The sequence below is a fragment of the Thermobia domestica genome, chromosome 15 (assembly GCF_964235325.1).
Source record: "Thermobia domestica chromosome 15, izTheDome1.hap1.1, whole genome shotgun sequence".
Lineage (NCBI taxonomy): Eukaryota > Metazoa > Arthropoda > Insecta > Zygentoma > Lepismatidae > Thermobia > Thermobia domestica.
This window is the reverse complement of record NC_137468.1, coordinates 78,016,094-79,169,526: the sequence shown is the minus strand read 5'-3', so window position 1 is coordinate 79,169,526 and position 1,153,433 is coordinate 78,016,094. Positions and strand designations below refer to the sequence as shown.

The 1,153,433-nt window shown below is 35.6% G+C and overlaps 1 protein-coding gene and 1 long non-coding RNA gene across 2 annotated transcripts; one reads left to right on the top strand and one right to left on the bottom strand.

Annotated features, from left to right (window-relative positions):
- Positions 1-206,550: 206,550 nt before the first annotated feature.
- On the bottom strand, positions 206,551-1,143,259 carry LOC145671539 (uncharacterized). The gene is made up of 9 exons (XM_081740728.1): positions 1,142,938-1,143,259; positions 625,621-625,851; positions 334,959-335,108; positions 294,395-294,566; positions 285,322-285,508; positions 263,033-263,192; positions 223,070-223,215; positions 206,879-206,959; positions 206,551-206,592 (listed from the first exon to the last, which is right to left on the bottom strand). Exons 1-9 carry the CDS (start codon positions 1,143,011-1,143,013, stop codon positions 206,551-206,553), a joined length of 1,245 nt encoding a protein of 414 aa, XP_081596854.1. The 5' UTR covers positions 1,143,014-1,143,259.
- On the top strand, positions 711,578-716,859 carry LOC145671105 (uncharacterized). The gene is made up of 3 exons (XR_014128454.1): positions 711,578-711,734; positions 713,050-713,189; positions 716,642-716,859. It is a non-coding gene; the product is annotated as an uncharacterized LOC145671105 (long non-coding RNA).
- Positions 1,143,260-1,153,433: the final 10,174 nt, after the last annotated feature.

Genomic DNA, 1,153,433 nt, shown 5'->3' with positions numbered 1-1,153,433 from the left:
GTAAACGTTAATTCCTAATAGTATATATTCTTGTTAATAGATGACACTGCCCGCGCTACAACTTTCCTGCCAGATGCTAATCAACATGCACGGCAGTGCATGGCAGCCAAGTTCCGCGAAGAAAATGAAAACTGGCCTGCACTGCCGTAAGCATATTATACACGAACAAGAGTTTTGGGTAAAATCGCCGATTTTGAGGCTTTGTAAAAACGATTCTATTAAGGGTAGAAACATGAAATTTAGAATGTAAGGAGATATCCCAGAGATTTACTCATATGCCAAATCTCACATTCCTACCTTCAACCATATTCGAGTACTGGACCCCCAAAATATGCAGTTTTCAGGCTCACTGACTCACTGACTCACTCATCAAATTGATTAGGTACTTCCCAATGAGATAGAAACGTGAAACTTTGCATAAAGGTACTCTACAATAACTCGAGTATGGAAAAAGTCCGAAATCTGAGGAATGTGCTATGGGAAATCTTTTATGGACAAAAAACTGTCCTTAGCCAGGAAAAAAATAATTTCACTCACTCACTCATCCAATTGATTAGGTACTTCCCAATGACATAGAAACGTGAAACTTTCCATAAAGGTACTCAATAATGACCTGAGTATGGAAAAAGTCCGAAATCTGAGGAATGTGCTATAGGAAATCTTTTATGGGCCAAAAACTGTCCTTAGCCAGGAAAAAAATCATTTCACTCACTCACTCATCAAATTGATTAGGTACTTCCCAATGAGATAGAAACGTGAAACTTTCCATAAAGGTACCCTATAACGACCTGAGTATGGAAAAAGTCCGAAATCTGAGGAATGTGCAATGGGAAATCTTTTATGGGCAAAAAACTGTCCTTAGCCAGGAAAAAAATCGTTTCATTCACTCACTCATCAAATTGATTAGGTACTTCCCAATGAGATAGAAACTTGAAACTTTCCATAAAGGTACCCTATAATGACCTGAGTATGGAAAAAGTCCGAAATCTGAGGAATGTGCTATGGAAAATCTTTTATGGGCCAAAAACTGTCCTTAGCCAGGAAAAAAATCGTTTCACTCACTCACTCATAAATTGATTAGGTACTTCCCAATGAGATAGAAACTTGAAACTTTCCATAAAGGTACCCTACAATAGCTTAAGTATGGAAAAAGTCAGAAATCTGAGGAATATACTATGGGGAATCTTTTATGGGCAAAAAACTGTCCTTAGCCAGGAAAAAAATCGTTTCACTCACTCACTCATCAAATTGATTGGGTACTTCCCAATGAGATAGAAACGTGAAACTTTCCATAAAGGTACCCTATAACGACCTGAGTATGGAAAAGGTCCGAAATCTGAGGAATGTGCTATGGGAAATCTCTTATGGGCAAAAAACTGTCCTTAGCCAGAAAAAAAGTCGTTTCACTCACTCACTCATCAAATTGATTAGGTACTTCCCAATGAGATAGAAACTTGAAACTTTCCATAAAGGTACCCTATAATGACCTGAGTATGGAAAAAGTCCGAAATCTGAGGAATGTGCTATGGAAAATCTTTTATGGGCAAAAAACTGTCCTTAGCCAGGAAAAAAAATCGTTTCACTCACTCACTCATCAAATTGATTAGATACTTCCCAATGAGATAGAAACTTGAAACTTTGCATAAAGGTACCCTACAATAGCTTAAGTATGGAAAAAGTCAGAAATCTGAGGAATGTACTATGGGAAATCTTTTATGGACAAAAAACTGTCCTTAGCCAGGAAAAAAATCGTTTCACTCACTCACTTATCAAATTGATTAGGTACTTCCCAATGAGATAGAAACGTGAAACTTTCCATAAAGGTACCCTATAACGACCTGAGTATGGAAAAAGTCCGAAATCTGAGGAATGTGCAATGGGAAATCTTTTATGGTCAAAAAACTGTCCTTAACCAGGAAAGAAATTGTTTCACTCACTCACTCAAGTTGATTAGGTACTTCCCAATGAGATAGAAACTTGAAATTCTTCATAAAGGTACCTTATAATGGCTTAAGTGTGAAACAAATCTGAAATGTGAGTTTCAAGTTTCTATCTCATTGGAAATTTTTCATAGACAAAAAACTGTCCTCAGCAAAGCACGGTTCATTCAGTCATTCATTACATTGATTTGTTAGTTCCCAATGAGATAGAAACTTGAAATTCTTCATAAAGGTACCTTATAATGACTTGAGTGTGAAAAAGGACCGTAATTTTAGGAATGTGCTATGGCTAATTTTTCATGGATGTAAACTGTCCTTAGCAAGGTAGAAATCGGTTCATTCATTCAATCATCACATTGATTTGCTAGTTTCCAATGAGACAGAAACGTGAAACTCTGCATAAAGGTACCTTATAATGACTTGAGTGTGGAAAAAGTCTTAAATGTGAGGAATGTGCAATGGGATTTTTTTAATGGGAAAAACTATTTTTAGCCAAGCAGATATCGGTTAATTCATTCACTCGTCACATTGATTAAGTACTTGTTTATGAAATATTGACGTAAAAGTCTGTATATTGGTACCTTATAATGACTAGTATGGAAAATATCTGAAATTTAAGTAATGTACTAAAGGAAATTTTTTATGGGTGAAAACTGTCCTTAGCCAAGCAGAAATCGGTTCACTCACTGATTGACTCTTTCATAGCATTAATTAGGTACTTCCCAATGAATCTCTGCATGAAATTACCTTATAATGATTTGAGTATGGAAAATGTCCGAAATTTAAGGAAGTGCTATGGAAAGATTTTATGGGTGAAAACTGTCCTTAGTCAAGCAGAAATCGGTTCACTCACTCGCTCATCACATTGATTTTGTATTTTTAATGAGATAAGTCGTGAAACTCTGCATAAAGGTATCTTACAATGACCTGAGTATGGAAAAAGTCCGAAATGTGACGAATGTGCTATGGAAATTTTTTATAGACGAAAAATAGTCCGTAGCCATTAGGTACTTCCCAATGAGATGAAGATGTGAATGTCTACACGAAGGTAGCTTATAATGGCTTGAATATGAAAAATATCCGAAATTTAAGGAATGTGCTATGGAATTTTCTATGGGCGAAAAACTGTCCTTACTCAAACAGAGATCGGTTCATTTACTCGCTCATCATTGACTAGGTGCTTCCAAATGAGATAGAGAATTGAAACTCTGCATAATGATACCTACCTTATGTAATGACATGTGTAATTAAAGGTTCCAAATTTAAGGAATGTACTATGGGATTTTATGGGCGAAAAACTCTTCATAGCCATTAAGTACTTCTTAATGAAATAAAGATGCGAAACTCTCCATAAAGGTACCCTATAACGGCTTGAAAATGAAATTTGAGGAATTTGCTATGGAATTTTTTTCATTAGCAAAAAAAAAAAAAAAAAAAAAACTGTCCTTACAATCAGAAATCGGGAACGATTCCGTTATTGAACACATGTGCATAGTGATAATGTTGTCAATCGTCCGAGTGATCGAGTTGGTCCCCTCTTCGCTGGTCTATTGGCTACCACGTGCGCCTTTGATATATTGAGTTCTGGGTTCGATTCCCGGTGGAAGAGCCTTTGGAATCTTAACTCTCCTCAATGTTTCTGTGTTCATGTTCCTGTCGTTCTAGGTTAATAAAAAAAACGAGCTAAGGTCACTGAGAAAAATCCGCTATCTGGACAGCGGTATAGTGTACACGTATACGGGATCCTTATGTTTACTACAGAAATCAATACTTAACATACGTTGTTCATATGCTACACACGTACTGCCCTTTTTCCCGCTTAGATGTTACACAATGTCGTTGTAGGATGCCTGACATCTAACAGTCTTCCGTACATTACGTACGTCAGCTATAAGTTACATACGGCCATCTGTATGTGAGATCCTGACCGCCTACATACAGTCTTTTCGTTCGTGTGGAAAGTACGTTTATTCGGAACACTTATACGGAAAGTACGTTCAAGTATACTTTTTCAGTTATACATTTAGTGTACGTTAAGTCCAAGAACTACAGGATTTATACATGTAGTCAACGTTTTTACGTACACCACATACAGATTTTCTCAGTGTGCGAGTAAAATAATTGAAAGCTAGTAATAAGTAGTTAAGCAAGTTAATGAGGCACGTTCTGTGAATCAGTTAACTTTTAAAAACGTGGGCTAAGACACGAACATACTGCCGTAAATTTCGTGGTTGGAAACCCAGACAAGGAAAGCCAATATTTTGTCTTTTTTCAGCGAATAATTTTTCTTTATTGCAGTCATTGGTATTAAATAGATATTGAAATTAATTTGATAAGTAAGATAATGTAGAGGTGAGAATGTTTAAAATTAATGAAGTTTTCGAAGAAATGAGAAATCCAATTGTTCGAATTTATGTGAGACTAGCAACAAAATGTAACCGATTTCGTAAATATATTGGTACCACGAGTTATATTATAGTTACCACAGTCGTTATGTAAAAATGTTCTTGATACTTCGTGTCTCTATTTGTGAACAGTGTGAGAATCTCTTACGTATCAGCCTTTTCATCAACAGTGAATTTCGTGCCTTTGCTCTTCATATTTCCTGAATTTGCCCTCCGGGGGTTCGCCCCCACTCCCTCGCCTTTGCTCGGCCTACTTCCTCACACCTCTTAAGCTTACAATTCCCGAATTTCAAGTTTCTTTTTCTATTTCAACTATCTAAAAGATAAGATTTTGTATTCCAGGAAAACGCCTATTTAAATTACATGGTGATTTTTCATCTCCCTTTAGACTCCTTAAAAATTAAAAATATTCAATTTTAGCAATTTTCCTGTTGGTTAGTCGCGGAAGGCTACAATCGTGCCCAATTTCATAATTCTAATCCTGCCGGAAGTGCCTAAAAATTTTGGGGAGTAGAAGACGTCCAATATACGTAAATAACATTCCCCAAAATCCATTTCTGGTTTTTCTGTACCCCATAAAACCACTCTAAATTTGGAAATTTTCATTTTTACTGACTTACTTAGGAAATACTAACGAAAACGTTGAAGCATACCGAATTTCACGTTTATATTCCAATTTCAAGTACCTAAATATTAGATTATAAGTCCAAAAAAAGGCCTATTTAAATAGCATGGGGAATTTCATCTCCCCTTTAGACTCCCTAAAAATTAAAAATATTCACTTTGGCAATTTTTCTGTCGGTTGGTTCCGAAAAACTACAATCATGTCAAATTTAATCACTGTAGTCCTACAGGAAGTGCCGTATAATTTTGGGGTGTAAAAGGTGTCCCATATAAATACGTACCATGGGAAAGATTTTTCAGTTCCCCATAAAACCACTCTAAATTTGGAATGTTTTATTTTTACTGATTTACTTAGGTAATACTAATGAAAACGTCCCACGCATACCAATTTCAATTTTTTATTCCAATTCCAAGTTCCTAAAACATGAGATTATATGTTAAAAAAAAAAAAAGACCAATTTAAATAGCATGGGAAAATTCTTCATCCCCCTTCATCATTTCAACTTTCCACGTCAACCGGAATCACCCCTTTAATTTATGTCAGTTCATGTAGTTTTATATACAGTTAGGATGTGTTGGTGGCAAATATTATTAAGTTTACAAGCTATTTGAAAGGTGTATACCATTGGAAGGAAAACCCGAGGCAGTATGAAACTGCGCAACATGCGCGTCATGTAATGAACTCCGTAATTTCGCAATGGGAACAACTAAGTATATTGAAACACCAGCTATGTCTAGTGATGTAGCAGCGAGGATTCAGCATCAAGGGTTTTGGGCCCTGTTGATACTCTTTGTATTTAGGTAATGAAAAATGAGATGTTAGCGATCGTGATTTTGTAGTTCGGGTAAATGAATTGGAATCTCGTTTGGACATAACTCTCTGACAGATATTTAATAGAATAAATCCTCCCCGCCGTTCTAGTGGCTAGCATGTGCGCCTTTCTTGTACAGGGTCTTGGGTTCGATTCCCGGTGGGAGAGCCCTTGGGAACTAATGTTGTATGTAACACATTATGACTCCTTTAAAGATGTACAATTTTGGATTTAAATCCAGCAATAAGCCACAATTGAGAATCCCAATATACGATATTCACATGGTGAACTACAAAAAGAAATGAAATATGAACAAAAACACCAGAGGTGCAAAAAGTGCAGCCAAGTTCGTCAGCCTCAAAAAGTGTTGAGATGAGGATGGATGAGCCAAGTAACTTGGCCACTGCATCTGAAAGGAACACTGGAACTTGGCGCGAGGTGTCAAGGAAAATGGGAATAGTGGTGGTGATAGTATTCCTTAAGATACCAACCTTAGGAATAGTGGTGGGTTTGGGACCACCATCAACCTTAGGAATCAACTTTGATAAGGCGCTAAGGCCATATACAGTATACTGAAGTAAGATTGGTGGTTCGAAACCCAGACAAGGAAAACTTATATTCCTCCACGAAGTGTCAAAGTAAATGATGTTAACGAGCCTTAGGGATGGTGTTTGTGAGCGTGGTGGATTTGGGGGTCACCACTAGCCTTAGGGCTGAAATGTCCCGGCCGTGAAACTAGGAACAGACATCTTAATGTATTCGAATATGTTAGACACCTCGCGCCAAGTTCCGGTGTTCCTTTCAGATGCAGTGGCCAAGGAACTTGGCTCATCCATCCTCATCTCAACACTTTTTGAGGCTGACGAACTTGGCTGCACTTTTTGCACCTCTGGTGTTTTTGTTCATATAGATTCTACTAGCATGCAAGCAATTTACATATTTACAATTATTACCACAATTTAATTGCAACTTAAAAACTAGTATATTGTATTAATTTAATTATTTGAAAGTAGGATAAGAGCTGTAATAATATTTAGATTTAAGCATGGAACTTTGTGTATCTCTACAATATTATTGTGATTTTTAATTGCAACTAAAACCAGAAGTTAATACATTCAGCTATGCGTTAAACGGTGTAACGCTCTACTGGATAAGATGAGGAATCAAGAAAATTATTATATCGAGAATTGCCTGGAATGTTTAAATCAGTGTAATTGAATTTTATAGCGTATAAGCCGAGTTCTTAATGGTGATTTAGTTAAATGCGAAATATTTACATTTATCTTATTGGTTAATGTGGGGAAATTGCTTCTTGTTTCGTTCGAAATTAACCAAAATTTTAATGTTTCTATTTTACTGATCGCTTCTTCAAGTTTACTTAAAAATTCCTTACTTCCAGAAAATTACATTTTTTCTATATACAATTTTAATATTTAACCCGACATGAGTACATGGGCGGAGTTATGGATTGGCATGGGGGCATTGCTCAAAACTTTTTGACAAAAAAATAAAAATGCCACCTATAAAATGGTCACCTACCAAAACCTCCGAGACCGACCCAAACGTCTGCCCCCAGTGTCCCCCAGCAGGCAATTCCTAGCTTTGCCTATGCATTAGTAGCGCGCGAAATTTCATTCCGCATTAATGCATATATTTTCATGAATAATTTCTTTAAATTTAAAGGGAAACCTTTGAACCTTTGTCTAGCTGCCTTTTATACTTTCATTTCTATATAACATAATTGCTTTCTCTTCGAATTATTGAGAAATGAATTTTGTTTTGTTTTTGAGTATTAGCATCTAGGGGGCGTATTCCCGGCAGATTACGTAACATTAATTTTTTTCTTGCAACTTCACTACTGGGTACATTATTTAAGTTAAGCCTTTGCCGGAAATAATTGATTGATTGATTTTGAGTTTTACGTCCCGTTCAGCAGCGAGGCTATATGAGACGTGGACCTACTGATTAACGTGGAATTCGAACCACATGAGCTCCCACCGGGAATCGAACCCGGGTCTCCCACGCCAAAGGCGCGTACGCTAACCGCTTAGCCACGGGAAGCTCTTGCCAAAAATAAGTGAGGAATTGTTTCAGTGCAAAACCGTCTGCTCAGATCCACATTCTTGACGCTGTGTTTTCTGCGCAAGGAAGGAAAATTGAAAGACCAAGTACCTATTTTGTGCAAAGGAGTTAAAATTTTGTATGCGGGTTGCATAAGTAGGATTGCCATATGTCCGTATTTTGTACGGACTGTTTATATTTTAAGGGTCCGTGTCCGTACCGGACAAAGCATGAAGTAGGAACATGTCGTTATTTGACAGTTTTTGGAGTTGCCTGGAAATTTCCGACTCGGAAATCGCTAAAATCTCAGACGAAAAGAATTGTGTTTTCATCATATATGTAACTTATATTTAGTTACTATTAATAAAGTAGGTTATGTTTTCGAAAAGTGTCTGATTTTTCTATTCCAGGGTTCTTTTGGTTAGATTTAATATACATAATTTAAAGGCATGATTTATTATATTTGGGTTAATGAAAAAAAAATATAAAACATGTTAGTTTCCAATAGTGTTTAAATGTTACAGTAAACAATTGTGTGACAACTGAAAAGGGTGATTTTTAGGTAAGTAATTTCAAAGTATTTGCGTTTGGACACCGTATCTTTGATAGGTTGTTATTTTAAGGTCTGTCCGTATTTTGGATCAAAAAATAATGGTAACCCTATGTATAAGAAAAGTGTAAGTAACGTACTGTACGATTTGTGTTCAGAAAGACTCAAAATATCTATATGAACACTATAAGCTCTACGCTTACAATGCAATAATATAGAGGTACCTGAATTACTAAAATACACTAATATGTAATAATTACCAAAATAATAATTTACTTTCATAATTTGTCTCATGATCAAGAAATTTAAAAATGTCTGCTATTTGAAAATTCATAGTTTGTTTAACATTTTGTATTTCCCATTATGTTTCAGGCATTTTTACTCTATGATTGTTTTCGTAACACGTATTCGCCACCTATATTCTGTGCCTGGTAATTTCTTGGGCCTGAATATAGGTGAAGACATAACAGTTCTCGGAAACACTGAATCCATATCTAAAAATATATTTCTAGCAATCTCGTATCGTTCGTCTACCTTTATGAAGATGAATATTGTAATTGAAAATGGCAGTAACTATCTACCACTTCTGGCTTTTGGTGGAGAGGAACAAGTGTGAAACTAAAACGTATTCTTGTTACGCTGAATCCATTTTGGGAAAACCTTATCTTGTTATCTATTACCATTCTTGTTCCACGCTGATCAACTTTGAAACCGCAAATTGTTATTTCCCATAAGTAGAAGCTTTGCTTTGTTGTAATTAAATATAAACTAATTATTTGCTGAGCAAAACTATATATTTTCATTAAAATTCAACACGTATTACAGTTTCGCCAACTAACACTTTGGCTTCATCAGACACTATGTGATACAGGATAATTGTATATATATACTATTGTGTAGTTATCCTGTATCACATAGTGTCTGATGAAGCCAAAGAGTTAGTTGGCGAAACTGTAACACGTGTTGAATTTTAATGAAAATATATAGTTTTGCTCAGCAAATAATTAGTTTATACGGTATTTAACAGAAATTGTTCTTTCTTTTCGCTTCTGGTGTAAAGACAGGGTAAAGAAGATATATAAACCTTGTTTCTAGAACATTTAACAAAAAAAAAAAAAAAAAAAAAAATCCTCGTCGCTTACCGTTTTTGCTATGACACTTACCGACAAATGGACGGCCGCTCTATAAGACTTCCCTCACCTCTAGTGTATGGGGTCCGTGCTTCGAACTCCGGCCAAGTAAGTTTCTGGTGGACAACATCGTCTCCGTGTGTTTTCTCGGGATACTCCTGTTTCCTCCCACATTGTCAGTCCACCAATTCTTCCTTCACCATTCACTTGGATTAATCTTCCGTCTCCCTTAGCCTAAAGAGCATAATCATGGGATGTTAAATTAAAAGACTTCTCAAATTATGTGCACCATAGTTCGAAAGCCGAAAAATTCAATTTATTTCGTTAATATCTCTTTTGCGTTAAACAAGTTCTATCTTTGATTTCCTAATTATTCCTGTTTTCATCATGCAAAGAGGAAAGGTCTCAGTGTTTTGTGAGTAACACTAATTCCTAATGTTGTTGTTAATAGTAGGCGCTCCGTTAGGTTCACTGCCTGCCTATCTTTATTCGAAAATGTATAGTGATGATGACAAACATGATGAACGTGATTTGCTGTTTACATTAACAGAAGAGCTGTATTAAATGTAAACAAGGTTGTAATTACTTATTTAGAAATCCACAAGTATTTATTCCATGTACGTATATGGACATGAGTTTAGAAGTAAATGCAGAGAAAACTAAATAAATGGAAGTTCATCGGGATCGTACTGTGTTGAATTATGGATGCGTTACAATATCAAATAATACTTTTGATAAAAAGGATACTTTCAAATATCTAGGATCAATATTAACAGACCAAAACCATATTCACGAAGAAATTAAATCTCGACTAAAAGCAGAAAATTCGTGTTATTATTCAAAATCTCTTGTCGTCGCTAATTCTGTCGAGAAATTTGAAGCTTAAAATAAATAAAACGATAATCATGCCTGTTGTTCTGTATGGTTGCGAAACATGGTCGCTTACTCTGAGGAAACAACGTAGACTGAAAGTATTTGAGAACAAGATCCTGAGACGAATATTTGGTTGAGTTGAGTTGATTTTGAGTTTAACGTCCCTTTCAGCAGCGAGGCTATATGAGACGTAGACCTACTGATTAACGTGGAATCCGAACCACATGAGCTCCCGCCGAGAATAGAGACCGGGTCTCCCACGCCAAAGTCGCGTACGCTAACCGCTTAGCCACGAAGAAGCTCAGACGAATATTTGGATCCAAGATGAACGGGAATGAGGAATAGCGAAATTTCATGACGAAGAACTATATAATATAAATACGGTTTACCATACATTGTTAGGGTCATTAAGTTTAGGAGGCTCAGATAGGCAGCTAATGTAGCCAGAATGCAAGAAAGTAGTAAGGCTTTCAAAGTCTTAACTGGAAGTCCAATCGGAAAACGACCATTAGGAAGACCTAGGCGCAGATGAGAGGACAATATTAAGATGGATCTCGCAGAAATAGGAATACAAAGTAGAAACTGGATCCACTTGGCTAAGGGTAGAAGTCAATGAAGAGCTTTTGTGAACGCGGCTTTGAACTCCGGGTTCTGTAGACCATAAAGTTTGTTAGTTAAGCACAGTATATAAAGTACAGACAGTTGTTACCGTTTAGTTGTAGGGCAGTGCAATACATAACAAGCTTCACCGCCAACTTCCATCCATCATAACCATTAACAAACTGTAACCATATTTAGCTTTAAGCATTAACAATAGTTGGTGGCAGGGGTAAAAGTGGATCTGAAAAGATAGGGGGACGCTTGACATCAGGCCGTCCCCCGTGCTTATCTTTCCCCATTGTAATTTTTTTTAGAAAGTAGGGGGATGCCACATATATTTTCCGGAAGTGGGTGGACGACGTCCATCCACGTTCCCCGCACTTTTACCCCTGGTTGGTGAGCAAACTAAAAAAAAATAAATATGAACAATTAGAACGTTTGATTAAGCATGATTTGAACCTAGAGCGTACACCGAGCCGAAGGATTAGGGATATAACTAGTTCTATTCACTGTAACATAATCATTTAATCTACCTACATGTAAGTCTATTCTCTATTTATACTCAAACACTGTGCTGGAAAATTAGTTTGCGTATCTCTTCTTTGCATTACCTTGAACTCCTTTTGTGCTGCCTACAGATTGAAAATTTTTTGTTTTGTAAGCATCGATAATCATATGCTAGCAAACTGCGCTTGCGCAACTTTAAGTTACGTCGTACTTCGAACATGCATCTTACTGCAGTAATACAATCTCAGCTATTACTGGTAAAGTAGTGTATTTACAAGTAGTTAAAAGTGTGTTGTTGGAAGAACTCTGATCGTTTCTTCTCATATGATCCTGTGGGAGGCAAGGTGGCTCAGTGGTAGAGCGCTTACCTCTGGTTCGTGGGGTCCTTGGTTCGATCCCCGGCCAATTAAATTTATGACGGACAACATCGTATCCGTGTGTTTTCTCAGGGCACTCTTGTTTCCTTCTACATTCTCATTCCATCAATTCTTCCATCGTTATTTATTTGCCTTAATCATCCGTCTCCCTTAGCCTAAAGGACAAAATCGTGGATCATTAAACTCAAAATAAACATTTACGTATGACTCTGTATTATTCTGTACTGTTCACATTCGACTTATACGTTAAGCTCCGCATGAGTATGGATGATCTTATAGAACGACTGTGTCCGTCTATCTGTTTGTCAACGGGTATCATAGAAAAAAGCTGTAAGAGAGAGGGAGAGAAGGGTTCATTCATATAGATATAGTCTTCTAAGAATTAAACAAGATGTAATAGGAATCCATTACCACACTCTGTTTCAATAGTGATCTCCACAGATTAAAAAGGGTAAACGGTAACTTGCCTGTTGATTGGATTAGAGTTTAGCATCCCTTTCAGTACCGAGGCTATATAATATGAGATGTGGACTTGCAGCTTAATGTGGAATTCGAGCCACAAAAATTCCCCTCAGGAATAGAACCCGTTTCTCCCGAGCCAAAAGTGTATACACTAAACATATAGCCACGAAGGAGCTCAGGTAAAAAGATAGCGATAAATTGCTTTTTGACATCTATTCAGCGTTCCAAGAATAAGTTTCATCTCGACCGTTATCATCTGATATGTATTCGGCGTTCCAAGAATAAGTTTCATCTCGACCTTTATCATCTGATATGTATTCGGCGTTCCAATAATAAGTTTCATCTCGAACTTTATCATCTGATATGTATTCGGCGTTCCAAGAATAAGTTTCATCTCGACCTTTATCATCTGATATGTATTCGGCGTTCCAAGAATAAGTTTCATCTCGACCTTTATCATCTGATATGTATTCAGCGTTCCAAGAATAAGTTTCATCTCGACCTTTATCATCTGATATGTATTTGGCGTTCCAAGAATAAGTTTCATCTCGATCTTTATCCTTCGATATGTATTCAGCATTCCAAGAATAAGTTTCATCTCGACGTTTATCCTTTGATATGTATTGAGCGTTTCAAGAATAAGTTTATCTAGATCTTTATCCTTTGATATATATTGAGCGTTCCAAGAATTAGTTTCATTCCGACCTTTAACCTTTGATATATATTGAGCGTTCCAAGAATTAGTTTCATCCCAACCTTTATCCTTTGACATGTGTTCAGCATTCCAAGAATAAGTTTCATCTCCTAGTGTACTTACGGAGATATTTTATTTTAGAAATATTTCTCAGTGCAGGCGATTTTGTTTGTATTTCATAAATATATATTTTATTAATAACTCTACATTGTACTGTAAGTGGTTTATCGTTTAAAATTCCACAAGAGGTAATTTATTTCTGGTGGTGAGCTTCTTCGGATGATTTTCTCAGAAGTGACTGAATCGATTTTGTTCATATTTAATAAATAGGACTAGATACCTAAAATGTGTGCTCTAAGTGCTTTTTACATGAAAAAAGTTCACAAGGAGGACTTTTCGCTTGGAGGTAGTTTTTCGGAGGACAATTTTCCCCAAAACTGCTTAGGCCATTTTGTTCACATTCCGTAAATAAATATCTGACTTTAACTCTATTATAACATGGCGTAACACATTTCTTATAGAGAAAACCACAAGAGGTAGTTTACTCTCGGATATGAATAGCCTTTGAAGTATTTTGAAAGCGTTTATTACAATTTTGTTCATATTCATAAATAAATATTTTAGCAATAACTGCAGCAGTGACCAGTGTTCGAAGTTTGAGGGAAATTTCCCTAATCAAGGGAAAATTCGTAGGTAAATTTAGCAAAAAAGGGAAAAGGGATTTTTTTTAAATAAAAGGTGAAAATCCAGGGAAGTTCTTGCGCTAACTGATTGACCAACATAAATGCTTAATTTTTTCTTTGTTCTTCAGAAATAAACCAATACAATAGCATTATTATGTGTGTGTGTGTATTCACAGTAACATAATTTGGACCTATTGTTGACAGTGTATTTTTGTAAAAAAAATGAAGAAAATAGTAAGAAAAATAGAAGCAAAAAACATATGAACAAAATAAATGTGGTTGACACTTCGTTTAATATAGCTACATTAATCTTACCACATAATTTCTGTCAGAAATTGGACACACAAAAAATTAGGGAAAATTCGAAAAGAAAAGGGAAAATTTTATGTCAGTCGAGGGAAATTTCCTTAAGGAAACCTATGAACACTGCTTGACTTAATTTTAAGTTGAGAAATGGGAACAAGAAGTTTAGCACGGGATCTGTACAATTTATATCTAACGTGTTAGAAAATGTAGGTGAGATTTAAAACAGGTACAGTGTTCATAGCTATGTCAAGTAAGTCTGAATGTTATCGTTAGATGCCGCAAAGGCATACACTGGTAAATATGTTTTTGTATTAATTGCCCTAATCTGGAATGCATTGTATTATTTCTCCTTTCTCGTTATTAAATGATGCATACAGCTTTTACATGGTCTTTTAAATTTTATTTTAAAATTAGACGTATAGTTTTGTTAAGTAACATAATAAACCGTAAAAGCATTATATATGTACACACACAATACAGTCACAGAAACTAAATACTAAAACGTCTCTAATGTTTCAGGTGTAATTGTTGTGTTGAGTTAACTTGCTGTTTTTGTAATAAAGGAAAAAAAAAACTCATCATACTTAGTAATCAGACGTTTCCCGATTGTGCAAAAATCGCCTATCATTGAATTTAGCAAAACTAATACGAATACATAATAGCAGTTAGTGATTTTAAGTGCAAACACTCCAACTTTAACAACTCATAACTAGGAAACCAACACTATTATGGAAAGTTCTCCCTGCTGTTTTAGTGGCAAGGAAATGCATCCATTCTGCACGTGGTTCTGCGTTCGATTCCCGATTATTGAAATTTAAAACATATTACAGTGGTTCGGATTCCACCTTAAAAACTATATATGCACGTCTCATATAGCCTTGATGCTAAAAAGAGATGAACAAACAAAGATGTGGGCATGAAAATATTTTACGTGCTTACTAAAGCTACGCAAGATTTGATCAAATACTGTCGTATATATATATATATATATATATATATATATATATATATACAGTATATATGCATTTATATACTGCAATCAATTATCCGCTTCGCTGCGTTAAATTAAGAATAATAGTAATGTGTTACGTTAATTAGTCACTTTTTCTATTACCAAGACGCTCTCTGATATCGTTTATTTTCGGTCATTTTTATATTTCTTCACCTATTCCTCCTTCTCCATGTTGCATAGCTGAATTTGGTTTTAAAAGACATCAGAAGTGTCACTGTTCATCTCATCGACCCCGAAAATTATGGATTCGTCACTGATATTGGTCATTTTCGTTGATTTTTTATATGTACACCTTCTCCCTCTAACTCTACCATGTTGCGGGGCTAAATTTGGTTTTAAACGAGATCGGAAGTGTACGGTAACTGTTCATCTCAGCGACCCCGAAAACTACGGATTCGACATTAATATTGGTCATAATCTCAAGAGCTATTTGATGGATCACCATCAATTTTGACCAGGATTTATAGTGTCAAAAGATAAGAATCGTGTTCGTTGATGGAGGCAGTGGCGGATCCACGAGGGAGCGAACGGGGCGATTGCCCCCCCCCCCAGAAAAGCAAAAGTTTCTTATTTTATATATAAATAAAAACTCACCCCAGAGTTTGTACCTCGAAAAAGTAGCTCTTAGTAGCAGTATTACAACCCACCGCCCCCCCAGAAGTCCGTCCTGGATCCACCCCTGGATGGAGATCATTGAAGTCAACTACTTCCGGTTTAAAATTGATAGCTATAAAACAAAAACATAATTTATATGCGGAAGCCGCTTTCTGCACAATAGATTAAGCGTTTATAGAATTCTTCTTCACCCTTAACTTTCTACCGAAACCGGAAGAGAGAGAAATGCACTGCAAGTTTCGGATTTAATATTGATCTACATGAAGCAAACACGGGAAAACCTAGCGAGAAGCATTTTTAAAAATCGATTTAGCATTCTAAGAATATGTATCACATTATCTTTTAGTACCATGGGTTAAAGTGAGAGGGAACGCGGGGGGATGCCGTCCCCCACCTCGAAAAAAATATGTACGGCTTCCCTCCAGTTCCTAAAAAAATTACAATGGGCAAAGATAGGCAGGGGGAACGGCGTTGTTGTCATGCAGCTACCTACTGTTCCCCCCCCCCCACACACCTTCAGAGATCCACTTTTATCCCTGCTTAGTACTCGATTCAAACCAGAAGTGGAAGAAATAAACAACTTCCGGTTTCAACATTGGTCGGTATAGAGTAAAAACAGGTAGTATAAGTGGCAAGAATCAGGTTTCAGGTTTCTGCAGTCAATTAAGTGTCCCAAGAATACATTCAATCTCTCTGATTTTTCTACTAAAACTAAAAGTAATAGAAACCTACTACCACTTCTGATTTCGATACTAATTGAAAAAATATCACACCACACACAATCAAACTTCTTCACGTGGTGTACACGTTTCACTGTTACTTGTTTGAACTTGTAGTTTTTGAAAAATGAGAGAGAGAGAGTGAAAGAAAGAAAGAAAGGAATACGCATCAGAGGGGAGGAAAGCCAAAACTTGTTTTCTATAAATGTCAAAGCAGAAACTTCATTTCATTAGTGTTGCGTATCTATACTGCATCAGAGAGAGACAAATTAACGAGAAAACTAAGTAGGTAACAGGAAAAATAAGAATGGTCCTTTGTATCACATCCAGAAAAATTATGAAAAAAAAATATTTCATGAAATAGTTGGTTACAAAATTTGGGACCTATAATGATATATTTAAGACCGAGGCTCAGACAGTGACAAAATACAAACTGTCATAGACGATGGTGATTACAGGATGAAATACAGGAAGGGATTTTCAGCAATTCCGGCGTATCAAATTAAGTCTTTTCATACATTGCAACTTTTTCCGTTGAGTTGCGCAACAAAAAATTAAGCGTTTTCGAGCTCAATGAAAGTCTATTGTTCCTTTTATGCTTCTTGCTGCTGCAAATTTGTCCGTGGATTTTCCAAAAACGTGCTGCAGTGTTCTAGAAATAATATACCGCAAAAAATATGTAAGCATTACCTAACTACAGAACCATTTTTTCCTTTTATATAAAAGAGCAATGTGTCGTTGCCACCTGCTCCACTGCTATCACCCTTTGGTTTATTTGTGTAAGAAAACATTGGGCTTCTTACATCTGAATAATTTATATACAAGATAGAGAAATGTATATATTCTCTTAATGCGTATGTGTGTTTCCTTGAATTCATGGGCAAAGCTTTCATTTTCGTACTAGCCAAAACTGGTAAGCACAAATGAAGTACAATTTGGTGGGATTATAAAGACAATTTGAACAGGGATGTTCGTATTTGCGAATGTGAGGTGAATAAATACTCAGGTGGAGGAGACCAGCATTCAATGGGATCTAACAAGAAGACTAACAAAAAGTGGTTCATGAAAGTATGGGTTTCTAACTGAACTATAACCTAAAATTGATTTTTTGATTTGATTTTGAGTTTAGTATTTCTTTCAGCAGTGAGGCTGTTTGAGACGTGAATCTACAGCTTAAGTGGGCTCCAAAACCACATGAGCTCCAGTCGGGAACCTAAGCCATGCTTCTCACGCCAAAGGCATTTTACGCCGACTGCTTAGCGACTAGGGAGCTCGGTAACCTAAGAAAAAAACAGAGTGGCCCCGTGTAGCGTAGTCGCTAACGCTCTCGTCTTCGGTGCGAGCAGTCCCAGGTTCGATTCCCAGTGGAGGCACTCCATTAAAAAAGTTTGAAACGCTTTTCATGCCAGCCATCCTGAATGAAGATTTCCTGAGTTCTCCTCATTCACACCAGGCGAATGCCGGGGTGGTACCTAACTTATAGGTCCAGGCCGCTTCCTTCTTTCCCTTTTCTCTGATAGTGTGCTCGCCGAGGGATGTCATCCCTCGTACGTGACGGACTAACACGCCATAGATGCCGAAAGCCCAGAAATCTAAGTCTTAATCCTAAGAAATAGAAAATAACGTGTAACCCATATTCCTAATATTTTAGAGCCACATGTCAGGGTTAAAATTGCCCAGTGATGTTATTTGGAAAGGGTAGAGTAGGTAATTGCCCTTCCCTGAATTTAAGCAATATTTATATTTTAATTAAAGTGTACTAATAAAAAACGTGAAACTCTTCTCGAAGAACCTTGTCCCTCAAGCAAAACCTGAGATTACGCTGTTGGAATTGTCATTTCAGTTATATATAAATATATATATATATATATATATATATATATATATATATATATATATATATATATATATATATATATATATATATATATATATATATATGTATCTACGTTAAGTCTTGTTCCCTCTCCCCGCAACGCCTGAAATGACACTATTGTTATTACAGAGGCGCTCAAAATTTATTTTTGCATTGCTTTCTTAAGAGTAAGAGATCAGTGATAACTTCAGGGGGTGGACAAGAGGGAATTACCGTCCCCAACCCCGAACTACAAAATTCCCTTTGGTGCATACATCTGATCTTGATCAGGATTTCTTTAACTCTCTGTGCACTTAAATTGCTCCAGCAGAAAATCTGAATTCATCAGCGGTGGTAATGCAGCTCATGTTCTGTGACTGTGTCACTTACTTTCTAAAAAAAAAAAAAAAAAAAAAAAAAAAAAAAAAAAAAAAGAAAGAAAGAAACCTAGTTTTTATTGCAAAATGAGGGTTGCCGTCCTACCTGTTGTCGCTTGCATAGATGGTATGTTGAAAACAGTGCAAACAGTGATGCCAACCTGTGGTAAAAATTCAATTTTCTAGAAATTTTCGACATTAATTTCTCGGAGATTTTTCATATCTATGTTTCATCGACAACAATAAAATTCCCTATGTGGCGGGAAGGTAAAGAGATTAATGAGTCCTCAACATACTTGAAATCAGTGTTGTCAAATTTTGCTACCGAAAAATGTAGCTAATCTAGTGCAGAAATACCTTAAAACAAGGTCCAAGAAACTTAAATAGTAGACCCTACTCTGTTATTTAAAAAAAAATATATATATATATATTCACGGAATAAAAGTGAAATGCGGAGTGAGAAACAACCAACTTGGTAAACGTTTCACACAAAATGACTGAATCATGTTGCAAGTGCTAAATCCTGTCAACAAACTGTACTATCTTTCCTTATCAATTTCATAAACTATTTAATACACGTGGAAGATCGAAGTTTATGGACAAGTTCACCCATATATTAAGAACGTGAGTGGCATACAATAGTTTCTTTTTTCATATATTAAAGTTCTTTTCCAACGAACTTACAAAGTTCGTTAATGAATCTTCTATGTCTGTCTGTGTGTGTGTGTGTGTTATTTGAATTTTTCAATTTCAAACCCTCCACTCAATAGAACATCAAAAACTATCTGAAAGAAGTGATGGAAAAAAAGTTCCGATTTCAGGAGATTTAAGAAGCCATCTCGAAAACCGTAAGTTATAGAGAGATGATATTGGTGTTGATCAATACCTAAAAGAATAGTGAACATTTGGTACCAAATAGTAACCGGTGGCCACTGGTTATATCTGCAGTATATATACGGTGATTAAAAAAATGACAGCTCAATATAGCTAATCCAATAGATCCCTTAATGCGCAAGTTCCAAATATGTATGTGTATTATGTATTGAATTTAATCAAATAAATTTAATGTACAATTTCATATAAATTTCGAAAAAGATAATTCTTTCTGGTAATGCTCTTCGAGCATTCTACTGGTTTCAATTTTGTAATTAGTATTACGTGGGAGATTCAAGAGCAAAATGGGAATTATACCTCGAGAAATGGGATTTTATAACGGTTAGATTGGCACTACTGAGTGCAACTTTTTCATATACAACAAAACTGAAAAAAAAATGTGCATAAAAAGGCTCTAACAAGTAAATAATTTAGCGTATAATATGAAGAGAGGTAGCGTACTTTCAAGAGAAAGAAAAAGTAAGATTTTAAAAATACGTGGTAATAAGGAATATTATTCTGATTCTTGAGTTGGCAATGTTGAGAAAAACGAAAAAGAAAAAGAGAGAGAAAAATATAAAACAGAAATGAATAGTTACTTTCTAATTTTTTTTAAAAGCATAGCTTTCTAAACCTGTGCCAGACCTTGAACTAGAGAGTACAAAATTACACAGCCACACACACAAATAATAATAATAATAATAATAATAATAATAATAATAATAATAATAATAATAATAATAATAATAATAATAATAATAATAATAATACAATAAAATAAAATAAACAAAAGTTCTGTGCACTGGACCCGATGTATAGATTCCACGTACCGGTATTTGGTTACGCAGAATCCAAATTTCAAAACCCCAAGACAACTGACCGTGTCATTTTTTTTTTTTTTTTTTTTTATTGGCGAAAAAGTAGCGATTTTGCATACGGAGAACACACGTTAAGACAGCCATACAAAAAACAAAAGTTCTGTACAGCGCACCCCAGGGGATGGATTCGATGTATTTTGGTACACAGAATCCAAATTTGGAAACTGCAGGACGATTGACCATGCCAATTTTGTTTTATGGGCGAAAAACGTATATGTCTGTCTTACGTACCAAAATTTGCTAAAGTTTTTCGCCCATAAAGAAACAATTGACATGGTCAATCGTCCTGCAGTTTCCAAATTTGGATTCTGTGTACCAAAATACATCGAATCCATCCCCTGGGGTACGCTGTACAAAACATTTATCTTTTATGTTTACAATTATAAGAATTTTATTGTATTTCTCCTGTTTCTTTTAGTATTCTTTTCTACTGATTCGAATGTACGAAAAGCATTGTTTCTAATACTTGAAAACAATCAATAGCCATAGATCGGACTGTACGCTATATACGCATGATGCTGGGGATTTTACTCACGTGAATTGAGGAAATGGGGAGGTTGCAAAAAAAAAAAAAAAAAGTAAGAAAACGTACTGTATAAACTTCGATACATTTTTCATGAGGCTGGGAAATGCTAACATGCAAAACGCTAAGAAGGCTTTCATCGATTGTTGCAGCTACAAACAAAGAACAGGATTATAATTCTTAAAATAAAGAATATAGTCTGTAGATGACACACTCTTACTTCTTTATTACAAAACATTGCCCCATTCTTCATTGTAATAAAATAACTCATAAGTGCAGAGATTATAGTTTTCTAAATTAGTTCTTTAAACGTAGATAAAAATTATAAGTAGATGTTATTTCTGTAAGAACTATCGACCGTGTGGTTTATTAATTCTTGTAGAGGCAATCCTGTACAATTAGCATCTACCCGTCACTCGATGTTTATGCAGTATAGTAATAAACGTTTATACTGGTATTTGTTATACGCATATAGTTGTTATAATATGCATATCTGTTGGCAGAACTCTTTGAAATATCCTTTTTCTAAAAAGAAACGACCGGGTATCAATGGTCTTACTGTGCAGAATGAACTTGGTAAACAAGAGAATACAGAAAATATTTTCATTGTTAAAAGTTAAGTATTGGCTATTCGGGTATATTAAGATACTCTTCCTGTTACGCATGGAGTTGAAAAAAGGAACAAATCACGTAGGTTCATTTTAATTTTTTCACAAGGTCGGATCTAGCTCGCGGTCTGCTATTTGGCCATCACTTCTTAGAGGATAAAAATAGTTTACCCTACTTATAATAGCAACACATGTCAGGCTATGGATAACGTTAATTCCTAATAATAAACAATCAAGTTAACAGATATCGCTCTTTAGCTCCGCAGACTGTCTACCTGATTGATTCCAACAGATGTCGCTAGGTTACAGTTAATTTGCAGATTTAGAACTATTGTGGCGATTTAATTGCAACTTAGAAACAGCATTAATTATGTCAAAACAAGACAACCCATAGTTTACAGCGGGCCAAATATTTGGGTGCAACAGTGGCGTATTTACGAGACTGGCTATCGGGCTTAAGCCACTCCCCAAAATAAATTTGTTATATGCAAAACTTCATTAAAATTTGCCGTATCCAAAAGGAAAAATATAAGTGCTTATTCATGTGTTGTGCATAGCTCCCTCTCCGAAATAAAATCCTAAATACGCCACTGGGGTGCAACAGCTAAATGTTTCAATTCTACAGCAATTGAACAGTTTTGTGTCTTTGAATTGGCGGTTCTGGTTGCTATCTGATGCTGTCATAAGAGTTTGATTCTCTTAAGTTTCACCGCAACAACCGAAGTATGCCAATAGCAGATTATGCTTCATGTATTAATATAGTACTTTATCTAGAAGTAACTGATATTCCTTTATCTGAAAGCAACTGATATTCCTTTATCTAGAAGCAACTGATTCCTTTATATAGAAGCAATTGATATTCCTTTATCTAGAAGCAACTGATTCCTTTATATAGAAGCAATTGATATTCCTTTATCTAGAAGCAACTGATTCCTTTATATAGAAGCAACTGATATTCCTTTATCTAGAAGCAACTGATTCCTTTATATAGAAGCAATTGATATTCCTTTATCTAGAAGCAACTGATTCCTTTATATAGAAGCAACTGATATTCCTTTATCTAGAAGCAACTGATTCCTTTATATAGAAGCAATTGATATTCCTTTTATCTAAAAATAATTTATATTCCTTTATCTAAAAGTAACTGGTATTCCTTTATCTAGAAGTAAGTTATACTCCTTTATCTAGAAGCAACTGATATTCTAAGAAGGTTCCGAAGTAGTGAAGATTTATGAATAATGCCATAGTCCAAGTAGATAGATAATAGATAATGAATAAAATGAGATTAATGCAAACGATTTATGATTGTTTACATAAATGAAATAGAGGTTGATTAAATGTTATTGTAGTACGAATATTAAATGAATGAAATTTAACAGTGCGAAATCCTAGCAAAATGGGAGGTAGTTTCCCCACTTAATATTTTTTGAATAAAGTTCCTTTTCACTGGAATCATACCAGGGAGTGAAAAACGTGTTAACATTATCAGAAGTTTGAAAGTAATTTTAGTCATTTCACATGTAAATAATGGGTGACCTGATCTTACATAGTATAATAATTTATAGGTGTTCAAGCGTATGAACTCTCTATGTTGAAACACTTCAGTGCGAAGAGCTTTTTTCACTCCTGTCTCCCCCCAACTTCGACTGTTATGATTTCGCACTGCGAATAAAATGGTTGAAAATATGCACGAGGATCGTGCAAATACTACATTCTACGCTATGCAAGCAATTTCTCTCATTTTCGTTGTTTTTAGTGCTTCAATGATATAATTAATATAGTATTTACGTGTATTTTTCTAACTTCCTAATCTATGCATACTGTGTTTATGAGGCTTAGGTATCTAAGATGTATCATGTAATATTTGATATTTCCTTGAGTTAAGACACAACCTATGATTATCATACACTACAATAACGTTATTATATTCGAATCTAACGAATTGGCACTGGGATACAATTACTTGTAACTGTATCGCTCGGGAAATTTTATACTCATGTGAAAGAAAACAAATTGTAAATTTTGAATGTCTAAGGTAATTTGAATTGACATTATACAACCTACTTTTGCTTCTTTTCAATGCTATTTCGAGAAGATTCAATCTGACTGGATGAATACTTCATTTGTGTCCTGGATCTCATCTTCTGTTCGAAGTCTTCATTTTCTTTAAAGTGTTATTTATATGTTTTGAATGACCTCTCGCAACCCAAGAAGTCCGACAGCGTCTACCACAACCTCAGAAACTTCCACCTACAATGCATCTTCCACACCGAAAGTGGGAATTTATTTTCCCCGGAAAATTTTCTGAGTTTTCCCTTAATTATCCTCGTGAATTGTTATGCAACTCCCATTTCTCAATCTTGCTAGAACATGTTTTTAAAGAACTAGAGCGGTATTTGAGAAAAAAATAAAACTTTGCTCTTCAGCGCAAGACAATGTCAATGACTTTCTCAAATTGTTTCAGTTTACGGTAACGATTTCGATAATTAGCACTACGCACCAGAGAAGTTATTGCAGGTATTTTGAAAGTATTGTGTGTTGACTTCCACGTAGAATAGCTGTTGTGTGTGTGTTTGTGTAAGGGAGAACGGTCGTATGGCTCCGAAGATTACGGGCTTTTAGTAGGACTACATTTGCGCCCTTTTTGACTTTGGCTATAATTATAACAAACTAAATAAACAGTGAATGACAGAGGTTTTCCGTGTCAAAGGAAAAGATCAGCGATGTATTGGATCGCAACAAAAAGGGCACACTGTGTTTGCAGGTTTTGAGTATCTTAGAATGGAGGTCCGAGCAAAAAGTGCATACGTTCCTTTGTGTGACGTGACAACGCACCGTCTCAAACAACAATAATAGCAAAAGGAATACAATGTTAGTCTGCAATCGTAAATCGCAAAATTTGCCAGATTTACATCTGGTAAAGAAGCATAAAGCTCGAGTTCACACACATGCTCGTTCTTCATATAGAATGGAGAGTGAGACGAATAGTTGACAGCTGTATGGACCCCACTTTGCAAGGGCAGGTGGAAATTTGTAGTGACGGTGGACAAAGCATGGATGTATCTGTTGGAATTTGTTTTAAAAGTGAAAAAAAGGACCATTTATCGTCCACGTGATTCACAGTCATCAAGACGGCTGAGATGAGAGAACTGAAGGATATCCAAGAAAATAACTTTAACCGCTTCCAATTTCTGTACCAAACACCAAACTTGATCATCGAGAGAGAAGGTATGTACATATAAAGTTGCATGGACCTTGCCTTCCTGCAGGTAAAAGCTTTTTATGAAATCTGTTTGGGAACTTCATTGCCGTACGATGTGTAACGAAAGAGATTTCAGAAAGCATCAACAAAACTTAAATACTTTATTTTCTACTAATATTCCTTAAAGAATCAGAAAATCAAGAACGTATTTTTCCGCGAATATTTTAGATGAAGTATACGATTTGTCTGGTACAGTTCATTTACTGATTACGCCACGACGCGTCTTGTATACGTCGATTGATCTTCTGAAGGAGAGAGAGAAGAAGGGGAAAACACACGAAAGACTGTTTCTCGAACAATAAGCAATGTAAAATAGTGTTTGCGTGAGGAGGTTTGTAGATAGATTAGCGTTCACAGCGCCATAGATACACGTTATCAGGTCGGGTCAGGTCAAGGAAATAACAGTGTATGAAACTAAGATCTTTTAAACTTTTTTAAAAGGGAAAACTTTACAAAAAAATTTTCATAATAAAAACTAACATGCCCTTTATTAATTATAAAACAGTTAAGATTAAAAGTAATTATGACAAAGGCATTAAGTAACTGTAGAAGTGTAACAATTTATTTCAGAAAACTTTATACAACTATAAACTAGAGAATTAGTCTGAAATTTTTCACCAGAGGTCTCCTTTCAGATATGAAAAGTTAATTTTTGAGCATTAGTAAATAGTGGGCCTTTAGTAGACCGCTCACACCTAATGACAGGAGTTCCTAGTTAAATTCCAGATTATGTGAGATTGTGATGAACAACATCATGTATATACCGGAGTTCTCCAGCTTCCTAACATTATTTCGTTATTAGAGCTATGAATTTTAAATCCAAAATTTTGATTTTGTAAAAAGATGAAAATTGCAAATGTAAATATTCCTATAAGAAGCATCAAAATTAATTACATCATATATTAAAGACTTGAAATTCACTCATGTATTAGAATGTTTGCCTAGACCAAACTCCAGAACACAATGCTATAAAAGCCACAAGTACAGAAACAGTTAGAAAAGATATCATTTAATATTTCAACGAAATTCAGAAGTCAAGAAACAGTTAGAGCAGATAAAGTTTACAACGGTACATTGTATATTTGTATTATAAATTTTTATTCCTTTGTAATTTTGGACCATAAGATATTCTAAATATGTACTAGGCTGGCTGATTTTACTATCAGAAGAAGAGAAAGAAAAAGATATAGTGTATAGATATAATGTTAATATTTATAAAGATATTCAAATGTTTTAAATAATAATATTTTGGAACGTCGTTGTCAAGGACAACAAGATATAAATAAATGGAATTATGGCAGATGAGTTTGTGTTTTAGTGGCTCAATTAATTTAATAAAAGCGAACCGTTCTAAGTTTAATATCTCAATGAAATTCATAAGTCCAGAAATAGTTAGAACAGATAACATTTTATTATTTCAATGAAATTCACAAGTCCAGAAACAGTTAGAACAGATAACATTTAATATTTCAATGAAAGTCACAAGTGGGGAAAACAGTTAACATTACTTCCAATTCAACAACTTGTGTCTAACTGAACTGCACTGAAGCGGAATCAATGTGATTCCACACACGTTTGGTGTGCCGTGTTTAATTAATACTAGTTGTTCATCCCAAACCTTCATCTCATCTGCAAATTGCCTATACTCTAGAACATATATTTACGCTATGTAAGCAGCAGCTTAGCTAGCGACTTCTATCAACCTGGCTGTTAATTGGCGTGACTGCCAGACAGAGGAAACTTGCATTTATAATATGTACTAAGAATATCTAAATATTTTCATCTACATGTTTATGCAACCTTTAAGCCTTAAATGTTTTGAAATTTGCATATTAATATTACTTACAGACTGATTTATGTTTACTTTATAAACAGGATAGGAATAAAATGTGGCAACCAAGCCAAATAAAATGTTTTAAAAAGTGCAAAAGTGTGTAACCAAAACATGTTTAGGAACATTTCTTTAATATTTTCTTAGCAAGAACAAGTTGATTTGGGCATTTTAATAGTAGAAAAAAAATAAAGTGTAACACCAAGATTCTTAGCCATAATATTCACTCATTTTAACTAATCATCCGTTCCCTTTACGATTAGGAATGAACTTTGTGGGCTTTCGGCATCTATGGCCACATGAACCCGTCACGTATGGGGGATAACGTACCATTGCAATCTAACTACCTGAGTAAACATGGAGGAAGAAAGGGAAGGGGAAGGAAGGAAGGGGCCTGAGACCATTATTTTAGGTACGATCCAGGCATTTGCCTGGTGTGAATGAAGAAAACTTTATACAGGATAGCTAGCCTGGAAAAGCCTGACCAAGTGTCCCCACCGGGAATCGAACCTGGGACCACTCGCGCCAAAGGCGAGAGCGTTAGCGATTACGATACATGAAGACACTTATTCGTTTCCTTTAGGCTACACGTTAGGACATAGGTGTAGCACGTTAAAATAAAGAATTCATAACATTTTCATTTCGTTAGTAAAGTTTTGACATTTCCATCCGAAGATTGGGGAAGAACTATATGAGCTTCCAGCTTCAAGATCAGTCGTCTTAACCCGGCGTAAAAGTGAAGGGGAACGCGGGGGATCGCCGTCCCGCCGCTTCCAGAAAATATCTGTGACGTCCCCCACTTTCTAAAAAATTACAATGGGTAAAGATAGGCACGAGGGACTGCGTGACGATATGCATCCCGCTACCTTTTCATATCCACTTTTATCCCTGGTCTTAACTAGATTTTCTGTAACGTCATAGTCTCATGTTCCGATTCTCAGTAAACAGTACGCAAATAAAGGACAAAGAGTAATCAGGAATATTGGTATTGACAAACCTGGTGTGTCCAGGCAAACATGAACAAAAAAATGCACTGCTTATAGCAGTGGCGTACGCAGAAGCATGTCAAGAGGGAGAGAGAGAATTCAAATTCCCAAGGTCATCTAACTTAATATGTTCGCATACATATCTTAATATGACAAAATACTTGCACACTCTAATATCTGTCTATTCTAATTCCTTACGTCTTCTTCTCCCCACTTTTGTTCTATGTATTTCTTACTGCCGCTTCTCAGATCGTTAATAAGTACTGCTACGTCACACACTTGCCAGCTGGAAATCGGTGTTCTGAATTATTTAAAACACATTACCCAATTTTTATCCGGGTGAAGTATATGTCATCAGGAGGTAAAATTCCTCTAGGCTTCGTCCATAAGTTGGTCTTTGGTTTGATAGTATAAAACATGTTACCTCTATTTCCAAAGAAATGTCATTTCCAACCCCCCGAAAAATAAAAAATAAAAATAAGTAGCCATAGAATATTATGTTTTCTCCGTAACTAGCCACGTGTAGCTAAAGGTGGTTGGTTTAGTAGATGCGTAGAACGAACGCAGTCTCCCAATCTTTGTAGAAGTAATACAGATGGGTTCAAATTATTATTAGATTCAACATGCGCTTTTATTGAATTTGTACAAAAGTATATTAATGCACTATCCCGATAAAGTTTAAGTTACGTTTTGCTTAGAACAATATTACACAGAAATGCACGTTTCTCTGCCACTTTTATATTACATTTGCATCCTCATTCCTATTGTTATTATAATAATATACAAAATATAATAATAATGACATACAAATTAATCATACTTCTGCCAACATCTGTATGGATTAAATCAACAGCTACACCTATGGAAGAAGTCACAGTCAGTATTTGGTATGGAACATTTTATTTTGGTCAACGCCTGCAGTCGGCGCGGCATACTTGCTACAACCTTTATATACTTTCTCTTCAGGTTGATGCCTGTGGACCAGATGCCAGTATCCTCAATTAACGTGATGTTTTGGATGTAATATTCTTCTTCTTATTTTTTTTAGCTCTGTCTTAGTAAAGTTCAACACGTTCTCGATGAGATTCATATCCGGGGTTTTCCCTGGCCATGGGAGAACACTAACATTCTTCTTTGTGAAGAACGTCTGGGCTTCCTTTGCTTGATGGCAAGATACTTATCTTCATCATGAATAGCATTTGTTATTGTTAAACTACGCTGCAGTCTGCGTCAGGAGTTGCTCTTAAAGAACTTTGATGTACTGTTCACTTTTCATCGTTCCCTCCACTATACAGAGGCTGCCAGGCCCGAAAGTGGACATGACAGCCCCATACTGTGACCAAAGTGGAATGTTTCATAGTTTGTTATATACTAGTATAACAAGGACATTCGTCCGATTCATTACTGAAGCACAGTTTCTTGCAATCATCAGACATCCAGCGTTTTAAGCATTGTGCTCATTGGAGACGTTCCTATGCTATTGTTTAGAGATGCAAGGGCTCGGAAAAAAAACGGCTTTTTTTTTAAAAAAAAAAATCTCGGTTTTTTCTGCTTTGCTTTTTCGCTTGGGAAATTTTGGCTTTTTTTTTTCAAAATTCTGCTTTAAATTGATAAAGCAGACTTTGTTTCACTTCTCTATAACACAAAAAGTCATTTAATTAGTGGTTGATGCCGATAATAATATAAAACCTCGAAAATAAACCATGAATTTCGAAAAGATATTTCAAACAATTTTACTTCAACATTTTTACATTATGGATTCCAAAGGATTAACCAGTGTATATAATAAACATTTTTTAACCTCCTATATACAAAAGCAAGCAGAGTTGGCAAGAACCATGGTTGTTTCTGAAAAATGCCAAAAACCCGTTTTTTTTTGGGGGGGGGGAGTTAGATATTTTGCTTTATGTATTTATATTACATATTCACAGAAATAAGTTTGTTTCGCCTTGGTGTTATTATGCAACAACGGGATTGTGCTGGAAGAGGTCCCATAAGCTTAAAGAATCTGGTCAGTAAATTTCTTAAATTGAGAAACTCCTGCCCTAGCCACCGGGAAAATCCCGTCATTATTTAAATGTAAAATAATAACGGAAAAATCCTGTTATTGCTTTCCATGTAAAATTTAAAGGTCAACGTATCATAATCAGTACGCTAAAACTGAGGTATTAAATTACAAATTTAGTATGTAGATATCATTGAAAGTCCTATCCAAGCTAATGTTGGAAGCTACGTAGGCAATCGAAAAATTTTGCCAATCTCTATCAATATATTTAAGCAACCTTGGCTTCTTTATAAAACAACAGGCATGCGGAAATATATAATTTGGTTTCGTTTCGTATGTTTAGGCTTAACATCCTTACGTAATACCGAGGTTATCAAGGAGAAGACTTTTGCTTAAAGTGACCTCCGAACCGCTACTTGTTTTACACATGAAAGAAGGGCTGTGGTTCGACCGAGAATTGAACATGGGACACCTTGATTTAAAGGTGAAAAGGAAATAAGACTAATGCAGATGATTTGACATGTGGAAACGTCACCATGAAGTTCGCATTTTTGTTCTTTTTATTTTTTGGTTTAAACCAGTTATTTTTTTAAAAAAAAAAATAGCTGGTGTAAACGAGCCAACCCTAAAAATAAAAACTTCTTTTTTTAAAAAAAATACAAATAACTAGCAAAATTGTATGTAGTATTTTTACTTCAAAATATTCCATTCTCTCTTTTTGAAACAAAATAAAATTAAAATAAAACATAAGAAAAATACTTAGATTTATATGATACACTTAAAGGCTGCACATCTAGAGCTTTTGGTTCTGTATATTCTTGAAATTCTACATTTAAGTTTTATATAACCACCATCACGGTTTACCCAATCCTCAAGTTTTCTGGATTTTTAACAAGAGGGATTCAACATATCATTACGGAACACCACCCTACCAAAAAAAGGACTACGAAATATATTTAAACTAAATACAACCACAACAAACATGACTGAGTGGTTAGCTTTTGCGTTTCTATCGGGAAGTCCGGGATTCAACCCAGCATTCGACCATTCTGACAAAGCTTTCCTTCATTCCACCTGTGAATGTAGAAATAGTGCGTGTACTGGCCGACTAGGAGTGTAGGAGCTGGCAGATTTCCTTTCTTATTGTTTTTAAGGCATTTATTCCGAAGTTGGGCGTCCGAGCAAAATCTTCATAGAAACTATTAAAATTCATAATTTTTCAATTCCTACGTTCTTAACTGACTTTAGGGTTCCTTTCGTTACATCGTGAGATAGGGGAGAGGTTAGGTTAGGTTTGGTTTGGTTTGCACATACAACAGAGGTGGAAGAGTTCCTTCGTGGCTAAGCGGTTAGCATGCGCGCCTTTGGCGCGGGAGACCCGGGTTCGATTCCCGGCGGGAGCTCAAGTGGTTCGGAGTCCACGTTAATCAGTAGGTCCACGTCTCATATAGCCTCGCTGCTGAACGGGACGTTAAACTCAAAATCATCATCATCATCATCACAACAGAGGTGAACAAAAGTTCCCTTGGATGTCCAAGCAAAGTTTACTATTTAATTCACACAGTATTGCAGAGCGAGCGTCAGCGAGTGAAGGCGGGTTAGAGCCTTTCAGGGCACGTTGTTTTCAGTCTTCATTAACCTCTAATTAATATAGTTTTTTTTTACACTTACCTTAGTATTTCGGTTCGTACGGAAAACAATAAGTTTCTAAACGTTTCTTCGTTGTCACCTCCTTTCCACACTTCCCACAATTTGTTCTTAGGTTCATTAATTCATGCTCTTCACATAGTTTTAGAAGATTTTGCTCCTTATGAACGTATTGCTTCACGAAATTTAACACAATCAGTTCACACCCTGTGCATCGTTTCCGTATATTTGCCGCCATGTTGATAATAAAGATGCTCGGTTAGTTTCCCACAATACAACTATTCTGTTACCTTGCGCCAAGTAGTTCCCTCCGCTCGTCGAATAGTCTCATGTTTGTAACCGTTTATATATAACAAATAAAGATATTTTTCGAGATTCTTATATATTATCAAGCACACAAACGATCAAATTATCCATATCTTCCCTGTAAATTTTAAAAATTTTGCTGGAAACGGACGCCCAACTTTGGAAATTAACTCCAAAATAATTCGAGTAAAGTGTGGAACACTTAGTTCAAGTTCTAATTCTTGGGATCCAAGACCTATCCTAGTTGAAGTATAGTTGAATTTATGTGAATTGTGGGATCCAAGATTTATCTGGGATAAAGCACCGTCTCATTTATGTGGGATCCAAGACAATTCCTTCGTTGAAGGACCGTATCTTTCATGTGAAATGTGTTATCAAAGACATCCTTGATTAAAGTACTATTTTATTTTATGTAAAGTGTAGAGCCAAGACGTGTCCTCGGTAAAAAAAAAAAAAAAAAATCGTTTCTTCCATGTGAAGTGTGAGACCCAACGTCCAAGACATAGGCTATCCCTTGTAAAAGTATCGTTTCATTTACATGAAATGTGGGATCAAAGACGCTTCTCGGTTAAGTATCATTTCTTTCATGTGAAGTGTGGGACCCAAAATGCATTCTTAGTTAAAATATCGTTTCTTATATGTGAAGTGTCACACTGGAGACGCAACATTGGTTAAAGTACCGTTTCTTTTATATAGAGGATAAAGCTTCATTATGTACCATTTCCTTTATGTGAAGTCTGGACACAAGACGAATTCTTAGTTAAAAGACCGTTTATTTTAATAGAGTGGCCAAAAAAATATTTAGAAAAACTAGACAGACAATCATTATATAAAGTTTGATTTTCATAATTCCCATTGTTTGGAAAGAGGATAAAAGTGGGTACGACCCCGACGATCACACTTCGCTACGCCACTGCTACAAATATCGCTTAATGCAGTGTTATTCAACTTTTTTTTCTCACGAACTCCTAGACACAGTTTGCCATCCAATTGTGTACCCCTGAAGTTGTTTAAAAGAAATTAAATCGAAATGAACTTATTAAACTTAGTACATATGTTCTGTTGATTTACAAGGGGGACAAATAGATATCCAATAAAAGGACAATCAGTATTCCAATCAAAAGACTACTTACAGGGAGATAAAGTGCATATCCGAATAAGTTAACATGGAAAATTTCAAAATTTTCTTCAGCTATGATCATTCAATAAATATTGGAAATATGTTTATTTTAGAATTACGTACCCCAAGAAATGTCTTCGCGCACCCCAAGGGGTACGCGTACCCCCAGTTGAATAGCACTGTTTTAATGTATACCTTACATAATTATCCTCCTGCAAATTGACAGAAATATTACTATAAATAAATGCAGGTATGGTGGAGGAAATTCGGAACGAGAAAACCCGGGCTATGCTAACTACTTCCGTCTAATAAAAATTGTATTTATATCATTTATTGTGATTTTGCTATGTTTGTATTCTTAATAACAAAATATGATGGGGCTACAATGAAATTACGAAATTCTCATCAATAAATTATGCTTCACTTAAAGAATGTTTAGTCCATTAGCGGATACCAAAACTAAAAATCGATACCGCTCCAGCCGATTAGACGCCTTGATGCTTGGGTTCATGTTGTCAGTACAGGTACTCCCACTCTTAACACTGCTACTATCGTTTTGTAGACCAGAGTTCTGCAACTTTTCAGTTCGAACAGGAAACAGCTCTCTAACGTTCTCATTATGTTTGATCAAGGCCAGCGATACCAACAAGATCGCCCTTCATAGTAGACAAAGATTCGGTTACAGTATCATATAGAATAATAGAGTTCACCTATTCACGGTTTTCACTAAGTAGCTAGCTCAGATTCTGATTTACAATGTTTTTCATTATTCTTAGTATATAGAAATGTTGTTTTCGAAAAGCTTTCAAGCTAACACAAAGAAACTGATTGTTCGGACTACGCAACTGACATGGTCTTGAAATATTAGACGTCACGAAGTAGTTATACGTAATATTCTCAGAGAGAAATACGTAACGTACATGGTTAAGAACTGTCAGTAATCATTGTAACAAATAGCTGGCAACTTTGCTGCCATTCTATCATTGCTAAGTTTCATTACTGATAACACGACGAATATCATCACCATTAAGAAACATCAAAACATCAACTCAGTTAATCAGCAGGTTCAGCGCTGCAGAAACAAAACTTTGACGAAAGGTTCTATACCATTGCAATTCAATTTATTCAAAATTGTTCTTACGTAACTCGGTCAAATGCTGCTTTATAATAGTTTTCCTTATTCTTGACTACTCAAGGATCGTTTACGGAGAGGCTTTCCCACCAACACTGCGAAACTCAGCGTATATACATACACAAATTACGCACGTTCTTCGTCTTACAGGTCTCCATCTCATTATACAACCTACAAATGTCTTAAAACTCCCCATACCTTTAGGGTTGAGTATCAAATAGAAACATGGCACTCGTAACACTGTTTCCATGGTGACAGGGTCTCTGTTTTCACGGTCTGTGAGGTAGCTGTGTGTTTAAGGTCACTGAAGCCAAGGCTGATATAAGTGTTTGCAGTTACACAGTTACGGAATGGAGTAATATGACCAAAACTGGGTCACAGTTTTCTCTGATTGGCTGGAGGACGTCACATAACCTGATTACGTGTATGATGTTATAGGTCTATGCCCTATTGATTTTGGTAGTGTTATCTTGGCCCACCCCCTAAATTTTGGGAAGAGTACATAGGACTAGTCAATTAAATTTTGGAAATCGTGAAATTTAAAAATTTGGTATGATAGTAGAGGACCAGTGTATTTACCTCAGCAAGTTGGATGATTCATCTTGTTCCCTTATAGGTAAAAAATGCCAACATTGTAAATTTTATCCTCTTTGATAAGGGCTTATTACCTTATATGGTCATATGCGTGAGAATACAAGTCAATTCCCTTTTATAAGATATGGTTATCTTGATGCTTCCTTCTTAAATTTTGGGAGGGATATATAGAACCACCCTTTATATTTGGAAATTGTCAAAAAATAAAATTTGGTAAATACTTTTTTGGATCCAAATATATACGGTACTCTACAAATTTTGGTGGTCTATCTTGTTTCTTTTTATGGATATAAAATTGCCAAATATTCAAAATTTCGAGATATTTGACCTAACTTATCACCATTGATGGTTTATCACACGTCATATGGTTATATAGTTGAGCATAGGAGTCCATCTTCTTTCATAAAATACGACTACATTAATGTACTCCTATAAATTTTTGGGAGGCGTATGTTGGCCTACCCTTTAAATTTGTGAATTGTCAAAAAATAAAATTTTATATATGTCCCCTAGGACAAAAACACACAACTCTGTAAATTTGGGTGGTCCTATTTATTTCCTTCTGTCGGTAAACAAATTGCCAAATATTAAAAGTGCCACATGGTCGGTTATTGACCGAATTTACCTTCTTTGATTTGCCTTTAACACATTAAATGATTATATATTGTGTTAAATTCATGGGTCAATTCTCTTTCATAAGACATGGGTATATTGATTACCATCTGATATTGGCAATGAACCACGTGTCTCATATTGATAAACAAAGCAATATGTTTCTAAACTATAGCAAGCAAGCAGATAATGGATACCATCGTCACCGACGGAATGCGAAGAGAACCTCCTTCGACACTCCTCCACAAGCACTATCGAGGACCTCTGAAGATTGGCTATATAAGCGGATATCCAAAGGCAGAAAGTATCAGTTTTCAACTGGTCATTCTTCACCTAATATTTCTAGCTGTAACTGGCAAGAGATTCTCATTTTTCTCCAAGCAGCAACGGGCGGGAGAGACTCTTCTAATCCTATCTCCGAGCTGCAAGTGGAGGAAGAAATCTAGATCCAGCTGCTACGGGCAAGGTCATTCTTAATCATTAAAACTCAACCTCCATGTTGCCATGGGCAGAAGTTTTACCTCCACTTAATTCTGAGGAACTTTTAGAGACTTGTAGAAAATCGTTTATTTGTGATCTGTTGTGTTATAAATTATAGTTTTCATAGGAAAAGATGAAGGACAAAACATCCATGTACCATTTGTTCTACCGAATAATATTCCAATATTCTGTAGGACGTAAATATATACCTCTGTAAATTTGGATGGTTCACCTTGTATCCTTTTATGATAAATAAAATTGTATACATATACATATAAGTAAACAACACGGCAGGAAATTTGAATTAGCATTAGGAGCTACTTTTAATGTATTGCTTCAAGGTTCACTTAGATAAGGCTTTATCACATTTCATAATTATATAGTAAGATGCAGGAGTATTTTCTCATATATGAAATGGATATGCTAATATTTTCATCTTAAATTTTGGGAGGGCTACAATGGTTTACCACTTAAATTTGGGAATGGTCAAACAATACAAGTTGGTAGATGTTCTCAGGGACTCTTATTATTATCTCTATACGTTTGGTTGGTATAAATATTGGTAAATGTTCTCTAGGACTTCAATATGCACTTTTATAAATTCAGTTAACTCTGCTGTACTCCTTGTATGGATAAAAAAATACCAAATATATACGTAATTGATATGTATTATTATGGGATAAATTATTGGCTTAATTTTTCCTCTTTGATGATATTTTATTGCATAATATGGTTATATTAATGAGTACAAGGATCCATTCCCTTAAATACGTGTAAACCTCCCACATTTTGGGACAGTACGTAGGATCACTCCTTAAATTTGTAAATTGTCAAAAAAAAGTCTTCAAATTATAGCAAAGACAACTTCAGGCTTTGAACTTTAGGGTTTATAAACGTGATTCATAGTTTAAGATTCCCAGAAGAATCTGATTGGTTTATCTTTGTTGAAACCTGATTGATTGATATATGTTGACACTTTGAATCTTAGATTTGCATGGTATAACTCATAGTCTAAGGTCATTGATGTAATCGAATAATTAAAAGCCGTTTATTTGGTTAATCGAATAGTTCAAAACTAGATAGACTTTGACGGTTAACCATCAAAAGTTTTGCTTATCACAATATTTCCGTTTGAAAAATTCTTGCTTAAAAATTGTTGCACTCAATGAATGTATTTTGTTAAAATGATTGTTCTAAAATTGTTTGAAATTTTTGTTTGAAAATTTCTTGCTTGAATTTTTTTACTCATTGAAACGTTTTTGTTTAAAACGTTTTGCACTAACTGAAATCCTTTAGTTTGAAAATTTTTGCCAAACAGTTTTAGATTCAAACTTTTGTTTGAAAAGTTTTTGTTTAAAATATTTTTGTTTTAAAATGTTTACAGTTACTTTTTTAATTTAAAAATTTTACACTCATTGATTTTTAAGTTTGGAAATGTTTGTTCTAAAAATTTAGATTAGTTTTTTAGTTTAAAATTTTCTTGTTTCAAAAATTTGGCATTCGTTGAAATTCTTTTGTTTGAAAAGTTTTGCAGTAAATTTTTCTTTTTAGTTTGAAGCTGCAGCACGCGTAACCAGACGAGTAACGTAGAAGGTTGGAGCCCCAAAGGAGCCAGGTGGTCGATATCTGAAGTCGATAAAACTTAAAATACTTAGGCAAGTACACATAATATGTTCGAATTGTATATAAATTGTTTAGTAGTTTTCGCGTGGAGATTTATGTAACAATCACACTCTGGCAAGGATAGGCTAGCCAGTTCTTTCCAAATATGATTTAATAATATGACAAATAAACTGCAAGTTAGTAAGCTCAAGTAAAGGGATAGGTTGGATATTAGGATAAGGGATACTGCAAAACAAGAACTAATAATGGTTATATTATAGATAATACTCCTGCATACATCAATTAATAATTTCCGGATATATGGCTAGGTAACACTCTTTAGCCAAAAAGCCAGATCCTTGACAGCTGTTTGATAACAACAGAGAAACATGTTAATCAATATGGATGTCACTTCACTCTCCACATACACATACATACCGATGTGTATATATATATATATATATATATATATATATATATATATATATATATATATATATATATATATATATATATACAAACCACGATTATGTAACCTTGTCCGCTCACCTAATAGCTAATACAGAGTGAGTCATACAATGAACTGTTGTAATGCTGAGTCTTTAAAAGAAGTATGAAGGCTATTGATTTGTGCTAAGACTAACGATCGCGTTGCATGACACGATCACCTGACATTACAATTCGACGAAACTGCAAAATCAGTATATATATATATATATGTGTGTGTGTGTGTGTGTGTGTGTACACGTCATCGTGCAATATCGTTAACAGAAAGCAAAGACCGATGAATTACCGTATCAATCATCGTCTTGGAAGAAAAATATTATACGAATAGATTCTAGATTCTGAAATAATAATAGTAACACTATGATATGTAGATATTAATTGTCAGTGACAAAAAATACTCCAAATGATCCAAATTCAGTAATGATTAATCTAATGCAAGAAACTTAGATTTTTTATTTTCTATCTGCGTTTCTTTTAAAACTTTAATTGAGTTTATTTTGAGTTTAACGTCCCTTTCAGCAGCGAGGCTATATGAGACGGGATCTACTGATTAACGTGAAATCCGAACCACGTGAGCTCCCGACGGGAATCGAACCGGGTCTCTCACACCAATTTTAACATTTTAAATGCTAACGTTTCTTCATTAGCGTTATGGGCCTTTATCTCTAGAGTTTGAAAGGTATATATATATATATATATATATATATATATATATATATATATATATATATATATATATATATATATATATATATATATGTGTGTGTGTGTGTGTGTGTATGTATATATATATAGTATATATATATGGCACTTCACTCTCCACATACATCGGGTGTTTTAAAAATAGCGCCCACTGACCAGGGAGCACTACTCTACAGGCCAAAATAAAGCGAAAATGTTATATGATGGTATGCCCTCCGGGGCATCCTTCTCCCAATATGAGGAATCAAAATTTCATAATGTTTCAACGTCGCAGATTAACTTGGAGCCATTAGTATTATTCTACGAATACAAGTAGTTGAATCGACTGCTACACTAATAAGTGATGCTAAATCGGTTTTCGGTCGACACACTATGCTCGACCGAAAAAATACGCATAGAAATAAGAGTATGCATAGTGTTACTACCCCTAAAGCGATAGGTGATGTCACTTTGTCTGCAAGATGGTGCAAATTTGCACCAATAGATGGCCCTACATATTGGCAGAGAGAGCCCACCTCGTGTCTATCGCTACACTACTTCCAACAGTGAAGCTGCAAACGCTAGTTCTTCGCATGATGAAAGGTTGAATATGTAGTGAGACGTCAAATGGCGCGGAGAGTAGGGATCAACCTAGTGAATGTAGTGCGATTGGTTGGAGTTAAAGTGCGACGCAAGGTACGCCATTAGGAAGGAATTGGTCTGAAAGATTAGATATTTGCATGTTTTCTAGAAGAAATAATGATGCAAAAATATGTAAATCAGTTAGAAACTGAAAGTCTCCGAACGTTAGAGCGTAGTGGTGAAGATTGTAAAGAGAATGAAGAGCAAGAAGTGAGAACGTATAATGACACTGTGTCCTGCAAGAGACAATGAAAGTAGCCAAAGTGAATACGAACCGTCGACAGTGTGATCACACAATTTACTGGTGCCACACTACAGAACATAATCGAGGATTTATCATGTGCGCGGATTCCACTCATATATATGGCTGCGTTCAAAGGAAATCGTACACTTCACTTAAAGACAATCAAGCAGGGCACCATAGCAAAGTTTGATAAAGTGTGAGCTATGGGAGCTAATAACCTGTAATTATGGCACTATCCCTACTTTGCCTTGCTCTTGCGGACGTTTACAGCATCTTGCAGAAAAACGGACATCATTGTTTGCTTCTGGACACTTAACATTACATATGCTTTCCTTTTTGTGCGTATTCACCCGTTCGAACCTAAGTACTTTCCTTGTAAGTAGTTAATTGCGATAGAGGAAAACAATTATGATTTATTCCTGATACCAAACGACATACTTTTGAGCATCGACAAATGTTTGTTTTTCTGCAGAATTACGCATGAAAACTTATCCTCAAGCACGTCACGGTCTTCAACACGATCTCATCTATCTACGCATGTATATCTAATCTTTGGGCAATATCAGAAATGAACAAAAATCAAAATTTAAGAAGTAATGATATTTTTAAGCTAAATCTACGTACTGCCATCTAGAACCATTATGAAAAGTTTGATGAGGGTATACTTCCATATTAGTTTCATCTTAAGGGTCTTCCTACAGCGAAATTAAACTGACGCTAATTTTAGAGTTTTTCTATAATATCTTCAAAACAAATAAAAATATTCGAAAAGCAGAAACGTATCGAACTAGACAATACGATTTTGCATGTAATACCGTTATCACAACCAGGCACGTAGCCAGAATTTCGCAATAGGGGGGTCCGTGACAAATTACTGCGGTTATCACACCAGGGAAGGGGTTCGATCCTTCTAAACTATTTTACTGCAAAGATATATTGGTTCGTTTAGCTAGTATTTCGTAATGTGGTGGGGGGACATGACATGAAATAGTCTGGTTACACACCAGGGGCTCGATCAATCTAAACTATTTTACTGGCAACATACCCATATTGTTTTGTTAAAACTACTAAATTAGAATATGTTAGTAAGTATTTTAATAAAGAACTATGAAGAATCTCGAGTAAAAGCATATAAAAAGTATTGAAAAATCAATCTTCTTTCAATCTTCTTAAGTTCTCCTGAGAGACTACCTGATCGAATCGATTTATCGATCGTCATTTGTAGTCCATAGGATTATCATGGAGCTAGATGAAATTCGGAATGTTCCGTTATAATAATATCTAATTTCAACTTAACTGTCCCCCCAGTTTCCTCCACACAAAGCTCCTCATATGAAAGAGTAACCAAACGCTTGCTGTAACTTTATATTTTTAACGCTGATTCTTCTTTTTTCTCGTTTCTTTTTATTTCGTCCTTCCTTAATTTTTTACATTTTTGGTTCCAAAGGGGGGGGCGGTCCGGACCCCCCTGACCCACCCCTTGACTACGTGCCTGTCACAACTCATCTATCTGCTTTCGATTTGCAATTGTAAATAGCTTTAGCATTTTTTGTGGGTTCTGTAAATAGCGGCATACCAAAAGCAGATAGGTGAATTGTAGTAAAGGTATCACATGCAAAGTCGTATTGTCTAGTTCACTACGTTTCTGTGTTTCGAATATTTTTATTTGTTTTGAAGATATTATAGAAAACTATAAAAATTAGCGGTAGTTTAATTTTGATGTAGTGAAGAGCGATGTTGTTCAGCAGAATGAGTTTGCTTTATGTTCCATTTTCTTTTTACCACTATAAGAAAGTAATACGATAAAAAAGTGCCCGCCGCGTACTCTCAATAGAGATGAAAGTACGAGGAGAAGTCAAGACGTTCCCGGAATGTTATTGTATCTCTTTACTGTATCTCTTTATTGTATCTCTATATTGTATCTCTTTATTATATCTCTATATTGTATCTCTTTATTGTATCTCTTTATTGTATCTCTATTAACACAAAATAATTACACATTTACTTAATCACATTCAAAGTAGGCATCTTCGGAACACACACACTTCTTCCACCGCTGCTTCCACCACATCGACAAAAGCCCTCTTTCGGCATCTTACGAAGTCCAGCCGTGGCATTATGGTTTTTGATGTCCTTTACGGTGACGAAACTGGTTACCGACGCTGTTTTCCTTAAAGTATTTGTCACGTACTCATGAACTGACTGTTATGACCTGTTCATACTTGTCATCAGTGGCGTATTTAGGGGGGGTGGCTTACGGGCTTAAGCCCCCCCCCCCGAAATCTTACTTAGTATAGTAAAGTAAATGAAATATCTTGCAGAATTTCCACATTTCCAGGTAAAGCCCCCGCGGAAGTTAGCAAAGCCCCTCCCGAAAGAAAATCGTAAATGCGCCACTGCTTGTCATATTCATAATTAGGCAGCCTAAGGACCTTACTGTATAAGGTTCATTATGATTGTATCGCAAATGCCAAAACTACGACAACATTCCGGGAACTATTTGAGTGCTTCTCGTATAATTTGTTTTAAATGATAAAGAGAAAGTTAACTCTTTTTAGTTAAATAAAGAACATTTTACTTTTCCCACTTCAGGTTGAGAAATTCTACTTAACAACTAAGCATTTGGTTTAAATCAGAGATGCAAATAAGCACTCACCCTGGGCGAGTGGTTCATCGGTGCGGGCGAGTATTTAATATCATACCGAAGGTAAGTAAATGATTTCTATTGTGGGATATGGGCTGGTAGTTTTTTTTTCTTGGGCAAGTAAAATTTTGTTGCTTATTTGCATCTCTGGTTTAAATTTTGTCTTGATATAGCAACAGAAGCATTTTTGAATAATATGCAACAAACAGGTGCGTGGGAGTGAAATCAACACATGAAGATGAACAAGAGCAAAACAAACAAACGTTAATGAGATACGCCCAAGGGAAGACACTCCAAGTTCGGAGTAGGAGATCAAACTGGTAGAACAGGTGCAGAAGTTCTGTTACTTAAGGTAGTAAAACAAACAAGTGATAATAGGTGCAAGAGAATATGTAAACATTCAGAACAGTTCACGCAAAGAAGGCATTTTGAATAACTTCTAAACCGGAAACATTGTCGTAGAGCTGACGAAAAGGTTGATGAAATGAAAGCATATGTCTGAAGTGTACTGTTGTAAAGATGTGAGGCATGAATCTTAAGCGAAGAAGAAAACAGGAAAGTGGAGACCTTTGAAATGTGATGCTATAGAAGACCATTTAAAATTAGATGGGATGATATGGTATCAAATGAAAGAATGTTAAAGTGCTAGAAATGGTAACGGAGAAGAAAAAGGAAGGATTCCGATGATTGATGACTATTTCGGAAAGAAGAAATGGAATGAAATCATTTTCGTGAATGTAACGTCCCTCCATTCGACTAAGAGAGACAGATAATGATGGCAAAAAAATGATAATGGACGAATTGGTGGAATAATAATGTGGGAGGAAACGAGAGCTTCCGAGAAAACGCACGGGCATGATATTGTCCACCACAATTTTAATTGGCCAGGAATCGAACCGGAGACCACGTATTGGAGAGAAGCGCTCCATCACTGAACCGCCCTGCACCCTTCGGAAAGAAGAGATAGGATAATTAGACACATTATATGATACTGAAAAACCATGCTATTGACTATAGAGGGAACGGTGGAAGATAAAATACACGCTACAGCTGAAATACACGGACCAAATATTACAGGATATCCGAAATCAACCATGCAATGGAAACAAGTAGATGAGTGAGCAACAGTGTTACCTACAAGAAGATAAATTTCTATTCCACTATTGCTCAAAATCGAGGCAAGAAGTATATTTTCAAATTCGAGACGAGACTAGAAATATGAAATTATTCTAAATTAGCTATCATCTTAGGCAATCTGTAGAATGACAACATATACTTTTTTTTACATACAAAAATGGTTTATACTTTATTTGTTATTACATGTTCACATAAAAACTGTAAAATACATAGATAATAATTTCCTTTGCTTCCGAAAGTGAGATACAAAAATTATAAATTGCGATACAAATTTAAGTTGAATTCCCATATTCTTATGCAAGAAACAAAATCTAAAGATATATAATTACAAAAATTATATCTTGAAAATGGTTTTAGTAAACCGTAATGAAATAATCTTGGATACAGAACTGGTCTGGGAGACCAGTGAAGGGTGGACGATGCCATTGAGGGGGCGCGCTTCTCCTCTAGTGTCGTCACTGTCTTGATATTGTGAAAAGCTATTGAGGGACGATTATGTGAGCTTACGTAACTCTAGTGAAAGTAACTTTGTATCAACAACTAAGCTGAAAACAGAAAAAAGTCCGTTTATCTTTGAAATATTTTCCGATACAATTGATCCTTCCTGTGCAAAGAACAGGCATTTTTGCTGATATGAATTGAAAGTACTGCCAGTGTGACCACCCAACAAAAATATTTCGTACTAACCTATGCAGAAAAAAAGTACTAGATCTGAGGAAGAAATACTAAAATTTTATCTGCTCCCGTTTCACATTATTAGAAGATTTCCGGCAACTTCCCATTCCCTGTGAGTCGGGGGAGTGACCACCTAATTTTTCAAAGAACCCGTAAGTTTATTTATTTATTTATTTATTTATTTATTTTACAATCAAAATTCAATACAAACCTTCCAAACCGTTTACACCCTCCAAATTTAGACTTTACACTCTCAAACTAAAAATCCTGGCTCAATCCCTGTTTAATTGTCTTATTACAACTCACTGTAAAACCACTAAAGTAACACAAGTATCACAAATATAGAGTATGTTGGGAGAAAACAAGAGATGCCATAAAATGGGCTTATTGAGATTTTTTTAATTCTTATTTGCCTACTGTTTAAACGGATCACTAAATATGTAATATTGTTTTCTGTGGTCATTTGTTAGATATAATCCTTTGTTCGACACTTTTGTACTTCCTATTTTTTTCTAATAGAATGAACTATAAGTTACAGCACAAAATCGATAAATTTTCATGAGATTCCATTATCTCTCCCAAATGTATTTATGAGAAAAGTACTAGATTTGCTGGTTAACGTAACGAAAGTACTAGCGATGGTCACACTGAATACTGCTAATGTTAAGACTGGGTACTCTTTTACAGAATTCCCAGCTGTCTACACAAAAAGAAGAAACGTTTTAGTCCACTCAATAACGATTACTACGTAAAGCCTTGGTACTCTATTAAAATGCTAAAGAAATACTTTAAAACTTTGTGACAATCTGGAAGTTTATATGTCAAACACTTATACATTTTATTTAATTTAAAATTTACATAAACTGCCTTACCAGTATTGCAAAGATCTTCTCTAATACACCTCTAATTCATTCACAGGATTGAAGACTGTTCAGATACTACAAATGTAATTTACATGGAGCGCTGCGTCATCTGTTCTGTACAATATTCATCATTAAAGTTGATTAATTAGTGGTAATATTGATTTGCGGTCTTTTCGCCCCCTCTATAATGAGACACAATAACTGTTTATGGTTCATATCATATAACAACGGCAGCGCCATCTTGTTCTGTTTTCTATTCATGACTTCACCATAAAATTTTGTTTACAAATTCTGTAAGCATCTTTAATTGCCGCTCTCTCCGTCTAGAGTTTAAATTTCAGCTTAAAATTGCATACTTCTGTTGTACCATGTATTATTAATTGCGTAATTGAAAACAATACTGCGAATTCAGACTTGAATAAGTGAGATATTTAAAGGTCTCGAATGTAGTTTGGTAACAAATTTATTGATTTCCCATTCTAAGCAACAGATGGGACAAACCATACTTATTAATTGTAAATTTAAAGGTAGAGACACTGAACACGCTGCTACGTATGTAAAATCAGAGTAATGCGTTGCTTAAAGTTGTCACAGAATGATAAGCGTAAAATGAATACAAAAAATAAATTGACACTAAAGATTTGGTCCACTTGACATTTCACGATTACCTTCTATAATAGAGTTAATATACTTTCGACAAAATCAATAAAAACAGTTTTCTATCAACAATTACATGGTATAATGAAGGGGAATATAGTGTTTAGATTTTTCTGTGAGAACACACATTCTCTGTGGCATTTTGAAGGCATGAAATAGTAAAACTAATTTCGATTCACAGCAAGTCAATGCCACATGAAAGCAAGTCGAACTTAGTTATTTTCCCTTACTAGCTGGTAGCATAATTATCGTAACTGAACATTACTGTCAAATTCTATTACTTTTTTTTTTTCGTATGAAGACAGTTATCGATTTCATAAGAATTATATGTTTTAAATTTAAGAGTGAGAACGTTAAACAGAACACGTATTGAACAATTCTGCGTCCCGAAGAATTTTGTCGAGTCGCCAAGGCACAATTGACAACTAGTAGCGTATCTATCCCGGGACAACTGCATCTAAGTTCACATGACATCTTCAGAAAATTTGTTGCTCCAAATTAATAAATAAATAAAAATTATTCTTGCTTTAATTCGTTATTAGGTCATTGAGAATACTCTATGAACAGTCATTCGATTGCTTTGAAGCTTAACATAACTTCTCACAAACATAATCATATATTTAACATCAGTGGCGCAAATCTGTCTTCAACATTGGGGGAGACGGGTAAGACGGGTTCCCATAATTTTTTTTCTTTTAGCGATGTTCAAAATATTTATGAAATTGAAAAACAATTCTGTGGAGGATCAGGGGAGCAGAATTGTCATCAACATTAGTAGGCGAACAGATTTGAGTTTTATTCTGGGAGGATATCAATGTCATCTCACTTTCCTTTGTGCCAATCGGACACAAATCATCACATTTCTCCCCCAAAATCATATTTCAAATTGGATTATTGGAGTAACAGTCCCCCCCCCCCAGATCCAAGACTGGAGGGGATATGTCCAGGCCCGTAGCTAGCCCAAAAATATAGGGGGAGCCCGGTAGAATTTAGGGGGGCCGACCCAACCATATTATAGTTCATAACCATATTATTATTCATTTGCAAGCCTACCGTGAAAGTTTTAGGGGGACCAGTGAAAATTTAGGGGGGGGGGGAGTGACAAAATAATTTAAGCTCTTATTTATATATTTTTGAAAGTTTATATATACCTATCATAGTCCGGGTACTGGCTGGCCCCCTAGTTTTTACCTTCTAAATCCGAAACTGCGCCTCGGTTCTAGAAGAAATGTTTCTCTTTCCGAATTTTTTGCTCTTCTAGTTTCTTATAAAAGATTTCTTTCTTCTTAATTTCATCTAGAAGTTATTAGAATCATTCCGCGTAACGAGAGGATCCACAAAAGGTGTGATATAACAAGATTTAAACCATTAATTGGAATAGATTGTGAAATAGCTTGTGTATCTCTAATCGTAGATAGATGCTCTTCATTGTTTTTATGCAATAACTTTTTATCAATTTCTAGTTTTCATATACTATGAATCAAGTGACACCAAAACAGGATTTAAGACTTCGGTGAATTAGTGTTACTCAGTAAACACTTAAAATTTTTAGTCTCGTCTAAAATTTTAAAAGGTACTTTCTCGTCCCTATTCGCGTGACGGGAATCGAAAAGAGACAATAACATTCTTATTCCGTGGCTAACACTGATAAAAATATATGTATTAATTAAACTTATGTAATCAAAACATGGTTCTGATAGTTTCTGGAATTTCCATAGTTTAAGTTTTCTCAGCACGACATCACAGCTCTAACAGAAAATCTTCATGTTATGATGTCATGCTCTGTCCTCGCTGATGTCGCTTCGATGGTCTACATAAGAATACAACTCAAAGCAGACCAGATATACTACTATTCAAAAATCTCACATTCAACTCCCTCCTTTCCTCCATTACAGTAATTACTTGAAGATCTTAACCTTTCCATTTAGCAAGTACATTACAATTTGTATATTTTATTAATACGAAATGTCTTCATTGGAGTGCACGATCCAGTTAGAGTTGACTATTCAGTCATCTCTGCACTAAATCGAAGCCGCGGTAGCTCAGTGGTAGAGCGTTCATCTCTGGTGTATGGGGTCCTTGGTTCGATCACAGTTAGCGTCAAATGAGCTTTGTGGTGGACAAACGCAGTGTGCGTGGTTTTTCTCGGGGCTTTCCCGTTCCCCCCTCACTTTGTTCATTCTACCATTTCATTCATTTCTCATTATCGCAGTGTCCTTTAGCCTAGCTGGTATGAACGTGCTATGTAAAACTTAAAGATTTCATTTAATTTCTTCACTAAATCTAGTGGTTTTTGCTGTCTAACGAGAACATTTTTCAAGTGCTTACATTTTTTTCATTACAACCTAACATAATACCGAATCAAACTAAAAACCTTTCGTATCAGAAGTAAGGAATATATCACTGAGCCTCTATTCCCTTTTAACGTTAATTAAATTTAATAATTAAATTTAATAAAGTTAATAATATTATAAAACATAAATTTATTTTTACTTATAAATAAATATGTATTATAATTAAATCGAACAAAAGAGGAAGTGTTTATGTTTGTTGTTAGTTGAATAAGGTGGGTTTTAAATTTTTATGTAGTATGATTTTGGTGTGTATTGAGCACTAGTTAGGAGAAATATTTTCATGACATGCTAGTAACACAAGTTACAGTAAGGGCTAATAGGATTTCAAAATTTGTTTCAATCACTGTGTCACAAATTTTATATATATATGAAGCAACAATGTTGAATTCTAGAACCTAATAATGTTTCGCTATTGTAGAAGTTCAGTAAAGTGTGTCGACAGTCAAAAAAGTCTAGAATACACTGGGCCCAGGGACAAGCACTGGGCTAATGGATAGGATGCGTCAGGTAATTCTCAGTAGAGTGGTCTCTGGTTCACATTTTTTTTTTTAACTGCAGAAATTTATTGCTTTGAAATTCCAATGTAACAACGATTACTGAGCACACACTACACACACACACACACACACACACACACACATATATATATATATATATATATATATATATATATATATATATATATATATATATATATATATATATATATATATATATATATATATACCAATTATGATGTGGGTGTGAAAAAATCAGTAATAAAATCAACAAATAGTACGATTTATTATATTTATTTACTCTTGTGTAATGGTTTCATTTAATTAAACGTCAATCTTTCCAGTTTGTACAAATCCTAATAAATATTATACAGAGAATTCTTTACAAAGAAATAAAATAATTGAAATACAGAATGTAATTTAATTAATAAAATTCACAAATGGTTTAGTTGTTAATAAACTTTCAAACGGGAGTAGTGAAGGCAACCGCCTATTACTTGGATAAAGCAAGTTGATATTAGAGATGGCCAGAACCGGTTCCTGTTGGAACCGGTTTTCGGGTCTGAACGGATACGGTTCTAGAAGATCCGGTTCCGGAACCGGTTTTTCGCATCTAGGTCTGGAACCGGTTCTTCAGATTAGGGTCTGGAACCGGTTCCTCGGATCCAGGTCTGGAACCGTTTCTTCGGATCCAGGTCTGGAACCGGTTCTCAAGACCCGGTTCTGGAACCCGTTCTCAAGATCTGGTTCTGGAACCGGGTTTTCGGATCCAGGTCTGAAACCGAAATTTTGTGACGATCCCTACGCTAAACCCGAGCTGCTAGAAGGCTGTGAACGGTGTGCTAGATTAAATGGTGCAAGCGACAGACAGGCGCCCAAGCGGTGGCCGCTTGTCTCATTTGGCTAAATAAACTGGGTAACTGGCAAACTCAAAGGTTAAACAGGCAAACTGGCCAACTCATTTGGCTAAACACTCACTGGTGGACCAAAATAAAAACAAAAAAACAAAAAAACACTGGTGGCCCAAAATTTTTTTCTGGAGGCACAAGCGAGTCTGGGCGGGGAGGGCACAAGCGCATGGTCCTCTTTGCAGTGTTTTGAAGGTGAAATTTGTGCCTCCTTTACGGATTTTGGGAGGCTTTCGGATCCAGGTCTGGAACCGGTTCCTAAGATCCGGTTCTGGAACCGGGTTTCCAGATCCAGATCTGGAACCGGTTCCTAAGATCCGGTTCTGGAATCGGGTTTTCGGATCCAAGTCTGGAACCGGTTCCTAAGATCCGGTTCTGGAACCGGGTTTTCGGATCCACGTCAAGAACCGGTTCCGCCGGGACCGGAACTTTGTGGCCATCCCTAGTTGATATCCTACAAAAGCTTTTTTTTAACGAAATGATAGGTACAATCGCGAACAAACGTCAACACCCTCCTCCACAATATTTGAATACAAATTGACCCTAAATATATATATATATATATATATATATATATATATATATATATATATATATATATATATATATATATATATATATATATATATATATATATATATATATATGGAGGGAATAGCGAGGCGTGAACGATATTTTGTCACTCGTGAGATCTCAGAAACCGTTAGACATAGAATCTTGGACTTTTGTATATGAAAATGTTTTCCTTGTGTCCCGAACTGCAGATAATGCGAGATTTTGCTAAATGCGGCTCCTTAGAGGGAATAATAGGGATTGAATGATTTTTGCCATTCGTCAGATCTCAGAAACTAATAGACGTAGGAGGGATGCACACGAGTCGAGACACACTTTGTAAAATTCGAGACGAGTCGAGACTTCTCGTAAAAATCTCGACCGGATTCGAATGTCTCGAAATTTTTTCTATAATTTTTAATATTTTTGAAGAAAGTATTCACTCAGAAACAGCCTTGAAACTAATTCCACCATTTATTACTTTAGAAAGTTACAGAACGCATAAACTTAATAGTTAATCTTTCGAGATCAAGAGTTAATTTTCAAGTCAATTCAGTTAATTAAAACTAATAATTAATGTCGTGATATTTGATTTTACTTCAAATATAATAATAATAATAATAATAATAATAATAATAATAATAATAATAATAATAATAATAATAATAATAATAATAATAATAATAATAATAATTGATTATCTAGTTTGTATAAAACTATTGCGATAAAGTGAACCTCATAAATTCTCTGAATGAGCACTTGGCTGTCTATAGTAATTTAGTAAAGTTATTATTATTGTGTTTTCGTTCCCATGATTTCGTTCCCAATAGGGCTACATAATTTCTGGATTATTCGCTTCCAGACCTAAATACTATCGATATAAACCCGTTTAGGCAATACCAGCGTCACCTGCCGAGGAATAACTGCTAATCAGACACACGTACGGTGCATGTATTAGTATCAGTGAGAATGTTGGCCCCGTGTAGAATGGGGAAGGCGCGCGATCTATCTGAGTTTGACCGAGGCTGGTTGTAATGGCAGGGAAATTCGGCACGAAAATTTCGGAAACTGCAGGACTTGTCGGGTGTTCGAGGAGTGCTGTGGTGTGTGTCTTCAACAAGTGGCAAAACCAAGGGGAAACGACGTCCAAACGTTGAGGAGTTAGGCGCCTCCCACATCATTAGAAAGCAGACTGGTAAAACTGGACAGGCAACGAACTGTGGCGGAACTAACACCAGACTTTAATGCTGGGCAAAGTACAAGTGTGTCTGAACACACTGTCCACCGAACACTCCTAATGATGGGCCTCCGTAGCCGACGACGCATCCATGTGCGAATGTTAACACCACGACATTCGCAACTACGACTGAAATGAGCACGTGACCATCGCCACTGGACCTTGTCGCAGTGGCAGAGTGTTGGATTGTCTGATGAATCCCGATACCTTCTTCATCATGACGATGGGAGGATGCGAATCCGTCGTGTTCCAAGGGAACTGCTCCTTGACACCTGTACTGCGGGACGGAGACAAGCTGGCGGCGGCTTAATTATGCTCTCGGAAACATTCACGTGAACATTCATGCGTCTAGTGGAGCTCGAACAAGGCACCATAACGGACAAGGAGTATCGCACACTGCTCGCAGACTACGTACACCCGATCATGGCAACCATGTTTCCCAACGGTAGTGGCATTTTTCGACAAGATAATGCACCATGTCACAAGGCCAGCAGTCACAAGGCGAATGGTTCGAGGAACACAGGGCGAGTTCCAAGTGATGTGCTGGCCCCACAACTCGCCGGATCTGAACCCAATCGAACACATCTGGGATGTAATTTAACGTGACATCAGAGCGCATCGCGCCCTTCCCGGAATTTACGGGAATTAGGTGACCTGTGTGTGCGCATGTGGTGTCAACTCTCTCCAGCGACCTACCAAGAATTATTACGTCCATGCCAAGACGCGTCGCCGTTGTTATCCGAGCCAAAGGTAAACATACTGACAATTACGTAGGTAATCATAGTGTTCTGGCTGATGTGTGCGTATATTTTAACTCGTATATTTTGTCTCGACTCGAATTTCGAAATATCTCGTCTCGAATTCGAGTCGAGTCGAGACAGAAACATATTTTCGAGTCGAGGCACGAGTTGAGACATGCTCAAATCTTGACTCGACTCGACTCGTGCGCATCCCTAGATGTATCGTCTTGAATTTTTGTACGTGTTCGTCTTATGTCTTAGGCTGTAAATATGACGAAATGCGGCCCCTAAGAAGGAATAACACAGGTTGAATTATGTTTAGCCGTTCGCCAGATTTCAAAACTATTAGACTTACAACCGTTAAATTTTGTACAAATGTTTTCCTTGCAGCTTAAGCTGTAGATAAGACGAAACATTTTTAAATATGCCCCTAAGTGGGGATAATGGGGTTTGATGTCGAAACTATTAGGTGTACAACTTTAAAATTTTGTATAAATATTCTCCTTGTACTTTAAGCTGCCGATAGAACGGAATTTCTTGAAATGCGGTCCCTAAGGAGGGATAACCGGGCTCTGATTTAGAATTTAAAGATTTTGTACAAGTTTGCTCATTGAATCCTAGGCTGAGAATAAGCTGAAGTTTTCAGTGAACGAATCTAAATGGGGAAAGCCGGCCTGGACTGTTTTTCGATGTTCACCAGAACTCCAAAACAGTTGGGAGTAGGTAACTGAAATTTAATAAAAATATTTTTCTCAGACTCTTGATTACAGATAAGATAGAAATCTCTTAAACTCGAGATGTAAAAGGGCCTAAAATGTGGATAAACCTATTCTTGCTATAGGAAATTGAAATTTTCTAAGACGTAACTGTGATTAATTCCTGTCCAAGGCGTTGAAAGTTTTAAATTATTATGAATTTCTTTTGAAACATTCAACGTATAGTCTAAGTATAGTATACTATATCGTGTTTTGAAATATCTCATAAAAGAAAACAATTTGATTACTTATTGACACTGGTGAAAGACTTATGGAAAATTTAGAAAATGAAATGAAATCTTTAAGTTTTACGTCCCACGGTTATGCCAGTTAGGCTAAAGGAAACGGTGAAGATGTGAGATGAGTGAAATGAAGAAAGTGGGAGGAAACGGGAGAACACCGAGAAAACCCACGAGCACGGTGTTTGTCCACCACTAAGTCCACACGGCGCGAGCTGGGATCGAACCAGGGACCCCAAGCACAGGAGGTGAACGCTCTACCATTGAGCCACCGCGCCTTCTGGAAAATTTGGTGTATGGAATATAAAATGTGAGTAACAATTTCCATAAAATGGGGAACATCTTCCGATTTCGGCCATAAGAAAGTAATTTTACAATATAACTTTAACAAAAATAGGTACGTTTTAAAGTATATATACTGTATTTCGAAATTATGAAAATTGACTAAAAATTGCCTAGCGACTTCTATTCGTTTCAGTGAGTCCACTGTTTCCCAGATGCGAGAAAATGGTTTAATTCGATCTTGGCGTAGTGAAAAGTTATTTACAAGCAACTTAGAAGCACCTGCGAGAAAGTTTCAGGAAAGTCACTTGCATTGACAAGTAGGCTATTTGAAACCAGAAAACTGTGAGCTTTCAAATATTTTCCATAAAACTTATAATTTGCGTGCGAAGAAAACATATTCTGCAAGTTTTAAGTAAAAACATTCCCTTTTCAGATTTTCAAACTGTGCTAGATTTAAGTAAAAGAAGTTTTATAGAAGAGTTTGTCGACAGGTATCAGAGCAAACAGGTCAGAAACAGCAAGAAGCGGTTTCTTCGAATACAGTGTTTCTTCCAGGCACGTTTTTGGTAGGTACTGCCCCCCGGAGCTCTGAGAGTGCTCCCCAGGAAGAGACAAAAATAATACTTCTATACCATAATAATAAATAGAATAGTATCAGCAGTGCTCCCCGGAATACTAAGTGTGTCCTCCCAGAACATTTCTTCTGAAAGAACAACTGTTCGAATAAGCTCCATCTGCTCGTTAGCCCCTTATTCAAACAGGAAGTGGTAGTAACTAACTAATTCCGGTTTCAATATTGACCACCCTAGACCCAAAACGATATAATACAACGAGAAACGTTATTTTGAAATCGATTTAGCGTCCCAAAAATGGGACCCATCTCCTCCGTTAACCTTTTACTGAAATTGGAATTGGTATAGAAATCAACCGTTATTGATAACGACAAACAATAATTTTTGGAATGTTAGGATTATCATTAGAAATTAGATTTCTGGGTTTTTGGCATCTATGGCCATGTTAGCCCGTCACGTATGAGGGATGAGATCCCTTGAAGATCATACTACCCGGGGATAGGAAAACAAAGAAAGAAAAAAATGAAGTGGCCTGGGGCAATTAAGTGAGCTACCATTCCAGGACTTGCCTGATGAGAATGAGGAAAACCCAGGGAAACCTCACTCAGGATGGCTGATCTGAAAATGCTTTTACACTTTCTCGACCGACTGTCCTCATCGGGAATCTAAACCAGGACCGCTCGCACCAGAGGTGAGAGCGTTAACGACTACGCTACGCGGGCTCACATTTTTTAGAATGTATTCACGTCTCAAGACAATATACCATATTCATTCATACGTTTCCACTACAATGTAAACTGCAAGCTGTAGAAATTTATTACTACTTCCGGCTTTAACATTGATCTTAGAACAATATTGTAAGGCATAGTGATAAGCGATTTTTTTGCAATCCGTTTAGTATTCTAACGATAAATTCTATCTACTACTTTAGCCTCCTATTTAAAAAGGAAATTATGCAAATATATGATTTCCGGTTTTAACACTGATCACCATAGTGAAACATAATAATAGACAGCGATTAATAGTTCGTTGGTACAAATTAACTACCGTAAGATATATTCCGTCTCCAACTTAATTTCTCTATTGTAAACAGGAAATGGAAGCAATATGCTATACTACCGGTTCTAATATTCATTCTCATAGAGGAAAAACAATAACAGGAAGCGGCGATTATTGGTATGGATTCTTAATACAAAACATTGACTTCATCTCAACTTTATTCTTCTACTGAAACCAGAAATAGTAAAACATAATACAACTTCCGGTTGTAGTGCTGTTCTCTGCGTAGTAGCAATTGTAAAGAGATAAAGATTCCGTTTGACATGGATTATTCAGCGTCCAATGAACGGGTTCCATATCTCATATTATCCATCTATTGCAGCCGGAATTTCTACATCTACCGGTCTACTGCATTTTCAGAATGTGGAACGAAAGTTACTTGTTTTAAATTATAAGAAAGACGTATGAACATAATTGTCCCTAACTCGAATATAGTGATAAATGAATTGTATAAGTAAAATAGTGGCGAGGCAGCAAAATAATTGTAGGGTGAGAAGGAAGCAATGAAACGAAAACTATGAATTTAAAGGAATGAAAGTAACACGAAGCCTTTGAGATTTGTCATGACTGAGATTTGTCAATAATGTTCGCTTAATTTGTAATGTATGTGAACGGTCCCAGGGGCGTAGCTATTGGCCCCGCAGACCTTGCCATGCGGGAGGGCCCACAAGTCTGGAGGGCCAATAAAAAGTAAGAGAAAGACGGAAAGAAGGGGTCCAAATACGCGTATTAATGCTTCCCCCCCAGAAAAAACCTAAGTTACGGCGCTGTATTTCTGTATATATGATATGAAGATAGAGTTACGTGCTTTACTGTAGGAACTTCGACATCTATGCACCGAGCCTCCTGTATGAAGTCCGACCTCTTTAAGGTTAATCTTCAATTGCAAAGTAACCCTGCCACAAAATGGACGTAAGTGGCTACATGATGAAATAGTAAATCTGACGTAGTGGAACTAGAAGTCTACAGTTCACCTAGAGAAATGGTTACTTTAAAAGTACGTACACTTATCAGAAAGTAGGTGCACTACATCACTGCATAGTGCGTTGTTCACCAGTTTATAGTGCATAATATTCATATATTATAAACCATACTTACATTTTAACCTCTTACAATTTTTTAAGGTAAGGGATTAGGTTTCTGAAAATTCTTTAATCATTTATTTTCTTTATTTCATCATATTTGGTTTCATATTAGAACAAACTAACCCCAGCCATTAGAGGGTTACGCCCTCTCGTTGGCAAAGGTTTCAATACATGGTGGTTGTGATAATACATATACAATAGATGGTCTAAGTGCAATGCAAAACCAAAAGAAATTGAAAAGAAAAAAACACATAAAATCAGTAGGAAGAAATGAACAATATACAAACAATGCAAGATATCATATTAACTGTGCAAATATACAAACATATATATAATTAAAGAATAAATGTAGTTAGATATATATCATATATAAACAGGTATGATAATGATATGAAGTGCATTGACGTCACAATCACATTGGGAACATTAGTTAAGACGTAATGATAGCCCAATGTTAGTGATGAGTGCAGAGCATGTGCTAAAATGGAAAAAATATGATGTAGATGATCTCTGACGATGTAAATGTCAAATATTACTCTCTCTGTGGCGTCCAAATTTGTTGTCTGAACATAGATTGTGGTGAGGATGTTAAGCGGTGAGTGCTGATATCGAGATGGAGCATCTGTAAGGGCATAAACTCTTAAGGTATCAAAATAGAGTGGATGAGCGTTTGTAATGCGTGATTGAATGTATCTTGTCCTGAGTGTAGCAAGATGATTAAAAATGGTTGGAAAGTCTATGTGTTCGTAGGTCATGTAATTTGGATATGGTAACCGAATCCGATATGCCAGGCGAATAACATGGCGTTCCTAATTGCCAACTTCTCATAGAGTTTAGGTGAAGCATGACATCAGGCAATGCGACCAAATGTGAGAAGAGGTCGGAAAAAACTTTGTATGTCTTTAGTAAGACATCCGCACTCAGCCCCCAGGTCGTACCCGTAAGGCGGCGTAGAAGATTTAATCTAATTGATGCTTTTTGCGCCAGTTTTTGAAAATGAGGTTTCCAGGTGAGTTTGGTATCAAACACCACATCAAGATATGTAGCAGAGGCGGTTGGTCGAAGAAAATGGCCGTCAACTGATATACAGAGATTAGCGGGATTTCGGCGTACTTTAGTTCTACGTTTTGGTGGAAGGAAAACAAGGGCTTGTGTTTTCTCCGAATTGACAGTTAATTTCCACTTCCTGCACCAGGTAAGAAAATTGTCGAGTGTCAGTTGTAGGCTTCTGTTAATCTGAAGCATAGTTTTCCCTAGTGATAAAAATGCTGTGTCGTCAGCATGTTGGAAAACATAGACATTAGGGTGGTCTAGGCATATCTGAGGCATATAAGATATATAATAATGGACTAAGTGCGGAGCCCTGAGGTACGCCTGTATGAGGAAAAATGGGTCTAGAGAGAATACTTCCTATTGAAACATATGCTATTCGATTACTTAAAAAAGAATAAATGATACGGAAGTAACAAGTGGGAAGTCGGAGTGACTGTAATTTGCGCAGCAAGCCATGGTGCCATACCTTATCAAAAGCTTTCTCTAAATCCACAAGGACTAGATATGATGGAAGATCTTTATTGTATTGATTGGTGAGAACCGTGGTTAGGTGTAGCAGTTGGTCGCTAATAGAAAAATTTGGCCTAAAACCTGCTTGATGTGTTGGTAACAGATCGTGTTCTTTAAGATAAACATGTAGTCTGTTGACAAGAATCTTTTCAAATAGCTTACTGAAGACAGAAGTTAACTGAATGGGCCTGTAGGAAGTAACATCATGAATAGGCTTGTTTGGTTTATGAAACATGCGCACCTTTGAGACTTTCCAATGTAGCGGATAATAACCAGTGTTGAGTATGAAATTATAAATAGATACTAGCAAAGAAATAAATAGAGGTGGAGATTCTTCCAGCATCCTATACGAGATACTATCAGTTCCTGGTGATGTGTTACGTTTCCGTCGAAGAGTGGTATGCAATTCAGGAGCAGTGATTGGTCTGGTAAGAGGATGGTTGATGTCGGTTTGATGTGATGTAGAAGGTTGTAAAGCATGTATTCGGGAAATATCAATGCGTTCGCTCTAGCATGGAGACTCAGTTGGAGTGAATACTGTTTGTAGTTGGTCTGCAAAAGCATTCGCTTTATCTGCGTCTGAAAGAAATGGAACATTATTGACATGGAGCGGATATGTTGTAACAGTGTTTTTTCCTGTTAATTGATGAAATTTCTTCCAGTAGCGAGTATGATGTGCTTCGTCTCTCAGCTTATTGCAAGCACCAATCCAGTGCCTCCGTTTATATGCAATCAGGTAGTTTTTAACTGCCCATTGCCATTATCTGTGACAATGAAGATGTGTCTCGTTCCCAGTATAATGATACTCTCGAATGTGCTGTCTTTCTCGTTTTACAATGGCCAAATATTGATGCAGTAACTTTGGTTGGCTTACAAATTTATTAACAATCTCAACAAAAGCCAAAATTCTGCGAATAGCTACGGTGGGATATTGTTTATAACTTACGTTGTAACTGTTTGTGGAGAAAAGTATTTAATAATATATTTTTTTGCTCATGAAAACTTGCAATTACAATAACCTTGTGAGACGAGAAATGACAATACGATAATCCTTGTTAAATAGTAGGGAATTTGCTGTAGACAAACAAGTCAGCCATCTAACGACTTGGAAAGTCAATATGCGACAAAGAATACTGTAATAAATTATCCATAAGTAAAATTTCGTAATTTTACTTATAGACTATTTAAAAGAAAAAATATCTAATGGATATTTAAATAGCTCACTAGGTTTACGATATGCAAAGGGTTATGAACAGCCAGTCAACTGGATTTTGTTGGATAGTCAACACATCATTTCTTATCCGAAGTTAATAGAACATAATACTCAAAAATCAGAAAGTGCAGTAAAATGCAATGATGAAAATTTTGAGGTTCAGTTCCGAAGTTGGTCATTTGTTTGGAGCAAAATTTTGAAAACTTATCGGGAAGAAATTAATAACATGTTCATTTATGTGCTTTATAATATGTAAGGAGAGTGAAACTTGTGTTTTTTCATAACTAGTTATAAACATGGAACTATTTGGCAAGCGGAGGGAACTATTTAGCGCAAGGTTACTATATGGTTGGATTGTGGGAAAGTAACGAGGATTGTATTCTGAACATGGCTGCAGGTATACAGAGACGCTCCATTTGGTATCCTTACTTAGAGACGAGAAATTAAAGTCTATTAATTTTAACAAAATGGGTTCAAACTTCCTAACTGTAAGCTAACCCGATCCCTCCCCTCTCTTACTTATTCCTATCTTATTATACTCTACCCTACACTACTCTATTAATATACTTTTAAAGCAGTCCTAAAAAATTGATTTTTTAAATCTTCGTAGCTGTTATTAAGGTTTTAGTCGAAAACCAGGCGGACGACCAACTTCGGAATAAATGCCAAATTTTGTTTAATGTTACTAGTATTATCAGGTAATCAAGAAATTCATTGTGCTAATGTTATCAAGTCTTAATGCAATCAAGAAATTCATTATATTAATGTAATCAGACCATAATGCAATCTAGAAATCAAGATATGCAATATGATCAAATTAGGAGGCCATAATTATATAAACATATTAATTAGTAGGACACAACATGACCAAGAAAACGTTGTACTTGAATTACTAAGTCATAACATGTTCAAAAAGATGCTTCACTCATAGTATCAGTAGATCATAACTTGATCAAGAAATACATTGTCGTGCTCTTGTGAATAAGATAAAGCATAATCATATATCACGTCGTGCTGAAGTTGTCAAATCTGAAAGTGATCATTTTGTTTTTAGTTTAACGTCCCACGAGTATGCACCGAAGCTAAAGGAGACGGTAAAGTTATCAAATATGTCGTGTTGAAATTGTCAAATTATAAAGTAATCAAGAAATATGTAGTGCTGAAGTTATCAAATCACAAAGTGATTACGAAATACATTGTATTAATGGTATCAGAACACAACATAATTTAGAAATACGTCGTACTCAAACATCCACAACATGATCATGAAATATGTCACGCTCATGATATTAAGTAAGCAGAAGATATTTTGGTTTTCTATCATATCATAATTTTGCAAAATAATACAGTGTGATTTTAATTTTCAAATCTCAACTTGATCTAGAAATACATTCTGTTTACGTTATCAGACAATAATGTAATGAAGAAATATGTCTTACTACTCTTATCAGGCCATAACATGATCATGAAATAATACGCCTTGATCTTGTTTACAGGCCACAATATGATCTAGAAATACGTATATCGTGTCAATTATCAGCTCCAACATGATCAAGAAATATGTCATTCTCATTTTATTAGACAATAAGATGATCATAACACATATCTCATATAAACATAAAATAGCTAGAAGTCTCGCTATTCTGTGTCATATTATTTCCTATATTATAGTGAGCTGTGTTCTTTATAGTATTAGTAACAATAAAAACATGAAAAATGACTTGAAATTTTATTTGAAATGAGTCATAAACTAAAGTATCAGAGATTTCGAAGTAAATGTTCGATACAACCTAGTCTATATATTTTATAACTAAATTAATAAAAACAGAAAATGACAGATATATTTATTTGATCAAAACAGAACCTATTAAATACAAAGCAGTTATTCGTAATACCTTTTTAGCTTTCTTACGGCATTAAAATTCTCCTATAAGGACTCTCGAATTTTAAGAACCAATCAATTCTCATCAATTATTTGATAATTTTTCAGCAGTTAAGTTTTTGAAAAAGGAATAGCTGCAAAGTAAATTCCATAACATTGCTAGGTGGTATAACATTGCGACTGGTTTTACGCACACGTACAAAAAAATGACGAATTATTGTATCTGAATAATAGGAATAGGTTATCCCTGTATTGAAAACAGAATGGTCAATCCCTTCCGGTTTCAATACAGGGATAACCTATTCCTATTATTGTCTTTGCTCTATACGAATCAAAGTGGTAACAACTAGCGGTGCGAAACACCGGGGCTTCCGGATGAAGGGACCCGCACTGGATGTTTGAAGCTTATATTACTTAAATTACCATGGTATATGATTTATGCATGTAAGATTATAAAAAATTAGGTTAGTAGTAAAAGGCTTATCCGGTTTGCCGTAAGGACCAGACTGTGTCAGGTGATCAGGTCAAATGTCAAGTTGCTTCCAAAATCGAGTCTGGATATTCCAAATCCAGGTATGAGATATATATCAAGCACGTCACCTGCGTTTGGGGCGCCCTGGGTAATTCGAAGAAGGTGCACATAATTTATAATTATTATTTATTTTACTCAAACAACTTGACTTTTGACAATGTTCTATTCATATTTACCTTACATGCTATACATCATTTTTAAGCTCTTCATTACGTCTTTGCAAAACTTTCAATTAGCCATATCCTTATCATAGTTTTTGAGTATTTGTGGACGAATTCATTTTTGTTCATTGATTTTCCATTGACATTAATGCTAATGTTTCGTGCATTTATGACTATGTTCCATCCATTTTAGGACCATTTCTTTTTAGAATGTAGAATCTGCATAGTCTTTTCTATATTTGAGCTTAATTTCACGCATCTCTCTCTTTTGGTTTTTGAGATACGGGTAAGTGAAGGAATTGTTTTCCATTGATATTGACGTTAATGTTTTGTTCGGTTTTTTTTAGTATGTTCCAATCATTTTAGAACAATTTGGTTTTATAATGTAGAATCTACACAGCCTCTTCTACATTTGAGCTGAATTTCAGCCATCTCCCTTAAAATCTGTTTACATCATAGCAACCGGATAGGCCGTTTGTTTTTATCTCTTTCCGAAAGTGATAAAATACAAGTAATGTTCAAAAATCATTTAAATATTAAAATGATTAAAACAAATCACATTGTGCAGTCAGCGACAAAAGGTCTTTCCGTTTGGTAAAATTTATTTGGAGAATAACAGTGGTGATAATGTACAGAAAATTACATTCTTTTTAATTTACTGAAAACTGTACTCGAATTGTCATTAAATTCTGAAGTTATTTACGAAATTTATTTCATCAAGCAGAAAGAACTTTTGTCGCTGACTGCACAATGCATGAAATTCAGCAGATAGCCAATTTAGGGTAGGCTGTTGCATTCAAAATAGCAAAGGAATTCTAAAAGACGGCAAAGCCAATCATCAATAAAAACATAATACGTCTGTATGTGTAATACGTCTTTTTTGAAATCTAACGATCTAGCTGGCTGACCTGTTTTGTTTTAACGGTGTTACCGATTTGTGGCCTCTAGAAGGAGGTTCAGAGGAGAGGACGTGGGGTCACAATATACACTATACATAAATTAATTCAATGGATGCCTTGTTATGACTTGTGGCAAAGGGGATCAAGCAACACTTTCAAAGCAATTCGCTGATTTAGGCTCCCCACAAATACCTTTCTGCACTGGAACCCTGAAGAGATTTGATGCGGCACTGATAGAGTTCCAATTTTGAATCCGGAAGTGGTCAAATGTACTACTTCCGGTTTGAATAGAGAGATGAACGTAGAGATGAAATCCATTCTTTGAACTTTGAATCTAAATAAAGTTTAAAAAAATCAAATATGTATTATCATATTATTCTATGATACCTGTCGACTGACTGACGGGATGGCAGACTCCTTCTAAAAGCAATAACGACTCTAGAGGCGGGCAGGGGTTTGGACGCCCTCCCAAGTAGCTACCTCTGCCATTCACTGGTGCTTCCTAAGACGTGTAATATAAGTGAAGTAATATAAAAGTATCCTTTCTGGTACAGTATATACTCGTAAGAAAATAGCTGCCCCTTCCTAAAAAAAATCTGATGACCTCCCCGAAAAATTAAAGTTAGCGTCGTCACTACCTAAAAGACTTCTCATAGTTGCGCATAGCATAATGCAGAAGTGAAATAACAGCAATAACAATACTACAAAAACTTGCGGAAACAAATATAAAAGTATCATATAATATTGCCTGCAAAGCTTATCCGTCTACTAATTAATTAAATTTTGCTGGAATATTCTTTATTTAAAAAAATATATGAAATGTTTTAATAATGGATTTCATTTTTTAAAAATGCTTTTTGCCTAAAGGTTGTGTTATTGAAACATATGAAATGGATATGTTGTTTAAATAAAAGTTATTTGTAAATTAATTTGAGAATATGTATATCAAAATAACAGTGGTATATATATATATATATATATATATATATATATATATATATATATATATATATATACGTATAAAAGAATTACTAATATGACAATATAACCAGAAACATAATACGGTGCTTAGAAACTATTAAAAAATTTTTTATCGTGGAATGTTATATCAAAATTAAGTTATGAATCAATACTTTTTCAACAGATAAAATATCCAGATCAAAGTCTAATATCAAGACACTTCATCCGTACTATACAAGCAGTGATTTATCTACACCCCCTAACACCCCCAACACCCGTAAAATTTTCGGACACCCCCGGAAATAAATTCCTTACACCCCACAAATAGGAGGGGTGCAATGTTAGAAAGATTCATTCTCGTTATGCCTAAAGCCCTCAAGGGCTTTGTAGAAAATATATTAAATGATCTTATCTTTGGGCAGAACGGGAATTTCCGTTCTTCCTAATCTTTGGAGACAGGGAATTCTATGCGATGAGGATATTTTTGGGGAAATGCAGCACCACAAAGCTTGACCCCTAGCGTGTTTGTATGTAGATCGGAACTCATGTATAAAATGGCTGTAGTAATGAAGCCGAGGGCGGGTACTAAATTCAAGCAGTCAATATGCAAGGAAAATTGTAACGAGGACACAGGAGTATATATTGGATGTACAAGTGCACACCCTATATGATCATTTTTCCCTTCAATTGTTATATATTGTAAAATGTTATCTGTATTTTTACAACTGAAATAACTTTTCTTTCTTTAAAAATGCTGAAAACTCAATAAAACGTAAAAATGTTGTAATAAAAGGGCAGATTAGCTTTAATTACTTTAACACATACCCATATGAAAAGTTCTGGGTATTCCTATTTATTATACTTTTAATACATTTGAAATACGATTAGCATATTACAGTAAGACTATTCATTTTAATTACGAAAAGTAACTGTGATGCTACTTGATTTTAATAAAGTTGTTCTTGTGTGGTAGCATACAGCAGTCTTTTATTTTGAGTAATGTTTAAATATTTATTTTAATTCTGAAATACTGATCAAGATTTTTTTTGTTTTGTTTTGTTTTTAGCAAAGAACAAAATGTGAAATATATACTTACTACAACAATCTTACGTCTTTTATTGTGTATTCAGCATTTTAAAAACATGTTATTTCCGTAAAATGAAGAATTTCAGATAACATTTTAAATGCATAACAGTTGAAGAAAAAAATCATTCTTTTATTAATCTGCGCCTATGATTCTGTTGCTTGAATTAGGTCCGTTTTGTCTGAATTTTCCTTGGGGTTTGTCCTCTTGAATTTTGTCCTGCATTCGTAATAATCCCTTTGGTAATTCTTACAGAGGCTGTAAGAAGAATAACTATTTCTTCAAGTTTCATCATAAGTTTTAGATATTATTCTTCTTGTTCTTCTCGTAAAAATGACGAGGATAAAGTTCATCAGCAGTGTTATTCACATCTACTTTGGTAAAGATAAAAAAAACTGCGGGTAAATGAAAAATTGATTGACTCAGTTGCAAGAAAACCATTTGACATTGTAACTGAAACGAACATAAAATTAACTTAATTCGGCATAATATCAAATTATTTCACATCTAGATTTTATTCACTTTTTCAGTAGTTCATTTCTAACATGCTAAGAATCGCAGTACGTAAAATGTGCCACAGTTCACATCCTCAAGACATGTTTGTCCATATATTAAGTAAACAATGCAAGAGGATGCATAAGGTGACTCTTAACAAAAAATGCTAATGTTCTACATCACAACTCCTTTTTCGGTATCACCTTATCAGTTGATTTGTCTTATATACATAATTGTATACTATATGCAATAGTATCATATATACTTCTATTTTTATATTTATATTGTCAATGTAAATAGCAGCAATATAAAATATCAATATCAATATTGAAATACTTGCATGTTTTTTTGTAGTTTCAGTCAAATCAAAAGGTTAGATAATCAGGGATAGGGCCATCTTACGCATCCTTTTGATTGTTTTAGCGGGTAGGCCGGGTAGGCACGGGTCTACCCAAAAATTTTGAAAAATATATAAACACTAAAGATACAATAAAGAGTAAACATATTTTCTACTTTTTATATTAATGGTAAATAATTATGTAATAAACAGCATCAACCACTACTGTAAAAGTAATTTCTAATTGTCATTAATCATCAAATGGGCATATGTATTCATACGCGAGGAAGCAAATCTACCCAAAATTAAAATCCTAAAGCCGTCCCTGACTGCGAGCCTTAGCATTTTGGAGATGAACTATTGGAAAGTTGAGTAAAATGTTGTTGTGAAATGACTTGATACTAGACCAAAGTGTGTTTTGACTTCGTTTCATCTACAATGTCAAACGGCTTTCCTGCAACTGAGTCAAATCAATTTTCCATTTCTCTGCAGGTAGTTTTTTTTTTAAAAAAAATCACATTCATTTTTACTGAAATAGATGTGAATAACAGTGTTAATAACAGAACTGTATCTAGTCATTTTTCCGAGAAGAACAAGTAGAATAACATCTAAAATATATGATAAAACTTAAAGAAATAGTTATTCTTCTTACAGATTATGTTGCAATTACTAAGGAAAAATTCTCTTGATGAAATCCATCCCTAGACAGATTTCCTCGTTTCGAAAGATTAGACAGAATGGGAATTCCCGTTCTGCCTGAAGATAAGATCATTTAAAATATTTTCTACAAAGTGCTGTAGGACCTTTAGGCCGAACGAGAAGACACCATTAAAAATCTTGCTATTTTGGCTTTTAAAAGATTTTGAATTCTTGTTTTTAAATGCCAATAGAATAATACAACTTACTTTCGACAAGATAAATTTTCAAGCAAAGCACGCAATGCAAGATTGAATTTAAATCAACTTTTACACAACAACGTTTGATTAATCGATTGCCAACGATTTCATCTCGACATCACACCAAGCATGAGAAAGTCGACGCAAATTGGCTCTAGCTCAAGAAGGAATCGTTTGTTGCATGAACGAATTTTAAAATTTGTTAAAAAAAAAAAAAAAAAAAACTCAAGATTGTGTGTGTGTGTGAGTGCAGTCTTGAGGGTTTTTTTTTTTCAATTTTTAAATTCGTTCATGCAACGAACGATTCCTTCTTCACCTAGAGCCAATTTGCGTCGATTTTTTAAACACCCCCCTAAGTTCAAAATTATGGATAAACCACTGCTATTCAAATTTAAAACAATTGGACATTTCACTGATGCATCAGTAAAAAACTAACATCACTTAAAGGGTTTACTCGTGGGACGTTAAAATAAATGTTTCATATTTTGTTGTGTAACTATTAGTATAAATTTGTGGTTTAATGTCCCACGTATATGCCCTTTAGGTTAAACGTTAAAGGATACAAAGGAGTAATGGAAGTGAATAATAATAATAATAATAATAATAATAATAATAATAATAATAATAATAATAATAATAATAATGAAATAATTGGTGGAATGGCAATGTGGGAGGAAATGGGGGAACTCAAAGAAAACTTGCAACCACGATGTTGTCTACCACAAACTGATATGGCCTGTAATCGAACTAGCGAATCCTCCCAAATACGGTGACCGGTCCACCACCGAGTCATTGGCAGGAATCATATTGTTTTAAACTCAGTGGCGGATCCAGAAAGTAAACACTGAGGGGGTCAGCCAGAACCCAAACTATGATAGGTATATCATGAGTTTACTATAAACTCTAAAAATACATAAATAATAGCTAAAATTACTTTCGTAGATCTGCCACTGTTCATAATATTTAGAAATTTTCTATGCGTCACATGAATATAATTAATTTTACAAAAAGTAAGGCAATTTTGATGCAAAAATCATTCGTAGTGATTATAATCAGAGTCGTAATATGGTTTGGTGGGGCTCTAAGCTATTAAAGGTAATGGGCCCCTTTAAATATCAAGATGAACGTAGGCGCCCTATATACAGAAATGATGAAACTAGTGATGTTTTAAGGAGGCGGCTAGCAGAAGTTGCCTCATTATTTACATTATATGAGTCTACATAACACGAAGACTGTTGCTATAGATCACATTTTATTTATTGTTTTTCTTATACTTTGAAAATGTACATCCAGTTTTTTTCTTTAATTTTTTGGGTCCCTACGAGAGCGGGGCTCTAAGCTATAGTTTGTTTAGCTTATACGTAAATCCGGCATTGATTATAATTAACAGGCGCTTAAAATTCAGAATTCTGGAAAAGATCTTATAGAGTGCAGCAACAATATTTAGTAACATACTTATTATCTACTAGCATATATTACCCGCTTCGCTGGGTTGAAATGAAATTTTACATACACAACTCCGTATCTCATGTGTTTAGTACCCGTGAAATATGCTGTTTTCGTTTTTATTGGCATAAACTTAAACAGCACCGGAAAAATCATTGATCATCTCGGCGATCCTAAAATCCATGGATTCGACACTAATATTGGTCATTATCAATCATTTATATATATTTATATATACATTTATATCATTTATTTATATTTATATATATATATATTTCCCCCTCTCCCATATTGCGGGCCATGGCATCGAAAGTGTCACCGTTCATCTCAGCGACCCCAGTAAATGTGGATTCACCACTAATATCGATCATTTTTAAATATCTCTTTCCCCCTCCCCCAAGTTGTGGGGTTGAATTTGAATTGAAACGGGATCGAAAATATCACTGTTCATCTAAGCGACCCAGCGAACTACATATTCGACACTGAAAGTGGCCATTTTGATCATTTTATATATATATCTTTCTCCCCTTCCCCCGAGTGGCAGGGCTGATATTGGATTTAAACCGGATCGGAAATGTTACTGTTCATCTGAGTGATCCCGAAAACTATGGATTAGACACTAATATTGATCATTTTTGACTATTGTTATACTATATATATAGCTCTCCATCCCCCCTTCGTGCTGCGGCATACGGCATCAGAATTGTCACTGTTAATCTCAGCTACTCCTAAAACTATGGATTCGACATTAATATTAGTCGTTTTCGATAATTTTTAAATGTTTATCACCCTCTCATACGTTTTACCCTCCCCATCCCCAACTATCAGGGCTGAATTTGGATTGAAACAGCATCAGAAGTGTCACTGTTTCTCTCATCAACCACGAAAACTATGGATTCAACACTAATATCGGCCATTTTTGATCATTTTTAAATTTCACTCCCCTTCCCCTATGGTATATATAGCTCCCCCTCCTCCGTGTTGCGGCACACGGCATCAGAATTGTCACTGTTAATCTTAGCCACTCCTAAAACTATGGATTCGACACTAATATTAGTCATTTTCGATCATTTTTAAATGTTTATCCCCCTTCACCTACGTTGTAGCCCCTCTCCAACTATCCCTATAACCATGGATTCAACACTAATATCGGTCATTTTTGATCATTTTTAAATTTCTCTCTCCTCCCCCTCCCCTACATTGCATCGTCAAAATAAATAGCCTAAAGTAATCTTTGCTCCTAAACTCATGTATGTTGAAAATTTGATTGAGATCGGTCGGGTGGTTCAAGAGTGACGAAGTCACAAAGGCAGCCATTTTATTTTGTTTTTTTACATATATATCTCCCTCCTCCCCCTCCCCTACGTTGGTTCGTCAAAGTGAAACGATAAAAAACACCCAAGGCTTGACCTTCATATATGTTGAAAATTTGATTGGTTGGGTGGTTCAAAAGTCATTAGGTTTTTAGTTTCTATTTATACGTTCCCCTCCCCTCCCCCTACCCTAGAAACTACCGTTAAAATGGAATTACAAAAATGTTTCCAGATCCGAACCTCATGTATCTTGAAAATTTGATTGAGATCGGTCGGATAGTTCAAGAGTTATTAAGTTACAAAATAGCAACTTTCAATATAAATTGACTTTTATATATATCTCCCCCTCCTTCTCCACCCCTACGTTGCTCTGTCAAATTTAAATCATAAAAACAATCCCAGGTCTGAAATTCATGTATGTTAAAAAATTTGATCAAGATCGTGGAGTGGTTCAGGAGTTTTAAGTTTCATTTATTTTTATACCCCCTCTCCCTCCCCTAAGTTCTACTATCAAATTGAATAGCCTAAAACCAGCCCAGCCTTGAACTTCATCCATGTTACAAATTTGATCGAGATCGGTGGGGCGGTTCAGGAGATTTAGAATCACAAACATAGTGATTTTCAATTTATATATATATATAGATTATAGAACTTCTCAAATAAGATAAATGATCAGATTTGCTTATAGACTTCCAAACCATCCTATGCATGAATAACATGTCTTATAGAGCAGCTATATTAATATGTCTGTCTGTCGAGATGTACCAGAGCAAAGAACGGTGAAAGATATTGAGAAGAGGTTTGTTTTATAATCAATTCAGTGTCCCAAGAATAGGTTCCATCCCATAGGTTAGGAAGAAATGGGTCCTTGATATGGCTTCAGCGTTGCACAAATAATTATCATCTCTGACATTAGTACAACTGGAAGTTACAGATCTACTACGTCTAGTTTTGATATTGAGCCCATATAATTTGGAAATTTACCGTAGGTTCTCCATGTGAATTGAACTCACTTTTTAAATATGAATTGAATGTAATATGACCGTCAGCACGGCCATAACACCACACTTATTGGACAAACTGTATATTTTCTCCAATTTTTGATCATCATGCAAAATTATTATTTTATTCATGTGAACAGGAAAGTTTTTTTCTTGCTCTGCTCTGAACGCTTTCGAGGTGGTGAGAAACTACGTTCTTTCATTGCATGCCGATGTTTTCTAGAGCTACTGTCATCGTCAATAATACAAAGAAATCATTCTTTACTGAACCAAATGCTTATCTCATTAACAAAGTGCTTCAAAACAGCAAACGTTTTCCTTTCTTGGGTGAAGTTACCAACTCATGATTTGGCTACTAAGACTATCTTGTATATACTTTTTATATGAATGATTATCAACGCTTGAAAATCTTTTGTAGATACAAAATTATTACATTGCAGGCAGGTGCACATCGACCGTTGCAGTCCGATACACCGACGCCTTGTTATCTCAACTACTGTGGGAACTGTGCTTGTTGTCTGTGTGAATTGCAGACAGAATGGCCAATCTTTACAATTGCCAATCTGTATTCTTTTTTATTAAAGTATTTTGTATTGAATTATTATGTGAAGAATCCATCAGCTATAGACTGAATTCTTAAAGTTGAACTGGAAGCTGCAACACACATTTAATTGCAATTTCTAGTTCTTCGTTCTCACGAAACTAAAAGACATGTTGCCAGAACTACTGAATATGTCGTAACTATATTTGCATCAAATATTAATATATAAACTTGTGTATTTCTCATACTAAATCTTAAAAGACACTGCCAACCAGAGACATGGCGACGGGATTTTCCCGAGTGTTTGCAGAATGGAGGAGTTCGCGCTTGGTGTTAATGGAGTAAGGCACGTGAAGCCTACGTTGGACGAACTTACTTATGTTCTAGTATGTGGATGTCTACTAGAACTACGTATTAAGTTTTTTGTGTGATTACAACTACAACCTCAACAGGAAAAGTGAACAAAATGTTCCTTACATAACTTTATAAAGTGCGTCACTCTTGGAGCTACAAAACCTCGTTGGAAACTGGTGTTCTACTTAATCCCCATACTCATTGCTCCTGTTTCGCAGTGAAAGCCCGACTTCGACGTAGATAGTGATTTAGTGAATGTGATAATAGGAATTATCAAAGGACAATATTCTCAGTGTTTTCATTTTTCTGAAGAGTGTGTGCAGTGTCGTTCGCGCAAGCATTCATGCTATTTCAAGTGGAAATTTGTGTTATCAGTATCCTTTCTTCTATTATATATATATATATACGGTATATATATATATATATATATATATATATATATATATATATATATATATATATATATATATATATATATATATACGCATACATTCAATAAATAGGAATTCGTTCAGGGTAATTTTCTTTTTTTATTTGTGTGTGCGAATACTTATGGAATCATCAGCTTGCCAATCGTATATATGCATACGTGCGCACAAAAGTAACATACAATTAAACCTGAATTTCCGAACCACTGAGTTTAACTATGTCATAATTACTTGTTTCAATTTATCATAATTTCTAATTTGCGCTTCAACAGGACACGAGCTCTGAACCAGGTTGTTATCAACTGTTTCTTTAGTGACTATCCTAGGACACAGTACCCAAGAGAGACGGTAGGTAACAGTAGAAAAAAAAGAGTTAAATCTCGCTCTAATACCTTTATTGTAAACAAAAGCAGCAGAAAAGTACTATTTGCCAGTCTCAATATTCGTCGCCATAGAAGAATGCTAAAATATAGCGAAAAAGAGCATATCCTGGTAAGATAGTGAAATCGGCCCTTGATCCAAATTGGGTTGCTATTGACCCAAAAGGTTACACTTGGCCTAAAACTACCTCAAAAAAATTTTTGGCCTCCTACCCCCTCCCCTTACCGAATTATTGTATCAAATATGCTCAAAATTGAATATTTTTAAATTTTGGTGGGGGTGGTCCAAAAAGTTTGAAAGTTTCACAGATTGTAGATACTATCTAGATGCAAATGTGCAATTTTTTCCAAAACTATCGATGCGTATTTTCTTTACTTTTTTGCGTGTTGAAAATTTCAAAAAGTTGTAGAATAAATTTTTTGGGGGGGGACACGTTCCTGATTTTTTGGTTAAAAAATTGTTATGCCCTTAGGTACAACATGTATTTTTTGGAGCCTGAAAGTGATGGCAACATTGTCAAAAAGAAATAAAACTGAAAACAAACATGTTTTACGCACAGTTTTTCCACCATTTTAGGGCTCTCAAGGTGAGGGCCTCTTCAAACAATTCTTTGCCAAAGTTCACAATTTTCCTTTCTCTTGCGTCCCTTCTGCTTGTGTCGTTCTTTGGCTGCTTCGATTGTGTCCATTTCGGAATAGAAACACTAAATATATCTCCGTTAGAGTGCTTCAACTTCAACCGACTCTTGCACAACAAAGTTACAGAAGGTTCGCGATAGAGAGCGCTGCCGGTAGAGAGCGCCACTGTGTGCGGCCACTGAATCAAGCACTGATAGATACGAGGAACCGACGCGAGATGTGTGTAACTTTGCAAGAGTCGGTTGAAGTTGAAGCACTGTAACGGAGATATATTTGGTGTTTCTATTCCGAAATGGACACAATCGAAGAATCCAAAGAACGACAGAAGCAGAAGGAACGCAAGAGAAAGGAAAATTGTGAACTTTGGCAAAGAATTGTTTGAAGAGGCCCTCACCTTGAGAGCCCTAAAATGGTGGAAAAACTGTGCGAAAAAATGTTTGTTTTCAGTTTTATTTCTTTTTGACAATGTTGACATCACTTTCAGGCTCCGAAAAAAATATATGTTGTACCTAAGGGTATAGCAATTTTTTTAACCAAAAAATCAGGAACGTATCCCCTCCCCCAATTTTTTCTACATTTTTTGAAATTTTCAACACGGAAAAAAGTAAAGAAAATACACATCGATAGGTTTAAAAAATTGCACATTTGCATCTAGATAGTATCTACAATCTGTGAAACTTTCAAACTTTTTGGACCACCCCCACAAAAAAATTTTAAAAAATCAATTTTGAGCATATATGATAAAATAATTCGGTAAGGGTAAGGGGTAGGGGGTCAAAAATTTTTTTGAGGTAGTTTTAGGTCAAAGGTAACCTTTTGGGTCAATAGCAACCCAATTTGGATCAAGGGCTGATTTCATTATCTTACCAGGAAAGACCCTTTCATTTATGGATTTGAGATTGGCAAAAAGCGACTTTTTTAAATTAAAACTGGAAATTTGTTTTGTAGAGGTACCGAAAAACGAAAAAATTACATTTCGATATTCTCCAAAACCGATTCGATTTTAACCTAAACCGGTTTTGACAAAAAAAAGTTTTTTGAAAGTTTTCAAAATCGGTTTCAGTTTTGCAAAAGAAAAACAATGATAAACCGGTATTTGTGAGCAAAACTAATATGGGTTCAGCATTCCAAGAACAGATGTCAATTTATTACAATTTCTGGCTTCAGAATTGTATCCCACAGGCTAAAAGCTGTCATAGACAGTATAGAATGGACTTTTATTATGAATTTACTATTCCAAGAAGACGTTCAATTTTGGATCTTATCTCTTTTATTGTGACGGGAAAATGTGAGAATGTACTTTTATTTTCGGCTTCAGTATTTATTCTCATGAATGTACTTTTATTTTCGGCTTCAGTATTTATTCTCATAGAACCAAAAATAGTTATAGAGAGCGTGAAACGGTAACGGAAAGAACTAGCGATTTTTTTAAATATACGTTCACCATCACAAGAGTACCTTCTATCTTTCTTTCATTATCTTATTGAAACCAGTGATGCCAACCCGTGAGGAAAATCCCCATTTTGTGGGATTCTTCGATGTTAATTTCACAAAAAGGAATATTGGAAATTTTCCTCGAAATTGGCAGCATGTTATGAGATTTTTCAGACTTCACCAACGGCTACAAAATTCTATGTGGTCGAGAAGTAAACTAAGTCTTCAATAAATCTAAAACCAGCCTTAATTGTCAAAATTTGTTACGGAAAAAAATGCATGCTAGTACGGAAGTGGTTTTGTACATTGACTTGATAAGACCACTGAAAACACCAAGAAACGTAAATTGTCCTCTAATATTTTAAAAGGAAAAAATAATTAAGGGGAAAATGTGAAAAAGCAAACGACAAACGACCAACTTCGGGTACAACCCCCATGTAATGACTGGAGATTCTGCAGAGAAGAATAAATTTAGTTTGTTTTTGCTACAATTACGGTGAATAGAAGATACTGGCTCAAAAATATAATGACAACACTAAATTCTGACAACAAACTATACTTCTTTCCGTCAATATTTTTATTTTTTTTCTTCCAAGTAAGAAAAATTCTTGTTCCTAAACTATTCCTAAATGTAGATCATAGCTTACGGATAAACCCCTCATATACCCAGAGAAAATTAGTAACATAGAGTAGCTCCATTTTTCATATTTTGTAAGTTGTTGTGATTAGTGTAACGTGGGAAATTCCAGAGGAAAATGGGAATTTCTGCATCTCAAGATGGGATTTTGTAAAGTTTCAGGTTGGCATCACTGATTAAAACCATAAGAGATAAATATGTCACTGCCAATTAGAATATTGCAATCCTTTAGTTCGGAAGAATACCGTAATTTCCCTATTCCAAAGGAAACCCACTTGTTGAAACACAAAATATTCTCGACTGGAAATGATCGAAAGCAATGACAAAATCAAAGATTTGTTATCTTTTCTTTCAAAATGCTCAGTTACAGTGAAAAGTAGTTTTACAAGTAAAAATAAGAAGAACAAATAGGTGTGAAATTATAACTTATTAATATACCAGTATAATGACATTAATTAGTTGAACCAAAAAAGGCTGAATCAAATAACATAAAATGTATTAAATTAACTTTCTTATTATCATTTTTTGTTGTTGTTGGTATTGTAAGTGTTGCTTGTATTACTTACAAAGAACCAAAGCGCCTACCTCTTTTAATTAGATTTACAGACTCTAACCTTCTCCCTACCGTCTCTCAGAAGCAATTTGATTCTTCATACGCTTTTAGTCTATATTTATTCTCTGCCTCAGTCTCCAAGGGAACTCCACCGTCATTTAAAGTAACAAGCTATCTCTGCTTTCAGAACCTATTACAAAAGAATTGCTCTCCTCCCACCTTTTCTCACATCTTTCTACTTTTACCTGTACCGCTAACCTCCGGCCGAGACTTTGTCGAGTTTCGTGTTTGTCTCTGTGTGTGGGTGTTTTTCTTAAAGGGATTTTCAACATCAGATCAGTACACAAATACACACATACACAAAATTTGAACATAGAAATACATTTGAAATTACAATACTTCTTATACTGCTAAAAAAAGAATGTAATTGTGTGTCATCAGTATTTCTTATAGAATGAGTCTTTTAGAGCCACATAATTTTGTACACAGACAGATCTACACTAGATCTAATCGCATATGAAGTCCTCAGATCTTTTTCAGATCAAATCGTGTACGAAGTCGTCAAATCTTCTTCAGATCTAATCACGTACGAAGTCGTCGGATCTTTATTAGATCTAATCACGTACGAAGTCGTCAGATCATCAGATATAATCGCGTATGAAGTCTAACCGCGTAGAAAGTCGTCAGATCTCCATGAGATTTGATCACGTCTACGCCTAGAGCCACCAAATTTTGTAGATAAATAGATCTTCATTAGATCTAATAGCGTACGAAGTCGTCAGATATATATCAGATCTAATCTCGTACGAAGTCATCAGATCTTCAACAGATCCAACCACGTACGAAGTCATCAGAAATTTATCTGATCTAATCGTGTACGAAGTCGTTGTTTCGAATTTCAGCTTGAGGGAGAATTGCTGATCAAAATTAATTCCTCTTTCTCATTGTTTTTCAGAACATTTTGTCTCCATGCAACTCAACAATACATAGCGAGCTTATATACCAGGAGAAGATAATGTTATTGCTCCGCTTATTTCTTTATTTTCAGATATTTTTGCATAAACCTTATTCTCCCCCATGCAAAGGCATTTCATGGTATATAAGCTCGTATATAGGCATTTCAGCAAATAAATAATAAAAATAACTATGTTCTTATCAGTTCATAAACCCAATAGTGGTATATACGGTAAATAGTTTCTAAACTATCATATACAAATGAATGAGTATTTTTAAAGCTGAAGAAAGGTGGGATATTTTCTAAGTGTTACTAGTAATGCGTAATTTATAAATTGTATAACAGTGGATAATTTTCTAAATAGTGAAAAGTTGTATACGTACTAACAAAATTACCCAAATAGGCTACATTACTAAAACCTAATTATGAAACCTCAGTAAATGCAGGGCAATAAATTTAATCAAAATTGGATATGTTTTTGTACAAAAGGTATGGTGGAACAGTCACAGAAAAAATGCAAGTCACCTAAAAAGGAAGAAGATTGCTTTTGATTAATATATATATATTCAGTAATATAAAACGATTTACATCTTTTCTAAATATATATATATATATATATATATATATATATATATATATATATATATATATATATATATATATATATATATATAAATGAATGTTTTGCATCTATATAGTATGTAATTAACTGCATATATTTTAAAGCGTCCTAAACTATTTGAATATTACTGTTTTCTACACTGTTTAAATAAATACAGTGTTACCCCGTTACGTTCCGCATTTTATGTTTCTTCCACCTTTTCCAACATTTTCAAAGATTCCTTCAGTTTTCTTATATTCACAATGTATTCGATTGGTGCGATTGAAATGTCCACCTCCCAACGCGAGAACACAAACCACAGTACTAGGGTATTAAAAACAGCCATCGTCTGCAACCACACAATTTTGCCATGACTCAAGCCACAACTGAATCTACAGTGTAAAGAAGTCCTCAATGGCACAATTGTACCGTCCGATCATCACAAAAGGTCTTTTCTCCAAGGAGTGATTGAGATATCATAAGAGGTTGCAGTTAGTGGGAGAGATATCGGAGAGTACGGTGGATAAGAAAGGGTGTCAGATTATAACTCACTGAGAGCCTGCAAAGTTCTTCGTGCAACGTGTGGGCAAGCAAATTAGTGCAACAGGAGGTCGCTTAATAACTTACAACTGCTGAGACATTATTTGTGTCTGTCAAGTGAGAGTTATCCATTATACAAAGGTAGCACAAATTTAAGTTACTGAAGCCCATGTGCGTATGTAATAGAAGCAAATATAAATAATATCAAATTACTATACTTAGTGTTCGAATTACTGGGGAAACGAACTAGAAATGCCCCATTGTAAAGAAACAAAACTTCGTTGAGGTACGTATGTGTTTATATGAACATGTACAGCAAAATATACAGGCGATAATTATCTTCTCAAGTATAAATTACTTCTAGAAAAGCCTATTAATTTGCTTATTTACTTTATTTACAGTAAACAAGGCTAACCCAGTAAGAAAATACAATATTATTATGAACTATTGAAAATATAGACGAACTAATCAATTAGTTATGACTATTTATGAATTTTTTTTTTGGGGGGGGGGAGTCTGCAGTAGTTGTTTATAGATACAAGTTTCTCAACGAAATTGGTTTAAAGACCTAATTCCTGGATCAACTGAAGACATTAATGGAATATTTAGTTTCAAATGGCAAACATACTCATAAACTGAGAATAATTCATGTCAGTTATGAAGAGGTTACTAAATTCTTGCGGCTAGAAAGAAGAGTGTCAACATCCGCATCTAAGAATGTCCGTTAAAGGGAGAGTTCTCTCCCATAAAAGTCTGGAGCTCTGTTTCGTCGGGACAGAAAAAATCTCCTGTTTTGGATTTGTTAATCTATTGAGAGGTATCCGTTAACCTTTGCAATACTGAGAGATAATTGCCGACCGCCAAACCTTCCTTGTTGATACTTCCTTCTAGTCCTGATAAATAGCCGAACATGATGAAGATTCAAAACTCACGTTCAAAACTTATAAATGCCATAAGAGCCAGCTTTCTAGCCAGCGGATCTAGCCCGGGGAAGGGGGAGTCAAGCATCCAGTTTTTTGAGTGACAAAAATAGTTTAAGCTATTATTTATATATTTTTGAAAGTTAATAGTAAAAATCATGATATACCTATCATAATCTGGGTTCTAGTTACAACCCAGTTTTTATCCTCTAGGTCCGCCTCTGTTTCTAGCGTGTTAGCCGGCAGCGGCAATGATCTCATTGAATTCTGTGGAAGTCACTGTGCCAGTAAAAGGGTTAAAGAAGAATTGTCGTAAGACAAATTCAAAAGAATTACATATTAAAAGAGACAGAAAAAGATAAAATTAAAATAATAGTAAGAAATAGAGAGATAAGAAAAGGAGCGAATAAGTAGAAAAATCCTTGAAAATAGTAAAGCACTAGAAACTCGCCTACATCTGCAACAAGGACAAGAGGCTAAATCAATAGTATAAACACGAAACCCAAGACTGAAAAATCAATGTGAAATATATAGTCCACACGAGTGTCACAAGTTGTCAACTACTTAACTATTGGAAAACAATTTTCTTTTATAGCTTTCGATGACATCAACTGTTTTGTGAAAATGTTCAAAACACACACATACACACATGTATACATACATACAGAGATTTCTCCCCCTCCTCTAAATCTCCTTTTTAATCACGCACATATATTTCTAACCATCATAGCTTCACACGGAAAAACAAAATAGAAAATTTTATTCATCCTTCTCTTTGTTCCTAGTGAAACGCGGAGATAAGCCGAATCAATACAAAAAAATTTATTTCATTTCAAGAAAAGCTTTTAATTTACATCATGTTAATCAGAGACTATAACTAATAACATCAAAAGAACGACCAGATATACATTTTTAATCAGCAGATTAAACATATTTATGATATATACATTTTTAATCAGCAGATTAAACATATTTATGATATTCCATCACTTGGTAAGTAAATACTCACGTAATGACGCAGTGAAATTTATCAGTTCTATTCCTATTTTTTTTAAAGTATTGTTTCACTCCGATTTTGTAATTTCTATTTTGTCGTATGCTCATTTCAACAAAAAGGAAAACCAAATGACCATCTTGCTCCATTTTCACTGGTCTACTTAGTGACTTTCCCTAATTACATAGTCCAGAGCCGAATTCCAAGTGGAATACTTAGATGCTATACTTAAAATAAGTTGAAATGTTCAGTAACGATAGATTCACATAAGAAAGGCAAACACTAGATTATACATTAATGTTTGTACAACAGAACTAAGTCGATTTCCACAATGCTTCATTCTGCTCTCCCTTCTTTTACACATACGTATATTCACCAAGAATCCTCCTGTAAAACTAGTACGACTTTTGGGCATCCGAATATGTTCGGTGGTATTCATATTCTATTGAAATCCAAGGGATATATATATTATCCTGTCCGTGGACAAGTGTGGCAACTGTGGCGGTCCAAAGGAAGTACCATAGTCATGCTATAGGATAGAGACATGATTTGCATTAAACTTGACTATATACAATAAAGTCAATATAACTTCTAGCATAGATCAATCGGTTAGTATGGACTTTGAAGCACATGGTGCTTTCCAATAAACGGCAATAAAAATTAGCTGTAGAAAAGGCAAAAATCTTTTGTTGCTCCTTTCCCAGTTTCGACAAAAGTCGAATTTCGTTAAGAATTGTGCAGAGACATTCGTGGTGGGAGTATTTATATGTTGTCGACAAAGTTCGTGCAACTATTCGGTTAAATGTCGTGATTCCTACACAAATCTGTACTAAATATACATAACAACTATCCCTAGAAAATTGGAATTACTCATCCTAGACATACTTCTTAAAAGAAAGAGGAAAAGCGTTTCACGGGGAAATTTCGAATTACTGAACGACCCCCCCCCCCAAAAAAAAAGAAAGAAAGAAAGAAAACGAGACGGAAGGGAATTTAGAATCACTCATCTCGGTCAAAATCCTTAAAAGGAAGAACGGAAACAGGCGAAAGAAAATTTAGGAACTCTCATTCTGAACAAAGCCCTTAAAATAAGGAAAGGAAACGTGGTAGAGGGAAATATAGAATCATTCATCTCGTATAAAATCCTTAAAAGAAGGAAAGAAAACGTGGCGAAGGGATATATAGAATCACTCATCTCGGACAAAAACATTAAAAGAAGGAAAGAAAACGTGGCGGAGGAACATATAGAATCTCTGATCTCGGACAAAACCCTGACAAAAAAGGAAAGAAAATGTGGCAGAGGGAAATATAGAACCATTCATCTCGAACAAAAACGTTAAAAGAAGGAAAGAAAACGTGGCGGAGGGAAATACAGAATCACTCATCTCAGACAAAAATTTAAAAGAAGGAAAGAAAACGTGGCGGAGGAAAATATAGAATCACTCATTCCGGACAAAATCCTCAAAACAAAGAAAGAAAACGTAGCAGAGAAATTTAGAAGTACTCAAATAAATGTTTCTCACGTTAGTCAGAAATTATTCTAAAGGACTTTCTGATCCATTTTGTTTTTCGAAGTCAACCTTCCTTCTAGTTTGATCAAACTGCATCAAATGTTGCACCTTTCTAATTCTTATAGGTGAAATCCTTCTTCTTTGCACGGAGAGAATAGATTTGTGGTAAATGTTTGAACTCCTTTCTTCCTTAGGAAAACATTTCTACGAAGATATAAAAATCCGTAATATTCTCCTTCGAGTCCCACTCCTCCCCCCTTCTCACTCCTCTGCTGGTATGACCGAATTTCGGATTAAGTGGCATTGGGGATTTCACTATTCATATCAGCAACTTCGAATACTATGAATTGGACTCTAATAATGTTCGTATTCATTTTTAAGTACCACTCCCTTTCCACCTCAGCTCTCACACACTCATGACAATAGGGAATGAATTTAGGCTTAAAGGTTTCGGAAGGGTAACTATTTATTTCACATACCCCGAAAACTATGTTTTGCCCAATATATTGGTCGGTTTTGATTTTTTTACCCGTCACTCACTTCCTATCCCTCACCTCCCTCAGCTTATGCCGATAAATGTTAGGGAGACCGAAGTTAGGTTATTTGGTATGCTCATGTACCAAAAATCAGCAAATACGGAGCAGCGATCTACGAGGAGTTGATGTCAAACGTTCTCACATTTTATTTTTATTTACAGAGAAAATTCCCTGTACCCCTCTTAGAAAAGAAATTTTCACAAAGCAGGAAATATGTGTTCCTTTATTTTTTAATGACGAGTTCATGTAATGAGTTTCACCTTCAGTCTTGTGAGTAACTTGACGGTCTCGTGAGATACTAAATTTTTCGCGTAACTCATCACTCTCCGTTTTCCTTCAGGATATGCATTTTAATCAAAGTAACATAATAAAACTTCAAATTGAGACAGAGACGGATCCAGGGTGGACTTCTGGGGAAGGGGCGGTGGGTTATAATATTGCTACTTAGAACTACTTTTAAGAGATCCAAACTCTGGGATGGGTTTTATTTATATATATAATAAGAAAGTTTCCACTTCTTGGGGGGAAGGGGTGATCACGCCTGATTTGAGATACCTGATAACTACATACAAAAATAAATTTCAAACTATTCGGCCGCTTTCCCGAGATTCGACCTCAGTCAAGATCACTCTCTTTTGTATATTAGATTGTAAATAAATTACACATGTAATTGCCTCTCAAATTTGCTCAGATGAATTTCTGGACTGCACATCACGTTTGAGCTATAGTGCCTACTTCTATTTTTGTATGCTCGTCAGTGCGCCGCTACGAAATTATGTATTTATCTTGTCTGAGTGTTCTGCACAAAAGATTATTTAATTAAAGCCGTTTTAATTAACGAATCTTGCTGAAATTCATAAGTTGGTTGCTCTCAAACTGTTAACAACGATTTTTATTTTCTATATAAAAAAGAACTTAGATCTTTTTTATCGTGTTTTCTAGCCGATGGCCATATTTAATAATACTTTAATTTGCACGAGAAATAATTCGCAACCGAATTTACAATCAAAAATATGAGGAAACAAATTTTAAAACAATCATTTCAATGCAAGTCTATGTATAGTCAATTGAAAGAAAATTATTATTATGAAATATATTTGAATACACAGAGAGAAAAAACGTATGTGATGTACAGTCATGTCTAAAATTATTGTCGCATGTCTATAAATATGTTGTAGGAATATAATTTGATTATAACGAATTCGCCTGGTATTTCTTATAATGTTAGTATGTGTATAATTGGTAAAGACATGTATGTGGCAAATTTCATGCCAAAAGAGCAGTAAATAAGAACAATAAAACGAAAATAAAACTTTCTTGTCCATTTAGCAACATTTTGTTTTACCCATTCTAATTTTCGTATCCTATGAAATTTACCACAAATATACATTTTCTGATTATACACATAGTATCAGTATTAAAAGTACCCTGCAAAATCATTATCAAATTATATTCTTACAAGAAAACAGTTATAGATATGCGACAATCATTTTGGACATGAGTGTATATAAAAACGTAAATCCTGTAGTTTTTGGACTTTAATGTATGATTATAGGTAATATCTGCAGCAAACCTATAACTGAAAACGTATGTTTTATAACAATTTCCGTATAAGTGTTCCGTCTATACGTACTTTCAGTATGAAAAAAAAATTGAAATGTATATAGACTGTCATATAGTTGCAATCAGTGTTTCTTCCAGACATATTTTTTTGGGGGGAGCACTGCCCCTCGGAGCTCTGAGAGTGCTCCCCGGAGAAGACTAAAATAATACATTTATAATATAATAATAAATCGAATAGTACCAGCAGTGCCCTCGGAATACTAAGTGTGCCCCCCGGAACATTTTGTTTTCTGAAAAATTGACTGGTTGCAATGATGTAAAAATTGGTTTCCTCATTGTTGAGTTTGAATGTTATTTTAAATTTATTTCCAGTTTTCTCATGTACCGTACTTTCAACTTACTGTACAGTACTTCGCATGGGCGGCGATTAGGGGGGGCAAGAGGGGGCAGTTGCCCCCCCCACTTTTTTGACGTGACGCCCTAATTTATAGTTTCATTTGGAAATGTAAACAGGGTGTCCGCACAATTTGGAGAAAAATCTCTGACTTTTCCCTTACTTTCCATGACGAAAGTTCCAGATTTCCCTGACCCCCCTGGATAACTTAAAAATATAGAAAAAAGAAAGAAACCCCATCCTCCAGATTCCCCATAGTTGACCTTGTTCTCTTCCGCTTCTATTTCTTTCTTTCAATTTTCTTTCCAAAGGAATGTAAATTTGCAAATATGTGCATTAGGGCGATATTAATTAAGCCTACATATTACACAAAATGTAAAGTTACAAACGAAAGTGCGCAGTATACAGAGTACTTAAGATATGAAAAAAAATACACATTATAATACCAATTACACAGATTATAATATTGCCTATAGTAATAAACAGTTCATACATGATTTTACTGATTATTAAAAAAAAAAATATGTAACATATTTTTGCTGGTGCAGTTGTTAAATGCAACCCATTTAGAAATTTGTTTTCATCCTATCTCGCGTAGTTTTCTTCTCATTGATCTGAATATCCTTCTTGTTGTCTCTGCAGTTTAATTTTCTTTTCTTCTTCCTCCAGCTCCTTTAGTTGTTGCTGAATCGTCCGTTCCTCTCTCCTCTTCTCGTCTCCTGCATTTATTTCTCTTTTCTTTTGCAAATACACCTGATATTGTCTCATTGAACTTCTCACTGAATTTATTGGTGATCCAGCTATTCTCATCACAGAATCATATATGATCCGTTGAGCCACCAGAGATTCTTCTTGTAAGTTCTCAACAATGAGAATTTTATTTATTGTGAAAACACTTTCAAAAAATGCGTTTCCGTGAAAGAAGATAAAACACAATTTCACAACTGACCATAAGTCAACGAAGTTCTTCCCATTTCCTAAGACTAAGTAAAAAAAACTCATCAAGTCCAATACCATCTCTATCATTGGCTATGAATTCATTCGAGTGTTCTTTAAATTCTTCAGTCTGAGCTTTCACTGTAAGCTGGAGATACTATTTCTTCGCGTTCTCAGCCACTTGTCCAAATATCCTCTTGACACCATGCAATTCTTCTAGAACAGCGTCTACCCTTTTGAGCAAATATGCCAGGATGCAGTTAGATGTGTTTCTTCCAGAAAATTAGTTTCAACAACTATATCAGAGTACAACGATATATTCTTATTATAATTAATCTAAATTAATCTGTACCTATTTTGTCAATACTGATCAGAGGCGCAATAATCAAGCATATAGCCTATATATAGTTAAAAGAAAAAAACATTGTTATTGACATGACATGTTGTCATGGAAAAAGATTATTATGGACGTATACACGAAATGGACGAATATAGATGGAATATGTTTGTGTAAATAAAAGGAATAAATCTATGTTAGTTGGTATGTATAATGTTATGACATATTAATCTGAAGTTGATAGGTTTATTGTAATAACTTGATATATCTGCGAATTAGGGCTAAAGTGTTTATTCGCTTTATCTGGTGCCGTAGACCCGGGACTATACCGAAAACCTTTAGTTCCGAAGGATAGTAAGAACGGAGTTTATGTGCATATTTTACCTTTTATGAGTTTCACTACTTTGAGAAGTGGAAAGAAAATCCAAAGAACTGGAATTATGCAGGATTCGGAGATTGAAGAAGTGCCCAGTACTTTAGTTGAAACCATGTCTGGAAATGCCGTAACTGTGTCCGAACGTTCCCATTCTAATCTTATTGATATGATTAGTCAACTACTAGATGCTAAATACGAACAACAAAATAAAAAGCTAGAACAGATACAGAAATCGAATGATGAGAAGCTGGAGCATATGAAAAAATCGAATGATGAGATGCTGGAGCATATGAAGAAATCAAATGATGAGAAGTTCGAGCAAATATTGACCCAACACAAATCTCTTGCAGATAGAGTTCAGGGTATCCATGAAAATTTCGATAGGCTACAGCATAATTTGAAAGAGGATCTACATGTACTGACTGATGAGGTTATTATCAAAATCACCAATGATGTAACGCGTGAAATAGATACCAGGTTCCAGCAATTCAGCAATAATTGGCAGGGCAGACAAGATCAGCTAACCCTGGAAACTGAATCAATAAAGCAAGCCGTCGAAGTCCTAGAGTCGACTACAAACCAACAAAAAAATCAAATAGTGAGTATCACTGCCCAGGTCGACTCACATAGTATACAAATAACCAACATACAGGAGGAAGTGAGATTATTACAAGAAAGGGAAGGTAACCACAATAATCCTGTGTATAAGGAAGTTTTGGATGTTCCCAATCAACAGGAAATATCGTATCATTGCCCGAGAACTCCATTAATGGAAACCGACAGATCATCTTCCTCTAAAGGTTCCACTGATGATGATTTGGCTGCGGAAAACCTCAGAAGACGTTTCCAAGATCGTAATCGCAAAAGGAAGAATGAAATAAATAAGCGTGAAAGGGGTATAGGTTATTACCAACATCAACGAAACCACAACGATAGCAAAATAAATGTCAAGGTCAGCGAAATCAAGGCCATGACAAAATTCAGCGGTAAGTGTGACGAAACCGCAAGCTCGTTTTTAGAAAAATTCGAAGCAGAGTGTGAAATTATGGGCATAGCTCAATCTAAATTTATGAAGTTGTTACCACATCTGTTACTTCCTCCTTGTTCCTTGTGGTTTAAAGCTATTCGCGACCATATAAAATCCTACGAAGAATTCAAACGGGCCCTGTTGGCTAATTACGAAAATGATTTCTTGTTAGCTAACCGCGATGCGATGGTGCGAACTCGACACTATTCACCTCGGGTCGATAAATCTCTTACGGATTTTACAATCAATGCATATAATGAACTCAAACTCGTCAATCCGTTTCAGCCCGAATCCAGAATAATTGCTTCCGTACGCATTTTATTGCCGTATAAATTACAACAAATTCTGTTGTCAGCTCAATGCGTAAACTTCAATCATCTCATAATCTTAGTTCAGAACTTTGAGAATCAATTCCCGAACCCTAGCGGAAGTAACCGTAATCCGCCTAATCCGATTCCCGTCAGAAACCTGAATATAACTAATGAGAATACCGAAAATCTTCGCAGCGATGAGAGATCACGTGACAATACTGGCATTGGAATTAGTGAAAGATTTGTTATGCGTACTGGAACTGGAGCTAATGGAAGATTCGATACCAGCGGTAGAAATGGAACGAATTATGGTAATCCAAGGAACAGTTGGGCGAACAGAAGAAACTTTCGTGGAAGACGCAATTACGGTAACAATGTGATGCATGCCAATGTGACTCAAAACAGATTTAATTGGAGATCTCGAGATGGCAGGAACTGTCGAAATAGGACCGAAGTAATAAATGAAACAGGAAATGGATCAAGAGAGAATAACCAAGATTGTGGTGTTCAATGCACTCTAATGGATTCGTTTGTTAACCCTAATTTAAACTAAAACCTGCTGGTATGGTTGGGGTTAATCCCATATCAGCTGAAGATTCTCGTAATTGTTTGTCCCGAGATTCATCTAATAATTTATTTGAGGATGATGGTAATTTATTTATAGATAACTGTAATGATAAATATAAATTAGATGTAAATAGACGTTGCTTATATCAGTATTTACCCATTGCAAATTGTTGTTGGCAAACCGATGATGACATTGATGATTCATATAATGACGATAATGACTTTGTATTTTTGAAATCGTTCTGTACGGCTAGAATTCCTGTGAAGGTTAATGGAATTGCTCTAAATGCTTTAATTGATACCGGGGCTAATGCATCGCTGTTGTCCTTTTCACTTTGGAATAGGATTGCTAAGGAATATTCTAATCCTAGATTGGAAAAGCTTGAAAATTTGATACTAGTTGATTATACTGGAAAACATAAAAAGCGAGTCATGGGTAAAACTCATATTGTACTGTCTGTGAAAGATCGTGATATTAATCTTCCCATTCTAGTGATAAATGAATTGAATGAAAATCTTTTAATTGGTCTTGATTTTATAACACAATTCCGTGTAATTTTAAACTTTGAGAATCAAACATTTACTTTACCTGGATTACCTGACAGCATAACACAAAAATTAATTTCTTGTATAGATGAAAGCTCGTTACAATGCAGTGTGGTAGATAATTTTGTTGACGAAGGTGAGGAAACTTATCCGTTCGACCTTTATGTTCAAAAGATTTTACATGATTTGGAAATTAAAGATCAAGATATAACTTCTGAATTTGTACAAATTTTGTATAAACATCGAAAGGTATTTTCTAATCGTCCTGGTTGTTGCAAAGATTTCCTCTATTCACTTGAGGTACACAACAAAAACCCTATTGTTACTAAACCGTATATAATTCCTTACAGATTCAGGGAAAATGTAAGGAAACAAATCTCAGAGATGTTGCGTGACGGGATAATTAGCCCGTCTCAAAGTGTTCACTTGAATCCCATTCACGTAGTACCAAAAAAGGATGGACGTCTGAGAATAGTTTTAGACATGCGTAAATTGAACACATGCATAAAGCTACAACAAGTTAGATATCCCCCTGTTGAGGAAATTTTGAGCACTTTGCAAGGGAACGTTATTTTTGGTAATCTCGATTTGGTCATGGCGTATAACCAAATTCTCTTGGATAAGGAATCTCGACCTTACACGGCCTTTTCCTTCGAAGGACATCTATACGAATATAACCGAGTAGTTTTTGGTTTGATCAATGGAAGTGCAGCATTAGCATCATGCTTAAATCAAGTCGTGGGTCAAGACCTGAGGAGTAACGTTATAGTGTATGCTGATGATATTTTAATTATGGGAAAAGATTACCGAGATTATTTGAAATATCTAGATATTGTGCTTAAACGCTTGGAATTGTCTGGGTTCACTTTAAATCTAGAAAAATCAAAATTTTTCAAAACTTCGATAGAATTCCTTGGTTACCAGATCGATTCAGAAGGATTGTGTTTCAGTGAGTCCAAGGTCCAAGCCATCAGCGATCTACCTCCGCCAACCAATGTAAAACAAACACGCCAAATTTTAGGATTATTCAATTGGTTTCGAAAATCGATTCCCCGTTTTGCCGAAATTGCACAACCTTTGTTCTCTATCACAAAAAAGGGAATGCCTTGGCAGTGGGGCGAGTTACAAGAACGAAGTTTCAACCAACTGAAGGATAGTATAATGCGTAATATTCGTTTAAATCACCCAAATTATAATATGCCTTTTTTTGTACAGTGTGATGGTTCTCTAGCGGGGATATCTGGAATTCTTTGGCAACCTAATCCTACAATAGAAAATCCCGCTGTCATACATTGTGTAAGTCGGACTCTCAAGAAAGCAGAAAAGGGGTACACCACAACTGAAATTGAACTGCTGGCAGTACGTTTTTCAATCCAGAAGTTTGCTCCGTACATTAGTGGGTGCCATTTTACGGTAATCACCGATCACAGTTCGCTACGTTATCTTCGCAGTATACGAGGGTACAACAATAGATTATTAAGATGGTCGTTAGAACTCCAGTCCTTCGATTTCGAAGTACAGCATGTAAAAGGGATAAATAATGGTCCCGTGGATGCATTGTCAAGAATATTCCCTGGTGAAGAACAGCGTATCTTGAGTATCAACGTCTTTAAGATTCTTCAGGATGAAATTGCTCATGTAGATTTAGAAGACCTGATAAAGAATCAAAGAGATCACGAGGATTATATGAAAATTATAAACCATCTGTCGTCATGTGCCCCAGGTTGTAATTGTCCCAAAGGGTGGAATACCACGTTCGTGCTTTCAAATGATGTGTTATTGATTAAAGACTTTAAATTTAAAGATCGCAAGAAAATCTGCGTTCCTCCTGCATTAATTCCTAAGATACTGAAGGCGTATCACGACGATTTTGGGCATTTTGGTTACCGAAAGGTTTTCGATCTGATCAATAAATCCTTTTATTGGAAATCTCTCAGATGTACTATTAAAACATATATTAGTGATTGTGAAGAATGTATGCGTATTAAACATAATAACCGTGCTGTCAATAAGCCGATGCTTTCAATACTACCTGATAAACCTCACTATTTCCTGTCTATAGATCTATATGGTCCTTTACCAAGGGCATCTTCTGGAGAATCCTACTTGCTTACCGTGATGGATATATTTTCTCGTTATGTTGTGGCCTACCCTTTGAGAAAAGCGACGTCTTCAGCCATTATATATCGTATATTGAATGTATACATACCTCATTGTGGACCGGTAGAACATATTCTATGCGACAACGGTTCACAGTTTCGTAGCGACTCATTTATAAGGTCAATGGCTAATGCGGGTATCAAAGTCCATTTTGTTACCCCATATCATCCTAGCAGTTCCGTGGTGGAGAATGTTCATCGCCATTTTGGCACACTTTTCAGACACTTGTGTAAAGACAAACATTCGGATTGGGTAAAATATGTTACTCAGGTTACTTATTTCTTAAATTATTCTATCTCTGATTCGCTCGGTGTGGCTCCGGCAAATATACATAACGGAACTGATACTATATACTCTATTGAACATCATTTTGATATAAAATTAAGAGATTCGGAGGATTTGGAACCCTCATATTTGATAAGTATGGTTCGAACTCGTCGATCTCAGAAATTTCAACGACGCAATGAAAAGGTAAAGCAAGAACAGGAAAATAAATATCAGATCAGAACTGGCGACATGGTGTTTCTGAAGCTCCATCCGCAAAGCAATGCTAGCTTAAAGCGAATTTATAAGTTTTGTGATGTCTATGCCGGCCCTTACCTATGTGTTAAGGAAATTAATCCTAAAGTGTTCGAATTGGTTGATGCTAAAACAGGCGAATCTATAGGATTTCGCAATATTGATGAACTTAAGGTATGGCGACCTTCGGAAATCACGAAAAACAAATGGTTGAAACTAGTTGAAACTTTAGTCAACCCTGATATGTTAACTAAATTAAACTTGGATAACAATTCTTAATTTATTCTCTTGTATGTTACGAGTTGTGTTATGAATACTTCATTTGAACTTTATATATGCACAACATGTTATGATGTGATTAATTTATTTTATCTTTGCACTAATTTTAAGAGTTATGTTCATCTTTATTTTTATCTTACGTGTTCAAAGGAAACCTGATTGTGTTAAATTTAAATTCATGACATTGATCTTAATTGAAGCTTCTAAATGTAATTATTGCCTTCTGATTGTTGACGTGTGATATGATGACAATCTTAATTGTAAATATCATTTGTATATGGATGTTATCGCTCAATGTAAAAAGGAACAATTAACTAGTAACTCTGCGTAAGTCATCAGTTAGTTATAATTTTGAATAGACCCATAAATAATATTTTTAATGAATCGACGTTTTATGATATATGATTAGTAATAAAAGAAAAATGTTGTTATAAATGAATTAATATATATATGGAGAAAGAAGAGAAGAGAAAACTACTTATATTGATGTAATAATAATTGATACGAGAGTTGATTTAATAATAATTAGTACGAGGGCTATTCAAAAAGTGAATGTTTTGAAAATATCCAGGGTTCTTTCCTTTACTGTAATACTGTTACGGAATTCCCGTTCTGGGCGACATTTCATACAACGATATATTCTTATTATAATTAATCTAAATTAATCTGTACCTATTTTGTCAATACTGATCAGAGGCGCAATAGTCAAGCATATAGCCTATATATAGTTAAAAGAAAAAAACATTGTTATTGACATGACATGTTGTCATGGAAAAAGATTATTATGGACGTATACACGAAATGGACGAATATAAATGGAATATGTTTGTGTAAATAAAAGGAATAAATCTATGTTAGTTGGTATGTATAATGTTATGACATATTAATCTGAAGTTGATAGGTTTATTGTAATAACTTGATATATCTGCGAATTAGGGCTAAAGTGTTTATTCGCTTTAAGAGAACACCGACTCCCTCAATATCAGCATTAAGAACACCACATTTTACATCCAGTAACAGTAAAGAAATCAACCCTATTTCATAAATTCAGTAATTGAATAATGGACCTAAATCGATTTTTCACTGACTTTCCTTGACCAATCTGCCATTTCCCTGACTTCACCTGATACATTTTTACTTATCTGACTATCACTTATTTTCCAGAATGTGGACACCCTGGTAATGGTTTTGTATGTATTACTGTTTCATAGAAAGAAATGGTGCCATATGATATTTGCCGTTGCGTGAGTAAGTATTGGTTATTTGTCTTCCCGTGGAGTTAAGAAAGCTACAGGAATTGCGTTTTAATTGCAATTAAAAGCAATTAATATTGCAACTGCATATTTCTTTAAATGTCATAGCATATGCTTGCATTACTTACTATATTTCATTTTCTAAGAGTAAAAAAATTCATTTAATGCCATGTGTGGAATTAAAAGTATAAGTTGTTCATTAATTCCCAGTTTCAATATAACTTCTGCAAAACAAGCGCCATTATTTATTACTATGATTAATATTATCCCTTCTATTTATTTGTTCTGCAAATTTATTAAATAATTTGATCACACAACTTTCCAGACAGAATTTTAAGATGTTCATGAGCAAGAACTCTAATCTCTTCTTATACTTTCGTTGTTTTAGAGTATAAAGGGTAGTACCTACCTGTATTGCTCTTATGAATTTACTTCATAAAATAGAAATACGACATACGGTATTTTAAGTGAAAAAGGATAGTATCCTATTAGTTATACAACCTTTCATCGGTGTTAGGAACAATCAGGAAATCTAACACTGATATACAATTGTTCAGATCATGTCATGCCCCCCCCCACTTTTAACTTCCAACCGCCGCCACTGGTACTTCGTATTTTATTACTTTTTTTTTATTCAATGTCAGAGTGATAAATTTCCAGTCACTAGATTGCCATTAAGGGCCAGATATTTTAGTTTCGTGTATTTGTTTGTGTATTTGTGTGTATTTGTTTTGTGTGTATTTGTTTTTACTTTATTATTAAATATTCATTACTTGTTATCTTTAAATCTTCTATCTGCAGTAGAATGATAGTTCATCTGCTTTTGTTACGAAAAAGTTTAAGGATCCACTGTTAGACGCGGGTAAAACTAGTAGTTACAGATAATGAAATAGAGTTCGCAGAAGTGTATGAAAAACAATCTCCACATACACAGATAAAAGAGAGAAAAAAGTTGTGCGAATAAATTATTACATTCAACCTAAGAGTTTTCTATGTACAAAATATTCATTACAATGTGGTGTGCTACAGACTTTTTCTTTGGTGTTTGCACGATATTAACCAGTTAAAGCACAAACCTTATAGAATATAAAACTTTAGACTCTTTGTCCCGACATTGACTTCAAATGATGACGTCAGGTCACGCGCGAATGCTAGCAACCGAACATCAAGGCTAAGCCAAACCACATACTATGTATATCCCCCTCTCCTTTTCCAATATGAAAAACCAGAAAATAAAAAAAAAAATTGAAATAAAAAAACTGTCCTGAGATCAGTGCCAGCTAGAAGTTCCTCCTCCTTTGGATTTTCATGTCTACAACTGCAGTATGCGTGTCATACTTCCGGCGTCACATCTAGTGGCTGCAGATTGGTGCAGGATTTCCTTCGCGATATTTTTGCTCATTTTGCTTTCGCTACAGCCCGGGAGACATTGGTTTTGTGACGTCAATACTATATAGTATATATTTATTTATAAGTATATTGCGGATCTAAGTAGTATTAATAAACACGAAAACAGGCTATATAAACTGAGGCTTAATATTAAGGCAGCATGAAGCTTTTAGTCGCCGCGGTTCAGGTCTGATTTTAACGAGGGAGGGCACTAAGCAATACCATTGATTTTCTTTATTTACTCAACTAAGAAAATTAACTATAGATTTTAAACAATTGAGAGTTCATCATAGTAGAAATAACATTGCAGCAGTGGATCGTATCACTGGATCCGATAAGCGGGTTTTGGAATGAAGGTTGCGCCCATAAGAATATTTGGAATGGGACACAAATTTACATTGAAAATGATACAAACTGGAGAATGATAAATTTCATGGATTAAAGGCACATTTAGAGAACACAATGGTAATTTTGGGGAGTAGAATGGTAATTTTGGGAAGTAGAATGGTAATTTTGGGGAGTAGAATGGTAATTTTGGGCGGTAGAATGGTGATTTTGTGCGGTAGAATGGTAATTTTGGGCAGTAGAATGGTAATTTTGGGGAGTAGAATGGTAATTTTGGGCAGTAGAATGGTAAATTTTGGAGAGTAGAATGGTCAATTTGGGGAGTAGACTCGTATATTTAGAAAGAGAGTGATAAATTTTAGTGGGTTGTACCCATACCCTTAGAGAGAATAGGCACCCTTAGATTGTATGATCTGCCGAACAAATCGAATCCGAACTTTTATCACTTCTCAAGGACCCCACTTATATATTACTTTTCCGTCTTTTGATCTTTTGAGTTTTACGTCCCATTTCAGCAGCGAGGCTATATGAGACGTGGACCTACTGATTAACGTGGAATCCGAACCACATAAACTCCCGCCGGGAATCGAACCCGGGCCTCCCACGCCAAAGGCGCGTACGCTAACCGCTTAGCCACGGAGGAGCTCATATTACTTTTCCGTCTTCTCCTTGGCATATCCAAAGATCTTTTGATAGTATTTTTTTTAATTCAGTACTACTCCTCATCCAGTCCTTCCCGTTGGTCTAGTTGCTAGCGCGCGTGCCTCTGGTGCATAGTGTCCCGAGTTTTATTCTCGGTGGAGGGAGCCTTGAACTTGGAACACATTACAGTGATGTATCCATGTTGGTAAAAAGCTACATCTATTTCTCAAAGCTATTTAGTGCTGTTTTCGAACACAGAGTATATTTGAAACTATCTGTATTTAAATTCACTTCATGTATCAACGTATTTTTGTATTATCTTTTGCGCCACAAGCTTATTATAGTGGAGAATTCAGACATTTTCATTCTGGACGAAATATGAACTATTCTGAGAAGTAGATATTTATTTGATGTGACTATTCTAGGTTATAAATAATCTAATAAAAACGTTCAAAATTTACTCAGGAGGGAATTGTACTTCCTTCGAGGAGGGAAAACTCCCACAGAGCTTCTTCTAAGTTCGTTCCTTCGTAGAGAGAATAAACTACATGTCATCAATTTTATTTTTGTTTTATGAAAAAATGACTTCCACCACAGTATAGGGTTATTAGTAAACTACTGATATATTAAATATAAACAAAATCGATACAGCAGTTTTATAGAAAATCGGAATGTTTTATTTTCATTTTTCAGTAAACTGCCGTTATTTTGGGGGATACGAAGAAAATCAAAAATCTGTCGTAGAGAATCTAATATATACAAAAACTCAACTTTAAAATTTGGTGCGAATATGTTGAACAGTATAGTTTCTAGGCAAGTGAACACTTTTACATTGGGGGTGGGAGCTCACGTGGTTAAGATTCCACGTTAATCAGTAGGTCCACGTCTCCTATAGCCTCGCTGTTGAACGAGACGTTAAACTCAAAATCAACTCCACTCAATGTTTACATTGAGACGAACAAATGGACGAATGACGGAAGGACACGTCTTCAAAAATTCCCTTTTCGGTATGTAAGAGCCATAAAACGTGTAAATCCGTTGAAATCTCAATCGGACTTTTCAAATCTCTATCTCTGTCCAACTAGAGCTTTTCATGTTATTATGGTCTCTTTTTTTCTATTTGCGTAATTCAAAACTTGCAAAATCATTTACATACTAAACAATAAAAAGGAGATCTTTCAGTTTAACTTTCCATGATTATACCCTTTAAGATAACAAAGACGGATGATTAAGGCAACTGAATTATGATAGAACGAGGGCGTGGGAGGAAACGGGAGTACCCCGAGAAATATCACGGATATGATGTTGTCCGCTACAAACTTACTTGGCCTGGGATCAAATCAAGAATCCTACGCATCAGAGGTAAACTCTCTACCACTGAGCCACTATTCTCCCTTTACACAATTCAGAAAAGTAATGTTTGTGTGAACAAAAACACAATTAAATCAAGTAAAGATCTCAAATATTAGACTATGTTGTCTTATGGTATATATTTTCGAATAAAACGAGAAGATTTTGCGTATTAATTTATACAGCAAATTTAAAAATACATTAAAATTTAAAAATTAAGTTACGTCTATGCACGTTAACGTATGACATGGGTTGACAGAGTCGTCTAAATCTATTACATCTCAACCAAGGTGGAAGATGATAATTGTTATCTTACTCGTAATAAACTCAAACCTTTCCTTCCCCTCCTGTCTGGTTCCGTAGCTAGCACGCATATCTTTGGCTCACAAGTCCCAAGTGTGATTCCCAGTGGGATGGCATTGAACTCGCTAGAGTGATTCAGATTGTACTCTAGACTGTTTAGTCAACGCCCTCTACAGCATCGCTGCTCCTGCAATTACTCAATGAAACCATTCGCTGTAGCACTCTTCTACTGACTGCTACACACTCATGCCTACATTCTCGCTGTAACAGAATAAATTATCTTCTGGAAGAGGAATTGTTTTGATTTTAATGTTTCCTTTCAACTCAGAATCTGTATTAGACATGGATTTAGAATTTAATGAGGAACTCAAACAACTGTGTTCAGCATTGTTAAAATATACATCGCTAGGAAACAAACGCATATTGATTCATAACATTTTTTTTGACATGGCTTCGTGCCTGTGTATATTTATACTTTCAAGCAGTGGTTCTCAATCTGTGTGTCATGGAAACCCATAAGCTGTGTCGCGAAATTTTAGAATTTAAATATCACGAAGCTTTAATAATTACTTAAAATCAATTTTTAGACAAGACTGTACTAGTCACCACCTCCAGTGGCAAAAACAATGCTCGGTACTGCATAGACAGTATTATAATTTATATTATTAATTGATGAAAAAATCAAGCAATTGTGACGCGATGTTGTGAGCGTACAGTAAAATATGTCATCAGTCAAAAAGGATTGGGAACCAAGTGATCCGTTGCGCCCATCAGTAGAAGCAAGTGTGCTCTGTGAGTTAGTCAGAAAAGATTGCCATACTGAGCTAAAAGGGATTAACCATCAGATACAGTCAAATGTGGTAGAGCCCGTTGTTAGTGCATTATTGTCATGCTAAGTGAATAGTACGTCGAAAGATAGTGGAATGGGTCCATTTAAGTGATTATGTTAGTGACAAAGCTGTTTGGCGTATCATTTTAGATAGGCGCTGTTACGTGAAGGTGAAGATCGTGAGAATCAATACATAGGCCAATTGGCGAATAAAGAATCAACTTTCTACTCCAACACAAATTTCTCTCGTGTTTGCTGAAGCCATTACTTTTCATCTGTGCACCACAATCATTTCATGACGACTGAAAACTATTGAGTTGTGTTTCCAAATGCTAGTGAAGTGTGTGTTCTTCATCTTACCCTCTCTGATGGGCGTTCTTAATAATATGGTATGATAGGTATAACGAAACATAGAAAAACACTGCTGCACATCTTCGACAGCAGGATTATTTACTGGACAACGATATTGTATTAAGATCCTGAAAGAATCCGTTCTTCTTCTTCGTAATTTAGTGAGTTCTGATTTTGTTTACGAGTGACAATGAGCGCTTAGATAGAACTGTGCAAGTTACAGAGGTACTAGCGAGTGAGGACATCAACCAGCATACTTTCCAGATCTTAATCCCATTAAATGTGATTAAGATACTCTCGGAAAACGAGCTGCAGGGAGGATTGCATCCGACTGGAACCTTCAGGCTCTCAAAACTAATTTGAAGAACAAGGGAAAACGTACTCCAGGCTCTCCCGAGTATTCTTATTAAACAGATGTGCAGGATATCTGAGGTGCATACGCTTTACTGATGTAATCATAACTCTCTGTACCCATAATAACTTGTATTTCATGTCCACTCCCCATAGCGCTTTGTGTATTTTTTTTTAATCACATCCTGATTCCTTGCGTGGAAGGGAATCTTAGAGAAATGTTGACAATAATACTGGACTAATATTTGCAGTCATTTATTGGTCACTTGATATACGAAAATAAGATCATGCTGCAAAAAAGTTATGAGTTAATATGTGTTTGTTCCCTAGCAATTAACAACCAGTGTAATATTACATACAAACTGGAATAATGACTCAACCAGTTTTCTTGCATAGAGATGGGCAAAACAGTTTTTATAACCGATATTCGAGAAACCGACATTTCGGTTTTCTCCAAAAACCGGTTTGTTTTCTCCAAAACCGGTTTCGGTTTTCTTCAAAACCGGTTCGGTTTTTACCGAAATTGATTTTGGTAAAAACTTTTGGAGAACACAAAACTATTTCGTTGGAAACGGAATCGCTTTCTGGAGAACAAGAAAGCACTAGTCTGATCAGAAATAGAACCAATTTTGGAGAAAACCAGAACCGGTTTTGAAGAAAACCGAAACCGGACCCGGTAAAAAACAGAACCGGTTTTGAAGACAGCAGAAACCTCTTTCGGTAAAAAAAACTTTTTTGAAATTCCCAAAAACCGGTTTCGGTTTTCCTAAAAACTGAAAAACCGATTTTTGTGCCCACCACTAATATAAACATGAATATGTGTAGAACAAGTTAGTTTCGCTTCACATTATGAAACTACGGCAGACTTCCACCGGTAATTCAATATTGAAATAGGAAGTAGTAACCAATTTGTATCACTTCCACTTTTGCTGGTGAAGATCAAACCTTTACTTGAGATGCTAAATCGAAGTACGTACGTTCTTCAAATTAACTCTCTATCAAGCTTCTGTTGATGAATATGGCTTTCATTAAATGTAACAATGATTCATAATCAAATTTTATTTTTTTAAAAATTATCCTCAGTATAGACGACGAATGCATTTTGTTGAATACAAAATAGCTCTCATTAAATTTTCTGTAAAGTGCATCGTTAACATAGAATGCATTGAACAGTACATAGAGTATTTGGAAACAACACAAAAAATCTCTGGAAAACGAGTTTTACACAGTATCACGAAGAAACTTATAGGCTAACATTGCTGCTGAAGCGAGTCATCCCAGCACCATAGCTTGCTTAGATTTGTTCGGAATAATAAGATAAAAACTCATAACTCATGAACGATGTGTTTGTGTAATATCTGATAAAAGAGTAGTCGCTTTAAGACTAATTTTAATTAATCTACAAGTGGATGTGAGTAGCTCTAAAGAAAGGAAGGAAGGAAATTCATTGTTTCCTAGAAATGAGTTATTAGGAACTGGAAACTTTAACATATTTCATATCCACTACATGTTGTTGCTATCTACAACCGTTTTATAGAATGTTCTATGGTATTTGTTCTATGGAATGTTGAAACCGGAAACTTAATTTCTACCACTTCCGGTTTGAATATAGAGTTAATGAAGAAGAATAGAACCCATTGTTAAAACGTTAAATCGATTCCAAAATAGTCGCTTCTCGCTATATCTTATCATGTTTGCCCTATAGGGATTAGCATTGAAACCGGAAGTGTTAGCAAATATCTACTACACTTCCGGTTTCAGTAGAGTAACGGAGGTAAAAATGGCATTTTTCGACACGCTAAATCGATCTGAAAAACTCACTTGTCGGTATTTCTTTCCGTTTTTGTTCCATAGCAACCAATGTTGAAACAGGAAATGGTTACTTTATATCATTTTCAGTTCGAATAGAAAGTTAATGGATGCGATGGAACCTACCCTTAGATGCTGAATCCATTTCAGAAAGTCATTTCTAGATATCACTTACTTTTTTATCTCTTTCTGATAGCTGTCCACAGATGCACGGACAAACAGCAAAACGGACATTTCTGTCCTATACAACTTCCAATACTTACGCATAGCACGATTTGTAATAAATATTCTGGTATTTCCATGTTATTTTTTTACATGTTTACAATTATCTAGATAAAATGTGGCAATTAGTGCTTCCCTGTGTGTTCACCATGGAGAGAGCTAGTTAATTATTAAATAAATTATTATAATACCTTTAGCATTTTAAATATTATCAATAACTCTTCAACTGGAAGATGCAAACTGGCCACCCTTCATACTAATTACGTATATATATATATATATATATATATATATATATATATATATATATATATATATATATATATATATATATATATATATATATATACGTATATACTGGTGGACAAAACTGGTGGACAATACACTAAAAAGAGAAGAACAAACCAGAATTAATCGTAGCAATTGCATTATATTTTCTTCTTCCTACATCAAATTGAAATGTGGGTGTGGAGAAGAATGATGTTGAGAGTTAACTGGGTCGAGCGGAAAACGAATAAGAGGGTGTAAGGAATGGTGGAGGAAAAAAGGACGATTATAAATATTATTAAGGAGAGGAAGAGAAACTGATTGGGACATTGGCTAAGAAGGAAACTGTATCATGAGGAACATGCTAGAAGGTATGGCGGTAGGAAAGAGAGGGCGAAGGAGACAACAATTACTGGACGATATCAAAACGGAAAAATTGTACGTGAAGACGAAGAGGTTAGCGGAAGACCGTGGACCATGACGCAAGTGACCTGTCAATAGTAGCAGAATACATATGATGATGATGATGATTCTTCGTATATTCTACTGTCAAACGTTTACCATAACAGCACATAGTGTTGCACATTTTTAGCTGATCACAGAATAGAAATTAATCTGGATATTTGCTAACCAACAGCTGAATACAGAAGTGGATTTTGGAAGTAGCCGATGGGGCAACCGCTCCACCCATATATATATATATATATATATATATATATATATATATATATATATATATATATATATGTGGGGGGGTGTATTTATATATCGTAGATAAATTTTGAATTCGCACCTCGGCGATTTATTCCAGATCTCTGGCTCCGCGGGGTCTTTATGGACACTAGGCCCCGCGCGCACCTAACGCCGCTTCTGATTAAATATAACTGAACAGAATACGAAATCCTGGGAAGTTGGATTGAATTCTCTCATTTAGTATTTGAAAGAAAATTTCCCACTAATAACTTCCTATAGGGTAAATACAATTACATTATTGTCAAAAGTATGCAATTTAATTAGATGTAGTACATAAAATGTAATTATACTGCAGTTAACATGTATTGTGATTAGTTGTATCTATAATAGTTTAATAATAATTATTATGGATATTTAAACATGCGAACTCTCTATGTCGAAATATTCCTTCTGAAAGTGTTTTTTTTTTTTTTTTTTTTTTGCTTCTTTTACACTCCTATTCCCCCTCTGCTTCCTCTACTTCGACTATTATGATTTTGCCCACCGTAACTGAACAATGTAATTCTAGACAACCGCTGCTATGTGTTTGTTATACAAGCATCACTTTGTGTTTACGCAACACAAAGCGACACATGTTAATTAATCGAACATTCTAGGTTATTTGGTTTCACAAATTAATGTATACAGAGACATCATATTAATTGAAATAATATTATTCTATAGGATATTGATAACTGACAAAATAAAAACTTATAGTCAATTATATACGTACATATATACCCTAACCTATACGTAATACTAGCGTCAATTATGCACTTCGCTGTGTTAAATCAATAAAAAAAGAGTTAGTAAATATGTTCCGTTAGTCAATCACTTTTTACTTACTGAAGCGCTTTCTGACAGACGATGTTTTTTCTCTTGCATTCTTCAACTAGAACATATAACGGTACATTTTTCGGGATTTTCAACTCGACACATTGCTACATAAAGTTAGCTGTGTGAGGAGCAAGAGGTTCTCTCTGTCCTCCTCCTCCCCAAGTTACAAGGCTGAATTTACACTTAAACGGCATCAGAAGTGTCACTATTTATCTCAGCGGAACCAAAAACTATGGATTCGACACTAATATCGGTCGATTTCGATCATATATATATATCCTTCCCCCTCCCCGAAGTTCCACTATCAAAGTGAAATGATAAGAACCATGCCAGGTCCGAACCTCATCTATGTTGAAAATTTGATCGAGAACGGTCTCGTGGTTCAGCAGTACAGAAATACCTTTCAGAACTCGGCTTTGAACAACGGAGATTTGTTCTAACATGGTTGATATTATTGCACATAATTTATTTACGAATTAGCAATAGGTTTCTCATTTCAAACTTTTAACTAGCAAACCTTTTTCTATAGTAGGAAGCAATTCATCCTTCATTGCTTTTTTCAGTATATCTTGATTATAAGTACACATCATATTTTCCTTCTGTAATAGGTTTGTTAATTCCAAACCATAAATTTGGTAAGCAGTAACTCAGGAACATAAAGTTTTCACTCGATAAAATTTGAAATGTTCGTAGACCTTAAAAATCTTAGTATGTATGTTAAATAACATCATGCACAGGCATTTTGTTATTACCTATTCTTGAGTTATTACCTATCATACTTTGTGTTTCTACTCAAGTAAACTCGAACAACATCTCGATGGCAAATAACTCAGGGATCAAAGATTTGAATGACATAATATTCCATATGCGTAGTGACATAATATTCCGTATGCGTCTTGCCACCATTCCAAATTTGGTCAAGATAGGATGAGCGGCCCTTGCCACTACGTAAAGTCTTGGTTCATAATAAAAATTTGTCTTCGTTTCAAAATCTATATTGCTACAATTTCGTGAAGAAAATTATAACACTTTGTCATAATCTTACCCATTTATTTCATTCAAATTCCATCCTAGGGGCCGCAGTGGTTCAGTGGTAGAGCGTTCATCTCTGGTGCATGGAATCAATGGTTCAATCTCAGCTCGCGCCAAGTGAGCTTTGTGGTGGGCAAATACCGAGTGCATTGGCTTTCCCGGGGTTCTCCCGTTTCCTCCCACTTTTTCATTCCACCATTTTCTTCGTTTTTTATCATCGCTGTCTTTTTTAGCCTAGCCTAGGCTAGCCTAGCCTAGGGGGAATAATCATGAGGCGTGAAACTTAAAGATTACATTTTTTCAATTTCCATCCTACAGACAAGAAAACAGGATTTTTTTTTTCAAACACATGTGGATGAACGTACCTTTTTTGTATAATTATTTGATTTCAGTTGCTAACCTGTAAAAAAAAGTTTCTATTTGAGCACTTGTATTTTCTTTATCTCACATGATCATGTAATTAAGATTTATGATTCAGTACATTTGTAACCGGGTTTGAATAATGGTGGAGTGGCTACTCCGTTGGCCTATGAAGCATATACAAAGACGCCTAACTTGTAAAGAAAGAAAATTGAATATTTGAATTACTTTCCTCTACAGTTATATGTCCTCTCCTATATATGTTGAACTTCCCACCACAATAGCATTCTAATTACCAGATTAATTAACTAGTTCTGCAATACAAGATGTTGCTGTTAGCAATATTATACTCAGAGTTGGATTAAATACAGTCAACCGCGATATATCTGTATAGTTTTACTATAAGAAATACATTTATTCCTAAAGTTAATAGTTAAGACGCATAACTCTATTATCCCTAAAGTTGATAGTTAAATTTTACAATCACCTAATTTTAAATTTACCTAATATTAAACTATGTTCACGAACGGGATAATATTATAAAATAATTATTAGTTTAACTCAATCAATATGAATAAAACATTAAACTTATATGAATCCTATTTAACAACGATAAGGTTGGTTGCTGTCTTTCCCTCTCTCCAAGTACTGCAGATGTGAACATTTTTTTGCTCATAAGCGTGCGCATACTTCAGAATTTAGGGTAGTCAAACCACTACATCTGAGCCATTCTATAAAACAGTCAATTGCTTTTTTTAAAAAATAAATATTTCAATACAATTTTTACGGACGTAAAAATGTAAAATATTAGGGGCAAATTGCCTCTCGTTACGTTATCTGCGCATACCTATTACTTGAAAATAAGGTATCATGGCTAAACTTTATCACACTTACCAAAGTTATTGGGAAATCAATATTTATTCAGAGGATATTAATTGTTCAATGTAGTTTGTCTATATTTTCTCTACTTGGCCTCTATCTTCAGGTTGCACTCCTAAGCCAACACTGTGAATATAATTCATGAGAATTTCCATGAAATTGGGACATAGTTGCTTGTAGATAAAGTCACAACTTCAGAGTACTCCAAGGGATAAGCTCGACTTCTTTTCGTATCATATCTTAAGAGGTCTCATCCCGGCGAAATTAAAATACCGCTAATTTTACAGTAATTATGTGATATCTTCCAATAGATAAAAGATAATCGAAATGTGGAACAAGAGCGCCCTAGACAATATTATTTTGCGTAAGGTACCGTTATCACAAGTCACCAAGTGGCTTTCTGTTTTCAGCAGTTTAGAAACGCGAAAAATAAATGCCGATTTTCAAAATGACTCGAATCGAAACCAGATAAGTGAGTCGTGATAACGGTATCTCATGTAAAATTATATTGTCTATTGCGCTCATGATCCACATTTCGATTATCTTTTATCTATTGGGAGATATCACTTAATTACTGTAAAATTAGTGGTATATTAATTTCGCCGGAATGAGGCCTCTTAACAGGAATAATACCCATGCTAGTCTACGCTCGCCTATAGCGTATCGAAGAGGGTTGTTAGGGATTGTAAACCCTCCCGTTGAGTCTGTTATATGCTGTTGAAATAGAAAGGGTTTTAGTTTTCTTAAATATTGGAACCAGTGATGATTTTAGGTGTGGCTTGGGGGAAAACTCACCCTTGAAGCTACTAAGTCTCTCCAGGGGCCGTATCTTCTACTATGCTGAACATGAATTCCTAGTATTTTAGTAGTGCTACTTTTCAGAACCAGCGTATTGGAATTCTCAAGGAGAAAAGGTTCTGATATATTTATGATGATATTTCACATCTAAATGTTTAGGAATGGATGAAGTATATATATTTACACAGGAAAGACAAAGAGACGAACGGATTTCGTGTTAAAATTTATGATAGCGATATGTCATTTCTAGCGATTTGGGTAATCATCTAATCGTGTGAAACTAACAAAGCGTGAAGAAAATGTATAAGTCATTACCATAATTGTACTGGATAGGACATCCGGGTGAGGCCCTGATTGTACCTCATGCTTTTCAGAGCTTTCCAAAGAGAGAGGTATCTTGTGTTTTAAATGTGTCTATGTGTTGGGGGGAGGGGTTACAAATCAAAATACTTTATTATATTCATGAAAAAGGAAAAATTAAAATCAAACGGATTCATTCCAGTAAAATAGATGAATAATGGAAATATATAATATCAGAATTTTGTATTTAGAATGTGAACAAGGAGGAGGAGACATATTAATGTGGAGAGCAATAGTCTGAAAGAAAGAAGTGAACATTTATTCTACAAAACACCAAAGGAGGAGATAATAATTTATTATTATACCTGTAATATATTCCCTCATTGAATATCTCTAGCTAAGCCTACGATACAGGGTATGCGTAAACAACATCAAAATAGTGTGGAAATGAATCCTCAACAAAAAAAGAAGAATATATATATATATATATATATATATATATATATATATATATATTGATAACGTTAGTGCAGAAATATACCCTTTCGGAGTGTTAAGCCCGCGGAGCGATATAGAGAGACGTCATAACTAAAGAACGTAATATCGTATGAAGGTCGGGTAAGGACAACGTAGTAGTAATTTTATGCCTAGATTTCATTAATATGCCAGTCAGAGTTACCAATATCAGAGAACAAAATTATAATTATTATGGACATGATAACTGTAGAAACAAATATTAAGAGAATGAATCACCCGACCAGCTAATTTAAAATAAGATACTGGGCAACTTGATGAATTAAAGGAGGCTGAATCACTGAGAAAGCCTATTTAAAATAGATAACTGCGAAAGTTAGTGAATTAAAGGAAGTTGAACCACCCAGCTAGTCAATTTATAATAGATAACTGGGCAACTTGATGAATTAAAGGAGGTTTAATCACTCAAAAAGCCTATTTAAAATTGATAACTGGGCAACTTAAAGTTGGATGAACCATCCATCCAGCTTATTTAAAACTGGTAACTGGGCAACTTGATGAATTAAAAAGGGATGAATCATCCAGCTAGCTATTTAAAATAGATAACTGTTCAACTTGGTAAATTAAAGGAGACTGGAGCGTGGTACTCCCGACATCACCTCCACCTCCTTGAAGTTAAGAAAGTGTAGAGCGGTAACGACACCAGTTTTGAAAGACATTTGTGTGTGTGTGGGGGGGGGGGGTGATGGCAGCTATTTGTGTATGCTGAAAAAGATAGTTTTATATTACTTGACTTATTACATTAAAATACAAGATGTCTGAGGGCAGTCTGGCGAGCAGGGCAAATCGCCGAAGTTCATCCGGACCCCCTTGGTTCCCCAGTGATGTCGTAAGTGATGGAAAGTCTTTACCTCCATATATAGTCCTTGGACCTTCATGGTCTGTTCCAATTAGGGGGAACTTTTATCTCTGTTGTAGGCCTATACTCTCCTGACGCTACGTTATATATATATATATATATATATATATATATATATATATATATATATATTATTTCACCATGTTCTCCAGTTTCACTTTTGTAGAAGATATAACCCACTAAATCTGTCAATCAACTTGAATTTTGCATTATGTAAATGAATAAAAGAGATTGATTCAAGTGCAATTTAAATGTAGAATTTCAAAAGGAAAATCTCCTCTTTAAGACTATAACATGTTACTGAAAGTTGGCTGTCATGTAAAGACTACGAAAAAGACGTTTAAAAGTTGTTTTTTTCTAGTAGTGTGTTGTCGACACTCATCGCCCAAAGAAAACTTGACATAATTCTGTTTATAACCAAAGCAACATTTCTGTTGCAAAAAACAAGAAAATAATCTCTCTCCAGCAGAAGCAAGAACTTTCATCAACACTCCGTGGAACTTTCATCTGCAAAAACATTTCCAGCTTGGTTTTCTTATCTTCTAGATTTGACTTTTTTTTTAGCACGCGGAAGAAGTTTCACAAAGACCCAGGGAAGGAAGGTGGTAGATGGGTAGAAAGGGAGTCGTAAAGAGAGAGAGATCAGGAAGAATCGCAGCTTTTTGGATTCGCCTGGTATCGATCTCGCACCCTTCCCAGTCCTGCTCCCGTTTTCGCTGAATTGGTCTTGTCTAGTACAGCTGGCCTAAAATCCAGCACCGTTTCTCCCAATCCGAGGGAGGAGCTTAAACAAAAAAAAAAAAGAAACTAAATTCTCTTGGTAAGAATATTTAGCACTTAAAACCCAACAGGGATAAAGTGTCACGGAAGATTATGTACGCTCCAAACATCTGTTCGAAAGAACAAGAAATGTCTTTGTAACACTGTGATTTTTAATATAAATTCTAGCACACTAATACGTACCTGTGCTATCTGTGACGAAAGAAAATACAGGTAGTGTGTTTTATGTGCAGTCCTGAATATTATACATTCTTAGTAGCATTTAACGAAAACAAACATGTTTAAAGATGAGATATCAACAGATATCATAGAGTAATAAAACATATGGGTGGATGTAATCCTCATGCGTATTTTTTGAGAAAAGTTAAAATGTAAACTCAAAAATTGATGGTACCCACGCCACCTATGAAACTCAATAGTAGAGCATCTACTTCTGGTGTGAGGTAGGCAATGTTTCCGCAAATTTCTCACTAGACAGTTACTTGTTAACTGTATCACTATACGGATACTTGCTAACTGTATCGCTAGACGCTAACTTGCTACAAGAGCATCACTAGATGGTTATTTGCCGCAAATATACCACTAGATGGTTACTTGCCGCAAATTCATCACTAGACGGTTACTTCGTAAATGTATCACTAGATGGTTACTTGGCACAAATGTATCACTATACTGTTACTTGTCGCAAATTTATTACTAGACGGTTACTTGCTAAATACACCACTATGCGAATGCTAAATGTATCATAAGAGGTTACTTGTATCAAATGTATCATTAGACGGTTACTTGCCACAAGTATATCACTAGAGGTTGCTTTCGCAAATTTATGACTAGACGATCATTTATCGCAAATTTGGAAGCATCCATGTACTACATTTTTACACTAACTTCTTCATTTCGACGTAAGATTTGCCCTCTTTAATATGTTTCATTGACAGCAATTTCTTTCCTTCTCATTATCATCCAATATCTCATTCTCAACAACAATTTTAACTTCCCAATAATCAATATCACTTCATATTTTCAATTTGCCACATATTGTTAATCGTTTCACTACTTTTTCCCTAACACGTCATTAATTTTTAGTTGCATACACCTAATTTTTCTCCTTTGTTCTTCATTTTAACGTTTCAAATATTTTCAAACCTTTTCATCAATCTTCCGTATTGTTCATTTTTTCTTTATGTGGAACTATGAATCAACAAATGTTTGGTGTCTTTCTCATAATTATTTATCTACCGACACTTGAAAATTACTTATTCTTCCTAAAGGCTATTATATTATGATTTTCTGCCCTATGGATAGCAATGTTTAAACCAGGAATAAAGATTTATATTACTTTCGGTTTTAGGAGAGATACAAAAACAGATATGGTATTTATGCTTTCAACCAGGGGGGTAAGAGTGAGGGGGAACGCCGAGGGACGTCGTCCCCTTACTTCCAGAAAATATATGTGGCATCTTCGCACTTTCTAAAAGAATTACAATGGGAAAAGATAGGCACGGGGAACGGCGTGAGGTTATGCGTTCCCTTACCATTTCAGGTCCACTTTTACCCCTGCTCCCAGCCCTCAATTTATGAGTAATAACCACATCTTTTTATCTATTACCATTATTGCTCTATGGCTAACAACGATGAAACTGGAAACAGTAAATTTCTACAACTTTCGGAATGGACATAGAAACCATTCTAAGTTACGCCAAAATCATATAAACATATTATTTTTCACTATCCCTTACAGGTTTTAATCTTTAGAGATCACTATTAAAACCGGAAGTAGTATTTAATTTTTACCTCTCATAATTTTAATTAGCAGAAAAAAGAAATGGGACCTGTTCTTGAATTCTGAATCCATACCTATACACCGGTAGTGTGTTTTATGTACAGTTCTGAATATTATACATTCTTAGTAGCATTTAACGGAAACAAACATGTTTAAAGATGAGATATTAACAGGTATAATACAGTAATAAAAAATATGGGTGGATGTAATCCTCATGCGTATTTTTTGAGAAAATGAAAATGTAAACTCAAAAATTGACGGTACCCATGCCACCTATGAAACTCAATAGTAGAGCATCTACTTCTGGTGTGAGGTAGGCAAGGTTTCCGCAAATTTATCACTAGACGGTTTCTCGCTATCAATACTACTGTTTTTTGTTCTATGGTGAACAACATTGAAGTTGGAAATAGCGAATTTTTACCACTTCTGGCTTAAATACATAGATTGGATAAATATAGTGATCATAATGTTTTCACGTCAAAGAATTATGTCTCGTTGTAACGGCTGTGTGTTATTCAGTCAAAAGTAGTAGTGCCGTAAAATAGGGTAGGAAAGCTGAAGTGCCATAATAAAATGTTTCGGAAAAACGAACAGTACGTGGATCAAGATTGACATGGCACGTAAGTATAATGGATAACGATGTTTTCAGGGAGTTCGTTACGACTTTTCGCCAAAATGAAGGAATCACTTCACGCGAAGCACTACCACACAAGAGAAGCCATCATCCATTCCATATGGGGATCTCTGCTGGAGATCGACAAAGAATGACGCGCTGACGGTGTACGGTGCGTTCCACAAGTGTATCAGAAGATGAAAGAGATGGAAGGCGAGTACATTGGAGATGTTCTGTGTATAAAGCCACTGTCTGAATTAAGGTAGTCTTCACACTAGGATTCTGTGAGCAGCTCGCGTGAACTGCAGCTGCTAGTTTTACATTGTCTTAAATATACACCTTCACACATGCGCTTGGGGACAAGTGAGCCGCAGCTCTGCTAGGAAGATCACCCCGCCAGTAGCTGGCTCGATCGGGCCGCTGGAGGGGTAAAAATAACAGGCAGTGTTGTGAGAGCCCTTTACACGTAAGCTTGAACTCAGCTGGAATAGAGAAAGGTGTACATATATATTTGATATTGAATTTTTTTCTCATTTTCTTGTTACTTAGATGAAATGCACACTTTATACTATTATACAGTTCGTCAAATGAAGATATAGACATCCTGAAGAAATTGAAAAATTTTCTTTCATCTTCTCACAGTTTAGGAAACAGACTATGAAATGAACATTCTTCCAATTTGATTGATCTATAAAATGAATTCACATTGTTCTAATCTTTCTTTTTGTTGTTTCTTGCAAGTTATTGCCAAGATTAAAGTCGCAGTTTCTTCTGGCTCTAGCATGGTTGCCAGTTTGGTATCACGATCTTTTGAGCGGCTGAGAAGTAATCAATGCCTTCATACTACATGTTCACATCAGCAGCTAACAAGGTCCTAGTGCGAAGGCAGCCTAAAATAATGTTGTCATTATTTTTTGATCCAGCCCTTGTAGAAGACTTCGTGACACACACATATATAAATTTGCAAGAAATTAAAAATACACTTCAATTACTTATGGCTTCCTCACTTATTATGTTCTTAACAGCATATAAAACAAGTTCAAACAAGTCTGGCCACAAAATTTGTTATCATAAAATACCGGACTATTGTCCTTGTTGTCCTAACTACGTCCTACGTAAAAGTCATCGTTGCAACTTAGAAACACGTATTCTTGAGTTACTGAATCTAAACTGACAAAAAGTAGTTATCGCAATGTTTGAATACGTATTTTCGATATAATATATGTCAACAGACAGACAGACGGCCATACCCATTCTGTAATAATTCCCATATTTTTGCATAGCACACTATGAAGTCCAAAACGTCATATCTTAACACTATTGAATCCCTGCGGCATCTTGTTTTTATTCCATTTGTTTATATGGGATTTATTTCTTTAAAATATAATCTTTGAAATGAATTGGAATTTTAGTGGTTTGATTGTACGTATTTCTTTTTTTTTTTCAAATTTATTTAAATTCTCTTTACTTCGTGAAAATTAGACCTATATGTTGTTATATATGATTTTAGAATTTAACGAGGCTTTGGCTAGCTGGGGACTCCGCCTCCAGATCCACATATTTGCTCGGCCTACAGCCTCGCATCTCTTACGTATCAGCCTTGGTATCATAAATGAATTGTGTGCATTTGCTCTCAATATTTTATAAATTTGGTCCGCTGGGGGCTTTGCGCCTAGGCCCCTGCGTTTGCTCGACCTAGGCCTCACACCTCTTAAACTCACAATTATACCGAATTTCAAGTTGTTTTTTTTTTTTCTATTTCAACTACCTACACGATAAGATTTTGTATTCTAAGAAAACTTTTATTTAAATAACATGAGAATTTCTTCATCCGCCCTTTAGACCCCTTAAAAACTAAAAAGAATCACTTTTGGCAATTTTTCTGTGGGTTAGTCACGGAAAGCTACAATCATGCCAAATTTCATCATTCTAATCCCACCAGAAGTGCCTAAACATTTTGGGGTGTAGAAGATGTTCCATATAAATAATATGGGTAAGATTTTTCCATTGCCCATAAAACCTCACTAAAGTTGGAAATTTTTATGTTTGGTGATTTATTTAGGTAATGCTAACGGAAACGAATAGGTCCAAAAGAAGACGCATTTAAATAACATGAACATCTTCGTCCCCCCCTTTAGACCCCCTAAAAATTAAAAATATTCACTTTTGGCAATTTTCCGGTGGGTTAGTCCCGGAAAACTACAATCATGTCAAATTTCAATTTTCCACCGGAAACACCCGCTATTTTACGTCAATTCGTGTAGTTTTATACTATATATAGTTAGGATTAAAATTTAAGTAAATTAATTTAATTAAGTAATTTGATTAAATTCATTTAATTTAATTATAATTAATGTTAATTTTTAATATAGTATATAATAGAAATTAATTCCGATTTTGATTTGATTTAAATTTGAGTTTAGCAGTATCCTGTTTAGCAGCGAGGCTAAATGAGACGTGGACCTACAACTGTACGTATGGGTTTCGAACCAAATGAGATCCTGTCGGAAAATCGAACTCGGGTCTTCTACGCGAAAGGTGCTTACGCTAGCCCCTTAGCCATGATAGACCACTAGAAATTCATTTCGAAAAAGAAGGGATATTTAATTAGGCTTGAAAAAGAAATTAGTAAAATGACATCACTAAAATTTACTTTATTTCAAAGAAAACAGAAGAAATCTCCATATAAATTAATGAGTTAAAACAAAAAGGACAAAGATGGCGTGTGTTTGTAACATCGTTAAGTGTTTTGAGGTCAAAATTAAGTACCTAGGTAACATACATGTTATATTTGTTCCAATGTTTACAAATTTCGCATGTTTTACAACTTTAGACTGTAATGTAGTTCAAGTATTAAGATACGTAGATGGAGATGCAGTACACATGTTTACAGTTTCTGTCAGTGTGTGTCTGTGAAAGAGTATCTGCCATATCGTACGTCATTGAAACTAACATAGAAAGGCTCTATTATGGTATACAAGTTGCGAAAGAGATAGAAGGACGATCTAAGGTAATATTGTGGAATATTGCGAAGCAAGTCAAACACAAATTACTTTTGAGATAAGCTTACATGAGAGTGAGATATTGACAAAATGAAGACGAAACGAGATAGATAGATAGAGAGAGAGAGAGAGAGAGAGAGAAGAAAGATTTAGACGACATAAGAGAAAGAAAAAAAATATCACAATGATGAGGGAATATCAGCAATGTTGCAGCCGTTAAGAATCACATTAGCCCTTACAAAGAGCTACGCTCGTTCTACACAAAACTTCTCTAGCAAACTGATATTAATACAGATATATGCTACTGTAAAGGATAAAACATTACTTTTTTTATAACGTACACTCATGTCCAAAATTATTGTCGCATGTCTATAAATATATTACTGTAAGAATATAATTTGATAACGAATTTTCCCTGTATTTCTTATGATATTAGTGTGTGTATAATCGACAAAGACATGTATGTGGCAAATTTCATGTCAAAAGAGCAGTAAATAAGAACAATAAAACGAAAATAAAACCTTCTTGTCCATTTAGCAACATTTTGTTTTACTCATTCTAATTTTCGTATTTATAATTCTTTTCCTATAAAATTTACCAGAAATACACATTTCCCTATTATACACATAGTATAAGTATTAAAAGTACCCTGCACAATGATTATCAAATTATATTTTTACAAGAAGACAGTTATAGATATGCGACAATCATTTTGGACATGAGTGTACATATTATTTGTATTTATGTATGCCAATCAAGATTATGTTTGTTTTGTCAACATTAGAACTTCCTTGAGCTTTGCCTGGAAAATGCCTAAAGAAAAAAAGCATTGAAGCAATTAATTACTAGAGCAAACCTAATTAGCAAATGAGTATACACAAGAAATTATACTTTGATTTTATGTAAAAGCCGTTGTTTAACTTATGATGGTACAATCATGTATTTAAAATCTTGCAACTTTTACTTTTGTGCATTTCGTGACGTCATACTATGATAAAATTTTGTGAAACGACATACGTTGGGTGACGACACTATATTCATTATTGCTTTTATATACAGCATGCGGCAAAACAAACAGTACTGAAATCATATCGTTGACATTTATTTATTTATTTATTTTTTGTATAACGTAATGAAACATAAGAAATGTCAAAAGGATGTCAACTAATTGTTACTCAACATAAATTGTAAATTTAAGAGGAATGGAGCCTGTACATCACGTGTTCAAAATGTTGACCATTACGTCTAACATTCTTCATAGCCGTTCTGTAGATCGATGAACATGTTAGTGAACATGGCTTGCTGGAACAACAAAACAAATGATCGAATCTTCTCTCTTAACTCCAGTCCAGTGGTAGGGTATTATCTATTCGGAAAATTACTTCCTTTAGTATACCCCACATGGAGGCAACTCCACTCATCTGCTGCAGTGAGATGCTGGCCCACACCGTATAAGCGGAAATAGTGCTCTAAAATAAACACCTTCTCCTCTGTTGTGAGTAACATTATCTTCGCTCCAAGTGGATACTCCGCGAGTCCACAGACAGCTAAGCATACAATGTGGCATTAATAACATATACATACCACATTGCGCCCGCGCGCCATTTGCACGCGAATTTCAGTATCGTTTATTTTGCCACATACTGTAGTTATATGTTTCTAAAGTTAGATATCTTATTTAATTTAAAAGAACGATATAAGCCTTTTGTATGCAACCAGTTTCACTCTTCTGTAAATCGGGAGCATCTAACACACCGGGGTTACCGTTCAGAAGTTCGAACAAAATTTCCAATTTTTCACGGTTTTGCATAACATTTGAAAATAAAAATAAAAGGCATACTTCCTTTCTTAAAAAAACAAATTAATCGTACTAAAAAAATAAAATAAAAATATTAAAAAGATATGCTTTTTTAAAGTACAATTTCATTCTCATCTGAAGATAGGCGGGCTGTAGAAAATAACGCCTTTTTTGGGGGCGTGGACATCAATTTATTTGTACCTCTATTTGGAGATAGGTATCAGGATTTTATTTATTTATGTCGTTTTTGTTTATGCACACATAAGAAAGTAATGTGAGCATGGCATGTAATGGAAATGATGAAGTGAAGTGCATACGGCAAAGACGTAGGATGTTAATTTAGGGTTTTAATCTTCTGCTCTAGGGCTAGTTAAAGCGCGTTTAGACACTTGGAGCAATGTTAGTTTACAACTAAGGGGTGCATTGATTAAGTTACATGCAATGGATGAAGGGATGGTGACTATAAATGCGACGATGGGGGTTATAGAGAGTAGCGGCCTAATCATGTTCGTGGATGGCGAGAAGATCTATTGGTGAATAAGCATAACGTGGCAAAGCTTGTGTTTGGTTTAAAAGTTCATGAAGAATTGGATGAGCATATGATATGCGGCGCTGAATGCAGTGAGAGCGGAGGCTGTACAGATGACATAAGAGTGTTGGTACTATTGTGCGACAGTAGATCTCAGGAGTCGGAGTGCGTGCCGGCAATGACAAAGCAAGGCGTAAGATATGACGTTCCAGGACCTGTAGCTTGTCATATAACTTTTGTGGAGCTGATAACCAGGCGACATGTCCATGCGTAAGAGCAGGAGAAACAAAAAGTTTATGTGTATAAAGGATGAGTTTGGTGTTAAGATCCCAATTAGTGCCTTCCAAACTGCGTAACAAGTTGATCCGGTGGTGAATATTAGCTTGAACATTGTAAAGGTGAGCATTCCAAGAGAGATGTTTGTCGAAAGTGACATCGAGGTACTGTTACGCCTATTTTGTAACGGTATTGGCGACCTAATAATGTAAGATGTTAACAGTATTTGTTGCGTTTAAGTCCAAATAACGTCATTTGTACTTTAGATGGATAAAATTTAAGTTTCCATTTGACACACCAACTACCAAGTTTATCAATTGCCGGTTGCAATGCTGTGTTTGTTCGATCTAATGAGGAATATGCTTTATTTCAAAAGATTAACAATCAAAATATTTTTAAAAAATCGTACGGGGAGCATTACGTACAATCAATTTATAAATTCTTCAATTATCATGTAAATCAGGTGATAGTACATTAGAGCACTCCCAATAATTTTATTCTTAATTATTTACAAATAGACTTTTTTTAAAAAAAGAGTAATTATCTTTATTTTCTTATAAATAATTTATGAGGAACTATATAGATAGGTATTAAAATAATGGAGATTTTTTTTGTTTGCAAAATTCAATTTAATTGATTAAAATAGAAGTGGACCAGGTTTAGCTTGTCTTAAAGCTTGTGGTATTGATCGTTCCATTAACTTACATAAGTCAGTAAAAGGTTTCCAGAGAAGTTGTAGATCAGGTCCTCTCCGTCGGCATTGGTTAGAGTAGGTATCTTTGGTGCAAGTGGTACCGGATTCGGTTCCCAGTGGAAAACATGAAAAATTTGAACACATTGCGGTGGTTCTTATTCTAAGTTAAACTGTAGATTTACGTCTTCTATAGAATCTTTCGTGAAAAGAGAGACTAATATTCAATATTTACAAGGAATGTAGGCCATTCTTTATGCAGTACAGCACTCACTTAAAAAAAAAACTTCCTCATTATCTCTTACCGTTTCTCTTCTATGTTGATCAATATTGAAACCTTAAATGGAATATTACTGTCATAAAACGGAGTGATTAACATAAGAGATCGTGATCCCGCTTTCTGAGGGCGGATATTATTCAAAACAAGAAAAAAGTTTCTCGTTATTTATGATCAATTTTACACTACGACCATCAATGTTGAAACCGGAAGTTGGAGTAGATTGTAACCAAACCGGAAGTTGTAATAGAGTTCAACTTCTTCCGGTTCTCGGAAAATGATAAAGGCAGAAAAGGTGTGTATTCTTCAGATGCTGAATCCATGTATTAAAACAAACGTTTCTCGCTATTATTTAGCATTTTTGCGATTAACTTTAAAACCGGAAATGGTAGAACTCGACCCCTTTTCTAGTTGGAATAGGAGGATAAGGACGAAGATAGAAATTACTGTTCTTTCAATGCTGAATCTATATTAGAAAACCGTTCCTCGCTATCTCCTACCATTCTTACTTTGGCATCTGTTTATACACAGACAGACGGAGAGATTTAACCGTTCAATAAGACCTCGTATAGTTAAGTATAGTATAGTTTGGAAGATTAATACTACCACAAATAACTTCAAATTACGAATCTAATTTCTGCAACAACGACTTGCTTTCAAAATGAACACATTTATAAAATTTCAGCAATATTTGAAGATAGAAAAAAATACATCCAAGAGGCTTATTTTAACTTGAAAGAAATTGCATTACCTAACAGAATAAAAAAACGTACGAGTGATATTGACCGAAACGTCTATGCTGCTAAGTGATTCTAATTCATCCGCTCATCATATAATTATCGCGCTTCGGTATAATTATATCGTGTTCACAAGCGTAACGAGACTAATTAAAATTCAGTAGAACCTCTCATTAACCTGCTATTCCACAAGCTTGTCTCCCTCATCTTATTTTCTGTTCTTCACTAAACAAGATAATGAGCTATCGGGTAAGAACTATTAATTTCATTCTAAATATTCTTATACGTATTCTATGATTTGTTTATTAACCTAATTTTACAGTGAACTATGGGTTAATAACAGGTCAAGTGCTTTCATGTGTATTACATCACCTAACAATGTTAGTTTCTATAATTAAAGTTTTTTCCTTTTCAGACAAACTCATATTATAACATGTGCAAGATATATGAAGAAAAGTGCAAAAATTCACGTAAAAATATCAAACGTTCACATACACTGTTAAAAGTACTTTCTTAAATCTAAGAAAATGTTTCTTATCTGTGCACCGAAAATATATTTTCTTAGAAACGAGAGTTTGAAATTCTCATTAATGAGAAATGAAGGAAAGTAGAAGAGGTTGTATAAATCATTAACGAGAAAATATACTGTTACTTTCCTTATGAATGGGAATTGCCAAATCTCATTTCTAACAGTAAGAAAATATTGTCTCGTTGCACAGATAAGAAATGGTTTCTCAAATTTAAGAAATTATTTTTACAGTGTACGAGTTTCTTCACTCACTTTTCATGTGTTTTACCTTATATATATATATAATGCTCAATATATATAAAAGTTCTAATCAGCGCCCAGGCCAAACCGTTTAAGCTAAAACAGGAAATTTGGACCCTCATGCTCCTTCCACGAAATTAGACGGAAAATTGCCCGATGTCTGCTCCTAATGGAAACATATCAATAGCAGAGTATACAGTATTTCTTATTAACTAAGACTTTGAAACTGACTGGAAGTTGTTTTAGCTCTCTTATGGAAAAAGAACTTCTCAATAGGTAATACCTATTCTCAACTAGGGTCAATTACCCGCTTCGTTGGGTTAAAATTTGAAAAATTAGTAATATATTTGGTTAGTCAATCACTTTTTATTATTACTAAAGCGCTCTCTAATATCGGACATTTTTGATCATTTTTGTATAATCTTCCCTTCCCAGCCCCAAGTTGAGGAGCTGAATTTGGATTAAACGGCATCAGAGTTTTCACTCTTAATCTCAAACTCCTCAAAAACTATGGATTCAGCATTAATATCGGTCATTTTCGATCATTTTTATGCATCTTCTCCCTCCCTCTTCCCCAAGTTGAGAGGCTGAATTTGGATATAAACAGCATCGGAAATATCACTCCTTATCTCGGCAATTCCGAAAAGTATGGATTCGGCACTAATATCCGTCATTTTCGATCATTTATATATATATATGTCCTCCTCCCCTAAGTTGTAACGTCAAAGTGAAATGATAAGAGAAAAAAAAAACATTCCAGGCCCAAACTTCATCTATGTTGAAAATTTGATCGAGATCGGACGGATGGTTCAAAATGTATTAAGCCACAAACATAGTCAAGGTGACCAGAATTACGAATCGAAGACGGGGGAGGGGGGCTTAATATCTTACTTTCAGATTGCATTTTGGGACTGAGTAGTGTTTTTAATTTACAAAATACACAGGTAAAAGTGATAACACAGCGTTTCTAACTTAAGTACTACCCAACAATACTTTTAACTACTTGAACACTCAGAATTCCCACTCAATTCCTACTTGAACCACAGAACACTCAATTCCCACTTGAACATTCAGAAGTTCCAGACACGGCTGAACCTTCCCAATAAGTGTTGGTATGGAAGAGTGTAGAATTTGCATTGATTATTTATATTTAGAACAATAATTACGGGACACTTGGGTCTTTTTGCTTAAAAACGGGACATTTAAGCGTCCCGTTTGAGAATAAGAAAAAAACGGGACAACGATTCCAAAAAAGGGACTGTCCCGGCTAAAACGGGACGTCTGGTCACCTTGAACATAGTCACTTTCATTTTTATTGTTAGGAAGATAGATAAGAGTATAAATAATAAACTGGATGCTGGAAATATGTACAACACATTCAAAATAACGAGAATTCTGAATGCAAACTCTTGGTCGCTTCTTGAATACTAAGCAATAATGGACTGAAGTTCTAACAATGTGCGCATTGCAGTGTCATGGCAATAAATAACGTTTGTATGGTGTTTTCATTGTTTAATGTTCTCTTTTGTGAAGTATATGCTGTATAAAGTACGATGTCGCGTAAATGATTGACATTAAATGGGAAAATTTGAGATTATAAATATTTTCAAGAGGACAAATTTGATGGTCAAGAGATGAAACGGTACAATAAGGTAAGTGTTTTCATCAAAGAAAAATTTAAAATAAGTATAAAAGAATGAATTGTTGCGCAATTTATACGTACTCCAATATCTAATTTTTACAACATATTTTAAGCATTTTCTGACTGATAAGAGGTTTCTTAAAAATAAAGTCTTACATTCCTCCTGTTGTACGGAGGCTTCACAAAACTACAAATATCCTAACTTCCACGATATCCACCAAAAAAGTCATGAATTACGAGTCTTGTGATGGTGTTTATGTCAAATATTTCATGTTCGAAGTTAAAGACGTATTAATTAGGAGACAAATTTTTCTATCTGAGAATGAAGAACATTCCGGAAGATTCCAACAGTAACTAACTCTATGGTCTATGGAACCAGGAGGTGTAATGCCGCATTCACAAAAGCTCTCCAATGACTTCTATCCTTAGCCAACTGGATCCATTTTCTACTTTGTATTTCTATTTCTGCGAGATCCATCTTAATACTGTCTTCCCATCTGTTCCTAGGCCTTCCTAATGGTCATTTTCTGATTGGACTCCCAGTTAAGATTTTGAAAGCGTTTTTATTTTCTTCCATTCTGGCTACATGACAACAGTTAGCTATTTCCTAAATAATAGTTCGTAAATACCAAAGATAACAAACTAAATGATTTTATAGCCCAACAACATGGCCAAGTATTTAAGAAAGGCACCTTTACCATATATGCTTTTTCATACCATCATTGATTTCTTTTTCAAATCTATTTAACACACAGGGTGTGTTAAGAGTACTTGGCCATAGGATAACTTTATTATTAGAGAAGATAAGAGAAAAACAAGAAAGTTGTTGGAAATAGGTGTTTTTTTCAATCTAAAATGTTTAAATCTTTCCGATCGCACTAGCCGTTTAGCATCCACACACTGGTAATTCGTTTACAGTCCAGTAGGCTATTCGAACGGAACGTACCGGTACACACACACAAAAAAAAGGTCATATACAGAACGTATACACGGCTGTATGAGAGGACTAAGAACACACCTCGAATCAGTTCCCCAACTAAGCTGTATTGTTAATGTAGTGAGAGCCGAATAAAAACAGCCTATTGAACTGGGAAAGTTGCTTTTTCATTTGAAATAGAGTGTGTCTTTCCAGTGTGCAGCCTAAAGGATAGTGCGACTCTTGGAGGCTGAATATTGTGATGGGAAACGACGTGCACTGTGAAGTTTGATCTTACATGATAGTCTGTGGACCCGTCTAATACACCGGATTTAAGTCCTGGTTGTGGTTCGAAGCCTGCGTTAATAATACATCCTGTCCTTCATGACCTTGGTGTTACGTAGGAACACAAAACACAAAAGCTTAATTCACGAAGGTGCTCTTATGTCAATAAGGTCTACTTTAGTAAAGATAAAGCCTAGAGTATTATTTTTAGTTCCTGTACTTCTAATTGCTTGAGTACCTGGATGCACAATTTCCTGGGTAATGGGTTGATCGCCGTAGGCCAGTTGATTGGCCTGCCTGATCACCAGACCTCACCTCAATGGACTTCTACCTTTTCGGACACATTAAGGCTATGGTGTATGGTGTAAAAATTCGTGATCTGCGTCATCTTGAGCAACTTATCATGACTGCGTGTGAGCAAATTTTCCCAGCTACTCTGCTCCGCTCCGTATTCATAGCAATTGGGAGAAGCGTCTGCACACGTGCATTACCCAGCACGGAGCACATTGTATAACAGGTAAAGATCAATTGTCGTTGTCCATAACTTCTCCACAAACAAAGATAGGCCTACATGAAATCTGATTTCAGATTTGACATCCTGAGCAAATTCTAGCCTAAAGTCATGTATCACATTACCCACCTATCGTTTGAAATAAAAAAATAAAAATCCAGATGACGGCCGTCTGCGAACTATCACGCAAAAGGTTTAGCGTGGTAGTTCTACCTATTGTATATTTCCTACATTAAGTTCAATATGAATACATCCGTACAGATTTTAAAAGGGGTGGTAAGAGTCTTTTGAAACACCCTGTATTATTAGTACCATATCTACATTTTATATAGATATTTCTCTGAAATTTCATACAGTATATTAAAATGGAAATTCTCCTTTTCATAGTAAATTGCGCAAGTATAAACGCTGGATCTCAAAATACTGGAACTTTCTACATTTTTCTTATGTTTTGTCTTATTAAAAATGTCTGTCAGATTTTACTTTTAAAATGCAGTGACAAGGTATTGTTGAAAAGTTTTTTTCAAAGCCTTTTGACATTTACAAAAATTATAATACAACATCCCACAGCGGATTTAATGTATTCAATTTTGACGAGCTACATTCTTATGTTAGTATAAGATTTCACGATGTTCTTTCTTCCTATGTATGGCGTAGGCGTGTTCTTTCTTTTCCCACTTGTAATATCATTGATGTGCTTTCCTCATCTCGTATCATTATCTTCTACCGCATCTTCTTAATTTTCTTCATTTTTAATATCTATTTTCCTCCTGCAGTTTCATATCTCTTTCAAGAGAATCTTATTTCCTAAGAAACTTTTTTTTTTTTTTTTTTTTTTTACCATAATGGTATTTTCAAGAGCCACAATGGAAATGCTGTCTGTACTGTTGCCCAGCAACCACTGCTCACATTTAACAAATACTCATAAAGAAAGTATGTACGAACACATTATAAAATTGCACTTCTTACAAAATTCAGTAACTAAATGCAGTAATATTGTAATATATATGCACAGGGTGTTACAAAAGTGTGTCACAATTTTTGGGTACAGATTCCTCGTATCAATATAGGGGAAAAAATTATTTGGATCTGTGCTCAAAAGTAAATAGTTTCTGAGTTGTAGGGTGCCGAAAACGTGAAAGAAGCAAACTTTGAAATTTTATAGTTTCACTACTATGGGACATATCGTAGTGGAGTCAAGACATCACTGAATAACTGGTATGCGAACTATCCAAATATCCATGTCTAAGCGGTTAGCGTACGTGCCTTTGGCGTGGGAGACCCGGGTTCGATTCCCGGCGGGAGCTCATGTGGTTCGGATTCCACGTTAATCAGTAGGTCCACGTCTCATATAGCCTCGCTGCTGAACGGGACGCTAAACTAAAATCAACTCAACTCAACCAAATATCCATGTTTAAGAATGTTCCAGTACTTACACACCAATTTTCAGAGAGGTAGGTGGAGAGTGATCAAGTACTCCCAAACAGACTCTCTAAAAATGATTGTTCAAGTGCAGGAAGTTCTGAAAGATGGATATTTGGATATTCCACATACTAATTCCTCAGTGATGCTTTGACCCCACTACGATTGGTCCTACAGTAATGGAACTATGGACCTTTAAATTTCAGTTTTTCACGTTTTCGGCATCATATAACTACGAAACTATACATTTCCGACCACAGGTCCATTTATGAACTTTTTTTTCTTATTTTGATGTGGGGTAATCTATTTCCAAAATATTGTGACAACACCCTGTATGTGAAAGAAATCCTGACTGATCAACATTTAGGCAAAACTAATTAAGCTAGAAACTTGAAATTTGGACAGTGAACAGTGTTTGTTATGTTAGGTATACAAAAAGAAAGATTTTTTTTGGAAATTCGAATTAGAAGAAAGTGAAATAAGAGTTGCAATTATTAGAAGATCATGTTTCTCTAAAAAAAAAAAACGTTTTTTTCTCTTTTTAAAAAAAGTAGTATCTAGTATGACAAATATGACATATTTAAAACACTTCTTCTCGGCAAACAGTTTGAATTCGAAAATAAAGTGATGATATACATTTTGCACATTTTGTAAATACATCTGGGACATACTTGGACAACATAGTATCCACAAGGAGTGAATATGCGTTATCTGGAGGTTTTCAAAGAGTGTCGGTAATGTGTACAGTGTACTACTGTGTCCAAAAGTAGTTTTTTGTATTTCTTTACAGTGTTGTTAGGGGGCACAGGAGCTCAGTGATTGCCCTCCCGGCTGGTATAGTGTCTAGAGCGTGCACCTTCGGTGTACGTGGTCCAAGATTCGATTCCCGGCGGGAGAGCCTTTGGAATTTTAACTGTCCTAGATGTTTGTGTGTTCGTGTACCTATTCTTAAAGAGTTTATGGAAGAACTGTAAAATCAAGTAAAACGACTAGTAACTGGGAAAATTAAGTTGCTGAGGAACGTTCGGTAAATCAGTTAACTTTTTTTAAAAAAGCAGTAAAGCGTTTATCTCTGGTGCGTGGGGTCCCTGGTTCTATCCCCTGCCAAGTTTGTAGGTGGGCAAAATTGTGTCCGTGGGTTTTCTTGGGACACTTACGTTTCTTCCTACATTTCATTCTACCAAGTCTTCGATCATCATTCACTTGCCTTAATCATTGTCTCCCTTAGCCTAACAGGCATAATCGTGGGACGTAAAACTGAAAGATTTCATTTCATTTCATTTTCAAAGATACATTGTTAATTTTATATGTATTTCATACATTGCTCGCCGTTTCAGCTATATATGTTACAAAAAAAAAAACTCAACACATGGTAAGAGTAAGGTTAACAGACATCAAATTTATGTTAACTCGAAGAGTTTCACCCACATAAAGAGGAGAGAAAATAACAATTGTGTTCATTCTAATTGATTATTCAATTAGGTACTTGTGAACCTTGGAGTGTTTCGTAGAATTGTTTTCCTGAACTAAAACTGAAATAATGTATGGGCAAGAAACCACAATTGACATTTTAACTGGAAACGAATCGTGAATTCGTGCATATAGAATCTGTATTGATTTCGTTTGGCGAACGGAAGGGTTATAACCACCACACAAGGCAAAATAATACACTATAAAACTCTAATAAAAAGGAAAGGGAAGTTGTTTATGATTGACGTGCTTTGTAATAAAAGGAATATTGTTTGAGAATGAATTGATATTGAAACGTTAATTTCCGATTTCCAAGACCTTTTAGTGCTTCAAATTTTCAATGTTGCAATATATAGGCTTTTCCTGTCTGCATCACAATTTTGTTACTTTTAAGATCACTTTCTATTGCGCGTTTAAATATGTCATGTTCTGATGACTTCCGCTATCGTTAAAGTCGACATTCAATCTATACATTTAATTATTTTCTAAACAATTTTGTTTGATAAGCCGTTAAAATCAGCTACTGTTTGAAGATAATTACTTTGGAAGGGAGAAAATTCCTTTAACGTGACTTTACTGTAATGTCTTAAACGAACTTATTCAATTATACAATAAACTAGCGTCAATTACTCGTTTCGCTGGGGCAAAATAAGAAAAAAAAATAGTAATATGTTACGTTAGTCAGTTACTTTTTACCATTACTGAAGCTCTTTCAAATCAATCGAAACAAAGAAAATATAATTAAAAATCAGAAAATAATAAGTAATGTATAGGCCTTTAAATAAAAATTGAATATTACTATTGTGGCTGAATTTGGATTTAAACTGCATCAGAAGCAGTATTTCTTTCAGAAACAATTTTCTGGGGGTCACTGCTGATACTGTTCTATTTATTATTATATTATAGACATATTATTTTGGTCTCCGGGGAACAATGCCCCCCAAACAACAGGTTCGGAAGAAACACTGATCAGAAGTGTCATTGTTTATCTCACCTACCGCAAAAACTATGGATTCGACACTAATATCGGTCATTTTCGAAAATTTTTATATATATCTGCCCATCTCCAACTTATGGGGCTGAATTTGGATTTAAACGGCATCGGAAGTGGCACTCTTGATTTCAAATGACACCGAAAACTATAGATTGAACACTAATATCGGTCATTTTCGATAATTTTTATATATCTCCCCCTCTCCACCCTCAAGTTGTGGGGCTGAATTTGAATTTAAATGGCATCAGAAGTGTCATTGTTTATCTCAGCAACCTCAAAAACTATGGATTAGACACTAATATCGATCATTTTCGATTATTTTATATATATATATATATATATATATATATATATACACCTTTCCTTCTCCTAAGTGGCACTGTCAAAGTGAAATGATAAAAACTATCTCAGGCTCCAACGTCATCTGTGATGAAAATTTGATCGAGATCGGTAGGGTGGTTCAAGAGGTATTAAGCCACAAACATAATTACTTTCATTATGAAAATGACACAAATTAAAATAAAATTCGAGGAAAGAGCTTTATTTTGACGTACTTGAAGCACCACTGTGATTTCGATTCACTTCAGTGAGTCTTATAAAACTACGTATTTACTGTTTTTACGCAGTTCAAACATATTACTTACTTCAAATGTATTTATATGTGTACGATGGTATTATTTTAAAGATTAAATAAGTTCATACATCGTTTCATGGTAAGTGTTAGTTAAACGTGAAAAAGAATGTCCAACCAATATTTTAACGTGTACAGTGGTCGAGTTTACAAGTAGAAAATTAAAAGCATTAGTGCAAGGGTGTAACCACGGGTGGGAGAGGTCAACCGGGTTCAGAACACCAACAGAAAAAACTTCCTAACTCAAGATACATTTGTACAGTTTCTCATTAAAACTGTGTTTGTTTAACAGCGAAATGAATGATGTAGCATGAAAATTTGATCTTGTACTTAACCTGTACTTTTTCTGTTATAAAAGTAATCTAAGTCTATCATTTTTTTCTGAAAATGTAGGTGGAGGTATTTTACAAGTACTTATCGTCTTTTCGGGTGCAGAATTATACCCATTCAATACTACATAGACGTAGAGGCTCATTGTATTGGACAGCCAGAGTCGGATTTAGGTTTGGCGAGGCCCTGAGCTATTAAGTATCAAGGGGCATTTTAAGTATCAAGATGAACATAGACATCCTATATACAGGAATGAAGAAACTAGTGATATTTTAGGAAGCAGACTAGAAAAAGGTGCCTCATTCCTTACAACATAGGATCCTACACAACACGAACCACTATTGCTATATGCAGATTCTACTTATTATTTTTCTTAAATATTGGAAATGTATATCCAGTTGTTTCCTTTAAGTTTTGGGGCCCCCAAGAAAGCGGGGCCCTAAGCTATAGCTTGTTTAGCTTATACGTAAATCTGGCATTGTGGACACCCCTAAACCTTGAACCCCACCCAACAAAAAATTGGCACCCGCACTAGAGTTATTATTTCTTTTACTCAGTGGCGTATTTACGATTTTGTTTCGGGAGGGGCTTTGCTAGCTTTCGAGGGGGGGGCTTTGCCTGAAAATGTGAAAATTCTTCAAGATATTTCCTATACTTTACTATAGTAAGTAAGATTTCGGGAAGGGGGGACTTAAGCCCGAAAGCCCCCCTAAATACGCCACTGGTTTTACCAAACTATAAAAATATCCCGTTTGAACAAAAAGCAAATATGATTCAATTATCATACTTTGTTAAACATCTTCAGAGTTAAACCAATAGATTAGAGTTTCGATACACAAATTTACCGTATAAAATTTCAGTAAAACTGAATGTATATTGAAGTTTGTATAAATACAGTGTTATAATAAGTTGAAATATTCTTTAAACGATTGAGCTGCAATTGTTTATTTGAATTCACTATCCTTAGTGTCGAGATGATATTGTTTTACTGCATTTTGTTTAATTAGGGACATTACACTGTATTTTGCAAGGGTGGACAAGAGTTTGAGGTCCTGTACACTCGCATATCAACGGTTCTTTACTGTAATGTAATGTACCACATTCATTCTACACGCCAAAGGTTGGTATAGCCCATTTTCACCTCCAAGGTGTCACCGTCCCTTTTCGGCTATATGAGACATGGAACTACAGTTTAAAGTGATATCCAAATCACCGTAATGTGCTCAAATTGAAAGACTCTTCCACCGGAAATCGAATTCTGCACCCGGGAACAAAAGTCAAGCGCGCAAGTAACTGGTGCAAAAGGGAAGAATTATAGGGTATAGAAGATTGATTAATCAAAGTGAATTGATCTGAAATTTTTGTTGTAATAAATATGTCTGAAAAAACGGAAGAACCCGGTCAAAACCCACGGACACGATTATTTCTATCACAAACTCACATGTCTTGGGATTTAACAAATGAAATAAAATCTTCCAGCAGTGGCGAATATAGAAGGTAACAACTGGGGAAGCAGCCAGGACCCAGCCTATAATAGGTATATCACGAGTTTATTATAAAGTTTCAAAAATATATAAATAATAGTTTCAATTACTTTTCTCACTATAAAACTGAGGGGTTTAGGCCCCCGGCCCCGAGCTAGATCCACCACTGTCTTCCAGTTTTACAACCTAGGGTTATTGCGTGTAGTCTAAAGGAGACAGTGATGATAAGAACGAATTAAATGGTGAAGTGATAAGGTAGGAAGAAACGGGAGAAACCCGAGAAAACCCACAGACACAGTGTTTGTTCACCACAAAGCCCACTTGGTGCGAGCTGAGATCGATCCAGGAACCTTACGCAGCAGAAGTGAATGCTGTACCACTGTGCTATGGCGGCCCTATGTCCTGGGATCGAACCACGTACTCCTCACATCAGATAAGCGCTCGACCAGACACCATGACCCTATCAATATTTCTTAGGGGCATTAGAAATGATTAGATAATAGCAGTGAGGTTGTATATTACTGCCAAGCTTTAAGTGAAGGTAAAAATAATATAAAGAACAGTGACTCTGTTTAGAGAAATATTTGTGTTTATTTGTTAACCTATTTCGTCACTAAGCTACTATTTATTGAGTCTAGTTGAAATTTTTATGAAAGCAGCTATGACTCCATATAACAAATTTACATGCATACAGAATTCTTTAAACTTCTTAAATGAAACATCTAAATTTTTCAGCTACCATCAATTTGTGGTTTCTTTCATTGCATAGGCTAATCAATTCGAACTCTTAACAAGTTTAAAGTTTTCTTTTGTATAAGTTGAAAGACTTTGGTCTTTTTTGAATCCGACTTGCTTTGTTCAAAAATTAATTGCCTTTTGAAGCATTAAATATTTGAATTTAGCTCCAAGGTAAGAGAAGTAGAGAGGCGCTTTTTTCCATACCCATAGTATCCTCGTCTCTGTTTGGTGCAAACATGATTAAGTGAAACACGTAAATGTGTTTTAATTGAACGAACCACTTCTAGAAGATAAAGTATGATGCATACTAAAATTGCAGCTAAAAGCATCGTTTGAACGTTTTTCTGATTTCTGACAGATACTTTAATGCAATTACATTTTGACTACCACCAGGTAATAGAAAAATCCTGAGCCTCTTAGAATGAAATTCATATACATAATGTATCAAAACATTTAAAAGTAAGACAACTGCCGATGTTTTAGCAGTACGCCATGGCTGTTCAACTGACACGTAGTTTTTCTTGAACTGTTTACGAATATTTATCTACAAGGCCTAGAATAAGGATTTTGCTTGTGTATGGAATTGCATACACGCACCCCAGAAGCAAGGTGTGTCGTCATGTGTTTGAAATGTCATAGACATGCAAGTCAATATGTTAAACAAAGCTGAATAAATCATGATATGTTTACACAGATTACTCCCCTTTCAGTTCATTTTTTTTTATAAATTCGTAAATAATTAAGGTGAATGAGGTTTATCCTATAAAACGAATACTGAAGTGTATTCTATAAAACGGATATTAAATTATGTCCTATGAAACGAATACTGAAGTATGTCCGAAAAATGGATGCTGAAACGGACATTAAACTATGACGTATGAAACTGATACTGAAGTATATCCAATGAAGTATATATTGAAATATATCCTAACCAAACTTTGCATTATGACACTAGCAAAGACGATATATGATTAATAAGGTATAACCTGAAATTTTGATAAATTACGAAACTTTATATTTTGTTTAGCTATAATGTAAATATTAAACATGACTCGATAGATGGTATTAAACTGAACAATATGGTATGCCTGAAGGGTAAATTCCCATGCGTAGATTTAGAAAAAATCGAGAGAAACGGATTTTTATGATGCTCTCAAAATATGTTGATCATTGCCAATATTAATTTATAGCCGTTTTCGTGAGGTTTTCTCGAGGTTCTTCTGTTTCCTTTCACTTTCGTCACTCCATCATTATCATTTATCTTATTATCCGCATCTCCCATATTATCGGTGCACAAACGTGGGACGTTAAGCTTTAAAAGAATAATAACTGAAAGTTTCTTTTTTGTTCTTCTTGGAGCAGATGGTTTATTTATTTATATGGAAGAAAATTCACTGTTTACAGACTGTTACTGCTTTCATTTGTCTTCTAATGGTGACATTTTGTTTCTACTTTTGTCTTTTCCTAATGATGACAGATTGTTTCTAATTTAATTTGTCTTCTTTGAATGGTGACAGATTGTTTCTACTTTTATTTGTCTTCTTCTTATGATGAGAGCTTGTTTCTACTTTTATTTGTCTTCTCGTAATGTGGTAGAGTATTTCTACTTTTATTTGTCTTCTCCTAATGGTGACAGCTTGTTTCTACTTTCATTTGTCTTCTTCTAATGGTGACAAATTGTTTCTACTTTCATTTGTTTTCTTCTAATGATGACAGGCTGTTTCTACTTTTATTTGTCTTCTCCTAAGGTGACAGATCGTTTTTACTTTTATTTGTTTTCTAGTGGTGACACGCATACATTTGACGGTGACACACAGACTGATAATAGTGATACATGTAGACTTGTAACTGTATATCACTTCAAACAATTTTTTCAAGAGACATAGACATAATGATAAATCATCCTATGTAATGTTACGAACATTGTTTCTAATATTATTTCTATTACAGTATAAAACTTGAATTAAGTAGTCATTGCTTATACAGTGGAGTTCCACTAATCATAAATAATTGGGATCAAACCCTGTTCGGATTACGTGATTGTTCGGATTAGTCGGAGTAACAGTAAAATCGGGGTTTGAAGCGGGTGAACGGGTCTATTGTGTTGTAATACATAGCGTATAGTATTTCAATACACGTTTTCTGGCTACAGTATATGTACTGTACTTGAGAAATGCTAACCTATAAGCTATAAAATTGTACAATACATATTGTATTTTATTTCAAACTTTGTGTAATTGTCGTAATGTGGCTGAAGGCCTAAATACAGGTATTAAAAGGGAAAAAACTGTATTTAATGACAGTCTACTTGTTTTCTACGAAACCATACAGCCATTTTGATTTTTTTTAGTTAATTTTCGCCACAAAAAATAAAATAAAATAAATAAAATTGTCCTTAACAAATAAAACACAGTTCTGACCAGAGCAGAATGAAATATATTAAAAACTATACTTACAATGTGTTACAAAATTGTCCTCCTAGCCCTGTTCGGATTATCGGGACTCCACTGTATTTAGCAAGATGAATTTGGTCATTCAAATCTTCTGGAAAGTTCTTCCGCAGATTCTTTCTCGAATTTCCTGTTACACTTTTACAGTATTATAGTAACTACACGAGCAGTTTTACTTTCTTATGTTTAGTATCACTTTTAAACAATACTAATATTAAAAAAGTAGCAGTGTCATACGTAAAGTAGCACATGAAAGAGCTTTATTGCTATGACGTTTTATTTTCTCAATCAATTTTGAAACCGGATGTGCTAGTAGAAGTCTACCACTTCCGATTTTTTTTTTGAGAGAGAGATTATTGTAGAGATGAAAAATATTTCTAATATTGGGACGCTTAAACAGTTTCTATCTATTACCCTTTTTATTCTATAGCGATCAACGCTAAAACCAGAAATGGTTAATTTCTGCTATTTCCAGTTTTAGTAGAAAATATTAAAACGGAAGTGCGATATATTCTTGGGAATCTTAAATGTTCGGAGTAAAGGGCTTCTTGCTTTCTATTACCAGAGCTTCTTCGTGGCTATGAAGATAGCATACGTAACTATGGGTTCAATTCCCGGCTGGATCTTATGAGGTTCAGATCCCGCTGTGAGTGTAGGTCCATGTCTTATATAGCCTCGCTTCTGAAAGGGAAGCTAAACACAAATCAAATTCAAATTCAAATTCTCTATTATCGGTTTTATTCTATAGTAATTAACATTACAACGGAAAGTGGTTGATTTTTGTCACTTATGGTTTGAATAAACGGTTCAGAAAGAAAATGGTGCCTGTTGTTAGAACACTAAGTTGATACAGCAAAAGCCGCTTCTCATTATTTTATTTTTTTAAAAATTTTTTACAATAACTAAATTAATACTGAAACTGGCAGTTGTGGATTGCTATCACTTCCCGTTTTAATAAAGAGTTAAGGATGGAAATGACATGTATTCTTGGAACGCTTAGTCGACTACAGGAAACCACTTCCCATCATCTGTTATAGTTTGTGCTCCATATTGATCAACATAAAAACTGTATACATTTCATTTCTACCTCTTCCGGTAGAACACATCACCTCCATCAACGAACTTAATTCCTAAGTTTTGATCCTCTAGATTGCGAACAGAATTGATGGTGATCTATCCACGTAGTTCATAGGACTCATAATTATCATTACAGCATCATCTTTGTTCTTTGTCTTTCACCGATTGATTTATTTGCAGAATTATATTTCTGTGTTCGAAACGGACTAGAATTTCTTCTTCATTTATTTATTATTACCAATTATCATTATTACTCTATTAGTCCCTTATTTTGCAAAAATTAAATTTTAATTTTTTTTTAATAAATCAAAATTTAGAAACGATTTACATCCAATAGGGATCCACAAACATACAAAAATTTACATAAGCGATTTTGTCATATCAATTTGATAGAGCACTATATCAATAACGCCAGACACGTACACAAAAATTTATTTCGGAAGGGGCTAAAAGCTTTTCAGGGGGGGTCCAAATTCAATATGAGGATAAATTTTTATGTTAAAATTTGTAAACTCGCTTCTGAAATTAGTCTAAAATTACAGAAAGAAAAGTTGAGATTTCGATGAAGAGAGGCCTAGTACCCGCAGGACCAACCCCTCCTCCCCTGCAAATATGTCGAGATGTTACTTTTGAGGCACGTAGTTATGGAGAAACAGAGGAAGGAAATGGAAGTTCGAAAGTGAGGGTGGTATGTTAAGTCATTATGTGCAGCTTTTGGAAGTGTCCGAGAGGTCAATACGTTTAGACTGCCTGCAAATTGTAATGTGTACCTAGTGGAATTCTGAATATTTGCTTAACTAACAGACATCAGCTACAATCGAACATAAAAGATTAATGCACAAACATTGGAAATAATTCTCATAATATAGAAATAGTATTAAATTTTCTATTTATCTAAGCGTACCATACGTACTTTGCCTCCAACTTTAGTATTTGTCCTGGTGCTCTGAAATATCCAAATAAACTTAAACGAAAGTAATAACTATCTGAAATAGGTTACGGAATGGGAAAACGTTTTCTTGTAGTGACTGTAGCGCCTGCTCCCTACGGACGCACCCCCGCAGAATCGCAAGGATCCGCCAGCTTCGTCCTACCCTTGCCTGAAGCAGGATGGATAAAAATCTTGCTTCGAATAGCTATCTGGCACAGATTGTTGCGTGTTTTTCGCACAAGTTTGTATGGTACATATTCGCATAGATATTATAAATCTGTACATAATTTGCGTGTAGCACACTTGCAAAAGCGCATAACAGCTGTTTTGAGTGTGTTTGCGTCCAATTTTCCCCAAGAAATGCTGTATTTGTAATCAGCGGTACAAATCTGTCTTCAACATTGGAGGGAGGACGGATAAGACCGTTCTTTTTTTTTCGATGTTCAAAATATATATGAAGTTAAAAAACAATGCTGTGGAGGATTAGGGGAATATATTTCTCTTCATCATCCGGGGGCGGGCAGATTTGGGGCTTATTCTGGGAGGATATCAATTTCATCTCACTTTCCTTTGTGGCAAACGGACACAAATCATCACATTTCTCCCTAATAAACACATTTCAAATTGGATTATTGGAGGACAGTCCCCCAGTTTCAAGATTGGAGAGGACATCTCCTCCTCATCCCCCGGGATTTGCTCCAGTGTTTGTACTTAAAACGGCTAAGTCTTTCTAAAGTGAATCTACAAAGAAGAATGCAACTCCACCCATTAAAAAAGGTTTCTAAATTATACTGAGTGATTTTAGTAAAAAAGGTTTATATATTGAATGAATTTACATGTGAACCCCCGTTGTAAATCTGCGCTAAAATTTAACTCCAGAAATATTAGATTTATATATAATGCAAGTTTATTTTGAAAAGGCAAGGCTCATTAAGCAAGACTTGAAAAAATCAATCAGTAAAATTAACATCATTAAATTATAGTTTATTTCCAAGAAAACATAAATATCATCCCCCACATAAATCAATGGACGCAAAAAACTAAGATGACATAAGGTACTTAACACAGTTAAGTGCAAGTATTAATTTGGTTAGAAATGTCCCATAAAAAGTTCAGTTGTGAATGTCTTGTGGGCTCGATGAGTTCTAATACAGCGCCATTCTTTATAATTTATTCATCATGTTATTTTCCTTCACTTGTTCCCTAGCCTGACTGCATGGTAATCTCCTACTCAGCGCTTTACTTCGGGTGAAATTTCTGAGAAAAACCTTAAGCAGGCTGACGAAGGAATTGTTCACCGTGTGAAACTTCTCTACCTCAACTGCTGTCACCTTCATTCGTTAGATGGGCTGTAGTAACAGCAGAGACGGACTCACGTAATGATGCAAGCATTGTTCATTTCATGGTATTAAAGATTACAAGGTATTTCTAGAATTTCAACTTAAATGTATCCCTAATATTTCAAAGTATTGTCTGTAATGCTTAATAGATTAATTCAAAACTCACAAGCTACCCCACAGGAAAATAAGTATGGCCTTGTCTTAAGTAAAATAAGAGATTGGTTCACAAGAAATCAATAATGCATTCTCTCCTTTTAAAAAATGCGTTTTTACAAGAAAATTAACACATTACATATTACATTTATTTTATTTTGAACACAGGAAAGTCTTGGGTAGTGATGGCATCTATTAATGAACAAACAAAGTACATAACGATGATACTTGCAACAACGTACTGACATTTAAGTTAGATGGGAGAAACGAGACTGAGGATTGTGAAACAGAAATTTTCATTAAATTAGCCTTTTGCCCTTTTACGAAGATAGGAACTTTTCCGCAAGTTTGCGCCAGTCGAGACTTCAAAAAATAGGGAAGGTCATAGTTAATACTGTAGAAGAGCTCATTCGTGGCTAAGCGGTTAGCGTACGCGCCTTTGGCGTGGGACACCCGGCTTTGATTCCCGTCGGGAGCTCATGTGCTTCGAATTCCCCGCTAATCAGTAGGTCCACGTCTTGTATAACCTTGCTCCTAAACGGGACGTTAAATCAAAACCAACTCAACTCAATATTCTAGAAATTAGAATAATTCCTAACTGTAGAATAATTGGTAACCTACTTTGAACTCAATCGAAGATATCCTTTCCAAAGCCACCACCTGAAACCATCACTGGCCAAAATGATCATTGATTGTCCTCATTAAAAACCTAAAATATCAGTAATACTATATCACTAACTAAACGGAACGCATGACCTCCTCAAAACCTACCAACTACGTATTTTGGAAAATGCACTGTTTATAACTTAAAAATAGGCTTATATAAGCGCACAAAATTGAATAAAAACAAAACAATGTTATAGTGTACACAGCGCACAAATTGAAAAATAAATAAAGAAGCTTTTAGTAAATCAGACACCTTAAAGGTTATAAAACTGCTGTCTCATTCACAGGCTCTTAGAAATTGGCAAATTTTGCCTGATTCATAGGCAACCATATTAGCAGCTAAGATATAAGTGTTGCATAACACTAACGGGAATTTGCTTCGCTGTTACGATACTACTCATAGGAATATATTGGGTACCAATTTCTGATTATTCATGTCTCTGGAATCAACTGGATAATCACCTCCATCAACGAGCTTGACCCTCTCCACCCTGTCCAAAATTGATGATGATCCATCAAGTAATTGCTGATATTTTGTCTCCGGATTGTCAGAATAAATATAAAAGAAGTTCTCGAGAAAACAAACTCCATATGCAACTAACTAACTAACTAACTACCTCTAATTCTATAGTCTATGGAATCTGGAGGTTAAATGCCGCGTTCACAAAAGCCCTCCATTGACTTCTATCCTTAGCTAACTGAATCCAGTTTCTGCTTCCTATTCCTATTTCTGCGAGATCCATCTTAATATTGTCCCCTTACTGCGACTAGGTCTTCCTAATGGTTGCTTCTCGATTGGTTTTCCAGTTAAAATTTTTAAAGCGTTCTTACTTTCTTCCATTCTGAATACACGGCCTGTCCATCTGAGCTTCCTAGACTTGATTACCTTAAACAATGTCTGATATAAATTATACAGATCCTCGTTATGAAGTTTCCGCTATTCCCGTTTTACTTGAGTCCCATTATTCGTGTCAGGATGTTATTCTTAAATATTTTCAGTCTGTATTCTTCCCTCAGAGTAAGCGATCATGTTTCGCAACCGTACAGAACAACAACCATGATTATCGTTTTATATTATTTTGAGCTTTATATTTCACGTCAAGATTCGTGATGTCAAAAAAAAAAACTTTCAGTTTAATGTCCCATGATTATATCCTTCAGGCTAAGGAAGACGAATGATTAGAGCAAGTTAATGATGACGGAAGAATTGGTGGAATGATAATGTGGAAGGAAACGAGAGTACCCTGAGAAAATCCATGGACACGATGATATCCTCCACAAACTTATTTTCGGGGAATCGAACCTGGAACTTGATCAGCGGAGGTAAGCACTCAACCACTGAGCCACCGTGCTCCTGCGACGACGGAAGATTTTTGAACCGAACAATATCATGAATTCCTTGCTTTCAGTCGACATTTAATTTTTTCGTTGACATGGTTTCGGTCTGTTAATATTGATCCTAGATATTTGAAAGTATTCACTTTGTCGAAAGTATTATTTGATATTTTAACGCATCCATAATTAACAGTATTACGATCACGGTGAACTTCTATGTATTTCGTTCTTTATGCATTTACTTCGAAACCTATGTCCCTGCAAGCATTTAATAAATCTTCTGCATTTCTTTCTATTGTTCTGCTATCATCCCCTATCAGGTTTACTCATCAGCATACGCCATAACCTGGTGAATACCATTCAGTCCTAGATCCAAGTTGCTATTTTTTATTTTTCTTATGGTGTATTCCAGAACAAAGTTGAGTAATAATGACGGCAACACATCTCCTGGTTTCAGGCCATTCTTGACGTGAAACCACGTGGACAAGAATTTTCCTACTCGGACTGTACTTTTAGGTTCACTGAAACACATCTTAATTGATCTGACCAGCTTTTTTGCTGAGAATGTCGTAAGTAATAATTTACTAATGAATAGAACATTGCGTTTATTGCTTATTAAAGTGCTCCCTCGTAGCTAAATTGTTAGCTTACGTATCTTTTGCGTAGGAGACCACCACTCAATTCCGTAAGCGAGCTCGTGTAGTTTTGCATCTCACTTTAAGCTATAGGTCTCCGTGCTTGAAAACGACGATAAACTAAGTCCAAACTAATAATAAATACTCGTTGAAAGGGTCTCTCAGATAAATGGGTCGTCCCGTCTCTTGTCTTCAATCTTTCCTAATGGTCTAGTAGCTAGTACATGTGCCTTTGGTACATGAAGTCATGGGTTCGATTCCCAGTGGGAGAGCATTGAACACATTAGGATGTTTCGGTTTCCACATTAAACTATAGGTCCATGTCTCATATACCCTATGTGGGCAAAATGGATGTGGTAAACTTCAACAAGAAAACAGGTCAACAAACAATCGCCTACGACGACAATATTTGCTCATTATCATTTTATGATACATTCACACCCGTAATTTTTCCTGATTGTCATTGTTATTCTTTATGACCACGCTATCACATAAGAATCTAAAACAAATATATGACAATCTATTTGTTTCTTCTTAAGATAAGAGAGATTTCATTGGATTTTAATCGATTTTATGCATATTAATATATCAGTTGAATCAAAAGTAAGTTCTACAATGAAGACAAATATTACTATTGATTCGTCAAACAAGTATACTTCACTTTCACCTCTGGAGCTTGTGGTCCTTGATTCCGTCCCAGCTCCGGCCAAGCGAGTGTAGTTTTAGTCGTGTTCCTAACGTTCCATTCCACTTTCTTCATTTCACTTCAACTTTTCAGAGAAGTACATCGAATCTAAGTAAACAAGTTGTCACTCTTTTGTTGTCATAGCACGGTGATAAGTGATTTTTAAAACAAACAATGATAGATTTTTGTTGATTATTTTTCCAATAGTAGCCATCAACATTTGATTTCGACTGTATTTCTTATGCTTCGTGCCCTCTTTGTAATTGGACAACAATAGGCGGTCGTTAAGTTTGCCTGTGATTCATTATACAATTCCTAGATAAAAAAGGTAATGGCTACATTGTTCTAATTCGCACCTGGCATTTCCCAACACTTCTTATATTCCTTGAATGTAATGGCCTCTCACGTGTATTATTTTCTGTCACACATGTGGAAGGCGTCGTACACGATCAGTGTGTCAATTTTCGTCGATGTATTTCCAGTGATACCAACCTGTGGGAAAAATCCCATATCGTGGGAATTTTTGACCTTATTTTATCGGAAAGGGATAATAAGCATCATATATGGGATTTTTTGAGAAGATCGAAATTTACGAATTATTCATTTAGATATTGTAAAAAGTGACTAACTCAGAGAAATTTAATTTCTAATATTGGGCGATTCTCTGACAAGAGGTCCATAGTCAGTAACTTTTCAAAATTAATTTGAAACTATGATGTTTATGTTTTTCTATTAAGAAATAGTGTAATTATATTCTGAGACATTTAAAACATTTTTATAAAATACATTTACTAGGTTTTGACCTTATAAATTTTATCTGTTCTACACCATGCTCAATGCTGTTCACATATCCTAATTTTCAAATAATTTTTCGAACTAAATTTTAAATCTGAAATTATATGAACAATAGCAAAAAATATAAAGTAGACCTTTGGCAAAAATTTGACAATTTTGTTTTAATTAATGTTTTGTTCTGGTAGGCAAAAATCGCAGTTTTCTCATGCCATGTTTTGCTGTCCCGTGCGTAACGGAAAACATGTATTTTTCGTCTTTCCTTTATAATTGTAGAAGATAAAGTATTGAAACTTTTGCTCCAAAGTAGAATTATTATTTGCCTGTTGGCGGTACTTATTAAATTTGTTTATCATCCTCCTTATTTATTTTATAAGGATAGAAACGTTGTCCCGTGCGTAACGTTACGCACGGGACATTTACAGTTTTATGCAAGGAAGTGAATAAAATTAAGTTATTAAGATTTCAATACCTGTTTATTGTTATCGAGGTTAAATAATGAACAATAAACTTTTATATTAACTCAAAGAAACATGAATTTGCTGTGAGAAACTAAATCAAACTATCAAGAACGTCTACGTTAAGTTACATAGAAACATTTATCACGAGGCTTAAAAACAAATTATCATGATAAATCACACCTTTTTCTTTTCATTAGAAAGGTAGGTATCTAAGTTGGTTGGACAGTTTTCTAGGGGACAAATGGATTCGCTTCAAAACTCTTTAGTTCTTTACAAAAACGGCTATTGGTTCTGGAACTTTATAGTATATTCTTTCACCCTTTATCAGCAAATTAGGTGCTTGAAGTATATTTAAAACGTGATCGAATGAGACATAAGATCTGTTCTTTTCATCAAAACAAAACTTTGTACAAATGTTGTTCATGTATTCCAGATTTGTTACTCTAATATCCCCATCACCTTCTACATCACTTACAGATACACTTGCATACCGATATTTAATCCTATTTCTGGAAGAACCACAATCAAATTTCACTAGGAGAAATACAGCTGCTCTAATATTGCCCATTCTGAGCTCAACAGTTGGAGGGTTGGAATATCATTATGAACATCGTTTTCAAAGTTGTATTCTGAATTAATGTTACTCTCACCACTTGATGAATATATCATTCTGTGCACTGGCACCCTTTTCGTTTTCCTTACGAAACATTCTAACTTGAATTACCTTGTTCTTCTTCACATTTTAGTATGTTTCTCTCTTCTAAATGGCCAACAACGAAACAATGCGGAATTAGCTCCGCAAAAGGAACATGAGATGAAAAGAGTTAATCTTTTAACTTGCCTATAACGCTGCATCCTCACTTTATTTTTCAGTTTCACCTTCTTGCTATGTTTAAGTCTATATTTTCTAGCCCTTTCAGCGCCACTCATTGCTTTTGTTGATCAATTCAGTTCATCATTGATAATATTACTTGGAACAGAGTTACTTCCATGTGAATCCATATTACTTATTTAAAAAACTCACATAAAATCTTCACTGTGAAGTAACAAACAATCATGCCAAATAACCAAAAATCAACTGTTTCCCTTCAATTCACTTTTTCGCATTTCATCTGACAATGGCACCATTCAAATGACTCAATATTTGGTAGGTAGCATAGAGGATCGAGCAGCTCAACAGTTGTACAACATTATGTGGTTTGAACGCAACCAATCAGTGTTCAGACAAATACCCCAAATACATGGTAATAACACTAAGCGAGTTGCCTAGCAAAGTTCGACTTCGATACTTTGGAATGTAATTTAATTCATTTAGATTAAATTTTGGATGCAAATTTTTTATGCTTGTTAATGTCCAAATGTTAATCTTAAAATATTAATATCTTTAGTAAGGATATTGCATAATAACAGTCTTAGAACAACCAAACAATTGCATGGTTACTTTTCTGTCCCGTGCGTAACGGTGAATCAAAAAAGAAAACATAATGTGAAGCTAATTAAATTCTATTTTTCAATTTAAAAATATAATGCACAGTAAGGAGAATGAATGTAGAACATAAGTGATGACATATAAAATGAAAATGCTGCCATAAATCGCAGAGAATGTCCAATGAAATTGAGGTTGTCAAATGAGCTTTTTGTCTGAGTCCCGTGCGTAACGCTCAATTTTGGCTTATAACTTAAATTTGCAATTGTTTTGAGTGTTTCATTTTATTTAACTATGCACTAATAATGTCCCCCCTAATTTTGACATATTTTAAATTTTATTTGAAAATACATTTTTGTTTTAAAAGCAGTTTTTGTGTACAAATGTCCCGTGCGTAACGCTGAGAATCGCCCTATTATGGCATACTTTTAATTGGTATAAGGTAGGAAATTCACACGTAAAATGGGATTTTTTGCGTCTCGACGTGCGTTTTCATATTGTGTCAGGTTGGCATCACTGTATACGGCAGGGGTCGTCATATGACACGGACGATTACTTCTATTGTGTCCTAGTGCTTTCCAAAAGCGGTTCCTTCAATTTGGCCAATAGGACTATAAAAAATTATTGCAAACTATGCGCACCTACCATTTCACTCTTGATTCACGAACGTTTTTCGTCTTTCCGAAATATGGTGCTTTCAATTTCCTTTTCTACTTCACGGCAGTTCTGCTTTTGACTCACACACAGTTGTTGCCTTTCTCCACACTTCATCGCCCCATATTCCCTTGTCAGCTATGGAACTTTTGTAGTGCTCTGCGTGGGAACAGTATTGTCACCTCATTTTATCCAAACTATGTACTTCTGTGAAAATTTTACAGCAGCATGAGAAGAGAAATGCTATGAAAATAATAAAGAAAGTAAATAGGTGTCGCAACAGATAACCTAGTTTATCTTATTATTAATCTTCTTACTACTATGATCTGATAATACTGTTATATATATATATCTCAGTATAAAATAAGTTCTGACTGACTAATCAACTTCTTGGCCAAACTGCTTAAGCGAGAAACTTGAAATTCGGACAGTTTATATATTTTTGATGTAAGATACTACTAGAGAAGGATTTCTGGAAGTTCAACGCAGAAGAGAAAAATGGAGATTTCAATTATTATAGTTACAAGATGTCTATATCTTGAAATCCCTTAAGAGTAAAGACATATATAGATGTGGGCTAGTAGCCTTCTTCTTGGTCGAGTAAAATTTTGTTGCATATTTACATCCCTGGCATATGTATCTAAAGAACGGAAGAAAAAGAGGCAAAAAGGGAAAGACCTTATCCCGGAATCGATTAAGGTTAGAGACACGAAATTCAATATTTGAACTTTCGAACTTTTATTTAAAATAATAATTACAACGCATTTTCAGTGTCTTTTGATACTTAACCTCGAAGAGAAGAAAAAGAGGTGGTGGTAATTTTCAGTAAGATGCTCATACGAGGTGCTTAAACTTTAAAGAAGACCTCGAGTTCAGACAAATTCTATATGAAAAACATAGAAGGAGGAACGTAAGATATTGCCCATAGCAGGGGTAAAAGTAAAGGGGGAACGCGGGCGGACGTTGTTCCCCTACTTCCAAAAATATATATGGTATTCCATCACTTCCTAAAAATTAGAATGGGCAAAGTAGACACGGGGAACAGCGTGACGTCATGCGTCCCCTTACCTTTTCAGATCCACTTTTACTCCTGGTCCGCAGTAACATATGGTAAACAAAGAGTCAGTGTATAGTATTATATTCTGATTCAGATTATATTCTAATTCTAAAAAAAGATTCATGTTTCATATTTTATTAATACTTTAAATAATATATAGTGCATATACCCTTTAATGCTTGAAATTTTTTATTGTTATGAGTTTTTGTAGGAGCTCCTTATTGTATCATCTTCATGCAGCTTTTATAGGTCTGTAACGTTATATAGTATTGCTGACATGTATCACTAACATAATCAAGTAGATAAGAGATATATATTCAGTGATTCAGATAATAATGGATTGGACTTAGTCCAATTTTATGTTACTCATATCAATTTATATTACTCATATCAAGTACAAAATACCTAAAGATTAATAACACAATTTTATGACTTCCTGTGTGATAGGGACTTGACTGATGATATTCATTGTTTTGCGTACGTGTTATGCATTAGACGAATTATATCTACAACAGTGCTACAGATAACAGACTTACATTTCTCTTTCTTTTTTTTTATTTTAGCGCAAGGAAAAAAAACGCTTTTTGTCGTTCATTTGAGTTTTTTTTTTTTTAATTAAAGACAAGGAGCAGATCATCATCATTTTCAGCATAGAAGTACATATTCAATTGATTATTATGCATTTGAAACATTTTCCTGTGCATATCTTTGGTTCCAGATTAAATATAAGTTCTGAATTTAACTATACGTACACGATCTACAGAACTTCTGGTCTTCAATAACCTTTGGTTCCTATTCGATTTGAGGTCTGAATTTAAGTACGTATCGTATGCGGTTTACAGAACTTACACGGTCTTCAACAACCTTTAGTTCCCGAGTTATTGGTTATTAAATTTAAGGTTTGAATTTAAGCATATATCGTACGTAAGACACAGAACTTATACTATCTTCAACAACCTCTAGTTCCTGAGTTATTGGCTATTAGATTTAAGGTCTGAATTTAAGAATACGATCCCTAACAGCACAATTACATAGCACACATATGCCTATCATGTTCCTTCAGGTACATGGCAATGTGTCCAGTATGTGTCTTATGCATTTTTGAGAGAGAAATCACATGAATGGCAAGTGATAGTCACAGTCTAAGTCCGCCCCTAGGTACGTGCCTTATATGTACCTGGAGAAGGTACCTAGTGTATTCTAGGTATATTTCCCATGCCGTAAGCGTCAACGAACCACAAAATTACTCCCCCAAAATATGTTAAATCGCCTATATGCGTAATGTGTTTACATTAAAGTGAGTTTTAAAAAAACACTTTACAGAGGTAAAACAAATGTACTCCGCGTGACGCGAACTACCAACCTTTGAATTACTAGCCGGGTGCTCTTCCAACTTTGCCACGGAGGTGATGAAGAGAACTTCGCTTGTAGAGGGGTAAATTGCTGAGGTCTTTTGAATTTGGCTAATCGGAGTGCTCCTTTAACCACGTATATTCGACGATAACCGTTTGGGATCAGACAAAATCTGCTCGCTATGTAATTTTATAACAAAATAACGAGTGTCAATTTACTTTCTTCCACATTCACTTTCAAATAATCGGCGACAGTTGACATCTAATAAAGCTGATGCGTTTGTTGCTTCTAGTACACAATCGCTTAGAAAAAGAAGCAAGAACTGTATCAAATGTGGGAGATGAATTTAGAACATCTAAATTTCGCATGTCTAGCGCATCTTGTGCTGTTAGGGTGTCTGAAACAGTATGGACCTAAAAGACGTACCTAGAACATGACAGATATATGCCCCAAGTGACAACATAAACAAAATGGTTGTTAGAGTGCGAAACTGAGGCAGGTATATAAATGCTATATTTGTGGTACATAGTTGCAAATATCAATTAGGTGTAACAAATACCTAAAACTGTAGGTAACTGAAGTACATACTTAGCACATGAATATCATATGTGCCAAGTGTCGGAAACTTAAAAAGTAGCTGGGACACCTAAATGGCACACACCTAGTACATCTTATGCTGTTAGAAATATACAGAACTTATAAGGTCCTCAACTTTTAATTCCTGAATTATTGGCTATTAAATTTAAAATCTGAATTTAAGTGTATATCGTAAGCGATCTACAAAACTTATACGGTGCTCAACAACCCTTAGTTCCTTAGTTATGGGCTATTAAATTTAAGGCCTGAATTTAAGTATATACAGGATGTTTCAAAACAACACCAACAACATTTGGGAGGTGATTCCTGACACCAAGATAAGACAAAAGTATAGACCAACATGGGTGCACAAATGATTCCTTTCGGAGTTATAGGCTGCCAAAAACGTGAAAAATGTAATTTAAAGGTCCATAGCTCCGAAACTATGCGGCCTACCACCGTAGTTGGGTCAAGACTTCACTTAGGAACTAATATGAGCCCTATCCAAAAATACATGTTAAAGAATCCTAAGGTACTCACGCGAGAATTTTTATAGAGGGGTTTGGCTACCGGCACATAATCTAAAGTACTCACTCACTAGCTCTATAAAAATTGTTGCTGAAGTACCACAGGATTCTGAAACTTGGATATTTGGATAGGGCAAATATTAATTCGTAAGTGAAGTCTTGAGCCGACTACGGTAGCTTTTATACCTTTGGAGCTATAGACTTTTAAAGTCATTTTGTCATGTTTTCGGCAGCCTATAGCTCCTAAAGGAAGCATTTGTGCATCCAGGTTGGACTATACTTTTGTCTTATCTTGGTGTCAGGAATCATCTTCCAAACGTTGTCGGTGTTGTTTTGAAACACCCTGTATAGTATGCACTCTACGGAATTTGTACGATTTTCAACAGGAGTCTATTTTGCGAGTAGAGAATCGACTATTATATTGTAGTCGGGCAGGCCAATTCTAACTATAAGTTAATGAGAACAGAGCCTAGAGACACCAAGTCAGTAGATCCGTTAGGCTGCGTAGGGGATGGTGGACATAGTGTTTTTTACTTATATTTGCTTAACTTCATTAAACAAAAAGCTATCAAGTGTCGCTAGATAAGTTACTGCTCTTTAAATGAAGAACGCTCCATTCTTGCATAAAAACAACGTTAGGTAATTCCTAACCCTTTCTGACTTGTATTTTTTTACGATTGGAAATTTCTCCTTTAAATATAGGTCTAAGAAAACAACAGATATTGATAAACATCTGCAGTTTATCAGCAAAGGATGATATTACGATGTACGACGCGAATTGAAATCATTAGCAGCGTAGTATAAGCTTTTAGAACCAAAAACTCTAGTGATTTCTGTCAAAACCATCCAGCCTGAAAGGGCTAATACTTCCAGAAAGTCACAATGCTTTTATTTGTTTCCTACTTTCTCGTTGCTAAATATTTTATGCTGGACCACGCAGTCCGTTTCGAAATAATTCATGCAAGAATAAGTTTGAAATGATACTAAACATCAGGGCTATCAAGCTAATTGTTAATTTCAAGGTTTGGAATTACAAATATTTTAAAAATTATAATGATTAGCATAGACCAATGGTTCCCAATCTTGTTCACAAAGAGCCATGGAGGCTCGAAAAAAAATTATGGGGGGGGACATTTCCCTCGTTGCTATATTACATTTGGTACTTTTTATTTATATTAAGAAAATCTTAAGAAATTTAATACATTTTCGTGAGCCAGGGAAGCTGGGCTCCATCCTGTCCTCCTTCGGGCACCCATATATTTTACGTCTTTCTCCTTCTTACCGTTGGTCTGAGGGCTTATTCCTTCTGGGATTTCAGATGCACCACTTAGTTTTCATATCTTCAATAATTGATAATTGCACTAATTTATGTTTATTTCCAGCGAAACTTCTGTAATACAGTGTTATTTTTATAAACTATTCTCTCAATGAATATACAGTTCTTATTCAACATACTTTGTGTTTGTACGGTGTTTAATATAGCGCCTCCTTCTTACAACATTCGTAATGTTTGTAAGTAAATAATTTAGTTGGCTCTAGTTTATTTCTGTTAGTAGCTTACACCACTCTTATTCATTTTTCACGACCTCCAGACTGCGAACCACTGGAATAGACACTGCTATAAATGTTAATACGTTATGAAATAATAGATTTCTAAATCCGGAACTAACTACAATAGAGCCCAGAAACCACAAAGATATGTTGAATTGGTTGCCAGTCAATATCGCTCAAATGTTTAGATGTAAAGCTCGAAATAGAACAACTAATTTAGCATTAGTAAGCCACAATTGAACTTGTTAAATATTTTCATTTTCGTCTTACTGCCTTGAATTTGCCAAAATACTAACGTTGAATATCGGCATCCACTTTACATCTTAACAATTCGGCGTTTATTTTTATATCGCCTCGTTTGCTGCTGAAAAGCAGTGGCAGCAATTTATGTATAACTTTGGAGCGGGGGAGAGCATTCAGGTTCGTCAGATATCATCTAACAAGACATCTAATAAGGATTTTAATACAAGGCCAAGAAACTTCAGGGAGGGGCTAGACGTCCATGTTGCAAAGATAAGATTAACCAACTAATCAATTCATCATTCCAATGTGGTTGTAGAGATCTACTGAGTTTTGTTCTCGTTTTAAAATGACAAATCTTCAGTGACATATTGACATCTTAACCAATATCTGTGCCAAAGCATCGTAATTTTAGAATATTTGTAATTTCAGAAGCGAACTAGTAGCAGTGTTACCTGACACCACGTGAAGAAGTTTGGTTTGTATCACATAATAATTTTCTCAAATAACAATATTGAAACCGGGCGTATTAATAGATTTCTACCAGTTCTGCTTTGAGTAGAGATTTGAGTTGAGATGTAATGTTGTCTTTGAAAGCTTAATTGATTACAGAAAACCACTTTTCGCTATCTATCCCTGATTTTACTCTACAGCAATCAACATTTACATCGGAACTGGCTTGAACAGAAGTCTAAGAGATAATATGGTATTCTTCTTAAAATGCTAAATTGATTCCAAAAAACCAAAGACTACATTAGCAGTTTATATTTAATTTTGTGCATGTGATTTCTAAAATAGACGAAAATAAACAATTGGGGTACGTTATACCCGACACGCCTGCTAATATTACGCAAATTGACGCGACTGCTTAAGAATTAAACAAGAGGAGGGCATAGTTTTCAGGTGGTAGGAGCTTTTCTCTGTCTTTTATTGTGTTTTGTGGTAAGAGTATTCCTATATTTTAAGGTTCTGAGAGGTTATTTTTTAACTATGTAAAAGAGAGGTTCTTTTTTAACAATAGATGGTTAATAAATCGAAATTTAATGAAAAAATGAAATCTTTGAGTTTTACGTCCAACGTTTATGCCGGCTAGGGTAAAGAAGGCGGTGATGAGAAATGAATGAAATGGTGGAATTAAGAAAGTGGAGGAAACGGGACAACCCCGAGAAAACCCACGCACACGGTGTTTGTCCACCACAAAGTTCACTTGGCGCGAGCTGGGATCGAATCAAGGACCCTACACTGTAAAAAATCGTTGTGTTATTTCAACGACATGCCTACGTGTTAACACGATTGTGTTAAAATATAACACAAACAGATGGTTAGAACAACTCACTCTCCATTTGGAGTTGTGTGTCAAATAGTTGAAATGACACACAGCCTGTGTGTTAAACTAATACAAGTATAGAATATTCGGTGTTGTTTTCTACATGATTTTCAAATATGTTGGACATCTAATTATAAAGGCTTATGAATTTAAGCTACAGACAAATACAGTAGAAAGAAGTACTTAAACAAATCCAAGTATTCGCAAAATTTCACCGTGCAAACAGCGCGATATTTTCTCAATTGTTTTACATAATGCTTCTGAAGAAATATGTCAACAGCGAGAAACACCTTATTACTGTGACACTTTTACACTGCACTAGAACATACCAGTTAATACCGGGGACTGTTTCAAAAATGGCGGAAAACAAGTAGGAACACGATTAAGAGGCAAACATACTATAAGGATATAGGTAAGATTTTCCTATCATTCTTGAACAAGATATTGGTGAAGGTTGTGTTTCGCACCATCAAAAAATACTTCACTATAAATGTTGGTGAGGGCGACAAAAATTTTTATGAAGATTTTTTACATGAAGTAATTTGTAGTTTACTATTTTTATTTTAAAATTAGAATCTTCGGTAAGCGTAAGCATGCACATCACATGGTTTTCCAACCAGAAAATTGGTTACATCAACACCATACACGGAGTTATTTCAAGACCGAAATAGGCGTCGTAGTAACACAGAAGTGGGGTCGAACTAACACCAAAAACGGTCTTCATCTGGTGGTCTGACCTTGAATTTAAACACAGGGAGTGTTGAATCAACACCAAAACCGTGTTATTTATACGGCTTTGACCTTGAATTATGACACAGATTGTGTGTTGAAATAATAAGAAAATGATGTTGAAATAATACTCGGACTGTGTTTTATTGAACTTGACATGGTACAATATTAACACAAAATAATTAACACACTGTGCACTGTTACATTTTCGTGTTGGTGCAACACCGCCACAAGTAACACTCAACACTTTTCCCCACACTACCGACTCTGACATGATGTCGAATCAACACCGAAAATAGTAACACAGACCCAAATTTAACACCGCTCAACACCGGTTATGTGTTAAAAACGTAACATCCCCCTGTGTTAAACACACCCCGTAACACACACACTCTGCGGGGTCTGTGTTGAATTAACACTGCATAGTGGTAGTCACGCTGGAACCACTGCCCTGTGTCAAAATTGAGTTGAATTAACACAACCATTTTTTACTGTGCATGCACCAGACGTGAACGCTCTACCAGTGATCGAAATTTACTAAATTTAGGTGTGTGCGCTTCCCAGTCGGAACGTGCAGACCTATAAAGGAAGTTTCTCAAGCAGAGAACTCGAATGATTTTCATGTTTTGTCCCACCCGGAAATAAAATTCTAGTTACGTGCCTGGGCCGGGTTAAAGTAATGCTTAATATCGTATTGGGTATAATGCCGTAAATAATATGGGGAATCGATTCAGCGTTTCATGAACCCTCTAATCAAATCGGAATTGGCAGAAATCAATAATTTCCGGTTTTAATATTATTCAGCATAGAACAAAAGAAAACAGTAATAGATATGAGAAATGCTTTTCTTTTTTAAAAAAAAATTCAGTGCTCCAATTATAAATTTTACCTTTACTGTTATATCCAGTGGCGTATTTAGGGGGGTGGCTGTCGGGTTTAATCCCCCCGAAATAATTTCAACGTTATTTTTTCGCATTATACGTACAACACAAATGCTTCTTATTGGCTCTCAAGTCCCTCCCCGAAACTATATCTTAAATACGCCACTGGTTATATCTCTACTTAATTTGGAAGAACAAAATGGTATAAGAGCAAGCAAAAAATGGCTTTTTGATGTGGTTTCACCTCAGAATAAGTTTCACCTCAATTTTGACCCCTCTATTTAAACCAGCAGTGTGGAAAATATTTGACTTCCGGTTTCTATTTCGATTGACATAGTGAAAAAACGGCCATAGTGAAAAATTATATATATATAATTGCTGAAATACTCGTTCTTCGCATGGCGAGAATAGGTTTATAGAAAGTATTGAAATCCCTTTCCGCCCTCCTTTTTTGTATGCATTGCAATTAAATTTTAATGATAAAAACTCGTAAGTTACTCTACTTTTGAGATAAATTTAGTTCCTCTCTATTCCCTTAGGATACACATTTTAACCAAAGTAACGTAATAAAAACGTGCGTGAAGTTGGTCCACCACTTGTCGCCGAAATTCACCAAATTTTAGCTATCGTTAGTGCTTCGTTAGTGATGCTCTCTGCCGTAAAAAAAAAAAAAAAAAAGTTCGTTAATGCTACTAAACTTCAAGAATTAGAGCACCATTTCTGACAAGTTCTTAGCCAATTTCACGCTGACGTAATTTTGAATTGCTCTAATTCTTGAAATTTTAGCAGCACTAACGAAAACTTTTACGGCAGAAAACAGCACTAATGTAGCACTAATAATGGCCAAAATTTAGGGAATTTCGGCGACAAGTGGCGGGCCAACTTCACACACCTATAATAAAAACCAAGTTGAGGTAGGTACTGTGTTCCAAAATTCATTTCAATTGGTTAAGTCATTTTCTTGTGATGAGATCAGAAACAACATTCAACATCGATTTCAATGCGGTAAAAGTAATTGCAGGAATTGCCCCTTCCACCGATCCCCTTTCGAAATTTCCAGAACATCTGTCTGTTTTTTTCCCCACGGATTGAAAAATAGTCAAACCTGAGCATGGTAGAGCATTTTGAGAGGCTTCTGAGATTATCTTTATATTTTTTGAACCTCCAGAACATGTCTCTCCCCATTACAACCCCTCACCTTTAAGCCCAAAATTAAAAAAGTGGCTTCGTACGTGATTAGATCTAATCAGGGGTAAAAGTGGATCTGAAAAGATAGAGGGGGACGCATGACGTCGCGTAGTTCCCCGTGCCCGTCTTTGCCCATTGTAAATGTTTAGGAAGTGAGGGGATGGCATAGGTATATATACTTTAGAAGTGGCGTAACGGCGTCCGCCCGTGTTCCCCCTAAATTTTACCCTTGGATCTAATGACGATCTATCTGTGTGGAAAATTTGGTATCTATAGGTGACTTTTTTCAACGTGAAATATCTTGCAAAAGAAACAATTCTTTTACGTTAAGGATAAAGATAGATTTAGTATCGAAAAAACACATTATACATCTCTGGGCTTATCCCTCTATTGTAATCGGGAGTTTTAGATCTAATAATTCCAGTTTCAGTGTTGAATAATCATAGTTCACTGAAACATACTGTAGTTTTACGGTACAACGACACACTATACTTGCTTGTGAAACGGTTTACTTGCTAATGTTTACAGTATTGGAAATTTCTAGATGGCAGGTTATTATACAATACTTTTAGTCACTATTGTACCCGATGAGGAATGTTAAAATCTTAATGGGAGTCAAAAACGTTATAATATCTCTCTATTCTATCCTACTTTTAGTATCAATAAATACAATTGCAAAATTAAGCGTTACTGCCTCATTTGCTCATTCCCAAAGCTTGCAGACACTATTTTGTGAATATGTAAAATACAATGATACCAAAGTCATCACTTGAACAATCTGCATTCCTAACGAAAGTATTTAATCGTTAACTAGTGTGGTACGGGTCAGATCGCTGTAACAAGTAAGACTTTGCAGGGTACGGGTTAGTATATTTTCGTAAAATTTATATTATAATTTGGTATTGAATACACACAATTGGCGCGAAAGGTGCGATTCACATTGTTCGTCTTTTATATTTAGTATGTTTAGCTTTAAAAAAAATTGGGTCATTTTGACCGTACCACACCATTTGCGTAGCAGATACCCACCACACTAGTTAAGGGTTAGTATTACTACATCTAATTTCATTCTTTTATTTGAGCATAGCACTAATGTCTGTAAGAGAGAGCATAGGGAGAGAGAGGGAATACATTGAAACATTAGATATCTGAACCAGCTCGCCAACTAAAAATACGAAAACATTGTGCATAATTTAGACAATTACAAGACTTTTAATCAAGGCTCTATCGCGACAAGTGGAGAGTGCTGGAGATTAGAAACACTGCGTAAGCTTATAAATATGTATTCTTATTATAAAAGCAAGATCCCTTGATTACGCACTTGTCAGTCACGCTTCTATTAGTTCGTAGTCAGTCTAATAGTTGTCACTAGCTCCGCTCTCTTAACTGGCGCTAATAGATGTCGCTAGTGTATAGGAAACTTGGCAGACAAGCTAGAGAATAAAGTTTAGGGATGCGAACGAGACAAGATTTGTGGCTGTCTCGTCTCGAAAATGTGCTGTAAAAGTGATGTCTCGACTCGAAAAATGTATATTTCTCTATTGGAAGAGCCGTGTCTCGACTCGCTCGACTCGTCTCGTGCGCATCCCTAATAAAGTTGCACCATTTCAGTTTTTGCCAAAGGGGTTCACCATTAAAAAGCGTATGTTTCTCAAATTCAGGAAGATCTAGAAGACAGGCCCGTATTCAGGGGGATCTAGGGGGCCGGCCCCTCTCTAAAATTTTCACAGTAGGCCTGCAAATGAACTTAAATATGGTGATGAACTATAATATGGTTTGATCAGGCCCCCCTATCGTCGACCGTTCCCCCCTTTACATTTTTGGGTTGGCTACCGGCCTGGGAAGAGAGTAATTGCACCCCTCATATAACGCCCTTGATATATAACTAATTGATCATATTGAACTCATCTCAAACTTTACACAGTATTAACCTTATGTTACGGTAGTAACGATCAATTTTGCTCTTAGCTTCTCATCAATAATACACGAATGTCCTTCATGAGAATACTTTCTAAGAGGTCGTGCACATATCATGTAACGCGGCAAGTGGGAGAAGGATTAAGAATTGCATTGCAAAGTGTAACAAGGGAGGAGGATGGGGTTACGCCTTCGTTACGTAACGCATGTCTTTTCTGTTGTAATGTTTATCTTTGTTCTTAGGTTTATATGCAATCTCTTAAACAAATAATTTTATACTGTTCTTTTCTTTTTTTATAAATAAATAAATGTTTCTATTGTTTTGTGAAACTGTAAACATGCCTATATAAAATGAATCATGCAGAAGATATTCGAAGACGCTACTAGACAGACACAAGCATGACTGGTGATGATCCTGCGTGTATTACAATACAATAAAACTCCGTTTTGTAGCTATTGCCACATTGCATTTACGGCACACGAAGCTTTTCTTAAGTTACTTGCTAGAGATGTTAACCCCGCAAAAAATGCACTCCCGTCCCACTCTGTTCTTCTAAGGAGTTTCGCATGTGAAATGGAAGAAATTTTTTATTATTAAAAAAAAAAAATCGCAACGGAAGGATCCACGATTTGCAGAGCAAAATAAGATATTGAAAACCGAATTCGTCGGATATTCATCACGCATTGGATTTTTTGCTCTTTGGGTTTGAATTTTCATGGGGAAATCGAGTTTATTCGTATTCTGACAATTATTTAGCGCAAGAAAAATTGAAAATGGGTAATCTGAAGTCCAAAGTAACAAAAACAGGCTCGAAACTTTGTTCAGAAACGAGATACCTTTGCTCCTCCACGTGTGCAGCCATGTCGAATCTGTGATCGACGAGGGAAAAAACTTCTTTCCGTTCTCGACACTGGCGAACTTCAAATACAGGAAGTATCCTGGATCCCGGAAGAATAGGTAAATGTCAGATCTTTAGATTCTGTGTCACCTGCATCTTCCGGGAGTACTTCCTCCTTTCCAATCATCAATGACCCAAAGGAAACGGTGCGATCTCCTTGGGAGAACGACAATATGTTGTTTCGAAGAATTAAAACTGGTCAATTAAACAACCTTATGGGGGTAAAAACATTATATTGTATTACTGTATTTGTAATACATTGATTTGATGGCGAAAAAAGTGAAGTTCTGCCATTAAAACTACATTTTTTATTATAATAATCACAAAAATATACATAATTGGTGAAAAAATTCAAAATGCGTTACGTGACAAAGAGGAGCTAAGGGATTCGTTCGCCTTGCGTTCCTCTTTTCCTTGGGAAAGGTAAAGAGGATAAATTTGATCAAAATTAGCATTAAGAGGCTACCCACTTTCTAAAGCAGTAGTTCCCAACCATTATGTCGCACAGCCCCACACGATACGTCTAGAAATTTTAGAATTTAAAAATTATGAGCCAATCAAGAATTACTTAAAATCAATTCTGAGGCAGACTGTATCAGTCAATGCCTCCAGTGGCAAGAACAATGCTCAGTACGTCATATAATCACTACTTCATAGAAACTTATAGGTTTAAACTATTATAATTTATTTTATTAATAATAAATCAAACACGTATTTATTTTCATCTACACCAAAATATTAGAAGGAAATGGATGAAAAGAGTAAAACTGGTCCAGGCGCACACCCAGAAATTTTTGTTGCAAAGGGACCAAGTTTTGAGGTGGATTCCAATAGTACAAGCATCTACGTCTATATAGTATCGAACGAATATTATTCTGCACCTGAAAACTCGATAAGCAATTGTAAAATACTTTCATCTATATTTTCAGAAAAAAAAATACAGAACTAGATGTTCTATAAGAAAGAGAACTGGTGAAGTGTAAGATGAAATTTTCATGCTACATTAATCATTTCCCTGTTAAAACACCATAATTTCATTAAGAAAATGTACAAATGTATGTTGAATTAGGAGTTTCTGAGGAGGGACTCAGACCCAGTGGATCCTCCATCGTGGGGGTGGCCCTGATCATCACTACAGGAACATATAAATATTGGTACTCGTGTAAGTAGTATGCATGCTGAAAATCGTATGTTTACATAGCAATGCATAATTGTGATAACATCGCTAATACTAAAGTATTGATATTCATAGTATAATTTGTGAACGAATTGCTTTAGTGGGAACACACCTCAGAGGCCCTTTTAGAGAAGGACGTTATGGACTTTAGAGCAAAGAGCACTCCTTGATTCATACGTTATAGCCATTATTATTCAAATAACTAAAATATTTAAATACAGAAACCTTGCATTAATCTGCTTTGTACCGACGTGTGTTTTGCTCAAACGTGATTTTTTATTACAAGCAATCGGAGAAGTTGCTCATTCCAGAGATAATTTATATCAGAGCCGGTCTTAACCCGTTGGATCGACTACTCCAACTCAGGCCTCGAGCTAAAGTGTTAATTGCTCTCAGTTATCAAATGCATTGCAATATACACTTTTCTTGACAATCCCAGTGACTATGACATATGTGGAAAGTTTTTTTTTTTTTTTTTTTTTTTTTTAAATTGAGATTGATCGAAACTTAGTTGAGATCATCAATTCAGCAGGAATGTTTAAGGGGTCTGGCAATTTTATCCATTGAATCTGAAATTAGCACGATCTTGAACTTAGGATTAATTTGAACCTAAAGACAAGCAAGACTAATCCTTTTGTAACTAAATCAGACGATAAAAACCCCTAAACCGATTATCGTGAACTTTTAAACATAATAGTACCTACTTTGAACGGGATCACTTTCATTAAAAAGGGTACAATAAAGGAGGTAGTAACAGTTCAAAATGCAAGCCTAGAAAGAATATTTCAGGTCGCAACTATGAATTCATTAATTATTACATTTAAATTTTATTACTTTTTCGTTGATACACGTTAAAAAAAATATTTCCATTTTTCTAACGTAGATTTTCAACATATGCCAACGAGGAAACGAATAATTTTAGGAAGAGAAACCAGGCATGCTATGTACGATGACCAGTGGCGTATTTAGGGAGGGTGGCTTCCGGGCTTAAGCCCCCCCCGAAATCTTACTTAGTATAGTAAAGTAAATGAAATATCTTGCAGAATTTTCATATTTCCAGGCAAAGCCCCCCCGCCCCGAAAGTTCGCAAAGCCCCTCCCGAAACAAAATCGTAAATACGCCACTGCCGATGACAAACTTAGAACAGCAAAAGAAGAGGAAATCACACGGATGCATATTTAGCATTTGAGTCGAGCTGGGTTCTTACCATTCCATTTAATTGAATTGCACATCCTAAGGTAGAGGATGGGCAAACTAGAGCTCGCGAGTAAGACCGCGCACCCTGAAATCATCACCCGGGCCGCGATATGATTCCTAAGCTGAAGAATTTAAATTAACCTTTGAGAATCAGTGCATCCCAGTTTGAACCAGGTTATGAGAAACTTTCAGAAACACATTCAGAGTTTCCTTTCGTAATATTCCTTTTGTAAACACATTTCCTTTCGTAATATTTCAATCATTAATAAAGATTACATTACAAGAATTTTGTAAAGTGCACTATTACTGTTTTAGTAAATTATATTGTCCCGCCTAAACTTTTTTTCTTTTCTCGTTCGCCCTGTCCTAAAAAAAAAAAAAAAAAAAAAAAATTGCTCATCACTGATATACACCTTTCAAATTTTTCTCATAAATCATTTTCTCCGCGCGAAGAACGGGCGATCAGCAGGTTGGACTCTACCTGTATACCGAAAATAAAAGATTTTAGTGAACTGTATAGTTAAGGTTGGATATGAAATTCTAATATGGCTTTTGTGGCCGAAATCTAGAATAGAGAAATCACAACACTTGTTTTCACAAAGAAAAGTGTTATTGTATTACATACCGATGTTTGAAATAATCCATTAATTTCTGTTCTATGGTTCACGAATAAGAAAAAAGATTTTTTTTTCGTTTTAAAATTTGTGTTTTCTGTTCTGCTCGTTAGTTTAAAATGCATATACAACTTTGAAAACTTCTTCTCAATAGATAGAGATGAGAATAGTGGAAAACTGTTACCAACAAACAGCGAGGAAAAGATTCATTTAGTCAACATTACGGAGCGCAAGTACTTTTGAAATCAAGGACGTGGCCCATCATGAGATCGATTCCTGTAAGCGAGGACCTCAGCAGTAAGGTAAAACACTTTGTGCTTTGAACCTGAATACATATGTCCGTTACAGTACAACAAGTACACGCAAGAGAATTTGTCGAAATCAATTAAATATACCGTCAAAATTAATTTTTTGCACGTTTTTAATTTTTAAGGTATAAGCAAAGAAATAGCATTTCGAGGAATATCTGAGACATTAATTTTTCGAAGAGAAATAATGGCAATTTTTGTCCACGTTGTTAACAAAGACATATGGAATTTTTCATATATACGAAAGCTGATCAAGAAAAACAGACTGATTTTTTTTAAACACATGTTTATTACTCAAACTCTGTGTTCATACGATCTTTCTTAAAGTAGTCCCCTCCTGAGTGAATGCACTTTTATAACGTTCCTGCCGTTCTAGGAACGCGTGATGAATGCCATTTTTGAATATGTCCTTCAAAATCGCCTCACACTTCACCACTGCTTCAGAGTTCTCAAAGTGAGTATCGCGGAGCTTTGACTTAAGGCTTGGAAACAGTCAGTGATAATTGACTGAAGAAACTCATCTCCTCCGTCAGCAAAGGAACGCAGCACCTCACAGGAAGTCTCAATTCGCACAGCCTTTTGTTCCAGTGTCAATAGTCGTGGTACCCAACGGGCACAAATATGGGATATATTTTTCTATGGAGGTGATCGTGCATTATTGAAAAAACACTACCATGTGAAATTCCCAACACTTCACTTAGTTTACGTAATGTTATCCTTCGATCCTTACGGACAATCACAGCAGCAGTATTGATGTTTCTTTCTGTCACAGCAGAGGCCGAAACACCAGGTCTACTTTGCTTAATGCATGAAACTCGTCCTTCTTTGAATTCTTTGAAGCACCGAAACACTGTTGCTTGAGGTAACGCTCTTTCACCGTAAGCTTGCTTGAGCTTTTCGTATGTTTCAGAAACTGTATAGTTCAAGCGAAAACAAAACTCTGTTGCTTCATACTGTTCTTCTCGTGTAACCTCCATTGTATGCATATACACAGCACGATGTGAGGCGAAATGGAAGCAGTGTCTAAAACACAGCGGAGCGGATTACTCCCAACCTACCGATACAACAATGCTGCCACCTAGTGACAGTATACATGAAACACAACTCCTTCAACTATCAAACGTGCCAGCATTCGGCGACAAAGGAAACTGCGGTACAATAATAAGTCTCAGTCTTTGTTGATAAGCCCTCGTATAAAACCTACGCCAACAAATTTTCCTAGGGGCGATATTTAGACATAATGAGTGATCAATAGGCATGAAATCAGTGTTAACTTAATCAGATTCTTTTCTTAGAGCAAAAAACATTCATATTACTGAAGAAGTGGTTTGCTGAGTATGTGACAACAGTCACTCAAAAATTAACCGCTAAAAAAAAGGAACGAAAATTGAACTCTGGTATTTAAATATAGGAGAAAAGAAAATAATGAACGAATAAATGACAAAAAGTAAAGTGAGGAAAGAGAGTAAGGGGAACAACCAAGGTTATAGACATATCCAAGAAGATACTAGAAGTAAGACTGCACTGGTGTGGCCATCTAATGAGAAGAAGAAACAACTATGTGAGCAGAAGAGTAATGACAATGGAAGTGGATGAGGCGGAAAGAAGAGGGAGACCAAGAAGGAAATGGATGGATATGATTAAGAATGACTCCAGGCAGAAAGGTCTAACAGGGAAAAGAATTCCGGGATTGGGATTTATGGGGAAACACTAATTAGAAACATCGGCTCTCTATAAGTAGGAAAAGATGGAGAGAAAGAAGGAGAAAAACGAATTTTATGGCACTAAAAGTTAGGTCGTTTATTGCCAATAATAACTAAATAATTTTGCCCCGCTCAAATATATTATTTATTGATTTTAACCTACTGAAACAGATTATTTATTGATTTTATCCTACTGAAACAGGTTGTTTATTGATTTTCTCCTGCTGAAACAGATTGTTTACTGATTTTATTATGCTCAAACAAATCATTTGTGATTTTATCCTGCTGAAACAGATTCTTTTTTGATTTTATCCTGCTGAAACAAATTTCTTTTTGATTTTATCCTGCTGACACCAATTATTTGTTGATTTTATCCTACTGAAACAGATTGTTTATTGATTTTGTCCTGCTGAAACAGATTGTTTATTGATTTAATCCTGCTCAAACAAATTATTTGTTGATTTTGTTCTGCTGAAACAGGTTGTTTATTGATGTTATCCTGCAGAAACAGATTGTTTATTGATGTTATCCTGCTGAAACAGGTTGTTTATTGATTTTATCCTGCAGAAACAGATTGTTTATTGATTTTATCCTGTTGAAACATATTCTTTTTTCATTTTATTCTGCTGAAACAGATTCTTTTTTAGATTTTATCCTGCTGAAACAGTAAACAAACACAGATAGTACCTATTGATGTTTGTCTTCTTTTTTTAGAAATGACACACATACAGTGGCAAATATAATTCTAACAATGAAACGTATGCTACCTGTATTAAAAATCTTAAAATTTGTGTGGAAAACACCAAAATAGTATACTTGTTTTCAACTTTAATTGCTTGTTTCGCTTTGCGAAAAAGATAGCCAGATATGTTGATTCACAGAATCACATGGGTCTTACCTTATGCACAAATATGTGTTAAATGACTCAATTTAATTGGATGATTTTGACTATTATATTTGTTACTGTCCGAGACGAATATTCGGACCCAAGAGGAACGGGAATAGAGAATGGCGGAAACTTCATAAGGAGGAACTACATAATTTATACGGTTTACCCAATATTGTTAGGGTCATCAAGTCTAGGAGGGTTAGGTGGGCAGGTCATGTAGCTAGAAAGGAAGAAAGTAGAAACGCTTTCAAAGTCTTGAATGGAAGACCAATCGGAAAACGACCATTAGAAAGACCTAGGCAAAGATGGGAGGACAATATTAAGATGGATCTCACAGAGATAGGAATACAAAGTAGAAACTGGATCCAATTGGCTAAGGATAGAAGTCAGTGGAGAGTTCCGGGTTCCATAGACCATAGAGCTAGTTAGTTAGTTATTTGTTACTGTGCCTTAGAATCACATTCTCTTTCCATCAAATTCATCCACGGTTATTTACTTTTTTTTTCAGTCAACCGACTCGTTCAGCCAAAAGAACAGTGATGGGTTAAACTATAGATACCATTTTATTTCAGTCCATACATGTTGGTGCAAACTCAATAGCTAAGAAGTGGGCAGTTGGTCTGTAATCATTTCACCCCCCTGAAACTTTCAGTTCTTTGTTGGTATGTATATATAAATGTAAGATGATGAACTCAAATTAGCTCCGCCCAAAGGATGGTCTTGTTCCCATTGTCTTTTGTTCTGGCAGGTTATCATTTCTGAAGACAATAATGAATTATTGAGTATAACATCCGACTATTATGAACTCCATTCTAACCATGATGCATAATAAATAAAGGATAATGTTGAAGGAATAAATTTAATAATAATAATAATAATAATAATAATAATAATAATAATAATAATAATAATAATAATAATAATAATAATAATAATAATAATAATAATAATAAAGAAAATATTTCGTAAAACTATGTTAGGTTCACCTTTGTTCAAATGATCTATAATTGAAACTGCCACTCTTTCGGCAAAAGATGACCAATCTGCCAATGGGCAATACGGTAAGATAAACTAATTAGGGTAAGATAAACACGATAAGATAAACTAAAATGCACAAAGCTAGAAAAATATTTTTAAAAAAAAGTTAGTTAAATCAAAAAAATATTATTAAATTACGACTTAGAACAAAATTTACAAAACTTAATGAATGAATATGGTATACATGACTGTATTTTTTTTTTTAATCCATGACAGTGACAATTCTCCCTCTAAGGGAAAGGGAATTCTAATACACAGAGGGTGGGAAATAGTACAACAAAAGTACTGGTAATTCACATTGAAATATGGTACCGAAGTGCATTTCGTATATCCGGGAAATTTCCCTCCCGAGCAACCTCCTGAAATCGTTACTGATCTATAATCATGCCCTTTAGTTTCAAAGAAACATAGCTCGTCCAGGAAACCGAACAAATAGAAGACAACCATACAATTAATGATAATGAGATTTTTCATATAAGTTACACATAGCAATATTGGGAACATTTACTACACTAGTGTTATGTAGTGTTTCGTACTCATAAACACAAAAACTATTATAGGTTTCGTATTAGTGGATATTAGCGATTGATGAGGAAAACCATAATTATTCACATTCAAACCTATAAGTCAGCTCTACTTCAGGACATGAGTAAAAATATTTATAAACTAAAACCTAATTAAAGGCAAATTTGGACCGCACTTCGCCTTGTCTCGAGACACGTGCTCCACTTCTTTTCATTAAATTTCCTTTTTAAAAAATGTACAGGAAATTCATTCCACATTTACTTCAATAAAAGGGTACCACAAACGCATATTTATGAGCACAACACTGTCGTTAAAATATATTATTATATTACAATTCATTCATTTCAGGGTAACAGCACCCCGCGGAAATACTTGAATAGGATCATCTTTAGATAACAAAATTTCCCAGCTGCGATAAGATCATGTAGGCGTGCGCAGAACTCAGGATTTGGGGGCAAAAGGTGAACCATTCTAGTTTACAATCAAAAAGGAAAAAATACATCTTCTAACAAGTGGGTGTTGTTTAAATAAATATATGTTATGTGTTAAAAGTTCAGAGGGGTCATTTCTCTCCTTGACCCTCCATATGATTAAATCCATGAATATTATATTGCTTCCATGAAATTAACATGCTCTCATTACTCGTACTATTTCAGTAATTAGAAATCATTTTTGTAATACTCCGTAAAATGTTAGAATGGATTTGCTTAAGTTGACAGGAATTATTTCTTTAAATATAGACTATTGTAGAAGTTAGCAGAGCGGTGCGAGAGATCTTGGATCGATTCCCGGTGGGACATTACGTGGTTTGGTTTCTACGTTAAGTTGTAAGTCCATGCCTGTTATAACCTTGGTGCTGAACTAAACGTTAGACCAGTGGTTCTCAACCGATGTGTTGCGGCGCACTGGTGTGTCGCGCAGTCCTCTAAGGTATGTCACGAAACTTTAGAATTTAAAAATCATCAAAAACTTAGTAATAATTAGTTAAACTCGAGACAGACTGCACCAATCAATACCTCCAGCTGTAGCAATAATGCTCAGTGCTCTATAGAGTCATTACAGAAAGTAATAGGTTTTAGTATTATAGTAGATATTATTATTATTATTATTATTATTAATAATAATAATAATAATAATAATAATATCAAACAAGTGTGTCGCTATGTCCTGGACTTTCAGTGCCGTCAGCCAAAAAAGGTTGAGAACCACTGCAATCCAATCAACTTTAAAATCCCAAACAATTAAGAAGGTACTAAATTCATACTTTCAGTCTTTAATTTTCATATTTTTAAACAACCAAAATTTTGACGGATCATATATAACTTACAATAAATGTTAATCATTATATGTAATAAATTGAAAACGAGATATAAAGTATTTCTAAAAGGAAAATTTCGCTTTACAAGTTTCATCCATTATTAAAATGTCCCTCTACTTTGATTTTATTTCTAAATTCTGACTTGACATTTCTGCAAAATCTTACATGAAATTAATTAGAAGTCACATGGTGTTTGTATTTCAACTTACATACAAAACAAGACAATTAAGAAAGGCATGAAGTTTATCTTGGTACACACTGGCATGTTGAAGGCAATGCGGCAGAATGTAATAAACGCTAATAGTACACTATTCTATTCAAGACAAAATGCAGAAAAAGATTGCAAACGAAGGTAAGAAATTTTCATATGACAAAATTGTTTAGAAAGAGTACACTGAATGACAATATTGTAGTAGTCATGTTAAAGTGAATAAAATATAAATTAAAGATTTTTAAATATGACTTTCTTAAGCAAAATTGATAAATTAAACATTTGGAAAGACTAACCTTCTTCAGTGATTATCCTGAGTTCTTCTCTATTATTTTTTCCCCATAGATAAAAACAAAACACACAATCACTCATTCACTTGGCTCCATGTCTTATTATTCTAAACTAACAAGGGGACGGTGGGTTAAGGGGGGACGGGGGGAGGGGAAAGAGATTAATTTTTTATATATATGTGTGTATATATTTGAAAAGAGAGGGATTAAATTCACTACACACTACTGCAGTCACTTGTGTAACCGGTACAGAGCGTGAACTGCGGCATCCGGCAGTTTGCCTTGCCTCACCACTGGCGCGCACAACCCTGTTACGCTCTCAGTGCTGCCATCGGACGGACAAAGCGTGAACTAATACAAGGCTCTCTCTCTCACAACCTTGTATTTTGACCAATGCACACTTTTCTTCTCTTGATTTCGTATATTTTTGTTTATTTTTTTTAGTTAAACAAATTTCCCCATCGCTCACGCTCACTCATTTTGTGGAAGGCACAGTAAACACAATCATCAACCAGAGCGAAATCACGTGCAGCAAAAAAAAAAAAAAAAAACATAAAACAAGGGGAACCCCCAATGTGAAAAGCATTGTGCAATCTATGTGACAAATTAAAATCAGAATAACAAATCGAAAAAAGTCTCTTGGGGGAGTCGCCGCCATACATGCACCTGCTAATCTATTTATTTTCTTTCTCATTGTGTGTATATATGCCACAAAGTGTCAGAGAGAAAGAGAGAAAAACGAAAACATTACAAGCAAATCAGTGACCATTACTCAAATTTACAATTTTCATTATTATTGTTGTTCTTTTCAGCTGGAACTGAAAAGCAGGGAACAAAAATAGGTTTTAGATTGTCATTTATACTGTAAACCAGAGGTGGTAGTGGATTGAGGCTTATTTTGTCGACAATCAAGCCATACACCAGTCACTACCAATCAAAGTTTTTTCCTTCTTTAAAAAAAAATTAATTGGGTAAACTAAATCTTTCATTTGAATGTCTATTTGAGATACTACAAGGTGTTCCAACAGCTAGATAGGAACTCGAAAAGCCTCGCTGAGTAGAGATGACCAAACTCCCAAGCCAGCTCAATAAAGAACCACAAGTCCGTGTCCTGAACTAGAGCAACAGTACGAGCAAGTGCGAACTCAAATAAGGTTAGTGAGCGCAAGCAAGGGCAATTTAAGGGCGGAGCCAATGGAGCCCAGGCTCCAGGGCCCCCAGGCTGAGGGGGCTCCAAAAATCCCTCTCTTTAATACTAAACTATAGCAATCAACTTATTATATTATAGGATTCAGACCCATGCTAATTTTTTTCCGCTCGCTATGCTTGCGGTATCGCTATAGTTAAGTCTTTTTCCACCAACGTCTTCACGATACTTATTTTGTGAGTGTGTGAGCTATTTTGGGCCTCTATTACAAACCAAATTATTAGCTTGCGGTGACAATTCCTTTGAAATATCTCTGTCATTTCGATGCCGTTTAATGACATAATAGAATCCTTTGCAGAGCAAAGACGTAGGAAGAAAACTTTTCTATTAATAACAATGTAGCCTTGTACAGCTTTACCTATTTGTACATGAATTTTCTCCTTTTACTCTATTCGTGTTTTTGCAGGGATTGTTGACCATTTAGCTTGTATTTGGCATTTGTGTGTTACACTGCAGTGTATCAGCATTTAACTGTTAATAATGAATGTAATTAAAGTAATTATTATAAACTTGGAGCACATTAAAATATTACAGCATAGTTCTGGGTGTTTCGGTAAGCCTATGAGGCTGTGGAAGGCAGCAAAGAAAATTTATGCGCTGGAATTATTTGTGAGATAGAGATCCCCTTGAAATAATCGGCTCCAGGGCCACAAAAGCCTTAATCCGCCCTGAGCGCAAGCGCCACATGTGCAAGATTGAGTGAAAATAGCGAGTCCGATCTCAAAGAACTTGTGTGTGAGTTAGTGTGAGCCCCATTAAGATTACTAAGCCCGAGCCCTATTACTAAGGATCGTAAGCTCAAGCCACATTAATGATGTAAGCTCGATCCCCATTAAGGATCGTAAGTTCAAGCCACATTAATGATGTAAGCTCGATCCCCATTAAGGATCGTAAGCTCAAGCCACATTAATGATGTAAGCTCGATCCCCATTAAGGATCATAAGCTCAAGCCACATTAATGATGTAACCTCAAGCCCCATTAAGGATTGTACGCTCAAGGCACATTAATGATGTAAGCTCGAGCCCCATTAAGGATTGTAAGCCCGAGCGGAAATGAGCTCTCGCAACTACAAAATTGGCATCTCTGCTGCTGCGAGACACTGCAACCATGTTTTATCTCATTGCGCCGTGCACTACATATATCTGTTCTGCTTTAATGATCCATTATCCTCCTCACTTTATCGTTAGATACACTGACATCCTTGAGAAAACATAAACATCATAGATGACGATATGCTGTACATACATTCTAAAGTGCAAGTATTAGTTTCTACTCTTTCAAACAGTATTGTAGAATTGCCCTCAAGGAGTTAAAAAAAAAAAAGCGCAGATTGACCCATGATGTTAATTGAGGGACATACTTTTTCCTTGAAAATAACACAATCAAGTTAAAGAATGGAAAATTTGGGCAGAGAATGTATATTTGAGAGGGTAGAATGGTAAATTTGTGGTAAAGTAGTACACTTGGGGGAAGAATGGTAAATTTGAGGAGCAGAATGGTTAACTTGGGAAAAGAATGGTAAATGTAATGGGAAGAATGGTATATTTGGAGAAGAATGGTAAATTTCGGATCAAGAATGGTAAATTTGGGGGGAAATGGTAAATTTTTGGGTGAAGATTGATAAACTTCGGGGAAGAATGGTAAATTTGGGGCAGAACGGTAAATTTCGGGGGAAGAATGTTAAACTTGGGGCGGAACGGTAAATTTCGGGGGAATGGTAAATTTCGGGGCGGAATGGTAAGTTTCGGGGCAGAATGATAAATTTGAGGAAAGAATGTTAAATTTGGGAGCAAAATGGTAAATTTGCCAACTGCAGCTAAAACCATTACTTAGATCACAAAAGGGGAGAGGAGAAAGCAGTTCATTGTAACTAGAAGGCATTTCAGAATAAACAATTCGGTCAGTTTGTTTGTTTTGAACAAACAGTTCGGACAAATTAATGAGTTTTCAGAATGTACCTGATTACACTTTCTGAGCAGCCTGTACACTAGCGGTACAGATGGTTGGCCCAACACTGTGAAACAGTAGACTAGCCAACTGTTAACCATTGGACCTACGTTCCAATTAGCCAATCTGCCGAGCATTTGCCAACGTAGACCCCTACGAAAGAAAAAAAATTGCAGTTGGGAATCCGAGATCAAAACTGTTGGAACAGTGATGGCAAATTGTTGGTTGACCAATGTATACTTGAAATTATGTTGGGCCAACGTATTATTTAACCATTATTTTAACCAATGACATTTACCAATCGCACCGACCATTAGCCAACGTAGGACCTACTAGGTGTGCTAGTTGTGTAAACTCTTTCTTGTACACTTGCATTTTGATGCGCTGTACAGATTCTTTTAAACAGGGTGTATCAAACGTCCGAGCCTACAGACCAACTTCCGTATGAGTGAAGATACGAGAAAAATAGAAAGAGAGAAAAGTTGTTGGAAATAGATATTTTTCAATCTAAAATGGCATTTTTGTTTCAATCGCACCAGCCATTTGGACTTCATATTGATAAAGCGTCCTAGGTTAAGTGGAAAAGTAATATTACAAGCTCAGTAGGAAGTTTCCTTGATTTCTTACCATACCAACAATACAGACGATTCACAGGTTTACAACAATATTATTGTGACCGATTACAGAAAACATAAAACATTATTCGTTACTTGGCATAAGTGCCAAAGATATTTTGCAAAGCTTTACTCATATTAAACGATAAATACCAATGCAAATGCTCTCAGGTAGTAACTAGTTATTTCTGATATGCTCGGAAAGCGATGTCCTGGTGCTGAACTAACACACAAGTAACACGCTAAAGTGGTAGTCATTTTGTATAATTTCAACACCTCATTTTTTGTTGTGTACCAAGCAAAACATTGTGAATCATATTTATATACAACAACAGTACTTCTGAGAGATGAGCGTAAATTGAAAACAGCAATCTATGGTACTTTATATGATGCAGCATCTTTTGTGACAAAGCCACAGACAATAACAGTTGTTGATAAACAAACCCAAAATATAATACAATATTAAAAAATGTTCAAATGCCTTTAAGAGATAAATGTCGCACGGGAACTGTACCGACAAGACATTGTTTACTACAATAAAAATCTGCTGTGTTCCGGCTAACTTTAAAAAGTGTTTGCTATTGTAGACAGGTTTCATGTTTAAGTGGACTGCAAATAATTGCCATGTGTTCGTAACTTCCTATCATTCAGTAGGAAAGTTGTTCGTTAGAACCGGTTGTTAAAATATTTCCAGTTCGCAGAGCCGTTTGTTATATCCGGACATACGAGTAAATTTTACAATTATATCCAGGGACTTAACTATATTTTAACTTTTTTTAAAAGTTTAAGTCACTTTTAGAGAATTTTAGTTTAACTATATTTTTTAGAAATTCGTACAGTTACAGGGTTAAACATATGATCTCTAAGAACAAGGAATAAGCGTTTATTTCTTAATCTCAAATGCTCAGATATCAAGAATGAGAACTGGGTTCACAATGAGAATGAGAACTGACTGTAGTGGTATACCTAAGGGTTATTTATATCTGAAAGCCATATATACCATTATCAACAAAACAATTGTTGATCCATTGCTGGCTTAATGTCTTTCCAATACTTTTTGTGAAGCATCTACCTTGGATAATTTGTTTCTTGACTGGATGACCAATCGGAAAACGACCATTAGGAAGACCTAGGCGCAGATGGGAGAACAATATTAAGATGGATTTCGTAGAGATTGGAATACGAAGTAAAAACTGGATGCAGTTAGCTAAGGATAGAAGTCAGTGGAGAGCTTTTGTGAACGCGGCATTGAACCTCCAGGTTCCATAGGCCATAGAGTTAGTTAGTTAGTTAGATATTCGCAGTGCTACCTAATTTCGTGACACCACTTTGTACTAGGATGCTGTGTAGCTCCTACTTGTCACTTGTGCTTACCAGTAAAAAAATTTGCTTTTGCCTACTTTGTATGGTTTGATTCATATATATATATATATATATATATATATATATATATATATATATATATATATATATATATATATAGATAGATAGATAGATAGATAGATAGATAGATAGATAGATAGATAGAGAGAGAGAGAGAGAGAGAGAGAGAGAGAGGAAAGCGGAACACCACCGAATATATTACAAAATATCTGCAATGAAATAGCTTATAACCCACTCACCACATAGCTATTTTTTTTTTTCGTGTAAAACACAAGCAAGTTTCGACAAGAACTCAAATAATTATAGCATTGCTTTGAAACTTAATGCCAAATCTGGAAATAGACCAAAGTTGTACATTTAATATAAAGTACATCTACTAAAGTTAATATAGACACGTCTGTGAAAACTTCTGTCACCTTGACAATTCGATTTTTTTTCTCACTCTAGTATTTTCACAGCTCTGGCAGAAAATCTACATGTTGTCATGTCATGTACTGTTTTGACAGGAACAGTTTTGACAATCACCGTAAGAATGCAGCAAAGAACTGACCAAGTTTGCTGCTACTACTTCAAAACTCATAAGAAAAGATTATTGTCAATCAGAGTAGTTGGAAAAGTTTAAAACTATATATTTATTTTGTAAGGAGTGAAGATATATTCCTCTATTCAAACTGGAAGTGTTGAAAATATGTTACTTCTGGTTTCGACACGAATCATCATAGGAATAAATGGTTATAAATACCAAGAAGCAGTATTGCTTTATGTGAATTCCACCTTGACGACAATGCAACGATGGGTTCTACCTTCAAATTTATTTCTTTATTGCAATCAGAAATTCAAATTTACTTCCACTTTGGGATTTTAATATTGATATCCTTAGAGTAAAAACCAATGCGAAAAAATACTACTTTTGTGAGTTTTTTTTTTCTGCATTGATTTCTCGAAAGCGGATAAAAGGAATTTTCATCCAGATTGGCAACGTACATTGAATTTCTCATACTACATCGTCAGCAACATTATTCTCTATTGTCAGAAAATGACTAAATGCCCACTAGTGCAGGACTAACTTGTGATTCTCAAAAAAAAATCTCCATTAAACGTAAATTGTGCTGATGTGTTTCATAATTAAAATTTAAAACAATTAAAGGAAGAGATAATATTACAAAATGAGAAACAAACAGCCAACTTAGAAAATGTTCCACACACACACACACACACACACATACTGACTGGAAAATAAACTTCCCCAAATATTGTTACGTTCATTAAAAGGTGATGTCACAAAATCATGATGTAAATACTAGCCTAAACGCTGGCAAAAACGTACTTGTTTTCGTCCATATTTTTAAAGTCTCTCTTTCAATTAAGGAAAATACTTATTCATGAATAAGCTAGTTGACTCATATATTGAGGAAAGTCAGTGATATACAATATTTTTCATATACATATATACTAAATTCTGTATTTTAACGTAGGAAATTCAAGAGCAAAATGGGAATTTCTGCCTCTCAAGATGGGATGTTGTAACATTTCAGCTTGGCATCACTGGTGAAAACAGTAACAGGAGGCAGCAAACGGCTTTTTGATATGGATTCAGGTTCCTAACAATATATTTTGTTTAAGCTCCTAATTTTCTTATTGAAACCGGAGGGAGTGAATCTAGTATATAACTTCCAGTTTCAATATAATATAACAAGAAACTCGGGCAAACTGTAAAAGGATTAGTGTTGCCAACAACCTTTGAAGAAAATAGGCTAAAGGACCTTCAGAAATAAGCTTTTTTACGCAAAAATGGCTAGATTTTGAAATGCTAACTTATAACCCACATTGTAGATTGTGTGTAGGGTTATAAGTGAATTATTGTAAAATTTGAAATGTTGAATTTTATTTGCTGAAGACTAACAAATAACATACATGACTTTAAATTACAATAAAAATCCATCAACAACTCATCTGATTTGTGAAAATCTATAGCTATATTATCAGTTGAATTGCAATAAGTCATCATCGATGACGTCGCAACTCGCCTAGGTGCTGGAACTGGATGCACCATCGTTGGATTGTGGATTGGATGTTTTTGTGTAGACTGCCCTTGTCCCAGTTTTCAGGAGTACTTCTTTCGGCAGGTCATAAGCCTTACAAACACTTCTTATTTCTTCGTACACCCATATTAATCATCACGATTCCATTGAGAGTTTTCATGCTAATTACAGATCCTATTTGTTTCCTTTAATAAATAAAAACAATCTCTGTGGCTTGAGGAACCTTACAGTTTACTAAATTTCTATTAGAAAATTTTCACTTTTGTAATGAAATGTGAAAATTAAAATAATTAAGAAGTAGCAAACGGGGTCGTTATGGGAGCGACATTAAAATTCTTTCTGAGTCGATAAGTATTGTTAAGTAGTTGTAAATCTGTGGGTGGGGAGAGAGAATAAGAATGAAAAATAAGTGTTTCTTGCGTAATAAAACATCCTATGTATAGAGAAATTAATTAATACGATAATATATAATGACGAATAGGCTATTTTTTTAAAAAAAAATAAATAAATACACTTTATTTACAAAGAACAAGTATTTTTTAGAATTAATTTAAAGGCTAATATAAAGCCAAAAATGGCAAAAGAGTTTCATAAAAATAAGGTATATTTAAGGTTATAAGTATTTCGTACATTTATATGGCTAAATGCCTCTCCAAATAGGCTAGATTTAGCCAAAAATAGACTAAATTGGCATCACTGAAAAGGATCACACACACACACACACACGCACACACACACACACGCACACACACACACACACACTTCGTCAAAGTTACAATTTCATCCGGTAGATGTCAGCCACTGGAAGAAATTTGGTGCCATCTATCGGCAAGGAATATAACTCTTACTATTTTATTTTCAATACTAGAAAATGAGGTATGGATAGTAACCGTTAATCACCGTTACCCGTGGAAAGATGTTAACGGATTCACTTCAATAATGAACTGAACTGTAATAAGTCGCTCTAGTTATCTATTGCATAAAACAAAATTTAAAAAAAAAATCGCTTTTCGTTCAAGAATTATCGAATGGACTAAAGGATAAACGTATGTCGCCATTTCCCATTAGGAAGTTAACATATTGTCTCCATTAACGAACTCGGCCGAAATAATCGATCTCGCTATCTATCGCGAAAAATAAAGGGAATTTAAAAATTCGCCATGCATGGCTTCCAGTCAAGCAGGGCAAAATTATTACTAATATATAATTATAGAGGTTGCTAATTTCTTACGTAACAGGGCAGGGTTGTCATTTGAAGCTGCAGGGAGCGACAATTCTCCTCTTCAGTTTGAGGTTAGTATACATAAATTTTATTCAATAGTATACTTCTATAATATTTCTATAGACCTAGTTCTGCTTTCAATAATTAAGTTAGAAGCTTTTCAATTCAAGTAACCTTCCACCTGTCTCACAATGCTGCATCAAAATTATAAATATCTCCAAATGCTTCGAATGGTACGCCTGTTAGTTATTCTAAAAATAAGTTGTTTTTTTTAGATGTACAAAACTCAGTAAATAGGCCATTAATATAAACAAGTTTCTTTTTTAAAGCTAACGAACACTTATATGATACTTCCTTGCCTCCAAAACTGACAATCGGAACACATCCAGTAGTGTCTTCTCTGGGTGTGCAAGTCGTGTGTTAACGCTGAACGAAAAATGAAGAAAAGAATATTTTAATTTAATTAAACGGATCGTCAGAAATAGAGACTTTTTTTAAGTTTCAACAAGACAGAATAAATGTTGAAGTGCAGAAAAACAAAGAAGTGCCGTGCAATCTCCGCCATGTATTGAGGAGGCACCTCTGCAAGTAAGTCGTTGGCAACGCTTTGGCTTCAATTTCACCGCTTTAGAAGACTCATATTGCGCATGCGCTTCGTATTTCTCACCTCGTGCTTCTGTGATCCAAGGCGTTGTTTAGAAAGTCAACGTCTTGAGTTTTCTGCTTGTCTCAAGCGTTGCTAAGTCTGTAGATTTATCTGTAAATGTACGGATACTTTTATAGCAATACGGAATACATTGTTTTTGCAGGGAGAGGGTATGATCTACGCACTTTTTTTTATTGTTAAACATATCGTTTAATTCGCAAGTTAAGGGTACAATCGACTGCTTGCTAAAATACATGTAAGGAATACGGTGAAAAGAAATATAATAATTTTTCTCTCAATTTAATGAAGTTGTGTTCAAAGGGTCAGTTGATGATTTTTAAAAAAGCCTGGACGTTAAGCTACAGAACGATTTTCCATTCTGCCTTTTTCTTTCTCTAATCTTCATTTACATTGTTGTTAGTGGGTCATCGTCAAGGCCTACGGTTTCATTCCCCCTATTACTGTTTCTAAAGCAGTAATCCAGAGGTCTCTGCGCAAAGAAAGATGACTCGAGCTGGAATTCAAGTAACTAACTGTAAGTAAATAATTGCTTGTTTTTGATTTTCAGTTTCATATTTTGAGAGTATTTTACTTATTTGATTCTTGTAATGAAATGTATTCCTTACGTAATAACATCCTCCTTGATTCATCTTTATAATTTGCAGACTAAATTGTTAGAAGAAAATTGCTATTTATAGGTTGGCGTAACTAGGACATTATTGGGGACAGTCATGGTCCCTTAGTTCCGAAAATTGCGAGAACTTCCAGGCACAGACTATATTCAAGAAATCGATGGGTGGGCAAAGTATAATCACTATTAAATACTCGTATGTCGAATGCAAATGCTACTATATTAGTTACTCGTAAATTGAGATAAACTATTCCTATCAGATTATTTTCCATCAGTAAAAAAAAATGTGGGTGGATCTATCTTTGCTCCTAGGGAGAAGGGGGGTCTCCTCTATTTTCGCCTATGGTTGCGAAGATTAATAAATTTTTCTTTCTTGCCAACGCCTTAACATCTACGTCAGGAGACGCCACTGAACACATCAAACTATACTAAATCTTTCCTATCAATGACTTTCTTACTATGATTTTGTTCAATATTTTTTTCTTACATACAGAGGTAAAAGTGAGGGGGAAGACGGGAGGACGCCGTTCTCCCACTTCAAAAAAAATATCTATGGCGTCTCTCCACTTCCTAAAAAATACAATAGGCAAAGAGGCACAGGGGACGACGTGAATTCATGCATTCCCCTACCTTTTCAGATCTACTTGCCCCCCCTCTCTTTACACGTGTAGATATACATCTATATATCTTCTGATATAAAATCACAGAACAGTAACAGTTTCTTTATTATAAGTTAGCTCTGTTAAATTGAAAAAAATAATACTATAAAGATCTTACTTTGTCTTGGATTTTTATAGACAGAATTGCAAAAATGAAATGAAATGAAATTTTTGAGTTTTACGTCCCACGGTTATGCCGGTTAGGCTAAAGGAGACGGTGATGATGAGTAATGAATGAAATGGTGGAATGAAGAAAGTGGGAGGAAACGGGAGAACCCCGAGAAAACCCACGCACACGGTGTTTGTCCACCACAAAGTTCACTTGGCGGGAGCAGGGTTTGAACCCGAGACCCCTAGCACCAGAGGTGAACGCTCTACCACCGAGCCACCGCGGCCCAGACAGAATTGCAGTCGGTTATGTGTTAGACTGCTGTTGTTTGACTACTTCTTTGAATAGGTCCTTATACTACCTCTGTTTTGCTCAAGGAAGAGCAGAAAGTTGTAATCACAGTAGGGTTGCCATATTACCCGATTTTAGCGGGTACCACCTGATTTTCAGGTCCTATATTCCTCCCCTTCTTAATCCTCTTAATCACGAAAAACCATCCGCTTTTTGGATTGGAGAAAAATCTAAGATGACTTTGTTGATAAAGTGTTGTTATATTCAACGTAAACCGCTAGATCTCCATGTCAATCTCGATTGAGTTAAACTTGGACTCGCGTTCTGGTTCAGGCTGTGAGCTACTTGCCCAATGCGCATGCACAGAGCCTTTGCTAATAAGAAATTTGCTCTAATGCACAGTGTTTTACCTTTCTTGTGATAAAAATTTAGTGACTATTTTGTGTTTTTCTTAAGAGAAAAAACCGTATGAACAATATCTGCCATATATCGCTTGCTGTTTTTTCTTTGGAAAATTTGCCTTACAGATGTCCTTACACTTACAGATATCTTACTGTAGTACTAACTTAATTCTTCTTTACAATTCGAGCCTCACATTTGTTGAACTTAATAAAACATTAAAGGCAAAAGCTAAATTTGCTTTATTTTAGTTAAGTTAGAAAAGTACATTGGAAGTGTAACTTAACAAAGAAATCACTAAAAAAAATTTAAAAAAATGATCCGAAGGATCCCAGATCAGTATTTGTAATACACAAGTTCACATCAGTATTTACGGTTTAGAATTTCCCGCTTTTCTAATTTTAAGACGCGGATTGGAAGCAACAATTTAATTTTTGACTTTTTACTTTAGTTTAGCTGCTAACATTTTTTATCATTTTCATAACTGCCGTGAACAGAGTCTCTGAAAATCACTCACGGAATCCCAAGGGCTTCGTGGATCCCCAGCAAATAGAACTTCATTCAATTCATTTATATACAATTCATCGTGTTCGATCAGTAGGTGATCTTTTTATTGGGTTGGTGCGATTTAGTAATAAATGTCTGATTTTACGCCCTAGTGGGAAACTAATTTCTTTAACACAATAAATCGATGAAACGATATCATAATGTCACAAACTCCGTAGCTACGTGTTCAGAAAACACACTGCGGCGCTCAATGAGTCAGGCAACCTCAGGAGACAATATTTTGTTGAGCAGGGTTGTGTAAAGGTGCACCATATAGGCTAGAACAAACAAACAAACAAAAAAAAAAACTACCTTCCTTTGGAACATTCTGCATATGTAGCCACGATAAGAATTAACAGCGAATTCAACCATACATGGTGAATAAACACACCATACAAAGGAAAATCTACCGCGTGAGCAGTTTTGTTATTTTCTGTTCAGAAGGTGGGGAACTAGTATTTCATTTTTTTACCTTCCCCTTTTAATTAACGTGTTATAACTAATTAATGAGTGCATTATCATCCTGGAAGATGGCGTCATTGTCCGGGAACAACATCCGGACCATAGATGCAAGTGGTCTTCTAAAATTGCGACATATCGTTGGCAGTGATTCGTCCGCTAAGTGTGACCACAGGACCCAATGAAAACCATGATATGGCGGCCCACAGCATCACCGAGCCGCCGCAATGTTTCACAGTTGGGCGGATACACTGCAGATCATAAGCTTCTTTGGGCGTTCTCCACACATAAACACGGCCCGTGGTTAGGAATAGGGTGAAGGATGACTCATCCGACCATATCACACGTTTCCAGTCCTCAACGGTGCAAGTTGCATGGTCGCGGCACCATTTGCGGCGTGCGAAAGCGTTATGGTCCCTGATGAGTGGTTTGGCCCGTGCAACACGACCCCGTAAGTTCATGTCATGTAATTCGCGGCGGACTGTGTTTGTCGAAACAGGGTGGGGGAGGTGCTGATTGAGTTCCTCCGTCACTTGCTCCGCAGTGGCCCGACGGTTCTGTGTGACAATGCGCTTTAATACCCGGCGTGACCTGTCACTCATGATTTTCTTCCGCCCACTCTTCCGCGTCCCCGATGTGGTTTTCCCGTGTGTTGTGTAGGCTGTCATCACCTTCGACACTGTCCCACACGACACATCTAACACAGTAGCCACTGCCGTCACATTCACTCCACATAACAGCGCACCAACAATTTGCCGTCTTTGAAAATCTGAGAGGTCTCCCATTTTACACTACCTCCGTCTGCTGCAGCCACTGGACACTGCTGTTCCACTGCGCTTGACTTAGTATGGAGACCGACCTAACACACCACCACCAGCGGTCCGGCGCTGCGGGCGCTACGACACCACTGCCAACCCATACATCAGACGTGTTGCCAACTACAGGTATTTCCATTTTTCTGATCATCTGTACGTGGCTGACATACAATAATGGTAGATTTGGTTATTCTGTATGTACGAGCAAACTTTCGGTGAATTCACATCTGAAAATTAGAGCATGGGCGGATTTAGGAGTTGTCCGCTATGGAGGGGGTGGTCCTTTTGGGGGGATGGACTATCCCTCAGTCGAGTTGGAGTCCGGGAGTTGTCCCGCGATAAATTGTTTAACAATTTTTCATATAAAATCTCGGTTCTTGAACGTTTTCGCACATTCTCTGTAATACAACATAATGGGATATTTTTTGCTTTTCTTAGAAAATTGGGGACGAGGGGCAAAGATTCTCCATGCTCCCTTTTCCCATAACTGCGTAGAAGCTCTCCCATGGCTTTGAGTCATTATGTAAATAGAAATTCAATCTTTTGTGCAACATACCCTCACTGTATTTCAACATTTAGATAGCCGGTATGTCGAGTCAAAATTGGAATTAAACATACCGCCTCTGCTTTTTTTCCACTTCGAACACTGTCGTATTTGTATTTCTGTGTTTATTTACTCCGTTTGAAACCAAGATACATTTGGTAATTGGAGGGTTCAGACAGTCCTCTTTCTTGTTTCAAATACACTTAGAAAAAGAAATATGTTACACTATTTAATACACATTATTGCAAAGATAATCTGCTACGGTGTAATATACTTTATCCACCAGGAATCTCTTGAGTTTCTTTTTAAAAACATTTATATTTTCTTCATTTTTTATTTCTCTGGGCAGCTTATTGTAAATTTGTACTCCCATATGGCTTGGGCCTTCCTGTACTAATGTTAGTTTTGTAAAATATTGTCTTCTTTCATTTTGTTGTCTGATACTATAAACGTGACTCATTTGGGTTCCATCTTTCAATTTAGCTGTATAGATTGCAGTTTCGCATACATACATAGATGGTAGGGTAAGGATGTTGTGCTGTTTAAATTTTTCTTTGCATGATGTCCTCATGTGTAGACCAAATATTATCCGTATTGCTTGCTTCTGTTTCATGAAGACTATTGCTGCTTGAAGATTTGCCCCAGAAAATGATGCCGTAATTTAGTATAGGGTGTATAAGCCCGTAGTATACTTATATCAAAGCTTTAGTGTTTAACGTTTCTTTTAGTATCCTGAGTACATAAAGTCTGGAATTTAATTTTACTATTATTTCTTTTACGTGGGTTTCCCAAGTTAGATTTTCGTTTATATTTAATCCTAAAAAATTAATTTCATGGGTGAAATCTAGTTTTAGATCGGTCAATTTATTTTTGGTTTCTTTTATTTTCGTGTTTTGTTTTGTGTGAAAAAGTAGGTATTTTGTTTTTGTGTTGTTTATGCATAAGCAGTTACTTTCAAACCATTTTTTTTGGCTTGATCCAATACTCTACATGTGTTGTTCCTTAGCTCACTTACGGTTTTGCCCTCTACAATTACGCTTGTGTCATCTGCATATAAAATTACTTCAAAATTCTTCAATATTCCAGGAAAATCACTTATATACAGTAGGAATAGTATTGGACCTAATATTGAGCCCTGAGGCACGCCGTTGCGGACTTGTCTTGGGTTTGATAAATATGTTTTTACATTCTCATTTTGTATGTGGGAGACTTCAACTGCTTGCGTCCTCCCCTGTAAATAGGTTTCCATCAGTTGTAACGCTTTCCCCCTTATGCCATAATGCTCAAGTTTTCGTAAGAGTATTTTGTGGTTAACGAGATCGAAAGCTTTGCTTAAATAATAGAAAATGCACAAGATTAGTATTTTATCATTTAGCCCTTTTAGTATGTTTTTTATAAGCGTATATGTTGCCGTAGTTGTGTTTTTCCCAGTTACAAAACCGTGTTGCTCATGGCATAGTATCTGCTGTTTGTTCAAGAAATTTATTAGTCTCTTTTTAATTAGTTTCTCAAATATTCTCGTATTTCTACTTCGCATGTTCTTTCGTAGTTCTTGATTACCATGCAAATTTTGAACATCTAAATAAAAAGGTGATCAGTTGAAGTGTTTTCCGATGTTCTGCTACTTTATCAACAATTTCGTTACAACAATTCTCTAAAGATTTCAACGTAACTCGGTACAGGTAATCTTCTCGAGATTCTTTTATATCGATTCGTTCCTTTAATTGAGTGGTCTCGATAATTAGCAATTTTGGTGCTTCCCTTTTGCACAGTATCAATTCACAATCACAACTGTTGCATAGTAACCAAAACTTCTTTATACTAGACTTAATAGGTACTTAATAGGTACTATCTAACAGTAAGCTGGTTAAGTTTTGAATTTACTTCTTTACTACATAAAGCACCCTCTGGAATGATTCCCCTTGTCGCATTATTTTCATTGCGATTCGGAAGTTTTGTCAACACCTTAACAGAATGAGGCTGCTGGCCATATGGTCTAATTTCCATTTACGAGTATTAACTGTAATATGCAATGCATTGGTATTAGAAATGTCTTTAGTTTTTGTGATATAAATTTCTTTCTTTCTCTCAATTTATTTATGTAGTATAAATGCTCTTCATAGATAACAGCACAGTAAAAATGTTACATTTTCACCAACAGGCGAAAACTAACTTCTACAGAAGTACACTTTCATGCAAAACTTTTACAGAAGTACACTTTAAATAAATTTTTCTATAGAAAAATAAATCCAAAGTTTACACTTTTTGATACAATTCTGTACACCAGACAAGAAATTTAAACTACTTGTAATTGAAACTACAGAAAAAGAAATGTTAGTTCGAGAATGTGTCACGTTACCTGCAGCTAAAGATAGATAGATACTAATATATTTTTAGAGAAGCAGTAAAGGGTAGTTTATGCCCTCGTTTCGAAGTTTACATAGTTCTAGTAATAGAGTAAACTGCTGAGCTTCTAGGGTAGTTTTTGCCATCGTTTCGAAGTTTATATAGTTATAATAATAAACTGCTGAGCTTCTGTAATTGTGATTTATATTTTATTTTAATTAAAAAAAAAAAACACGTCCTGGGCAGTAGCTTCAAATAAATATATAAAATGAATTACATTAGTCAAAGCCAGTACCGTGCCACGGAAAATCAGCGCCCGGGGCGAGAGTATACGACGGCACAACCATACATATATTCCAAGTAATTTTTCCTCTCCCGAATTTGGCGCCCGGAGCCGTCACCCCCCTCACGGCACGGTACTGTTCAAAGCTTCGTTTCGATAACCACATTCGGATAGCATGTTTTGAAGAAGTTCTCAGGAACCGTTCGTTCATTTACAGGTGAGTTTGTTATACACCATACCATTTGCTCTCTCCGTGCAATAAATAAAGGTGGAAAAGTTGAATTTCATATAAGTTAACGCCAGCCAGCTGCATGTGTACAGTCATATGAATGTAGGCCTATTGAATAACCGGAAGGGATTCCTGCATTGGATTGTCATTTTTAATGAAAAAATGGATCACTAAGACATTGCTCATTTCCGAAATTACCCTAAACCCGAAGAACAAAACCTCTTACCCGTATTGAGGTCTATAATGTGTTGATCCATTATGCTTTATTCGTTCAAGGTGAAAGCATCACTTCGGGTAGTCATGGTGCAGAACTCCATTAAATACACCGCAAGCAACCATTAATCGTCAATAGATATTCTGTACTTATGATAATTCACATTCAGATGTCACTCAACTGACGGTATAGACTCTCCAGGAATTACGGCATGGAACTCATTCCCACTAACCGTTTTTTTTACAGAAGTGTCGATCACCATCTACCACCTCTTTCAAAACAGTAACCACCCACTTTGCCAAAATCAGTCGAAAATGATTTCAACCGTTTGTGCAGAAATGTGCAACACAAATTTTCGTTTGTGTAACAATGAACACCGTGCTGAAACAGAAACAAACAAGTGAGCCAGTTCATTTTTTAAGAAATCGCCACTGGGTATCCAGACACAAAAGGACCCTTGACGCACACAGCAAAATTTAAACGCACAGTGATTTTTTTAAAAGTGCATTTTTGTATAATGTACACTTTTGAAATAATGACATACAAAATGATGTATTTGTCAGACTTTGGCTAGCCGTTTCGTTTCCATATCAACACATAGCCATCAATACAGGAGCGCACATGTTCTTTTTTACATTTTTTCTCAGATCCACCTTCAGTCCGGTACTTAAAGATAAAACCGTGGTATCATAATTGGATATTTTCCATCATTCATTTATTTATTTGAACAGGACAACGACAAAGAAACGCGACTGGCACAGATTAAGAGGATACAAAACACACATTACAAGACACAAACTACTCAATAAGGAAATAACAATACGTGAACTTAGAGAAACATTTCCCTAACGAAATCATTTTATGTGTATACCTATGTATTCAATACTAAATATTACTACAATACTTTATTTTTTTTTAAAAAAAACAATGTAATTAAAAATTTATTTTTATGGTTTAAATCTTATCAATGGTTTAAATAATAGCATGTAAACTTTTTTGATAATGGTTCCATTTCTGCTATAATTTTTATACTTTAAATCTCAATCTGTTTCACATTGTTTGGTTTCTCTGTTTTAAAGCGTGTTATTCTACTTGTAACTGGTTAATTTCTAGTATAATTTTCACACTTCAATTGCATTGCTTGGTTTCTTACATGTTTAGAGCATAATAGACTGAAATAGGGATATCGTCATTTCCTCTTCGTTACCATGGTGATAGCCATTTTTTTAAAACAAATGCATGAATCGATAGAAATACTATGAAGTATACTGTTAATAAGAACACACGTTTAATAAAAATTTTAGAATATTTTGAAGACAAAGTAAAGTTGGCAGGAAAAGATACAGATTAAGAATATGAGACCCCCTATTTATAGGGTTGCCATAATTTTTTGATCCAAAATACGGACAAGCCTTAAAATGACGACCCATCAAAGATACTGCCCAAACTCAGAACAAATATTTTGAAATTTCTTACCTAAAAATCACATTTTTAGGTCATCACACAATTGTTTATTGTAATACTTAAAACATTATTGGAAAGTACCGGTAGCATGTTTTATATTTTCATTAACACAAATATAATAGATCATGTCATTAAATTACCTATATTATATCTAACCAAAAGAACCCTGGAATGGAAAAATGAGACACTTTTCGAAAACATAACCTAGTTTAATAGTTACTAATATGTTATATGATGAAAACACAATTCTTTTCTCCCGAGATTTTAGCGATTCCCGATTCGGAAATTTTCGGGCAGTTTCAAAAAATGTCAAATACGGACACTTTTCTTTTTCCATGCTTTGTACAATACGGACACGGACCCAAAAATACAAACAGTCCGTACAAAACACGGACATATGGCAACCCTACCTATTTAGAAAATTTACGAGTGAAATCTAGTAATTGACGAAGTAACATATAAGGAACCTTTTTCTAGTGGCCACATCTCTAGGTAACCTGATAAGATAGAAATTGCTTAAGTAATGCCAACGCCATTATCACGTAATGCACAATGAAAAAAGCAACTAACTATACCTAATGTAAAAACTCTAAGGCACAAACTGATGAGTTGTCGGCACAATGAAAATAGAACAAATACGTCTACAACGAAAAATAATTGTTTACTTTGAAAATAATGTCAATTGTATTGGCGTATTTAGATATTTTAAGTCCACATGTTAAAAATATGAGTGCATAATTATAGTGGCTACAAAACAAAGAAACAATCAAGCAAAAAAAAGGAAAAAATGGAAACAGACATGAAGCTTGTAACCATGTGCGTTCTGACAGTTTTAAATCTGGACCAATTCTGATCGGTTAACATGCATCGGATCTTTCCAGTGGCGGATCTAGCCCAGTTTTTTGAGCGAAAAAATAATTTAAGGTATTATTTATATATTTTTGAAAGTTTATAGTAAACTCATGATATACCTGTCATAGTTGGGTTCTGGCAGGCCCCTCCAGTTTTTACTTTCTACATCCGCCACTGGATCTTTCCTTATATTTCCTACTTGCCTTAAAAATACTCACTGACAGTACACAAGAAAACGTCCAATTGAGTGGTTCAGCATAAGTTTTAAACACTATTTCTGTAGACCTACAAGTTCGGTATGTAATGTGTGATATTGATGGCACTAAATAAAAAAAAATCCAGAATTATTTAAATCTAATATCCGATAATAAATAAGCTAAGTATATTTTGACACTTGCTCCAAATGTATAAATCCTAAAATTTTGAAGAAGCTTATCCCCTTCCCCGCCGGTGTAAATCGGCCACTGAAGGTAACTGTGCAACAAAGAGGGTCAAGAATTGTTAAAATAGCTCTATGTATTTAATAGATAATCCCTTACTTTTTTTTACAAGTTTCTGCCATCTATTAATTATGACAGAAAATTTACCTGAGCAAATCTTAATTAACGATATTGCCCTAACAGACACGAAATAATTGCCTGCCAGTAGTGATGTGAGGTGGAAAATTTTCCGTTCTAGAAAAATATCAGTAATCAAGTAACAATTCCTCAGTAATCAAAATTGATTGAATTCATATATAGAAATGTTAAAAAGTGAAAGATTGTTTAAAGAATCTGAAAATTTTTATGGCTCAGACAATTTTCAGTACCGGTACTATGTAGGAACAAGAGAAACAATTTTTCATGAATCGAAATATTTTCTGTCTACTATGAAAAAATTGAAGAACTTTTTATGAGTGAAAAATTTTCATCATTTTGAAGCAAAAAGTAAAACAACTTTTTGTGAATCGGGAAGTTTTATTGCTCTGTAGAAACAAGTGAAAGGAATTTTCATGGATCGGAAAATTTACATTGCGATGTAGAAACAAGTGAAAAAAACTTTTCATAAGCCGGACAATTTTGGACATTATGTATAGTGATCTTTGATGGAAAATTTTCCACTATATTTAACTGCATATTCAGCTACAAAATTCAGTTTCTGTAGAGGAAAATTAGTCGGCAACAAATTACAATTTTCCAATTAGCTTTCGGAACAGAAAAATTTTGTAATATTTCAAGTTGGGAAGCAAAAATTTACAGTGTTTCTCTCTATTTCTGCCTCTGCGAGCTCCGTTGCTAAGCGGTTAGCATACGCGGCTTTGGAATGGGAGACTTGGCTTCGATTCCCGAAGGGAGCTCATGTAGTTCGGATTCCACGTTAATCAAGTTGGTTTCGTCTCATATAGCCGCGCTGCTGAAAGGGACGTTAAATTCAAAATCAACTCAATTCAACTCTTTCTCTCTCTCTCTCAAGGCGTGTAGGTGTGTGTGTCTGTGTGTAAAGTGCAGAAAACATACATCGAGTTCGTAGAGTACAAATAGGTCTATCCCATTCTATTATTTAAAATTTAAATTTATTAAAAATGATTAATATTTTCCGATTCATAAAAACATACTGCACTTATTCCTACATCGTTGTTTAGCCGTAAAATTTATTAGTAATAAATATTGTCTTAAAAAGTTTCATGAAATGAAAATCTAACGATTCTTAATTTCTTCAAAAATGTTTCAAAAACTTCAATGCGTTCTTCACTCAGAATCCCCCTTTCATCTCATAAAATTATATTTCGTCAGTTTAATACGCGTAAGACGAAGTTTTATCATAGCTTTACTACTTTTCTAGATTTACATACTGCAACATTTATAAATAAGTAGAGATAATATAAATTATATATATATATATATATATATATATATATATATATATATATATTACTTGTTCTATCGAATCGTCATTATGTCTAATACATTTTTATACACAATAATAGTAGTTTGACAATACAAATATCTGCTCTAAGATGTTGATTATACAAAATTCCAATATTGAAATTATGATTTACGAGTGTTAAACACAATAAAATCAAAGCATTTCTTATTTTCTGTTACAAAAATAATTTTCATAAGGAACTTTTATGTAGTTATTTCATTACATAGGCAGGTCTATATGTGAAGAAATAGTGGGATTTTCTGTTTTTTTAAATAATTGATAAATTCACAAAGGTCTCTTTTTCGATTTCTTGTTACATTTTAAATATTGGAATTGGATATTTGTTCTCTAGGAACTCGATGTATGTTCCCTGCACTTTACACACACACACACACATACACACACGCACGCACACACACACACACACACACACACACACACACATAGATAGAGAGAGAGAGAGAGAGAGAGAGAGAAAGAAATAATGTGTAATTATAATTTGTTGCTGTCTAACTTTTCTCTACAGGAATTGAATTTGATAACTCAATGTGCAGTTAAATATAGTGGAAAATTTTCCACCTAACATCACTATACATAATATTCAAAATTGTCCGGCTTGTGAAAAGTTTTTCACTTGTTTCTACATCGCAATGAAAATTTTCTGATCCATGAAAATGCCTTTCACTTGTTTCTACAGAGCAATAAAACTTTCCGATTCACAAAAAGTTGTTTTACTTTTCGCTTCAAAATGATGAAAATTTTCCGACCCATAAAAAGTTCAATTTTCCATAGAAGACAGAAAATATTTCGATTCATGAAAAATTGTTTCTCTTGTTCCTACATAGTACCGATACTGAAAATTGTCTGAGCCGTGAAAATTTTCAGATTCTTTAAACGATCTTTCACTTTTAACATTTCTATTCATGAGTTCAGTCAATTTTATGATTACTGAGGAATTGTTACTTGATCACTGATATTTGTAGATGAATCACTAGACTGACCTATTTTCGACAGAAGAGAGTACTTTCTCGATCATTTCTATGCTCCATTGAAAATCGAACCCGCAGCAAACACGCTCACGAAAATTAAACGCGATAGCTGTTTGATTAATAAATAAAAGCATAATAAGTAAGTGGTTAACTTTTCAGCCCATAAAATGTTCTGGCTGGTCTGATGGTATTTTAAACTTGATTACATTTGATGATCCTCAACAAAACCTTCACTAGTACCAAGAATCGTTCCACACTTAAAATTGGACATTCCATCTTGCCCGTTCTAGGTTGGCTGTTATACAGAGGTCTCTTTTTTATAAAATACCTAACTGTTATAATCAAGTAACAACTGATGTGGACAATTTTTCGAGCTACCCAGTGTTTGAAAGAGCAATTAAACGAGCTTTGACGGAATAGTTTTACTTTTACACTCTTTTTCTCTATGTTGTTGTTATTGTTGTCTTGTTTTTTCTTTTTTTCTTTTTTTTCTTTCTTTTGTTAGCATGTCCCTGTGTAAAATGGCAAAGTTATGCTGTATCTGGGAATTTGTTCAATAAATAAAAATAAAAAAATAAAACCAGGCACGTTGATGAGTATACCACATCACACAGAAACACTAGTGTGATATTAAGCCATATTAAATGTATATCGGCATATGAATGGTTAAAAACCGTATATGCAATTGTCCGCAAAGGGGAAATTTACTACTGTATTCTGATCTTACAGTACAGAGGCTAATTGAATGCTAAAGGCCTATAGACAAAATGCAAAGAGCACAGTACAATGGAGAGGAAGGCACAGAAACGTGAAAGTTGCATTACTGAAGAACTAGAGGGTGATGTGTCTGCTTAGAAAGTAGTAGTAGTTTGTCCAATGTCTAATGGCGCATAAAGTGAATTGATTCTGGAAATTTTACATTGTTGCTGCACTCAGTTGTGTCAGTATAATTAAACAGTGCCACGGAAAAGGATTTGCTTATCGGTAATCGTGAAACGTTAAACTTTCATTTCATTTTGTCGTAATTAGAGGTTTCCGACCAGGGGCGTCATTTAGGGGGCCCAGGGAGGGCAATGGCCCCCCCTGAGTTTGAGTTTTATCAATAGAATAGTAGTGAATCAGTGATAAACTCGAAATTTCACTTATATCAAGAGGTCTTGCCCCCCCCCCAATCAAAATCTGAAATGACGCTCCTGTTTCCGACCAACGTCTCAAATAAACGTTTTTGTTGTATTGATGTCCTGAACATGTATGCTAAGTTTATCGGTTTATCCCCGGAACATCCTGTATATAAACAGCACGAAAATGAAATGTGTAAAATCAAGTATCTTAAATTTCCTCCTTCATTTCAGTCAACAGAAAACACTATTTCTCACATAAATGATAGAAATATTGTAAATTTACTGCAGTATGCCTGTAATTACAATCATAACATCTAATTTAATAGGGCGCTAAATACGTAGAAATTCCGATGAGTGTAACAAACAAAACCAATGTATGAAACATGAAATGTATTATCTAATTGATCCATAGATTACAGAAATCAATACACAAATACCTCTCCACTTGCATATTACGTACATTTCACCTACAGGTAATTACAATTACCACTCATCAAATATGAATGGTTCACACCGATTTTCCGAGAATAATATTATGTATTTATTCCTCGAATAAATATACGTAATTGAATCTCTCAAATAGCCAACTATATATGTGTAACAGAATATACAATATTTGTAATATCTGCTTACTTTCGAGCAGTGATACGAGATATAAGTCGCGGGTCATGAAAAAAAATCTGAATTCAAGATTTAAACGGATTTACACATTTCATAGCAATGATCTTTTTGGATGTCTGCCCGTCTGTTTGTCCTACCTGATTTGTGTATACATGCCTAGAGGGCATATCATTCCAAAACAAAATTTAAACTTAACTTGTTTTTATAATATTCTACGGTTATTTGTTGAATTTTCTTTCTACAGCCCAATAATAGGTGGTGCAAATAAACTATAACAAATATCGCGAAACTGTCTCCAATTTTTTTGTTTATATTTCATAAATCGATGTGCTATTAATAACCTTAAAATATGACTAATTCAGAAAAAATCTTGAAGGGGTAGTTTACACTTGAGGATAATAAGTGGTATTCAAGCAAATTTTCTCAATAGCAACTGGATGAGAGAAATCTATATATATAAAAGAGAACGTACAAATCCTTTGTCCGCTCATCACGCTAATACGGCTGAACCAATTTCTTTTATTTTTGGGGGGTTATTAGGATTTGGACCCTAGATGGTTTTTATCATATCACTTTAATTTTCAATTACCAGTGTCTTGAGATAATTGACCATTCAGGTGTCCATTACGTACAAATCCTTTGTTAGTTCATCATAGGTATAAAAATAAACGTATTTATATGCAACCCGCATGACCGTGTCACTCGGCGGGTTAACATAAATGACAGGCGTTATAATGGTTTTTATCATATCACTTGAAAGCGAAAAAGTAAAAATTATCTAAGTAACAAAGTTTATTGCGTTCGGGGGTGACCGCAGCGAAGCGGGGCGGGTTAACATAAATGACAGGCGATATAATGTTAACATTTACTGCAATCTTCTATGGTTTTTATCATATCACTTGAAAGCGAAAAAGTAAAAATTATCTAAGTAACAAAGTTTATTGCGTTCCGGGGTGACCGCAGCGAAGCGGGGTGAACGCTGCTAGTTTGTTTATGAAAATCATTGTGTTTGAAACATGTAACTCTTGAACCACACGACGGATCTCGATCAAATTTTCAACATAGATGAGATTCGGGCCTTTGATGGATTTTATCATGTCACATTGATGGTGCAACTTAGGGGAGGGGGAGGGAGGAGATATTAAAAAGTGATCGAAACTTACCGATATTAATGCGGAATCCATAGTTTTCGAGGTCGTTGAGATGAACAGTGACACTTCCGGTGTCGTTTAAATCCAAATTCAGCCCCGCATCTTGGCGAGGGGAGAGGGGAAGATTATAAAAATGATTAGAAAAGATATTAGTATCGAAGCCATAGTTTTTGGTGTCACTGAGACGAACAGTGATACTTCCGATGCCGTTTAAATCCAAATTCAACCCATGTCCAAAATGAAACGTATTCTCCCGTGCGAAGAACGGGTATTGTGCTAGTGTTTTATAAATAATTCAGTAATCGCTGCAGCACGGTATTTAATTTAAGAAATTAGATTTTGATTTGATTTTTTAGTTTAGCGTCCCTTTTAACGCAATGAGGCTATATGAGACATGAGCCTACAGCTTAACATGGGATCCTTTCCACGCCAAAGACGTGTACGCTAATCGCTTAGCAACGAGGAAGCCCTTTACGAAATGGGAGGTGGAAAAATTTAGTACGGTCGCTTGCACCTTTCATCAAAGAAATTTTCTGAATTCGGCCTAGCTATATTTTGCCAAAATAGGGAAGGAGATAATTGGTCGATATTGGTGACGAAGTATTTTTCTTCTGTTGTTTCTGAACGATATTTCTCATTATTGAGCGCTGTATTATCGTCAGTATTTAATTTATTTATTCTATAGACTGAGAAAAATATATTCATCTTGAATAACTAACTGGTTCGTTCGAGCTCTATTCTAAATAAATTAAACCAGAAACACAATTCAGTGAACCAATCAACGTTTATTTAAAATAATAAATTTGTAATAGTTTCGCCAACTAACTGAACATATTGGCTTCATCAAACACTGTCTTAATTCTGTCTGATGAAGACAATATGTTCAGTCAGTTGGTTAAACTGTTACACATATATTAGTTTAAATAAACGTTGATTGGTTCAGTGAATTGTATTTCTAGTTTTGAATAAGTATCTTGACAGTGTGGACATCTATAATTGATTGAACTGACAAAGATAGCCGGAAAATGAAAGTTTTTCTATTAAGAGTTAATGGATATTTGTCATAAACACACTCATACAGTTAGCAAAAGATTATCAACGGAATATATAGGGTGTTTCAAAACAACACCGACAACGTTTGGGAGGTGATTCCTGACACCAAGATAAGACAAAAAGTATGGACCAACCAGGGTGCACAAATGCTTCCTTTCGGAGTTATAGGCTGCCGAAAACGTGAAAAAATGAAATTTAAAGATTAATAGCTCCAAAACTATGCGACCTACCACCGTAGTCGGGTCAAGACTTTACTTAGGAACTAATATGAGCCCTATCCAAAAATACATGTTAAAGAATCCTAAGGTACTCACGCGACAATTTTTATAGAGGGGGTTTGGCTACCGGCACATAATCTGAAGTACTCACTCACTACATTTATAAAAATTGTTGCTGAAGTACCACAGGGTTCTGAAACTTGGATATTTGGATAGGGCACATATTAGTTCCTAAGTGAAGTCTTGAGTCGACTACGGTAGCTTTCATACTTTTGGACATATAGACCTTTAAAGTTCATTTTGTCATGTTTTCGGCAGCCTATAGCTCCTAAAGGAAGCATTTGTGCACCCGGGTTTGTTTATACTTTTTGTCTTACCTTGGTGTCAGGAATCACCTCCCAAACGTTGTCGGTGTTGTTTTGAAACACCGTGTATACTAATTCACTACATATTTTGTAATGTTTCTAAAGGATCTTACATCTTTCATTCTCGGAGTAAAATTAATGTAAACTTTATTGCCGGTTATATTGTTGAATGTTAAATTTTGGGTGAGAAAGGCTTTTAAGCATGCAATTTCCCATTTAGAGAATAGTTTATATTCTGTGACTTGTTTGTTATAATGTTCTAGATCAATAGTTCTAATTTTTTTTCACTGACTTACCACTATATTTAACATGGGTAATGTTAATGCACAGTAAGCGACAAAAGTTATTTCTGTTTGGTAAAATTTATTTTGGGAATAACAGTGGAGGGCTGCTACAGCGGTGATATGGCTACAACATACAGAAAAATACTTTTTTAAAAAATTTACTGAAAATTGTACTCAAATTGTTCTTCCATTCTGAAGTTATTTACGAAACTAATTCCATCAAATGGAAAGAACTTTTATTGTTGACTGTACCAGTAGTCAAAGTTAGTCTGAAAAGGGGTAATTTCTTTGTCCCAAGGGAAGAAATAACTGATCTATTGACTTATTTTATAACTAACTAAATTATAGTTTTTTTTTTGTAATGCTGATATATACTATATTGAAAAAATATCAATTCTATGAATTTATTCGATAGAGTGTTTCTTAAAACATATCGATTTTTTTAAAAGAACCGTAACATTTGTGTGTGTAGTAACGTAGATAATACTTCTAGCAATGTATTTATATTGTTGACACTCAAGTTTATTCTTGTTGTATATGCACGAGTAGTTCTGTTGAGCTTATCTTCTTTCCTCAACGCAGCTGAACTAATTTACATGAGTATTTATCTCCTCTGTGCTGTTTAGAATTTCTTTGAATTAAACATATAGTTTGCAAGCCATTATGCACTCCATTACAATGGGTGAGTCAAGTTATTCCGTCACTTCCGGTGATAATAAATGTACAAGGGTAAAAAATTTTGAATTTCGAATCAAAACATTGTGGGTGGTAGGTAAAGAAAACAAAGACCGGTGCAAAATTCATATTTGCTTTTACGCAATACGTGTATTCAAGACTACCCACTGCGGCAATTAGAAAAGAAAACTGATATTTTTGCTGTGAAGTTAGTTTTGGCAAGGGCACTTTTGATAGCAAATGCAGTGAGTGACCTTCGGAACACATGCGGAGATTTGCAACTCGGCTGTTCACCAGTTTGGTGCGTGGTACGACTATGTAGACTAGTATTGTGATAAATACCTTGTATATACTGATTACAACATCCAAACACAGCAGACACGTATTGCACTTGTCCTGTGACTAGTAATAAAGAGAGAAGCAGCCCTATCCAACCATCTTCATCAACAGGACGTGAGCCAGTTCAGGGTTCAAAACCAAACATTGTTAATCCAAACGGTCGGGAACTACCTCCACAGGTGAATCAAGTGCTTACATTGGAAGCACTTTGCATTGCTTATGTCCAAGCTTACAACAGAAAAGATCTATCAATATGAAATGGATTTTCACCCTGTCTACTCAACACGATATTCCTATCCTCAAAGTGACAAAAGATGCGCCGGCATTCAGTGTAGTACTGAAGTCGCTAGAACAGGAGCAGCGGAAGAAACTCGTGGTAAAACAGACACTGACCTGGATGTTCCATTCCATCCAGCGAAGAAGCCAAGATGGCCTACCACTCCACCAACATCAATGGTTGTACCAATCTCCAATCAATATGCGATCCTTACAAGTGCCCAAGAAGACGAAATTCAGATGGGAACCACTACCTCCTATTCCAACAAGTGGATTTACTCATATGACTGTCCCCACCATTAGAGTTGCGAACTCAACCAGCTAATCTCTCGAAAGTGAGAAAGAAGCTCCCACCTTTCTTTCCAAGAAAGGTTACTTGAAAATCAAATGTGCGATTCAGGAAAATTATGATGTCCTGCAAGACATATGTGCCGAACATAATTGCAGTTCGCCACGGAAATCAAGAGAAAAGTGGAAACCATGAAAACCGCCATCAGAAACCTACCTATCGACATTAACATCCAAGAGGTTACAACATCGCTGAAGGATAAAGAGTACCTAGTCTTCTCTGAGTCATAGATGACAACTCTCAACTGAGACACAGGAAAAGAGAAGTTAAGATGGAAACCATTACCTTCTATTCCAACAAGTGGATTTACTCATATGACTGTCCCCACCATTAGGGTTACGAACTACTCTTATTTTTTGATCACCTTCAAGAAGTCGCTTCGAGCCACACACATCATCAAGGAAGATCTCCTGCTCGGCATGAAAGTTCTGTTGAACCTCTCTAACGGAAATTATAGTTGCAGCGATTAAGTGTCAATGTTTCGGACAGTCGCAGGCCACATGTCAGGCACAGCGCCTGTGTGTAAAATGCATTGACGCCTACTGGACTTACGAGTGTTCCAAAGAAGACTGAACAACACAAGCCAATAGTGTGAACTGCAAGGGCGACCATCCTGCCAACTTCCATATGTCCTAGTATCCAGCAGCTCCTCATCACCAAGCACAAGAAAGTATTGAGCAACGCTCAACCAGACGCCACGACAACTCATCAAAGACAAAAAAATGAAATCTTTGAGTTTTACGTCCCACGGTTATGCCGGTTAAGCTAAAGGAGACGGTGATGATGAGTAATGAATGAAATGGTGGAATGAATGAAGTGGGAGGAAACGGGAGAACCCCGAGAAAACCCACGCACACGGTGTTTGTCCACCACAAAGTTCACTTGGCTGAGGCTGGGATCGAACCCGGGACCCCAAGCACCAGAGGTGAACGCTCTACCACTGAGCCACCGCGGCCCCTTCATAAAAGACATCCAACTCTCCCGGAAGAAAAGAGAGGATTACTTACATCAATAACACAGGGCCCAGAGAAAAACCTAGTGTAATCTCACCCTCAGAAGAAGACATAAATCCGCTCAAGGAACTTCTTCAGCTTCTGAAAGAGCTAATATTTCCAGGTTGCTGTCATGCTTCGCACCCATATTTCAACGTTGAAAGCAGCCCCTGACATCTTCACGAAGCTGAAGATCTTCATCAACACGATGGCTGAACTTTTCCATAAAAAGTCATACAGTGCTTTTTCAGGACCATTTTAGACTGGGTGACACTACAAGACTCCCATTGACAATTACTGGTTTACTATGGAATCTACCAATAGGAAATTGATATCATCATCTACACCAGACGACCAGTTTACCGCCACCTTCAGGGAAATATACCGTGTCAAATATTACAACTGTTACAGAAATCTGCCTTCATCACTTCTTGTTCAACCAGAAATTGTGACAGTGGCAGTTTTCACCTTCTTCAAATGCTCAAAGTTTCACATGTTTCCACTTCAAATGCGAGACAAGGTCCCCTACCGAGCCCGGTACTCAAGTTCAGAAACTCGTCAACATATGGTGGAGGTAAGATACTTTGTCACCGTTTCAGTAGTAGAACAAACAATGAACTACAGTTCCGTGCGCGCTTAGGAAAATCTCGAACGGAAACACGGACAATGAATAAGATTTATTTAAACAATTGACTACTTTCTTGTCTATGTTTTGTATTGAAATAAGAGGTTTAATGCTGGAGAAAGTCTACGAAAGACGACGAACGCCTAAGTCGAATTAGGTCTGTGAAAACAATTGGAATGAGTGACAATATACAGGATGTCAACTTGAATTATTGAAATGCAAAGAATTAGGGAAACAGCAGAGCTCATGAGTATGAATAATTAGACTGTTTGCCAAACAATAACGAGAATTTAAAGAAACAGATGCTATATGCACGTTTCATGCTCCATAAATTAATGGAGTAGCACAAATTGGAAAGAGTGCGTCATTGCCCGGAAACTGATGGCCGCTGCTGAAAGAAAGTCAGATTTCCTCCATAAAATCATTGTAGAGGACAGACCAAGGGTTTTTCAGTAAGATCCGGATAAGAAACAGAAAAATATTGAAAGGAAGAGTACTGATCCACCTCTACCAAAAAAAAAAAAAAAATCGTCCATGAAAGTAAAAAATCAAGACATGCTTGAGTGTTCTTTTACGACAGCTGCAGCATTATGCACTGGAAGTTTGTTTTCAGCGTCCTTTTAAAATGTTTGCTGTAAAGAATCACATGTGAGACCGTAGTATTGGAGTGCGCTCCACTGGAACCTGATACATGATAATGCTACAGCACATATCGAAGAGATTCTTCGTGAGGTTTAGGTCCAGAAAAGGGTCTAGGTGTAACTACGCTTTGTGTATTCCCCAGACTTGTCCCCTTGTAATTACTTTCTTCTTCCTAAATTAAAAGCACCACAATTAGATTAAATGATAGATTTTCTGACCATGTTTATCTGACAATGACCCTAAAAGTTATTTTAAAAAGTAGTGACAAGAATCTTGAACACCATTACATTCAAGGACTTCCAGACAAGAACGTACGCATGTGGTGGGTCCTGGGGGTCCTTTCCCACAAGATCCCGACTTTTCTATAAATTTAGTCTAATTTTAGGGGTAATTTTTTTACAAATTTTATTATATAATTTATCCTCATATTAAAATTGGACCTCTCCGTAAAACTTTGGAGCCACGTGAAATAAAATCCTGCTTACGCCCCTGATTTCAAACTTCATTCCATGACTTACTGGAGTGTACCATGCTGTATGTGTAGAAAGGAAGTTCCTAGTTTGAGGTACTGAGATAAATTCATTCCACTTGTTATTCATTTATCTTTTCAGATCTAGTATCGCTTGCTAATTACTGCATTCTGTAATATTACAATTATGTCGTTAATTATAAAGTTTATAAGGCAACAAGAAATATAACTATTGTAAGTACCACATAAAGCACATTTCTTTGGAAACCTCCGGAAAAGAATGATGTCGAAAGTACTGGCGGAAGTGCGTCATGAATGACCCATCTATTGTATCATAACTCTTATGTATCGTACATTTCTCGAGAGTCCACCGAAACTAAATTGATGCCGTAAATACTGCCAGAAATACACCGAGCATGACGCATCCATTCTATCGCAAGTTCCATATGAAGAAACTTTCTTTGGAATCCACTGCAGAAAAAAAAAAGTGATGTTGGAAGTATTGGCGAAATCTACATCATACTTGACCCATCCATGTTATCGGTAAGTTCTGTATACGTCTCATTTCTTTCATGGCAAATATATGACGCCAGAATTATGTCATGTTTGACCTATCCGTGATAAATTGAAGATGTCGATCAAATGGTCGCCGCAACAGAGTGGCTAGTTTTTTTTTTTTCAGATTTTGTGTAGTGTTTTTCAGTTAATTCTGTCTCCATCTAATCAATGACTCATCGATTCTCGTTTTTCATTTCGTCAATAGTTTGTGCTGTTACGGGAAAAAAATGAAATGAAATCTTTCAGTTTAATGTCCCACGACTATGTCCTTTAGGCTAAGGTAAACGGATGAATAAACCAAGTGAATTATAATGGAAAAATTGCTAAATGGGAATGTGAGAGGAAACGGGAGTTTCCCGAGACAAAAACATTAACACGATATTGTCCACAACAAGCTTAGTTGTCCAGGGATGGAACCAGGGACTCAACGATCAGAGGTAAGTACCATATCACTAAGCCACCGTGTCTCCTGGTTACGTTAGATTAGATATGAACGTAAAGCCCTGAAGATATCTGACCCTATTCTGCAAAGTTTTGCAAACATTTTAGTAGGTGGGATTCATTTGCTTAAACTGAAAAGGTAATGTTTTAGTTTTTAAAAAAAAAAAAAAAAAAAAAAACTTATAACACTTTATACTTTTTTTTTATCTCATGATACTCCATGTTTTGTTTAACCGAAATATTGTAGCTTTTTTTTTTTTTGAAATTGAAGTATTACCAAAGTTTAGTTTAAATCATATTCTACGCAGTTTTAATTAACAATAGCTATTTTTAGCTCTAAAAGACAACCTATTTTAAAAAAGAGAAAACACACAAATACGCAAATAATAAAGCAATATAATGTTTTGTATGTACTCACAGTATGGAGTTTAATTTAAAATTACCATATGAAACAAATAACAATTGCGTACCTGAAATAACAAGAGGAGAAAAAAATTAGAAATTCCAAGAACTATTTATTTATTACTAGTTTTCCTTATATAGAGAAAATAAATAAATAATAAATTCATTACAGTTTCATTTCAGGTTTATTCACGTTGAAAAGTGCAAAATTATTCATCTTTTAAAAATATTATATACTGTTGGACAACTCCTTACTAACAAATATACGAGATGCTACCCAAAATAACCGAGAATGTCATTGTAAAAATCAGAAAATTATCCTTACGTCCTAATGTCCTCTGTCACCTTCAAAGTAGTCCCCTCCAATACGTACACAATGATTCCAGCTTTGTTCCCAGTTTTGGAAGCACTACTGGAAGTCCGCAGGGTTAAAGGTGTTCAGGACCTGTTCCTATTCCACTTGGATGTCAATGGAGTCAAAACGTCAACCTTTCAACGCGAGTTTCATCTTCTGGAACAGCTAGAAGTCGTACGGGGTTAGGTACGGAGAGTAGGAAGAGTGGGAGACCGTTGCCATGTTATTTTTGGCCAGTAATTCCCTCACAACGAGCAAAGTGTGCGCGAGGTCGTTGTCACGGTGCAGGAACCAGTCTTTTGTTTGCCACGACTCTGACCGTTTGCACCGAACATCTTCCTTCAGTTTTTTTCAAAGCCTCACAGTATAACTTCCCGTTGATACTCTGATCAGGTGGAACGAACTCCTTATGCACAATTTCTAGAATGTCAAAAAAGAAAAATGCAAAGATGAGCATCGACTTGATGCTGCTGCGAACTTGTCGATCTTTTTTCGACCTTGGAGAGGATGATGTCTTCCATTGTGATGATTGCTGCTTCGTTCCCGGGTCATAACCATAGACTCGAGATTCATCACCTGTAATAATTCTGGATAAGGAGTTTGGATACTCTCGAACTCTTTGTTGCAGTTCAGTGAACGTCTGAATCCTGAAGTTTTTTGGTCGATGCTGAGAAGGCAAGGGACAAACTTCGCCGCAATTCGTCTCATGTTCAGTTCATCGGATACAATTCATTGACTGTCCCATACAACAGTCGAAGTCGTTGCAAACATCGTAAATAGTTTGCCTTCTGCCTTTGCGAATCATATCATTTCCGGTGTTGTGCGTGTTGACGGTCGTCCAAAATATTTGTCATCTCTCACACATTCGCGGCCATCTTTGAAACGCTTAAACCATTCAAATGTTCTTGCTTGACTCAGTGCACCCTTACCAAATGTCTCTTTCAGCATGTGGTTTGTTTCGGCTGCAGTTTTCTTCAACTTGACACAGATACAAATCCGTTGCTCCTTAACGTGAGCCATTTGACAAATCACAGGAGCACTGAAACACGTCTTGATATGCACAACTACAACTCACAACTTAATGCGCCAAAGATGAAGCAACTTTGTGGTGCAATAGCTAATATATACCTAGAGACATCTAGAGGCGGAATGTCGTACTGCTATTGGTTTGCCCGGTAAAAAAAAAAAACTCAGATTTTTGGGTGGCACCTCGTACAGGTAAAATCTGTCTTTCAAACTATTGTATCTCTTATATGCCGGATTCGAATATGGAGGGTTTAAAAGGAGCTAGTTTTCTATTTTTAAAGGCAAAAACGTGATAGTAAAGCACATTTAGCGAAAAAAAAACAATTACCTTTGTTTTAATAATAAAGAAATGGAAGACTGTTTTCTCTTTTATTCATCTTTAACAAAATAGATGTAATAATAATAAGAATTATTATTATTATAATATTTATTTATTTATTATAAAAGTTGAATGTCTCCAGTATGTGATCGTTCCTAATAATTCCTAATAGTTAACAATCGTTGCTCCGCTGCTTGTGCGCGCCTCTCTGACGCGTTTAGATGGTGCTACCTTCCTAGCAGTTTGGAAATTTACAACTTTTGGGAAGATTTAATTACTACTCAAAAAAAACTGCATTGTTTGAATTTAATTATTTTAAAAGAATACAAAGAAGTAACTATATTTAAATTTGACCGCTAATATTTGTGTTTTTCTACAGCCGTATACTGTGACGATTTAATTGCAATTTGAACTGTATTGCTTCATTTTAATTATTTAAAAATGGATGGTAATGATGCTGAATGTGAACTTACTTTGCTTTTTATTGTTTAAATCGACAAGAGATTTTGAACTAAATAATATGAATTCACTGCTTTTAGTCGACATTTAATTTGTTCGTGAATATGATTTTCGTCTGTTAATATTGATCCTAGATTCTTGAAAGTATCCACTTTATCAAAAGTATTATCTAATATTTTAACGCATCCACAATTTGCCGTATTACGGTCCCGACGCCCTTCCATGTATTTAGTTTTAGAATAGAATAGAATAGAATATTTAGAATAGAATATTTTTATTGTCGTTAAACAACATTTGTTGCAATAGACAACGTCAAGAGATTATACAAAATATATACATTGAATATATAAGTACATAACTAGTCACTTTTTATTTTTTAACTCTTTCTCAAATTCTATAATGCTATACACAGCTGTTTCAATGAGCCAAGATCTACAGTGTTTCTCGAAGTTTCTATTACACATACCACGAATTTCTGTAGGTATAAGATTATAAATCTTCATCGCAGTGTATTTATAACTCTTTTGTGTTTTATTTAACCTGAAATATGGTGTATCGAGGTCGTCTCCGTATCTTGTGTCATAGCAATGAATTTTATTTCGGGTACTGATATTTTCCAAGTTTTCTTTAATATACATGAGATATACATTGAGGGCACTGTCATGGTTTGCATCTCTTTAAAGAAAGGTCTGCAAGAGTCATTATCACGTAGTCCCTTTAACACTCTTATTGCCTTTTTTTGCCATTTAAAAACGGTTTGAGCACCAGTTGAATTACCCCATAATAATATACCGTAGAGCAATAGAGAATGAAAGAAAGCATAATAAGCTGACAGAAGTATTTTTTCACTAACAACAGTTTTTAGTTTACGTAATAAATATATAACTCTAGATAGTCTTCTACATAGATTTTCAGTATGTATGTTCCAGTTTAACTTTGGATCCAAGTGGATTCCTAACAATTTTACAGAATGACTTTCATTCAAATCATGTATGTTGTTATTAAGATGAAAATACAAAACATCCGTCTTTGATTCATTTAATAGCAGCCTATTACAATTTAGCCATACTGAACACGCTTCTAACACGCTTCTAACATTTGAGTGTTTTTAGTTTGAATATTTTTAAAATTTTTATCCATGGTTAAGACAGTTGTATCATCAGCATACAAAACACTGTTAAAAGGAAGAAAACTTGGAAAATCATTAACGTAAACTAGAAAAAGAAATGGCCCCAGGACACTTCCCTGTGGTACACCAGTTGTTACGTGCAAAAATTCTGAAATTGAATTACCAACGCGAACAGCCTGTTTTCTGTTACTGAGATAAGATTTAATCAGAGACAGCTCTTTTTCTCTAACCCCATAATAATGCAATTTTGAAAGGAGTATATCATGTGACACTGTATCGAAAGCTTTAGTTAAATCTAATAGTGTTGCACAAACATTCATATTATTTTCAAAACAGTCTAATACTTGTGATACTATATTTTCAACAGCTTTAACTGTGGAACGACCTTTTCTAAATCCAAATTGCGAGGAATGAAAAAGCTCATTCTCTTCAAAGAAGGTTGATAGTTGATCTTTGATGCATTGTTCAAAAACTGTCGAAACTATCGGTACTAAAGAGATTGGACGATAGTTTTTAACCTCATTTTTATCATCCTTTTTATGTACTGGTACAGTTATAATATATTTTAGGCAATCTGGAAAAATTCCCTCAAAGAGCATCCAATTTAGTAGGTAAACCAAGGGTTCTATTATTAAGTCAATAATTTTTTTCAATAAGTTATTAGAAAGTCCATACCAGTCTTCGCTATTGGGTACTTTCAATTTATTGACAACTGAGTAAACAGTTCTGGCATTTACGAAGTTCCACTGAAAGTGAGACCTAATTTTATTTTTACATTGTAATGGTAGCATACTACTAAAATCTATTTTGTTACCCGAATTTTCCGTGGAATCGTCATTAATCTCAAAGTTATTCATATTTATAAAGTATTTATTAAATTCACTTGGAGGTATACATGTTCTATCTTTTGTAACATTGTTTCCAATTTCTTTGTTTATTATTGACCAAGCTGCAGAGCATTTATTTTTTGAACTATTAATCCATTTCTCATTTGCTGCATTTACTTCTAAACCCATGTTCCTGCAAGCGTTTAATAAGATCTCTGCGTTTCTTTCTATTTTTCTCCTATCATCCACTATTAAATTTACATCATCAGCATATGTCATAACCTGGTGAATACCGTTCAACTCTAGGCCCTGGTTGCTATCTTTGATTTTCCTTATGGCGTATTCCAGGACAAAGTTAAATAATAATGCCGACCCGCATCTCCTTGTTTCATGCCATTTTCGACGTGAAAGGCTGTGGAAAAAAAAATCCCTACCCGGACTTTACTTTGGGATTCATTTAAACATATCTTAATTAATCTAATTAGCTTTCTCGGTATTCCAAGTTCTGTAAGAACGTTGTATGTTTCTCTCCTAACCGAGTCGTAAGCCTTTCTAAAATCAATAAATAGTTGATGTACCGGGATATTGTACTCCCACTTCTTTTCGAATATTTGGCGAATGGTAAATATTTGGTCGATAATTGATCGATTTCGTCTAAATCCGCACTGATAATCTCCAATAATTTCATCTACATATGGGGTCAATCTTTCTAATAGAATATTTGAAAGGATTTTATAGGATGTTGACAGAAGAAATACTTCGATAATTATTACAGTCAGTTTTGTCGCCTTTCTTGTGAATTAGAATAATGACTGATTCTTTCCACTCTTGTGGCAATTCTTCCTTGTTCCAGATGAGGAGAATGAGTTTGTATATCTTGTTCCACAATTTTTCGCCTCCAGATAAAATTAACTCAGCCGGAATTTCGTCTACATCTGGAGATTTGTGTTTCTTTAATTTCTTTATAGCGGTTTCTATTTTATTCGGTTAGGTTCTGGAATATACGGTTATGCGGTGTGTATCTCCTTTTCTCCACGCACGTTAGTTTTTGGCTGCGTGTTCAGCAAATCGTCAAAGAAATCTTTCAATCTATTTAAGAGGCTATCCGTATCAGTGAGAACTGTTCCGTCAGATTTCTTTAATATATAAGCACGAGGTTGACAGTCTTTCTTAAATTCACTGATCCCCTTATACATGTCCCGGATGTTTTTATTTTTACTATTATCTTCCTTTTTTAGCTTTAATTCTAACTCCTTAATTTTAGCTTTCAAAAAGTCGGGTTTCTTTGTTCTAAAAGCTTTGGAAGTTTCCCGCCTGATGTCTAAGTAATTTTGTGTAGTTATTTCATTCGGGTTTTGTAGCCAACGTAATTTTGCCTGTTTTCCCTTCCTTGCTAGTTTAATGCATTCCTGGTCGAACCATGGTTTGTTCCTATGTATTTCCGCGTGTCCCAATTTTTCTTATACTGAAATTTTAATACTATCTCTAATTTCAATCCAAGTGTCCTCAACACTAGTGCACTCCGAATCTTCTAAAACGAGAATCTATTCGAAACTTTAATCTTGTATTCCTCTCTTACCTGGCTCTCATCTATTTTTTTTAAAAATTAAATCTCTCCGTTTTCGGACATTGGATACTTCTTTTATTCAACGATAACCTCTCTCTTACTATCGCTGCTACCAGGTAGTGATCTGTGTCACAATCAACCCCTCTAAACGACCGGACATCAATTATGCTAGATTTATTTCTTCTATCTACTAAAACGTGATCAATTTGAATATGTGTTTTTCCGTCTGGTGAAGTCCATTTGTATTTATGAACGTCGCGATGTGGGAATTTTGTACTCTTCACGATTAGGTTTTTGGATGTTGCAAAGTTCACGAGTCTAACACCGTTGTCATTACTTTCTTTATGCAGACTTTCGTTCCCTATAATCGGTTTGAAAATGTCCTCTTGTCCTACCTTCGCATTGAAATCCCCTAATAGAATTTTCATATGGTATCGCGGAAGTTGGTCAAATATCTGTTCCAATTCTTCGTAGAAACTGTCTTTTATATCGTCATCCTTATCTTCTGTTAGGGCATGTTCATTTAAAACAATAATACCACCGACCCTTAAGAGTAATAAAAGAAAGTCTGTCAGTAACAAATTCAACCCGCTTAATTGCTGGTAATATTCGTTTGTGAACGAAAAACCCTGTTCCCAATAAAAACTAGTATTTATGTTTATAAAATCACTCCTCAACAGTTCCAGTAGTGTGTATTCGGAAAATTGTCATTGGGCGGAAACAACATCTGGACTATAACAATGCCTGGACATTTGGATTCGGGTAGCACAAAAGGAGACATATTTCTCACTGCGGCGTTTAAAACTTGCACATCTTCAATGGGCTGATAGAACTCAGATTTTGAACTGTAGCGGACTTTAATCATATAGTGTGCTCTGATGATTTACATTGTTTGCCTGTTTTCCAATGATGCAAAGCGTTGAACAAACCGAAAACAAAATAAAACATTCTACCCGCAGTGTGTGAAAGATATGGTTCAAGCACGAGGACATACTATGGTGGTTTGCGGGGGAGGTTGTTTCTCGTGCTTTGACTAGGGCTTATTTATATGAATGAAGTGACCATATGTGTGATTTATCCAATATTTTCATGATGAAAATACAGTAAGATTCCCATTCAAGATGAGAACTAGCCGACCCGATTACCCAAAATCACGTTTTAACGATTTTATCACCACCCATACCACCAGTAGTTTCCTGAATATTCCAAAGCCTACCCGGTCAATCACTCTCACAACGCCTGATATAGTAACCACTTCATCTAGTTTTCTACCACGTTGTACTATGGTCGTTATCGACTCCATTGTAAATGTTCACTTGCCAATTAAGATAACAATTGATCAGCACCTCAAACCGCAACAACCTAAAAATATCATTCCACGCTGTCCCGCGCTTTGGACGAAGTTAGTTGGAATGCATGACGCACCGAACTTAAGGTTAGTTGGAATGCATGGCGCGCCAAACGCGCCGGCACGCCAGCTTCTTAAAAACTTGCTCCTTGATTTAAACCACCAGAGAACGAAGACGACAAGTATGTCGGGATCTCGCGTCTCACTAGTGCTATTCAGCCAGTTACAGATCAACATATACCGATGTATATCATCCCCCAATGTCAACCACGTCTACCGCCACATCTCCTTATTCATCGGTCTTCGCAGCTTCAAAGAGAATGCGAAGGAGTGGTAACGAGGCAACATCAACCAACATTTCGAAACTATGTTCAATCTGAAAAATTCCGCACTTGGGTCAAAACCAGCAACAAACTATCTGACACTTCTTATCTATCTCAATACTGGAAACACCTTCAGCACTTAATTGACCAGTGTTCTCGCACTCCTCATCTTCTATTTCTGAATGATCAGCAACTTACTAACCTGCATGATGCCTTTATTCCCATTTAATCCGATATCATTTATAGAAGGCATCCAAATGGCACACTTAATACATCGTTTAGCTTATCTACAATCCAGTATAAACTATCATCTACTTGTTCGAGTTAACAAACTAGTTCTATCTCTGCCGACGAAATCTGTGCTACCGTTCACCAAAAACAACACTCTGTGCCAGTATCGGATGCTATTTCCTATTCACACACGTCACATCAAGGAAGCCTCTTACTCCCTGCTCCTCCTTCTCTCATGTATTTATACATTTATTCTTCGCACTGGCTACTTTCTCATATACTGGAAGATATTACATACTGTCATAGTCTTAAAACGAATAAGCCTAGTAAGCTCCTAATCTTGCGATTCAATTAACAACCACATTTAGGAAGATTCTGGAACGCATTGTGGTTAATCGATTGCACATACAGTTTACTAGCCTCAACACCATATCATTACATCAAACAGGTTTTCGCCCTCATTTTAACGTAAATATAATCAACATTTCCGGCATAAAGAGTTAGCAAGGGGGTCTCAAGCTACTAAGAGAAATAAACGATGAAATTATGAATAACACACCATTTATAACGACCATTTACATTTTAGCTTTCGCAAACTTCACAGATACTAAATGTGTGACAAAGGAGGGGAGCCGTGAAGTATGTAGAATTTAGGAAGGGGAGCCCGCTAAACAAAGTTGAAAACCATTGACATAACTAGTTTTAGGAGCTATCTTTACTTGTTACACATAATATTTTTTTAAAAATTAACATGCTACAAAACGTATATACAAGAGCCATCGCCTTGGTGAAGCTGTATGAAACAATATCATATAACTGACGCAGCAGAATTTAAAATGAGATGATACAGAAACTACAATCCCTAAAGGGCACAGAAACATTGCAGAAAAATAAACAACATAAATTACATAGGAAAATTAAAACAGTTTTTGTTTGCAGACACCTGTCCGGTTAATTTCCTCACATTAACGTATGTGCATACGAAATCATACATATGTAGTATCAGGTTTTTTTCTGTCCGTTTCGTATCTTTATTTTGTATATAAATTTGCACAAGCTCACTGTAGCTACGTCTAAATTTTCTTGCTTCATAAACTTTCTCACCTAGAAGTACAGTATACAAGGAGTTTTCTCTCTCCTTATATACTCTCTCTCTCTCATTCTGCATATTATATATATATATGTAAAATTCTGCTAAAAACAGATATAAAGTAGAGTAATTACACACGGGAATCGATTTTCTCTCACAACCAGTTTTTTTATAAAATAGTACTCGTATACTGCAGTTCCACTAAGTAAGTACGAAGTTCACTAAAAATTAGAGGTAAGGAGGTACCCCAAGAACTACGCAGTCGAGGGAAAGATTCCTCACAAAATTCCGCTGCAAGCTGAGTGAGGTGGAGTAGGATTCTCAATGCTTCGCTGCAACGAAAGAGAGGTTGAAGTCCTGCAGAGTTCTGCTGCAGGCTAAGCACGAAAGGGAAAGGAAACTTCGAAGCACCACTGCAAGCTGGATGGTTTGTGGACAGACATCTCTCAAAACTCTGCTGTGCGTTAAGAAAAGGGTTAAGTTCCCAACAGAGTTCCTCTGCAAGCTAAGTGGGCAGGAGGCTTCAAAGCTTCACTGCAAGCTGAGAGACTTCAGTTAGGGCAAGGTTCTCTCAGAGCTCTACTGCCAGCTAAGAGAGGGGAGTTGACCAGCCGAAATTGATGTCGGTTGTACTGATCCTCGGAATGTTATAACTCCTCCTGGGCGGTGGTGCTGGGCATCCGTGTACTGCGATTGTGTTGGTTCTACTGCGTTGGGTGACGGTACGTAGTACTTACTATATGACTGATTCGTGTATGCAACAGAGCATCCGTTGATGGTCAGCGGTATGGACAACAAGTTGTTCTTGAGTGGGGTATAACTTCTATTTCAGCGGGACCGGACATTTTTACATCGTAAAAGTAAACCAAATCTTCTTTCAGAATATGAAAACATTAATAACTCATCATACAATATATCTATCTATCTATCTATCTATCTATATATATAAGTAACGGTTTTCTCGCTAAATTCTCCTAGTCCACTGCACCGGCTTTGATGACTTTTGATGCATGAAGACACCCTGTATAAACTTAGGTTTTGAGTACATTTTTGGCGGAAGGGGAAAGGAATCAGGGGGTAAAACGTAAAACTAATAGAAAACGACGGATGCGACTGTCTAATCCATAGTTTTTCGGGATCGCTGAGGTGAATAGTAATATATCCCGATGTTCTTTATTACAGCTTTTACTCCATAATATTATAATTTAGTTAACAGAAAATTGTGAGATATTATGTCGCATGCTTTGGTTAAGTCTAAAACTATTGTTATTATTTTGATCCACGTAGTTTGATATTGTTTTCTGTCAATTTGTATATTACATCAGATATACTTCTCTCTTTTCTGGAACCAAACTGATTTGATTAAAGTATGTGATTAGATTAACGGAATGAGATTAGTCTTTTTTTGATACATTTTTCTAATATTTTAGCACAAATACTTCTTAGAGATATTGGCCTATAATTATGTAGACCCCTTTCTTGACCTTTTTTAATGCAATGGTTTTAGTAGTGCTATTTTGAAATGATCGGGGAAAGTACCTGTTTCTAAACTCATATGGTTTAGTATGCTTTCTTTTGCATTTTTTCAGTATATTAGCTATTATTTCATCTAAACCTGGTGCCGTTTTATATTTTTAATTACTTTATATAAAATAATATTCCTTGATTAGTAATGGGTGTGGAGAACATACTTTGTTTAAACTTATTTCCTAAATTTTGATTTATTTTGGTTGAATTTTACATTTTTACCAAGTTTTTTTCTTATATTGCAGATATATGTCAACTACTAATAAAGAATTTTGTTGAAAGTTAATGCTAGCTCTTTGTACTTTAATTCCATGCTTACACTATGATTTTTGTAACTATATTTACTGTTACATTTCATAATTTACTTACATTGTTTTCACAGTTATCAATATGTTTCTATAATACTTATTTTTTGCCATTGTTACAAGTGAAGTAACAATATTTCTTTATAGTGCTCTTTCGCTTCAAAGTCATCTTTGTATTTTATTGCGAGTATATTTAACTTGCCTTTTTCTTAGATATTCAATATTAAGTTATCAGTTATCCATGACTTTAACTTACGAAATTTTGGAATAGTTTTTTTTTAATTTTTTTTGTTGTTTTAATATATTTTCGCAACATGGAAATAAAAACTGATGTTGCCTCATTTACATTAGACCTTTGATATGCATACAACCAACTGCATGCTAATACCTCTCTCCTTCGTTTTTGTAATGATTTATCTATAGTTGGCATGTTTAGATTAATATTATATAGTAATGTAATGATCTGTAATTGCCGTATGTAATATTTGGAATACTTTTTTTTAAAGAAAAATATGATCTATACAAGTTTTGGTAGTTTCTGTTATTCTTGTATACCGGTAATGATTTATACAATATATATATCCGTTTTTTTATAAAGTATGTTTAAGTAGTTGCCTACATTTTCATTATATTTATTTCTTAGAATGTCAAAATTTAAGTCTCCAATTACTAATGCATCATTTTTGATATTCATGAATTCATTCTCAAAAGATTGTAAGAATTCTCCTTCATTCCCATTTGACGTTCGTTAAATACATATTAAATTAAACTTTTCTTTACCATATGAAATATTTAAACTTAAAACCAGTACCATCGTTTAATTCTAGTCCTTACAAGGTGGCCAGAAAGTCCTTTTTCACATGCACTTGTTTCTTTTCTGCATTAGTAATATCGTACTTAAAATAATAATGTTTTTTGGTGCAGGGTGAATGCATCAGTGACGCATTAATTTCTGCACATGTTTTCTTTTGGGTTGATGGACGATTGGAACGAGGGGCATCCAAAACACTTCCCAGACGAAAAGCTTTTTTCTCCTACGTGAACAAATTCTGACGACTTGGTGGCTCCTTACCAAAACGTTCATGAAATCTATCCATCACCTGCGGCATATTTCCGTTCTTGTGCTTCCGTTCATAGACCCACAACGGTAGTCACTGGTATCTGCCACTGTCGTTCACCAAACACGGAAAGGCGAGACAATGAACTGGTCAATGCACATACTTTATTTTCCTCCCTCCGGGGCCAGTTATGCAGCAATCATGTGGTAATTCACCTGAGAATCACTGTTGCCATGTCAATGATCATGATAGTAGGTTCAAATCTTAAATATCTTACCATCTTACATTGTTACACGCATTTATTTCGCGTGTAAAGGAACTTTCTGGCCATCTTGTGTAATATTTTCAATACTAATAGTATTATTTATAAATATCATAACACCATCTGCTTTGTTAAAACATCTTCTTGTAAAGAAACATTGATAGTTAAATTTATTTAAATTGTATCATGATTTTGCCATATTTCAGAGAGAACTAACATCTATACTTTGTTAAATTCTATACTTTGTAATAGAATTAAAAGTTTATCTTCATTTTTAAGGACACTTGTAATATTGAGACTCAAAATATTAATACCAATTTTATCCTTGAACACATAATTAAACGAAGAAACAGTTTCACATATATTAGTTTCTACATGTTATTGACTATTAATTTCTCAATTATTTGGTCTATACATGTGTCAAACCCTATGTGTATACAATCCTATGTACCATTACTGAAGATTATGTCAGACTGACTATCAACATCTTCCAGATTTCGTAATATGAATACCTCTCTATCTCCATCCCATTTTCGCAACTTAGTGGTATTATCTACCCACAAGAAGGCATAATTCTCTTTCGCGTTTAATATTTCTAGCCTTTCCAAACAACTTTTTATGGTATAGAGTGAGACTTTGATTAACATAGTTGGCTTCATTATGTATATGCTCTAGGTGATACAATTTAGATTTCTTTTTATTTTACATTTCTGAAGAAACTTTTCTTTGAGATCCCCTCAGTTTGATAAGGAACTTTTTTCACTATATGATATACATATCTTTTTCAATATTGATATCTAAGGACTGCGTAACTGTTTCACAACTTAATATGTATTTTTGTGGGTTTTACCGGAACATCCTGTATTTTATTACACTCTCGAGAGGGTGCCTAGAGGAAGGGGGGGGAATGACACTAGCAACAGCATTGGTTTCATTTTGTTTATCTGAATCGCATAGCAGCTAGTTGTTTTCCTTTTAAACACATTTGAATCTTATTTTGAGGGTTACAACATGAGAATTTCCGTTAGCCTTTAAACACGCAACTACAAGATCATTAACTAAGAAAATAGTGTGTAGATTAAGAACAGTCCGTCAAAAGTACCTTGCTTTAAATGATTTTTTAAGGAGTTCTGGACTGTTACTCTGACATATGCCCAAATAATATGCATGCAAACTGATGTGCACTCGAAATGACTACGTGCTATCCTAATACCTGCTATCGTATTAATGCAATAATTATTTCACCATAAAATTCACTCACAGTGTCATAGGAGATTTCTTACAGTAGGAATTTCATTCGCAAAAAGCACAAATCAACTTGTGCTAGGCGTGCACAAAAAGAGAATGCTATCTAACAGAGTCAATGCAGGAGTGCAGCATGGGAGCTCGCTCAATAGCGCGGGTATGTGTCCGCAAGAAGCAGGCGGTCACTGTTGAAAAACGAGGATAGTGCAAAATCACTTGGTATCGCATTAAATTATAGGTTAGAGCAGTTGTAAGGTTTTACACTGTCAACTCTATATTTGTAAATATAAAATGCAGAAGTACTCCGCGGGTAGAAATTAATATGTTATGCATTCGTCCTTGATATGCACTCATTTTTTAATCCTAGTATAGCCCTTGTGACTTACCTATATTGGTTTGACACTTGTAATATTACACTTGTAAACATGAAATACTGGTTTCCTACATTGTGAAACATTCCTCTGGAATTTAATAACCTATACAATCCTCTTTATATCTACTCACTCATTTTAACCGTAAAATTACCATTTTATGACGGACTATTCTTGAGCAGTACCGAAAATAATAACTGTTTAAAGTTTACACAGGCGAGTTTAAGGTGAAAGTATTATTTAAAAATGGCCTTGATGTTTCCTGAGCCAAACTAACTAAAGGTTGACAACAGCGTAGTACGTTGCAACAACACATCGCTAATGTAAAAACAGATCTTGTAGTTAAATAATATTTACGCGACTTTCGTGATACGTGTTTTCGAAAGCACAATGATAGGTTTTTAAAAACGCACCTGATAATGGCAACAAACAGAAAAGAAACAACATATTTTAATTGATTTGAAATCGCGGGGATGTTTGACGCACGATAAGTCGTAATGCTCTATGAATAATATTTCTAATAAACAATATCAAAATAATAATAATTGTGTAAAATCGAATTAAATATTAATTAATTATGAAGATAATACAGGCATGAGCTTACCTGAGCTACTTTTTCACCCATTTTTGGAGTATGTAGTGCGCCTTGGAAAAATTTTGCTGACCCGTTGTCTTGAATGGAGAACTGTAAGAGGTAAAAAGAAGTTAATATTTTGATTAATTTCAATTAGAATTGTAAATAGAAAAGAGCTATATTTAAAAAAAATACATGTTCCTTTTTAAGAAAAATACATGAATAATGTAGCGATGTCTATTAAAATTAGACTTGATAACGATGCAATAATTAATATGACGATGGATCAATTTTTGTTCTCAGAATAGCTCTCATGCGACGTGGAATGGAGTAAAGGAGGACGTGAATGGTACAAGTAGAATATCACAGCACTCCGCATCCAGGGCATCACTTAGTCTCATGAGAGAGGAAGAAGGCGGAAGTCTACACCTGATTGGTTTGTTCCAAACGAATCACAATGTTCAACTATGTTCAAATCCGGAGGTTGTGCAGGCCAAAGGAAGCGTTAACTTCATTCGAATGTTGTTCGAACCACGATGCAACAGCTCCATCTATGTAAATGGGCTTATGATAATCCTAGAATATCGTGTCGATGCCCGAAAACAACAGCTTGACCATATGATGACCATGGTTTCCTAAAATGGCGACATAATCACGGATAGTGACGCGACTGGTAAGCGTCAGTACAGGATATTGCAGCCTACCTCATCGCAGAGCCGCCTCCATGTTTCACGTTTTTGGGGGGCGTCCGACCACGCATAAACACGTCCCGTGGTTTGAAATAAGGTGAATGATGATTCATTCGAGCATATCATAATTACCAGTGATCAGTGGTCCATGTTCTATGTTAGCGACACCATTGCTGTAGTCCTAAAGCGTTATGGTTCCTTATCACCTTTCCCCCCCGTGTAATCCGACTCCGTATGTGTATGTCATGTAACTCGTGACAGACTGTCATTGTCGTCACAGGGTGTGGGAGGTGCTTTTTGGATTCTTCTCACTTACACCGCAGTCGCACTATGGTTCTGAATAACAATCCACTTTGTCAGCAGGGGCTGTCACTGAAGGTTTTCTTCCGATCACTGTTCCTCTTCATCGATGTGGTTTTACCAGAAGCTTTGTAGGGCGTCATAACTTTGCACACTGTCCGTCGCGATAGATCCAACACACTTGCTACTTCCGTCACGCTCGCATAATCAAGCGCCATCAATTTCCCTAAGTTGGATATCAGAAAAATTGTCTATTCTACACTATCACTATCTATTGAGTTCATTATACACTGCCGCACTACTGTTCCTCATTTACCATACACCCTTACACACCGCCACCAACAGCCCGGTGGTGTGATTTTCGCCTGACCGTTGCCAACTCAGACAACGTGTTTTCAACTCCAGGGATTCCTATTATTTTGAAAACATCTCTATCGATATGACATATCGAAGAGAGATGTCACTGCAGTTCTTAATATTTTTACAGTACCCTATTAAAACCATCAGACAATAAATCAATCGGAAAATACAGGCAGAAAATGGATTTCGTGTTATATTTTTATATTTATTTTTGTTGTGTTTAATCTTCTAATTCTTTCGATATTTAATTGATCATATCTATTAGTTCATCAAATAAGAAATCTGTATATTACACATGAAAACGTAATATGAAGTAATACGGTGATAAAAAACATAGCCCAGCCATTGCTTCCTGAACAGCACAATATGCTAAACATCTCTTCCCCTACAGAGGGCGTAACCCTCTTCGGGTAGTAGCTAGCGTCGGCTAGCTGGCAAAAAAAAATAATAATAATAATAATACGGTGAGAAATTATAATACATATACTCCACAGCTCTATGTAATCACAATCTGTATAGTAACAAAAAACATATAGTTATTAATATAATTCATTTTGTTCTGGTCAGAACTGTTTTTAAGAGAAATTATAAATATATGTGTGGAAAGTTGGATACCGTTTTACTAGGAAAATGGGTGCAGATATCTTAACATATCGAATACAAGAATCTTCGCGAAGGCAAGTTTCCCCAGCAGCAATTGCAATGGATATTTCCTCTCTGACAAGAAGTTTCAATTTAATTATTTTGTTATGTAGAATTAGCTTTACACACGATATCATACAGTACATTAAAAGTTTTAACGTATTAATAGACTAAACATCAATTTACGTGTATATATACGTATGTTTGGGAGTCGGTATGTGCACCCGAGAGTTCCACGAAAACTTTCGTAAAATTTGACAGATAATGATTTATGCTTTTCTTAAGGATTTGAAAATAAGCCTATTGATCAGGTGCGGCTACTGGCCAATGTATTGGATTGTATGGCTCCACAACTGTTTTATCTTTTGTACCCCCGAAAAATGGATTTTTGAAGTAAAGAATGCAACAGTTTTAATAATCAGGGTGTCTATCGGTCACGAAAGTCATGAAAAAGACACGAAATCAGAAAACGGTCATGAAACTCAAGAAGAAGTCACGAAATTTTGCTTTTTGGTCACGATGTTTTTTATATGCACAAATATAAGTACAGACTGGAAAATTTTGTTCTATAAAACGTCAAAATTCACCACTAAAAATATCCCTGGTCAGTCTTAGACACTACCAAATCGCAACCTATGTGCGCTTCTATCCATACATGAAAATTCGACCTAATTCGTACCCAAATTCGCTCTTGAGAATGTTACGAACTTTTATAATTTGGTAAAGAAAAGGTCACGAAAAAGTCACGAAACTTCGTTTTGGAATTTTAGTAGACACTCTGATTATCTGATCAAGACAACATTGATTCATCTTTGAGGGAGCTTATAATAACGAGAAAAAAGAATTTATACAGTGCATCAGAATTGTCGCTACGTACCTATCATTCAGTAGTAAAAAAATCTATTTTTCGTTTTATTTGTTGAAGTTTAGTATCCTGTTTCATACCTAAGCTATATGAAATGTGGCCCTACAGTTTAAGGTGGAATCCGAACCACCGTAATGCATTCAAGCTCTCCCACAGAGAATCGAACCTTGGACGATATGTACCAAAGGCACGCTAGCCACTAGACCAGAGATACGGCTGTGCGATAATACCTGGCATTGCCTTACAATTACAGTAGTTGTTGTAAATAGTACCTATTAACATCCTGTAATTTTCATAAACACACATCTTCTTTTTTCTAATACTTTCACAAGTTCGTCTTATGGAATATTCTTAATGAAATCACGAATAGCAGTTTGAAATTCCTGAAGCGTGTAGAGATTCCCTTAATCAACATTATTTTTTCCATAACACCAGAAATAAAAATCATGTGGGTTTAAGTCCGGAGAAGGAGGTGGCCACAATGCTTCTTAGAAATTATACCATTTCTGAAAACTTCTTGCAGTAACATCATGGACTGCATGGTTGTATGTAGGATCGCGCCATCTTTTTGGATCCAAGCGTTATTAATTTTGCCCTCTGTTAGCTCTCCCATTAATTGATGAATGACTTAACAATAACGATCTGAATTTATTGTTTATGTGAAGAATATTTGGCCGACTATTCTCCTCCTGGTTATTGCAATCCATGCCCCAATCTTCTAATTCTATAGAAGAATTTCATGTACGGCATGTAAACGTTGATAGACCTACAGGTGAGTTCTATGCGTGCACATATCCTAATAAATCGAATCACACCTCTTGGGTAGTAAACATACTCCAAAATACGGTCAGAATATTGAGTTGTCCAAATGTGGATGAGAGAATGACGTAGGAGAAATGAATAAATACAGATTGGGAGTGTACGAATAGTATCTGCAAAACAAGAGATGTTTTAGTCTACTTTTCACCACTGTTCCTCCTCAACATTAGATTTCCAGGCTGGTCATGTTCTGTCTTTGACAATGAGAACAGCCAGTGTGAGTCACAGAACATTAAATTGAAAACGATACCTTTAAGGGAATCAATATTGAAACCACAAGTGGTAGGATTCTATAACTTACTATTTAGATCGAGGGATAATGACGCTAATGGAATCTATTCTTAAGCCTTTGAATCCATATATTAAACAAGCAGTGATGTAATAGTGTACACCACTGAGTTTGGTTTATATATCGTGATATATTCTCAACTAATATTGAAACCGGAAGTGGTAGTAGATTTCTGCTACCTCCGGTTTTAGTAGAGAAATTAGACTGAGACGAAATATGTTCTTGACAAGCCTACTTCATTGCAGAAAACTGATTCTTGGTATTGCTGTATTATATAGCCTACCGATCAACTTTGAAACTGAAATGGTTAATTAATTTCTGATACTTCCAGTTTGAATAGAGGTTTAGGAGATATGATACTTATACTTAGAATGCTAAACGGATGCTTCTCGCTATTCCTTATTGTATTTTGGGATAGTAAGAGTATTTTGGCCATATATTGGTTTATCTGCAAAACAACTGGACAATATGCAACACTCTCGACGCCAGAAGTTGGTTGGGTTGCATAGCGACAGGGCCAAATAACTTACAATGACGTACTGTCTTGTTATAGAGAACCTAGCGAAAGAAGTTATTTCTCGTGTTCCAGGGAAGGCACTCGCCTGAAACTAAGGAAACTTAATAATAGCATCAACATGGATAGGCGACCAAAATTTTCAGATGGATCATACACCGACACACTTGTTAAATGAGAACAGAATCGAACTCTTTACAACATACCGTATTTTTAATGGCAATAATACAATTTTGTGTAGGCATTTGGAGCCATAGAAGTTTCATGAAGGTAAAACTAGAAGAAACATTAACAAAGGTGCAAAGATTAATGTTAATAAGAATCAACAATTTTATAAAGACAATCTCTGCATAAACTATTCAAATTTTAATAAATGAAGAACCAATCCATCTCCAAATTATAAGTAAATGAGTTAAAACATGAAACAAGAATATAAAAGAACCAAAATTTTGCAAATAACAGGAGAATGTGTACATACTAATAACAGGCGTAAACAGAATTATAAAAAGAAAATAGGATAATAAATCGATGAATTCACTAAAAGGAGACAGGGCCAGGAACATCATAAGAGAGAAAATAGAAACATTCAGCGAAAGAGATATGGAATAAATATTTAGACATGGGCCATTTAAGTCGGGTTCAAGAAGATTGAGTGTAATCAACGAGCACTAACACACGCCTGATCGTATCTTTTGGAATTATGATAAATGTATCACAAACAATAAATAACGGAAACGAGAAAAGACTAAAAAAGCGAAGAAAATGTGTCAGAAAACAATCAAAAATTAGAAAAAATTACAGTTGTAGCCAGAAGTATATAAAGAAGTTTACGGGAGAGGCAATAAGGACGAAGAAATACACAATGACTAATTTTACGATTATGATGAAAATATATAGAAGTGGCATCTATTAAGGAAACAAAATAATCTCAAGGAAGTCCGGGAAATTCAGAAACTCTACGTTTAGTGTTTTAGTGTTTATTGAGGATTAAATAGCGTAGTGTGCCATATGTATTTTAGCGATTTGTGCCATGTTGTAAATAAAAGGATTTGTGTCATGCTACAATAATGAGAGATAAATGAAATAAAACTGCAAATTTTGGAAAAAATCTATTTCTAGGAAATTAAATGGACCGATTTCCAACTTTTTTCAAATTAAGAAATTTTAATATTTTTGGTGATGGTAACAATCATAAGAGAACATAAATATTGCACACGAGATGAAACATACAAAATAGATACACTCAAACATGAGAACGATTTATTTATTTGTATTTGTAAGCATTACCGGACACGGTGATGATGAGAAATGAACAAAATGGTGGAATAAATAAGGTGAGAGGAAACGGCTGAACCCCGAGAAAACCAACGAACACACGCTTTGTCTACCACAAAGCCCAATTGGCGCAAGTTGGGATCGAACCAAGGACCCTATGCGCGAGAGGAATGAGGAAGGAGTGAAGAAAACTTGCATGTTAGGTGTCATCCCGGCATTTGTTTGGTATGAATCAGGAAAACACTGTAGCCTAAAAGGGCTTTTACACTTTTACCACCGAGTATCTACAACGGAAATTGAAGCTGGGACCGCTCTCACCGAAGACAAGAGCGTTAATGCCTACAATACGAGGGAACATAATGGTCAAAATTAAAAACATTATTTTACTCTTTTACTAATTTTTATTCTTTCTTTTGTATCTTTTCAGGTTCTGTGTCTTCATATACAGTGGCGGATCCAGGATATGATGAAGGGAAGGATTTAATCATAGTTTGCCGCTTTATCCAATGTGAAGGAGGATTGAAGCCCATTTTATCCAGTGTATACCTGAGCGTCAAGGGGGGCTATAGCCCCCCTTGGATCCGCGCCTATGTATATATATGAAGTCCACATAAAAATGGTCATCCAACTTCCCCCTCTTCATCATCGTTCCTACGCGCCTGGCCCTAACTGTTCGGTGTTGAAATCGGTCAAAGGTAAGAAGGTGAATTCACTTCAACTTAAACTATTCTTAGTTTGCTTTTATTTAGTGACAAAACAACTTAAAGAGATAGTGACATAGTCAATGACATGTGGACTATGCAAATGAAACGAAGGGTCTGACATGATGTTGCCATGTAGTAAAGAGGTGTGGCTGAACAGGCGCACTAAAGCGCGAGTAAGTAATGGAGACCTAGCTTTCTGGCAACGCCACAGCCCTCCCATTTACTAACAGCGTTTGAACCAAACTCGGAGCTCCGTCTTCAAAACGCCATAAACACTGTTCTTTAAAATAGTCCAAATAGATCCTTGGATAATTTATTTATTGGAGTTGTATCGTCAGTTTTCAGCATCAAGGCTTTATGAAACAAAATCTATTGTTAAAGTGGGTTACCAAATGCCATGGTCGCCCGAAGAAAATCTTCTATGGGGTGACCATCTCCCTGGTTGCTATATTACGTTGGTATTTTTTTTTTTTTTTTGTATTAAGAACATTTTAAGAAATTTAATATATTTCGTGAGCCAGGGGACCGGGCCCCCTGCCTCCCCTTTTGGCACCCAAACCATTTGGCACCCAGGCCATTTGCTGCCGCAAAGGTGCACTACTAGGCCGCAAAGGTGCACTAAATCGATTATTGATGAAATCAGAGTTAAGCGAAAGTTTAACTTAAAATTTATGCTTTAAAAAATTGTGGCAAAGGTGGCGTTAGATGAGTTCTAGATCTAAATTGAGAAAAATTTGTTCTCAGGACAGCGGTATAATGAAGAAATATACGGAATCCTCTTGCTTACTACAGAAATCAGTACGGAGCATACTACATAGACACTGCCCTTAGATAGTACATCATGCCGTTGCAGGACGTCTGATATCTAACAGTTTTCCGTATATCACATGCACATAGGGCCTACTTATGTTACATTCCTAAGCTGTATGTTATATACGTCCATTTGTATGTTAGATCCTGGACGCCTGTATTGTTGTATACAGGAAAGTACGTTTAGGGCGGAACACTTATACGGAAAGTAATATAAAACATGCGTTTTCAGTTATACGTTTGCTGTACGTTAAGTCCAAAAACTACACTATTTGCAAACGTAACATACGATTTTATGTACGCCACATACATTTTTTCTCAGTGTATATAACAATAACACATTTGATCTCTAGAACTGATTCCTATATAATCAAATAGTAGGTCTAAAAAGTGAAAAGTTCTCGTCCTGTCTTTTGAGAGCAGAGGCTCAAGTGCAGAGCCATAAAGGATTGGTCAAGCACAAAAATAGACATACAACAAGCAATCCACGTGACCAGGTAAGATCGAAATATCGAGTGGGTCGACAGAATAAAACAATAGAATAGACTTTTTTAAGTTTTATTCTGAGGGAAATGAATGAATGAATAGTTTTAAAAGAATAATCAAGGCTTTGCAGATTATAGCTTAAAAATTGACGGTCTTCTAAATGAATAGGGCGAAGAAAGCCGTAAGATAAGGACGACATTAATTGGAATTCTTAACTGGAAAGAAGAAAAGCCTCAAAGTGATGAAGTTAAATCAAAATAATAATAAAATTGAGAGAGAATTGTTACTATACTATACCATGTGGAGTCGGTTAAATGAGTATTGCCGGTTGACATGTTTATACGAAATCACTTGATGTGTTGGGAGAGCAATTCCATGTTTCAGCTAGGATTTGAACTTGAAGCGGTCGCTTTCAGAGATCAATAGTGCTATCCTTTGAAAGACGTTATCAAATTTCATTTTTTGGAAAATAGATTCAAACATCGAGAAGAAGTTAGCTCCCTTGTAACCGAAACCAGTTTGAATCTGAACACAAATTACATTAACTTCAACTTACACAATTCCAATTTAAATATGCACAGAAACAGAAAATGCACTTATAATAACACCTTGCCATTAATTAATTAAATTAGCTCCTTCTTCCTTATCCAAAATCTAAAGCTTCTCTACTCACAATCATTTGCTTTTCGTTGTGATCTTCGAAGTACGAAGTACCAACTTAAGCAGAGCAACATTATTGAAAGTCAGAAAGCAAAGAGTTAACTCCTCTATCGGTAGGTGATGCTTGAAGCAAAATTCTAGTAAGAGTCAATTGAAGAAAATTAGCTGAACTTCCTTTCAGTTGGTCAGAGCCATTTTCCCCCAAACAAATTAGCTGTATCAACTGCTATTGACTCTAAGGTTTCCTTGGGAACAATTATTGCATATGCTATTATCAACACAAATAACAATAGTTATTTTAAAACAATTTTAAAATATCTATGGTATGGCATATAAGTCTATTGTATATTCCAACTTCACACACCATCAAAAACTACGAATGGTTGGAAAAATTTCTAGTAAATTTTAAATACTTTTTTTAAAAATAAGGAATGTACAAATATCGAACGCGGGTTAAAAAAGTGCCTTATTGACAAACTGAAGAGACACAGAGGCATAAAATGGAGCATTTACAAAGAATACAGTTTCTGCCAATGCGTGATGTTGAGCAGCGTTTCTCTTACCAGGGAAGGGTCCGAATGGCGTACTCGAGTTACCAAATGACATGTATCAAATATGAAAGAGGGTGTGAAACTATGTACACTCATGTCCAAAATTATTGTCGCATGTCTATAAATATGTTGTTCTAGGAATATAATTTGATAATGAATTCGCCCGGTATTTCTTATAATGTTAGTATGTGTATAATCAGCAGAGATATGTATGTGGCAAATTTCATGTCAAAAGAGCAGTAAATAAGAACAATAAAACGAAAATAAAACTTTCTTCTCCATTTAGCAAAATTTTGTTTTACTCATTCTAATTTTTGTATTTATAATTCTTTCCCTATGAAATTTACCACAAATATACATTTCCCGATTATACACATAGTATCAGTATTAAAAGTACCCTTCAAAATCATTATAAAATTATATTCTTACAAGAAGACAGTTATAAATATGCGACAATCATTTTGGACATGAGTGTACATATGCAAATTTGTAGCGGCTGAAAGCAACATGGAGAAGCATGAGAGCCGGAAGAAATATGACCGACCGTAGGGCTCAAAAACAAAGAAAGCTAGAGAATTACTGAATGGCCACAGAAATGAAGGTCGAATGTATAGTAGTAGATGCATGATAAGATCTGCTATATGTTAGGAAATATGGACATCATGGCCGCCATGTTGAAAACGGTCATCTTGAATTTGAATTCACAATATAAAAGAGAAAGTGGATTATGTGGCATATGAAATAGCACTGAAATTTTCCTAGGAATTCATTGGTGTTAGCCATTCTGTAGTAACTCTATTGTGAGTTGAGAAGTGACATGCACAAAACACGCATAGAAACTCTGTAAGTCTCACTAGTATGAAGCAAATACAGTTTCTACTAATGCGTGATGTTGAGCAGTGTTTCTCTTACCAGGGAAGGGTCCGAATGGGGTACTCGAGTTACCAAATGACATGTATCAAATAGGAAAGAGGGTGTGAAACTATGTACACTCATGTCCAAAATTATTGTCGCATGTCTATAAATATGTTATTGTAGGAATATAATTTGATAATGTAGGAATATAATTTGATAAGGAATATAATTTGATAATGAATTGAGCTGGGAGAACCCTGGTTTGCATACAGACCAAAGGAAAAGTGTGTTTACATCAGAATATTTGAGAGTAAGGGAAAGATCATCAAAGATCGTCAAAAATCATGAATTCCCTGCAAAGATGCCTAGCATCCCTTCGAATATCAAGGCACTTGCTAGAAAATCAACAAATATGTGCAAGGCTGATTTGAAGTTTTTTCTTTAGGAAGTATTTGGCCACAAGAATCGCATCTTGCTGCTGGTTGATTCGTTGTGTTGTAATAAAGATGATAAACTGATACATTCCACTGTTCCGGATAATGTTGAGTTTCACAACAAATTGATATTCCTCAAGCCCATATCCGGAGGGGTCATGGGGGCCGGGCCCTACCTAATTTTTTACTGACCCCTCTAAAATTTTCATGGTAGGCTTGCAAATGAACTGTAATACGGTTGGATCGCCATCCCCGTACACTTTTGGACTGGCTACGAACCCGAACCCTAAAAGCATTGGACGTATTCAACCTCTCGAAGTTGGATTCTTTAGCACATACAAACAGTAAGTGAGGTTTATCACGGATGCTGCGTTACATATTAATGAGTTTTATGCATAGCATCGTGACAACTTTATCCGTTTACGTACTTCCAGTTTAGTGCTCCCCGGTCACCAGTTTCAAACATGTATTCTAATGGCTGGATATCTTGAAGATCATCCATGAAAATTCCATACTCCAATGTCCTTCCGTTTTGGTTATGAAATATCATCGGATTGTCAGCAACATCGGGCAATAGTCCGTGTTTTTTCAAGCGTGGACACTAAACAGTTCATGTGCTTTTATTACAATCTTATAGATACTTTTCACATCATCTGTCCTTCATAGATTGATATGCACCTTTATCAGAATACTTGCTTATGTAATAATACGTGAAGAAACACATTTTAATTGTACTTGCAATCCTCAGTCCTAATTTGTTTCGGGTGTTTTAACGTGACGACAACTATCTATGTTTAACACTGCAAAATTACCAACTCTTTGCATATGAAACTACTCTTTGTACTCTTTTTCTAGATGCACATCCCGTGCCAACATGCTGCAGATGGTTTAGAGCATATGCGATTTTGCACACACTCATTAGAACATGCTGGAACTTGTCGCTTTTTGCACGTAGATATTGCTGGTCATTTGTCTTGTATCTTGCCAATGCACCAAACGGCAAACAGATTATTTCGACGTTTGTGCAAATATCCACTCACGACTTTCTTTCATGATACTTTTCAATTCACAACAGAGATACTTACTTTTTCTTCTACATTGTGAATCCAAATTTAAGATGGCCACTTTCAATATGGCGACCATGATGTTCATGTTTCAAAACATATAGCACATCGTATTATACATCTACCACTAAACATTCGGCTTTCATTTCTGTGGCCATTCCTGTGCGAAACGAGTAATCCGTTAGCTTTCTGTGTTGTTGAGCCCTATAGTCGACCATAATTTTTCCGGACCTCATGCTTCTCCATGTTGCCCTCAGCCGCTATAAATCTGCATAGTTTCACACACTCTTTCATACACAGAGAAAAATCCGTTCTCCGGACAGCGGCATATTGTACAAATATACGGTATCCTCTTGCTTACTTATAGAAATCAGTACGGAGCATTGGTTATCCGTATGCTATGCCCTTAAATGTTACATCATACCGTTGCAGGATGTCTGACATCTAACAGTTTTCCGTATATCACATGCATATACTTATGTTACCTTCGTCAGCTATATGTTATATACGTCCATTTGTATGTGAGATCCTGACCGCCTACATTGTTTCATACGGAAAGTACGTATAGATGGAACATTTTACAGAAAGTATTATAAAACATGCGTTTCCAGTTATACGTCTGCTGTAAGTTAGGTCCAAAAACTACAGGAATTACGCATGTAACCTATCTTTTTAACTACGCCACCTACAATTCTTTTTCTAAGTGTATCTGATACATGTTGTTCTGCAACTCGAGTACTCCATTCGGGCCCTTCCCTGGTTAGTCAAGATTGTGAGTGGGGAGGGGTGACACAGGGGACGGCAAAATTCCAGCTCGCCCCCCGGCGCCAATAAATCAAGCTACACCGCTGCTATAAACTTCACATTAAAACTAACACGTGTTTCAATGTTTCCGAAAAATTCTACTTCTAAAGGAGAAATGGAGCAATTTCTATAATATTCAGATTTCCAATTTCAGATGAAGAGAAAGTCCAATATGAGGATTCTATTAAATTCGAGGTGAGAGATTCGGCATATAAACTCCTGCATTAAAATGAGGGAACATATCTTGCAATTTTTTTCGAAAATTCTGTTCCAAATTGCATAATTTCTACAATATTTAAATTTTCAGTTTTATATTATTAAACCTTAATCTTCCCGTGCGAAGACCGAGCACTTCTGCTAGTAGTCTACTATACTAGTAAGTGTATGTATTCATTAAACGTTCACATACCGTACTACTTTGAATATTTATTCTTCGAGTGTCTTATTGATAGTCGACTCAAATGTTAAACTATAATGCTTAGTTTTGCAAATGTCTTTAATAACGTCTAATGAACAATGTATGGTGTTAAGGAAGTGAATTTGTTAGGAATGCACGAAAAAAAAATGATAATTTAGGTTGCTTTTCTGCTTAAACTAGATTTCCTCTTACAACACGATCCAAAATGGAAAGGGGTTTCAGCAATTTCAGTAAGACCAGAAGATTACCAAGAGTCTAAAGTTACTTCTATACGTATGCAGAAATAGGTTATGTATTGCAAGTAATTTTACGCAATGAAAGATTTCCCATCAAAATTTACATCGTCTTACCTTTCCTCTGAAATCTTTACTGAGAACTAGGTAATAGACTCCTATATCTTTATTTTCAACTAGACTTCTTTCCATTTTGTGAAGGAAATTTTGTGTATCTTAGTATCTCAATAAACGCTATTCCTTTCAGGTGCTTTCCAGCAGTTGAATCTTATATTTTTTGTTGGAAAAAATGAGCTTCTCTGTCCTTGATGATTTGACGGAGAAAAGAGGCAGCAATAATAAAATGCCTACCATTCAATGAAGAATAGACCAGTCATGAATGAATTAGTTCATCAATATGACAACACTTTGGGACCAATTTTTGCCCATAGAAATGGTTATTTGTTGGTGCGAGAGGAACCCTATATTATGGAAATATTTTACATCTTGCTGAATTATTTATCTCTTCTTATGGCGTGTGAGACAATAGTGTTTCTCCTTGTATAACAGATTATCCTACTCGAAGGTAGCTCCGAAAAATGTTGGTTTAAAAAAATACACGAGGAAATAAAACTAAAATGATTTATATGCTACCTGTAAATATGACAGATGAAATGACATGAAATTGTGACATGAGAACCTGGATGTATCCTGCCTGAGTGTCTTTTATCTCATTAATTTTAGTTCACATTAATTTTACAAAGGTTTAAAAGAAATATAGCTTAGCAGTTGCTTCTCTGCATAAAGGAACGTAACACTTCCTCCGAAATGAAACATCTTCGCAGTTTATACTCACCAAATAATTAAACTAAAATAGATTCGATGGATAAGATTTTCCCTATTTTTAAGATTATATAGGTTGTTAATGAATTATATCGACAAACTTTAAGAGATGATTCCTTACATCACAATGAGATAGAAGTTCATACTGTAAAAATACTCTGCGAAGACAGATTTAGTAGAGCAATAACGTACACCGGATCGGACTTTCTCCCAGAACCGCTTTTATTATAAAAATTTCACTATGTTATAGTATGATAGAAAAGGTGATCCAAAGACCTAATAAAGTCCCTTAAATTGTTGGCTGGTGATTACGAATGTCTCAGGGCCCGGTCGGACTCAAGAAACAGGTTCGGGAGGATCTTAGGGCCCAGTCGCAACCAAGAGATTGTTGTAAGGAACTCTCAGGGACCAGACACAGCCAACAGAGGGGAAAGTAGTTGGTAAGGCCCAGCGCAGCCAAGAGAAGGTAGATAAGGTGACCAATTCCAGAGCAGACTGATGCCTTCTAAAGTGTTGCGGCGGCTTCTTATATATCCTGTCTTCTTGGGTCCTCGTAGAACTTCGGGGTGGTTCGATGACGTTTGTCCCTTTCCGGATCATATGTTGCCGATTATTCCTGTCGTCTGCTTGCTTGTAATAATAGTAAAGAAACATGTGTTTCGGTTGATAAATTTAAAGCACGTATAGGATATAACAATATGGACCTGTGCGGGAAAGTACGTAATTTAGAGCTAGGGCCACACAAAAACTTGAAATAAAAATAAATATCAACTCGCGTTATTTTAAACAATAGGAATCGTGGTGAGACGGTTCATATTGGTGCAAAGGAAGTCGTGCATACGTAATCCAAAAATGTACTACATTTCAGTAATGTGCAATTAATTTCTCACAGGGCATATATCCCCGACATAGGCAAAAGAAGAAAAAAAGCATGCCTTGACACCGGGGAACATGGAACGGGTTGGCAGAGAGTCGGAAGTGTTAGCAACCAACTGCTCCTTGATTCCTCGTATTCGTAATAGCGGGTGACGCAATGTGTTTTTTCATGCTTTGGACCATCTTAGCTCCAAAAATATGCACTTTTATCTACATGAACTTCTTTTTTCATATACATTTTGATGTGAAGAATCACTTCTTAAAGTTTGTCGATATAGTTAATTAACACCTTGTATCTCCATTTATTTTGAGCCATGTGAATTGGTTTATACTTCTAGTGTCTAAAGTAAACATTTCTAATGCCATGTTCCTACCTATTATTAATATATTGAATTAAAACTTTAATATACCCATGAAGCTTTCATCGGTGCAACTACATTAAGTATAAGTTATGTTGTTTACGCTGAATTATTCTGAAATTTTCCAAAAAATGAAAAACTTCCAATACCATATATATATATATATATATATATATATATATATATATATATGGCATTGGAAGTTTTTCGTATATATAAGTTTCCTCTCTCGTTTTCCCCAGGAAAGCGAATAGCAATGCAACACACCCAGACACAAGTGGGTATCGTTCGCCCGCGATCTTGCAGATGGCGAAGTCGAAGCGTCTGCGCAAAACGGAGATGAGTCTCTTGGTAGCTATGGAGAGAAGGCACGTTTTGACGTCATGGTCAGAGGAGGAATTTGTTGAAATTGAGGGTGATTCGACAAAGCGGCCTGGCCTTTTCACATCTAGTGTTTTATTGTTGGGTGACAATGCGAGATCACACTCAGTGACGGCAACGCAAAACCATATTGCAACTCTTAGGTGAGAGCGCCTTGCCCATCCGCCATACAGTCCTGATCTCACACCGAGTGACTTCCATTTGTTTCCAGCTTTGAAGGAGACTCTCGGCGGCAGGCAATTTGGAAGCAATGCTAAAGTCATAGAAGCTGTTCGACGCTTCTTCCGTATGCAAAGCCTTGAATTTTTTTCCTGGAAGGGTGTTTGAAGCTTAAAGACCAGTATGACAAATGTCTCAATGTACGTGGTACTTATGTAGAAAAATAAAGATAAATCTGATCTTGAATGTCACACGCTATTTTTGGTCAGCATCCTCACCTCTGTGCACAGTCGTCTGGGGAAACTTATTTTCGGACTTCCCCTATACCTAGGTATATCCGATATATATACATATATATACAATGATAAATGTCTATGGCCCAAGATAAATCGAACTTTTAATCGACACTAACTCTTTCATTTCTATTCTATCCTAAAAGTTCACGACAAAATAATCTGTTATAACTATGCTATGGGATACCGTTTATAACGTTTCAAGGCAGTGCTCAGAGTTTACTTTAAATATTATTAGAAAATGAAAAAGTTGCGGTATTGCCAAGTAGTTGCATACATTCACATCAGTTTATGCGCAAAAGAAGTAACTCGCCATTTACTCGCATCTGCTTAGCCACACCCCTTTACCACATGGCAACGTCGCGCCACAGCTTTAATTTTATTTGATTCTCCCACATGCCATCAATTGGGTCCCATATTTTAGAGAAAACGGAAAAGGTAAATGAAATATGAACTAACGTAAAAAAAAAAAAAAAGAAGAAGAAACTCGTAATATAAAGCAGCTAAACAACAAACAATAAATTAACATATGATTGTCGTTTTAACTCTTATTTCTTACCTTGTGTCGATGGGGATCAAGTGCAATGTTGCTAAGTGAAGGCGATTTTCTGTCTCGCCTATCCCATAACGAAGTGCGATATCTAGCTAAGTCCGATTCCGAGGACGCATTAGGAAAAGACTTGGACACGTGGTTTCTGGCGGCTGCTGTAAAGAGAAAACAAAATGTAAACAAGAACGGTAATATTCAATATAAAACATTCAGCCCATATTTCTCTTGGTTAATCTGCAAAATAATAACGATAATCTGGAAACAAACTCAATTGAGACTTTACTTAACATTAGCTGAAAAAAGTAATTAGAAAGATTATTTTTATAAGATAGACACAATTAAACCTTAGAATTAAAAATATATAATCATACAGCAGGCTTTTTACAGCTCTATCTGTAAAACCAGTTGATCTCCTCTGTGACTTGACTACCTGCTGATGATAGCCAATTTTCTAAGCAACGAATAGTGGCTATCTTAGGCAAGTTTCACTGTATACGGAAAGAAAGTAAACAAAATTAAATTCGGCCACTTCATATATATATATATATATATATATATATATATATATATATATATATATATATATATATATATATATATATATATATATAGGGTGCTAATGAACTATACCGACAAACTGTAAGAGGTGATTCCTTACATCAAAATAAGAGGAAAAGTTTATACGGACCTGTGGGGAAAAGTGCATAGTTTCAGAGATAGGGCTGTCCAAAATCGCGTAAAAGCCAAATTTCAACACGCCCTATTTCGAATTCCAGAAACAGTGGGTGAAGGTTAAAACACGGAAACTCTCCTTACGTACACCACTGTGTGAACCAAAGGGTTGACTACACACTTTTTGTGGCAATTACATTAAAACTAAGATAAGATGGTTATTTTTGGAAGCAATAAATGTACAGTGGTTACAACAAAGTGTGAAGATATCAGAGCAATGAGTCTTCTTGCCTTCTCGAAAATAATAAAATCCATCATCGTAGGTTCTATGTCAACACTTGATGTGTAATTGAAAAAATCTCTATGTGCTACAGTTTCCGGTCAATCTATTCTCCTTAACGTAACAGTAAGCGCCCTCGTGGTTAAGCTGTTAGCGTACGCACGTTTGACATGGAATACCTGGGTTCAATTCCCGGCGGGAGTTCATGTGGTTCGCAACCCACCTTATACTGTAGGTGCATGTCTCATATAGCCTCGTTACTGGAAAGGACGTTAAACTTAAAATCAAATTGTTCTAAAAGTTTTCTTCAATATCATCTACGTTAAATCTCTCCATCCCAGCAACATATCTCTCAGAACATAATTTCTTCTCCATATCGTAATCATTGTCTTGTTTGAAATTACTGTTTCAGTAATATTGTTTTCCCTGGCATTGTATTTAATGCTTGCTCATACTTTTCCATTCTACCCAACTAATTTATCTAAACTTCTCCACCACACAACTCTAAAAATGGCTAATTGTCTCTAATTGATTTTGTAAAGATTCCATGTCTCTACATCGTATGATATTATACACTAGCAATTTGATGATTCTTTTAATAAACTTATCATTCAAATATACTACAGAACGCGCTCTTCTTCTTACTAAATGTCTCTTAGGTATTCTCATCCTTGCCATCATCCTTCGTTCGCAAAACATTATATATTCAAAAATAATGTTTACTCAGGTACCGAAAACTAGGCACCCTCAACTTGCTTTCCTCCTACATCTTTAGAAATCATTTCGTTCCCATCATCACTGCTTGTTTCATTAGCGTTTATTTTCATCGAATTTACTCATCATTTGTTTCGTAGTTTCTTTTAACATCGTGTTAGTTACTGGTATAAAGAATTAACGATCATGCCACCGGTGAAAAGTACCCACCCTTGGATAAATTCCTAATTGCGCTTTTTATACTGATTTGAGGATGTTGAAGCCAATAGAACTATTTTAAAACATATCGTCACTGGGGTCAGGAGAAAAACGGCCTCAAAGTTGTAATATTTGAAGTACTGCTTATGCTAATAGTAAACGTGCCTACGCTTGGATAAATTTCTAATTACGATTTTTACATTAATTTGAGGCTTCTCAATCCAATGGAACTATTTTAAAACATATTTTGTCAATGGGATCACGAGAAAAAGCGGTCTTAAAGTTGTGATCTTTGAAGCACTTCTCATATCAATAGTAAAAGTGCCTGCGCTTAGATAAATTTCTAATTACGCTATTTTAAACAGTTTAAGGATGATGAATTCAATTGAACTATTTTTACATTTACGCGATGATGAGGTTCCTAGAAAAGTGATCTCAAATGTGGGAAATAAATATAATATAAATACTCAAAATTTGGGTCAATTAAATAATATTAGCTATGAGGTAACGTCCATGTCTAATGCTTCCAGTTGTAATTCCTTTTGTCATTTCTTTTCTTGTTCTAACTCTTAACTGTTGAACCATATTGATAATTTCTAATATTGATAACATACTTTCAGAAAATTTTAACAGGGTTCACACTGACTTTGAAAGTCAGGGAAATTAAAGTGTCTAGGGGATGCCATTAAAATGCTTCGAAACATGCTGGAATCATGGAAATCTATATTTTACAGAGGAGTCAGTTTATTATTATTATTATATTTTAAGCTGCTAACGGAAGATAATGAAGAACACCTCAAAGAGTTAAGACAAATTCATAAAGAAGGTAAGGAAAAGGTGAAAATTATCTTTAGAAGTAAAAATGCTTGAGAACCGCCGAAAGGTGTTAAAACTTTAAAGTTTGAAAGAGAGGAACAAACTAAATAAAAAGTTCAAATGCAATAAAAAAAGTTATATGTGTTGATTGTAGATAATCAAAGAGGTAGGCCAAATTATATTACATGTTTGTTTGTTTGCGTTTATAAATGTATTGAGAATCCGAAGATATTAAAGTTACCATTAGCATATAATTATGTTTAGTACTAATGTTTTATTATATTTCAAACACGGTAAGTTTGATTTATAATAAGAATTTACAATTTAAAAAAGTAAGCTTATACTATATTTAGAAATAAAAGGAAGAAAGTTAGGTGTCTATGAGGATTGTGGAGGTCAATTTAGATTGTTTTTCCTTAACCTACTAGCAAATGATAATGTTTGCGGTGTTGCAGATCAAAAAATTTACTTACATAGACATGAAAATTCAGGAAAATCAATTCCAGAATTTCAGTGAAAAAACACGAACTAAGCTTTAGATTTAACGGGTGAAATGAATTTTAGGAAATTTGATTTTACTCAAGAGATTTTGTTAATATTGGGTTCTAAAATATAAGAATAATGAAGTGTTAGAATAACATGATTCGAAAACATTTAAACTTGTCAATGATCTTAAGCGAAAATATATTCTGATATGTTAAGTGATACAGTACATACGATTGTATGTCCTATGCATATCAAATGAAAATTATGCCATTTCATTCTTGAATGTCTTTCAAGAAGTGACTTGGATGTATGAATAAAGTTTGTGGAAGTAAATCATACTTCAGATCACTTAGCCTCTGTTTTTTAATTTTTGCCACGTGCAATTTAGCGTTGTCTTGCAATATCAGAGGAATCTTTATTAGACAACGAGTTTTCTGTACGTGAAAGTGCATGATAACTCTAGTAATTTCACCAGAAGGGAGAAAATTAATAGCCAACAACAAATGATGTACACCACAATAAAAACAAAACTTCATGTGTCAGCGATAGATTTGAGAAGTTTTACCAACTCCAATCATCAGCCACTACAAGATCACTTCTCGTTACACGTTACAATACGATCAAATAGAAAATCATTTTGGTGAATAACTAGATAACTGTTCACTTCTGTTGTGTAGTTATTTATAATGCTAAAGCAGTTCCTGCGACATCTAAATGTTTACTATTCCCTTTTTTGTGAGCTTTGGTAGTCTAAACTTGTACAAATGAAGACGTTGAAATGTCAGGTAAGTTTCCTGAGAAGGTAAGTGGATTTTTCTTCATACATTCCTTTAAAACTTTCACCATCTACTTTTGGCCTTGTTCTCTTCTGTATCTTGGTGACTTTAGTTCATGGCACGAAACTCTTGAAAACGTAAACGAACTGCTCATTCTAATAGAATTAGATTGGATTAGAATTTAGTGTCCTGTTCAGCTGCGGGGCTTATGAAACGTTATCTACAGCTTAATGTGGGATCCAAACCACATGACCTCCCGCCGAGAAACTGCTCATTCTGACATTTAAGTCTATACCCATTATAATTCTCACCATAGTATAATAGTTTCTCATGCTGTACGTCTTAGTTTGAATTTATGTAACATAAAAACCTGTAAAACATGCTTTATAAATTACTGTGACACTCCTAAGACACTTGCAACCACACTTTACTGACGTAGTGACTCCCTGTTGAAGTAACCTTCAACTGATATTGCTCATGGTTACAAAGCTCAACTATTCGGAGTCAGCGAGGGTTTAACGTAAATATTATACAGTTCGGTATTTATTTTTGAAGAACCGGTCTAATCATATTAGAAGTTTAATTAAATAACGCTACTTCGAGAATTTCTGGAATAGCTTCATTTATATAATATACAGATAGTCTTTCGACAACCGTATTTTAAGCTGGAACCCCTTCACCTTCAGTAGTCCATCCCATCGCATAATATAAAAAGGTTACATTCTACAATTTTCAACCAATATACCATCGTATACTATTATAAAATATTAGTATAAGAAATGCAAATATTGACGGACTTCAATGAAAAAAAAAAAAAAAAAAAAGAAACGACTACCCACTATCAAGACCTCGTGAACCAAGTTAAAACCAACGGATCAACTTTTATTAGGAACTAACTGACGGCGTTAAATTTATAATGCTTCATTGCTGGTGAAGTTATGGAAAGCACCGGAAACCATGGTCTTCGTATCTTGTCATCCGACATTCCAAGCTGTAACCTCCACACAAGACATGTACAAATTATTTTCTCTATTTCTCTTAATCTCTGAACTTGTATACAATCTGGTTTCAAGTTCTTTTCTGCCATGAAATTACTGTCGAAAGGCAGACATTTAAAGAGTAACGGGATGCATTCCGTTGGCTACTGAGACAGAGTTTAGATTGCAGTTACACTGTATGGAGTACTGCAGAAAGTGCCTTTACACTCGTGTAGAATAATACGTAATAAAAATTCGTAACCTTAGATAGTATCTATTAAATATTTTAGATAAGACTTTAACTTACGAAAATTACATTTTTCGTCTTCTAATATAAATATGTATTGAATATGTTTTGAACTTAGTATATACTTTTCTTGATCCTTTAGGAGAATTCTCAAAACATATACTAGATATACACGGTTACAAAGGAATATAATTAAATTATGTACATGCTTTGCGAATAGTTTGGCGTTGTATCATATATGATAAAAGTATTATTATTCAGAGTTTATTCAAAATAATACATGTTAAAGAAACAAAAATTGAGCTTAAAAATAATTTTTAAAAAATCTGCACTCAGTAAAACTCTCTACGTTGACGATGCTAATTTTACACAATATTGACCACCTTACAGTAGAAAATCTACCTAGCAATAGTACCATATAAGGACTTCACAGTCCACTAAAAAGAAGGAAGTTTATGATATTATGTTTGCAGTATTCATAGCAATTTTTATTATTATTTTTCATATGTAAAGAAATGTAAATAAAGTTCATGCTTTGAGAATCTTCAAGATACTACTTGTTACAATGATACTAATATATAAAACGTAACAAAATATGATGTTACAATTCAGAGAAATTTCTTCAAAGTTGGACGTAAGGGACAAACATTTTCTCTTAAATATATAAAAATTCTTGTGAACAGGTCTTCTCGGGCTGGCAGCCAGGTAAATACTGTTATATCTTGCGACGTTTCGAGGGCTGACATTGTCCTCATCTTCAGGCGAATATGATGGGGCAATAGAGTGTACGGAATATATACTTCATGTATGTGTGATTGGACTCTTCTGATTGGTGGTTTGAGTTTAGTAAAATCTGTGTTTACAATGAATGACAACTATTTTTTGTTCAGAAAAATCCCATATGTTGAAGACTCTGGTCTTAGAGAAAACTGACTACCTTACATAAATGACTATCTTACCTAGTAACAATAGCATAAATGTAGAACTTTATGATCCGACCGGTACATAATGAAGTTTGTGGCATTTTCGTCTTTATTTATGTTCATAATATTCATAGCAAATTCATTATACTCATCTTGTAGATTCACGTAACTCAGATAATTGCAGTCACACTGTATAGAGTTCAACACAAAGTGACATTATACCCGCGAAGAATAATACGTAATAAAAGTTCGTAACCTTAGGTAGTACTTATTAAGTGTTTTAGATGTGTTAAAATTAAGTTATATCCAAGTTTCGTAAGTAGTTCTCTTTTCTAAACATTAATATGCTAAAAGTTTCTTCGAAGAATTATTTCTAATATAATAATTATATAGAAGTTAGATTATTTTCTGAGTTACAAGGACAAAATATTTTTAGCTTAAAGCATTATATCAAAGAATAAAGGATAGCTAACGTGGCAGTTTAATAGTATATATGCCCTTCCAATTCTTCGATCCAGTTCGAATCGAAGTTTACTTTTCAAATTATTGGTTTACAGAGAGAATATGATACAATTCCATCTTAATTAGAGAAGACACGATATAACTATGTTGCCACTATAATTATTCACATACAAATAAGCTTGTATTCAAATACTCAAACAAATTATTAATGCCAAACGATTGTTCAATTGGTTGTGTGAATAATGACTTATAGTAACAGGAGGAGATTATACGAATAGTTACTGGAATAATTCTAACAGTTCAAGTTTATTTCCTAGAGATCACCGAACAATTTCTCTTGTCCGTTTGAAATACTACGAAAGTAATATTAAGAGATATATACTGGATTTAGGATAAGAGACTATTCAATCAATTTGAACTCATCTAAGTGCAAGGTAAAACGATATTTATTTTCATCTATTAAAATATACGAATATTATTTATTAACTAGTCACTATCCGCTACTAGATTATAAGCCAATTAAACAAAAGCATATGTACTATTAAGAAAATTTTCATCAGATGCTGAATCTCAACTGAGGTGTAGACTAGAAGTCTTTCTGCACGCTGAGATGAAAAGGAAGGTAAAGTTTACTATTAATATTATAAGAGAACCACTATTATTATATTTATTACAAAACCAGAACATTTCCGAATTATTGTATAATATACAATAGAACACCTGTTTTACGTGTACACACGAATCACACCGGCGATTGCATGATGAAAGTTTTGTAGTTTGAAGTGAAAATATACAGCAATAAAATGGTTTTAAATCTGTTCTCTTCTATTTAATCTATCCTCTCCTCTTTCATTTATTTAATCTATAGTTCACGATGATGATTGGATTCTGTGGTACGAGCTTGTGTATTGATAAAAATAAGACATAACTTTGCTGAAATATCACCCAATCATAAAATGCTGCACCAAAATACATCGTATAATTTATTATATTTCGTTGCTCTCGACTTTAAAGAACCATGGATTTTCACCCTGTTATCCAGTTGATGCTATTAACCAGTATGTATCATGCTTTATAGAATCATGTTCGGATCTTAGGTTTCGATCCTATTATCCGCTGGTCCTGTTAACTCTCGTTTCCATTAAGAAGAACTTATTGTATGCAATCTAATGACTGATGAATTGTAGTACGAGTACAGTGTGGTATCCGTTCTTATTATCTAAGCTTAATACATACATAACAATCGTATAAATACATCTAAATTACAATTACATAACAATTTTCTCAAATTACAGCGAATAACATGCGTCAAACTAGCAAGTACACAATTTTCATTTACAGACATAAGAGAAACATCCAGGCAAACATAAGAGATAGACAGATACATTTGAGAACGAAAAGAGAAAAATGCATAGGATACGTCTGTAGTAGCATTCATGCATTTACCTGCTCCTTCTTTTGACGTCACCATGCATTTTGTTGTTACTTACGCAATTGGTCTATAAACAATCTCTTCCACTATAATATCATATGCATAGAAAGCTGTAATAACTACATTATTAATATAACAGCACTCTCTAAATTAAGCATCATATAACTAGTTTCTACTAATAAAGCTATTTTTACATTAGTATGAGTATGTGAATGATATGTATATCTTCCAGTACAAAGTAAATCGCACTGCATAAGGAATAAAATTGTAACTCACTCACTTTTCTTTTTCTTTTTCAGTTTTAGAGAAGAGCATGAGGAAAGATCATAGGGTGAACAATACGGATTATCATCTTAATTTCTTCAATCTATATGAACAAATTAGATTCAATAATAAATAATGATAAAAATAAATAAACATAACTAGATTTAATAAACATGAGATTCAGAAATAAATAACCTTAATACATAAATTAAATTCAATAATAAATAGTGATAAACAAATAAATATCTTAGGTTCATTAACAAATAATAATAGATTAAGCAACAAATATTGGTAAGATTCAAAAAATATCAATAAAATTGACAAAAGCTAGTTGACATTCTGATTGTTCTTGATACTGCAAATTTCCTTTTTGATCTTCTGTGAAAATTCAATGTAAGTGAGTTAATATGTCTTATTCTTGCGCAGTGCTAAATAATGTCCTACGCTGATTGTGAAACAATTTTGATTATCTGATAACATTATAATGTCTATATTTATAAATAATATAAGCTTTTCTTTCTCTTATATATGTGACTAGTTTCTAAATTACTATTAACTTATGTTTTTGTTTTTAAGTTAGCTTGATAACAATGTTGTTATTAATTTACACTTTTTTTTTCACCAGAATGTTTATTTTCATATTGAATTTCCATTTTACGGAAGATAATAAAAGGAGTTAGTAAAACTAGGTTAAAATATACTATTTTAAAGGGGATTACTGGTATATTAATGAAAGCAGGAAACAACCGGATTTTTTAAAACACACCAAATCCTCTGTAGGCGCGAATTCAATGATACACAAAGAGTTGAAGAGTGGATGACTGTGTAGGGACTCAAACTCAGTATCTTCGGCGTACTGTGCCGATGCGTTAACCACTACGCTACCCAATCTACTTCCCAAAACAACCATACATCTCTCATTCTTGAAGTCAGTGCTCTACTTAGGCCATATGACTTATACCACAACCTAGCTGTTGTGCTTGGGATTAGTCGTAGTTTAGGCTGGTCATTAGGCCTAATTTCGGAACAGGTAGTACGCATCTAAAGAATGATAACCCAAAAGTCACCCAATATATATAACGTTGGTCATGTTTTACTCACATAAAACGAACACGACACTACAATTCACGTGCCTCACTTACTGCTCTTTTGTTTAATCTTTTTATTGATTAATTTCTTCATCTTGTCTTGGTGAAGTGTTAGTGAAAGGCCATACGTCTTGGTGAATTCTTACTGAAAGGCCTTACAACAGTTTTTTATTGCATTTTACTTACAAATAACTGTAATTTCACTTAACATCTTAAACTTCCCAGCTTTCGGCTCTCTCTTGGAGCCTTGATCACGAAGGTTAAAAACAAGAGAAAGAATAATAAAAACATCAGGAAAGTAAAAGGAACAGACTTATAAGGGAAGAGCAGTGCGAAAAAAAATCTTGTCCAAGCTTCCGATCACTCATCAAATCGTGAGGTCACACACTGTAACATGACGGATTCAATTTACATATTATTTTATTTATGTAGTGGAAAGTTCCCAGCTCACATTAGTGTTTTCACTTTTATGCCAATGTTGCTTGTATTTCTGATTACCGCCTCCCGTTTCTTACTCAACCACCCCTTATCTAAATTCAACTTTGAAGCTTTTAAGCAAATAAACACATTGTCGAAAACAAGTCTATTTCTCTTTTGGCTCCAAATAAAATTCTAGGTAGTATGGTTATTCCAAGTCTATTTTATTAAGTTGGTATAATCAGGTTAAAAGAAATTTATGTTCTGACATGTCAGAAACCGAAACCATTAGCATTAAGTGAGTCGGACTATCTATGTATTCCAGATTGACAATTGCACTAAACACGATCTTTACACAATATAGTTTCCGCACTGCATTGGAACTTCCACAATTTTTGGGAAAAAATATCACTCAATTCAAGAACTACTGTACTGATCCTAGGAAACAATCTGGGGTTTTTGAAATAAAATGCAGTTGACAGGAGATTATACAAGTATGACAGAAGGAAACCCCTAAATAAACTAATTAAAGGACATCGTGGAGACTGCAATAGAATACCAAGTTTCGGGATTGTCGATACATTTGAAAGAAACAACAGATTGAAGAATTTTATTTGTGCTGAAAAGGAAACAGAGACACTTGTTTTTGAAAATCTATTTGTTTGCTTAAAAAATACAAAATTGAATTTAGATAAGGGATGATTAAATAAAGAATGAGTAGTTCTTGTCTGTAGTTTTTATTTATTTATGTTCTGTGATGGCGTTTTCAACTATGTTTTGTTAATATAAAGAAACAACTTCATAATCTGCAAAATATGAAATTATTTTATTATCTCAAATCATCATAATATTTTCATCTGTCCAGCTACAAATGTTTTCATGGACATATTATTTAAAGTAATGTGTTGAAGAATGTTAAATAAAATACGCGTGTTAACAAATGAACAAAACGTATAGTAAGTTAATAAAATAACTTTAAAAATTAATAATAAATAAACAAGAAATATATATATACACAAACGTTTTCATCAAAAATATTTCATTTTCATGAATTACTTCATTTCATCTTTCGCTTCTTTGAAAATTGTTTACTTCTTCCTATTGTCAGTAATTATGTGTAAACCACTTGCAGACAGAAAGGTTTGTGTATAGCTTATATCCAATTCCCTAAAGCAATAACTAAGTACCTAAATTTGTACTGATTTCTGGTTTTGAAGTTTGTGAATTTTGTGAAGAATGTTTCAAAGTCTTGTTCTTTAAATTGCAGATGTAGATTATTTTACTGCATTACGAGACATATATATAACGGATGTTTAAATTCAAATATTTAGTTGACCCAAAAGGAGAGGGATCAATAAACTTCAATTTAGTGCCTATTTAATGTTCTTTGATTCTGATATGTGTGATGCTTTCGTCATAACATTGAGTCACGCACAGGTTTTTTCTTTCTTTTTTTACAGCTTAACTCGAACTTGTAACGTAGTCCTGCCATACAGCTCTTTGGAACAGTGATATTGTGAATAGAAAGGTCCCGTTCTATACAAGGTGCTCTTTGCTCTTGCCATACCATTGGATTGAAGTTCCGACATTGTTCGAACTAGCATTCTGAAATAGTAAACACCTAGGTAGCACGTTAGGTCCTATTTTTAAAAGAAAATTAATCGATCACTGAATACATTTTAGAAAACGAAGTAAGCCGATAGAGGGTAATGATTAGATATCACAAATGGGACGAAGTTAATTGAAAAAACTAGTCACGTGACTGCAAATTCCGACCTCCATTTCTCTTCTAGGTAAGCCTTGAGTATATAGTTCAAACATCCGAAGAGAATGTTTAGACAACGAGCTTTTATTAAACTTGTGCTGTATCTAATGGATTAAAAAGAAAACATTTATAACTACTTAAATTCTTCTTAATACTTTCTGGAGGTGTTAAAGTTCCTTTAATTCAACATTTCTTATACTTTTCATGTAGGTAATTAGTAATTCAAAAGCACAAAGAGAATCCGACTCAACTTCCATCTTCTTTGCTTCCATCTTCCATTATGAGAAGATTATAATTTTGAAAAGAAGAGTTTGGTTATGTCCGCCAATTTTTGGCTTATTGAAAAAACTTTGTATGTGGCGAGCTGGTAACTTAATTAAAAATTGTTTTGAATACAAATTCTACAAAAACTCTATTTCTTCTATTTAGTCGTGTTTTCTTCTATAATACATTTGTCCTCTTAAGTTTTTTTTTTTTTTTTCATATGTTAGATTCCATTTTATTCTTCAACTTCAAGATGATAGTATATATTGTACATTTTCTTTTTGGTTATTATATATATATGTCTTCTTTTCGATAAGAATATAGTTCTAGGACCCAGTGGCGGCGATTGGACGTTAAAAGTGGGGGGGCAAGACATGATCTGAATATTTGTATATCAATGTTAATATACAAATTTCCCTGGTTGAAACTATATACATTAATAGGCCATTTCAGAAAAGTGGGGGGGCAACTGCCCCCCTTTGCCCCCCCTAATCGCCGCCCATGCTAGGACCTATATGACGTTACTACTTTCCACTCATTTTCATAATATTAATATTTGGACACTCTTGGAATAAAAATTTAATTTTGAATCTCCCTTATAAAAAAGATTAGCATCTACTCGTATATAACAAAAATGCTTATTTTTTTAAATATGATTTTGAAAATACCGGTAGATCAATAACATTATAAGAAACTCTGAAAGGATACCCGATAGCTAGATATAAAATGTAAGCCTTTCTGTCTGTTTATAAAATTGGTCTATAGATTAAGTGATGGGAATAATGTGGCGATTTGATATAATAAAATCATAAAGATCAATGGATTATTTTTATTATATTGAATTGATCCTTTTTATAGATATAAAAATAGATAAAAATTGATAAATTATGTTATCCATATCATCTCCCACCTCCCATCTTTGTTGTAGGCATATACGTATATGTATGAGACCAGTAAGCATTCTTAATTCTGAATCCAATATTATTTTTTAAAAAACGTTTTGCTACTCTTTAATGTTTACCGGTTATTCTCTTTTATGTATACATACACAGCAGAAAATCTTTAATCTAAATTTCCTTTTTAGAAATATTTTGTCTACGCTAAATATGAAGCCAGAAATGAATTCATCGCAAGCCATAGGTTTACTATGAACGTTTTAAAATTCAAATGTCAGTTTTTACTACTTATCGTGATAATAACTGTTTCCTAAGATGTGATTCAGTTACTTTCGTAAGCAGTTTGCTGTCAAAATCTATATCACTTTTCTAACTATGCCTTCTCTTCACCAATATTATTACTATTTTAATTTTTAATTATGGTTCGTAAATTCCACGAACAGGTCTTAATATCAACCAGCTCCGAAAGAAATCAGAAATGTTTCTTTTCGAATATAAAATTTCTCAGTCCGTAAACTTCTTTATACTTTGTCACGACAAGTACTGTATTATGAATGAACACTAAAGTGGAATACGAATCTGCAGTGGAGAAATCCGAAACGTAAAAGAACAATTAAAATATACTGAAATGAAATAAATAAATTTAAAAAACCTAATCTTTTAAAAAAAATAATGGCTTCTATTATAAAAAAAGGGAATACTAGTGCCAAATATTTTACTTTATTTCGTGGGGGAAATTGCTCTCTAAGAAAAAAAGGTATTACTATTACAGAAACTAAAGATAATGGTAAAGATATATATACTTGGGTATTTCTGGGAGATTTCTTACCTCTAATATCAATATCCTCTTCTATTGGCAGATCTTAAAAAAGACCCAGACAAAATTAATGAAATCGTGTCTGGAACTATTTCCTCATTAATAAAATAAGTATTAGAAAATGTAACTTATAAAATTATAAAATAACTATAAAAACTAAATTTTCGGTATCCTTGTACGAATCTGTAGTTTAAGCTTCGACGCGTAGAATGTATGAATTATGGAGTAGATGAGGAAGGAAAATTGCATCTTCTTGTAAATTAATGAGAATTTTAGTGACCAATATCGAGATCAATCTGCTTATCTATTGCACAGGAGAGACAAAAAGCTTGTCACAATTATGGTATTAAATTTAGTGAGTTTCTTTATTTCTTGAAATAATGCAGGGTTCATGTATTCCAACATTGCCTCCATCTAAATAATCATCTTTTTCTCTATTTTTTAAAAGTTTTCTTTCATTTTTCCCTTACTTCTTTCTGTCCTATCAGATGCAACATTTTAGCGAAAGTGCTTATAGTGCATTTTTTTTAGTACGTATGTGTTTGGTTTTACTATTTTTAGATAATTAATTAATTTTCTCTTTCCTCTTCATTACATATACAATGAATAAAAAACGCTGAAATGTTGTACCATGCAAATGTTGGCAGGGAGACATGTTTGGCACATTTTGCAATACCAAAGGTTAACAGTGTTGCCAACCCAACACAAAGTTGTATTTTTTCGCAAACAGCACTACGTCAGATTACTACACATTTCAAATCTACATGTAAACTGAAAACATACAATACCACACTTGTTATGCAGTGTTACAAACTAAGAACGCTATAGTATCACAAGCATAAAAAAAGGACGGTTCTACAACAGTATTCATGTAAGTGAGACGAACAGTGTAATACACATCTAAAGTATCATAATGTTAAATACTACGGTCGCGATATGACGTATTTCGAACAAGTAGAAACGACGTTATAGGTAATTGAATATTTAACTTTTCTGTTTTCAAAGGACTTTAGATATGAATATAATGGTAAAATTTCATATATTGCTTAAAATGATGTATTTGTGGAAACTTTTTTAAAACATTTTTTTTAATTTACTTTGTTGCTATAATAGCACCACAATACTTTTTGGTATATGTAATTACAATACGTTTTCGGAACTACATAATTTTAAGCAGTGTTGCAAACTTTATCAGTTTTACCATGTCTCCAGAATGGTTTGAGATTATGAAATTGCTGTAAACAGCATTGTGATCTAGGTACTTACCTAAGCATTAAAAAAACTTTTTAAAAAAGTCAAATTTTAATCTCTTTGATTTTGTTCGTATTTATTCGAAATCCGTAATATTATGAGTACAATATTAGACACTTAAGTACTTTGGACATGCATTATCCTTTTTGTCTCATTTGCATTTTTACTGCTATACAAGTCATCAAAATTTGGATGTTTATGATACTATATCATTCCTATTTAGCAATACTGCATGACAAGTATAATGCTGCATGTTTTATTTTTACGTGTAGATTTGAAATATGCAATAACCTGACGTAGTGTCATTAAAAAGAAACACAATTTTATGTCACGTTGGCAATACTGTTGCCATGTATTGTTACCGACAATCATATGGTATCACAGAGTACGCCAAAGAATGTCCCCTTGCCGGTATTTGCATGGTACAAAATGTCAGTGTTTTTGTCCATTAGTTTAAATGTAACAAGGACGTATCGAGATAATCCATATATATATAGGGGGTTGACAAAAAATCTAAAAACACTTCATACAGGACACGTAAGTTTGGCCCTCCACTGTACAACACGTGTTGCGGTTGCCGATCGTTTTTTGTTTTCAATGTGCCATGTGGACCTTCCTCTGCCGTCAGCTGTTACCAGTTCACCTACGAGTGTCGTGGTGTGAAAGTGGTGCGGTAAAATGGGCAACCAGACAGACTTCCAATGAGGCATGATCGTTGGTTCCCATCTAGTTGGAGCTTCAGTGGCAACAGTGGCGAACATTGTGGGCGTATCGAAAGGCACTGTATCCAATGTCACGAGGGCATACACAATTCATAGGCAAACAACGTCTGCAAAGCACAACAGTGGTCGAAAGACAATCCTGTCAGATAGGGACCGGAGGGCATTAAAACGGATTGTAGCAGCTAAAAAGAAGACCACTGCAATGAAAATTACGTCTGAACTCAATTCCGGCCTACAGAACCCGGTTTCATCGAAAACAGTGCGACGGGAACTTCATAAAATGAAAATTAATGGCAGGGCCGCTATTGCCAAACCCCTGGTCATAGCAGTAAATGCGAAGAGAAGTATCCAGTGGTGCAAGGACCACAAGGCGTGGGCTCATGAGCAGTGGAAACACGTAATGTGGTCCGATGAATCGATCTTCGCCTTGTTTCCAACAACCGATCCTGTTTACCTATGGAGAACAATATCGCAGTCCTATGATACATACTGTCTGCTTCCAACTGTAAATTATGGGGTGGTTTTGTTACAGTATGGGCAATGATATCGTAGTTTTCTGCAGGTCCCATTATAGCCCTGCATGGAATAATGAATGCTAAGGTGTATAAGGCCATTTTGGGAGATCAGGTTCTACCCATGGCCCAAATATTGTTCCCTGATTGTGATGGCATCTACTAAGATGATTTGGCACCCTATCACGCTGCAAAAACGGTGAAATCATGGTTTGAGGAGCATGACCAGGAGCTATCACACCTCCCCTGGGTCCCACAAACACCAAATCTGATCATCATTGAGCCATTGTGGTCTGAGTTAGAAAGGAGTGTTCTCTCTCATTACCCTCCACCAGCATCCCTTAAGAAACTGGAGCATGTTTTGGAGAAACAATGGTACAAAATTCCACAGACCACGATTCAGGAGCTGTATACGTCCATTCCACGTTGGATCGAAGCTGTTTTGGACGCAAAATGAGGCCCCACACCATACTCCTACCTAGCAGCAACTTGGATTGAGGTGAATCTGATAATGATCTAAAAAGTGACGGCATTTTTACAGTTAAGAAGTAACGACGCATGATTAATCTTTCAATCTCAAGGCAATTTAAAGAAGAAAAATAACAGTGTAAAAGTAAGTTCTACAATGGATCTTCAACAACATTATAGTGTTTGATTGAACTTGGCCTAAGTGGTGAGAGCTATATATTTTAAGACGTTTCTCTTAATTTATTTTGCACATCTAACATTTCTTGAACTTTAGATTTACTTTTGTAAGTTACTGTACTATCTTTAATAATATTTCTTATTTTAAAATAAAATTTATTTATTTTTCAGAAGAGCAGTCGTTCTTTTTAGCAGTTTAGTTGAAGATTAACAGATGCATTTCTTCTATATTTCTAAAGTTTTTATATTGAAATGCGTGTGCAACACACAAGATGTTTTATGAGCTCCTTTGTGGCTAAGCGGTTAGCGTACGTGCCTTTGGCATGGGAGACCCGGGTTCGGTTCCCGGTGGGAGCTCATGTAGTTCGAATTCTACGTTAATCAGTGAGTTCCTTCTCATATAGCCTCTCTGCTGAAAGGTAAGCTAAACTCAAAATCAACTCACCAACTCAACCAGATGTTTTATAACCTCCTAATTTTCTTCTACTATACTAAAATTATACAAATTAAAAACTTAGATAATATATACCGTATATTCTTCTCAATTGACCATTTTAGCCTGCAAAAATATTCGTGAATTACATATTACAACTGTATAGAATCTGTATGTTTTTCTTCTTCAAAGTAAACTTCGTTATATTTATTTATTTCCCTGTATACATCTATAACCTGCTTTTATTCTCATTTGATAATGAAATGAACCCTGTACGCTTTATATACGGCAGCATTGACGTTTCTTGGTCAGAGAACAAATATTTGCTACTTATTCGTGTTTTTTACTGCGCTATATTTACTGTACTTGCTTCTTCTTTTGCGATTTTCTTACATTTTTTCGGCGGTTTTTCTGGTAATTCATAATTCTGACTTACAGCTACTCATATTTCCGAATATATTTTAACCACACGTAAAATTCTAAAAATGTCATATTAAAAAAAATAAATATAACAAGAACCTAATAGAGAAAAGAACGTAAGTAGAATAGAATTTCATAAATTTCAAAAGAATTGCACATCATAACTGAAATTTTATGAAACTCTCTACGAAACATCTCAATTAGATAAGAATATTTTGTATACTTTTCCTGAGACCTGGGTTCTATTCCCGGCAAGAGCTCATGTAGTTCGGATTCCACGTTAAACTGTACGTTCACGTGTCATATAGCTTTACTACTGAACGGGACACTAAACTCAAAATCAAATAAAATCAAATACTTTTCCTTGAAGTTGTTTGCTAACAACTGGATAATTGTTACTCCACCTTTACTTCATTTATATCATGTTAACATGGCTATCACGAAAATGCTAAAAGCTTCTCTAACTTTTTAAATTTGGATTACCGGTTATGTATCGAGATAAGAATAAAATTACGCAAGCATTATAAGAACTAAGTAGATTGAATTGTAAGTCTTTTGTATATTATCTTGTTTTATCTTAAAGGCAAAAGCACACAATCTAGGCATTATTAACGAGTTCCTAAGTAAAATAGGAAACTATCTAATTGGACCATTTTAGCAAATATAAATTTCAAACATATAATAGACTAATAATTAAGATTAATTTTACAACACAAAAATGAATGAAAAAATACCACTGTATTTTGACGATTCAGATACAAGTCAGCGCCTCGACGACATTTCTACTAAGTATAAAAGAAATTGAAATAGTAATTTATTTAAAGTGAATGTCAAGACTAGCTACATGCCCATACTGGCATCACATTCTCCTATTTTCCAATGTATTTTAATGGGTATTCTCTATTACTCACTGAATTTGAAGAAATAGATGCTGAAACTTTGCTCAAAGACAAATTGAATCAACAATCAGAGGATTATCCGTACACGTCTACGATATTTGATTCTACTTAATTCAAAAGATAGATGTTTAAACTTCACGTAAGATAAACTGAATCAATAATCAGTTAATTATCCATACAATTCTTTGATATTTCGTTTAGTTAAATTCAACGGATGGAGCAAAAACTTTGTCCAAAGAAAAATTGAATCAAAAAGTAGAGGATTATTTATAGACTTCTTTGATATTTAATTTGTCCATATTCAAGAAATGGATAATGAAAACTTTATCCAAAGATAAATTGAATCAACAATCAGATGATAGTATTACAATTGTTGTAAACATATTGCTAAATTGTAATAGAAACTGCTCTCTGTAATGAATAAATGAAAATAATTTATAATGCAGTAAGTATTCTTTGGTTATCGATTCAATTTTGTCTTTGGACCCAGTTAAAAAAAAAAGAAAAACACACATATTGACGAGTAATATTGTTGCTCCATAACAGGGACGGATCCAGGACGGACTTCTGGGGGGCAGTTGGTTGTAATACTGCTACTTAGAGCTACTTTTAAGAGCTCCAAACTCTGAGAAGGGTTTTATTTATATATCCCGCTCCTGCTTCATAAAGAATACATTGGAAAATTAGGAAATAATTTCTGTCTGTCCCTTGATGATTGGCGCTTCTTTACACTCACTTTTTATTATATTAAGGTAAGTCAGAAAAGGGTTAGATGAAGGCACAGTAAAGTAGTATATAACAGGGTAAGATAGGAAAATTAGCTACGATTATTACATACATGGAAATAATGGCTGAGAAGAAATTATCATATTATCTCGCATATCTAACACTCAACTACCCTGCCCAACTTTTATATAATCAAAAAGAAGAAATTTGAAATATTAAGTTGTCAGTAGAATGGCTATTCAAATGAATAATGAAGCGATCACTAATAATTTTATGAATTTTCAATTATTTTTTCATATTTTAGTTCGAAATTTGATACTTCTGATTGAACTCTTCTGTTCTTTTTTCATTCTTTTTATTTTGCATGCTATAAATTAGAATTTGTACATTTTTTCTAAGATTGGGACTTTAATTACATGGCACTACAATATAATCCAGGGCTGTGGCTCAGTAGTAGAGCGTCCACCTCTGGTGCTTGGAATCCGGGTTCGATCCCAGCCCCGCCAAGTGAACTTTGTGCTGGACAAACACCGTTTCCTCCCACGGGTTTTTCGGGATTCTCCCGTTTCCTCCCACTTTCTTCATACCACCATTTCATTCATTACTCATCATCACCGTCTCCTTTAGCCTAACCGGGACGTAAAACTCAAAGATTTCATTTCATTTCAATATAATCTAGGCTAAAGTTATTTGAACATTGCTTAAGAAATTGTTAACAATTGCCTAGATTGCCTACTTTTGCTGGTGACAATTATATACGGTATAAGCTTTTAATGTCCAAATTGACCAACACTTTATATGCAGTATGAAATTACGAAGGAATCTTAAGCTAAGCTTGAACGAAAATATAATCTAAGAAAATTATATAATTTTCGTAAGCGCAAAGATGATAATTCAATGGTACTATGTTCGATAGAGCTAGAAAAGATCTACACTATGTGCTACTAACCATTACGGAAAAAGATGGCTACTAAGTTCTTTCATTAAATAAGGTAAGTAGTAAAGTTACACTACAGAAAAGAAGCAGTAACTAATATAATTTTTTAATAATAATAGAAAGAAGAGAACTGTATAATTATTTGTTGCTCATAATTAAGGCTATTTTATGTGCTCATCCCCACTTTTTCTGTAATTTTAGTGAATAACTTACAAACAATGAGGAATATTAAAAATTTAGAAAGTGAGCCAGAAAGTATCTACAAAACGATATTACGTGAGCTAGTAAACTTTCTGTATAGTGTATAAATTTGGGTGCCCAATAATTATGACATAAACTGCCCACTCAAATTTCTGGTCTAAAGAAAAGGTCTGGAAACGATTATTAGTTTATTTAATAGCATTATGTAGATACTACCTGGCTCACATTCTTAATTAATAGCATTTTATTGATAAAACATTGCTCACTTTCTTATTTAATAGCAATTTGTAGATACTACCTGACTCACATTCTTATTTAATAGCATTTTATTGATAGAACCTGGCTCACTTTCTTATTTAATAGCATTTTGTAGAAACTATCTGACTCGCTTTCCTATTAATTAGCATTTTATTGACAGAACCTGACTCATGTTCTTATTTAATAGTATTTTATTGATACAACCTGGCTCACTTTCTTATTTAATAGCATTTTGTAGGTACTACCTGGCTCACTTTCTTATTTAATAGTATTTTATTGATACAACCTGGCTCACTTTCTTATTTAATAGCATTTTGTAGATACCACCAGACTCACTTTCTTATTTAATAGTATTTTATTGATACAACCTGCCTCACTTCCTTATTTAATAGCATTTTGTAGATACTTTCTGGCTTACTTTCTATATTTTTAATATTTGTATTGTCTTTAAGTTATTCAGTAAATTTTAAAAAATGGGATGAGCTTACCAAAGAGCCTTAACAACAGCACATTTGCAATTATTAATTAAATGTTATGTGATTCCGACAAATTTAATCATTTTTGGGAATAAACAAACCTATTAACAGTATTTTAATTAATTACTTATTAAATGAATTTCTTGCTTATTAAATAAGTAAATGGTTTGAATTTACTTTAAAAACTATTTAACAATTTTAGACTTCTTTCTTAAAATCAACAAGTGGCTACAAATAACAAATTATTGAAGAAGAATGTTTGAAAATACTATATTGATATGTTTATTTACTGCTTCCTAATGTATATAATATGAAGACTCCATGGGGGTCCTGCAAGAAGATTTACTGATTTATAACTGACTTGATTTTACTGACACGAATATTTTAACTGGTTTGACAAAAATTGCTATAGTCCCACTTTTTCCTACCACATCATAAATGTTTTTACTTTAAGTAGTAAACATTCGTAAATAAGGTTCTATCCATTCCTAAAGAACGTCAAAGACACAACACAATATGTTTGTACCTAACGAATTTTGCTTGCCTACGTTAATATGCCTAGCCTAGTCTAATCCAGACTAGACTACAACGACAACGCTAATTCAGTAATTCAGTTTTGTTATAGGTGTGGCAATATGATGGAAAAGAGTTTGTTTAATGTATGGAACATAATCTTGCATAATAGTAAGCGCTTGTATTAACTGCATCAATTTCAAGTTCTAACATGGTTTAAAATCTATGTAAATACAAAATTTTCTTTTAATAATCTCGATGTTGTATACGAACGCAAAAGATTAATTAATCTAACCTAATGTAATATACCATTATTTTAACACACTTAACCTACCGTGAATATCAGGCAAAGTTGTTAAATTCAATCTGAAACCTTTCAGTAGTGTAGTTTAGAACTTTTCTTAGAAAAACTGTTGACACTGTTATATAATTTACATTAAAAATTGTTTGACATTCAATTATAACCTTGCTCTATAAACACATCTGAAACTATCTGAATCGCAAACAGTTAATGGAGGCTTATCATTTGCAATACGTCTTTAAGTGTCATTTTCAACATATTCCTGAATATTATATATTTTCCCTCGAAGATAAATTAACGGAAAAATATATTATATCAACTATTGCATACTGAAATACATTATCGCGAATTACGAAGCAAATAGCATCATCCTGAAATTGTTTTTATGATCTACAATTAATAAATGGTATCAAGAAATGCAAAATTAACACAAAAGATGAATTAGTGGGCTGAAGATTCAATTTAATCAACCAATGTTTCAGAAGAAATTAATGTGAACATCTACACTAACACAATTTGCATTGTTGCTCAATATAGCAATAGTAAATAGAATGGATAAAATATTTTCATTTATCCAAAATTCAGTGATGGTGATGATCTTAGTATTTGTTAAGAATTTACTATAACTTGCGGGCTATGAATATTTCTAAATCAATATTAAGTTCAAGGATACATTAGCAATTCAACCTCATTCAATTATACATTTTGTTGCATAGAAGAGTCAAATAAGACAACGAACCACAGGCCCAACAGGAGGGAGATAAAAGCGGTACTGCTTGAAGCAATTTGACATTTTACAAGTGTATAATCTTGTCCATGAGTTCCTCCCTTAACCACGCTAGGTTGTATACATGGATATGGTCACATGATTATATAACGAGTGTTTCTAAGGAGAGACGTAGTATAGATAGATACGTTGAACCTATCTAACAGAGTTGAAGGCAGAATTCTTAAGATTATCCACCTCTAGATTATAATTTGTTAATGTAATACTGGAACCATTTCTTTACAAAAACTTAATTATAAGTATTATAGTTTAATGTATAAATTTTGTCTCCCCAGGCTCATTTTCGTTTAGAATCGATTGGTTCGGATCTGGTCGGCTGGCCCCGAGTTGTCTTTCATGGTCCTGCTGAACTTGAAAGGTTAGATAATAATATTTGAAAGATTTATTACTGAACACATCAGACCAGAAGTATTGAGGAAGTATGCAGTGACTATTTGGATGATTTGAATAATGCATTATAAAACACAGCTAGTTTATCAAACGCCTTTGTTTCAATTAATATTATTGCTTATTATCATGGTTACTTTTGACAAACCATGTCTAGTGAAGAGCTTCAATCAAAAATTTATCAAAGAGCTGAGTTGATGAGAAACGTACTAGACGAAATTTATTAATTCATAACCGATAAATTATACCCAATTTCAGGCAAGTATTGACATGACCAATCCGTCATTCTGTGCATAGAAAAGAAGATTATGCACGTCCAATGTTTCTTTAGATTCTTTTGAGAGAGAGAGTAACCTCTTTTTCCAAAACTGTAGTTGCTTTTCTCCCTTCCTCTGCCACAGACGTTCATGCCTATATTATTGGCCTAGTTCAATACAAGAAAAAGTATTTTTTGTTTCCTTCTTTAAAATGTAATTCTGTATAAACGTTAACAATGAACAATGATATCCAATATTTGGATGGGATGCGTACCTATCCCAAACTGAACTTAGTGGCAAGCATTCTGAATTACGGAAGTGAAATGAAGGATTTCTTGAAACAACGCTATTGAAAATAACCCAAGTTGTAATTAGTTTAACAATATAACAGAACGTATACTTCTTGACATTTAATGAAACTCCAAACTTCCTGTTTGGTCTTTATAATGGGCCAGTTAAGTTGAAAGGCAAAGTATAGATATATGGCAATATGGGCATCAACTTTCTAACACACCCATAGCGTTTAGTTACTTCTGCGCACTTGTACAAATTCTTTTTAACAGGTTTCAGATCGGCAGTTGAGTGGTAATAAAGTTTCAAATAGTTGATGAAGAAATAGAAACATCCATGTGAGTCCGTAAAATGATTACGCGTTGTTTGATTTTTTTAAAATGCATGTATTACCACAAACCATGTATTACTTTTACTCTTCAGTTTAATTGCCACAATATTCGTATCCCTTTTATCCAGAAAAAAAATCCTGAAATAGTAATTTACAACTCCATTAGATATTACTATAGTAAGTGGCAAACCATAAAATGTAGCACTATGAACTGAAACTGAAGAAAATATTAACTGAAGAAACAGCCATCTTATTCAGCCCTCCGATTGGATCACTGTGTTCATAGAAGTTAAGACAGAAGGAAAATCAGTAAGAGGAAGACCAAGGATAGAATATCTAGATGCTATTACGAAGAAAGACCTTATCAAAGGATAAAACAGCTATCCCAAAGGAGAGAAAAGTCTTAAAATTTCCATGTTGCCAACCAACCTATGGTTGAGGTGAGAAAGAAGAAGAAGAATGTTAACTGAAATAATTGCATTAATTTCCTCTAAACGATTGGTGACTGCACTTAATCTTCAGCTCATAATTCTAATTTGCAATGACATTTCCATCTAATCACAGTTTCTGGATGTGTATTGGTCTCTTTGTACTTTATCAAAGGCAGCGTAAAATTCAAGTTGTCCTTTAAAACAAATTGCGAAAGATTTATTCCCGATACGTCAATGAGGCGTGAATCTTGGAAAATTGACGTTTTCAAAATTAGCATTTTACATATTGTCATAGTACAGACAGTATATAATCTAGAGTTTTGAACCCACTACGTTATTATAAATAGCAAATAAAATGTCTACTATAGAACTTTAAGTAAAATAGAACTCAAAGAGGAATATTTTAAACATAATTGAAAATAAATTTACAAGTAATATAAAGTTAGTTGTTTACATTTTTTAAAGAAGTTTTTTTTATATATATATAAATAAGGTACTAATTCGTAATTTTGCGTTACGTTAGATTTTATCATACTTTTAACACCCTGTCTTGAATTAATGACAAATATTTTGTATTATTTAAAAAGTTATGTAATTATTTTAAGAGAAAATTATTTTAAGTAAAAAGGCAAGCCCTTAAGAGACATATATGTATGTTTTTCTTTATCAAAAGGACTTGCACCCATTATTATTTGGTAATGAATGTCATAACATTTCTGCACCGGTATTTAACGGCTGCAAATAGTAATTTAAAAAAAACAGCTTGTATGCAAAAATACACAATTTGTTACTTTGTAATTTTATTAGAAAACTTTAAGAGAAATTATTAAAGAACGGAATATGTTTGAACGAAAAGAAATCTCGTGTCTACAGCGTGCATTTATATACCTATATATACAGGGTAAACTATGTATTGTAAGTGACAAACTTCGTAAAGTTGTTTCTGACACCACAATAAAAAGAAAATCTCTTCTGACAAATATAGAACGGAAAGCGCTTTGTTTAGACCTAGAAGCGTAGGCAAATGTTGTCGTCAATTAAAAAAATAAAAATAAAATAAAATAAAATAAGAATAAATATACGTACAGATTTTGTAACTATAATTCAGAACAAGTATTACGCAGAAAGAAAGGGAAATATTGTTCCTTTTTATTCAATAAATGCCAAAATAACTGATGAATAAAATCTCTGGAACCGAATCGTTAAAGATTATGATGGAAAAAGCCTATTGTTCTTTCTTTCGTTAAAAAAAAAAAAACTATTATTTAAGAATGGTTAGTCAATGTTTATTCCTCGACTATCTTCGTATGAACAAATTTTAAGAATGCCATGTTTTAAATTTGAACTAGTACTCTCAATAGTATTTCTGGTATAACACTAATATCAATGTTCTGCAAAACAACAATTAAGAAAATGCCATCGTTTGTTTTAATATCCATTACGCTGTTATAATGACGCAAGGGCATTCACATCTATGATAATATTTATGCATTAGTTAAGAATATATGCAGTTAAAACAAAAAAAAGCTATGCTTCTATATTCGTATTACTATCGACTCTCGACTCCCTGGTTAGTTCCTGCAAGAAGAAGAGTCAATGTACCTTTGGATTTACCACAATTTCTGGAGGACAATAGAGCAATAAAATTAACGTTTCTTCCCTTCCGGTATAACTAATAATGGTTTTAAAATATTTGATTTTTCTACAATTATAGATGGGAACTTCTACATCATATGTAGAGATAAAACTGTCTTTTTTTGTCTTTGTAGTATTGTTGTATCATAACTGGTAATTTATGTTTTTCCACTGTTATTTGTAGCTTACTTTAAGTATAATACTAACATTAGCGAATTCTCCATTCCAATCACATGCAATTACTTGACACTTTTACGAAAACAAAAGGATCACTTCTTGTATGGCAGTGTTTTAAACATTTTTTATGTCAAAATTTGATTTACCGATAAATGAAGCACCGTTGCTCCTGTATTCTTCTATTTCCTTCCAAATTACAGCTTTTCCAAGTTCAATAAAATTTCTCTTCTCTATAATAACTAAACAAAGCATTTTCGGTCGATGTTTATACTTAATATCTTTTTCCTTTCATTTGGAGTCAGAAATTACCTCCGGAAGTCTGTGACTCACACTATGAATTACCCTGTATAAATGTAAACATAAAGAAATATTTTGTATGTTACAGGCGGCTGTGTGATTTTTTAAGAGTGCAATATAGTAACTGCAATGCCAGTAGTAGTAGTAGCAGGTCGCAAAGTAATTATTACGTAAATACAAATTTACCTTCTGAAAAATTATCTAGCGTATGTGGACGTATCCTAGATTCTTCATAGTTCATCTCCGGATCTCTTGTAGATACTGTGAAGATACACACACAGAGAATGTGTCATAACAGCCAGATATTATACTACCAAACATCACGAGTACACACACATAGGCATATATTTATATAGTTTATCATGTGGAAAAAGCAAAGGAAAGTAAACAGTATAAACATGTAATAATGTGTTAATTAGTACATATCACATACACATAAAAAATATCATATCTCTAAATTGTGACGTTTCGAATGACAAATTTTCATATCATGAACATAATACAGTTGACAAACTAGATAAGATCAGTTACTTTAATATATGAAGTAAGAAAATAAGGGAAATGAGAAGAATTTCATAGGAAGGAAAGTAGTGGCAAAACATAAAGTTGGTTATTTACTAGATAATTATGAAGCAATCGCAAAGTATTATTATTTATCTAGGACAATAATTCACCATACGGCACGTTTTTCATCACTGCTATTTTAGATCCGTCAGAACGAAACAACTGATAACTATTGTTTGAAAATTGATTAGTTGAAAGGACTGAAATTGGTAATTAAATTTATAATGATTTTACACTAGTAACTCTACACTTGCAAACATAAAATACAAGTATATTATTTTGTATTTAATTCCATCGCTTGTAGAAATTTGTTCTCTATAAATATGTCTTTTCACGCAAAGTATTGAATTTTACCTGTAAATCTACTAAAATGTGGTGCGCCAAAAATAAACCAGCACTTTGTTTTCTTATAATTTAAAAATTGACAATTACCTATTATTACGTTATCAACAGAAATATCTGTTACTTGTAACATATTCTCAACTATTACATTGGGTAAAAATTGTGAATTATAGTTACCAAATTTTTGTCTAAGTTTAAAGAAGAATCTAAAAGTAGCAAGTTTATCTTCCTTATTGACTTGGTTGCAAGATACTGTAAATTTTTTGCTTGATAAAAATGTGTTAACCATTATGTTATGCAAAATATATTTTTAAAAAAATAATAAAATAAAACAATATGTACACTTCTGCTGGAAAAAAGTGAAAATTTCTCCCACTTAGATCTAAACTAGTACTTGGTCTTCAGTGAATAATGAATTGGATTAATAGAGGAAATTGCAATTACATAAAAGGTCAATTAGAAGATAGTCATTATAGCATGTAGTTAGTATTAAATATATGGTGTTCCTCTTGTAATATGTTGCAACTAATATTTAATAGAATTTATAATTCGGTATATTCTAATTCATTATTTTTATGATCCTAATTTATCATTTATAGCTTCATCGAAATAATTCGGAGGAATTTTTACCTTTTTTCACAATGAATCTGTAGGTATTATATTTTATTTTATTTAGATACGGTTTTAGTTAGTATCTTCTAATTAAAAGTAGTATTTTGTTGCAATATGTTTGCGAAAGAAGTGAAATAAATTTACTGTACGAGTTCAGTTGAATAGATTTATACTGGTCTGCTAAATGGTATTCACAAAAGAAAGAATACAAACAGAAAGAAAAAATGAACGGATTCATTTGGGCAGATTAGTGCTAAAAGCACTTTGCCAATTGCTTCTGGTCACACGTGAGACCATTTAACGTGTGACTGGCAGCAATCAATAAAGAGTTTTTAACACTACTTTACCCTAGTGAGTCTGCTCAATTATTTCCTTGTTGTTTCTATTAATTTCCCTCCTATTTTTTTATTTTCCGTGAATAAGGTTCTAGGAGAAATCCAGGAGCTTGAAAGTGCAAGACATTTTCAAGAATCATAATTTCGAGTGAGTAAAATAAGTGTAGAAGAATTTATCTATCGAAACATCACAATTTCTGAGATATTTATCTTTTCAGTTCAGTATATGTACTGTTTGTACATTATTTGACGTGTAAAATATCTTTTACATCCTTTGATTTTTGTATACCGTACTGGCATTCCTTTGTTTTAAATGAAGAGAACATCCAAATGCAAGACATACAGCATATAACGTTATCATAAGACAAAATAATAATAAATAATATCTTTTCAGTCACTTTGAAAAATGTCGAACATAACTAAGATGAACGATATTTATTTACAAACATTGTTCGAACAAAGAAACTAATTCTACTCTGAAAATGCAGTATAATTGACGATAATGGAGACAATGAAACAGTCTTTACATTCGATCATGCTTTCAACGAACACAAAATGACCATATAATTTACAATCACATTGTATAAGCATAATCATTCTTTGCAGTTCAGATAGATCACTTAATGTAAACATTGTTTTTTATGCTTACTATTCCTGAGCCAAGTTGTCTCAAAACATAGCGCACATGCTGTTCAAAAGAACATACTTATATAAAAAAAACATGATCCAAGAAGAAAAATATATTTTCACAATTATAGAATAATATCCGGAAATCGAAACATACATTTCATAAGAAACATACATACATCGATGCATATATATATATACATAAAATTAGACCGTTTACAGCAGCACATTGAGACACATAATAGGATAATTCATATAATACTAAATCGCCAAACGACAACTCTTTTCTGTTGCTTTCTTATTACCTGACAGAAATCGGAAGTATCTACATTGAACCATTGACAATACAGCTGTAAAATTCTATAATTGCCTTGATATTATTAAAAGCAATGAAACCCTACTTTTTTATACATACTGGCATTATTGTATATTATAATGAAGCATCATTATGGCAGTGTCCTTTGTTAACAAGGATATAGGCTTATACCTATATATATATATATATATATATATATATATATATATATATATATATATATATATATATATATGCGTGTGTGTGTATGTGTGTATGTAGACTTGTTGATGTTTATGTGTGATACTGTTCCTGTTCCTTATTTTGCCTTAAACATATTTTGTGTTTTAGATAATCCTTTTTATGTTATTGGTTCTCCTTGCCCCTTTGGATTTGTTTGTTCAATATACACTGTATAAACTTGGAACAAAAAGATCCCGAAGCGGCATGAGAAATAAATTACCGGAAGGCAGTGAAAGTTATATCACACAACATTGAAAAAAATTAAAGAAGAAGAAGAAAAAAAAAAGACATGCAATGAACACTTTCGCTATATATTTCATCACATAGGAAGAGTGAGAAATAGAACATATTTGACCATATTGGAATATCCAGTTAGTCGGCGCCATACTGGAATTCCCAATTAAACTAAATTCGTGGAATCAAGACCATATACAAAAAGAATGTACCGGAAGAGGGACATGTCTAAAAGAAACTTTTAAATTACTTCAAATTTGCTTTTGAAGTAATTTAATAAGTTTCTGCTTAACTTGAAAATAATGCAGCAGACTTGAAAATTACTTCAAATAGTCTTTTGTCTAGAATCAGTTTAAGTATTTCGGAGGAGTTTCAGCATTCCTTTTCTTAATTCTTCTAAATTTGACTAAGCCAACAATTTTATATGTAATGAAAACAATTTGAGAGTTACTTCCGTTTACTGCCAGGTAGTAAGCTCATTTGCTGTGGGAAAAATTTATTGCAAGGCGGTTCAGTAGTATATGGATCATCTTCTATTTTGGAAGCAGCGTACACATCCAGATAATATAAATTCTTTTAATCGTATTTTCTTGTACTATAAAATGCAGAAGACATAACTTACAAAATTCTGAATTTTCGATTGTTTTCCAAGTTCAATTCCATATCTATTTTTGTGCGTTTGTTTTCTTAATCTCTTCAGATTTTATTTTTTGCTCTTTAAAAATTCTGAACACGAAAATGAAACTCGTATTAAAAGTTGTAAAAAAATGAAAAGAAAGCATGCTTATATGATTTTCAATATAATTTAAGAAACCATACACTCCTTACCTATATTTATCCTGGTAGGTAGAATACGTAACGTCATAAAACTAGTCATTTTGCTAATAAATTCACAATTAATTATTTTCAGTGTTTATATTTTATACTTACGATAATTATCACGCATATGTGATATAAGGTTATTGATTAAAAGTTTAACAATTCGAATACAATTACCAAGCCAAAATATTACGTTTTGAATGACAAATAAATCTTGAAAAGAATAAGGCTACTTGTTGCGTGGGGTCATATAGATGTAAAATTTAATACGTTGCTCATGGTTTAAAAAATATACAGAATCGATTAGAGAAAAGAGTAATAGTGAAATGTGGAAGAAGAAAAAGAAACAGTTAATGTATTAAGTATGTAAGAATATAAATTAATATATATTTATAGTACTTTGTAAACATACTTTTTTATTTACTTATTTACTGATACAAGCCGCATCTATTTGAAGAAATCATCTGTAGTGAACAGAAAAAAAGACCAAATACTAGCCTGCTAAATAATGTTTAATACGAGTATATTTAAAACTACATAACTAAATTAAATACCTTTCTGTTGAATACAATTGAACTGCTTGTGATCAATTGTTTTCTGAATTTCAGAATTGCTCTAAAAATACTATTAATAGTAATAATTTATATAAAAAGCAACCAAGTGGTGATTTTTAGGTTGGATTGAATTTACATCATTATTCTCGATCTACTTCAGCCCCAAACACTAGGAGTAAAATCTTTTAAGTCTTCGAAAAAAGAAATAAAATAAAATAAAAAGTACTTAATCAAAATTAGAAAACTTTAACGAATCTTAGATAGATGATATCTCGTGATAGATGTTGCTTTTAGAGAAATAAGTACTTTAGCTTTTACCATTTACCAATTTGAACCGCAATCAACAGGTATAATTCTTAAATCTTAAAGAAAACACATACCATGTTTCATTAAAATCGTAAGAAGTAATTACCTGTTATTGCAGAACATGATTTTAAGTATGATGTCAGAGGATGAGGAATAATTTATTCACCACTGATTGGCTTATAGATTTTTTCAACTTCAAGTTAAGAGACCATTCTTATATCTAAGATCTTATAGGTAATATCTATAAACGAACTAGTGCAAGTATTCAACTCCTTAGTTGTACAAAAACTGTAAAAATAGAGAAAGAAGTACAGCAGAGTGATATCTATCTCTCCAAACGTTTTACAAACGTACTTTAATGTGTCTTTCGATCTCTGAACTGAGAGAACAAAGGGATACATTTATATAAATAGGAATCATCTAACTCATCTCCGCTGATAACACCGTTCACTTTGCAAACAGCTCAGAACTGCAAGACATGATAGAAAAGTTTAATTTTAAGAGCAAGGAAGTCGGATTGAAAACGAATACAGTAAAGATGAAAAAGTCAGGGATTGAAGTGGGAAATATGGAAATAAAAGAAGTAAACTTGGGATTAACAGATGTGTTAAGCTAGGCTGGAGTGCATTTGGAAGGATAAGCTCTACACTAAAACTATGAAGACCAATGTGAAAAAAGAATTGAATTTTCTTGGCGATGTGATTTTAGTAAGTCTTCTCGGACTATCAGCCAGGTGTAGGTATTGACATCCGACGTTTCGAATGCAGACATCGCATTCATCATTAGGGATTGTAATGAAGAGACCAGAACCATAGCTATCTCACGGGAAAGGAACAGTCTCAATAGAGACAATGGGTTTCAACTCAGCCCTAGCTGGTCGACCCCTTTCAGGAACAAAATCAGATTCAGCAATCATTTCTCATAGCCACAACAATAGCCAATCAGAAGCCAGCATCCCTCAGCCAATCAGAAACCAGCATCTCCCTCAGCCAATCACAAGCTTCCATCCATAGCTCTGTCGCTAAGTAGTCACCATATGCTCACATTTCCGGTCTCTTCATTACGATCCCTGAAGATGAATGCGATGTCTACATTCGAAACGTCGGATGTCAATACCTTCACCTGGCTGATAGCCCAGAAGACTTACTAGAATATCAACGAGTTTAAGCGTAAAGTTATGCCTTCTGCCTTATTTTGACATATGTATCAAAGGTGTGAACACTAACAAAATGATACATTCACGGTCTTTAGGCTACGCAACAATGCATGAAAAGATATTTATACTATGGATCACATCACCAGCAATGATAGGAAATGAATCACATGAATTAAAAAGGTAAAAGGAGTAACGGATAGTATCATGGTGGTAGATTGGACATATTCCAACAAGCAAAGATGACCAATAGACAACAGCAATTCTTTACTGAACATCAATAGACAAGAAGGGACCTAGAAAAGGGCCTCGTACAAGATGGTGTGACAAAATCAAGTAACACTTCAAAGTAAAGTGGAGAAAATTGCTTTACATAGATGACTGTGGAGAAGAGTTGGCAATATCTTTATTTAGCAGTGGATTGATAGTGGTTGACTACGACTGATTTCAATATCGAAGATCATTCGTAACGGAAAAAAAAGAAGGAAATAAATGAAAAGTTTCATCACAACCAGTTAATCTTTATGAGTTTTTTTTTATTATTATTGTTATATTAGTATCAGTATGTATTCCTTCATGTATCTGATATGCTATGAAATCGTTCTAACCTTAAAATATTTTTGAAAATAATTTCTATCTTTTGTAATTTTCTTCATAATTGCATCATTATTATTTTTTAATAATGCTCAACCATAATTCAAGTCTTTCAAACATGAATATTATATCTGTTTGAATTAAGTATTGCTGTGTTCCATGCCATTTTGTATAAATGAACACATAATATGGTCTCGTGAACGCTAAACAAAATCTAAATCTATATTTTAATTGATTTTAAAAATCTAATTTAACTGCCATTAGACCCTGAATACTAGTGAATTGAAACTTACTTGTCTATAAGTTCTTATTAGTATATAAATAATGTACCTGATATTCTCTGTGTGAACTAAAATAAAAGCTTGTTTTTTCCTATGCTTTTCTAGTGTTTTAGTCCTTAGATATATTATGCATATATAATTGTATTGATACTCTTCGTGTGTCATACGAATTATATTAATATTTCTTGGTATATAGCATTTCACTTCCACTGTCTTGACAACATGATATATCTGTAACAATACTGCTGCTGATTGAACACATTGTTCGTTGGTTTCTTTTTGGCTCTCGTTTTTCCTTCACCTACTTCATTATACTAATTCTTTTTATCATTCATTAGCCAACACAGCACAACTGTGAATCATTTAAGTGATAACTTCACTTTACTTTATTTCAATTCTGCTGCTATTTGTACGAAAATGTAGATTTTATAAATGATTCATTTATTTTTATCTCTTGAATACATTTTCTTTATGTATGCCATTATTATTTCGCACTATACACTGCACAATAACTGTATGCTTAGGATGAAAGTTTCCTATATTTTATGTGTGATAAGATGAATTGCATTGCATTACTGTAAGACAAATATTGATATATTTTTTTAAAAAAGATACCAAATTTATGAAAGACACTTCAAATATTTTATTAAAAAATACTTCAAATTCACCAGAAATACAAAAATAAATTTTAAAAAGAAGAAAAATTAATATAGTATGTCAAAGTCAAAAAGTAAGTAACGCCACTAATTCTCAAAACTTTTCAATAGTAGAAAAAATACAGAAGTTGTTCAAAATTCCACTAGAGAAAGAAAGGTGGTAACTGTTTGTTTGTTGAAGCTGATCATCCTTTCTTAGCACTAAGGGATCATGAGATGCGGACCTACAGTTTACGTTGGAATCAGAATCGCAGTAATGCGTTCAATGCTATCCCAACAGGAATTGAATCCGCGACCACGTGTACCAAAAGTGTTCATGTTAACCATTAGATCAATGAGAAGGGCCTAAAAAAGTAGATATTTGTGAAACATTTCATCAAGTGCATTTCTCCTTCTGTGTGCATGGTCCTAGGTTCGATTTTAGCTGGAGGTATTGGCCTCGGATACTAACTCGAGTAGTGGTTCGAGCCCTATTTTAAGATGAAAGCTACATTCCATATAGCCTCGATGCTACAGAAGACTCAAGTAATCAATATTTTATCAAGGTTTTTCTTTTTTTTTCTTTTTTCTTTTAGGTAATGAGTTTAAGTAACTACTAAGTTTGTGAAATATTCTGATTGCAAATTTATCTTCAATACTTCAGTCACAAAATAAATTTAAGGTAGACACTTCGCCCTCTTTCTCCATTTAATACATGTTGATAGTATAAAATGTCGTTCATGTTGTATCTGTATTTATCTGAGACTGGGAAAAGAAAAAAGAACAATAAAAAGAACAGGAAATATAATAAATTCATCTCGACCATCTAGTTCTTTCTGATTATTATTATTATTATTATTATTATTATTATTATTATTATTATTATTATTATTATTATTATTATTATTATTATTATTATTATTATTTAAAAAAGTAGCAAGGTAAGAGCTAATTTTTCACCCTCTAATAAGTTTAAAATACATATAAAATGATAATTATGCCTATTGTTTTGTATAGTTGCAAACCATGGTCGCTTGCTCTGAGGGAAGAATGTAGACTGAAAGTGTTTGAGAACAAGATCTTGAGACGAATATTCGAGCCCAAAAGGAACGGAAATTTGGAGTGGTGGAAACTTCATAACGAGGAACTTTATAATTTATACCATTTACCAAATATTGTTAGTGTCATCAAATCAAGGAGGTTCAGGTGGGCAGATCATGTAGCCAGAATGAAAGAAAGTAGGAACGGTTTTAAAGTTTTAACTGAAAGTCCAATCGGAAAACAACCATTAGGAAGACCTAGGTGCAGATGAGAGAACAATATTAAGATGGATCTCGCAGAAATAAAAATACAAAATAGAAATTGGATCCAGTTGGCTAAGGATAGAAGTCAATGGAGAGCTTTCGTGAACGCAGCATTGAACTTCCTGGTTCCATAGGCCATAGAGTTAGTTAGTTAGTTATAATAAGATAAAAGATTATTTTTCAACCTTTCGTTTCGACTTTCAGAAGAAATTTCTAGTGAAAAGAGTACAAAAATGATAAGTTCTGCTGAAAACTAAATTTTTCCATTGAAGATTACAATTAAAACTCTCATTGTACTATACATAGTTTATGTTTTTATTTTAAATATTATAATTGTGTATCATGGATAAATTAAGATTATGACATAAGAGAAAATTAACTTTCCATATTCTATTAGTAACCTAAAAGAAGTGAAAGGAATATGGATCGAAAGTAAAAGGATATTAAAATTTCCCCATTTATCTCCTCTATTCGATTACGGTTAGAATTTTTTTGTAACTTTAAGCAACCTATATAACTAATTGAAAGTTGTTGATCTAAATTTATGTAATGTGGTACTGGGACTGGAAGCCTAACAAAGTACAAGCATTAATAAAAGAAAACTGATCAAAACACAAAATAATATACCAATAAAACTTGTGTAACAGTTTCAGCGATGTAACATCGACTTTATCAGATACATTATTGTGTCTGATAAAATCAATGTTACATTGCTGAAACTGTTACACAAGTTTTATTAATATATTATTTAGTGTTTTGATCAGTTTTGTTTTATTAGTACAAGAAAATACTAGTAAACTATAAAAATATGTCAATCTTAGTTCAGCTGTATCGAGATTTTCGATTCTTTTTCTTTCTCTACAGCTAAAAGCACTTCGAAGTTTCTATATTTTGAATGACAAAAAGCAACGCATTTTATACTTTTAATCTAAAGATTGTATTTTTTTTCTTTTTCAATTTCAGTTTTAATATTTTTCTTATTTTATTGAAATTATTAGGTGTAATTCCGTCCTAGCCTAAACTTAAATTATTTTAATGTTTAGAAAAGTTGGACTCAGTGGCGGTTCTGGAGGAAAAATCACATCAATATAAATTAAAATTTTATCGCTACAGGCTAAAGGAAGAAAATTTAAATATGTATTAACAATTGCATAGAACGTTTAGTAGATTAGGTAAGTTTCTTCTCTAATATTTCAGAGATAACATTTTAATTTTCACCAATGCAAAAGCCACCATTGGTTGGTCCTATATTGATGTTAAGTTAAGTCGATATTAATATTATGTTGGATGTTTTATTCTAATTTCTCAATACAAAAGAAAATGATTAGATAGTTTCAGTTCCAACATATCATCTGGATTTAGTTTGAACAATAACAAGAAATTGATTTCTTTACGTAATTTTTTTTAAGTTCATGAAAAGCAATAGATTTATTTTCTTATGTTCATATATTTTCGTTTTGTATCTATTCTATATCTTCAAGTTAACACTCAAAATCTGATCAAAACTTGAAAGAAGAAAAAAAGGAAGAAAAGAGAACTCTTATTAATAACTTAAATTACAGTTTACGGCATGATATCTTTCTTTTCATCAAATTTAGCATGTGACACATTGATAATGTGTCTGATGAAGAATATTACCGAAGGTGTAACACAAGTTATTCATATAAGAAATTTCGGCTTTGGTCAAAGCTCATATAAGAGGATTTTGGATAGTTTAATGCATTGCTATAGAGATGCGATGGATGCAAACTGCATCAAATGACAACGTAAAATAGGGATACCGATATGACTGCCTACGCAAAATGTGTGTATCTACCCAGTAGGCATCTGCTATTGCCTTATTTTAAATAAAAAATATATTCTTTATAATTATTTTGGGTGTGTACGCATTGTCATCCTGATAATGTTGCTAAATTAAAAAAAATATCTAAGGAATTAACACTATCTTCAAGTATGAAAATGAAATGAAATGACATGAAATTATATGTTGCATTTTCATGACAAAACGGCTAAGTCCTTTGAAAAATGAAGTCTCTAATATTGTTAGCACTTAGATCGAGATAAGTTTCCAACATTTCACTTTCAAAATAAACCATCCGCAAGTTGAGACAATTGGTTATCAAAGTGCCTTTGCGTTGTAATGAAGGCAGTTTTTCATTTGTTGCAGATGTCCATTCCATTTCATTTCAGCCTTTTCTTATATACCTTCTTCAATAGTCACGGATCTCAAATCCATGTTACGTGTATCCTATAATTATAGGTTTCTTATGTTGTTTGTAATACTTTGTAATATACTTTTTGACAACTAGACCCAGTAGCATATGCAATTGGCCGGGGGAGGGGGTATATTCAGAATTTAAACTCTTTTCCCCTATTGAAAACTAAACATCTATTATATTAACATATACATACGTACAAAAGTCACGCTTATCATAAGAGGATATGACCCCCCCTTTGATACACTGCTAAATGGAACGATGCAATTTTCATTTATTTATATTTTTATCTGAATAATCTACATTGAATAGGTTGCTTTTTTTAAATCTTATTTACAGCTTTTCCTATCGGTTCTCCGATCCGATCGATATGAGGAATGTTATATCAATTTTATAAATTACTGTCAACACGTTCCACTGAAAATTATTATAACTATAGTATTAAAATATTGTCTTGTATGAATTGAATCAAATTTTCTTTGATAACATCCGAATTTCTGAATGCCATAATGTTTTTGCCACATGAAGGTGTAGTGTGCACATACGCATTTTATGATATTTTTTGATAAGTACTGTCCCTTAGGTATTTAGAAAAAGCTTGCAAATTGGAATATTAGATGATGCATCGTACAAACTTCTTCGTTCCACAAACAGAAAGGGTTGCATCTTTTTCCTGATTGACTTTGTTTGGAGTTAATGCAGTATTAAATTTTATTCATACATTATGATTATTCTTGATTTGAACCACTTTTGAGTTCCATTCCATATTGTATCATTACTGATATTAGAAACATTCCAAAAATATTTACCAGGACCTGTTCTGTTTTTAATATTCCGTTAATACAGTTGATGAAACATATGGACATTTATAATAGTGTGCTAGTTACGAAAACGTAATTTGATGTTGGCAATCTCACCTTTGTCCACTGCAAGTTTGGACACTACATCAATTTCTTCGTTCAAAATTATCTCCACACTGCACAATGTGTATTGATTACCATAGAACTTGTACTAACGCTGTAAGCAATAACCATTAGTACACTCACTTTGCTTTTATTATTATTATTATTATTATTATTATTATTATTATTATTATTATTATTATTATTATTATTATTATTATTATAGGATATGGATTGCATGTATAGCTGTATTGCTGGTGTATTTTGCCTACTGTTAAATATAATCTAAGACTGTTGTATATGTAGGAATATGAATATTACGATGTGTAAGCCTTTCGTTCCCGAGTCTTGAACTGAAAATTCGAGGTGACATTTTGAACGCTAAATAAATAAATAATTGCTGTTTAGAACACGGAACAAACCTGTTATTGTACTTTAATTTGAGGTATAAGAAAGAACATGACGATACGTTGATTAGTTATGTTTTAAATTCAGTGTGTACTGATAATAAACATACATGGAACATAAACCTGTTATTATATGTTGATTTGAGGCATAAGAAGAACATGACGATATAGTTGAATAGTTGTAAATCCAGTATGTACTGATAATAAAGATACATGGAATATAAATCTGTTTTTAAACCTTAATTTGAGGCATAAGTAAGAACATGACAAGCTACGTTGTAATTGCAGTGTATATTGATAATAAAGATACATGTAATTTAAACCTGTTATTGTAAGCTAATTTGAGACATAAGAAAGAACATGACGACAAAGTTGATTAATTATTTTGTAAATCCAGTGTGTATTGATAATAAAGATACATGGATATTAAACATTAATTTAAGACATAGGAAAGAACATGACGAGACATTTGGTTACCTATGTTGTACCTGGTAAATCCAGTGTGTACTGATAAAGATACATGGAATATAAACATGTTACTAAACGTTAATTTGAGGCATACAGAAGAACATTACGAGACAGTTGATTAGTTATGTTGTGAATGCAGTGTGCATCCATAATAAAGATTTAACAACCAATGAAAGATGAATTTTTCCGCAATAAACATACTGCTGTTCTAGTATTATGTTGTAAAATGACACTTGTCAATTCGTGAGTTTTGGGTAATGGGTTACTTATAAGAATATTCTTTTTAAAAACTCTTACTTTAAAACGAGAATTAGTAACCATCAACCGAATAAATCCAGAAGGACCCAAATTTTATTTCACTAACGTCAAGATTCAGAGGCACCAAAGAGTTCTTAGTGGAATGAAATGAAACCAGATCAGCTTATAATAGTTAGCTCATACTGTATAGAAATTAGAGAAGAACTGGAGCCTTATATGGTTCTTATCTTAATCTTATGTTATCGTCAAAGAAGAAAGAAGAAAATATTTTTTTTAAAAACTTCTTAAATATATATTACAATTGCATTTAGAATAATATAGGTTGAAGAGAAAAACATACACACACATACATACATACTACATGTTATGTACAGCATTTTATTTTGAGTAGATTCCTTTTCGTTGTTACGATTCTCTGTTCGTTTTAGTTTCTAATACTTACACGCACAGACCGTGGCGCTACGGCTAGGAATGCATGGTAAGGCGTCGGACAATCTCTGTCGAGAGATGGCGTCCAATGACGTTGCAGAACGCATTTGAGAAACTGTTCCCTGCGTCGAAGTTTGGCCCGTATCCCAGAATGTTGTTGTACCTTTTGATACCTGTAGAGACGAAAGAAGAAGAAAAAAATATAAGTTAAACGATTAATCAAAACCACTTGTTAACAGCAGTTCTAGTGAACAAGAAAATGTAAAACATGTTTATGAATATGATAAATTAGTACAGGAGAAAAACAGGTGTTTTTACATTTTCTCTGTGAAATGTTCTATATGTTGTCAATTTTAAAGTGGTTGTTCCTTGAAATTTCCAATATTTTCATTTAAAAAAAAATAAATAGAACTGCAATCTCTATGTATAAAAATGAAAGTGGCTATGTTTGTGACTTAATATATCTTGAACCACGCGACCAATCTCGATCAAATCTACCACATAGATGAGGTTCAGGTCTGGGATGGTTTTTATCATTTCACTTTGACGGTGAAGCTTAGTGGAGGAGAGGGAGGAGATATTTTAAAATGATCGAAATTAGTGTCGAATTCTGGGTCTTCGATGCCGGTTAAATTAAATCCAAATTCAGCCCTGCAACTTGGGGAAGAGAATATATATATATATATACACAAATGATCGAAAATTGCCGGTATTAGTGTCGAATCCATAGTTTTCGTGGTCACTGGGACGAACAGTGACACTTCCGATGCAGTTTAAACCCAAATCCAACGTATCCTTCCCATGTGAAGAACGGGTATTCTGCTAGTGATTTAAGTAGCCTCGATGTTGAAAAAGAACTCTTAAACTTCAACAAACACACGAGTTCATATATGAAATTGACGCTACTATAGGCTATAACATCCTTTTACGATAAAACGGCTGAACTATTTGAAATTAATTTATTAACACAGTTAGTACTTAGGTTGGGCGGGTTTCTATCATTTTATCTTGAGTGAAACATGTATGCTAAAGGGTTTAAATTGTATGCCAAAAATAAATTATCTAACGAGCCCCTCAAGTCAGGAAAATGAAACTCGGCATATAAAATCTCGATAAAAATAAACGGACAAGTGTCATAGCGTTTCTGAAAATCCAGTTTTAAAGGGAGGAAGAAGCAAGACAATTTCTATAGCTATTTTCGTTACATTAGATCGATATTGTCTACCTCATCATTACGAAGAAAAAAAAACACTAAAATAACTTTTTGAACAGAGTATTTCGCCCTAGGCTTTTTAAAATAAAAAATAATGTCCTAGCATTTAAAGTATTTTTAAATGCTTATCCTGAGAGGGGGGGGGCGGGAGCAAGCGTTAAAAATTTATGCCAAATGTAGTAGTAGTAGTGGTCTTCTTTAAGTGAGGATGACGAACCTCAGCATATAATCTCATTAAAAATAAGTAAATAAGTAAACACGTGTTTTCAAAAACTCTGATACAATCGTTTCACCATTTTGCTTTTTTAAAGAAGGAAATGGCGAAATGATTATACAAGGATCTACGTAACGCCAGTGATAATTACACTTGCACGACAAGTATCTTGAGAAGCAGAAAAAGTTCGTATACCTTTCAAATATTTTCCATTCTGCAAGTATAACCAGTGATTTCAATAAGGGCAGGGGTAAAAGTGGATCTGAAAAGGTGGGGGGACGGCAGGTAGCGACATGGCGCCACGCCGTACCCCCTACCTATCTTTGCCCATTGCAATATTTTAGGAACTGGGGGTAGGTCTACGCCGTACATATTCTCTCGAGGTGGGAGGATGGCGTACCCCTTCACTTTTATCCCTGAATAAGGAAGCAGGGCCGTGCCGTGGAAAATCAGCGCCCAGGGCGAGAGTATACGACGGAGCCCCCATACATATATTCCAAGCAATTTTTCCTATCTTTTTTCCTTTTTTCTCCCGAATTTTTCGCCCCTTACTCCGGCGCCCGGGGCCGTCGCCCCGCTTGCCCCCTCCCACGGCACGGCCCTGTAAGGAAGGGTCTCATTGTTTATGCTGGTAGGGAAGAACGCTTTAATGTAATACGCTCTTTTCATAGTAGTGAGCACAGTGGATAGGGATCAAGACATGAAGTGTGTCATTGATATATTTGGGGATACAGCGATAAAACTGAGGTACTTAAACAGTTAACAAACAAACATCTGTGTAGAAACTATATAAATTCAACCTGTTTTAATCAAGACCATATTGTGGAGGGGTTTTGGAGATCAGCTGATGGCAGCGCCTATTTTTGTATAATGTTGAGGTGAAAGTGAGGGGTGTGTTTAGGCATGTGTGTTTTATTGTCAATATACAGGACAAGTTAAAATGATGGACTCGATTTCAGAAATTTAGTTTGTGAAATGTAATAAGCATATGTTATGGTGAGACATGCACTTAGAAATATTAACTTTCAAAGTATAGTTTCCAGGTGGTGTTTGTACTTTCTACCGCTAAGGACAGTCAGTGAGCAGTTAAGGAAAATAGTATTGACTGGCCTTCGTTGGTCAGCTCGTTCAGCCGACTTAACTCCATGTGATCTCGTCATGTGGATCTTTTTTTTTTTTTAAAAAAAGGATCATGCTTACGTACCATCACTTCCAACAACATTGGATGACTTGCGTGTCCGCATCACAGCAGCACAGCAGATTTTTCTCATTCACACCAGACAAATGTGGGAAGGTACTTCACATAATGGTCTCAGGACCTCACTTCCTTCTCCATTTCTTTCTTTCTCCGCAATAACCCGTACAGTGTGATTGCCGAGGAATGTCATCCCTCATACGTAATGGACTAACATGGCCATAGATGCCGAAAGCTCAGAAATATAATTCCTAATCCTTAGTAATGTTTTAACTTAGTAATACTTAATGTAAAATTATAGTTAGATCATAAACAATTTAAGTTATAATCTTCTGAAGTCCGTAATTTTTGTTGGTTCGAACTAGACGTACCTATGAATTCAAAATGAAATGAAATGCAATGCAATCTTTAAGTTTTACGTTATGCCGGCTAGACTAAAGGAGACAATGATGATTAGAAATGAAGGAAATGCCGGAATAAAGAAAGTGGGAGGAAATGGGAGAACCCCGAGAAAACCCACATAAACGGTGTTTGTCCACCACGAGGTTCATTTGGCGCGAGCTGAGATTGAACCAAGGACCTCATGCACAAGAGGTGAACGCTCTACCACTGAGCCACCGCAGACCCCTATGAATTCAAAAGTCAAGCAAGATTTGTTAGGAATATCGACCAACCATTAATGTACGCAAGTGCAATACTGGGGAAGTAATGTTGTCTTGAAAGATGAGAAATACACATATCTCCATCAAAACTGAGAGAACGTCGGAAGTATAGCAATATACAGCATCAGAATCCTTCGATGCAAATAGAAACAAAGATTTTGGATCCCAAATGCAAAGCCAGACCGCACTTCCCCCCCCCCCATCCCCCACACTGTAACTTGAAAAAGTTGGTCCAAGGGGAATTCGCATCACTCTAATACTACAAAGTTTAGCGATTGACTTTATTAATGACGTAGAGGATTACTTTGACGGTGAACAATATGCTACGGTTAACGGTGGAATCTCCATGGTGCTGCTTATTCATTAAATTTCATTCGTCTACCTGGACAATCTCATAGAGTGACACAGGAATAGCAACTTCTATGGGTGCCACTTGTTGCGCCGCATAATACGACAGGAACTGGTTTGACTGACCCTACATTGTGCTTATATATCTTTTCTCCAAAGTTTAATGTTGTGTTGACATTCTGTACGTGAATTGAGGTGTATCTAGGAGCCCAACATTTTGTAGTATTTGATGGTAGAAGTTACACAGACATCTCCAGAATTTCCGAGATTGTTGTTGCGTAACTCCTTTTAAGCATGAATTTGAGATTTCCGTGAAATTGAGTGATCTGTGTATCTCTGGAATGGCCGGGTGTGATTCTCGCAACATGATTATAAACTTTTCGAGGTGGTACTTTATAGAATGGAAGTGCATGAGTAGTAATGGGGTCAGTTGATCTCACTTTGGACTTTGACCCCGAGCTTTGTGACGTCATAGGTCAAAGGTAAATGCCCCTGGCACAGGGTCAATGACCTAGGGGTACCTAGGACCACCGCCTCTAGATTTGGGCAGGGGTACCTTGACCCGTCCCCTAAATTTTGGCAGAGGTACATAGGACCACCCCTTAAATTTTGGAAATTGCCAAATCTAAAAATTTGGTATGGTAGCCTAGGACCAGGGTATGTACCTCTATTGGTATTGGGGTCCATCTCGTTCCCTTTTATTGGTAAAAAATTGCCAAAAATTCAAATTTCGGAGGTTTTTGATCCAATTTATCCCCTTTAATGAGGTCTTATTACCTTATATGGTTATATGGGAGTGTACAGGGGTCCATTCCCTTTCATAAGACATGGGCACATTAATTCATCCCTTTAAAATTTTGGGAGGGTACCTTGGCCCACCCTTAAATTTTTGAAATTGTCCAATTTAAACATTTGGTATAACAGTATAGAACAATAATATGTATCGCTATAAATTTGGATGGTCCATCTCGTTCCCTTTCATGGATAAAAAATTGTCAAAATATAAACGTAAGCAATACGTTGTACCACGTATTCGGTTTTTGACCCAATTAATCCCCTTTGATGAGGTCCTATTAACTTATATGTCTATATGGGCGTGTATAGGGGTTTATTCTTTTTTATTAGACATGTGTATATTGGTTCACCCCTTTAAAAATTCTGGAAGGCTACCTTGGCCCACCCCGTAAATTTTGGAAATTGCCCAATTTAAACATTTGGTATAATAGTATGGGACCCTAATATGCATCAAAATAAATTTGGGTGGTACATCTCGTTCCTTTCATGGGTAAAAAATTGCCAAAATAGAAACGTAAGCAATACGTTATACCACGTGTTTGGTTTTTGACCTAATTTATCCTCTTTTATGATGTACTATTACCTTAAATGGTTATATGGGCATGTATAGGGGTTCATTCTCTTACATAAGACATAGGTAGATTGATGCACTCTTCTTAAAATTTGAGAGGGGTACCTTTGCCCACCCCTTAAATTTTGGAAATTGTCTAATTTTAACATTTGGTATAATAGTATAGGACCTCAATATGTACCACTATAAATTTGTGTGGTCCATCTCGTTCCCTTTTATGGGTAAAAAATTACCGAAAAAATCAAATTTCGTAGGTTATTGACCCCCTTTGGTGATTGACCAATTTAAACATTTAATATAGTACTATAGGACCCGATGTATCACCATAAATGTGGGTGGTCCATTCATTTCCTTTCATGGATAAAAAATTGCCAAAAATTTAAATTTTTAATGAGGGCTTTATTATTTTATATGAACATATGAATGTGTTCAGGGATCTTTTTTCTTTTATAAGGCATGAGGACATTGATGCTTTCATCTTAAAATTGGTAGAGGTACATTGACCCATCCCTTAAAGTTCAGGAATTGACCAATTTGGTATACTGATACAGGGCCCTAACAAATATCATTATTTATTTATTTATAATAGGTGTCAGATAAAGCACTAGGCCATTTTACACTGAAACATTTTAACAATTATGTAACAATAGAATAACAATTTGAAATCTAGATAGTACAGTACAATGGTAACATTACAAAGATAGTTTATTTATAGATGATTTGAAGGTATGCTCATTTGAAAAATATGTCTACAGTTTTTGGTAACTTATTATACATGCTAAAAATTCGGTTTAGAAGGGACCTTTGGACAATATTAACTCTCGCAGCTCGAGTGTAAAAGAGATCACTAGATCGTGCTGTTCTAGCGGGTACGCGAAAATTGATCTGACTTAATAACTGTTCACATAATATATGGCCATTTACAATTTTATGCAAAAATATTAGGTCAGAAATTTTGTTTCTCACTAGGGGAGGTTTGATTTTGAGAAATTTTAAAACATCATTTTTGGGAAGTGTTCGAAGGTGAGATATTCGGTAGGATACAATGGCTACAAAGAAATTAATTACATAATTTAATTTTTTCAGATGAGTAGGGCAGGCCATAGACCAGATAGGAGAACAGTACTCAATAGTGGGAGCAACATATGACTTGTAGAATAAGCTTAAGGAATTAGGATTTTTTATGTCAGTAAAGCGATAAAGGAGTCCTAGCTTTCTCATAGCAGTACAAGATATTGTGTTTATATGATCCACAAAAGTAAGCTTACTGTCAATGATAACACCAAGGAGGATTTATGTTCTGATGACCAATTTTGTAGATGTGATTTATAGGGTCTTTTTTTTTTAAAGAGAAATCGTGAGAGAAGCACATTTTTCGATGTTTAAATTAAGTTTCCAAGAGTTACACCAGTTGAGAAGAATAGAAGCATCATGTTGAAGAACAAGAGCATCGTACTCTGATTTAACTTGTCTGTGGAGTTTGCAATCATCAGCAAATAGAAGAATTTTGGTAGAGCTGTTTGTGAACAAATAAGGCAATCGTCCATGTATAATAAAAATAGAAGTGGACCTAGAACACTGCCTTGAGGAACTCCAGAAGTTACGGGCATAAAGTCAGAAAAGTAACCTGAAACTGAAACTCGTTGTGTCCTATTACTGATATATGTTTCTAGAAGACTAAGTAACTTACCATGTATATTGAATCTAGAACTGAGTTTGTATAGAAGATGATGTGGAAGAGAATCGAAAGCCTTAGACAGGTCCAAATACAAAATGTCGAATTGAGAATTTTCTGAGATGCTGTCCACAGCATCGGACAGAAGAACTGATAAATTAGTAAGACAAGATTTTCCTGGCAAAAAGCCGTGTTGTGAGGAGTTTATAAATGGAGCAACAAATTGAAAAAGCCTGTTTTTGATTATCTTTTCACAAACAAGTGACAGTGGAGATAATAAGGAAATAGGTCGATAAGAGGACACATCATTTTTATTTTTACCAGACTTATGAACAGACGTGATATTAGCTCTCTTCCAACTGGTGGGAAAGACACCTTCTGCGAAAAAGCGATTTAGTAAAAACCGAAAGCGGTTGAGAAAGAGAACTAGCAACACTGCGTAGGAACCAAGTATATATATTATCTGGCCCTAAGGCGCGCCGTTCGGGCAATGACAAGAGAAGAGAGAGTTCTTCAGATGGTGTGGTACTGATAGAAGACAAAGACTCAGAACAAACAGGTGAAGAGGGTAGGGGAAGGAAGGAGACGTGGGAGGGGATGAAGCAAAGCTGCTAGCAAAATATTCATTAAATACCTTTGCCCTGTCTTCTTTATTGACACAAGCATTTTTGTAGGTCAGTTCTGTCGGTATGCGAGAATTATTTCTTCGATTGTTTATTAGGGTCCAGAAACGTTTAGGGTTTTTACGTGTATCAATTGTGAGTGTTCAATGTACTCTTCATACTTTCTTTTCATAAGATATTTACTATGTCTTCTAATATCTGTAAAGTTCTTGTAAGTATACTCACTGGGAAAATCCTTCCATAGCTTCCATGCACTTTTTTTGTTGCGAAGTATGCACTTTAGTTCCTCATCAAACCACGGGGGAAAACTTTGAAGAAGGTCTTTTTCGAAAAGGCACAAAGTCTTTAACTACAGACTGAATGACGTCAGCAAATAAGTCAGCTGCATCATCAACTGAGTCTGAGGCAAGTAAGCACCATGGGAAAATATAAAGAGCTTGACGTATTTCATCCCAAGGGGCTTTTTTCCACTGGAGTAAAGAATTCACTAATTTTTGACGTTGAGATATTTCATGTTTGATGTGAGGGAAAAACACACTGAGAGAGTCGTGATCTGATGGGAAAAAGTTTAACTTTGGGACCACAATCATTGATTTTTGAGTTGACACAATATAGTCCAGGTTACTATTGCCCCTAGTAGGATGCATATTATGCTGTGCTAATCCAAGATCATGTATAAAATTGTCTAAAAACCAAGAGTCATTATTATAGTTTTTAGAATCTGGGACACTATATGTAGGGGAAAGCCAGTCAATGGAGAGAGTGAAATCTCCAAGAAGAGTTGCATTGCAGTCTGCTACGGCGGCAATCATGGAGTCACGACAAGCTTCCAATATGTACAACGGAGAGTTTTTGTGTGGTCGATAAAAGCAACCTATGAGATGTTTTGGACCGTTTGAAACGTTAATTTCAACCCATAAGATTTTATAGTCTTTACTGTATGTCTTTACGTTCCTTACTTTTTAGTTTAGAGTTCACGCATATCATTACACCACCACCACATGAACCCTTGTCCCGTCTGTATATAGTAAAGCTGTCGGAGAATGGCAGTTCATAATCAAGAAATTTAGTCATCCAAGTTTCAGTAAAAACTAAACAGTTATATTCTAAAAGTGCAGTTAAATGAATTTCGCAGCCACTTTGTTTTTAACGGAGCGAACGTTTTGATAATAGATAGAAAGGGCATGGCCCTCACTGGGTCCCGGATTGAAGTGAACATCGCCACTGAGCAGAACGATCAGCAGTAGGTGGTGCCATCTATTGACAGATTTCTTACCTGAGTCAACCTGTTCGGAAGAAGAAGGTTTCGTAATGGCAGTCCAAAGAGTCTCAGATAAGGATGATACCGGAAAAGAAAACATCCTTTCAGAGCAAGACAGCCCTTTCATGAGTAAAAAAATTGTCAAAAATGTAAATTTTGGAAGTAATTGAACCCTTTTGATAAGGATTTAACACCTTATATGGATGTGTACAGGGATCCTTTTCCTTTATACCAGATGCTCACTTTTTAAAATCTGTTGAGTACATAGGACCATTTCTTAAATTTGGGAATTACCAAATAACAAAATTCAGTAACAAAATTCTCTAGAACCCTTTGTAAATGTTGGTGTCCCTCTTATAGACAAATATTCAAATTTCGAAGATTTTGACCTATTTTATCTTCTTTGATACGGCTTTATTATTGAATGAGTACAGGATTTATTACTTTTTTCATAAGACCCAGGTATATTTGTGCACCAATCTTAAATTTTGGGAGGGATACATTCCTTATTGTTAAATCAATGATTGGTAATTGTTCTTAAAATTGGATGGTATCCCCTTCTTTGGGTAAATCATAGTCAAATATTAGTATGATCACGTGGTCAGGACATTGGCACATTGATACGTTCTTCTTAAACTTTGGGAGGATCACTTTGCTTAAATTTTAGAATTGTCAAAATGAAATTACGTCATTGGTCTTGAATATTCCAGCCTATGGGCCAAAATATAAACATAAGCAATACGTTGTAGCACGTGATTGACCTTGATGAAGTATGAATATATGGTAGTGTACAGGGATTCATTTCCTTTTCAAAATTTGTTGTGGTACCTCTAAAGTTTGGGAGTTATCAAATGACAAACTTCTAGACAACAGTTGGTTCTGCTTATTTCTTTCTAAGGTAAACAATTGACGGAGATTATTGACCTTATTGAACATATAATGATATGGTTAATTCGAAGACTTAGGTATATCGAGAGAGGAGCATCCTTTAAATTTGGAAATTGTGATAAACAAAATTTTAGTATGAGGCGCGAAGTTTGAATGTTCAATACCTGATTAATATGAAACAATACTTTGAACTTTAGTCACAGCTCATAGCCTAAGATCATTGGTGGTGGTTGATTTTTTACCTTGAGCTTTAGAAATCTGATAGGTAACCTTCTTGAATCTTAGAGTTGTAGAGTTGTAGTTATAACTCATAGTCTAAAGGCAATATGATATCTGATATGCTACAGCACTTTGAAATTTAGTCAGAACTCACTGTCTAAAGTGATGTAATCTGGTCTCGACACGCTTCTCGTTTTCTTGAATTTGGCAATTAGCTTACCTACAATGTTATGTCTAACCGCTTTCCTGTTGTTATTGTGTTCCAAAATCCAAAACAAGCGATGTGGCATATTAAGCGTAGCATTGTTTTTATTTACGGGAATGCTCGTCCTCATAAAGTGACTGCTATTCCATAACTCCCTATTAACCTTGACTCGAAAACATTTCCTCATCCACTGAATAATCTACACCTCTGTATCTGATTTTCAACTCTTTTTTGCACTTGAAAATTCTTTCTGGCCAGACATTTACGAACGATGATGCAGTCAAGCAAGGTGTTACTAGAGTTTGATCACAGGCAGCATCGTTCTTCTAGGATCATTTTCATGGCTATGTGATTACCGTATGTGTCTTCGGGAAGATCCGTGTTCTATTCTCGTTGGAAGCTAATGTGGTTTAGATCTCACATTAAGCAGTAGATCAACGTCTAATGTAGCTTCGGTGTTGAACGGGACATAAACCTTCAATTGAAGAAGAAGGATCGTGCTTCGACATCGTAATACACAATATAGTGTATCGTTATGATAAATGTCTCAACAGGTATGGTATTTATGTTGAAACGTAATTAAAGACAAGTACTTCAGTGATCTCCATACATTCAAGACATTGAGAGATCCAAAGAAGATGCAGGAATGATCTGTTCCAACATATCCACAATGTATGCATCGAGATCGAACAACATCAAGGCCGTAACCAAAAATGATAACTCGTTTTGAAAGCATACAGCATCAGTCAGGAGTCTAAACCACTACTGATGATGGAAGATGTAAATGGTGTCCTTTCTGAAGACACAGAAACAGTAATCGGAAGGCTGAAACAGTATGCGAAACTTTATATTTAGTACAAGATAACATCATGAACACAGTAGCAGTTAAAGAAAGTCTCAAAATGGAACCTACAATTTTGCGTAATGAAGTTTAACATCAGAGGAATAATAAGGCTCCTGGTATTTAGTATATAGCAAGTGACATGGTTAAAGAAATGGATGAAAAAGGTGTGGATGTATTCCATTACTTCTGTAATGGAATATGGAATAGTGGCAAATGGCAAGAAGATTGGACAAAATATTTCTTCTACTGCACTAGATCGACTAGAAAATGCTCCAGCTATCGTACCAGCGCACTGATTTCTCAAGCAAGCAAAATTTTCTTACACACACTAAATCAGCGTTTGAAATATTGCATACAGTTTCAGATATCTAGTGAACAAGCAGATTTTGTAGCAAGTAAAGGAACATGGGAGCAGACCGTTTAAGACAAATAATAGAAAAGGCTCGAGAATGTTATGTTTTTGTCTTTATTTGATTCCTCGATTATAAGAAAGCCTTTTACTGCGTTGCATGGAGCAAGTTGTGGCAAGTACTGGACAATGCTGGTGTTTTGCCACATTTGAATTAACAGATATAGAAAGTCTCTACAATCACAAAAGAGCAGCCATCAAAGTAGATGGAGTTTCCTCAAAATACTTCAGCTCGTCTCGTAGTGTTGGACAAGAGTATATATTATCTCCTGAACTGTACAACATCTACAGTGAATATATTATTTGATAATTGGCCGGGTGGCTTGTCAATTGCTGCAATAAAAATCAGGAATTTGCGCTTTGCTGGTTACATAACACTAATTGCTACCAGTGAAACATAGCTCTCAGAAATGCACTCAAGAGTGAAGAATGTTAGTACATTACGGACTAAAACTACAACCTTTGTAAATCCAAGATAATGATAATCGAGCGAACAGTAAATGTACAACTCACAGGCTGTTTGAGCGAGTTGGAAATCGTACATGACTTTGTCTACCTGGGATCAACAGTCAGTGACAGAAAATACAGAAAAAAAGGTCACAAGAAGGATCATACCTGGACGTGTTGCAATGCAAAAACTAACGAAGATATGGAAGAAGTGAGCAATCAGAAACAATACAAAGTTCGTCTGGTCGAAACACTAGTGTTCTAGTCTTCTCGTACAGATGTGGAACTTGGACGAAGACATCAGATAAAAAACGACTTGGTGCATATGGAATGTGTTGCCGTGGAATATTCCATATACCTTGGACAGCAAGGACTAATCACCTATCGATCACTGAGTAACTCAAAATTTCTGAGAGTCTCTCTTCTCGAGTCACCAGGAGAATTCTCCAATTCTTCTGGCATATGACACGACGAGCTCAAGATCTTGTTGTTCACCTCAACCATAGGTTGGTAGGCAATATGGAAATTTTAAAAAAATTCTCTCCCTTGGGAAAGCTGTTTTATACTTAGATACGGTCTCTTCTTCGTAACTGCATCTAAATTCTTGACCTTCCTCTTCCTGGTTTTTCTTCTGCCTTTCCCTCTATCAGTACGATGATCCAATCGGAGTGCCGAACAAGATGGGCAAGCATGCTGTTTCTTCTTTTTCCTATTATCTTCATGATCTTTCGTCCTTCATTAGCTTCCTTTAGTACGTCTTCGTCCTTTTTTCTTTCCGTCCATGATATGCGCATTCTGCGTCAACACCACATTTCAAATGCTTCCAGCTTTGATATTTCAGTTTTCCTCAATGTCCACGTCTCTGATCCATAAAGCGCCACGCTTCATACTAGGGTCTTAATAAATCGTTTCCAAACGTTCAACGACACATTTCTTGATGCTAGCAGTCAAGGGTGCCCATCAAGGGGGACAAGGTGGAACGCTCGCCCCTCTAAGAGGAAATTGTACTTGGGAATATCGAAAACCTAATAGAATTTTTACATTAGTTAAAGCAAAACTTGAAACTATATTTGAAACGTTGCTTATACTTACCCCCTTGGAAACTACAACATGAGCGCCCTTGCTAGCAGCTCTCTTTTCTTATTGAATACTTGTTTAGACTGCGCTATTCTGGAACTTACGTCTTTTTAACTTCTTTCGTCCGAGGATATTAGACTTCCTAAATAGGGGAACGTTTTAACGTCTTCGATTTCCTCTCCCTCTAGCCATACGTTTGCCGTTTCCTGTCCTGCTCTTGTGCACTTTATCACTTTGGTTTTCTTCTTATTTATCTTCATTTTGCATGTTTTATCCAGTTGGTCATTCAAGTTTGAAAGTGCTTCCTGCAAGTCCTTTTCGCTCTCCACTATCAGTACTATGTCATCAGCGAATCTTATTGTGCTGAAAACCTAGCCATTTACTTTTACGCCTTTCTCGTTTTTATCAAAGCATTCTTTTATAGCCTCTTCTATATAGACGTTGAACAAACGAGATGAAAGTCCACATCCTTGCCTTACTCCTTTGCTTATTCTAGCTTCCTTCTGATTTCTTCCTATAACAGCTGTCTGGTTCCTGTAAAGTTGGTATATTATTCTTCTGTTTCTGTAGTCCTCCTTCAGATTCTTCAGCGCTCTGAACATGATATTCCAATCTACATTGTCAAAAGCTTTTTCTATATCTACAAATGCTATAACAATTGGAATGTTAATTTGGATGTGCTGTTCCATGATCAACCGTAGACTAGTATTGCTTTCCTTGTTCCCCTTTTTCTCCTGAGTCCAAACTGATCCTCCGATAACCGTTCTTCGATTTTCCCTTCCATTCGTTATGCGATAACTTTGCACAGTATTTTTGATGCATGGGAAAGCAAACTTATCGTTCTGTGTTCTTCGCATTTACGTTCGCCTTTTTTTCGGGATAGAGATTAATATGCTTTTCTCGAAGTCTCATGGTACTTTTCCCGAAATGTATATTTCATTAATAAGATTAAATAGTTTCTTCTTGAATCTTCAAAATAAATTCTAAAAAGAGGTCTCGGATTCATTTGTTGAACCTTCAACAAGTAATCTTCAAGAGATTCCATTCATTTTTCTTCAACAACCATTTTTGAAAAGGTGTTCCCATTCCTACTGGGGGTAGAGGCCGCGGTTTCTCAGTTGTAGAGCGTTTACCTCTGGTGCATGGGGTCCCGGGTTCAAACCCTACTCCCGCCAAGTGAACTTTGAAGTGGACAAAAACCGTGTGCGTGGGTTTCCTCGGGGTTCTCCCGTTTCCTCCCACTTTCTTCATTCCACCATTTCATTCATTTCTCATCATCACCATCTCCTTTAGCCTAGCCGGCATAATCGTAGGACGTACAACTGAAAGATTTCATTTCATTTCCTATTGGGGGTTTAAGACAAATCCACAGCCACCAAGACTAAGACAGAGAGCAAATATAATTTAATAGCGATGGCTTACTTAGTTTTTCTTACACTCTTACATAATTTTTTAGTGCATAAATGTAAGTACGAAATACAATTGTCCTTTATGAGCTAATTAAGTAGACATAAAGCTATTTGGAAATTTCAGGTGGGGTGAAGCCAGTGACGTCGCTAGCTTTAATTTCTTGAAGGGCAAGCGTTTTTTGGGAGGAAAAGCGATTTTTTTGTATTTTATATTACTTAACCAACAATACAATAAACATGTCTGGAGGCAGATAACATCATTGGGGAACACCAATGACACCCCCTTTAGTATCGTCACTAGATGGAAATGGTCGCAAGGGGAGTCAGCTGTTTCTAGCTTAGAGCTCCCAGACGTCCCCGTTGACTTGGAACAGTCTCAAATTTAGTTGGGGCATCATTCGTTTCTGGAAAATTGTTCAAAACTCCAAATGTCCCGGCTTTTATCTAAAACAAGTTAATATCATTTGTGGGATATTTCTTTCTTAAAAAATCACTTTATTAGTCATCGATACTCAACTTATACGAGTTTTCTACTCTCTACACTGTAAAAAATTTCATAGGTAAATTTACAGAAAACGGTGATAATATGTTTGACACTCCGCTACGCAAATCAATTTACACCTATAAAATAAAATTACTAATATGAAATGATGTAATATTACATTTTTGTCAATAAAAATGTCATACTTTCTTATAAATTTACTGTAAATTTGTAAAAAAAAACCAGTAAATTTTGTAATTTAATCTAAGGAAATGTATATCAACTTACAAAATGAAGGGAAAATAATTTTACATTCATGTTTGGCAATTTAATTACAATTTTTTTTCGGTGTATTACTAACTTTTGGTGAGTGTTGGCCTATTAATTAATTCTGGTATTTCAATAAATAAATAAATAAATAAATAAATAAATAAATAAATAAAAAGCAAGTGCATAACTATGACAATACTGTAAATTCCATAGGGTGTCCTGATTTTTTAGTCTAAACATCTATAAAAAAAACTAATTTAGTTATTCCTTGCCTACAGGCCTAGTCCAACAATATCTCAAAGGATTACTTTTGTTTCGTCCACTCAAAAGACCAGAAACAATTCTTGAAAGGGTGCTACTCACAATGCACATACTAGACGATTAACAATAATCTGAATAAAGCATTGTTAAACTGAATTTTATGCTGGACGTTTAGAAACAATTTCAGAGAGGGCTCCCTTATTCATCTTATTCACATGGAGTTACTCTACAGGGGTAAGACATAGCGAATTTGAAAGGTGATGGAATGGTCTTTCCAATGATATGCAATATGTGGTAGTGGTGTCTTTGGCAGATAAGATATTGAGGGATATTTGGGAATCAGTGTTGCTATCCAATTTCTTTATATAACCTTAACTTTCCCAAATTTCCCTCAATAGCTTCCATTCCAAAGACACTACTGCCACATGTTGCATACCTTTGGAAAGGTCATTCTATCCCCTTTCAAATCCGCTATATCTCACCTCTGTAGAGTATTTACAGGGTGAACAATATGCAACATGTTCACAAAAATAATTCACAACCTGTAGTTCTCAAACCGTTGAGATTTTGGACCTATGCTCATATGAACTTTTGTGCTTAGAATCACACATATTACCATTTCTGAAAATATTGCCCCTTTCTCCTGGAACACTCTATGAGCGACCCGGGCCAACATGATGGTAAGTACCACTTCCGGTGAAATTAAGTTATTAGGTGGAATGAATTGTGATCGTGCCACGGAAAAATATGAAGGTATTTTTAATTAGGAGATGAACCTGCAGAACGCAAGAGAAGCTTGCTTGGTATGTGTAAATATATTGACTTGCATCGGAAAGGTCAACCATCTTTCTCAGTTTACTCGACAGTTAAAAACTGTGTCATACCATTATGGCTGTCCAAGCCACTCATTTATAGATAAATCTTTTATCTTTTTCTAGGTACATTTTTAAGGAGTCTGACATTTTAGGACTCCGGGAAGGTTTTCTCTCGATAGATGGCGGGAGTAGAAACATTAAAAGATGATGGCAGTGACGAATCGAAACAATTAATCATCTACGAGGGAGGATCAAAAACTAAGGTTACGAGCTCGATATTCCTGGAGTTCCTCTGTTATAAAGGAACGAAGAGTGTGCGGTAGTCAGTGTTGCCACAGTCCTAGCTCTGAAGTGGGCTGAAAAATAGTACCAAATTGAAACAAAAAGGGCTGAATTCATTATTTTATACCAGTGTAATATATGATTTTATAACATGAAAGTGGTAAAGTTCCAGAACTCTTCCCCCATCTTCAAGAGTCCAAATCAAGAAAGTGCTCTTTTTAAAAATTAGTCTTTGAAAACATCCAAATAGGAAGGCCCCGAACAAGCGTGGAAGTAGATAAAACTTTTCTCGCACGTAGCAATTATAACAGAGGCCGCAAATTAAGAGGGAAATCAGTTATCATCTTCGGTGTGTATTGCAAGGAAACCAAATACGCCTCTATTTCGAAGTGACCAAAAAACCAAAACTGTATTATTGCCATATATGAAAAAATATATCAAACGGGGAACAAATCAATCATCTCCGATTTTGTGTATAAACAGTACGTTATAATAAAATATTAAAATATAAATTGTTGCGCCTTTCTATCGTCATTTGTTTGCCGGTATAGTTCGAATTACGAATTTTCCACAAAAAGTTCTAGTTTTATGCGGTGCAACGTCACAGGATGAATGTTCAACAGCAGTATGAGTAACGTGAAATGTAGGAAAAGTCTTACTGACACTTTTGAAAATGTGACAATTATTTGTTAAGTGGTGCTGAATTTGGTAGAATTGTATTAACTTTTTCACAAAAAGGGCTGAAAATGCCAGCGTGCTACCAACGGGCCGATGAATGACAAAAAGGGCTGAATTTGGTACAATTGTACTAAGTGTGGCAACACTGGCGGTAGTTCTAATACATGGAGTTGGGAACTGTACTGCATTAGTTGTAGTTGAACAAAAATGGCGACCCGGTTGGAAAACTGATCTCGCGAAGAAGTCCGCTCAGGTATTCGATTTGTGTGGGCGAAATATGTAACCGCGGCTGAACTTCACCGGCAGCTGGTAGAGGTTTATGTTGCAGAATGGTGTCAAAAGTTTGTGGCTGATAGAGAAAATGTCACCGACGAGGAACGCAGTGATCGACTCAGCATGGTATCAGCAGCTTTGAACAAGCTCACGTAGAGGAGCTGATTCAGGACAACAGAAGGATCACGTTCAGTGATGCCAACCTGTGGGGAAAATCCCATATCGTGGGAGTTTTTGACCTTATTTTCTCCGAAAGGGATAATAAGCAGCATATATGGGATTTTTCGAGAAGATCGAAATTTACGGCTTATTCATTTAGATATTGCAAAAAGTGACTAACACAAAGAAATTTAATTTTTAATATTACAGCATACTTTTAATTAGTATAACGTGGGAAATTCACAGGTAAAAAGGGATTTTTTTGCATCTCTACATGGGATTTTATATTGTTCCAGGTTGGCATCACTGATCACGTTATGGCATCTGATGGCAGAATCGGGAATGTTGTTCGGAAGCGTAGGAGGCCGCCGCTTCGCTTCAAGCGAGAAGGTGAAACACTTCGTGACAACGTGGCTGAACATCCAAGGACAGCAAATTTACCAGAAGAGAATATTCAGACTCATCCCTTGATGCGACAGGTGCCTGAACCGATATGAAGGCTATGTCAAAAACAACGTAATGTATGTACTATCTGCTGGCTGTATTGGTTGTTTGAAATAATATATAGGACGTTTCATTGCAGGCGCTGTAACCTTACTTTCTGATCACCCGTCGCAATTTGAATAGTTTTAAGCAGTGATGTGTCCACAAGCAAGTTTTAGAGGGTAGATTGTGGCCATAATATTATTTGGAGAACATATTTTTCAATGAAAATAGTACAATCAAACTGGAGAATGATAAATTTGAGGGTTGGAGAATGGTAACTGGGGGTAAGAATGGTAATTTGGGGGGGGGTAAAGAATGGTAATTTTGAGGGGAGAATTGTAAATGTTTTCGAGGAGAATAATTAAAATTAGGGGAATGCTCCCAAGGCTTTGGAAGTGGGAAGGATGGACACATCCCTGTTTCAAAAATAAGCATACTTCTCTCCTAATAGAATAAATCTTTTCTATACAGCACATGAACTATTTACCTTCAATTGAGAAATGTTCCTGTGGGAAATTGGAATCTCTGTTAGATGAGAAGTGTTTGTAAATTGAACATAAACCGTGGGAATGGGCAAGTTATGTGCAACTGTTGTTTATTGTTTCAGCGTTTAGGCATGGCTTAATGTCTGTTTCCTTTCAAAATATGAAATGCTGTTTGACACGAAGGAATCAGGCATTCACCACAATGATGTGGTGTGATTTGTGGTAATGGGCTGTTGGTGTGCGACAGTATGTGGTTTTCACAGTTTCTAGTTATTTGCATATGTCTATGCTTCATATGTGTCGTTTGAAGGCCGACACGGTTAGCCAGGATTGAATCCATGTGTAGTAGTATCCTGAATTGTCAAGGAATAAAGTATGGTCATTATACAGAGATTGAGCAATATGTTGTTTTTACGGTATGTTAAAAGTCAGGTTGTGTCACTTTACATTACGAAATACAGGGTTTGTTTTTAAAGTATTGAGACTTTAAAAAATAATATTGATCCTTTCGGTACATATTGTTAAAATTTTTCAAAGTAGTCTCCTTGGGCGTCGATATACCGCTGTCAATGCGATTCCCACGCTGCACAGATTCCCTGGAAGTCAAGGCTCTGTGACAGCCCGTTGGATGGCTGGAACATCGTCGAAATGGTGACCTATCAGGGTTTGGAGAACATAAAAGAGTCTGGTGGACTCACATCGTGGCTGTACGGTGACTATGGAAAGGTTGTAACTCCAACGGCAACCCGAAAAGTGGACCAGGTAAGCTGTCACAATGAAGGCGGTATGGGTAGTGGAGCTTCCAGCGATAGACAGTTTCCGGTCTTTTCCGTTTGATGGCTCTGTGCAGGCGCGTAAGGACTTCTTTGTAGAAAACGATATTGACGATTCGTTCCAGAGTGACAAAAACTCAAAAAACAGCTTTTGAGCCACGCGTGTTCCTCCCTGAGTCAGAGCTTGGACCGAACTGCCGCCCAGTGCATTGCATAACATAGACCCCCACCATAAACTCCCTGCCGTGGATCGCGCTGTCGGCGACTGAAGCGCTGAGTGGATACCAGTCGCATTACTTTTCAGACAAACCCTGTAGACTTGAGTATGGTCCAGGATTCGAATACTTGAACATAATTTTGCAAAATTTACAATATAAACTCTCTATTCACATTGAAAAATGCAATTGGGTCCATTCTCTCTGAACAATGCAGTGGACCCACGGCTAACAAATTTAATCAATTCCGTAACGCTGTTGATCAACCGAAGTTACGGGGATAATCCTAAAAGTAAAACGTCCTTTTTCTTCTATTTTAAAGGAATACAAAGAAACGTTAAGAAAAATATATTCTATAACGTTTACATCATTTTAAAGCTTGCACATTTACCGTAAATACGCGCGTAATTTTCGCCCTCGCATAATTTTCGCATCCCAATTTTGAAGGGCATTTTCTGTATATTTTATTTTCCTCGCGTAATTTGCGCACGCGAGGATTTGACAGTGATTTGTAAGAAACCACACGACTTCTTAATCAATTTTTAATGTTATTTTTCTACAAATTTAGAATTAGTGGTTTGTTGTCGATTCTTGCTGCAAAGAAAACGTGTACCGGTATTTTCGTGTTATTTTGACTGGGAAAAAAATAGATGATGTTCACTGATGTGGCTAATTTTTTTCCCCGCATACTTTACGCACCCTTGTTTCAAAATAACTTTTTTCCTCTAAAAAAGTGCGAAAATTACGCGAGTAAATACGGTATATAACTTTCTACATAATAGTCATTTTGGTCAATGTATTTTTGTAGGCGCTTTGGCAGTTTTTGTGTACCCATGTCATACCAGCTCGCCGTCATGTGTTTGAACATGCGTTGAACCTCATCGCTTAGAGGAGAAGGAATGCCACCACTTACGAGATTGTTGTTGTTCTTGTTTGCATAGCGACGTGGCGAAGGGAAATTCATAGTGCATTTCAGTGTAACCAGCTGTACACCAGTTGCGGACGTTTTTGATACGACTCGCCACTCATTTCCGCCAATTGGTGATGAATTTCAATTGGTTCACATTTTTTTCTTTGATAAGCCGAATAACTAAGCGAACTTCGCACTTGACAGTAGCTCCATTACAAATAGCATCTAAATCAAGATTGAGCGTCTCAACGAATTGTGCGCAGGCTTGTTTGGAAGTGATGGAACCAATAAACACAATAGTGTTTGCCAACAGCTGCACGAATAGTTCCCCTGTGTTAGCGCTTTAGAGACTTTAATTTTGGGATTATTCTCGTATTGTATCCATTGAAATTAGTTTTTGGGATTATTCTCGTATTTTATCCATTGAAATCAGTATACCTAGGTAAATACAATCCATCAAAAATAAATGTAAAAAAATAGAGCCAAGTTCTTGTACATTTATCACTTTGGTGGGCCAGAAATAGAGACTGAAACAGCCAGAAAAATAATAGAGACTGAAACGATGTCAAGCTCTATTGAAAATGGGAATATGAAATTTGTAACTTTAATGCTGAAAACAAGTTCTATACAGTATCGTCTCGAGACTTCTAGCAAGTTCTTTTTCTCACTGTCAGAGAATAAAAACAATAATAACAGTAAAAACATAACACAGGAATAGAAACAATAGTACCAAAAATTCTTAAGAAACGAAACACAGCGGCATTTCAACAACACTGTACCCTCAGGAGATGTTCTCCATATAGCACGAGAGACGACACTAGTAAAATTTTACGGATGGAGCTGACGATCAGAATACACCCTCGCGTTCTATTGGGTGATGGAATCGATACATTTAGGTCAAGCTTCATGACTCGTTGCGATCACTAAAGAGGGTGAAAGATTCTCCACTCACATAAGAATTTCGAACTTTTTATATTACTATATTACTTTAAAACATATGTATTTTTGAAATTCGGGTGACATTGGCTCTCTGCTGCCTGATTTTGCAAAGGAATATTCGTACTGAACATGGGAAAGGTCCTTGCTCTAGGCCTATCATTTATGACTCGCTTAAATGTTTTGTTAAAATTGGAGTTTCAGATACATATAAAAAATCATTATAGCGTCTACTGCAAGTCTAGCATAACTTTATTAACATTCCTACGTAATCAATCCTGCGTTTTCTTAGCGTTCTTTTTTCTTTTGCTACGAGGTGACACCAAACCCAGCTCTCTAAGTAGTCTGAATATTTTTTTTATGAATTTACAAAGCTATAATGTCTCTTTTGAAACGTCCTGCGTGATCTGTTTTAGTATATTTTACAAAAAAAAAAGTTTTTTTTTCGGTTAGTTCCTCCTGAAAGCATACTTTTATTGATTATCTTTGATACTTGGTGAACAAACACCGTGCGTGTGAATTTTCTCAAGGTTCCCCTACTTTCTCCGTTCCACTATTTTTCGTTCATCATCACCACCGTTTCCCTAAACCTCAGAGCATAATCGTGAGATTTTAAAGCCAAAGAAAAGTATTTTTTAACATACTGTAATGTAAATACAGAGTAAAGTCAGGGGTGCCCACAAAGGGGGGCTATGACGCAAACTGCGTCATCGAAATATTTGGGGCGGTTAAAAATCTATATAAATATGTTTGAGGGGGTGTAAAAGTTAATCGAAAAGATTATTTTTTATAGAAGAACACTTACGTATAGACAGTTGGGGGGGGGGGTGCGTCATGGACATAAGGGGGAGTAGGCACCACTGGTAAAGTCATATTAGCATACTTTCATCTTAATAGAACCTTCATCAGATGCCCCTCCCAACAGTTCTACAATTTGCGACACGCAAGGAAACATACAAAACATCCACACGCCTCCCTTCACTAAACAAAATAAATATTTGAAAATATTTGGAGTGAAGTAGATAGGGTGCGTGGCCCTTACAATGTTGCCAAGTACATATGAGCCTGTGTGCTATACCTATGAAAGACAAGGTTAAAAAAAGGGGGGAAACAAACAAGAAACTGCTCTTGTTTCTATTTGCCTTATGGTCTCCAAACGTTCTCCGTAGGATATCCATTGGGAAATCTTGGGACTATAAACAGAAATTTGACCTTGTACTTACTATCTCTGGAGACGCAATTGGTGACATTTGATTGGCTGTGACGGTTGTTGCGGTTGCTGAGCTTCCCGCCACTGTCGTCGTGGCAGTCGTTGTGACAACAGAAGTCGTTGCTGGATAGATGGCTCTCCTGTCTTTATCGCTTTCCCTAAACAACAAGCGTCTTCGACTTTCTTCCAGGTCTTCACATCTGCAACAACAAGAAAAAAAATCAAATAGTTTTATTTACTTTATTTATTTATAACGTTGGACGTAAAACTGGAAGATTTCAATCATTTATTTATTTATTTTTAATTTATATATACTTTGTACAAAAGAAGTCCTTCCTGATTTACCAGTGACAAACTAATCAACGCGCAAACCGCTCAAGCTAGAAACTTGACATTTTTAAAGTATATAGTATTTATGACATGAGGTACCACTAAGGAATGATTCGACGTGCAAGGAGAAAAAGTGAGGATTGCCATTATTATAATAAGATGTTTAGATCTCGGAATTCTTTAAGTTTAGCAACATGAAAATCGGTATTTAGACTTTTCATTTAAAGTAATTAAATGCATGTTTCAACGTGTTTTAATATTTAATCTAAAAGAGGAGAAAAATAGGAGGAGAAAGGTGCGGAGCGTTCAATTATTATAATAAGATGTCTATAAGGTTAGAGATATGACATTTGGTATTTGGACTTCTCATTTAAAATAATTAACACATATTTCAGCTTTTTTTTTTTTAAATACTTGACTTAGAAGGGGAGAAAAGGAGTGCAGGTGACACTGTCCACACATAGCTGAGCACAACAATCCTGAGTGTACACACTAGCATCTTTTTATACATCCTACCTTGCAGTAGCATGAAATGAGGTTGAGCAGTTCTGATGGAGCTGCTTTCTTTATAGGAGGAATAGGTATGAATGGTCCTCTTATCATTTTCCAACTCCAATCGATCGGTTCCAAATCAGTAGTCCAACAATTCCTGAACCTGTAAGAATGTTGCTTTGCAGCTGCGCTGGTTGAAAGAAATCGTGCCAGTTGTAAAGATGTATCTACCTTTTTTTTTTTTTTTTTACCACTGTACGATTGTACCTGAAATATCGCAACTCGTCTAGTATTTCATTTCGATCCATAAAATTTTAATAAAAAACTTTTCTCCAGCAGCTTTGATAGCTTCTGTTTTGGCATTCCCTGCCTTGAATATTTTCATCGCTTTTTTTGATTCTTCATGCTTCTGAAGAAATCTGAGTCATCTAACTTTACCTTTATTATATATTACTGATGTGTTGCATCCAGTCATGGCATGAGCAAACAGTAAAACTTCACGAGCCTTCCCAATTTTCCTATTTTGTGTTGATATGTTAAAGGTACCTGGTAAACTGTTGTATTTTCCCGATTTGCGAAATCATAGCTCTTCAAAATCTTCAGGCACTAAAGCAGCTAAAAGGACAAGTAGATCTGTACATATCCTTTCCGACAACAACTGTTGTCGTTTTACTTTGGACTTGATTCAGAGCAGTCCTAACAATGAGAGTATCTGCATCACCCTCTTCCTGAAGAACAGTAGCCTTTGGCTTTCAAGGCATACATCAGAAATTGAAGAGAACTCATTTGTTGTTTCTGTTTGCAAGAAAATCTGTCTCTGATATAGTGGTTGGTGTATGTTCATCAAAAATGATGTATCGAGAAGATCGTTTAGCTGCTCGTAGTTCTTGCTCTGCTCTTTCTGTTGTTTCTTTATCTAGATAGCCATCAAACACCATTGTATAATTTTTATCATAATGGCGCTCAACATATGTTACATACGAGTCAAATATTTCACCAAATGTAGCTGGTTTTGGACAAATCACACAATGTAGAAGATTTCCTCCATCAAAACAGAAGGAATTGTATGGTGAAGTTGGGATCTCACTTTATGCATGAAAAGCATTTACAATGGAAGACTTGTTACCTTTTTTGTAACAGTGATAAATCAAATAATGATGGAGGCATCCTTGTCAGTTAATACTCAAAGTATGCTTTCCACTCTGTTTTGCTTTCGTGCAGACATACCATTCTGTGGAAGAGTTTTTTGGGGGACTTCAATATAAGATTCTCATTACTTATTTTTATCGTACTTGATGTCAGTTTCAGAGCTCCTCCGTGACTAAGCGGTTAGCGTACGCGCCTTTGGCGTGGGAGACCCGGGTTCGATTCCCGGCGGGAGCTCATGTGGTTCGGATTCCACGTTAATCAGTAGGTCCACGTCTCATATAGCCTCGCTGCTGAAAGGGACGCTAAACTAAAATCAACTCAACTCAATTGATGTCAGTTTCAATAAAGGAACTATTTTCTTCTACCGTTGCGTACGGACTTCGCAAAAATTACTTTTTACAAGTGATTTCATTGTGTTTGTCCCAATCTCTAGTGCCCTATAGCATGTAATTGATGATTCTGCTACCAGACCATTTGAAAGATTCATCAAGTGTCTTCTGGATTGACCAAATGGGTTATGTTCTCGTAACCAGCTTACAAATTGCAGAAAGTCTTTGGAATCTCTTAAATGACGAGATTTTCCCAATTCTGTGTTATGATGTATACTTGTTACATTAATTCCAGTGAAATATGCTAAGGCTTCAACTATTTTAGTACAGGCTGTAGTTGATTAAACCCATCTCTGAAGAGAAGGATCTGCGATTCCTCGGCCATATGTAAGTCTACTAATAGCTTACAATGTGTAAGTCTACCAATATCTTAAAGCTACGCATTTAAATCTGTTCATTGCACATGCCCGTTGAAATTCCAGACCAAAATCTGTCAGTCCGCCTTATAGAAAATTAACATTGTGTTGTAAGCCTTTCGAAGTCCTCCTCCAGCGAAGCCTTCATCCAACCAGTGCAGCTGCAGAGCAAAATTCCTACAGAGTATACTTACAGGTTCAGGAATTGTTGGACAACTGTTTGGAACCGATCGATTTGAGTTGGAAAATGATAAGAGGATCACATATATCTATCCCTCCTACAAAGAAAGCAGCTCCATCAGAACTGCTCAACCTAATTTCGCGCTACTGCAAGGTAGGATGTATAGAAAGATGCAAGTGTGTACACTCAGGATTGTTGTGTTCAGCTATGTGTGGACAGTGTCAGGGAACAAACTGTGAGAATTCATCACTGGAAATACTATTTGATACCTCTGAGGACTAAATTATCCTGGTAAAAAAAAGAATATTTTTATAATAATAACAATTCTACTAGAAAAATCTATTTGCATTTCGCATATCCTCAATAACATTCAAAATTGATCTTCAATCTTATATAACTTTTTTATTTTTCATCCTACAGAAAAAAAATATAACAAATGTTTGTTTTTCATGAAGAATATTTTTTGTCTCTTGGAATTTTTTGATATTTGTAACGGTTTTCAAATAATTCCCCAAAAAGCATAAATTTGGCCGCCATTTTTCAAGATGGCGGTCGAAGCACAAGTTGGATTCTAGGGGACTTTTAGTATTTTCATTAGTATGAGCTAATAAACAATTGTACCACCTTCTAATTTGTTAGGTCGATTCGATTTTTTTGGCCTAAAATTCTTGGGCTATTAACAGAATTCTGTTTAAAGGCCACAGATGGAGAAGGAGGAATGCAGAATGTTGCCTACAGTAATGCGTTGGGGCGTTTGCTAGCTAACTTATATCGGTATGCGTTCCAGATGTCGTTAAATAGTAATGTTATTAGGGATGAGTTTGATTAACGTAGGAGCAGTGTAGCAAAATTTATTGTACATCATGTGATTTCGTATATGGAATACACTGAACATTATAAATTATAATTATTTACAAGTATGCAAGTATATAATTCTCTTGCCCAGGAGAGTCATTTAAGGCGGGCAGGAGGGAGCAATTATGAATTTTAAGAGTTTGAGGAATACATATACTTTAATCGATTGTCTACTAATATAATTACTAGTACAAAATGTGAAAATCTTATGTCGGTGATGCTCTTGCCCCCTGAAGCAAAAGTCTGAAATGACGCTCCTGACTATAACAACAATAAGATCAACAGAGAAATAGATCTTGTCTTTTTCTACAAAAGTAAGGTATCGGTAACTAATATCTCCTTATCACGACCATGTACACAACAAGAAAAAGAATAGATGGTGCCTTACAAGTATTCTACAAAAACCCACACACTTAAATTTACTATTTATTAATGAACGACGTTAGGAATTCACTCACCAGTTTTTAAAATTTTTAGCGAACAACTTAAACAGTGGTGAATTAGAAGGGAGCGCGTGCCTATAATTAACTCTCTTTTGTTATTTCAACGGGACGAACTAACAAGTATTTCTTTTTTAAATTAAATATAGAATTACACCAATAAGCTACTCTCATCCTGATTCTGGTCTATATTATACACTACCTTATATCCCAAAGTATTACAGCGGGTAGTATTTTATGCCAATTTCAATCTTTATGCACAAGAAAGACGAGAGATAAACCTTATCAGGCCGAAGGTATAACGTGCACAAAAAAAAAAAAAAAGAATCAATTGTTCGAGATGATTTTCTGTAATAATGTTCGGCTTAAGTTTAGAGTTGCCCCTCCAGTCTGAAGGTGCCCTTGGACTTTGCAACATACAAAAAACAGTGCTTAAAGTATTAAAAATTGTTACATTTCACTTAACTTCAGTAGTCCTTGGACTTCAAAAAAATTTAAAAGGTTTTCTTCATTATTTTTGCGTATCCGTTACACCTGTTAACAATTTCGCCATATTTTACAACTATCATGCTGCTCAAACCTTCCGCGAATGCTTCCGCATCAGGCAAATAGTACTAACTTCCACATATCTTTTCTCGTATTAAACATAACTCTCCTGTCGAACTTACATTCCTAAACATCAAATAAAAACTTCAAATTATCATTTCTTACCTCATTTCTCCTATAAATTTTCATGATTTTTATAAAAAGCGGAGGGGGAACTCTAAACTTAACCCTAATGTTCTCCGTCATTCCCGGTGCCAAAGTGCACATACGAAGGAGTTTCTTTCGGGAATGGTCTACAGATCTTGGGAGGTGTCGAAATTCAATATGAGAATAATTATATTAAAATTTGGAAAATCACGCCCCCAAAATAGAATAAATTTACAGAAAAGTAGGGATTTCGGAGAGGAAGTATCCGGGCCCCTCCTTCCGCTAGTACGTCCCTGCCAAAGAGAATAAGCATAAATCTTCCTAGAATTGTCAGATATAAAAGTTTTAACACAAACAATGAAGCAACCACAAACTGAATTATACAGAGTTCTTACAGAATTCATAGAAAGGAAGTTATGAAAAAAAAAAGCATGAAATTATCTCGAGTTGCCTAATTCTGGTGCCGCTCCTGTCTCATCAGGGACACGTAGTTATAAACTCCGTGCACGTAGTTGAATAATTTAAAAATACAATTTATTTTCATTCCATAACATTAAACACATGGATTTATTACTATATAGAAATTAATTTATGTAAAAATAATAAAATTTTGGAGAAATCGAAACTGGAAAGTTGGTATCCCAAGTTGAACTTACAGCATAAAGAGAAATACGACTCACATGCACACACAACAAGAAATATATATCAAGAAAATATCTTAAATTTACACGTAGTTCCACACCTCCGCTCAAGAAAGTTTTGATCCGCTCCTAAATGTAGATATAATAAAGAACACCAAATCAGTGATAATTTCAAGGGGTAATCCGGGGAAGATCTCCGCCTGGAACTACGAAATTCACCAACCTCCGGGGCTAGAGATGGCTTGGGTCAATGAACACTTGACCAATGGCACACTGATCCACCACCCTCGGTGACTCACAACCCATTATGACCTACCAAAACCCATTGTCAACAACTCTGACCCATGGTCCACGTCTTCTTGTCCACTGACTATAGAGTTACACTTATAATGAAACAAGGCTGTCAAATTATCAGTAATTGGAGTTTGAATTTCTACGGTCAATCGCTCAAACACCGCTCTGTTACAATACCAGTGGATCTGACCTTTACGATGTAAAATGGTAAAGTGTTTGTTATGGGCCATATTAGGATGAATTTCAATGTAATTATCATATATAGTTATTTCCTTGTTGAATTACAGATATTTTTCAGTGGAAAATAGGACGAAATTTGAGTCTCAGTAAAGTAGGCCAAGGTAAAGGGAAAAAAGTGTAAAATTCGATTTTGTCTCGAAACCAAATAGTAAGTCCTATTGCTATTATTACAATTACAAATATCAATATCCAAAAGTGACTGAAGTTCTTTTTTTCTCTTACTCATTTCAAGAAAGTAAGTACTCGTAGAAACAAATGAAAAAGGAGGAAAAGAAGGAGACCTTGAAAGTAAAACGTGAAGATGCTGTCTACAATGCATTAAACAGAGTAGGTCGGTGGGTCTCAGTGAGTCATGGTGGGTCGTTGCATCAGAGTGGGTCACGGGTGGGTGGTAGTGGGTAGAAGTCATGTACTGTTGATCCACAATCCATTGACCCACTCACAAATTTTGGCTCACTTGATCCACGACCCACTAACCCACTCCATCTCTGTCCGGGGCCATATCTCCTATGTAAATTCACAGTATTGACCTAGTACTACTTTTCACCTCCAGGGTATTGCAATTTCCCCAATCTTCAAAAGAATCTTCTGAAATCATTATTGTATCAAATATATAGAAAAGTTTTTACCTGTAAATGAAAGTTACAATGACAGCTATGAACGTAGCAATCGGAAATTACCTCCAAGTCTTTTCTTGTAGTCCTGCAATCGGACTGCTTTATTATATACATATAGGGGTCTATGTTTTGAGCATGTATCAGTATAGTTATACTTTTAAAGTAAAATTAATTAAAGTTCTCTTAATTTTATATTGTAACTATCTGAAACGAGAAAGTACTTTAACCCGTTCTACCCTTAGAATACGCATCAAATGAAACTATAATGTTAATACTTCGTAGTCAACCATTTTTACTCCCATTCCTCACCCTCCATGCCGATGGAGCTTGAAATTGGACTTACATGGCATCAAGAGAGTCACTTTTCATTTCAGCGACCCGAAAACTATGGATTGGAAACTAATACTAAAAGTTTTCGATCCGTTCCACATGTTACCTCTTCCTAATCTCATCCCTCAACCCCATGCTAATGAGGAATGAATTTGGACTTGAACTAGATCAGAAATGTCACTATTCATCCAAGATATCCAGAAAACTATGAATTTGAAAGTAATAACAGTAGTTTCGATCATTTTTACATATCATCGTTATTATTATTATTATTATTATTATTATTATTATTATTATTATTATTATTTGCATAAATTACGACCTTCGCTTCACCATTTTAATGTATTTAATATCGTAGAATCCTTGGGGGTGCCTACAGTTGATAAAAATATCAAGTATCGTTTTAATTGGTTCAGTAATTATTGGTGATTTGATTTTCCCTATAGATTGTGACCCTCACTTCCCCCTTAGGATATGCATTTTAAGCACATTTTAATAAATTCAATATCAGATTATCCTTAGTGGGCCTAATCCTAATAATCATGAAACCTAAGGTTGGTAACTCCATTCTAATTGGTTCAGTTGTTATTGTGTTACGATGAGATAGAAGAAAATACATACTCTTTCTCTTGATGGCTATAAATACCTAGGTAATAATTTAGACACTCAAACTATGGAACGGACGTCTTATAAAATGGCCATATCCCTTCGTCTGTCGAAGGGTGTTAGAGCAAAAATGTTAAGAAATATCGAGAAGCGAGTTCTTACAATCGATTGGATGGTCTAACGAAACTCACTTGTTATTATATCTATAAAAGCTATTAGAATTTGTGTAATCTTTTTCTCGTTAAATTGTATAATCTATTGTTTGTATAATCTACGAATACTGGTTTGAGGTTTGTTCACTGGCGTGTGTGATATGTAGTTCATTTGATTTTTTTCTGCTATCGTTGTTAGATTAATGTTCAATCAAGAGGATTACAAGGGCAACTTCAAAGACCGTGGACAACAGTTCGAGAAACATTGTTGTAGTTCCTTTAACCCTTTTAGGATTTATAGTAATAAAAGTTACCATAACGTAGTGGTGCATTAAACGCTGATGGAACTCATATAACACGTATTGAATCCGGTTATTATTATTATTATTATTATTATTGGTCAAGTCAAGCATGAACCAAAGAACACCCAGATGCGTTTTGGAACCGGATGATCAACTTGTCGGTGCCAAGTGGGGGCGGAGGGGTGTGACATTGTCTTTTTTCTTAAGGCAAATTTCAAAAATTTCTCACGTCCTTATTATTGAAATTTTGCAACCGGATTGTGTGAACCATTAAATATTTCTCAGTTTTCTAAGATGTCTACGCCAACCTTACCCTGGCCAAGAGGGCGCACATTTTTGGAAAACAGGACTTTTCGAAAAGTTTTCCAGATTTTGCCTACTTTCCCGTTTCTAGTGCACGATATGGGCATGTGAGTGATATTCTTTTAAAAGTTGCATTATTCTGAAATTAATGAGGTATGAATCATGATCCCTACGATAAACAGTGAGGAAGCAGTAGCTGTTAGACTGAAAGTCTAAAATTTACCTCAAAAAACTGGAAATCCTAAAAGGGTTAATAGCTTATTTTAAGTATTGAATGACCTACGTTTACAAATCTCATAGTATTTGCTGTTATTTTGTTATTTGTAAAAAAGAAAGAAAAAGAAACAAATGAAAGAAAATAGATAAATGGAAGAAAAAGAAATAAAAAACAAATGAAAGAAAGAAAGAAAAGGAAAAGAAACTATTGAAAAGAGAAGGAAAGGAAAGTGGAAGTGAACGTAATGAAAACCTCTAATGCATTAAGTGAAAACTTACCCTTCATTATTCTTATTGAATTGTATGTATTAAATGAGCTGCTTTTAAGAATCTTCGTAGTGTTTGCTGTGATTGAGTCTTTTCCAAACGAGAAAAAAGAAAGAAAAGAAAAGAAAAAGAATTAGAGGAAAAGAAACAAAGAAAAAATAAATGAAAACAAAAAGAGAAAGAAAGAAAAGAAAATATAGTGAAAGGCTCTAATGCTTTAAGTGAAAACTTACCCTTCATTCTTCCTATTGTCTTCCTCATCGCTATCCGTCCGTTCTGCCGTGACGTCGCTGGGTGGAGTAAGCGTGGAACTTGGATACCCAGCCAAGAGACGCCCTCGACCTCGACCACGACGCAAAGAACTCATCCGAAACGATTGGCGGAAGCTTTGTAGGCCACGGTCAACTGAAAATAGAAAAAACACTTTTGAGTTTCAGGTAAAAATATATTCTTTTAAACTGTATTTTAATTATTTACAGAAGAAATAAATAGATAGCTGATCTATTTATTGTAGAAATACATTTGTTGTGCATTATTAGTAAAATTAATCAGAATAATCTGTAGTCTGCAAACATCTGGCTACTTCCAGTGATCTTTTAGCATATGAATCCTCAACAAGGGAGCACCCAGTTTTATTTATTTATAGAAATAATGTTCTTGCTGTTTATGGTGTCCTCTCATGTCACCTAATGGCTTATCAGTTAAAGAATTTTCCAAAATAATATTTTCGGCCATTATAATCAAGATGAAAATTCCCATTTCGCCTAATTTCTTCTCGAGTGAAATGGTGACGAGATGCAAAGAGGAAATTTCCGTACTCAAAAGCAAATTTCTGTACTACAAAATTGTGAAATAATAACCATTTGTTGTTCTTTTGTCCCATTCTTTCTAGTGTGGTTTGCATTGCGTTATTTGAAGCCCAAACTCAAGATTTTAAGTTCTGAAATCATTTCAACACGAAAGAACAACATGAATATGATTTTACAATTTCATAGAATGAGTGTTAACAATGTATCAAAAGTTTGTTCTTCAGTACAGAAATTATGTCCTTGAGTCTCTTCACCGTTTAAGGATAGATGGGGTTGGCGAAACGGAAATTCTCATCTTGCATAAATTGGCAGAAAGTATTATCTTGAAAAAATAAGCAGTAGCTGATACGCAGCAATTAGATGAACGTGAATTGGGATTGAATCGTGAAGAGAAAAGATTAATTACCACAGTGCACTGCTGTACTTTAAACAAGAACACACATATACGTTGTGTATATTATTGCATGATGTTTTACTTAAATGTCGAGTATTTGTGTCATTTTTGCTTTTTACTATATGATAGTATGCATTGACATGTATCGAGAAGTATGTATTCATCCTTTTTGTTTGCAATGAACTTGAATTTTGACAGCCTAAATTTACAGATTTCTTCAAAATTAATTTAAATGTACCGTACTTGTAAAAATTAGGGTTGACCACAGAGCGGCGGAACCGGTTCTTGGAAATCAGGTTTCAGAACCGGATCCGGAATCGGTTCTAGACCTGGATCCGAAAATCCGGTTCCAGAACCGGATCTTAGGAACCAGTTAAAGATCTGGATCCGTCTGGTTCCAAAACCGAATCTGAGGAACCGGTTTCACACCTGGATCTGAAAGCCCCCAAAGGCCCGTAAATTAGGCACAAAGTTCACCTTCAAAACACTACAATGAGGACCACGCGCACGTATCCTCCCAGCCCAAACCCGCTTGTACCATACAGAAAAAAAATTTTGGTCTACCAGTGAGTGTTTAGCCAAATAAGTTTGCCTGTTTAGCCAATGTGTTTGCCAGTTACCCAGTTTGTTTAACAAAATGAGACAAGCGGCCGCCGCCTGGGTGAATGCCTGTCGCTTCCACCATTTCATCTAGCACACTGTTCACAGCCTGCCAGCAGCTCGGTTTAGCGTAGGGATAGCCACAAAGTTCCGGTTAGGGCGGAACCGGTTCCAGATCTGGATCAGAAAAACCGGATCTAGAATCGGATCCGTTCAGAGCCGAAAAATGGTTCCACCAGGTACCGGTTCTGGCCATCCCTAGTGAAAATTGAATCTATATACTTTGAATCTGTTTATAATACTTCAATATACAATATCTGCTTGTGAGTAACGCTAATTCCTAATGGCTAGTATTTGCCGCTACGCTACGTTCACTGCCTGCTTACCTGTGTATCTGTATTTGAAAATGGATTATGATAATGATGTATATGAATGTGCATTATGTTTAAGGCTGTAATTAGTTAACTAAAATCCGAAACATATATAAAATCCATGCTAAACACAATATATACTAATTTAGTAACCATACAACATGAACACAATATGAAAATTATAGACAGTTTTCGGCGTTTACATTTTAAAAAAATGAAATGAAATATTTAAGTTTTACGTCCCACGCTTATGCCGGTTAGGCTAAAGGAGACGGTGATGAGAGATGAGTGAAGTGATGGAAAAAGAAAGTGGGAGGAAACGGGAGAACCCCGAGAAAACCCACGAGCACGGTGTTTGTCCATCACAAAGTCCACACGGCGCGGGCTTGGATCGCACCAGGGACCCCAAGTACCGGAGGTGAACGCTCTACCACTGAGCCACCGCACCCCCTCCGTTACATTTAAGACAGTCACCGCCAAACCATACTGCAATTTCACAGTCCGCACTCTTATTGTAACCGTAAGTCAGTTGGGCAAACTAAAAGAAAAAGTTATATATATATATATATATATATATATATATATATATATATATATATATATATATATATATATATATATATATATATATATATATATAGAGAGAGAGAGAGAGAGAGAGAGAGAGAGAGTGTGAGAGAGAAGTTTTAATTAAGCACGAGTTTAGTTTGTAGCGTACAGCGAGCATAATTCTTGCGAGTAACAACCTAGTATTTATAATTCATATCTAAAATAAGTAATATTAAATTTATGTATAAAAAACATAGTATTTTCAAAGTAAGGGACATTTAAAAGATTTGAAGAAGAAATCAGCAAAATACCATTAAAATTCACGATAATTTCAAACTAAAGAGAATATTTCCTTATATAAAGCAATGAGATAAAAAAATAAAGATGGCATGAGCAGAGCCGTAGCTAAGGGGGGGCCAGCGGGGCGCTTGCCCCGGGCGCTGATAGCAAGGGGGCGCCGAACGAGCAAGGAGAAAGAAAAAGTGATGTTGGACATGAGTAAAAGACGAGTCGCCCCCAGAAAGTATTGGCGCCCTATTAGATCAATATTGTTGTCGGTTATCAATGAAATACGTAGATATCTTAAAAATCTTCTTGCTCGCTTCGCTCGCAATCCTAGAGTTTAAGTAAGTCATAACAAGCTTTTACTTATTACTTGATGAGTTGTAGATGATTTGTTAATGACATGTGGTATACAAGGTCTCGAGTAATGACTTATAGTGTACGCAGGAGCATTTTCAAAATCAGAAACGAGCAAAGTCCTGTTCGGCATTTTGACAGTGATGAGTTTGCTCAGTTCAAAACGTTTTTCTACCCAATCCGATTAATCTCAACGCACAATGGGGCCAAAGCACTGAATTCTTGGCAAAAATAAGAATTCGCAATATGAAGCAGAAAATTGAAAGAAAACCAATTAGTTCGGTGTGTGCAGTGGTTACAATAATATTATTTCGACATTATTTTATCAAAAACATAGAGTTTTACATCATAAAAGGAAATGTTCCTTATATTCGCGCCTAAATTATATAACTGATTATATGATTGGGATAAACAAACGCGTGGGCAATATGATTTGATTTGGCAATTTACAATTGACTTACATTCTTACGCATGAAAGGAAAAAGTGTACTTATTCATTTTACAAATGAATAGTAACAAAATTGAAGAAAAGTTCTTGCTTCTCAAAATTATTTCAAAGTTGTGGAGAGCAGGGGCGGATCCAGGACCGACTTCTGGGGGGGGGCGGTGGGTTGTCATACTGCTACTATTAAGGGCTCCAAACTTTGGGATGGGTTTTATTTATATATATAAAATAAGAAAGTTCCTTTTCTAGGGGGGAGCGATCGCCCCCCCTGGATCCGCCCCTGGTGGAAAGTTCGTTGTGACAATGAAGCCCCCAACGAGGTCTGGCGGCAAAATTCCCAGAAACGATCTATATTCAACTTTGTCACTGCGTGCATGGGGATCACACGTCTAATAACCTAACACTTGCTCATAAATTCATCCAAGCTCAATTCAAAAGCAGCATTGCATCCAGAATGCGGTTTTCCTCAAACATTTTCATGTGCTATATTTCCCAAAAGTGCAAATATGTGCAGGTGCTCTCTTTGCATACAGTAAGAACAATATTTCCGCTACGACATATTAAAAATCACAAACATATTATGCCATATTTTCTACTAAAATGCCATTCTATCGTTTGACTATATTTTATATGCTTTCAGTACCACAGTATTTTCCAAATATGATAGGTAGGGGATTACCATAGGGATATGATAATGATATTAACATCATTCCAAATATGATTATTGACTACACATCACATCAACATTCTAAATATACATACATGTGAGTCGTGTCACCATATATTCCAGCCACTAATTATCTACACGCAATATAGGAATAGTCGCATTCAAAGTCAATTTCCTATCTTCTGTCACTAAGCAGCGTCTCCCCGGCTTCGGTGGATAACCAAATTTACACGTTCCATGAGTTCATTGCAAACTGCTATCACTTCTTTTCCTGCACACTATTTAATGTGTACACTATTAAGGTTTCATTATAACAAATTATATCTAGTCAATCTTTTATTTCATTTTTCGAGTTTTTGCTAAGAATTGCCTGGTTTGGCCCCACTGTGCGACGGTGAGAATGAAGGTATGAAAGTGAGAAGAATGAAGAGACACATTCAAGCTGCTGTTTGCGTGGGAATATTAAAAATAAAGGTAAACGAGGGGAACAACAACATTTTCGAACTTCAAGCAGTTGTAGAATAGGGGCTTAAGGGATCATAAATTAGCCTAACGAAGTTCGACTTTTTCAGACTCTAATCACTATCAATGATTTATTTTTATATTCCATTGACATATCAAATGCTTCCAATTCAGAGGAATTTATTGGGGTCATTTTTTCATCAACTTTTTGTATCGCCAGCATATTATTTTGTGCATGCGTGTCTAGTTGTGTGACGTTTTTATCTATCTACATACATACAAAACATAAGTAACTTACACACATTCTTCACATATGTACGTGTTAGTGTATTTTAATATGTTAATCAATAATAAGTACCTTAAATTCGGAACTTTCTATCATTAAGAAATTACTATAATTTCAGACATATGTAGTAGCCAAAGTATATTTAGGATTTTAAAAAATGAAATCTTTGAGTTTTACGTCCCACGGTTATGCCGGTTAGGCTAAAGGAGACGGTGATGATGAGTGATGGATGAAAATGGTGGAATGAAGAAAGTGGGAGGAAACGGGAGAACCCCGAGAAAACCCACGCACACGGTGTTTGTCCACCACAAAGTTTACTTGGCGGGGGATTTAGGATTTTAAGTACAAACATTGAAAACATATTCTTCACCTCCATCGATCAATATTTAGAAATTCATAAAGAAGGCTCCTTTTGAATTTCCATTACATTTTACAAAATATTTTTTACCGTTAAAAGATCGAAATCAAAATACTATTGATGTGGTCACATACAAAATAAAAGTAAGAAGTTTACAATTATTACTGGAAATTAATACTGTCACCCATTTCGAACAATTTAAAAGCACACAGTTTTTAATGTATTGAAATCATTTTTTATCGATAGTATGAAACGTTGTAAATAGTAGTAACTTTCCATAACTGTTCTCCTAGTGAATTTGTATATAACCAAGGGTAGTTTTGTCAAGTTTAACAAAAAGTCCAAAATAAGGCTCTCGAAAACAGCTCTTATTTGAAAAAGGGTACATAATGATCGTTTTTGGTTGTTGCAATGGTTTGGTCTTTCCAAGAAGATGAATAAAAATTCAGCGTAGCATAACAACAAAAGCTGCTTTTCTTTTATATATATATATATATATATATATATATATATATATATATATATATATATATATACATATACATATATATATATATATATATATATATATATATATATATATATATATGATTGGTAAGGTCAGTGTAGGGGGCGCTGAATTCTACTTCGCCCCGGGCGCCGAAATCTTTAGCTACGGCTCTGGGCATGAGTGTTCTACACTCTTAATACCAAAATTATTTGAACTGCCTCGTCGTTATGTTGTTAGCGTACGAGCCTTCGGGAAACTCGGGTTAGATTCCCGGTGGAAGCTCATGTGGTTCGGATCCCACATTAAGATGTAGGTCCACGTTTCACATAGCCCCGCTGCTGAACGAGACGCTAACTCTGGTCCAACCAAATCTATTCACCTCGTTATCGGAAAAGTGTGGTTCAGAAACACCACAACAATGAATGCCTGAAGAATATATTCATCCTGAGATGACGATGAGTCTATAAAGAAGAACAGTTCACAGATCTGGTTTGACAAGATTCTAACTCAGAAAATTTTCAAAATTGAAATTATGACATCAAAACGTTTGTAAAACCCTTGGTTTGCATTCCTTTAACACTGAGTGCTATCTGGTGTTACATAGCAGAAATAGCAAAGTAACAGAGTTCTAACTCCGAACGAAAATTTTATCATAGTTTGGAACCGAAACACTCAGTTCCTTAATCCGTGATTCCGAACCTTTTTCGACTGAAATTGTCGTTACAGCTTGAAAAACCGTTATATGCACAACTGACAATATTCCTGGAGAGCAAAAAACGTTTTCTCATAATTTACATTATTAACAAATGTCATTTGTGTCTCCTTATTGCAAGAAAATTACCAAGAATTCACAGATAGAATAAAAGGGAAAATGCAAAAAGACTTTCTGCTTACGTTGAAGCATATAAGTAGGTTGCGACGAAAATGTCACAGCAGTTTTTCGAAGTGCAGCGACGAAATGTCTCGTATGAAGTTTAGAGCAGGGTTTGTCGGCTTGTGATACACGAACCACTGGTAGAACGCGAGCCTCTCTTGGTGGTACATACGATTTATGGTGGTATTAATAATTAATATGCTTTGATAGTACGCCAGCGCAAAAGATTGACAACCCCTTCTCTAGAGGTCTTCGAGATGACATTAATTTTTTAACTTCGAAACTATGCTATGGAAAGTGAGGGAAGTCTTAGAGAACGGCATTTTACACTCATGTCTAAAATGATTGTCGGATATCTGTAACTGACATCTTGTAAGAATATAATTTGACAATGATTTTGCTGGGTACTTTTAGTACTGATACTATGTGTATAATCGGGAAATGTAGGCTATATTTTTGATAAATTTCATAGGAAAAGAATTATAAATACAAAAATTAGAATGAGTAAAACAAAATGTTGCTAAATGGACAAGGAAGAAAGTTTTATTTTCATTTTATTGTTCTTATTTACTGCTTTTTTGACATGAAATTTGCCACATAGATATATTTGCAAATTAAACATATACTAACATTATAAGAACTACCGGTCGAATTCGTAATCAAATTATATTTCTATATTCAATTTCTGCGTATATTTATAGACATACGATAATAATTTTGGACATGAGTGTACCATACATTACAATATAAAATTCTATCACCGACCTGTCACAAGAACTAGAGCAGTGATTCCCAGTCTGGGGTTCGCGCCTCCAAGCGCAAGTAAAAAACAAGCAAATGGTGTGCAAGCTACTGACAAAAATGAACTACGAATATTGTAACAAGAGGGCGTTACATTAAATACCATACAAACACAAAACAACTATTAAGTAAGAACTGTGATTTTATTAAGAACAAAGGTGGTAAAAAATAGTTTCGTTTCATAGTTGTGAAACTATGATAGACTTCCAAAATATGCGAATCCAATATTGAAACAGATCTATAACTTACGGCCGCAATAGAAAAATAGTGTTAGTTACCAAACTATGCGAATTCAACATTGAAACAGATCTATAGCTTATGGCCGAAATAGAAAAATAGTGTTAGTTACCAAACTATGCGAATTCAACATTGAAACAGATCTATAGCTTATGGCCGCAATAGAAAAATAGTGTTAGTTACCAAACTATGCGAATTCAACATTGAAACAGATCTATAGCTTACGGCTGCAATAGAAAAATAGTGTTAGTTACCAAACTATGCGAATTCAATATCTATTTTTCTATTGCGGCCGTAAGCTATAAATATATTATATTTATAGCTTACGGCCGCAATAGAAAAATAGTGTTAGTTACCAAACTATGCGAATTCAATATTGAAATATATTTATAGCTTACGGCCGCAATAGAAAAATAGTGTTAGTTACCAAACTATGCGAATTCAATATTGAAATATATTTATAGCTTACGGCCGCAATAGAAAAATAGTGTTAGTTACCCAACTATGCGAATTCAACATTGAAACATATTTATAGCTTACGGGCGCAATAGAAAAATAGTGTTAGTTACCAAACTATGCGAATTCAACATTGAAACATATTTATAGCTTACGGCCGCAATAGAAAAATAGTGTTAGTTACCAAACTATGCGAATTCAATATTGAAACAGATCTATAGCTTACGGCTGCAATAGAAAAATAGTGTTAGTTACCAAACTATGCGAATTCAATATTGAAACAGATCTATAGCTTACGGCCGCATTAGAAAAATAGTATTAGTTACCAAACTATGCGAATTCAACATTGAAACATATTTATAGCTTACGGCCGCAATAGAAAAATAGTGTTAGTTACCAAACTATGCGAATTCAATATTGAAACAGATCTATAGCTTACGGCCGCAAAAGAAAATAGTGTTAGTTACCAAACTATGCGAATTCAACATTGAAACAGATCTATAGCTTACGGCCGCAATAGAAAAATAGTGTTAGTTACCAAACTATGCGAATTCAACATTGAAACAGATCTATAGTTTACGGCCGCAATAGAAAAATAGTGTTAGTTACCAAACTATGCGAATTCAATATTGAAACAGGGGCCGCGGTGGCTCAGTGGTAGAGCGTTCACCTCTGGTCCTTGGGGTCCCGGGTTCGATCCCAGCCCCCGCCAAGTGAACTTTGTGGTGGAGGGTAGAGGGGCATTTTCTATTCATTGCAACAATATTTGATTGCTAACTCCGTGCTCGTGGGTTTTCTCGGGGTTCTCCCGTTTCCTCCCACTTTCTTCATTCTAGCATTTCATTCATTTCTCATAATCACCGTCTCCTTTAGCCTAGCCGGCATAACCGTGGGACGTAAAACTCAAAGATTTCATTTCATTTTCAATATTGAAACAGATCTATAGCTTACGGCTGCAATAGAAAAATAGTGTTAGTTACCAAACTATGCGAATTCAACATTGAAACAGATCTATAGCTTATGGCCGCAATAGAAAAATAGTGTTAGTTACCACTTACGGCATTAGTAGAGAGATACAGGACAAGACTGAATCTTTTCTCGAGACACTCCATGGATTCCAAAAAAAAAAAAAAAAATGCTTATCGCTATGTACTGTCATTTTTGCTCTACGGCGATCAATTGTTTAAACCGGAAATCGTTGGGTTCTTCCACTTCCGGTTTGAATAGAGGATTAACGGAGGATACGGAACCTACTCCTAAAACACTGAATTGACTTCAAAAAAACCGGTTCTCCATACATGTTACCGTTTATCCTGTATAAATATCAATAATGAAACCGGAAGAACTAGTAAATTTCTATCATTTTAGATTTAGTTGAGTGTTACAGGTGAAGATTGTATATTTTCTCAATACGGTGAATAGATTGTAAAATACCGCTTGCCGCTATCAATTACCACTTTTCTTCTATTTGGCGATCAACGGTGAAACTGAAAATGGAATATATTTACCACTTCCGATTCGAATAGAAGGTTACTGGAGGATGCGAAAACTTTGCTTGGGATGCAGAATCAATTGAAAGAAACTGCTTTTCGATATATTTTACAGTTTGTGCTTTGTATAAATGAATATTGAAACCGGAAGTACTAGTAAATCCCAGCCAAATCTGGTTTTCGTAGGATGTTACAGCGGTTGCGGTATGTTTTCATGAGACACCGAATGGATTAAAAAAAAAATCATCAACGTTTAAACCGGGAAGTGTTGATTTCCTTCACTTCCAATTTGAATAGAGCATTAATGAAGAAGGGGACGCAGTGGCTCAGTGGTAGAGCGTTCATCTCCGGTGCTTGGGGTCCCTGGTTCGATCCCAGCTTGCGTCGTGTGGACTTTGTGGTGGACAAACACAGTGCTCGTGGGATTTCTCGAGGTTCTACCGTTTCATCCCACTTTCTTCATTACACCAGTTCATTCATTTCTCATAATCACCGTCTCCTTTGGCCTAACCGACATAACCATAGAACGTGAAGCAAAGATTTCATTTCATTTCATTAATGAAGAATATAGAATCTATTCTTGGGATGCTAACATATAACCTCTATTATGAGAATTTAAATTAAGACACTGGTGAAGGTAGAACTAGTAAATTAAGTTGAGCAGTTTTTCTGTCATTTACACCCAAACACACATAAATATCTCACGTCACAATTTTTAGATTTCCAAACTATGGTATACATATTCGAAAATATGGGAATTCTTGTGTTCGTTTGTGTGTCTGCCTTTCGCCAGGTATAAGCAATAAACGGTAAGACATAGCAAGAAATAGTGTTCTGATATGGATTAAACGTTCTATTATCCCGTAATCTTTATCTCCACTTCCTCTGCTCCTCTGAAAATTGGTTGTGGGTCAAATTATAGCTGTATGTTACCAGTAACGTGTAACACTATTTCTGGTTTTGCTCAGGTTAATCAATTATTGTTTCTTCAGAGTCTGAATTATGGACTGTCAAATTGAAAAGCTGGTTAATCACCAACATGTTCTCCTGTACAAGTTTCACAAAGATTTCAGTGCCGCAAAGGAAGCCAGACAAATCTGTGCAGTGTATGAAGAGCATGCTATTACTGAAAGAATTATCCAAAATTTGTTTGACAGGTTCCGAAGTGGAAATTTGCAATTAAGGGATACCCAATGTTCTGGTCTCCCATTCCACTTTGGTGAGGACCACTTCAACGACTTGATTCACCGTGATCCACATCAAAGCACCCAGATATTGACCATGGAATGGGCAATGGACAGGTAACTGTTGAGCGACATCTTCAACATGTAATGTACCATTACAGTTGAAAGTAATGGCAAATTTTTTTTTACGCACCCTGTACCTAGTATTTTTTTATTCAATTTCGGTTTAGTTACACAATTTATTTACTCTCTTTACTTCGAATTAAATATAATGAATCGAAAGGTTTCATTAGTAACCATATTCCCACTGAATAATATGCTTATTTATATTTTGCTTAAGTGTAAATCCCATTTTCGCATATACAAGTCGAATAGTTACAAGGTTTACCATTCTGACGTCATACCGAAACATAGTTCCGTCATTGGATATAAATTTTCTTAATTTCAGACCAATGTAGAATTTAGTCAGGTACCTAATCTTTCCCTCACCCCCTCTCACTAGTCCATAGTCACTTTCAGATCCGGTTATATCTGGATTTGCCAAATTTCTATTTGTTTTGTAATTTCCGCGGCTAAAGTTTTCGTTCTGATTGGAGGAATTCTCCTACCTCTGGCTTTTTCGGCGCAATGTTATCAGAATAATCGAAGACACACTAGCAGGAACAGCTTGTGATTTTCTTGCCAAATATTTTTCGGGAAGGATTCGAATTTCCAAGGACAACTAAGGTAACATATAATGTAATTCAATAGTTAAAGATTTACAACGGAATAGGAGCCCGGAAAATCCACAAATTTTGGTAAAGAAGCTGCAATTCAGTGAAATAAGGATTGGTGTTTACATGACGCCATGATGTCATCATTTTAGAACAAATATAGTGGAAGTGTGATTCTACCCTCCTCTTCTTTCAAACCATAGATTCAGTTAGGGATTAGGGGAAATACGACCTGGTTTTGTGTATTTTGTTCGTGTATACAGTAAATGTGATTTTTTTTGTAAGTGTCTGTATGTAGTAGATTTTGCAATGTTAACTCTCAGAATGGCAGCTTAAGCTAGCGTAAAAGGGCTCCTATCCCCTTTTCCAAGTTGAACCAATTCTAGCGGGGGGATGGGTTAGTTATTGTTTGTTTTAGGGCCTTTTCCCCTTTCAGGGGAAGGGTCCCTTAATAAATCTCGTTAAGGTGCCCCCAGGGCATCAATCTTTAGCAATCATTATGTAAACAATTGGCCAGGTCAATTGGACCTAGGGTTACCTTTCTCATTTTGCCCCCCCTAAATTAAATAGAGCCAACTGTATATACCAACAAGGGAGTACTTTTTCTCAATATGAATGTAATTAAATGGTGTTTGTTTAGTTAGTAGTATTTATGTGTAGCATTTATAGTGGTGTGTAGTTCGTAGTTCTGTGTGAGTGTATGAATTTTCGGTTAGGACATTGTATAAATATGCGTTAATTTAGTACCATTTTTCTAACATAAATAAACCAGAGTAAATATTAGATTCCTGATTGATGAGTACAAGTATATATTTCAGTACACGGTAAATTATGCCTCCACTACAGCGCCATAGTGCCCGTTTTCGGTAGTCAATTGTTTGTTGATATTACGACATCGCATGACTTAGTGATCTAGATTGTTTGATTTTGGCCATTTATTCTCAAATTACATCCCGTGGACATGGTTTTCGGTTCAGATGAGTATACATTCATATAAGATAGCATGAGATCTTACTGTACTGAAAATTTCAGCTTGCTAGGTCCAGTAGTAATTGAAATATCCACTGAAATAAAGAATACCTATTTTCTTAATAGAAGTAAAGCCCATATGCTGTTACTGTTTGTTTCAAAATGTAGTATTAAATTCTCTTTTCCCGTGGCTGTAGAAAAATTCCATTGTTGCTTTAGTTTTATCAACAAATCAGAAATAAATTAATCGTTGACAATTTAACTTTCAGTAAATACACATATGATTTTTTTTTAAACTGCGAAGTAAATACAATTTGGGTGCTTCGAAACAAAGAGTACGTGGTTCGATGAATGTTATCTGTGGTAGTTTGAGCGTGATAGATTGTGATAATTATATATTTATTAGTGTGTAATATAAATATGTGTATGGCCTGCGTGTAAAATGTATGAAATAGGGTGTCTATAAAATATTTCTTCGTGTGGAAATGAGTAAATAATGATTAAATGTAACGATATAATAATAATGCGATTATAATGTGAAGTGAATGAGATGATATGACACCTATATTTAAATGGATAGGCCTAGTGTATGTTATATAGTGAAAATATGAATACGTTTACTAAAAAAAATCTCTCGCGTTTTGACTTCTACACCAGTACATTCATCCAACCGAGTTTGCTACTTGGATAGTAAATTGTAGTTGGGAATTGTGTGTTACTTCGCATTAAAGTACCTCATAATAACAGCCCCGGATCTTAAGCCTTTCAATAGATAGGGTAGCATCATGTGGGAATTACTTCTAAAGGTTGACAAAAATGATAACTAGGAAAAGATAACTGCTATATTCTGTGATCTTCGAAAAGTACAGGTTCGGTCATTTGTACCTTTAACATTCATTATCTCTCCGAGATTTTTTTTTCGTTGCTTACCTTATGTATTTATTATGCAGTGCTCATATAACTCAGTTCGGACTATCCGATTAAATCAACTACTACTAAATTAATATTTATGTCATTTCCGTACCCGGGCATCGACCCCATCCCACCTTGAATATTTTCGTCTTCTTTTCTGTTTCCAAACTAGATAGTGATGGAAATTAATCGATGCCTCAGAATTTAGCGCATTCTGCGAAGGGGAGCTATCGGTGAAGTTTGGCAATAGAAATCACCGATCCAAAATCCAGTTTATTTAATATTTTTTTTTATTTTGGCAAAGTATCATTAGGGATATCTTAGCTATTACTTTTACTCTAGTTTCTTTACTGTCCTTGAACCTTCTTAGTTCTTCTGAGGGGGTCGAATATTTTTTTTACTTACTTAGCGATTTCAAAATTGGGGACGCAGTTACCTGGTCCCTTGCCCCTTTCCTTTTATCCTGCTGGTTTGGGCCGGATACGGGGCTCAGATTTCAATCTTACAAGCAAATTCTTGTGGGATTGGGATCTGATGGACACAGACTTGCATCCTTGGCAGCAGGGCGCCCCCTAGGTTATGTATTTGGTAAGCCGAACCCTTTTTGGCATAAAAGAGAATATTTGGTTATAGCATGTTGTATACGTAAATTCGACCACTTATCTTTCGTAGTTGTAGTGTTCTGTCTCTTCTCTCTCTTTACCTATTCTTCTTCTACTTCTCTAGAGTTATTTTTTTTTATTTTTCTACCTCCCCCCCGGTTTCTGAAACTCATTAAAACATACAATATTCATATCACTTATTTCGATCGTATGTACTAACTGAGACATCGAGGGATGCAATTCGTGGAGGTATTGCAGCACATCTGAGGACCATTTTCGCGATATTCAATCCACCACGGGAGAAACTGACGAGAAGGTACACTATGCTTTCTGATTCCTAGAAACTTATTTGTTATTCATTGATCGTACAAATTATACCCATTGACGACTGATTTCTGGTTTTTCTTTCTATTGATTGGTCATATAGTGTGTATGTATTAGTAGTTTGGGCCCACTAGTTTCGAATAACCTTGATTTTTTTCTTTCTCTGTATATATATATGTACTTACATAGTTTGAAAAGTTACGTGCCTGCTCTATTTGTTGTATTTCCACCTCTTATGTCAACGTATTAAATAACACCAATTATTTCTTTATACGCGGATCTTTAGTAAATTGAGAATGATTATTGATTATCGGGTTTATATATAAAGTACAATGTTGCAACCTTATGAGGGGAAAAAGTGAATTTTTATAGTCAGGGTTTTTGTTTATTTTGAGCCAATAAAATATGAATACTTGTCGAATATAAAAAGGTTATGTAGAATTTAAATGTCGACGAAATATTAAGATGGATATTAAAGTGAAATTTATTATATTGAGTAATATATATATATATATATATATATATATATATATATATATATATATTATATATATATATATATATATATATATATATATATATATATGCGAGTATGTATGTAAAGGGCTCGGTATTTACCCTGGTTGTTTTTAGGTTGCCATAGACTTTTGACACCCGATATTGACCAACTATTTGTGATATATAGTATTACCGCGTAAATTGTAATAAATGACATTTTGTTGAGTTGTTATTGATGTTTGTGACTATTAAAGTTGAATATCATGTTAAATACTGCATGTAAATAAAACAAGTAGCAGGTGGTAAGAAAAGTAAAAATAACCTAATCCTTATCCAAATTTATTTTGCGAGATCATAGTGAAATTAGTAAGCTACGAAACAGTGTGCCCCACCAACTAATCTTCTATCAGAAAACTGTGAAACAAATCCTTCCCCTACGATCGGAAACCTAACTATTCAGTGACTAGAATCTTTTGACTACACGATCTATACTAGAAAAAAAATTAGTGATCTTAAATTCAATGAACTGAAATTTGGTTAATAATTTAATGTGAATACAGGAATATGGAAATATGTTCCCAATGTTTGGGACTGGACTCGATATTTTAAATCTTGATAAACTTTGAAATTTTATATCAAGTGCGTCAAGTGACGAAATGAGAAATTTATATATATATAATATGAAGTAACTATTTGTCTGTAATTAAAACAAAAACGATTAAATACTCTCATGGACACAAATCTTAGTGAATAAAGAGAGTTGAAAAAGGAGTTATTATCGACGTGAGAACAAAGACTCATAAAATTGTCGAAATGTCTCCTCTTGGGACAGAGACTCAATAAAATACTACTAAAGTGCTTTTTTTTAAAGAATGATTAACCAATTATATTTTTTTTCTTTCTTTTTTCCGCAATGATATGTATTCATTGCACTGAATCTTAAATATATTGACCTTTGAATTTTCTTTTTTTTCTCCTCTATTTTTGTCTTTCGTCTTTTGTCGAATTTTTTTTTTATGTAATCGAACTTTTAATATCTCTAGAAAGAGAAATGTGTTATTTGATATTGCTGAAAGTAGCAGATTTCTGTGCATGCTTATGAAACATTCTTTTCATGTATTAAATTTTTCCTGTTATGTCAAACTAAGTTTTCTTTTATTGAAATGTAATAAATGTCTATAGAAATGTAGTTAGGTTAGTTTAATTCAACTAAATACAACCTGAAGTATACATTGTCCTGTATGAATGTGTGTGTGAGTGAAATGTAGGTTTAGTATTAAGTGCACCAATTATTGTGACATATATGTGTGACTTATTATAATTAATGATAGTTAGCAATTAAAGTCATTGAATGTCAATACTAACTTAATTTAAGTTGGCTCTATGAAGGAAGTAAAAAGGACCGAAGTAGCCTGAACGAATGATCATCATGGGAGAACTGTGAAAGTCAAAATCTTCGACAAATATGTGCTACTCTAATTTTTTTTCTTTCCTGTGGTCGATTCTAACATGCCATCAACTTCGTTGTTTGTTTTTTATATATTGGATATTAGTCTAGAACTTCTGGAAATATTGAATAAACGGTTAAATTAAACTTTCTCATCTATCTCAGAGCTAGATTGGGATAATTCGGTAGTTTGGGTTAAATGGATCTAGATCTGGGATGTATGGGTTAACATGTGTCTACCTTTGATCACCTTAATACCAAACACTCACCCAATAGCTATCGTAAATAATCCCAATTCAATAATTATTCACTTTCCCTTTACCATATTTCTCAAAATATCCAGTAACAGTTTCCTCTTTATCACCTTCTTACTTTACCCCTTTCCTCTTCTATCTTCCTTTTTCTTTCTTCATCTTCTTCTTCTTTTTTTAATAAAACTGAAAAGGGGGTCGTGACTGGGAATTCTATATGTAATAAACACGGTCATGTATTTATTTGATTTTATTTTCTTTAGAAGTCCGATAAAAAGTTTTCTCATTTCGGTCGAACCTAGTATGTTCGAAATTAAGAAATGGATATTATATTCCAATATGATTAGACATAAGCTGATAGCTTCATGAACATCCCCACCAGGGGTGAAGGGTTCCCACTCACGACTTATTCCATGCATCGCATTTGTTACAAAGATTTCTTTCTTTACTTCTTTCTTGCCCTTTATCAGTTTTAGATTGGAAAAGGTGACAGGATTCGTTGTTATGGAAACGGTGGTTTCTATGGCAACGGCCCTTTTTCAGTTTTAGAGTGGCGACACGTGACAAGACTGTTGCCATGGTAACGCATGTTTGCTGTGGTAACGGATCTGAAAATGCTTATTGAATAATACAAGTTATGCCAATCAGTTTTTGATTGGCGAACCGCGACAAGAATGGTTGTCATGGCAACGTTTGTTCACATGGCAACGGATCTCAGTTTAAATGGCGACCGATAGATCTGAAATTTTTTTTAAGAATGTCAAAGAGTGAGGTTGAGGGCATGTTGAATTGATTACAACATTGAAATTAATAAGAGAAATTTTATAGTCAAGTGAAACAAGTAGAGTCGTTGGCTACTTTGTCATTTTTGCTTCCTTTTCTAAGGGGGAAAAAGAAAAGGAGTGTCAATTTTTTTCTAAATTAGAACTAAACGCTAGAAGGGTTCAAGGAAGGAAAGAGAATGGGAGTCCTTTAATTCATGAGTAATACTTGTCTGGATAGCGAATAAGTATTTTATAGTATATGTGTATTTTTGATATATATCTTGTCTTTTGTAAAGTGTATAGTGTGTCAAAGCTATGGCAACAAATAAAAAAGTTGTTTTGTCACAGGACGAATGTGAAGTCACGTGCACTCAATGCACGTTAGATGAAAAAGAGAAAAGATCTCGCGCCCCGCGGAGATTAATAAGATGCACCGGTTGTGGACTAAAATGGATCCACTTTGCTTGCACAAATTTGGATGATACTGCTGAAAATGCAGAAAAAGTTCAAACCGGCGAAATAATAAAATACTGTGAGGATTGTGAAAAAGACCGAGGCCAAATATCTCCAGCGGAGATATCTGACCTCGATGATGAGGAAAAGAATGGAAATCACAGTGATTCTCGGGATCAGACGGCAAACCCGAAGGAAGGAATGTCATCTGGAGGGTCTGACACGTCTGCATTAATTCGCCAAATGATGCAAATGATGAACAACAAATTTGATGAATTGAAACAGAACGGTGCAGATCTGAGACGTGAGATAAATGAAAAGTTAGATCAAAATAGTGCAGATCTGAGGCGTGAGAATGCAGAAATGAGACGTGAAATAAATGAAAAGTTTGATACCTCGAAACGAGAGACCGACGCTCGATTCGAGGTACTAAACAATAAATTTGACCAGATCTCTTTAGACTTTGCTTCTTCGATTAGCAAATTGAAAGAGCAAACGTCTACTGAACTAGAGCAGGTTAGATACCAGGCCCAACATTCTACCGAGCAGCTCAGAGACGAAACAAATAAAAAATTAAATGAAATAGATGTAAGGTTTGAGAGTACAAACAAAAGATTTTGTGACATCGAACAAAAGGTTGAACAGCAGCAGGCTGAAATAAGTAAATTAAATGTTGCAATATCCAACCTATCAATAGAAACTAAACTAGAGTCGGTTGATCAAAGAATTAGTCAAATTCAAACCGAAGTAGACAGTCTTAAGGGGAATATTACTAAATTGGAAATCGTCAAGTCTGATATCTCATATCCTTTTCCTGATGGCGATTCTCCAGGGAAAATTTTCCCAGAAACAAGTAACGTCCAACCGGGAAAGAGTCAAGTGTTGCCTGATGCACGGGACACAGCAATGTATTGCCCCCCGCATCAGCCAACCTCGAAATCATGGTTGAGTAATTTCGATGTACCGATGCAGTCGAGTGTTGTGACTACAACAGTAACTAGCGTAAATGCTCACTCTACCTTTGGAATGGTACAATCTTACAGCGTGCTGCCAGGAGGGGAAAGGAGATGTGCCGGACAGTCGGTTGCTGCCGTGGTGGGTCCTAAGTTCGAACCTCACATGGTCAACACTAATTATAAAACCTCTCTTGGTCATATGGGCGCGTTCAGTTCGGTGACCACTCCGTCGGTGGCAAATCCGGTGACAACCCCAACCGCTCAGGATAACGCGTTAATTCCAATAGATTCTTTTCCTGCCCCGTATAGTATGAGCTCTAAAGTTTCCCTCCGGGATATGGAACGTTTTCCCACTTTCGATGGGAACATTGCTAACGGGTTACCTCGAGTTTTCCTGCGAAGATTGCAGCAATATCTAGATATGTACAAACTTACTGATGGGGAACGCCTACAAATAGTCGAAAAATGTTTGATTGCCGCTTCGGGCGCATGGTTTGCCTCTGTTAAATACCAAATCCGGACGTTCAGTGATTTTTTTATTCTTTTCAAAGAAGAGTATTGTAATGAGCACATCGAGCGGCTCCAAAAGAGAAACTTACAATCACTCCGGTATGATCGCTCCAAGTATGGGTCCCTTTTGGACTATGCTTGGAAAATCATTGAACTATATTATCAGATAGCTGAACATCCCTCTCAGGCCGAACTGGTAGATATTATAGTTAACGCTCTTCCACACGATGAATCCCGGGCCATAGCGTCCCACTTGTGCCAAACGGTGCGAGAAGTTACCTCACGTTTAGCTGCCTTGTGCGGCAAGGAAGTTGGTGGTCCACCAAAACGATACTTCGCCCGACAGGCAAAGATTCTAAAACCGACGAAGACGAAGGTAACGGCAAGTTGCCAGACAGATTTCCTGAGTTATACCCAAGCTGGATCTCGTTATCCTAGTGGGTATGGCTCAGAAAACAACAATAATGGCCGGCGACTATTCAGGAATCGGCCCATGTTCAACAATCGCCGGAGTTATCGTCCCTATGACCGTACCAACATGGAATCGAACCCGGATAGGGGCGATAACACCAGGAGGAATTTTAACAGGACGTACGGAAGAAGGGAGAACGGTAATAGTCAGTGTAATAACAATAATAGTAACAATAATGTAAATCGACCCCAGAATTCAGTCCCTTCGCAAGTGCGTGGTAACGGTGAGCCTAGAACAATACTAAATAAAAGTGATAGTCGAGAAACTAGATCCTAATGTCATCTGATATGCTAGTCGGCGAGTGAAGCCTCACGAGTTGTCTCTGTTGATGTCTCAGTTAGAACTTCTGTCCGCTCTATTGCTATGTGAACACTGCTGAAAAAAAAAGTATCGGAACTCACAATTTTCGAAATTTAAAGATTTTCAATTGTACAGAAGATAAACGTAGTGAATTACTCGCGCAATATCCCAAGTAGATATAATATACTGTCCTAGTGTGACTGGTAACATTTGAATGGGATGAATGAGTGTGTTAACTTAACAAGCATCAGTAGTTAGTATTCCCAATTAGCAAAATTTTGTTATTCTAACAAAATTTTGTTAATGGGCCGGAGAAAACTGTAATGTACCATTACAGTTGAAAGTAATGGCAACTTTTTTTTACGCACCCTGTACCTAGTAATTTTTTTATTCAGTTTCGGTTTAGTTACACAATTTATTTACTCTCTTTACTTCGAATTAAATATAATGAATCGAAAGGTTTCATTAGTAACCATATTCCCACTGAATAATATGCTTATTTATATTTTGCTTAAGTGTAAATCCCATTTTCGCATATACAAGTCGAATAGTTACAAGGTTTACCATTCTGACGTCATACCGAAACATAGTTCCGTCATTGGATATAAATTTTCTTAATTTCAGACCAATGTAGAATTTAGTCAGGTACCTAATCTTTCCCTCACCCCCTCTCACTAGTCCATAGTCACTTTCAGATCCGGTTATATCTGGATTTGCCAAATTTCTATTTGTTTTGTAATTTCCGCGGCTAAAGTTTTCGTTCTGATTGGAGGAATTCTCCTACCTCTGGCTTTTTCGGCGCAATGTTATCAGAATAATCGAAGACACACTAGCAGGAACAGCTTGTGATTTTCTTGCCAAATATTTTTCGGGAAGGATTCGAATTTCCAAGGACAACTAAGGTAACATATAATGTAATTCAATAGTTAAAGATTTACAACGGAATAGGAGCCCGGAAAATCCACAAATTTTGGTAAAGAAGCTGCAATTCAGTGAAATAAGGATTGGTGTTTACATGACGCCATGATGTCATCATTTTAGAACAAATATAGTGGAAGTGTGATTCTACCCTCCTCTTCTTTCAAACCATAGATTCAGTTAGGGATTAGGGGAAATACGACCTGGTTTTGTGTATTTTGTTCGTGTATACAGTAAATGTGATTTTTTTTGTAAGTGTCTGTATGTAGTAGATTTTGCAATGTTAACTCTCAGAATGGCAGCTTAAGGTAGCGTAAAAGGGCTCCTATCCCCTTTTCCAAATTGAACCAATTCTAGCGGGGGGATGGGTTAGTTATTGTTTGTTTTAGGGCCTTTTCCCCTTTCAGGGGAAGGGTCCCTTAATAAATCTCGTTAAGGTGCCCCCAGGGCATCAATCTTTAGCAATCATTATGTAAACAATTGGCCAGGTCAATTGGACCTAGGGTTACCTTTCTCATTTTGCCCCCCTAAATTAAATAGAGCCAACTGTATATACCAACAAGGGAGTACTTTTTCTCAATATGAATGTAATTAAATGGTGTTTGTTTAGTTAGTAGTATTTATGTGTAGCATTTATAGTGGTGTGTAGTTCGTAGTTCTGTGTGAGTGTGTGAATTTTCGGTTAGGACATTGTATAAATATGCGTTAATTTAGTACCATTTTTCTAACATAAATAAACCAGAGTAAATATTAGATTCCTGATTGATGAGTACAAGTATATATTTCAGTACACGGTAAATTATGCCTCCACTACAGCGCCATAGTGCCCGTTTTCGGTAGTCAATTGTTTGTTGATATTACAACATCGCATGACTTAGTGATCTAGATTGTTTGATTTTGGCCATTTATTCTCAAATTACATCCCGTGGACATGGTTTTCGGTTCAGATGAGTATACATTCATATAAGATAGCATGAGATCTTACTGTACTGAAAATTTCAGCTTGCTAGGTCCAGTAGTAATTGAAATATCCACTGAAATAAAGAATACCTATTTTCTTAATAGAAGTAAAGCCCATATGCTGTTACTGTTTGTTTCAAAATGTAGTATTAAATTCTCTTTTCCCGTGGCTGTAGAAAAATTCCATTGTTGCTTTAGTTTTATCAACAAATCAGAAATAAATTAATCGTTGACAATTTAACTTTCAGTAAATACACATATGATTTTTTTTAAACTGCGAAGTAAATACAATTTGGGTGCTTCGAAACAAAGAGTACGTGGTTCGATGAATGTTATCTGTGGTAGTTTGAGCGTGATAGATTGTGATAATTATATATTTATTAGTGTGTAATATAAATATGTGTATGGCCTGCGTGTAAAATGTATGAAATAGGGTGTCTATAAAATATTTCTTCGTGTGGAAATGAGTAAATAATGATTAAATGTAACGATATAATAATAATGCGATTATAATGTGAAGTGAATGAGATGATATGACACCTATATTTAAATGGATAGGCCTAGTGTATGTTATATAGTGAAAATATGAATACGTTTACTAAAAAAAATCTCTCGCGTTTTGACTTCTACACCAGTACATTTATCCAACCGAGTTTGCTACTTGGATAGTAAATTGTAGTTGGGAATTGTGTGTTACTTCGCATTAAAGTACCTCATAATAACAGCCCCGGATCTTAAGCCTTTCAATAGATAGGGTAGCATCATGTGGGAATTACTTCTAAAGGTTGACAAAAATGATAACTAAGAAAAGATAACTGCTATATTCTGTGATCTTCGAAAAGTACAGGTTCGGTCATTTGTACCTTTAACATTCATTGTCTCTCCGAGATTTTTTTTCGTTGCTTACCTTAGGTATTTATTATGCAGTGCTCATATAACTCAGTTCGGACTATCCGATTAAATCAACTACTACTAAATTAATATTTATGTCATTTCCGTACCCGGGCATCGACCCCATCCCACCTTGAATATTTTCGTCTTCTTTTCTGTTTCCAAACTAGATAGTGATGGAAATTAATCGATGCCTCAGAATTTAGCGCATTCTGCGAAGGGGAGCTATCGGTGAAGTTTGGCAATAGAAATCACCGATCCAAAATCCAGTTTATTTAATATTTTTTTTTATTTTGGCAAAGTATCATTAGGGATATCTTAGCTATTACTTTTACTCTAGTTTCTTTACTGTCCTTGAACCTTCTTAGTTTTTCTGAGAGGGTCGAATATTTTTTTTACTTACTTAGAGATTTCAAAATTGGGGACGCAGTTACCTGGTCCCTTGCCCCTTTCCTTTTATCCTGCTGGTTTGGGCCGGATACGGGGCTCAGATTTCAATCTTACAAGCAAATTCTTGTGGGATTGGGATCTGATGGACACAGACTTGCATCCTTGGCAGCAGGGCGCCCCCTAGGTTATGTATTTGGTAAGCCGAACCCTTTTTGGCATAAAAGAGAATATTTGGTTATAGCATGTTGTATACGTAAATTCGACCACTTATCTTTCGTAGTTGTAGTGTTCTGTCTCTTCTCTCTCTTTACCTATTCTTCTTCTACTTCTCCTCTAGAGTTATTTTTTTTATTTTTCAACCTCCCCCCCGGTTTCTGAAACTCATTAAAACATACAATATTCATATCACTTATTTCGATCGTATGTACTAACTGAGACATCGAGGGATGCAATTCGTGGAGGTATTGCAGCACATCTGAGGACCATTTTCGCGATATTCAATCCACCACGGGAGAAACTGACGAGAAGGTACACTATGCTTTCTGATTCCTAGAAACTTATTTGTTATTCATTGATCGTACAAATTATACCCATTGACGACTGATTTCTGGTTTTTCTTTCTATTGATTGGTCATATAGTGTGTATGTATTAGTAGTTTGGGCCCACTAGTTTCGAATAACCTTGATTTTTTTTACTTTCTCTGTATATATATATGTACTTACATAGTTTGAAAAGTTACGTGCCTGCTCTATTTGTTGTATTTCCACCTCTTATGTCAACGTATTAAATAACACCAATTATTTCTTTATACGCGGATCTTTAGTAAATTGAGAATGATTATTGATTATCGGGTTTACATATAAAGTACAATGTTGCAACCTTATGAGGGGAAAAAGTGAATTTTTATAGTCAGGGTTTTTGTTTATTTTGAGCCAATAAAATATGAATACTTGTCGAATATAAAAAGGTTATGTAGAATTTAAATGTCGACGAAATATTAAGATGGATATTAAAGTGAAATTTATTATATTGAGTAATATATATATATATATATATATATATATATATATATATATATGCGAGTATGTATGTAAAGGGCTCGGTATTTACCCTGGTTGTTTTTAGGTTGCCATAGACTTTTGACACCCGATATTGACCAACTATTTGTGATATATAGTATTACCGCGTAAATTGTAATAAATGACATTTTGTTGAGTTGTTATTGATGTTTGTGACTATTAAAGTTGAATATCATGTTAAATACTGCATGTAAATAAAACAAGTAGCAGGTGGTAAGAAAAGTAAAAATAACCTAATCCTTATCCAAATTTATTTTGCGAGATCATAGTGAAATTAGTAAGCTACGAAACAGTGTGCCCCACCAACTAATCTTCTATCAGAAAACTGTGAAACAAATCCTTCCCCTACGATCGGAAACCTAACTATTCAGTGACTAGAATCTTTTGACTACACGATCTATACTAGAAAAAAAATTAGTGATCTTAAATTCAATGAACTGAAATTTGGTTAATAATTTAATGTGAATACAGGAATATGGAAATATGTTCCCAATGTTTGGGACTGGACTCGATATTTTAAATCTTGATAAACTTTGAAATTTTATATCAAGTGCGTCAAGTGACGAAATGAGAAATTTATATATATATAATATGAAGTAACTATTTGTCTGTAATTAAAACAAAAACGATTAAATACTCTCATGGACACAAATCTTAGTGAATAAAGAGAGTTGAAAAAGGAGTTATTATCGACGTGAGAACAAAGACTCATAAAATTGTCGAAATGTCTCCTCTTGGGACAGAGACTCAATAAAATACTACTAAAGTGCTTTTTTATTAAAGAATGATTAACCAATTATATTTTTTTTCTTTCTTTTTTCCGCAATGATATGTATTCATTGCACTGAATCTTAAATATATTGACCTTTGAATTTTCTTTTTTTTTCTCCTTTATTTTTGTCTTTCGTCTTTTGTCGAATTTTTTTTTATGTAATCGAACTTTTAATATCTGTAGAAAGAGAAATGTGTTATTTGATATTGCTGAAAGTAGCAGATTTCTGTGCATGCTTATGAAACATTCTTTTCATGTATTAAATTTTTCCTGTTATGTCAAACTAAGTTTTCTTTTATTGAAATGTAATAAATGTCTATAGAAATGTAGTTAGGTTAGTTTAATTCAACTAAATACAACCTGAAGTATACATTGTCCTGTATGAATGTGTGTGTGAGTGAAATGTAGGTTTAGTATTAAGTGCACCAATTATTGTGACATATATGTGTGACAGGCACGTAGCCAGGATTTCGTAATAGGGGGGGGGGGTCCGAGACATGAAATACTGTGGTTATCACACCAGAGTTCGATTATTCTAAACTAATTTACTAGTAACATATATTGGTTCGTTTAGTCAGGATTTCGTGATGGGGGGGGGGAGGGAGTATGATATGAAATATTGTGGTTATCACACCAGAGGCCTGATCAATTTAAACATTTTACTAGCAACATATATTGGTATGTTAAGACTTTAAAATTATGACATGTTAGTAAGGGCGCCGATTTCTCTGTAAATTGGGGGGTCCATTCAGATGCAGAAGGCATATATGAATATTTTAAGACAAATTGCATTCAAATTATGTCAATACATTGTATATTCATAAATACAACAAGGGGGCCCACATGACCTGTGGGGGACGGGCCCCCTTGGCCCCTCAGGATCGGCGTCCATGCATGTTAGTAAGTATTTTAGTAACAAACTATGAAGAAATCTCGAATAAAAGAATATTTATAAAAATATGTTTTTAAAAAATTACAATATCTACGTTCCTTCTTTTGTTCATCCAAATATAACAATTTTCCTTCCATTATGCTCTCAACTATTTAAAAAAGTACGTATCCAATAATGTCTTGTAAAATATTTTATAATATCTGCGTTCCTTTCTCTGTTGAATCAAATGATAACAGGGCTTGCTTTCCACATAGCTTTTTTGTTTTATTATTCCGTCAATTACTGTCTGTTCCAAATGACAGGTTAAAGGAGCAGTAGAAAACCTTTTCTTAAATAACATGTTTGATACTGGAAGGATGCGATGACGAAAAATTATTTTTGTTTTTAGCTTTATTTTTATCTTTATATTTTATCTTTATTTTTATCGCTGATTCTTCCTATTTCTTGTTTCTTTTTGTTTCGTTCTTCCATATTTTTTTTATTTCTGGTCTCGAAGGGGGGGTCCGGACCCCCCGGACCCACCCCTTGGCTACGTGCCTGTGTGTGACTTATTATAATTAATGATAGTTAGCAATTAAAGTCATTGAATGTCAATACTAACTTAATTTAAGTTGGCTCTATGAAGGAAGTAAAAAGGACCGAAGTAGCCTGAACGAATGATCATCATGGGAGAACTGTGAAAGTCAAAATCTTCGACAAATATGTGCTACTCTAATTTTTTTTCTTTCCTGTTGTCGATTCTAACATGCCATCAACTTCGTTGTTTGTTTTTTAAATATTGGATATTAGTCTAGAACTTCTGGAAATATTGAATAAACGGTTAAATTAAACTTTCTCATCTATCTCAGAGCTAGATTGGGATAATTCGGTAGTTTGGGTTAAATGGATCTAGATCTGGGATGTATGGGTTAACATGTGTCTACCTTTGATCACCTTAATACCAAACACTCACCCAATAGCTATCGTAAATAATCCCAATTCAATAATTATTCACTTTCCCTTTACCATATTTCTCAAAATATCCAGTAACAGTTTCCTCTTTATCACCTTCTTACTTTACCCCTTTCCTCTTCTATCTTCCTTTTTCTTTCTTCATCTTCTTCTTCTATTTTTAATAAAACTGAAAAGGGGGTCGTGACTGGGAATTCTATATGTAATAAACACGGTCATATATTTATTTGATTTTATTTTCTTTAGAAGTCCGATAAAAAGTTTTCTCATTTCGGTCGAACCTAGTATGTTCGAAATTAAGAAATGGATATTATATTCCAATATGATTAGACATAAGCTGATAGCTTCATGAACATCCCCACCAGGGGTGAAGGGTTCCCACTCACGACTTATTCCATGCATCGCATTTGTTACAGAGATTTCTTTCTTTTCTTCTTTCTTGCCCTTTATCAGTTTTAGATTGGAAAACGTGACAGGATTCGTTGTTATGGAAACGGTGGTTTCTATGGCAACGGCCCTTTTTCAGTTTTAAACACATGGGAAAGGTTCAAAACTAGGTTAATGAGTTGTTGCCAACAGCAGGTCTTTGTTTCCGTGTTGTTACCAGAGATGAAAATTGGTGCCTGTATGTGAACTTCAAGCAAAGAAAGGAATAGGTCAGCCCAAACAGAAAGACAACATCACATCCGAGACAGGATTTGCATTTCAAGAAGACAATATTGTGTGTGGTGGGACGTGGAAGGGAAACTCCTACCCCGTAATCCTACCGTCACTACTGCTGTATGCGGTGATTAACTTCAACGTGTTTATGCAGCACTTAAACAAAGCCTAATAAACAACGTAGCATTTTAAACTACTTGGACAAAGCTATACCACATGTGGGACGCAAGAAAATTGGTGACATTCAACACCTTCAATGGGAGGTCCTTTCTGATTCGTCATATTCCACAAATGTGGCTCCTTCGGTTTACCACACTTTCCAGTCCTGTACTTACTCGCACATGCCGAATATATATATGTCTCCAACGCCAAAGGCGTATGTGCTAACTGCTTAGCCATGAGGGAGATCAACTAGTTTGCGTCGTTTGAACGAATGCGTACATTTCTTGATAAAACTTGAACTAATCAGACAATGAATCAATATAGGCTACATATAGTGCAAAATTACTTTTCTTTCGATATGGAGCGAGCATCCCGATAACAAGTATTACATCTAATCTCTCTATAATTTCCGGTTTCAATATTAAACCCTTGTAAATAGTTCGGAAATCTACGGTAGTTTTTTTTTAAATGAGAAACAAAACTCACTTGATATTATATTGTTAATATATGTTTATTAAAATGAATGACATTAAAAGGAAACACGAAGAAAAATTACGAAAGGAGAGTCACTTTTTATACAACAATTTCTCATTTTCCTCTTTAGTAGTGAATAGATACTTGAAGCAGAGTCAAAAGTATAAAAGATAATAATCTGACATCTACTGTAAAAGGATAGAAAAGTAGACCTGAGTAGTGAACGAGTGAGCTACTATTCAAACGATGTTGTTGTCAGTTAGAGAACAACTAAAGAGAAACTGTGTCCAACGTAATAGCATGAGGAAAGAGATGGAAACAAAAGCAGATATATATATATATTATCAAACGAATAGGTTGATGCACTAATGCCTGGTGAAAAAAGGGAAAAAGAGAAAGGATGAAAGAGAGGTAGATAGAGAGAGGAAGAGCGATAAATAGGGGAAGAGGAAGAGAGAAAGAATGAGAAGAGAAAAAGAGAGGCGAAGAGAGAGAGAGAAGAAAAGGTAGAGAAAGATAGGGAGAGGAAGAGAGAAAGATAGGGAGAGGAAGAGAGAAAGACAAAGAGAAGAGAGAAATGAGAGAAAGTGATACAGAGAAAAGAGAGGAAGAGAAAGTGGAAGAGAAATAGAGAACAAGAGACAGAGAGAAAGAGAGATACTAAAATGGGAGAGAACAGTCTGACTGAAGCGTGTATGATGACTGGGAAAGCTATATTATATGAGGTCCACGAAGCAGTAAACGGAAGTATCGTCATTTTGCATCGCTGCAATTCGCCATCAATCATACGTATAAAAATATTATCAGCGCTTTGTGTCTCCGTCATATGCGGAAAATGGTCAACCTACTACATATATGTCTGTCGATACATGAATGTTCATATATACGGAAACATAAATAAAACTGATTGTTTTGTTTTCTTTGAAGTAAAGTAAAATGTGAAACAAAATTTTATCCTTTAGTGATTTTTAAAATGTATTTTTCCAACGTTAAATTCTAAAGGAAAATATTACAGTCTATGACAGGAAACCGTTTATTCACCATGTTTGATTTATCGAAGAGAACAAAAACTCATGTTACATAATTAAGAATATTGTTTATGTTTATGTATGTCTGCCATCTTGACTTCTGAACCCATTGTTTATTGTATAGGAAAGTATTCTTGCTTTTTCTTTGGAACGAATGCTGATGTTAATGGATTGATTTTTCTGATTTCGTGTTAAAGAATACTTAAATAATACTTAGAAAGTTAAAGAATACTTTTCCTCACTTTGTAAAAATTAAATTCTGATTTAAATGTTATATGAAATATATGTATATTTGTTTCAGTATAACTCCGGGATGCCTGGAGAAATTTCAACCAAACTTGATATAATATGACTTACAATTTGAAGAAATTACTATGAGGGTACGATATAACTATTATTTATTTATTTATTTATGCCTTCAACAGAGTAAATAACTCCAATTAAAGAAGGCTTACAAATACTGCTTAAACAAATTAGATATATATCAATAAGCAATAGAGTAAAATAATATACATACAAAACTAAATAATATAATTAAATGTACATAATACAATTAAATAACACACTATTAATTACATGCATAGTAAAAAAATAAAACACAATAAAACAAAAAAATGAAACCAGTCAAAAGAAGTAATCTAAATAAATCATACGTACATACAAAAATCCAAATTCCAGTATAAAAATAATGTTCATCTAGAAGAACTCATATTTTATTAATACCATATTAATAATGACGAATGTATAATATTGTTAAAATTCAAATTTGACAAGGATACTTATATAATATTCATACTGAGCTATTTGAAGTTTTAATTACAGATTTTATGATTTTTATAAATGTTGTCAAGGAAACTCCTAAATCCACAACTAGATTTTTTGCTGACAGGTCATTATATAATTTACACAAACGTACTAAAGGAGAGTTCTTAAATTTTTCAGTTCTAGAAATATCATATTTAAATAAATTTCTGTTCCTGTTTCTAAATCCAACAGCATTAAATGAAATGTTTTCCAAAAATTCTGAAACATCTATCTTATAATTTACAATTTTATACAACAAAATTTGCTGGTGTATTACACTCCTATCCTCAAGGCTAATATACTGAAATTCAGATAATAAATTGGAGTATGAAATTCTTAATCTTAGTGCAGACAGATGATATTTCTTAAAGTAAAGAAATTGTAAAAATTTCTTTTGAATCATTTCTAATTTACTTGAATTTAACTTACAAGATGTAAACCACACAGATGAACCATATTCCAACTTACTTCTAACTAATGTGTTATATAGTAATTTGAAGCTGTTAATATCATTTAAATCAAAAGCATTCCTAATTATGAAACCTAACTTTCTATAAGCTTGATTTCTTACTTCATTTATATGAGCCTTGAAGGTCAAACAATCATCCATTACCACATCCAAGTCTTTACACATATTCACTCTGTTTAGCTGTTGTCTGTTTATTGTGTAGCATGTATTATATGAGCGTTTTGTTGTTGAAAATATCATATATAAGCACTTTTTAATATTAAACTGCAAATAATTTTCAACTGACCATTTATAAAGTGAATCTATGTTATTTTGCATAGCAATAATATCATCGTTACCTTTAATTTCTCCATATAATTTTATATCGTCTGCATACATAATGCATTTTGCAAATTTGACCCTTGATGGTAAATCATTAACATAAATCAAAAACAATAATGGGCCTAGATTTGAACCTCGTGGTACTCCTGAAGTTGCCACAAAGTCAGCAGATTCAAAATTATTGTAAACTATATATTGAGTACGATTTACTAAATAAGATTTTAATAGAGACAGGAACTGATTTGACAAGCCCATATTAGATAACTTTAACAATAAAATTGAATGATTGACTTTATCGAAAGCTTTGGAAAAATCAAAATATATGGAATGTACAATTGATCTTCTATGTAATACAGAGTATATATATTGCGTATATGTTATTAAGTTGGAAATAGTTGACCTTCCTGGGAAGAAGCCATGCTGTCTAATATCAATATACGATTTTACATGAGCAAGAATACGATTATATAAAATGTGTTCTAATAATTTAGATGGAGCACATAAAATTGCAACTGGTCTATAGTTTTCAATCTTACTAACGTCTCCTGATTTAAAGAGAGGTAAATACTAGTTTTTTCCATAAGATTGGATAGGTCATAGTCTTTATGATTAAATTATAAATAATACATAATGGTTTCTCTAATACTTCTGCACAAGCTTTCAGAATGTAAGGTGGAAAACCATCTGAGCCACTAGCTTTTTTCGGCTTGAGTTTCTTAACTGCTTTTCTAAATTCTCCAACAGTAATTAAATTCAATACTAACTTGTGTGGGGGTAAGTTGTTTAACTGATTTAAATTATTAATTTTACAACAATCCGAATTTTCATAAACTGATTTAAAGAAGTCAGCAAAGCCATTCGCAATTAAATTATTTGTGTCCAATATATTTTCCCCATATGTCATTATTCTGTTATAATTTTTTTAGTATTTATGTTTTTACTGCTTAACAAATTCCAAAAACATTTTATATTTGACTTCAACCCTTGCTCTATATTATTTATATAATTCTTATATGCTTTATTAATCATTTTCTTGGATTGTTTTCTGAGTTATCTAAACATTATTCTATCATGTTCTGAATATTCCATTCTCTTTCGATGTATTTGTTTTTGTTTAATTATCCCAATTATCTCATTGTCAAACCAACATGGGTATTTGTTTTTAGTTGAAGAGACCACTTTCGGTACATTTTTATCAAAAATATTATTCACTTTAGAATAAAAATAGTCTATTGCCTCATCAACATTATCACAATTGCCAAACATTTCAAACGTTTCTTCCCTCAACATTTTATAAATCTGTAGAAAATTAGCTTTTTGAAAGTTACGTTTTGATACATATTCATTTTTAGTTTCTTGTTTCTTAATTTTTAAAATTACATCCAGCATTAAAGCTGGGTGATGTATATCTTCGTTGACAAATGGACTGTGAATTCTAGATAATTTTATCGCTTCTTCTTCCACATTAGTTAACACTAAATCTAACGTTTTTCCATTTTCATTACCTACATCATTTATTGATTTTAAACCATTCATATTAATGAAATCTGCAAGTGTATTGTAACATACCCCATCCTGATTAAGATCATAGGTAGGACCACTATGTGGCAGATTAAAATCGCCTACTATAATTACATTTTTTTGTGAATATGTCTACCATAGAATCACAAGCTTTAAAGAACGATACATAGTCTTCATACTTTGAAGAAGGGGGTATGTAGCAAGTAATAATATAGTATATATATCACCATTTATATTTACTTTAACACATAGACTTTCTGTATTGCATTTAAACTCTATTTTATTAGAAATATAAATAGTTTTAATAGCCACTAATACACCTCCCCCACCTCTATCAATCTTCTCATCTCTATAAACAACATAATTATCAGTAATGAATTCGCGACTATGAACATAACTATGCAGCCAACTTTCAGTAACTATTATTATATCATACATAGCATCGGCACTATTAACATAAAATTTATTTAATTTTGTGTTTAGTCCCCTTACATTTTGGTAATATATTAATATATTGCTGTCATTTATTGCTATTAGTATGAGTTACGAATCTCGTGTCTAAGAATTGGGCATTTTACAATTTTAAAACATCATCCATTGTCTTTAATAATACATCTCTATCAGTATCTCTTTTCTTTAATTTTACCATTCCAGCATTATCAACCCAAACAAACGCATAGCCTTTTTCTTTTTTTTTTACTTTCCTTGCTTGTCCCAAAATTTTTCTTCTATAGTTAGTTATACTATCATTGATATAGATGGTTTGCATAGCGTTCAAACCCAAGTGGGTTGTATTTAAATTTCGCTTCACCTTACGCCTTTGTACAACTTTTTCCTTATCCGTTCTCCTAACAAACTTAACAATAATACCTCTGTCTTTTTGATTTGGCACGTTTTTCATTCTATGACAAACGTCAATTTGTTCCTCCCTGATATCAATATCCAAAGCTTTACAGACATTCCTAACAGTTTCAAAAGTATTTTCATTCTGATTTTCAGGTACACCGTAAATTTCAATAGAATTACGTCTATTGTATTGATCGACTTCATCTAACTGCAAATGGTATTCAGCTAATTGCTTCTTTAATAGCACATTTTCACTCTCTACATTTAAAATTTTTTCAACACCCGAATTCAATATTTCTGATTGTTTTTTTTATTAAGTCAGTGTTTTCATCTAATTTCTCATGTAGAACATTCATCGATTTCCCTAGATCACGTTCATTTTCTCTATTTTGTTTTCCTAAATTTGCTATTTCTTCTCTTAACTCATTCAGTACTTTGTGCATTTTTTCGACCGTAATTAAATCTTCGGATACAGTTTCTCCCAATAAACTCTTACGTCTTAATTTCGAGCAATTGTCACATCGCCATTTTTGATTCTCCGACCTCATATACGTCACATCATCATCTTTCAAATTAACACATTTCAAGTGAGCGTAATTCAGGCACTGCACACACTGTATTTTTGACAAATCCTGACGAGTAACCGATTTATTGCACTCTAAACAAACACTCATGATTATTTGCTGTTATTACTTAGATTCTTCTTCTTACTGAACTGGCAACTATGAAAATTCTCGCGTCTTTAATTTTACTTCTTGTCGGTTTCAATTCTGTTAGGGCATTTAATGTTTGTACCCCGATTAATTTCAAGTATGAACTGGCAACTTTAAATATATTAATTGGGATAATATTATCCCAATTATCCCAATTATCACTAGGGGTGGAGTGAGAGGGAATGACATGTAAACATAATCCAAACCGACCGATATCAGTGCCGACTCAAAACTTTTTGTGATCGCTGAGATGAATAGTAACACTTTCGATGCCGTTTAAATCCAAATTCACACCCAATCAGCATAAGAAATAAGGCCACTCTAGGGGTGGGGTGGAAAGCGGGTAACATGTAGAAATAATAGAACATGGCCGATATTAGTGCCGAATACATATTTTTCGGAGGTGCTGAGATGAATAGTGGCACTTCAGATTCCGTTAAGTCTAAGTTCATCTCCATAGGCATGGGAGTGAGAAGAGGTGGAAAATGAAATGTCTAAAATGATCGAGAGCTTATCGAAAATCCATAGTTTTCGGGATCGCTAAACTGATTGGTGACAGTATCGATGATATTTAAACCCAAGTTTAGTCGAATAGAATGGTATAGTATCTCAAACAATGTTCCCTTGCTGCTAATTGCATGGAACATATTTTCAATGGTTTTTACCTATTAGTTTTTTAAAAGTTACAAGGACATGTCGATATATTTAATATATATAATATAAGCCCCCCGAAATTTTATTTACTATATTAAAGTAAATAAAATATCTTACAGAATTTTCACATTTCCAGGACTAAAGTTCGCAAAGCCGCTCCCCTTCCGAAACAAAATTGTAAATATACCACTGCTTGCACTCGTTGCACATAGTGAAAAGTTTACTTTTACTCAAAAGTTCTGTAAAGTAATTGTTACTTTGATTTACATAAGCACTTGAAATAATTGTAAGAACGAATAATTAACTTATCTTGCGTATACATCGATCCTATGTAAGGAGAGAAACACACAGCTTCGCTAAATGGGAGATTCAAATCTGAGTGATAGTGCTTGTAGACTTCTCAGGATATTTAGCCGTTTTATCCATACGAATGACCATTTTATTCATTCAGATAGCTGCTTTTGCAAATTTCAAGAATATATATACATTCATTTAGAATTGATAAGGTAAATTTCCTATAAGACTCGTTTTAAATGAGAAGCAGGGGACAGAATTAGTAGATCATCTTGTAAATACGCAGAGATGGCACTATTTTCTAAGAGTAATTAGAGAAAGATAGATTACATTTGATTTATCAGAAACAAAGTGGGGTCGATAATTTTTTAAAAGTAACAAAACAGACTAGCAAGGAAGGTTTGGTACAGATGTTTTATGAGCGATCACCCATATCCATACCCCCCTACATTTTTGATGGCCACCTAAAATTTTCACGGTAGGCTTGCAAATGAACTATAATATGGTGATGAACTATAATATAATTGGATCGGGCTACCCCTAACTTCATCCGGCCCCCCTACATATTTGGGCTGGCTACGGGCCTGCCCAGAACTATCTCTGAGAAATTTGGAGTTAACTTTAACAGCTCGTAGGAGTACGGTGGCTCAGTGGTAGAACGCTTACTTCTGGTGCGTGGGGTCACTGGTTCGATCCCCAGTTAGTTTGTGGTGGACAACATTGTGCTCGTGGATTTTCTCGGGGTACTTCTGTTTCCTTTCATTTTCTCATTCCACCAATTCTTTCATTATCTTTCACTTACTTTAATCATCGTCTCCCTTAGTCTGAAAGGCATAATTCTAGGACGTTAAACTCAAAGATTTCATTCCATTGTTTTTCAACTGCTCGTTCAAGAGTTTTTTTTTTTTTTTTAAGTTAATAAGTTTATTGACATTTTACAATAAAGATATATCAAAGGAGGGTTTTGCGGCTCATAAAGCATATAGGGAGTATACTGTGGATGAAATAAGAATGACAACTATTCCTTTTGAGAACTCTAAAATTGTTGTTCTTAAAGGTCAAAACAAGAGAAAGATTCGCACCAACGGAAAGAAGTGAAAATGTCAGACCTGTTATATGTGGGTCAGTTGTAGATAATGTCATCCCACATGGGCACAATTTGCACGCATCAGTACGAACGAATTCATCAACTATCATGCTCCCCCGATACTCTGACTATAAGAAGCACTAACGGGTGACAAATTTCAATATTTTTGACAAATGTCTTCATCATTTTCTGAAGAAAGTGAAGCTTTCTCAGAAATATACTGTGCTTTAAATAGTCACGGACATGTTACGAGGACCAATTTATTAGTTCTCTTCTAGTTGAACAAGTTATAATTGAAGCCTTGTCTTCCTATCGTTCCCATCGGAGACAACTTGTGAATGCGTCTGTATTTAGACCTCTAGATGCATATTATAGTTTAAATATTAAGAAGTGGATGCTTGACACAAATAATCAAGGGGAAAGTATTTAATCTTGTGAGTGCTCAAGATTTGTGGGAACAGATTTGTGGTAGATTGACCCAAAACTGGTAGACCACGCACGGCGATAGATGAGACAACTTTGGCAGTGTTGGCATCATTTAGCAGAAGTTTCAAGAGAAGTACGTGTAGTGTAGCCCGTTAAAGTGTTAATCGCACCTCAATCAAGAGCATTATATCAGCGAATAAGTAACACTCTTATCAGCTGCAACTTCACTAACTCCTTACAGAAGACGATCCAGATTGTCGTCTGGAATTTGTTCAATGAGCCACAGAGCAGCTACGACAAAGCCCCATTTTCACCTCTGACGAGTTGTATACTGATAAGGCAATTTTACATGTTGGATTTTGTTAACAAACAAAACGTGCGGTGATGGTCGCATAGTAATCTGCATTGGTTTGAAGCATCTGCAGATGTTGCTGGCAAGGTAACGGTGTGATATGAGGTATGAAGGGACTCGCATTGTAGATCAATATTTTACAGGCGGGACCCTAACGGCAATGAGTTATCAGTGCATGTTAGAAGACGGCATCTTGCCATCTTTGCTGTCGGAGAATGGGCCATTTCTTAAGTTAGTTTTTCCAGTACGATAGCGCATCACCCCAATATGCTACCTGTGTCCATGAGTACCTCGATCAGCAATTTCCTAATGCGTGGATTGATCAGTGAGGTGATGGGAAATTATTCCCCTCGTTACCCTGACCTTACGCCACTGCACCACTTCCTATAAGTCTTTTGTGTGTGGTGCAGGCATCTCAAGGAACGAATTGTGGACATATGTTCCAACATTACATTCAACACCTTCTGCAATGTTTTGCGTCACTGGGAACTCTGGATGCTTCTGATAATCGACTGGAATGGGGAACACATTAAGTAGCCCTGTCACAGTGTATGCTTCTTGCCGTATGACTAACCTCTTTTATTGGGGGCACAACAATCCTAACTTTGTAATGATTTACGCTATAGCAAAAAGTAATAGTGCCATTCAATTTTAACGATATTTGTTATTGAAAAGACGTATCACATACTATGGTTTCCGTTTAAGACAGTTGGGTAAAATTCAAGATGAGGACGTCATCGTGATGTGTTATGAAACATCACACTATCCTCTATCCCTATTTCCCACCTACATTGTTACTTTGGTTATATTTTGCAGTGCGTACCATGTATTAGGGTGTTTCCTCACTTTGGACCACCCTGTATGTAAGGAGAGAGGGGAAAGAGAAGCTTAGAATGAATTTTCTGTCCCCTATTTGGAACCATGCTTCAGACCAGACTTTGTGAAACTAATTCTGGATGGCAATAAAATACTATAAGTTCTGACTACACAACTCAAAAGAGTTATTAAATTTGATGTACGTGAAATTATGTGTGTCGGCAACTAACTTAAAACCTATCAGGAAAACATAATTTCTTGTAAAAGTAACATTGCTTTTCTTGAGCTTATTGGCAGTGTTACGTGGAAAATTTATCACTGTTTCTGGGCACTTATAATCACCAGGCGAATAAATATTATTTATATTGATTTCTGGAACAGCGTTGGACGTCTTGTTCTATAAGCTTCTTAAGTTTTATATCGTACTTCCCTTTTTACTTACAGTTCTACACAGCATTTGTAGAATCAGAATAGTTAATCACCTTAGCATTTAATGGCGGAAGGCAAAATCACAATAAGAATAGTAATAATAATAACTGCTTTGATCATACAGCAACACATGTTAACAGAAAAGAGAATGTAAAATCTGAACAAGCTTTTTCTTTCTTTCTTTCTTTCTTGTTCTTTTTCTTTTTCTTTTTTTTGGTGCCTTTGTCAAACTAAAAGCATAATCTGTTAATAATAATGGCTTCTTCTGTAATTTTAAAACCAATCCTTTTCTTTGTAGACCCTACTCACATATTATGCAACTATACATATGACTAGAAAATGCTATAGCCAGGTTATAGTCGCCTAATGAAAGCTAACGTTTGCCTATACAATACTATTCGTCAATAACGTCAAAATAAGGAAATCTATTTTGGTGTATTTAAAAGTGGTGCGCTAAAGCATGTTTAAAATTCAGCAAGTGTTTCTCAGAACAGGCAATAAAAAATATATCACTATATACGTACGTGATACTGTACATTACGGAGATATATAGGGTGAACCAAAAGACACAACACATCTCGCAGGGTATAGAAGAAGAGGTGAACAGGACATCAATGAGAATGAGAAGCACATTGATATACTGGAAATAATTATCAACGTACTGTAGACATAGTTAAGGAGTCCGGTGCTATGATGACCACAAATACCGTATTTACGCGTGTATGCCGCGCCCCCGTGAAAGCCGCGCACCCCCAATTTCTGGAACGTTAAAATTAAAAAAAAAAACTCGTGTAAGCAGCGCACATCAATTTTCTCAAAAAAAAAAAAAAAAGGTACAATGTATTTTTCATCCTACTTTTAATCATTAAAATCGTTATACACAGAGACACTCCAACAATATTGTGATTATTAACAGAAATCACTCCAATGCCTAGCTTTCTTCGTCGCCGTCGTCTCCCGAGGAGCTGGAGCACGTATCACCATCGGACTGAATAAAGTCTTCGCTCCCATCGCTGGCATTGGAAATGCAGCATTTTTTAAAGCTGCGGACGACAAGATCCTCTGGAATTGAATTCCATGCTTCAATAATCCATTCGCAGAAAAGGTGAAGTGCAGGTTTCTTAATTCGGCCAGTTGGCGTAGTTTCGTGTACTGCAGTCGCCATCCATTCAGTGTACAGTCGCCGCAAGTGGTTCTTGAAAGGCCGGTTGATGCAAAGAGGAAAGATGAGTTGTAACTTGTCATTTTATATTAAAACTTTTCTACTCTTGTAAAATTACTCACAATATTCCAGTATTAGGTTAATAAAAACTCCCCGTGATTTTAAATGTTTGGTGGCTCAGTCAATTCTACATTTCCTCGTGTATGCCGCGCACCCTGTTTTTTGACTTCGTTTTTGTACAGAAAAGGTGCGCGGCATACACGGATAAATACGGTATACTCAAAACACCTGACATTGCTCGAATAGTATTGCAGCCTCGAACGATAAATTTCTCCAAATCCTGAACATCCCCGACAGACGTATAATAGACAAGAACTTTGAGATGGCCTCAAACATTAAATTCCGTCATATTTTCTCCATAATGGACGTCTTGTCTTCTAGTAAGTATATTATCGAACATCCTACACGTCTTCGGAACGGATATACAGGGTGTTTCAAAACAACTCCGACAACGTTTGGAAGGTAATTCTTGACAACAAGATAACTATGGAACTTAGCGTACTCGGGTCAAGATTTCAGTTAGGAACTAGTATGTGCCCTATCCAAACATTCATATTTCAGAATCCTGCAGTACTTTCACAACAATTTTTATAGAGGTGGGTATTTCAAATTATAGAGGTGAGTGCTCGTAGCCAAATTCCATTTATAACAATTATTGCCTGAATACCTTAGGATTCTGAAACTTGGATATTTGAGTTGGGTACATATTAGTTCCTAAGTGAAGTCTTGATTCGACTACTGTATGTACCACAGTTTTGGAGCTATGGACCCTCAAATTTCATTTTTTCGTATTTTTGGCAGCCTATAACTCCGAAAGGAATCATTTGTGCACCCAGGTTGGTCTATGCTTTTTGTCTTATCTTGGTGTCAGGAATCACCTCCTAAACGTTGTCGGTGTTGTTTTGAAACACACTGTATACGGATTTTGACAGATATTTTAAGGTAAATAAAACTGTTCTTTTGAATATATTTATCATCAATTAATACATCGTTCTGCACTTTGTCCAAACTCTTTCCTTTGTTTGTATCAAAAGTTACTAAGATGCCAAGGTGGAAAATTATTTTTGAAATAACGTGTATTTTCACAGTTCACGCTCAAGTCTTGATAGTCAGTTATACTCTTGCTGCTACGCATGTTATGTAACAAATCACACATTTTAAACTTTTATTCCAGGACCGAATAAAGCATTGGTCTTAGTTCAAAAGACCGTGAGATGATTACGTTAAATAATATGTTTTGAAGTAAAGGCACAATTTTTAGCTCTTACAACAAATGGGAAAATTTAATGATAGCACTAGAAAAATATTAAGTATTCTGTTGTGGAAAATAATCACTTTTACAATTGTACAAAATAAATAAATAAAATGCAATCAACACTTACATCTGCTGAGCTTATTATTAACAGCCGGTATTTCTTCCTCGGGAGGTTGTGGTGGAGCTGACAAGTCCTCGAAGTTAAGAATGTAAAGGCAAATATCGTCCACATCACTTTTTACTGGAGCTATCACCTCGCTGCATAAGAACTTTGTGCCTGAAATACAAGAGAAATAAGCATATTAACCTACGGTAGGTATATGAAAATAAAACTTCTAGATATAAACATTCCGTAACGTAACTTGTGTACCAGGGGCAAACGGGGCTTGTGTACCAGGCGCCGGATTGAGGGGTGCAAGATTAGGCAAATATTTATTTTCACTATAAGGCAAGGAAAGGAGTTTTAGCAAACTAAAGATCATTAAAAAAACTCAGAAACTTAGGACAACAACGATTCACCAACCTTAAGATCATATCCATAGAGCATAAGTTAGCTTCAAAGCTATCTTTTGAGAACATTACAAAAACCTTTGGAGCCAAAAGAACCAAGAAAGTTACATTTTAGTTGCATTATTTTGTGTTTTCATTTAACTTACATCGATTAAAGACATACCAAAATGACCGAGTATAATAATCGAGACAACAGCTTGACTTTTTGTCATAATTGAATATTCTATTCTAAATCAACAGACTGTTTATTCATTTTACACATATAAACATCCCGATATAATTAAAAAACATTGTGATTTGCTGTTATTATGATAAGACTATAAGAATATGTCAAGCATGCTACTCTAAGATTTTTTGGTAATCAAATATTAATTACTTTGGTGTTTTATCTTGTACTAAAAATTAAATTATGTATTGCAATTTTGCTTTACCACTTGAAGAAAAAATGAACTAGGAGAATTACTGTGTGATGCCAATATCACGTGTAGTCGGGGAACGTTTTGGTTTGGTTGGTCAGGGGGGGTGCTAAGGTGAGTTCTAGCCCCGAGCGATAACTACCTTAGTTGCGTCACTCTCAACATTATTTTTTTTTTAACTGATATCATTACGTGTCTGATATATTTCTTCTGCAGACGCCAAAATTGCGGACTAATTTCTTTGTAAATGACGTCAGACATACGACAGTGTTGTCAGAGGTACTGGTCTTATATGAAATTTCTTGTATACGTATATACGCATACAAGAAATTTCATACGTATACGCAGTGGCGTATTTACGATTTTGTTTCGGGAGGGGCTTTGCTAACTTTCGGGGGGACTTTGCCTGAAAATGTGAAAATTCTGCAAGATATTTCATATACTTTACTATAGTAAGTAAGATTTCGGGGGGGCTTAAGTCCGGAAGCCCCCCTCTAAATACGCCACTGCGTATACGTAAATACGTATATGTATTTCTTGTATAAGTTTTGGAGAATACAAAATGAATAAGTTGAGTCTAATTACACTGAAAGGATGAATGTGATAACAATCGTGTAGAAGTTGTTTTACGTAAGACTATTTAACACCAGTAGAAGTGCCGAATCTGCAAAACAGTGGAGTAGTTTGGGTTGTGTAGCTTGACAGAATTCTGAGACACGCTATACTTTTTCAACCTCCAGAACGTTTGACCCCGAATCACCTCTCGAGTTGAAAATAATAAAAAAAAACGGTTTCGTACACGATTAGATTTGATAAAGGTCTCTCTGTGTTCAAAATGTGATGGCATTAGGTTTATCCTTTCTATATGAATATCTTGTCGACAGACACACACACACATACTTTCTTTTACATATGTAAGGATAGGTTCAAACATTAGCCTTGGCCCCTAACTCAATGCCGCGTTCACAAAAGCTCTCCATAGACTTCTCTCCTTAGTTAATTGAATCCAGTTTCTACTTTGTAATCCTATTTCTGCGAGAGCCATCTTAATATTGTGCTCCCATCTGCGGCTAGGTCTTCCTAATAGTGGTTTTCCGATTGGACTTCCTGTTATAAAGTTTAAAACCAATCTTACTTTCTTCCATTCTGGCTACATGACCTGCCCACTTGAGCCTCCTAGAGTTGATGACCCTAACACAATGTTTTGTAAACGGAATAAATTATGCAGTTCCTCGTTATGAAGTTTTCGATAACTTATTTTACACACATTGTTTATTGTGATTATCGTGGATTCGATTGTTCTAGTATTTCTTGTAGCAAAAAATAACAGCAATGATCGCGATACGCCTGTAAACATATCATTGCATTAACATGAAGAATAGTTTTTGTCTCCATACATGATGAAAATAAGAAAAGCTACATTACTCTCCTCCCCCATTTCGACCCTAAAAAAGAAAAAGACATGAATAATGATGTATTTGCAGAGTGTGTCCTTAAAACCGGAAAAAGAAAACAACAACGTAATTCAAGCCATAAATAAAATATCAGGAAGCTGCATGAGAGGACAGTTAGTTGTAAATGGTATTAGCAGAAGCAGAGACTGCATAATGTATATATTTTCCACATAGCGCCTTGTATGCCAAGAACACGAAAGCCTGGAATATGTCCAGAAACGCCCCAAAAGCACATCGATGCAATGCTTAAGTGTGCCAGAATATACGCATGAACTCAGTATGTACGTCTGCAAACAATATTACAGATTGTGGGTTTGTACGATATCTATCCTATATTGATGACTTATCATCAAGACATTAGATGTTGTCAATATTTTATAAATTTTTTGTTGTCATCACGATTGTTACGCTTATTCTTCTGACCTCGTTTCAATCCTTTTAAGAAACTCTCACATTTTTATGTTCGACATATTGTCTATAACTGAATTTCTTTAAAAAAAAAAAAAAAAAAAACTGAGAAGAACAAGCAAATTAAGTAATATAAAACTTTTACAATTTAAAGTAGGTGATGCTCTTTTAAATGGCTTAATTTTCTTTTCTCAATAATAAATTAATCAATTTGGTTGCGGATTTCGAAAACGCATACAGAGTTACTTTCTTTCTATGTAATACATACACACATATAATATATTCAAATTGGTATCATTTTTCCGATGCACTGAGAAAAATCTTTTCCCCTAATTGCGGCATATTGTGCAAATATAAAGTATCCATATGTTTCATACAGAAATCTGTACGAAGCATATGTTACATAGGTACTGTCTTTTCTCGCTGAGATGTTATATCATGCCACTGCAGGATGTCTGACATCTAACATTTTTCCGTATATTACATACGTATACGTATGTTATATGCGTCAGCTATATGTTATATACGTCCATCGGTATGTGAAATCCTTATCGCATATATAATATTCTTTTCTTCATACGAAAAGTATGTATAGATGGAAAACTTGTACGGAAAGTATTAGAAAATATACGTTTTCAGTTTGTTGCACGATGTTACATATGGTCCTACGTTAAGTCCAAAAACTACATGATTTACACATGTATACTACGTTCTTACGTACACCACGTACATTTTTTGTCTGTGTGTTATTGATAATTTCCAAATCTTGAAGTGAGAAAGCTAAAGGAGAGATATGACTAATGAAAGTGAATGACTGTGAAATAATTTCTGGAATGACACCGTGGAAGTTAGAGGGAGAACCAGAAAAAAAAAAAAAAACAGACACGATGTTGTCCACTGCAAACTCACAGAGCCTGGGATTGAACTAGAGACAGCTCGCAGCAGAATTCAGCGCTATACCACTATGGCACCGTACCTCCCTTGTGTGAAAGTAATATTGCAGCAAATAAGATCATATAAATATATTCTTTAGGGATGGCTTTTTTTTTTTTAATGGTATTTCGGTTTTCTGAAATTTCATTTTTCGATTTCTCGTTGTTCGTTTTTTCGAAATTTTTTCCATTTTTCGAAAAAAAAGTCGTTTTTCGAATATTTTTCCTTTTTCGTTCCTCGAAAAATTTTTCGTTTTTCATTTTTGGTTTTCGAAAAATTCAGTTTCCGAAAAGGTATTTTTCGAAAAAAAAAAAATGTGGCCATTCCTGATATTCTTTGCCTTTATGGACCATTTCCTGAAAGTATGAAACCAAAACATGATACCTACGGGAGTGAGTAAAAAAAAACAGCTGAAACGAACCGGAACAGATAATGCGGTTCTGTAATTCTGCTCTATTCTAGGCGAGAAAGGGTGGTGAAGAATGGCCTATATTGTGTGAGAGTTATTTGATTTTGCATAATATCCTGTATTTTCTAACCTCTTTAACCTCGAATCACCTCTCAAACGTTGTCGGTATTGTTTTGAAACACCCTATATATATATAGGGTGTTTCAAAACAACACCGACAACGTTTGAGAGGTGATTCCTGACACCAAATAAGACAAAAAGTATAGACCAACTTGGGTGCACGGATGCTTCCTTTCGAAGTTATATGCTGCCGAAAACATGAAAAAATGAACTTTAAAGGTACATAGCTCCAAAACTATGGGGTCTATCGTAGTCGGGTGAAGACTTTACTAAGGAACTAATATGTGCTCTATCCAAAAATACATGTTTCAGAATCCTAAGGTAAGTATTACTTACGCAACAATTTTTGCACAGGCAGTTTGGTTCCGGGCATATAATCTAAAGTACTCATTAACTACCTCTATAAAAATTGTTGCGGAAGTACTGCAGGATTCTGAAGCATGCATTTACAGATATGATTTCCTTCTCAAGCCGCATCTGGCGTCTGATAATGATTTGTCTATCTCGGGAAACATTGACTAATGTTTTTCATTGTGCTCATACAACCCCTTTATCTATTTATAGTTTTTATACTATGTGTCATGTAACATTAAAATCGTGTTTGGAATCTATGACTTATGTGAACTATTCATGAAATTTCTCGTCTCCTTTCGAATTAAAAAAAAACACTTCTCCTTTCACCTTTTGTCTGATTTTCTCGTCTCGTTAGCAAAACTATTTGGGAGATAATCACAGGACCAGTTTTGAAGATACAATAGAAGCCATGACTTCCATAACCACACTAGTCCAGCTGAAGAGATATTGAGAAAATCAATGAAAACTTAATATTTCTTGGAAACGTGAACTTGGAAATCAGATTGTTTTCATACATAACAAATGACATGCTGAATAACAAATGTCACAAGTATTAAAATAACGGGTATTAAAAGTAATTTGTCTGTAATAAAATAGTGAAAATATTGGACTTGTGTTAGTATGAAACTCATTCGTCCCTTACATTGCTTCTACATTGCTACAGATTTAGAAAGGGAATGTACTGATGCTTAAGCAATAATGTCTGGAAGAAAAATAACAAACAGTCACTGTGCATAAATGCAATCTCTATTTTCACAATAATGTAATTCAACAAATAACACATTTAGTTTACTTATATTTTTCCTTCACTTAAATCAGAATCTCACACTTCACTTACTGGTTTCTCAGTACTGGGAGTCAGATCTTTATCATACTGCTGCAGAAGTATCTGAAAGTAAGGTTGCTCTGCAGGTAAAATTGAGGACAGATATTGTTCAATATTCTTGGCCTTTGCAGCTTTGCATGTTTGCTTTCCAGAAAAACACAGTTCCATGAACTTGTGTACTAATAAAACTCAACATGTCAGTAACATGCGGAAGATACGGGAACCTGTACTCTTTTAATGTCAATCGATAGAGCTCACTGTCAGTTAGACGATTACAACGATATAAATAACTTATATAGTGCCAAAAAATGGACTTGTGCTGTTATGAAACGCGCGGCTTCAATTATTGCCCCAGCCCCATACATCCCATTCAATCAAAGGTGGAAATCCTGCAGAGATTTCCATTATTCTTAAAATTTCCATAGCGAGCTTCAATGTCCTGGGATATGTACAGTACGTGACATAGGGTAACGTCCAAAGGATGTCCGTGGACAGTTATATACTGTCGTCACACGAGGACCAGAGGAACGTAACTCCAAAAATGCGGTTTTTGGTTTCTTCATGTTTGGACATAATTTTGTAAGCCCGACTTGGTGTAAATGGAACGTAACGCCATCTGTTCTCCTTGTCGATCATCTGCTGTAATGTAGCTCAATTACCATCTTATTAAAAACACATCTTTCTAAGAAAATAATATTTTTGTCCTCTCGCCTGTAAACCTATGAAAATGGAGTTACGTTCCTCTGGTTCTCACGCGACGCTATGTGACTGAAAAAATGGAGAAGGAACGCCAGACAGAAGAAGATTTCAGTTAAGTACGGGAAGAATGAGGAAATATGCATCAACGCATTCAATCAGCCATCCCCCTCACTAGTAACCTTGTCAAACACGAGAAGGAAAGAGCCTATCTTTCATCATTTCTTAGTTTCTTGGTCGTGGAAGCTGCTACGCTTTGTTACTCAACAGGGCAACGTGCCAAATACGAGCCTCGTACGTCGAATTATGTGTATGTGTTTTGTGGTGCGTATAGTCTATAAAGTCACTATAAATTGTTTTCATTATATGGTACGAAAACTACATAATAAAATTCAATGTAATAAAAAGTATGAAAAGATTGATACTTAAACAGAATTGCAGTTTTAAAAAAAGTTTTTTGAAAGCCAGGAATAATTCCACAGACATGTTCCTTCTCTTTTCTAAACAAGACCAAGACAGAATTAGTTTGTACAGTCAGCGACAAAAGCTCTTTTCGTTTGATAAAATTTATTTTGGGAATAACAGTGGAACATACACATGAAAGTTCTAGCACAATACAGGATACAGAAAAGTACAACATGTCCGAAAAAATGTTAAAAGTTAAAGAAAACTTATAAAGCTGATGAAATTACTAGTTTTTTTTTCTGTACAAAGAATCTCGTGATGCTAGATTTTTGTCTCATAATCATTTCGCCCACGTTTGCCCCATACAGGCAATGTTAAAAATTACTACAGTTCAGCTATTAATATATCACTTTATAATTTGAAAGATAGTGTTCTGCTTGACCAGCAGAAATAAATACAAGTAATTTAGACATTTGGAAGAAAAGTGATCGTCGAGATATGCAGAATGTCGAGATATTGAGAGTCGAGTTAACAGGATTCTACTATAATAATAATAATAATAATAATAATAATAATAATAATAATAATAATAATAATAATAATAATAATAATAATAATAATAATAATAATTGTAGTCCTATGAATAACTACCCTCCAAATTAGTACCTCGAAAAAAATTAAATTAGCACATTCAGAAGCATAAACATTAAACAAAGAAAATAAAGAAATTAAAAGTCGCTTACAAATTAAAGCTTAGAACCAATCACAATGTACAATTTGATTTCTTATCATATATACTGTTTCGTGTACATTGATCAAGCACAATCATTACACGTAATAGATTCCATTTGATACTTTCATAGGATTTTTAAAATATAATAGTTTCTCAGTAACTTACCTAAAATAGACGTACCTATACCTATTAAATATGTTATTCTTTGTCTTGTTCTAACATTAAGAGCTTTCAATAAAGTCTTCAACTATGCAGGCCTAAGTGCTGGACAATTTAGTAATTTAAAAGTTTTACACTAGTATCTGAATATGAAATAGACGTCTAGTTTTTTTTAGTAATAATAATAGCTAACTAACTAACTCTATGGCCTATGGAACCCGAAGGTTCAATGCCGTGTTCACATAAGCTCTCCACTGACTTCTATCCTTAGCCAACTGGATTCAGTTTCTACTTTTGTATTTCTACTTCTATATTTCTATTTCTGGGAAAGCCATCTTAATATTGTCCTCCCATCTGCACCAATATCTTCCTAATGGTCGTTTTCCGATTGGTCTTCCAGTTAAGATTTTGAAAGCGTTCCTATTTTCTTGCATCCTGGCTATATGACCTGCCCACCTGAGCCTCCTAGATTTGATGACATTAACAATGTTTGGTGAACCGTGTAAATTATATAGTTTCTCGTTATGAAGTTTTCGCCATTTCCCATTCCCCTTTCCTCTTGGGTCCGAATAATAATAATAATAATAATAATAATAATAATAATAATAATAATAATAATAATAATAATAATAATAATAATAATAATAAGAAGAAGAAGAAGAAGAAGAAGAAGAAGGCAACCATAAAACTCAGAACCGAGGATGGACTGTTTCCAGCGATTGCATGAACTCGTTTTGACTAATAGTACAGTACAATTAGGTTTGAACACGGATATTCAAAAAACAAGCTGAATCGTTTTCTAAAATAATCATGATACTCTATTCAGTAACTCAGAGAAAGTCCCAGAAAATCCCGCGTCGGGTTTGGCCACTATGGCCGCCATATTGGATAGCCTATTTCCACCGCCGAAAGTTTTCGTGGAAACCATAGCATTAAATTTAACTGACTATAACACAGGTTGTAAACACGGCACAGATATAAACTATACCTTATTGAAAATATATTTTACTAGTTGTTCTAATTGTGTGAAAATTGAGGAAGTTTACCTTTTCCCTAGAGGGAGAAAAGGGAAATTTCACAAAATTTCTCAGAATAAAAGTGAAAAATTTTGTTTTTGGATTCTTATTACAATATTGTAGAGAGAAGAAACATAAAAGCGAATTATTGGCTAAAACGTTAAAAATACACAATATTAACACCTTATAAAGATAGAATTTTAAAATTAGATTCACGTAAGCCGTTAAATTCCCTCTTGTCCAAATATTGTAAAATTTTCACCTGTGCATCCACAAGTTTTGAGTGAAGTTATCAATGGATAGGCATTTGAAAAGGTTTCAATATCTCCTACAAACCCCAATGTTGACTGTTTTGGAAGGAAAAATGGAAAAATCGAAAAATTTGAGGGATTTTTGAAAGATTTGCTCTAATCTTAGCAAGCCAGATTAGTCGAAAGAATTAGATATGCATACAAAATTGTTGAAAAAATTATGTTTAGTAACGTACAAAAATTTGTAATGTTTGAGCTAGGAAAAGGCCTAAAATCTAATTCTTTATTATATAAATGTTTCAATCTTAGATAATTTTCATTTGAAAGTAACTTATTTTTACTTCAATATATTTCAGATAAGGATATTTGGCATCTTGGAATGTCTCTTCTTTGATATCCTTTTCGGGAACTAGCAAATCTCCATCCACTTTGACTTCATCTTCTATGTTCCTGTTCGTACATCCATGCCATGCGCGTACATACATATGGTACATACCTTCCTTCTCATACATTTTAACATACCTTCCTTCTCAAAACTTCCTTCACAGTCGTCGGTGCAGGAACAGGAGATAAGATGCAGTAGGTCTTCAGGAACAGCGGACTTCGAATCGAATGAACCCATTTAGCAACAGTTGAAGAAAAATTCCTCCCTCGCCGGGTCAGACACTACTTTTCATAGCTCTCATCAAAGCCTGTTCAATTGTTAGGTTACTCCAAATTCCGCACCAAAACTTCTCACTTTGTCTAATTGTGAAGTTGCTTTGTTTTACAAAATTCTGGAATTCTTGTTTTGATAAAATAGATTCTAGTTTTTGTGGATAATTAGCTGAATTGATGATGCTAATGATGTAGTGTTCTGCCTGAATGCAGGTCTTTGACCTGAAGGTCCTAGGGCGAGGTAAACCCATTGTGATGATGATGAATAAAGTATGTGCAGCTATTTAAAAATTTAATCAATATTGCAACCACTAAAAAAAGTCCCAACCTGGGAGTGGATAGACTTTCTGACTAAAGAAGAACTAACCAATGATTGCAGATACATGTTAGTTTCTTCCGACTGTTCCTATGTGCGAGGAATATATATACCTACACACTGATAACTTCACGCAAAACTTGTGGTTCCAAAGGTGAAAACCTTACAATGTGGGTCAAAGGGAAATTTAATGCATTATATGGATCTTAAAAATCCCAGTTTTTGGAAGATATTAGTGTCATGTATTTTTAATGTTTTACTAAGAAGGTTGTAACCAATAATTTTGTACATATTTTATGTTTCTTCTCCCTACAATGTTGTAATAAAGTTCCAAAACCTCAATTTTTCACTTTTGTTCTGAGAAATTTTGTAGAATTTTCCATTTTTCCCTTTCGGGAAAATGTAAATTTCCTCATTTTTCACACAATAAGAAAAACTATTTAAGTATGTTTTCAATGAGGTATGGTTTACATATCTGCTGTGTTTACAACCTGTATTGTAATCAGTTAAAGCGAATGCTAAGGTTTCGACGAAAACTTTTAGCCTTGGAAATAGGCTACTCAATATGGCAGTCATAGTAACTAAACCCGACGCGGAATTTATAGAGACTTTCTCTGAGTTACTGAATAGAGTATTATGAACATTTTACAAAAGGTATCGGCTTTTTTTTTTTTTTTTTTTTTTTTTTTTTGAATGTTCGGATTTTGCCCTTCTTTGGTCTAATTGCACTAAACTATAAAGAAAGCAATCGATATAGAAATTCGGCACTTCTGGTCAGCCATTGCCGGTACACTGAGTTGTTATGTACGTTACATATGCGCAATCACTGGAAGTACCTCACCTCCAGAAAGGAAATTAAGTACCTGTACGGGAAGTAGGTGACCAGAACCATCCACTTCCAGTATCGATTGCTTTCTTTCGTCAAGACAAGTTGATTGAAATACAGGTATCATTTGTGCAATCGCTGGAAATACCTCATTCCCGGAAACTAAATTATTCTCCATATGCCTACCGATTTCCGTTAGAAATAACGTTTAATACTACAAACTTGCAATAAAAACTAAAATTAAATCATAACGAAATAATTAAATCATAACGAAATATAATATTAGAATATGGTGCATCAAGGATAATCTGTTAAAATAATCCACCAACAAACTAAAAATCCACCAACAAACTAAATTTTAACTAGTGAAAACATTAGTAACAAAATTAGAAAGGAAAGGAAAGGCAGAAAGTATTCGCGGAACAGAAGAATGTAGCATTAAGGAGTCACAAGAGCAAAATAAACTTAAGAAAATATGCAATGATTAAAACATAAAACATTAAAAGCAATACCCTTGATGAAAGAGATTTAGAACGAGCTATAACGTATTTAATTTACTCGTACCCTTCCTTAGTTTCGAGATTTCTGCTCTCTATGAATCTTATATGCTGATGCTTAGAACCAATCCATAGATTGCGACCAAAGCCGTAACGATCGGCGGGGTCCAGAAGCCCCACACATTCTATTTAAAGCTCATATTACCTATTATCACGAACGTATGCAAGGACTGGATCCTGCGGGGCCAGATCCTATCCCTGAAATGCCGATTTTTCTGTAAATTTAGCCTAATTTTACAGGGATTTTTACGAATTTTCATATAATTTTGTCTTCATATTGAATTGGACCCCCTACTCCAGCTAAAAATATTTTTGTTCGATCTTTCGTCATTTGCGTAATAAATGTCCATAAATTCTTCCTTTTAATATTTGTCTTATTAATTGGGAAGAAACGTGACTTTATGACTACATTAAACAACCTCCCCTAGATTAAAGATAGAGGTTTTGAGAAGAAAGATTTCTTAACATGACTACACAATCATTGTACCTCGTGATAAATCATTAGATAAAAACTGTAACATCGGGCATTTCAAATCAAACATAGCTATAATAGCTATGCTTAATAATATGTCTGTTGTTAATAGGTATTTATGTGTTTAGTTTGTTTCGATGGTATTACTGTATATGTGTGTTTAATATGATCAAATAAAGAATGAATTAAAAGAAATTAATCCTCATCACTATTTTCGTCCACTACTGGAACAATTTCGGTTTTCGTGAACATTTTACTGAGTATTTCAGCTGGTCGAATGATATTCGATAAATATCTCGCATATGATAAATAATACACAATAGCAGCAACGTGAGATCAGCAGTCAACAGTTCTGTTCACGAAAACCGAATTTGTTCCAGTAGTGGACGAAAACAGTGATGAGAATTAATTTCTTTTAATTCATTCTTTATTTGATCATATTAAACACACATATACAGTAATACAATCGAAACAAACTAAACACATAAATATCTATTAATAACAGACATATTATTAACCAACTGTTACAAAACAAGAACAATTACTAAACAAAGCTCTATATGTATCACAGAACATTGATTATGTGCAAAATTAACACAAAGTACGGGAATGTATAATTTCAGTTGATGTACAGCAGTGGCGTAGCCAAGGGAAGTGCGAACAGGATCGAGAACCCCGTTCATCCTCAGAGACCAATTACCATTAAGACAAAAAAAAAAAAATACTTGTTATCATAAGATTCCAATGTTATAACAACTTCATCCCCCCATTCAAAGGTATTGGTTATCCTAGTGATGTATAATGTGTATCATACGTATACCACATAGATGCTGACCTATGTACATTTGTCTTTTTTCACTATGAGGTACACTTGCAAACAAAATGAAAACAATATATGTTGTTAGGGACCCTCTCAAGACAAAACTGGCAAAAAAATTGTGGGTGTCCCAGTTAGTCTTCCACTAAAACAATTTTTGACCAATTTTCAACCCCCCAAAAATATTTTCCGACTATTCTCTTGTTGACAACACCTAACATCTTTTTTTTTAAATGCAAATCGGTTGAGCCGCTCAAGAGAAAAAAAAATCAATTTTCCTTCCCCCCTTCAAACACCCCTCCAAAAGCGCTTGGGGGGCTGAAACGTTTGGAAACTGAGTTTCTCATAAACGTTAATCGATACTGTAAATTTGGTGCAGATATGCTTGTGGGCAGTTTTCACATGTTTATTCCGCTAGGCCCTTTCAAAGAAAAGCGAAAAATAATTCACTCGTTAAATAAATGCGCTAAAAAGAAGCTAGCGCACACATTCAACAATGTCACTTTAAATTTCATTTTACTTCTAGAAGTTAAATTTTATGACACTAAATTAATAGAAACAATCTACGTATATAATTTCTTGGATTTTAGGTACGACATGTAATATTCACTGACATTAAAAAAAGTTGTGAATGAAAAATTCTCTCTTCACAGGATTGAATGTCACAGGATTGATTCTGTCATTATGTTCCATAGATGACAGAATCAACTTGAAATTGTTAGTTTTTTCCTCTTCCTTCGATTTACAGGAAACAAATGCTATATGTGATCAAGAAATTCTAAAAATAAAAAAAGTGGTTATTTTTGCCCAAAATATACACATTTCTTTGGTAAATTGAACAGTTTGGTGTATCTGAATTTTTGCCACAAGCAAGTTTTCTGACTTCTGTATGATTAGAAGTTAAATCAATCAATCTGTCAAAATTCAAATTCCATTTGTTTGCAACGAATTTATATTTGATGTTCAATAGTCTCCATAGGTTTCCGAAAATCGAAATTGGAATTAATAAAGTTAGTTTTCGTAAATAAACCGTATATTTTTTAAATGAATACCTACAGTATGTCTAGGCCGAGAGAGAGGCTAGATCAGGTAGTGCCCATTCTAAATTACTTTATGCTCTTCAGAAACAGAACGTTACAGAGAATTCTTAAGTTGAAACTAGATATGAAATTTTTGCCGTTTTATTTACGAAATTAAATTCAACGTAGCAGCGCATTTGACTTATTTCTACGTTAAATGATAGACCCTATGTGTCTTGGTAGATGCACCAATCATCTCCAATTGACCTTTTCTCATTCTAAGAACTTGGAATTAGGTCACTCTATCATTGCGGTATGACAAGCATCAGATGCCAGGATCTGACGCGTAGGTGTGCGGCCAGATGCATTTCTAAAATATAGTTTCATCAAGGTAAACAACGCCACTACGAATTCAAGTAAATTATAGATTGAAACTGCAGCTACGGAGTGACTAGAAGGATTTAGCAATCACCATGACCAGCTTAATCTCCCCTCCCCTCGATGCCACTAAAACTTGGTTGTTTGTTGAGATAAAACTCAGGTGGAGAAAAACATTGAACCTTTTGCGCACAAGATGGCGATAGTGTCCCAAATCTCACAAGGAACGGACATGAACCTGTCATCCGGACATCTAAATCAAACCTACTCCATTCGATAGATATAATGAAGATATGTTTATGCACAAATAAGTAGGTGCCATGGACAACCGAATAAGCCCCTAGGGCCCACTAACCCTGTTAGCATAAAGAAAATCGTAAACTCGCAGTGAAATAGCTATTGCATCAATACTGTTCATTGGAAAATCATTATTTATAGTTCATTCTCTTCAGCATGAAATAAGCTTTCCAGAGGTGCTATGTATTGGGCCCATAACGTACTTGAACAGGGAAAATTGGGAGGGGGAAAAATAGGTATGAGGGAAAAGCGTGTATTGGTATACAAGCTTTTCCCTCATATTTATTCCGTATATCAATACAAAACTTGGTACAATCATTTCTTATCCTCTATAGTATTTGTCGAGATACATTTGGATTGTGTGCTTTTACCCGGGTCACTCCAGACGAGCCCAAAGTTGATGTGACATGTGAGGGATTTCTGGAGGGAATTTTCCCAACATTCTTCCAATTTTCCCTGTTCAGGTACGTTATGGGCCCCAATACATAACACCTCTGGAAAGCCTGTTTCATGCTAAAGAGAAAACCATGACTTTCCAATGAACAGTCTTGATGCAATAGCTATTTCACTGCAAGTCTACGATTTTCTTTATACTAACAGGGCTAATGGGCCCCAGGGACTTACTCTATTATCCATGGCACCTAATTTTTTTGTGCTTAAACATATCTTTGTTGTGTTTACCAAATGAACTAGGTTTGATTCGGATGTCCGGATGACACGTTCATGTCCGTTCCTTGTCAGCATATTAGTCGCAGCAAGTCAGGAAGTACGTCATTTTCCAGCTGATAATTGAAGCTACTAGAATGAAAAATGTTGGAACTCTTAGCATCAGACATAAGCATTGTGCCGTAAAGATCAGTGAACTCTCCACAAAAATAGTGCTACATTTTACAATTGTATTTGAAGAAATGCGCTAATGCTGATCAGCCCCGTGTGAAGAAACTTGTGTTGTTTATGAGAAAGATACGGTATCAAAAGCAACAGACAAAAGACAGTCATTCACCTTCGTTCTGCAAATTTCGATGTTCAAGATGATCCCCACTGTGGGCGACCAAGCACGAGTTAGCATGCTGCAGCAAAAATATAAGATGAGTCAAACTGCGTGCTGCAAGTCACTTTCCCGTCAAATATACATCAGAGAAGCTAAATGATGAGGACCAAATTGAAGAGCACAGAGAGGCCGATAAAAATGTGTGAAAAGCAAGTGACCCCATCAAAGAGCCCCGGGAGCCAACTTGAAAATTTCAAATGGCAGCATGAGTTAAGTGATATCTCGGTAGATATATCTTGGACAACGAAATAACTTTGATAGGAAACAAATGCCGATATAGGGAACCATTTACAAACTGTCCGTCAAAAATGGGCCCTGTTTCCGTAGTAAGAAAAGATCGTACTCTACGAATGAAGTAAAAGTCACTGTGTTCAACTGCCCAACAAGGCTGAAGTCAGAAGGGGCAGGAAATTTAATTTGATCCTCTCTCTCTCTAAAATGTCAAAAAGAGTGACTTGTAATGCACATTTTATTTGTATCACTGTAGCTATGACCTGTGATTAGACCTTTGGGAGCATTGTGTTCTGCCACGATGAATGAAATACTACGAAGTATTAAGTGAGAAGTCGTGATTTGTCATACCATAAAGCAGTAAATGCTGCAATGACTATCAATGGTTTGTTCTAGTTGAGCACTGTTATTTAACGGCTATGTCGTTAGCTGTTTGTCAGTTTGTAGTGACTGGAAGTAGAGATCACAGTGAAGATATAATCGGTGTAGTAATGTGCGCACATTGTAATTGAATACGTACATAGCATGTGGAAGAGTCGAACGCAGTGTCAAGCATCACGAGAATTCTAAGAGTACTGTGTAAATACTATTGCATACAAGAAAACAGGAATATGATTGTATTGATATTGTGAGGCAATCTCAAGTGTATTACTGGTATTGGTGCATGGGCGTCTCTGGCGGGGGGGACGGGAGAACGCGTCCCCCCAATATTTTGAAATACGAAATATTCAACATTTTATTTTAATTTAATTTATTTAGATACTCACTAGCAGTTAGATCATTTCCTTTGATGTCCCCCCCCCCAAATTTTACATGCCAGAGACGCCAATGTATTGGTGTAAGGAATGTACGAATAGGACAATGGCCGTGTTTGATCACTGTGCTGTTATTCTTAGGCGATTTAAATGAAAGGCTAGAGACGCAGCACGAATCTATGGAACACGCGATCTACAACGCCCATAACATTCTCATATGTCATTTCTGAGTTTGTAGAGAGAGTGTATGGCAACAGATAGTATCGTTGGAAGACAGGGTTCGGATCATTATCCGTCTGCAACAAGTGCAGATTATAAATAAAACAACGTTTTTGGGAGGAGTAAATGTAAACCTTCATGTAGTACTCGAAATGTGGGCTTAATAAGTACAGTGAACTTATTTAAAGATCTATATTGCCTATTTTACACCAGTACAAGTTGATCTACACCATCTCATATTACATCAGGATCTATCCGTAAATGGTTTCCATGCTAGAGTGCAATATTGTGTATGGTTGGAAGATACAGAGAACTGAAAGCAAAACTTCGTATTCACTATATTGTTTAGCAATGAAGCTACTGTTACAAATACAGAACACGTAAACGGGCATATAATAATATACATTATTGGACTAGCAACAATATATTACTGCAGCAACTACTTCCGCATCACCATCAGTGATCTCTTAAAGTATGGTGTAGCATCCTGGATGACCATCTTATTGGGTCACATTTCTTTGATGAAAATCTTACTGGTAATATGTGTGTAGCATTTGTCAGTGATATGCTACAATAGTTGTTACAAGACAATCCTTTCGACGAACGTATGCGCATCTGGTATTAGTATGACAGTGTTCCCGTATATAATGCACACCAAATCAGAGCTCTACTATATCGAAGATTGCTTCATATATGGAATTGACATCCTACTCAGTGGCCTCCACAATCTCCTGACCTAACCCCACTCGATCTTTTCCTCGAGGGTTTCGTTAAACAGGCAAGGATTTCGTAATAGGAGGGGTCCGTGACGAAACATTGTGGTTATCACACCAGGGGCTGGATCGTTTTAAACTATTTTACTGGCAATATATGTTAGTTCGTTTAGTCAGGATTTCGTAATGGGGGGAGGGGTCGTGACATGAAATATTGTGGTTACACACCAGGGGCTCGATCAATCTAAACTATTTTACTGGCAATATACCCATATTGGTTTATTAGGACAATAAAATGAAGATATGTTAGTAAGTAGTTTAATAACAAACTATAAAGAAATTTCCAGTAAAAGAATATTTTAAAAATATTGAAAAAGATATAGTCTTCCGAGGTCATTCGAACTCGGTTCGTCGTATCTTCTTTCTTCTTTTTCTTATCTTCGTTTAATGCCGTCAAGGATAGCAATAGATCTCTTTGACAGTAAAGACATCCTATAAAATGGATTAGTATTGCTGCAAAATTGAAAATTTCTTTAACACGTGTAACTGGAATCTATGATGCCAGGCTCATATTATTGGGGATTTTGGGCATTTCTTAATTTCTACCTGAGAGTCTATCTGATCGAACCGGTTTATCGATTGTCATTTGTAGTCCATAGGATTAGCATGGAGCTAGAAGGAATTCGGAAGGCTCCGTTCCAATAATGTCCATTTTAAACTTGAACCCTTTGTGTTTCCTCCACACAAAGCTCCTTATAAAAAAGAGTAACCAAACGTTTGCTGTAGTTTTATATTTTTAACGCTGATTCTTTTTTTTCTCGTTTCTTTTTGTTTCATCATTCCTTATTTTTTTCTCATTTATGGTTTCGAAGGGGGGTCCGGACCCACCGCCTGGCTACGTGCCTGCGTTAAAGATTGTGTAATACACACAGCACTTAACAATCATTGATGATATGAAGACGTGTATTCGACGTGCATTTTAATCAATCACTGCAGGGATGCAACATGATGTGCGTGCATCGCTAAACATACTGGGCCTTATGCAGAGTCGTTCTGATGTGTGATTAGTGTCATACTAAAGAGTTAGACTAACATATGTTTCTTGTAAGTCAGGCCTTTAGTATGACACTAATCATACGTCAAAACGAGTCTGCATAAGGACCACTAAATCTTAGTGTATATTATCATCATTGTCATAATTTTAATTCTTAAACTATAAATGAAATTAAATCTTTGAGTTTAACATCCCATGTCCTTTACGCTAAGGGAGACGATGATTAAAACAAATGAATGATGATGGAAGTATTGGTAGAATGAGAAAGTGGAAGGAAACGGGAATACCCCGATAAAACCCACGGACACGATGTTGTTCATTACTGACTTACTTGACCGGGAATCGAACCAGGGACCTACGCACCAGTGGTGAGCGGTCTTCTACTGACCCACTGTGTTCCTCCCTTAAACTATAGCATGGATAGATAACTTCATATTAGAATCACATTAAAGTATTTTCTGTTGTTTTTTATGTGTTAATTTTATAAATAACGTTGTTCAAGTTCAATAATATTATGGAAGTAAGTCCTACCAGCCAAACAAAAATTACAAAATAAATTCCGGTAATTATATTCATCTCTATTATTAAGTTTAGATGGCATTGAAGTTGAAAGAGTTATCTGTTTCCCCTCTCCCCCCCAAAAACAGGGCATTTTTTCATTTTCCTACAAACCCGCCTGGGCCATTTTTAAGGCCCGATAAAGGGGACATGTCGGGATAAAAGAAGACATTTGGTAACCCTCAAAATTAGTTGCTGTTAGACAACAAACCTATGCCATTTCTGTTACTTTGAGGATAATGGGAGCTCCGATATTCTAAAGGCTGTTTCGCTACATTATCTGAGCTTTGTAAACGGTCATTGTAATTTTGTTTTCTTCATATTAGTAGAAAATTATCTAAAAATTAAATATACGGTAATTTATTTGTGAAGACATCTATTATATTTTGTTCGTTATTAACAGCAGATTTTGACTGCATTAAAGAGGTCATTTTATTAAAGTTATTATTTCATTTAATTAAAGTATGTTGTACCCTAACAGGTAACAAACTATTTGCTGAGCAAAACAATATATACACATAAAAAACTACATACGTGTTACAATTTCGCCAACTAACTGATAGTGTCTGATGAAGCCAAAATGTTAGTTGGCGAAAATGTAACACGTATGTAGTTTTTAAATGTGAATATATTGTTTTGCTCAGCAAATAGTTTGTTTGTGTTTAAGTATATACAAAGCACAGCTTCTACTTATGGAAAATACTACTTATACTACTAGTAGTAGTAGTTTCTACTTATGGAAAATACTAACAGGTAAGTGTAAGAAGACTGACAAAGTGAGTGCTGTGATTTTTTTATGTACACCCTGTTTCAAAAAGAATATACGCATTTCGAATGCATATATTTATTAAATTTTAAGACATACGAATATGAAATTTTACACACATATTTACGAACTTCTCAAGTTCAAATTACAGATTTTCAATATGTCCTCCATCAGCGACACGAACAATATCACATCGATACTCAAATTCCTCCCATACTCGGGCAAGCATGTCCTGCGTCACTGATGTTATGGCAGTACGGGTCCGGTTCTTCAGCTCTTCCAGGTTCTGTGGGAGTGCTGGTACATAAACGTTGTCTTTAATAAAACCCCACAGGAAGAAGTCACAGGGTGATAAATCCGGTGACCGTGGAGGCCAGCTGAGACATGCTAAGTCGCCACCTCCTTTACGACCAATCCTACGGTTCGGTAGAGTTTCATTCAGAAATTCACGCACTTGGCGACTCCAGTGAGGGGGTGCCCCGTCTTGTTGAAAAATGAAGTTGTCTTCGTGCAGTGTCGCAAACAACCAGATTTGTAACATAGCGAGATACTGCTGACTATTAACCGTGTTTCCATTAAAGAAGAATGGGCCGTAAACAGATGATCGGGATATCGCACAAAACACATTGACTTTGAGCAAATCTCGTACATTTTCAATGACTGCATGTGGGATCTGTAGGCCGCAAATTCGAACATTTTGTTTGTTTACCTGACAACTAACACGGAAAGTCGCTTCATTACTGAACACGATGCGTTGTGCAAAAGTGTTATCATTGTCAATAGCATCCAGAATCTCGTTACAAAATGCCACACGTTTGCGTTTGTCATCAGGACGCAGAGCTTGTAACAGCTGTTAACTTGTAGGGCTTCATAACCAACCGACGTCTCAAAACACGCCGAATTGTTGTTGGCACTTGTAACTCCTGACTGGCACGACGGGTTAATTTTGAAGGACTACGTTGGAAAGCAGTTTGAATTCGTGCAACATTTTCTTCAGGAACACGAGGGCGGTCAGGACTCTTTTCTTTACATACACATCCTGTATCTACAAACTGTCGATACCATCTACGAATGTTCCACCCATTCGGAGAATCAATTTGGTACTTCCACCTGAAACGTTTTTGCACTGTTATCATGGAATTGCATTTCGCAAACTCGAGAACACAAGATGATTTCTGCTGCGGAGTAGCCATTTTAAACATATGACAGTTACCAAACAAAACAGAAGACAACTGACATCTAGCGGCTATTAATATAAGCTAGACTATGTATTCGTTTCTCCAATAGCCGAGCCGAGGCGCAGAGATCGATAGTGTGGACAAAATTCTTCGTAATACGTATATTCTTTTTGAAACAGGGTGTACTTCTTTTCCAAGACCCTACGAACCTATTAGGAGTAGCGGCGGCTCAGTGGTCGAGCGTTCTTCTCTGGTACATGGGGTCCTGTTTCGATCCCAGCTCACGCCAAGTGAACTTTGTGATGGACAAACATCGTGTGCTTGGGTTTTCTCGGGGTTCACCCGTTTCCTCTCACTTTCCTCATTCCATCGTTTCATTCATTTCTCATCATCATTGTCTCCTTTAGCTCACAGGGCATAATCGTGGGAAGTAAAACTCAAAGATTTCATTTCAGTTTTCTACGAACCTATTCTATACGGTTACCCTTTGCCTTTCAGAGACGGTATTGCTTTTAGTTCTACGGAATTTGATTTTTAATGGGAGCTAACTATCCTGGAGAAAAATCTGTCACTTCCTACGGCATATAATTTATAAGGATACATAATTTGTTTCACATGGGGTAGAAGGACACTTGTACAGTAAGGGACACTTCTGGATGGTACACCCATATGGAAATTTACGGCAAAAGTGTGCCATCCAGAAGTGTCCCAAACAGATTGCAAAAAGAGCATCTTATTTTCTGAAAACTATCCTAGGGTTGCCATATTACCTGATTTTAGCGGGTACCACCCAATTTTCAGGTCCTATATTCGTTTCCCAGTTAATTATCTCTTAATCACGGAAAAAACCCCGCTTTTTCGGAATGGAGAAAAATGTAACTAGTAAGACGACTTTGTTGACAAAATGTTATATTCAACAAAAACCGCTACATCTCTGTGGACTCGCGCTCAGACTCAGGCTGTGAGCTATTTGCCCAGTGCTCGTGTGCAGAGCCGTTTGCTAATAAGAAATTTGCTCTAATGCACAGTAGTTTTCTTTGTGTAGTTCATGTGTCTTTAATGTAATGTACTGGAGGTTCTATACGAATTAATATTCGTTTGTGAATGTTGTGCCAAACATACTTGAATTCAGCAGCGCAAATCTGTCTTCAACATTGGGGGGGGGGGGACCGTTCCCGTATTTTTTTAAAATTTTTTTGCGTTGTTCAAAATACTTATGAAGTTGAAAAACAATGTTGTGAAGGATCAGAAGAGCAGAGTTGTCTTCAACGTTGGGAGTCGAGCAGATTTAAGCTGGGGGATATCAATTTCATCTCATGTTCCTTTGTGGTAATCGGAGAAAAATCATCAAATTTCTTCCCCAAAACACATTTCAAATCGGATTATTGCGGGGGACAGTCCCCCTCAGTTCGAAGATTGGAGGGGACATGTCCCCCTCACCCCCCGGGATTTGCGCCAATGCTTGAATTATTCATAACTTCATAAACTACAAGAATGCCGATGGACAATTTCCTACTGTAATACTTATTTAATATTTGCTGTACAATTCGAGACTCACATTTGTTGAACTTAATAAGACATTGAAGGCAAAAAATAAATTTGCTTTAGTTTCGTTAGAAAAGTACATTGGAAGAGTCACTTAAGAAAGAAATCAGTTAAAGAAAAAAGAACCAAAGGATCCCAGATTAATATGTAAATGTAATACACAAGTTCACATCAGTACTTATGGTTTTGAACCCCCCGCTTTTCTAGTTATAAAATATGGTAAAACTAACTATCCCTCAGAATTGCAAGGTTACAACTCCGACTACGATTACTTCTAGAAACGATTCCTGATGCTCTATAACAGAAAGTAGAAACTGAAAGGCTATAAATAAATTAATAGTACGTTATTATTTCTTTTGAAGCTGTATTACCTTACTGCGATACTAGGACAGCATTCTGTTACTCCAAATTGTGACCATTTACGAATCTTCTTTACCATAATTAATTCACATTGTTCACAAACAAATGGAGACATCTGGTAGCAAGCAACTCAATCTATCTGCTATTGAATATAATTGGATCTGAGTTTAAGAGATAATAGTTTGATTTACTGGCGCAATGAACTTGCGTTGTGTATTAGTATAACAGAAACAACAATCAAATTGTACATTTGACAACCAGTGACGTATATCTCTTTTGAGTAGCGTAACGAAGTGATTTCGGATTTGACTCCAAGGCATGGTATACAAATGCAAATGCGATCGTTACGTTAAGATACGAATGAATGAATTACATTGAAAACTCGAAACTAATAACCAATAAATGGAGCAAAAAACTAAGATTATTGATTACAATTTTTACTAGCCATGTTCTTTTTATGGGTGGGATGGGGGGGGAGGAGCTGGTAGAATGACTTTATAAAATACACTAAAATCGAATGTATACAGGGTGTTACATTCTGTGCCTGTGGGGGGAAAAGGGATAATTTCAGAGCTAAATAACTAACTCTATGACCTATTGAACCCCTTAGGTTCAATGCCGCATTCACAAAAGCTCTCTACTGACTATTGTCCTTAGCCAACTGGATCCAGTTTCTACTTTGTATTCTTATTTCTGTGAGATTCATCTTAATATTGTCCTCCCATCTGCCCCTAGGTCTTCCTAATGGTCGTTTTTCGATTTGACCTCCAGTTAAAACTTTGAAAGTGTTCCTACTTTCTTTCATTCTGCCTACATGACCTGCCCACCTGAACCTAAACTTGATGATCCTAACAACGTTTGGTAAATAGTATAAAATACGCAGTTCCTCGTTATGAAGTTTCCGCCATTCCCCATTCTTGTTTGTCTGGGATCTGAAAATTCATCTCAGGATCTTGTTCTCAAATACTATCAGTTTACGTTCTTCTCTCAGAGTACGCGACCATGTTTCGCAACCATGCAGGACAACAGGTATGATTATTGCTTTATTTATTTTAAACTTAAAATTCCTCAATAGAATTTGCGATGACAAAAGATTTTGAATTGAATGATAATCCTTGCTTTTAGTTGAAGTTAATTTCTTCGTGAATATGACTTTGGTGTGTTAAATATTGATCCTAAATATTTGAAAGTATCCACTTTATCGAAAGTATTACTTGACATTTTAACGTACCCATAATTTGTAGTGTTACAATCCCGACGAACTTCCATGTATTTAGTTTTCTCTGCATTTACTTCTAAACCAATGTTCCTGTAAGCGTTTAGTAAGACATCTGCATTTCTTTCTATTATTCTTGTATCATCCCCTATTAAATTTACACCATCAGCATACGCCATTTCACAGCTAGGACTGTCTAAAATAGTGAAAAGCTAAATTTCAACACGTGATATTTAGAATTTGATAAACCGTACAGTAGTGCTCCATATAAGCGTAAAGGAAATCATACATTAGCGATCCAAGAAAGCATATTTCATTAATGTGCAATGGGTGTGTAAGGGACTCTCTAGAGGATATAATAGTGATGGGTAAATTCCCGGTAAGATATTTTTCGGGAATATCCCCTGGGAAGATTCCCGGCAAGATTTCCAAAATGGGAATTTATCCGCGAATTTATGTACAATCAGAAAGAGAATTGCATTCTATTACTATATTATGATTTCAAAGTTGAATTAGTTTTTATATCACAGCATATTATTACTGTTGTCCACAGAGGATTCTTTAAAATGTATATTCTGAACGGTACTGTGTTACATTATTAACACTTTATTATATTTAGAGAGTACGCATAAATGTATATTTATTTACAATATGTTCTATCAATTAAATATGTGTGAAAAAAATATATAGTAAATTATATAATAACAGTTTAAATTTATGTGTAAGTGGATTTGCTCAACTTGACTCTATTACTGATATTATAAACACATTAAATTTATAAATGTTATAAACCAATTAGATTGGGTAAATGCTAGAAGATACATGTCTCACCAATTTATCAACATTTGCGCATACATATTTATGTTCACAAAATTTGCAAGATACTTACTTATCTTTATATTTTAGCACGTAACATTGCCATACACGACCTTTCATTCTACCTATTTCTCGAAATTCCATACGTTAATTCACATGTAAAAGAAGTCCGAGTACCTCTTCAGAAATTCGAGTCAGAGGGAGGAGACAGACCGACGTCTATTAATAATGGTGGTTCAGTATTTATTAATAGTACTTCATCTCTATTTCTACATAATTCTAAATTACTTTACAAAATGGTTCCTTTTCATCATTTGTAAATTAGTACTTTGCTACTTTTGACTGTTCTTTAGCATTGGGGGCCAGCTTTTGCACCTTTTTTTTTTTTTTTTTTTTTTTTTTTTGCGATATTCTATTCCGATGCGGTTGTTTTATGGTTTCATACGTTAAATTACGTTACCAACATTAAATTCAGACAGCATTGCAGAGCGAGTGTTAGCGAATGAAGGCGGATTAGAGCACAGCAGTGCACGTTGTTTTCTATCTTCGTTACGAACATTTCACTTTCTTTTTACATATAAATCACTTCCACTTACCTTTCCGTTTTGTATAAATCCCCTACTGCCCTAAAAATGTGTTCGATACTTTCTTGACTACTTGAACATCACTATCAACTCATTTCTTCCGTAAATCATCCTACTTTTTGCTAGTTTTGGCCCCCCATACTAAATAATTACCTTACTTTTTAGTGTAAATGGAAACGGAACTTTAAAAAATCATATTATTAGCTATATAAAGTACCGTCAAATAATTTTAAATTTTTTAACCTCCAAATTCTTTAAAACCTATAAGTAAATCATAATATATTAAAATAAAGTAATTAGTCATATGGTTCTTATAATTTGGAAGATACAGTAAAAAAATGGAAATAAATTCCTTCCCGGGAATTTATAGGCCAGGGAAAAAAACCGGGAATATTTCCATTTTTTAAATTCCTTCCCACCGGGAATATTCCCACTGCCCATCACTAGGATATAATTCCCAGACATGCTCTCAACAGAGTTCTCAGATATGCTTGAATTTCAAAATGGATCCAAAGTAGGCAAAAGACAAGCCTTGACAACAATGGAGACGGAATATTTCTATCTACTGAAGTGGTACTTAATGAATTTATTTTGTGAATGTCTTGTGAATGCTCAAACTTGATTGATATGAAGATAACCAAACGCCTACTCGTCTGCAACCAACGAAACTTCTGGATGTTTTGGGTTATAGAAGCAACAACTGATACAGAACTATTTATCAATAATTAATTTGGCGTGGTGATCGCACAGTATAGACTTTTGTTCACAAAAAAATAGTTTTTTTTTCTTTTCTTTTTTCTTTTTCTTTCTTTCTTTTCTTTCTTTCTTTTTTTTTTTTTTTTTTTTTTTGAAAATTACACATGAGGATTTACATTGATCCATATCACTGTGTTCGGCTCAACAAGATATATCGATGAGCATAGGGGTCTATGGACTTGTTTTCCGGTTTAGGCCCTACGTTAATAATATTGTAATTATTTTATTTAGTATAAATTTTAATTTCTTAACTTTTTCAGTCTTACCAACTTACGTATTTTCGTATTTTCTCTTTTTAAACATTTTTTGTTACTTTACTAAGTTAGCTACGAACACTGGCGCAAATCCCGAGGGATGAGGGGGACATGTCCCTTCCAATCTTGGAATGGGTCTGTTCCCCCCAATAGTTCGATTTGAAATGTACTTTTTGTATAGAAATGTGATGATTAGTGTCCGTTTGTTACAAAGACAAGTGAGATGAAATTGATGTTCCCCCAGAATAAGCCTCAAATCTCCCAATGTTGAAGACAAATCTACTCCCCTGATACTTCACAGCATTGTTTTTCAACTTCATAAATATTTTGAACATCTCTTTATCTATCTATAGCCCTATATATATATATATATATATATATATATATATATATATATATATATATATATATATATATATATATATATATAGAGAGAGAGAGAGAGAGAGAGAGAGAGAGATTGATTGATTGATTGATTAATATAGATATATGGGAAGGTCTTACCCCCCATGTTGAAGACAGATTTGCGCTTCTGGCTGCGAAGTGTGGGTAGAAGAATCTTTTTTAAAAATAAATGCTTATATAGTTAATCGTGGAAACAGTTACTGACTGCTTTCCAATTTTGTTTCTTAATACACGTAACATAAATTTTCATCTCCATTTGTCATTAACTAGGGTGCTATTTTTATCTGTAGTTGTCATCACTTAATACGCATTACTTGGATTATAACGTCCATTTGTCATTAATTATGTTGTTCTTTACCTGTAATAATGGTCACTTAATACACGTAACATGGATTATCACTTCCATTTATCATTACCTAGGTTGCTACTTATCTGTAGTAATTCCTTAATATGCGTAACATAAATTTGTCATTAACGCAATTGCTGTTTATTTGTAGTAGTCATTACTTTATACACGTAACATTTATTATTACATCCATTTGTCATTAACTAGGTTACTGTTTATCTGTAGTAGTCATCACTTGATATGGATTGCATGGACTATCACGTCCATTTATCATTAATTATATTGCTGTTTATCAGTAACAGTCATCACTTAATACGCGTAACGTGGATTATCATCTCCATTTGTCATTAACTAGGTTGCTGTTTTTCTGTAGTAATAATTTAATATGCGTAACATGGATTATTAGCTTCATTTGTCATCAAGTAGGTTGCTGTTTTCCCGTAGTAATAACTTAATATGAGTAACATAGATTATTAGCTTCGTTTGTCATCAAGTAGGTTGCTGTTTATCAGTAGCAGTTATCACTTAATACGCGTAACATGGATTATCACCTTCTTTGTCATTAACTAGGTTGCTGTTTTCCTGTAGTAATAATTTAATACGCGTAACATGGATTATCATCTCCATTTGTCATTAACTAGGTTGCTGTTTTTCTGTAGTAATAATTTAATATGCGTAACATGGATTATTAGCTTCATTTGTCATCAATTAGGTTGCTGTATATATGTAGTAGTCATCACTTAATACACTTAGCTTGGATTATCTCCATTTGTCATTAACTAGGTTGCTGTATATCTGTAGTAATCATCACTTACTACACATTACATTGATTACCACATCCGTTTGACATTAATTATTTTGCTGTATATCTGTAGTAGTCATCACTTATTACGCGTAACACAGATTATCATTTCCATTTGTCATTAACTAGGTTGCTGTTTATCTGTGGTAATCATTATTTTTGTGCTGCTTACGTTGAAAATAATACATTACTAGACTATATTCCAACAATTAAATACAGAATGAGCCCGAAGTTCAATACCGCCCGCTATAAAATGCAAAGGACTTGAGTTGGCCACAAATGGCGATGATAAAACATAGAGTCCGAAGAAGAAACAGCTTGATGTGGATTGCTGAAGTCGACCGCTATGTTGGTGGCGGCCATCTTGAATGCAACATATAGATCTTCGATTGGAAATGGATCATGCAATACATGAAATACGGCAAGAATTTGAAACGAAATGCAATGGTGAAGGTATAGTTAACCTAACTTTAATTAATAAAAATCAAAGGCTTTAATCTGTCTCCTTCCCATTAAAAGAATTATTTGGTTTCAAGATGGCGGCCACTAACATAACAATCGATTTTCCCAACACATCAATTCGTTTCCCCCCTCAACTTCACATGTTTCTATCATGATAACTTATGACCTGTTCAACTGCTTTTCACTTTATGAGAATGGTAACAAGCTTTTGATTCACCTGTACTTATTTTATGTATTCATTGTGCTTCATTAAAACTATATACTGTACTTGCTACCACAGCAACGCTTAAGCTGTACCTTATTTACACAGAGATACGACATAAAAGTAATCTTTAAAACGTGAGTTATTCTTTAAAATTCTGGTTACGATTGTATAACCTATCATTTAGATATCGAGAAATGGTAACACAGTTATCCGCAGGATAATTCATCAACAGATTTATGTCTCATCAATTTATGTTATCGGTAACACATTTTGGTTGCAATAATAGAAAAGTACTTGATTTACAAAGTTTATAATGCTAAGAAGAAAGAGTAGGAACAACATAAAATTTCCGTTTATTTCTGTAATGTAAAACATTTTAAAAACTTCGTAACAATAACAACATACAGAAGTACATGGAATAAAAAAAAATGGAAGTTTCATTTGACTTTGAAAACATCTTGTTTGCTTTAGCAGGATATTCAGGAAGGAAGAGCAAATAAGAAGAAAAGAGAAAAAGATGCAAAGTTAGAATTGTAAAACAACGAGCAGAAAGAAAGAAGAATAAGTTGATGAAAACAGAAGAAGTAGCATGTACGAAGAACTAACTGCGTTCTTCGGCTGAGTAGCTTTTGCATTGAGGTTGAGTTGGGTGCCTCTTGAAGAGTTCCAGCAGTTCCAGAAGAAAATGGGAATAGCTGGAGGAAGAGCGAGATAGATAGAGAGAAAATACAGTAGTGAAGTCAAGATTGGATCGACTAAGGCTGGAGTAAAGAGTGTGTGTGTGTTTGTGTGAGTGCGTGTAAGTGTGTATGTGAGACTGGCGCCAACATGAAAGTCAAATCAGGCGTGATGGAAGGAGCAAGAAGGTGGTGTCAGCGAGTGCTTTTGATACTAGTTCACTTGGTTTAGAAAACAAACCACAAATACATACACATATAAACCTAGACACGTCTCAACGAAAACAGATACATGCTGTGAATTATTTTTATTTAAAAAAAACAGTGTAACTGATACGATATTTTGTAAATAAAAACTTAATATATGTTAGATGTAGAGTAAGAATATATATATATATATATATATATATATATATATATATATATATATATATATATATATATATATATATATATATATATATATATATATATATATTTGTATCGCTTTTATTATCCGCTTTTTTCCAATCTGCATGGAACTATTTTAAAGAAATATCCTTATTTTCTGCAACCGCCTGTACACACTTGCACCTGCATTGAGGTTTTATCTCAATGTTTTCTGCTTTCTTCTCAGTATTATGGTGTATTTTTGTTTTGTTTATTTCTTTGAAAACACGCAAGAAACAGAATAAAAATGTTCACATACGCATGCATTTAGATATTCGTTCGTTCTTTGTATCAAAACAGAATGCAGGACAGAAAAATATTTTTCTTCTTGCTAAAAATAACAACACTCTCTGCTTCTATTATTCTAAATCTTTTTCTCCAATCTATCAGCATGTTGTTGTTTTATGTTACGACTCTACCGTATATTATGCATTCATGTTTTCATTCTATACAAATTGTTACCGGGAAATCATTTCATATGGATCATTTGTGGAAACAATCATTTGATTACTCTTTAATAAACATACACTTACAGTCAGTATACAGTTAATACACAGTATGTCTTTTCATATTTACATAATTATAATTACGTTTCGACATAATAAATATAAATTTTACTTTTTTCTTAGAACAATTTAGTTACATTCACCAATGGTGCAAAGGAAGTTGATTTCTAAGAAAGAACCCGAAGACTGTGATTCGTTACGAATTACCATGGAATACCGTTTCCAAGGATATGTGACAGCATGTATTTAATCTATAATCAAATACTTAGAATACTGGACTTGGATGCTGGTTTACAGAACTCTTGTTATAACATTCTAAAACAAAGAAAAATAAGCGAGTTAATCAATAGACTCGCGCTTATAGCAGTATAGTATCTATACAGCTCTACAGGATAACATGTTCAGATACTTAGAAATATAGTTTATATTGCAACTTAGTTTGATTTCAGTGACGAAATACCTGACACGTGATTTAACTTCAGTTTCTTTGAATTAGATTTACCACAGCGCGATTTGATTTAATTTTCTTTGAATATAGCGTGAAATATTCTTTGCCACGTATTTGATCTCTCTGTCTAAAATATTTTTCTGTAGAACGTGATTTGATTTCAGTTTCTTTGAATTATTTTTTATTACAAGATGATTTTATTTCAGTTTCTTTGAATATTCTTTTTTTTTACAGTGTAATTAGACTGAAATATTCTTTATTGTCACGTAATTTGATCTCTATGTCTAAATATACGTATTTTTATGTCATGCGTTGTAACTTTAACTTCTTTGAATCACTTTTATTACAGCGTGATACCATTTCAGTTTCTTTGGCTATTCTTTACTGACAACACGATTTGACAAAATGAATGACATTTTTAGTTTTACGTCCCATGATTATGCACCAAGCTTAATGGAAACGATGACGTCCCATGATTATGCACCAACGCTAATGGAGACAATTATTACGTCCCGTAATTATGTGCCAAAGCTAAGGGAGACAATGATGTCCCATGATTATGCACCAAAACTAAGGGAAACAATGGTGACGTCCTATGATTATGAACCAAGGCAGGGCCGACCTTAGGTGGTGCGGGCCCGATTGGAAACCTTTTGCGGGGCCCCAGGTCTACAACTAAATTGCACATATATATACGTATATATATATATATATATATATATATATATATATATATATATATATATATATATATGTGTGTGTGTGTGTGTGTGTGTGTCTTTGTGTGTGTATTGCGTACACTCTGATGGTCTAGTGATTAGCACGCGCGCCTATTGTGCATATAGTCTCGAGCTCAATTCCCCATGGAAGAGTGCACAAAATTTAATTTCATAATCACTCCGGTTCATTAATCATCCATCTTCTAATAACAAATCCTTGGACATCAAATAAAAAAATTAATTTCATTTCAAAAGTTCGAGATTTTGCAGTCAGAATGGATGGCAATTTTTTTTTTTTACAAGGTTAAACCGGTCAAGGGGTACACCCTTTCTTCGGGAAGGGGATGAAGGGAAAGTTAAGGGATAGGTGAGAGAAGGTGAGGGCTAAGTGATTTATTTTTATTTATTTATTTATTTATTCATTCATTTTCAGTGCATTTTATTTTGGGGTTTGCATTGATTAAAGTAGTTGGGTTTACATATTCTTTATTTCTTTATTTATTCAGGACATCCATTTCATATATCGTACTCTTCAAATATGGAGGGCATCATTTAGGTATCTATAATCGGCGAGAAATTGTAGCTAGGAGTTCATCCACGGGATAATGAGATGATAGATGAATGCAGTGCAATTAGACAAGACAAAACACAGGGAAGATGGTTAGTAGAGACAAATGCAGGGTTAGCTTCTGTTCTGTGGCAACTCAGAACTAATGAGCACAGATGAGCCTCTGGAACCACAATGATGAGTACTAGTGCAAAGATGGATACATGTGCCGTGATAAATGGTCAGGGTGGTAGATGGCAAAATCTTGTTTAGTAGGATCGTTGTCATCAAGGGTATTGGAGTACATTGTTAGAAGATGTTGAAGAGGGGTATCAAGATATTGAGAATGTGTGTCTAGCAGAATGTCTATATGAATGGCGTCAAGAATAAGGGGATTACCTGATTGAATGCCTTTGGTGATGTACTTGGAGCGGGTTTGTTCGAGATGTTGAAGAATGGTAGGAAAGGTAATTCTCTCGTAGAGTAGTGCGGTAGGGGACGGAAGGCGAATGCGAAAAGCTAGTCGAAAAGCGTGGCGTTCAATGATTTCTAGTCGCTGATACAATTGTGGTGGGGCAGATATCCATGCAGTATGGCCATGAGTGAGTGCCGGTCGGAGAAACGATTTGTATGTTGTAAGAACAGTTTGTGTATGGAGGCCCCATGAGGTACCTACTAAGCTTTTTAGTAAAGCTAGTCGTTTAGTGGCTTGAGTTTGGATCTTCTGTAAATGGGGCTTCCAAGTCAGTTTACTATCGAAGATCACTCCGAGATATTTAACATGGGAAGTTGGTAATAGGGGAGTGCCTTGAACTGAAAGACGTAGCAAGTTAGGATTGCGACGGATTTTGGAGGGACGTTTTTGGATAATGAGGGTTTGGGTTTTTGAGGCATTGACGGAGAGTTTCCATATGTCGCACCAGTTGATAAAAGCATTTATGGCTGGTTGTAGAGTGCGATTAATATGTTGAATAGATTTTCCAAGCGTCAAAAAAGCGGTATCGTCAGCATATTGAAATAAGTGAATATTCGCCGGTAAGGGTGGCATATCTGTCACATAAAGTATATACAGTAACGGGGAGAGAACAGAGCCTTGAGGTACTCCAGTGTGGAGGAATATAGGATGAGATGTGGTAGAATTTATGATGATATATGCGAGTCTATTGGCAAGGAAGGAATGTATAAGGCGGACATAGCTAGTGGGTAAGTGAAATTTGTGAAGTTTATAAAGCAACCCTTGATGCCATACTCTATCAAACGCTTTTTCTAGGTCGAACAGTAGAAGACAAGATGGGTGAGAAGAGTTATAATGATTGGTGATGGTGTTACTGAGGCGAAGTAATTGGTCATTCAGACTAATGCCAGGGCGAAAGCCTGCTTGGTGATTAGGAATGAGATTTGGATGGCAATTTTTTTTTCCAAGTCTTTCATTCCCATCCGGGGATGGGCGGGCCGCAGACGGTTATGCCGTCTCTATGGCCAGTGATTGAAGAAAAGGTTTGACAAAGTTATGTGAGAAGGTTCTCAGGCTGGTATGCAAATTGAACATGCAAAGACGTCATCTAATAAAGAGTTGGAGAAGTAAGTCGATTAGGTAGCTAAACTGCAGAGATATCCATGTGTGGGATCATGGATTGTGGATGTGGCCGTAGTGGCGATAGATACGGCGAAGTGGGTTGTGTGTCTCAGGCGAATTGTCCTGTTCGTAAATGGCCAGTAGATGATCGACAGGCGGGTATGCGTATCTGGGTTCCGTAGGGGTTTGGTCCAAGAGTTCGTTAAGTATAGGATGGGCATTGGAAATGCGCTGAAAGATGTAGCGGCTGCGAAGGCGTCGGAGATGAGGAAGAAGTGTAGGCATAGTGGTGCGTCGGTAGACCTCGGCAGTAGGTGTGTGCTGCGGTAGAGAATATGCTATGCGGAGTGCACGGCGTTCGAGGATTTGGAGGCGTGCATAAAAGTTGGTAGTCGCTGATAGCCAGGCAAGATGGCCATGCGTCAGTGCCGGTCGGACGAAGACCTTATAGGTGTAGAGAAGTAATTTAGCATTTAGACCCCACGTAGTGCCTTTGAGATGTCGAAGGAGATTAATCCGACGGCGAATGTTGGACACTTAAATAGTGCATGAAACTTAATCTCTTAACTGGGTGAACCGCGTTTAAGCGTCACGGAGAATCTAACCTTTGTTGGAGCAACCGCTTTTTGGTGTCGCAAAAAGATCTTATCTTTTTCTAGCTGTTTATGCCGCGTATGAGCGTTGCATTTTGGGGAAACTTCTTGCCATGTATTGACCATATTCTCCTCTGGGTTTTCCTGCCATCTATTGAGCATATTTTCAGTGAGCAACTTGTTAGTCATTTGTCGAGAAAAATGGCTGTCTCTACAAGTTCTGTGGTAAATTGATGGCTCTGAAGTGGCGAGATAAGAAGGACGTATTCATGCTTTCGACAGTGCATGACAATAATGTTACCGTTGTGAAGAAACGAGGTAATGAGAAGTGTAAGCCTACGGTAGTTGTCGATTATGGTAAAGGTATGGGCCGGGTAGACCAAGGTGACCAGACGTCCCGTTTTAGCCGGGACAGTCCCTTATTTTCAACCGTTGTTCCGTTTTTTTCTGATTCTCAAACGGGACGCCTAAATGTCCCGTTTTTAAGCAAACATGACCCAGGTGTCCCGTAATTATTATTCAAAATATAAATGGTCAATGCTAATTCTACATTCTTCCGTACCAACACTCATTGGGACAGGAGGGGGGCGCGGTGGCTCAGTGGTAGAGCGTTCACCTCTGGTGCTTGGGGTCCCGGGTTCGATCCCAGCCCCCGCCAAGTGAACTTTGTGGTGGACACACACCGTGCTCGTGGGTTTTCTCGGGGTTCTCCCGTTTCCTCCCACTTTCTTCATTCCACCATTTCACTCATCTCTCATTATCACCGTCTCCTTTAGCCTAACCGGCATAACCGTGGGACGTAAAACTTAAAGATTTCAATTTTTTCATTGAGACAGGAGTGGATCCAGAGGGGGGCGTGCCCCCCCAGAAGAGGAAACTTTCTTTTTTTATATATATAAATAAAACCCATTCCAAAGCTTGGAACCCTTAAAAGTAGCAGTATGACAACCCACCGTTCCTCCCCAGAAGTCGGTCCTGGATCCGCCCCTGCATTGGGAAGGTTCAGCCGTGCCTAGAACTTCTGAATATTCAAATGAGAATTGAGTGTTCTGTGGTTCAAGTGAGAATTGAGTGGGAATTCTGAGTGTTGAAGTAGTTAAAAGTATTGTTGGGTAGTACTTAAGTTAGAAACGCTGTGTTATTATTCTTACTGGTGTATTTTGTAAATTGAAAACACTGCTGAGTCCCAAAATGCAATGTGGTAGTAACCCCACCCCCACCCCGTCGCCGATTCGTATGCGTCCCGTTTTTGAAAGTAAAAGTTCTGGTCACCTTGGGGTAGACCTTACTGATCAGTGTATTGTGACATACTCCATGGCACGGATACGTCTGAAAAAGTACTACATGAAAATGTTTCGACATTTGCTCGACATTACGGTATTCAATTCGTATATCATTTTCAAGAAGAGTGGTAAAGACATGTCTCACCTGAACTTCAGATTGTGTCTTGTTAGTGCCCTCACAGAAAAATATGCAGGTAGTACTGTAGCCGGAAGAAAAGTTGGACGTCCAAACTCTGAAACTCCTCTTCGACTTACGGCTAGACACTTCATTGAATACAACACAGCAACAGACAAACAGTCACATTCCAGACTGCGTTGTGTAGTGTGTTCAAGCAGAACATTGCGGAAAGAAACTGTGTATTGTTGCAAGGACTGTGATGTTCCTTTGTGTGCAATCCCGTGTTTCACGCAAAGCAACTACTGAAAATTGGCAAACTGACATGTTTGTGATGATTATGGCTATAACTGTGAAATCTCTATTGGTTCATGCGGGTTGTATTAGAGTAAGTTATACTAAAATAATATATAGTTAAAATTTAGTACTATTATTTATTTCAAATACTTTATAAAGCAATATTGTAATGTAAATCTTCTATCTTAAATTAAGCTTAAAAAATTCCCCAACAGGCTATTGGCCTCAAGCAGTAGCGTAGCCAGGATGTGTTGGGGGGGGGGGCAAGTGCTGTTATAGGTACACATAGAAAAATTACAAACAAAAAAATATGTAAACATAAAAATATATAAAATATTACAAACATCAAAGTACCAAAGTATATTGTCGGACCTCTTTGGGGGGGACCGGCCCCTCTGGGGCCCCCCTTCCCTACGCCACTGGCCTCAAGTGACAAATTACTCGCTTAACAGATTAAGAGACTAAACATGTATAAGGTACATTTTAATATAAAATTATAGCTATATGTAAATCTGCAACTTGCAACATTAGTAGGGCTATATTGTATCTGAAAAGAACAGTTATAATAGATCTACTACTTGTTTTAGTGACTGTGAAATGATTAATTTAACCCCTTACCGCATGCCGTGCCATATATGGCACATCTTTTTTCACTTTAGCTTTTCTGTGATTTATCCAAGGCACCAAATGACTATTTTGTCTGCTATGTGAGATATTGACGTGTATGAATAACAGATTTTGGTGTCATCTGGCATGTTCTTTGTGAGTTGTAAGTGTGTCGTATATGGCACTTACTTATTTCTCGTCGAAATTAAGTGAAAAATCTAAAATTCAAGTTTTAATTCATTTTTCAAGTTCCCATATAAGGATTTCCAATACCGATTATTTTTTTTCGCTAAAAGAAAAAAAAATCATGCAGAAAGGGGTTAAACAATCGATTTAGTTTAGTTTAAAAAAGGCAAGACAAGACGTGTTGGTTCGTCCCGTCCCTGGGAAGTGGAACAAAAATTGCTTGCCACAAAGAGAATTGAAGCGTTTCCAGTAGCGACTAGGATGAATTGTATCGGATAGGTGATTGCAAGTTTTCACCCACTGGCATAATTTGTAAGCAGAAAAATAGTTACGGACTGTGTGTTGAAGTTGGTGATGAAGTCTTAGGGCGTCGGGATTCCTGGTGCGTAGAAATTCGCGGAAAGCTTGTCGTGATCGACGAACAAAGGCTAGGTATTGGGGTGGGAGTTTTGGACGATATGGAATGGATTCAGATTGCGGAATATAGAGTGCAGATGCCTCTTGAATGGAAGTGGTTAAGTGAGTGACTAGATCTGTGAGTTCGTCCGGCGTAGTGGGAGATGTGGAATCAACTAAGGTGTTTGAGAGGTAGGAACGATATTGAGTCCAGACAGCTTTGTCATAATTACATTTCAATCAGCTAGGAATAAGAGAAAAAGAAAAGAAATAACATATGTAAGCAGTGAAGAAACAACCTGTTTGCGATGATCGAGTTGGCAAGATTCCACTTTCTACACAATTTTTACTCTTTTTGTAAATGTGTTCAGAACTTTTGGTTGATTTCTTACGTGTTGGTTTTCCCATTTACTTTCAGTTTTCGACAAAGAATGCTTAGGTTACGTGGTGTCACCTGTTGCTGCTTCAACGTATTTGAATCTGTCTGCTTTAAAGCAACAGGAATAATAAAAAAAACCTTCCTACTTACCTTGTAATTAATGTTCTCGTATTTGGTGCAAGAGACACCATTCCTTTTTACAATTCAAGCATATCCCCAACACATTCCATAGGCATTTAGTACTTTGTGTTAGATAGCAATATCATATTGATGGGACATCGAAGAGTGTGCTTATTACATGGTAATACAACTTGATATACAGGGTGTCCATAAAAATGAAATGAAATCTTTGAGTTTTACGTCCCACGATTATTCCGGTTAGGCTAAAGGAGACGGTGATTATGAGAAATGAATGAAATGGTGGAATGAAGAAAGTGGGAGGAAACGGGACAACCCCGAGAAAACCCACGCACACGGTGTTTGTCCACCACAAAGTTAACTTGACGGGAGCAGGGTTTGAACCCGGGACCCCATGCACCAGAGGTGAACGCTCTACCAGTGAGCCACCGCGGCCCCACAAGGTGTCCATAAATTTTATCTTATTGACTATAATGTTCATATTGATGGTACTAGAAAGGAAGCATTTCTATTTCAACTGTGCCCTCGGAAAATAGGTTAAACATACTTCGGCTCCCTCTGTCGCCATTTTACTGAGAAACCTTTCCCTTTGATTTGTCTGCATCCAACTATTGAAGGATCTCGGCTACAGCAACTTGTCTCCTCTTTCGAGAGAGGTACGGGAAAACATACATCGACTGCAGTACCAGCAGGGCACACTAAAAACAGAAAGTTTCTAACTGTACTTTTCGTAGCAGGTACATACGTAGCTCATAAAGTTTCTCTACAATTATGTCACATACTCCACTTTTGACGTTAGGGGGTGCTATGTAAGTAGTGTCGTCAAAATAGCTTGTCTGCAACAAAAGGTACAATGTGTTGTGTGGCTCGCAGAAACAAACTTACCAATAACTGTGCAGCAAATGTTTCGGACATTAGAACGACACCGCCTAATGAGAAGTTAATTAAATCCTGAGATGTGTAGCTTTCTAGAAATGGAGTCCACTAAGAAGGACACACGCAGTGGCAGATCTTCGGTTTTTGACGAGATCGCTTGTGCAAAACACAATCGTACAGCAATATTTTTTTGTAGGTTTACAAAAGGAGATTTTTCTCGAATTTGTCGAAAACTACGCATGTGGATTTGTATTCATTAATTTTGCTCAGTTCAATAAGCTTGTATTTATTGGTTTATGTCTCATATTTGGACACTTTATTCCTTAAACGCTAGTAACAATGTAAAAGGTATTTATTTATGTACGGGGTGGAATAGAAGTAAAACAAATAAAAAAATGTATGGTTCTCATAACAATTACTGAGATATTTTAAAACAGGGATGTCCACGAAAGGGGTTATGACGTGAGAGAAAATGAGTTAAAACTAATTTGATTTCTCATTGAAATAAAAGGTATGAGCAAGCGTACTAAACTTTCTCGATCCAATTTCTTAAGCTAATTCGTGTTATGCTGCAACTATTACTGAAACATTTTCTTGTGAAAATACGAACCAAAATTTCAAGATATTTAAAAAAAAAAAAATAAAAAAAAAATAAAAAAAAAACTTCACCGAAAGAAAACTCATCTCCACAAGTAAACTACTACCCTTCTAGATTTTCCCGTAAGAAATAACTTCCACCACATGCTAGGATTATAAATGAAATATTTGTTTTAAAATAATAACAAGATCGCATGAGTAGTTATTTTTAGAAAATTGTAAAGAAACAAAATTCATCCCAAGACTAAACAATCCCAATGTATATAGACATGGAACTGATTTAGGCAACATTATAAGACTAGTAATGAAATATTTTTCAAACTTATCCTCAAAAGTGAACTACTCCTTGCGATTTTTTCAAAAGGAATAATTTATACAATATTACAGAGTTATTATATATAAATACTCTTCGTTATGTTCGTACAATAACATTATCTATTTGTGTTATATATATATATAATGAACAATGAAACATTAAAAACCACTGTGTGAAATGTAAGACTTAGATGAACTAATATTGCCCAAGAGAGTTGAGAAATTCTTGTCTGGTCTCAAAAACGAAACTAGAATGGTCATGTTTCTCGTGTTGTCTCAAATTTGAAAAATGTACTTGAACTGAGATGAAACGAGAAACTTAACAAAATACAGTTTTTAATTGAACACCCGTCGGAGTTATACTAAAAATTTTATGTCATTTTTTAAAAAAAGTATCCCTACTATTCCAATTAAAGCCAGCCTAGTATTCCAAGCTAACCTACTAACCAACCTATTCTCAAAAATCTGTTGAATATGTAGCGAGACATCCTATATATAGAGTCCACTTCACAATCTCCCACCCTCATTTAATTAAATCCAAATTCAATTAAAGTAATTTCGAGCAACAGGTTGTTAGGTATACATCACTAAAGCAGTTATTAATTTAATGGATTTTAAAGCCATTTCCGTCTGTTTCTCTCTCTCTCTCTTAAAAAAAAAACAACTTGTTACACTCTAGTCATATATGGTAGAACGGGGCTTATTTTTATATGTGGGGCAACTTTGATTTGACATGATAAATATGAGCATTCCGCTCAAGTAGGGCTTGCATTTTTCTCTCTCCTTACTTTTAATATACATTGAAAATCATCGCACGTTTCGTTCCGGCAGTGCTTCACTAACTTCAAAGTTAGGCTTGTTGTAACGTCGGATCAAATGGGTTGAAATATAGATATGTGTTGAGGAGGACGGGGGCAAAGGGGGAGAGCGATGGAAAATGTATGTGCTCGTAGTTGAAAACTGAGTTTGGAATGGGTTTGTCGAGCCGTAGAGAGAACGGTAATCACGCCGAACGTTGCTTGGCTTGGCTTGGCTTTTGTACCCGTTCTGGCTGGTGGTAGCACTTTATCCAATCCACATTCATTCCATGGTTATTATTGATGCCTGGGAAATTCTCATGTGTGCTTTCATTAGGAGGTCAGAATGTTACAGAGCTTGTATGCGGAAATGTTTTATTGAACGACATCGTTTGACATTTTAGCAAACATTTTCTAATGCCATAACTAAATGGCAGTACTGTCGTTATAACATAAATTATTTTTAAAAATGTATTTTTTTTATTTTTTTAACTTTTTTAATTTTAATTAGATAAAACATTGTAAGTTGTATTTACTTCAAATTGGCAATAATCATAAAACAAAAGAAATCGTCAATTTCACCTACTGTACCATCAGATAAAATACGCATCTGATTTTTTTGACTGTGGTAAGCACTGCCATGCCATTTATCACAACAGGATACAAGTAATTGTTAGATACCAATTCTACAGAAACTCAAACGTTAGAAAAATTATGTCCTTCACAATGAACTAGAACTTTAACGAATTAAATAACATACAAATAAATAAGTCATTGTGAGAGTTTTGTTTTTAAAGTGAAAGAGAGGTTTAGTTTACCACTAAATTCTCCATTTCGATCCCTACACAGACAGACACGAAAAATTGGACTGACCTACAAGTGTTTTAAAGCAAATGGGATTGTTCTATCTTCACAGATAAGTCATGCTTGTAATTGTGCGAGAGACACCCACCAATCTGTGTCCACTAACAAATAGTATTGGCTCTAGGGTTGCCAGATCGTACTTTTTCGGCACTTGTTACATTATAATATGCTTTTATTTTTTTCTGTAAAACCATATATGCGTTTTTATATTTACATTTTACTAATATCGCTAAAAATGATACTTTCTGTCTGAAAAATCTCGCAACTCTTATTGGATCTAACAGGCGTCAGGGCAGGGCGAAGCAGGAGATCCAGCACAATAGCAAGTGAATGCGTTCATAGAGAGCAAGCGCGTTAGCGAAAGTAAGTATGAGCATATATGAAGATTTGTTTATTGCAACATTTACTAATACGACTAATTTTGTGGTTAAAAGTAGTACCATTGTTCGTGTCTACGTAAGAATAGGTCTACCAACTGGGACGGGCTTTATAAAGTTAACCTCGAAAGAAACTTAATGAAAACCACATTAAGTAATATTCCACTTGATTTACAAGTCTGCTATACCCAGGACAAAAACTCATTAAAACGCAGTCTGCCGTCTTCTCCACCTAGTCCGCTTCGAGGGCATTAACTAAAACATAAGGTACAAATGGTTGCTTCACACATCCTTTCGCTGAAGTGGGATCAACTCAGTCTGGACGGACACGAAGCCAAGACTATATGATTTTCATAAAGAGAATGTTAAGAACATAAACTACAAGTTTGCATCGATCCATCACAAACAACATAGATATAGGTCTTTGCATCCATAATTATAGTCACAAATCAAGTTATCTTGATTTTGTAATAACCAACTCTACTACTTTTATTCTAGGTGGGGTCCTCCCAAAAACTCATGATGGGAGGGGCACCACTGAATAGCAGTAACCATAGAGCAACTCATATGGTGTATGTATGCATCTAATCGCAAGAAACAAATAACGCTAGGTTTATTTACGCATGGTGAACAAATCTACAAATGCAAACATAGCAAGTGTCGGAAATACATACAGAATGGCCCAAAAGTAGGTATACAGTCCTGTATGTTTTATATATGTAGGTCTGTATACCTACTTTTGGGGCACTCTGTACAACCAGTATTAGGGGCGTGGCTATCGGGCTCAAGCCCCCCGAAATAATTTCATCATTATTTTTTCGCATTGAACGTACAATACAAATGCTTCTTACTGGTTCTCAAGCCCCCTCCCCGAAACAAGATCCTAAATACGGTACTGCATATAACGATCATGTAATGACGGGCCAAAAATGGCAAATAGGTTATTGAGGCTCACTCGGGGTATCGAAGCTCAGACTCAATATTTTCAACGGTACTCGCCCTCATTAATCTCAGTGAAGGCCACGCTAGCTTAGGCACGTTCATCAATAAGACTAGCACTAGTCTAAATCAATCGTATTGGTTTATCGATCTCCTGTTCACTTGGAATCAATTAGTTAACCCAAGAGCTGGACTCGAGAGTTTGGAAATCTCCAAGATAAAGTGCAAAAACTTAGTAAACTGCGGCTTGACACAGGGCTACATCAAAACTTGTCAATGTCCTAATATAAGACAAATATTTTGCTCACATCTGCCAAATACAAACAGAAAATTTCTCTAGGTAAACGTCCTTAACTGATGGTTCATTTAAGAACACCTGGCACTTGCATAAATCGTAACAAACAAGTAAGATTCCGTCATCATTAGCAACGGAATTCCTCGCTCTGACATCTAAGAACATCCACAGTTTTAACCGCCAAGATCTCGCAAGAACTTTCTTTTGCCGCCAAAACTACCTTTCATGTATTCTTCTGTTATGGATTGCTTCCAACTTCTCTGATAAATGGGAAATCCTCGTTAACTTGCTCGATATCTAAATCTAATAATAAATATGAAATTAATTATTTTAGACCTATATCAATTTATTGTACTTTTGAGAAAGTATTTGAACAAATCTCTTATTGACCATGTTAAACCAGTAATTACAACCTATCAACAAGGATTTGTTACTCGTAAATCAACCACTAATCCACAATAGTCGCCTATTTTATAGCTAATTCGTTAGATAATAAGAGATGGCAAGTCGATGTCATGTACAAGTATATTGATTTTGAGAAGGCTTTCGATAGAATAAGTCATACAATACTGTTAAATAAACTAAATCATTATAATTTTTCTTCAGCCTTCACCAACTTCCTTTCATCATACCTACGTAAATGTAAACATAGAGTTATCTAAAAAAAAAAAAAAAAAAAAAAAAAAAGAATTTAAATCATGAGTATTTTGCGTTATCAAGAGTTCTACAGGGCAAAACCTAGGCCGTGCACTTATTTATCAACGATCTTTCAGATCACATACCCAATAGCGAAAATTTATTGTTCACCGACGACCACAAAATACACTTCAAGATAAAACCCGTGCACGATTGTCTTGGTTTACAACACGACTGAGAGAGTATTGGAAACTGATGCTCAGTCAATAAACGTAAACATAAACAAATATAATGTATTATCGTTTAACAAAGCCAAAAATACTCTTAGATATGATTATAAGTTTAGTAATACTTCTATAACCAGACCTAATACAGTTAAAGATCTAGACATTACATTTGACTAGAAATTAACTTTCAATAATTACATCGAAAATGTTACTCAAGATGCTTTTAAATTATCAGGATTCATAATTACAAGTGGAAAAGACTTCAGCAATATTGTAACACTCATGAAAATGCATTACTTCTATGTACACTCGAAGTTGGAATATACTGTTGTTGTAATTTTGAACCACTCACAACAAAAGTATCGGCAACAAATTAAAAAGTTCAATTAAAATTTCTTAGGTATTTGGTATACACTGTAACTAGTATTTATCCCTCACTTGAAAACTGCAGCACACTGGTAGACAATATCAATATTTGTTCAGTAGAACAAAGGCATAATATTGCCAATCTGGTAATTATTCCTCCAAAAAATAGTTCGAAATGATTTCAACTGCTCAAACTTTATATCCACATTAAATTTTCATGTTTCTTCAGTTAGGACTAGAGTTAATAATACAGTTCTCTTCTAGCGAAAAAAAAAAACTAGGAGCAACATAATGATGAAGTCACCATTTTGGATAATATGCTCTGTCTATAACAAATTATGTGGAAAACATGGTAAAATTAATATATATACAGTGTAAGACACTAAAAGTAAATTATTGTAAAAATGCATTGTAATATTTCAACACTGTAATTGGGTATCTACCTGTTGTGTTGATAAATAAATACATAAATAAATAAATAAATAAATAAATAAATAAAACGAAGTTTCTCGTTTTACGGACAATTTTGGCTGATTTATTCATTTATTGTTTTTTAAACATTACAATCTTAATTGAAGAAACAACAAAATATCCCTTTTTTATTTTCGTAACACATAAGGACACTTAGTTTACTTTATTCTGCAGATTAAAAAAAATGAAACATTTCAGAAAAATAGGACGAAACAGGATATTTCGGTATGCTATGGGTTTTCTAGGTCCAGCGAATTGTTTGTAGAGCTAGTATTGGAATATGGTAACGACAGAAATGTGTTAGTAAGAGAGACACTGTTAAGTAATAAAAAATGTAATAGTTATACTTTGTTTCGCAAAATTATCATGTGCAACGTTTGCCTAAAACTAAAACTTCAATTAATGCATTTCTGATAAAAGTATATACTTATTTATTAAATTTAAAATATGTCGTAACAGTTTCAATAAGTTAACTTTATCTTCACATCAGACGTTAACTGACGGAAAACATCTTAGTTAACGTCTGATGATTATAACGTTAACTGAAGATACTTCAGTTGTAAGTTTAGAGATCTTTTTATATATTCGGAACAAGATTATACATAATAGGGAGAGAAAGTTATGGTTCTCGTACTATACCAAAATTTCTTATTTTAACCATACTGACAACATATAAAAGTAATAAAAGAAGAAATTATGCGAATAATAAACTTATAGTAGCGCGTTAAACTATCACCATACTTAAAAGAATCGTCTATGACCTTATTTTGTATAAACTGAACTCATGTTAAATTCTAGTAACATAACTGCAGGTAAGAATAAAGTGTATCTCAGCGGAAAATAAGTTGTGAGAGAAATTTTACCTTAAAACTAGAACGGTTTTCTGTGTGTTTCTTGCTTTACAAACAATACTTTTTTTAAAATATCTTTCTTCCCTATCACTTGAATTTAGTAAACCCATAAAACACACATGAAAAAATAATAACTCTTAGGCACTGATAAGATGGTTAGGCAACCTAAATGACACCATGGATATGTTACATTTCAAAACTTCTACATGCAGGCAACCAAATCACTACCAGTTTTAAAATCAATCAAGACAGCCCGCCCTGCACTGAAAATAGGACTCACAAGTATTGGACGTTGAATATGCACTGTCTTACTTATAGAACCCACTACAGAGGAACAAACAAAAATTGAACTTTAACAAGGCATAAAAAGTAAAAAGAAAAGAAACGAAAATTTATTAAAAAAAAAAAAGAGCAAACCCTCCGTATGAGGAATGTGTTTTTTCATCTCTAATTAAGATAGAAAGTTTGAGGATATCATACTTTAGTATTAGTCTCCTCTTAACAGGTGGCGAGGCTATTGTTTTCAAAAACAGCAACCAGGGGTAAAAGTGAGGAGGAACGCGAGAGGACGACGTTACCCCATTTCCAGAAGATATCTATAGCGTCCCTCCACTTCCTAAAAAAAAAAAAAAAAAAAAAAAAAAAAAAAATACAACGGGCAAAGATAGGCACGAGGATGGCCTGACGTCATTCGTTCCCCCTACCTTTTCAGATCCACTTTTACCCCTGACAGCAACAAATTGTAGGTTTACAGAAATATCTCTATTGTCTCCAAAACTAAGCATAAGGATTTATACACCTTCCTGTATCATTTTATTTATTTCAACGAGATTTATCAAGTGGCATAGGTTTTATGTGTCAACTTCTTTCTTCCTTAAATACTAAAATATATTGTAGAATCTAAAAATAATTGAATCGATTGCTACAGAGAAAGGACCCGAGTCACATATTTCTGACATTTGTTTTATGAACATTTCCTATTCTCCGTGAAGGATATCCATGACTTTGTGTATAGAAAGGGCCGCGTAATCGAAGTTGTTACAACGGTGCAAACACAACATTGAAATATACGTATGTTAAGCGCATTCAAAGTCTCTAATCATGACATGAATTTAAATATTTCTTCTTTAATAATTCAGCTCTACACGAAATGGATTCAGGTTCTTTTTGCAATTAGCAACTTTTATTGTTATGTGTGTCCACATCATATATAATTAACTTATTTACCGGTAACTGTCACATATACCTACGTGATACATACCAAATGATCAGTTGCAGAGACGTACCCATGGGGGGTCCATCGGGTCTGGACCCCTCCCCGTAAACTTCCTTACTTAACATACATTTATACACTTTCTCAATAAAACTATATTTGTTTAATAGCTGGAAATGATTGATGTAGCATGAAAATTTGATCTTATACTTTATTTATACTCTTTCCCTTATAAAAAAAAGCATCTAGTTCTATCAATTTTTCTGAAAATATAGGTGGAAGTATTTTACAGTTATTTATCATCCTTTCGGGTGCAGAATAATGCAGAATAATACTACATAGACGTCGTGGCTTGTATTAGTGGACCCCCCAAATAAAATTTTTTGGGTGCACGCTTGATCATTGACATTACTCCATTTTCCGCATGTTCGGAATCTCGCGTGGACCTGAATTACTATCAGGTTTGTTGGTGACTTATCAAAATTAACTACAAATGTTCATCTGCTTCAACAAATGCCTTTGTTGACAATCCTCGCTGGTCTATTGGTTAGCTAGCATCCTTTGGATGGTCAAGGGTTCGAATTCTGGTGGCGGGCATTAACATTTGATCACATGTTCTGGTTCGCACATCCGGTGGTTCGGGTTGCACCTTGACTGTAGGTTATCTTCTAATATAGGCCCTCGGTACTGAAAAAGGGCGCTAAACTTCTGAAAACAAACAAGAAATACATATGATTTCATTATTGATTAATGAAGTTCTCTTAGACTTAGCAACCCATACAACCTGTCAACCTTCTACTTCAGAAAGCAGTTAATTGAACTAATCATACGAGGGTCGTTCAACTCAATCCAGGACTTTGTTTCTTTCCAGGTTTAAATGGACGCCTAGGCTGGAAGTTTTGTATATAGCAGAAACTGACACCTGTGTCGTGTTACTGGTAGAAGGTGCTCATTTCCAGCGCTTCTGAATAGACCGTTATTCAAGATGGTGGACAACAGTGTAAACGTCTACGTGAAACAGCATGTTGTGATGAAGTTTTTAGTGAACGAGTTCATAAAACCTGCTGAAATTTACAGAAGACTTCAAGGTCAGTACGATGATGAGACACTCAGCCGCAGTAAGACATTTGAATGATGGAAACGCTTCAAAGATGGCCGTATGTCTATTACTGACGATCCCGGTCGAGGTGGATCACAGCCCACGGTAGTCATTTCTGAGAACATTCAGCACTTGGAACATTTCATGCGTTAGTTTAACGCTGGGATAAGTGTATAACTGCAGTTGGAGATTATGTGGAGAAATAAATCCACTTAAAAAGTTTTGGATTGACTTTACTTAGTTTTGGATTGACTTAGTTTGGTTTGTTTTACGGTGAATCAAACAAAATTTTTACCAATCATACGCTTAAATATAGGTCTATTCTATCTCGTTAAGTAGAAAGTAATTTAGTTTCATTTTAGCGGTATATTCAGGTTATGTTAGTATTTTTCACCCTGAGAGTTATATAACCCGCTAATCTCAACAGTACTGCGAGTAGGTCTATCAAGCAAAGATGATACCCATACCCATTCCCATAGGAATGCATTAAAAAACAATTTTTGACTGTCCATATCTTGGGATTAAGTAAATGGATTTATCTATATCAACGAACCTGATCCTTAATTTTTAACACTCTAGGCCTATATCCTGACCAAAATTGATGATGATCCACCAAGTAGTTCCTCAGATGTTTGTCTGTCACTCAGACGGAAAGACGGACAGACAGGGTAAATGAGTTTTGGCAACCACAAAATTCTTAAAACAAAAATTTGATTGTTTGGGAAACGATGAAAATAAGTTCATTTTCTTTACCTATTTGTATGTTAGATGGCAATCTAAATCGTTGACGATGTTCTCACCACACTACTCACACAAATCTACACGAAGCATTACAAGAGATACAAGTTTATGAGAAATGTAATTATAGTCAAGGGACGTACAAGTGGCTTAGTATATACAGAAGTTTTCTTTTCAGTTTATGGATTCAAATAAATTAAATACCGAATTGAATTCCATAGGTGAAGAAATATCAACACCAACTACAGTTCAAATTTTGAAAAATTACGTTGCAACAGATGTCCCCAGTACGTTCTGTAGTATAGTTCTTCATAACATTAATTTCTGGTTCCAACAAATGTAATAGTTACACGTAGGTTGGCCCATACGTGGGTTGATCGTACGTCCCGGCCCCCATTTTTGAGAAAGCTACACGATGTCCCGGGAATAATGCAAAACGGAATGCCAAATGTCTTTTTTCCTTGTTTTAAAAATGTCTTCCGTTTCTGGCTCGTAGCCACATAATGTAACTTTTATTTGTTCTTAAACCTCATAGTTGAGCTCCACTGATGAGTAGATCTAGAGAGGGATATAAACAAACGTGTTTACATTCTTCTCCAAGAAAGTTAATAATTTCATTTTGAATATCCAGAAAAGAACTAAGACAAAGCTTTTGACCCTGCCTTAGTCGTGTTATTGAATCGATATGTGCTTTCATGCATCGGTGCAAATATGTCTTCAACATTGGGAAGGGGGGGGGGGAAGAAGAGTAAGACCGTATTTGTCATATTTCATTTCATGTAAGAACTGCGTCCTTTTGTTCTTTCTTTCGTCCTTTCTACTTTTCTCTTCCTTTTTCTTGGCGTTACTTTCTTTCGTTTCGCCTATCATACTTTATCGACCGTTGTCAGTTCTGATTCAAGCAGGCCGTCATCAGTAACACCAAAACTAAGAGGAGTTGATAAGCGAAACTGGTGTTCCACATCAACTTGCGCGGATATCAACATGACAGGACTTCAGTTATTATAACAAAGGAAAAATTATATCGTTTAGTTATTTTTAAAAGAAGGAAATGTCTGAATTAAAGAAAATCAAAACGGGGGAATAATTAGCCCGGGAAATTTGGTAGGCCAAGAGGATGCTTCCTTTTTCTTGTATGAATAGAATAAAGGGTTAGATTCACTCCTAAATTTTTGTATCATATCATATAGGATTTATCGGTCTGCAGTTCTTGCCATTATAACTTCAATGTATGCATAAATTAAAATATATTTAATTCTCAAACTCAGGTGGGCAATTGCCCACTTCCTTCCCTGTGTTTGGCATAGCCCCTCGAAACAAAATCCTAAATGCGCAATTTTTTGTCTTCAACATTGGGAGGGGGGCAGATTTGATACTTATTCTAGGAAAGGGAGATAAAACTCATATTACAGTAGATGAATCTGATTTCTGAGGTGAATCTGTTGTAGAGTATATTATATATTAGGCGATGTAGATGAAGTAGTAGTACATATCAGTATTACAAATCACTGCCGTGAACACATTCTGAAATCTGAATACATGCATATTTATAATTGGTATGTTTCTAATTAGGCATCCACAAAGATCCACGTTAAAATTGTTTTATAATAATATAAATAATGACTTCCTCAAAACTATGAAGAAAGAATATCAATTATGTATGACGCAACATACTTTTATTTGAGCAAAATGAAGATTATCTCAATAGCATAGCGAAGCATCCTCTCTCAAAAGAAAAATTGGGACACGTGAAAATACGTAGGAACAAACCATGGTTCGACGAGGAATGCATTAAACTAGCAGAGAAGAGAAACAGGCAAAATTACGTTGGCTACAAAATCCAAATGAAATAATTACACAAAATTTTGTAGACATCAGACGGGAAACTTCCAAAACTTTTAGAACAAAGAAACGCGATTTTTTGAAAGCTAAATTAAGGAACTTGAAGATAATAGTAAAAATAAAAACATTCGGGACATGTATAAAGGGCTCAACAAATTTAAGAAAGGCTATCAACTTCGTGCTTATATATTAAAGAAAGCTGACGAACAGTTCTCACTGATACAGATAGCATCTTAAATAGATGGAAAGATTTCTTTGACGATTTGCTTAACACACAGCCAAAAACTAATGTGCGTGGAGAAAGAAAGATACACACCGCAGAACCGTATATTCCAGAAACCAACCGAATAGAAGTAGAAATCTTTATAAAGAAATTAAAGAAACACAAATCTCCTGGTGTAAACGAAATTCCGGCTGAGTTTATTGTAGCTGAAGGCGAAAAATTGTGGAACAAGATACACAAACTCATCCTCCTTATCTGGAACAAGGAAGAATTGCCACAAGAGTGGAAAGAATCAATCATTGTTCCAATCCACAAGAAAGGTGACAAAACTGACTGTAATAATTATCGAGGCATCTCTCTTCTGTCAACATTCTATAAAATCCTTTCAAACATTCTATTAGCAAGATCGACCCCATACGCAGATGAAATTATAATTATTGGGGATTATCAGTGCGGATTTAGACGAAATCGATCAACTATCGACCAAATATTTACCATTCACCAAATACTCGAAAAGAAGTGGGAATACAATACCCCGGTACATCAACTATTTATTGATTTTAGAAACGCTTACGACTCGGTTAGGAGAGAAACATTGTACAACGTTCTTACATAATTTTGAATACCGAAAAACCTAATTAGGTTAATTAAGGTATGTTTAAAGAAATCCCAAAGTAAAGTCCGGGTAGGAAAATTTTTGTCCACGAGTTTTCACGTCGAGAATGGCCTGAAACAAGAAGATCCGTTGTCGTCATTATTATTCAACTTTGTTCTGGAATACGCTATAAGGAAAATCAAAGATAGCAACCAGGGCCTAGAGTTGAACGGTGTTCACCAGGTTATGGCGTACGCTGATGATGTAAATGTAATAGGGGATGAAAGGAGAAAAATAGAAAGAAATGCAGAGGTCTTATTAAATGCTTGCAGGGACATGGGTTTAGAAGTAAATGCAGAGGAAACTAAATACACGGAAGTTCGTCGGGACCGTAATACAGCAAATTATGAATGCGTTAAAATATTAAATAATACTTTTGCTAAAGTGGATACTTTCAAATATCTAGGATCAATATTAACAGACGAAAATATATTCACGAAGAAATTAAATATCGAATAAAACAGGGAATTCGTGTTATTATTCAGTTCAAAATCTCCTGTCGTCGCGAATTCTGTCGAGAAATTTGAAGCTTAAAATATATAAAATGATAATCATGCCTATTGTTCTATATGATTTCGAAACATGGCGCTTACTCTGAGGGAAGAAAATAGACTGAAAGTATCTGAGAACAAGATCCTGAGACGAATATTCGGACCCAAGAGGAACGGGAATGGGGAATGGCGGAAACTTCATAACGAGGAACTACACAATTTATACGGATTTGCAAACATTGTTAGGGGCATCAAGTCTAGAAGGCTTAGGTGGGCAGGTCATGTAGGTAGGATGGAAGAAAGTAGAAGCGCTTTCAAAGTCTTGGCTAGAAGACCAATCGGAAAACGACCATTAGGAAGACCAAGGCGCAGATGGGAGGACAGTATTAAGCTGGATCTCGCAGAAATAGGAATACAAAGTAGAAACTGGATCCAATTGGCTAAGGATAGAAGTCAGTGGAGAGCTTTGAGTTAGTTAGCTTACGAAACATAAGTAGATGCCTAGGCTGATACTACAAATAGATATGTGGATTTACTGAAAAGATGGGTTCTAGTGACATTGGGTAGTCTATATGCTATTTGGGTGCTAGGGCCTAGGGGAGAGGAGGAGATAAGATTCCACATCAGTTACGTCACGCACAGTCGCACACCTTCATTTTCATTAAAAATGGAAAAGCCAAGAGAAACTAATTTCATCTCACTTTCCTTTGTGGCAGTCGGACACAAATCATCACACTTATCTGCAAAAAGCACTTTTCAAATCGGATTATTGGGTTCCAGTTCCAATGTTAGGGTGACATGTCACCCCCTTTCCCCGGAATTTGTGCCCGTACCTAGAGCTGAGACAGCATAAGGAGAGGGGCATATCCTCCTCTGAACATCGTGACGGGGACAAGTAGCCTTGCTGCTGTCGTCTCCATTAATCAATCAATCAATCAATCAACCTAGTTAAATGACCCCTATATACAGAAAAAATATTTTTCGACGTCCGTCTGTTCGTTGCTATGTATACATTCGCCAAGATGTCATACCGTTCAATGTAATAAAAAAATAAACTTAAGATTTTAAAAAGATTCTCCAGGTTTTTTTTAAAATTCTATTCCTGTTACTAAACTTGTGGTCAATTTACTGCAGGATGAAAATAAAATAAACAGATTTTTTCTCAAGAACGACTTTAACAATTCTTTTATATTTCACAAATCAATTTTTCTTCAATAACCCAGTATAATTTATTCTTAGATGTAAGGACTTTTCAAATGATATCAAAAAGCAATTTGATTTTGTTCATATTTGGATACATAGTAGATATTTTTCAATAAAATATGTACAATATAGTGTAAGTCATTTGGCATGAAATAATCCACCGGGCCTTAGTGTACTTTTGGATGTGAGTTTGTTTTTGACAGTTTTCCGAAAGCATCTGTTAAAAGTTTGTTCATATTTCGTAAGTAAATGTTTCCGTAATAATTGCAGCATAATATGTTTGAATTTAAAATATGGGAGCTGGAAAGTTTAGTGCGGTGTCCCATACTTTTTATTTATTTTTCATTTATTACTGATTGAGATAACTGTCAATTTATTTGCTATACGGTGCTTAAAACGTTACAACCATCTATTTTTATAAATTACATATACTCTTAAAAATATAAAATATTATTTTGGTTCCCAGTTCATACTTGAAATCATCTAAAGGTTAAGATATATGACTTTGCACTTTTCCTTTTTCTTCTTTTCTTGTTTCTCTCCGTACTTCTAACTCTTAAATGCTTATGCTGTTCGTTTTCTTACGTCTAGTTCTTTTCTTATAATGTAAGCTGACGTAGCATCCCCTGTCGGCGGAAATGTTCGTAATGTTTTCTGACAATAGGTGCCGAGTCAGCGAAACAACGGAAATAGGAAGACATATCTCACGAACAACCGGAAGCAAAAAAAGATTATGAAGGAAAGAAACAAAAATTTCATTGTCACTTCAAAATATTATCGCAGGATTTTTTTAAAATAAATAAATTACATTTTTCCCATTTATATTATACAGCATACCCATTTTAAAGTAATTATTAACCTGCAGTACTAAAGCTTCTGATGCTACTGCTTTACAGAAGGGGCTATAGCTTCACAGACAATTGGATGTCATATAATCAGTTTCCAACGCTATATCTAGAGTGAAGTTCGATACCTCCTAGTTCGGATAAAGCTCATTGGCCTAGAATTGAAAACTTTTGTCTTTTATTTCCTTCATGAAATACAAACGTGATGAAAGATATAACCTACTATTAACACGGGCTCCAAACCATGCTGGGACTTGAATGTGGTGTACAAACTATCATGTACACGATATATATCGTTCCCCACCACATTAAATTTCCTTCACGAAAGCAGGAATGGAGAACCATGTTACTGGTAAAGGTTCCGTCGTTGGCTTAATGTCTATCGAATGTGTCTTCAGTTATTTAGGTACTGGACTCGAATTCCGGTAAGAAAGCCCTGGAAGATCGTTTTTTCCACATGTTTTTTTTTTTTTTTAAAAAAAAGAGACTAGCTTCTTAATTCAACATTTTTATATAGTATAAGTTCTGAGTATATTCACGAATAACCGATAAATGTTCACTAATTTTTAAGATTCTTCATTCGTTCAAAAGAAAATATCCTTTCCGGTGGCCCCAAATAAATTTCTTTAGGATTTGATGGTACGATACTTTGAAGATAGGGTATGGAAAACCTAACCCAACAGATGTTAGGTTAATTGTGGATGTGCTTAAGGGCAAAAGTACTGTATATTATTTAGTTGATTGCAGTTACATAACAGTAAAGGGTCGTACTGGAAAATCTCTGAACATTTTCATAGTATATACATTATACTGTCTCTGTTTGAAACATTTTAAACAAGTGGGTGGGTTGTGTGTGTGATTAAGATTTTTTTTAAATGTTATAATTATTAAACTGTAAGTCTCGTCTTATACAGTATTTCTGCTAAGGAATAATGTAAAAACAAACCAGCCAACAATTCTAATTCAGTTCTCGGAATAATTCCTTTTCGGAATAAACTCAGAAACGTCGGTTTTCCTGAATTTTTCTTTGATTTTTTCCTTCAGTTCTTCTGTAACAAGCGATGACCTCCCACTCCGATCTTCATCATACATGCAGGTCCTTCCTTGATTAAACATAATGCACCGTTTCCTCATTGATCATTCGTTCATTGCCCTATCACCATAAACATTCTTTATTTGCCTATAAATTTAAATAAACTTAACTTTTTGTGCGTTCAGAAAGCGAATGATACTCCGTACTTCACATTTGGAGGGATTTTCGGTTGACGACGACATTTTGAATATCTGCAACAAGTAACGTGACCGCACACATTGAGACTCGGCTTATACTGAGCTAAAGAAAGGAGCTAATTGTAGGGATGCGCACGAGACAAGATTTGTGGGTGTCTCGTCTCAAAAATGTGCTGTCTCGACTCGAAAAATGTATATTTTACTATTGGAAGAGCCGTGTCTCGACTCGAATTTTGTCAGGAAAATCCTGTCTCGTCTCGTCTCGTGCGCATCCCTAGCTAATTGCCGCGCATGCGATCGCATTGGTGAAGGTCGGTGCTGCGCGCGATGCGCAATCGTTCTTTTCTTTCTGGACGGCCCTCGTAAAACAATAGTTATTTATGCATATTGGATAATGTTATTAACTACAGTGTATATATACTATTGTATTATAGTTTTTATTGTATGTAGAATATAATAATACTATAGTGCGTGAGTAAGCAGATCTATATGTTCTGACATGTATTTCAAAGAAATAAACACCGTTCGAAAATCCAGAAGTCGACAAATGCCCTTCTCTTGCTCAAATCCTGTTGGCGGCCACGATTTCAACTGCTGCAACGCAATAAAGTCATCCTGGCTTTGTATCGTGTCATGTACTATTCAGAATAATCCAGCCAAACTTTATAGTTCCTTTTCAAACAACCTGTATTTTTTCGTAGTTACTTCGCACATTCATTTATATGATGTTCTTATCAAGCATCTTACAATAAGCCACCCTGTATTCCCATAATTTTATCATCCTAGATACGTATATAGAAAAGTTTGTTTCAGAATTATGGGAAGTTTTATTACATTTCAGTTAAGCATGAACAAGTCAACTGTGGCATTGAGGCAAGATAGTAAACTCTGAAGCGATATACTTCACGGTTGAAAACATCCTGCAATATAGGCTGTCTGTCATTCTTCCCCTGAGCAAAGGAGAAAGTGGGAAAAGTGAGAAGTGGAGTTTAAAGGGAGCATAAGAAGAAAACACCGGAACAGGAACATCTAGCCTGGAAGGATGAAAACATTCATAAAAGTTATCCATAACTTTTCCTTTATGATATTGTGTGCATTCGTCCCAAACTCCCGAAAATTTCTCATGCTCACACACACGCACACAAAGAAGAAGTGAAATGGGTTCGATGCCCTTTATCCGCTTTTTCTCGCCCTTACTAGATTGCCTTTTTCGGCTTTGTCTATATATGAAGCAACAGGAACAAAGAAAGAAAGAAAAACAATCCAATCAGAATGTGAAAAGATTCTTCCCATGTTTAGAAATGAAAGAAACTATTGTTTATGACATATTTTTGGAGTTTACATCAAGAAAGAAAATGAAATCCTTGTTTTACGTCCCACGTTTCCATGACCTGCAAGCTAAAGGAGACAGAAAGGATGATAATGAATGAAATGGTGGAGGAAATAGGAAAACCTCGAGAAAACCCATGGTTTTAGATAGAGTGTTTTGGATAGTCGTGATATGTTGTCTTCAGACGCTGAAGCGTTTGCGAAAAATCGCTTCTTGCTATATGTTACTGTTTTCGTTCCATGGTGATCCGTGTTTATTCCAGACATGTTCCCCCCGGCAGGTCTGAGAGTACCCCTCCGGAGGACAAGAAAATAATCTGTCTATAGTATAATAATAATAAATAGAACAGTACTATATGAAAATAACATGTGCCCCTCCGAATACAAAGTGTGTTCCCCCCGGATTTTTTATTTTTTATTTTATTATTATTATTATTATTATTATTATTATTATTATTATTATTACTGAAAGAAACACTGATGGCGATATACGTTGAAATCAAAAATAGCTAATTTTAACCACTTCAGGTTTGAATCGAGAGTTAACGAAAAAGGTGAAAGCTATTCTTAGGACGCTGAATCAATTGCAATAAACCGCATCTCCATAGCATTTACCATTTTTGCTCTACGGAAATCAGTGTTATAACCGGAAGTAATAGTAAATTCGAACTACTTCCCTTTGCGGTAGGGTGTGTGGATCATCACGATATAATGCCTTGAAACGCTGAATCGTTTACAATAAAAAGAAAAAGAAAAAAGAAAAAGAAAAAAAGAAAGAAAAAGCTTCTTGCTGTCTGGTATCGTTTATGATCTATTGCAATAAACATTGAAATCATTATTGGATCTCAAAGTAATTGTAAATTTGAACCATTTCCGATTTTTAGTAGAGTGTTGTGGATTGTCATGATATGTTGCCTTGAAACGAGGAATCGTTTGAAAGAAAACCGCTTCTCACTATCTGTTGCCATTTTCCGTTGTGTGACGATAAACGTTGTAACCGGAAATTACAAAGTTGAACCACTTCCGGTTTTGAATAGAGAGTTAACGAAGGCGATGAAATCTATCTTTGGAACGCTAAATCAATTACCAAAAAAAAGAAAAAAAGATATCTCTTACCGCTTTTGCTCTGATACTTGTCGACAGATTGGCGGTCGGACTGAAAAATGCCGTCCTGTAAGACTACAGCATAATTTGGAAGTCTTGGAAATGATATTAAATATCGAGAAACAATTTGTTAGTATAGATTCAATAACGGAAAAACATGTCCTTCCGCCTTTATTCCTTTATTTCAACCTGAAGTGGAATAAAACAATTACTGCTTCCGGTGTTTCAGTTTTAACTTTCAAAGAGCATAAATGGTTATTGATAGCGAGAATTTTCTCCTTAATATGAGTTCAGGGTCTTAAGAATAACTTCCTTCTCTGATCTTGTTCCTCCATTTCAACAGGAAGTTATAGACCTACTATTTCTGGATTCAGCATTCAATTCTTACAGTTTGGAAATCTATGGATCTCAGTGACGTATTTAGGTTTTTATTTCTGGGGCCTATGCACAACACGTGAATAAGCATTTGTATATTTCCGTTTGGGTGCGGTCAAATTTTAATGAAGTTGTGCACATAATAAATTTATTTCGGACTTGAGCGCGATAGCCAACCCCCTAAATACGCCACTGATGGATCTATATTGGATTTTCACATAGTTTACTTAATTCCCTTTATTTATTTGAAAGATTTTTCTTCTGTTGATGCAAGCAGCAAAGTTTATAGTTTAAATTAGTATTTAGAAAGTAATCTTAATGGAGTGGTTTATGTTACCGTTACGATATAACGATATCATAACGCGAAAAGTACGGATGACATTAAATTTTTGGGTATTCCGATACAGCTGATTCTTTTATATAGGTATCAATATATTTATAAAATACATCTCTCTTCTAATTGTATATACAACGAAGGACAACTACTGTCTAATTTTATAGTGAAAAAATATCAAATAAACAGAGAAATTATAGTATTATACTTTAATATTCACAATATTTAAGATGTAAAATAACAGATGCCGCAATAGTTGAGCATCTTCGGGTATTTACAATCAACATTTACGCAAATTTTATGTGCTAGAATTCAATACACGTATAAGATAATAAACTAGTAACTAGGGCACTTTACATGTTATTGCATATGTTTATCTTACTAAAATTTGTTTTACGTTTAATTCTTAGCTCTTCTTAAACACTGTGTCACATGTGCTACATTATTATACTTCCAATTTGAACAACTGATGTTAGGAGATGCTGTGAATATTGATCTCTACTGGAGCATTCATTCATGCTATATTTAAATACATTTCTATTATAAATTTTCATTTCATCCCACTTACGTAATGTCAATTTAGCACTAATTGCATGTTTACAAATACGAGGAAAAGAGACCAAGTTGATAAATAAAATTCCAAACCGAAAGTTGTTAGCCTCTGAAGTAGAAAATTAAATTCTTTTCTGAATGTTTAAAAAAAATCCATTCCCACTAGAGGAAAAGTAATGACTCTAACGAAATAAAACTGAATTTAATTGAAGGTAATTACAAAAATTAATTGTAACTTTTCTATTAAGGAAAAAGAGAATAAGTTATAAAATTACACATTTTCATTGCATAATAGACAAAATAAAGATAATTTTAGAGTTGTATTCTGATGGTTAGCGATTACGGTGTAAATTCACTTCGCATGTTAGATCTAGAAGTTCGTTACAAATATTACGAATTGTCCACGTATTTTACAACCTTATCCTCCAGTAATAGCAATCCCAGCTGAAGTGGAAGAGATATAGTGGCTCAGTGTTCATCTCTAGTGCATGGGGTTTCTGATTCGATTCGCGGCCATGTGAGATTATACGTAAATAATATCGTGTCCACGGGTTTCTCCCACCTCCTCAATCCAGCAAATTGTGGCACTTGAAACAACCATTTTATTTCGCTTCAATCTTAGCCAATATTGATAATTTTCAAATCTCACGGAAACCACACATACGCTATGGCTCATGAGATTATTATTATTATTATTATTATTATTATTATTATTATTATTATTATTATTATTATTATTATTATTTGGTGTTTCTTCCGTCATTCCTCATCTGAGTATGCGATAGAATAATATGCGGATCATCTAAATATATGTGTTTCCCTGTGTTTTTCCTTTATTCTACACTGAGAAAAAAATGTAGGTGGCGTACTTTAAAAGATAGGTTACATGCGTAATTCCTGTATATTTTGGACTTAACGTACAACAGACGTATAACTGAAAACGCACGTTTTATAATACTTTCTGTATAAGTATTCCATCTACACGTACTTTCCGTATGAAACAATGTACGCGGTCAGGATCTCACACACAAATGGACGTATATAACATATAGCTGACGAAGGTAACATAAGTATATGCATGTGATATATGGAAAACTGTTAGATGTCACACATCTTGCAACGGCATGATGTAACATCTAAGGGCAGTGCCTATGTAGCATACGGATAGCGTATGCTCCGTACTGATTTCTATACTAAGCAAGAGGATACCGTATATTTGTACAATATAACGCTATCCGGAGAACGGGTTTTTCTCTGTGTAGGGTTTGCAGGAAGTTTTTTCAAAATTCTACATGTGTTCAATATTACGCTTTTCTATATCTTTTTTTCTTGTGCCTTCTTTCCTTATTCCAATTATTTCAAGTGCTTTATTCCTGTCTTGTGAACCACTCCGGTATCCGATATTATTGAAATTTTCATATTTTTGATCTTTCGTTGCTCTTTTATGTTTTAAAATTGTTACTCGTATTTTTCTTGTTTTTCTTATGTATTTTCTGCATTTTTCTTATGTGTTTGGTATTGTGATGTCCATTCGATGTACACCGTGTACGTACCGTAAAATGGGGGAACATTGGCAGGTTTTTAAAGTTTTTATTCAAGATTTTTCAGAAACGTTTAAAGATTCAATTTAAACAGAAAGTCAACATGACATTTGAACCTTCCCCTTGAAATATCTGGAACGTCTTTTTCAAAATTCTAATTTGTACCTGTATAATTTTTTGGGTGCCAATTTTACCCCGTATACGGGTAACTTTGGCAAGTAATTTATAAGGCTCGTTTATACAAATTTTGTACTAAATAGAGGCGACATTGGCACCTGAAAGTATTTTTAAAAATATTTTACAATATTTTTTGGTTTATTAAAACCATTAATTGTGAATGGGAAAACTGACATCCATAGATTACAAAAATTGAGTGAAGAAAATTACAAAAACAGAGTGTTGAACAGAATTTGAAGTGCTCAATCAGAGAGGCACATTGAACATTCATAATAGGGATCTGTAGTGTTCTCATTACAATTGCCACACACCCAACTTAAACAGTTCACACACTGAACCCAATCCGGGCCTGAAAAAGTACTCCAGAGACAGGAACAAACGTGACATTTGTCTTCGTTTGAGAAGATCTTCGCAGTCGAAGTCGAAGGTTGTCCAGGATCATCTTGGTTTCCTGACGAAGCAAACTCTGCACCCAAATTTGCACCCGGAATAATCTTCTTTCCTCGTTTCTTTCGCAGTTCCTTCTCTTGAACTCTTAACTCCTGTAGCATCTCTTGAATACATTTGTTCAGAGAACTTCTAATTGATTGTCCCTCTTCTGCATCCGGTATTTTTTCCAGAACAACTGACGGATTAAACGGAACAAGTCCAGTAGCTCGAAATCCAGATAGCACAATGTTGTCCTTAAGTCTCATTTCATCCCAAAGTCTTCTTAACAGCAGCAGAAAATGCTCCTTGGGTAAACATCGTGATACCCTGCTCTCCTTCCTCCATTTGCTTAGGATCTTCCTCCAGATGATCTTCATGGCACGGAACACAGCCACGTCTAGAGGCTATGTAATATATGTAGAATTCGGAGGTAACGTCGTGAAGTAGATTTGATTCTCCTTGCAGGCTTTTATTGCAGTAGGTGAAAAATGTGACCCCAAGTTGTCTCCAACTACCAATTTCTTTTCGTCCGTCTTCTGGGCGTGTGCTAAAAGGATCGTGAAAAACAAGCGCTCAAATGTTCTGGATTCAAACCAACCAGAATCCCCAGAATAATAGTGTCGTAACTCCAAAAATTCGATTTTTGAGATTTTCACATTATTAGGCTTATGCTGTGATGTTTCAACAATGAAAGAATGTACTAAGTCATACTCTTAATATAGGGGGAAGGGGAGACGAAACTACAGTTTTACTTAAACAGAAATGTTCTATAGAACTCAGTGAAATACTGTCGTAAACCTGTTACGACAGTCTTTCTCCCAATCTAGTTCAAGTTTCAGATTACAATTCCAGAATAATACTGTCGTAAAACACTTTCCTTCCGAAATGAGATCGGCTTTCGTTTTGTGTTCTTTTATTATTATTACATCAAATAGGCCGATAATTGTTAGAACAACGCTTTAAGGGCGAAACACCTTCTTACTTTACCCACTAGAAGCAAAACATTCTCTATAGCAAACTGCAGGAGTAATCTAGTCTCATAAACTTACTGTAGTCCTTTGGTAAAGGAGACTGCAAGATGAGTCGTGTTCCTTATGATACAAGAGCAACGAGAATATTATCATTAGCATTAAAGGCAAAACCTACTGCAGATGATGACGAAGATGTATCAATGGATGAAGAGGTAAGAATTCTCCTGCTAAAACACTGAATATTCAACGCAACTTGATACAGGTGTCATACGTGGAGAGAATGATTATAATTTCCATGTAACTAACAACTCTGATTTTGTTAAAGCATTCTGACTGTTTTGATGTGTGATGGGTTTTGTCCATTTTAGGGTGAAGTAAGAGTACTCTCCTCAGACGCTTTACGAATGGCGACTCTACCTATAATCTGCATTAACATTTGTGCAAACTTACAAAGAAACTGGAACAATTGAGACAAATGAAATGAAATGAAATCTTTAGTTCGTATGAAATAAACATCGTATGATTATGAAAGCCAAGTGCTAATGGAGACGGATGAAATTACAAGTGAATGATGATTAAAGAAATGATGGAATGATAAAGTGGGAGGAAACGGGAGAACCCCGAGAAAACACACGAACACGATGCCGTCCACCACTAACTTACGTAGGGATCGAACTGCGATCCTTTGAACCAGAGGTAAGCGCTCTACCACTGAGCGCCGTACACCCTAATTGAGTCAGAGACTCTACAAGTACTATTGCTGTTCCAATTGTTCCACAGTTCGTTTGTGAGCTTGTACAGCTGTTAATGTATATTATAGATGAAGGCTTTATTTCTAAAGCTAGCAATCTTCTGAGAGCGTAATTTTACCTCATCTTAAAATTTGTTAATTTTTTGGGTGTTTTGGCCATTTTAGATAAAATGAGGATTTGCCACGTATGGGATATGATCTAGAGCCAAAATTTATATCTAGTTCTTGTTCTCATTTTCATTTCGTTAGTGAATTATCCTGGTATAGTGTTTCTTTCACTTGCTTTTTTGTTGTTATTACGGAATGTCTTATAATGTGCATCAATCACCATATTTCTCAATTTTTGGGTAGATTGTGTTAAAAGAACATTTAATCTTCGTGAGGACAGTCCTTTTAGATAGAAATCGGAATGTGCGCCTGGAAGAAACACTTTCCAGTCTTACAATGTAGCATCTATAGTGATACTTAGCAGTCGTTCTCCCTTTTTTCAGCTTTCATCAGCATTAACACCTCTGGGAGTGATTGTGATGATAGTGATGTTGATAAGACCTGGAAACCTAACCCTGAGGACTCTTCAGAGTGTAGCTTACAAGAGGAAAATGAGAAGACAAGAACATACCCACGCTTGGAGCCAGTTCCAGACAATTATGATACAATCAATGTATCTCCAGGTAAAGTATCCAGCAAGCAATCAAGTAATTTCGAAATCAAAAAGGTGACTGATGAAAGTGTGAACAGAAAGGAGAACAATATAGAAGTTGTTGCAGAACCAGGAACAAGCAAAGAAGATGGGAATATCAACTCTGAAGCTAGTGTTACTCAAATGAAGAAACAGCGTACAAGAAAGAGGCAGAAAAATGTTAGCGAGTGGAAACCGAACGTAAGAAAAAGAAAGAGAAACATGAGACTAGCTACGTCACACAAACTGGAAGAAACGTTGAAGAACGTAAAGTAAAATTGCCTTGTAGTGACAGATGTCATCTCAGATGTAATAACAAGATTAACGAAAATGTTCGGATCTCAATTCATAGTGCTTCCTGGAAAATCGGTAATATAAACAGACAGCGTGAATTTCTAATTAACAGCATGACTGATGTTCGCCCTCCTTATCAAAAAAAGAAAGAAGGCAGTTACAGATCATCATATTTTGCTTACTATTTAAAGACAGACAATAATACCAAGATACGAGTGTGCAAAACAACGTTTATTAATACTTTGGGTATTAGTGAAAGATATGTGTATACCGCTCAGAAGAAGAAAGGGAAATTTGATATTCTGGAAGGGGACCTAAGAGGAAAACATGGGAAACATCACAGAGTGGACGACAGTGTAAAGTATGACATATCAATTCCTTTCCGAAAATAGAATCTCATGTCTAAGAAATCAGACACAAAGAGAGTATCTGGAAGGTAACTTATCTATTTCAGAAATGTATAGACTGTATAAAGAGAAATGTATAAGAGAAGATAAACCTTACGCCAAAAAGCACGTTTACGAAACAATTTTCAACACAGAATTTAATCTTAGCTTTTACAAACCGAAGAAAGATCAATGTAATATTTGTGAATCTTGGAAAAATACTCCCGAAGAAGAAAGAACACCAGACCTGGAAGAAGCATATGCTCAACACCAAAGAAACAAAGAACTATCACGGGAGATGAAAGTTAAGGATACTTCTTTTAATGACAGAGCTGCAGTGTATTGTTTTGATCTTCAATCAGTACTACCAACGCCATGTGGGGACTTGTCACATTTCTATTATGCAAGGAAATTATCAGTTTATAACTTCGCTATTTACTGCTAGACAAAAGAGGATTTTGTTACGTGTGGAATGAAACTCTTGGAAAAAGAGGGGCAAATGAGATTGGCAGTTGTTTGTATAGCTTCTTAAAGTTAAATAGTGGACAGAACATAATATTTTACAGTGACAATTGTATTGGACAAAATAAAAATAGGCATTTGGCATCCATGTTTCTGTTCGCTGTTGATACACTTGATATTCCCTCAATCACTCACAAATTCCTCACTACAGGCCACACACAGAATGAAGGGGATAGCATGCATTCTTGTATAGAAAAACAGAAGAAGAGAGTTCTTAGAAGTGGTCCAATATACGTTCCTAGTCAATGGGTTTCTGTTATCAAGTTAAGTAAGAAGAGTGGAACCCCCTACTTGGTCAAAGAAATGGATATAGAAGACTTTTATGATCTTAAAGACCTATCGTCTCAAATTGGTAACAATTTCTCTGTGAATGAAGATGGTGAAAAAGTACATTGGCAAGACATTAAAATTCTGAGAGTCGAGAAGGCAGCAAAAAATTGTATCATGTACAAAACTGAATATGATGATCAAAAATACAAACTTATTCGAGTTAGACGTGATCAGCGCGACACAACAAAGTCTCAACCTCAATCACGACTTGCTTACAAAGATGGAGATCTTGCTATATCTCACAGCAAGAAGACAGACTTGTTAACATTGTGTAAAACAACCTAATACCTAAACAATACCACAGCTTCTATGAGGGGTTGAAATCTACAGAATGGAAACTAAATCAGTAAAATTCTATAACGATTAGAGAATCACTTTGAAGATTGCGTCATTTAATTACAAAGTAAAATATGTTTCTCGGGAATAAAACGAATAAAACTGTCGCAACTCACAAGGCAAGTAAAAATCATCGTGAATATGTAATTTGTAATACACAAATACGCATTTATTTTCTCAAGCTATTTTCAACAAAGTATGTACTAATACATGTTTTTAAATAAAGTTATGGTTTTAAATAGAAACAAAAAATATTAAGGATTATTTCAATGTAAAAACTGTTTTTTTGCCTCTGCTGTAAAATCAACTTTTTTGAGTTACGACACTAATATTCTGGGGGTGCGAAATGAACAGGTTTTCAGCACAATAAGGTTTGCTGATGACATAGTACCGATAGCGTAGAACAGCGTTTCCGAACCTTTTTCAACTTGCGGCACACTACAGGTGTAACTTGAATTCTCGCGGCACACTCATGTAGATATTATTATTAATATTTGTAAATATAAAATACCGTGGTAGTTTATTTCTGTGATTACTGATCTCCTCACAGAGAAGAAAGCTCGATGACTGGTTTTCGGTAAATTATTATGCTTATTTTTCATTCTAATTTAAAAATAGAAAACAACTGCAATGAGATATAGGACTCAAGATTTCCTTTTTCGAACTTTTTCGAAAACTGTATCCAATCTTTCACTAAGAAGGAAGATCACTAAATAACGAACGAACAAACAAATCTCTTTTACTTGTAAAACACAAATGTAGGTAATTTGTATGCATGTTTGCTTTGTTAAAAAGATTGACTGATATTACGAAACAGTCTGCAACAATAAAGAAGCAATAATGGTCATAACAATGATAATAAATACACTTTTCAACATTAAAAATGTACAGAGATGTAACCGAGTATGAAAACTAAAATTGTAGATTCATAGTAGAAGTTCATAGTAATGTGAAATACAAATATACTCTTTCCTCTATGTTTTGCAATTTGATTGCCATGAATTAATAACTTTATTTCGATTTGCTCGCGGCACACCGGCGGACCATTGGCGGTACACCAGTGTGCCGCGGCACACCGGTTGGGAAACGCTGGCGTAGAATGAAGAGAACTTGCAGGAAGTACTTCAGAACTTGAACGTCCAACTGGATAAAACATACAAAATGGAGATAAATAAAAAGAAAACTAAAGTGATAAAGTGTATAAGAGCAGAACAGGAAGGAACAAACGTATGGCTAGATGGACAGAAAATCGAAGACACTAAGACGTTCCCCTATTTAGCAAGTCTAATATCTCCGGACGGAAGAAGTGAAAAAGACGTAAATTCCAGAATAGCGCAGGCTAAACAAGCATTCAATAGGAAAAGAGGATTGCTAACATCAAGAAATGTGTCGTTGGACGTTCGAAAACGATTTATTAAAAATCTTATACTTAGCGTGGCGCTTTGCGGATCAGAGACATAGACATTGAGAAAAGCTGAAGTATTCAAACTGGAAGCATTTGGAATGTGGTGTTGACGCAGAATGCTGCGAATATTATGGACCGAAAGGAAATGGAATGAAGACGTACTAAAGGAAGCTAAGGAAAAACGACAGATAATGAAAATAATAGGAAATAGGAAAAAATACCATGCTTGGCTACCTTATTCGACACTCCGATTAGCTCACGGTGTTAATAGACAGAAAGGCAGAAGGGAAACCAGGAAGAGGAAGACCAAGTACAGAATATCTAAATGCAGAAGAAGATGCCTTATTAAAGTATAAAACAGCTCTCCCAAGGGAGAGAAAAGTTTTAAAATTTCCATGTTGCCCACCAATCTATGATTGAGGAGACTATTACATAAGCGTGTCGGAAAACACAAATTACGATTGAATTTACGAATTTTTTAGTTCATATTCTTGACTGGGGTTGCCAACTCTGAAAAACTAAAATTATCAACACCTGCTCATAGTCCTCAAAACAGATGAAGAATAATTGTATTTTAAACCTTGAAATACTGTATATAGTCGAGCCTGACAACAATATTTGTCAGCGAGTAAAATACCAATCAGTTGACAACCCTATTCTTGACTGATTTTGATCTCAAGAAATGGAGAAAGGGTTAAAGAATGTTAAATATTACAATATTGCAAGTTTGATATTGTAATGTACTTTTTTAAAAAACGAAAAATAATGGAAAATGGTTTTCTGATAACTTCAAGAATGCGTATCTGAACCGATTAAAAAATTTTAAAACTTCAATGAAAGGCTTGTAATATAAGAATGATGTTTCTTATTTCGATGGGTAATCTTCTAAGTAATATCCCGTGATAAATCAACAGAACAACTTCACCGATGTTTCAACTTTTAGAAGCATGGCTGGAAATCCTTCTTCTTGAGGACTCAAAAGAACTTTAACTGCACTTGCTTGGATCTATTCTAATATGTCAAACATATTCCTGTCGAGTGTGACACTTTCAATCTTAAAAACTAATAGAAAGCAGCAGGAGTCAAATCTGGAGAATAGATTCAGGAACCTGGATTTTCGCCGGATACTAGGTGGCTGAAAAGTCATGATGAACAGGGATATTTTCATGATGCATGATCCAATTCTTGACACGCAAAATGATGGTCTCTTGCGCCGAACTTTTACACGCAATTGTTCGAGAACACTTTTATAGTATGAAACAATAATGCCCAATTCTGTATAACTTTCTGGAAAGGGATTGAGGTCTGGATAGTTTGTTGTCAGATATCGTTTTGTAACACATTAGCTAGGGTCTTAATAGAAATACGAGAATCCAAGAAAACTTGAAGAAAAAAAAAAAAGGTCCCTTCGGCTCTCGGGAACAGCGTCCGTGGTATAGCTGATTGTTAGGAATGGGCACAAGAGAGGTTTCTTTGAAACTCAACTCGACTCGAAACAGACATATTTGAGCTCGACTTGAGAACTTAGCTCGAAAAATTTAACCGAATTCGACTCGAATTCGGGTCGAATCGATCCAAATCGAGCTAAATCCTGTGCGTAGTTTCAAGTATTCCCTTCAAGTATCCAACATAGACAATATAGTTATCAAATGGTACTACTACTACTACTACTACAACTTTTATTATTATTATTATTATTATTATTATTATTATTATTATTATTATTTATTATTATTATTATTATTATTATTATTATTATTATTATTATTATTATTATTATTATTATTATTATTATTATTATTATTATTATTATTATTATTATAACATTGTGTATAACCATGAAAGATAAGTGGTTTGTATCTGAATACTAAAAACTAGTTGACTGCCGATGTCAGTCATCGAGAAGTCTTCAGGAAGCAAGGACATGATTCACGAGGTTCTAGTTTCGAGTTTTGAGTATGAGCAAGTAGTCAGGCTCAAACCAAAAATTGTTACAAGTTATAGGGCACCGGCCAAACATGTTCAAAACTTCTCGGCTCGAGTTTAGGGTTGCAACAGCTTGTAGCGTCTCGGCTTACAGCTCATTCGCTATCGAGTCGAACCTAGAAGTGAGTCAAGCAAACAGCTCACCCAACCGAGCCTGCCCGAGCCGATGGGTCACCCGAGCCGAATCGAACCAAGCTGATGGCTCACCCCTACCGAGCCGGTTCGAACCATCTGCTCGGTCGAGCCGACGGACTCGTTCTAACGGAGCTGGCTCGAGCCGATGGCTCACTGAAACGAGTCGGTGGCTCATCCTGACGGAGCTGGCTCAAGCCATCGGCTGAATTGAGCCGAGCCGATGGCTCATCCTAACCGAGCCGGCTCGAGCTGTTTGCTCAGTTGAACCGAGCCGAGTCGATTTACATCACTACCCGGGTTGGGTTTGTGTTTGGCCTCAAAAATTCGATCTTACAGGTCTCAGCCTTAATGGTAAGAACTACATTGGTGCTCACGACATTTGAGGCTCTCTCGTGATAAAAATCTATTGTCGTCTCATTATCGAGACGAGATGGGATGCGAGTAGTGTCCCCTGCCATGAGGAACACTAAAAGTATTTCACATTACTACTTACATTTCTCATGGCTTTCGCTTTCCAGTCTAATCAGGACATGATTTCAAAACGAGCTAAAACGAGCTGAACGAGCGAGCCTATCAAACTAGACTCGACTCGTAACTCGACCTCAAAACAGTGATTCGGCTCGGAACTCGACTCGAGAAAATTACCATTGACCAGAGTTGGCGTGGGTCAATGAAAACATGACCCACGACCCACTGACCCACCACCCATCGCGACCCACTCTGACCCACGACCCACCATTACCCACTCTGACCCACCACCCACCGTGACCCACTCTAACCCACCGTGATCCACCACCCACCATGAACCACCTCATCCACTGTGAACTACTCTGACTCACCAAAATCCATCATCATCAACTCTGAACACGATCTACGGCCTCTTCTGTACTGACTAAAGAGTTTACAGTTCTAATTAAACAAGACTGTGAAATTGTCACTAATCGGAGTTTGAATTTCTACGGACAATCGCTCAAACACCACTCTGTTACAATAACGGTGGATCTGACCTTTATGATACAAAAGTGTTTGTCAGTGAGGAAATGAAAATAGTTGGAGATGGGGGAAATTAGGGTGTGCCTAAAATATACTTGTACTAAGAGAGTATTCTTTCAACTGTTAATTTCTCAACGCATTCCAAAAGAAACTTCTATTCACAGGAAAATACCCCTCTACAATATTAAAACGGTTATGATTTCTCAGTTCACAGTATTTTTCTCACAAAAGACGAAAAATCAGTTTTTCATAGTGTATAAACATGCTCGGCTACCCTATGTGAGAGTATCTCCATAAAGTATGCTCATAATTGTAATTTGTGTAATGACTAAAACACCACGTTAAATTTAAGTTACAAATATGCATAACTGCAATTATTATGAATATTTATTGAAAGTAGTTTACCTAAACCAAAGAAGAGACTTACTAAAAATTAGGTACAAAGTTGAATAACATAAATAAGCCATTAGTAATACAAGTATACATTTTCAATAACTTATAATTTTCCACCTTAAAACAAATCTGAAATCGGGTTTATTTCCTGTTGGTAACTTTTTCGTGTTAAATCATCCGCAGCGGAATGGTGTCCATCCTTCAGCCAAGAAATAACTAGCTCGTCTACTTTGAGCTTGTCTAGTGGTGGGCCATTAACATTGATGAACAAGTGAGACGATGTTTTTTGAGCACTTAGTCTATTTCTAATATCCGTCATCTGTAAATTCATAAGGGAAATCCCCGTTCGCCCTCTGTCGTGGAAATTGATAATACTTCTACCCGATTTCTGCAACTCCTCATCGACAATCTGCTTGTTAGACTTAAGTCTGATAACGATTTTTCTTGGTCAGTTTTGAAATACTCAGCAAGAAGTATCATCTCTCTATCACCATACAACATCTTTTCCATATCGACCATGTCAGTTGGCAATGTCGACTCATGGAGAACAGAAACTTCATCTACCACGCTGGGAATCTTGTGAATAAATTATCAATTAAAGCCTGATAAAATGATGATTTCTTATTTGTTTATAAACTTAATTTTTGTAATTACACATGAAGGTTTGATGCCATTACCAAGTTCCCTCCCCTGTCTAGAAAGCGAAAGGGAACAAGGTTCCTGGAAAGTGTTCAGAGGTGAATGAGAATTTTCCTCATTCTTCCCCTTCAATTACCACACTGATGTTTGCCATGTGCCAAATTACGATGAATTTCAATTAAATTATCATAGTATAATTATTTCCTTGTTGAATTATCGATACTTTTCAGTGGGAAAAAGGATGAAATTTTAAAGTTCCAAATCAAGGTAAGTAGACCAACGTAAAACTAAAAAAGTGTAAAATTTTCCATATAATTATGCGTACAATCTAAACTTAAAATTTCCGTGTAATTAAGCTTACAGTACAAATATTATGCCTATTTTTCTCACAACTTCATGGGTTAATTGCCCTGTGCTGTAAACGCCCCATATAATAAATATAAGCTTCAGCAATTATTATAGTAGAAAGCAATGGATATATGAAGCCAAGCACTGTATTTTTTGTTTCTGATTGTTTTTCTTAAATAATATCGATCGTTTTCGATCATTTTTACAAACCAACTCACTACCAATTTTCCATATATAGAAAGTGCCTCCCTCTCCCATAAAGGAGAATTTTAAAAAACGCTAGACAAATTCTGTTTATTTTCCATAAAAAGTTAATACACTGAATTTCAGCTCCATAAGTTTAACGGCTTGCGAGATACTCATTTTTTCCCCGCAAAAATTCGGATCCTCACTACCCCCTTAGGATATTATACATTATAATGAAAGCAATATAACATCCCAGTTTGGATTAAGGCCTAACTATATACCAAAAGTCATTTCATTTGACTTTGCATTTTGACCGTGATGATCAGGTACACATAGTTACATTCAATTTTTTAGTGATTCAAAAATGAATTTTTTTCAGTAGTTAGCTCCTCTAAAAACTCACAGGTCTCGAAAGCCAAGTAGTAATATAAGTCCTATCGCTATTATTACAATTAAAAATATCGATATCCAAAAGTGCCTGAAGTTCTTTTTTCACTTGGTTAGATATACTCACCTCAGGTAAGTAGACAGAAACAAACGGAAAAGGAAGGGAAATGAAGGTCTTGAAAGTAAAACGAAGACAAATTTACCAGTCTTCAGAAGATACTGTCTACAATGCAGTGAGCAGAGTGGATCGGTAGATCATAGTGAGTCGGTAGGTCACGGTGGGTGGTGGGTCACAGTGGGTCATGGTGGGTAGTGGATCGCAGTGAGTCACGGTGGGTCACATGCTGTTGACCCACGACCCACTGACCCACTCAGAAAACTTGACGCACTTGACCCACTGACTTACCGACCCACTCCATCTCTGCCATTGACTCGACTCGAATTCGAGTCGAGTTTTAGCTCGACTCGTGCTCATCCGTACTGATTGTCTTAACTCTTGAGGGGTATTCATACTTCGAAATACAGGCAGAATTCGAGAAACACATTCAGCACTGTCTTTACATATGAACGTCTTGCTTTTTCCATAGTGGTGAACGTGATCCTTCCACTGCGATGAGATTTTGACGGTAAGTGTCCGATGCCAATTTTCTCGTTTTAAAGCAGATTTAATGCATACAAGCTGCTCCATTTTTTCTCTATTATTACAATCAAGGAAATTAGAAAACAGACAGTCGCACATTGTTACTCACAGGGATGTGAAGCTCCCTCAACTACATCACATAATATTAAGTTTTTGTCGAAGGGTGTACATTGTAAGTTGCAAAGGAAATGAAAAATAAAGACTTTGTTTCCAATCCATCTTACAGAAATAGATTTCTTTATGAATGGAGTGTGTGAAATTTTTGTGAACCAATCGTGTGCATACGATTCATCATTTCGATCTTTCCCTTTTATTCAGAAAATTAAATTGCAAGTCATTTTAAATAACTGTTTATTAATATATAAACTAATATTATATATATATATATATATATATATATATATATATATATATATATATATATATATATATATATATATATATACAGGGTGCGGCACGTAAAACCGGCCCGTCGTAATATTCTGGTATATTGTGTTTTTGGCAACACTTAAATAATCTACCTTCCTACCAAGAGATGGCGTGTAGAGGTCGGGTCGACTTGCGTGACCTACAGCAGTCACGTGCAGCCGCAGCCAGTGAAACTTGTCGAAACCAGTTGAGAAAAAGGCCTCGTTGTGTTAAGCCGGGTGAGTGTCAGTGTGTGATAATGCTGTATTCGATACCCGAGCGTGTTGCCATTGTTGAAGGGTTCATTCTCACTGGATCTTTTGTGAAAACAAAGAATTTGTTTCTGGAGAAATTTCCAGGACGTTCTGTGCCAGCGAAAAGCACCATTCAGGAATTGATTAAAAAATGGCGGCGTACAGGATCGGTTCAAAATGCTCCCAGGAACAGACGACCATCTGTCTGCACACCTAAATTAAAGATGCAGGTGGAGGAGATAATGACAACAAGTCCTCGGAAGTCAACCAGGAGATTGAGTCAACAGATTCATGCGAGTGAGAGAAGTTGCAGACGTATTTTAATGGGACTGAAGTTAAAACCGTACCGGATAAGTGTTGTGCAAGAACTGAAGGAGCCTGACCTGCAGAAGAGGGTGCATTTCTGTTCATTGCTGTTGAGTAATGTTGCCAGTGGTTTCTTGGATCCGCTAATGCTCATCATGAGTGACGAGGCGTGGTTCCACCTGTCTGGGTACGTAAATTCCCAAACAACCGGTATTGGTCGACCGAAAATCCACACGCAATCCACCAGGTACCCTTGCATGATGAGAAGATTGGTGTTTGGTGTGCCATTTCCGCCACACGCGTTATTGGGCCCATATTCTTTGAGACGACAGTGAAGGCTGCTGTGAAGGTGAGTAGTCATATTCAATACATTACATTTCATTTATGTGTTGTACTTAATCATATTCAATACATTACATTTCATTTTATGTGTTCACTTTACGGGCCGGTTTTACGTGCCGCACCCTGTATATAAAAATCGGAAAGCCTTTAATTTCCATACTACTCCTTAAACTTGTGCAAATAAGATGACAAAGGAACAGGTGAGTTCGTGAGTTGTACTTGTTCCAAATTCACGAATCGGGACATCTTGTTTTGCACAGAAATGAACTAGCCAGTGTATGATAGATCAAGGGAAAATGAGTGCTCTTGGTTCACTCGATTTTATAATAATGTACGATTATTTTAAGTGACAGGCCTACCTCACATTATTATTTATTTATTTAACAATCACCAGATACAGCTCAAAGGGCATTTTATACTGGATATCTAATAACAATAACAACAATGAAAAGGATATGGGAAGATATCGGCCACGGCCTATTTAGTAGGTACCATCCCAGCATTTGCCTGGTAGGACTGAGAAAAAGCCTGGAAAACGCGTCAGAATGGTCGGCAGCGGGAATCGAACCCACGATCTCTCGAATGTGAAGCCAACACTTTACCACTTGAGCTATTTCGCTCGGTAAATTATAGAATAATTTAAAACAAAAATAAAATCTTAGGCTGGGCATTTTCTAAGTAGTCACCATAATTCTACGAAATGGTTAACTAGGTGTTCATCAAGTAATAAATTGGCGTGTTAGTCATATTTATTTTGTTACAGAAATGGCTCAGGGGTGTTTTTGGGTGTCTCAGAATTCCGTAATCATTTTAAATGTAAATAATGGGTGTCATGAATACTCCCAAAACTATCTGCATCCAAGTACTGAGTAAAGACAATTGATTACAAAAGGATTGACGGTCAAGTAGATTATCAAAATCGCTGTGAGATAGTTACACATAACGAAAATGTAAAAACAGAAAAAAAAGAATGTGTAATTAGTGCAAGACATTTTCTTTAGCAAAGCAGGAATGTAAATATAGAAAGGGTAGCAAATGAATGAGCAAGAGCAAATACGTACATTGAATTATTGAATGTGATTGTGAGATAAGATTAGAAAGTTGCAAACCATTTGTTGAACGCAACTATGTTTATTAGAACTTCAAATAGAATTCAAAATGGCCTAAGTAGGTCTGTAGCAGAGAAAACGCTTAACGAAATACGGCGTGAAAATTTCACTTCTCCCTTTGTTGCAGTAGTGTTACTTCACAAATGAACAGGCGTAGCAACTTTGAACACTGTCACAGGTAAACAATATGATTTCCATGATTCAGAGACGTTGGTGGAAATCGATCAACCGCAGTATTGACCGAACATGTGTACGAGTAAAAATGGAATGAAATCGTTAACGTCCAACGATTATGTCATTTAGGGTAAAGAAGACGGATGATTATGAAAGAACTCGTGCATAATGCAGGAGGAAACGGGAGAGCCTCGAGAAAACCTATGAACATTATGTTCCACACGTTAAACACATGCTCATATTATCTTGTGCTTGACAATGTCGAAGGGTGTATTACTATTCACGACCTCTTTGTTCCCCGATTGGCAAAAGCACCGCACGCAAATTAGATAAAGAGATTTTTAGATATATTTGAGATGAGAAGAGAACAACAAGTTTTAAGCTGCTACAATGTATTTCCTCTGGTTGGATTGCATGGCATTGGTTCTTGTTTTCCTTTATATATATATATATATATATATATATATATATATATATATATATATATATATATATATATATATATATATATATAAAAGAGTAAGTTCTTACAAACTTAACTTTTAGTTAGCATTTCGTTTCCAAATATATTAGAGGAAAGGTCGGCATGTTAAAGGATGTATAGTTTGTGTGAAGCATTAAGCAATATATCATTCGATTTTCAACTTTATGTTCATTCTTTCTGTGTTTCGTTCTTCCACAGATGCAGAAGTTCTTTTATTGTACGTATTTTTATGATCTTTCATTACAGAGAGTTTCATTACAGTTGCTTTTGTTGTACTGTTTATGCATATGTATTTCAATTTCTTATATTCTGTATAATTTTAATTCATGAAATTTTGTCCACATGATGAGCTAGATCTGACACAAATATTTCCTAAAATTCCTTAACAATGCAGAACTTTGATCAAAATTAGTGATTTATCAGTTAGTTCTTGAGATGTATTTGCCTCCCGAACGGACAGACATACGGTCAGATAGAGTAAATATATTGGTAAACGAAGCTTCTTAGAAATATTAACCGAAAGAAAAAATCTTTGGAAACAATGCTTTTACGGAACGCACTAAAAATTGAGGCTCGTGGCCAATGTTTTCAGTCTTGGTTTCTTCATTTCACCCCCACTAAAAATATATTGTCTGTTTTTCACTACGTTCTATAAAACGAAGTATTTCCGTTTGTTTACCATGTTTGTTACTCTTTATTTATTCAATATGTAGCAATCAATGTTTTTATATCTAATTGCCTATAAACAAACAATTAATGTTCTGTGACAATTTGAGTTATATATATAAGCAGCAGGTGCTGGTTATTCCTAAAATAACTCTGGTAGACAGTAAAAGGGATCACGCACTAGAATTTTCATTTTCGTTCGATAGATGTCAACCACTGGAGGACGTCTACTGCCATTTAACAGCGAGATGCGTTACTTCTACTATCCTTGCAAAGAAAACATAATTTAAAAAGTAGGCCTAGCTTCTGTTCAATAGTTATCGTGTGTAGTAACGGATGGACATAAGTAATCGTTATTCGTTAAAATGTTAACGGATGCATCTGTCCAAGAGTTATCGTATGAAGTAACGTAAGGACGTAAGACACCGTTAGCCATCCGTCCATCTGTTAAGATGTTAATAGATGGATTTGTCCAAGAGTTATCGTATCGAGTAACGGACGGACGTAAGTCACCGTTATCCACTAAGATGTTAACGAATGTATCTGTCCAAGAGTTATCATATGGAGACGGGCCTAACATACGGACGTAAGTCACCGTTATCCATTAAGATGTTAACGAATTGACCATTTATACGGAATGAGTCGAGATAATAACACAAAAAACAGAATTCAAAAAATCGCTTTCACTCAAGAGTTATCGAGAGGAATAACGAACAGACGTACTATCATGACAATAACATAAATTCGGCTCCGGTGATCCTAATAACTAAGTTTATAGTAAAACGGTAAGCGGAAAGAAAATTATGTTAACATATTGTAATGTCGTCGGGTTTTAAGTATTTGTACAAAATTTCAGCGTGCTAGTTAGCAGTCTATCTTCCAGACATTTTTTGGAGGGCTACTGATCCCCTGGATTTTTGAGAGTTCCCTCGGAGGAGACCAAAATGATACGTCTATGATATAATAATAAATAGAATAGTAGTAGCACTATGCCCTCCCGGAACATTTTTTTCTGATAGAAGCACTGCTAAACGGCGTGACAAACATCTTGGCATATGAAAGCGGCGCTCCAAGTTCATTTAAATGCTACTAGCAAATGAGATTTCAGCGGTATTGCCAAGTTCATTTTGTACACATCCACGTCTATCCCTGTCACCTGATCACGCTGTATTTTGTCTGCTTAGCCATAGCCATGCCCCTTTGCCACTTGGCAACGTCGCGCCAGAGCTTGTGTTTTATTCGCTTAGCTGAAATGCCAAGATATTTGTCACAGGTTTTAATTAGTATAGAAGCAGAGTCACCCGTAGGATTCTATCCAAGGAAGGGGTGAAGAAGAGGGGCAAGACTGCCAAAGTGCAGTCGCAAATACACGTACATTTCATGTAAAACTACAATTATTTGCATACATTGTATAACTTTATTATATTATAGTATTAATTATACTAAATATATTACATACTTTACATGCATGTATGAGTGTACAAATCTAATATGTTCTTCTACACGTATTTCGAAGAACTGATGATATACAAACATCTCGTGGGGGGATTTTCTCAGGGTTGTCTCGTTTACTCCCACTTTCTTCATTACACAATTTCATACATTGTCATCATAACCGTCTCCTTTAGCCTACAGGCATTACAATACAACGTAAAACCGAAAGTTTTTTTTTCTTTTTTTAAGAACTGAACACCTTCGAAAATCCAGGGCTGGTCAGTTTCTACCTTTGCTCCACCCTGCAGGCAGCCATGTATGGAAGAGCATGAAATTTAACCCTTCAAGTCGGGAGCCCGAGTACACACTTGTCACTTAATAGCCTACTTTGTGGATAGTTAATATCCAGTGACATAACTAGGGGGGGGGGCAAACGGAACTTGTGCTCCGGGGGCTGGATTAGGGGGACGGCAAGCTGGACAAATATATATTTTCGCTATAAGGCATGGAAAGGAGTATTAGCAAACTAAAGATTAAAAAAAAAAAAAAAACCCCTCAGAAACTTAACAGGATAACAACATTCACCAACCTTAGGATCATATCCATAGAGCATAAGTTAGTTTCAAAGCTATCTTTGGAGGACATTGTAATATCCTTTGCAGCCAAAAGAGCCCGGAAAGTTAAATTTTCGTATTTTCATTTAACTTACATTGATTTAAGAGATTTGCTAAATGTTCAAGTATAATACTCGAGACAACAGCTTGACTGTTTGTCATAATTAAATATTCTATTCTAAAGCAACAGGCTCAGTGGCGTATTTAGAGGGCTCCCGGGCTTAAGACCTCCGAAATTTTATTCACTATATTAAAGTAAATTAAATATTTTGCAGAATTTTCACATTTCCAGGAATAAAGTTAGCAAAGCCCCCCGAAACAAAATTGTAAATACGCCACTGAACAGACTGTTGCTTCACTTTACACATATGCACATCTCGATATAATTCCAAAAATATTGTGATTTGCAGTTTTTATAATAAAACTATGAGAATATGTCAAGGACGCTACTTTCAGATTATTTCGGAATCATACACTAATTAGTTTGGTAATTTATCTAGTACTAAAATTTAAATTATGTACTGTTATTTTAAAATCAAGATTTGTCGCTTGAAGAAAATATGGAATAGGAGATTTACTGTGTGATGCCAACATCAGGGAACGTTTTGGTTTGGTTGATCAGGGAAGGCGCTAAGGTGAGTTCTGGCACCAGGCAACAACTAGCCTAGTTGCGTCGTTGTTAATATCCCGAGTAAGAAATTTGGTACCGGTCTGCCATCTATGGACTTTTTTTTTACACGATAAATAGAAGCATTAGTCACTAGCACGGCAGGGTATTGGTTAAATATAGCAATTGCCACCGCCATGCGGGCCTAAGTTGGAAGATTTGATTCAAGCAAAGGGGGGGGGGGCAAGGTGATTCAGGGGTAGACCGCTTACCTCTGATGCATGAGATCTCTGGTTCGATCCAAGCCCAAGTAAGCTTCTGGTGGACAAAATCGTGTCCGTGTTTTTTGCGGAGTACTCCCGTTTCCTCCCACTTTATCATTCCACCAATTTTTGCACCATCATTCACTTGCTTTAATAATCGTCTTCCTTAGCCTAAAGCAGTGGGGTATTTAGGATTTTGTTTTGGAGAGGCTGTGCACAACACGTGAATAAGAACTTACAGTATATTTTTCCTTTTGGGTGCCAACAAATTTTAATAAAGTTCTGCATATAACAAATGTATTTCCGGGGGCTTGAGCCCGATAGCCACCTCCTAAATACGCCACTGGCCTAAAGGCTATAACCGTGGGACTTTAAACTGAAAGATTTCATTTCATTTCAAAGATTTTCTGGCAAACAGAAAAGTAGCATAATAAAAGCGTCATTAAATATAATACATTCCTTTCAGTGCCCTGTATAGACCACTAAATTAAGCCGTGGGCTACTGTGTTGCTCTATTTACGATTGGTTTCTATGTAAAGTGCGAAATATTCTCCTCCGCAAAAATTACTGCCACGCCACTGTCAAGTTGCTGTCAGAAAAGTCAGTTATTTTTAAGCCTATTTGACGAGAGTAATGAATAAGAGCAACGTAGAAGCGCGTGATGTGGTTCCACATTAATACACTAGATGAAGTCATTTGTAAAAACAATTTCAAACGTCAAAGCTTCCATGTTAGTGTTTTAGCATAACAGATGTCACACAATGGAGTGGAATATATATATAAATCGTGACAGTTGAGCAGAACATTTGAAAATAAAAAGGTCTCCTCATTAGTAAAAGTGTAATTATTTTGTTCGTTCGAAAACTAATTTACTCTCGATTTTGAGTACTGTAAGTTTTTCTATCATCTGAAAAAGTAAATATACTCGCTGCGGTTAGTGGTCGCGAGACAACTTATCTGGGACTTGTAACATTATTTTTCTAAAGTGTGCTTACCATTCTTTCTTTTTCTCTAATTTAAGCTTTTGTATGTATATCATTGTTAACAATGCAAGAAAAATAATACCTAGGTGACCACTTCTTTTGATGAATCACAGTTATGTATATACGAATAAGCAGACCCATGACGGACGAGAGTTCGTTCCATCCTTCCCCAACGCACCCAGCACAAGTATCAGTACTTCAAAAATCTAATGAGGGAAAACGAAAATCTTTCTAACCCTTCATCCCCAACTTCCCCTGGAGTTCATTCTGGAACCGCCCCTGCTTATAGGGTTAGAACCTAAGAGCACTAAAAGTCAATACACAAAGTCCATTTCTTGGATTGTTCTCTTATCATATTGTTAAAGTGACTATAGTTATTTCAAGTGAAAAATGGAAACGAAAAACAAAATGTCGCCACACAAAGTAATACATTGCGATATGAGAACATCATAGTTTAAGTAAGCAGAAGTGTGAGAATTGTTATTGAAAATGCTATATTTTATTCTACCATACTATTCAAAACATAAGTATCTACATAAATCCATACTGTAGACCAGTAACGTAGGCAAAGGACTGACAGTTTCAAGCCTACTTCTTCTTAACTTTAGTATAGTAATATCAAAACTATGCAATATATTCCATGTGATTCCCGATCGGATCATTTTTTTTTGGGGGGGGGGGGGTTTGATCCATTATCATGAAGGGTTGCAATAATAAGTAACATAACAGGCACCTCTAGTGCAAGGGACGGTTTTCTCGTCATGTGGTGGACAACATCGTGTCCGGGGTTTTGTCGGAGTAGTCCCATTTCCTCCCACGTTCACATTCCACCAATTCTTTCATCATTATTCACTTGCCTCAATCGTCGTCTCCCTTAGCCTAAAGGACATAGATAATCGTAGGACGTTAAACTGGAAGATTTCATTTTTTCTCGTGGTTTCCTGTTTCCTCCCACTTTCTTTATTTCACTATTTCGTTTATTATCACCCTTAACCTTTAAAGCATAACCGTGGGACGTAAAACCGAAATATTTCATTTCGTTTTCTCATGAAGAAACTGGAGAATTACGTGAATTAAGAGGTAGCAAACTCAACTTCAGAAAGTCTGAAATAATTAAACCTAAGACCAGATGTGCTGATCACGAATGACCCAGTTGAACGGCTTACATCTGGCTACCAATAGCCCTTCACGGGTTTAGCGACAGGGAGTTTAGTACGTATTTTTATCTATTTATAGTAGTGTTCCCGACGAGACAGGATTTTCTCGATAAGATACGAGACGAGATGGAGGTCTTCCAATAAAAAAGATACACTTTTCGAGATGATACAGGATTTTGTCGATAAGATACGAAACGAAATGTAGTCTTCCAATAGGAAATGATACATTTATCAAGACGAGACAGGATTCTCTAGATAATACGAAACGAGATAGAGGTCTTCCAATACAAAATGGTAACACTTTTCGAGACGAGACAGGATTTTCTCGACAAGATACGAAACGAGATAAAGGTCTTCCAATAGAAAATGGTACTTCTCGAGACGAGAAATCAATTTGACGTCACCTTTTCTAGAGAAGATAATTCCAAATCACTTCCCATGGACAAAACTAATTAGTACTTCAGGTCCGCATGACAGAAAACTGAAAAGCATAGGCGTCTTTAGCTTTTGTGGGGCTAGAGCGAGGAATCCCCGCGGGGCTCTATACCAGTTACATGTATTACTTTTCACAATAATATTAAAAGTGAAAGTATAAAAAAATTAAAAAGAAATTTACTCACTCTGTATTTCGTTTCGTTCTTTCTACCATTCATTCTGAATATCCGTAAGTTAGTATTGACCAATAGTGGAGGATTGTTTCGAGCCGCAGCGATCGGCGGCGCAAGCAATGCAACACATCGGAGCCAGAGTTTCTTTCAGACATTTTTTGGGGGGGAGCACTGCCCCCCACCGGAACTCTGAGAGTGCCCCCCGGACGAAACTAAAATAATAAGTCTATAATATAATAATAAATAAAATAGTACCAGCAGTGCTCCCCCGGAATACTACGTGTTCCTCCCGGAACACTTTTTCTGAAAGAACAACTGGTCGGATCCCCCGGACGTAGGGTCCAGGACGGCCTCGCAACCACTGTTTGAAGCTCATATTACTGAAAATCTAAATTACTCTGTTAATCATTTTGTATGAGGTTTGTGTATTTTAAAGTTTCATATTAGCAGCAAACCTGATTTGATTCCCTCCCTCATCGCTAACATGTTTAAAAAATATAAATTATTTAAACATTAAAACAATTAACAGCTCGAATAGCATTGTAAATATTACAAGAAGCCAACTTCAGCTGAGCCCTTGACTGAAGAATAGCAAAAGAGTCACTGAAATCAGTGTAAAGTTAGTCATTACCTATATCATAATAAATTATCAATAGATATAAGCCTATTACATATTTTATGTGCAATACGTCTCTATTGAAGATTAGTAAGCTGACTTGTTTTGTTTTAATGGTCTTACCCATTTGAAGCCCTCAGGAGGAGAGAGCTAGGGAACCCGAGGAAACAAGGTATCGCAGAATCAAACGTGGAACCACATATATAAATCGAATCAAGGCTGTTCATTGTTGTGGTTTCTGGCAACTTTCAACTGTTATTTTTCAAAACAACTCTATGATTGGTGTTGGCCAACTCGCTGATTAGGAGGCATCAAAAATATCTTGATTGGTCGAAGCCCCGAAGAGATTTATTACGGCACTGAGTATGCATGTTATGCAATGCTCGAATATGGGCCGTATACTCCGTTGTGATATCCTCCGACATTTGTTCTTTCCATTTCATTATTACATCGGCAGCTTTCATAGTGAGATTGCACATGTAAAGAGCAATTGGGCGGTACACTTGAAAATTCCTATGGAAAATAAATAGGCCACCAGTTCTAGCCTTTGACATTTTTCGTTTCTAGCACTGGTTATATAAAAAATATATTTCGCAAACTAGGGAAAGGGTAATCTTAAAGAAAGGGAATACTGTTCCTGATAATTCGAGCATCCTTATTTGCATGAAGGTGAAAGTATTTTTGTAATGGAGAGAAGACCAAAATCGCTAGTTGTTATGTGATTTTGAAATCGTTTTATTACGCATTTCAAAACCGAAAATAAATTTCAATTTCCAGATATTCGATTTTTTTTTTTTAAAAAAAAGCCAAAAACCGAAAATGTCATAAAATATGATCAGCATTAGTATGATGAGACTGGATTTGTCAGTGTTTCCCGTAAATTTTAATGTCCCATTATTATTCTCTTTTACCTAAAGGGAACGAACAATCAATTAAACTAAATTATTTGGAAATAATTGGTGGAATGAAAATGTGGGAGGAAACAGGGTAATTTAGAGACAGGTTGCTATATCAATCAAACGCGCATAGCCTGCAGTCGAACCAACCACTCCTCGCATCGGAGCACAGGATTTTACTGCTGAGACACCGTGGACCCAACGTATACAGGTCTTATGGCTCTAACAAGGTCATACATTCATAATTGTGCTTGGCGAAAAATAAAAATATAAAAATAAAATTCAGCGAAAAAATATAACACTGTAAGCTATACAGTTTTTTCTGTAATCGTTATTTCAACAATCTGTATGCCTTGTCCATTAGATTTATTTGTGATTCATAATCTGAAAGCTGATAAAAAAAAAGAATCACTTTTATCTCTGATAGTTTAGTCATTATCTGGAGGACAGTAATAAGCGCTTGAAGGCATCAGTTAATGTCAAAGCATCATAAAAGGCGAAGGGTAAATAAAGTGATAATGGGCGTTTGGTTGACCTTAAGACATAAACCTGTTTCATGTCCATCTCTAATGGTTTTTCAGTCTACGAGATAAAGGATTTGAACTAGAATTATAAGATTAAGATTTTTAATACGGTAACAGACAAGCCGTCGATTGCGTAAACTTTTGTTAAATACTTTAACGTTTTTATATAGGCCTACATCAAATAAGTCTATTAATATTTTAAATACTCGTTAAGCTTAATGCAGTGATGCCAACCTGGAACTTTATAAAATCCCATCTTGAAAGGCAGAAATTCACATTTTGTTCTTAAGTTTCCCAAGCGCTATACTAATTACATTTTTTAAAAAAAATTATAATATACGAAAATTGAAACTACTAAATGTTACTTACTTTTTTCGATATTGGACTGAATTATTCGTAAATTACGATCTTCTAAATTGCTAGTAAGTATAGTACTTAATTAAAAGAGGCTACAGGCTCTCGAAATTATTGATGAAAACGAACAAAATTGGTAGAATTTAGTATTTTCATCACGGTTTTGTATCAGACAGTTTACTGAACGCAATAATACTAGACAAATTTTATTCTCCAGTTATTCCGCATGGTATTACCTGACCAGCGAAAGAGTGCGGGCGGCCGGTTTTGGAACTAAAATGCAAGCAGCAGTGTTTCTAACCGGATTACTTGTAATCAATCTATCACAGTTCTTTTTACCTGTTCGTTATAAACCACTTTACGGATATGCTCAAATCAGGGAAGATCCAGTAGGCTAGCGAGGCGATTGCCCCCCCCCTAGAATAGCATATTTTTTTTATTTTAAAAATAAAACCTAAGAGTTTTCACCTTTGTATTATAAATGTAAAATAAAACTTAAAATAGGTAGGCCTTACTTTTTTTGGTTTTACGTTGCAAAAGTCAAATAAAGCAATAAATTGCAAGAAATTACTTACATTGGCGTTCTTGCTCAAAAAAATGTCCATCTTCGAAATCGCAGGTGCCATTTCTGTTCTAGAAATTGCAGACAATAGCTACTTCTCTTTTTCTAAAGTTGTTTTACTTTTTTTTTTTCTGCAATACACTCTTACCTTGATTTGATTTCGAACGACCACCCCCCAAACATACAGCCTGGATCCGCCCCTGGCTCAAGTTAAGACAAACAGTTTCAAAAGTTATTGAAGTTATTTGCAGAACATCTTAAGTAGCAAGCAAAAAAACAACTACAACAAAAATACACCCTCCATATTAACTTGCGAACAACCTAGCGAGCAGCATTTTACAAGCTGCTCCGGTTTTATAATGACATCGAATAAAACGTAATCAATATTTATACAATCTGCTTAATACACGGTAGAAGTTCTCCGAATTGTCAATTGTGTTATGTTGTTCTTAAATTGGTAATTTCCATTCATATATCACTATTCACAATACATCTACGTTACTGCAGGAATGGTTCACTACAACCACATAACTTACGGCGTTCTTTATGAAGCGGAAAGAGATTAGGCTATGCATAACATCCAAACTGCAACTTTTAAAAACCGTCGGATACACTGCAGAGTGAAACTCTCCGCTCCCCTGTCCCGCCGCACTTGCCAAGAAACTGATGTAAACACAACAGCAGCGCCATCCCCCCAAAACCGCTCTGCTATCCTGGTCAGGTTATACGATTTAGAAATTGACAGTTTGTGCGCTAATTTAATTCCTTCTCTTCGTAATTTTTTTAAACTCCAGAGTACAATTTACGTTCCTTGTTGCTTGTTTTTAAGATTTGGAAGTTCCTAAATAAATCATTTTCACAGTAACATGCACTTTCAAATAACAAAATTTGTTATAAAGGGTCTTCACTATAGCGAAATTAAACTACAGCTAATTTTAGAGTTTTTCTGTAATATATTCAAAACAAATAAAATATTCGAAAAGCAGAAACGTAGTGAACTAGACAATACAATTTTGCATGTGATACCTTTACCACAATTAACCTATCTGATTTTGGTAAGCCACTATTTACAGAACCAGCAAATAATGCTAAATCTATCTACAGTTGCAAATCGAAACCAGATAGAAGAGTTTTGATAACGGTATCACATGCAAAATGATATTGTCTAGTGCACTACGTTTCTGCTTTTGGAATATTTTTATTTGTTTTGAAGATATTAAAGAAAAACTCTAAAATTAGAGGTAGTTTATTTTCGTTGTAGTGAAGACCCTTAACACTGACTTCACTTTATTCAAGGGTCGTTAGCCTGCTTTCCGTTTATAAAACATTCTAGGGATGTTGATTAAATAAACATACGAAAAATCCCATATATGCTGCCAATTTTGACGAATTTGTGGTGGACAAACACCGTGTGCGTGGGTTTCCTCGGGGTTCTCCCGTTTCCTCCCACTTTTTTCATTCCACCATTTCATTCATTACTTATCATCACCGTCTCCTTTAGCCTAACCGGCATAACCGTAGGACGTAAAACTCAAAGATTTCGTTTCATTTCAATTTTGACGAAAATTCCCGTTATCCTTATTTGAAAAATTAATATAAAAAGTCCCACAAATTGGGATTTTCTTTTTGGTTGGCTTAATGCTTTAGTCTTGTACAAGGAGTGATAATAGACATTAACGAACTGGGTACCAATTTTAACGAGATGTTGAATATTATTTAACAAAACGTTAATTTAAAATTATTGTTGAAATTAGACGTAAAGTTTTTTTTTTCTTAAGCATATATTTCAGAGTCTCAATTTTTTCCATGCGAAGTAAAACACCACTTTTGTGTGTAAAACTTACCTTAGTTAACATTTTCTTTGATTTTGATTTTGATTTGATTCTTAGCATAGCGTCCCTTTCAACAGCGAGTCTATGTGGGACGTGGACCTATAGCTTAACATGGAATTCGAACCACACTTGCTCCCATCGGTTGTTCGTTGAAGTTTAGTTACCCTTTCCAGCATCTAGGCTGTATAAGAACCTGGGTCTACAATTTAATGTGGAATACGAACCACTGTAATGGATTCAAATTTCAGGGGTCTTCAACTGGGAATTGAACCCAGCATACAGATTAAAAAGTATGTGGCATACGTAAAAGCGTAGGTTACATACGTAAATCCTATAGTTTTTAGACTTAACGTGCGACTATTTGTAACACCCTACATATAGGTGGACGTATATAACATACAGCTGACGTATGTAACATATGTACACGTATGTAATATAAGGAAGACTTTTAGATGTCAGACATCCTGCAGCGCCATGATGTAATATCTAAGCAGGAGAAAGGGCAGTACTCTCTGTACAGATTTCGTGTACAGATAGCGTGTGGATAACGTATTCTCTGTACAGATTTCCATAGTAAACATATGGATTCCGTATATTTGTAGAATATACCGCTGTCCGGATAACGGATTTTTCTCAGTGCACCTTGTACACCAAAATCGGACAAGATAACCATTAGACTAGCGAGAAAAGCTAAAAGGGTCATATCAATTTGACAGTAACACATTCACCCCCTGTGTATAAGATAGTCTTTCACAGAGGAAAATCTTCAATTTGCTTCAGTTAAATTTAACCCCCCAAATGTAGGACTTTTCGGGTACAAGTCGCTTTAGATTTTTTCGTAAAGTTTTTTTTAAAATTAGTTTCGAAAATGAAATAAAAATTATGAAAAGTAAATTTGATATTTTTTAAAAAATTGTATCCATTGCACCAACATTAGTACTAAGTCCCGTAGCGAAACTGGGAAGAAAAACTCTCTATGAGTATATTTACGCCATCCGCACCGAGATCCAGCACAACCAAATTCAGAACTTTTTTGCTGATTCGTACATACGCCATCCGCATTGCAACTCTATGTTGCAGAGGGCGCATGTATACGCCTTTCACTACTTAGAAGGCTAATCTGAGCCAGGCTCACTTTCGAAAGAGGATATTTTCTTAAGTCTTGTGTTAGTGCATTATCATTTGATTCAGTTGAATTTAATTTGATTAGAGTACACTAGATTCAGCAGTGACCGGAGGCCAAGGCCCCAGTTTTTTGAGTAACAAAAAATAATTTTAGCTTTTATTGATATATTTTTGAACGTTTATAGTAAACTCACGATATACCTATTATAGTCTGCATTCTGGCTGGACCCCCAATTTTTACCTTCTAGATCCGCCACTGATTGGAGGAAAAATCAAGTTTTTTCCCCCTTAAATCATATTTTAGGCTACGAACAGTTGTTAAACATTTGAGTCTAATTTAGTGAGAGTATTTGTTTAGATGTCACTTTACGATAGCTCTAGCCAGAGTAAGAAAAAGTCCCAAATTTCAGACAAGTCTAATATCAGGGTACTAGTATTAATTTCAATTTAATTTGCTTCATGCAAAATGCAAGAAAATGTAATTTTCAAAGTCTTTTCTTCTCAAATGTTACGTCAAAGAAGTAGCGTTCCATGATAATAGTTTAGTTGCAGATGAATTAAGAAAAAAAAAGTCAATTCTGCTTTGTTAGATATACGTAGGTCGATTTCTTTCCATTGTCATGACAAAGTTTATAGATGATTTAAAGTGTATTACTACCTGTAAGATGTGTGAATGAGGAGGGTTGCATAACAAGTATATATTCGTCCCTTCCCGCTCAGCAGCAGTGATGCCAATTTAGCCATACAAATCTACAAAGTGCTTATAACTTCAAATATAGCTTATTTTATGAAACTCTTTTGCCATTTTGGCTTTTTTTATTAGTCGTTAAATTAATTTTAAAAATACTTTTTGTTTGAAAATAAAGTGTATTTTTTTTAAAAAAAAATTAGCCTATTTGTCATTATATATTATCGTATTAATTGATTTCTCTAGACAGAGAGATTTTTATTCAAACAAGCACTTGTTTTTCATTTTTCTCTCTTAATCCGCCCACAGATTTACAAGTACTTACCAATACTTATCGATTCAGAAAGAATTTTAATGTCACTCCCGTAACGGCCCTGCTTGCTACTTTTTAATTGTTTTAATTTTAATATTTCATTCCAAGAATGAAAGTTTTATATTTAGTAAACTGTTCGGTTCTTCAAACCAGAGTGATTGATTTTGAGGGAAAAAAGTAGGATATCTAATTAGATTTAAAACTCTCAATGCAATCATGATAATTCTTGTGGGCGTACGGAGGAATAAGAAGTGTTATTTAGGATTATGACCTGCCGAAAGAAGTACTACAGAAAATTGGGACAATGGCAGTCTACACAAAAACATCCAAACCATAATCCAACGATGATGCATCCAGTTCCAGCACCTCGGCTAGTTGCGACGTCATCGATGATGACTTATTTCAGTTCAGCTGATAATATGTCTGTTGATTTTCACAAATCAGATGAGTTGTTGATGGATTTTATTGTAATTTAAAGTCATGTATGTTGCTAGTTAGTCTTCAGCGAATAAAATTCAACATTTCAAATTCTACTATAACTCACTTCTAATCCTAAACAGAAAAAAATGGGTTTAAAATCTACAATGTGGGTTATACGTTCAAAGCAGTTCAAATCTAGCCATTTTTGCGTAAAAAAGCTTATTTCTGAAGACCATCTAGCCTATTTTCTTCAGAGGTTGTTGGCAACACTGCTCAGAAGATACAATGTGGTTTATTAAAACACAATGTCTAATGTAATGTTGTTTTAATTACGCAGAAAATACGTGAAAATTATATAGAATTCTAGTCGGAAAGTCTGAGAGGAAAAGATCTTTGGGTAGTCAAGAAACAAAAGAGTCATACTGAGAAAATTATTCTTATTTTTCAATAAGCCTGCGCTTCTTTTTATGTACTTTGTCGAACCACAACATTTGTTTCAGTTAAATTTAACCAGAGTCAGATTGAGAAACGATTTTTCACATTAGAATAAGTACTTTTCCTTAAACACTCACCAGCACTTATTCGGTTAAATTTCATCAAACTCAGACTGAGATAGATTTTGCATAATCGGTAGATAAATAACGTTAGTTTTTTAATAAAAACCGTTTATTAAAAAAAATAACAGACTTCAATAGAAAGAAGATAATAATTTTAAAAGCGCTAGAAAGGAGAAAATAATTTTAAAAGCAATAGAAAGGAGAAAATAATTTTGAAAAGAGCTAAAACGTTGCTATTATTAATAAAATTAATCTTGAAGTTTGCTACGTGAAACAAATTATTTTCTAGTATAAAATTGTAGATATAATAGTCATTAATTTGTTTGTGTTGGCAAAGATTTCATTTTTTATTGATAGTAGTAACGATTTAGAACTGCTTAAAACAATATTTTCTCCTTTCAAGCGCTTTCACAAAATTATTTTCTGCATGTTAGCGGTTTTTTGAAGTTGTTTAATATTTGTTTACAAAATGTTTTTATCTTCTGCATTTTAGCGCTTTTATTAAAGTCGGTAATATTTTTCTACAAGTTTATTTTTCCAGTTTCTCGTAACCTCAGTGGTTTAGGTACCTTAAAGTAAAGGTAGAACACCAACTTCCTATGAAACAGGTTGGCCTACGAAATAAACGTAAAAAATTTTCTTAAAATCGATCTGCGCATTATGAAATTATTGTCACTAGTTGAGAAGTTTAATATTCTAGCTCCGAAGACTAACATCAGATCCTAATTAAATTTACATGACACTCTCGCGGAAGGATACACTTTAAGAAAAAATTAGAAGATTTTGATTTAATTTCAGTTTTGCGCCAATTTTAGCAGCTTAACGTGGGATCCGAAGCACATGAGCTCCTTCCTGGAATCGAACCTGGATCTCCCGCGCCAAAGGCGCGTACACTAACCGATTAGTCACAAGGGAGCTCTAAAAAGAAAGGGATTAGGATTAGGATTTAGATTTCTGGGCTTTCGGTGTCTAAGGCCATTTAGCCCGTCACGTTTTGAGGAATGGCGTCCCTCGGAGAGCACACTATCCGGGGAAAGGGAAGGAACGAAGCGGCCTGGGACCTATAAGTTAGGTACTACCCCAGCAGTTGCCTGGTGTGAATTAGGAAAACCCAGGGAAACCTCATTCAGGATGGCTGGCTGGTCTCAAAAAGCGTTTCACACTTTTTCGACCAAGTGCCCCTACCGGGAATCGAACCTGGGACTAAAAAAAAAAGAATAATCAAAACGTGTATACCAATGTCGAAGCTATGCGTAAAATCCATACAATGAAGCAGTTTATTACGGTATAAACACTGCACATGTTGAGGTATTTCATTGTCTAACTCCATAGATTACTCTTAAAGCCTAATTAAATTTTCATGGGAATACTAAGAGAGCACATTCTATTAAACAAATAGAGAATAATGCAAATCGACACACCTACGTTGAAGTTAAGCATGAATATACCCCACACATATGTAAACAGGTCGAATGGAGAACCTCTCTAACTTGACTACAATTAATGGAAAATCTTGATTGAAATTAAATTGGTGGATAGGAGCGACTGGGATTCTTTCGTTTCTGTAGCAATTAACCTTCGGTTTTTCAAGAGATTGAGAGTTAGTTAATACTATTGATTATATTAAGAAACTTCTATAGCATAATTTTGCTTTGTACATTAAAGTATGTGTGTGTGTGTGTAGAAAAATAGAAAAAGATGAGTGTAACAGGATACCAACAGCAAGTGTCATGAATAGTAGGGAACAGAGGAACAACATTGAAAGTAATTAACAAGAGAAAGCAAGTTAGGGTATACTTTGAGAAGAAATTAGTATCTGAGCGAAGTGATGGAAGGTATAGTGGAAGGTAAAAGAGAGAGAAGAATACAAATAGTAGACAACACAGAACCGACAAGTATTACATCAAAATAAGGAGGTTAGTTTCTCAACTATCTTGAAGTCGTTAGACAAGGAAAATATGGTAGATAGATGTAAAAATAAAGATAATCCATAATTCCTGTAATGTGGTGGATCAAAATTAGCCTTCCAGTTGTTTAATGTTTTCAATCTTTTTTTTTCAACTCGATATCCTTTATCAACGTTTAGAAATGATATTAAACCGATTGCCGATTTCAGTTCTATCAACTGACAAGTGAGTAAATCGATCTAAACCTACTGTATAAAAACATCTGGTCAGATGGTGCTTGCTTCAACGTGCCAGGTTATGTGAATAGGCACATGGGCTGATGACAATACTCATATTATCCTCATTTCTCCACTGAACCAACCTAGTATCACTGTGTCAGGTGCAATGTGCAGCGAAGGTGTTTGTCGGACCAGTTTTCTATGATGGAATTGTGAATGAGGCTAATTAAGAAGAAATTGTTGTAAGAAAGAAATGGCAGTGCCACAACTCAGCACCAGAGCCAATTTCGCCGAACTGTGCTTTCGACAAGGTGGAGCAGCTCTCCGTTATACTTTGGCCGTAAGGAACTACTTTAACCAAAACTTTCCACAGCGTTGCTTAAGAAGAAGGAAAGCACCAAGTAGCCACTACATTCACCTGACCTAACACCAACGGATTTCTTTTTGAGGGCGTATTCAAGAACAATGTTTACGAGAGATATATACACCTCACTGTCAGAAATATTTATAGATAATGATGCAGATAAGGTTTTGTGTCGTACTGTGTGTCAGGTAAAGGTTCGAAGCACGTTGAAATATTGAAAGGATGAATTTTAGCCCTTGCGGGATTAAACTGTGGTAACAATATACGTGAAGTGTTAAATGAATGTATCAAGGTTTCCCATAAGTTTTCCGCCATGTTAGAACATGAATTTTGGGCATCTCTGGAAACATTAGTGGTTAACAGGAACCAAGATACCAATACCCCAATCCTTCCGATGATATATATTCATTAATAGCCGTTTTTAGTCTGTTGGCAAATGGTTTTCTCATCTGGAATATGGAGCGACAAAGAATAATTATTTGTGTGTTCCTGCTATGTGACTTTCAACTGAAACATACAGCCTATGAAGGAGCACGAAACATCTGTGCCTTGAAAGGGGAGCACGCAGTGAATTACGACACAGCAAAGGTGTAGTTCAAAAAATTCAAAGAGACTGATTATGACTTGCTAGAAAAACAACGTGCAGGAAGATTCTTCACCTTCAACTTGGAAGCTGTACCCAAGCTGTGGAGGTAAATACGAGCATTCATGTTAGTTACCGAAGTGGTATCTTAAAATTAACCATACAAATGATATTAGCCACAGTTGGCAAAATGTATAGACAATGTCGAATTGTCTCCAACGATCTTACTCCTGAGAAGTACAACAAGGAGCGGAAGTGTGCAAAGAACTGTTGAACAATCCCATAGATTAGTGTTTCATTAAAGGAAGTGTGACGTTAGACAAAAAAACAAACAAAAAAAAAGGCTTCAGATACCAGGATACCAGGAATATATGTTTGAACTCAGATCAGAACGCTGCGCCTATGGAGAAACAGGGCTGCTTGAACACAAAGTAATGATTAGTGTGTGGTAGAATTTTGATGGCTCAGCGCACTTGGAACTTGTTATTCATGGGCGTGCTGTGAACGCTAATCTGTACTGTAAACAACTCGAATGAAAGCATCAAGCGGTAACATAAAATGTCTGTCACAATCGGTTCACAAATGTCTGTTGGTGAAACAGGACAATGTTCCTTGCCATAAGTCTCGTGTCACTCAAGAAAAAATTCATAACTATAAAGGTGTTGAACTGGTACCACATCCGCCATACAATCCTGATTTAGCATCTTCCTATTACCATTTGTTCCGCACAATGGGGCATTTACTTCGTGGTAAAACATTCGTCAATGAGGACGATGTGCGGCGTGGTGTGTAAATGTTTTTCGAAAGAAGTCAGCGAAATGGTGGAAATTCGCAATTTGGCGGAAACATGTGTATCCACTATAGAGCATATTGATTTGTATTTTGCCGAGTAATGAATTCCTATATTGTTCCTTTGTGTTTTCATTTTCCACACGGTATGTGCCGAGAAACTTAGGGAACACACTGCTATATAAATAGTATTGAATAAATACATAAAAAAGAACGTACTGTACAGTGCATACCTACTAATTATAAAACTAGTATGGGCAACTCTGTATTATGGAAAGTAACCAAGTATTTAATTGTAAATACTTTAATACAAAAATACCAAATACCTTATGACTTTTTACCTTTGAGTCCTTAGAATTCCGAAGGGCCACGGTGACTCAGTGGTAGAGCATTCACCTCTAGTGTATGGGATCCCCGGTTCGATCCCAGCTCAAACCAAGTGAACTTTGTGGTGGACAAACACCGTGTGCGTGGGTTTCCTCGGGGTTCTCCCGTTTCCTTCCACTTTCTTCATTCCACTATTTCATTCATTTCTCATCATCAACGTCTTCTTTAGCCTAGCCGGCATAACCGTGGAATATAAAACTGAAACATTTCATTTCCTTAGATGTCCTTATATAGATGTATATGCTAATAGACAGTTCACTTAATTCGTCTACTAAACCTTCTCGTAAATTTTTATCGTTATATTTATTCCCTCTTATAAACTTCGTATTCAGGTCAATTATTTGTTATTAAAGAGTTTGGTTTACTAAAAACTTCTTTGTATTTACTCTGTCTGTCCATGTGCCTTCCGACCTGAAAAAAAAAAAAAAAAAGCTCAACAACTACTTGATGGATCACCATCAATTTTGGGCAGAGCGTAAAGGATCAAAAATTTGGAACAGAGTTTGTTCAAATCCATTCACCGGAACTGGCAGAAAAATACTAGTTTCGGTTTTAACATTGATCACTATAGAGCAAGAATAGTAATAGGTAGAGGGACGTGGTTTCCTCCAATCTATTAAGCGTTAAGGAATACATTTCATCTCCATCTCTAACTGCTTACTAAAATCGAAAATGATACAATTCCACTACAATTTCCAGTGAGAATATTGATCTACATGAAGCAGAAACGATCAGAGATAACGAGAAACGGGCTTGTTTTGAATAAATTTAGCTTTCTAAGGATAGACACCATCTTCTCTCTTAATCCTCTACTCAAACGAGACGGGGTCAAAAATCATCTACTTCAGATTTTTAACTTTGATCGGCATATTGAAGTAAAAAAGGTAATAGGCAGTGGAAAGCGGTTTTCTCTAATCACGCGTCTTAAGGTTGGTTTAAAGGGACAAGTTTTGCCGATAGATGGCACTACAGTCTTCGTATCTCTCCCATGTATTTTTTACCTTTCACGAAAATTCAAGATTTCTCTTACAAATTTCAACTTGCAGACTTCAAATTTTTAGAAAAGGAACTTCATAATCTATCGAAGGCAATAATCCGTTCCGATTTTTTATTTAGAATTTTCCTCATTGTTGAAATGGCTTGATTGTTCAAATGGATATGAAAATCTTTAACAGTGAAAATCTTTAACAGTAAAACATTTCCTATTTGAGTTATTCGGTTCGTTTATGTTCAACCGTTTTCGAGATATTTCCGCGGAAATATTAAAATGGGCCACCCTATATATATAACATTAAAAAAATGAATAAGAAACTTGTCACTTGCTAGAAACTTACGGAGCAAAGGACAGAAAAAATATCTGTTTCGGAAATGAGATTACAAGAATCTTAATTTTCATCACTTACATGCCTCTTTTTCTTCTTCTTTTTTAAAACTCTCTGCCTCTTTTGCTTTTGTCCATTATTCTACTCTACTTTTTCTCCATTTCGGAAAGAAATTCAATTTTAAAAGTCTTAGAAGAGTCTCTTTTTTAGTTTGTCGTTCTCATTCTTCCTTTTCTTCCGGTTGCCTGTCTTTTATCCTAGTTGTAGTGCACTAAGAAGCTAGTAAAGTAAGAAACTTTATTTTTTTGTTTTAATCAAGTCTCGCAGTTTTTTTTATTTCGTCCTTTCTTTTTCCAATATACTCCTCTGTTAAAAAGAGTTCACGCATCCGCTGCTTGTAACGTGTATAAGAAAGAAATAATTAAAAAAAAGATGCAAAATTAAGGTATTATTTACGCCCTAAATCACAAATCATGGAGCTAAAAGTTTCAAGAATATTATCTATTTTGTTTGTTGCTTAACGGTTAGATTTGTAAGACTAAAATCTTACAGTTGCACGGAGAAAGAAAACGTATGTGGTGTACGCAAAAACGTAGGTTACATGCGTAAATCCTGCAGTTTTTAGACTTAATGTAGGACTATATGTAACATACTACAGCAAACGTATAACTTAAAATTCATGTTTTATAATACTTTAAATATACGTAAGTGTTTCATCTATTCGTACTTTCCGTACGAAAGAGAGAACTGTATATAAGCAGTGAGGATTAGGGATAGCCAGAGCCGGTTCCTGGTAGAACCGGTTTTTGGGTCTGAACGGATCCGGTTCCGGAACCGGTTCTTCGGAACAAGGTCTGGAACTCGTTCTTCGGATGCAGTTCTGGAACCAGTTCCCAAGTTTCAGCTCTGGAACCGGATTTTCGGATTCAGTTTTGGAACCGGTTCCAGAACCGGTTCTGAAAAAAGGGATCTCCAAGAACCGATACTTTGTGACCATCCCTACGCTAAACCCGACCTGCTGGCAGACTGTGAACAGTGTGCTAGATAAAATGATGGAAGCGACAGGAAGGCGCCCAGGCGGCACAAGCGCATGGCCCTCTCTGCAGTGTTTTGAAGATGAACTTTGTACCTCCTTTACGGGTCTTTGCGGGCTTTCGGATCCAGGTCTGGAACCGGTTCCTAAGATCCGGTTCTGGAACCGGGTTTTCAAATCCAGATCTGGAACCGGTTCCTAACATGCGGTTCTGGAATCGGGTTTTTGGATCCAGGTCTGGAATCGGTTCCTAAGATCCGGTCCTGGAACCGAGTTTTCGGATCCAGTTCTGGAATCTGTTCTGAAAACCGAATCTCCGAGAACCGGTTGCAGAAATGTGTTCGGCCGGAACCGGATCTTTGTGGCCATCCCTAGTAAGGATTTCACATACAGATGGGCGTATATAACATACAGATGACGTATGTAACCTACGTATTCGTATGTAGTATGCGGAAGATTGTTAATGCCAGACATCCTGCAGGTGCATGATGTAACATCTAACAGAAAAAAAGGTAGTACGTATGAAACATATTGATAATTATGCTTATCCATACATATTATAATTATGCTCTTTACAGATTTCCGTGGTAAACATATGCATTCCGTATTTTTGTACAATATACCGCTGTCCGGATAACGGATTTCTCTCTGTGTAGTCTGTGCATTATTGTCAGAAGTTTGTGCTTTTCACTGTTAAAAGCAGGCCCGTATCCAGGGGGGTCTAGGGGGTCTAAATTTTTACTGGCCCCATCTAAAGTTTTTACAGTAGGCTCGCAAATGAACTATAATATGGTGATGAACTATAATATTTTTTGATCGGGCCCTCCTAACTTTCACCGCCCCCCCCCCCTACATTTTCGGGCTGGCTACGGGCCTGGTTAAAAGTATGTCTCACATTAGAAGAAGATAAAGTAAACAATAGTACATTCAATTTGCTAGTAAACAGTGTACAAAGTACATAAATAACTAAATAATTTTTCACTCTTAACAGAATAGAAACAATCAACTGCGTCAAATTTGGCAATGAACGACATACTTCTTAGCGCATAAATAAACATTTTTCTTCTAGAGTTTCTCGAAAACTTCGCATGATAATTCACTTTCGAGCATCTCATTTTGTTGTTTGATGTTATTTGTAGATTTACTCTTAGATTATTTTCTACTTTTTGAACAACATTATAGTTACATAAGAAAATTAAAGTTTACGAATTAATCCAGGGATATAACTGCGAGAGAAAGCGGGTGGACGTGTCCCCCCACTTCCAAAAAATATCTATGCCGTCTCGACACTTCCTAAAAAATTACAATGAGGAAAGATAGGCACGGGGTACGGCATGACATCAAGCGTGCCTCTACCTTTCTAGATCCACTTTTACCCCTGAATTAATCATAAATTTTGACTCGTATCTCATTAACGATGTTGTTGTACTGACGTTTGGCTAATATCATAATGAAAAGCTTTCAAGACAGTATTTTTGAGTGTCAATTTCATCTTAATAGATGGCGTAGCTATCGTACAGCGCTAACGTTTCGATTTTTAAACATTTTTTCTATTTTCTCAAAAAATACGCATAAGAATTTAAACTCACCCGTATGACTTTATTCAGCACGACGGGATCTCTGTGGATTATTTCATGTATCATCATTGCCTTAATTCTTTTCCCTTTAAACGTTAATAATATTTTTCAGAAATGTGTTCCTAAATAATAGTCTAAACAAGATTCGTTTTAAAATATAGCTAGAAGTCAAACGATTTTTTTAAAGGGATCACGGAGGCTCTGATGAAACAGAAGCTTTGAGTTTAATGTCCCATGTTTAGGTCCTTTAGCCTAAGGGAGAGGGTGATTAAGGGAAATGGATAATGATAATGGAAAAATTGATGGAATAAAAATGTCGGGAGAAAGGGGAATATCTCGAGGAATCCCAAGGATACGATATTGTCCACCACAAACTTCCTTGGGTGAGGTTCGAACCAGTTACCCTACGCACGAAAGATAAGCGCTCTAATACGAAGCCACCGTACCCTCTCTGATGAAAGAACTCTCTGGTTTTGATTCCATGTTGTGCGAATTTGTGATGGATAACTCGTATTTGGTGACATTTCTGGGGTTCTTCCGTGTTTTCTTAAATTGAAAGTCTTATATTTATAATTATTCCGTTTATCTAATATTCATCCTCACTTATTTCTTTATTTACTAACTTTCATTTTAAGTGGCGAAGTTAAGGCATTTTGCTTTGTCATTTACACTTAACTATTTAATATATTCATGTGGGAATGGCAAATATCAAAGGAAAATATAAGAATACATAGAAAGAATGTCATAACTAGAAAAAAGGTAATAAAGGAGAAGGAAATGCAGGACTCGGAATGTACTGATTAGTTACAAGTAATCGCGGATCCAAGGGGGGGCTATAACCTCCCCTTTGACGCTCAGGTATACACTGGATGAAATGGACTTCAGCCCTGCTTTACACTGGATAAAGCTGCAAACTATGGTTTAGCACCTCCCTTGATCATATCCTGGATCCGCCACTGGAAGGCATTAACTTGATACGTTAAATTAAGTAACTCATATCATTGTTTGAATTAGCGTGTTTCCATTTTTATTTATTTATTTATTGTAGCATGTTACAAATAAAATATATTGATTCAATCCCTTTAATTTTCCCGCTTAAAAAGTTTCCTTTTGGAAGGGTTGGAAAAAAGTCTGTTTTTTAGAAATGCAATAACGCACTATATTTGTTGAACCATTAATAACATTAATTTATGTAATATGAAGGAATTATTTTTAAAAAAAATTTTAAAAAAATAAACAATTATCTGGAGAGAATTGTAATACGACACGTGTGACCTTAGAGAAAACACGCTATTATTATATACACTTAATAAAGGCGGTGAGCTGTTTTTATAAATACAATGAAACAAAGAAAACGTTCTACAAAATATATGAGAGAAATGTTACCAATTTATATAATTGGTCAATTAAGTAATAATTGCCCATAATTACTTTTCCGTCAATTTTCAGATATGCAATTACCAATATTACCTACAAGACTAGAAGTATACTATATTTTCAAACTTCAGACGAGAAATATTACAATATTCTCGTCTCATTTCCGAGACAAGATAAGAAACTTCTCGAGTCTCGTGGGAACACAACGGTTCAGCCAAGTATTAGATATGATACACTATTTTAATGTTAAGTTACATAATTCATAGTATAAAAAATGTAAATTGATAGAGTGATTATGTGAAGACTTTGAAAAGCATTTATCAATTTTTAAAGACACGCAAATCATTACACAATCTACTTCAATAATAAATATACTTTAAATGTTGTTATAACACACCCTTTGTGAACTTTATGTGGCGCAGAAGCGTTATGATTAAATCTAGATTATTATTTTTTTAAAAAATAATGTCAAGGGATACATTTTTTTACATAAATTTACAAAACGAGTTGATAACATAAAAGCTTTTTTTAAAATATCAAGAGGAGAAAAGATGTTTAGGAAACCTCAATGGCTCCTAATTAACTTTAATTTAACTCGGAGCCTCGATGGCTCACTACTACATAGGGTTACCACCCGTCGGGTTTCGCTCGGACATTCCAGGAATTAAACAATTAGTCCGGAGTCCGGAGAAACATCTACTCCGGACGCTAAATGTCCGGGAATATGAAAATTTATATCCTAAATCTACGTTTCATATATGTATCATAATACGTAAGCCATAGTGGTTCAAACAAATAATACCGAATATTTTCATAATTGTTGTCCATTAATTTTCTGCTTCAGAAATTTTAAATACAGCAACCTTTTTTATAATTAATGAACTGTTTTGTACTTTATTCGGAGGTTTATTATATGGTTGGCACCACTAACGCAAGCTCGAAATACATTATTTTTCTTTCCATTTGGTGCCACAACGAAACATACTTTTCATTATTGATTGTAATCAGGCCAGTAGCCAGCCCAAAAATGTAGGGGGGGGGTAAAAGTTAGGGGGGCCCGATCCAACCATACTATAGTTCATCACCATATTATAGTTCATTTGCAAACCTACCGTGAAAATTTCAGGGGGGACCGTCCCCCTTAGACCCCCCGTGGATATGGGCCTGATTGTAATTGACAGAAACTATGAAGCTGCGATTTATATCATTATTTTTCTAAACACGGAACCCCTTTGAAACGAAATTATTTCAGTAATAAGCTATTAAAATAAATCTGTAATTGTAAGAAAATATAGTTACTTATGTAACGTTTGAAATGACTTGCACAGTAGTGAGAGTGATCGACTGAGATGGATAGTTTGTTTGGGTTGGATAAGCTTGCATATGTGCATTATTTTTATTCATATTAGTTTCATTTTTTTGTATATAGTTTAGTGGTTTTAGTGAATTCTTTGTGATTCTTTTAGTGATTTTTTGGTGAGTTTTAGTGAGTTGTGTTTGCATTGGCTGGCAACAGTGCCTTTAGTGTTCAATTCAAGTTGTATCTGTGCATTCGACAATGTGCTGTGAAGTGCAACTAGGCAAAAAGTTTTAGAAAAGCATATTTATTTATAGTTTTTAGGAAAAAAAAAACACTCATGAATATAAATTTACAAGACTTACATGCTCTTAAGAGTGTTTTACAGTGTTAATCAGTTTATGTGTGATCGAAGACAAAATTGTGTGATCGTTTGGCAAGCAACCATATGGACAAATAATTACTGCAGAAACAAGTTAAGATAAGTAATTCATTGTACTAATATTTAAGTATTATATCATTATATTAACATATAAACAAAACATGTCATATTTATCATATTAACGCATCTACTTTTGAATAAGAATTGAAGCAAATAACATCTAAAATATTCGTCAAGTCTTATTTCTCTTTCCTCCATGATATCTGGGTGAATCAGTAAAATGGGTTTAATCAGATCTTGCATCGTTTGGCCTAATCCTCGTTTTGCCTAACAAATTATCTGACACTTTTATGACAGATAAAAGATAAGCTTTATTTCCGCCATTTTAGGCGAAATAAGGATACTCGTTTGGCCTAATCCTCGTTTTGCCTAAAATGGTGGACTATAAAAAAATTGTGGAGATAAAACTGGAGGGAAATTTTTCGAAAAGAAATATTCCCTACTATGTGAAGAACTGAGAAATACAGACGCAAAACCAGTTAAATCCCTCTTCCATATTCAGTTCCATAAACTGTTAAATCTCAAACCTGCAAATAACCTAATGAGAAAAGCAGAATCAAACCCAGTTAATTCCATATTTCAAACAATTTGACGTTTCGTACTGGATAGGATTAGTTTAGTAATCTGAATATTTATTGCAACTCTTCGTAAATAATTCGAAATTTTATTTGGCAGAATTTGAAGTGTGTGCTTTCATTATTTTTATTTATTTTTAGACTGAAAATTGAAAAAAAGAAAATGAAATCTTTAGTTTCACGTCCCACGCTTATGCCGGTTAGGCTAAAGGAGACGGTGGTGATGAGAAATGAATGAAATGGTGGAATGAAGTGGGAGGAAACGGGAGAACCCCAAGAGAACCCACGAGCACGGTGTTTGTCCGCCACAAAGTCCACATGGCGCGAGCTGGGATCGAACCAGGGACCCCAAGCACCGGAGGTGAACGCTATACTACTGAGCCACCGCGCACCCTGGACTGAAACTGGAGACACTATACGTCTTAACCTAACTGTTCGTGAAACTTTTCTGTGCTTATTTGCTTTTCTTTAATACTTACTAGACAAATGCACGCAAAACCGAAAGAAAACTATACTCTAAGCAGCGATGATCATAATTTTGTTATCAGACAACACCAAAATTGTCTAGAAAACGTACAAGACACATGAAAAACTGGAAACGAAATGTAGCCAAAAAGACAAGGTGAGTGGACTATCTATGGTTAAAAGTCGTTTGTTTTGTATTTCAGGGTAACTCTTTACTTTGAACAGAACATTGTTGGATTAGATTTTTCTCTAAACGGTCTCTTCAGCTTCAGCAGAACCTCTTTCTTAAAATGTCTCGTGTCAATTATCATTCAAAATTATAACATGTTTCTGGTACATGTTAAAAAATTTTGCCACTTATTTACCATTTCTGATTCTCTTTCTGCCACTGTTTTGCTCAAACTCAACATTTGCACATTTTGTTTTGCTATATTTCAAATTCATATATTGGGATAATTGGCAAATTAATATTCACCCTATGCTAGTCCATAAAAGGTTACAAACTCTTCCAAAATATAGTCATTCAGATTAGAAATGTATACGGATAGGTATGATTAACTCCGCTTGTAGTTACGAAGGGTTTGACGGTTGAAAGCAGCTCAAAGCTCACGTTTTACAAAGAGGTTTTTGAGGAATAGAAAACCGAGAAAATGGCGATGCACCAGAGGACGACGACGGTATGGATTTCCATTTAGTAGATGATTATGAAGAGGAGGTTACATAATTCAATTTTTTGCACATTTGGATCCATTGTTTTCAATTTAGAACAAAATTAATATAGCATTTATGTATCCATATTCATTTGTGCCAATCGTGTGCAATGTATAGTTGATAATACATCCCCCTCCCCAATATTTTAGTAGGCATAATACTGATTTCTGACTCTGACTCCCTTTCTTTTTGATAGGTTTTGTATCTTGAGCCTCAACAAAAATGGCCGCTGGTCCAGATGCAAAAGCTGTTATTTCCATTTACATACGCAAAACCTGTTAAATCCAAACTATTTTCTTCAATAACGCAATTCACAGACTAGTTTGATTATACAGCTTTCGACAGACCAACACACATTATTCTTAATTTTTTAATGTTCTCTAGTTTCTAATGTTATTTTACAATTATGACGTGTTTAAACAGTTTTTCTCGATTTTGTCACGACTTTCTACGGTGCAAGTCAAATAGTTAGTTCACTTCTTCAATGGGATAACGACGAAATCACCAATCCAGATGTAATGGACTGCATAGCTAAATGGACAAATTTAGTTGGGTTAGACCCTCCGACTCTCGAAAATCGTAACAATCAGTCGGCTTGGGACGAGCCCATCGTTAATTGCCATGCAGCTTCTTTATTACAGACTACAAAAAACATCGAAGATAAAGCCAGACTTTTAGCGGTAATGTCCCCAGAAAACGGAGCATGGCTTCAAGCTCTACCATCACCATCTCTGGGCCTACACCAATCCAATGAGAGCTTCCGAGTATCAGTTGCACTACGGTTAGGAGCAGATATATGTGAACCACACCACTGCCCCATTTGTAACACCTTTGTAGATAAAAAAGGATTACACGGTTTGTCGTGCAAAAGCAGCGCAGGCAGACACCCACGTCATTCAAGTGTAAATGATATAATATTAAGAGCATTAATATCAGCAGGGATCCCAGCAGTGAGGGAACCGATTGGATGCAGCCGATCTGACGGAAAAAGACCCGATGATATGACATTAGTACCTTGGAAGAAAGGAAAGGCATTGATTTGGGACTTCACATGTTCAGACACCCATGCCCCCTCCAACCTACAATATGCCTCAGTACAAGCTGGACTCGTAGCTGCTCGAAGAGCGAAAGAAAAAAGGAATAAATATAGCAATCTACTCGATAACTATTGCTTTGTCGCAATAGCAATTGAGTCTAGCGGTTCTTGGGAAGAAGGATGCCTCAAATTTATAAAAGAAATCGGCCACCGTTTATCAATTAAATCAGGAGATAATCGAGCAAAAAGTTTCCTGATTCAACGCATAAGCATAGCCATTTAACGTGGAAACGTGTCGGCTATAATGGAAACGTTACCCACAAGTAAAGAGCTAGAAGAAGTCTTTCTTCTGTAATTGCGGAGAAAGGAGGTTAGGAGTAAAAACAGACATCATTGGTGCATCAATTTATGTAGCAACCGAGCAAGGAGTATGGAGAGACAGCTCACAGTCAATAAGTTTATATGAAAAAAAAAAAAAACGGCATGAATGCTGTACCGTACGTCAAGACAGTGACATAACATGACAGGTTGGAGCCTTTGAAAGCAGAAGATTTAGTATTACCTGCCGAACGTCATGGGAACAAAGTACCGAAGAATAGATATTTACTGTTTCATTTGAAATTTTCATTATAACAGTTTTTTTAATAATCATTGTTATTTTACAATTCTTATGTAATTGCTTATGGTTGTATCTAATATATGTAAATTTAAAATAAAATATTTTAGAATAATAATAATTTTAAAATGTGAATTTAACGGGTTTTGCTATTCACCTTCTCATATATATTCGTATATATCCATGGTCCTAGTAAATACATAAAGGAGTTTTGGTAATCCCAACTCCTCGAAAATAGTTAATATAATATCTATTCTGTTCGTTCGGATGGAAAGCGACCAGATGGGATGACACTAGTTCCATGGATGAGAGGAAAATGTTTATTGTGGGACTTCACATGCGCTGATACATACGCTCATTCAAGTCTCCCTCTGTCAGTAATGAACGCTGGAGCTGTTGCTAATCGCAGAGAAGCTGAAAAGCAAAGAAAATACCACAACCTTCTCGAAAAGTGTGTTTTCACTCCAATCGCTATTGAAACCAGTGGTGCTTGGGGTGCAAGAAGTCTTGAATTTATTAGGGAGGTAGGAAGACGCATTTCTTGTGTTTCCGGCGAAGTTCGCTCCACACCTTATCTTATACAGCGCATATCCGTTTCTATCCAACGTGGTAACGTCTCGTCGGTCCTTGGCACTTTACCACCTGGCAAGGAACTGGACGAGGTGTTTCTACTCTGAGAAGAATTGTTTTATATATAATAGGTCCTGGACAATAGTTTTTCTTTTGATTAAAATTGTATATCAATAATATTTTAATATTATGAACATATATACTAATTAATGTCTGATGAAGATGACATTTCTTTATTTTAAAAAAAAAATAAATTTATAATATGTAACAATATTATATAATTACATTGTTAATACATGTTTTATTAGTTAATATAATATTAATCTATATATTTTGCATTTCTTAACTCTTTATATACTAGGGAATTTTCTCTTATATAATTTCCCTCTAGGTGAATTTCCATGATTTTTTCTTATTGTCCTCCATTTTAGGCGTAACGAGGATTAGGCCAAACGAGGATCCTTTTTTCGCCTAAAATGGCGGACACAAATCTTATCATTTATCTGTCATAAAAGTGTCAGATAATTGGTTAGGCGAAACGAGGATTAGGCCAAACGTGGCGACACGGTTTAATCATACAGTTCATTAGCTGTGGATGTGATATGTGTAATTTATAAGTACATTACATGAACATATCACCCCTTTATACATAAACATCATCATGGGTGTTCCTGAGTTTGTGTAGAGTACGACGGGAAGTGTTAACAAAGAAAGGTTGAAAGACTAGTTTTAACTGTTGTTTCTTTTAAATGTGTGTCCTGATAGTAAAATCGCTTCAGTGAAACTAGTGTTGCAATTTGTCCTTCAAATTAGGTACGGCATACGTATTTCAGTGAACAGCAGTAGGCCTATTTGTTCATCTTGTTCACAATTTATTTAAGTTATGTCCTTTGACTTCAATTCTCGGTATGTCCGGGATTTCTCCAGATGAAAGGTGGTAACCCTACTACTACAGCGAGTATCTTTGACGCGTGGGGTCAGTGTAATGTGGTAGAAAATCAGCACCGGGGGCGAGACGGCAGCCCTGTACATATGAATGACGTCAACATACCAGCCGTGAAGCGTCCCATGGTTGGTGCGAAGCGTGATAAAAATTTTAAAAATAAACCCTACTTTTCTGTGATTTTAAGCACTTTTTTATCACTTTTTCCTTCCATTTATATATATATATATATATATACTAGCAGCGTTCACCCCGCTTCGCTGCGGTCACCCCGGAACGCAATAAACTTTGTTACTTAGATAAATACGCGCGTAATTTTCGCCTCCCAATTTTGAAGAGCATTTTCTGTATATTTTATTTTCCTCGCGTAATTTGCGCACGCGGAAACTTTTTGTGAAACAGCATTTTTCCAGTAATCAATTACGGTAGCTAATGAACAATTGGCAACGCAGCAAAGCCATTGTTGCATTCCATTGAGCCCTGTCAACAAAACAAAACAAGTATTCCGTACTCACCCCCTCCACTTTCCCCACCCCTCGTCTGCTGTGCGAAAGAGCTTGTTTCGCGCGTCTTATCTTTTCCTCATCCCACTTCCAGTTACAAGCTCATAACTTTTTTCCTCGCACAATTTACGCACCCTTGTTTGAAAACAACTTTCTTCGTCTAAAAAAGTGCGAAAATTACGCGAGTAAATACGGTATATATATATATATATATATATATATACATATATATATATATATATATATATATATATATATATATATATATATATATATATATATATATATATATATATATATATATTCTCTTTTCCTCCCAAATCTTGCGCCCCCTTACTTCGGCACCCGGGGCCGTCACTCCTCTTGTCTCCCCCAACGGCACGGCACAGTGTGGGGTTCCAGGTTGTACCCCAGTTCCCACATAGTGAACTTTGTGGTGGACAAGCACCATGTGTGTGGAATAACGAAAGGAGAAATCTTTTTCTCGTCTCGACCAGTTTCGTGGGTAACACTAACTTAGCAGGTTTTACTGTATACATAAGTATTTAATTCAAAGAACTAATAGGTATCTATGTGGCCAAACACTTTCGAATGTGAAACATCTTCTAAAAAATGATGCAGAAAGAGAAAAAAATATATGCGAAAAATGTCAGCGTTACGGCAGCGTGGCCCTGTAATCCAGCTCTGTCGGATGAGAGATACTGTTGTGAGGAACGGTCTATACTATAAGGATTGTTCTTATATCATGGCCTGTGAACCCACTCACTTCATCATACTTAATCCCCAGTCGTGATTTGGACCCTCGCCGGAGTCCCTTTCTTCATTAACCTCGATATTCCATAAAGGTAAACAAAGAGAAACTCGGACCCCAGGTCGATTATGTTTTCATTATTTTTCGAGATATGTGCCCATATTGTGCAAAGAAGCCGGTTAGTGATCAACACATTTAATTTCTTGTACGATTAGTGCTTTTTATACGTTTTCCTTTAACTTACATTGGTTTAACAGTGTCCTTAAGTGTTGTGAACTTAATTTAACTCGAGGAGCGCGGTGGCTTCCTGCCGCAGCGCTTGTCTCCGGCGCGTGAGGTCCCTAGTTCTACCCCAGCTCTCACAAAGTGGACTTCGTGGTGGACAAACACCATGTGCGTAAGTTTTCTCGAGGTCCTCCCATCTTCTCTCACTTTTGTCATTCCACCATTATAATCCATCTTATCATCACTGTTTTCTTTAGCTTTGGTTCGTAATTATGAGACGTTAAACTTTATTTAAAAAAAAGAAAAAAAAAACATTCCTTATACATCATACAATTATGATATCTTGCAGAGCGACCATAATTCGAGTGAAAATACAATATTCCATTGCCACTTCTCTCTTTCTCTTACTCTTTGTATATATACATACATACATACATATATATATATAATATATATACATATATACATACATACATACACACACACACACACACATATATATATATATATATATATATATATATATATATATATATATATATATATATATATATATAAAATAGCACTAAAAAAATTAGCATGTTTTGAAAAAGTACTTTTTAAAAAATTTATTTTATATTTAATTCTCTTTTAATTCAAAGAACTATGTATCTATATGGCCACACAGCTTTCTATGTGAAACATCAAGAGAAAAAAAAATAAAGATAATAGAAAAAAGTAATGTCAGCAAAAAAGGTCCCGTTAAGACACTGCTGTGCACGATGAAGCATAATTGGGAAAGTACGATAACCATATTACACATGCACTCCGTCGATAGGCGGTAAAGGAGAAAGAGAAAGAAAGAGAGAGAGAGAGAGAGAGAGGGATGTGAAAATGTGGGAAAACAGTAAACGAAAGAAGACCTTCATAATGCCGCGTTTCTCTCTCTCTCGCTGTTTCTCTATATTTTTGATCTCCGCGGTGCTGGTATTGGCCTTGCAAAATTGTTTCGTACACGTTGCTGTAATATAAGCAATAGAACGTTTCCTAATTTAATTAATACACATAACGTGGTATATGGAAAAAAAACTAAGGAACTTATTATATCTGCCTGCAAAGTTCTCTTAATTTTCCAGACTTATGCAAACAGTTATGTTGAGAAAGTAATTTGTTCAAATTAAATTAACAGGCCTATTAGAAAAAGAAAAAAAAACACAGAGGAGGTTTTAACAGTTAAATACTTTAACTGTAACCATAAGTTAATCGACCAAAAGTGTATGGAGTGCTCTATTATAGGTTAACAGGTTCGATTTAACATGAACTATACACTTTTTATTATACTGTATATCTGAGGTGCATGATTTTGTTGTTGTTGTTGAAAAATGACGCAATAATGTACATAACAGCTACCCTACGTTAATGTAACTCTGAAGATGGAAACTTTATAAGTTGTATTAAAGCTGTATTTGTTTATATCAACAATCGATATACTGTAACAAACTACAACTTTAATTTACCGCATACATTTTTCATGTGCACAGGTTAATTAAAGTATTTAGAGTTATTGTACCATATTTTTTCAAAAAAAAAAAAAAAAAAGAAGAAGAAGAAGAAGAAGCTTCGTAGGTATGAGATATATTACGAAAAGTTGGAGTTGATTTTGAATTTAGCATCCCTTTCAGCATGAAGGCTGTATGAAAGTGCACTTACTGATTAACGCGGAACCCGAACCACGTAAGCTCCGCCGGGAATTGAACCCGAGTCTCCTATGCCAAAGGTGTGTACGCTAACCGCTTAGCTACGAAGGAGCTCCATAATGAAATGCGTTTATGGTTCATGTTAAATCGACGCTCTATATCAGGGTTTCTCAACCTGTGATTCAGGGTCCTAACGGGGAATACGAGAGGAATATACTGTATACGAGTCGCGAAGGACAGTGAAAAAGATACAGGTAATTAGAATCTAGTAGTGATAAAAAAATAATATTTTTAAAGATCATTTTGAATTTCTTGTTTCGATAGTTGTATTTTTATTTCTAAATTCATTGTCAAACTTCTATCTCTATTCTTATAGCTTATAAGGCTTACAAACGTAAACAACAGAAAATTAAATTAAATTAAATTAAATATTTCAGTTTAACGTCCTACGATTATGTACTTTAAGCTAAGGGAGACGATGATTAAAATAAGTGAATGATGATGGAAATAGAAAGTGGGCAGGAACGAGAGTACCTCGAGAAAACCAATGCGTACGATGTTATCTATCATAAACTTACTTAGCCGGGGATCAAACTAGGGACCACACGTACCACAGGTTACGCTCTCTACCACTGAGCCACCTTGCCCCCCATATATAACTGTATGTTATAAGCAATAATAATAATAAATTTATTACTTATGGAAGTCGCTGGCAAAAGTGTGTAATACAAGGAAGTCGTGATATGAAAAAGGTTGCTGGGCCGCGGTGGCTCAGTGGTAGAGCGTCCACCTCTGGTGCTTGGGATCCCGGGTTCAAACCCCGCTCCCGCCAAGTGAACTTTGTGGTGGACAAACACCGTGTGCGTGGGTTTTCTCGGGGTTCTCCCGTTTCCTCCCACTTTCTTCATTCCACCATTTCTTCATCTCTCAGCATCACCGTCACCTTTAGCCTAACCGGCATAATCGTGAGAAGTAAAACTCAAAAATTTCATTTCATTTCTATGCCCAGTCCTTTTCTCTTTTAATAAACCGTATGTTAAAGATTAGATAAACAAACAATTTTTATATGCCACAAAAATAAATATCTTAATAACTGTGCTATTTCTCCGACGCCGAGTTCTGCATTTTACTAACAGTACACATGGTATTACAAGACTGGTTGTCTCACAGTGGATATAGGGATTGAAATACAGCATAAATAAGCTAACAGCTTTGCACATTACGTATCTTTTTTTCCCCCTCAGTCATTTAAATCTAAACTTCCTAAATCTTGTTTCGAGTTAAACTCACTGTCAAAAAGGCATTATGTATACTGCTTTTATTACTGTTTATTGTAACCAATTTCGAACAAGGGGGAAATCCATTTATTATCCCACTAGAACGAGAAGAAAGAAGAAGAAGAATAAAATCCCTAAAGGTCAGTTAGTGAGTAAATCCATCTGTCATTGTAAAACGTATACAAGGAACTAAAAAAAAAAAAAAATGTTCGTAACTAAAGATATGCCACATTGACTTGATCCCTAGTCTTCCGTTGCAAGCGCTGCTATCGGCTGAAGGGATTCCACTAGCTTTCTCTCGCTTAGCAACAGTTGAACCCTTATTGGCTCAACGCGTGGGTGTGTAATGGTGTGAGCTTTAGTTCGAATTTTTGCCACGGCTCAAGACATTTTGGCAGCATCATAGTAATGATTTTCTACCGTCTCTTAGCTACTAGTCCTCAAAACAAATGTTACAAATATAACAATAATACGAGCAGTCGAGGTTGCTAGACAGAGACAGAGAATGAGAGAGGAAATGAAATGAAATGAAATCTTTGAGTTTTACGTCCCACGGTTATGCCGGTTAGGCTAAAGGAGACGGTGATGATGAGGAATGAATGAAATGGTGGAATGAAGAAAGTGGGAGGAAACGGGAGTACCTCGAGAAAACCCACGCACACGGTGTTTGTCCACCACAAAGTTCACTTGGCGGAGGCTGGGATCGAACCCGGGACCCCAAGCACCAGAGGTGAACGCTCTACCACTGAGCCACCGCGCAGAGAGAGAGAGAGGGAGAAAGGAGGTGCTTTAATGATAAATTTCGAATTTGGGAAACAGGGAGATAAAAGTACCTTTTTCTTACAATCCTTTTATTAGGGGACTTTAGTGGCACTTCTTTAGAGAGAAGTTAGGGAACATGGTAGCTGCAGTGGTAGAACGCTTATCTCTAATACGTAAGATTCCTGGTTCGATCCTCGGCCAGGTAAGTTTGTGCTGGACAACATCGTGTCCGTGGGTTTTCTTGGAGTATTCCCGTTTCCTCCCACATGTCATTCCCTCTAATTCTTCTATCATCATTCACTTGTCTAAATTATCGTCTCCCTTAGCCTAAATGGCATAATCGTGGGATATTAAACTGAAAGACTTCATTTCATTTTTAAAAAAAAGGGAAGTTAGATCGGTAAATATTTAATTTTTATCCCTTACAAGTTAAAGGAAGAAAACTTCATAGAGGCTCAGAAATCTGTATGCAAAAATTAGTACGTTAGAAGAGCAGCATTTTCTTAGCTTAAAGCGATAACATGATTTTTTTTTTACACCCTGTGACTTCCCTGTAGATTCGCCACTGGGTTACTTCTCTGTTTATTTTTTAATCTCAAATCTTATAATTTAAACTTCACGCACTTCCCCACTAACTAAAGCTCTTGATATTTTGTTGTACGGATACGTAAACCCGAAGACAAAACAGTATTTTCATATAATTTTCACCAGAGCTTATTCCATTTGCTTTAAAGAGCTCATCCTTGGCTAAGCGGTTAGCGTACGCGCCTTTGGCGTGGGAGATCCGGATTCATATTCCCGGCGGGAGCTCATGTGGTTCGGATTCCACATTAATCAGTAGGTCCACGTCTCATATAGCCTTGCTGCTGAAAGGGACATTAAACTCAAAATCAACTCAACTCCTTTACTTTAAAATTAATTATATTATTATTAGTCTATTTAAATTGTGTATACGTATCAACAGTTAATTAACCAACACTTCAATAGATTGCAGAGTGGGTCAGTGCTGCTTCGAGACCTTTATGTAGCTTTCTCACCTAGTCTAGTTTTGCCAATTTGTGTAGGAAATTTATACCCTGATTTCTATTCTTAATTTCATCTAGAACTGACCAAAACTCTTTCCTGGGGCGGGAAGGTCCACGAAAGATGTGATACAACATCATTTAAAGCAGTTTTAATGGGAGTATATTATGTAGTGGCTTGTTTCTCTTTTAAATGTTGATAAATATATATTAGCCGTATATTTGTTATCATCCCTTCATCAATTTATAATCTTTACACTACGAATCATGTAACACTAAACTAGTGTTTATTTTATTTATTTATTTATTTATTGAACAAATTCCGAGATACAGCATCATCAGTTTATCTTGGGCTTCGATGAATTAGTGTTGCCCGCGAGACTCGTCTCCAAATTCGTAAAATTTCTCGCCTCCAAAATAACAAGAATTGTCATGTTTCTCGTCTCGAAATTGAAAAAAGTACTTCTCGTCTCGTTTTCGATACTAGACGTGAAGTTTGTAGTAACGTGAGCAACACAACTTGACATGTCCTTTCCAAAACTTTTGAATGAACTGAAGTACCGTATCTTGTAAAATGTTCCTAGAAAATAATAATATAAAAATGTCAGTACACACGTTGAAATCATGTAGTATTTCTAAGTTAAGGTAGTTAGGAGTAAACAGTTGATTTAGAATAGTGTTTACTTATAGGTATATTCATTTGTACATATTTTTGTGCATTATCGGCATTTATGGCCTTAAACCCGTATGTATGAGAGATGACGTTCCTCGGCGAACACATTATAAGGGGAACGGGGAAGGAAGAAAGAGAGCTGGGACCTGTATGTTAGGTACCATCACGTCTTTTGTCTGATATAAATAAGGAAAATCCAGGAAAAACCTCATTCAGGATGGCTGGCCTGGAAGAGCTGTTACATCTTTTCGACAGTCTGCCATGCGGTAATCGAAGCCAAGACTGCTCCAATAAAGGCGAGAGCATAAGCGACAACGCTACGCGGGGCCACAGGAATAAACTGATGAAATGGGATTAAGACGAAAACATTGAACGCAATTAAATAATTAAGTGGCGTTTCTATTATCGACCATCCTCCACAATGTCTATAAAAAAAACTTCGGATCTCAATCTTTAGAATGAGGAAATGGCATTAGGACTAACAGCATTGAGCTCGATTTAATGATTATGTGGCGTTTCTATTATTGACGATTATCCAATGACACGCTATCGCTTGCCATCATGCACTGTCAGGTTAGGAAAGCAATTTGCCGTATATTATTAGAATTGTGATTGTGTAATTGCGTCCTAAAAACTCTTTTGCATCACTGTAATTATTTCAAAATAGATCAAGGGCCATAAAATTATTTAAATTTAAGAATTAATATTCGTTTAACTGCATGTTTAACCACTTATTTGGTACAAGTATGATTTAGTTACTACAACTATTCTTATTTTGTTCATATATACAATGTAGGATTTTTTTTTAAAAATAAACATTTATCGTATTCTTTGGGCTCTAATACTTGGGATAATTGGTGGACATAATAATAAAGTCCTGGGTCCTTCGGACTCTCGGTCGAAAAAGTGTAAAAGTTTGTTCAGGCCTGTTATTCTATGTGAGAGTTTCCTGGGTTGTCCTCATGCACACTAAGCAAATGCCGGGATAGTACCTAATACATAGGTTCGAGGCCTCTTCCTTCCATTTCCTCGGATAGTGTTATCGGCGAGGGACGTCATCCCTGATACGTGACGGGCTAAACTAACCTTAGGTGCCGAAAGCCCGGAAATCTAGTTTCTAAATCAGTAAACAGGGGTAAAAGTGGATCTGAAAAGGTAGGAAGACGCATGACGTCATTCAGTACCACGCCTACCTTTGCCCATTGTATTTTTTATAGAAAATGGAGGGACGCCGTAGATATTTTTTTGGAAGTGGGGCACGACGTACATCAGCGTTCCCCCTCACTTTTACCACTGTCAGTAACCATAATAATAATATAATTTTTTAAACTAGAACTTATAACTAACCATGATTTTAATCCACAGTGTACTCTCAGTGGAAGGTTCGGATGGAACAACCACCTAATTTAGTTTCGTTCATTAAAAAAAAAAAAAAAAAAAACTATGTACTTATGTGACTTATTCCTTCTGTGTTTCACATCCTTACATGTGAAATTTAAGATATTAAAAAATTGAAAGGAATAACTTTAGCAATATAGAAAGCATTATAACACTACTCTGCACGATGAAGCGTAATTGGAAAAGTACATATAATAACCTATTTACAAAAACGCTTTCTGTAGATAAGCAGAGAGAGAAAGAGAGTTTAAATTGCGGAAAAACACCGAAATAAAGAAGATTCTTTACAATATGCAATATCTCTTTTGGTTTTCCGCAATGCTAATATCAACTCAAAAAAAAAAAAAGTTTCATAGAGGGTGCTGCAATTTAAGCCGTAAAATATGCCGTAATATAATAAACACATAACGTGAAATAATGAGCCGTAACGAATTTATTTTACCTTCAAATCTCTCTTAACTTCAAGTTTTACGAACAATTATTTTCAGAAAATACTTTTTTAAAAAAAGAAAGTAAAATAACAGCTTGAAAAACGAAGTTTTAAAAAATTAAATATTATGAATGTAACTTATAATTGGGAGAAGTTCTAAGAAATTTAAACTCTGTTGCCTACGTGAGGTAGAGAACATGCTGTATTGCTTTCAGAATAAAGAATGATATACTATATCAAAAATAATTGAATTTTTGCCTCCAATTATCCATTTTCATACAATTTTCAAATTAAAGAGAAAGCTGGTGTGAGTTTCCTAGTTGCAGAAAAAGTTGTTCTGCATTGATTTTTAAAGCAAATCTTCATCAAAATTGTTTTGCGAAAATTTCACTACGTCCAAACCCCAATTTTGATGACTTATAACTGGGGAACCAAAAATCCTGTATACCATAATATATCTTGACTGTGCCAAATTGGAACCAGACCAGATGAAATCGATTGACTTTTTCTAAATTATTTCATCGAATCCACCTGGGCAAGCCCAAAATTCTGCACACTATAATATTTTATAAGTTTGTACAGCAAATCAAGATCTATCACCATACCAAATTTGATCCAGATCAGATAACTTCGGTGAATGTTTTTTTGTTCTCGAAAATATTATCCTTAATTTGACGGCTCATAACTGTGAGAAATGAAAAGATTCCACACCATATTATTTCAGATGCGTAATAACCTTGTTGAAATCTGTCCCCATGCCAAGTTTGATCCAGATCGGATGAGTTCGGTTGAACTCGTACGATATACAGGGTGTTAATAAACTCCGTATCATAACGGTAGGAGATGATTGTATAATTATTTTTAAAGTTGTACTAAACATGATTTGAGAAACGACTCCTTTGAGACTTCGACATAAACCGCCGAAATTGCGAAACATCACGCTTTAAAAACGAAAAATTATGTGACCTGTCGCACGCGACTCAAGAAATTGCATAGGAGCAAATATATACAGTAATCTAAATGCCGATGTTTCATAATGCCTCGGTACCGGTGTAAAAAATTCTATAAAGTATGCTGGTGCACGGGATACATTTTAAATACAGTAGGAAGTCGAAAATGCGAACTAATTGGGACCAGAGGTACAGTAGTTCGAATTTTCAAGTTGTTCGGCTTTTCGAAAATGACCAAGAAAATGCCTTTTAGGCTTAAATATACTGTACGGTATGCTCTTTTATCGATACAGTACTTATACAGTACATACAGTAATTACAATACCGTACGTAAGGCTATTTACATTTAATGTTTCTGAAAAAGCTGCTCGTACACTAAATTACATTGTTCTTGTAACTCTCACTTAAAACTTAACTTGTATAGGCCTAAGGGAAAATAAAAATAAAAATATGTATGACAAACAATTACATATGACTAAGCTTTTGTAAAAACACTATATTCACACAACGTCGACGGACAACCAAGCCTATTCTTTGTTTATCGCTAGCGCTAAGACAAAACGTAAAAAGCTTCTAGGGACCACGTTCGAATTTTTGACGTTTCGGATTGTCGACATCCTACTGCACTAAATTTATGAAATGAAATGAAATCTTTGAATTTTACGTCCCACGATTATGCCGTGTGGGCTGAAGGAGATTGTGATGATGAGAAATAAATGAAAATAGTGGAATGAAGAAAGTGGGAGGAAATGGGAGGACCCCGAAAAAAACCATGCACACGGTATTTGTCCACCACAAAGCCCACTTGGCGCGAGCTGGGTTCGAACCAGGAACCCCACATACCAGAGGTCAATACTCTACCTCTACCACACCACAATTTTCGTTCCTTTGCGGTTGATTTTTGACTATCACATACTTTACGATTCACTGCTTTAGTAGCATGAATTGTCGAGATAAAAAAGTTGTGGTTAAAATTTGAGAAATAACACTAATTTCACGCTCTTTTATCACTCATTATCTCTCTCTTTTTTTTTTTTTTTTTTTTTTTGCCCCTTTAGAATTTTATTGATGTAGATTTTATACATACAAAAAATCCTCTATCTGTCGCCAATTTCGAGGAAAACTTTCTTTATCTCTTTCGGAAAAACTATTGTCAAAAAATCTCACAAAATTTGATTTTTCCACAGGTTGGCATCATTGTAGCCCAGGATGCAAAAAAATATTATCTGTCTGTGGAATACAACGCTGAAATAAGCTACATAAATCTATTTAACAAATCTAAAGAATTAATTAATCTTAATTTATGCTTCATTTAATTTACAGTAAAATGCTAAATTTAAGCATATAATTTAACTTGTTAAGGAGTTTGGTTTACCAGAAACCAAACCATATTCCTTCACGTGGTGTACACTGTGACGCTGGTACTTGTTTTACTCCTTACTTCTGAATTATCTAATTGATATTTTCAAAGTTTACATTGAGGGATTTAATTACTGGAAGGAAGGAAAGGGAAATAATTCCCCTTCCCTATCTCCCTCCGAACCTACCCCCTGAGTAAGTATCAATATCTATAATAATGTTGACAGTTCTCTTCTCAGTAATATTCCAACCATCTCAATTAAATTTTATATTAAGTTAAAAAATATTTACATTCTTCCTTCTTGAACAAATAAATTGAGTTCAACTGTCTCTTTTCCCAGGAAACAAACTCGCTAGCAATGCAGAAAATGTCTTCCTTGGACTGATTTATAAAGTGTCAAGCCCAGCGTTCAGAAAAGCTCCATTTTCACACACTGTTTTCCAAGTCTTAGCAGAGTAGCTTTGGGAGGAAAACAAAATGCGCTTATATATTTCTTTAGGAAAAAAAAAGAAAGAATGAGCACTGGTTATTGTGAATGCTAGTTAAGCTATGTAGGTCACTTCACTAATGGATTTTTCTCTTCTTTCGTTTTTTCTCTTTCTTTGCTTTTTTTTGCTTTCCGTTTTCTGGTAATGTTTCATAGCACTGAAACAGCGTTAGGGATGCGCTCGAGTCGAGACATGTCTCGAATCTCGACTCGACTCGACTCGAATTCGAGTCGAGATTCGAGTCGAGACACACTTTGTAAAATTCGAGACGAGTCGAGACAAACGTATTTATCGACTCGAATTTTCGAGTCGAGACACGAGTCGAGTCGAGACGGCTCTTAAAAATCTCGACTCGACTCGAATGTCTCGAAAATCTTTCTATAATTTTTAATATTATTTTGAAGAAAGTATTCACTCAGAAACAGCCTTGAAACCAATTCCAGCTTTTATTCCTTCAGAAAGGTACAGAACTCATAAAATTAATAGTTAATCTTTAAAGATCAAGATTTAATTTTAAGCTCAATTCAGTTAATTAGAACTAATAGTTAATGTCGTTGTATTTGGTTGTACTGCAAATATAATGATGATAATAATAATAATTGATTATCTAGTTTGTATAAAACTATTATCCGTAGTCTAAATCTAGTTTGTATAAAACTATTGCGATAAAGTGAACTTCATAAATTCTCTGAATGAGCAGTTGGTAGTCTATAGTAATTTAGCATAGTTATAATTATTGTGTTTTCGTTCCCATGAACGCAATAGGGATACGTAACTTCTGGATTATTCGCTTGCCCAACTATTCTGAGGCTTTAATATGTTGCAGCATATCACGAGCTACGGATAATATATAATGTAACATTTGTTGTACATCACATATTATGATACGAGACTATTTTACATAGTATATCTTATCTAATATAAATAAAGTAAAGAGTTTGTTTGTGTGTTTGTCTGTCTGTCTGTGCGACCTGGGGACCAGACGAGTGGACTGAGAGTTCCCAAAATTTGGTCACGGGTACCTTAGTCCAGGCCCCAGATCAAGACGAAGCGTTTTTTTTTTTTAATTTTGAACCAGGGGGGTCTCGGGGTGGGACGTTTACTGGGACCGACCTGGGGACCAGACAAGTTGACCGAGAGTTACCAAATTTTGGTCACGGATACCTTGGTCCAGGTTCCAGTCTAAGGCGAAGCGTTTTTGTCAAAATTGGAACCAGGGGGTCTCAGGGAGGCGTTTAGCGAGACATGTAGTAAAAGTAATCCAAATTGATCGACATTAGTGTCAAATCCATAGTTTTCACGGTCGCTGAGATCAATGGATTTCCATCAGCGTTGATTTGCAAATTCAGCTACTACTGTATGTGGGCCGGGTGTCAGCGGGTGAGGAATACCGAGACATGTATAAATAGCCCATATTGATTGATACTAGTGTCAAATCCATAGTTTTCGCGGTCACTGAAATGAATGGTGATACTTCCACAGGTGTTGACTTCCAAATACAGCCCCCATGCGAAGAATGGGTATATTAAGCTAGTAGAGTATATTACAATAAATGGACTGCTTGGATAACAAGAACTAGTACAGATAAGTACCATTCACTTCTATGAATAGGTATTTTTTTTAAAGGATTTTTGTAAACACTAAGTTATAAAACAATGAACTACATACAGTAGTTATGGTTTTGGTTCCCAACATAAAAGAAATATGGATTGTTCATGAGATATTGAACTTCAACTTTCACTCTGGAAAATTTCAATTTTGGAGTTAAGCCACTTGGCATCAAAGCAGTTCACTGTAAGATAAATACATTCCGCACATTAGTAACATAGTTGTTCAGGGGCCTTCGATTTCCATCCTCTCAAATGAAAGCTGAACGATTGCTTGATACATGCTGACTATATAGGAGAAATAGTGTATTAAGTTTTCGAGCTTTGGTGCGTATCCGTATTTATACTCTGATATAATTTTAAGTTCACACTCAAATCGAGCTAATTGTTTAATGCATTTCGAAAGCTTTTGTTTTTATGCAGCTCATTAAGGAAAATCTATTTCATAATCGTAACATTTATGTACTAAGAAACTATGAACGTAAAGTGGACTCGACCTAGCCCCGTGGCTGCTGTGACTCAGTGGCACAGCTCTCACCCTTGGTGTGTGAGGACTCTGATTCTGTGTGTGTGTGTGAACTCCGCGGCTAGTGTATGCGTCTTTGCCGTGGAAGACTCGGGTTCAATTCCCGGCGCGAGCTCATGTAGTTCGGATTCCACGTTAATCAGTAGGTCTACATTTCATATATCCTCGCTACTGAAAGAGACGGTAAAGTCAAAATCAACTCAACAATATATATGTGTGTGTGCTTATGTGAATTTCCTTGTGGCTGTATGGTTAACACATACGCCTTGATCTCGGGAGACTCTGGTTCGATTTATGGTGGAAGCTCATGAAGTTGTTACCGGTATCCCACTTTAAACTGTAGATACATACCTCATATAACCATAAATATAATATATATGCCTTTGATACACTTATTTTCCGACTTGGAAGCCATCGAAAATTTCCGGACACAGAGTCCCGTAGACCGAAAATGAGAAACATGGGTACAGAGTAAAACAGCCATAGAAATTTAAGCTTTTTAGGCTAACTTAATCCTTACATATAATGCAACTAGCTTGGCCAAGTTATAATGGAGGAAATGCTATCATTGCAACACTCTGATAATAGAAAATGTTCGTCAGGTATTACTATCCCCCCCCCCCTCTCCTGCAGAATGAAAACCCTGACTAAAACTCAATATATTATATATATATATATATATATATATAAAACTATTTTGTGTAATGTAACAAACAGTGGCGGATAGTATTCATGTTTCCTTGCAGAGGTCCTTACGAGGGTTCGCTTCCATCTTCCTCTCCCCAAGAACTAAAATAAATTAAAAAATTGCTATTACTTGTTAATCTTGTACAAAGGACGCAATTAAAGTCCCAGTGTAACACCCCTTCACATTTAGATTTTTCCCCTGGAAGAAAACCAGTTATTATTGTTTCTTGATTTCTCAGTCTCACCTACATAAACATACGAATAGAATTACAGGATAGGACATGTTTAGAGTGCTTGCACGTGACATCTAACTATATTTCTCATCAAATGTGTCACAGATGAAAATTTCTGTTTGTACTGCCTCTATTTTCTGGTACATATGTTTCATTTATGTTATGTTGCTAAAATTCGTTAGGAAACAAGTACTGACTGCGCCTGTGTGCCTGACAAAACGTAAATGTACTGGATAATTATTTCTTCACTTTCTTCCAGGAAAAAAAAAGTAACCCATCTCATGTCGGCTAACAAAAGGAGGTAGCGGACCAAAGATAGCCGTTGTTTACCTAAGGTCGTTACACAGCAGAGGTTTCATTCAGTCAGAGGGAAAAGAAAAAAATAATTTAAGGTTTCTACATTTTGTTTTGAACTGCAATATACTTCTTTCTTTTATTTTAAGAACCATTTCCTTCTCATTTGTCTGCATCAGAAAAAAATGCAAAAAAATCACTAAAATGTGCCTATTTACCCAAAGTACGTACTAGATCACTAGTTCAATAGTAAAATCACTAAATCTAGTACGAAATCATAAATGCGGCATCCCTGGGTTGGAGCGAAAGTAATTGTTGGAGTAAAAACTAGTCCGTATTTCTACTGCGTTCTAATGTTGAATTCACAGAAATGTTCAAAAAGAAATTCAAGAAGTAAAACACGATCCTACAAAAGACTGTTTACTTGCTCACTGGTTTTAGTATTGTGAACTGAAACTCAAGTGCGCAGTCATGTTGAATACTTCTGTCCCTTTCTACTTTACAACTTGAGGTGGGATGAGGGTCAGATCTAGTGATACACCGCTAAAGGAAGTGCTTCAGTAGCGGTATGTATTGTTTATACTACTTACAACGTTACCCCCCACATAAAATATAAATTCACCCTTTCTCCCTTCCCGTTTTCGAATACAATGAACCGACTATTTTGCTGAAGAAAGATGCTAAAAGAAAATTGAAACATCTGTGTCTAAACTTTCTTTGAAGCGCAGTCTTTCGTATTTGTAAGGTTTTGCGAGTGTTTTCGAGATAGCCAAATCTTTTACCATGGACTCCTGCTGCGAACTGACCGTGAGTAAACACCCGATCACGCTGTGCTCAATTTCTCTCGCACACGTGAAATGGGTTTGTTGTTTCCAAATCAAATAGGAAGTTACCTTGTGCTTTTGCATTTCTGCACGCACACAGGTACCATTGTTGTTTTAATGATCAGAAGAAATATCAAAACCATCCGATATATATGATACAAAACAGCTAACAGAGGGAGGCAAAGATAAAAGTAGGCCTATACCAAGTTTTCCGCGTGGTACCATTATGGAGAATAAATATTTGATAAAGTCACGTAGATGCGCTTAAACCTATTCCATCTGCCCTTATAATTTTTCTGGTCTCATCAATTTCTCAGGAGAATACGTACAACATATGTCCAAATTCCATATATACTCTTTCTAAACTAATGAGTAAACTCACTAAGAACACCAACTGATATCAATAAACAGGAAAGAAAACAATACTTTATACTTCTATCATTTGGTACACATCTCTATGAAGCACAGCTTGTTTCTTTTCGAAATAGCTCCTTCGTGTCACAGCTGTGGTTAGTTTTGTTTTGTGTTAGGATGAAAGAGAGAAATGCAACATTTGCTTCGCGGTGAAGTTATATATATATATATATATATATATATATATATATATATATATATATATATATATATATATATATATATATATATATATATTATTAAGATGAGCGGTGATAAGCGAGGTTTAACAAAGAGTGCCTTTCGGATGCACAATTTAACGGGTAGTTGCAGTCCGTGTTGAGAATCGAACCAAAGCTATGTAAGACATGTTAATATTGAGCTCTTTTGTGGTAAAAGTGAACTTCAGAAACACACAAAAGACTTGAAACATCAAGCTAATGTAAAGCAATTAAAAAATAGCCTACCTATCGCTGCATCTTTTCTGTGGCTAGGAACATGCAGTGTGTAGCAACAAGAATCGTGTTAAGGACTTTGTTTTCGAACATAACATTCCCTTCCACACCATAAAAGACAATATAATGTTTGTTAAAAGAAAGTGCACATAATATTTTTAAATTTTGTTTGTGATCCTATCATGCACAATTATAAATAATGCCTTTCATACTACGAGAATGAGTTCAACTATACGTCATGGCCCCTCTAAAGCGGGGCCGCGGTGGCTCAGTGGTAGATCGTTCACCTCTGGTGCTTGGGGACCCTAGTTCGATCCCAGCTCACACCAAGTGAACTTTGTGGTGGACAAACACCGTGTGCGTGGGTTTCCTCGGGGTTCTTCCGTTCCTCCCACTTTCTTCATTCCACGATTTCACTAATTTCTCATCATCACCCCCTCTCCTTTAGGCTAACCACCATAACCGTGGGACGTAAAACTCAAAGATTTCACTTCATTTTTTCTCTCGAAAGCGATATCTTTCAAAATTATTTATTGTTAGATATTGTAAATTTACGGTATCTATTTTAGTGGACGGGAAATTTTGCATCTAATCGGATAATTTCATGGCTTCTAACAGGAATTCGCAGTTACGAAATTTGCATCACTGTCTTTTGAAAGGATGCCTAGAAAAAATACTACTAGAAAATAACTGAAAACACAAAATGGATTAGATAGCCAAATTCACGTCATCTTGGTGCGTCATCATTTTTCTTTAAATATGTGTATTTAGTATTAGATTAGAGTTTAGTGTCCCTTTCAGCATCAAAACTATATGAGACGTGAACTTACAAATTAACGTGGGTTCAGAACCACAGGAGTTCCCATCGGAAATCGAACCTAGGTCTCCCGCACCAAAGACGCGTACGCTAATCATATGGACAAGGGTGTTCGATATTTAGTAATGTGTACATAAAGTTGTGAAATTGCGCTTGTATAATGGAATGCAGTTCCTTCTACTGACATAAACCTTCACAATACTTAGCTGGACAAAGTATCTTTAAAAAGAAAATGTCACTCTTTATGTTTCAGTTCCTGGTTTGACTGAAGGATGGAACAAATTGCAATGAGCGTTTTAGGATCCTACTTTGTGTAGTTGATTCATCATAAACTTGGTATTTGATACGGATATGAACTATTACACTTATTTGGTGTTTATTTCTAAATAATAAGTCCTAATACAATTTCATAAAGTTGTAATTCTTCTTTAGTTTGTATCACTTTACACAATGACAAATCCAAAAGGTGTGTTGTATCGGTGCAGTACCAGTTTTTCACGTTTTTCAAAATGTTCCAAAACCCAAAGAATAATCTTTAATTTCTGATATTTTAGTCGTCACAAATTACAATTTTATAATGTAGTCAGTGTTTATAATTACTGGGCAGTTGGGCGTTTAAACTAATGACATCATAATAAAGTCAAAACCATAATTTTGAGTTGAATTGATTCTGAGTTTAACGTCCCGTTCAGCAGCAAGGCTATGTGTGACGTGAACCTACTGATTAACGTGGAATCCGAACCACATGAACTCCCACCGGGAATCAAGCCCAGGTTTCCCACGCCAAAGGCAAGTATGCTAACCGTTAGCCACGAAGGAGCTCCACCACTATTTTAGTGGGCGATAAGAAATATCTCGCCAGTGCTTTTACAATAAATAAAATTTTATAAGTATTAAAGAATAGTGGTAAGAGATTTTATAATAGCTCTTTTATTTATGAGATATGAGTATTTTGAAGAAAAAAAACAACTAAAGAATAGGTTGGCGGAACCACAAAAGACTCGTAAAATAAACTTTCTTATAAATACATACGCACCTTACTCACCTTTTATAATTGCTATGCTTACGTTCTCCATAAAAACAGAAATTCTCTTTTAGTGATACTTTACACAAGATCATGAAGTGGGTTCAAATTTAATTAAAGGCAGAATACAATACAATAATCCACAAATATTGCCTCAAGTGAGTTTAAAGATTTCTAAACACTAGTGCGAAACCGGGCTCTGCCGTTGCGATCGATTTACAGGTCTTGAGACGAAAGTAAGAAGGGACTTACGCACACAGTAAGTAAAAACAATTAATATGCCTGTAACTTTCCCCCAAATGGGTGTATCTTAAAACTAACCTCGCCATTATTTTTCTAATTAAATTCTAGCCCGAAATTATGTATCATATTACCCTATTCCCATTTTGAAAACTTGACCTTAATTCAAAAAGGCGGATTTCAAGATGGCTGCCATCAAGGTCATATCTACCATACGACTTCCCCCCAGGACTTACATGTATCCACATGGTTTTTCTTCATTTTTCTTCATTAACGCTCCGTTTACAAAGGGTAGTAAGGGACTTCTGTAGTAATCTCTAATAACCACATCACAACCCTTAAAAGTAATTTTAAAAAAATAGAAAACATGCACCATGGCAAAAATTTGTCATCACAAGTAATGATGCATACATGCCTTCTATCAGCAAAAAAAGTTTCATTGAAATTGGAGCCGGACATTTGAGTGATGTCCCTTGTGGGATGTGACTGAACGTGACGTCAGAACACATCGCCCCCCTTCCCGGAATTTACGGGAATTAGGTGACCTGAGTGAGCACATGTGGTGCCAGCTCTCTCCAGCGACCTATCAAGGATCATTGCGTGTATGCCAAGACGTGTCGCCGTTTTTATCCATGCCAAAAGTCGACATACTGACAATTAGGTAGGTAGTCATGATGGTCTGGCTGATGTGTGCGTATATTTTAACTCGTACATTTTGTCTCGACTCGAATTTCGAGACGTCTCGACTCGAATTCGAGTCGAGTCGAGACAGAGACTGTCGAGTCGAGACACGAGTCGAGACAGAAACATATTTTCGAGTCGAGACACGAGTCGAGACAACATTTTCTCGAGACGAGTCGAGACAGGCTTAAATCTCGACTCGACTCGACTCGAATGCATCCCTAAACAGCGTCAACTTTCTGCTTCTTTTAAGAATACTTTATGATATTTGCTGTAATTTTAAAGCTTATGTAGTCTTTACCGAAGTAATAATAATAATATTTAGCGCAAAACCTTTATATAACGGACACTTAAGAAGAAAGGGGAAGAAAAATTAAAGTGTGCTAGATGATTCTTTATTTTCGTCTTCTTCGATGGACATTTTTAGGTTTCTTCTTCATGCAGATCTAAGATTGCAACACAGAGTTAACTATGTATAAATACGGAAGTTTTAAGAAGTCCGATGTGCAAAAACACCTTCGTATGTTTACCAAGTTTGTCCCTGTTTTCGTCCGTCTGAGAGAGAGAAAAAAATCTCAATAACCGCTTGATAAATCACCATGAATTTTTTCAGGATGTATAAGGTGAATAGGTATCGACTTAAACCCTCTATTAAGAGTATTAAAAAAACAGCCACAGACAAGGATGACAATGTATCTCACAAAATACGTTCAATATATACAGAAACTAAATGATAAAAAGATCCAGGTTTTTGACCACGTACCCTGCAGTCCCGTCCTTGCAGCATGTAACTTCTGATTGCTTCCTTGAGTGAAGTCCGTCATCACTGGAAGGCTTTTTAAGAGGTGCAAGACTTTGCTCAAGCCACAAATTCAGTTCTAGTGACAGCACCTCAGTCGGAGTGAAGTGATGCCTTTAGTAAGTAGTTGCACAGCTTCCGAAGATGTATGGAGTATAATGGAGAATATTCTGAATAACTGCAAGGTAAATAGTTTGGTAGAGTTCATTACGTGGATTTTGAAAGGCCATTTGCAAAACTTTCCGAATGACCCTCGTATTATAACATTGAGGATTTAGCCGATAAGTGACTTACGCCTGTACCTTATTTAAGAGATATTTTATATTTCATTAGATGCATCAGAAAAAGAATGGTGTTAGAACTGAATGATGTACTCTTTCATAAATTTAAAAAAAAAAAAAAAAAAATGCAACAAATTGGATATTCGTCTTAAGAAGTTTCGAAACAATTATTGTGTTCCAATACAATATGGCTAGGTTATTACATTGAATCGTGTTTTCTAATTGCATTTCTGACAAAAACCGAGAAAGTGATATTATAGAGTATATAATGTTATTAAATCATATCGTTCCAGTGGACATTTAACTACCCTTCCAGGAAATTTTGCCATTCTGGCCAGAAATATATGCAAGAATTTATTTCAGGGAGGTTTCGAAGCTTTTCAGGAGAATACAAATTCAAAGTGAGGATAAATTATATTAAAATCTGTAAAAATCACCCCTAAACATAGACTAAATTTACAGAAAAGTCGGGATTTTGGTGGATCTCGACCCTCAGAAGCGACCCTCTGCGTACGTCTCTGTTCGCAAGAGTTGATAAGGTTGATGAGCAAAGATGACTGTTTGATTAGGTCTTTCTTAGTTTCAGTCTTCGAAGACATAATATGTATTTGTTCTTTATGTACAACAATGTATGAATTTCAAACAAGCGTAATGATTGTACTAATATGTAATAATGGTGAAGTAGAATGTCTCATGTAAAAAGAAAATCAGAAACAAACGTACCTACAAATCTCAATTTTAGTAACAATCTTTTAAAAGAATGGTTAAAGAAGTCTGTAAGAAACCAAAAAACCTTATACTGTCGAAACCACAATATTTCTAATGATCTAACTCAAACATAAGACTAATATAATTCTGGAATTAATAATAATTAGAAATAATGGTTAATACGTAGATTAAAGTGGTGAGTGGATCATCATTTGTGTTTCTGTTTGATTCAGTGAGCAGGGCCGCAGGCCAAATCAACTAAAAAGAAAGGGTTTCGTCAAAATCGGAGGAAATGCCGATTTTTATATTTTCAAAATTAAAATATTAAATTGTGGAGAATACGAACCTCCTTTTTTGATCTTTAACTAACTAACTCTATGGCCTATGAAACCCTTAGGTTCAATGCCACATTCACAAAAGCTCTCCACTGACTTCTATCCTTAGCCATCTGGATCCAGTTTCTATTTTGTATTCCTATTTCTGCAAGATCCATCTTAATATTGTCCTCCCATCTGTGTCCAGGTCGTCCTAATGGTCGTTTTCCGGTTGATCTTTCTGTTAAGACTTTGAAAGCATTAGTACTTTGTTCTATCCTGGATACATGATCTGTCCACCTAAGCCTCCTAGACTTGATGACCCTAACAATGTTTGGTAAACTGTATAAATTATCTACTTCCTCATTATGAAGTTTCCGCCATTTGCCATTCCCATTTCTCTTGGGTTCGACTATTCGTCTTAGGATCTTATTCTCAAATACGTTCAGTCTACGTTCTTCCCTCAGAGTTAGCGATCATGTTTCGCAACTATACAGAATTACAGGCACAATTATCGTCTTATATATTTTAAGCTTCAAATTCCTCGACGGAATTCGCGACGACAAGTAATTTTGAACTGAATAATAACACGAATTCTCTGCTTTTAGTCGACATTTAATTTCTTTCTGAATATGGTTCTCGTCTATTAATATTGATCCTAGATATTTGATCCACAAAAGATGACGGTGATAATGGGAAATGAGTGAAATGGTGGAATGAAGAAAGTGGAAGGAAATGGGAGAAACCCGAGAAAATCCACGAGCACGGTGTTTGTCCACCACACGGCGCGAGCTGGAATCGAACCAGGGACCCCAAGCACCGGAGGTAAACGCTCTATCACTGAGCCACCGCGACCCCTCTCTTGTCCTTGGCCGACAACGGCTAACTGTGTTTTATGTCCATTTCTAACTCTTTGGCAAAGTTGGAAGTAAAACACTCATTGTCGGATGAAAATTTGGTAGAAGTCACACTTGTCAATAGAAATCAATAATTATTGATTTATTTGCTACGCTCATATCGGTTCCATTATTGATTGATTTCCGATTAACTAATATCCGAGATGTTGGATTCTCTTTCCCTTCAATTACCCAAAGTAAGGAATAAACGTCAAAATTGTTGGTTGTAATGTGCAAATTTTTGTATTAAAGTAATTTATTTCAAATATTATTAATGATGAATCTAATTAAACTGATACCTAAGAATATGACATTTTCAATATTAAAATAAGGGGATATTCATAAACAATGGTTCAAAACTAAAGCTTGGTACAGAAGCAAATTGGTAGAAAAGAAGAAAAGAAAGTTTTAAGTTTTGTGGAAATTACAAGGTTGGATATGAGTACCTTTGGTAACATGACATTCTATCGATAATCCAATTCTGGCCAACTAGGGCTTTTCATGGAGTACTAAACAAATATCCAGTGGATTCAAACTTCTGCAGTCTCAAATGCAGTTCCTATGAGGTGCTCATTTCTTGCATCTTGTACGAAAATGTCTCTACACTGTTACAACATATTGATGTTCGTGTAAATTTCATCACAAGACACGCATGTTCTAATTTCGTGGTTCGTGGTCTCCATTTGTATTGCTGATTATACTGCCCTGAAAGACCCGGGTTTGATTCCCGGTGAGAGCTCATGTTGTTCAGATGGTGAGTTAAGCTTTAGTTCCACGTCTCATGTAGCCTCGCTCCTGAAAGGAACGCTAAACTCAAATTAAATCAAAAATTATTATAAAAATTAACGCATGTAGTAGTTTTGATGTAAACTACAAACAAACTACATAACTCACAACTTTCTTTTTCTTCCTTTCCGACCAATTTTGCTTTCGTACGTCGTTTCAGTACAAAAATAAATACGCTTTACTTTGGCTCCACTCATTTCGAGTAATCCTGAATGTGCGATTTGTACGTTAGAAATAATTAGAGTGAAGTATTTTTTACATGCGTAAAATTGTTGAAACTGGTAAATCAATACGAAATAAATAATAAAGAATGAAATATACTCACGATACCTTTAGTATCAGAAGCACTTACCTAGAAAGAAACGAAAGAAAATGAATTAAGAATTACAAAACGATCATTTTTATTACTATTTAATTGTATACATGCTAAATAACAAACTAAAGTACGTAGTTAAATATCAAAGTTGTTTCGTAAATAATTTACATCAAAGGTAAAAGCGGATCTGAAAAGGTAGGGGGACTCATGACGTCATGCCGTTTTCCAAGCCTATCTTTGCCAATTGTATTTTTTTAGGAAGTGAGAGACGCCATATATATTATTTTGGAAGTAGAGTGACAGCGTCCTCCCGCGTTCCAACTCACTTTCATCGCCTGATTTACATAATTATTCGTTGATCAAAACAATATTTTGTAATTAAATACACACAAACAGCAGAAAACAATCATATCTTGCCATAAAGAAGCGTATTACGTAAGAAAAATAGAGTACCGAGCGGTTCAATTTGTTAAAAGAATCAATTACCGATACTAAGATTTATGAAAATAACTTACAGCTATGATTAAAAGAAGTTATTTTGAAGAAATAGTATAAGAATTCATATCATCGATAAATTAAACGAATGATGCCAAAGCAGAAAACATAAAAAGATAATTTTGAAAGACTTAGAGTTAAGTGAAATATAATTAATTAAGAAAGTGCTGTATCTCCATTTTTATTTTATTTTCACATAACGAATATATCTTTTCAATTTTGTTCTATATCAACCTAATCATGCTTTCAGAAACGTAATAATTTTAAAGGAGTTTCATATAAACTGTCTGTTCGTCCGTCCGCGAGACAACGGTCAATTCTGTGATTTAGTTTCCGGAATTCGGAAAGCAAAACCAGAAAAATTCCAGATTTCGGGAAAAACAGACTTCAGAAAAATTCAGGAACTTAGAAATATTCAGGATTTTGGAAAAATTCTGGAATTTGGAAAAATTATGGAATTTTTCAGAATTGCCGAATTTTTGTTACGAATTCCGGAATTTTTCCGAAATCCGGAAAGTGAAATTTCCGATTCCGGAAAATTTTGACAATTCTTTAGTCAGGATGAAGAGGGTAAAAATTTAGAAATCAAGTTTGTTGATGAAGGTGATATAAAAAGTAAAATGGTAGAAATCAACCATTTCCGGTTTCCACGTTGATTACTATAGAACAAAAACAGTAACTGATAGAAGGACATGATTTCCTGCAATCCATTAAGCATTTCAAGAATATATATTTTATCTCCATCCATAACTCTCTACTAACCCCAGAAGTGATAAAAACTCACCACGACTTTCGGTTTCAATATTGATAAACATAAGTAAAAGAATCAACAAAAGGTACCGAAAAGTCGCTTTTTAGAATCCGATTTATCGTTCCAAGAACAGGTACCATATTCTCTATTTAACTCTCCATACAAACCAATTACAGTTGTAATGTTGATTGTTAAACAGTAAAAGTGGCAACAGATAGTGAGAATCTGTTCGCTGCAACCACTTAAATGTCTCAAGAATATATTCTATCTTCACTGTAATATCTTTACTAAAACACGAAGTAGTAGAAATTAACCATCACTTATGGTTGTTGGAAATCAATTGAAACATTTGTATAAGTGAACCAAGAGCATTTCATTTCTGAGACTGTACCCAAACGTTTAGTTAGTATGTGGAATTATTGTATATTTGGCAAGGATATTATAAATAGAGGATCTGCCCATATATATCTTCATCCTATTAAATCGGTGAAGCCAAAAAGCAACCGAGCATCCGCACGTCTGATTGGCTACTCTCGTTTCTACCATCGTCTGATTGGCTACTTTCGTTTCCGCCATGATTGTTGGCTCAAAACATTGCGATCCTATTGGGCGGAGGGGGCAGAGTAAGGGTGGCGAAACTGTGACGTATGGCTTCAAGATTTTGTTGTAAGGGCAGTTCCTCTATTTTATAAGATCCTTGATATTTGGATTATTATTTAGCCTATATATATTAAAATGGCAATTTGGATTTAAGTTAATAATGCTCTTAATTATTGGTTTAAGAGTATCTTTTAGTGATGTAAATAATTATAGATTAATCAATATAATATTAAGATTATGCTAATAAAGCTATGACCAAGGACCGAGTTGTGGAATTGCAATTATATTAAGTAAAGAATTGCATGGCTTTCAGTATAAGGCTATCACTGACTAACTTCAGTATAATGCAGAATATACTTTTGGTGCGTTTAGTACCACAATGGTATCAATTAAATTGAAAAAAAAATATCACCCCTATACAAACCAAACTTCTCGTGGTGTACATGTGACGCTGCTACTTGTATTAAACTTATGTTCATATTGAAAAAGAAAAATAATCAATAGAAAAAAAACGCTTCAGTAACGATCGTACAAGAAAACACCAATATCACCAAAAGCACAAGATATATCACTCTACAAAACTCTCAAAATATATAGATAATGACATACTTTTGAGCATTACTCTACAAAGACAAATTACAGAAACACCAAGCATACAGCATCTAATTACATACAGGATTGAAAAAGAATTAAAAAGCTATACACTAATGACATATAAGTTAATTAGTAATCAAAACTCAGCAGCACCATCAGATTTAATCAATTAAAAGTGTGTAGTCAGAAAAAATAACAAATGTTTAACCTACCATTTATTGATAGAGAACGCTGACTTGGTGACAAGCTTACAAGTGGGTAATAAGACAATGATATGCATCAACTTCTGGAAGTAATGTTAATAGATCAGGAAATGTAGAACAAAAAAAAAGTGTGCCACTTGCGTTATACAGTGAAAGTGTTAGTGGTTATACAGTGAAGTTGTAAAATGTAATAATATTAATAGCTAAAATATTTATATATTATAAATAAAGTGACAAGTCAAAGAATATAAAAGCAAGTAAAATAAATTGAATTTTTAACAAATAAATTATCATTATGAAAATACAAATGAAAAATAGTGAAGTTGGCAACACTGGATACACGAAAGTAAGAAAAACGGAGACCCGGTTATTATCAGAATGATTACCTAGCAGGAAAGAGGTCTCTGAGAAGAAATAAGTGCTTCATAACGAGCGAAATAGGATCTGAATATAACAATTCATACATACAGAATTTCTTTGTGTGTGTGTGTGTTTTGTGTGGTGGTTCTAACTGCAGAATGAACAGAGTTACATGTAAGAATTTTAACAACGTTTCCTTTTTATTATTTTTATTTTTTAGAGCAGGGATTCTGAGGCTCCACAAGTAAATAATTATTATTCTCTCGAAGAAATACAAGATTAGCATAAATGATTAATCGGGTTAAAAAACACAAGTATAAAAATTACGAAGATGGGTCATACATCAAAAGATGAAAAAGCTTTCCAAGGGAAGAAACGTGTTGTGAGCAGTTTGTAACAAACCCTGATACAAGGAAGTAGAAGGAGATATTATTTAGATCGTTGTAAAATGTATATTATGGTTTCGATATACTAAGATGCATACGTGACTAAGTTACTACAGTATATTTCTGTTATGTTGTATACGAAAATAGATAATGAAGAGTTAAACATATATATATATATATATACATATATATATATATATATATATATATATATATATATATATATATATATATATATATATATATATATATGTTTAACTCTTCATTATCTATTTTCGTATACAACATAACAGAAATATACTGTAGTAACTTAGTCACGTATGCATCTTAGTATATCGAAACCATAATATACATTTTACAACGATCTAAATAATATATAGTGGTATATATATATAGTGATTGTGTAGTTAGGTTAGATCAATTTGAATAATTCCTTAGTAGTAAAAGAATTACAGCATTTTTATTTTGACTAAATAGTTGTGAGATAGTAGCTGTTCAAATCAGGTCCTTAACGATACATAATTCTTTACCAAGTTGTTCACTCCACTCCCGTTAGCATTTACATTCATATAAAAATCTATGGTCAGAAATGCAAAATAGAAAGCAAGTAGTAAAATCAAGGACCAGAAATAGCTACGAATACTAGAAATTAAACGAACACCAAGTAAATTCCAAACTTAAATCTGATCAACTTGTATGTATTCTTTAATAGTTGGCCTGTGCTAATAGTCATCATTGGAACTCCAGCGAGCTCAATCGCTATAAAATGACTAAGAGACACAAAAAAGAAAGGAACTGGCTAACCAATTTAAGTTAAGAATTATGGATATGAAACTTAGCCTCCACAGCCACAAGAACGACATTCTCATTTGTAACAAGTGTGCACATGTCTGCACTACGTTTACATCTAATATGTCGTTCTACCTTCAATCAGCGCGTCTAACAACTCAGGTAAACACGTACATGGCATACAAACCTTGACATTAAAAATATATTAAAACTGAAGCTTTTTTTCTGAATTCAATAATTTCTACGCATATTGCTAATGAATAACATTAGCGACATTAAAGCAGTAATTGAAGATTCCGTTGGTGATACGATCTCTTGCACTTCATAGCGTACCAGAGGGTAGTGTCTCAGTACAAAGGTAAATCGTTTTATTTCTTTCAGCTTTTTTATTTGATTTTTTGATAGATCTACTAATAATGTGTTGCACTAAAGAGCAAAGTTTTATCTTCAACAAATACTACTCTAAAACTTTAAAAAGCATTTTTGAGGTTAAAAAACAGGCGATTACACAGCCATATAACGTATAGGAGGAATCGCGCCTGCTACATATAGGTCTACAAGGAATGAGTAAATATGGAATCATTAAACAAGTTATCACTTCCACATACGACCTAAAATTCCTGCTATATAATTATGATACTCTCATAGTGTGAAAGAATCAAACTTTTCAGAATGATTACATCAACATTTTTTAAAAAGTATATATTTCATTTTAAGAAACGTTAAATAAAGTACCTTTCGTGGGTATGGGGCGGATCCACAGACCAATATATGCTATTCTGTCCAATTTCATTCAATGTTCACTCGACTATTAGCCTGAGGATTTACAAACGTATAAACTCCATGCTCATGAATTGAGGATTCAATGTAATCCCACGTATGTCAGGTTGCACAACGATGAGCATGAAAAAAGTATTCTCTTTGTGCAGAGATGATATGGAAGGCAATATTATATTGTAATTTAACGGACAGCCTCTATTATGTGTATTCTACCATTTGAGATTCCGAGCTTAAATTGCACAACATTTCTTTTTTTTTTATTTTATTATTAGAACAGTGCGCTTTACGTCAATATGTCTGTCCACATTCCACAGGAGATGAGTTTTCGTCTCCCAGCATCTGTCTCGACCGAGAAACATTTCCCGAATAACACGCAACTCTACGTCTAATTAGGGTTGGGATCCGTATTACTGAGCTTTTGTGCTCATTGAACCTGTCTGGATAATAAATGCAATATTGTTTACATGGAAAACAGTAACATTAAATTACATCAACGGGCAATGTAATTAATACCTATTATAGTATACCATCACCAATCCAAGCACTCAGTACTCCTACTGTTCAAAATGTTTTCTTTCTGTTTAACATTGTAGTTATCACTAAGGCAGTAGTATATGACTCCACTTAACATATGAAATTTTAAATTCGTTGAGATATTGAATGATGGTTGCGAATTGATGAGTTAAGTATTGCTATGCAAAAACGAACATATAAAGATAGATTTGCGCAAGAAATTGGAGATCTTCTTACATAGATAAGTTTAAAAGACGGATCTTGTTATTAAGCTATTACTGCTGAATACATCATAGGACATAAATCTATTTATGACATCAAATTGAAACGAAATTAAATTTATCATTATGCAATCCCAAATGCTCATGACACATTTCAAAACTCTCATACTAGGTACAAAATATCAAAATTTTATGTATTGTACTCAGTGATGTATTCTACAGATTTCTCGTGATCAATTTGTTCACTATACCTAACTTTGTGACTAAATCTCTGCTGTATCATTGTGTACTAAGTTGTACTTGCAACGTAATTAATATTGAAAAAAAATGAAATCTTGAAGTTTTATTTCCCACGGTTATGCTGACTAGGCTAAAGTTGTACTAAGTTGTACTTGCAACGTAATTAATATTGAAAAAAAAATGAAATCTTGAAGTTTTATTTCCCACGGTTATGCTGACTAGGCTAAAGGAGACGGTGATGATGAGAGCAATGAATAAAATGGTGGAAGAAAGTACGAGGAAACGAGAGAAAACCCACGCACATGGTGTTTGTCCACCACAAAGCTCGCCTGGGTTAAGTTGGAATCGAACCAAGGAGTCCATGCACAAGAGGTGAATGCTCTACCACTGAGCCACCGCGGCCGGTAACTAGAATTGCCCATGAGACGATATATACCTTTGCAAACTCGAACCGATACGATAAACATGATATTTCTCGAAAAAGTGTCGAGACATGAAATTTGTTGAGCCTTGTGAGATACACTAGTTCATGTAAATCTTAGATCTCAAGCACTATTTTAGTGTCACATGATTCATAGTATAAAAACTATAAATTGATGATCATATGAACACAATGAAAGCAGTTATGAACGTTTAAAAATAAGGAAGTGATTACACAATTTACTCCAATATCAAATATGGTTTAAATGCTGTTATATCACACCCTTTCAGGACTTCTTGTGACGCGGAAGGTCTCTGGTAACTTCTAGATGAAGTTAACCAAAAGAATTAGGACAAAAATTTTGTAGACAAAACGAGATGAGAAAACATGTTAAGAATCGAGACGACACAAAACGAGAAATAATTCTTCGGAAATCAAAACAAGGTTAAACTTCTTCAAAAATTGAGATAAGATGAGAAAACCTTATTTCTCGTCTCATGGATAAAATTACATACAACATAAATAAAAACAGGCAATGTGATGTAAAAAAATTCAACGTGATGTGTTATGCATTCTCACTAATACACAGCATTTTCGCTTTCAGCATCGCTCTTTGCAAAGAATGGTCAAAATTATTCAAAGTATAGTGTATATTAGGAAAGTGTACTGCTACGTAGCAAGTTTGCTAGTCGAAACTGGACACGCATTTGAGTAATACTACGAGTGAGCTATTAATTACTAGTGGGTCATTCCATGTCAAATCACCTAGAGCACTGTACTTCAATATCTCAGATTCTCTTCATTTTTTTCAATACATTAAAACCAACGAAATTATGCTAAATAATTTTTTTTTTCGATTTTTTGGATGAGAAATGGGCCCGGGGAGAAATTTTTGTAAAATGTGAATTTTGTTTCAATTTCACTTCTTGACACTCAGCATCATGGAACTAAAATTACCATAACTTCCTTACTTTTGAAGTTATTGGGCTCATCCAGGTGTCGAATGAAAGCTTAATGTTTGCTCTTTCAGCAGATGTTAAGTAATCTTGCAAAAGGTTCCACTGTCAAACATTAATGTGAATACAAAGCAAATTTTAAGGTTTTTACAAATTGTGCCATTGCTCAAAAGTTACAACTATAAAACTTTTGAAACTTTTTTCGTACATTCATCTTAATACGTACACGGTATGGTTAAAAAATAAAGATGGTATTTTTTTTGTATTTTTGTAATTATTATTTTTATGTACTGAAATATACAGTTTTAAGTTTTGTTACAAATCGTGTCATTGCTAGTAAGTTACAACTATGAAATTTTGAAACTTTTTTTAAAAAAGTTCTAAAGTGTGACAGTTGTCACTTCAGAGTAGGGATGGCCAAAATTTTCTGAAATCAGAAATTTTACTTTCCGAAATTTTTCCGAATTCCAGATTTTCCGAAATCTGAATTTTTCTTAATTCCAAAATTTGTCCGATTTTCCTTTCCGGAATCCGGAAAGTAAAAATTCCGGAATTGGCCATCAGTACTTCAGAGGAAAGGCATAATCTGTTAACAACAGTAAATCTGTATATTTCTGTACATTTAAAACACAAATAATAATAATAATAATAATAATAATAATAATAATAATAATAATAATAATAATAATAATAATAATAATAATAATAATAATAATAATAATTGCAAAAATACCAAAAAGCACCCTTTTTATTTTTTAACCATATCATGTATGTGATAAAATGATTCTATAAAAAGAAGCTTCTAGAGTATCATAATTATAACTTATGAGCAATGACACAAATTGTAACAAAACTTAAAACTGTATATTTCAGTACATAAAAATAATAATTACAAAAATACAAAAAAACATCTTTATTTTTTAACTATACCATGTACGTGTTAAGATGAATGTACAAAAAAGTTTCAAAAGTTTCATAGTTGTAACTTACGAGCAATTACACAATTTGTAAAAACTCTAAAATTTGCTTTGTATGTCAATTAATGTTTGACAGTGCAACTTTTTGCAAGGTTACTTACGATCCTGAAAGAGCAAACATTAAGCTTTCATTTGACACCTTGATGAGCCCAATAACTTCAAAAATAAGGAAGTTATGGTAATTTTAGTTCCATGATGCTGAGTGCCGGAAAGTGAAATTGAAGCAAAATTAACATTTTTCAAAACTTTCTCACTGGCCTATTTCTTATCCAAAAAATCGAAAAAAAAATAATTTAGCATAACTTCATTGGTATTAATGTATGAAAACATTTTGAAGAGAATCTGAGACATTGACGCATGGTCATGTCTTAAAATTAGGTGATTTGACATGGAATGACCCTAGTCTATGCCTGAAAATCCAGTCTCTCGAAGATCCTGATCTATATTATTCTTTTGCCCTATCCAAAATTATTTTTGGCACAGGTTTCCCGCCTGAAACTCTATTCCTATGCAAGTGGTTTGTCTCGTCCATATTAAATGTTTGAATCTTATGATTCATAGGATTCGGTGACATGTAGCTATAACGAAATTCGATATTGTTGAACTTCCGTGTATACGAATTATCATCAAAATAATGCTAACACCTAAAGAAATACAGATGCGGCCTGTTGTTCGAATAAGAATAGAGTACTAATGAGATCATCATAATACGCGTTTCCAATCGTCGATAGAGTCCATTTTTCACGTTCTCAGCCCCATTTTCTTAGCACAGAAGCGTTGTTGGCGCTTAAGCTGTTTGGAAATTGCAACCAAAACCCTGGTGGGTCAGGTTATGCAACTTGTGTCGACTTGTGATTGTCGCAATAGATTGTTCCAGGTGTTGATTGACTTCCGCAGTCACTTGACATTCTTGGCGATAATCCTATTCTTTGCTTACCGATTCCTATCACTGATGGTTCCCTTCTGCCCAGTGTTATTTTTCGCCAATCTTGTTTTGACATAGTTTGTGGTCATGTTAGATACTGTTCCTCGCCGACACGACTAGCACACTAGAGCCATCTTCGATATACTTACACTAAATAATCATTCACACACAAAAAACTCTTCGAAACTTACAGTGATCTTCCATTTTACACCACCAACATTCGCCCGCTTCGACACACGCCTTAGTACTGCCCTGCCTGACGTACTATCGGTAATCACCTAACTCACTACAGTACCGTTCAGATCTCACATATCATAGGTGTTGTAAATTACAGGTGTTTTAATTACTTTGATAACCAAGTAAGGTAGGAGTGGTCCCTACTAACTGTTTTACTACTACGCCTCTGAAGTAACAAACTACCATATGCAAAGATGGCTCTTGAAGGAAGTCACATGGTAAAAAAAAATGAAATTTTATCGCTTCAAACCTAGCAAAGAAAACTTACCTGAAGTTCTAATTCTTATATAAAATAATTGAAACATTAGGTGGGCCTTCTTCCCATAGTTCGATGCGATAAAAGTTTAATTTTTATCCGCTTGGTTCCCCAAAAAGCAGCCAAACTGTGTTTCTGCCCTTTGTTTTCCAGCTTGTATGAATTTGCATTTTACGAATTGTTAGACTCTGGATGTGGGATGAGTTTCTATCTTGCGGGCTTTGTCCTTCTATATTCTTCCTATCTTTTAACGCTCGCCGTTTCTTTATCTTTAATATTTCCTCCGCCTCGCGAGTGATAGAACATGGGGTTGAATTTTTCTGACGTTGCATATAATTTTTGTGGAATTGCTGAATTGGGAGATTTGTGTTACATTGCGGGAGCCCAGAACCGACTTTCAAACGAGGGCAATGCAGACAGTGGATATATTTCCATGTTTTAGTTCAGTCTCGGAAGTGATTTTTTTTTTTTTTTTTTTTGCAAGCTAGCAAGTCCTAGTTACTGCCCGAAGAGAGTTACGCCCTCTGTAGAGGAAGAGATGCAGAAATATTATTAGTTAAGATAAATAACTCTATTTATAATCAATTTATAAATCATTATGGCCTTTAACCGTAATCATTATTAAGTTGTAATAGGTAAACATGAAGGAGAAACATCAAGGCTGGATGAAAGATGAAATGAAAAGCAAACCATATCACAACACATAGGTTCTGTTAGTAAGTCAAATGTGTGTTATCTTCTCGCCTAGGGGCAACGCTAGGCATTAATGAAGACAAGGGTGCACTGTTAGAACGGTGCAGATGGCCAGACATGAGGGAGATGAGCATCTGAAGAGTATGGTTCATAGGATAGACTGTCAGGATGGTCTGAAGAAATAGTGTAGTGGTACATCATTTTTCACATCCACGGCCCCAATACACGAAGAAGAGTAGTGCTTAAATATAAATGGGCATTATACCTGGGATCAATGTTCCTTTTTGTGCAGCGAACCTAACATGCAGTTTAGAAAGGACCTTGGATTTAAACTTAGTTGTCCATGAAACAAAGGTTTAACAGTTTGTGTGTGCGTGTGAAGAAGAGAGGCGAAGGAAAGTTAAAAGAAAAGATACGCCCTATTTTATTACTTTTTTTTTCCCCATTAACAATATCCTCCTTGGACTTCTTTCCATGTTTTAGGTATGATCGCTGATTACAAATGCTTCATTCTTTCTCACTCTAAATTTCTATGTGGAAATAACGTGTCAATAAAAAGTGTTGGCAACTCAGCAGTTTTCCACCAAATAGCACATTTGGGGGAGGAAGGCCGAAAATTAACATAATAAATTCTATTGAAATTGATATTTCATATATATTACAAAGTGCATTGAAGACAGTCTGAGAACGAATAGCCATATTATTTCTACCTTCAATACTTGAAGAGGAAGAGATTTAAAAAAAATGTGAAGTTGAGAAATCTGTGCAAATATGATTGGCTCTTACATATATGGATATATTTTCAAGCCAAACTAAAATCAATGTAGAGCAAATACGCTTTATTTTGTGTGCTTCTGTCAATTAGGAGCTGAGATACTTCATTTTATGTCCAACACTCTAAACGTTGCGAAAGTCGCCTCGATTAAAGAGGGTACGGGCATTTGAAGTTGCCACAGTATAGGGGTGATAGTATCAAATGCTTTGTCAATATCACAACATTCTTCATTCCTTAGAAGGCCTGTTTTAGATCCCGAGATATTCATAACTAGTCACGGAGTAACGGGTGAGACGCTTATCTATGACGGTCTGTAATAATGATGTGTAGGCACTAAAAATCTTTTTTTGTTTTTTTAAAAAAACCTAGTTGATAAGACAAGAATATAGTTTCTGAAAATTATGAGGTGACCTAGCGGCTAGAAAAAAGGAAGGAGATTGACACTGTGGTTTCCGATAAATCGAAGAGAAGTGGAAAGCTGTAACATTAGATTCAACTTCCTTTGTCTTTCACACTGCGTCTGCTTTCTTTCTCTTCCTTTTCTCCTTTTTATTAGCCTTTCTTCGGCGTCTCTTTTCCGCCAGAAAGAACGTCAGCATGTTTGTTCTCTTAACGTCTTTGTCTTCGTCTTTTTTCTTCCTTCCCTCTTACACAGTGTCTGTCTTGAATCAACCAAGACTGCTTACATTGAAAGAAGTTACGGGAGTTAAAAAGATACTGAAAAAAAGTAGAAGAGTATACACTTCTTTTCTCAAGACCTAATAGGTGTCAAAGGTTCTACTGTAAAACAAGCTGCCGTGTCATTCAGTTAGAGAGAGAAAAACAAGAGGGAAAGAGATTTAAAGTGGTCGTGGAAGGAGATAACTTACAATGGTCTTGAACTTGGCTCTCTTCAACGCAACGAAAGATCGTGTGGTACTTCTCTTAAATCCTGAGAAATGGATCTACCACTCTTTGGCTCTTCACATTGTTCCTGACACAAAATGTTACGGTAGCGTGGTAAATTGGGAAAAGAGATCCGTGTCCCCCTTTTTTTCAAGCACAATATTAAATTTTGAAATTAATTTTCTTGAGGGGGGAAAAATAGATATTAAAACCAACTCCTAATCATTGTTCGCCAATATATGAAAGAAGATAAAGGTGAATTTATACTTCCTGATACGATAAGCAACAAAACACGAGGATATAAAAGAAACAAGTTGCCATTATGTGTTAGGATATGTCCAGCACATGGGCTTCATTCAATAAGAAGAGTTAATTTCTTTCTGTGTATTATAATGAACTTGTATACATTGAGATAGCTTTGCTAATTAAATACTTTTCTTTGCAACTTCATTTCCATCTGAAAATGGATGGGCCGCAGAAAGTAACGCCTTTTCTTGGGCCATGAGTATTCATTTATTTTTAGTTTCATTCGAAAGTGGGTAACAGGATTTATTTATTTATTGATGTGTTTGGCTGGGTACAATATGAAATTAAAAAAAATACTGAATAATAGAAAACAAAACAAGAAAAATGCATCTTATAACAAGCAATGAAGTGCTAAAGTACTAGAGTGCTGAAAAGATTTCTTAACTTCATGATATTAGTTCAGAGAAGAAATTCATGAGGATGGTGAATATACTGCTTAGCAGATATGAGGCGGCTTTCAGCTTTATTATGTAGGTGTGTAGCGTGTGTACTATGATGGTCAGGTTTTACTACGAGAAATCTCCTTTCATGTTCAAAATGGGAAAATAAGATTGCAGCTGCTACCATTTTATGGACCATTACAGCTAATTAATGTATTTGGTTTGTCATCTATTGGCTCATTTTCCATCAATTTGAAAGCATTAATCCGGATATGAATGCTACCATATTTTCGTCCCTACTCCTTTCAAGATAGTGGTCAATATGACTACCCATACCAGTACTACCATTTAGTAAATATCTTTCCAAGCTTAATTTTTGTGCCAAGCTTGATTTTTTTTTTACTTATTTTCCACTAATTCGAAGTACTGAATACGATCATGACTAACTCTTTTGCCTATGAAACGAAAGCTCTTCACTAACTTCTATCCTTAGCCAATTGGATCCAGTTTCTACTTTGTTTTCCTATTTCTGCGAGATCCATCTTAATATTGTTCTACCACGCCTAGGTCTTCCTAATGATCGTTTTCCGGTTCGTCTTCCAGTTAAGACTTTGAAAGCGTTCCTACTTTCTTCCATTCTGGCTACATGACTTGGCCACCTAAACTTCCTAGATTTGATGACCCTATCAATGTTTAGTAAACGACATAATTTATGTAGTTCCTCGTTATGAAGTTTCCGCCGTTCACTATTCCCATTCCTCTTGGGTCCGAATATTCGTCTTAGGATCTTGTCAAATACTTTAATCCACGTTCTACGAACATGAATGTTAATAAATTTTCTTGTGTCGTTTTGGCTCTGAAATTTTAATCAAAATATTGTCATGTTGCATAATTACTTGTATTATGGTTATTATTAAGTCCTAAGAGATATTGTTTATAAATCATGTTTTACGTGAATCAGATTTTTCATCTACAGTATTTTCTTGTTTTTCAATATTTTATTTAATGAAAATTTAATGTAAAAATTAGAGCATGTAGCAAAACTAGCTTCACAAACAAACAAAACCAGCGTGGAAAAATGCAATTTTCATTCGCGGCAAACAGAAAAATATATGCACAGATGGAGGAGAAATAAAGAGAGACTAATGTGATGGAGGAAAAATATACCAGAGAACCATACAAATTAATTATGAAAATAATTTATTAATCAAATACAGAATGTAATTCATCATCCCTGCCTTCATCGCTGTTCTCGTAGTTGTTTCGAGATGGTCTGCGCTCTTTTTTAATTTCACAGCCACCTCACATATAACTTAGAGCGGTGTGCATGGTAATTTATTCTTTTCGCATGAATAACAGTCAAAAACTTCAGGACATCCTCCAGCACTGGCAAACTGATGGTAAAGGTCTTTTGGGATATTCATGCTGTTTCCGATGAATTTTTGTGTCCTTAATTACAAACAGTGAACGCAGTGGAATATCAAAGCAACACTCAGGAAACTGAGGAGATCTATTCGACTGAAAAGGTTTCAACTGTTAGACAATACGGTGCACGCACTCCAAAATAATGCGTGCCCGCATGCATTTTTTGTGACAGTGAATCAATTGCAGCAGTGAGGCTCGGAAGACCTTTCGCAACCATCGTATAGCTCAGAACTGGACCTATCCGATTTCCATCTTATCCTCAAAATGAAACATCCACGGGGGAAACGATTCACATCTCACGATAATGTCAAGCATGCGGTCCATACACGGCTTTGAGGTAAGAATCCCATCTTCTATCGCAAGTATTTTGACAAATGTTTTTTCCGCCTAGACAACTGCCTCAACAGAGAAAGTGACTACGGCGAAAAAATAGTGGATGAATGTACCTTAAATCTCCATGTAAATGTTTATGCAAATATAGCTGATGTGGGAACCTTACATTCTGATTTCCCCTCATAACTGTTGATTTCGCGACCTTTTATTGTGAAGAAATTTGAGTGTCCAGCAATTGTGACGTCATGGACAGCGCACTCAGGTTTATATCCTCAAAAGAAGATTCATTGACTTTATAGCATTTTGTGGATTTTGACTGATTCTCTTCTTAAATACTTGACATTTATTATGGTCTTTTAAGTTTCTGATTAACACACACACACACACACACACACACAAAAAAAAAAAAAAAAAAAGTGGTAGCGTAACACGGCCCAACAATCAGAAAGCTAATTCTCAAAATGAATAAACCATGCACAAATGTGGTCAAAAGACACCATTTTCGAATACCGTCAGAATTACTAACAGACAGATCGTTATGAAGAAAACAGCACGTCAATGGACTTGTCAAGCTAAATTGTATTAAATCAACTTTAAGGTAGTTATGACAGAAAGTCAATTTTCAAAATGGTTACAAGGCCCTCGAAATAGTCAAAACATCTCGTTTTCAGTACGGTCAGTATGCCTAACGAATTGATCGTTCAGAAAAACTAAGTTTAATGAAGATCCTTAATCCATGGAGCAGTAACAACTAACCTACCTTTCAGCATTTGACACAATCTTGCATATGCCACCCCAACTTAACATAGTACCCAAGTGGCTCAGGGCGAACTTTTTGTGTGCGAAATTCGGCATTCATCTCCCGATGAGAATGCTTGCTTCTTGGATGTAAACCTGAGTAGCGGCTCGGACTCTACTTCAAGCTAGTAGATCGGTCCCGCCTCAATTAATCTCTTTGGTGTAAAGTGTTAAAATGCAACCCTATCAATCAATTCATAGTTTCAGCTAAATTTAACTCTCATGGTTTGATATAAACATTGTTGTCCTGAACATACTTCTGTATATTCCTATCGGTGCCCGTTTTTAATAAAAAGAGAAAATAAAAAAGTTGCTTGACTAAAGTTAACGACCTTTTTCAGCACAGAGGCTATATGAGGCAAAACCTACTGATTAAAATCAGATCCGAAACTAATTCTCAGGTTTGTATTCGAGCGAAGTACTTTCACCAGAAATCGAACCGAGGAAGATTGTTTGCCATGGAAAGGTGTAAAAAGAGATTTATGGGTCTAAGGAGATTTCAATTTCTTGTCTTGCGTTTAGCAGTTCTTTTAGGATAACTATTATTTTTCAAAAAACATACTTGTAGTAAATTTCATTATCATACTATTAGTGGCACGCTGCCGTGGATTGCCTACCCCTGCCATACAACTTATATTAACAATAGTGCGTTAATATAAAATAGAAATCTTTCGCGCGATTTTGAAACGTAAAAACTGTCTTGATGGTTACATAAACTATAAACATACTAAAGAATTACGTTCGACCACACCCAAAAAGTTCTCTTAAGGCAACCAACATGAATTTATATCACATTAACAACAGAATAAGGATAATTGCTCTGTTATTACTACACATAATTACCCATTACATATGACATACAGTACATTCATCTTGAATTTGTGTAACAAAGAAAAGAACAGAAATAAATGTTCTACTCTCACGAAGGGTTATTAAGAAGTATAATCATAAAATACAATTAATTACGCGTTATACCACATTTAACTCTGTTGTTCGCTTCTGAAATCAGCTAACAGTGACATCTATAAATGTGTTTTTGAAGCTAAGTTTTTGCGGGGGCGGACTACTAAATATTTTTCAAAAGCTAACAATTTTTCTTTTGACAGTTTTTCGTAAGTGAAAAGAGATAATGAAATGTAACTTACCTCAGTAATAGATAATGTTATTCTACACCCGAAAATAAAAATCAGAAGAATTTTCAGTGTTGCCATTCATAGAAATTACAGAGTGACCAGAATTTGAATTACCCAAAAATCTAGGTTATGGCAGCGACTAGAAAAATGAACTCAACGGCAATTGATGACTTACCATACTGTCTGTGTTCCTTGTGAACTACTTTTTAAATAATATTTGCATTTCTTTTGTAACAAAGAGTACAAAATAAATACTTTTTAATTATCAGTAGAATTAAAATACAAATATTATTTAAAAAAGTAATTAACAAGGAACACAGACAGCATGATAGGTCATCAATTACCGTTGAGTTCATTTTTCTAGTCGCTGCCATAATCTAAATTTTTGGGTAATCCAAATTTTGGTCACACTGTAATTTCTATGGATGGCGGGGGGCGCGGTGGCTCAGTGGTAGAGCGTTCACCTCTGGTGCTAGGGGTCCCGGGTTCGATCCCAGCCCCCGCCAAGTGAACCTTGTGGTGGACAAACACCGTGCTCGTGGGTTTTCTCGGGGTACTCCCGTTTCCTCCCACTTTCTTCATTCCACCATTTCACTCATCTCACATTATCACCGTCTCCTTTAGCCTAACCGGCATAACCGTGGGACGTAAAACTCAAAGATTTCATTTCATTTCATTTTCTATGGATGGGAACACTAAAAATTCTTCTGATTCGTAGTTTTGGGTGTAGAATAACATTATCTATTACTGAGGTAAGTTACATTTCAATTTCCCTCTCACTTATGAAACACTGCCAAAAGAAAAATTGATAGCTTTTAAAAAATATTTAGTAGTCTGCCCCCTTAACAATAGTAGTCTGCCTCCTTAACTCTACAACCAATCACATTAGAATACTGTACGAATACAGTAGTTTGAATTTAGTATATTTGAGGATTTCATGCAGTAGCGCACGGGGTTGTTGGAGAATAGAATAACTGGTAAAATTTAAATTTAGATATTGGCTTTAATACACACACACACACACACACACACACACATATATATATATATATATAAAACGAGAACTCTTGCTCTTAGCTATGGGCACTCTTGCTCTTAGCTTCAGTTGTTTCAGGGTAGAATAGGTTGGGTTAAATTAGCTTAGGTCGACTTAAGTTCGAATCTTTAGTTAGTTAAGATTGGTTTAGGCTAGAGTAGCTTTGAAAAATGTAGAAATAGTTAGCTCCGGTTAACTAAACTTTTCTTAGGAATCTTTGATCAGGTAAGTTTTAGTTGGTTAATTTTAGTTTTCGAGTTTAACGTCTCACAATTTTGCATTGAGACGAAGGGAGACGATGATGAGATGAAAGATGCATTGTTAAAAATACTTTCTTAAATCTGAGAAACCATTTCTTATATGTGCACCATTTCTTATATCTTTTCTTAGAAACAAGAGTTTGAAATTCTTTATTAATGAGAAATGGAGAAAAGTAGATGAGATTGTATAAAGCAAAACGGGGACATATACTTTTATTTTCCTTATGAATGAGAATTGCCAAATCTCGTTCCTAAGAAAATATTGTCTCGGTGCACAGATAACAAACAGTTTCTGAAATTTAAGAAATTATTTTTAATAGTGTAATGGTTGAATGAGGAAAGTAGAAGGAAATGTGACAACACCGAGAAAATGCAAGTACACAGTGTTTCTCCACCACAAAGGAGGAAGAGTGTAAACCCGGTTTCGCCTCCATTGTCAATGTAATTTTCCTCTCGTAGAACCTTGGAACTGTTACTAGCTCTTACTATACTTTCAGTTATCTGTAAGCACAAATCAAGCTACGCAGTAGACTTTATCTGTAAAAGGTGCAAATTAATGCCACCTCACTCGATATATGGTATAACGAAGTACGAATACAGTGAACCAATTGTGCTTAAAGAGTTACATTTTCATACCTACTACTTTAAGGTGTAGGGTTCACATACGATTCGTAATATTGCCCCTTATTATAAGGCCGTGCCCCAGCGCTCCGATGAAATTCACAGAATTATTCCGTAATTTGTGGATTTCTGTTTAACGTTCTCATTCTGAAATTTAAAACATGTAATTATCAGGAAACCGATAGCTATTGTCATAAAAAGAGCCATACCAACTTGCCTCTCTTGTATATTGCGAGCTCAGTATCTCTAGTGGACACGGCAGTAACTAAATAACTTGATAGAATGCTGATCTGCTAGGAACCGAAATCAATTTTATTCCTTCATGCACTTTCAAACTGACGAAGAAAATGTGCATTCTCACACAAGATTTAAGAACTAAATACCTCTTTATTGCATGTATACAAACCTTAAGGGTTGACTTGAAATTTAGCTATTCCTAATTAGGTAAGCAAATTAGTACTACAGTACATTTCAGTAGTTCTTAACCCATGGGCCTTATAAACTAATTTTATTGAGAGAGCATATTTTTGATGATGATGAAAAAATATGTATTATTACAATTTGAAAGTGGACTCGGAATAACTAGTGGGAGCACGGTGACTCAGTGGCTCAGTGCTGAGTGAGACGTTAGGTGAAAGATAGTAAGGCAAAACTCATTGGGGGGAGGTTCGAATCCCTCTGCTGACTATAGCTGGATTTTTAACTGTCCTTGAAGTTTTTGTGTACATATTCCTTAATTAGAAAAGGAAAATAAGTAGGTCGTGGAAACAAATGTCCCAGTAGGAGTGATTTTTAATAGGATTTTGGTTTACCAACATTCCTTTACATATTTACTCTGTCATCCTGTGTGTTCGTTCAGGAACCAAATAATAATAATAATAATAATAATAATAATAATAATAATAATAATAATAATAATAATAATAATAATAATAATAATAATAATAATAATAATAATAATAATAATAATAACCTTATGGACTATTTGATTTATCAAAATCAATTTTGAGCAGGATGTAGAGGATCAAAACTTAGAAATCGATCTCCTTGATGGAGATGATATTCTAACGGGAAGTGGTAAAGATCAAATCGAGCTCCTTGATGGACATGATATTCTAACGGGAAGTGGTAAAGATCAAATCGAGCTCCTTGATGGACATGATATTCTAACGGGAAGTGGTAAAGATCAAATCGATCTCTTTGATGGAGATGATATTCTAACGGGAACTGGTAAAGATCAAATCGATCTCCTTGATGGAGATGATATTCTAACGGGAAGTGGTAAAGATCAAATCGATCTCCTTGGTGGAGATGATATTCTAACGGGAAATGGTAAAAGATCAATCATTTTCAGTTATTACGTTGATCATTATAGAGCAAATATGAAACCAGATAGCGAGAAGCGGTTTCCTTCATTCTGATAAATTTCTTCTTCATCCTTAACTCACTTCTGAAACCGGAAGTGATAGAAATTCACTACAATTTCCGGTTTCAATATTGATCTACAGTATACAGAGCAAAAAGGATAAAGAGATAGGGAGGTCACTTTTTAAAAGTCGATTAAGCGTTCTAAGAATAGGTATGGAATAAGCAATCATCCATTCGCCAACAGTACCTGCAAAATCATCGATTCATAATCGATTTTCTCGTTTGCCAGTATGTCATGATTTTAGAAATTTGGACAACATCATGTGCGTGGGTTTTCTCAGGGATATTCCCCGTTTCCTCTCACTAATATCATTCCACAAATTCTTCTCTCATCATTGATTCGCTTTCTTTAATCATCCGTCTCCCTTAGCCTAAAGGGCATAATTGTGCAACGTTAAACTGAGAGATTTCATTTCATTTCATTTAGAAATGTGGGGTGGAGCTGTAAGAAGAAATGATCTCGAGTCTTATTTTTGATTACCTTCACTAGGTGGTTCTCCAGTCGCCTAGTCTTGGTCCTTAGTTCAGAGTTCAAAGGGGAACGGAATGAACATTGTTTGTTTCAATGATTAAAGTAGAAGGAAGAATGACCCTTTGTTTATTTATTATAGACGAGTATTGGGAAAAGAACTATGTAACTGGTAGACGTTCATGAGGCTACTTACATATGAAACCCGTTTCTTTTCACCTTTTTTAGTACTTATAAATTGTGGGAGAAGATTATATTTCGTTTGTACTATAATTAAATTGTTTTCTTTTCAAATTTAGAGATTCCAATTATAGTACTCGCGCCGAGTCGTGAAGCTTGGGCTCTAAACCAATCATAGAAATATTTTGCTTGAGCTCCAACACATCGGAAAACTTCGGTACAATTCGTGAAGCTGCTTCCCGAGCGCACACTTGGGGACCGAAGTTTTCCGATGTGTTGGAGCACAAGCAAAATATTTCTATGATTGGTTTAGAGCCCAAGCTTCACGACTCGGCGCGAGTACTATAGTTTTTCTTTGCTATCTATTTAGAATTCACAAGTTCTATTTCCTGACTCTATATTGAGCAGATTCAATTAGTTCTGTATATATATATATATATATATATATATATATATATATATATATATATATATATATATATATATAAAAAGTAGAACAAATGAAAGGAAGACAGCAAATGAGGAAAAGGAGGAAAATGAAAAGTAAGCCAAATGAAAGAAAAGGAAAAGAAAGACGAAGTAATAATATTGTCTTTTTTCCCAACGTCACATTTCTCGGTTTGCTCCTTATGACTGATTGTATTCAAGGGCGCCGATTTCTCTGTAACTTTGGGGGAGACCATTCATAAAAATATATATAACAATAAAAAACTGCATATTTATAAAAATACATGCGGCCCCCAGGATTGGAGCCCTTGGTTGTATTGTTAACTGAAAATAAGAGACACTAACTACACCATCACGGGACTTCTAGTTCAAAATCTCTCATTTAGATGCACATGCTTCTAGAATAAATTCAAGCAATAATTTAAATCAGACAGCTCCCTTATTCTTCAGTTTCTAATTCTAGAAATAGATACTACCTTTATGGGAAGCATAGATGTTATTTTTAAAGAATATACCTATATTTATCTTACGCAATCTCAAAAAGCAACGCCTGTCTACAACAGTTTAGTTTATAACCATGGCGACCTCTAAGTGACAGCTTTGAAATATAGTTCTCAAAGGTCAAAGGGTCATTGATCGGAAAGTGACTAGGAAAGAAGAAATATGGTCAATACTTCCTAACCTCAAATCTAAATGCTTCAACGCAAACAAATGTGCTCATAGCCTCCCCATAAGCGAACTGTCAATATATATACGTATATATCAGCTTCTTGTGCACTATCTTCCGCAGAACAGAAATCTGCGTTCCAAGTGCGGGTAGGAAATTTTCTAAGAAAGCTGTTATATAAAAAATGTCTACAGAAGCACATTATTTAAAAGTCATGCCTCCCCCCCAAAGTATGTATCTAGAGCAGCGTTTCCCAACATTATTATTATTATTATTATTATTATTATTATTATTATTATTATTATTATTATTATTATTATTATTATTATTATTATTATTATTATTATTATTATTATTATTTGAAAATATAAAATACTGTAGTATTTTTTTTTCTGTTTACTGACATACTTCTCATAGAGAAGAAAGCTTGATCACTGTTTTTTCCCCGTGGTAAATCATTATGCTTATTTTTCATTTTAATTTAAAAATAGAAAACAATTGCAATCAGATATAGAACTCAAGTTGTTAAAAATACACTTTCTTTTTCGAAAACTGTATCCAACCTTTCATTAAGAAGGAGGATCACTAAACAACGAACGAACAAACAAATCTCTTTTACTTTTAAAACACAAATGTAGGTAATTCGTATGCATGGTTACTTTGCCGGAAGGATTGAAGAATATTTTAAAATTTCAAGTTACGAAATAGTCTGCAACAATAAAGAAGTAATAATGGTCATAACAATGATAACAAATACTTTTTTTCAAAATTAGAAATGCAGAGAAAAATGTTCTACAGAAAATTTAAAATGTTCTACAGAAAAGTAACACAGTATGAAACTTTAAATTCATAGTATTAATGTGACATAAAAATTTTTCTTTTTCTCTATGTCTTGCAATTTGATTGCTATAGAATTAATAATTTTGTTTCGATTTCCTCGCGACACACCAGCTACCTATTCGCGGCACACCACTGTGCCGCGGCACGCCGGTTGGGGAACGCTGATCTAGAGAAAGGAAAACCTCACATCTGGTGCTTGGGGTCCCGGGTTCGATCCCACCCCCCGCCAAGTGAACTTTGTGTTGGACAAACACCGTGTGCGTGTTTTTTTCGGAGTTCTCTCGTTTCCTCCCACTTTCCCTTTTATGAAGTTTTACTGAACGTTAATAAAAATACACCACAAGCGCAAAATATTAATTATATATCTAATTAATTACAATACAAATGAAACTAGAACTTTTTAATGTTATGCTATTGTACATAATGCGAAGACAGTTCACTTACCAATAAAATTTATCGAATGTTTACTTTCTTTGCTACCTCAACTTACAAATTGTTTGTTCTGAAGGTGTCATCTTGTTACACAAGATGTACAATTAATATTTATTTTGCTAAAATGAGGATGTAAACATTCAAACATTTCCTTCATATGTCTTTTAAAGCAGAAAATATTCTTTTAGCTTCCGCATTGGAATGTGGCAGGCACAAGACTGTGTTTAGCAAGCTTTCTTAAATTAGGAAATTTGCAATCAACATTGAAATCATTAACGTTAGAAATATTATTATTGTTGAGTAATTAATTCATGCAACACGGATAGAAGCAAGCCTAGTATGCTACTCTTCATGAAATAGTTCATAACAGTAAACAAATTATTATGTAATCTTGCCACTCCAAACACATTGAGACACTGTTATGTACGATGGTCCTACGGGTCACGCAGTTAATCCATTTCGTAACGCTGTTCGTGAATCGAAATCTTCGAAAACCGATTTTTTTTTCATTGAAATTAAAGTAAGTATAGTTGATACGCTCTAGCTACAGAAATGTGGTTGTACCGTTTTTCTGTAATGTTGAATATGAAATGAAAGTAACATTATCCCTTTTAAAGACAAAGAATTTTAAATTAAACAAAATAATGTGAGGGCTAAAAGAGACAAAGGAGTGCAACAAAAGTATTCTTTTGAACACTGCATTCGGACAGATAACGTTATGGCAAACTGTGCAAAAGAATTACTGAAAGCGTGGAATTGTAGGTACAGATGTGTTTGTCTTTCATTCACCAGAAGTGAGCGCAGGATAGAGCACATGTTATCATGTAATTGTTCAATAACCTTTAAGAATATTTCCACAAAGTTCAGTAGACACAGATTATCAGTGTGCTCAATCCCCCCCCCCCAAGGGCTTTGTGCAACCCTCAATTTACAACTCTTTCCCAAATTTACCATCCTATCCCCCAAATGTACTTTTTTTCTCAATACGATGGTGCCCATTCTCCAGTTTGATTGTTCATTTTCAATCAAAATTATATCCCCCCCCCTTATTAATCTTATGACTTTGACTTGCGCCCTAGAACCCGTCGGTGGGTAACTTCGTAGCACACAGAATGATACAAAGCAACAACATTAATTATCCTCGTTTTTCTAACATTATTCTACGAACAATGACAAAGAAAAATCTGCATATGCTAAAGTTGTTTTCTGATTGGCACTTTCTTATTATGAAAATTTCAGTATTTTTATCATTTTACATTATTATTGTTTGGCTAATGTTAAAGACAAAGTACTCATAGCAAAACAAAAGTATGTATTAATCGGTTATATTGTTGTATATCGTTCAATAAAAATGGTAAGATTATACATTTTTTAGTGTTCAAATATCATCTACATTAATTGCTACAAAACCAACTCCTGGGGTACAACACAATGCAGAAAGAATGAATGTGATACTTTGTCAGTAAATTGAAAAAAAAAAAACAGTTCAACTAATTGTAAACTTGCGAGGAAATTGAAAATTATGAAGTGTGTATATTAGGTGTTGTAATAGTTTTTATCCAACATTTTTTTTTCAAATAGCCCAAAAATAACTTTTCTTGAGCTCACGATCAAATTTGATTTTTTTTATTATTATTATTGTAGCCGGAAACATTAACTTGATTCTTTAGAAACAAATCATTATCGACAAATTCTCTCCTCTCGCTCTGTCCAATTTAACCCAAGTTCTCAATATATATATATATATATATATATATATATATATATATATATATATATATATATATATATATAATAAATGGCAGTGGTACGTTTCTACCACTTACGGTATTAATAGGGTTGTCAACTTTTGGAAATGGAACTACCGGACACCCACCTGGAGGACGAATACTTTTAAGATTGTGACATCATCGCTTATCAAAAGCCTGGAACTAGTTACTTCACATAAAATTGAACGATTTTGAGTTCGAATTTAATAACTTTAGTTACTTTTGAAGCATTTATTAAACCTATTTATTCCAGTTTTCGTTGAGTCGGGACATGTAATTATTGTAGTCTACCATCAATACTATATCTTATTTAAAACAGAAGAGCAAATATAATTATGGCATGCACACAATATACGAAAGGTAAGTCTTACCAGCTTTGTTGGGGCTGGTAATGTCTCATAATGCCTACATACTTTTACTGGATCCGGATGCATTACGTAATTGGAAGATGTAGCTGAGGATAAAGCAGTGTGCTAGCTGCACTCTTGAAAATACTTTTGAAGATACTTTTGTTGACCTTTAGTAGTTTTGATAAGTTTAGTAAAATTTCCTGCCTTCAACTCTTCAGCAAATTCCGCACACGACAGGTTACTATCAAAGAGAATTGTAAGCTCTAGTTTAACTATGTTAATCGACAAATGCATCGACAAATGATTCCTTTCGTCACTCCAAATAATCTGAATAGAACAAAGAAAGGACTAGTAAGAGGGAAAATGACTGGGCATTTAACGTCCAGTTTTGAGGTCGTACCGATCACCGGACAAGGAGGTAAAAATCGCACTGTCGAGTAAAATAACGGACGGTTGGCAACCCTAGGTTTTAATAGAGATTTAGAGATTATATTCTTAGGAATGGATTATAGTGAGGATGGGTTATATTGTTAGAAAGCTTACTTGGTTCAAGAAAACCGTTTCTCATAATATGTTACCATTTTTTGCTATATATTGATTAATGTAAAAACTAGAAATTGTTGATCTCTATCACTTCCAGTTTGAATATCATCTGCATTATGCTCTCTCTTAACTTTTGACTCTACATTTTGGCCAAATTTCATGGTGATCCATCAGGTAATTCTTAAGGGTTTTCACCACATAGAAATTAAATTACCCTAATTTTAGAGTTTTTTTTGTAATACCTCCAAAAGAAATAAAAATATTCGAAAAGCAAAGACGTAGTGCACTAGACAATATCACTTTGAATGTGATACCGTTATCACAACTTATCTATCTGTTTTCGATTTGCAACTGTCGATAGATTTAGCATTTTTGCAGGTTCTATATATAGCGACACACCAAGTTCAGCGCCGTAACTTAGATTTTTTTCTGGGGAGACAAGCATTAATAAGCGTATTTGGGCTCCTAGAAAAAGTTGTTTTTCTAATTCTTGGCCCCCCTCTCTCCATATTTCTCTTACTCTTTATGGGCCCCCCGGAGCCAGTGGGCTCTCCTGCGGCAAGGTCTGCGGGGCCGTTAGTTTCGCCTCTGGCCCCGTTCCATACATTACAAATTAATTAACGGAACATTATTGACAAATCTCAAATCCATACGAATAAATATTATTTCTAGAGCCCCTAATAGTAGACATTTTATTTATTTATTTATTTATTTTTTTATTTTTTTTTTTTTACTGAAATGGGCTTACGACTCATTTTTGTTTTCCTTACCTTTTGCGTGCTGTTTTGTTTATGTAATGTAGTGAACCTATTTGATGCTTCATTTATAATTTCATGGTCGCATCGTATATGGAGTCAGAAAATTTTGTCTTAAAATGGTCCCCCTGGAGCTGCAGAGAGCTTCCCTGGGGGGCAGTTTCCCCCTGCCCCCCACAAGTTACGGCTCTGGGTAAGTTGTGGTGAAGGTATCACATGCAAAATATATTGTCTAGTACACTACGTGTTTGCTTTTCGATTATTTCTATTTGTCCTGAAGATATTGCAGATAAACTCTTTAAAAAATGCGGTGGTTTAATTTTGCTCTGGTAAAGACTTAATATTTTTTGTCTCCCGAAGAGACGCACACTTGGACATAGTAAATATATGAGGTAAACCAAAATCCTTAAAAAGTGAATTGTTTGATAGCACTCCTCAACTGTAATTTCACGTAATTCTTATGCCACAATTACAATATTTTACAGAAATTGCGAGATCCTCTCCTAAATAAATTTTACAAAGTTTTATCACAGATGTCTCGGTTTATAATTTAGTAATTGTAGATGACAATGTCAGTCACATGTAGGTATAGGCAATTAAATGGTAAGTTAACGCATAAGGAATTAACTACATGAAATGATTTTTTTTTTTTTTTTGATGTTCTACTTTTTACGTAGATTACAGTATTTTGCCAACTCCTGGAGACAAAGAGAAATTATAGGTAGTTTGTAAATAAGCTAAGAAAATCAGTTTAGAGTGATATATTAAGTTAGTCATTTTACATTCCTTTAGGCTTCCTTCCTAATGTTGCCAATCAGCCCTGATTTAAGAAAAACGACTTCGATCTTTTGTAAAAACTCTTAAGATTTTTAATAAAGCATGCATTGTATGTGCTTTCTTTATCTGTCTAATGAGATCTGTTGCTTGTGATTGAAATCAGTCCGAACTAAAGGGCACAATACAATCCTAACTTTAAGAACATTTTCAGGGCAAATGTCCATAAAAAAAGAAGTCATGAAACACTGTGTGCGTTTCCTTAAATATTTTAGAACAACTCTTTTTAGTTTGAGGTTGAAATTCATCAAGGTTTAGATGATAAAAAAGAATCCAAATTTTAAAAAAATCGTTTCATTTCTCCAGTGCAGCGCACCTCTAGTTATGTATAGATATTTAATAACCATATTGAATATAGGTATCTTGTCTGTACAGTCTTATAAGAAAGTGTACTTTATTTTATTATTACGAATCTATAAACAAGTGCATTATTATTATTATTATTATTATTATTATTATTATTATTATTATTATTATTATTATTATTATTATTATTATTATTATTATTATAGGCAGTATATGCATCACTGTAGGAGTATGTGTGTCACTATTACGATTACATGTATCAATGTTAACACCAGTAAAGTTGCCAGAGGGCGAAAGCGGAGGGGTCTTCTTGGTAAATACGTCTCCCCTCTGATTACCCCGGACATATTGTATTGTAATGTATTTGAACCAATATAAAACTATCCTTTTCGATGTACAAAATAAATTACTCAGCCCCAAAATTTTATCTACTTCTCTGTTTGCCCCTCTCCCCCAAGAAATTACTCACTGGATTAGTACCATTAGAATATGACACATAGCAATAGATACGATCTGTTACTTAATAGTGTTTTTTTTACATTATTCTTATTATGAAAGGAGAACATCTCAGTCTGTAAGTAACGACAATTAATAATAAATAACAGTCGCCGCTCTACTACGTACCTGATGTTAATAGATGCGCTAGCCCGCAGACAAATTTGAAAATTTAAAACTATTGACGATTTAATTGAAACTTAAAAACTACATTGTTTGCCTTATTAATTACATTTTTCAAAATACGGAATGAGCTATGTCAATATTTAGATTTGAGCATTAATATGATCTATGAATTGATTTAACTACCCACTGAGCTTAATATGATCTATGAATTGATTTAACTACCCACTGAGCTTGATATGATCTATGAATTGATTTAACTACCCACTGAGCTTAATATGATCTATGAATTGACTTAACTACCCACTGAGCTTAATATGATCTATGAATTGATTTAACTACCCACTGAGCTTAATATGATCTATGAATTGATTTAACTACCCACTGAGCTTGATATGATCTATGATTGATTTAACTACCCACTGAGCTTGATATGATCTATGAATTGATTTAACTACCCACTGAGCTTAATATGATCTATGAATTGATTTAACTACCCACTGAGCTTAATATGATCTATGAATCGATTTAACTATCATTGAGCTTGATATGATCTATGAATTGATTTAACTACCCACTGAGCTTGATATGATCTATAAATTGATATATACCTTTGAAAACTAACAAGTTAAGGTTGAACAAAAATTAAAGTTTAAAGCATAACCATAATTTGGAACATGTCATTAATCATTGCGTGCACTGACATCTTGCGAGCGTTATAATAAACAGCTTGATGAGGGCATACTTTAGTATCCGTTTCACTTTAATACTGGCGTGGTTATCGTACAACACCGAGCTACGCATAAACCTTATAGAACGGAAATGTCCGTTCGTCAACAGCTATTACTGCAAAAACTGTAAGAGATATTGGGAAGCGGTTTTTGGAATCTATTTCGCGTCCCAAGAATAGATTCCATCTCATTCGTTAAGTATTCATTCAAACCGGGAGTGATTCAAATTAACCATTTCCACTTTCAATCAGAATAAAAACGGTGACGCCGATAAGCGGTTTCCTGGATTCTATTCAGAGTCTGAAGGGAAAAAGAGTACCATCTTCATTCGCATCCCTCTATGCTAAAACGAGAAATGGTAGGCTTTTACTATTCAATATTGATTTCCATAGAGCAAAAATAGTACGAGATAGCTACTATTGGCTTTCTGATATGAATTCAGTCAGTGTCCAATAATGTGTTCTATCTTTGATCTCATTCTTCTATTGTAACTAGAAGTTTTAGACGTACTATTTCCAGTTTCAGTATTAAATATGCATATTTGGAAGTCTACTGTAGTTCCACCGTCTACCGTAGTCTACTATGAAACGAAACTCATTTGTTTAGAGGGGGCTGAGGAGGCTCAGTAGTAGAGAGATCACCTCTGGTGCATGGTGTCCTTGGTTCGATCCCACCTTGCGCCAAGTGACCTTTGTGGTGGACAAACACTGTGTGTGTTGGTTTTCTCGGGTTTCTTCCATTTCCTTTCACTTTCTTCATTCCACCATTTCATTCAGTTCTCATCATCACTGTCTCCTTTAGACTAGCCGGCATAACTATGGACGTAAAACTTAAGAATTTCATTTTTTTCCATTTGTTTAAATTCATAAAACGTGTTTTTTTTTTATTTCTTCGAAAATAATGCATGAGGATTTACACCTATCCACATATCTTTTTTTTCCTGCTCAATATGCTAATAATATTATACATATATTATTATAGTGTATTTAGTAATATGCTATTAAGCTCAATATATAAGATACGACATTCTTTAAAAGGGGAACAGATTGCTGTTAACGTAGTGTTACCTTTCTTGTGACGTAGAAAAGAGATATCAGTTGAGCAGTTATTCTCCCGAGGGTCATTACTGTCGACTAGAAGACATTATTCTGTGCCCCATATAAACTCCCTCGAGCCCCAATTTGTCTCGTTGTCTTAATGAACCAGAGCGACGGAAAGCGTTTCGCGACTCTTGCGATAAGGAAAGGAGGCGAAAGAAACTATCCGTATGGAACACAATATCCGGTTATTGATGTCTTGCTTCTCTCTCTCTCTCTCTCTCTCTCTCTCTTAGTGTATACGTTAGTTGGGAGTTCAGAATAGCTATGATAAGGCTCAAATATGGGTTATATACTTTCTCCCATTTCCCTCTGAACTCTCGCTTTCTGCCATTATACAGAAGTGTACGATTTATTGGGTGTGACGTAACAAAATCTTCTATAATACCCTGTGAACATTTCCAATCAATTTAATGGCGTCTTCCTTCAACGTAGCCTTCAAACTCGGTAATAATGACTTACTTTCACCTGCACTCGAGACGGTTCATTTCCTGATTCGTATTGAAATGTGTTTGTAGTGTAACGCAAGGTCAATACGTATTTGAAACTGAAACTACATAAACCAGTAATTAGTATTTCCAAATGACATTCTCTATAATATACCGCGATTAGAAAGTTAATAAAAGAATAGATAGGTCAACTGGGTGCGGTTTCTAGATAAGAGAAATTATGGAATAGAGATGCTGTTCAATCTAAAATACATACAGTATGTCACCAATTGCGCGTGCAAAAAAAAAAAAAAAAAAAAAGTGAAAATGAAATCTTAAATTTAGAAATACCATGGCTATGCTCTTTACGCCAACAAATTGGTGCATAACAAATAGAAAGTTAATGATTATGAAGGAAATGGTGGGATGATAATGTGGAAGGAAATAAAAGAATGAACAGCATACTCACAAAAGAATGTTTTATGCCACAAATTCATCTGGAATCGAACTAGTGGCGTCATTTGAGGTTAAAGGGGGAGAAATTACCTCCTTGAGTTTGATAAATTTTAACCAATAAAATAATGTATTTTAACAAAAATATGAAAATCTAGTTTTATAGGGGAATCTTGCCCATTTTCTCCAAGTAAAATATGAGATGCTGCTACTGAATCGAACTGGTATCGATTGTACCAGATGTGAGCGTTTTATACAGACACACACACACACACGCATATATATATATATCGTAAAAGACAATAACTTCATTCACTTATGTTGGGGGTCCAGATAACTGGCAAAGTTGTATTTTCATTTAACATTGGACGCATATACAAGAGTGTGCAGCCCAAACGGCTTGTCCGATTTAAAAATCTCCTTCACTTTAGATTGAAAACATCATACCTGGAGACGATTTTCCCTCTTACATTTTGTTGTAACTCTGACAATAACAGAGTAGCTCTATGTCAGGGGACTTTTGAGACACCCTGTATATATATTTTAAATAACACAAATTTTAAATGTTCCATCCATCACTATCTTTTCTTTCACTTTACAGAAATTCCCTTCACCTTATGGTGTGCTGATATAGATACCAGCCATCTTGAATTTCTCAATAATTTATGAAATAAATTTGTTTGTTACTTACAATTTGTATATGTGATTACAATATTGCGATGGTATCAATTTCTCAACATGTAATGCAAATATCGGCGTACTTCGGGTGCAGTATAGGCTTTTTACAAAGTTAAGTAAAAAGTAAAATCTCATATTCTGCGAAACAGGAACACACACATTGGATTGTTTTTCTGTTCTTTAAAACATGGCAACTCTGAGCGTGAAAAACCAGTTTGAACCCCTTTCTATGAAACAAGATTCTGCGAAACAGGAACACACACATGAGAGCAGATTAGTATATTTTGACATGTTATTTCCAAGAACTAAATATCCTTCGAAAATCCAGGGGGAGCAGATACCCCCTTGTCTCGTGCTGCGGGCGGCCATGATAATTACATAGAAAACTTGTGGTATTATTTTTCGAATTCCGCAATATTTTGAAAAGAAAAACGAAAAAGGAAAGTGGCAAGACGATTGGAGACCTGCTTCCAACCTCACATACCATAGAAATACTTCTTTTCTACATATTTCCCTCTCTCTCTTTTTTTCTTTCTTTTTTAACCAATAGTTCGTTGAGCTTTCAAAACGAGCATATATAAACGTTGTGCAAAGTATGACGTCATATGCATGACGAATTGAACTGTAGAAAGAAGAAAAGAGTCGATCTTAAGTTTTGCCAACGAAGTGAACCATGTGACAAGAGCATGCGGTGACGTCACTCAGGAAAGAGAGGCCAGAAATATAAACGAATAAAAAGGAAAGAAAGAAAAAAGTGTAGATTCATTGTGAATTTTTAAGAAGAGGTACTTGTATATCTTAATTGTGTCTCGTTACAAAGTAAGTACACAAAAGGTTTAGATCAACGTGAAATTACACAGTGTACAAGGGAAGGGGGTGGGCGAAATACTCCTCTATGAAAAAAAAATCTGAATCCGGTTCAAAGTACAAACGCATCTTGCTCTTTTCATTAAAAGTGCGCTCACAGAGACTAAAATTAAACGCGGGTTCCCATACATCTGTATGGGAGGAAAATAGAAGACCGTCAGACAGAGTTATTTTTATATTATCAGAGTATAGGAGGTCAGTCTTCAGAGGACTGGCCATATGCCAGGTCTTCTTTCCTCTACTCGTTTCTTCCAAATTGCTCTCCCTTTCTTTATTTTCTTTTTTCTTTTTCTTATGTCCTCAGAAGATTTTTGGCAACGTCCTACGGAACCTATCTACGCGTGTTTGCACTTGGTGCTTCATCTAAGACGGAATGCCCACATTACGGAGCGATTCATTCCAATTCCTGTCTCACCCAAGCGATTAATTTCATTGATACAGAATAAAACGGAATGGATTAATGGAATCTAAAAGAAAAGTTACGGATTTTCCTATTGGTGTAACTCCTTGCTTCAACTGTGATATGTTACATCGTATTCTTCTGCGGCAGAATAGTCAATTCACTTAAAACAATATATTCTTTTTCTGGGTTATTACTATTGTACAAACGAAATTAATTATGACGTATTGTACGGACCAACAGCGCAAATCTGTCTTCAACATTGGGGTCTTCAACATTCAAGACCGTTCCCATAATATTTTTCTTTCTTTTTTTAAACCAATGTTCAAAATATTTATGAAGTTGTAAAACAATGCTGTGGAGAATCAGTGGAGCAGAGTTGTCTTCAACATGGGAAGGGGGCAGATTTGAGGTTTATTCTGAGGGAAAGACTCGGTAGATGAATCTGATTTCTGAGGTAAACCTGTTGTATATAATTTATCAGACGATATAGATGAAGTGGCACTCGGACAGAAATAATCTTTCTCCCCAAAAACACATGTCAAATCGGATTATTGAGGGAACAGTCATCCCCAGTTCCAAGATTGAGAGGGACATGTGTGAGAAATCAGCTTAAGACTTAGATAGCCCAAGAACCAACAATCAAGTTTCCCACCTCACGACTACTGCTTTATAAAAACGAGCAAGGATTTACTAGGATTATATATACGTATATGCAATGAATAGTTAAATTGTGTAAAAATTAAATAATCATCTATATTTTCCTACCCAAAATTTCTGTTTGGATTCATCACTGTTGAATAAGCAGCATCATAGAAATTTAAATTTTAAAAAAGCATACCAAAATACTATGTTGATGACAGATAATTTATATGCAGAGCTGACAATAAGGGAAAAGCTGGAAATCTGCTTAGTAACAAGGAAATATCCTTAACTGAATATATGGGAAAGTTTTAGTGTATATAATGTAAAGTTGAAGTTTTGCCATGTACATTTGTGTGCAAAACTTAGGGCAAGATAGGTGAAGTAACAAAAATATTACGTATTTGTTGGAAATGAAAGAAATCCTGGCAGAATATCTCCAAAGGTCTCCACGTACACATGTAGCAAGACGTTGCATTGTATGATGTCAGCGTGACCATAGGGTCTGCTCCCTAACACGAAGAAGGCGAATGAAAAGAATGAGAGAGTATGTGTGAGTCAGAGAGCTATTAAGATGCACTGTGGTGATGTTACTCACAAGAACATGATCCGGAGACAACTGTACACAACGGCGTTTGCATTTAATACATGTTTCACGTTATTTTTTCGAAAAGTTTGCAACACTGATCTGCGTTTCTCATATCTTCTATTTTTATTTTCGTTGTTGCTTCCAATGATGGTATACAATTTAGATCATTCGATTTACAATACATAACTTTCTTTTGGGTTGGCAACACTGTTCAACTGGTGATGTTCGTCAATACACGGGCAGGATTGTATTGACGATTGCTTCGTGCAAAGTTTCGTTTCTCTGTCTCTTTTGATTTCTCCCTTATCACGGTTTGACATTGTAAATTATATTACAATGTGGAAACGTCATTTTATGACTTTGTCGTCAAGTCGGCGCGGGTTAAAGTTCTCGTAGGGGGCTGCTATTTCATTAATGCGTGTTTACGGTCACAATGAATACATTTCGCAGGTGTGTGTATCGTAACACGAAATTACCTTATTTAAGGGACACCCTAATATATATATATATATAGGGTGTTAATGAACTATACCGACAAACTGTAAGAGATGATTCCTCACATCAAAATAAGCAAAAAATGTTCATATGGACCTATGGGTAAAAGTGCATAGCTTCAGAGCCAGGGCTTTCCAAAATTGCGGAAAAGCTAAATTTGGATGGTGATCCTTATCAGCGTAAAGGAATTCATGCATACGCAGTCCAAGAATGCACATTTCATTAATGTTCAATGGGTGTAAAGAGTATTTCCTGCAGGGTGAAATTCCCAGGCTTGCTATCAACCAAATTTTGAGATGTGCTCTGACTTTATGATTGCTACAAAGCAGGGTGGATTGATTTAAATCAGTCTGATTTAAATCACGATTTAAATCAAGATTTAAATCACTTGATTTTTTAAATAAAAATCGTTGATTTAAATCGAATTCCGGAATAAATTAATTTAAAGTGAAAATAAGTAAAATCCCATTTTTGCTCTGTTATTTCGATTATGGAAGTTAATAATCATAATACAATGAGACTCAAATGTACAGTATAGTATGAAAACAAGTGTCATGCAGAGGATGATTAGGGAAAATCCCGTTTGAATAGGTAACGGAGCAATCCTGCTTTCTTCTTTTCTAACATTGAGTTTGGGTTTTAAAGTCGTTAACTATTCCAACGGGGAAATCACCATCGACATTTAAGACAAAAATTCTTTTTTGTTCGTGTCTGTTTGTTTGTTCGCAAATAATAGGGCGTATTTAGAGGGATCCTATCCCGTCTCCATTTTTTTTTAATTTTATAACTTTAGGTGAAATTTATGTATTTCATGTCGCAAGCTAGTTCTGAGTTTTTAAAAATAGGTCCCTGCCAAATATCAGTAAATCTTGTGAAAAAAAGTGTCATTTTGATAAACGTTGCTGTACTTTTTCCTTAATGCTTAACCTTTTAAATTGTATCACCTATTTTTAGGTGTTAGGGTAGAATCTTCATTATTAGCTTAGAAAAGTTCTAATAAGGCTTTTTACTTCGTTTTCTTCAAGACTGGAGGCATTTTAGAACACGTTACATATGCTTTCACGCCGTTGAGGCATAGTGTGTGGTGACGTCATAAATTTAAAAAGATACTTTTTGTTATGCGTATTATTATTATTATTTGGCGGGTTACATTTTGTATTCAGAAGACTGAAATTTTGCACACTCGTTCAGTGCATCCCTTAATAATTTTCAGATGTTTTCAGATATCTGCGTGGAAACAAAAGGGTCCAGAGGGGCAAAAATGTTTTAAAAAAAAAAGATGTTTTTAACAAAAAATAGGTTTTATCGTGATTTTCCCGCCTCAGATGGAGACATATGAATGGTACCGTTTGAAAGGCTGTTCTATTCTGAAGAAAATGATGTACGTACTATGCTCCTAGGATAAATAGGGATGTCTCAGGAAACTGTTAGCTGAGATCCTGTTTTATACGGGAATCTGAGGTATTTGGGGAATATTATTTTTCGAGGGGCTTACTTTTGCACCTACAAGATCGAAATTTTGCACATTTACTCAGTGCACCCCTCAGTATTTATCAGACTTATTTCAGATCTCTGCCTTAAAACAGGGGTAAAGGTCTACAGAGGTAAAAATTAAAAAAATATATATATATTTTTAACAAATAATTAATTTTTTCGTGATTTACCGGCCCCAGATACATGATGGAAACATTTGAAGGGTACCGTTTGAAAATTTGTTTTATTCTGAAGAGAATAATGTACAAATCATGATCCTAGACAGGGTTGGCTGCTTTAAACCAAAAAACGAAAAATGTTCGTAAAATCTTGATGAACACACATTTGTGGGTTATCACGTTTCACTCCCGTATATTATTCGTATTATACTCAGACCTAAATTCCCCATTCATTACTCAAAGAGATTATACTACAAAAGCAACTTTTTAAAATATATATATATATATATATATATATATATATATATATATATATATATATATATATATATATATATATATATATATATATATATATATATATATATAAGGTTATGAGTGTTTCTTTTGTGATTTTTTTTATAGTTTGTTATTATTGTTATGCAATTGCAATCAAAGAAATTCTAAATATTGTTTCGTTTTAATAATGTTTACTATTAATAAAATACATTGAAATGCCGTGTACTTGGGGGGGTGTACAAACAAACCCCACGAGAGCCTTTTATTGAAATCAGAAGTATTTTTTGTAACTATTTATGTATAAATGTGTCAGAGCCAAAATGGACTCAAATAATTCGTATCTTTATTCACTTTTCTTACTGATATGCAAATTAAGTCGTTATATTTCTTTAACTTGGACTAATAAAAGTCGTAGTGAACTAACTTGGACTAAATTAGTTCTTCTGTACTCTGAAGTACTTTGAAATTGTCTATATGCAATTCTGTATAATGGTTTCACTTGTGCAACTTATTATCTTTCTCTTTCTGAAATGACTCTCGACAGTTATATTAACAAGTATGTGAAGATTAGTACAACGTATTTTTATTATTATTATTATTATCAGGAGTCCTTCGTGAGTGAGTCGGCAGACGTATTGCATTTGTGGCCAATTAGTCCCGGTTCAGAGTTCAAACGGAGGATAATTTCTCTCGGACGTAAGCCAAGAAGCGATTTGGACTCCATTTTGGGCTTATGTGACCCCTTGTAGCATAACCCGGTTGTTGCATAATAACACCAAGGCGAAAAAAAAACTTGTCTCTGTCCATATTTGGTATAAGTGCGTAGAGCAAATTATTTAAACAAACAAACAAACAAACAAAAAAGGTTTAAACCCAAAAAAACGGTTTTCTGTTTTTTTCAACAAAAATCATGTTTTTTGCCAACCCTGATCCTAGGATAAATAGGAATGTCTGGGGAAATTGTTATATTACATTCGGGTCATCTGGGGCATTGTGGGAATGTTCTTAGCGCATTGTTAAATAGTTTCCTCACCCTTACTACTCAAGATAGAAGCTTGAAATTTTGTACACACATTTAGTACACCCCTTAGTATTTCCCAGTTGATTTTGAGATATGTGCGTTAATACAGGAGGATCCAGAGGAGATCAAAATTTTAAAAATACAAAGTTAAAAAAATGCCGATTACTCTCAAAATTTCCCACTTCAGGGACATGATACGGAAATGTGAATGTTACCGTTTCAAAAGCTGCTCTATTCTGAAAAGAGTGATGTATGTACCATGATCATAGGATAAATAGGGATGATGCTGTAGCTGCTTGACTGAAAGTCTATAGTTTACCTTTAAAGAGAGCCATAATTTAAAAGGGTTAAGAAACATTGTTTGGGATTGATATAGGTTAACGATTGGGGATAATTCAAAATTCGACCCCAATACTTTCACTTAAATGGCATAATTAGCATTTAATACTAATTCCTAATGCTTTTTCTTCAGTTCGCGACTTGTATTATACGAGAAGAAAGATTTGATTTAAATCAAAAAAATCGATTTAAATCAAAAAAATCAACAAAAATGATTTTTTTTAAAAAAATCATGATTTTTTTCCACCCTGCTACAAAGTAATCAAACGATAAGTCTTGATAGCAATGAACGCGAAATCCTTTGGCGCGATGTCGGAAGTGTTAAGGATCGTCAGCAGTGTGGTCTCTAGTACTCGGGAAAAAGCATACTGCGATGTTTTCTTTCACGCTTATAAGTGAAGAAAACGTGAAATATATCGTGACGAAATACATCGCATCACACGTTATTCCGAACACACACACACACACACACACACACACAAAAACATGGAGCTACCTGTTCTTAACACTTGCGACTTCCCTCAGAAGCACTGGATGTCGATTGTTGTTAAGGCTTACCTCCTGCCTGCCTTGGACCATCCTTGAAATCAGGGTATATCTGTAAACTCTATTGAGAGCATATTTCAAAATTATACCCTGTACAGAATACCCTGCACACCAATTGAAAATTGATGAAATGTGCTTTTTTCGACTGCGTATGCATGACTTTCTTTATGATGATAAGGACCACCATCAACAGTTTCTGAAATTTGAAATAGAGACTGTTGAAATTTAGCTTTTTCGCGATTTTGGACAGCCCTAGCTCTGAAACTATGCAGTTTTCCCCATAGGTTCATATGAACTTATTTTCTTATTTTGATGTGAGGAATCACCTCTTACAGTTTGTCGGTATAGCTCATTAACACTCTGTATATACCGTATATATATATATATATATATATATATATATATATATATATATATATATATATATATATATATATATACAGTATATTACGTATATTTCAGAATCAGATTGACTCCGAATCCAAGGCTACCCTCTATTTTTTAAACTAAGAATTGCAAAAAATATCTATACCATATAGGTACGTGCATTTTCATAACTTGCCATAAAACTACTAAAATGCAAAGAAGGTACAGGCCTCCCTTAATCTTTCTCACTGGAAGGTTTCACTGAATCTGTGAACATTCAGGGCTAAAACGGCAGGTGAGGAAGAGGGTAAAGTTATAGTTTAATTGAAGCTCATGATTCTGTTTTTGTGTAAAGAAAAACTCCACATCACGCCGCGAAAGTAAGATGATCCCTCATTTTTGGATTCGGACTTGCAGCAATAAAACCTTTTCTTGGGTTCAGAAATATATACAGTATCTTCGAGTTTGGTACTTTCAGTCGAACACAGTAATGCTGCCATGTAGACTTGCCAGATTTCTGAAGCTCCAAACCGGGACATTGTTAATGCCAGTCTTAAAAAAAAATCTCGGGATAAATTCTCAACTTAACAAGGCACATGCACAATGTAAATTTATAATGTACGCACGGTTTCTAAATTGTAATAAACTAAGATTTATTCTTACACGCCACTCAGAATTCAAACTTACACTACATAAATATTAGTATATGCACAAAGACAGTACCAAAAATAATATTGATAATAATTAGCCAGAAATCAGTCTGAGGTAGTTTAGTCTCAAACTTTGCTGTTCAGTAGATCAAATAAATTTGGTGTTCTAATTTCTCGATGTATGACCAAAGATGCCAACCCGTAGAACTTAAAAAGATTACAAGATCATAGATCTAAAATGTTACTAGACCATAATGGAAAAGGAGCTATACTTTGCATTCTCCGCCTGACCGGGACTAAACACGAAACCGACCGGGACTCCGGGACTTCTTAAAATTGAGATTGTCGTGGTCAAACCGGGACTTCTGACAAACCTAGTATCATGTATAATTCTGAGATGATATCGTAATATAGAACTAGCAGTGTATTGATTAATATAAAGTTAAAAAAATATTTTAGCGTTTTCCAAAAATGCAAACGAGTTGAATTATTGCACATAACAAACTAACATTTCGGAATTATCCTTCTTAGCAAATTACACTTCATTCTTGCTAGTATGTGAGCCTTTGTTTTGACTTTTTTTTAAAAAAGTTGAGAGTTGAAGACCTGAATTGCATAACATCCCAAGTCCACTCTTTTCCTTCATATTTTGCGTTTTCTTATTTTTTTATGTTAGCATCTATGTTTTAAGGGCTATTCACTTGCATAATACGTAAATCCAAATCAAAACTTTTTTAAAAGAAAAAAGTACAAAACAATTTCAAAATAACATGCCAAGTATAATCTTCTTGTCTTTCTTCTAAAATCACAAAAGTACTCCGGCGGACTTGGGATGTTTTGCAATTCAAGTCTTTAATTAGGAAACGAAGCTTACTGGTATTCTAGAAATATACTGATAAAACTTTTACCAAAAATGTTATTTTCATTTACATTGTATTAAGAAACATCGAAGCTTAAATAAAAACTTGTTAATCAGAAAACAGGATGAATGATTTGCCCATGCTAAAAATACAGAATCATTACACATATTAATGAAGAAGGTAGTGCTATTTAGACATTTATCAAATTGATACCGTAATCGAGGGCGTCGATCAATAATTTGTGTTAAGTTTTAAGCTTGATGGATTAGTTTTGTATCTATAGCTTCTTTACGCAGTGGTTTGTATCTACATAGGATGAAATCAACAATTTAACAGTTTAAAATGAAATCTGAATTTCTGTGGAGTTTCATGCTCTCCTATCAGGAATCAATCCCAGGACTTTGTTCATAAGAGGCACGAACGCTAACCATTAGACGAACGAAGAGGTCTAAAAAGATTTAGAATATACTCATAATACTGTTGACTGAAAATGTTTAAATATATTAGCGGAATGATAGTTATGTAATCAGTTTATTACAATAAAAGTACGTTTTGAAAAATGTGATTTCTTTCCTTGTTATTAATATGCAAAATAGTGTTAGGTACTAATCTTCGGATTTCTTCGTAGTTGGTTTGTAGCTTTAAATGTAGTATTCCTCTCGGTTTCACAATCTTTAATATATCTATGAACCTCTGGTTACATACATACATTCCATCCAGTTACTAAGTTTCAGGAATGTCAACATTTCAGACAATCTAATCCTTTCGTACCTTTTTAAAGAAGGCTCATCAATTTAGGCACTCTATAACTGCCTTGCAAAAGACCTCTGAACTAAACGCTATTTCCATGTACTCAACCAGTATGGCTCACAACAAACTTACAGTAACTTCAGCCACATCTGGCTCATTTTCACCCACCACAGTTTTATCCATCATAAACATAAACCTAGTTACATCCTTCAATTATTCTTTCCGCAAGTTAACACTTTGTCTAATAAAAACGTAAATAACACCTTGTTCGATATATTCTAATTAAAACCAAATACACACTAACACTACGCTAACAAATAGAAAGTGACCCCTAATTATTGAGAGTTTGGTATGGATTACCATGTAAGCTACGTATAACATTCAAATGGTTGTCAATCAAATAATATACACTGATACATAAATATACCTAAATGTTTACACTGATTATAATTGTTTATGACTATCATATTGATGGTACTAACTGCGAATGTTTTGTTGCATATACACACGGAACTCATAAAGTTTCACTATTGTTTTGTCACATAAACCATTTCTCGCTAGGAGCGCTGTGTGACCTGTCATTAAAATTACTTCCTTGTAGGAGAAGGCACAATATGTTTTGTGAATTACATTAATAACTGTACTGCGAATGTTTCGGACACGTTATGGAAAGACATCTAATGTGAAGTTTCCTACTGCTGTAACGATTTCGTGAATGAAGTTTGAATCACCTGCACAGCATCATCAGAAACAGGCGATCTTCCACTGCTTATACCCTTCTTAAGTGACCATGTTAATAAACAGTTGGACATCCATGACCTGTTAAACTTCGCATCAGGGGTATGTTTCTGTAACATGTCCGAAACATTTGTTGCACTGTTATTTCCTGCAGGGAAGCCAAAGCGGCAAAAGTGGTGTATGTAACACAATTGTAATGAAACTTCACAAGTTCTCTGTGTACTAATAACGGAAAGAATATACACAGTTAGTCCGATCAATATGATCGTTGTCATATACGGTTATAATCAGTGTAAACATTTATGGACACCCGATATATATTGGCTCGTAGCATAGGTCGTTCTCAGGGAATAATTCACAGACATTCTGTATGTTAGAGTGTGCTGTTAGTTTCACTTCTTACTTGTCCAAAATATATTGACAACTTAAAAAAAAAAAATTAGGAGTTGAAGTGTTCATGACTGTAAGTGAATATTGATAAATTACTTTGTTTAGTTTACAAGTTTATATTCACGAATAATAATCAATCAAAGATAATTACGAAAAGAAAATTAATTTACTGTTACTTTGTTTTGAGAGGCACGAAAGTCTTTAAACTCATTTCGCATAAGCCAAAGGTAATATTGACTTATCTCTGTTTTCCTCACTGGTTCACGTACAGTATATCACCACACAAAATAGGCTGTTCTGAATTAATTAATTAAACTTTTTGACATATCCATTATAATGTTTTAACAGAGACAGGTTTCTTTCTTTTTATATATTATTTGTCCAAATTACAAATTTAATACGTATTAACAAACTTAAATGACAACGCAAAGTTTCTGCTTTAATTTTAGCTTTTAAATTACCACGATGCATGGTCTCTCTCCTGTCATGATCTCCAACTTTGAAATTGAATATATTATGAACGTCCAAAAGTATTTTGCATCTGAGTGATCCCGGCTTTAATTCTATTGGGAAACATTCTCATAGGCTTCGTTAACAGAGCGGCGAAGTTCTAAACTTAGACCCCCAGATTCGAGGATGTCGATTAGCTAAAAACAAAAAAGAAATATTGAAAATTTCTGAATAGCGAACTGTGCAATATATGGCAAATAGCAGTATTATGGGTACATCACATGAAGAAGTTTGGTTAAAATGGAAATTGTTGATTTCTGCTACTTTCGGTTGGAATAAAGATTTAAGAGAAAACATAGCACCTATTCACGGAACCCTAAATCAATAGCAAAACAATATATATATATATATATATATATATATATATATATATATATGCAAACCAAGGGAAGAAAGTTTGCCCAATGTAGGAATTCTTATAGTACTGTGCATAGGGTAAGCTTTGCTTCCTTAGCTAGTAGCGATATTTCATTCCTATCGGAGTAACCTCCCTCAAGAGACTCCATTGGTTCCTATAGTCAGGTTACAAATAAGATATTACAATAATGTATGGCTGTCTGTGTTGTTTCTCACATTTCAATAAAGTATTCTAGAGGAGTTTTTATAACGCGGAGTCAAAATTTATTTCTTGTTCCTTGTATATCGTATTTCCGAGATCAGATAACAACTGAACGTACAACGTAAGTTTAATTCTTTTCTTTTCTGATCGTTAAAATCGTTAAACACAAGCTTTGTCCATTATGATACAACGTGTTTTCACCTGTTGCGTCACCATATTTATGAGGGAAAAGAAGAAAACTTACCTGAGAAATTTATTTGTTTGCCTGTAGTACCATAGAAACCAAGAGAAAACATAACAGTGGTAACAAAATGCATAGGCTGCTACAAACCACGATGTTAAAGCTCAAGATTAAATTGAACAACTGTACGTTCTTCGTCATAATCAAAATGTAGCATGTGGTACAAAAATAATCATTAAAATTATAATGAATCATTGACAAGTAGATTACACATTCTCCGTATTCTTTTTACAATACAATATATACATTTATAATGAAATTACAACCATTTCATCAAAGTAATGCATAAATGGACAAGTAAGTTGATTATTATGATATAACGAAAATTTATAATAATAAGAATCAATCACTGTTTGTTTCAGTAACAAAATATTCATCATGTTACGAATCAGTATGGGATTAAACACCCATAGGACGATAGTATTACTAATGTATTGCCATAGTTGTACTGAAAACTCTTAAGCCTGTAGTACAATAATTAAGGAAATTTTTCATTGGAGGGACTTTCCGGAAGAAAAGTGTGGGCGTAAAAGTGAGGATTGTATCGTACATCTGAATAAGTACCTTACTTCTCATGTACAATCATGTCCAAAATGATTGTCGCATGTCTATAAATATGTTGTTGTAGGAATATGATTTGATAAAGATTTCGCCCGGTATTTCTTATAATGTTTTTATGTGTATAATCGGCAGAGACATGTATACGGATTTCATGTCAAAAGAACTGTAAATAAGAACAGTATAACGAAAAAAACCTTTTTTGTCCATTTATCAACATTTTGTTTTACTCATTCTAATTTTCGTATTTATAAAGTTTTTCCTATGAAATTTACCACAAATCCGATTATGCACATAGTAACAGTATTAAAAGTACCCTGCGATATCATTATCCAATTATATTCATACAACAAGATAGTTATAGATATGCGACAATTATTTTGGACATAAGTGTACCTTGCAAGTAACTACTAATAAAGTGTATTAAATGAAATGAAATCTTTTAGTTTAACGTCCCGCGTTTATTACTTTTAGGTCAAAGCAGAGGATGATTAAAGCAAGTGAATAATGACGGAAGAATTTGAGAAATAAGAATGTGGCACGAAACTAGAGTATCCCGAAAAAACTCCACGGACTTGATGTTGTTCACCACAAACTTACTTGGTCAGGGATCGAACCAGGGACCCCACAGACCAGAGGTAAGCGCTCTACCACTGAGTCACCCACCCCCTAAAGTGTATTAAGATGCAGCTACATAGGACGGGAGTAATCTTCTGTAACTTAAAATTCTTAATGCATACCACCTAAACATTCTATTTCCAACTCAACTGAAAAGAATCTTCACTTGTGTTTATTCCAGTTATCCATTTTCGCTATACACCCTTCTATCAGCAAATTCTTTAATTATTTTAGTAGAAGATTGGTTTGCCAAAACTCTTTTTATATATTTACTCTATCCGTGTGTCCATTCGCGATCTGTCCGCCAGGAAGATAATAAAATACTCAAGAACTATTTGTTGAATCACCATCAATTTTGGAGAGAATGGAAAGGATCAAAAGGAACAGAGTTCGTTGTTACACGCGACATTCAAACGGGAAGTGATATAAATCGGCCACTTTTTTGTTTTTATGTTGATTACTATTGAGTAAAAATGGTAAAAGTTAGCAAAAAGCGATTTCCTGCAATCGTTTATACTTTCTCAAGAAAACATTTCATTCTCACATTTAACTCTTGACTGGAAACGAAAGTGACAAAAATCCATTACAATATTGATCTACATAGAGCAGAATCGATCAGAATGGAAATGAGAAGCAGTGTTTTAGAATCGATAAACGTTCTACGCATAGTTACCATCTTTTCTCTTAACTTTCTAATTCAACCAGAAGTTATAGAAATCAACCACTTCTGGTTTTAACATTGATCAACATACAGTACATTATTCACAATAGATAATGAGTAACGGCTTTCTGCAATTAGGTGTCCCGCGAATACATTCATAATCTCTTCACTACAACCGAAAGATCCTAGTGGCTAAGTGATTAGCGTACAAGTCTTTGACGTGGGAGACCCGGGTTGAATTCTCGGCGGGAGATAATGTGGTTCGGATCCTACGTTAAGCTTTAGGTACATGTCTCATATAACCTCGCTGCTAAAATGTAAACTCAAAATCACATTAAATCAACTCTAATAAATCCGGAAGTGGAAGATATGAGTCATTTCCGGTCTTAACCTTGATCAGTATAGAGCAGAAACGGTAACGTATATCAAGCAGCAGTTTGCTTCAAGCGCCCCAAGAACATAATACATCTCAACCAGGGGCGGATCCAGGGGGGCGATCGTTGCAATCGCCCCAACCAGAAGAGGAAACTTTCTTGTTTTTTATATATAAATAAATTCCATCCCAAAATTGGGAGCCCTTAAAAGTAGCATTATAACAACCCACCGCCCCCTCCCAGTAATCAGTCCTGGATCCGCCCTGATCTCAACTCTAATCTCTGTATTAAAACAGGAGGTGCCAGAAAAAAAACACCTCCGATTTTAACGTTGATCGCTATTGGGTCAAAATGGTAATAGATAGCGAGAAGCAGATTTTTGAAATAGTGTCGCAAGAATATATTCTTTCAGTTTAACATCCCACGTTTACGTTCTTTAGGCTAAGCGAGACGGATGATTACGACAAGTGAATGACGATGAAAAAATCAGTGGAATAAGAATGTGGGAAGATCCGGGAGTACCCTGAGAAAAAGGCACGGACACGATGTTGTCCACCACATACTTATTTGACCGGGTATCGGACCGGAGAACTCAGACACCAGTAGTAAGCGCTCTATCAGTGAGACGCCGTGGCACCCCTCGTTAGAACAAAATTCATCTCAACTCTAAAATCTCTACTAAAACGAGAAGTGAGAAGTGGAGGGATCTACTCCCACTTCCACTTTCCAATATTAATTGTGAAAATAGCAAACAAGCGACATATATATAGGGTGTCTCAAATCAACAACGACAACGTTTGGGAGGTGATTTCTGACACCAAAATAAGACAAAAAGTATAGACCAACCTGGGTGCACAAAATGCTTCCTTTCGGAGCTATAGCTGCCGAAAACATGAAAAAAATAAACTATAAGGTCCATAGCTCCAAAACTATTTGACTTACCGTAGTCGGGTCAAGACTTCTCTAACGAACTAATATGTGCCCTATCCAAATATCCATGTTTCAGAATCGTAAGGTACTCACATAACTATTTATATATATAAGAATAGTGTAATGTTATTTAATGGAAAGGTGTGAACTAGTTATAGTGGAAAGAAAAAAATCTGGAAATTATTCCATATTCATTACGTGTTAACAAAACATACTTTGCTTCTTGAAGGAAGTTAGTAAGACTAAGGATTCCGACTAGCAGAATTTGTATAGTTGTTACATTATGTGGTGATGCAAACCAAAACTTTAAATTTACGTTAACCAAAGACCTCAATTATTATTCTGTTATTTGTATTTATATCTAAGATATCCCTCGAGGACCAAACACAAGATCACTAACTAACTAGTTGGACATGAAGGAGCACTGTATCTTTTATAATTCCCGTCAAAATAAAGCTAGTTTTTTTTTTATTGGAAATACTGCTTTTTGCGGGTTAAAGTACGAAGTTCACTAATAATTGTAGAAGTACTGCTTACGATCAACGGAAGAGAAAATAAAATGAGATTTTTCACTTTAATGTTCCACAATTATGACCTTTAGGATAAGGGAGTGAACGATTAAAGGAAGTGAAAGATAATGGAATAATTGATTGAGGAAACGGGAGTACTTCGAAGAGACTCATGGACATGATAGTCTCTACCACAAACTCACTTGGCCCGGGATCAAACCAGGGACCCCAACCACCGAAGGTAAGTGCTCTACAACTGAGCTACCGTGCACCCCGATCCACTGAAGATTTTAATCACTCATTTAGTTTTGTTACAATCATTGATTGATCCAAAATGAAATGTAATGAAATTTCTAGTTTTCTGTCGCACTGTTACGTCCTTTAGGCTAAAGTATATGGATGATTAATGAATGTGATTGGTTATGAAAGAATTTGTGGAATGAAAATGTGGAAGGAAACGAGACAACCTAGTGAAAATCCAAGGACACGAATGTTGTAATAAGCTGCTTATATTGTTTCTTAATTTTTTTAGTCATTTAGTTTAACTGCTTATTCCTTTTTTTAAACTTCTTCGGCACAAAATATTAAACAAATATGTTGGCCTTTGTTAGAAAAACGTTGAGTCGATAACCTAAATTCAGGTCACATACCGTGTTTTACACACACACACACACACACACACATATATATATATATATATATAGTGTTCAAGTATACGTACATTACACACATTTAAAACATAGTTGCCAAGTCCATCTCTCTTTTATTTTATGTTTCTCTCGTGTGTTATTGGCAAACAGCTCTAAGCAGGTTTTTTTTTTCACCCGGCACAAAGTGTGACGTAACGCAGTAATAGGTTTCATTTGACTGGCAATACGTCACCAACTATTATAGGCAGTTTACGATTTTGTAGTCCAGAGAGCTTTTCTTTTCCTTTTCCCCCCCCTTTATATTGTATATAAGACGTGAACGAATTTTTAACAAATGTACCATTAAGCGTATTAAGTGGCATTGATAGTTATAAAAGGTGGCCCCAAAGAAGCATAAGAGCATTTTGGTTAATGTTCAAACGTGACTTTAGTTAAATGTAAAAATGTGGGGACATTCGTCGTACTCTGAAGGTGAACGGACCAGCAAAGTAAAGAAAATAAAAGAGTTATGAGAAACATATGTTAGAAAAGCTCACAGATGTTTTTGATTATAATGTCTTCTCACATAAATAGGTGAAAGTGTGTACTGAGGCCAAAAATCGTATAATGCCAGAATATTAAATAATTTATTAAATTAATTAAGTTAAGATGACGAATTTCTTATCTTCAAAAGTCTCACAGCTAAAGTGAAACACATGTTAATATAGATCAAAACCGTTTCTTGCGTTGTTAAATCTTCCAAAATCAACATTGATTTTTAACGTTTTTGTTCAAATATATTCTTTACCTTTCTCAGAAGGGAACTAACCATAGAAACATTTATGCTGCATTTTGGATATGTAAAACAATGAATATTTTCTACTAAATGTGAGTATTTTAGGCATTCTCATAATTTCATACTCATTCAGTCCGCAAACGTTAACAAATGGAGTGAAACTTTTTAACTTAATGCCTCATAATTATACCAGTCAGGCTAAACGGAACGAATGGTTTATTAAAGTGCATGATTATGGTAGAATTGACGGAATTAATTAGAATGATAGGGTGGGAGGGAAACAGGGTAGCCTCGAGAAAATCCATGGATACGACCTTGTCGACCACAAACTCGCTTGGTAAGAAATCGATTCAGGGACCCGTAGTACTACAGGGGAGCGCTCTAATACTGAGCTATCATTCTCGCTATAGGAACTTATTGACATATACCTACATAAAATTACCTCTTTTAAACTTACTTAACGTTTGTTACCAGCGGTGTCGGCGTCATTTAGGGTTTCAGGTGTTCAAATGTTCCCTCCTGATTCATACACTCTTGTATATCTATCTATCTATCTATCTATCTATCTATCTATCTATCTATCTATCTATCTATCTATCTATCTATATCTATCTATCTATCTATCTATCTATCTATCTATCTATCTATATATATATATATATATATATATATATATATATATATATATATATGTTCCTTAACTTCAACATTGATTTAAACTTATTCGTTGATACCTAACCACTTTCCATTAGAAATTGTGTCACCCATCTTCTAAAGTGCAGACTTATGAATCCTACCCAAACCTTTATGGTAACCATTATGTACGGAGAAATTAACGATGGAATCTACTTACTTCTCATACCACAACACATGGAAAATCTAAAACAGTGGTTCCCAACTTTGTTTACCTGAAGGATCTCTTAGTGAACATTGCATATTTCACGTTTCACCTTCTAGCCGCTTGTTGTACTTATATCTTTTGCGATTTTAGATGCAACATTGACATCTCAAATCTTCAATATTATTATTATTATTATTATTATTATTATTATTATTATTATTATTATTATTAATAATAATAATAATAATAATAATAATAATAATTCTCACCAATTTATGCTTATGCCCAGAAAAACTTTTCATACCATTTTAGTGCAGTTATTTTTTTTTTTACCAGCTTAGCTCTGAGTGAAATCATTCTTACTTAATACTTATTTTGTGTCTGTACGTTATTTAATTTAACGCTTCTTTGATACAACGTTCTTTATATTTGTAATTAGAAACACTGGAGCAAATCTCGAAGGGATGAGGGGGGAATATCGACTCCAATCTTGGAACTGGAGGAGACTGTACCCCCCAATAGTTTGAGTTGAAATGTATTTTTGGGGGAAGAAATGCGATTATTTGTGTCCGATTGCCACAAAGGAAAGTGAGATGAAATTAATATCCCCCCTCAGAATAAGCCTCAAATCTGCCTTCCTCCCAACGTTGAAGACACATTTGCTCCCTTGATCCTCCACAGCATTATTTTTCAACTACATAAATATTTTGAACATCGCTTAAAAAAAGATTATAGGAACGGTCTTACTCGTCCCCGCAATGTTGAAGAGAAATTTGCACTGCTGATTAGAAACAGTCACATTCCTAGTTTGTGGCCCCTTGGTTTTTTTGAATGACTAACTTCGTAGCTGTCAGTAGCATTCGTTCCCCTTGCTCGTTCTTCACGCCCTCTAGGGTGCACGAAACAAGGTTGGGAATCACTGATCTAAAACAACGTATTCTCGATAAAGCACAAGTGACATGCGAGATTATTCTGAGACCTATTTGAGAAGAACTACACTTCCATCATGACATTTGGCAGCTAACCAACGGCGTTCAAACCGAAAGTTTGTAATGTACAGGGCAGGTAAAATTTAAATAGTAATAATGTTTCTAAGTTATTCTAGTCGTTAGGCTAGGTCACGTATAAATGAATTATAGATTCAGGTGTGCACAATATTTTTAGAAAAAATCTCTTCGTTCATCTTTGTTCATTAACAGAGTGGATATCCAAATATGCAATATGTACGTCTAATTTTATTAAACCTTAGCATGGAGTCAATTAAAGTAAGTAATATATATATATATATATATATATATATATATATATATATATATATATATATATATATATATATATATATATAGAGAGAGAGAGAGAGAGAGAGAGAGAGAGAGAGAGAGAGAGAGAGAGTAAGCTCTACCTTATGCAGATGCGTATATTGCGATACATTGAAGTCCATATGTAACATACTTAAACATATATAACAAACGTTTATTAAAAGATTTAGGTCCATATTTCAAACACTTAACACTCCTACATCCATATTTAAAAGCACCGCTTGAACTGTTCCTCGATTTGATTTCAAGGTTCCGGAATAAATGGTCCTTGAAGTTCAAGGACCACTTTAAAGAACAATCATATTTATGAACCTCCCTCGTTTGCCACTTATCGAAAGTTGTTTTGAAGGTAGACTCAAGGTAAAACGCCATAGAAATTATGAGAAAATGAAATGTTTCAGTTTTAGTCCCACTTTTATGCTGGCTAGGCTAAAGGAGACGGTGATGATAAGAAATGGTGGAATGGAGAAAGTGTGAGGAAATGTGAGAACCTCGAGAAAACCCACGCACATGGTGTTTTCCACCACAAAGTTCATTGGCGCGAACTGGGATCGAACCAGGGACCCCATGCGCCAGAGGTGAACGCTCTACTACTGAGCTACCGCAACCCTTAGAAATGATGAGGTCATAGCCAACAACTAATAAGCATCCATAAAGAAGTACGAAATTCGCATGTTAAAATGAAGTGCACCTGTGAGATTTGGCAACTAAAAGACCAGTGTCAAAAGGAAAAATAATATATAAACAAAACGAGCTAATAAATTTATGATCAACAGGAATGTTAACAGAAATAAGGAGCCAAACCTAAGCAATTAAATTTCCAGCTAATACCTGAAAATCAAATTCGCGTATTCACAGACGTTTGGGGGTTGGAGATAGGCTGGGGGTTGATGCCGGGTGGAGGGTGGTAGGTGGGGAAGAAGGACGGGAGCGAAGTTGTATTAGTATTTACGTTAGAATAGTCTCGTTTCACTTAATACTTCAAAATGATTGGATTGGATTTGTGTTTAGTGTTCCTTTCAGCAGCGAAGCTATATGAGACGCGGTCCTACATCTTTAACGTGGAATCAGAACCACATGAGCTCCCACGCCATATCGAACCCGGGTCTCCCGCGTGAAAAGTATGTACGCTATCCACATAACCGCGTACTTCAAAATAAAATGTGACGCCTGTATAGGAGTCATGTTCCAGAAATGACCAAAGCGGACCATCGAAGTTGGGTCGGTTGTTGTGTACCCATGTACCGTTCGGCGATATGAAATTTCAACATGAAATTTTGAGCGGAGTCACAGGAACCTTCGTAGAATACAACTGTGTAGGAGTCATTTCTGTAACATGACTTCTATACAGGTGTATTCTACAAAAGATCCTGTACTCTACTGAAAATTTTTATAAAAAGCAACGAGTGAGATTAGTACACCACATACAAGCTTTTGTTCAAAAATTTGGTATTAATATACATGAGACCCCATTTTCCTTTGTCTTCGTGATTCTTGCTTCCTAAGTTCCACGATTTGCCGTCTGATCCTCTTGCAGTGCCCATGCGTGTGGTTCTTATACTATTGTATGTTGCGCTAAATGTTAGTATAGGAACTGCAGGAGGCTGTATGAACGTAAATATCCCTGGAATCGGTGGACGTTTGTTGTTACCCTTGGTGAGGCGTGGATTTTCCTAACAGATTGTCCTAAAGTTCGTGCTATTACATACAGACCTGTTGACACAAAGGTCAGAACCACATTTTCCCGCTTTTTTCCAAATGTGGCCAGTTTGTCTTACAGGGGCAAACTGCGTCTCCGAAAGATGTAGCAAAACGTCAAAATCAATGCTGCGTACTACTAGATTCATGTCCTGACTGAAATGTACCAGCATGAAATCCTAGCATTGTACGGACAAGACATGAACTAGGTTGAAGTGCTCCAAGACAAAGCATCCAACCATAAAGCGAGAACATCGCTGTAATTTTATCTCCCTATAGAATAGAAAACTGGAATTTCAGCAATTTCCTTCTCTGACATCCCTATCAAGAGTTCAGATGCCAACTCAATGGACATAAATGAATCAACCCCTGTATTCTGCATAGGTTGTAGATTTTTTCCCGTTGTGTTCTTCTCTCTTCGGACCTTTCTTTTACCTATTTTCGTTACATTTTTTGAAACGAAAAACGTTAACTTAATGGCATTGTACCCCGTGTTGTGTATAAAAACTTTAAAAATATAATTTATACGTCTCAAATTTACAAAAATTAACTGCAGGTTAGATTACGTATAATATCTTAACTTAGATTTGTTAAATTCTCATAGGATATGGGTATGTATGCATGCAACCATTTTCCTATCTTTATATACACTCAACAACAACTATATATATGAGATGTAAATCCGTGAGACCGTGAGACGTAAATCCCTATGAATGAAGCGGTTGATTGTTGCCTGCGAATTGTGGCATTTGCTGGCCATCGCACACTGTATGGAGGGATTTTCGGAGGTCGCCATAGGCCGAACGACACTCAATAGTGACAGAGTTCTCTTCTTGTGAGGCTGACGTTTAGCTACTCGAGTCTTTGTTGTTAGCCCAGGACTCTGTGCCGCATATTTCCGTATAACACAATTCACAGTGGCACCATCTACACGAAGATTATTTACTTTACACGTTTCTACTATGTGTGACGCTGTCTTGAACTTAGCTTCGGAAAGGGCCATAACGAACCTATTCAAAAATCTGATCTGTTTCGGCGGGATTAGACAACGTACAACCACACGGCTCTACTGTGTAACTACTGAAATACTGTTTCTCGCCTTTTGGCAATCTCACGGCGATGGGTTGCATATGCGTGGTACAATTGCAAATTGACTTCGGCTCTATATAAATGAATCAATCTCTGTACAACTGTAAGAAGAAAGAACCAGAAAAGTAAGTAGAAATGAGTGCGACTTCTCGTACCTTCTGTGTGCAATGAATATTTGGTTATTTTTGCTTTCAGCGTCGATAGGAGAGAAGGAAGTATGGTGAAAAAAGTAGACTTGAGACTTATTTTTAACTGGTTTACTCTTTTGATGTTCCATACGAACCGATTAACGGACTTTTGGATGTTTATTCGTCTTTTCGTCCGTCCGTTCGTTCGCTCTGATATAAAAAAATATTCACTCGCTTTGAGGCCATGTGAGCTGTTCAACGTATCAAAACCAAAAGTTTTTATAAGATTCTCTAAGGGCAATTTTTGAATTTTCTTTCTACCCCCAGAGAATATGGGTAATTTACTGAACAGTAAAAAATCAAAATTTGCAATTTTCTCTTAAATAGTTCTATCGATTTCGTTTATACTTCATAAATCAGTAATTCATTAATAACCCTATAATACTGTATAAGTAGTTCTAGAACAAATCCACAAAGAGTAGTTTACTCTTGGGGTAAGTTTTTCTTGGATGCTTTTCTCAAAAAATGACTATTGTATTCATATTTCACATTTTTTCATATTACATAAATAAATGTGTCATTAATAACATTACAATATAGTTTAACTATTTTCCCCACAAAGATCCCTACAACGAGGTAATTTATTCTTGAGGGCAAATTCTTTTAAAACGATTTTCTCGAAAACGACCCAGATGATTTTCTTCATATCTCATAATTAAATGTGTAATTAATAACCTTACAATATGGGTTAAAACATTTCTCATGGATAAATCCACAATGGTAGTTTAGTGTTGAAGGTGAGTTTATTATGAATTTGATCAATTATACATATATCTGCATATTTTGTCGAACATTTTTCTCATGGTTATTTCATTGGCATATAGCTGACGGCTACATTTATACAGCTGTGCAAACGAATAAATGAAATATACATGATATATGACATAGGAGTTATACAGTATTATACAAATACATTATACAGAAGTTATCAAGCTAACGGCATAGCCGAAAGGGGCTTCTGCAGAGGTTCGTTTCATAATATATATCCTAATGTAAGTCCGTCCACACTAATTTTAAAAATAGAGTTACAGATTTATTTGATATATATTTTGTGTTAACCAAACTTTAAAAAAAAACATTATGTAATTTGACTTTATAATACAACAAAAACTTGTCTTTATTTCTAGCAAGCAGTAGTAACATTAAGGAAACCAATAAACTTATCCAATACAGTAGCGCATGCTTTTGCAAAATATTGTACGTATATACAGTGTACTTTGTTGCAGGATTTCGCATATATTAAGTTGAAGAAACAAAATTTATCAAAGCTGGTATCTCGGACATAGAAACAGTTATCAAAATAATGGATACACATTGACAAATTAAAGCTTATGTGACTAATATGGCATTGATCGCCTTTGGTCTGTTGCAAAACTTATATTTTTCGTAGAATTCAGACTTATGGCTTCTGAATCCTTTGGAGAGAAATACGTACAGCAGGCACGTAGCCAGGATTTCGTGAAGGGGGGGTCCGTGACATGAAATACTGTGGTCATCACAAAAGGGGCTCGATCACTCTAAACTATTTTATTGGAACATACATTGGTTCGTTTACCCAGGATTTTGTAACGGGGGGGGGGGAAGTGACGAAATTCTGAAGACCCAGGAGCTCGATCAATCTAAACTACTTTACTATCAACATATATTTACTATCAATATCATATACTTACTATTACAACTACTTTACTATCAATATTTGTTAGGACAATAAAATGAGGATATGTTGGCAAGTATTTTAATAACAAACTATGAAAAAATTTCGAGCAAAATAACAAAAAAAAATATTGAAAATATTTTTGCAATATTTACGTCCTTCTCCTGTTTATTCAAATATAACAATTTGCCTTTCGTTATGACCTCAATTATTATAAAAAGTACATACTGAATACTGTCTTGTAAACTATCTTCTAATATAAATAAAATAAAGAGTTTGTTTGTGTGTTTGTCTGTCTGTCTGCAGCCTGGGGACCAGACGAGTGGACCGAGAATTACCAAATGTTGGTCAAGGGTACCTTGGCCCAGGCCCCAGACCAGAGTTAAACGTTTTTGTCGAAATTTGAACCAGGGGGGCGTTTATCGGGACATGTAAAAGTAGTAGAAAATGACCGATATTTATTTATTTATTTAACAATCACCAGATACAGCTCAGAGGCCATTTTACATTGGATATCCAACAACATTAAGAGTGGAAAGGATTTGGGAAAGTATCTGCCAGGCCTGTTTAATCGGTGCCATCCCGGCATTTGCCTGGTAGGACTGAGGGGAACCCTGGGAAACCTCAGTCAGGATGGTAGGCAGCGGGATTCGAAGCCACGATCTCTCGAATACGAAGCCAACGCCCTACCACTTGAGCTATTAGTGTCGAATTCATATTTTCGCGGTCGCTGAAATCAATGGTGAAACTCCAGTCTCATTAACTTCCAAATTCACGCTATTCGGTTCTGGGCCGGGGGTCACCGGAGGGGGATGAGATACCAAGACACATAAAAGTAATCCAAAATGACCGATATTAGTGTCAAATCCATAGTTTTCGCGGTCGCTGAAATCAATGGTGACACTTCCATTAGCGATGACTTGCAAGTATGCGGGCCGGGAGTCAGCGGGGGTGGATACCGAGACATGTAAAACATGGCCCAAAATGACCGATATTAGGATCAAATCCATAGTTTTCGCTGTCGCTGAGATCAATGGTGATACTCTCACAGGCGTTGACTTTCAAATACAGCCCCTGCGCGAAGCATGTGTATATTCAACTAGTTTTACAATATATGCGTTCCTTTCTCTGTTCAATCAAATGCTAACAGAACTTTCTTTCAGCATAATATTTTGTTTTTATTATTCCGTCAATTACTGTCGGTTCCAAATGACAGGTTAAAGGAGCAACAGAAAATTGTCCTCGAAATAACATGTTTGATATTGCAAGGATGCGATGACGAAAAGTTATGATTAAAAATGTCCACGCTGGTACACAACGGCACTTATGCTTTCGAAAGCTTGAAATCTCCCTGACTAGTACCAAGAATTCTGAGAATTCCATAACTTTTCTTGAAATTTCAAATTCTCTAACTCTTCCAGAATACCTCGCTTACCTCGCCACCATATTGCAAGTAATACAAATCTCCTCATAAGAAAGAGTAAGCAAAAACTTCCTGTAGTTTTCTTTTTAACTTTTACTCTGATCCTTCTTTTTGTCATTTCATTTTGTTTTATCCTTCCTTATTTTTTTCATTTCTTGTCTCGAAGAGGGGGGGTTCCGGACCCCCCTGACCCCCCCCCCCTTGGCTACGTGCCTGCGTACAGTCAATCATTCTCAAGCAGTGAATTACTTAGTAGTGATAGCTAAGGAGAAAGTATGTTTCGATCTCAGTGATTTGAAACTGATCACAGATATTCAACACTGTTCAGGTTGGTAGGACTGAGCGAAAGTGTTTAAGCTCATCCTGTTCCTCAACACCATGTCTAAAAAGGTCTGTATGTCTATATTAACTTACTGTCAACATACAAGAATGCATCATTATTGCTTTGTGGCAATCTATATTCAAACCGCTAATAGGATATTTCTATCAGCTCTGGTTGTAATAGAAGGATAAGGACGAAGATGGAATCCATTATTGCAACACTAAAATAATTGTCTTTCTCAACATTTTTTCTCTGACATCTGTCGACATAGTCCTTTTATAAGACTTTTACACTTAAAAACAGCATGATTTAAGTGTGAACCTGATGGAGTAATTTTGGTTAGTTTGTTTGTTCGTTCCGTGCGGTTGTGAATTACTGGTTACAAAGTTATCTTGTGTGAAGTTGAACGTTTTGTCTGTTGAAATTTTTATCGGATTAAAATATCCAACATATTTCAATCAAAATTTGTTTTGTACGTCTTATATCTGAAGAACTAGATATAATGTAGTCAAACTCAAACTGTCACCTAACTCAGTATGATGTGCTTATTCCGTAGAAAATACGAAAACTTGATTTAGGCACATTCAAAAATTTCGTGCCTTTTGACCCAAAAACTAATTATTGACCAAAATCGCAATCTTTTGATGCATTTTTGAATCATTTCTAATTTTGGTCCAAGATCGCAACCTTTTGATCCAGTCTTTGATCATTGCTAAAATTCTTGTTTCTTTAACTTTTCCTATTGATAGAGAAATGTCATTAATTCTTGTGGCGTTAATGAGTTGGTACTTTGACTTTTTTCTTCAACGTACGGAAGTTCCAAAACTAATTAATCAATTAATAATGATAACACTATGCACTCATAATTTTATTTCTGAGCTCATCCCTGGATAAGCGGTTAGCGCACACGCCTTTGGCGTGGGAGTCCCGGGTTCGATTCCGGGGGGAGTTCATGTGGTTCTGATTCCACGTTAATCAGTAGGTCCCGTCTCATATAGCCTCACTGCTGAAAGCGGGGTTAAACTCAAAATCATATCAAAATTTTCTTTCTAAAGGAGTTAGTATTGACCTTGCTCAATAGTGATTGCACTAATACACTTTGTCATAATAGGCGGGAAGCAGACTCAGTTGTAGAGTGCTCATTTCTGGTGATAGAAGTCCCTGCTTAGATGCAAAGGCATGTGAATTGTGAAGGACACTATCGTGTCTATGGATTTATTCGAGATTTTTTTCAGTTGTCTCCCACATTCTCATTCTATCAATAATTTCGTAAAGATTCATTTTCATTAATCATCTGTGTTCTAGAGCCTAGAAGGACCGCGGTGGCTCAGTGGTAGAGGGTTCATCTCTGATACGTGGGGTTCTTGGTTTGATCGCAGCTCGTCCCATGTGGACTTTGTGGTGGACAAACAGCGTGTGCACGCAGAGCCGGATTTAGGGTGGGTGCACCGGAGCACATACACCTCCCTTCACGGTAAATATACACTATCTAAAATGAGAATCTAGCAGTGAAAAAGGAACATTCTCCGAAACTTTCTGCTGTCATGTGTCCGTTTGAGGCTTAAAAGAAAGCCTAGTTTTGCAAAAGCAATAGTTTAAGTCAATTTTCTGGAGGTTGAAGCAAAAGGATTCATTGAACAAAGTAATATTCCTCATTCGCATCACAGATGCCTAAAGGCATTTAAAAACTTAAAAATTTAAATCAAATGTAGTGGTAGTTATTGGTACACCGCCTTCAAGAAATCCTGGATCCGGCCCTGACCGTGTGCATTATTTTTTCGTGGTTCTCCCGTTTCCTCCCACTTTATTCATTCCACTATTCCATTCATTTCTCTCCTTCAGCCTAGCCGACATAACAGTGGGATGTGAAACTGAAATACTTCTTTAGCCTACATTGCATAATCATTAGATATTCAATTAAAGATTTTATTGTTTTTTTTTTTTATTGTTACAATATCACAATAATTCTTCAAGGTAAAGGGAGTGTTTTGAGCAAAAACGAATATCACTATACTGTTCAGTATTAATAATAAAATTACAAAGTGTTACCTCAGCACTTTTAAAATAAATTGATGGTTACGCGTAAACGAAAGTTAACATCGAAACGAGTAATCGTTCGTATTAAAATAATGATTAACAACATTAGTCCACGTTAGACCTTCCCCTGAGTAGATTACTCGCTAGCTCTCTTGCCTTTGGTGCATAGGGTTACGATTTCCATTCCTGGTGGGAGACACTTAAAATTTGAAAGTATTACGGTGGTTTGGATTCCACTTCAAACTGTAGGTCCACAGGTTGACACCTCATATAACCTCGATAGTGAAAAGATACGATAAACTCTAACGAACCAATCAATTAATCGATATTAGTATTGTGCAAACAGCTACAAATCATTACAATTACTACAACCCTCTCCATAAGAGTACTCATTCACAAATTGCTATGATGTACTCGCGTGAATGTTAATGTGATATATCTAAGCATTAAAATATCACAACCAAACAAGAATAAGCTAATTATATTCGATTTCCAATCACTAATAGCTTTCGTCTTTGGTACAAGAGTTTCCGGATTCGATTTCCGATGGGTACACTTGGCCAAAAAAGTAAAAACATTTTCTGGCCAGTCATTCTGAGTGAGGTTTTTCTCATTCACACCAGATAAATGCCGGGATGGTATCGAACTTACAGGGTACAGACCGCTTCCTTCCTTCACCAATCGTTTTTCCCTTCCCTTTCCTCAGATAGTGTGATCACTGAGGGATAGTGTCATCCCTCATACGTGACGGTCTAATATGGCCTTAGGTGCCGACATCCTAGAAACCTAATTCCTAATTCATCTAATACTAACAAGGTTTGTCCGTTAAATTACAGGAAATCCTTCTCAATTGAATTGCTGTAAAAACATTGTTAAATTTCAATGGAGCCTAACACAGGGAATGTTAAAAATAATAATAATTTTCTTGGTATTCTCAGCTACTAAGATTAAACATTATTTTTATTTTTCTAGTGTTATTCGAATATCCGAATTTCCATTTTCAATGTTTGAACAATTATTCTAATAATTTTGTTATTCAAACAAATAATTATTCCTTATGTTGATTTCCATTATTTTTTTTTATTTCTGTTAATTTAAAAGAATAGACTGTGGAATAAATAAATATATATAAAAATATGTTTAAATATTCGTATAATATTATATCTCTATGCATCTGAAAATATATATTATTTTTATTATTTAAAAAATAATAATAATAATAACGAATACTATTAAAATAATTGTTAATTATAAAAACAATTATTAGTAAATTAATATAAACGCTATTTCTTGCATTATCTATTACTGTAATTAAACACAAATTATTTTTACCGGGATTACCAGTAATGAGTTGTATTTTTATTACTAAATCTTTCATTGTGTAACATTCCATAGAATATAAAACTGTGAAAATATTAGAAGTAGAGAAACGAATTTGGTCACACGACTTGGCCAACTCAGCTTGTTAGTAAAAGAGTAGACGCCTTTCAAATCCTATGTAGTGAAAATGAAACATATTGCCAGAAGATGGTGGTTATTTTCAAAAGTATATGATATCATCTTGACGCAGTTATCTATCCGAACATCGATAATATCGACTTCTATACGAGAGACAAAGAAGTAAAAAGGGAAAATAAAGAAGAAATATATTTTTTGGAACTGAAAAGATAACAACAACTTTGATTCATTTCTTCCTATTTCTAGCAGAAAAGATCTTTCGTCTTAGATTTCTATTTTCTTTTCTTTTCTTTTCTTCCTTCTTTCTCTTGTAACCAATCCAATTTAATCGGAAGAGCTCGCTACTCGAACACGCTACAAACTAAAGCGAAAATTCCTTTCTCTTAAACAACAGCTTAAAATTCTATTATCGTTTGAATTCTCATAACGGAAAATAGTTCAAACTGGGAAGTAAAATAACAATTATACTGGAACGAAATATGGAAAAGATGAAGTACAATCTTTAAATTTTATGTCCTACAGATATGCCGTGTAGACTAAAGGAAACGGTGATGATGAGAAATGAATGAATTGGTGGAATGAAGAAAATGGGAAGGAATGGGAGAACCCCGAGAAAACCCACGCACATGGTGTTTGTTCACCACAAATTTCACTTGGCGCGAGCTGGAATCGAATCAGGGACCCCATGTACGCTCTACCATTGAGCCACGGAGGCCACCGAATGGAATATGGAAAATAAACGTGTCAGGGTAAGAATAATAATTTTAGAAGAAGCGGATATTAACAAACATTGTAACAAATCATTTACGAGGAAATGCCTGATACATCGAAGTACAGACAACAAGTAAGTTTAGTTTTACGTTGTTAAAATGTGGCAAACTATCAAACTATATGGATTAACTATTAAAACCAGACATACTAGAACTTCCAGCTGCCGTAGACGGATAAGATTGGATATATAATCTTTTCTTGGAACTTTGAATCAATATCGAATACTCTTTGTTGCTATTAACGTATGCCAACTAAAGAATAAAAAATAGCTATTGCTCAATATTCACACAAACCTAGAGCTACAGTTTGAAGTTTGTATTTCAGTGTCACTGCCGCAAATCCACGGGAAGGGGGATGAGGGAGACATGCCCCTAACCTTGGAACTTGGGGAGGAGACTGTCCCGTACAATAATTCGATTTGAAATGTGTTTTTTGGGGAGAAATATAATTATTTGTGTCCGACCGCCACAAAGAAAAGTGAGATGAAATTGATGTCCCTTGTTGTGTAATATACAACAGGTTCACCTCAGCATTCAGATTCATCTGGTAATATGAGTCTCAGCTCCCTCTTCTTAGAATAAGCTTTAAATCTGTCAGCCTAGCAATGTTGAAGACAACTTTGCTCCCCTGATCCTCCACAGCATTGTTTTTCAACTGCTTAATATTTTTAACATCGCAAAAAGAAAAAAAAAAGGATAATGGGAACGGTCTTACCCGTCCCTCCCCCAATAAAGAAGACAGATTTGCGCCGATGTCCAGTAACATATAAATAAGGAAATGGTAAATATGTTGCATCGTATTCTTCCGCTGAAGAACATAATTAAAGCTTTGCTGTAGTAGAACTACGAATGATTACCTCTTTTACACTAAAAACATCATACTCAGGATTTGTAAAAATTCATGATAGAGTAAGTGGCTGAAGTATGTCAGCAAATGTTAATCTTCGATTGGCGAAAACTGGAAAATGTCAATAAAGCTTATCTCTGATTGGGCGAACGAAGGTATTTAAAGGATTCTATTCGAATGATTTTTATGTGGTTTTCTTGATATCTTTCCAATAATTAACTCCTGTCGTTAACTTGAATTAGCCAAATTAATGCAAGTTTGCAATATCAGCGATTTAACAGAAAATCACTCACTTCAGTCATAGTTGTGCAAGGACATGAGCAAATTGTCAAACCTGGATGAATTACTATTATACAGAATACTTTATCGTACATAAAGTAATACAATACAATAAAACAAAACAATTGAAACTAATTAAAATACACTGAAGAATTAGCAAACACTATTGTAAAAGATTTTATGCAATTAGGGAATAAACGCAAAAAGAATGGAAAAACTGACATTTTTACTCCACACTATGAAACTATTTCTCCTTTAGCATACCGATCAACAGAATAATAATATAACAATATTCAGTTATTTCAAAAACAAATTGCAGATCGTGCTCATCTTTAAAATAAAGTAACAAAAATTGTAAGGATGCCATTGTACCGTAGTGATCTTTACATTGGTATTATAGAGTAAAATGAATACAAAAGGGATTTAATTTAAGATTAGAAACACCGCTGTTTCCTTATATACTGTTTCCTTCTATATTATTATTATTATTATTATTATTATTATTATTATTATTATTATTATTATTATTATTATTTTGGTAACCTATTCACCTTCCTTTTTCCTCCCTGTATTCCACTACAGTATAGTTTTGCGATAGAGAGTTGGTGTTTTCTTAATTTAAATGATCTGGTATTATGGTTAGTCTTTTGTCAATGTCATGTAATTGCTATACTTAAATTTGATTGGTTGTTTATCCTTCCGATGAAGGAGCTTTGAAATTAAGTGATTGGGCCCGTCACTTGTTCTCTTCGCTAGGTATGTGTTACACCATATGTAATATTGTGTATAGTATATTTTATTTTGTGAATTTAAAGTTATTCTGGGTTTTTCCGTGAGTATATATATATATATATATATATATATATATATATATATATATATATATATATATATATATATATATAAGAAAAAACATGTAGATAGAAAATTGATAAATATTCTAATTGAACCATCAGTTCAAATATTGGTATTGAATTTCTATAATATAAATATGTGTATTTCAAATATGGTTTATGCTGAATATGTCTTGTGATAAGGCAGGAGCCATCTTGGACTTTTACTTCATGCAACATGTGCCTGATAAATTTTTCAGTAATTATAAATTTCTTGTGGTTTTTGCATGAATCGAAATTGTTTAAATCTACTAGTAGTTGAAAATATTTTTCAAAATCGGACAAACTTTTACGAACTTTACAAATTCGTTGTTAGATTCAACATTACGTTTATTTAAAAAAAAAAAACGATAATAAAATTTGTTGATGTTATCTGAATTTTTTTGTGTTGTTTATCAAGTAGAGTTATGTTCCTGCAACCTTTGAAGAATTATTATTATTATTTGTTGAACTTTAGCATACCATTCTCTTTCAGTAGCTTACATTTTTACGTGCGTTAAGCGGCGTTGTAAACCACATACCTGGCCCGGGAAACTCTTCTCGGAGGGGCTACTTGTTTGAGTAGAGGGAAGGGAACGTAAAACTTTCTTTCCTGATTTTCAAAGATTTAGTTTTTCTGAGAAGGGACGGTAATGGCAACATTACCCACCTTGGCTGTTACAAAAGAAGAGAACAAGTCATTTTTTTTTATGGTATGCTTTAAAGGTTTAAAGTCAGTTATAGTCTTCATTGGTATATATAAAGCAGGCGGGATTGAACCCAATTCTTGGCACATGTTAGTCAATATCCTTGCTTACTTGTTTATAGTCATCATGGCTTTTAGTGGTGATAGTTTCTTTTTTATGGATGAGATACCACTTTTTAAGGAAAATGAAAATGTAGAACACGTAGAGCAAAGAAAGGTCGAATCAATATTTTTGAAGGAAATTGCTACAATGAATCCAATTGACCAAAGACAGGTCGTAGAAACGTTATCAGAAGGAGAAGCAAAATTACTACTCTATAGATTCCTTGCTAATAAAACAGCTGACCCACAGTCGTCTGTTGACCTTGATAAGCAGGAGGTAGTTAACGTAGCACCTGTGAGTAATACAAACACGGTGCCTGTTGTACCAAGTGTTCATTCACCTTTTGCTGGCTCGCTAGTTGATAAGAATGTGCAAGGTCAGCAATGTAACTTAACTTCTTCGAATGCTTGTTTTTCAAAACTAGAACAGAATTCCGCAGCTTTGGTACTTCGATCTTTCTTTGATAATTTACCAAGTTGTGACGGATCTAACCCTATAGTATTATATGAATTTGTTAAACAAATAGACGAGTTTTATAATGTAGACCGTTTTCCTTTCACGGCATTACTGTATTCCTTAAGAGGAAAAGTATCAGGTCCTTTAAAAAATGTATTACTGGAATTGCCTAGTCAGCTTCGTACCTGGGAGCTCACGCGAGATTATATTTTTCATAATCTATTATCGGAATGTGCTATACAATCCATAGTTGTTGAATATATGTATAAACCCCAAGGTCAGGCAGAAAACTTGAAAGACTTCGTTAAACGTTTAGTCACAGTGGACCGCTTGCTTAAATTAAATTGTGGTGATGAGAGATTAATAAGTTTCATTACCAGTGGCGTTCTGCCTAGAATTAAAGGGAGGTTATTTTATAACCAGAAACCTAAAACTATGAGTGAATTACACCGATTGGTTAACGATTACACCTTTCATGAACTCTATTCTAAACAATTTGATTTTAAGGTGTGCTCTCAAGTAGGGTTGCCAGTTGTGAATAAAAACTTTACAAATAAACAAAAACAAAAAACTGTTGCGTGCTTTCTTTGTGGCGGTCCGCATTTAAAACGGAACTGTAGTTTAAATAAAAATTCGTCTTCATCTATATCGTTTGTTGGAAATAATGAGAAGAAAGTGTGCTCTGTAGAAGATGGTGGGGGCGTTGCCTTGGTGAACCTTAAAGTTGGGGATTTTTCAGTCGTCTCTGCCTTAGATTGTGGGTGCACGGCTAATTTAATTAGTTTGGACCTTTTTAATAAAGTTAAGAACTTAGATGAAGTCCGTGTTAATTATAAAGACTGTTTTCGTGGAAAAACTATTAACAGAGAAGCATTAGTGTTACGTCCTTCAGTGTTGCTACCCTTGGTTATAGATGGATATAAGTTTCAGTGCAAGTTTTATGCGATGAAAAATCTTGAATATCCAATTCTTTTGGGACTCGATTGTTTTCGTCGAGAGGGATTGTCTATTGACTTTGATGAAAACACGTTATATTGGACCAAGTCAAAAATAAAAGTTCCCTTAGTAAAACCTTCTCCCCCCTCCCCTCTTACTTATAACAAAAAGAAGTCTGTTGCTGGTTTTTATCCTTCCAGGGAGGGGAGTGTGAGCGAAGCTGCCGCAAAACTTTTCTTGGGAGATTCTTCGCCTCATTCCCGTAGGCCTTGGACTTGTAAGAGAAATTTTGACAACGGAAGTAAACATCCTAGTAGGGAAGATTTGGATGCGACCAGGAAACCGCAAATAAGGAGCCGTAAACTTTCTAAGCCGACCAGGAGCGACACAGTGGGACTACATGGTTACAGGTACTCTTGCAGCGAAAATTTTTCTTCCAGGACATTTCATTTGCCTTCATCAAATTTAAAAAGAAAAACAAATGTTACTTTAGACTCTAATTTTGAAAATAATATTTCAATGTTAGAAAATGAGCCCGTACCTGGGCCTTCTTCGCGACCTGATACTTGTAATGTAGTAAATGACGATAATGTCTGTGGGAAACGTGTAAATTGTGATGTTAATAATGTCAATTATGATAATGAAATAGGGGGCGATCCATTGTTATGTATGTTACAGTCAGGTGATGAGAGTAAGTGGGATATTACTGTAGAAGAGAGAAAGAAAATTATAGATGGTATAGATAAAAAGTTATTGGAACAAGACAAGAGTTTAGGGGCTTATGTAGATAGGTTATTGAGTAAATATGATAATGTGATCACTCATCGTATAGGCTGCATTAGTGATTTTGTATACCATATCCAAAGAAAATCAGATGAAGTGATACGTGAGAGACAGTACCCTTTTTCTAGAACTCAGCAGAAGGAATTATCCCATATTATTGAACAATTATTGGAAAATAATGTTATTCGTCCTTCACTCTCTGAGTTTAGATCTCCTTGTTTTCTTGTTAAGAATAGGGATTCTTCTTCCAGGCTAGTAGTAAATTTCGCTCGGGTGAACAATATCATTTGTGGAGATGGGGTCCCGTGTCCGAACCTCGACAATTGTATTAGTTCGCTTTCTGATGCAAAAATTATGTCAATATTCGATGCCCGTCGAGCTTTCTTCCAGGTCCAGCTGTCCCCTGAGAGTAGACAGCTCACCGCCTTCGCTGTACAAGACAAATTATATGAGTACGATAGAGTACCGATGGGAATCTGCATTGGGACACAGGCTTTAATGAGGGCTCTTAACGATATATTGGGAGATTTGAGAGGAAAGGGGGTTGAATTCTACGCGGACGACATTGTCGTATATGGACGTTCTATTGAGAAACACAATTCCATGCTTGAACAAGTTCTCTCTCGTTTTTCGAGCAGAGGCCTCACTCTCTCTCCCGACAAATGTAAGATATTGAGGACAAAAATTGAATTTTTGGGCTTCTTGATCGAGGATGGTGAGATTAAGATGTTACCGAAAGGCTACAGGCAATTAGGGATATTAAACCCCCTCAAAATCGACGTGGCCTTGTGAAGATTTTGAGCTTTTTAAATTTCTATTCTCGTTTTTGTAATGACTTCGCGGGCCTTATCGAACCCTTATCGAAAATGCGTTCTCCACGTGAGAAATTTGTTTGGGGTCCCAGAGAGGACTCTTGTTTGGAGCAAATAAAGCGAGCTTTTGAAGAACAGATTATTTTGTCCATCCCCAATTTAAATAAAAGATTTTATTTGCATGTAGATTCTACGTTGAGATCTCAAGCCGCAATTTTGTCTCAGAAAACGGACGAGGGCTTGTTGAAACCAGTTTGGTTTTTCAGTAAGACTTTAAAACCCGCTGATTTCAATAGAACAATATATCAATTGGAATTACTTGCCATATATAAGGCGGTGATGCGGTTTCGTTCATTCTTGAGTAACGAATTTACTATATTTACAGATAATAATGCTCTCGTACACATGTTACGTAATCCGAAGAATTTAGGTCGTTATGGTAATATAGTACAGAATTTATTTGAATTTAAATTCAAAATTGTGCACATTTCGAGTGCGAAGAATTTTCAAGTGGATTTTTTGACGCGGATTTATGAAATTAATCCCACGGATGTAGACGTTGATCCTTGTTCCATTAATTCCGCGGAGAATTGTATGTTTAGTCTATGGAGTTTACCATTGTCACATACAGATATTGTACAACATCAACGAACAGAAGCTGATACTAAAGATATTTATCGGGAGGTGGTTGAACATGGTGGGGAATACCACGATTATAAGATTGTGAAGGATATCTTGTATCAACATACTAAGGCGAAATATTCACCTTATAAGGTTTTGGTTCCTCGTTTACTTGTCCCTATGTTATTAAGTTATTATCATTCGATGTTACCGAATGGGGCTCACCTTGGGATTTTGAAGAGTTACAAGAAAATTTCCAAGTATTTAACTTGGAAGAACATGTACGACGAAGTTCGAGAGTATGTGAGAGGGTGCCATGAGTGCCAACTCTCGAAGGCTCGAAATTATCTTCCTCAAGGGCAGTTGATCTCAGAATATTGTTCTGAGGTGAATGGCCATAACTACGTAGATTTGGCTGGGCCTCTCCCGTGTAGTTATGGATATCGGTACATTCTACTTTGTCTCGATAATGCGTCTCGATTCCTTCATTTAGTTCCTTTACGTAATGCAACGAGCAAGCTTGTTATCAAAGCCCTGAATGATATTTTTTGTCGTTTCGGATTTTGTCGTTCTCTTACGAGCGATAGGGGTCCGTGTTTTTCTTCCGTGGAATTCAAGAATTTCCTCTTTGGAAATGGAATAAAACATATTAGGAGCTCTCCTTACTTTCCTGGTGGAAATGCAGTTGAGAAATACGTGAGATTAGTAAAAACTAGCCTGAAATCCTATTTGAATGGAAAACAGGAGAAATGGGCATATTTTATAAACCAACTGCAGTTTTCTCTAAATACTGCTGAACATTCAGAGTTGAAATTTTCTCCATTTAGATTGTTTCTTGGGAGAGATCCTATTGATACCTTGATGGTTAAGTGGAAAATTTCCTCTGAAGATCTTGATGGCCCTAATAATGCCACTATATGGGAGCAAGCTTTAGAAAACATGCATAAAGCTTGGGAAGAGAGACGAAGGATATATAATAAGCGTACTGTTCCTGTCACCTTTGCTGTCGGTGATCGTGTTTTGATCAAATCACAGCAAAAGTCATCCCTACAGGATAAGGTTACAAAATCATTAGCCTTTAATTGGTGGGGTCCTGTTACGGTGATTGCTAAACCTACGGCAAATACATTAAAATGCAAAACAACTGATAATAAAATAGTCGTGACACATACTACTTTAGCTAAGCTCTACAGAGAGCCCAGAAATGTGTGTGGTGGAACTATGTAAGGTAAATTGTTGTTTCTTGAATTGTATATTTATTGTTCATGTTCATCATCATTCATTCGCTACTAACCCTTTTCATCATCATTTCATCTCATGCTCATTACTATATTGTATTGTACATATGTTTTTTTGGTATAAAATGAAAAAATATTCTGAAGATTTTTTTTTTTTTTTTGGAGGGGGATGTTGTACCGTAGTGATCTTTACATTGGTATTATAGAGTAAAATGAATACAAAAGGGATTTAATTTAAGATTAGAAACAGCGCTGTTTCCTTATATACTGTTTCCTTCTATATTATTATTATTATTATTATTATTATTATTATTATTATTATTATTATTATTATTATTTTGGTAACCTATTCACCTTCCTTTTTCCTCCCTGTATTCCACTACAGTATAGTTTTGCGATAGAGAGTTGGTGTTTTCTTAATTTAAATGATCTGGTATTATGGTTAGTCTTTTGTCAATGTCATGTGATTGCTATACTTAAATTTGATTGGTTGTTTATCCTTCCGATGAAGGAGCTTTGAAATTAAGTGATTGGGCCCGTCACTTGTTCTCTTCGCTAGGTATGTGTTACACCATATGTAATATTGTGTATAGTATATTTTATTTTGTGAATTTAAAGTTATTCTGGGTTTTTCCGTGAGTATATATATATATATAAGAAAAAAACATGTAGATAGAAAATTGATAAATATTCTAATTGAACCATCAGTTCAAATATTGGTATTGAATTTCTATAATATAAATATGTGTATTTCAAATATGGTTTATGCTGAATATGTCTTGTGATAAGGCAGGAGCCATCTTGGACTTTTACTTCATGCAACATGTGCCTGATAAATTTTTCAGTAATTATAAATTTCTTGTGGTTTTTGCATGAATCGAAATTGTTTAAATCTACTAGTAGTTGAAAATATTTTTCAAAATCGGACAAACTTTTACGAACTTTACAAATTCGTTGTTAGATTCAACATTACGTTTATTTTTTTTAAAAAAAAAACGATAATAAAATTTGTTGATGTTATCTGAATTTTTTTGTGTTGTTTATCAAGTAGAGTTATGTTCCTGCAACCTTTGAAGAATTATTATTATTATTTGTTGAACTTTAGCATACCATTCTCTTTCAGTAGCTTACATTTTTACGTGCGTTAAGCGGCGTTGTAAACCACATACCTGGCCCGGGGAACTCTTCTCGGAGGGGCTACTTGTTTGAGTAGAGGGAAGGGAACGTAAAACTTTCTTTCCTGATTTTCAAAGATTTAGTTTTTCTGAGAAGGGACGGTAATGGCAACATTACCCACCTTGGCTGTAACACCATACAGCGTACAAAGGATAAACTAAGTATTGTCAACAGGTGATATAAATTCTTAATCTCATCTCAAATATAATACCTAAAAACATAATTATTTCAAATATAATAGATACACTTTTTTTCGATTATGGGATATCGCTTCGTTCAGTTCAAGAGTATAAGGAAAAGCAAATTCAAATAACTTCGTTTTCTTTGGTTTTGTTGTTTTTGCTTTCCGATTCAATCAAAAACAAGGATTTCTTCGCCTCTGGACTCTTCACTCATAAGTTTTAGGGGAGAATCACGGCTAGAAAGCCATTAAGGGCAAAAGCCAAGTAATGGGTTAAAACAAAGTCCCGAGAAGAAATTTGGTCATCAATTTTCTCTCCTATAGTTCAGTACCTCTTAATTCAAGTAGATTCCCAAGTGCTACATGACAATAGGTCACTATAGAAATTTTTGTGCCCGTACCGGTAATACAGGGTCCGCCAGAAAAATGTGTACACTTTCTGTCATCCTTTATCAGGATATTGCAGATACTGGCATTGACAATTTTTCTGAAATTTAAGTATGTTATAGTACGGCTTTTCGTCCAACAGATGTCGACATTGTCAATTGTTTTCAGTTAAAAATTATACTACGGTTTTTTCTCTCAGCAGGTGCCGGTACTGTCAGCACAGTTAGTGAGATAAGAATATGGCAGGTGCATGCTTGGTGTTCGAGTAGATTAAGTGCTTTTTGCAGTGTTTTATCATATTTAGAAATGCCATCGAAGTACAGCGTCAGTGTAGAGGGGAGTTTGTTACTGAACCACCAATCCGCCTAACAATCAAACTCATTGTTGACAAGTTTGAGGCGCATCGATCTCCGTTGATCATTGATCGCTGGAGCTGTAGCGAGTGCTCGTCGTTCTGTTAGATGTTTGTCCGCCAATGACCACCATTTTGAATATCTAATATAAAACTATGCTTACTTGAAGGTTTGTAATACATGTTTGAACAATAATTAAATGTAATTAAGAAATTTATATAGTTTTTTTCCTTAAGCAGTGTACACATTTTTCTGGCGGATTCTGTAAAATCTGGGGCCAAGGAAACTAAAGACTTCCTTGCAGCCCATTTGACAATATGGCAAGCGCTATTATTATTATTATTATTATTATTATTATTATTATTATTATTATTATTATTATTATTATTATTATTATTATTATTATTATTATTATTACTTGTTCAAGTTTAACTTCTCTTTTCAGCACCGATGGCATATTAGACGTGAACCTACAGTTTAATCCATTGAAATTAGATTTAAATCCCCTATTGTAAACACGTGACGATATACTTAGAAGGAAAATACCCAAACCATGTGTCTCCTCTACAAAATAAACTGAATTCAAGGGACATTTCTGCAGTAGAAAATTCACTATTTTCGTTTACATTTACCGGCTACTCTGGTTGTCATATGATTTTTAACGTTTAAATATTTTGCGCGACCACAACTCGTCATATGATTCTAATGGGTTAAGGTGGAATTCGAATCAACATAATGTTTTGAAATTTTAACTCTGTTCCACTGGGAATCGAACCTAGAATCACGTGCACCAAGGGGTCCCGCTCTAGCTACTAGGTCAAAGGTGAGGGTTCTTATTATTATTATTATTATTATTATTATTATTAGTAGTAGTAGTAGTAGTAGTAGTAGTAGTAGTAGTAGTAGTAGTATGTAAGAAAGAAGAGACAGTTGTTACAAAATCTCTGACCCACACTCTTTGTCCACCTATAAACACACATGATATCATGGAATGCGACAGATCTCAGGATAACACGCTGAAAAGATCAACGAAATACCAAAGCTTCCATTGCATTGCTCTATTTAATACCATTGTTTTTATCTAGTACAAGTTTATCCACTGTATAGATTCTAAAGCCTTATATTTGATCCTAAACTACGACAGGGGTAAAAACACCATAAAACTTCATTAATTCCACAAAGCCATGATAAAGAAAGATCTTGTTCCGGCGAGGCATGTTGTTGTCAAGTACAATTAACAACAGTAGTATATCACCGTTACTCTTCCTGCAGCACACGCACACATACAAGCAAGTATACATAAACTTGTCCCTATTTAGTAAATTCTCGCGTGCCACATTCATCTAAGCAGTCGACTGGAATTAGGTTCACAAAATAATATAGTAGGTTGCAGAGTCTTTTTTTATATATTTGTGTTCAAAATATTGCTTTAGGGTAAAAGATAATATTGTACTACAATACTACAACGCACTTTTTGTATTAAAAAGAACTTTACGAAAAATTATCGTATAAATAAATAGTGTTACATTCGTCATTGTTACCATGCACGTCAATAGAAGTTGTGTTAAAATACAAACTGTTCAACAATGAGAAACTATTTCGAAACGGTTTTCGTTTTTTACATAAGTTTCCTATAATAATAATAATAATAATAATAATAATAATAATAATAATAATAATAAATTACAACTCTAGAATATATCGTATGTGATCGATGAAAGTCATTCGATCATGATCAAATTTTTGCATGGTGGTAGATAAATTAATGCGTATAATAAATGTTATGATGTGGAAATTTTTGTCTCCTGAATTATTAGCAATCAACATTTGAGTTTAGACAAAATTTGCTAGTTTACATTTCTCTTTTAGATATGCGTTACTTAAATAAAAAACAATCTTTTCAGCAGAAAAAAGTTATCAATTATTGCTGGTAATGAATGAAATTCTTTTCAACACTATATAATTAGTTTTTACTCATTTTTTTTTTCAAAAAGCATGCATCAAAATCTATTCTGATGTACGATGTTTTGTTCAATTATATACGAGTATGTATCATTTTTTAATAATATTATAGTTATAGTTTTAGGCTATATCTCATTAATTATGGTGTGTTCACTTCTCACTAGTGTCATAATAAACCAGTAGATAATGCTCTTGGAGCATTGCCAGAACGAACTTAAAAAGAATGGAGAGATGGAGCGGGAAGGATAACTGTGATGTTCACCATTCTCTTAGGTATTGATCAACAACAATATGATTTCTCTATGACTTATGGTTCCCGAGATATGGCTTTTTAAATCTCTACAAATCGACTTTTTTATTTTCAATATCTTCGGAACGGTAAGAGTGACGTGAAAAATTCCATCATTTTCAGTGATAGTTTTTGATGCTCTATCGGATGGAGGACTCAAAATTGAAAAATCGCAAATAACAGACAGACACACAGGCAAAGAATTCAGTAACGAACTTGTCGTTAGATAATTCAGTATATTAAGTTCGTTGAAAATTTGATGAAGATATACTTCAGTATCGGTTTCATATTAATACGTATCATGGCTATCATCATATAGCATCAATTATTGTTTAAAATTAATTTTTTCTCGGTTTTCTCCAAAACTACGCATGGCGATTTGTAGTCAATCATATCACTTTGTTTAGCTCAAGGTCCTCAATATTAGAACTTTCTCGGCTTCTGCGCACTAATACTTGATATTCCACCTGGTGTATATGCAACCACCATAGCCCAAGTAAAATGAGGGCTGTATACATTCCAGGGAAAGATTAAGACGACATTCATATAGCTTAAATCCCATGATAAAAGAAGATATAGACCAAGCATCAAAGGGGTGATAACTCTCCCCCCTTAGGGAACTTTTGCCACTATATTAGAAATGTTCCTTAGGGTACTTAAAATCAAAAAATAGTTGTTGGTCAACATATAAGTGCAACACTTGGGTCCTGGAGCCCTTAACCTTTTATTACTTGACCAGCGAACGAGTGCGGGCGGCAGGTTTTGGTTTAGGAACAACAGTGTTTCTAACCGGATTACTTGTAATTAATCTATCACAGTTATTTTTGTCCGTTCGTAATAAACCACTTCAAGCATATGTTCAAAATTTATAGAAGTTATTTACAGAACACAATAAGGGACTGAAAAAAACATACACCCTCCATATTAATTTGACAATAACTTGCGAATAAACCAACCTCAGTGTTGTACAGAGAAACACTAAGAACTTCGTAACATTCGAGTGTAACGAATTCCTACTTCTCCTATTAACAAAACCTCGAAGTTCATCTTTGTGAATCAAAGTTATACTTTGACAACTGCGCTTTCATTGTTTAAAGCAAGTTCTATTGAGGAATTTTGAGACAAAACGTCTTCGAAATTGCGACCAAGTTGGACCGTGTGATCTCCGATCGATTGTCTAAACAGTGTCTTGAGTAACAAAATTCTTTTGTATTGAGATCATTTTCGGATGTGCTGCAGAAGTCCGGCCAGAGAGAAACTGATAATCTTTCACCGTCACACTCGTAACCGCCTCCGAAGGAGACTTGGATCCACCCCTGATTGAGGTGGTAGATAAAGATAACTTTCTCTGATGTCTAACCTGTCATTATTTAGCATGATTTGGTCATTTAAAAAATCCAGTATTTTTTGCCATATTTTGAAAACTTTATTTAAAAGAAATATATCCAGTGTAACATTGGAGGCGATAGGGGAGCGATTAAAGTTAAAGTGGGATGCCTGGCAATTGAAGGTTCCTTGTCCTTCCAAGGAGTTGAACTCCAGTGACATTCAGAAAAAAATGAATTACGTATTAAAAAATAAATACAAAATATGTTTTCAGGGTAACTATTACAGGCATTATGTTGTTATAAAATTAGTGCTACTTCTGAATCTAATTAGAGTGAATAGATATGTATTTGAATAACAAAACCACTAGCATAAGTTTTTCTTTCACTGTTATCTCATTGCTCAAAGATACCGGTGATGAAACAATTGGCCGGAAATCACGCGGCCGCTTCTTACATCAATTCATGTAGAAGAAGGTGAGTGTCAATGTTAGATACCTAAGTTCAGTATTAGCAAAAAAAAAAAAAAAAAAAAAAAGCCACCCAACTTCTTGCAACCATATGTAGCACATTTTAATACTTAGACTTGAAATAAAAATGCAGCTGTTTAAAGATGATTACCTTTGTCTTTGAATTTCATATGTGGACAACAATATAGGGCTTTTCAGATGGAGGAGGGAGAGGGGCAGGTTTTGTTAAACAAGACCGTACATCTGATATGTTTGAACTATATGCAACTTGTGCTTACCGGCTAAACTCAGTCCTCTGAAGACAATCGAGAAATTTTTATGTATTACAGACACAAAGGTAACGCTAGGCTCCCAAGTTTTAAAATTATATTGTGTATGAAAACAGATAGTAGAATTTCCTTTTTGTCACCTGAGACATAGTCTAGAAGAAATTCAGAGAGAGTTCAAGGAGAATTTCTGTACACGTAAATAAAAGTGAGTTTATTATGTGTTGAGGCAGTGATACTTACGCTTACATTACCCATACGTTGATGTTCTATCAATACTTTTATTGCACATTTACCAAAAGGATGGATTTCGATAATAATCCTAAAAGAAAAATGCGCTGTAATCAGATTCTACAAGTCAATCCCGAAATGCAAGCTATCAAATTCCATAGCCCTTTAAAAAAATGAAGGAAAAATTTCTTCTTCACCTTCCCCCCCCCCCCCCCAAAGGATTCACATTCATCGAAAAAATGAAATGAAGTTTCTTTAGTTTAACGTCCCATCATTATGCTCTTTATGCTGGAGGAGACAGAGGATTAATGAAAGTGAAAAGTGGTAAAATTATTTTTTCAGATCTCACTGGGATTTCAACTCAGAACCACGTACAACCAAGGCACATGCGCTAGCCAATAGACCAACGGAGAGAATTTCCACAGTTCTCGACTAGAAACGTATTGGAATTCTTCCTAGGCTAAAACTCGAGAAAATAATTTATTTATCAACCGATAAACATACATTTAAAACAAAGTCAAGCATCGCGAGCCTTAACTTGATTTAAGCTTACAGTTACAAGGCAATGCGCAAGTCTAAACCATCAACCCTTAATTTATCTTTGTCATTGGCATCGTTATTTCTGCGTTTTACATGTTGTTCCTGTCTTATAACGAAATCAACTAAAACGTAATTAATTTTTATACAATCTGCTTAATACATAGTAGAAACACACTTGCGTCCTACGTTGTTCTTCAATTGTAAATTTCCATGTGTGTCATTATTCACAATACATCTGCATTACTGCAGGAATAACCATTCCTGCATTCAATAACAACTATATAATTTATAGCGTTCTTTATTAAGCGAAACAGATTAGGTTACTTATAGCATGTAAACTGAAACTTTTAGAAATCGTTGGATACACTGCAGAGTGACGCTCTCCGCTCCCCTGTCCCACCGTGCTTACCTAGAAACTGATGTAAACACAACACCAGCGCCCTCCTCGAAAAACCGCACTAAATATCCTGGTCGGGTAATACCACCCGTGTATATTTACAAACATCGATGGGATCTTTTTAAATGATCGTAGATCAGACCGTTAGTGCAACACTGGAACAAGTTATACCTCGATCGATTTGTAAGATTATAGGCTTCTGTTTACTTAATGACCGGAACATTTCTGTGTACGAAGCAAAACTAATTGAGGGATATTTGAGAAAATTTCCCTTAAAAACGATCTTCCGATTATTTTAGTTATTACGTAACAACACTGCAAATTAGGTGAATAATAAAATGTATTTACGTGTTACGTTTTATGTTCAACTTAAACTAAAAATTCATCCTATAATTCAATGTATTTTATTCACGTTGAAATTTGAAACATGCTACATCTATGAGAAACATAAACTTTTTCTTTCGAACATTTGTAACTTTTCATTACGATACAGTTCGAACTTTTATTATAGGGCATTTCTGATAGAAATTTAGCAATAAAATAGCACTCTTTAATTTTCTCATTCTTTCTTTCTTTTACTTTCCTTTCGTTTTTTTTTTTTCATGTTCAGTTTGCATTAGTAGTCTGAAATAGAGGATATGACCAACGCTATCTGCTGGGTATATTAAAATGTATTTTGGATCTGTACCTCCAATGAACACTACCGAATTTGTAATCGAACCACGCGGAAACAAAGCCTGTGTGTCAAACTTTTGTTATTATCTTAGATGTGTCTCGGAGATATACAGTTCTACTGGATATTGAGTATGCTATCCATTATGAAAGTGACATAATGAATGTTTAAAGCATTCTCAATATATTCGAATAGTTCTGAAAAATATGTAAAAACAAAGGTTATTTCTATATTACTGTTTGATTTCTGGAAACGGAACTTTATAATGTTTGGTTCTTTTCTTACTACGTTTGAATTCCACAGTTTTATCTGTTCTCCCTCTTTTTTTTCTTCTTCCCTTCTCCTCTTCTCTCTCTCTCTCTCTCCGCCTCATTTGTGAATCTCTGTGTATATACACCTGAATTGTCACATATTCAAGGCAACGAGAAAATTATTTTACTTAAAACTTATTATATTTTATGGCATAAAAACACTATGTACAGGACGTAGCATATACACACACATTTTTACAGCAAATGTTGGAAACAAGGATGCTGTAAAATAGAGGATCTGCCCATACAACAATATTGTGAAGCCATATGTCACAGCTTCGCCACACCTACTCTGCCCACTCCGAGCCACTAAGATCGCAATGTTTCGAGCCAGCAATCATGGCGGAAACGAGAGTAGCCAATCAGACGTGCCGGCTCAGACGATGCTCGGTTGTTTTCTGGCTTCATTGAGTTCATATAATGAAGATACGTATGGGCAGATCCTCTATTTTATAACATCCTTGGTTGGAAATGCTCCCCATGAGCCTCCAAACATACTTGCTTCCACGATTCAGGTGTATAGAGACTTTTTCAACGCTCTATAGATATTCATTGGTTTCAATTTTTCATTGTGTGTGTTCCAGTTTCTCCCTACATCAACCTATGAATCTTGTTTCGTCTCGGTTTTGTTATTTCATTTTATCGAAAATAATACATGTGTAGTTTGAAATTAGAATTGCGCTCATGTTGTTAGCTAATTTTAGTATGGAAGAGAAGAAAGGAGGAGAGGAGGAGGTCTCTTTACCTGACACGATTATGGGATAAGAAGGTGTATATTGGGTGGCCTAACTGCACGGCGTTAGCTGTCACATTTGATGCGGAGTGTCCAAGTTGTGGTTACTCATTTCGGCTAATATCAGATCCACTTCTTGAATCTGTAACAGTATAGCAATACCCTCCAAATATGGCGAATTATCCAAAAGAGTGTACAATTTTCCGCCACACATCATTCAGCAGACTGACTTAGCAATCGTGGTAATTTTGTGAAAGTTTGGTAGTCCCAGCGGTAGACCGTGTTTGTTTGTGTCGTATTCTGTAGGAATTTGGATGCAATTTGCAGTGTCACTCTCTTGCCGCAGTTCTTTGACCTGCAGATTTTTATAGAAGCACTTCGATAAAGCTTACTTTTTCATATCAGTTTCGTTTTATGCTTAATATATTACAAAGAATTTTTGTTTTTTCACAACAGCAATCTTTTTTTTTTCTGGTTGCAATTGTCGTCTGACTGACTGCTTTCTTTTTGCTTGCCATACTTGTTCAGAATAACTGAGAACACGTGGATCACAGGGTAAATGTGCTACTATTATCAACTTACACACAGACAAGATCACAAAGAATAGAACAACTTGTTTAATATTACTGTAATTTAAAAAAATTACAAATTGCATACTATATTAAGTGGGATTATCTGTGTGCACATGTTATAAAAATATCTGCCCTCCGAAGTAACTTCGAGAGTTGTTTGATAACTTCACATATCAACAGACATGTTTGGAAGTTGTATTTATTGTAGAATACCAGAACAATAAGTATTTTCAAAAGAATATAATGTAACCACGCTACAGTAAAATTATTGCTTCGAAATAATTTCTATTATATCATGGACCAATAAACCATAGAACCATCTCGGGGGATTTCTCGGTACTGGAAATCTGTCATAATATAACGAATGAGAAAATCAACTAGAATAACTTGTTTTCTATAGAAAAATTAAACGGAACATTGACACAAAGTCATACCCGTACTTCCATGATAATCAATTGTTACGAACCCTGTGAAGACTATAAAATACATATTTCCTCTGCTGCTATTTGATAGATCAAGACAAAAGTTTCAGTTTAAGTTGAACATAATATAGGACACATAAAAACATTTTATTATTCACGTAGTTTGCATTGTTGCCACGTAATAACTAGAGCAACCCAAAAGCATTAAAAGCATAACAGCAATTTACACATATGGTTGGTACCTTGAACATGGTTATGACTGTGTAAGGGTCCAGAAACAACTAAGTTTAAAAGCATAATAAAGGATAATTTTAGAAAATAAAACATAAAGCATAATTTAGAATATATAGCACAATTCTTGGAAAATTATGTTTAACTAAAGTTTTAACATATTGTATTAATACTTTTTTTTAAAAAAATACTTAAAATGCAAAATCTTTGAGAACATAATGCAACAATGAAAAAGCCTATTTTTTTCTGTAAATTTTTCGATGTAATCCTTGAAGTGGAGAAAAAAAAGAAGAAAAAAGTCTGCCAACAATGAATAAACAATAGTTTTAGTGTTATGTGTATCTCTTGAACTTGAGCACTTTCTGTACTTTTTGGTGGCATCTTTTACTTTCCCCTTCTTGTATATATGAACCTCTAAGGAACACAAAAGTGATTAAAAAAAAACTTACTTGAGTAAAGCATATCCCTTTACAATGCATTAAATAGAAAGTTCATTAAATTTGAAAGTAACTGGTTTTTATAAAATATTAATAAATAGATAAAGATGTTTAGAATATTTAATGTATAGTAAATACGATTAATGTAAAACAATAATTGAAATTAACAATAAAGCATAATAAAGCATAATGTGGGTTGCTCTAGTAATAACTGAAAGAATCGCAAGAAGTGAATTTTTAAGAGAAATTTTCTTAAATATCCTTCAATTATTTTTCCATTGTAACCAGAAATGTCTCGTTCATTAGGTAAACTGACAGCCTTCATCCTTACAAATCGATAGAGGTATAACTTGTTCCAGTGTTGCAATGACGGTCGGATCACTGGCACAAAGTCATACTCGTACTTGCATCAAAATCAATTACTATGAACCCTGTGAGGACTATAAAATACATATTTATTCTGCTGCTATTTGAAGGATCAAGACCAAATTTTCAGTTTAAGTTGAACATAAAACGTAACATATAAATACATTTTATTATTTACCTAGTTCACAGTGTTGTCACGCAATAACTAAAAGAAGGGGCTTTTTAAGAGAAATTTTCTCAAATATCCCTCAATTAGTTTTCCTTCGTACACAGAAATGTCCCGCTCATTATGTAAACTGAAAGCCTATAATCTTACAAATCGATCGAGGTATAACTTGTTGCAGTGTTGCACTAACGGTCTGATGATCTGCGGTTATTTAGAGAGATCCCATCGATGTCTGTAAATATACACGGGCGGTAAAAGGTTAAAGGCCCCAGGACCCAGGTGTTGCATTTATGTGTTGACCAACAACTATTTTTTTGATTTTAAGGACCCTAAGGAACATTTCTAATATAGTATCAAAAGTTCCCTAAGGGAAGAGTTATCACCCTCTTGGCCCTTGGTCTGATACGTCTTCATCTCATATCTCCAAATGACCTAGAAAAGAAAATTCCATTATAACGAATCATCCAAAGTCTATTATGTATCAATCGATAACCAAAAGACATATTCGGTAATCAAACTGAATATTTTTAAGATTTAGGTTGGTTGGTTGAGGTTAGGATTCCTTTCAGTACCAAAGTCATATAAGATTTGAACCTATAGCTTAACATGAGGTTCAACCAGAAATCGAACTCAGGTTTAATAAGACAATTACATTTGAAAGTGTTAGAATAATATGCTACTCAGAAAGTTATTATATTTATTACAATACTATATTTATTACTAAAATGCTAAAAAAAACTCCCACGAAGATGGATTCTACACTGGAGTACGATTAAGCAATTTAAGAATTTTGCTAGTTGCTTCATTATTTGAGAAATCTTATGTACCCATTAGAAATCGAACATGGAATAACACTACACCACATTTACGCGTGCTAATAATTCGGCTACAGGATAATGGTTAAGAAATGCCATACATAGAATGCTACGCTCAAAATTCTTAGTTATCTTTCCTAGTGTTGTAAATAGAAAAAAAACCGTTCGTTTTTTTTCAGAAATGTACGTTTTTTTTAGAAAAAAACATTGCCTCTCGTTTTTTTTCTAAATTTCGTTTTTTTTCAAATAGTCATTTGTAATGTATCTTACGTCATTTAAGTCTGAAGTATTTTTATGTAGGTGTAATTACCACAAAATGCAACATAAATTAAACACTAGATACTGATACGGTACAAATATTTTACAATTTATATGAGTAGCGTACCTACTAATAATCCGTGTTTCTGTACTGTTTCACCAATATCAACGAAGAAATAAAAGTATAAATGAAAATTTGTTTTTTTTTTTCGTGAAAGTAGGCCTTTAATAAGTACGAAAATACGAAAATAATATCACGAACAGTATAAAATGCAAATAACTTGTCTAAAGGTAAAAACTAATACTAATTTGCCTACTAATATTTTCTGAATATCATATAAATAATTTGTCGACTAGATATATGATATGCATTGCTGGCTCTACCATATGTGCAACACGTGCATTTGCACTGGGCTGCAATATCTGTCATAAGTGTTTTATTTAAAATAAATATTTCTTGTTGGAGATAGACTTCATGATCATGGTAGCTAAATTTACTAAGCCAGGGGGGCTATGACGCAAATTGCGTCATTGAAATATTTGGGGGGATTAAAAATCTATATAAATATGCTTGAGGGTGTGTAAAAATTAATCGAAAAGATTTTTTTTCATGGAAGAACACCTACGGATAGACAATTGAGGGGGGGTGCGTCATGGACATGAGGGGGTGGGCACCACTGACTAAGCTGACCTTCTATTTGAATATTACATTCATAAATTATGTTTAGGTCGCATTAGTTTAAGTAACATGATCAGTGCTAAAGCAAATGGTAAAATAAATCCCAGAATAAATTGCTTGATTGTTGTCAAATGCAGGAACTCAATTCTCGAATGCCGTCCCCTTTGGTTAGTTATCAAAGTTCTGATACGAAAGCTTCTCTTGTCTTTGTCGCAAATAAGATTGTTATCATGGAAAGTGGAAACACTTTTTTAAAAAAAAAACAGATGTAGAAGGAAAATAAAGAAATAAAGGTAAAAGAGCTAGTTGCACTATAATTGCAAACTGATATGTTGAGATTGAAACTCGATATTGAATTCTATAAAAATGATTACCATCTTTCAGATGTATTTGCTTTATCTTTCACTAACATAATAGATTAATATTTAAAGAAAAAAAACAGACACAACAATATTGTATTTGTAGTAAGTATTTAAGCCTTTCTGAGTGCGAGTGTAGTTTCCCTCCGTTTCGTTGTTCATGCTGGAGTAGCATACTTAAAATCGTGACTTTTAAGATTTGTTCTTTCTGGAGAAAGATTTAGGCGGCAAATTACGTCATTGCGCGGGCGACAAATTGCCTGGGGTCGGCCCGATGATATGTACATTCATGTCCACAATGATTGTCGCATATCTATAACTGTCTTCTTGTAAGAATATAATTTGATAATGATTTTGCAGGGTACTTTTAATATTACGTGTATAATCGGAAAATGTATATTTGTTGTAAATTTCAAAGGAAAAGAATTATAAATACGAAAATGAGAAAGAGTAAAAGAAACTGTTGCTAAATGGAAAGAAAGTTTTATTTTTGTTTTATTGTTCTTATTTACTGCTGTTTTGACATGAAATTTGTCACATACATGTCTTTGCCGATTATACACATACTAATATTATAAGAAATACCAGGCGGATTCGTTATCAAATTATATTCCTACAACATATTTATAGACATACAACAATAATCTTGGACATGAGTGTACATACAAGACATGAATATAAGATGACATAATTTGAAGTAATGCAGGGTGTTTCAAAATGAATATTAGGGTTTTGAAACTTTGTAGTATCTATTACAATTAACTTACAATTATAAGTATTATCAAATAAAAGAGCAACTCAAACAGTTTTGTACACACGCATGCCATGCATTGTTTCCTCTGTCTGCCGTTAGAAAGAGCAAAAAGCAAAGATGGAGACTAGAGACCAGAAAGCTTTGTGTGTTTTAACTTTGCAAAGACTGAATCTGTAGTTACAGTGCAACTGACTGTGTGAATTGAATGTTTTGTGCCATATGGCGGAAAGTTTATGGGCCTTTCTCACCTATTGACTCTATGTGTGCCATGTGACGAATGAAGCTCACATCGAACACTTGAAGCAAAAACTGTTTGAGGTGTTCTTTTATTTGATGTATTGTTTATAATTGTGCGTAAAATGTAATAAGTACTGCGAAGACTTAATTCCCCGATATTCATTTTGAAACACCCTGCATTTCTCAGCATCAGTATTGGAACTAAGATGTAAAAAGGAGATATTGTGATTGTTTACAACATCGATATTATTATTAGTTAAGACTATAATTAATACAACAACACAAGTTAGTAGTCAGAAAATGTAATTAAATGTACACTCGTAACCCTTTCGGACCCAGGTGGCCAAAGTGGCACATACGGATATGTCAATTTTTTAATCCGCTCCTGTATGGTCACTAATTAAGATATCGGTATATATATATTTCCTGCCAAATATGGTTGGTCCATAGTTTATCATTTTAGTTTCTTTTTCTTCTGTGTGTGGAATTTCCCTCCCAAATTTCACCCCAGTCAAAAATTCGAAAATTTTCGAATTTTCTTTATTACTTTTCCCCTGTAGCTTCATTCGTTGTAGAGAGACCTCCTTAAGACTTGTCAGGTAGATACGTCGGATGGATACCTAATTGTTGACATCAATTGGACGGGCTTGCGCGCAGTGTTGCCAACTATGGAAATTAAAATCTCCTTAAATTTGGGCAAAAAATTCGAAATTTTTGTTATAAACCGTACCTATACCTCGGAATGCAAGTCAACTTACGTCAGTCGAACATTTGTTCTTACTGAACAAACTCGGGTACATATCGTTACAGTGAGGTAATTAGGGGAAACATGAAAAATTCGGATTAAGGTTCTAACTCTTGATTTTCCCCTACTTTTCTCTTCATCGAAATATGTTTTTGGTAATTAAAAGCATTGTTTCTTAAATATCGCCATGATACTTGTAGGATATATTAGTAATGTACCAGTGTTTATTTTAAGATAGTTTTCGTCTGTCTGGTAGCAGTGTTGCCACCTACGGAAAATTTTAATTCAATATGTTACGGGAAAGTTACGTGTTTTGTCTATTATATACCTCTTGTTAGCTACATAGGAACAAAAGTGCCAGTATCTGAAAGTCTTGTCTTTACCCTTCACAACGCACTATAGAAAGTTTCAATAGGATAGTTAGGGGAAGTACAGTTAAGGTTTACAGCAGATCTTGTTCTCTAAGTGGAAAGATAACTGTGATTTTTTTTAGGTAGACTGAAATATTTTTTAATGACCTGCTTACTTTATTAGATATTGTCACAATACTTGTAGGGTATATTATAGGGATACCAAAGCTTCTTTTAAGATAGTTTGTGTGTGTCTGCTAGCACTGTTGCCAGCTACAAAAAATTTTAATTTCCGATTTTAGGGAGAAATTTTGTGAAAAAATCCCTTTTTGTCTCTATTATTTCCCTCTTGTTGGCTACATTCGAACAAACGTACCCCTGTCTGAAAGCCTCGTCCTTGGCCTACACAGCACACCATAAAAGGTTTCGGTAGAATAATTAGGGGAAGTACAGTTAAGGCTTATAATAAACTATGTTCTGTAAATGTTAAGAAAATTGTGAATTTCTGAGGTAGAATGAGATTTTTTTTTAAAAAAATCATGCTTACTTTGTTAGATATCGCCATGATACTTATAGGAAGTATTCTTGGGGTATGAAGGTTTGCTTTCAGATACTTTGCGTCTGTTTTATGACAGTGTTTCCAGCCAAAACAATTAATTCCTGATTTTAAGTAAAAAAAATTTGGCAAATTTCCCTTTACCCTCTATTATTTCCCTCTTGCTCGCTGCGTTGCAACAAATGTACCACTACCTGAAAGCCTTCTCTTTAGCCTACAGAACGCACCATAAAAAGTTTCAATAGGATAATTAGAGAAGCTGTAGCCCCGGCATATCTGTTGGTTTTTGCTTCTGAGGCGTAAAAAGTGTCAACATTTCATGTGTATGGAAACAGAGAATTTTTTCTTTCTCTCTTTGAATGGAAGCCAGCGACTTTAGATTTTCACTGTACCTTGTCAACGCACCAAAGAATTTTTTTAGGTGACTTAGACATATATGGCATCAGTGGTGCTAGATACAAAAATCTTGAAATTCGGTTAGGGATTTTTTGTAAATTTTCACCCCTACATTTCCCTCAGTAATTTCCCACCCGCTCGCAACACTGCAATGTAATGTACACCAAAAAATAGCCACATTCCTTTTCTAAAAAACAAGGTCTTAACCATATCAATAGGGTAAATGGTTTTTGAGCAGTAAGTCACTAATTGACAAAGTAGGAAAACGCCAAAAATGATCTGGGTCCGAATGGAATAATCACACGATTTTGCTCGTATAGGTACAAGGAAACAAACGATTTGTAAGTTACGAGGGCTTCGATTCAAGTTCTATTGATTATTTCAATAATCTTCAAGATAAATCAATAAATAATAGCTGCCAGAAAAAAAACAGACATTTGAAAAAAAAAACATGAAAAAGAACGATGTTTTTTATTGAAAAAAAACTTCACAGAAAAAAAACAGTTTTTTTTACAACACTAATCTTTCCTTTGCTTATGTAAGCTATGAAGTGGGAGAATTGATCGTCTCTGCATAAATAATAGGGAGCATAGTGGCTTGATGGTAGAGCGTTCACCGCTGGTGCATGGAATCTTTGGATCAAGCCCAGGGCGTATGAGTTCATGATAAACAACATCGTGCCCGTGGAATTTACCCCTGGATCTTCATTTTCTCCCACATTCTCATTCTATCAATTTTTAAGTAGTCATTTTCATTAATCATCCGTGTCGTTTAGGCTACAGAGTATACTCTTGGAACTAAAATAAGAAATATGATCTAATTTCATTTGTCTACTGGGGCCGCGGTGACTCACTGGTAGAGCTCTCACCTCTGGTGCTAGGGGTCCCGGGTTCGGTCCCAGAACCCGCGAAGTGAACTTTGTGGTGGACAAACACCGTGTGCGTGGGTTTTCTCGGGGTACTCCCGTTTCCTCCCACTTCCTTCATTCCACCATTTCATTCATTACTCATCATCACCGTCTCCTTTAGCCTAACCGGTATAACCGTGGGACGTAAAACTCAAATATTTCATTTCATTTTTTTCATTTGTGTACTGATCCCACCACATCCTTAATTTGGAGTTTCGTCAATGACGGATAAAAGTAAAGATAAGTTTAATTCCAATTATATATTTTGAATATTTCCTTTCGAAGTTTGGAATGGAATGCCACATTCAAAAGTTTGAAAAAAATAAAAAGGACGTGTTTCCTGTTTATGGAAGAACTTAAAATACCAAAAATCTCCCTTGAAGACAATGCCGTTGAGTAATAACAAAGCACACAATTTCTAACCATGTATAATTTACATGGTACTGGTACGTAATATGCAATTGTTATCACATCAGTTTCAGCCTCTTCACTAGCGTGAATTATTTTCTGCTTCTACGTACTGCTCAATATTACACTAGATACAAAAGTTATTACGAATGCAACCAACATAGCGCTACTAGTATATGGTCTTCATACACTCCAGGGGTAGAATACATGTTTCGCTAATAAGACACGAAGAGGTCATGCACAAAACATAAAGGAACTTCCACTTTTGAGACATGTTTTGCTATTCAAAAGCTTACTATTCTGTTAGAATATCATACAGAGATACTTTTGTAATGATAATTTCGGCATTGTAATGTTTGTTGTAGTTAAGAATAACAAACGTATCTGAGTATTGTTAGTACTCTATTTTTTCCTTTTAAAATGTTTCACAATCGGTAAATGACATATTTCAATCTTATAAATTTACACATATGCATATGCAAGAACCATAAACAAATGGTAATTTTGTACTTTGTGCCACGCAAGTCAGTCTTTAAATATCATTACATTCGCAACTAGTCATAAGTCACGCTATCTAGAGCAGAATTGCATTGTCTTGATAATTTGAATATTTTGAACAAGAGTCTGGAATTACGCATCTAAATTGAATGTTTTGTTTTGTTTTGCTAGTATCTTTTGAAGTTTCTTACATGTTAAACAAAATAATGAAAAATGTAATTAGGCTATATAACAAGCGGCGATATGCTAGTTAGCGGCCTTGTTTCTCAATCTAGAGATCTCGAGTTGGCATTAAATAGCGGACCAATCTCACTGAGGTTTGGAAGTTTTTTTCTTCATTCTCAACAGACGAATACCAATAAATAAAGGATCTTGCCAAATTCCTTTCATTTCCTTTCCGACTTATTTTGTTCTTTGTTGGAACTATGTTAAATCAATAGAAAATTACTAAATAAATACAAATTTAAAAATACTATTTTTATTTTTATCGACATTTTACTGTTGAAGAAAAACGAATGCGTTTCCGGATCAATAACAACTCCCTATGATTAGCCGACTGACTGCTCGATCACAAACAAAAGCTCATAAACTCTGATATCGTTTTAGTGCTACAAAATTATGCTGAAAGAAATTGTACGCTATATCTTCTGTATGGAATGCTAAAACAGCAGGATTCCGGAACCATTTAATCTACCAATTTAAACAATTTCCTTGAACCTTGAAAAGTAGATAAAGTAAAGTTTTTTTTGAGGAAGATAAATTCTTAAGACGGAAAGAGAATGTTACATTTTTCTGTCTTTAGCCAGATCTAGAAAACTGCCATGCCTAGGAATTTCGTCTCTTTTAATCCTTAGAATGTAGAAATAGGTGACATAGCGAAAGGATGCGGGAATGAAATGTCGGTAAACATAGACCGCTACTTTACACATGCACGTATTTTCTAGTATTAGTCTATGATTTTCCCAATATTCAAGAAAGAATACAAATATACAGATTTTTAGAGTATGCACATTGTAGACCCATAGCCAGAACAATAAAACAGGGGGTTGAGATCATTTTTGAGGTGGCTGAGTTGAGTTCACTTTGTATTCATACACATATGTCAAAAAAAACTTAAAGTTTGAGGACGACTGAAGTTAGTTGCAAGCGTGCCCTAGCGCCCTTGCACTCCTCAGCTACGGGCTTGGCCAAGGCTATAAATTCGAGGGATCTGCTGTTTAAAGTGACTTCCGAACCACTACTTCGGTTTGAATGTGAGATAAATCCTCCTATCGGGGATTGAACCCGACCACGCGAAAGAGAAAACATACGTATTGGCCGTTTGCCCACGAAAGAACAAAAATAACTAATTGAATTAGATTTCAAATAAATACGCTTCCACTCGTTTACCGTGTCCAATTTCTTATTACGTTATGGGCAACAAGCTTATCATCATCATCATAGGTATTCTGCAACAAGCTTATCGACAATCCAAAATTTATCATTTATAGATAAACGGAGATATAAAAAAATGTTAAAAAGAATTCTACAATTATCGATAAGATTTAACCGTAATATTATAAAACAATTATAATACAATGTTATTACTAGGTCAACACTAAAGACAATTGAGTTCCTTTTGAAATGTCAAAAATAAAATAAAACAATTCTTGGATGGAAAACCAACCATCTTGTATTGTGAAACTTCACTTACCGGACACCTCTCAATAAGAATGTATAAGCGTTATATATATCTATCTATCTATATCTATATCTATATCTATATCTATCTATCTATCTATATATATATATATATATATATATATATATATATATATATATATATATATATATATATATATATATATATATAGTGTCTGGAATGGGAGTGACGGTTTTTAAAAGTGTATAGTTTTAATATGATCAGAGATATAGAAGAAAAGAACATGCATTTTTAACCTCTACAGACCCGAATTTTTTTACTGCACGAAAAAATTATTTCTGAATATTTTCTAGCTAGTACACTGTATACTCAAAGCTGCCATATGATGGACCCAGACTGCACTCAATGTATTCCCGAATGAGTACTTGAGTAGCAAAACTTGTAAGGATGCAATTGAAATGAAACGACATACGTTTACGAAATATTAAAATGAATGTACTCAAATGAGCACTGGGGGACCGTAGAGGTTAAGGAGAACTCAAAAAGTTTATTTGTTCTTACTTACAAGGCATTCTAACTCAGTGTAACTCCATGTGAGCTCCATTTGTAACTCCTACAATATCTAGCCTGAACTCAGTCTCTCTCCACGTCTTCTGTAACATCTGAGGTGTTACTGAAGCAATCGCATTCCTAATACGATTCTTCAGTTCGTCAAGGTTACGCACCTTTTCAACAGAATATACAAAGTCTTTCACATATCCTCACAGGAAAAGTCCAGGAGGTAACATCAGGAGAGCGTGAAGGCCACTTAATTGGCCCATCACGGCCTATCCAACGGCCAAGAAATTCAGTATCAAGGTACTCCCTCCCATGTAGGCTCCAATGTGGTGGGGCACCATCCAATTGGAATATCACTTGAGGTTGCAAATGTTGTACCTGGGGAACAACAAAGTGTTGAAACATGTCTAAGAACACATTTCCTGTTATGGTTTGCTCTACAGGCCGGTAGCCAGCCCAAAAATGTAGGGGGGACCCGGCTTAAGTTAGGGGGGGCCGATCCAACCATTTATAGTTCATTACTATATTATAGTGCATTTGCAAGACTACTTTTAGGGGACCAGCGAAAATTTAGGGGGAGCCCGGTCCCCCTAGAACCCCACTGGATACGGGCCTGTTGCTCTATGAAAATGAAGGACCTATAACTGCACTATGTATTAAAACACACGAAACATTCAATTTGGGACTGTCTGTAGAATGCTCTATGTACGCTTGCGGATTCTCAGATTCCCATATCCTAACATTGTGTCTGTTAATACAGTCAGACAAGTGAAAAGTTGCCTCATTAGAGAAAACAACGTTCAATAGGAAATTATGGTCATAATCAATCCTGTCCAGAATTTCAGTAGCAAATGCTGCTCTCTGTGGCTTATCGTTGCGATTAATTTCTTGCAACAATTGCACATTATACGCGCTCATACGTAATCATTTGTGTACAACATCGTGCACTGTTGACTTGGGAATTGCCAATTGCCTGCTCGCTGCGTGAATTGACTTCCTCGGGCTACGTGAGAAACACTCTCTTATTGCTTCCACATTTTCTTCTGACACACTCGATTTACCACCGCTGTGTTGTTTCACTACATTTCCTGTTGATAAAAATTGATCCTTCCACGCCTGGATACTGTTGCGTGATGGACGATCCTTGTGGTAAAGACGTCGAAAGTTTCGTTGTACTTGAACAATACTTTTTGTCTCTGCAAACCACCTCGTGCATTGCGCCTTTTCGACTGCCGACGCCATTTCTGTTTATCGGTGATACTAGTACCGTCACCGGTAGTTGTTCAAGTATGAACAAAACTTTTTGAGTTTTCCTTAAATGGTGGATTCCAAATGGAGACAGGCAGGGTGTGTCAAGATGATGTCACAAATATCCATCATACTGAAATATAGTGTTCTAGATACAAAATGATGAGACCCATATTTTTTTACTTCGCAGAAAAAAAATGTTGAGCCGACTTAGGCTGCTTCAAAGTTCGAGGGCCATTTTGTCATAAGTTTTGGCGCCAAAAAATATAAATGGCTGTTTCTCAGGAACTATGAAAGATATTTTAGTCGGTTTTTTTGCATTTGAAAGGTAATGGAAAGGCCTTGCAAATGCGTGTACAACAAACCTCATATGCAGCGTTTGGGATGTGCTATTAATGAAAATACAAAAAAATAGCCCCCTTTTGGAGCCCCAAAATCTCGAAAAGGCCACCCTCAAAAATCATGTAATTTGCAGGACAGTTACAACGATATCTCATGTTGCAAATCTATAAATTTCAGAGGGTGTATATTTCTGGTTTCAGTTTTACAAACGATTTGCATAAGCACATTTACAAGCCGAAACGTAAACAGAATCACAATTTATCAGCACGCGATTGCAGCAGATTGTTAATGGATAAACAATACCCGAAGTGTAAATTGAAACCAAACAAAACGTAAAGAACAGCATTATATAGATTATAAGAACCCATAACGAAAATACAATCATAGATGCTTATGAAACATGCTATTTGGTGGGAAAATAATTGCGGTTTTTCCCATTGCAAACTTTGAGGGGTATCAGGTCATATACCGTTGTTCAGAGCGTATTTCACTCCACTGAAGCAAAGTAATGGTTTGGGTTAACTGATTTTTTTGGATGTCTTAGGCTTTCCAACCAATGATGGACAGAAAGCAAATATGAGCGATGTTATTGTATGAGTTTAAACTGAGACAAAAAGCAACAGAAACTGCTCTCAATATCAACCATGCATTTGGGCAGGGGACTGTCAGCAAACATACAATTCAACTTTCGTTCCTAACATTTCGCCAAAGAGATGAGAGTCTTAAAGATGAAAAGTGTCACAGACGTCGTACTGCGATTGACGACAACCAATTGAGGACCATAATTGAAGCGGATCCAGGCAAAACAACGCTCGAAGTTGTAAAGGAACTACACGTGTATTATTCAACAGCTGTTCGACATTTGCACTTAATGAGAAAAAAAAATCTCGACAAATGGGTGATTAATAAGCTGAATAAAAAAAATAAATTTCGCCGATACGAAGTATGCTCCACAATTCTTATTCGCAACAAAACTGATCCTTTTCTTGATCGTATTGTGACCTGCAACGAAAAATGGATGGACAACTGATTTCATTCCGCGCAGTGGCTGGGCAGAGATGTAGCACCAAAACACATTCCCAAACGCAAGCTACATCCACAGAAGGTTTTGGTTACTGTTCGGTGGTCTTGACGTGGAATTATTCACTACAACTTCTTGAATCCTGGCGAAAACATCACATCAGCTAGGTATTGCCAGGAACTCGATAGAATGCACCGAAAACTGCACCAGTTATGCCCAGCATTGGTCAATCGCAAAGGACCAATTATGCTCCATGACAACACCAGAACTCGTGTCTCAAAAATGATTCTGCAGAAATTGAGTGAATTGGGATATGAAACTATATCGCCCCTAGAGTACTCCCCAGACCTCTCAGCAACTAACTACCACTTTTTCAGACACCTCGAGAACTTGGAATAAATTCACTTGTGCCTTGTTGGCAAAAATGCATATAGATTGTAATGGTTCTTATTTTTGATGAATACACTTCATTGTAAGCTAAGATAGACTGATTTAATGTTGATACTCCAAACCCTCAATTATCTTTGCAGCAACCTATATAAGGCATATTCACAAAATATTTTATTCCTTTTCATTTCAGATTGCTGGTAATTAAGTCTGTGGGTCAGTTGTGAGTTGTTATAAAGATGTCTACAGGTGGAAAAACAGTGTTTTCTGAGAAAAGAAGAAAGTGTCCTGACTTCGAGAAGAGGTATAAAAAATGTGTGTATCAAAGCAAGACTTGGAAGTTCAGACAACTCGAACAGATGGCAGCGTTGCTCAGAATGGATTTGAAACGTGAGGACATTAATGATGATACCTTAGTTTGTTTTAACTGTTACCGTCGATACTCGAACATGTACTCTGTGCGGACTGACATCGACGTTAGGGAAACTGAAGTATGTGGAGAATCCTCGGAAAGTGCAGTGAGTGATGAAGAAAGAGGAAGTGTAGGAAGAGAATTACGAGTGTTGGATGATGATAAACTGTACAATGATAGTCAGGAAGAGACAGACATATTGAATGCAACAATATCTAACCTTGCAATGAATATGAGTCCTTTGAAAACACCACGTCTTGTGAGAGCAGAAAGAAGGAAAGCCTACGTAAGTCGGAAACGTCAGCAGTTGGCAACAGAATTTGCGACTAGTACAGGTGCAAAGTTAACGAAACTTTATGATATTAATGTTGGGCCAACTACAGACAATAATTTGGGATCGGCAGAATGTGGGCAATGTGCAGAATGGTTACAGAATATCACGGAATCCTTTGGTGCATGCAAGTCGTATCATGACAAAGTGCGGCTACTAACAATTGTCCCAACAGGAATATCAAAAAACCAGGTACTAACTACAATACCACACACTACAAAATACATGATAGACAAATCACGGCAAATCAGGAGAACGAAAGGAATGTATCACACACCAGATCCTTACCAAGGACACCCACTCCCATCTTCAAGTATTGATTTGGCAAGAAGCTACTTCCTAAGTGATGATGTCGACTGTTCTGTTCAAAGTCCCAATGCAAAAGATGTAATTTCAATCCGTGAAAATGGTGTGAAAATTCCGAAACCAAAACGTTATCTCTCTCGGACTATAAAGGAAGTGTACAGCAAATTTCGCGAAGACCAGCCAGATGTTAAAATAGGTCGTTCCAAGTTTTATTCCCTACGGCCCAGATGGGTTATTCCCCATCCTGCACGGAATGTGTGTGTATGCATATACTGTGCCAATTTCGATCTTTGTTCCATAGCAGTGGCAAACTACGGTAAGTTATCAACCAATGTCCGTGACATAATGCAACATTTACAAAGGCTTGTAGTGTGTTCCCCACCAACAGAGTTCTGTCGTCTTGGTGAATGTGGCGAATGTCCCAGGAGTGCTGGAATCACGTTAGAGTCTTTGGGATTACCTGATGAAGAGGACAGTGAAGATATATCGTTTGCAATCTGGGAGAATGGGGACCTAATCAAAAAGACAGTTCCAGTAGGTCTATTCATTCGCGACATTACTAAATGGACAGTCAAAGCTATTCCACACTTGCATGTGAAAGATATTCAACGAAAAGCAGTGACAGAAGAAAAAAACATAGCAAAGAGAGACAGTCAACATGTAGTGCTTCATGTTGATTTCGCTGAAAACTGGGCAGTTCTCCTACAAAATGAGATTCAAAGCTACCACTGGAAAAACGACCAGGTGTCTATATTCACTGCAGTAGCATATAAGGGAGACTGTACAAAAAGTTTTGCTGTTGTCAGTGATGACACCACCCATGACTCTGCGCATGCTCTTCTGGCTATTAAGAAAATCGTTAGTTGCATTACTGAGAATGGAAGTGGAATTGCAGCACTAACGGTTATATCAGATGGAGCTGCAAGTCACTTTAAAAATCGTTACCAACTCCATGAACTTGGAACATTCAACATTCCAATCAGAAAATGGATTTTCACGGCCACTGGGCATGGAAAATCAGCATGTGACGGTGTTGGCGGTACAGTTAAGCATCTTGCTACACGACAATTTATCAACTGGACATATGAAGTGCATTCAGACTGCAGCAGAATTTCAGGCTGTTGTTCAGACATATACATCAGGTATTACACTGCTCTACATTCCATTTGCAGAGATTCAAACATTCCGTGACGCAAAACACATAGAGTGGGAACATGTTCCGCCAGTGAAAATGATTCAAAAAAGCCATGTGTGGCATGCAGAGGGAACTGGCAATGATGTTGTGGTTTCCATTGCAAGAACTGCCCATCATGAGAAACAACAGGTGAAAGTTACTATTAGCAACAGCACTCGTGTTATGCGGCACTGTCGACTTCGCGACATAAACGTGGGAACGTTTCTGGCTGTTATTTATGACGACTGCTGGTGGGTTGCAAAAGCAACTGCAATTTACTTCGAGACACAGGAAGTGCATGTAAATTTTATGCTTCCACATGGACCCGCAAAGGGCTATAAATTTCCTGATAGCATTCAGCAACATGAACATCAGTGCGTCATACCTTTGCGAAATATTTTGCAAGTTCTTTCTCCACCACATCCTCTTGGACAATCTGGAAGACTGCATGCTATCCGTGATACTGAAACAGCCAGTGTAGAAGAAGCTTTCATGCACAGAACACACATATGAAATACCGATACTGCTAGTTCACATTGTCTATCTTGCACATTAAATGTGAGGATCACGTTTTCAGCTTGTAAATTTGCTTAGGCAGATCATTTGTAAAATTGAAACCAGGAATATACACCCTCTGTAATTTATAAATGTGCAACGTGAGGTATTGCTGTAACTGTCCTGCAAATTACATAATTTTTGAGGGTGGCCTTTTCGAGATTTTGGGGCTCCAAAAGGGGGCTATTTTTTTGTATTTTCATTAATAGCACATCCCAAACGCTGCATATGAGGTTTGTTGTACACGCATTTTCAAGGCCTTTTCATTACCTTTCAAATGCAAAAAACCCGACTAAAATATCTTTCATAGTTCCTGAGAAACAGCCATTTATATTTTTTGGCGCCAAAACTTATGACAAAATGGCCCTCGAACATTGAAGCAGCCTAAGTCGGCTCAACATTTTTTTTCTTCGAAACAAAAAAATATGGGTCTCATCATTTTGTATCTAGAACACTATATTTCAGTATGATGGATATCTGTGACATCACCCTGACAGATTTTCTAAAATCTGCCTGAATTGAAATGGACAGGGCCAAATATGAAATGATTTTTTCTTCTGTATCTCTCACCATATTAAAACTATACACTTTTAAAAATCGTCAGTCCCATTCCGGACACCCTGTATATTTATGCGTTTTTCTAAACAAATTTAAATTTCAATAGCCATACATTTTCGACAGTAAAAGAGATTAGGTATTATATTATTATTATTATTATTATTATTATTATTATTATTATTATTATTATTATTATTATTATTATTATTATTATTATTATTATTATTATTATTATTATTATTTACGAATACTCGAATTAGTGTTGAAAAGTACTATCTATTATTAAAAAAAGACTACCTTGTGGTTCGCCTTTGAGACTTCCAGTTTGGCTGTACCCTTTCGGACAAATCCAAAAGTCGTAGTGTCACCACTGCACACAACTTCGTTGACGTATTCAAGTTATCTCAACAAAACCACACTACGTTTCTTGGTATCACTCTCCAAGGGGACAGTAAGTCTTAGGAGGACATTTTGATGTTGAAAACTTTGGTTTCGAAAAAAAAAAAAATATATTTCGAACTAACGTTTCTAATTTTTCGGGGTGGAATCTAAATTCGTCAAAAATATACTCCATTTCATTTAAAAAAAAACAATTTCCGGTCTCAAAAAGTCACTTCCGTTGCGAACAAGAAGTTTAAAATATCTCCAGTCGGTCCAGTATAGTCCATTTACCCGACTTATTTTTCTCATTTTACTATATATATATTAAGATGGATTTTAGAAGGGATGTACGGGTGGTCTGGGACTCGTATATAATTACATAAAACATTATTTTCGTTTATTTCATCTAGGTTTTATTTTTATTAGCCCATTATACATTATTATCATATATTCTTATTGTTAACATCTTATCCGTATATCGATGGGGACACTCGGTCAAAAAAGTGTAACAGCTTCTTCAGTGTTCCTGGAATTTTGTAATTTGCACCAGGGAAATGCCGGGGGGCATCTAACTTAGGTCCCAAGCTACTTCGTTTCCCAATCCTTTCTTCGTTTTCTTTCCTCGGATACTGTAATCAACAAGGGACGTCATTCCTCATACGTGAAGGGCTAGCATAGCCTTAGATGTCAAAAACCAAGAAATCTAATTCCTAATTCCTAATTCTACTCCCTAGTACTCCTAGATACTTTTTAACTGACCTTGTGTGAGAATAAACAGAAAGATACAAAGTGACTTAACATGAAATTCTAAGAATAATTTAAAGGTAAGTCAATAAAAAATATATTATGAATCCTATAGAACCTTTGATGTTTAAGTACACAGAAACGAATGAAGCACGCATCATCACAAGATCTATATAAATCTGTCCGTCTGTTTACTCTTTAATTCCATCTTGTCACTTTCTCTCCGTCATATGTCATTACTTTTCTCTTCGTGTTCTAGATTTTTTTTGTATTATTTTTACACAACAGCTTTCACAATTGCGTGATTTAGTGTTTTCTCTCTCTTTTTGTTTTTCATACTTTCTTTCACATTTGACGTCATGAGCCTTTTTTCCGCTCCTAACAGGAAGTCGATGTCTGCTATTTCCTGTTTGGATTGCCAGAACTAAATGGAAATAGTTTATTTTTTTTTCAGTCTCTCCCTTACATTAGAGCAGACAACTCACAGCATGAAGCTCTGAGCATATAAATAATAAAATACAAATATTAATGTAAGGTTTATAAATATTTACCAAATTTAAAATTTTATTTGTGTAAATATTTAATTATGATAAATTGTCTATTCAATCCTCTAAGGTCGTGCAATTAATTAACGGATATGGTAATTACTAAAATTTATTATTTATTAAGTTTAGTTCACTAAAAAGTCCACGAAAATAAAATTCTGTGATACAGGACTGTGATTTACAAAGAGATTTAAGTAGATTGTGCTGTTACTTCCTATCGTATCGATAAGTTTCATTTCCTCAGCAAAATTGAGAAAATTATCAACTTGAATGCAATAGTGTGAAGTTCTGCTTGTGTAGGTGCAGATAGAGCATAGGTAGAGTAAATTATGGTCCGAAATCGTTTTCTTCTACTACCAGATATTATTACAAAGTTCTACTATAATACAAAATAGATACAAATTCTCTAATGTTTGGGTTAGAGTAGGTGTCCCTTCGACCTGACAGTCTCGACAAGGAATCCTCACTAAGCAAGTCATGTGAAGAGGGGTAAGACACTCATGCTCCACTGGAAGCAGAGAGAGGTTAGAGTCATGGGCGCCCGAAGGTGGGGGCAGGGTGGGGCCCGGGCACCCCCTCTGGCTCACCAAAATGTATACGTGATATAGCAAACCACGTATATTAAATATCAGAAATACCAGACGTAATATAAGCCCCCCTCTAGAAAATCTTCGGACGTCTCTTGTTAGAGTCCCGAAAAAGCTCCGCTGCAAGCTAGGCCGGTATTGTGATAAGGAATCTCTTTATGCTCCACTGTAAGCAGAGAGAGGTAAAAGTTGCCACAAGTCTCCACTGGAAGCCAGGAGGAAAAGAAAGCCAAGTGCTCCACTGCAAGCTAGAAGATTTGGGTTTAGGTGAGGTACTTCCAAAGCTCCACTGCAAGCCAAGAAAGGAGATTGACCAATCGAGACTAATGCCTGTTGTTGAAACCCTCTCTGTTATATAGGTGCTACAAGTGAGGCGGTGGCACTGTTGCTCCTTTGACGTCACATGACCAATAGTATCGCTATAGTCTCCGTCGTTTGCAGCTATAGTACTCCGTAGTAAGATACACATGGTTGATGTTTGAAAATAGAAACACATGTCGGGTGTTCGTAAGCACAGTCATGCATGATATTACAATATTAATGAATGAGACAAAATTAAAGTAACAACTGGGCGAGTGAAAGTTAAAGTGACTTAGACACAAAAAACCAAAACTAGATAAGTCAATCTGCTAACAAAATATGAAGAAAGTCAGACCTATATTCTGAAAGATAACACAATTCTAATGATAAAGGAAAGTGGTGTATTTATTTACTTATAAGAAAGTGGTCTTGATAAGAAAGATTGTATTAGTTAGAGAAGAAAATATGATTTATACCACTTTAACTTTCACCCATCGAAACCCTTCATTAACATTCCTTTTCAAAGGTGAAATTTTAGATAAATGATACGTCTAATATGAGTCAGTAACTACAGTAGTAAAGTGTTTGAAGCTAAACTTTTTACAAAAGAGTAATTTTCTTCATTTATCTCAATGCCAACCATAAGTTAATATTTATGATTAAATTAACGTTTACTTCTCATTTTATCACGCATCTATTGTAAAATTCAAACAAATCTAGTTCACCTATCGTTAATCTACGTCGATTTGATAGATTGAGGTGTATTTGTGTCCTTTCTAAGCAGTGGGGCTTTACTTGAACACAACAAGCATACAGTTACGCCCAGTTACTGTTTGTATATGAAACCATGATTATAAAGGGTGGGCGGGAATGAACTTCGTATTGAAAAATTGTTATAACTTTTTTTACTAAATTATTTTTCGTGAAAAAATCATTTTGTTCCTTACAATGGTAGAATTGTTATGAATTGTTAAAATTACATATAAGCACCAAAATTGTCCACCAGTTTCTACAAGCGGTTGGGAAGGTTTGCGACAGGCTTCTATGGATAATCCAGTGATATGTTTGCAAGAATTTGCCAAATTCACTCTTCCAATTCGTCAAGATTTTTAGTTTTGGCCTATAAACTTCCTCTTTCGCCCATCCTCAGCGGAAGAAATTGTAGGGTGTTAGGTCAGGACTCCTTGCTGGCCATTCAAGGGAGCCACGATGTCCTAACCAGCGCCCTGGAAAATGGGTGTCGAGCCACGCATGGACAGAACGTGCGAAATAAGGATGGCCCCATCTTGCATAAAGATTACGTAGTTGTGGATACAATACTGTGAACATAATCTTCAAGCATAGTAACGTACCGTTCTGCATTCATTGTGTCCAGAATGACGTATGGACCCATAACTTTCGTGGATTCATGCCATACTATACTGTGACTCTTGGTTGATGTTGAATCTTGGCAACAATTACACTCGGATCCTGTCATGCCCAATAACAACACTATTACTTGTTAACAAACCCCCCAGAGTGAAGCACGGCTTCATCTGTCCACAGGATGTTACCGAAAAGATCGAACATCTTCATGCCAAGAAAGTATAATCTACAAATATTCTAATTATTGCCATAGTCTTCCTGTGAAAATTCCTGGCCGTAATGTGGTTTCCATGGACGAAAATTCAACTCATGCTTCAGAACAGTTTGGATTGTATGTCAGATTCTACCACTTTCGTGAGATACTTGTCTTTGTGATTTCTGAGGACTTCGAGTGAATATTTCCTGAACAACCTCCACATTTTCCTTCATCTTGGGTGTTAAGTGGAGGCCATATCTCCTAATATCTGCTACAGGACCTTTGTGCCTTAACTTTGAATGGCAATTTCTTATGGTCTTTGTATCTACCGAGGCAGGAGGTCCTTTTACACTTCGCCACCATCTTTACACTTGTATCACGGACAGCCATACTTCACGGGATGCCAGCTGAATCCGCTTACGCAAGATTAGCTGTTGCGTCAGTCCGTCACTGATAGATGTAATGACATAAACGAAACATCATATCAAATTTTATCATTGTAAGGAACTGAATGCTTTCTCTTTCGTGAAAAGTGGTTAAGTATTAAAAGCTATAAACAATTTTTAATTTGAAGTGATTCCCGAAATCCCTCCACTACTACTGACCAGCCCCTCTAAAGTAGGTCACAACTTCTTTGGAAGAAAGCCCCCTGGGGTGACATCTCCCGTGCTATTGAATTGTTTCCTTGGTGTTTGTTAGAGGTAGGAACTGTTGACGACGCTGTGGACTTATTTACATCTGTTGTCCACTCAGCCATAAAGGACTTTGTGCCGGTGAAAGCATCAAAATCGAACAGGTTTCCGGTCTGGTACGACAATGAACTTCGTGAACATCTTAAAAACAAAAAGCTTGCCTGATCTCTATGGAAATCACATCCGAGTGACTACACATACAAAAACTTTGCTAAAATTAGAAGTCTTGCCAAGAAGGTACAGCGGCGTAAGTATTTTCAATACATGGACTCAATTGGTGATTTTACTGTTAGTAACCCTAAAGTCTTTTGGTCTGTAATTAAATCTAGAACAAAATCTCCGGGGATACCAGCAACAGTACAAGATGAAAATACTGAAGCGAGTGATGATCAAAGACCTGACCTCTTCAATAACTACTTCTGCAAAACATTTACTTCCCTTCTCTCTACAACCCATCTTCCCCCTCTCCTCCCCATCTGTTCGGAAACCTTATCCAATCTCTCTACCACCCCAGACGAAGTTCTGACTCTCTTGCTATCGTTATCTCCACATAGATCACTTGGACCTGATAAAATTAGTCCTCTCTTTCTCAACAAAACTGCTTCAGTTATTGCGGTTCCTCTATCTATCTTCTTCAATAGATGCTTCAAGGAAGGGTATTATCTCACCAGTTGGAAACTAGCTCACGTGACCCCAATATATAAATCAGGAGTTAAAAATCATGTATCCTCCTATAGGCCAATATCTATTCTTTCTGTAATATCAATTATCTGCGAAAAAATAATCAAATACAGGCTACTTAAATTCACCTCACCTTACATCCACAGTCCTCAGCACGGCTTTCTACCGAAAAGCTCAAGTCTCTCAAATTTAAGTACTCTTCTCTCCTGTGCAGTCAAATGTATGAATAACAATACTCAATTAGATGTTATCTACTTTGATCTCTCGAAGGCCTTTGATTCTGTCAGTCACATTCATCTTCTTCATAAGCTCTCCAATAGATTTAATGTACATGGTAAATTTCTCTCTCTAATCACAAGCTACTTGAAAGACCGTAAACAGAGAGTTGTTCTTTCAGGGGCGACTTCTAACCCCCAACCCATGATCTCAGGGGTGCCTCAGGGGTATTTGGGCCTCTGCTGTTTGTCCTGTATATGGATGATCTCTACACGCACTTGTCAGCTCAACCTAGTGGCCTTCTGCTTTTTGCTGACGATTGTAAGTTATACAGAGAAATATCCTGTCTCCATGATACAATTGCTCTACAGGAAGACATAAATTACCTTATAAGCTGGTGTGAAATATGGCACTTGAAACTCAACAGTAAGAAATGTGACAGTATTACTATTACCTTGAAAAAGTCTCCAGTTCCCTCCACATACCATATCAACGATTCCCCTATCACACATTCTGCTAGTCACAATGATCTTGGTGTCATCTTTGATTCAAAACTCACATTCTCTAACCACATTTCCTCAATACTAAAGAATTCAATGCGCATGTTGGGACTTCTTTATCGATTCACCGAACTACGCACTGTTTCTTCATTAGCAACTTTTTATAAAACTTTAATAGCGCCCAAGATCGAATACTGCTCTCCCATATGGGCCATGGCAGCACCTACACATCTCTCCAGACTTGATTCTGTTCTCAATTTCTTCCTCGCTATAGTCCGTTTTCGTGTTCCTGTACTTCGATCATTATCTAAGAAGGAACTATTGTGACATCTTAACATTCAGACAACTGAAGTACGCAGAATTATCTCTGACCTGAAGTATCTACATAAAATAGTTAATGGAAACTTAAGATCGGAAATATTACTTCAGGAACTATCCTTACGTGTCCCTTCCCGCATCACCCGGAATACCCACCTATTCCATCTTGCCCGTCCTAGGTTGGCTATTATACAGAGGTCTCTTTTTTATAGAATACCAAACTGTTATAATCAATTAACAACTGATGTGGACATTTTTTCGAGCTACCCAGTGTTTGAAAGAGCAATTAAACGAGTTTTGACGGAATAGTTTTACTTTTACACTCTTTTTTCTATGTTATTGTTATTGTTGTCTTGTTTTTTTCTTTCTTTTGTTAGAATGTCCCTGTGTAAAATGGCAAAGTTATGCTGTATCTGGGAATTTGTTCAATAAATAAATAAATAATAGTTTGATATAAAGATCTATTTGATAAGTGTTTTCATCCAGTTTAAGTTTGCGCATAGTATCGCAAATGTGAGAAAGAAAGTATCCAGTGCATGGTATTAACAAGATAAAGTAATGCGAGCTAGTGATAACAAGAGGGATAAAAACCTTATACGTATATAAATAGTAAGTAGCAATAGTAAGGTGAATGAATTGGGAAACAAATTTCTCTCAAATTTGATATAAGACAAATAAATCCCTACTACTACATACCCGTATAAATTCCTACACACGACGTGACAAAGAAGGTTGAACTAAAGACTTTGAACCCTTGCATTACTGCTGTTATATATAATATTGTTTATAATTTTAAATTGTTCAGAGAAAAATTTATTGTTTCTTTTTACGTATTTTGTAATACTGTTCTGTCAGCATACAATTGCATTTACACTTTTTCTTGTCTCTTATTTTATTTACTTTCAAAGGAAAAAGAATGGGATTATCAGTGCTGCTGAAACCGCCCCCACCCCAAAACCTAAGTGAATTGAATTTCATAACTTGATGGCCCCCTAAAGTCCCCCCCCCCACACACACACACCGTTGTGTCTGTGTATCCGTTGTCACAGCCATTAATGATTACTTTCTCATTTCTATTATTTTCTCATCATTGTTTCTCAAAAATTTTTATTCCAAACTTTCCCAATGGTAGCATGACAACCTTAAATGATGGCATAAAGCTAGCCTCTGGTATGAAAGGTCCCTGATTCGTAAAGTAATCTAATAGTGAGCAACATTGTTTTCAAGGGTTCTCTAGGATCAATTCATTGTCCACTTTCACCATTACAATAAACCTTCGATCATACTTTACTTGCATTAATCATACATTTCCTGTAGTCTTAACCACGGGACGCTAAAATTTATGTTATTCTCCTGCACCTTTCGTGAATAATAATCACGCCTAATGATTCGATAAAAGGTGAAATAAAAGAAAATAGAATTTTAAAAAATCACAAGCCCTTAACAACTTCACTTGTCAAAAGAAATGCTGTCAAAAGGGGTGAAAAAGCCATGTTTTCCGATATGTTATAATGTCAATCAAAACCAGTGAATTACAGGTCATAACTCATTAGAGAACGTGACATGTCCATAATTGCTTTATATTTGAGACATGTGTTAACATGCGAGATACGATTTCGTACTTGTTGCCAACCATACAAATCATTACCACAAAAAATATCAATCATATTTGTTACTTTACGTAGCTATAGAAAAGAATGACGTAAGAGACAGAAATTTTGAAGTATAAATGTTCATAAAGTTCCATAATATTATTTGCATTTAACGAAACAAGTGTTCAAAGATGATATATATACCAATTCAATATATAGACCTCATTAAGCTAAACAAAATGATGACATGCTCAGTTTTAGAGAAAATCGAGAAAAAAGTTTTTTTTTTCTTTTTTTTGTAAATCTAAGCATTGATATACGATAACTTGTCAATATTAAGATGAAACTGGGGTAAAAATGGATCTAAAAAGGTAGGGGGACGCATGACGTCATGTAATTTCCCGTACCTATCCTTGAGTATTGTATTTTTAGGAAGTGGAGGGATGCCATAAATATTTTTGGAAGTAGAGGAATGACGTCCCCTGCGTTTCCCCTCACTTTTACCCCTGGATGAAACTGATTTTGAAGTATATACCCTTATCAAACTTGTCATTGTGACACTTGCGAGATGACCATGTGCATTACGGTTAATGATATACAGGGTGTTTCAAAACAACACCAACAACGTTTGGGAGGTGATTTCTGACACAAAAATATGACAAAAGTATAGACCAATCTGGCCGCACAAATGCTTCCTTTCGGAGTTATAAGCTGCCGAAAACATGTAAAAATGAAGTTTAAAGGTACATAGTTCCAAAACTATGGGACCTACCGTAGTCGCGTCAAGACTTTACACATCATTGTTTCTCAATGATGATGTTTCTCATCATCATTTACTATGGCGTCAGAAAGGTAATTTTCTGACGCGTAGTTTTCGAAAGAAAAGAAAAATCCATTTTTATGGCGACCCGCTCGGGAGAGTAATGCTCCTGGAAGTACATTTCATTGCGCGCTCTCCTAGCCAGCTGTTTTAAGTTGGTCACAAAATTTATATCATGGGGGTCAAGGTGGAACAAAACAAGCCCTGCGGGACTTCTAATACGTTCCTCCTCCTCCTACTACTACTACCCCTACTACTACTACTACTACTACTACTACTACTACTACTACTACTACGACTACTACTATTTATCTGCACAAAAGTAAGTTAATCACTTTTGTCAGTATTATTTTCATCTTATTTTAATTTAAAAAGTGTTATAAAAATGTTTTTAAAAATCCTTTTAAAAAGCCGCGTTTGAACCCACGCCAAAAGCGATTTCCGTTATTAGCAAGTAGCGCTAGCATACTCAGCTACGCGGGCCGACAACAGCCAGTGTTTGATTTCTGCTATATGAATGCTACGAGGCAAGAAATTAATAACACCAATCAATCAGAACCGTGTATTTCGTTCATACTTCCGGGAACGTTACTCTCCCGAGCTAGCACTTTTTTATCGTACTGAAAGGTTATGTTGTTCTTTTCAGTGACGACGCTAAAGGGGAGCAAAAGGGCGAATGTCCTCTGGTGAATAAGCCTACCTACAGACAGGTCGTATTTCAATGTAGATCAGGTAATATAAAACCATCCTTTCCTTCTTCCTTTCTTTCTTTTCTTCTTAATTGTTAATGAAATACTATAAATTTAAATTGGTTTAGCTGTTTTTGAGATACAGTAGAGCGTCGATTATCCGAACGTCGGTCAACCGAATGACCGCTTAACCGAACTGTGTACTCGCTCGCACCTGTTACTTTCCCACCCTACCGTCCATCATCCCCCTCACTCCCAAACCAAGTTTCCCACTGTAGTCGCCGCACTGAGCCACCGCTGGCGGAACATTGCTTCTGATGGGGTCTTCATAAGGCGCTGCTGACCGGCCAAGCCGCTAGGAAAATGCGTATGTAATATGTACTATTTTTGTTTAATAAACTGTACCACATACTATATATTCCTACTAAAGTTGCCTTTGTACGTTACTTTGTAATACTTAAAGAGATGCCTGTTTTTATGAATAAATTTACTGTACAGTACTTCTTTTTGGCAAATAAACATGTACAGTTCGATTATCCGAACAAACCAGTTTTCCGAACACCCATGTCCCCCAATTACTTTGGATAATCGACGCTCTACTGTAATTGTCTAAACACAACTTACTATGGCAAGTAAACTATTTTTACAGAAAGTAATAGCATCATACTATTGGATTACTCTCCCCATTGATCTAGAGGTGCACCTTGTTTGGGGTTTGAGTCCCTGTCAGGGAATATTGATCAATTACAATAGTTCAGAATCTACCTTAAACTGTAGGTTTGCGTCTTATATAGCTTCCGTGAAAAGGGACGCCATACCATAGGATTGTTACTGAAATCTTTTTTTTTAATGTGAGCAAAATTCTCAGAACTGTTACCAAGAAAATTCAAGTTATTTCCTCTGATTTTCGTGCAGGAAATCAATTCAAAGGTGTTTTTTGTGAAATTCCGTTTAAACAATTAAGTGTAAAATTTAGTTTCGATACATTGAATGACTGACTGATTGATTTGTACGCATAAGTCTTTTATCAGCAGCGAGGCTACAAAAGTTGAGAGCTATAGTTTACACTAGGATCTAAACCAATTGCGATACTCTTTCATGGGATCGAACCAAGACCACGTGCACCAAAGACATGCGTGCGAACTACTAAACCAGAGACGATAGTGATACGTTGAATGATGCATTTTTAACTATGTGAACAAATAGACTAATGAACATCGAAAACTGTATTTTATACTTCTTAACTATACTATACATATTCATAGGAAGTTCTATACAACGGTTATTTTCGTCCGTCCGTCGACAGATGAAAGAGTCAAAAAAAAAAAAGTAAGAGAAAGCGACATTTTTGTAGGGAAATCGATTCAGCGTCTTAAGAATAGGTTTTACCTCCTCTACTAACCATCTATTCAAACCGGAAGTGATATAAAGAAGCTATTTCCGGTTGTAACATTGACAATCTTAGAACAAAATGGTAATTGATAAAGCGAGCAAAATGGTTTTCAGGGATCGATTCAGTATCCCAAGAATAGGTTCAATTTTCACCCTTACCTCTCCACTAAAAGTAAAAGTAGATTAAATCCACTACCAGTTCCAGTTCATAGGAGAATAAAGTAAGAGATATTGAAATATAAATGATAATGTATTGAACGTCCCGAGGGGACACTGTAGTCTAATGGTTAAAGCACACCGTTCCCGGCCGGTGCTTCCCATTTTCGGCGTTCACCTAGCGTCGTGAGGCGAATTGGGGACTCACGTAAGAACAAGACGGAAAGCTTCTGATGCACCTGTTAGAGACAGGGCGTCGCAGTGCGCTGACCACGCCCGCGGCTGCTGCGAGGCTAGATGTAGTTCAACTGGCCTCTAGCAGATGGCGCTGGAACAGGCATAGATCCACAAAATGGGATGTTACGTCAAGTGGCTTGTTTGTTTGTTGAAAGTTTGTTTGTTTGTTTGTTTGTTTGTTGAAAGTTTGTTTGTTTGTTTGTTTGTTTGTTTGTTTGTTTGTTTGTTTGTTTGTTTGTTTGTTTGTTTGTTTGTTTGTTTGTTTGTTGAAAGTAGCGAGAATCAATTTCATTACGACCTTTTTCTCTCTATTTAAATTGAAAGTGGTGAAATTCAACAATTCCTCGTTTCAACACTGGTCTCCACAGTGAAAAACGATAACATACAGTAAGAAGCAATTGAGGCCTATTCCGGAAGAAGGGCACATAGACCGTTTCCGTGAATGGAGAAAATGAGCCTTAAAGATTTTATCAGAGCATATAACAATAACATATGCTCTGATAAAATCTTTAAGGCTCATTTTCTCCATTCACGGAAACGGTCTATGTGCCCTTCTTCCGGAATAGGCCTCAATTGCTTCTTACTGTATGTTATCGTTTTTCACTGTGGAGACCAGTGCCCTTCTTCCGGAATAGGCCTCAATTCTGATTTAGATTTAGTACCGCAAGATACGGCACCCTCTTAGATCTTCTCTTTCAATTGCGGCAGTAAGTTCCAGATCTATTACTTCTGTTTCACTATCGAATTTTTTGAAGTTTTGAAAGTCTAGTGCAGTTCCACAATGTGAAACAAAATTTCACTTGTTCCCATACATAAACATGTAAATCTGTTCCAATCTCGACTTTGATTTCTTTTTAATGATTACAAAACTCTTCCTTATTGTCACTCGAAAATTTAAAAGGAAATTCCATTTGAAAATAGTTTGTCCAAAAAGTGTAAAATCAGTGAAAATGAAGACAATATGTGATCAGTCGATGTGGCACACTCGCATTTTATTGCTGCTCACGTAAACTCAAAGTAAAAAAAGAAGGAATCAATGACGGAACGAGAAGAGACGAGAACAATAAGAATGGAAAAAAAGAAAAACGAACAAAAAGAAAAGCAATCGCAACCTGAATGCAGATGAGGTTAAACGGTCGAACCAATAACATATTGACTTCAAGGGAAAACAGGCAGAAAATCTTCTTGAAGCCCATTTCTATACATAGGATACAGTTACAAAATTAGATACTATACACATACATACAAACAACCCGTCACATATTTCCTAATTTTGTTTTCCAAGACGAAGCGAAACGTGCAGTGTAAACCCACACAGTGAGGAACGAAAACGGGAAAGGTTAACGGTCAAATCGCGATTGAATAATTGGCTCTTCTATACCCTATGTGTAAAGTCTGAGGGAACTTAAGTTTACTCACACCCCTGCAAATATTGACTTTGAATAATCGGTTTCAGTACTACAAACATCCTAATTCGTAAAAACAATATGCGTGGTAGACTACAGGTCAACGCTGATATCCAATCCAAGGGGTCCGTGGTGGATATCTGTACATAGATTCCTATAGAATTTTAACGCTTCATAGCACATTCTTATTCTACAGATTGTTCCATAAACGTTTATTTTCATTACGTCGCCGGCTAGCTTAGTCCAGACGTGGGCACTCTAATTCATGCTGACCTCTTCAGGGGCTACCCAAACCATTACTCACCCCAGGGGGTAAAAGTGAGGGGGAACGCAGGGGGACGCCGTCCCCCGACTTCCAAAAAATATGTACGGAGTCCCCTCAATTCCCCAAAACTTACAATGGGTAAAGATAGGCAGGGGGACGGCGTGATGTCAAGCCGCTACCTACCATCCCCCTACCTTTTCAGATCCACTTTTACCCCTGACTCACACTCATTTTGGTGAAAGTCAAGGCATCACTATTACTTGAATGTGAGGGAGAGTGAATGTAAGGGAGTTGAATGAAGGTGAGAGGATAAATATTAATTGAAGGTGAGGGCAAATGGATATGTCCGTGAAGGAGTTAAGAGATAATGAGTTTTGAGTGAGAGCGTGGATATCATTTGAGTAAGTGAATGTGAGGGGAAGGGCATGAATATTCTATGAGGGTGAGCCCAAATGAATGTAAGTATGAGGGAGTTGAGAGAAGATGAGCTTAGTGGAACATTAGTGGTAAGGGCAAGTGAATAGAATAAATATGAGGAAGTTGAGTGAAGGTGAGGCCCTGAATATTATTTGAATGTTAAGATAAATGAATTAGAGAGTGAGAGCATAAATATTATTACAGCGTTAGGACGAATGAATATGAATGTGAGGAAGTTAAGAGAACTTTAGTTTGATGAGGGTATGAATATTATTTAAGGCTGAGGGCAAGTGATTGTAAGGGAGTTGAGAGAGGTAAGGCACAAATATTCCTTGAAAGTCAGACGAAATGAACGTGAGCGTGAAGGAGTTGAGAGAAGATGAGTCTCAGTGAGGGATGAATATTATTTGCGAGTAAGGACAAATGAAAGTGAAAAAGGTGACAAAGAGTGAGGGTGTGAATGTTATTTGATGGTTAGGATGTTTGAATGTAAGTAAGTAAGTTTGAGTGAGAGCATGAATATTATTTGTGATTGAGAGCATTGCAAATGTAAGCGAGTTAAGTGAGGGTGAGAACATAAATATCGTTGAAGGGTGAGTCTAATTGAATGTGAACATGAAGGAGTTGAGAGAAAGTGAGTTTGAGTGAGGGCATAAATATTATGAGTTTGTGAGAAATAAATGTACGGAAGGAGACTGAGGGTGAGGGTATGAATATTATGAGTTTATGAGAAATGAATGTAAGGAAGGAGACTGAGGGTGAGGGCATAAATATTATGGGTTTATGAGAAATGAATGTACGGAAGGAGACTGGGGGTGAGGGCATGAATATTATGGGTTTATGAGAAATGAATGTAAGGAAGGAGACTGAGGGTGAGGGCATAAATATTATGGGTTTATGAGAGATGAATGTAAGGAAGGAGACTGAGGAAGAGGGCATAAATATTATGGGTTTATGAGAAATGAATGTAAGGAAGGAGACTGTGGATGAGGACATAAATATTATGAGTTTATGAGAAATAAATGTACGGAAGGAGACTGAGGGTGAGGGTATGAATATTATTTTAAGGTTAGGGCGAAGGAATGCGAGCGTGAGAGAGTTAAAAGAAGATGAGTTTGAGTCAGGGGCGGATTCAGAACGGACTTCTGGGGGGCGGTGGGATGTAATACTGCTACTTAGAACTACTTTTAAGAGCTCCAAACTCTAGGATGGGTTTTATTTATATATAAAATAAGAGTTTCCTCTTCTAGGGGGGCAATCGCCCCGATCACCCCCCTGGGTCGGCTCCTAGTTTGAGTGAACGTATGAATATTATTTGTGGGTAAGAACAAGCGAATATGAGGGAGTTAAGTTAGGGTGAGGGCATGAATATTATTAAAGAGTGAGGCGAAATGAATGGGAGCGTGAAGAAGTTCAGAGAAGCTGAGTTTCAGTGAGAGCATCATTATTATTTGAGCGTTATGAGGAATGGCTGTACGAGAGTTAAGAGAAGGCGAGTTTGAGTGCGGAGTATGATTATTATTTAATGGTGAGGGAATTGGTTAGGGGTAAGGGAAATGAATGTTGGGCAGTTGTTTAAAGCCAAGAGCGTCAATACTATTTGAGGTTGAGGGCGACTAACTTTGACTGTGTAAGTGTTGATTGAGGGTGAATGTGTAAGCCAGAAAAATATGTCCATTTTTGGGCTAGTCAAGCGGTTTAAAGCACGTTTAATAACGATTAACAGACTAAGTTGCCTCTGAGATAAGAGCGTAATTTTCTTTGAGAGTTCAATTTGGCAATTGCAAAATCTGTCTGTCGCTGGTTCGTATTTCTTTCAGCACATGAATGTTATGTAATTTTCATTTCATCATCGATATCTGTATCATTTGTATCTCATCTTTTCCATTGCCTGAAGTTATTTAAAACTCAATTAAATAAAATAAGTAAATATTTTATTGCATCCTTAAAGTTCTCGAGACAAACTAGGATAGAATTAGGCCAGTGGAGTAGAACAATAGATTCCAACATTTTTTAATAATGACATTTTGCTGAACACACGACACTGTGAGACAAATATTTGAATTTTATTAACTATAGTATGAATTATAATAGTGTTAACCTATAAATCGTTACTAATAGCTCAGCCTGTGAGTAACACTAATTCCTTAATAGCTATCCGTTTCTCCTACGCTACTGACTGACGTTAATAGATGGTGCCAGCGTGTAGGTAATTTGTCGATTTAAAACTATTGTAAATAGTTGCAATTTATAAGCTGTGTCGTTTCAATTTAATTGCTTGAAAATAGACAGTGATGATACTGAAAAAAGAACGTGATTTGGTGACTATTATTATAACAAAGGACACATTAAACGCAAATCACGTTGGAATTGCTTACACAAAAATTCACAAGTATTTGTTCCATGTCAAATTTAATATGTAATGCATAAACTTCAGATAATAGTTAAGGCTTAAGTTTAAAGTTGCCCCTCTAGTCTGAAGGTGCCCTTGGACTTTGCAACATACAAAAAACAGTGCTCAAAGTATTAAAAATTTTACATTTCACTTGACTTCAGTACTCCGTGAGCTTCACAAAAATTTAAAAAGGTTTTCTTCATTATTCTTGCGCATCCGTTACACCTGTTCGCCATATTCGCCATATTTTACAAGCACCATGCTGCTGAAACCTTCCGCGAATGATTCCGCATCCGGCAAATAGTACTAACTTCTACATACCTTTTCTCGTATTAAACATAACTATCCTGTCGAACTTGTATTCCTAAACATCAAATAAAAACTCCAAATTATCATTTCTTACCTCATTTCTCTTGTAAATTTTCCTGATTTTTATAAAAAGCGGAGGGGTAACTCTAAACTTAACCCTAGTTAACGTTTACCTTTATAGGCCAATAAATAAAGGATGATTTTTGGTGGAATAAGGAAAAAAATGGTGGAAAGCTGGAGCAAATTTTATTTTCTTTATATAAGTGTCCGTAACATACTAATTTTGCACCACTCTATCCCCCCGGATTTGCCCGCCATCTTGGAAAAAAGGCGCCAAAAATTAGTTCTTTTGCAAATATCTCGCATGGAAAGCATTGTAGAGCAAAACATGCTATTACAAAAAATAATCTACATTAAATTCTCTACAAGAAATGTTCTCATCATTTTTTTTCTCTAGATGCACCGTTTAGATGTTATAGGCGTGGCAATTTACGCATTTTTCTTTCAGCATCGCTTTAGAGCAGAACCTTAACGAAAATGTTCTGATACTATTTTGTTTTAATGATTTTTCTTATATAAAATATAAATTAATATATTTTTCATTCATTGCAGGTGTGACTAAGGATAAGTAATCAGGTCTATTAGATCATATGTTCAAGATGTCAGCTAAGAAATGTTTTATCTGTGAGAAACTTCTCGGTGATGGTGTTACATGTATAGTAAAAGAACATTAGTAGACTGCAGTATTAAAGTGAAAGATGGAAACTACTGTCAACTTAAGGGACTGAGAAGTGTTACACTTCATGAAAAGAGTAGAAAAGTTTACACAAGAACAAGAAGTAGCAAAGCGTTGCTATTAGAACGTACTTCATCACCTACGCCGATAACCCTTAGGTCAGAAGTACTAAGATTTAATTTTCAAGAAGCCTATCTGTTTTGTGGACAATGTTAATCAGATGAATTTTTAAAGGAACAGGATAAAAAGAAAATTGTGAGTGAGTGTGAGAGTGTACATCACGTCGAAACCTTTCAAGTTAAAGATTCTATTATGGAAGCTAACAAGGAAGAGTGCCAATTTTCATTCAATGAAATTTTTCAAGATTATAATGCATTACCAACTGAAAAAAAAAAACAATAAGAACTAAACTGAAAGAAAATTACTCAGAAGATATTATTATACCAACAAACAAAAACATGAAGTCCATAGTTTGCTTCCGTAATACAGGGCATAAAATTCAAGTTAAAGATTCATCATCAATGATCATCAAAAGCGTAAGTATATGGACGAAAAGAAGTTGAGAATCATAATGACAGCCGGGCAAATAATTGCTGAGAATACCAGACCCCAGGTTTATCAAACTGAAGAATAGCCATCAGCAGACAATCTTTGAATGACGTTGATTCATTCATTCCTGGAACCTTAAAATGCCTTCTCGATACTATTATCTTGAAAAACAAGACAGGGAATAGCCAGAAATGGGGGGGATATAACAATTTCTCATGTCATAATTGCAGCAGCTACACCAAAATATCTTTCAGCCTCATCGCAAGTAGGACTTGCGGTGCATCTTAATCAAAAGTATGGTAGTAAGCATTTTCTTAATGTTCTCTCTTCGTTAGGACTGTGTGTACCATATTATGAGGAAGCTCTCTTTCAAGTTTCGGCTCTTCTGCATCCTGCATTCTTTGTTTGTTGATATGAAAATATCTTCTGAGTAATTTTCTTTCAATTTAGTTCTTATTGCTTTTTCAGTTGGCAGTGTATCGAATATAATCTTGAAAAATTTCACTGAATGAAAATTGGCACTCTTCTTTGTGAGCTTCAAGGTAGTTGAAAGCATAAACCATGACATCTGAAACAACATTATTTTTCGGAAGACCATGTTTCATTCCAGAAAAAATCTTGTAGAACTTTTTCATGCATGAGGAATGATATCTGGCTTCAGCAGCAACTAAATCATGAACATTGCCAATCCTAATACTAACTTCTTTGCCCCAGTCGTCATTTCTTCTGTCGGCTGTTTCCATAATAGAATCTTTTAACTTGAATGGTTTCGACACGATGTACACTCCCACGCTCACTCACGCCACGCCTATAACATCTAAACGGTGCATCCTAGAGAAAATGAAGAAAACATTTCTTGTAGAGAATTTAATGTAGATTATTTTTTGTAATAACATGTTTTGCTCTAAAATGCTTTCCATGCGAGATATTTACAAAAAAAAAACTAATTTTTGGCGCCATTTTTCCAAGATGGCGGCCAAATCCGGGGTGGTAGAGTGGTGCAAAATTAGTATGTTGTTACGGACACTTATATAAAGAAAATAAAATTTGCTCCAGCTTTCCACCATTTTTTTTCCTTATTCGACCCTTCATTGCCTGGTCTATTAGTGCAGTGCAATATTTAACAAGCTTATAACCAATCTACAAAAAGCACATTACCATTAACCGTATTTAGATTTGAGCATATTAGTATTTATGTAAAAGCAAGTTAGTTCGTGAACAAACTGAATAAAAAAAGAAAGAAAGAAAGAAAGAAAGCACTTAGAACTTTGAATTAAGCACGGTTTTAACATATAACGTACAGCGGGCCGAAGGCTTCGATAGAACAACTATCTCCATATAAAGTATTTATTCTACGTAGAACCGAACATTGTTGCTGCTGCTATAGGCATTAACTGGCACAATCTATCTCAAAATTGATTTAAACTAATTATTATGCCCCCCCCCCCCCATGGGACTGCCCAATATACGGATTGGGAACCAGTGGCGTAGAGAATAATTAGTGGCCTGATGGAAATGAAATCTTTCTCCAAGAGAATAATGATGGAAGAATTTGTGGAACGTGAAAGTGGGAGGAAACAGAAGTAACCCGAGAAAACCCATGGATACGATATTGTCCACCACAAACTAATTTGGCCGGAGATCGAACGAGAGGCCCCATACACGAGAGGTAAGCGCTCTACCACTGAGCCATCGTGACCACCAGTGGCCTGAGGGAGTGACGCTCTTTTTCTTTACCCCAAGACGTTACAATATACATCGCGCTTCAGGATTAGCAACATAAAACTATTATTAGATTAACCATAATAATTACCTAAAAGGAAAACATCAATAAGCTGTTTCTTTGTTTTGAACAAAAATGAAAGTACATATCAGAGTTAGACTATGATATTGTCATATCTACTTTTACTTGTTGAAGCTAAGAAACAGAAGCCAAAGTCATTTGGCGAACAACTGAAGACTTCTTAATCTGCGTAGCATCTGTATAGCTTCCCTCTCTCGAAACTGCCTCGGCAATTTGCCCGTAACTGAAACTAACAGCACGACAACAGGCATAGAAAATTTTCACGCACTTGTCACATGTCATAGTAAAGTAGTGCTATGTGTGCAAGAAAGAAAGAAGAAAATATTTGCATCTAATTTCCTTCGTGTTTAGCCAAGAACCATGTCCACTCACCATTATTCACTGTTACACTTTAGAGGAAGCTCCATTACAGACAAATATCCGTATAAATCATTCAGTTCATTGGCACCTGTGTGTTGACAGGCACATGGTACTGCTACTCAACAAGTTTTGTTCTACTAAGAAGGAATGCAATAGGAGAACAACCATTAGATTTTCATATATTTTATTTCTGTGCCGAATAAGAAAGGCACAATTATAGGATTTGACTTTCATTTTTCAGCAATGATAATGGGATCATTCCATGTCAAATCATCTAATTTTAAAAACATGACCGTGCTTTAATGTCTCAGATTCTCTTCAAAAATTTTTACTACATTAATATCAATGAAATTATACAAAATTAATTTTTTCCGATTTTTTGGATGAGAAATGGTCCGGGGAGAAATTTTTGAAAAATGTGAATTTTGCTTTAATTTCACTTTCCGGCACTCAGCATCATGGAACTAAATTACCATAACTTCCTTATTTTTGAAGTTATTAGGCTCATTCAGATGTCAAATGAAAGCTTAATTTCGCTCTTTTAGCAGATTCTAAATAACCTTGCAAAACGTTACACTGTCAAACATTAATGCGCCTACAAAGCAAATTTTAGAGTTTTTTTTTTACAAATTGTGCCATTGCTCAAAACTAACAACTATGAAACTTTTTAAACTTTTTTGTACATTCATCTTAACACGTACATGGTATGGTTAAAATATAAAGAGGGTGTTTTTGTATTTTTGTAATTATTTTTATGTACGGAAATATACAGTTTTAAGTTTTGTTACAAATTGTGTCATTGCTCGTAAGTCACAACTATGAAACTTTTGAAACTTTTTAAATAGAATCATCTTCCCACATACATGATATGGTTAAAAAATAAAAAGGGTGGTTTTGGTATTTTTGTAATTATTGTTCTTTTGGTATTTTACTTGTATGGAAATATACAGTTTTAAGTTTTGTTACAAATTGTGTCATTGCTCGTAAGTTACAACTATGACACTCTTGAAGCTTCTTTTTATGGAATCATTTTGTCACAAACATAATATGGTTAAAAAAAATAAAAAGAGTGGTTTTGGTTTTTTTGCAATTATTATTATTATTATTATTTTAAATGTAATACAGATTTGCTGTTAACAGATGATGCCTTTCCTCTGAAATAGTGATGGCCAATTTCGTAATTTTTACTATCCGGATTCCGGAAAGTAAAATCGGAAAAAATTCGGAATTCGGAAAAATTCCGATTTCGGAAAAATCTGGAATTCGGAAAATTACCGGAAAGTAAAATTCCGATTTTGGAAAATTTTGGCCATCCCTACTCTGAAGTGACAAATGTCACACTTTAAAACTTTTTCAAATAATCATCTTACTTAATATTGGATATGCTTAAAAATAAAACTGGTGTAATGTGTAGTTGTGTGGTGTAATGTATAATGTGTAGTAATATTTTGGTATTACCATAATATTATATTTTTGCACTTTAAATATGACTTTCAATTTTTTCCCAATTGCAACATTGCTTACAACTATCAAACTTTTGCAAATTTTTATAGGATTAGTTTGAATTTTGCTAGGTATGATTAAATAACAACCAGAGATACCTTTTCTGTAATAATTTTGCGGTTTTGTGTATGGAAAATATAGGCCTATCAATGTAAGGGGTTGAGTGATTATTACAAAACCTATCAACAGAAATAAGAAATAATAGACTAACGTATATAGATGAAAACAATAAACATGCATACCAGTAATAATTCTTAGAATTACGTAGATTTACATACAAAATGTTGTGTCCTATATTTCACAGCTCATTCTTTTCATTGATGATATGATGTCTTCTTTTAATTTTGCTTTCAGTTGCATAAGTCCGGGCTGATTTGCTTGTAAGAGATAGAACAGGAACTTTCCAGATGATATTTTCAAAAAGGATCCATCAAAAGTGTTCATTTTCCGGCCAGTAGAATATACACTGAGTAAAATGCGTTCTCCGGACAGCGGTATATTGTACAAACATACGGACTCCTCTTGCTTAGTACAGAAATCAGTACCGAGCATACGTTATGCATATGCTGCATACGCACTGCCCTTAGATGTTACATCATGCCGTTGCAGGATGTCTTACATTTAACCGTTTTCCGTATATCACATGCATATATTTATGTTACATTCCTCAGCTATATACGTCTGTTTGTATGTGAGATCCTGTCTGCCTATATTGTTTCATATGGAAAGTACGTATAGATGGAACACTTATACGGAAAGTATTATAAAACATATGTTTTCAGTTATAATTCTGCTGTACGTTAAGTCCAAAAACTATACGAATTATTCACGTAACCTATCTTTTTAAGTATGCCAACTACAATTTTTTTTCTCAGTGTAGAAGGCAGAGAGCGATTCATAAATTGCACTCTGACGTACAAAATTAATAATTACAAAAATACCAAAAGCATCATTTTTATTTTTTAACCATATCATGTATGTGCTAAGATGATTCTATTTAAAAAAGTTTCAAAAGTTTCATAGTTGTAACTTATGAGAAATGACACAATTTGTAACAAAACTTAAAACTGCATATTTCCGTACATAGAAATTAATAATTACAAAAATACATAAAACAAATCTTTATTTTTAAAATATATAAAAACTTTATTTTTCTAACCATACCATGTACGTGTTAAGATGAATTTACAAAAAAAAGTTTCAAAAGTTTCATAGTTGTAACTTTTGAGCACTGGTACAATTTGTAAAAACCCTAAAATTTGCTTTGTATGCACACTAATGTTTGAGAGTGTAACATTTTGCAAGCTTACACAGAATCTTCTGAAAGAGCAAAAATTAAGCTTTCATTTGACACCTGGATGAGCCCAATAACTTCAAAAATAAGGAAGTTATGGTAATTTAGTTTCATGATGCTGAGTGCCAGAAAGTGAAACTGAAGTAAAATTCACATTTTTCAAAAATTTCTCCCTGGACCATTTCTCATCCAAAAAATCGGGAAAAAATAATTTAGCATAATTTCATTGGTATTTATGTGTGAAAAAATTTTGAAGAGAATCTGGGACATTGAAGCACAGTGCTGTAGGTGATTTGACATGAAATAATCCAATGGTGGACGTTATATTTGAATTCTAATCTTCTAAGTGCACACTATTTTCATCTTAGGTTAGAATGAGAAGTCCGAAAATACCCGATGTGTCAAATGTTGCTTCCAGTTTGGAATAGAGATAATTTTCCAGCACCTTTCTCTCCTTTTTACCCTTTTATTCCTTTAATCTATCTTCGATTCCCTTTTCTCCATTTGCCTCGTCTTTCACTACTACTTTTTAAGTATTTCGGTTTATCCAAACTCCTTTATACGTTTACGATGGCCAGAATGTACATTGTCAAAAGTTAGAAATCGATCTTATTAATCGAGATATTATTCAAACCGGAAGTGATAGATATCAGCCATTTCCGGTTTTTACGTTGATCATTATAGAGTAAATATGATAATAGATAGCGAGAAGCGATTTTCTCAATCGATTAAGCGTCCCAAGTATACATTTCACCTTCATTCTATTCTCTCTACTAGAACAGAAAGTGGTAGAAGTTTAGACGAGAAGAGAGGGCTTCCAAAGATTTTGTTTACGCGTATTTTATAAATCGTTAGGTTACTTTCCAGAGAAAAATCTAGATGGGCATTTAATTTCGGGATGTGACTTTTTTTTAGAACAAGTTTCTTTCACAAAGTAACTTAGGCAATTCTTGCTCGTATTTCAAAAATATAGCTATCATTAACAACTCTAAAATGTGGTAAAAATCATTGTTCATTTAAAATTCACAAGGGAATATGTCGCAAGATTTTCTCAGAAATGACTCACAATCGCTTCGTTAACATTTCATAATCAAACAGTTCATTCAGTAAGAACTGCACAGGATATTGTTTAATTTCAGAAGTGGGAGGTAGAAAGTTTATGAACTTACCTGTTTTATTTATACGTATTTTTGTGGCCATCACAGGCATGTATGGTCTTAAGTTCGTCACGTATGAAGGACCACGTTCCTCAGCGAGCACATTACCCGGGAAAGGAAGAAAGGAAGCAATCTGGGACCTGTATGCTAGGGACTATTCCGGTATTTGCCTAGTGTGAATGAGAAAAAACCACGAAAAAGCTCACTCAGAATGCCTGGCCTAAAAATTATCTTACGCCTAGCTGCTCTAAGTATTACGTTTGGCGTACGGCTGGCCTAAATATTGTGTCATTTCAACTGAGTGTGGGATCGGTTAGAAAGTTAAGTGTTGTGGCCCGTACCTTTTCCTTTTCATTACATGTAGTGCGTCACTCTTAGCAGTATGTGTGTCACTGTTACCAGCAAACAAACAATAATAGATGCAGTCTGCTAATCAATAGTTTACCTTACATATACAATACATAAATAAAAAATAATCTATTCTGGAAAAATAATTGTTATTGGCAACGAAAGATATACAATACTTCTTAATGACATAAAATTATTTTTTCTTTCAAGAAAATTAAGCATCTCAATTTACTCTCAAGCATGTCATTTTGTTCAGATTTGATATGCGTTATCGTACGATTGATTTTGGCTATAAAACATTAATCACATTATATACTATAGTCTTTCTAGTGTTATAATGAAAAGTTTATTAAAGGATCTACCTCAGTATCAGTTTCATATTCATTAATCACACTGTATACTATCGTCTTCCTAATGTCATAATGAAAAGCTGTTTAAGGATATACTTCAGTATCAGTTTCAAATCCATTAATCATACTGTATAGTGTCGTCTTCCTAGTGTCATAATGAAAAGCTTAATGAGTATATACTTCAGTATCAGTTTCATATCCATTAATCATACTGTATAGTGTCGTTTTCCTAATGTCATAATGAAAAGCTGTTTAAGGATATACTTCAGTATCAGTCTCAAATCCATTAATCATACTGTATAGTGTCGTCTTCCTAGTGTCATAAAAAAGCTTAATGAGTATATACTTCAGTATCAGTTACATATCCATTAATCATACTGTATAGTGTCGTTTTCCTAATGTCATAACGAAAAGATTATTGAGGGTATATCAGCTTCAGTATCAGTCTCATATCCATTAATCATACTACATACTGTCGTTTTCCTAATGTCATAATGAAAAGCTTATGGAGTATATACTTCAGTGTCAGTTTCATATTCATTAATCGTACTGTATACTCTCCTCTTCCAAGTGTCATAATGAAAAGCTTAGTGAGTATATACTTCAGTATCAGTTTCGTATTCATTATTCATATTGTATAATGTTTTCCTAATGTCATAGTGAAAAACATATTGAGTATATACTTCATAACCAGGTTTCATATCCATTAATCATGCTGTATAGTGTCGTCTTCCTAGTGTCCTAAAGAAAAGATTATTGAGGATATACTCCAGTATCAGTTTTATATTCATTAATCATACTGAATAATGTCGTCTTCCTAGTGTCATAATGAAAAGCTTAGTGCGTATATACTTCAGTTTTAGATTCATATCCATTATTCATACAGTATAATGTTGTTTTCCTAATGTCATAATGAAAAACATATTGAGTATATACTTCATAACCAGGTTTCATATCCATTAATCATACTGTATAGCGTCGTCGTCCTAGTGTCCTAAAGAAAAGGTTATTGAGGATATACTTCAGTATCAGTTTTATATTCATTAATCATACTGTACAGTGTCGTTTTTCTAATGTCATAATGAAAATATATTGAGTATATACTTCAGTATCAGTTTCATATCCATCATTCATACTGTATAATGTCGTTCTTCCAGTGTCATAATGAAAAGCTTAATGAGGATATACTTCAGCATCAGTTTCATATCCATTAATCATACTATATAGTTCCGTTTTACTAATGTCATAATGAAAAGAATATTGAGTATATACTTCAGTATGTTTCATATCCATTATTCATACTGTACAGTGTCATCTTCCTAATGTAACAATGAAAAGATTATTGAGGATATACTTCACTATCAGTTTCATACCCATTAATCATACTGCATATTGTCGTCTTCCTAATGTCATAAAGAAGAGATTATTGAGGATATACTTCAGTATCAGTTTCATATCCATTAATCATACTGTACAGTGCAATCGTCCTAGTGTAACAATGAAAAGATTATTGAGGATATACTTCAGTATCAGTTTCATATCCATTAATCATACCGTATAGAGTCGTCTTCCTAGTGTCCTAAAGGAAAGGTTATTGAGGATATACTTCAGTATCAGTTTTATATTCATTAATCATACTAAACAGTGTCGTTTTCCTAATGTCATAATGAAAACATATTGAGTATATACTTCAGTATCAGTTTCATATCCATTATTCATACTGTACAGTGTCGTTTTTCTAGTGTCATAATAAAAAGCTTAATGAGTAGGGCCTATATACATCAGTATCAGTTTCATAAACATTAATCATACTTTAGACTGTCATCTTTCTACTGTCATAATGAAAATATTTTTGAGTACATATTTCAGCATCAGTTTCATATTCATTAATCATACTGTTTAGTGTCGTTTTACTAATGTCATGATGAAAAGGTTATTGATAATATACTTCAGTATATTTCATATCCATTAATCATACTGTAGAGTGTCATCTTCCTAATGTAACAGTGAAAAGATTATTGAGGATATATAGTTCAGTATCAGTTTTATATCCACTAATCATACTGTGTATTGTCGTCTTAATAGTGTCATAAAGAAAAGGTTATTGAGGATATACTTCAGTATCAATTCATATCCATTAATCATACTGTATAGTGTCGTTTTCCTAATATCATAATGAAAATCGTATTGTGTATATACTTCAGTATCAGTTTCATATCCATTAATCATACTATACACTGCCGTTTTCCTAATGACATAATAAAAACGTATTGTATATACACTTCAGTATCAATTTCATATCCATTAATCATACTGCATACTGTCGTTTTCCCAGTGTCATAATAAAACTTTTATTGAGTATATACTTCAATATCAGTTTCAATCCATTATTCATACTGTATAATGTCGTTTTCCCAGTGTCATAATGAAAAGCTTAATGAGGATATACTTCAGCATCATCTTCATATCCATTAATCATACTGTATAGTTCCGTTTCATTAATGTCATAATGAAAAAATTATTGAGTATATAATTCAGTATCAGTTTCATATCCATTATTCGTACTCTATAATGTTGTTTTCCTAGTCTGATAATCAAAAGGTTAATGAGGATATACATTAGTATCAGTTTCCTAACCATTAATCAGACTCTACAGTTTCATCTTACTAATGTCATAATGAAAAGATTATTGAGTATATACTTTAGTATCAGTTTCATATGTATTAATCATACTGTAAACTGTCGGCTTCCTAATGTCATAATGAAAAATATATAGAGAATATACTTCAGTATCAGTTTCATATCCGCTAAATATACCGCATACAGTCGTCTTCCTAGTGTCATAATGAAAAGCTTAATGAGGATATACTTCAGCATCAGTTTCATATCTATTAATAATACTGTATACTGTCGTCTTCTCAGTGTCATAATAAAAACCTTACTGACTATATACTTCAGTATCAGTTTCATAACTATTATTCATGTTGTATAATATCGTTTTCCCAGTGTCATGATGAAAAGCTTAATGAGGATATATTTCAGTATCATTTTCATATTCATTATTCATACTGAGTAGTGTCGTTTTCCTAATATCATAATGAAAATCGTATTGTGTATGTACTTCAGTATCAGTTTCATATCCATTATTCATAGTGTATAATGTCGTTTTCCTAGAGTCATAATGAAAAGATTATTGAGGATATACTTCAGTATCATTTTCGTATTCATTATTCATACTGTATTGTGTTGTTTTCCTAGTGTCATAATGAAAATCGTATTGTGTATATACTTCTATATAAGTTTCATATCCTTTATTCGTACTGTATAGTGTCATCTTCCTACTGTCATAAAGAAAAGATTATTGAGGATATATTTCAGTATCAGTTTCATATTCGTTATTCATACTGTATAGTGTCGTTTTCCTAGTGTCATAATGAAAATCGTATTGTATATATACTTCTATATCAGTTTCATATCCTTTATTCATACTGTATAGTGTCGTTTTCCTAGTGTAATAATGAAAAGCTTAATGAGTATATACTTCAGTATGTTTCATATCCATTAATCATAGTGTACAGTGTCATCTTCCTAATGTAACAATGAAAAGAGTATTGAGGATATACTTCAGTATCATTTTCATATCCATTAATCATACTGTATATTGTCGTTTTTCTAGTGTCCTAAAGAAAATATTATTGAGGATATACTTCAGTATCAGTTTCATATCCATTAGTCATACTGTGTAATGTCGTTTTCCTAATATCATAATGAAAATCGTATTGTGTATATACTTCTATATCAGTTTTATATCCTTTATTCATACTGTATAGTGTCGTTTTCCTAGTGTCATAATGAAAAGCTTAATGAGTATATACTTCAGTATCAGTTTCATATCCATTAATCATACTGTGTAGTGACGTTTTCCAAATATCATAATGAAAATCGTATTGTGTATTTACTTCAGTATCAATTTCATATCCATTATTCATAGTGTATAGTGTCGTTTTCCTAGAGTCATAATGAAAAGATTATTGAGGATATACTTCAATATCAGTTTCATATTCATTATTCATACTGTATAGTGTCGTTTTCCTAGTGTCATAATGAAAAGCTTAATGAGTATATACTTCAGTATCAGGTTCACATCCATTAATCATACTGTAATATTTCGTTCTAATGTCATAATGAAAAGATTATTGAGTATATACACTTCAGTATCAGTTTCGTGTCCATTAATCACACTGTATATTGTCGTTTTACTAATGTCGTAATAAAAAGCTTTCTGACTATATACTTCAGTATCAGTTTCATATCCATTATTCCTACATTATAATGTCGTCTTCCTAGTGTCATAATAAAAAATTATTGAGTATATACTTCAGTGTCAGTTTCATATGCATTAATCCTACTGTATAGTGTCGTTTTACTAATGTCATAATGAAAAGATTATTGAGTATATACTTCAATATGTTTCATACCCATTAATCATACTGTATAGTGTCGTATTCCTAGTGTCCTAAAGAAAAGGTTAATGAGTATATACTTAAGTATCAGTTTCATATCCATTAATCATACTGTATACTGTCATTTTCCTAATGTCATAATGAAAAGCTTAATGAGGATATACTTCAGTCTCAGCTTCATATCCATTAATCATACTGTATACTGTCGTTTTCCTAATGTCATAATGAAAAATATATTGAGGATATACTTCAGTATCAGTTTCATATCCATTATTCATATTGTATAGTGTCGTCTTTCTAGTGTCGTAAAGAAATGATTATTGACTATATACTTCAGTATCAGTTTCATATCCATTAATCATACTGTACAGTGTCATCTTCCTAGTGTCATAATGAAAAGATTATTGAGTATATACTTCAGTATCAGTTTCAAATCCATTATTCATACTGTATAGTGTCGTTTTTTTAGTGTCGTAAAGAAAAGATTATTGAGTATATACTTCAGTTTCAGTTTCATATCCATTATTTATACTGTATAGTGTCGTCTTCTTAGTGTCCTAAAGAAAAGATTATTGAGTATATACTTCAGTTTCAGTTTCATATCCATTATTCATACTGTATAGTGTCGTTTTTTTTAGTGTCGTAAAGAAAAGATTATTGAGTATATACTTCAGTTTCAGTTTCATATCCATTATTTATACTGTATAGTGTCGTCTTCTTAGTGTCCTAAAGAAAAGATTATTGAGTATATACTTCAGTTTCAGTTTCATATCCATTATTCATACTGTATAGTGTCGTTTTCCTAGTGTCATAATGAAAAGGTTAATGAGGATATACTTCAGTTTCAGTTTCATATCCATTAATCATACTGTATACTGTCGTCTTCCTAGTGTCATAATAAAAAGCTTAATGAGGATATACTTCAGTATCAGTTTCATACCCATTAATCATACTGTACACTGTCATTTTCCTAATGTCATAATGAAAAGCTTAATGAGGATATACTTCATTCTCAGCTTCATATCCATTAATCATACTGTATACTGTCGTATTCCTAATGTCATAATGAAAAACATATTGAGGATATACTTCAGTATCAATTTCATATCCATTAATCATACTGTATACTGTCGTCTTCCTACTGTCATAATGAAAAGCTTAATGAGGATATACTTCAGTATCAGTTTCATATCCATTAATCATACTGTATAGCGTCATCTTCCTAAGATCATAATGAAAAATTTGATGAGAATATTCTTCATGATTTTTACCGTAATAGGTGGCATTGTTATTGTGCAGCATCAAGTTTTAGGTTTTTAGAAGTATTTTTGTTGATTTTTTCCAAAACTACGCATGTTGATTTAAATTTATCAATATTTTGTTCAGCTCAATGAGAACCTTTCCGCTTCCGCTATACACTAAAAATGTTGTGAGAATATGGTGGAATTTTTCGTTATTCAATATGAACAAAAAAATTTGGAACTAGATTAATTATGAACTGTTCTCTTCTCCTTCTAGTGGTATTTCCATCATTTGCAAATGTGCTTTGTGCCTAGGAAACTAACTTCATATTCATGTATCTACTTCTAATAGACGGTCAAGTTGAAAGCCCGCATGGGCAATGATGTCGATATCAGTTCGAATTATAAAAATCCTTCGCAATTTATAAACAGTAATCTAAAAATTAATAGCAACTCCATATAATTTTCTGCCTTTAAAAGGTTTAATAAGAAGTTTTTACATAAGTAAGCATAAATATACAATAAATATACACCAGTTTAAAGGAAATTTTATGCAGAATACAAACTAAGCTACAGACTTTACCTATATCTGCAAGAATCGATGATTTCTACAAAATGTGACAGCCATTGTTAGCGAAAGTTAATTTTATGTTTGTACAAAAATGACTTTGACTTGACCTAATACTTAAATGGATATCTATGTGATTTGGTAACTAGATTGCACCGTTTTGGCATGGAGTTCAGTAAATTTTTGCAATGTTTCTACTTGAATTCAACGTTGCTAGACGTTGTTGATTGATTTATTGTTGTAGGTGTGTTTACACGAATTATGCTACACATTTTTGATTGGGTTTAAGCCCGGTGAATTATCGGGCCAAAGAAGTGATGTAATATGTCGTAAGGGCAAAATATTATCTTTTATAACTCTGGCACCGTGGCAAGGGACAGAATCGTCTTAAAATGTAAGGGTTTCAGTGTTGAATAAATCTCTTCAAGAAGGCATAATTTTAGTTTGAAGAATCTTTTTGAATATTTGTGCATTATCAACACCATCACAAATATGTTAATCCACTGACCCTATTGGAAGAAAAACATCCTCAAATCATGACATTTGTAGGGTACTTCGAGGTTTAAAGAGTATGCGCAGAACTAAGTGCTTCACAAGACATGCGATACGCCCTGGCACGTGAATTATTTCCATAAAGGTTTCACCACTGAACAGTACTTGGCGCTATTGTTCATTAGTCCAATTATTGTGAGTCTTTGCCAATCGCATAGGCATTGTATACACACAATACATTGCTTTTGGGTAAGACATGGCTTCTTGACAACCCTATGTGAACGCAAACCCAGTGAATTTCAACTTATTTCTCACTCTACGTGAACAAGCATTGACACCAAATGTTTACCACCAACTCTACTTTTTCCAATTTTCTTACATTAACTTCTGCTCAAGGATAGGGTCTATCAAATTCTTACAGCATCATTCATACCCTACACTTCAAAAGATTACAGAGGAAAACTATTACGTTTAGTAAGACAAAAAAAAAAAAGAGAGAGAAACAGAGACGTGTCACTGGGTTCCGTCTAACTATAGATAACAATTCAACTTCATGTTTGAAAACAAGTGAAATTTCTTTCACAAACTTCTAAACCATATGTACCCAGTGTTCTAGCCAGATATGATAGATTTATTAGAATCGGTTTCAGCAGGCAGATAAGAGGGAAGATAAATTATGAATAAATGAGCGAACTGCTCTTCGAATGATGAATAAATGAGCGACTTGGCCGAACACGATGGTAAGCACCTCTTCCGGTGAAATTGAGTTATTAGGTGGAATGGGATTGAACCACAGAACAGTATTTAGGTAGTTTAATTTCGAAAATCTATCTGCAGATGGCAGGGTAAACTTCTTTGGTATGTTTCATTGGAATGAATTGCACGGGAATATTGAACTTTCTGAGTTTGCATGAAAGTTACCCCAAGCCGCTCAATAAAAAATCTTGTGATCTCTTACCGTTTCCATTCAAGCTATCTATTAGCGCGTTTGCTCCATAAGGATCAATTTTGGCACTCCTAGATACGATAGGAAATATAGTGGGAGATTGAATCTATTTTATTAGATTAAATTCGTACCAGAAAACCTTTCTTCTCATGAGTTTTTTTTTATTTCTGCTCTAATTCGATGAATATACTTCCGGTTGGAATACAAAGATAAGAACGAATATGGAACATATTCTAGGGACGTTGAGTGCATATCACAAAAACCGTTTCTAGCAAGATTTTTTTTACCGTATTTGTTTTATTGTAATTAATATTGAAACCAAAAATAGTACAATAGAGGGATAATGATGGATAAAGCACGTATTCACTGAACACTGAATCCATATCAGAAAAGAGGTTTTCGTTATCTCATACCATTCTCTCTGATACCTATCGACAGACAGACACACGGACGTGGTGATGATTTCAGTGGTGGCCCCAGGCTTAAATTTCCCCTTAGGAGCAACAAATCCTCCTCGGTACATACTTTCATTCGCGCTCAATAGGATTGCCAGTATCTCAGCAGTGTTAATTTCACCTCCACCCCACCCACCGTGCAGATACTTTCTATTTCAAGTGTGCCCTCGGAAAAATTGTGAAACACTTCGGCTCCACATCCTCTATCCCCTCTTAGAGAGGAAACCCTCTCTTTGGTTTGGGAAAAGAAGAGAACAGCCTCGGCTTTGTTGCCAATTGTCATTCAGTCGTTTGGTCTTGGCGAGTGAAGACCCTGGGCTACTTAGAATGGCTAACAAGACAGTGCACAAGGAAGTTCATGAAATAATGCAATGTGGCAACCCTGTCTGCATCCTACTATTGAAGGATCTCGGCCATAGTAACTTGTCCCTCCTCTCTCGAGGGAGGTACAGTAAAACACACATCGACAGCAGCGCCATTAGGGGCACATTTGAAATAGAAATGCTCTAGTGAGAATCCTCCCGACGAAAACTTGAAATCACTACTGGACGAACAGAATGATATATCCATCCTATAAAACTTCCATCACTTTCCCAATGCTCTTACTCAAGATATTTTAGCTTGTAAAGGTAATTACCGTATGTTTCATGTTGTTAATATAATGCAAAAGTTACCAGTAGTTTCCATCCATTAATGCTGCCAATTGCAAGAACTCCAATATAACACGTATCCATACAAAACCACAACTTACGAACGCGCAAACAACTTGCATCGTAAAATGAACTTTGACGTAGCATTAATTACGTAATGGATCTAAAGGGAGCAATTTGATTCTAATTTACATCGATATACTCTTGTTTGCATTAAAAATATGTATTTTTAATTCACAAGGTATAACTTAATATTAAGAGTATATTGTGAACTGTAGTTATTTAAAAAAAAAAAACTATTATCTCGTTTTAGTATCTCCAATTCAAATATACTTCCCAAAATAAATATAAACATGAGTGTATGCATTTTAAACTAAATGTGTTTCTGTTTTAGTATACCTTTGGGGAAACAGTGAGACCTGATCTCACTAGGAAACATGTTCAACCGACCTCTTTCGCTCGTAAGTAGTTTCGTGGCTTTCCATTTTGCTCCGTGGACAGAACGTTAAGTCAGAAGTTTACATGTAACCAACTTTCTATACGAGAGAAGGGGAAGTGACTGTTTTCTTGTACCCTCTCCCCTACTTGTTTGTCTGTGCAAACACACACACACTTCACAATAAGATGTCAAAGGTAGGAAGGTTGTTTTTGCTCTCCTCATCATGTAACCATTCATCATTCATTGCGCAACAACATTCACATTGATACCTTAGGATCGTAAAATGGTGCTCTTAAAACTACACTCTTATATCGTGTCGTATTGTTTATTGGACGTTGGTTTACGATAAAATAAAACTGTCATTTTATTTTTCATTACCTGTAGCAAACTGGCAGCGAGTGGAAGTTGGTTAAGGCAGTGGTACCCAATCATTTATGTCTGACGGCACATTTTACTGAACGTACACATCGCCACACATTTATTTGCTTTTATATTAATAATAACATAAATTACAATACTATACCAAAAAGTATAAGTTTCTTTATATGATTCTGCATAGTTGTTCCCTTTCCAGGCATTGACTGGTATAAGTATCTCAAAACTGATTTAAACTTGTTACTACATGCTTCATGTAGGAATAAAAGTGAGAAAGAACGCGGGGAACGCCGTTAACCTACTTCCAAAAAATGTCTATGGCGTCCCCGCACTTCCTAAAAAATTATGATGGGCAAACATAGGCATGAAGGACGGCATGACGTCATTAGTTCCCATAGCTTTTCAGATCCACTTTTATCCCTGGCTTCATGGCAATAAATAAATAAATAAATAAATAAATAAATAGAGCATCCTCTTCAGTAAACTAGGGAGTCGATATGATGCAGTCGAGTAATCTGAGGTGTTAGACTAACGGTTGTAGGCGATATCCATTGGAGGTTTTAGTCCCTCTAAAGAACAAGGATAGTTTTATTTATTTATTTATTTATTTATTTATTTTACTGATCTCGAAGTTCTTGTGTTCGTGTCCCTGAAGTCTTGGATTAAGTAGAAAAGTAAAAGACAATGGAGTAAAATGTTGTGGTTGGAGTGACTTTAAAAAAATGTAAATGAAATGCCTAAAAGTGACTAAAGTGTGCGCCTTTCGTGCATATTGCCTTTGGATTGATTCCCGATGGGAGACCACTGAAATTTAAATGGGTTATTGTGGTTCGGTTTTCACATTAATTTGTAGGTCCACGTTTTATGTAGCCTTGGTACTGGAAAGCCACGCTAAACATAATAAAATGTATTTTCCGATTCCAATATTTGCCTGCGCACCGGTTCGCAAAGGCTAGTTTAGGTTAACTATTATTTCTTTTTCATTAATCAGAGGTGAGGAAGTTTGTATTACCTAAGTAGTCTACACATTTAAGTGCATGAGATTCTCCATTCTTGTAATGAACATGTGATTACGTGTTCAACAAATTTTCATTAAAAAAAAAAGAAAAAGTATTCGAAAAATTTCAACATGCTAGTCGTTACAAAATGCTTACATATAACTACATTAGTACTGCGCATATACCCAGGTTCAATTTAATTCCTGGTTGTTAGCACTCAATTTTCAACATTGATGCAGTATCAGGAGGCAATTGATGAGTTACCTGAATTAAGAGATAGTGAAGTTCGTTCTAGGAAACTGAAAATAACGGCCATGGGATATAATGAGCTGACCACATAATAACATAATTACAACTAGTCTTAACATTTCGTGTGCTTTCGTTATAACAATTTCCAGTATCCTTTGCCTAAATCTTTGCCGGTATCACTTATTACCAGTATAAACAATGACTAATAGGTTACAACTGACCTATGTCACCGACATCCAAGTAAGAATCAGAGTGAGTCCAGGACTCTTTTATCTGGACTACTTAACATACATATTTAATTCACATTTTAAAAAGAGATTCCTCTTTTCGAAAACGTGCAGATTTATGAACATTAGACTTACACGAAGAAGGACTTAAACAGAATACTTAGAATGGAAAATGATGTTTTTATAAAATACAAATAACAAACATATTGTAAAAGGAAATCGAAAAATTTAGAAATAAATATCGGCACAAAGAAAGTTAACTACACATTCATTGCATTTCTGTTTGAATTTCTTTTTTTTAACCTTCTGCCTTTGCATACTTGTTTCTAAATTTCTTTTCTGTAAAATTTTCTATACCCATACGTGTCAACAATACTAACGACACATGTGGACAGAATGTCGCATTAAGGGGGCCGCGGTGGCTCAGTGGTAGAGCGCTCACCTTTGGTGCTTGGGGTCCCGGGTTCGATCCCAGCCCCTGCCAAGTGAACTTTGTGGTGGACAAACACCGTGTGCGTGGGTTTTCTCGGGGTTCTCCCGTTTCCTCCCACTTTCTTCATTCCACCATTTCATTCATCACTCATCATCACCGTCTCCTTTAGCCTAACCGGCATAACCGTGGGACGTAAAACTCAGAGATTTCATTTCATTTCATTTCTCAGAATGTCGCATTAAGAATGGAGTTTTGCTAATTACGAAGTGCCAGTAACTCTAGTGATTACATACAGAGCAATACATAGTGAAAAAGCCTTGTGAATTGTCACACAGACAACGCAAACTGTAATTCCAAGTAAGTAGTTAATCAAAAGGTTGAAAAACCCAGGGAAATATAACATATGGGTTAAAATCAGTTTTAAATGTAACAAGCAAATAGGTAACAATAAACGTTATATGACTTTAAACAATTTAAGATATTGCTGAATCGGGCAATAACGTCCGATCACCGCCAACAATGCTTTAACGCGAGAAAATAAGATACTGACAACATTTAAAGTAGACTGCCAATTATTGGAAGTGGCTAAGTGCCTAAAGTCCTCTTTCATCTTATTTCCAACAATTCGTTGACCGAAGCCCAAAAGTTGTCTCTTTCCTATCTGAAAGCATGGCGATGTTCATGTATAACCGAAAACCCTCCTTCCTACCTGAAAGCATGGCAATGTTCATGTATAACCGAAAACTAAAAGGTTGGCTCCTTCCTACCTGAAAGCATGGTGATGTTTATGTTTGACCGAAACCTAAAAGTTTATGTCTCCTTCCTACCGAGAAGCATGCTGATGTTTATGTATGACCGAAGCCCAAAAGGTTATGTCTCGCTCCTACCGGGAAGCATGGCAAAGGATCTATGATGCTGCGGGCCACAATTTCCTAGTCAGCTGTGGGCTCTGTCATTGTGTTCACAGGTTCTGCTACTGCCAACGATTATGTGGACAGTTTAGGTGACCACCTGTTTCCCGTAATCTAGGTCAGGCACCACTATATTTGACTTGTTTGAGTAATTCGTCTATTTGAGCTGTTAGGCGCTGTTTCACTATTGTTGCGAGAAAGGCCATAAAACACTTGCAAGGTAGTTCGATCACGTGCCAAGGAGTTGCTAACTATCTAACGAGAAACGCGCTCAATGTTGAAGTATATGCACAACATACGGAAAGGCTTTATAATGTTACGAGCCGTATAAGCCGTATATAGCCGTATAAGTGTCTTATAGTCTTGATGCTGAAAAGGGTACTAAATTCCAAAACAGCCACTCAACCAACGCGTAAGGTGCCACGATGGCTCACTAGTAGAGCGTCCACCTCTGGTGCATGGGGTCTCTGGTTAGATCCCAGCTTGCGCCAAGTAAACTTTGTGGTGAACAAACAATCGTGTGCATGGGATTCCTCGGGGTTCTCCCGTTTCCTCCCACTTTTTTCATTCCACCATTCACATTCATTCTCATCATCACCGTCACCTTAAGCCTAGCCGTCATAACAGTGGGACGTAAAACTCAAAGATTTCATTTCATTTTTTCCCAACCAACGCGTATAATTTATATCCCTCTATCTCACTTCTAGAGTTTGTGTTCTCCTTCCCAGTAAGAATATTTCTGCTATTATAACTATTTCGTTTTATTATGAGAAATTATCTGAAGGCTCTACCAGTGTTGTGCAAGCTTCTTCCTTGGTTGATCATTTAATACTTTTTATTAGATATATAAAAAGTAAGGTGCGTGCTCAAGGTTTAATGAACCCACAGGTGTGTGGAGGTAAAGGCTCGAACATTTTCCTAATCTCGACACAAAGTGGAGATGATATAGTCAGAACAATACTCCGGTTCCCTTCATTTACCCAGGGTGCCCTAGGTACTCATTTTACACAAGCTGGATGAACTTAGAGTCGCATTGGGAAGAGGGTAGGATGAGAAAAAATCCCGTCTCCACCAGGAATCGAACCCAGGACGCCTTATGATACAATGGACCTTTACCATTACTATTTCATTATGATCTGTTTCAAATAAAATATTCATTTAAAATACTGTATATTAATTCCTAACACTGTATAAAAAGAATTATTGGAACATTATTCCAAGCAAAACAAAATTAAATTACTTATGCATACATTTTATACATCTTCCGGATGTGACTAGAAAATCATCATGTTGCCTATCTTCCACCTGGAACCACGCTTTGTATTACCGTTGCTCCACACACACTACTACTTTTTAAGAAACAATTCTATACATTGAAAATATTTTTTAATGTATAATGTACTATAGTTTGCTGCCTATTCGTTAACTAGCAGGAAAATATTTTTAAAATAGTCACAATTTATAGTGATAATAACAGTTGTTAGTTGCATTTGTTAACATCCTTTGTTATTATTTTAACAGCGTCCTGAGCCCTCTCCTCTCCTTCAAACTTATCATACTCATTGGCATGGTAAAGTTAATTAATGTCACTTGACATTATGCTTCTTTGAGCAACTCCTTAATGTTTTTTGAACTAAATATCTAATACTATTTCTGTCTTCGGCGAAAAACATGCAAATTATCCCAAGAGAGGTTTAGTGAAATTGGAATTAGTAAATTACGTTTTACATAAGCAGTTTGCTTCAAACAAACTACTCAATATTGTGCACAAATATCGAAGTGGAAACACTGACTCTGCTTTGCTGGTTTGCTCATAACAACTGCTTGAGCAAATTGGCTCACCAGCTCTTAGCAGAAAAGCAAAATTCTGAAGGAGGATGATTTAGATGTTTCCGGTCAATGACGTATTTTTGCAAGATGACAATGTCCAATTTACATTGGTAGATCTGTTGAGGCTTGGTTTGAAAGTCATTGGGGTGAACTACTTCTCCCCTAGACCAAGCACTCCCTAGGCCTCAACATTATTGAACACCTATATTTAACTTTTGGGCTCAAACTTCTGAGTAGGATAAGTATCTTCCTCAATCCTTGCTGACGAAATTGAGAGTTGTACTGCATGAGTAATATTACGATATTCCTCTAAAAAAACTGTTCGTGACTTAAATTCCACGACAAGTCAGAGCCGTTGTGTAAGCAAATGATGATCCCATGCTGCATCAATAAGGTAAGTTACATTTTTATCAGGTCTTTCCATTATTTTAGTAATTACAGTGCAATTCAAATTATTCGAACGCCAGTCATTGAATCACCAAGTATGCAGATTAGTATCAGGAAATTAAAAACAATACATCTTAAACGGGGAAAAAATCTTATCCGAATCCTATGTATTTGTTCGAAAAATATATAATTTCGTTTAGATTCCTATTTAAACCAACGTTTACATTTATATTTAATTGAACTTTTCTGTACCTATTTCAACTGTTCGTAGTAAAAATGATTTTATTTTCATACGCCTAGACAACAGCATAAAGTTTGGGTTTTACGCATTGGATGGTGGGATTTCAGTGCGAGTTTCGTGCTTAACATAGGAGTTAATTGTATGAAAACATTCACATTACTGCACTGTTAACTAAAGATGTTTCATTATCGAGAACAGTTTTACTGGATTCACCGCATAAGCATTATAAATGTGAAGAACAACAAGACCACTTTAAAATTTACGATAAAGCTCAACATTACGATAAAACTACAGAAAATGAATAGAATGTAAACGGAAATCGGAAAATTTAGAAATAAATGTTGATATACAATTTTTTAGAACTATGATAAATAATAACCATTGCATTTCCTGTCCTGTTTTTTTTTTTTTTTATTTCTTCCTAATTTTGTGTTACATATTTCTTTCTAAATTTCTTGTGTTTGACGTGTTCCATAACATTGGCTATTTGCGCCACGTATGGATAAAATGTTGCATGTTGCATTAAGAATGCAATTAAAGGTAAACTCGGATTTCTTTTTGCGCACATGAAGCGACCACAACTGGGGGTTATACAGAGTTCTACACTGAAATGTCCCCTTACCAGTTGTCATGCAGGCGTAATAATAAAAAGTTAGTTTTGTTTCACACTGTGAAACTACGATAGACTTCCAAGCTATCTGAACTCGATATGAAACTGGATGTAATAGTACTATAACTTTTAGCTGTAATAACGGGATAAGGTCAAAGATAGAACTGATTCTTGGGACGTTAAAACCATATCAATAAAGGGTACGAGCCACCCCACTAAACGTTCTCATTCTCTCTTTTTAAACTCAACCATATCACGCAATAATTATTACGGAACAGTTTATTTACTAAATATGAAGAAAATTGCAGCACACGACGTTCCTAGGACGTCCCATTTTGATTCCAATTATCCCATATATTCGCTGGGATTATCAGGACAATAAGTAGACATCCCATGGACGTCCTGTATGGGACACCCTAAAGGATTTCCACGTAGAATGTCAACGAGAGGTCCCAGATGGGACAGGAGATCCAAGGGAAATCCCACGCCGGACATACTTGTACCTAGGACCACATTACTCTTCGATTATCCAGTGGACATTCCGTTGAGGTACCGTTGAATATCCCGTTTCCTGTGATATTAGCGGACATCTGAATATCCTGCGGAGGTCCTATGGATGTCCCGAGAGCAAATTCGGATCATCCCGGGATATCCTGATGTCCATTGCAGATTAGTCTCGGACGTCACATGCACATCCGTGTGCTATGTGGATGCTTGAGCTGTTATCAGAAAATCATCCGGGAAGAACTCATCGCCGAGAATAAACTACTTATTCTGAGTTTTTAATGAAATGTGATTTATACCATATTGTAAGTTTTTTAATGGGCTTTTCATTTACGAAATATGGACAGAAATTGTTTAAGTTGTTTTTTAGATAATTGTCCGGGAAAAATCACTTCAACGGTAAACTGCTCCTTCTGACTTTTCTCAGAGAAACGACTTAGGCCTATATAGTAATACAGGGTTGTTAACGGAATATTGATTTGAGGAAAATGAACAAAATCGTTAGAGCCGTTTTCGAGAAAATCACATTTTTTTTTATTTTCACCCTTCAATAAACTAAATTTATGAGCTCTTCATGGCTAAGCGGTTAGCGTAAGCGCCTTTGGCGTGGGAGACCCGGGTTTGATTCCCGGTGGGAGTTCATTGTGGTTTGGATTCCATGTTAACCAGTAGGTCCACGTCTTATATAGAGCCTCGATGCTGAAAGTGACGTTAAACTCGAAAATCAACTCAATCAATTAAACTAAATTTATATTTGGGGGCATGAAGAAAATTTGAAAACCTTCTGGAAAGTTGTATAAAATTTAAATTTAAAATTTGGTCTTTATACGTTGAATGGTATGGTATTTAGGCAAGTGAAATCAGGATGAGAGGACGAACAGACAGACAAACATCGAAAAATAAATTTTTCGGTACGTAGAAGCTGTAAAATGTGTAAATCCGTTGAAACCTCGAATTCGATATTTTTTTCACGATTGTCATACGTTTCTCTTTCCTATCGTCGCTTAAAAGTAAAGAGCCATTTTAAAAAAATATCTCTTATCCATTTTGCTTGGTATTCAGACCGGAAGTGGTAGCATTTTTCTATAACTTCCGATTGCACTACAGGAATAAAGTTTGAAACGAAATATGTTTTTGTGGTACTGAATCCATATCGCTGTCTGTTACACATTTTGTTCAATATTGGAACCGCAAATGGTTGATTTCTACAACTTCTGGTTTGAATAAAGGATTAGGAAAGATGACAAAACCTGTTCTCGGGACGATGAATTGTTTCCTTGATAAAGAAATGCTTCTCTCTATCTCTTACCGTCTTTCCTCCATGTAAATTAATGTTGAAACTAAATTTCCATCATTTCTGGGTTTAGTAGAGAGAAGAGGGTGGAATTGGAATACTTAACCGATTGCAAAGAACCGTTTCCCGTTATCTATGAACTTTTTTATGTATGGTGAACAAAGTTAAAATCAGAAATGGCTAATTTCAGTCACAGCCAAGTTGAATAGAGGGTTAACCTATGAGATGGAAACTGTTCTTGAGATACTGAACTGAATCCAAATAATTGCTTTTCGTTATTTCTTACCAACTTTGCTCTAATACGTGTCTACACACAGATAGACATAGCCGTTCTGTATGATTCCATTAATTATATGTGTAGCGTAGTTTAAAAGGTAAGAGATAGGAGAAAATACACTGATGTGCAATACTTAACGACGAGATAGATAAAATAAAATAAAATATTGCGCAGTCGGTGGAAACGAATGAAAGATCGGCAGCATGTTGTCAGAGATCTCTTACACGTACACACGAAGCAAGATCTTGCATGATGTGGCGTCAGCGTGATCGTAGCGCCGAATGGGCAGCTCCTCAAATCGAATCAGTTGAATGAATGAAAGAGACGAGACAGTGTGTCAGTTAGAGAGCTGTTAAGGTGCATTGTGATGGTGTTACAACAATCTGGCCCGGAGATATTTGGATGACTTCACACGTGGAAGAAACATCAGTAAACTTGAAAAAAGACAAAGTGTAACGAGTACGGCCCAGGAGTTTAATATTACCGATATAATTTTTCACGTGCACGGAGAGCGTTCCGAACCACAAGCAATGCTGTGCAAAGGAGATCTGATGGTCGACCGCTGTCAAACACAGCATCGGAGGACTGCTATGTTATGAAAAATGTTAGATAGGAGCAACAGCAACAGCGGGTGGAGTTGCAAACACATTTAACAGAACTGTAAGACGCTCGATCTCACGCTTTATAGTGGCGCGTCGACTGCATGCGGATTGTCTCTTTGCCCGATGGCCATTACGTTGTGATATGTTGACACCAGCACATTGATAGCATCCTTTGCAATTGTGCCAAGAATTTAGGACTGGATCGAGTAGGAGTGGGATTGCACTCTCTTCTCTGATTAGGACAAATTCATCTCTGAACATACACTCATCTGGCAAGAGATAGAGAAACACGCAATGAACCCAGGAACTTGATCCTTTTGGTGGTCCAGTTGTTCTTGTGTGCGGAGGCATAACGTTGCATGGGTATACGGACCCACCAACTTTTGAACGCAATACATTCACCGATCAGCGTTATTGTGACATTGTATACCTCCTCCACATCGATCCTTTAAGAGATGGGATCGGCCCTCAATTTCATCTTTAAGGCTGATAATGCTTGACCGCATCAAACACCACAGGTAGCTAAGCTCTTGGAATGAAAGAATATTCGGAAAATGGGCTGGTCTGCCCGTTTTCCTGACTTGGATTTCATCGAGAACTTGCGGAATGCTTTAGAGAGACGTCTTGCACCACATTCAGATGCACCAAAGATCATTCAGCAGTTGTGGTGGAGAAAGGGAACTCTATACGACAAGAACTCATTGCTAAGATTGTGAGGAAAGGAGCATGTTACAGAGCATGAACCCCTATCCTGGTGATCACATCCTCTTCTAAAGTCCATTTTCTGTTAATATTGACTATTTTACTGATAAAAGATGTCTTAGTCCCTGTTGGTCTAGTGGCAGGTTCGCGTACCTTTGATGAATGTGTCCTGGGTTCAATTCACGGGGCACAGGGCTGAATATGAACGCATTACGGTTGTTCAGTCCTTAAAATGTAGGCTCACGTCTCATATAGCCTCGATGCTATAAAGGGACGTTAAATTTCAACTAGCAACAGCAAAAAGAAGGAAAAGAAACTTGGATTTTGGACTGGATTTAAGTTTAGCGTTCCTTTCAGCAGCGAGACTATATGAGACGTAGACCTACAACTTAACGTGTGATCCGAACCACATGAGCTCCCGCTGGGAATCGAATCCGGGTCCCCCACGCCAATGGTGCGTATGCTAACCACTTAGCCACGAGGGAGCTCAAGAAAAGAGACGCCAAGAAGAGGAAACACTATGACAATATTCTCACCCCTAATCATGTTGTTTTCGTTGACAACTCTTTCTTCTTTTACAAAATACACGCAAGGGGAAAAAATAACTTTCAAGTGATAGGATTTTTCCCTGACGTAACAGAGCAGCTGTGAAAATTGTCTTCACGTTTGTCGGCATCAAAGAGGCCATCAACCTCTTGGCAAACTTGCAGGGTTGCCAGAACGTCCTTGACATAAGCTTACCTGGGATTTCTTCATGCGTGTTCCAAGAAAAGAAAGGAAAAAAAGAAAAAATAAGACACAAAATTCTCAAAAGAGCCTTATTTTTATCAAGGTCACATTCACACAGAAACACGCTTACGAAACTACATGTGCCTTGCCTATCAAAGCATTCTTAAATTATTATTTTTTATGTTAAGTTAGAAGTCCCAAGGGAATTTGCATCTTTCGTTCCTGTAATCCTTTTTATATCATGTGCATTTCCTTTATAACTTAAGGGGAAAATGCTTAACACATGAGAAAAGTTATGTAACGGTGTATTACGAGAGATGGTTCGTTTCACGGAAGTTAATACCACAAGGGACTTTATTTTCGACGAAATATTTACTTCAGGTAGATTTTAAAGAAAAAAGGGAAAAGACAACGTGTTTCTTCTCGTTTTATATAGATATCATATTGATCTGCTAAACTTGTGTCAGGGGCCATGGTGTGTTCCTTATAAACCACCTGTTTTCGTTCCTTTTCCTCCATTTTAACTCATTTCTTTCACTCTTTTTTAATCTTTCTGTCTGTTTCGATGTTGATATTCAAGAGAAACGCTGAAGGACTTTCGGCGTCGCGTCGACAGAGACGGTGAACGAATTTGTAGTGGTGGTGTCGGATGAGTGGAGTGAAACTCGTAGCTCTCCTCGGGCGTGGCTTCGAGAAGCTATCGACCGAGGATTCGCCACGTGACAGGACAGCATTGGTGAGTAGTACAACTCAACTCAAAAGTTTCCGTACGCAACAGTTTTATATATAAAACTTTCTACTACACGTGGATCCTACTATGTACTTCGTTGTTAGCGGAAATGTTGCTGTCAGGAAACAGTTGAAAAGTGAAACAAAGATAAGCACTTGTAAGTTGACGGTTGTTCCCATAAATATCAAGATATTTTATCCCTATAAGACGGAGGAAGATGCAGGTAGTATGGATTACAAGCTTCGCTGTAAACATTGGCCATAAACACTTTTTATAATAAAGGGTGTAAATGACCTATACCGACAAACTGTAACAGCATTTCTCTCACATCAAAATAAGAAAGTTAATATAGACCTGTGGGGTAAAATGCATAGTTTCAGAGCCATAGACACCGATTTTTAATTTTCTCAATGGGTGCTCAGAGTTCGGTATCAATGTCCCATACTTTTTTAAATAGTAGATCCAATAGACGAACGGAGATCCTCGTGGCTAAGAAATTAGCATACGCGCCTTTGGCGTGGGAGACCCGGGTTCGATTCCCAGCGGAAGCTCATGTGGTTCGGATTCCACGTTAATCAGTAGGTTCACGTCTCATATAGCCTCGCTGCTGAAAGGGGCGCTAAACTAAAATCAACTCAACCAATGTTGGGCGCAAATTTGGCATAATATTAATTCCTCTTTTTTACCACCTGGAATGAGAGAGTTATGGTATAGGTTGGTGCATAATGTATTTCTTACTAACCATAGAGCATGGGAAATCAGTTTTTGCCCAGATGCTCAATGTATCCGATGTGGACACGCTGACACACTCATCCATCGCTTGCAAACATGTCCATCCATCCAGCATTTGTGGCGTAGCTATACACATATTATAGCACGAATACTTCGTGTTGATCCACAGTTTATTAATAGTGAGCCGTTTTTTCTTTTGCCTGATTTCAAATACTTCCCACGTCCTAAACACAATATTATAGTGTGGTTAACTCAGGGGTGCCCACAAAGGGGGGCTATGGCGCAAACTGCGTCATTGAAATATTTGGGGGGGGGTTAAAATCTATATAAATGTTTGAGGGGGTGTAAAAATTAATCGAAAAGATTTTTTTTCATGGAAGTACACCTACGGATAGACAATTGAGGGGGGTGCGTCATGGACATGACGGGGGGCACCACTGGTTAACTATTCACACAGCGGGTATATTACTTGCCGAAAATGAGCTGATGACACAAGCAATGTACATTTTTAGACTACAGTGCTCTTTAAAAACAATGCTTTCACATCTATGCTTGCGTCATTTTGCCCACTACCCGACTGCTGTTTACTAATTTTTTTTCGTATGTGTGTGTGTGTGTGTATACTTCATGTGATTGCTTTTCAATTGTATTGCAGTGGTATCCTTTTTGTAATTTGTGATTACTCTTTTATTCTTATTATATATACTTATGTAATTTCTAGCAATAAAACTGACCGTTAAAAAAAAACCTCAACCAATATATCAAGGGTTCCCAAATTCGAGAGGCAAGAAAGACTTTCAAGACCTGCTGAAATAAAATAAACCGTGAAATTATTTTTAAACTGCATAGGTAGAAAAATAAATAAATTCTATTTTAATTTATTTTATCACGATTTCCTTTAAACTTTATATTCAAAAAAAAAAAAACATTAATATTTTGTTTGTGAATTTCAAACGTGTTTAACAACCATTGCCCAAAATAAAGAGACAAAAAATTATTAAAATAATAATGATTACAGACAAAAGACTGAGTACATTTGAGGATAATTTGAGTGAAAGTAGAAAAACGATTCAACTGTCTTGTAATTTTTACGTAAAGCATTTTACATTTAAAAAAATATATAAATTAACATCAAATACAAAGTTCTTTAAAGAAATAATTACACAAAATTACGATCACGGATTATTATTTTCGTTGTAATATTATATCGCTCGATCTTCGATATGAAAAGTCTAAAAATAAGGTATTGATAAATTATTATTCAACACATGTGCATCCCTATCTAAAATTTAACCTGGGATCACATAAACTATAGTTACATTTTATTATTCACCGCATGAAGGTGTAATTTCGAAGTTAATTCGAAATCAAAAATTCAATGGGGGCTTAGCGCCCATTAAAAACCTTCAATGGGTGCTTGAACCCCGTAGACCCATCTAGATGACGCCTATGTTCAGAGCTAGGGCCATCTAAAACCGTGCAAAACTACATTGCAACACGCGTTACATCAAACACAAGATCCACATCAGCGTCAAGGAAGTTAAACGCTATCTAAAAATGTATATATCAGCTATGTCCAATGGGTGCACAAGAGATTACAACATTCCATACTTTGCAGATATGCTCGCAACAGAATACCCAAATATGCTGGGACTTAAAAGTGGGCTCAAAGTAGGAATGCGTATGCATGAAGTAGGAAGCGTTAGTGGCTGTTAGCTCTACGGTTTCTCGTGTGCAGAATAACGCATTCTGGGATGTATTTTTTCATGCATTGGAATGCCCCCTAGCAGCTCCGAGACTATGCACTTTACCTCACATGCCCACATGAACTTTTTTCCTTATTTTCACGTGAATAAATTATCTCTTACAATTTGTCAGTGTAGTTCATTGACACCCTGTATATAACAAGCCTATGAAGTTCCTGTCTTTTTCACTCTTTTTCTTTTCTCTCTTTTTTCTTCCCTTTTCCTTTTCTGAAAAAAACAACAAACGGCTCAATAAGTCAATGTAATCGACAGTATATTAAATGCAGCTGTATCCGATGGGAAGCTCATAGGGCATATTGAAGTTGTAATTTATTATATTATTAATTAAAAAGCAGTGGCGGATCTAGTCTGGGGCCGGGGGACCTAGGCCCCCCAGGTTTTGAGTGATGAAAATAGTTTAAGCTATTATTTATGTTTTTGAAATTTTATAGTAGACTGATGATATACCTATCATAGTCTGAATACTGGCTGCTCCCCTCCTAGTTTACACCTACTAGATCTGCTTCTGTTAAAAAGTCTAGAAAAATCCATCATATCCTATATCCGGTTTGGCTCATATTCTCTACACTTCTAATTAATATTCTATCTATTAGAGACTTACCAATACTAAGACACGACATACCCCGTGGGTATTTCTCATTTGAAGAATGTGTCTCGCACTAGGGTGGTCCTTATTTCTCAAGTTGTGTGTATCTGAAACCGCACCCCTTAATCTTTTTCCTTTTAATGAGAAAACTGTTCTCTGTAAATTTGAGTTTGTTATGACAACGATAAATGGTGCCGCAAAGACATTTTAATCTTTATAGGAATAAGATTTAGAAAACAGTACTTTCCTATGTTGCTCAATAGATGGCAATACATTCACAGACTTAGATTATTCTATTTAATCCCATTTCTTAAGTAATTTGGAGCAGATTTATTAACAAAATTAAATTGAAAATAATAAATAAATGTCAAACAATTACTTTTTACGACCGTTTACAACTAAATCGTTCTCTCCTTTGTTCTTAATTACAACTGTCATTGTAAATAAAATAATATTCGACTACTTGTAACATGTATTAGGATTTCTCTGTTTTGCATTTATGATCTTTTGATATGATTGTTACTTTTAGGGAATTGAAGTTTCATTGTGGGTCTTGTATCATTACATGTGATTAAATGAACAAAGTGATCATTATGTGTTCGGTGTCTAGTGAAATCAGTTATCGTAGTGGTATTTACCTCGTTGGTAATATCAGTGAACAGATATTGGGTTGCAAGTTACTGTCCAACAGACAAGTACTTGGTGCATTCTTTTATAACATACGAATGTGAAATTACCTTTAAGAGAGAATGCTCGGTAAGTAATTCGTGAAACAGAAATGTTTTGGTCTAAAGCAAGAATACCGATCAAGGGTACTCACCACAACACAGAAACTACAATTCCAATGGAAAGAGTAGATTCTGATGAGATAGTGACAGGATCTTCGAGAAGAAGAGGAAAAGTACGTTTTATTGCTCCACGACTCGTTGCGGCTTTTGATCGCTATAAATTGATTGATAGAGCTCCATGCACATATTAATCGCAACAGCAGAGACATTGGGACATAACTTCTTCTAATACTGGACGTATCAATGGAGGTTGTATTCTTCTTGAACAAAAATTGGAAAAAGACCTTTTATATTTTCTGTATAGGCATCACATTTTTGAATTGATATTAAAGTGTGTATTTGAAGAGTGTGTTTCAGTTTCTTCCGGTCCAGAGGTGCCAATTTTTAAAAGTTTCCAGAAAGAGTGGCCGAGATTTCAACACAACAATTTTGTTACATGAATTTCTAATCGAAGTGTTAATTCAGTTCTTTGCAATATGAAGAAAGACAAGCTAGTTTTTACTGTTCAAAATTTGGAAATGCAGAGAAGATTACAGAGAACTTTTGGATAAAAGATTACAGTATTTTTTCTAAGAAGTAAGCCTCCTGGATGTTTCCCTGGAGCTGTACATCAGGCAAGGTGGATGGGAAAAACCTTATGATGTTTAAAAATATTTCTTTAGTAATCAGTTTAAATTAAATGAGCGGGAAGAAGAAGGACTGCATCAAGTGTGCACTTTTCCTGTTCTAAAAACCTTGGTTTACTTGGTTTACTTGTCCCAGTGCATCTCGTTCACCATATCAAAATTTACAATTTTTGAAGAGCCTTCAAACGTACTAACTCATAAACTCTGATGTCTCGAGAGTGGCTTTATTGAAGTTTTCCTAACATCTTTGGTACCTTTCAGAGGAGTGTGAGTTCTTCGAAAGGTTTCGGATTTTTACAGATTTTTTAGATCTTGATCCGGTTTGTTGGTCGACAAATGATGAATTTCTTTTCGGGAAAAAAGTAGTTGATAAGCTGCATGTTACAAATCACGCTGCGGAAAGAGCGTAAAGTAAATGGAAAATCACAATGCAGTTCTAACTAAAAATGAAGACCAGAAACCATTCCTTTTGTAAGTGGTGAAAGACTATAGTAACTTATTTTCAGGATGTGGAAAATCTACCTTGCGTAAAAACTAAGTTATAATTAAGTCGATCTACAATTCAAATATATATATTTTTTTTACTAACGAAGCAAGTGACATGAGAAACAGATCCAAATATCTTTTCCACAGTGGTTCAAAACACTGTGCATTACCATAAGTACTATATATATGGACGATGATCATGATGCTTGTAGCTTGTTGCCTGATAACCAACCGACTGTATTTGAAATTCAGTCAATTCTGAATTACAGAGGAAAGCTTTATATTGTCCTATTTACATTTGTGATAATTATTATACGTTTATTGACAAATAGTAAATCAAGTGCATTGAAATTCAAATGGATTTATTTTTACAGAAAACAACTGCTTTGCGGCACGGGTTAACGTTGATGGATTTTTGTGAAAATTTGTGTATAATGTTTCTATTACCAAAGGAAAAGAAATAGGGGGTGCGGCGGAAGAAATTCGAAAATTTATTTTTTCCCATATACCTAAGGACCACCCTAGTCTCGCACATCATAGACATCTAGATTTTATTGTTCGCGCAATTTTCGGAGACGAACACATATTTCGAACTGCTACCTCGTACAGCTTCTCCATGTAAAAGATCTGGTCGTTTTATTTTTATCAGATATTTTACTGTAAGTTACTCATTTCGAACTGTGCGATATAGTGTGACGTTGGATCAGCGGCAGAGAGAAACAACAAGAGCTAAGAAACGGGGAGGAATAAGGAGAGAGAAAGCTTTACAGAAGTATTAGCAGTTGGTTGGTTGTGTGGGAGTACAGTATCTTTCAGAAACAAAGGGTATATTGGACGTGGACTCGTAACTTAACGTAGAATCCAAACCACATAAGTTACCACCGAGAATAGAACTGCGTATGCTAACCAAATAGTGTTGATGATATATATTTGGTGTGTCTCAAAAGTCTCCTGACATAGGGTAACTGCTATTATCAGAGTTACAGCAAAATGTAAGAGGAAAAACCGTCTCCAAATATGATGTTTTCAACCTAAAGTGAAAACAATAAATAAATCGGACGTTTGGACTGCATACTCTTTATGCGCCCGAAGTTAAATGAAAATGCAACGTTGCCATTTACTTCGATCTACAACATAAAGTGAATTGGGGCATGTTTGAAATGAAGGGGGAAGTCATCGACATGTTAGTTCAAAAGACAGCCACTTCATTCACTTATGTTTCGGATCCAGGTAAACAGCAATGTTGCATTTTCTTTTAACATTGGGCGCATAAAGAGTGTATAGACCAAACGGCTCGTCCGATTTTAAAAACTTTAGATCAAGAACATCATATTTGGAGACGGTTTTCTTCTTCCTTTTGTAGTAACTTTGATAATAACAGACTAAGACTATGTCAGTAGACTTTTGAGACACCCTGTATAAGAACAAGAATTAAGTATATATTTATAAGAAGGCTTAAGAATATCTAAATATTTTCACCTAGATGTTTATGCAATCCGCTCTCTTAAAAGTTGGTGGGGTTGCATATTAGCGTTACGTGAAATGTATTGTCTTGTTTAAAAAACTTGGCCACCTACCTTTTTTTAAATAAAAAAAGCTCTGTATTTGTACTTATAGTTGGAATTAAATGAAGCAAATGTGAATTTTCTTTACTCAATTGAGATCTCTATTGAGAGTTAAAGTATTGGAATTTTCTTTCGTTGTAACAATGTGGCCTTCTAAAGCAAGCTGGGCGACCAAGATTTTTTTGAGGGAGACTGTACATTTATGAATGAACGGAATATAGATAACCATTATTAAAGTTGTCAGAATCTGTGAAGATGTTAACGGATTTACTCCATTTACCGGCCTACATAACCGGTCTAACTATGTACTTCAAAAAAAAAAAAAAAGAAAAAGAAAAGAAAGAAAAGTAAAGAAAAGAAAGAAAGAAAAAGAAAAAAGCATAATTCAAAACTCTGCTTTCGTCTTGGAGTTATTGTGTGGAGTGACATACGAGTATTAACATGAAAACTCGTACGTACTAACATGAAAACATTTGAAATTTATAATACTCGTTAGCGTGATCCTAATAAAAGTAAATCTTTAATTTAACGCTCCATTCTTATGCCCGTTTCCTGAAAGAGATGAGCAGTAGCATGTGTAAATAGATTGAGATATGAGATAGCTTGATGTTATATGGATTATAATTAGGATGACCAGAAAGATTATAAAGATATGAAGAAAGAATGTGTCAGATTATGATTTAAGATAAGTATGTGTGTTCAGAGAAGATTATATGTATAAGAGAATAATAGGAGATATAGGAAAAGATTACGAATAAAGGGATATATTAAGATATTGTGTTTGCATGAGTAACAGGAGTTCTGGCTTGGTAGTGGGCACACACTTTGTGGAATACGATTTTCAATCTAACTAAGTGGGCAGAGATCAAGTTTAAACAATCAAAAAATCTTTTAATAGTTATTTTCTAACAAGAGACATATGATGATTAATGAAAATAAAATGTGAAGCAAACCCAGCGGCGCAAATTTGTCTTGAACATTGGGGGTAGGGGTAAGATCGTAACCCTCGTTTTTTTTTATGCGATGTCCAAAATGTTTATGAAGTTGGAAAACAATGCTGTAGAGGATCAGAGGAGCAGAGTTGTCTTCAACGTTGGGAGGAGGGTAGATTTGAGGCTTATTCTGGGGGATATCAATTTCATCTTATGTTCCTTTGTGGCAATCGAACAAAAATCATCAAATTTCTCCACAAAAACACATTTCAAATCAAATTATTAGGGGGACAGTCCGCCCAGTTCAAAGATTGGAGGAGACATGCTCCCCTCGATCCCCCGGGATTTGTGCCAGTGAGCAAATCGAACGAGTTTTTCTTTCTTGTACTTTACATGACCACCAGACTCGACGGGACTATGAGCATAGAAACAACGAAGACGGTTAAACACACCAATGCTCTTCGCAGGGAATGGAACCCAGGTGGTGTTTTGCTTCGCTTCACACCGCTCTAAATACACCACTGGCTACTGAACCACAGTGCCTTCAGATCTAAAATTTAACGAGGAAATTCAAACTGCATTACCTTCCTACCATAATCGATTATGGATCTCCCACACTGAAGATACGTACGCTAACCATATAGCAATAAATGAGCTCAAATTTTGGCAGTATCCATTGATTCATAAGTGTGGTAATTGCAAAATAACCAATGCGAGCAGCCTTCTCCAAATAGCCTATCTATGATGTAGGAGCCTGCTTTTGCTATCAAAGCCAGGGCAGGCAGAGCAAAACGGAAGAGAAAGAGATATATGGAATGGAATAGAACAAGTGTTTGAAGTGCACGTATTATTAAGTCTCTTACGCCTGTTTCTCGGAATTACTGACAATGGGACAAGCAAAGTATGGCGTCACACACAGAGATAACAACCCTCACAAAGGCTTGAGCGCAACCTCTAAAGTTTACTACCCTTCTTCCCTAAAATTTATCATTCTCTACCCCAAATTCAGCATTCTGTTCCCAAATTCACCATTCTGTCCCCCAAATTCACCATTCTGTCTCCAAAGGTATCATTATCTACCCCAAATTCACCATCCTGTCCCTAAATTCACTATTCTGTCCCTAAATTCACCATTCTGTCCCTTAATTCAACATTATGTCCCTAAATTCACTATTCTGTCCCTAAATTTACCATTCTGGTCCCCAATTTCACCATTATGTCCCCAAATTTATCATTATGTCCTCCACATCTATACTCACTTCCACATTTATCATTTTCTAGTTTGAACGCACCATCTGCAATGATAAATTATGTTCGTCAAATAGTTTCATGGCCGCAACCTGCACGCTAAAACCCCTCTGTGAGAACCCCTGATAATAGAGTATCTAATAGGAAATTGCTATACTAAATTTTGTTGTCTTCTCCTTCTGTTGTTCTTAAAAAGACAGAAGATGAGTGGATGGTCTCATCCGAAATGAAGAAAACTCCCAACCTACGCGTCCTTGTGAAAGAAAGCGGGCAACGCCTTAGGCAGCCAACTTAGGTAGGGATCAGTGGCGGATCCAGTGGAATGATCGGTGCGATCGCTCCCCCCTCAGAAGAGGAAACTTTCTTATTTTTTATATATAAATAAAAACCATCCCAGAGTTTGAAGCCCTTAAAAGTAGCTCTAACAAGTAAACCTTACGTTTGGGTGAATCGAGTTGCTGACTAAGACACATATGAGAAAGTAGTACTAATTGTGGTCAGTATTTCAGTGAAGTTATAGGTGCGAAGCTCCAGGGGTTTAGGAGATATAGCTACCAGAACATCACATGGAAGTACAGAATAGTCTTCATACAGTTGCAGGTAAAAGCTCTGTAAGACCTCTTGTAACGACAAAAAGTGAATAAAAAATATATGGGTACATATTAGGACTAGGGGGAAGTCATATAGTAAGGATATACCTGACGGCGGCCATCTTGAAATCCGCCATTTTGAATTAAGGTTAAGTTTTTAAAGAGGAATAGGGTCATATGATACATGATTTAAGGCGCAAATTTAATCAGAAGAACAATGGTGACGTTAATTTTGATTTATGCGCAATTGGTAAAAAGTTACAGGGAAATTAAATATTGTTGCAGCATATGTATTAGTCCTTTACCCCATCTTGTAAATTTTGTGTTAATGATAATAATTAATTAAAAAGCTGGTGGATAAATATTAGGTCTATGGTAAGAGTTGCCTTGATGGCGGCCATCTTCAAATCCGCCATTTTGAATCAGACAAATGTTTTAAACAAAACGCATAACATTGACACCTTATTAATAGCAAATTTTACCATAAATCCAACGGTATAACAATCATTAACCAGCATTTGTTATCGCATAAACAAGTTGGCTAATTTAAGGAAAAATGACCAAAGTGGAATTGAGTCATAATTGAATTTGGGTCTTTCTTCCAGAAAAATCCTCAATTAGTACAATCAATATGTAGTTCAGAAAAGAGTGCATGACTTGCACAAATGCTCTGCTCACAGTGAGCACACCTTACAAAGGCAATCGAGTTACACTTGACACATTTGTCGTTAACATTTCCGTCAAGCCAGTAGTCGTAAGGAGCGATCCATTTAATTTTGTGCTGGTTAATGATAAAACAAAAATGGTTATACCGTTGGAGTTATGGTAAAAATTGCTATTAATAAGATGTCACTCTTATGCGTTTTGTTTAAAACTTTTGTCTGATTCAAAATGGCGGATTTGAAGATGGCCGCCATCAAGGCAACTCTTACCATAGACCTAATATTTATCCACCTGCTTTTAATTTAATTATTATCATTAACACAAAATTTACAAGGTGGGGTAAAGGACTAATACATATGCTGCAACAATATTTAATTTCCCTTTAACTTTTTACCAATTGCGCATAAATCAAAATTAACATCACCATTGTTCTTCTGATTAAATTTGCGCCTTAAATCATGTATCATATGACCCTGTTCCTATTTTAAAAACTTAACCTTAATTCAAAATGGCGGATTTCAAGATGGCCGCCGTCAGGTATACCCTTACTATATGACTTCCCCCTAGTCCTAATATGTACCCATATATTTTTTATTCACTTTTTGTCGTTACAAGAGGTCTTACAGAGCTTTTACCTCCAACTGTATGAATAATGTTCTGTACTTCCATGTGATGTTCTGGTAGCTGTATCTCCTAAACCCCTGGAGCTTCGCACCTATAACTTCACTGAAATACTGACCACAATTAGTACTACTTTCTCATATGTGTCTCAGTCAGCAACTCGATTCACCCAAACGTAAGGTTTACTTGTAAGTAGCAGTATGACAAACCACCGCACCCCCAGAAGTCGGTCCTGGATCCGCCCCTGGTGGGGACCGACTGATTTCAATGATAAGGAGTCAACCTTCACCAGGGACAACGGCCTCCTCGTAGGACGGATGAGCGGATAGAATCTCAGGACACCTTCTTGTCCTTAGGAGAGAAAACTGTTATAAAAGGGATGAACCACAAGATGGTCAACGGCATGGAAATATGGAAAGGAAAGGAAAATAATATCACATAATTTTTTTTTTTTTTTTTTTTTTTTTACAGGAGGGACGAAGGAGAACAATAAATGCAATGGTGGCTCTTCCAGAAGTAAAATAGTTCCCGTTCGGATCTCCAGGTGGGAACTAATTCAGAAAAAATCACTAAAGGAGAAAAATAATAATAACTTTCATTTCAGCATAGGAACGTAAAAAGTACGAACTTCATAACGTGCGGTTAAATTTGAAAATGTAAAAGAGGTTATTGATGAATGTAAAGTAAACTTACTGCATTTGAGTGAAGTATAACGGTCAGATAATATCGGGAATTGCATAACGTTATATTCGAGTGACGTTAAGACCGAGAATAGTATCCAGTGTTGCCACACTTGGTACAATTGTACCAAATTCTGCCCTTTTTGTCATTCATCGGCCCGTTGGTACCACGCTGGCATTTTCAGCCCGATTTGTGAAAAAGTTGGTACAATTCTACCCAATTCAGCACCATTTAACAAATACTTGTCACATTTTCAAAAGTGTCACTAAGACTTTTCCTACATTTCATGTTAGTCATACCGTGTGTTCGACTCTTAAAAAAATGCTGTTGAACATTCATTCTGTGACGTTGAACCGCATAACGCTACAAACTTTGTGTGGGAAATTCGTAATTCGAACTATACGGGAAAAAGATGACGCTAAATGGGCGTATCCGCGTCGCGCCTGAAGGAGACGAGAAAGAAGCAGTGTGGTGGAAATTTTAGCTTGAAATCTTAAAAAAAAAGAAGAAGAAGACTCACACACAAGTTGAATGAAGTGTTGAATATTCTGTTCAACATCCTTTATCCCTCGTTTCATATATCTTTTTCATATATGGCCAATTGGCCATAATACCGTTTTGGTTTATTGGTCATTTTGAAATAGAGGCGCGTTTGGTTTCCTTAGAATACATACTGAAGATGATAACTGTTTTCCCTTTTAATTTGTTATACTTCCTACGTGCGAGAAAAATTTCATGAACTTCCACAGTTGTTCGGGGTCCTCCTATTTACATGATTTTAAAAAGTAATTTTTAACAAGAACAGTTTCTTGATTTGGACTCTTGGAAGGGGGAAGGAGTGTTCTAGAACTTTACCTCTTTTAGTTTCGTGTTATAGAGCCATGTTTTACACTGGTATAAAATAATGAATTCATCCCTTTTTGTTTCAATTTGGTACTATTTTTCAGCCCACTCCAGAGCTAGGACTGTGGCAACACTGATAGTATCGCAATAGAAATGAGAAAATAGGAAAAAGCAATTCGAAGTGGAATGCTGAGTGACCACTTGATGTTTGTAAAGTTAAGAGCTGATGATTGTAGTCTATAGCGGTCACAGAGCCATGCATGGAGTCATAAATATCTTAGTAATTAACGTCCAGAATTTGTAAAATACTTTAAAAAAATAGCTATGAGCAACTTTTTACGCAAAATGTGTTATATTTACGTGAAGTAACGAACAGTGTATTATGTTTACTGTAATCTTTAATGAAAGTAGTTTTGTGAGCGAATGAATTTTCTAGCGAAATATACATGATTTTCAAGGTTTTCATGTGCTACTATCTGGTTTTCATGTTTTCACGCTTCTTGTTAGTGTATTTCAACTTAGAAAGATCATGTCATGAAGTTTATGTAACAGTTACCATTTTAATAAATCCAAAATCTTATGGCGTTGAATATGTGTCAAAAGTTAACACGAATAGTGCGAATTACAGCCATTGCGTTGAATTAAAGCACCAATTTTACTCAAAACAATGCGTTAACCAGAGAATATACATTTTTTTAAAAAAATACAGTAGTTAGCTACTCTTTCATGATTTGCTATAAACGAAGTCTAGACGTAATTGGAATTTTTGTCATATATGAAGTTATCTGTTTATGATCTGCAATCGATGGCAATGCTTGAAGCGAGGTTTCCTGTTTTCAGGTATTATTTCTAATTGAAATACGAAATGCTTCAGTGAGCTGATAAATCCCTTTGTATTTACATCTCTGTTCTCTTCACGCCACAAGAATTCTGGGAAATCAAAAGAGGAAATTCAGTATGTTTAACACGTATCAATACAAGCAGGCTGTAGAAAATCAATGCAAAAAGTTTAGTTTCCAATTAAATTTTCCTTTGAACTCCACTTCATACTCGTATTTTATAATTTTTACTTATTTATTTATTTTTCTGTTAAGGTCTAAACTATATTAAAAAAATCTACAGGGTGGCTCGAAAGTAGGTATACAGTCCCATACTGATGAACTCCTTGCTTTTTATATCATTTCTTATTCTTATCCATCAGGTAGACTTAGTTTCTTTATTATTTGTTCTTAATGTCATTTAACTTATATCTTAAGCTGGGAAAAGCTGAAGCAAATAAACCTATAAGCTATAATGTTACACTTGATCAATGCAGGAGTTTATACTTACTTTTGGGCCACCCTGTATAATACGAGCTTATAACGTGTGCAATAAAAAAATTGTTTTTATTTATTCCGTAGATTTCATATTTCCCCAAACCAATGAATACATTTGTTTAATCCACAACACCTTAATTAAAAGATTGTACCAGAGGTTGTTTACTACATATGTGACCGATATGACACTGCTGCTGTCATTTTTATAAATGAGCCACAAGTATGAAACCAGCGTAATTATCACTGTGCTGTCTCAGCTTACAGGTGATATACGAATGTCGTGTTGATGCTATTGAAATGCTGTCAAAAGTGAGCCATAATTGGGAAGGGTACATCATACAGATCTTCTCCTTGCACATTTGTTGTATAACCAAATAGTGAAACTGTCAGGAAAATAATTTAGTCATCGGATGGACTGCAGCTAAAGATATCATGACTAAGCAAATAGTAATAAGGCCCCGTGCAGAAACACTTGATAATGAAAGAGGCCTGTTCGAGGTTAAGAGAGAAAGTGTCCCCTGAGGTGACTCATGGAATTTGTCGACTGACAACCGCAGAGAAAAATCTACCAGCGAAACGTGACATGGCCCAGAGATTAAATCTGGCACTGTCCATTGTCCTAAACTACTAAAAAATTGTAAGTAGTTGTTAGTTACAATATATATTTAACCAACTTTAGTTAGTTTTCCTCTCTAGAAAAAAATGTACTACCAGTGGCGGCTGCCGAGACAGTCAGATTAGTAGAAATTTAAATGTTATCACTCAAGTTAAGGGAAGAGAGCTTACCAAATGCACTAATTCTTGTATACAGCTTACCGAAGTTATACCGAAGATTCTTCCCTTAGCTTGTAGAACTAAAATTTCAAACTTTTACCAATATGACTTCCCTCAAAAGACGCCACTACGATTCTTATAACGAGAAAGATTCCGTACGCAAAAAAGAAAGAAAAAAGAAACAATCGAGATAAGCAGCTGACGGCGTGCCTCAACTCAGGACAGACCAAATCAATATGGCAGGAACACATATATTGGAAACATGGTCTCAAATGGAAATGTGTGCTTTCGTGCGCTATGAATGGGCGCTTCGAACTAGTGTTTTAGGTATTCATTGAACAGAGCATCTATGGAGATGTGTTCACGTCCCATCAAATGGTTGGGCGCTGGTGTGCAATGTTCAACGAAAGAAGGCAGAGTGTGGAAGATGAAGAGCGATCTGGGTTCTCCTCCACGTCCATGACTGCAACAAAGGTCAACAGAGTGCAGGAAATGGTGTTAGTCAACATGCGCGTAATTGTGATCGATGCCGCATTTATTTTGGGTGTTGGGCGTGTTTAAATGCAACCAACACCTGACAAGAGGACAATGACCTTCCTTTCAGAATCAACACAGCCAATGAGACCTGGGTGTGCAATTTTACTTCAGAGACCAAGGCCGCCCCAGCTCAATTGTCACGAAAAATTTCAAATTGACACTGTCCACAGGGAATATTATGTTGATAGTATTTTGGAACGTGAAGGGTGTCAAATTGCCTCCTCTCCTCACTTCAGAGACCCTCAATGTGGTACGTTCTTTTCGCACGTTGAGCGAACTGATTATGAACTCTGTCATTCAACGAAAACAAAAACAAAAACAAAAACAAAAAAAACAAAAACGGGGCTCTTGAGCTGTTTGGTTTGTTCTTGGACGTCATAGCAATATTCTATACATCAAAGGACACTGCAGAACACGTTCGTCGCCTGAAGTGGAAGAGATTGAATCACCAACGTACAGTCCCGAATCTTGTCTTATCGGAAGTCTGCCTCTTTCCTGCTTTGAAGTCTGTATCGGGACATCACTTCGGAACCAATGTAGTGGTGCAACAGGCTGTGAAAAATCCCCTTTAAGTCCCTAGGCATAGACTTTCCCAAGAGTGTTCTGTATTTTATGGTAGAAGTTTATCAATGTCGGTAGCAACTAGACCAAAATAACCAAAATATCCAAAAATAACCAAAATATTTTATTGTATTTTTTTGTTTGTAATAATACTTCCCTGTAAAAAGGAAGACGAAGATTAGTTTCGGAATGTTCCTCTTATCTATACGTATTGTACGCTTTAAAGCAAGGTCGAAAAGTTTCTTTTGTCTAAAGTATAATAGTTGAGTTGAATTGATGTTAAGTTTAATGTCCCGTTCAGCAGCGAGGCTATATGAGACGTGGACCTACTGATTAACGTGGAATCCGAACCACATGAGCTCCCGCCGGAAATTAAAGTATAATATATAGTATTAAAGAATATATGAACGATAAAATTATATCAAGTGTTTTGTTCTACTGTTAGTTATACTTCTGTACATGTAATTTTGTAACTGTAATTAACATATGAAATTTAATGTATAAGGAAAATCATTATACTAACTAATGTAAGCAGTTGTAAATATGTAGCTCATCACATAATATAAATAATGTATTATATTCTTACAATTCATTTTAAGATTTATCCTTTTCACAAGAAGTGTATTGTTAAATAATACAATCTTATTATTTCATCATTACAATCAATCTTTCCATGATATTTATTATTATGCTGATACTACCACGAAGACTATCATAGAGGGGCAGTTATAACGCTGGCAATTTAATGTACGTGATGAGGTTATTCACAGCCTATCAAATACAAATACTCTGTAAACAGAAACCCATTTTCCTGCTTATGCCTACGTAATCCTGTTGTTAGAACAATTGCTTCTTAACATGGAAAGAATATTGAGAAGCAATCTAAAATGTAAACATAATCGCATGTAGTATCAAAACTTTGAAAATGTAATTGTACACTGTTAAAAGTAATTTCTTAAATTTGAGAAACCGTTTCTTATCTGTGCACCGAGACAGTATTTTCTTAGAAATGAGATTTGGCAATTCTCATTCATAAGGAAAGTAACAGAATATTTTCTCGTTCCGCTTTATACAATCTCATCTACTTTTCTTCATTTCTCATTAATGAGAATTTCAAATTCTTATCTTAAAATTGTTATGTTAACTCAAATGGAAACATTGTATGAAAAATACCTATGTACTAATCACTGGAGACATTTTCTTTGTGTGAACAATGGAGCTAGATTTCACGGACTATATCTGGTTGGTTGGCGCATGTTCTTAATCATTGTGGGTGGTCAGTGCCATTTGTTCTGGATTCCTAAATTGGAATTAACATCTTGATTTAAGTATCTTCCCAATTACCGAAAGATCTGTGACTAGACTGAGAGTTGAACCGAAGACCATGCTCGCCAAGCAAAAGGAAAGGGACTAAAGCAAAATATTCTTCAGAATAAACATCAGGGGGTCAGAGTTCTAATTGTCCCCTGAATTGCAAATCTACCTAATTTCAATTAATCGTAGGAAACAAATTATGAATGATAGGCAATGAAAATTCAAAGAATACAAGTTCGAATTTTAGTTTCCACATACAAATACACCTCTACATGTTCCCCATTAGTAGTACGAACAGTACTCAGTCTACGGTATATTCAATTTCTTGCCATGTTCTCTCCAATATGCCTCCTGTTATTGTTTGCAATCGTGTCATAGAATTGAGTTCCTAACTCTGGTATGTAACTTCAGAAAAAGAAGTCCAGCGGCGTGAGGTCCGGTAAACATATAAGGCCATCACATCGCGTCCAATCCAGGAAGTAGGATATTTATACGACTGTGGTGGCTCGTAGTGAACAAACGACGGACAATTTCAAGTAACGAAAACAAAACTTGAAGATTTGGCATTTCATTTAGCGTTACAGTTATTTTACAATGCACCATATTTCGTTCACAGAAATTAACTGAAATTAGGAATATTTGACCAAAACATCGGATATACGAGGTTGGTTCCGCCCCTGACCCATTTCTAGTGGCAGTAGAGACTTGTAACTTTATATATAATATTGAGCATACTTTTGAGTAATATCCACACTTTCAAGAATTTACAACGATTTTCCTTTCTGTTACAGGCTGATGGTTAGTAAAAGTGTAGCCACATTTGAAGAAATGAAAAAATCAATGGTCCGAGCAGTGATAAAATATTTATTCAAGAATAATCTAACATTGAAGGACATCCATGCAGATATGGTGGGAACTCTAGCCCTACACATGGTCTAATGAAGAGATAGTGCCGTGAATTTAAATGTGGTCGGCAGACCTGTAAAGATGAGCATAATGGTGGTTCATCTGCAACAGTGACCACACCACAAATGATTACAAAAGTGTGTGAAATGATTTTTAGAGACCGGCGAGTGACTGTCCGCCATCTAGTTGAGACATGTGGCATCTCAACTACCAATGTGCATTCCATTCTACGTAAACATTTGTTAATGAAAAAGATCTATGCACGATGGATCCGCGAATGCTGACTGCCGACCAAAAGAGGACACGTTATGTGACAAGTCAGAACCTGTTACAGACAATAAAGGATGACAAGCCAAAGTTTCTGAAGAGGTATGTCACGTGGAAACGTGGATGGATGAAACGTGGGTTCACCACTTCGATCCCTAATGTAAACGCCAAAGTATGCAGTGGAAACACTCCAATACTCTACCACCAAAGAAATTCAAGATTCAGCGATCAAAGGGAAAACTCATGACAACTGTTTTCTGGAATGCAGAAGGAATTCTTTTGATAGATTATCCCCAACAGGAAAAGACAATCACAGGTGTTTATTTAGCACACCTAATTGCACAGTTACGTACTGCCATCAAGGAAAAACACCGCGGAATGTTGGCTCGTGGTGTGTTGTTCCACTGCGACAATGCTCCCACTCACACCTCCAAAATTGCGGTGGTTGCAATTCAAGCAGCACAGTTTATGCCCCTTATTCTCCAGATTTGGCTCCCAGTGAATTCCAACTGTTCCCCAACATGAAGAAACATCTTTGTGGAAAACATTTTGCCAGCGATTCAGAGGTTATGGATGTTGTGAATGAATGGTTTCAGGACCAATTAATTTTTCCCCGCTGGAATTGAAGCACTGAAATTTTTTTTCGACAGTGTCTGAAGAAGAATATGTAGATATCCGAAACTGTAACAATTATTATTTTATAATAAAACGATGCTTTGCTCAGCATTTATATTTTAATATAAGGTTTGTTAGTTTAACAATAATACAGTCAAGAAAGTATACAATAACAACCCATTATTGTAGCTGATATTTAAGAAATTTGCAATAATTATTGTTACTTACTTCTTGTTTAATATGTAACTAATGAGAACTTTATATTCTATGTTTATAATATTCCAGTACTATTATATCTTAAAATTCTCCAACGATACATAGCGTTATTAGCAGGAATATACTGAGAAGTTATTTTCGAAGGAAGTCCAATATGCAAAATGGGCGTACAAAATGCATATATTTTCGTCTGAAAGTACAGTTCCTAATTTTCTTTAAAATATGAAGGTCCCGATCGGCAGGATTCATCTCCTTCGTACATTATTATTATTAGTAATAATAGTAATCTCCTTCAAATAGGTCCCTCGGGCTGCCACACTTCTTGCAACCAGGGATAAAAGTGGATCTGAAAAGGTAGGGGGACGCATGACGTCAAGCCGTCCCCATGCCTATCTTTGCCCATTGTAATTCTTTTTAGAAAGCAAAACTGCAACGCTTCTTTTGGGATTGTGGTCCTCATGATGTCTTCTCAGGTCTGAAATCTGGTTCCTTTCTGGAGCATTTTAAGCTTGAGAAAATAACCAAAATCACATAGAGCAATGTCGGGAAAGAAAGGAGATTCACCAAGTATAGATATGTGCTATGTTTGGCTATGAAAATCTGTACCAAAGGTGAAGAATGTGCGGCACGAGATCATATACCTGAAAACTCTTAGTAGCACTACAGCTTTGGCAACAACAGCCGTGTGCACTGGAGGATTGTCATGCACTAAGCAAGCTGAACACATAACGACTGATTCAAATGACTGCCTCCAACGAACTGACGAAGTTATACGGTTAAAACTGATACATTATGTCTTCTATAGATGGCGCTATATGTCATGAATGGCTCATTGTGGCACGATATTTCAGTGTCTGGCTGGAAACTACCCTTGTGATTATGGATTCATCAGTAACGTCGATGTTTAGAACCACAGACTACGTCGTCGATGTTCGTGTTCGCCTATCACAGTATCACCACTGGCTCTTATCAACACAAACTCTCTGTCCTGTTCTTATTCTCTCTATGTGGTTTACCGAGAATCAGTGTTTATTTCAGAAAAAATGATCCGGGGGGCACACTTAGTATTTGGAGAGGCACATATTATTTTCACAAAGTACTATTCTATTTATTATTATATTATAGACTTATGACATTGGCTTCCTCCGGGGGCACTCTCAGAGCTCCGGGTGCGGGGGCAGTGCCCCCCAAAACATTTCTGGAAGAAACACTGCCGACAATAGGGGCAGAAAAGTATGCTGTCATGTAGCGTACAGTTAGTCTTGAACGTTTGGTCTGAAGATTCATCAAATTGTTCGAAAGAATAAAGCTTCCGGAATATGTTGCATAACACGGCAATAGTGAAGCTCCATTAAATTAAGATATTTTTGACTGATTAAGTGAATATTTGATTTTAAAAAAATACATAGTGTCCAAAAACTTATGAGGTCCTCTCCTCTCAGATATATCACAATTATCAATTGATCGAAGTATTAGTAGGGCAAATACAGTATTACAGACAATGGCGCCGGCTTCCCAAAAGTTATGCGGGTGCATATCAATGGCGGGACGTATTAGCCTATAAGATTACAGGGATGTCTCGATGTTTGATTGATTTATTTTTAGTTAAAATCTTTTATGAACACTGTCATAAAGGGCTCTGCTATGATAAAGTAAAATATACCGGTACTACAGGGTGTCCGATATACCGGTACATTACAACCCGGAGTTTGGGATAGTAGACCTTTTGAACCTGAAGTGATACATGAATAATGGTTATAACAAAATGAAGCCTTGTTCATGCATATATTTTTAAACTAGGAAGCAACGACTGAAGTACACTAGGAATCACACAGTGTTGCCAGACGTAATCGAAGGTTTTTTTTTTTTTTTTTTTTTTTTTTTTTTTTTTTTTTTTTTTTTTTGCAAAACATGTAAATTTACTCATAACTCATACGTATGGATGTTCTGTCCTTAATTTTCAGTTTGTTTACTTGGAGTAGCTTGGAAACTATGGATCAGAAAAAAGAATTTTTCATTTCCATAGATAACTAATCGGATGAGGCCTCTGTAAGGGGGAACTAGGGAAATCGTAGTTTTCATAAATTAACACACTGAATTGGCAACTTTGCTGATGTTTCAGTGCATCAAAAGGCGTGTTAAGGATCTGTCTACATTATGCAATTCCTGAAAGCAATGAAAAACAAACTTTGAAATTATTATAATAAAACGTTTACTTATATACATCCGGCAACACCTACTATCAGAAATGAGTTACCAGCTCTACATTGGATGCTGGGAGAGTCTCCTGTTTTGATTCAAACACTGGTTCACACGTTTCACCAGGTTGGCAGTAACTTCACGAAGATTAGAAGTGTTAATGTTCTGATTGGCACTGCGAATGTTCGTTTCCAGGTTAGTTCAAGAATTGTTCTTGTACACCTCTTGCTTTAAATAGCTCCATATAAATGAATAGCAGTGTTGCCGGGTGCATGTAAGTAAAAATTTTATCATGATACTTACAAAGTTTGTTTTTCATTGTTTCCAGGAATTGCATAATGTAGACAGATCCTTAACACACCTTTTGATGCACTGAAACATCAGTAGGGTTGCTAATTCAGAGTTTAATTTATGAAAACTACGATTTCCCTAGTTCCCCCTTACAGAGGTCTCATCCGATTAGTTATCGGTGGAAATGAAAAATTCTTTTTTCTGCTCCATATTTTGTAAGCTACTCCAACTATACAAACTGAAAATTAATGACAGAACATCCATACGTATGAGTTATGAATCAATTTACATGTTTTGCAAAAAAAAAATATATATATATATACCTTCGGTTACATCTGGCAATACTGTGTGGTTCCTAGTGTACTTCAATCGTTGCTTCCTAGTTTAAAAATATATGCATAAACAAGGCTTTATTTTGTTATAACCATTATTTGTGTATCACTTCAGGTTCGAAAGATCTACTATCCCAAACTCCGGGTTGCATTGTATATTGGACACCCTGTATAAAGGCTGCCCTAGCTCAGTCGGTAACACGGCTGACTTAAATTCAAGAGAAATGGGTTCAAACCAGGATCCAAACTAAAAATCTTGTGAGTGCGCCGCACCTACAAGATTATTTGTGTGGGTGCCTGATTGCAGCGTAGTCAGCGTAGTCAGCGTGCCTGATTGCAGATACTGAGAAATATATTACTACATTCTGTTCATAATCAAAAGAGTAATAATAATACCAGTTATAAACAAGTTTGGCACTTACCGTCTTTTTTGTAGTAAAGAATTTCGAAGTGCTTCTCAATGCCAGCAGCCAAAGCCTCTTTGACCACTGTAACTGCGTGCTGTGAGGTGAGAGGTCCATGTAAAAATTCACAAATCGCAGGTTTCTGCATGACTTCAGCCCGGCTGAAGCCTGAAAGTCTGCAGAAACCATCACTGCAATATATGATATAGCAGTCAGCATGTTGAGCGTTGGCCACCAGAAAACTCCGATCTGGAAGAGTGAAAGAGAGAAAAATGTATTAATATGTGTACATGACTATTCTGAAAAAAATGCATAACTACTCTGAGAAAAATACATGACTACTGTGAGAAAAATAATTCCAGATTTTCGGAGAATTCTTGGATAACATGATTTCTGGTGGGAAGAATCCCACCAGAAATCGTGTTATCCAAAAATTCTCAACGTATTTTTTTAAGTGTATTCTTATATTTGTCACTACGAACTAGGTTAAAATTAAAGGAAAGTTTACCCTCTATTTTACACAGAAAACTGTATAAAACTTATGCATAAACTTTTCAGACAAGCTTGCTCTGGTATTTGAAAAGTATGGTGATCTACAGATATTTCAGAATGTATCATTTCATTTCAAGACATATTAGACTTCTTGTTACAAAGTTGCACTTTTACCATGGACGCATTATAATTTACTAAATCCGTATCTTCATAAGAATAAATGCTATCTAGCTGTAGCAATTTTTTCTCCAAGCGTGGCTTTGATCTAAACCATTCCATATTCGACTAGCGATAAGGTACAAAATCTTCAATATTGTGACATGGGGTTACTTAAATTTGACGCAATAACAAACTGCTTGACCAGTACAGCCAATTTGGCAGCAAAGTTCGGTCTCATAGACCTATCTTAGGAACTTGATACTTTTGGCAACCTAATGAAATCTTTTAACCAAATTATTTGTTCGGTTTGTAAATCGGTTGCATAAAGCAGCTTCTCGATACCTTTTACCGTTTTTTGCTCTTTCAAAATCAACATTAAAACCGGAAGTACTATTAAAATTTTAACCACTTCCGGTTTATGTTGTCTTGTGAGTAGTGATGGTATGTTCTCTTGAGACGCTGAATCGATTGCCAAAAAACCGTCTGTCATTATCCATGAACATTTTGTTCTATGGCGATCAACGTTGAAACCGGAAATGGTTGGTTTCTTTCACTTCCGGTTTTAGGAGAAGGACAAACTTCTATTGTTGGGACGGTGGACCATTCTACCTTCTCCAAAAAAATAACTTATCATCATATATATATATATATATATATATATATATATATATATATATATCTTACAGCTTTTGTTCTATGGTAATCAACGTTAAACGCGGTTTGAATAGGGCCATGGAAAGAAATGAGACCTACCCTTGGGACACTGAATCTTAATGAAACTTCCGTTTCTGGCTATCTCTGACACATTTTGTTTCGGTATCCGTCTATAGACTGACAGTTGTTCCGCAAGACTTCCCATACTTGGTCGGTGAAGGAGCAAAGTGGCATATCTTGATTTTTATAAGCTTACAGGAAAGCGATTCAAAATACCTAGTTTAATGTTATACCGTGATACTCGTTTCAAGATTCGCCACTTTCAAAAAGCTTATATTTTCATTAATATAAGTAATTTAGCTATGAATATTTTATCGTTTGTAGAGTACGTTCGATGGTAGTTACAACTCAAAATCACGATTTCGAGCTACGTCACTACACCTCTTCTCTAACAACTTACGCATAGCATAGTTTAGAAGCTAAAAATCCGCGTAAAAATGTATTTTCCCTTACGAGTTGGAGAAAGAAGCTGTGAAAAACGCAAATTTTATTTAATATTTAACATAAGTAGATATATATTAAATATAACTTCTAAAACATAAACGTATGCAGTATTTCCATTCCTCGGAGCTCATTATGTTATCACTGCTAGGCCAGTCAATGAAGGGTCGAATAAGGAAAAAAATGGTGGAGAGCTGGAACAAATTTTATTTCTTTTATAGAAGTGTCCGTAACAACATACCGGTACTAATTTGGCACTTCTCTACGACCCCGGATTTGGCCGCCATCTTGGAAGAATGACACCAAAAATTAGTTTTTTGTAAATATCTTGCGTGGAAAGCTTTCTAGAGCAAAATACGCTATTACAAAAAATAATTTACATTAAATTCTCTACAAGAAATGTTCTCTTCGTTTTTGTTCTAGGATGCACCGTTTACATGATATAAGGGTGGCTAAATACGGATTTCTCATTCAGCATCGCTTTGTAGCAGACCTTAAAATGAAATTTTTCTGATACTATTTTGTTTTAGTGATTTTTTAAAAAAATATAAATTACAGTAAAAGCTCTTTATTCGCGGGGTATATGTTCCACAAATATGCCGCGAATACAGAAACCGTGAATACGGAATGGTAATTTATATGGGATTATAGGAGATACGTTCCTAGGTGACAAAATAAAAAAACAAATACATATATAAAAAAATCAATTTACTGTAATTGAAGTTTTTGAACATATTGATTAATTATTATCTTCAGACTTAGGCAATGGTTTGAAGAATTTTGTAATTTTTTCTTGCTTGGTAGTTTTTAAAAGCTCCTTCAATTCAGACTGATATTCAGCAGTGGCATTAGCAATTTGCCTCTTAAAAATAAGACTTCGTTCGATAGACGGATCAATTTTCATAAAGAAATTACAAAGCTCATTTGCCATTCTTAAACCTTCACTAAGATTTTTCAAATTAAATGTCACGTTTCGAGTGCTTCTTGAAGCCTCTTGTTCAATGGGCTGTGAATTCAACATTTCCTCCAAGTCGGTTTCAGTCAAATCTTCATCTTGCGATTCAAGCAATTCCTGAATGTCACTTGATTCTATCTGTTCGAACCCATCTCGTCCTATTCCATTTGCAATTTCGGCTATGTTTGCAGTCAAAGTTTGAATTTGCACACATTCTTCGTCATTTACCGCAGTTAGAGCAGGCTACAGTTTTTTCCAGCATGACTTCAATGTGTGTGGCTTCAGTTCTTCCAATGATTCTTTTATGTTTACGATGCATTTTGCTATGTCAAATTTCTTCCAGCATTCCATAACTTTCATATCAGGATTACATTCCATATTATCCAATACGAGTTTGAAGGTTCGTCTAATGTAATAGAGCTTAAAGGCCTGGATTATTCCTTGGTCCATAGGTTGAAGGAAAGCCGTCGTGTTGGGAGGTAAAAAATGTCACTTTTATATTTGGATGCATAGTTTCAAGTTTGCGAGGATGACCTGGTGCATTGTCCAAAACTAGAACTGTTTTAAAGTCTAAATTCTGTTTTTTTTAAATAAGTTTCAACTTCAAAAACAAAACAATTTCGGAACCAGTCACAAAAAATAGCGCTTGTAACCCACACTTTCTTATTAACACGCCAAAACACTGGCAGGTCGTCCTTGTTTTGATGTTTTAAAGCCAGAGGATTTAACGATCTGTAAAGCATCAGTGATTTAATGACACAATCTCCAGATGCATTAGAACATAGCAGCAGTGTAACTCTATCCTTTGCTGCCTTAAATCCAGGAGCAGACTTTTCGCTTTTAGAAATGAATGTTTTGTTTGGCATTCTCTTCCAGAACAGTGCAGTTTCGTCTGCATTAAATACTTGCTCAGGTTTGTATCCTCCATCAGCTACTAAGTTTGCAAATTCTTCTGGATATCGTTCTGCTACAGCAGTGTCTGCAGATGCAGCTTCCCCAACGATTTTAATGTTATGCAATGATTGTCTCACCTTAAATTTATTGAACCAACCTTCCGATGCTTGAAATCCTCCATCTGTACATTCACCACTACAACTACCATCAGGTTCTTTAAAATGAGCTTAAAGACGCTTTGCCTTCTCCCGGACCATTGGACCACTCAGGGACACCCTTTTTTAGTTGCGGTCTTCGATCCATAATGACAACGCCACTTCCATTTTTTCTATTGCTGGATCACGAACAATTTTCGCTGACAATGAAGTTGAAGCTACAGATGACCTTATTTTATCTTTGGATGTTTTTTATCGATCGTATAGTTGATTCGTTTGACATTGAATGAGCGTGATATGGATGCAAACGACTCTCCAAGGCGTAAACGATCAAGCATTTCTATCTTCACTTTAAGCGGTATCACAGATTTTTTTCGTGTCGAAACTCGTTTCTCATTTTTTAGTTGACATTACTGTATAAATTAGGAAGACAGAGGTAGAGATGTGTTACTCGATCACAATTTTTGTAACGAATGGAAAGACGAAACAATAAAACACGCAAAGCGGCTCTTACCAAAGGACGGAACGTCTAATAATGTGGTGGCGTTTAAAAATATACTTTATTCATTGAGTAATAAGGTTGCTTTCATTCTGTTTGTTTACATTCTCAAAAACACCGATCGCGGCGAAGGCGGCTTATGTCAAAGTCCGAACCAATACAGCGGCGATATCATTTAACAACATACTTTAGGCAAAGTTGTAATAAGGTCTATTTTACATTTTATTAGTCCATTTGACGGCGTTTACAAAGAATATTGGGTTGGATACCTATTGGAATCCTTTTTATTATTACGTATGTATGTACGTACTGATTAGATCCGCGAATAAAGAAATCTTTAGCTGCGAATATAGGAATTGGGTCGCATATTTTTAATCCGCGAATAGTGAAAACGCGAATGAAGGAAGCGCGAATAAGGAGCTTTTACTGTAATACATTTTTCATTATTGCGGGTGTGACTATGGGTAACTAATCAGATCAGGTCTATTGTACAAAAAACACATAAAACTTTTAATATATATATATATATATATATATATATATATATATATATATATATATATATATATATATATATATATATATATATATATACAGTACGACATTATCACTGTTCGTAATTCCCATTTTTCATAGCTTACAACAATAGGCTTCTGCTTATCAGAGTAGAATTGCACTTCGAAACTTGCACTATTGTTGGAAAAATTGATTTTGTAATTTAATTTATTTTTATGTTTTAGAACATCGAATACTTATTGGCACGTGGAGTGTCACACTGTAAACAATTACGGTTTCATTTACTGACCAATTATACCGTCAATTCTGGCTGCCACCCGATTACCCTAAAATTTACGGTATTACTGTAAAATTTATGGTATAGGCCATAAAAAGGTCGTATTTATGCTCTATTACCATAATTTTACATTACTACCGTAAATTATGTGGTAATCGTTTGGCAGCCAGAATTGACGGTAATCGTCATTAAATATGACCGTAATTGTTTACAGTGCAGTCCTCAGCGACTACTTATGAAAAATAATTGAGCACGACTGCAGCATGGTTTAAAAAAAATTTAGCGGCATAATCGAGCTTTACTGTACTATTTCTAGCAAAACCCTATCTTCTAGCGGAAGTACGTTAGTATTAGCAATTAATGTATGTGATTGGTTTGCATTTTTTTTAAATATGAAGAACTATGGGTGGAAGGTGCAGAACTTAGGCCTCGTCTGTGAATATAATAGTGATGAAATACGGTTGAAAATACAATAATTGTGTGCAGCTTTAATTTTGAAATCACATTAAGTGAGATGAAGGTAAGTTATTCATTCATGGTGAAACTCCTGTTAATTGGAAGTTAATGAAATCTTGGATTATTGTCTACATCAGTGGAAAGCTAATACTCCGGTGGGCATAGATCCTCCACGATGGCCTGGAGAACACTTTAACACTTTCCACTGGTCTGGAGAACGCTTTCCGCTGGTCTACTAGCTAGCGAATACGCCTTTGGTGTACGTGGTCTCAGTTTCGATTCTCGGTGGAAGAGCCTTTGGAATTTTAATTGTTGTCAATATTTCTGTGTTTGTATCCCTGTTCTTAAAGGTTAAGAGCCTGACATACTAAAAATACAAAATTTACCATTTTCTTTTCCTTGTTTTTCATAAGTGAAAGGAGATAATAAAATGTAATTTACCACAATCATAGATAATGTTATTCTGCAAGAGAAAATATTAACCTGAAGGATTTGCAGTGTCGCCATCTATAGAAATTACAGTGTTGCCAGAACAAAATTTCTCCCAAAATCTACGTATCATGTTTTCTTAGAGTTCTGTGAACTACTTTTTAAATAATAGTTGTGTTTAGTTTGTAATAAACAAAATAGTATTAATATACAGTTATTAAAATTAAATAATAATGTTATTTAAAAGGTAGTTCCCATGATTCCAAAACAATATGATGCGTAGTCAAATGCAGTTCGTTCCTCTAGTCGCTGCCTTAACTTAAATTTTTGGGGAAATGTTGTTCTGGCAACTGTGTAATTTCTATGGATAGCAACACTGAAAATTCTTCATTTTCATGTTTTCTGCTGTAGAATAACATTACCTATGATTGTGGTAAGTTGCATTTCATTATTTCCTTTCACTTATGAAAAACAAACACAAGAAAAATGGTAATGGTAATTTTACTTTTAGAATACCAGTCTCTTAATGGAAAAAAAAAGTAAAAATAGTGATAATTAGGGAAATTAAGTTACTGAGGAACGTCCTGTAAATGAGTTAACTTTAAAAATAGTGGCTGCCGTGTGTATCTTTGGTGCACGGGTTCACTTGCCAGCTCGAGGGCACAAAAAATTTAATTTCACAATCCTACACTTTGGTTGTTCATCAGCGGCGTAGCATAAGGGAACGCCAGTATGTTCGGCATCCCCTGTTAATAATAATAAAAAAATACATATTTCATTATATATAAATCGTTTGCTTGTAATTATCACAAATATTTCCACTGCAATCTTCTGAATGCGCTATCTCGCCTTAACTTTGACAAGCGGAATCTACGCATACGCGTCACTCAGATGCATATTTTCTGTCTTTCCTCTTGTCGTATGCTATGTTCCTTGGGCTTTCAGGCCTACTGCAAGCATCGGGGTTTTCGTCTGCTTTCTGTCGAATGCGCATGCCCAACTACTTGCTTTCTCACTCCTCTTCACCTCTTGCAACTCTACATTTTGCTTTAGATATAAGCCGGCATATTCTCAAGTACTTCCAACTGTATTTTGAACTTGACTATAGTTTCTGTACAGAACGTACGAGCGCTAGCTTCAAGGAAATAGAACAAAACAGAAATGGCTAGGTCAATGCCTTTTTGAAGCATGTCGGTTATGTAAATAATAGTATAAAACTAGTTATGCTTTAATAGTAATTAAATGCATCGTAATTGTAATCGTAAATAAAGGCAAATTGTTAATCTTCATCATAAATACATATTATGCCCAGTGGCGTAGCCAGAAACTCTTTGAGGGAGCTCACACACGCAAGCATAAATATAAAACATTCTGTTGAATCACGGTCACAACAGTGGGCCGAGTTTTCTCGTCACATCGGTAGTGGCAAGAAGGACCTGAAACAATTGCTTATTGGCTTCTAACCTAATCCACGCATTTGTTTCTGTATGCCCCACTAGACCACCAATTAGGGGAGCCTGGCCCCCTAATTTTTTTATAATACTATATTTCCCCTCAGAATAGCTATTTATTGCTGATTGCAGCAGTATTGTATCGCACAAGTGACTAACTTTGGCATCCCTACTTCAGAATACCACACTACCCTACTGCTGTTCATCAATCTCCATTTTATTTGTGGAACGTTAAGCTATATATATATGGGGTCGTGCATGAATGTCGGAAAATTCGTGAGATGAATCTACAGGTAAAAACAAGCAAAAAATGTCATATGATTGGGTCATATGAGATGAACATTGGGTGAATGCGGCTTCGTTTGGACGCTAGAGGCGTCTGAAATGTCACCTTCCGAGAAGGCAATTTGCAATATCTCAAGAACAGAGAGAAAAACGAATGTCGGGTCAAAACATATCAAAGGAAACCCCATCCGAAGAATCCAATTATGCATAAGTGGTGGCGAAACAGTGGCGGCGCTAGAAGGGGGCACAAAGAAAGTGAATGAAACATGGAGAAAAGTGAACAATTTACACTGAAAAATTGTAGGAGGGGATGTTACTTGGAATATGCAACAACAAATGTTAATGAACAAAGGCAACAACGGCTAGTCTGTAGGGACTTTATGGGAGGCGGATTGTAGGAATACAGTATCTTTGTAATGGTGAGAAATAGGAATGTCGGGTCAAAAGATATCAAAGGAAATGCCATCCGAAGAATCCAATTATGTATAAGTGATGGCGAAACAGTGGCGGCGCCAGGGGAAGCATAAAGAAAGTGAATGAAACATGGAGAAAAGTTGAAATTGGTGAAAACACAACTATTTGAAAGCAATCAGGAAACAAGGAATACAACTCTAGGTGTACTGTATGATACATGTCCGATGACAGAGGGCGCATAGCTACAGTAGGTGGAACAAGGGGGTGTGCAGAGCGTCGTGTAGTAGAGTTAGTTATAGGAGTAGTGAAAGCGTGGGTAACGAGAGCGTTCGCATCGAAGGTGCAGAGGACAGCGCACAGTTCATTCGTACTGAATGGGGCAATGACAGTAACAGCACAAGCGTTTTAGTGCTACACTCTACAGGCAGGGCAGTAATCCATGTGTATGTGAATGTGGTTTACTTTGTGTCGTGTGAAACAGTGTTGATGTTGACAAGCGCTATGTGTAATGCACCACAATGAATAGGGTAGTATACACTAACGCCAAAATGGCAGATATGCATTTGATGTACGGCTTAGCGGAAGGTAATGCAGAAGAAGCACGTAGGTTATATGCGGAACGCTACCCAGATCGACAAATTCCAGCACCGGGGATGTTTATTCGTATTCATCAGCGATTGCGGGACACTGGGTCATTCCTTCCCAACACAGACATTCCGAGACGACGACGCGTTCGAACACCCCCCCCCCTGGAAGAGAGGGTACTCCGACATGTGACCCTGAACCCGAGTATTAGTACCCGACGAATAGCAAGGCATGAACACGTTTCGCATCAAGTCGTGCTAAGCATCTTGCATAGTAATAATCTCATACCATACCACGTACAACGAACGCATGCGTTATACGATGGTGACTATGAAACCCGACGACGTTTCTGTCGTTGGTTATACCGCCGCTGCCGTGTATCACCAGCCTTTCTAACGCAGGTATTGTTCTCGGATGAGGCATTATTCACACGGGATGGCATCACAAATTTCCACAATGACCATCGATGGGCACTCAACAACCCGCATGCAATTGTAGAGACGAAGCATCAACAGCGTTTCCAATTGCATGTGTGGGCTGGTATTATTGGCGACAACGTTGTGGGACCACATTTCTTATCACAGCGATTGAACGCAATATCGTATCTCCAGTTTCTGACTCAGAACCTACCTATTCTGCTTGAAGATGTGGCACTGAGGACACGACAGTGTATGTGGTTTATGCATGATGGCGCCCCTGCCCACTCATGTCACACCATTCGTGCATATCTGAACAAAACATTTCCACGCAGGTGGATAGGTCGTGATAGAAGACAAGCATGGCCCCCACGTTCACCCGACCTGAATCCCCTAGATTTTTTCCTGTGGGGTTACGTGAAGAGTCTCGTGTATACGCGGCCCCTGCATGATGTTGAAGATCTTCGCCAGCGCGTATGTGCTGCATTTGCCACATTACGGCAAACGCCAGCGATATTAGCACCAGTCAGAGAATCCTTACGCCATCGTGTAACTGTCTGTCTCGAAGAACAAGGAGGAGAGCTCCTCCGTGGCTAAGCGGTTAGTGTACGCGCCTTTGGCGCGGGAGACCCGGGTTCGATTCCCGGCGGGACCTCATGTGGTTCGGATTCCACGTTAATCAGTAGGTCAACGTCTCATATAGCCTCGCTGCTGAACGGGACGATAAACTCAAAATCAACTCAACTCAACTCGAAGAACAAGGAGGACATATTGAACAGCTGCTATAGAATGGCATTATGTTGACCATGGTAAGTACAATACCTCTTGTTTTTACAGTACACTGGGTCTCATCTTCCATACGAGTTTTTTACGATCTGCACGTTTCATCACTAAGAGTGTTGAACAGTTTCTTTGCAGCTCCCATGCGCCGCCACTGTTCCGCAGTACGTGTGCATAATTGGATTCTTCGAATGGGATTTCCTTTGATATCTTTTCACCCGACATTTCTATTTCTCTCTGTTAAAATGATACTGTATTTCAACATTCCACCTCTCATAGTGTCCCTACAGCGTAGCCATTGTTGCCTTTCTTCATTAACATTTGTTGCTGCATGTTCCATATAACATCCGCTCCTACAGTTTGTCAGTGTAAATTGTTCACCTTTCTCCGCATTTCATTCACTTTCTTTATGATTCCCCTGGCGCCGCCACTGTTTCGCCATCACTTATACATAATTGGATTCTTCGTATGGCATTTCCTTTGATATCTTTTGACCCGACATTCCTATTTCTTACCATTACAAAGATACTGTATTCCTACAATCCGCCTCTCATAAAGTCCCTACAGACTAGCCGTTGTTGCCTTTGTTCATTAACATTTGTTGTTGCATATTCCAAGTAACATCCCCTCCTACAATTTTTCAGTGTAAATTGTTCACTTTTCTCCATGTTTCATTCACTTTCTTAGTGCCCCCCTCTAGCGCCGCCACTGTTTCGCCACCACTTATGCATAATTGGATTCTTCGGATGGGGTTTCTTTTGATATGTTTTGACCCGACATTCGTTTTTCTCTCCGTTCTTGAGATATTGCAAATTGCCGCCTCGGAAGGTGACATTTCAGACGCTTCTAGCGTCCAAACGAAGCCGCATTCACCCAATGTTCATATGACATTTTTTGCTTGCTTTTACCTGTAGATTCATCTCACGAATTTTCCGACATTCATGCACGACCACCCTGTATATATATATATATATATATATATATATATATATATATATATATATATATATATATATATATATATATATATATAATTTCATTTCAGTTCTTTCCTGTGAATATTGCCTCTACTACGAACACAGACACATGACTAATAATGTTGTAAAAAGTCAGAACAATAAAACAAATTCTGGTAAAGACAGTAGAGAGGGTCCCACGAAATATTTCCATGTATGGGATATTAATAGACACCGTTAGTTACTCTGCCGTATCGTGACAAAACGCTGTAACTTTGGTGAAGAAGTTTTGCGAAAATGAGCCTTAAAGTTTTCAACCGAAAATGTGATCTGTATCGTGTAGAAATAGTGTATCTTGACTTTGGAAACACGTGGTTACATGTAATGTTACGTAAATGCATGTTGTGTGATTAAATTTGGTGAAAATTGATTCGTTGACCATTATTGCCTAGTACACTGGTTCTACACGATACAGATCACATTTTCGGATGAAAACTTTAAGGCTCATTTTCGCAAAACTTCTTCGCCAAAGTTACAGCGTTTTGTCACGACACGGCAGTACTGTTACCCGTCAACATGTTATCGGATTGACGCCATTAGCGAACTCGGTCTAGATAATCACCATATTGTTAAAAAAAAAAGCAAAATTCAAAAATTCGACTACGTGCATGGAATGTGAGTGATAGATAAACACCGATATCTTTTAATATGTTTACGGACTAACCCCACATCGTTATAGCTATATATTGCCAAAAACAGAGTTCAAAGATTTGATTGCACATATGTGATATGGAATACAGATACTCGGCGTTACACTCTTCATTATCCGTTGATATGTCCACAGATTGAGTCTATTAACAGACTCGACCGATCATCGTTAAAATTAGTGTTATCCGTTTTTACGTTAACGGATTAATTTCATTAACGAATTCGGTTGAAGTAATTGCTCTAGGTATTTGTTGAGTTTCCTCGTTGCTAAGCTGTTATCGTACAAACGTTTGGCGTAGGAGATCTGGGTTCGATTTCCTGCAGAAGTTAATGTGGTTCAGATCCCACGTTAAACTGTAAATCCACATTGTATATAGCCTCGCTGCTGAGAGGAACGCTAAACTGAATATCAAACCTAGCTATCTGTTGCAAAAAAAAAGATAATTCGAAAATATACCTAAATGTATGGGATGTGCGCTAATAGCCGCCTTTAAAGTCACCGTTACCCTTTATTATGTTAAGATATTGTCTCCATTAACGAAATTTCCTGAGATAATCGCTCTAGCTATCTATTCCAAAAAACAGAGTTCAAAGATTTGATTGCACATTTGTGATATGGGAAATTAATACCCGCCGTTACACTCTTTATTATCCGTTAATATGTCCACAGATTGAATCTATTAACGGACTCGACCGATCATCGTTACGCTCACTGTTATCCGTTTATGCGTTAACGGATTAATTTCATTAACGAATTCGGTCGAAGTAATTTCTCTAGATATTTGTTGAGTTTCCTCGTTGCTCAGCTGTTATCATACAAACGTTTGTCGTCGGAGATTTGTATTCGATTTCCTGCAGAAGTTCATGTGGTTCAGATCCCACATTAAGCTGCAAAATCCACGTTGTATTTAGCCTCGCTGCTGAGAGGAACGCTAAACTAAATATCAAATCTAGCTATCTGTTGCAAGAAAAAAGATAATTCAAAAATATACCTAAATGTATGGGATGTGGGCTAATAGCCGCCTTTAAAGTCACCGTTACCATCCATTATGTTAAGAGATTGACTCCATTAACGAACTTTCCTGTGGTAATCGCTCTAGCTATCTATTCCAAAAACAGAGTTCAAAGATTTGATTGCACATATGTGATATGGGCTACTGATACCCGCCGTTACACTCTTCATTATCCGTTAATATGTCCACAGATTTAATCTATTAACGGACTCGACCGATCATCGTTACGCTCACTGTTATCCGTTAATACGTTAACAGATTAACTCCATTAGCGAACTAGACTGCGATAACTGCTCTAACTATCTGTTTGCGAAAAACAGAATTCAAAAATTCATTTGCATATAGCATATGGGCTAGAAATAACCACCGTTAAATTCATCGTTATCCATTAATACGTTAAAGGATTGTATTCATTAACGAACTCGGCTAAGGTAATTACTCTAGCTATATTTTGCAAAATAAATAAATAAATAAAAATTCGCATACATGTATTGGATATAGGCTTCGGATAACCACCTTAAAAGTCGTGGTTATTCGTTAATACGTTAACGCATTGGCTTCATTAATGAATTCTGTCGAGGTACTTGTTCCATCCAAAGTACCTAATCCAAAAAAAAATCACCTATTGTATAGAATATTGACTATAGTTAACCAACGTTAAAGTCGCCGTTATTCGTTAATACGTTAACGATTGAGTCAATTAACGAACTCAACCTAGATAATTGCTCTAGCTATCTATTGCAGAAAACACAATTATAAAAATAACGTGCGAGTTAACGGACAGACGGACGTACTAACAACACAACATGATACGTCTCACTGTCGTGACTCTAATAATTGCATTGTTCGGTAGATTCCGTCTGAAGATTCAGGGTTTGATTTCATGCTCCAATACGGAAACAGAAGTCATGACAGTATTTATGAGAATGAAACATTAACCTAAAAGATCAAAAGAAAGAAAAGATACATAGAGAAGGATGAGAGAAATGCTCGGAAATATGAAATTACTAGTAAAGGAGATATGCGCAGCGTGTTTCAAATAGAACATAGCCTATCCTTTTATAATAATACGGTGTAGCCAATTCAATATTTGGGCAAAGGCAAACTGAACAAGATATATACAACCACGGCCGGACCAAAGATTGCCTGAAGTAGGGGGGGGGGGTGCATCAATAACTAACAAAATAACCAATCACATTGAAACTCTTCAAACTGACATGTGACAATATTCAGTCACATTTCATTTTTTTCCTCCCGAATTAGCCTGACAACGCTGATGCATAGAACGAATGAAAGTATTTTAAAGAGGATAGTAAGTGTTATACAGGAAAAAAAATGTTCTTCTCTCCTCCAGGCTTCTGTTTTACCTCTACTTCACAAATGCTGTATTGTTTTGCTTGGTGAATCGTTTTCTTTCAACCTTCTGAAAATCGGCTAAAACCATTGCTTTTACAAAGCTCTGCTTTCTTTTTAAACCCCAAACGGAAACCTGATGGCAAAAAGTTTCGGAAAGTGTTGGTATTTTCACTGCTAGCTTCTCATTTTAGATAGTGTATATTTACAACGAAAGAGGGTGCATGTGCACCTTTGCATTCCCCTAAATCCAGCCCTGTACTATCCATACTCCTATTTTTTTTCAATTATTTTGCCTTATAAATTGTAGAGGCCGCTTTGTTTCAGACTTCATTAAAAGGACATTGCCTGAAAAGTTAACAAAACAAATTGTCAAGAAAAAGGCAAAAATTCCTGTAATTATAATTTGTTCGACATGGTTTTGTAAACAGCTACAGCATTCACCTACTAAACTGGTCTGTATTCTTAAGAATGTGCGCTTTCCCTTTAAAACACGTGAGCTTTTTTCTATATTATACAATTATAGCAAATATGAAGGTAGAGCTTCAACATCTCTTAATATATGCCTTGACCTAAAAGATAGCTGTAATGGTAGGAGATCAATTAATGATCTACACTTTTTATTTTGTAAAAGTTAATTTGAATTGTTATGGCTTAAGTCGCCAAAATAACAAAAATAAATACTTTTCATGAGATATTTATCTTGAAATTTTGATTTTGAAGATAAGTCACTTGGTATCCAAAGGTGCAGTTGTGCTCGTACCATCAGTCCACTCTACGCTATAAGTTAAAATTGTGTTTAATTAAAAGCTCCGATTGATTACCCCCATTTAACATTTATTTAGTTTTTCCACCAACCACTATGTGAATACACAAATATTATTGGAAGACGCTATGGCTCAGTGATGGGGTCAATAGTTCGATTCAAACTTTCACCAAGTGGGGGATTATGGTGGATAAACACGATATACATAGGTTTCCTCGGAGTTCTCCCATCTCCTCCCACTTGCGTCATTCCTCCTATCACCTATCTCATCATCACCGCCTCTCCTAGTCTTGATGCATAATCATGGGACGTTTACCCATTGCGTCCCCTTGGCTAATTAAGTTGCCACGGAAGTTCGTCATAGCGCAGAAACCCATGGATTGGCATTGCTGGTTTTAATCGTGAAGAAACTTTGGAGTCTGTTTCGTCATAGCATTGTCGCATTTTCTTTGCATGATATATTGACGCTTGGTTAGCACTGTTTTTTTGGGTACAATGTGTTTTGAGGAGAAATACTCAACTGGATTGATTTGAAAGACTTAAGAAGGAGGGATTGAAGGTCTGTAAAAACAAAGATTAATTTGATTTTAATAGTTATGTTTTCGCAGTGTATTTTCTCCCTCAAAATTGCAACTTTTCAAAATGTTCCCTTTTTGAATATGATGTACCGGTTGGCAACTTAACTTGCCGGGCTAAAAAACGAAAAAAAAATATTTTTTCAAAAATATTCTAATATCTATTTTAGAGTACTATTAGGACCAACTAGGCGAAAAAAAAACTTCTGAAAATACCAGTGGAGAATTCTGGGCACTAATGGGTTAAACTCAAAAGAAAAAAATGCTCAAATCTATACAGAGAATAAAACATATATGGCGTACATAAAACAGATTACATGCGTAAATAATCTAGTTTTTGAACTTAACGTACGACTCTATGTAACGACTCTATGCAGCAAACGTATAGGTCTAACTGAAAATGTATATTTTGTAAAACTTTCCATACAAGCGTTCTGTTTATACTTCTTTTTGTATGTCAGAGAGAACTCTATACATGCGGTAAGGATCTCACATACAGATTGACGTATATAACATATAGCTGACGTATGTAATATACGGAAGACTGTTAGATATCAGACATCCTGCAGCAGCAATATATAACATCTAAGCGAGAAAAAAGGTAGTGCGTATGTATCATATGCATAACGTATGCTCCGTACAGATTTCCGTAGTAAAATTATGGATTCCGTATATTTGTACAGCCAGCGACAAAAATTATTTCCGTTTTGGTAAAAATTTATTTTGGGAATAACGGTGATATGACTGGAACGTACAACGGTAGTATGGCTGAAACGTATAGAAAATTAGATTATTTTTAATTTACTGAAAACTGTACTCAAGTTGTCCTTCCATTTTAAAGTTATTTACGAAACTATTTCATCAAACGGAAAGAACTTTTATCTCTGACTGTACAATATACACTGTCTGGATAACGGATTTTTTTTACAGTGTTACAATGGTTATTGCCATTTGTCCTATTTTTATGTACATTGAAACAATATAGTTTGAAGTTACAATTAAATTATCAAAAGAGTTTTAAATCGGTAAATTGCCTGCGCGCTAGTGATATCTATTGGCATCAGACAGGTAGCGACATCTATTAACGTTAATTAGCGTGATACACAATAATTGACAAAAGTTTCCCCTTTTATGATTAGGGTTGTCGTGCCGTGGAAAATCAGCGCCTGGGACGAGAGTATACGGTGGCGCCTCGCGCCTCCGTACATAATTTTTCCTCATCTTTCTTTCCATCTTTTATCTTTCCTTCCTAATTTTGCACCCCTTACTTCGGCGCCCGGGGTCGTCGCCCCTCACAACACGGCACTGGTATATATCTCTTATCTTTTTAATCCAGTTCTCAGCGGAGCTTCTCCCAAGAGTAGACTGGCCCAGAGCGAAAAAAAAAAAAAATTTCGTCAAATAGTTGTATTATTTCTCTGGAATAACATACACACAAAAGAAAACATATTCTTGAATCTTGTAAATCTTTCTTGTAGCAACATTTGAAGGCGTGTCTCTGAATTTACAGATATATTAGCGGCTGTCTTATGTAATCATACATCAAATCAAAGCAGCACTGTTGTTTGAAATAGCATAATTTCAAAATTACGCCTTAATTTCAAAAGACTGGCACAACTAGAATAATTTACCACGGACATGGTTTGTTAATTCTGAAAATTGCAAGAACCTTACCTGTTGTTCAACGATATCATAAAGAGGCAAGTCTTTCCTATCTCACATCTAGTTAAAATTGTATGTGATTATTAGGGTTATGATTTTATTGCACTATAAATTTGTAGAAAATGTAGAATGAAAAATGCATTTATGCACTAAAAATGCCCTAAAATAGGATTGATTCGGTATTCTTTTGTATTACAACATTGCATCACGCCAACAACATTCATAATTATGGTTCACCATGGGCCACATGCGACCACGGACATCATATATTGTTTCTTTCTACTTCATGTCTAAAATTCACCTTTCTTTCTTTCTTCTTTCTTTGCGTAGATCCTTTTCACATATTTCTTTAATGTCCGAGCGATTTAGAAGTTTATTTTTTTTTTTTCAAAAAATGGATGCAATTTCACATTATTCACTTTGCTCATAGAAATGTCACCATGTCAGCACAGATAATTGTCTCTCAATCTTTTAAAAAAACACTTTGATGTACCACTCTGTCCAAGTAGTTGCATTGTATTTTTGTTTGCACGTAGCTTAAGTCCACATTTATCTTTCTTCTGCTGCACATGCTGTTTGCACAGTAAATTTTCCTTCAGTTCCAAACGTCGTATAACATACCTTACAGCAGAGAATACAGCTATCCGTCGTTAAAAAAAAAAAAAAAAAAAAAAAAAAAAATCCAGCACCTCATTCAGAAACAAAAGTAACCATATATGAACTATGATATGGTGATGAACTATAATATGGTTGGATTGGCCCCCCGTAACTTCTACCGCCCCTCCTACATTTTTAGGCTGGCTACCTGCCTGCTCCCAATATCGATACCACCGCCAGTTTTCATGCAGCCAATCCATCTCTGCATTCCATGTATTCACAATATTCTGAACACAAACTGAACCTATAATTACATGACCAAACATGCAGTTTTCGTTACTGTTTTACATTACAGATGGTAGTTTGTTCAGTACCTGAGCAACATGAAGCTTCCTCAAAAATTAACAGAACAAATTATCAAGAAAATTGTTTGTCTTTTACTAATTATTATTAGGTAAGTACGGTTTTTTTTTAAATGTTTCAAAATGTCTGAATTATTGAGAACGTACCCTCTCCCTCAAAAACGAACAAATCTTGTTTTTCATTCAATTGACACTACTGTCGAAAGATCACAAACAATTGATTCGGCATCCATTTGAAAACTGAGATACAAAACTTCCTTCCGTTGGATAAAATATAGATTGGGGGAACCGATACAACATACATAGCTATTTCATCGAGTTTCGAGGCGGGATGGAAACTGTACTCAAATTGTTCTCCCATTCTAAAGTTATTTACGAAACTAATTTCATCAAACGGAAAGAACTTTTGTCACTGACTGTACTAATGCTTATAGATCATTGTATTCTACCCATATATAAAGGAAAATTACACGTATTGAGCTATTGACGTATCAATGTTACAAAACAAGCTTTTCATATAGTTTTAAAGGTAGTCTTGTTCATAGAAGCCCACCCACCCACCTAGCCTTTTGTATTCTTATCCACGGTTAGAATTACATGTAAATCAAATAGACACGGCTTTTATTTGACCAACTAGGATCTCAATTTCAGAGCCACAGCATTAGAATTTCCTACGTACGGCTACCTGAATATGGCCAGTAGGTAAGTAAGGTAGGTGGATAAGATTTTTTTTTACAAGAGTGTAGGACTTAGATGTCGACATTTTTCTTTAACTGCATGTTGCCTTTCTACGGATTCAAAAAGAACCATTGGCAGTAATGCAGAGAAAAACAAGTGAGTTTTGTTTCACAATGTGAAACTAAGAATACGTTCAAACTATAGGAATTCAATATAGGGGAAGATGGGGTAATAAGAGACAGGGGTAAAGAGGCAAAATGTCTGATGCGTTGGTTTATCATCACAAAAAAAAAAAAACGAAAAATCGACAGCTTTCTGTATCCTTCTGTGTACAAGCCTTAAAAATGCATTGCTTTTAGGCAGCTTCTTTACCTTCTTTTCTGCCTTTCAAGAAACTACCAAAAACTTTAGGTACCTAAAGTGTGTCTTTTCCGTGAAGATTTTTTTACAACTTGGTTATAAATGTTTCTAAAAAAAATGCATAAATTTGTATAGCATTAGTCTAGTGATACTTCAAAATGGAATTGTTCCGGCTTTTCTCTGATAAATGAGTTTGCCAGAAATGCGTGTATCTTATTACCCCATTTTTTGTTTTGTCGGGGTAATAAGAGACAGTCGTTTTGTCATTCCATTATTTCAGTAACTGTAGATTACAATTCCACTTCCCTCCTCATGATGATATTCAGGAAGTGAATAAAGTTTTTACATTTTATGGTTCTGTAATTTTATTACGTATCACTTCCGGTTTAAGTAGCTAGATAAGGGAAGAACAAGTGAGTTTTGTTTGACATTGTGAAACTACGATTATATTCAAAGAATAAGTGAGTTTTGTTTGACATTGTGAAATTACGATTACGTTCAAACTATAGGAGTTCATATACGTATCGCTTCCGGTGTCAGTATCCGGATAAGGGAAGAACAAGTGAGTTTTCTTTGACATTGTGAAACTCGATTACGTTCAAACTATAGGAGTTCAATATACGAATCACTTCTGGTTTCAGTAGCCAGATAAGGGGAAGATGAGAAATAGTTTTCGGATGTTGAATTTGTATTTAAAGGAAAAATTTCTCGCTATATTATACGTATATTGTTTGCACTATTAAACCCATTTCATGATAGCGATAAAGGGGCAGTGTCCTTGGGACGCTGTATCCATATGGGGAGAGAGAAACTATTTTAACCGGTTTGGGTTGGACCACTTAATGTTTTAAAAAATAGAGTTATTTAATGTATAAGGGTTGAATACATTTCTCGCAGAAGTGAAAAGTTATACAAGTTATACTTCGAGAGACAGAAACATATCTAGGAATTTATTTCTGGGGTTGCCCACATTCAATGGAAATGTCTGGGGATTTGGACCCCCAGGACCCACCTGTTGCGTACGTCCCTGTTGAGAAGAGCCTCTCGTTACATGCACGCAATGTAGCTGAGAACAGTGAATGTCGGGGGTTGATGATATATTGTGCTACTGCAAGTGGATTTGCACCAGTAAGAGGCAAGTCCAAAATTTAATTTTGACAAACGTCAAATGTAATGTTTCAGCTACGATGCAGTGTGTGTGTGCTTAAAGATTGCAGTGTAACATTTATTTTCGAAACACATATATCAGTCTTAACCTACCAGTTGCATGGTTTGGACCGTTGTTTGTCTTCAGTACTGGGCTAGTCCATTGCAGACAAATATTTCATAATGAATTTTTGAACGCTGTATGAATATCATGAAAGATTGGCCGAAAAGTACTGACGACGTATTTTGATATTATTTTCAGCTCCAGAATGAGTGGACTGCAAAGTTTACTGAACATGAATTGTATTTAACCAGTTTAGCTTACATCGTTAAAACATGGGTCAACAAAGTTCCGTAGTGAACATTGTACGAAAGAAATTATTTAAGGGCCCCCACTCCAAATTGACTACGATGACGTCGCGTGCTGGCTACATATAGCAAGCGCTTATACATAAAAAAAATTAATTAAGATATTATTAAGGATTTTTTTTGTTTGTTTCTTTGGAACAAGCATATTATGGAATTTTTAATGCTTTGGATTGTTATGTTCCTATTTTCGACGTCTACTCCAACTAAACATGTACAGTCTTAGAGCGGATTTTCATACAAGCGTTGGTTGCATCCTTTGCTTGCGATGTGGCTGAATAGTCAGTTGAGAAAGTTGTTTAAGTACTGGTTCAACGTGTAACACAACTTTCTGTTGGCTAAACATAGAAATCGCAAGCAACGAACGCTTGCATGAAAATCCGCCTTTATTCAATAATAACCCGATCACTCTTACCATTCACTTTTCTTGAAAGACAAATTTTCACAACCATAAAGAGGACAATTTCGTTTAAAATACAGATCTTAAAATAGCCATAGAAGACTCATATATGTTTGGGTATTTCATCCTATGGATAAGACCAAATTTAGTTTCTAGTTTCATTTTCCATGATTATCGCTATGGCTAAAGACGACGGGATATTAGTAAAAGTGAATGATTATAAAAAGAATAGTGAAACAAAAAATATGACAGAAGTGGGAGAACGCCGAAAAAAAATATATATATGAGTTGCCCACCTCAATTCATATGGCTTGGGATCGAACCGAGAATCCCAATCACCAGAGGCGAATGTTCTATCGGTAAGGCACTATTAACATCGTCCTCATCGATAGGAGGGAAGATATGTGTAAAGAGACCAAACTTTTCTGAAGAATTACTGTACTTAGGCATTTACATATACGCTGTAACTAGCAAACAGAAAGTCTAAATACCTCCGCTATTCACTAAAACTAAGCAAAGAACCATAAATTAATTTGCACAGATCTAAATTTTCGTAACAGGAACAAAACTTGAAATGCAATTCCATATAATTCATGGTGATAATTATTACAGTTTACATTATTGTGTTGCTTAAACCAGATATCTTAGAACTATGAAATTTTCACATGGAGAATGAGAGATATAGAGTAGAGTGGGACAGTGTGGGTCGGGGAAGGAGGGTGCGAACGGTTTAATGATCAAACGCGTCAAGGGTTATTATAGTCAGCCTTCCTCTGTTAAGCGTCGACAGTCGCTCTAAAAGAGAGAGAGAGAGAGAGAGGCATTTTGAGTGATCTCTCCACGGCTGGTGGCACTAAATTGAAACTGTGCTCGGGTAAAAGGAGGCAGAAAACGGTAGCTTTTTTTGTCTTCCACAGAAACGGAAGAGGAAAACGCGAAACATTGGCAACAAACCTTACAGCACGATCAGCAGAACGAGAATCTAGGAACTGGGAGAGAATAGAGAAACCGGATTCACGAAACAAGGCTCGGGAGAATAACCCGTTAATCTCAGACAACTGATCCAATCTCTTTCTCTCTATCTTCTCCACCAGCTATTTACACGAAATTCATCTGCCTTTCCATGTTCTTTGATTTCTCTTTGAACGTGCTTAATCTACGATTTCTTTTCTTCCCTTTTCTCTCTATCTCCGTTTTTTACTCTTTATCCTATACAATAGATTTTCTTTCTCTTCTACTTCCTTTATTTCTTCTGTTTTGTCCTCTTTTTCTATTCATTTCTGTACTTTTTCCTTCCTTTCGCCTATCCTTCTATATTTATTTTATTCATTGGTTTAAGTTTCTCCTCCTCATCCAAACGTCATTTATAAACATGTGCCACTTACTTTCGTTTTCTCTTCATTTTTGAATACTAATCTCCTTTTCTTAAATTCTTCCCGTTTCACTTTATTCTTTGCTCTCTTAGTATGCATTTTTCTTTCTTCCACAATCACTTCTTACACTCCATTCATTATCGCTCTTTGCTGTTATGCTCTCTCTTATAGGGATTTCTTCTAATTCACGTTTATTTCTCTCACTTCCTCATGTTATTTTCTCTTTCTCTTTATCTGTTTTTCTCCATTGACTGTTTAAATACTTTTGTTGATAATCAGCAACTTATTCTGCCTCTTTCTTTTCATTTCTCATTCGTTTTTATGTGGAACTTTTCTCTTCCTATATTTACTTATTTACTTATGTTCATACATTTATAGTTTTTCTTTATAGTCTATTCTCTCCCTCACTTTTACATATTCTATTTTCCTCTAGTAGCCCCGCATAGTGTAGTCGCTAACGCTCAAGCCTTCGGTGCGAGCGATCCCGGGTTCGATTCCCTGTGGGAGCACTCGGTCGAAAATGTGTAAAACGCTTTTTCAGGTCAGCTACCCTGAATGATGTTTTCCTGGGTTTTCCTCATTCACACCAGGCAAATGTCGGAGTGTACCTAACATATAGATCCTAGGCTGCTTCTTTCTTTTCCTTTCCTCGGGTAGTGGGACGTCATCCCTCAAACGTGACGGGCTAAATGTGCATAGATGCCGAAAGCCCAGAAATCTAAATCCTAAAAATTCATTATCCTCTAACAGTTTTTCTTCTAATCTGCCCTCTCAGTTCTTTAAGGAAGTCACAAGGTAAAAGTAAAACTTGTGTCACTTCAAACTAAGAGCAGATAACTTACTTAATGTTCTAATCTTTGTACACAAGCTCAATGTATTTAGGTAAGTTTCCTTCCACTTGGTATGAAGCGATACATGTTTAATCTTTACCTTATGACTTCCCTCAAGATCCGCTACTGTCTACATCATGGTCGGTCCGTATATAAACTTTCTCTCTTCAGTTTCTCTTTGGCACTAATTTAAAAACCTCTGCCTCTTCCAACCTTTCCCTTTTAGTATTATTTTTACCTCCTTTAATTTTACATTTTCTGTGAATTTCCCTTTTATCTTTCTTTTATTCTATTTCAAGTTTACTATTTTTCTTTATCCTATCAATTTCGTTTTATTTCTTTCTTTCTTTTTCTCATTATAATATTTGTGTTTCTTTTATGCATTTCCAACATATTATCTCGCGCTTTCCCTAATCAATATTGTTCTCAACTTTAAAAAATAAAACAGATATGTCTAATTTCCTTTCAATTTCAGGAAGCACGGTGGCTCTGTGGTAGAGCACTTAGCTCTGGTGCGTAGGTCCCTGATTCGATTCCCGGCCAAGAAAGTTTGTTTGTACAACATCGTGTCCGTGGGTTTTCTTGGAGTGCTTCCATTCCTCTCGCTTTCTCATTCCACCAATTTTTCCATCATCACTCACTTGCTTTAATCATAGTCTCCCTTAACCTATAGAACATAAAAGTGGAACATTTAACTGAGATATTTCACTTCATTTCATTTCCATTTCACATTTTTAATTTCTCATTATCTCATTTATTTTCTTGTGCACATTTTGTAGGAAAATACGAATACGTATGCGAAATGAGCTTGGAAATAAATATTCATACAAGATACGATTAAGTATAGCAGTAAATCGGTATCATATTCAAAGATAAGACAAAACAGCATTTGCAAGCATGGAAGGAGCGCTTATCTCTGGTGCGAAGAGACCTGGTTCAATCCAAGACCATATGTGTTTGTGGTGGTCACGATTGTGTCGGTAGCTTTTAGGAATTCTTCTATTTCTTCTCGTGTTCTCATTCCGTCCAATTCCAAAACGTTTCTTGTCCACTTTTCTGGAATGTATTTTCTTTTCATAATTTTTGCTTTATTTGTACTTAATTTCAGCTGATTTATTCCATTTAATGGTTCAAGTATTTATTTTAGAATTTACAGAACTTACTTTACTCGTTCTCAGATGTAATAATTAAGATCATAATCAAGAAGAAAAAAAAAGATATTTTCGGAAAGATGTGTAAAATGGACAAGAAACGTTTTGGAAACAGGTAACACAATTCATTCTTAATCGTTCACTTTCTTTAACTAATCGTCTCCTTTAGCCTAAGAGACATGGCACCATGAGACGTTAAATTCGAAAAAAATATGATAGTAATTACTAGTAGTATGAATGCCACCAGGCCGGTAGCCAGCCTAAAATTGTAGGGAGGCCGATCCAACCATATTATAGTTCAATTGCAAGCCTATCGTGAAAATTTTAGAGGGGGCCAGTAATAATTTAATAGAGATCTATCGCTAGATCACATAGCCCGGCCCCCTAGACACCCCGTGGATACGGGCCTGAATGCTAGTCTGCTAGAAGTATGTGTGTCATTGTTGATAATATAGGAGAAGGCACACAGGAGAAGACAAACAACAATATATATACAAAATTGAACTTAACAGTGTTTTAACGTATAAAGTACATAGCTAAATAAATAAACAATCCAATCCGCTGCAGTGCAATAAAATTATTGATTACATGAGACAACAAATTGAAGGATTAAAAATAATTCCTTTGAAGAACCATATTACTAGGGTTATCATAATTTTTTCATCCGAAATACGGGCAAGCCTTAAAATAACGACCCATCAAAAGATACGGTGTCCAAATTCAGAACAAATATTTTGAAATTTCTTACCTAAAAAATCACCTTTTCATGTTATCACACAATTGTTTACTGTAATAGTTAAAACACTATTGGAAACTAACATGTTTTATGTTTTTCATTAACACAAACATAATAAATAATGCAATTAAGTTACGTATATTAAATCTAATCAAAAGAACCCTAGAACAGAAAAACGAGACACTTTTTAAAAACATAACCTACTTTATTAATGGTAACTAAAATATAAGTTACGTGATGAAAACATAGTTCTTTTTGCCCGAGATTTTAGCGATTCCCTATTTGGAAATCTTCGGGCAGCTACAAAATCTGTCAAATACGGACATTTTCCTATCTCATGCTTTGAACGATACGGACACGGACACAGACCAAAAAATACAAACAGTCCGTACAAAATACGGACTATGACAACCCTATATATTACACATGCACCTGTTGTATGAGTTGAATATAAATATTATATTAGTTTTTCCAAAATCGATGTGTCTATATGAATTGATTTGAATCGATAGCGTAGATTTTAGTTTGCACAAAGTAAGTTTGCATAGATAGAAAAGAACGTTACAGTTTATAGAGTACCTTAAAATTTCTTTGTTTTCTTGCTTAACATAGTGGGAATCTTACTGTTTCACTTATGTTGCATACCCGGAGTCTCACCGAGGAGCATCCAACAATAATCACCCATCATGCGAAAGTTCCATCTTCTCTAATATCATCGCTTTATCTTCTTAATATCCTGGTAGAAACGTTACCCCTGTTCTTCACATATAGCATCGAGTTATTCAGGGAAAACCCCAGGTAAGCGTTTTCAAAAGCGTATTTTCAAACTCATTTAGTTTTATCGCATGATATTGAATTCCATCAGTATGTTCTCAACTATGTGTACATAGTCTAGGTATTGATTGTTTTCCAGCAATGTATGAAACGCACTCTTAAAGACAACTCAAGCATATCGTTGGACGTCGTTCAATGTTTTCTAGAAGTCGTCATCTGCCAACAGTTTTCGAATATCTAAACCAACGAAAATAAAATTTATGGAAGAAAAGAAACGTTTATAAAGAATGAAACTGTTTAGAAAAAAGAATCTGGCAACACTGTGCAACAAATACATTGTCATGGAGCAATAGAGCATGTCAGAACAACTTTAGGGAAAGTAAGCAGACTTTTAAAAGGAAAACATCAACATATCCATATTGTGAAAGAAAATTGACTCCGAACTTATCTATATAATTAAAAATACATTAAATGCATCATAGAGAATAATAATACATCAAAACCTCCAAACTATGAATTTCAGACAATAAAAGGGAACAAGTATACTCAGCCAAATTTACAGAAATGTATATATGAGTCGTAGATGATATTTACCAGATTTTGTTTTTCACAATTGAGGAGTTTGATATAATAACGGCGTAAGCGAGCTTACGCCTTTTTTAAAACGCATTTCTGGCTTTTTCCCTGCTTGTTTAGCCTTCTGGTAACATTTCAATTCAATATCGGAATTAAATACTGCATATTACATTGTTTTATGTAAGAAAGAACACCACTTAAATTTTCAAACGCCCTTATAGCATCAAACTCCTCAATTCCCAAATTCAAAGAGTGGGTCAATCTGCAGCTCCTAAAATTTAAGATAAGTGTATCAATGCATCTATGTTATACGAAAAGAGAATTGATTCCTGCACTCAATCATATATTGTAGTAAAACTTCATCTAAGATCACGTGGCGAACACGTGGAAATAATAGTATTTGTCAATTTTACTCATAGAAGAGGATAAGCAGGACTATCTAAATTTACAAAGTTACGTGTTTGCAGTGGCGGCGATACCGGCTTCGGGGCTCCCCCGCAAAAGCTGAACCGAGTGGCCATGTGTTACTCGAACTTCATTTACAATTTCTATATGCGTACTAATGTACCATTTTACAATGTTAACAGTATTACCGCTATGATTACAGCTACTATGAATAATAATAATAATAATAATAATAATAATAATAATAATAATAATAATAATAATAATAATAATAATAATAATAATAATAATAATAATAATAATACAGTATAACCACGGTTAACCGATCTAAAGTAGGGGCTTATTTCGGATTTTTTTTTTGTTTGTTTGTTTAAGTCATGGACCGGGCCTGTACTACAGTATTTCTTATTTATCTGAAATGTTTTGAAGATCAAATAACTTCAAAACTCTCTTTGTATGCTACACTTATGTTCTTTATTAAAGTTAAGGAGTTCTATAATCTAGTGGTTACAGCGTTGGATTCATATCCACGTGATCTTGGGTTCAATTATCCGCTGGAATACTCCAAATTTTTGACGTCTGCCCAGCATCGTGAGGAAAACTGAGGAGTGATACGCCTCTTGGTGGAGGGTGACGCAATGGGCTGACCATCTGTTCGTCACCCAAGTAGTTGTAAGCAGGGTGGATTGATTTAAATCAGTCTGATTTAAATCACGATTTTAATGAAGATTTAAATCATTTGATTTTTTTAAAAATAAAAATCGTTGATTTAAATCAAAATCCGAAATTAAAGTAAAAATAAGTAAAACCCCGTTTCTGTTCTGTTATTTCGATAATGGAAGATAATAATCATAATACAATGGGACTAAATTGTATGTAAGCACAGTATGGAAACGAATATCATGCAAAGAATGATTAGAGAAATCCCATTTTGAACGGATAACGGGTGAATCCTGCTTTCTTCTCTTCGTAACATACGGTTTTTAAATCGTTAAGTATTCCAACGGGGAAATCACCATGGACATTTAAAGTGAAAACTTTCTTCTGTCCACGTCTATTTCTTTGTTTCCAGATAATAGGAGCGCATTTAGAGGGGTCCGATCCCCTCTCCTAAAAATATAAATAAATAAAAATAAGCGAAATTTATGGACGAAATACATAGAAGTTCCTCGGGATCATAATACGGCAAATTTTGGATGCGTTAAAATATGAATAATACTTTTGATAAAGTGGATACTTTCAAATATCTAGGATCAATATTAACAGACCTATACCATATTCACGAAGAACTTAAATGTCGACTAAAAGCAGGGAATTTGTGTTATTAATCAGTTCAAAATCTTTTGTTATCCCGAATTTTGTCGAGAAATTTGAAGCTTAAAAAATATAAAATGATAATCATGTCTGTTGCTCTGTATGGTTGCGAAACATGGTCGCTTATTCTGAGGGAAGAACGTAGATTGAAAGTGTTTGAGATCAAGATCCTGAGACGAATATTCGGTCCCAAGAGAAACAGGAAAGGAAACTACTGTGAACTATGAACTTTATAACAAGAAACTACATAATTTATACGGTTTACCCAACATTGTTAGGGTTGTCAAGTCTAGGAGGCTTAGGTGGGCAGGTCATGTAGAATGGAAGAAAGTAGGAACGCTTTCAAAGTCTTAACTGGAAAACCAATCGGAAAAAGATCATTTGGAAGACCTAGGCGCAGATGGGAGGACAATATTAAGATGCATCTCGCAGAAATAAGAATACAAAGTAGAGGCTGGAACCAATTGGCTAAGGATAGAAATCAATGAATGGAGAGCTTTTGTAAACGTGGCATTGAAGCTCCGTGTTCCATAGGCCATAGAGTTAGTTACTTAATTTTAGGTGAAATATATGTACTTTATATGTATTTCGTGCTGCTAACTAGTTCCAATTTTTTAAATGTGCCCCTGCGAAATATCAGTAACTTTCGTGAAAAGAAAAGTGTCATGTTGATAAATGTTGCTGTACTTTTTCCTTAATGCTGAAGAAATTGTTTGGGATTGAAATAGGTTAACGATTGGAGATTAATTCAAAATTCAACCCCAATACTTTCACTTAAATGGCATAACTAACATTTAATACTAATTCCTAATGTTTTTCTTCAGTTTGTGACTGAAGATTCTTCAGTTTGTGACTATGTTTATACGAGGAGAAAGATTTGATTTAAATTTAGAAAATCAATTTAATTAAAAAATCAACAAAAATGATTTTTTTAAAAAAGAAATAATGATTTTTTTCCAACCTGGTTGTAGGTCCACCAGTCGTTAACATATGGCATTGAGGCCGGCTCAGGACTTAAGGTCTGTTACGCCAGTAGTTTCAGTTTTTAGTTTTTGTAAGTTAAATGAACATTTTTAGGATTACAGTGCATCTATATGTAGTTAGTACTGTAATAGTTTATCTTTATAGCATGTGGATTAGGCTCAGCCTAGCGCGTACCCGTCTTCTAGATTATTCCAGTACAGTACAGTACATGTTTATTGGATTTGCGATTTCGGATAATTCGGGCTTCGGTTATCCGGGATTATAGTGTAACTACATTTCACACAGAGGAAAATTAACGTAGAATACTTTGTGTACTCGCGTAAAATACAGTACTCTCATTGCCTAGAATAAAACGGATGGGAAACTCTTCTTGTACCGTCACACCGGAACACGTAACACACACACACACATGATAAAACTACACTTGTACACTTTTCACGACAAATGAGTCATACCATATTGTCAGGTTATTAATCAAATATGAACAAATTGTTTCGGAAAATGAAATGCAATGAAATATTTCAGTTTAACATTTCACAATTTTGTCCTTTCAGGCTAAGGTACACGGATGATTAAGGCAAGTGAATGATGGAAGAGTCGGTAGAGTGAGAATATAGCAGAAAACGAGAGTTTTTCGAGAAAACCCACAGAAATAATGTTGTCCACCACAAACTTACTTGACAGAGGATCGAATCAGGGATCCCATGCAGCAGAAGTAAGCGCTTTAGCACCGAGACACAGTGCTGCCATTAGTCGTTTTTTTTTTTTTTTTTTTTTTGGAAAAAAAGTCCGAAAAACACTGATATCTAGGATAAAGTACCTCTCGATTTATTCCCAGGGAATGATTTATACTACAGTATGGGGTTGTTATTTAAAAAAAAATGATTTATGAAATATGAACAAAATCGTTAGAGACGTTATTGAGAAAATCGCAAATTTTGATTTTTAGGAGGAAAATTCGAAACAATACGCCCGAAGAAACACATAGAAACCTTAAGTTTAAAAAATTGTTGAGATACGTTCAATGGAATGATTTTGGGCGAATATACTTCAGGACGAACGAACGCTGTCAAAAGATCACTTTTTTGTTATGGGCAATGAAGTGTATAATAACAATAGAGTTTAAATTCTTTGAAATAGCAAATTAGATTTTATCACTATCACCATGCTGTATTCTCTCCTTTCTGTCGCTCAAAATCAGAAATAATACTATTAATAAAGTATCAAGAAAAATAGAAAATAATGCTATTAACAAAGTAACAAGGAAATGCTTGTTTTTAAAGAAAGAAATATACTCTTTTATATGGAGTCCTCTAAGAATCTACATCGGACGAGGAAAGAAAATTATAATAATAATATTTTCTAAGTAATTAAAACGAATTAACAAATTTATCTAAATTTGCTGTATTTTAAAATGTTCCACATACTCTTAGAGTGAAGTTTAAGGAAGAAAAGAATTTGTATTGAATTCTGAGAGGCATCTTTTGCTTTGTTTCTTAATCCTTTGCATTGTAGGAATTACAGTGAATAACTAAAGTATTAAAGGAATTCTAGACAGTGCTCATAGGTTTCCTTAAGAAAATTTCCCTCGAATGACACAAGAATTTCCCCTTTCCTATCAAATTTTCCCTAGTTTGTTGAGTATCCAATTTCTGTGACAGAAGTTCTGTGATAAGATTTATTTAGCTACATTAAACGAAGTGCCAACCACGTTTGTTTTGTTCAGTTGTTTTTAGTTCTATTTCTTTGACTTTTTCTTCATTTCTTTACCAAAAAATACACACAAATAAGCCCAGCTAAGAATGGGTACAAATTATGTTACTTTGCACCCATTCTTACACACCAGGCCCGTATCCAGGGAGTCTAGGGGGCCGCCCCACTAAATTTTTGCTGGCCCCGTAAAATTTTCACGGTAGGCTTATAAATTAACTATAATATGGCTGGATCGCCCCCCCCCCTCCTACATTTTTGGGCTGACTACCGGCCTGTTACATACTAGGGTAGTGGGCCCAGTAATTGACGCGCACCCAGTAATTGACAAATAGGATGAATGTACTATAAAATAAGGAAGTGCAGTTGAATACCACCTTTTGCTGACATCTGTTGTTGTCTTTAGGAGTTTCGTAGGTGTTCATTTGTCTGCTTCCGGTCAGCAGACGCCGTAGTAGTCATTTTATGTGAAAACGTGTTACCTTTGTTCTACAACGGGTTATCTCATCTAAAAGCTTAACAAGGGAAGATAAGGTAAGAAGGTTTTGAATCCATTTATTTTTCATATATTCTTAATCTGATACGCACTATAACATTTATATGACGCTTTCAGGGATGTAGGAACACAACTGCGTTCTTAGAATGTCCTCGTGAAACAAAAGCGTGACGTACTGAGGGGTGTCAATTATTGGGTCTCGAAATTTTAATCTAACTCATTAATTGACAAAGGTGGCAATTAATAGGTTTTTATGTGAGTGCGCACTAGCGCAGTATAATTCGCTTCGTGATGGCATTCTGAGAACGACATATAATTGTAGATAGTCGGGGTTGCATTCCCTCACGATTTCCCAGTAATTGACATGAGGTGGCAATCTTTGGGTCTTAGGTGTCAATTACTAGTTTTGCGTTGATTTCGTACTGGATTTGCAAAGTGTGGATTGTATATTGTTTCAGGATTGAACAAAACCCAAAATGGGGAAGAAGTGTGACGTCAATTTGATAGGGAAGAAACCCTTTTTCAAGTATTCTGAAGAAGATATGAAGAAGGCTATTGAAGACGTAAAAACTAATGGTGCATCTTTCGCAGAAGCGAGCAGGCGATACAAGGTTCCACGAAGTACACTAATGAACAAAGTGAAAGGAAGAACACCAGAACATCGAAAAATGGGACCCTCGACAGTTCTAACGGATAAAGAAGAAAATATGTTGGTAAAATGGATAATTGATATAGCTAGAGCAGGATTTCCCTTAGTGAAAGAAGATCTATTGACTACCGTACAGAAAATTATGGTGTCAACAGGCAGGAAGAATCCGTTTTCTAACAACAAACCAGCTAAACACTGGTTTGAAGCGTTTTTGCGTCGCCATCCAGAAATAAGCAAACGAACTCCTGAAGCTTTGACCAAAAGTCGTGCAGTAGTGTCTGAGAACATGATACGCAAATGGTTTGATGAAGTTTATGAGTATTTACAAGCAAAAGGACTTACCGAAGCTTTGGAAGACCCATCGCGGATTTTCAATGCCGACGAAACTTCATTTCAGCTTAGCCCAAAAACTGGAAAAGTATTGGGGCCAAGAGGCGACAGAAACGTGTATGAAGTCTTAGCAGGTGCTGAAAAAGATTGCTTAACAATTCTTATTACTGTCTGTGCTAATGGTGAAATACTTCCTCCATTTATTGTATACCCCTATGTTCGCCTACCAAGTGAAATTGCTGAGAAGGCTCCAGACTCATGGGCACTTGGTAAGAGTGAAAGTGGATGGATGAATGGTGAGACTTTCTACGAATATATCACCAATGTGTTTCATCCATGGCTCCTAAAACAAAATGTGAAGCTACCTGTTATACTTTTCATTGATGGACACAAATCCCACTTAACACTTCATTTAAGTGAGTTTTGTTCAGATCATGGCATTGAGTTAGTAGCGTTATGTCCCAACACCACACATATAACTCAGCCATGTGACGTTAGTGTATTTAAGCCTATAAAACAGAGTTGGAAGATGATTATACATAAGTGGAAGTTAGAAAACCCGAACCAAGTGTTAAGTAAGGGAAACTTTGCCCCAGTATTCGAAACTGTTCTTTCGTCTGTGACTCAGGAAACTGTGATTAATGGGTTTAGACGATCTGGTATTTCACCTTTCGATAAAAATGCGGTTGATTACACCAAATGTTCCATCACATCTAAGGAAGTTCCCCACAAGGTTAAGCCAAAAACACACAACACAAGAAAGCATTTGGAATATTTGGAATCTTTTATTGATGACGAAAAACTTCATCTGTTTCGTAAGGCATCAGAAGAAAATTTAGAATGGCAAGGTCCTGAACGATCAACAGATCTCTTTCTTGTGTGGCGAAACATGGTGGAACAAACAAAACTATCAGCTCAAACAACTATTCAGCAGCCAACATTTTATGATTCAACAGAATTATCTATTCTAGAGACAAGCAGCAGAAACTATTCTGAACCGTCAACATCCGCAATGGAGAATTTGACAAAACCAGTGCAACCTGAATCATCAGGTCCAGTTGATGTAAATATTATAGAAGACACCACAAATTCATCAGTGAGTTCTCCCTTTAAAAGAGCTTTATTTTGGCCAGAGCCCAAAGTCACAAAGAAGAGAAAAGCGACTGAGAAGGTACCCGCAGTCGTCACTTCGTCCGAATGGAAAAAGTACTTCCAGAGGAAGAAAGAAGAAAAAATGAAAAAGGAACAGCAGAAGGAAGAGAAAAAGAAAGAAAGAGAACAGAAGCGCCAAGCAGCATTGCTGAAGAAACAGAAATCCAACAAGAATACAAAAAAGTCGCACACACAAGTAAATGATTCTTCTTCAAGTGAATCAGATGTATCAACTGATGATCTCTGTCAAGACTCAACGGACGATTGTGTGCTTTCTGAGGTAGATCAATCCGAAAATGAGCTAGTTTCGGCAGAGGATTTGAGTACGTTAAACATTTGGAGGATACGTGCTGAAAGCTACTACGCAGTGTTTTATCAAGAGCAGTATTTCATTGGACAGGTTCTCTCTACAGACGGGAAGAAATCAAGCATAAAGTTCTTAAAAGAAACTACAGAGAATTCCTTCATATGGCCTACTCTGGAAGACAAAGATGAAGTCTCTAATTCTCGCATATTTTTCGGACCCGTTTCCCTCAGAGGCAATTGTCCATTTCAAGTTGAACCAAATCAAGTTCGTAAAATCAAGCTTGCGTATCGTCGAATAAAAGCTACAAAAAAATTCTAAGTTAGCATGGCCTGCACTGGAGCCTACACATAAGATATGAACGTTTTGGTATAGTCAAACGTCAGCAGCTTTTGTGTTTGTGACCAGCCATTCAGACTGGAGTTTCCCTCAAACTCACCAGGTGACCTGGGATGGTACTTGAATAAAACAAAGATCCTGGTCGAACCTTTTCCAATTTTATTCAAGACTTTGGTCTACAATTTAATACTTATTTACGAAAGTCTGCTTTAATCATCTACTCAGGAGTGTTCGTTAAGAAATAGTTCCTACGAATTGGTTTTGTATTAATGTAGTATTTCTTGTAGATTTAGCGTTGTTTTGAGTGTAGTAAATTAGTTAATAATCTCATGTGAATTACTGGTTCGCAAATGTCAATTATTGGGGTAAACAAAAAAACTGTACTGTCAATTACTAGTCCCATCACATACTATATTATTATCGTTTCTACATTTCCTAAAAATATATGTATTTGCAAGAATATTATGCTGTCTTAGTCACTTATAGTCTCCTTGATGGAATGCAACCTTCATAATGCTAGTTGGAAGCTAGATTACGTAAATATACAGTACAATGTTCAAGTGCCCTCTTAACATGTCAATTACTGGGTGCACTACCCTATTCCTATTATATTGATTCATTTCCGAAGAACAAAGATAAGTTTAAGTATTTGTATTGGTCAGCTAGTCTGTCCGAGAATTTCCCTGAATTTTGACGCTTTATCGAAAACAAATTCCTTTTTCCTTTACCTACGAAATTTCCATACATTAGGAAAATTTCCCTCAAACTACAAACACTGATTCTAGATATCTCCAATAGTTGGTATTTCACGCACGGGGGTTAGTACCTCAAGGTGTTGGTACCTTTACAATGGGAAGTAAGCTTTCGAATGATATAATTTATAAATTTTTGGAAAATTTCCCGAAAAGTTCTTGAAAAGTATGGTAACTAGATGTCACATTTTAACAGGACATATCAGTGCCGACTTCTTAGTAACTCGTGGAGGAGTGTGTTCAGGTATGTGCATTTCGATTTCATGTATATAATCAAAGATCCAATCAAAAATGTTCAAACCATAGAAGAGCTCAAGAAAATTTTTGGGACTTGGCTCCTTAGTGTCAGTGCTCATGCGAAAACATAATATTTTTTGAGGCTTGAAGATGGCCCAACCATGTTTTCAGAAAAATGAAAAATTTCAATATAGAAAACTGGTTGAACTTCATGGTCCATTTATATATATAAAGGACGATCAACTGAAACCTGTTCAGTGGTCATAAGTCATGGAATAAATTTTATTTCGAGCGGAAACTTGTACACTATCTAGAGGCGTCTATGGTTAGCGTACAGTAAAAATATTGTTCAGAAGAAGTCACCATGAGCGTTGAGACACACTGTTCCACTGTGTCACTAACTCACAAATGCCGTCCATGTAAAATTTGGATGGCTGACTATCAAACCAATCACGCACAGCGTCTTGAACCTCAGCGTCAGACTGAAATCTCTGACCTTCTTTAGATGCTCAAAAATGTGAAAGTCACAAGGTGAAAGGACAGGGCTGTAGGGCGGGTGTCGCAAACATTTCCCACTTGAATCGTTGAAACAAATCTTGCACTTGGTTTGCAACGTGTGGACGCGCGTTGTCATGTAACACAACGACTCCAACAGTCAACAAACCAGGCCTTTTCTTTTTGATGGCTCTCCGTAACTGTGTCAAGATCTGACAGTAGTGTGCGGCGTTGATGGACTGTCTTGGTTCCTTGAAGTCGAGCAATAATGGTTCATGGTAATCAAACAACACACACCATAACTTAAGAGCCTGCCTTACTAAAAATAATACAAAATTTACCATTTTTCTTTTGCTTGTTTGTTTATCAGTGAAAGGAGATAATGAAATGCAAGTCACCCCAATCATAGATAATGTTATTCTACAACAGAAAATATGAACCTGAAGAATTATCAGTGTTGCCATCCATAGAAATTACAGTGTTGCCAGAAAAACAATTTCCCTAAAATCTAAGGTAAGGCAGCGAGTAGAGGAACAAACTCTACTGCATTTGATTACATATCATATTGTTTTGGTTTCCTATGAACTACTTTTTAAATAACAGTTGTATTTAGTTTGTAATAAACAAAATAGTTTTAACATACAGTTATTAAAACTAAATAATATTGTTAATTAAAAAGTAGTTCACAAGAAACCAAAACAACATGATACGTAATCAAATGCAGTTGAGTTCGTTCCTCTACTCGCTGTCTTAACTTAGATTTTAGGGAAATTGTTTTTCTGGCAACACTGTAATTTCTATGGATTGCAACACTGAACATTCTTCAGATTCATATTTTCTGTTGTAGAATAGCATTATCTATGATTGTGGTGACTTGCATTTCATTATCTCTTTTCACTGATGAATAAACAAGCAAAAGAAAAATGGTAAATTTTGTATTATTTTTATTAAGGCAGGCTCTTAACCCGCAGACGGTTGCGTCTCGGTTCAAAATGATGGCAACAAGTTTCATTCTCAGCAACAATGCGCAGCAAGAAGTCGTTACCTTCCAAATGGTAACGTGATAAATGTTCAATGGCGCAACACATACGCTCCAACTTTTGGTCTTCCGTCAACACCCTGGGGATCGACTGCGAACACACTTTATGATACCCCAGATCTTTCACAATTTTCTGAGCAGTACCATAACTCATGTTTAACCCGTTCGCTATGGATTGAATACAAATGCGTCTATCCGCAGCTATGCCGCATTCACCTTTTCACGCGTGTCTTTTGTGGCAACAACATAGGCTTGACCAGGACGGGGATAATCAGTGATCTGTTCACGCCCTTTCCGAAACATTCTGGCCCAGTCCACCACTGTTGTTTTGGAGACGCATGCATCACCATACACGTCTTTCATACGCCGGAACACTTCAACTGGTTGACAACATTCGGCACTCAGAAACTGGATGACGGCATGCTGGTCCTGTTTGGACGGATTGGGGATCTTGAACGCCATCTTTCACTCGTTATACCTGCAAAACGGAAACACGTATCAACAACATTCCTACACCCAACACACAGGGACATTAGCCATCACACACTATTAACAAACAATATCCTTCTACACACTATACCAATAATACATGGAACGAACGGGTTTCAGTTGATCGCCTCTTATATATAATGATATATATTCATACCTTCTCCGATTTGGAGACAGGCCAAGGGCCATGTGTAGTGGTAAAGGCTATACACACTTTCTTTACTTCGGCTTCCATGACGTAATATAGTCCCCCAATGTCGAAGAACCCGTTCTAAAGAGGTTGTGACCGCGGTTCTTCGTAGTATATCTATATCTATCTATCTATCTATCCATCAGTGAAAGAACCAAATGGATGCAGCCGCAATGACGGAAAACGGCCTGAAGGAATGACGTTAGTTCCATGGAAAAAAGGGGAACACACTTGTTTGGGATTTCACCTGTGCAGACACTTATGCTCCCTCAAATGTACCAGATACATCGACTCGAGCAGGATTCGTAGCAACTTGAAGAGAGGTCAATAAAAGGAATAAATACATCAGTCTATTGGACAAATATTTGTTTGTTGCAATAGCAATTGAATCAAGTGGTTCATGGGGCAAAGAAGGGTTTAACTTTATCAATGAAGTTGGCCAACACATATCGTTAAAATCGGGAGATACCAGAGCTAGATAATTTCTCATTCAACGGATTAGTACAGCAATTCAACGAGGAAATGTATCAGCTATTTTGGGAACTTTGCCAACCGGAAAAGAATTAGAAGAGATTTTCCTCTTGTACGCAATTTATGAACCATTCGGGATAAAATTTTCAATTAACTTTAATAATAATAATAATAATAATAATAATAATAATACTAAGATGATGAAGAAGGCTGTTAATAATTATAACTTTGAATGTTATAAATTTGAATGAGGCCGTGGGTTATAACAATATTTCATTGTTAAATTTTAAATGTAAAATTATCCAATACTGTTATTCCATTCTCTACAACTGTAAAAAATTTGGGAATCATATTAAATCAAAATCTCTCCTGGATAGATCAAATAAATGCAGTTTATATACTCATATATATATATATATATATATATATATATATATATATATCTATATATATCTATATATATATATATATATATATATATATATATATATATATATATATATATATATATATATATATATATATATATATATATATATTCGCCATTTCGCCATGATTGTAGCTTTCCGGGACTAACTCACAGAAAAATTGCCAAAAAAATGAATATTTTTAATTTTTAGGGGATCTAAAGGGGATTAAGAAATTCTCCAAGTTATTTAAATGAGCCTTTTTTTTAAACATATAATTTCATATTTAAGGTACTTGGAATTAGAATAAAAACTTTAAATTCAGTATGCTTGTTCGTTTTTGTTAATATTACCTACGTAAATAACTAAAAATAAAGAATTTCAACTTTAGTGTGGTTTTATGAGGAACTGAAAAATCTTCCCCGTGTTATTTATGTGGGACACCGTTTATACCCGAAAATTATTTGGCATTTCCTGTAGGACTACAATGATTAAATTTGACACGATTGTAGCTTTCGTGACTAACCGACAGGAAATTTGCCAAAAGTTAATATTTTTAATTTTTAGGAAGTCTAAAGGAGCGATGTATAAATTCCCCATGTTATTTAAATGGGCCATTTTTTTTTTTTTTTTTACATACAACCTCATATTTTAGGTACTTGGAATTGGGATAAAAACTTGAAATTTAGTATCTTGTACGTTTTCGTTAGCGTTACCTAAGTGAATCACCAAAAATAAAAATTTTCAACTGTAAGGTTTTATGGCGAACTGCAAATTTTTCCCGTGTTATTTATGTGGGACAGGTACACCCAAAATCTTTAGGCACTTCCGGTAAGATTAGAACGACGAAATTTGGCATGATTGAAGCCTTCTGGGACTTTTCCACATGAAAACTGCCAGGAATTAATATTTTCAGTTTTTAATGGAGTCTAAGGAGAGGATGAAGAAATCCCCATTATTTAAATGGGAGTTTTCTTGGGATACAAAATCTTTTGTTTTAGATAGTTGAAACAGGAGAAGAAACTTGAAATTCAGTAGAATTGTGAGTTTAAGAGATGCGTCGTAGGACAAGCATCGCGGGGGTCTAGGGGCAAAGCCCCCGGCTAGACAAAGGATAATATGTAGTGCGTTCCACGAATAACACTAAGGCCTGTCTTCTGAAGAAACCATGGCAGATAGAAATAAAAAAAAAAACTTTTGTAACCTTCAAGGAACATAAAAGATAATATTATGCTGATATGGAAAACCACCCATGAGGTGCGCTCAAGGGGGTTACGGGGGGTAACTACAAAATTTTAAATAGCAACCCCTACCGTGTGGTATCTCGTTTGAAAGGTAATCACGTGTAGATTCCCTTTTTCGTCTCAATATCGTCTATTTGGGGAAAGACGTACTCTGGCAGCATGTCATAGTAAACGTCCCCGTTTATTGTTTTTTCTACAAAAATGAAAGGACCAATCACACGATCTTCCATCAAACCGCAACAGACATTAAGTTTGGGAGAGTCACGTTGATGCTCTCCCAAAATTACGTTGCACTGTTATAACTGACTTAGTTTTCACAAGCCAAATAACACACTGCGCTTTCTGTTGCGGAGTACACATTGTTGCTGAGTTGCTCTGCACTGCACGCCTGCCTGGACTGAACTGAGGAAACAGAGGTTAAAAACAGCACTGGTGCCGTTTGAAGGTCAAGCAGGTCTGCCAACTGCAGCGGAGCCAAACTTGGAGAGTTGATGAATCAAACACTACAAACTAGAATAGTGTATGTCACTTTGTACAGATTCTAAGACACATTAAAACTAGGGAGTTCTTTTTCAAACACACTGTATACATATTACTTCTATCAATGAACTTGAACTCTTAACTTTTGGCCTTCTACGTGCTAAACAAAGAACCCCACTCAATCCTTATGAAAATTGGATTTCGGTGGAATTCCTTAGAACAGTGATATGTCGGAGATATTGTGATCCTGAGAAAAAGTCTCAATCGGCACAGCCACCAATCACTGACTATTTGGATACTACAGGGCCACCTTTTTGAAAGCATCCGATGATAATGATATTCTGAATTTCGGTGAAAATGACTGAAATTGTGACATGTTGTAGATATTGTGATCCTGAGGGGAAAAAATCTCAATGGATACAACCACAAATCACAAACCCCGTTTGGTAATTAAATACACGGCCACTTTTTTGGAAATAGCCGAGTATAACAATGTTCTGGATTTCGTTGAAAATTAATAAAACTGTGATATGTTGTAGATCTTCTCATCGTGAGAAAAAGTTTCAACGGCCACAACCATCAATTATTGACCGTTTGGCCACTAAGGACCAGATGTTTGAAAACAGCCGGATATAACGATATTTTGGACTTCTGTGAAAATTAATGAAACTGTGATTGTTGTAGATATTGTGATCCTGAGAAAAAGTCTTAATGGGTATAACCACCAATCACTGAACATTTGGCCACTACAGGGCCACTTTAAAAAAAAAAACAGCACAGGGTAACGGTATTCTCGGGAGGTTCGGCCGGGGCCGGTCATCCTATCTAGGGTTTTTCAGGACTTTCCTTTGTCCAGCAAGATGAACATCGGAATGTTATCTATGCTTAAATGGTGTTGGCGGCTATTCTCCCCATCCCTTTTCCGGTTTGTGGGATAGGATGAGAAAATTTAAACCTTTTAAGGGTTTCATACAACTCCACCAGAATCCCAGAATATCGTTACCTTCTCCTGATTTCAAAAATGAGGCCCCATAGTGGCCAAATGGGCATTGATTAGTGGTTTTCCCATTGAATGTTTTCTCAGGATCCCAATATCTCCCACATATCAGTGTTTCAAGCAATTCCACTGAAATCCAGAATATCGTTACCTTCAGCTGTTTTCAAGTAAGTGGCCATATAGTGGCCAAACGGTCAGCGATGAGTGGTTGTGCCCATTGAGACTTTTCTCAGGATCAAGCAATTCCACCGAAATTTAGAATATCGTTACCTTCTGCTGTTTTCAAAAAAGTGGTCCTGTAATGGCCAAATGTTCGGTGATTGGTGGTTATACCCATGAAGACTTTTTCTCAGGGTCACAATATCTACAACTTATCAGTGTTTCAAGCAATTCCACCGAAATTCAGAATACCTTTACCTTCTGCTGTTTAAAAAAATTAAAGTTGCCTTATGATGGCCAAACGGCCTGTGATTGATGGTTGTGCCCAGTGTGACTTTTTCTCAGGATTACAATATCTACAACATATCACGGTTTCAAGCAATTCCACCGAAATCCAGTTTCCAAAGGATTGCGTGGGGTCCTTTGGTGATGATCCTCAAGTAGTTTTTGATTTTTTTGTCTCCCGGATGGACAGGCGGACTCATGGACAGAGTAAATACTAAAGACGTTTTGGTAAACCAAACTTTAGTCAATGTATTTATTGTACAGTATTAGACAAATTTCTTATATGTTTTTGTATAACACACATAAAATATTTTCCTCTTTTCGAGTGGTTCTGACGTAAAAAATATATATTGAATAATGATACTGCGTGTAACTTGGACTGAATGTTGGGGCATTATCAACGACAATTTGGTTGTTATAACTCAAAAGAGAGCCAAAACGTTGGATCAAAATGGTATATGGACAAAATCCTGAAGCCGAAACCTCCCGCCCAAAAGCACGCGGGCAAAAATCTGGTCTAGCTAATCTCGAGCGGCCCGTGATGTAATGGCCTCGAAGTTTTATGCTCATACCGATCAAAATATAAAATTTTCTTCGTGTACTGAAAGAGAATTGGGAATAATAACACCACCATCGAATTCAGTACATTCATTTTTTAAAAAGATTGTTCCAAAAAATATATGCGCAAGAGTGCAAGTTTGTCTTATATCGGCCCTGTACTTTTACCAGTAACATGAAAGCGTCGTCTACATTTTAATAAAGAACCATTTAAGGAGAGAGCTTTCTCAATCTAACTGCCTACTTGTTATAGATAGATTGGTTGATTGGAATAATTTTTCAGTTCGAGGCTATATGATTCGGGACCTATTGCTTACAAAAGGGCCCCGGAATGCATACTCGAGTTTGTATTCGATTCAAATACGTATTTCTACCGAGAATCGCACCCAGAATCACACGCACATAAAGCACGTATATTAACCATTCTTACTTCTTATATACCTGCTAAGATACCAAAATCCGTACGTGCATTGTTATCTTAATAATGATAAGAAACTTTCAAATAGTAGGGAGATACTGATTTTTTTTATCTCCGTACAGGTTTTGATAAAGTGTTCATGTTGAATTTATATCAAGATGACTGCTGAGATAAATTTATTTATATCGCCTCTTCATAAAGATTAACGAGAAGCTAACAGATGGCAAGGACAATATACTGAATGTAGCGTGTTATTTTTATCACTTTCCACACGAGGAAAGATATTATCTTTGCTTTATTCATAAAGAGCAACTAACAACTGTCCTTTCACCTGTGAAGATTTAATTGGCACTTCCCTTGCTTATACTGATTAGCAGTAGAAAATGGACTATCGTGGAAATAAAATTGTAGTTCTATAATTGATATAGTATGCAAAACAATTATCGTGAAGATATTTCGTAACTTCGATGGATAAGGGAGATATTCGTACTTAATAACTTATTAATCTTCGTAATTGTTAGTCTAGCGGCTAGAGTGCGAGCCTTTGATGCATGAGCTCCCGGGGGTCATTCTCTGTGTGAGAGCTTCAATGATTTGGATTCCTCCTTAAACCGTAAGTCGATATCTGAAATAGACGCTGAAAAGGGAAAAAAACTAAGCTCCAATTCACTAACCAAAGGTTAAAAACATAATTGGTCTTCGGAAAGATTATAACTTCGTTTTCTGCTTTCCAAAGGTCATTTTTTTAAAATAAAGAACAAAAAATCCATCAATGATATATTACACAATTTGTTTGCTAACCTTTTGCCATTTTTATGTGAGCTTAAAACATTTCTCGATCATAATGGGTGTTCAAATTTCCATGTTACCTTTAATTTGCTAAATAAACACACAAAAGAAGGGGAAAGTGAAAAATTTTAATGCTGGAATGAAAAAGAACACATATTCCGGTTAACAACGGAAGATGATGTCAGAAAAAAAAAGTTATAATAAAGAGGATTTGCCCATAGCTATCGTTGTTCCCTAAGTCGATGAAGCTGAAAACCAAGGGAGCATCGCCAAACCTGATTGGCATTAATGTTCGTTCTTTTCTGGCATTAATGTTCGTTCAAAACATTAGGTTATCTGTATATCAACCTATAGTGTTTTTTGTGTTTATGTTTAAAAATTTAACGTTCAAAATGGTTACATGTACAGATTCCGGGCTAGTGTTCATTACCGCCAGTGGAACTCGCGCTTCTATTCTCGTTGAGGCACACGCTTACTCGGGCTCGCGCTCATATCCTTCAGTGAGTATCGCACTCACTATCCTTTTCGGAGCTCTCGCTGAAATTTCGTTGGGGCATGTTTCGTTGTACTTACTTGGGCTCGGGTTCACTAATCTTAATTCGGCTCGGATTCACTACCATCAATGGGAATCGTGCTCAATGACGTCAGTCATATGTGCTCAGGTTCATTACTTATCTTCAGTGGGACAAACCCTCACTATTCTCCTTGTGGTTTGCACCTACTAGGGCTCGGGCTCACATTTTTCAATGAGTTTCGGATTCGCTAGTCCCTTTGGAGCTCGCACATCTTTCGGGAACGCGCTTACTTACTCTCGGGCTCATTATACTCAGTGAGGCTCGAGCTCACTAACACCAGAGCTGTTTGTACTTATTTGTGCTCAGGTCCATTACCTTTAGTGGGGCTCGCACTTAGTATTCTCATTGAAGCTCGCGCTTACTCAAGCTCGAGCTCATTACATTCAGTGGGTCTCGGGCTGACCAACCTTAATTGGACTCGTACTCACTCGCGTGGCAGTAGGGTTTGGGCTCGGTTTCATTTCCTTCAGTAGGGTTATCGTTCACTATTCTCATTGAGACTCGCAGTTACTCAGGCTCGGGCTCACACCTTTCAATAAGGCTTGTGTTTACTCGGTTTCACATCCTTCAATGAGGCTCGCGCTCACTATTCTCTTTCGGGCACGTACTTGGAGTTGGGCTCACTAACCTTAATTAGGATCGTGCTCACCCTTGCGGGCTCACTTTCCTCAACTGGGCCAAGATCACAGATATAAACAAGGTTGGTCATATGAACTTGGGTTCGTTACTTTCAGTAAAGCTCGCGCTCATTATTTTCGTTGAGCCTGGAGCTTACTCGGGCTCATATCCTTCAATGAGGCTCGCGCGTACTAAGGGTTTGTACTCATTCTTCAATGAGGATCTCACTTATTAACTTCTTCGGACGTCGTACTCAGTAATCTCTTTCTGGCACGCACTTACTTGGGCTTGAGTTCACTACTTTGAGTGAGTTTCAGGGTCAACAATCTCAATTGCACACGTGCTCACTTGTGCTCAGCCTTACTTCCCTCAATTGTGCTCGGGATAACAATCATCAATATACTTGAGCACACTGGTGTCAGTAGGGCTTGTACTTATTTGGCCTCGGGTTCATCACCTTCAGTAAGGTTCGCGCTCATTATTCTCATTGAGGCTCACGTTTACTAGGGTTCTGGCTCATATGTTTCAATGATGCACTTACTAGTCTCCTGGAGCTCGCGCTCATTAATTTCATTCGGGCAAGTGCTCACATGGAATCATTATCTTCAATGGAGCTCAGATTTATTACTTTCAGTAGGACTCATGCTCACTCGGCTCGGGCCTACTAATCTCAATTGGCTTCGCGATAAGGCTCACTTCCGATTGTTTCTTCTAATCGGCAAGAAATGGTACGTAAGATATTGCTATTTTTAACTTATGGAACATTAATTGTAAGCTGAGCCAACGAAGATGGAGAGTAACATTGGCATAGCTGTGATGTATGACTTCGGGATTTTTCAGTACAGGCATATCCTCTATTTTTATAATTCTTGTATCAGACAAGTGATCCCCTTTGAAATAGCGGCAATCAATCAGTCTTTGTCAAAATTTTCAAGAAATGTGTGCTTAAACTTATGTTAATTGCTGGAGTAGCAGCCATAATGTCCTTAAAGTCCTGAATTTTTGTGGGTTCTTGGCATACACTTGTTCTTTGAAATAACACCACAGAAAAATCTAAACACGTCAATCATATCTAGGTGGCCAGTTTATGTCCCCCTGCGTGAAATTATGCGGTCCTCAAACTTTTCCCGTAAAAGATAAATTGTTGTAGTGGCAGTAACAAGTGACATTGTCTTCTTGGAACCACATGGTAGCGACATCCATTGCTTCCAATACATTCCACCAAAAAAATGTGTAATCATAGTTCGATATCGAGGTCCATTGAGAGTAGCACCATCTTCAAATAAATATGGACCAAACATACCCTCTTAAAAGCAACATTAAAATTTGAGCACTGTATAGAAGAACCTATCTATAGATGAGTAGTGACACTTCCGATGCGGTCTAAGTCCATCGTCTTCAGCCCATCGGCATAGAGGAGGGCTGAGAAGGAGTGAAAAGTAGATTGTCTGAAATTAGTGTCGAATAGATTTTTTGAGTCGCTAAATTGATTGGTGACAAATCTCGATTATATTTAAGCCCAAGTTTAGTGAAGAACGTGCATGCCAGCTGGCTCTGGAATGCACAGGGACAACCTCGAAGGCATTGCTTATGGCTATGTGGTTCAGTCAATTCTTTTCTTTAGAAGGGGTAACGCCAGAGGCGTTGCTTTCATTATTTATTCCACTTAGTTCATTATTTTCTGACAGGAGCAGCTCCGAAGGTGCTGCTCCTCGTTATTTATTTTACTCAGTTGTTTATTTTCAAATGTTGTGCATAAACATTATTCCTCCCCCTGCAACGCCGGGTATTTCAGCTAGTTTCTAATATTTTTCATGTTTTTTAAGTTATTTACTAAATTTAAAAAAAAAATAAATGACGGTCAGCTTAGCGAAGAGCCTGAGTTACAAAATAAGTAAATAGGAGTGCAATTTTAACCCTGGGATGAAGAAATACTGTTTTTCCACAATATAATTACTAGTAAGCCTACCTTAACATTATAATGTTTCAAATATGGTGGTGCGTCCGTGGAAAAGTCTTAGAACCATGATCTAGAGCAGTCTTTCTCAAAACCTAGTCAGGGGATCCGCGACACTTAAAAATTGAAATGTGTTGTAATAAAATGGAACTCATAGCTGTTATGCAAGAAGCATTTTTTTAAGATTAAGAAACTGCAGCTGTAGGCAGTACGAGTACAAAACAGTAACTTTTCATCATTTCCAGTGCGCAAGGATTTCACTGATTCTTCAGATGAAAAACTCTATGCTGAAATGCACAAAACATTTGTCGGACACTTGAGAGCACTAGCTGTAAGTTTTCGAGAATATTTACCCCTCCCACAAGTTGGTAATAGTTGGATTGAAAATCCTTTCACTAACATAGAAATCCATTACATACAAGGTATGAATCTCTCTAACACAGAACAAGAACAACTACTGGAACTGTCCTACAATACTTCGTGGCAAAACGTTTTCAAAGAAAATGAACTTTATAGCTTTTGGTTGCGTGTGCGTTGTAAGTATGAAGAGTTGTCTAAGAAGGCTTTGCAACATTTGATGTCTTTCCCTATCACTTACTTATGTGAGCTGACCTTTTCTGCTCTTTGCAGTATTAAAATCCTACAGCGAAATCATCTTAATGTAGAATTGGACGTAATATTGAAGGTGACAAAACTTATTCCAGATTTCAATACAATTATAGAAAAATAAAAGAATTTCATTCCTCACATTAGTGACCCACACATTTGAGAACATCGTTTATTAAGTGGATTTCCTGATATTTTTTTGAAAGAAGACATTAATTTTCAGTCTTGGAAATTACTGTATGTTCAATTGAAATTTCGTTAATTAGGAAACAATCATCTATCTTTAAAATAAACTACTTATTGCATTATTTTTCTTGATCTTTTCTCTTGTCAGTGATAATTCTAAATTATATTTTTAATACCATCTGAAATTTCAGATAGTATTGCAAGGGTTTGCCCCCAAACCACTTTCCAAATGAACAGGGGGTCCGCGTTATCGGAAAGTTTGAGAACCACTGATCTAGAGGAAAAGATCTTAAGTTCCTTAGATTTTTTAAAAAGAATAAAAGTTGTTTCTTGTTGCTCACCTATTCTTAATCTGCACGACAAAAGAGAATAGCAAGTAAGAGTAAAAATATAGATGTCGCTAGTTTACCTACCTTATTTCTAGCCGTCCTTGGCGGTATCTTAGAATATAGTTTCACTTCTGTCTGTATCATAATAAGACTATTATTCACCTTGAAAGATACTAAATTTCTTCAAAAAGCGTCAACACAGAAAAGAATAAAATTGATTAAGTTTGTCAGTTGCTGTGGAAACGAAACAATGAAAACCCAATGCATACAATAGTCTCCATTTTTCCGAGAATGTTTTGTAAAGGTTTCTAAAAACTGTATTATTGTCATATATTTTGTTTAAGAAATAAATAAAATGTAAAAACACTGAGTGCAGACTCCGTTCGGAAATTACCTTTAATATTTATTTTTTAAAGAAAATTTGAATGTCAATTGTCGACAGATTCTAGACATGGAAGATGTGAAACTTCATTTTAATATTGAATCCGGAAATCAATAATTTTTGGTTGCGAAGAGGACTTGAGCCAGGTGCGCACCCACGGGGGAGGTTACATCGGGTCTAGACGCCCCCCCAAAAAAAGGTCCTATTTGTACACTTTCTTAATAAAAAGTATAATTGTTTAACAGAGAAATGATCGATGTGACATGAAAATTTGATCTTACAATTCATCTGCACTTTTACTCTTATAAAAACATTGTAGTTCCATCACTTTTTACTGAAAATAGGGGATTTTTTTATTACAATTAGTTATCGTCTTTTCGGGTGCAAAATAACACCTGTTCAATACTTCATACACGTAGTGGCTTGTACTCAGGCCCGTAACCAGCCCGAAAATATAGAGGGGGAGCGGTGAAAGTTAGGGGGACCCGATCAAAAAATATTATAGTTCATCACCATATTATAGTTTATTTGCAAGCCTACTGTGAAAATTTTAGAGGGGGCCAGTAAAAATTTAAGGGGGCCCGGTCCCCCTAGACCTCCCTGGATACGGGCCTACTTGTACTATTGGATTCCTCAAAGCTTGGACCCCCAGCAAAAAATTCTGGGCCTGACTTGAGTCTTCTTTATTTAGAGAGATGGAAGTTTCTGTTCGATTTATAAGAAAAGATACTCATCCTGTTACAGTGAAGAGCAATTAGACATACCCTATATTTAACTTCCATTGTAGTTTTACTTTTGACTAACCATTTATAAGAGAGTAATGTGTTGTAATCATGTAAAAAAAATCGAATTCCAGATTTTAAAGAGTTTCCATGTTCCTTCGTTCCTAGATAGCAATGTCTGTCTCGACCAACGTAACGAAACTAACTTTTAAGCAGGGGCGTCATTTTAGACTTCGCTTCAGGGGGGCAAGAGCACCACCGACATAAGACTTTCACGTTTTGTACTATATATTAGTAGACAATCTATTAAAGTATATGTATTCCTCAAACTCTTGCGGGGGCAGTTGCCCCCTCGTGCTCCCCTAAATGACGCCCCTGCTTTTAAGTTTAAACTCTCCTTAAGATTCTCGAGTTTTCTTCCTACACTAAAAAATAAGAGTAGTAAGATTGAGGGCTGAAATCGTTTGTCGAAAACGGTTAAAAAAATTTTTTGTTTAAATTCCATACATCAATATTTTATTAACAACTTTATATTGTGGAAAGGGTTGCTTACTCTTAGGGGTAAGTTTTCTTCGGTCGATTTTCTGAAAATCGACTCTAAGCAATTTTGTTCAAATTTCATAAACAAGTATTTCGTTAACATCCTGATAGCAGCATTACTCATTTATCCTGAAAAAGTCTACAAGGAAGAGTTTACTCTTGGACTGAGTTCATTTTCTTTTAAATTTTCTCAGGAATATCTCAGGATATTTTGTTCATATTTCAGAAATACATATTTTATTAATAACAGAACACCGTGTCGTTAAGTGGTTTCCCATTTAAAAATATACAAAGTATAGATTATTCTTCGGGATGAAGTTCGCAGGGCGAATTTCTCAAAAATGACACGCGATTTAGTTAATATTTTATAAATACACATTAAATTACTAAACTACAATGTGGTGTAGGTGATTTCTCATGGAAAAGTCTGCAAGGGGTAGTTTACTCTTAGGGTGAGACCTTTTAGAGAATTTCCTCAAATAAGACACAGGCGATTTTGATTGTTCCATATATAAATATTTCATACAAATATTTCATTAACAACCCTATAATGTAGAATGTTATTTCTCCTAAAGTGATAAACTAGGGGTAATTGGTTCTTAGGAGCGAGTTTTCCCGGGACAATTTTCCCACACATCCCTCGAGCGATTTTCTTCATTTCATAAATATTTTAAAATGACTTTATAATGTGGCGTAAATAAATTTTTCTGACGAATTTCCACAATGAATAGTTTCTTCTTCAGCAGTTTTTTTTTTTCGGATCATTTCCTCAAAAACTGCACTGGCGATTTTGTTCGTGTTCCATAATTATAAATAAATATCTCCTACAAAGCATTGTTCTGAAAAACCGAGTTTAGAAAGAACAACCCACTGGCTTTTTATTGGGTAAAATTGGGTATTATTAAATTTCGTACATATATTTAAAACCATATTTCTACTTAAAATACCATTTAATCATTCATGCTCTATTGTATACATGAAACTATGGAATTCCCTTGTGAGGTTGCAGCGATTCAACGTCTGGTGCGGGCCAGATTTTGGATTTGAGATTCCACAGATAGTACACGGAGAAAAATCCGTTTTCCGGACAGCGGTATATTGTACAAATATACGGTATCCTCTTACTTACTATAGAAATCAGTACGGAGCATACGTTATCCGTATGCTACATAGGCACTGCTTTTAGATATTACATCATGCCGTTGCAGGATGTGTGTCATCTAACAGTTTTAGGTATATCACATGCATATACTTATGTTACCTTCGTCAGCTATATGTTATATACGTCCATTTGTATGTGAGATCCTGACCGCCTACATTGTTTCTTACAGAAAGTATATATAGATGGAACACTTATACAGAAAGTATTATAAAACATGCGTTTTCAGTTATACGCCTGCTGTACGTTAAGTCCAAAAACTACAGGAATTACGCATGTAACCTATCTTTTTAAGTACGCCACCTACATTTTTTTTTTCTCAGTGTACTTTTCCACGTTTCAGTACTATCTCTTTCGTGGTATACTGAGGACTTCTAACTTTCATTCAATTCGGTCTCTAGTATAGTTACCTGTAACCAGCATATCAACATCTTAAGGTTTTGGAGATAAATAGCTGAGCCTGCAACGCTACCCTGAACTCAACCTATCCTATGAGAAGTAAATCTCTCAATTACTATACAGTATACCCTCATTCTGCGCACTGGATAAGAAGTAAATCCAATGGACTTCACATCTAATTTCACTCATCGATCTACAAGGACGAGCTGTTTCCAGGTTCCTAAGAGGGAAAGCAATCTACATCATCAACAGCAAGTTAGTGAGGGAGAAATATGTTCCTTGCACACACCAATTCAATACACTACATTTTCTAAGTCTCCAATGGAAGACTCCGTAAACTCTAACTCTGAACTCAGATATAAAACATACTTTTGTGGCAAGGAATTCGTGTCTGGGAAAAGACTAAGATTATTAATACGAAACTGAGACATGAGTCCAGGCCCATATCCAAGGGCGGTCTAGGAGGGTTGGGTCCCCCTAAATTTTTACTGGCCTCCTAAAATTTTCACGGTAGGCTTGCAAATGAACTATGATATGGTGATGAACTATAATATGGTTGGATCGGACCCCTCCTAACTTCTACCGCTCCCCTACAGTTTTGGGCTGGCTACCCTCCTGCATCAGTCTTTATAAGCTCTAACATCTTCCTAATAACAGTGTCAATTGTCATTACGGTATGTCGTTAGTACTAACTACACGGAGAAAAATGCATAATCCAGTCGGCATGTAGATGCTGTTTTTACCAGGTTACGCGCGTCACCACATTAAGCAATGTTGTTTCATCAGTAGTACGATCTACACCACCGTCCAGCAAAAATTTTGTATTGTGGGACCACTATTTCATATCTAGAATTAACGCCATACCCATTCTGACGGTGGTAACTTAGGTATATAATGTTGTTACTACCTTCCTACGAGTGTCCCCTCTTGGTTCTTTCTAAATCTGTGACTCCCTACCTTACGAGAGAAATAGTTTTTAACACGAAATCAATCATGTGAATAAAATTATCCAATCACAGCGAGTCTAGTTCGACGCCTAACTCCAGACTTGGCATGGTGTTCCCACCTGCTGTACTTTTATACATGAAATTACATTACTTAAGGAGTGCACCCGCGTAAATACGATGTATCCACAAGGAAATCCTAGTCCTTTTTTTCTCAGTGTAGGCTCCAAAATTCATTTCAAACTATTCAACCGTTTTCCCCGTGATGCGATCACAAACAACAGGCAACATCGCTTTCAATGCAAAGAAAGAAATCATAGAAAATGTTCCCTCTATCTCCCTTAAAATGGGAATTCTCAAAAACACTGAGACACGGGTCTACTTATTTTAATGAGTATTTCATACACCAAATTTCATTTTCCTAACTTGACAGGAAAACAGACATTCAATTTTTCACATAGAAATCCTTCCTTTTCCTTTCTTAGAGTAGAAGGGGCATAATATTAAAGTAACATGATAAAAAAGCTCAGTTCGAGGTACGCGATAACTACTGTACATTCAAAAATTCATATCAAATAGTTTAGCTGCTTCTTCATGATTAAAATCAAAAATCATTTTCATTTTTATACAATAGATTACGGTTTAACACTGTTACAGCTAAAATTTGGTCAACCGCAAACAAAATTTGCTACGCATGATTCCCAAACATTTTTTCAATGGTATTCTGTTCCTGTGATGGTCTCTTGATAAATACATATTTTAAGCCAATTCTGAAACAAGGCATGTACTAAGAAACACGATTGAACGAAATAATTACCCACATTAAGGTTATAATTTGAATGCAAGTTTTGAAGTATATTTTTGGAGATAGGTTTCCTGGGTTTTACTTTGTTCTTAACATGAATTTTACACCCCCCCCTCTCATTTTTAAAAATCTACAAAGAGTTGTTTACTCTTCGGAAATGAAATGAAATCTTTCAGTTTTACGTCCCACTATTATGCTGTTTAGGCTAAAGGAGACGGTGATTATGAGAAATGAGTGAAATGGTGGAATGAAGAAAGTGGGAGGAAATGGGAGAATCCCGAGAAAACCCACGAGCACGGTGTTTGTTCACCACAAAGTCCACACGGTGCGAGCTGGGATCGAACCAGGAACCCCAAGCACCGGAGGTAAACGCACTACCACTGAGCCACCGCGCCCCCTTTGTTTACTCTTCGGAGTGTTTTCGAATATTGATGTCGATTTCTGTTAAAACTTCCGAGAGGCCCCAGAAGATTGGCTTGACTCGGGCGCAAAATTTTTAATACCACATCCAAATCATGAGATGATCAAGGAACTATTTAAATCAGGATATAACTGGTAATCAGCCTAGAAAGCTAGAAATATTACATTCATCCTTGTATGAGTCTCACATAGAAATAAGTTTTGTTTCACGCAGTAAACTTTGAAATTTAAAACTGTATGAATCTAATATTAAAGTCAATATAGTAATTTTAATATTTGCATTTTCAACACTTTTTTCAGGCTGGATTCCCAGAAGAATGAATGTTAAAATATAATCTCTTCTTGTGATGGTGAGTTCATATCAAAACTCATTTCTTGTTCATTCTTGGAGTTTACAATGAATGAGAATTGGATATTGAAACCATAAGTGGTTAAGTTTTCCACTTCCGGTTTCAATAGAGCGGAAACGGTGGAGATGGACCCTAATTCTTTGGACTACGAATCCATATTTAAAAATCCCTCTTGTTATATTCTACCATATTTGCTTTCATACATGATGTACGAATAGACGTATCAGGACATTAGGGATGCGCACGAGACAAGATTTGAGACTGTCTCGTCTCGAAAATGTGCTGTAAAAGTGATGTCTTGACTCGAAAAATATATATTTTTCTATTGGAAGAGCTGTGCCTCGACTCGAATTTTGTCAGGAAAATTCTGTCTCGACTCGTCTCGAGCACATCCCTACAGGACATTAAAAATACAATGAAAAGAAGTCATCGTTTTGCACCGGAAGCAATCTTCCAGTTATATCTATTCTAGTGGACGAAACTTCCTGCCTAGTAGGAGTTTACCGCATTGCCAGCATTAGACTAAATACAGGCACACATTCCCCTTTTGGTACCGAAGAATGTCAATGTTATTGCTACCCGCAGTGCGGGGCGACAAGGGAGGGCAATTGCCTTCAGAATTTTCGAGAAGGGTTCAGTTCTGCATGTCAAAACGTATTTGATTTGCTTACTCACTCACTACAGTATTTAATATAATTATTTACTTAGTTAATAAAGTTATGCAATGTGCTTCAAGGTGCATATATGCGCGTCTTCGCTTGTATGTCGGTGTATTACCCGTCTTGGAAAAAAAAATACTGCGGGCGTTTTTGCTCAAGACATCGAGGTCCCCGGTATAATCACAACTGACAGGGTCCAATCCATTTCTGAAAACCGCTGGAAACCTGGATTGATAAATTCTAACCCTGTCTATTTCATTTACGTTTAAAATTCCGTACTGCGGTCACGTACACTACGGACTCAATGATACGGACCCGTTTGGTAGACGGAACAAACTTCTGCTCTCTCGCTAGGGCCAGGGTACAAGAATAGTAGTACTGCTCAGGAGAGAAGAATCAAGATGAGGAATGCATTTTCAAATTTGAGTCGAGACTAAAAGCATGACAATTATCATCTCGTTTTCGAGAAAGAATTTTTTAATAGTCTTGTGGAGACGTCCAACACTGTTCTAGTGTACCGTGATTTATAGTAAAAAAGAATCACAAGTTGAAAAATTATTGTACGGAGCCGCGATGGCTCAGTGGTAGAACGTTCACCTCTGCTGCATTGGGTCCTTTTTTCGATTCCAACTCGTGCCAAGTGAGCTTTGTGGTGGACAAATAACGTGTGCGTGGGTTTTCTCGGGGTTCTCCCATTTCGTCACACTTTCTTCATTCCACCATTTCGTTCATTTCTTATCATCACCGTCTCCTTTAGCCTAACCGGCATAATCGTGGGACGTAAAACTTAAAGATTTCATTTCTCTTCAAAATGATTGTACGAACACAATGAAGAGAATTTATCAACGTTTAAAGACATAAGTCATTACACAATGTATATTCCAATTGTAAATGTGGCTTAAATGTTATTATATCGCACAGATTATGGGCCTCTTTCGACGTGGGAGGATTCTAATAGCTTCTAGGTGAAATCAAGTGAAAAAATATCAGGAGATACAATTTTAGTTAAATTTACACAACGAAACGGAGAAAGCATTTCGTGAATCGAGGAAAAACGAGAAGGAATTCTTCGAAATTCGTCGAATGATATGTCTCTACTCGACTTATGAGGAACACTAGTCGGTGTATTTTCCTAATCTTCCTCCGATTAGTCCTCCATTACTATTCAATGTTCCGCACACTACAAATCTTCTTGAGCTACAGTTGATGATCTTTGACAGCGTATCGCAGATGCACGGCTTGCCACACTCCAGAAGGGCATCATCCTGCGTCCCATATCCTCAGTATGTCTCATTGTGTCGAAGCCATTCTGGACCTCATACGCTGCTGATCTATGGATTTCTGCTACGTTCTCACTCCCTTGCCTTGAGTCGCACAGAGGAAAAAGTGTAATAATTTCACATTTGTACCTTAACGCTACTTCTCTGCCACATTTTGTAGCAGTTACTAGAGTTCTCAACTGACCGATACTTTTGTCAGCTTGACTATATATATATATCAAAGTTTCAAATACAATTCTTCTTCATCTGTTTTCAAGTTTGTAAACGTGAGTCGGTGATTTAATTTTTCAGAGTTGGCAACCTTGTTACTACCTACTTTTCATATTTAGTGTTGCAGCTTTCATGTTCAGTAGTGTATTATCGAGTTCAGAGTTTCCTTAAAGATGGAGACATTGCAATACATATAGTCCAACTTGAAGGTTTAGTTTACCTGTTAACATATAACAGGTTCCATTGTAGATTTACAGTATATGTTGATGAAAGTAATTTGTACATACAGGATCAAGAAGTGCTTCGTACAGAATCACTGGCCATGTAGAAGTAGGCAATAATCTGCTTAGTTGTATCGATTTGTATTTGATTGTAGGTATTAGGTGTGTGTATAAGTTTCCAACGCTACTTCTGAGCAGCTCTTAAATTGGCCAAAGAACGCCACAGGTCAAACTGTTATATGACAATGCTCGTCCACATGTAGCTTTAGCGGAAAAACGAACTTCAATTTAAGTTTGGAAGTTCTCCTACACGCGGCTTATTTGCCTGATTTCGTTGCTTTAGATTATCATCTGTTTAGATCCTTACAGCATACACGATTTGGCCAGCGCTTTGCAAACATCGATATCAAAAATTGCATCGACATTTAGGGCCTTTAAAACACAGTCCTCCTTTGAACAGAGAATAAGCAAATGATTTATGGGCTAAAGTGAAAAAAAATCAAGGAAAATACTTTGACGATTAAGATTGTATTCCGTTACTTAAAAAAATGTAAATTTTGTTCTCAATAAATATAATAATGCTGGAAACTTACGCACACATCTAATACAAAAGTTCTTGACGGTGTATGGGTTAAAAACTGACAAATCATTGATTTATGAGCTGTAAATGTAAAGACAAGTACACTTAAATGGGTTTGTACCTAAGATTCAGAAAGTGAGATTATTAATGTGTTGACCTGAAAACATTTTATCTTAAATGTAAATAAGAGTGTATATAGAATAAAACTTTAAAGTTACCATGAGAACTAACGTCTTACATAGTATTGAAGAATACATAGGTACAATATAGGAAGTTAGTATTAGTAGCTTTATTTAAGAATACTATTTCTCAATCAATAGTATTGAAGGCATTAAGGTAAACGCACCGGATTTCGACAGGTTAAGGACCTTTTTCAAAATCAATTGCCTATTGTGGCCACAATATTGGTCGGTGTTGGCCCATTTTTTTCCTTGAAATGTACAGTCTCTACTAATACTAAAAGTCACTTCAAGGCTCAAATGCTAATGTTAAAATTTTTATGAAACTGGAACTCGCCAATGGAACCGAATTCGACACACTTCACCTGGTTTCGACAATTCCGGTATCTGAATTCGACACCTTCAATTATATCCATGTAAAACATTAAGTCGGCATTATTATTAGTAGTAATCTCTTCTCAGCTTCAAATATTGTTTTATTATTATGCAGAAATTATCAGGTGGGCAAAAGAACACAACTTAAATTTTCTGAACTGAGTAGTTACTTCGATGATCCTCAATTCGACATGCAGGAACCTGATTTCGACATTCCATATCGAACTGAGGTTACAACTATCGGAGAATTATGCAACAAATAGCTTTATGAAAGACTTTGAACATACTTGTACGTTTAGATATTCAGTTAAAATTATATTTGCACTACTGAGTATGAATTCGACAACCATGTCGAAATCCGGTTCACGTTACAAATAAAGGCTCGTGTTTTCGACAACCCCCCGTTCATGTTACATCACAACCTTTGTCCTCACAGAAGAAAACAAAACGCACTGATTGAAACTCCTTTACAACATTAAAGTACCACTATTAGCTTGAAGCAAACCTAACTTTAATAAAAGTCTTACGAAAATAACCTGCCGTCTTATGATTTTCTTAAGATTATGTGTTTTTTCTCGAAGAGTGTATCACACACACAACAATGTACTTCTCTTCTCCATGCGTATGACTCATCTACTGTAACTGCACTTTTGACACGAGAAAAGACACTCCCATAATGTTGCCACTTCTATTCACGATCGCAGGGATGACATCTTACGCTTATTTCACAACATTTAAGCACAGGTATGTCGAATTCAGGTGCCTGTCGAATTCAGGCGCGTTTACCTTAGATGATTAGTGAAAAAAATTATTTTTTTCAACAATTATTTTTGGTGGCGCCCCTCAACTTTATCTATACCAAGTGGGATATGTAGATAAGGAACAATAAAAAGAGCACAGAAGAGAGCAAAAGATAGTCTTTCTACGAAGAAATGTGAGTTTAGGTATTGTATCAATTTGAGTCTGTATTCTTAATCTATGAGCCCTCTTCTAACAACCAGGTTTCTTATACCTCGCCAAAAATCCTCTCGAGTTTGACGTAATCACGAACTATTATATCTACCTTTGAAACTTCGCATTAGTTTGAGATTAGATGTTTGGAGATTGGCGAATCAATCTTGAGTACCGTATTTAATGACCTGATTTAATTAAAGTGAGACCGCTGAAACCGAAGAGCAGTAGCCGTGGGTTATCTCCTACAATCCCCTCCTTCCTTCCCCCACAAACAACACTTGTCTCTCTAAGGTCGTAAACTAACGGTGCGATACTTTCACATGATAAACACTGATTAAAACTCCACCCGTGAGCTCCTCTTTCCACCAAAACAAAAAAATAAGGAAAATAAGAATCCACCGCGAACGGCTATCGAAAACAATACTGGCGCCAAAGCAAAAACCGAAGTCGCCATCTTTACTTCTTGCTCAGAATGGAAAACCTTTCCACTCGACTTGAATAGCGTATTATTCGTGAGCTGAATAAAGCATCCCACTTCCTCTTCACAGGCACAGTAGCCAACACAATAAAGAGTACCGCGCTTAGCTGTTGCTTTTGTATAAAAACCTATTTGTGTTGTGGCGGTGGTTTGTTAGTCCTCGTTTGCAGTCAGACGTTGTATGGTTAATGTTCCGAAACTGCTCTCGTTGTTAACAAGTCTTTAATCATAACGACACGAAGTTCCACAGATGGCGAGCTCTTTATTAATACTACGTGAAATTATGTATAAGCTTGTTAACAAAGATACATTATAAGACAGCAGGTAAAGAACGGAACAATACCTAATAATAATTCTAAAAATTACTCTGAACTTACTCTGAAATGATCGCTATTTTAATTTGTCATTTTCTCAAGGTTGTAATGTATTACCTATAAATACCTACTCTTTCTTTATTTATTAGTTTGAGATTGTACTTGTAGCTCTTTTTCCGCTTCAGTTCTCGAGTGCTCTATATATAATTGTGTGGCAATACTACTCTCCAGTGCCACATCAGATTTCCTATCAGCTTATGACTTCGTTCAGAAATTTTTGTTGGGAACGATTCAAGCTTTGTAGATCCAGTATTACAAGCAGTGGCGTATTTACGATTTTCTTTCGGGGGGGGCTTTGCTAACTTTCGGGGAGGGCTTTGCCTGAAAATGTGAAAATTCTGCAAGATATTTCATATACTTTACTATAGTAAGTAAGATTTCGGGGGGGGGCTTAAGCCCGGAAGCCCCCCTAAATACGCCACTGATTACAAGCCACTATGTTTATGTACATCCACTTATAGTTTCATTTTGAAACATAATGGAACTAAATTGCTTTTATAGGAGAAAGAATAAGATGAAGTGTAAGATCAAATGTTTATGCTACATCAATTATTGACCTGTTAAACATGTATAGTTTTATTCAGAGGTAACAATGCATCTGAAAAGTAGGAGGACGCATGACGTAACGCCGTCCTCCGTGCTTATCTTTGCATTTTTTATGAAGTGGACGGACGCCATAGGTATTTTTTGGAAGTGGAGAAACGACATTCATCTGCGTTGCCCCTCACTTTTACCCCTGGTTTTTATTGAGAAAGTGTACAAATGTGGGTCCGCCGCTAATCGCGGCTTACTATTCTCAGAAAATGCACGGAGTATGTTTAGTACAAGGGGTCCAGAAGCAAGTAAAAAAAAAAAAAACACACACACAGAATTTACAGGAGAAGTGAATGATGCAAGTACTTAGACGTAACATAACGTAACCAAATCTAACATAAACTAACCTAAGCTAACCCCAACTAACCTAAACTAACCTAATATTAGTAAAAATAAGCAAAATTCTATCATTTTTTGGGAAATTATGCACGACCCCTACACTAATATAATGTAAAGTAAACTAACCTAACCTGACCCGAACTAACCTATACTAACCTAACCCACTCTAAACTAACCGAATGTGAACAGAAATTACCAAAATTGTAACATTTTTTTAGAGAAAAGAGCTGGACCCCTTCTGCTAGACATAGGCCAAATGCACTATTAAATGCTACAATAGAGACCTGTTCCAAAGAAAACTCTGCGGAGCTCATATTGCAAAAACTGTTAGATTTACACAAATGTTTAAGTGATCAATAATGCAAAAGATTTATTAATTATTGGTAATATGGCAGTTCAACCACAATTAAAATATCTAAGATGTAGTACTTCTGTTTTATTGAAAAAGAAAATGCAAATATTGTTTACAAAAATTTTGCTGCAAACGAATGCTGTTCTCAACAATTGTTTTCAGACCATACAGTATAAGTAATTGCTAAGAGCAATGACCAATATAAACATATGAAGTGTAATTGTCTGATGAAACTAACAAAGGTTGCCAGATTTCTCATAGCAAAAGCAGGAAGGTTTTACTATTTGGAGGAGGAGAAGGAAAGGAAAAACTATGATATTTAGAATAAACGTACATTACAACAAACAAAAATGCTTTCACATAGTGACGTAACATAATTTTAATTGGAAACTAGGGCAGTTTCATTAAAAATAATTGTAATACGAAAAAAAGTATATTACAATTCCCAGTAGGAGCTCAAGTGCTTCGAATCCTATGTTAAACTGTAGGTCATCGTCTCATAATAGGCTCAGTGTTGAAATCAAAGCTAAGCTCAAATCCAAACAACCAAGTATATTACACATAAATCTTTGTTTGCTTTTTGATTGTATTCTAATGGAGACTTCGCATCTCTTAACAGTCTAATATGCTTCTCTTCACATCTTTAAAAAAAAACTCCTCGCTGGACATAACACGCCGAAATTCACAACCACGTGGAGTTCTGCTTTTATTAGTTCATGGTAGCTTCTATTTTTTGGATCAAAAGATCCAATATATTTCAATCAAATTTTTTTGTATGTCTTACGGTGTAGCCAAACCCAAACTATCGCTTCACTCAGTATGACGTTCTTATTCCGTAGAAAATACGAAAAGTCAATTTATGGGGTTGTTCTAAAATTTATGTTGAAAAAATGGTTGAAATATATTGGATCTTGTATCAGTGATTGTTTGTGGCCCCTGATCCAAAATCCAATATATTTCAACCATTTTTTCTACGCCTTATATTTGGAATATAGCCAAACACAAACTATCATCTAACTGAGTAGGATGTGCTTATTCCGTAGAAAATAGAAAACTCGATTTAGGGGACGTTCAAAAATTTTGTGGCCCCTGATCCAAAAACTAATGGTCAAGATCGCAATCTTTTGATGCATTCTTTTGATCATTCCGAAAATTCTTGGCCAAGATCGCAATCTTTTGATATAGTTTCTTGGATCATTCCTAAAATTCTTTTCACATCAGTGTACCATGGTTGATCGACATTGTAAAATGATCGAAACGATATCGACAGAGTGTTAAGATGTTAAAACCAAGTTAATCTTAAACATAAGGTCTGTTAGATAGGAGACGATCATGTAACCTGTTGCATTTTCTCTGTAAATATTATATTAAGCTAAACCGTTGGATTGAACGTTAACACTGCGAAAGAAATCAGTTCCTCTAATTTAAAAATCATACCAACTTATAAAAACATATTAAAAATGCCCAGAAATATAATTTCTTTCATTTATTGAAAAACTGGAAAATAAAACGTATAACGTAAAACATGCTAGAAAAACGTAAAACTTACGAGGAAAACGTAACTATCCTAGAAACTAGTGTCAAGGAGCGTGCTCAAAATATGAAAACGGTACTGTGTAAAATGTAGGCTAGATACTAGAGGTTGATATTAAAATAGACAAAATCTTTGTGAACTATAATCTAGTATGAATCAGAAAAAACATAGAAGTTCTTTGTGTTTGTACTACTGCAAGATAGTACCTTATACCTTTGTTAATACAAAATTATGTTGTTATTTCTACACGTACTTTGTATTATAACTGTTTCGTAAACATTACTTGAATTTTAAACGGAAAATCGAGGAAGTAATGATTGCATTCGTCCCCTTACTACGTTACAACATGTGAACGAATGTTTCCTCTATCATTGTAAATTAGCGCACCATGCGGCAGGAAAGGGAACTAGGCACGAACACATACCTATATGGGAAGTGCAAAGAATATCATCATCATCATCATAGATATTCTGCCAGTATTGCCAGCTCACTTGCCGCAATTGTGAAGCTTCCTTGTACCATGGTCTTCCGCTAAGCTCTTCGTTTTCGCGTACGATTTTTTGTTTTGATATTGTTCATCAATTCTAGCCTCCTTCCTCCTCTCCCTCTCTTTCCTGCCTTTATATGATCTAGCACGTCCCTCATGAAACAGTTCGTTCTTAGCCAATCTCCCAACCAGTTTCTCTTCCTCTTCTTAATAATATCTAAAGTTGTTCTTTTTCCAAACCATATCTAACACTTCTCATTCGTTTTCTGCCCGACCCAACTGATTCTTTTCATTCTTCTCCAGACTCACATTTCGAAAGCTTCCAGTCATTTTTCATCATTTTTGCGTAATGTCCATGTTTCTGACCCATACAGAACAATATTCCACAAGCATTGTATCAGTCCTTTTCTCAAATCCTTATTCAAAGGTTTCACAAAACAGTATTTTCTTCCTCCTAAAGACTTCTTTCGCCATTTCTATCCTTACTTTTACTTCACGTTCACACTTCATATCATCACTAATAATACTATCCAGATATCGAAAACTAATCACCTGTTCTATTTTCTCCCCTCCACTTCTATATTTGGCACAGGCCCTTTCGTTCCAAATACCATGGCTTCTGTGTTTCTAACGTTTATTTTCATCCCATTCTTCACAGTCCTTTCTCAAGTTTTCTAACATCTCGTTGATTTTCTTTTCCGTTCCGCAACAAAACCCATTTCATCTGCAAACCGTATGCACATTATCATTCTACCTCATAGGTATAGGTTTCCCTTGTATTCCTGACCGCTTTTGCAAAACAAATAACTGAGAGTTTTAGGGGGGGTGAAGATCGTCTCAGAGTCGTCTTTTCCTGGCCATTTCCTACCTATGGACTTTGCAATTCCACTAAATCACTGAGTATGTTTGTTAATCATAACACCTACAACCAACTACTTATAATTTTTTCTTACAACAAATACGGATTGTAAATAGTTTACGTTAGGTTACATTCTTTTTTTTTCTTATTGAAGTTTAACACATCGACTTGCTAAACACATTTGTTATTGAATCGTCGTACTTGTTCTCACAGATTGCTGCAGCTTCAAGATGGCGTAGCACTTGAACTAGCCGTTTTCGACCTTTGTTTTCCTATCTCAAAATACGCATATTGGACCCGTCTATCACCTTATAAATTTGACCCAAGATGTTATGGACACCCTGTATATATATTACATAGTATTTTGATCAGATAAAATGAAATAAATTTTACCAGACATAAAAGACTTTATCTCGATATGGATAAAATTCGTATATATACTCTGAAACCCCAATTGTGCCATTGTATGTTTAAGTGCATATTACAAACACAAGGAAAACGTGTAATTTTCCCTTTTCTCTTGACACCACGAGTGCATGCACAAACACAACATCCTTCACACATACATGCGCTTGCATAACATAAACCACCAGAAGCAGCAGAAAGTGCTCGTCTCTTATCTACATCCATTTACGTACGAACAGCTCTCGTACGGGTTCGACTTGGGAAGACCTTTCCAGTTTCTGTCAACTTATTAGCCATTCTCCACCAGAGCTCTTCCTCACATTCTCAGTCTCTCGTCGGCATATTGCCTCCCGCCTTGGCTGTTGATGGTTGAGTGGGTGGGGCAGGGTGACTTTGCATAGAAACCCAAAACCCGTGTACTTGAGACAGAGAAGGAGAGACCAGGAGGAGGAGGTCGTGTTCAAAGCGGAAGAGACGAAAAATCAATGTCCTTCATTCACAGACGGAAAAGTAGTCTGCGATATATATTGCTTCCTCCGGCAGTATTCAATACAAGACTCTGACCACACACACAAATGGTAATCAAAGCTCCAGCAGGAGTTTCCAGTTAATACAAATTCTCTACTGGATAAAAACGTCAAAAACATACTTTTATTAAATATTAATTGAATTTTTTGTTGTGATTCAATATTTTTTAAATGAAAAAGTGGTCTAAGGATAAATTACTATAAAATTTTCCTTTATTCTGCTCTATCATAATTTAATTATTAAAATATGATTTATTTATTGCGTGAGTATACAGATAGAGATCTTCTACGTTATACATGTATAAATATTAACTATAGAGGCGTGGTACCGAAGGCGCTCAAGCGTCTATTTACCAACAGATGGTCCTGGTGGAATGTCCTTCTTGTTCCAATGTGGCACAATGGCAGGAGCGCACCCAGATATATATATATATATATATATATATATATATATATATATATATATATATATATATATATATATATATATATATTTTGTTCGAGGGGTCCAAAGTCGAAAGATTGGAATGGGTCCGGACTCGTAAGTGCACCCTTGATGCAGACAAAACACACGCACTTTATTTTTTAAAAAATAAAAAGTTTCTAAATTTGGAAAGTCCGGATCCGGTGGAGCCCATGGATGCGCCCCTGTCAAGGGCAACGATTTCTCTGTAATTTTGGGGGGGGGCTTTCAGATGTGTGTTTGGTTGCAGAACGCATATATGGAGATTTTAAGACAAATTTAATTAAAATTATGTCAAATATTGTATATTCATAAATTCAATGCAGGGCCCACATAAGCTTTAGGGGGCTTAGGCCCCCCTGTCCCCAGGATCGGCGCCCTTGGGCCCTGCTCATTAGTTCACTCAACCTCTGTAAAACGAGTATCTACAGTTTGATGCTTTCCCACCAGTAATCGAACCTGGAACCTCATACACCAAATCATGCGCTTTAGCTGCTGACCCAGTGAAGAATATTGTGTTTTATAAACATCACATCATTGTGACATGAGTGTTATGCTTGTTGTCATTTTGTCTGTTAAACTGTTTGACAGTTGCTAGGGAAGAAACATATGTTGACCTCTAACTTTTGTTTTCACAGCTCCGGTCTGTGTATTCTTATAAATATACCTGTAGATGATAGCATCAGTTTACTATTTTTTTTAGTGTCGTTATCAGGAAAAGAGCGCGATACTGAGTGTCAAAGTAATACCTACGAGATAATACGGTAAAGGGCATTGTTGGTGCATTATCGTTTTTTTCTTTCTTTCTTTCTTTTTTTTAAGTGAATAATCTGTTGGGAGTTGGCGGGAACGGAGTGGTTTATTTAAGTGATTGTGATCGCAGCAAAAATGTTTGTCAACTTGAGATAGGTTCAAGTATTACATAGGTCACATATGTGATAGACGTATCAAGGAGTGCAACTTCCAATACTTAAAAGACCGCTGCTACAAGAGAAACAACTGTATGTGTGCGTGAAAGAGGTCGTAGAAGGTGTAAAACAGTTTAACAGGATCGATACATAGCCAAGTTGGCAAAAGGTAATCGATCTGTCACTCCAGGCCAAAGTACTTACGTGTTTGCCGGTACTCTTGTTGTCCATGTGTCTCAAGAACTGTAACTTCATAGCAACTAAATAACGTTGGATTGTATTATGTCCGGAAGCCAGTGAAGTGTTTCATTATCCCTAGCCCACTGTCGTGCCAGATTATAGTCTTGAAGAGAACATTGTGAGTGTAACCAAAGGAGATGGCCCAGTGCGATATTCTTAGTATATCACGGTTCTCTGCGACAAGTGATTCCGGACATTACATGGTGTAGAGAATGGGGCGCATGATACCGCATACGGCACAGCCGTGAATGTGACAGGTATGGGCGCTCTGTAATTGTGGTATGGGCGGAGATAAAACACCATTGCATATTTTCTACCCAGTATCGGTTAGGAAAGAATTGTAGTCTACCAAGAAGTGAAAGAATCTGTTCTTCCTTTCCGTATACAGTAGACCCTGGTTGTTTACATAGACGACAATACGCACTCGCATAGAATTGTACAAATCAGTAACACTGAAGAGTGAGGACATAACCATATGGATTGCCCAGCATGTTTTCGATATCTCAATCCTATCGAACACGCCTGGGATACTCTATCAGAGACCGAGATGCACAGAGGAATTCTCCATCCCACCACGTCCAGGCTCTCAAAACTACCATTAAGGCAGGATATGTCAATTGAACAGTCTCACCGACAGTATGCCGGACAGATGTACAGGATGCTTTACTGCTCAAGGCAGACATACCTATGCCTTGCTGATGTGATCAGAACTCCCTGCACTCACGTCAACTTTCATTTAAAGTTCTGTCTCCAAATTGAGTTGTGTCTTCTTTTTTTGGTTTATGATATTCGTTTGTTTCCAGGTACGGGAGTCCAAGCCATCTTTTTGATAATACAACTGAACTAATGTTCGTACTCATACATTGGCCACTTAATGTACACTGGAAGAAATAGATATTTCCATCGCAAAACATGTTTGGCAACATTGCACTCGCTGAAGGGAAAGAGCTTTCAACATATATATCAAGATGTAGGCTATACAACGAGCTGTGTCTTGCCTTCTGTATCCTTTCCTCTCTGCCCCTGGCGATGTTGGCGAAAATATTGTTACTCGTTTTGATCAAATGATTATAAATTGTACGTTAACACGAGAAAATATATCTAGGAAACGAATTGTATAAAGTAACAAAGCTACTTTATTCTTGTATAATTAAAGAGGTGGATGTTTTCAAGTTTCGTATTTTGATAATTCTGGGTGCAGTCCTCGTTGGAAATTTGTACCAATTTTCCTCTGAATTTTCTTTCTTTGTTATTCATAAAAGGTAAGCAATCAGATTAACGAAAATTAGCTAATTAATCATTAGTTAATGAACCAGAACGTATGTTTTCTTCTTTTTGCTATGTCCAGGAAACATACAGAAGAAGAATCGATCCGTAGGAGCATCCACTGCATTTGCCAGGATATTCCTCGGTCGAAAATTGACTACGATTCTCGCTTTGGAATTGGAAGACTCGTCTTAGGACTCGAGGCGACAGGTGATATTTTTTTTAGTTTAACACATAACGATTATTTACCGAGGCTAAGGGAGACGGTGATGATGAGATAGATGATAACGTGGAATGAAGAATGTGGGAGAAATCGGGAGAACTTCGAGAAAACCCACGCATACGGTGTTTGTCCAGTACAAAGTTCAATTGGCGTGGGCTGGGAGCGACAAGTCACGTTCAGATCTCATGACAAACTATAAGACACAAACGGGACGCCTACAATATAAACAGAGAAATATTTGCAGAAAACTAAAGCTCACTCACGTTCTAATGTGTAGACAATCGCTTCAGATAATTGTAATTAATTTATCATTTACCGGGAACATAATTCAAAATTTAAGAACATTCATAGACTATTTCTTTCTCTTATCAATTTAATTGAAACATCTGGAGTTGGGAACACGTCAAGTATCTGGCTGGCAATGGTCAGCGCTTTGAAACTAGTATGTTCGAGCAAATTCTGCACTACCTAAGGAGGAGTAGCACATCAATGTACAGTGAACTAAGCAAACGGTGATAGTGTAAATTGGGCGAACTCTCTTAATTTCCAAGACTATTTGGTAGATCTAGAAACAAATTAACAATCGTGTTGGGGCTTTTTGTGCTGAACGCACATCGTTCTACTAAGAGCCGTCTAGTGCGCCTAGAAATCCGAGTAGCCATTGCGTTCAAGCCAATGAATTGGTCACATATCACTTAATTAAAACTGTCTTGTAGGCCTAGAAACCCAATAAGAAATTGCGCTGGGATCGAAATGTTGAGCACAATTTACTTAACTAAAAGTCTCTGGTAAGACCATATATATAGTAATAAGATGCTGGCAACACATCACTCAACTAAAAGCCATCCGGTGGGCCTAGGAATCCAACACATTGATCACATATCACTCAGCGGAAAGCCGTCTTGCAGACTTAAAAATCCAGTAACAATCGCATTAGAGTCAATTTGCTGTTCATACTTAACCCAACACAAGCCATTCTGGTAGGCCTAGAAATCCAATAATAATTGCGTTGGGAGTTGATGTGCTGACCACACAAGAAAATATCATCTGGTAAGTCTGAAAACCCCAGTAACAATCGCGTTAGAGTTAATATGAAAACTATAGTGTAAGTAAAAGCATTCTGACAGGCTTAGAAACCTAGTAAAAATTGTGTTACAGTCAATGTGTTCATCATATATCACTCAGCTAAAAACCCTTTGATAGACCACAATTCGGATTTCTAATGTCACGAATTTATTATTATTATTATTATTATTATTATTATTATTATTATTATTATTATTATTATTATTATTATTATTATTATTATTGGTAAATAAAGTGCGGCGTAAAGACTTTACGAACTAGATGGTGAAAAAGGATCCTAAACTTCAAATTCACGAACCAATCAATAATCTTCCCACAGGAACTGAGTTTGGGGTACAGTGAAAGTATTGTATTATTGATTTCGTTAGGAATACTGGATACTGGCAGGCACGTAGCCAGGATTTCGAAATAGGAGGGGTCCGTGACAAAATACTGTGGTTATCACACCAGGAGCTCGATCATTCTAAACTATTTTACTGGCAACATATATTGGTTCGTTTAGCCAGGGTTTCGTAAGGGGGGAGTGATATGAAATAATGTGGTTACACATGAGGGGCTCGATCAATCTAAACTATTTTACTGCCAACATACCCATACTGGTTTCGTAGGACAATAAAATGAGGATATGTTAGTAAGTTTTTAATAACAAATTATGAAGAAATCTCGAATAAAAGAATATTAAAAAAGTATTGAAAACGATATAGCCTTCCGAGGGCATTCAAATTCGGTTCTTGCTCTTTCTTCTTTTTATTATCATCGTTTAATGCCGTCAAAGATAGAAATGAGATGTCTTTCGGTAGTAAAGATATCCTATAAAATGGATTAGTGTTGCCGCGAAATTGTAAATTTCTTTAACAAGTGTAACTGGAATCTATGTTGCCAGGCTCAGATTGATTGGTGATTGGGGCTTAAGTTCTACCTCTAAGTCTATCTGATCGAACCGGTTAATCGATCATCATTTGTAGTCCATAGGATTAGCATGGAGCTTGATGGAATTCGGAATACTGCGTTACAATAATATTCATTTTTAACTTTACCCCCCGTTTTCTTCACACCAAAATCCTCATAAGAATAAGTAACCAAACGCTTGCTGTAGCTTTGTATTTTTAACGCTGATTCTTCTTTTCTCGTTTCTGTTTCATCCTTCCTTATTTTTTTCATTTCTGGTTCAGAAGGGGGGGGGTTCCGGACCCCCGGACCCACCCCTTCGCTACGTGCCTGATACTGACATTACGAATGTGTGAAGTGTTTAAAATAATATGATATATAAAATATCCACTGACTGACTCACGAGATTCGGATCATTTAAATACATAATGTAGGAAAGGAAAAGGTGTTTATAGCAGTTTTCGTAAAATAAAGATATTTTTTCTAAAAAAAAAAAAAAAAAACAATTAAATCCTTTCCTCTGTTAACCCCAAACTGTGTGTAGGATTGTACTTCTGCTTGAACAGGACTTTTATGTAATGCTCTCAGGAAGAAAATGTCCTTAAACATGCTGAAAAAATTGCTAATTACCACCGCTTGATTACATAACGTAGTAGGTTTGGTTCATGTGTTCGAACATTACGTTATATTTTTGTTTCTGTTGTGCGCACTTTTGTACTTTAAAACACTCTTCACTGCTTGTCTGCGTCATAAGCGCATGTGCTCGCAAAAGAGGGAGGAGAGAACTGAAAAGAAGCGGTGTTGTGAATACTAGATTTGCTACTTCTGAGCAGATACACTTAAACTTTAGGGAGATATATAAAATCTGCCGGTGTACTGTCTTGTTCAAACTGGTTAACCATCTCTCTTTGAAAAGACTTGTACTCTTCCACAGTTGGAATTAAATGAAAGAAGCATGGATTTTATCGACTCAATTATTATATTTACTTAGAACCAACGTATTAGAAATTCCGACGTACTACAAGAATAAAAGTGAGGGGGAACGCGAGGGACGCCGCTACCCCACTTCTAGAAAATATCTATGGCGTCACCAAACTTTCTAATAAAATTATAATGGACAAATACAGACACGGGGGACGGCTTAATGTCATGCGTCCCTCTTCCTTTTCAGATCCACTTTCACCCCTACAGGCTTGAATATCGTCATCTAAAGCAACGAAGGTGACCAGGAATTTTTGAGCACGTCTATACCTGGATTATATTCCCATAATCCATATGTTTTTCCTTTGCAATTGTCAAGCAATGTATAATAAGTGTATTACTATTAAATAAGGTTGTGTCAAACTACCAATAAACTATGGACAGCCAGAAACACTTTAGTTGAGTTATATATTGGCTCCCAATCGCCGCCTTTTCTCTTTATCTAGATCAGAGTTCTCTACAATGACGTCATTATCTCATTAAAGGAGCTACTCAATTCTCTCACTAAAAATTCTACATCCTCAACGGGAACCTAAAACAAAATATGTTAAGTAGAAACCGGATGTTAGCCATAATGCCTATTCTTTAATATTAAAGATATGAACAAAAATGATGTTTTAAAGTTTATATCGGGGTTTATAATTTCAATTTAAGCCAATTTTATTTTGCCTATTTAGCCCATTCCTGCCTCAATAATTGTTTTAGTGCCTAATGTTGCCTATTCTATGCATTTTCTTCAAAATAAGACTTTATTGCAAAAATATAAATTTTAGTGTTTCAAGATAAGATTTTGCCTCTTCCGAGAAATGTAAGTGTTGTTTGTAGTGATAAGATGTCGTAAAACATCAGACTGCTATGTGTAATGATAAAGTGCTGTAAAACTTTGGACTTGTGTGTGTACTGATAAAGTGTATAAAATTGGACTGTTATGTGTAGTGATAAAGTGCTGTAGAGAATGTATTTACCAAATATACCTGGAATACATGTCAAACTTCGTTATTATATATTAACAAACAAGTATGTTTCTATATTCCTTGAACATTATCTATGACTTGAATTTATTTTTAATTGTATTGAGTATTTATTTTCATTATTTCGAGTTACATTTTAGTGTCTATTTTACTGCCTACTTTTTAAAATTTTAAGTGCCTATTTGCCTGCCTACTTTCCAGGATTTTGATGCCTAAACATCCTGTCTCTAATCTTAAGTAATGCTCGCAAGTGATTTAGCTACACCCAAAGTAATAATAATAGTCTCTAAACATCAGCGCAATGATTCTATTATGAAAGAAATCTATAGCCAATCCTCCAAGCACAGAGATATTGATGGCTATTCTACAATTGTAGTTATTCATTACTCTTCCTCAAACGAGGTTACGAGATCTAATACGTGATGGACTACGGTGTTAACCTTCAGAACCCAAGGTCACTGGTTTAATTACAGATCGTTTGACTCTATGGTCGAGAAATATCGAGGGTCCATCTTCTACACCCTACATTTTATAACAAAAGGAAGCTCTAATAAGTATTTTAAATTCAATCGTTTCTTTTATAAATATAAGAAAAAATATGCTTTCCTTTTTTAAAAAAAGATAACATACAAATCAAAACAAATTGTATTGAAAAGTAAAAATAATTTTGATTTCAAGAAAGTTACTTTAATTTTTAAAGAAAAGTATCTTTATTAATCACACAATTCTTGTACATAAGCAATTCATACAATTTTTCAATTCCCATGTAAATCAAGTGATATAAGAACGCTTCCCATGCTTTTCTTTTTACCCATATTTAAACATTCTTTTTTCAAAAAAAAAGTAGTTATCTTGAAAACATAATTATTTTAAACTTTTCAGTAAGATCTTTAAAATTATTTTTCTTTTTAAAAACAATATGTTTTTAAGAAATATTTTATTTTCTATATTTTTTTATTTTTAAAATTTTATTTGATGTTTTAACTCAAGTGTGTTATGAAAAGTCGCAAAAATCTCAAAATTTTGTTGGAACTTGTGGCTGTTAACCCCTGTGTAACATACAATCCCGCTGTATTCAGGAGTAAAGATGGTTGCATACAAATAGACTAATATTGATCTTGAATATCAAAGAACAGGTTTAACTTTTAAAATACATACGTATATAATCATGGCTGATTCAATGGCGAGAATTCAACGTCTTCTCTATGGTACAATGTTTTTAAAATGTCAAATAATTCAAAGATAACAAACGATATCGAAATTTTAGAAAGTTCATGGGATAATATCTACAAAATGCTACTAGATGAGATAGCAACTAATTTTAGTATTCTTTTTCTCTTTTTTTATAGGCTCGAAATTAGTTTATGTAATATATGATAGCATTAAGTACCAAGGGCTGAAATTCGTGTCCAATACATTAAGTCTTCAAACTAACAATTAATTTATTCAATAATAGCATTTTGCAATCATTATGGCTAACATTCTAAAATGTTCATGTTGTTTGTTCCTAATAAATTATTTAAAAAGAAATAATGATAATAATAATAAGGAGGAGGAGGAAGAAGAGTAAAAGTGGGGGAAGTGGGGTTACTGTATTCCTGGTACTCCAAGCGGAACAGTTTGGAGAGAAGTAAATCTTCCAAACCAGGACCGTTGATGTAAAGTATATTTTCATCCCTTTTATCGGTAGAAAGTATCTAGCGTATTGATTTTTTTTATTTCATCCCCGTTAGAAATATCAATAATAATGGTTAGAAAAGTAACTCGCACTTATGTCCAAAGCTTAATCATATGCTGTGACGTGGCGTTGTAATACTAATATTCAAGCGTACTATAAATTAAGATTACATATTTTGCGAGGCCTCTAATTAATAATTTGACACCCCTGAACCTAAGAAAACTCTCTCCAATCTCTTTCACTCTTATCTTTTCTTATTAAGTATATGTCTAAATAATACAGCCGCGTCTGCTTACACTGATCCAAGAGCAACGGTGAGGGATGTACAGAGTCAAATACACAGATTACGTTCGCATCCAATCAGCAAGAGTCTCAGCTACTTCTACTGCCAATGAAAAAGTCGATCACTCTGTAGTAGTACCAACATCGTTTTCAGTATAGATCTAGCTCTGGGGCGCACCCACCTTGGGGCCGGACCTCCCCCCAAAAAAACTTCATAATTCGACATACATTTATATGCTTTCTAAATAAAGCTATATTTAATTCAGTAGATTAATTATTGGCATAGCCTTGTAGCTTAAACATTTGGATTTACACTTCATCTATACTCTTGCTTTTCACACACTTGAAACAATCTACTTCTAACATTTTCTTCAGAGAATATAGGTATCGGTTCTTACACTATACTCATAGTATACTTATACTATACTTAGACTATACTATACTTCTTACTAACAGTATTTTCAGATGCAGAATAACATCTGTTCAGTAACATAAGACGTAACATATTGTAGTAATTGGACCGGCCTCAAGCTTTGGACACCCGCAACAAAACTTTCTGTGTACGCGCCTGATATAGCTTAAATTTCTCTCTCGTGGACGGAATCCTTTTACCACAAACCATACTTCAATCTCGAGTTCTTTAATATTCTGTCCCCAGAAATTGGCCGCCCCGGCCCCGATCTCCTGTGGCCTGTGCATAAATGTGGAACTATACATAGTTACTGATGTAAAAGTATGTAATACCAAAAATAATATTTTAGAATATTACAATAAGGATAGGACATACACACGTATAAAATAAAGAAACGTGAAAGGATTGGCATGACTGAAAACTAGGAGAAAATGTAAACCGACAGGACACCCGAACACAAGTTTTCAATCTGGAATCCTTAGGGAGTATAGCGAAGGCCCTTAATGAAAGGTTTACTTTGTCTGTCTGTCCGTCTTTCCGTCATAAATCTCAAGAACTATTTGATGGATCAGCATCAATTTTGAACAGAAAGGTCCAGAACTTGCATGAACAGGTGCCAATATTAATCTTTAGAACTCCAGAAAGTTCACAGTGCCTTTAATATTTTTCTTTTATGTTTCCTCGTAACTATATTGCAAGGTTCCGTACACCTACACATACTATGAACATGTGTTTTTTACGATTTGTCTGTTAAAAAAAAACACGAAGAGAACACGGAGAACCACGAAGGACTTCAACGTCCCCTCCTCCCTCCAAACGATGGCTATAAAAGAGCAAGTCAAGACCAAGGAAACATTAGTGCCCTGTTCTGATCAACCTACAATATCTACTCCCGAGGCTGCTTTGGGCTACGGAGACATAGATCTCATCTGAGGTTGCTTTGTGCTAGGGTACCTATCAAATTATCCTATGAAACCGAGACAAGACTATGCCGAGCGAGTCATGTTTATCCATACTAAAAACACTTATTATAAAGTAATTATAGACTTAGAGAAAATTTTTAATTGAGATTTTGTATAATAATTATATACATCTTAACTATATATAAAACTACATGGTCTGACATAAATTAAAGGGTTGACGTGGAAAATTGAATTTTTTCATGGTTGTAGCTTTCCGAGACTAACTGACAGGAAAATTGCCAAAAGTGAATATTTTTTATTTTTAGGGGGTCTAAAGGAGGGATGAAGAATTTCCTCATGTTATTTAAATGGGTGTTTTTTGTACCTATAATCTCATGTTTTAGGTACTTGGAATTGGAATAAAAACTTGAAATTCGTTATGCTTGTACGTTTTCGTTAGCGTTAACTAAGTAAATAAGTAAAAATAAAAATAAAAATTTCCAACTGTAGCGTAGTTTTATGGGGAACTGAAAAATCTTTCCCTTGTTATTTATATGCACTGAGAAAAAAAATTGTAGGTGGCGTACTTAAAAAGATAGGTTACATGCGTAATTCCTGTAGTTTTTGGACTTAACGTACAGCAGACGTATAACTGAAAACGCATGTTTTATAATACTTTCTATATAAGTCTTCCATCTATAGTAATTTCCGTATGAAGCAATATAAGAGGTCAGGATCTCACATACAAATGTATGTATATAACATATAGTTGACGAAGGTAACATAAGTATATGCATGTGACATACGGAAAACTGTTAGATGTCAGACATCCTGCAACGGCATGATGTAACATCTAAGGTCAATTCTATGTAGCATACGGATAACGTATGCTCCGTTCTGATTTCTATAGTAAGCAAGAGGATACCGTATATTTGTACAATATATTGCTGTCCGGAGAACGGATTTTTCTCTGTGTGGGACACCCTTTACACCTGAAAATTATTGGGCACTTCCTGTAGGGCTACAATGATTAAATTTGACATGATTGTAGCTTTTTGGGACTAACCGATAGGAAAATTGCCAAAAGTGAATATTTTTAATTTTTAGGGGGTCTAAAGGAGAACTGAAGAAATTCCCCATGTTATTTAAATGTGCATTTTTTTCTTCACTTATAATCTCATGTTTTAAGTAATTAGAATTGGAAAAAAAACTTGAAATTTGGCATGCTTGTACGTGTTCGTTAGCGTTAACTAAGTAAATTGCTAAAAAATTCCAACTGTAGACTGATTTTATGGGGAACTGAAAAATCTTTTCCTTTTTATTTATATGGGACATGTTCTACATCCCAAAAAGTTTAGGCACTTCCGGGAGGATTAGATTGATGAAATTTCGCAAGATTGTAGCCTTCCGGGACTAACCTACAGGAAAGTTGCCAAAAGTGAATATTTTTAGTTTTTAAGGGGTCTAAATGGAGAATAAAGTAATTTCCATGTTACTTAAGTGGGTGTTTTCTTGTGATACAAAATTTAATCTTTTGGATAGTTGAAATACGAAAAGAATCTTGAAATTTGGTAGAATTGTAGGTTTTAAAGGTTCGAGGCCGTAAGCGAAGAAAACGCGGAGATCTGGGGACAGAGTCCCCAGCTAGCCGAAGGCTATTTTTATTATAAAAGGTGAAGGGATAAAATCCCGAGTACTTTATTAATTATACCTACAGAATATTACAATCTACTTTATCTTTGGTTTATGCAGCCCACCTAGAAATATATAATGAAAGAAATACTTCTTTTACAGACATTACAACTTCGAGTTTTGTGTTTACATTCCCATACAACATTGCGGTTATTAAGGATGGCACCTATTATTAACGTGGGCTCCAGACCAGGTGCACAAATCATCATACACAGGACAGTCTGTTCCATACCATATTTGTCTTCAAGGGAGTAGAATTAACGGACCTTACAACTAGCAAGTGTACCCCTGGTTTACAATCACTACTTCAGATAAAAGTACGTTAAAAAGACGGGAGAATTGGTGAAGTTTTTTGTCTCCTTTACGAGATTCTCGACACATCTTGCCTTCTAATATGGTAGGTATAAATTACAGAGAAACACGATGTAAAAAAATACTAACCATATAAAAGAAGAAAATGGAAAGCAATACACTTCAGAACAAGGTAAAGTGTAAAAGCAAATAAGTGTTAACGGAATAATAATTGTCGACATAGAAAGACTTATTATGTAATAAATGGGATTTTGTATCATCTGCCTCAACAACATTTACAAGCATCTATTCTCATATGTGCACACACACAATAGCAGTCGTATACTCTCATCTAGTCAGTAACATAACCACATAAACGTGTTTTTCCTCTTCTCGTTATTTTGTTTAGAAAAAAACGGAAGAAATCTTGAACATTTATTTCCCCAATAAAAACAGCTTTTTTGCTGTGTAGGAATTTGGAACACGAAAATTCCATAGTCAAATATCCTGTCACGACGCCAACGACGTCTCTTCTTCTTTGACACTTAGAATATACTACCCTCGCTCTAGCACTTCTGACGTAGGAATGTCGTCAAACACTGTTTCATTATTTGCTCTTTCTTCCTCCTCTTTTTAAAACGGAAACCACAGAGGTGATGACGTTGTGGAACGAACTACCTATCTACCATGCTTCAATTTCTTATTATGTATACAGGCGCATGTACTTCGAATACACCGTCCATGTTTTAAATACTTTATAGCATTTATATTACAATACGTTGAGGTTGCTGTTGTTATAGGTTTAGTTCTTTTGATTTCTTTTTAAAAGGGGATAATGTGTGTTCCGTTTCTCATTGTGAAGTTACAATAGATTTCCAGCTATGGAGATCTGATATTCAAACCGGAAGTGAGAGATATATAGCTTCCATTTCCAATAGGGAAAGAAGGCGGAAATGGAGTCTACTCTTGGGGAAACGGTAATATGTAGAGAGAGAGATTTGTTATAACATCTCTCACTCCTTCTACGCACTACCCTTCTTGCTCTATGTAAACCCAATCATAAAAACGGAAGTGACTGAATCTACCACTTCCAGTTCCTATTGAAAACGCAAGTAGCAGCAGGGCGACATGCATATACATCACGTGACCGAGTTTGGGAACTGGAATAGGCATTAGGTTTAAACCACTTCCAGTTTTAGTTGAGATTAGAGTGGAAAAATGTTTCAGTTTTACGTCCTACACTTATACCGTGGAGGCTAATGATGAGAAATAAATGAAATGGTGGCATGAAGAAAATGAGAAGAAACGTAATAACCCCAAGAAAAGCCACGTACACGGTGTTTGTCCACCACAAAGATCATTTGGCGCGAACGGGGATCGAACCAGGGACCCCACGCAGCAGAGATGAATGTTCTATAACTGAGCCACCGTGGCCTCGCAAGGGATTCAAATGGAGATGGAATATAATCTAGGGATGTTAAACTGATTGCAGAAATCCGATTCTAGCTACTTATTACCGTTTTTAGTCTATAGGAATCAACGTTAAAACCGGAAGTGATTGGTTTCTACCATTTCTGGTTTAAATAGATGATCAAGAGAAAGAGAGAGAAGAGGACATCTATTCTAAAAATGCTAAAATTAATCCAAAGAAAAAGAAAGCTTCCCGTTTTCTCATCACTTTTGCTCTATGTAGATAAATATTAAAACCAAAAGTTGTACTGGATTTCTATCACTTACGGTTTTTGTAAAGAGTTAAAGATGTACACGAGATCTATTCTTGGAGTGCTTAATTGATTGCAGAATACTGCTTCTCGCTATCTAATACTAACTTTTGCCGTATAGTGATCAACGTAATTTGAAATTGTTGATTTCTACCGCCTTCAAGCTTAAATGTCACTTCTATCAATATATTTGATGCCTCACTTGAGACCCTCAGATTCTCTATATCCTGACCGAAATTGATGGTTATTTATCAAGTAGTTCTTGCGACTTTTTGCTTCCCGGATGGATACAAACACAGACAGGCAGGATATCTATATCTATCTATCTATCTATCTATCTATCTATCTATATATATATATATATATATATATATATATATATATATATATATATATGCATGTTACTTCCTTCCATGCTACATAAGGTGCCAATAATAAATATAACACAAAGATATGGGATCTCAATGTATGCCACAGTAGCCACATCAGATTTGTAAAATATTACCAACTTATTTTATATAATTTGTTTGTTTCTGGTTTTTTTTATATATAATTTTATTTTATTTTCAGATAGACTTCATGAGGCACAAAAATCAGTCCTTGTCGCCAACTCCAAAATTAGAATATTCAATAGGAATAACTTTAACGGAAACCGAAGACAAACAGAAGACTTTATCAGAAAACGGAGACAATTATTTAAACGTTGTGAATAATAAGAAACAAAACAATAACGCATCGAAAATCATAAAACAACTAATGAAATTGAATTAATAACTAGTGTAATGGCATGGAAAGTGGCACATTTCACAATTACCTTTTATCTCTGGTACTGATCTGAAAGAAAAGACGTTTGCTCTATTACAAACTTATTCAAAATTATTTTTCATTACTATTTGTGACGATGTATTTAGAATAAATAAATTGTTACAATTATATTTTGCATTTGACTTGTTCAAGTATGCATTTTGAACTTTGGATTCTAAGTCTTATCATTGATCACGTATTATAATTGGACGATATACGCATTAAATGTGACAACATTGTCTGCTGGGTAAGGTTTTGTCACCTGTTCTAAATTAGACGGCACATCCCGAGTTTTAAGAAAATTTTCAGCATCCCGACCTACTCCTAAAAGGGACGCATTATCTGGAGGAACTCCACACTTTTTCTGAAATATTTCTTCTTGGTGTAATTATTTAATTTCTGTCCACGACGTGTGACTATGACAATCGAGATATCGATATTGTTCTCTCGCTAAAAATGTTTGTTTGGCAGGAGTAAAATCACCGTTAATGATGTTATTCTTTGACTGGTCCAATGGTTCATACTTTAAGTTCAACCAACCACCGACAAACTGACGCTACGAATTTTATTTTGTGTGGTTTTGTTTTAAATTTTCACTTATGAACTTATTGCTTTCTACTATACTTAATACCACTGATGAAAATTTTCCGGAAAATTTTGAAACGGAAAATTTTCCGATTCATAAAAACATACTCCACTTATTCCTACATCGTTGTTTAGTCGAGATCTGAGGTGGAAAATTTTCTTCTATATTTTTCCGGAAAATTTTCCGTTCTTAACAAAGATCAGTGATCAAGTAACAATTCGTCAGTATTCATAAAATTGATTGAATTCATATATAGAAACGTTAAAAAGTGAAAGATCGTTGAAAGAATCTGAAAATTTTCATGGCTCAGACAATTTTCAGTACGATGTAGGAACTAGTGGAACAATTTTTCATGAATCGAAAAATTGTCTGTCCTGTACAATGAAAATTTTCCGGAAAATTTTCCGATTCATACAAACATATTCCACTTATTCCTATATCGTTGTCTAGTTGAGATGTGAGGTGGAAAATTTTCTTCTATATTTTTCCGGAAAACTTTCCGTTCTTAACAAATATCAGTGGTTAAGTAACAATTCGTCAGTATTCGTAAAATTGATTGAATTCATATATAGAAATGTTAGAAAGTGAAAGATCGTTTAAAGAATCTGAAAATTTTCATGGTTTAGATAATTTTCAGTACTATGTAGGAACAAGTGGAACAATTTTCCATGAATCGAAAAATTGTCTATCCTGTACAGTGATTAAAATTTTCCGGAAAATTTTGAAATGGAAAATTTTCCGATTCGTAATAGAATAGTCCACTTATTCCTACATCGTTGATGTGAGGTGAAATATTTCTTCTATAGAGAGAGAGAGAGAAAAACTGTGGTAAAAGTTTATTTCCCAACTTGAAATACAAAATTTTCCGGTTCCCGAAAGCTAACTGGAAAATTATAATTTGTTGCTGACTAACTTTCCTCTACTGAAATTCAATTTTGTAGCTCTATGTGCAGTTAAATATAGTGGATAATTTTCCACCTAACATCACTCCTACATAATGTCCAAATTTGTCAGGCCTATGAAAAGTGTTTTCCACTTGTTTCTACATCGTGATGAAAATTTTCCGATCTATGAAAATTCCTCTCACTTGTTTCTACAGAGCAATAAAACTTTCCGATTCAGAAAACAGTTGTTTTACTTCTTGCTTCGAAAAGATGAAAACTTTCCGACTCATAAAAAATTCCATTTTTCCATATAAGGCAGGAAATATTTCGATTCATGAACAATTGTTTAACTTGTTCCTACATAGTACTGAAAATTGTCTGAGGCATGAAAATTTTCAGATTCTTTAAACGATCTTTCAGTTTTTAACATTTCTATACATGAATTCAATCAATTTCATGATTGCTGAGGAATTGTTACTTGATTACTGATATTTTTTTAGAACGGAAAATTTTCCGGAAAATTTTCCGCCTCACATCACTACTTAATACATTGTTCCATGTACACAATTTGGTAAGAGGAATAAGCAATCTGAATATGTTCTATAAATATGTCCCAAAACTATTTTCTATGTGTGTGTGTGTGTGTGTGTTTTGGGCTTGTGGGTTCTTCTAATTTCATTCCCATTAGAACTGGGCGGGTCTTAAAAAGTGATATCTTCTTAATGGCCAGCGATGTAGGTCAAAGATTAATAATTAAAAGGTATCTCAAAGACTAGTAACTCTTTATCGTGTTGGCTACACTCTCGTTCGGAAAAAATAATATGCTATGGAAAAATGTAATACAAAGAATGAGCGGATGGTCTAGTAATTATTTTATTTTGCATTTCTTTAGTATATACAAAGATGAACGACTGTTCTGTTAGTTAAAAAAAAAGTCACTATGTGGCGTAGGATTAAATAATAATGTATGGACGGTAATAAATAAATGCAACTCTTCCAGAAGATCAATATTTAGATCCAAAGTATCTAGAACTAACTCTATGGCCTATGGAACCCGGAGGTTCAATGCCGCGTTCACAAAAGCTCTCCACTGACTTCTATCCTTAGCTAACTGCATCCAGTTTCTACTCTGTATTCCAATCTCTGCGAGATCCATCTTAATATTGTCCTCCCATCTGCGTCTAGGTCTTCCTAATGGTCGTTTTCCGATTGGTCTTACCGCTAACACTTTGAAAGCGTCTCTACTTTCTTCCATTCTAGCTACATGACCCGCCCATCTAAGCCTCCTAGACTTGACGACCCTAACAATGTTGGGTAAACCATATAAATTATGTAGTTCCTCGTTATGAAGTTTGCGCCATTCTCCATTCCCGTTCCTCTTGGGTCCGAATATTCGTCTCAGGATCTTGTTCTCAAATACTTTCAGTCTATGTTCTTCCCTCAGAGTAAGTGACCATGTTTCGCAGCCATACAGAACTACAGGCATGATTATCGTTTTGTATATTTTAAGTTTCAAATTCCTCGACAGAATTCGCGACGACAAGTGATTTTGAACCGAATAGTAACACGAATTCCCTGCTTTTAGTCGACATTTAATTTCTCCGTGAATATGATTTTCCTCTGTTAATATTGATCCTAGATATTTGAAAGTATCCACTTTATCAAAAGTATTATTTAGTATTTTAACGCATCCATAATTTGCTGTATTCCGGTACCGACGCACTTCCATGTATTTAGTTTTCTCTGCATTTACTTCTAAACCCATGTCCCTGCAAGCGTTTAATAAGATCTCTGCATTTATTTCTATTGTTCTCCTATCATCTCCTATTAAATTTACATCATCAGCATATGCCATAACCTGGTGAATACCGTTCAACTCTAGGCCCTGGTTGCTATCTTTGATTTTCCTTATAGCGTATTCCAAAACGAAGTTAAATAATAATGGCGACACCGCATCTCCTTGTTTCAGGCCATTTTCGACGTGGAAGCTCGTGGACAAAAAATTTCCTACCCGGACTTTATTTTGGGATTCATTTAAACATATCTTAATTAATCTAATTAGCTTTCTCGGTATTCCAAGTTCTGCAAGAATGTTGTATAATGTTTCTCTCCTAACCGAGTCGTACGGCTTTCTAAAATCAATAAATAGTTGATGTACCGGGGTATTGTATTCCCACTTTTTTTTCGAGTATTTGGAGAAGATATAACATATAACAATAATCTGTAAGCATAGGGTCAAATGGAAAATAAAAATTTAGTTACAGATATAATAGAGTTCCTACTAAAACCCATATTTTATAATAAGAATAAGGTAACTATCGAGCGGCTTCAATTCGTAGAAAATTATAGAAAATCTAGATATTATTTTGGAGAAGTTTTTCTTCCTTTCTTTAAGTATAAATTGTCATTATTTCGATTTGATTTTCGATTGATTTCATTTCAGTTTAATAATCCCTATCAGCAGCGAGGCTATATGAAACGTGGACCTACAGCTTAACGTGGAATCCAAACAACATTAGCTCCCACCGGGAGTCGAAGCCTGGTCTTCCACGCCAAAGGACCTTTTATTCGATTGGGAGATGTATAAGATATTTGGAAATACTATTGAATCTTAGGAAGGGTATATTTCTGTGGATTGACGTTGCTGCAGAATATTTAAAAAAGTATTTCATAGCTTCCCCTCTCAAAGAAAGGGAAGTCTCAGAAACCAATGGTATATATGTACGAGGGTAAATCAAAAATTGTCCGTAATTTTTACATAACTCTTTATACATTGTTCATACTGACTTCTGTCCTCGTCTATTTTATTGTTATGTTGTTCTGGTCATGCTATGAATTCCTTCATTTATCTTCCTTTTGTTGAAGTTGAAGATAGATCATGGCCGCTTTATTAGAAGTTTACCCAAAGACGAACAACTAGCAATGATCCGGTTTTTGTGGTCGGAAGGTGTATCAAGGGCTGAAACCCATCAACGACTTTCGACACAATACGAAAACAGGTCTTGCCGCAACGGAGTGTTTACGAATGGAGTGAGAAACTCAAAAATCGTCGCACAAGTGTTACGAACAAGAATGTTATAAATAGAGGATATGTCCATATGTACCCGGTATCTTCATCCTATTAAATCGATGAAACCAAAAAAAGCAACCGAGCAGCGGCACGTCTGATTGGCTACTCTCGTTTCTGCCATTGTCTGATTGGCTACTTTCGTTTCCGCCATGATTGTTGGCTCAAAACACTGCGATCCTATTGGGCGGAGTGGGCAGAGTAGGGGTGGCGAAACTGTGACGTATGGCTTCAAGATTTTGTTGTAAGGGCAGATCCTCTATTTTATAAGATCCTTGGTTGCGAACGAGAAAGCAGCCGGACGACCATCTATGGCCACAAATGATGACAACATTGAGCGTGCACGTAACATGGTTCTGTTAGACGGACGAGTGACTATTGATGAAGTAGCACATGCTCTGGACCCTGATACACCTTTCAAGCCCAAAAACCGGTTCACTGCTCGTTGTTCCTCTTTGGTGTAAACTTCTAATGAAACGGCCATGATCTATCTGCAACAAAAGGAAAGCTAATGGAGGAATTAGAATCAAATTTTCATAGCATGACCAGAACAACATAATAATAAAATAAACGAGGACAGAGATCAGTATAAACAATGTGAGAAGAATTATGTCAAAACTGCGGATATTTTCTTACCTATCCTCGTATATTCTAGTAAATTTGATAGGATCATTATAATAGGATGGATTCAATATGAATAAAGTTCAAAGACTTCATCCGCAAAATAACATAATCTAATCAATTATTAATATTAACACGAAATCTAATTAGCACTCGCCGCTGGTTACTGGTTAGCGTGTACGTCTTTTAGTTCATGTGCTGCTAGTTTCGGTTCGCAATGGGAGAGAGTATTTAAAATTTAAATGTACTATGGTGGTTCGGATTTCACTTTAAACTGTAGGTCCATGTCTCATATAGCCTAGGTGCTATAAACAGACGCTTAACTTCAATAAGCAAAAAAATAAAATCTAATTAATTAGTGCTTTTCTAACATAATTTGTCTTACAAAGATATATAAATACTGTGTCTTACAATCAGTGCAGAGTATCTTCTGCTTACATTTTAATAACTATAGTTAAGATTAAGGAGGATGTAATCCAAGTGACACACACACACCCTTGAACAAATTCATTTTTCTTTTCTTTTTCCTGTAATTAGATTAGACAAATTCCAGTATAATTTAATTAGTTTTTGATTTCATACAATCTTGTAAATAATTTCCTGATTTTTCTTGTTTCACAAGACTCATTACTCATTTCCACATACAATGATACTCTAACAAATAAATATCTCTCTTTCTATATGTATAAACAAGAGAGGTCTATTTCTGGAAAAATTAATCAGAAATTCTAACGAACCTATGGTTAATTGTTACATCCTTCTGCACGTTAATTTGGATTTTTTTAATATAAAAATGAGATAATTAACCAACGTTGAAAGTTAACGTAAGGAAAATCGTTTTAAGAAAGAGTGTTCTCTTTCATTAATTGAATCAAAGAAGGAAAGTCACAAATATCACGGATTCTAGATTTGAATGACACACACACCATTCCCGGAGAGCTCCTCCGTGGCTAAGCGGTTAGCGTACGCGCCTTTGGCGTGGGAGACCCGGGTTCGATTCCCGGCGGGAGCTCATGTGGATCGGATTCCACGTTCATCAGTAGGTCCACGTCCCATATAGCCTCGCTGCTGAACGGGACGTTAAACTCAAAATCAACTCAACTCAACTCAACACATTCACGGACTAAAAGAGAGACGATAGCGGTCTGATGTTGCTGATTGTTCATAATTTTTGACGCTAAGTTTGCAGTAGTTATAAATGCAGGGGTAAAAGTGAGGGGAACGTGGGCAAATATCGTTCCCCCACTTTCAAAAGATATCTATAGCGTCTTTCCACTTCCTAAAAATTACAATGGACAAAGATATCCAAGGGGATAGTGTGACGTCATGCTTCCTCCCACCTTTTCAAATTCACTTTAACCCTTGTAATAAATCCACAATTAAAATACAAAGGAAAGCGGTATAATAAAGTAATATTCTTTTAATAAAGTACACTTTCCAATCTGACAATGTAAAACATCTAAAACATTTACTATAATAGTAACTATAGCATGAGCTTCCTCACATGACCAAATATAGATTTGCTCGAATTTGATGCTGGTAACCTGAAGTTCGATTCTCAGTATAGCTCGTGTGGTTTTGATCTCACTTTAAACCAGAAACGTCCATAGGACTATTCTCCCACGGTGGCTCAGTGGTAGAGCGTTCACCTCTGGTGCATGGGGTTCCGGATTCATACCCTGCTCCCGCCAAGTGAACCTTGTAGTGGACAAACACCGTGTGCGTGGGTTTTCTCGGGGTTCTCCCGTTTCCTTTCACTTTCTTCATCCCACCATTTCATTCATTTCCCATCATCACCGTCTCCTTTAGCCTAACCGGCTTAAACGTTGGACATAAAACTCAAAGATTTCATTTCATTTTTATATCTATATATATAGAGAGATGATTCCGTTATTTTTATAACAAGCCGTATATCTTTGAAACTATTGCTTTTCCCCAAAATTCAAGCTACATTGCAGATTGCTTTTCATGCTTCTCGTATATAACACAACAACCGATATTTGAAACTTAAATATGCACATAAATAGTAAAAGAATTATAAATTCTTCACTTATACAATTCTTTCGACTATATTTTCGGCTATACAAGTCTTCAACATAGATCACTTCGTATTTATGCAATTAAGTGAAAAATTCAAATGAAGATAAGGGCATAAAGAAATACTTTTACGAGAAAAGTATTATATGGTACTCACAATAGAAAAGCAACATTTTAGGAACATTAAAATATCGAACTTAAGGAAAAGTGTTTCTCTCTCCACTTACTCTGTAAATAGACTACATGCAAATCAAGTGGATTCGTTATGAATCGCATTGAATCTACACTCTTAAAAATTCAGGTGGTTTCGCAGAAAATTCACCGTAAAGTTTACAGGTCTTTTACCAGAATTGACATTTCAGGTGAAATTTCCGTAAATTTTGAACAGTGTATCCAGCATTTGACCAAAGTTCTTTCGAGTTGTTTGAAGTTGTTATCATATTTCGAATAATAGAATGAGTATTAAGTTATACGAAAGAAAATAACTTTCAAAGATGTTTTTCATTATTTCTTCTGGTTTAATTGCAAAATAATTTGAAGAATTATTAAATACTTTTAGCCTTATATTTAGTGGTTGCAAACACTGTCGTAAGATACTTTTATGACAAATGAAAGTTGTTTCCGCAACTGAAGCATTTAAGACAAAAAAAAATCTCGCCAGTAATGAGATTGTTTGTGTTGTGTGTATTCCAACATTAGAAACTGTTGATCATACATTTTCTTCATTTACATTATAGGTGAGTACATTTATTACTATTATTTTAAGTATATTTATGAGGTTCTTATTGCTTATATTTTACGGATTGGAGTTCAAATTTCTTTTAGTATTTCATGATCGTCTTCTGTGTAAAGTTTTAACCGGTGAAGCACCTCGGTTTTTTGCATCCAAAGTTTGATCGCATGTTCAGTGTACAAATAACACACTGACGTTCAAGTCGCATATTATGCAACATCACATAAGGAAAAGTACGTTCGGAACTGTTCTAGTGCAAGTAGTAATGCGTGCCGTCAATTTACGTGCAAGGAAAAAATTGGGCCTTTGTGCCGTAGAGTAGATCCAGTATTTTCAGGCCTATAAACGTTAAAATTTTATTATTTATCAAGAAATTCACTGTCACTATCTTAGAAATTGTTTCTTGGTGCGCATTCACTTTAAGAGGACCTCACCGTTTGTGTGTAAATACTGCGTCCGGATATATGCTATAAAACTGCAGTAACCTGTGCTGGGTGGCCACTAAACGGACGAATGCCATGTAATAGAGTCAGGACAGGGCAGCCCGAGTGGTAACAAGTGTGCGTGCGTAGGTAGCAGGCGTGTCAGCGATGGTAGGTATTCGCGTAAACAAGGATGTCGTTGAAAACACTTAGATAAATTTGGGATAATAGTTAAGAACAGCTACTTCTCATCTCCCGTGCACGAGGATACATCTTACTGTTGCACTACCTAAACACCCTAAGTAAAAGGGCAAGAACTCAGTCTATTACCTACTTTTTAACATCCTAGATAGTCAGTGAATAATTCCTGAAAGTATGGCGTTTCTCGTCCTTCCCTAAATGGGAAGTACGGCTCCTTAACTATAACCAAATTTGGTTATTATCTTAACACGCGATTACTTACCTTTGCGATTTGCACAATGCCGACACTGCATTTAGGAAATTATAAACAACTAACTGGTTGGTGGTAGAGGACTTGAATTCCTCTCAAACTTTCATGTACTCACTTTTCACATATCATTAAGACATTTGAATATACGTATGACTGTTTCTACATTTCTTTATTTTCAATGTTTTTCTACATTGGTCATATTTTCTGCTCAATTTCAATAATACGTACCGGTCCACAACATATAATAACTCTTTTCTTCACAACACACATTCTTATAACACTCAAAATCGAGTTGCCATCTTTGAATACGCCGAACTAATTTCCTTGAAAATAGTACCAGCAGCACGCAGATTTTCACGTCTGAAAATATTACATTAAACTATCTAGCGTGAATTAAAAAAATACTGTGTCTTTCCTTGAAAATGTACGTATTTTTCATATTTCAGGTCCTACCCTCACGCACTTAACTCGAAATTCTCTGTGGATGCTTCGTTATACATTTTAACCAGTTAATGAAAATAGTGGAGATCGGAATATGACTTCGCTTTCGTGCCTTTCTCCAACAGTTGATTGCAAGGAAAAAAAGGTGAGTAAGGCTAGGGAAATTAAGTTTACAAATTTTACAGTAGCCCTGTAAACATACTTTTTTTGATAAGAAGTTTTCAATTTAATACACTGCTTTGCTGAACATTCAAAATTTATAATTAATCAGCATATTGAGTTGCTGGCTAAAACACACCAACTTCATTTGCTTTATACAATAATTATTGCTTTTTATAATTATCGTTGTTATTTAGCAACAGTTAAACTCTATTTAACGTAAAGTGTTTCATGCTTATTTTCAATGTTCCGATGTATAGTTATCTCATATATTTTGCGGGGGCGCGGTGGCTCAGTGGTAGAGCGTTCACCTCTGGTGCTTGGGGTCCCGGGTTCGATCCGCCCCCGCCAAGTGAACTTTGTGGTGGACAAACACCGTGCTCGTGGATTTTCTCGGGGTTCTCCCGTTTCCTCCCACTTTCTTCATCCCACCATTTCACTCATCTCTCATTATCGCCGTCTCCTTTAGCCTAATCGGCATAACCGTGGGACGTAAAACTCAAAGATTTCAATTCATTTTCTCATATATTTTGCATGGCACAACTTATCAATAAATATTACTCTTCAATCCTTATTCTTAATCTAAGCTTAAATGATTGCATGGTAGTGTGCATTTTGAATACAACTCTTGAACTTTAACAAATAATTTTCTATGAGTTGAGTATACTTTTCTACGAAATGCGAGATTTTTAAAAAATATGATTGTCTTTAGGTATTTATAAAGGAATAATTTTTAAAATCATGAAAGACTGAAAATTTCAAATAATATGGAAAGATTGGCAATTTATCCATAAAAATGAATACATTATTTAAAATATTTACAGCTCATACTGAACTGAACTACATCTTTGATAACTTTTTTTTCTTTACTTATTATGAAACAATGGTATGGTGTGGCTACTTGGCAGTTGTTACCATTTGCTCTGCGTCGACATAAAACCTCTGTTTACTAATTGCTACATTATGATCCGCTTGTCTTCATTACTGTCTGTACGCTGTAAGTTGAAATCATTCCTAATGCTGTAGCGATATTTTCTTACATTCTTTTTTTTTATATATAATTATTTTGCTCACCAAACACCACACATCCATACCATATATTAATGATTTACTTTTTTTTGCACTTATTCAAGGGTTTCATTATAAACAACTTTTCGCTGAAGATAGAGTTAATATGTGCCGAAATATTAGATGAGGCAAACATCAAAGTCCGTTAATTTTAACTATCATCTATCTTGAATTTACAGTATAGCGTTGCTTAGTGCGTTTATATAATTGACCCTGATTCAGTAGTGAGATGATTCGCTTTTATAAGAAAAATGTCTTAACATTAGTAGATCTCACTTCAATTTTTTAAGATTAAAATAAATAAATATGGCAGGGCTTCCGGTTAGCCGAATAATCAGCACGCGTGCCTTCTGCAAAATACGTATGCAATAATTTCTCCATACTTATGCCTATAATTCTATGAAATAAAAGGTTTTTTAAAACGAAGTCGTTTGTTGATATTTGAACAAAGAAGTCAACAAATAAATAAAAGTAAATGAAATGAAATCTTTGAGTTTTACATCCTGTGGTTATGCCGGCTAGACTAAAGAAGACGGTAATGAGGAGAAATGAAAGAAATTGTGGAATGAAGAAAGTGGAAGAAAACGGGAGAATCCCGAGAAAACCCACCCATACGGTGTTTGTCTAACACAAATCTCACTTTCTGCGAGCTGGAATCGATCTAAGGACCCCATGCATTAGATGTGAACGCTCTACCACTGAGCCACCGCGACACCCTAAAGAAATGAAGACTACAAACTAACCAATTACATTTTTTAACCAGTAGGTTGAAATTTTATTAAGTTGTTGCAGGTTCAGTTTAGTAAGTTATTGCATCGAAATTGAACTAAAGTGATGTGAAAATAAAAACCTGTATTGTACCATTCAACCCATACACTTCATAGTTGAAGTTCCAGAAAACAATTATTCATAATGTACATGTATTAACAGAGTTCTTCATAGATATGACAAAAAAAGCCTATAGCCACTAAGGTCAAAGAGTATTCCAGATTCGATAAAGAGGATGATAAGGTACTTTCAGACTTGTCACAACATTTTCATGCGTTCAAACACAGGTCAATGATATTAAAGTGCTACACAGAACAAATTTGTTCATTAAGAGGAATGTTTATGAATAGTTTTATACAAGAATGAACAACCTAGTTTGAATCTTGACAAAGACCACTTGAACAACAAACGAGTTAAAATAATCAACTGTCATCTGGCGCACAAACTTTAAAGTTTGAAGATTGTATGGCACAAAACAGGTTTATTTTCACACAGCATATTTATAATTTTGTTAAGTGGTTGGTGTTTTAATGAAGACGGGAGTTCCTATCGAAAATTTCAAGTTACTTATATGACTGACGTATACAAGATTAGTTCAAGTTAATAACGATTCTCTCTTGTTGCGTGATCCAGTGACGTCGCTCCATACACCAAGTAAAGTGGCTTCACAACATTTGTCGGAGTAAAATTACTTATGGGTAGCTACTTGGCCATAAGACCTAAGTTTTCACATCATGTGCCGAACACTTACGGTGAATAGAACCTGATACACTGTGAGCGTGGCGATAGATGATTGCAATTCCACAGAACAATCCACTTAAACGCTCTACAGTTCTGGAGGCCAAAATGCGAGGTCGTCCTCGCTGCTTTTGTGTTCAGGAACGTCGCACCACTTTTCCTCTTCACTGCAACAACCTAAGTAAGTCTCTGTTTTTTTTTTCTTTTTTTTTTTTTTTTTTAAGAGTTTAAGTATCCTGAACCAGTTACGCATTAGATGTGGCATGCAACCATCTCACCACGTTGACGTTCGTGAAATGCACAGTTTTACTCATTCGGTTCTCTCACCCATTTAGTACGATTATGAATATTGTCCATATCTATGTATCCCAGACACATATGGTTTCCCTTTGTAACTGAAAAACACACTTCTTGTGTTTGATACCACTATTAGGTGAAATCTGTAAAACACTATTTCTTGTTACCTTTTATGGTGCGAAATTGTTAATCGTTTTCCACAAATACAAACCTGTTTTCGAGACTTCTATATATCTTAATCCACAGTTCTTATGCCAGCTTCACGGATGTGAAATAGTGCAAAATGAGAATGGTTAGTGTTAATCAAAACTTAAGTAAATTTATAGAATAGTTAATGCAAATGTATATGAATAATTCATAGTATTGTTTATGAAACAGAGAAGAGTTTGTCTTTAAAAAAAATCGTACAGGAAAGGAAAATGTAATGGTATGAGAGACATAAGAGAAACACCATTAAGCATGATATTGCGCTCAGAGTTACATAAGTCAATTTACAACTTGAAAGAAATAAAAATAGGTTTTGCCTATTTTTCTCTAGCTTCGAAATATATTTGTTTCTGATTTCAGGTGTTTTGTTGGAATTAATCCAGAAATTGAATCCATTCCGTGGAAAGCGAGGGAAGATACGGCAACATGATACTTCTAAGGATTATCCGTAGCAAATTTTTGACTTCCATGAAATAACTCATTGTCAGTTTATAAACGGAATATTGACTAGACTGATCATTTCTTTTTTATTTCATGTACTATCATTAGAGAATTAAATATGATGAGATATTTAAGAATATATTGTTTTCATTTGGTTTTTACTAAATCCTGTTAATTTATGTTTAAATCTTTAAGTATTTTTTTTTTTTCAGTAGCGTCATTTCAGACTTTGCCAGGTAGGAGTAAGTTAGTCCATCAACATAAGAGTTTTACCTTTTGAATTAGTATTTTAGTATACAATTTATTGAAGAGCATGTGATTCTCAAACCCAGGGGGGTAATTATCCTCCTTGCCCTTCCCAAATGATTCCCTGCTTCTCTCTCTCTGAAAACCTTCTTCTGCTTTCTGTACATGTAGACTTAACTCTGCTTGTATTACTGTTACAAAGGAAAAGTGTCGTGAATACATGCACGTTTTTGTATACAAACTACTGTATATTCCTGAATGCAAGACTAGGTATTTTGCCGCAATTTTGTAACCGTAAATATGGAGTCGTCTTGCTTTTGCGACATATCATGTAGAGTTTTTCTTCACTGAACAGAATCACGAGATTCCATTAAACGATAAATTTACCCATTTCCTTGACTACCACTTTAGCCTTCAATGTTTGAAGATTCACTGCAGAGGCATCATGTGGGAAGAGTAGGGGCAATTGCATCCTACTTAGCACTTAGTTTGAGAAATAGACGCTTTTTAATAAATTGTGTACTAATATTGTAATGAAAAAACGTGAAACTTATGTCAGTGAACGGTTTTGTTCCTCCTGCCAAAACCTGAAATAACGCTATTGATCCAGTGGACCCTTCTAATGAGAAAGAGTAAGTGAAGTTTCTATTTGATTTGATTTTTAATGTAGTTTTGAAAATATGTCCTGTATGTGCTATAGATGTATTTGTGTAATCCTTTGGTAAAAATATGGTGGTTCGTCTTAGTAATTATGTGTGAATTTGCAGGAGGAAATAAAATTTAAAGTAATCCTAACATACTTGTGAAAAAGTGCACTTCAAAATATTCTTACTTGTAACTCTATCAGTAATAGTCACAATAATTGATTATTTATTAATATTTTTTCCCTTTTCCTGCTTGCAAAGTTGAATCTTGTACTTCAGTTATCGAAGACATTAGAGAAAGTGTTGTCTAAAGAATGTGAATATTGGCTTGCTGTCTTGTGAAAATGCAGATGATAGGAAAAGAAAGAGCGTAAACGCATTGTTCATTGTATTACATTGTCCAGAAAGAAAACCAAGTTGTTAGTAGTAGGGGTCGATCTGGGTAAATGGATGTTTAGATCGTTAGCGATGTCAAACATGTCAATCTTGCTCGAATTTTACCATAATGTAATCCATTTTGGCTGCGAGAAGCATCTTGGACATTGAAATTTCCTGATTGATAGTAACTGAACTATATTTCAGTTCTTGCTTTTGATAACGTATCTTGCCCGCATTTTCGGCCAAGGAACAAGAGTTGATTCTATTTCACTTTATAATTTATGGAAGAACTCGCCTAAGCCTATTCACTGTAAAATTGTTTTCTTGAGGTGCTTTCTTGAATTTGATGTTGAAAAATCTCAACTAAAGTCTATAAGAATTTAAGCGATTAATTCATATTGCGTCGCATTTAACTTCTCCGATGTAGGGTTTTTTTTTTTCAGATAATAGTTACACAACCTTTATACATCGTAGCTGCTCCGGTAAGTTAGCCAACTTGACGAGGAAGAATGTGTCTTAAGGCCATCAGTGTAATTGGGCTCTTAAGCAGTACCGATAAAAAATATTTCTTTGTTAAATGAACACGCCAATAACTTTAAAGCTTGTTGAAGAGTACCGCAAATAAATACATTAAATCATCACTGTGCAAAATACTCTCATGCTGATTTGTTGCTCTAAACTGAACACGAAATCACATAAATATATCTAGTTTTTAACCATAATGATTTCCACTCAATCTGTGAGGCAGTTTCAAATGGCTGTGGAAAACAGATGTCCAACGTTTTGGTGAAATTACGGAACTTTTCAGGAGAAGTTTCTGTAAATTGTTAAATGAAATTCATGCAACATATCCGTTAAAATATCTGTAAATTTTTGTGTGAAATATCTAGCACTTGAGGTTATGTATATGCTATAATTCCCGTAAATTCTATAATACACAAAGAGTGAAAAAGTGACCAACTGGACAAAGACTCGACCCCGGGACCTCCGACATACCGTGTCGATGCGTTAACCACTATGTCATCCAGTCCGTCTCCCAGAACAGTCACTCACTCTCGAGGTCGATGCTCTACACCCAGACCATGGATTGTACCAGAGAACCATTGCTGTTCTCGGACAATGCCTGTATCCGTACATTGAGCACCTATGACGGTTGTGATTTCATATAGATGTTAATGAAAGAGGAAACAACATATTTTTTAACACACCAGTTCCTTTGTAGATGTGAATTCTACAATGCACAAAGAATGAAAAACTGACCCACTGGGCCAAGACTCAAACCCGGGATCTCCGGCATGTCGTGCCGATGCGTTAACCACTATGCTACCCCGGCCGCCTCCCAGAACAGCTACTCACTCTCGAGATCGGGGGTTCCCACTCGGACTCCGTATAACCCACGTGCTTCGAGTGGAGAGCACTGACCTCGAGACTGAGAGAGTGAGTGGCTGTTATGGAAGGCGGACTGGGTGATATAATGGTTAACGCATCGATACGGTATGCCAGAGGTCCCGGGTCCGAGTTTCGATCCAGTCGGTCATTTTTCCAATGTTTGTGGGGTATAGAATTCACATCTACATAGAATCTGGTATGTTAAAAAAATTGGTTGTTTCCTCTTTCATTAATATCTATATTCCGGCAAAATTACTACAAAATTTCCGTTAAAATATTTGAAAGTGCAGGCGAAATTTATGGAATTATTCCGGTGAAATTACTGTAAATGTTTCAGTAAAATATCTAGAGGTCAGTTGAAATTCATGGAATTATCCAGGTGAAGTTACTGCAAATTTTCCGGTGAAATGTCTGAAGATGAGGGGAAATTCATGCAAATATTCCGGTGAAATTACTAAAATTTTCCGGTGAAATATCTAAAGCTCAGGTGAAATTCCTGGAATATTCCGGTGAAATTACTGCAAAATTTCCGGTGAAAATATGGCATCCCCGATTGCCATATATTTCACCGTAAAAATTCCGGTATTTTTTTAAGAGTGTAACAGTTTCACATAGCTGCAAATGATGCATCTACGTTATGATATTTCTACATATAAGAAAGGAAGGCTACTACTAATGGCTGATCTGGCGGACTTATAACCTCGAAAGATGCTGAAATGAGATCAGTGCTTTATCACTGAGTTATCGTTCTCGCAAGACCAGACGATTCTGGTCTACATATTATCCTAGGTTTTCGTATACTTCTGCCAATTATTCTAATTATTTTCACAAATTTCCCATTACACAAATTTCTCTATCAATATGCATTTGTACTTATTATCTTTCCTTTGGCATTGGATGTTACCAGAAGATTTTGTCAATGCATTAATTTCAATTTTAGCTTGATTTGACATGATACAAAATCTTGTTTCTACCTAGATCTACATTGATGAAAAATACACAAGTAAAGCAATATAAACGGTTAATATTAATGATTAAATAACACACAGAGTCTATAGCGCTAAGAATGAAACAATACAAAAAAGTAATATAATAGTTTATGATCATAAGAATGAAATAATACCTGAAGGTATAAAAGAGCCTATAACCCCAACAGTAAAATAATATTTCAAGCAATATAAGAGTCCGTATACTATGGATAAAATACATACCTAACGCAATATAGGTGTCTATAATCCTGAGAATGAAAGCGCCAGCACCCTCGGGTGCTGTTGCACACGTTGATTCACGTCGCATAGCGGCACTTTAATTTGAGTAAATTGTGACACTTTTCACGTTAATACCGTGTTGAACCTCAATTTATAATGTTGTAATACCACAAATTATTTGATTAATTTACACTTTAACTCACACTAATTTCGAAATACGTCTTCTATAGAGCTTAGTGCATAGAAAATAAACCCGTTTTGTCGTGTCTCCAATTAGACAGCGTTAAAAGGGTCATTAGGTTCTGTAGCACTCATTGGTACTAAGTTCTAAAACGCACACATACACAAATACACGAAAAAGAAAAAACGAAAGGGAATTCAAAATCACCAATCATTTAGTCTATTTTAAAAAAAAACACTTGCTGTAAATAAACAAATACACCTGCAAAAGCATACAAGCACACATGATTTGCAGAGGAAAAGCTTTCTGGAGATGCAAATGGTAGTTGTAGGAAGACTTTTCCAATCAGCAATGAATTTGGATTTGCTTAAAAAACCAACAAACAAATCCAGAAACGACATCAGGATAGGAAAAAGTGCTCACTCATCAGGCGTTCATCTCCAACTGTCTTCATCCTTTCTAATTCTTCAGTTTAAAGAAAGACCAACAAAAAAAATCGTTCTTCTCCTTGTTCCTCCATTCTACGGAGGTTTATAAAAAGAACTTGAAGCAAAAACGACAAAAAGAATATTGTAAGATAACGAGGGCTTCTATTTCACGCACGTTTGCAGACGTCCCTTATATATACACACCAAGCCAATCCCCTTACTTTCTTATCCTTCATACGATGATGGAGAAACATCCCCCTCTTTTCTTACAAATATACCAGAAAGATTGTTAACTTCTTACACCACCTAACACTAGATACATAATAACAAGGATATTCATCCGATTAGAAACTCAAAAAAAAAAAAAAAAAAAAATGGTATGGATTCACTAACTCATGAACTGAACCATTTTTAAATCTTTCTTGGGTGGATGAAACCAGCTGTTCCTGGTATTTAAGCACAAGAACTTTGCTGTATTTTCACGTTCATGTGTGTATGTGTGTGTTAAAATCAGAAGCACAGGCTGTGCAAGAAGATATTTCTGGGTTACGGTACTTCTAACTAACCACGGAAACGCCTTCCTTCACAAAAAGTAAAAAAAAAGACTAGAAAAAAAGGTTGAAGAAAGGGTAGATTTTTTGGCAAGAAGTAAAATACTACCAGTTTTATGTCCGCTAAATATAATGAACTTTCTTCTCTTTCAAAAATCCCATGCCTACGCCAACAATAGCCTGGCCTGTTGATATGAAACAGACTGCACGTTTTAAAGTGTGTTTTATTTCTGTTTTCAAAACACACTGATTGAGGGCGATAAATTCAGAATTAGTTCTTAAATTTAAAAAAAAAAGGCAAAACAACTGGTCATTCTTCAAATGCCAAAGGCCTTTGTTATATACAATCTCCATCTAAAGTGATGGCGATTTTACAAAATATTATTCATAACAAGGAAGAAAAATGTTTGTTAGTGGCAGTTCTTGAGGGAAGTCACAACTGTAAAAAATTACAATTGCATCACTTCAAGCGAAGGAAATGAAACTTATCTGATGTAATAACATTTGTTTATAACTTTATCACGCCAAGGCTTTCTTCCCTAATGTTGTAGTGATAGTTTAAATATTTACAGAAGTAATCTCCCTCAAGAGCCGACACAGATATTTGTATCTTACAGCAAAATTGTTCTGATGTACATTATCATAAAGAGCCTTATGTAATCACTGAAAAGTTTGACAAATTCCCGAATAAGTTGTAAGCAGCTAACAAGGCCGTTTCGAGATAAGTTATTAAAACCAAATAAAACACAGTTCTGACCAGAGCAGAATGAAATATATTAAAAACTATACTTACAATGTTACAGTTTCAAGGACCTAACGTCCTCTTCATCAGACACAAACACTGAGAAAAGACATGTGACAGCAGAAACATGCTGCTGTCACATGTCTTTTTTCAGTGTTTGTGTCTGATGAAGAGGACGTTAGGTCCTTGAAACTGTAACATTGTAAGTATAGTTTTTAATATATTTCATTCTGCTCTGGTCAGAACTGTGTTTTATTTGTTACTCTACTTATCCAGAGCCATGGAGTTTGTTCATTAAAACCAAAACATCTTCGAAAAATTCTTAATTATACGCTGGATGAAGTGGTCTTTCAAATTATTTCCAACCTCTTCTAATAAAAATTCTTGTTTCATTACTACTATTACAATGCTTTTGGTAAAGTCAAATTTTGCAAATTTAATTTCACATGCTTCCAAACTAGCTAGCTTTGAAATTTTGCACAAATACGTAAAAGAGATCACAACCAGGTTTTCCAACCATACGATAATATATCGTGATATACGTTAATTTAAGCCTTAATACTATATATATATTAGGGTGCAGCGAAAAAAAAATTAAAGTTGCCCAATTAAATAGCACTAGGTATCAAAAGTTGTGTATTGACTTGTATAATATTCGTGAATTTTTTCATAATTTTGGTACTCCATTTTCATTCCCCGCAAGAGCCCTAAATGTTTGCAATTTTTATAAAAATTAGATTTTTTTTAAGCTGCCCAATGAAATCGAACTAGGTGACAAAATTTGCATAATGACTAGATTGACTACACCATTCATGATTTCTAAAATAATTTGCATCTTCATTGCCTGCAAGGGCCTGAAATTTTGCAGTTTTTATGATAAATTTCGAAATTTTACTTAAGATATTTTTTAAAAAAAAGTTTTAAAATGCGCCAAATCACTTCACAGTAGTGTAAGAAGGAGTTGTGTTCACTATCGTAGCACCCATGATTTTAAAATATTTTTCGTGCTTTATCTTATTACCTGCAGGGGCCTTAAAATTTTGGAATTTATACAGGATATCTCAAACTTCACTGAAGAAACTGACAACTTCCAAGAACTGCCAAATAATATCTTACTACATGTCAAGCTTTGTGCGTGACTAGTATGAGTTTTAAAAATATTTTTCCTCCATCTTCGTTGCCTTCAAGTTTTAAAATGCAGTTTCACAGTATTACCTAAAAATACATTGAGCATAATATTAACATATATTATGTAAATATAACAACTTTGCATTGAAATTATTTTTGATATGCAATTCTTTGCTGGTTCCCAGAACTCACCATGAGGAGGTGGCTGCATGTAGAGGTGCCTGCATGTAGAGGTGGCTGCAAGTAGGCCCATTCTCCCATTCCATTCACCCTACCTGTGGAAATTATCTCTTTTTAACTCGTTGGTTTGTATTCAGATCTTTTTCCGAATGTGAGAATAATTGACCTATCCAAATGTCTTGCACACTTCAGACGAAGCTTTTACAACGAGATACTTTGTATCGGTTGATAATTACTTGTATCTTGGGCAAAAAGTGCTTCTACATAAGCACTATACCTGATATAGTGTTAACTAAAAATAACAAAAGAAGAATGTTTTAATATATGTAAGAAATATACATTATTATTGTATACTTGGTTGCTATGTAGTTGTTTATAGATACTTAACTAACATGTACGATTACAAGACAGTGGGTGTGGATATACGTTAAAAGAGAATCAACGAATAAATTATCTAACACTTATCATGGACTTGTAATTTTGATAGAAAAGGTGATAAGACTAGTGAATATAATTACGGAAGATATTTTAAGGTGTAAACGATTACTGACACTAAAGATTTACTTATATTATTAGCCGAACCAGGGTTGACGACTACCTTTGGTAAGTCGTTGTAAAATTTTTGGTTTACCTCACCCGGGATTCTTGTAAATTCATATCCCGAAGTCTAGAGTAAGGGCGAATTTACCTCAGTAAGAAGATTCATGACTACGAACTCAACTATTCTCAGAAGTGGCAGAGTAATCACAAGAAAAATTATGATCGGTGAGATAGTAGAGAATGAATCTGTTGACAGTGTTAACAACGAGCAAAATTTAGCTCCCATTACACCTGAAATGTTGACATTAGAAGACAAAATTTTAATGGCATTACAGCGACAGGAACAAGCGATGAAGCAAAATTTGGCTCAGATGTCCAACGAATTAAAACAAACGGTCCAGCAAAAGTCAGAAGAATTGAGTAAAGGATTAGAGCACATAGATCAAAAGTCAGAAGAATTGAGTCGAAGATTAGATCAAATAGATCAAAAATCAGAAGAAACGAAACAATCTGTTATCCAGGCTGTGAGAGACATCACATTACAGTTTGATGAAAAGCTAAAAAGATTATCAGAAGATTGCCAGGATAATTACAACCATGTAATCCAAGAAGTCAATTGTGTAAAAAAGGATTTGGAAGTAATAGAATCTTCTGTTCGTCAGCAAAAGATTCAGGTCACAGATAATTCTAACCAAATACGTGCAAATACTCAATTGATATCTACCTTACAAGAAGAAATTAGGACGTTACAGATTAAGGACAACGCATACCACAACAACATGGTTAATGATCGTTTGGAGTTCCCTTGTTCACAAGAGATGACATCGCATTCACCCGCAGCAGATCAACGTGGACCTTACGTTATCTCTTCTTCAAGTAATCCATCCGATGAGGACATTATTTTGGAAGGAATTCATCCAAGGAATACAGACGGGCGGAAAAGAGATGGTGGAACCACGCATAACGCAGTAGGTAGTAATTGTCACTCAACCCGAACACGAAATGGTGAAAGGAATGTAAAGTTAAGTGTAAAGATGAGCGAAATACGTGCTATGAGTAAGTTTAGTGGTAAATGTAATGAAAACGCTACTTCTTTCCTAGAAAAATTTCAGGATGAGTGCAGTATAATGTGTATAGATAAATCGCAATATATGAAACTAATCCCTCATTTATTACTCCCACCATGTTCTTTATGGTTTAAAGCAGTACGAGATCACGTCAATACATATGAGCAATTCAAAGCCGCGCTGATTGCAAATTACGAAAACGACTTTTTACTTGCAAACAGAGATGCCACGATTAGAAACCAACCTTTTAATCCTCGTTTGCACAAATCTGTTGTTGATTTTGTTGTAAATACGTATAACGAATTAAAAGTCGTAAATCCGTTGCAATCGGAATCTAGAGTGATTGCATCTATTCGAAATCTACTACCGTTTAAATTACAACAAATCCTGTTTTCTACGCAGTGCATGAGTTTTAATCACTTATTAATGCTTGTCCAATGTTATGAAACTCAATACCAGGCACTGAATCATCAAGCGGGAGTAGGTAAAATTAAAAACAATTCAGATCACCTTGTACCTGTTCGTAATTTAAATATCCGTAATGTGAACAATACGGAACATAACCTAAATCGAGCAAATTTAAACAATCAGAACGATCAAAATAGACAAAGATATGTTGGGAATCCACCTAACCTAACCAATCGTGACAATAATTATGTCAGATCACTTAATCGAAGTAGACTCAAAAACAGTCGAAATACATGGCGAAATTCCAGAAATACAGTAAACTACATGGATAGACGTAATCGTAATTCAAGAGATGGCACTTCGTATCAAAATGAAAACAATGACGCAATTCATGTACAAAATAATGCGGAACATAATCACGATTGTGCAGTACAATGTACTTTATTAGAATGATATGCAAGTACGAATTTAAACTGACTGCAGTTGATGTAGTAAGGGTTAAGCCCATATCAGTTATAGATTCTTATGAACATTTATCTTCAAATTTATGTGTTAATGTCAATAATGAAAACAACCCTTATGACTTTGAAGTACAACACATTAAAGGAGTAGGTAGTGGACCCGTAGATACTTTATTACGTCTGTTTCAATAAATGATAATTTTCAAATGATTTTAATTCTTTCTTGTTAATGTGAAGAATTATAATCCGCTTCATAATTGATTAAAAGCAAAGGTTATTTATATTATATTGATTTGTGTTGAAACTTAATCGTCAAAGATTATGTTAAGTATAAGGTTCATTCTATTAAGTTAATTATCCGATGACTGTCTACATGCGCCACCTTATATGTTACTCGCATAAGATTCTTCTGTATTATGACGCCTTATTGATACGATGTATAACGCCTTATTGATACGACGTATACTGTAAAATATCATCTAAAGTAATTACTATATAATGCGCCCTAGAAAGACCAAACATTGTTATCATCATCGTTTTTAATAATGATTAAAACTGTTGATCATTGTAATGTGTTTTAAAATGAAATTATTTCTTACGTTTTTGACTTCGTACCCTTCGTTGATTATATTAGTAAGCGACGACGTTTTTATAATAAAAGATAAATATTCAAGGAATAAAAGACTTATTATAAATGTATTTATATGAAGGAAATTTAATAAAGTTATATACGAGGGTCGATCAAAATGTAAAGGACACAATTAATAGAATACCATTATTATAAACGGACCAGTGGTTCTTAAATATAAAAGTCAAGCTACCTTGTAACTTTTATATTCAGTCCCATCATCGGGCGACATTTTATACAACGAGATACTTTGTATCGGTTGATAATTACTTGTATCTTGGGCAAAAAGTGCTTCTACATAAGCACTATACCTGATATAGTGTTAACTAAAAATAACAAAAGAAGAATGTTTTAATATATGTAAGAAATATACATTATTATTGTATAGTTGGTTGCTATGTAGTTGTTTATAGATACTTAACTAACATGTACGATTACAAGACAGTGGGTGTGGATATACGTTAAAAGAGAATCAACGAATAAATTATCTAACACTTATCATGGACTTGTAATTTTGATAGAAAAGGTGATAAGACTAGTGAATATAATTACGGAAGATATTTTAAGGTGTAAACGATTACTGACACTAAAGATTTACTTATATTATTAGCCGAACCAGGGTTGACGACTACCTTTGGTAAGTCGTTGTACTTTGGAAACAGTTTTAACGCACCTCTCGACTGCTTACGCATGACATGGCAAGTAGAAAACAGGCAGAAGGGCAGAAAAATCTTCTTTTACACATTTCTGTAGATCCTCCTCCGACAAATGGTTCGTCAGGGGTGGATCAGTTACTTTGCATTACTGTCAGTTGATTAGGTCAATGCAATCCTAAGTACTAAAGCGTATAGCTAGAATACTGAAATGCGTACAGAAGTTGTTTGGTTTGAGCTTTTTGTGTCAAGGATTCTACGTATAGATAGTTCTCGAATATGCTTTCGATCATCGGCGAACATAGATATCAGTACATTCTCCGGATGCACAAAGAAAACATTCCATTGAATTGACCTATCTAGAATGAACTGCAATTTAATTGCTCAAGTACCGTGAAAAGGCTATAGTACAATATAAGTTCACAGGAGCATCCTTGATAATAGAGTTACATAACCACATCGGAGCATACACTTTCATGATGAATGTAACCAGCTCCTTCAAGTTCGCAGATTGGTCAGTAGAGCTTGTGTACACTAAAGACACTGTTAGCAGTAGTGATCCATCTTGCATGGGATAATTTTTCAGGACTTCTTGATGCAACATTCGGTGAACACTCACCTGCAGAGATTGCTATGCAAATAGTCCACATATATATCTTTGATCTGTGCTAAGGTTTCCGACATCTTTTTTAACAATGGCCGGGACACTTCCTTCAATCGCTTGAAAGTTAACGGTTGGTAAATCTTCACAACTGGTTAAACTTTTTCCTATATCTCCCGAGAATTTTGAGGACCCACTGTTGTGTCTTCTAAATGGTCTAGAATATACCATCAAATCTCCAAACTCTTGCCTTTCTTGCCCTTGCCCTTGCGGGGAATGATGATGCAAATTACTTTTAAAATCATGAATGGTGTAGTAAATCTAGTCATTATGCAACTTTTGTCACCTAGTGCGCTTTCATGGGCAGCTTAAAAAAATCAAAATTTTCCAAAAAATCAAATTTTCATAGAAATTGCACACATTTAAGGCTCTTGCGGGGAATGAAGATGGAGTATGAAAATTATGAAAAAAAACAAAAGAATGTTATACTAGTCAATACACAACTTTTGATACCTAGTGCTATTTAGTTTTACAAATTTGATTTTTTTCGCTCCACCCTAATATATATGATAATGCCCTTGTGATAATAGGTGAATATATACGATAATTTTAGAACGCACACTTTTATGCAGTTTTGCAATATGCAAATAAATTGTAGGTGCATAAAATATTATGAAACAAACACACTGAGGTTTTTAACAGTCATTCCTTCTAAAATAAATCAATAACAATTTGATAAGGATTAGAATTTTAAAATGGTGAGGAATAGTGACTACAATTTTAAGTTCGAAACTGAAGATTACTAGATAAGTTTATTATATGTTATTGGTACTATTAGTAGGATTATAATTGTTTCTACAATGATCACATGTATAACAAATATACGATATTTTTAAAGACGAAAATCGATAATTTTGTTCTCTGAGGTTGGCAACTCTGATTACAGTACAATATTTTTTTATATGGTGTTGATGGCAGCTTATCGCTTTTACTGTAAAATTCAACTGTACTGTTGTGTTATGTAACCAGCTGTGCTCTGGAGTTGGCATGTACAGTATAACATCAAGGAGATTTTCACATTGTGAAATCAGAGATAGAATTCAAGAACTCTTTGAATATGAAAACATAGAAAGTAAAAAAAAAAGAAAAAAAACATTCAAACATTTAAAAACAACGCTTTTACAAAATGTACTAGAAAGGGGAAAATCATTCTTTTGGATGGACAAAATGAAGAAATCAGAGTAAGGCTTGCATTGGGCGCTCTTCTAAGGTTAAGGACTAATGTTTTCTATGCATATTAAGATGTCACTTAAACATTGAATGGTGCTCAATCCTTTTAAGCGTTATTGTCGTTTCATTCAGCCATTTTTCCCCTCATACATGCTGATTCCACGTTCGTGAATTTGGAGATTTTTAGCCCAAATGAAGAATGTTGTCGTGCATTTTGCCCGAAAAGAACTGGTCTTAGCCAAGTTCAGACGAACTGAATAACTTTACAAAATCAGTCATAGGAGAATGAGATAAACTGCACTTACATCTTGTAGTATTAATAAGGACCTAGAGTTACGAAAAAAGAGTAAAATGAAATCTTTAAGTTTTTCGTCCCAAGTTGCCGAAGAGGCTAAAGGAGACGGTAATGATGAGAATGAATGAAATGGTGGAATGAAGATAGTGGAAGGAAACGGGAGAACCCCGAGAAAAAACACGCACACTGTGTTTGTTCACAAAGCTCACTTGGTGCGAGCTGGGATCGAACTAAGGACTCCAGGTCCTAGAAGGAGAACGCTCTACCCCTGAGCTACCGCGTGCCACCTAGAATTACGGTTTGAAGATAAACTATCGCAGTAACATATGCAAAAAAGTAAATTATAGATACTACTTAGTACTAAGGAACTTCTATAAACTTTATTATCTGACTTTCTTAAGTTTTTTTTTTTTTTTTTTGGATAAATTACCAACAGCTGCTCAAAGTGGAAATATTCTTCCTTCTTCGCTAGTAACACAGGTAATTATAATTAAGGATAACGGAATTAACTATCGAGCAACACGCTAATGACAGAATTTGACACAAAATCACTCATTTTGATTACAATTATGTCTGCTATGAACAAGTTCAGGGTATAACTTTGTCAAAACTGGTTCGGAATGTGCACAAATTTCACACGAACTAAAATTATATAGAATAATAATAGAAACGCCTATCCTGCATAGACAATACAACAAAAATATTGAAACTAGAATGAAAGGCTGAAAGATTAGTAAACATCCTGCCTTGTGCCGGTCATTGTCCCGAACAATGATAACTTTTATCTATTTACAGATCAATTGTAACACATTTTGGGGGAATTTTGTCGAAACTTTAATGTTTTAATATGAATCTACCTCGCAACATATTCTTCAGTTAATCTATTAATGAGAATACAAGTTTTTTCAAACGTCTATTTATTTACGAAAATGAAATTCATACAAAATAATACAAGATAAAAATAAGTTCATAAAACGATTATTTAATGCCCTATGCTACTTCATTTCCAACAAACATAGATATGACTTAGATATTATTGGTAATCTCCAAGAAACCAAAATGCAAGTACTGAAAGCTGATAATAGAAATTCAATTTCCAACATTCACTATAATTTATTCAAGGAACGTACAGTACCTCATGTAAACAAATACACGTGGTAATTGTTTCATTTTATTGGTTAAAGAGTCTTGGAACATCCATGCGGCAGAAGGAAATAGTCCATTGGTAAGCTGCTTTTCAATGTTTCTCTTGCTTATAAAAGTCACTACCAGTCCTTACAATTAAATAACAGAAACAGCACTGTATCTAAGAAGTAAATTGAATTAATGCAATAAAAAAGAGAATACGCATGCGCAGAAAGTGGATTTGAACCATCTTACGCGCGAATCACAGTTTACAATATGTCCGCTTGCGGGGAATATATGTAAAACATTGGCTGGCTACAAGCACGTGCTTCTTGAAAGAATCGCTGACTGATAGCCAATCATCCGATGACTGGCGGGGTAATACCATTCTGCAATGTTTATATCAGGATCAGAAGGTTCGTTGAATGAACTTTAGTTCAGAGTGGTTATTAACAATAATCGCGGTTTACTTCCGGTAACCACGACACTTCCGGTTTTGCCAGTAAGTAAATGTTTTTATATGTATACTGCTTAAGGGGTATTAAACTTCGAAACTCCCTTGCGTACGCCACTGCATGGATTTAATGTAATCAGTACCATGCTGCAACCTGATTCCTTCTCCAGAGCACCCAAAGAAGTGTTGCTCACGAGATTAGATTTGGAGATGACTCGTCTCGAAAGAGTATCGCTGAAGTTCCATATCATTTCAATATACATATATATATATATATATATACAGGAAGGTATCATATACGTATATACAGAATGGCACAGAGAAACAGGAAATTTGGAATCTAGAATTAGTAACACTGTACGATGACTGGCATTTATTTGGAACCGATAAGACCAGATTGAAAAGACTGACATTTAATAATAATAATGAAGTATTGAAGTTGTAGGGAACGTGTGTTCGTCTATGGTCTCTGAGATTCCCTGAACGCAATGTGTGCGATTTCACTCTGTGGCGAATCTATGGTAATATCTCGAAAGCAAAGAATATAGTACACTTGCTGCAAACATCGTTGCACTGAAACTGAGGGTTAAAGAAGGACTCATTAGTGTTCCTTAAGACGTAATACACTGAGCATTCCAGTGAATTTCCAAAACGTACTCGTATCATAATGGGTAAGACGAGATGGGACACATCTTTCTTATGTCTTCAAGAAATAAAGTGACATGTAAATGCTGTAGGTAATGTTATTGTTGATGACATATTCTCTGCATGCATCTGAATCATTAAATATATTATTTCCTGTGTTAATTAGTGCATTTTACGTCAATTAAAAGTTTCCTGTTTTCCTGAGCCACCCTGTATATATATATATATATATATATATGATTGTATACATACTAAGAGAGCTTGTTTTGTCTGTTATCTCATCACAAATGTTCAGCCTCCTATCGTCTCATTGGCAACACTAGACTCAGGTACTTATTTTAAAGAGATTGGTTAAATATCAAAGCCACATTGAAATGAGTGCAAAATTAGACAAATTCGCTCCTCCACCGTGGATCGAACCCGGCCGTCTAGTTAAGGTAGACGTGTTACCGATTATGCTACCAACTGATGCTCTAAATAATAAAGTAACTTGTCTAATTTTAAATTCTTCGTGGGCATGCACATACGAAGCACTCTAGGCAGCCTGCCCATCATCGCTTGTATATCACTGTGTTCATTTCTAATGTTACAGAGGTAACGTTAAGAGGCGTCTGAATTAGAACTTTTAAAAAATTAACTGTAAAAGAGGAGTTTCTAAGTTACAAATGACGATTTTCTTAGATACACCTAATGGAGGTTCGTCTAAAAGGAAGGTGGTTGAGCTTTTCTTCACCGTTGCCAGGCAGTTAGTCCATTGGGAAATCCCCGTCTCGTTTCGGTGGCAGAGCAGAGTCACCAAATATTGAGTCTGTCGTCTGGAACATGACATCCGTTCCGCTTCATTTCAAAAGTAAGACAGGATGTTATATTTTATATGACAAGGGGGAATCATAAATCATCTCTTCTTTTTTTTTCAAAAAAATAAAAGAAAAAGTAATCAATACAGTATGCAAAAATATCCTAACACCTATCTATCTAGAATACGCGTATATACAGGGTGCCTTAAAATTGCTGCAAGAACCTAAAATTCTATAACTTTCAAAGCTAGATGTTTATTTTAACGAAATAAAGTTAGTTGATTGAATGGATTTTGAGTTTAGCGCCCCTTTCAGCAGTGAGGCTATATGAGACGCGGACCTACTGAATAATATAGAATCCGAACTATATGAGCTCCCGCGAGAATCGAATCCAAGTCTCTCACGCCAAAGGCGCATACGCTAACTGCTTAGCCACGAAGGAGATCTACGTAATAAAGATTGATATATACAGAAAACGTCAATATTTTGTACTGCCGAACTGTTGAGTAACGAGACCATGGCTGCTCAGGTAATCACGTGATTACGAGGTGGTTTCGATTCAGGAGAAGAATGTGTTAGAGCTTGTTACTGTTAAAATATTGTCTTTTCTGTGTTAATGAAATTTATTTGTATGAAATTGAAATGACAATAAAAGCTTAAAGTCCAGAATAGCTGTAGGGCGTGATGAAACATCCTTGTATATAATCAAAGGCTGTGTTGACATATTTAAATACCATCCATGGATTGCTTTTTACTTCTCCATTAAAAATTGCATCTTCCCTGACAAATGGAATTTCTCGTTAGTCTGCCCGATATCTAAATCACTAATAATAAATGTGAAATTGATAATTTTAAACCTATATGAATTCTGTGTTCTTTTTACGAAAGTATTTGAACAGATATTGAATAAATAGATTATTGATTATGTTAAACCAGCAATTTCAACCTATCAACATGGCTTTGTTACTCATAAATAATCAACAATTAATGTAGTAATAGTCACCGACCTTATAGCTAATTTGTTAGATGAAAAAATGGTATGTTGACGTAATATATATTTTCTTTGAGAAGGCCTTTGACAGAGTAAGTCATAAGCTACTGTTAAACAAATTAATTCATTATCATTTTTCTGCAGCCCTTACCAAATTTTTTTCATTATATTTAAGGTGAATCACCACCCGGAAGTCAGTACATACTTTAGCTCGTTCCCTTAACTACTGCGGAATGAAACGTTACATATTATAAATATTTCACTATAAAGTAGAGTTTAGAGTTATGTTTCAGCTACAACACAAGACACTGATTCATTTGGTTATGTCGTCTGATATCGAAAAAGGAAAATAGAAAAAATATTTGATTCGTTTTACAATAAACACACAAGATGGCACTTGCTAGTAGATTCTACTAGAAGTACTCAGTTTTATGAAATTTTTATTTATATGTGTAAAGTATTTTAAAGTAACGATCTTATTACGAAATAAATATATTGTTTGACCGTTATTCGTGTCATGTTTCACATTTTATTTAAATATTAATATACATTTAAGGAAATAGATTTTGAGAAGAAATTTGCGCAAAACGCCATAATGCGTTGTTGTCAAATTTGTACGTTTACTGTGGTAATCACAATAAGAAAATTCCTGGTTTCTAGCGTTGCAGTTCGAGAAGCGGACCTTTGCTGTGAATTGCGATAAGGGTCGAAAACTAATTTCACCGGTAAGTATCCAAGCAGAATTCCATGATTCCTTCCTTTATTATCTGGCATCAGTAAACACTTGACACTATCTGGCAACACCGCACTATTCAAGCTGCGTTTAACGTAGCACAGAGAACACCTAGTGATACACCTTAAGTGAACGTAAGCACACAGTTGTCTATAAAGAATTTAAATTAGACGTTATTTTGCGTCATCAGGAGTTCCACAAGGCTCCAACCTAGGCTCTGTACTATTTCTATTTTTATCAACCATCTTCTAGATCACATACCCAATAGTGAAAAATTACTGTTCACTGACGATCTCAAATATACGCCCAGATAAAATCCGTGCCTGATTTTCTTAATTCACAACACGAATTAGAATGTATTGCGAAATAGTGTTCAGTCAATAAACTTGCAATAAACATAAACAAATGTAACGTACTGTCGTTCAGCGGGAACAAAAGTATTCCTAAATAAGATTATAAGTTTAGTAATATTTTCATAAGTAGATCTAATGAAGTTAAAGGTGTAGGTGTTACGTTTGACCCAAATTAACGTTCAATTATCACATAAAAATGTTACTCAAGATGCCTTTAAATTATTGGTATTCATAATTTGGAAAGGACTTCAACAATATTGCAACACTTATAAACATATATTGCTGAAATGTACGCTCCAAGTTGAAATATGCTGTTGTAATTTGGAACTCCTCGCAATAAAAGTATCGCGAACAAATTGAAAAAGTACAGAGAAAATTTCTTAGATGTTTGATATACAGAGTAACAGGAATTTATCCTTTACTTGAAAACTATAGCATACTGGTTGGCAATTTTAATGTTTACTCATTAGAACAAAGGCGTTACATTGCCAATCTGATATTCCTCCAAAAAAAAAAAAATAGTTCAAAATTAATTCGATTGCTTAAACTTTATATAATCATTAAACTTCCCTGTTCCTTCAGTTAGAACTAGAACTAATAATACAAGTCTCTTCTATTGCAAAAAGGCTAGAACCAACATAATGCTGAAGCTACTAATCTGGAGATGTTCTGTCTATAACAAATTATACCGAAAACATTATAAAACTGATATAGGTACAATGTCCTGTAAGGAACTGAAAAACTGTATTGCAATGCTACAACACTCTAATTGAGTATCTGCCTGTTGTGTTGATAAATAAATAGCCAAGTTTACATTGTAGAATATCGTAGGAAAGAAAACAAAAGCTAAGACCTACAGATTGAGATTTGTGGTCGATGTCAACGAAAAGAGAACTCTGACGAATCTCTCTGAGAACGATGAGAATCAGGAATTAATTTTGTGCATTACTACTAAACATATTAATGTCTTTCACTGTTTTCTCTTATGATACTACGTATCATATGTCTGAAAACTTGAATATACTCGCATACAGGCGCAAGAGCAGAATTTGGTCAAGGGGGTAGAACGAACGTTTTCATGTGTCATTTCATGCATTGCAAAGTACCATTAATTGTCACAAGCGATACTTTACCCTGTGTATATAAAAGCCATTGGTCTCATTAGCTCCTCATGACTATGTTGATATATGTTTCCTCCTGTTAAATAAGGTATGTTTACCTAGGTATCCAGAGCGTATCCAGAGATCCTTCGATGCTACATGGTTAACCTACCAAGTCTTTGGCGTAAGAGACCCGAGTTTGATTCCTGGTAGGAACTCATGTCCTTCAATCCCACGTTAAAGTGTAAGTTCATATCTCTTATAGTCTAAATCTTGAAAGGGAAGCTAAACTTCAGTCTAACCAACCAATCGGAACGGACAAATATACAAAAATGATTTTTCCTGTAAGTAGCAGTATGAGAAAAATAAATCCATTAAAATCTCCGATTCGATTTTTTTTTTACAATTATACAGGGTGGCACATATGTCACGCATGGGTAGAAACAGTGTATAACGTTTGTGTTTGTAAATGCAAGTAATTATTCTTGTCACAGGAAAGAAGTACATGTTTGGGAGATTTGAAAACACTATGTGTGAAAAATTATGTCCTTCAAATGTCCGCCATTTGCAGCCTCACAAAGGTTGGCTCTTTTCAGTACATTGACCATAACTTTACGAAGAGTTGCTGGCTGTAACGCACGAATCTCTGCCCTTATGTTGTTTTTGAATTGCTCGATGGTTGTTGGTTTGTTGACATATACACGTTCTTTGAGATATCCCCAAAGGAAAAAATCTGGAGCAGTTAAGTCAGGCGCACATTAAAGTGCCGAAGGTATGCTCTCTGGGTGAGTATGATTGATCTTTGATTTTTAAAATACAGTTCAATCAGTTTCGTGCGTTGTTCAGGATTCAATCTCTCCATGATGAATCTCTCAGGATTCCTTTACAATCCTGAAAAAGAAAAAAACTTCCATTAATAAGTTACTAAACAAAATATGAGGCATTAAAACCCATGCGTGACATATGTGCCACCCTGTATACACTGGATTTCTCTCCTATCGACGTTCAAAAGTTAAAAAAGAGTATTATTGTGTTGCATCATATCAAGAAGTAGAATGACAACAATCTATAAAAAGCTAACCTAGCGCAAGAAATTTAGATTAAACACTGTAAATTGAGAACGAAGCAAAGTGATACAATACAACACCAGTCAGTATTTTCAGATAATACAGAAATGAAATAAACTGATAATAACCAAGAAGTAAAACGTGAAAGACGGTAGAACAATACTAAAAAAGCACCCCTCTATACTTTCTTTAATTGAATGTCACATAATTCTCAAATTCTTATTATTTCCATGCTGCACAAAATTATAGGAAAATTTTGTTAATTTTCTATACTGTTTGTCAGACATGGTACTTCAACAGATCATCAACCACTTCTGCTGCGACTATAGTTAACATGAGTTTCTTGGAGTTTTTTTAATAGTTACAAATTATACTGTGCGTAAGTATTGGAAGTCCTATAGAACGGCTTTGTCCTTTTGTCAACAGGTATCAGAAAAGAAACAGTAAAAAATAGTGAGAAGCAGTTTTATTGAAAGCCTTTGGCATGGGAGACCAGGGTTCGATTTCCGGTGGAAGTTCATTTGGTTCGAAGTCCACGTTAATCAGTACGCCCACGTCTCATGTAACCTCGCTGCTGAACGGGACGTTAAACTGAAAATCTACTCAACTCAACGGTTTCTTGAAATCAACTTACTGTTCCATCAATAGAGTCCAATTCCTGAGTAGTGTATTCACACTGAAAGTGGTAGAAATCAATAATTTTCGGGTTTAATGGTGACTACCACAGAGTGAAAACTTTAATAGATAGCGAGAACCTTTTCCCTAAATTGCACCAACGTTACCAAGAATAGATTTCATCTCTTCTCTCATATTTCTACCGGTAATCCACTTCCGATTCCGATATCCGTAGTCATCTCCAGAGAGCCAAAACTGTAAGAGAAATTGATTCAGTGCCCCAAAAACTAGGTTTATCTCGATTTTAATCGTTGTATTCACACCGGAAGTGATGGAAATCCACGATTTCTGATTGCAACGTTGATCGTCATGGTGAGAAAACAGAATAGACAACAAGAAGCAGTTTCTTGATATGAAGGGATTTTAGGATTAAGATTTCTGTTCTGTCGGCATCTAAGGCCATTTATCCCGTCACGTTTTGAGGGATGACGTCCCTCGGTGAGCACACAATCCGGGGAAAGAGAAGGAAGAACGGATTGGGGAAGGAAGGAAGCGGCCTGGGACCTATAAGTTAGGTAACACCCTGGTATTTTCCTGGTGTGAATGAGGAAAACCCAGGAAACCCTCATTCAGGGTGTCTAGCCTGAAAAAACGTTTGACACTTTTTCGACCGAAGGCGAGAGCGTTATTTTTTTTGATATGAGTTCACCTCTGATGTTATCCCTTTATTGCATATGAAAAAGGTGTTCGAAAAACAAGTTTCATCTCTAACCTTTTCCCTCTATTGCAAACGGAAGGTACATATCTCTACTATCGGTTTCTGTATTGTATTCACATGGATTTGGAAATTTACCATAGTTTCACAAACACTTGTTTTTGGTTCTATAATTTTCATTAGAAAGATCTAGACGCAGATGGAAGGACAATATTAAGATGCGTCTCACATAAATAGGAATACAAAGTAGAAACTGGATCCAGTTGGCAAAGGATAGAAGACAATGGAGAGCTTTTGTGAACCTCCGGGTTCCGTAGGCCATACAGTTAGTTAATTTCCTCCAACTCACTCATTTTAACAAATCTTTCTTTAGTTACTTACGCTTATCGTCCGTCTGCTTCAGACTACGGAGTTCAATTGTGGTACGTTTTAATTAAAGGATTTCTTTTTCAATTTTGTATCTTGGCCAGTCAGAATAAATTAGGTACAAGGAGAAAGAGAATGTACGAGCCAACACGTTAGTAATAACACGAAATGAAAACTTGTTAGAGTGTGCCCCTAGAAAACAAAGTAATGTGCTTATTATCCCCTGATTTATTGATGCTCTGTTTCGTACATTTGTAACATAGATTCAGTTCTGAAAAGAGGAGATATTCTCCTTTTTCTTATATTTATTATTATTATTATTATTATTATTATTATTATTATTATTATTATTATTATTATTATTATTATTATTATTATTATTATTATTATTATTAGTTGTAGCATTTCATTGTGTGTTCGGGGCCGCTGTGGCTCAGTGGTAGAGCGTTCACCTCTGGTGTGTATGTTTCCTAGTTCAGTCCCAGCTCGCACAAAGTAAACTTTGTGTTGGACCAACACCGTGTGTGGGGGGGGTTTCCCGAGATTCTCCCGTTTTCTCCCACTTTAATAATTCGATTCATTTCTCATCATCACCATTCCCTTTAGCCTAAGCGGCATTACCGTGGGTCGTAAAACTGAAAGATTTCATTTCATTTCATTTTACAGTGTGTTTGCTTCCGTACGAAGCATACGCAATTAAAAAGAACATTTACAAAATAGCTATAAAAAAAAGTAAGATTTTCTCTTTGTATTACAAGTCAAAGATATAAATACACATACTTTCCTTAAAAAATCTATATTGGGAATTTGTTCCTACCTATTTGAGAGTTACAAAAACCTTTGGATTCTAAAGCGTTAAACCCAAATAGCAGTCTAAACCTCTGAAAGAGACAGTTACAACGTCTCCGTAATGAATTTCTTTTATCTATTTTGTACCCTTCAATATTAAATTTGATCTATTGGATTTTTGTTCTCTCTCTCTCTCTCTCTATCTATCTATCTATCTATCTATCTATATCTATATCTATATCTATCTATCTATCTATCTATCTATCTATCTATCTATCTATCTATCTATATCTATCTATATATATATATATATATATATATATATATATATATATATATATATGTAAAACGAAGAAAAAGTTAAAGGTCAACATGAGAGTACAACTTTGTCATTTCGAAGTTATCATAACTCCCCGAAAATTGCTAGAAACTATATGAAAAGGGTCATAACTCGAGACTGAAATCTCGGATGAAGTTCAGCTAAAACAATATAGTGATTATTTTAAAGAGTAGATTACATTAATGCATGAGAGGATATGACAAGTATGCCAATTTTCAGTTCCTGACTTGTATTTTGTTTCTAGAAGACTTCACGAATCTCCTTCTATGCTTCGAAGCTAAACCTCTCTCCGCCTCTGTTCCACATCTACTGGTACATTAATGGAATCTAGATTCAATATAATACTGTGTTCTTTTACGCGATCTTGATCCAACATTTTGTTCTGGAATTATATTTTATCATTCTGATCAATTTTCGTCGGCTATCCATATTGGCTGTAGTGGGGGTTGTATATTCGTCCATTACACTATAAAAATTGTCTATATATCCTATATATATTTCTGACATTAAAGTCACGAATGTTTTCTTGAAATTCAAGACAATTTCTTCTCTAACGGTAGATATAATCCTTTGGATATGCATATGCTATGCGCAATTTCCTTTGGTGTGAGCGGTCCTGGGTTAGATTACCGGTGGGGCACTCGGTCGAAAAAGTATAAAAAGCTTTTTCAGGCCAGCCATCCTGAATGAGGTTTTCCTGGGTTTTTCTCATTCACATCAGGCAAATTCCGGAGTGGTACCTAACTTATAGGTTCCCGGTCGCTTCCTTCCTTCCCCGATATTTTCTTCCTTCTCTTTCCCCGGATTGTGTGCTCGCCGTGGGACGTCATCCATCATGTATGTGACGGGTTAAATGGCCATAGATGCCGAAATCCCAGAAATTTAAATCCTAAATGCAATGTGCAATTATAATTGAACTTAACAAAAGAGGAGTTTTTCGTTTAAAGCAAATCAAATGATTTATTTCTTTTGGTAGAAATACAGATGGTGATCAGAAAAATGGAAACACCTGAACGAAATTGCAACGTACCAGATTAATATGGTGTCGGGCCACCTTTCGCCTTCAGAACAACCTTGATGCGACGTCGGATGGAGGCATAGAGGTCGTGAATGGTAGCAAGTGGAATTTTACACCATTCTTCGTGCAGGTTATCCGCCAGTTCTGTGAGAAAGGATGGAGGTGGAAATCGTCGCCGGAGTCGTGTTTCCAAGACGGACCACAGATGTTCAATTATATTGAGATCTGAGGATTGGGCGGGACAGGGGAGGTGTTGAACTTCATCCCGATGTTCCTCAAACCACGCTGCAACAACGACAGCTGTGTGAATGGGTGCATTATCATCCTGGAAGATGGCGTCATTGTCCGGGAACAACATCCGGACCATATGATGCAAGTGGTCTCTTAAAATTGCGACATAATCGTTGGCAGTGATTCGTCCGCTAAGTGTGACCACAGGACCGAATGAAAACCATGATATTGAGGCCCACAGCATCACCGAGCCGCCGCCATGTTTCACAGTTGGGCGGAGACACTGCAGATCATAAGCTTCTTTGGGCGTTCTCCACACATAAACACGGCCCGTGGTTGGGAATAGGGTGAAGGATGACTCATCCGACCATATCACACGTTTCCAGTTCTCAACGGTCCAAGTTGCATGGTCGCGGCCCCATTTTTCGGCGTGCGAAAGCGTTATGGTCCCTGATGAGCGGTTTGGCCCGTGCAACACGACCCCGTAAGTTCATGTCATGTAATTCGCGGCGGACTGTGTTTGTCGAAACATGGTGGGGGAGGTCTGATTGAGTTCCTCCGTCACTTGTTCCGCAGTGGCACGACGGTTCTGGGTGACAATGCGCTTTAATACCCGGCGTGACCTGTCACTCATGATTTTCTTCCGCCCACTGTTCCGCTTCCCCGATGTGGTTTTCCCGTGTGTTGTGTAGGCCGTCATCACCTTCGACACTGTCCCACGCGACACACCTAACACAGTAGCCACTGCCGTCACACTCACTCCACATAACCGCGCACCAACAATATGCCCTCTTTCAAAATCTGAGAGGTCTCCCATTTTACACTACCTCCGTCTGCTGCAGCCACTGGACACTGCTGTTCTGCGCCTGACGTAGTATGGAGACCGACCTAACACACCACCACCAGCGGTCCGGCGCTGCGGGTGCCACGACACCACTGCCAACCCATACATCTGACGTGTTGCCAACTACAGGTGTTTCCATTTTTCTGATCACCATCTGTATGTAAATAAAAATGACCAAGAAAACTATTTTCTTATTTAATACTTGTACACCCTTGGGTAAATAGAATAGTCGTTTAAAGTAGTCAAATGTGTAAGTATGAGAATACCTGATTTTTTTTTAAATTGTACATTTTTCGGTAAATGGAGTAGAAATATTCCGACTACTCATTGGGACTTTCAATCTCTTGTTTTATGTGTTCTCTGTATTGCTAGTTGTTTAACTTGTTTACGGCCAGGATTAATTATGGGTTGTGGGGAAAATTTAAGAATGATAGTGGCATATACAATAGAGTAGGAATAGATCTATTGTACATTGTAAGTTGTACAATTGTAAGTTTGTATTCATAATTTATACGCGAGAAGTACAGTATCATCCGCAGAAGGAAAAGATGTAGATACCAGTTGGCATAATTATTATCATTTATACATAAGATACACAATAGCATAAAGCTAAACCTTAGAAATCTCCTCAGATTTGATAATATAAATAGAACAATATGGGATCAGTTTATAATTCTGCAATATAATGAACATAACAGGTTACTACAAGCATAGCAACCTCATTCCAAATTATTAAAGGAAAATCTTGATAAAAATATCTACCGTTATTGACAATTAACTATAATTTGTTTCGACGATTTTTGAATATTAAATATCTTGAATCAGCATGCAGATTGAAAAATCTTACTTAAATGCTTGGCAGGAGTATGTAAGTGATACCAACGAATATAAGAAACTTTCCCATTCTTTCTTACTTCTTCCATCCCTTATTGTTAAGGGAAGTGCACGCACTTACAAGTTCCAAAGCATATTAAAGCGAAGCGCATTTCCAATCATTTTTTTTTTTTTTTTTTTTGTTACATGATTTACATTGGATAATTTCTTTAAAGCTCGTAACTGGTTTCTGAACTGTAGTTTTAAACAAAATGTGAAGCGGAAATATTTTAATGTAACAATGTGACTGAAAAATGGAAATGCGACGCGACCTATAAAAGTATAATAATAATAATATTTTGGTGAAGTAGTTAAGAGGAAACAAGAGTAAATGAAGCTAGTATAAAGTGCCAGACGTTTCATTTTTAACGGGATCGTTCCTTCTTCTTTTTCTTAAATCTTTTGTTGTCCCGAGAAAAATTCAAACGGGACACAAAAATGTCCCTTTTTCGCAAAACAAAAGTGTCCCATTTTTGCCCCGTAGTTATGTAGTATGCTAGTAATTTCTTGCATGGACTTCTAGTTGTTCATAGGAAATATCAACCCTTATACAAAAAAATTCGGTCATCAAAAAATACGACATTCAAGAGATAATCAATTCCTCTAACCTTGGTTCCTGTTAAATTTTAAGAGGTAACGTAAAAATTAAAAAATTAAAGTAACATTAAATAAATAATAAAGCTCTTAAAAGTAGAAAATAATTTATTATTACTTATTAAGAAAAATAGCTGACTTCAAAACACACTAAAAAGCAGCTAACTGAAAACATACTAAAAAGCAAAAGAAGTTAATAAATAAGATCTGTTTTTTAAATTATAAACCGACTTAGAAGAGACACTAAAAGGCCCAAACTAATAAAACTGCACAAAGTAATAATAATAATAATAATAATAATAATAATAATAATAATAATAATAATAATAATAATAATAATAATAATAATAATAATAATAATAATAATAATAATGCTCTTTAAAGCAGAGAATATACTACTATTATCTATAAAATAGTTTCTGAAGTCATGCCAAGCCGATCAAATTAATAGCTACCTAATATAAAATTGTTTCGATTGTAATTTTATGAACAATTAATATGTTCAGCTTGGCACGATTTCAAAAACTTTATACAGATAATAGTAATATTAATTTCTGCTTTAAAGCGCATTATTATTATTATTATTATTATTATTATTATTATTATTATTATTATTATTATTATTATTATTATTATTATTATTATTATTATTATTGTCTGTTTTTTGCAATTTTATTATTTTCTGGCTTTTAGTGCCTTTTCTACATAAATCGGTTCATATTAAAAAAAACAAATTGTATTCGTTTACTTGTTTTGCTTTTTAGTGTGTTTTCGAAGTCAGTTATCTGCTTTTTAATGTATTTCTAAAGTCAGCTATTTTTATTTTATTTTTTTCTCTGTTTTTTCTTGTTTCTTTATCCCAGTAGTTTAGTAAAATAGACTACCTAAACTACAGGTAGAACATTATCTTCCTATAAAATATGCCTTCTTATGAAGCATAAATGAGGAATGATTAATTATCAAAATTATTGAAATATTTTTTTAATAGGTAAGGACATTTCTTAGGGTAATTCATTACTTTAGTGCAAACTACATTAATATAGTTTTCATGTAGTCTAAAAACTAGCTAACCTTTTCCTAACAAGATACCGTTATTGTCCCGAATCGTACAGTTAGCCGCAGCCGGTACAGTGTTCGTAGTTTGAGGGAAATTTCCCTACTCTAGGGAAATTTTGTAAGTAAATTTTGCAAAAAGGTATATTTTCGATAAAACGTGAAAATGCACTGAAATTCTCCTGTTGACTAATTGACAAATAGAAAAGCTTTTTTTTTTTTTTTGTTCTTCAGAAATAAAACAATACAATAGCAATCAGGGGCGGATCCAGGACGGACTTCTGGGCGGAGCGGTGGGTTGTAATACTGCTACTTAGAGCTCCAAACTCTGAGATGGGTTTAATTTATATATAAAATTTTAAAGAAAAACGTCCGTCCTATTGGGGGGGGGGGGCGATCGCGCGATCTTCCCCCCTGGATCCGCCACTGACAGAAATTGTGTGTGTCCAAAGTAGCATTCAGAAAGATAAACCAAACTTAGAACGTGTTTTCTTTAACTCGGTTAATAAACGCCTGGTTATTCTGATAAGCTAGATATTTGTTTGTCATTGGCATGAATAAAAAACTTAACAGTGACTATACCTAGGTGAATTGACAAATTAAGCCTGTTTCCCAAGTGTCCCGATCTTTCAGACTTAAAACCTATGCTATCTATAAGTGGCAGAATACTTATAGAACGTCTTTTTCCGTCCATCTGTCTGTCCACAGATATCAGAGCAAAAACGATAAGAGATATTGAGAAGCGGTTTTATGCAATGGATTCACCATCCTAAGAATAGGCGGCATTCCTCAGTTAATGTTGTATTCACTTTGGAAGTGATTCAAAAACCGGTTTCAACGTTTATCGCCATGGAACAAAAACTGTAATGGATAGTAATGGTACTTCCGATGTCATTTAAATCCAAATTCAGCCACCATTGCCCTTTATGCTCAAAATGAAACACATTCTCTCCGTGATAAGAACGGACAATCTACTAGTATTTAATAAATTAGAAGCTTAATACAACATAACTGAATTAACGTTACTACCTTCACATTGAACTACTGTGATGCTATAATACTGTACTTTGAGGAGATTGTTGATATGCTACTGGCATATAACCTAGCGATGCCAACGTTTGGGAAAAATCCCATTTTGTGGGATTTTTTGACATTAATTTTTCGAAAAGGAATAAAGGGAATTTTCGTCGAAATTGCCAACGTATATGGGATTTTTTTATACATTTATTTCATCGACACCAATACATTTCTCTATTGGCAGGCAATAAAGTAAACAGTCTTCAATAAACGTAAAATCACTGTTAATCGTCAATTTTTGTTAAAGTAAAATTGCATTCTAGTATGGAAGTGATTTATGCAATGGCTTGAGAACGTAAAAAAATAATAAGTAATAATAATAAACAGCATGAAATTTATGAACAACTTTGGTATTTAAAAAAAGACCAAACGGAAAACAACCATCTACCAAAACATTCCACACGAATACTAATTTCTAGCAACAAAATGTACTTTTTTCCGTCAACATTTTGAATTCTCTCTCTTTATATTATTTATTCATAAACTGTTTGATTAAGATAGATCTGAATTCACTCATACATTAATGAAAATGAGTGACTTTCAGTGGGTTCACTTTTCATATTTTATAAATTTTGAAAATTTTGTAGAGCATGGGAAATTCAAGAGCAAAATGGGAATTTCTGCCTCTCGAGATGGGTTTTTATAACTTTTCAGGTTGGCATCACTGATATAACCGGGGATGTGTACAAAGCTGTAGCAATACCGCAGCTCTCTTACTTGCTAACAGCGTTTAAAGGGAACTAGAAACTCTGCCTTTGAACGTCATAAACGCTTTCCCATACTATAATATAATCTGTAAAAAATGACACGAAAATTGAAAAAAAGAAACACAAACAAAGAATATACGCTTATAAAAAGGTACGTTAGTTGATCCTGCAGTTTTAAATTTTCAATATAGTTTTTGGTCGATATATTTTTTTAAAAATACAATTCATATTAACCTAGAAATTTATATCAGTCTATAGTTCCATCATTTCAAAGTTTCGTATTAAAAGACAAAAAAAAAAAAAAATCATTCTTCTTTCACGTTCTAACAGTCTCTTCCAGTGATTCGTCAGTTTGGAAATGAAAATGACGAAGAACAAAGAAACGAAACGAGATCCTTGAAAAGGAAGAAATGAAGAAAAGCCAAGAAATATGCTCCCTTTCAGATAACTTATTACCCGCACTTCGTTGAATATGCAAATTTCGCTCGGCTGGACTAACTGATTATTTCAGAATTGAAGATGATTCATATTGGAATGCCAAGATTTACAACCAAGATATTCTTTTCAGTTTTTATAGAAATTATTGATTATATAGGTTAATAAAAGGACTTCTAAAGGGATGGGTCTTCTTTGAGTTTTTAAAGAAATCACAGTGTGTGTATACGCTAAGAAATAGTAAAAGATAATGTTCAACTCTACACTAAACCTAAATAATCAATTCATAGATGAGGATACAGGCTTGAATGGAAGTGTCAACGAGTTTTCTAAATGCATAAGACAATATGTGTAACAGACTCTTATCACTTCTCTGCTACATTATAGTAAACAAACACCGTGCTCGTGGGGTTCCTCGGGGCTCTCCCGTTTCCTCCAACTTTCTTCATTCCACCATTTCATTCATTTCTCATTATCACCACCTCCTTTAGCCTAACCGGCATAATCGTGGGACGTATAACTGAAAGATTTCATTTCCTTTTCTCTGCTACATTACTGGTTGATTGAAATTTAATACCTCTTTCCAATCAATTATTACTCATCTGCTACATTACTGATTGATTGAAATTTAACGCCGCTTTCCAAATCAATTATTACTCCTCTGACACATTACCTATTGATTGAAATTTACTGCCGCTTTCCGAATCAATAATTACTTCTCTGATACATGACTGATTGATTGAAATTTAACGCCGCTTTCCAAATCAATTATTACTTTTCTGACACATTACTTATTGATTGAAATTTACTTACGCTTTCCGAATCAATTATTACTCCTCTGATACATGACTGATTGATTGAAATTTAATTCTGCTTTCCCAATCAATCAATTCATAATCATAATTCGTTCCTACTGTTAAAAGTTGGACCTGAAACACTTCTCAAGTTTTTCCTGAGCTTGGATACCACTACCAAGGATTCAACTCAAGTGCATATACACCGAAAACACGCTTATTACTCATTTGACCAGGAAGAGTCACATTGTGATTTTTGCTATGACACCACTGCTTGATCTAATAATAAACAAGAAACCCAGATTCGATTCCAGGTGAGAGCTCATGTGATTAGGATCTCACGTTAAGCTGTAACTCCATCTGTCATATAGCCTCACTGCTGAAAGGGATGGTAAGCCCCAATTCAGTCAACCAAACAATAGTAAGCAGATAGAAATTACGTCTTAGAAATTTTGTTGCACGGGGCATCATTACACAGAGTAGTTTGTTTGTTTGTTGAACTTCAGGGTCTTTCTTAGCATTGACACTGTATAAGACATGGGCTTGCAGTTCCAAGTGGAATCCGAACCACAGTAATTCGCTCAAATCGCAATGCTGTTTTTGTTTTGTATCTAATTATTTGGGAGGTTAAAGTATCTAATTAATCAAATATGTACGGCTCCTAGTTTATTTGTAATTAGTTGTTATCCAAAGCTTTCGTCTATACATTAAATAAATGCTTAATTAAAAGCTCTAATTGTTTATATTTAATTATTTAGTTTACGCACCAAATAATCTATATAAATATTACGTGTTGCTGTTACATAAAAAATTAATGATCAAATCTACGTAAAATGTGGTTACGCCATTTGCCCTAATAATAAACAGTAAATCATGTTCATGTTCAGTATTATAACTATCCATTTTCAAGTACTTATAAAGGTAACCAAGAAAGTTCTGTCGCTTTTTGTGTGAAGTCTGTGTTCCATTCGCCCTCACACCGTGAGTTGAATGCGAATGGAGATAAAGCGAAAGTCAGTTGTTGATATAGGTATATCCAACATTCTACCTGGTTGTGACAGTTCAGTTACACCGTGAACTTGCGTAAAGACAGAGTGAACATGGGACTTCCACTGAGCGTCATAAGAGCGCGTATGCTGTACGAGTTCCAACTGGGATCAAACTCCGCTGCAGCGGGGCGAAAGAAATGCCAGGATTTTGGGGCGGGCGTCGTGACTACGCGGACAGTGCAGCGGGGGTTTAATAAGTTTAAGGACGGTGAAGAAACACTAGAAGACGCAACACGTGCTGGAAGACTAACACCTGTACTAAATGAAAATCTTCAGGTATCAATTGAGGAGAACAATGCCAAGACACGTGAGTAACTGGAACTACAATTCAGTGGAGAAACCATTCGGCAACATCTCCATCAACTTGGGAAGCACTACCAGTTGGGTCAATGGGTCCTACATGATTTGACTCCGAGCCAGAAGGCAACGCAAGCAGACACCTGTGTTTCTTTGCTGTATCGTCTGAGGAAGGAGCCATTTCTGGACAGGGTGTTGACATGTGATGAGAAGTGGATCCTGTAGGAAGCTCCACGGTGCCGTCATCATTAGATAGCGTTCCATGAACCTGTTCCAAAACAGCCGAAACCAGTACTGTACCAGACGAAGGTCCTACTGTGTGTTTGGTGGACTACTCGCGGCATCGTGCAACGGGAACTACTACCAGCTGAACAGAGCATCAATAGAACTGTGCAGGGCCGAATCCAAGATTTCTTGAAGGGAGGTGCACCAATAACTATAACTATATTTGATTTAATTTTTTAAGTTTTTAAATGCCTTTAGGCATCTGTGGTATGAATGAGGAATATTGCCTTGTTCAGTGAATCCCTTACCTTCAGAAAATCTAATTAAACTATTGCTTTTGCAAAATTAAGCTTTCTTTTAAATCTCAAATGAACAAATGACAGCAGAAAGTTTCGGAAAATGTTGCTTTTTCACTGTTAGGTTCTCATTTTAGATAATATATATTTACTGTGAAGGTGGGTGCACGTGCTCCAGTGCATCCCCCTCTAAATCCGGCCCTGGAATTGTGTACTGTCAGCAGTTGAGCTGTGTTCAAGTAAAACTCAGAACTCTGGAGCCAGTACTTCTGAATCGCAAAGGGGTCCTCCTGTTACAGGACAACACTAAGCTCCACGTGGATACGATGACCCGGAACACTATTCTAAGCCTTGAATGGGAAACACTATTGCATCCGCCATACTCCTCGAACATTGCACCATCTGATTACAATCTGTTCCATTCCTTGGACAATCACCTTAGAGGACGCCAGTTCAAATACCTAGTAGAGGTGCAAAATGTAGCTGGTACCTTCTTCGCTTCACGGCCCACCAAGTTCTACCGCGATGGAATCCATGGCGTTCCGGAATGTTGACAGAAGGTCGTCGATGTTGATGGGAACTATTTTTGATCTTCCAGGTACGTTTTAGGTGACATATCGATGTTCAAAGGTGCTGGGTGAAAAACCGACAGATCTTTCTTGGTTAAATTTATAAATTAAAACAAAATCAATCGTGGAATTCAAATCGCATGTCCTATTAACGTGAAATTATAAAATACTTTTTCTTTTTTTCTTTAACATGGAAATGTTCGGAAACTCTGAATCAGCTGTTCACTTATTTTTCATAAGATTGTAAATACCAAGTTTTATCTTTATAACTTCAGGAATTTGCCAGATGCTCCATTCTTGGCAGTAAAAAATTTGTCTTTTTTTACTCCCCTCCCCCTTAGGATACAATTTTAATCAAAATTGAATTATAAAAAACTTTGCTTGACTGAAGTGCTATACTCAAAAATTCATCTCAAACGGTTCAGGCATTCTGTAGTGAGAAAATGACGCAATACCAATACTTTTTGATATACAAGGTGTTTCAAAGTAACACCGACAACGTTTGGGAGGTGATTCCTGACACCAAGATAAGTCAAAAAGTATAAACCAACCTGGATGCACAAATGCTTCTTTTCCTAGTTATAGACTGCCGAAAACATGAAAAAATGAACTTTTAATATCCATAGCTCGAAAACTATAGCATCTACCGTAGTCAGATCAAGACTTGACTTAGGAACTAGTATGTGCCCTATCCAAACATCCAAGTTTCAGAATCCTGCAGTACTTCCGCAACAATTTTTATAGAGGTAGTTGGAGATATCTTTAAGTTATATGCCCGTATCCAACCTCCCTGTATAAAAATTGTTTCTGAGTACCTTGAGATTCTGAAACATGTAGTTTTGGATAGGGCACATATTAGTTCCTCAGTGAAGTCTCGATCCGGCTACGTTAAGTTCCATAGTATTGGAGCTATGAACCTTTAAAGTTTATTTTTTTTAATGTTTTCGGCAGCCTATAACTCCGAAAGGAAGCATTTGTGCACCCAGATTGGTCTATACTTTTTGATTTATCCTGGTGTCAATAATCACTTACCAAACGTTGTCGGCGTTGTTTCGAAACACCCTGAATGTAGGTAGACTGTTGATTTCTCATTTGTTATAAAGAACATGATATGATATATCTTAATTAATTATCAACAAGTTTATGTAGGTACGAACTTATAAAGTGACGACACTTAACGGAGTAAGAGACGGGCACTTCCGGTGGTATCGTCCCCCCTTCATCGACTGCCTCAGACATGTTATTATCTAAAATGGGTCAAGTAACATAAACTATTGTTTTCGGTATACAAAAAAACATATAGTGCCGGGTCGCGGTGGCTCAGTGCTGGAGCGTCCACCTCTGGTGCATTGAGTGTTTGGTTTGACCTCAGCCTGCGTCAAGCGAGCTTTGTGGTGGACAAACACCATGTGAGTGGGTTTTCTGAGGATTTTTCCTTTTCCTCCCACTTTCTTCATTCCACCATTTTATTAATTTCGCATCATCACTGCCTTCTTTAGCCAACACGGCATAAACGTGTGACGTAAATGTTAAAGATTTCATTTTCATTGTTTTACAAAAAAACAACATAGCTGCCTCTCAACTTGCCACCCCAAGAAAAAAGCTGGAGTCGTCACTGAACTTATACATTATATAAGACAAAGCTAAGGGCTTTCTCTTGAAGACGTACACGTTTAAAGGAATTTATAATCAGGGTACATTTATTAAAAATTAATAATCTATGATATCCAATCAAGCTGGAGAACAAGTTAAATAACTTGCAGAAGAAATATAACTTATTTCCATCATTTGTTAGAGAGACGGAAAATACGCCCTCGAGGCAGCCATAAAGATTTTAAGTCAAGGAAGGGGAAACGAACGAGCGAACGTAAAGAAAGATGGTCTACATATGTATAGAGGAGACTCATACAAAATGCATCCAATAGAACACTAGAATGATCTTTTGCGACACATGAACTATTATTGATTGATCTAACTCCGTTCATTAATGAATTTTGTATGTTGCGCTGCAGACATTCCTTATATGATCTTATACAGTAAACCTTGTGTGTTTATAATTCTCTCACATTTCTCACAGGTATTTTTTTCATCAGTTTTACCCACAGGACGGAAACATGGCATTTCTTGTCTCATTTCACGGTTTATCTGAACAGCACTATAACAAGCCTTAGATATCAAAAGACTGTCTCAATGTTTTATACTGATCCATAGTATAAAAGACTATAAATTGATAAAGTGATTCTACGAACATAATAAGTAGCATTTATAAACGTTTAAAGATACTTAAGTCATTATACAATATACTCCAATTATAAAAATGTTTTAAACGTTGTTATGTTACACTCTTTATGGAACTTACGTGACGCGGGAGGATTCTGATAACTCTTAAATAAAATTATGATTTAAAAAGTCGGGCATGAATGTTATACATAATTTACAAAACCAAACTAAACGAGATTTTAGAGAATGAGACGAGATAAGGCTTGTACAAAATTTACGACACAAGACGAAAAAAATACATTTCTCGTCTCGTCTTTTAGACAACACTATCTCCATGTGTTCGTGTTTTTGTAACATAGGTAAAAGAAAAAACACCTGCTACTTGTATGTGAACTAGTGTGGTATGAGCCTTCTGGGTCAATCCATATGAAGTGGTCCAGAGGTGGTTGCTCGACCATCTCCAAAAATTATAAAAAAATTGAGTGTGACGAACCTTGTGTATATTGAGAAGGTCAATAACACTATTCACATTGTCATATGTACAAGTGTTCCTCAATGGCGGCCATTTTTGTTGTCGGTTGAGTGCTTTTTTTTTTCTTTTTTTTTTTCATTTGCTAGCGTTTACGAAAACTACAGCTGCTGAGGACGTACGAATCAGACGAACTCCAAACAAAAACGCATGTTAGAGGAGAGACTGAGGTACACGAAGAACATATACTCTTGCTTCTAAATAAATATGCAGGGTTCCAAACCAATATATGAAATCACTAGAAAAAGTACAGAAAATTACACTCTTAAAGGGGCTGTAATTTGGAATGACATAAAGTGGGGGGTTCATAAGTTTTATGCTGAATACTATTTAATGTAAAGAGTCTGCAGAAATATCCACACCTATGATACTACTGACATCATAGATTTATGGGGGTACGAAAGTTGAAATTTGTGATTTTGATGCCATTTTTGGGACGTAATATCTTAGGAGGACAAAGTGTTAAAAGTTGCTGCTTAGGCCACAAAGTAATTCTGTATGTGAATAAACTATTGCAAAAAATCATGACTTATATTACATGGAGAAAAAAGTGAGGACGTGGTGAAAACGCGAAGCAAATAGTTGTGTGACGATGATCGTAGCCAGGAAAAATTTAAATGTTTTGATATGTTTCATGCTAGATCTCAAAAACTACGCATGGTTCAGCAATTAGACCCGCTTTTGTTTGTGTTTAGTTGTGCAAAAGCTTGCAAATGGCGTTAGTTCCATCTTTTTAGCTCCATGATCATTGCCAAGTCTACAGAGTGGGCAATTTATCTTGCCCATCTGCTATAACGGACAAACCAAAGGAGAGAGAAAAACGAAACTTTGCACGAAGCAAGTATAAGGAGGGGAACATCTATGTATGTATTAAACCGAATATAAAGTTATATTATTCAAATGTCACTACGTCAGATTATTAAATATTTCAAATCAAATAACGTGTCAAACGTAAACTTAAAATACCACTTTTATTATTCAGTGTTGTAAGCTAAGGATGTTATAGTATCACAAACATCCAAAGTTTGGAGGCCTCTAACGCAAATACACCATAATGGAGATGGACAGGATAATAAACATTGAAAGCACTTTAATGTTGGATACCATGGTCATGGTATGACTTGTTTTGAATGAATAGGAACAAAGTTATCAGAGCTTGAAAATTTTATTTTTTAAAGCCTTTGTTTCGAAAAAATGCTAAGAGAAGTATCATATCTAGTTAAAAGTATGATTTGTATTGAGTGTGTAAATTATTTTGCCGTTTACAGCACTTCGATATCTCAAATCGTTCCGGAGATATGATAAACATTGTTGAAGTTTGCAACACTGATTAAATTGTGTAATTGTAAGAACTTGTTCGAATTACAGCTACTAAAAGCTATTGCTGTAATTCTACAGAAGAGAAGGGAAACAACAATCATTTTAAATATTTTCCACACATACCATTTTCAGGAGGATAGGATAGATAGGTGTAAAGCAACCTTGCGAACACATTAACTTCTGTAACTGAGATTGGATTTCAGACAGTACCAAACGCAAAAAAAGTAAAATTACTGATCCATTCACGGAGGAAACAACCCACAAAGGAAGCATTATCTTACTTTACAATATACAGTGTATTGGAAAGCAGAGCGCTTCTTTCATCAGTTCCTTTAGCGTTTATCGGAATGCTGATTGGGCAGCAGAAATCATTTTGAGTTCTACGCTTCGCAGAGTGTGAGTGCAACTATCCAGGGCGAATTTTGTCGATAGTACACTCTAGTGTTAAAGCCCCTAGTATCCAGAACATTAGGCGAAGGTGTAATCAATTCCAAGAAACGAATTATTTGACTAAAAGGAAATCCAGTGATCGCCCCCACGTGAAACTGATAATAGTAAATGATCACAAAAGTTTGGGACAAATTTGACTACTATGGACATCTGCCATGCATCTCAAGGGGGGGCCGCATTAATCCCGTAATTCCATATGTAAAGAAACTAAATAATTAGCTTTGAAATATAAAATTGATCTGTAATGCTTATGTTCTGCATTATAAATATTGTTTATATTTTAAATCAAATGATTCTTTTCGAAACACTTTGTATTATAACAGAGCATTTTCTTTAAACTTTCTCAACCTACGACCACTTTTATCAGTCGGAAAGTCATACGGATGACTTTATCTTGTCTCCACCGGAAGCAAATTTATTGTTTGTAAATATTTTAATATTAGCTAGATATTTTAAGAATAATATTCTGTAATTAAAATTCTCTAACATTTATAAATATATCTATATAAGCTATAGTAATTTGCATAGTCATTACCATAGTAAATTGTATAATATATTGCTTGTATAATCTATACGTGATTGAGATTCTCCATTTCAGTATGTGATATGTAATTTATTAGGATGTTATTGTTTCTCTCTTTTTTGTACCACCCAGGCAATAATAAGAGGACCACAAAGACATGACTCGAGGATCCCAGAGAACAGTTTGGAAAACGTTGTCAAGATGTATTGTAACCTCGTACAACGTTATTTTTTTTCAGAAATAGTATTTATCTTAACGCTTTTTCTGACTTGACTCGATTCAGAAAAGTAGAATTTCCAATTATGTAAAACCAAATATTATCATTACCACAGGTATTGCGTCACTACAGGCAAACTCAGAGTCTTCTATGCACCACAGTCTTGAATTAATCCCTTCGCCTTACATCCATTAATTGTAGACTCCTTCTCCGCTTCCTTTTTTTTAATTTTCACCGTGCGTCCGTCATGACACAATTTGTTCTCAGCCAATGTTGCAACCAGTTTCTCTTCCTCTATTTTATTAATTAGTATTAAAATTATTATTTTTGTCTTTCGATATTCTTAACACATCTTTATTCATTTTCCGTTTGACCAAGCTAATATTTTACAGTCTTCTCTACACCCACATTTTGAAAGTTTAGTTGATTTAGATTTTAACGTCCCTTTCAGCAGCGAGGCTATATGAGATGGGACCTACTGATTAACGTGGAATCCGAACCACATGACCTCCCATCGTGAATCAAACTTGGGACTCCCACGCCAAAGGAGTGTATGCTAACCGCTTAGCCACGAATGAGCTTCCACATAGTATTTTATTGTTGTTTCTTCTTAGTGATTATCTTTTTGCCTTATAGAGTACAATATTCCACACGAAACATTTTATCAATATTTCTCTGAAAGTCTTCATTTATAACGAAATACTTTAGTTTGTATAATATTTACCTGTACCGTGGGCAAAAAGTGCTCATAAATATGTAATATACTTAGTAGAATGTTCATTTTAAATTAACAGAAAAGAAGAATGTTTTTAATATATGTAAGAGATTATTATGGGATAGTTGTGGCTATGTACATGTTATGTGTTGACCTAGTCAAGTAAATTTATGTATTTTACGGTCTTAAAAAGAATATTTAAGACATATCAAGCAATAAAGGTGAGGCTAATGATCTTTGAATATCTGAGTTGATTCTTGCATAAAGAAAAGTTATTATCGCTTCGTAACTTATATTTTACCAGACGGACCAGGTTGACGACGCTTTTCTATAGAGTCGTTATAAAAATTTGGTTTACCAAACCCGGGATCTTTTGAAAATTCAGTTCCCGAAGAAGGAAAGTAGGGCTGAATTTACTTGGATATTACCATTTATGAATACGAACTTAACCGTATTACGAAGCGGTAAGGTCATCAAAAGAAAAATGGATAGTGAAATAGTGCAACAGGAATCTAATACCAGTAATCCAGGTGAAATTAGTGCAACACCAAGTTTGTCATCTGAGGATCGACTTTTGTTAGCTGTGCAGCGACAAATTATGCAAATGACGACTGAGATAAAACAAACCATGGAACAGAAGCTCAATGAATCTAACAAGACCATGGAACAGAAGTTCTATGAAGCCAACCAGACCATGGAACAGAAGATAGAACTGAAGTTCTATGAAGCTAACCAGACCATGGAAAAGAAGATAGAACTGAAATTTAATGAAGCTAGCAAGCAGTATGAAGAATTAAGTAAACGAATAGAACGGATAGAACTGAAATCAGACGATACGAAACAAACAATCGTCCAGGTGATGAACGACATATCCTCGCAGTTTGAAGAGAAGTTAAAAAGGTTAGCCGATGAGTGTCAAGAAAAGCACGATCATCAAAATCATGAAATCTGTGCTGTAAAAAAGGATTTAACGTTAATAGAATCTTCCGTTAAACATCAAAAGATCCAGTTGGCTACTATGCAGGAAGAAATTAAAACGTTACAGGCTAGAGACACCATTCATCGCAATAATCTGGGCAGTGATCGCTTCGAGTTTCCCCAATCACCGGATATAAATACGCCTTCGCCGGAATCTGAGGAGGATATTATATTAGAGGAAAATTGTCCGAAGATCACTGATGAACGAAATATAAATGGTATCATGACACAGCACGCTACGGACCGGAACAATCACACCACAAGAATAAGGAGTGAGAAAAGAAAGGTAAAGCTAAGTGTCAAGATGAGCGAAATCAAAGCCATGAGTAAATTTAGTGGTAAGTGCAATGAAAATGCTAGTTCTTTCTTAGAGAAATTCCAAGACGAATGTAATATAATGTCTATCGACCGATCACAATACATGAAATTAATACCCCATGTATTACTCCCACCTTGTTCCTTATGGTTTAAGGCAATACGTGATCACATTAGTACATATGAGGAATTTAAAGCGGCATTGATCGCGAATTACGAAAATGACTTTTTGCTGGCAAACAGAGATGCCACTCTTAGAAATCAACATTTCAATCCTCGATTGCACAAATCTATTGTAGAGTTTGTTATAAATGTCTATAATGAATTAAAGGTTGTTAATCCCTTGCAATCGGAATCAAGAATAATTGCATCGATTCGCAATTTGCTTCCATTTAAATTACAGCAGATCTTATTTTCCACACAGTGTATGAGTTTCAGCCATTTATTAATGCTTGTACAATGCTACGAAACTCAATACCATGCTATGAATCTAACACAATCAGGAATGGGTAAAAATAAGAATAATTCTGATCATTTGGTCCCTGTTCGGAATTTGAATATCCGAAGTGTGAATAATAATGAACCGAACCTAAGACGAGTATACTCTAGCAATCAAAATGAACAAAATAGACAAGGCTATGTAAGGAATCCGCCTAACCTAATCAACCGAAGTAGACACAAAAATAATAGAAATACATGTCGAAATCCTAGAGATGCTATCAATCCTATGTATAGACATAATCATTGTTCACGAGATGGTACTTCGTATCCAAATTCAAATCACGATGAAAGACATGTACAACCTAATGTAGAACCTAACCACGATTGTGCGGTACAATGCACTTTATTAGATTCATATGCCAGTGCGAATGTAACATGATTACCGTTAACGAAATTAGGTTAAACCCATGTTGGTTATAGATTCTTGTGAATTTTCGTTTTAAAGTTTGTGTTAATATTAATAATGAAAACGACGGTTATAAATATTTGAAATGCATCTAGTTAAAGAGTTAGTAGCACCCAACATTCTTGATCAAATAAATAAGAATGAAAAATAACAATAATAATGAAAAATGTGTTTATTTAATAACAAAAAGGTGTCTTTTGTTTCTGTAAAATAAATTTATTTACTTCCATTTGATTATTCAAACGTAGGTTATGTTTAATTTTTATTCTTTCTTATTAATGTGAAGAATCATAATTCAATTTATAATTAGTTAAAGGCAAAAAAAAATTACTTTATATCAGATTGATTTGTGTTTAATTGTCAAAGATTATGTTAAGAATAAGATCCATTCTATAAAATCCATTATTCAATAACTACCTTGAATGAAATTCTTCATTATTTATGACATCTTAGTGCTACTATGTATACATTACAATTGCAACATCTAACTTATTTGTTATACAATGCGCCCGAAAAGAACAAATATTATTTGTCACATCATCGTTTGTAATAATGATCGAAACTAGTAATCTTGATAATTTGTGTTTCACCCTCGTTAATTATATTTCTAAGCGACGATGTTTTTAATGATAAAGAATAAATAATAATGTAATAAAAGAGAAATATTAATGAAATCAAAGATTTATTGTAAATGTATTTATGTGAATGATAATAACTAATATTTTATATATATATGAGGGTTAACAAAAAAATAATGAAGATATATACGAGGTGTGATCAAAATATAAAGAACATATGTAATGTACGAACATTAATCTAATCAGACCAGTGGTTCTTGAATATAAAAGCCAAGCCTACTCATGACTTTTATATTCAGTCCCTTTATCGGGCGACATTTTCTATAACGAAATACTTTAGTTTGTATAATATTTACCTGTACCGTGGGCAAAAAGTGCTCATAAATATGTAATATACTTAGTAGAATGTTCATTTTAAATTAACAGAAAAGAAGAATGTTTTTAATATATGTAAGAGATTATTATGGGATAGTTGTGGCTATGTACATGTTATGTGTTGACCTAGTCAAGTAAATTTATGTATTTTACGGTCTTAAAAAGAATATTTAAGACATATCAAGCAATAAAGGTGAGGCTAATGATCTTTGAATATCTGAGTTGATTCTTGCATAAAGAAAAGTTATTATCGCTTCGTAACTTATATTTTACCAGACGGACCAGGTTGACGACGCTTTTCTATAGAGTCGTTATACATTCAAGGAGACGCACAAAAAATATTAGCAAACAGGAGACTTGAAAATATTCCGAATATTTTAAGCATCTATATCATCTAAGTGAAGACTAAAGTGAATATACTGTATATATATATATAATATGAATGAATAAAAACACGGAAAGAAATGACAAGGAAAAAACATTAGGAGGAATCACAGTAATTAAGTAGTTTGTTTAATAAAGGAATACAAAATAGTGTGTTGTGATGAACAGAGACATGGATGTTATGAAAAGAAAAATGAAAAATATTCCGGAAAAGCTGTAGAAAATATAAGTGTGAAGAATAATTGGGAAATTTACCTCTGAGATTAACGACAAACCAATGAAGAACTGTCACTAAAAATGAGCAAAGAGAAAGATAGAAATAATAAATGAAATAGGGTGAAAACAATGTTTGAGAACATGACATTGCTTTATTAGAGGTATGATACGAGATATAAGTCTATATGAAGAAGACAGCAGAGAGAGGTGAACAATAATATTGTTATTGTAAACAGTATTCAACAATAAGCTTTTTACATTAAATGCAGAGAGATTCGCGGTAGACTCTAATACATAGGAAGCATCTAAAAGTATGACAAGTAATATATTTATTTCTTTTACAAAGCTTCAGGTCCATCAGGGCGTCCATCAGGGGCAAGGTGGGACGCTCGCCCCCTCCCTAAGAGGAAATTTTACTTGGGAATATTGAAAACCTAATAGAATTTTACATTAGTTACAGTAAAATTTGAAACTATATTTGAAACGTCGCTTATACTTGCCCCCCTTGGAAACCACAACATGGGCGCCCTTGTCTACATTAGGAATATTAACAACCTATATGTATTAGTATTACTGCAGTTTGAAAGGAAGTGAAGCAATTCAACCAGGGCCTATATGTAACGGTATCATTTCGGAATTTGCCTGTTTAAACTGAGGAAAAAATTTGGAAAAACCTCCGTCAAGATGGCTAATCTCTGGATGCGAACATGGGACTTCCCGATTACCAAACAGGAACGGGCATTCTACTTATCAATACCGTCAATGCCAATCTATTATATGACAGGGACGTGAATACGGAAACTTCGAGGGTGAGTTAAAAATATCCATATTCGTTTATAGGTCTCGGAATTATGAAAGATTGTGTTTCATAATTCAAAACAGAATGCACGAGAGACTTCTCAGTAATTGCCACCGGCTCTACTAGCCTATATTTGTTCGGTAAGAGCAAAATACTTTTGATGATAATAATATTGCCATCTATTAACTTGGAGTCAAACATATTTTTTGGTAATGAATAGATATTTTAACAGTGTATCGTATTTGAATCAGTAGTAGTTGTGAACCAAGATCCTATGTGTTGGTTGGAAATAAGCAATTCCTAGAAGCATATCTAAATTTAGAATAAGAAAATTATTTCATTTACCAAGAAGAAACTAATTCATGTTACATAATCTAAAAATTGCATTATTTACTGTGCACGATACCTGCATCTCAAATTGCTTTCGGAGAATTTGACAATTAGCGTAACTGTTCTGCTACTTTGCTAACCCTTCTCTTCTGATACGGAAGAGAGAGGACGAAATAAATGTATTCAGGAAATTGACTACAACAATTATGTGAGCATTGTTCGAAGATTGCAGTTCTTTACAGTTGTAAAAATAGAAACTATTTTGTTATGTAGACTTTCGTGCAGCTGTTATTCTCTTTATCATTCCAGTTTCCTTACTGAGCGGCGACATCTCTTTTTTTCTCTCTCTTTATTTCTTTTTCTACCTAGCAAAATATTCAGCAATATTTCGCAGTAGCAACCAATGAATGCTTCTGTATTCAGGAAATAGACAAGAAGGGTGAAGAGGGAAATCTCAGACAGATGGCGGTGATCCCAGACATCTTGGCAGGACATCAAAGAAGAGAAAGAAGAAGAGAAAGCGATCTTGATTAACTTAATCGAATACTTAACTAAGTACATTGCAATAATAATAATAATAATAATAATAATAATAATAATAATAATAATAATAATAATAATAATAATAATAATAATAATAATAATAATAATACACTGATATAATTAAATTAATTGAATCTAGTTGGTACAATTACGGGATTACAATTTTAAAAAATAACATAAAAATATATAAAAATGTACTGAAACTGAACAAATACTGTACGTTCTAGTGTTTCATGATCAATAATATCCCTGACTTGTTATGCAACCCAAACGACATATTTGGTATGTTGGTTGCGTATTTAGAACAACTAAATTATGGTAATCTATTTATAATTAACAAGAGCATTTCTTTTATATGTATAAACAAACCAAATATAGAAGGCTATTTGTTCTTATAACTAGAGAAAGAATAATTGTATATGGGAAGCTGGAATGCTTAAAAAGCAAGTTGCTCGAACCATGAGCCTCGATATTAAAACAGAATGATATTGAATTGAACGATTAGAAGCAGAAGGAGAACAGGGATTACAAACTAAAGCGAAACTGAGTATACCGCAAGTGACAACGGGAAACGAAAATGTTTCGATTATCGAAGCTAACGCAGCAAACTCGTTTGTTGCTGCAACAAACCTGAAAACAACTTCAGGTCTGTAATACAGTGCAGAGGCTTGTAACTGTACTCATATTATTTGTTCTGCATTGCAGGTCAAACTAACAGATGAACATATACATGCTCTCTTAGAGACGCATACTCAAAATGGAGGGCTTAAAATTGAAAAGTTAGGAAAATATCGTCTCTCTATGACTTACAGTTTCCGAGATATGACTCTCCCGGAATCGAAACTTTTTTCGCCAATATCTTGGGAACGGTAAGACTGGCACGAAAAATTCCATCACTTTCTGAGATAGTTTTTGATTTTTCATGCTCTATCGAATGGAGGATTCAAAATTGAAAAATTAGCTAATAACAGAAACACAGACATAGATAATTCAGTAAGGAACTTTTTAAGTTCATTGAGAATCATCTCACTTTGTGAGTAACACTAATTACTAACAGCTAACAATCACCACTCCCTTACCTTTGTTGCCTGCCTTTATTTGAAAATAGAAGTGATGCTGCTGAACATAAGCGAGCCTTGCCGTTTATCATTTAGAGAAATTCCGAATTAAATCAAAGTAAGTTTCAATTTCTTACTCATTATATAAAATTAACAACTATTTATTTAATTGTCAAACACAACATAATGTACGAAGTAACCAACATGAGCACAGTATATAAACTACATTCAGTTGTTACCGTTTACCTTTAGAACAGTGTAATATTTAACATGCTTTATCACCAACCCATATGACGCATACTCCCATTAACGAGCCACAAGAATATTTACATATGAGCATTAATTTTGTGTAATTGCAAGATAGTTGAACAAACTTTTTAAAATGTAAACAATCAGATACTTTAATTAACAACGATTTTGACCTATAATGTACAACAAAACAAAGACTTGGGAGACACAACTAGTAATAGTAAATAAAATACATTGATCTAATCAAATTGAATTTAATTTGTAAGTTTCGGGGAGGGGATACAATTAAAAATTATCATGCAAACATTGAATTTTTTTTTAAATGAAAAAGTACGTTAAACTTTGAACGAACAAGTTTCATCGTGGCTACATATTTCAAGTTCTAAGTTTTCATATATAGGAGGACACGGACTCGATTTCAATAGAATATTAAGTGCTTTGGATACATTGTTGAATAGCAAGTGTATTTCTCATGGAGTCTCGATGCTGGAAGGAGAAGTAAAAAGAAGCAATAAGTAAGCAAAACAAGCATAAATTTCAGTGCTGAATATCCCTGCAATGTTATGCAACCCAAACGACGTCCTTAGCATGTTGGTTGCATACCAACAGTAAAACGTATGTTAATATTTTTTTTCAAGAAATCGTGTAATTCAGCCATTTCCAAGTGAGTGTTCTGTTACGGCAGCAGTTTTATGCCCCCTATCTCCGTAAAACGAAATGGACAGGGGAAGAAGAAGCCAGATAACCTGACGTTAATGAAGTACAGTGGTGACAGGAAGATAAAAACATCGATAGTGCAGTCGATGATTTTGCAAGGATACTATTCGTAAATTCATTTCTGAAGAAGATACACTGCCACTCCCTGGTTATTTCTTTCTCCTCTCTCACTCTTGCCCTGATTTGCTCAAAGTGTTTCTTACAGCGATTATTCAGATCGTACAGATACGTTTCTATATCATACATGTACTAGTTGGAGATGACTAGTCAAATTTAGTTCTCACCCAAGTAAACTATCGAAGTCTGTTTACAAGAGCTGGATAAACAACGGTGGAATCACTACTATACGTATATATTTACTTGGCTATGTTGACAGAGTAAATACTAATTACATTGCTTCATTGTAATTGTCCGGCATATGTATCACTTTCTATTATCCTGGGGAAGACGTTGCATCTCTACCGTTCTCGATATTTCAAAGGACCACCAATGATGGCTTCTTTGTGTCTTAATGTTTCTCGCGAGGTGGCTTTTTATCTTGTCGAGGAGACTGTAATCGTACGAACTCATATCCGGAGAATATGGTGAATGCTTGAATGCATTATATCGCCCGTTAAGCAGACAATTTTGCACTGCATTAAATGTATGTTACCTTGGGTATTGTCATGCAAGATGGTATTATAAGATATTACAGTAGTGTGTTGCATCGATCGCATGTGTGTAATATACCAAATAGTGCACAATTACTCCATGGATGTTGTATAACACAATGAACAAAAACACTGAGCAGGACAAACTGTCTTTGGACGAGGAGATTTAGGAAGCATTTTGGCATTTTTGCATCTCGGAGGTTTGAAGAGGTACCTACCACGCTTCAATCTCGTGGAACACAAGAATTTTGTGTAGAGTGTGGATCACGCTTTTGTAGCTTACCCGTACTTCTGAGGCTAACTCAAGCGCAACCCATCGGTAATCCACTACCAGTGTGGAAGAGAAAAACTGAATTGTGAAGAAAGTACTCAAAATTTAGTTATCATAGTATTTAAAACTGTACTTTCAAACTAAAATAATAGAATGACTTTTCTTCATTTGTACGAAAGTGAACGAGTAGTACGATATGTATAAAGGTTACTTCTGTGTTACATTTACGATGCGATCTTTTATGACAAAGGAGACACTTTAACAAATAAACAAATAAATAAAAAATAAGGAAACATGTTGTTTATTTTTTTGCGTACAATTTAAGTTTGCCTTAAAAATTAAATATTCAACTTGAAGAAATTCGACTTCTGATCTATACACGCTACTTCGAGCTATTTTAGAAAGATTAAATTTATGCCATTAAATTTGTCATGTATGATTTTATGTATCAATATAGATAGATAGATAGATAGATAGATAGATAGATAGATAGATAGATAGATAGATAGATAGATAGATAGATAGATAGATAGATAGATAGATAGATAGATAGATAGATAGATAGATAGATAGATAGATAGATAATTACTAAAGTACTGCAGACACCTAACAAAATGTAATTTACCAGATTAAAATGGCGGTCGACCATCTTTATCCAGTAATGAAGCTTGTATTTGCCGCAGATTTGAAACATATACTATATCTCGTGAATATTTTCATAGGGTACATTTTTTTCAACTTATTTCATATCAAGACCCCTGTTTTATCACGTCTTCTTGCCAATTGAAGAATCGGGGCACGATGACTCAGTATCAGCTACTCTGAGATAGTCGAGCAGTGTGAGGCGTTATGCTGACAAACATACTGCGAAACTTATTAAAGAAGTAATAGTTTTCTTATTTATTTCTCTCACTGGAAATCTATGTTACTATACTGTTTAAACCTTCTGTATATTAGTTAGATAAAGAAACATGTTTCTAAAATAAGTTTTGTTTTTATGATACCAATACACTTTAAACTACACCAAATCAACCTTTTTAATGGGTTGCTCTTGTTTAATATATACTAAATATGAGCTATAGTATATCAATTAACATTAATGAACATCCACAAGAAATTTTAAGGGAACCAAAAATCAATTATTTAAGCAAGAACTTTAATACCACTTCTATCCTTTATAACAACGCCGTTAAAACTCAACCCTAGGAACCAATAAATAACATAATTAAAATATAAGTACTTTCTGATCCTTTTTCTGGGAGTTCTCTACCTTCCTTACTTATTAGAGTTTACCTAAATTGACAAAATTGCCTCCAACACATATCTTCCGTCCTAGTAGGATTTAAGTTCCTCTGAAGAGCATGGGTGTTTTAAACTGTCTTCGAAGTTTCTGTGTTTCTGTTCCTGTCGTGCTATATTAAAGTAGAATATTGTATAAGATTAATTCGTAAACCATAGGAAATAAGCGTTCCGGTTACGGCGATTATTTTTAAAGAAGAATTGGTTGGAGTGTATACCACTGATACGAGAGATCCCTGGTTCGATCCTAGGAGGCCACGTAAATTTGTGGTGGACAACAGCGTGTCTGTGGGGTTTCCTTGAAGTCCTCCCAGAGTCTGATTCCATCAATTTTTTGTAATAATTTACTGTGATTCGATATCCGTCTCCTTAGCCTAGAGCGAATAACCCTGGAACGTAAAACTGAAATTTTTTCCTTAGGAATATTATTTTTTATTTGTAAAAGGATTTTCCGTATTTATATAGCATTTTTGTATATTTTTTATTTACTTTATAACAGTATTGTTTAATTTTAAAGATTGTTTATTATCTTAACTTTTTTATGATAAAGAAATTCAGTTTAAACCCATTTCCTATAGATACATTCTAAACAACGTGGTTTTGCTCAGAGAGGATGTTATGTAAGGTATTTTTGGAACCAATAAGTACGCCATGTAAGGAATTCCTTTATAGATATTCGATATCGTAACGTATGAACCGTCGATTTCTTTGTAAGACACTCTTACGAGATAAACTGTTCTGGTTTCCCCATTACTACATAATTTAGTGCTACGTAGATTCGATCCATAATTGCATGATGTTCTTTTGTTTCAGTTAAAAGGCAGACAATTACGATTACTTAGCTACAGCAAAACTACGTTCCTAGGATGGAGAAGACAGACTTTCGAGGGAATCGCATTACGAATTAACCCATTACTTTCCCTCATTCATTTTATTGCTCTAAGTTCGACATATATTGTATATTTGTTAACTTTAAATCACTAGTAACTACACACAAAGATCGTTTAAGAGAGAACACACAATAATGAAACCGTGAGGAGTAAAAAGTATTGAGTGTTGATCCAGAAAATATACAAATTAATTGATTAAGAGGAAAATGATAAGGTAGCATGTCAACAATAGACATGGCGAGAACCACGTAAACAAAAATACAATCCAAAAGAAATTTTTTTGTAGGAGAGGTGTTGAATTGAAATTAAAAGTAACTCCTATATTAAGTTTTAGTTTGACGTTTTGTTGTGTGCTCTTCTGGAACAACGAGGTTATGAAGGATTGAATCTACTATTACCCGAAGCTACGTCCACGGCTTACAGATCTGTCATAACTAAATGGTTCGCGTGGATGCCTCTGACACGAAAGACCCCGGTTTGATTCAAACTGGGAGCTAATGTGATTCGGATTCCACATTAACACGTAGGTTCACGTCTCATATGGGTGCTGAAAGGGACGCTAAACTCCAATTCAATCAAATGATCGGAGATTGAGTCCAGTGTAGTTGGCGAGTGCTAGACCATCATGCAACATCAATTCTCATATTATAAAAATGGTCATTCTGCATCACACTTTTTCACTTACTACAGCGATGGATTACAGGGCGAAATCACCGGGTCCGACTTCATCCTCAATATTCAGTTATGTACTAAACCATAAAAGTGGACCATACATTATAAGTAATTCTACATTGTTTATGACATGCGAATATAATTTTGAGCTTTCAGAAAAGCCTAAAAGTGAATAAATATCTTCTTAAATACCTATGGGAATCCAAAGAACGGAGGTATTGTGTTACATTGTTAGACTTTCTTCTTAATTTTCTTAAATACCTCTTTCCAGTAGAATAATCTACTAGAACTTCACGTACCATGTGTGTACCTGTATTATCATTTCGTAAATTATAGACCCCTCAATTTTATAATCTGTATTGCATTTGGTATGACATCCGTATGACATAGTTACTGTGAAGTTCAATATACTAAATTCACCAGTTGATTAATTCCTGTGTGTGCTGGAAGAATTTCTCAGGGTTTTGTTTTCGAAAATTCTAAACTCTTTTTTTTCTGTGCGTCAACGACCAACTTTCACATCCACACAATACAACAAGCAGAATTATGATTTTATATATTTTTTAATAATTTTGATGTTAGTCAGGAAGATAAAATGTTCTTTGTAAAGTAGCGACATTTCTTTCCCGCCATTAGTCTACTTTTTGTTATCAGTATATGTTTATTTACCAAGTTTATTAGGGTTACTAATCGTGACATTTCATTTAACTATACTGTCTCGGCTTTATACCATGTATTTTGTCTTGCACAGATGAGACTATGGACATAATCGGCACAGATTTAAATGGTATAATTGTACGTATTGCAAAAGGTGTCTCAAAGAACCTACCAAACAATCACAGTGCCAAACACAACCTTGATCAGGGAATATATTTTTAAACACCCCTTACACTGTAAGAGAAGCTTTCAATTCACAATATATATATATATATATATATATATATATATATATATATATATATATATATATATATATATATATATATATATATATATATATATATATATATATATATATATATATATTCATTATATATCCTGGTACATACACACACAATAGCAAATTTGTATAATGAAATATAGAAGACAATGAGCGATTTCGTAATACATTCGGGCAACTGACATACTATAAATTTAAAAACAACATCTCCAGCTTTGTTTTACCAGACAATACAATATTACTTACGGAATACTAATTGTAGAGTAATCAAATATGCGAAAGTAGAAATAACACAACATTTGTTGCTGACATTCCTGAGGAAACAAAAAAAAAATATATTGCTGTATACAGGGTGTTTCAAAACGTTTGGAAGGTGATTCCTGACACCAAGATAAGACAAAAGTATAGACCAACCTGGGTGCACAAATGCTTCCTTTCGGAGTTATAGGCTGCCGAAAATATGAAAAATAAACTTTAAAGGTCCATAGCTTCAAGACTATGGGACCTACCGTAGTCGGCCTGTGGTACTTTCCCCAACAATTTTGATACAGGTAGTTGGAGAGTACTTCAAACTATATGCTGTAGCCAAACTCCCTCTATAACAATTGTTGCGTGAGAACCGCATGATTCTGAAACATGTATTTTTGGATAAGGCACATATTAGTTCCAAAGTGAAGTCTTGACCCGACTACGGTAGGTCCCATAGTATTGAAGCTATGGAAGTTTAAAGTTCATTTTTTCATGTTTTCGGCACCCTATAACTCCGAAAGGAAGCATTTGTGCAACCAGGTTGATATGTACTTTTTGTCTTGATGTCAGGAATCACCTCGCAAACGTTGTTGGTGTTGTTTAGAAACACCCTATATATCTACATTAAATTATATAGCAATAAACCATCTTTGCATCTCATAATATTCAACAGACTGCCAGTGGTGGATCTAGAAGGTAAAAATTGGGGAACAGCCAGAACCCAGACTATCATAAGTACAGGTATATCATGAGTTTACTATAAACTTTTAAAATACATAAATAATAGCTTAAATTATTTTTGTCACTCAAAAAAACTTGGGGCCTAGGCTCGTGGCCCCGGGCTAGATCCACCACTGCAGATCGCTTTCATTATCTTGAGTTTTCTTTATTTGTTGAAGCTAAGCATTCATTTTCAGTACCGAGGCCATATCAAACGAGGATCTATAATTTAATGTGAAATTATCTGTCCGAACCACTGTAATGAACTTTAAATTGTTCATGTTCTCCCACCGGGAATCGAATCCGGGAGCACGTGGACGGTAGGTTCACGTAGTAGATATTAGATCAGCGTAGATTGTTCTTAATCATTTTGTTATCATATTGCTTTACATTATTCTCCTTGAAGAGACCGAAGGTAGTAAAAGACTTCTGGTGATGTTTACCAGAACGTGCTCAGTAAGAAACACCTAACAACTACCGTTAGCTGAAGGGTTTTCACTACAGCGAAATTAAACGACTGCTAATTTTAGTGTTTTTCTGTAATATCTTCAAAACAAATAAAAATATTCGAAAAGCAGAAACGTAGTGAACTAGAAAATACGATTTTGCATACGATACCTTTACCACAATTCACCTACCTGCCTTTGGTATGTCGCTATTTACAGAACCCGCAAAAAAATGCTAAATCTATCTATAGTTGCAAATCGAAAGCAGATAGGTGAGTTGTGATAACAATATCACATGAAAAAAAGCATTGTCTAGTTCACTACGTTTCTGCTTTTTGAAAAATTTCATTTGTTAGGAAGATATTACAGAAAAACTCTCGAATTAGCGGCAGTTTAATTTCACTGTAGTGAAGACCCTTAATAAATGTAAGACTGGCAATTCTCATCAATAGCTAATACTTCGATATTGACTTAGATCTTACGATACCCATTGTTCTAGTACTGACTCCATAATATCAGTCATCTGGTGCCGACTACATAATGTCAATTATCCATTTTAATTACGTACTACCTAAATCTACGTTTTCCAAACAGCTCATCATTTTAATATGAGTATGAACCTTCTTTCCATTTTCTTTCTTATAAATATATATCCCAGTACGATTCACTATGGATCTACAGGTCTTTGAAGTTGCCAGTATGAAACAGATTTTGCCACTCACTTTCAGTTAAAGCAAAGAAGCGCCTGCATGGCTGTCAACCCGCTACACATAGCTCTCTTACTATGATCCTAACAGAAAGATATCACACAATGTTAATTTTATGGACACAAACTGACCACTATCAAGGGAAGTATTTGAAGTGATACGCGGGGATCTAAATGTGTTATTCATCATTGGAAAGATCACACCGAGTACATCACATATATGAAATATCTCGCTTGAATGAGGCTTGTAGGGGGCGTGGCGACCATTTGAATATCGGTACAAGGCACAGTCTGAAACACTAGAAAACGAGAACAAAATAGGAAGCTTTGATGTAATTGTTTTGAGACGTGGTATATATAGGTTTAAAAGGTACTGTGACATCAAATGTTTACAAATCAAAATGATGGATCCAACATGGCGGATACAAATTACATAAAACAAGCTATGGATCTGAAATTGGTTTGGTTGAATTGATTTTGTTTTACGTCCCTTTCAGCAGCGAGGCTCTATGAGACGGAATTTACTGATTAACGTGGAATCCGAACCACATGAACTCCCGCCCGAAATCGAACCCGGATCTAGCACGCCAAATGCGCGTATGCTAACCGCTTACCCAGGAAGGAGCTTTAGTATCTGAAATTGGGTATATAGAGATATTCGACGTCGCTATGTATTAATCGGATACCAAAAGTGTAAAACTCAAAATAGCAGATCCAAGGTAGAGGACAATATACAAAACACTGCTATGGAAATGAAAACGAGTAAGTGGTGGTTTTCGTGGTCGCGGAGTACAACTCCAATTTTAAATGTGCAAAATGCAGTATGACGGGTCCAATGTGGTGGACAAAAAGCGCAAAAGTATAATATGGAAATATTTGAATCGAGAGCAGCAGGGCTCCGTCTTGGACTCGTCTCGATTTAGAAAAGCAATTCTCGGTCTCGAATTAGAGACGATATCGAGACTAGTCTCGATGTCAGTAATATCCCTACTCATGAGAGTGGACATTTGTCATACATATGTCTCTTAAATGTACACGGCATAATGAAAGACAGTTGTGGAAGCATATCGATGTTTTAAGTTCCAACGCGCAATTTTCACTGTCATTGTTCGGATTTTCAAATGGTATCTGCAAATAGTCGCAACGTGCCCTATAGGCGCCATTCAAGCGAGATGTTACAAATATAAAGTGTAATCGGTGCGAGCTTTTCAACGATATATAACACATGTCGACCCCTGCGTATGTTATCGGGAGGGGGGAGGAAGTTGGTAGTAAAATAACACTGTTTTACAAGGGTTGTATTTCTGAAATGAAATTTTGTACTATGAAAGGAATGTGACATGGAAGTTCAAATGAGACATCGATTTGATCCGTCAGGGATAGTTTACGAGTAATTCAAGCCTTCATGTGCTACATATATTCATATACATGCCAAACACAGTATATGGTGACAAAAAGGAATTTGGAAAGTAAGACCTTGCAACATTGACAGCTTTCATTTTTCAGAGGTTGGCAAAACTTGCCCGGCAGTGTTTTGTTGTTGCTATGTGATGTTGGGAGTAGTTTGTGAGTTAAACTGAGCGTGTGAATCTGGTATTTTATCGGGAGTTAGTACTACTTACTGTATGTAAACTGAATGCTGTGGGTTCATTTTGTTTGTGTTAACGTGAAGTAAAAACATGCCTCCCACTCGTGGTTGTAAGTACGCAGTTATGTTTGTGGCGAGTTCACCTTCGTGAGGAACAGGAAGAAAATCACACCCATCATCACGAGAGCACATAAGCAGTACTTTGGCGCCGGAGCTGGTGATTTTGATAAGAAGTGGTCACCTAATATGTATTGTGCAACATGTTATTGTAAATTAATTAAGTGGTGACAAGGAAAAAATGTTTGATTATTTGTTGTACCGATGTTTTGGAGGGAACCAAGGGACCATTTGACAGACTGTTATTTCTGCTTAACCAAAATTCAGGGATTCATGAACAGCAAATCAAAGAAACATATTGTTTATCCGGATCTGCCGTCCGCAAGACGACCTGTGGCACATTCTGAAGCTTTACCAGTTCCTTCAAGGCTCACAGACATAGAAGAGATGGGTGATAGTGAAGAAAGTAGCACTACAGAACTTACATCTTCTCCGGGAAAAGAAGTGATCCCCCGTATCAAGGCACGAGTACGCCCACGCCAAGTGTATTACAGCAGGATGATTTAAATGATTTAGTAAGAGACTTAGGACACAGTAAACGGAAAGCAGAATTGTTAGGCTCCAGGTTACAGGAATATAACCTTCTCCACGAAACAACCAACACAACCTTCAGGAACAGAGAACGCACTTTTGTGTCTTATTTTGTCAGTGATAGTTCCGTGACATTCTGCAATGATGTTCATGGATTAATGACAGCCTTGCACATAACATACGAACCTGGTGAATGGGGATTATTTTTGGATGCTTCGAAGAATAGCTTAAAAGGTGTATTGCTGCATATCGGGAATAAACTGCCTTCAATCCCAGTTGCATATGCCACTTTTACCAAAGAGAGTTATGAAATTTTCAGAAAGATATTGACCTTAATTAAGTACAGTGAACATAAGTGGAAGTTTGTTGTGACTTCAAGGTAATAGCATTATTATTAGGGATGCAACAAGGTTAAACGAAGTATGCATCCTTTTGTGCGAATGGGATAGTCGGGAAAGAACTTCCCACTATGTGAAAAAGGAATGGCCTAAACGCAATTGGACAGTTGGTGGAAAGAATGTGCAACGGGACAGTCTTGTAGATCCTAGAAATGTTCTTGTTCCACCCCTACATATAAAACTTGGACTTATTAAACAGCTTGTGAAGGCAATGGATCCCAATGGGCCAGCTTTTTCATATCTTGTTGACAAATTTCCTCGACTGTCAGCTGCACAAATAAGAGAGGGCGTGTTTGTAAGTCCGCAGATACGAGAACCGCAGAAAGATAAAAGTTTTGAGGCATGTCTCGCAGAGAAAGAAAAGCGCGCATGAATTGGTTTTACGAAAGTAGCCCGAAACTTCCTTGGGAGAAGACGGGACCCTAAATACAAGGAGATGGTGGATGAAATGCTTGCATCTTATCAGGATTTAGGGTGCAAAATGTCCTTGAAGGTGCATATCATTGACTCACATCTGGATTACTTCCCCAGTAATCGCTGTGACATTTGCGATGAACACGAAGAAAGATTTCATAAAGATATATCCACCATTGAAAAACGCTATGAAGGGAAGTGAATGCCCACCATGCTGGCAGACTATTGCTGGTGTATCATTAGAGACAAGAGAGACACTCAGTACAAAAGAAAAAAGTAAACCATTATGTAGGTCGACAGCTGTTTTGCATACCTACAACTCTATGTAATATATAGTGTCAACAATATATAGTAATGCTTTACAAACACAAACATTACGTGCTGATTACTCCAAAAGTATCTTTGATGCAGAAAAACTAAAATCAGATTTGAATTCTGGAGTGAAAATCCTTTCAGAATCACTACTTTGTTACCCAGAAATAGAACTTTTTTTTAAATTTTTTTTTTATTTTTATTTATTTATTTATTGTAGAACAGTGTAATTAATGTCTATGAATGCAATATGTTCGTATCATAAAACTTTCATGTGCGTTACAAGATCTGTTCTGCTTTTCATGCATCAATCTTGGCATGATTGTATAGCAATATAATGTTCACTGTTTATTGTAAAACATCATCTGCCCCTACTTGCCCTGTTATGTACTATAGATATTTTTCTACTATATATGTATGAATCACATATGTCCGTTCTGTACATATTTTTTGCACTTTTTGTCCACTTCATTGGAGCCATCATATAGCATTTTGCACTTCTAACAGTGCATTCGAACTCCGCGATCACGAAACCCTCTACCTACCCGCTTTCAGTTTCATAGCAGTGTTTTGCATTTTGTCCGTCATCTTGGATCCGCTATTATGAATTTTACACTTTTGGTATCCGATTTATACATAGCGACATCGAATATCTCTATATACCCAATTTCAGATACATAGCTTGTTTTATGTAATTTGTGTCCGCCATGTTGGATTCGTCATTTTGATTTTTTGATTTGTAAACATTTGATGTCAGATTTGTATTCAGCTACCTTTTAAACACACACACACACACACACACACACACACACACACACACACATATATATATATATATATATATATATATATATATATATATATATATATATATATATATATATATATATATATATATATATATATATATATATATATATACCACCACGTCTCGAAACAATTACATCACAGCTTCCTATTTTGCCCACGTTTTATGGTGTTTCGGAGCGTGCCTTGTTCTGATATTCAAATGATCGCCACGCCCTCTACAGGTCCCATTCAAGAGATGTATTTCATATGTGACGTGTACTCGGTATGACCTTTCCAATGATACATGTAGATCCCTGAGTACCACTTCATATACTTCCCTTGTAAGATGTCCAATTGAAAAATAACGGCACTTTTAAAAACAAATCAATGAGAACCGACAAATCTGCACAAAATTAGAATCGAACAGCACGTTTCTAGATTTTTGGTTTCCGAGATCATCTTGTCGGAAGGAATTAGCCAGAAACATATACACATGTTATTTTAACACATATAGTCCAAATCTAATATTTCAGCTCCGAGTGGACTGAAATACATGAAACAGAAATCAATGGACTGTACTTGATCTGTATCTTAAATTACCAAAAGTTATATATTTTCACATAAACCGGCTGTTTATAGGTTAAGGAATTTGTTTATAGGGTTGTAAAACGTGTAAATCGTCTGCAAAAGTGGACACAACGTTAGAAAGTGTGGATCACTATCATGCAACCTATCTTCTACTGATCATTTAGTACGCGTTGGTGCGTGCTTTTTGCACTCGTTTTAAAGAAAGCGCATACCCACCATTACACCCTACGGACGCGACCTAGCGCTCTTACATGAGCTCTCCAGCTTTACCTTAGCCTAAACCTGAACTGCATTCTTGTTTATAGAGATCACCTAGCACAGGTTTGGTGTGTGTTTTTCGCATGAGTAATCGTTTTGACCACACATAAATTTGCAGGGATATTATATGACATATAAGTGTGAAGGTATATTATATTATAAATGCGTACTCATTTGGTGGGCAGACACCAAGAAAACAAGAGTCTAGAATGTATTAGGTAATAATTTCTAAAAGAATTTTAATTTGTTATGACTATTTCTAGTGATGAGCCTAACTTTACATATACTGAGCTGCGAATGGCATACACCAACAAGAAAAAAAATGTAGAAACCATGAACGATACTATTTCCACGGACAGGTATGAGTTTCAAGGTTATATAAGTTTGAACATACTAACATAATCATATTACGCATGATATTCGTACTGCTAAAAGAATACGGTACATCAACTGATATAACACGCTAATTTCGTCCTAATTATTGTTAAATTCTCGTAACGAGTTTAGAATTTTTTTAAATAGTCTACAAATCAATATTGCTGTACGTTGCTATCCCTAGTCCCGTAATTTTATCTCACAATGTTTTCCTTCCTAAAGAAATTAACTTGAATTTTATAGTTCTAAAAGTTGGCTTCCAATAATACTTCCTAATACTCTCGTAAATTAGTAATAAAGAGGCCTTGTGCCAACGTCAGAGTTAAGCTTCTTACGTTTCTGAAGTGGTATTCGCTTCACAAAATGGTCGCGTACGTGCAACATTTGTTAAGCTTATGCAATATATGGTAGTTTATAATAATACAATGCAGAATTCAGAAGACAGGAAGTTACAACCAAAACTAAGTGCAGTCCAGCTGATCGCCTACCATGATAATAATAATAATAATAATAATAATAATAATAATAATAATAATAATAATAATATAATAGAACCCAGAACGATGCACTGAATAACGACGCAAGACTTACTGTAAATTATAAATAACCATATTATGTCATTTAAAGACGTAGTATTGACCTCTTGTGCGCAAGGTATCTGGTTCGAATCTCTGCTATGTGATCATGGTTTGGAGTTTACCGTCCTTTCCCAGCACTGAGGTTACATCTTAGTCAGACTGACTCACGATCGTGGTTTGCTTTAAGGTGTGATTTGAATCATGGTGAGATTTCACTGGGAATGTAACCAAGGTTTCCCGTGGCGAAGATGCGTACGTTAGCCGTATAACTAAGAGCAATATTCCATGCTATTTACATTTACAATAGACAACGTGCTTTTCAAGGGTTTTCGTGACACTTTTTTTATTCTATTAATCAAAGTATTGAAAAAAGGAAAGTGCCAACCCATAAATAGATTCAGCATACTTTATAAGATACAGTTCATGGCTTCTCAATCTGAGGTACGTGTACAGTTGGTGGTGCAAGCAGGTAGTTCATGAGTACATGAAAATATATTATTAGCGACTGATAATAAACCTTAACTTTTAACTACTCTGGTGGGATCTCACAGGTCCTAGCGTCATATTATCCTCTCTAAACTTAAAGGCGTTCAATAGATGACGGTGGTTCTCTGTCTACTTCTAGTTTAGTGTGAACTGTGATTGTATAAATAGGAACAAAAACAAGTAATGTGGCTTTCCGCAATTGTAAACGTTATTATTTATGGCATTTATTCCGAAGTTGGTCTTCTGCCTAGTTTTTGGCTAAAAGCGTAACAATTAGTTCCTTTCTGTACCAAAGTTTAATATTTAATTCACATAGTATTGCCGAGCGAGCGTTAGAGAGTGAAGGCGGGTTAGAGCCCCGCACGTCACGTTGTTTTCTGTCTTTATTACAGCTAAATGGGAAGGGAGACCCGTGTTCTAGAACCTTCCCGCCACGTTGGTTATAATACCGTTACATTGAAAAGTATAACTTTCTCTACGTACAATTTATTTTTAGATATATTAAGCCATGACTTTTACTTACTTTTAATAGATTTTCCTGATTATCACCAGCCATGTTTACAAAAAAAAAAAATGTCATTACATACCGAGAATCCTACCATGTAGTAATCTTGCGCCAAGTAGTACCCTCCGCTTGCCAAATAGTTCCATGTTTAGAACTGTTTATATAAGAAAATGAACACAACTTTCCCTCTCCTTATACATTATCAAGCACACAAACAAGAAATTTATTAATTTCTTTCCGGTAAATTTTCAAAATTTTGCTAGGAACGGACGACCAACTTTGGAACTTAACCCTTATTTATTATTAAACGTCGTGACTGGTAAACCCAATTTATACATAGAATTTTAGTTTTTGCTTTCAAGTTTTGTATTTTATACACAGAACTCTTAAAATGACACAACAGATGTCACTAGTCCTAGAGACATTTTTACCTTCTGCCAATTTTCAAACGGGCATGAAATTGCTTGACATTTCTTGAAATTTCCAGCATGACACCGCACAAATATCTATTGAAAATGTTATGTGGTCACTTGAAAACGCCAAGACAAGGACTACATAAAAAGAAGAATGCACAGATTCTTGAAGATAGCTGGAAGGCGAAACAAACGAAAAAATTAATACCAGGTAAGTGAAGATCAATTACAAAAGAGTGGTCAGTGGTTACTGACAATGAACGGACATGAACCTGTCATTCGGACATCCGAATCAAACCTAATTCGATAAACATAACAAAGATATGTTCATGCACAAAAAATTAGGTGCCATGGACAACGGAGTAAGTCCCTGGGATCCATTAAACCTGTTACTATAAAGAAAATCGTAGACTGGCACTGAAATAGTTATTGCATCAACACTGTTCATGGGAAAGTCATGGTTTTAAGTCCATTCTCTTCAGCATGAAACAAGCATTCCAGAGGTGTTATGTGTTGAGACCCATAACGTACTTGAACAGGGAAAATTGAGAGAATGTCTCAATGCCTTGCAGAAATCCATCAATCAACTTTGCAACACTCTGGAGTAGACCTGGGTAAAACCATACAATCCAAATGTATCTTGAAAGATACTATAGGGGATAGGAAATGTGTGTACCAAGTTTTGTATTGATAGACAGAATAGGTAGGAGGGGAAATCATGTATTAGCATACAAGCTTTTCCCTCATATCGATCTATCTATCTATCTATCTATCTATCTATCTATCTATATATATATATATATATATATATATATATATATATATATATATATATATATATATATATATATATACAGGCCCGTATCCACGGGGGGCAAGGGGGGCCGGGCCCACCTAAATTTTTGGGTTGGCTACGGGCCTGTATATATATATATATATATATATATATATATATATATATATATATATGTGTGTGTGTGTGTGTGAGTAGCCATACAAGTTTTTTAGCTTAAGGGGCCGCGTGGTTCAGTGGTAGAGCGTTCACCTCTGGTGCATAGTTTCCTAGGTTCGATCCCAGCTCGCGCCAAGTGAACTTTGTGGTGGACAAACACCATGTGCGGAATTTCCTCGGGTTCTCCCGTCTCCTCTCACTTTCTTCATTCCACAATTTCATTCATTTCTCACCATAATCGTCTCCTTTAGCTGAGCCGGCATAATCGTGGGACGTAAAACTTAAAGATTTCATTTCATTTTCTTCTTTTAGTTTAGGTATCTAAATATTAATTTGTTTGGCCTTGTAGTATTGGACTCCCAATCCTCCCCCCCCACACATATAAATCGAACTTTGAGCCTCTCCCAACAAAAATTTCTTGATGCGCGTCTGCTGTGAACTGTCTCTAATCTTGTTAATTTCACAATGAAGAATTTCAAGAAAATATAGATCAGTGGCAATTTCTTCTTAATGTTACTTGTAGCGTGGTTATGGTACAGGAGTGTTTAGGTTCACCAAATGTTAGGGTTTTTTCCTAGATTTTTTCGAAAGTATACATGCTGGTTTCCACTCACTATTTCATTTTCTTCAGCTCAACGAGATTTACTATAGATTAGGGCCGGGTCCAGAGGAAAGTTTCTTATTTTATATATAAATAAAACCCATCCCAGGATTTGGCGCTCTTAAAAATAGCACTAAGTAGCAGTATTACAATCCACCGTTCCCCCCCCCCCCCAGAAGTCTGTCCTGGATCTGCTCCTGCTATAGATTGATGTAATTGACCGTCTTTAAATAACTTTTCTCTTACTCGCTAATAATGATACATTATCATTGGCTTAGGTTCCTTGTATGGGAGTCACATAATAGAGTAGAGTATTATAGGTTAAAATAACTCCACCCGCAGAACCCACTCTTATTATTATTATTATTTGTATGAAATATATCAATATAAATAACTTCAAATATAGCAAAGGTACTTACGAATTGCTACTCTCCACTGTAATTCTTAGTTACGAATAACAATACATAATATACATTATTTGAATGTAAGAAACAGAAATTGTGCATAATTAATTGCTCCCCAGATGACACCATCGTAATATTTCTTTATAAGTACCATTGTTTGCTATTTTCATTTTCATAAATTAACTGTTCAACAACTGAATACAAACTTTTCTACTAAAGGAAATAGTACTTACTGGTTTACCTTCAGATGTTAAAATAATATTCTATTAAATAACTATTAACACGAACTCCTGCAAAACTTGCTAATATATATATTAATATTTTCAACCACAGTTGTTACCCTTGCAAAATATTTAAAAATGTGTTTCACTATATTCCACCTTTGGTATACCAAGCATGAAAAGTGAAAATAACTAAGGTATGTAATGAAGAAATCAAGTACCGTATAGTACGCCAAGATTAAATAGACTGGGTTTGTTATTTCAATTACGCATACATCAACTCATTAAAGAGGTTCTTTTCTTCGACTTACTAAAAGCATAATTAGAGACCTAAAACCTTAAATATATTTGGGTACATTTTCTGTATTATGTGGAAAATTCACATCCTTATGGACAAGACGTACGCAGAGAATGGGTCTTGGTTTGTTCGTATCCCATCTCTGAAATCCTGACTTTTCTGTAGTTTTAATCTACATGTAATTTTAGGGGCAATTTTACAAATTTTAACACAATTTATCCTGCTTTGAGTTTGGAAACCTTCTCCTGAAATAAATTCTTATGGATAATAGTGTTATAAAGTAGGAGATATACTAATGTTATAATACAAGTTGATTTCGATATACTAATAAAGTATGTAGATTCAGTATTAAAACGTGAAACGGTAGTAGAGTTCCACTAACTCTGAATGAGTGAAATGAAAGTTCTATTTTAAAGTTCCACGGTTACTTACCGAAGCTAAGGGAGACGGTGATGATGCTAATGAATGTAATTGTGGAATTAAGATATGAGGAGCATCGCAAGCACACGGTATTTGTCCACCACAAATCCCACTTGGGTTTAGCTGGGATTTACCAATTCTGGATTAGTAGGAAGGGAGATATGACCGACAATATCACCTACTCTTGAGGTACTTAATCTATTTCGAAAAAACGCTTCTCGCTATTTGCCGTATATTTCTGAATCCAACATGAGCTTTTGTTTCTGCCACAATTTCGTGTCCAAATATACGGGGTAATCTTGTTTTTGTGACATACACAGTAGAATATTTCTTTACTGTGCAGAATCACGACCTTCTATTAAGTTCTTACTTTACCCTCTGCCTCGCCCAGGTGTGCACCTAGAAATTTTGGTTGGGGGAGGTCCAAAGTTTGGGGGGCTCCAATACTACAAAACACTAATTCTATGTAGTATCGAACCGGTGTTATTCTACACCCGAAAAGAGACGATAAGTAATTGAATTGATGATTTGAGAAACGTCGTAAGTCAGCCATATCCCGAAAATAAGTTTACATGCAGCTTTGATTCTAGAATGTTAGATAGATATACCGTTGGGTTGTGATATGTCAGTAGTCATACTAATAGTTAATGCAATATGGAGCTGCAACAACTGTTTTTGAGTTGAGAAACGTCACAAATCATTGACTTACAGCATTATTGACATTATTGACTTATGACGTTTCACAAATCAGCGATTCAATTGTTAAGTACTGGCACCTACACTCAAGAAAAAATACTAGAATTAGATTGCTTGCATAAAAAAAGAAAGGATAAAGATGAAGTAAAATATCAAATATTTAGGCTGCATCAATCATTTCTCTACTGAACAAGTATATTTTTATTAAGTTAGTACACAAATATATACCAAAGTTTTCGAGGTGATAAGGAGCCAGTAGATCCCAGAGTAGGTACGCCCCCGTAGCCTCACCTATCGCCTTAGCCTCAAACGTTCACAACAGATTCAGTGGACACTTCCAGTGAGGAAGATCAAGGAATGTCTTAATTTGCTTTGATTCTTAAATGTAGTCTTATAATAAGTGCTGAACACTTACCCTGTATCTGTTGTAGGGGAATTCTTTGCAATTATTTCTTTTTTCAAAAAAGTGCGTCGTCTTGGAATCGGAGCCGTCGCGGATTCATAAATTTACCGTTTTTGCTCTTATACCGGAGATATATATGTTAAAGCCGAAAATGGTACCATTCTCTTACTTCCGGTTTCAATAGAGAGATTAGGATTGAGAAGAAACCTATTTTTCTGATGCTAAATTAATTTCAAAAGCATTTTTTGCTATCTCTTATTATTTTTGCTGTATTATAAAAATAATATAGAAACTTGAAGTTGTTAGTAAATTTCTAGAACTTCCGGTTTTATTACAGAAATAAGCATAGAAATGAAACCTGTTCTTCAGATGCTAAATCCATATTAGAAAAAGTGTCCTGGCTATTACCGCTCTTGATCTATGATGATTAGACCAACCCACATTATGCTTTATTTTTTGCTTGATTATGCTTTATTTCTTTCCAAATTATGCTTTATTGTTAATTTCAATCGTGGTTTTACATTTACCGTGTATAATGTATAGTATTTACTATACATTAAATATTCTAATATATCTTGATCTATTTATTAATATTTAATGCAGTCAGTTTTTTCTATCACTTGTGTGCACCTTAGAGGTGCATATACAGAAAGGGAAAGTAAAAGGTGCCACCAAAAAAATACAGAAAGTGCTCTAGTTCAAGAAGTACACATAACAATATAGTGTGGAGTTCTTGTGCACTTTTTATACATTTCGAATCATCATACGTAACTGCGCAGTTACACTTAGAAGAAAAACTATTGTTTATTCATTGTTGGCGGAAAGTTTTCTTGTTTTTTCCCTTTTCCTCCACTTCAAAGGGTTACACCAGAAAGTTTACAGAAATAAAAATAAGCTTTTCATTGTTGCATTATTATGTTCTCAAAGATTTTGCATCGTAAATATTGGTTTTAAGAAATATTAATATAGTATGTTAAACTTGCAGTTAAACAAAATTTTCAACGAATTGTTCTAATACAATTTTCCAAGAATTGAGCTTTATATTTTAAATTATGCTTTATGCTTAATTTTCTAAAATTATGCTTTATTATGCTTTTAAAATTAGTTTCTTCTGGAGCCTTAGACAACCACAACCATGTTCAAGGTACCAACCCTATGTGTAAATTGCTGTTATACTTTTTATGCTTTTGGATCGCCCTAATGATGATCAACCAATGATCGGAAATGAAAAATTTCAACCTCTTCCAATTTGATAGATGGAACCTATAATTGGGACGCGAAATTTATTTCAGAACAAAATTCTCTCTATTCTCTTACCGTTTTTGCTATTTGAAAATTAATATTAAAACGGGAAGTGATACAAAACTTCAATTTATTCTGGTATCATTAGAGATAATCATATCAGAAGCCTTCCATAAATAAAAAGTCTCCCAGTTATCTATTATTGTTTCTGCTTTATGGTTATGAATGTTGAAACTGGTTGTAGTGTTTAATATTTTGTCAAATTGAAGTTTGTAGTCTGTGTATATATGTGCTTATAGTAGACACTTTGAACGAGACAAACAGTGATACGTAGGTGTAGAAAGCAAGCTATTCTAAGGGGGGCCTATTGCTTTTTCAGAGGGCAGGCATTTTGAATACTAAACGGAAATAAAAACATCCTTCATAGAATGAAAACATTACTCACTATACACATATAATAATAATAATAATTATTATTATTATTATTATTATTATTAGGGTTAGGATTTTATTGCACTATAAATGCGGGGAAAATGCAAAATAAAAAATGCAATTATGCACTAAAAATCTAAAAAATGCACTACAATTTGAAAAAAAATGCTTTCACAGAGAATCATCCGTTACTATTTATTAATGCATTACCTATATATGTGGTTCTACTCTGTTGTGTTTTTCTCAAAAGTTGCACCCAATACTGAGTTGCAATAAACAACAAAAACAAATATGAAGGTTGGTTTTCGAACTGGAATGCATGGCGGTTGTCTGCAAATAACGATTTGTACATTGAAAAGGTTCTTTCAGTTTCTACAGAAACCACCGTAGCATATTCGAAATAGACCATATCACTAATTCCTAGATTACTTTCTAATTTGGGCAGTACACATTTTCTGCCTGAAAGAATGTCCACTATCGCACAAAACATGGTAACCTGAGTTTTTTTCGATACATCTGTAATTTTTCTTGACAGTACAGTCCTACTTCCCCAGGAACACCTTCTAATGCACTTGCTGCATTTTTGATTGAGTCAATTGAAGCCAACTTTTCTCCAGATTTCTCTAAAGAAGTAATCACACGTGGTAGAAATCCAAAATTAGATTGAATGTGCACAAACTTACCTTGAATTTCAGGATTGACCAGTATCTTTTGTGCAGTTCGAATCGCGGAAGCTTCGGAGGAGTCGAAAGAGTCTATCGTTTCCTTCACAGCTTCGAAGTTTTGACAATAGTATTTACAGGCTTCTAGCCACGTTCTCCACCTGGTAAGAACGGGGCTAGGTGGTAGAGGGAGTTCAGGATGCTCCGACTTAAAAGCAGCTACACGTGGTCGGGCCTTACTGAACACTTTCTTTACACTTCCTATGAGTTTATCAACATCAAGAAACTGCACAAGTATCTCTTCAGCCACTCTGTGGCAACCATGCGCGAGGCACGTAGTGTGAATCATTTTCGAATATAGCGCCTGCAGTGAGTTCGCTGCTTTTACCATATACGGTGCAGAATCGGTTACAAAAAACCGCACGTTTTCGTAAAGGACGCCATGAGCCCATAAGAGATGCATTGATTTATCAAATAACTTACTGATCGTGGAATAATTGACCTTTTCCAGAACTTCGCAATTCAAATGAAATTCTTTACCTGGCCCACCCTCATGCATCACTCCAACAACATTCACTACATTTCGTCCCTCCGAATCACAAGTTTCATCCATGGACACCCATATTTTCTTTCCGGCCATTTCTTGTCTAATGCACTGCATTATTTTCTCGTAAAGTTTGTTCACGTAATTCTTCCTTAATGTCGAAGAATCGGGGAGGGGTTTACAAGTGTATTTTTCCAAAAAGGCACGCAATGTCACGTTGTCCACTTTGTTCAACGGAATGTCAGCACAAATAAATGCTTCACACAAATCTTCGAAAATAACAGAATGATTTTTGGAATGCGTTTGCCTCTCGCTTCGCACGTAACTTAAGTCCCCGTGTATATTTGTCCCTTGAAAGATGCTGTTCAACGGTAAATTTTCTTTCGGCTGAAACTGCCGTATCACACACCTTGCAGTAGAGAACGCTTCCATCTGTTGTAAATACTTTTTCAGCTCCAAATTCACTCACAAATGGTTTAAGCTTGAAAGCAGTACTGTCTTTTATCTTCGGCATTTTAACCAGATAAACTGCAGAATTAGGAGTCTACCAACAGCTCACCAAAACAGTGAATGCCAAGATCACTGAACTCTCGCTCCTTGGCTTCATGTGACTAATCGCCAGAAACTGCAGTCTGCGGACATTGGCCACGCCTGCTCCAACAAATCTTCGAACTAGAATTGTGTAGGCGGAAGCATTCTGCTTCAATTTATTGTTTTTATCAGAAAAATGAGAATTATGCAGTTAAAAGTAAGAATAAATACTAAATATGCACGTAAAATGCCCAAAAACTTTTAAAAATGCACTTATACACATAAATGGGCAAAAAATGCAAAAAAATGCACAAACAAGTTTGTTTTAAATTACTTCTTTTTAATAAAACAGGATTTATAACACAACGAGCAATGATTATACTAATCCAGAAAAAAGATGCAAAATCATCAAGATCCTAACCCTATTTATTATTAAACGTCGTGACTGGTAAACCCGATTTATACATAGAATTTTAGTTTTTGCTTTCATGTTTTGTATTTTATACACAGAACTCTCAAAATGACACAACAGATGTCACTAGTTCTAGAGAAATTTTTACCGTCTGCCAATTTTCAAACGGGCATGAAATTGCTTGACATTTCTTGAAATTTCCAGCATGACACCGCACAAATATCTATTGAAATGTTATGTGATCACTTAAAAACGCCAAGACAAGGACTACATAAAAAGAAGAATACACAGATTCTTGAAGATAGCTGGAAGGCGAAACAAAGGAAAAATTAATACCAGGTAAGTGAAGATCAATTACAAAAGAGTGGTCAGTGGTTACTGACAATGAACGGACATGAACCTGTCATTCGGACATCCGAATCAAACCTAATTCGATAAACATAACAAAGATATGTTCATGCACAAAAAATTAGGTGCCATGGACAACGGAGTAAGTCCCTGGGATCCATTAAACCTGTTACTATAAAGAAAATCGTAGACTGGCACTGAAATAGTTATTGCATCAACACTGTTCATGGGAAAGTCATGGTTTTAAGTCCATTCTCTTCAGCATGAAACAAGCATTCCAGAGGTGTTATGTGTTGAGACCCATAACGTACTTGAACAGGGAAAATTGAGAGAATGTCTCAATGCCTTGCAGAAATCCATCAATCAACTTTGCAACACTCTGGAGTAGACCTGGGTAAAACCATACAATCCAAATGTATCTTGAAAGATACTATAGGGGATAGGAAATGTGTGTACCAAGTTTTGTATTGATAGACAGAATAGGTAGGAGGGGAAATCATGTATTAGCATACAAGCTTTTCCCTCATATCGATCTATCTATCTATCTATCTATCTATCTATCTATATCTATCTATATATATATATATATATATATATATATATATATATATATATATATATATATATATATATGTGTGTGTGTGTGTGTGTGAGTAGCCATACAAGTTTTTTAGCTTAAGGGGCCGCGTGGTTCAGTGGTAGAGCGTTCACCTCTGGTGCATAGTTCCCTAGGTTCGATCCCAGCTCGCGCCAAGTGAACTTTGTGGTGGACAAACACCATGTGCGGAATTTCCTCGGGTTCTCCCGTCTCCTCTCACTTTCTTCATTCCACAATTTCATTCATTTCTCATCATAATCGTCTCATTTAGCTGAGCCGGCATAATCGTGGGACGTAAAACTTAAAGATTTCATTTCATTTTCTTCTTTTAGTTTAGGTATCTAAATATTAATTTGTTTGGCCTTGTAGTATTGGACTCCCAATCCTCCCCCCACACATATAAATCGAACTTTGAGCCTCTCCCAACAAAAATTTCTTGGTGCGCGCCTGCTGTGAACTGTCTGTAATCTTGTTAATTTCACAATGAAGAATTTCAAGAAAATATAGATCAGTGGCAATTTCTTCTTAATGTTACTTGTAGCGTGGTTATGGTACAGGAGTGTTTAGGTTCACCAAATGTTCGGGTTTTTTCCTCGATTTTTTCGAAAGTATACATGCTGGTTTCCACTCACCATTTCATTTTCTTCAGCTCAACGAGATTTACTATAGATTAGGGCCGGGTCCAGAGGAAAGTTTCTTATTTTATATATAAATAAAACCCATCCCAGGATTTGGCGCTCTTAAAAATAGCACTAAGTAGCAGTATTACAATCCACCGTTCCCTCCCCCCCCCCCAGAAGTCTGTCCTGGATCTGCTCCTGCTATAGATTGATGTAATTGCCCGTCTTTAAATAACTTTTCTCTTACTCGCTAATAATGATACATTATCATTGGCTTAGGTTCCTTGTATGGGAGTCACATAATAGAGTAGAGTATTATAGGTTAAAATGACTCCACCCGCAGAACCCACTCTTATTATTATTATTATTTGTATGAAATATATCAATATAAATAACTTCAAATATAGCAAAGCTACTTACGAATTGCTACTCTCCACTGTACATTATTTGAATGTAAGAAACAGAAATTGTGCATAATTAATTGCTCCCCAGATGACACCATCGTAATATTTCCTTATAAGTACCATTGTTTGCTATTTTCATTTTCATAAATTAACTGTTTAGCAACTGAATACAAACTTTTCTACTAAAGGAAATAGTACTTACTGGTTTGCCTTCAGATGTTAAAATAATATTCTATTAAATAACTATTAACACGAACTCCTGCAAAACTTGCTAATATATATATTAATATTTTCAACCACAGTTGTTACCCTTGCAAAATATTTAAAAATGTGTTTTACTATATTCCACCTTTGATATACCAAGCATGAAAACAGTGAAAATAACTAAGGTATGTAATGAAGAAATCAAGTACCGTATAGTACGCCAAGATTAAATAGACTGGGTTTGTTATTTCAATTACGCATACATCAACTCATTAAAGAGGTTCTTTTCTTCGACTTACTAAAAGCATAATTAGAGACCTAAAACCTTAAATATATTTGGGTACATTTTCTGTATTAAGTGGAAAATTCACATCCTTATGGACAAGACGTACGCAGAGAATGGGTCTTGGTTTGTTCGTATCCCATATCTGAAATCCTGACTTTTCTGTAGTTTTAATCTACATGTAATTTTAGGGGCAATTTTACAAATTTTAACACAATTTATCCTGCTTTGAGTTTGGAACCCTTCTCCTGAAATAAATTCTTATGGATAATAGTGTTATAAAATAGGAGATATACTAATGTTATAATACAAGTTGATTTCGATATACTAATAAAGTATGTAGATTCAGTATTAAAACGTGAAACTGTAGTAGAGTTCCACTAACTCTGAATGAGTGAAATGAAAGTTCTATTTTAAAGTTCCACGGTTACTTACCGAAGCTAAGGGAGACGGTGATGATGCTAATGAATGTAATTGTGGAATTAAGAAATGAGGAGCATCGCAAGCACACGGTATTTGTCCACCACAAATCCCACTTGGGTCTAGCTGGGATTTACCAATTCTGGATTAGTAGGAAGGGAGATATGACCGACAATACCACCTACTCTTGGGGTACTTAATCTATTTCGAAAAAACGCTTCTCGCTATTTGCCGTATATTTCTGAATCCAACATGAGCTTTTGTTTTTGCCACAATTTCGTGTCCAAAGATCTTGTTTTAGTGACATACACAGTAGAATATTTCTTTACTGTGCAGAATCACGACCTTCTATTAAGTTCTTACTTTACCCTCTGCCTCGCCCAGGTGTGCACCTAGAAATTTTGGTTGGGGGAGGTCCAAAGTTTGGGGGGCTCCAATACTACAAAACACTAAGTCTATGTAGTATCGAACCGGTGTTATTCTACACCCGAAAAGAGACGAAAAGTAATTGAATTGATGATTTGAGAAACGTCGTAAGTCAGCCATATCCCGAAAATGAGTTTACATGCAGCTTTGATTCTAGAATGTTAGATAGATACACCGTTGGATTGTGATATGTCAGTAGTCACGCTAATAGTTCATGCAATATGGAGCTGCAACAACTATTTCTGAGTTGAGAAACGTCACAAATCATTGATTTACAGCATTATTGATATTATTAACTTATGACGTTTCTCAAATCAGCGATTCAATTGTTAAGTACTGCCACTACACTCAAGAAAAATACTAGAATTAGATTGCTTGCATAAAAAAAGAAAGCATAAAGATGAAGTAAAATATCAAATATTTAGGCTGCATCAATCATTTCTTTACTGAACAAGTATGTTTCTATTAAGTTAGTACACAAATATATACCAAAGTTTTCGAGGTGATAAGGAGCCAGTAGATCCCAGAGTATGTACGCCCCTAGCCTCACCTATCGCCTTAGCCTCAAACGTTTACAACAGATTCAGTGGACACTTCCAGTGAGGAAGACCAAGGGAATGTCTTAATTTGCTTTGATTCTTAAATGTAGTCTTATAATAAGTTCTGAACATATACCCTGTATCTGCTGTAGGTGAATTCTTTGCAATCATTTCTTTTTTCAAAAAAAAGTGCGTCATCTTGGAATCGGAGCCGTCGTGGATTCAGAAATTTACCATTTTTGCTCTTATACCGGCGATATATATGTTAAAGCCGAAAATGGTACCATTCTCTTACTTCCGGTTTCAATACAGAGATTAGGATTCAGAAGAAACCTATTTTTGAGATGCTAAATTAATTTCAAAAGCATTTTTTTGCTATCTCTTATTATATTTGCTGTATTATAAAAATAACATAGAAACTTGAAGTTGTTAGTAAATTTCCAGAACTTCCTGTTTTATTACAGAGATAAGCATAGAGATGAAACCTGTTCTTCAGTTGCTAAATCCATATTAGAAAAAGCGTCCTGGCTATTACCGCTCTTGATCTATGATGATCAACCAATGATCGGAAATGAAAATTTTCAACCTCTTCCAATTTGATAGATGGAATCTGTAATTGGGACGCGAAATTTATTTCAGAACAAAATTCTCTCTATTCTCTTACCGTTTTTGCTATTTGAAAATTAATATTAAAACGGGAAGTGATACAAAACTTCAATTTATTCTGGTATCATTAGAGATAATCATATCATATAAGCCTTCCATAAATAAAAAGTCTCCCAGTTATCTATTACTGTTTCTGCTTTATGATTATGAATGTTGAAACTGGCTGTAGTATTTAATATTGGGTTTAATCAACAGTTTTTATTCTGTGTACATATGTGTTTTTAGTAGACAATTTGAACGACACAAACAGTGATAAGTAGGTGTAGAAAGCAAGCTATTCTAAGGGGGGCCTATTGCTTTTTCAGAGGGCAGGCATTTTGAATACTAAACGGAAATAAAAACATCCTTCATAGAATGAAAACATTACTCACTATACACATATAATAATAGTAATAATAATTATTATTATTATTAATTATTTTTAAACATGCAGGATTTTACATTATTGAAACATGGGTCTTGACAGTATGTATGAATATTCGAATCACAGGTTCATAGAACATTAACCCAAAAAAAAAGCTTCATTTCCAATTCCAAATCACAGGTTCGTTGAACGTTAAAAAAATTTTCATTTCTAATTCCATATCACAGGTTCGTTGAACGTTAAAAAATCTTCATTTCTAATTCCATATCACAGGTTCGTGGAACGTTAAAAAAAGCTTCATTTCTAATTTCAAACCACAGGTTCGTGGAACGTTAAAGAAAAAAAGCTTCATTTCTAATTTCAAATCACAGGTTCGTGGAACGTTAAAGAAAAAAAAGCTTCATTTCTAATTTCAAATCACAGGTTCGTGGAACGTTAAACAAAAAGCAACTTCATTTCCAATTTCGAATCAGAGGTTTATGGAACGTTAGACAAAAAAGCTTAATTTACAATTCCAAATCACAGATTCGTGGAACGTTATACAAAAAGTTTCACTTCCAATTTCGAATCTCAGGTTGCAGGAAATGTACTACTAAACTATTCATACGAAAACAAAAGTTAAAGACTTTAATTGAGAAACGTTCCAAATTCACCAGAGTATTTTTTGTTAAGGAGAAGCCAAAAATCATTATGCTATTGAATATTTCTATTTGGAAGTGCTTCTTTGACGTTTGCCATATTAATTATATTCCTTGTTGTCCCTTCTTTAAGTTCGAACTGCATGAAATAAATATATCAACGTTAAAAATATGTACAGTATACAGGATGATAAGAAACTGTTTGAACAAACTTCGGGAGCTGATTCCCGACACCGAAACCAGCAAAAAAGTCCCCTGGAACTTTGGTCAGTGAGGGATAGTTTCGGCGATATAAAGTGCCGAAAGCGTGGGGAAAATTAACGTCAGAGGGCTGTCATTCAAAAACAACGCAACGTAGAGAGTGCGGTTTAGAACACGACACTCGAAGTCGTACCTGTTCGATTGAAAAATGTTTGTTTCAAACCTCCGCAAGATGTGTGCGAGGGATTTCCCAAAGGAACGTAGGGATTACTTGCCAGGTTATAGGGAATCCCTACGTTCCTTTGGGAAATCCCTCGCACAGATCTTGGAAAATTTTATGGTAGTCTTTTTTCTAAATAGTAGATCAAAATAAGAGTGTGTCCCAGGTAAATTTTAAAAATTAGTTTTTAAAAACCACGATAATATATATGTCTTTAAATCATCAATTTAAAATATTTTGTGTTATTAAATACCATTACTGTACAGTGGCGGATCTATATCGGGGCCGGGGGCCTAGACTTCCCCTGTGTTTTGAATAACAAATATAATTTTAGCTATTATTTATATACTTTTGAAAGTTTATACTAAACCTAACATAATATACCTAACATAGTATACCTAACATAGTATACCTAGTATACCTAGTTTATAGTATACCTAACATAGTCTGGGTTCTGATTTTCCTCCCCCAGGTTTTACCTTCTTATCCGCCTCTGCAATTACGTGTTCTAAGTATGAATAATTAGTTACATTTTAATATACTAATGAAAAACGCGAAGCTCTACTTACGTTGAAGAGTCTTAACACCCCTCCCCAAACAAACCCTGAAATGATGCCACTATGTTGTATTACGGCACCATTTCCTCCTTTAGTGATTGAAAAATGAAAATGGAATCTTCCAGTTTTACGTCACACGCTTTTGCCGGTTAAGCTAAAGGAGACAGTGATGATGAGAAATGAATGAAATGGTGGAATGAAGAAAGTGAGAGGAAACGGGAGAACCCCGAGAAAACCCATGAGCACGGTGTTCGTCCACCACAAAGTCCAGAAGGCGCGAGGTGGGATCGAATCAGGGACCCCAAGCACCGGAGGTGAACGCTCTATCATTGAGCCACCGCACCCCACGTTTAGTGATTATTGTCATTTACATATTGTTGTAATTGTTGATTAAAGGGTACTGAAATTAAACAGCTACAAAACTATTTCCGCACCTACTTCTAAAAGCAAACGAAACATTCAAATAATGTTATACAATGTCTGAAAAGCTACTAACTTTGGTTTCTCGTTGCTTCCGAAGCAGGTAAAGCATTACGCCCGAAAAAGTTTTTCACGATCACTAAAGTTTTCTATTCCAGTGACGAAATTCACCTGAATACAAAAACGCCCTTAATCTCTAAACTGAAATGAATAACATCCGAAATTTAAAAAGAACTAAAAACACAACAAAAGTGGACTTGCGCTGTTTTTCAATTCAGATCCTAAATTGTTTATAAAAGTCTATTTTTCTGACTTTGTGCTCGTATGGTGGTCGGATATGGGCTTTTGCGTTACGGATACAAGAATGCTGAATTTCGAGAAAGTACCTATTGTGGGTTAACAACAATGCAAAATGTATTACTACGCAAAAGTAGGAGGGTACGCAAATGGGCTTCGGGGGTGCCATGGGGTTTTGAATTGTGTACAGTAGATGTAGCTAAGCAAGTGGGGGTAACAAAGGGTATTACTTTTACCTGTTTTAATTAAGGAGCATGTTGACATACTGTATATCATTATATTTTATTTGTTTCTTTTATTTTCTATTACAAATATTCTTTACTTGTTGTAAATAATAGTATTAAACAAGTTTAGTAACTACATAATAGATGAATACCGTTTTGGAAGCCAGGATGTCGTTCGATGGGTCGAGCACCAATTTGCTCAACTGTGGATATGCCCTTGAGTGGAAAACTCTTGCTGCACTCAACCCTAAACCTAATTTTGTCCTACCCTATATATCAGCTGGGATAAAAATAGGGAGCAGTGTGTTTTGAAAGATTTCGCTTGAGAAAGAGGATTTTAAAGCTTATTTTCGCCTCCGATTTAGCGCCACATCCAGACATTGTGTTGGCAACCGTGACATGTAGGGAATAATAGGTCTCAACAGATTCGCGGTGACGTAACAATATACCAGATATACGTAGGTCCTGAGAAACCCCGTATGTGTAATTCCTTACTTTGTTCATGTCTTCAATATTTAAATTTAGAAACCAAGCTCCTCATTACAGTTAAAGCGCAAATCCACCGATGAAAGTTTACCCTTGTTTCATTTTTCTTCAACAAATGAAAAAAAAAAGTCCGCTATCTCGTTTCCCAAAAACACGACAAGATTAAATCGTTTTGGCCTTGCAGTTTTCCTGCGGTAACATTAACAACGTAAGACACTTCACGAGAGGACATGTATCTCTGTGTTAATTACTTTCGTCATCACAAGCAAAATTGCATTATTCACTGTGCTCTGCTCTTTAGCAGAGCCACTCCCTCCTACCTTCTCATATTCCTGTGAACATGATATACTAATGTTAAGTTAACTACGTGCGCTTATCTTGAAATACCAGCCATCTGTCACTAGTTACATAATTTCCACATTTATATATATATATATATATATATATATATATATATATATATATAATCCAGTGTCCTCTTAATTTCTCCCGGAAATTCACGATGTTATGCTCTGAAGTGTTAATTGAGTACAACTATATACATACATATTTTTAATCTTGTACTAACACTGGCAAACAAGAATCATGAATTCTTTTCCGCTACTATAAATATCACTTTATTTGCAAAAGTGACGTCAAATAAGGCATGTTTATCTTTCATAACGTACCTTCCTTCTGTAACATAAAAAAAATACGATTTACCTTAATTGAAAATATTAAATTATATAAAAACCAGTAATACCAGAAAAATTGTACCAAATAGTCAATTTTTAAAGAGGACAGTTTATTAAAAACTCTTTTATTTATTTGCACTATCCGTCCGTATGTCTGTCCGAGAGACACAAATCTCAAGCATTATTTCAAGAGTCACTATCAATTATAAACAGAATGTAGAGGGTCAGAAATTAGGAATCAAGTTTACTGATGGAGGTAATCCACCCAGTTGATCCCAAGATACGGACAATCAATTCCCTGTGTATTCCCACGGTACTAATATTATGAATATCACCCTTGCTTATTAGACTATCCACTGTACTGTTGAGATTAGCGGGTTAGTATAATGCTCAGGATGCATAATACTAATCTGTCCTTGGAACACACGCTAAAATGAAACTGAATAACCTTTTGCTCGACAAATCTAAAGACCTAAATATTTTTCTATTTTCAAACATTCGTTCATTTTAACGTGTACTTCATGTAATTTCAGGTAAAATACTATATTTACTGTAAGTCTAGACTTGATAAAATTCAGCTTCAAAAGCAAATCCAAGCTCCTTAACGTTGTACAATGTGATCTTGCTACTTGTTAAGACGCACTGAAACCTCGCATTTTTAACTAACAATGAGAAAGCAACAAAGGATATTTATTATTCAATGAACAAAGAATATTATTCCACGAACAAACAATATAATTCCAGAAACAAAGATTATTATCACACGAACAAATTATATTTATTATTCCAAGAACAAACAACATAATTCCAGAAACAAGGAATATTATTACACAAAAAAAGGATATTTATTATTCTACGAACAAAGTATATTATTGCACGAACAAAAAATATAATTCCACAATCAAAGAATATTATTCCTCGAACAAAGAACATTATTCCACGAACAAAGAATATTATTCTGCTGAGAAAAAAATATTATTCCACGCATAAACAATATAATCACAGAAACAAAGAATATTATTACATAAACAAAGGATATTTATTATTCTACGAATAAAGAATATTATTCCATGAACAGACAATATAATTTAAGAAACAAAGAATATTATTACACGAACAAAGGATATTTACTATTCCACGAACAGAGAATATTATACACGAACAAAGGATATTATTACACAAACAAAGAATATTATTCCACGATATAAGAATATAATTTCAGAAACAAAAGATATTTATTATTCCACAAACAAAGAATATAATTCCACAAAGTATTGCCGTAGAGCAGTCGATTCTAACTAGAATATGTACGACGTAAATCTTAGGAAGGCATATAGAAACACATTGAGGAAGAAGGAGATAAAAGAACGAAATAAGGAAGCATTGCTAACGTAGGCGTAAGCAGGGTTCAACGAATAGCATCCCTCCAAAACCGTCGATACATTATCGATGACTTTGTTCGCTAGCATTACCACCACTGTCTTTCATCAAACGTCAGGTAAGCTGCCAGCTCCTTTCGCCCTCCGTGTGATTCACTGTAAAGGGGAGCAACAAACTCTGACATTACAGAGGATTCAGTGAGAAATTACTGGCACAGAAACATGTTCATTCTACATGTCTATGAGATGATGGATTAATTGGTCTATTCGCCAATATTGGTTGCTTCAAATTTTAGAAATCTTTATAGCAAACATTTATTGGAATTAATTTCTAGGAATTTTTTCAGCAAATTCTAATGGAATTAAAATTTAGAAATCTTTTGAGCAAACTTATATGAAATTTTTGTGGAAAAACTGTTGCGAAAATTCTTTGGGATTAATGTAAACATCTTTAAATAAATTCTTATGGTATTAACTGAGGAAATTTCTTGATCAAATTCCTTAGAAATATTTTGAACAAAAATCCCTATGTATTCGTTATGAAACTCTTTTAAGTAAATTCTTATGTGCTTAATTTTCGGAAATATTTTCAGTGTGTAGCTCTCTAAATTCTAATGAGATTAATTTTGGAAATCCTTTGAGTGAATTCGTCTATGATTCGTTTTGGAAATCTTCCGAAAAAATTGTTACTGGTTTGACTCTTAGAAATCGTTTGAGTGTATTCTTATTCGGAATAAATTTTGGAAATATATTGAACCTTTTTTATGATTCATTTTAAATGCCTTTGGGGCAAATTCTTTTGGGATTAATTTTTTAAACCTTTTGGACAAATTCTTATTAAATTAGCTTCGAAAATCTTCTGAGTAAATTCTAATAGAACTAATTTTTGAAATCTTTTCAACAAACTTTTTTTAAAGAAACAAATCGTTTGATCAGATTCTTATGGTAATATTTTTTTTGGAAATATTTTGAGTAAATTTTGATGGAATAAATTTTTGAAATCTTTTTACTAAATTCTTATCGAATTCGTATTGGAAAATATTTGTGCAAATTCTTATGAGATTAATCTTGGAAATTTTCTGTGCAAATTCCTACCCTGATTAATTGGAGAAACATTTAGAGCAAATTATTATGGAATTAATTTTGAAAGTTTAATGGAATTAATTTAGGAAATATTTTGAAGAAATACTTGTGGAGCTAATATTAGAAATCCTCAAAGTAAATTTTTATAGGGTCAACCTTGGAAAGTCTTTTAAGGAAATTCTTATAAGATTTTAACAAAACGTTTGCAAAGTTCTAGAAATAACATAAAATACTGCATTGATTAAGTCATTATCTGATAGAAATGTTGAATACGTCATATGTCTTTCTGTTGTTTCAACTCCAGCTAAAACACCTCTTCTTTGTGCAAGAAGTCTCTCCGAAATAACATTGAATCTTAAGGAAGTATGATTACTGAAAAGACTACGGAAATGTGGTTTGAGATCCTTTGGTAATTGTTATAAATTTGCAAGGAAAACGTAGCACAATTACCAATATTTTTTGTATCTAAGAGTAACATTACAAAGAATTTCAATATTTCCAGTCCCGGTAACTCTATTTTCCATATATTGTAATTCAAGCTAACTAAAACAATACCCTATTCCTAAAAAACAGTAATTTATTTCTGGTGCGCTTTTGAAAATACACTGTAAAAAAATCATAGGTAAATTTACAAAACACGGTGGCAATCTGTTTGCTAAGCCTGTATGTAAATCAATTTACACCTATAAAGTAAAATTACTAAGAGAAAATGGTGTAAAATTACATTTTTATCAATAAAAATATATTTAATTATAAATTTACTGTATATTCGTAAAACAATTAGCAACTTTTGTAATTTAATCTAATGAAATATATATCAACTAACAAAATGAAGGGTAAATGATCTTAGAATTATATTTAGTTATTTAAACTACAGAAATGTTTTCCAGTGTAGTTATATTATTGTGTGTTCTGGGTACTGTAATGTAAGTACACATGATCTTCCAGATCATTTAATTCCTAAGGACCACTTAAGTTTCAATCCTATGTATGGTTAATCACGATAGCATTAAGAAATTATGCTTTAAGTAAAATAGCACAATATGTTGAACAATTAAATGAAACAAAAAGACTATTGCGTTAAAAAAAAGTGCGCTAAAGCGTTATATAAAATATTTTTAAGAAGTAGTAATGTCATGTGTATATCACTTAAAGAAATTAGATTTGAATGGCGTGATATTGCCTGAATTAATATTCAAATAAAATGTGGTATTAGGTTTCTATCGCTGCCGGTTAGTACATTGGAAATAGGACATTGGAAAGAAAGAGTACATTGGAAATAGGACATATTCTTTGGGATACTTCATTGACTACAAAAAACCCGCTTCTTACCAGGCCCGTAGCCTGCCTAAAAATTTAGGGGGGCTCGGTAGAAGTTAGGGGGGGCCCGACCCAATCATATTATACTTCATCGCCATATTATAGTTCATTTGCAAGCCTACCGTGAAATTTTATGGGGGCCAGCCAAAATTTAGGGGGGGCGGCCCCCTCTTGCCCCCCGTGGATACGGGCCTGCTTCTTACTATCAATGTCATTTTTACTTTACTTGATAGCGTCCAACGTTAATATCAAAAGAGGTTGCTTTATGGCACTTCCAGCTCAAATACAAGGTTAAGAAGAGAAGATTATACCTATTTGAAGAACGCTAAATCGACTCCAGAAAATCACCTTCACTTTATATCTTATCGATTTTGTTGTATCGCGATCAATACTAAAACCAGAAGTTATAGCGGATATTTATCACTTCCGGTTTTAATAGAGAGTTTAGAATGTAGGTGGAATGTACGTTTGGAACCCTTCTCATTAAAAATCACCGTTTGTGCTCTATAGTGATCATGATCAGTTTCAAAACGAATAAGGTTGATTTATTGCTACTACTTCCAGTCGATGGATCGCCTCCATCAACGAATTTTACTCCAAAATTTTGACCCCTTTTGCATCCTGGCTAAAACTGATGTTGATGAATCAAATAGTTTTTAACATTCTTTTTCCTTTCCTGACGGACAGACACATAAATATACAGGTTAAATATATACAGGAGCTAATGCAAACTAAACTTCTTTTAAAAATTATCGTGAATCTACGCGTAATAAAGCGTTAATCACTTGTTTCATAGTTGAGTCAACAATTGGTTCATTTGTTCAGTAGCCTACCACAGTGTATACCATATATATTATTTTGACTGGAGGTAACATGGTAAACCATCAATCTGAACATGATTCCCAATCAATTATAATCTCTATGTACTCACATATTCATTGATTTGAAAACGTATTGACTCAAGGACATGTAGTGAGCACAATAAATCTATAATACCTTGCAGCAACCTATATGCATGCATATGTTCAATATGATGAGAACATGTTTAATGAATATGATAATTAAAAAAAGAGGTTAGTATATGCTGCCTTCCGCAGATCATTTTATTCAACCTTGACTTTTTCGATTGAACAGCTACTGATTCCTAAGTAATTAATGACTTTTCATTCAGTCCCTTGTATCAGCGTCAGTACTGATAAGCACGCCCAAACAAGTAGCTTTTAAGCAGATTACAGACAAATTCAAAATCCATATTTTCTTAGCTCTAGACTCTTACCCACAATTTCTCACAATTAACTAATTTTGAAAAAAAAAAAAATATTACTGTTTGTAGTGAGATGTTTAGCGAGCGTGCCTTCAGTCTGCATAATTCTTGGTTTGATTCCCTATAGACGCATATATTTTGATTTTTTGCTGTTGACCAAGTATTGTGAGGCAATTAGGAAACTATTTATTGCTGATTGGATTGGGTTTATTATCCCTTTCAACATCAAGGCTATATGAGAAATGGACCTTAGTCTAACGTTGTATCCGAATCATATTTGCTTCTGCTTGTACTACAAATCTGGGTCTTCCACAGAAAGTTACTAGAATTAAGAACAGAGTAAACTCATCTCGATCTAAAAGTCTGGAAACAACACCGCTGGCAGTATATATATATATATATATATATATATATATATATATATATATATATATATTGACAACGCACTACCCATATTACACCAATGATCAATGTCCTTATTGAACTTAAACATTTAATGATTTAAATATGATTTATATATGGATAACGTAGAAACAATGTTTGAAAATAATCAATTTACAACACGTTACTCAGATATTTATGGAGATTACCACAAGATCATACCGTCGTGTTCGCTGGTATATTGGCTTTCGTGCGCGAAGTTCCTGCTTCGATTCGCAAAAGACAGCATAAAACGTGGTTTAAAAAAAATCCCTACTTAAACTGTATGTCTCGTGCTAATGGCCTTATTGCTGATATAAAACATAAATACAAATTAATAAATCAATAAATATAGCATGCCGAAGATGGCCATCTAATGATCATTTTAGATACCTACAAGTCAGTCTTTAAAGAGAAGGTATAACTTTCTATTATTCGGACTGCCAAAGTTATTGAGGTGTGAATGAAATGTGATGAAAAAATATAATTTAAATCAAGTAGAAATGCCACTACATAAGAGTATTTGGTTTATGTGACCTCATATTTTCTAAATTGATATTGAAATCGGAAGCACTAGTAGATTTCTACTACTTCCGGTTTTAGTTGTGAAATTGGTGTGGAGACGGAATATATTCTTGGAACTTAATTATTTACAGATAACTGCCTTTCGCTATTTATTACCGTTCTCACTCCATAACGATCAATATTTAACACTGCAGTGGTCGCCTGGTTTAGTCCGACAACAGTCTTCCATTTAAAATATATTAATTTTTTTATTAAATTGTAATAATAACAGAATTTACTGAAATGGTAAAAATTACGTTGACAATTGTCCTCCACGTGAACACTCCAGTGTCTCTTTTTTTTAAAAATCAATTGATTTGCAAGCCTAATGTGAAAAATTTTGGGTTCGGGCCCGCTAGACCACCCATGGATATTGGGTTACATCAGAGTTTGATCTCTAATTGGGACGGAAAATATTTCTCGTTCTACCTTTGTCTCAATGCATCCTTGGAATTCACCCAGACTCCTTGGAATAATCCCCTGGGGCAACCATATGGTCGTAAAAAAGGATAACCTTGATGCTGTCTACCTCACATCCATGTACGTAGTGTTGTTCACGAGACGAGAAATGATAACTTTTGTCTAATTCTCGTCTTGACTCGATTCACGAATCATTCTTTATTTTCTCGTCCGAATTCCCGGAAAGCTTTTTCCTCTTCCCGTCTCGAAAATATTCTCATCTCATCTCCCACGGAGAAAAAGGGGACCCATTTGAATTGAAATGAAATGAAATCTTTGAGTTTTTCGTCGCACGATTATGCTGGCTAGGCTAAAGAGAAGACGGTGATGAAGAGAAATGGGTGGAATGAAGAAAGTGGGAGGAAACGGCAGAACCCCGAGAAAACCCATGCATATGGCGTTTGTCCACAACAAAGTTCACTTTGGCGCAAGCTCGTATCGAAGCACCAAAGGTGAACTCTCTACCACTAAGCCACTGCGGCCCCAGGGCGGACCCATTTGAGTTTTGCAAATGAACCTTATGATGTTACGATATTAAAATGCACTTTATAGGTTTCATACTATTTCACAGTTTTCCCCCAATATTATTCTGTAGTCTGATACTATTTTCAGATTAGTGCTTAAAAAGACATTTAATTTACCGCGGACACTCTGTTTAGAGATTTGAAAAGTTCTACAATATTATTAGTGTTTAACGAAAGAGAAAAAGTCCAGACATCAGTCATACACCAGTCGATAGATCTAACTGACAAGGAAAAAACCTTATACGTACTTTTTGAAAAAAAATTGAGAAAAACGCAATATTTTGAAAAATGTATAATGCTGAACAGAAACCACAACACCGATTAAAGGTGAGACTGATGCTGAAGTATACCCTTACAAAAACCTTCTTTATGACGCTAGCAAGATGATAGCATGTAGTATGGTTAATGAAATATATCTCAAAATTATGATTAACTCTTAAGAGCCTGACATACTAAAAATATTTCAAAATTTACAATTTTTCTTTTGCTTGTTTTTCATAAGTGAAAGGAGATAATGAAATAAAACTTGCCACAATAATAAATAATCTTATTCTACATCAGAAAATACAAATCGGAAGAATTTTCAGTGTTGCAATCCATAGAAATTACAGTGTTGCAAGAATAACATTTCCCCAAAAACCTAAGTTAAAACAGAGGCTAGAGGAACAAACTCAACTGCATTTGATTACGTATCATATTGTCTTGGAATCCAGTGAACTATTTTTAAATAATATTATTATCTAATTTCAATAACTGTATGTTAAAACTATTTTGTTTATTACAAACTAAATACAACTATTATTTTTAAAAAATAGTTAACAGGATACCAAAACATCTGCATGGGCCTACGTCCTTTAACATTGGACGTATAAAGAGTGTACAGCACAAACGGCTCGTCCGATTTAAAAATATCCTTCACTTTAGATTGAAAACATCATATCTGGAAACTGTTTACCCTCTTACATTTTGTTGTAACTCTGATAATAACAGCGTTACCCTATGTCAGGGGACTTATGAGACATCCTGTATATTAAAGGTATGTTTAATGCCTAATTCGAAAGAACACACAATGGTAAACAACTTTTATCAGGGATGTTGAGTCTGTAATTTTGTTTCAAAGTCACATAATTACTCCGTTTGTTATTATGTTTGCAGTAAATGACCACCAACGGCGGCCATATTGAAATTAACGACCTTCCAGATTGAGTATTTTTGAGGACTTTTTCAGGTTTGCTTAGAATGTGCTCAGCATCATTTTGGCGCATGTCTCATTTCTATTTCAATTTGTTTAAGGTAAAGTGTCTTTTTTAGGTACGTTGACTGGACTATCATAAGTGTTATTCTTTGTAATCAGTTAAGGTAAACTCCTGCCTTAATCAAGCTTGAAATGTCAAAGCCGTTAATTAATATTCTATAATCTTCTTCTTTAAAACTTCCGACATTACAACACACTGTACTTCTCAAGATACTCTTTATTTTACTCTTCAATATTACTTTCTCGGAACATTTACACATATCTTCACCTAAATACATTTGTCTTCTCTATCATTTTCCAACATTATTTTGCAAACAACTTTGAACTTACAATCAACTAACTTCAATCTCTCTAAAACTACATAAACAACTAACTTGATATCTTCATCAAGGATCTTATAAAATAGAGGATCTGCCCAAATATATTTTCATCCTATTAAATCAATGAAGCCAAAAAACAACCGAAAATCGGCACGTCTGATTGGCTACTCTCGTTTATGCCATCGTCTGATTGGCTACTTTCGTTTCCGCCATGATTGTTGGCTCAAAACATTGGGATCCTATTGGGCGGAGTGGGCAGAGTAGGGGTGGCGAAACTGTGACGTATGGCTTCAAGATTTTGTTGTAAGGGCAGATCCTCTATTTTATAAGATCCTTGATCTTCATAACTCCCTAGGAAGCATTTTCAATTCTTCTTCTACCTCTCTCTTTTTTCAATACAGTCCTAACGCTAAAATACTTTCCGCCCTAAAGTCTTACACAAACCTAGCCTCATTCCATACCCTAAGCCTCATTCTATTTTATACCCCTAACAATAAGACTCAATGCATTTAGCCAGGGCAACAAGATAGTTGCCCGATAGAAAGTTGCCAGTGAGCGGTATGCTTTATCAGTATAACTACCATTACTTATAAACAGAAAGGATTTTGCTACATTCAACAATTTTCAGCTGAAATTGAATTAAAATTTGCTTTCTTCCATGGTATAATTGAGTACAAAATCAAGGTGGGTGATAATAATAATAATAATAATAATAATAATAATAATAATAATAATAATATACATTTTTTGTAATTTTTTGCAACACGAGCAAGTAGTGACTAGCGAGATGGAACATCAACAAATGTTTTCTATTGTATTCAAAATTTACGTCTCTTCATGAACGTAGAGAGAGGGACCTTTCGATATATTTGTCGGAGGGCCAATGCATCCTTAGTTACGCTACTAGGTATATAGATAAAAAAAATGAGTTTGGTAAAGATTCAACGTTATTATAGATGTTCTCTTTTTAATATATCGAAGTTTGCAATTGCAAAGTGAGAATTATACAGTACCTCTACACTGCAAAACATTATGATGTTAAAACAACTCAATTTTTCTATCATAAATAGTGAGTTGCTGATGTGAAAATCTGTATTAGTTGTTATTATTTAATATGAGCAAAGTTCTATGAGGTATATGTGACATGTATACTGAATAGCGAATAAAATATAATATTTTCTGCAATTTTCACGAAAATAATTTCGTGAGCATGTGAATTCTCTATATTTCTATTTACAGATGTTTCTAGTGCACATAAAAATAACGGATGACAGGATGTTTACTCATGTGAATGTTGTTGGAAAATGCGCATGCTCACAAAACTGTTTTCGTGAAGGATTACAGGAAATACAATACATTCTTCGTTATTTAGTACACATGTCAAATGTATTGCATACATCTCTGCTCACACTAAACAATAACAGTTAATTAATTTTCTCACTGTCAGTTAGTAGATGCTTATATACACTCGGAAGACGACGGCGCTAGTGTTATGTGCCGGGATATTCGGGGTACTCTTTTGTCCATATTGATTATGATCTCAATGCTCACGTAGGCAAACTTACTACTTAAAAAAGAAAGTGATTGTAAGTGCAGACGCTTTGCTCTTCGCTTTGCATCACATCGTCGAGAAGCGAGTGAGATATTGAAACGTCAGAAGTAGACAGAACAGACATATTTATTTCATAATATTTTTGCTTTCGTAAAATGTTTTCTATACAAGAACTATGAATTAATTTTTAAAAAATCAATATACAAGGTGGTCCAAAAGCAGGGCCGTGCCGTGGAAAATCAACGCCCGGGGCGAGAGTATACGACGGCGCCCCCATACATATATTCCAAGCAACTTTTCTTATCCTTTTTCCTTTTTGTACCGAATTTTTCGCCCCCTTACTTCGGCGCCCGGGGCCGTCGCCCCCCCACGGCACGGCCCTGCCCAAAAGTATATGCCTTCTGCATCTGAATGCCTCCCCCCCAAAAAATACGGAGAAATCGGCGCCCTTGCTTGGGAGTAAGTAGCAGTAAAGAAACCACTCCTTCTTAGAATCTATCCACTAAAATTGAGAATCCTTCCTATATTTCTTTAACTTATTCGTTACGGATTTAAGGCAGCTACGTATCATATAAAGACTTCTTATATTCCATATTCCGAATCTCAAGTCCGTTTTACTTTGCTGAGGTCGGGCCAAGTTATCAGTTCTGATGCTGCTAGATAATTTGCTGTAACATTTCATATAAAACCGTTCACAAGCAGCAGTGTGCAATTCATGAAAATTGAATTTCAAAGTTTTGCATTTCCCCTCACCCTCCATTTACCACTCAACAACTTCAGTAAAAAGATGAATGAATCTTTGAAAATAGAAAGTAATTAAATCTTGTCAATATATTTGCCAATTAAAAAGCCTGTTTGTTTTCTTTTAGCGTTGTATTCCACGGTGAGATTAGTATTTTGCATCCTGATTATTACGCTAACCCTATAATATGAATATCACTGGCAGGTGGTCTATCAAGCAAGGATAATATTCGTTATTGTTCCCATAGGAATAGATAGGGAGCCGATACTGATTGTCCATATTTTAAAATCAACTGAATGAATTCTACATCCTGGCCAGAATGCATAGTGATCCATAAAGTAGTTATTGAGATTTTGTGTTTCCCGGACGGACACACGTACAGACAGACTATTTATATAAAATGAGATTTTGGTAAACGAAACTTCATAAATATATATATATATATATATATATATATATATATATATATATATATATATATATATATATATATATACATGGCGTTCAGAAAGTGATGTAAATTAAAAGGTGAATAGTAAATGTTTAAAGTAAAAATAATCATTTCACTGCAGGGCATGGTTACATGTATAATTTACTAGATAGCATTGCACATTATTGCACAGTCTGGGATAATAATTCCTACAAGAGAACATAAAGAGAATATGTGTGCGTGTCATAAGATTTCCATATAGAAACGAGTCACCTAAAGTTGTTCATAGATATATCTTTACTAGATCTAGTCACGTACGAAGCCCTTTTTCTCGATTTTCAACTCGAGAGAGGATTAGAAGTCACACGTTCTGGACGTTCAAAAAGTACAGAATATTTCCGAAGATCTTCAAGTTAGACAAACCAAATTACTCTACTTTGTTGCAGCTTGCATACTTTTCAGACCATGTTAAGAACTAGCACTTCCGCTAGTAACTAAATAATACTCACCCCACTCAACCTATTATTAGGGAAATGAATAGTTGAAAGGGTAGAAAGTACTGCTTAAATTTATACTATACAGGAGGAAGAAGAAAATTCGGATTGTTTAGGCCAAGGATGTTATAAACAGAGGATCTTCATCCTATTAAATCGATGAAGCCGAAAAACAATCGAGCATCGGCACGTCTGATTGGCTACTCTCGTTTCTGCCATCGTCTGATTGGCTACTTTCGTTTCCGCCATGATTGTTGGCTCAAAACATTGCGATCTTATTGGGTGGAGTGGGCAGAGTAGGGGTGGCGAAACTGTGACGTTGGCTTCAAGATTTTGTTGTAAGGGCAGTTCCTCTATTTTATAAGATCCTTGGTTTAGGCCTACATGAAAAATTGAAGTATGATTAGTTTGTTTATATCCATAATGCAAAAAGTATCTTCTATAACGAAGAAAATTATCTTACAAATCACATATGGATTATGAGTGATACAATGTAGACCATTGCTATTCAACCGGAGGTACGCGAAAATGTTTCTGGGGATACGTAAAGAATACAATGGAATTAGTGACAGTGCTATTTCACAACTTCTCCCATTTCCATCACAACTTTAGCACAAAAATTTCTTGAATCCGGAGTCAGCTCTGATTCTCGCACTCTCCAAGATTCGACCAAGAATTGAGGAGTTAGCATCCCGGAAACAAGCTCAGTCATCTCATTAACATGTTAGGTCTAAAGTTACTTTTAGTTTTTGAATTTTTAACATTGTCCTCAGTGTGAGAATTATTAAGGAGGATGAAGCGAAAATCCTTCTCAGTAGAACTGGGTGTGTTCCATATGTTTCGAAATTCCCCATGCTATATTTTCGGATGTGCACTTTATCTCCCTGTAAATAGTCTTTTGATTGGCACACTGATTGTACTTTTGTTGGTCTCTATTTGTCTCCCTTTTAAATCAACAGAACATGTGTATTAAGTTTAATAAGTTCATTTCGGTTTAATCTCTTTTAAACAGCTTCAGGGGGTACGCAATTGGATGGCGAACTGTGTCTAGGGGCATGCGAGAAAAAAAGATTGAATAGCACTGATGTAGACTAATGAACACGACTTGGAATGTAGGTTATTATTTGTTCCAATACCACTGAATTGGTCCAGTTACATACCAACTGTGTAATGCCAGGAAGAGTGTCTTGATAGCTTACATTCATATTGCCTGGGTTAATGTATGTGTAATGGAACTGAACCTCGTCAATTAAATTTGTAATTCCTCATTGTGTTCTTATAATTAAACATTGATTATTTTCTGGTATTACGTTTCCGAACGGAAATAGCTATTACTTGTAACGTGGTATCACTATCTACCCTGTTTCTGGCGTGTGAGGTGTTGTGCAATTATGCAGCAGACATGTTCGAGTGGTGAGAAAGCTGGTGAACGCACCGATCCACAAAGCCGTAGACCATCATGTCGATTCAGAAAGTGTAGGATGCCGCGAGCCACATGCGGTCAAGCGCTATCCCGTTGGAAAGTGCCTCCACTCAAAACCTGCATACCACAATAAAACCAACATCTCAATGATATATTATTGTCTGGTCAAAGAGTTAATGCGTATTGCGTATATTAGACGCAAGTACTGTACGCACTGAATCCATTGGAACTCTGTACCATAAGATACTGCACTCTTTAAGAGCAAGAGGGCGCGGTGGCTCAGTGGTAGAGCGTTCACCTCCGGTGCTTGGGTACCCCGGTTCGATCCCAGCTCGCGCCGTGTGGACTTTATGGTGCACAAACACCGTGCTCGTGGGTTTTCCCGGGGTTCTTACGTTTCCTCACACTTTCTTCATTCTAGAATTTCATTCATCTCTCATCATCACCGTCTCCTTTAGCCTAACCGTCATAACCTTGGGACGTAAAACTTAAAGATTTCATTTCATTTTTCTTTAAGAGAAAACGATGCAGAATGTATTCGTCACATTTTCTGTTATTACGGTACCACCAGATAAGGATGTAGCCATTATAACGCCAGGAACAAAAGAGGTTTGTTTTTAAAAAGGACATCATGAAATTTGACTCTCCAGGCACGAGTTCGAGGCATCATTATATCCATTCTGTGCAATAACAGAGAAACACAGCAATGGGAACCTGCAAATATGCCACCTCGTCGGGAGACATCGAACATTGGTCATTGCGCAACAACCTAAATTTATATGCTAGTGTTCTGGATGTTGCTATCTGATTTCCATAGACATGAGCACAAGAAGTTTGTCCTCTCGTTCCGTTGTAGTCGTTGGGAGATTCGGATATGAGAAATTCATTCAGTTATGTCTCAAAGTTGAGAAAGTCGTACATGGGCAACTTTGGAGATTTACATGAAGAAAAACCTATTTGATATATTCTATCAGCTTAATTTTCCATCTCCAATGGAATTCCTAACGTTAAAGCATATTATTTCGTTCAGCAGTTCTACAATGGCATTCTCATGCCTTCGTACTGAAAAATAACGTGATTTCATGCAAAAAAGAAAAAAGTCAGTTGCTATTTTAGGCACTTAATAGACTAATACAGTGCATTATTAGTAATAACATGAGCTATTACTTTCCATTACTGCGAGTTAATCCTCTAAATGTAAAGGCTAATTACGTAAGTCATTGTTTGAGTGCAGCTATATGAGGTAGAAGGGAGAAGGATAGTGCAAATGGTTGAACCGTTGAGAGGGAAGAGGGAGAGAAGCGAGTGTTCCATATTTGCCAATAATTGCAGTGGCATATATCTAAACTCCATCGGTGAAATTCAATAAGCAAATTAAGTACTCCTAGTAATATAATTATATAATTTGTCAGTCTTCTCCTACTGGATGCATTTATTGTTTGAGCCTATTTAATCATATTGGCCTCTTGATTCTAAAATAAAACAAAAAGCCAATAACTGCTTCATAAAGTTATTGTATTAAATATAAAATCCATCTGACAAGTGTATGCATTTATGTAGTTTTCTTTAATTTAACGTCCTACGAGTATGCGCTAAGGCTAAATGGGACGATGATTATTAGATGGAAGATAATGGTGGAATGATGAAAGTAGAAGGAAATGAGAAAATACCGAGAAAAACCACGTACACTGTGTTTGTTCACCATAAAACCCATTTGGGTTGGGGAGGTGGAATCGAACCAGCCACCCCATGTACCAGAGATGAACACTCTACCACTGAGCTACCACGGCCCGTTTTGTTTTGTAATGTCACTGCAATTGTGTTTACACGTTTTGAAGAAACCAAGAAGGTCATTGGTAGGGCAGACGTGTATGTTTTGTTCTTCATTATCTGCCAGAATTGCCAGACCAGTGAAGCAGTAAACATCAGTCCATTAATTTTTGTGTTTTAAAAACTCTTGTATAAGATAGTGATAGTGGATTACGAAAGTTATGAGTGGCCCTATGTAGTGTATTCGTTAACGCTCTTGCCTTTGGTCCAAGCGGTTCCAGGTTCGATTTCTGGTGGGAACATTCGATCGGAAAAATGTAACAACCTTTTTAAACCAGCTACTTTGAGTGAGATATTTCCTGCGGTTTTCTCGTTCACACCAGGAAAATTCCGGATAGTACCTAGCATAATGGTCTCAGGCCGCTTCCGTTTTCCGTTTATCCTTTCCCACTTCCCCGGGTAGTGGGATCGCCGAGAGACCTCATTTATGAAGGGCTAAAATGGCCAGAGATGCCGAAAGCCCAGAAACATCATTCCTAATTCACCCAACAAAAATTACAATTTTAAAAAGACTAAAATACTCAAACCTAATGGACAAATATTGGTTTGTAACAGTAGCAATAGAAACCAGTGGGTCTTGGGATCACGAAGGATCTAATTTCATTAATTAAGTTGGTCATCGAATAGCAATCAAAACTGGTGACCCCGAGCGACTGCATTCCTTTTCCAACGTATCAGCATCGCCATCCAGCGCGGGAATGTGTCATCGATCTTAGGCACATTACCTCCTGGTAAAGAACTGGACGAGATTTTTCTTCTATAACACACAATAAGACGGAAGGAGACATATCCGAGGAGGCTGACAACCACTTTGACTATGTTCATGAAGAAGGTTTTGAATCCAGTTTGGATAAATATACATTGTTGGAAGTCATGGCTAATACCGGTAAATTTGGGAGTGGTAGCAACATTATCTACAGATTTTACTTTGTTACTCAAAATCGTTAAAGACCCGAATGATATTGTTTATTTGTCCGATGTTTATTTTGGAACAAATATGAAAGCTACAGATAATCTATGTATTCTTAGATGTGCGTATATATATAATAATATTTATTTTTCTTGTACATTTTAAAAACAAACAACCTGAAATAACCGATCGAGAGTAGGACCATGTTTAGTGTTTCTGCTTCGCAATTGGGAGATTCCGAGTTCGAATCCACTGGCCAATCATTCTGACTGAGGTTTATCCAGGGTTGTTGCTCAGTTTTACCAACTGAATACTGGGATGGTTAATATTAAATATAGACTTTGGCTGACTTCCTTCGACTGCTTTTTCTCATTGGTGTAGATTGGTAGCAACTCCAGACTAAAATGTCCCAGTGGGTTATTTCTAAAAAAAATTCGTTAAGTAAATAAATAAGTTTGAAAGTGTTCATATAAATTAATAGAGATTGTAAAAGTGTAAAGAACGTTGTCCACAAGAAAAATATTCGTTTTCGACGATTTTGAACTCTATTCTTTATGTTGCAAAGGCTATGTTTCAATCAACCACACTTTGCAGAGCATGAGCATAAATTTAATGTCAAAGAAAATCAGAATTTTTTCCATGAATCTAATTGACTTCATTCACTCTCGAAATTTAAGGGAGCGGCTTATATTCCGGTATTGTCTCATTCATTCCCTCCTCTTAGAATTTTAAGGAAGTGGCTTATATTCCGTTATTGACTCTTCCTTTTCCCAAGAAACGTAATTGAGTGGCTTATATTCGGTTATTGTCATTCTTTTCCCCCCTTTGAATTTTAAGGAAGTAGCTTATACGTTTCGTTTCGTTATTAACTCATTCTTTTCCCTAGAAATGTAAAGGAGCGGCTTATATTCGGTTACTATCATTCTCTTTTCTCTTGAATTTTAAGAGAGCGGCTTATATTCCGTTACTGACTCTGCCTTTTCCCTAGAAATGTAAGAGAGCGGCTTATATTCCGTTATTGACTCATTCTTTTCCTTAGAAATGTAAAGGAGAATATTATATTAGGTTACTATCATTCTCTTTTCCCTTGAATTTTAAGAGAGTGGCTTAAATTCAGTTACTGACTCTTCCTTTTTCCTGGAAATGTAAGGGAGCGGCTTCTATTCGGTTATTATTATTCTTTTCCCCCACTGAATTTTAAAGGTGAGGCTTATGTTCCGTTATATCTTTCTATCTTTGAATCTTAAGGGAGCCAATTTCATTGGGTTATTGTGTCTTTCTTATTCCCATGAATTGTAGAGGAGGGTCTTGCATTCAGTTATTATCTTTTTTACCTTTGAATCTTTAGAATCAGCTCATATTTGGTTAAAACCTCTTTCCTTTTTTTTTTTAATTTTAAAGGTGAGGCTTATATTCGGGTCTCTTTCTTTTTCCTCTAGAATTTTGAGGGGGCGGCTCATATTTGGATTTATATTTATTTTCTTGGATACGATTAAACTTTAAAAATGCGGTTTATTTAAGGGCGTGGCGTATTTTTTAGTCAATTTTACAGGAAATTTAAACAAATATCTTTATTTGCATGTGCAGAGCATACGTTGAAAACAAAATGTAATTTCTTTTGAATTGCAATTTTCGTATATACGGTATATAAAATCCTGAATTGCTGTTTTCTCAGAAATACTACCGTATGACAATTTTATCCCTTTAGTAAAATAGAGAGATTCCAATAGAATAAAAAGAAGAGTGAAAGTAAAAGAAAGGCAATAGAAAAAAGAAAATTAGAAAAAAGTGGATAATAGGCACGCGTAAAAAGCAGATTTTTTTTAAAAAAATAGTATCTAATCCTAAATCCCATTTTACTAGAACCACATCTCTACAGGAAGCTTTACACACGAAATATTGCATGCTCAAAGTAGGCTTTTATCTTCCTTGCTCGTTCTCAATCTGGAGCTCTTTTTTTTTCTTTCTTTAACTTTTATTTCTTCAATAATTCATTTTTGAAATCAGTTCTGTATTATATAGAGCAGCCAAAGAAAACGCAACGGTATATATATATATATATATATATATATATATATATATATATATATATATATATATATATAAAGAAGAAAAAAGTGTTGATATAAAATGAAAGCGTTTGAAACGAAACCAACTTCACTAAGTAATCTTTCAAGTCTCTCTATTATATTAAAGAAAATTCAACACGAAAATTAATCTTCTTTAAATCTTTCAAACGATAGGCAATACTTATAGAGATGGATAAACTTTCTTTCTTCCGCAGAAAGATAATCTGCACTGAATTATATTTCTTGGAATGACAACGACAATACTTATTTACTTATTTTTTTATCTTAACGGTGTTGAATACGTGCATTATCTTTGTTTTTAGCCCTTTTAACGGTCTTGAATATGTGCATCATCTTTGTTTTTAGCCCTTTTAACGGTCTGGAATATGTGCATCATCTTTGTTTTAGCCCTTTTATCGGTCTTGAATATGTGCACCATCTTTGTTTTTAGCCCATTTAACGATGTTGAATACGTGCACCATCGTTGTTTATAGCCCATTGATTCAAATGTAGGGAATTTCTTCTTAAATTTCTGAAATTAAGTTGAAATCTATTGGTTTGATTTTACTGATTTGTTGTTTCAAGTATCCCTTACTTCGTGAAATTTAAATTTTGTATTATATAATTTTGGCATTCAATAATCAAATCTAATTTAATTTAAGTATTTAATTTACGTACGATGCATTTTTTAAAAAAAGCAAAAAAAAAAAAAAAAGATTTCGTAACTAGACTAGGCAATGGACCAGCTGTAATGGAAATACTATTTCCTGTGAGATCAACAAAGTGAAGCGGTGCCTGGATCTGGTCAAAGGAAAGATGGGTGACAATTCGTACTCATCAAATGATATTAAAATTGTGATGTCCACCCAGTGTCGTGAGGACTATTGGGGAACTACTTGGAAGAAAGAAATAGCGAACTCCAGTCTTGAGAGCCAGCATTAACGGCAAGGAAGCTGATCTTTTGACCACATTTATCATCTCCAGAAAGTGAAATGAAAAATGAAATCTTTCAGTTTAACGTCCTACGATTATGCCCCTTAGGCTAAGGGAGACGATGGTTAAAGCAAGTGAATAATGATAGAAGAATTGGTGAAATGAGAAAGTGGGAGGACACGGGAGTGTTACGAGAAAACCCACAGAGAAGATGTTGTCCACCACAAACCTACTTAGAAAGGGATCCCACCCATCAGAGGTTAGCGCTTTACCACTAAACCACCGTGCCCCCTTATCATCCGCAAAGGTAGCCTATGGGTGCCACAAGTCTGCTGGTAAGCTGTGACCCCCTCAAACGGCTGTTGCGCCAGAACTTTATTTAATTAGACCTAAATCAGTAAAATCCCATCATTAAAATTTCCAGCTCGTTTCCAGGTCGAACAACTGATATAATGAAAGGGGGTAAAACAAGGGAGATTACCTTATTTCAGCAATAATACAACACTTTTGGGTTATTATTATCTTTGCGGTCATAATTATAACTAAGGTGCAAGTGACAAAAAGAAAACAGACATTTGGTTACATGTAACAAATTGAACAACATGAATAATAGTGAAATTGGATGCATGTTTGTAAAGAATTAAGTAAATAGTAAATTAAATGCAGTACGAGGTAAATAATATTGTTAATGCGAATATAGGCGCTGAAGATGTCCGTGAACCTGGCCCCACCCACATCGGCACTAATTTTAAAACATATGTCAAAAATTAGTGCCTAATTACTGCTGACGACCTGTAATGTTCAAAAAAATTGTGCCGTTACACATACTTCAAAAAACAAAAAAGATTCTGGGTGGGGCTAGGTTCACGCTAGCCCCACCCACTCAACCGATCGAGATGAAACCTATACCCAAAGTTAGTGTTAAATTAGTGCTGTCGATACCACATAAAAAGAAAATTAGTGCTATTATCAGAAGGCCAAAATATATTCGAAAATGTTCAATGGCGGCATCATCAAAGAAAATAAAAGATCCCTCATTTTTATGATATGATATATAGCACAAATCTACTTTCTATGCAGTATCGTCAGCACTAATTTAGCACTAATTTTTGGCATAGTTTACAAAATTAGTGTTCCATTATTAAAAGTGGGTGGGGCTGTCTTCACGTGAACCTGGCCCCACCCACAGCGGCACTAATTTTAAAACATATGACAAAAGTTAGTGCCTAATTAGTGCTGACGACCTATAATGTTAAAAAAATTAGTGCTGTTGCACAAACGTAAAAAAAAAACGATTCTGGGTAGGGCTAGGTTCACGCTAGCCCCACCCACTCAACCGATTGAGATGAAACCTATACACAAAGCTAGTGGTAAATTAATGCTGTCGATACTACATAAAAAGAAAATTAGTGCCATTATCAGTAGGCCAAATATATTCGAAAATCTAATATGGCGGCATCATCAACGAAAACAATCTATCCTCATTTTTATCATACTATACATAGCACTAATTTTCTTTCTATACGGTATCGTCAGCACTAATTTAGCACTAATTTCTGGAATAGTTTCCAAAATTAGTACTGTTACACAAACACCAAAAAACCAAGAATATGTGGGTGGGGCTAGCGTGAACCTAGCCCCACCCACTCAACCGATTGAGATGAAACCTATACACAATGTTAGTGTTAAATTAGTGCTGCCGATACCGCATAAAAAGAAAATTAGCGCCATTATCAGTAGGCCAAATATATTCGAAAATCTAATATGGCGGCATCATCAAAGAAAACAATCGATCCTAATTTTTATCATACTATACATACCACTAATTTTCTTTCTATGCGGTATCGTCAGCACTATTTTTTGAAATAGTTTACAAAATTAGTGCTATTACACAAACCGCAAAAACCGCACTAATGTTTCCTTTATTGCTTGAAGTGGAGGTGCAGAGTTATATGTCATGAAACTCAGATATGAAATACATAGGGATATTTTATTGCGCCAAATCCTATCACATTCGAAAACACTAATTACCTTTAATAGTGCAATTGTTAGTGATTCGTAAGTGCTTCGTAGTGCACCAACAACTGAAGTTAATGCTTTATTAGTATAGGTGCTACAAATAAAATAGGTTTGAACGTGAGGGTGAAGTTAGTGCTCCCAATTCAAGTACTAACTAAAAAATGAGTGGCATTCGTTAGTGCGTCGTTAGTGCTTCAAAAACATTAACAGTTTCAATAATGTTAGGCTATTAGTTAAGTTATGGCCAATTACATGTCACGAAATTCACATAAGAAATTTATGGGGAATTTTTCATTGCATCAATTTCCGCTAAATTCAAATGTACTAATGATCTCTTCTAAGGAAATCGTTAGTGCATTTTTAGTTCTTCTTTGTCCACCAACACCTAATGTTAGTGTTTCGTTAGTATAGGCCGTGCGTGAACTTGGCACCCCCACTTCAAGCACTAACGAAAATATTAGTACCATTCCTTAGTGCATCTTTAGTGGTTGTATGAAACACTAACAATTTCGTTAGTGCTTCACTGTTAGTGTAATTATGGCCAATAACATGTCAGGAAACACAGATGAGAAATGTATGTTGAATTTTTCATTGCGTCAAATTTTCTGCCAAATTCAAAAGCACTAATGATCTCTTCTAGTGCAATCGTAAGTGCATCATTAGTACTTCTTAGTGCAGCAACCACTAATGCTAGTGCTTCATTCGTGTAGGTGCTAAAAGTAAAATATCTTTGGAGGTTTGCTTGAACTTGCCCCGACTTCAAGCACTAGCGAAAAAATTAGTGATATTCGTTAGTATATCGATAGTGCTTCCATTAAACACTAACAGCTTGTATGGGATTTGATGTTTCTGAAGTTGGCCCCTGAATAAAAATCTTCAATAAATCACAAAATATGGTAGCACTAACGTTAATGCTTACTACGTTTAAATGCACTAACAATGCTATAACGATTGATGTAAACCCCATGTTTCTATATCAATTTTGTATAGATATGGATATTTCTGAAGTTGTCCCCCAACCAAAAATCTCCAATAACTCGTAAACTCTGATACCACTAACGTTAGTGCTTAATGCGTATACGCGCACTAACGATGCACTAAGGATTGCCGCTAACCCCAAATTTCTACGTCAATTTATATGGAATTTGATATTTCTGAAGTTGGCCCCATCAAAAATTTTCATTAAATCCCAAAATATGGTAGCACTAAGGTTAGTGCTTAGTGCGTTTAAGTGTACTAATGATGCACTAACAATGTGCGACGTCGATTGTAATTTGGAAGGTGGGGGGGCAAACTTCAGACACGTCGCATAGAAAGAATATTAGTGCTATGTATAAACGTGCTTGAAGTTGGCTCCCCATCTCTTCCAAATTACACCAAACGTCGCACATCGTTAGTGCATCGTTAGTGCACTTAAACGCACTAACGTTAGTGCCATCATATCTTGTGATTTATTGAATATTTTTGGTGGTGGAGTTGCTTCAAAAATATCAAATTCCATACAAATTGACGTAGAAACATGGGGTTAACGGCAATCACTAATCCATCATTAGTGGGGAGAATAACTTCATATGAAGTTAGCCCCTACCAAAAATCTTCAATCTCTCGTAAATTGTGATTGCACTAACGTGTGCTAACGATGCACTAACGATGTATGACGTTTGTTGTAAATTGGTAGAGGTAGGGAGAAGGCAACTTCAAACACGTCGCATAGAAAGAAAAATATTGCTATGTATACACGTGCTTGAATTTGGCCCCCCACCTCTCCCAAATTACACCAAACGTCGCACATCGTTAGTGCATGGAAAGTGCACTTAAACGCACTAAGCACTAACGTTAGTGCTATCAGCGTTTACGAGTTATTGGAGATTTTTGGTGGGGGCAACTTCAGAAATATCAAATACCATATAAATTGACGTAAAAACACAAGGTTAACGGTAATCACTAGTGCATCGTTAGTGCCCTTAAACGCACTAAGCAATAACGTTAGTACTACCATATATTGGGATTTATTCAAGATTTTTGGTAATGGCAACTTCAGAAATATCCAAATCTATACAAATTGACGCAGAAACATGGGCTTAGTAACAAATCGTTAGTGCACTTAAACGCACTAAGCACTAACGTTATGGCTACCATATTTTGGTATTTGTTCAAGGCTTTAGGTGGGGACCAACTTCAGAAATATCAAATTGTATACAAGCTGTTAGTGTTTTCTAGAAGAACTAACGAATGACACTAACTTTCTCGTTAGTGCTTGAAGTGGGGGAAGTTCAAGCCGACTTCCAAAGATATTTTACTTTTAGCACCTACACTAATGAAGCACTAACATTAGGAGTTGGTACACTAACACTGCACTAACGATTGCACTAGAAGAGGTCATGAGTGCTTTTAAATGTAGTGGAAATTTGATATATTGAGAAATTCCTCATAAATTTCTTGTAAACACTAACGAAACTTTTTCTAGAAGCACTAACGATGCACTAACGAATTGCACTAATTTTTTCCTTAGTGCTTACAGTAGGGCCTAAGTTCATACTATTTCCCAAAGTATTTTACTTGTTGCACCTATACTAATGAAGCACTGATGTTAGGTCTTGGTGCATTAAGAAGCACTAACGATGCGCTAACGAATTGCACTAATTTTTTCGTTAGTGGTTGAAGTATCTGTAGCAGCGATAAATTGTCCCACGAAAGGGTTTTCCTTGTAGCACCTTCACTTAAGAAGCACTAACGATGTCCCTGAACATAACCTCCACATAACGCACTAACGATAAATTTAGTGTCAATCGCTAGTGCATCGTTAATGATTCTTAGTGCACTAACGCCTATCGTTAGTGCTTTATTACTATAGGAGCTACAAATAAAAACCTTTTGTGGCGCCAAGTTCACGCTGCACTTGCACCTTCAAGTACTAATGAAAAACTTAGTGTCATTCGTTAGTGCTTCCTAATGCACAGACAACTAACGTTAGTGCTCCATTAGTGTAGGCTCTACAAGTAGAAAAACATTTGGGGGTAGCGTGAATTTGGCTACCATTTTAAGCACTAACGGAAAGTAAGTATCATTCGTTCATGCATCGTTTGTGCTTCTAGAAAACACACATAGTTTCGTAAATGCTTAACTATTGATGTAGACATGGCTAATCACATGTCACGAAACTCCATAAGAAATTCATGGGGAAGTTTTCATTGCGTTAAATTTTCACCAAAATAAAAAGCACTGATGATCCCTTCTAGTGCAATTGCTAGTGCATCGCTAGTGCTTCTTAGTGCACCACAACCTACCGTTCCTGCTTTATTAATGTAGGTGCTACAAGTAAAAAAAAATCTTTGAGAACAGCGTTAACTTGACAGCAATAACGAAAATATTAGTGCCGTTTCTGTCGTTTGTGTAGCAGCACTAATTTTGTAAACTATGTTAAAAATTAGTGCTAAACTAGTGCTGACGATATCGCATAGAAAGAAAATTAGTGCTATGTATAGTATGATAAAAGTGAGGATCGATTTTTTTCTTTGATGATGCCGCCATATTAGATTTTCGAATATTTGGCCTACTGATAATGGCACTAATTTTCTTTTTATACGGTATCGACAGCACTAATTTAACACTAACATTGTGTATAGGTTCCATCTCAATCGGTTGAGTGGGTGGGGCTAGGTTCACGCTAGCCCCACCCACATATTCTTGTTTTTTTGACGTTTGTGTAACAGCACTAATTTTGGAAACTATTCCAGAAATTAGTGCTAAATTAGTGCTGACGATACCGTATAGAAAGAAAATTAGTGCTATATATAGTATGATAAAAATGAGGATCGATTGTTTTCTTTTATGATGCCGCCATATTAGATTTTCGAATAAATTTAGCCTACTGATAATGGCACTAATTTTCTTTCTATGCGGTATCGACAGCACTAATTTAGCACTAGCTTTGTGTATAGGTTTCATCTCAATCGGCGTGAACCTAGCCCCACCCAGAATCTTTTTTGTTTTTTTGAAGTCTGTGTAACGGCACAAATTTTTTTAACATTACAGGTCGTCAGCAGTAATTGGGCACTAATTTATGACATATGTTTTAAAATTAGTGCCGATGTGGGTGGGGCCAGGTTCACGGACATGCGCTGAAGGGAGAATGTAGAATGAGAATGAGGGATGAAGTTACGTGAAAACACACAATAATACAAGATGAGAGAGCTGGTTAGCAAAACGAATGTAACTTATCTCCTGTCTAGGGGTTGCTCTATGCTTAAAATGACGAGGTACGTCTGTTAATCAAAATAGATAATTGTAGGTGTTCTATTAGGAAGATATTAGAAGCGAAAAGAAAATTTTGTTACAGTTAGTAATTCATTATCTTTAAAATTTCTCTTGCAAGTATTTAGTACAATTGACAGTAAGGATTAAAATATTACACTTTTAGAATATTATGAATTATTATCGTTTACTTCTGCATTAAATTAACTATATTTAATAAAACATAGCAATTCTTAGTGATGAAGATATACCCTTTTAAAACATTTGCATCATACATGCAAAGATATCATCTATTAACTACGTCTAGAAGCTACGAGGCACGTCCACAAAATAAGTGTACTAGGGCGCTCGCGGGCAGAGGGAATTTTGCTATTGTTATGTTGGTTAGCTCCTACCCTTTGTAGCGAGCCCAATTACGCGTCAATACTACCAAAACTGTGGCCACAGTAGAGACCTGCACGGGCTGAATGTTTCGTCCCGAGCCCAATCCAGCCCGAATGTACCTAGGCCCGGTCCAGCCCGAAATTGGAAAGTTTTGGATGTTTTCGGCCCTAGCCCGGCCCGGCCCGATAAGTTTTTTTTTAAATTCTTGGCCCAAGCCCAGCCCGGGCCCGATAAATTTTAAAAATTTTTGGCCCGACACCGACCCGAGCCCCAATGTTTCTCAAAATTTGGTATTAAACTTGACCTAACCATCAGAAACATCTTCTAAACTCTGGTTTACAACCTGACGCTTGCCTCTTGAATGGTACCACTGCCTCCTAGAACTTTGCCTGTCATCGAGAGAACAAAAACTCCGTAACAAAAATCTAACTTAATTGATTTTTAGCGTAAAGTGAAGATGGCAATATTGTTTAGCGATAGGCGAAACTTTCCCACCCCTTCTTGTCATATTTTGGATTCAGTGAAGGTCAAGGTCAGAGCTCAATTTACCGCGCAATGCCTGCAATCCTCTATAGTGAAAGTGGAGCCGCTAAGTAACACAAACTGTAAATAGCTATCTCATTCTTTGCCCGTAACATTTTTCACGGGCACACTTCTTCAACGTTTGGCTTTATTCCAATTATCGTTTGACGAAAGTCAATAATTATTAAATAATTTCAATTAATTGGCTCCAGCCCGGCTCGACCTCAGGAGAAATCAGTGTCGGCCCGCCCAAGTCCGGCCCGGCCCGGCCCAAAGAAATAACAGCGTCAGCCCGCCCAAGCCCGGCCCGTTCAGGTCTCTAGGCCACAGTAACGTCTCTCGTGAAAGACGTTGATAAAATCTGCCACCAAGTGTAAGATTCGCGGCATTATAAAGTTACCTCATTGTGAAGGGAACATCTTGGTCTGAAGATTTTAACGAGACTAAATCAATTTATGGCGAACGAATTATGAATCGTACGAGTGTGTTTAAGTGGTGTCGTGAACTTAAAAGCGGTCGCAGTGACGTGCACGAGAAGCAGAGGAGTATAAGACTTTCGATTTTGACTGATATCAAGGGCGGCGATCCTGGTGGGATGAGGGAGCCCGGGCCCCATCCAAAGCTCATGTGGGCTCCCTATTGTATTTATGAATATACAATATTTGGCATAACTTGAGTGCAATTTGTCTTAAAATCTTTATATATATATATATATATCTTTTGCGTCTCAATGCTCCCCCCCATTTACAGAGAAATCGTCGCCCTTGACTGATATGTGCATTCTCCTGACCTGGCGCCTTCTGACTATCATCTGTCGCCTCCCTGAAGATGCACATGGATGGAAAAAATTCAACTGACAAGAAAGTTAAAGTAGAGATGAAAAATTGGGCAAAAGAGGTGGCGGCAGACTTCTTTGACCAAGACAAAAAAAAAGTAATCCCTCGTCTCCTAAGTGCATCGAGAGGGATGGCGACTACATCGAAAAATAGTTCACATACGTACTGATGTAAGCATGTAAAAGTTTTGTTCTAACTACATTTTTTGAAACCTACAAAAATCTAGTACACTTATTTTCTGTACGTGCCTCGTATATTATGGCTTGAAAGTGACTTCTACCTCTTACTTCCTGAAAATATTAAGGAAAGAAATAATAAATTATTGCTCTGCTTGCACTTGGATTTATTTCATTGTTTCGGCTTGGTACGTTGCCACATGCTTTCCAGGGGCGGATCCAGGACGGACTTCTGGGGGGGGCGGTGGGTTGTAATACTGCTACTTAGAGCTACTTTTAAGAGCTCCAAACGCTGGGATGGGTTTTATTTATATACAAAATATCAAAGTTTCCTCTTCTGAGGGGGGACGACAGCCCCCCTGGATCCACCTCTGATGCTTTCTAAATACAGTGAAAGAATTCTCATCTTTTTTTTTTAAGAGAGGGAGGAGGTTTATGTGCATTTGCTCCTCATTCATTTACGCCAATTCACAAATATTAGAAAATGGTTTAGACCCTTTACCATTTTTCCTCCTCTTTAGAACATCTCTTTTCAAACAAGGAATTTTCCTTTCCCTTTCCTGTACATCATGCACACACGTGCATGTTAGCATTGAAAAGCTTGCTTCATTCTAAAGAGAATCAGGTATGAACCAAGATACCCAGATGAATGGTCCTGTTCTCGGAATGTTTTATTCTAATTATTGTCTACTTCTAGCTTAGGTGAGGTATATTCACAGAACATTGGTAAACATTCCCCCCCCCCCCCACCTCGTAACTCTTGAAGAATTCAGTACACACATTTTATACGTTTCATAATATTTTAAGGTATATTAGAGTCCTGTATTCTTAGCCGGAGACGCTCCAGAGAGCGCAAAACTTCGAAAATGAATTTTTCTCCCCGTATTCCCTTTTCATCGTTCTGCGTGAACACACGGAAGATGTCATTTGAAAGTCTACTTTATTATGAACGGAATGGTGTACGAACCATGATCCTGGGAGAAATAGTGGTGATGCAGTAGCTGCTTGACTGAAAGTCTAAAATTTCATTTAGAAATGTAAGATTTTAAAAGGATTAAAATCTCAGTTCATTTGAAAGAAAACAGAAAATAATTTCCTATATAAATCAATGGACTGAAAAGTAAAGAAAGTGCAGTGACAACGCCGTTAACATATACGAAAATTAATATTTATGTGGTTTTCTCGACACGAACAGCGGGTATTTTTTTCTGTTACTCAGGTTCAACTTTAAGATAATAAGATATTAAATCGTCAACCCTCAGCTTTCAAGCGAAAACAGATTTATGAATTAGGAATAAGTAACAGAGAAAACACAGATCTTGATGCATTTTAAAATTTTATGTTGTTTGATAATAGAGGAAATCAATGTTTAAAATAAAAACGAGTATCATTCTAACAGCGAAAACACATTCAGTAAAACGACGATTATCCGCGGAATTGGGTAGCAAGGACACTGCGGATACCAAAAACCGGATAACCCGGTAAAAAGACTAAAAATGAGATTCAAACACGAAACAATACAGAATTTCAGTATTAAAATTGTTTTATTGTTTGTATTGCTCTAGTGGTCTAGATCAGTGATCAGAGAATGTGCAAACCACGACCAAAACTTAAAAGAGTAAAAGCCTGTCACTCATCCACAAATTCCAAGAATGCCTATAGGATTGCCTGCCAGTAATTTTCGACCTTCGCAATGTAGAGCCTACTGTATTTACCCAGTTATTGGCTTGGATTATTTTTATTTATTTATTTATTTTTTATTTTAGGTAAGCCTGCCATATTTTTTTTTTTTCATGAGAATACGGGACACTTTCGCTCTCTCTACCGAACTTGACGGGGACGCGTGATACTTGGGTCCAAAATCGGGACTGTTCCGTTTTTTACGGGACGTATGGCAGGCTTAATTTTGGGTTCGTAATTAACCCTCCAGTGGTCACCCGCAGACTCTCACTCCGCTGTGAACAATGTGTGTAATTTACTACCACGCAAATCACTCTTCCAATTCCCGTTTTTCATACTTTACAACAATCGTCTTCTGCTTATCAGAGCTGAGTTGCACTTTAAAACGTGCACTATTGTTGGAAATATTGATTTTTATAATGCAATTTATTTTTATGTTTTACAACATACAGTACTTATTTGCACATGGAGTGTCAGTCCGCAGCGATTGTCTAAGCGCGACTGCAGCAGAGTTAGTTTTTTTTCTCTCTCTCTCTCGATACTCGCGGATAATCGTGAATTTTCTGTATACGGACGGGATAAAGTTACAGTAATGTAAGCCCCATTTTCCTTGTTTTCCATCCCAAAAGGTACAGTAATAAATTCAGGAACAAACCATTTGTTGTTTCCTTTATCACTAAGACTCCGCTGCCATCTGTTGCCAGTTGAACGAAACTCTCACTTATGTGTTCTGTTAGTTTGCACAGCCGTAGCTGGGGGGAATTTATTATTATTATTATTATTATTATTATTATTATTATTATTATTATTATTATTATTATTATTGTATTTTCTTATCTCTTAGATTTGTTAGATATTCCAGGTATTCATCTGTACCTGAAGCCATGCTTGTAAATAAATAAACGAATGAACACAGGTTATGCACTTAAGGTTAAAGACGATAGATAATTAATGGAACAAATTGTGTTTATAAAAGAATTACTGCGGAAAGAATGTGAAAAACGGGTGTTTTTCACCAGAAACTGATACGTCCCGGGATTGAAGCAGGAACTCCTCGCACTAGAACTTGACCACATTTTTAAAAGCTCTTTATTTTGTACACTTTTGATTGCTACTTGACGCGATAGGAACACGAATACAGAAAAACCGAGGACATTTGAAAACGCTATGCTCCTCAGAGCGATTCAAATACCCCAAAAATAGGCTTAACATTGCCCATTGAACTACCGTGCTCATCTAAAAATTCTAATGTTTCCGTTTATGTTCACGGGAGACCTAAGTCAGAGTTAGGTGACTGTACACGCCATTTTCACTTTTAATTAAAGGTCACGTTTATACATACGGTATGTCCATGGTAACTCACGTTACGTAATGACGTATGTTTCGAAGAATACTAACCACAAATAAACTTAAAAGCTCTGCTTTTTTTATAAAAAAAAGTAAAACTGTCATATTTATGCAGATAATTACCAAATATCGTGATTTTATATGATACAGCAAACCTAGGAAAGAATAAAGTACTATAGTAACTCACGTTACAATTTTTTTTTTCATACAGTCAGATGCTATGATTTTTTAGTACATTTTCTCTTGTCCTGGCATAGCTATGTGCATGAAATTACTATGTAAGAAAGGAACACATATAATTTAATTAGGGCAAAAATATTAAAGTTTTATTTACATTTTATGACTACTTATTTTAATGGAATATGCACAGAGTTTGGTAACTCACGTTACATTTGTAAACGACCTTTTATTATTAAGTATAAGCAACATACATCTATAATAACTTGAAACAAGCACAGTTTAATTAAGTTGAACGTTGAACTTTATACTTTAAGAAAAGACTTCATATTAATATATCATTAATTTGAAATTTTACTTGGGGATAGCGACATAGAAAAAAATAAGACCTATGTAATAATAAATAAAGCTTGTATAGTATAATCAACATTAAAACTTAGTAGATGAAAGTTAACCTACGAAAAAAAATAAGAAAATAGTAATTCCCTGAAAAAAAAATCAATGATGCCAGCTACATATAACTATATTTTTATCAGAAGAATAGCTTGACTAAAAATTATAATGATATTTCTTTTCATGAATTTTTGCCCCTATTTCCGTGGTCATGAACATAATAGCTTATGGAGCTGAAAAGAAATGCGGAGCTGCGAACATGCAAAACGTTAACAATTAAACTGCAGAATGTAAAAATCTTATCAAGAACCAGGGATTTATTTGTAGCCAGGGAAGCCTGGGAATTTCCTCCCTTCTAAGTTTTAGTTTCCCTGTCTCTAGGTTTAATTCTATCTTCCCAGCCTGGGAAGATATTTTCCACATTTCTTAGGCTATACAATTTGTTTTAAAGTACAATAATTCAACTCCATATTTTAGTAACAATTCTTTACTTTCTTAGTATGTTTATTCTCGGGAGCTATGCTGGTCTTGTATATAGAATTGTTTCCCGAAGAAAAATCTTGCAGCTGATAGCACTTATTATCATACTTCATCTGAATAGCACAATAATAATAATAATAATAATAATAATAATAATAATAATAATAATAATAATAATAATAATAATAATAATAATAATAATAATAATAATAATAATAATAGAACATTTTCAGATATTAGTGAGCAATCAATGCAGCTGTGAATTGGTAGTTTCTTCGTTGACAAACACCTTAAAAAGAACATAAGGAAATGGATATTAGACTATATTTTAATAAAGGAAAAGCTCCTGACGATTAAAACTCAAGTAATTCCGGTACACAAAATAAGAAAGTAAGAGGCTTTCGTATTAATTGTGAATGAAATTCGTGTTAAAAAGACAACTGATATTTAGAACTGCCTATGCTATTGCGCAAAATCATCTGTCGTTTACCGTGCATCTCACTAAGTAAAGAAATAAATGCAATGAATCTCGAATAAGTTCTCTACTCTAATGTTATATGTTCAAATATTATTGAATTTGTAGCTACAGAAATGAACGAAAAATGACCCAGTATCTTGCGAATTCCGATGAACCCTTCGCGCTAATGATGGACAAATCCTCCACTGTGTCTCATAAATCTGTTCTCATTGTGTATACCCGTACTGTAGTTAATCAGGTGTATAGCAATATATTTTAGGTTTATTTGAGTTATAAGTAACAATAGGCAGAGAGGTTTGTGATTCCATAGTTAAAATATGTGAAAGTATGAATCTTTCCAAACTGATATTACAGGGAATATTTGTAGCAGTTTGTATTGATGGCTCAAATAATATGCAAGGCGAAATAAATGGTGCTGTTTCTTTACTCCAGCGAGAATTAGACACCAATTTATTTTGTTTCACTGCATGAGTCATAAGCTGGAACTGGCTGAAGGTGAAGCTGTTCACAACGTTGTAAATACGATTTCAGATATGGTTCATTTTCAAAGCCTTGTAGAGTGATTGCACGGTGTTTACTTAATGTCCCCGAAAACAGGAGAGAAATCGAATTAATATCACGAGAACTAAGTATTCGCTTCTATAATATTACTAAAGTTTCTGATGTACGGTGGTTAAGTTAGGCTCTTCATACCGTTCAGTAGAAGCATTGCGGAAGTCCTACCCTGTGCTAGTGGAACAGTGGAACACTTTCCAGAAGCTTCTACAAGTTCGCAGAGAAGCTTTCAGCAGCGTGCAATATTTTCAGATCTGTACGTAGAACTCACTAAGTGGAACTTTGTTTATGCAATATACATGATCCGAGATGCACTGGAACCTCTACATATCCTTAGCCTGTTTCTACAAGAAAGGTCTGCATCCCTTGTACAGGTAATAAGCAAAATTAAAAAAAAAAATTGTAAATGTTCTGGAAGCGTTGAAAGAAAAAGGGGCATGTCCATGGAACAATTACGTCATTTTGAAGAAACTGGTCAGTTTTGTGGAGTCTCACTGGCAAAACCCTTAGAAAATTCTCTTGAGAAGTACCAGAAAATAAGATTGCAAGGGTCTAGCAGATAACATACGCTCGAAACGTTCAGTGGGGCCGAGGTTATGCTACAATCTAATTGGCGAGAAGAATTGTCTGCAAGAAAGTTAAACGGCAACAAAGAAGTAATGCAAATTTAAAAAATAAAATAAAAATAAAAAATAAAAGAATTAAAATTTTCCTCTGATGATTCAACCAAAATTCTGCAGGAATTTCGAGAGCATTAGATGAAACCTAATATTGGCCCAAATCTACAAAATCTTAATATGGAAGTCAGTGTTCTTCCAGTTTCTTCTGCAGAGTGTGAGAGAGGTTTTTCAGCTACTAGGTTTTCAGCTTCATATTGATACTAGAAACCATTTATCTGTAAAAACCCTCGAATTTATTATTTTCATAAATGTTAATGGACCAGATATTACCTCGTTCAATGCAGAAAAGTATGCCATCAGCTGGATAAAAAATGGACATCATGACATCATGCTACTACCAACAAACCAACTGGGAAAAAGACGGTATCCGATGTAAAAGAACCTCATATTGCTACACTATTCTACGTATTGCTAAAGTGAGGTACGGTGTGAAAGTATTGTTAATTTCTAAAGACAGTGTTAGATAACATGCTGTAAATCATGCTTCAGCTTAACCCTGTCTTTGTTCAATTCTGGATTCATTTTAATGCCAGTATGTTTTGTTGGCTAAAAGTTTACTTTCAGCAGAACATTAATAGGTGCACACAATCCTGAATCTAATTTTATTAAGTACAAGGAAAAAATGGTACTAAAACTTATTTATGATAATGAGGAATGACATTTAGTAGCGTCCTTCCCCTTCTATTTAATAAAATTAGGCTCAAGTATATGTGCACCTATCACTATTCTGCCCAAAGCAAACTCTTACCTTTGGTTGTATTTCTTGATCGGGCGGGGAATTTGGTCTTTAAGGACCAAAGTAGAACAGACTAAACAATTCCTTGTCATAGCAAAACTCTTTTATGTAGGAGTGTGACACTTGTTATGACAAGGTGTGCACTTTGCAATGCAACTATAGGGCTTTTATTGGATGCTCTACACTTGTCCTCAGCAGTAGGACAAAAAGTAGTAAGGTAACTAACACATGCAATCTAATCTATCTAACCAAGTCTTATCTAACGTACCTATCCGTATTTATCATAAAATTGTTTTTAAAAAAGTTTAAAAAATGATGAACTTGGGGGTCTCCTATCAAACCAGTACCATAATTTCAAAGTAGGTAGGTTTAAAAATAACGTTATCCCAACCCCACTTTAAAGTTGTTCTGTTATACGGAACACAATCTTGCATAAATATTCCCCCCTTCTACAAAAACCACAAATAAATCACTGTCACTTTGAATATTAATTTCCATCAACGAACTAGGTTCCTTAACTTTTAATTTTCTACATCCTGGCCACTGGCGAAAATCCCGGGGGATGAGGGGGGACGTGTCCCCTCCAATCTTGGAACTGAGGGGGACTGTCTCTACCTATAATCCGATTTGAAACGTGTTTTGGGAGAGAAATGTGATGATTTGTGTCCGACTGCCACAAAGGAAAGTGAGGTGAAATTGATGTCTCTTGCTGTATAATATACAACAGGTTCACCTCGGAGTCTCGTCTCCCTCTCCCCGGAGTAAGCCTCAAATCTGCCCGCCTCATAATGTTGAAGATAACTCTGCTCCCTTGATCTATCACAGCATTGCTTTTCAACTTCGTAAATATTTTAAACAAAGCTTTAAAAAAAAAAAGATTAAGAGAACGGTCTTACCCGTCCCCTCCCCCCAGTGTTGAAGACAAGTTTTGAACCGATGATCCTGGCCAAAATTAATGGTGATCCATCAAGTGGCTTTTAAGATTTTTTTTATCTCCCGGGCAAAACGGGAACACACAGGAACAAATAGGGTAAATATATAGAATTTTGGTTGGTAAATCGGATTCCTTAATGAGAACTGTTACTCCAGAGATATGGACATATTTTCAACCAATGTAAACTTGAGGATTCCGGGGAAGGATTTTTAACTCTCAATCTTTAGGTAAATACGTCCGGTTTGGGTAATCCTAATTAGCCGAAGCAAGTGATGTGGTCCTGTAATCCAAATTTTCTTGGAGGCGAAATATTATGATAGGGCACGATCCGCACTGTGAAAATTGAAATTGCATGATGGTATGTGCTCCAGTTAATTGCAACTGATTCAGAGTTCCGACAGTTCGGAACCCACGTTAATACCAGGTCCCCTTCTTAATATTTTGGTGTTGTGTAAGGACGTAATATACAAGCACTTGAACTCAAACAATTGTAGCTGCACCTTTTCATAATACAGTATCTTCATACAGTGGAAGTATATTTAATATTGATTTTCTCATGCAAAATCACATAAAGTGACAAATGTCTGCATTAGTTCTTTTTTTCTAAGCCATTTTTCTTTTAAATTAATAAAGCTCTTTTATAAAATATTGTGCAATTTATATGAGAACGCTTAAACCATTCACTTTGGGCCACCTACATGGGAACATAATTCACTTACCTTCATCGAAAAGCGGTTAAGCGCTTAATGATCTAACCACCAGGAACACCACTAATTAATCTTATAACTTCCCAAACCAAAATGAATTTCAAGTGGATTTTATTCACAAACATTCCAGTTAGCTTCATTTTTTTATTTCTTTTCGTAATGGAAATTAAATTTTTTTGCTCCAAATAAATACAAAAAAAATACAAAAATATGAGATAACGAGTTATATTAGAGTTAATTTTCAAGCTGAGTTGAGAAGAAAATAGTTTTTATTTGTCCAATAATTCAAGTGCATAAGAGGCTATTTACGTGTAAATCTGTTGGCACAAAACGAAATCTTAATTCACTTTATAGCCATACGAATTAAAGCGATTCTGGAACATTTGAATATACTATTCTGCTTGTATTTATTCCATTGAACGAACATTTAAATCACTAGGGACGTCAATTAGTGCTGTTCCCTTCTCTGAGCTGTCATTCCCTTTGTTTTGAAGGATATTTCGGAGCAGTATGTTTAGTTTGTTTGTTGGTGATTAGCTTCCCTTTTCCAGCATCGAGGATGCATGAGATGTGAACTCACAATTTTAGGTAAAAATCCGAACCACGTAATGTGTTCAAATTTTAATGTTCACCTACTGGAAACACATGAACTAAAGGCATACGCCAGCTACTGACCACGAGAGCTGCAGAGCAGTTATGTGTTAGAACGTTACTTATGATGCAAACGGTTACAGACTCGATTTACGGATGAGTAAAATTGAAATTCTTGAAATTGAATGAGATCTACTTCAAGCTTTGTCCATACCAAGTTGAAACTTAGGATTCTAAGAACCCATTCTCTCAACTCTTTATAACGACACACGATTTTGACCTTTAGAAGGCGGATGATAATGAAGATGAATGATTATGGAAGAATTGGTAGATTGAAAATGTGGGGTGAACCCCGAGAAAACCCACAGACATATTGTTGTCCATCAAAAATTATCATGGCCTGGGTTTGAACTAGGGGCTCATCGAACCAGATATGATCATTCTACATACGAAAAGAAAACTGTTACTCTTCTAGTCTCTTTGTAATACTGTTGGAACCGCGGTGGCTCAGTCGTAGAGTGTTCACCTCTGGTTCTTGGGGTCTCGGGTTCGATCCCATCCCCCGCCAAGCGAACTTTGTGGTGGACAAACACCGTGTGCGTGGGTTTCCTCGGGGTTCTCCCACTTTCTTCATTCCACCATTTCATTCATTTCTTATCATCACCGTCTCCTTTAGCCTAACCGGCATAACCGTGGAACGTAAAACTCAAAGATTTCATTTCTCTCTTTATTTTAAATACTGTTCTTGACTACTAGACTTGATAAAGACGCTAAAAACATCGAGAATAGTTAAAAACGCTCATGCTCTTTAGAAGCACCCCCAATGGGTTTTGGCCTCCTGGTCCTCAGTCTCAAACTGCTCGCCTACATCACACCGGGAAACACTAAGTCACCGACAACATACAAACCATTAACATCGAGGATAGTTTTAAAATTCTCAAGCTCTTTAGATGCACCTCGAAAATGGTTTTGGTCTCCCGATCCTCAGTATTTACACCTCAAACCGCTTGCCTACATCACACTGGCTAGCACTGAGTCACCGACGAACATACAAACCAATTTAAATCAATACATTTTAGATCTTATATCGTTCATAATTTAATGAAAATTACCGGACAGATAAACACGTTTCCGATGAATCGGACAGATAAGCCAGAGAAATGTCGATCAGAGTTGCTATTTCGAATGATAATGTCACACAAATTTCTCATTAGAATATATAAAAATGGTTTCTTTACCTTAAACATATTATCGGAAATTGATTCCAAGAAAACGAGGGTGCTTTTCCTCAGCGAAAGGTAAGGTACTTACCTGGAAAGAGAATGAAAAAATATCAATACACAATGCAAAAAATAAAATGAAAATTAAAACATAATGCAACTTATTTTAGTACTGCGAATATATAAATAGACAATACAATACTTAATTAAAATTAAAGGCAGTATGGAATCCACAGATAAGATGATGATATCATTGTCTTCCAGTCTCAATGTTAAATTCACATAATTTGAAAATCTATTGTAATTTCACAATGTGAAACGAAACTCATTTGTTAAAGAGGAAAACAAATGAAGAACGAAAAGAAAATATAAAGAAATGTTCTATTTGTTTTCCCCCAAACAACATAAATAAACGTCCCACAGTAATATAAAATTCCGATACAGGAAGTTGGTAACACTGACAACTGATGATGCTTTTCCCTTTATGCTCATGGGACGTCATTTGTTGCTAAAATTCCAGACAACAACCGCTTCGTCTGCTGATGCCTCATATTTTGTAGCATTCAAGGATAAAACAACAAGGATCAGGTTAAAATGTATTATGCAACATCAGGCGGCATATGCGATAACATAAAAAACAAACTCACGAGTCAATAGAGTTTCCCTCTGGGTGCAAACCAGAGCAAACAAATTCGTGTGGTATTACGATTTATTTCAAAGCGGTAAATGAAAAACTATTTTTAAAAAATAACATGTGTGTATATGAAAATGGAAACTTGAAACGGGAAGGGAATTATTAGCTGTTTCGCCGTATGTCGTTATGAGGAGTTTTAATTTATCATCACACGTAGGGGTACCCATAGGCGATTTTAAAGGGGCAGGCTACATCCACAAGCTTTTTCGTAGGACATAATTTAATTGAGAATGGCACAATCGAACATTAATTATACCATAATCATACTTTTAAGAACGTTAACTGCGAACATTCAGTTCGGTAGCCAAGAATCTACATTTGTTATGTGTAGTGCTTTCAAATGTTCAGGTTTAACCGAGACAGTCCTGGATTTACATAATCTGTCCCTCTCAAAAATTGTTTAAAACTCCAAATGTCGTGGTTTTTCTCCAAAACATAAGTAAATATTATTCATACAATATTTTTAAAATGTTGTTGTTATATGTCATTTATACTCTAATCTACTAATAATCTACTCTTTGTAACTAACTTTCAGTAAGTATTGACCTGTTACTTGTGTATGTAAATCTCCAAATTACCTATGGTCTTTCTTTACTATTTTATTCTTTGTTTTGACAAATCAATCAATCACATAAAATCTTCAATCTAAACTAATATAAATAAAATAGAGTTTCCTTGTGTATTTGTCTGTCTGTCTGTGTGCAGCCTAGGGACCAGAGGAGTGGACCAAGAGTTACCAAAATTTGGTCACGGGTACCTTGGTCCAGGCTCGAGATCAAGACGAAGCGTTTTCTTATTAATTTCGAAGCAGGGGGTCTCGGTGGGAACCGTTTACCAGGACTGGCCTGGAGACCACACAAGTTGACCGAGAGTTATCAAATTTTGGTCACGGATACCTTGGTCCAGACCCCAGACCAAGACGAAGAGTTTGTTTTTTTAATTCGAACCAGGGGATTCTCAGGGGGGCGTTTACCGGGACATGTAAAAGTAGTAGAAAATAACCGATATTAGTGTCGAATTCATAGTTTTCGCGGTCGCTGAGATCAATGGTGAAACTCTCACCGCATTAACTTCCAAGTTTACCCTTTCGGCTGCGGGCCGGGGATCGCCAGGAAGGGGGGATTCCGAGACATGTAAAAGTAATCCAAAATGACCGATATTAGTGTCAAATCCATAGTTTTCGCGGTCGCTGATATCAATGGTGACACTTCCATTAGCGATGACTTGCAAATTCAGCTACCATTGTATGCGGGCCAGGGATCAGCGAGGGGAGGATACCGAGATGTGTAAAAAATAGCCCAAAATGACCGACATTAGTGTCAAATCCATAGGATAGTTTTCCCAGTCATTGAAATGAATAGTGATACTCCCACAGGCGTTGACTTCCAAATACAGTCCCCATGCAAAGAATGGGTATATTCAACTAAACATTGTTCAGCGTAAGCTCTAAACTCCGATAAACAAAATATTTGTATCCTTCCGCTTGTTACAAATACGATTGGCTAGTGATGTATCACTCCCACTTCCCACGGGGAGGAGCAAATTGTGCACGTGCATTTTGACAATACTGTCTCGTGTTGTCCAGATACTTACAGCAGCAGGAGAAAAGAAACTCGAAAGATTATATATATATATATATATATATATATATATATATATTTGAATTTCGCTCGTAAACAATTGTTGCTTACAGTAGTGAGTAAAGGTTTGCCTTGTTGGTGTTTCACCACATCACTCGCGGAACCGGGATTCATGCCAGTCATCTTTCAGACTTTAAAAGCAGAACGCCCGTCCACAGTTGAGTTGGCGCCATAATTACTGCGCATGCTTAGTGTTTATTTCTATTGTTTCATTAGCCACACTCGATTGCAGTATTATTAGATAATCCATATTATATTTTTTGTAATTTATAATAATATAGCAGTTTTGTATGAAGCTTCATAGTAAAATTAATAATGCAATCACATGAACTATTTTGCGGAGGAGTACAAGCGTCAGTAGGACAACAGCAAATCAACGAGATTTAGTTTCACGTGGCTTTGTTTATCGCAGTTTAGAGCTTACGCCGAATAATGTTTGGTTACAAATAAAGAAGAGGTGTTTTAACACACACACACACACACACACAAAGAACAATTGACCAATTTATTTGTTTGTGGAAAAAGTAAACAAACAAACATGTAAGTACAGAAAACTATTGTTTATTACTTCACAATTGTGTGTGTAGGTCTCGTACTGTAAATAAACATTATTAGAAAGCATTCTGTCCTTTTTCTTTTCTTCTTTTTTTCATTTTTGCGGAAATTATTTAGAATGATACATTTGGAGTGATAGCCCCAAAGCACTTGGGGAGAATGAGCACTGCTTAAGGTTGTCACCCGTCCCGATTTAGTCAGAACAGTCCTGATTTTGGAGAAAATGTTCTGCGTCCCAACGTAGCTCTGACGGAACTTTAAAACGTCTTGGTTTTCCTATTTTCTGACGAAATTGGTAACCATTATTGGAACTTAGTTTCCACATTATGATACAGAACCTTAAAAATAAGAAGGAACCTTACAACAGCGACAGAAAGTATGTGTCTGGCAACAGAAAGTATTTAACTGTATCCTTACTTTGTAATTATAAATATCGACTTCTCAATGCAGCAGCAAGTAACCAGAAATACGAGGCACATCCAGAAAGTAAGTTTCCCACGCGTCCCATAGCTAGGAAAAAGTATGTTGCGCGAAGCGTCTACGTGTACGTGAGAGAGTAAGGTCTTAGCATGGCACATGCACTAGCGGAACTTCCCTAGTGCCCTCAGTAGCGTCGTGGCAGTGGTTGAAGATGGACGTTTCTATTCCAGCTCCCGCCGCGTGTGAAGTACAGGCAGTGATAAAGTTTTTGAATGCACAGGGCATGGCACCGATTGAAATCCATCGTCAGCTGTATCGTTTCAAAAATGTCAATGCTGACCCTGTGCGCCTTGCTTTGTGCTCTAGGGTCAGTTGCTTCAACACAAAACTTCTTGATCAACAGGCACTCCGTGACAGTGGTGTGCAATAAGGGGCGGAAAATCTGCAGGAACTGCTTGCTCATGCCGTTAGACCCATGGACCTGGCACAGCTAACGTTGGATTTCGATTGGTGTTATGCCCTGTGCATAAACTTTATCACTGCTCGCACTTCACACGCGGTGGGAGCTGGAATAGGAATGTCCATCTTCAACCACTGCCACGACGCTACTGAGAGCACTAGGGAATTTCCGCTAGTGCATGTACCATGCTAGGACCTTATCTCTCACGTACATGTAGTCGCTTCGAGCAACATACTGTTTCCTAGCTATGGGACGCGTGGGAAACTTACTTTCTGGATGCGCCTCGCATATATTTAGATATGACCATTAGTAGACCTGGGAGTGGCAGCAGCTGAAGCAACAACTGTTCCTCTGAAGCACGGGAAGAATATGTTTCATTTTGGACATAAAGGCAATAAAAATGCCACCAACCTACTTAGGTACCCCAAAAACTATGAATTCTACACTAATATCGGCCATTTTCAATTATTTTTACATGTCACCATGTCAGGAGTATCAATGAGGGCTGAATTTGGATTTAAACGCCATCGGAAGTGTCACTGTTCGTCTCAGCAACTCTCAAAGCTATAGTTTCAACACTAATATCGATCATTTTCGATGATTTTAATCTCCCCCAAGTTGCGCGGCTGAATTTGAATTTAAATGGAATCAGAACTGTCACTGTTCATCTCAGCGTCCCCTAAAACTCTGAACTCGACAATAATATGTGTCATTTTCGAACATTTTTATGTATCTCCCCACTCCTCCTCTAAGTTACACCGTCAAAGTGAAATGATAAAATCCATCCCAGGCCAGAACCTCATCTATGTTTAAAATTTGATCAGATCGGTTGGATGGTTCAAGAGTTATTAAGACACAAACATAATCACTTTCATTTTTATATAGATAGATATGATTTCAATTGTCTCAATTTCCTTTTATCAACTATATATATATATATATATATATATATATATAGGAGGGTTACCAAAGAGCATGCAACAGTAATTACGCTGAACTGATAACACATACAATTATTACTGTTAATGTATAGCTGCAAACAGAAAATACAGATAAAAATAACTTTTTTGAATTTTTGATGTAATATTGTAGTACTCTTACAATAAGAAATTATTCTGATATAGTAGCTAACTAGAGTACATTTGTTGCATGGTAGAAAACACGAATGCAGATAGAATTGTTTACCATGGGTTTGTTTCGGGGCTCTTGCACGTACAGCCACCTGGATGAATTTCACTTCAATTGACTGCTGTTTCTCAAAGAGCCCACATTAGTGATTTACCAAAGAGCGCGCGAGTATTCTTTGGGACAATTTCTTTGAGAGTGTATGTGGCTAGCGGTGTTCATAATTCAAACTCTGGGGTTATTCTCACCAGTTAGTCTAAGAAAGCGGAGTGTAATGGAATGTTTGAATGGATTATTTGCAATTGTTTATCTTCGATTCAAGCACCAACTGTAAATCTTCTATAAGAAGTATTTTCAATTTACAGAATTTCTTAAATTACAATGATGATGATGATGATGATGTGGTGTTCTGCCCGAAAGTCCCTGGGCAAGGTAAATCCATGGTAGTTTGCCATTGCCTTTCATGGTATGATGACGACGTCCTAAGCAGTGAAGAAATGAACGCAGAAAATGATCAAAATACATTATTCCTCTTCCGAAATAATAATAATAAAAAAGAATTACAACAAACTTCAAGTACTAAACGTTCGTTCTGAAACTTTTACTATTCTCCATTTCGCAATATCCTTCAGAGCAAACGAATCAAAGAAAATGTTAAGTCAAAGAGAAAATTTTTTAATCATCCCAATGAACCATCCATTTCAACAGGGAAAACTACACCTGAGATCAACCAAATTCCATGCCAAATGTACCACGAATTGATGAAGAACCAATTGACGAAGAGTGGACTCAATGCATTAATTGTCAACGATGGTGCCATGAGCAGTATTCGTCTTACGAAGGGAGTTTGGGTTTCAAGTGTGATAGGTGTTGAGTGCGCCCTCTTACGGACCGCAAAACGCACTCTTTGGGACAGTGGTTATTAAGAGTACGTATTTTTTTTTAAACTTTTTAACCTATATTCCCATTTCTACATCTAGTAGTAAAGTTTTTCTATTTCTTACAATGTATCCTAAACTTCAATTAAAATTATGTTCAATTTATATAATTTTTGCTTCATTGTTTTCGGAGCTTTTTCAAATTGAATATTACGTGTGTGCTCTCCGGTAACCTTCCTTTTATATATATACACCTATGTATACATGATTCGCTCTTCCCTACTAAATCACTTATATTATATTATCATTAGAAAAGAAATGCTGTTACATTCCCTCTACCCCGAATAGCTGCATGAAGTATTGCTACATTTTGCTTCGGAAAGGTAGCAAATTGAATGAAGCGTCCGGACACTGATTTTGAAAGCTGGCAACCCAAGCATCTCTGGTCACATGGTTATGTTCTGCACGCTGAAGGAAACAAATAGAGGACTAGTGGGGTACAAATGTGGGAGGAGACGGAAGAACCCCAAGAAAATCCGCTATCTCCAAATAAAATTGACGTGGCTTTCGATCGTGCACCACTGACTCGCTAAGGTATGGAGTCACACTAGGGAAAGCTCTAACCTTAGCTTACTCCGGATGTAGGTTCTATAGCAATGCCTCTTTTATATTGGTAGCACTGTCACTACATTCTTTCTTCGATGAAACATCGCACAAACAGAAGATAGAATAAAAGAAATACTAATGCTTTAAAGGAGATTCGTAGCTGCTTGCAACGGTATTCTAGAATTTAATAAAAATATTTAATATTGGCTTAAGTGCACGACCAACAGTTCCATAAGAAAATTTTCCAACTGAAATCATTACTTTTAAATTACCCCTACATTCATTGCGTTGTTTAATTTTAAAATTCTTTTGATTCTTATGTCGTTAAAATTCAAATGTTACCGAAAAAAACAAGTAAACTGAAACATCAGAAAATAAAGTATACGGCAGCGATGGAATGCGGAAGAATCGAAGGCGATCCTTTTGTACAGTATCTGAGAAAGGAATTCCAATCCAACTTCTCTTTGCTTTGTGCCTGTTCGAGATAAGAGGATGTACCGCTACTAAAACCCACAAGGGAGACGAGAAGAGAGTGAAAAAAGTCATTCCCGTCAACATTCTGTTTTGTTCCCTCCGTCTTTTTTATGTCTTGTTACTGAGGGGTAAAAACATTCCATTGTTGCCTTGTACGTACAATGTTAACTTGCGTTCATGTCATTCCTCTCCATCCTTTTTTCATTATTCAATAGATGTCTACCAGTGTTCTAACCCAAAAAACATGTCTTGAACAAATCTACATTTAAAGCACTACAATCAGAGATGAAGAAATGATTCTTTTCCTTTCTTTCTTGGGAGGTATTCGTTGATCATTTTTGGGGCATTTATTTAGTTTTTAAAACTGGAATAGCTATGCCTATAACATATTCTACAAATGTGTTTTGGTAGGGTTTTCATATGACATGCTTTTGAAAAAGAGGACATTCTTAATTTCATATAAAAATTTGTATTACTCTACAAATATTTTCCAGCATAGGAAAAAACATCATTTACACGACCAAATGTTTTACAGTAGCAATTACAGAAATATCATAATAAGTTTCTCTCCTTCTCGCTTACCGTTGGATGTAGTGGCACACAGTAAGAAATCGTTTGGTCCTGATGGTTGGAGAAACCAGTTATATACAAATTCTGTAGGATTTCTGCTTAAACCGGAATGAATCATTCGTTGTCGGCGATGAATCATTCAACACTAGTCAGGGATCGACCTTGCACCATTCAGCTGCAGTCTAAACAAGCAATTAGCAGAATGCTGTTTGTGCAGACAGTGAAAGTATGAAGAATCGTTTGGACGAAGACATACAGATTGATAGGGAATGCTAAGGTGTGATTGGGCACGGAAAAGTAAGACAATATCCGTTCTTCACGTAACCCATACCTTGTTGCCGTTGTAATGTCCATGATGTCAGTAGCCCACAGACAGTCGCCTCTACTATCACTTCTTTCTGCTGTTACCAGCACGGAATACGAGGGAGGACCCAAAAGAAACCGGACTTCCGTTCAAAAAAAAAAAAAAAATTATTACATTTTTTACAAAATTCTTTCAGTCTCCTTCAAAGTACTCTCCATTAAATGCGATTCATTTCTCCCATCTTCTTTCCCACTGTTTGAAGCACCTCTGGAACTCTGGAACTTTTATATCGTCTAATGCGCTCTGCGAAGTTCTTTTTACAGCCTCTACACCATCAAAACAGTTTCCTTGTAGATCTTGTTTAATTCTCGGAAAAGTGTCATCATGTTGGTCAAAAAGTTTGGATCACTTTCAATTTGATTTTTCAAGTCCAGGCTCAAATTTAGAGGCGAGAAAAAAAACTTAGCGGCAACATGTCTCATTTGCAAAACCTCACGCTGGCACGATCTCCAACTCACTCCTGCCTGTTTTGAAATATTCTCGATCATGAAACGACGATCCTCGCTGATTTTGGGACAGATTTGTTCGATGTTTTCGTCGTTTCGAAATGATGAAGAGCAGCCAGAACAAGCACGATCTTCAACACTCATCTCACCACACTTAAAGCGCCCAAACCACTCAAAAAATTGTGTGCGGTTCATAGCATTCTTCTTGAAAGCCTGTTGAAGCGTTTGGTAAGTTTTCGTTTCCGATTTTCCAAGTAGGAAGCAAACATACTCCTTGTTCCTTTGAATCTGCCGTAACGACTTCGCAGGCGGCAAACGAGAACAGTTGAGAAAAACAATAATACGATCAAACGTTGACCTCCTACGCAGACGCCCGCCGCACAGTGGGGCCGAACACCCGTTTTGCGGACAAAATTCTCGATAATAGTGTAATGTTGGTAGAAGAAACAGACGATGGTGTCCTCCCTTGTATGTTGTGGTGGTGTATCAAATGAAACCATTCCCGGAACGTCACGACTGACTGCACTCAAGATTTCGCGAGATATCTTCTCAAACAGAACATTAAATTGAGCTGTGTGAACTTCTGATGCATACAATGGATGATGCTAGTCAGAAATATCTATCTATCTATCTATCTATCTATCTATATATATATATATATATATATATATATATATATATAAGTACAATTTGAGGAAGTCATACTCTGCAAAATATTGTAGAATAAGTAAATCATAGAAAAATAACATACAAAAAAGTGTGCTAAACACAATATTGTGTTATTTTATATCTTAATTATAATACAAAGAAACGGTATATTTATATGAGTGTTTTCATAAGTCCATGACTTGAAAATTACAAAACTTAAATTGCAGTCTTCAAAAACGATTTTTGTATATTTTAAAAGTGAAAAAACAACTTGCTTTATCCATGTCGGGAAAAGGCTGTTCATTCTATTAACAACGGTGTAAAAATATATATATTCTTCTTATATGTATAACACACTTTAGAAATAATTTACAGGAGGAACTGAAAACACAAGTGTTTTTCAAAGAAAATCTAAATAAATAATCCTGTAGCTTCAGTACTTAGAGGAAGATGTTTCTTCTTTAGTTCGGGCCTCAGGAAAGTTATGTATGGGTCTGACGACTCGAGGATTTTATGGAACGCATCTTTATTGGTGGCTGTACGGGAACATTTTCTTGTATGGTGAAGCCTGTAATCCTTATAATCTTTATGAAGAGTTTCTTGCGCTTCCTCTGAAAGTAACCCGATAGGCAGAGCTGCAGCTTGTATTATTTCGGCCCCATGTATCAATACTTTGTGCACTGTAGAAGGCATATAGTACCACGGGTATAACTGTATAGCTAATTTAGCCGTTTCTGCTGTGTACAATGTAAATTTATCTGAATCAATTGCAGAGTTGCTGTTAATTACCTCCAGTATTATACCAAGCCGCGAATCAAGTTTTCGTCTATGTGTGTAATCTCTGCTATTAGAGAAAAATGTCGGAAGAATATCCTGGAGGTATTTCCGGTATTTGTCGAACCATAACCCTGTTTTACGACATCAACTTTAATCCCGAGCTCATTCATAAATCGTTGTTGGATGCGTCTCTTTGCAGCTTCTTTGATTGGGAGAGTATCTTTCGTAGTCCTCCACGACTTGAGTTGTTGATTGTAGCTTAGATGTAGTACATATTCCATGAACTTGATTCGAGCATGAAGAGGTGAAATCCCAAGCTGCAGTACTTTTTCATTAGATTGCTTCAGTTCAAGTTTCGATAAGTCGTTCATCTCCGATGGGCGAGCCCCACAAATGAAGCAGTTACTTGCTGCAGATATCTCACTAATATGTTGAGCAACTTTTCCGTACAACATTGTCAAATGTAAAACATGTTTTACAGTGATACAGTTGAGCCCTAGGTTCAATCGTGTTTCTTGCAAGTTCTTGATTTCCCTTTCAACCCTCAATTTCTCATTTTTTATTATTTCAGGTGTCTCTTTTATGAATTGATACCTGAGTGATCGACAGTGTCGCGTCGAGGAAGGTCGAGGATTAACCCAAATTGATTTATCTTCATTCCCAGGTAGGGTTATTTGTAAAGGCACAATAGAAGTCATAAATAAATTAGCATCTGATCTCGCGTCACTTTCACTTGCAAACCGTTGAGAGAACTCGTTCTGGCCAGACGAGCCATCAAAGCCCCATTTTGTATGTATTGTCAGTGCCTGGCAGTTCAACTTTTCTAATTCCTTCTCATTTATTGTTTTTAGGATCCTTTCGGCTGTATGATTAAGTAAACTTTGGAGCGGGACTTCTGCGGAGGTCTCAGTAATTTTGATATCATTAGGGTGACAATCATTCTTTGCGCGCTGGATTTTTTTATAGCTGGGGAAAATATTGAACCCTTTTTCTTTTGTGGCAGTTCTGATTACCTCGTATTGATATTTGGAAAGCTTAGCCTGTGTAAAGATTGATAATGCAAAATCAGCACTGAAACTTTCCGATGTGTTTCCTGAATACGACGAAGCAGCAGCATCTATTACGCTTTGGGAATGTGATGCTCTTAGATCGTGAACTTTACGTCTTTTATTTCTCTCACAACAATCTTCAAAACACTTTTTAGGCCTTCCAACAGGATTGGAAGACTTCGGCGAATGAGCATCATCACTGGGGAAACTAATCACAAATTCACCATTCATCCACTCGCGATACTTCTTGCGAAAATATGTTTTACTATGATTAACTATTTTTAGTTTTTGTACATAATGCGGCAAAAATCTTTTCTTTATTTCATCACAAATTCGAGAAAGTTTATCTTCATGCATGTGCTGATATCTTTCGGGAATAAAACACTCCACTGATCCACCTGTAAGTAGCACTTCACAAAGTTCGGCATATTTTACTGCTTCTTCCATTATACGAAAAGAGCACACACTCTCACTGAAACAACTACTGTAACTACTGAATAGAAACTCCATGATAGCCAATTGACTTTATAGTACTCGCTGCACACGGCCCTATTTATACCTCCTACTATGTTCCTCCGCGGGAACTGGGTTTTCTCAAAGCAGTCAGCCAGCTTACAACGGTGCTATGGCTACATTTTGCGGCATATTGTGATGCAATTTACAGAGAAAGTAGTTTACTACAGTAGTTTCATGAAAACGTTTTAATTAGAGCGGAGTTCAGCGGAGCTTTTTTTATAAGCCTAGACATGTGTGCAATTCCTTGAAAAATTCATTATTTTGCTCAAATTACCCCTTCTATGTAACTTTTTTTGGCGAACCAATTGTTTGTCGCATGCTTGCCTGCATTCACATCAGTCACGTTAGGGCAGCTATATTTTTTCCCCCATAAAGCAAAACTGTATTTTACCTCTCAATAAACCTACGTAAACTCAGCAACTTCATCATTGTTGAGTTTTAAATACAATTTACTAATTGCAAAAGAATGCTAATTGCAAAATCATTATCACAATCGGATTCCTCGCTTCATTTACTATAGAAAACGTATAGATTATCGCCCAAATTGTCACTTTCATGACATTCCATTTTGTCCGCCTTGGCCCCACTGTGCGCCGCTTGGCCAACTGATCTGGGAAGGTCTCTACTAGACCCACCTAGCAGGTGAACTCTCTACTACGCCTAGGAACGGCAGCGCTCTTTCAATCCGGTTTCTTTTGCCCCCCCCCCCCCTTTTACCCTCCTATCCTAGTTGTGATTGTGTACTTGCGCTTATCACAGGGCACTATTTGGTGCTTTCCTGTTGTTGAGTGTCTATTTGCTGTACATAGTTCTATGACAAATACTGTAAAAATGGCTTATATTTTTTCCAGTACCAAGTTCTCTTGGACAGATTTCTCTCGGCATATAAAATTGTAACATATAACTACTCGCTTCTTTACTTCCGTCATAGTGAACGGTTATGAAGGTTAAAGGCCCTGGTTCGATCCCAGCTCTCACCAACAATCTATTTCTTACAACTATGTATATTTTATGCCGTGTAGTATCCACACTCTCCAGATGGCAGTCTATTCCCTATAGTGGTGAGTGCGTACATGCGCACATGCGTAACTCTCTACGTTCGCGGAAAAATGCTTTCTCCTCTTCTGGAAGTTAGCGGATTAACGTAGCGCACCATTGGATGACAGATGATTTTTTTTCTCTTCGTGTATACCTTAGACGTAACTAGGGGGGCGCAGCCTCTCAGAATACTGGTCGATCACAAACTGAAACTGTGGTATGGCCAGAAGTAAGAGGCCATGGGCTTCAGCAAAATATCCTACTTTGATGATGCCGTGTATAGAATTTCGTCAAAAGATCAAGCATTCAAGCTCATGTCGTTTTAGGAGACGCACGATTTTTGTATATACTCCTCAATATGGTGAATTCTTGTTGAAGGGAAGGAAGTTAAAATCTGGAAACCCCTCCTTTGCGTACACCACTGGATATTGAACATTGCAACAATATAAACAATTATACAGTATATGAAGAATTTTGAAGTTAAAGCACTTGTTTGTACCCAAAACGAGGGCGTTTTCACCATTCTCCTAAAACAAAAGAAAACATCCGAGTCAATTATAGGGCCCGATAAACAGAATGTATTTGGGTAAAAAGAAAGTCTGGTAGGGCTAGCTCTGTTAATTAAGTAACCCGCACCCCGAAAAATCAAAACTTGAAGAATATCGACCAATAGTATCTAAGAATTGATTCATTATCTACTCGAAAACGTTTTATTTACGAACAAACATTCCGCCCTAACTTATAGTGTGCGCAACAAATTTTTACTAGGATATTTAAGAAATAAACTCTGGTTAAGACAGTAATGAGGATCACGCGAAGGATTACGTACTAACGTTACAAATAAGCGTGATTACTAATGTAATTCCTAACATTACTAGGGTGAATCTAATAATAAAGGCTTATCAACATTTTACAGTAAGGAAACCTATATATATCATTTTATTGTAGGCAACAAGCATTTTTATTGCTGCATAGCCAGGTTGCAGGTTGCATAAACGCTAGGGACGTCACGGATTTTAAACAATACAATACGTTGAAGTCACTGTTGCCTCTGGAGGTAATGGATTAATTCCATTAAGGACTCGGCCGAGATAATTGTTACTGTAAAAATACAGAATTGAAATTTCGTTTTTGTTCAAGAGTTATTGTGTGGAGTAACATACGTCTATACTGTCATTATAACCTTATAAGGCCAATCTTAATAACAACAATACTGAGAAAAGATGGAGGAAGGAAGTCAGCCAGAACCCATATTTTAAAGGTATCAATCCGGCATTCGCCTGGTAAAACTACGGAAGAACCTAAGTCACCATGGCCAGCCTCTGAATTCGAAGCCAGGACCTCCCGAAGCAAGAATGCTAACCACCAGTGTACACTATACCACTCAGGGACGACCAATGGTAGGTCTTTAGAGAAGTCATCGGAAAAATTCAAATTTTACGGCTGCAAGGGGAGGGAAGAAAGGTTCATATACAGCTTCAGAAAGCTTTACATTAGAATTACTGTATTAGGTTAAACATCTTCCCTTAGCCTGTAGTGACAGCATTTAAATGTTTACAAATAAGACCTTCCTCAAGAACCTCTACTGGCGAAAGACTTGACAGATTTGAACCAATATTAAAGTAATTGAAAATCTTACATTGCCTTAAAATTTTGTTGAGGCCAATCAAGCAGAAACTGACTTCTTGAAAACGATCTGAAAATAGAAACTACAAGGTGTTTTTTTTTTTTTTTTTTTTTTTTTAACTCACGGATTTCATTTGGGTTTAGAATTTCTAGCTGAAGTCCGATTTTCATGCGGTTTGTAGCAAATGATCAAGGAAGGATGGGAGATTTATGAAACTATGTTTACTGTTTAAATTCACTCTGAGTAATATGGGCCATGCCTCAAGAAAAATAGCAAATATTCGCCAGTGTACCTTACAACTGGAATGAGGCGCAGTGCGGAGATTTGAGTTTTCTTCGTTAGATGGCAACCTCACCACCAAGGTCGATAAGAAACAGGAAGCTAGACCGTTATATTGGGAATTGGGTACTGTACAGTTCTGTGCTACTGTGTGAGTATGATCAGGACCCAGTAAGAATACTGTACTCTTTGCAGTTACATGAATTTATCGCTACAAGTTTTTGGAGAACGAAACATGTTGTTGCTACGCAAAGGGCATTTAGAAACAAATTTGCCTCACGTTCTGCCACAGACAAGAACATAATATGGTAGGTAGTGAATAAATAGGAAGAAACAGGATCGTTTCTGAGTGAGACAGTTAAGCATTGGTCCAGGCACGGAGGTGCTGTATAATATCGTAGTTATCGACTCCTCAGGTTGCCCAAGAAATCTCCGTTGTTTGTCGCAAGAAACCGGTTATTGCTATTTAACATGAGATTTATGGGCGTTACCACTAACACTAAATTTATATTCTCACTAACACTTACACTAACATTTGTATTCTGCAATTTCGCTTAAAAAATCCGAAACCTTATTCCAATTGTAAGGTACTCTGGCGAATATTTGGTGTTTTTCTTGAGGTGTAGTCGATATTACTCCGGATGAATTTAAATCACTAAACATAGCCCCATAAATCTCTCATCCTTATTTGATCATTTGCCACAAATCGCATGAAAATCGGACTTCAGTTAGAAATTTTAGAACCAATTGAAATCGGTGAGTTTTTTTAAATCACCCTGTATATCAAACCCAACATCATATAACGATATAGTCGTAGAAATTGTAATGGACCATTCTCCACGCAATCACACAGGAAATGCACCTGAATGAAGAAAAACAAACTTATAATTTCTATTTTTTTAAATAACATTGACAATTCAACTCTGTTAATTACAAATAAAATAACAAAAATGATATAAAAGAAAAAGAACGTTTAATTTTAGGTGATATATCGTATATGGAGGATGTTCAAGTACATTTATCAAAGTATTTTTATTTCTCTTTACACAACAAATAGTTTTCCAAAGATTTATCCTAGTCTATCTTCAAGTACCTTAATAAACTGTCACGCAATTATTTATTGGAAAAGGGAAAAGATAGGCTACGGGCCATCACAGTGACACTTCAATATAAAACATTTCAACAAAAGCAAAGACAGATCGATGTTAGGAGTCTTTATTTTTTTTTTTTAACAAAGAAGGACACCAACCAATAAAAGTGAAGGAAAATCAAAGAAAATCGCCTGTCTGTGTGAACAAGATTGCCAGAAATGAGTTTTCGTATTTTTGTCGAAAAAGAGGAAACAAAGCCTGTGACATTGATTTAAGTCCTACAGCTACAGCAACACCGAGTGTGTAATTATGTGCATACCACAAGCACGTGGATGTATTACGAAGCACTTTTTTTTTAACAAGATAGGGACTTAACAAGATATTAACGAATTCCATTATTTAAAGAAAGCAATAGTACATTAGCAGAAATAAAAGGTTTGTAGTGTGGATGCTATACTTTTCGAATACAATAAATGAGGATCAGAGCCGTAGTGAGCAGGTGGGGAGCTGGACGACCACGAGGAGCATAAGGTTTAAGAGAGGGAGAAAAGGCTGGTTCCACAGATTTTTCTTTAATCCTGTAGAATTACGCTTTATCTTATGATTTATGACCAAATCTCATAACTTAACTAGAACTGTAAGCTAAGAAATACATGAAAACAAGAATTACTTATATATGTATGATCACCAAGAGAGGAAAATGTGTTAGTGGTAAAGCAATCATCTCTAGAGAGACAGGTTTCTGGCTCGATCCTGGCCACGTGAGTTTATGATGGACAGCATCGTATCCGGAGGTTTTATGAGAGTTTTGCTGTATTATTCCTAGATTTAATTAATTTAAAATAATCCCCATTACGAAAAACTATAAATTACAATTTCCTCCTACATCCTCATTTCATCAATTCGTAGTCTAAAGAGCATTATCATGGAACTAGTTAAAACTAAAAGTTTTATTTTATAAAAAAAAATAATCACCATGTATGAAAATGTAGAAGTGATCTATTTTCCTAAGCTGCTATGGTGGATAACTTCAAGAAGCTTTCAGCATGAATTGTATGCGAGTTAACGTTTATCATACTTATTTTCACATCTATCCTAGAGTATCTTCTTGGCTATTTGGTAAGCACAGCCGTCTTTGGCGCGAGAGGACCGGATTCGATTTCTAGTAGAAGGTCATGTGGTAGTGTAGCTTGACACTGACATCACTGACTTTCAAAAACATAAACTATCACCATATCCCCAGTTGCTCAAAGAAAAATGAAATGAAATCTTTTAAGTTTTACGTCCCACGGTCATGCCGGTTAGGCTAAAAGAGACGGTGATGATGAGAAATGAATGAAATGGTGGAATGAAGAAAGTGGGAGGAAACGGGAGAACCCCGAGAAAACCCACGAGCATGGTGTTTGTTCACCACAAAGTCCACACGACGCAAGCTGGGATCGAACCAGGGTCCCCAAGCACCGGAGGTGAACGCTCTACCACTGAGCCACCGCGCCCCAGTTGCTCAAAGAACAATGACCTCCTATTTAAAGAGAAACAAAAACATGTGGTCATAGTTATAGAATTATAATTGGTATTTTTAGTGCATGTAATTTTTCAGAATTTCTGATAAGTTTATTATGTAATACAAGAAATAAAATCATACTTTTATGAAGCACATTTGCATTCTTAATTGTTTCGATAAATAATCGTGAAGATACTATTTCTTTTATCGGTAGTATTATGCATTTCACTCCATTAATCTACCATACACTATACTTCATCATGAACTTATTAATTAAAATATAAACTGTCAACTCGATTATGGATTTAAAAAGTAGCAGATCCATTATAATCTTCCGTTACGTCATACGTTCCCAAAATCTCTTTCCTTGAACTTTTATTATTCAGAAAGAACTTAACCAATTTAAGCCGATGCAAAATTTGATTAAGACTATCAAAATCAAAAGCAGAAATCGACATATGAATGTCTCAAAAGTATAAGCTTAACATCATAGAAGTTATACCATTTCCGTTCTTATGAATGGTTTGACTGATTTAGACAAAGGTTGCTATGAAGAAAATCGATGTTTTCCTTAAGATCATTGCCAAATTTGGTTAAACACAAATTTTAAAAAATGAAATTAACGAAATAATTATTATAGTAATGATTTCGAATACTCGACGTAATATCATTTTGATTCTTAGGAATGCCTTGATCAATTTAAACTAAAGTTAGAATAGTTGATATTCCATGTGGATTTGCTAAATTTGGTTAATTTCGGTCGAGGTCAAAACTCAAGAAAGATATAGGCTATATCTCAAAAGGAGAGTCCTGATATCTTAGAAGTAAATTCAAAAGTTTTTCAGGAATGACTCGATCGATTTAGACCAAAGGTATCGTGAATATAATTAACAGCCTAATTAGGTGATAAGCAAAATTTGAGCATGTTTGAAAAATAATGTTCTGATATGATTATGTAAATAAATTACTTATAAACTAGGCAAGGGGAAAACGACAGGTGGATCACTATCCGGAAGTCAGTACATATTTTAGCTCATTTCCTTAATTACTGCACAACGAAACGTTACATATTGTAAATATTGTACTATAAGATAGAGTATTGTTTCAGCTACAGCACAAGACACTGATTCATTTGGTTGTCTCTCCTGATATCGAAAAATGTAACAAATAAAAGAAAATATTTGATTCGTTTTACAATGAGCACACAAGATGGCACTTGCTCTTAGAACTTAGTAGAAGTGCTCAGTTTTATGAAATGTTTATTTGTATGTGTAAAGAATTTTAAAGTAACAATCTTATTACGAAATAGGTACATTGTTTGACCGTTTTTCGTGTTACGCTTCAAATTTTATTTAAATATTAATTTACATTTAAGGAAATAGATTTTGAGAAGAAACTTGCGCAGAAAGCCATAATGTGTTGTTGCCAAATTTGTAAATTTAGTGTGGTAGTCACAATAAGAAAATTCCTAGATTCTAGCGTTGCAGTTCGAGAAGCGGAACATAGCTGTGAATTAGGTAAGAGTCGAAAACTAATTTCTCCAGTAAGTATCCAAGCAGAATTCCATGATTACTTCCTTTATTATCTGTCATCAATAAACACGACATTATCTGGCAACGCCGCACTATTCAAGCAGCGTTTAGAATAGCACTGAGAACACCTCCTCAGTAAGCATAGGTAAGTGTGTGAATTAGGTAAGTAAGTAAGCATAAGCATAAGTGGTAGCTAAAAAGTAAGCACGCCAGAAAGAAAATTGGAAAATATCACTGATTCTAGCTAGTGTACATTGACATGAGACAGCGTACAAGGACTTTTCTCTTATGGAATTATTATTATTGTTGAAAGTTAAAGATGAAAAACATAAAATATTCCTGTAAGTATTCTTAATAAAATATTTTCCCAAAGAAAGTGTTCAACAGGAAACTTCATCTTGAATAGATCAGGAAAATATATTCCTTTCTTTTCCTTCTTCTATGAAAGACTCTTCCGAAGGAACAAAATAATATCAGATTACCAAGAAAATGAGGAATTTTTAATAATAATTCCCGTCATATTTTTACTCTTGAATTGAGGTCAATATGAAATACATTATATTTTCTTAAGCCTTGTTATGTTATACCTTTTTAACTGTCTCATGCGACAATTTTAATAATACTACCTGAAAATTCAAGTTGTATTGATTTTTTTCAATTGTTGCCAGGCCTACAATCAAAAATTCTCAGAACAAAAAATATTAGAACTTGTAGAAAATGTAACTATAGAAGTATTTAGCTACGAAATACAATCCAGAAGAGGAAACTTTCTTAGTTTATATATAAATAAAACCCATCCCAGAGTTTGGATCTCTTAAAAGTAGCTCTAAGTAGCAATATTACAACCCCCCTCTCCCGAAGTACGTCCTGGATCCGCCTCTGATACCATCTAGAATATTAGAAAAGCAATATTTCTATTTAGGCTTGTAGTCAGGGTTTCCTTAAAGAAAGGTTAGGATTATTTGTGTGGTTCATAGGCCTAACGTCAATCACTATTATTGTTATTATTGCAATTCATATCTCAAGTAACAGAACATTGTAGCAGCACTAGTGAACTTGATGAATCTTGTATAACGGTGTATCTTGTATAATCTCTACCCATGCGTGACCAATCTCCAGAACTGTTTGAGGTATCAAGTTGCTGTAAACGACATTATCATCTTTACATCAACGATCAACTAGAAACCACGTGCGTAATTGGATATAATTGTTATTTACGCAGTTTTCGAAATAAAGTCTTTTGAAAAGACGAATTTTCTGTTCCTTGTAACTTTTTAATATTTGGCACTAAGGGACTTGGGATGTCCATTGTCCCGTCCATTGCGTTATTACTACTGTAGAGGCCTCCGAAGTTCATAGTTTGAGATACTATGGCATTCTTAGTTTTTAACACTGTACCGAGTGATCACAGTCCCGTTACTCCTATGTATTACATAGATGTTAATGAATTGTTGTTTCTTATTGTTGCAGGTGTTGATTAACATCTAAATCATGGCTGATGAGTCTACTTACACCATGGAAGAAAGGATCTTAATGAGTACGTGGCCTCACGAACGATTCCATACACACACACACACAAAAAAAAAAAAAAAAAAAACAATGCAAGATAATCAGCATGATCTCACTGTAAGGTTTCAGAAAACCTCTCCTCCAAAACCAACAATTTTACGGTGGAAAAAAAAACTTTGCAATTGGTTGCATAAAAGAGACCCCGCGAAGGACGACCACCAACACGACTGAGCACATGTGTAGAGACTGTCGAACGTTAGCCAAAAAAAATCTTTGTAAGCGGTCACAGGAATTGGGTGTTCCATACTCGACATTACAAAAAATACATGAAGAAGGATTTGCAGTTAAAGACATTTAAATCTTCGTCTGTAAACGAATTGAATGATACTGACATGCAAAAACGTCAGCAGGCTTATGGGCGAATGATTGATTTCTTTACAACTCTTCCTTCAAGGCGGAAAGTGTTTTTCTCTAACAAGTGTGCAATACATCGCAGTGCAAAATCCATAAACGTTTAATTGTGAAATAAAGAAAACCCACACTCTTATGAAGAACTTGAACACAACCCACCACATGTCATGATCTGGACTCCAATGTCTGCAACCTACTTGTCAGGTAAATATTTCCTTGACGGCGCTGTGAATCACATTGTGTATCTCACCATGTTATGTGATTGATTTATTCCATATCTGCAAGATCAGGGACTGCTCGGTCGTGTATGGTTGCAGCAGGATGAAGCACCAGCCCACTATGCTATTACGTTATAGAATATCTCAAAGAGTTATTTCTGATAAATGGATTAGACGTGGTTCTGTTCATTTGCCTGCACCTTTGGAGTGGCCAACCCGAAGTCCTGATCTGTTATCTTGCGGCAATGCATTATGGGGGTTCATAAAACAACAGGTTGCTGCCACACGTTACGAAACAGTTGACGAACTTAAGGATGTTGTTCGTTGTACATTTACTGGCACCACGTCAGCAATATTGAGAAGAATTTCACATCATACATGGAGGAGAATCATACTCTGTTGTGAAAACGATGGTGTACACACAGACACTCTGAAATAAATAGTACAGAATAGTCACACTACCTCAAAGTTGTCCTCTGTCATATCCAACATTAATGGAATGCGACCATCTATGAATATGTGGACACGCGATAGAGGTAACGGGACTTTATGATCACCTTGTGTAATGTGGTATTGTACTTATAGATGTTCATTTAACATGTAGATTTGAAGTATGTAATAATCTGATACAAGTCTTTTGGAAAAAAATGTTGGGTTGGCAACACTGTTAATCTGGTAGCATTGCGGAGAATGTCAAACAATTTATCCCTGTAGATAGTTTTACCGTACAAAATTTTTGCGTTTGTTCCTAGTAGTTTAAAAATTGCCAGGCCGTTTCAAGATAAATGATTCACACTTATGTGATCTTTTCCTACTCCGGGTGGGAAGCGGTTCAGCACGAGCTGACCTCGTGGATAGCTTTTGGTTGCTCCGTCGCTTTATGACCCTGTTTGAATTTGCAGCTGCAACTTTGCAGTATTTCGTGTACTCGGTCCTATTATACATTTTGCAAAAGTTTCATCAAAAATTGAAGATAATCGGACAGACACGCCTAGGCCACTTGACATGCAATGACCTTACCATGAAATATATAGGTATACTGTACATATATATTCCTGCAGCAATAGAGAATTGTTCTTTCCTTCGAGGAAGTTTGGAATCAAAACTTCCAGGAAACAATGCGATGCGTGGAATGTTTTTGGCATTGTTTCAAGAAATTTCTTTTAGTTCTAACACTACACTTTGTTCGAACTAAGACAAACCTATTGGTTGTCTTGTCTACGCCTGACAACGAACGTTGTATATATCAATATATTTCCATTTGAAAGTATATGAATAAAGGAAAGCGCACAGAGCAAAAATCAATACCTGAGAAAAGGAACGACTGTTAAGGCTGTACTCTTTCACCTTTAATCCGTGAGAGAAAGCGCTCAATTTCTATAATTGTCAGTGGTCGAAAGTAGACATTTTCGTTGGTAATGGCTCTTGTATCGATCCCAAGTTTTATGAAAGCTTGTGACAGTGTACAACATCGTGGTACTTAGCCTAGTTTTATCGGGTTTCTCCCATTCCAGTAATTATCTCATTATCATTCACTTCAACCTGTTATTCGTATTTATATTTCCGAGTTATAATCGTCCATAAGTAGCAGAAGTCTAATAGAACGACTAGGTACGTCCATCCGTCCGTTTAGCTATTGACAGGTATCAGGGCAAAAGCAGTAAAAGATAGCGTTAAGCAAGTTTTATATATACACTGCCGGTCAAAAGTTTCCGGACACTCGCTTCAACTTACATTTTTATGAGCTAATCAATATATACTAGATAGGGAAAGCCACCAATTTGAAATATTTTGTTTGTGTAGGTCTCAATAATGTCTCAGGAGGATAATAGACGTTTTCCGTTTTTTTACAGGTAGTAAAAAAGAAAGATTATTGAATTATTCTAAAGTCGGCGATTATTTTAATTAAAAATAACGTGATCACAATCCTGATATAACTTTGCCTGATCGAAGTACGGTTAAACATTAGCAATTAATTCCTTAATATAGTTACTCCTGGAATATGATTCCTTGATATACAGACCTTATCAGACATAAATAATGTCAGCAGTTTACATTATTAGTGAACAATATTATAAGATACAGTACAGTGACGTTTTGAACCGTGTTTGTGTGGATGTTTTTGCTCTTCTGAGGGTTTGTTCCCGTTGTTGTTAGAAATCACACACAGAGGTAAGATATTAAGTGAAGAGGCACACGTTAGAATCATTGCGCGTCATAATGTGGGCTTTTATATTTCTCAAATATCTTTCAAACTGAAAAATACTCCATCTACTTTTGATGATTCCATCAAGTGTTTTCAGCGAAGACGAAAGAATGTGAACAAAATTCAAACTTGAAGGTCTCGTACGAAAAATCGTACTATTGTATCGTTTAGCAAAAGAAATTTGAAACACTGCAGCGGAACTCCAATCAGAATTTAATCGTTGTCACCCTACAAACATTTCAATTATTACTTTGAATCGACATTTGAGAGTAGCTGCACTCTGGGTAAGAGTTGCTGTGCAGAAACGATCGCAAGTTCAGTGGAAACAAGTAACAAAGGCTCCAATGGACCCTGAAGAACAAAAATTGGACAACAAAGCAGTAGAGACTCGTACTATGAACTGGTAGTCAAAATTTCAATTTTTTGGGCAACGACATCGAGCTTATGTTCAAAGATCTGTTACAGAAAAGATGCGTCCTAACTGTGAAACCCCGATTATTAAACATGGAGGAAGTTCTGTAATACCGGTACTTTCGAGGTGTTTCGCAAATTCTTGGATGGGTTGGATTCACAGAATACAAGGAAATCTGGACAAAAATGGTTATCATTCCATTTTAAGCAGCCATACTATTTCCTCAGAACTTGATTTGATTGGTCACAGAATCACTTTCCTGCAAGATACTGATGCGAATGATACGTCCAAACTTTGTTCTAATTATTTTAAGAAGAAACAAGCCAAAGAAGATATTTGTATCATGGAATGGCCTCCTCAGTCTCCAGATCCTAACCCCGTCGAACTTCTCTGGTAAGAGCTTGGCAGAAGTGTACGAAAAGACTGTCTAACATCTGCTGCTGATGTGTTTGATATTCTGCAGAACACTGGAATAATAATTCAGATGAAAATCTTCAAAAACTTGTAAGCCACATGCCCCGATTGGTGAAACGAGTGATAGCGGCGAAGGGCGGTTTCTTTGACGAGAAGAACATTTAAAGAATTTGGCAATTTCCTTTGTTGGATAACGTTATTATGTTATTCTGATGTTAAAACTATCACTGTGTTCCTAAACTACCAAGTATCTTGTCCAAAATTGCACCGTATTACAAGCCAAACTTAATATTTCCCTGTTCTTTGGTCTGTCCGGAAACTTTTGACTGGCAGTATATATATATATCAGTACTCTAAGAACAGGTATCATCTTTTCTCCCTTAACAGTTTCCTTATAACCAAAAATTCCATGTGGAACCTGCTCCCCTCTATGACAAACTAACTTCTCTTTCTCTTGGGGTTTTCCATCCTTCCCTGTAACTTCAAAGATAAAAAATAAATGTAGTTTTATGATAAAGTTTTAAAGAAGAATATTTCTCCCTTAGCTCTATTTCAAACACCCCCCAAATAATTCGACCAATGATTACAGTATTGTGATATTAGCCTATATTTATGACAAGTATTTATGACTCATATATATTGTATACTGCATTCAATTACAGTAGAGTCCCTAAAACTCGGCACTCGATAACCCGGCAGACCGGATAACTTGGCCACACCCTGACAGCGCGAAAAAAAAAAAAAAAAAAACGTGCGCAGATCCATTCAAGATCATTGCCCACGTGCATGTGTCCCCTTTCCTGCATTCCTTTTTCTCACATCACACTCCCACTCCTCCACCACCTCCCTGGCGCCGGCGCGCGCTCAGCCGTTCAGTCTACCTTCAACCTATGCCAGGGTTGGTCGATTTCTCTCTATATTTTTAGTTCATACTAGTACAGTACTTTTTTCTTACTGAGGAAATACTTGTACTTATTCTTTTTTAACCCCATTCCCGATAACCCGGCATTTTCACAAACTCGGCCATCCTTCGGTCTACATTAGGCCGAGTTTTCGGTACTCTACTGTATCACATGTGCTGTAAGTAATCAAAATTTATGTAACCTCTCTCTCTCTCTCTCTCTCTCTTTCTCTCTCTAACGGATATCTATCATTTATCAATAAATAATCATGTTCAACCCGTGTCTATTATCTACAGGTTTCACTGTGTAATCTTTCAGGGAAATATAAATAAATAAATAAATGTAATATTTTTTGTGCAACCACTTAAAGATCAGAAAAGAAACATTCTGCAGAAAATCCGACGGTTGAACGCCTACACTCAACTGTCTAGTCTGCACTCTGTGCAAAAGGCTTCCAAGTTCTAACGTTCTACTATTTCCTTTTTGTTTTCTTTCTTTTTTTTTTATGTTGGTTGGCATTTCCGTTTGTCGTCTGTGGATTTATATGAAATTCAGGGTCTCGCTGCAGTGTCCTGAACACGACACTGACTGATCGTCTATTATATCGTATGTGCTAACGGTTAGGACGGAAAAGAACGACATTTACGATGGATTTTGGTTCTTTCTCTGTATTGTATGTTTCTTTGTTGTTTCTTTTCGATCATCAAATCTTTACTTCAAGCGCTTCCTCAACCAACTCGAGAGACATATAAAGAGAAATGAATTTAAAAAATAAAACTTTGAAAGGCGAATGAGAATTAAAATTAGGAATGTAATGTCACTTGAAATAGTATAATCGTCATCAAAAGTATGTACAATTCTTTCGTTAAAGAATTTGGCACTGTGTCGTAGGAATTAGTCCTAAAAGCGACAGTCCTATTAACGACAGGAACTGTTATCTGTCCTATGAGCGACCGATTCATTACAATGAGATTATGGAAGATGATATAATTTCCTCTTGTAAAATATGTTTGCCTCTGGCGTTATTAGCGCCCGAACAACCTTTCTATGAAAAATGTACGTGTCAGTGATACTGTACGCCAAATATATTTACTCTCAACTGTGAGTGCAAATAAAACTTATCTTAATTTTGAGTTAGATTTGACACAAAACATATCAAATAACAGCGAGACAACAGAGTTATTTCCATAAAAAGTGCATTCCTATTTAATTAAATATTAAAATCCAATTGTAATATCCCCTTTCCTCGGAAGCTCTGCTTTCTGTACTTAATTTAATTCAAATCTAATTACTCACTAAGCAAAGCAATATATTTCATTTTGGAAAAGTTAAACGTGTAAGACTTCCGCAAACTATCTACTTTTTGGACTTCATAAGACTCTATGAATAAAATGCGAAAAACATTTCAATAATAAAATACAGCTTTTGAGATCCCTTACATCTGATTAGCTATTCCAAACCAACACCATTCTTAATATGAACGAATCGGTGACTCATTTGCCAGTTAACAGATCGAATCGGTCGCTCATAGGACAGTTAACAGTTCCTGTCGCACATAAGACTGTCGCATCTAGGACGACACCGTGTCATAGTAATAGGGCGATCTTTATGATTGTGAAAGTCCATAGTTTGAACACAGTTCCGTGATCCTATGGTTAACAACAGAAAAACAAAAAGGGCCTTATGCAGAATCGTTTTTATGTATGATTAGAGTCATACTAAAGGCCTGACTAGTGCAGGAAACATGTTAGTCGAATTCTTTAGTATGGCACTTATCACAAGTCACAACGACTGTGCATAAGGCCCAAAAATTTATAAATGTTGGGTGGTGGGTGGTATGTGTTGCAAATATTTTGTACTCCAGTAAAGGAATTGTCCATTGACAAGCCATTAGTGAACTTAAGACCTTCTTAATAAAAGATACGAACGAGATTTCTAGTTTTACATCCTACAGTTATATCCTTGTACGCACAAGAGGTGAATTATTAATAAAAATGAATATTCATAAGACTTGGTGGAATGAGAATGTGTGAAGAAAATGGAGAACTTCGAGAAATCCCGTGGATATGGTGTTGTCCACTACAAACTAACATAGTCTGGAATGAGCTTCGCAACTTGGAACTCTTCAGAGGGGACAATCATTAACGCTTGGGACCCCTACATATGAAATATGAATTTTGTCCTACTCCCCTAGAATTTAAAACACTAATAAATATTTCTATTACTTCTAGCGGCTCCAGTTAGCGTTTTACTGAAGTATGGTCCAGATTAACGAGTTATGCTTCATCTAGGAAAAGTGTATTTTGCTCAGATGATGGGGCACCAGTAGCACCCTAAATAATATTTAGTTCTTTTGAAAATAGTGTGGTGGGTCCATTTTATGCTTTAAAAGTAAATGGAGGGAGGGACAATATTTCGTACAACTCAAAGCCTTAAGAAATATACGAGGCATGAGCAGAAAATAAGTGTACTAGATTTTTGTAGGTTTCAACAAACATTTAAAACAAAACTTTTACATGGTTATATCAGTACATAAGTGAACTATTTTCCCACGTAGTAGCCATCCCTTTCGATGCACTTAGTGGGAGGAGGGATATTTTTTTTTAGCCTTGGTCAAAGAAATCTTCCGCCACCTCGTTTGTTCAATTCTTCACCTTCACCTTCACTTCTTCATCAGTCGAATTTTTTTCCTACCCATGTGCATCTTCAGGGAGGTAAACAGATGATAGTCTGAAGGCTCCAGGTCAGGAGAATACGTGAATCAATCAAAATCTACGCTCTTCCACTCCTTTGCTCATCGTGCACGTCACTACGACCGTCTTTAAATTCACGTCATTTAAACATACATGTAAGATTCATGACATGTTCGCAATGAAGTGATTTGATCTCGTTAAAAACTTCAGACGAAGATTTTCCCTTCAAAAAGAGATAACGGATAACGCTGCGAATCTCGCATTTGGCGGCAAAATTTTATCGCCATCATTCACGAGAGACGTTACTGTGGCTACAGTTTTGGTCATACTTACGCATGATTGGGCTTGCTGGAAATTGTACGAGCTAAGCTACACAGCAGTGTGACCAACATAACAATAAAAAATTTTCTCTGTCTGCGAGGGCCCTAGTACACTTATTTTGTGGACGTGCCTCGTATATATAGGTTATGAACCTCATGCTCACCTCACACTAAGGTCTTTATTATGAGCAGCAAGACGACGGTATATATTATAGTTAGTGAGATCGTAAACTTGTCATTAACTCCTTAAATTTTTTTTTATTAATTACAATATTGTCCAAATATAAGGCATATAAATCGATAGATCACATCGGCCTGAACAAAATAACATACATAAAGGTAAATGTAATTCTCGAGAAACTTGAAAGAAATTAACTTTCTATGGCACCAAAAATTATGTCGTTTTGTTGCCAATAATAATAATAATAATAATTGATAGCTTTTATTTTGTTGGAAGAAATTATTATTTACGAACAAAATATATTGTTAACTAGTACTAAATTGTGTTTAGTCTTTTCCTAACTTCCTAACGGTGATAGGCATACTCTCTCAGTCAGGTGCAAAAGTGGATCTGAAAAGGTAGGGGGACGCATGACGTCGTCCGTCCTCCGTGCCTATTTTTGCCCATTGAATTTTTAGGAAATGCAGGGATGACATAGATGTTTTTGGAAGTGGAGGAACTACGTGCCTCCGCGTTCCGCTTCACTTTTACCCCCTGCTTTTAGTACATACTACTTGTAAAAAAAGAAAGAAAGAAAGCAAAACCAAATCATCTTTCTTCCTGTGTGATCTTTATTACAAGCCAAGCTATTAAAATATAGCACTTTACAGTTTCAAATAGGATGTTCTTAAAACAAAGTACGAAACTTTTTTTTTTTTTTTGTATGTGTGAATTCACGACTTTAGCAGGAAGTAAGCTTAAGTATATCCTGTGATTTATATTTCAGTAATTCTGTGTATATATGATTTACAATACAATGCCATTAAAAAACCAAACACAGACTCAAAATAACACATACACTAGGCAATTAAGATGCGTCCGTAAGTTCATAATAAAGTATACAACTCTGATCGAATCAATGTTGTCTGCGGTTGAATGGAAATTTCCTCATATAGAAGAGAATGTTTTATAGAAGGAACAGATACAAAGAAGGAAAAATATATACTGAGTTAAAGCTGTTAACAAACTACAGGGGAACTTGCACGTAAAGCTAATGAATAATATATCATCATCAGACGGAAAAGACTGGGATAATCAAAAAATTAAAAAAAAAAAAATAGTAAGAAGCATCGTTAAGAATAAAATATGAAGGTGAAGAAGAAGAAAGAGGAATTATGAGAAGATTAACGCTGAGAGTTAAACACAGAATCTATTAGTTTTAGCAGAAGCAGCTTGTTTTCCTTACTAAGTCCTTAAAAAAAAATCTTATACCATCTTCCATAATTCTCATCTTTTGCTTTCGATCTCTCTCTTCCTTTGCTTCCTCAGAACGACCTTTAGGCCATTTTAAGCTCAGAAATGGATGGTTAACAGTAGTGTTGTTAAAAATATTTGTTTATTTTTTATTGATTTCTATTTGAACACAATAGGAATACACCTAATAATAGTGTTCAACTATGCCCTGTAATATTACTGTTACACAATTAGCATATATTACACATGTTATGCATTATTTGCATTTGATATATGAAGGGTAAGGGGAAAAAAGAAGGAATGTCACAAAACTGCATTTTCGAGAAAATGGTGTTTTAATATTGAAAACCGCGTAAAAAGAATAGGGTTAGTTAAATTTTTGCCCCTTTTTACATGGACATTTCTCCATCTACGCATGCATGGCATATACAGTCAAATAGTGCCAAGAGTCACCAATAGATAGAACAAAGCACCCGATAAAGCACATACATGGACATTCCTTGTTTTTTTCCCTTACCCTTCATATAAGGCAGGCACTCTGTGTGAATCAAATATATCGACATTTGATTTTGCCGAAATTGCATTGTTATATAAAGTACACATTCTTCTAAAAGGCGATATATCTAATGTATTTGTAGATGATAAAGTTATTAGACGAGGATGAGTTCTATTGTTGGGATTATTTGAGTTATTATTCGACCATTCGTTATTTGAACATTTCTGCTTCTATTATTCGAGTATGCAAATAATTATATATTTTCAATACAGTATTAGGACAATTATTTGTTATCCGAATATTTTTTCAAATAGGTATTCATTTTACAAACAAATATCTGAAATTTGGATAGTATTCATTACCCAAATAATAGTTCGAATCCTTCCGGGTCACGAGAGGTCCGTTAAGGGTGTGATATAACAACATCTTAAATATATTTAATTACACTGTTCGACATTTTATTTTCTCGTACTTGGAAATGTGTGTCTTATGTAGTTTCGTGTGCTGAATCCGGATATGACATCAGAAATTGGGTGTCAGGGATAGTTGTCGGGTCATGGCAATAAATGTCGAACGTCAATAAGGCGCCCGGGAAGATCGATCTATATTTGTTCGTTTGTCTGTTTCCCACGCTACAGGACGCATTTCTCAGACTTTTAACTTAAAATTTTGAGGGTAGTCTCGCGAGACACACGAAATTTTCTGTGTAGATTTTTGCGGTGGTCCACGGAAAATAGCAAAATGGCGTCCAATTGTCCTCCAGGTACTCGTTCTCCAATCACCTACAATCAAGCTCATTTTAATGACTTAATTCGTGACCTGGGTTTATCTAAATATAAAGCAGAACTTAATGCTGTAGGAAAGCAACCTACTGCAACTAGGTAAAACATAACCAACTTCAGACACAGAGAAAGAACATTTCTTCAATCTTTCTCCTTCGGTGAACAATTGTCCTTCTGTAATGACATAAACGGTTTAATGGAACTCTAACCATACACTACAACCCAAAGGACTACTAGCGACTTTTCATCGACGCATTCAATACCAGTTTGAAAGAGATGCTTATCCACAATTGCTATACTCTTCCTTCAATTCCAGTTGCATATGCTTCGATTGGGAAAGAATCATATGATCTACACAGTAGTTTCCATACTTATAAATGGAAGATTTCTTGTGACTTAAAGGTTGTTACAATTATTTCAGGAATGCAGCAAGGGAACATTAAATATGTTTGCTTTCTTTGTGAATGGGATAGTCATCAACGAGATGCCCGTTAAATAAGACAGTAATGGCCTGAAAGGAAATGGACAGTTGAAGAAAAAAATTGTGCAGCTCCAAGATTTAGTTACTCACAAAGATATCCTCATTCCTCCACTTCATATTGAATTAGAACCGTTTAAGCAATTGGTGAAGGCGATGGATAAAAGTGGCAAGGGTTTAGAATATCTGTTCTCCAAATTTCCAAAGTTATCTCGAAGGTAAGATAATGGAAGGCGTGTTTGTGGGTCCACAAATCCGTGAATTAGTACGCGACCTTGTGTTCGAAGCCAGATTAATGGACAAAGAGAAACATGCATGGATTGGTCGCAAGAATGTTACATGCAACATCCTGGGCAAGAAACGGACACACATTTACAGAGTTTTAGCAATAGAAATGATCAACGCGTATCAATACTTGGGGTCCGTGAAAGTACACTTTATTCACTCTCATTTGGATTACTTGCTACGCAATTGCAGTTACTTTTCGGATAGACATGATGAGAGGTTCCATAAGGACGTACATTAGAAAAAACATTAGAAAAACGTTATGCAGGGAAGTGGGTGCCTTCACTTCTGGCTGACTATTGCTGAACAATTGCCAGGGACTGTAAACATAACACACACAAACGGCTATCATAAGTCACTTCCTGAATTACAGTTACAGTTATTTTCACTTTGAAATCAGCAAACAACATGTCTGCAATGTTTTCATGATGACTGTGTGTGTTTATAGTGCTTTGTGTATTAATTTCATATGCAATAAATCAATTGTATTTTGTACTATCAGATGTTATATAACTTTTACTACAGTACGAATAGTAATGCATATATCACAAAATATCTCCAAAACTATCCCTGACCGAGTAAAAGAAATTGTAGATTCGCATTTAGAAGGTCAGGTCAGGTAATGTTTTTTTTTTTTTTTTTTTTTTTTTAATGTCGTTCTTAACAAAGAGAAAATTCATAGAAAATTACATATGCTTCACTGTTAATTTCTTTTGCTCCCACAGAAACACAAAGTGTTACTTCTTTCCGAGAAAACTGGGAAAATTAGTTGCATATGCCATTAGCTAACACAACAGTGTGAAGTTAAAACTCACAGTAATTTCATTTTTTTTCTCTTACGAGAAGAATACTTTATAAAATTTGTTCCTCTCTCCTTATGAAAAAAGAAATAAAAATGAATAAATTATACAGTTAATTTCGTTTATACTTCCTAGCTTATAATGGAATTTTAAATGTATATATAGTCCATGATTCCTTTACGGTTTCATTTCTGCTTAAGTAATGAAAGAAAATTATGCTGCAACATGAGAGGTATAATGTACCTTTTTAACGCTTGGGAATATTGTTCCAAGGATATTCTTGTTTTAAGCCCCTTTGCCTCATATTTATTTCAGTTACATATTTTTTTTTAAAAAAAGTTACCGAATACAATGTATTCAGGGAGATTAAAAAAAAAAAGATGGACCAATGTTAAGAATTTACTATGAATATAGTATTCATCTTGCTGAAATTCTGTCTCAAATATAGTGTAAAGTAGAGATGGCAAAATTTTCCGGAATCCAAATTCCGGAAAATTTATTTTCTGAAATAGAAAATTTCTCTTTCCGAAATAGGAATTTTTAAATTCAGGAAATTTTTCGACATCAGAATTTTTCCGAATTTCGGAATTTTTTGAAATCCGTTTTTCCGAATTCCGAATTTTTTCCGATTTTACTTTTAGGACTCCAGAAAGCAAAAATTCCGGAATTGACCATCCCTAGTGTAAAGTTATTAGAGTAACGATAGTATGACTTACAAGATTGTATTGTTACTCTGTTCTTTACTCGACATGATACCTCATAAACGAAACTAGATTTTTTAAACTCTATTTTATACAGTAGATAGCTAGAGTGAGTATCTCGCTCAAGTTTGTCAAACGGTAACTTTGATTTAACGGTGGTTATCCACATTCCATATCTCATATACTGTATGTTTCGACTGATTCTCTTTCCTATCTTTAGAATTTATTTTGTTATTAGCTGTTTTTAATCTTCTATATTACTATAATCCTACACTATTTCCTATATTTATATAATCCTTACACTTCAGTCCTAATGGGTAAATGTCATTAAAAAGATAAAAATCCTCTTGTTTAGATTTTAATGCAATCATTTTAGGCCTCCTTAAATTTATCAATAGTACTTCTATTTCCTATTAAGCAAAAAAAAAAAAGTATAATCCTTACACTTCAGTCCTAATGGGTAAATGTAATTAAAAAGGTAAAAATCCTCTTGTTTAGATTTTAATGTAATAATTTTAGGCCTCCTTAAATTTATCAATAGTATTTCTATTTGATTAAATTCCTATAAAGCAAAAAAGAAGTATAATCACTAAATTTAACAAACGATTCTAATGCCTTTGCTGCGTAAACCTGCGCAGCGCAGTCACAAAACGCTCTCGCCTTTGGTGCGAGCGGTCACGGGTTCGAATCCCGGTGGAGACACTCGATTGGAAAGATGTAAAAGTATTTTCAGGTCGGGCCATCCTAAGTGAGGTTTTGCCCTGGGCATCTCTCTTTCACACAAGGCAAATACAGAGATGATACCTATCATAAAGATCCCAGGCTGCTTTCCTCGAGTAGTGTAATAACCGAAGAACGTCATCTCTCATACGTGGACGCGCTAAAATAGCCATAGGTGCCTAAACCCTGATGTTCGTTTCAAGAGCGTTTCGTATTTCTGAATCTCTACAGTCATTTGTTTAGTATCTTATATTTGTGTGAAGTATTTCTTGATTAGACACTGTTATCCAATGATATTGTAATATGACTAAAACATTTTGGTGAAGGGCGATTAATATTTTATTGGTTTTGGCTTCAATATTTTGTAACCTTTTTATATTAAATGTAAATAAAATTTAATTACCAGTCTGGTGCTGTAGGTCATTCATACGTGCAAAGAAATTAAGGAAGTCTCATAATAATTTAAAACTATGTCCAGTTAAAACATTCTTTTAAATAGGAAATATAAAATTATGTTATGTAGCAATGTATCAAGGAAGAAAAGACGATAATTCTAAAAATGTAATGGTAAGCGAAAGAAAAGACGATACCAAAACTAGGAAGAAAAGGTAGATGGACAAAAAGAGTAGGGAACTCGAGAGAGATTTGAAATGACCATCTGACTAAAAGGATCTACCTCTCAAAATCTTCATTCGTCAAAATCTGGGTGAGTACAATGCTGGATACTATTTGATATCACGCTTTATTATTCGACCTTGTCATAAAATTCGTTTACTTCATATCCTATCTTCAAAATTCATTATGACAGTTATTATAAATTTTAACGTAAGGCCACAGCACCAGTTTTGGGTAATTATCTGATCTGATATCTCTATTTTATTTCTACAATCAAAACCATCCATCTTAACTAATTATTTGCTCTACCTAAAATTTAATGGTTAAGGTTATTATGAGAAAAACTCTTCAAATTGCCCCCATGCTATTATGGTTATTAATACATTGAGTTATGTGTGGATAAAATTGTGTATGTCAACGTCCGGATTTCGGTACAATATGTTGGCACATGTTAATATAGTTAGAATTTGATTTGCAAGAGTTATTAATCACGTTTCTTTTATGTCAAACTGTATTACGTGTGGTTGCATACTTGCAAATATTAAGATTGGTGATAATATGAAATTGCCAAATGATAGTACTCGTATATACAGTACATCACAACTTAATAAATCGATAATTAGACACTTTCTACTCAAACACATTTTTTCTTGTATCCGTAATTAAATCAGGGATAATCCAGCTCAGGGTGCGAAATCATTTGAAAATGGTGGGGGGAAGAAGTTCAGCGATCCACACTAATGCTTCGTGGAGCCTCCAAAAAATTGAAATATTAATGGATTATTATTATTATTATTATTATTATTATTATTATTATTATTATTATTATTATTATTATTATTATTATTATTATTAATTTATTCATTTACCCAAAATTGGTAACTTATCTACTGCATTTAATATACACTTCGGTGCGTATGGTCCAGGGTTAGATTCTCGTGGGAGCACAGTACCGTTGTGTTTACCATCATATTGAAGACTGCATTCACGAAAATAGCGGTAGAGATCTATAAGTCAGAAATAATAGTCCCTGAGAACCGATGTCCTAACCAAGCATTAGAACTACTAACTTGAAGCGCTCCACCTGGCCAGCCATATATCCTCATGAGCTGTAGAGTCAGAGTATAGTTTTTATTATTTTTTTAATGAAATTCTCGTTTCTTCGCTACGTACGTAGTGTTTCAGTTTGGTCGTTCAAATATACGGTCACCTTTGTAAGTTTAATAATACTATGTATCTATATTGTATTATTATCAAAATATATTATTGTAAATAACAGATATGATTTCAATACAAATACTTGATAGACAACAAAAAGCCGTTTTGCATCAGAGGTAGAGCGTTCACCTCAGGTGCGTGGGATCAATGGTTGGATCCTAGCTCGCACCAAATTCTGCTTGTGGTATACAAACAATTGTGTGGGGGGTTTCTCGGGGTCCTCCCGCTTCCTTCCACTATCTTAATTCATCTCATCATGACCGTCTTCCTTAGCCTTGGTGAATATTCGTAGGACGTTAAATTTTAGAAAATAAAAGCACAAACACTATAATACGATTAATTTGCTGATTTAAGATTAATGACCCTTTTCAGCAGCGAGACTATGAGATGTGGACTTACAGTTTAAGGTGGAATCCGAACCACGGTAATCGTTCAAAAATTTTTAAGGCGCTCCCACCGGGAATCGAACCCAGGACCCCGTGCACCGAAGATGGTGCGCGCGTGCTAGCCACTAGACCACCGAAGACAGCCACAATAATACGAGTATTGAATGATTGTGTTACTGTATTTATAGATCTAAAATATAGTTTGCAATAACGTATCTTACATTAGAGAGATTTTTTAAGATTAAACTTCACTTTCTTTCCGTGTGTAACGAGAGTTGAACATGTGATGGCCAGAAGAAACCCATGTATGAGCAGCAGTAATAGCATCCCATAATTTTAAAGGAAATCCACTGAGTTTAATTATCAATGAAGATTTCAAGGTACTCGCAAACATACGGTTTCTTTCGGAACTTTTAATATGAACAACACTGAATCCACGTTCACAGGCAGCAGTTGATAATGGCACAGAACGAACTTTCCGCGTTAAGGCTTTAAGAACTTGAAAATAATTTAGCGACTTAGAACTTGACTTATACTCTCTCCATTCTGACACTGTAGAACCCCCGCTTGGTCTATTGGCTAGCACGCTTGACTTCGGTTAGCGTGGTGCCTGGTTCCACGGTGGGATACAGTTGAACGACCAAAGTGATTCGGATTCCATTATAATCAGTAGGTCCACGTCTCCTTTAGCCTAGCAGGCATAACCGTGGGACGTTAAACTAAATCAAACCAAATCATTCTGACACTCCAGTATCAAGATTCAATCCAAACAATTAAGCTGCTTTATATACGTCTACGTTACCGTATGAACCACTCAGGCTATTACGATCTTTATTTTCAAACATTGAAAAGCACTTTAGCACATCATTCTTTCCACTTCGTCTACTAAACCCTGGATTACCTGCCCCCTTATTTGATCAAACTCACTATCATCACTCCCTGTATCAGATGCTTGTCTGCAGTGCACTAAATACTTATCTTTACAAAGACTTTGGTAGACATCATCTTTCATACGATTTCTCTCAGAGCTTGGATTGTAGGGTCAATTTTTTCTCTATTTCATTGTTCGAAACTGCTTCCTTTTGCATCGTTTTACTATACTGCGTCCAGTAAGAGAATGTCTCTCACAGCTCGCAGTGACATTGCCACTACTCGCGTGTCAAGTTTTTTTCGGTGCAACTGTAGTGGCAATTTAATTAATGGTATAAGACACAGTGATCGTGGTTGGTAACACTGGTATCAAAGTTGGGGCTGCAATGTCCCATCGCATGTGGTAAGAAACGTCAGAGACCATCTCTTGTTGGGCGTGCTATAATATTAGACAGAATGGACGCAATATCCAGAAGAAAACCGAGCAATAGAATGTTCTTTTTCCCCGACAATTTTGTAAATACCACTCAGTTTAAAACTGTCTCTGTTGAAATGGTCAGTATTTTCATACTCCAAAAGTAGGAATTGCATTATACAAAAAATTATGTAAAGACTGCTAATAATGCATCCTTCTCATTTGAAATCCAACGTATGTGAAACAATCTTTTGATTTTCAGTAGTCCTGAGGCATCTGTGACTGTCGCGATACTTTTAACTGTTGCAGATGTAGATGACTTACTGAACACCTTGTGAAGTTCGCCTAACAAACATTCAAAGTTGTGAACAGCATTCACAACACCAAAAACTCTTTCAGAAACAAAATCAATTCATTGTGCCATGCAGTCTACGCTAATTAGGCACGGGTTGACATTTCTTCTAATTTGAGCAGCAACGGCGTCATTAACTTGTTCCGCCACCAATGAATTTCGAGATGGTTTCTTTTCCATCGTTTTGTGCGCGTTTTGTGCCGTTTTGTGCGCCTATTCCCACGTTTTGTGCGCCACCGGAAGTGGGTCAAAACGGGTCTACAAATATCGCGGAACAAGTTAATGCTGTTCCGCCACCAACGAAATTTGAGGTCAATCCCATCACATCGTTTTGTGCGTGTTTTGTGCCGTTTTGTGCGCCTATTTCCACGTTTTGTGCGCCATCGGAAATGGGTCAAAATGGGCCTCCAAGGTGCGGCAAAAGTGACCCACTGTAACGCCACCAATGAATTTCGAGGTGGTTTCTTTTGCATCGTTTTGTGCGCGTTTTGTGCCGTTTTGTGCGCCTATTCCCACGTTTTGTGCACCACCGGAAGTGGGTCAAAACGGGCCTACAAATATGGGCCTCCAAAATGCGGCAAAAGTGACCCACTGTTCCGCCACCAATGAATTTCGAGGTGGTTTCTTTTGCATCGTTTTGTGCGCGTTTTGTGCCGTTTTGTGCGCCTATTCCCACGTTTTGTGCGCCACCGGAAATGGGTCAAAACGGGCCTACAAATATGGGCCTCCAAGGTGCGGCAAAAGTGACCCACTGTTCCGCCACCAATGAATTTCGAAGTGGTTTCTTTTGCATCGTTTTGTGCGCGTTTTGTGCCGTTTTGTGCGCCTATTCCCACGTTTTGTGCGCCACCGGAAGTGGGTCAAAACGGGTCTACAAATATGGCGGAACAAGTTAATGCTGTTCCGCCACCAACGAATTCTGAGGTCATTCCCATCACATCGTTTTGTGCGTGTTTTGTGCAGTTTTGTGCGCCTATTTCCGCGTTTTGTGCGCCATCGGAAATGGGTCAAAATGGGCCTCTAAGGTGTGGCAAAAGTGACCCACTGTAACGCCACCAATGAATTTCGATGTGGTTTCTTTTGCATCGTTTTGTGTGCGTTTTGTACCGTTTTGTGCGCCTATTCCCACGTTTTGTGCCCCACCGGAAGTGGGTCAAAACGGGCCTACAAATATGGGCCTCCAAGGTGCGGCAAAAGTGACCCACTGTTCCGCCACCAATGAATTTCGAGGTGGTTTCTTTTGCATCGTTTTGTGCCGTTTTGTGCGCCTATTCCCACGTTTTGTGCGCCACCGGAAGTGGGTCAAAACGGGCCTACAAATATGGGAATAAAAGGTGGGGCAAAAGCGACCCACTGTTCCGCCACCAATGAATTTCGAGGTGGTTTCTTTTGCATCTTTTTGTGCGTGTTTTGTGCCGTTTTGTGCGCCTATTTCCACGTTTTGTGCGCCAAAGGAAATGGGTAAAATGGGCCTCCAAGGTGGGGCAAAAGTGACCCACTGTTCCGCCAACAATGAATTTCGAGGTGGTTTCTTTTGCATCGTTTTGTGCGCGTTTTGTGCCGTTTTGTGCGCCTATTCCCACGTTTTGTGCGCCACCGGAAGTGGGTCAAAACGGGTCAACAAATATGGCGGAACAAGTTAATGCTGTTCCGCAACCAACGAATTTTGAGGTCAATCCCATCAAATTGTTTTGTGCGTGTTTTGTGCAGTTTTGTGCGCCTATCTCCACGTTTTGTGCGCCATCGGAAATGGGTCAAAATAGGCCTCCAAGGTGCGGCAAACATGACCCACTGTAACGCCACAAATGAATTTCGAGGTGGTTTCTTTTGCATCGTTTTGTGCGCGTTTTGTGCCGTTTTGTGCGCCTATTCCCACGTTTTGTGCGCCACCGGAAATGGGTCAAAACGGGCCTACAAATATGGGCCTTCAAGGTGCGGCAAAAGTGACCCACTGTTCCGCCACCAATGAATTGCGAGGTGGTTTCTTTTGCATCGTCTTGTGCGCGTTTTGTGCCGTTTTGTGCGCCTATTCCCACGTTTTGTGCGCCATTGGAAGTGGGTCAAAACGGGTCTACAAATATGGCGGAACAAGTTAATGCTGTTCCGCCACCAACGTATTCTGAGGTCATTCCCATCACATTGTTTTGTGCGTGTTTTGTGCCGTTTTGTGCAAATATTTCCACGTTTTTTGCGCCATCGGAAATGGGTCAAAATGGGCCTCCAAGGTGCAGCAAAAATGACCCACTGTAACGCCACAAATGAATTTCGAGGTGGTTTCTTTTGCATCGTTTTGTGCGCGTTTTGTGCCGTTTTGTGCGCCTATTCCCACGTTTTGTGCGCCACCATAAGTGGGTCAAAACGGGCCTACAAATATGGGCCACCAAGGTGCGGCAAAAGTGACCCACTGTTCCGCCACCAATGAATTTCGAGGTGGTTTCTTTTGCATCGTCTTGTGCGCGTTTTGTGCGCTTATTTCCACGTTTTGTGCGCCACCGGAAGTGGGTCAAAACGGGTCTACAAATATGGCGGAACAAGTTAATGCTGTTCCGCAACCAACGAATTCTGAGGTCATTCCCATCACATTGCTTTCTGCGTGTTTTGTGCCGTTTTGTGCGCCTATTTCCACGTTTTGTGCGCCATCTTAAATGGGTCAAAATGGGCCTCCAAGGTGCGGCAAAAGTGACCCACTTCCGACACCAATGAATTTCGAGGTGGTGTTTTTTGCATCGTTTTGTGCACGTTTTTTGCCGTTTTGTGCGCCACCGGAAGTGGGTCAAAACGGTTCTACAAATATGGTGGAACAAGCTAATGCTGTTCCGCCACCAACGAATTCTGAGGTCATTCCCATCACATCGTTTTGTGCGTGTTTTGTGCGCCTATTTCCACGTTTCGTGCGCCAACGGAAATGGGTCAAAATGGGCCTCCAAGGTGCGGCAAAAGTGACCCACTTTCGACACCAATGAATTTCGAGGTGGTTTTTTTGCATCGTTTTGTGCGCGTTTTGTGCCGTTTTGTGCGCCTATTCCCACGTTTTGTGCGCCACCGGAAGTGGGTCAAAACGGGCATACAAATATTGGCCTCCAAGGTGCGGCAAAAGTGACCCACTGTTCCGCCAACAATGAATTTCGAAGTGGTTTCTTTGCATCGTTTTGGGCGCGTTTTGTGCGCCACCGGAAGTGGGTCAAAACTGGCCTACAAATATGGGCATCCAAGGTGGGGCAAAAGCGACCCACTGTTCCGCCACCAATGAATTTCGAGGTGGTTTCTTTTGCATCGTTTTGTGCGTGTTTTTTGCCGTTTTCTGCGCCTATTTCCACGTTTTGTGCGCCATAGGAAATGGGTCAAAATGGGCCTCCAAAGTGGGGCAAAAGTGACCCACTGTTCCGCCACCAATGAATTTCGAGGCATTTTTTGCATCGTTTTGTGCGCGTTTTGTGCCGTTTTGTGCGCCTATTCCCACGTTTTGTGCGCCATTGGAAGTGGGTCAAAACGGGCATACAAATATGTGCCTCCAAGGTGGGGCAAAAGCGACCCACTGTTCTGCCACCAATGAATTTCGAGGTGGTTTCTTTTGCTTTGTTTTGTGCGCGTTTTGTGCGCCAATTTCCACGTTTTGTGCGCCACTGCAAGTGGGTCAAAACGGGTCTACAAATATGGGAATCCAAGGTGGGGCAAAAGTGACCCACTGTTCCGCCACCAATGAATTTTGAGGTGCTTTCTTTTGCATCGTTTTGTGCGTGTTTTGAGCGCCTATTTCCACGTTTTGTGCGCCAACGGAAACGGGTCAAAAGGGCCCTCCAAGGTGGGGTAAAAGTGACCCACTGTTCCGCCACCAATGAATTCCGAGGTGGTTTCTTTTGCATCGTTTTGTGCGTGTTTTGTTCCCTTTTGTGCGCCTATTTCCACGTTTTGTGCGCCATAGGAAATGGGTCAAAAGGGGCCTCCAAGGTGGGGCAAAAGTGACCCACTGTTCCGCAAGCAATGAATTTCGAGGTGGTTTCATTTGCATCGTTTTGTGCGCGTTTTGTGCCGTTTTGTGCGCCTATTCCCACGTTTTGCGCGCCACCGGAAGTGGGTCAAAACGGGCCTACAAATATGTGCCTTCAAGGTGGGGCAAAAACGACCCACTGTTTCGCCACCAATGAATTTCGAGGTGGTTTCTTTTGCATTGTTTTTGCGCGTTTTGTGACGTTTTGTGCGCCTATTAACACGTTTTGTGCGCAACCGGAAGTGGGTCATAACGGGCCTACAAATATGTGACACCAGGTGGGGCCAAAGCGACCCACTGTTCCGCCACCAATGAATTTCGAGGTGGTTTCTTTTGTATTGTTTTGTGCGCGTTTTGTGCCGTTTTCTGCGCCTATTCCCACGTTTTGTGCGCCACCGGAAGTGGGTCAAAACGGGCCTACAAATATGGGCATCCAACGTGGGGCAAAAGCGACCCACTGTTCCGCCACCAATGAATTTCGAGTTGGTTTCTTTTGCATCGTTTTGTGCGTGTTTAGTTCCGTTTTCAGCGCCTATTTCCACGTTTTGTGCGCCATCGGAAATGGGACAAAATGAACCTCCAAGGTGGTTCAAAAGTGACCCACTGTTCCGCTACCAATGAATTTCGAGGTGGTTTCATTTGCATCGTTTTGTGAGCGTATTGTGCCGTTTTGTGAGCCAGTTTCTATTTTTTGTGCGCCACCGGAAGTGGGTCAAAACGGGCCTACAAATATGGGCCTGCAAGGTGAGGCAAAAGTGACGCACTGTTCCGCCACCAATAAATTTTGAACTGGTTTCTTTTCCATCGTTTTGTGCGCGTTTTTGTTGCCATTTTGTGCGCCCATTCCCACGTTTTGTGCGCCACGAAAGTGGGTCAAAACGGGCCTACAAATATGGTGGAACAAGTTAATGCTGTTCGGCCACCAACGAATTCTCAGGTCATTCCCATCACATCGTTTTGTGCGTGTTTTGTGCCGTTTTGTGTGCCTATTTCCACGTTTTGTGCGCCATTGGAAGTGGGTCAAAATGGGCCTACAAGTTGGGGCAAAAGTGATCCACTGTTCCGCCACCAATGAATTTCGAGGTGGTTCCTTTTTCGTCGGTTTGTGCGCGTTTTGTGCCGTTTTGTGCGCCCATTACCACGTTTTGTGCGCCACCGGAAGTGGGTCAAAACGGCCTACAAATATGGGTTAAGTTAATGCTCTTCCGCCACAAATGAATTTTGATATCGTTTACATCACATCGTTTTGTGCATATTTTGTGCCTTTTTGTGCGCGTATTTCCACGTTTTGTGCGTCATCTGAACTGGGTCAAAATGGGCCTCCAATGTGGGGCAAAAGTGACCCACTGTTCCGCCAGCAATAATTTTGAGGTGTTTTTTTTTCTATCCTTTTTTGCGCGTTTTGTGTCGTTTTCCGCGCGTTTTCCTACTTTTGTGCGCCACCGGAAGTGGGTCAAAACGGGCCTACAAATATGGCGGAACAAGTTAATGCTGTTCCGCCACCAACGAATTTTGAGGTCATTCGCATCACAGTTTTGTGCTTGTTTTGTTCCATTTTGTGCGCTTATTTCCACGTTTTGTGCGCTATCGGAAGTGGGTCAAAATGGGCCTCCAAGGTGGGGCAAAAGTGACCCACTGTTCCGCCACCAAAGAATTTCGAGATGGCATGTTTTTCATCGCTTTGTGCTGTTTTGTGCGCTTATTCCCACGTTTTGTGCGTCAATGGAAGTGGGTCTAAATTTGCCTACAAATATAGCAAAACAAGTTAATGCTGTTCCGCCACCAACGAATTTTGAGGTCATTCGCATCACAGTTTTGTGCTTGTTTTGTTCCATTTTGTGCGCTTATTTCCACGTTTAGTGCGCCATCAGAAGTGGGTCAAAATGAGCCTCCAAGGTGGGACGAAAATGACTCACTTTTCCGACACCAACGAATTTCCAGATAGCTTCTTATCCATCGTTTTGTGGGCATTTTGTGATGTTTTGTTCGGCTATTCACACGTTTTGTGCGTCCATATTGACCCACTTCCGATGGCGCACAAAACGTGAGAATCGGCTCACAAAACGATGCAAGAAAAATCACCTCGAATTTCGTTGGTGGCGGAACAACTTAATGCTCTCCTCTATATTTGGAGGCTCATTTTGAGCAGCTTCCCTTGGCACACAAAACGTGGGAATAGGCGCACAAAACGGCACAAAAGACGCACAAAACAATGCAAAAGAAACCACCTCGAAATTCATTGGTGGCGGAACAGTGGGTCAATTTTGCCCCAGCTTGGAAGACCATTTTGCCCCACTTCCGATGGCGCAAAAAACGTGGAAATAGGTGCACAAAACGGAAATAAACACGCACAAAACGATGTGATGGGAATGACCTCAGAATTCTTTGGTGGCGGAACAGCATTAACTTGTTCCGCCATATTTGTAGGCCCGTTTTGACCCACTTCCGGTGGCGCACAAAACGTGGAAATGGGCGCACAAAACAGCACAAAACGCGCACAAAACTATGCAAAAGAAACCACCTCGAATTTCATTGGTGGCGGAACAGTGGGACACTTTTGTATCACCTCGGAGGCCCATATTTGTAAGCCCGTTTTGACCCACTTCCGGTGGAGCACAAAACGTGGGAATAGGCGCTGAAAACGGCACAAAACGCGCACAAAACAATTAAAAAAAACACCTCGAAATTCATTGGTGGCGGAAAAGTATGTCACTTTCGCCCCAGCTTGGAAGACCATTTTGATCCACTTCTGATGGCGCACAAAACTTGGAAATAGGCGTACAAAACGGAACAAAACGCGCAGAAACGATGTGATGGGAATGACCTCAGAATTCGTTGGTGGCGGATCATCCTTAACTTGTACCACCATATTTGTAGGCCCGTTTTGACCCACTTTTGGTGGCGCACAAAATGTCGGAATGGGCGCACAAAACGGCACAAAACGCGCACAAAACAATGCAAAAGAAACCACCTCGAAATTCATTGGTGACGGAACAGTGGGTCACTCTTGCCTCACCATGGAGGCCCATATTTGTAGGCCCGTTTTCACTTACTACCGGTGGAGCACAAAACGTGGGAATAGGCGCTGAAAACGGCACAAAACGCGCACAAAACAATTCAAAAGAAACCACCTCGAAATTCATTGGTGGCGGAAAAGTATGTCACTTTCGCCCCAGCTTGGAAGACCATTTTGATCCACTTCTGATGGCGCACAAAACTTGGAAATAGGCGTACAAAACGGCAGAAGACGCGCACAAAAATATGCAAAAGAATACACTTCGAAATTCATTTGTGGCGGAACAGTGGGTCTCTTTTGCCCCACATTGGAGGACCATTTTGAACCACTTCCGATGGCGCACAAAACGTGGAAATAGGCGCACAAAACGATGTGATTGGAACGACCTCAAAATCCGTTGGTGGCGGAACAGCATTAACTTGTTTCACCATATTTGTTGGCCCATTTTGACCCACTTTTCACGGTGCATAAAACGTGGGAATAAGTGCACAAAACGATGGAAAACAAGCCATCTCGAAATTCGTTGGCGGCGGAACAGTGGGTCACTTTGGCCCCACCTTGGTGGCCCATTTTGACTGACTTGCGATGGCGTACAAAACTTGGAAATAGGCGCGCAAAACGGCACAAAATCATATGATGGGAATGACTTCAAAATTCGTTGGTGCCGGAACAGCATTAACTCGCTTTAGCCCCTCCTTGGAGGCCCATATTTGTAGGCCCGGTTTGACCCACTTCCGGTGGCACTCGAAACGTGGAAATAGGTGCACAGAACGGAACAAAACGCGCACAAAGCAATGCAAAAGAAACCACCTCCAAATTCATTGGTGGCGGAACAGTGGGTCGCTTTTGCCCCACATTCGAGGACCATTTTGACCCATTTCCGATGGCGCACAAAACGTGGGAATAGGCGCACAAAACGGCAAAAGACACGCACAAAACAATGTGATGGGAATGACCTCAGAATTCGTTGGTTGCGGAACAGCATTTACTTGTTCCGCCATATTTGTAGGCCCGTTTTGACCCACTTTCGGTGGCGAACAAAACGTGGGAATAGGCGCACAAAACGGCACAAAACGCGCACAAAACGATGCAAAAGAAACCACCTCGAAATTCATTTGTGGCGTTACAGTGGGTCACTTTTGCTGCACCTTGGAGGCCCATTTTGACCCATTTCCGATGGCGCAAAAAACGTGGAAATAGGCGCACAAAACGGCACAAAACACGCACAAAACAATGTGATGGGAATGACCTCAGAATTCGTTGGTGGCGGAACAGCATTAACTTGTTCCGCCATATTTGTAGACCCGTTTTGAACCACTTCCAATGGCGCACAAAACGTGGGAATAGGCGCACAAAACGGCACAAAACGATGCAAAAGAAACCACCTCGCAATTCATTGGTGGCGGAACAGTGGGTCACTTTTGCCGCACCTTGGAGGCCCATATTTGTAGGCCCGTTTTGACCCATTTCCGGTGGCGCACAAAACGGCACAAAAACGCGCACAAACGATGCAAAAGAAACCACCTCGAAATTCATTTGTGGCGTTACAGTGGGTCACTTTTGCCGCACCTTGGAGGCCCATTTTGACCCATTTCCGATGGCGCACAAAACGTGGAGATAGGCGCACAAAACTGCACAAAACACGCACAAAACGATTTGATGAGATTGACCTCAAAATTCGTTGGTGGCGGAACAGCATTAGCTTGTTCCGCCATATTTGTAGACCCGTTTTGACCCACTTCCGGTGGCGCACAAAACGTGGGAATAGGCGCACAAAACGGCACAAAACGCGCAAAAAACGATGCAAAAGAAACCACCTCGAAATTCATTGGTAGCGGAACAGTGGGTCGCTTTTGCCCCACCTTGGAGGCACATATTTGTAGGCCCGCTTTCACCCACTTCCGGTGGCGCACAAAACGTGGTAAAAGGCGCACAAAACGGCACAAAACGCGCACAAAACGATGCAAAAGAAACCACCTCGAAATTCATTGGTGGCGGAACAGTGGGTCACTTTAGCCTCACCTTGGAGCCCATTTTACCCATTTCCGTTGGCGCACAAAACGTGGAAATAGGCGCACAAAACGGCACAAAACACGCACAAAAAGATGCAAAAGAAACCACCTCGAAATTCATTGGTGGCGGAACAGTGGGTCGCTTTTGCCTTACCTTTTATTCCCATATTTGTAGGCCCGTTTTGACCCACTTCCGGTGGCGCACAAAACGTGGGAATAGGCGCACAAAACGGCACAAAACGCGCACAAAACGATGCAAAAGAAACCACCTCGAAATTCATTGGTGGCGGAACAGTGGGTCATTTTTGCCGCACCTTGGAGGCCCATATTTGTAGGCCCGTTTTGACCCACTTCCGGTGGCGCACAAAACGTGGGAATAGGCGCACAAAACGGCACAAAACGATGCAAAAGAAACCACCTCGAAATTCATTGGTGGCGTTACAGTGGGTCACTTTTGCCGCACCTTGGAGGCCCATTTTGACCCATTTCCGATGGCGCACAAAACGTGGAAATAGGCGCACAAAACGGCACAAAACACGCACAAAACGATGTGATGGGATTGACCTCAAATTTCGTTGGTGGCGGAACAGCATTAACTTGTTCCGCCATATTTGTAGACCCGTTTTGACCCACTTCCGGTGGCGCACAAAACGTGGGAATAGGCGCACAAAACGGCACAAAACGCGCACAAAACGATGGAAAAGAAACCATCTCGAAATTCATTGGTGGCGGAACAAGTTAATGACGCCAGCAGCAACACCTTTGTTTCTCCCAGTAAACACTGCATCCCCGTCCGAACTAAATCCAACAAGTTTTTCTTTGAGATTAAAAACATTATGCCATCTTCGGAAAATGCTTGAATAATTTTCTCTTCAAGGGATTTTGCATCGGCATTTTCTACAGGCACTAATTTATAAAAACAACAAGGTTTATTTTCTTCGTCCACATATGTTCATATAACAGCAAGTGCTTATCCGCAAACCTGTTTCTAGATTTGCCCACTGAAGTTGAAAAACGATCTGTTTGATTGAGAAATTTTACCAATTTTGCATGCAACTGGTACGCTAGAGAATAAAGGTTTTCATCTCATCAACAACCGAACAACCGAAAAAGTTAAACACCTGATCCTTTTACAAATAAACTACGTTTTTTAAAACAGCATGCATTTAAAATTATTGTTTGTCTCAAAATTTTCATTATAGACCTACTTATATTTTCCTATTAAGGTGTCCCCCCTTACAGATTTTGGTGAGGGGGAAACGCAAGTGTAAAATTTTTGGTGGGGAGGAATCCCTCCCGTTCCCCCCGGGATTTCGCACCCTGAAGCTTCCACTATAAAATTCGTTGTACCGGTATGATCTAACTCTAAACATGGATATTTAGATAAAGAGTGTACTAGTTCCTCTGATATGTCTTTAACCTCCTTTAATATGTCAATTACCAGATCTCATTCAAGAACAAAGCACACCTAATATGGGGAAGTGTAAATCCTCATGCGAAGTTTTCGAGAAAATCGAAAGAATTTTTTTTTTTTTTTTTTTGTAAAACTAAAAATTGATAATGTATGATACCTCGAAAACCGATTAAAATGAAATGAAATGAAATCTTTGAGTTTTACGTCCCACTATTATGCCGAGTAGGCTAAAGTAGACGGTGATGATGAGAAATGAATGAAATGGTGGAATGAAGAAAGTGGGAGGAAACGGGAGAACCCAGAGGAAACCCACGCATACGGTGTTTGTCCACTACACCTATTAAAATGAAACTGATACTGATTATATATACTAATATTATTCAAGTTTAGCCTTAAACTTTTCATTACGACATTAGCAAGAGAACAGTATACAGTACGGTTAATGAAGTGTAGCTCAAAATTATGATTAATTATTAAATTTTACTTTTTGTATAACCTTTATATTGTCCAAGAAAATATCTATCGATAGATAAAGATTGAATTAAACAAAATCAAAATGCTTGACAAGCAAATTCTTACTGGTAGTTTTCGGGTGAAATGCTAACAAACGAATTTTTATGGCACTAAAAAAAGTAGTACTTCTTTGCCAATAATAATCGATAGTTATTATTCTGCTGCTACAAATTGTTCATTTTCTTATCTATTTATTTATTTATTTCCTGTATAAGTGAAAAAAAACATACTCTAATTACAGATTGCAACTATTGTAGTTTATCTTATGTTAATAGTGATTTTATTTCAAATACTTTAAGTTTGCGTTTTACCCTCAGAGTAAGCGACCATGTTTTGCAACCATACAGCACAACAGACATGATTACCGTTTTATATATTTTAAGATTCAAATTCCTCGACAAAATTCGCGTCCACAGATTTTGAACTGAATAAAAATACGAGTTTCTTGCTTTTAGTCGACATTTAATTTCTTCCTGGATATGAATTTTGGTAAACTATAATGCACTTTTTTCCCGTAAATATATGACAAGCAGTTGAACACCTGGGGCAGTATTGTGTCTATGTTCTAGTTTATTAGTTATATCAACATCTTGCTCTCTATGCGAACATCACCTCAGCAATGAAAGATGTGGATCCTGGATTTTTATATTTCTTATGATAGAGAGATAGTGTTTAGGAATTTCTGTTTATTGTGGAAGAGAAATAATTAGTACAATGTTATGGTACTGATAACAGTACCACAATCAGTACAATACTGATTATGGTCTCTTATGTTCTTTCTATATCTTGTTTGATGATATCCTGGGTATGTTTTTTTAAAGTTTACTGCGATGTAATTAGTAAATTCATCTAATATTATTATGTCAACAGCAGCCAATGACCAGGGCGCCGTCGTTTGCTTTCTAGTGCTACTTAGGGTTGCTACCCGTCCGATTTTTGTAGGGACAATCCCGATTTTAGAGAAAATGTCCCGCGTCCCAACGTGCCTCTGTCGGGACTTTAAAATGTCCCAGCTTTCATATTTATTGACGAAATTGTTATCTTTATTATTATTATTATTATTATTATTATTATTATTATTATTATTATTATTATTATTATTATTATTATTATTATTATTATTATTATTATTATTATTATTATTGAAATTTGGTTTCCACATTATTATGCAGAGCCTTCAAAATAAGAGATAACCTCACAACAGTGGCAGGCAAGTAGAAATGTGCCAGCAACAGAAATTCTAAGCTCATTTTGTAAATGGAGAAGATGGGCTTATCAAGGCAGCAACAGGTAGCCAGAAATATGCATTTAAATGGGGGTAGCAGCAGCAATAGACTTGGGAGTGGTAGCAACTGGAACAATAACAACAACAGCTCTATTCCTACAACAAAAGTTATATTATATACGGTCAGTGGCGTATTTAGGGGGGGGGGCTTCCGGGCTTAAGCCCTCCCCGAAATCTTACTTGCTGTAGTAAAGTATATGTAATATCTTGCTGAATTTTCACATTTTCAGGCAAAGCCCCCCCCTGAAAGTTAGCAAAGCCACCCCCGAAACAAAATCGTAAATACGACACTGTATACGGTATATATATATATATATATATATATATATATATATATATATATATATATATATATATATATATATATATATATATTGTTGTAAAGGCTTGGAAAAAAACGAAAAAAATTGGGAAAACGAAATTTTGGAATATTTTACTACATTATGTTTTTAAAATGAAAACTATTATATATATATATTAGATTACAGTTAAGATCATTGAGTAGTTACGTTTCTTGCATTACAATAGGGACATTTTGTGACAACAAATATATTTGCACCACTCCTTTAAAGTTAGCATCGTGATATAATTGAGTTATAGTTACAAAAGATATTGAAATATAATCCTAGTTAGATTAATTAATATAGACGCATTTAAATTATCTTAAGTAATCTTACAAAGTTCACCTTTTTTTGGCAGGGAAGTATTAAAATAACGGCCAAAATCATTTTAGTTCATACCAGTATGTTAAAATCAAATACATATTTTATGGAGATACGTATCTTCCTTCTGCTGTGTAAAATTTCCAGAAATTTTGAACCCATTAGAAAAAATTTTAAGTTCGGAAATAATGGCAAAACCAAGAAAATATAATTTAAAAACCATTTCTTCGCCTGATGCTAATCTTATTTGCTGTAAAGTGTCTGCAGCATATATACAACGTCTTTCGCTAGCAAGAAAATACTTAAAGGAACAGCTTTTAATTTTATTTTTTTAGTTTTCTGATTTCTGATAAAAATCCCTCTATATTGTTTGTATATTTGTCGAACAACTCAAAAAGAGAGACGATCTTATTTACATATATACACATACACCGCACAAGTGGGTACATTTGAGCAGCTACAAATATATTAAAGAATTTAACATGTGAAACTTCCGTTCGTTATTATTGAAGACTAGCAGAATGCCCGTTCTTCGCACGGGGAGAATACGTTTCATTTTGGATATAAAGGGAATCAAAACTGTCACCAAAGAACTTAGGGACCCCAAAAACTATGAATTCGACACTAGTATCAGCCACCTCGAAAACAATGGATTCGACACTAAAATAGGCCATTTTCGATCATTTTATATATCCTCTCCCCCACCCCCAAGTTACGAGGATGAATTTTAATTTAAACGGCATCGGAAGTGTCATTGTTCATTTCAGCGACCCCAAAAACTATGGATTCGACACTAATATCGGTGATTTTCGATCATATTTATATATCTCCTCTCCCCCCTAGTTACGGGGATGAATTGGGATTTAAACGGCATCGGAAGTGTTAATGTTCATCACAGTAACACTAAAAACTATGATTCGACACTAATATCGGTCATTTTCGATCATTTGTATATATACATATCTCCCCTTTTCACCCCCCAGGTCACGGTGCTGAATTTGGATTTAAACGGATAAGAAGTGTCACTGTTCATCTCAGCGACCCCCAAAAACTATGGGTTAGACACTAATACCAGTCATTCTCGATCATTTTTATATATCACCCCTTCCCCCTCCCAAAAGTTTCGGCGTTGAATTTGGATTTAAACTGCATTGGAAATGTCACTGTTCATCTCAGCGGCCCTGAAAACTGTGGATTCACACTAATATCGATTATTTTGCATCATTTTTATATATTTCCCCCTTCCCCAATTTGCGGGGATAAATTTGGATTTAAACAGCATCGAAAGTATCACTGTTCACCTTAGCGACCCCGAAAACTATGGATTCGACACTAAGATCGGTAATTTTCAATATATATCCACACTTCTTCCTCCAAGTTGCTCCTTCAAAGTGAATGGAAAAAATCCATCCCAGGTCCGAACCTCATCTATGTTGAAAATTTTTATCGAGATCAGCCTGGTGGTTCAAGATTTGTTAAGAGAAGAGTAGTCATTATCATTTTTATATATGCAGACAATTTGCCGCCCTAGAAAACAGGTATTTGTTTACATACAAAATTTTATACATAAAGTTGATATTAAAGTCTGTATTTGAATAGTGCATCGGTATTAGTGAAATTTGCCTACTACACTTTCTTTTACCAAGTAATTTGGTTAAAATTATCAAAATTTCACCAGATCAAAGAGCACATTAAGAACTCAGTTTCATTCAAGAGCTCTATTTGTTGCAACAGAAACGCTTCATGATGGTAGATTTGTATGCAATTGCAAAAGTTCTGTAATTAAATCACAATCAGGAGTAAACAACTAAAACACACATAAAGGAAATGAGTGATGACTATTAATTTTCAAGAATAATTACAACAGTTTTATTTTCGAATGCTTCTTTTTTTTTTTTAAGTATTCACAATATTAAAATTTTTCAACATATTTTTCACGCGTTCGAGAGAAAAAACGGTTCCATTAATGGTAAAACTAACTTAATACAAAGATTTTTGTTATTTTCCCAATATTTCCAATTTTTCCGGAAAAAAACGAAAAAGAACGGTTTATTACCAGCAGGTTCAAAATTTCCGGAAATTTTACAACACTATATATATATATATATATATATATATATATATATATATATATATATATATATATAGAGAGAGAGAGAGAGAGAGAGAGAGAGAGAGGTATATAGGTAGATAGGATCTCTATATGTTGTAAGACCTATATATTTTAGGAGCTATATGATTTTAATTGTCTCAATTTTGTTTTATCATTTATAAGCTATATGGTTCACTGATCACTATATAAAAAGACATATTATTACGAAAAAAGCGCTGTACATGTGCCTTACCCTTCCCCTCGAATCGTTGCATGAAATGTTCCTACATTTTGTTTTATAAAGATGGCAACCCTAATGTTACTGCTACGCGATTGGAGGCTGGTTTCTTGCGCCACGACTATTACATCGCAAGCTAGAAATCACTTTGAAGGCAACTTTGGGAGAAACGAACTAGGAATAGCCCTTAACTTGAAGTATCGTCAACAAGTCAACAAGGCAGAAGTCACAAAATGCGAGATGTTTTAAGTACATAAATCGTACTTTTTACTGAAGAAAGAATTGTCATTTCAGCTAGCATCAAACAAAAGAATTCCTTACAAGTACTGACGTGAAGAAACATTTGGAGAAAGAATATAATTAAACATAATCAGCATGCCATCAACTTGGTGTGGCTAATGATAAATTAAATTACATGTATTCTTTTTCTTTCGCTTTGATTCTTCCCTTCACTTATTTTTTACTCTTAACTTCTATCTCAGTGTTTGGGAGTGAACTGTAGCCAGGGAACTGTGCCAACCTTGATTTCCCAAACGGATAACACTAAACTCTCATTTTCACACTAACGAGCACCTGTGTGGGCGTTCCCAGGTTTAGACATCATTCACCCACATGCATCGGCAGATAACGTTCGGTTCGTTACTAACGAAAAAGAGTAAGCAAAGAAGATATTACGAAAAAAAGAAAACTTACGTCTATTACAGAGAATAAATGTTTTGTATGTTTTCTATCTTAAGCCAAAATGGAAGAAGGAACTTGTGATTAGCATAAACATAGGCTTACACAAAAACTTTGAGAGGCATTTGAGAAAAGTATGGTAGTTCAACATCGTACGTTTCTCTTGGAAAACCAATCTGTTCCTCAGTTCAAATGGTCTGCAAAAATTTTCTAATTTCTTCGCACATTTCTTATACTCTTTTATTACAGGTTATAGTACGTCACTATCAGGATTATGCGTGTCATTGTTAAGAAAAATTAACAACAGATATAATCTGCTCAGTTATTATTAACAACGAACACAAGGTCGCACTCACGGGGTGGGGATACACCGGGTCCAGACCCCTCCATAAACTTGCTAACTCAACATATATATACTATTTGTGGACTTTCTCAATAAAACTATATTTGTTTAACAAGGAAATGATTGATGTAGTATGAGAATTTGATCTTCACTTCATCTGTATTCTATCCTATAAAAACAACCTAGTTCTATCATTTTTCTTCTGAAAATACAGGTGGAAGCAGTGACGTATTTAGGGGGTGGCTTCCGGGCTTAAGCCCTCCCCAAAATTTTATTTACTATATTAAAGTAAATGAAATATCTTGCAGAATTTTCACATTTCAAAGATTAAAGTTATCAAAGCCCCCCCACCCAGAAACAAAATCGTAAATACGCCACTGGGTGAAAGTATTTTGTACTTGTCTTTTCCAGTGCTGAATAATACCCGTTCAATACTCCATAGATGTAGTAGCTTGTAGTTGCAGCCCTCCAATGCTTGGACCCCTCCCAACAAAAATTTCTGGGTGCGCATCTGAATGAATGACATACTTTTTAACATAGTCAAAATCAATTTATCTCTGTTTCCTCAAAAACTACGCATGGCAATTTATCATCAAGTATCTTCTTTGTGTAGTTCGATTTAAGGACGGTCGCAAAAATTTATTTCGGGGAGTTCAAATCTTTTCGTGCGGAGTTCCAAATTCAGTATGAAAATAAATTATTTGAAAATTTGTAAAAAAAAAATTCATCCTTAAAATTAGACTAAATTTACAGAAAAGTCGAAATTTCGTGTGTGGGTGGGAGGTTCGGATACCCTAGGATCCACCCCTGCATACGTTCCTGGCTTGATTTGATCTACTGGTTGATATATGTGTTATCTTTAGACTTATTGTAGTTAAATAAAAAAATAAAGTTTAATAGTTTATCATTATTTTGGATTATATCTCATTAAATATAATATTGTCACCTAGCTAGCTAGTGTCACAATAAAAAAAAATACGCTGAACATGTACTTAATATCAATTTCATATTAATAGATGGTGCGGTTATCGTGGAGCATAAATACAAAATATTTGTGATTCTTTTTTTCGATTTTCTATGAAATTATGCATCAGGATTTATGGAGTTGAGTTGATTTTAGTTTAGCGTCCCTTGCAGCAGCAAGGCTATATGAGACGCGGACCTACTAATTAACGTGGAATCCGAACCACATGAGCTACCGCCAGGAATCGAACCCGGGCCTCCCACGCCAAAGGCGCGGACGCTAACTGATTAGCCACGAAGGAGCTCTGCATCAGGATTTACACCAGGCACATAGTCAGCCCAAAAATGTAGAAGGCCCCGGTAAAAGATAGGGGGGGAGCGATTCAACCATATTATATAGTTAATTTTAAGTCTACCGTAAACATTATAGGGGCCAGTAAAAATTTAGGGGGGCCCGGCCTCCCTAGTCCCCCTGAATACGGGCCTGATTTACACATACTATATCATTTACTTCAGTTCAGTGAGATATATCGAGTGGTATATGCTTATCTTTGTAAATGTTTCCCGTTATTGTGGAATGTCGTGATGCCTACGTTTAACCATATTTGATTACATCCAGGGGTAAAAGTACAGGGGAAAGTGAGGGAACGCCGTCCCTCTACATCCGAAAAATATGTACGGCGTTTCCCCGGTTCCTAAAAAATTACAATGGTCAAAGATAGGCAGCGGGGACGGTGGGACGTCATGCCGCTACCTACCGTCCCCCAACCTTTTCAGATCCACTTTTACCCTTGTGTATAACTGCAGTGTGGCTTTGGAAAATAATGGAAAATAGGAGTATTGAGATTGATTAGGAGGACTATAATTTTTATTTATTGCCTTTCCGGCACCGAAGCTATAGGCCTACGATACGCAACTTGTTTAAAGTGGGATTCGAATTACTATTAGAGCTTTTATTGGAGGCAAAGCGCTTTCCATCATCGAGAATCGAACTGGCAATCATATATATTCGGTACGAAAATGCTCTGAGGAGTAATAATATTGACCTCATTATAAAGTTTGAGTGTATTTTAACTTGCAGAGCATTACCAGAAAAATACGTACTCAGCTGTGTTGAACATTGGTCCTCAAACCAGTGATGGCACAGGTCACTAAATTATCTTGGACAGAGTGAGACGTCATAACACATGGGCCCGGATGAATATATGCCCAGTGACCCCACGAGCATAGGAGTCCCACGCTAATCTGTGTGAAATTGACTTGTAATAAATAGATACTACTACACATTAGTTTAAATAGACTAGATTAAACTATAAAATAAGATCTAGTATTCTTGGGTTAGTATTGGAGTTACCTCTGCTATAGTGCCATCTCACATGCAGGTAGGCCAATTCACATTTTATTCCTGTGAGTGGATGTCGTAGGAGATCCGGCACACTCGTTTGTCCATGGGTCCATACTGCTGTTAACACGTATTAACCCAGGTCAAGTTTTATGCCTAGGTCAGCCGGATGCGGATTTCTTTCCTCTGACCCGATCTTATCTGGAAGCAGCCAAACTATATCAGCTATACTGCAGGATTGCAACCTTGATCTGAGTTTCATTTTTCAGATTCGACCTGACCCCAAAACAGCCGAAATCAAATGAGCTAACCAGCATCATTGAATCCCGGATATGAGTTTCATTTCTTAGACCCAAACTGACCTGAAACACCCGAAACTACATAAGCTATACAGTACAACATCAACGCAGAATTACATTGGGTTAATGGTATCCATTAATCGAGCCCGAAAAGCACGTGTTCTATTCTTGATGTAACATTATTTCTTAATCACGATACATTTCTAATCTACTTGTTTGGAGTTTTAACATATTGCAGAATCGATCTCACCAAGAGGTGGACAAACAATTTAACGTGGCGTGCACTCCTACCAGGAATCAAAATCAAAGTCTCGTACCCAAAGGCAAGAACACAATCAGAGTATATGTGAACAGTTTATTAAAAAAAGAAAATAAAACTAAATTCTAAAGTGATTCTAGGTTTGCTTGCATACAGTGACCCAAAAGTAGGTATGTAGTCCCGTAGTGATCAGCTCACTGTATTTCATATCATTTCTTATTGTTATCAAATAGGTAGACCTAGCTTCTTTATTATTTGTTCTTAATGTCTTTTTACTTATACCTTAAGCTCGGAACAGTCGAAGCAAATAAACTCATAAGCTACAATGTTATACTTCGTCAATGCAGGGGTGTATACCTACTTTTGGGCTACCCTGTATGTTTCCAGAAAAGAGATGGAAAGAGAAAGAAAGATGATAGATTTAGTGGGAAGAGAATAGAAGTAATCATGCTTGTTGATTGCGTTAGCTGTCTCGCTGCTCTCCGGGTGTATGACGAAGTTTCGTGGTTTGTCTGGGTCAACGGATCTGAGGTTTCGGATCACAGATCACAAAGTTCGTGGTTCATTCCATTATTGCTCCGAACATGGCATTAGATGAGAATGTGATTTTACTTTTGAGCACCAGTTAGCACAAAATAGTCTACATTCAGCTGCTATTGCGAGACAATTCGGAATCTATATACCTGAATTAAACCACCACAACTAACAAGCCCATAATCAGCAGAGACTAACTTCATAAAAGCTTATACATTTCAGTTTTCGACTTTAATGTAACTTTCGCACTAATGAAATAAAGGGTTTACCAATAAGTACGTTAGAACTTTATTTATTTGTGTATTGCGAAAAGCAATAAGTGGCGTTCTATTTTGAGGATAATAAAGTTTTAATGTTCTTCTGTGTTTCGGTGAGAAGAATGTATTCTGAAGGTCCAATATTCCATCACTTTTGCTCATATATTATATGCTAAATTCGCAGTGGGCTTTTAAATGCTCCATTTCAGTTCACAAATTGTTCACGGTTTAGACCAGTAATGGCCAAACCGTCGATCGCGAACTACTAATCGCTCGTGGGGACATTTGTGGTAGATCGCGTTAACGCTCCGTTTGGCTAACCTTGATTTTCCTCCACTGAGCTGACGCTAATAACAGAGGACGCTGACGACAACTGCTTGTTTCATCTGCGCAACTGCCATTATCAGCCTCATTTTACAGTTGATTGTATACGCGTGGGGTTGTGCACGTTATGTTTTTCGTGTGTGTATTTTAGGACCCATACACGGTCCACGGTTTGTGCAAACAAGGCTGTTTGTGCAAACAGTTTGACCGTGTATGGTTCTGTATGAACTGTTTGCGCAAACGTTTGTGCAAACTTTTTCCACATAGAACTCGTTCAAAAATTGTGTACACTAACATGATGTTTGCGCAAACACGTGGACCGTGTATGGGCATGTTTGTGCAAACACGAGCTTTATTTCCGAGTAAGAGGCCTAGTGTACAGACGCTTATTTCTTGCGCTATGGCGTCAATGAATAGGAATCAAGAATTCTGGAGAGAATTTATTGAACTAACTGTGGAAGGTAAAGAGTGAAGATTATAAACACAGGAATCTGAAAAATGCGGCGTATGAGAAATTGGTGGCTAAAATGAAGAAAATAGATTAGAAGGCGGGTAGAGAGTCAGTAAGGAATAAAATCAATTTTCCAGTATTTCACCACATGTAGTTGAATCCATTCGTAAATATTTTTTATAGTCCACAGTCGAACTTATCTCAAGTTCGGATATTACCTAGGTAAATTTTGATGACTAAATTTAGACCGTTTCTTGAAGCACTCTTTCATCCACACCCTCTTCTTCCGTTTTGGTTTCGCAGGTCTTTCCGCTTGCAAAGCACAAGCCATTACTATCGCTAAACGAGCTGCTTCAGTGGACATGTTTACGCGATCAAACTCAAAATTGAACTGAAGTTTGTGCAAACAGTTGAACCGTATATGGCTGAATGTTTGCGCAAACACAGTGTCTGCACAAACATGATGTTTGCACAAACCGTGAATCGTCTATGGGCCCCTTTAGACATTTGCTATCTTGGGATGTTTGATTTCATATTTAGTAGAAATGCAAGTTTATAGGTAATAAACAAATGTAAGATTAAAAAAAAAAAAGCTGGTAGGTCTTATAGCTGGTAGCTCACAATAGGATTTAAAAACGATACTTTAGGTCAGAAGCTTCATAAATTTGGCGACCTCTGGTTTAGACCTAAGACTCAAGAGACAAGGGCGGATCCAGGACGGACTTCAGGAGGGCGGTGAATCGTAATACTGCTACTTAGAGCTACTTTTAAAAGCTCCAAACTCTGGGATAGTATAAGAAAGTTTCCTCTTCTGGGAGGCGGGGCAGCGATCCTCTTCTGGATCCGCCCCTGACTTAAAATAACCCTACAGAAAATAATCCCTAAGAAGAAGAGATCACACTATCTGGACGGTCGATACAATGATTAATAATAAACAGACAGAACGTGTTCGGTGAATTTCTGTCTAACTGTGAACATTCATTTTGATGATAAATTCGAATAATTTCTACACGTTGTTGAATTGTGTGTCAATCCTTGCGAATTTGCAATAGACTGCTTGACACAGCTGGCACAGTTTAATCTTGCCAGTCCAATCAGAATACGATTTCACAATTGCCAGAATACGATTTCAAAATTGCGACATTCTTATTAGTAAACTCGATATATTGAAGTGTGCAAGCAACTTCATAAAAGCTAACTAATGAAGCTCCTTACACAACATGAGAAAATTTACTAAAACCTTACTACAGGTGTCACATGCTAAGTTTAGCTTCGAACTTAACTGAATCCGAAATGAGGAAAGAGAGAGAGAGAAAGAGTACCCCCACGTTCATTTCACTCTAAAGTTAATTGGATCAAATTTTCGTAGTTTGAAACGTAATAAATGATGTTTTTATCGGTGTTCCTTTGCAAAAAGAAAGAAGAAATACTTTCAAAGGAGTTTCAAGAAATCGTGTGATGTGTGTAAAAATTCATATTAATCTTATCCAGGGGTAAAAGTGAGAGGCAACGCGGGGGGACGTCGTCCTCCTACTTCCAAAATGTATCTATGGAGTCCCCCCTACATCCTAAAATAATTACAATGGGCAAAGATAGGCACGATGTAGGCTTGACGTCATGCGTTCCCCTACCTTTTCAGATCTACTTTTACCCCTGATCTTATCTACATATTCAGGGTTAATTCCCTTCGAACCGCTCGCACTAAAGGGCGAAATCGTTAGTAACTACGCTACGCGGGGACACAATCGATATTTCAGCAAAAAAAGTAGAAAAGATTACTAGTTTTGAATCGTAGGTAGTATTATTAATGAAGATATGAAATGTAAATAATAAGTAGGAAGCAATGTAAGAAATGGCGAAATATCTTTAAGATAATTGTGGTGCTAATGACCAGGGGTAAAAGTTGATCTAAAAAGGTAGGAGGACGGTAGATAGCGGCATGAAATCACGCCGTCGCCCTGCATATCTTTGCCTATTGTACTCTGTAATTTTCTAGGAACTGGGAGGACGCCGTATATATTTTTAGAGGTGGGGGACGCCGTCCCCCCGCATTCCCCATCACTTTTACCCCTGCTAATGACGAGAAGCACGCTATGTGAATCACTGAATGAAGAGTTACGAAAAGGCGTAAACCAATCCAAGGCAGTGCTGCCAGATCTGATAGCTGTGAAGTACCGGATTTGAACTATTTATAGCCCAAACACATATATATGTACCACATTGACTTGACACCTATTCTTCCGTTCCAGGCGCTGCTATCGGCTGAAGGAATTCCACTCCCTTTCGCTAATGCTCTCGCATTTACCTACAACTGAACCCTTATTGGCTCGACGCGTTGGTGTGTCGAGCGTTTGAGCTTTAGTTCGCATTTTTGCCACAGCTCAAGACATTTTGGTAGCACTATAGTCGTCCCCCTCAATTTTTGCATGCCAGAGACACCTATAGCTTAATAAAAAAAAAAAAAAAGGCTATGCTCCTTAGAGACACAAGGATATGCCGTACTGTTGGTTGTTAAATATACTAATGTATGACGAAGTTCAATCACAGCATATTCCGTGAATTTGTTAACTTGTTTGGATTTGGAATTGTAAAATAATAACAAAATACAGGCACTTTTCTACGCTACAAGAAAGAAAACATGCATGGAAAATGACAATGTATTTCTGAATGGTATATTATTAGTTTTCTTGTTTCTGACATGTTTTAGATTAGGGAAATCTAAAATTAGGAACAAAGAAAGATAAAAATAAGAAAACGAATAACCAACCAGCAATTTATGAATCTCTTGAACTCAAAAGAAAAAATATTTTAAAAATAATAAGTGCATTTTTTATTAAGGAAAAACTCATTCTTGAGAGAGGGGAAAAACCAATTTGAGTTTGTTGGAAAATATACACTGCGCGTACTTACTTGCTCTCCCGTCAGTCTATCTGTTTTAAGCACATGCTCTCTCTATGCTTTTATGGTCCACGTGGAGAGCCTGTACCAAGCGATCGATATCCCTTATATAGAGAAGTGAAAAGGACAACTACTGAATATCCGGTTCTGGTATAGTCTATCTCTTCCAACTAAAATAGCATACAAGATTATAGCTCTTTTTTTTAAGTCAGTCTTATTTTTTATAAAATTTAATAATTCGGATTTTTTAATAAAAGAAATCCAGTGTTTCAAAAATATTAATTGCACTTAGAGATTCACTTCGAAATTTTTGATAAAGTAGTATGTGAACCACTGTAAGGGGAATATAAACAAAATAGAATATAACTCGCTACTTAACTGTGCGTTTTTGTATGCAATACGTAAGTAAATAAATAATCTGTTGGAGTAAAACAGAAACTATCCGTTTGTGGAGACGAACGGCATAGTTTTTTTAGCACCTAAAAAGTTGGTTTTTCTCGGAAACTTCGCATGAGAATTTACGATCAAGTATGTTATTTTATTCTGCTTGACATGATCCGTCGATTGGAGTATATATATACAGGATGTTTTAAAACAACACTGACAACGTTTGGACGTGATTCCTGACACCAAGATAAGACAAAAAGTATAGACCGAATTGGGTGCAGAAATTGGTCATTTCGAAGGTCCATAGCTCAAATACCATGGGACTTACCATACTCAAGTCAAGACTTCACTTAGGAACTAGTTATCTGTCCTATTCAAATATCCGTTTCAGAATTCTGCGATACTCACGCAACAACTTTTATAGAGGGAGCTTGGCTAAGGGCATATACAATTTGAAGTACTCGGCAACTACCTCATAAAGATTGCGCTTTATATGACAAAAAATTGTAATTAACATTCGAATTAGAAATTGTTGGAGAAAATAAATGTTGAATATTTTCCCACCACTATTAAAGTTTTCCTAGAAGTATCCTGTGACCTCTGTTGCTAGAAGACTACTTTTGTCACTGGCTAGATCCGCCAACTGTATCTATCGATTCGTATTCGTCCCATCTTTAAACTTCTTTTTTCTCTTGTTAAACGCCAATAATATTATTCTAAAATTTATAAGAAATACAAGAAAACAATTTCGGAGCCTAGTTCTCTAAATCTCTTTAGTTTCTAGTTTTATTTCTTCTCTCGTCAGAAGAGAAAGGAAGAAAGAAAAAGGTGTCGTTTTTGCTACTACACAATTTTGCAATTAAGTCACAGCGGCGTCTCTCTCGCTTAGAAACGGCGACACTGCTTGCTTAGTGGCATCTATGATTGGACGAGGTAAACAACCTAAAGAGGAACTAACTTTCTGCGCGATACAAAGAATAAAGTTTCAAGGGCGACACTCATACTACAAATACGCGAATAAAACTTTTTAAAAAATGTTTGGTATAAATAGACTACTTACTATAACAACAAGATGTATACAATCATTATGAATACCTTGCTGAGTATATAAAACTTAGCAAGAAACCACAAAATAATACTATACAAAGTCGATAATATAGTGGAATGTGAAGATGTGGAAAAGGAAGATATCATAGATAGAGACGAAATGACTTGAAAATAAACGGCTTTTTGGTGGTTTTTAAGGCTTTTGTAGCTGGTAAATCCTGGGCTTTTAAAAACATTTCTCTTATGCCGAAAGATAGAAAATAGTATCATGCGATTTCTATATTATTTTATTATAGGCAAACAAAATGTCTTTGCTATTATGCAGGTTGCATAAATGCTGGGATATTATAGATTATACGTGGGATATGGATGGCCACCGTTAGCATCACTGTTACATCTGTAAATTTTAATTGGTTGACTCAATTAAGGAGCTCGGCCGAGACAATTGTCTTAGCTGTCTATTGCCAAAACAAAATATAATTCAAAATTAACGTTCGTTCGAGAGTTATCGTGTGAAGTAACGGACGGACGTTTAACAGTGCAATCTCATAAGTAATAATAATAAAGTACGTTCCCCTAATAATAAAGTACATTCCCCTAATAATAAAGTACGTTCCCCATTTCTTTTCGCATAACAACGATAAAAGATTTAATTACTGTATTCTGGAGGGATAAAAAAATCACATCACAGGTTCTATTAAGATATAAGTATGGCTTGTATTTGCCTATACAAAAATATTAGTTAAACACATTTGTGTATTTTAATATAATCCACGAAGCTTTTTCGAAAGCAACACAGACCTCTAGAAACACCTTATAAGTTCCTACAGTATTCAACACGACCTATATGAGATAATAACCCCATTTCATTGCCCACGATTATTCTACATACCAAAAGGGGGAAACATAACAATTTCCTCACACGAGGGCAGAAATTACCATACAAGAGACAGATTGAAACCAGTCTTCTATACTTCTCTTTCTCTCTCTCTCTGCTTTTATTTTCCTTTACTCACAGAATAATGAGTAGCAAAGAAAATAGCCCACGTAATAATTTCTGGTTTATATAAAAGGTTAAACAAAATATTGTCAGTTGCATTAATGTACGCAATCTGTGTTCCATATAGTTCCAGAAACAATAGTGAAAATGTGTCTTTGGGTTTGAATGCACCTGATAGCGATGAAACTGAGACAGTTTCTATTGTCGAAATATTTTTTAAAAAGGCAATGCTACTACTACTACTACTACTACTACTACTAGTAATAATAATAATAATAATAAATAACAGAAATAATACTAGTACTACAAAACAGTAGCAGGAAAAATGAAGGTTATTGTAACGTTATTATGACGTCATTACACAGAGAATAAATGTTGCATTGCTTCACAGACTCATAAATTGTCTTGTTTTACAGCACCGATCCACGTCACTGATTATTAGATACTACTCTCCCAACTTTCCATTGCCCCCCTCCCATTCCTTTCCACATACACACACACACATATGCGACATAAATCGTCAAATGATTGCCATCTAAAAATATAACGTAGTTTCGAACATGAGTTTTTTTCGCTTTAAACACGCAATATATATATATATATATATATATATATATATATATATATATATATATATATATATATATATATATATATATATATATATATATATATATATATATATATAGTCATGTGGATAAACGCTATATATCAATTTGATGTTGAATTGTTTTCACACTTATCAATAGCTTATATGTGTGGAAAAGAATTGAAATATACTTGAATTGATATCTAAAACAACAAAGGATACCTAGCTGTTACAGTTGAAACATTTATTAAAAATTTTACGTAGGCATAGCAAGAGGGAAGTATATGGGGAACATAGATCCTATTTACGTACATATACTTTACGGACATAATTAAGTATGTAAATTTACCGGAAACTTTGAATCTGTCAAAATAAATAAATAAACTCATATAAAGACAATAAAAAGGACTTTGGGAAACTTATATCTATGGGATATGGAAGGCACTGCTAAAGTCACCGTCACTATTAAGATTTTAAAAGATTGACTCTATTAACAAACTTGGCTGACACAATAACTATCGATATTAGGAATGGTCAATTCCGGAACTTTTACTTTCCGGAATCCTGAAAGTATTTGGTCTAGGAATTAATTCGTGCGGGTGGACAAGAGATGGCGCAACGAACGGAGCGTCCCACAGTTCCGTGTATCCACACATGTGTTGCAAACCCCTGTCATCGCGTATCGTTCGTAGTATAGGGCAGTGGATTAAAGCGTTAACAACACCAGTTTGTAGTTAAGTGAACATCGCGCAATTTGTGCCTGATAAAGTGTTTTTGCGGGGTGTCCTGCTGCATTACTTTAACATGCAGAAAAGTGCGACTGAAAGTCATCGTATTTTGGTGGAAGTGTATGGTGACCATGCTCTAGCTAAGCGAACGTGTCAGAAGTGGTTTGCACGGTTTAGAAGTGGTGACTTCGGCTTGGCAGACCAAGAGCGAGCTGGACAGCCAAAAAAATTTCAAGACGAAGAATTGACAGCATTGCTCGAGCAGGATTCGTGTCAAACGCAGGAACAACTTGCAGCAGCATTAGGCGTTGATCAAACAACAGTCTCCAAACGCTTGAAAGCCATGGGAATGATTCAAAAGATGTCACATTGGGTTCCACATGAATTGAAAGACAGAGACGTTGAAAGACGAAAAACCATTTGCGAATTGCTGCTTCAACGACAGAGCAGAAAGGGGTTTCTGCATCGAATTATTACGGGTGATGAGAAGTGGATCCATTACGAGAACCCTAAACGAAAAAAGGCCTGGGTGAAACCAGGTGAACCAGGTCCATCACAACCAAAACGAGATATTCACTGTGCAAAGGTTATGCTGTGCATATGGTGGGATATGAAAGGTGTGGTGTACTATGAGCTGCTGCAACCGGGTGAAACTATGAATGGAGAACGTTATCGACGACAATTAATGCGTTTGAAGCAAGCTCTGGCCAGAACACGACCAGAATGGGAGAACAGACATGATAAACTTATTGTTCAACATGATAACGCTCGCCCACATGTCGCAAAACCGGTCAAAACCTATTTAGAAAATGTCGGATGGGAAGTTTTACCCCACCCGCCGTATTCACCAGACGTTGCTCCTTCGGACTACTACTTGTTCGATTGCATGAACAACGATTTGATTGGACAGCGGTTTACTTCTTCAGAAGATATCGAAACATGGGTCTCTGACTGGATCGCTTCCAAGGATGAGGACTTCTTTCGCCACGGAATCCGTACATTGCCTGACAGATGGGCGAAAGTGGTGGCTAGCGATGGACAATATTTTTCTTAAGGTATTTATGTATTTTGTGTTTGTACTACAGCTTCAATGTGTGCGTACCAACCGCACGAATTAATTCCTAGACCAAATAAAAACAGGAATATTCTGGATTTTGGAAAAAAAATCGGAATTCAGAAAATTCCATATTTCGGAAAATTCAGGAATTTAGAAAACTTCTGGATTTCGTAAAAACCTGGATTTCACCGGATTTGGTTTCTTTCCAAAATTTCTATTTCTGACCAGAATAGTGTTTCGTTGTTCTCCGGAAACCGAATCCGTTTACACCGAAAGAATTTTATGTGTTTTCCAAAAAGTTTTCACCGAAACTGGTTTCGGTGAAAACCGAACCGGTTTTGAAGAAAACCAAAACCGGTTTCGGCGAAAAACCGAACTAGTTTTTGGAGAAAACCGAAATGTCGGTTTTTCGGGTTTTGTTTTTAGGAACCGGTTTCCGGTTTTATAAAAACCGGTTTTGCCCATCCCTAGTTGAAATAACTGGGTGACCTAAAAGAAAAAAACAATTAGCAGTGTCGCGTGTACACCACGTGAAGGAGTTTGGTTTGTATGACGTGATTTTTTTTTTCATCAATTAATGTTGAAACCGAAAAGGATTGTAGATTTCTATCACTTCTCGTTTAAGTAGACAAATTAAAGTGGAGATGCAATACCATATATTCCTAGGACAGTTAATTAAATGCAGAAAACAGTCTGTCTCTATACGCTTTCAATCTATAGTGATCAACGTTAATACTGGATGTGGCTGATTTGTTCCATTTCTGATTTGAATAGAGTTAGGAGAAAAGATGGTACGTATTCTAAGAATGTTTAATCTATTGCTGGAAACCGTTTCTCACTGGCTAGTGTTTTTCCTCTATAGTGATCCACGTAAAATGAAAAATGGCTTTTTTTAAAAAAAAAACTTTCAGTGGATGGATCACCTTCATCAATAAATTCGACTCCTGACGTTTGACTCTCTATATCCTGGTCAACATTCATGGTGATCCACCAAGTAGGTCTTGAGTTTTTTTTTTTTTTTTTTTGTGTGTGTGTGTGTGTGTGTGTGTGTGTGTGTGTGTCTCCCGGATGGACACATGAACATAGCAAAGACTAATTCACACATAAGGTGCCGTGATCATTGTCGTTCTCCTGCCATGCTTTATTTGTGTCTTGGGTATGGACATCACACATACCGTTCCCATGGTTTGCCGCTACTGCTTTGTAAATCATTTCCGAAGATGAATTGCAAGCAGAGAAGACATTTTTCTTATTGGTTCTGTTCAACTTAGTGTCGCTTCGAATACTCTGAAGAAAGCAGCATAGAGCAGTATTGCGGCCGTCGTCGAGAGAATTACAACTATTCACTTCATTAACACAGAATCTATGAATCTGGTACTAGCATCAGTGACTTTGGACATGTTATTTTTCACTGCTCCTTCCCTCACTTAATTCCCCAGGAAGATGGAAGCTCAAGTTAATCTTGAACTGCGTCGGGAGTAATACTATTCATCTCAGCGATCACGAAAACTATGAATTTAACACGTTATGCATATATGTTGATCCCTCATAATTTCCTCCCGTACTGAAATTCGAAACAAGGGCTTTGTACAGAATTAGATCGGGTGAAAATCTATCCGTGCACCAAATTTGACATTCCTTTCTGTGCGAAAAGCTGACGATAGACAGACAGATAGTTGGGCAGAAATATTATTTTATTTTATATTTATAGATTACTATACAATTTATTAAAACAGGCTTTTTTTTCAAATTCAAGAGGGAAATAAACCCTATGCCCTCCCCAAATGACGCCATGTGTTTCCAAGAATGAATGCTCTGTCACTGAGTCATTATGCATTCTGTAGACTTTTGGCAGAGATTACAGCATCATTGGGTATACGTACTTAGAAATCGCGGAAACGAAAACTGTCAATTCAATGAAATTCCATAATCTAACTAATACTGTGTTCCAGAAACGCCATTTACGTAATAAATAACAAAGAAAAAATTACTTTTATTTTTATTTCACGAACATGAACGTTCTAAAAAAAAAAATAGACATAAATCATTGATTATGAGGCAGATGTGTTCAAGAAATATATCTTATTACAATGTAAGAGAAGTTAACGTTATGGCATGAACGAATCAATCTAATACATACATACATACGTAGTAGACCAAACTCTACATGATCATATATTCTGATATTATTTGTAACATGTATGCAGGCAGAACGAGCTTCTAATACGTTATCACACTACTTGTTGACATTGCGAGGCGTATTTTGAAAGGGTAGCGATGCGAATTGATCATATTGATCCGTATGTTGAATTTAATTACAAGAGCTATTTGAGTTTTACACGTATATATATATATATATATATATATATATATATATATATATATATATATATATATATATATATATATAGACGATGGCCGGTGACCACTGTACGATGGCTGATTATACATATGCATATATATATATATATATATATATATATATATATGGTGAATATTCAGTGCTGTACGCAGGGTTTCATCAAAGGGGGTTCAAACACTCAATCTCATACCATTTCAGGACATGCATGGTTTTGTATAGCCTATATCTTAACATAATCTTATAATATCTTTTTCAAGGGGGTTGAAACCCCTAAACCTTCTTCACATACGCTACTTATAGGTCTAATAGTGTAAGATTATAAGTTTGTATTAAATAGTGACTCTACGTAATAATGAACGTCGTTGCTGCCGTTGGAGGTATTAACTGGTACAACCTATCTCAAAATTTATTTTAACTGATTGGTTCATTAAATTCTAAAACTTGGCGATACACCTTATGAGATTGCGCGATACACCAATGTGTCGCGATACAGGGATTGAGAACCACTATCGCAGAGCACAGGTAGCGATGACAAATGGGAAAATCTTTTTAAAAGTTGAAGTTCAACTCAGATTCATGTAAAAGTTAGAACTGTGGCTCATAAGATAATGACTACTGAAATAATGGAGAGATCAATACACCCTATGAGGTTAAAGTTCTACAAGCAAGGGCGGGTCTTGAGGAAAGTCGCATCTAAAAAGAAATTAATTGGATCGCCATGAGCTGAAGGAAGAAAGCTTGATTAATTCTATGTATCTTTCTGAAGCTATATAAAGTTTTCTTCTCTTAGCTTCTAGCGGGAAAAAAAAAACTAAGTTTTCACCAATGTGACCTTTCTCAAAAGCCGCCACTGTGTTAAAGGATTATTAGGTGACATGAAGTTAAGGTTGGTTAAGAAATGAGAAATTCTGTAAAGTAGAAGTTCAGAAAAGTTTAAAAATAAATGCCAAACTTCTAGAGAGCTAGAGACGATGAGGCGACAACATATTTCATATCAGAAAGCTGCCTGGTATATACTGTTTTTTTTTTTTTTTCTTTATAGGCTGCGGACTTACAGTGAATCTCAGAAAATGGTATATCTTACGGAATATTTAATACAAATAAAAGAGCTCTGATACAATTTCAGGCAGTCAATAGTGATACATTTAAATTGGACTGAAAAGAGACAACAGATTCTACAATAAAGCAAACGGAAAGGAAATTGCAAAAGACGAGATAATATAATGCAACGAAGTTTAAGAGAGAAGAATGAATTATTCTTTGTACTATTATTTCTCCAACGGAATGATCTTTTTCTCCTTTTCCTTTTTAAAGACAGAGAATATCTTATTGAAATGTTGCATGGCAGTGGCGTCATTTCAGGTTTTACTTGGGAAGACAAGTGCAAGACTCTCGGATATAGTTTCACGTTTTTTATTAGTGTATTATTAGACCATTGATCTAAATATATAAAACTCATGAGGTAATTGCCCTCTTAATTGCCCCAATCAAGGCCCCTGTTTCATAATTACACTTAGAAAAAATATTCCAAACTTATTTACTCTTCACAGTAAACTGAACTGCAAGTAAAGGTTCGTTGGATAAATACGCGATTGCTAGAAGCTGAGAAAGATGTTTATTGGTAGGCTATCGATTAACTATTATATACAATGCAAATCTTGTTTGTCGAATTTTTGGAAGTGAAAAGCAGATAACTTAAATTTAATAACATCCGGACAAAATATTTTGAGAAAATCAGTTAAGAAAATTTGGAGTATGATTCCAGAAACAGAATTCAACATACTCATTATATGAAATACTTAAAAAATAGCTAATGTGGTGCACCAAAAGACCCAAATTCATGAGAAATATCAAGATAGGTTTAATATGAGCTACCTTCGAATCATAAATACAGCCTATCAGAAGTAACGTAATAGGTGAAATTGCTTGGCAGTCTGCAGCAACTCTCTTCCGTTCCTATCCCTCATTTATAATTTAAAGCTCAGGCTTTCCAAGGGTCAGATCCATTACATGTAAGTCAAGTGATCTGGAACCTCATCCCGCTGTTCCATTCTACAATTCAGTGTTGTAGAAAATGGTCATACAATTAATCAATAAAGCACTCGCATAGCATAAAGAAATAACTTTATTCCTGCATGTACAATTGTAGCCGTGAACCAATATGTCCAACATTATAAATGCGAATGTTTCATTAGCAATAGCTTCTTAAAAAATGATAAAGAAAAAGTCCAAATCGTTTTTCCTGAACAAATGTCCTTAAGGTGGATCACTAGGTGTTCTCGGTGCTACGCTAAAAGCTGCTTGGATAGTGCGGTGTTGCCAGGTAGTGTCGAGTGCTTACTGGTGACAGATAATAAAAAAAAGTAATCATGAAATTCTGCTTGGATCCTTACTGTAGAAATTAGTTTTCAACCCTTACCACAATTCCCAGCAAAGTTCCGCTTCTCGAATTGCAACGCTAGAATCCAGAAATTAAACGTACAAATTTGGCAACAACGCATTATGGCGTTCTGCGCAAGTTTCTTCTCAAAATCTATTTCCTTAAATGTAAATTAATATTTAAATAAAATGTGAAACATAACACGAAAAACGGTCAAACAATATATCTATTTCGTAATAAGATCGTTACTTTAAAATACTTTACACATACAAAGAAACATTTCATAAAATTGAGAACTTCTACTAAGATCTAACAGCAAGTGCCATCTTGTGTGCTCATTGTAAAACGAATCAAATATTTTATTTTATTTACCTTTTTCGATATCAGAAGACACAACCAAATGAATCAGTGTCTTGTGTTGTAGCTGAAACATAACTTTAACTTATAGTACAATATTTATAATATGTAACGTTTCACTGCGCAGTAGTTAAGGAAATGAGCTAAAATATGTACTGACTTCCGGATGGTGATCCACCTTAAGCCGTAAAGCATTCATCACAACGCAATGCTGACTGTAAAGTGAAACCATGAACGAAAGTAGTTTTTACTTTAGCGTAAAAAAGTAAGGTAAAGTGTGTTAAAAATTACAGGTGAAAATGTATATGGTTTCCAGCAATGGTAAACTGGACTTTAGGTATCACTGTGTAAGGATGCAAAGATGGAGCAAAGGGGTCGTGATTTATCTTTCCTTGATGCTATACCAGATCAACAAAAACTACTCCTGTTTACTGTACAGTATTTCTTCAAATCCCGTTACACAAGACCAAATATATATCTATTGCTAAGAAGGAAAGAAGTTCCATATAAACCTCGCTGGCAATGCTAGCAAATGTATCTCTGAGCGATGAGTGAAACTCCCCTAAAATATCACCAAACATATGATTTTATATCACCTCGGGTCCAAATATGACCCAACGCTGAAATATGGTTCAAATATGCGTTTATATTACCAATAAAAGCAGTATTTTCGTCTCCATAAAAGAAAGAAATGTGTGTATATAATTTAGAGGTAAAAAAAAGTTAGGATAAAAATATATGTCATAGAAATCCGAGGCCTAATGATGACCCATTTGGGCGAACACAGTCTCCTGCATTTCCAGGAATGTGCTTAGCTAACTTAAACTTATGTTTAGGCAGGGGAGCTTGTGTATCGTACGTTGTAAATGTTCTGAAGTTTTGGGCTACTCTGTACAAAAGACCTTATAAATCTAATGGTCATGTGTACAGAGAGATACAATTTTAATTAGTTAAAACATGGAAGAAATTAGCAAAGACTCTATAACTGTATACAACAGTACAGTGTTCGCATCTACTACAAAGGATTCCTCGTCCAAATCCTTAAAATCATATGTACTTCAGCTTGAAATTAAAGACTTAAAACAGTGAAAATTGAATCGCCTTTGTTTCCGCTTAAGAATAGGTAGCCTTGTAAAAGCATGATAGTAACCAGGATTTTCACAATCACGGTAGTGTCACGAAGAAAAACATTGCAAGTTGAAAAATTTTAGTTAAAAAATCAAAAAGTTGACAATGAACAAAAGGAAAAAATTAAGTAGGGGTAAATGTTATACAGAACATAAATGTAAACTCCCGCATATAAACTAGAAAGAAATATTTTATCCAAAATTTCTTTTATAAGCTCTGAAATACACAAAATTTAATCATTACATAGACCATATTTAATGCCAACTATTTATTAATTAAATTAAAATAGCTACAAACATTAAGTTAATTTGAAGCTGTGGTAAATCGTATAATTCCACTGAAAGTTCCAAATAAGTTAAGGTAAAGTAAGGTAAAGTAAAGTAAAATATGAGTGCGTCGACCCCGTTTTTTCTTTTTCTTTTTCTTTCTTTTTTTCTTTTCTTTCTTTTTTTTGTACCCTTCAAAAGTCTAATGTAAAACAATAAAAGAAAGGGGGTAAAAATTAAAATGCAAGTCAAACATAAAAACCGCTAATAAGTTAATTCAAAACCAAGTTAAAACATCCAAACACGAAATAAAATTAACACACATGCAATATATTAAGAGCTCTTTAAAAATCGGCAAGCCCAGGAATGAAACGTGTGCTGTCACCTAGGAGTATCTGTAGATCTCCCACAAGCCCATAGCGCTGTCGATTCCTAGCTAGAACAGGGCAGTAGACAAGTAGGTGTCGGACGCACAAAAGAGCACCACAAAACGTACATTCCGGAGCTGGATTTCCATGTAAAAGATAAGCATGTGTTAAATGAGTATGGCCGATCCGTAATCAAGCTAAAAGGATTTCTTCGCGAACTAGATTGTCGGGAACTAGACTGCCGAACACCTAAACGCGTACACGCATCTTGATTAAAAATCGTTGTGCAATTACTTAGATGGAATGGCAGAGGGTAATACTGCAGATGCAAACCAGAAGCAACATTTTTCAGGCCTTTTTTTTTATATAGGCTATATATACGAAACAGACAATCGAGCATAGTATTTTATTCATTGACAATGCTAAGTCTTAAGGACATCAATTGAAACAAGCAAATGCGAGCCTATACCGTTCGACAGTACGTGCATTTCTCACCTTGACAGACCAGCCGCAAAGCGCCACCATGGTTGGCGCGAAATGTAAGAAAATTTTCAAAATAAATCCTGCTTTTCCTTGATTTTGAGCACTTTTTAATACTTTTTTCCTGACATTTTATATATATCTTTGCTTTTTTCTCCCGAATTTTGCGCCCCCTTACTTCGACGCCCGGGGCGGTCGCCCCTCTCGTCCCCCCAAGACACGGCACTGCTGATATTACAGAGATTATTTGATCGAAATGCACGTAAGACACATCTTCTTCAACAATCCTTAAAATTTTACCGCAATCGCTGACGTCTTTTGTACAAATTACCTTGACTTCTTCTTTCTCTTCCACTGGGCTTTGTGCGATAGTTGCATACCTGTATGTTCTTTTTCTGTCCACTAGAGAAAAATTCCACAAACAAAAATGTTCCTTGTGTTATATCTTCAACAACTGGCCTAACACAAGAATTGTTACCATCCAAACCTAAGTCGTCGCTCAGGATAGCTTCACAGCTTTCGGAATCATCATTTTCAGAATCTAAATAAACGTCTGTTAGGAATTTAAAAATTTTACACGGACGAAGCTCTGATTTAAAAGTTCGACGAAGGACCAAATTTTCGCTGTCAAATCGCAGGAAAAAAGGCTTTTGATTGGAGACATTCAATTGACATAGCATTTTCCCCTTGTTTTATTCAAAATGTCTTATACTTCAAGTGTTCCTTCTTTACTTCCATTTCTGCTTATGATAGTAGTAAAACAGATAGATGTATTTTGAAATGAAGACCTTAAAGCTGCTACGAAATCAGCAGCACATTCTACAAATACTTTCTTCTGTTTAACAAAGTTCCATACTGGCCTTTTTGTACGTACTCCAAGCCCATCCACTGCTCCATTGAAATCAACAAAAAGGTGACGCTAATGATAATATTTATATGACACTTGTTTTAGTTTAAAACAACATACTGACAGTAATAGATAATCCTCTATTTAAGTAAATAATGTTCATGCTTAGAAAACGTTATTTTAATACACATGGAATCATTTTCTATCATGAATAACCAATGTACACACACACATTCCCACCAGTGGCATGCCCACTGTCACGGGCAGGACAAGTTTTCAAATTGAAATAAATCGAAATATATTATTAGCATTAGACCAAAATTTTGTGAATGTGAAATGCACGTGCAAATTAATACCTCCACTACGAACCACATCCTCAAATTTAGTAATTCAATACAATAACTTTTTATAATTTTCTGTCACGGGCAGGACATTCAAGTTGACGTTTATATCTTTAATGATATTATAAACAATTTTTATCCTGTGAACATTGTTTAAACTACAGCTTGTAGAAAAAAAGAAGCATCTTGAACAGCTCGAAGTTACTTCAGCTAAACATGCACAATATAACGTACAATGTTGCCGATAACATGAACAAAAGATTTCCTCCCAGCTGACATGTTACAAATTTTCACAATTTAGACGTAACATTTTAGTGAATGCTAAGTATAAATAAGTTTCTCTTTGTGATAATGTAAATTTCGTTCTATTTACATCATATATATGCACTGGTGCAAATCCCGGGGGCATGAGGGGGACATGTCCCCTCCAATCTTGGAATTGAGGGGGACTGTCCCTCCCAATAATCCGATTTGAAATGTATTTTGGGGAGAAACTTGATGATTTTTGTCCGATTGTCATACAGGAACGTGAGATGAAATCGATGCCCGCCCCCCCCCCCCGAATAAGCTTCAAATCTGCCCGCCTCCCAACGTTGAAGACAATTCTGCTCCTCTGATCCTCCACAACATTCTTTCTCAACTTCATTAATATTTTGGACATCCCAAATGTATATATATATATATATATATATAGATAGATAGATAGATAGATAGATAGATAGATAGATAGATGGGAACTCTCTTATCCCCCTAATGTTGAAGACAGATTTGCGCCGCTGTATATATGTAAAAATGAATTGGTTTTGACAGTTTTTGAAAAATTGGGTTCAGGGTCACTTTCGCATGGAATGGCCCTTATATATATATATATACAAAAATCGTGCGTGTCCTTGATAAATGTGCTTGAGTTCTTTACTTGTCCACTGACTATTATAATTTGCATTATTTTAACAAAAATTCAAACACGTGTGTAGCGAAGTCGTAGGCATAAAGTGTGTCGTTTAATACTGAAGACTGAAGACACAACATAACTTTCTGCGATAAACACAAGAAAAAACTTTCTAACAGGGAAAGCCTTTTTTTTTTCAAACAAGTTCATTAAACTCCTTCCTCTACGAGTCCTGACATTAGAAGATTTTTTTTAAAGAAATACATTTAGAAAGTTATTTCTATTTTACTGCAAACATTCCTTAAGTGTGGTTAAATTTTACTTCCAAACTGGAATAAAATGTCCATTCAAATTGTAATTGGATAAATTAAGAAAGAACAAATTTCAGATTACGAGAAGGAAGGAAAAATCATGTAAAAAGAGAAAAGAATGTAATTTTAACCCCAATGAATGAGTTAGATCTTAAAACCCATCGAGATATCGGGAATCTTACGTGGACATTAAAAATTTGTAACTTCATATTAAAACTTTTTCTACTAACCAATGAGCATGAGAAGATATTTTTTTCTCTACTCGAACTACACTTTCACACGTAAAACTTTTATTTGCAACAAACCAGAGAAAACAAAACCATTTTAAGGAAACAAATTTCCTTAAAATTAAGCGTCTTAACGTTGTTGCGTACGAACACCATCTTTGGAATTTTTGATGATTTTTTTTTCTTTTAAATGAACCCTAATTTTAATGATATAATTTTACTGGTTTCCTCTTCAAGCCTAATTAAGTGTTCCAAGCGTTTCGAAAATGCATTTGTATTATATATAATATAATTAATAGTACTTAAATTAAATTTGATCATTAAATGTAAAATTTAGTTTTCTCTAAATAAGGGACATTTGCGTAAATGGATTTAAAGAAATTGGTAAAACGAAACCATTAATATCCCAGTTCATTTACAACAGAACCATTAATATCCCATGTAAATCAATGGAATAAAAAACAATGATGGCGCATGTATTCGACGTCGTTAAGTAAAACAATGTATCACTGAAAAAAAATCCGTTATCCTGACAGTGGTATAGCCTATCGTACAAATATGCGGTATCCATATGTTTACTATGAAAAATCAGTCTTATTAGCTTCGTTGGGGCTAGTCATGTCTCATAATGACTATATACTTTTACTGGATGCATTATTCAATTGGAAGATGTAGCTGAAGATGAAGCAGCAGGCCGTATCCAAAGAAGGTCTAGGGGGGCCGCCCCCCCTAAATTTTTACCGGCTCCCTAAAATGTTCGCGGTAGGATTGCAAATGAACTATAATATGGTGATGAACTATAGTATGGTTGGATCGGGCTACCTAACTTCTACCGCCCCCCCCCCCTAAATTTTTGGGCTGGCTACCGGCCTGTGAAGCAGTGCTAGGTGCGCTCTTGAAAATGTACTTTTGTCGACCTTTAGCAGTTTTGTTAAGTTCAGTAAATTTTCCTGCCCTCAACTCTTCAGTAAATTCCGCGCACGACAGGTTGATATCAAAGAGAATTATAAACTCTGCTTTAACCACGTTCAGACCAACGAGAGGGTGGGGAAGCCGGGGCTTTTCCCCCGGGGCCCGCACTACTGAGGATCCCAGCGAATAAAGTGTTATAACCCTAATGCTAAAGAGAAAATTGCTACAAATATTTTCCCTATTTTTAAAAGCATGTTTACCTCGATATCGTCTAATGGTTATTTATTTATGCTTGATTGTTAGGTTGTTTATTAGTCCTTGCTTCTTTTGCTATACGTATGTGTGCACAAAATACAGAAAAAGCACTTCCTCTGTCAAAAGAAATTTCTGAGAAGATCTGATCTGTGGGATCTGAAGGAGTTCAATCTAAGTGCCTAAGCTCTGTATGACATAAACGGGATTGGAAGTTACCTAAACAGGTTTGAGTGTATACTTACATCATTAATATGGTTGAAAATACTGACAGCCATCAACTACAGGAACGTTGTCTTGTAGGCAAAAGGAATTACTTTGGATGTCAAAGTTGACAATATGAAAGTTTGACAGAAGATCTAATACTAGTACTACGCAGTAAATGGGAAAACATTTTGCAAGAATGTAAACTTGTGAGCAGAAATCTAGGAATGACTTCAGATTTTCCAGAAAAGCGCATAATCAAGAAACATTTAGCACACAGAACTGTTGAAGAACAAGAAAAGAACCCGAAGATTTTTTTTGTTTTTGTTTTTGTTTTGTTATTCTGTTTTGTGTTACAGACCATCTTAAATACCGCTATAAGGCCATACATGATCTAAACACTAAATTCGGATTCTTGTAAAAGTATTTAACGTTGAACAATTTGTGAACCTGAGGGAAAAGTAAGAACGTGGTTGGAACTATACAGCAGTGATGTATCAGATGATTAATGAAATGGTTCATCTACAAGCGATTCAATCTGTCAACTTCAGTGCTGCTCTGACACCATTTCAGTTGCTCAGCACAATTCTTGACCAAAAAGCTAGTAAACATTTTTTCGAATGTTACTATTGTTCTTCGTATTTTTTGTACTCTACCAGTGTCTGTGGCGGAGCCTGAAAGATCGTTTAGTGGACTTGCAAGAGTAAAGAATGCACTTCGGTTATCGATGACTCAAAGATTATCTGACTTGGGAACTCTTATAATGGAGTCTACTTTAGCCCGTCAGCCAAAATTTAGTGATATCAAAGATACATTTGCTAGCAGGAAAGCAAGAAAGGCTATTTTGTAAATTACGAACTGCAATTCTAGTAATGCAATTAGTACATGTATTTAATGTAATTGGTAGAGCCTATAATGTAAATAGTAAATACATGAGACATAGTTTGCCAGTTTTTATACCGGGCCCGATGATAACTCAACCCCGGGCCCGACTTGGTTCTCGACGGGTCTGACCACGTTCATCGACAAACAATTGCTTTCGTCACTCCGAGATAATCTGAATAGAACAGAGAATAGGATTAGTAAGAGGAAAAATTAGCGGACACTTAAAGTCCGGTTTTGAGGTCGTACCGGACACTGGACAAGGAGGTCAAAAACCGAACTGTCCGGTAAAATACCGTACGGTTGGCAACCCTAATATGTTATCCATGTGTTACATTACATACTGAACTTTTCCCGCTCAGATGTTACATCACGTCGTTGCAGGATGTCTGATTTCTAAACGTCTTCCGGATATTATATACGTCAGCTATGTTATATGCATCCATATATATGTGAGATCTTGACCGCCTATGTACAAATCTTTCTTTCGTACGGAAAGTATGTTTATTCGGAACACTTATCAGGAAAGCACCATAAAACACTGCAGGATATTACTTACGGTTGTACGTAAAGTTAAAAAACTACAAGATTACGCGTACAACCTACGTGTTTACGTAAGCCACATACGTTTTTATTTTTCTCAATGTAAATTTTGAAACAAAAGAATCTACTTGCCCCTAGTCTTGGTCTCTCATCAGTAACCACGAATGATAGAGGCTCTCTATTCTTTTCATTTTTTCAAAAGGACGACTACAAATTCAGTTAATGAACAGCATTAAAAGGGGATAAAAGAGGATCTATATACACCAAAAAATAAAGCAATTAGCAAGGGAAAGGAAGCCCTTGAAGAACCACTCATCTTCCCACCAACTTTCGTAGAGTGCAGGAGAACCAAGAACAAGAAGAAGAAGAAACAGAACAAGGATACAAAATCCCATAAATTAAAATATTACTGTTTCTTGTTTCCAGGAAGATCCTTTTTCCTTATAATTTTTCAACCTGGTTTCCAAACTTTCCCTATAATTAGTAAAGATTTTCATGGTCCGGTGAATTACGAGCTGCTCTACCAAATTAAATATTTATGGTAACTTGTTAATTTAGTATTTATTTGCTTGTCAAACAGGATTTTCGTATTTATAATACTGCTTACGCTTACTCCGCAACATTATTAATGTCCATCTTATGAAATATGTTCATAAATTAGTTCAAGATGAAAGTTTTTTTTTCACCAAGAACCAAACAAGCCAACAGGCACTAGTATACCACTTAGGACGTGTTCATAAATAGTTGTTATGCAGAGACCTCAACACAAAATAATTCTACTATTTTAGTTTCTACAGCTCTTATGCAACTGGGCTTACAAATCCACTGAGAAAAATCCGTTATCCGGACAATGGTACATTATACGGAATCCATATGTTTACTACGTAAATCTGTACGGAGCATACATTATCCATAGGCTACAAACGCACTACCTTTTTCCCGCTGAGATGTTACATCAGGCCGCTGCAAGATGTGTGACATATAACAGTCTTCCGTATATTACATATGTATACATACGTTTCTTACATCAACTATATGTTATTTGCGCCATCTGTGTGAGAAATCCTGACCGGGACCGCCTATTTATTTCTTTGTTTCATATGAAAATTATGTATTCATGGAACGCTTACACGGAAAGCATTATAAAAAACGTTTTCTGTTATATGTTTGCTGCAGTATGTTACGTATATTCGCACGTTGTTCAAAAACTACAGGATTTACGCATGTAACCTACGTTTTACGTATACCATACACGCTTTCTTTTTCTCTGGGTTAGTAACAAGGAATAACTAAACGATGCAAAATAAAGTACACAAAAACATTTCATTGTTTGTTTAAGATTGCCGTACCTTTGCAACACTCAAACAATTTTTTTTATTAGACGTGATCCTACCGTTTAAGATGGAATCCGAACCAGCATAATGTGCTTAAAATTGCAAGAGACCCCTCATCGAGAACAGAACCCAGAACCACAAGTGTACCAAGTACGCGCGCGCGCTAGCCACTAGTGCAGCGGGGAGTGCTATAAAAAGATTGTTAGGATTGTTCTGATATTCGGAAGTACGTTAAGAAGTAAAAAAGAATCCTGCTTGTGATATTGGTCAGATGTAGTATTCCTGGTGCATCCATTTTAAGTATTCCTTAAAATAGACGTGTCACGTTCTTCAAGAATACTTGCGCTTCAGAGGACGTTTAGAGTAAAAATAGTAGTAATTAGAGAAAATTCAGTTACTGAGGCGCTATTTCATTTCAAGAAACATTCTGTAAATCAGTTATCTTTCAAAACAATGGTAGAGCGCTTACCTCTGGTGCGTGGGCTACATGCTAACATAAGTAAGTTTCTGGTGGACAATATCGTGTCCGTGCGTTTTCTCAGGGTATCCCTGTTTCCTCCTACAATCGCATTCCACTAATTGTTCCATCATCATTTACTTGCCTTAGTAATCCACCTCCCTTAGCCTAAAGACGTTAAACTGAAAGGTTTGATTTCATTTCATCTTTTTTTTCGTACAACAACAATTTTTAGTTTTTCAAAAAAAAATCGTTTTTTGTCGATTTTCTCAAAATTTACGCATGAGAAAATCAAGATCTTACATTCACACACAGCATTTTGTTCAACTCGATAAGGTCTATCGAATGATGTAGTGCTATGTTAGAAATATACATTACGGCATACGTACGTTAAAAATACTGTAAGATTGAACACGAAAAAAAAAACTTATTTTCTTCTTAATACTGTTAGGTAATCTTTTAAATAAATTGATATCGCTTTAAAAGAACAGCTTATATTAATGTATTTAAAAGACAATATCCAAAAGACAGTGTTAAGGAAAAGGAGACTGAAATACGTAGTGTATAATCTTCCGCTTCCGTTACAGATTTTAAGGAAATGAACGGATGAAAAGACAACGAGGAACAAATAAAAGGGGAGATTGTAGAATACATACAAATGTGCAATGACCTGATTTATAGAATTTTTTTTATACGCATAAACAATAATGGTTTCTATATAGCGTTTTATCTTACAGCTACATTTGACATCACAGTATTTCCTAGACATGTGCTACAAGAATATACAATTCCCGGAAAATATATTTTTTTCCTTTTAACAAACTCTTTCTTTCTTTATGTGGAATCTCAAACAACATCTGCCAATTCCTTCCCTTCACATGCTACTTGTCTGATGGTATATTTATTCCCACTGATGTAACTCTACGAGGATTTTCTATGAGGGGAAGAAACAACAAATGAACTTAGTATGTATGTAGGCGGTGTACAACTCTCATTCGTCCAAAACTTCACACAAGGACTAGCAAATTAAGTTCTTTTATTTTTATTTTTTTTTTAAATATCTTCTCTTCTTAGCGTTTGTTGAGCAAACATTCGACTATGCCTACATCAACAATTGTAGAGAACAAATGTTCTGTTTTTGCTTTCCCTTGAATTATGATGACATTCTGTTTATATTTCCAGCAGTGCTAATCAACGTTACTTCAATTTACTAGAGGATCTGTCGCGTTAGTGAAATCAGAGGGAAAGATCTGGATTAAAGCAACTTTTTGAATCATTCCAACGACGATAACTAACTTTCTAACGATAACTAAGATCCTTTTTCCCTTACGTCGGCTACAGGCCCGTATCCAAAGGGGTCTAGGGGGGCCGCGCCGCCCTAAATTTTTACTGCGCCCCTTAAAATTTTCACGGTAGGCTTGCAAATGAACTATAATATGGTGATGAACTATAATATCATTGAATCCGCCCTCCCTAACATCTGCCGCCCCCCCCCCTACATTTTTGGGCTGGCTACCGGCCTGGGTCGGCATAGTTACTTTATTTCATACGCAAATATGACTTAGGAAGCTTATTAAATATGTTTAAAAGTGGTATATAGGTATGGCCGCTCACAGTGGGGAGCTCCCTAAATTTTCGATGTGTGTTGAATTGTTGAAAGTAGTTGTGAAAACATACTAATTTGATTACTCACATACTATAATACGAAGGATGATCGAAAAACAGGTTACAAAGCCTGGTTTATGTGTATATATCTGGAATATCAACACGCCTAATGATAGAGGACACTGAACAATAGTCCTCGTTGTAATCATAGTTTTTGCTCAACCGCTTATCACAAGGTTTCCTATACCATTTACATAGAAATCTGTGTCAGATTCTCGTAGCCACCGTAATACAGTGGTTTTTACATAATCATATGCCAGATAATAGTGGACAGCCATTTTTTTAGTTTAGAGAAGAGAAAAGGTGAAAGTCATTGATGCTAGGTCAGGGCTGTTCAAGGAATGCTCTAGTCGTTCTATGTGTAACGTCAGTGGTTGAAAAACTAGGTCTACCGCCAGACATGTACGCAGAAATTTATTTCGGGAGGGGTCGAAAACTTTTTGGGTGGGGTTTAAATTCAATATGAGGATAAATTAGACTAAATTTACAGAAAAGTCGGGATTTCGGGGAGGGTCCGGACCCCCAGGACCCACCCCCTGGTACGTTCCTGTCTACCTCTGTATCCAGGGTTGCTATTAAGAATATTGGTCCGTCTTTCTTTGGGGTGACATCCAGAAGTCCTAAAGTGCAGAAGTCCTAAAAGGCAGAAGTCCTAAAAATATGGGCACTAGACCTAAATTTTAGGACTTCTGCACTTTAGGACTTCTGCAGTTTAGGACTTCTGCCTTTTAGGACTTCTGCCGTTTAGGACTTCTGCCGCGATATGATTTTTAGGACTTCTGCCATTTAGGACTTGTGCCGCGAAATAATTTTTAGGACTTGTGCATTTTAGGTCTAATGCCGTTTAGGACTTCTGCCGTTTAGGACTTCTGTCGTTTAGGACTTCTGCCGCGTCCCCCAATCTGCCTACGAATTTCAGTAGGTTTTGTGTTTTTGGCCCACAGGAACCGCACCACTGACCTCACTTCTACTCTTAACTAATTTTCCAGACGAGTCATCACTTTTAATCATCAGGTATACATGATCAGAAATACATGATCATCAGGTATACATGATCAGAATCCGAAGTCTTCAAAACTGCACCAAGACAGTCATGTTATTAATCTACAAATAAATAAGTTATAGTGAATAACATACAAGTTTTAAGTTTTGTAACATTTGTTCGATCACCCCTCGTATTTAATATATTATATATATACTATAGTACTAAGGATATATGCGTAAATAACAATTGTTTTATATGATGTATTATGTGCACGCGTGGATCAAAGTGCGTGTCTATTCGCGACTGTGCTTAAAGTGTCCGTCATTTGCCCCACTGGAATAGGTCTTTTCCCCTCTGCCTTGAAAAAGTCTTAAGGGCGTCCCTTTGTACGGGTAAAATGTTTGTGTGTCCATATAAAGAAAAGACAAACGACAATGTGCTATAAGTAAAAAAGTTTGTAAACAGAACGCTGCAGCCTAGCTGTAGCGCACCTACACCTACATTTCCCCACTCCCTTCTCCGCGACGATGATGTTTTGCAGTGTTGCAATCTGCAGGGAGCGGAATGGTCTGAGGATTTTCTACGACATTTGAGTGTAAATACTGTATATTGACTGTGTCAGTTCGTACCAATGAAAAAATAATAACAAAAAGAGAAATTTTCCTTTCAGAAGGCGTGATCGCCCCGTCGGAAAGCGTCACTGCTTACAGTGTATCCATGAGGTTGTCTGCACGGGCCCGGCCCGTGAATTAATGAGGCCCGACCCGAGTTAGAAATATATTTTAGCATTTAGGCCCGACCCCATGTGATAATCAAATGAGCCCGAAATAAGCCCGAATTACAAAAACTTAACAATTAAGGCAAAATTGTATTTTTTATTTGCAACAATTAGAAGTTTAATTTTGCAGTTTAAAAGCTTTCATGATTCAGAGACAACAAGGAAATAAAGGTTATCATTTACATTTAGTTAACTATGAATTCTCTTTTAAAAAAGTCATTATATAAATTCTCATATAATGTAAACTGACATTGTCTTGAAGGAAAAACCAAGACACGTTGTTCCCAATGCTTTTGTTCCTTTAATTCAGTGTAAGAAACAGTATTTTCACTCAGACAAGCTAAGTATATTTATTTCTGTTACTTTTAGTTTTTTTTCTCTATTACACAGCTTTTCTCTCAATTGCACAGTGATTTTAAGTGTGGGCGTCTTAAGTTACAAATTTAGATGAGCGTTAAAAGTTCTCCAGAAAATATCGTTGTATTATGCCCGAAAAGGTCCCGAGAAATATGATTGTTTATTTTAAAATTTACGGCCTGGGCCCGGCCCGAGCTCGTGCAGACCTCTACCATGAGGTTGCTTACCTACTAAAAAAAGTAAGATTCGGACTTTAAACATTTTAGCAGGTGTTATTTGTTGTAACATAAGTTTGCTGAGTTAGTATCACTGGAACTTTCAAAGCCAGACCAGTGGATGGAAGAGTAGTGGGGAGGATGGCGGAATACGAAGTGCTCCGTAGCGATCTGCGCATCTTGGTTTGAAACTTGTCGAGTTATAGTTAACAGCATATTCTTCAACATGTAACGTGCATAAATAAATAACAATACCTTCCTGCAAAACTAAAACTGCCAATTATTATTGGCAACCAACGACGACATACACGAATGTTCGTTTCTGTTTCTATTTTCTCGAAAACTACACATGAGAATTTATTCTCAAGCGTGTGATCTATCGACTGATAAATGTTTTAAAATTAGACAATACTTCAGCCAAACAGAAATTAAAATTTAAGAGTTAAGAACAATCTTAAGTTATGCCTCATTAACCATATCACAATGAAGAGCTTAATGAAACAATATTTCAGTAATAATTTCATCTCAGTAAATGGCATGCATCAATTTTTAGATTTATAACAAATCAATTTTTTTTTCTTTATTTTCTCGAGAACTACGCATGCGTTTTTAAACTCACGCAGATCATTTTGTTCAGCTCAATACGATCTGTACTTGATATATGTCTCACCTTTAGACATTTTTTTCTGTTCAACCCTAATAAAATTGTAGAACTTTTATGTGATTCCAACATTAAAGTAGCTTCTGAATGAGTTTTCTTAGCATAAAGTAGAGATGCAAGGGCTCGGAAAAAAACGGCTTTTTTGGAAAAAAAACGGTTTTTTCTGCTTCGCTTTTTTGCTTGGGAAATTTTGGGCTTTTTTCAAAATTCTGCTTTAAATTGATAAAGCAGACTTTGTTTCGCTTCTCTATAACACAAAAGGTCATTTAATTAGTGGTTGATGCCGATAATAATATAAAACCTCGAAAATAAGCCATGAATTTCGAAAAGATATTTTTAACAATTTTACTTCAACATTTTTACATTATGAATTCCAAAGGATTAACCAATGTATATAATAATAAAAAAAAATATCCTCCTATATACAAAAGTACGCAGAGTTGACAAGAACCATGGTTGTTTCTGAAAATGCCAAAACCCGTTTTGGGGGGGGGGGTAATTTAAACCAGGCTTTTTTGGGTTTTAAACCAGGCTTTTTTGGGTTTTAAACCAGGTTTTTTAATTTAGATATTTTGCTTTATGTATTTATATTACATATTCACAGAAATAAGTTTGTTTCGCCTTGGTGTTATTATGCAACAACGGGGTTATGCTGGAAGAGGTCCCATAAGCTTAAAGAAGTCCAGTCAGTAAATTTCTTAAATTGAGAAACTCCCGCCCTAGCCATCGGGAAAATCCCGTCATTCTTTTAAATGTAAAACAATAACAGGAAAATCCTGTAAAATTTAATTTGCATGTAAAATTTAAAGGTCAACGTATTATAATCAGTACGCTAAAACCGAGGTATTAAATTACAAATTTAGTACGTAGATATGATTGAAAGTCCAATCCAAGCTAATGTTGGAAACTACGTAGGCAATCGATAAATTTTACCAATTTCAATCAATATATTTAAGCAACCTTGACTTCTTTATAAAACAACAGGCATGCAGAAATATATAATTTGGTTTCGTTTCGTATGTTTAGGCTTAACATCCTTACGTAATACCGAGGTTATCAAGGAGAAGACTTTCGCTTAAAGTGACATCCGAAAGAGTACTTGGTGTACACATGAAAGAAGGGTTGTGGTTCGACCGAGAATTGAACATGGGACACCTTGATTAAAAGGTGAAAAGGAAATAAGACTAATGCAGATGATTTGACATGTGGAAACATCACCATGAAGTTCACACGATTCGCATTTTTGTTCTTTTTATTTTTTAGTTTAAACCAGTTATTTAAAAAAAAACAGCTGGTGTAAACGAGCCAACCCTAAGAGTAAAAACTTCTTTTAAAAAAATATACAAATAACTAGCAAAATTGTATGTAGTATTTTTACTTCAAAATATCCCATACCCTCTTTTTGAAACAAAATAAAATTAAAATAAAAAAAAGAGAAATACTTAGATTTATATGATACAATTAAAGGCTGCACATCTGGAACTTTTGGTTCTTTATATTCTTGAAATTCTACAGTCAAGTTTTTTATAACCACCATCAAGGGCGACCATCAGGGGGGTCAAGGGGCGCTGCCCCCCCACCTAGAAGAAAATGTTGTTCAGAATATTGAAAATCCAATAGAATTTTTACGTTAGTTACAGCAAAATTTGAAACTATTTTTGAAACGTCGCTTATACTTGCCCCTCCTTGCAAACCACAACATGGACGCCCTTGACAGCCATCACGGTTTACCCAGTCCTCAAGTTTTCTGAATTTTTAACAAGAGGGATTCAACATATCATTACGGAACTCCCCCCCAAAAAAGGACTACGGAATATATTTAAGTTAAGCTAAATACAACTGCACAACAAACATGACTGAGTGGTTGTCTTTTGCGCTTCTATCCGGGATTCAACCCAGCATTCGACCATTCTGACAAAGCCTTCCTTCATTCCATCTGTGAATGTAGAAATAGTGCGTGTACTGGCCGAGTAGGAGTGTAGGAGTTGGCCTACTTCCTTTCTTATTGTTTTTAAATCGCTATTATTACTAATTACCAGCAGTGACGGTTTTTCGAAGGTTAGAGGATCGGTCTTTCGGACTGAAGCCTGTTCCCCAAAGTTGCGGAATGTCTAAAAAGAACGAAATATCCATTAGTTATGCCTTTACTCATAAGCTCCCGTCAAATAAAAAGTACGAATGTTTAGAAAAACTAAACATTAGTAGTAAGAAACCCCTCTCAAAACACTTTTTTAAATTCACCACTGATTCTCAGTATAAAATGATCTTCAAGGTTGTATCCGGAAGATTATTGCTAAACATTTAAACGAAACGAAATATTAGTTATGCCTGTACTCATAAACTTCAAGCACCTCCCAAATAAAATTAGGACTTTTTAGAAAACGAAACAATCAGAGAAACCCCTCCCGAAGTACTTTTCTAAATCCACTACTGATTATTTGTAGAAATTGGTATTCAAGGTTGTATCTGGAAAATTATTGCTAAATCATTACACAACTACATTGTAACAGAAATGTAGAAGTACGGTTTGACGGACATATTGAAAAACGTATGCTTTGACGGATATATAGAAAAACGTAAGTTTAATTTTTGTGCTAGAAGCTAGAGTACTAAGCTCTTAGAAATGAAACACGGATGACAAACTAAAATGATCTGGAGAAGAAAAAAATGTCGATAACTCAAAAGTTAAAATAAAGTTAAATAGCCTGTAAAATTGCCCTCAAATACTACATTCTTCATGTTAGCTTTAATTAGTAAAATATGTGCTCCAGCCATCTTGATGGTGAATTACAGAGCTAAATATGGCATTCAGGTCATGGAATTCTTATCTAACTATATAAATAGAACATACTATAAGAAAGCTATTTGGATCGAAAAATCATGAAAATGAAAAAAGCCAAAATTTCCAAAATTCTCGTTTTTTTCCCAAAAAAGCCGGCTTTTATGTGAAAAAACCCATCGATTCAAAAAAAGCCGGCTTTTTTGCATCTCTAGTATAAAGTATCCTCTGAATGAGTTTTCTTAGTATAAAGTAGCCTCTGAATGAGTTTTCTTAGTATAAAGTAGCCTCTGAATGAGTTTTCTTAGTATAAAGTAGCCTCTGAATGAGTTTTCTTAGTATAAAGTAGCCTCTAAATGAGTTTTCTTAGTATAAAGTAGCCTCTAAATGAGTTTTCTTAGTATAAAGTAGCCTCTAAATGAGTTTTCTTAGTATAAAGTAGCCTCTAAATGAGTTTTCTTAGTATAAAGTAGAATCTGAATGAGTTTTCTTAGTATAAAGGAGCCTCTAAATGAGTTTTCTTAGTATAAAGTATCCCCTGAATGAGTTTTCTTAGTATAAAGTAGCCTCTAAATGAGTTTTCTTAGTATAAAGTAGCCTCTAAATGAGTTTTCTTAGTATAAAGTAGAATCTGAATGAGTTTTCTTAGTATAAAGTAGCCTCTAAATGAGTTTTCTTAGTATAAAGTAGAATATGAATGAATTTTTTTAGTATAAAGTAGCCTCTAAATGAGTTTTCTTAGTATAAAGTAGCCTCTAAATGAGTTTTCTTAGTATAAAGTAGAATCTGAATGAGTTTTCTTAGTATAAAGGAGCCTCTAAATGAGTTTTCTTAGTATAAAGTAGCCTCTAAATGAGTTTTCTTAGTATAAAGTAGCTTCTGAATGAGTTTTCTTAGTATAAAGTAGCCTCTAAATGAGTTTTCTTAGTATAGATATCAACATAAATTCCTTTCTCACACACAAGAATGGCAAAAAAAAAAAAAAAAAAAAAACATCATTGACACTTCAAACTACAAAGTTACTTATAAATTAGTTTATTTTTAATCTATTTTAAATTGTCTGTTTTCATAAGATGTGAAAATAATTGTAACAAAATCAGGCACCACCCACATTTTTTTTATTGGGAGGGGACCAAATATTAAAAGGAGGGTCCAATACTACAAGCCACTACGTCTATGTAGTATTGAACGGGTATTATTGTGCACTCGGAAAGACAATAAGTAATTGCTAAAAACTTCCACTCATATTTTCAGAAAAAAAATATAGAACTAGATAATTTTTTTTTATAAGAGAAAGAGTACAAAGGAAGTGTAAGACATTTTGTAACACTCCTGCTCGGGCAAGCATCCGATGTCTTTACTTGTGAGGTGCAGACGCGCGTCAATCCGTACGGTGTTCTCTGGATCCATCATCTTTGCAACCCAATCACAAATATTTCATCTTCAGCTGCCGATATCTCAGGTATGCGCAACTGTCAAAATTTAAGATGCAATGTCGTCCTTCGGGCTTAGTCTCCATCCGCGAAGAAGTAAGCATCTGTGGCCCAGTGGATACGCCACCCCATTTTCCTAAAATGGGGAAAATTCTCGGTTCGCGGTAATGACGTGAGTACATGGAAGGAAAATACAGATCACAACGCGAGGTGAGACTTATGTGTAATCCTCACGTAACACAGTTTATACTATACACATAATTGTACATATTAGTAAATAATCCTAAACAAGATTTTCATAATTTAAAAAAAAATACAAATCTAAAATAATTAATAACTACAGAAAACCTTTAATCATGACTTTCTAGAAATCTACAACTGAAAGTTGGAGTATACAATTTTTCAATTTACATTTTTTATTCTGATTGGTATCGAAACCCGAGAATACCACAAGTCATACATAACATAATACTCGTCGTAACACAGTAATATTGAAGACCATTTTTTAACAGGTAAGTATTGTATTTAATTTATAGTATTCTTTTGGAAAATGTTAGGCGTGAGATAAATAGTAAGATTTCATACATAGATATACTTGTGTTCAAATATTATAGTTGATATTAGATATGTTACTATTGTTCTTTTCTAAATATTTATTTTTAGAATTCCTGGATATCTTCATTATAGTTGATTATGTTGATTATGATGATGCCCTGTTGTCGGTACGTAGCACATTTCTTTGTTTCTGTACATTAGATATTATTATTATTATTATCAAACTTATTTTATATTATTTTAATTATTACTATTTAAATTATTTTGTATTATTTAAACTTCCATAGTTTTACATTCGCTTCATTTCCCTTTCCATGTTTCTTTGTAGCAATGCTTACATTTCCTATATTTTCATTATTTTGCTTTAGTGCATCATATTTTATAATTGTCTAATATTTATTATTCCTCCTTTTAATCATTAGTAATGGCAGCAGTATCGGTTATACAGAACACATCTTCAATATATAGACACCAGGTTGATCAAATAACAGATAACATCCTACATCTCTTAGATGGATGATTTAACAGAATATAAAATATAAAACACAAATCTATGATGTATGTTACGTTAGAATATAGTCGATGCATATTTTGTCTTGCATTTGAATTTTTTAAAATGCATATTCTACAGCTAAAACGGCCTGAATATTGTAAATTGATTGATTAAGATGATACTTGAAATTTGGATAAGGTTTGTCGAATTATTTATTATGTTCAGAAATTCATAATGTTGGTTATTCCTGGTGGCAAAAGAATATGGGAGAGAGAGAGATAGATCTGTCCCAACCTAAAACTTTTTAGAGCAGCATCGTTTTCATCTTAGCCTCCTGGTTGCGAAAATATTCAATAATTATATGGTTACCTTGGTAATATAAAATTTCTTCTTATTCTGCAAACGCAGAATAAACATATATGTCAAATTTCACTCCAAAGCACGAATGTTACTTAATTAATTATTTTAAAATAGTATTTAATCGATTCGTGACCTTGCCGCTTATATTCGCCAATATTTAAAAACACAAAAGAATCGTTTGATAAAATCGCAAAATAGAATCTCATAGAAGTACATGTATCAATTCAATTTTTCTTCTTCGTTTTCTAATGAAAATATCTTCAGTTACAGATTAGCAGACATATTACCTACTTTCAATTCAAACTAAAAATATTAAACAAAATTGAACAAATAAATAATACTATAAGAAATAAATAATATGTAATGCATCCCGAACAGATAGAGAATAGGGGTGCATTACAATTTTTTCATGCTACAACGATTATTTCTGTTAAATAATTATAGTTTTATTGAAAAAAGAGTGCAAATTTATGTTAGTTTAATTTTGGGGAGCTCGGACCCGGTAGTCCCCTCCACCGTGGGTGCGCCACTGAACTAAATCTTGTAAAACTTTTTTTTTTTTTTTTTTTAATCACAAACTTGAACATACACCGACTTTCACACTGTTGCAGTTTTTGAAAATCCTTTCTATTATACAATTCTTCCTCTTTACGAAAGAAACAGTAAAATTTATAATACATCACATGACAGCTTTTTATGATCGAATGTTACGTAATACAACAATATAGGACATATAATACGATTGTTATATTGATTACAAATTAATACAATATGGATTACAAAGCCACCTACGTAGTATGTGCAGTATAATTTGATAGGTATAGGAATAGAAGCGCTGCATAATTCAGATACATTATGTATAAGACATTGACTAATAGGAAAATGTTAGCAACAAGTGCAGGTAGGGAGAAACTTAAACACGAAGACCGTGCCTTTGTGACTTTTAATTCCATTCTTAACCATAAGCTCCTGAAACTCCGTCCTTTTGTACTGTTAATATTACTGAGTCTAAACCCTCGTTTTTCATGACGATGGATATTGTGTTTAACAGGGAGATTTAGCTGCAGATCGTCCTATTGTCTCTTAGGACCAATTCTCATTAATTTTACACACAAACACTGTTGATCATCGTTTCCCGCGTAGTCATAGTTACCAGAAGTCAAACATTGTTGCCAACCAATATATACTGAGAACTAAATGGGTTCTGTTTACCTTCAAGCTGATATGAGAATTTGTTTGTAATACACCACTATGAAATATAATACGCGGAGCCCAATCAGAGTGCCTTCCTTTGCCCTAATTAATGTCTTCTTCTCGTCTTCTTAAATTTTTATTATTTTTTTTTCACGATTTACCCATTTCTTCTACTGCTTTAAATACGAACATGTTGCAGTTGAACAAAACCACGATTTTATTAAATACAGTGGGACCTCGGTATATGTCCGCTTTGAAAGAAGTCCAAATTAATATACAAAGAGACACTCGATTCTTTTCAGTAACATGAAATGAGGTTAGATTTTCATTTATATCATCTAATTGCTTTTGTACTTGTGTATTACGTAATTAGCATTAAGCTGTGTTTTAAATATATTTTATACAACCTCATCAATGTATAATATACCAATAACCCTAGGAAAGAATGAGACCGAATTAATCATTTCCCATAATTTCTTATGGGGAAAAATTCCTTTAATATACGTCTCCAAGGAACTATAACAGGTTAAGAACATATAGCAGGGTACCACTGTACAGGATGGCCCAAAAGTAGGTATACACCCCTGCATTGATCAAGTATAACATTCTAGCTTATAGGTTAATTTGCTTTGGCTGTTCCGGGCTTAAGATATAAGTAAACAAGACATTACGAACAAATAATGAAGAAACTAAGTCTACCTGATGGATAACAATAAGAAATTATATAAAAAGCAATGAGTTGATCAATACGGGACTGTATACCTACTTTTGCGCCACGCTATTTTATTACCTGACCAGCGAACGAGTGCGGGCGGCCGGTTCTGGAACTAAAATGCAAGCAGCAGTGTTTCTAACCGGATTACTTGTAATCAATCTATCACAATTCATTTTGTCTTGTCCGTAATAAACCACTTCACGCATATGCTCAAGTCAGGGGCAGATCCAGGGGGCGGGGCAATCGGGGCGATTTCCCCCTCAGAATAGGATATTTTTTATTTTAGAAATAAAACCTAAGAATTTTCACCTTTGTATTACAAATGTAAAATAAAACCTAAAATAGGTAAGCCTTACTTTTTTTTACGTTGCAGAAGTCAAATAAAGCAACAAATTGCAAGAAATTACTTACATTGGCGTTCTTGCTCGAAACAATGTCCATCTTCGAAATCGCAGGTGGTCATTTCTGTTCTAGAAATTACAGACAACAGCTACTTCTTTTCTAAAGTTGTTTTATTTATTTTATTTTATTTTTTTGCAATGCACTCTTACCTTGATTTGACTTCGAACATCTGCCCCCCAATCGTTTAGCCTGGATCCGCCCCTGGCTCAAGTTATGACAAACAGTTTCAAAAGTTATTGAAGTTATTTGCAGAACATCTTAAGTAATAAGCAAAAAAACAACTACAACAAAAATACACCCTTCATATTAACTTGCGAACAAACTAGCGAGCAGCGTTTTACAGGCTGCTGCTGTTTTATAATGACATCGAATAAAACGTAATCATTTTTTATACAATCTGCTCAATACCCGGTAGAAACTAACTGAATTGTCAATTATGCTATGTTGTTTTTAAATTGGTAATTTCCATTCATATATCACTATTCACAATACATCTGCATTACTGCAGGAATGGTTCACTACAACCACATAACTTACGACGTTCTTTATTAAGCGGAAAGAGATTAGGCTAAGTATAACACCAAACTGCAACTTTTAAAAATCGTTGGATACACTACAGAGTGAAACTCTCCGCTCCCCTGTCCCACCGCGCTTGCCAAGAAATTGATGTAAACACAACAGCAGCGCCATCCTCCCAAAACCACACTGCTATCCTGGTCAGGTAATATATATAAATATGCATGCGTGTGGGTGTTTACCCATTCTTTGCGTCTTCTTAGGCGTATATAAGTATAACATGAATTTTATATGGGTGTACAGTGGCTCAGTGTAAGAGCTCCCTCATCTCTGCTGCAAGGAGCCCTTATGGTTCGATCTCAGGCCAATTATGTCTGTGGTGAATAACATTATGTCTGTGACTTTTCTCAGAGTTCTCCTGTTATCTCCCACAATTACTTTCCACCAATTATTTTATAAGCATCCGTTTTCACTAATTATCCTTTATCCCAAAGTACATAAGCTTAGAACGTTGAGTCAAACAATTCCATTTCACATCATTTCATTTTATTTGTTGCTTTTATACTCGTCTCTCTCTTAAGAAAATTTTATAACGAGAGACAAATCACTTCCAGAAACGAGACATATATCAATCGATAATTCCATTAAGCTAGACAAAATGGCATGCAAAGGTGTCCTCATGTGTGACTTTTGAGAAAATCGACTAAAATATAGTTATAAAATAACCACTAGAGGCACAATCGGCGCTACTATCTACGTGATTCCATGGCAAGAAGTAGTCCCTTGCTATTTGTTTCAGTGTATAAGCGATGTTATCAAGTGAAGATCCAAACAAGAACTCCCTTAGAACATATCGATTATTTAAAAATACAATATTACTAATGGATTAAAAGAGCAATATAATTCCGGAACGTGAAATAATGCGATGTTTTTGTTGCTGTGTTGTTATAAATTCACTATCTAAAAGTGGAGTAAGAACATGTGTCATATTACGAAGTCAATCACTTTATGATATGTGAATATTAAAAAATGCACTATATACTTTAAGTAATACTAAACAATGATCATTGTATTAAATCTATGTATTCCTTTCTGCAACAATACATTTAACTTTTGCGCTTTCTTTCACTTCCTGTCACTTTAATGTGACTACTGTCATCAGGGACTTACATAGAAATTTATTTCGGAGGATCTAAAGCTTTTCGGGGGGGATCCAATATGAGGATAAATTATATTAAAATTTGTAAAATTACTCTTCAATTAGACTAAATTTGCAGAAAAGTCGGGATTTCGGGGGATCCAAACCCCCAGGATCCACGTTCCAGACTGTCACTAATCTTCAGTAGATAACTTATCATTTGCATTGAGGTCTTGTAAAGATATATAAACCTTCCCTCGTATATGATGAAAATAATACCAATTTTAACTTTTGTTGTAATTGACGAAGATCGCTGCAGTTCGAGGAACCAATAAGTAGGCCACGACAATAGCCTTGATTTTACACATTAAAAAACTTTTGCAAATAATTAATTTCCCGATATTAAAGATATATGTAACTTAAGCGTAAAACGTTCTACCATTTTCTGTTTTAAATCTCTCTGCACAACGATAAACCTCACGAAATTGAGATTTTCTTTCTCCAAACAAAGGTCATTCATAAATTATAACACACAATACCATGTAAAAGCGAACTTTTACAATTCACCAGTATGGTTGAAAGGGCAACGCGTTTGCAGCGCCAATCGGGTCTGTAGTAGTTATTTTATAACTCTATGGACTAAAACAATTTTTACGATGCTAAAAAAAATATGCTTTTTTGATCATAGAACTGACAACAATTAGTTGTAATTTTAGTAAGTTCTTTTTACTATATATATATATATATATATATATATATATATATATATATATATATATATATATATATATATATATATATATATATATATATATAAAATTTAAATTTAAAGATGTGTATGCGAAATGCTCCTCTTATTTGCAACCTCATCAACTTGGATTTGCGACTAAAAAAGGAAACGAAGCTATTATACATGCTACCCGCAGTTACATACAAGCACATAAGAATTCTAATTACGTCTTTCTCAAGATCGATTTCAAAAATGCTTTCAATTCTGTAGAAAGAGATCTTATGCTACAACAAGTTAAAGAAGTACTGCCTCAATTATATTCATTCTTTTGGCAAAGTTATGCTCAACCTTCAATCCTATTTTTTGGTGAACGAACAATTTTATCACAAGTTGGCTGTCAACAAGGTGATCCAGCTGGTCCAATGCTTTTTAGTCTGGCAATCCACCCAATAGTTGGCACTTTATCGTCTGAACTAAATATCTTCTACTTGGATGACGGTAGCTTAGGTGGTTCTCCACAGTCAGTTTATCAAGACATGAAGACTGTAATAGAAGAATCAAAAAGAAACTTGGTCTTGAAGTTAACCCATCTAAATGCGAACTTTTTTTCACATCTGGGAATCCAGACAAAGAAGTCTAATCTCAGTTTCAAGAATTGCTACCTGGGATACGGACGGTACTCAAAAATGAATTAACTCTCTTGGGATCACCTCTCCTTGATAATGGATATGAGGAAAATTTTGATGAGCATTTAAATAGATTAAAAACAATAACTCAGCGTGTGAAGACTTTACCAGCGCATATTGCCTTTTTTCTACTTAAGAATTGCCTGGGAATACCGAAACTTATCTACTTTTTACGCACCACTTCCACATGGTCCATGCCTTCCAAAGTACTTCAGCTTGATAATTGCCTAAAATATGCACTTCAGTCTATCATCAATTATTCTTTCAATGAAAATCAATGGATTCAAGTAAGCTTACAAATTCGCTTAGGAGGTTTAAGCATAAGAAAAGTCTCTGATTTAAGCCTTCCAGCTTTCCTGTCCTCATCTTTTGGAGTGAAGCCACTTGTCTCCAACATACTAAACATACCAGTTGACAAAGTGGAAATTCATCACCTGACGGAAGGATTGGAGATATGGAATGGTATATACAATAATGAGACTCCTGCCGTATTGGACTCTCAACAGAATTGGGATAAAATTATATTAACAGCAATAATTGATAAAGAATTGGTCCCTGAAAATACATCTGATATAGCCCGTTTTAAATCCTTACAAAGAAAAGAATCTGGTGCATGGCTACAGGCAACACCGTCAAAAAATATTGGAACTTTCTTGGACAACAACACGTTTCAAATTTGTGTCGCTCTACGTCTCGGTTTAAATATCTGCCATAGTTTCAAATGCATATGTCAGGAACAGGTTGATGAAAAAGGCTTACATGCGTTAAGCTGTTCTAGGAGTGGAGGTCGAATTTCTCGTCATGGAGAGCTGAATAATATAATAAGACGAGCTCTTGCCAGCATTGATGTCCCAAGTATTTTAGAACCATCTGGAATGTCCCGAGATGATGGGAAACGACCAGATGGAGTAACATTAGCCCCTTGGAAAATGGGGCAACGATTGGTATGGGATATCACATGTGTTGACACTTTTGCACCTTCTCATTTACCTTCATCATGTAAAGAGGCAGGAAATGCTGCTGTTAGCCTGTAAACGAAAACACACCAAATATTCAAAATTAAAAGATCATATGTTCATCGCCTTTGCTACAGAAGCTATGGGAGTTTTTAGCCGGGAAGTTCCTAAACCTCAAGACGGGAGATACGAGAAGTGCACAATTTTTACTTCAGCGTATTAGTTTAGCAATACAGAGAAAAATGAAATGAAATCTTTGAGTTTTACGTCCCACGGTTATGCCGGTTAGGCTAAAGGAGACGGTGATGATGAGTAATGAATGAAATGGTGGAATGAAGAAAATTTGGGTAAACGGGAGAACCCCGAGGAAACCCACGCACGTGGTGTTTGCCCACCACAAAGTTCACTTGGCAGGGGCTGGGATCGAACCCGGGACCCCAAGCACCAGTAGTGAACGCTCTACCACTGAGCCACCACAGCCCCGCAATACAGAGAGGTAATGCGGTCAACATTTTATGTTCCTTCCCTTCTTCAAAAATGGAAGAAGTCTTTTATTTGAGATGAACCTGAATTTATGAACACTTTCGACTGAAAAGTCAGTAAACTAAATTTTGTCAACTCCGTGATATTTTCTCCTGTTACTTCCAAACATGTGAAGGATGGATTTATTCGCTATTTTTAGTTATGAAGTTAATTTGTTCTATATATATATATATATATATATATATATATATATATATATATATATATATATATATATATATATATATATATATATATATATATATATATATATATATATATATATATACAAATTACTAGTTGCATTTTCCATCATTGTTACTGTCATTATCCTTATTATTTATTTTGTAAAGTATATGTAGCAACCAGCAAGTAATATGTACTTTACATATGCAAATTGACAATGTTATATTTAAATGTAATCAAATATAACTGGTAGTTGTGGCAAAAAAAATTTAAAGACGTAAAAAATAACGTATTGTTTAGCGAAATACTCTTAAATCATCAACAATGTACATATATGATTAATTGAAAAATATACAAGCATTATTTTCATGTGAAAAAAACAATATCATACAAATACATTGTTAATACATGTTAATTGTCAATGCAATTTTATAATTATATTGATCTTTATATTAAAAAAATTAAAGAAACTGCAATTCTGTTTCGATTAAGATTTTAACACTAGTCTTTGTTAGCAAAAGTGAATATTTAATTTTTGAACATGACTATATAATTTCCATTCATGCACACGCTTTTCCACCTCGCATCGAAAAATACGGAAGAACGGAAGTCATTAATTTTACGACTCTCGGTCAATATATGAAAAGTAGGTCATAAGAAGAGGGAGGTACACACCAGTGCGTCATATAAAGATAAGAGGTTTGTTTTCAAGTACCTCTTATAAAAAGAAAAATAGAACATAAGGAAAACAGATTTACATAAAATTTGATTACATTTAGTTTTTTACAAAAAAAAAAGTACTATTATTGTGGTTTGTTTGTAATAAATTTGATTGTTTGCAATAAAAGAAGTAAAATAAAGTATATAAAACAAAGTAAAAGACACCAGAAGTTTCTTTCTAATGATCCAATATTTACAATCATAGGAGTATTCGTTTTCTTATTTTGTATCGAAATTGAGCTTTTGTCAAGCAACATTTAGTAAGTTCAGTTCCGTCTTTCAGATGTATTATTCCTGTAACACATTACATATTGACTTTTCTTAATTTAGAGGGAAGGGGAATATTTTACTTTAAAAAACCGATAAACTGAAATCATGGGCGTCCGAAAGGGGCAGGGGGCGAGCCTCCAGGCTCATGAAAATGTATTAAATTTCTTAAGATTTCCTTAATATAGCAACCAGAGATTTAAGCCACTCCCTAGAAAATTTTCTTCGGGCGCCCATGACTGAAATAGCTTTGTATCAATTATGAAGCTGTGTCTATATACGAACTAAATTTCATCCAGAGGGTTATGACAGCCTATACAGCTTTTCGTAGGATGACATACCATCAGTACATTACTTCCATTGTCGTTGTCTGCGGATTTCCAGATGAGAATTACAGCCTCTTACTAACCAGATTTCTGCGACTTCCGGTTTTAGTGGACAGATATGACTAGAGACAGAATCTATTCTTGTGATGTCGAATCCAGTGAAGAAAACAACAGCTTCTTGCTATACGTTTTTCTTTTCTTTTCTCAACAATTATTTTATTTCTACCACTTCCGGTTTGACAAGAAGATTAAAGAAGGAGAACGAAACCTATTCTTAGTAAAAGAATAGTCTACAAATGAAAAAACAGTATCATAGACACGGGGAGAAAGGTGGCTCAGTGGTAGAGCGCCTATCCCTGGTGCATGGGATCCCTGCTCCGATTCCCGGCCAATTAAGCTTGCGGTTGACAGCATCATCTCCACGGGTTTTCTCGGGTACTTGCGTTTTCTCCCACATTATCATTCCACCAATTCTTCCATAATCATTTACTTGTTTTAGTTATCCGTCCGTATCTTTGCTTAAAGGGCAAAATTGTATGACGTTAAACTGAAAGATTTCATTTCCTTATTTTTCTACATCGTACAGTACTTACTTTGATACTCCACAAAAGGATGGACTAATAGCCTTTCTATAACATTTCTCATACATATACACCATAATTCTGAAGTACGAAAGATATATAAAATAAATGAGGTATAATAAAACCCTATGTTGCAAAATTAGTTTTTAAGTAACGCAATAACCGAACAATTGTCAAGTAAACTTCCATTTTAAAAAAAAATGAAATTTTGACGCAAGAACGTGAATATTTTCTTTAGTACTCATCATCATCCTCGTTTCTTTGGATTGAAATCAGTTGAGTATAGTGGAAACAGGAATAAGTTAATCCCCAACTTTGAAACTTCCTTATACGTATAAACGATATTTTAAAAAAAAAATATTTCAGAAAAAAACGTAAAAAAAAACTCCATTTCAGTACAATATGGGAAATGCTGTATTATCTTTCAGGGTTTTCAATCATGCCCAATTTTTGGGATTCAAATTTATAAAGAATGAGATGAGAGGTGACTTTACCCCGTCCATTTTAACTTATATATAATATATATATGATTTTCGACTTACAATGGAGGGCTCCTATGCAGGAGTGATGGCACTTGAATGGTTGAATGATACACCATTTTATTTGGCAACTCAAGTAGTGTAACCAGTGCAAACACAAATTCAGTGTTACCAGAATAAGTTATAATATGAAAATGGGTTTGAATGTCAGTATGTTTTTTTGTGTGCACCATTCACAGCACGAAACACATCCGGGCGATAATCAATTTCACACCAGCCCCTTTTGACCACATATGGTGTAACAGTGCGAATTGCCTCTTTGCTTCTTGTTTTCTATTGGTTTACATTATAGATTTTAATACGGTATAATAAATAAACCTACAAGAAACCTACTGATACGCAAAAGCATTTTGACTTTTTTTTTTTTTTTTTGTCATAGTGCAGTAGATTCTGGTAAAACTGAAGTTCTTTTCACACTGAATAAAATATTTGAATTTCTAGAGCACAACGGTAGAGCGCTTACCTCTGGTGCGTGGGGACCAGGCCCGTATCCTTGGGGAGTAGAGGGGCCTCCCCCCTAAATTCTTATTGGCTCCTACATTTTTTCCGGTAGACTTGCAAATGAACTATAATGTGTTTGGATCGGGTCCCCATAGATTTTTGGGCTGACTACAGGCCTGTTGGGGATCCTAGTTCAATTTCAGCTGCCGTCAAGTGGGCTTTGTGGAGGACAAACGCCGTATGCATGAGTTTTCTCGGAATTCTCCCGCTTTCGTTGTTCCACCATTGGCATCCATCTCATTGTCACTTCTGCCTTGGCCACGATGCATTTTCGTTGGACGCATTTTTTTTTTTTTTTTTTTTAAGAGTGCCATCGCTCTTGCAAAGAGAGCCATGAAATTCCACCGTTCCTTCTCGCACAGCCTGTATATACCTAGGTATAATATTTCAGACTTAAGAGTTACTCCTACTGTTTTTGCTAAAATTAGTCAGAGTCCAGGAACTAAATTCATTTATTTTGGAAAAATACTTTCGTATCAAGTGTACTTTTTTTTTTACAAATTGCCACACTTTTATGAAAGTATGATAAATATTAGTCAATTTTGATGAAATATGGGATATTTTATCTCTTACACACTTCCAAAATATATTCAGCACTCGATTTTTTAAAAATCGTACTGTCCTGCAAAAATTGGAGGACACTGAACTAGAAGACTAACAAAAGTATATTGGTGCAGATTTACAATACAGATCCATAAATCACTTCATTGCACGTACATAGGTCCTACTTCTTTTTCAGTAAATCGACTGTTTGTACTTTAAACAATCATTTTTGAAGCATGGACTTACATCTCGATGCAGCTTGACTTTAGGAGGGCTAAACATAAAAACTATTGTGTAAAAAAACATTAACTAACTTGTGCTAGATATCCACTAAAAGAAAAGAAACAGGAACGCTATCTTATCGAGTTAGGACAGAAGCACCGCAAAAGAACTCGCGTGGTTGTGCGGGAGGGTCTCCTCAGGGAGCACGAACGTCAGCGATGGTGGGTATACACATAAATGAGGATATCGGGAAAATACTACCGCATAAAAATACTAGCTTACTTGGTTAATTATGTATTTGTACGTTGTTATGGACGTTAGAGGTCAGATCTAATATGTTTTCATTGCTCCCACGTTGTTGTTCTAAAATAATTTAACATTCCGCAACTCTCGGCACTTCTGTGATTCCTTATCATGAGTTAGAACGCTGCCTTCAATATTTAAGTTCACCTCACTTCAATTTGTATACCATGGTTATGGCTATCTCATGGAGGAATCAGTGCTTAAGAAGTTAGATTTTTATTAATGTAGTTCTACATAGTAGATCCATATATCACAGGTAAGATCATAATATATTTCAATTACCTAGACACTGGTCTATTAGAGTGTTATTATAAATTTCTTCTGTAAAGTTTACAAATATGTTTATTCCTATTGTACAGATCCTATTGCAAAGTTTGTGTTAGAGAGTAAAAATGGCAAAAATATATATAATTTACTTTCAAACATGTGAAATCAAGCAATTGATTATTGAACATTAAACATTCTCTAAATTATAATGCACTTGGAAGAAATTACTTTCATGCTTAATAAACAAATATAGTGAAGTAAATTTTATGTTAGTACATATACTCTAACATTTGTAGAGCAGACTCCATCTCACACCATGTTAGAACCTGCATAATATTATATAGTATAATCACAGTACTTACAACATGACATCAAGGAAGTAACTCAGAGAAAAAAACAATCAATTCCGGACAGCTTGACTATTATTGCTTACAATCTACACTTCACATGACTGCGAAGTATAATGAAATGAAATTATATCTTTCAGTTTTACGTCGCACGATTATGCCGGCTAGGCTAATGGAGACGGTGATGATAAGAAATGAATTCAGTTGTGGAGTGAATAAAGTAGCAGGAAACGGGAGAGCCCCGAGAAAACCCACGCACACAGTGTCTGCCCACCATAAAATATAAATCATGTAGACTAAAGGAAAGATTGATTGGGAATAATACAATATGATTATTATACTCATATTTTTCATAATGAAGTTAAATAAATTTAGTTTGACTTGCCGACATTAAACTTAAGGACATCCAGAGGTCCGCGGACTACAGTTTAAAAATCGCTGCACTAGACCAATAAGGAAAACATGAAATTTGCATAGTTTACAACAGGAGGTCGAGACGTAAAAAAAAAAGATTGGTGTCTATATCTCGAGATAGGAAGTTATATAACGAATGACGTCACTAATATCGGTGTACTTAATTTTCATAATATAGAATTTGTTGCTTAGTTAATGTTTTAGCGCCTCTCTTTACCTTGGAGGCTCATGAGACATGGATCTACACTTAAAGCGCGTTCAAATTTCAAGTCTGCCTCACCGGGAAACGAACCCGGGACACGGTGCACCAAAGATAGATCAGTGCAGAGGGCTGATTTGCAATTAGTGTTCTATATGCAATTTCATTCATACCTGCAATATAGATTTGTACTAAAAAAAGACAGCAACAAGTTTCCCCATGATAATCAAGTCAACCACACGAAACCATTAAAAATTATTAAAGTAACTTTCAAGTCTCCACCCTTTAAGAAATTACCCTTGTTTGAATATTGCATATGATCTAAGTTGGAAAAAGGTCATCCGAGAAAAGTTCATGTCGGCACGAAAACGTAGCTTCAACATGCAATGCACCTGAGATACGAAATCAATTTAATCAAGATTTTGCTCCGTTGAGATTAGCTTTCTCCATTCGCATCGCATTGCATGGCAGCTGAACTTTTTTTGCAACAAAAAAATTAGAACACACACACATATATATATACAACGTACATAAACAGTATATTCACATGATGAACAGTTTTTCTTAATGGTTCTTTAAGTTTTCCATTGTGAGTTCAATCTTCGTAATTGCAATGTATAAAATAACAATGATACTGGAAATTGCGTGTCTGTGATTTTGTCTCTGTTTTATAAACTCAAATAAAATATATTCTGTGAAAGAAAAATAAATTAAAACTTAAAATCATTTTTGGAAGTATGTACAGCAGTAATCCAAAAGTTGTTTTATATTTTCCAGGATAGTTTTGAAGCCATACTATCATAGCTACTTGCATGCTGAAACAATATTTTATAAGCTTCAGAAATAAGGTACCCACTAAGGTCACCCTTATGGCGTACATTGTGAACGCCCATATCTTAGATCTTCGGTAATCTATTTCCTTCCTCTTTGACCTAGCTGTAAGAGCAGGGGTAAAAGTGGATCTGGAAAGGTAGTGGGACGGATGACGTCACGCCGCCCACCTTGCCTATCTTTCACCATTGTATATTTTTAGGAAGTGGAAGGACTACATAGATATTTTGGAAATAGGGGAGTCCTCCCGCGTTTCCTCTGAGTTTTAACCCTGGGTTAGTTTGTACACAATACCTCCCAAATTCGTTTTCACAACAGCCCCAAATGTATTACAAAGGTTCAGGTCCAACTTTAAATTGTAGTCTCATTCTATGTAACCTTGTTACTACATATATATATATATATATAAAGCACTAACTTAAATCTAACAAAACATTACCGGTATATTTTTGTGCAAGCTTTGGTAGTGATTCGTTCAACAGTTTTCGAGAATTCTTCACCACGACCCAGGATAGTATTTTTTCAAAGGGGAAGTTAACAGACCGATACTCACGTGCAGCCAGGAACACACACACAATACGGACGCACTTAATACTTCATGCGTGCACATAATACTTCATGTAAACCCCCCTCCAGAAGAGTAAAACTTTCTTATTTGATATATATAAATAAAACCGATTCCAAAGTTTGGAGTCCTTAAAAGTAATAGTATGACATCCTACCGCCCCCCCAGAAGTCGGCCCTGGATCCGCCCCTGCAGTGGGGGGAGGAGGGAGAAAAACCTGGCTAATAACATTCTTTTGAAGTAAGCAGCTGAACGAATTGTTACTTGTCTTCATGCATTACGATGTGCAAACTAGTTGTTATTCGAGATTTAACAAAACAGGAACAAAAATAAAAACGTGGTTGCTAAAATTTCTGACAACGACAATATCTCAATAGGCGAGTTATTGGATCTAGGTTAACAATTTGACCCCTGTGCTGTTGTTTTAATATTATGTGGTTGGTTAGTTCATTCACAGATTGGCGTTCTGTTTAGTACCGAAATTATATGAGAATGTGGACTTATAGTTTAACGTGAAATGCAAGACAGAAAACTATATGAACTTCCACAGGGAATCGAACCTGGATCTCCCGCGTCGAAGACACGTGCGCTAACCATATAGCTTTCTGTTAATAGAAAAAAAGCTTTGAGTTTAACGTCTCACGATTATACCTGTTAGGCTAGGGGAGACGATGATTAAAGCAAGGAATGATGATGCAAGAAATGGTGGAATGAGAAAGTGGGAGGAAACAAGAGCACCCGAGAGAACCCACGGGTACGATGTCCACGACAAGCTTACTTGGCCGGGGATAAAACCAGAGATCCCACGTACCAGAGTTAAGCGCTCAACCACTTAAACAGCATGCTCCACCTTATGTTGCGTAGAATAGAAATTAAACAGAAAACATAGAAATAAAAAAAAAATTCGAAAGTTTCTGACAATGCCGATGTCTTATTGGACTCCTTTTTTGATGCGGCTGAACAGTTTGTTACACACTTCTTCTGTTATTTTACAAGGTATGTTAGGTATAACAAAATTATGACTCAATCGAAAATCCCTGGCGACCTCCATGTCTCAGTGGCCTAATACTTGAAATGTGGCTTAACCATATGGTAACTATTTTCTTGTTTTACGTTGTGCAGAATTAAAGTAATAAGAGAACCTAAAAGCAAGTTCCGTATAGAAGAAAACATATACACACTTCAGAAAATAATAATTATCAAAAGAATAACATATACACATGTTATAGTACGGGTTTGTTTCCAAATCATATGAGCTAGTGATAGACAATACCATTCATGTGGGTTTTCTTAAAATTCTTCATTTTCCTCTCACTTTCTCATTCCAGTGATTCTTATAATAATTCACTTTCATTATTCATCCGTCTCTTTTAATTCTAAATCGTGGGACGATAAACTATAAATATCATTTCACTTTACGCCTCTCTTTCCCCTGTTTATAATTTCTTCTATTTTCTCATAATTTTCCTCTACTTCTTGAATTGTATGCGAAGTTCTTAGTACGTATATTTCTATCACTACTAGATCCTTCTTTTTGTCTTTAAGTCTTAACATTATAACTCTATCATCAACAAATTCTACGTTCACTACCTTCTCTTTTAAGTGCTTGTCAAGACTTATTCCTACACCATTATGACCGCCCTTTTCATTACCTGAGTAAAGCATTCTATATTCTTCTCTGTTCAATACCCCATTATTCAATACCCCTCTGTTCAATACATTCCCTCTAATTTCACAAACTCCTACCAAATCTAGATTATTTTGTTTTATTTCCTTATTAAGATTTACTAATTTCCCTCCCTATAACATGCTATGTACGTTCCATGTCCCTATCCTAAACCTTTTGCTCTTGCTTGTCTTTCTTTCCCTATCTATCCTCCCCACGCTGTTACCTTTTCGTCCAATAGTTCTTCCCAAGTGATCCTTTTCCCAGAGATCCAAATAGGAGGATATTTCACCTCCGGAACTATATTTTGACCTGCGAAAGATTATTTTATATGTGTTCTCTTTCTGCTATCAGCAAATTAGGGAAAAATGAATGGTGGTTTATTTCCACCTCACAGTATCCCAGCCATTAAAGTCCTTCTGAATACGCCTGGAACTAGGAGGAAGGAGGAAAAAATACTATTTTGTGGAACCTTGAATAAAGAGTTGACAAAAAAACTCACAAAATGCTTCGTGTGAAGTATAGTACTGTATGGGACAGAAACATGAACATCATGCAAAAATGATTAAAAACGACTGGAAGCTTTTGAAATGTGTGTGTGGAGAAGAATGGAGATAATTAGCTGACCGAGGAAAAAACGAATGAGACAGTGCTGGAAATGGTATGGGAGAAAAGAACAATTTCATATATTATTAAAAAGAGGAAGAGACACTGGTTTGGGGCATTGGCTAAAAAGGAAGTGTATCACGAGGGACGTGTTAAAGGTTGTGGTGGCAGGAAAGAGAGAGAGGGGCGAAGGAACCTGCAATTAATGGACGATATCAAAACAGAAAAATTGTACGTGAAGACGAGAAGGTTAGTGGGAGACCGTGGAGCATGAAAGCTTCTCAGCTGCGGCAAGAGCGCTGTTTCAAACCCCTGTTGTTGTTGTTAATAATAATAATAATAATAATAATAATAATAATAATAATAATAATAATAATAATAATAATAATAATAATAATAATAATAATAATAATTCCAGTTTAAAAACAGCAGCATCATTTCAGATTTTGTCTGGGCGGGGGAGGTAAGTAGATTTTCATCTTTTTTCATTGGTATATATTTATTAATATTGATTAAAATTTATAATATTTCAAACTCAAGGAAAGCAATTGCTCCCTTATGAGGGCCCAAATGACGCCACTGCTTCTAAATCAAGTGTAATGACATAGTTGCAAGCAAAATACATATTTAAATAATCCTGACGCAGTTATATCATGATCTTCAACGACGTAAATATTCTGCTTTATTCATCATTTTAACTGAGGACCTATCCTTGAGACATCATTTCAAGGAAAACATCCACACGAATTATTTTTTAACTTAAAAAGAATTGTCATAAAAGAGAATATTTCATATTGTTCCTCAAATTACAATATTGTTGAAACAGTTACAAGCAGAAGACGTCGTGCAATAAACTTCATATTGAAACTAGGTACATTTACATATAATAAGAACCACAAAAAGGGAGAAAAATATAATATAAATGTATGCAGATGAAATTTCACGTTGACTTCTTTTAAGTGCTATGAATTTGAAAGGTTTCTAACTGTAAGCAAAAAATTCAAAATAATACAATATACTCTTAAAAATTGGGTAATACGACTAGTAGGATACTAAATTGGTAGTAGAGTGGTCGTGAATTCCCAATCACCTTTTGAATTTGTTATTCTGGCTAGAACATTTACTAATTTCTCTCTCTCTCTCTTTTTTTTTTTTTTTTTTTTCAAGGAAATGCTTAAATACGTACATATGCATTGATTCAAGATACCTTCTGCACCATTCTTAACATTTTTTTTTAAATAAACATGTTACTAATTAATCTGTTAATGGATCTAATGCATCTGTAATGGAATGGGTCTAATGGATCTCTTTTTAACTTTCTGTTTGTAGTGAATGCATGCATAAAATTTCGATTTGGACTTACAATGCGTTAAATTTTCTTTCAGTTTTCCGGTGAAATATACTGATATTGTCTCTTAGACCCTTATTGTTATCAATATTAGATAAAATATTTATTTTTCTTGTATTACGAAGAGGAACCAACAAAATTTAGAATATTTGCAAAGAAAAAAATCTAAAAATGACCTATTCTTATATGGGCAATGTGTTAGAAGTACTATGTATGTCATTGACAGTAGTATGTGTCAATTTTAGCAGTATGGGTGTCAACGTTAGGAGAAGAAAAAACCAGTATAGAAATAATCTATTAGTAAACAGTGTATTTTATGACATATACAGTATGTCGAAAAAGTAACGGGACTTTTTTTCTTTACAGACAACCACTAGCGCCATCTATTGAAGCAACACATCATCGGAAAGCTGGATATCTGCTCAACAAAACGAGATCACAATCATGAGAACTGATTAACGGAAGTGTCAAGTTATAGCAAGAATAATGAGTGTATCTGGTGTCACCTTGTCACAAAAACACGATGAAGCAAAGAGCCAATATTAAATTTCGATTCAAGCTAGGTAAAACATTTATACAAACATTGAAAATGATGAAACAAGTGTATGGTGATGAGTGATTACCTCGTACACATGTGTTCGAGTGGTATACTCGATTCCGGGATGGTCGTGAGTCCTTGGAAGACGATCCAAAGCCAGGCAGACCGAAAAACAAAAATCACGATGAGTTGGTAGAACAAGTACGTGAAATGATCGCCCACGATAGGAATTCGACTGTGAGATGGATGGCGAAGAACTTAAATACGAAAAAAAAAAAAAAAAACATGATTCACGAAATGTTGACAAAGGATTTAAAGAAACGGAAAGTCTGTGCTCAATTTGTTCCGCTCAACTTAACTGACGAGCAAAAACTTTCTCGCGTTGAAGATTGCAAGGATCTTATTAAAACAGCCAGACGAAACAGAACATTCCTGGAATCGATTGTTACTGGTGATAAGATTTGGTGCTTCAAGTATAACCCTCACAAACAAAACGCCAAAGTGCTACGTGGAAGTCCCCAGGTTCTTTGAAAGCGAAATATTGGGTTTTCAAAAGTCACGTGAGAAGACAATGTTGATTTGTTTTTACGATTCCAAAGGCAATATGATTCGGGAATTTGTTCCACAGGGTCAAATTGCTAATGGTGAATATTATCTCGATGTTATGGAGTGTTCGTGGAAGCGAATCGTTCACGTAAGGCCCGAGTATCGAGCGCCAGGTAGTTGGTCTTTATTGCACAACAATGCACCATGTCAGAGAACTATCACAGTTCGTGACTTTGGCTAAAAATCAAATCTATGTGTTTCCACATCCTCCGTATTCGCCTGATTTATCGTAGTGTGACTATTTCCTATTCCCAAAATTAAAATTGGCCATGAAAGGAATATTTTATGACAATGTTACATATGGCTAGTCTGCCGTGACGAGGGTCATTGAGGCGATTCCGAAAAAGGAGAGTAAAAACACTATAGTAGCATCTCTTGAACGAACTCAGCCGGGGTGGTCTTGGTCTTGGTCTTGGTCTTCCATGCAAGACTCTTGCAAAAACTGCAAGACCAAGACTCTTGTGCTCATCACTAACATTAATAAATAGATAATATGTTCCAGTGGAGTATCTCCATAGCACGAGATTTTCTTTAGCTCAGCGTGACCTACCGATTCATATTATCTTTGGACAATATTCGGCCATAGTTATATAAAAACTAAAGTTTAAAAGGTAATCATAATTTTGGACTAAAAACTTATGTGAAGAGTACAGGGTACTAATTTTTCAGGAAACGATTTTTAAAGTTCAAAACATTTTATTTCCTAGACTAACCGTGGAAAATGCTTCAAATTTGGTTTACAAGTTCGTTATTATGTTGGAAACTATCTTGCAAAATCTTATGCTCAACGTGTATTATTGTAAGTAAAAGAATACAAAATAATTGACGTGAGGTTGGTTTGTACTGGGAAAAAAGGGGTCTATTGCAGACAAAACAATGGAAGAAAGAGACGATTGTTTTTTAAACTATAAACAATATTATTAAAAATAGATTGTTTTCTTTCTTTGTCGTTTTTATTCTCCTTTACTCCGCTAATTATTTCTTTGGGAGTTCCATATAGAATGTTTGAGCATCTGGGCTGCATAAGGCTTCTTTCACATTGATGCGGCGATTTGCCGTCGCGGTTCGCGGCAATTTGCCGGGTGAGAAGTGTACCCTTTCATGTTACCCAGCGTTTTGCCGTGGATGAAAAATTTGCAAGTAGGATTGCTGTGCAACTGAAGAAACAAAACCTTGTGACTCTTGTCGTGTTGTGGTGGTTACAAAGTAATAAGGGGGGTCAAAGTACTAAGTAATGACGTCATACTCTAGGAGGTGTTTTGTTAATAAAATCTACTGGAAATTTGTTGTTGTGAAGAAAAATAAAGTAGGATGAATGGTTAGTCCAGTCAAGGCTCTCAAGCTCATTTCTTTCCTCTAGTTGTAACACTTCTTATCAGACCCTCAGCAGCACTGATGAAGAATGCCGCTATCAACAGAAGGCGAGGAAAGTCAAAATGCACCCTTTACGATTTTTTTTCAGGCCTTTGGGAGCAGCTACAGGTCTGTAAATTTTTGTGTATTAACTTATGACCCCGGACCACATGTAGTCACAAATTCAGACCTCTACGTAAGTTATTTCCTCTTCCCAAACATGTTTTCAATGCCCAAAAAAGATTTTATGAACAAAACACCTCCTACAGTATGGCGTCATTACTTAGTGCTTTGACTCCTTTCTGCTCAAAAGCACAAAACGCGCTTTGTTGTGTGTTATGGTATACTAAAGGATTAACTATTCGCAAAATTTCAGATTTTTCTACAAAAGCCCATTGGAGATATTGGACAGTGAAATATACTAAATTGGCATAATTCCCCAATTTACGATTTTTTTAGGCCTTTGAGAGCAGCTACAGGCCTGTAAATTTTTATGTATTAACTTATGACCCCGGAATATATGCACTCACAAATTCAGATCTCTACGTAAGTTGTTTCCTCTTCACAAACAGATTTTCAACGTCCATAAATGTTGCTACTGCAGACCCCAATTTCATCCCCTTCAAGAGGTTTTAGGCAAAAATGTTAAGAGAACGAAGTTTTAGCTCTGCACGAGTTGGAGACTTCCAACAATTTTCAGTTTGGTAGGATAAATGCACGCTGAGATATTCAAAACAACGTAAACGCCTAAAATCGAAAAAAAAAACGTAAAATGGCGCCAGCCCCTGTGTCGCCATGGGATATAAAAAAAATAATTAATTGTGGTTTTGAAGTACCCTGATATAGGTTAAACATTCATGAAAAAATTAGATTTTTTTGGAGATGGTCGAGTGGCACATGCTTGATCACTTAGAATAGATTGACTCAGTGTAGTTACTGCACAGCAACTGGCTTTAGTTCTGCAAAAAATTCATATTTTTCTCTATTTTTCGAAAAGTAAACATGAGGATTTTATTCGAATGAATAAGATATATTATCTTTAGACTTTCTTTTTCCTTTAACGCTAATAAAGTGTATTTTAGAATTTCCAAGATCTAAAACGAACCATTGAATGAGGTATTTTAAAGCAATGTATTTTCACTACTAAAAGTTCACTTGTCTATATACAAGTACAACAGTGTGTAAGGTTGCGCAGACATAGATTATTATCAGCTAAACAAGAAATCAATATTGCCAGGCGAAGTAGCGCAGAAAATACTTAAAGTAAAGTAACCTTACATATCGCAACGGGACCAATTAAAACTTTTGGACCAATCATGTTGATGCAATGTTTCCATTTTCTTGCATTTTTTTTTATTGTTATTATTACTTTCTGCGGTCAATTGTAACTATATATAACCTGTCTGGGGATTTTGCATTGTTAGTTTCATGCTTTTATGCTTCAACTGTATGAATATTTTATTTGCTTTTTCTTTCTTTCTTTCTTTTTATATCTCATATTTCTAAATAAAGTTTATTTGTAGAACTAGCTATATCAATTTTGTTAACAAACAGCTTATTATACATCAAGGGACTTGTTTCTGCAGGCAATGTATATTTCGAATGCGTGTACTTCATCCAAGGAATGCATACAATTAATAGTAAAGAAACGACATGAAATCTTTGTTTTACGTCCCACGCTTATGCCGGCTAGGCTAAAAGAGACGGTGAAGAGAAATGAACGAAGTGGTGGGATGAAGAAAGGAGAAAGAAACAGGAGAACCCCGAGGAAACCCACGCACATGGTGTTCGTCCACCACAAATTTCTCTTGGCGCGAGCTGGGATCGAACCAGGGACCCAACGTACCAGAGACCGAACGCTCTACCACTGAGCCACCGCGGACCCAATTAATAGTAAAGAGTAAAGATTTATAACTTTACTTTGTTTTCTGCCCACATTAATGTAAACACAAATTATGTTCAACTTAACATATAGCAATACAGTGAGTGAACAACGGAATTATCATCATCACCATCATAAGTATTCTGTCATTATTGGCAGGTCACATGCCGCAACTGAAAAGCTTCCATGCTCCACACGCTTCCGCTAACCTCTTCGTCTTCATGTACGATTTTTCCGTTTTGATATCGTTCATCAATTCTAGCCTCCTTTCTCCTCTCCCTCTCTTTCCTGCCATTATATGATCTAGCATGTCCCTCATGATACAGTTCCTTCTTAGCCAATGTCCGAACCAATTTCTCTTCCTCTACTTAGTAATATCTAAAATTGCTCTTTTCTTCCCCGTAACATCCTGTCGTTAGTTTTCCTCTCTGCCAAGCTAATTCAATTCTTCTCCATATCCACATTTCGAAAGCTTCCAGTAGTTTTTCATCATTTTTGCATAATGTTCATGTTTCTGCCTCATGCAGTACAATACTCCATACGAAGCATTTTATGAGTCTTTTTTTCTCAACTCTTTGTTCAAGGTCCCACAAAATAGTATTTTCTTCTTCCTAAAAAGCTTCTTTCACCATTCCTATCCTTGCTTTCATGTTCGCACACTCGGAATTTTCAAATATTGTTGTAATTATTTTGAGTTTGTAGTATTTATAATGTTGTCATCACATTTCAAATGTTTGTATCCAGCATACTTATTTTTGCATCACATGGCAAGAGACGAGTATTACCCAAAAGACGAGTAGCTCACTTTCAAATTCGAGACGAAGCGAGAAACTTGTTAATTCTCGTCTCGCTTTCGAAAACAAGAAGTATCATTTTAAAAAATCTCGTCTCATCTCGATTCTTGAAAACTTTTATGTCCATTTTTTAAAATAAAAAATTGCTCTGTGGACTAAGATATAACACGAAAATGCTACTTTGTATTTCGAAGCCAACTGAGTATCCAAGGAACGGAAGAAGTAGGTAGTTGTTTTGCTTCTCGTGTATGAACTAGAGGTCTGCACAGACCTGAAGTTTTAGCCCAAGTCCGGCCATGCCCGTGAACTTACAATGTGAGGCCCGTCCCGAGTCCGAAACATGTTTTATCATTTAGGCCCGAGTCCCGCACGAGCTTGTGTGATAATCAAATGAGCCCGAAATAAGCCCGAATTACAGAAACTTAATATTTAACGCAAAATTGTATTTTTATTTATAACACTTTGCGGTTTATTTTAGCAGTTGTGGTTTAAAAGGTCTCCAGAAAGAACGGTCTAATAAATATCGTTTTACAGTACTGTATATTTACAAAGTTAGGTCCGAAAAAGCCTGAGAAGTATGTTGTATACTTAAAAATTCACGGCCCGAGCCCGAAGTGATGTATGCTTTGTAGGCCTGAGCCCGGCCCGCGAGCAGACCTCTAAAGATATACCACATTGACTTGATCCTTAGTCTTCCGTTGCAAGCGCTGCTATCGACTGAAGGAATGCCACTCGCCTTCTCTCGCTTAGCAACAGCTGAACCCTTATTGGCTCAACGCGTGGGTTATGAGGGTGTGAGCTTTAGTTCGCATTTTTGCCACGGCTCAAGACATTTTGGCAGCACAATAGTATGTATACTGAATTTCATTCTCCTTCCTAGTAGGACTGAATAACTACTTAATCTGCAATTTACTACTTGATACGAATATAAATAATCGTTTCTGTAGTCTTGCTATCTGTGCTATATTACATCCGTACCACGAGTATTTTATATTTTAGTAGAAGTAGAATTAAATGTCGTCCCTTGTGTACTAACAAAATATTCTTAACGTTTGTGTAGGAATACTAAGATAAAAACCAGAATTCGAATAGTTCCGGTTGCGAAATCACAATGGCGACTAGAAGTACAAGTATGACACCTTGCTAATTTACAGCCAAAATATGTAGGCCAAAGTATCGAATTATATTTGTATTATTATAACGTTTAGTTTTTGTAACCGACGCCTATGTGGAAAAACGAATTTTTAAAAGTATTGGTTGTAACCATACTTGAATTGTAAAAGTAGGTTGAAAAAAACATTTATAGAATTGAGTTACATATTCAATGAATAAACGAGAGAAGTAACTTGAATAATAGCATTGAAAAATTAAATAAAAATGTTTGTGCAACCATCGTAACTAAGACAGAAAACAAAGTTAAAGGTTGCGGAAAGTATGTCACAAAGAACATTTATTCAAAATTCTCCCTTTTCACATTTACTTTTGAGCTGTGGTATGAGATAAATATATGATGATGATAGTTTAAAAAAAAATCGGATTCGATATTTCAACGTATTTACACGTTTCACGACATCTACATAGCGAAAAAAATATTTTTCGGTGTCTGTCCGTATTTCCGTCCGTTCATCCTGATGTAAGCCTTCTTAGGGGCCATACTATTCATACTATTTAGGAATTTTAAAGGAACTATTTAGGAACTCTAAATTTCATACTATTTAGGAACTCTAAATTTTAAAGTTGTTTTTAAAAAAAATCTTCTAGTATTTCCTCTATTTTCTAAAAAATATTACACATTGAAACTTATCCTCAAGTTCCCCATTTCGTTTAGATCGATCTCATCTATCGATTGGTACATGTCTCATATGTCCATGATTGTAGCACTGTTTGTGAGTTTTGTTGGGGTTAATCAATTTTGCTTTAATAAAGGGTTTGGCGTACGGAGTGTTCAGTTAATAAGAAGAGTCATCTGTAACATGTTTTCCTGTAAGAGTTCAATAAAGATTCTAGTGCAGCAGAGACATCCAGACAAATTTATGCAGTGTATGGGGAGGTATACTACTGAAAGTACCACCTGGAAATGGTGTGACAGGTTCCGAAACAGAACGTTTGACCTGAATGATGCTTATCGTTCTGGCCCACCCATTCTACTTTCACGAGGACCATCTGAACGACTTGCTCCTTGGTGATCCACCCAAACCCCGAGAATTGGTTACGGAGATCAAAGGCCCGTATCCAGGGGGTCTAGGGGGCCGCCCCCCTAAATTTTTGCTGGACCCCTAAAATTTTCACGGTAGGCTTGCAAATGAACTATAATATGGTGATGAACTATAATATGATTGGATCGGGGGCCCCTAACTTCAGCCGCTTCCCCCCCCTACATTTTTGGGCTGGCTACGCGCCTGGGAGATGGGCAGTAGATAGGCAACTCTTGTGTGTCACGTTCAAAACATGGAAAAGGTTCAAAACTGGGTTAGTGGGTGCCCCATACACACAAAGCAGACAACAAGAACCAGCGTGATGCCACCCGCAGTTCTTTGATTTATCCGCCATCGTGAATCCTGTTGCCAACATCAGTTCTTTGTTTCATGTATTGTTACCAGAAGATGAGAAATTGTGCCGGAATGTAAACTTCAAGCAGAGGAAAGAATGAGTCAGCCCAGCCCAAACAGAAAGACAACACCATGTCCCAAACAGGATTTCCATCCCACGAAGACAGTGTTGTGTGTCTGGTGGGACATGGAAGGGATTATGCATAGAAACTCCTAACATGTAATCCTACCATCACTGGTGCTGTATACAGTGATCAGCCCCAACGTGTTTATACAGCACTTTAAAAAAGGCTAATAAATGGCGTGGCATCATCATCCACATGAACAACGTAGACCGCATGTGGCACTAATGACAACTGTTGCCAATCAGTAGCTTCAATGGGGTTCTTCCTCACCCGGCATATTTCCCAAATATGACTCCAACCATGCGCGCCGACTACGTGGGTGAACCGGGGCTCCAGCACCCACAAGATTTTTAATTTGATAGAAACAGAATAAAATATATTTCTCACTTGTCATTATCAAAAAATAAGCAATTAAAACATTGAGATGTAAGTTAAAATTTATATCTTTTAAAACATAATTGTTCGTTTCAAATGTGTTTGTGCAAAGGCAACAAAGCAACACATTTCCCTCTTCCTTGCCTGTCTCTGACCTAGTCAAAGGTAGGCCTCACAATGAAAAATGGAACTAGAATCCAGCACAACCCTTTATCATAGTGTTCATAAAAGATTGTAACTAAAAGGAAATCAATGAAAACAAAACGAGACTCCCCTGAAAATAACACTTCCCACCATTGATATGCACCCACATAAATTTTGGAAAGTCGGCGCCGTTGACTCCAACAGATTATTATTCCTTCCAGTCCCTGTCAAATGCACTTCGTAGCATATCTATCTAAAACAGTGAGCAGTTGGAAATTTTTATTGATGACTTTTATGCATTGAAGCTACCGTTTTTTTTTTTTTTTTCGTAAGACTTCGAGCAACTGCCTGTACTTTCGGAAGAGCTTGTGAATAATGCGGAAAATAAATCAATGAACCATTGTCTGAGTAGTTCAAACTCCAAACAAGAAATGTATCCATTAATCCCAAATCGCACAAGCTAATGAATCAACTCAATATTTAAACAGAAATTAAACTTTAAGATTTAATGATAATTATGGACCATATCTCACTAACCAGACTATGTACTTGATTTGATTTGAAGTTCAGCGTCCCTTACAGCAACCAGGCTAGATGAGACGTGGATCTAAAGCTTAATATGGGAACCGAATCACATGAGCTCCAAGAGGAATCGAACTCGGGTCTCCCATTCGAAAGGCGCATACGCTAACAGCTTAACAACGAGAGTGCTCCCATAATATGTACTGTTGTCTCCTAGCGTCATAATGAAGAATTAGATGAGGATGTACTTCAGTATCATTTTTATCTTAATAGGTGGCGTGGTTCTTACACAGTATTAATTTTTAGACTTACAAAAAATCGTTTTTCGCAATTTTCTCGAAAACTACGCATTAGCTTTTACATTAATATATATCATTTTAACCGGCTTCTATTGATCGATGTATATCTTGTTTTTGGACAATTGTTTTTACATTTAACGCAGATAACATTGTAAAATTATTAATTACTAAGTGCTCAGTAAGAATAATAATACAATGTTCAATCCCAGAAGGGATGTTGAAACGTAATATTAATTAGTCATTCGAATTTATAATTATAAATAAACAAGAGTCAGAATAGACACCATAATGCAGAGAAGGAAGATTGCCTGAATCAACAAACTACATAAAATCTGCCCTAAACACATACATATTAAATCCCAAAACTGATTAATTCAAGTATGCTCTGCTACTGTTTCTGTTACGTTCAAATCTAGGCGGAACTTCATGATGAGAGCACTCTAACAGTAAGTCAAAGCAACCAGTCTTACATCGAGCCTTATTTATTTCTCAAAAGGAAAAGAGGCCATGATACCTCAGTGCTAGAGCGCTTACCTCTAGTGCATGGGGTCCTAGGTTCGATCCCCGGCTAAGTAAGTTTATGGTGGACAACATCGTGTTTGTGAGTTTTCTCGGAGTACTCCTGTTTCCTTCCACATTCTCATTCCATCATCATTCACTTGCCTTAATCATCATTCTCCCTTAGCCTAAGGGCCATAATTATGGGACGTTAGACAAAGATTTCTTTTCAAAAGGAAAAATGCTCAGATTAAGCATATTTCTTCCTCAGAAGATTTTTAAGAAAAAGCACAAAGGCTTAGGCTTACATTAAGAATATTTATCCCTTATTAGAAAACCGAAGGCTTAGATTGAATACAGTTATTTCTCAGAAAGTTACAGAAACTGAAAGCTTACATTAGGCATATTTGTTCGTCAGAAGGTTATTCAAAACAAAGGCTTCCATAAAGAATGTGGGTTTAAATTAGACATATTTATTCTACAAAGTCTTATATTAAACACACTTATTTCTCAAAAGATATTAGGAAACTAGAAGAAGGCTTAGGTTATGCAAATTTATTCCTCAGAAGATTTTTTTAAAAACACAAAGACTTAGGATTACATTGAGAATATGTATTACTCAGAAGATTATTTAAAAACCAAAGGCTTTCATTAAACATAACAGAAGGGTCTCAGAAAGGTTATTAGAAATGCAGACGGTTATATTAAATATAGTTTTTCTCAAAGAGTTATTTTGAAAAGTTTACATTAAGAATATATGTTCCTCAGAAGGTTATTTGCTAACCAAATTCTTACATTAAACATATTTATTCCTGAGAAGGCTAGTAGAAAACTGACGACTTACATTATAATATTTACTCAAAATGTCATTTAAAAAAAACACACAAAGTCTTATATTAAGAATATTAATTGCACAGAAGTTTATTAGAAGACCAGACACATACGTTAAACAAACTAATAGCTCAAAAGGTTATTGGAAAACGGAAACATGAACCATTTCCCATTACAACCCCTGAAGGTTTAAAAATATTACAACCCTTCTGAAAGTGAAAGCGTTATTTTTTCCTACCTCCTGCCGTTTGACGGAGTGTCAGACAAGATATAAACTAACTTGACAGATTCTGATGAGTTTTTGCGTGGTAATCAAACTAGACCCGTGAGAGAAGAACGAGTGTAACAGAAGTTCTGGAAATCTACTCACACTAAGGGTACAAGGTGCAACATTTCTATACTATCTCACGGTTCTTTTTTTAACTATTTGACATAAAGCCACGAAAATGGATTTTAATTGACTTCATGATTTTCAAACACAATTACTTGATGGTAGGGTGCAAGAAATTAAATAATTGCTTCTAATTTGTATGTAATAATTAAAGCTTATGCCTATCTTCAGTGGGGTACCCAAGGAAGTATTTGGATTTTAATTGCCTCTTGAGAAAGATATTACGGAAAAGTAAACACATCTTAATTACTCTTAATTACTTGAACAACAATATTTTATATTAGCGTTGCTAAGGTAAATGCAGTTAATTTTTCATACTTCTTCCCCCTGTCCAAGTAACTTCAATTATTATTATTATAAAGAACTACAGAATGTATCCAGTAGACATAATTTAACATATAAATAACACCTTCAAACATATTTAATATACGCGTCGACAGAATTAACAATTTTCAAAATACACGATATACAAGTTTCCAAATTACCCCTAAAATTAGACTAAATTTACAGATAAGTCAGGATTTCAGGGAAGTCCGAACGCTTAGGACCCAATCCCTGCATACGTCGCTAGAGTTGGCTCAAGGCAAATCGAACTAACGTTTTTATTCATACTGTAGAAATTGGCCTTTAAGAAAACAATCACTACCTGACACTGACTCCTGTCCTTGGAAATTGGCCTTCACGTAACCGTTGCGTCAATTTCTACATTTAGTTTGATGTGACATAAGGTTCGGTGTGAAATATGCGAAGCTCCAATAATTTTATGCTTAAACTCAGAAATAGGCGAAAATGTAGTTCACTCTGGTTTCAGTCAGCTCAAATTATAATAGTATCATTGAGTATACATATTATTATTGTTGTTGTTATTCGTTTTTCTGTTTTACGTGAATATGAAATAACAAACTCAAACCATTTTCATATATAATATTTGTTTTTGAGAGTACTTCGTGTCAAGTTGCCACTGTTTCCGTAAGGGCGAATTCCCCTCAGCACAAAAATTTAGATAGTTCGGTCTAGCTTCAGACAGCTCATATGATCTAATCTTCAATCCAAAACTAACCACACTGTTTAGATTGTCACTCAACTGATCAAATCCTCATTATAAATGAATCAGTAGTTTTGAAAAGGTCATGAATCAGAAAAAGCCGATTTTGATGGATAATACGAAGGAAAGGATCTTTTTTTCTGAAGGATAATAAATTTTTATTTGGAGGCGTTTTGGTACTCAAAATATATCTTTTAATTTGTATAAACGCAATATGTGTTTAATGCAGGGAACAGAGAGGGAAGGATCGCTTCTTTTCAAAATCCAAATTCAACTGCACGAAATTCGGTACTTGTACCTTTTTTTTCAACAGAATATAAGCCAATCTTTCAGGTATGAGTGGTATGTACAGAGGGTGATGGTGCAAATTTATTGGCCGCGAGGAATTAGGTACTCTAAATGTGTACATGCAAATGCGAAATGCATATTATTGACTAAATGATTTCCCATAATAGATTATATTGTAAAATAGTGTTTATCGAGCGCTTAGGAGCTGGACTGCTAAATGCATACCTCAATGTATTTAAAATCCAATTGACAGTAAAGTAGCATCAAGATATACGTATATTATTAAAAATTAAAATGATTTTTCCTCATGTAAGATTAATACAGTTTAGTCATATAGTTGTAACTTTAGTTAAAATTTCTATATTAAGAGGGCACATGTAGGTTGAACGTAATTTTAATGCGATTTTTCTCAATGTGATCAGAAATGGAATACAAAAGCTTCTTCAAAATCTTTCGCATTTTGGGGAAACATGCTCCTAGTAGTTAAATAAATTAAACTTTTGGTCTTTCATCCGTTCTTATTATCTCTGTGACAATGAACGCAGCCAGTGAGATTGGAACGTCAGTTAAAATAAACAAAACGCGAATGAAACACCAAAAGTTTAATATACAGGGTGAAAACAGACAGTCCCAGGTTTCAAATTAGTGTAAATTTAATATGCGAAGGAATATTTTGCTGAAATTTTGAACAATGATACATAAACTCAAAAAGTTTTTGTAGCAATAATTGAAATCACAAACACTCGATGTGCGCGCCACCTGTAACGCGGGAAATATCGAGGCGGTAATCTAGCTCCAACCACACGTTGTGAAGCATATCCGGTGTGATGGAGTTGACAGCATCACTGATGCGTTCTTGGAGATCGTTCAGAGTTGCGGGTAGTGGAGGTGCATACACTTTGCCCTTCACAAATCCCTACAGAAAGAAGTCACAAACAGTGAGGTCAGGTGATCTTGGAGGCCACTTGCAAAGAACTTGATCATTGACTCCAGAGGTCATGGGAGGTTCTCGTTTAGAAACCTGTGTACAGCACGATGCCAGTGTGGCGGCGCTCCATCTTGTAGAACGAGGTCGTCTATCTCTGCATTACTAAGTTGCGGAATCAACCAGTTACGTAGCAATGCTAAGTAACTTTCACCTGTAATTGTTTGTTCCTGAAAGAAGAACGGACCGTGCACCCAACGCTCTGATACTGCACAAAAAAAAAAAAAAAAAAAACATTGATTTTCGGTGAGTCACGTTCCACATTTACAGTTGCATGAGGATTCTGTGTTCCCCATATCCTTACATTGTGTCTATTCACCTTTCCACTTAAGTGAAATGTCGCCTCATCGCTGAAAATGATCTTCGTCAGAAAGTTTTCGTCGTCCATGGAATTTTGCATAGTCTCACAGAACTCACGGCGCTTTACCTTGTCTTGGTATAACTTCTGAACCAACTGCAGTCGGTACGGGTAACACCGCAAACGCTTGCGTAAGATCTTGCTTACTGTTGTTTGTGGCATCTGCAACTCTCTACTAGCTTTACGTGTAGACTTCTGTGGGCTGTGTACGAAGGCTGCTCTTACGCGCTCCACAGTTTCCTCGGAGACTGGACGTCGCCCTGAATGTACTTTTCTTTGATCACAAATGCATCGCGTCTCAATAAACGTTCTATGCCACTTCACGATGGATTTGTGTGTGGGTGGATCCGCATTAAATTCTCGTTTGAAATCACGCTGCACTCTCACAGAACTACTTGTTTTTGCAAATTGTAAAACGCACCAGCTTCGTTGCTGTGGAGTGAACGCCATTTTCGATGTTACTGCCCTCTAGCTGCCCTGGTCAGAACTAGGATTTTGAAAAGATAGATGGGAAAATACTTTGAGTTTACTGAGCTCTGTACAAAATTTCATATAAATATTCAATGAAATGTTAATTATATGGCACTTTAAAATCAGGTACTATTTCTGTGCTCACGCTGTATTTAATGACATACGTAAAGTTTGTGGAACATTTTCTAGTATTTTAAAATTTTGTTTAGAGAACTTTTATAAGACTCTGATGCATTTTGTAATTTTAAAAAAGCATAGTACCAATTTCTTAAAATTAAATCATGTTATCATGTAGTTATTATTCGACGTGTGTTGAACCTTTGGTTGGCCAAAATACATTTATTGATGTGGAAATCCGAAACACTAATCCCTTCGTAGTCTCCTTAGTAATGCACGCACTTCTCCCAGTGCTCCCGCCATTGTTGAAAACACTTTTCGAGCGCTGTTTTTGGAATGGTGAGCAACCGTGCCAACGCATTTCGTATGATTTCTCTTGACTCAAACCGGGTCTCTTTTAGTGCCATTTTCAGCTTGGGAAATACCCGAAATCATACGGAGCCATGTCGGGTGAGTTACAGAGGCCTGACGACACACAGGAATGTTGTGTTTGGCGATAAAAGCCTGAATTAAATTTCGCGGACACTCTCTTCACACCCAAATTCGCGTTCAAAATTGAATGTACCGATCCGAATGGATGGTTTCCGCTTGGGTATCGCCACGCTTTTGGCAAAATTCGATGCAATATTTCTGCTCAAGTTTTTTTCTATCATTTCACAAAAAAACAAATCCGACGACAGCTCATTACACGTCTTCGCTTGTTGGCCGACTGCCAGCGACTGACACTTTCAGTGGGCGAGAAAAAAATTCACGATTGTGCATCAGTGTCCCCTCTACATCTACTCTGAAGGAAGTCTCCCGCGCTTCATAGGTTTACTCAGGGGAAAAAAAAAAAGGTTCGATATTTTTTGAACATACGTCGTGTTCTATCTAAGACGTTTTCGGACTAAACTACTAAACTAACTATTCTAAAAATTTTCTCAGCGAAATGATTTATATTATAGAGTAAGCTTATTTATGAAACGCTCTTGAATGAAAGATAAACGAAATTGTTAGAGCCATTTTTGAAAAAAAAAAAAAAATTTTTTTTTCATCCTCCAGTAAACTATCCTTGTTTTCGGGGTAGAAAGGAAACTCAAACACTGTCCCTCTTTTTCACTGCGGAATATTACTAAAACTTTAATTTTAAAATATGGTCCAAATAGTTTGAACAGAATGATCCGTAGGCGAATATAGATACATCGGGACGTGCGAATGGAAAGACAAACATTCAAAAATCAGCTTTTCGGTATTCAAGGACCATGAAACCTGTATTTTTCCCCTGTATAAACAAACGGCGTTTCTTTAGAATTGCCCGCGTATATTACAATAAACGGTTGATACACTCTGTCTATTGTTCAACATAATTATGAAATTTCTGTGATAGTAATTACCGGTACATACTAACAGGGCAGCCTTTCAGTGCGTGAAATTATTTTTCCACCATCACCATCCTTACCCAAGCTAAATTACGCTTCTCGAACTACAATGCTACAAACAAGGAATTTCAATATTCTGACTGCCACAATAAACGTACAAATTTGGCAACGATACTTCATGGCGTTTTGCGCAAATTCCTTCTTTAAATCTATTTCCTTAAATATATATTAATATTTAAATAAAATGTGAAACATACACGAAAAACAGCCAAACAACATGCTGATTTGTAATGAGATCGTTACTTTAAATACTTTTCTGTGCTTATTGTAAAACAAATCAAGTTTGAATTTTATTTGTTATACCTTTCTTCATATCAGAATACGTAACCAAATGAATCACTATCTTGTATTGTAGCTGAAACTTAACTCTATTTCATAGTGCAATATTTAAAATACTTAACATTTCATTACGCAGGGGCCGCTGTGGCTCAGTGGTAAAGCGTTAACCTCTGATGCATGGGGTCCCTGTTTCGATCCCAACTCGCGCCAAGTGAACTTTGTGGTGGACAAACACCGTGTGAGTGAGTTTTCTCGGGGTTCTCCCGTTTCCTCCCACTTTATTCATTACACTATTTCATATATTTGTCATCATCACCGTCTCCTTTAGCCTAGACGCAGTAGTTAAAGGAATTAACTAAAATCTGTACTGACTTCCGGGTGGTGATCATACCTTAACAGGAGCGATAGTCACACATATCCATACACAATGAACTCAGTTCTTGTTCTAAAGCCCAGTCCAACTTGCCGACTATTTGGGACATGTATCTCCTTTACTGACTCGTAGCGTTGACACATATAGAATGATTTCTCGCATTATAGTTACGATATACTTGAATTTATTTTATCCACTAGGAAGTGCTGGACTTTCAGTGTTGGACTAGAACGCAGAGAATCACGAAAGTAAGGGGAACATTTTAAAGTTGTACTTTGAGCAAGTTTCTATAATAAATTATGCTCTTATTTATTTATTTATTTATTTATTGACCCGGGTTCGATTCCCGGCGGGAGTTCATGTGGTTCGGATTCCACGTTAATCAGTAGGTCCACGTCCCATATAGCCTCGCTGCTTAACAGGACGTTAAACTCAACTTAACATTATTTGTTTACCATCGGTAAACATGGTAACACAGAGAAATCGTCACTGGTTACCAGATTTTAACCCTTCAACAAGTTATATATATATCTATATCTATATCTATCTATCTATCTATCTATCTATCTATCTATCTATATATATATATATATATATATATATATATATATATATATATATATATATATATATATATATATATATATATATATATATATATATATATATATCAAGTTTCACGATTATGCCCTGCATGCTAAAGAAGAAGAAGATGATGATAATGAATATAATGATGAAATTATGAAAGTGAGAGAAAACGGAAGAACTAAAAAAAAAAAAACACACACACACACACACACATGGAGTTTGGCTACCACGCACCCTACTTGACGCGAGCTTGGAGGATATAAATTTGTGTTCATGAACACCCTCTTCATGAAATTCTGTGTTTATATCACAAGACAGATAATTTTGTTTATTGTTGTCTTTTTCAAAAGATGCAGTAGTTAGCATGTGTGCCTTCTGTAACCGAGGTACCGAGTTTGCTTTCTGGTAAACGTTAGAGTTGTAAACCAGACAAGAGTTTAGGCTGTTGCGTCATGTAAAAGTGTCGTGAAATGATATCTCGTCTTGGAGTATGGATTTGTTTCTATTGGATAAGTTCTGTCTCCTATGGTATATTGTTAAGGGTCTTCACTACAGCGAAATTAAACTATCGCTAATTTTAGTTTTTCTGTAATATCTTCAAAACAAATCAAAATATTCGAAAAGCAGAAACATACTGAACTAGACAATACGATTTTGTATGTGATACTTTCACAACAATTCACCTATCTGCTTTTGGTATGCCGCTATTTACAGAACCCGCAAAAAATGCTAAATCTATCTACAGTTGCAAATCGAAAGCAGATAAATGAGCTGTGATAACGGTATCACACGCAAAATCGTGTGGTCTAGTTCGCTACGTTTCTACTTTTCGAATATTTTTATTTGTTTTGAAGATATTACAGAAAAACTCTAAAATTAGCGGCAGTTTAATTTCGCTGTAGTGAAAACCCTTAACGAAAATTCCTTTTCACCACGTCTCGTCTCGTACGCAACCCAAAGTGGGACAAGCATTATAGTGGTTTATTGAGTTGATTTTGAGTTTAACGTCCCGTTCAGTAGCGAGGCTATATGAGACGTGGATCTACTGATGAACATGGAATCTGAACTACATGACCTCCCGCCGGGAATCAAACCCGAATCTCCCATGCCAAAGATGTGTACGCTAACCACTTAGCCACGAAGGAGCTCCTACAGTGGTTTAGATTCCATAACTATTTTCTTTGGATTGGAATTTAGTGTCCATTTCAGCACAGAGGCTAAATGAGGTGTGGATCTACAGTTTACGGTACATTCCAAACCACCGTAATGCTTTCAAATTAATATTTTCAACCAGGAATCGAATCCGAGACCCCGTACTCAAACGCAAACAGGGAGGGCTAGCCTCGCTGGTGGCAAGCAATTCTGCCAATGAAACGTCCAAATGGACAGTGTTAACGTTGAATCGATCTGCTTCTTATCTTAAATATCTAGCTATTTCGTTTTACTTTTTACGCATCTTTGTGCTATAGTTATCTACATATGAAATTCTTTTTCCTCTTTCTGACAATTTTGTAACTCTGACAACACCAAATGACGTTTTGGAGGAAAGAAGAGAGGTAACTTGTACAAAGTTGCCAGAACATAAAAACATCCTCCCTCCGTTTTGTCGTCGTTTATCGTTTCTTTGGATTTCGTTCTTTCTTATCTTCTATTCCTCTCCTCTCTTACATGTTTTGTGTTTTTCTCTTTCCCCGATAGCTGTCTTCTTATCTCGTCGCATACTGACATCTGAGTCTCCTAGCAACCACATTAACTTCAAACATACAGTACATATATAGCCGCTCCTACTGAATTATGTTCCTGATTTATTCATTTGGAAGAACATTGGAAAAAATGTCAAAGCAAAACTTCGTGATATAATCTTTTTATGTGCTCCTGAACCAAATAGATATGTAATGTCTTCTGTCTGCTTCTTTTCGTCTTAAAGGAAACTATTTTATTAACGTCCACGCAGTATTCTCGAAGCCAAGATAGAAAATTACAAATCAGCTTCAGTCCATGATCACAGATTTTCTGAGACAAATTTTTCCACCGATATCACAAAAATTTTCATCTATTTGGGAGGGTGGTAATTTTCCTCTAGGTCATAAATGGTGAATTTGCTGAACTTATAAAAACTAGTTAATTCTGTTACTTAAGAAGTTAATCTAACTAGCTACTACCTTAAATGTACTATTTACTGTATGTGTCACATACGCATTTGTCTTCTATGTATTTCTTTACTTATTTCTTATCAATGTCTTCTTACCATTTCTGAATATCAAAATCTTTTTCCTGTGTTTTTAACAGAATATATCATATGATAGCTATTTAATTTACGTATATTGAATCTCGTGGCATTTTCTGCCAGACTAATATCCCAACAATTTCCTCGTAAACCTTCGGCTCGGTGTATACTATAGATTAAAATCGTGCAAAATTAGAAGTTCTAATTGTTTACCCTAACTTCATTTTTCTCGCCAACTGAATTCCCGTCAAACGAATGTTAATGCTCACATATAGAATGATTAGGTGTATACGGTATATAGATGATAAGGCGCTTGTTGCGGAATATGAAAAAAAAAATAAAATTATGTTAGAGAACTTGACAAAGGGCTAAGAAGAGTATGGGATGAAAATAATGGTAGAAAGACGAAAGCCATGCTGATTGGATCAAAGATATCGGTGTCTAATACAGAAGTAGGAGGGAAGAAAAAAGAACAGGTGATCTTTTTTCGGTACCTGGGTAGTATTATTAGTGATAATATGAAGTGTGAAATAAAAGCTAGAATAGGAATGGCGAAAAAAGCAATTAAGGGGAAAAAATCTATTTCGTACATCCTTGAGTAAATAGTTGAGAAAAAGACTCATAAAATGCTTTGTGTGGAGATTGTACTGTGTAGGGCAGAAACGTGAACACGACGCAAAAGCCATAAAAAAAGGGCTGGAAGTTTTCGAAATGTGGGTATGGAGAAGAACAGAGAGCATAAACTGAGTCAAGTTGAATATGAATGAAAGAAACGGTGGGAGGAAAAGAACAATTTTTCAAAACAAAAAAGAAAGTGACTGGAACTTTGACTGAGAAGGAACTCTATCATGAGGGACGTTCTGGAAGGTATAGTGGCAAGTAAGTGAGGGAGGGAGTGAAGGAGACAACAGTTGATGGACGGGTATAAAAATTTTCAAAAATATATATATATACGTGAGGACTAAGAGGTTAGCTGAAGACTGTGGAGCATGGAAGCTCCTCAGCTGCGGTAAGTGACCTGCCAATGGTGGCAGAATACCTATGACGATAATGATGATATGACGAAATCTAAATTTAGCTAGGGCTTTAATAGTAGTGCGCTTCATGTGGGTTGACGATAAAGTTTGTTAAATATTGCACTCTCCTAAAGGAAATTATAACAACTGTCTGTAGTTTGTATTCTACGTTCATGTTCATGTTTCATGTTACTAAATTATATTGTGCTTCAGATGGTATACATGGAAGTGCGTCGGCACCGTAATACGGTAAATTATGGATGCGTTAAAATATTAAATAATACTTTTGATAAAGTGGATACTTTCAAATATCTAGGATCAATATTAACAGACGAAAATCATATTCACGAAGAAATTAGATGTCGACTAAAAGTAGGAAATTCATGTTGCTATTCAGTTCCAAATCTCTTGTCGTCGCGAATTATGTCGAGAAATTTGAAACTTAAAATATTCAAAACGATAATCATGCCTGTTGTTCTGTATGGTTGCGAAACATGGTCGCTTACTCTGAGGGAAGAACATAGATTGAAAGTATTTGAGAACAAGATCCTGAGACGAATATTCGGACCTAAGAGGAACGGGAATGGGGAATGGCGGAAACTTCAAAACGAGGAACTACATAATTTATACGGTTTACCCAACATTGTTAGGGTCGTCAAGTCTAGGAGGCTTAGATGGGCAGGTCATGTAGCTAGAATGGAAGAAAGTAGAAACGCTTTCAAAGTCTTGACTGGAAGACCAATCGGAAAACGACCATTAGGAAGATCTAGGCGCAGATGGAAGGACAATATTAAGATGGATCTCGCAGAGATAGTAATACAAAGTAGAAACTGGATCCAGTTGGCTAAGGATAGAGGTCAGTGGAGAGCTTTTGTGAACGCGGCATTAAACCTCCGGGTTCCATAGGCCATAGAGTGAGTGAGTTAGTTACTTAATTCAGATGGTATAAATCTATATGGAATAAATCTTTACCGCCATGTAACATGACGCATACTAGCATTAACATTTACTATTAAACATTAATAAAATTGGAAATGTAATTACTTATAGAAACTCAAAAGAATTTCTATACGAAGATGACATAACATAATGTGCATGTATACATTTGTATATATAAGCAAGAGAATTACAACCTTATGAATTAAATTTAAAATGTTTTCAGTCACAAGCGAAAACGAATTATTCTACTGGTAACTAAAGAAGTTTCAATTAAGCCAATATCAACTTTTTCCAGCACATAGGTCTCAGTGTGACCAACTACCGGAGCGAAAAATCAGTAAAAAAAAGTCAAAACTTGACACACCATGTTTTGACATTTACGTATAAATTTAATTCATAAGTTTGTAATTTGTTTGCCTGTGCAAATAAACGTACATGTCATGTTTTGCCGTCTTCATACAGAAATAATTGTGGATTTATATAAGTAATTACAACATTTGCAGATATTACCTTGGGAGAGAGGCAAATCATTGATTTAGGATTTCACATGCACAGATACTTTCGCCCCTTCCAGCCTTCCTTTCTCCTCACTCCAAGTGGGCAATGTAGCCAGTCGAAAGGAAACAGAAAAAAAGAAGAAAATACAGTAACCTGACAGAGAAGTATCAATTTGTGCCCACTGCCATTGAATCCAGTGGATCCTGGGGCAAAGAAGGCCTCAACTTTATAACGGAAGTAGGTAAATGCATCACTCATTTCTCCGGTGATGATAGAGTAAGCACCTTCCTAATTCAGAGAATAAGTATGGCAGTGCAAAGAGGTAATGTTACCTCTATATTAGGAACCACACCACCAGGTAAAGAGCTAGAGAAGATTTTTCTTCTTTAAAACACCTTTCTTTATGTTATCTGATTTTTTTATGCTAGAAGATGAAGAAATTTGATTTGTATATAAAGTTATCTCTACTATGTGATTTGCTTTAGGATTGTTCTGTTTATGTACACTCATGTCCAAAATGATTGTCGCATATCTATAACTGTCTTCTTGTAAGAATATAATTTGATAATGATTTTGCAGGGTACTTTTGATAATGATACTATGTGTATAATCGGGAAATGTATACAGGGTGGTCGTGCATGAATGTCGGAAAATTCGTGAGATGAATCTACAGGTAAAAACAAGCAAAAAATGTCATATGAACATTGGGTGAATGCGGCTTCGTTTGGACGCTAGAGGCGTCTGAAATGTCACCTTCCGAGGCGGCAATTTGCAATAGCTCAAGAACGGAGAGAAATACGAATGTCGGGTCAAAACATATCAAAGGAAACCCCATCCGAAGAATCCAATTATGCATAAGTGGTGGCGAAACAGTGGCGGCGCTAGAGGGGGGCACAAAGAAAGTGAATGAAACATGGAGAAAAGTGAACAATTTATACTGAAAAATTGTAGGAGGGGATGTTACTTGGAACATGCAACAACAAATGTTAATGAACAAAGGCAACAACGGCTAGTCTGTAGGGACTTTATGGGAGGCGGATTGTAGGAATACAGTATCTTTGTAATGGTGAGAAATAGGAATGTCGGGTCAAAATATATCAAAGGAAATGCCATCCGAAGAATCCAATTATGTATAAGTGATGGCGAAACAGTGGCGGCGCCAGGGGAAGCACAAAAAAAGTGAATGAAACATGGAGAAAAGTTGAAATTTGTGAAAACACAACTATTTGAAAGCAATCAGGAAACAAGGAATACAACTCTAGGTGTACTGTATGATACATGTCCGATGACAGAGGGCGCATAGCTACAGTAGGTGGAACAAGGGGGCGTGCAGAGCGTCGCGTAGTATAGTTAGTTATAGGAGTAGTGAAAGTGTGGGTAACGAGAGCGTTCGCATCGAAGGTGCAGAGGACAGCGCACAGTTCATTCGTACTGAATAGGGCAATGACAGTATCAGCATAAGCGTTTTAGTGCTACACTCTACAGGCAGGGCAGTAATCCATGTGTATGTGAATGTGGTTTACTTTGTGACGTGTGAAACAGTGTTGATGTTGACAAGCGCTATGTGTAATGCACCACAATGAATAGGGTAGTATACACTAACGCCGAAATGGCAGATATGCATTTGATGTACGGCTTAGCGGAAGGTAATGCAGAAGAAGCACGTAGGTTATATGCGGAACGCTACCCAGATCGACAAATTCCAGCACCGGGGATGTTTATTCGTATTCATCAGCGATTGCAGGACACTGGGTCATTCCTTCCCAACACAGACATTCCGAGACGACGACGCGTTCGAACACCCCCTTGGAAGAGAGGGTACTCCGACATGTGACCCGGAACCCGAGTATTAGTACCCGACGAATAGCAAGGCAGGAACACGTTTCGCATCAAGTCGTGCTAAGCATCTTGCATAGTAATAATCTCAGACCATACCACGTACAAGGAACGCATGCGTTATATGATGGTGACTATGAAACCCGACGACGTTTCTGTCGTTGGTTATACCGCCGCTGCCATGTATCACCAGCCTTTCTAACACAGGTATTGTTCTCGGATGAGGCATTATTCACACGGGATGGCATCACAAATTTCCACAATGACCATCGATGGGCACTCAACAACCCGCATGCAATTGTAGAGACGAAGCGTCAACAGCGTTTTCAATTGCATGTGTGGGCTGGTATTATTGGCGATAACGTTGTGGGACCACATTTCTTACCATAGCGATTGAACGCAATATCGTATCTCCACTTTCTGATTCAGAACCTACCTATTCTGCTTGAAGATGTGTCACTGAGGACACGACAGTGTATGTGGTTTTTGCATGATGATGCCGCTGCCCACTCATGTCACACAATTGGTGCATATTTGAACAAAACATTTCCACGCAGGTGGATAGGTCGTGGTGGAAGGCAAGTATGGCCCCCACGTTCACCCGACCTGATCCCCTAGATTTTTTCCTGTGGGGTTACGTGATGAGTCTCGTGTATACACGGCCCCTGCATGATAGTAGTAATGGCGGTACTTCAGGAAACTTTTTGGCCCCTGGGTCCCTGCCTCAGGACCCATGGTCCCTGGCCGGGGTCAATGACCTAGGGGTACATAGGACCACCCCCTCTAAATTTTGGCAGGGGTACCTTGGCCCACCCCCTAAATTTTGGCAGGGGTACATAAGACCACCCCCCTTAAGTTTTGGAAATTGCCAAATCTAAAAATTTGGTATAGTAGCCTAGGACCATAGTATGTACCTCTATTAGTATTGGGTGTCTATGTCGTTCCCTTTCATGAGTAAAAAATTGCCAAAAATTCAAATTTCGGAGGTTTTTGACCTAATTTATCCCCTTTGATGAGGTGTTATTACCCTATATAGTTATATGGGCGTATACAGGGGTCCATTACCTTTCATAAGACATGGGTATATTAATGCACCCCTTGAAAAATTTGGGAGGGGTACCTTGGCCCACCCCTTCAATTTTGGAAATTGCCCAATTTCAACATTGGGTATTATAGCATAGGACCCTAATATGTACTATGATAAATTTGGGTGGTCCACCTCATTCCCTTTTAGGGGTACATAGGACCACCCCCCTTAAATTTTGGAAATTGCCAAATCTAAAAATTTGGTGTGGTAGCCTAGGACCATAGTATGTACCTCTATCAGTATTGGGTGTCTATGTCGTTTCCTTTCATGGGTAAAAAATTGCCAAAAATTTAAATTTCGGGGTTTTTTGACCTAATTTATCCCCTTTGATGAGGTATTATTACCCTATATAGTTATATGGACGTATACAGGGGTTCATTCCCTTTCATAAGACATGGGTATATTAATGCACCCCTTGAAAAATTTGGGAGGGGTACATTGGCCCACCCCTTAAATTTTGGAAATTGACCAATTTCAACATGCGGTATCATAGTACAGGGCCCTAATATGTATTATGATAAATTTGGGTGGTCCACCTCGTTCCCTTCTAGGGGTACAAAAATTGCCAAAATATAAACGTAAGCAAGACGTTGTACCACGTGTTTGGTTTTTGGTCGATTTTATCCCCTTTGATGAGGTGTTATTATCCTATATAGTTATATGGTCATGTATAGGGGTCCATTACCTATCATAAGACATAGGTACATTTGTGCACCCCTTTAAAAATTTGGGAGGGGTACCTTGGCCCACCCCTTTAATTTTTGGAAATTGCCCAATTTAAACATTTGGTATTATAGTATAGGACACTAATATAGATCACTATAAATTTGGGTGGTTGGCCCAATTTATCCTCTTGGATGAGGTTCTATTACCTTATATGGTTATATGGTTATGTATAGGGGTCCATTACCTTTCATAAGACATAGGTACATTTGTGCACCCCCGGGAGGGGTACCTTGGCCCACCCCTTTAATTTGGAAAGTGCCCAATTTAAACATTTGGTATTATAGTATAGGACACTAATATAGATCACTATAAATTTGGGTGTTCCACCTCGTTCCCTTTTAGGGGTACAAAATTGCCAAAATATAAACGTAAGCAATACGTTGTACCACGTGTTTGGTCTTTGGCCCAATTTATCCTCTTGGATGAGGTCCTATTACCTTATATGGTTATATGGTTATGTATAGGGGTCTATTCCCTATCATAAGACATAGGTACATTTGTGCACTCCTTTAAAAATTTGGGAGGGGTACTTTGGCCCACCCCTTAAATTTTGGAAATTGCTCATTTTATATATTTGGTATTATAGTACCGGACCTTAACATGTATTATTATGATAAATTTGGGTGTTCCACCTCGTTCCCTTTTAGGGGTACAAAATTGTCAAAATATAAACGTAAGCAATACGTTGTACCACGTGTTTGGTCTTTTGGCCCAATTTATCCTCTTGGATGAGGTCCTATTACCTTATATGGTTATATGGTCATGTATAGGGGTCCATTACCTATCATAAGACATAGGTACATTTGTGCACTCTTTAAATTTTTTTTGGGAGGGGTACTTTGGCCCACCCCTTAAATTTTGGAAATTGCTCATTTTATATATTTGGTATTATAGTACTGGACCCTAACATGTATTATGATAAATTTGGGTAGTTCACCTTGTTCCCTTTCATGCGTAAAAAAAAATTGCCAAATTTTACTACAACCACGTGTTTGGTATTTTGGTTCACCCCTTGGATGAGGTCCTATTACCTTATATGATTATATGGTTATGTATATTGGTCCATTCCCTATTATAAGACATGGGTATATTGATGCACCCTTTAAAAAATTTGGGAGGGGTATCTTGACTCATCCACTCAGTTTTAGAAATTGATTAATATAAGCATTTGGTATCTTCGTACAGGTCTTCAATATGTACCACTATAAATTTGGATGGTCCACATCGTTCCCTTTCATGGGTAAAGAACTACCAAAAATCAAATTTCGGATGTTATTGACCCCTATTTAATACGTTATATGGTTTATTACCTCTATATGTTTATGTTCTCTTTTAAATTTGGGAATTATCAAATAACAAAATTCGGTAAACGTTTTCTAGGACCCATTGGTATTCCTCTTATGGCCAAATATTCAAAATTTAAAGGTTATTGACCGGCTTTATTATTGAATAAGTACAGGATTTATTACTTTTTCATAAGACATAGGTGTATTTGTGTACCAATCTTAAATTTTGGGAGGGGTACATTTCTTATTGTCATATCAATAATTGGTAATTGTTCTTTGGGTAAATCATTGTGATCACGTGATCAGTTATTGACCTATGATGGGATTAGGAGTCCAGGAAATTGGTACATTTAAACTTTGTAGGATAATTTGAGAATGCGTCATTGGTATTGATTATTACAGCCAAATATAAACGTAAGCAATACGATGTACCACGTGATTGACCTTGATGAGGTAGTGTACAGGGATACATAGCTATCCTTATTGAATCTTATGACTCATAGTCTTAAGGGAATACATGCTACAACACTGGCAAAGTTATTGTTAATGCAATTTCATTGGTTGATCACTATCTTTCGTGCAATCTGATTGGTTGATCACTATCTTTCGTGCAATCTGATTGGTTGCTGATTTTCAAATCTTTGCTGTATTCAGTTTTAAGTTTTGTTTAACATTTAAAATCTTGGTTTCGTTCAACATTTTGCACTCACTGATAAATATGATCAAAACCGTTTATTTGTTAATCGAATAGTTAAAAAACCGGATAAAGTTTGACGGTTAACCGTGAAACGTAAAATTTTTTAGTTTCAAAATTTTTTGTTTGAAAATTTTTTTGTTTGAAATTTTTTTGTTGCAAAATTTTGTTTGAAAATTTTTTGTTCGAAATTTTTTGTTTTGAAATTTTTCGTTTCCAAATTTTTTGTTTAAATTCTTTTTGTTTCGAAAGTTTTGTTTGAAATTTTTTGTTTGAAACTTTGGTTTGACATTTTTAAAAGTTTGTGCACTCGTTAGTAAAGAACCGGAACTGTTAGAACAAAAACCTCTGGCAACATTGTGGTGCAATAGTACACGTCAGAACATGGTGCAATAGTACACGTCAGAACACGATAATGCAACGTCATCAGTTTTGCATCATATATAAGTATCGTTGGAGTTAGTATTCATAATAACGTCATCATGGCTACTTGTCTGCAGTTTCTAAACACACGTGATGTGATGAAATCATTTACCAAGATTACTGATTTACAACAGAATGTACCTCATAGAATCTTAGCTAGCCAAATGATCCCTACAAAGTTTGGATTAAGAATCGTAGTGAAGCTTGAAAATGATAAGAATATAATTTTACCACCAAGATATTTACCCATGGAGGCATCGAAACAAGAAGAACTGCTGCGTTTCTTAAATACTGGATCTGTATCTTTATGTTACAAAGGATTCTTGGGTCGAAGTCATCAAATTTGAATTTAGTACACAGCCAGATTCGTCAGCCATTGTGATGAAATCATGAATCAGCACATTAGACGTAGTTGTATGAATGTGGTTGGTCGGCATGACGTCAGTAACTGTGATGAAATCATGAATTCAAACGTCAGCACATTCCTTTCCAATGACGTCAGTAATAACTATAAATCAACCAATACACTGTCATCCCACGAAATCATTTGAGCAAGTGCTTTTCAGGAGGAAAGATGTGTACTTCTAACGATAAAGAGTTCATCTTCGCAAGCTATTATCCAATAAATATATTTCAAACAAAACATGTGATGATTGGTATCAGTGCTAGAACATTTGAACCAGTGATTCGATTGGGCAAAGCAGAACAATTTGGTGTACAACTGACCTGTGAAGAATGGCAAATATTATGTTCACGAATCGACCAAATGAACGATTATTTTCATGATGAGCTAAATGTGACCATAGTCAAATCATTAGGCTCAAATCATGAAGTGGTGCTGCGTACAGTCCTCGAAGAGAAGATGGTGCTGTTACGTAAAAAGAGTACATTCCATGTCCCTCGCAACATGGTGTATCTAACGCAAACAGAATGGAACAAATTCATCAGCGTATTTCAATGTGTTAAACATGCAGTGGAAGTGTGCAACAAAACTAGTATATTCCTGAAAAAGTACTATTTTGAAAAATGTGTTATGCATATTGTACAACATGTATCTAGATATTGTGATGGTTGTCAACATCGTTCGTGGGTGCATACCTGTATTGATAAACAGTTTATTTGTGATCAAATGGACATTGAGTTTCCACCAATTGATATTGCATTAGACCTTAAAAGACTTCAATTGGAATTAAAATTATATGCTAAAGACAAACTAGTGCAAGAAGTTCAAAATACATTGTATCGACAATATCCAGAACCACTATCTGGTATGGATGTATGTGGAGTGTAATAAAACGATCCATTTCAATGAATTGTGTTTTTTTTTTTATTTCAAGTACAACCCCATATTCTGATGTGTACTATTGCACCACAATGTTGCCAGAGGTTTTAGTTCTAAACAGTTCCGGTTCTTTACTAATGAGTGCACAAACTTTTAAAAATGTCAAACCAAACTTTGAAATAAAAAATTTCAATCAAAACTTTCGAAACAAAAAAATTTAAACAAAAAAATTTGGAAACGAAAAATTTCGAAACAAATTTTCAAAGAAAAAAATTCAAACCAAATTTTCTTCTAAGCAGTTCCGGTTCTTCACTAATGAGTGCATAAACTTAAAAATTTGAAACAAAAATTTCGAAACAAAAATGTTCAAACAAAAAATTTTAAACAGAAAAAAATTCGAACATTTTTTAAACTAAAATTTCAAACAAATATTTTTTTAGTTTTGAAACGAAAAAAAAAATTTCAAACAAAATTTTGAAACAAAAAATTTCAAAACAAAAAATCTTTAAACAAAAAAAAATTTGAAACAAAAATTTCAAACAAAAATTTTTTTAAACAAAACTAGAAACAAAATTTTCAAACTAAAAATTTCAAACTAAAAAATTTCAAACCAAAGTTTCAAACAAAAAAATTTCGAAACAAAAAAATTTCAAACAACAAAACCTAAAACTGAATACAGCAAAGATTTGAAAATCAGCAACCAATCAGATTGCACGAAAGATAGTGATCAACCAATCAGATTGCACGAAAGATAGTGATCAACCAATGAAATTGCATTAACAATAACTTTGCCAGTGTTGTAGCATGTATTCCCTTAAGACTATGAGTCATAAGATTCAATAAGGATAGCTATGTATCCCTGTACACTACCTCATCAAGGTCAATCACGTGGTACATCGTATTGCTTACGTTTATATTTGGCGGGGAATAATCAATACCAATGACGCATTCTCAAATTATCCTACAAAGTTTAAATGTACCAATGTCCTGGACTCCTAATCCCATCATAGGTCAATAACTGATCACGTGATCATACTCATATTTCACAATGATTTACCCAAAGAACAATTACCAATTATTGATATGACAATAAGAAATGTACCCCTCCCAAAATTTAACATTGGTACACAAATACACCTGTGTCTTATGAAAAAGTAATAAATCCTGTACTTATTCAATAATAAAGCCGGTCAATAACCTTTAAATTTTGAATATTTGGCCATAAGAGGAATACCAATGGGTCCTAGAAAACGTTTACCGAATTTTGTTATTTGATAATTCCCAAATTTAAAAGAGAACATAAACATATAGAGGTAATAAACCATATAACGTATTAAATAGGGGTCAATAACATCCGAAATTTGATTTTTGGTAGTTCTTTACCCATGAAAGGGAACGATGTGGACCATCCAAATTTATAGTGGTACATATTGAAGACCTGTACGAAGATACCAAATGCTTATATTAATCAATTTCTAAAACTGAGTGGATGAGTCAAGATACCCCTCCCAAATTTTTTAAAGGGTGCATCAATATACCCATGTCTTATAATAGGGAATGGACCAATATACATAACCATATAATCATATAAGGTAATAGGACCTCATCCAAGGGGTGAACCAAAATACCAAACACGTGGTTGTAGTAAAATTTGGCAATTTTTTTTACGCATGAAAGGGAACAAGGTGAACTACCCAAATTTATCATAATACATGTTAGGGTCCAGTACTATAATACCAAATATATAAAATGAGCAATTTCCAAAATTTAAGGGGTGGGCCAAAGTACCCCTCCCAAAAAAATTTAAAGAGTGCACAAATGTACCTATGTCTTATGATAGGTAATGGACCCCTATACATAACCATATAATCATATAAGGTAATAGGACCTCATCCAAGGGGTGAACCAAAATACCAAACACGTGGTTGTAGTAAAATTTGGCAATTTTTTTTACGCATGAAAGGGAACAAGGTGAACTACCCAAATTTATCATAATACATGTTAGGGTCCAGTACTATAATACCAAATATATAAAATGAGCAATTTCCAAAATTTAAGGGGTGGGCCAAAGTACCCCTCCCAAAAAAATTTAAAGAGTGCACAAATGTACCTATGTCTTATGATAGGTAATGGACCCCTATACATGACCATATAACCATATAAGGTAATAGGACCTCATCCAAGAGGATAAATTGGGCCAAAAGACCAAACACGTGGTTGTACTAAAATTTGGCAATTTTGTACCCCTAAAAGGGAACGAGGTGGAACACCCAAATTTATCATAATAATACATGTTAAGGTCCGGTACTATAATACCAAATATATAAAATGAGCAATTTCCAAAATTTAAGGGGTGGGCCAAAGTACCCCTCCCAAAAATTTTAAAGGAGTGCACAAATGTACCTATGTCTTATGATAGGGAATAGACCCCTATACATAACCATATAACCATATAAGGTAATAGAACCTCATCCAAGAGGATAAATTGGGCCAAAAGACCAAACACGTGGTACAACGTATTGCTTACGTTTATATTTTGACAATTTTGTACCCCTAAAAGGGAACGAGGTGGAACACCCAAATTTATCATAATAATACATGTTAAGGTCCGGTACTATAATACCAAATGTTTAAATTGGGCAATTTCCAAAATTTAAGGGGTGGGCCAAAGTACCCCTCCCAAATTTTTAAAGGGTGCATCAATATACCCATGTCTTATAATAGGGAATGGACCCCTATACATGACCATATAACCATATAAGGTAATAACATCTCATCAAAGGGGATAAAATCGACCAAAAATCAAACACGTGGTATAACGTATTGCTTACGTTTATATTTTGGCAATTTTGTGCCCCTGGAAGGAAACCAGGTGGACCGCCCAAATTTATCATGATACATATTAGGGTCCTGTACTATAATACCCAATGTTTAAATTGATCAATTTCCAAAATTTAAGGGGTGGGCCAAGGTACCCCTCCCAAATTTTTCAAGGGGTGCATTAATATACCCATGTCTTATGAAAAGTAATGGACCCCTGTATACGTCCATATAACTATATAGGGTAATAATACCTCATCAAAGGGGATAAATTAGGTCAAAAAACCCCGAAATTTAAATATTTGGCAATTTTTTACCCATGAAAGGGAACGACATAGACACCCAATACTGATAGAGGTACATACTATGGTCCTAGGCTACCACACCAAATTTTTAGATTTGGCAATTTCCAAAATTTAAGGGGGGTGGTCCTATGTACCCCTAAAAGGGAATGAGGTGGACCACCCAAATTTATCATAGTACATATTAGGGTCCTATACTATAATACCCAATGTTGAAATTGGGCAATTTCCAAAATTGAAGGGGTGGGCCAAGGTACCCCTCCCAAAAATTTAAAGGGGTGCATTAATATACCCATGTCTTATGAAAGGTAATGGACACCTGTATACGCCCATATAACTATATAGGGTAATAACACCTCATCAAAGGGGATAAATTAGGTCAAAAACCTCCGAAATTTGAATTTTTGGCAATTTTTTACTCATGAAAGAGAAACGACATAGACACCCAATACTAATAGAGGTACATACTATGGTCCTAGGCTACTATACCAAATTTTTAGATTTGGCAATTTCCAAAATTTAAGGGGGGTGGTTTTATGTACCCCTGCCAAAATTTAGGGGGTGGGCCAAGGTACCCCTGCCAAATTTAGAGGGGGTGGTCCTATGTACCCCTAGGTCATTGACCCCGGCCAGGGACCATGGGTCCTGAGGCAGGGACCCAGGGGCCAAAAAGTTAGGCAAAGTGACGCGATTACTACTATGATGTTGAAGATCTTCGCCAGCGTGTATGTGCTGCATTTTCCACATTACGGCAAACGCCAGCGATATTGGCACCAGTCAGACAATCCTTACGCCATCGTGTAACTGTCTGTCTCGAAGAACAAGGAGGACATATTGAACAGCTGCTAAAGAATGGCATTATGTTGACCATGGTAAGTACAATACCTCTTGTTTTTACAGTACACTGGGTCTCATCTTCCATACGTGTTTTTTACGATCTGCACGCTTCATCACTAAGAGTGTTTAACAGTCTCTTTGCAGCTCCCATGCGCCGCCACTGTTCCGCAGTACGTGTGCATAATTGGATTTTTCGGATGGGATTTCCTTTGATATCTTTTCACCCGACATTTCAATTTCTCTCCGTTAAAATGATACTGTATTTCAACATTCCACCTCTCATAGTGTCCCTACAGCGTAGCCATTGTTGCCTTTGTTCATTAACATTTGTGGCTGCATGTTCCATATAACATCCGCTCCTACAGTTTGTCAGTGAAAATTGTTCACCTTTCTCCGCATTTCATTCACTTTCTTTGTGCTTCCCCTGGCGCCGCCACTGTTTCGCCATCACTTATACATAATTGGATTCTTCGGATGGCATTTCCTTTGATATCTTTTGACCCGACATTCCTATTTCTCACCATTACAAAGATACAGTATTCCTACAATCCGCCTCCCATAAAGTCCCTACAGACTAGTCGCTGTTGCCTTTGTTCATTAACATTTGTTGTTGCATATTCCAAGCAACATCCCCTCCTACAATTTTTCAGTATAAATTGTTCACTTTTCTCCATGTTTCATTCACTTTCTTTGTGCCCCCCTCTAGCGCCGCCACTGTTTCGCCACCACTTATGCATAACTGGATTCTTCGGATGGGGTTTCCTTTGATATGTTTTGACCCGACATTCGTATTTCTCTCCGTTCTTGAGCTATTGCAAATTGCCGCCTAGGAAGGTGACATTTCAGACGCCTCTAGCGTCCAAACGAAGCCGCATTCACCCAATGTTCATATGACATTTTTTGCTTGGTTTTACCTGTAGATTCATCTCACGAATTTTCCGATATTCATGCACGACCACCCTGTATTTGTGGTAAATTTCATAGGAAAAGAATTATAAATTGTATGAAAATTAGAATGAGTAAAACAAACTGTTGCTAAATGGACAAGAAAGTTTTATTTTCGTTTTATTGTTCATATTTACTACTCTTTTGACATGAAATTTGCCACATACCGATTACACACAGTTTGTCGATTATACACATAATAACAATTACAAGAAATACCGGGCGAATTCGTTACCAAATTATATTCCTACAAGAACATATTTATAGACATGCGACAATAATTTTGGACATGAGTGTACATGTTATTTATTCTTGTAATTGTTAAAATTTAATTTTTATCACTTGTTTGACCAGTAGTTGCAAGAAATAATCATATTATTATGTTATGATTTTTTCAGTAATAGGTTGTATTTTCGCAGGTTTTAAGGTCAATGTGATATAAATATAGAGTAATTAATATTAGTGTGTTCCCTAACAATATTCCATGGAACAAGATTGTTTTTTTAATTTTTAATTTTTTAAATGGTGGTTGTAAATCTGTTTTCAAACAGGATGTTCGCTTCGAGAAAATACAATAAACAAAATGCTGTACTGTAAAAATAATAATAATAATACATGTGTCGATGTACGTGTGTAATATGTAAAAATTCCGATTAAATGACATCCTTAGGATCAACGACAGAGGAAGTCATTAAGAGCAATAACGACTTCTGGTCATGCAGTACTTTTGCCTAACAATCAATTACAAAGCCTCGTACATTAATTCAGGCGAACGGACATTTCTGACCAAAAGTTTTAATGTAATAATTCCATCATGTAGAATTGGTCTTCAATATAGCACATTTGCAATTTCGTTTACATTTAATAGTGAACCTTAATAGTAGTATGCGTCATGTGAGATGGAGGTAAAGCTTGTTAAATACACTGCACTGCCCTGTAGGCAAATGGTAACAACTGTTTGTAGGTTATTGTTACACAAATAATAGAAACTAAATACTGTGTTCATGTAGCTTAGTTACTAAATTATATTGTATTTGATTGACGTGGAATAGGCCTAAGTGCTTGTGAATTTTATATAATTAAATTATAACATTGTTTACATGTAATACAGGACAGCCCTTGTCTTAAGAGGCCTCATCACTGCGAAATTAAAATACCACTAATTTTACAGTAATTATGTGATATCTTCAAATAGAAAAAAAAGATAATCGAAAAGTGGAACAACACCTCCCTAGACAATATTATTTTTCGTGAGATACTGTTATCAAGACTCACTTATCTGCATTCGATTTCCAGCCATTTAGAAAATCGGCATTTATTTTCGCGTTTCTAAATAACTGCAAACGCAAAGCTACTAGGTGACTCGTGATAACGCTATCTCATGCAAAATAACGTCGTCTAGGGAGGTCTTGATCCACTTTTCGATTATCTTTTATCTATTTGAAGATATCACATAATTACTGTAAAATAAGCGGTATTTTAATTTCGTAGTGATAGGAACTCTTAATAATAAACAGTAAACCACGTTCATATTCAATATCATCACTCTACATTTTCAAACAAAGTGAGGCAGGCTGAGCGGCTACTATTAACAATTAGGAATTAGCATTATTCATAGACTGAAACATTTCTTTTTTTATATAATGAATAGTTTACACGATCTTATTGAAAAAAATATATTTCACTAAATGACAAAGAAACTTCAACTAGTTTTTCAGTCTTTAACAATATACATACGACAACTAGGTTAGCGAAAATCACAATGATAATTCCACAAGAGGACGTAAAGTAACCACTGTGATCTGCCTATTCCTCAGTACCATAGTCAGGTAAAAGTTCATGAAAATATTTGGGGGAGGGGGTTAACTATTCACTGAAAATGGCACGGTCAAACTCTAGAATGCTAAGTTTAGAAGATAGAAAGTTTTGAGGGCCAGTATGGCAATTTTGGCAAAGGAATGGTTAATTTGGGGAAAGTAAATGCCTAATTTGGAGAGTTACGCCCAAGTCCTAAGAAGGATATGTTCCCCGGCTCAGTTCTAACATCCATGTCTGGAGTTGACAGAAGAATGAAGACACGGGAGAACGAGGTTGCCAAAATAGAACATAGAAAGAAAATATGTCTAAAATTCGGGATGCAGCTCAACTCGATTATTTCCTGGATTTTTCAGCATTTTATCTTTAAAATATCCTTTTTCTCTCTCTCTCTCTCTTTTGCTAAATTTAACTACTAAACTTCCCTAAATTATGGAAATTTCCCTCAATCTAAGAACACTGGATTTCAACTTAGAAATGAAAGCAAGGTTCATAGTTAAGCAAAACCCTGTAATCTACATTTACAAAGGCTCGTACAACATTGTTATCATTAAGATTGCAAAATTATTCAGGTTGTACCAACAGGTTCCTTACATCTAATTAAATTTTGAGCAAACGTATAAGAAAGAGCGAGAAAAAATAGAAAGGATAATGCTTAATGTGTGGTGGTTCAGTGAGTACAAAAACAGTGCGCTACCAGAAAAAGAGGTAATACTTATGATATTTCAAATTTGAAGAATTAAGATGTTTCATTCTGATCGTACACTCAGAGATATTACCGTCTTTGTCGTTTCAAATCATTAACTACCGATTATTTAAGAACCCTATCCTTCAACGAATATAAATCTATAAATGTCGCAGTTCAAACATGCTCTCAAATTTATCTTCAAGTGTACTGCTATACTACGTATACAGGGTGCTAAGAAACTATTTGAACAAACTTCGGGAGCTGATTGCTGACACCGAAACAAGCAAATAAAAAAGTCCTCTGGAACTCTGGTCAATGAGGGATAGTTTCGGCGATTAAAGGTGCCGAAAACGTGGGAAAAATGAACTTCAGAGGACTGTAATTCAAAAACAACGCAACGTAGACAGTGCGGTTTACAACATGACACTCAAAGTCATACCTGCTCGATTGAAAAATATATGCTTCAAACCTCCGCAAGATATGGGTGAGAGATTCTCCAAAAGAACGTAAAGATTACTTGCCAGGTTATAGGAGATCCTTACGTTCCTTTGGAGAATCTCTCTCACACATCTTGCGGAGGCTTGAAGCATACATTTTTCAATCGAGCAGATATGACTTGTTCTAAACCGTACTCTCTACGTATCGTTGGTTTAGAATTACAGTCTTCTGAAGTTCATTTTTCCACGCTTTCGGCACCTTATGCTGTATCACCGAAACTATCACTCACTGACCAAAGATCCAGAGAACTTTTTTGCTTGTTTCGGTGTCAGCAATCAACTCCCGAAGTTTATTCAAATAGTTTCTTACCACCTTGTATACTCAAAACTGTACACTTTTGTTAAGATAAGGAATGCTAATAATCTCAGGTATGGTCATCCAGCACCTCTAGTGGAATAAAACAGAAAATTATCCTTATTACCGGCAGTAGCGACACCATATGGTACAAATGTAAAGCTTTTGCTTTTACCGGAGTCGATGTCAATGATTTCAGTGCTTCCCGGCTATACACAAGATTCGAACGATGTAGACTTGAATAAAAGAGTATTTGTGCAAGAATAGTTGAATATTCTTCTGACAACGTGTAAAGAAGTCTGTCTCGAAGCGAATGTAAATAAGAATAAATCCAAGGTAATAAGCCAAGACAATATTCACGGAAACATCTTAATCAATAATTATATTGCAGTGGAGTGAATCAATTCAAATATTTAGATGTAGACTTAAAATAAGAACGAAGTCAAGAAAAGAAAAAGTATAGGCCACCGCACTAAATTATCTCGCTCCAATTTCTTAAACTATATCATTGTGTTGCAGTTATTAATGAAATATTGTCGGAGGCATTTTCGGAAAACTTCACCGAAAGAAAATTCATTTCCAAAAGTAAATTCTCTCTTATAAGATTTTTCCATAAGAAATAACTTATGCCATATGTTAGAGTTATTAATGAAATATTTGTTTATAAGATAATAAAATCGTGTGAATGATATTTTTCAAATTTGTGAACAAAAAACTCACCCCAGGAGTAAACTATTCCTTGTGAATATTATTATCAAATGATTTATGGAATTTAATAATAATAATAATAATAAAATATTTATGGATGAAATATGAACAAAATCACCCGTATGGTTTCTGAGAAAATAGTCTGAAAAGAAACTCATCCCCAAGAGAGAACTACTCCTTGTGGTTTTTCATTAGAAATAATTTGCACAATATTAGGAGGTTATAATAAAATATGAAAAAAAGCATGATTCATTATTATGAAAATTGTCTAGAAAACACCTCCAAGAATAAACTACTCCTTGTACATTTCCTCAGGACAAATGAGTTCTATTGTTAGCCTATTAAGAAATACTTATTTATGAAATATAACCAAAATCGTCAGTCTTTGAGAGAAAATCGTCCAAAAATTACCCCTCCTACATGTTTAAGGACAAATGAGTTATACCATATTGCCATCTTATTAATGAAATATACATTTATAAAATATAAACAAAATCGCCTGAGTCGTTTCTGACAAGTAAACCTTACGTTTGGGTGAATCGAGTTGCTGACTGAGACACATATGAGAAAGTAGTACTAAATGTGGTCAGTATTTCAGTGAAGTTATAGGTGCGAAGCTCCAGGGGTTTAGGAGATACAGCTACCAGAACATCACATGGAAGTACAGAATAGTCTTCATACAGTTGGAGGTAAAAGCTCTGTAAGACCTCTTGTAATAACAAAAGGTGAATAACAAATATATGGGTACATACTAGGACTAGAGGGAAGTCATATAGTAAGGGTATACCTGACGGCGGCCATCTTGAAATTCGCCATTTTGAATTAAGGTTAAGTTTTTAAAATAGGAATATGGTCATGTGATACATGATTTAAGGCGCAAATTTAATCAGAAGAACAATGGTGACGTTAATTTTGATTTACGCGCAATTGGTAAAAAGTTACAGGGAAAAATAAAAAGCAGGTGGATAAATATTAGGTCTATGGTAAGAGTTGCCTTGATGACGGCCATGTTCAAATCCGCCATTTTGAATCAGACAAAAGTTTTAAACAAAACGCATAACATTGACACCTTATTAATAGCAAATTTTACCATAAATCCAACGGTATAACCATTTTTGCTTTATCATTAACCAGCATTTGTTATCGCATAAACAAGTTGCTAATTTAAGGGAAAATGACCAAAGTGGAATTGAGTTATAATTGAACTTGGGTCTTTCTTCCACAAAAGTCCTCAATTAGTACGATCAATATGTAGTTCAGAAAAGAGTGCATGACTTGCACAAATACTCTGCTCACAGTGAGCACACCTGACAAAGGCAATTGCGTTACACTTGACACATTTGTCGTTAACAATTCCGTCAAAGCAGTAGTCGTAAGGAGCGATCCAACGTCCAGGTAATGCCACCATTGTATTTCTGATTAACTTCTAGCCCGAAGTCATCTATTGCATTACTCTATTCCTATTTAATTTTGTGTTGGTTAATGATAAAGCAAAAATGGTTATACCGTTGGATTTATGGTAAAATTTGCTATTAATAAGGTGTCAATGTTATGCGTTTTGTTTAAAACTTTTGTCTGATTCAAAATGGCGGATTTGAACATGGCTGCCATCAAGGCAACTCTTACAATAAACCTAATATTTATCCACCTGCTTTTTATTTAATTATTATCATTAAAACAAAATTTACAAGGTAAAACAAAATTTACAAAGGACTAATACATATGCTGCAACAATATTTAATTTCCCTGTAACTTTTTACCAATTGCGCGTAAATCAAAATTTACGTCACCATTGTTCTTCCAATTAAATTTGCGCCTTAAATCATGTATCACATGACCCTATTCCTATTTTAAAAACTTAACCTTAATTCAAAATGGCGGATTTCAAGATGGCCGCCGTCGGGTATACCCTTACTGTACGACTTCTCCCTAGTCCTAATATGTACCCATATATTTGTTATTCACCTTTTGTCGTTACAAGAGGTCTTACAGAGCTTTTACCTCCAACTGTATGAAGACTATTCTGTACTTCCATGTGATGTTCTGGTAGCTGTATCTCCTAAACCCCTGGAGCTTCGCACCTATAACTTCACTGAAATACTGACCACATTTAGTACTACTTTTTCATATGTGTCTCAGTCAGCAACTCGATTCACCCAAACGTAAGGTTTACTTGTGAGAACTCACCCCCAAAATAAACTATCGCTTTCTATTTTTTTACCAGAGAAATGACATACCACGCGGTGTGTTGTTTTTGAAAAATTGATTTATGAAATATAAACAAAATCATTAAAGTCGTTTTTTAAGGAAATCGCCAAGGGTAGGAAGAAAAAAAGAAAAAATCTCATTGGAGAATCACATAGAAACTTTAAATTAAAAATTTGGCTGTGATACGTTGAATGATACGACCTGTAAGTAAGTGTATATCAGGACGATTGGACGAACAGATGACAGATATCGAAAAATAAGTTTTTCTGTATCAATGGGCCATGAAACGTGTAAATCCATTAAAATCTTGCATTCGATTCTTTTGACGATCACTAAACTTCCTTCTCTCTTGTCGCTCGAGAGCATAACAGCATTAGATTAGTAGCAGAAAACAGTGTTAATTATGATCAAAACCTTTCACCGTATTTAAAGAAACCAATATTGAATGAACTCAAATTGAAACAAAAAATCAGTATTGAGTACATCTAATTCAAAAACCAAATATTAAAAGATGCAGTATTGAAGAAATATTGAAGAATTTAAATACTGAAAAAGTCAATATTGAATAAATCAAACGGCACCACGGTGGCTCAACAGCCCTTATCTCTGGTGCATGGGATCCCTGGTTTGATCCCAGCTTCCGCCAAATGGGATTTGTAGGGCATAAACATCGTGTGCGTGGGTTGCGTCTGGGTTCGACCCGTTTCTTCCCATTCTCATCAATCTATCATTTCATTGAGCATCATCGTTATCATCTCCCTTAGCCTCGGTGCATAATAGTAGGAAGTTAAACTAGAGAAATGAAGAAAAATAAATCAAATGTTAAAGAAATGTTGCAGAAATCAAATTGAAGAAATGAAATAGTGAAGAAATCAAATGTTGAATAAATTAAAGATTGAAGAATTCAATATTGAAGAAATCAAACGACAAAATCAAATTGAGGAAATCAAATATTAAAGAATTTAATATTGAAGAAATGAAATAATGAAGAAATCAAATGTTGAATAAATTAAAGATTGAAGAATTCAATATTGAAGAAATCAAACGAGGAAATCAAATATTAAAGAATTTAATATTGAAGAAATAAAATAATGAAGAAATAAAATATTTAATAAATCAAACATTGAAAAAAAGTGCTGAAGCGATGACTATAGAAAAAATTCAATAATGAAGAAATTAAATATTGAAGAAACCAATGAAAGAAAATCAAGTATTCAATAGAAATTGAATATTAAAGAAATGAGCTATTAAACAAGCCAAATTGAAAGAAAATTAGATATTCAAGAAATCAAAAATAAAAGCTTATAGAAATACATAATATAAATGTGTACAATAACCAGTAGTATTGCATATATGTAAATTTATCGATATGTGTTAGATCAGTTCTATTATAGCTTTCAATTATTATTTCTTCTCCGTGTTTTATCAGTTGAATTACGATGTCATCGTTTCCCGGGACTTGATCATTTCTCGTTCTTTGAATCAGTTTGGATAGTTTACCCGTATTGGAATTTCTACAGTAAACTCATTACATCAGTCACAGGTAAATTTTCTTTTTGTACCGTTCATTTTGACTTGGTTTTGAATTGCCAAAGTCATATAAGCCAACTAATCCAAAACATGCCTTCTCACATGAATAAGTCAAAAAGGAATCTACGCTTTGAATACAGCAATTTGGAGTCGACTATATTGATGAATAGTTATACAGAAATGTAAGTTGATTGAGTCTCTCTCTCTTGAGTTCCAAAATGTTACCTTATCGACCAAGCATGAATTCATCATTATGTTAGTTTGTTTGAAAATTTTGTGTTTTCTGGAACAGCTCCAGTTTCGGTTAGTAAAACACTGCAATCCAATTTAAAGGTAGTTACTGAAGTAAGCAGAAAGGAAGCTCTGAAGTTTAGGGTATGTGTATGGGAATTTACATCAAAAGGATGGTTGGGAAGAGAGCGAATGAGTTTGTCTCATCGTATCTCTTGCAAATGAAAACACAGATTTCTCATATGGTGAATTCCAATTAGATTCGCCATATTTTTAAAGTTCTAATTTTTCTTGAGTTTATCATTTAACAAAGTCAATTCTCTAGTGACATACAGCATCTTTCATAAATTTTAAATTATACAAGAGTGATGTCCAAATGACCGCTTGCGGGCCGGATCCGACTCGCAACTATCTTTCACTCATCCCGTGAGTTAAAGTGAAAACATATGACTTGTTCCACTTTTTTTAATTACGTCTGTAATGAAAGAAAGTTTAGCTGGGCATCTAATGTGCCTGAACTGAGACTTGACTTCTAAGTCTGTGAAAATATTTTCTTTTAACCTTATGGCTACCAAGACGTTGATATCAAGCCTTTTTTGATTTTTTTTTAAAACTACAGATTTCATTCAGTTACTTTCAAATGTTCGTAGCTCAGGACCTAATTCGCCTAGAGCCACGATGAAACAAGAAGTAGGATACTCAGAGAAACAAATATTTAGAAAGACTTACGCAATTCAGTAACCCGTGGCCTCAAAGAAAATGTAAAATATCTTCCAGGTCTTATTTTGTTCTGGTTTGCCCAAGTTAGCCGTGACTGCTACAGAATATAGAAAGTCAAAGTAAGAAAGGTTCCAATGATAGTTCATATCCAGGATGGGCCATCTCCATTCGCAAGAGAACCACGGGTATAGGTAGGGCTCGTATCAATTGGATGGCGTTGAAATAACCATTGTCTTGGGAAATCGTCAAATCTCCAAGACTTTGGAAGTAATGACAACTAATTGTTTGATTAAGTAAACAACTTACAGGTTTGCACCTGCTGACAAAGTTACCAATTGGATCTTCAAGAAAACAAAGGTGGAATTGAAGCGCTTAGAGGATAAAGTGTTATATTTTTTGGAACCCTGCATTTTGGCGGTTCATGCACGTGTTACATGTTAGTGATGCTACATAACACATAATTAATGAGTCTTCGTCTGAGTACAGAGATTTAGAAACGATGAAGGGTGTATGTTATCAGGCATAGTTGTGCAAGTCAATTTTCCAGAGAAGTGCAATTTGTTACATACCACCTTTATCCTCTAACCGCTTCAATTGTTTTCACATTTTCAAACGAACTCTATTCTATGTACTGAAAATAAAAAAGTTGGTGAATTTATTCTGTCTTCCAGGGATTAATGTCCCTACTGAAACAACCTTCTCAGACATGCACACTACATGGACAATCATGTAAACTCAACTTAGCATTTAAACATTGAAAGAAATGCTTATCGTAAAATGGTGCGTTCAGTGCTCAAGGGAATAAAGTCCATTTTTGGTCATTTTTAATGTATATTTCATCTTTAAGATCTCTACATGATGCTCCATTCAGAGCTTAAAAAATCCATGTCTTGATGTTGTACATAATTCTTATAATGTAAAATAGTGCTAACTTTTTCATGTGCTTAAGCGTACCGTACAAACTTTATATCTCCGTTTCTTACTAGTTTAATTGAACTTGATTCCTTTGTGTTCTGAACGCCCCAAGTGTAACTTCAAGAATCCCATCACCGAAAACATGTATGTAAAATTTTACGATACCGTCACGCAGCGCCCTGATCTACTAAGGTAAATAATTTCATTGCAGAAGTTTTCGTGATCAACTGTGGTCCCAGAGGAAGTACTCCAAGCACATCGCAATCTACTATCCTGCAGTTCTAAAACCTAAGAAAACAGTAAATACAAAGGAGATTTGCTATTTTAATATAAAAATTCATTAATTAATCTTTCTGGTACACAAAAAAGCAATTTATAATGATGTTAATATGAAAGGAATATAGGCTTAAACACTGAAAGCAGAGTCAGCAACATTAATTTAATTGTTAGGGAGCGCTAATTATGAAAACTCTCCCGCTTTGGCTCATGAAAAATATGGATACCTTAATGGTATTACCGGTACATGTCACTTTGAGCTGCTTGAATTAAAGTATTGTCATTTAAAAACTTCCTATATTGTGGCACACAATCATGTTTAAGATTTACTATCATCACCACTTTATCTATAATTTGTACAAATTTACATTTCTGCTTTCCCTATGTCAACATTTAGTCGATAGCATTAGGCTTGGATATAAAGAAAAATGTAAGAGGTTATTACTTGATAATTACTACATATTTTTTGAAGTTTGTACGAGAATATTGCTGATAAAAATGAGTCTATACTTTTCTTAATCTGATGTAACTTGTGTTGTCTCCAAAAAATGATACTCCTAACAATATTCTTCTTAAAATTAATTCATGTTAAGATCCTTATATAAGGGGCACAAAATTCATTTAGCTTTCTTACAAAGAAGAAAGTATCAATTTTTCTCTTTCAAAAGCAGACGTCTGGCAAGCCTATTCAATTCCCTGTGGAAGAACACTGAAAGCATTACGGAGATTCGGATTACACCAAAACTGTAGGTCCACGTCTAATATAGCCTCGGTACTGGAAAGCGATGCTAAACAATATTGTAGAGAAATTGGAAATATATTTGAATTAAGACTTAATGGATACCTGTCTAGAAAACCAGAATTAATGATAATGCGAGGCTACGTACACACATCATGAAAGTAGTAGCGGTTCCTGAGGGAAGTTACATCGGTAAAAAAAAAAAAAAAAAAAAAAAAAAACACTTTTATCGCTAAAAATTGAGGGAAGAAAACTTACCAAATACACTAATTGTTGTATGCAAGAATTGCAGTATTACATTAGGTAAATTTTCTTCCTTTAGTTTAAAGCGGTAAAATTGTAATTTTTAAAGCTGTGACTTCGTTTCGGTTAAGAGCCGCACTACACGAAAAGAAATCTGGCTTATAATAGCCCTTCATGGATTGTGACGTCAGGGAGCTTCTTGTGGTAAAGCAAATGCAATTCTCTGTTGTAAAGTGAAAACTGTACTGAAATTGGACAATTTTCCCGAAAGTTGTTGACAAAGGAACATTGTAGATGACTGTTGTATACGTTTTTCAGAGACAAAGCATTGGCACACATGAAAGGTTTACTATAGTATGAAATTGGTATGAAATTGGATTAGCAGTATGAGTATAGTTTTTTTTTCTTTTTTAACATTTACATTTACTGTGTTTTGTTTATCCTTAGTATTATTGAATGTATCATGTTATATTGTTATTTGTATCTTGTACCTTTATTTTTTTCTTTTCTTTGTAATAATGACAAGGGTTAGGTGGCAGAGCAGCCTCCGGCTGAACCTCGCCCGCTGAAATAAAGAGAAATTCAACTCAAATTCAATTCAATTCAGTTTTTACTGTGTTAATCAAAATGAAAGAAAGAAAAAACATTAAAATGAACATAAACATAAGTTGGTTTATGTCAAATACAAAGGAGAACATAAGAGCGAATTCATATTAGCTTAGGTCGCTTTTTTTTTTTTAACGCTTTAATGGCCGCAGATTTAATGATTTGCCAGGACAAAAGACAAGGGGAAAAATATCCCAGAAAAAAGGCGATCCTGTGAAACTATGCTGTTAATGCCCAACGGTGTCGGTTTCAATAATACGTACTTGAACACCGTAACAGACACAAAAATGGATCGATTTAACAGCAATTCGAACAGCTGAGCAAGTGGATCGGCCCAGTTATATTTTTAAATCTATTTCACTGAAATAAAATATACTATGCTTGCAGTAACAAACATTTTCTCTTAAGCTGGATAATGTAACTAAACGGTAATCAATAAATTGAATTTCACACACAGAACACATACAGTAATTCGATGTATAAATACAGACTATGTTGGTCAATATATTCAAACACTGAAATAATAATAATAAAAAATGAAGGATGGATTTTTAAAAATTTTTATAAGTAGTATGTGTGTAATTGTTAGGAGTTTATTTATTGTCTTCAACATTTAACAGAGAATATATTCCAAAATTACAGAGGATCTGAACAAAATATTTTACATTTCTGTTATTATAATGGATTTAAATGTAAGAAATAACAATAGAAAATAATAATAAGAATATAGATAAGGATTATAGAATTAATTTTCTAACGAATTATTAAAATAAGAATAGCTACAGTAAGTAGGAGATACGTAAAATTAACACATTTGTAAATAGATTTGTAAATATTCTTAATAGAAAATTATAGAACATTTTGTCGCAATAATTGATAGTAGGTTTGAAATAACATTAAAAACTAAATACAACAATTTCTATAGTATTATGTGCTTTGCACGTTCCAACCAATCATGAATTTCTCTACTGCTCCGTTGTAGGTGCATCATATAATAATAAATATCTTTGTCGTGCATATGCTATTTTTGCACTAAGTTTAATAGACTCAAAAACGAACTATTATCATACAGTATATACCTTTAACTAGTTTCTATAAAAATATTTGGTCATTTACTTTTTTTTTTTTGTCTAGCAGATAATTTGGCATAGCAAAATTCATTTAACAAACTTTGATATTATATTTTACGTTTTAAAGCTGAGACTTGATACTTCTGAAAATATAACTAGGCCTAAAGTAAAAAGCGTTTCTGAATTACTTCTATTAAATGGAAGAAGGCAAAAGTTGTCCATATTAAAGAGCCGTATTTCAACTTACTTCTTACTAAAACATTAAATAAAACTTTACTAAGAATTGTGAGCGTTGCTGCTAGGAGTTATGTGTCACCGTCAGGAGAAAACAGATATGTTACTTAACAGCGGTTTTCTGTTACATACACAGTACTCGTATAAACAGTAAACAGTCTATTCCAACAGTATTAAAAAACTGTCAATATTATTATTGGCAACGAACGGCACGATTTAAATCTAAAAGCACCGTAAACGTTGTTTTCGATTTTCTCAGAAACAATGTATCAGAATTTACCCTTTAAGCGGAGGCAAAAGTGAGGGGAAACGCTAGAGGACGTCGTTCCCCACTTTCAAAAAATATAAATGGCGTCCCTCAACTTCCTTAAAAAATACGATGGGCAAAGATAGGCATGGGGACGGCGGACGGAGTGATACTTTTTCATATCCACTCTTACCCTTGCCTTTAAGCACGTCATTTGAACTATAATATGGTTGGATCGACCCCCAACTTCTACCCTCCCCCCAATATATTTTGGTTGGCTACGGGCCTGAGCCATACGTGTGTCATGCAGCCAAAGGTGCTAATTATTGTACCCCACCAATACTTATTATCAGAAATATCATCCCTTTTCCATCTAAATTAAATCCGTACGACGAACAGTGACTGAATGTTTTCATGAGTGATTGTTAAAAATAAAACGTGCTATTAACAACTGAATTCCTTATTAAGAGAACATTCATTGTAATGCATTTCTCTTGAGTATTTATGAATAACCAAAAAGTGAGTCAAGTATGATCGTATCCTCTCCGTTGGTCTAGTGACTAGCGCACTAGCCTTTGGTGCACGAGGACCTGGGTTCAGTTTATCTGTGTGAGAGCCTTTAAATTCTTCATTACGGTGGATCACGTCCAGTGGCGGATATAGAAAGTAAAAACTGGGGGCAGCCAGGCCCTAGACTATGATAGGTATATCATGAGTTTACTATTAACTTTCAAAAATACATAAATGATAGCTTAAATTAGTTTTGTTATTCAGGAAATTGGAGGGCCTAGCCCCCTTGCCGGCCCAGAGCTATATCCGCCACTGATCAGATCCCATCTTAACTGTAGCTTCATGTTTGATAAGACCTCGATGCTGACAAAGGACTCCAACTACCTATGTATTAATGACCGTTTACACTACACCGAATAAAATAATACAAGTGAAATTCTGCATGCTGAATTATTTTATTTCATTTTTATTTATTTTTTTAAGTGCCGTCTATGCGCCTAAAGGGTTTTATCCTTTCTTCGGGGAAGCACCAGTGTTGCCAACCAATTTTTTAAAAAATCAGGAAAATTCTTATCCAAAATCCAGGAGATACAACTTAATATCTAAAGATGTTAATTAGGATTATTATTATTATTATTATTATTATTATTATTATTATTATTATTATTATTATTATTATTATTATTATTATTATTATTATTATTATTATTATCTTACAAAGCAAACAGTGAACCCATCAATGATTATACTTACCAATAAAAGGCTAATCATCTTTATCTACATACATGTCAATATTGACTCTGCTGGTCAGAGAGCAATTCACAGGGGATCCTAGCATGAGTTGTTAGAAGTGAGACTTCTTGTGTGCAGCAATCCTTGCAAAGTTTGGGTATCAAGTCTATCTGTTTCGCTTTCATCAAACTTATGTTTGAAAACACTTTTTTTTTTTTTTTAACAGTGACACTTGAGAAAGGCAGAGCAAAGACATAATGAATGTGGATAAATTCGGAAATATTAACTGGTTCGACTATCTACTTTTTTTTACTAACAAGCATCGGAGACGTCATTTAGGGTGGCGGAGAGGGGCAATTGCCCTCCCTGAGTTGGAGATTTATAATGATTTTATCAATAGAATAGTAGTGAATCAATGAAATGTGCGAAATTTTACTTATATCAAAGGGTCTAATCCCCCTAAGCAAAATCTGAAATGACGCTCCTGACAAGCGTCCAAAAATCTTAAACAGAAATATCATTTTCAGTTTACAAATCTGTGTTTCGCAATAACTGCCATTCTGTGTCTACTTGTTGCAATTTACTCTATTCTATATAATTAGGAAAGTCAGCTACGAGAGGAGCAATTGATTGTGCCGATTTCATCTCATTTGATGGGCTAATCATGTTTCATGACGGTATCTCTCCAATGTTTCCAAATGTTTCATGACGGTATCATGAAGCGTATCTCTCTCTAGAGTTGAGTTGAGTTGAGTTTAACGTTTCGTTCAACAGCAAGGCTATGTGAGACGTGGACCTACTAATTAACGTGGAATCCGAACCACATAAGGTCCCACCGGGAATTGAACCCAGTTATTCCACGCCAAAATCGTGTACGCTAACCGCTTAACCACGGAGGAACTGATATCTCTTTCGAATTTGATGTACTGCTTCAATATATAATTCAAGACTCCTGAGTTTAAAATCTTGCAGTCCATAATTTGGATGATTTTTTGATGATGGATAGGGAAACTTTTGCTGCAAAGTACATTTCATCTGCAGATAAGAAATCCTTTTGGTTTCTAAAGTCTACATTTTCTAAGAGCTTTCGGATCATGCGCAAAACCAGGAGTTTTCAACATTTTTTAAAGAAAAATCAGTAGACCAGGAGATAACTTGAAAAACCAGGAAATCTCCTGGAATATCAGGAGATCTGGCAACACTGGGAAGCACGTTATTGAAATTGTAAAGGTCATGAAATAGTAGTGAGTCTAACGGATTTGATCTTTATCCATGTAATTCAAATTCATAATATTATACTAATATCCATAATAAACATGAGTTAACAACCTGGCATAAATAAAATAAATATCGCTGCAAAGGAAGAGAAATGTACGCCACACACAGCAACTTCCATTTCTTACCTATCTCATATCAACCGCTTGTGTGTATAAAATTTTCATTTGTGAGAAGTGAATGTACCCCCAAAATTTCTAAAAAATTTAGGTCACTAAACATGAGTAATACCAAAAACGTGTTCATTTCGATACGCATAGGTATTGTCGGATTCATGTCAAGAAGAAAATACTACTAAAAAAAAATAACAAATATAATGGCACCATCTAGTCTCTATCTTCTAAATTCAGTCTGAATTATTGCCCAGCAGTATCATGCGATCTCTATTTAATCTAGAGGGGGAAAAAAGTAATTTGTAAATTGAACTTCGGTTAATATCTAAGACGCCAGGAGAAATGAGACTGACTGCTGCTCTTTCTCACACTCAACTCGCGTGCAGTGTTCGTAGGTTTCCGTTTTATAGAAAAATCCCTTTTTTCCTTTTTGCTAAATTTACCTACGAAATTTCCCTAAATTAGGGAAATTTCCCCCAAAATACGAAAACTGCTCTCGTGTTCCAGGAAGACTCAATGTAAAGAACATACGTATATGAAGACTGTTATGCTCATCATGTCCGCCCCCAGCGGGAGACAGGAAGGGGAGTTGTCCTGGATTTTCGTAGGGTGATCAGTTGTTGGAAATGTCAAAACATACTAATTTGCTCTGATATACTGTAGTACTTAATAGCCTATATTTTACATTAAATATTATAGTGCTAAAATAAAATATTATATTTAATATACTGTGGTTAATAAGGATACGTGTGTAAATAATTGTAGTTTTATGTGTATGGTGTATTACGAGGCGCGTGCGTTAAAGTGTGTGTTTACTGTTTGTTCGTGACTGCTTGTATGTCGGCCTTCGGCCCCATTGGAATCAATCTTTTGCCCACCCTCACCCCTTGAAAAAAAATCCTGAGGGAGTAACTGTTTGCTAAACCCCATTAAGATCACTTATCTCTAAAAATATTTTTCTGTCGTTAATATACAGTAAACTCTGAGGTGCCTGCTATTTATGGCTAAAACGTTATCGTCTAAACATCCATTAGGTTTAGGTAGAAAATGGCGTCAAAGTCGGCCTATTTATGCTAAACTTCGTTAAGTCTGTACTTGATTCTCTTCTTAACACTATAAGTTCCATCAGATTTTGTAATACTATAAGTTCCTGGGCCTCCGACCAATATTATAAATTAATCATTTTGAATGAAGATGCCTTAAGATCAAATGCCTCTTTAGATCAACATTCTCATATTTTCATAAGATATCTGTCAACCATGCTTTAAATCAACTTTGAAATTTCGATGCCCATCTTCTTTCTAAACTTTCACAATCCGCCAGTACACTAAATGATATACAGTTGTTTGCAATCGTTGAACAGAATTCTATACAAAATGAAGTAATGATAAGGTTTTTTTTTTTTTTTTTTTTTTTTTTTTTTTTTTACAAGAAATCTTCCGAAAAACACTTCCGTATTAAACAGACCTTCGATTCATTGGTACTGAGAAAGTATTTTAGGAAAACCTAACACTACAAACCTATCGAGGAGGATGTACGGGAGTATATGGCATATACCAACCTAATATACAGGGTGTTTTAAAACAACACCGACAACGTTTGGGAGGTGATTCCTGATACCAAGATAAGACAAAAAGCATAAACCAACCTGGGTGCACAAATACTTCATTTCAGAGTTATAGGCGCCGAAAACATGAGAAAATGAACTTTAAAAGGTCCATACCTTCAAAACTATAGGACCTACCATAGTCAGGTCAAGACTTCACTGAGGAACTAATACTGAACTATCCAAATATATGTTTCAGAATTCTGCGGTACTCACGCGACAATTTTCATAGACAGAGTTTGGTATAATTTGAAATACTCAGCAACTACCTCTATTAAAATTGTTGCGAAAGTACTGCACTAATAGTTTTGGAGCTATGGACCTTTAAATTTAATTTTTTCATATTTCCGGCGGCCTATAACTCTGAAAGGAAGTATTTGTGCACCCAGGTTGGTCTATATCTTTTCTCTTACCTTGGTATGAGGGATCACCTCCCAAACGTTGTCGGTGTTGTTTTGAAACAGCCTGTATTTCTAGTTCAGCATATATTTATTTCAATTGAGAGATGTGACGGGGGGTGGGGATATAAGGATGGGTATAAGATATATTTTTGAAAGCGGTCGAGCGTATACCTACGAAGAATTCTAGTAATATATAGTAATGTATATTATAGTACAGAATCCTAGTAATGTATAGCTGATGGAAACTATGGAAAAGTAGCAAACACATTTATAAATGAAGCAGTATACCACCACACAACACATTTTCACTCATCCTATTTTGAAATACACAGAGAGAATAATGTCTGCGCATAAAATACAATCTGCGTTCTTGAGAGTACAATCTCCGAACTACGTTACCCCCTCCCCCCACTCAAAGGAAGAACATTGTTTTTTTTTTTTTTTTTTTCAGAAGTGTTACAACTGAACGTACGTTAATGTAAATAACAATACTCGTCTGTTTTATTTCGTACGAATTAAAGATGGATGTTGAAATAGAAAAATCAGTTCCAAAACTTTCTTCAAGTTCCCATAATACAGAAGGTAAGATTTTTCCATCGTAGTAATGTTACCAAGTACAGTATGTTTTGATAAGTTATTCACTTTTCTTACAAACATTTAGTTTATTTAGGCAAAAAAAGGTACTCTAAAGAAAAACCAGAGATTATACGTATTTAAAAAGAAGTTTTGAAAATAAATTAAAATTTAACTTTCCATTCCCCTTGGCACGAATTGAGCCCGGAAAGCAGTAATTTTGTTTGTTCTATTATGTTATTTTCATTACAAGAAATTGAGATAAAAAATGTTGATACCTGATTGAGAGAATGAGTTATATACTAATATATTCTTCTATTTTCAATTACAGAAGTTCATTCTTTGAGCTTGTTTAAAGTGTCATATTACTGTAAATTAGTCAACAACAGCTGGCAACGCTGCACGTTCAAATCTTCTTTTGAATGTTAGGAGACATCAGTCTCTCCGCTCCTCTGCCCGTGCTTCCTTTCTGTACTGTTAAAAAAAAAATACACACGAGTAATCTATCACGCTCACAGTCCCATTGTGAACGTGGTGTGATGATGAAATGCATATACGCAAGGGATAAAACAAGCGAAAAATCTATTTTAAATTTTAAAAAAGTAAAAGAAAGAAACGAAACTATAAATGTAATAATTATTAAATATCTTAAGGAGCAGCAAACAACGCACAATATTTAGTAGTTCAGGTGCTCTTGTGCATTACATAAGGCGACGCCACTGGCCCTGAGACTTTTGGCTCTTCGTCAAACTTTATCACTTTATGGGCCAACGCTACAGTTGTGACGCAGAAAATTCGCCGAACTCATTGAAAATCTTGTTTCGCGTTGGCGCAAGTGTATTGCCCGTAATGAGGACTACGTTGAAAAATGATCCCACATTTGTAGCTGGTATTGCAAGCTTTCCACAGATACCTGTGCTGCTATCTGTCAAACACAAAGGTTATCACCTTGGAGGCTTTACTTTCTGAATCACCCTTGTATTTATTCTACAAGAATGCAATTTTCTGATTTGATAATTAGACTATGAGATGTAAAACTTGAAACTTTATTCCATTTTTTAAAATTTCCGTTGTCTTCTCTCAGGATTAAGATCCTCTGAACCCTCCTACCCTATCCCAGCTACAGGTCTGCTATAAGATCACTAGACTTAATAAATAAATAAATAAATAAATAAATAAATAAATAAATAAAAACTGTTGTGGCTGTTCCGAAAATCAAATTATGTATTATCACTCATTAACAATTTCACGGTAACTGATACTACTACGTCATCAATAGGAAACACGGAGTGAAAATTATGCGTAAATGGAACTCATATTAAACACAACGGAAGTATGTTAAAAACCAATGTCCCCGCTATATCGAACTCACTAAATGGAACGCCTACATATTTAAAAATATTCGTGAAATGAGGTTAAAGACACACAACTAGTGCTTCCTCTTGTCTCACTCCCAACTCAAGGAAACGGAAAAGAAAAGGAAAAAGTAAAAAAAAAAATGCTGTGTCTTTCACCTTCACAAGCTGCGAAGTGAACAAAAAACAAAAAAGTCAGGATTTGGTAGTAGTATGTAAAGTGGAGCAGATCCCATTGGGGTTGTTGCCCGACCTGTCTGTTCCAGGATAATTTGTATGCTGTGGCTACACAAAACAATAAAACAACAAAGATGAGGAGCTATTTTGTTGGCACACGTGTCACAAATGTCTATATGTGTGCGGTGTGTCTTTGTACTTTACGTGTTGAGTCCTTGATCTGACCTTAACGAACATTAACATTTAAATTTGTCCAAAAAAAAAAAAAAAAAAAAAAAATTACTCCGTGTCTAAAACTAAATGTTCACGTTGTACTAAAAGCATTAACTAAAGAAAATGATTGTATTAGTCTTATCAGTGGTGTGCATAGCGAATAGATTTAGAGGTAGTGACAGTCAGAGTTTCTTCCAGGCATACCTCCGGGGGACTTTGCTCCCACTCCCCCAGCCTCGGAGCTACGATAATTTAAACTGCATTCTGGAAGAAAGCCTGATGACAGTGTAGCCAGATAGTTCCGAACCTTCATATTTATGATGCCTTTTTTAAATCAACATTTCACTCATTTCCATCCTCGGAAGTTTTGCATATTCATTACGAACGGCGAATTCAAAGGTATGAAACAACGGTACAATAGCCAGATGTTTGATTGCGAGGATCCAGTTACGGGAAAATTTTACTTTCAAGCAATGTTTCTTAAAACATAAGGAGCCCTCTTTTATTATTCAGAATGTTGTACGAACCTTCGTTTATTCCTTTCGAATGTAGCATTGCTTTCCTTTTAATATTTTGGGTATATACTACATCCGTATATTTTCATCTTCTAAATAGTATTAGTTTAAAATTCCCTTAATTTTGTATTGTTATTAATGAAATAAAATACATATTAGCTTTTTAAAAAAAATAATTGAAAGCTAACAAGTATATTTTATAATAATATACCTATATTAGCTAAAAACTAACTAACTCTATGGCCTATGGAACCCGGAGGTTCAATGCCGCGTTCACAAAAGCTCTCCACTGACTTCTATCCTTAGCTAACTGCATCCAGTTTCTACTCTGTATTCCAATCTCTGCGAGATCCATCTTATATTGTCCTCCCATCTGCGCCTAGGTCTTCCTAATGGTCGTTTTCCGATTGGTCTTCCAGTCAAGACTTTCAAAGCGTCTCTACTTTCTTCCATTCTAACTACATGACCCGCCCATCTAAGCCTCCTAGACTTGACGACCCTAACAATGTTGGGTAAACCATATAAATTATGTAGTTCCTCGTTATGAAGTTTCCGCCATTCCCCATTCCCGTTCCTCTTGGGTCCGAATATTCGTCTCAAGATCTTGTTCTCAAATACTTTCAGTCTGTGTTCTTCCCTCAGAGTAAGTGACCATGTTTCGCAGCCATACAGAACTACAGGCATGATTATCGTTTTGTATATTTTAAGTTTCAAATTCCTTGACAGAATTCTCGACGACAAGAGATTTTGAACCGAATAGTAACACGAATTCCCTGCTTTTAGTCGACATTTAATTTCTCCGTGAATATGATTTTCCTCTGTTAATATTGATCCTAGATATTTGAAAGTATCCACTTTATCAAAAGTATTATTTAGTATTTTAACGCATCCATAATTTGCTGTATTCCGGTCCCGACGCACTTCCATGTATTTAGTTTTCTCTGCATTTATTTTTAAACCCATGTCCCTGCAAGCGTTTAATAAGATCTCTGCATTTCTTTCTATTGTTCTCCTATCATATCCTATTAAATTTACATCATCAGCATATGCCATAACCTGGTGAATACCGTTCAACTGTAAGCCCTGGTTGCTATCTTTGATTTTCCTTATAGCATATTCCAAAACGAAGTTAAATAATAACGGCGACAACGCATCTCCTTGTTTCAGGCCATTTTCGACGTGAAAGCTCGTGGACAAAAATTTTCCTATCCGGACTTTACTTTGGGATTCATTTAAACATATCTTAATTAATCTAATTACCTTTCTCGGTATTCCAAGTTCTGCAAGAACGTTGTATAATGTTTCTCTCCTAAGCGAGTCGCACGCCTATCTAAAATCAATAAATAGTTGATAGTAGTAGTAGAAAATGGATCGATCTGGGCCAACCTAGCTCATACTAGGACAACTCACAAGCCCCTAGGAAAATGACCACCGTACACCGTGAGCCCACGGTCTTTTACGACCTCCATTTTAGGGGGTGTACTCGTTCCCTTTTATGAGCATATTTTCCAACCCCTACGAACATATAACAGAAGAGCAGATAACACATAAGACTCGTTCTCTTTTATGAGCACTTTTTCAACATAGCAGACAATGAACATAGCAAAGGGGTACGAACACATAACATAACAAGGGTGTACTCGTTCTCTTTTATGAGCATATTTTTCAACCCCTATTTTAACATAGGAGATAACACATAAGATTACGAACACACAGCAGAACATAAGACTACCTAACATAACAAGGGTGTATTCATTCCCTTTTATGAGCATATTTTTCAACCCTTATTTTAACATAGTAGAAATTACACTGAGACTATAAACACACAGCAGAACAGATAATACATAAGAGTACATAACATAACAAGGGTGAACTCGTTCTCTTTTATGAGCATATTTTCCAACCCCTATTCTGAACATAGCAGATAACACATAGAAGAGCAGATAACACATAGCACTATTTTAACATAGTAGGTAACATAAGATTACGAACACATATAAGAGCAGAAGACTACATAACATAGCAGGCCTCCATTTTAGGGGTGAACTCGTTCTCTTTTATGAGCATATTTTTCAACCCCTATTTTAACATAACAGAAATGACATAAGAATACATAACTCATTCCAACCCTTATTTTAACATAACTAGCAAAGATTACAATCGAACACCCACGGTCTACAGATAATCATTTTAGAGGGTGTATTCATTCATTCTCTTTGATGACCATTTTTTCCACCCCTAATGAAATTACATAGGAGAGCAGATAATACATAAGATTCGTTCCCTTTTATGAACACTTTTTAGGGGGTGAACTCGTTCCCTTTTATGATTACTTTTTCCACCCCTATTTGAACATTTTAACATAGCAGAAATGACATAAGCATGTCCTCAAACTACTGACCATCGTGAACAAAGGTCAAACTCGAAAACGAAACAACATATCGAAGTGCTGTTTCCACATTTAGCAATTGGTCATCAAAAAAGTACTGACCATCAAGGTCAAAAATTAAAACTCGAAAACAGAGCCACATTTAGTAATTGGACATCAGGTACTACATGTCCCAAAATTAGTGGCCATCGAGGTCAAAGGTCAACATACTTAAAACCCAATAACTCGAAAACGGAGCCACATACTCAGGTGCTGTTTCCACATTGAGTAATAGGTCATCAGGTACCACAAGTTCCAAAATAGTGGCCATCGAGGTCAAAGGTCAACATACTTAAAACCTAATTACTCGAAAATGGATCCACATATTGAGGTGCTGTTTCCACATTTAGCAAGAGGTCATCAACTAGTACAAGTTCCAAAATAATGACCATCGAGGTTAAAGGTCAACATACTTAAAACCTAATAGCTCGAAACCAGAGTCACATATTGAGATGCTGTTTCCACATTTAGTAATCGGTCACAAACTACTACAAGTTCCAAAATAATGATCATCGAGGTCAAAGGTCAAAGTACTTAAAACCTAATAACTCGAAAACGGAGCCAAATATTGAGGTGCTGTTTCCACATTTAGCAAGAGGTCATCAACTAGTACAAGTTCCAAAATAATGACCATCGAGGTTAAAGGTCAACATACTTAAAACCTAATAACTCAAAACCAGAGCCACATATTGAGGTGTTGTTTCCACATTTAGTAATCGGTCACAAACTACTACAAGTTCCAAAATAATGATCATCGAGGTCAAAGGTCAACATACTTAAAATCTAATAACTCGAAAACGGATCCAAGTATTGAGGTGCTGTTTTCCAAATTTGGTAATTGGTCATCAACTAGTACAAGTTTCAGAAATAATGGTCATCGAGAATGGTCATCGAGGTCAAAGGTCAAAATACTTAAAACCAAATAACTCTTAAACGGATCGACATACTGAGGTGCTGTTTCCACATTTAGCAAGAGGTCGTCAACTACTACAAGTTCCAAAATAATGACCATCGAGGTCAAAGGTCAAAACTCGAAAACGGAGCCAAATATCGAAGTGGTGTTTCCACATCTAGTAATTGGTCATCAGGTACTACATGTTCCAAAATAATGATCATCGAGGTCAAAGGTCAAGAAACCACATATTGAGATAACGTTTCCTCATTTAGTAAATTTGTGTGATCTATTCAATTTTGTACAAAGCAGAAAAAAGTGAAGAAGGAATAAATTTGAGAACATAATTTTAACTAGCGCAGAATTTCTGTACCTTTTTGGGCTATTCAAAAGAAAGCAAAGATATACCATATTAACTAGCTGAGAATTATTTAAGCAAAACGAAGAAAGCGAACATGGACCATTTTACTCAAATTTGGATGGAGTATTTATATTTGTATGAACCAGGAAAAAATGAAGAAGGTCCGTTTTGACTAGTTCAATATTTCTGTACAATTTTGTACTACCCAAATAATCACAAGAAAATCAAAGAAGGGTCATTTTAACTAGATTAGCATTTTATACCTTTTTGTGCTATTCAAATAATAGAGGCAACAAATTTCAGTGGTCTATTTTATTTTTGTACCAATCAGAAGAAAAGCAAAGATATGCCATTCTCAGACTTTTATACCATTTTGTACTACTCCAATAAACGAAGGAATACCAACCAGAAAAAAAAGTGAAGATCAGGTGGATTATTTTCTTTTGTACCAACTGGAAAAGAGAAGAAGAGCTACTTTAACTAGCCCATTATGTACTGTTTAAACAAACGAAAATTGACCATTATGTAACTTTTGAAATACTGAAATGTTCTATTTTTGTATCAATCAGAAAAACCCGAAGAAGGATCATTTTAACAAGTTAATAATTTCTGTGACGAAAGAATAATTTTGATGTTCTACTTTTTATACCAACGAGAAAAAAATGAACTAGCTGAATATACGAAATAATAAATTTAAGTCACCTATTCAATTTTGTACTACTCAAATAAACAATGGAGTATTTAGTTTTGCACCATTTTGGAGTATTCAAATAAACAAAGGAATTATAACTTGTGTCAACTCTAAAATTAATTAAACGAAGTAATGCATTTGAAAAACCGAAGTTGAGTATTTTATACCATTTTGTATTATTTCAACAAACAAAGGAATAAGCAAAAACAAAGGATCATTTTATATCATTTTAAACTAGTCTAATAAACGAAGGCATAAATATGAGTGAGCTATTTAATTTTGTAGCTGAGTATTTTAACGAAAGAACAAAATTGTACTAACCAGAAAAAAACAAAGAAGGCCCATTTTAACTAACTGAGAATTTCTGTACCTTTTTGTAAATTTGAGTGGCCTGTTTTTTGTACTAACCAGAAAAATCGAAGGAGGTCCAATTTAGCTAACTCAGAATTTTATACCATTTTGTACTACTCAAATAAACGAAAGAAAAAACGAAAAAAGACCAATTTAACTAGCAGCTCAGAATTTATATACGTTTTGTTTAGGTGTCCTACTTTTTGTACCAGCGTGAAATGCCTTTTTAACCAGCTCAGTAGTATTCAAATAAACAAAAAAAACGAAGAAGGGTCATTTTAACTAGCTCAGAATTTCTGTACTTTTGTGCCATTCAAACAAATGAAAAAACTAAATTTGAATGGAGTATTATTTTTTGTGCCAAGCAGAAAAAGGAAAGAATTTGTACTGACCAGAAAAGGCGAAGAAGGATCATTTTATACCTTTATGTGCTATTTAAATAAACGAAGAAATAAATTTGAGTGATCTATTCAATTTTATACCAATCAGAAGAAAAGCAAAGAAGAGCTATTTTAACTAGCTGAGTATTTTTGTGATACACAAATCAACAAATGAATAAATTTGAGTGACCTATTCAATTTGGTATCAATAAGAAATACCATTTTAAATAACTCAGCATCTTATACCTTTTTGTGCTATTTAAATAAACGAAGAAAGCGAAGGAGGTTCAATTTAGCTAACTCAGAATTTTATACCATTTTGTACTAATCAAATAAACGAAGGAATAAATTTTTATGACCTATTCAGTTTTGAAAACAAGCAGGAAAAGAAAAGAATTAACATTTTGTACTAATCAAATAACCATATTAACTAACTCAAAGAAACGAAAGAATAAATTTTGAGTGGCTTAAGCAAAGAAGATCAATTTGTACCTTTTGTGCTATTAAAACTGAGTGATCTATTCAATTTTATACCAAGTAGAAAAAATTTTGTTTGCAATTAAAAAAAACGGAGAAGGTCTATTTTATGTACATTTTGTACTACTCAAATTCTACTTTCTGTACCAACCAGAGAAAAACAAAGAAATACCATATTCTGCTACTCAAACAAACGACGGAATAAGCTCAGAATTTCTATACCTTTTTGTGTTATTCAAATAAACGAAGGAATAAATTTGTGTGACCTATTCTTTCGTAACAGCTTTCTTGAATCCTCTTTCCAAAGCTTTATCACCGTTTAAACTTGAACAATCGATTTCAAAAAATGAATGTATATACAACCCATGGTGGAAAGACTACAAGGTGGATGCAATGCAGTGCTACATTCTTGTCGCTCTGGCGCATGACGTCATCTTGGTCTCAGACGTGGCCAGCGAGAGTCAGATGAACTTTTAACAAGTGCTTGCTCGCTGGTATCGTACACGCAAACTTCTCTTCTATTTATAGTGATCTTCAACGAAGTAAAAATTTTAGTACAAACAATAATTATATAAACGTAATGTAATAATGCTTAAGCTAAGTGAATTCAAAGGAAGATATTTACAATAGCAAAAGAAACAGCAATATCAGTTCATATTAAACAACTTGGAAGCTTGAACAAGCCAATATTACTCACTACATTTTCTGATTTATCTTTCTTTTCTTTTCTTTCTTTCTTTTCTTTTTTAAACATCTAAAGTAATACACTCGAGTATGTATAGGCCTGAATAATCTATAACACAGTGTGTCGTTAATGCATTTCATTATTATATATTTATGTATGCTCAAGTATATTTTCGTAACACATTGATCGGTTTTGATTTTCTATCATTATTATTTTGCTTGAAAGAGAATTCTTTACTGATGACCCCATATAAATTTTGAGAATATCTCAAGGGAGAATTCATGGTTTTCGTAAACAGAAATGCACGTACGTATATTTTCCTTATGCTTGGACAGTTCTTTTTTTTAAGAGGTTGCTTCCATGTAAGTTTCGTCAGAATCTCAAGGGAGGTTAAAAACTTTATTGAGCAGGGACGCACGTATTTAATATTTTAAACATCGTTTTTTTTATTTTTGATTTATAAAAAAATCATCTTATTTGAAATCGCTGATCGCTTATTTATAGAATTTGTATCTGAACAAAAGGTTTGGTGAAACTGACAGTTCTCTGAATATTAGTGTCAAAATTTACGCCATAACATACTGTATTATTAAACATTTGTACGAAATAAAACGTTAAATATACTATTGTGTTCTAAAAATATATAGAAATAAACATGTATATACAAAGCACCTAAAACAAAGAAATTGCAACGTGACTATTTCAAGCAAGAAACAAAGTACTAGGCGTAGGTGAAGACGATGTAGGGTGTTACAGCTAAACTAGAAAACATATAAACCATAAAATTACATAATTGTCTTAATTTTCTTAATAAGTTTTCTCTTTTCTGTCCCGTGGACTAAAGAAGACAAAAGATAAATGCAAGTGAATGATTATGTGGTGTTTGGTGGAATGAGAATGCGGGAGTACCCCGAGAAACTCACGGGCACGATGTTGTCCACCAGAAACTCACTTGACCGAGAAGCGGACCAGTACCCCTTGCACCAGAGGTAAGCCTTCTGCCACTGAGCCACCGTGCTTCCTTGATTGGTTGAGAATCTACCATATTTTTAAATTTACTGCAGTCATTCTTAATTTTGTAATTCTGGAGGGAATACCTAAATATGTATCCAAAGTATCTTTGTAACCGTTAATCGTTATTATGAACCTTCCATTCGTTAGTTAATTTGAACTGCAACGTCCCGTTTTAGCACCGAGGCTACAGGGAATGCAGATCTCCAGAATGAAATGGGACCTGAACTACTTTAACGCGTTCAATACTCTCCATTTGCGTAACTCGAGGGAGGTAAGCCTCCTAGATCATCGTGCCTCCCTTCTCGAGTTACATGCCTGCCTCTGTGGGGAAAATTTTATCTCAATATCTTATGTAAAGGAAATGATGATAGAAATGATCACCTCTGTCGGTTCCCCTCCCTCATGATTTCGAATCAGGGTCTTGCCTCGAAGTTCGTCTTTTTAAATCGTACTATTGGATTTTTGTATGCAGAATCAACACAAGCTACTGTAGCCTTATATACTATTATTACATACTATTAATACTAAAAAGAAATTACATAATGAAATCGCTTTTTTATAATTTCATTTAACATTGCATTTATTTATTACTTTTATGTAAAACTTACCATATTTTAGATTTATTTTGTCCTGTCGCCTACAAGCTAAAATCCATTTCTGGAGACATTCCCCCTCTTTTTGAGGAAATCTAAAGTATTTTATATTAGTTCCCTTAGTTTTTCTGTAATAATTACTACAGCCGTACACTGCACAGTTAGGCATTCTCGATATCATTTAAAAGAACAAAGTAACAAAGAATCTCCACTTGTCACTTAAAGCTGCACCGTTTCCCGTTGTCTCTTGCAAACCAGATGACGTCACAGCCACGACAGCGCTCCAGGCGACATGCGCATGCAACCACCTTGTAGTCTTTCCACTATGGTACAACCTTTTGGTAATATCAGAATACTGTTATACAACATTTCTGCTGTGTAGCAACTCTCTTTTGGTCTTGCAGTTATAAAATGGAGTTTTATTTCATCCCACGAAATAAGAATTCTGATCACTGAGAGTTCGATTGAAAGCCTCCAAGTATCACATACCCACGTGATTCACGTATACGCACTATTTTCTAGTGACTTTATCTCTGTTATCTGAGGTGCAGAACACTCATGAGAAGGTGCACAAAACTCCGCAATGCTAGTAGTAACATTTCGCTCAAAAACATCCTCTATCGGCATTGTACGCACTCGGATAATATACTATATTCCAGCGGCAATAACTGTTATCTGAGGTGCACAAAACTTGTGAGATGGAGCGCAACTCCTTCCACGTTGTACATGCCAACATGAGTTAAGTAAATAAATAACGAAGAGCAACTTCCTCCACACTGTCCATGCCAATATGAGTTAAGTAAATAAATAACAAAGAAGAACCCGTTCCACGTTGTCCATGTCAACTTAAGTAAGCAAAATACGAAGAGCAACCCCTTCGGTGTTATACCTGTCAAATCATTCCGGTTTACATTCCTTTACATGGCCAGTTCGTATGTCCGGTTTACATGGCCAATTCACATGCTCCTTTTTTCTAAACTTGAGGTTAAATGTCAGTAATGAGCTTGGTGATCCCGAAACCTATGGATTTGCACTAGGGATGGCCAGAACCGGTTCCTGGTGGAACCGGTATTCGGGTCTGAACGGATCAGGTTCTAGGAGATCCGTTTCCGGAACCGGTTTTTCGGATCCAGGTCTGGAACCGGTTCTTCGGATCCAGGTCTAGAACCGGTTCTTCGGATCCAGGTCTAGAACCGGTTCTTCGGGTCCAGGTCTGGAACCGGTTCTTCGGATCCAGGTCTGGAACCGGTTCCGCTGGAACCGAAACTTTGTGACCATCCCTACGCTAAACCCGAGCTGCTGGCAAGCTGTGAACAGTATGCTAGATGAAATGGTGGAAGCGACAGGCAGGCGCCCAGGCGGCGGCAGCTTGTCTCATTTGGCTAAATAAACTGGGTAACTGGCAAATTCATTGGTTAAACAGGCAAACTGGCCAACTCATTTGGCTAAACACCCACTGGTGGACCAAAATTTTTTTCTGGGGGCACAAGCGCATGGTCCTCTTTGCATTATTTTTGAAGGTGAACTTTATGCCTCCTTTAGGGTCTTTGGAGCTTTCGGATCCAGGTCTGGAACCGGTTCCTAAGATCCGGTTCTGGAACCGGGTTTTCAGATCCAGATCGGTTCTGGAACCGGCGGAACCGGAACTTTGTGGCCATCCCTAATTTGCACTGATATAGGTCATTATGGAAATGCTAATACTCACCTCCCCTTTGCTGGTGACGATGGCGCTAAAATTGGACTTGAATTGCGTTGGGAGATAGTTCATCTCAGCGATTCCGAAAACTATGGTTTTGTCACTATTATCCATCGGAAGCTCCTTCGTAGCTGTATGATTAGCATTCGCGACTTTCGAGCAGCGGTTCATGTAGTTAGGATCCACCGTTAAGCTGTAGGCCCAGGTCTCATATAGTTTGCGTGCTGAAACGGACGCTAAACTCCAACCTACCATCACTAATGTTCGTCGTCCCGAGTATTTATAAACTCCTTTTATGCATCATTTTGACTTCCTCCAACCTATGCCTTCACCCGCGAGTCGAAAATCGAAAAAAAAAAAAAGGTTTCGTGAGCGATTAGATCTGGTGCTGATATATATTGAACTGAAGGGCCTCAAAATTGATTTTAACTTATTAAAGGCTTCACGGTAAACATAAAATATCTATGAGTTAAAATTTATTTTTACATTCTAATATTACGGGACAGGCTATAGGCGGGATGCGTAACTTACCTGTGATTCGCTGTTCTTTTCTACTAGTTAAGAGCGTGTATTCTTCGTATACAAGATGACAGGTTCTATTCCCATGGAAGGGTATCGAATGTGCTAGGCTATAGTACTTCCGATCCCACTTTGAACTATAGGAACATTTCTCGTTAATTTATAATAAAGAATATAGACAGCCTTGTAAGAAAGTTATGTTTAATTTGTGTATAGGATCTTGACTTATATATCCTCTCTTTCCTGACAAATGAAATGCAATCTGTCAGTTTTACGTCCTGCGGTTATGCTATGTAGGTTAAAGAAGACGGTGATGACAAGAGAATGAATGAAGAAAGTGGAAGGAAACGGGAGAACTCCTAGAAAAAAAACACACACGGCATTTGTACACCACAAAGCTCATTTGGCGCGAGCTGGGATCCCATGTATTAGAGGTGAATGCTCTACCACTAAGCTACTGCGGGCCCTCCTAACAACTTATGTAAATACAAACCAACCAACAAATCAAATCAAAACTTTTCAAAATAAAATCTAAATCCATAACGCTAATAATTAACGAAAATAAACCATTTCCATATTCTGTGTAATACAAAAGTAAACTATTATTTCAGTTTTTTTTTTTTTTTTTTTTTTCAACAGCTATGTATAAAACGCTTCTATGAAAGACAGCAATGTTTTCCTTTCATAATTCTGTTTAAGACTGGATTTACGGTTTCCCACACAAAGCAACTCATTACTTTTTCTTCTGACTTGAGTGAAAAATTGTTAGTACATAATGTTCACGAGTTAAAATGCTATTTCATGTTTCAAGGTATTGAAACATTGTAACGAGTTGTAGTACTTTTAAAGCAAAAATTAATTTTTCTTCCTCCTCCTTGGCAAAGACAATGTAAATGTGTTTTTCCACCATGCACCTGTGCACTTAATACTGAGTATGGGTGATAATTGAGTTGCCAGAAGCTAGACTGGTGCTAAAGAAATATTATATACGCTATAAAAATGGTTTGCTTTTCTTATTTCATATCCAAGTAAAACAGGGAAAATAATAATAATAATAATAATACTCAATGATACTATTGATATTTGAGCTGACTGAAACCAGAGTACGTACTCCTTTAGCCTAGCCGGCATAGCCGTGGGACGTAAACTGAACTGAAACCAGAGTGTACTAACTAAATTTTCGCCGACTTCTCGAATTTTTAAGCCAGTGATACCAACCTGAAACGGTACAAAATCCTATGTCGAGACGCAGAAATTCCCATTTCGTTCTTGAATTTCCCACGTTATTCTAACTTAACTACAATAAATAAATAAATAATAAATAAATAAAATAAAATTTATAAAACATGCAAAGTAAAAGTACTGTACGTCACTCAGTTTCTTCAATTTAAGAGTAAATTATCCGTAAATTCTGATCTTCTACGTTTACCAAATAGTTTATGAATAAGTAAGTCTACTTTCTTTAACTGAATGAAGCAATTGAAAATACGAAAATATGTAAGTACATTTGGTTGTCAGATCTTCATATTTCAATCACGCTTTTGTGCTGTAGTCTTCTACGGAACGTAACAATACTAGACAAGCTTCGAGTCATTACATGTCGAAGGTTTTGGAACTTGATTGTTTCTCATTTGGCACTTTAGTTCTTCTTCTTTCTTTTTTTCCTGTTTTAAATATCAGATTAAAATTTACGTTCCTTGGCACTTGTTTATTAAGATTCTCAATCCACTGTGTAAATCACTTCCATATTAGCATGCATTTTTACAGTAACAAAATTTGACAATTAGCACTGATGAAGTACAAGATTTGTTAGTCTACTTCGCGCTCATTAGTATTTTTTGTTGACGTTGAAGTAAATATAGTATATGAAAAATTCCATATATTCTGTCGATTTCTATGAAAATTCCCTTTATTCCTATTCGAGAAATTAATGTAAAAAAAACACCACAAAATAGGATTTTCCCACAGGTTGGCATCATTGGTTTAAGCACAAAGTTGTGTTATTTTACATTGAACCTTATGCCACAACAAAGCAAGTGTAGGAATTGATGCAAAAGTTAGGGTCTACTGAAGTTCACCCAAGCATTGAATCAGCAACAGTTTTAGTATTACAGGACTCATACGGTAAAACCTGGTTTTAATGGATTCGAACGGGATTATCAAAAATTTCCGTTAAACGTAAGTTTTGTACGTTAGACCTAAAGATTAGTTTCCGCTTAATGAAGGTAGACTCATTCTCTTTTCTTTTTAAAAAAATACATGTACATTAAAATAATGAGCCTTTGACGTGGGAGACCCCGGTTCGATTCCCAGCGGGAGCTCATGTAAAGTTTATTCAAGGAACGTTCAGTACCTCATGTAAACAAATACACGTGGTGATTGTTTGATTTTATTGGTTAGAGAGCCTTAGAACACCCATGCGGCAGAAGAAAATAGTCCTTGCTTATAAGGCTCATTACCAGAATTCCTTAGAATTAGACAACAGAAACAACACTTTATCTAAGAACTAAATTGAATTAATGCAATAAAAGAGAATACGCATGCATTGAAAGTGGTTTTGACCCAACTTTAGTGCGAATCACAGTTAACAATATGGTCACATGCGGGGAATAAGTAAAACATCGACACGGTACAAGCACGTGCTTCTCGAAAGAAGCGCTGACGATAGCCAATCATCCGATGACTGGCGGAGTAATACAATTCTGCAATGTTTACATCAGGATCAGAAGGTTCGCTGAATGAACTTTAGTTCGGATTCCACGTTAATCAGTAGGTCTCGTCTCATATAGCCTTGCTGCTGAAAGGGACGTTAAACTCAAACCCAGCTCTACTCTACTCAACTCATTATATATTATTTTTTTGCGAATTAATATTAATACACGCAAAATTGCAACAGGAAAAACACTACATACATATATATTTTCTTTATTTTCTTTACTTACTTTTCTTTACATATATATTTTCTCCGATAGTCGCAGAGAATTCTCTGCAGTCCTTCTTTACTTTTGATTCCTTTGTATTTGATCTATTGTGCATACTGTATTATGTTTCTTGTTTTATGTGTCTAGAGCAGCTAAGGAATCAGTTACTAGCATTTGAAAGTAACTCTGAAAATTGCATTCCGTTCCAAAAATTACGTAGTATTTAAGACCTTACGTAACGGAACGGGCTTGGCCAACTAAAGGTTAAGTATGTAAGTAAGGTAACAAAAGAACCAGTCTTTTCGAAAACAGCGTGGTATATATACACACCTGATTCCTTACAGGATGTCTAAAAAGTTTCTAAACGCTGCATTCCGTTAATCGGCTTATTTTGGTTTCTGTTGTCTGGGTAGAACAGTTACCGTTTAATAAAGCAAATGTTAACATGTTGTTCACCCCTCAATTCCTAAGACCGTAAAATATTTCAGTTTAAGATAAATTTCCATTTAATAATGGAATTTAGAGTAAATTTCCATTTTACTCTAAGGTATCTTTAACTGGAGTATAGAAAATGTAAATAAATAAATAAATAAAGTGGTTGTACGACCACACTAAAGAGCACTTATCAACACAACATTTATAAGTCATTACACAACATACTTCCAACAATAAATATTGTTTAGATGTTGTTATATCACACCCTTCGTCGACCTCTCGTGACGTGGAATGACTCTCATAACTTCTAGATGAAATTAAGAGAAAATCAATGTATATATTGTGCACATATTTACAAAGAATCAAGAGAAAACGAGACTTTTAGAAAGTACACGAGACGGGAAATCCTTATTTTCAGTCTCGTCTCGCTTATGGACAACATCACTTCTGCCCCATCTTACATCAGTGACCTCCAACAGGCCGATGTATAACGTTAGAGATCGGAAAATGGATCATAAAAAATATTGGCATTGTGAAAATTACCGTTACCCAGCAGGACCATAACGGATTGACTTCGTTAACGAAATCGCCCGAGGTAATCGCTCTACCTGGTTGCAGAAAAGCAGAATTCAAAAATGCGCTTTGGTTCAAGACTTATCATGTGGAGTAACGGACGGACAGACGTACTTACGTTAAAATCTTATAAAGCTCACTAACGTGATCCCAATAATAGAAGAGCTCCCTCGTGGCTAAGCGGTTAGTGTACGCGTCTTTGGCGTTGGAGATCCGGGTTCAGTTTCCGGTAGGAGCTCATGTGGTTCGGATTCTCCGTTAAGATGTAGGTTCACGTCTCACATAGCCTCGGTGCTGAAAGGGACGCTAAACTGAAATCAAATCAGAGCAAAGCATAGCCAATAATAGAACAATGAGGCAAGCAGCATCAGTTAAAAGGGAGGAGCTTCCATCTATGAAAGAACTTCAAAACATTTTCCAGACAGGAACACCCACTTCTCTGCTATCTCAACATTACAATATGACTGGCAAACTGCATTGCTAAGTATTCTCTATTCAGCTACATTTGCACAGCTGACGTTAAATCTTTAAGAAAAAAAAAGCCATCTTAAAACTGTTGAACAATATGAAGCCCACCAAACTGGATGGAACTTGAGCGATTTTTTTTCTTCTATAGCCGTCCTTGCAACACGCAACAATAATAAAGAAATATAAAAATAGACTTTTAACAGAACAGAAAAGAAACAGATTAATTAAAAAAAAAAACAGTAAGGGGTTTTAGGGAGAGTGTTGTTACTTCTATCAGGAAGGCTAGTGTTTGCGCGCCACGGCATTGGCTAAAACAGCATTCGCTTCCTTTCATGAATGTGTGTATTTTTTGGCAGTGTTCGCTCTCTTGCCCTGGCACACGCGGCAAATGTTTGCGTAATGCCATCTCACCTTTTCATTAGCCCATGACAGATGATGACCAGAGCAGAGAAGCACCCGGCGCTCTGTGGTTTGCTACCAAAAAGCCCGCTTGTTTGGCTGCTGCTAGACTAAGGTTGCCAGATTTCATACATGAAAAAATCGTGACGTACTTATTTGATATCGTGACTGACTATGTGACTCCAAGAAAACCCAAAGTTTCATCACCGCAGAAACAAAAGCTTCTATTCTCTGAGAAGTTAATCCAATAAGAATAGTTGATTGCGATTTCTTTAAAATCAATCTTTATATTATCGTCCCACTTTCTCTTTGCTCAAAAGTCATTCAAAAACTTTTCAATTAAAACTCTGTAAACTGTGCATTTCTCATTCATGCGGCGTGTCCCTATCATTTGAGATGTTTCTGGATAATAATACGATTAATTATATGATGCTCGGTACACTGTAGGTCAGTACTTTCCTATCGTTTCCTTATGGCGATACTAAATTAGTACATAGAAGTTTTATACAACACCCTTCACTGTTTTCCTCAATATACAGGGTGGCTCAAAAGTAGGTACACACCCCTGCATTGATCAAATATAACATTCTAGTTTATGGGTTTATTTGCATCGGCTGTTCCCAGCTTAAGATATAAGTAAAACCACATTAAGAACAAATAATAAAGAAACTAAGTCTACCTGATGGATAACAATAAGAAATGATATAAAATGCAATGAGCTGATCAGTGTGGTTCTGTATACCTACTTTTGGACCACCCTATATATCAAACACTCCGGTATAGGACATCCTCTCTACATCATGTGAAATTAGGATGATCACCTGTCCTGATTTTGTTGAAACAGTCCCGATTTCGAAAAATGTACTATGTGCTAGCATGCCTCAGTCGGCACTTGAAAATGCCCCAACTTGCATGTTTATTAATAAATTTAATGACTATTATTATAATGATTTAAACTTAGTTTCCACACTATTATACAGTCTTCAAAATAAGAGGAAATCTCATAGCAGTGTCCGGCAAGCAGATGCTCGTAGATAGCAATGTGCTTAGCAACATAAAGTCTATATATAGGTCTCATATGATTTAAATTAGCCATATTTTTATTACCTATATATTTTTAAATGAATAGGGCCTCCTATAACATCCACATTGCCACACTTTTCGTTCATCAAGTAGATAAATATGATTCGCTCTTTATTACAAAGATTTATATTATATTTTTACGGAAAAAAAGGACTCCAGGTATATTTCTGTCTTCTCCCAGCATTAGGTGTATGAAGTATTTCTACATTTTGCTTTGGAAAAGTGACAACCATAAATGCAATTCATTTTTAGATGTACATCATTATACAGTTTCACTTTTGTGTTCTTAGAGCATTGTTAACAGATATATCTAGTCCTATAATTGAACATTACTCGCATAAAATTGCAGAAATCAACGCAACCACGAGACAACCAAGTTGGAAAATTCTGCTATTGGTATTGTAAAATTCTGCTATTGGTAATTCTGCATTGTACGGTTTTCCATTCACGTTTATTTAGTGTATTATTATTTAATAGAAACTATTTATTCTCGAAAATAAACCGTTTCTGGTCTCCCTTACGAGGAAATGGCATACTGAAACAATTATGCTTCTACCGATTTTATTATTATTTACTTTTAATTTCCTTGATATTACTTGCAACGACAACATGGTTTTGTAGGAAATAGAAACATGCATTTTTCTGTGCGGGTTGCATAGAGTTATCGTTGGATAGCATTTAAGCAAGAAGGCACAAGAGGTTGATGCATTACTATGCTTCCTAGGAAGCAATAAAAACAATTTCTGACTGAATTTGCTTGGCACAATCTTTGAGTTTTCCAATCGTACAGCAAGTTAAATACTGTACCATACAGTGTTGCCACACTTGGTACAATTGTACCAGATTCAGTCCTTTTTGTCATTCATCGGCCCGTTGGTACCACACTGGCATTTTCAGCCCGTTTTATGAAACAGTTGGTACAATTCTACCCAATTCAGCACCATTTAACAAATATTGTCACATTTTCAAAAGTTCATGTTACTCAGACTGTGTTGGGTTCTTAAGAAATGCTGGTGAACATTCATTCTGTTATGTTGCACCGCATAACGCTACAAACTTCATGTGGAAAACTTCGTAAGTCGAACTATACCGGGAAACAAATGACGCTAGATGGGCGCATCCGCGCCTCGCAGGAAGGAGACGAAAAAGAAGCAGTGTGAGGATATTTTAGCTTGAAATCTTTTTTTTAAAAAAAAAAAAAAAAGTACACACACGTTGAATCAAGTGTTGCATATTCTGAAGACCAGCGTGTGCTCAAGTAAGTCTATAATTTCTGTGTCGTTGAAAAGATTCTACATCAAAACAATAATAGCACCAGTGGAAAATCAGCGCCTGGGCGAGAATATACAACGGCGAACCCGTACATATAACTGAGGTCGATAGACCAGCCACAAAGCGCCACTATGGTTGGCGCGAAGCGTAATAAAATTTTTAAAAGTAAACCCTGGTTTTCCTTGATTTTAAGCACTTTTTCTTACTTTTCCTTCAATTTTCTCTCTCTCTCTCTCTCTCTCTATATATATATATATATATATATATTCCTTCCGAGTTTTGCGCCCCTTTACGGTAGTTGCAGGCTTACCGGGCTAAGTTGTTTACTAGTGACGCCATACTGACGAATATAAAAACACCCGATCATTTCTGCGTTTTAGAGATCTATATCGACGCGTTGTAACAAACTTTATGTATAGGCCTAAAGTTAGATCAGGGATGATCATACGTGGGCAAAAATATTTTACTTTTTGGCAAAAAATAAATTCAGCCCTTTTTGTTTCAATTTGGTACTATTTTTAAGCCCACTCCATAGCTAGGACTGTGACAACACTGGTACCATAACAACAGAAACCAAGTGATTATGATGACGTAAGTATTAACTCTATGACTGGGTTAATTACTAAAATCAAAAGACGGCTTTGTTGAATAAAATCTTTTCAATTTTCTAAGTCACTTGGTATTATGACTTACGAGTGCAGGCATTAAACAAGTTTTACAGCGGTTCCTTAGTTTCGTGATTTCGAGTACCCCTTTCATATTTTGCCGCATCTATATGTTTTCCCAATACAAATTGTTACAGTCTAAAATCTAATGGTTGCAAAACAAAGATTGCTAAAAACCAGGTTTATTAATAATAAACAGATAATAAACAAATAATTGTTGTTGTGAATATTGTTGTTATACTTGTAATATCCATAATGAACTTATATAAAGTATAATTTGATATGCGATCCTCCAACTATACACTGAAGGACTCCCAGGCGTACGCAAGCCACAATTCAAGAATTGCTGCTTTGGCCAACAGCAAGTAATATCGTAAAATACGCCATATCTAGAAAGTAGTAACACCTTGAAAATTCAATGGGAAAAAAGCAATATCCGAATATTCCGTTTCGTAAAATTCGAGGAAGAGGAAGAGAGAAACAAAATATAAGTAGCTTCTTTAAAATTCTAGGGAGAAAACAAGATAATAATCGAAAATACAAACTGTACCCTTAAAATTCTAAGGAGAAAAAGATAGAAACTACTGACAATAAGTTCTTAAAATTCTAGAGAGATATAGAGACAATAACCAAATATAAATAGCAGCCAAAAAGGCCTAATCACTGTGAAATTAAAATACCGTTAATTTTACAGTAATTATGTGATATCTTCAAATAGATAAAAGATAATCGAAATGTGAAACAAGAGCACCCTAGACAATATTATTTTGCATAAGTTACCGTTGTTACGAGTCACCTAGTAGCTTTCCGTTTACAGCCATTTATAAATGCGAAAATAGATGCCGATTTTCTAAATGGCTGGAAATCGAAATCAGACAAGTGAGTCGTGATAACGGTATCTCATGTAAAATAATATTGTCTAGCGCGCTCTTATTCCCCATTTCGATTATCTTTTATCTATTTGAAGATATCACATAATTACTGCAAAATTAGCGGTATTTTAATTTCGCCGTGATGGGGCCTCTTTCAAGGTTGAAAAAGAAAGACAATAATCGACTGTAGACCGGTGTCTTGAAATTCGGGGGGCTGAATAGAGACTCCAGACTTAAAATAATGTGAGCAAAAGAAAGAGACAATAATGGCCGAATATAAGCCGGTCTCCTAGGGAAAAGGAGACAATCTGCTCCCTTAAAATTCAAGCGAAAGAGCTAATACACAAATATAGGCCGTAAATTTCTAGGGAGAAAAAGATTAACTTAATATAAGTCGTTCCCTTAAAATTCTACGGGAGGAAAATATACAACAACCAAATATAAGCTGTTCTCTTAAAATCCTGGGTAGAAAAAGGAAATCAATAACCGAACATAACACGCTGCCTTAAAATTCTAGGAAGAAAATTAAAGAAGTTAATTAGATTTTGGGGGAAAATAGTGATCTTATTTTACGATGTACCATTTACGTAAAAATTAGGAGTAGGTTCAAAGTGTAAAATCAGTTTCATTTTAAACAGCTTAGAATATAACGAAATGTAAAAGGGAATTTTTGTAAGGTCCCGAATTTAACTAGCACGTCAACTAGAGTTACCTACGGACAAGAGTTTCAGCTGTCTCGTCTCGGAAGGTATATCTACTCTTGAAAGAGCTCTGTGTCGTCTCGTATGTACAGTATCTTGTCATGAAAATCGTCTCGTGTCGTCATGTAAATTAACCGTGGTCGTTGTTTTCCATAGTTCAAATTGAGATTTTAAAAAATACTGCGGCTTATTTTCGAGAATCAATACGATACTTCACATCCTAATAGAAAACAATAACAAAGAAGATATTGTGCGCATACTCATTGGAAACATTTGTAAAGAAGCCGTGAATTTTTCCATCAAAAAACTTAGGTACACCTGGCAACCCTACGCCAGATAAATTCTCTATCTTTTCTTTGTTTTCCACGTGGAGGCAATAACAGCTATGAAGTATGGCAGAATGGTTAGTTAAGTGCCATTGACAAACTCAGATTTTAAAAGTTAAAAACAAAAAAGCGAGAAAGAGCTTATAATAAAAATCATATTTTTGTTACATAGTCTTCCTGTGTGAAATGAGGTGCGACACTAATGCTTCTAAAAAAGACTATTTTGTCTTCCGCAACTGAACTATGTGGCAGACTTTATTATAGGTTATTCAAGAGAAGTCAGTTTTACTATTATTTCTTTTAATGAGCAAGTACTCTACAGAGATTCCATACATTAAAACACATTATATGAAAAATAAATTGTTTATTTTACTAGTTTGTGATTCCATTGTCTAGAAGCGTAGTAGTAATAAGAGTATTCCGGTTCTATTAGACCTCATTATCGTGAAGATTCACACACATCTGATGTATAAGGTAAAGGTTGTGAGGCATCTCTATTTTTGATCTCTTTTGAATAAGTAGAAGTGTTGTCCTCTTTGGGTTGAGAGAGACCTCATTAGCCTAGCTGCTGAAAAAGAACGTTAATATCCAAACAAATGAACACAAGACATCATTCATAACATAAAAGCTTCATAAACTGATATAATTGCATTTTCTCTTTTAACGCTGTTCTTAATATTACCACCTGTTATATAATGCTATATTTTTCCGTTATGCTACGCGACTAAATTACTGGGTTTGACACAAAGAAAATGAACATAAAGTATGCAATACAGATTCGTATGTTCAAAATTTATATGCTTAAAATATCGAAAATATTGACGTATCGAAATATCGATTAATACTTAACAATATCAAAATATTGAAAAATGTCGAATATCGCAATATCGAAAAAAATGGCATGAGACGAGAAAGGCTATTCGACAGTCGATATATATATTTTTTTAATTTAATGAGGTGAGACGAGGGAACCTTACTTAATGTCTCGTCTCGTCTCGACACTATTAATCAGGTAGGTTCGTACATAGCACATGTCCCACAGGTGCCATTATTATCTCTCAACATTCACACTCATAGTATAAACTTTATAGATAATGGTAATATCTATGGGATTTCCCTTGGATTTCAATGGAATATTACGATTACAGAACTTGGCTGGGTATCCAAGAGTCGTCCTGTGATTTTCCCACAAAAAGATCAGAAAGGTCTCATAGAAAAATCCATATATGTCGAGACTAACGTCCGTCCCTTGGACGTCCAAGTTATGGTTCTGTACTGTACGGGAAGTTGGACATTGTGACATCCCGGGGCTAACGTCAGTCCCATTGACGTCCAAGATGTGTTTCTATGCTTTGTGGGAAGTGAGACATTCCAATATTTTGGGACAAACATCCTCCTTTGGATGTCCAAGGGGTGTTTTTGTGTTAGTGAAAAGTTGGACATCCCGATATCCCGGGACTAACGTCCGTCCCTTGTATGTCCAAGGGATATTTTCGTACTAACGGGAAGGGGATCATCCTGATATTCCATGACTAACGTCCGTCCTTGGACGTCCAAGGGATGTTTTATACTAATGGAAAGTGAGATATCACGATATTCCGGAAGTAACGTCCATCCCTTGTACATTCAAAGGATTTTTGTGCTAATGGAAAGTGGTATATCTCGATATCCCAGGATTAACGTCCGTCCCTTAGACGTCCAAGGAATGTTTTTGTGCTATATGGGAAGTTGGACATCCCGATACTCCGAGACTAACGTCCGTCTCTTGAAAGTCAAAGGGATATTTCTATGCTATATGGGTTGCATCTTGTTAGGGCGTTCTCATTATTCTTATAGGTTCCTGCAGGTTTTCGATTTATTATTCAATCTTGACATCCGAACCAAGGCTTTTTTTCTTTTTACAAAAGGCGAAGAAACAAGAACATTCAGCTACACTGTAATAATTTCTTACTTCAAATATTGCAAAACTGTTTTCATTTTCAACTCACACCTACCTTTAAGGCTTTTTTTTTCTTTCGATGAAATTGCGTTTGTGACGGAAACAGGTTAACGAGAAATACAGAAATTGCATAAAAACATCATGTTTCATTTTACGAGAAGAAGGAAGCCAGATTACAAAACGCCCTCAACATATGCACGTTACGTGAGCGTATAAGACAAGATTTGTTTTTACACCAAAAAGGAATGATTTATAGGTGAAGAAACGGAGGTGCTCCCGCATTGAAATGCAATCGTAAAAAAGATACACTCGATTAAGCTTACAACTTTTATGAGTCGGAAAAATGTATATGTTGTCGTCTTAAGCCTTTTTTATACTCCTAACAAGATAGACTTTGAATACCGCAAGCTTAGCAACCTGCGGAGGATTAATGAGATGATATGGAATGAAGGCACAGAGAATTTTACAGCTGAATCACTCCAAGCTATAACAACAACAGGACATACGTACATTAAGCAGAAGTTGATTAACTGTTGCACTGTTTGGATGAGACAGTGGGATGGTAACCCCCTCCACCCCCTCATAAAGCCTTAAAGAAAATATATACCATATTTATTAATCAAAATCTATTAATTTTGACAAAATAATTTCTCATCATATTATTTTTATTAAGAAAAATTCGAAGTTCGTAAGAATTTACTCTTTTGTTTGCTTACTTTTGACTGATTTGAACGCTAAGCAATGAACATGATCAAGAACCTATAGGAAAAATGTTTACTATATTATGCCAAATCCGAATAACTTTTACGTGAGTTATGTTGGAAAATTATTTTTTGGTTATTCATGTAAAGTTGCAAATGGAGTGAATTTTATCCCTTTCACTTGACGATTTAGGTTCAAAACCACAAGCTTATCTCCGCAAGTTTAAGGAAAACATATACCAAGTTGCATTAAAACTGGATAAATTTTACAAGTTATCGTGGAACAAAACCAAAACATGAATGAGCAGATGGACAGAACAAGCACAAATGCTACGTAAGTCGAATGGTAGAAGCCTTCAATAAATTTAAATATCGCTTTACATTTTGTTAAAGGAAACGACAGAAAATCGAAGTTTTATTGCAATTTTATGTTTCACCGTTATGCCCTGTACGCTAAAGAAGATGGATAATTAATGCAAGTGAATTATCACGGAAGAATTGGGGGCGAAAGAATGTAGGACGAAATGGAAGAATCCCGAGAAAATCCGTGGATATGATGCTGTCCACCACAAACTCGCATTCTCTTGGGTTGAATCAGGACCTCTCTCAGCAGAAACAAGTTCTCTGTGGTTTGACCAGCAAATAAGTCTGTTAAACGATCGATTTGTTTAATATACGATGTCAGATCTACTAGTCTACAGCTAGTCTTTTAAAAATAATAATTGTTGTTTGTTAGACTGTCATCCAAACTGTTATCCTTAAGTAAATAGAGTCTTCTTAGTGGTAAAGAGCTTACTTATGGTCCAAGGGCTCCCTGGTTTAATCTCAGGCAGAGGTGCCCATCCGCTCAAGAACATGGGTGCAAGCCCCAAAATTTAAAATTCTCTCCCCAAAATTTACTGTTATTTCTCAAATTTGAATCCCCGAATATATCATTTCCCCCCAAATGAACTTTATTTCTCCTCAGTGTATCATTTTCAACGAAAAATTATGTCTCCCCAAATAATTTCATGGGAGAAACTTGCGTACTCAATCCGCCAGTAAGGACACCCATGATACCAGGTCACCTGACTTTATGATTAACAACATCATGTCTGTGAGTTTTCTCCGAGTTCTCCTGTTTCCTGCTATATTTTCAATTCACCTATCATTGAGTTTCATTTAATTATTAGGTTACAGGAGCAGTGATGACTCAGTGGTAGAGCCCATCTTAGTGTGAGATCCGCTCCAAGTTGATTTGATGGTGGACAAATACCGTGTGTATGGGTCTTTCCGGCATTCTCTCGTTTTCTCCCACCTTATTCATTTCATTATCATCAGCAACATCTCACTTGTTTACCGTCTACCTTAGCCTCAGTACATAATCGTGGAACCCCGTTAAACAAGAAATTTCATTCATTCATCAATCAACGTACAGAGCATAATCATGGGACGTTAAATTAAATATTTAATTTCATTTTTACAAATTCTTTAATTTTCAGATTTTTACAAATTCTATATATACTCTGGAAATAAACTGGCCACACTACCTCTGCTTTAATGATGTACTAACTTCGTCTAGGTCAGTCATTAAGTAAACAAACTAGAATCTGTCTTAAGCCAGAAAACCCACATTGACGTAATTATCATTAAAGTTAACAATCTATTATATGTGTATTATGCGTTTGACAAATTTGAACAAACGCATTTTGTTGTTTGCAAGTGACGTCAGACATATGGTAGTGTTGTCAGATGTACTGCTTTTCCGTGAAATTTGTTACTTATACACAATTTTTTCAAGAAAATAAAGTGAACAAGTTGAATGGTACAAATTTGGTGACAGCAGTCACATACATAATCTAAGTCATTTTGTAATAAATATGCGAAACTATTTAATATGCTAACAGAACCTAAAGCATCCAGATGGCTGCTGACTTAATATTTCTATATCAAAAAGTACTTTAAACATTAAGGAATATTCAAAAACTGCATTAACATAATATGCCTAAAGTGCAGGGGTGTTCTTCTCTACAGAATTGCAGTACTTTAACACAGTTTTTCTAACATCCGTGATTCCCGACGGGAGCTCAGGTGGTTCGGATTCCACGTTAATCAGTAGGTCCACGTCTCATATAGCTGCTGAACGGAACGTTTAACTCAAAATCAACTCAACTTAATTCTGACATCCGTGAAGACAACGTCACAGAACATGAGCACTAATTAACGCCAAAAATTAGTGCTGAGGATCAGTGCCGGGTTTACGTATAAGCTAAACAAGCTATAGCTTAGGGCCCCACTCGTCTGGGGGCCCAAAAAATTTAAAGAAAAAGAACTGATTGTAATGCAATTTCCAAATAACAAGAAAAAGCAAATAAGATAAAACGCACATACAACAATAGTGTTTTGTATTGTTATGTACTAGGCTTTTATGAAGCACGTAATAGGGCTCTATTTCTCAGCCGCACTTGTAATGAAGCCCCTGCTGTCCAGTCCCGCTTATAATGGAGCACCCGTTTCTCAGCCCTGCTTGTAATGGGTCCTTACATTTAGATATTCATTAGGTCAATAAATTAACATATAACTGTTCAAACCTTAAAAAATCGACATTTTGTTGCTGAAAAAGAAAGCTTAACGTATAAAGGGCACCTTGTCAATAGCTTAGGGCCCCATCAAACCTAAATCCAGTATTGCTGAGGATGCAGCATAGAAAGAAAGTTAGTGTTGTTTATCTTATCATGAATATGAGGTATCAATTTTTATTTATTTATTTATTTGATGATGATGTTGTCACTGGAGATTTGCATATATCTTTTGACTTTCTGTAAAGAGAACTAATTATCTTTCTTTTGGTATCGTCAGCATTAATTTTTGGCGTATATATTATAACTCGCTAAAGCTCGCTGGGGGCTCCGCCCCCAGACCCCCGGTCATGGCTTTGCCATAAGGTGTCAAGTTCTAGAAAACTATTCCTTGAGGAATTCACTTCCCTTTACAGCACACACCTGTTACCAACACATACTTCAATCGAACCGGTATTATTTCTTCCATTTAACTTTGGACAGCAAACACGCAATTTATAAGAAAGAACTCTATTACTACTTCTATTCTGACAATCATGTACATGGCTAATTATATACACTTTGCGCACATCTATACATGTTAGAGACAATAACAGAATTTATTTTCTGAAACATAAACAGCGGAAACTGTCTTGCAATAGCCTACCAATTAAACATTTCATTTTCCGAAAACACTCACTGTTTACAAATGTGAATTTTTCCACCCTTTTAAATATTATGTTTTGCAGTGTAATTTAGTACGTACAATGTATTATAATAGTGTCCCTGTTGTTAATTGTACATATTACCTTCACTAAAAGTAATTCACATCTGTGATATAAGAGTGCGAAAATATTTCAGGCTTCCTGCATATTTATTCTTGAATTGACAATGAAGACTACAATTTACTAGATAATTTACAAATATGAATATTGTTGGAAATTATTTAAATTTTTTTCATAGCATCTGAGTGAACAACTTTTGTACTGTAATGTAGTACAATGGATTATAATGTAAACCTTGGGCATAGTGGTACACCTTGTCTCAAAAAGGTTGAGCGCATTCTTTATTGGTGTTTTGAGGCAAAAATTTTCTAAGTCCAGCTTCGGGTATCTTCGGGAAAAAGTAAGCCAGGTTCGAACCTCCAAGCCAGCCTTTGCAATCGGGAAAAAGTTTGCAGATGTGTTTTTCTTCTTTTAAATATAATAAGACTTGTTACCAAGTGTTTAAAAAAGCAACATTGATTGAAATACTTAATGATACAATATTTCGAAACCTTTTTTTTTAATGTCAGCACATGCTTGTTTGTCATTTAGCTCTCCATACGTAATGGAACATTTAAATACGTTAAAGAATCTTTCCATATGTAAAAGAATGCTCAAAGTTAAGAAATAGAACATAATTATCGCCTGAGTACTAAAATAAAAGTCAAAGTAGAACAGAAACAGCGTTTGTAATGGATATGAATGTCATAATTATCTTGAGACCCGTTATACATCGCTAGAAGCATAGTTCTGGAAGTCCTTGCGTTAGCTCATTGGTAAGCTGTCGGATTTCAAATCTTAAGGTTGAGAGTTCGAATCCCGTCTAGGTTAGTCTTTTTTTTAAAATTATATTTTCCGCAATGCATGAAAAATTATATAAAATAATTACATTAGAATACATAAGTTGTGTATATATAACATAATCATTGCAGAACATAGTAATTATTATGTTTAAAATATAACATCTGAGATAATTTTCACAGTAAGTCGGTATTATATATGAGGATGTAAATACAACTTAAGAAACTCGTTCAATAGCAATAAATAAGTTATGTAGTGTATTTATTTGCATCTATTTGTCATATAGATGTAACTTATCAATATTCTCATTACAGCATATCATTTACATTCGTGAAATACAATATATTCCTACGGATATAGAAAGTGTATAAACAGAGTATCCAAAGTCGTATCCTGCTTCAAGACACATAACTTTTCCCGATCCCCTTAACGTCACGGGAAGAAACACAAACTCTCTTTAGAACGGAATGTCGTTACTTAGAGTCTCATTCGAATACGTTGAATATGCTTTTGTATATTCATCTCTCTCTCTCTCTCTCTCTCTCTCTCTCTCTCTCTCTCTTTCGCTTTGTTTATGTGTGTGTGTTTGTGTGTGTTGCGGAATATCCCAAGTTGAATACAACATTTGCCAAGTATATGAGCATCATTGTCATCGAATACCAGAAATTGAAAGTCGTGTTTCTTCAGGTTGGGTTTGCGTGTTCATGTTAGCTCACTGGTAGAGTACGGACTTGCCAATAAAGAGGTTTTGAGTTCAAAGCCTACAGCTAATAATCTTTCTTTTGTTAGTAGGATTGCGCAGAAATCGGATACAAGGAGTGGTTTACTTCTAGAAATATTTTCAGAATCGTTTAGGTAGCCCTGAAAAGGGCTGTTTTCGGGAGTTAAGGCGGGTACATTAATATTGTGTCCAAGACCCTTCTGAATTTATTACACGCTCCATTCTTCTGGGCATGGAATCTATTACATGGGTGACAAATCTATCTCCTTCCCCTACCTCCAGCCATGCTTCGGAAACAAGATGCCACAGGTCATCCTGAGTTCTTGGTGGATCTGCCTCAGGCCAACTTTCCCTTAGAGTACGCTTCACTTCTGCCCACATATTTTCCATGAGATTGAGGTCTGCTCCACGAGCGGCCAGTCGATTAAATCAATCTCAGGATGCCCTGCGAACCATTCCTGAATCACACGGGAAGTATGTATTGGCGACTGGTATTGCTGGAACTGAATTACACCATCAGGTTGAAATACTCGTACAGATAGCACCATGATATTACTGATAATGTCTAAGTACTGAGCATTGTCCAGATGTCCTTCAATTCTATGAAGCTGTCCTGCTCCGCGACTGGAAATCCAACCCCAACATAAAATAGATACATGGCCACTGCGATTGCAAGCAGCCACATATCCATGGTCATATCGGGTGCCTCTCGGACGATACACAAAACGGCGTCCCTCCTTTGATGTTGTGAATATGGGTTCATCTGAGAAAACTACGTTTTTCCAATTGAGACCCACATTCGCCTGTGCAAACGCGAGACGGTAAATTTTGTGGTCGTCTGAGAGTTATTCCTTCACGGCAGCAACACGGCCACGTAACCCAGCATGACGAAGCCTTCGCAGAGCTGTATGCTTTCTACCAGGAAAGAGAGAAACTTCCCTTAGCTGTCTAGACATCCTTAGTGGGTCTAACCGGGCTTCGTTTACTAATCTCGCATCTTGGGCTTCGGTTGACACATGCGGACGACCAGGAGATCGTAAATTATCAGTCTGATCTGTAGCACCATATTTCCGATTCCATCGCCTACCTGTAGAGGCCGGGACACCTACTCGCCTGCTAGCTGCAGTTGCAGAATAACCTTCCAACTCCCATAAAGTAATTACTGCTGTACGTCTATCCATAGTTACCAATGTTCTGAGCTGTGAGAAGGAAGCAATAGGTAAAAGCTAGTACCTGACGTGTGATTGGTTACTTGCACGACACGCCTATTGTGGGGAACAGCGTTGCCAGATCTAGCATAATGATGCTAGATCTACCATAATTTGCATGTCTCTAGCATCTAGCATCTTGCTTTTAGCATCCTGCCCAAATCTAGCACAATTTCAGCAAGTTTATCAGAAAGCCGTAAAACCTGGAGATGAGAAAGAAGTTGGTCGTGGGAAGAAAAAGAACGGCAGAAATGTATCCTCTTCCATTGATTCATACAGTCGGTAAACCATACAGGCAGTCTTATTTTCCGAAGTAAGTTCGAAACGTCTTTGGGTTTTTTTGTGGCTCCACCCAGGGTTTTCTAATCCTTTAACTCTGAGGCATGGGCGGAGCTATGGGGGCCATTCTCCCCCCAACTTTTTGACAACTTCACCATCTTTATTTCTGACTTCATGATCATATTTATTCCTGAAATGACAGCTCCGAGACCGACCAAAAATCTGCCGCCCCCCCCCCCGAGCAGACGATTCCCAACTCCCCTTATACTGCGAAGTAATTTTCTTTCAAAATATGTAAACAAAGACTTTGCATTCATTTATACGATATATACGCCATTGAGTCTGGCAACGACTGCATTAATTTAGCTGAGTTAAAATTTTGGTGCGTGAAATATTGCATTCTTGCTCTCTGTGTATTTTAAGTTACGTTATCGTATCTCAACTTCTTTTTTTTTTAAGCTCCTGAATTAGTAATTATGAGGATCTAGCATAATTTGACCGAATCTAGCATAAGTTCGATCAGGTTTTGGAATAATTCCGAGCTGTGAGTCTGGCAACGCTGGTGGGGAACGACTTGGTCAAAGACAAGCGAAAGAAATCTGAAAATGGTGTGCCGTAATAATAATATCAAAAACAGTTTTTATAAAGGAATATTAATACATACGAAAAGCTGTTTAAAGAATGAATTGTTATACTGACTTTACACGTATAAAAACATATACCATATACCAAACAGATTGAGCGATATGATGATAGCTGTTTTGAGACAAACTCTTTCGAAGTCCAACTTCGGGTATCTTCGGAAAACAGTAAACTAAAGCTGCTGGTTCGAACCTCCAAAGCCAACCTTAGTAATCGGGAAACGATGTACAGATATGTTTTTCCTTCTGTTAAATATAATAAGACATGTTGAAATGGTATTAAGTGTAGAAAAAAGTAACATTGAAATACTTAATGATACAATATTTCGAGACTATGTATTCACACTCTCGTTTCGTCATTGTGATTTCCATACGGAAAAGAGCATTTACGTATGAGCTCAGTTATATTTCAGAAGCAGCTTCCGAAAAGCGGTCATCCTGAGCGTTTAAATCGTGAGTTCGATACCCGTTCAGGTGAAATTCTTTTATGATATTCTACTTTCCTCAATGCATGAAAATTATGTAAAATAGTTACATTGCAATTCATCAGTTGTATATATATTTTCATATCATCAGTTGTATATATCAGTTGAATATATATATTCATATCATCAGTTGTATATATCAGTTGAATATATATATTCATATCATTTCACGACATAAGTAATTCTTATCTTTAAAATATAACATCTGAGGTATTGACAGAACGTCGGTGTGTTATGTGTGAATATTGAATACAAATTTAAAAAATCGTGTAATAGCAATAAATAAGTTATGTAATGTATTTATTTGCAGCTACTTTCATCGCAGATAACTTCTCAATATTCGTATTACAGCATTTAGGTAGAGCATATCGAAAATCGGATCGTGGTCCAAGACAAAAAACTAGCTAGCCCCTAACTGTCACGTAAGAAATTCGCGAATCGCAAAAGTAAAGTGAAGAGATTGAGAGCGGTAATTCCTTAATCGCTCTCTCAACTCTCTCTTATCTGCATTTATACACATAAAAGTGTATGTATGTATGTTCCAACATAACTCATGTATGCCTAGGGCAGGGTTTCTCAACCTGGGAGTCGCGGCCCCTAGGGGATCGCGAAGATAGGCGGAAGAGATAAATATAGTTAGAATCTAATACCAGAAATTATTTTTAAATATTATTTTTAATTTTGTTCTGATAGGCATACTTTTGTTTTTTATACACACTGTAAAGAACAATAAAAAATAAGTCTACTGAACATTTTCAAAGGGTGTAGAATTCGTGTTACTATTCGGTTCAAAGTCTTGTCGTCGCGAATTCTGTCGAGAAATTTGAAGCTTAAAATATACAAAACGATAATCATGCCTGTTGTTCTGTATGGTTGCGAAACATGGTCGCTTACTTTGAGGGAAGAACATAGACTGAAAGTATTTGAGAACAAGATCCTTAGACGAATATTCGGACCCAAGAGGAACGGGAATGGGGAATGGCGGAAACTTCATAACGAGGAACTACATAATTTATACGGTTTACCCAACATTGTTAGGGTCGTCAAGTCTAGAAGGCTTAGGTGGGCAGGTCATGTAGCTAGAATGGAAGAAAGTAGAAACGCTTTCAAAATCTTGACTGGAAGACCAATCGGAAAACGACCATTAGGAAGACCTAGGCGCAGATGGGAGGACAATATTAAGATGGATTTCGCTAAGATACGAATACAAAGTAGAAACTGGATCCAATTGGCTAAGGATAGAAGTCAGTGTAGAGCTTTTGTGAACGCGGCATTGAACCTCCGGGTTCCATAGGCCATAGAGTTAGTTAGTTAGTAGAGTTATTTAAAAATGAATTTAAATCAAAGAGGTATGATATAAAACTAATGAGAACTGTATATAGAAATACTAGAAAAATACACATGCAACAAAACCTGCACATTGAAATACAATTAAAATTAAAACCTAATGAGACACCTAAGCATGGTGTAATTTCACTAGTTCAGCAATGTCCGGTTCAATCTTCATGACGAACATTATCAAGCCATTTTCAACTGATAAGCGATTTCTTATCTTTGTTTTAATGTTTACCATAAAAAACACACTTTCGCACAAGTACGATATAGCAAATGGAATTATTACTTTTAGAACAGCAATCCCCAGACCAGGATATTCTTCTCTCCTCTTCAGGCAGAACTTGTCCAAGTCTTCGTTACAAAAAAACCAGTTGCAAAGACTTGTCGCATGATCATTCTATTATTTGGTCAAGAAGTTGTGGGCTTAGATCGGATACGTTAATGGCCTCTTCAATGAAGGAGTTTAACATCCATCTTGAACCAGCACCTTCGTCGTTGGGAATATATATATTACAGTTACTGTATCCACTGTCAGTGCCGGGCGCCGAAAAAAGGGGCCACACATTTCGGAGAAAGTGTGTTACTCATGTTAGGAAAGTGCATGTGCACATGTGTAAAATAGAAGGAAAAACGTAATAAAATGTGCTCAAAATTAAGGAAAGGTAGGGTTTATTTTGAAAATGTTATTGAGCTTCGTGCCAACCATGGTGGCGCTTCGTAGCTAGTCTGTCGACGTCACTCATATATACGGTGACATCGTACTATACTCTCGCCCCGGGCGCTGATTTTCCATGGCACTGTTCACTATAAACAAAAAAAATGGATTCTACTATTATAGAAATAGGTATGTTAAAAATCCCACACAAGCTTATTATAAAACAAATTATAAAAGGGTCGCTGGCAAGAGCGTGTGATAAAAGGGGATCGTGATAGGAATTAGATTGAGAACTACTGGCCTAGAGTAATTTTAACCACATTTCTTATAGTTTCGAAAAGAGTGCTGTCGGATTACCTATGGTGAATGGGAGGGGGATACATATAAAAGATTGGTAGAAAATGATCGATATTAGATTCATAGTTTTCGGGGTCGCTTAGATAAATAGTGAGACTTTCAATTTCGCTTAACTCCGATTAAGCTCTCATTAGTAGGGATGGGCACGAACGACTTTTCTTTGAAACTCGACTCGACTCGAAACAGACATCTTTGAGGTCTACTCTTGGACTCGGCGCGAAAAATATCTTCCAACTCGACTCGGATTAGAGTCAAGTCGAACCAAAACGATCAAAATCCTGTGTATAGTCCTACCTGGACAATACATAGACAATAATTATTCTATCATCAATTATACTACTATTACTACAAATAATAATAATAATAATAATAATAATAATAATAATAATAATAATAATAATAATAATAATAACAATAATAATAATAATAATAATAATAATAATTATTATTATTATTATTATTATTATTATTATTATTATTATTATTATTATGACAACACCGTGTACAAACATGAACAATAGATGGTTAGTAAAGGAATACTAAAAGCTAGTTGACTGCCGACGTCGGTAGTCATGAACTCTACAAGGCAAAGACATCGTTCATTACTCTAAGCTGTAAGCGTCGGTTTACTACAGATGGTCAACTATTGACCTCTCGCCAGAAATTGGTGGCCCCGCAGCGACGATCCGTGGTGGCCCAAGTTCCATTTTGAAAACTTTACTACCAGCAGCAGAGACGCGATGAAACGCCAACGAACCACAAAATTACTCTCCCAAAATATGTCAAAATGCCTATATGTGTGATTTGTTTATATTTAGATGAATCAAAAAACACAAAACAAATACCCGGGGTGGACGCAAACTATCAATATTACGATTACTAGGCACGTGTTCTTCTGACTTCCCCACGGAAACGATCATAAAAAGCTTGGTTGTTGAAGGATAAATCATTGACGTCTTAATTTAGCCAATCAGACAAACCCCTACATCTCGAGTTCTAGAAGGTGATACCGTGAACCGTTTCAGATTTATTGCTTCCTGGTGGAGTACTATCCATGAGCAAAATTTGAGCATAATAGCCGACATGCATCTTCGGTGCCTCTTATCTTTAGTACAATTTTAACCAGAGATGGTGTGGGTCAATGAAAATTTGATCCACGACCCACCATGACCCACTATCACCCACCACACAAATACCCCATTGGCCCACTCTGATCCATCAACCATCGTGATCCACTCTGACCCACCACCAACTATGAACCACTCTGAACCATTGTGACCAACTCCGACCCACCAAAACCCATCGACATCAACTCTGACCGATGGCCCACGTCCTCCTCTCCATTGGCTAAAGAGGTTACACTTGTAATAAAACAAGACCGTGAAATTATCACTTATCGGAGTTTGAATTTCTACCGTTAATGGCTCAAGCACCTCTCTGTTACAATGCTGGTGGGTCTGACCTTTACGATATATAATGGCAAAGTGTTTCTCATCTTCCAAATTAAAATGAATTTAAATTTATCATATATAATTATTTCTGTGTTGCCTTACAGACACATTTCAGTAGAAAATAGGGTGAAATTTGAAAGTTTCAAATCAAGGAAAAGTAGACCAACGTAAAAAAACAGAGAGAGAGAGGGAAACTAATTTTCTATATAATTAAGCATGCCGTACTAATTGAAAATGCCCATGTAATTAAGTTTAGAATACAAATTTTATGGCCATTTTTCTCTAACTTTATGGCTTGATTGCCTTATGCTCGGAACGCTCCATATATTAAACACCAGCTTCAGCAATTATAAATAGAAAGCAGTGGGTATAAAATTCAAAAAGAACTTTAATTTGCATTACTCAATTTGTTTCTCAACTAATATCAATCGTTTTCGATTATTTTTACAAATCAACCCACTACCAATTTCCAATATATAGAAAATGCACCCCCGTCCCCCCGCTCATAAAAGATAATTTTAAAAAATGGCAGGACATATTCTCTTTATTTTTAATAAAGAGTTATATGCTGAATTTCAGCTCTCAGTTTAACGGCTTGTGAGATACTCAATTTTTCGCTCATGTGGTTCGGATTCCACGTTAATCAGTAGGTCCACGTCTCATATAGCCTCGCTGCTGAAAGGGACGCTAAACTAAACTCAACTCAACTCAATTTTTCGCAAAAATTCGGACTTCTACTCCCCCTAAGGATATGTATTATAATGAAAGTGACACGCGTATGATAACTTCCCAGTTGGGATTGGAGCCTGATTATATACCAAACGCCAATTTATTTGACTTTGCAATTTGACCGTGATGATTACGCAGACATAATTACTTTCAATTTTTTATGATATATATCCTTATTTCATATGTTACAGATCATTCAAAAATACTTTTTCAAGCAGTTAGCTCCTCTAGAATCTCACAGGCTGCATCCCAAAATCCAACTCCTACTATCCTATGACAATCCAAACGTGACTGAACTGTTTTTATTAGGAACAAACGACAAAAGAAAAATGGAGATCTTGAAAGTAAAATGTAGAAAAGCTCGGTGCCCCCAATAACTACATATTTCTCCGCCCCTTCATCCCGAACTTAAAAATAAAACTTAATTCGAATATGGTTAATTAGTGAATTTATTACAGTTAAATTCCACTCACTACATGCTACAGCTACAACTATGTAACAAAAAATAACAACTGTGAAACATGTTCTGAATTACTATTAGATTTCTTACGTTATTATTAAACATATTAGAATAGTAAAAGAGGATTGTTCGTGAAATAGTATATTTGCTCTTGATTTATAACTTTTTCATACGGAAAAAAATAAAATATTATTCAAGTTTTAAACTTTGCAAATATGTTGCCCTCTAGGCAATGGGACTAATGTGAAATGTGGACTATTGTGGACTAATGGGAAATGCTGCACTGTTAGCAGCGATGAAAACTTACGATTCGATTCTAATATCGAATGATTTCGATATCTTTATGTCGCTACGTAACCACCCTGGGTGCTAATGGGAGCTTAGTTGGACTTGAATTGAAAGTAGAATCATTCACCTAAGCGACCACGAAACTATGGATTCGATACTAATATCGACCCGTTTCTAGCATTTTTGATATGTATCCCGACAGTACTCTTTTTCCAGACTGTAAGAAATATAGTTAAAATTGCTCTAGATATATCAGAATTATGTTGAAATACACACATAAATCCACTTTTATATTCTGTATAAATTGAGAGTGAGCGAGCGAGCGAGCGAGAGAGGGCGACTGAAGGCATCACCACTTCCACATTGCAAAAGCATATATCAGGAATTGAATTGAAAATCTATGTAAAGACTTTCTGCTGTGGCATGCTTCATAAGGACAATTCCAGTCTGCTCACGTGACCTTTGGGGTTCATGAATTTTTTTGTGAGCGTTCCGACTTTGGATTCTCTGTTTATACCTTCTGTTTATGCATCGAATAACTTTTCAAGAACATAAATGACATTCTGTATTATGAGTGTTGAGAATTACCCTCTATATGACAAATAGCTGCAAATAAATACACTACATGATTTATTTATTGCTATTGAACGAGTTTCTTAAGTTGTATATACATCCTCATATATAATACCGACTTACTGTGAAAATTATCTCAGATGTTATATTTTAAACATAATAATTACTATGTTCTGCAATGATTATGTTATATATACACAACTTATGTATTCTAATGTAATTATTTTATATAATTTTTCATGCATTGCGGAAAATATAATTTTAAAAAAAAGACTAACCTAGACGGGATTCGAACTCAAAACCTTATCATTTGAAATCCGACAGCTTACCAATGAGCTAGCACAAGAACTTCTAGAATTATGCTTCTAGCGATGTATAACGGATCTCAAGATAATTATGACATTCATATCCATTACAAACGCTGTTTCTGTTCTACTTTGACTTTTATTTTAGTACTCAGGCGATAATTATGTTCTATTTCTTAACTTTGAGCATTCTTTTACATATGGAAAGATTCTTTAACGTATTTAAATGTTCCATTACGTATGGAGAGCTAAATGACAAACAAGCATGTGCTGACATTAAAAAAAAAAAGGTTTCGAAATATTGTATCATTAAGTATTTCAATCAATGTTGCTTTTTTAAACACTTGGTAACAAGTCTTATTATATTTAAAAGAAGAAAAACACATCTGCAAACTTTTTCCCGATTGCAAAGGCTGGCTTGGAGGTTCGAACCTGGCTTACTTTTTCCCGAAGATACCCGAAGCTGGACTTAGAAAATTATTGCCTCAAAACACCAATAAAGAATGCGCTCAACCTTTTTGAGACAAGGTGTACATATTACCTGCAGCAAGACTTTTTCAAATATTTCATATTTACTGGACAATTTCTTGCAGTCAACCTGTATGTCGCGTCTTGTATTTTCAATAAAGACTACAATTTGTAGGTAATTTATAAAAATGAATTTTGTTAAGGCTTTTTAAACATTAGATCAAAACATTTCATTCAACTCTAGTTTTTGCAGTGTAACGTAGTACATCTTATTACAATGGTGTCCTTTGGTAAAAAATGTACTTACTGGGCAGCCAGACTTCTTGAAATGTTTATATACACCGGCCAATTACATAGAGTCTTCGTGTATCTTTACTCTCATATTTTCAATGAAGACGGATATTAACTAAGTAATTTAGAATATGAATATTATTGGAGCCTTTTGATAATTTGTTTATAGCATTTTAAACAAACCACTTTTTACATAGTAGTATAACAGTGTATTAGAATTGTGTCTTTCTCATTTCTTATTACAATTAAATAACAAGACATCATTTCCTAAACGATACTAAAAAACGCATATATAACCCGATTACTATTCCGATTTTAGAGGTGTAATTCCCCACAGATGCCGGCCGCAACGTACCAGTACTATGTGAGCAGTAAGAACGAAGTCGAAAATCTAAGGAAATCGGTAGTGTAGGGGATTGATGTGAGCCTACTGGCCAGGAGACCTGGGTTCGATTCCTCACAATCTTTTCCTCACTTTTTCTTTCTTTGAAAGTTTATTTTTATAGCATATATTGTTTGCCTATAAGGTTGAGTCTATTATAAAACGCATTTCACTCCAACCGGTACTGTAAACAAACTACTGACCCGAAACAGGTACTTTTCCACGTACCCCGTATATTATAACTATATACGCTGCCAACGAGAAAATTATCAAAAGGTGCGTATATATATATATATATATATATATATATATATATATATATATATATATATATATATGTGTGTGTGTGTGTGTGTATCTGTGTGTGTATAAAAAGGGAGATTGTTTGCAATTATTTCCGGTTCGAAGCACACACTATCCTTGCGAGACAAAATGTATTTTTGTCTCGTCTGTATACTATATCGTGGAAATGATGCTCAATGTTTTTTCCAACATGTTTTTGGAGGGTACACTGCCTCCTTGGGGCTCTTAGAGTGCCCCCGCAGGAGACCAAATAATACGTGTATAATAGAATAATAAATAGAATACTATGAGCAGTGCCCCTGGGAATACTAACTGTGATCCTCAGGAACATTGTTTCTGAAAGAAACACTGGTGTTGCCCCATCTCTAAAGCTACATATGTTTCTTTCTAAATAGTTGAGTATCGTCTCGAAGCTTCACACGAACATACTGCCTAGTTTCGAGACGATATCAACAGTTAGTGTATAAATATATTCTTTTCGTCTATGTCTGTAATAACGAAAATATTTTGTTCACGCAATGAGAACAGAAACTATTTTGATAAAACGAAGCAACGTGATAAGAAAAAAACGTAAGATAAAACAAGGTACGGCGGGGAATCGAACCCAGACCTGCTACTCAGAAAGCAGACACTTTACCGCGGAGCTAACTTACTACGTTGAATTCGGTTCGTTTATTCTCCTCAATATACCACATAAGAGTCCAAATGAAGGCAATTCAAAAATATGAATTTTGCATTCAAGATGGCGACTTCTCCAATGATTTGTTTCTTCACTTAAACTGAACTACGTCCTTAATAACATAGCGAAACCTGGCTTACCTACCAAGAGCACAACTTACAATTTTCATGGTTACAAATTTTTGAGCCGCCATTTTGAATCGAAGATGACGACTTTTCCAACATGTCGGAATTTTCCCCTCACATTGGCTGTAATCTACACACTTGAACGCAATTTCGTGATTCCACCATTACTACAAGTTGTGTATAATTAGACGCCCCCTTATAACATTCCTAGCACTTTCTTACACCGAACATGACTATTCTTTTCAAGTTTAAGGGCGGATTCGCAAACTACGCATCAGAATAAACATCACCTCGAAATTTCAACGTCCTACATACAGCCATTACAAATTTCACATTTTTTCGATTTGCGCCGCGAAACGAAAACGAATTTTAATGCTCTTTTTTCTATCATAAACTATGTTCCCAGCTTCACTGCCTGACAAAATATGACGTTTCTATGGTGTGCGGAACTACTCTAAAAACCAGCATTTCGAAACGACGAAAAATTTCGACACTTCATTTACATGGAAAATGTCGCCTTTTTCGTGATATCGGAATTTTCCCATTATTCACATCCCATGACGAACAAGTATGCAAAATTTGGTGTTTGTATGTTTTGTGGAAGTATGCAAACAATTAAGTGTGTTTCCGATTATAGAGGTATATAATTCCCCACAGATGCCGGCCGCAACGTACCAGTACTATGTGAGCAGTAAGAACGAAGTCGAAAATCTAAGGAAATCGGTAGTGTAGGGGATTGATGTGAGCCTACTGGCCAGGAGACCTGGGTTCGATTCCTCACAATCTTTTCCTCACTTTTTCTTTCTTTGAAAGTTTATTTTTATAGCATATATTGTTTGCCTATAAGGTTGAGTCTATTATAAAACGCATTTCACTCCAACCGGTACTGTAAACAAACTACTGACCCGAAACAGGTACTTTTCCACGTACCCCGTATATTATAACTATATACGCTGCCAACGAGAAAATTATCAAAAGGTGCGTATATATATATATATATATATATATATATATATATATATATATATATATATATATATATATATATATATGTGTGTGTGTGTGTGTGTATCTGTGTGTGTATAAAAAGGGAGATTGTTTGCAATTATTTCCGGTTCGAAGCACACACTATCCTTGCGAGACAAAATGTATTTTTGTCTCGTCTGTATACTATATCGTGGAAATGATGCTCAATGTTTTTTCCAACATGTTTTTGGAGGGTACACTGCCTCCTTGGGGCTCTTAGAGTGCCCCCGCAGGAGACCAAATAATACGTGTATAATAGAATAATAAATAGAATACTATGAGCAGTGCCCCTGGGAATACTAACTGTGATCCTCAGGAACATTGTTTCTGAAAGAAACACTGGTGTTGCCCCATCTCTAAAGCTACATATGTTTCTTTCTAAATAGTTGAGTATCGTCTCGAAGCTTCACACGAACATACTGCCTAGTTTCGAGACGATATCAACAGTTAGTGTATAAATATATTCTTTTCATCTATGTCTGTAATAACGAAAATATTTTGTTCACGCAATGAGAACAGAAACTATTTTGATAAAACGAAGCAACGTGATAAGAAAAAAACGTAAGATAAAACAAGGTACGGCGGGGAATCGAACCCAGACCTGCTACTCAGAAAGCAGACACTTTACCGCGGAGCTAACTTACTACGTTGAATTCGGTTCGTTTATTCTCCTCAATATACCACATAAGAGTCCAAATGAAGGCAATTCAAAAATATGAATTTTGCATTCAAGATGGCGACTTCTCCAATGATTTGTTTCTTCACTTAAACTGAACTACGTCCTTAATAACATAGCGAAACCTGGCTTACCTACCAAGAGCACAACTTACAATTTTCATGGTTACAAATTTTTGAGCCGCCATTTTGAATCGAAGATGACGACTTTTCCAACATGTCGGAATTTTCCCCTCACATTGGCTGTAATCTACACACTTGAACGCAATTTCGTGATTCCACCATTACTACAAGTTGTGTATAATTAGACGCCCCCTTATAACATTCCTAGCACTTTCTTACACCGAACATGACTATTCTTTTCAAGTTTAAGGGCGGATTCGCAAACTACGCATCAGAATAAACATCACCTCGAAATTTCAACGTCCTACATACAGCCATTACAAATTTCACATTTTTTCGATTTGCGCCGCGAAACGAAAACGAATTTTAATGCTCTTTTTTCTATCATAAACTATGTTCCCAGCTTCACTGCCTGACAAAATATGACGTTTCTATGGTGTGCGGAACTACTCTAAAAACCAGCATTTCGAAACGACGAAAAATTTCGACACTTCATTTACATGGAAAATGTCGCCTTTTTCGTGATATCGGAATTTTCCCATTATTCACATCCCATGACGAACAAGTATGCAAAATTTGGTGTTTGTATGTTTTGTGGAAGTATGCAAACAATTAAGTGTGTTTCCGATTATAGAGGTATATAATTCCCCACAGATGCCGGCCGCAACGTACCAGTACTATGTGAGCAGTAAGAACGATGTCGAAAACCTAAGGAAATCGGTAGTGTAGGGGATTGACGTGAGTCTACTGGCCAGGAGACCTGGGTTTGATTCCTCACAATCTTTTCCTCACTTTTTCTTTCTTTGAAAGTTTATTTTTATAACATATATTGTTTGCCTATAAGGTTAAGTCTATTATAAAAAGCATTTCACTCCAACCGGTACTGTAAACAAACTACTGACCCGAAAGAGGTACTTTTCCACGTATCCCGTATATTATAACTATATACGCTGCCAACGAGAAAATTATCAAAATGTGCGTATATATATATGTGTGTGTGTGTGTGTCTGTGTGTGTATAAAAAGGGAGATTGTTTGCAATTATTTCCGGTTCGAAGCACACACTATCCTTGCGAGACAAAATGTATTTTTGTCTCGTCTGTATACTATATCGTGGAAATGATGCTCAATGTTTTTTCCAACATGTTTTTGGGGGGTACACTGCCTCCTTGGGGCTCTTAGAGTGCCCCCGCAGGAGACCAAATAATACGTGTATAATAGAATAATAAATAGAATACTATGAGCAGTGCCCCTGGGAATACTAACTGTGATCCTCAGGAACATTGTTTCTGAAAGAAACACTGGTGTTGCCCCATCTCTAAAGCTACATATGTTTCTTTCTAAATAGTTGAGTATCGTCTCGAAGCTTCACACGAACATACTGCCTAGTTTCGAGACGATATCAACAGTTAGTATATAAATATATTCTTTTCGTCTATGTCTATAATAACGAAAATATTTTGTTCACGCAATGCCAACAGAAACAATTTTGATAAAACGAAGCAACGTGATAAGAAAAAAAACGTAAGATAAAACAAGGTTTGGCGGGGAATCGAACCCAGATCTGCTATTTAGAAAGCAGACACTTTACCGCGGAGCTAACTTATTACGTTGAATTCTGTTTGTTTATTCTCCTCAATATACCACATAAGAGTCCAAATGAAGGCAATTCAAAAATATGAATTTTGCATTCAAGATGGCGACTTCTCCAATGATTTGTTTCTTCACTTAAACTGAACTACGTCCTTAATAACATAGCGAAACCTGGCTTACCTACCAAGAGCACAACTTACAATTTTCATGGTTACAAATTTTTGAGCCGCCATTTTGAATCGAAGATGACGACTTTTCCAACATGTCGGAATTTTCCCCTCACATTGGCTGTAATCTACACACTTGAACGCAATTTCGTGATTCCACCATTACTACAAGTTGTGTATAATTAGACGCCCCCTTATAACATTCCTAGCACTTTCTTACACCGAACATGACTATTCTTTTCAAGTTTAAGGGCGGATTCGCAAACTACGCATCAGAATAAACATCACCTCGACATTTCAACGTCCTACATACAGCCATTACAAATTTCACATTTTTTCGATTTGCGCCGCGAAACGAAAACGAATTTTAATGCTCTTTTTTCTATCATAAACTATGTTCCCAGCTTCACTGCCTGACAAAATATGACGTTTCTATGGTGTGCGGAACTACTCTAAAAACGAGCATTTCGAAACGACGAAAAATTTCGACACTTCATTTACATGGAAAATGTCGCCTTTTTCGTGATATCGGAATTTTCCCATTACTCACATCCCATGACGAACAAGTATGCAAAATTTGGTGTTTGTATGTTTTGTGGAAGTATGCAAACAATTAAGTGTGTTTCCGATTATAGAGGTATATAATTCCCCACAGATGCCGGCCGCAACGTACCAGTACTATGTGAGCAGTAAGAACGATGTCGAAAACCTAAGGAAATCGGTAGTGTAGGGGATTGACGTGAGTCTACTGGCCAGGAGACCTGGGTTTGATTCCTCACAATCTTTTCCTCACTTTTTCTTTCTTTGAAAGTTTATTTTTATAGCATATATTGTTTGCCTATAAGGTTGAGTCTATTAAAAAAGCATTTCACTCCAACCGGTACTGTAAACAAACTACTGACCCGAAAGAAGTACTTTTCCACGTATCCCGTATATTATAACTATATACGCTGCCAACGAGAAAATTATCAAAAGGTGCGTATATATATATATATATATATACATGTGTGTGTGTGTCTGTGTGTGTATAAAAAGGGAGATTGTTTGCAATTATTTCCGGTTCGAAGCACACACTATCCTTGCGAGACAAAATGTATTTTTGTCTCGTCTGTATACTATATCGTGGAAATGATGCTCAATGTTTTTTTTCCAAAATGTTTTTGGGGGGGTACACTGCCTCCTTGGGGCTCTTAGAGTGCCCCCGCAGGAGACCAAATAATACGTATATAATAGAATAATAAATAGAATACTATGAGCAGTGCCTTTGGGAAAACTAACTGTGATCCTCAGGAACATTGTTTCTGAAAGAAACACTGGTGTTGCCCCATCTCTAAAGCTACATATGTTTCTTTCTAAATAGTTGAGTATCGTCTCGAAGCTTCACACGAACATACTGCCTAGTTTCGAGACGATATCAACAGTTAGTGTATAAATATATTCTTTTCGTCTATGTCTGTAATAACGAAAATATTTTGTTCACGCAATGCCAACAGAAACTATTTTGATAAAACGAAGCAACGTGATAAGAAAAAAACGTAAGATAAAACAAGGTACGGCGGGGAATCGAACCCAGACCTGCTACTCAGAAAGCAGACACTTTACCGCGGAGCTAACTTACTACGTTGAATTCTGTTCGTTTATTCTCCTCAATATACCACATAAGAGTCCAAATGAAGGCAATTCAAAAATATGGCAATTTTGCATTCAAGATGGCGACTTCTCCAATGATTTGTTTCTTCACTTAAACTCAACTACGTCCTTAATAACATAGCAAAACCTGGCTTACCTACCAAGAGCACAACTTACAATTTTCATGGTTACAAATTTTTGAGCCGCCATTTTGAATCGAAGATGACGACTTTTCCAACATGTCGGAATTTTCCCCTCACATTGGCTGTAATCTACACACTTGAACGCAATTTCGTGATTCCACCATTACTGCAAGTTGTGTAGAATTAGACGCCCCCTTATAACATTCCTAGCACTTTCTTACACCGAACATGACTATTCTTTTCAAGTTTAAGGGCGGATTCGCAAACTACGCATCAGAATAAACATCACCTCGAAATTTCAACGTCCTACATACAGCAATTACAAATTTCACACTTTTTCGATTTGCGCCGCGAAACGAAAACGAATTTTAATGCTCTTTATTCTATCATAAACTATGTTCCCAGCTTCACTGCCTGACAAAATATGACGTTTCTATGGTGTGCGGAACTACTCTAAAAACCAGCATTTCGAAACGACGAAAAATTTCGACACTTCATTTACATGGAAAATGTCGCCTTTTTCGTGATATCGGAATTTTCCCATTACTCACATCCCATGACGAACAAGTATGCAAAATTTGGTGTTTGTATGTTTTGTGGAAGTATGCAAACAATTAAGTGTGTTTCCGATTATAGAGGTATATAATTCCCCACAGATGCCGGCCGCAACGTACCAGTACTATGTGAGCAGTAAGAACGAAGTCGAAAATCTAAGGAAATCGGTAGTGTAGGGGATTGACGTGAGCCTACTGGCCAGGAGACCTGGGTTCGATTCCTCACAATCTTTTCCTCACTTTTTCTTTCTTTGAAAGTTTATTTTTATAGCATATATTGTTTGCCTATAAGGTTGAGTCTATTATAAAACGCATTTCACTCCAACCGGTACTGTAAACAAACTACTGACCCGAAAGAGGTACTTTTCCACGTACCCCGTATATTATAACTATATACGCTGCCAACGAGAAAATTATCAAAAGGTGCGTATATATATATATATATATATATATATATATATATATATATATATATATATATATATATATATATATATATATATGTGTGTGTGTGTGTGTGTGTGTCTGTGTGTGTATAAAAAGGGAGATTGTTTGCAATTATTTCCGGTTCGAAGCACACACTATCCTTGCGAGACAAAATGTATTTTTGTCTCGTCTGTATACTATATCGTGGAAATGATGCTCAATGTTTTTTCCAACATGTTTTTGGGGGGTACACTGCCTCCTTGGGGCTCTTAGAGTTCCCCCGCAGGAGACCAAATAATACGTGTATAATAGAATAATAAATAGAATACTATGAGCAGTGCCCCTGGGAATACTAACTGTGATCCTCAGGAACATTGTTTCTGAAAGAAACACTGGTGTTGCCCCATCTCTAAAGCTACATATGTTTCTTTCTAAATAGTTGAGTATCGTCTCGAAGCTTCACACGAACATACTGCCTAGTTTCGAGACGATATCAACAGTTAGTGTATAAATATATTCTTTTCGTCTATGTCTGTAATAACGAAAATATTTTGTTCACGCAATGCCAACAGAAACTATTTTGATAAAACGAAGCAACGTGATAAGAAAAAAACGTAAGATAAAACAAGGTACGGCGGGGAATCGAACCAGACCTGCTACTCAGAAAGCAGACACTTTACCGCGGAGCTAACTTACTACGTTGAATTCTATTCGTTTATTCTCCTCAATATACCACATAAGAGTCCAAATGAAGGCAATTCAAAAATATGAATTTTGCATTCAAGATGGCGACTTCTCCAATGATTTGTTTCTTCACTTAAACTCAACTACGTCCTTAATAACATAGCGAAACCTGGCTTACCTACCAAGAGCACAACTTACAAGTTTCATGGTTACAAATTTTTGAGCCGCCATTTTGAATCGAAGATGACGATTTTTCCAACATGTCGGAATTTTCCCCTCACATTGGCTGTAATCTACACACTTGAACGCAATTTCGTGATTCCACCATTACTGCAAGTTGTGTAGAATTAGACGCTCCCTTATAACATTCCTAGCACTTTCTTACACCGAACATGACTATTCTTTTCAAGTTTAAGGGCGGATTCGCAAACTACGCATCAGAATAAACATCACCTCGAAATTTCAACGTCCTACATACAGCCATTACAAATTTCACATTTTTTCGATTTGCGCCGCGAAACGAAAACGAATTTTAATGCTCTTTTTTCTATCATAAACTATGTTCCCAGCTTCACTGCCTGACAAAATATGACGTTTCTATGGTGTGCGGAACTACTCTAAAAACGAGCATTTCGAAACGACGAAAAATTTCGACAGTTCATTTACATGGAAAATGTCGCCTTTTTCGTGATATCGGAATTTTCCCATTACTCACATCCCATGACGAACAAGTATGCAAAATTTGGTGTTTGTATGTTTTGTGGAAGTATGCAAACAATTAAGTGTGTTTCCGATTATAGAGGTATATAATTCCCCACAGATGCCGGCCGCAACGTACCAGTACTATGTGAGCAGTAAGAACGAAGTCGAAAATCTAAGGAAATCGGTAGTGTAGGGGATTGACGTGAGTTTACTGGCCAGGAGACCTGGGTTCGATTCCTCACAATCTTTTCCTCACTTTTTCTTTCTTTGAAAGTTTATTTTTATAGCATATATTGTTTGCCTATAAGGTTGAGTCTATTATAAAACGCATTTCACTCCAACCGGTACTGTAAACAAACTACTGACCCCAAAACAGGTACTTTTCCACGTATCCCGTATATTATAACTATATACGCTGCCAACGAGAAAATTATCAAAAGGTGCGTATATATATATATGTGTGTGTGTGTGTCTGTGTGTGTATAAAAAGGGAGATTGTTTGCAATTATTTCCGGTTCGAAGCACACACTATCCTTGCGAGACAAAATGTATTTTTGTCTCGTCTGTATACTATATCGTGGAAATGATGCTCAATGTTTTTTTCCAACATGTTTTTGGGGGGTACACTGCCTCCTTGGGGCTCTTAGAGTGCCCCCGCAGGAGACCAAATAATACGTGTATAATAGAATAATAAATAGTATACTATGAGCAGTGCCCCTGGGAATACTAACTGTGATCCTCAGGAACATTGTTTCTGAAAGAAATACTGGTGTTGCCCCATCTCTAAAGCTACATATGTTTCTTTCTAAATAGTTGAGTATCGTCTCGAAGCTTCACACGAACATACTGCCTAGTTTCGAGACGATATCAACAGTTAGTGTATAAATATATTCTTTTCGTCTATGTCTGTAATAACGAAAATATTTTGTTCACGCAATGCCAACAGAAACTATTTTGATAAAACGAAGCAACGTGATAAGAAAAAAACGTAAGATAAAAAAGGTACGGCGGGGAATCGAACCCAGACCTGCTACTCAGAAAGCAGACACTTTACCGCGGAGCTAACTTACTACGTTGAATTCTGTTTGTTTATTCTTTTCAATATACCACATAAGAGTCCAAATGAAGGCAATTCAAAAATATGGCAATTTTGCATTCAAGATGGCGACTTCTCCAATGATTTGTTTCTTCACTTAAACTCAACTACGTCCTTAATAACATAGCGAAACCTGGCTTACCTACCAAGAGCACAACTTACAATTTTCATGGTTACAAATTTTTGAGCCGCCATTTTGAATCGAAGATGACGACTTTTCCAACATGTCGGAATTTTCCCCTCACATTGGCTGTAGTCTACACACTTGAACGCAATTTCGTGATTCCACCATTACTACAAGTTGTGTAGAATTAGACGCCCCCTTATAACATTCCTAGCACTTTCTTAAACCGAACATGACTATTTTTTTCAAGTTTAAGGGCGGATTCGCAAACTACGCATCAGAATAAACATCACCTCGAAATTTCAACGTCCTACATACAGCCATTACAAATTTCACATTTTTTCGATTTGCGCCGCGAAACGAAAACGAATTTTAATGCTCTTTTTTCTATCATAAACTATGTTCCCAGCTTCACTGCCTGACAAAATATGACGTTTCTATGGTGTGCGGAACTACTCTAAAAACGAGCATTTCGAAACGACGAAAAATTTCGACAGTTCATTTACATGGAAAATGTCGCCTTTTTCGTGATATCGGAATTTTCCCATTACTCACATCCCATGACGAACAAGTATGCAAAATTTGGTGTTTGTATGTTTTGTGGAAGTATGCAAACAATTAAGTGTGTTTCCGATTATAGAGGTATATAATTCCCCACAGATGCCGGCCGCAACGTACCAGTACTATGTGAGCAGTAAGAACGAAGTCGAAAATATAAGGAAATCGGCAGTGTAGGGGATTGACGTGAGCCTACTGGCCAGGAAACCTGGGTTCGATTCCTCACAATCTTTTCCTCACTTTTTCTTTCTTTGAAAGTTTATTTTTATAGCATATATTGTTTGCCTATAAGGTTGAGTCTATTATAAAACGCATTTCACTCCAACCGGTACTGTAAACAAACTACTGACCCGAAAGAGGTACTTTTCCACGTATCCCGTATATTATAACTATATACGCTGCCAACGAGAAAATTATCAAAAGGTGCGTATATATATATATATATGTGTGTGTGTGTCTGTGTGTGTATAAAAAGGGAGATTGTTTGCAATTATTTCCGGTTCGAAGCACACACTATCCTTGCGAGACAAAATGTATTTTTGTCTCGTCTGTATACTATATCGTGGAAATGATGCTCAATGTTTTTTTCCAACATGTTTTTGGGGGGTACACTGCCTCCTTGGGGCTCTTAGAGTGCCCCCGCAGGAGACCAAATAATACGTGTATAATAGAATAATAAATAGAATACTATGAGCAGTGCCCCAGGGAATACTAACTGTGATCCTCAGGAACATTGTTTCTGAAAGAAAAACTGGTGTTACCCCATCTCTAAAGCTACATATGTTTCTTTCTAAATAGTTGAGCATCGTCTCGAAGCTTCACACGAACATACTGCCTAGTTTCGAGACGATATCAACAGTTAGTGTATAAATATATTCTTTTCGTCTATGTCTGTAATAACGAAAATATTTTGTTCACGCAATGCCAACAGAAACTATTTTGATAAAACGAAGCAACGTGATAAGAAAAAAACGTAAGATAAAACAAGGTACGGCGGGGAATCGAACCCAGACCTGCTACTCAGAAAGCAGACACTTTACCGCGGAGCTAACTTACTACGTTGAATTCTGTTTGTTTATTCTCCTCAATATTCCACATAAGAGTCCAAATGAAGGCAATTCAAAAATATGAATTTTGCATTCAAGATGGCGACTTCTCCAATGATTTGTTTCTTCACTTAAACTGAACTACGTCCTTAATAACATAGCGAAACCTGGCTTACCTACCAAGAGCACAACTTACAATTTTCATGGTTACAAATTTTTGAGCCGCCATTTTGAATCGAAGATGACGACTTTTCCAACATGTCGGAATTTTCCCCTCACATTGGCTGTAATCTACACACTTGAACGCAATTTCGTGATTCCACCATTACTACAAGTTGTGTATAATTAGACGCCCCCTTATAACATTCCTAGCACTTTCTTAAACCGAACATGACTATTTTTTTCAAGTTTAAGGGCGGATTCGAAACTACGCATCAGAATAAACATCATCTCGAAATTTCAACGTCCTACATACAGCCATTACAAATTTCACATTTTTTCGATTTGCGCCGCGAAACGAAAACGAATTTTAATGCTCTTTTTTCTATCATAAACTATGTTCCCAGCTTCACTGCCTGACAAAATATGACGTTTCTATGGTGTGCGGAACTACTCTAAAAACCAGCATTTCGAAACGACGAAAAATTTCGACACTTCATTTACATGGAAAATGTCGCCTTTTTCGTGATATCGGAATTTTCCCATTACTCACATCCCATGACGAACAAGTATGCAAAATTTGGTGTTTGTATGTTTTGTGGAAGTATGCAAACAATTAAGTGTCTTTCCGATTATAGAGGTATAAAATTCCCAACAGATGCCGGCCGCAACGTACCAGTACTATGTGAGCAGTAAGAACGATGTCGAAAACCTAAGGAAATCGGTAGTGTAGGGGATTGACGTGAGTCTACTGGCCAGGAGACCTGGGTTTGATTCCTCACAATCTTTTCCTCACTTTTTCTTTCTTTGAAAGTTTATTTTTATACCATATATTGTTTGCCTATAAGGTTAAGTCTATTATAAAAAGCATTTCACTCCAACCGGTACTGTAAACAAACTACTGACCCGAAAGAGGTACTTTTCCACGTATCCCGTATATTATAACTATATACGCTGCCAACGAGAAAATTATCAAAAGGTGCGTATATATATATATGTGTGTGTATGTGTCTGTGTGTGTATAAAAAGGGAGATTGTTTGCAATTATTTCCGGTTCGAAGCACACACTATCCTTGCGAGACAAAATGTATTTTTGTCTCGTCTGTATACTATATCGTGGAAATGATGCTCAATGTTTTTTTCCAAAATGTTTTTGGGGGGTACACTGCCTCCTTGGGGCTCTTAGAGTGCCCCCGCAGGAGACCAAATAATACGTGTATAATAGAATAATAAATAGAATACTATGAGCAGTGCCCCTGGGAATACTAACTGTGATCCTCAGGAACATTGTTTCTGAAAGAAACACTGGTGTTGCCCCATCTCTAAAGCTACATATGTTTCTTTCTAAATAGTTGAGTATCGTCTCGAAGCTTCACACGAACATACTGCCTAGTTTCGAGACGATATCAACAGTTAGTATATAAATATATTCTTTTCGTCTATGTCTATAATAACGAAAATATTTTGTTCACGCAATGCCAACAGAAACAATTTTGATAAAACGAAGCAACGTGATAAGAAAAAAAACGTAAGATAAAACAAGGTTTGGCGGGGAATCGAACCCAGATCTGCTACTTAGAAAGCAGACACTTTAACGCGGAGCTAACTTACTACGTTGAATTCTGTTTGTTTATTCTCCTCAATATACCACATAAGAGTCCAAATGAAGGCAATTCAAAAATATGAATTTTGCATTCAAGATGGCGACTTCTCCAATGATTTGTTTCTTCACTTAAACTGAACTACGTCCTTAATAACATAGCGAAACCTGGCTTACCTACCAAGATCACAACTTACAATTTTCATGGTTACAAATTTTTGAGCCGCCATTTTGAATCGAAGATGACGACTTTTCCAACATGTCGGAATTTTCCCCTCACATTGGCTGTAATCTACACACTTGAACGCAATTTCGTGATTCCACCATTACTACAAGTTGTGTATAATTAGACGCCCCCTTATAACATTCCTAGCACTTTCTTACACCGAACATGACTATTCTTTTCAAGTTTAAGGGCGGATTCGCAAACTACGCATCAGAATAAACATCACCTCGAAATTTCAGCGTCCTACATACAGCCATTACAAATTTCACATTTTTTCGATTTGCGCCGCGAAACGAAAACGAATTTTAATGCTCTTTTTTCTATCATAAACTATGTTCCCAGCTTCACTGCCTGACAAAATATGACGTTTCTATGGTGTGCGGAACTACTCTAAAAGCGAGCATTTCGAAACGACGAAAAATTTCGACACTTCATTTACATGGAAAATGTCGCCTTTTTCGTGATATCGGAATTTTCCCATTACTCACATCCCATGACGAACAAGTATGCAAAATTTGGTGTTTGTATGTTTTGTGGAAGTATGCAAACAATTAAGTGTGTTTCCGATTATAGAGGTATATAATTCCCCACAGATGCCGGCCGCAACGTACCAGTACTATGTGAGCTGTAAGAACGATGTCGAAAACCTAAGGAAATCGGTAGTGTAGGGGATTGACGTGAGTCTACTGGCCAGGAGACCTGGGTTTGATTCCTCACAATCTTTTCCTCACTTTTTCTTTCTTTGAAAGTTTATTTTTATAGCATATATTGTTTGCCTATAAGGTTGAGTCTATTAAAAAAGCATTTCACTCCAACCGGTACTGTAAACAAACTACTGACCCGAAAGAAGTACTTTTCCACGTATCCCGTATATTATAACTATATACGCTGCCAACGAGAAAATTATCAAAAGGTGCGTATATATATATATGTGTGTGTGTGTGTCTGTGTGTGTATAAAAAGGGAGATTGTTTGCAATTATTTCCGGTTCGAAGCACACACTATCCTTGCGAGACAAAATGTATTTTTGTCTCGTCTGTATACTATATCGTGGAAATGATGCTCAATGTTTTTTTTCCAAAATGTTTTTGGGGGGGTACACTGCCTCCTTGGGGCTCTTAGAGTGCCCCCGCAGGAGACCAAATAATACGTATATAATAGAATAATAAATAGAATACTATGAGCAGTGCCTTTGGGAATACTAACTGTGATCCTCAGGAACATTGTTTCTGAAAGAAACACTGGTGTTGCCCCATCTCTAAAGCTACATATGTTTCTTTCTAAATAGTTGAGTATCGTCTCGAAGCTTCACACGAACATACTGCCTAGTTTCGAGACGATATCAACAGTTAGTGTATAAATATATTCTTTTCGTCTATGTCTGTAATAACGAAAATATTTTGTTCACGCAATGCCAACAGAAACTATTTTGATAAAACGAAGCAACGTGATAAGAAAAAAACGTAAGATAAAACAAGGTACGGCGGGGAATCGAACCCAGACCTGCTACTCAGAAAGCAGACACTTTACCGCGGAGCTAACTTACTACGTTGAAATCTGTTCGTTTATTCTCCTCAATATACCACATAAGAGTCCAAATGAAGGCAATTCAAAAATATGGCAATTTTGCATTCAAGATGGCGACTTCTCCAATGATTTGTTTCTTCACTTAAACTCAACTACGTCCTTAATAACATAGCAAAACCTGGCTTACCTACCAAGAGCACAACTTACAATTTTCATGGTTACAAATTTTTGAGCCGCCATTTTGAATCGAATATGACGACTTTTCCAACATGTCGGAATTTTCCCCTCACATTGGCTGTAATCTACACACTTGAACGCAATTTCGTGATTCCACCATTACTGCAAGTTGTGTAGAATTAGACGCCCCCTTATAACATTCCTAGCACTTTCTTACACCGAACATGACTATTCTTTTCAAGTTTAAGGGCGGATTCGCAAACTACGCATCAGAATAAACATCACCTCGAAATTTCAACGTCCTACATACAGCAATTACAAATTTCACACTTTCTCGATTTGCGCCGCGAAACGAAAACGAATTTTAATGCTCTTTATTCTATCATAAACTATGTTCCCAGCTTCACTGCCTGACAAAATATGACGTTTCTATGGTGTGCGGAACTACTCTAAAAACCAGCATTTCGAAACGACGAAAAATTTCGACACTTCATTTACATGGAAAATGTCGCCTTTTTCGTGATATCGGAATTTTCCCATTACTCACATCCCATGACGAACAAGTATGCAAAATTTGGTGTTTGTATGTTTTGTGGAAGTATGCAAACAATTAAGTGTGTTTCCGATTATAGAGGTATATAATAATTCCCCACAGATGCCGGCCGCAACGTACCAGTACTATGTGAGCAGTAAGAACGAAGTCGAAAATCTAAGGAAATCGGTAGTGTAGGGGATTGACGTGAGCCTACTGGCCAGGAGACCTGGGTTCGATTCCTCACAATCTTTTCCTCACTTTTTCTTTCTTTGAAAGTTTATTTTTATAGCATATATTGTTTGCCTATAAGGTTGAGTCTATTATAAAACGCATTTCACTCCAACCGGTACTGTAAACAAACTACTGACCCGAAAGAGGTACTTTTCCACGTACCCCGTATATTATAACTATATACGCTGCCAACGAGAAAATTATCAAAAGGTGCGTATATATATATATATATGTGTGTGTGTGTCTGTGTGTGTATAAAAAGGGAGATTGTTTGCAATTATTTCCGGTTCGAAGCACACACTATCCTTGCGAGACAAAATGTATTTTTGTCTCGTCTGTATACTATATCGTGGAAATGATGCTCAATGTTTTTTTTCCAAAATGTTTTTGGGGGGGTACACTGCCTCCTTGGGGCTCTTAGAGTGCCCCCGCAGGAGACCAAATAATACGTACATAATAGAATAATAAATAGAATACTATGAGCAGTGCCTTTGGGAATACTAACTGTGATCCTCAGGAACATTGTTTCTGAAAGAAACACTGGTGTTGCCCCATCTCTAAAGCTACATATGTTTCTTTCTAAATAGTTGAGTATCGTCTCGAAGCTTCACACGAACATACTGCCTAGTTTCGAGACGATATCAACAGTTAGTGTATAAATATATTCTTTTCGTCTATGTCTGTAATAACGAAAATATTTTGTTCACGCAATGCCAACAGAAACTATTTTGATAAAACGAAGCAACGTGATAAGAAAAAAACGTAAGATAAAACAAGGTACGGCGGGGAATCGAACCCAGACCTGCTACTCAGAAAGCAGACACTTTACCGCGGAGCTAACTTACTACGTTGAATTCGGTTCGTTTATTCTCCTCAATATACCACATAAGAGTCCAAATGAAGGCAATTCAAAAATATGGCAATTTTGCATTCAAGATGGCGACTTCTCCAATGATTTGTTTCTTCACTTAAAATCAACTACGTCCTTAATAACATAGCAAAACCTGGCTTACCTACCAAGAGCACAACTTACAATTTTCATGGTTACAAATTTTTGAGCCGCCATTTTGAATCGAAGATGACGACTTTTCCAACATGTCGGAATTTTCCCCTCACATTGGCTGTAATCTACACACTTGAACGCAATTTCGTGATTCCACCATTACTGCAAGTTGTGTAGAATTAGACGCCCCCTTATAACATTCCTAGCACTTTCTTACAACGAACATTACTATTCTTTTCAAGTTTAAGGGCGGATTCGCAAACTACGCATCAGAATAAACATCACCTCGAAATTTCAACGTCCTACATACAGCCATTACAAATTTCACACTTTTTCGATTTGCGCCGCGAAACGAAAACGAATTTTAATGCTCTTTATTCTATCATAAACTATGTTCCCAGCTTCACTGCCTGACAAAATATGACGTTTCTATGGTGTGCGGAACTACTCTAAAAACCAGCATTTCGAAACGACGAAAAATTTCGACACTTCATTTACATGGAAAATGTCGCCTTTTTCGTGATATCGGAATTTTCCCATTACTCACATCCCATGACGAACAAGTATGCAAAATTTGGTGTTTGTATGTTTTGTGGAAGTATGCAAACAATTAAGTGTGTTTCCGATTATAGAGGTATATAACTCGCTAAAGCTCGCTGGGGGCTCCGCCCCCAGACCCCCGGTCATGGCTTTGCCATAAGGTGTCAAGTTCTAGAAAACTATTCCTTGAGGAATTCACTTCCCTTTACAGCACACACCTGTTACCAACACATACTTCAATCGAACCGGTATTATTTCTTCCATTTAACTTTGGACAGCAAACACGCAATTTATAAGAAAGAACTCTATTACTACTTCTATTCTGACAATCATGTACATGGCTAATTATATACACTTTGCGCACATCTATACATGTTAGAGACAATAACAGAATTTATTTTCTGAAACATAAACAGCGGAAACTGTCTTGCAATAGCCTACCAATTAAACATTTCATTTTCCGAAAACACTCACTGTTTACAAATGTGAATTTTTCCACCCTTTTAAATATTATGTTTTGCAGTGTAATTTAGTACGTACAATGTATTATAATAGTGTCCCTGTTGTTAATTGTACATATTACCTTCACTAAAAGTAATTCACATCTGTGATATAAGAGTGCGAAAATATTTCAGGCTTCCTGCATATTTATTCTTGAATTGACAATGAAGACTACAATTTACTAGATAATTTACAAATATGAATATTGTTGGAAATTATTTAAATTTTTTTCATAGCATCTGAGTGAACAACTTTTGTACTGTAATGTAGTACAATGGATTATAATGTAAACCTTGGGCATAGTGGTACATATTACCTGCAGCAAGACTTTTTCAAATATTTCATATTTACTGGACAATTTCTTGCAGTCAACCTGTATGTCGCGTCTTGTATTTTCAATAAAGACTACAATTTGTAGGTAATTTATAAAAATGAATTTTGTTAAGGCTTTTTAAACATTAGATCAAAACATTTCATTCAACTCTAGTTTTTGCAGTGTAACGTAGTACATCTTATTACAATGGTGTCCTTTGGTAAAAAATGTACTTACTGGGCAGCCAGACTTCTTGAAATGTTTATATACACCGGCCAATTACATAGAGTCTTCGTGTATCTTTACTCTCATATTTTCAATGAAGACGGATATTAACTAAGTAATTTAGAATATGAATATTATTGGAGCCTTTTGATAATTTGTTTATAGCATTTTAAACAAACCACTTTTTACATAGTAGTATAACAGTGTATTAGAATTGTGTCTTTCTCATTTCTTATTACAATTAAATAACAAGACATCATTTCCTAAACGATACTAAAAAACGCATATATAACCCGATTACTATTCCGATTTTAGAGGTGTAATTCCCCACAGATGCCGGCCGCAACGTACCAGTACTATGTGAGCAGTAAGAACGAAGTCGAAAATCTAAGGAAATCGGTAGTGTAGGGGATTGATGTGAGCCTACTGGCCAGGAGACCTGGGTTCGATTCCTCACAATCTTTTCCTCACTTTTTCTTTCTTTGAAAGTTTATTTTTATAGCATATATTGTTTGCCTATAAGGTTGAGTCTATTATAAAACGCACTTCACTCCAACCGGTACTGTAAACAAACTACTGACCCGAAACAGGTACTTTTCCACGTACCCCGTATATTATAACTATATACGCTGCCAACGAGAAAATTATCAAAAGGTGCGTATATATATATATATATATATATATATATATATATATATATATATGTGTGTGTGTGTGTGTATCTGTGTGTGTATAAAAAGGGAGATTGTTTGCAATTATTTCCGGTTCGAAGCACACACTATCCTTGCGAGACAAAATGTATTTTTGTCTCGTCTGTATACTATATCGTGGAAATGATGCTCAATGTTTTTTCCAACATGTTTTTGGAGGGTACACTGCCTCCTTGGGGCTCTTAGAGTGCCCCCGCAGGAGACCAAATAATACGTGTATAATAGAATAATAAATAGAATACTATGAGCAGTGCCCCTGGGAATACTAACTGTGATCCTCAGGAACATTGTTTCTGAAAGAAACACTGGTGTTGCCCCATCTCTAAAGCTACATATGTTTCTTTCTAAATAGTTGAGTATCGTCTCGAAGCTTCACACGAACATACTGCCTAGTTTCGAGACGATATCAACAGTTAGTGTATAAATATATTCTTTTCGTCTATGTCTGTAATAACGAAAATATTTTGTTCACGCAATGAGAACAGAAACTATTTTGATAAAACGAAGCAACGTGATAAGAAAAAAACGTAAGATAAAACAAGGTACGGCGGGGAATCGAACCCAGACCTGCTACTCAGAAAGCAGACACTTTACCGCGGAGCTAACTTACTACGTTGAATTCGGTTCGTTTATTCTCCTCAATATACCACATAAGAGTCCAAATGAAGGCAATTCAAAAATATGAATTTTGCATTCAAGATGGCGACTTCTCCAATGATTTGTTTCTTCACTTAAACTGAACTACGTCCTTAATAACATAGCGAAACCTGGCTTACCTACCAAGAGCACAACTTACAATTTTCATGGTTACAAATTTTTGAGCCGCCATTTTGAATCGAAGATGACGACTTTTCCAACATGTCGGAATTTTCCCCTCACATTGGCTGTAATCTACACACTTGAACGCAATTTCGTGATTCCACCATTACTACAAGTTGTGTATAATTAGACGCCCCCTTATAACATTCCTAGCACTTTCTTACACCGAACATGACTATTCTTTTCAAGTTTAAGGGCGGATTCGCAAACTACGCATCAGAATAAACATCACCTCGAAATTTCAACGTCCTACATACAGCCATTACAAATTTCACATTTTTTCGATTTGCGCCGCGAAACGAAAACGAATTTTAATGCTCTTTTTTCTATCATAAACTACGTTCCCAGCTTCACTGCCTGACAAAATATGACGTTTCTATGGTGTGCGGAACTACTCTAAAAACCAGCATTTCGAAACGACGAAAAATTTCGACACTTCATTTACATGGAAAATGTCGCCTTTTTCGTGATATCGGAATTTTCCCATTATTCACATCCCATGACGAACAAGTATGCAAAATTTGGTGTTTGTATGTTTTGTGGAAGTATGCAAACAATTAAGTGTGTTTCCGATTATAGAGGTATATAATTCCCCACAGATGCCGGCCGCAACGTACCAGTACTATGTGAGCAGTAAGAACGATGTCGAAAACCTAAGGAAATCGGTAGTGTAGGGGATTGACGTGAGTCTACTGGCCAGGAGACCTGGGTTTGATTCCTCACAATCTTTTCCTCACTTTTTCTTTCTTTGAAAGTTTATTTTTATAACATATATTGTTTGCCTATAAGGTTAAGTCTATTATAAAAAGCATTTCACTCCAACCGGTACTGTAAACAAACTACTGACCCGAAAGAGGTACTTTTCCACGTATCCCGTATATTATAACTATATACGCTGCCAACGAGAAAATTATCAAAAGGTGCGTATATATATATATGTGTGTGTGTGTGTGTCTGTGTGTGTATAAAAAGGGAGATTGTTTGCAATTATTTCCGGTTCGAAGCACACACTATCCTTGCGAGACAAAATGTATTTTTGTCTCGTCTGTATACTATATCGTGGAAATGATGCTCAATGTTTTTTTTCCAAAATGTTTTTGGGGGGTACACTGCCTCCTTGGGGCTCTTAGAGTGCCCCCGCAGGAGACCAAATAATACGTGTATAATAGAATAATAAATAGAATACTATGAGCAGTGCCCCTGGGAATACTAACTGTGATCCTCAGGAACATTGTTTCTGAAAGAAACACTGGTGTTGCCCCATCTCTAAAGCTACATATGTTTCTTTCTAAATAGTTGAGTATCGTCTCGAAGCTTCACACGAACATACTGCCTAGTTTCGAGACGATGTCAACAGTTAGTATATAAATATATTCTTTTCGTCTATGTCTATAATAACGAAAATATTTTGTTCACGCAATGCCAACAGAAACAATTTTGATAAAACGAAGCAACGTGATAAGAAAAAAAACGTAAGATAAAACAAGGTTTGGCGGGGAATCGAACCCAGATCTGCTATTTAGAAAACAGACACTTTACCGCGGAGCTAACTTATTACGTTGAATTCTGTTTGTTTATTCTCCTCAATATACCACATAAGAGTCCAAATGAAGGCAATTCAAAAATATGAATTTTGCATTCAAGATGGCGACTTCTCCAATGATTTGTTTCTTCACTTAAACTGAACTACGTCCTTAATAACATAGCGAAACCTGGCTTACCTACCAAGAGCACAACTTACAATTTTCATGGTTACAAATTTTTGAGCCGCCATTTTGAATCGAAGATGACGACTTTTCCAACATGTCGGAATTTTCCCCTCACATTGGCTGTAATCTACACACTTGAACGCAATTTCGTGATTCCACCATTACTACAAGTTGTGTATAATTAGACGCCCCCTTATAACATTCCTAGCACTTTCTTACACCGAACATGACTATTCTTTTCAAGTTTAAGGGCGGATTCGCAAACTACGCATCAGAATAAACATCACCTCGACATTTCAACGTCCTACATACAGCCATTACAAATTTCACATTTTTTCGATTTGCGCCGCGAAACGAAAACGAATTTTAATGCTCTTTTTTCTATCATAAACTATGTTCCCAGCTTCACTGCCTGACAAAATATGACGTTTCTATGGTGTGCGGAACTACTCTAAAAACGAGCATTTCGAAACGACGAAAAATTTCGACACTTCATTTACATGGAAAATGTCGCCTTTTTCGTGATATCGGAATTTTCCCATTACTCACATCCCATGACGAACAAGTATGCAAAATTTGGTGTTTGTATGTTTTGTGGAAGTATGCAAACAATTAAGTGTGTTTCCGATTATAGAGGTATATAATTCCCCACAGATGCCGGCCGCAACGTACCAGTACTATGTGAGCAGTAAGAACGATGTCGAAAACCTAAGGAAATCGGTAGTGTAGGGGATTGACGTGAGTCTACTGGCCAGGAGACCTGGGTTTGATTCCTCACAATCTTTTCCTCACTTTTTCTTTCTTTGAAAGTTTATTTTTATAGCATATATTGTTTGCCTATAAGGTTGAGTCTATTAAAAAAGCATTTCACTCCAACCGGTACTGTAAACAAACTACTGACCCGAAAGAAGTACTTTTCCACGTATCCCGTATATTATAACTATATACGCTGCCAACGAGAAAATTATCAAAAGGTGCGTATATATATATATATATATATGTGTGTGTGTGTGTGTCTGTGTGTGTATAAAAAGGGAGATTGTTTGCAATTATTTCCGGTTCGAAGCACACACTATCCTTGCGAGACAAAATGTATTTTTGTCTCGTCTGTATACTATATCGTGGAAATGATGCTCAATGTTTTTTTTCCAAAATGTTTTTGGGGGGGTACACTGCCTCCTTGGGGCTCTTAGAGTGCCCCCGCAGGAGACCAAATAATACGTATATAATAGAATAATAAATAGAATACTATGAGCAGTGCCTTTGGGAAAACTAACTGTGATCCTCAGGAACATTGTTTCTGAAAGAAACACTGGTGTTGCCCCATCTCTAAAGCTACATATGTTTCTTTCTAAATAGTTGAGTATCGTCTCGAAGCTTCACACGAACATACTGCCTAGTTTCGAGACGATATCAACAGTTAGTGTATAAATATATTCTTTTCGTCTATGTCTGTAATAACGAAAATATTTTGTTCACGCAATGCCAACAGAAACTATTTTGATAAAACGAAGCAACGTGATAAGAAAAAAACGTAAGATAAAACAAGGTACGGCGGGGAATCGAACCCAGACCTGCTACTCAGAAAGCAGACACTTTACCGCGGAGCTAACTTACTACGTTGAATTCTGTTCGTTTATTCTCCTCAATATACCACATAAGAGTCCAAATGAAGGCAATTCAAAAATATGGCAATTTTGCATTCAAGATGCCGACTTCTCCAATGATTTGTTTCTTCACTTAAACTCAACTACGTCCTTAATAACATAGCAAAACCTGGCTTACCTACCAAGAGCACAACTTACAATTTTCATGGTTACAAATTTTTGAGCCGCCATTTTGAATCGAAGATGACGACTTTTCCAACATGTCGGAATTTTCCCCTCATATTGGCTGTAATCTACACACTTGAACGCAATTTCGTGATTCCACCATTACTGCAAGTTGTGTAGAATTAGACGCCCCCTTATAACATTCCTAGCACTTTCTTACACCGAACATGACTATTCTTTTCAAGTTTAAGGGCGGATTCGCAAACTACGCATCAGAATAAACATCACCTCGAAATTTCAACGTCCTACATACAGCAATTACAAATTTCACACTTTTTCGATTTGCGCCGCGAAACGAAAACGAATTTTAATGCTCTTTATTCTATCATAAACTATGTTCCCAGCTTCACTGCCTGACAAAATATGACGTTTCTATGGTGTGCGGAACTACTCTAAAAACCAGCATTTCGAAACGACGAAAAATTTCGACACTTCATTTACATGGAAAATGTCGCCTTTTTCGTGATATCGGAATTTTCCCATTACTCACATCCCATGACGAACAAGTATGCAAAATTTGGTGTTTGTATGTTTTGTGGAAGTATGCAAACAATTAAGTGTGTTTCCGATTATAGAGGTATATAATTCCCCACAGATGCCGGCCGCAACGTACCAGTACTATGTGAGCAGTAAGAACGAAGTCGAAAATCTAAGGAAATCGGTAGTGTAGGGGATTGACGTGAGCCTACTGGCCAGGAGACCTGGGTTCGATTCCTCACAATCTTTTCCTCACTTTTTCTTTCTTAGAAAGTTTATTTTTATAGCATATATTGTTTGCCTATAAGGTTGAGTCTATTATAAAACGCATTTCACTCCAACCGGTACTGTAAACAAACTACTGACCCGAAAGAGGTACTTTTCCACGTACCCCGTATATTATAACTATATACGCTGCCAACGAGAAAATTATCAAAAGGTGCGTATATATATATATATATATATATATATATATATATATATATATGTGTGTGTGCGTGTGTGTGTGTCTGTGTGTGTATAAAAAGGGAGATTGTTTGCAATTATTTCCGGTTCGAAGCACACACTATCCTTGCGAGACAAAATGTATTTTTGTCTCGTCTGTATACTATATCGTGGAAATGATGCTCAATGTTTTTTCCAACATGTTTTTGGGGGGTACACTGCCTCCTTGGGGCTCTTAGAGTTCCCCCGCAGGAGACCAAATAATACGTGTATAATAGAATAATAAATAGAATACTATGAGCAGTGCCCCTGGGAATACTAACTGTGATCCTCAGGAACATTGTTTCTGAAAGAAACACTGGTGTTGCCCCATCTCTAAAGCTACATATGTTTCTTTCTAAATAGTTGAGTATCGTCTCGAAGCTTCACACGAACATACTGCCTAGTTTCGAGACGATATCAACAGTTAGTGTATAAATATATTCTTTTCGTCTATGTCTGTAATAACGAAAATATTTTGTTCACGCAATGCCAACAGAAACTATTTTGATAAAACGAAGCAACGTGATAAGAAAAAAACGTAAGATAAAACAAGGTACGGCGGGGAATCGAACCAGACCTGCTACTCAGAAAGCAGACACTTTACCGCGGAGCTAACTTACTACGTTGAATTCTATTCGTTTATTCTCCTCAATATACCACATAAGAGTCCAAATGAAGGCAATTCAAAAATATGGCAATTTTGCATTCAAGATGGCGACTTCTCCAATGATTTGTTTCTTCACTTAAACTCAACTACGTCCTTAATAACATAGCGAAACCTGGCTTACCTACCAAGAGCACAACTTACAATTTTCATGGTTACAAATTTTTGAGCCGCCATTTTGAATCGAAGATGACGATTTTTCCAACATGTCGGAATTTTCCCCTCACATTGGCTGTAATCTACACACTTGAACGCAATTTCGTGATTCCACCATTACTGCAAGTTGTGTAGAATTAGACGCCCCCTTATAACATTCCTAGCACTTTCTTACACCGAACATGACTATTCTTTTCAAGTTTAAGGGCGGATTCGCAAACTACGCATCAGAATAAACATCACCTCGAAATTTCAACGTCCTACATACAGCCATTACAAATTTCACATTTTTTCGATTTGCGCCGCGAAACGAAAACGAATTTTAATGCTCTTTTTTCTATCATAAACTATGTTCCCAGCTTCACTGCCTGACAAAATATGACGTTTCTATGGTGTGCGGAACTACTCTAAAAACCAGCATTTCGAAACGACGAAAAATTTCGACACTTCATTTACATGGAAAATGTCGCCTTTTTCGTGATATCGGAATTTTCCCATTACTCACATCCCATGACGAACAAGTATGCAAAATTTGGTGTTTGTATGTTTTGTGGAAGTATGCAAACAATTAAGTGTGTTTCCGATTATAGAGGTATATAATTCCCCACAGATGCCGGCCGCAACGTACCAGTACTATGTGAGCAGTAAGAACGAAGTCGAAAATCTAAGGAAATCGGTAGTGTAGGGGATTGACGTGAGTTTACTGGCCAGGAGACCTGGGTTCGATTCCTCACAATCTTTTCCTCACTTTTTCTTTCTTTGAAAGTTTATTTTTATAGCATATATTGTTTGCCTATAAGGTTGAGTCTATTATAAAACGCATTTCACTCCAACCGGTACTGTAAACAAACTACTGACCCGAAACAGGTACTTTTCCACGTATCCCGTATATTATAACTATATACGCTGCCAACGAGAAAATTATCAAAAGGTGCGTATATATATATATATGTGTGTGTGTGTCTGTGTGTGTATAAAAAGGGAGATTGTTTGCAATTATTTCCGGTTCGAAGCACACACTATCCTTGCGAGACAAAATGTATTTTTGTCTCGTCTGTATACTATATCGTGGAAATGATGCTCAATGTTTTTTTCCAACATGTTTTTGGGGGGTACACTGCCTCCTTGGGGCTCTTAGAGTGCCCCCGCAGGAGACCAAATAATACGTGTATAATAGAATAATAAATAGTATACTATGAGCAGTGCCCCTGGGAATACTAACTGTGATCCTCAGGAACATTGTTTCTGAAAGAAATACTGGTGTTGCCCCATCTCTAAAGCTACATATGTTTCTTTCTAAATAGTTGAGTATCGTCTCGAAGCTTCACACGAACATACTGCCTAGTTTCGAGACGATATCAACAGTTAGTGTATAAATATATTCTTTTCGTCTATGTCTGTAATAACGAAAATATTTTGTTCACGCAATGCCAACAGAAACTATTTTGATAAAACGAAGCAACGTGATAAGAAAAAAACGTAAGATAAAAAAGGTACGGCGGGGAATCGAACCCAGACCTGCTACTCAGAAAGCAGACACTTTACCGCGGAGCTAACTTACTACGTTGAATTCTGTTTGTTTATTCTTTTCAATATACCACATAAGAGTCCAAATGAAGGCAATTCAAAAATATGGCAATTTTGCATTCAAGATGGCGACTTCTCCAATGATTTGTTTCTTCACTTAAACTCAACTACGTCCTTAATAACATAGCGAAACCTGGCTTACCTACCAAGAGCACAACTTACAATTTTCATGGTTACAAATTTTTGAGCCGCCATTTTGAATCGAAGATGACGACTTTTCCAACATGTCGGAATTTTCCCCTCACATTGGCTGTAGTCTACACACTTGAACGCAATTTCGTGATTCCACCATTACTACAAGTTGTGTAGAATTAGACGCCCCCTTATAACATTCCTAGCACTTTCTTACACCGAACATGACTATTCTTTTCAAGTTTAAGGGCGGATTCGCAAACTACGCATCAGAATAAACATCACCTCGAAATTTCAACGTCCTACATACAGCCATTACAAATTTCACATTTTTTCGATTTGCGCCGCGAAACGAAAACGAATTTTAATGCTCTTTTTTCTATCATAAACTATGTTCCCAGCTTCACTGCCTGACAAAATATGACGTTTCTATGGTGTGCGGAACTACTCTAAAAACGAGCATTTCGAAACGACGAAAAATTTCGACAGTTCATTTACATGGAAAATGTCGCCTTTTTCGTGATATCGGAATTTTCCCATTACTCACATCCCATGACGAACAAGTATGCAAAATTTTGTGTTTGTATGTTTTGTGGAAGTATGCAAACAATTAAGTGTGTTTCCGATTATAGAGGTATATAATTCCCCACAGATGCCGGCCGCAACGTACCAGTACTATGTGAGCAGTAAGAACGAAGTCGAAAATATAAGGAAATCGGCAGTGTAGGGGATTGACGTGAGCCTACTGGCCAGGAAACCTGGGTTCGATTCCTCACAATCTTTTCCTCACTTTTTCTTTCTTTGAAAGTTTATTTTTATAGCATATATTGTTTGCCTATAAGGTTGAGTCTATTATAAAACGCATTTCACTCCAACCGGTACTGTAAACAAACTACTGACCCGAAAGAGGTACTTTTCCACGTATCCCGTATATTATAACTATATACGCTGCCAACGAGAAAATTATCAAAAGGTGCGTATATATATATATATGTGTGTGTGTGTCTGTGTGTGTATAAAAAGGGAGATTGTTTGCAATTATTTCCGGTTCGAAGCACACACTATCCTTGCGAGACAAAATGTATTTTTGTCTCGTCTGTATACTATATCGTGGAAATGATGCTCAATGTTTTTTTCCAACATGTTTTTGGGGGGTACACTGCCTCCTTGGGGCTCTTAGAGTGCCCCCGCAGCAGACCAAATAATACGTGTATAATAGAATAATAAATAGAATACTATGAGCAGTGCCCCTGGGAATACTAACTGTGATCCTCAGGAACATTGTTTCTGAAAGAAAAACTGGTGTTACCCCATCTCTAAAGCTACATATGTTTCTTTCTAAATAGTTGAGTATCGTCTCGAAGCTTCACACGAACATACTGCCTAGTTTCGAGACGATATCAACAGTTAGTGTATAAATATATTCTTTTCGTCTATGTCTGTAATAACGAAAATATTTTGTTCACGCAATGCCAACAGAAACTATTTTGATAAAACGAAGCAACGTGATAAGAAAAAAACGTAAGATAAAACAAGGTACGGCGGGGAATCGAACCCAGACCTGCTACTCAGAAAGCAGACACTTTACCGCGGAGCTAACTTACTACGTTGAATTCGGTTCGTTTATTCTCCTCAATATACCACATAAGAGTCCAAATGAAGGCAATTCAAAAATATGGCAATTTTGCATTCAAGATGGCGACTTGTCCAATGATTTGTTTCTTCACTTAAACTCAACTACGTCCTTAATAACATAGCAAAACCTGGCTTACCTACCAAGAGCACAACTTACAATTTTCATGGTTACAAATTTTTGAGCCGCCATTTTGAATCGAAGATGACGACTTTTCCAACATGTCGGAATTTTCCCCTCACATTGGCTGTAATCTACACACTTGAACGCAATTTCGTGATTCCACCATTACTGCAAGTTGTGTAGAATTAGACGCCCCCTTATAACATTCCTAGCACTTTCTTACACCGAACATGACTATTCTTTTCAAGTTTAAGGGCGGATTCGCAAACTACGCATCAGAATAAACATCACCTCGAAATTTCAACGTCCTACATACAGCCATTACAAATTTCACACTTTTTCGATTTGCGCCGCGAAACGAAAACGAATTTTAATGCTCTTTATTCTATCATAAACTATGTTCCCAGCTTCACTGCCTGACAAAATATGACGTTTCTATGGTGTGCGGAACTACTCTAAAAACGAGCATTTCGAAACGACGAAAAATTTCGACACTTCATTTACATGGAAAATGTCGTTTTTTTCGTGATATCGGAATTTTCCCATTATTCACATCCCATGACGAACAAGTATGCAATATTTGGTGTTTGTATGTTTTGTGGAAGTATGCAAACAATTAAGTGTGTTTCCGATTATAGAGGTATATAATTCCCCACAGATGCCGGCCGCAACGTACCAGTACTATGTGAGCAGTAAGAACGAAGTCGAAAATCTAAGGAAATCGGTAGTGTAGGGGATTGACGTGAGCCTACTGGCCAGGAAACCTGGGTTCGATTCCTCACAATCTTTTCCTCACTTTTTCTTTCTTTGAAAGTTTATTTTTATAGCATATATTGTTTGCCTATAAGGTTGAGTCTATTATAAAACGCATTTCACTCCAACCGGTACTGTAAACAAACTACTGACCCGAAACAGGTACTTTTCCACGTATCCCGTATATTATAACTATATACGCTGCCAACGAGAAAATTATCAAAAGGTGCGTATATATATATATATATATGTGTGTGTGTGTCTGTGTGTGTATAAAAAGGGAGATTGTTTGCAATTATTTCCGGTTCGAAGCACACACTATCCTTGCGAGACAAAATGTATTTTTGTCTCGTCTGTATACTATATCGTGGAAATGATGCTCAATGTTTTTTCCAACATGTTTTTGGGGGGTACACTGCCTCCTTGGGGCTCTTAGAGTGCCCCCGCAGGAGACCAAATAATACGTGTATAATAGAATAATAAATAGAATACTATGAGCAGTGCCCCTGGGAATACTAACTGTGATCCTCAGGAACATTGTTTCTGAAAGAAACACTGGTGTTGCCCCATCTCTAAAGCTACATATGTTTCTTTCTAAATAGTTGAGTATCGTCTCGAAGCTTCACACGAACATACTGCCTAGTTTCGAGACGATATCAACAGTTAGTGTATAAATATATTCTTTTCGTCTATGTCTGTAATAACGAAAATATTTTGTTCACGCAATGCCAACAGAAACTATTTTGATAAAACGAAGCAACGTGATAAGAAAAAAACGTAAGATAAAAAAAGGTACGGCGGGGAATCGAACCCAGACATGCTACTCAGAAAGCAGACACTTTACCGCGGAGCTAACTTACTACGTTGAATTCTGTTTGTTTATTCTCCTCAATATGCCACATAAGAGTCCAAATGAAGGCAATTCAAAAATATGGCAATTTTGCATTCAAGATGGCGACTTCTCCAATGATTTGTTTCTTCACTTAAACTCAACTACGTCCTTAATAACATAGCAAAACCTGGCTTACCTACCAAGAGCACAACTTACAATTTTCATGGTTACAAATTTTTGAGCCGCCATTTTGAATCGAAGATGACGACTTTTCCAACATGTCGGAATTTTCCCCTCACATTGGCTGTAATCTACACACTTGAACGCAATTTCGTGATTCCACCATTACTGCAAGTTGTGTAGAATTAGACGCCCCCTTATAACATTCCTAGCACTTTCTTACACCGAACATGACTATTCTTTTCAAGTTTAAGGGCGGATTCGCAAACTACGCATCAGAATAAACATCACCTCGAAATTTCAACGTCCTACATACAGCAATTACAAATTTCACACTTTTTCGATTTGCGCCGCGAAACGAAAACGAATTTTAATGCTCTTTATTCTATCATAAACTATGTTCCCAGCTTCACTGTCTGACAAAATATGACGTTTCTATGGTGTGCGGAACTACTCTAAAAACCAGCATTTCGAAACGACGAAAAATTTCGACACTTCATTTACATGGAAAATGTCGTCTTTTTCGTGATATCGGAATTTTCCCATTACTCACATTCCATGACGAACCAGTATGCAAAATTTGGTGTTTGTATGTTTTGTGGAAGTATGCAAACAATTAAGTGTGTTTCCGATTATAGAGGTATATAATTCCCCACAGATGCCGGCCGCAACGTACCAGTACTATGTGAGCAGTAAGAACGAAGTCGAAAATCTAAGGAAATCGGTAGTGTAGGGGATTGACGTGAGCCTACTGGCCAGGAGACCTGGGTTCGATTCCTCACAATCTTTTCCTCACTTTTTCTTTCTTTGAAAGTTTATTTTTATAGCATATATTGTTTGCCTATAAGGTTGAGTCTATTATAAAACGCATTTCACTCCAACCGGTACTGTAAACAAACTACTGACCCGAAATAGGTACTTTTCCACGTACCCCGTATATTATAACTATATACGCTGCCAACGAGAAAATTATCAAAAGGTGCGTATATATATATATATATGTGTGTGTGTGTGTCTGTGTGTGTATAAAAAGGGAGATTGTTTGCAATTATTTCCGGTTCGAAGCACACACTATCCTTGCGAGACAAAATGTATTTTTGTCTCGTCTGTATACTATATCGTGGAAATGATGCTCAATGTTTTTTCCAACATGTTTTTGGGGGGTACACTGCCTCCTTGGGGCTCTTAGAGTGCCCCCGCAGGAGACCAAATAATACGTGTATAATAGAATAATAAATAGAATACTATGAGCAGTGCCCCTGGGAATACTAACTGTGATCCTCAGGAACATTGTTTCTGAAAGAAACACTGGTGTTGCCCCATCTCTAAAGCTACATATGTTTCTTTCTAAATAGTTGAGTATCGTCTCGAAGCTTCACACGAACATACTGCCTAGTTTCGAGACGATATCAACAGTTAGTGTATAAATATATTCTTTTCGTCTATGTCTGTAATAACGAAAATATTTTGTTCACGCAATGCCAACAGAAACTATTTTGATAAAACGAAGCAACGTGATAAGAAAAAAACGTAAGATAAAACAAGGTACGGCGGGGAATCGAACCCAGACCTGCTACTCAGAAAGCAGACACTTTACCGCGGAGCTAACTTACTACGTTGAATTCGGTTCGTTTATTCTCCTCAATATACCACATAAGAGTCCAAATGAAGGCAATTCAAAAATATGGCAATTTTGCATTCAAGATGGCGACTTCTCCAATGATTTGTTTCTTCACTTAAACTCAACTACGTCCTTAATAACATAGCAAAACCTGGCTTACCTACCAAGAGCACAACTTACAATTTTCATGGTTACAAATTTTTGAGCCGCCATTTTGAATCGAAGATGACGACTTTTCCAACATGTCGGAATTTTCCCCTCACATTGGCTGTAATCTACACACTTGAACGCAATTTCGTGATTCCACCATTACTGCAAGTTGTGTAGAATTAGACGCCCCCTTATAACATTCCTAGCACTTTCTTACAACGAACATGACTATTCTTTTCAAGTTTAAGGGCGGATTCGCAAACTACGCATCAGAATAAACATCACCTCGAAATTTCAACGTCCTACATACAGCCATTACAAATTTCACATTTTTTCGATTTGCGCCGCGAAACGAAAACGAATTTTAATGCTCTTTATTCTATCATAAACTATGTTCCCAGCTTCACTGCCTGACAAAATATGACGTTTCTATGGTGTGCGGAACTACTCTAAAAACGAGCATTTCGAAACGACGAAAAATTTCGACACTTCATTTACATGGAAAATGTCGCCTTTTTCGTGATATCGGAATTTTCCCATTACTCACATCCCATGACGAACAAGTATGCAAAATTTGGTGTTTGTATGTTTTGTGGAAGTATGCAAACAATTAAGTGTGTTTCCGATTATAGAGGTATATAATTAGTGCTCATATGAGTGATCCTGTCGTTAGGGAAGTGTCTTTTCTAATACCAGACTCAATTACGTCCTTCTTTTGCGTTTCCATTTTCCTCTTCGAGCGACAAATCACCTCAACAATCGTACACAATAACAAAACAACACAAGAAATAGGCTATATTTACCGACTCCAAACTGCTCTTATTATCTGGCAACCCTGTAGAGTAATATAGGAAACCACTTACATCTCGTCTTCCTAATAATATCACGGAATCACCAGTGGCGGATCTAGAAGATAAAAACAGGGGGCCAACCAGAACTCAGACTATAGGTATATTTAAATAGTATATCATAAGTTTACTAAAAACTTTCAAAAATATATAAATAATAGCTTAAATTACTTTTGTGAGTCCAAAAACTGAAGGGGCCTAAGATCTTCCGTCCTTGGGCTAGATCCGCCACTGGGAAATACAACAACAGTAATTCTGCAAAACAAATGCAGTAACTCATTATACGCGTAGTATTTCTCAAGATAGACCGTAAAAACTCCGTTACTATAAGACAAACTGCTAAAATTAGCAAACAATTCTGAAAAGAAATAAAACTTCAAAACTAAAGACGAAAGTCATGAGAATTGAATAATTTCACGTGAAAAAAAAACTGGATTTTTCGCGTCAAACATAAAACCAGATTTCACAAATGATACAAAATATAAAACTTCGAAATACAAAAACGTCTTGTTCTAAAAGTGATAGAAATTAGTTTATTAGAAGCGTCTACAATAACGAAATTAACAAAAACAAGTGTCGAACCTTAAAAATGGAAAACAAAAAATAAAGTTTACACGTTTTAACCACTAACTAAGTTTCTGAGACAAGAAGCTAAAACTTGGTCCTGGAATTCTTCGAAAGTTTACTTCTCTTATATCAACTTAGGCAGATTAAACAGCTGAAGAGAAACAGATCTGTTAAAACAAATTTATCCCACAAGTTTGTCTGTAGAAATTCATACGACAAACTTTGTAAGCAATCTAAACACTTCATATGTAATAAGGATGTAATAAAGAAAGATTTATGTTCTTTCGTTTTTTATGGTATAGTACGTACTTTTAACAAAATATTTTTGTTTGTCTCAAGATGCTATTTGTACATTTGTAAATCTAAATATTGTTCATAGAGTCATAGCTATATTATGTGGAAAATTCTGCAACAGCGAGGTTATAATCACAGTAGCTTACAGTCTTAATGCTAATCGACTAATTGTAAGAACCAAAGAGCTCACTAACAGTTTCCTAAAGATCATAGTCCTGCTAAATTGTGAAACAGAAATACGAAAGGATCTGAGCCAGGTATTGAATTTAGGATATTCGATATCTTGAAAATTGTGTCTTCAAATTGCATCTTCAATTTAAGTGAATCAGATGATGCTTGAATTTGGAGAAACAAAATCTCTAAATTTTGTAGTTCGAAATCAAACTTTAAAAAAATCATATCCGTTGTTATCAATGTGGTGATTAGTATTGTTCTGATCTTTTGCGCGCGTCTTCAATTAGTTTCGTTCAAACATGGCCGATTTTTGTACGGTTAAGACGTTAAGGTGATCTTTGATCAGTGTCTGTCTATAGAATGCGAGCATTGGTCATTGGTTTAGAAGAAAAAATTAAATGAAATCTTTGAATTTAACGTCCCAAGAATATGTCTGTTAGACTAAGGGAGACAATGATTTAAGTAAGTGAATGATGATGGAGGAATCGGTGGAATGAGAAAGTGGGAGGAAACGGGAGTACCCCGAGAAAACCCACGAACACGATGTGCAACTTCTTCAAAACTCACTAACTCTCAATTATTTTCATTAAAAAGTCTAAATACCAAATGTCATGTTTCTAAACTTATGGGATTTTGAGATAAGGACATCGTATCGTTTTCTCCCTTCCACGTCGAAATTAAAAAAAAAAACTTCCTTATGAATAATTTATGTAACAAATCCTATCTTCTTTCCAAGTTTCAAGATTCTAGCTTAAATCCTTTGGTTTAGGCGTTGATTATTAAGTTTAAACTTTTGTTCTTTTAAATATAGAGATTACCTAAAATCAGTAAAGGATGATTGTTTTCCTCCAATTGGAAAACTTATTTTTCTTTATATGTTGATTTAAATGTACCTGAAATTTTACATGAAAATTTTTAAAAATTGAAACACCACATTCCAAACTATACTCGTTTAATATTCTTAATTTTGTTTTTTAAGTCATTCTATTTAATGTTTCATAAACATTTTATTTTTTAAAAATACCGTTTAATACTCTGTTATGTCTTCGGTAGATAATTCAAAAGATGATTTCCAGCAGAAGCACACACCCAAAGAGAGAGGAAAGCGAGCCAAAGCCAAAAACTTGTGTTGGGAAGCGTTATGTTGTGACGCACGAGTGCCTAGATATGCCAGAAACCGATAATAATAACAGCTAACGTTGTACAACGCATTCACACATCGTAGTAGGTCGTTGGCTCTGTTTCGAAATCAAGAAAGGATTCTTTATATAAAAAGTGGCAACAGGAAATAATCAGGTAGCAAAAGTATTTGCAGTGACACGACATTTTCCAGTCCAAAACAAGCTAATTTTTTTCCATTTTGTACAATGATTGTAAAATAACCTTTGAATTTATGCTATTGTTCATTGCTTGATATTTTTCTCTTATTGTACACAATACAATACAATACAACAAAGGTTTTCACTAATAGGATATGTACAGTATGCTCTTTGTCTATTGTCTATGTATTTTTTTTTTTTACTATTTTTGTTCTATTGATGTAGTTCCCTTAATTCAATTCCGTGATATTGTTCCTCATTAAAAAAAATATTGGTATGACTCGTAAAAAAAAAGAAATCAATTTTCTTTCCATACTTTCAACTCGCTTGTGCTGCAAAGACCACGAACAGCTACAATTAGTAAATGGCGTAGGTTCAACAACGTGATGTGTGCTTTAAAGTTGAGTTGATCTATTTCTAACGATGATTCAATAAAAATCTACAGATACTTCCTGTATTACAACGCATGGAGAGTTATAGCCGGACAGACATATGTTAGTTGCACGATTTATAGTAATAACATCGACACCCATCAACGTGATAGTTTGAACAATTCTTTTAATTACTCAGCTCTTGTTATTCGAATATTCGTTGCCAAATAATTAATAATTTGCTGAAACAATTATTCCAACAATTATTAGATTAATTACCTGAACAATTAATCGTTTATTAGAGTTATCATACCGACAATTAATAATTTCTTATATTTATTATTATTATTATTATTATTATTATTATTATTATTATTATTATTATTATTATTATTATTATTTAGAACAATAATGTTATTTAACAAAATCATGTGATTAATTTGTTAAAACAATTATTTGAACAATTATTATTCATTTATTATTGAAACAATTATTAGTCACTTATTAAACAATTAAACAATTATCGAACAATTAATATTCATTTATTCAAGCAATTATTATTTATCAGGAAATTATTCATCTATTAAAAATATTTGAACAACTATTACTCATATTTTTAAATAATTATCCAAATAAGTTTTATTCATTTATTAGAATAATTACTCAAACAAATATTACTCATTTATGATATTAAAAAATAATTAAACAATTATTATTCACTTATTAGGACAATTTTTAAAACAATTATGATTCACTTATCGGAATAACTATCCAAAGAAATATTATTCATTTATTAGAACAATTATCCAAACAAATAAATTTCAATTATTTGAACAATTGTCATCAATTTATTAGAATAATTGTTTGAATAGCTAATATTCACTTATTAAAACAATATTAGTAATTTTAAAGTAATTATTATATCAATTGTTATTAATTTATTAAAACAATTATTAATTTATTACATCATTTCTTTATATATTAAAGGTTTATTAAAATAATTATTTGGATAATTATTATTCACATATTAGAACAATTATCCAAACAAATAACTTTCAATTATTTGAACAATTGTCATCAATTTTACTGGAACAATTGTTTGAATAGCTAATAATCACTTATTAAAACAATATTAGAATTTTAGAGTAATTGTTAGATCAATTACTATTAATTTATTAGAACAATTGTTAATTTATTACATCATTTATTTATATATTGTAAAGATTTCTCGGGTAGAGCAAATAATGTACTCGGGATTTGGACTTTTCCCTTCACCTTTTTATTACAAAAGTTTTATGTACACAAATTATAGTAAGAATTTCCTCTAATATTTAGGTGAGATTAGATAGGAGCCCGGTGACCAAGCGTCGTGGGCCTTGGGGTTAGGTACTCTCGGTGACCGTGCGTCGTGAGAGGGGTGTAGATTAGGTTTCTCTTTCTCGGTGACCGTGCGTCGTGAGAAAGAGGATAGGAACCCGTTGACCGTGCGTCGTGGGTATAAGGATAGGTACCTCTCGGTGACCAAGCGTCGTGAGAGGGGTTTTAGGTGTTGTGATCAATCCGTGAAGATTGATGTTGGTCGAGGTGTGCAGGTCCTTTTTATTCTGTCTTGTCGGCTTCCATCGTGGGTATTCGTCCTTCCGACTGATGGCGATGGTGATCGACTCCTCTTCGGGAACGTCGTCTGTTTGTTTGTGTTTATTATCAACACATGTAGTTCACACGTGGTTATTGCCTGGTACGGCAACGTGGGGATCCTTACACCCCCGGGGCGTAGAAAAAAAATAAGCCACTGGATTATTTTTTCGTGGTTGTGCCAGCATGGAATCTGCATATTGGGCACAGTAGACACTGGAAAACACTATAACACTGAAACACAAAATCAAAGTTAAAAAGCACTGGTCACTGATATCACTGTTTGAGATATTATCACATAAGTTTTAAAGTTGAAGTTGGAGCACTGACAGTTTGTCCTCTTAATCTAAGCAGGATCCGTATAGCACGTCATCTCCCTCAAAGGAGAGGCTGTCGAAGCTCTGGTGATTACAGTTAATAGTTATAACTACGTCAATGATAGTAATGTCCGTAGTATATGTTATGAAGGTCGCACGTCATATGGTGCTATTATATAAAAAGTTTCTAATATTGGCCTAGTTCTGGCTAGTGCTAGTTAATAGATGACAAAACACACTTAGAGAACGGCTAAAGTCATTACATTGATAATTGTAGTCACGGCGGAAGAAAGGTTGCCAATCAAAAGTCCTGATTTTCTGAACGCTCTGTATATGTAGGTTAGTGTGTTAGTGACAGTTATATGATACGCAGCAGAGAAGCGAAGAGAAAAAAATGTTGTAGCTGGCCTTGTGAAGTTCGTCATCATTATCATTATATATGTATTCTTCTGCTGCATGAAATGGCCTAATCCTGTCAATGGAAATATTCTGTTCTCTCTCCCTGAAATTATGGGGCATGCGAACTCGATAGAGATTATTGTTTAGTTTTGAGATTATTGTAGCCGGTCCGCAGTATCTATCGGTCCATTGTGATGACTCTCCAATTCTTCGAAAGGGAAAATAAATGAGTACTTTATCTCCATTGTGAAAAGTTTGTTGTTTATGTCTTCTATCAAAGTACTTCTTTTGTTGTTCGTGAGCCTTCAGTAAGTTATGCCGTGTCTTTTCTCGAAGTTTTACGAGTTGGTCCCGTTCAAGCTGTAGCTGAGGGGTAATCTGAAGTTTGCAATCGCTGATGGTCCTGGGTTCGTATCCAAACATGAGGAAGAAGCTGGATTTCTTCGTTCCTAATTGAGCGAAACTATTTAAACCAAAAGTAATATGAGGCAATAATTTTGGCCATGTTTCGTGATTTTGTTGGACGAAAAATTTTAAGGAATTCTGCAGTGTTTTGTTCATAACTTCGACTAATCCTATGTCTTGATGGTTGAAAGCGGGGCAAAACTTAAATTCAAAGTTATATATCTCTGCTAGTTTTTGAAGTTTCTTCGCTCTGTGCACAGGATGTCTGTCCAAATGAAGGAAACGAAAGGCGCCGAATTTCAGAATTATTTCTTCCAATAAGAATTGTTCAATTGTATCTGCTGTAATCCCATTAACAGCCTTTGTCACTATATAACGTGTACTTGTTTCGATGGCGACTAAAACATATTTTGGTTTTCCTTCTTCGTGCGGATAGGGACCTAAGCCGTCAAACATCCATCGTTCTCCTATATGGCCTATCGGGTGGTGCAGAAGTTCACCTTGTTGTTTTCTGGGTAGTTTTTTCAATAGTTGGCACTCCCTACAGTTCTTGATTCTGAATGCCAAGTATGATTTCATGTTTGGCATGTAGTATTTGTTAAGGACAGTCTTATATGTCTTAGAAAACCCAAAATGAGGAGCTGACGGGTCTTTATGAATAGACTCGAACCAATGTCCTGCCAAGCTTTTCGGGATGCACAAAAGATGAAGTAGCCCAAGTTCTGGATGTTTTTGTGTACGATACAATATGTTGTCTTTTAATCGAAAATATTTGGCTGCTCTCGTGGTGGAACTTTTAGCCGGTTCTCCCCCTTCTAAAACTGTTATAATATCAGCATATGCGTCATCCTTACGTTGTTCTTCTCGTAAGTTCTTCAAAGATCCTGAGTATTCTATTTGGAGAATGGGTTCCTCTAATGAATTAGATCTGTATGCATGTAGATCTTCGATTGCCTGATGTGGGTCCATGGGTTCTGAAATATCACTGCTATTCTGCTCTAAGCGGCTAATGATATCAGCCGGATGTTTCTTTCCTTCGATGTGACAGATATCGAAATTATAGTCAGCTAAGAAAAGTCTATAGCGAGTGTATTTCCCTACCCTGTCCGGGTGACTACGTAAAGAGGTTAGACATTTTGCGTCTGTGAACAATTTAAATTTACGATTGAGTAAGAAATATCTAAATTTGCGTAAAGCATATATAATAGCATACAGTTCTTTTTGCCATACTGAGCTCTTGATCTCAGTTTTTGTGAGACGTCTGCTACAATAGGAAACGATTCTTTCTTCGTTAGTTTTGGGATCAAAACAAGCTAATAGCCCTCCAATCTGGTGAGAGGATGCATCTGTGTATAGCCTTATCTCTAGCTTTTCGTCGAAATGATAGAGAGAAGGGGCATTCAAAATGTCTTCTTTCAACTTTTCAAATAATTCGTCATGTTTTTCTGTCCATTTAAATTTGGCATTTTTGGTAAGAAGTTGCTGGAAAGGTTCTACCTTGGTCGTGAAGTCCTTGATATGACTTCGTAAATAAGAGCATAGGCCAATAAAGCTCTTAATAATGCTTTTGGTCGTTGGCTTTTTAAAATTCTTGATCTTCTTAGCGATTTTTGGTGAGATGCTTATCTTCTCTCCGGATACAAGGAATCCTAGTACTGGTAGTTCTGTATATAACAGGTGCGTCTTCTTGGGATTGGCTCGGAAGTCGTGTTTCCTTAATTTTTGAAATAAAAGCTCCAAATCTGAAAGTTGTTGTTCCCACGTATAAGAACCAATAACGATGTCGTCTGCGAAATTGGTAATGCGTTTAGGTAAGCCGTCTAGTAGCATTTTAATTACTATGGTTAAAGATTGGGAAGAGGAACAATGGCCCATTACGCATCTAAGGAATTTATAACTTTTGCGTGTATGATTTACCTCGAAAGTCATATATTTAGTGCTTTTTGGATGCAATTTTATTTGAAAATACGACTGGGAAATGTCCAAACTTGAAATCAGGTTTTTCCCTTTTAAAACCTGTAAAACGTCCTCCGTATTTTGAAATGGTATGCTTAGGTATTTCGTATAAACATTGCATGCCTGGAGGTTCAACACAAGCCTGAAATCTGAACTGTTTGGCTTTTTGATTGCAATTAAAGGTGAGGAGAAATTACTAGTCTGCGTCTCCGTTATGATTTTTGCATCTAACAGCTGTTGTATCTGCTTATCAATTTGATCTCTTATCCCTAATGGAATCGGTGGGGAACGGTGATGGAATGACGCACTTTTATCTATACGAATTTTGTGTTCATATCCTCTAAAATAGCCTATATCCTCTGGGCTGTATGAAAACACATCCCTGTATTTATACAATAAATTGGTTACAGCTATTCGCTGGTCTTCTGGTAAATCCGGATTTATATCAAAAAGGTTAATGTTAAAAGATTTAGCAGTTTGCCTTAATCTTTCCTTTATCTCTTCTTGAGTACGAAATTGATGCGCTTTCTTTTCGTCTTCTTTTATTGTAAATGAAAATTCTTCCACGCCCTCCTCTGTATACGCCACTGGTGTACCTTTATTTAATGTTATTATTCGTGACGTGGGATTGGAAATGAGTAATGTGAGGTCGTTACTCGGTACTCTCATGGTCATTGCCTGTAAGCCGTATCGGTCTAATAATGATTGCAATGGAGTAATGTAAAATGCAGCGTCATGAATTGTTTCTCTTTGAATCGATACAGGAAAGAAGAAATGTGATTTCGCTGGTATCGTAACTTTACTTGCTGTGATGACGTTTGCCTTCCTTTGCAAGTGCAGAGAGTGCGTAGTGTCTCGTGACATTTCTTCCGATTCTTGCTTTTCTATTGGAAACGTAGGTTTCCTAGGTTTTCTGTATAATGATATAGATTTATTCTCCAAGTCTATTTGAGAGAAAAGTCTTGTGAGAATGTCATTCCCAAAAATTGGATTGAAGTCAGCATCTATGATGCGGAAGTAATGTGAGAAAGTAGTGTTGCCAATTTTAAATTTAATTAAAGCTATTTCTTTTAAAGTTAGAACTTTATTGGCAATGCCCTTGATACGAGTTTCAAATGGTATTAGCGTACACTTTGGGGGTACGTCCCGTCTTGACCATAGACTAAGACTAGAACCAGTGTCTATTATAGCTGGTAGACTGTTTGTATTAATATTAATATTGAGTAACAGTTTATTATTTTCTATTCCCAATCTAACATGTTCACGATGTTCATTATTGGTCGTCTGGGTGAAAAATTTGGCGTTCGTGTCCTTAAGAGTTTTCGCTGTTGCCTGCTCTTCTTGAATGCCAACACATCTTAATTGTGGTGGTGTCTGTGTGGCCCGCGCCGACTTTTCGGAAATGGCCCGCGAGGCTTGACTTTGGCCTGCGAGCCCATCTAGGCGTTTCCCTGGTTGGAATTTTTTGGATTATTCCAACAGGTAGATGCTCCGTGGTTCTTCTTGTAACAAATTGAGCAGACTGATATTTTGTCGCCCTTTACAAAATTGTTCCTTTTTCTACCACCGTTATTTCCTTTATTGCTATTCTTCGCATCCGCTTTTTGTCCGTTGTTACGCCTATAATTAGACTTCATGGCATTCTGTGCTACCATTAACGATAACTCGGCCATTTGATTTGCTAATTTGGTAAGGTCCGTGTGAGGAGGTTGTGAGGGCGGGTTTTGACTATGGTGGGGGTGCGGATTCGAAACTTCTGGTGCAGAGGAAGTTGACTGAGGAGGGAAGATATTCTGCGATGGAGGTGCAGAAGGTAACGATTGCGAATAACTAGGAGCAGGTTGGGTGTGATGCACAGTAGAAATTGGCTGTTGTGCATAGATTGGCATGCATGAATTAGAATTCGTGTGGCTATAATGGTCGTACAAAGGGAGTGGTGAGGGGCGGTTAGGTTGGCCGATTAAGGAATGAATTGCCTGTGACAATTCTACATAATTCCTCTTTTGCATGAGATCTTGAGCTTTTTCCAGTTCGTGGAGACGTTCCTGCAGCCGCTGGATTGTTGGAAAGGATTCCAACGCTATCTTTTGCAGCAAATTTCGTTGTAGTCCTAACGAAAGAAAATGAATTTTCTGTTCCTCTGAAGCCTCTGGCATCAGCTGTCTGATAGCCCTCAATTTCCTTAAGAAATATGAATCGACTGATTCATTTTCGTTTTGTTGAATTTGAAAAATTTCTAATTCCGCCTTATACGCTGGTATATTTGGGCGGGACAGAGAAATTAATTTGGTTTTCAGCTGTTCGTAATTTAGTGTGTCGAATTGATTCAGATTTTGCAATTGTAAGACAAAGTCAAGAGCTACGTCCTGTAGATACATAGGAAGAATTTCTTTCTTCTTTTCGGGGGTCCAAGCCTGAAGTAAAGCCAGATGATCAAACAGCATGAAAAATCGATCGGGATCGTCAGTACTGTGACCAGAATATCTAGTTAAGTGAGGAATGTTAAGAGGTATACGGGAGCCTGATTCTGCCATATTGTTATCGCCTTCTTTATATGTATTTTTCCCAGATCTAGTTGTCGGCATAAATACCTGCCAGCCTGTAACAAATCAATCTACCGTTAAGAGTAATGAGAGTATTTATGAGAATAAGGATACTATCTTTTATATGATCCTGCTTTTAGTAACACTTACACTGTATAAAAAAGTTTCTAAGTCCGTGTTTTCGTTAATAAAAAGAGCGCCCCTTAGGAAAGTCCTTTTAGTGTCTGCAAATAGACGCCGACGCATCTACCATGTAAAGATTTCTCGGGTAGAGCAAATAATGTACTCGGGATTTGGACTTTTCCCTTCACCTTTTTATTACAAAAGTTTTATGTACACAAATTATAGTAAGAATTTCCTCTAATATTTAGGTGAGATTAGATAGGAGCCCGGTGACCAAGCGTCGTGGGCCTTGGGGTTAGGTACTCTCGGTGACCGTGCGTCGTGAGAGGGGTGTAGATTAGGTTTCTCTTTCTCGGTGACCGTGCGTCGTGAGAAAGAGGATAGGAACCCGTTGACCGTGCGTCGTGGGTATAAGGATAGGTACCTCTCGGTGACCAAGCGTCGTGAGAGGGGTTTTAGGTGTTGTGATCAATCCGTGAAGATTGATGTTGGTCGAGGTGTGCAGGTCCTTTTTATTCTGTCTTGTCGGCTTCCATCGTGGGTATTCGTCCTTCCGACTGATGGCGATGGTGATCGACTCCTCTTCGGGAACGTCGTCTGTTTGTTTGTGTTTATTATCAACACATGTAGTTCACACGTGGTTATTGCCTGGTACGGCAACGTGGGGATCCTTACAATATTAAGAGTTTATTAAAATAACTATTTGGATAATTATTATTCACATATTAGAACAATTATCCAAACCAATAAATTTTAATTATTTAAACAGTTATCAATTTACTAGAACAATTGTTTGAACAGCTAATAATCACTTATTTAAACAATATTAGTAATTTTAGAGTAATTATTATATCAATTACTATTAATTTATTAGAACAATTATTAATTAATTAAAACATCTATTTATTTACCAATCATTTAAGAAAATAATCATTTGGATAATTATTATTCATTTATTAGAACAATTATTAATTTATTAAAACATTTATTTATTTATTCCAATTATTAACTGAACTTTTATTATTCTACAAATAATTTGTACCAAATTATTATTCGAATTATTATTACGTTTAATTTTTTTAGTAATACAAAATTATTCTAACTTTTCATCAATATTATACTTTTTTACAGGTCGACAGCTCTATGGAATTATTCTTAAATAATGAACTTTTTGTCGATAAAAATTGCAAAGAGAGAAAAGGAAAAAAAGGTGGCACCTACAAAATCTTAAAATGAAGTATGAAAATGAGTTTCTTTGATAGACTTAAATCTTCCTCATAAGACAACATGCACACTTTACGTATAGTATCCGCAAGACAGAGTTTAACTACAGCTTTTTCTCTACTCTTTCTTTATTCAAATACGATAAAATAAAAACTTCCAGTTATTTGTGTGTATAACCTTTGCGTGTGAACTTTAATTCATACGGAACTAAAGAGCCTGCGTTGTTGAATGAGCGAATGACATCCATATTAATGATCCTATTTCAGGAATCTTCAATAAGAACTTTTCATCGTTCTCTATCGTTTCGTGTCTTCTTTTATCGTACTTCTTTTTACTGGAAGGGTTTGTCCAAAGAGAATAGAAAGAAGGATATTTCTCTCCCTAAGAAGTACACAATGTTTAAAGAGTTCCGGTTTTTTTCTCTCTCTCTCTTTTTGCAGGTTTATGAAAACCTATAAATGAATTATGACATTCATAATCCACGCACCTATAAAAAGTTATTTTTTTCCTTGAAAGAAAAGCACAAATTACCGGATATAAGGGAACACTGAGAGAGTGCCACCTGAAATATTGATCGGAATCAAGTTATAGGTAAAGATATTGAAGCAATAGCGGTGGTGAGGACTTTGCAGATCTTGTGGTAAAGAAGAGAATCTTCTAGTTGGCCATATCATTTAACGAGTAGCATTATCATGTGTACACCACATAAAGGAGTTTGGTTTGTATGGTACGATATTTTCTCAATTAATATTGCAACTGGAAGTTGTAGTAGATTTCAACTACTTCTGGCTTTAGTACAGAGCAAAGTTGACGTCAATGACAACTTAACCCACGACCCACTTACCCACCGCCCACCGTAAGCCACAAGCCATCATGACCTATTCCGACCCACCATACCACGATGACCCACAACATACCAAAACCCATTGTCATCAACTCTGGCCCATGATCCACGCCCTTTTCTCCACTGTCTAAAGAGTTTACACTTGTAATAAAACAAGGCTGTGAAATTATCACTAATCAAAGTTTGGATTTCTACGGTCAATCGCTCAAGCACAGTCCTGTTACAATACGGTGGATCTGACCATTACTATATAAAATTGTCAAGGGCCATATTACGACGAATTTCAATTTAATTATCATATATAATTTTTTCCTTGTTGAATTACACATACTTTTCAGTGGAAAATATGATGAAATTTGAAAGTCTCAAATCAAGGTACAGTAGGCCAACACAAAGGGAAAAATACACATAACATTGTAAAATTCGACTGTGTCTCGAAAGCCAAGTAGTAAATCCTATTGCTGTTATTACAATTAAAAATACCAATATCCAAAAGTGCTTGATGTTATTTTTTCACTTAGATAAGTAAACAGAAACAAATGAAAAGGGGAGAAAAATTAAGGCCTTGAAAGTAAAACGTAGACAAATCAACCAGTGTTCAGAACATGCTATCAACAAATGCATTGAGCAGAGTAGGTCGATGGGTCAGAGTGGGTCAGAGAGGGTCAAAGTGGGTCATGTCCTGTTGACCCACGACACACTGAACCAGTCCATCTCTGGTACAGAGATTAGAGTGAAGATGGAATATATATTCTTTCCTCGCTTAATCGGTTGTAGAAAGCGCTTCTCTTTACCAATTACAATTTTTACTCCATGGAGATCAACATTAAAACAGATTTTCTGCCACACTCGATTTAAATAGAGAGTGAAAGGAGAAGATGATACAAAACAATAAACAGATTCCATAAAAATAGTTCTTGGTATCTCTTATCATTTTTGTTCTTTGTAGAATGATATTGAAACCAGAAGTTGTACTGGATTTCTGGTTTTAGTGGAATGTTAAGGATGAAGACGAAATGTATTCTTGGGATGATTAATCGATTGCAGGAAATTATTTCTCGCTACCTATTGTAAAGAGATTCGTGTTTATTGATCATTGATTGGTATCGATTTCCCACCCATCGATCTATTGACAAACTGAGAAACATTATTTATCATGAGGAACTGTCATTAATGTTGTCAATCTGTTTTTGTTTTGTTTTAATTACATAGAACTGTTCTGGTAGCACTAAGAATAACAAACGCAAGGCAAGACAGTCCTTACTAATGAATTCATTTCTATATTAGAATTCAGGCTATGTTTTTGTTCATATTTTGTGCTTTCCTTGCTGAATTGAAGAAGTGTTTGTTTACGCTTATGTAACGAATTATGTTATTGTGTATTTTATGTAATAAAGCTGAGAGATTTCTTTTGCCGGTTATCCAACCATCTCTGACCTCAAGTGCCTGTTAGCACATGGCTCGAGACAGCAACATCATCAGGAAATTTGGGTCTTTAAACAACCCAGGTCAACCCGGAAACAGGGAGTTAGTCGGACAGCAGAAGTCGGAGAGAATTGGTATGGGAGATCTGACATAGACAGTCAATCCTCCGGTAGTGTAATGCCCTTCTATTTTAATCTTCGGCAGGTTCTAGCCCTGTGGCTAGAGAGAGAGAGAGAGAGAAAGACTTCGTTTGTGATCAGATCTTGAAACCAGTCTGTCAGCATAGTTCCCATACTACGAGCTGTATCGCGAGTCTGAGAAGTAACCATCTTTAGGCCAGAATAAATCAGACACATCGGAAACATCACACTTTCACAGAAAGACAAGACCAGAGAGGACAACGAGGAGCCAAACAGAGACCATGGAGAATCGACAGGTACTGTGATCTCAGAATACCTTCCTTCCCACTCCCATTCCCAACAATCTCACATCAATTTTTCTAAAAATTCTCATTTTTATTTCTTTTGTTTTAAAATGGGTGTCGTCCAATTCTGGTACCTTATCTATCAATGAGTCCCATCCCAAGTAAAATCTAGTAGACGACACAGCTTTTTTGAATGCTGAATTTTAGCACCCGTAAGACTATTACAGTGTTTGCTCTATAGTGATCAACGTTATAATCGGGAATGATTGATTTCTGCCAATTCCAGTTTGAAACGAAGTTAATCCAACGAAGTTAAGTTCTAATCTTTGACGCTCTACATTCTTGCCAAAATTGATAGTGATCAATTGAGTAGTTCTTAAGACTTTTTACCTCCTGGATGGAAGGATACACGAACAGACGGTGTAATATATAAAGGGGTTCTGGTAAATCGAAGTCCTTTATATAGAAATCGTCCTATTATACAATTACTTTACGAACAATTATTAATATAAATTGGTTATGTTTTTCTAATTATATGTTTGCTGACTGGTTTTCTTGTAATAGAGTGACTTAAGGAGATAGAGTGTGCTATTTCAGATGTAAGTACTTAGGGATTGTCTACAATAGACGTATCCAAACCAAGTTTACTCAGTTATAAGAGGACGACACATATATTAAGCTGTGTCTGCTATACCAGTAGCTAGGATCTCATATAGAACTAGTAATAATAATTATACGATCTTTATATTATTATTATCTTATTCCATCATGTAATCTTCATTATACATAAACTGGATAAAAGGTAGTGACACTACTGTTCTCACGTCAGACGGCTGTGTCTCAGCACTTGAAGAGTTTCGTAGATGATAAAGAGAATGTATGGCGAGTGATAACGACTGAGTGTTATTTAGTCAACAGCAGCAGGAAAGTGGAAGCACTATAAGAACATGTTTCGGAAAGACAACGTGCTGAGATCAAGATTGAAGTTATACTTGGTAACAGTGCACAACAATATTTTCAGGGACTTTGTGGCGACCTTTTAGCCAAAAAGAAGGAACCACTTCGCGGGAAGCACTACTACACAAAAGAAACCATCATCCGTGCCTTATGGCGATCCCTATAGGACATTAACAAAGATTGAGGCGCTGAACAGGTGTTCTTCAGTGCATAAAGCCAGCCACGAATTATTACAATAATGTCATTACTTTTTATTCAGTTCTTGTATATACTTCACCTTATTAATACTTACAAGTAATATGTATGTCACCGTTAGAAATATGCGTGTCTCCGCTAGGAGAATACAAAGAATAATGGGATACGGACAAAATCTCGCGGCCGAAACATCGCAGCCCAAAATCTCGCCGGCCAAAACCTCGCGTGGCCAAAACCTCGCCGCCCAAAACCTTGCAGGACAAAATCTCGCCGGGCCAAAACCTCGCGTGGCCAAAACCTCGCCGCCCAAAACTTCGCGGAACAAAATCTCGCCGGGCCAAAACCTCGCCTGGCCAAAACCTCGCGGGGCAAAATCTCGCCGCCCAAAACCTCGCGTGGCCAAAATCTCGCGAACCAAAATTTCGCTTGGCCAAAAAACCTTGCGGGATACGTCTCTTGAAAACGACTCTTATTTGTAAAAGAATACATAATAATCGCTTTTGGCTGTTGGAATGGTCTGCCCAAGCAGATTAATAAAAATTCAGTGTAGTATAACGATATCTGCTGCTTTTCTTATAATTAAAAACAAAAAAAGGAAGGAAGAGCTTGGTGTGGTGAGAGTGGGGGCGCCGAAATCTCTAGTTACGGCTCTGTATATATATATATATATATATATATATATATCCCCCTCCCGCTCCCTTTTGTTGTGCCGACAAAGTGAAATTATAAAAAACATCCTAGGCTCGAACCTCATCTATGTTGAAAATTTGATTGAGATCGGTAGGATGGCTCAAGAGGTATAACGTAACAAACATAGTCATTTAATTTATATATATATATATATATATATATATATATATATATATATATATATATATATATATATATATATATATATATATTTCCAAAGCATGCATTAGAATTTTTCTTGTCATTATTTTAATGTAATTATGTGTTATTACTAAATATATACATATAGTAATATATAGAACATTCTACATTGAAGAAATCGTCGTGAAGAGGTTTTATCCTGACGACATTTCTTCCCAGGCGACACTACGTCTCGCTTCATTTAGACCAGGCGAGATTCTGTGTCGCGAGATCATTACAACGAGGTTTTGGTCAGGCGAGATATTGGGTATGGCTATATTTTGGGGCGCCAGGTTTTGGAAAACGAGGTTTTGGCAAGGCGAGGTTTTGGCCCGGCAAGATTTTGGCCCGCGAGGTTTTGGGAGGCAAGGTTTCGGCCCGGCGAGATTTTGGGCCGCGAGGTTTTGGGCGGCGAGGTTTTGGCCAGGCGGGGTTTTGGCCAGATGGGGTTTGGCCAGGTGAGATTTTGTCCCGCGAGGCTTTGGGCGGCGAGGATTCGGCCCGGTGAGATTTTGGCCCGCGAGGTTTTGGGAGGCGAGGTTTTGGTCCGCGAGGTTGTCGCCGCGAGGTTCTGGCCGTGAGATTTTGTACCCAAACCAAGAATAATAGAGTCTACTAGGAGAATACAAAGAATAATAGAGTCCGCTAGGAGAATACAAAGAATAATATAGTCCGCTAGGAGAATACAAAGAATAATAGAGTTCGCTAGTAGAGCACAAAGAATAATATAGTCCGCTAGGAGAACACAAAGAATAATACAGTCCACTAGAAGAATACAAAGAATAATAGAGTCTGCTAGGAGAATACAATGAATAATAGAGTCTGCTAGGAGAATACAATCAATAATAGAGTCTACTAGGAGAATACAAAAAATAATAGAGTCCGCTAGGAGAATACAAAGAATAATACAGTCCGCTAGGAGAATACAAAGAATAATACAGTCCGCTACTAAAACACAAATAATAATATAGTCCGCTAGGAGAACACAAAAAATAATGCAGCCCACTAGGAGAATACAAAGAATAATACAACCTGCTAGGAGAATATAAAGAATAGGGTACACTAGAAGAATACAAAGAATAATACAATCCGCTAGGAGAATTCAAAGAGTAATAGAATACACTAGATGATATAGTCTACTACTTAACAATGTATTTATTTTGCATATGCAGTACATATTTTTAAAAAAACTGTTCCAGAAGAATAAAAACTATAAATATTGGCAATGAATGACATACTTTTTTGCACAACAAAAACTAGTTTCTCTCCATTTTCTCGAAAACTACGCATAATAACTTACCCTCCCTCAAGCACCTCACTCTGTACGAAACAAAATGTATGTGATCTATCGATAATATCTAGGACTCTCAGGTTTTCTGAGACTAAATAAGCTAGACACCCTACGAAAATGTACAGTGCAATTATACTTATGCACATCCTTTTTGATGAAATTTAATAATTAATTAAATAAATAGGAAGATTAACCAAAAGTGAATTGCGAGGAGTAACATTCCTATTGGTTGAGTATCGATGACTAATAAAAGCGGTGTTTTTCATTAAATATCGAACAAATTTGGTATTAATTTATGTTTTGGAGGAAAAACCAAGAATATACTTGAAGTTTCCATATTTCATACATGGAAATTTTCGCGTGATTCTCTCTACAGTCTTTACCTGCGTTTATTGGGTTTTAAGTGTATTAAAAGTAAGATAGAATGCAATTTCAATGAATTAAAGAATTACACATAACAAATTTTTAGAATGCATGACAATTGAAAAATATAAAAGAACGGAAACACTTTTTTAGAGTGTGCACAAGAACACCCCGTACCTACGCCTATGCTTGAGATATAGTGCTGTTGTAATAACATACAACAAATAGGCATACTGTATGACCATAGGGACTAAAACAAAAATCGAGGACAACATTATTATTTCAGCCGTGTGTGTACAATGGTTCATTGTATAAAAGTAGGAAATAATTCATACACACCCAATACAATGGAATCAATAAAATTCGTTATTGGAATAATCCCCTAGCGAGCACACAACGACACAGTGGATATTAGCCGGCTTTTTTCTTTCTTTTTAAACGTTGTTACACGCAAGATGAGACTTTTGCTGTGTGTGATTACAAATCGAAAAAAAAAAGTTTATAGCACATTTCCTCCGTTCATAATATTAAACAAAATAAAAAAGGAAAAATTTAACGACTTAATGGTTATTACATATTGATATATATATATATAATATATATATATATATATATATATATATATATATATATATATATATATATATATATATATATATATATATATATATATATATATATATCTGAAATATATTATTTATAGCTTGCAAGATCCAAATGTGACGATATATTAATAGCAGTAGAGGTTTCACATCTAGGAACATAATCATATAAAGAGGTTATCGGCAATCTTCTGGTACGGAAACAAATTTAACATTATTTTTTTTATGGATATGTTATTCGAATGATGTTATGAACAATTTGAGAATTGTTATATCTTGTAAAAATACTGTTTATCCAAAGTTGTATATACGAGGAAAGAATTCTTAAATTCCCAAATTATGCTATGTACAGTACAAGTATTGGAAGTATGCTATGTCCGCCCGTCTGTACGTATGTCGATAAGTATCAGAGCAAAACAGTGAGAGATAGCAAGAAACAACTTTTTGGGATCGATTCAGAACCCCAATATTAGGCATCAGTTCCTAGCGTAGCCCTTTATTCAATCCAGAAGTGGTAGAAACCAACAATTTTCGGAATCAGCTTTGATCACCAAAAAACAAAAACGGTAATAGATAGCTAGAAGCGAATGACTGGAAATGATTCAACGCTCTAATAATAAATTCAAACTTTACTTTTGACCATCTACTGAAATCTACTACACTTCCAGTTTCAACTGTTGGGTAATTTTATTTTTATTTCTAGAAAATATGTGAAAAGTTTAAAAAATGAAATGAAATGAAATCTTTGAGTTTTATGTCCCACGGTTATGCCGGTTAGGCTAAAGGAGACGGTGATGATGAGTAATGAATGAAATGGTGGAATGAAGAAAGTGGAAGGAAACGGGAGAAGCTCGAGAAAACCCACGCACTGTGAAAAGTTTAATTTAAAATATCAGGATATTCACATTCTATATACATTGTTCCAAAAAAAAGTTATTTTCATGAACTTGTAAAGAGAAATGTATTAAGAGTACAGAAATAAAGTTTTTCAAACGAATCTCCTACTTTAGGAAGTTAGAAATAGCAAAACTCTTCATTGCCTACTTGCAGCAAGCGCAGGTATACAGTTGTCGAAAGTGTAGCTACATATTGTAATGTACCACTTGCTTATGTTTACAAACACTCAACATGTGCTCCTATTTCTAAACAATAACCACGTGCACCTTACTATGGAGTACTACAGCTGCAGACGATGAAGAAAACAGCGATACCATCAGTCCATTACGATAAGGAAACAGCAGCATCACCGCCCCACCTAGAGCGCCTACTATATAACCGACAGGATTTCAAAGACAGTGATAATCGAGAGTCTCGACACGTCAACCTCTCTTCTAGTTTGTTCTGGAGCTCTAAGAGATACCTAACCCAAAGTCTCTAGTTTACTTTGGAACTGTAGGTTTTCCTTCTTCCCGCTTAGCTTGCTTTGGAGTTCTGAGACTCCTAAACCCCTCTCTGCTTGCTTCGGAGTATTGGGAATTCTTAATCCACTCCACCTAGTTTACTTTGTAGCTCTGTGGAGATCCTGGTCTGGGATGCTCGGGCATTGGGTCACCTTTTTCTACCTTATATTAGAGAAGTTACATTATTGTAGTCTTTCTGTAAAATACTGTTTATAGAGGATTTTATAATAAAAACCGGAAGTGGGAAACGATTCTGGACTGTAATTTGCTCTACTTAATCCTGCCAAAGCAAAATTTTACAATATACTTAGAAGTCTCCTAACGGATTATTCTCATTATTGGATTGTCATGAACGTTGAAAAGACTATGCAGAAAGGCAGCTCTGCAAAACTGTGACTCTATTAGTTAGAATAGGCAATCTTATTACAGTGATTTGACCTTAAAGATCTAAATAATAGCTCAGCATTAGGCTACCGAGGATGGTAAAGAAAGTGTTTGTGTAAGTCATAACTAGGGCCCGGAAGTTGAGGAAAAATCCTTTGTTTTACGAGTGCCCGAAGACAAGGCTTGACATTCATTTAGGTCATTGTAGAAAAGAAAATGGCGGATTTTATACGTATGGCAAGATAGCCCCCCCCCCACTTTAGAAAATTAAACAATGACTAGGTCATTCGTTTGTACTACGTTTGTACCGTTCGTACCGAAAATATTTTCGTTTGTACCATTTTCCTTATAGTGTTACTTGAGAGGTCGACTGGGGGGGCTATCTTGGCGCCAAGATAGCCCCCCGTATCACAGCACAAAAAATTGGAATACACCATTCGAAAGCAAATCGTTTGTACCGTTTGTACCGAAAAAAGTTTTGTTTGTACCCTGATAGTTTTCGAGAAACAGGAGATCACAATTGGGGGGGCTATCTTGGCGCCAAGATAGCCCCCCGTATCACTGCACAAAAATTTGAAATACACCATTCGAAAGCAAATCGTTTGTACCGTTTGTACCGAAAAAAGTTTTGTTTGTACCCTGATAGTTTTCGAGAAACAGGGGGTGACATTTGGGGGGGGCTATCTTGGCGCCAAGATAGCCTCCGCGGATCACGGCACAAAAATTTGAAATACACCATTCGAACGCAAATCGTTTGTACCGTTTGTACCGAAAAAAGTTTTGTTTGTACCCTGATAGTTTTCGAGAAACAGGGGATCACAATTGGGGGGGCTATCTCGGCGCCAAGATAGCCCCCCCGTATCACAGCACAAAAAATTGGAATACACCATTCGAAAGCAAATCGATTCTACCGTTTGTACCGAAAAATGTTTTGTTTGTACCCTGATAATTTTCAAGAAAGTGTGGATAGCGTACGGAAGATAGGCCCCCTAATATGTAATTTTTCCATGCCCATTAATAAGTACTATGTGTGTATTCATGTGAATTTATGTGTATTTAGAACTCTTGTTGTACATATCCAAATAAAAAAAGGACTTGTTGGGAATAACGCAAAGTTAAAATTCAATTGGCGAGTGGGAAAACAGTGTCAGTTCAAAATAAGCCATTTTGAGTTAAAGGCGAAAAGAACACTAAAGATGTAGAACTACAAGTTGTAATGAAGAGCAGTACAATTTGGAAGACCTCGCACGTTATAACAGAATGCTATAATGTCGACTGTACATTTGTGGCATTAACAAACGAAAGTTCTTTCTTCAAATATCTCAAAATGCGTTTTGTGCACTAGTAGTGTTTTTCCGCTGAACGATTCAATTAAATTTTCTCTATTTGTGCCCTTTTCCGTAAATAAATACCACAAAAAGAATAACGAAGTGTGTACAAATTCAGAAAGAAACTGGATTTACAGAAATAATCTTAAACAAAGAAAACTAAAAGATGAAATGTTTGCTCACCTAAACTGCGTCCTTCCACGTTTCAGCTTTACACCAACTGAAAAAATTAGCTGTTTATATCTATCACATTAACGGCTCGAGAAGTTTGCCGCTTTCATAGACAATAGACGTAAGCAAATAGGCCATTGCTGAATAATACGTATTTACTTAAGGAAAAGGGCAGAAATAGAGAAAATTTAATTGAATCGGTGAGTGGAAAAACACTACTAGTCCACAAAACGCATTTTGAGATATTTGAAAAAATAACTTTCGTTTGTTAATGCCACAAATGCACAGTCGACATTATAGCATTCTGTTATAACGTGCAAGGTCTTGCAAATTGCACTGCTCTCCATTACAACTTGTAGTTCTACATCTTTAGTGTTATTTTTGCCTTTACTTCAAAATGGTTTATTTTGGAATCACACTGTTTTCCCACTCGCCGATTCGATTCTAACGTTGAGTTATTACTGAAACGTTCATTTTTTTATTTTGATATGCACAACCAGTATTCTAAATACACATCAATTCACATGGATAAACATATAATACTTATTAATGGACATGGAAAAAGTACATATTAGGGGGCCTATCTTGCGTACAAGATACCCCCCCCAAATCTCATCCCCTGTTTCTCGAAAACTATCAGGATACAAAGAAAACTTTTTCGGTACAAACGGTACAAACGACTAGGGTTCGAATGGTGCATTTCAATTTTTTGTGCTGTGATACGGGGGGGGCTATCTTGGCGCCGAGATAGCCCCCCGCCCAAAATATCATCCCCTGTTTCTCGAAAACTATCAAGGTACAACCAAAACTTTTTTCGGTACAAACGGTACAAACGATTTGCTTTCGAATGGTGTATTCCAATTTTTTGTGCTGTGATACGGGGGGCTATCTTGGCGCCAAGATAGCCCCCCGCCCAAAATATCATTTCCTGTTTCTCGAAAACTATCAAGGTACAACCAAAACTTTTTTCGGTACAAACGGTACAAACGATTTGCTTTCGAATGGTGTATTCCAATTTTTTGTGCTCTGATACGGGGGGGGGGGGCTATCTTGGCGCCAAGATAGCCTCCCACCAACATATCATCCCCTGTTTCTCGAAAACTATCAGGGTACAAACAAAACTTTTTTCGGTACAAACGGTACAAACGATTTGCTTTCGAATGGTGTATTCCAATTTTTTGTGCTGTGATACGGGGGGGGGCTATATTGGCGCCAAGATAGCCCCCCCAAATGTGATCCTCTGTTTCTCGAAAACTATCAGGGTACAAACAAAACTTTTTTCGGTACAAACGGTACAAACGATTTGCTTTCGAATGGTGTATTCCAATTTTTTGTGCTGTGATACGGGGGGGCTATCTTGGCGCCAAGATAGCCCCCCGCCCAAAATATCATCCCCTGTTTCTCGAAAACTATCAGGGTACAAACAAAACTTTTTTCGGTACAAACGGTACAAACGATTTGCTTTCGAATGGTGTATTCCAATTTTTTGTGCTGTGATACGGGGGGGCTATCTTGGCGCCAAGATAGCCCCCCGCCCAAAATATCATCCCCTGTTTCTCGAAAACTATCAGGGTACAAACAAAACTTTTTTCGGTACAAACGGTACAAACGATTTGCTTTCGAATGGTGTATTCCAATTTTTTGTGCTGTGATACGGGCGGGCTATCTTGGCGCCAAGATAGCCCCCCCAAATGTGATCCCCTGTTTCTCGAAAACTATCAGGGTACAAACAAAACTTTTTTCGGTACAAACGGTACAAACGATTTGCTTTCGAATGGTGTATTCCAATTTTTTGTGCTGTGATACGGGGGGGCTATCTTGGCGCCAAGATAGCCCCCCCCCAGTCGACCTCTCAAGTAACCCTATAAGGAAAATGGTACAAACGAAAATAATTTCGGTACAAACGGTACAAACGTAGTACAAACGAATGACCTAGTCATTGTTTCAATTTTCTAAAGTGGGGGGGCTATCTTGCCATACGTGATTTTATTTGTCCTATTTTGCCTTTTTCGGCGTTTTTGTTGTTGTTGTTATTGTTGTTGTTGTTTATTGGTCTTTTTTAAAGCTTGTAATAGGTCTTAATGTCTTTCTTTGTCCTTCATCTTTCGACAATAAATTTATTGGTCATTACTCGAATTACCACCACCTCTTAAACATGTTTTCTTTAGTAAAGAAAATTCAAAAGATAAGATATTCTTCAACGACTGGACTGATAAGACCAGATCTGCAATAATCTCAAGTCAGATGAGGAGACGTAACAATATCCTCCAGCAAGGGGGATGAGGGTGGGGAAGTTTTCTTATTTTAGTTTGTACTTCAGTTTGCGGAAGAAGCACAGACCGTTAACCTACCAGAAACTTGTATTTCTTGAGCATTATATCCATTACACTGGGGGGTATAATTATTCAGAGCCTCACCCGTCACTGTTTGTATATATGTATATTATACGTAGCGGGTAAGCAAAGCATTTCCGCACCGAGTGACTATCACCACGATGATTAGCGTTCCACGATTAGTCAGGATACCAATTTCCATAAGTATCTAGCTATCATGGTTCGCATACGTCCCTTGTGAGTACCTACGAAATGTCATCCAAAATCGACGGAGAGGAATGCTACACTCTGGAATTCTTCTGATCCATGATAACGTACGCTCATACACGGTTGCTCGCACTGTTGAGACAATTCAAAGATTTCAACGGGTACTGTTCAATCATCCCGACCCCGACTCGACCTTGCTCACAACTTCCCTTTTTAAATGAAAAAGTAGCTTGAAGGACTGGCTACACTCTTAGGTGCCAGATTTTTATACTGAGGGATATACGGAAGTCAGTGTTACGCTACCAGAAATGTCTTGAGGTTGACGGTGACTACGTCGAAAAATAGCTAAGGTATGTACTTATATTAAATATATAAAACATAATAAATATCTTCTTCTATGATTTTCTTATTTTAAAAAAATCATCTTTGAAATGCACCACGTCTAATGGGATTAAATTGAATTTGTTCATTACTAAAATGATAATAGTCAGGTTTATTTGCTTTTACTTTTGTGAAGATATAATACAGAAAATTCTTTTTAGCATGTAAAAGTTGAAAAAATGTTTAATTGTAAATGAAAAATAGAATCTTTCAGTTTTACGTCCCACGCTTATGCCTTTTAGACTAAAGAGTTGTTGAGTTGATTTTAGTTTAGCGTCCCTTTCAGCAGCGAGGCCATATGAGACGTGGACCTACTGATTAACGTGGAATCCGAACCACATGAGCTCCCGCCGGGAATCGAACCCGGGTCTCCCACCTTTTAGACTAAAGAAATAGATGATTAATGAAAGTGAATGATTTTGTAAAAGGAATTTGATAGAATGAAAAAGTAGGAGTAAACGGGGAAAAACTAGCGATAGAACTTACGGACGCAATGTTGCCTGGGATGGAACCAGGGACCCCTAGCATCTGAGATGAATCTCTGTCAATTAGCCACCATGTGCTATTCTTCAATTGTAGATAAAACAGTATGGTCTATCACACGACCTTATTTACGGCTTTTATTTGGTTATTTTTAAAATTTGAATTAGCAAACCTGCCAATTCGTATATACAGTAACCGCGTTAGAGCAATCCCGCATTACTAAAGATCACAACATACAATATATTCCCGAGATACGCAAGAATTGATTAGTATATGAAGGCAAGATATTTGGGTCTCCACTGTAGTATATCACGTTTTCCCGTCTGTCACGTGATGAAGTAAAAAAAAAATATCCTCTAACACGATAGTTGTAATGAAGAACCTGTTATGTATTACATTTCCATATACTGGGATCATTTGTAACGCATAACAATTCCCAATGCTCTCTTCTATCAAAAGAGCCAGGCTAATAAACAAACATATCGCATATTCACTAGCTACCACTCCAGTTAATGACCAGACCAGCTGCATAATAACAAACGTCCGTTTTTGAAAACAACTAATATAAACTAATTATTACCGCCAGGTCCATAACGAAATATATAATATTTCGGTGAACCTGCAGTGGCATTCTCAGCTCATAAAATTCAAAAAATAAATAAATAAAGTTTCTCCTGTAGGATATAAACTAATATTATTACGTATTACGTTTTATTTTATATCGATCACTATGTATTTATGTTTTCGGATAATCAGTGGCGAAGCACAGCTGCATTTTTCCAAAATCTTTTGGAAAAGAAAAGGAAAACATCTTGTTTACAGGAAAGAAGTGTAAATTTTGTGCTTTAATGATTGATTTTGAAAGTGTTTTCACCTTGTAACCATCCTACAATATAAGCTAGGCTTGGTCAGACTAACAGAACCATAATAATAGAAGTCCAAGGCAAATGGAAGGGCACTGTTTGCCACAACTCGTATTTCGGTGCTGTTTGTTACTGTATGTGCATTGTAGACTTATCAGATCTCATTATCGTAAAGAGTGCTTCATACCTGACGCAGCAGCTAAGGATTGTCAGAAATAACTATTTTTGAAATGAAATGAAAAAATGAAATCTTTAAGTTTTACGTCCCACGATTATGCCGGTTAGGCTAAAGGAGACGGTGAAGATGAGAAATGAACGGAATGATGGAATGAAGAAAGTGGGAGGAAACGGGAGAACCCCGAGAAAACCCACGAGCACGGTGTTTGTCCACCACAAAGTCCACACGGCATCACGGCACGACCCCAAGTACGGAGGTGAACGCTCTACCACTGAGCCACCGCACCTCCTCCCAACTATTTTTGATTCCCTGTGACTAACTAGTAAGTAGTAAGCGTTCTCGCCTTCGGGACGAGGGAGATTCCGTCTCAAATACAAACAATCAAATGTCAAGTATTATTAATGGCACGATTTCTTTATTAATAATAATTGACATAATTGTATTTCTTACTTTGATGCAGTTTTTAATATAATATTCTGCTCGTACGTTATGTAATGCAGGGGTGCCCATCCCCCCAAAGCTGATGGCGCACTCCCCCCCAAAACTAATAATCTCTTCCCTCCTCAAAACTCAAGTCCTCTAAAAACAATTGCCCAGTGTAGCAGTAGTTTTTATAGTACTAGTAATTGTTGTTTTTATTTCCTGTAGTAGTATTATAGAATGCTTGTAGTAGTAGTAGGGGCAGTAATAATTATAAAAATGGCATTACTTTTATTAGTAGTCTTGGTAGTGTAGAATACTAAATATGTTCTATAAGGATATTGAAGGGTATAAAAACTTCTACACACTGTGCATGGCACAGGTATTCTTTTTTTACAATTAGTAGTATTATTTTTTCTTTATAAAATATTGATATAATTCCCTTACATGAAAACTAAGACGCAAGTTACAAGTTATTGAGTTTGATACCAAAAGAAAATGTTATCCTCGAAATTAGCCTACAAAAAGAAGTGATATCCAACAAAAAACATTCCTGTAAAAGAGCCGACTACGAGTGGCCTTAAAAAGAATTGAAATCACAAAAATAGGCGCCAAGTTCTGGTGGACAACAGTTACAAACACTCACTGGCTCACTTCAAATTTAGATTTGAAACTTGGCTGTTGTCTGTATGGTTACCACTAGCTCACAATTATGTCAAACTACTTTATAATTTTCAACAGACAACATAGGCAAGTTTCAAATCTAAATTTGAAAGTGATTCCTTAAGTGTTTGTAACTGTTGTTCACCAGAACTTGGCGCCATCCTTTCATATAGCAACTTGCGCGGTACTTCATTCATAGAGTTTCTAAGCAGGGGGTAGGGGGATTCATTCTCGAGATTTAAAAAAAAAATCGCATCGTGTTCCAATGTTATTCTGACTACAGCAAAATTACTTATTCGACATTAGAGTAAAATTCTTCCCCAATTTTTTTATTCCCCCCAATTTTTTTCTTCATGGCACAACTTGCGCCATTCATCCCTCCTGTGGGCGGCCCACAGTGGGGCCGAACACCTGTTTTGCGGACAAAATTCTTGATAATAGTGTAATGTTGGTAGAAGAAACAGACGATGGTGTCCTCCCTTGTATGTTGTGGTGGTGTATCAAATTAAACCATTTCCGGAACGTTACGACTGACTGCACTCAAGATATCGCGAGATATCTTCTCAAACAGAACATTAAATTGAGCTGTGTGAACTTCTGATGCATACAATGGATGATACTAGTCAGAAATATCTATAAAGAAAAAAAAAAGTACAATTTGAGGAAGTCATACTCGGCAAAATATTGTAGAATAAGTAAATCATAGAGAAATAACATATACAAAAAAGTGTGCTAAACACAATATTGTGTTATTTTATATCTTAATTATAATACAAAGAAACGGTACATTCATATGAGTGTTTTCATAAGTCCATGACTTGAAAATTACAAAACTTAGATTGCAGTCTTCAAAAACGATTTCTATATATTTTAAAAGTGAAAAAAACAACTTGCTTTATTCATGTCGGGAAAAGTCTGTTCATTCTATTAACAACGGTGTAAAAAAATATATATATATATTCTTCTTATATGTATAACACACTTTAGAAATAATTTACAGGAGGAACTGAAGAGACAAGTGTTTTTCAAAGAAAATCTAAATAAATAATCCTGTAGCTTCAGTACTTAGAGGAAGATGTTTCTTCTTTAGTTCGGGCCTCAGGAAAGTTATGTATGGGTCTGATGACTCGAGGATTTTATGGAACGCATCTTCATTGGTGGCTGTACGGGAACATTTTCTTGTATGGTGAAGACTGTAATCCTTATAATCTTTATGAAGAGTTTCTTGCGCTTCCTCTGAAAGTAACCCGATAGGCAGAGCTGCAGCTTGTATTATTTCGGCCCCATGTATCAATATTTTGTGCACTGTAGAAGGCATATAGTATCACGGGTATAACTGTATAGCTAATTTAGCCGTTTCTGCTGTGTACAATCTAAATTTATCTGAATCAATTGCAGAGTTGCTGTTAATTACCTCCAGTATTATACCAAACCGGCGAATCAAGTTTTCGTCTATGTGTGTAATCTCTGCTGTTAGAGAAAAATGTCGGAAGAATATCCTGGAGGTATTTCCGATATTCGTCGAACCATAACCCTATTTTATGACATCAACTTTAATCCCGAGCTCATTCATAAATCGTTGTTGGATGCGTTTCTTTGCAGCTTCTCTGATTGGGAGAGTATCTTTCGTGGTCCTCCATGACTTGAATTGTTGATTGTAGCTTAGATGTAGTACATATTCCATGAACTTGATTCGAGCATGAAGAGGTGAAATCCCAAGCTTCAGTACTTTTTCATTAGATTGCTTCAGTTCAAGTTTCGATATGTCGTTCATCTCCGATGGGCGAGCCCCACAAATGAAGCAGTTACTTGCTGCAGATGTCTCACTAATATGTTGAGCAACTTTTCCGTCCAACATTGTTAAATGTAAAACATGTTTTACAGTGATACAGTTGAGCCCTAGGTTCAATCGTGTTTCTTGCAAGTTCTTGATTTCTCTTTCAACCCTCAATTTCTCAGTTTTTATTATTTCATGTGTCTCTTTTATGAATTGATATCTGAGTGATCGACAGTGTCGCGTTGAGGAAGGTCGAGGATTAACTCAAATTGATTTATCTTCATTCCCAGGTAGGGTTATTTGTAAAGGCACAATAGAAGTCATAAATTAATTAGCATCTGATCTCGCGTCACTTTCACTTGCAAACCGTTGGAGAACTCGTTCTGGCCAGACGAGCCATCAAAGCCCCATTTTGTATGCATTGTCAGTGTCTGGCAGTTCAACTTTTCTAATTCCTTCTCATTTATTGCTTTTAGGATCCTTTCGGCTGTATGATTAAGTAAACTTTGGAGCGGGACTTCTGCGGAGGTCTCGGTAATTTTGATATCATTAGAGTGACAATCTTTCTTTGCGCGCTGGATTTTTTTATAGCTGGGGAAAATATTGAACCCTTTTTCTTTTGTGGCAGCTCTGATTACCTCGTATTGATATTTGGAAAGCTTAGCCTGTGTAAAGATTGATAATGCAAAATCAGCACTGAAACTTTCCGATGTGTTTCCTGAATACGACGAAGCAGCAGCATCTATTACGCTTTGGGAATGTGATGCTCTTAGATCGTGAACTTTACGTCTTTTACTTCTCTCATAACAATCTTCAAAACACTTTTTAGGCCTTCCAACAGGATTGGAAGACTTCGGCGAATGAGCATCATCACTGGGGAAACTAATCACAAATTCACCATTCATCCACTCGCGATACTTCTTGCAAAAATATGTTTTACTGTAATTAACTATTTTTAGTTTTTGTACATAATGCGGCAAAAATCTTTTCTTTATTTCATAACAAATTCGAGAAAGTTTATGTTCATGCATGTGCTGATATCTTTCGCGAATAAAACACTCCACTGATCCACCTGTAAGTAGCACTTCACAAAGTTCGGCATATTTTACTGCTTCTTCCATTATACGAAAAGAGCACACACTCTCACTGAAACAACTGCTGTAACTACTGAATAGAAACTCCATGATAGCCAATTGACTTTATAGTACTCGCTGCACACGGCCCTATTTATACCTCCTACTATGTTGCTCCACGGGAACTGGATTTTCTCAAAGCAGTCAGCCAGCTTACAACGGTGCTATGGCTACATTTTGCGGCATATTGTGATGCAATTTACAGAGAAAGTAGTTTACTACAGTAGTTTCATGAAAACGTTTTAATTAGAGCGGAGTTCAGCGGAGCTTTTTTTATAAGCCTAGACATGTGTGCAATTCCTTGAAAAATTCACTATTTTGCTCAAATTACCCCTCCTATGTAACTTTTTTTGGCGAACCAATTGTTTGTCGCATGCTTGCCTGCATTCACATCAGTCACGTTAGGGCAGCTATTTTTTTCCCCATAAAGCAAAACTGTATTTTACCTCTCAATAAACCTACGTAAACTCAGCAACTTCAACATTGTTGAGTTTTAAATACAATTTACTAATTGCAAAAGAATGCTAATTGCAAAATCATTATCACAATCGGATTCCTCGCTTCATTTACTATAGAAAACGTATAGATTATCGCCCAAATTGTCACTTTCATGACATTCCATTTTGTCCGCCTTGGCCCTACTGTGCGGCCCTTCTCTCTTAAAACGAACCAACCTTTCCTTTCATACGGCTACTTGCGCGGTACTTCATTCATCGAGTATCGAAGCAGGGGGTACGGGGGTTCACCCCGGAAAATTTTTGAAAAATAGCTTCTCAAAATCGTGTTTTAATGCTATTCCGACAGTAAAATTGCTAGTTCGAAAGTAGAGTAAAATCCCCCCCAAAATTTTTCTCAATGGCGCAGCTTGCGCCATACATCCCCCCAGTGGGCGGCCCTGATGTAATGTGATTAAAGAACCAGGTTTTGTGTAGTTAAGAAACATATCGACAGTAGTTCGGGCTGTCGCAAGAATAAGAAAAACTTCTAAAGTGCCATTTTAATTGTAACAATTATACATATGTTAATTTGCGAAGCTCAAAGTTCTTGAGTTTTACGTCCCACGATTAGGCTAAAGGAGGCGGTGATGAGCAATGAATGAAGAAAGTGGGAGGAAACGGAAGAACCACGAGAAAACTAACACACACACGTTGTTTGTCCACCACAAAGTTCAATTGGTGCGAGCTGGGATCGAACCAGGGACCCGACGGACCAGAGGTGAACGCTCTGCCATTAAGCAACCATGGACCCTACGAAACCCAAAGTTCATCCACAGCAGTATAACTGAAGATATAATACACAAGAAGCATAATTTATTAGCATATTGTATCTATACAGTTTACAAGATCAATTTTGTACCATTTGTATGTGTTCGGATTATAACAAATATTACGAACATCACTGTTGTAGTATAGTCATCTGCCAACCCTTAACTTTTGTATCAAATGTGTGATGTTCACAAAATAAGATACGATAAATCATCAATAACAAGGCTGTGGCAAACTGCACCGCAAGATTGACTTGTGGCAATCAGCAAGTATTCAGCCAAATAGACTCTATGACCTCTGGGTTTTGGATTGTGCTGTCAAGGAAAATGAAATATAACTAATAAGCCTGGTACTTGGTTGCCAAATTTATCGAGCCCCAAAATAACTTCACTCTGATGTATTCCCCAAAGGAACATAGGGATTATTTGTGAGGTTATAGGGAATCCCTAAGTTCCTTTGGGGAATACCTCACACACATTTTGCGGAGGTTTTTCAATTAAGCAGGTACGACTTCGAGTGTCGTGTTCTAAACCGCACTCTCCACGTTGCGTTGTTTTTGAGTTACAGCCCTCTGAAGCTAATTTTTCCCAGGCTTTCGGTACCTATCCCTATCCGAAACTATCGCTCACTGGTCAAAGTTCCAGAGGACTTTTGTCCTGGTTTCGGTGTCGGGAATCAGCTCCCGAAGTTTGTTCAAATAGTTTCTTACGAATATATAGGTACAAGTAATATCTAAGAATTTTCATCTCTCTCTAGTAATCAATCCACAAAAATAACATATCCTACCTATTCCAGATTCCCGTAAGGTCACAAAATACTGCTGCATAGTAGAGCACATAAAATAGCGAAGTTAGTAAGGAAACAATGAGTAAATTAATGCGAAAATCATATGTTCATACTCCTTGTATATATATTACGATTTATTTCTATGGAATTACCAAAACTTTAAGCTACAATTTTTCGTCCATTGTACTGTATGGTGGAATACGCTGGCAGCGTCATCCGCTGTGGTTTGTCAGAGGGCAAGTGGTACTCCATCTGTTTTGTTTAGCTGTTATTAGTGAATAATACGACAATATTTCCAATAATACGGTGTTTTCTTCGTAAGACTTCTGCATGTGGATAAGAACAAAATCAATCATTCACAAACGAACAATGATAACCTCATAAGTAATGGTATTTAGATTTCGCTTTTTCCCTAATAAACACATCTTACGTGGCTACGTAGCAAGATTGTAGTCATTGTTCGTAATATTGATCGGAAATCACTATTAATTATTTAAAGATATTTTCCTGTGGAAATCAGGTGGATAGTATTCGTAGCTGAACCAAGATTTTGAATTCAATTTCCGAACCAGATTAGACAATATGATAGAGTTTCTTCTTTAAAGAACTGGAATATAAGCAGGTGCCGCTCTGTGACGTAGTTACAAAGTCATGTGCCTTCCAAATTAATACAAAGAAACGTCTTTCTTTTTTAAAAAAAATAGTTATTGACAATTACAGATATTTATATGAATGTGGAACACGAATTCTCTCCTGGTTATTTGGTAAGAGTACGCGTCTTTACTGCAGGAGACCAATCTGATTCGCGATGAGAGCACATGTGTTTCAGTTCCATTCTAAGCGGTTCATTCACGTCTCATATAGCCCCGATGCTGTAAGGGACGCTCAACTTCAAGCGACCAATTAACCAAACAATGTGGAACGACCGAACTTAAATTTTATGTATTTTAATATGAAGTCTGAAACTCTAGCTAACGTCCAATAAGAGATTTGGCAGCATATTGTAAGTCACGATGCCTCTTTCTATTGTCCGCCTGCTGCCATAATATTTTTTTTCAATGCCTAGTCTTATGTATTGTATACAATGTCATCACACTCTTATCTTGACTGAAAACCTTCTGTTTTCTACCTCCTTGCGACGGGCAGAAGAGAAGGAAACAGGATTGAGTCTATAAGCCAGCGTTTCCCAACCGGTGTGCCGCGGCACACTGGTGTGCCGCGAATGGACCGCTGGTGTGCCGCGACGAAATCGAAACAAAATTATTAATTCTATAGCAACCAAATTGCAAGACACAGGAAAAAATGTACATTTTTGTATTTCACATTACTATTAATTTCTACCATGGAAAAAATTACTGTAATTGTAATATATTATTCTACATCTATTATACTGTGTAGCAGGCAATATTTCGGCTCGTACACCTTTCCACGTTTAGCTGCTATGTGACGCTTCAATTGAGAGTCATACTAACACTGAGAAATGGAAGCACTTGTAAGGTACGCGTCAAGTGAACGTTCGTAGAACACTCTTTGGCACGTGAATGACAGAATAACACTTTGTTCAACAGCCGTGTTTTGACTTCGACGCATCACAAGCTGTGTGATTACTATAATATGCACCGGTTTTGGTTAAAATAGCAAAGTTAAATCTATGAGTGTGCCGCGAGAATTCAAGTTACACCCGTAGTGTGCCACAAGTTGAAAAAGGTTGGGAAACGCTGCTCTAAGCTCTATGCTGATTATGTGTACTGTATACAAAGGAGGGAGTAATTCGGTCTGCTTCTCACAAGAAAAAAAAGGCTGATTCACACTGTTACAAGCGCGAGAGAACGCTGCTGTAGATTTTCGAAGCATTGTTTGCTTTGCGACGTTCATATACAAAATATTACAAGGGAAAAATAAAATACCTTTTTAATGCAATTTACGATTTCGAAATTTAATAACATCTTACAGTCTTTTTTCAGGGAGTATTTAGGGAACGAACGAATATTCTGGAACTACATTCACCTCAGGCATGTCACTGTGAAAGCATATATCCTGTATCACGATAGTGTTTATAATAAGTGTGTAATAGCATGTTGTTGTATTGGTGCATGGCAGAAGTCATGGTAGATAACTATTCCCTGTTCAGCGTAAGCTCTAAACTCCGATAAACAAAATATTTGTATCCTTCCGCTTGTCACAAATACGATTGGCTAGTGATGTATCACTCCCACTCCCCACGGGAAGGAACAAATTATACACGTGCATTTTGACAATACTGTCTCGTGTTGTCCAGATACTTACAGCAGCAGCAGAAAAGAAAGAAAAAGACTCGAAAGATTAAAAAATATATATTTGAATTTCGCTGTTAAACAATTGTTGCGTAGTGAGTAAAGTTTTACCTTGTTGATGTTTCACCACAACACTCGCTGAACCGGGATTCATGTAAGACATCTTTCAGACTTAAAAGCAGAACATGCCTCCACAGTTGAATTGGCGCCATAATTACTGCGGATGCTTAGTGTTTATTTCTATTGTTTCATTAACCACACTCGATTGCAGTATCATTAGATAATACGTATTATATTTTTGTCATTTATAATAATATAGTAGTTTTGTATGGAGATTCATAATAGAAGCAATAATCAAATCATATGAACTATTTTGCGGAGGAGTACAAGCGTCGGTAGGCCAACAGCAAATCAGCGAGATTTAGTTTCAAGTGGCTTTGTTTATCGCAGTTTAGAGCTTACGCCGAACAGGATATAACTCTAAATTTACCCTAAATCGGCTCTGGGAGGAAAGCAAAAATAACAGAATGAGCCAGAATAACGACAGTCTTTTCAGGAATCTCAAAACTTCTATTGTGGAAAATATGTACATCACTTTGACTTTTTCCCTTTCCCTTGGCTAATTCAAATGTGTGTTTGATCTCCACCATGGATATTGAGATACTGGATAAAGATTATTTAACATTCGGAAATAACAGACAAACGATTAATTTAGAACTTCTCGTCACCTGGGCTGGGTTAGGGCAACTCTCACTTGTGCAGTTGCCTGGATCCAGGTCGGGGTGGTATGAGGGAACATGTGTCTCTTCAGAATCATTTCAGAAATGATCTTCAAGTAATAACATTCGAGTATGAATCACCTTTTTAATAACTATTCAAGTTCCTTTACCATATTTCCATCATTATCGAGTAATCCTTTATCTCTAGTTCCTTGTTCCTTTCTCCTTTTCCTCTTCCTCTTTTCCTCCTTTCTCCTACCTTCTTCTCTTCTTTTTCACTTTTTCTTTTCCTCTTTCTAATAAAATTGAAGAGGGGTCGTGACTGGGAGTTTTCGCTACAGACACGGTTATTAAATTGCTTTGATGTTTCTCTTCGGAAGTCCGATATGAATTAGTTAATCCTAAAACATACATATGAAGCAAGAATTCTAAAATTCATTTATTTTTATTTCATATTTGGCTAAATTATCACAATTACAAGATTTCAAAATATAGCGACTCCCCGTTTCCCACTCACGATAATATTCTCTTCATGAGGATTCGTCTTCAAGAATGTTACTTTGTTAATCTCAAGGGATCTATTGATTGATATATGTCTTATCTTTGGACAGTGTCATAGTTAAAGAAAAATTAAAATGTAAGATTTAGTCATTTTGGGATGTATCTCATTAACTATACCACGTACTCTCCTGTTGGTAGTGTCATAATGCCGAGCTTTATACGATGGTATGCATCGATATTAGTCTCACCTTAAGAGCTGGCATAGTTTTCGTTCAGCATCATTTTTTTTATTTACAATTTTTTTGCTTAATTTTCTCGAAAACTAAACTTGAGATTTTACACTGACGTATATAATTTTGTTCCATTCAATGAGGTCTATCGATTTGTAGGGGAGAGGATGGGAATGGCGATTAGTTGGGAATGGCGATCAGTCCACTTTGCCCTCTTGCATGACCCGAAGAGAAGTTAAACTAGTGCTGCCATCTGTCTCTTGTAGCAAGGTTTCTTCTGTATTGTCGAGGAAGTTGTCAGCCTGTTTTTGTTGATTTTCTTAACGATCTGCATATTTCAACTCACGATAGGTACAATTTTAAGTTGTAAGATCTTGAAGTTACTAAGAATCATAAAAAGTTATATTTACATCTAATGCACGACACATAGTTATATTTCAAATAAACTACGTTTTACAGTATAACCAGCTCAATTTTCAAAATGGCGCAATGTTGGGAATGCCGATCAACGTAATCGGTGTACCATCATAGTGATTGCCATTCTTAACAAACTTTTGGAATACTTCTCCAGCCAAAAATTATAAAAGAGGCTAGACCTAAGATAGGTAATACGTCTCCTTGAGTCAAACACTGAAACTTTGATATCGGTGTAACCTTTGTGGATCGTGGGTGCATGCTGATTGTACTGCTGTGGACTCACCACGTGAATATATCTGTGACGTGTCTTCATTCAGTTGACGTTTCTCAATCTTTCAAAATCGCAGTTTAGCAAAAAAAAAAAAAAAAAAAAAAAAAAACAGCCTATTGAGCTGTGTGTATGTATTAAGCTTGTACAGGTGATTGCCATTTCCAACATATGATGGGAATGGCGACCAAAGTAGCAATTTGAGTTTTTTCGATCGCGTTCCCGAGCTGTAGAATGATGTTCTTTTAATTTTACACACTTATTATAGAAGGATTGGAGTATGCATTTACAAATTTGTTTCAATATATTTTGTAAATGGAACTACGTAATAACCCATTTTTGTTAGGTGATCGTCATTGCCCACCTCTCCTCTATATGTGTGATCTGCGGACACCCCTCCGTTAAATTAATTTTACAGTAATTTATTTCGTTACCCGTATTTTGCCCACATTTTTCAGTGTAGTACTGTGTGATAAATACTTAATCACACGCACGATATTCATATAGTGGAGTTTTTCCTGGTTTTTCTTCCTCATTTTTAACTTCTGCTACTCAAAACCAATAGTGGAGAAACTTCTCGTTCTTTCTTATTTTGCATTCAATGTGGTAAATGTTTCCAGAGGCGATGTTGGGTGCGCGCGGGGCCTAGTGCCAATAATGGTTCCGCGAAGCCAGAGTACTGGTAAAAATTGCCGAGCACCAACATGCTACTTCTAAACAGGCTCTGGACGTGAAGTGCGGGGCTTGGGGCAGTTCCCCATTGGCCACCCTCGAACTCCGCTTCTGAATGTCTCTTTAAGAGAAATACTTTGAAACTAAATTGGAATAATGTCCTTGGTGGAGATTACCAGCAAACTTTAGAAAAATACAGTACAATGATACGCAAGAGAACAACTCAAGAACAAGGTTTTCCTTCTGGAAACATTAGACCAGACTGAAGAATAACGGAGATGTAAATGGTTAAATGATCACCTGCTGCTTGAAAACTCATCTGAGCTGCTCCTTTACGAAAAAGCTGTAGCTCTTAACTTTTTTCCTGTGTAAAGCAAATTATGGATTTGTATTACGGAGAACCCCCCATACATTTTTGTTTTGACAGCTGCTAACAAGACTAACGTAAAGTTTTGATGGTTACTCTTGTCAAGTCACAATAGTCTATAGTATGTTTAAGAAATATAAACCACCACGCTAACACTCATACCGACATGTGATTTAGTTTACTACCGGCATGTAGAATGATGCCTCGCTTTTCAAGGGCATCTTTCCTTCTTCTGTCTTTTTTTAAGTGATTTTTCAGTTTTTCCATATAAACATTCACTTCCAAAAATATATCCAGTCTAATGAAACATGCACCCTTTAGTAGCTCCTACTGTACCTAAGATATTGTGCTTATTAAACTATTAGGGCTTTATGCAGAGTCGTTCTGGCGCATGATTAGTGCCATACTAAAGATTTCGACTAACATGTTTCCTGCAGTAGTCAAGCCTTTAGTATGACGCTAATCATACGATGAAACGACTCTGCATAAGGCGATTATAATTTAAATTTTTATTTATTAAACTATCAGAAAATCGCAAGTGGTTTACTGTATGCACAATAAGTATTATCAGAGATATTGAATTGTCATAAACTAGCATAAAATAATGAACTATCTCAATTAAGTTATAAAAAGAAAAAAATTGGTGAAACTTTGTCTTTGGATCTTGGTACAGCGCCAAACTCGAGTTCCTTTACAGAATAAGAAAAAGTAAAGATTACTCTAAGATCCATTACAGGAAAGAAAGGAAAGAAAAACGAAAGTTCTAGCTTTTCTCAACGCTTAAGAGAGTCTTTGCACCTTTTCTCTCTTTCTTTCCAAACCTTCTCCCTGGCCAAAGAGGAAACCGAAAACGTTCTTAAGGTTGTGGCAAGAAATTTAATATTCTTTTGTTTTTTCCAAAGAATAATAGCAGATATTGTTTCTCTTTCTCTCTCTCTCTCTCTCTCTCTCTCTCTCTCTCTCTCTCTCTCTCTCTCTCTCTCTCTCTTTATGGCATGAAATATACCCATCTACCCTCCTTAACGAATATAACTTTATAGTTTTAATAATACTGCATTAAGACAAAAAGAAGTGAACTTTGCGTTTGACTCTCTTAATGATTTCTCCTGTATAATTATTTTAAAACTTTTAGTTAAAGTAATTAGCACTCTTTCTTACAACAAAGATAAGCTTGTATAATATTTTTAAGAGCAGTATTTATAGTATTTTTAAAAGCAATTTTTCCCTCTCCACCTTCCTGTTTCCTTATTTTGTATTAAGAATACAAAATAATAATAATAATAATAATAATAATAATTAACAATAAGGTAAATTTTGAATATACTCGGTTGAAGTCAATTAGTTAGCCCACGTGGCTCTAGGTCTGGATTAGATTTTAGTGTGGATATATATTTTTGTGGGTTGACGCAGCGTTTTGCGACATTTAAAATTACAGAAACCAAATTCCGGCATAGAATGGCAGAAATAAGATGGTAAGAGATAATGTGTTAACCACACTTGGGTACTTACAATAACAAATAACAAACTGATCTACAGCAGTAATCGCGGTAAGACCTAATGTGCTTACTACGCTCGGCTACTTAAATTTACGAACTTCGTTCTAGAATGCCAGAAATAAGGCGATGAGAGCTAACGTGCTTACTACGCACGGCTACTTAATTTTACAAATACTGAACACTGGTCTAGAACGCCAAAAATAAAGCAAAAAGTGATACGTGCTTACCACATTTGACTCCTTAAATAAACCAATACCGAATTCCAATCTACAACATTGGAAATGAGGCAGTAAGAATTAATTTGCTTACCACAATTGGCTACTTAAATTAATAAATACCGAACTCCGGTCTAGAACATCAGCAATTAGGCAGCAGAAGCTAATGTGCTGAACACACCTGGCTACTTAAAATATCAAATAACACAAATCCGCTAAAATGCCAGAAATAAGGAGGAGCTAATATTGGCCTTCTTATTGTACTCGGCTACTTAAATTTACAAATACTGATCTCCGGTTTAAAATGCCGAATGGGTCTGCTCTCCCAACACGAAGAAGTTGAGTGAAAGGAAAGAGTATGTGTCAGTCAGAGAACTATTAGGGTGCATTAAGATGCTCACAAGAACATTATCCGGACACATTTGAGTAACTTCACGCTCTCTCTACTCAAGACCACCGAACACGAATGCAGAAACGTCGAACACACTTAAAATTCCACCCACGCAACGCTACTATGTACATAGGAACTCGAATCCGTAGTGGGTTTTCACACTCACGATCGTCAGGCTAACGCCTCAGACTGATCGACTAAAGCCTTCAGAATATCACTAAGCCACTGTGCCTGAAATTTTAGAAATAGCTCTCGGCCTTTCTCTAGAATACAAAAGTGAGCATACTCATTTTCAGAATAGACTAAATACTTTTTGAAGCACAAGTGAGTACACTTTCGAACATGGCTGTGTTATTATTTATTTATTTATTTATTTGCAGAAATTATACTTTCAAAACTAGATTCTTACCTTTTGGAGACTAGCCAGCGCTCACTAAAAGTGATAGTCACACGGAATAGTTAATACGCTCTATATTTAATCTAATTGTGTTATAATTTACTTCATGTAGAATGTTCTCAGACTAAAACTGTAGGAACGGATTTTATAAAATTAAACTAGGTAGTAAGGGAAGATAGGGGCAGGGGAATAATGTCAAATGTTGTTTGAAAGTAAAATGGCAACATTTCAAGGAACACTTTTTTTTTTTTTTTTTTAAGTCTCCAAGTTTTCTCATAGATAGTGTTGCTTCATATGACGCTAAAAGATTATTCTGTAGCAATTTCCAAGCGAGTGCCAGGAAGAAAAACAGACTGTGGGACAAGAAACAGGTCATAACATGCAATGTAAATGATGCAACATTAACTCTCAGAAAACAAACAGAACAGAACAGAACAGAACAGAGAACATGAGTTTTACAAAACGTTCGTTATGGTGAATTTTCATTGCATTTTACAGTCTACACTGAATATACTGCATTATGGATGACAATTTTGAAATTTTGCAAAGTAACGTTTGACTGTATAAAAATGTTTTTGTCTAAAATATATAGCACTTTAAAACTCCTAATTTTAAAAAGTATGTCCCAAAATAACTTCGTAATATTTCATATTCAATTTTGACGTGAAATGCAATTTTTTGGGGCCTCCTAAAAATACACATTGCTTGAGTGGAGTTAGGGATGCGCACGAGACAAGATTTGTGGCTGTCTCGTCTCGAAAATGTGCTGAAAAAGTGATGTCCCGACTCGAAAAATGTATATTTTTCTATTGGAAGAGTCGTGTCTCGACTCGAATTTTGTCAGGAAAATCCTGTCTCGACTCGTCTCGTGCGCATCCCTAAGTGGAGTTGAGTTGATTTTAAGTTTAACGTCCCTTTCACCAGCGAGACTATATGAGATGGGGCCTACTGATTAACATGGAATTCTAACTACATGAGCTCCCGTCGAGAATCGAACCCTGGTCGCCCACGCCAAAGGTGTGTACGCTAACCACACGGAGAAAAATCTGTTCTCCGGACAGCGGTATATTATACAAATAAACTGAGAAAAATTATTGGGTTGAAATTGACCCTATTAGTGCATATTTTAACCCAACCAGGTGGCTGATACTCCTCCGACCCAAATAGGGTCAAAGCGTTTAGTTAAATTGGGTTGAAATAAATTCAACCCAACGTGTAGTTAAATGTAGAAGTCCAACTCAACGATCCTTTTTTTTTTTTTTTTTTTTTTTTTTTTTTTGTAAAATCGCATAACTGCTAAATACGTTTAACTCAACTTGGTGTACAATATGACCCAACAAAGTGTAAATTCCATTATCCCCGGTAACGCGTTTGACCAAACTTGTAGTTTAAAGTGAACAATCGTGAGGTAAGGTAATGACCCCATTATGGGGTCGCTTGGAGAAGGGAGTTCGTGCAAATAACCCAACAATGAGGTAAAATTGACCACGGTGGAGTTAAAACATGACAAAATAATGAGTTAAAAGAGTAAAGGTCAAATTACGGGATTTAACATAGCATGTGATTAATGTTAAACCGTCAGTTGGTTACAAAGGTGACCCAATACTACACAACACAAAATGACTACCACTTTAGCGTGTTACTTGGGTTTTTATTGAACACCAACGATATTGCCTTCCGATCATATCAGAAATAACTAGTTACTGGCAGTGAGTAGTTGCATTACTCACAGCTTTTCGCAGTATATTTGGCATTTATGCCAAGCAACAAATAACGTTCTATGTTTTCTGTAATTGGCCACAATAATAGTTTTTCAAACTTGTGAATAGTCTGACAACAGTTACATGAGTAACAGTTGCGCCATCTGTTGTTCTTATCTGCTAGGACATCAGAATAACAGATAAGGAAAAAAGATCACAGCATTGCTGTTCATGCATTGTGGCTCGATGCAATGTTTTTTTCTTTTGGGCTCTATTTTCTTCCTCTGTAGCCTTCCGCTTGGGCCGGAGTTAACGTTGCTATTGTAATCGTGCTCTGTCAAAATATACCTCTGTATAATTTCGACTGAATAGACAGTAAATAACAAACATGTATTGTAATTTTTGCAGTACTAAAGTGTCCACGTAAATCAGCTTCCTTTGGACTATATGTTTCACGCATCATGAAACTTTTCGTTAACCAGGTATGACCCAAGTGTTGGTTTAAAATACTCTACAGTGACATATAATCATTTTGTTGACCCAATGGTTAATGCACTTGGATTGCAAGTGACCACGCATCGTTCCCAAACAACTCAATTTGGTTTGAAACTTTTTAACCACACCGCGAAGTCACGTTTCAACCGAATCATTTCTCTCAGGGTATACGGAATCCTCTTGCTTACAACAGAAATCAGTACGGAACATCGTTATCCTTATGCTATATACGCACTGCCCTTAGAGGGTTACACCATGCCGTTACAGGATGTCTGATATCTAACAGTCTTCCTTATAATACATACATATATGTATGTTATATACGTCAATTTGTATGTGAGATCCTGACCGCCTATATTGTTTCATACGGAAAGTACGTATAAATGGAACACTTATACAGAAAGTATTATAAAACGTGTGTTTTCAGTTATACGTTTGTTGTACGTTAAGTCCAAAAACTACAGGATTTTAAAATGTAACATACGATTTTACGTACGCCACATACGATGTTTTTTCTCAGTGCATGAAGGAGTTCTACACATTGCTTGAGGTTGAAAGGTCTGGAGGTAGTATTGAGGATGAATGACACTGAGGGTTCCAATGAAGCTGATTGAGGAATGGAAAAACATGTTACTTTTCTGAAGTAAATACGAAAAAGAGTAGTTGGTTGATCAGTTACAAGCAGCATGGTGAACTTCGTTTACACTGCAAAAAATAATTCAGTGTTTAAATATGGTTTGATCATCTTTTGAAAACGCCCTTTGACCACTCTTATATGCCTAAATGTATCTAAAATGTTCTACCAGTGAACAAACAATGACTACAGTGCATCCTAACAGTGGCTAATAGGGAGTGCCCTAAGAATGCTCAAAATGTACTGAACTTCTGATGTGTACATTGAGTATACGAGCAGAAACGACTTGAAAATGGGTAAATGTTGAATATGTCCTAATACTGTTTAAAAGTAGTTTCTTTGTTTCTATACCCATTGGGGACATCAGAAGTTCAGGTACATTTTAAGCACTTCTAGGATAGTTACTATTTGTCACTGTTAGGATATACTGTAGGCATTGTTTGTTCACTGGCAGAACACTTTAGGACAGTTTTGAACATATAAAAGAATGGCCAAAAGTCATTTCTAAAAAATGTCCAAACACTGATTTATTTTTTGCAGTATACTTCAAGATTAGGATAATATATTAATACAGTAACAGATCACTTGTGTCCGGTTCAATGTCACGTCTTATGCGTTTAGAGCGGTCAACATCGTGATTTTGAACCTTCTTGCAGTTCTCCTATCTCCCTCAATTACATTAATTTTAGTAATTCTTTCATCGCTATTTACTCATATTTATCGCCCATCTTCTTTACCTGCAGAGTGTAATAGAGGAATATTAAACTAAGTTGTATAATAGTGCACATAAACTTAAATATACCCAATATATTAGTATAGGTACAGAAGAAGCGTTGCGTTCCCACTATCTGAGAGTTAGCGATAAGATGAAAAGTATTATTCCACGAAGAAAGGAGGATGAAAACATTCCATTACTCTCAAACATGTTCCCATGACAACGGAAGGTCTGTTATTCACTTCTATCACTACTTTCTGTTATTTTTCACGTTTCAGGGGATTCTAAGAGCTAGACCAAGCATTAAAGGTGACTCTTCTCATAACAATGAAGAGACTGCTTTCGAATTCTTGTTTGTTTATTTGGAGGTGCAAGAGCTTTACCATCAGTTACCATAATGGTGCGCTCTTCATCTCTTCTCGTAGCTATTCTCATTGAATTTAAATTGCAAGGTCAATTATTTTTAATGATCTGAGAGTGTTAACAACAGCTATGCGGTGGACGAAAGAAACAAGACAGGCGTCCTATTCATATAGTCTTGTGTTATTTATGAACACCTAGAGATGACGAAATCAATTTCTTAGAATATTTGCAGATGCGTCCTTCTTAGCTACGGAACTTTAAGAGAAGAGTGCTTACTAAGAGAAAAGCATTCTTATTAAAAAGCTGTGTAATCCGTTTAGTGGATTTCTTTCGGAGCTGTGTAAATAAAAGATAGCTTAAGGAGACTGAGTTTCATTGAACATAATAAGTAAATTTTTATAATGTAAAATTGTGTTCATTTTAATATTTACATCAGTGTACAAATTACGAAGTGGTGGCTTTTTTATATATATACAATTTAATTGCACACGTTAAATTGTATTCTTCCGATAATCAGGAAATGGCTAAATTACACAGTTTACTTGCATATGTTAAACTAGATTACTTCCAGGGAATACATTTTTGACTCTTCAAAGTGTCAAGAAGTCGGTCCTCTACAAAAGATAAATAATAACTGAATCTCTATCAAAACCATCGTGGTCTGGTAGTCACGGCCAATAACATGTTACAATTCTGATGACACAGCTTTTCTCTAAATAGCATTCAAACTTATATTCAGGATCTTTAGGCTCTAAAGACAATCCAAGTTCCTAAATTTTACATTCAATAATATGAAGTCTCTCTAATGAAAAGTATCGATTTCTCATAATGTTGACCACCACGAACTCATATGGCTTGGAATCGAACCAGGGATCACTAGCGTCAAGGATGAGCGTTGTACCTCTGAGCTATGGGGCCACTATGAAATAAAATCCAAAATTTTTAGTCCTTGGTTTATGCTCTGAAGGCTAAAAGAGATGGATAATTAATGAAAGAATGATAGTGAAAGAATTGGTAGGATGAGGATGTGGGAAGAAACAGAGGAAACCCACGTACCAATGATGGACAGGTTACGAAGTCGTGACCTGAGTCTCGGAGGCAGTCAGACCCATGACTCACCAGACCTGGTGACTTGAAGTGACACGGTATGACTCAGAGTGACCGCTGACCCAAATACACCCGGTATGGTTCGGAAAGGCTGCAACCGTAACTCTAACAAACACGATTCTTTTCTCTCTCTTTCCGTCTTATCACTCAATATGCATACATTTTTCTCATTGGTTCACCTCCGGTGCTTGGGGTCCCTGGTTCGACCCCAGCTCGTGCAGGGGCGTCATTTATGGGGGGCAGGAGGGGGCAATTGCCCCCCCAAGAGTTTGAGGAATACATATACTTTAATAGATTGCCTACTAATATACTAGTACAAAACGTGAAAGTCTTATGTCGGTGGTGCTCTTGCCCCCCCCAAGCGAAGTCTGAAATGACGCCCCTGAGCTCGTGCCGTGTGGACTTTGTGGTGGACAAACACAGTGCTCGTGGGTTTTCTCGGGGTTCTCCCGTTTCCTCCCACTTTCTTCATTCCACCATTTCATTCATTTCTTCTTTACCTGCAGAGTGTAATAGAGGAATATTAAACGTCGCCTTGAGCCTAACCAGCATAACTGTGGGACTAAAACAAAGATTTCATTTCATTTTTTTCATTTCTCATTGGTTATATATATATATATATATATATATATATATATATATATATATATATATATATATATATATATATATATATATATATATATATCTATATATATATATATATATATATATATATATATATATATATATATATATATATATATATATATATATATATGTGTGTGTGTGTGTGTGTGTGTGTGAAAGCATTACGCTGAAAGATAACTACAAGGTTCATAAGTATATAAGGCTGTGAGAATCAGAGAAAAGATAACCTATATATTATTTTATAAAAGATCCTAATCAAACCAACCTGTAAACCCTATCGTTTAGAATGTAAAAGATACTGCTGATCCCAAACGTTGTAGTCTGTCTTCAAAAACCACTGCATTATTTTTTCAGTATGGAATCACGAATAAACATGAAATAATATTTCAAATATTCAAGACCTGTTATCTTGATCAGGGGCGGATGGATCGCACCCCCCCCCCCCCCCGCCGGAAGAGAAAACTTTCTTATTTTATATATAAATAAAATCCACCCTAGAGTTTGGAGTTCTTAAAAGTAACTCTAAGTAGCAGTATTACAACCCACCGCCCTCCCCCAGAAGTTCGTCCTGGATCCGCCCCTGATCTTGATTAAGAAATATCACACTAGGAATCAAACAAATAACGTTAGAGCTCGAATAGTGAACATCATTAATAATTATAAAATTCTGTAGTAATGCTGCAGAGATGATAGTTTGGCTGCTTCTCGGTCACCAAGTCTGTTCAAGTCACTGAGTCTTTCCGGTTCAGAACAAGTCTGAGAAGCGGATGGCCCAAACAAAAGTCGTGAGACGAGTCACCCAGTTACCCACCATCCGTTCCACCATTTCCACGGACACGATGCTGTCCACCATAAACTCGCATGACCAGAGACCGAACCAGGGACCCCTCGCACCATAAATGAGTGCTCTATTACTGAGCTCTCACACCATGTCTCCACTGTTAATGCAGTTTTGAATACTGAGCCATATTTGCATAGCAAACAGAACGATATACTCTTTATTTACTTAAGACATCGAAGATTTATTTACAATTAATGTGATAATTACAGTATGCAATTGAGATATTGCTTTGATTATGCTACAGCAATATCCCAAACAAAGGAGTTGAGTAATCTACAGAACTCAACGTCACGTCACGTGCTGAATCGCCAACTTTCAACCTCCTATTAGCTTCCTTTCTGCTCTCCAACCTCCATACTACCCACCATGAAGGTAACAGATCGTTGCAGAGGTCCGTTACCCCCCTCCCCCACATTCAAATAGTAGAATATTTTGTAGTCAGCTGTTATGTGCGTCTTATGTGCGCTTATGTGCGCCGAGTTTTAGCTTATGTGCGCACATATTTACACACGAAAAGGATGATAGAAAAGCGCACTCCAGGGTAACGCCTGAGTGCAACATTCGAATCCAGACTTCAAATTTCTGTGCCGAGTAGTATTCCATATGTGCGCTTATGCGCGCATAAAATTTCCATATGTGCGCGCACAGGAACGAAGAAAATCCGTGGACAAAAATGTACAGAAAATTCATGACTTGCTCTAAATCAAAGAATAACAACTTGAGACTTCTGCAGCAAGTAATACTCCATATGTGCGCCTAAGTGCATATAATATTTTTAGTGTGCGCAGAAACAAACGCAATATATATTGTATTGAAAAATGTAAATCAGTGAAGTTTAAAGGGCGCACTTGAAGCAATGAAATAAGATTGAAACTTAAAACAACGTGTCTTTTTCTGTGCATCATATTTACCCTTATGTGCGCTCAATATCATTTTCTGTGCGCACATACTAACACATGAAAACGATGATAAAAGTGCACTCCATCTGGGAAATGCCTAAGTATTATATTTGAATTAGGACTTCATATTTAGTTCTCAAGTAGTATTCCATATGTGCGCTTATGTGCGCATAAAATTTCCATTTGTGCGCGTACAAGGACGAAGAAAATCGTTAGACAAAAATGTGCAGAAAGTTAATGACTTGCTCTAAATCAAAGAATAACAACTTGAGACTTCTGCAGCAAGTAATACTCCATATGTGCGCCTAAGTGCACATAATATTTTTAGTGTGCGCATAAACAAACGCAAGATATATTGTATTGATAAATGTAAATCAGTGAAGTTTAAACGGCGCACTTGAAGCAATGAAATAAGATAGAAACTTAAAACAACGTGTCTTTTTCTGTGCATCATATTTACCCTTATGTGCGCTCAATATCATTTTCTGTGCGAACATACTAACACACGAAAACGATGATAAAAGTGCACTCCATCTGGGAAATGCCTAAGTATTATATTTGAATTAGGACTTCATATTTAGTTCTCAAGTAGTATTCCATATGTGCGCATAAAATTTCCATTTGTGCGCGTACAAGGACGAAGAAAATCGTTAGACAAAAATGTGCAGAAAGTTAATGACTTGCTCTAAATCAGAGAATAACAACTTGAGATTTCTGCAGCAAGTAATACTCCATATGTGCGCCTAAGTGCACATAATATTTTTAGTGTGCGCACAAACAAACGCAAGATGTATCGTATTAAAAAATGTAAATCAGTGAAGTTCAAAGAGCGCACTTAAAGCAATGAAATAAGATAGAAATAGATAGACTCTTTGCTAACGAAATAGATCAAATCTTAATATCCGAAATCTTGCGGTCAAGCATTGTTTTTGGCCTTTGCACTCGAGTAGAAAAGCAGGGATATAAAAAGACAATAGCATGCTGTACAAGAGCGGGAAACCTGAGATTTCATTAAACAAAACGTCTTAGCGACATGTCTTGATATAAAAGGCTCTTTAAGGGTGTAGAGAGGGTGTGTTATCAAGAAGGAAACCAACAACTATCTTCTGCATCTCAGTTATTGGCACCTTTCTGCAGTATGTTTATGCAACTCGTAAGTTCGCACTCCAGAAAGTTATATATATTTGCTAGTGCTGGTCTTGTAGTTGTCTGCTCTGCTACACAATAAGTCTAAAAACATAAGTTAGCCTATTCCAAGATAAAAATCCCATTGCTGTCGAAAATTCTGTTGTTCCTGTGTTTGAATTGTAACAACTTATTTCACTTGACTTTCAATTTACAGTACAAAGGTGCTGTTTTTTTATATGAGGTAAGTAGACTCTGCGTTTTATATATTTTTTATTGCCTTAACCCTTACGAGACCGACCTGGCGCGCATTTAATCCTCTCCTGTGTGAACATTAATTAAGATATCTGGAAGATTGTTTCTATGCCAAATATGGTTGAGCCAAAGCATAGGCGCCGACTCCATGGGACTTGGGGGTGCCCGAGATTCCTCCAATGTTAATGATGAGTACTGAGCCACCCCACTCTTACAGATATGGGAGCAGAGCCGTCCAAATAACTTTGCTTAAGATAATCTAATGTATTATTTCTTTTGTCTTATGAAATTTACTCTGAATTGTACAGCATAAACTTAACTTGAAATGCGCATTTGAAATGTTTTATTTAGACAATCAACTTTGGGGAACTAAATCCTGTTACCAATGACCTAGACAGGGGGAGGGTCCGGAGGATCTGGACCTCCTCGAAACTTTCAAAAGTTGTTAAAATAAGGATTAAATTGCATATCCAGTCTACTTATTGCCCAAAAAAAAATTGGGGTAGGATCCCCAGACCAACCGAATTCGTAAGGATCGTTAAAATATAGCAAAAAACTGCGTTTTCAGTTTACACATTGACAAATATTTTCATGGAAGGGACCTGGACCCTCCCAGAAATGCAATCCTGGCTACGCCTCTGACTGTTACATCATAAACATTTTTCGAGCGGGGGATCGGGAACAGGAAAACACATGTTATTAATATGCTAATTTGAGGAATAATTACTAACGTTCTTACTAAAAAGAGTTTTGATAATGACGTTAGTACATATTTAGAATTATACCAGTATGTTGTTTAGTCAATTCTGAAGCTTCCGAGGTCGTCAACACGAGCCCAGTGTTCCGCAACCGGTGAGCAGCATACACTAATGTACTTCATCCAGGGGCGGATCCAGAGGGGGCAATTGCCTCGATCGCCCCTCCCAGAATAGGTTACTTTTTATTTTTCAAATAAAATAAACCCTCTTGATTTCTTGAACTTTGTATTATAAATGTAAGTCAGTCGGGTAAATAATCTTTGAGCTATCATTCTTTAACTTACAGTCGACGAAAACGCGAAAAAAATGGCTGGTCTCTAAAGGGTTAATAATAGTAATTATAAGTTAATTTTTGGCGATATATTGAAAAATCTTAGAGCAGTATCCATCTATCGGTCCCCCTTAAAAGCTTTTGAACGAAAAGCCGGATCAACATACTGAAACCCAGGTTCCCGAGTAGACTACACACCGGATATTCATGGTAGTTGTTAAATTTAGGTGCAATAAAAGATTGTGAGTACCACTTTTGGCGTTATTTTTACCCACAATGATAAAACCTACTTGACTCAACTGGGTTGGACTGAACTTGTTAGACGTCAGACAGGCTGGAACAACTGGACCTCAAGCATCCTGTATTCTTCGTAACTTTGATTTTAGGAAATGACCAGGTGCAGACGGCCTCTGAATCTTGTGTATTAAATCATGTCAAGTTCAGGTGAATCGAGAGGGTGTTGCGACAAATCTTCCTATTAGAATTTGGTATTGTGTATTCAGCTCACATCCTACAGATGTCTGATTTTTTACTTGTGAAGTGACTTGCATGGATTGGAAGTGTTTGAACTTAGGTACTGAGACGTGCTTTCTTATTTCTTTAAGCTAGTATTTAAACTTTGTTCGAATAACAAAATATAAATTTTATATTATTATTCAATTGGCGATACGAAATGAAAATCTATTCCTAAGTATTTACGAAAGAGTCATTTTTGCTTAAAAGTGAAATTGGTGATGTATTAATATTTTATTCCTTATACAGTACTGAAGAAACCCCGATTTTAGTAAAAGTTGGAATACAGGCACAGTATCCAGAAGAAATTGCACATCTAAAATTTTATGCAGTACAACAAATGACTTAGAACCTATTGATAAGTAAAAGATATACAAGGTAACGAAAAACTTTTTTTTTTTTTTTTTTTTTTGCAAAGGAATAAAGTAATAGACACAAAGTTTCTCTGGATAGATAATGGATAGAATTCACCACCTGCGAGAAGGTACTTCATCATGACCGCCATCTTGAAAGCTGCTATTTTGAATCTTCGACGAGATTTATAAATGAGAACTGGGCCATATGATTTATCAGTTCGGACTGGAATGTTTCTAGAAATCCATTGGTGAATTTAGTTCTTCTCTAACTCTATTCCTATAAGACATAAATATGAAATTGGCTTTTGTCCCCTATGTTTGGTTTACTTATTACCTACGATTTTTCGCCATCCTGTTGTTATTCGTTTGCTTTGCAACTACAATTTTGTCTATACGGTTTCCTGTAGATATTAGAAAAGCATACCAAGTTTTATCAAAATAGGACTTCCTCTCACTGTGAGTTCTTTTAGCTAGGTTTAAGAATTTGTAATATTTTCAATCGTTGCATGATCTAGTTTATGAATGGGATCGAGATGGTAGGAAGGCGAGCTCTGGGTATAAAGACCAGGATTTCGTTGTGTAGATCACTCCAACGTAAAAGCAGTCTGACAGAATTCGAGATTTAGTGTATGAAAATCGGAATCCTGAATAATTTTAGATCCCGAGAACATTTTTTCCCTTACCTCTGAAAATCGTTAGTGAATACTTTCGAATTGAAAGCTGGCAACTCCAAAATACCAGCAAGCGCCCTAATTTATAGGGTACAAGACTTGAATCTTAGGGTTTCCGATTCGACCCCATTTTAACCTCTAATGAAACAGTTTGTTTAACACCCATGCATGGTCTATTTTAATTAGAGACTACCTGCTTTCAGAACTTCAAATTCTTAGATTAATTGATCTTCCTCATCAGCAGGATATTTTTTTACAACTTTTCTTAAGCAAAGCTCAAATCCAATCACTAACAGATCCGGTCGTTTTTTCTTCAAAAGTTATTTAAAATTTTATGATCCATACTAGATATAAATATAAAATAAAACATCTACATTAGATCAACATTCTTTTAAAAATAGTAATGAGTTTACAAGAACTGGCGTTTCCAAGCCATTATTTCTTCGGTAATTTTTTTTCCTTTTTTTTTTCTTTTATGACGTGAAGTGCGTTTACAAAATTGGCATCTTCAACCAGAACAATTAAAAATTTAGTATGTATACAAAATTGGTGTCTTCAGCCAGGAGTTTGATTCATTTTTTGAAATTTTACTCATTCCGAGATGCGTGTTGAGATTTTATTCATTACGGGAAACAAAGCGTTACAAGTATGAATGCTACATTCCAATGGCGCACTCAAGCGTCACACTGAATGAACTTTAGTCATTTTTCATGGGTTAATATTGTGCGCACATAAGCTAATAATGCACACACATAAAAACACATATGACGCTCCAGAAACAAATGGCGTTTCATCATATTCACAGTTTCTATCTTACTGATTTAAGTGCCAGCCTTTAACTACACTGAAATGCATTTGAAATTACCATATATATATATATACTGCGTTATTTTGTGCGCAAAAAGAAAATTTTATGTGTACTTAAGCGCACATATGGAATACTAGACCTACTTGACAACTAAACGTGCAGTCGTAATTCTAATATCATACTTATACGTTTCCCTGATGGAGTGCACTTATATCAACGTTTTCACGTGTTAGAATGTGCGCACAGAAAATGATATTGAGCGTACATACGGGCAAATATGACGCACATAAGAAGAAATGTTATTTTAAGTTTGTATCTTATTTCATTGCTTTAAGAGCGCCCATTGAACTTCACTAATTTACATTTTTCAATACGATACATCTTGCGTTTGTTTATGCGCACACTAAAAATATTATATACACATAGGCGCACATATGGAGTATTGCTTGCTGCAGAAATCTCAAGTTGTTATTCTTTGATTTACAGCAAGTCATGAGTTATCTGTACATTTTTGTATATCGATTTTCTTCGTTCGTTTGTGCGCACATATGGAAACTTTATGCGCACATAAGCGTACATATGGAATGCTACTTGACAACTAAATATGAAGTCCTAATTCAAATATCATACTTACGCGTTTCCCTGATGGAGTGTACTTTTATAATCGTTTTCATGTGTTAGTATGTGCGCACAAAAACTGATATTGAGCGCACATAAGGGTAAATATGACGCACAAAAGAACAAATGTTGTTCTAAGTTTCTATCTTATTTCATTGCTTTAAGTGCGCTCTTTGAACTTCACTGATTTACATTTTTCAATACGATATATATTGCGTTTGTTTATGCGCACACTAAAAATATTTATGTGCACTTAGGCGCACATATGGAGTATTACTTGCTGCAGAAATCTCAAGTTGTTATTCTTTGATTTAGAGCAAGTCATGAATTTTCTGTACATTTTTGACTACGGATTTTCTTTGTTCCTGTGCGCGCACAAATGGAAATTTTATGCGCACATAAGCGCACATATGGAATACTACTTGGCACAGAAATTTGAAGTCTGGATTCGAATGTCGCACTCAGGCGTTACCCTGGAGTGCGCTTTTCTATAATCCTTTTCGTGTGTAAATATGTGCGCACATAAGCTAAAACTCGGCGCACATAAGCGCACATAAGACGCACATAACAGCTGACTACAAAATATTCCACTATTTGAATGTGGGGGAGGGGGGTAACGGACCTTCGTTGCAGGACCTCGTGAGAGATTGCTGCTCAAAGCTCAAAACAACAGAGTGAAATGCTGATGTCATGAGAGATTATCATCTTTTCCCGAATTATTCTACCGTGACTCCATATAAAAAGTCTCTTGTTCGATTGTTTGTTGAAATTTAGCGTTCCTTTTCAAAACAGAAGCTACAGACTGAAAACTGGATCTACAATTTAAGGTACATAGAATCCAAACACCAGTAATACGTTCAACGCCCTCCCACCGGGAATCGAACCCGGAACGACATGCACCAAAGACGAGCAAGTCAGCCACTGACCAGCAGGAAGAAACTTCCTTCAATGTATGATAAAGATCCCAATATGACGTATTTTCAGCCACAATTATAATAGTCTATACTAAATCACATTAAGATTATTTAAATCGTCTATTAGAAAATTTTACACTTTTTCATTATGATATTATTTGGCTCAGAAATGAGAGTTACATATTCAGAGCTACAAATCTACTAATGTATTGATTTATTTCCATTTATTTTCCAATTCACCGTAATTTCCTCGCTACCACAACGCTTGATACATCTCCGTAAGCTATTTATCTAATAACTGGTTATTTTTTCACCACGGTTTCGTATAGATGAGTTAGGTAATGGAATTGTTTAGCTGTTATTTTATGCTCCTCCGTGTATATTTTCACTTAATAATTTGTTTTATTCAAAAGCAAGAGTTTGTATCCCATAATTTATTTACCGCTTTTGTTGCATTTCGTGAAAATTTTGCAGACCACTAAGATTTGTATCAAGCCTTATACGAGCAAGATTTCAATTATGCTCAGCTCATACGTACTGAATATTCAAGACAAAGTAAGACACATGCACTGTAGAACATATGGATAACTTGAGGATCATTTCAGAAGTTTTCTATATTATGGACAATATTTTAACAAATTTATTTCGCAAGATGTAAATTAAGAGGCTTCATCCCGGCGAAATTAAAAATACTGCTAATTTTACAGTAATTTTATGATATCTTCAAATAGATAAAAGATAATCGAAATGTGGAACAAGAGCGCCCTAGACAATGTCATGTTACATGAGATATCGTTATCACGACTCACTTATCTGCTTTCGATTTCGAGCCATTTTGAAAATCGGCATTTATTTTCGCGTTTCTAAACGCCTGAAAACGGAAAGCCATTAGGTGATTTGTGATAACGGTACCTCACACAAAATAATATTGTCTAGGGCGCTCTTGTTCCACATTTTAATTATCTTTTGTCTATTTGAAGATATTACGTAATTACTGTAAAATTAGCGGTATTTTAATTTCGCCAGAATGAGGTCTTTGAAGGATATTTAAAGAAATATTACTTTTAGACTTCCAAATATTATGCTATGTACAGTATAAGTATGGGAAAATCTTGTAGAACGTCTACGTCCGTCTGTTCGTTCACAGGTATCAGAACAAAGTCGGTGTGAGATAGAAAGAAACAATTTTCTGATATGGGTTCAACGATCCGATAAGATATTCCATTTCTGTCCTCATTCCTCTATTCCAACCGGAAGTGGTAGAAATCTACCATTTCCTGTTTCTTTATTAATCAAAATAGATCAAAACTGATAAAAAGATAACGAGAAATGGTATCTTGATATGGATTTAGCATCTCAAGAATACATACTTATCATTCTTCTAAAACTGGAAGGGTTAAGGTTCACTACATCTTCCGGTTTAAATATTGCAATATTTTGTGTAGGTAGAGTCAATAATGGACCAGGAATCTAGGCCTTCATCTATTTATTTATGAAAATACAAAATAGTCTTTGTGTTTTACAAAGTTAATATATCAGAATCTCCTTTATGACCAAGGGTGAAGGAAGAAACGCTCATGGCAGCCACTGGGGTGTCTTGTAGCGACTTCAGGTTACGGTCCTAGGAAACCTCCTCGGCTCATAGCAGCCTCATGAGGAATAGTTTGTGTTGAGGAATTCCCTTCGCTTCAGAGCAGCCTCCAGGGATGTTAGGATAGGTTGAGCCCCTTAGTCCAGTGCGACCTCCAGAGCTGCTGTGGGTAGGTGATCAGTGCTCAACTGATGCCTCCTTCCTCTGCAGTTCCTCTTTTATAGGCTCTCTTCAGGTGGCTCGTCCTCTTTCGGTTCTCATCGTGTTGATCTTCGTGTCTTCCTGTTGAGTGTATCGTCTGCTTGTTTGAAAACGTTAGCACGTGTCGTCCATAAACAAGTGCTCATGTTGTGATGTGGGGATCCTTACAATATTCATAATTATACAGCGAAAGCGGTAACAAATTGTCGAAAAATGTTTTTTTTTTTTTTCTGGATATAAATTTAGCAGTAGCGACTCGTAGTCTGTACAAGCACCGGTTGCAATGTTGCAATATCAAAGGTATGTAGGTACGCGCAAGTGTTCCCCTCCCCCAGCATTCTTGAGTCTTATCCAAGAAATATTCAGGAAATATGAAGAGGAAAGTCTTTTAAGCTCTATTTGTATATTATTGATTAAATTATTTCTCTAATATTAATTTAATATATAAGATATTTCCTTTTTTTCAAACAACCACTATCAATGTACGTTTATACACTATTTATATACAAAAACTCTACACTCATGTTATTGAACACGAGATAAATCGAATATATAGTATGTGCTGTAAGCCATGAATGATGGCGTTAATCCGAAAAGAAGAAAAAAAAGCAAGAAAATTGCATGCACGCAGTTAAACAAAATTATTTAATTATATAAACTATGCATTATTTTAGAATGGAAGGTCTTTCTTCGATCTTTCGGGCTTCAAATTTTTCTATGACTTTATTGAAATCTAAAATGCTGCTCGCCAAGTTTCTCTGAATAGAAAGCATCGCTACCGCAAATATTTTCCGCTTTATTTTCTTTAGGGTCCAGAAACACCTCTGTCCTCCGACAATATGCATTTTGTTAGCATTTCTTTGTATAAATATACGGAACAAAAAGTCCATTTTTAGGAACCACGTATTTTTTTTTTTTTTTTTTTTTTTGTCTGTAAAGAAGCATGAAATCTAAGATGTTTACCTTTGAAAATGAAAAAAAAAAATAGTTTAACATTCCAGCAAATTAGGCTAAAGAAGACAGATGAGTATTGGAAGTGAATGATTTGATATTAAATTATGCTCTCCGCCGGAAATCGAATACGGAATCATGTGCACGAAGTAAACAGCTATGAATTAGACCGTAGTAAGACATTTTCTTCTTGGAGACTCGATTGACCCCCCCCCCAGAATAGGATTTTTTTTAAAATAAATCTTATCCCAAGAATTTTCACCTTTGTATTATAAATGTTAAATAAAATCTATTGACTTCGAACCACCGCCCCCCAAACTTTCAACCTGGATCCGTCCCTGCTACCACCAGACTTATATTTGTTCTTTGCGAGTTTGTGTTTTATGAATAACTTCTTTCTTCCACGCGTCTGTATCTTCCTCATCCTATCAACTGAGTCAAGCGCTGCTAAGCGGAGGAATTCGTAACTATTACAGAAGCTGACCAGTTGCGGAAGAAAATGCAACCGCAAAGGACCAATACGGGAAGATAGGAGCGTTGCAAGAATAAATCCACTTCCCCATGTTAAGAGATAGGAGCTCGCTGCCATATGCTCAATGTTACTGCTTCCAGTGGCAACGTTCGCTGCCACTGGAAAGGTAAATCTCTCTCTTTCTTTCCGTTTTTTAATTGACTTTTTTCAGAAATGCATCAATACTGTTTTGCGCTCAAGAGCAAAGGTTTATTTTTTACTGATACACTACTTTAACACTAAAAAATATTTTTAATATTAAAAAAATATCCGGTTGCACAACCATGCAACATATAGTACCAGCCGCCACTGAAATTTAGGATCTCATGAATAAGTTCCATTTCCGTTCGTCTCTCTATTTAAACCGGAAATGGTAGAACTCTACGATTTCCGATTTTAATGTTCATCGCAGTAGACCAAAAGCTGTGGAGAAGCTGCTTTTTATATGGATTTAGTATTTGAAAAATAGGCTCAGCCTCAGCTATAATCTCTCTATTGAAACCGGAAGCTGTAGATATCTGTCACTTCCGGTTTTAATACTGGATTTCCATAGAGCAAAAGAGAGAACGAGATTTTTTTTCCTTTTAGATAGATTCAGGCATCTCAAGCTAGGTTTCATCTTCTCTCTTATCAGTCTATTTAAAGTAAACCGGAATCGATAAATATATCACTTTCAGTTAGAATATTGATAAGTGTATCACTTCTGGTTAGAATGTTGATAAGTGTATCACTTCTGATTAGAATATTGATAAGTGTATCATTTCTGGTTAGAATATTGGTAAGTGCATCACTTCTGGTTAGAATATTGATAAGTGGATCACTTCTAGTTAGAATATTGATAAGTGGATCACTTCTAGTTAGAATATTGATAAGTGTATCACTTCTGGTTAGAATATTAGATCCCTTTAGTTTAGAATGCTACCGTAGTTTCAAAATGTGAAACGAAGTACACTTGTTCCTTTATTACAGTCAATCAGCGACTAGATACATGTGCCTTATGCAGTTACTACTAAAAACACATCTTGCGTATTCTTTTCGGGTCAATAACTTCGTACCTAATTCTTCCATCAGAATTCGTTAAAAAAAAAAAAAAAAACTTTTAACTGCGCACGGTACTGAAAATATATTCTCATAGGTCGATTCGTTCAAAAATTAAACCCAAAATAAGATGATGATGATGATGAAAGTACTATAAACGCTCGAAAGTAAAAAGTAAACAACAAAAATAAAAAGTTTGCATATTTTCTTGTCCTCAAAACCCAAAAACTTCAGTATTTCTCATAATATGTTTAAATCCTGCACAGAAATTCCTATAAACAATACATCATACGTACAGTATATTGCACTGATACGTTTTGTTAGTATTCAAAAAATAAAAAGCAGATTTTTTCTCTTTAAAAAAATCTATATTTGAAATAATTTCATATTTTCTTCCTTTCTTTGGAAACACTTCTGGTTACTCTCCCAAGTCATTCTTCTGCAAGTTATTTTTGGGACGGTTGTCAACTTCAAATGTTTACAAAAGGAGAAAACAAAAGTTGCACGTGGCCGCAAGACAACATTGAAGTTCTTCACCAAGGCCTGAATTAAACAAGTTAAGAGAAAAGAAATGATTTTTTTTTTTTTTTTTTTTTTTAAGAACTTTTAAAGTTGATTTATCTGTCTTTTCCTCCTTGTATGCTAAATAATCGTTTAATATTTATGAAAATAATTGGAAAGATAATGTCATTTTTAGACTACCGAACCATAGTCTGTATAAGTAGGAAAAGTCTTACAAATGGAGGATGTCTGTCTGTTCGCCTACCTGTAGACAGGCATCATAACAAAAATGGTAAGAAATATCGAAAAAATAGTCTGATGATATAAACTTAGTGTCCCAAGAATATATTCTATCTCTACTTCTATTGAAATCGGCATACCACTTCTGGCACCACTCTACTAATACAAATGCTCGATCGTGAAGTTGTTAGTGTTAATTTTAAAACAAATAATTCCTTGATTTGTTACCACTAAACTTTTCTCGCATTCGTGTTTAATGTTTCAGATCCCTTTCGTAACATATCAGCAACTAAGTAGAGAAGAAGAAGACCGAACACGTGATCCAGGCACCGAGTTAGTCGGGGAGTTCAATAAAACGAGTAATGAATGAAAAGTCGAAACATTAAGAAAAAATAGTGTAACACAACTTATAAAGGATTTTGTTGTTTGACACCATAAGAAGTCAGAGTTCCTTTTTATAAAGAAATGTTAATTGACAATGTTGAATCTTCTTTCCTAGTTTATTCGAAAGTTACTGTGATAAACCATTATATTTCCTCGAATCACTTATATACCAACTAACTGAAATGCTCGTTCTTCGCACAGGGAAGATAAGGTTTATATGCATTATATTATATTTGAAGTTAAACAAATCAGTGAAACATATAAATAAATAAATAAATAAGGAACAATGCCCTTAACGTTGCCTCTGTCAATATGAGTGAAATGTATAAATAGCAAAGAGCAAATCACTTTTCATACTCCCCAAACCTCATGCCGACAGTGCCTTGAATAGCGTCAGGAATTTTATTATTCATCTCAGCAACCTCGAAAATTATGAATTTGACACTATTATCGATCATTTTGGACATGTTATTTTTCATGTTCCCAACTTCCATAAAAATGAGGACTACCGAACTGCGTTGGACTTGAACTGCATCGGAGTAATATATACTATTCTTCTTGATGATCACAAAAAGTATGAATTTACCAATAATATCCGGCGTCCCGGGAATTTATCATCCCCCTTTGTGCATACATTTTGACCACCTTATAATTTCTCCATCCCATGCTGAAATTCGATGAAAAGGGCTTCATAGAGAGTTAGATCTGGCGAAGATATATCCGTGGTTCAAACTTAATGCATCTAGGCTACTCTTTCCTATGCAAAAAGCTGATGATAGACAGAAAGACAGATACACGTTTTTTTTATTATATTAATACAGATTAAAGGGATATGGCTTTTAGTAAGGAGATCTGTGTCAAGACGTGGAAGTCATGTCCAATCAACTTTGCTTTGACACTGAATGTTTTTTATCGAAAAATAAAGTAAATAAACTTCCATATGCAACTAATTGGGAAAAGATCTTAAATACATATAGGAGTCTACAAACTTCTAACATTGACCAGCAATTAGTTGAGAAAAAACTGAAGAAAACAGTTCAGCAAATGGAAGGTTTGAGAAGAAACTATGAAGAGGTTGTAGATTACACAAACAGAAGCTTGTAAGATTATACTGTATATATATATATATATATATATATATATATATATATATATATATATATATATATATATATATATATATACCCAGTGGCGTATTTAGGGGGGGCTTCCGGGCTTAAGCCCCCCCCGAAATCTTACTTACTATAGTAAAGTATATGAAATATCCTGCAGAATGTTCACATTTTCAGGCAAAGCCCCCCCCCGAAAGTCAGCAAAGCCCCCCCCGAAACAAAATCGTAAATACGCCACTGTATATACCATTGTTACTACATTTTTAGTACATCTTAAAACCGGAAATGATTTATTTTTGCCACATCTGGTTTGAATAGAGGGATAAGAGAAACGGTACTTACTTTCAAAACGCTGAATCAATTCCAAAATAAACTCGCTAAATCGATTCCAAATCAACCTTCTTGCTATTGTATTTTTCCTCCATGTAGATCAATAGTGAAACCGGAAGTTGTAATGAACTTTTATCAGTTTCGATTTCAAAAAAAGAGTTAAATTAAAGATGAATATAAAATGTGTATTTTGGGGACGCTTAATCGATTGCAGAAAACCACTTCCCGCTATCTACCTAGGTATTACTGTTTTTTTCTCTGTAGTCATCAATGTTAAAACCGGAAATGATTCATTTCTACTACTTCCGGTTAGAATATCACTTCCATCAACGAACTCAATTTCTTCTAAATTCTGACCAAAATTGATCGTGATTGGTGATTGAAGTAATTCTTGAGAGTTTTTCACACACAAACACACACACACACACAAAGTGTCAATATAAAAAGGAGTTTTGGTACATCTAACTCCTTTAAAAAATACATGTAATAGATATACTCAGAACAATTACCTTAGGCTATATTCTAGGGAATTGCACACTTCTTCAGTGGTAAAGAAACAAATATTTTCAAATTCACTCTTCATAATCATAATTTGAAGCTGAATACTAGTCACTAATCCTTAAAAAAAATCAACATTCCGGTAAAAGTGACAATTTTCAGGTAACCTTATAGCCTACTAAACTCATCATCATCACTCCATGATCGGGAGTCTTGGGAAAGATCTGAAAACTCTATTTGATAGGAAATTTTCTGCTCTTTGAAACTAGTTTAGTCCATTTTCTTTCCAAAACTGGCCGTTCTTGAGAAATTAGTTTTTTCAAAAAAAAAAAAAAAAAAAAAAGAATTACCTCTATGTCCGCTGTTTCCAAGATGACAGCTTTCGATCAGCAAGGACTTCTTATTTTAGTATGTTCACGAAGAGGACAATTACAATAATTCAATTAACGAAAAATATTCAGTCTTGATTATGTCCACGAGCACTATTAAGAAAACCCCAGAAACACAGCAGCTATTGTAGACCATAACTGTCGTATATACTGTCATATCGTTCTATATTAACAGAAAGATCCTTACATGTATTGTTAAACCAACTATACACGTCAACTAATATTATTCTGAGAAATTATTATAATTTCAAGTTTTGTCAACATGTTTCTAAAAATAATGAAACAATTAATTTTTATACAATATTTTTTTTTCAATTCGTAATTCCAATTAGTAACCAACATTGCTGTACTTTTATCACTGCTATCTGTGCGACTAGTCTATGAAATATTAGAACCTTCAACACTGTTCTGATTCAAAAATAATGCTTTACCATTTTAATTATAACATCTTTTATGTTATTTATTTCGTTATTCTGAGTAGCAAATTGTTAGCAGCAGAATTGCCTACGAAACAACCGTTGAGGCTGTTTTGTCTCAATAAAGAGTCTTGAAAGCAAGGGCGTCTTTTAGGGGCGAGTGCGGCGAGTTTTGTTGATCACGTGCCGAGAATTGTTTTGTGTGGTCTCAATTCTCGTCTCGTCACCATTTTTCTCTCTAAAAACGAGACGAGAGTTGAGACGAAAAGTACATTTTTTAAAAAATTCGAGACAAAATGAGAATTTTCATGAGTTTCGTGAGCAACACTAGTTTACCGAAATCTTAGATCTCAGAGACTAGTTTACCGAAATCTTAGATCTCAGAGACTAGTTTACCCAAATTTTACACTGTTTTAGTGTTACATGATTTATAGTATAATAAAAAAATTTGGAAAATCAAAAATGGATCAAAAGATCATGATCTTGGCCAGTAATTAGTTTTTGGATCAATAGCAACAAAATTTTTGAACAGCCCCTAAATCGAGTTTTCGTATTTTCCACGGAATAAGAATATCATACTGAGTTAAGTGAGAGTTTGGGTTTGGCTACACCATATGTAGTTCTCCAGATATAAGGCGTACAAGAAAAGTTTTGATTGAAATATTTTGGATCTTTTGATGCAATGACCAAAAACTCCAAATTGATATAGTGATTGTACGACCACAAAGAAAAACATTTATCAACGTTTAAAGATACGTATACGTATATTCCAATAATAGATATAATTTAAATGTTGTTATATCACTCCTTTCGTGGACTTCTCATGACAGAAGGAATCTGGTATTTTCTAAATGAAATTAAGAAAACATCAGGACATAAATTATGAACAAAAGTTTATAAACAAGACGATAAAAGGTTTTTTCGAGAATCGAGACGAGATTAGAAAAACTTCTACAAGCCAAGACTTGTCCCAAAAATTTACAGGACGAGACAAGAATATTACTCGTCTAGTGAGGACCCACCCCTCAAGCAAAGCCTGAAATGAGCTACTGTGTGAAAATGATGTCTCGTTTGACATAGTGTATTTATTTTTATTGGAAAAGTCTGTCTCGTCTTGCATGTCGTCACGAAACTATTCTATTAACTTTCGGTTCCAGTATTATGCACACACACACACACACACACACACATATATATATATATATATATATATATATATATATATATATATATATATATATATATATAATCTAGCATCATTAATGCTGCTTAAGGGTCTTCACTACAGCGAAATTAAACTACTGCTAATTATAGAGTTTTTCTGTAATATCTTCAAAACAAATAAAAATATTCGAAAAGCAGAAACGTAGTAAACTACACAATATGATTTTGCATGTGATACCTTTACCACAATTCACCTGTCTGCTTTTGGTATGCCGCTATTTACAGAACCCGCAAAAAAAAAAAAAAAAATGCTTAATCTGTCTACAGTTGCAAATCGAAAGCAGATAGATGAGTTGTGATAATGGTATCACATGCAAAATCGTACTGTCGAGTTCACTACGTTTCTACTTTTCGAATAGTTTTATTTGTTTTGAATTTTTTAATAAAAAAATAGCGGTAGTTTAACTTCGGTAACGCCGATCAAAAAAGCCATAAATAATGGGGTTGTATACCGATGAACAGATCATATAAACTACCTGACTCAAAACCCCTTATTGGACATCAATAACGTATACAAAATTTCATAAAGGGAGATTCACACTTCCAAGTTCATACCTTCTCAAGATGAGGTAAATATATATTTTTCATAATATCTTGTTGGAAGAGAGTTTTAAAATTCAGAACCTCCCTTCCGCGTATGCCATTGTTGGCCATTCTTCTTGGAGAGCTGTGACACCAATTTAATTTAGTTTTTTAGTATTATTTATCTAGGGACTACTATTATGGTGGGAACTCTTCGCCACTGCACATGAATCCTTATCTTAACTAGATGCTGTATATGACCTTAGTGTAAGTGCAGGATCAAGAGAACAAAGTATAATAGCCATGATGGTGATGTAAATAATGAAATAGGTTAAAATGTGCACAGGATGTTAGAAACCCTCGAAATTCATTGCAGTACATGCATATATACATACATAGAATATGGCATATGAGGGAGATTTGTAGCTCTACCAGAGATCGTGTACATATAGCACTGTAGATTAAACCCCATATACATACATACATCCACTAGCACATATGACTTTCAATTATCATTCTCTTCGTCATTAGAATAACTATTCATCATCTCCAGTGACATTCTAACGTGTTAGCATTAAAAATGTGACGCAAATCGTGCAGCAGTAAACCTACCCTACTCAACTCATAAAAAGAACACAGAATGTAACATTGGATTATGGCTGTTTAGGTTTTGTTTCGTGCACAACAGATGGAGAACATGTTTCTGTTTCTTTTTTTTTAACTTGTTAATTAATCTGTTCTTTCGATTAAGAAAAGTGGTTTTGTGTAACGGAGACAAACATTAGATAATGGCATAGAAGTTTACATACTCGGGAAATTGATTCAATTTCCGGTCTATCACCGAGTAACTACAGAAGAATCAGATCTGCTTTCATTTTCTGTTTAATTTATACTAAAATAAAACAAGAATTGTTGTTACGAGTAGCATACTAACCTACAAATAAACGCATTAACAATCCAATATATATCTATACTAAATCCAAATAAACATTATCAATCAATTATATTTATACTAATAAATAGAATAAGCATTAACAATCAATTATATCTATACTAACTGATAAAATAAGCATTAGCAATCCATTATATCTATACTAACTGATAAAATAAGCATTAGCAATCCATTATATCTATACTAACTGATAAAATAAGCATTAGCAATCCATTATATCTATACTAACTGATAAAATAAGCATTAGCAATCCATTATATCTATACTAACTGATAAAATAAGCATTAGCAATCCATTATATCTATACTAACTGATAAAATAAGCATTAGCAATCCATTATATCTATACTAACTGATAAAATAAGCATTAGCAATCCATTATATCTATACTAACTGATAAAATAAGCATTAGCAATCCATTATATCTATACTAACTGATAAAATAAGCATTAGCAATCCATTATATCTGTACTAACTGATAAAATAAGCATTAGCAATCCATTATATCTATACTAACTGATAAAATAAGCATTAGCAATCCATTATATCCATACTAAGTGATAAAATAAGCATTAGCAATCCATTATATCCATACTACGTAATAAATAAAATAAGTGTCTGTTATCACTTATCAGATATTTGCATAGAAAGAAGTTACTTAAATAGGCCACAAAATTTTGAGCACAGATTTTCACCAGGTCTACTCATGTATGAAGACGTTTTTCGATTTTTGACTCGAGAGAGATTAAGGGGTTAAATTTTATAGCACATATATGAGAAGTGTATATCCAAAACAAGCTAAATCCGTTTGGCAGAATTCTTCAGAAAGGGCAAAAAATATATCTTTTTTACATTGAAACACTATAGCAAGTGATATTTCAAACAGAATTTATCACAGACAATAATGTGTTTTAACAAAAATAATTACAAAATTTAACATAGGAGCTTCCATAGTATACTCTTTCATATTCATTTCAAAATCGGACATTTTTGGATTTAGCATGTTTTGGAAATACACTCCTCATATATGTATACAATGAACCACAGTGCATATGAGATAGGTAAGTTACACTACTATGCTGTGTTGCAGGTTGCATGGTCCGAGATGGGCATTGCTCTTTGCTATATACTTCACCTATTTCTTTACTTTCAACTGTTTTGCATAAACATTATTTTTTTCGTGCAAAGAACCGCTAATTCTGCTAGTGTCACTTAGTTTCCCTTGCCGTATAGAAAGTGTAACATTTTCGGATTACCTGCCTATAATTTCCTTTTCTATTCATCCACTACTACTTTTTAAAATTGTTGCCGGGTTACCGTGAATTGAGTATGGAGTTTTATGTGCGAGAATTCTGACCAGATCAAAGAGTTTATACTATATCTGGATCCAAATGTAATTTTCAAGGCTCGCCAATATCCTGAACTAATGAAGATTCATGATTTGTAGACAGGACTATCTATAGTTATACAATCATATGACGGGTGTCATTAAAAACTTGGAACAACGACGCTTAGAAAGAAAGATAGTGGGCTATTTATCTACTTTTTAGAGCCTACAGTTAAACAATCTCCCAAAATAATGTTTGGGAAAGTAGTCTTCAGAAGAAAAAAATCCGAATGTTGTCGAATTTCTTATATCTAAAGATTTACCACGCTGAGTGAATGAGAAATTTCCTCTGTTGGTGTCTGTGAACGTAGGAAGAAGGATTAGCATCTATTTTTTCTTTTTTTTTTCTCTCTCTCTCTCTCTCTCTCTCTAACAACTTAGAGATACTGAAGCTTGTTAAGTACAACAGTTTTATACCCTTCCTTCTTGTTATAATAACTAACATATCCGTAGGTATGTAGTGTATTCAAAAACTTCAATGAGACATGAGAAAAGTTGGTAAAATGGTTAAGGGAAATAGCACATTTTTTGTCCTTTTCTTAACCTTACTTTATCACTTTTTCCGTTACATTTTTTTTTTTTTTTTGTGAAGAAAACTCCCCTAAAACGCCTAACCGCAGTGGCGTATTTACGATTTTCTTTCGGGGAGGGCTTTGCTAACTTTCGGTGGGGGAGCTTTGCCTGAAAATGTGAAAATTCAGCAAGATATTTCATATACTTTACTATAGTAAGTAAGATTTCGGGGGGGGGCTTAAGCCCGGAAACCTCCCCCTAAATACGCCACTGCCTAACCATGATCGTAAGTATTATGATACAACCAGTATACGTATAACTGCCAGAAGAAATCATACTGTAGATCATTTGTTTATTTATGCAGTACATAAATAAACAAATGGTCTATCTCAACAGAATAAAAAAAAAAACATCCAATTAGCAACAAACGACATGCTTTTTAGCGTCATAAAATTTTGATTTTCTAGAATTTGTCGAAATCTAAGCATAAAAGTTTATCTTCAAGCATGCCATTTTGATCAGCTGGATGTGATCTATCAACTGATATATAAAGGGTGTCTCAAAGGTCCCGTGACATAGGATAACTCTGTTATTATCAAAGTTACAGCAAAATGTAAAAGGGGAATCCGTCTCCAAATATAATGTTTTCAATCTAAAGTGAAGGATTTTTTTTTAAATCGAATGAGCTGTTTGGGCTGTGCACTGTTTATGCGCCCAATGTTAAATGAAAATGCAACGTTACTATTTACCTGGATGCACAACATAAGTGAACGAAGTGTCTATCTTTACGCTAACGTGTCGATTGTCAGCCCCTATTTCAAACATGACCCCATTCACTTTGTTGTGGATCCAGGTGAATAGCAACGTTGCATTTTCATTTAACATTGGGCGCATAAAGAGTGTACAGCCCAAACGGCTCATCTGATTTTTTAAAAAATCCTTCACTTTAGATTGAAAACATTATATTTGGAGACGGTTTTTCCTCTTACATTTTGTTGTAACTCTGATAATAACAAAGTTACCCTATGTTGTGGACTTTTGAGACACCCTGTATACTTAGGTATGTAATCGTTGGACAATCGTTCAGTTCAGTTTAGATAGATAGATAGATAGATGCGAGGCGCGTTCGGAAAGTAACCTTTGGTCACTCTTTGGTCACTCTTTGGTCACTGTGCGTGAAGTAGTGAAGGCAGCTCTACTAGTTTTGCACATATGTGCGAGGCAGATCAGTCTGCATCCAACCGTGGGCGGGAGCTCATGTGGTTCGGATTCCACGTTAATCAGTAGGTCCACGTCTCATATAGCCTCGCTGCTGAACAGGACGCTAAACTAAAATCAACTCAAGTCAAATGCATCCAACCGTGATAGAGTGAAGGTTGTCTGGTCACTAGTCCACTTTTGTATCGTTTCAAAATATGTACTACAATAGAAAAAAAAAAAAACACCAATCGCTATTCATCGGGAACTTTGTGCCGTGCATGTACCAAGTGTGATGAGTGAAGGGATTCTTCGTGAATGGATTCGTTCATTTGAAAATGTACGAACAAACATTCATGACGAATGCCAGGGGAGTGGCAGGCCATCAGAGATTAACTCGTTCAGAAAATTGATGAAAAAGTTCTTGAAAATCGACGTTTCACAATCATGGCGCTTTCCAATGAATTTCCACAAATTTCCAGGACTCTATTATATGACATGATGACACAGAGGTTAGGCTACAGGAAGTACTGTGCGCAATGATGACAAGCTGAATAATGCAGTCACAGGCTGGCTCAAGGTACAGGCGGGAGATTTTTATGCTGACGGAATTTCTAAGCTAGTTCTGAGATATGATAAGTGGTTGAATGTTTATGGAAACTACGTTGAAAAATAAAGAAAAGAAGTAGTTTTTGGATGTTTATAATAAATTGTTGTTATTTACTTTGGTGTTTCTTTTTTAACCAATTGGATATTACTTTCCGAACGGCCCTCGTACAACTTTCACCTCAATAAGTGGCGTGGTTCTTGTGCAGTTCGCAGCTAAAAACCTGCAACATGAGCATGTAAGTTTATTGTGAAACTACACATAACAGTGCAGAGAAATCAAGATAAATTCTAAGTGCCACGAATCACGCTAGAAGAAACCCCAGCATCCTTTCCTGCACAATTGTATGGAAACAAAAGACTTCATCTTTTCACAATAAACTCAAATGCTCATGTTACAGGTTTTTAGCTGTCGATTGTACACGGATCAACTTTTAGGTATACAAAGAAAAATTGTTTCTTTCCGAATTTTCTCCAAAACTGCACACGAGCTTTTATATTGATATATATTACTCTGTTCAATTTAATTATTTCTATCGATTTGTATATATTTCATCTTCAGACTTTTTTATCGTTCAACGCTAATATAACATTGTACAATTACTGGAAGACCGTATTACAACAATCTTAAGAACTTTTTCGTACTACGGTCCCCTGCTAAGCTGTCCTTCCCATTTTTAGATAACAACTAGATTCTTTAATACAGTTAATTAACAGCATTCTTATATACATTTGCCTTTCACCATATGTATTTTTATTATTAATAATATATCCCTATTAAAACAGCTTCTTGTCAAATATTATTGAAACAACTTTCTTCTCTTTTAACTATTTCTTCGACCTTTGCTACCACTTTCTCTTTGTATTCTTGTTCCATCCAGCTAAGTTTTTCCATACTTATTCATACCCACATTTTGAACGTTTCTAGGTTATTTGTAAATTCACGTTTCTTTAATCAGTATCGCTCAGCTATCTTGCATATCTAAATTCAGAGGTCATATTTAACTTATAAATACCATTGAGAGAGACAGAATACATTCTTAAAAAACGGGAGGAATGCTATTAATAATATTGCCATGGTTAGAGAAAGTTCAGATTATAAATTATCGCGTCTGCTTGTCCGTATATGATGTTCCCAGAGAAACATCATACGTTAAGTTGTATAAGTGGAGGTTCAGCTACAACACTACAAAAAGATTTCTACTATCACTGTTGCTTGCTATGTAACAAATGTTTCTACTAAATACACATCTGTAAGTTCAGTAATTTGGGTGTTGTATACTAAACTGCAATAGTTATTTGCTGCAGGAATTGGTATTTAATTTATGTTAAGTTAATGCCTCTTTAACCTCCATATCTGTATAGAGATTATTAACGCATACTCTTTTAATACAAGCCCATTTATGCACAACCATTTATTCATAAATTATATAATCAACATCGCTTCTTTTATCCTCATACCATTTAAAAATATTTCTATTCATAAATAAAGTGTATACACACATACACTCGGATAAATATCTCATAATTTTATTTAATCCAGTCTTATGTATAGTAGAACCGTATGTTGCCAATATTCTCTATATAATTTCACGTGACTGAAGTAGTTCCCTCTTTTCTGCCCTTCTATGCGTACATATAGTTGCTTCAAACTCATAAATGACACATCCAGTTGTTTTATAGCATTGGCATAGAAATAGTCGTTTTGCTACACCCCCTTGTTTCAAATCGAGATGGTTAAAGAAAAGTAATTTTCGATTTAGAATGTTTAATAATTGTAAACGAGCAACGATCCGACTAGCATTTGGTTACAATATGAGTTACGAAATGATCTCTTGCATAAAAATAAGTTCCTTTTTTTAAAAAACATAAAAATGAAGTTTCACTTTGTGGACTGCATCATTTCAAATCTCCGTTTTTTCTTCTTTTTTTTGTTTTTCTTAAGACATTACGGATTCACTTAAATAATTCCGTAAAAAACCAGCAAGCACCTTAGATAACCTATCGGATTATATATATATATATTAATCAAAACAAAAACGTAAATGCCGTAAGCTTATGTTTACTTTGCTTTAAAACAAATGCCAGTAATATACAAAAATCATTTATTTTTCTTATTTCATATTCATATGAATAATAATATTTTGCTTGTTTGCCGAGAAAGCTGTACAAAACTTATAAATTGAAATGCAAAACTCAAAGTTAAATAATAACTTTATAAAAAGAAAAACAATATTAGCCAACTTCAACAAAAGCGCTATAAAAAAAAGTAGAATAAAACCAGTTGACAATGCTCTAAGAGCATTGCCAGAACGAAATTAAAAAGAATGGAGAGATGGAGCGGGAAGGATAACTGTTATTGTTCCTAGATGTAAAAGTAAATATTTTTATCCGCACCTTCTTCTCTTCTCTTTCTCGCAAAAAATCGCAAAATATCATCTCTCTATGACTTACAGTTCTCGAGATACGGCTGCTTAAATATCTAGAAATTCGAACTTTTTTGGCCAATATCTGGGGAACGGTGGCCAGTTGGCCAGTAGAGAGTTAATTAGTGGCCACCGGTTACTATTTAGTACCAAAATCTTCACCATCCTCTTAGGTATTGATCAACACCAATATGATCCCTATGTGACTTAGGTTCCCGAGATTTAGTTCCTTAAATCTCTCGAAATTGGAATTTTTTTGGCCAATATCAGGGAACGATAAGTCATAGAGAGATGATGTTGGTGTTAATCAATCCCTAATAGAATGTTAAACATTTCCGTACAGATAGTAATTAGTGGCCACTGGTTTGGCCAGTGGCCAGTTGGACAGTACCAAAATATTTACCATTCTCTTAGATATTGATCAACATCAATATTATCTCTCTACAGCTTATATTTTTTAGCTATAGCTCCTTAAATATCTAGAAATTAGAATCTTTTTGGCCAATATCACGGGAACTTCCATAGAGAGATGATATTAGTGTTAAACAATACGTAAGAGGATGGTAAACATTTTGGTAACGATAATAATTGGTGGCCACTGGCCAAGTGGCCCTAGGCCAAACCAGTGGTTAGTTGGACAGTGGCCATCGGTTAATATTTGGTACCAAAATATTTTCATCCTTTTAGATATTGATCAACACCAATATGATCTCTCTATGACTTACGGTTCTCAAGATATGGCTCCTGGAATCTCTGGAAATCGGCCATATTTTGGCCAACATCTCGGGAACGGTAAAAGTAACGCGAAAAATTTAATCACTTTCTCTGATAGATTTTGATGCTCTATCCAATGCAGGGTTCAAAATTGAAAAAAATCGCAAATAACAGATAGACACACAGACAGAGAGAATTCAGTTACGAACTTCTTAAGTTCGTTGATAATAAAGGCGATAAATTAATAGTAGTAATAATTATAAAGCACTTAAAGCAGAAAATAATTTATTACAATTATTTATAAAAAATGTTGAAGTCTGTGCCAAGCCAAACAATTTAATACCTCGTAAAAATGTCATGGGAACCAACTTTGTATTAGGTATTAATTTGTTTCCCTTGGTATAAACATCAAATTTTTTATAGATAATGGTAATGAATTATTTTCTGCTTTTAAGTGATTTATTATTATTATTTACCACTTTTTAGCACTTTTATTATTTTCTACTTTTTAGCGCTTTTGTTTGTCGTTTAATATTGTTCTCTAAACCTATTATTTTCTCCATTTTAGGAGTTCTGGAAGTAGGTTAGTTTCTTTTAAGTTTATTTAATTCTTCCAGTTAGTTTAGTTAGAAACCAAAAATAAAGGTAGTACACTAACTTCCTATAAAATGGATAGGCCTACGAAACAAGCGTGACCATATATACAGGGTGTTTCAAAACAACACCGACAACGTTTGGGAGGTGATTCCTGACACCAAGATAAGACGAAAAGTATAGACCAACCTGGGCGCACAAACGCTTCCTTTCGGAGTTATAGACTGTCGAAAACGTGAAAAAATAAACTTTAAAGGTCCATAGCTCCAAAACTATGGAACCTACCGTAGTCGGGTCAAGACTTTACTAAGGAACCAATATGTGGTCTATCCAAAAAATACGTGCTTCGGAATTCTGCAGCCCTTCCGCAACAATTTTCATAGAGGTAGTTAGTGAGTACTTCAGATTATATGCCCGTAACCGAACTGCCAGTAAAAGAATTGTTGCGTGGGTACCTTAGGATTCTGAAACATGTATTTTTGGATAGAGCACATATTAGTTCCTAACTGAAGTCTTGACACGACCACGGTAGGTCCCATAGTTTTGGAGCTATGGGCCTTTAAAGTTCTTTTTTTTTCATGTTTTCGGCAGCCTATAACTCCAAAAGGAAGCATATGTGCACCCAGGTTGGTCTATACTTTTCATCTTATTTTGGTGTGAGGAATCACTTCTAAACGTTGTCGGTGTTGTTTTGAAACCTTGTCGGTGAAGAATTTATTTGGAACATCCGTGATAACGGAGAAACCAGAAGAGGGAGAAAAGTGAAACTTGGCATGAAGCAACTATAAGGAGATGGACATAGTTTTACGTATTAAACAACACCACTCAGTGGACACTGTTGCCATCCCAGTATAAAGTTATATTTTTTTCAAACGGCACTACATCAGATTACTACATATTTCAAATCAATATGTTAAACTAAAACTTAAAATACGACACTTAATATTCAGTGTTGCAAACTAAGGATGTTATAATATCACAAACATCCAAAGTTTTGAAGTCTCTATCACATACACACCACAACAGAGATGGACAAGACAATGCACATCAGAAGTACCTTAGGGTTGGATACTATGGTAAATGGTCATTATATGTTTTGAATAAATAGCAGCGAAGTTACAAGGGCTTTAAAATTTTAATTTTTTCGAAAAGCTTTATTTCGAAAACATCCTTAGGTAAGTATCATATCTAATTCCTTGTGTGGTTTGCAATTGGCAAACAAATCATTTTGCTGTTTACAGCACTTCGATATCACAAACCGTTCCGGAGATATGATAAACATTGATAAAGTTCGCAACACTGTTGAAAATGGCTTATTTGTGGACAGTATTTAAACTCATTGTTGTTTCCCTTCTCTTTTATAGCATTGCAGGAATAACTTTTAGTAGGTGGAATTACAACATGTCCTCGCAATTACATGATTTAAACAGTGTTGCAAACTTTCAGCAATGTTTATCATATCTCCAGACACAGTTTGAGATATTGAAGTACTGTAAATGGCAAAATAATTTACGCGTCCATTGCAAACCACATAAGTAACTACTTATGATATTTATTTAAGCATTTTTTTTTTCGAAATAAAGCCTTTTTAAAAATCAAATTTTCAAGCCGTTGTAACTTCGTTGCTATTCATTCAAAACAAGTCATACCAAGACCATAGTATCCAACGCTAAGGTACTTCCGATGTTCGTTGTCTTGTCTATCTTGGTTGGTGTATGTGTGATAAAGGCTTCCAAACTTTGGATGTTTGTGATATTATAATATCCTTAGTTTGCAATACTGAATAATAAATGAGATATTTTAAGTTTTCATTTAAAATGTTAATTTGAAATATGTAATAATCTGGCGTAGTGCCATTTGAAACAATATAACTTTATACTGGGATGGCAACACTGTTCATTAGACGGTATTGTTTATCCTTATAGTTGGTTCATGCAAAGTTTCACTTTTCTCCCTCTTTCTGGTTTCTCCGTTATCACGGATGTTGCAGATAAATTCTCCACCCTGTATATTATATATATATATATATATATATATATATAAATTTCAGGAATTTATTTCGGTAGGAGTTCCCAGTTCAATATGATTGTAAATTATATTAAAATTTGAAATATTAATCATACACGGAATTGTGGTATGAATATTATTATCCATTAAGAAGTTTCAATGGTCTAGCTCCGAATACTATCGTTAGATCCTTATGAAATTAACATAGAACCACAAGAACATTTTTTTAAATAATTATAATTACTGTGCACTTTAAAAAAAAATAAAGATGGATGATCATACAGTTTCAGTGTCTAGCTCCGAAGACTATTGTTAAATCTTTATGAAATTTACACGGAACTACAAGAGCAAAATACTATATCAAATGAAAAAAAAAATCGGTGCACCCATGTCGAAGTTATAGTGATCATATAACAAAATTAATTATGAACACTGTCAGCCACAGAGAAATTTCTTGGTCCAGCCAGAAAGGATATAATGATATCCTTATGAAATTTGTTTGGGACTGCACAAGGAAAGAATGTTCTTTCAAACAAACAAAAAAAGATTAGTCAAAATCGGTGCACCTGTGTCTAACGTAAGCTATACGTGATATATACAAGCGTGTCGTATTAAGAACCCCTTCCTGCATTTGAAATCGATTTTAAAAAACAACGCTAAAGTACATGATAAGTAGGATATAAATTCAAATTAGTCTTAGCGTTTAACGGATTAGAAATTATCCATATCAATAAAGAGATCTTATTGCGCTGAACAGGATGTTATATGCCTGAGAGTAAAGCCTCATTCCCAGTTTCCCTCATTCCATATATATATATATATATATATATATATATATATATATATATATATATATATATATATATATATATTGTATGTATATGTATGCTTGTTAAAGATTTTAAATTCTAAGGGACCCAAATTTCACATAATTTTATTTTTCTAGGAGTCCAACTTCATGCTTTACAAGAGGGCTCCAAATATTCATGTTTGCTCTCATATAGGAAAACTTCCAAGATACGACGCTCCTGGTAGCCTGCTTTTAAAACCAAGTGTTAAGCCATTTTCATAAAGGAAAAGGTGATAAGGGAAAGAGTTAAACAGTGATAATACACGTAGCTTAGACAAATACTTTAAATTCTATAAGTAACATGGTTTATAATAATGTTAGAGCTCTGTTATGTTCAACCGCATTCTTGATTTTCTCTTATGCGGATATCTTTATATACCTTTTCAAGAAAAAAAACTACAATAAGTAAATCCGCCATATTGTATGCCTTTTCAATCTAAACAATGTATCTAACCATTGGTTTTGAAATAGAGTTGCCAACTAGCTAGTTTTTCACCGGCCTCGCCGGAAATATTGCTGTTATTTTGATTATTATATTACTGTGACCGATACAACCTTCTTACCAGCCCCTTTATGACTTTTTTTTTTTCAAATTTGTTCCCAGTTCGAAGCAATTTCATCTATTTCGAAGTATAGATTTAAAAAGTAACTTTCATTCTGTAATTTCAAAACTCTCACCTTTCACCATCTCTCAATGTTTAACATATTTTGTTCAGCTCCTTAGATAATTTAGAGATGACAGGGTCTGTATCAGGTAAATTCGAAATTACTTGTAAGGAATTTTACACATTTGTTGAGAGTGAAAAAGGACTTCTTAAAGCAATCTCCTGTAGTTGAAGTATAAGTTTAAAGAATAAATTTCATTTTCCAAATCCAAAATTGTCAAGTAAAAATTAATATACTTTTGTTCATTTGTTTCGATAATTTTAAAGAAGAGTCAGTTACTGGTAAATACAATAAAATGATCAATGCCGATTTCAGTTTCTCATTTATAGCACAATGAGTTTATTAGTGAGTCTATTAAGTTTATTAGTGATGTATTAATGATATGCACATACAGGTGCTAACACACTTTTGTTCACGATAATACATTTCGTTCCCATGGATGGGTCCGAACATAGACACTTCACTTAGATATCATAGGGAATTTAGAGGGGGGTGCCGGTGTTTCTTTATTTTCCAGAGTTGGCAACTCTAGTAACATGGCAGATACATAAAAAAGAACTTAAGCAACTCCTTAGATTCAACAGCCTATAACTGAAAGTAGCATTAAGGAAAAGTAACTTATCAGCAATTTTTTTTTAGTCATTATCAAGAAATACTCGTATATCCTGTTTTTTCTTTCTTCAAAATAACTGATAAACAAAGGAAAATATTCAAGGTTGCAGAACGTAGCGAAGCCTACTCTATTAAAACCTGGCAACACTATGAAAGACTTCTTGACATATTACTTATAAAATATGAGATATTATCACCACGTTATGATATCATATCATCATCAACTTACATTCCTCGACGTTTAATGTAAGATATATTTATACATTACATTTATCTCATCAATAGAATCAATGGCGTAACATCGTGCGAGGTATTACAACTGTAAAAGAAGATGATGACAATTGTTAACTAATTATTAACTATTTCGGACCGTTATTATTAGAAAATTAAATGTACTAACAATGTACTAGACTTGGAACTGCATGTGGAAGCCAATACATACATATACAGTATGGCGCTAAATTCGTTGTACAAAAGCAGAGGAGTGATTCCTGAGAATAAAACAAACAAAACAGTTCCTATAAACATAGGGCGAAACCCCATCGTTTACGTGTTATAGGCTGCCGAAAACATGAAAAAATGAATTCTAAAGGTCTATAGCTCCAAAACTATGGAACCTACTGTAGTCGGGTCAAGACTTCACTTAGGAACTAGTATGTGCTTTATCCAACAAAAAAAAAAAAAAAAAATGTAGAATCCTAAGGTACTCACGCAACAATTTTTATGGGGGTAGTTGGAGAGTACTTTATACTATATCATAGGCCCGTAGTCAAACTCCCTCTATAAAAATTGTTGTGGAAGCACCTTAGGATTCTGAAACACGCATTTTTGAAATAGGGCACATACTAGTTCCTAAGTGAAGTCTTCTGACCAAGGTAGGTTCCATAGTTTTGGAGCTATGAACCTTGAAAATTCATTTTTTCATGATTTCGACAGCCTAACACGTAAACGATGGGATTTTCGCCCTATGTTTATTGGAACTTTTTTGTTTGTTTTACTCCGAGGAATCACTCCTCTGCTTTTGTACAGCGGGGGACACTTCTAAGTGGTACAGCCATATGGAGATTTACGGCTAAGGTATACCATTTAGAAGTGTCCCCGCTGTACAACGAATTTAGCGCCATACTGTATATAAAGTCACGGAAAGGGGCTGGCCCTAGGCAATTTGCCGCCCCGTGCAATGGCATAATTTGCCAGAAAGAACAAATCTTAAAAGCCACGATTTTGAATACCTGATATTCTACCGCAACATGAGCAACGAAGGGGGGAAGAAAGAGCACTCGCACTCAGAAAAGCTCAAATACTTACTAAAATACAATCTCGTTGTGTCTATATTTTTCTTTAAATAATAATCTATTATGCTAGTGAAAGATAAAGCAAACACACCTGCAAAGAAAAGATGGTAATCTTTTTTATAGAATTGAATATCGAGCTTCAATCTCAATATATCAGTTTGGATCCCAGTGCTTTTCTATCTTTATTTCTTGATTTTCCTTCTACATCTGTTAAAAATTAAAAAAAAAAAACTTGTTTCTACCTTCAATGATAAGGAACTTGTTAGTGACAAAGACAAGTTTAGTTTTCATATTAAAACTGTGGTAACTAATTAAATGGAACAGGTGTTCGCTACTGTTCTTGTACTAGACAGCAATCAAGCAATTCAGACCGGGATTTGTTTGATCATTTGCTTTAGCACTATCCATGTGACCTTAAACTAATGCAACCTAAACATGATTTATGAATGTAGTATTCCAATAGGTCAGCTTAGTAAATTTAACTACCTTCATCACGAAGTCTGTTTTCGAAAAGAAATATTTATTTTAAATAATATACTTATGACAGATTTTGCTGTTACTCAAAACTTGCCACCCCATGCAAATGCAAGTGTTGCACATATGGTAGAGCCGGTCCTGGTCACTGACTGTATGTCGCTTCCTGGCACCCAACACCCCGAGCTCCGATCTGTATTTGATGTATGAAAGATTTGTATAGTGTGTTTTTATAAAATAAGCATATTTATGATCAAAAATATTTTAGAAACTATGATTCACGTGTTACTTTATGAGTTTATAGGTTTTTTTTAAAAAAAAAAAAAAAAAGATGTAAACATTTGAAATTCTAACATTACCGCTTTAAAGTTGGATTAATACAAAAAAGTTGGATGATTCGAAATATGTATTATATGTGTAGAACTTAAAATAAGTGTGGTTTAAGGCCTCATATAAAGAAGTTTCAAATTTTGGTATATCTTTAAATACATACCTAGGTATATTCTTCTTAGGATAGCGATCACTCAATTGGTTTGATGCAGCTTTCCAGTTTCACATGTAATTACGTGTATAAACAGCTAATTAAACTTGAAACATGTGAGAAAAAATTCTGGACAGCCATAAAACCATTAACTAAATCAGAACTCCATTCAATCCAAGATAAAAGAAATATTATTATTATTATTATTATTATTATTATTATTATCAAAAAGAAGAAGAAGAAGAGAAACTGGTTGGGACATTGACTAAGAAGGAAGTGTATCATCAGTGGCGTTTTAGGCTATGGTGGAAGGAAAGAGAGGAAGGGGACGAAGGAGACTACAATTGATGGACGATATCAAAACAGAAATCAGAAGTGAAGATGAAGAAGTTAGCGGAAGACCGTGGAACATGGAAGCTTTTCAGCTGCAGGAAGTGACTTGATAATAATGTCCGACCACTTATTATTATTATTATTATTTATATTTGTAGTAGTAGTAGTAGTAGTAGTATCCATTTAGGCTAAAGGAGGCAGATGATTAATGACAGTGAATGATCACGGAAGAAGTGGTAACGTGAGAATGTAGGAGGAAACGGGAGACCCCAAGAAGACCCACGGACACGATGTTGTCCAATACAAGCTCACATGACCCGGGATGGAACGAGACACCTCACATCGAAGGTGAACACTCAACCACTGAGCCACCGTGACCCCCAAAACATGTAAGATAACTGGAAGTTTTATTATAATGTACTAATTAATACTATTTGCATATTATAGATAGATAGATAAAGATATAGATATGTCATACGTTTCATAATATGTTGGAAACCAATATGTATCACGCTATGCGCTAGTTACATACCACTTAACTTAGCAGCACTTTCTCAATTCTCGAAAGCTATTTCTCCAAATTTAAATGCTGCCCTTTCTTGTATCATTATTTTGGAGAAGAAAAAAAGTTGGCATGGATATATATAAGGCTTGAAATTGTCCTTACGTTTTCATATTTTCCCTCATGATAAATAAGATTATTATCTGACGTGTCTCGGCTAAAACCATCTAAGACTGTGAAATAGAGCATGCGCAGAAATGATTTCAAGGTTTGTTTTGGTGCTTTTCGTCGCAGATATCCAGCAAGTATGGTTATTTTCCAAAAATGTATAAAGTAATCAATGGAAAGCGCTTTTTCTTTTAACAAATGAATTCCATACCATTATTTTGGCGCCAAAAAATCTGCTAAACTTTTCGATATGATATACAGAATATTTGATATGCAAAAGAAACATATCGTGAGATATTTTTTAAAAGTTAAAACTACGAAATAATTAAACAAAAAAAGAATATTATCAAATACATACTGTGTGTGTCAAACTTCCTTATAATGGTTTCAATTATGGTATTCCTTGGTGCTACATGACCCCGCCGAACTGGCATATTTCCTTTTGAAAAAATTTTAATTTATAATATGAAGACGAATTTAAAAACGACACTGCAAAGCACTAGTTGAAAGAGAAGCACTTGTACACTTCACAATGTGAAAAAGCAAAAAAGACACACACACGCAAATATATAATATATATATTTATATATGTAATACATGGAATACACTCACTCCCTCCTCTCTCACATCGGAAACACTAGCTTTCAAACAAGCGGTACGAACTTCCACTTGCCGCGCACACGAACTCAGCATCGACTAACTGGGTTCTCCGTTCCAGTCAAGACAGTGGAGACATCGTGGGGGTGCGTACAAACCACGGAACAGCCAACCAACAGCATGTTGTGATGAAATTACGGTGAGCAAAAGAAGAATATATATATACATATACTTTATATACATGTATATACTTTTTAAAAAAATATTTTGTGCTATATATGTAAAAGAAAACAACGTAAACAGAAACATACATATCGAACACCTTTTCCTGTAAGAAGGAAAAGAGGACTTACCTATATATATATATATATATATATATATATATATATATATATATATATATATATATATATATAGTTATTTATATATACAAATATGTGTACGATATGATTATGTATAATCATATCATACACATATCATCAGTCAGTTCCGGTGGACAGCCAAAATGATGTTGGCATTGATTCTTATCCAGATGTTCGTGACGTGAGTGTATGAAATATACACAGCTAGCTAAGACTAAAATACTTTATTTTTAAAAAAAAAATGCAAAAAAAAGTCAACTTAGAAAAATTACTTCTTTTTTCCGTGTGGTTGTTTGTATGTTTGTGTGGCTTTGGAATTTCAAACACAAATAAGTGTTATTTCTTTGCTTTTTTTTACTTAAACAAAAGTGTTAAACATTTGTTAGAATTCTTCAAACATGTGGTTGTTATGTTAGATTAGATTATACTCAACACCATGGTATTTACAGTTGTAACCAAGGAGTTTTGAATTTTTTAAGTAGTACATAATACATTTTTTTAAAATTTAAATTTTCATGTACAGTCTGTGAAACATATTACTTTCTATGAAAATACCTCTTAAGGTCATGGTACACTTTGTTTAAAAGCTCTGTTTTCTTTCCGCGCCAATTTCAAAGATCTTTATTGAACTACAAGACTTACTGCTATGTAGTGATGCGAGGTGGAAAATTTTCCGCTATATTTTTCCGGAAAATTTTCCGTTCTAAAAAAATATTAGTAATCAAGTAACAATTTCTCAGTAATCATAAAATTGATTGAATTCATGTATAGAAATGTTAAAAAGTGAAAAACATTTAAAGAATCTGGAAATTTTCACGGCTCAGACAATTTTCAGTACTATGTAGGAACAAGAGAAACTATATGAATCGAAATATTTTCTGTCTTCTATGGAAAAATTAAAGAACTTTTTATGAGTCGGAAAATTTTCATCATTTTGAAGCAAAAAGTAAAACAAATTTTTGTGAATCGGAAAGTTTTATTGCTCTGTAGAAACAAGTGAAAGGAATTTTCATGGATCCGAAAATTTTCATTACGATGTAGAAACAAGTGTAAAAAAACAAACTTTTCATAAGCCGGACACTTTTGAATATCATGTATACTGATGTTAGGTGGAAAATTTTCCACTATATTTAACTACACATTGCGGTACAAAATTCAATTTCTGTAGAGGAAATTCGTCAGTAACAAATTACAATTTTCCAATTAGCTTTCGGAACCTGAAAATTTTCTAATATTTCAATTTGGGAAGTAAAAATTTACAGTGTTTCTCTCTATCTCTCCCTCTGCGAGCTCCTTCGTTGCTAAGCGGTTAGCATACGCGCCTTTGGAATGGGAAACCTGGCTTCGATTCCCGGCGGCAACTCACGTAGTTCGGATTCCACGTTAATCAGTTGGTCTCGTCTCATAGCCTCGCTGCTGAAAGGGACGTTAAATTCAAAATCAACTCAATTCAACTATCTGTGTGTGTCTGTGTGTGTGTGTAGGTCTGTATGTGTGTGTGTCTTTGCGTGTGTAAAGTACAGAGAAGATACATCGAGTTGTAGAGCACAAATATCCCATTCTATTATTTAAAATTAAACTTTATTAAAAGTGATTAATATCTTCCGATTGATAAAAACATACTCCACTTATTCCTACATCGTTGTTTAGCCGTAAAATTTATTGGTAATAAATACTGTCTTAAAAATTTTCATGAATTGAAAATCTAACTATTCTTCATTTCTTCAAAAATGTTTCAAAAACTCCAATGCGTTCTTCACTCAGAATCCACCTTTGACCTCGCAAAATTATATTTCGTCAGTGTAATACGCGTAAGAAGAAGTTTTCTCATAGCTTTAGTATTTTTCTAAATTTACATACTGCAACATTTATAAATAAGTAGAGATAATATAAATTATATATATATATATATATATATATATATATATATATATATATATATATATATATATATATACTTGTTCTATCAGATCGTCGTTATTTCTAACGCATTTTTATACATAATAATGATAGTTTTACAATACAAATATCTATTCTAAGATATTGATTATACAAAATCCCAACATTGAAATTATGATTTACGAGTGTTAAACACAATAAAATCAAAGCATTTCTTCTTATTTTCTGTTACAAAAATAATCTTCATAAGGAACTTTTATGTAGTTATTTCATTACATAAGCAGGCCTATATGTGAAGAAATAGTGGAATTTTGTGTTTTCTGAAATAATTGATAAATCCACAAAGCTTTCTTTTCGATTTCTTGTTACATTTTAAATATTGCAATGGGATATTTGTTCTCTACGAACTCGATGTATGTTCCCTGCACTTTACGGCTGCACCTCGTTTGCACACAGTTTTCTCCAAAGATCTACGATAATCTGTAGTTGATTGACAGCTGATCGAAAAGTATAAAATCGTGGTTTTGCGCACAGTTTTTAAATGCGACGTTGCCAAATCTCAATATAATCATGCTTAAGCAAATCATGCAGTAGCGCACAGTTTCAATACCTTAGAGAATAAGGATAAATATGAAAGATACGAAAGAAATATTCAATTCTGCTTGTCAGTGTTTATTATATTCAATTCTGCTGTATGGTACATTTTTTACAACTTTAGTCCTTGAAATTTGTGTCCTACAACTTTAAGATATTTCATTCTCGAAACTTCGCTGTGTGTGTGGAGTTTTGAAAGTACCTGTATAATTTCATGATTTGTTCCCTCCTTTGAATTTCTTCTTTCCTTTGTGGTTTCGAATCACCTTCCAGTACCGAAGCGATCTTCAAACGTGTTTCATGCTGTATTTCAAGTAATACTGATACTACCTTATGGACATCAGGTGCACTAGAATAGAACTGGCTGTTGTAGTGACGGTGGAAAGATTCTGGTCCATTTGTTGTCCTAGGTGCTGGAGATGGTTCACAAGCCCACATCACTGAAGGGTACCTGAAAAGAAAAGGTAATCATGAATACCATTTCCTATCACCGTTTATTTTTTTATTTTGAAATAATATTTTGATTTCCAGAACTGCTATAAAGTAGAAACTAATTTTCGGATCCCATTTCATATAATACTTTACTATTTCTGTGCGCTATTTCTATATTCATGCCTTTAATTTCTCAAACGAGAATGCTTCTAGCCTATATACTAGACAGTTTTTAATTACTTTGGCTGGAGACCCTCTACCTCTTTAATTTTGATATTTATCATTATTTAATAGTTAAAGCTAAGTTAAGTGTTTTTTCCCAGATCGGGACGGGTGTAAGCCACAGGGTTGTTATTGCCCCCAAAATTCATTATATCTTTTACATTTATCAAACCAGAATATTACCGGCAATTATCTTCGATGTAGTTGTTCAGCACATAATCTGAAAATCTAAATCCTTTGGTGTCAGGTGCCACCGAAATCAGATCAGCAAAGGCATCTGGTACTTGCTCTAGAGATAAATACGGGAGTCCAAAAAATGTCTTTAGCCAAGAACCTAAAAAGCATAGAAATTAAATTGAGTTCAACGTTGTTGACTTTTTATGGATAGTTCACAACTTAAATTTCCTAGAGTAGTCTTGCCCAGAGTAGTAGCCACAAATTCATATTTAGAAGACATAATCTAGTATCATGATAGTAGAGTTATTTCAAAAGTCCACAGCTTAAAGAAGTAACTATAAAACCGAAAAGAAAAGTAACTAAGGCACAAATCACAAATCACTAGGCCTATATAGAAACAACTATATAAAAACAACATCAAAATCATCAAACAACATCAAAATCAACAACAACTAAAAAGGAACACATACCTGATGTTTTCATTGCATGTAAGAAGGACTATTTGCGCTGCTTCATTGACGTACAGAAACCTTTATCCAGCCATAGTTATATCGTTCGTTCTTTCTTTCAATTGTTGAATAGCTTCGGTGATATCTTTTAGTTTACTGGGCATTTTCTTCCTCTGAGATCGATACATTGCTTCTCTGCATGTTTTCATAACCTTATGATCAAGCTTGTTCAAGCTTATCATTTTTGAAATCTCCTTTCTTATGACTTTATTTGGCCGTTCGTCAAGGCATTCTACAGCACGACGTTCACAGTTTTCCCTCAACAAATGCCTGTTAACATTTTCAATACTCCCTTGATGATTATGCTCCACTCCCTTCTGTAATACCCTGCTTTCAGTACCATCAACTTCAATTGTAGCCGAGCATGTTTTCAAGGTACACCTGCAAAATTAATGGTTTGGTGTAAGTAATCAATCATTAGTAGATGGAGCAATAGTGAGCAGGTGCCTCACCAAAAGGTCTATAGATTAACTCTGCTACTTTTGTATGAAAATGTATTCAAAACTGAAAATGTTCGAAATCTTAGAGTATTAAGTTAGTTTACATCCACTGCTTCATTACCTTACTTTAGCCAGTGAAGAGGCACAGTAAGCTACGTTTAAACTCAAGGATTATAAACGTCAACATAGTCTGTAGAAATTAAAATTGTTCACAAAGCAATCTGAGAAGAACAAAAGTTTCTGCTCTCAGCAGCAGTTAAATATAGTGCAAAATTTTCCACCTAACATCACTATACATAATATCCAAAATTGTCCGGCTTATGAAAAGTATGTTTTTTTTTTTTTTCACTTTTTTCTACATTGCAATGAAAGTTTTCCGATCCATGAAAATGCCTTTCACTTGTTTCTACAGAGCAATAAAACTTTCCGATTCACAAAAATTTGTTTTACTTTTTGCTTCAAAATAATGAAAATTTTCCGACTCATAAAAAGTTCAATTTTTCCATGGAAGACAAAATATTTCGATTCATGAAAAATTGTTCCCTTGTTCCTACATAATACTGAAAATTGTCTGAGCCGTGAAAATTTTCAGATTCTTTAAACAATCTTTCACTTTTTAACATTTCTATACATGAATTCACTCAATTTTATGATAACTGTGGAATTGTTACTTGATCCTGATATTTGTTTAGAACGTAAAGTTTTCCGGAAAAATATAGAAGAAAATTTTCCACCTCGCATCACGGCTAAACAACAATGTAGGAATAAGTGGAGTATGTTTTTATGAATCGGAAAATTTTCCGGAAAATTTTCATCACTGCTGGTATGTAGTTCCTGTGCACCATGATCGCTGAGGTGGTCCAGGCCTCCCATTAAAGATCTGGAGGTTTTTATTTGGATCTTGTCTTGAATATTTGACAATGGAGCATACATAGCTGAACGGGCCAACTCCAGAGGTAATTAGATCAACGCCGCTGCTGTGCACCTCTTTCGAGCAGTACATAGAAGTTATGTAACTAAAGTTTATATTCATGAATAACAGGGGTATAATTTACGCAGATCTGGGTAATTGCCCCCTCTCACCAAGTTAGACATATTTACTTTTTCGTCAGTAATACAGTAATAAACGAGTGAAAAATCGTAAAATTCTATTTATACCTATGCGTGACATCTTGCTTCCCTCCATCTTGAAACTAAACTAACATGACGCTCCTAGTGAACACTTGCTTCAATTTTTCTTCTTCTTAAACTTCTAGATTAGTGTTCTTACATTTTTAACTATCCTTTCCAGCAATGAAGGTACGAAAAAAGTGGGCCTGGATCTTACTTAAGGTTCTAGCGACTCCCATGGTATAAACCTGTGGTTACCAACTTATTTTGGTCGACGACACACTTTTCAGAGTGCCCACCTCTCCGCGACACACTTACTAGATTTTATATTAATAATAATATAAATTAGTCTATAATAGTGTAAGTCTATAGGTTTTTTAATAGTGTCTTGGTGTAGTGCTGAGCATTGTTCTCTCGCTGGGAGGCGTTGACTAGTATAGTCTTTTCAAAATTGGTTTTAACTGTAGTGATCGCAACGAGTCATGAAGTTTGATCTATTATAGTTGTATCGATTTCACCACCCAATAGAATACAAGGGCGTATTCCAGTCGTCAACCTCCATTATTGAAATTTCGCTAGTGTTATTTTTCACGCTATAAAGAACATCTGACGAGGGTACAGTGTTACCGAACTGCCGCTAAGTTTAGTTTGGCTTATTTTTGTTGTTGTTTTTGGTTTCGTTGTTTTCTACTTTCGGTGTTATTATTGTTAGCATTTAATTAGAATGATCGCTATCGTTCATGTTATAGTTCTTGAAGTTTTTTTTAGGTAATTCACAATATTTTCAAAGTTGGCAACATCGTTGGTTCAGTTCTCCTGTTTGAAGTTTCCTCAGGTATGCGTTCGGAAGGCAGCTCGTTTCAGTGTATGCGTTGGTATGGTTGCTGGTATGCGTTGGTCAGGTATGCGTTTCATGTAAAGCTCTACAAGTCGTACCGACTTCCGATGTATCACACGTGATCCAAAACAATTTTATGATTGGTGTAGAGCAGTGGTTCTCAACCTAATTCCTATCACGACCCCCATTTTATCATATTCTCTTGTTAGCGAACCCCCTTATAATTTCTGGTTGTAATAAGCTTGTGTGGGATATTTAATACACCTATTGCGGAGATCTCATGATATCCATGTATTTCTATAATAGCAGAATCTATATCCTGTATATAGTGGATACAATAACTTTCCTAAAAAGTGAAAGGATTAAAACGAGATTTGGACAGTTCATTCATATTACTTACAAATATCGAATCCGATTCGTCTTACTGTTTCAAAATGGAGGCCATTTGAAAATGTTAAAACTTCATAACTCAATTAATTTTGGGACATGTGATTAAAAAATAAAGTGATTTCTAATTTTGGTTAAATAACTTGGACAGTTGTTTAAAAAGTTATATTGAGTATTTCAAATGAATTGATAATGTGCGTTAGGAAGATGGAGCCGGGCATTGCCGCTCTAGTGAAATTACACCATGCTCAGGTATCTAATTAGCTTTCACTTTTAATTGTATTTCAATATGCAGGTTTTGTTGTATTTGTAATTTTCTGGTATTTCAATATACAGTTCTCATTAGTATCATATCGTATCTCTTTCATTTAAAGTGATTTTTTAAACAAATTTGCACCTGTTGAAAATATTTAGTAGACCTATTTTTTGTTGTTCTTAACAGTATGTATAAAAAAATAAAAATAGGCTTATCAGAATCAAAATTCAAAATAATATTTAAAAATATCTTCCAGGATTAGATTTAATTATGTTTATCTCTTCCGCTTATCTTCGCGACCCCCATGAAACCTTCTCGTGACCCCTTTAAGGGTCGCGACCCCCAGGTTGAGAAATATGGTGTAGAGCCCAGGATCCACGTGGTTATGTTTCATGATTTTAAACTCTAAAATATACATCGGTTGTGAACCACTGTTATAAAAGATATATAAGCTATACAGAGTTATTAATTTATGATATTCTTTAATTTATTAATGTTATCCTTAGGATTCTCGAATATTGCGTTTGTATGAAATTCACATATCAATCAACGTACTGTATCTCGCTAAATATTTCAAGAAGCCTACCAAGCTTTCTGCGGTCTCCAAGAGATATCGCTGGTGAGGGCCGGATCCAGGATTGTCTGAGGGGGGTGCACAAATAACTACCAAAATAACCAATCATACTGAAACTCTTCAAAGTGATATGTGACAATATTCATTGTCCCTGACAACACTGAAACGTAAAACTGGGGGGGAGTATTTTTAAAGAGGGTCGCAAGTGATATGCAAGAAAAAATGTTCTTTTCTCCTCCTGGATTCTGTTTTCTTCCCTACTGGACAAATGTTATATTGCTTTGCTTGGTGAATCCTTTTTATTCTATCTTTAGAAAATCAACTTAAACTATTGCTTTTGCAAAGCTCTGCTTTCTTTTAAGCTCCAAACGGAAACATAATGGCAGAAAGTGTCAGAATGTGTTGCTATTTTCACTGCTAGTTTCTCATTTTAGATAGTGCATATTTACAACGAAGGGGGGTGCACATGCACCTATGCACCCACCTAAATCCAGCCCTGCCGCTGGTGATTGTCGATGAGTTGTTGCTTGACTAATTGGAGTTGAATGTCTTCCTCCAACACCGAAGCTAAAACTGAAGTTGTGGCCTATTATTTAAGTGACACTCCAACCGTTAGTAAGATGTGGAATTAAAGGCAAGGATCCTACGAGGCATGGGCGCCGATTTCTCTGTGATTGTTTTTTTTTTTGGGGGGGGGGGGCATTCAGATGCAGAAAGCATATATGAGGATTTTAAGGCAAATTGCATTCAAATTATGCCAAATATTTTAAATTTATAAATACAATGAGGGTGCCCACATTAGGTTTGGGGGTCCCGGGCCCCCAGGATCGGCGTCCTTGCTACGAGGAGTCGAACATGAGATCACGTGCAGAAAGCAAGCGTATTACCCAATATCTACTTCAAGAGGCCGCAGACCTATTCGTCATAATTTAGCTGTTTCCAGCTTTCTCATTGGAGGAGTCCAGACTGAGGATATTACGAGCTTATGGACGCAAGCCCGGCAGCTCTCAGTGGTGGTCGACAGGGTGAGAAAAACAGAGGGTTTCACCCGAGTGGAGACTGCAGTACCGTACACGTTAGTGTGCATATTTTTGGAAGTTTAGCTTCATGATCCATTTCATCATCTTTCGTTTAACGTACCACTGTTCGATCATTGGTTTTCAATTCACCATCCTCATTGGCCACTATGGCCAGCTGACAACATCAGAGTCTTCCTGCGGCTGCTCCTACACCATTCGTTTTAGGTCATAAAGTAGAGAAACGGAAGAGCTACAAGGATGCATTTGAATCATCAGTAACTGCGGCACCACGACCAGATGAGAATATCAGGACTACCGATGACGGCAACATAGCATCTACATCCACATCTCCACCTCACAAGAAACACCACGACGATAACATCAGTATTGCTACTTCCGACGACAGCTCCCGACTCATGATAGTAGACGGCATCCAGCAACTGTCTCACAAACCTCAACCGGACGTACATACTTTTCTTTTACAAAATTTTGATCCAAAACTCCGCAACACCAAACTGTTACTTCAGCAAATTCTTAAATACCGACCACGCACAGAAATCTTACAAATTGTACAAACAGAAAACGGCTATATCATAGAACCCAGTGCTGTAGTTCTAAAATTTTCAGAGGGTCTACGCTGTTTTCTGATCATCTATGATTGTCATAAAACACATAGAAACCATTTTTTTAATGAAAACGCATGTATTAATTTAATTAAAATATAAAGGATACATTACTGTTTTATAGTCTAAAAGCATTTCATGCAATCTTCTTGATGGCACTTCTTACTTATATCACCACTTCCAAAGACTCCCACCAACCATTCACGGCACCATTCGATCCATGCCAAGCGTTTCACTCCTCTGTCCCATGTCTCCGGGTCCATGCTTCTTGAAACCACAAATCCATTTATCGTAAACAGGACATAGCAAGGTTGGCACCCAAAAAGAGCAGTCCACATCCAAGGCTTATCTACTGTGCTCGATTGCACGTTTTAAATGCCAGGTGATCGGCCCGGCACAACCTCCAACCTGAAAGAACAGGCTGACTGCACTTCCGAAGAAGTGAGCGATGAAGGCACCACATCCAGAGGCGGGGTTATCATTGGAGTCATAACCCAATTAAATAAATAAATATAAACGAAACAAAAGTAGAAAGTACTATACGCTTTGAAGCAGAAGGTACACTCTAATGATTACGATTAAGCAGAGGGTATATGCCGTGTACCGCCGTGTACCCTCGACTACAGCTCTGCCTCTACCGCATTTTGCCACAACCATCAGAAACAAGCACAGTTTCGAAATTTTCGGCAAGACTGCAAAACTTACGAAACTTCAGGACTAACATACCAAACTACTACCGCCACCAAGAAGATCTCCTACGCTATCTGTGGTCATTCGCGGAGTGGATCGATCGTACAGCGACGAAGAAATTGAGG

Bases quoted from the DNA above. Each gene is read 5' to 3' on its own strand.
- LOC145671539 (XM_081740728.1), bottom strand. From the start codon at position 1,143,013: ATGCCAGTTCGGCGGGGTCATGTAGCACCAAGGAATACCATAATTGAA. The intron at 223,216-263,032 runs GTAAGTATTAGA...TTCTCTTTACAG, and splicing joins TAGCGCCACGGTCTGTGCGT to CAGCCGCCAGAAACCACGTG. The intron at 206,960-223,069 runs GTAAGAAATAAG...TACCTCTTACAG, and splicing joins TTGATCCCCATCGACACAAG to TTCTCCATTCAAGACAACGG.